General features: G+C 34.9%; 17 protein-coding genes, 2 long non-coding RNA genes, 1 other non-coding gene and 1 pseudogene across 42 annotated transcripts in view; 10 read left to right on the top strand and 11 right to left on the bottom strand.

The window, feature by feature from the left end:
- The window catches only part of LOC136037754 (uncharacterized), a 95,225-nt gene extending 76,495 nt beyond the window's left edge, over nt 1-18,730 (top strand). The window contains exons 9-11 of the mRNA XM_065720552.1: nt 123-278; nt 8,751-8,960; nt 14,150-18,730. Coding sequence (XP_065576624.1) covers nt 123-278; nt 8,751-8,960; nt 14,150-14,229 — 446 coding nt within the window. The 3' untranslated portion in view covers nt 14,230-18,730. The remainder of the gene's footprint in view (nt 1-122; nt 279-8,750; nt 8,961-14,149) is intronic.
- Nucleotides 18,731-24,773: 6,043 nt separating this feature from the next.
- On the bottom strand, nt 24,774-39,228 carry LOC136037755 (small ribosomal subunit protein eS27). The gene is made up of 4 exons (XM_065720553.1): nt 39,101-39,228; nt 31,313-31,421; nt 27,212-27,322; nt 24,774-24,922 (listed from the first exon to the last, which is right to left on the bottom strand). The coding sequence occupies exons 1-4, from the start codon at nt 39,104-39,106 to the stop codon at nt 24,894-24,896; spliced, it is 255 nt and encodes an 84-aa protein (XP_065576625.1). The 5' UTR covers nt 39,107-39,228; the 3' UTR covers nt 24,774-24,893.
- A 3,836-nt stretch (nt 39,229-43,064) lies between these two features.
- On the top strand, nt 43,065-90,813 carry LOC136037753 (protein PRRC1-A-like). 3 transcript variants are annotated; one of them, XM_065720548.1, is made up of 8 exons: nt 43,065-43,187; nt 59,256-59,374; nt 64,748-64,928; nt 73,566-73,792; nt 80,054-80,156; nt 82,616-82,783; nt 84,369-84,532; nt 88,744-90,813. In XM_065720548.1, exons 2-8 carry the CDS (start codon nt 59,317-59,319, stop codon nt 88,887-88,889), a joined length of 1,047 nt encoding a protein of 348 aa, XP_065576620.1. In that variant the 5' UTR covers nt 43,065-43,187; nt 59,256-59,316; the 3' UTR covers nt 88,890-90,813. The 3 variants fall into 3 exon arrangements, with proteins under 3 accessions (XP_065576620.1, XP_065576621.1, XP_065576623.1); XM_065720549.1 differs by having other exon boundaries at nt 43,079-43,157; XM_065720551.1 differs by having other exon boundaries at nt 43,110-43,130.
- Nucleotides 90,814-101,991: 11,178 nt separating this feature from the next.
- On the bottom strand, nt 101,992-112,280 carry LOC136037752 (uncharacterized). 3 transcript variants are annotated; one of them, XM_065720547.1, is made up of 3 exons: nt 112,027-112,280; nt 105,881-106,342; nt 101,992-102,244 (listed from the first exon to the last, which is right to left on the bottom strand). In XM_065720547.1, the coding sequence occupies exons 2-3, from the start codon at nt 106,266-106,268 to the stop codon at nt 102,084-102,086; spliced, it is 549 nt and encodes a 182-aa protein (XP_065576619.1). In that variant the 5' UTR covers nt 106,269-106,342; nt 112,027-112,280; the 3' UTR covers nt 101,992-102,083. The 3 variants fall into 3 exon arrangements, with proteins under 3 accessions (XP_065576619.1, XP_065576617.1, XP_065576618.1); XM_065720545.1 differs by having other exon boundaries at nt 112,128-112,280; XM_065720546.1 differs by having other exon boundaries at nt 112,145-112,280.
- A 15,422-nt stretch (nt 112,281-127,702) lies between these two features.
- Nucleotides 127,703-153,195, bottom strand: LOC136037750 (uncharacterized). The gene is made up of 4 exons (XM_065720543.1): nt 153,156-153,195; nt 145,783-145,984; nt 140,108-140,292; nt 127,703-127,967 (listed from the first exon to the last, which is right to left on the bottom strand). The coding sequence occupies exons 1-4, from the start codon at nt 153,178-153,180 to the stop codon at nt 127,750-127,752; spliced, it is 630 nt and encodes a 209-aa protein (XP_065576615.1). The 5' UTR covers nt 153,181-153,195; the 3' UTR covers nt 127,703-127,749.
- A 24,772-nt stretch (nt 153,196-177,967) lies between these two features.
- LOC136037748 (uncharacterized) lies at nt 177,968-209,668 on the bottom strand. 4 transcript variants are annotated; one of them, XM_065720540.1, is made up of 2 exons: nt 209,610-209,668; nt 177,968-180,563 (listed from the first exon to the last, which is right to left on the bottom strand). In XM_065720540.1, the coding sequence occupies exon 2, from the start codon at nt 180,110-180,112 to the stop codon at nt 178,061-178,063; it is 2,052 nt and encodes a 683-aa protein (XP_065576612.1). In that variant the 5' UTR covers nt 180,113-180,563; nt 209,610-209,668; the 3' UTR covers nt 177,968-178,060. The 4 variants fall into 4 exon arrangements, with proteins under 4 accessions (XP_065576612.1, XP_065576611.1, XP_065576609.1 ...); XM_065720539.1 differs by having other exon boundaries at nt 209,565-209,631; XM_065720537.1 differs by lacking the exon at nt 209,610-209,668 and adding an exon at nt 189,244-189,392.
- Nucleotides 209,669-217,184: 7,516 nt separating this feature from the next.
- LOC136037790 (methyltransferase-like protein 25B) lies at nt 217,185-228,044 on the bottom strand. Its single transcript, XM_065720622.1, has 4 exons — nt 227,805-228,044; nt 224,749-224,961; nt 219,351-220,028; nt 217,185-217,364 (listed from the first exon to the last, which is right to left on the bottom strand). Exons 1-4 carry the CDS (start codon nt 228,042-228,044, stop codon nt 217,185-217,187), a joined length of 1,311 nt encoding a protein of 436 aa, XP_065576694.1.
- A 31,997-nt stretch (nt 228,045-260,041) lies between these two features.
- On the bottom strand, nt 260,042-280,389 carry LOC136037747 (presequence protease, mitochondrial-like). The gene is made up of 2 exons (XM_065720536.1): nt 280,216-280,389; nt 260,042-263,090 (listed from the first exon to the last, which is right to left on the bottom strand). The coding sequence occupies exon 2, from the start codon at nt 263,063-263,065 to the stop codon at nt 260,090-260,092; it is 2,976 nt and encodes a 991-aa protein (XP_065576608.1). The 5' UTR covers nt 263,066-263,090; nt 280,216-280,389; the 3' UTR covers nt 260,042-260,089.
- Nucleotides 280,390-281,163: 774 nt separating this feature from the next.
- Nucleotides 281,164-324,535, top strand: LOC136037749 (protein ERGIC-53-like). Its single transcript, XM_065720541.1, has 10 exons — nt 281,164-281,412; nt 287,018-287,074; nt 291,780-292,047; nt 300,043-300,142; nt 304,500-304,643; nt 308,918-309,048; nt 311,119-311,311; nt 315,251-315,390; nt 318,564-318,836; nt 324,293-324,535. The coding sequence occupies exons 1-10, from the start codon at nt 281,250-281,252 to the stop codon at nt 324,327-324,329; spliced, it is 1,506 nt and encodes a 501-aa protein (XP_065576613.1). The 5' UTR covers nt 281,164-281,249; the 3' UTR covers nt 324,330-324,535.
- An 18,489-nt stretch (nt 324,536-343,024) lies between these two features.
- On the top strand, nt 343,025-549,423 carry LOC136037746 (talin-1-like). 5 transcript variants are annotated; one of them, XM_065720530.1, is made up of 37 exons: nt 343,025-343,192; nt 411,799-411,950; nt 417,583-417,680; nt 426,500-426,629; nt 431,134-431,313; nt 435,041-435,311; nt 441,308-441,476; nt 444,544-444,801; nt 447,258-447,432; nt 453,583-453,671; nt 459,470-459,613; nt 461,359-461,467; nt 465,464-465,771; nt 472,513-472,874; nt 474,547-474,940; nt 478,441-478,668; nt 480,753-481,016; nt 483,330-483,693; nt 489,114-489,379; nt 491,274-491,604; nt 495,251-495,510; nt 498,191-498,675; nt 501,181-501,464; nt 503,789-504,006; nt 506,577-506,763; nt 508,909-509,150; nt 512,497-512,716; nt 515,018-515,142; nt 518,184-518,309; nt 527,161-527,277; nt 529,853-530,038; nt 530,861-531,077; nt 535,328-535,461; nt 536,643-536,768; nt 537,491-537,736; nt 540,044-540,315; nt 544,276-549,423. In XM_065720530.1, the coding sequence occupies exons 2-37, from the start codon at nt 411,815-411,817 to the stop codon at nt 544,877-544,879; spliced, it is 8,325 nt and encodes a 2,774-aa protein (XP_065576602.1). In that variant the 5' UTR covers nt 343,025-343,192; nt 411,799-411,814; the 3' UTR covers nt 544,880-549,423. The 5 variants fall into 5 exon arrangements, with proteins under 5 accessions (XP_065576602.1, XP_065576604.1, XP_065576603.1 ...); XM_065720532.1 differs by lacking the exon at nt 343,025-343,192 and adding an exon at nt 349,630-349,771; XM_065720531.1 differs by lacking the exon at nt 343,025-343,192 and adding an exon at nt 353,979-354,107.
- A 22,362-nt stretch (nt 549,424-571,785) lies between these two features.
- On the bottom strand, nt 571,786-571,858 carry Trnav-cac (transfer RNA valine (anticodon CAC)). Its single transcript has one exon. It is a non-coding gene; the product is annotated as a tRNA-Val (tRNA).
- A 6,251-nt stretch (nt 571,859-578,109) lies between these two features.
- On the bottom strand, nt 578,110-608,681 carry LOC136037745 (peptidyl-prolyl cis-trans isomerase NIMA-interacting 1-like). 2 transcript variants are annotated; one of them, XM_065720528.1, is made up of 4 exons: nt 608,528-608,681; nt 593,069-593,145; nt 587,521-587,724; nt 578,110-578,449 (listed from the first exon to the last, which is right to left on the bottom strand). In XM_065720528.1, exons 2-4 carry the CDS (start codon nt 593,121-593,123, stop codon nt 578,229-578,231), a joined length of 480 nt encoding a protein of 159 aa, XP_065576600.1. In that variant the 5' UTR covers nt 593,124-593,145; nt 608,528-608,681; the 3' UTR covers nt 578,110-578,228. The 2 variants fall into 2 exon arrangements, with proteins under 2 accessions (XP_065576600.1, XP_065576601.1); XM_065720529.1 differs by having other exon boundaries at nt 608,507-608,657.
- A 3,569-nt stretch (nt 608,682-612,250) lies between these two features.
- On the top strand, nt 612,251-706,725 carry LOC136037741 (ubiquitin carboxyl-terminal hydrolase calypso-like). Its single transcript, XM_065720520.1, has 9 exons — nt 612,251-612,437; nt 628,194-628,411; nt 634,444-634,569; nt 643,916-644,129; nt 655,632-655,803; nt 657,256-657,419; nt 664,185-664,468; nt 700,651-700,790; nt 706,548-706,725. Exons 1-9 carry the CDS (start codon nt 612,380-612,382, stop codon nt 706,633-706,635), a joined length of 1,464 nt encoding a protein of 487 aa, XP_065576592.1. The 5' UTR covers nt 612,251-612,379; the 3' UTR covers nt 706,636-706,725.
- Nucleotides 650,001-651,337, bottom strand: LOC136037606 (uncharacterized). The gene is made up of 2 exons (XR_010619977.1): nt 650,231-651,337; nt 650,001-650,138 (listed from the first exon to the last, which is right to left on the bottom strand). It is a non-coding gene; the product is annotated as an uncharacterized LOC136037606 (long non-coding RNA).
- On the bottom strand, nt 668,790-698,608 carry LOC136037742 (inosine-uridine preferring nucleoside hydrolase-like). Of its 5 annotated transcripts, none has more exons than XM_065720524.1 (5): nt 698,590-698,608; nt 684,048-684,239; nt 679,234-679,408; nt 676,723-676,979; nt 668,790-669,255 (listed from the first exon to the last, which is right to left on the bottom strand). In XM_065720524.1, the coding sequence occupies exons 2-5, from the start codon at nt 684,234-684,236 to the stop codon at nt 668,905-668,907; spliced, it is 972 nt and encodes a 323-aa protein (XP_065576596.1). In that variant the 5' UTR covers nt 684,237-684,239; nt 698,590-698,608; the 3' UTR covers nt 668,790-668,904. The 5 variants fall into 5 exon arrangements, with proteins under 5 accessions (XP_065576596.1, XP_065576594.1, XP_065576597.1 ...); XM_065720522.1 differs by lacking the exon at nt 698,590-698,608 and adding an exon at nt 697,816-698,043; XM_065720525.1 differs by lacking the exon at nt 698,590-698,608 and adding an exon at nt 697,816-698,043 and having other exon boundaries at nt 684,048-684,236.
- Nucleotides 706,726-718,198: 11,473 nt separating the features above from the next.
- LOC136037738 (NPC intracellular cholesterol transporter 1-like) lies at nt 718,199-878,821 on the top strand. 3 transcript variants are annotated; one of them, XM_065720518.1, is made up of 26 exons: nt 718,199-718,284; nt 733,925-734,106; nt 743,188-743,674; nt 755,527-755,748; nt 760,181-760,337; nt 764,508-764,664; nt 768,848-769,040; nt 796,007-796,126; nt 799,472-799,615; nt 808,902-809,119; nt 811,581-811,682; nt 813,149-813,336; nt 819,551-819,775; nt 829,679-829,880; nt 831,536-831,709; nt 834,795-835,046; nt 837,407-837,658; nt 846,890-847,056; nt 849,055-849,179; nt 854,415-854,569; nt 856,062-856,252; nt 857,794-858,025; nt 860,574-860,687; nt 861,658-861,814; nt 870,315-870,408; nt 872,139-878,821. In XM_065720518.1, exons 2-26 carry the CDS (start codon nt 734,032-734,034, stop codon nt 872,143-872,145), a joined length of 4,410 nt encoding a protein of 1,469 aa, XP_065576590.1. In that variant the 5' UTR covers nt 718,199-718,284; nt 733,925-734,031; the 3' UTR covers nt 872,146-878,821. The 3 variants fall into 3 exon arrangements, with proteins under 3 accessions (XP_065576590.1, XP_065576588.1, XP_065576589.1); XM_065720516.1 differs by lacking the exon at nt 870,315-870,408; XM_065720517.1 differs by lacking the exon at nt 870,315-870,408 and having other exon boundaries at nt 718,254-718,268.
- LOC136037739 (uncharacterized) lies at nt 775,582-779,041 on the top strand. Its single transcript, XR_010620031.1, has 2 exons — nt 775,582-777,578; nt 778,038-779,041. It is a non-coding gene; the product is annotated as an uncharacterized LOC136037739 (long non-coding RNA).
- Nucleotides 878,822-902,693: 23,872 nt separating the features above from the next.
- Nucleotides 902,694-1,033,939, top strand: LOC136037737 (NPC intracellular cholesterol transporter 1-like; annotated as a pseudogene).
- A 4,564-nt stretch (nt 1,033,940-1,038,503) lies between these two features.
- LOC136037735 (heme oxygenase 1-like) lies at nt 1,038,504-1,069,427 on the top strand. 4 transcript variants are annotated; one of them, XM_065720514.1, is made up of 4 exons: nt 1,044,342-1,044,422; nt 1,045,427-1,045,525; nt 1,055,743-1,055,860; nt 1,068,614-1,069,427. In XM_065720514.1, exons 3-4 carry the CDS (start codon nt 1,055,761-1,055,763, stop codon nt 1,069,261-1,069,263), a joined length of 750 nt encoding a protein of 249 aa, XP_065576586.1. In that variant the 5' UTR covers nt 1,044,342-1,044,422; nt 1,045,427-1,045,525; nt 1,055,743-1,055,760; the 3' UTR covers nt 1,069,264-1,069,427. The 4 variants fall into 4 exon arrangements, with proteins under 4 accessions (XP_065576585.1, XP_065576584.1, XP_065576583.1 ...); XM_065720513.1 differs by lacking the exons at nt 1,044,342-1,044,422; nt 1,045,427-1,045,525 and adding an exon at nt 1,038,504-1,038,593; XM_065720512.1 differs by lacking the exons at nt 1,044,342-1,044,422; nt 1,045,427-1,045,525 and adding an exon at nt 1,044,261-1,044,329.
- Nucleotides 1,069,428-1,071,747: 2,320 nt separating this feature from the next.
- LOC136037734 (multiple inositol polyphosphate phosphatase 1-like) lies at nt 1,071,748-1,086,861 on the bottom strand. Of its 2 annotated transcripts, none has more exons than XM_065720509.1 (2): nt 1,086,779-1,086,861; nt 1,071,748-1,077,228 (listed from the first exon to the last, which is right to left on the bottom strand). In XM_065720509.1, exon 2 carries the CDS (start codon nt 1,077,226-1,077,228, stop codon nt 1,075,837-1,075,839), a length of 1,392 nt encoding a protein of 463 aa, XP_065576581.1. In that variant the 5' UTR covers nt 1,086,779-1,086,861; the 3' UTR covers nt 1,071,748-1,075,836. The 2 variants fall into 2 exon arrangements, with proteins under 2 accessions (XP_065576581.1, XP_065576582.1); XM_065720510.1 differs by having other exon boundaries at nt 1,086,759-1,086,811.
- A 2,879-nt stretch (nt 1,086,862-1,089,740) lies between these two features.
- On the top strand, nt 1,089,741-1,149,893 carry LOC136037732 (lipoamide acyltransferase component of branched-chain alpha-keto acid dehydrogenase complex, mitochondrial-like). The gene is made up of 9 exons (XM_065720507.1): nt 1,089,741-1,089,851; nt 1,106,025-1,106,221; nt 1,118,540-1,118,724; nt 1,121,418-1,121,560; nt 1,124,046-1,124,309; nt 1,128,941-1,129,072; nt 1,133,636-1,133,905; nt 1,137,671-1,137,742; nt 1,149,612-1,149,893. The coding sequence occupies exons 1-9, from the start codon at nt 1,089,798-1,089,800 to the stop codon at nt 1,149,777-1,149,779; spliced, it is 1,485 nt and encodes a 494-aa protein (XP_065576579.1). The 5' UTR covers nt 1,089,741-1,089,797; the 3' UTR covers nt 1,149,780-1,149,893.
- Nucleotides 1,149,894-1,153,433: the final 3,540 nt, after the last annotated feature.

The following is a 1,153,433-nucleotide window of genomic DNA, read 5'->3' as shown; positions in this document are numbered from 1 at the left end:
GTAAGATGCAGAGGGACGATTTTACATGGACAGTGTTGCATTTTTGCTTTATGCTCTAGTTCTTCGGTATCGCAGAAAACGCAGCTGCTAAGAATAAAGTATATTCTATGTTATTCTTGCAGCATCAGTGCCTCCTACATTTAATAAGAAGCAAGAAGAGTATAGGAACGTAACACCGAATGCTTTCCCTCCACCTTTTCCTTCAAGAGATGGCTCTTTTGTAGTTAATTCGTCTCCTAAAATTGGTAAAAACACAAGCGCTGCAGATAGTCCTACAGGTAGGAAGTCAAATTTATATACTAAACAATCTTTTCGTCTTTAAAAGTAGGATTGTCGCGTGGGCGTTACATTTTTTCAAAATGAAATTTTGTAGAGCTTCGCATTTTGATTTTAAATCATTTTTAGAATTAATAGAACTATTCTAGTGTTTTGCTATTATGTATAATGCAATATTATATATAGATATTGACATTCGTAGTTCAAGTCTCGTCTTGCTGCAATTCTACATTATATGTAAATATATACGCTATTCGGGACCGAGTGTCTGGAATGTAATTTCGTTGAGTATTAAGGCGGTTGAACATCTATATCAATTTAAGGAACGATTAAAGAAATATTTATTGGGAGGAGATGATAAGGAACTATCGCTCGTAGGGTCTTTTGTTTCTTTTTTTAACGAATGATTTTTTTTTATTGGAGTTATTTAGTTGAATTATGGATATTAATTGTTCTAGCCGTCCGTTCTCAAAAATTTGTTTCTTCCTAGACGGCTAAATCTTAAATTATTAAATGGATTATTGGATTTTCTTTTTTTTACAAATTTTAATTCAATTCAAAAAAATCCAGTTCAAAAAGTTTAATTCGATCAGAAATAGTTTTAGGTATGAACATATAATGAGTTGGAGGTAATAGGCTTGAGATTTTTTTTTTTTTTAATAAAGTTTAATTCAATTCAAAAAAATTTCATTCAGATTTTTAGACATGAACATATAATTGCTAGAACATATAATGAGGCATGAAAAATTGTAAAAACCAAGAGATTTGTAAGCATCAACATATAATGAGGCATGAAGATATAATTGCATGAACATATAATGAGGCATGAAAAATTGTAAAAACGAAGAGATTTGTAGGCATGAACATATAATGAACATATAAAAAGAGTTCGTAGGCTTGAACATATAATGAGTTGAAGGTAATAGGCTTGAGGTTTTTTTTAATAAGGTTTAATTCAATTTAAAAATTCAATTCGATATCAGAAATTAAAAGAGAAATTGTAAAAACCAAGAGATATTTAGGCATGAACATATAATTCCTAGAACATATAATTCCTAGAACATATAATGAGGCATGAAAAATTGCGAAAACTAAGAGATTTGTAGGCATGAACATATAATGAACATATAAAGAGAGTTCGTAGGCATGAACATATAATGAGTTGGAGGTAAAAGGCTTGAGGTTTTTTTTTTTTAATAAGGCTTAATTAAATTCAAAAAATTCAATTCGATATCAGGAATTAAAAGAAAAATTGTAAAAACCCAGAGATTTCTGGTAAACCGCTGTGCATTTTGTGCATCTAAAATGGCAAATTGATGATCAAACAATCAATAGTGCTGTGTAAGGGGTCTTCTTAGAAGGGTTGGCTAATGACTGAGTTGTATATTTTGTGCCAATCCGCTACAATATTTGGGTTGTTTTCCATCGAAAGACCTTTAAATGCTATAAACACCAAATAACAGGGGATTCTGTGCGTCATATCTTTTTGGGTCCAGCATAATATCTTTAAACTTGTGGTAAATGGCTTCATTACGAAAGTCATGGTAGAATAAGCTATGTATAATATGATTCACTGCATAGCTTTACATGTAGAAATGCTACCCAGCATATACTTAGCTTGTGTGGTGTTTCTTAAAATAATAATAAATGTGTATGCTCTTGTATTAGTTTGCAGATGCATTATGGCTATTGTAAATTTTTCTTTTTAATGGTAATGGGCAATAAACCCATTGCAACCCACTGCTCGAAGCATACTCTGAGCACTGACAATAACATTGTTGGCTCCGCCTGTGATCACTGTTGCCAAATCGTTGTTTTTATAGCAGTAGAACTTTTGGAATAAGTTTCTAACTTTATTATTTTTCAAATTTTTTTAGGGATCTGGAAGTTTTGCTTAGGTTGTCGAAAAAACAATATTAAGTTTTATCAGTTTGTAAAGATTTTCTTTAAAAAACTTGGAGAATTCTAAAAACTTAGTCTTTAAAGATTAATATCTGTCGAGGATAGGTTCGGTATATAAGGTTGGAGCTGCTGCGGTGCTGAGAGATGTTTTTGGGTCTCCGCTCCGTCAGAAGTTCCTTTTCTCCATCCCTATCCCTGAACGGAAAATTCTGCCTGTGTGGCCTCATAGCGGCATTATGGTGGACTTTTCACGAATTTTCTTTGCAAAAACTGTGGCTGCTAAAAGTGTTGAAGAGTGATTTTGAGGAGTGGCGCCTCTGGAGGAAATCATAGCCTAGTAAACGGCACACCTTTTGCACTGGGTTCCCATTAATTGATAAATCTGGGTTGGTTTGAGTTGATCGGCTGAAAAAGTTCTTCCTAGCTAAGTTATCTATTATGGGTTGCATCCCCATGGTAGTGTAACATTTGTAGGCATGAACATACAATGAGTTGGACGTAATAGGCTTGAGATTGTCTGTACAGGATTTCAGCTCTTGTTGATAGAACAGCATTGCCAAGTGTGGAACACCATGTTGTGACTGAGATTGGTCCAGGATTGCGCTCCGTTCAACTGGAGGTCCGAGGGACTTCTTGTCTGGTTCTTCGTATAGACACGAGAAGACGTGTCAGACCCCGTCTTTCACTGGCCCTAGGGCCATTGTATTTACTGAGGTCATACTTATTTCAATGATTTAAAACAACAAGAATTGCAACTTGGAATGTTACGATGTAAAAAAATAATTTTTATATCGACATTTTGGCTGATGAATTCAGACGCTTTGAACTGGGCTTATTAGGAGTTTCAGAAACTCAAATCCCAAGGGTAGGGAACATGAAATCATGTGATATAGGATTTATTAACTCTTGCAGGAAGGATGGGTGTATAGGCAGGGAGCACGACTCATGATGAATACGGAAGCTGCCAAATCCTGTTTAGGTTGGGAAGGTATCAATAATAGTGATGATAGTCGTTCATTGTATTGCTAAAAAATGCAGGGTATCAGCCTTAGTCGTATATACTTCTGCAGTTCCGACTGATGGAGATGGTAGTGCTTCGGAAAAATTTTACTTACAGTTACAGGAACAAATAGACAGGGCCCAGGTAGAAATTTGGAATTTTTGTTTGGGAATTTTAATGGCCAAATTGGTAAAAATAGGGACAGATGGTGTCCTAGCTATGGTAAACTTGGTGTGGGAAGAGAAAACAGTAATGGGTACAGGTTGTTGCAATTTTGTAGGTATAGCGGTCAAGTTACAACCAAAACAATCTTTGGTCATAAAATGGTCTATAAGTTAAAATGGTGTTCACACGGTGGTAAGACAGCTAAACTTAATGATTATGTTTTTGTAAACCGAAGACTGGCCGGGTCGATGCAAGATACTATGGTATATAAGATTGGTGCTATTGATGTTAAAAGTAAAGATTACCATCTAGTAGTGTCTAGGGTTGATTTCAAGCTGAAATTTAAGAAGGTAACTACCTTCCGGGAAGTTATGACGTCGGTAAACTCAAGGATGAGAGTTTAAGAGAAATTTTCGAGGAACAGTTGAATACTAAACTGAATAGTCTTTATTTTAAGAAACTGGATGTTGACAATGTAGAAAATGGAAGGAATAATTTTGGGAAAATAGTTTGTGAAGTCAGTGATGGTTTATTCGGGAAGAAAGTTTGAAATGTAGCTAAGATTATAAGTGAAAATGCTGTATAATCAATAGAAAGGAGGAAGGGTCTATGCAAGAATTATTTGAGTGATAGATCATTTGAACATAAGAAGAATGTAAAGAAATCAGAGAAAGAATTAAAATGTGAATTGAGGAGCTGTGAAGTGGAGGCCATGGATGAAATTGCCAAAGATATAGAAAATACAGCCAGACGGCATAATAGTAAAATATTGTATTGATAAGTTAATAAATTGATAGGAATAATCATTCTGGACTTGCCCTAGTGAAAGATAGGATCGGGGCAACAATTAGTGAGAAGGAAAGAGTTAAAGAGAGATAAGCAGAAAATTTTGAGAATGTGCGAAACCGTGAAAAGGAAGAGGTATAGAAAAAAATGAAAAAGTTTGTGTTACTTTGGATGTGAAGGAATAGTTATTTTGTGAGGAAGAATTAGTAATAGTGCTAAAATAATTAAAAAATAATAAAGCCCCAGATGCTGATAGTTGGTTAAACGAATTCTTTTAATAATATGTTGAAATAAAATCGAAAAAGACGCAAAAGAAAATTTGCCTATTGAAACCAATGTAAGCTGCATTTCATTGAAGATCAAGATCTGATTGTTAGCGTTGGGAAAAAATTTCCTTGTCTTCCTTGTGAAAAATACAGATAGTATTTTAAAAATACGATATATCATGACAATTTTGGAAACTATTTTTAGCATACAGTTTGTGGATATAGAAGAGTACATGTCTTCTTGCTTACTTTTTCCTGGCATTAAACGTCCAAATTATAATAAACATCACAGACAAAATCAAAAATCTTATAAACAAGTTCGAAACTTCTGTGTTTCGAAATCATGTTTTACGCTTTTATTTCTCAAAAATTTATGGGAAACACGGAAATTTTGCTTAGGTTTTCGAAAAGATGATATGAAGTTCTATCAAGTTTTCAAAGTTATTTGATTTCTTAATGGATTAGTTTCGAAGCTACAAAACTTCAATATAGAAAAAGCCACAGAAGGAATTTAATTTTTGGACGACCAATGTCAGCTCCTATTCTTAGAAGATCAAGTTCTGTCTATCCGCGTTGGAAAAAATTATCTTATCTAGAAAAAAAGTTACCTCTGGGATATAAAAAAAATTTTATGCTTCATGTCAATTTGGAAACTATTTCCAAGTAAGCGAATGAGTTTTATATACAAGAAACCTCATGTCATCTTGCGAACTTTTCATAGTATTGCTTTATCCAAATACAGAAGGGAATTAAATCAAAAATTTTTGAAAACAGCCCAAAAAATAGGGGTTTAGCATAAGAGGCTGCCTTTTCCAGAATTGTTTCTAAGAAATCAGGAAGAAATACGGAATTTTGTTCTCTGGTTCCTAGGGAGACCATTTAACGTTCTAATTGAACGATTACGTAATAAAATTATTCTGAAAAATATACTTTCCCAGGTAGGATAGTGTTGTTTTGGCACCGGGGATAATATCAGGAAAAAAACGGTATTTTTGGAAAACTTCTGGAAATTCTACAAAATTCACTAAAACTTTTCTACTCCTTTCCGTGATTTCATACTCAGGAAAATTTCGAGTTCGTACTTTTTATCACTCCAGAACCAAAGGCCGCTGGTTATAATAACGAAAAGCAGCAAGAGTATTAGTGTTGCTCCGCAACAAAATAGATTAAAAACGTATAGTACCAGAAAGCTTAAGAAACTTTTGTTTTCCTTTGAAGACGTTGTTGTCATTGAGAGCCAATAGATTGCTAATTTTTTTTTTTTTTTTTTTTTTTTTTTTTTTTTTTTTTTTTTTTTTTTTTTTTTTTTTTTTGGTTATTTGTTTTCTCCCCATTCAGCGTGGCAACGCTGCCAAAAATGTGATAGTATCTTAATTAACTTCATAACTCTGAAATAATTAAAGATAAAATCTTTGAAAACGAAGTTTTCGGGTACGAATAGGCCTAATGTAGGTCCAAGAATGAAAAATGTTTTTATTTAATATGTTTATGTACATATATTTTTATTTTTAATAAATTTTTGAAAATATATTTTTATAAGACAAAATATATATTTATCTACTTTAATATTACATACTACTCAAATTACTTTTTCTGTGGTCTTTTTATTATAGTAATCTAGTATTTTCTTGTTTTTGTTTTAATTCACGTATATAGTGCTACATAGCGCTGTCTGAGCTAAAATTCATCTCTAACTGTGTATCTGGAGAACTCTGAGGAAAGTAAGCAGGAAGGGTGTAGGAAAGCAGATGATGGCTGCCCCTTCCCCCATTGCACTTTCTGGCTGAAGGGCCTTGAAACGGAGATACGCAACGCCGATAAAGACTTTAAGGGTCTTGTGCCGTATCCTTTACCTTTGTTTTATAGCGCTATACAGTTTTTTACAGTTTTTGAAAGTATACAGTATTTTTAGTTACCGAAGAGTTGAGTCACGTATTTTCGTCAGTCGAACTTCCACTGCTGGGTAATGCAGCACTGTCTTTGCTGCTACTGACATACAGTAGCAAAACTAGACAGTAATAATACTGTCAAAAGTTGTTGACAGTATTTTGACAATTACAGTATTTGTCATTTTTTAACAGTATACAGTATTTTTAGTTACTGAAGAGTTGAGTCACGTATTTTCGTCAGTCGAACTTCCACTGCTGGGTAATGCAGCACTGTATTTGATGCTACTGACATACAGTAGCAAAACTAGACAGTAATAATACTGTCAAAAGTTGTTGACAGTATTTTGACAATTACAGTATTTGTCATTTTTTAACAGTATACAGTATTTTTAGTTACCGAAGAGTTGAGTCACGTATTTTCGTCAGTCGAACTTCCACTGCTGGGTAATGCAGCACTGTCTTTGATGCTACTGACATACAGCAGCAAAACTAGACAGTAATAATACTGTCAAAAGTTGTTGACAGTATTTTGACAATTACAGTATTTGTCATTTTTTAACAGTATACAGTATTTTTAGTTACCGAAGAGTTGAGTCACGTATTTTCGTCAGTCGAACTTCCACTGCTGGGTAATGCAGCACTGTCTTTGATGCTACTGACATACAGTAGCAAAACTAGACAGTAATAATACTGTCAAAAGTTGTTGACAGTATTTTGACAATTACAGTATTTGTCATTTTTTAACAGTATACAGTATTTTTAGTTACCGAAGAGTTGAGTCACGTATTTTCGTCAGTCGAACTTCCACTGCTGGGTAATGCAGCACTGTCTTTGATGCTACTGACATACAGTAGCAAAACTAGACAGTAATAATACTGTCAAAAGTTGTTGACAGTATTTTGACAGTTACAGTATTTGTCATTTTTTACAGTATACAGTATTTTTAGTTACCGAAGAGTTGAGTCACGTATTTTCATCAGTCGAACTTCCACTGCTGGGTAATGCAGCACTGTCTTTGCTGCTACTGACATACAGTAGCAAAACTAGACAGTAATAATACTGTCAAAAGTTGTTGACAGTATTTTGACAATTACAGTATTTGTCATTTTTTAACAGTATACAGTATTTTTAGTTACCGAAGAGTTGAGTCACGTATTTTCGTCAGTCGAACTTCCACTGCTGGGTAATGCAGCACTGTCTTTGATGCTACTGACATACAGTAGCAAAACTAGACAGTAATAATACTGTCAAAAGTTGTTGACAGTATTTTGACAATTACAGTATTTGTCATTTTTTAACAGTATACAGTATTTTTAGTTACCGAAGAGTTGAGTCACGTATTTTCATCAGTCGAACTTCCACTGCTGGGTAATGCAGCACTGTCTTTGCTGCTACTGACATACAGTAGCAAAACTAGACAGTAATAATATTGTCAAAAGTTGTTGACAGTATTTTGACAATTACAGTATTTGTCATTTTTTTACAGTATACAGTATTTTTAGTTACCGAAGAGTTGAGTCACGTATTTTCGTCAGTCGAACTTCCACTGCTGGGTAATGCAGCACTGTCTTTGCTGCTACTGACATACAGTAGCAAAACTAGACAGTAATAATACTGTCAAAAGTTGTTGACAGTATTTTGACATTTACAGTATTTGTCGTTTTTTAATAGTATACAGTATTTTTAGTTACCGAAGAGTTGAGTCACGTATTTTGATCAGTCGAACTTCCACTGCTGGGTAACGCAGCACTGTCTTTAGCTACAAAAAAAATTAATAACATGTGAATTGTGTAAAAAATATAAGGCAAACCACAAAAATGTCAAAATTTTGGGAGAGAAAATATGGTATTGTACGCCTTAGCTACAATGGAGACATCTGTGGGCTTTTGATGTTGGACGTTTTCCTGTTTGCTTATTCTTATCTTTTATTTCGGGCAAAAGCGTTGTTTAATGTAACTTTCTAATTTTACTTATTTATTTTCATGATTTAGCGTGTCACCATTGACAAAAAGGTAATCTAGTCCTGAAAAATTCCCAACAATAGGTGTAGAATTTATAAAGAAAAATTATAAAAATCTCAAGGTTGAGAGGAGGGGGAATAGTATCATAGATCGTAATCACTATGGAGACATCTATGGACTTTTGATGCTTGACGTTTTCATGACGTTTCATTTACACATGACGTAAAAATGCTTGACGTAAAAATGCTTGACGTTTTCATGTATGCATCATTTACACATGACGTTTTCACATGACGTGAAAATGCTTGACGTAAAAATGCTTGACGTTTTCATGTATGCATCATTTATACATGACGTTTTCACATGACGTGAAAATGCTTGACGTTTTCATATATGCATCATTTACACATGACGTTTTCACATCATTTACACATGACGTTTATACATGACGTTTTCATGTATTCATCATTCTCTTCTTTTACACATATTCCTTTATTCTATATAGGCTCACCAAAGTCAAAGATGAGTATGTTATTTCCGAAGCCTGATCCTCCCGTGCGGGCCAACGCAGCTGCCCAAGCGGCGAATAGAGCTTTTCAGAAGGCATTATCCCGGTTTCAAGCAACTGCCATACAACTTAAATCAAAGCTAATCAATCTCAAAGAGCAGTCAACGTCCATTGATGGAGAAGATAATGTCGCTTGCACAGACACAGGTTAGTGTCGTAGCTGTTTGCATACATGCCGGCCATTGTAGGGGGAGTGGGGGCGCTCCCTCAAAACAGTAAGTTGTACAAAACATGTGGCCCGGTCCCATCTTTTAGGGCTTTAACTAATGAAGGTTGATAGATTGCCAAGGATCAAAATCGTGGGTAACACGGTAGGGGGGAGGCTCTTCCAAAGGAAACGCTGCAGAACAAAAAAAGTATTTCCTTTTAATTCCTAATGTTTTGATATTTATGATGTTTGTAGCTGCGTTTGTGGGAAATAAAATTATATGATAAAAAGTGATTTATAAACATAGGTGATAATAGGTGATGTGGAAAATTAAACTGAGATAGGTAATTGTTGAATTTTTAAGTATTAAAAGAAATTGGAAAATCTTGGATGGGGTAAACAATGAAGCTTTGAACAGTTTGTGATTAAGGAGGAGTGTATGTAACTATGTTGCTCTCGGGCGACTCGATGCTGCAATAAGTTGGTAGTAGTAGAAGTAGTAGTAATCATTTAGCTTTTCTTGGCATGGAGTTTGCATACATGCCAGCCATTGTAAGGAGGGAGTGAGGGCACTTCCTTAAAACAGTAAGTTGCACAAAACATGTGGCCCGGTCCCATCTTTTAGGGCTTTAACTAATGAAGGTTGATAGATTGCCAAGGATCAAAATCTTGGGTAGCACGGTAGGGGGAGGGGCTCTTCCAAAGAAACGCTGCAAAGCAAAAAAAGTTGTTCCATTTAACTTCTAATTTTTTTTTATATTTATGATGTCTGTAGCTGCGTTTGTGGGAAATAGAATTATATTATAGGAAAGTGATTTAGAAACATAGGTGATAATCAAAAGCGAAATGTTTATGTGATTAATTGAAACTTCCTGCACTTTATAACATCAATATGAATCTTTATTTTTGTATATTCCCTACAGCCATATGTGGGACAATTAGGGGAATGGGTCGACTTGTCACAAAAATGACCATAAACGTCACAAAGAGCGTAATTACCAAATCGTGCTTTTGACCATCCATCTAGGGTCAAATGTGAAGCAGGTCTTACCCGACTGAGAGAGCAAGAGTTCAGAAAAAAAATTTTAAAGGAAATTGGAATATCATAGATGGGGTAAACAGTGAGGCTTTGAACAGTTTGTGATCAAGGAGGAGTGTATGTAGCTATGTTGCTCTCGGGTGACTCGATGCTGCAATAAGTTGGTACTAGTAGCAGTAATAGTAGTCATTTAGCTTGTCTTGGAATGGGGGACCCCTAGTAGTCATACAAGTTGTCTTGGGTAATTGAACTGGTAATTAAAAATAGGCTAGTAGTGTGGAAAATTAAGCTGAGATGGGGAATTGTTAAATTTTTAAGTCTTAAAAGAAATTGGAATATCATGGATGGGGTAAACAATGAAGCTTTGTGCAGTTTGTGATCAAGGAGGAGTGTATGTAGCTATGTGGCTCTCGGATGACTCGATGCTGCAATAAGTTGGTACTAGTAGCAGTAGAGGTAGTCATTTAGCTTTTCTTGGAATGGAGGATCCATAGTAGTCATACAATTAGTTTTGTGTAATTAAACTGTTAATTAGAAATAGGATAGTAGTGTGGAAAATTAAGTTGAGATAGGCAATTGTTGAATTTTTAAGTTTTAGAGGAAATTGGAATATCATGGATGGGGTAAACAGTGAAGCTTTGAACAGTTCATAATCAAGGAGATTGAAAATTAAGTTGAGATAGGCAATTGTTGAATTTTTCAAATTCTATTTCGTTGATAGAAAAAGTTAATATTTATAATTTTTATCGTCGCAAATTAGATAGGAAAGAAACTTATATCAGAACTCATTAGTGACGCTCTTTGAATTTTACAATAGAAATTTGCAGCTTAGCGTGTTTCATAAAAATAAAAAAAAAATTTCCTTGATTGGACGTTAAAATACGAGCTTTGAACTATGACGAGCTTTAAGGAATCGTTCTTCCTTATGTTAATCGCAACGGAATTTAATCGGAATCGTAATAATTAACGCTAGTTGTAATTGTTATTCAGTTAGTGAGCTAGTTGATTAGTTAGTTAGTAGTGAGTTGTAATTGTTATTCAGTCAGTTAGTTGAGCTATAAAGAATCACTACCAAAATGTAAATTTTCGACGGATTTTTTATTTTATTGGAGAAACACTGGTGACTTATAAATGCCATCTCAGAAATCAATTATTCCTTTCTAATGATAATATCCAGTAGACGAGGGTTTGAGTCCTGGGGTCTTGGATGTTTCCGTTTATTTGCTTCGGGAAGGGGTCAGTTTTTGACTCGGTGAGCTTAGCCAGAGTCAACACAGCTCCAAATAGCGTTTTTCAATTCCAAATTAACATTCTGGCGACGGGCAAGGTTTGATACCCATACCCGCACACAGGGCGGGATGGTTTACTACCAAGTTCGTCTTTGGGACTGTCACCCATGGAACAATAAAGAAAATGGCATAAACTGCATGTAAATATTTTATAATCATCAAAAATGTTTATAAACAAGACAAAGGCCGCCTTGTGAAAACTGCAGTTTGGTTTTTTTATAGCTGTAATCTTAATTTTTTTATTTCAAAAATTAATTAATTAATTAAAATTAATTAATTAATCAATTTTAATTAATTAAAAAAAATAATTTATTTTTATTTTTAATTTCAAAAATTAATTAATTGAAATTAATTAATTAATAAATTTTAATTAATTTCAAAAATTAATTTGTCTAAATTTGAATTTCAATTTCTCAAACTCTGCTGTGTAACTGCTGTACTTGCTGAAGGACTAGTAGTTTTTAAATCCCGTGAAATTCACCTTGAACTGCCATGGTTGCCTCTTGTTTGTTTTCCATATTCTTTGATGGGTACGGGACAATTTTTATTGAAAATTCTTTTTTGGGCATATTTTCACGAAAAAGAATCGAAAAATTAAGAAAAACCTCCCCTAGATATTGCAGTAAATCCCCCTTCTACATTTTCGGGAATTGGCGCCCCAGGTGCGCAATGCACATTGGTAGTTTAAGGAATTATTTCCAAGCGACACTGTTCTATTTCACCATTATTGGCGCTATTCGTCTTACTATTAGCCAGAAATAAAGAATTCTTATAACCGTTTCCCGCTAGGTAAGACATTTACGAGGTAAGGCTAGGTAAGACCTATACCATTTAAGACGGGGCAAATAAACGGGACGAGGCTTATAAGGAAAGAATGACGTTGTATCTTTGAATCATCTTATACCTGCATTAAGGAAAGGCAGGATCTGCTCTTTTAAAAATATGTATAAGCTTTCTAAGCTTAGATCACACAACTGGTGTAGTTACCGTTTTTTATTGGATTCGTAGCTGGCTTACGTAAAGTAAGCCAAGCTTACTGGCTTAATTTTCTTTACTGGCAAATAACGATAGCTATTATTCCTCATTTCTTGGTAATATCTTGGTAAATTCTTGGTAAATAGGTAAATTCTTGGTAAATAGGTAAATTACCATTTCTTGGTAAATAGGACGAATGATGCTAGAAGCAAAAAGATAGATACCGAAAAATTTGTTCATAACCTTATATTTGTTATGGCTTTTTTTTTCTTTTTTTATTTTTGCCCAAATGAAACTTTTGGGTAGAAACTTTGGGTTTCAGAAGAACAAAATTTGTAGATTTCCTTTTTTTTTACATTGAGCTGATTTTGTGTGTACTGCTTTGTCTTTTGAGTGTATAATTGTTTTGAACTATCTAGATCTAGAGCTATTCCAAATTTCTATTCAGCGCCTCAGAGTTGAAATCCTTTGCCCGTTAGGACGGTGGCTCGAGTCCTTGTGTCGCTTGTTATTTGGTTTGGAAGGGGGGTAAGTGGTGGGACTCTGTAAGCTCAGCCAGAGTCAACCCAGCTCTAAATGGGTACATGGAGATAACTCTCGAAAGTAAACAGGATAGCATGCAAAGTCACAAAATGGCTCGCCCCCAACTCCCCATTGCACTTCCTGACCGAAGGGCCATGAAGCAGAGATTAGCACCGCGAATAGGGACTGTAAAGTCCAATGCCATATTAGTTTCTTTTCTATTTATTTTTTTTACGTTTTGTTTTCTCAAAACATAAGAAATCATACGTTTTTGCAAATTTTTGACAATTAGATTTTTTTACTTCAATATGAACGAATTTCATAGTCACAGAATGGTCACAAAATAGTCACAAAATGCAAAATCGTAAGATGGCTCGCCCCCAACTCCCCATTGCACTGCCTGACCAAAGGGCCATGAAACAGAGATTAGCACCGCGAATAGGGACTGTAAAATCCAATGCCATATTAGTTTCTTTTCTATTTATTTTTTTACGTTTTGTTTTCTCAAAATATAAGAAATCATACGTTTTTGCAAATTTTTGACAATTAGATTTTTTTACTTCAATATGGACGAGTTTCATAGTCACAAAATGGTTAATGGATTGAAAGGGTTAAAAATATTCTGCAGCAAAAAAAGACATTTAAATTAATGACTATTTAAATTTAAATCAATGGTTAATTAATTCAATAACAATCAAATCGTGTCAGATATTCCAGTGACTATAAGTTTCTCTCATATTTGCAAACCAAGTCTAAACACGTATGTGTCTTAAAATAATAATAATAGAAATAAATAAAAATGGTGTAACTGAATGAGTATGAGTCTGTCCAAAAAATGTTATTAATGCTTTTTGTCCTTGTCATTGGCAATCCAGTTTAAATGTTATTAAATTTCATATATATTTATATCAAATTGTATTATTTTTGCATTTATTATGTTATGTTTGATAAATTTTATATTATTTATTCGATCTATAAATAATAATATAATAATCCATCTGTAAATAACAATATTATAATAAATAAATAAAAACGGTGTAACCGAAAAAAAAAAATCATAGTTCAAATAATAAGTCTCCCAAAAATGTTATTACTGCTTTTGATCCTTTTCATTGGCAATCCAGTAAAATGTTATTAATTTAAATTTTATTAATTTTCATATATATTTCTATCACATTGTATTATATTTGTATTTATTATATTATGTTTTATAAAGCTTATTTATATAAAATTTATGTTTACATATATATATATATATATATATATATATATATATATATATATATATATATATATATATATATATATATATATATATATATATATATATCATGTATATATATATTTCATCTACTTTTTTCAGGTCACATTTACGAGGATGTACTCCCACCGCCCGACAATATTCCAGTCCTTAGATATGCTAAGAAACAAGAATATTTGTAAAAAGTTTCAAAAATTGTATCATTCTATCGGATTTATTAGGTTTTTTAATTGTCGCTGATACTGTATATTTTTAACTGTTTTTAACTTATGTCACTAATCTTTTCATACTGAAATTTTGAAGTTGAATTTTTTTTAACGATGATTAAAGCTGAATCTTTTTTAGTTCGAATATCAGAATTTGAGATCATATGATTATTAAACATATGATGATTAAATAAATGTATGATTATTTAATTTTTTATTTGTTTGAATTTTTTTTCAAACATGATTTTTATTATTTTTATTTTATAATTTCTTCATTTTATATGATAATTTTTTCAAGCGTGTATGATTATTAAATATATAATGGTTAAATAAATGTATGTTTATTGAATTTTTTATTTGTTTGAATTTTTTCAAACATAATTATTTTTATTTGATAATTTTTCCATTTTGTATGATAATTTTTCAAGCATATATGATTATCAAATATATGATGATTAAATAAATGATTAGATAAATTTTATTAAATTTGTTATTTGTTTGAATTTTTTTTTGGGGGGGGGGGGGGCTCTCTCTTTTTCTGAGTAGTAACCACAAAAAACAAGTTTCATTTTGTACCATTTTTGAATGTGTATTCCATTTCCATTCTCTGAGATTTTTTTTAGAAATTTTGTCAAGTCCTTCTGCCTGGCTTGAATGACCGAGTTTTACTAAAAATAGTTTTTTAGATCTAAACTATAAACTAAAAACTATGTCAAATATTCATTAGAAATGCAGCAGTTTTGTTCCCATAAATTTTTTATAATTTAACCTATTATGAATCAATTTTTATAATTTTTCTTATTTACGGACTCTTAGAAATTTTATTGGTATTTGCCTAGAGAACTAGCTGGAGAAAAGGAAACATGTTAGAAAACAATTCTTACTTCATAATATGTAGAATATAGTCAACTTATTGTATCTTTTAAAATGCGTCGAATACATTTATCTTCACTTATTTTTTTGTTTTTCCGATTTTTCTAATATATTCAATTTTTTTCAATAGCTTTTCTTCTGTTTTATATCATCCCTGAAACAGCGCATCCTTTACAAAATTTATTTGCTGACAACGTTAAAATAACTGCTGTGGCGTTAACACAAAATTCATGATAAAAGTCAAGATAATTTTATGAAAAAAAAAATTAGATAGCGCATTGTTTTAGAAAAAAACGGCTAAAATCTTGAGTTGACAGTGCTGCATTTAGCAGATTTTTCAAAATTAACATATTATTGGGAAATACTGAAAAGTTTCGTAGAAAAAGTGGAAAAACACTGGAATAAGTGAATACAAAGGTTAGCTGCATACAAAATGTATTAACTTTAATTACTCTGCATATTTTGAAGTAATAATTGTTTTCTTAACATGTTTCCTTTTCTCCACGTTGTTCTCTAGGCTTATACCATTTTATTTTGCTGCCAAATTGCAAAGTTTTTCTGTTTGATAATCTCTGTTAAAAAAAAGAATTAATTTAATGTTAAAAATTAATAATTTTTAATTAATATTAATTAATATTAATGTTAAAAAGAGTCGGAAATGCGGAAAGACGAATCAAAGTTTAACTATCAGAATGCTTCCCAGGATCTAGAATAAAAGAGATTGTCCCCAAACTATGACGATTGTCATTTATTAGACTAAACAGTTAATATAAATAGACCTAAATTTCTGAAGCTTAGCCTGGAACCCTCTCTTAGTGAAAGCTTTGACTTTGTTCTTCTTTTTTTTACCACTTTAGAATTGATTTAGAATTTTGCACTAAGGTTATAAATATAAAAAAGAAACATTTCTTTTTGCGCAACTTGCGAAATCGTTTTGGCTTTTGTTTTTTTGTCTTTTGCAACACTGTCGGCGGGGTTAACTTACTTGTTGAATTAATGCCACGCTAGACAATTGTCACTCAAAACGTTAAAACTCAGTTTAAAGGAGTCTATACTACGTTTACGCTATACTTATAAATACAAAGAAAAGTTGAAACAAAGGGGAATTTCAACGTTCGTTACTCCTATCATGGGAAATCACGGAAACTCCAACGAACTTTTACGCTAAGGTTATAAATAAAAAGAAAAACGCAAACTAAGGGGAGTTTCAACACAACTCCCTTTAAAACAGTTTTACGCTATGATTATAAACAGAAAGACAAACCACAAAAAAGTGGAGTTTCAGACAAATGGGAGTTTCAACAAAAATCCATTCAGGAAGTTTTATTCTAAGCTTATAAATATAAAAATAACCTGAATGAAGGGGTCCCAACATTCATTACTCCTATCATGGGAAATTGTTGTAAATATCTTTAAAGGAGTTTTACGTTAAGTTTACAAATAAAAAGAAAAATGGAAACAAAGGCAAATTTCTACACCCCTCCCTTTAAAATCGTTTTATGTCAAGCCTGTAAATGTAAAGAAAGACAAAATCAGAGAGATAAAAAAAAATCTCAAAATGAAGGAAACAAACGGGACTTCGGCCAGTAAAAGGAAAATACAAACTAAAACGTCTCATAAAACGTCGGTATAAAGCAAGGTGTCCAACGCTACAAACAACGGTACAATCGAGAATAATCTAAAATTAAATAAAATCTAAAACAAGAAACAAAAAGAAAAAATGTATACGATTGATGTTATTGGGATTGAACACCACACAACCTAAAGAGAGTTACTAAAGAGACTGGCTAAAATGAAAGAAAACGAATGTGAAATTATCCTTTCAATCATAAAATAATCAATTTTCTTTTGTTTTAGTGTTCATTTGCTTCAGTATTCTCATTAAAGCAACTCTATTTAGCTCCTATTTAGATTGTTTTGCTCTATAGATCTACATTTAGCTCTATTTTGCTCAATCACGCTTTCAACAATCGTATATATGGATTTTTGTTTCTTGGTTTTAGATTTTATCTAATTTTAGGTTAGCTCAGATTTTATCTTTGTTTCTTAACGTTGAAGATGCCTAAAGAAAGACAGAAACTAAATGTTTCATCAACACTCCCTTTTAAAAACTTTAGTCAAACTTATAAATAGAGAAAAATAAAATGAGAAAAAGAGATAAACAGAGATAAGAAATTAATAAAAAGAGAAAACAGAAATAAATGGGGTTCGAACAGTTCTTACTCCTTCGATATGAAATTATTGAAGCTCCTTTTAAATGAGGTTAGTGGTGGGGATCTGCTTGAGGATTATCTGTAGTCTTAACATCTTTCTTTTACTTTCATTTTGAGTATGGCTTTCATTTTGATTTTACTTTCATTTTGATTTATTTTCTTATTTGCTTTATTTTCTTTTTATTTTATTTACTTTTATTTTGAGTTTTAGAGAAATACAGCACTTTTTTTTGCTGTTTGTTTAAGTGGTTTTAATAGCTCGTATGTTTGTACTCCTTATTATAGTCAGATATAATATAGAGACAGAACTCCAGTTTTATTTTGGAGTAAATATCAATTAACTCTTATCCATTATAGGAGTTGAGAGTTTAACTACTGTAAGGTATATACCCGGGTTGGGGTCACACATCCTCCGAAAATCAAAGTTGTTACAGTTTTTTTCCCAGAATTCCTTGTTTTCATAATTAATATAATTCGTTTTTTGTTTCAGTTATTTTAAATCCATGCTTTTTCATCCATGAAAACACATTCCTGTACACATTGCTTAATACTCGTACAAAACTTAGCGAAAAATTGTTTACTAGTTACACTCAAGTCTGGCAATGTAGGGTATTATTCAAAAATTGCATTTTGGGAGGGGGAAGGGTAAAAGCTCATCTAGGTCATAGCTTTTCCAGAGTAGGGTGGTGGGTCCATGGGAATTAGATTCTCCGAGTTCACCCAGAAAATTAACGTTGGCAATTAGACATACGTTAACACGAAATACAAATCGTTGCTTTTCGTTAACGTTAACCTTCAGGGAGACTCGGGGAAACCTCGAAAAACTTTAGGATACTGGAAGCACAGGTTCAGAGATTAGTTTAATTATCGTTTGTTCAAAATTGTACTTATTGATGATTTAGCGTGTTGAATTGTGTCCTACACCCTTCCCCTCATTGCAAAAAGTTTTTCTATGTCAAATAAAATATTATATTCACATGTCTACAGGTATAGATGTTAAAAAGGCGGGGCGTAGCATCTCAAGCATCGCCAGGAAATTGCTTAGGAGGGATGGGGGTTACCTACCAGTAGCTTTGTTTTAGTGATATTGACGATTTAGCGTGTTGAATTATTTGATTCTCCTCTTTTTCTAACTTTTCCCACATTATCTTTTGCTTTTTTTTTAACTAAGCTACCTGATTTCCGTCCTTGTTTGTTTTACATAGATATAGTGTTGACAATCATAATCTTCACGTATTTAGAAGCCTGTCTGACCCAGTGATATTTCTTTCTTTTTTTACTCCCTCTGCAGACAGGTAAATTTTGTATTGCTGTGTACACGCTGTAAGTTTTTGAAATTAAAATTGAATTTAATTATGTTTTACTGGTTTAAATAAAATCTTTTGTCGATATGGCTATAGAATATTTATCAAATAAGATAATCATAGCAAACTATTTGGCTATCGAATATCAAAATTTAAGATGTTAAATTTTCAAACCCTGTAAAAATGTCTGCAGGTGCCCTTGTTAGTAAATTTTTGTTTGAATCGGCAAGAATTAGGGGGTGAAGGATTTAGTGATTTCTGAGGTATGATCCTGAGAGGGTTTCTGGGATGAGACCTAGAGCCGTTCAAAGGGGGCGTGGCAGCTACCCCGGGCGCTGCGACTGGGGGGTTGCCCACTTTTATCAATTTTTTAATTTGATTTCACTTTTTTGTTTATATTCGAGACGGGGGGGGGGCACTGTTATTAATTTTTCCCCGTGCACCACCAGCCCTAAAAAAGGTTGTGATGAGGCTTGGGGGTCCCCCCCCCAAAAAAAAAGACCGAAAAAAATTATTCTTAAAAGATGTTTTTTTTTTTGTTAAGGAGAAACCTCTCTGACACTGAAAATTTTTGTAGGTGCTTTTGTTAGTAAATTTTTGGTTCGTATCATTAGGAATAAAGTATGAGGCATTTAGTGTTTCCTGAATCATTATAAATATTTTCCGAGACTGCACTGGCTAAGTGCAGAAACAAAGATAAAGTAATTCACAGCCGGTAAAGGAAGAAGAAAAATGCAAATTTTTCGGCCAAGATCTCTGCTCAGCCATGTTTACAAAAGAAAATTAATATTCAAATAAGTAGATAAAAATTTTTTTTTAGTAGATTAGATTCGTCGTATTAGTAGATTAGATTAAGTAAGTAGTAAATTTAAAGTAGATTAAAGATTGCGGAACAAAATAAAAAGACATTTTAAAAAAGAAGAGAAAGACAATCTTCTTTATGAATTGAAAAATGACCATTTTCGTTGTTAAACATTTATAAATAATAAACGGACTTGAACTTAACATAGTTATCGCATTTAGAAGGCGAAAAAAGTAAGGGTTGTCGTTCTTACTGTCCATCTCTGGTCATTGCGCAGTTTACAAAACAATGAATGAAATAATATCTTCGAAATGAGGAAGTACTAGGACACCCCAAGGAACACTGATTGCTGCTCGAGGTTCTTTGTTTTGGTTCTTCTTCCAAATGAACTACAAGCAAATCAATTTCAATTCATGTTGCATTATGAGGTAAGTGCAATAGGACAAATAAATTGCCACAACAAACTAAGGAAAAATAAATAATATCCCTTAGGTTTGGAGACTTCAGACCCAACAAAAAAGAGATTTCCTAGAACCCCTAGGTGACTCTTCCGAGGGTCGTAACCCAACGTTTATAAAAAAATCGATGAAGATGTATGAAATGCCTTCAAAGTAAATAAAAGCTTGGCCATTTCAGCTGAAACTGTTTAGCTCGAAATTGTTTGTAAAAAGGCCCAAAGGGTATGGGGAGCGAGTCGGTACAAATTAAAATTTAATTTGCCTTTCCCTTGCATATAAACTCACAATGACTCGAACAACAAATTGCCAAAAAAAACTTAATACTCTAACTATAAAAATGTTGATTTTCTTGTAAGGCCTTCTTTTTTGTTTTTTGGCGAAAAAGAACAACTAATCAAAATTTTGTTGTTGTAGGCATTGCTTTGAGTTTCTTTACATCCCCAAAGAGGTCATTTGGGAGGGGGAGCACGTGCCCCCTAGATTTTGAATTTTCATTGGAAAATGTCGCAGTTTCGAGAATATTGAGTAGAATCAAAGTTCTTACGGCAATATTTTCTTCTCCAGAAAATGTCTTTTAGCCATTATCCCTCCAAACAGAATGAATCTCCGACCTAGTTTGTCTACAGACTTTTCATCATGAATACCTTTTACTTTTAAAATACCGCGTTTTCCAAAGAATTTTTTTCTCTCATAGAGCCTCTTCCCCCAGAAGTTCTTGTTATTATTCAAAATATTTCGTTCGCCCAAGCGAAAATAACTCATGTTCTACTGCTTTTTATCCCTGCATTTCTTTTACTTGTCAAAATGTACCATTTCCATGGAAAAAACAGCTGTATCTCCTATGGTCCCTACCCTGAACTTCCCTTCCTAGAAGAAACCCTACCTTCCCTTCCCTACCCTGAACTACCTAGAAGACTTTTCTAATCTTGTCAGATTTTCCAAGAGACAAAATGTTAAGCTTTTCCAAATTAGAAAAAAAATGAAATATTAACGGGCCCAAAATAAGCAGTTCGACGAAATAGAATATACCGGACTAGTCTCCGTTTGGTAATATCTAAAAAAAAAAATTGTTTACCCTTGCATAAACAACCAATGCTGTCTAATTGACGTCACTAGCATATTCTCGGCATTAGTTTAAAGAATAGGGAGTAAAATCAAAATTTTAAGAGCAATGGTAAGCAACAGTAACGTTCCGAGAAGATATGTTCTAATAGTCATGCCTCCAAACATGTTTGGACCAGCAACAGGAAGAACAGACCAGCAACAGGCAGAGTTTTTATTTGAACATACTGATTCACACGATTCTTTCTTATATAGTGCTCAAACCCCTTTATTTTGCAGCATCTTTATCTGGTCAACCACCGACTGGATCATATATTATTGCCTGCTCAGTTGTATGTCCGTATCTGAATCCTACTCATGGTTAGGGCAAAAAATGTTACGACCCTCTAAATAATAAAATAGATATATTTCTATAACACACCTAATAGGAACCACAAAGATTGACCTAACCTGAACCATAAAGATTGACCTAACCTTGCAGCTTCTCCACATTTACACACTGGTGTCACTTTGCTTCTTATAAGACAGACAAATTCTAGAAGTTTAACAGGCCAAAGATTTTTCGTAACTTAGAGATACTATGAAACTATGACTATGTAGAGACTCTCCGTAGATAACTTCGAAGACCACACTGCCTTTCCATGACGAAAGTAAAATTGAGTTTTACTGCTGATGATGAACACTATATATGTGTTCGAAATATCCAGTTAAAAGTTTTATATCTATTCACTGTCAATTAAAAGGTTTCATCCATATTTTGAACTGTTTTACTTTTGTAGTACAGCAATTTCCTTGCCGGTAATACTTTTTGTCCAATATGTCCAACATTTGGGCTCAGTTACCTATTACAACCATTTTGTGTAAGGAAACATAACTTGCAGGGTAGTGCAACAGGTAGAGAAATCCCAGAAAGTGACTGAATATTCCGTGAAGTGCCGGTAAATTCCACAATGGAATATACCGGACCGGTCTCTGTTTGGTAATATATATATATATATATAAATTTGTTTACCCTTGCATAAACAGCCAATGCTGTCTAATTGACGTCACTAGCATAGTCTCGGCATTAGTTTAAAGAATAGGGAGTAAAATCAAAATTTTAAGAGCAATGGTAAGCAACAGTGACGTTCCGAGATTAGTCAAAAACTAGACCTCCGTTGCCTGTGCAACGGGAAGTGTTGCAGCAACTGTGCCCTGTTCCTTAGGGCACAGTTGCGGAGCAACACGTGCAACTGTGCCCTACGGGACACAGTTGCGGAGCAACAGTCTCCATTATGTCCTTCAGAGGACATTTTTCTAATGCGGCTTCGATTGTTATCTTGAAGCATCTTTGATATGGTTTTATTTCGAGCTCCTACTAAACTGAGTTTGGTGAAATGTTTAGCTGGTCCAGAAATAAACGACAATTATTTTATCTCTAAAACGTTTACTTCCGAAACTAGGGCCGTCTTAACTTGACGCCAATTCGAAGTATTATGTTTCGAGACGCACATTTCGGGAATTATTTCCGGGAAATCTGAAAGAGATACGGAAATAACGTCTTATAGTTTTCTGCTTAACTTTTGATGGTCTAAACTAGGAAAATATAAAACAAACCAAATTCACCAAAAAATTTAAATTGCCCCGAGGGCATGACAAAACTTCCAAATAGAAAAACCCAAAGAAGGAATTTTATTTCGGAGAAACTATTGTAAGCTCCAGTTGATAGGAGATGGAGACCTGTCGAACCGCGTTGGAAAAAAAATTCTAGCTGGTCCAGAACAGAAGTTACCTCTAGAACGTCGAAACTTCGGAAATTATTTCTTAGAGAACGAAGCAACTTGGTATATAGAACACTTCACTTCTTCTTGCATACTTTTCATAGCACTACTCGATAAAAATATAAGAAACATCAAAATCGAAAATTTGAGAAAATTCAAAAAAAAAAAATTGGAACGAGATGGACTTTTCCGGAATTATTTCCGGGAAATCTGTAAGAGCTACGGAATTTTGTGCTCCGGTTCTCGAAGAGACAAATGAAAGTTCTGCATGAGTTCAGCATAACTGTATTTCTAACAAGTTTATTTCCGAAGCTAGGGTCGTCTGAACTTGACGCCAAACATCGAACGCACAGTTTCTAAGAAAAAAACGGTTTTATTTTTTTTCATGGAAAACTGTTAGAAATTTTAGGAACTTCTCTGGAACTTTTTTACTCTGTTTCACGTTTCCCTTCCCTCTGAAAAATCTCAAATTTTTAACTCTTACCACTTCGGAGCTACAGGTCGCTGATCACGGTGAAAAAAACAAAAAAAAACAAAACAAAAAAAACTACGAAAGCAGTAGTGTTGCTCCGCAACACAATGAAAGTGAACTCCCATAAATCTCACATTATGACATTCAGTTTTCTTAACTCAAAACCATCATTTGTGACCCCAATACCTAATGAAATAACTGTAATAAAAACTAAACTCTTAGGGGTCACACTGACTAGCGATTTGAAATGGGATGACCACATTTGCTCTATTATTAAACAGGCTAGTACATCTCTGTCTCTCCTTAAGCTATTTGCTAAATTTTCTTGCCCAAAAGCACACATCCTCCGCCTTTATACATTTTTTATCCGTCCACAGCTTGAGTATACTTGCCCAGTGTGACATTTCGGTCTTATCTTGGATCAGTCCAATAGACTAGAAATTATCCGGAAGAGAGCCCTGATAATCATTTACGGTCAGGACAAAGTGCCTTACATTTTCCTTCTCAAGGAATTCCACCTCTCGACCGTGGCAGCCCGACGTGTTACTCTTTGTACCAATTTCGGAAATAATCTGCGTTGTAACCCACGCTTTCAATGTATACTCCCAGCCGATTATGGGCCTCCAAAGCCCCGTTTACCTCGATCAAAAGCACAAAAAATCCCAGTTTTAAATCCTATTAATGCAAGAACTGAGCGCTACAGAAAGAGCTTTGTACCAGCGTTTGTTGAAATATTAAATAAATGAAATTTGTAATGCATCATGTTAATGTGTCATTTATATTGTTAATGTGTTAGTTTTAATGTTTCATCTTTATCTGACATTCTATTGACATTACTCTATTCCTATACTTATTTTTATTCATTTTACTTATGTACTTATTTTTATTCATTGTACTTATGTGCTTATGTTTTTTTATATACAATGTAGGCTAGCTGACAGAAAGTAACAAGTTCGGCAGTTCTTTTGTGATGTGAGAGTTTGCTTGTTAATAAAGTACTATTCTATTCTTTTCAAGATGTGTTCTAACAGCCATACCTCAAAACAGAATGAACACGACTTAACTTCTCCAGACATCACCATGAATATTTTTTCAAAATACCTCGTTTTACAGGGCAAAATTTCATTTTATTTCTCCTACAGCTTCTTCCATCAGAACTCGTTTTTTAAAATATTCCTTCGCCTAAGCAAAAATAATTCGTGTTCACCTGCTGCTTTTTATAACTGCATTTCTTTTATTTGCTTAAATTTCTCGTTTTCCAGTGGAAAAATATTCATTTTCCTCAAAGACCTCTTCCCCTTGAACTTCCAGCTATTTTACTTTTTAGTCTTGGCCTATTTAGCCTGTACAAAAGACAAAATGATATATAACTTTTCAAAATTAAAAAAAAAACGATCGTTTAGGTCCCTAAACAAGCAGTTTGACGAAACGGGATATACCGAACCAGTCTCTGTTTATTTATATTTCAAAAAAAAAAAAAAAAAAAAAAAAAAATCTTGCTTGCATAAGCATAAACACCTTGTGTTCATCATCAACTTTAAAATCCTTGGGCTTTTATTTGTCAAAATACATGGTATTCCCGGGCAAGAAGCCTTTATTAAAGCCACAAAGAATAAAAGTAACAAAAATGACACATTTTTTCTCTAGATTATTATATAAAAGCTTCTTGTCCTGGCCAAACTGCAAAGGGCTTTATTTAGTGCTGCTTCCTTCTGAAAGAACATCCTATAAATAAAAGTAAATTATTAGTCTGTAATTTAGTTGATACATGGTTTATTATGACACTTAATTTATAATACATGGAAATCCTTAAATAGAATCAGAAAACCGTATTATAATCAAATATATAATTACTTGACATACAAATACATAATTAGTGATATAGGTATTATAACATATAACTTTTAACACAAACACACCTATTGCAGATGCCCTTTCTATCAGCCTTCCTCATGTTTCTTCAGGTACCCATTTAGAGCTGGGTCGACTCTGGCTGAACTCAGGACCATCACGTATGGGAGAGAGGGGGGACGCCCCCTTCCCAATGTTTTTGGTCACTCAGTAAAAAACAAGAGCTAAGAGCTCATATGGCACTTGTGACGAGGCGAGAAGAGCTAAGAGCCAAGAAATCATATGGTATGAACTCTAACAAAATTCTAAGAATCAATAGATTGATTTAAAAAGGAAACTAAGAGGCTTAATGCCAGTCAGGATTTAAAATAAGAGCTCTGAGTCACGATGTCCTTCTAAATATCAACATTCATTAAGATCCGATCACCCACTCGTAAGTTATAAATACCTATTTTTTTCTAATTTTTCCTCTCCCTTTAGCCCCCCAGATGGTCGAATCTGGGAAAACGACTTTATCAAGTCAAATTGTGCAGCTCCCTGACACACCTACCAATTTTCATCGTCCTAGCACGTCCAGAAGCACCAAACTCGCCAAATCACTGAACCCCTCCCCCCAACTCCCCCAAAGAGAGCGAATCCAGTACGATTCTGTTTATGACGTATCAAGGAAATTTGTTTACTCTATCCACCAAGCTTCATCCCGATTCCTCCACTACAAGTGTTTTTCCAAGATTTCCCCCTCCAACTCCCCCCAATGTCAAAAAATCTGGTCGGGATTTGAAATAAGAGCTCTGAGACAAGAATTCCTTCTAAAAAATCAAATTTCATTAAGATCTGATCATCTATTCGTAATATAAAAATACTCCAATTTTCACGTTTTCCAAGAATTCCGGTTTCCCCCTCCAACTCCCCCCAATGTCACAGGATGTGGTCGGAATTTAAAATTAGAACTTTAAAGCACAAGATCCTTCTAAATATCAAATTTCATTAAGATCTGGTCACCCTTTCGTAAGTTACAAATACCTCAATTTTCAAAATTACCCCCCCCCCCCCCCCCAATTCCACCAGAGAGCAGATCCAGTCCGGTCATGTCAGTCACGTATCTTAGACAGGTTTCTATTCTTCCCATCCAGTTTCAACCTGATCTCACCGCTTTAAGCATTTTCTAAGATTTCCAGTCCCCCCAACTACCCCCCCAATTACGCTTGATCCGGTTAAGATTTAAAATAAGAGATCTGAGTTACGAGATCCTTCTAAATATGAAGTTTCATGAAGATCCAATCACTCCTTCGTAAGTTAAAAATACGTCATTTTTTCTTATTTTTCAGAATTAACCCCCCCCCCCCCCAATAGAGCGGATCCGTTCCAATTATGTAAATCAGGTATGTAAGACTTCTGCACTGCTTATTTTTCCCACCAAGTTTCATCCCGATCCCTCCACTCTAAGTGTTTTCCAAGCTTTAGGTTTCCCCCTCTCAACTCCCCCCCAATGTCACCAGATCCGGTCGGATTTAAAATAAGAGCTTTGAGACACGATATCCTTCTAAATATCAAATTTCATTGAGATCCGATCATCCGTTCGTAAGTTGAAAATACCTAATTTTTTCTAATTTTTCAGAATTAACCCCTCCCCCAACTACCCCAAAGAGAGCGGATCCGTTCCGGTTATGTCAATCATGTATCTAGGACTCTAGAAGTAGCAAAACCGGGACCGACAGACAGACCGACAGAATTTTTACCGCAGCAGTTTTACCGACTCCTGCCGTGATCTTACAGATGGCACCACAATTTTCCATTTGGTTAAAAACCAGCATTAAAATAGTGACATGACATGCACCGAAATCTAAATCTCGGTTGGCAACTGCAACGGTTTTACCGACGCGTGCAGTGATTTTACATATAGTATTCAGAACAGACATTATGCTAATTTTGACAAAAAAAGTCGGTAAAACTGACCAGCCAGTCGGTAAAATTCTTGCTCCTCCTTAAATATTTTGGCTAGTAACGACCCTGGCTGAGCTTACAGGGTCACGCTAATAAGATATATATATATATATATATATATATATATATATATATATATATATATATATATATATATATATATATATATATATATATATATATATATATTCTGTGATATAAAAGAAAAAAAAGACCTACCTTCGGTCAACCTAGCCCTGCCACCAGTTGGTTGACACAAAACAGTGGAGCAACCAACACAAAGAACAACAGTCTGGGCATGGCTGAACACTGTAGTAATTTTATAGCATCCTAAAAAAGATTACTAGATTAGTTTGATGCTGTTTTATTTGATTGGGAATCAAAATTTGTCAGAAAATCTGCACCATACGTGGGAGGATCTTTCCATGGAGGGGGAGCCGGATATTCCAGCATTATTTGTCAGATCATAAACTAAAAATACCACTAGCGAGATTTTCTACAGGAGCTTTAACACAACCCTATTTCGCTGGACATGTGACTTAAGGTAATTAAACAAGTTTTACCTCAGGGTTTTTAAGCCTGTTAGCTCATGTTAAAAATTGATGTTGAGCACAAAAATGTAAACATTCAAGAACCCAGAGCCCAAACCCTTTAAATCTGGAAAACTGTAAATAATTAGTCATCTAATTATAGAAGTATTTACCTCAAAGTCTTATTCCAAAAAGGTAGTACTGTCTACTGATCATAGTAGCTTAATTTCCAGCATTGTGTTGCAACATATAAATCCTAAAACAAAACAAAAATACTTTTCCTCATGCTACACAAAAAAAGTTACTTTTTTTACAAGACTGAGAAACAAAATATAGGGCAGCCTGCAGCCATGACATAGAAGTTGTTGTTCAAATAGTTAAAACATATGACAGTCACATTCTGTCTTTTGCTTCTCAAAAACTTACATTTTTTCCCAACAGCAAGATTTATTTTTTGGGGGTTGGGGGTAGCACATTTGGAGGCATAACCATAAGATTAAAAAGATTAAATTATCCTACCATATGCACAGAAAACCAATCAAATTCATTTTTAATTTAGAATATATCAGTGTTGGCCAGCCATATTGGGACAAATAAAAATTAATTCGTCTTCAAATAGGGTGGGGTAAGATTTAAGGAAACTAGAACTTCTTGGAAGGTGCGAAGAGGGAGGCTTTGAATAGATTGGGAAAAATGAGGAGCAAATGTAGCTGTGTAGGCCTTAGGTTAATTGGTGCTGCAGTGAGTTGTTGGTAGTTAAATAAGTGTTTTCTCAGTTTTTTTCCTTCTTCCAATTGCAAGAACCATTCAGCTAAAATTTACTACATTAACCTATATTACTACATCAACAAAATGATTATCATCATAAGTTTTTATATCTTTTTGTTTTGGTTTTAGGTAATTGTTCAAAATGTTACTCACATCCATCACTTATCCTACTTTAATCCATCATTTAACACCAGAGCATGGTATACATATGTCATTAAAATATCTTTGAATTTCAAACACTAAATCTTTTATGCTATTTAACAGTGGTAAGTCTGGTGAACTATGTTGGCAATAATACACTTTCCCTCATGTACATTACCATCATTTTCAATCCAGGGATAAAAATATGCATTTGTTTGCTGATAATGCCAGAGTCTTTGGAATTGCAAACCATCAAACATCCAACATAACATAGAAGCTACAGGATTGGATTGAAGAAACATGTTGTTTCCTGGATATTCCAGTTTTGACCTAGTCAACAGGCACTAATATTCATAAAATTATATACGCTCTTGTTAGACCCCATTCCAATCTTACCATATGCCTAGCGGGTCCTTCTTGTCTGTAAAAGGCAAGGCATATTGCAAATGTTCAGAGACAAGCAAAAAGTTTGCAGGATCAGGCCTAGGATCAGATTCAGATGAGAACCACCATCTTCAGCAGAAGTCATAGAACCAGCAGTCATCACACAACGATACTCAAAGAAGCTGCTTAAATTAAGCTCCCAATTGAGAACCCATTAGGGAATTTTTCACAACGAGTCACAAACCACTAGAACCTATTGAAGAACTGAACAGCCAACAATCCCTCCATCCAGTCTTTCAAAAACTATCTTGACAAGGAGTCACAAAACAAGTAATGGAGGTTTGAATGGGAACCATCAACTCTTGAGGTCCTCTAGGGCTAAAGGACCTTGAGGCTCTTAAATGGATTAAGTTAATTGAAGTAATGTGACAACGTTCAACATCACTGAAATTGAAGTAAGTTCAAACATCACTGAAACAATAAATCTTCAATAATATTTACCATTGGTAAGACAGGTAATACTATGCTGGTGATACTACTGACAGCATTACTATACTGATAATAGTATTTAACACTGGTAGATCTGGCAATAACATACTGATAAAACTAACTAAAACTGGCAAGTTCAAACATTGGTAATCAAACATACCTTCAATACTATTTAATACTGGTAAATCTTATCATCAATTTTGTCCTTTAAACTTCATATCGATTTAATATAGTTTTGTCCTGGTAAACTTGTACTGGTAAATTGGTATGCACTTTAAATCTTGTTATTAATTTTGTCTTCTACTCTCCATATTGATGTACTTTATGCTTCATATCTATTCAATATTTAATGCTGGTAGGTCTGGCAATACTATGGTGGTAATGGTGGTATGGTAATGGTGGTATGGTGGTAAAACCAATGAAAATTTTATCTCCCATTAAACTAGGTAATTATAGATTTAAAATAATACATTAAAGGTAATTATTTGGTTAGAAAAAAAGAAAGAAGAAGACAAGAACTGTTTTCCTACTTTAGCAACTGAGATAATAAAGCCCTTGAACAAGGTCTTGACCTTACTCCCCTATCCAATCACCTAGGACAAAGCAGTGTAACCCAAAAGTCAAAGAAAAATAAGTGTCCTGACTGTAAAAATAACATGATTATAAAACTAAAGCTCATTTTTGAACCTTCTACTTCCCACTTCTTTTCTTAAACCAGATAACAAACACCCAATATAAATTAGATAGCTAATGCTCAGTGTTAGCTAAAACCCAGCTAAAACTAGATAGCTAATTATAAGTAAGAGCTTGGTTTGTTAATTTTCATTATTTTTTTTAAGCCAGGCATAAGTGAGCAACTAAATATTAAGCAGCAAGGAAAAGAAGAAAGAACATGATTCCAGGAGATTATTCAATTACTAATATGCAATTATATAGTTTAGCATGGCTTCCCTGACCCTAAAATGTGCTTTAATTTGGTTAATTGTAACAGAATTGCATACAAGAAGATGGAAAGCAAATAAACCAGCAAAAACTTTTGTTTGAAACCAAAATGATACTGTTTTAGACTCCAAGTAATGTTTTTCAGAAGATAATACAAACTCCAACCAATTCATAATTACAAACTTAAGACATATTTACTCAGCCTTCATAGTTCAGTTTTTTTATATACTTAATATTCAACCATTAACTATAAAATATTATTTATCTTTTGCAAACTGTCTTAACCAAATGTTTCATTCCACTTACTTCAGGTTTTATTTACAAACAAGATGAAACTGAAAATGTATGTTCTCAGTTTATATTCTTAGTTCTAGACAGCACATCAGAGATGAGTGCCCATCTTTTATCTGGACATACCAAGCATAACAAAATGTTTTTAAAATGACCTTTCAGAGAAATGCATTGTAACCCCTCCTCCACTTGGGATGCTATTTGCACCTTTAATTCCAGAGCATTGATACACATTGACAACCTTCCAGGAATGTCCTTTAAAATAGCTGTGGGGTTCCCTCCCTTATTGTGTGGGTATAGCCATACAGCTTTACATAACCTTAGCAAAAGAGTATTGGTAACTTACAGGAGTGAAAACGGGTGACAGTGTTGCAAAAAAAAAAAAAAAACAAAAAAACAAACAAACAAAGCAACCTATCATTTGGCGTTTTTATTTGAAAGTGACAAAATTTGCTTAACATGTGTATTTGCCAAAATTTTGTGTATTAGTAAGTGTCTGGTGTTAGCTTTGGAGAAAATACAATACCGAAGTTTGAAAAATTGCCTATAAACACAAAATGCTAGATGGTGTTAGTGTTTTCCCCCAAAACTAATGTTAGTTTTTCATTCTTGTAAGTTGCCTATGCTCATTGACCTTAACTAACAATTATGTTACACTTCAATCAGACAGGGAAATTATTTTGGATATTCACAGGGTCAAAAATATACTCTTTGACCTCTTGACCTCTGACTGTTTTGTTTAAAATCCAAGTTCAAATTTTAAATTGTAACATACCTGGGCATTTTACATCCATAAAATAAGAGTTAGGGTGCTGAACCAATCTCTTCTTTTTGTGTCTCCTCTTCTCTTCTTCTGGGGTAGGGTGCAACAGATCTCTTGCAAGCTATATGATACAAAACATACTTGAGAATCAAGCAGAAAATACATATAATTTTTATAAACTTGTTTCCAAAATGGACTAAAAAGTAGAAATAACAAGCTGTGCATCAAAATGGACTGGACTTTAAATAACATAGATATCAAAGTGATCCAAATTATAAATGCATAAATGAAAAAGGTTCATGAGTTTAGAAAAACAAGTCAAAAAGATCAAGTTATGTAAAGCCCAGTCCATTTTTGTCCCTTATATTCACTTATATTTATAGATTCTGGAGAAAAAATTATAGTTTTGAGTCTATTGCAAAAAACAGTAAAAAAAAACTATATTTGTTATTTTCAACTTTTTAGTTTAACCCAAGTGTAAAAAGTGTTAAGTTGTTGTCTCTAAAATAAAAATTTGTCTTATGAAAGACTGAAGTTACCATCACTGTGCTACCAAATCTTATACCATAGTGTTTGTTTTATGCTCTTTCCCTAGATATATTTTTTCACATAAATGGATCCCTATGATCCATTTATGTTGTTTGATTGCACTATCATTGGAAATTCATATACTGATAAAATCCTGAATTATTTGAACATTTAGAAGTGTTAAAAAAAAGGCTAACATATTTTACAAATTTATTATTAAGTTATACACAAAGGATTCCCTAGATCAGTTCAGCTCCAGAGCACTAGGTCTTGATGACAAAGGCAAAACACCAGAGTAAAGTACATTACTAAAATTTACTATTTTTTTTTTTTTTACCTTAATTATCCTAGTTTTTGTGCTTTGTATATTGCCTTGTGAACTTTTTTTGGGGCAGGAAAGCCTTACTGAACAAACCTCCAGAAACCAAGCAGTTTCCATAATTTCACAGATAAGTATGGTGTTGTACCCCTATTCCCTAGAGGTTACTGCAATTGGTGCTTTAACACAAATACACTTTGAAAGTTTTCAGTTTTATAATTAAACACAATTAAACACCTCCACAAAACACAGCCAGAAAATAAAGGTCACAAGAAGCCAATAAAGTGTGCACCAGAACTTCTAAACTATTTGCTTCATGCAACATATTAATGCAACATACAATGCAAATGCAACATGCATACTTCAATGCAACATATTCTCATGGATGCCACTATTCAATACAAGATTGCTGAGTCATACATGAAGGGTATTGATTAGGACTGAACAAATGTGGAAGCTAACTTGGGATACTGATGAAGTTTTCACTTCAGTGAGGTTCTCTACAGGAGGTTCAACACCACCTTATTTTACTGGTCAATGTAATTTTAGATAATAAGGATCCTCCAGGAGGGTGGGTCACATCTCACTTGCTTGAAATAAAAACAAGTGCAAAACTCCTTGAACAATGAGGCTTCAGGTATAATCTTCAGAGCCTCAGGTGTAGAGTCAGGTTTATTTAGTATTGTGAAGCAATAGTTAATCTCATCTCTTTACAATCCCGTGAAACAAAAGCTGGTACATGACCCCATGGACAAGGCAAATTTTCTCAACAGCCAGTTCTCTTCTGTTTTTACTCAGGAACCTGAGAACGAAGACCATTTTAGCCGCAAGGAACCAATTCAGGGTATAAGCAAATCAATAAGACTGATAGAGATCAAACATAGCAATGTTCTAAAGAAACTCAGAGAACTTAACCCCAGCAAGTCCAAAGGCCCAGACAATCTACATCCAAAACTGCTCAAAGAACTTGCAACAGTAATAACAGAGCCACTAGTCTACATTTACAGAAAGTCTCTTGAACTTGGTGAGCTTCCTGCTATTTGGAAAAAAGCTATTGTCATCCCAATATCCAAAGGTGGGAAACGAGAAGACCCATCAAACTACAGACTGATAAGCCTCACTTGTATTACGTGTAAAGTACTTGAGTCTCTCATTGCAGACCACACCCTAGAACACTTAAAACAAGAAAAAATACTTACCAAAAAGCAGTTTGGTTTTCTTAAGGAACAATCTGCAGAGATCCAACTGCTTTGTGCCACAGATGATTGGAAGAAAAACATCAACAAGGGGTTCCAGATTGATCTCATATACTTGGATCTCAAGAAAGCCTTTGACAAAGTTCCCCATAAGCATCTCATCCAGAAGCTCAGGAAATATGGTCTCTCCTCATCTGGGTCCTCATTCAGTCTTCTTCAATGGATTACGGACTTCTTAACTGGCAGAAAGCAAGTTGTGTGCAGAGAAGGTTGTCTCAGCAATACCAAAGAAGAAGTTCTTAGTGGAGTACCCCAGGGGTCAATTCTCGGCCCCCTTCTGTTTAATCTCTACATCAACGACCTAGTTGAGGGCATCAAATCTGACATCCTTCTCTACGCAGACGACACAAAGCTCTATTGTGTCATCTCGTCATGTGAAGACATTCACCACCTGCAGGCAGATCTCCAACAAATTGATGACTGGATGAAGAAGTGGATCATGGAAATCAATACCCAGAAAAGTCATATCCTCACTCTGGGTCCACAAAACTTTTTGTCCTCATACTTTCTTGGTTCTGCTGCACTCACTCTTAGTAGAGAAGAAAGAGACCTAGGCATCTTAGTGGATTCTGAACTGAACTTCAGTAGCCACTATGAAGCTGTCATCAAGAAGGCTTCCAAAGTTGCTGGTATGATCAGAAGAAACTTCTCCTGCAAGGACAACAAAATGCTTGCTATGCTCTATAAGTCCCTTGTCTGCCCGATTCTTGAGTATGGACATTGTTCTACAAGACCATACTACAACAAGGACATAGATGCTCTCGAAAATGTTCAGAGGAGGATAACTAAATTCTCTCCCAGGTTACACTTCCTTCCCTGCAAAGATCAGCTTAGAAAGCTTGAAATCCCAACCCTTGCCTATAGATTCCATCATGGTGATCTTATTGAAATGTACAAGCTCTGCAATGGAGCCTATGATAACGTACCAGCCCAGAGAATCGTGCAGTTCAATAAAAATCATCTCCAAGGACATCAGTACAAAGTGAGTGTGGAATGCTTTTACAAGGCCAATGGACTTTCAGCAACTGAGTTGTTTAGCATTGGAACAACTTACCAGAAAGAGTAATCTGCTCCACAAACCTATGGACATTCAAGAAGGAAGTTGATGAATATTATTCAAGTGACATTTTCTCCTTATGCAAATTTAGAAGAAATGCAAATTAAGATTTTTGTTTTGTAGAGGCTTAACGGCCTGCCATCAAATTTGTGAATATATTTATTTATTTAATGAGAAACAAACAAACAATAATGAAAACCCATAAAATTGGTTAGGTTTTTTATATAGCCAAGTGCTTTATCTGGCATCATTAAGCATCATTATTTGATTATTTTATTCAGTTGATGATGAAAATATGGCCTGTAAATAATTGATTGACAATTATTGGTGGTAAATATATAAACTAGATTCAATAATTTATAGATGGACAAGGTGAACACACAACTGGATTCCTTTTTTATGCTCTTTAAAAATATAATGGATTCCCTTGCAAAAACATCCTGTGATGGTGCCATATGTAGCCTAATAGTTAGGCTTTATATAAAACTAAAATGCTTCTCACATACTGAGGAGATAATGGGTTTAATATAAGAGCTTTAAAATATGAGTATATCCCTAGTGTGATAAGGGACCATCAGGGAGAGGGAATAAAACCATTGAATCAAGGTAAAATTCTAGTTTAAAAGCTTTTTGCTGGCCTGGAAATTAGTTGAGTTGTTTAATAAAACTCTCAGGGATATATCCAGAGACCTAATGATCTTCTGGAAGAATATTAAGCACCTACCTCTGCTCAATCTCTGTCCAGAGTGCACTGACCCTTGATGAGCTTTAAAATCTTTCAGTTATAAAGGTGAAACTTCAAAAATATATCTTCTACTCAAAAAAGGCACAAAGTGAACTGCTTTAAAGAATGATAGAAGTAGGCTATTTTGAATTCAGAATTCTAGTGTTTTCAAACAGTTTGTGGTAATGAACTGTTGTAAGGAGCAACCCAGCTCAATAGTAACCAAAACTCTAAAAAATTGAATTTTGATATCAATAGCTACATCAAAAGAATAGCATTTTAATGCTGATTTTAAATATATAAGTTTTATCAAGTTTAGTCCTACTCATCAAAAGTTACGGGCCTGAGAAAATTTGCCTTATTTAAGAAAATAGGGGGAAACACCCCCTAAAAGTCGTAGAATCTTAACAAAAATGACACCATCAGATTCAGCGTATCAGAGAACCCTATTGTAGAAGTTTCAAGCTCCTATCTACAAAAATGTGGAATTTTGTATTTTTTGCCAGAAGACAAATCATGGGTGTGTGTTTATTTGTTTGTTTTTTTTTCTTTTCCCCAGGGGTCATCACATCAACCAAGTGGTCCTATAATGTCGCAAGAGGGCTCATTCTAATGGGAATGAAAAGTTCTAGTGCCCTTTTTAAGTGACCAAAAAAATTGGAGGGCATCTAGGCCCCCTCCCACGCTCATTTTTTTTCCCAAAGGCAATGGATCAAAATTTTGAGATAGCCATTTTGTTCAACATAGTCAAAAACCATAATAACTATGTCTATGGGGATGACTTACTCCCCCACAATCCCTGGGGGAGGGGCTGCAAGTTACAAACTTTGACCAGTGTTTATATATAGTAATGGTTATTGGGAAGTGTACAGACATTTTCAGGGGGATTTTATTTTGTTTGGGGGTGGGGCTGAGGGGAGGGGGCTATGTGGGAGGATCTTCCCTTGGAGGAATCTGTCATGGGGGAAGAAAAATTCAATGAAAAGGGCGCGGGATTTTCTAGCATTACTATAAGAAAACAATGAAAAATAAACATGAAAACGTTTTTTCAAATGAAAGGAAGGAGTAGCATTGAAACTTAAAATGAACAGAGATTATTACGCATATGAGGGGGTTCTAAAAATACTTTAGCATAAAGAACGAGGTATTTAGGAGGAGATAAATAACTTGCTCTTTATGCTAAAGTATTTTTAGTAATTTCAACTAATTATTCTATGGCCTTTCTGATTCAGGGGTCATTCTTAAAGAATTGGGACAAAACTTACAATTTAGTGTAAAGAGCAAGGTATTAACAAGGGTACAAACCCCCTCGTATACATAATAAAAATATAAGATTATGAAAGTTTGTCATGTCAGTTAAATCTTAAGTTATGTATATTTTTTACTAATAAAGATGTTTGTTAAAAATTTAAAGTTCTAGTTGCCTTTGTAAGTAACCAAAAATTTGGAGGGCAACTAGGCCTCCTTCTCCACCCCTTATTTCTCAAAATCGTCTGATCAAAACTAAGAGAAAGCCATTTAGCCAAAAAAAGAATTAATATACAAATTTCATTTTAATAATTTATGGGCAGAGAGCCAAAACCAAACATGCATTAATTCAAAAATGTTCAGAAATTAAATAAAAAAAAACTAATTTTTTTAGTTGAAAGTAAGGAGCAACATTAAAACTTAAAATGAACAGAAATTACTCTGTATATGAAATGGGTTGTCCCCTCTGCAATCCCTTGCTCTTTACACTAAAGTTTGACTCTTTGCCCAATTCTACTTTTTAAAACAATTAAAAGCTTTAGTGTAAAGAGTGAGGGATTGCAGAGGGGACAACCCATTTCATATACAGAGTAATTTCTGTTCATTTTAAGTTTTAATGTTGCTCCTTACTTTCAACTAAAAAAATTAGTTTTTTTATTTAATCTTTAAGTAGGGCTAACTGAATACAAGTGGTGAGATTGAAATCATAAAACTAAGGTATAATGTTTTGAATTCAAATAGGTTTATATCTGTCATATATGTAATCTTCTAGGCCCTAGAAACTAGATAAGTGTAAACATAGGCTAGTAGCTGGGTGATACCTTCCAGGGGCATATTTTGGGCCTTAAATGCATTCCCCCACCAAGTAAGGACTAGTGTGCTCACCTTGTTCCTACCTCAGTTATGGAACCTTGTATATAGCCTATTGAAATGGTAGCCTATATTATTTTCTTCTGAAGAGGCCAACCATGAATGGTTGTAATGGTAATTATTAGCCTATTTTCCTTAAGCCTTGTCTTAGTAGTAAAATGTTGTTATGCAAACAAATTTGCAGAAATTCCAAAAAAAAAACAAATGCTGAGCTGCAAATAAGGTGAATATAGGCTACTACCCAATGCCTTTTTTGCTCTTTTTAAACACAATAATTACTTTACTCAGATGATTCCTTATCTTCTTATTTTAGATACCACTTATACACAGCTGTTGGCATCAGTATTGTTTAAACTATTTTACCTGTAAATTTGATTGTCTTGTAAATGTTTGATTTTACCTGTAAATTTGATAAAAAAGAACCTGAAAACAATTGGGAAGTATATAATCCAAGATATATCCTAATTCAGGCTATCCTAGCCAATTAGATTAGTGTGCTGAATTTAGGATCTTTTTTCCAAGAGGGCAAGAGTTCAGAATCTAGTGTACCCTATTATTTGGTTTGGGATGGGGGTCAGTGGTGTGACTCTGTAAGCTCAGCCAGAGTCAACCAAGCTCTAAATGAGTACCTGGAGGGATCTGGGGAAGGTAAACAGGAAGGATGTGCAAAAGCACAGGATGGTTGGCCCCCAGCCCACCATTGCACTTCCTGACTGAAGGGCCAAGAAACAGAGGTCAGCACCACCAGTGAGGACTGTAAGTATGATGCTGTATTCTATACCTATTTTTATTCTTTGATAGAGGAGCTGTAGCTGAAATGTGTTATCTACATATAATAAAGAGATGTTGTTTTTACCCTTCTATAATAGGACCAAAAATAAGAAAAAAGTACCATTTTTTGAGTTTGTAAAGGGGGTAAAATTCTAGTTAATTGACTTCTTGCTATCTTGGAAAGAGTTTAGGTTAGGAAAATGAAACTTTCAGGGATGAGTCTACAGGCTAAAGTATGTCCCAGGAAGGTATTTTAAAGTACCCACTTCCACTTCTTCTCCCTCTACAGGGCCCTGAACTTTGCCTACATGACAGGTCCTGTACCTATTGAAATTTTGACAAAAAACATTTACCTTAATTTTCAGTTACTAGTTGCTTAGTCTCTGCCTTTAGTTCTGAAAATGCAATTCCTGTTATTTGAGCAGAATTTTGAGCCATATTGATGTTTTTTTTTTAAATTTAGGAAATGTATTTGCATATCTTTAAAACCTTATAAAATGGAATTGAACAAAGCTATGAAGCTGAAAACAATTTTGTTGTACTTTAATTAAGCAGAAGATTTATTTTGCATGGTTTCATTTTTATAACACACATATTTTTAAAGGGCACCAAAGGTCAGGACCCTCAAGAGGGAGGAGTGGAGGTAGTTGCTTCAAAATACCTTCCCGGGACATACTTTAGTCTGTAGATTTATCCCTAAAAGTCTCATTCTCCTAACCTAAATCCTTTCTGATATAGCAAGAAGTCAATTTACTAGAATTTTACCATAAAGGGCTTAAAATAGAATTTCAGAGTAAAGATATTACGCTTAGAAAGAGCGTAGGCACCAAATGGTGTGTTAGCCTTATTCACAGTTCAATAATAAAAACTGCCCCAAATTTACTCTAAATACAGGAGTAGGCTACCAACACCATGGCCCCTTTAGGATAAATCTTGCAGTGACCTACTATAGCCAAGCCTAAATCTGTTGAAGCAGAAAAATTCTGGTTAAAAGAGTCAGCTTAAGACTGATTCGTTTGCAACTTACAGGCATATTTCTTTAGTTATCTCGTGTTTTTCACCTCCTCTGATGGGTTTCGCAAATATGTACTTAATGATGGTGATGAAAAGCTCTTCCTAAACAGTTTTAGAAGAAAATCCCGGCTAAATTCTTATCAAAAATTCTGTTTCTGGTTTAAAAATTATGTTTTGACAACGCTGGCTTGTAAAAGAACAGGAAGACAAAAATATAACCTTGCTCACTGAAACCCATTTGACTAATAACCAACAAACAAAGTTTCCAGGATATACTATCCTGAGAAAGGATAGGTCTTCTCAGAGAAAAGGAGGTGGCGTAGCTATAATTTTAAATAATAATATTAAATTTTGCGGTATTAATTTCCCAGATTTTTCAAATGATGTTGATGTTATTGGCATCAATGTTTGGATAAATAATACAAAAACATACATATTAAGTCTTTATAACCCCAATGGCCAGACTACAGATGCCATGGATTTTTGTCACTTATATTACTAATTCTAATATGCTAAAAAACATAATCATCTGCGGGGATTTTAATGCCCACAGTCTTCTGTGGGGGGATAAGCCAGCAAATAAAGCTGGTAAGCTCATTGAAAGATTGATTTCAAATAATGCCGATTTAGCAATTGCTACCCCTCCTAATCTAAATACATATTTTAACCCCAAAAGTGGTAAATTTTCAACTATTGACCTACAAATTGTTTCAATAAATATACTAAATAAAATTTATATTAAGAAAATTGAAAATCTATGCACTGACCATTTTGCAATAGTATCCTCTTTAAATGAACCAGCCAACATTCTCCCACATATCCCTAAATATGTCAACACCAAAGCAAATTGGACCATGTTTAGAAATAAGCTTAATGAAGAAGTCCTAAGTTTAACCCAGAAATCTCATACCTCAGTTGTAACTGCTGACACGTGTGCTGAAGCTATGACATCAATATTAACAAATGCAGCTAATCAAGCTATCCCCAGAACTTCACCTAGGAAAACCATTCCTAAACACACCCCTAAAGCATGGTGGACAAAAGATTGCCAAATTATGTGGAGAATAAAAAATGCAACTAGGAGAGCATACCTAAGAAAACCATCCCCTGACACATATTTAAGTAAATTACAAGCAGAGGCTAACCTCAAGAGAACAATAACTAATGCCAAATATAATTATTGGAATAATTTTGCAAATAATCTTTCCAGAGAAACATCTGAGCCAAGAATACATAGACTTATAAGCAAAATCTGTGGGAAAAAAACATCCTCCAACCCTCTTATGTATGAACTAATACATGAGAATTCCCACTATGATAACGACACTGATAAGGCAAAATTATTTGCCTCCCTTTTCTCAAAAAAGCTAACATCAAAAAACCAAAATATCACCACACAAATCATGACAAATCCTATTTACCAGCCCCGACCAGGTTCAGAATATATAAACCATCCCTTCTCGATACATGAATTGAATAATGCAATTCAGCACATCAAGGCCAATGCTACAAGTAGCTATGATAATATACACCCTATATGGATAAAGAATCTTTCCCCTTTGTACAAACAGGAGCTCCTAAATTGCTATAACCATGCATGGGCTACATCCACATTCCCTAATATCTGGAAATGTTCATCTCTCATACTAATTTTAAAGAAAAATAAACCTAAACATGACCCTCAGTCATATAGACTCATAATGATTACCCCAGTGCTGGGAAAATTAATGGAGAAAATGATTTACCATCGGCTGCTTTGGTTTGTTGAGAAGAATAATCTGATACCTCATACTCAAACTGGCTTCAGGAAACACCACTCATCAACAGATGCTTTCATAGTGTTAACAAATGCAATAAATGAATCCCTATCAAAAAATAATGTCTTAACTGCTGCATTCCTAGATTTTGAAGGAGCTTATGATAATGTTGACCACCAGATTCTATTAGTTAAACTTACAAACCTTGGACTACCCCCCAAACTTGTATCCTTCATAAAATCCTTTATAGAAAACCGAAGTTTCATTGTTTGTGTAGGTTCAGCCTCTTCACCCAAAACCCCAATAACCAAAGGCCTTCAACAGGGTGCAGTCCTGAGCTGCCTCCTATTTTCACTTTTTCTGTGGGACATGAACCTCCCACATACCAATCTACAGTACGCTGACGATCTGGTATTATGGGCAACTGGCAATACCTTCGAGATTACGCATTCAAAGTTGCAAAATGCACTTTTCCAATTTGAAAAGTTCTCCCAAAAGTCCATTTTACCTACTGCACCCACAAAGTCAAAAATTATCCAATTCCACCATAAGCGAAATCATTATGATGCTAGGCTAACATTAAATGGAATACTTATCCCAGAGGACAATCAAATTAATTACCTAGGGCTCATACTTGACCAAAAACTAAATTTCCACCTCCACATCACAAATACAATAAAAAAGTGCTATAGAAAAACAAGAATAATTAAAAGGCTACTAGCCACACCTTGGGGCTGTAATGAGAAAACACTAATCCAATTTTATAAATCATATATAAGACCCCATATTGATTATGGCCTCATAGTGTATGGTACTTGTGCTAAGACCCACATGCAAAAAATCGAAACGACACAAAATGATATAATTCGTCTTATATTTGGTCTTAGGAAACCAACAAAAACTAAGTTTCTGCTTACTGAGAGTGGACTATCACCAATAAATGAAAGAAGAAGATCTCTACTAATTAAGTACCTTACAAAAATTGAAGCCAATGATTCTCATACCCTGCATAACTGGTTAAGAAATCCATCTATGTTTAGAGGCGTTGCAAATGAATATGCAAATATCCAGAAGAAGTTCCCAGTGCCAGTAAAATCTATTGCACCCACATTCCCCCAAACCCCCCCTTGGAGTTGGTCAACCCCCATAATAAAGACTGACTTCTCAAAGTGGACCAAAGAACTTACCCCCATTTCTTTTATTCAGAAAAAATTTGCCGAATTAAATAATGTTGCTTATAAAAACTATTTCCAAATTTTTGTAGATGGGTCCAAAATGAATGAGAAAGTGGCAAGCGGAGCTTTCTTCCCAACCCATAATATCGCTTTAGGAGAGAGATTACAAGATAATTCATCTGTAATGTCTGCCGAGCTAAACGCCATAATCATGGCACTAGATTTCCTCATGGTTAATGAATATATGAAAGTTAATATTAAAAATATTATAATATATTCTGATTCTTTGTCAAGCCTAGAGCTTCTTTCGTCAGCTTCTCAAAATAAGATGGATATTGACACATTTCTTTGTCTTAGGATTATTGATATTTTTGCTTCAAAAGGTATTTTAACTCGTATACAGTATATTCCAAGCCACTCAGGTATAATAGGTAACCATAAGGCAGATGAAATAGCCAAAAATGCTTTAAATATTGACCAGCCAAGTGGGAGACCAATCCCCATTAGAGATATTTACCGCTGGAGATTTACAGAGGTACTGATAATTAATAAGAATCCTACCCCATTACCTTTCCCAAGTAAGCACCTTTCCAAGATTTATCATAGGATTCGGTCAGGTTCAAATGGGCTAAATTTTCAGGCATTTTCATATCAGATTCCTAATTCAAGTGGCGAAGTTCCCTCGTCCCCCCTTTGCAGGTCATGTAATCTTAAGAATGAAACAATAGATCACTGCCTATTTGAATGTAATATGCTGACGTCTGCACAGTATACCCTGCGACGTAAAATGGTAGAATGCTTCAAACACCACAAAATTCCACCAGCAGCCAAGAGTCTTGCTGACCATACTCTCCCGCAGAGCACAGAGATCAATATATACTCTCTTATAATTCAACTGCTGGTATCAAAAGATATACTTCAAGAAATCTGAGCAGATACAAATCATATAAGACAAACCAGCTCCATAGCTCTCTCAATCTCACAGAGTGAGCCAAAAGGAAAAGGGCTAAATAGTATCAACTGAAAAGCCCGTCTGTTGAATAAGAAGAAGAAGAAGTTGTTATAACTATTCAAGCTTCCACCAAAATATTATAAGGCTCTAATATAACTAGTAAAGGGTTTCCACCTCTTCAGTTTGGTATTTTCTTCTCATTAGCTTTGTTAAATGGTAGGCAATTAATTAGACCTAAATAGGCTAGTCTTGCCCTAGTTTGCCATGTAAAGATTAAATGTATTCCTTGTTTGGTAAAATTCTAGTTAATTGACTTCTTGCTATCTCAGGAAGGGTTTAGGTTAGGAAAATGGAACTTTCAGGGATGAATCTACAGACTAAAGTATGTCCCAGGAAGGTATTTTGAAGCAACTATCTCTGCTCCTTCTCCCTCTAGAGGGCCCTGACCTTTGATGACCTTTAAAAATATGTGTGTTATAAAAGTGAAACCTTACAAAATAGATATTTTGCTTAATTGAAGTACAACAAAATTGTTTTCAGCTTCATAACTGTGCTTAATTCCATTTTAGGCTATAAGGTTTTAAAGATATGCAAATGCATTTCCTAAATTTTGAAAAAAAACATTGATATGGCTCAAAATTCTACTCAAATAACAGGAATTGCATTTTCAGAACTAAAGGTAGAGAAAAAGCAACTAGTAACTGAAAATTAAGGTAAAATGTTGTGTTGACAAAATTTCATTAGGTATAGACCTGTCACGTAGGCAAATTTCAGGGCCCTCTAGAGGGAGAAGGAGTACAGGTGGGTACTTTAAAATACATTCCCAGGATATACTTTAGCCTCTAGACCCATCCCTGAAAGTTTCATTTTCCTAATCTAAACCCTTTCCAAGATAGCAAGAAGTCAATTAACTAGAATTTTACCCCTTGTTTTATTTTAAAATTCTAGACAAGCTGATGTTTAGAAAAGTGAAAATGAAATATTCACTTTCCTACAGTGAAAATAGAATATTCACTTTCCTGAAGTGTTGGAAGTTGAGGAAAAATGAAATTGTCAGTAATAAATCTAGGGCCAAAAACATGATCTTGGAAGGTATTGCCAAGCTACAGTTGACATGTTGAGTTAAAATCAAGTAGTTACAGGCATCAAGCCATGGCAAATTGTTGAAAAAAAAGCAAGATAGTTTCAGTGAGTGAGAGACAAATCTAGTGGTATGATTATTCCTTAGTGAGGAAGGAAGGAATAATAATTTCTTCTACCATAAATTCAAATTTAAGCACTTTAATCTAAACTAACCTTAGGCCTAGCCTGTAACAAATAATTTTAGCACTAAGAAACTGTACCATTATTTTGTTGAAAATGGCACTAAGGAAACATAGCATTACTTTTTGAAAAACAAGCAATAACTTATACTTTCATTGAAAAAAGTGCTTAATTTGAAATTATGGTAGAAGTAATTAGGCCTATTATATTCATAAAGAACATAAAAAGGCATCAAATGGTAGACCTATATTCACTTTATTGGTAAGTCAGTTATATGAACTGTCATAATTTTACAGGCTAGATAATCATAGAACTAAGGGATGAAAGATTAGACTGATTTTGTGTTGACATGTGATAGACAATGTCCACTGGACTTGTATACTAAGTTGACCCATTTTTTATTTCTAAGTCTTAGAAATTTGCCTACTTGACAGTTATACTAAATTGATAAATTACGCTGTTGAATTTTGACAGAATGACATTATAACCTACCCTAATTCTCAGTTTCTTTTTCTCTAGTTTTAGTTTTGAAAATGCAGTTCCTTTTATTTGATTCAAATTTTAAGCCATATCAATGGGTTTTTTCTAAATACTTTTGTTGTATTTTGTTTAAACAGAAGATCTCTTTTGTAACATTTTACTTCTATAACACAAAGAATTTTTTAAGGTTATCAAAGGTCAGTGCCCTCTAGAGAGAGAAAGAGTAGAGATAGGTCCTTTAATATACCTTCTTTGAGTCTACACCTTCTTTATTCTGTAGATCCATCTTTGAAAGTTCCATTTTCCAAACCTAAACCCTTTCCAAGATAGCAAAAAGTAGCTTGTGTGTAATTTCATCTTTTTTCAAATATACTGATTGTTACCATTGCAGATTTGGTTCTTACAGGTTACCCTGATCAGGCTCAAGTTCTTGATCTGGGTAAAACCAGTTTCTCTGTCTGCATTCAGAGATGGTTAGCTTAGTTTCAGTGAGATAAACTACTATGCAGGCTTATTGTAATTAAATAGTAAATATTTAGATTTGGTTTAGTTAGATGTTTAATATAATATGTTCTGGGTGGCTTGCTTTCCATTATTCTCTGTTGTAGTTTCCATAGTTTTATTGCTAAAATATTTTTATCAAGTTTTGGTATGTTTCTTCATTATTAACCTAACTTCACTTCTTGAGTGTGGTTAGGATAACACATAAGTACTGTAGATTCTATTTTGAGCCCTTAAATTGATACCTTACTCTTATTTTTTGCTGGTAGTTAAGAAATAGGTTAAAGAGTTTGATTCTAAATCCTGTTTTATGCTAATATTTTTCAGCCATATCAAAGAGTTTGTTGTAAAGTCTAGATGATAATATACACATTAAAAAAATCAGATTTTGATGCTTATTCAAAATACATAAAACTCATGAAATTTAATGGTACCCATTAAATGGGTACAACTCTCAAAAAATCAACTGTGAGATTCAGCATATCAGAGACCCCTACTGCAGATGTTTCAAGTTCCTGAGTCAGAATGCAAGGCTCTTTCCTTGCAACACTAGAGATTGAACCTAGGTCCCAGTAGTTACCAAGCCTAAAAAAAATTTTAAGTTCCTATTTACAAAAATGTGGAATTTTGATCATTTTTTTTTCTTGCCAGAAGCAGTACCACAGGTGCATGTTTTTTTTCTGAGGTGAACCAGTAATGCCAGAAGATCAGGAGAGGGCTCATTTGATTTGAAATCATAAAGTTCTTATGCATTTTTTAAGTGAAAATGTTGAAGGGCAGCTAGACCCCTTTCTTACCCAAAACTGTCCAATAAAAATTTTGAGATAGCCATTCTCTTCAGCATGGTTGAAAGATCTAATAACTATGTCTTTGAGGATAACTTGATTCCTCACAGCCCCTGGGAGGAGGGCTGCAAGTTTTGAACTTTGCCCATTGCTTACATGTAGTATTGGCTATTGGAAAGTATTGAGATATTTTTTGGGTGGATTTTCCAGTGGTATGCTTATGTGGGAGGATCTTTCTATGGAGGAGTTTTTTGGTGGGAATGGAATTTTCCCTGGAGATGAGCTGGATTTCCTGACATTAAATAAAAATTATCAAAAATTTAGAAAAAAAAACAAGTTTTTTCTACTGAAAGTAAAGAGCAACATTAAAACTTAAAACAAATGGAAATTATTACATATATGAGGGGATTTGCCCTCTCCTCAGTACCTTGCTCTTAATACTGAAGTATTTTTTGTGGAATATACTTTTGTGGAAAAAGTATTTTTTGAAGAATTTTTAACAAAGATTATTATTCTAATTAAACAGTCCTTGTGTATCTTAAATAATTGGAACAAAAAATCACACTTTAGCATATAGAGAAAGGTATTGGAGAGAGGGAACTCCCCTCACATATGTAATAATTTCTGTTTTTTTTTTTTTTTTTTTAATGTATCCCATATGCATGAACATATTACTATCAAATTGGGTTAATATTAAATGTTTTATGTTACTCAGCTAGAATATAGACAAACACACCAGTTACCTTACTGTCTTACAAGCCATAAGTATATCTTACCAGCCAGGAGCTCACCAGCTACTATAGAACAAAACTCCCCATAATCAATTAGTTGAGGTAAATTTGTAGTTTACAACATAACTTAGCTAGGATAAGAGTGAATATATCACCTTTTTTATGCCCTTTTATAGCCTAATTCAATAATTGCTTCTAAGGTAAATTACATTGTGAGCCCTTAAAAGGGCTCTAAAAGCCCACAGTGACTAAAATTTAAAAACATTTCTAAAAAAAATGTCTAGTGAGAAAATTTTTTTATTTGTTGCTGATCCAGGACTGTAATTGTTATTTTTCTTAGTCTTAATAGTAACATATTATTATTAAAATAACCTGCAGGAATTTTTATAGAGTTAGAAACCTCAAAAAAATTATGTCAATTTTGCTGTGATTTCATTTTTGAGTCCCTGCAAATTTGTTTTCAAAGTAACATTTACTCTTAAAATTTAGGAAAACAATAATTTGTATTCCTAAATCAGCTATAAACAGCAATTTTTTCTGACTAGAGACTTTTTTTAGAAACATGTTTTTAAACTTTTGGTTACTATGGGCTGTTTATCTTTTGGGCCCTATTAAGCTTAAAATTTTATTTCTCCCAGAAGTAATTATTAAATTATGAAAGAGCCTAAAAAAAGCACCAAAGGATGTATTTACTCTCATCCTGACTAAATTATGTTTAAAACTCAAATTTACCACAAAAACATAGGGCCCAATAGAAAATTTTCCCAGTGGACTAGCTAGGTATCATCAAGAGATGTAGATCATTTGCAGTTTGATTGCAAAATTTCATGCCCCTTCTGTCAGCAAGCTTGTGAATGACACTACAGGAAAGTTCTGAAGTAACCAAATGGCTCAAATGATAATTTCTTTGAAGTGATTTTCAATATTTTTTGTAGAGGTATGCTTGAACATTTTTAGGGACTAAACTTTCCTAAATTGTAGAAAGAAGATTCTGTCTCTATTTCAGCTAAAAAAAAAAAAAAGAAGTAAAATTCACATTTTACAATGATGCAAGTTTCATTATAATGTTTCCAGGGAATTAGGTGTTTGCTTTTAGCTTAGTGCCATTTATTTGGGTCTCTTATGCCAGTTATGGCAGAACCACCTAACCAATTCTAAGTAGTTCAGTAATGTAAACTAAAAAAGTTTATAATAGAAGAGATAGGGTTAACTGTTAAGGTATTGCATCCTTTTAATCTGCCATTAAAGGTGAGTCAACTATTTTTGACTTAAAATAGTCAGCCATTAAAAAAGCTGTATTTTTCTTACATTTGGAGTTGAACTGCTTAGTTAAGTGTATATGCTTCAATCCATGAACTTAGAGCATTTTATTGTCTAAATGGTAAAATAGTAGGATATGTCTTCTTTTTGTCAGAACATAAGTATCTGAGATAGAAAATTCAACCTAATATTTCTCAAAGCAAAATAGTAATAACATTTCAAATCTCAAACAAATAATATTTCTCAAATGCTTAAGCAACCTGTTCCATTTGAGAATTTCTGAGAAAAAAAAGTAGAAAAAAATACACAGTGTAAAACAGTCAATGGTGATTGAATTTTTCCCTTCTATATTGATAGGCAATCACAAATTGAGCTTTCAAGGATGCTAAAGGACTTAAGGAGCTTAGTGTTTAGTGCTACTGTGATTGTCACATCTAATAATAAGTTGGATGCCCAACTAAAAGAAGAGGCTTGCCTGCAGTTAGGTCCTTTTCTGGACCTGCAGTTAGGTCCTCTCTTTGACAATTTTGATTTGCATGTGTTTTCTTTTTATTTTCTTCTGTTACTCCACTTTATTGTAGTATTAGGGGGTCAACAATAAATTATTTTAGTGGTCAAGAGATGGTTCTCTTGATGAATGTGGTTAGATATTTAAATCCTAATTAAATAAAGCATATTGCTTTCAGTTTGGATATTTAAATAACGACGAAGACCACACTGCCTTTCCATCACAAACAGGGCTTCCACTCTCGAATCTCAAAATTCGGGGACATGTTTAAAAAATTCGGGGATTTTTCGGGGACAAGTCTTCAAGATTCGGGGAATTTTCGGGGGCGAGTTCAAAATGGAATTTTGTTACAAAATTTGGGAGCCAAAATTGGTTATAGTTTCGTTTTCAGGCTCAAGTAGGGCTTGTATCCGCATACTAAATCCAGTTTTTAACAGAATAGGTCCTAGAGCTAGGGTACAGGATTGGAACCCATAGCCAAAAACGATTTTTGCTGGTATTGCAGACAAAACCTCAGAACTATTTTAAAATAAATTAAGAAAAATAGGCTGAATGACACGGCAATTTTGGTGCTTTAGGTTCTATATTATCTTTGCTACTTTATTCCCACAGCCCGAAAACGAGATTTTTATGTCATTTATTTTCAGAAAGACAACGAAAATAAAGTAGCCTATAGAAAGGCAATAATCTCATACAAAGCAATAACATGTGCAATGATTTCTCGAAATTAATGAATATTCTTCAGCATGCAAACATGAACTTACACCAGAAATTTAATTTTTAAAAATCACCTGAAAGCAAGGAACAGAATTAAAAATTAAAACGAATAGAAACAATAACATAGTGAGAGGACTGCCCCCTTCTAAACGCCCAATTATTCATGTTGAAGTTTTTTAGTACTTAAGCTTCTCATGTTTCAATTGTTTTGGAATTTGTTCTTACAGAATCGGGACTAAATCTGAACTTAAGCGTAAAGAAAAAGGGGGCTATCACATTCATATATATATAATATTTTTTTTGTTCATTTTAATGTTGCTCCTTGGGCGTACTTTCAGACGGAAAAAATCTTTTATTTTATTTCAAACAGTTTTTTAAAAATGCTAGGAAATCCAGCTCCATCTCCACAGAAAAGTTATTCCTCTCCCAGGAAAAATTGTCTAGACAATTCAATACCGTTAAGAAATTATCCCGGACAAATACCATAAAGGTCCCCACGCGTATGATTCGGTTTAAAAAGATAAACTTAAAATAAATAAAAATAATTTAGTTTAGGATACCTGGCCAATCCGTTTTTTCTCTGATTGGTTGAAAATATATACAGGTTTTATTTTCTTGACTGGTGTTTCAAAAGCCTTTTCGGTCCGGCGGTTCTACCTAGCTTCAGACACTTAGGCATGCTTAAATCTTAGAGTGGAAATCAGCTTTTTCAATTTATTCTGCGCCAAAAAGGGAGTATTTTGGGATGGGAAAGCCAAAAGAATTTTTCGAATGATCAAACATGTATTTGCAACAAACTTTGTTCGTACTATACTGTGCAGGAAAAAATAAGGCCTTTAAGTTTCAATTATATTTAATTATACAAAAAAAACATGTCATTGAAAATTGCCACGAAGAGGCTCAATATCAGCTAAACTAAGCACACTACCTACGACCTAGGGAGCCACAAAACCAGAAATAAGCGTAGCTGCTTCTTCAGCAGTTGCAGAAGCCTTAACATTTGACAGAAGCTTCGTCATTTTACGGTCAAGGACAAGAGAAGAGGAACTGAGATTGAGTCTCTTCATTCCCACTTTGGTCTGAAGACTACATGCAACCGATATTGTCGCCAAACAGTTTCGTTTATCTGTTTTCAAATCTTTGAGGGCCCTGAACAAGCGTTCTGCTGTAACGTTAGAAAATTGCAGTGCATACATGTAATTCTTATTATTATTAATAATTTATTACCCGTCAAAAACGGAAAAGACGGAGTATATAAAAGAAAAAGAAAGAAAAGTACAAAAATTTAAATACACTTCCACTACAAATATTATAAAATAACACTAGTCCAGGGGTGGTTGGCTCTTAAAACATTGGTACTGTATTTGGAGATTCTTCTCTCTATGGCCATGGAAGGGTTGGTCACCTTATATTTTCTGGAGATGCCGCCATTGCTGTCCCACAAAGGGAGACGCTGGAGAAACTTATCATATCTGTGAAATGCGCTGCAAATGGCTTTCTTTTCGGTAGCTTTGAATATTTTCCAGAAGGGAACCAGAGCAAGCAGATGGGGGGTAGTAAAAGCATTGTATAGCCGGGCAAGGAAAGGACGGTTGAAACGATACTTATTGGCAACAAGTAATCCGTAAGACGCTCGTAGACGGGAACAGAGATGGTTTGTCAGTGCTGAGCGTGTGTCCTTCAATGTAGAAGAAATAGGAAGGCCAAGATACGTAAGGGACTCACAAGGCTTAATCAGAGTGTTGCCAATTTTAACGGAGAGGTTAATTGAAAGCTCATTTTTTGAACCATTGAAGAAAAGAAGTTCTGTTTTAGATTCGTTGAAGGAAAGTCAGATCTACTTGTATGCTGCTGCAAGTGAGTCGTAATTTTGTTAAAATAAAGATATCGATCGAGAAACATGAAGAATGTCATCAGCAAAGTTCAGCAGCGAAAAATAAATCCCACGGAAAAAGCACGACGGCTTTATTACTTGCTGTGCTTCGATAATAGCGTTATTAAACAGTGATGGAGAAGTTTTGCCACCTTGACGTGAACCTTTCTTGTTACTCAGCATTTCTTTAGAAGGAAAACTGCCGGACGGAGAGGGGATCAGGATAACAGCCGAGAGCTTATTGTACATACTGTAAACAGGGGAAAGGATGCAAGAGGAAACACCTCGCTGAAGGGCTTTGGGCAGGATATGGCCATGGATGCCAGAATCGAAGGCTCTGCTAACATCAAGTGCTCCAAAGACGAGAAGATCACCATTTTTATCTGCATCAATAAGATGATTTGCAAGAACGCTGTGAACATGCTCCCGTCCTGAGTGCTTTTTGAAACTCTAACTGGTCGTCCAGAGTAGTGCATCGAAGGGCAATTTCATCAAAAATAAGGGATTCAAATAGCTTACAGAAAGGAGTTAAAACAGTGATCGGGCGATTTGAAGCGCACTGGTCAGCTGGTTTACCTTTTTTGAGAATAGGATGGACCAATTCAACACCAAAGCTGTCTGGAACAATGCCAGTAACGAAAATCATTTGAAATAGCAGAGAAAGGTGCTCTAGGAGAAGATTGCTGGCAAAGCTTAAATGGGTACCAGATATACCTTCGATGCCCTTAGACTTCTTTTTTTTACCTTATCAATTTTGGAACGTATCAAGGACGGAGTGACCAAGACACCAATATCCTTAACTGCAAACTGAAGCTCCTTATTGAGGGCCTGGCAAAAGCTGTTATCTAGGTAGGAATTAGGGGCTGAAAATTGGTCTCTGAAGTAGTCGTACTAGTCTTTTTCTGGCATGCAGGGCGGGCCATTGGAAGATTTGTTCTTAGATCGAAGATGCCATAAAGCAAGAGGCGAATTATCGACAATCTCGCTGGTACGGGCAATTTCGTTAGCCTTATGCTGTGCGATGGCTTTGGAAAATTTACGTTTCGTGTAAATAAGAACAGCGTTGACTATTCCAGAGCGTGGCTTCCCACAATCTACCCATAAATGTAGCCAGAATTTTGCTGAATCACATGCGGCCAGGAGATTAGGATTATTCTGCCAGTTACGCACTTCCGTGCCGTGGCGAATTTTGCGGACCGAAACTGCAGTTTTCTCAGCTGTATGGGTAGCATGCGTTATCTCAGAACAGTAGATGTTTAGTAGGATGGTTTTTTCTGATTTTACTGTCATATTCGGACAACAGAGAAGTGCGAAAGGAATTCGGATCTTCGACAGTATGTAGTCACATGAACTCTGGTAGGAATCGATATTAGCTGCTTCCCAGTTGAGGCTGAACAACCATTTAGGTGGGGAATTTGTGGGTGAAGTTTGCGGCAAGGGCTTTATTTGAAAAGAATTACAGATCGGCATGTGGTCGGATATGGAGTAATCAAGAAGAACCGTAGTAAAAGAGGTGGGTTTAATCATAGAACAACAATAGAAATATTCCAACTGAGACATGGAACCAGATTGATGGATGTACGTAAAATAACGATCATTTCCAACATAGGTGAGACTTGGACAAGCATGGAGCAAGATCTGAGATCTATTGTTTTCAGGGTCAGACAGTTCACAGTTAAAGTCACCAACCAGGAGACAACTTAGGCATTCATTTTCATATTTTGATACTAGCTTGGCAATAGATGTACATCTGAGAGAGAACTTTCTCTCAGACATATCATTACGGTAATTAGTAGGAAAATAAACGACGAATATGACCACATTCGAAACTTCAACCGCAGGGAAACTATCAGACTTAGCAACTAGATTACCAAGTAGCTCTCTCCGTATCATCAGGGCTAAACCACCTGAAGGCCTACCGCGAGTGGACTTAGCATGGTGGAAAAACAGATTATGAGAAGACGTGAACTCCAACAGTTGACAACTTTCGCTTGACAAGAAGTGTTCCTGAAGACCCACCACGTCAAACCGCAAGCAAAGTTCAGACAGTAGGTGATGTCTCGGTAGAACTTTCCCATTGATGTCCCACGATACAACTTTTAAGGTTTCTTCAGGCATTGGAATTCTTTAGAAGAGACTGAGCGACAGGACATTTAAAAGTGTAAAATGGGTGGTCGGACAAATTGCAAAGAGCACACTTAAGTGCCTTAGTACAAGTATTATCTTTGGCTGTGGAGTGGCTCATGGGCGGAAAGCGAATAGAAGACTCGAGGTCCTCTTTAAACTCAAAAAGAAGCTTAAACGAACGGGTGTTTCGGATTTGAGTTGCTTTCAAACAGTTGGCAATCAGATCATATAGGCTATTTTCATCCAGATCTTCAGGAACATAACGGATAATCCCGAAAAAGGAGGGGCATTGGAGATTAGGCTCGACTTCAGGGTTATTCCGGCTTATGCGTGATATATTAGATTCGGCACCACTTATCCTTTGTGACTACTTTCCAGGCGTCTCTACTGGGACGAAGCTCGATTATATTCCCACTAGCTTCTCCACAAACATGCTCCAGATAAGCTTTACGGGAATCAGGCTTTTTAAGGTCTAAGGGGGGCTTCTTGAGAATAACTGCATAGGAAGGCTTGGCCGGTGGAGTGACTAATTGATTCATGGATGTAGCAAGTTTCTCAGCTGCAAGGGCTTTTTTCTCGCTTTCAATAAAGTCCTTCAAATTATTGGAGATTTTTGTCACTTTTTGAGTAACAATAGCACTCAATTCATCAGGCGTAGTTGGGACCTCCGTAGAATCAAAGATTACGGTTTTCGGCAATATGATACGGTTAGTCTCACATAACTGGATCAGTTTTGAGCATATCTAACACATTATTGGCAATCTTTTGGCGAGCAGCGTTGCGACTCGAATTATTCGAATAGTGCCAAAGTGTATCCTTAGCTTTTATAATCGTATCCTTGTCATAAAATCCCACTGCCTTTTCGCAAATTTCATCAGTCTTATTTGCTTGGAGCGCTCGTGATAAATAATTTAGCAAAGCACTATGCACAAGTCTTTCTTTCTCATTAGACATTATGCTAATTTAAAAGTCTAGACACATTCAATAGGAAAAAAAAACTGGTTACTTTTTGCACGCGACAAGAGCTCATTAGTAATCTAGTACTATAGTCAGAAATCTAGTAATCAGTACTAAAATCAGTAATCTAAAACCTTTCTTAGGTTTTCAAACCTCGGCTTTCCACATTGGTATGTCTGCTTGCAGATAAACTTCCAATACTCCTCCACGGACATCGTACATATGTCTAAGCTCGCCAAAGAAACAGTGCTCTGTTCACGCCATTCCCTGTCAATTAGAGCCTTGTTCCACGAAGACAACCCACGACTTCTTAGAAAATTTGCTAAGCTAGGTGGGTTCAAGTTTCGAGAATTGACAGGATCAAGTAGACTTGTGAACTCATAAACGTCACATTCAAACGTAAAGCGTCTCTGTATCTGGATACTGGCCTCCTTGTAAAAGTTTCTTGCTGTTATGTAGACCTTCCTCACCTCCAACTGTGAGATATCTGGACTAGACGAGACCAAGGATACCAACTCCTCTTCTGAAGTATACCCGAGATAGACCTTCTGAACGTCAACATAATGGTTCTCGTCTGTTACGTCAAGAGCCAAAAGATCAGTACAGTTTCTGACGTAGGTTCCATCCATATAGTTTATAGCCAAGGTTGCAATAAGCTTAAGTATTTCCGTCTTCAGCTTATAGAAAATTGGTGACTTCGATTGAAACAATACATTAAAGTCGTTCAAAAGGCCTAGAGCGTAATCAACTAACATCATTAGAACCTTCATAAAAGGATTTTTCAGAGCACTAAGGGCAAGTTTGTTGCAATGAGGGGGGTCATAAAAATTGGCACTAGTGAAATAGAGGGACAATGCGCTCCGCTGTTCAACAATTCTTCGCACACATGCATGGAGGGACAGCCACCGGGTTTGTCCAGGGGCTAGAATTTTGTGATCTGGTGTAGCCGAGAAATCTTGAAATTCTTTAAGTCCTGCAACTTGCTTAGCGCTCATAGAGAAATGACTATATACGTGGCTACAAAAGTCTTCCAGAGTTTGGGTAAGCTTCTTTCAGGCATACGAAGCACACAGATGAATGGAGTGGCAACGACACTTGACAACTACCACCCACGGATAATTGCCACTGATCAGCTTTGCTACCAGATTATGACATCCCATGATTGAGTTTGTTGTGTCGGCACAGAAACCAGTCCAATTTCGCAGAGGCACTTGGTTTTCTATTGTTTTCAATGGGCACTGGATTGATTGGTGTTTCTCTGAGCACCTCAAACAGACTGACCGACTCTTTAGCTCTACATTCTTTTTGAGTGTGTTCATATTCCTGGGACTTATAACACTGAAGGACTCTGCAATAGTACTGATATACAATATACCTCCATTTTTCTTCCAAAGCACCAAACATTTGGTGCTTGCGTATATATTGTTGCACTTTGTCCTTTAGGGAGGATTCCAAATAGAGGTTAAGAGTAGGGGGGATGGAAATTTTGGGTGGGACCAGGTAGACCCTGGTTAGGTAACTGAAGCATCTAGCTGCAATCACAATTGTCTAAAGTGTAAGTATGGTAAAACAATCAAGAAAATACGAAGAATCACCAATACTCACGAGATGATTATAACTTGAAGCAGAAGATATTATATCCAACCGGTTAATTTTGAACTTTCCAGTTCTTAGAAGATTTGAATTTCTAAACTATAAGCTCAATTTCGTTTTATATTTTTCAATATCATACGTTCGCCAGCGTACCATAGTATAAAGTTTCAGAACAATATTAAAATTGTGGAACGAACAGTGAGCCTTCCACTAACTCCGTTTCGGGTAGATCATGGGAAACGAAAGATTTTCGGGGATTCGGGGAACGACATTTTTTTTCGGGGATTTTTCTAAATTTTCGGGGAAATCCCCGAAAATTTGGGGACAATGGAAGCACTGATCACAAACACCAAAGACAAGAAGAACAATAGGGAATTTTTTTAAGACAGTGGGAAACAAATTGGACATAGGGCCGAAATGTTCATTCTAATTTGTTTCCCACTTTCTTAAAAAAATTCCCTATTGTTCTTGTTTTTGGTGTTAGTTTCAATATTGTACAAGCAATTATTTTGTCCCTTATTCATGATGGCATGGATGTCTTTTATTAAATGTGCACTCTCTGCCCTTCTTCAAGTGAAGTTTTAGATGATTAATTTGTGTTTTTGATGTTTTCTTTCTTGGTGTTGTTTTACTAAAATCCTTCATGGCTGATTGTTTTCTTTTCAAGATGATTTTCCATACATGGGACATGGTACCACAGCTATTTTAATATTAGGGCTTTTCATATATAGGGCAGATGATACAAAGCCTGCAATATAAAGAGACTTTGGTGTTATAGCTGATAACCAACTTAAATTCTATGAACACTGTCTATCAATAGTGTCAAGAGCAAATTATAGTCTTGGTTTGTTCAAACAAATGATCACTAGTTGCTCTTGGTCTGTCTTCCTGAGGCTGTGTAAGGTTGTGTCCTGAGGCTGTGTTTAATATATGCTATGCTTTCCCTACCTCCCCCCCCTGATGTACAAATATATAGCCCAAAATTGTTTCTAAACTATTACAGATTTGTAATGACCCCACATATAGGTCATTTTTAAAAGGTCAAAAAGTCCTTAAATCTAAATTTCCAGTAGAAGCAATTATTATATTTGTAAAGAGCATAAAAAAGGCATCAAGTGGTATATTCACTTAATATGAAAGCCAGTAATACTGTTTGCTCCAATTTTACCCAGGATAGTTGGACCCCAACCCACCATTGCACTTCCTAGCTGAAGGGACAAGAAACAGAGATCAGCACCACCAGTGGGGAAAAATAAAAAGTGGAGAAAAAATATTGTGGATTCAAAGCCTTGGATGTAGTAAATAATTGTCAAAATGAAGAATACAGATACTTGATTTTACGAATTCTTAATTTTAATTTTAAAATTATAATTAAGGAATTCCAAACAAAATGAATAAATCAATTCAAATCTAACGTAAATCAAAATTTGTCTAAATCTTGGTAGATTTCTTTTAATTAAGGTAAAATTATTTTGCTAGTTCTTCTAGTTTTTTTTTTTTTTTAATTTCTAGTTTTATTGCCAGAGAAGCAAATTTTGACAACAAAGTCATTAAAAAATGACATTGGATCCCAAAGAAGCACAAAACTGCTATTTTATCTCTTGATACTCTTGTAAAATTACCATAAAATGAAATTCAGTAAGGTAAATTGATAGAAGATGAAATTTGGTTAAAATAAGGTACTCCCTAGGAAGTATAGTATAAAATTGCTGTTTTAGAGTAGCCCTGGAGCTAGAAAACTAGTTGAGTTTTTTTTTTTTTTGTTTTTTTTTTGTCAGCTCTTAGTGAAAATTTTTAATGATTTGACTTATTAGGATTAAAAGATAATGCCCCTCCTCTCTTCAGTTTCATCAGTTTAATTAACAGTCTAGTTTATCCCCTCAGTAATCTTGAGCCTAGGGTTTTGTAAAAATAAACTTCAAAACCTCACTCTTATTTTCTGGTTTTGTTTTGTTACATTTGATTTAATTTTAGGGTACATGGGTTGAAACCAGAGAGACGCATTGACAGAATGCACGGGAAGTATATAATTTGGGCTATATATATGTGCATTAAGGGAGAGGAGGTTGGGGAGAAAGAATAGCAGAGCTGCATGCAAAACATATTAGCTACAATTATTATGCATATTATGAAGTAAGAATTTTCTTAACATGTTTGCTTCTCAATAACCCCTTATTAAATTTTTCTTTACAGACCTTATATATCATAGCTGTAAAGGGAAATAAAATTCTAGCTTACAAGTTTAACTTTATACAAATTAAATAAAAAAACAAGTCTTTTCAACTGAAAGTAAGGAGCAATATTAAAACTTATGATGAACAGAAGTTATTAAGTATATGAGGAAACCCACCTACGATAAGATAAAAATGATTGAGCAACAAAAAAGGAAAAGACAAACACAAAAATCGAACATTTAAAATAACAATAACTACATTTAAGTGTAGCCTAATACAAAAAAAAACTGGCACCTTTATTAAAATTCATACAAGAATACTAGACCACAGGAGACATTCTGTTTTCGTTTTTATAAAGTTTTGAAACTGGAATTACTGGATTGGCAGTCTAAGTTTATTAATCAGTCTTATGTTGTATATCTACAGTCCTATGTGGAGTGAGTTTATAGCAAAATGGAAAAAAGGGAATTGGTTTTCGCTTTATCTTTACCCCTTTTGTATTCACCCCCCTTGTATCCCTGGCCATGGAGCCTTTCGAGGGGGAATAAGTGTATTGTAATTCGATTTTGAATTGTATTTTGTATTGTTCTTCTTCTTGTTCAGCAGACGGGCTTTTCAGTTGATACTATTTAGCCCTTTTCCTTTTGGCTCACTCTGTGAAATCGAGAGAGCTATGGAGCTGGTTTGTCTTATATGCTTTGTATCTGCTCAGATTTCTTGAAGTATATCTTTTGATACCAGCAGTTGAATTATAAGAGAGTATATATTGATCTCTGTGCTCTGCGAGAGAGTATGGTCAGCAAGACTCTTGGCTGTTAGTGGAATTTTGTGGTGTTTGAAGCATTCTAACATTTTATAGTATAGTAATATTGTATTGTATTGTACTGAATAATAATAATAAACTTCTTCTTCTTCTTCTTCTAATCTGTTTTTGTAATATCTTCCTGAAAGACATAAAATACAGGATACAAGGCAGTGAAATAGTGTTGTAAAGATTGACAAGATAGAAAGGTAACTGCCTGTAAAAGTTTCTTGATAACAATTGAAGCATAGGAGGCAGGTATTCTGTAAGAACTGTGAGTGATTTGAAGAGTTATGATAGTGGTGGATAGAGGTGCCATTCATGAGGTCTAGATATGAAATAAAGTTCATTATCATAATTATGGGGGTACTAAGATTAAGTTTGAACATGTGCTCATGGTCCATTTTTAGTTTTGCTTGATATGCTAATGAAAGTGTATCCCAAAACCTCTTATTGATTTTAGGTAGTACTGCTAAAATGTTCTAATTTCCAATAAATATATGTTCCTTTTAGACAGAACGCTGTGATACACTCATTATCAAATTTTAGAAAAGCATGTTAAGATCTTATCTAAATGGAGATTGGTCACTCTAGTTCCTCAGACTTTGAAGATTTTGAAGTATTGAACACTGGTAATTTTTTACTTTTGTTTTCTTTGTAGTTTGTGTAACTAATTAGGGTTGCCAATGGAGAGGAATTAGTCCTTCTAGATTTCGAGCGATACCTCTTAATATGTATATTTTCGTTGAAAACACAAAAAATACCCCCCCCCCTCTCTTGAGTTTTTTAATTGTATTTTGCCATATTTCCCCTACGTTTTTGTGAATTGGTTCTGCTGCAATCAAATAAAAGAGCTTTTGTTACATCAATCTTCTTTTCTTGAGCTATTGCCAAAGAGAAATTCTTCTAAGAGGGAATCTACGTTTCCTCTTGTCTTTTGCCATGCCAATAAAACTTGTATAAGTTGTGGTGCTCTGAAAGGTTTTGCTGCCATGTATGGAGGCCAAATGTGTCCTGTACAAACCATACTGGCTCCATTATAAAGTTCTACCTATTGCCAAAGAGAAATTCTTCTAAGGGGGAATCTACGTTTCGTCTTGTCTTTTGCCATGCCAATAAAGCTTGTATAACCTTTGGTATTCTGAGAAATTTTGCCACCATGTACAGAAGCCAAAGGTGTCGTATACAGACCAAACTGGTTCTATTATAAAGTTAGGTATTTTCTCGTTTTAGTGTCAGGCTAAACACTGTGCCGAATATGCGTTCAGGATTTAAAACAGAGGTGGAAGTAACAACCTGTATATTGTTGGAAAAAAAAAAATCTTTTTCAGAATCTAAAATACATCCCCCTCTGTATTCTCTAGCTGGCCGGTGGCAAGCTGGTCTATTTTGAAAAGGGGAGGGGGCTGTGCGAATCTGTTTGTCTATATTTATAACTGTGCTTTGCTTCTTCACTAATGTAGATTTGTTTGTTACTTTTTTTTGATCCATTATTTTCTTTAAAAGCTAGAAATAGCAAAAAGGCAATTTTCATTTAATGATTCCCTTCTTTAATCTTCACACCCCTGACCATGCCAGTGAACTTGAAAAGCTTCGTTTAGCAGTCTAATTTTTCGATCTGCACAATCTAGCGTTCTTTTTTTATAGTGGTGTGCTATAGAATTTTTATGCGCACATCATAAGAAGCTACTACGTGAAGCTTTATGCATACTACTACTACTAACGACTCACCAAGCCGCCTGAGGCCAATACAGCTATGCACGCTCCTTCTCACCCCAGTTTATTCAAAGCCTCCCTCTTTACACCCTGCGAGAAAGTTCCCAATTCCTTTAAATCTTTCTTTATGACATCTTCCCATCCCAAATGAGGATGACCTGCTTTCCGTTTTGCCCTTGACGGTTGATCGAAAAGGACAATCATCGGCAATCTATTATCCTTCATCCGCAGAACGTGCCCTAGCCATCTCTAGCCCGCTCTTTGCGTTTGAAATAGAGCCAGTCAGTCGGGTACCCCGAGCAATCCGTAGGCAATTTCTATGGAAAACATCTAGTAAATCTTCATCCGCTTTTTGTAGCGCTCATGTTTCAGAGCCATAAATGACCCCTGTCGTCACCGTACCTTTCAATATTCTAATCTTAGTTTGCAGACTTATCTTCCTATTCTTCCAAACTTTTTTTTTTAACTGTGCAAAAACACCCTGAGCCTTGCCTATTCTACTTTTAATATCTTCTACTCCTCTCTCCGTCTTTACTAATAATACTACCAAGGTAAGTGAAGCTACCCACCTGATCAATCTTTTCGTTGACCAACATCACCTTTTCGTTTTCACTTCTTCTTAACTTAGTTTTCTTAACATTAATTTTCAAACCTATTCTAGTACCCTGAAGTCGCAAAACATCCAAAAGTTCATTCATTTTGGTCACAGTTTCATGTAGGTTATGCTTAACTCATCAACGTCATCTGGGTCCAGTAGATTTTTTCCATTTTATTCCGTGGTCTCCCATTGCCCTTCCTGTGCTCTTTAAGACAAAGTCCATCAAAATGATCCCCATATAAGGGGATGGAACAAACCTGCTTAAAACCTGATTTAATACGAAACCAGCTGCCAACCTCATTTCCTACCTTAACTGCAGCAGTGTTATTCTCGTACATAACACTACTCACTTTAATGTATTTGTCTGGTATAAAACATAAAAACATATAAAAAGAATTATAAAATAACTAATAATTAAAGCATAACCTTTTTTTTATTTGCTCTGTAGAAGTTCCATTTATCAAAGAAAAGGCGTTTAGATTTCTACAAAGTGGCATCTTTTTTAAGGGGGAGGGGGTAAAGGCTGCCCCTCCCAATAACTTGGAAAGAAAGATAATATATAGCCCATGGCCCTTGATTTTTCGGATATGACCCCTCTTGCCCCCCCCCTGCAATAAAAATGCTTGAGCTGCTACGTCCCTGCTTGTATATGTAATGCGCGAAACGCAGATTCTTCTACATGTAAGACGCATGAGACAGGCATTTCTATATGTAACGGGTGGGACGTAGGGATAGGTCATTGCTCCTACACACAGTATAAAAATGTCCCTGTAGACATGTTTTGTAGACAGTAGTGCAAAGGGCATTATGTCTCCCATTTATTATTGTTGTTTTATTCTCTCGCCTTATTATATTGTACAGAAGAAGGTAGAAAATTCAAAGAAACTCGTTTGATTGTGGTTTCTGAAATCTATTGACCTATTTAAGTGATAAAAGTTCTTGGAGGGTACCCAGCCACCGTTTCAATACCCCCAGATGTGCTTTCAGTTAAACTTGGCGGTGGATCAAATTTCAGTATAAGCATATTAACAGTCAAGCGATACAAAAAACATACCCCATAGACGACTTAAATAAGTTCAGTCCTAGGATGTGGATAACAAATTTTGTAAATAGCCCATTTTAATACAAAGATAAATTTAACTATGACAATGGGTATGTTATACCATCTTAAAATCAAGGTTGTGCGTATTTTTCTACAAGACTGCCTGATGCTGATGCCTGAGCCCTTTACTTCATAAGGATACGTATGTCTTTTGTGACTTAATTTTTTGTGAGAATTTTTGAAAAGGTTTTAGATGCTCAAATGACCTATTGTAGTAATAAAAAAAGAAAGCCTAAAAAAACAATTTTTTTTTGCCTAAAAAAGAAAGCAGCAAGTATTAATACTCCACACGCCATATAGTCCCTCCTCCCTGTTACTCAATTGTAGACGCTTATGAGTAAAAATTGAACCTCATATTGATTTACCTATTTCAGAAAATAATTCAAGTATTATTTAAGGGCGAACTATGTATTTAAGTACTTCTTGTTCTTATGCCTCATAGTTGCTGTTTACGCAAAGCATTTAGAAGTGTTTAATATTTAATAATTGTGCGGTTACATCATAGTACACAGCAGTCATCCCCCTTCCTGTTACACAATTGTATACACTTGCAAGGAAAGATTGAACCCCGTATTTATGTGTTGATTTTTAGAAAGTACTTAAAGAATAGTTCACCTATTCGCCTGAGGTCAGCACCTATAATAGCACCTATTCGCCTGAGGTCAGCACAGCTATACACACTCCTCCTTCCCACATTCTTTTTTGAAGTTCCTCCTCTCTTCAAGTCTTTTGTTTTGACAACTTTTTATTCGATCGGAGGAGCTCAGATGGATTGTCTGAAATTACTTATTGGCTGTATATCACCCTTCATCTGGAAAGTATGACCTATTCATCAGAAGCATCAATTGGGGGAAGGGGCAGAATTGCTTGTGTCTGCTTAATTTTTTGCCTGCTCCCCCAAATTCTGAAAATACCTTTGGGGGGATATTATCATTGAAAATGGATTTTTTCATTATTTTCATTAAAAAAGTTGAGACGATACAAATTGGACTCCCCCTAGATTTAGAAAAAATAGCTCCCCCTACCCTAAGTTTTATCAATTTACACCACTGCTAATCATCTTAAAAATTCTTTTTACGTCTTAACTGTGTCCACTTTCTTTATCAATAATGTTACCTAGGTAAGCAGAGCTATCCACTAGATCAAGCTTCTCGTTACCCCACATCACCTCTTCAACTTAATTTATTTCTAGTCTAGCGACTCAGTTTTCTTAACATTAATTTATTTTTAAGATTGTTTTTATTATTATTATAACATTGTTATTATTTATTGTTATTATTAACATTAATATTAAACTAAGCCCTTAATTAAATCGTAAATAAAAATAAGTCCAAAAAGTTTAATCACTTAATGAATACTAGTAAAACTTTAATTACTCCTAATTTTGGCAACTTCGAGTGAATTTGCAAACACATTCTTGCACCCTGGTCACTAACACCTCCGAAAATTCATCTGCATTTAGTCAACTTCGAGGGAATTCGCAAACATATTCTTGCACCCTGGTCACTAACACCTCCGAAAATTCATCTACATTTAGTCAACTTCGAGTGACTTTGCAAACAAAATTCTTGCACCCTGGTCACTAACACCTCCGAAGATTCATCTGCATTTTGTCAACTTCGAGTGAATTTGCAAATACATTCTCGCACCTTGGTCACTAACACCTTCAAAAATTCATCTGCACTTATAGTCAACTTCGAGTAAATTTGCAAACATATTCTTGCACCCTGGTCACTAACACCTCCGAAAATTCATCTGCATTTAGTCAACTTCGAGTGAATTTGCAAACACATTATTGCACCCTGGTCACCAACACCGCCGAAAATTCATCTACATAAGCTATTTCTAGGAGAGTTTTATCCCTCCATTTAGCCTCATGTTCCCTATCTTCCTTTATTTCTGAAGTAAATGATTGTGTTAATATTATCTTCTTTCCTATAACATCATAACGGTTTAGCACGTTCTAAAAATGTTCAGCCATATTCTCTTATAGATGTAACTACTTACAGACAGTGCATTTTTTTTTTTTTTTTTTTTTTTTTTTTTTTTTTTTTTTTTTTTTTTTTTTTTTTTTTTTTTTTTTTTTTGATTACATGGAGAAGAATTTTCTTAAGTCCAGAAAAAGCAGCTCTTAAAAATATTTTAGAATACCATCTTAGAATACGTCAAAACTCCGTTCAAAGGAAGTATAATTGAGTGATTTGACAACTTCGGGAGTTCTCTGTTGTGCTACCCGCCTTGACCGCGCATAGGAGCTATTATTTATGCCGTGTTTACATTGAATAGACAATACTTTTATTAACAATTAGTAAAAGATTACGTTTCCTTGATTTAAAACTAGCCTCTTGTTACTTTTTCGCATTGTTGACAAATTTTAGATCCCCTATCCATTTTTAGCGTAATTGCTTTGGGAGGTCCTTGTGATGCTGGACAAATTTGCCTATTGGCCCTTTGTCTTTGAGACGGTCAGCCGATTTTGTGACTCGTAAAAGGATTTGCAAGGAATCAGATGGTCTTAACATCTTGTGAAGATTGTTTCAGTGTATTTTTCTTACATTTTGTAATAGTTTTATTCTGCTTATTTTCTAGATCCGTCTAAATCAGATCCTAAAATGGACCCTTTGGCTCCACCAGCACCACTCCCTGATTTTGTGGTATTAGAAAAGGCAGACCAAGATATGAAAGAAGCCACAGATAACACCAAAAAAGTTGAGAAGTCAAGAGAAAGAAAAAAGCTACCTGAAGAGATAACAGCGCCATTGCCTACTACGTAAGTAATTCAAAATAAAAAAAGAACATTTTGAAAAGAACGGTCTGTATTCAGTGGGAAGAAAAAGAAGAAGATCAGTCAAACAAATATTCCTGTAAACTGTTAGAATGCTTCAAACAGCACAAAATCTCACTATCAGCCAAGAGTTCAGCTGACCATACCTGTACACAGAGCTCAGAAATCACTATTTATCTTCCTATATTTCAACTCCTAGAATCAAAAGATCTCCTGAAATAAATCTGAGCAGATTCAAGATAAATAAGAAATAACCTATTCAGTAGTTTTGATCATCTTACAGAGTGAGTCAAAAGGAAAAGGGCTGAATAGTGGGCTGAAAAGCCCACGTTTGCTGAAATAGAAATTCTCTTGTATTGTAAAGGGGAAAAACAGTTTTAAAAAACGTACGGTAGGTTGAAAACGTTACTTTCACTTGATAAAACTCTTTTTTATTTAGTTTCTGAATGTTTTTCAATACATTCTAGGACATTTGCCTCCCCTTTGTGAAAAATTTGCACCGGAAAATCCCCGGGAAAAATTCACTTCATAGAAAGTTCATCTCTGCTTAAATACCCCCCCCCCCTGATTTATGGCTGGATAGTGATCAATCCATTCTTATCTGTTAATGACATTTGATTTCTTTTTCTTTTCGTTTTGCAGTCTAGCTTCTCTCCCCTCCTAGTCTAGTTTAGTCATTCACAGAGTAATAATCTGTGACCATGATGAGGTCCGTATTATAGGTGAAAGCCACACAGGGGCTCCAGGTGGTCCTGGTAGTGACTTGTAAGGTTTTGCATTGGCTGGCAGGGCGTTTCTTTCAATAGGGTAGTAGCGAGCTGGTTAACAATTCTTTCTCAAGTTATTCTTTGGGTCTTCAGCTGAATATGTCAGTTGGCGTGATCGTTGGTTTCAGTTTGTCGATTGGCATGAAAGTATCGTTTCCTAATCTCTTTGTTTGAGATCTTATCAGTAAATTTGTCACCCAATATTCTGTTTAAGTATGTGTAGTGGAAGACTAAGTGTTTTGGCATGAATGGCTTTAATAGTACAAATTCACTTCTCATATCACAACACTGTTCTGGCCATTACTGTGGAAATTTAGATTTCAGTGTGGGGATTCATTTGTCCTCTACGGCATTGGGCTTGGCTCAGTGGGGTGAAACCTACCGCCGTCGATGCTATTCTAGGCTTAACTCTATATTCAAAGTTGCCATGTATGTTGACCAATGAACTGAGATACTTGATATTGAAGTATCTCTTCGTAATAAGCCGTAATAAACAGTTTGGTGAGTTCGTAATAAACAGTTCGATGAGTTCATCCGGCACTCCATCTTCTTCCACTGCGTCAGGAACCGCAATTTAATTTGTACGGTTAGATAAATGGCCTGAATTCGGGATCTTTCGTATACACATTTTTGTTTATGAATAAAGTCTTCTTTATCTAAGCAGACCCAATATTTGATTTTCCACGCATTTGGGGTTCAGCAAGGATTGAATCCGGCCCTGCTCAGAGAGTAATAGCAAGAAGAATAAATTGGAATAGTTGGCCCCTTTTTTGGTTATAAAATTACAAAGATAAACTAAATAAGACTGTGAATGATCTAGTAAATTACGAATAAAAAAAAATCAAATAAAGGACTATGACCGCCATTTACAACTCACTAACAGAGATAAAGAATAACAATCGGATAACGTGGCCATTGATTAAGAGGGTCCAAGTGGGTCCTTATATATTTTTTTGTATATTCCGATAAAATTGGCCCTATTTAAGGGGGCCAAATTTGATTTGCCTTGGGGTACCACAAGGTTTTATCTGGTCTTGCTAAGAGTAAAGTGAGAAAAGAAATAGCATCGAATGGCTCATTGTTCGGCTATCAAATTGCTAAGATCTACTACATTAAACCGTGAATGACCAAGAAATGAAACTGCATGATGAAATACTCCACTTCTCTGATCTTTATTTTTTTTACACTCATGCCTTAGTTCCAGTATTAAAGGAAAAAGTCAAACATCAGCTTTAACTGTTTACGCTTATCAAGAATAATGGCAATCATCATAGGCAATGCAGTAGCGCTGCCTAAGTGAAGAGCGATTTGGACTCAATGTAACTTTTTTAATGTGGCTTCACAGATATTCTATTTATGTTGCATGCAAAATTACGGAAGATGGCACATTACTCCGAACAGCTAAAGAAAAATTATTCTAGTAATTTTTATTAAGTAATATTTTGTTATTAAAATTAATTAGTTATTTAATTAGTTAAAGAATTATTAATTAATTAATTATTTTAATTAATTAATTTTAGGGCGTTATCATTATCGAAGTCTACTTTTTATTGTATTTCCCTCAAACATTGAATATTGATGCCTAAATAAAAATTTAAGTTAATATTAGTAAGTCATCTTTTTAGTTCGTTGGTTATATCAGAAATTAATCCATTAGAACATTCCCTGGTACAGGTGAGGAAATAAAGGAGTTACATCTAAATCTGACGACTCGAATTTTTTGTCAGAAAATGGAATTAGGATGGGAGGAAAAAAGTACTTTTACCTCTCGGGAGATCATGGTGCAATCCGGGCTCGGAGAAGAGAGGAGGGCCTTCGGGTGATGAAGTTGAAGGCATTGATTATTATAGCTCTTTATAGTGAAACTGAAAATACATCACCTGGAGCTGCAGTTATTGTTGAAGGTCTTGGTGCTAAAAGGGCAACGCGTCTCCAGCTAGTGACAAGGACGGACACCATATACAAAAGGGAAAGAAAAGACGAGAAAAACTTCGACCTCTAGGATTTTTCTTCATCAAAAAGGGCAAAGCCCTTTGTGGAAGCGGGCAGCAGCTCAGTGGGCAAACGATAGCAGTACAAAAATAATGCCCTTTGCCCAAGATTTTCAAAACCAAACAAAATGAATTTTGTTTTTTCTTTTGTCCTCTGGTGGTGCACAGGGTTTAAATTTAGCCTAGTAATATGGAACCCAGAGATTGAACCTTGCTGTGGCAACACGCTGCAAGGCCAACGGGGGGGGGCCTTAGTAGTAAATAAGCGTCATTAATGTTATTAAAATAACTTACGTGATAGTCAACTGCAGGTTATCAATAGTTGCATGATTGATCTCAACTTACTATTTAGTTTAATTTTAATTATATTTTAAATTCTTTAATTATTAAATTATTAAGTTCTTTTACTATTAAATATTTAACTGCTATTATTATTTTGTCCTTTTGATTTTCCAGCTGAATTTTGGAAATTTTTAAAATGATCAAAAAAAAATTATGATCACGGTGAAATATGGCGCCGTTTTTGTAGATCGGCACCGAAAACTAGATAATTTTTCAAGCTCAAATTGGCGCCGAAAAAAGCTATGTGTGTCCGGCCGCTTAGGGTTCTCTGTCACTACATCGTAATCTTGCGCCTAAAAATCTTTGTAAAGGAGGCTCTAGACGGTCAATCATTTTGATCAAAAGCTTCCGTCAATTGGTTAAATGAAGCATGATTGACCGTCTAGGGACCTGTTTGACGCTCGAGTAAAGCGTTGACCGTTATTGATAGAAAGTTTGAATGACTCAATCATTTTGATCAAAAGCAGTGTATTAGATCGGCTTTGGTCGAGATAGATGGGTCAATTGAAGATTGGTTGAAGCAGACGTCAATGGATTGACGGAAAATTTGGTTCAAAATAATAGACCGTCTAGGGCGTCCTAAAAAGAATTTTTAAAAATTCTTCCGTAATATAATTTTAAAATTTCTAAGACGTCTGGAATTTGATTCCGACAATGAGATTCTGCGAAACTATTTCCATCACAATTTAAACAAAGAGGAAGAAAAAGGAAGAAGAAGAAGATTGGTTCGGTCTTAGTTAAGCTCAAATCGATTGAACGTTAGTTTTTGCTCGTTCCAACTCTAAATGCTAGCTAAATCAAACAGTTTGTGGTAACGAACCATAAGTAAATAGTGACGTTGTTATCTTTTCACAGTCTCCAAATTATTGTTCCTGAATTACTGAAATACCTGCACAGAAGAGAATTGTTAAACCGTCGAAGTCCGCTAAGTACCTTGGGATCATTATTGATAAAAATTGGTCGTGTTAAGGCTATTAGTAAAATATTATCGCGTAATTTAGGAATTATTCGTAAATCAAAATATGTTTTCCCTTCATATGATTTAAGGTTATTGTATTTTTCTCTGATACTTCCATATATTTTCTACTGTTCGTCTGTATGGCTTGGTACTTTTTCCTTCATATGATTTACGGTTATTGTATTTTTCTCTGATACATCCATATATTTTCTACTGTTCGTCTGTATGGCTTGGTACTTTTTCTTTCATATGATTTACAGTTATTGTATTTTTCTCTGATACATCCATATATTTTCTACTGTTCGTCGGTATGGCTTGGTACTTTTTCCTTCATATGATTTACAGTTATTGTATTTTTCTCTGATACATCCATATATTTTCTACTGTTCGTCTGTATGGCTTGGTAATTTTTCCTTCATATGATTTATGGTTATTGTATTTTTCTCTGATACATCCATATATTTTCTACTGTTCCTCTGTATGGCTTGGTACTTTCTCCTTCAATATTTTGCCCAATGCGTGCACTGCAGATTGCCATTATTGAGAATCGGGATTCGATCAGGTCAGTGTATAAAATAATTAATATAATGCCTGTAGCTCCGGAGTTCGTCCGGAATGGGGCAGACTCTGTCTGCTGACCACGTGCCTCTGGATATGGGGTTTCTCCCCTAACTAAACACTCCGATCAGGACGGCCGCAACCTCATGTGGCGGGTGGAGCCCACCCTGGGAATCTCAGTACCTAGGTTTAACCTAGCTCTAATCAGATTCCAGGCCTAGGGTCGGTTGGGCTAGCGACCCTCCACCCGAAAATTAAGTGCTACGAAAAGTGACAATATAGCCTCGGACCCGGATTCCCTTTTAAGATCTCGACCATCGCGCGTCATGCTGACGACGATGGACGATGGACATGATGGACATGCTGACGACGTCAGAAAGACTGACAGACTAAACCTTATGGACCGAAGGGGGCTACGAATAGCCACCTGGAATGTCTTGACTTTGAATGAACCTGCGTCAAAGAACCTACTCTCTGAAGAACTTCGCAAGAATAAATTGTCAATTGCAGGTCTTACAGAAACACGTCTTACCGGAAGCGGAGAAGAGCGAATAGGTAACAGTGACTCATTGCTCTGGTCTGGAGGAAGCTCGAGAAGGAATGGTGTTGGCCTTGCACTAAATAGCCTTACAAGAAAGGCCTTACTTTTACACGAAGCTGTATCGGACAGATTAATGAAGGCCCGCTTTGGACACAAACATGGCAAGATGACTGTCATCATATGCTATGCCCCGACCAATGATTCTGATGATGCAACTAAGGAGGATTTTTACTCTGCTTTGTCCAGATGCCTTGCAACAGTTCCCCCCCCATGATATAACTGTTCTCCTTGGCGACTTTAATGCGACAGTGCGCGATGATATGGGTTTATGGCGTGGCACAGTTGGTCCTGTATCCCCCGACCCACTTAACGACAATGGGCTTCGCTTACTTGAACTGTGCCGATCTCACGACCTCTACATTGCAAACACCTACTTCCAACGCAAAACTATTCATCAGTACACGTGGTATAGTAATGACGGTCGTACAAAGAAGATGATTGACTACGTCATTATTTCCAAGCGCTGGAGATCATTGGTGAAGAACTGCAGAACTTACAGATCAGCAGAGCTTGGAAACGCAGACCATAGGCTTGTGTGCGCCGATCTTCGGCTTCGCCTCCATGCACAACGATCGAAAAGAAAACCCGTTGCTGCAGATATTGGGAAACTAAAGGAACCAGATACTCGCCAGAAGTACAGTATCGAGATATCGAATCGCTTCGAGGCCCTTGGCTCACTTAATAGCAGCGAAGATCTCTGGAAGCATTTTAAATTGCAGACCAGTGAAGCAGCACAACTAGTGCTTGGCAAGAGGAGTTATCCAAAGAAATCGTGGCTAACTAACGAAACACTGCAAGTCATAGAGCAGAGACGGAAGGCAAGACTTCTTGGGGATATGACCACATATCGGAGGCTCAATTGAGTGCGGAACAGACTCATTCACCGGGATAGAACCCAGTTTGTTGCAAGGAAAGCCGATGAAATTGAGCTAGCTGCAAAAAAGAAAGACATGGGCAGCCTATTCAAGCATCTCCGAGACCTCACTGAAAATAAAACTCCCACCTTGGGTCCCGTCCTGTCAAGGGATGGTGCACTTCTCTCTGACGAAGGTTCTTGTCTTGAGCGGTGGAAGGACCACTTCTGTTGGCTCCTCAACAATACTGGTCCGTCTGCGCCTCCTAATGATAGTCCCAGCCAACCTTGCAGTCAAAGACCTGGAACAGATGTTCCTCCAGATGAGCCTTTCAGCCCCTCAGAAATTGGACATGCAGTAAAAAGACTCAAGAATAATAAAGCTGCGGGAATCTGTGGCTTAAACTCAGAGCTGCTAAATTATGGAGGTCCTGCAATGCTCCTGTTTCTACACACCCTGTTCTCTACAATCTGGCAAACAGAGATAATTCCTGAGGATTGGCGGAAGGGTGTCATCATCCCCTTATGGAAGAGAAAAGGCTCGAGAAGCGACTGCTCCAACTACCGGGGAAAAACCCTACTGTCAGTCCCTGGCAAACTGTTTTCAATGGTCCTGCTGGATCGATGTCGGAGCATCAATCGAAAAATCCGGCGACCGGAGCAAGCTGGTTTTATGTCGGATCGTTCAACCATCGAGCAGATTTTCACGATTCGACAAATAGTAGAGAAGACCACAGAGTTCCGACAGAAAGCATTTATTGCCTTCGTTGACTTCCGTGCTGCATTTGACTCAGTCGATCGAAAAGCTCTTTGGCGGATCCTAGAGTTGACTGGCCTACCCGAGAAATATTGCAGACTTCTCAAGGCGCTGCACCATGGGACGGAGAGCTGTGTACAAGTAAATGGTCGGCGCAGCCCGTTCTTTCAAATCACGACAGGGGTGCGCCAAGGATGTGCAGTGGCCCCAGAGCTCTTCAATGTCATCATAGATTACGTTATGACAAAAACCACTTCACGTCTCAGCTTTGGGCTCAAATTCGGAGATCATACCATCACAGATGTCGATTTTGCCGATGACTTGGCCTTTCTGGCGGACTCCATGGAGCAGCTGCTGGAAGCGCTCCGAATTCTGCGAGAAGAGGCTGCCAAAGTAGGACTGCATATAAACTGGAACAAAACTAAAATTATGGCCATAGACCCGTCTTCTCCTGCTGTTAACTCTCCAGTTAGCCTGGACAGCACCACTAGCATCGAGGTTGTCAAAGACTTCACCTACCTGGGCTCCGTAATTTCTTCAAATGGCTCACTTCTCCCCGAGCTGCAGGCAAGATTATCTAAAGCGTCTTCTGTCATGGGCAGACTGAACCGTCACCTCTGGCGAAAACCAAATATCTGTCGCACAACGAAACTGCGGATCTTCAACGCTCTAGTCGGTTCTGTGATGCTTTACGGAGCTGAGACATGGCAAGCATCAGCTGCAACCCTCAAGAAAATAGACGTATTTCATGCAAAGAGCCTGAGGAGGATTGAGGGCCCACGATGGTCTGACTTCGTCAGCAATGAAAAGCTTCTGCAGCTCACAAAGCAGTCTTGGTTTTCGTCTCAAGCAGCCGAGCGAACCTTACGATGGTTCGGGTATCTGCTTTGAATGCCACCACATCTACCCGCAAAGATGATCTATGACTTCGACCCAATCAAAGTTGGTTGGAAGCGACCTCGAGGCCGACCGAAGAAACGTTGGTCCGACAGCCTGTCCGAGTTCTTAGCGATGGCAAACATCAGACAGGGCGAAGAGCAAATACTCGCCATGGACCGAAGTGGGTGGAGGAGGCAGACGTCACTCTACGCCGAGCAGTGCCCGGCAGGAGACTTAAGTCAAAGTAAGTCTGTAGCTTTTTGTGTGATTGCGTGATTTTTATACACTGGTTCATGTATTGTAATGGGTGCCTTCCAGAATGCTTTACGGGAATGTTTCGTGAAAGGTCAAATATTTATTATCGTTTATTTCCATTGCCGATTAGGTCCCAAACTTAGTGGCAATTATGTAGAAAGTCAGTAAGTATACCTTTAAAACAGATTAAGAGTGGTGGAACTAAAAATGATAATAAATGTATTCCAAAAAAATTTAATTATTGAACTGTATGTTATCTTGTTAAATATTCGAATACTTTTGCTTTAGGATCATTAATTTTGTATTTTTATTGTGTGTAAAATATTTATGTAAATATATTTTTTGGTACGATGTTTCACCCTCCAGCTTTTTGTAGCATTTATTTGTTGTTATTATTATTATATATATTTTCTTGGTAACACAACCTAGCAAGTGACGCTTTTGGTGTTAATGATTGATTTTGTTTCGGGTTTTTGAAAATAAATAACTACTGCTACTACGAAAAATTAAACAAGAGAAACGGGTTTCAATTTCAACAAAGCATTGAATAAAAAATAAAAACAAAACTACTCTTTAATTAAAAAAAAAAAATACCTTCATTTGGTTCAGTGTTTGTCTATATTTAGTTTACCTCTTTCTCTTTTTTCTTCTTTTCATACAGAGAAGCTCAACAACGTCAAGTAGTTCAAGTTGGTGGTACAACAATTATAGAAGAAGAAGAGAAAAATGAGCCAAGTATGTCGTCTATTTTCAGCTGGGTCCGTTCCGCCATCACAGTGCCCACGGCCTCTCAAGGAAAGGAATTGTTTGACAAGTTTTCTGAAAAAGCCAAGAATACTGTAGACAGTGTAATTACTACATTAGACCCTCAGATGAAGGATCTTGTTCGTAAGTCTCTTATGTTAGGCTGTGGTTATGTAGGTGTGTTAGGCTATGTTATGATAGGTCTTATGTTTGGCTAGATAGCAATTACTACATTAGACCCTCAAATGAAGGATCTTGTTCGTAAGTCTTCTTATGTTTGGCTGTGGCTATGTAGGTATGTTAGGTTATATTATGTTAGGTCTTATGTTTGGTTATATATCGATTTTGTTAAAAAATTTTAAATAAACAACTCGTAAACAGGGACGTACTTTGCTATGGGGCAGGGGAGTGACTCCACCTCTCAGACCTAGGTTTGCCCTCCCTTCAGATCCCAGTTTGCCCCACCCCCTCTCCCCAGCTGATATTTAGTTTCTTTAAAAATCTAGTCAAAACTAAGATAAGCCTGCATAATTCAAGCATCTATAGAAACGAGTCAGTTTTTTCATTTACCTTCATGATACAGTATGGCTCATTTTTCAGTTTTCAATGTCATTTTTACCTGATTTAGGAAAATTGGCTCCAAATTTGACCCTCCCCCCACCCTCCAGGATTTTGACGAAATTACGCCACTGCTCGTAAATTGAATGATTTTATAAAAAGAAATTATGTGGCGACTATGGACCTTCAACAAACTATCCTGTCTTATCGATATTCATTTCCGAGCTCAGAAAAGAAGTCTTAGAAGCCAATTCGACTGAGTGGATTGATCTCCATTACTAATTGTGCATGTCTTGAAGTACCAAAGACAGTGGAAATAGAATTTATTACATGGAATCGGTCAGGTGGAAGCTCATACATTTTTTGGGATCTTAAAAATTAGAAAAGTTTGTAATTCAATTTTTATTCAAAAAGACCCTGTATGTAGTACTGAAGTTTTAGTAGTAGTGGCCGACAAATTTAAATAAAAAGAAACATGGGTAAAAAACTCAGCAGAAAATAGGCTAAAATAATCTAGCATCAGCTAACTTCAGAAAGTGTAGCTTTCCTTTGAAAATGCAGATGTCTTTGGGAATCAACAGAATATTTATATTTGAATTTTTATGGTCGAAAAACATCGTTAAGTTTAATTAATTAGTTTTGCTTGTTTATTCTTACGATTTGGCGTGACAATACTGACCAAATGTGATGTTGTTAACTTCTTAATTTTAAATTCTTAATATAACAACTTCTTAATTTTGAAGGAACCAATAGAAAACCATGGTTTTCAGGTATGAATATGTCTAAGATAGATCCGGGGGATGTTTATATTTTGATGTGCTTGGTATTTTAAGATATATTTAATATGCTTAGGAGTTTATTGTGCAGCTGATAACCTAGGGGAACAATTAGTATCACAATTTATGTTGAGTTTGATTTTTGGGGACTTTCAGAGTTGAATAGATGGTGATTTCAAACTTGTAGTTAATTTTTTCATTTTTGAAAAATGTCGATTTTTTTCTTACATATAACGGTGACCAATCTGTGAAATAGAATATCAATCACAGGAACTGGCACGTCACTTAGGGGAACGGGTTACCTCCTTTGAGACTCCTAGATTTTTTAAAACAACTTTTTTTGGTATTTTCATTGAAAAGTACCTTTTTTGTAATTTTATTGAAAGAATTTGAAAAAACCACAAGATTGCTCTTTTCCTACATTTTGGTAATTGTATTTGCCACACACACCGAATCTCCCTCCCATAGCTGTGTCAATTGGGGGAGGGGTTACCCTATCCCCAGACTCCTATATTTTGAAAAATAACTTTTTTCGATATTTTTATTGAAAACTTTTTGTATTTTCATTGAAATGAATCGACGAAACGACAAAATCGTCCTTCCCCTAATGTTTGACCATTTTATTTGCTATTAATTAATATTAATAGCAAATTCCCCCTTTAATTAATTTAATTAACACCCATGCGCAGAAATACTTGGCCCCCAGCTCTCCAATTAGCTGACAGAATGCTTTCCTGACTAGCACTACGTGCCGAAGGGGAGAGTAGACGCCTTCTATGTTTTTCCACGTAACAAACTTGGTCTCCTTTGTAAATAGAGGGGTCTCCTTTTTTGTAATTTATTACTCTTTTAACAAATAGTAATAAAACCTCAAAATGAATTCATTTTGCATGTTAATTTATTATTTTGTATAGTCGAGGGCCTCGTAGCAGCTTTTCATTGCTTCGTAAGCTTGAATCCAGTTTTTTCCCTTTTTCTACTAAAACATGTAATTACTAAGTTTTTTTTTTAATTTATGATATATTTTCTGTTATTTGTTTAAAAGGAGACAGCCACAATTCAAAAATTTTAAATAGAGATTTATCCAAAAATCTGTCTACGGTTAGAGCTTCTTTTGTGATTAGGAATTTTGCCCCCTCTGTATGAGATGTTACTCCAATTGAAATAAGAAATTCGAGTCGTTTGAAATCCTTCAAGGCTGCAGTTTTCCTTGCAAAAGAATAGTATGTTTGTATGTAGCACTATGTAGATTAGAGAAAACTGCCACCAGCTGCCAACAAACCTTTTTTAACAGTTGTATACAAACAAATCCTTCAAGGCTGCAGTTTTCCTTGCAAAAGAATAGTATGTTTGTATGTAGCACTATGTAGATTAGAGAAAACTGTCACCAGCTGCCAACAAACCTTTTTTTAACAGTTGCATACAAACAAATCCTTCAAGGCTGCAGTTTTCCTTACAAAAGAATAGTATGTTTGTATGTAGCACTATGTAGATTAGAGAAAACTGCCACCAGCTGCCAACAAACCTTTTTTTAACAGTTGCATACAAACAAATCCTTCAAGGCTGCAGTTTTCCTTACAAAAGAATAGTATGTTTGTATGTAGCACTATGTAGAGTAGAGAAAACTGCCACCTGCTGCCAGCAAACCTTTTTTTAACAGTTGTATACAAACAAATCCTTCAAGGCTGCAGTTTTCCTTGCAAAAGAATAGTATGTTTGTATGTAGCACTATGTAGATTAGAGAAAACTGCCACCTGCTGCCAACAAACCTTTTTTTAACAGTTGCATACAAACAAATCCTTCAAGGCTGCAGTTTTCCTTACAAAAGAATAGTATGTTTGTATGTAGCACTATGTAGAGTAGAGAAAACTGCCACCTGCTGCCAACAAACCTTTTTTTAACAGTTGTATACAAACAAATCCTTCAAGGCTGCAGTTTTCCTTGCAAAAGAATAGTATGTTTGTATGTAGCACTATGTAGATTAGAGAAAACTGCCACCAGCTGCCAACAAACCTTTTTTTAACAGTTGTATACAAACAAATCCTTCAAGGCTGCAGTTTTCCTTGCAAAAGAATAGTATGTTTGTATGTAGCACTATGTAGAGTAGAGAAAACTGCCACCTGCTGCCAACAAACCTTTTTTTAACAGTTGTATACAAACAAATCCTTCAAGGCTGCAGTTTTCCTTGCAAAAGAATAGTATGTTTGTATGTAGCACTATGTAGATTAGAGAAAACTGCCACCTGCTGTCAACAAACCTTTTTTTAACAGTTGCATACAAACAAATCCTTCAAGGCTGCAGTTTTCCTTGCAAAAGAATAGTATGTTTGTATGTAGCACTATATAGATTAGAGAAAACTGCCACCTGCTGCCAACAAACCTTTTTTTAACAGTTGTATACATTTAAAAAAAATAAAATTTATCTTATATATCTATCTTATTCAAACATTTAATCTGCAATTTTTAAACAAAATTTTAAATTAATTCAAATTGAGGCTAAAACTTTTTTTTAACAACACAAGTGGTCATGAACCAAATGTAATTGCTAATTGCAGTTGAATCCGGATTTAACAATATTGAATTCAAATTTAACAAAGTTTAAATGAAAGCTTTCATCCTTTTTCTTTTGAATTCCTTCCCCCCCCCCCCCAGGAAAATCCTCCGACACCCCTTACCTCTACGTATTTGACCTTTTTACGGTTTTTTAACTAATATACATAGCTTTTAAGATTTAACAGGTATAGAACTTTTGGAAGTTCAGATACTTCTTTGTTACTTTTTTTTAACAACCCAAACCATCGTAATCCTACGATGTTACGTACGATGTACCTAACTGATGATCATTACAGGCGTACCAAATTTCAACTATTTAGTCAAATACCTACTTGAAATTCTACCATGAAATTCTTTTCTTACACCTATTGTGGAAGTGCCACTTTCTGTGGGATTGAGACGTTGATCATAGAAGGGACAATATCTTTCCAATTGGCTGATACAATCTTATTTGATCAATACCAGGGGAATGAATTGGGTGTTCATCAGTATATCGTGATCTGAAAAATAAAACTGTTAGAAAATGTAATTAGAGATTATTTTTGAACGCCCCATAGTCTAAATAATTAAAGTACATCAGCTTTTTTTATGGCACTTGGTATCTACCAAGTGACATATAGCGATCGCAAATTCTGTGGGTCTGTCTGTCCCAGTTTTGCTCGTTTAGGCACTTCCAGGTAAGCTAGGACGATGAAATTTGGCAGGGGTATTAGGAACCAGACCAGATTAAGTTAGAAATTGTCGTTTCCCCGATTCGATCATCTGGGACGGAGTGGGGGATAGTTAAATCGGAAAAATTTGAAAAAATGAAGTATTTTTAACTTGCGAACGGGTGATCGGATCTTAATGAAATTTGACATTTAGAAGGATATCGTGTCTCAGAGCTCTTTTTTTAAATTCCGAAGGGATCCGGTGACATTGGGGGGAGTTGGGGGGGCCTAAAATCTTGGAAAACGATTAGAGTGGAGGGATCGGGATAAAACTCGGTGGGAAAAATAAGCACAAGGCCTATATACGTGATTGAAATAACCGGAACGGACCTGTTCTATTTGGGGGAGTTGGGGGAAGGGGTTAAATCCGAAGAATTAGAAAAAATGAGGTATTTTTAACTTACGAAGGAGTGATCGGATCTTAATGAAATTTAATATTTATAAGGACCTTGTAACTCAGATCTCTTATTTTAAATCCCGACCGGACCCAGCGTCATTGGGGGGGGGGGGGGGACTTGAAATCTTGGAAAACACTTAAAGTGGAGAGATCAGGATGAAACTTGGTGGGAAGAGTAAAAACAAGTCCAGGATACGTGACTGACATAACCGGACCGGATCCGTTCTCTTTGGTGGAGTTGGGGGGGGGTGGTAATTCGGAAAAATTATAAAAAATGAGGTATTTGTAACTTACGAACGGGTGATCAGATATTAATGAAATTTGATATTTAGAAGGATCTTGTGCTTTAGAGCTCTCATCTATAAATCTTGACCAGATCTGGTGACAATGGGTTGGAATTTGAGGGGGAAACCGGAATTCTTGGAAAACGTGAAAGTTGAGGTATCTTCATCTTACGAATGGGTGATCGGATCTTAATGAAACTTGATATATAGAAGGATCTTATGTCTCAGATGCTCAATTTTCAATTCGAATCGGATCTGGGGACATAGGGGGTTGGAGGGGGGAAACGGAAATCTTGGAAACCGGAAATCTTGGGAAACGCTTAGAGCGGAGAGATCGGGATGAAACTTGATGGGAAGAATAAGCACAAGTTATAGATACGTGATTGACATAAATGGAACGGGTCCGTTCTCTTTCGGGGAGCTGGGGGATGTTAATTTGGAAAAATTGAGGTATTTTTAACTTAAGAACGGGTGACCGGATCTTAATGAAATTTGATATTTAGAAGGAAGACATGTCTCAGATTTCTTATTTCAAATCCCGACCATATCTGTTGAAATTGGGCGGAGTTGGAGGGGGAAACCGGAAATCTTGGGAAATGCTTAGAGTGGAGAAATCGGGATAAAATTTGGTGGGTAGAATAAGCAAATGTCGTAGATACGTGATGACGTAACCGGACTGGATCCGCTCTCTTTGGGGGAGTTAGGGGGTGGGGTTTAGTGCTTTGGCGAATTTGGTGCTTCTGGACGTGCTAGTACGATGGAAATTGGTAGGCGTGTCAGGGAGCTGTACAAATTGATTTGATAAAGTCGTTTTCCCCGATTCGACCATCTGGGGGGCTGAAGGGAGAGGAAAAACTAGAATAAATGAGGTATTTATAACTTACGAGTGGGTGATCGGATTTTAATGAATTTTGATATTTAGAAGGACAGAATAGGATACTTCGGTTCTGAGGCTCTGAGGATGAATAATGTTTGATTGAGAAATATAGATCTTTTGTTTTTGACATATTAGTATTTTCTAAAATGTTTCATATAGATGGTAGTGCGATATTTTCTTTGTGTATTATTATCGAATTTTGCTTGAAAATGGTTCTTAAACTCCCTATTGTGTTGTGTATTCCATTTTAGGTTCAGGTTGTGATATTGAAATAATAGTTGCATCACAAAACGAAGAAGAAATCGGAGGCGTCCGTGAAGCATTTCATTCAGTGTTTGGAAGAGCAGCTATAAGGTAATGTTTTTGTTTTAGTCATTATACTCACATCCTACCTATAAAAAAAAATATTTGCTATAAAATGGTGTAATGAGGAGCAAGAACTGGAGCTACTGGCTTATAGGCCAGTAGTTATACTGCTGACATTAAGTTTCGTATATTTGGCATCTGCTCTCTTTAAGCAAGCAATAACTGTAGCCTATATATCTAGATTTGTTTATTTATCTTTAAATTTTTTCTCGAAAGCGACACTATAATTTTTTTCTTCTGAAAATTGGGATATTAAACTGTTTAGGTGGTATATTTCATACGAATGACGTCAGATATACCCTATATTTATTACCAGAAATCCAATAGTAATGGTCTAATTTTCTGCAGTGTATAAAATAAAATTAGATTCAAATTGTTATGCCAAAGAGAAAGAGACATTTTTTATCTAGAAAAAAATATTGTATATACATATTTATATATCCTTACCTTAGATCTTCTTGTGCCTCCAGAGGCACCCAAGCCATGTAAGAAGAGTCTCCAACCGTCTTTATAACTGACGACAGCGATAATGCCTTCCCACTCTGGTTTAGGGAGGCATGAAGTTGACGCAGGTCGCTCTTGAAGGTACGACGGAGTGTGTTTTTGGGTTGTCCTATGCGGCGGTCGGGTAGCCAAAAGAATGCTTCCTTGGAGATTCTCGTGTCGTCCATGTGTAGTACATGGCCTAGGTACCTCCATCTGCGTCTTTGTATGGTTTGGTTAGGGATGGCTGGCCCGTGATGTTCCTTGCATGTGCATTTGTGACTTTCTGAGTCCAGTGAATACCAATCAGCATCCGGAGACAAGCGTTCTCAAAGGACTGGATTCTCCTCTCTTGGTCTTGGTTGAGTTTCGAAGTTTTCGATGCGCAGAGGAGGACAGGCAGGACGTTACTGTTGAACAGGCGGGGTTTGAGCCGGAGAGACAAAGTACTCGATCTCCATACTTCGTTAAGTCTGTTGAAGGTTCTGTTAGCCTGACCACTTCGGGCACTGACTTCTCTTGCTGTGGATCCTGTATTTTTGATGATGCTGCCAAGGTATTTAAACTTGACTACCTGATCTACATCGTTGTCGCCGCATGTATATATATGTATATATATATATATATATATATATATATATATATATATATATATATATATATATATATATATATATATATATATATATATATATATATTTGCATACTACGAAATCTGTGCTGAAGTAAATGATTCTGAATGATTTTGTCCAAATTAGCAAATCAATTTTTGTTTCAAAATTTTCTTTACTTATTAATTGAACTGGAGTAATTAATTAACGTATCAAGGTTACGGGAGAAAATTATGCATAGTATTTTAGGGTAATAAATTTCCTTAAATACTCAAAATTTTTGTGGATCGTGTTTTTAGCCTAAAGCTTGATCAATACTTATATTAAAAAATTGGGAGTGATCGGGAACTCAACTGTTGATTAAAAAACCTTCATGTACAGTAATCCAGCCTTTGGTAGTAGCGGCCGGCAAATTAAAACAAAAAGGAATATGCATGACAAATCAGCAAAAATAAAGCTAAATTTTGGTAAAAATCAGCAAAAATGAAGCTATATCCTGGTAAAAAATCAGAAAAAAAAAATCCAGCTAAATTATGTAGCAGCAAACAGTTTAAGAAAATGCAGCTTTCCTTTGAAGGTGTTGTCTTTAGAAATCAACAGATCGTTGATGTTTGCATTTTTACGGAGGCAAAGCTATTTAAAATGTTGCTAGTTAATATTGCTTATTTATTTTCATGGTTTAAAGTGGCAACACCGACGAATATGTGGTAGTGCTCTAAAAACTTTATAAGTCTGAAACAACCCAAAAAAAAACCTACAAATCGCGGTTTTCAGGTATGAATAGACCAAAGATGATTCTAGGGGGGGGGAATAATTTTATTTTGATGTCCTTGGTACTTTAGTAATTAATTGAGGCGTTTTTTTACAAATACTCTTAATATAATGTTCTAGTACTTGGATTGCGAAAGACAGTGCCCCTTAGTTTGGGATATGTATATATATATATATATATATATATATATATATATATATATATATATATATATATATATATATATATATATATATATATATATATATATGTATGTATGTATATATATATATATATATATATTGTCAAAAATTAGCAAATCAATTTTTGTTTCAAAGTTTTCTCTACTTATTAATTGAATTTGAGTAATTTTTTAACGTATCAAGGTTATGGGAGAAAGTTATATATAGTATTTTAGGGTAATAAATTTCCTTAAATACTCTTCTTTTTTTAGCCTAAAGCTTGATCAATACCTACTAAACCAATATTTAAAAACGTTTTGTATTTTTAAAATAGACATTTGATGTTGTCAAGCTAATCCTTATGATGTGAAACCTCTAAGATATTATGTACAACATGTCTGTATATCCTTTTTCTTTCAGGGGTATGAAGTCTCAATGCTTGAGTGTTGCACCGCAACCAGTGGGTCTCATATCAGCGATTCAGACTGCAACCGAAAAAGAAGCTTATCTTAGAAGTTCTGGACTTGTTCATCATCAACAGCCTGTTATCTCTGTTCAAAATTTTCTCCTGGAAGTTACCAAAGACAAGTAACGTTTTATTATATTTTGAATTAATATTCAATTACTAAAAGTAATTTATTAGTTAAATTAATTAATCAAGTTAATAAATAACTTTTTGATTTAATAAAAGTAGTAATGCTTCATCTGATCATAAATATCTCGTTTACTTGAACATGCTATCTTCAGCTATTATGATATATTAAATGTTGTATAGTTTATACTGCACCATATTGTTCAGATATGACGAAGAAAAATATAGAGAAAAAACAACAGGACTTGGCTAATATAGAATAATAAAGAATGCGGACTAATATTTGCGATTGTAATAATATTGATATTGATAATATATACTAATATATACACTAATATATACTTTAATATATACGGACTAATATTGATAATAACGAATATATACAAGTTTGCAACATACAATAGTATTCAAATACAAAAAAAGAGGAAAAGATGAGAGTAAAAAAGTATAGGAAAAACGAAAAGATGAAAGAGCAAGCATACGCATAAATAGATAAAAATAAAGAAAAAAAGAAAGATTTTAAACAACCAAGGGGTAGCATAACCAAAATGAACAGAAACTCAATTCATCTAGGCGTGCAGTGACAGAGGGAATAAAAATTATCAGGTATCTTTTAGTAAGGGCAGGAGGGAATAATTTGAGGGAGTTTTGAGATGGCTGAACTGGTAAAACGGGATTTACCATGGAATGTAGACAAATGTAGTAGTAGTAGTAAGACAGCACTTGACCCTTAAGGTCCAAACCGGCGGTCCTGATCTATGTTTCATGGCCCTTCAGCCAGGAAGTGCAATGGGGGGCTGGGGGCCAACCATCCTGTGCCTTCACACACCCTTCCTGCTTACCTTCCCCAGATTTCTCCAGGTACTCATTTAGAGCTGGGTCGACTCTGGCTGAGCTTACAGAGTCACGCCACTGACCCTCGTCCCAAACTAAATAACTGGTCACAACTGAGATTGAACCCGTTCCCCTTGGACAAAGAATTCTCACACCAGCGCGCAATGTAGACAAATGGAATAAATTCCTAGCATATACTGTTCCCAGAGGGTCAAGTTTCAGGAACTTTCAAATGAGTTTCAATCGTTATTAAATATAAATTTAAAAAACTACCGGAATATTACCGTTATATACAAAACCGTTTTTTTTTTTCTTTTTTTTTTAGAACTTAAAATCCGTTTGAGGCTTATCAGAGTTAAAAAAGGGAATTCTGCATCATACATGGTTAAATGCTTATTCTGGCCTGTGCAATTGTAGCCTGTAGGCGTGGACGAAAAAAAAAGTGGCTGGGTATTATTTCTGAACAGAGAGAATATACAGCAAGAATAGGTTAGTATTTACTGCTAAATGTACCAATTCCAACAACAGCCTGAAGGATATCCCTAATTAAAAAAAAAATACATGCAAAGAGAAGTTTTTACATGTGTCTTCGTTTAAATCATATCTATGCATTAGCTTGTCACAGTAAATAGATTAGCGTTGACTTAATAAAGAGCGAAATGTCCCAATTATTTTCTTTTTAAGGCAGACTTGTTTTAGATTCAGGATGACTGTTGCTGCTAAAATGATCTTTCTGAATATTTCCAGGTGGTATTTATTCGCCATGATGTATTTGAGTGATCCCAGCAAGAATTTGACACTGCACACGCTGGGCCAGCCGTTGGAGGTATCTATAAGCTTGGTTAAAAAGTGCCAAGAATCAAACGATGATGGTTTCAAATTAGGTAACACTGGGTATGCCATGCCTATTGGTGAGTAACTTACTTTTAATAACCTTCTTGAACATGTTTCTTATTAATTAAACTAATTTCTAATTAAGAAATTTAAAGTACCGAGGACATCAAAATATAATGGTTTTGTCCCCTGAATCCATCTTAGGTCTATTCATATCAGAAAACACTGATTTTCTAAAAAAAAAAAAAAAGTTTTAAAATTATGGAGTTTGCCATATTTCCGACAGGCCTATTTGTATGCCTGGCTTGTGTTATCGAATCGAAGGGCAAGTGGTAGGACTTTGTCTCAAATACCCGATTGCTGACGTTAACGGATCAGACCCGCAACTCTCTTGAGCTCGCCGTAAGAACCCTATGGTGGTTCAATTTATTCGCATGCCAGCAGAAGCACCCGCCAATACACTTTTCAATCTTGATCCGACTGAACATGGCTGGAAGCGCCCCCATGGAAGACCCCAGTTTAAATGGGGGGACAGCCTTATCCAGTAGCCTACCTCTTCATGATCGGTACTGGTTTCCAAGAAGCAGTCACGCTTGCGGAGGACCGTCCGGAATGGAAGTGAAGAGTCATATCTCTCTCTTCCCTGGACCACCAGCAGGAGCTTTAAGTCAAGTAGGTTAGTAAGCCTCCAATATATATATATATATGTCTGTGTAAATTTCCATTTAAGCGATTCAAGCAATCAGACTTTATTTTCACTGTCCTTGGTACTTTCACACTTATCCTAACTTCGCCTAGCCCGTTTGTATGTCTTGCCCGTGATATAATTGTCTGTTTAAATTTCCTAATAACCACTTAAAGCAATCAGGCTTTATTTTCACTGTCCTTGGTACTTGAAGAAAGGAGGGTACCATGACTAGGATGTCAAAGAGCCTTGTTCTTGAAAGTTTTGTTTCCCGGATATTTTCCCCTTCCCTTTTGTTAAAAACGATGAAATGTGAAGTTTGAAGACGTAATGTTTAGGAAAAAGTATGCCTTCGGAAGGTAAAAGAGATTTTCCGTTTCACACTGATTCATACTATTTGCACTTTAATGTTTTCGGGAATGCCACTAAAAAAAAAATCAACATAAGAAAGATTTGTAACAAATTCAGCAAATATCCTCCTCGTTTCATTACACCTCAGGTTTGAAAATTGTCATTTTTAACATTTTTGAAAAAAAAACCACAAACTACTAAATTGCTCCCTTTTCCTTAGATTTGGAAAAATACACCTTTTGGCATTTTCATTGCAAAATTTCATTGAAAAGTAGCACTTTATCATCATACTTAGAATTAGCATCGAAACCAATTGACGCTAATAGCATTATCATTACCACCCCTACTAATACTGGAGCTGCGCAATTATTGCTTCAAATGAGAAGAAATGAAAATGAGAAGGTATGAGAGAAATTAAAAACAGAATCCTCTAGAAGATATTTTCCGGTATCTTCTCTTCAGGTTTGGAAATTACTTTTTTTCAATATTTTCGTGAAAAAGTCTGAAAACATCTTACTTAGATTCAAAAATGTCCGTCTTTTGGTATTTTAATTGAAAAATTCCATTGAAAATTACCACTTTATGGTCATATTCATCATTAGCATCACAGCCAATCGATGCTGTAGATCGGCTGTGACTAATCAACTTTGTTATCATTATCGTAATATGGTAAAGTATAGTTATCATTACCAATCCTACTAATACTGGAGCGGCGCAATTGTTCCTTCGCACAGATGAATGAAAAAAAAAATTATCTTTTAAAAGATGTTTTCTGCTATTTGCCAAGTTCAAGACAGGTGACTCGAAAGTTATGCTGTCAGAATAAGCAGAAATATTAGTTCCCAAGGTAATTTTTAGAACCGGCCGACGTTAGAATAAGTCTCCACTAAAAAAAATAGGTACTTCAAGAAATTAGAAACTAACACTTGTTTTTCTTCTGCTGCTTCTAGAAGCTATGACGCAAAATAATCGTTTGTTGTTTGACTAGAACCTTATAGATGAAGTAGATGCAGAAGACCAATTGGCACTTCTCTTCAGCTCTGCATAAAGGCCTATTAGAATTTTTGTAATTTTACAGGATAACAGAAAGAAAGACTAAGTATTTTAAAGGACTTTTTTTTTGCTTTTGGAGCAAACTAAAAATATTTTATAAGACAAAATTGAATAACCTGCCTTACCGCTTTATCATCATTTTCATCGCCGTAACACCCAATCGATGCTAATATATAGAAGGATTTGCAATCGATGCCACTCCTACTGATTCTGGGGCTGCATATTTGTTCCTTCACACAGAGGAAGGGAGGAATTAAAAAAAAAATGCTCAATGACAAGATTTTCGCACAAAAAACGTAAATATGTTTTATTTTTTTAGCAACCTCATCTGTAAAAAAAAGAAACGTTTTTTTTTTTTTTTTGTTTACTGAGGAAAAAATCATTTCATTTTCTCCTGTCTTATTCAGTTCTCAAGATAATAGAAAACCTCTGATTTTTTAATTGTTCAAGAAAATTGGAAACCTCTCGCCTGCGGAAATAGTCTGAAATTAGAATCTTGGGAATCATAATAATTAGAAATTAGGACTTTTTTTGAACGAGCAACTGATTACTTACAGCAAGGAAAACCCAAAGAAATTTTGAGCTCCTCTACTCTGTATTCGATTCATTTTTTTGCAACAGGACGCCATTCAGTTGCCACAGTCAGGTTGATTGGTTTTCAGTTTTGTGCATCCATAAAGCTTGTCTGAATTTTTTTAATAAGGATTATAAGAATTCTACATTTTAGGAAGTGATTTAAATGAAAAGAAAATATAATAATGGTTGAAATTTTTTGTAGGAATTTGTAAGATCAGGATTATTAATCTTGTGGATGATAGCTTAACTCTGTATAAATTATTATTAAACCTTGATTGCAAACAGGAGAAAGTTGTTCTTTAGAATAGTAAGAGAGGAACCTCAAAGAATCAGGCAGCTAACTAAGTCCGATATATGCAGTGGTTTGTTCTTCTATTAATAACTATGATAATGCTGCCACTAAAGCTAGGGCTAAATTAACATTTCAGTTATTGTGTGCTAGCGTTCGATCTTTATTATCATTTATAATTAACCATATTAACTATGAACATATGGAACATGATGTTAATAACATTTGGTACTACGGTGTTGTAGTTTTTCTTGAAAAAATGATTTTATTTAAAGAAAAATTTTTTAATTATAAAAAGGTTTTTAAATACATCAATTCCCTTTAAAATGAGCTATTAAACAACTTTATATGATTTTCCAGTTCCCCGCTAGCGGCAGAAAAAAAGCAAAAAAAAAAATATGCCGTTAATGCAGAACATCGTAATTCAATTCACATACCTTATTTTTCAAGCCAATTTATTTTCTACGATGACAAATATAAGTAAAACGTTTGGATTATTAAAGTGCTTCTCTATGAGTTGTAAGGAAAAATAACCAACCGTCAATTCTAAATCGTCAGTTCTGTAGACTAAACCGTCAATTCTGGCGAAAATTCTGGCGAAAACTGAATATCAGTCTTACAACGAAACTACGGATTCTCAATCTACTTATCAGCGCTGTGATCGCTTATGGAGCTGAGACGCAGCAAGCATAACTCGCAACCCTCAAGGCGATTGAAGTATTTCAGTCAAAGGGCCTGTGGAGGATCGAAGATATGCGATGGTTCGACTTCGCCAACAATGAAAAGCCATTGCAGATCACTAAGCAGACTTGGTTCAATACAAGCAGCGAATCGAACTTTACGATAGTTTGGACGCCTGTTGCGAATATCACCACATCTACCCTTAAAGAGGATCTATGACCTTGACCCTACGAAATTTGACTAGAAGCGACTGAGGAAGCGTTGGTCTGACGGCCTTTCAGAGTTCTCAGACGATGGTAAACGTCAACAGAGCGAAACAAAAACATAGCCATGGACCAAAGTGGATTGAGGAGTCAGACGTCACTCTGCGATGAGCAGTGTGTGGTGGGAAACATTAATTAAAGTAAGTAAGTCAACTTTGGATTTTAGCTAATTCTAATTTTGACTAACAAAGCTGATAAGTCGAATTGTCGCACCTGTAAAGAGCTTATATCGGCGAAATGGATTGCTTAATGCCGGTGGATATATTTGCCCTCGTATACGTCAGAAGTCTTTCGTCTGTTAAACCTTATGATAGTAGAAATGTAATTCCTCCTCGGCCTCGGGCGTTAGCTTTGTGCACGCTAACGTTTGATAGTCATTTTTCGTTTTAGGCCATGTTGCTGCTCAGGAACTTGGCTGCGCGCCATGTGCATGGTATGAAGAGACAGCTGGCATATCAATGCGTTCGGTGATTGTAAATGGCGCCCTTGCGCTAGCCAATTTATATAAAAAGTCATTGGCTTCTAATGAACATTAACTTTTTTTTTATTCTTGAACCTTGTGTAAAATCAGTGGCGCAGCTAGAGTGGAGATTGGGATTACTACCTGCAATTGTAACATGATTTTTGAAGATTGATTTTAGAAAATCTTTTTTTAACTCTTGAACCTGATGCAAAGTCAGTGGCGTAGCTCAAGTGGAGATGGGGATTGCTACCTGGAAGTGTGACATGATTTTTGAAGATTAATTTTAGAAACACTTTTATAAGTCTTCCCTGAGACTTTCAGCAACCACTTTGGAATATTGGCGTTTAGGTTCTTGTTAAGTTAAGTTTATTGTTAAATTTCATACTCCCAGATCAAAATTCATTCTTTTTCTTCGAAAAGAAAAAGAAATCTTCATATAAGATTTGTTTGAAGAAAGGTGATATTTTTCACTCTAAGGGTTATGTTTTCCACATCCGATTTCAAAGTTGCGCCAATGTCTTAATTGGCCCTCTTTTTTGTGTAGAGTTGATGTCATTGGGTCATCCTTTCTTCAAAGACTGTGTGATAAAACTTTTTTAATGTCTCACAATCCATTATTTTACGGTGATAATTTTTTGAAAGCAGTTTTTTATGTGGCGACCTGATATTTGAGGATTCCAGGGGGGCTTCGTATAAGTAGATTCACAAACTGTCATCATTGGAGGGGGCCTAGGTTAAAATCAATGACCAGAGAAAATAAAAGGTAAGTGAATGACGCGTAAATGAATATTTGATTTTGTAGTAGAACATTAGGGCTAGGACTAAGGGAAGACGTTTGCCCTTTGAAATGAATCTTTTTTATGGTATTGGTGTCATTTATAGTTTGAACTTATTCACAAGCTAAGGCAGTTACACAGACGTGTTAATCAAGTGAACTAGAAGTGATTTGGCCTCTAGGTTTTTGGTAACCTTTAGAGGGTTTTACGCGTTAATAGACTATTTCAAGCTTTCAGAAAGTGGCAAATTTTCGTAAAACTCGAAATTGTTTAACAAGTCCAACGCTGAATTTGTCGATTGGCTACGAATGCCGGATATGTTTAATTTTGCGATTGTAAATTCATAAAGGCAAAAAATAGCCCAATAGTTGGCATTTTTAGGTTTGCAAAATTGGCGACGAAGAAAATTCTACCCGTTTATGGTTGTTGCTTTTTATTTAATTCTGCTACTGAGGCATTAGATATTCAAGATTCTTTTCTCTATCCCGCGTCTGGTTCTAAGTAATGATACTTTGAATGTTTTTGACAGAAATTTAACCTTATGCTTAGTTACAAAGCTTAAGGAGGCCTGGTCAGGGTTGTCGAACTTGTTCAAACGAAGTGTTTACTTTACCATAAGAAAGACTCTTCGTTTTCAAGTTAGCTTTAGCTCTCATGAGAATTAAAAGTGTTAATTTAGCACCAAGAGTGGCAATTCGAAACTGCCACCAAGAGTGGCAATTCGAAACGAAGAGGGTTCTACAAGCTTTCTTAGCTGCCTTTCGACGACCATTTCAACCGGTTTTTTGTCGCTACCAGTGACATGGATCAATTATCGGTTTTTAATGAAAAAAAAAAACTGAGACAAACTTCGAATGTAAATTAAAACCTGACCCTAATGTTATGTCGTTGATAAATCAGTGTTTTTTTCGTCTTATGTATATTTTGGCAAAACTCAGCTATTGGAATATTCTTATGGAAGAATTTCATGAGAGACTTTGTGGGTGATTTAGTATGTTGCACTTTTGAAACAGTCAAGTCTTTCCAAATTTTGTTATAGTATTTTCCCCCAATTTTTAAATGTAATTGCTTATGATGATTTGCAACAAAACTAAAATGTTACTTCAAAAGTGCATAATAGTAGCTTTTTCCTTATTTTTTCTTTTATTTGTATTTAAGTAAAATATATCGCAGTTGTATTATATAGAGTTGGATTTAAAATAAATTCTGTTATTTGAATTATTTCTGTTATTTGAATTTCTCGTTACTAGGAGTAATGGTTAGGTTAGTTTAAGCTAAGCGAAACTGTCTGACATTGATCGTGAAGCTATGGTTTGTTATATGCTTTTGATATCATGTCCCTAAGTTTTATTGCTTCATCACATGACTAGCACCAATTACCCTCCTCCTTCTTACCCCCTCTTTATCTTCTATCACTTCTAGCCGTTTTTTGTTGCGAAAACAAAATGTTAACAAAATCGCGGTTCAGTCCATGATCGAAAATTACTTAGTGTAAATAATGATTAAGTGCAAGAGTGCTCAAATACCAACCCTCTTATCTTTCTAAAACTTGATCATCTCGGGCAGAAGCGGTTATGCTTTCTAAGTTTTAGCCCAATTGGCTCTTTTGTCTCGGAATGTATAGCAAAAAAAGACAATGAAACTTTTTTATGATATCAGAACTCTTGAAAAACGTCTTGAAGAAAAATGTCTTGAAACCTCTCGAAAAAACGTCTTGAAGAAAAATGTCTTAAAAATGTCTTGGAATGTCTTGAAAAACCTCTTGAAGAAAAATATCTATAAAACTCTCCTGCTTGACTAGACTCTAACACTCCTATTACGTGACAACCAAAAGTAAACAAACCCTATTATGTAAAATTCAAAGAAAGAAGTCCCTGAAGGTTTTTTTTAAGATTCTCTATGACTTGGAAATCCTGATTTGTTGGGGTCTCGTAATTTTTTTTTTAAAGGACCAAAAAACTACTAAGTAAAACCGAAGAAATCCTAGAGTAAAGAAGTCCCTCATCAGAACTGGACAGAGCCGCCTATTCCATATGATTTGTACAAAATTGAGGGGGGGGAGTTTCTAGATAACGGCATAACTAGATAAATCAAATTTTATTCCCTCTTGTCCTGCCATTTCGTTTTCCCAACATATTCTTTTTCTCATCAAGAAAAAAGAGCGCCTTACCATTTTATGTCTCGGACTGATCACAAATCTTTCATCAATAGAAGCAACTGTTTCTTACTTCGACAAGGACTGAAATTCTGAATTGACGTCATGTTTGTTCGCATATGACGTCTGAATTATTTCACACTAATACAAAAGAAGAAAAAAACTAAAAAAGGTAAAAACTACAAAAAAAACTAAAAAGAAAAAAAACTAAAAAAGCTAAAAAACTAAAAAAAACTAAAAAAAGGTAAAAATCTAATAACTAAAAGAAAACTGAAAAAAATAAAAAAAGGCAAAAACTACAAAAAAAATAAAAACTAATAAAAAAACTAAAAAAGCTAAAAAACTAAAAAAAACTAAAAAAAAGGTAAAAAACTAAAAAAAACTAAAAACTAAAAAAGAAAAAAACTAAAAAAAAGGAAAAAACTGAAAAATAAAAGAGAAAAAGAAAACTAAAAAAAATGAATAAATATATATAAAAATAAGTTGTTTGTGGGTTATGTCTGTCTGTCTGTTTGTCGAGTGACGTCGTGTTTGTCCGCATATGACGTCTGAATTATTTCACACTAATACAAAAGAAGAAAAAAAACTAAAAAAGGTAAAAACTACAAAAAAAACTAAAAAGAAAAAAACTAAAAAAGCTAAAAAACTAAAAAAAACTAAAAAAAGGTAAAAAACTAAAAACTAAAAAAAACTGAAAAAACTAAAAAAAGGCAAAAACTAAAAAAAAACTAAAAACTAATAAAAAAACTAAAAAAGCTAAAAAACTAAAAAAACTAAAAAAACTAAAAAAAGGTAAAAAACAAAAAAAAACTAAAAACTAAAAAAGAAAAAACTAAAAAAAAGGAAAAAACTTAAAAATAAGAGAAAAAGAAAACTAAAAAAATATTAATAAATATAAAAAATATAAATATAAATATAATATAAATTAGCAATCAACAAAGCACCGAGACACAAATGACGACCGGGACACAGGGAGTATATATGACGACCAGGACATAAGTAAAAAAAAAACTAAAAAAATGGTAAAAACTACAAAAAAACTAAAAACTATTAAAAAAAACTAAAAAATCTAAAAATCTAAATAAACTAAAAAAGAAAAAAAAGAAAAAAGGAAAAAAATAAAGGAGAAAAACAAAACTAAAAAACGAATGTATATACAGACCGGGACACCGGGATACAAATGACGACCGGGACACAGGGAATATAAATGACGACCGGGACACAGGGACACAACTACAATGGTTCGCCGGGGGGCACAGGGGGATATAAATGACGACCGGGACACAAGGAATATAAATGACGCCCGGGACACTCAAAGAGAAATCACAGACTGGAACACCGGGACACAAATGACGACCGGGACACAGGGAATATAAATGACGACCGGGACACAGGGACATAACTACAAAGGGGACGCCGGGGTGCACAGGGGGATATATAAATGACGATGGCGACTCAGGGAATGGTCGATTAGCAATCACCATCAACAAAGCTCAAGGGCAATCATTAGAATCATGAGGTATAGATCTGAATACGGATTGTTTTCCCATGGACCATTATATGTTGCATGTTCAAGAGTCGGTAAACCTGACAATCTATTTATATGCACAGACAATGGGACAGCAAAGAATGTTGTATATTCGCAAGTTTTACGTAGTTAAAAACATATATATATATATATATATATATATATATATATATATATATATATATATTCACAGGTGGGACATAGGGACACAACTACAATGGCGCGTAACGACTTACGCGCGCGGGGGGGCTTGGGGGGGGCGCGAAGCGCCCCCACCAACTAGGTGTTGGGGTGGCGCAAAGCGCCACCCCAACAGCTAGTATATATATATATATATATATATATATATATATATATATATATATATATATATATATATATATACGGTGATGTTTCTGATTGTTCGAAGATGGCAGTCCTTTCTCCAGAAAAAGCCGAGCCCTTTCCTAAGGTAGTTCCTAGAAAAACAACAAACAAATGAAAGGAAAGAAGCAGCATCTCAATCCTCACAAGCATGCCCATGAAAGAGATAATCAAAGAAGCAGCTAGGGTGCAGGAAGAAAAAAGAGATACCAAAGGGGTTTCAAAGAAAGTAAGATAGAAGAAATCAAGAAAAAGGGGGAAAGTTAAAAGACTGGACCTCGGACAAGATTCAGAACTTAGCGAGATGTCATCTGTCGAATATCGTGACAGTTTTGATAAATCGCTCCATGTTGGAAGCAACGAAGAAGAAGACTTGTCAAATAGCATTTTTGATTTTGTCCTCGTCAAGCTTCGATCGAAGACCAGATTGTGTTACGTTGTAGAATAAGTAGCCGAAGAAGTAGGGGAAGAAATCACCATACAGGACATGAAAAAACTCAATGTAGGGCGAAAATTTGTCTGGACTGAAGAGACAACTGTAGAAGAGAAAAGTTAGCATGATGTTCTTAATCTGAGATCGCCAGTTGCGTCAGGAGGAACAGACAGGAGTGACAAGCAATTCTTTTTTCAGGAAGATCTGAGTGAATTTTTTCTATAGTTCTACCTAAAGAGTCTTTTAAGAAATATCTAACTGAATGTCGCCGTAGTTTTATGACGTTCTTGAATATTGATTACTTTTATACGTTCATATTCGAAAGTTCAGCAAAAAAGCAAGAAAATATGCGCCTACCCTTGAGATAACATTATGTCCCAATTATGGAGGGTATCCCGATAACTGGGACAAAAGGACTCTAGACTTTGGCCAGTTTCAAAAAAGTAAAAGCGCTAAAAATTTCTGGAGAGACTAAAATTTTTAGGCTATCGATTGGTCTTTGAAGTGTTTAGACAGCTTCATCAGGACTCGAGCAATACCCAAAAGATTGTTTGTCCCAGTTATGGCCGGTCTCCTCTACTTAGTTTTAGACTCGAGAAAATAAGTATGCGGCGCTTCTTTTCTTTGAAAATTTATTTCCTCCACATTTTACAGTTAATCTTTAATGAAGGAAACTGGCAGTATAATTTCTTAGTTAAATCCGGCTAGATTTCCTCTCCTAAAAATAACCATGGTGTTCAAATGTCCTTGTAAACCCAATTTTTTTCCTCTTAGCAATACTTTACTTGGTTTAAATGCATTTAAACTAGATTCTACACCAAGAATTAGCCCATCTTTGCCGTAGCTGTCATGCCTCTATCGTTGAACTATCGTCGTTCCTAAGACCTAAAACTTCCTAAAAGTGGGGGAGGGGTGTAGTGTTCTTTCGTCTTGACACGTGGCGTGTATCGAATTTTTTTTAAGAATCCCACCTCCTGATGATTATTTAATGCAATAGAGGTGGCTCCTGAAAATGGAGTTCATTTTTGTTGCATTTCTTAATAAACGAACTGAATATTGCATGTGCCTATAGTGGCTGAATGGTCGGAAGGTGTTTTACCTCTAAGAAAGGTAACAAACTTGGCTAGATAAGGTTGGTTTAAACCGAACCCACTATTCCATTGGCCTAATATGCACTTCTTTATTTTCATTTGCAAAAATTGTCGCACACTGTCACCGCCTAGGGCTTTTACGTAAACTTTTTTCGCATGCTAACCAATAGTCTGTGTTGAGCAGGTACCAATCCCCAAATTCACTCCCTTCAGCCGGGAGTGCAATGCGTGGTTTGGAGCAAATCATTCGACGCTTCCCGTGTTTTTCCAACGTATTCCTGCAGCTCCCCATTTAAAACCGAGTTACTCTGGCTGAGTCACGCCATTGACCCCGTTCCAAACCAAATAATCAGTGACACCAGGACTCGAATCTCTGTTCTCAGGATTCCAGGTACAGTGTGCTAACCACTCGGCTAGGACGACTCAAGGAATGCGTGTAAAAATAAAAAACAGTTTAGCAATATCATGTCTCATAACATCTTTGGAGTTAGAATATGGACAGGAGAATTCAGAATATTTCTTTGAAAATGAAAGGAACAACTCTATTATTAGTCCGTAGTGATAGCATAGAAGGAGAATTAAATATGCTTCACCGGCCTCCATATCAGTCGGAACACACGACACAGTCGGGAAAAGGATCTTAGAATCTGCATCAAAAGCCTTGTCCCAAAAATTCATAGTCAGGACATGCGCAAATCAATTTTTCTTCCTTTCAAAACAGTTAGACTTCTTTTGTTTTCTCATCAAGAGAAGAGGTGAATTTGTTGCTTTTTTTTACAAATCTGAATGCATGTGTTTGGGCATTGGAAAATCGTAGTTTGGGGAAACACAACCAATCAGCCCCTTCTTCTAAATAAAGCTACGATAAAAGTAAGGCCAAAAATAATGAACCACATAACCTATGCATATAGGAATGGTAAAGATCATTGTACATGCATTAACTTGATCAATAATGATCTTGAGGTGATTTTTCATCCCTTAATTGAATTAAATATTTTTATTTGATTCAATTCATCCCATATTTTTCGTACAACCTAATGTTTGAAATACAGTCAGTCAGCCGGGTACCCTAAACATTCCGTAGGCAATTTCTCTAGAAAACATCTAGTAAATCTTCATCCGCTTTTCGGAGCGCCCAGGCTTCAGAGCCATATTTGACCACTGTCATCACTATACCTTCTAATATTCCAATCTTGGTTTGCAGACTTAACTTCCTATTCTTCCAAACTTTTTTAACTATGAAAAAGCACCCTAAGCCATGGCTATTCTACTTTTAATATCTTCACTGCTCCCACTGTCTTTAGTAATAATGCTACCAAGATAAGTGAAATTGCCCACTAGATCAATCTTTTCGTTACCCAGCGTCACCTTGTCATCTTCACTTATTCTTAGCCTTTATGATTTAGTCCTCTAAAAAACAGTAATATTCCAACCTATTTTAGCATCCTGAAGTTGCAAAACCTCTAAAAGTTCATTCATTTCGCTCACAGTTTCATCTAGGATGCTTAAATCATCAGCATAATCTAAGTCCAAAAGAATTTTTTGCTCCCCATTTGATTCCGTGGTCTTCCATTACTTTTCTTGTGCTCCTTAAGACAAAGTCCATCAACATGATCCATATAAAGAGGGATAGAACACAAGCCTGCTTAACTCCTGATTTAATGAAAAACTAGCTGCTAACCTCATTTCCTACCTTAACCACAGCAGTGTGATTCTCGTACATAGAACTAATCACTTTTATGTATATCTGCATTGTCTGGTATGTTTAGCAAAGGTATACAATGATAAGACCTTTGGTAAAGCTCTTCTATCAAGAGAATCGAACGCTTGCTCATAATCTGTAAAACTGAGGACCAAAGGTGTTTGACAACTAGGGTACTTTTCAATTATTTACCTAAGAGTGAAAATATGGTTGACACATCCTCTACCCTTTCTAAAACCACACTATTCTTCTTTTAAACTTTGTCTACAGCATATCTCAGTCTAAACGGTATAGTAATTCGCTACCTACAGAGACTAGACTAATGCCTCGATATATTACGACTCTCACTTTTATCACCTTTCTTATACAGCGGTTTAATTAAGGTTTTCCTGAAATCGTTAGGTACTTCCCCTTTCTCAAAATCAGATTCTTAATCTTCAGTAACTTATTTTTAACCTCAGAGCTATCATATTTAAGAAACTCATTTACCACACTATCAGCACCTGGAGCCTTATTATTTTTTAATCCTTTTAGTGCTGTCATTAATTTTCTCTCACAAAACAAATCTTCCTTCCCATTCAAGGTCCCCCTCATACATAAAACAATTTTTGTTCTTTTTAAGTTTTAATGTTGCTCCTTGCTTTCAGTTGAAAAAATCTTGTTTTTTTTTTTATTTGATTTCCGACTATTTTTTAAATCATGTCAAGAAATCCCCCGTAAAATTTTCCCTGGCACATTATTCTGGGAACTTTCATCTCCACGGAAATGTATCCCCTTGAAAATAACCCTCGCAACAAAAATTTCTGTATATTTCCCAAAAACAAATACTACATATGAAAAAGTTGTGGAACTTACAGCCTTTTCCCTGGAGTATGGGAGGTCATCTGATCCCCAAAGGCACAGTTATCGGACATTTCAACTATGCTGAATCAAGTGGCAATCTCAAAATTTTTATTGGATGTCACTGGAGAAAAAAGGGGCGTGTGACGGGGGCTAGTATTCCTCCAATGTTTTGTCACTTAAAAAGGACACTAGAAATTTTGATTTCCGTTCAAACAAGCCCTCTCTCCATTTTATGGGACCATTTATTCGATACAATCACCACTGAAAAAAAAAGCACACATAAGTGATCTTTCTTCTGAAAGAAAATCGCATTTTTGTAGATATGAGCTTCAAACTTCTCCAGTAGGGTCATCTGATACGCTGGATCTGGTGGTGTGATTTTCATTAATATTACTTGACTTTTTGGGGGTGTTTCCCCTTTTTCAATTCTGAAAAATGTCCTCAGACCTGTAACTTTTGACGGGCAACATTAAACTCGATGAATTTTATATATTTGGAATCAGCACTCAAAGCCACTCCTTTTGATATATCTATTGTTATCAAAATTCTGTTTTTAGAGTTTCGTTTACTATTGACCCGAGTCGCTACTTTCATACAATTCGTTACCATGACCTATTTGAATAGCACTAAAGAAAACAAATAATGTCTTTTCGTCTTTGAATAAATATAAAACCCGCATAGTTTTATAATTGTTATAAAACTACGCTGGTAATTTCATTACTCCACATTGAAGTGGAATCAAGGCCAACTTTCCTACTTGATTTTTAAGACCTGCTGCATAGAACTCAGGAATTTTTGAAAGCACATGGAAAGGTAGGTACTAGTGGAGATCCTTTTTTTCCCGTTTTTTCACTGTTGTTTCGTCGTTAGCTAATAATTAATTAAATAAATAAATATGTACAACCACCTGTTACAAGTACTCGTTAGATCTTTCTTTGGGAGAGAGACGGGGGGGGGGGTAAATTAATTTGTGTTTGGTTTGTAACTAAATTAAATTGGCCGACGTTGCGTTTCAAGGTATTTAGGTCTGAGTAATAATCAACTTTTGACGAGATAAGTAAAGGATAAAAAAAAGTACTCCAGAGCCACTAATGGCACATAAGGCGGTGATGGCGTCAACAATTGTTGGCATTTCAGCTACTTCTTTTTGTAGCAAACCTGTCGCCCTACTTTGCGATAGCTGGGATCAAACCCAAGCCCCGTATTAACTAGCCAAGATCAATTCGCTATACCACGAGCACGACGAGAATGATGAGAGTGATATTAAAACTTTGAAGGAGTAAAGATTATCTAAAATAGGAAGGCAAAACACAAATAGAAACTTTTATGAACGAAGGAATTAAACACAAAAAGAATACTTAATGCCACGAAATTTGAAATTCGAAAATAAAAGGCCAACAGGCAAGATCACAATGCAACTTTAATTAAACCTTAAACAAACAGAAATGATCTTGGATAAGAAGTTAAACATCAAGAATTTGGAACCAAAAAATTTGACCCCAATTGAAACACCAACAGGAGTCTAAGGGAAAGGGCTTTAAGATTTTGCGCCTTTTCTCTCGTCTAGCTAAAATTTGAAAAAATGTAGCCTCTATCTAGGAGATACTAATTCGCGAAAGTATACCAGTTCGCAAAATAAAATTCGTGTCTTTTATTGAAGTTCGATAGCCAGTGAATTGGCAGCTAAACTGTTCAAGCGAGGTTTTCAGTCATCTTTAATGGGCCAACTCATACAGGTTAACAATGCCTTCAAAGAGCATTAATATCAAAACGTTAAACAGACAGAAATTATATAAAAAAAAGTCAAACCTCAAGCAAACTAAAACTTCTATGAATAAAGAAACTAAACATGAAATGAGTATTAAATATAATGAACAATTAGTTAAAACTTTGAACAAACCTGACTGTAAGCCTTGTATAGCAGAAATCACAAATCAAAGAATTCGGTTCAGGGCAGTGTCAAAACAAAATGAAGAAACAGGCATGATAAACAAAATTATAGCAGCATATGAAGAAAATATTACAAGCCTTTGAAATTTTGTGGAGAACAGGTCCGGGTTCCGGCTTCATTGACCATGTTTGGCCTAGGGGTTCACAAGTAGGTAAACTCAGTCCCAACTCTGCGACCCAAAGGCTGGCTATTATTGAGGTGGTTGTTCTATCTGCTATAGAGGATAAATACAACATTATCGAAAAGGTCAGGACAAGAAGAAAATGAAATGAAGGTGAAATGAAAATGATGCCTTAAGTTAGTTGACATTCCTATGAGATGGGAAATTTCTACAACAACAAAATAGATCTCTCTTGAGGTCTAACTTACGTTGTAAATAATTTAGAACAGTCAAAACCACGAATTTAGTATTTGAAATGAATTTCCACTCAAATTTTGTAAAAACCAAGTCGAATATTAAGGCTTTCCTTCAAAGACACTCATTCAACTATATAATATAGGGATTATCATAGAAATTCTATAAAAGAACAACTTCTACTATACCAGAAAGAAAAAACCTCTAAAGAGGTCTAACTTAGGTTGTAAATCTGCAACAGTCAAAAACACGAATTTATTATTTGAAATGAGTTGCCACCGAAATTATGTAAAAACTACATGGAATAAAAAGGATTTCTATTGAGTGTAGTTTCAGTGCCCATATTAATTTAACCGTCCACAAGGCTAATGCAAGCCTTCAGACACTTACCGAAATGAGGCGTTTTGGGTGTGATACTGAAAGTCTTCTCCATGCCTACATATGTTATGTTCGCCCGTTGCTCGAGTACGCGTGCCCGGTGTGGGGTCCATCTGCTATCCGCACAGCGTACCTATTACGCGACATAGAGTACGTCCAGAAAAGAGCAACAAGCATTATACTCCGGAACCGCGACATACCCTATGATTAAGTCCTCGCTAAATTAAATTTATCTCCAATTAAAGCCCGGCTTGAACACCTTATTCAGCACTTTGGGAAATCCGTCCTAGCCAATAAGAGGCACCGATCACTACTACCCGAACCAGTCCCTCCCAATAGCCGAACTCGGTTACAAAAGAAACTTCTACCCCCTAATGTACGAACTAATCGTTACGCCAACACATTTGTGCCTTTCTTCACATCAATTTTTAATGCTGAGTTGTAGTGTGTGATTTTTGTTTAAATCTATGATTTTTGTGAAAAAACTGAATTTAGCTATGCTACGATAGTTTTTAAATATACCGATCTCTCTCTCTCTCTCTCTCTCTTTAAAAGCCACTCGTTCAACTATCCTTTATAGAGATCATCACAGGATTACTTCAAAAGAAAACATCTACAATATCAGAAAAAAACTCTAAAGAGGGCTAACTTGCACTGCAAATAATGTATGGGAGTCAAAACCGAAATGAATTACCATTGAAATATTTTGATGACCCTCGTTCAACTACCCATTACAGAGATTATCATAGGAATGGGGTAAAGGAACAACTTTTACAATACCAGAAAAAAACCTCTCAAGAGATCTAACTTACGTTTTAAATAAGGTAGAATAGTCAAAACCATGAATCCATTATTTGAAATGAATTGCCACTTAATTTTTTCTTAAACTAAATGGAATAAAAAGGATTTCTTTAAAAGGCACATCATTCAACTATCCCTTATTGAGATCATCAAAGGATTGCTGTACAAGAACAACATTGTAAAAAAAAAAAAAAAAAAAAAAAAAAAAAAAAAAAAAAAAAAAAAAAAAAAAAAAAAAAAAAAAACCTTCCACAATACCAGGCAAAATCTCTCGCGGTCTAAAGGACGGCGTTCGTAAAGTCATTCGCAAAGTTGCTTCGTTAACCTTTCCGTAAATCTTTACGCGAGCAAGCATTGAAGTTAAACTTTAGTTAACTTTTTTCGTTAAGTTCATAAAGTTGACTGAAAGGGAAATAGTTTAGTTTCAATATTTGCACAAATAGGATAGGGTGCAATAGGACTGAATTATTGCCCGGATCTTTGGCACCACTGTCAACTTCACAAGAAAATAGGGAATTTTGATATGCTTGATCCCGAAAACAGAATACGTAACAAGCCCTTATGCCTCGTTAAACTATACTCACACCCAAAGCTCCTTATTTCTTTAAGCCTTTTTCTCCGAAACATAAAATGCTTCAGAAATTCGAATAGTTTGCTGCTCAAAACGCAAGTAAAGTACAAGGCTCATATGAGCGGTGAAAACTTTACGGAAACACACTTTGCAAACGACTTTACGAGCTTTAAGAACACCGTCTGAGCCGTCCTTAACCTATTTTATAATTAGGTAAAGCAGGCAAAACCATGAATATTAATTATTTAAAATGAACTTCTGCTGATATATCATAAAAACTGAATAAGATAAAGTCTATATTCGAAAGCATCCTCATTGAACTATCCATTACAGAGGTCATCATAGGAATATTGTAAAATAACTGGAGACACTAGATCTTCAAAAGAGGATTCTATCATATCACTTTCTTTGGAAGAAGGACTGAACTGATCACTCATAAACCAATCACAGTAAGTACCAAGTGGTGCCCTCTTTATTGGATCTAAAAAAAAAATGAAGAAATTACACCTAACAGCCTGTGCCTGCCATTTAAACAGTAGATTAGCAGCAAAGGAGTATTACGGAGTACACCAATGAAATCTATCCAGGAACCAATCAAGGTAATTACCAAGCAGTGTCCTCCACATTGGATAAAAAAAAAAGAAGATAACACTAAACAATCGGACCTATTTATGCATTTTAGCCATTTAAGCAGAAAAGTATCTCTCCCAGAGATTCTATTTTACATTAAGGCATTTGCTATCCCACAACGAGGGCAAAAGTTGGCAACCAAAGAATCGATTTTTATGAGAAAAAATTTTTGCGCATGTGAAAACCAGAAATTTGGTTTGTCAGGAGGGAGGAGGACGAGTCGAGGCTGAGACACACATTTTTCTCAAAAAGTTAATTTACTAACATTTATCCGAGCCTGTTAAGCGAAAAAAAAAATCATAAAGGTTACAACAAACACTAAAATAAGCATTGTAAACTTGCGTATTGGCAATTTTTCCTCATTCCTTTCTTAAAAGTTCAAACTGACAATAAAAATGCAATTTTTTCTGTAGTATTTAGAACATGAGACATGTCTGAGCCCCTTGATAATCCTGGTCTATCCTCCCACCTTCCTTGGTGGTGTATGGATAATGAAAAGACAGGTTGGGAGAGGAGGGGATTCGCTACTGGGCATTAAACCATTCCTAATGTCAGTAAAAATTAATTCCACATATCAACAAATCCATTAATATTTATATACAAGCAATCTTTCGTCTTCAATGCTTTGCATCATTGCGTCTCTTACTCGTGAATTAATAAAATACTGAGGACTAACATTAATAAAAATAAGAATACCTGTAATGGGGGTGTGGGCTTCCAAAACAAAGAGTAAACTTCTAACATTGAAAGGCTGATTTTTCCAAGCATTTTAAGTGAGCAGTAGCAACACAAATAGCTTTTTATTATTAGCAGCAAGGTTATTATTCGGCAACAATGCCATATCATCATATAGACAATAAAATAAGAATCATGGAAATGACAGGGTTGCCACAGGTTCAAGGAGTCAAAATAGGGACTTTAAGGACTTTTTTGGTGGAAAAAGAAACAAATAGGGATTTGGTACAGCTGCTGTTTACTGTATAAATGACACAATCAACATCTAGGTGAAGGTAAAGGATACGGTATTAGACTTTACAGTCCGTACCGGCGGTGCTGATCTCCGTTTCTTGGCCCTTCAGCCAGGAAGTGCAATGGGGGGTTGGGGCCAGCCATCCTGTGCTTTCGCAGACCCTACCTGTTTACCTTCCCCAGATTTCTCCAGGTACCAATTTAGAGCTGGGTCGACTCTGGCTAAGCTTACAGAGTCACGCCACTGACCCCCGTCCCAAACTGAAGAATTGGGTACACTGGGATTCGAACCCGCGTCCTCTCAGACAAGGGATCTCGAATCCAGCGCACCAACCCACTCGGCCAGGACGGCCTCAATCAACATCTAATTCGCTGTTCACTCTGATCTCAGCAAAATCTGAAACCAGGATGGTCAGCAACAATCGCCTGTAGCGTCATGATCTTCTGGAAAGACATGGGTAATATCAAGATGATCGCTTAGCTTTCTATTCGGACCTTCTCAGGTTTCTTTTTCTTCTCCTTAATTTTCAACTATGACTGTACAAAAATTGAATGACAGTTAAAAGTGAATGACAGTCACTACTCCTAAGACATGGGTAATATCAAGATGAGCGCTTAGCTTTCTATTTGGACCTTCTAAGGTTTCTATTTCTTTTTCCTTAATCTTCAACTATGACGGTACAACTGCTTTATTTCTGTTCCAAAATAGAATTTCAAGACTGCAAGTTACTGTTGAGTTAAAAGTGAATAACAGTCACTACTCCTAGATTTTTGTTTAACTGATTTTTTTCCATTTTTTTTTAACTTTCGGTTATTAAGGACTGAGGAGCTACAGCTTCCGCCGTAACGATAATATAAGGACTGTATGAGAGTACGGAATGGTTTCAAGTCAATGGCCACTTTGGTGAATTTATTAATCCATTTAGAAAAAGCTGAGAAAGTATGTTGAAGCTCCACCAATGCATATTTAAAACAAAGAAAACAAACAAGTTCGGCAGCTCAAGCGACTCCAGAGGTAAAAAGCATAAAAGATTTTGTCCAACAGTATCAATAAGACTTGGACGCTCTAGCCTTACAACTATTCTGCTGTCTTAAGGGACTCTCAGTTGATGTCAATCCCAAAATGACCGAAGTCATTCAAGAAACCGAAAAAAAGACGAAATCGTGTCGAAAAAAGTCGAAGTCGAACCGAAATCGTGGTCGGTATAACCGAAATGGACTATGCCGTCTTTATTCTAGTTTTTGTGCCCCTGCTGCTTTTTATCTTTCTGGTTTTGCTTTCCTCCTTCGCAAGAAGGATACAAAGAAAATACGCTCAGGATATTTTAAGTATTGCAAGTATTTGCTGCGTCTGCCTCAGTGGTATCGGAATCATACAGTCGTCTCTAAATTTGACATTGTTGATGCGCCCTCGCGACTGAAACATTTATCTAAAGATATATGTCTTAAAACTCGGCAAATGATCGGTGTTTTTGACCCTCTTTGGCCATTTTTTGAATGGAGGTAATTTATTTATGTTGTATGTTGTTATGCTGCTATGTTATTTATGTTGTTATGTTTTTTGTCTTGTTTTTTCTTTTTTTGTGTGTTTACTCCACAGTTTAATGTACTTTGTGGGTTATAAATAAATTATTATTATTATTATTATTATTTTAAAGATAACTTGAAAACTAAAAAGAATTCTTCACTGAAGTATTGATGTGACTTAATCTTGCAAAAAGAAACTTTTAGGGACGCGAAAGGGGTTTTAGGGTTTTCCAGGGACCTTCTCCAGTTTTAGGGACTTTAGGGACCAAGTGACAGCTCTGGAATGGCATCCAAACTAAAAGCATCTCAAAGTTGAATTTGAAAAAAACAGTACTCTTGGCCAATTACGTTAATATTTGTATGAAGGTCATTAAACAAAAAGGTTATTAAACCATGGTTCGCTTCGACAACAAGGTATCTGGTGGACAAAACCGTACTGCCTTACGATCATATGCCTAAACATCCTGGGAGTATATGCCTAAATATCCAAAGCAACTGCACAATGACGAGTAGTCAAACTAGTAGCTTCTTATTAATAGCAAAAGGGAAAAAAATGTTTTTATTGTAGACAAATCTTGGCTTCATAATGATTTTTTTTTCTTTTTTAGCATTATCAGGAGATTTTACAGAGGATCAAGATAGGAATCCACTCCACTCCTAGTGCCAAAGTTCACAGTTTTTGGTATTATATTTTTTCATTCTGCTGTTCTGCTACATGAAAGCTGCTGTTCTGCTACAGTTGCTATCTCAGTTTCATTTCTACAAAAAAAAAAGAATTTATGTGGCTATTTTTCAGGAAGACGGAGATCCTTTTAAGCAATTTTTGAGGGAGGAGGAATTCCTCCCTCAAAAATCCCTCAAAAAAAGGAAAGAGTCCGAAAATGGATTCTTTTCCATTTTCGGGAAATAAACCATTCGAATTTTGACGAAGTACCCTAAGCAAGGTATCAAAGACAGACATTGAGTTCAGAGAGATTAGAGACTGACTCACCAATTAGGCAAAGAAGTAATTGAGTATCATTGGATGAACAGACAACTGCTTGCTTGTAGTTCAAACTGTCTGGGTGATGAGAGTTTGGTCCTTTAAAAGCAATCACACATCCTTTTGCTGGAATATGCTCTAAAGGTGGAAACTTGCTATAATCAAGTTGTACAATATCTTCGCAAATTTCTCTGCTGGTGGTTACAACTTTTTGAATATCTGACCTTTGTGACAAATAGTCAGAAAAGTTCGGAGAGTCAAGTTGATGCTGCTCATCTGGATTGTTTTGGATAACTAGGTTACTATTGGCACATCCTTGAAATTGATCATCACTGGTTTTCACTTTTTTACACTTAAATTCATAATCATCACTCTCAATTATTCTTGATTCAGTCATACTTTGCTCAATAACTGGATTTTAGCTATTTTATTTAGGTAAAATTCTTCTTGTAATAGCTAAAAGAAACTAGCCTGCAAAAAAAGAAGATATTTAGTATGCTTGCACACAAAGAGTAGTAATATCTCCCAAGAGATTACAATGACAAAAACCTTCTGCCAGAAGCAGATACAGATTTTTTTTTTGGGGGGGGGGGGAGTTGATAAAAATGCAGTTCACCATCGATATTTTCCACTCCTCTAGCCCTGTAATAAGTGCAACTTTTGACCAGCTTTTTTTCGGGGGACGGGCATGCGCCCCCCTAGACAAAATTACAAAATACAAAGAGGATTTATCCAAATCTTCCAGTTAGGCTTCTGCCCTTAACTGATCAAACTAAAGTATATGGTAAAATCACTTGCCATCTCCTTTAGCACAAGCTTGATGCTCATCAGATGTGTTAATATATTGTGTTGTGGATAGAAAATTTCCTCTAAGAATGATTCACAGGTGTTTTCAAGTTTGGTTAGAATGACAGCAAGTTATAGTCTGATTGGATTTCTGTTCTCAGTGATTTTCCCCAGGTAACCAGCTATTGCCCAATACTGATGATTTTTTTGCAAATGACTGTTCAATAATTGTCTTGAGTCATGTACCTATGTTTTCAGAAAGTCCAGAGCTATTTGGCCCTATTTCTCTGATTGATAATATACTCTAGCTTGGCATAAACTTACTACATAAATGGGCAACTACTTGGAAATTGTAGTTTAACTCCATCAAATATAAGGTCCTTTATCTGGGCCATAAAAAACCCTCACCATTCTTACTGTAACTTAACTGCACAAATAAACTTACAAGTTCTTGAAAGCATTAGTCATGAGAGGATCTTCAGAGTTACTGTTAATGAAAAGCTGAAACACCAAATCATGGTGAAGTGCAGGTGGCTAAGGCTAATAGCCCCTGAGTCTTATTAGATCTATGATGAGCTCCAGAATACCAGCAATTAAAACAAAGGTACCCAGCCTTTGCCTACTCCCATCTGCAATACAATATGATTATTCTATTTTGGATTCACCCTATTTTATAAGTGATTTGTAATCTGCCTGAGGGTGTTTAAAGGTGGGCCACAAAGATGCCAATGCACCTAAGAACCCTACTATATCAAGATTGCTTAAAAAGACTTAAGCTTTCAACTCTCAAGTACCAGAGAAAATTATTCAACATAATTCAGATTTGATCAGGGACGAATCTTGGGGGCAGGGGACAGTCTCTCCTGGGTGCCAGCTCATAAGGCATTTTTTGATCTGATCTAATCAAATACAGTTTGAACCCTAATCTTCCAGCTTTGGAACATACCTGCGTTTAGGATTGGAGAGTTGGCGTAGCTTTGTTTGGGGAGCAATAGGATAGAAAGGAGGACTGGTGGGATGATAGGGAAGATGTTCCCACTCTTAGAATCCAGCATGGGAAACCTTACTTGTAGGAAACAGTTTTGTGCATTCGTTTTGGACATCTCCAAGATGTTTACACAAGAGGAGGTTGTCTAATCTGAGAACCTTTGATAGGTGTCTATAATTTCATGACATCACTGGTTGGAAGCTCTAATCTGAGCTTTGAATACCAAAAGCAATGTGTGTGTATGGTATTGCAAAGCATTTGCATTTAAGAACATTCATATTTAGTACAACATATCTTTATTTATTTATCATTTGTCAACTTCAGTATCAATATAGTGCTTCCAATATTGACACAACTATGGTATAAAGTTATTTTTTGCATCTTTTCTTCTTGATTTTTTCATTTTCCAAAAGAACCAAAATTGAATAAAGTATAGTTTGTTATGTATAAAAGGAAAGATTCATATAGCTCTTAAAAATTTTAATATTTTAGGCTATAAACTTGTCTTTTTTGTACCTTTGCATTGTGTTAGAAGTTGCAATAAGTATTTTGCATTGATTCATGTTTGGTAATAGATTCATAATCAGAACTATTTTTATGTGCTTATTAAATGAGTGAAAAATAATTCAAATTTCATAGTTCAAGCACAATTCAGTGGGATAAAAAAATTCATTATTGTCATGGTTCAATATTTGGAAATCATTTTAAGATCTTTATGAAAATTTTTTTCTGGACAAATTGTTTCTATCAACATACTCAGGAGATGAAAAAACAGAGGTTGAAAGTTAAAACAAAACTTAACCCTTTCAGTTACTTCTAATGAAAGAAGCTTCAGCAAATCAAAGTTAATCAAAAATTATCTTAGAAACAGGACATCCAAGCAGCACTTGACAAACTTGAGTATAATCCACATAAAACAAAATTCAACTTCAAAGCTTTCATATGAAGACATTCACTTCAAATTTTTTTCAAAATTGATTTTTTCAAATTGCTTCAATTACTGTTTTAAAAAAAAGCATTAAAAAAAAGCATATAAAGTTAAGTTTTACAAACAGGATATCACTGGTTGTATATTATCTAAATTGTATGTCTACTGTGTCACCAATAATATTATGTTACATGGAATCTTATTGTTCTTCTTGGATCTTACTAAATACATGAAGATTTACATAAACAAATATATTAGCAACAATGGGTTTGTTGGCTGGGGCTATCAGACACTGTTCTTGCCCTGGATGGCAGCCGGCCTAGATCTGTTGCTGGGTTTGAAAAATCTTGAACTTTCCTAACCTACCATAAATATTTCTCCACTTTGATGCTACAATTGTTTAAGTTACTCAAAAAACTTTCAATAGGATACCAGTTCCAGAATAACCCCCCATAATTTTTTCTCAGTTTGTATAAGGAGCAGTTTATCTGAAGAGACTGTATCCACAGACACCAGACACCAAAAAATCAAGATTGGGCTTGGTGGAGACTGGTCACTTGTCTAATTTGTCGTTTGGTATAAAACTTTTATGTGAGAATCTTATAGTTTCCTGAACCTTAGCTTGCCAAAGTGATGTAAAAAAATAAAGATTTCTTCAAAGTTACCAGGTTTTTCCTTGAAAAAAATTTATTAGATAGTTAAGGGGCTTGTTACCATCTTGGAAATTAATTGACTTAGGTGAACTAAACTGTTAAGAATGAATAGAGAGTCTAAAATATAGGCAAATAATACCAAACTATTATGCCTACTTTTTTCTTATTTCTAACTAAGAGCCCTAGACTACATAAACATAAGCTAAAAAGAGCATGCTGCTCTTATATTAATTTGTTTTTCTTTTGGTAAAGATGTTCAATTACATTCAATTTAGGTCTGATTCAAGTATTCTTAACAAGGATTAAAACAAGACACATTTGTAGCCTATCAAGTATATGCAGTTGATAAGAGCTTTACGTTATAATTCCCTTTTTCTTGAAAAAGTCTAGGCAGATACTAAAACTTCAGAGCTTTTATGGAAATGTTGATAAGGTTACTTACACAGCAGAGTTACATAGAAAAAATTACCATTCTGTTTCCTATTAAAAGTTCTTGCCAAATATAATAAATACTGCTTTTATGGTAAATTTGGAGCAGTTTGGGTAAAATTCTAGTTAATTGACTTCTTGCTATCTCAGAAAGGGTTTAGGTTAAGAAAATGAAACTTTCAGGGATGAATCTACAGACTAAAGTATGTCCCGGGAAGGTATTTTGAAGTAACTAACTCTACTCCTTCTCCCTCTAGAGGGCCTTGACCTTTGATAACCTTTAAAAATTTGTGTGTTATAAAAATGAAACCTTGCAAAATAGATCTTCTGCTTAATTGAAGTACAAAAAAATTGTTTTGAGCTTCATAACTTTGCTCAATTCCATTTTATAAGGTTTTAAAGATATACAAATACATTTCCTAAAATCTTGAAAAAAAACATTGATAAGGCTCAAAATTCCACTCAAATAACAGGAATTGCATTTTCAGAACTAAAGGCAGAGAAAAAGCAAATAGTAACTGAAAATTAAGGTAAAATGTTGTTTTGTCAAAATTTCAATAGGTATGGACCTGTCATGTAGGCAAATTTCAGGGCCCTCTAGAGGAAGAAGGAGTGGAGGTGGGTACTTTAAAATACCTTCCCAGGACATACTTTAGCCTGTAGACCCATCCCTGAAAGTTTCATTTTCCTAACCTAAACCCTTTCTGAGATAGCAAGAAGTCAATTAACTAGAATTTTACTGCAGTTTGAAATGCTACTACTACCACAAGCACCTTACCACAGCACCAAGCTGCCTGAGGATGAAACAGCTATGCATGCTCTTCCTCCATCCCAATCAAGTCAAAGCCTCCCTCTTTATACCTTCCCAAGAAGTTCATGTCTCCTTTAGATCTTTCTTTATGACATCCTCCCACCCCACCTGTAGAAAACCTGCTTTTCTCTTAACCTAAGACAGTTGGCTGAAAAGGACAATATTTGGCAATGTGCCATCCTTCCTCTGCAGAATATGCACTAGCCATCTCAACCTTTCTCTGATTATAGCCCTAGAAAGCAGGATTGAACCTCACTTTTTATACAGCCTCACTTTAAAATACCTTCCCAGGACATACTTTAGCCTGTAGACCCATCCCTGAAAGTTTCATTTTCCTAACCTAAACCCTTTCTGAGATAGCAAGAAGTCAATTAACTAGAATTTTCCTGCAGTTTGAAATGCTACTACTACCACAAGCACCTTACCACAGCACCAAGCTGCCTGAGGATAAAACAGCTATGCATGCTCTTCCTCCATCCCAATCAAGTCAAAGCCTCCCTCTTTATACCCTCCCAAGAAGTTCATGTCTCCTTTAGATCTTTCTTTATGACATCCTCCCACCCTACCTGTAGAAAACCTGCTTTTCTCTTAACCTAAGACAGTTGGCTGAAAAGGACAATATTTGGCAATGTGCCATCCTTCCTCTGCAGAATATGCACTAGCCATCTCAACCTTTCTCTGATTATAGCCCTAGAAAGCAGGATTGAACCTCACTTTCTATACAGCCTCACTTTAAAATACCTTCCCAGGACATACTTTAGCCTGTAGACCCATCCCTGAAAGTTTCATTTTCCTAACCTAAACCCTTTCTGAGATAGCAAGAAGTCAATTAACTAGAATTTTACTGCAGTTTGAAATGCTACTACTACCACAAGCACCTTACCACAGCACCAAGCTGCCTGAGGATAAAACAGCTATGCATGCTCTTCCTCCATCCCAATCAAGTCAAAGCCTCCCTCTTTACACCCTCCCAAGAAGTTCATGTCTCCTTTAGATCTTTCTTTATGACATCCTCCCACCCCACCTGTAGAAAACCTGCTTTTCACTTAACCTAAGACAGTTGGCTGAAAAGGATAATATTTGGCAATGTGCCATCCTTCCTCTTCAGAATATGCACTAGCCATCTCAACCTTTCTCTGATTATAGCCCTAGAAAGCAGGATTGAACCTCACTTTTTATACAGCCTACTGTTTGAAATACCATCAGTCAGCTGGGTCCCCAGAACAATCTGTAGACAATTTCTCTGGAAAACATCTAGCAAATCTTTCCCTGCTTTTCAGAGCCCACTTTTTGACCTTTTGTGATCACTGAAGCTTCTAATCTTGGGTTGCAGACTCATCTTACTATTATTCCAAACTCTTTTTTTATTGGTGAAAAATAATCCTGAGCCTTGGCTATTCTACTTTTAACATCTTCAATACCCCACTGTCTTTATTAATAATACTTTACAATAATTTTCAACAGAAACAAGTGTCATATTTGGATTCAGGGTAAAATTCTGATTCTAAAGGTAAGCTTGTTTCTTAGATATCTGAATAGTATATTAATATAGATATTTACCTTTTTTCTCCTCCCTTTTTGGTTACCTTCATCAATTTTACTAAGTACTAAAAATGTAGGCCTAAGCAAACATTCAAAAACGACAATCTAATGTAAGCTACCTTTGGCCTATGCTTACACTTGATTTGAGCAAAAAAATTGACTTCTTCCCAGCAATAGAAGTATTTCAACGTTGTTTTATTACTAAAATACAATAAAAACGGCTTTGATTTAATAGTCAGTATACGTGCTGTTGCATTTTAAATTGTTTTGCCACTTTATGCAAGAATGACCAAAATAAACATTACCAGCTTCTCTGGTTCACACATCGCTGGTAATGTCTATTACCATCTTATATGGCCGAACCGTTCGGCCACAGATATAGATAGAGAGGGAAAAGGCCAGATTCTTGCAATTTCACTTCTATCTTTAACTTATAAAACTATAGTATTGCTCCGAGTTAATGGTAAATCCTAACGGTTGCAGAGTCTGATGTCTGTTCATTTTTGATATCCATTGATGTGAACCGGTATTTATAGTAGTTTGGCTCTTATATTGCCATTTTGTCAAGAAAGTTCTAAATATTGACCGCAAGTACGTAAAATGATATTGGACTTCTAGGTTAAGAATTATAATATAACTAACCAATCAAAAAAGTGGACTTCTTTTCAAACTATGTGTGAACCAGTGTTAATAACTTATTTGGTATATATAATTTCACTATGAATGTATCAAACTTGGGATAAATCTGGAAGAACAAAAGACAAACTTATTTTTTGCTTTTCTTTGCGGTACAAACAACAGGATCCAACCCCAACACCAGTTAAGTGTCAGTAATGTAGTTTCAGCAGGGTCGAAAATAGAAACCACACTGGTGGCTGTTTCCTACCGATGTAACGGCGATACATAGTAATATCCTGAAGTTCAATAAGGAAAAGAAGTCCTTTTTGGTTGTTACGATTTGCTCTGAAAAAATAATCCAGTTGCAACTTGAATAACTTACTATATTTCTATTTGGCATGGTACCTCATTGATTTAATTTCGAAATTGACATTACAAAAAAATAAGCTCATCGGTGTTAATTTGCCTCCAATGCAATGGTATGTACATTAGTTAATCTTGAAGTTTAGAGAGGAAAGTGATTCCTTATTTAGGTGCTCCAATTTCTTGTTATGAACTCAACCAGCTAAAAAATCAACAACTCTTCTCTGCTATCCCGTGAATTAGTTCCAACACAATTTTTTTTTTATTTCCATCATCAGTCGTTTTATAGTTCAAAAGCGGTCTCTAGATTTTGTTATTATCGATGTAATCAAAGACAATGTTAACGACCAAACTTAAGGACTACATTTTTCTTGAAAGAAAAGTTTCTTCTTCTCATTATATGCTTTTTAGCATAAAAACCTACCCAAAATATTCCCTAAATCATTGATTTTTTAAAGAAATGTAAAGGATGCACCCAAACTGAATTTCTGATAACGCCAATATTGTTAGAGACCAATAGATACAATTTTGCTTTGTATATTTTTTCTAACGAATCAATGACTGCAGGAGCATTCCATTCAAATATAGGGGAAAGCCGACAAAATTACTACACGATTAGATACAAAGGAAAACCACAATATCCTGTAGGTCTTTCGATTAGGTGCACTGGGATATTGATTTGGTCATCATACACCAGCAGCACCATATACCAGCAGCCTTCATCTAGGTCGATTTTGATCTTACAATGACATGTTTGAGGAAATCAAAAATAGCCAGAATGATTTCTTATTAGGCACGAAAGAACACCGATATGGTTCCCTCGAACTTTTTCTCTAAGTTTGTTCCATGTCTTACATTTTCAGGTTTTTACTTTTGTTACCGAATTATGACTTTATGTTTGTGTTTCATTTTAGTGTTTCGATTTGTGTATTTCTTCTAATGAAACATTTTTTTTTTCATTTTTGCTTTGCCAAAAAGTGGTTTATTCAAAGCTTTTTTTGTCATGGATAAATAAAACAACAGCTTAATTAAAAACTAGAGATTATATACAAAGGGAGAAAAATATTCTGTAGCGTTACCGATTATGTACACTGGGATATTTATTTGGTTTCACATAAGGCATATCAAGCAATTTGTTTTAGATTCACTGCAAAGAAAAACAATATCCTGTTGGATTCCGATTAAGTACACCAGGATATTGATTTGGTTTCACGTTAAATATTCCGGAATGTTTATTTTAAAGCAATCTTTGTCTCACAGTAACATGTTAAAGAAAATAAAAATATATCCAGAACAGCTTGCGTTAAGACATACTAGGATACCGATAAGGTTTCCTTATATATATATATATATATATATATATATATATATATATATATATATATATATATATATATATATGTATATATATATATATATTTTAATTTTTCCCGACCTTTTTTAAAATTAAAGTTTGAAATAGCTGGGTCAGTCCCCATTTCAATTGTAAATTAGAATTTTTATAAATTTATATTCTTCAGCGGAAAAGCCAACAGCCACCTTCCTTGAGAAGAAAAATATGTATTTGTGAAGAAATGTTCAGATGTGATGTTACTGTCACACCATAACGATGACATAACTTAAATTTAAAATGATTTATTTTTATATAAAAATATATCTGCAACAAATATAAAGACACATTAAATCTTTTTGCCAAAACAGAATTTTCCTTTTCTTTTCCAGTATTTGGACAAATTCCTTTTGCTTCCAAACAAAGTAAATTCTATTTGCTTCCTGTAAAATATATAGTTTAAGATTTAAAACAAGCAAGGTGGGTATTTTCAAAATTTTAATTGTTACTTCCACTTCTTTTCTTTAGGCTTTTGGGCTTGCAGTGAGACTACTCAGGCTCCGTTATTTTTTCTGGTGTTATAGCAGTAAAATACTGGGGTGCTATTTGGAATCACACAATTACTGGGAGAGGTCCCAGTTCTGCTTCTTCTAAAAATGTCAATGGCAATCTTTGGAATACGTAATCCGGCTGATTATAAAGGATAGTAAGTAAAAAATGTTTAAAAGTTTTTTTTTATGTTCTGAAGGGTGACTTTAATGACATAAAGAATTTGTTTATAATTATTTCCGTGTTGTTGCAAATAGAACCACAAAAATCGTCAAAAGAACAGATATCAAATATTCAGTACTGAAATATAATCTGAGTCTCAGCGCAACAAACATGATTAGTATATATAATTTATGTATATGAAAGATGAAGCTGAGAAAAGAAATCTTTTTTTGAGTCAAAGTCTGGAATTTGATCCATTGGAACTAAAGCTAGATAATAGATGGTTTTCAAAATCTTTTAGTTTGATTTTCTTTCCTTTGGTTTCATTTGACTTTAGTTATCACACGCAAAAAGGTTTTTCCTTCCAATTTGTCCCAAACTTCAAAAAACAGTAATGATCTGTACATATGTCCCTTTGGTGTGTCAAAAGCTTTTGACTCTTTCTCTGGATTCCAAGCCTGTCATTTTTTACCTCCTAAGGTATAGGCTTAGGTTTATTTTCCCTGTATTAGAACCGATGACAGTATTTACTTAAATTCTCTAATTTGTGAAATACGAGGGGTGAGACAGGGGGAGAGACCCCCTCCCAATTTTCAGATCGTATGGCTTATATATTAAAAGGCCTTCCGAATATTTACTTTTTGAAAAAATACTAATGTCTCATACTTGCCTTACGCGGATGACATTTTTTTTCAGTTTGCTGTACACGGAAAAGGCTTTCGTTCAGACGCATGGGGAAATGCTCAAAACTTATCAGTTTTGGGTCTAGGAATTTTTTCTAAGCACCGATCAGTTTTTTTTTGTGTCGTAGTGTAAAAATGAGTTAACATTTTTAAAAGCAGAATTATTAAGCACGCGAAAGTTCTAGATTTGGTGGTTCATGTCCAGAAATACCAGTTTTTTACGATATATGTCATTCTCTATATAAAGCAAATAAGAGAAAGGAGGATGTATGGCAAGAAATAAGTGCTTTCAGAGAAATCTCGAGGATATAGTTTGGACACTTTTCTTTTCGCACTGATCGGTTTCTCTTTGCCTCTGAACAGGTTATTATTCTGTTAATTTTGCTGCATTTTGTCTCTCCTTTATGGAATTTTCTTTGAACATTGATAAATATAAGTTAATCTCTTTTGTCAATTTTACTTTCTGTTTAGTATTTATCAATGTTCGTAGAAATTATCATAATGGAAAGAGGAGGGAAAACTAAATTAACAGAGCGAGAAATCCGTGTAAAAAATTAGAATTTGGAAGGTTATTTAATATGTAAGCCATAAATAATTTATTTATAAGAAAGGATAGAAAGTAGGACGGGCTTGGGGTCTCAGTTAAAATTCTGTGTGAGAGCTTAGTAAAGGTCATATCCCTGTATAATATACCCGATAAGTACACTAAAGGGATTAGAGGTACGTACGAGAACAATACTCCTGCTGTTAAGTTTGGAAATTAGGCTCGTAACTGGTTCGGTGTTGAATAAGGAGTTAAAAAGACCAAGTCATTTAGATTAAGAATAAATGAAGATTTAAAGGTAATTTTGGGTAACAAGAATATTGATCAAGTGGAATGATCTACTTAATTGGGTAGCATAATTAGTAAAGACGGTGAATGTAGTGTAAGATGTAAAAAGTAAAGTATCCAAGGCCCAAGGTGTTTGTATTTTTTTAGAATTGCATTTTTTTTAGAAGAATACTTTTTTTCTCAGAACAATTGCATTTTTTTTAGAAGAATAGGAAGGTAAGTGTACGACCTAAGATTTGGATATTGGAAGCTACGGTAATGACAGAGGTCAAGTACAGTCCTGAAACATGGATTTCAAAAGGCAGAGAAAGACTTGTTAAATGTCTCCATAAGGATTTTCTGCGGATAGTTTATCCATAAATCAATCAATTTATTAATATTAAAAAAAAACAATTACAAAATGTAAAGTAAAGGTATCGATTTGACTAACTGTATGTCAAACAATAAGCTGTACGAAAAATATAATTAATAATAATAATAATAAAAAATAATATAATAATAATAATAAAAAATATAATATGGGCTGTACGAAAAATATAATCCCGCTTTCTAGGGGCTATAACGAAAGAAAAGTTCAGATTGATAGGGCACAATTTACGAATGAAGGATGACTGATTACCAAACATTGTGCTTGGCCATCCATCTAGAGCAGGGCTCCGTAAACTATGGGTCGCGACCCCATTTGGGGTCACGTAGCAAAATTATGGGGTCGCGAGTGATAAAAATACAATTTAACAAAAAATGCTTTTTAACTTGTAAAATTATCGTTATAAAGAAAAATAACAATCATCGTAGATAAATATATCATAAAATCTTCTTGTTCGGAAAGACTGTTTCCTAACAAGAATTTCAATTCCGATCATTATAATATCTTGTATAAATTTACTATGAATCAGAAAATGTTACAGAGATTTATAAAAAATGTAGATTTATTTTTGTCAATCTCTTAAAACTGAAATTGTCCTGATAAATATTATCCACAAAATTTCTGAGTGCTATTTCGAAGAAACTATATAAACATTTCGCGCTATTTTCATTTAGCCATTGTATGATTGTGATCGAAGTGCATGTTTCCGAATTAGTCAGTTTAATTCTTTCGCGACCGACAGGACCTTACAGTCCCGGCATGTAAAAATCCTTTGGGCGCTTCTTAATTGATTGATAGCACCATAATTGAACGATGTGCTTCAGGATGCTGTTAATTTCATAAATTTTACTAAGAGCCATGCCCTTAACAGTCGCTTATTTTCAAATCTCTGTAAGGATACGGATTCCAACTACACAACTTCGTTATTACATGCAGAAGTAAGATGGTTGTCAAGAGGTCAAGCTTAAAAAAGATTAACCAAACTCTAAAAAACGGAATTTTGTTAGCAATAGCTACATCAAAAGAATCGTATTTTAATGCTGATTTTAAATATATAAGTTTAATCAAGTTTAGTCTTACTTATCAAAAATTACGAGCCTGAGAAAATTTGGCTTATTTTAGAAAATAGGGGGAAACACCCCTTAAAAGTTATAGAATCTTATCGAAAATCACAGCATCAGGTTCAGCGTATCAGAGAACCATATTGTAGAAGTTTCAAGCTCCTATCTACAAGAATGTGGAATTTTGTATTTTTTGCCAGAAGGCAGATCACGGATGCGTGTTTATTTGTTTGTTTGTTTGTTTTTTGTTGTTTATTTTTCCCAGGGGTGATCGTATCGACCCAGTGGTCCTAGAATGTTGCAAGAGGGCTCATTCTAACGGAAATAGAAAGTTCTAGTGACCTTTTCAAGTGACCAAAAAAATTGGAGGGCACCAAGGCCCCCTCCCACGCTAATCATTTTTCCAAAGTCATCGGATCAAAATTCTGAGATAGTCATTTTATTCAGCATAGTCGAAAAACCTAATAACTATGTCTCTGAGGACGACTTACTCCCCCCCAGTTCCCGTGGGAGGGGCTACAAGTTACAAACTTTGACCTTTGCTTACATATAGTAATGATTATTGGGAAGTGTACAGACGTTTTCAGACGGATTTTTTGGTTGGGGGGGGGGAGAGTTGTTGAGAAGAGGGGGATATGTTGGGGGAACTTTCCATGGAGTAAGTTGTCATGGGGGAAGAAAATTTCCACGAAGGGAGAGCAAGATTTTCTAGCATTATTTAAAAAAAAACAATATAAAAATAAATATGAAAAAGTTTTTTCATCTGAAAGTAAGGTGCAGCATTAAAACGAACAAAATTACTACGCATATGAGGGGATTCGTCCCATCCTCAATACCTCACTCTTTACGCTAAAGTATTTTCAGTAATTTCAACTATTTATTCTACGGCCTTTGTGATTCAGGGTCATTCTTAAGGAATTGGGACAAAACTTAAGCTTTGTTGTAAAGAGCGAGGTACTGCTGAGGGGCTAAACTCCCTCATATACGTAATAAAAACATACAAATACAAAAGTTCGTTACGTAAGCTAATTCGTAAGTTACGTATATCTTTTACTAATAAAAACGTTTGTAAAAAATTAAATGTTCTAGTTGCCTTTTTAAGTAACCAAAAAACTGGGGGGGGGCAACTAGGCCTCCTCCATCGCTCCTTTTTTCCCAAAATCATTCGATAAAAACTATGAGAAAGCCATTTAGCCAAAAAAATAAATATGCAAATTTCGTTTTAATTATTCATATGCGGAGAGCCAAAATCAAAACATGCATTAATTCAAAAACGTTCAGAAATTGAATTAAAAAAAACAAGTTTTTTTAACTGAAAGTAAGAAGCGACATTAAAACTTAAACCGAATAGAAATTACTTCGTATATGAAAGGGGCTGGTCCCTCCTCAACGCCCTGCTCTTTACTCTAAAATTTTTTACTGTTTTAAAAAGTAAAGTTGAGAGAAAGTGTCAAACTTTAGCGTAAAGAGCGGGGCGTTGAGGAGGGACCAGCCCCTTTCATATACTAAGTAATTTCTGTTCGTTTTAAGTTTTAATGTCGCTCCTTACTTTCAGTTAAAAAAAACTAGTTTTTTTTTATTTAATTGTTATTAAAGGACGAGATCGAAATATTTTTAACTGAACGAAAATGTGAATTTGCTGGGGTTTTTTTTCAAAATGAGTTGTGGCTATCCAAGCTGTGTTATTTGTCAGATATTTTTGCAAAGTTAAACGATCTTAACTTGTCTCTTCGAGGAAAAAATTGCGATTTGAGAGTTTTATTAAAAAGATCAGCATTTGGAAAAGTAAGATCGAAAAAAATTCGTTCGAAATGTTTTCCAGTCTCGACCATTTCGTAATTGAGAAAATTCATCGTAAAACTTTTATTGCAAAAACTATTGTAGATCACTTAAAAGCGCTAGAAATACAGTTCCGGACATACTTTATATTAAATATTGATTTACAAAAAATAGTTTGGATTCAAAAGCCGTTTTGGATTGGCTTAAGTGAGATTGATCATCTGCCACTTAAAGCTCAAGAGGAATTTGCTGAACTTTCGTGTGACTCAAACTTAAAACTACAATTCCAGAAAAAAAGCCCTTGACTGAATTCTGGATCGGAACTAGAACTGAATTTCCCATAATCGCCGATATGGCGTTAAATGTACTTTTGCCATTCAACACCACATTATTATGTGAAGTTACTTTCCCAGCTCTAACACACATTAAATCCCAATATCGGTCAGCGATAAAAATGTTGAACAGGTCTTACGTCCAGCAGTTTCAAACATTACACCAAGATTTGATTTGTTATGCCATAAAAAAACAGGCACATCCATCTCATTAAATTTTTAACGTAAACTTTAATTTAATATTTACCACGCAACGACTTGGATATATTCGAGAGAAATAAGACGGTCAGAATCCACTTTTGTTTTTGTAACTGTAACAAAAAGATTTCTATAACATTTTGTGCAAATTTCAATTTTAGATTTTTATATGTTTCAAAACGAATTCTAAATTTACATATTTTCATATGCATATGTATATTGTTACCAAATAAATATATCATCAAAAAATATTAGTTTATTTTTCTTTTATATTCGTTGGGGTCGTTAAGAAATTTGCAATCATAAATGGGGTCGGGAATTACAAAAGTTTAAGAAGCCCTGATCTAGAGTATAACAAGAAGAAGGAAGTATTCAAAGAAATTGGAAATTCATGGAAGGGATAAAAGTTGAAGGTTTGTAAAGCTTGGGGTGAAGAAGGTAACCTTGTAACTACTTTGATCTCAGGCGGCTTGCTTCTCCAGTGAGTTGTTAGCAGTAGTGGCCTAAAGGGAACCCCGATGCAGAGAAAAAGACTTGGGGAAACAAACTTGACTTGCCTAAGATAAGTTAATAAAAATTAGCCCAAATAGTCAAGGTCAAAAGAAGACTGAATTTAGAATATTTACAATCAAACCATGACAAAAGGCTATAATATTTGTGAAGCTCCAAAATGGCTAAATGCAGTTCGGGTCACTAATTAACTTGAAAATTACATCAGTAAAGAGGGGCGTTGAGAAGAGGGTCTTAGATATGATTAATTAACAAAAACCTGTTTTTTAACTGAAAGTAAGGAGCGACATTAAAACTTAAAACGAACAGAAATTATTCCGTATATGAAAGGAGCTGTCCCCTCCTCAACGCCCCACTCTTTACGCTAAATTTGACTTTTTCTCACAGCTCCACTTTATAAAACAATAAAAAAAAACTTTAGCGTAAAGAGCAGGGCGTAGAGGAGAGGACAACCCCTTTCATATACGGAATAATTTCTGTTCGTTTTTAATGCCGCTCCTTACTCTCAGTTAGACAAGCTTGTTTTTTATTTAATTTCTGGACATTTTTTAATTAATACAAGTTTTGAATGTGGCTCATAGAACATGAATAATTAAAACGAAATTTGCGTATTAATTTTACTGTTTTTTTCCTAATAGTAACATTATAATAACCTAAGTTTGATTTTTGTTCCAATTGTTTAAGAATGACTCCTGAATCACAAAGGCTGTTTAATTAGAATAATAACCTCTTTTAAAAGTTAAAAAAAACTTTAGCATAAGAGTGAGCCCATTTGGAGAGGCAACCCCCCTTATATACGTAATATTTTCTGTTTATTTTAAGTTTTAATGTTGCCTTTTACTTTCAGTTGAAAATCATCGTTTTGTAAATAATGTCGGGAAATACATCTCCCCCCTCCATGGAAAAATTTCCTTCCCCCACGAAAAGTTTCTCCATAGAAAGATTTTCCCACGTAACTTAAATTAGCGATGTTTGCGGAACTAGTCTTGTCAGGCATAGTAACAGAATGGCCAAAGAGGTCGGAAGCATTTTTATGAAAATGAAAGTCACAAGTTGAGCAATTCTCAAATGACTGAAATGAACGAACGAAAAAGATCTTTAAAAGATATACCTAATAATTTATTTTCGCTTTAAGTTTTAATGTTATTCCTTATTTTCAGTTGGAAAAAAGATTGCTTTTTTAAATTAATAACAACCACAAGCCAAAGACATACAATATCTTTGGTTTATTATCACATAAAAATCATAGTTATGAAACTGCTAAAGATAAAATAAAATGCTAAGATTCGCCAGAAAACAACACAAACGATTATTCCAATATTTAACAAAATTCGAACTTTAGCGTAACGAGCGAGGTGTTAGCGAAGGGGCGAACTTCCTAATATACGTAATATGAGAGAGTTTGCCCCCTCATGAATATCTCGCTCTTTACGCTAAAGTTTGAAATCTGTTCCAATTCTTTAAGAATGACCCCTAAATCCCAAATTAGAATAATTAGCTCTTTTGAAATTACTAAAAATACTTTAGCGTAAAGAGCGAGGTATTGACGGGGGAATGAACTCCACCATATACGTAATAATTACTGTTCGTTTTAAGTTTTAATGTTACTCCTTACTTTCAGTTGAAAAAACCTGGTTTTTTATTTATTTTCTGATTGTTTTTTGAATAAGGCTTAACTCACCGAGTCATGCCATTGACAACTGTTCAAAACCAAATAGCCACCGATACTGGGACTCGACCCCCCCCCCGTACTTGTGGTCCTCACATTTAAAACTGGGTCAACGCCATTGTCCCCCATTCCAAGCTAAAGAGCGGCCGAGAGTGCGACTTGAACTCCTGTCCTCACGGTTGAAGGAATTTCAAGTCTAACATGCTAACCACTCAGCTACAACGGCTTTGTTGATCTTCCATTTAATATAAATTATTCTCCCCTCTGATTGATGCAGTTTATTCTTCTACTTAAATCTAATTATTTCTACTTAAATCTACACTGTCCTTTCTAACAAAAAAAAATCATTAAAATAAAAGCCATGAGTTGTTAAACAAATTAAGAAAACAAAACGATCATAAAAATTCTTGCTCGCGACATTGAAAAAAACGATAGTTTTCTCTTCAACAATGGCTTAAAAAATGTCTTAGATAGAAATATCGTTTGAGCTTACTTTGGAAACAAAAGCTCCCAGAGACAGACAATTTAGCTGCACAAATCGCTCCAAAACTTCTTTATGACTTTGAATAATTACAAACTCCGTTGGAAAGAGAAACAAGATCATCAGTTTTCTGGAGAAATTCATTTTTTTTCAGAAACGGCAGCCAATGTAAGGACTTTACTTAAAGAGCTGCAGGTTTTATCATAAAAAAAACAAACTTCGAATGAATAAAAAATGATAAGATGGAATCTTATCCCAGAAAATTTCCTAGGAAATATTCTAACCTTATATGTATATTTTAAATACACATATATATAGTCTTTGGGCGTGTTCCCAGAAACAGGAAAACTGGCTCCAGTTCCTCTGATTGTATTTAGGGAGCTACAAATTTCTGTATCAAAAAGAAGAAAAAGAGCATAGCTTCGATAAATTAAAAAAAGGTAAAAAGGCAATCCATTTCAAAGTTTTTCTTGGAAATTTTCTAATCTTATATTTAAATTTCATAGGTACATGTACTAGTAAAGGCTATGGTCTTTGGGCGTGTTCGTTAGCGGGGACAGAAAAGCTAGTTACAGGATAGTTAAACAATAAAAGAAAATGTTTATAATTTGTAATAATTGCAGATTCTGTAGAAGAAAGGAAGAAGAAGATCATCCCTTTGTGGAGAACTTGTATCCCAGTAAAGGCCGTAAATCTATTTATCATGGTTGAAGCAGAAGGTGCAATTTAGTAAAGAGCAAACCACAGCCCATAGTAACTAAAAGTTGAAAAACGCCTCTTAAAAAAACTCCCTAATGAGAAAAATCGCCATCTGACACTGATTCAGGAATAAAAAATTAACAAAAACAAGTTTTTCTAACTGAAAGTTTGAGCGACATTAAAGATTAAAACGAACAGAAATTATTCCATATATAAAAGGGGCTGTCCCCTCCTCAACATCCCGCTCTTTACGCTAAAGTTTTTTCTTGTTTTAAAAAGTAGAGTTGTGAAAAAGAGTCAAAATCTTTTGTAACTATTGATGGGTAAGACTAAACTTGATCAAACTTATATATTTAAAATCAGCATAAAAAATACGATTCTTTTGATGCAACTATTGGTATCAAAATTCCATTTTTTAGAGTTTCGGTTACCATTGAGCCGGGTCGCTCCTTACTAAAGTTCGTTATCATGAACTGTTTGATAAATATAAAAAGTAAAGGTAAAGGATACGGCATTAGACTTTACAGTCCCTACCGGCGGTGCTGATCTCCGTTTCTTGGCCCTTCAGCCAGGAAGTGCAATGGGGGGTTGGGGGCCAACCATCCTGTGCTTTCGCACACCCTTCCTGTTTACCTTCCCCAGATTTCTCCAGGTACCCATTTAAAGCTGGGTCGACTCTGGCTAAGCTTACAGAGTCACGCCACTGACTCCCGTCCCAAACTGAACAATTGGGTACACTGGGATTCGAACCGGCGTCCTTTCAGACAAAGGATCCCAAATCTAGCGCACCAACCTACTCGGCAAGGACTCAAACTATATTTGATAAATATAGTTTCAGTTTATCTTAAAAGTAGATGTTTGCAAACACAAACTTATGATGATCTCAAAAAATAACTGTTAAACCCCTTACAAAATGAAGTCAGATCAAAATTAAAAGTGCACCACTGGAATCAGCAAGGTTGAAAATCTTGTATAGGATAGTTTCAGTCCTCAATCTTGAGTAACAAGGAAAATAACTTTTTTGCATTGGTAGTGCTGATGTGTCCTTTTTTCTACCAGGGCCAACGGGCAACCAGAACCTCACAGAGAGATCTTTAATGGCACTAAAAGCAGCACTTTTGGTGCTATTTCTCAAGTGGAAAAGCTTAGAAGCATAAAACTAATACCATTGTAATATATATGGTCCAAAAACCTTAGGACCCTTACTAGTCCTAACACATATCGACATAAGTATTGCAAATAAACCAACTGATGATAATTCTCTATGTTTGAATGATTACAAAAAACTAGCGCTTTACTGAAAACACAAAAGTCCAATATAAAAAACAGGAATATTGATTTAAGAATCAAAAGTGATCACGTAGCCTGACAACAACTAACTAATCTATAATGCCCTTCATAGTCGAATACCAACTGTGATATCATTAAATTTCAGCATACAATTGCATTATCTTAAAAACATAATTATAAAAATAAATATTATTTTAATAGCGGCAAGGTCATTGAATAGCATGTGAAAATAATGGCTTGACTTATCAGGTGATAGCTTGATCCCACCAGTCATAATACCAATAGGGAGTAATATACAATTTTAAATTCTGAAAAACATACTTTAGCATTACTCGAAATGAAGAACAAATACACTATAATATATGAACTCCAGAAATCCGGTCATTTCTTTCTATACAACGGATAATAATTATGAAAAATAATCACTAAATGCCCTTTTAGAACCAAAACGATAGCCAATTACTAGATTGAGCTCATTATGCAGAAGTGATACCAAATTAAACGAAAAACAACAACATCTGTAAAATGCTTTATTTTCTTGCTGTAAAAATTTCCTTAATCGGTTTGCTATTGCTGTAGCAAACTCCTAGATTGTTTTGTGTTTTCAGTAAAGCGCTAGTTTTCTATAATTTTCAGACATAGGAAAATATCATCAGTTTCTTGTTTACACTAGTTTTATCGGCATATTAGATAGGCCGTGAAGCAATTTTTATTCGTTTTATGTTTCAACTTCACTCTTTACCTCCCTCAAAACAATTAAAAAAATTAATTTTATTTAGAGAGTTGCAAATCTGTACAATAAAATAAAAAAAGTTTAATATAAATAAATTTTAAAATAATGGTAAGAAGGAAATCTATTCAAGAATTTTTTCCAGGAAATCTTCTAAACTTATATGTAAATTTCATATGTAGATGTGCGAGTATGCAGTCATTGGGTGCGTTTGTTCCCAGAGACAGGAAAGCTAGTTGCAGGATCATTCCAAAAAATCTTTAGGACTTTATAATTACAAAATCGATAGAAGAGAGAGAGCAGATCATCTTTCCCCGGAGAAATCGTATTGCAGAAACGACTCCAAATCTGTTAATTGTATTAAGAGGTGCAAATTTCTGCATTAAAAATAAGACAAAAGATTATTTCCGAATAAATTAAAAACAGGTAAGATGGAAATCTAATTCAAAATTTTTCTTGAAAATTTTCTAACCTTATATTTAATTTTTATAGGTACATCTACGAATATAAGCAGTAGTTTTTGGATGTTGTTCGTTGCCGGAAACAGGAAAAATAGTTTCAGGATTGTTCCAAAAATGTTTTATGACTTGTAATAATTACAGAATCGATAGGGGAGGGAAAGAAGATCATCTATTCTCTGGAGAAATCTTATTCCAGAAAGGACTCAAATCTATTGATTGTATTTAAAGAGTTACAAATTTTTGCATTAAAGAGAAGAGGGTAATCAATGAAAAAAAAGGTAAGAAGGAAATCTATTTCAAAATTTTCCTTGGGAATTTTCAAACCTTCTGTTTAAATTTAATAGGTACATATATGAGTATAGGCTAGAGTGTTTCGACGTGTTTGTTAGCGGAGATAGTAAAACTAATTGCAGGATCGTTCCAAAAAATTTTTATGACTTAAAAATTCTTATGAATAATTACAGAATCGGTAGGAGAGAGAAAGAAAAGATCGTTTATTTTCTGGAAAAATCTTATTTAAAAAACAACTCCAAATATTTCGTCGTGTTTAGTCGCGTTCCGTTAATTTTTGAATTAAAATCAAGTTGGTAGAATCTGATGAAAAAGTTAAGAGCCTTGGCTAATTGGAGAAAAAGCCAAAACAGATAGTCTGCGTGACAGGTGAAGCTGGCATAACCCGGATTTGTTAGGGAGCTTTGTTTGGTTGCGTTTGGGGAGCTGCAAATCTCTACAATAAAAAAAATGTTTAGTTGATTAAATTAAGAAAAAGCAAGAAGGAAATCTATCTCAATTTTTTTTGAAATTTCTTAACCTTATACTGGGCGAAGATGATCTATCCTCTGGAGAAATCTTATTCTAGAAACAACCACAAATCTTTTGATTTTGTTTAGAGAGAGGCGAATCTCGAAATTAAAAAGATGAAAACATTATTAGTTTTGAATATATTCCTTTTGTTGAAAAAGGAATGCACCAGAAAATTTTTGTGACTTGGAATAATAAGAGACTCGGTAGAAAAGATAAAGACGAGGATAGTCTGCTCTCTGGAGAAATTCTTTTTTCAGAAACGAAAGCAAATCTATTAAGTTTATCTAGAGAGCTGCAGATATTAAGATTAAAAAATTAAATAGTATTTATTTTTGAAACAGTAAAACAAACAGTAAGACAATAATTTATTTGCCAATAAAGTTTTTGTCATCCACTCATTTAGCAGAATATCTTTCTAGAAATGCAGCATCGCTATAATCGAAATATAGCATTTCTTTTTATTACTCGATTTCCCGAGAACTAAGAACATGGCCATGTTGAAAGAAACTATTGTTCGCTTTTAGAACGTTTTAGAAAAAATTCTTGGAAAAAAAGGTCATTCTTTGATAAAAACCTCACCCGGAGACAGAAAATTGGCAGTAAAATTATTTCACGAATTATTTGCCATTCGTGACAATGACAGATTCGTAAAAAAAAGGGCTATTAATTTTCGAGGAAAATACTTTCCAGAGGTGACAGTGAGCTAACTGATTTTTTTTAGGGAACTAAGATCCTTTAAATTAAAAGAAGAACGTGTTTGCACACAAACTTTGGAATTCAATTGAAGAGAATTTATTAAAAATAAAAACACTAGAAAACCATGTCACAGATTCTGGGGAGAGTTAAGCTCCCAGAGACGGGAAAACTCATTGCAGAATCGTTCCACAAAATCTTTGTCATTGGTTACAATGACGGATTCGTTATTGCCAGTGACGGCCTGTCGGGTCCAGTTGAAACTTCCACAGAGTAATAGCTCATTGTCAACAATAGCAAATTTATGGTGCATCAAATACGGTGTATTGTGAATTCGTACAGGTATCCCTGAAATAAATTTTAAATTAGACAAATCTTCCGTGGCATATACAAATCTTCTGGTGATGTTACAGTATTCTAAGCCGCACCCTTTTCCATGCAAAGTTAGCCAAAATCCCGAAGACAAATTAATTGGCACTTGAGGGGGAGTGGCTTGAGCAATCCTATTTGGTTGCACCCTGACTGGTTACTCATTTTGACGTCATGTGGCAAACTTCGCCTAAAACGCCAAATGAAGGAAGTGGTACTGTGGAGCATTTATCCGACAACTAAAAGGATAACAATCGCGTTCCACCAAAACAATGAATTTTTAAGTGTGGGCTTTAAGTGTTATAAGCTTATGGATTATATTTGGAAGAGGTGGGATGAAACGTTAATTTTTATGGAAGAAATATTTCAATCCTACTCAGTATATGGGCAATTAAAGGCTGGTTTGGGCAGCTTGGTAAGAACTTCAGGGTGAGCAAGGACCGTCTTACTAGACTAGATTTATCAAAGAATTTGCAAGGGGAGAAGCAGAATTAGGTGCCAGAGATTAGGGTGGAATTAGATTACAAAATAGCTTGGTATCGCTTAGGTTTCTTTGGAAGGGGTCAGAGAAGGAGCATGGAACACAGGAGCGTTAATTCATAAAAATTTAAGGTTCGGGAGGAAGTGTGGTGTACAAAATGTGCTTCTAAAAATCTAGGGAGAGGGGGGGGGGGGTAAATTTGCTATTTTGTCAATGAAACTACAATAAGACACATTCGATGAAAATATCCCCCTAAAAGTTTTTGTTTAACCTAAGTTGGGATGGCGGGGGGTTGGCAAAATCTAGTGGGCGAAAATTGCTCCACTTCCAGCTGACACCACTGTTTAAACAGGGTGGGATATCAGACAAGTGCACGTTAGCACGTCGACTCTCAAATGATTTAAAGCAGCAACACATTTTTAATATGAGCAAGCTAAGTTCTATGGTTTGTTTCTATTTAAAAAAAAAACAAAATAATATATATATATACATATATATATATATATATATATATATATATATATATATATATATATATATATATATATATATATATATATATATATATATATATATATATATATATATATATACTAGCTGTTGGGATGGCGCTTCGCGCCACCCCAACACCTAGTTGGTGGGGCACTTCGCGCCCCCCCAAGCCCCCCCGCGCGCGTAAGTCGTTACGCGCCATATTAGTTACGCGCCATTGTAGTTGTGTCCCTGTGTCCCACCTGTGAATAGAGATAGATATAAATATATGTTTTTAACTACGTAAAACATGCGAATATACAACATTCTTCGCTGTCCCATTGTCTGTGCATATAAATAGATTGTCAGGTTTACTGACTCTTGAACATGCAACATATAATTGTCCATGGGAAAAACAATCCGTATTCAGATCTATACCTCATTATTCTAATGATGTGTCCCGGTCGTCATTTATATTCCCTGTGTCCCGGTCGTCATTTGTGTCCCGGTGTCCCAGTTTGTAATTTCTCTTTGAGTGTCCCGGTCGTCATTTATATTCCCTGTGTCCCGGTGTCCTGGTCGTCATTTGCGTCCCGGTGTCCCGGTCTGTAATTTCTATTCGAACAATCCCTGTGTCCCGGTCGTCATTTATATATCCCGCCTGTGCCCCCGGCGTCCCCGTTGTAGTTGTGTCCCTGTGTCCCGGTCGTCATTTATATTCCCTGTGTCCCGGTCGTGATTTGTGTCCGGGTGTCCCAGTTTGTAATTTCTCTTTGAGGTTCCCGGTCGTCACTTATATTCCCTCTGTCTCTGTCGTCATTTGTGTCCCGGTCTGTAATTTCTCTTTGAGTGTTTTTTCTTTTTAGTTTTTTACCTTTTTTCTTTTTTCAGTTTTTCCTTCTTCTTTATTTTTCAGCGTCACTATGAAGTACATATCGCCGAACCTTTGTTTTTTAACTTAAATCTGGTAGGCATTGATGACCTTATCCAAGTCAAAATCCCAAACCCAATCATCATCGCTATCATTTTCAGTTTTGATATGTTTTGACTCTCGCTTTCCAGGTGGATTTTCATCTAACTGCGCGGTTTTGCGTTCTTTAGCCGCAAGCCTGTTTTCTTGCTGTTCTTGTGATTCCTCGGCACGCTTTCTTTTCTTACTTTCTCTATCAGCTGCAAGCCTGTTTTCTTGCTGTTCTTGTGATTCCTCGGCACGCTTTCTTTTCTTACTTTCTCTATCAGCAGCAAGTTTTTTGGCATAGACTCTTTGAGCAGCTTCCTCGGCTGTTGCCATTGTAGGTTCTTCAGTCATTTTACAATTAAACATTTTTCCGTGAACGCATGTCTTAAACATCTTTAATGACGTCACCGTCATAGCAAAAATGACGACAACTAACTTCATGACGTCAGTCGACACAGAAACATGACGTCACCTGACAGACAGACAGAAACACAGACAGACAACTTATTTTTATATATATAGATATTTTTATATATATAGATATATATATATATATATATATATATATATATATATATATATATATATATATATATATATATATATATATATATATATAAATATATATAAGATAAGACGTCATAACATCCAACTCTGAATATGCAACTCAAATACATTGCAAAAGGGGAGCGGATAAAGCCACACCTAGAAATTTTCGTTACTGAGGTTCAATCCTGCCTGTTGCAAGGAGTGCACAAATGCCAATTAAACTACTAATTGCTCTTGATGATATTCTATTATTGAAAGATTTTCATTTTTTTTCTGTCAATTCATTTTTATAAGTATTTCTAAAAGAAAACTGTTTAGTATTTTGATTATATATACTCTCTTTAAGCGACCATTATATATATATATATATATATATATATATATATATATATATATATATATATATATATATATATATATATATATATATGCATTAAAGTTTTTTCTTCTAAAAAAAGTATCCAGAAAATTTAAGTTTCCTCTTTTTTTTGGCCAAGAAAAGCACTTATATCCGTGTCCTTTCTTAGGGCATAATTTCTTCACATAAGACATTCTGATAATTATTAAAAAGCAGTCTTTATATACGGACATTTCAGACATTTAGACAATTTACTTCAACAGTATAAAGGTAAAATAATGTATATAGCACACTCCATGAATGACTAATTATTCGGATATGATTATTTGAACATCCATGTGAAGTCACCTTGAAAGTTTGAAACCATTGCCCTGAAACGCTTTTTGAGGCATAGATAGCTTCATCCTAGTAAAAGAGCTTATTGACCAACTCTGTAATAAGTGGTGTGCAACTATTTGGTACTCTAAAGCCATTAGTTTTACAGGATACACAATCTATAATAACGTTTCCTTTTGAACTGACTCTACGTAATTTCAGGGACGAATGATATGCCACACGCCAGAATGGCCTCTCAGACAAGAAAGATATACAAATACCCCTCTATATAAATACCAGTCATAGTATAAATATCAATAGAGCTGAATAGCTCTCACACTCGATATCATCTCGGCCTTACTCTGGCCGAAATTTTGGTTTTACGACCCAAAATGCTTAAATGCGGCACTTTCCTGTGGTGTGATCTCTTTGTTACTTGGATTGGAAAGAGAACTAGATCTTCAAATGTCAATTTTGTTAGACCTTTTTCAATAATGCACGACCAATGTTTTGTTATGATAACCCTGGGAAAAAAAAAGAATGTGCGATCATCATTCAGAGTAAAAATAAAAAAAATGTCACATTTTGTCGATGATGGCTGTAGGATTCTCAAACACGGCGGGTTTGACTTCATAATTTTCATCAACATTCCACCCCTTTTCAGGGGACTTTAAACCCTGTTACTAAAGACATTCAAATTTCATTAAACAAAAGCGTTTGATAAAAAAAAACAAAGTTCATCAAGTTTCCATATTTAGAATCAGCATAAATAATACATCTTATTGTTGTATATGTTACGTGAATGTCCGCAAATTGGTTAATGTGGACATTCACCGGTGAATGTCCGTAATACCCTTTTTCTCCTTGGATTTAGTCAGTGTTGCCATTTCAATTTAATTTAAGGTTTGATGATGACCGGTTAGGTTCGGTTAGATTAGGTTTTTAACCCACTTTTGACATTTAAAACCAAATTTAACCTAACCTAATCAAATCTAACCTAAACTAACATAATCTGACCTAACTTTCACTTTTACCATCATAGCTTGAATAAGACTGAAAAAGCTGACTCGCGAAGTTGATTGAATCCATAAAAAAAAAGAAAAAAAAAAGAGTTTCGGACATCAACGACATCAACGGAAAAAGAGTTTCGGAATGTCGACATCAAACATATTTCCGACATTCACGGTAACATATATATTGCTGTCGAAACTAAGTTTCCGTTACTAGTAGCTCGAGTTGTACCTTACTTGCAATTCATTGCCACGAACCGTTTGATAAGAGACATAAAAAAGAAAGAAATGTATTCCTTTTCTCTTGCTCCAAGGTTTTAGTTTAGAAACTATCCAGAAATTCTTCCTTCGCCAAGAGAAATCCTTGACGAAGAGACATGTCATCACAGTTCGATCTAAAATTTTAAGTGTTCTCCGGTGGACATATTTAATAATTTGTAACAAGCTCGAGCGACGGGATTCAATTTGTTCTAAGAAAGGAATGATTGTGGGGGGAGGGGTCTTACAAAAAAAGGAATAAAAGAAAAAATGTCGATTGCTTTTTATTTTTGTGCTGAAGTAGTAATTGTTATATACTCAGTCTGTCGAGTCTGGATCAAAGAGTTGTAAGCTTGAATAATGTGATACCATTGGAGTGATAGTCTTTTAAAGCTGAGGCTTTAGAGCTGAAAGTATAGATTCGTGCAGCGCTGGCGCAGTGAACTGAATTGAAATTAGCGATACTATATCCAGGGTTCGATCCCAGCTGCCGCAGTGCAGCAGCTGAGATAGAAACTTGGAGTTCAGTTCAGGGGCGGATCTACAGCAAAATATTGGGAGAGGCCTAATGTGACAAGGGCGTCAATGAACAAAATTTGGAGGGGCAATGTGATCCACGTGCCAATAATTGACCAAATTGACAAATTTATTCTACAAAAAAGAGTAAAAAACGGAACAAGAAAAGGATAGGAGGGCACTAGAAAATTTTGGGACCCGGGGACCTCGCCCCCTTGATCTTCCATTTTATCGCAGGGGCAACACAAGAACCTTTACAGTCAAGAAGCGTCACTAGCACATTGACTGGATGCTGATATCTAGGAATCTGGGTCGGGGGAAGCCCATAAATTTTGAGTACAATAACTCTCTAAATATTTCACTTAATATTAAAGGCTTGTTACCCTAAATTTCTCCTTTTGTAGCATTGATTCTTATTTATTAGTTAAGAATCATCACAAGGTAAATATTCAGTACTAGCAACAATTACTCATCATATTCTCCACCAAAAAGAGAGATCATATGCAAAAAGCACATGGCACTGACCCGCACATGGCGTCTGGCGTCTAGAGGATTGGGGAAGATACGCATACATTTAAACACTAACTCATCTGATTGACTGAGTTAGTGCTTAAATCAAATTTAACAGGTGTGCGGACACTAGAAAAGTGGTTGCTCTCTTTTATAGACATACATTTTTGTATTTTGCCCGAGAATAATAGTCTCTGATAGTCGATTTCTTTAAAGGTTGTCATATCAAACCATTAATCGTTAAATATCGGGAGGGCGTAAAAAAGCGTAAGTTAAAATGGTTAAAACCTTCAGTAAGTTCAGTAAACCTAAAAAGATTGCAGAACTGCGATGTGTTGTTTGCAACCAATTTGTCCAATAGAACCAAAATTAAATGCTGGAGCTTTTCCTGTGCTTAAGATTATCGACAAGTCATCTTCAAAACCACAATTTTTTAAGAAGCCAAACTTTCGACCAACGACTTAGCTTTGTAGTCATCAAACTAAATAACTTGTTACATCTCTGTTGGTAAAACATTTACTTTGAGCTACTTTACTTTGAACTGGTTACTACTCTGAGTTTTTTTTTTTTTTTTTTTTTTTTTTTTTTTTTTTTTTTTTTTTTTTTTTTTTATAAACCCGCTTCTCCTCAAGCCAAATGACAAGTAAGAAATTCGGCAATAATATTACCAAGTCTTTTTGCGGAAGGTTGAACTAATGTAATTTCATTACTTAAAAGAATATGCGATAGGCTAATGGCGAAATTTTAAAGGTTGATTTGCACATTTTGTATAGAAAAAAACAGCACAAAAGCATAAGACTTATATTGAAGACACACGAGGTCTTGCAAAAGTCTTGAATACTTCGTAGGGCACAGACCCAATATCCTTCCATCCTGATTGCATGATTGTCTATAATTGTTAATTAGCCTAGATTCAAGATGATATTGAGACACTCAATGCACAATACTTGCTACATTTATTTATTTATATTTATTTTGCCAAGCGTGGGATCACTTCTCATCATTTTATCTAATGGCAACTTTTAAAAGATAACTGAACCACATCCACATACTGCCGAAATTCAGAGCAGACCGTCATGATTATAAAGCATATCGTAAATTGACACTAGCCAGGGATGTCAAATAGACAAGTACTGCCTCTATTTTTTTTTCTTATTTCTTCAGACCATTTTGTAAGGAAGAAGCTGTCGTAGAAACATCTGGGGTGGCTAATTTGATTGTAAATTGAAAGTTCTAGTACGCTATCTAAGATTCAAAAGCGACTGGAGGGCAATCAGCCCCCTCGCATAGCCCTTTTAGATGTCCGTCCTCGAAGAAATCCTTTCAGAATTAGAAATAACAGAAGTGTTCCAAGTGGTCTCTATTAGTTATAAGATGAAACAAATTTTTTTCTACTAGAAATAAGGAACAACATTAAAACTTAAAACAAACAAAAACTATTTCAGATATAACAGGGACTGCCCTTTTCTTAATCCATCGCTCGTTATGCTAAAGTTTTTTAGTGCCCTTGTTTTTCAGAAATCGTTCTTAAGAATTGGTCCAAAAAGTCAAACAAACAGAATTGTTTAGTTTAAAAAAGATTTTAATTCAAAATAACAGATACGTTTTTCAATAGTTCAGCAGAAATATTTCAGCGCAGCCACTGAACCGTTATGACACATAAGCATACAGCAAAAAACAAATGAAAGTTGACGGATCACGTAAAAAAGGCCGTTTTTGCGTGGAATCACAACAGTGTGAACAGAGGGTACACATAGTCTATAAATCCTAAATCTTGATCATCCTGATGCTGAACGCTCTTCCACATCGGTTGACGCCAACACAGAAAGTCTGAGTCTTCGATAAATCTCCTCTAAACGCTTAGTGTTTTGCAACAACTGAGTTTTGTTTGCATAATTAATTAAAAACGCTTTTTTCCGAAAAAAGTATAAAAGCGTAAAAAAAGTATAAAGTAAAAAAGTAAAAAGCGATAGTAAAACCTCAAACGATCAAAACTAAACTCACATAATAAGTCGAACTTAGAACAATCGGAATGAATACGAATGAGTAAATAAAACCTAAAATAATATAAATTAAAATAAGTAATCAATTTAAACTCAAAAAGAGCAGACATTAAAACAAATAAGAGTGGACCTATCCCCATCTCAAACCTTTTAAGGGATAAAGTGACATTTTCACTTATTGAAAATAAAATATATTTTACGCATTTTTTTTTCACAATAACATTAACAACTAAATACATCAAACATCCAGGCGTCTTCTTTTCTTGTATCAGTAAGTATTTCATCAAAATTAAGTTTTTGTGTTTTTGAACCATATAATGTATTTATTTTAAGTCTCGTAGTTTAAGCTATCTACCATTTTTAAAACTTTGAATCTTGCTAATGGTTCAAACAAAGCAGGTCACATGACTTGTCACAAGTCACAAGAATGTCATAAGACATGTCACAAGACTTAAATATTGAATCAATCCAAAAAGGAGCCTTGTGAATAATTTTCAAAGAAGGCAAGGTGCCCTACTCTCTGCTCCTAAGAAAAGCTCCTAAAAATGACCTTCTGAACTTTCAAGGGAACACGAACACTTTCGTACAAAGGGTTATAGAAGGGGCGTGGGACTTTTCCTAAGTTTTTGTGTTTTTGAACCATATGATGTATTTATTTTAAGTCTCGTAGATTAAGCTATCTACCATTTTTAAAACTTTGAACCTTGCTAATGGTTCAAACAAAGCAGGTCACATGACTTGCCACAAGTCACAAGAATGTCATAAGACATGTCACAAGACATAAATATTGAATCAATCCAAAAAAGAGCCTTGTGAATAATTTTCAAAGAAGACAAGGTGCCCTACTCTCTGCTCCTAAAAAAAGCTTCTAAAAATGACCTTCTGAACTTTCAAGGGAACACGAACACTTTCGTACAAAGGGTTATAGAAGGGGCGTAGGACTTTTCCTAAGTTTTTGTGTTTTTGAACCATATAATGTATTTATTTTAAGTCTCGTAGTTTAAGCTATCTCCCATTTTTGAAACTTTGAATCTTGCTAATGGTTCAAACAAAGCAGGTCACATGACTTGCCACAAGTCACAAGAATGTCATAAGACATGTCACAAGACATAAATATTGAATCAATCCAAAAAAGAGCCTTGTGAATAATTTTCAAAAAAGACAAGGTGCCCTACTCTCTGCTCCTAAAAAAAGCTTCTAAAAATGACCTTCTGAAGTTTCAAGGGATCATGAACACTTTCGTACAAAGGTTATAGAAGGGGCGTAGGACTCTGAAGATACTCATTTTTGTGTTCTATCGGCTCAAAATACTAACAACATTTTTCAAAATCTTCGCTTTTCTGTTTACATTGCATACCTGTCTACGTTTCTCTAGGCCACAGAAACCTGCGCATATTTCTGTTGGATAGTTGTCGGTAAGGGTGTAGAAGGTTATGGATCTACCTTGATTCTCCAGTCGTGAGGTTTGAAATCCTTGAATGATTCCTGCTCAGGCAAGTAACAACATGCCTACTTTTTTGCCAAACAGTTGGCAGAAAGTTGGCAGACAGTTGACAGTTGTTTCTGATATAGAGAAGGTGCTACCACCATAGTCTCTACTAAAAAGGTTTCCAATGGGAAAGAACTAATTGCAGTTTGGACTTATCTCGTTTTTACACCGATGCAGGCCTTATTTCAAGCTTTTTATACCTCTTGGAAAGTTACCAGTGAATAATTTTCACAATGCTACTTAAATCGGCTCTAAATTGGTTTTTCTCTGTAACGGACACCACACTTAGTAAAAGAATATATTTAACGCCACATATTCTGCATATCTTTTTTTCCTTTCGCTCCACCGTGTGATTTTCATCATTCAACAGATTATCAATAGACTAATTCATTCATAGTCAATAGAAGGGCCATTGCTCTTAACTAAGTCAATTCAAACACATTGAGTCAAAACACCTGAACAGTTTTCTTCGCAACTCGACAGAATCTTTCAATCTAATGAAACACTTGAAAGCAAAGGCGAATAAACCACGCTTTGTTTGAGGGCTTCTGTGACTTTCTTCAGGCTTGGACAGGAATTGACTATAAATAGGGCAAAACAACTCCGAAATAGCTATCCCAGAATTTCAGCATTTCTTTGTTGATACTTTACTTGTTAACATCCGTTTTTCGCTGAACCTCCGAATGACATATTTTAGATCTTGCATCTCCTGATGTTTATTTTCTTTCAACTTTCTGTTTTTAGGCAACGTCTCAGTTTACTGCTTTGTTCTTTCTCCACCAAGCATATAAAGGCCACCAAGGCCACCAAAGGCCAACAGCATATAAAAGTAACGTATAGCCATTCCCGAAAACGAACTGAATAAGAGTAATTATTAGCCACAAATGAGTTAAATAAGAAGTTGTTGTTAACTCTTTGAAATAAAACGTTTATAACTATATATTAACCATATGAGCCAATGAGTAATTATTAGCCACAAATGTGTTACATAACAAGTTGTTGTTAACTTTTTGCAATAAGATGTATATAAGTATACATTAGCCATATGAGCCAATGAGTAATTACTAGCCATAAATGAGTTACATAAAAAGTTGCTAACTCTTTGCAATAAAATGTATATAAGTATACATTAGCCATATGAGCCAATGAGTAATTATTAGCCACAAATGTGTTACATAAAAAGTTGTTGTTAACGCTGCAATAAATGTATATAACTGCACATTAGCCGCATGAGCTAATGAGTAATTATTTGCCACAAATGAGTTACACAAAAAGTTGTTGTTAACTCTTTGTAGTAAAATGTATATAACTATACATTAGCCATATGAGCCACACGGGCCAATGAGTAATTATTAGCCGTAAATGAGTTACATAAAAAGATGTTGTAAACTCTTTGCAATGAAATGTATATAACTATACATTAGCCATATGAGCCAATGAGTAATTATTTGCCATAAATGAGTTATACAAAAAGTTGTTGGTAACTCTTTTTAGTAAAATGTATATAACTATACATTAGCCATATGAACCACACGGGCCAATGAGTAATTATTGCCATAAATGAGTTGCATAAAAAGATGTTGTTAACTCTTTGCAATGAAATGTATATAACTATACATTAGCCATATGAGCCAATGAGTAATAATTAGCCACAAATCAGTTACATAGAAATTAGGTGTTTAACTCTTTGCAATAAAATGTGTATAACTTTAATAACTTGGATCAAACGTGGACTTTATTGGTATCGCCAACACATGTAGGAAGGGAAATAGTCACAATTCTCCAAAGAGATAATCTAGTAGTTTTACTAGAATTAAACAGACGAGTCTAAGGATCTTAAGTCGTTTTTTGTTTTCACCATGTCAGATAATAAAGAAATGATTTTAATTTTTTTTCTAATCTAATTTAAGAGAGAAAAAAAAAAAACATCGAGTAAGCATGAAAACCATGTTTTTCTCGCCAGAAATTTTTACAATGTGTGAAGTGCAATGGCTGTTTGGAAAAATAGCAAGCTTAAATAAGAGGAGGGAAAGAATTCTAATCCTTGGATAGGGACAATTAGAGGATCGTCTAGGAGTTCATTCAATGAAAAAAAAGCTCAAATGGGCAAAAAATTCGAAATATTTAGAGCTGAATCATATTTTAGAAAATTTTCATCTCAATCCCCTCCAAAAGCACCCCGGGTATAGCCGCAACGATATAGCAGCGCAATCTAAGCCACACAATATAAATAGACTAGTTTACCCGCCGTGCGTTGCTGCAACCTCAAAAGAAAGGGCATTCGAGGACCCCCCTTGGAAAAATACCCCGCAGAAAACTCCCCCTCCACAGAAAGTTCCCACCGCATGCTAATAACGATCGTATTTTTGAAAATTCTCCCTGAAAAATCCTCCCCCATGCGGACTTCTCTCCACCCCAGAAAACTCACACACACCTTGAAAATTCCCTTCCCACTCCCCCGACGATTTCCTTTCATCGGGGAATCGAGTTTATAAATCGAAAAACACGAAAATGCACTGAATCTATAAACACGACAATCGATTTTTTTTTCCAACGTCTTGTTTTCCACAGTAGAGTTAATCCAAGACTGTATAAAATTGGTATTTCCCCTATATTGACATAATCTCCCTAATTAATTTACTTTGATTGCATGTGCAAAGAGTCAGAGCAAATCAAATGTATTTTAATATGCGAAATCCTCCCTCTCTCTCACACAGAAAATCCCCCCCCCCCTCAGGCAATTCCCCATGAAAAATGTCTTCCATATGTAAAATAAGGATAGTATCCTTAAACTTGAAAAGCATTTGAAAAATTAGAATGAATACAAAATTAACGAACTGTTGAATATCAAATTCAGAGAAATTATTGATAAATAAGAGTTTTTAATTTTGGAAGTGTGTTAGATGCCAGAATTCAAAATTATCTAATTGAATATCTGGATGGAATATCTAAAAAATGTGAATTTTGTGACCAGAAGGGACCATCATGCATTTGTGTTTATGGGTTTCTAATTACAGTCAGCACAAAAACTATTAAAAGGGCCTTTGCGCAGGGGGGGGGGGCTATACCTTCAATTTTACCAGCAGTGTACTCAACAACTCCTTATAGTTTTTTGGAGACCAGATGAATAGTGCAGTAAAACATACAGTACAAACATACAGACAGGTATACATTTGGTTTTATATATGCAGATGGATGTACCTTTTGCACGCAGGTCAGGAATTCTTGAATTAACCACATCTCCAATGGATTTATCTGACAATACGCGAACAGGGACTCCGCCTTTGCTAACATAAACCAGTGTTTCTGCTAGTTCGTGACAGCTGAAGACACAAACACAGACATCCAAAGACTTCTTGGCACTTTTAAGATGATTGACTAAAGCCCTATAATATAAGAATCCAATACCCTTTTTGTTCTAAACCTATGCTATAATTACTGCTAATTCTATATCTATCCTATACTGATTGTCTAAATGAGGTTTCTAACTTTTTTACTTTTCAGGTGATCGGACTGCCTGAATGATAAATATACACATAATAGTTTATTGATAAACGACTCCCATATTCTAAAAAATTGCCGAGTTCGCGTTTCAAGTCAAATTAAATAAAAAAGAAACAAGTTTTTTTTCAACTGAAAGTAAGGAGCGACATTAAAACTTAAAACGAACAGAAATTATTCCGTATATGAAAGGGGCTGTCCCCTCGTCAATGTCCCACTCTTTACGCTAAAGTTTGACTCTTTGTCACAGTTCTACTTTTTAAAACAATAAAGAACTTTAGCGTAAAGAGCCGGTCGTTGAAGAGGGGACAGTCCCTTTCATACACGGAATAATTTCTGTTCGTTTTAAGTTTTAATGTCGCTCCTTACTTTCCGTTGAAAAAACTTGTTTTTTTTATTTAATTTCGGAACATTTTTGAATTAATGTATGTTTTTGACTTTGGGTAACCGCACATGAATAATTAACACGAAATATGCATATTACTATATTTTTTTTCTTTGAATAAATGGCTTTCTCATATTTTTGATCGAACAATTTTGATAAAAAAAAAAACAAGGAGGGTGAGGAGGTCTAGTTGCCTTTCGATCTTTGGCTACTTAAAAATACAACTAGAACTTTTTTTAGGAACGTTTTATTAGTAATAAATATAAGTAACTCACGAATTAACGTACGTAACGAACTCCTATATTTGTATATTTTTATTACGTATGCAAAGGGGTTCACCCCCTCGTCAATACCTTGCTCTTTACACTAAAGCATGAATTTTGTTCCAATTCTTTAAGAATGATCCCTAAATCACAAAGGTCGTAGAATAAATAGTTGAAATTATTAAGAATACCTAGCGTAAAGAGTGAGGTATTGAGGAGGAGACGAACGCCCTTATATATGTAATAATTTCTGTTCGTTTTAGGTCCTAATGCTGCTCCTTACTTCCAGTTGAAAAAAAATGGTATTTTTCTCATTGTTTTGTTTTAAATAATGCTAGATAATTTAGCGCCCCCTTCATGGAATTCTCCTCCCTCGTGATAAATTCCTCCATGGAAAGATCTTCCCTGGGATAAAAAAACAACAAAAAAAAGAAGAAAAAACACGCATTCGTTGATAATTCCACATTTTTGTAGATAGGAGCTTGAAACTTCTACAATAGAGTTCTCTGATACGCTGAATCTGAATGTGTGATTTTCCATTATTTTTTAAATCATTATTTTAATATTTTAATCATTATTTTTTAATTTTTAAACTTTCTCAGGTTCATAGCTTTTGACGAGTAAGACTAAACTTGATGTAACTTATATATTTAAATCAGCATAAAAATACGATTTTTTTGACGTAACTATTGGTACCATTTTTTAGAGTTTTGGTTGCTATTGAGCCGGGTCACTCCTTACAACAGTTCGTTACCATGAACTGAATTCGTGGGGAGAGAGCAGACCTCAAAACTTGAAACAAACTGGAGTCACAGAACTTTCTTGTTTTCTGTGGTCCATTACAAGCAAAGCTACTTGGGCCTTGTAACCGCTTTACTTTGTAATAGTTTTTCTTTTAGTATTAATAATTTGATTGATTGATTGATTGATTGATTGACAGAAGTATCGAAGATGGGCAAAAACGAGAATGACAATAGAAACAGAGGGAATAATTAATATGATAATACACCATCAACAAAAAAGAGACGAATGAATTATTGTATTATTTTTATTAAAGCAACGAAGGAGAACCTGTGTCAGGAATTATTGAGGTGTTCCAAAATAAATTAAATAATGAAGCTTTTTCAAAACCTTTCGGTAACAATACAGATCAGAAAATAAATTGAGGTTGCTCTGGACGCTAAGCGGGGGTCTGGTTGTGACATGCGGGGAAAGTAAAACCTGGTTAAGTTACCACAATAGTGTATTACCTTTTTTCTTCTTGTTTGAAATAATGTTGAGATGCTTTCACATGATCTAGATGACGGCTAATGATTAGGAAAGCGTAATAAAACGCTTTCATAATCACTGGAACCCAATTCCGGGCCTGCATCGGTTTCCTGCGGGTTGAACTCCGGGTCCCGTATCAAACAAGAGCCGGTGTTTACCCCCCCAGGAAGATCCCTCCATGGAAAGTTCCCCCAGAGAGGAAGTGGCACCTATTCCCCCACCCCACCTTCTTTTCCCAAAATGCATCCAGTCGAAATTTCTAGATATCAATTTTATTTAAAGTAGTCCAAAGATAATACAACAATGCCTCCAGGGTTGACGCAACCCGCCAGAGCTTGGGGGCAAGGGTTGTAAGTTTGGCCCCGAGGCCATATAAGATTTTTATAGAAGGGGTGGTATTATAAATTTTGGGAGAGGCTCATTTGATAGGAAATTAATAGCCATAGTTCCCTTTTTAAGAATCAAGGAATAGGAGGGCAAATATCCCCTACGCCCTCTTTCCCCCAAATGCAATCGATTGAAATTTTGAGATAGCCATTTTGTTCAAAATAGTCCATAGATCATATAACAATGCCTCTGGGGTTGACATGCCCATCTAGACCCTGGACAAGGGTCGTAAGTGATACCAAGGGGCATATAAGGCTTATATGGAAGGAGTGGTCGTAAAAACTTTGAAGGAGTCTCATTTGGTAGAAAACTGAAAGTTCTAGTTCCCTTTCTAAGAGTCAAGTGATCAGAGGGCAACTATCCCCCTCCAAAGAACTATTTTTCCCAAATGCATCTGATCAAAATTTTGAGATAGGCAGTTTGTTTTAAACAGTCTAAACATCATATAGCAATGCCTCCGGGGTCGTTAGAGCCTCCTAGAGCTCGGAAACAACGGTCGTTAGTTATGCCCCGGGAGGATATAAAGTTTTTATTGAAGGGTGGTTGTAAAAAAATTCAAAGGGGCTCATTTGATTTGAAATAGGAATTCCTAAAGCCTTTTTATGGGTCAAGTGATTGGAGGGCAACTAGGCCCTCCTCTACATTCTCTTTCCCCAAAAATCATCCGATCGAAATTTTGGGATAGCTGTTTTGTTCAAAATAGGCCAAATATCAGATAAAATGCCTCCAGGGTCGATATACCCCCCAGGAAAGGGCAAGGGTTGTAAGTTATGCTCTGGGGGGGGGGGGTTATTACGTCTTTGTGAAAGAGTTGGCCATAGAAACTTTGGACGATGCTAATTTGATTGAAAATTGAAGGTTCTAGTTCCCTTTTTAAGACTCAAAAGTGATCGGAGGGCAACTAGTCCTCCCATGCCCTCTTTTCCCCAAATGCATACAATCAAAATTTTGAGACAGCCATTTTGTTCAAAATAGTCCAAGTATAATATAACAGTGCCCCCAGGAATGACACAATCCGGCGGAGAGGATTGCAAGTTAAGCCACAGAGGCATATAAGGTTTATATGAAAGGGGTAGTCATACGGTTTGATTTTTTTTTTTTTTTACTTTGATACTTGGTTACTTCGATATTCTTATGATATTTTGAGGAAACCTCGGTTTTGGAAAAAAAATTATTTTGAAATGGGAAATGTTGAAAAACTTGAAACTTTGGCAACCAAAAACGAACAGATATTAATTAAAAAAAGTTTCTCAAAGAAAATTAAAGGTCATATTAAACTCAAGATCAGCAGAAATATAAACCTATATTAATTCAAACTCAAAACGACCAGAAATTACTATTAAACAATAAATGAATCGCAAATTGAACAGACATTAAATAAACAATCATAACAAACAAACATACAACAGTTACCAATATAAATAAATAAATAAATCTTAAAAGGAGGAAAACATAAATTGAATATGCAAATCAAGCTTAAGGCAAACGAAGTCACTACAAAAAGAGTTTGGCTACTGCCCTCTTTCCTAACTGTAAAAGTCTAAAGCCTACTGAGTCATTGGCGCTTCACTGAAAACTATATGTCTCTTGAACAATTTTGGAAAGAACTAATAAAATTAAACTGAATATTTGATATATAATGATATTAATCGCAGAAAGCTCACGAGTTCAAGATTTTGTTTCACTGTAATTCTTATTTTATTTTCAATGATGTAATAATTACAAAAGAAAATATTTGTAATATAATTTGTTTTCAGTAAAGCGCCAGGGAAACAGTAGGCTTTGGACGTATTTCGTTTGTAGTGAAAACTATATGTGTATTAAACGGCCTTGGGAAAAAACACAATTAAACGGAATATTTGATTAATAATGATACTAATTGCTGAAAGCTCATCAATTCAAGGTTTTGTTTCACTGTAATTTTTATTTTCAATATTGTAATAAGTACAAAAAATATTTTTGTGATCATAATTCGTTTTCAGCAAAGCATCAATGACGCAGTATACTTTAGACACCTAGGTTTTTTAATTAATACAAAAAAGGCACTAGAACTTTTAATGTCCGTAATCACAACATAGTAAAGAAAGAACTATAGCCCATATTAACAGAAAATTTAAAAACACGTTTTAAAAATCTGTCAAGTGAGAAAGAATCGCCATTTGAAGGTGACTCTGAAATGGTAACTATTGTTTTAATTGATCTTTATGGGAAAAGTTTATTGCGAAAACAAATTCAGGGAAATTTGGAAAAATACCCTTAAACTCCACAAAAATCACGTAAAATCAAAATTAGAACAGCATCAATGGAGTTACCATATCCGAATCCTTTTTAGTAGAACCATGATTCCCCATCTTGAGTAACTAAGAGAATCACTTTTTGGCATGGGATCCACTGATGTGTCTCCTTGTTTCTTTTCTTTTTCTGTCTTTTCTGTTTTTCTTTTTTATTCTACTTGCTCTTTTTTTCTTTTTATAGAAAGAAACAAATATCCGTAAACTTTGTCGTGCGGTTAACAGAAAACGAGGCAAGTTAAAGCTACGGACTAGTATGTACGAAAAGCAGTTGAGTCCTGATTGCACACAAAAATCAGCCAGGTCCAAGCCCAAATTAATCCAGTTCCAAACTTGGTACAAAAACTAGTTAACTTCATCGAAGGCGTATCTAGAAATTTGTTTCGGGGTGGGGGGAGGGGTTAAAAAACCTTAATAAACGCATCAAAAATTTGTATTTATGTATTTTGTTTAGATTTTTGTGAGTCAGACAAAAATTTCAAGGATGGGGAGTTCAATCCTGATAACCCTCCCCTGGATACGGCCTTAAACACCCTTTAAAGTAAGCTCACATAAAACATTCGTTTAAAACGGGTCTCGACCGTTTCATCCACGTACGAAAGAATAAAAATATCAAAAGTGATGCTGTTCTAATAATATAAGCGCCTCAATACCAGACTGAGCACTAGGTAATACATAAACAATTAAATTGAAACATAAAAAAGTAAATCAAGGTCGAGATCAATGTTTCCTGCGTGACCCTAACCCTTACTTCAAACCTCAAACAAGTCGATCCCTTACCTCAAACAAGTCGATTCGTGACTGTAACGGCAGTTCTTATCTTCGCAAGATACATTGGGACAAGCGATCCCTTTATCAGGAAAAAATAAAACTTCTTTTACAATCTTCGAAGGAATGGCTTTCTTGGCAAAAATGTAGTCGTACACAAACTTGGTAAGGCAAACCCCACCAAATATAGCCAATGACTCTTTCCACATTTTACCTACAAAACCAAAAACAAGAGTTGGAAGTATGATAGGCTTGGACTTTGTAAAAGCAAGGATAACTAAATTAAAATACTTTTTGAAGTTCAAATCTTAAAGGTGGGTAAATGTAAGGTTATTACACAATTACAATGAACATTTAATTATTGTATTATATAATATATATATATATATATATATATATATATATATATATATATATATATATATATATATATATATATATATATATATATATATATATATAGTGTCGGGGGAGCAAAATTCTCTCGGTGAAAAGAAAGACATTTTTGTAAATTTCTTTCGAAAAACAACTTTAACTTAATTTCGTGCGAACAGAACAAAGGCTAAGAAATTTTTAGTTTGGTTGGAATTTAAAAGGGCCGTTGGCTGGGGGGCTGGGAAAGGTTAAAAAGCGAATGCAGAGTACTAAAAATTGACATTTAAAGATAAAACATCATTGTTAATAGTTTATTAATCGTTATTAATAGTTAACAGTAGTGGTTGGTCAACAGGGCCCATTACTACGCTCCATCAGGCCATTTGAACTTAATTTACATATTCCCATGACTGCCCTCAATAATGCTATTCCTGATCCCATGAGAACCTCCCTCAGGCCATTTGAACTTAATTTACATTCTCCCATGACTGCCCTCAATAATGCTATTCCTGATCCCATGAGAACCTCCCTCAGGCCATTTGAACTTAATTTACATTCTCCCATGACTGCCCTCAATAATGCTATTCCTGATCCCATGAGAACCTCCCTCAGGCCATTTGAACTTAATTTACATATTCCCATGACTGCCCTCAATAATGCTATTCCTGATCCCATGAGAACCTCCCTCAGGCCATTTGAACTTAATTTACATTCTCCCATGACTGCCCTCAATAATGCTATTCCTGATCCCATGAGAACCTCCCTCAGGCCATTTGAACTTAATTTACATTCTCCCATGACTGCCCTCAATAATGCTATTCCAGATCCCATGAGAACCTCCCTCAGGCCATTTGAACTTAATTTACATTCTCCCATGACTGCCCTCAATAATGCTATTCCAGATCCCATGAGAACCTCCCTCAGGCCATTTGAACTTAATTTACATTCTCCCATGACTGCCCTCAATAATGCTATTCCAGATCCCATGAGACCCTCCCTCAGGCCATTTGAACTTAATTTACATACTCCCATGACTGCCCTCAATAATGCTATTCCAGATCCCACGAGAACCTCCCTCAGGCCATTTGAACTTAATTTACATTCTCCCATGACTGCCCTCAATAATGCTATTCCAGATCCCATGAGAACCTCCCTCAGGCCATTTGAACTTAATTTACATATTCCCATGACTGCCCTCAATAATGCTATTCCTGATCCCATGAGAACCTCCCTCAGGCCATTTGAACTTAATTTACATATTCCCATGACTGCCCTCAATAATGCTATTCCTGATCCCATGAGAACCTCCCTCAGGCCATTTGAACTTAATTTACATTCTCCCATGACTGCCCTCAATAATGCTATTCCTGATCCCATGAGAACCTCCCTCAGGCCATTTGAACTTAATTTATATTCTCCCATGACTGCCCTCAATAATGCTATTCCAGATCCCATGAGAACCTCCCTCAGGCCATTTGAACTTAATTTACATTCTCCCATGACTGCCCTCAATAATGCTATTCCAGATCCCATGAGAACCTCCCTCAGGCCATTTGAACTTAATTTACATACTCCCATGACTGCCCTCAGTAGTGCTATTCTAGATCCCAAGACTGACCTCAGTAATACTAAAACATAGCCCATGTGCACACAATTTGCATAAGCGATTTACCAAGCAATCAGATTGCCTATACTACATGAGATACATCATCTGCATATTACAGTCGGTGCATACTTAATATTCTCTAATTCCATGATAATTTTATGAATAAATTGCCGCACTTAATATTCAGTAGACCCATGATAACTATATGATTTTTTTTTTATTCGGGTTGACTGAAGCCGGTTTAAATCTTTTATAAGTTTCCTACAGTGAGTGAATATAAAGCGGGATTTTAAATGTGTTATATTAAGCGATGCGGAAAATAAAATTTTCATATCATTTAAATAAATTAAAACAAGTAAATAAATAAAAAACGGAAAAACAAAGTCCAAAAGAAAAAAATGTCAATAAAAAAATTGTTTTTCTAAAAAAAATCATGAGTAACATATCTATACTATTTTCATTCTGTATTTCAAAAATATAAGAAGTGAATTTCTTTTACTATTGGCTTGAAAATATCATCTTATGGTATTATATTTATATGTGACTTTTAATAGTGACAGTGGAACATGAAGAAATTGACTGTTATCTGGAAATTGAATTGTAATTTATTTGAATATGATAACAGCTTTTGAAGTACTACATTATGTAGTACTCCACAATTACGAATTTTTTATGTAAATATGTAGCATTATATGTGCCATTATTTCAATAAAAGTGCTTCATTGAATTACATTGTTATGTGTACATTGCTTATGCGGTCTCCCCCGGGTACTCTGTGGCTGGTCATCGACAGTAGATGGTTTATTCTATGTTTTGATTAATATTAATTGTGCACTGGAAGAATAAACACTTATATCATATTTTAAAAAGTGAAGATGAAATGTCCCAAGGAAACACATGATAAAGTTACCTTTGCGTTGAATGCTGACAAAGACAAATATTCAAACTATGAAACAACTGCTAGTAGTAACACTATTGGAATTGTATGCATGCGTTGTAATAACGGAAAAAGATTAGAATCCTTTGGACTACCGAAAACATTCAATCCTTATAATGGTGGATATGCAAGACTAATCTTTCCAGAGATGATAGCGCACAAACAGAATGTAAAGGTAGAACTATTAGTTGATGACGAAGACCAGCTTCTTACTACTGCTGGTGGTGACACGTTATTTATTGATAGATCCTATTGCCATTTTTCTGGTATTAACTTCAAATGAAAGCCAACGGAAAAAGAAAGGCCTATTAATGCACCAAAGTCATTAACCAGATCTTATCTATGTGTAGAAACTGTAAACTATGTAAATATAGCGTTGTTACAGACACTGAAATCAAAATTAAAATAAAAAGTGCATTGACAGACAATATAACAAAGGAATATATAGATGTATTGATTAAAAACAATGCACTTGCAAACGTAACTACTGTCCTCAACAGTTTACCAAAAAAATACAATCAAGGAACCCAATAATACCAATGATGAAATGTTTGATGAGGTTGTAGCTGAACCCATGTTAAAAATCATGTATAACCCCAAAATAGAGCCATGTGAAGTGTCATGTCAAGAAACAACGTGATGAAGTATTTTATGGAATGGATTCAAAGCATTCATTTTTTATGATGATAGTCTACATGCCATTATTTCAATAAGACTATTTTATTCATTACTTATTCATTGTTATTTTTCCATTATTTTTAGGGTAAGTTATCTATCCGAAAGTTTCGTATATTAATTAAAAAGTCGGATATATAAGAAAAGGAATTTTCAGAGACATAAGTACTAAGAGCTGTCTCATAGCGGGTAGAGAGAGAGAGAGAGAGAGAGAGAGAGAGAGAGAGAGAGAGAGAGAGAGAGAGAGAGAGAGAGAGAGAGAGAGAGAGGGGGAGAGAGAAAGAGACGGAGAGAGAGATGGAGAAAGAGAGGGTCTCAGAGGGAAGAGAGAGAGAGAAAGGAAGAGAGAGAGAAAGAGAGAAAAGAGAAAAATAAAGAGATAAAGAGAAGGATAGAGATAGAGAAACACATATACAAAGACACAGAGTCAGACACTAAATCATACAAAGAAAGACACAGACACAAGCAAACACCCAATCACATACAGGAGCAGAAAAGAGAGGGACAAGCAAACAGTCACTCAAACAGATACCGAGACAAGCAAACACCCGCTCAGACACACAGGCACAGAGAAAGAGAGAGACAAAAATACATAAATACACAGTATCACATACACAAACACACAAAGACAGACACTGAGACAAGGAAACATCCACTCATACACACATGTAGAGAGAGAGAGAGAGAGAGAGAGAGAGAGAGAGAGAGAGAAAATGAGAGAGACATAGAGACGGAGAGAGAGCGTGGCGGAACCTACATCTAACTGACCATATGTAGGTTAGGTGTAGGTTCTGCCACGCTTTGTACAGTCTCCCAAATCTGACCTAACCTACTACAAATTCGATGAACAAAATCAGTTTCAGGAGGAGAACAATAGACAAGTTGCACGAAGAGAAAAATCGAGATACGAGAAAAATGAAGATACAACAAGTTTCACGAACAAAAATCAGCACGCAATAAGTTCCATGAACAAAAAATCAGCACGCAACAAGTTCAAAGAAAAAAACAAAGAAAAACCGGTTTCACAGGGAGAAAAATCAATGTAAAATTTTCAGGGAGAGAAAAATCAAGACGGAACAAGTTTCACGAACAATATCAACAGGCAACAAGTTTCATGAACAAAATCAGTTTCAGGACGAGAAAAAATCAATGAACAAGCTTCACGAAGAAAAATCAACATGCAACAAGTTTCACAACCAAAATTTCAGGACGGATCAAGTTCCAGGAAAAAAAAAGCACGCAACAGGTTCCATGAGCAAAATCAGTTTCACGAGGAGAAAAATCAATGTACAAGTTTCACGAAGAGAAAAACAAACATGCAACAAGTTTCACGAACAAAATCTGTATTCAACCAATTCCAGGAACAAAAATCAGCACGCAACAAGTTTCCACGAACTAAAATTACCACACAACAAGTTCCATAAACAAAATCAGTTTCATAAGGAGGCAATCATTGTGCAAGTTTCACTAAGAGAAAAAAAAACAAGCAACAAGCTTCACGGACAATAATCAGCACGCAAGAAGTTCCAGGAACAACAATCAGTACACAACAATTTCCATGATCAAAAATCAGTTTTATGAGAAAAAACAAATCAATGTACAAGTTTGTCGAAGAGAAAAATAAACATGTAACAAGTTTCGCGAACAAAACCCAGCACGAAACAATTTCCAAGAGCAAAAAACAGCACGCAACAAGTTCCATGAACAAAATCAGTTTCATGAGGAGAAAAATTGATTTGCAGTTTTCACGAAGAAAAAAACATGCGAGAAGTTTCAAGAACAAAAATCAGCACGCAACAAGTTCCAAAATCAAAACGCAACAAGTTCCATTAACAAAAACAGTTTCATGAGGCAAAAGGATCAATTAACAAGCATCACGAAGAGAAAACAAAACATGGAATAAGTTTCAGGGACGAAAATCAGCAGGTTAGGTGAAAATCAGCGGGTTCCACGAAGAAAAATCAACCCCCAACAAGTTCCATGGATAAAATCAGTTTCACGAGGAAAAATAATCAACGTACAAGTTTCCCAAAGTGAAAAATTAAGATGCAATAAGTTTCATGAATATAATTCAGCACACAGCATGATCCACGAACAAAATATCAGCACGCAACAAGTTCCATGAATAAAATCAGTTTCACAAGGACACGTTACAAAGACTGCCAATGAAAGCTTTCCCCGCGACATTGGAGGGTAGTAGATACCGTGTTTTTTTTTAAAAAAAACGACCTCATAGATGGATCTTAGCGGCGTTTAGGATTTCTCACTCGGCGCGGCTAGCTCCTTGCTCTTGGCAATAAGGGCGTCTACCTTCGTATTTAGCTCACTGATGTTTCTAGTAACTAATGCACTAATTTGACTTCCACGTGAGGGGACTTCCTGAGGCTCGGCAATAACAAAAGTGGATAGCTCTATGCTTTTCACGTCAAATTCTTTGAGTATCTTTATTATGTCAAGAACATTTTCACTGCCCTTCTGCCGCATTGAACGGTGTACATTTTCAAGAACAATAGAATAGATGAAAATCTTTGCTTCCTTCATCGATTCTCTTTTAACGAAGTCGGTGCACGTTCTCACTATTTCATCCTTTGGTATACCACCATGCATTGACTTGAGCAGATAGTTCAGCACAGCATTCCAGATTAGGTTTTTGGACTCATTCATTTCGGCCCAAAAATATTTTTCGAAAAAAATTACCGGTAACGCCGTGCACGGCAAAAAAAAAATCAAATTAGGAATGCGGCAAGATATTGATTCTAGTTGTAGGTACCAACCTCCAAAGGAGTCATCTTTGTTTGCTGCTCTTTCCTTGGAAAAATGGAGGGCTCTCTAGGGAATACACATAACGTTGAATGGTCCCAAGGATTTGAAATCAACGGTTGTGTAGTTTATGACATTTTTGTAGGTTTGTACTGGGTTTTGCGCTACATTTTGTTAGCGTCGAAGATTGTGATTGCTTTGTTCTTTTAACGTAATATTTCTTTCTTTTTCACTTTAATTTTTGGTTCGTTCTGATTTTCGCTGTCGCTTGTCTTCTAACAACATAATTCTTTTTTCTCCACTCCATTTTGACACCTTGTGATACTCACTTTCTCTCTATCACTTGTAATTCTTGCAACCACTTATCTTCTTCAAAGAGATATCTTTTAGCCGCATATTCCCTTGTTCTTCACTTTCATTTCTAATTAGAATAGGAATATAAGTCTGTGAACCAAAACTAGAACATTGAAAGCTAGAATAAAGACAGTCTATGATTTGAGTACCATCTGGCTGACCTTATTTGAAGCAGTAAGCTCTGCAAAAGTTGGTTCTAATCCGCTTTCTACGGCTATAGTGAGAGAAAATTCGAAATGGCTAGGATAAGTTTTGTGGATGACAAATTACCAAAGATCGTCCTTTTTGATCATCCGTCTAGGGCCAAATGAAAACCAGGTCGTCCCATAATAGGGTTGGAAGAGATCGTAAGAAATGAATCAAATGAGTTGGAACTTCTTGCTAGGCTGTAAAGAGAGAAGTGCTCAATAGATTGGGATGGAAGAGGAGGGTACGCAGCTGTTTTGGTCTCAGGCGGCGTGGTGTTGCAGCGGGTTGTTAGCAGCAGTAGTATTCGTTTCCGATAGATTAAACCAAAAATATATATTCTCCAATTATTTATGGTTTTGGAGAGTAAAAAACTTTAAATAAAATTGATTCAAAACTCTAGCGCATTGCATTATTTAGAAACATTTTATATTATGAATATTATCGTCAAGGGGAAATATATATTTGGATAAAATTGTGTAAAATTTGAACCTTCAACTGCTCTTAAGAACGGCATAATGAGACCACAGCTTGTTTTACGCAATGTTGTTCTTGTCTCTTAACCAATGAAACACTCAAGCCAAACATCACTAAGAAACAAAGCATCGCCAGCATACTGGAAGAGACATGGACTCCTTCGTACGTCATGAGGCGGCGTTTAAGCAATTAAAGTTAGACGGAACTAGAGCGTTCAGGCATCGTAGCCTGGAAGGCGTTCAAATTGCCTGGAAGGGAAGGTGCAAAACAAAAAGCCGCTTTACAACTGTAGAAACTCAATGAACAAAGTCTACTGAAGTCAGTTAAGCTAGCTCTCGGAGAATGAGTGAAATTAAAATACTGAACATAAGTTCGTCATATAATGCATGTGGTATAAAGAAGCTGCTTAACCAGTTTCTTGTGTCATGTTCGCATCATTCGCGATCAAAATTCTTTAGTTTTTATTATATAACTGATAAGTACCAAAGTTTTTAGCACATTTAAAAAAAACTTCCTATTCTAATCAAACGGTCCTTGTGTTTCAGCAGTCGTTCTTAAAAAATTGGGACAAATTGTCAAACTTTAGCGTAAAAACCAAGGTATTGACGAAGGGGACAACCCCTTGATATATGGAACAATTTATGTTCGTATTAAGTTTTAGTGTTACTCATTACTTTCATTCGAAAAAACTTGTTTTTGTTTGTTTCATTTCTGATCGTTTTTAAAATAATGCCGGCAAATCTGGCTCCCCCACCATGAAAAATGTCCTTCCCTTACGGGAAACTTCTCCATAGAAAGTTCCTCCCACGTAAAAAACACCCCCCGCGCCATAAATTCCACTCGGGCAATTCCATCCTCGCTGAACATACATCTCCTCCGTAAATTTTCTTGCAGAAAATTCAGCCTGAAAAATTCTTCTTAGCATACTTTAATTTGAAAAAGACTAAGTTCTAATCGCTTTTCCGATTCCCCCTTGCGGAAATTCTCCCTTCCGTGGAAATTAATTCACGGAAATCGGAACATGCTGAAAATTTCCCCTGGAACATCTTCAGGGGAAGATGTTCCACATGCAAAATTCAGTAGGCAAAGAGAAAGTTAGACCAATAAAAATAATTTCGTACAGGAATTCCGTCAAACCCCCCACCCCCAAAGGTAAAATTTCTGCTGGAAAGTTCACTCCCAGAAATTTCCCCCAAAATAAAAATTATCCCCATGGAAAACCACCCCAAGTAAAAAATCCCCCCCCGACAAATATCTGTATACTCCCCAACAACAAATAATATACGTAAGCAAAGGGCAAATTTATAAATTAAAGACTTTTGCCCAGAGCTGGGGCCATGTTATCTCCAAAGGCATATGTTTAGGGCTTTTCAACTATGTTGAACAAAACATCTATTTTGAAATTTCGTTCCGACAATTGTAAAGGAAAAGCGGCGTGGGAGGGGGGCTAGTTGCCCTAAAATATTTTTGGTCATTTGCAAAGGGCAATCAAACTTTCAATTTCCGTTAAAATGAGCCCTCTCCCGATGTTCTAATACCATTAGTTCGATACGATCACCCTGGGAAAAAAATATATAAAAAATAAACACGCATCCGTGATCTTTCTTTTGCCAAAAAATAAATAATTCCACATTTCTCCAGATAGGAGCTATATAGATATAATTAATCTACATCTAATATAATTAATAATCTCATATATTTTGGAATCATAATAATAAGTCGATTATTTTGATATATTTATTGATATCAAAATTCCGTTTTTAGAGTCTCGTTTACTATTGAGCCGTGTCGCTCCTTAATTACAATTCGCTACCACGAACTGTTTGAAATCCCGACACTTGTCCATAGATATGCCGGAACGAAATTTTTCTGAAATTATAAATGATAATTATATAAGGAGCTTAAAAAAATTGACATCTTTTTGGCTACACGGGGCCCAGAATTTGATCCTAGCTGCACTTTGATTGGGCAACAAACTCTCTGCTTGCCCCTATAGAAAAGACCAGACAACTAGAACGTTGGCAATTGCTAACGTCACATGCACCATCAATGGCTCTGGAGGTTTCTCCTGTCATTTCCTTTCAAATCGATAAGTCCACTGTTGCTAGTTCACCTTTCTAATTAACCATTTTCCAGCGATATATTCGCTTGCAGGATATGAAAGAAGATTTTCTGTTTCGTATAGAATAAAATAAAAATAAACAGTTTTTATTTAACTGAAAGCAAGGAGCAACATTAAAACTTAAAAAGAATAGAAATTATTACGTATATGAAGGGAATCATATATGTATCATGTATCGTATCCTCATATATGTAATCATTTATGTGTGTTGAAAAAACTTGTTTGTTCATTTGATTTCCGATCGTTCTTTAAATAACGCTTGGAGATCCGGCTCCCTTCCGTGGAAAATTCCCTTCCCCATTGAAAAATTCCTCCATGGAAAGATCCTACGATGCACCCCCCAGCAGAAAAATCCCCCTGAAAATGTCCGTATACTTCCTAATAACTAATACCATACAAAAACACCAAACACAATTTGCAGCCCTTCTCCTGGGGACTGTGGGGGTTAAGTCATCCTCAAATACATAGTTATTAGATTTTTCGACTACGCTGAACAAAAAGGCTATCTCAAAACTTCGATCGGGTGACTTTGGGGGGAAATGAGCGTGGGAGGGGGGGGGCTAGCTGCCCTCCAGTGTTTATAGTCAATTAAAAAAGGTCCTAGAAATTTTGATATCCGATCACATGAGTCCTCTCCCGAGTTTCTACGATCTCTGGTTCGATATGATCTTTCTTCTAGACACATGCTTGATCTTTCTTCTAGCAAAAATCCAAATTTCCACATTTTTGTACTTAGGAGCTTGAAACCTCTACAATAGGATTCTCTGATACGCTGAATCTGATGGAGGGCTTTTCAGTAAGATTTACAAAATGTCTAGAATTGGGTCAGACCCTCCAGACCCAAGTTCCCCCCCCCCCCACCTCAGTTTGTTCCTTCAGCTGAAATTTAGTTTCTGCAAAAATCTTGTCAAAACTCAGATAAGCCTGCATAATTCAAGTATCCAGAGAAACGGGTAAGTTTTCTTTAGTATATCTTTGCCTTTATGGTAATATATGGATCATTTTTCAGTTTTCACTGTCATTTTCAATACGCCACAGACTTGGACCCAAAAGCATCTTATTTTTTCGATTCGAAAATTATACCCAGTCTGTCATGTTATTCATTAGAAAAAAAAATTCCACAAAAGAAGCTTTTCAAAGAAAACTAAATCTTTCAAAGACAAATCCAGTCAAATAATCTTTCAGTCGTAAAACTAGCACAAGCTCACTATCAATAAATAAATGAAACTCTGAAATAAATGAAGAATAAACAGAAATTACAATAAATAAACTAGTCAAACTCAAAACAAGCAGAGACCAAAAGGGGCAGGGCTAACGCTCCCAATGCCTTCTAAAGACTAGAAATCAATTTACACTTTACTCGAACTATGTATTTTTAATTTTCATATTATACTAAAGAAAAAAACATCAACATCATAACCAAGATTACTGAAAAAAACAAATCAATGCAGATTGACAGTTTAATATATATACTGATATTCATTCGTGAAATTCTTAATAACTTTGGATTTATTAAAGTAAAAAAAAGGTGTATTTTGCTTCCAGTAAAGCGCAAATTATGTTCTGGTCATTAGAATGCCCTAAAGCCAGCAATACTTCCTTAGCCTCTGAAAAAATAGTAGTCGTAACAGTAGTAGTAGAAATGATGCCCCCCCCCCTTTACCGATAACAAACACTAAATGTAAACAATGGGCGAATTGCATAACTTACAACCCTTGCCTCGAATGTGGGAGCGGGGTTGATGTCCCTACAGAGAACTTTCAATTTCCAATCGAATGAGCTCCTTCGCAATTTTGTAAGATAACTTCTTCTATACTAAGTTCTTTGGTGAGAAAAAAATACGTAAAACAATAAATAATACATTGAGCCAACTTTGCCTTTTACTTAAGGAGCGCTAATGCGCTCTAATAACCTAAGACAATCTAAAGGGAGAAAATTAATAGCCGCCTCAATTCCCTTATATTTGAACATCGGAGACATTTATAAGATTTTTCAGAAAAAATATGTGTTTTAATTTTAATTTGTTTCATGTCTTCTTGGATGTTGCTGACATGGATTTTGTAATGCCTCATCCGTTTTCTAAAATTTCCATATTTCTTTTCAAACATTGGTGCCAGTTTTTTCTACTTACCTCTGCAAAAGCGGATTTTCAACTTTTCTGCAGATCAAGACAAAGGCCAGGATTAAGCGGGATGCTCAAGATGACAGGGGACTAGCCTTGAAAAACAACTCGATGAAGAATAATAACCCTTGGTGAGCACAAAGTCGTGGCAGTTGCCAAAGGCACCTTAGCTTAGGAGGGGGGTTAGCGTGGCTGGGGAAATGCCCAGTTTAATTCAATTTTTCGACTTTGCTTCGGCTTTATTTGCTTATATTTGAGTCTGAAGGGGGCGTTGTAATTAATTTTTCCCCAGGCACCCCTACCCTAGGAACGGCTCTGCTCACGCTCAATCATCACATTAATAGTTGGTACTAAATAAAAATGTCACCACTTTAGTTACGTTCAAAATTATATTGTCAATCATTTTATCTTGTATCGAGTCCGTTGGTCTCTTATTTAAAATTAAATTTAAAAAAATAAGTTTTTTCAACTGAAAGTAAGGAGCGAAATTAAAACTTAAAACGAACAGAAATTACTTCGTATATGAAAGGGGCTGCTTCCTCATCAACGCCCCGCTCTTTACACTAAAGTTTGACTCTTTCTCTCAACTCTTCTTTTTAAAACAGTAAAAAACTTTAGCGTAAAGAGCGGGGCGTTGATGAGGAAGCATCCCCTTTCATATGCGAAGTAATATCTGTTCGTTTTAAGTTTTAATGTCGCTCCTTACTTTCAGTTGAAAAAAACTTGTTTTTTTTATTTAATTTCTGAACGTTTTTGAATCAATGGATGTTTTGATTTTGGCTCTCCGCAGAGGAATAATTAAAACGAAATTTGCATATTTTTTTTTTTGGCTAAATGGCTTTCTCATAATTTTGATCGAATGATTTTGAGAAAAAAGAGCGGGGGAGGAAGCCTAGTTGCCCTCCGATTTTTTGGTTAATTAAAAAGGCAACTAGAACTTAATTTTTTACGAACCTTTTAATTAGTAAAAGATATATATAACTTATAAATTAGCTTACGTAAAGAACTTTTTATTCTCATGTTTTTATTACATATATGAGAGGGTTCGCCCCCTCGTCAGTACCTCTCTCTTTACACTAAATCTTAAATTTTGTCCCAATTCATTAAGAATGACCCCTGAATCACAAAAACCGTAGAATAAATAGTTGACATTACTAAAAATACTTTAGCGTAAAGAGCGAGGTATTAGGAGGAGGTGAGCCCCTCATATGGGTAATAATTTCTGTTCGTTTTAAGTTTTAATGCTGCTCCTTACTTCCAGCTGAAAAAAACTTTTTCATATTTATTTATTCATTGCTTTTTTTTAAATAATGCTAGTAAATCCTGCGCTCACTTCATGGAAATTTTCTTCCCCCATGACAAATTCCTCGATGGAAAGTTCCCCCAGCATATCCACCTCTTCTCAACCCCTCCCCCCAACCAAAAAATCCTCCTGAAAATGCCTGTATACTTCCTAATAACCATTACTGTATGTAAGCACTGGCCAAAGTTTGTAACTTGTAGCCCCTCCCACGGGGACTGTGGGGGAGTAAGTCGTCCCCAAAGACATAGTTATAAGGTTATTAAACTACGCTGAATAAAACGGCTATCTCAGAATTTTGATCCGTTGACTTTGGGAAAATAATTAGCGTGGGAGGGGGCCTAGGTGCCCTCCAATTTTTTGGTCACTTAAAAAGGGCACTAGAACTTTTCATTTCCGTTAGAATGAGCCCTCTCGCAACATTCTAGGACAACTGGGTCAATACGATCACTCCTGGGATAAAAAATAAGAAAAAAAAAAAAAAAAAAAAACAAAAAACAAAAACAAACAAACAAATAAACACACATCCGTGATCTGCCTTCTGGCAAAAATTACAAAATTCCACATTTTTGTAGATAAGAGCCTGAAACTTCTACAGTAGGGTTGTCTGATCCTCTGAATCTGATGGTGTAATTTTCGTTAAGATTCTATGACTTTTAGGGGGTGTTTCCCCCTATTTTCTAAAATAACGCAAATTTTTCTCAGGCTCGTAACTTTTGATGGGTAAGACTAAACTTGATTAAGCTTATATATTTAAAATCAGCATTATAATGCAATTCTTTTGATGTAGCTATTGATATCAAAATTCCATTTTTTAGAGTTTTGGTTACTATTTAGCCGGGTTACAGTTTGGTTACTATTTATCCTTGCTACAGTTCGTTACCACGAACTGTTTGATCAAGTTGCCATCAATCCATGGCTAATCAAACAGTTCGTGGTAACGAACTGTATGTAAGGAGTAAATCGGCTCAATAGTAACCGAAACTTTTAAAAACGAAATTTGATACCAATAGATGTATCAAAAGAATTAGATTTTTATGGTAATTTTAAATATGTAAGTTTCATTAAGTATAGTCTTACCCATCAAAGGTTACGAGCCTGAGAAAATTTGCCTGACTTTCGAAATAAGGGGGAAACAACCCTAAAAGTCATAGAATCTTAATGAAAATTACATCATCACATTCAGTATATCGGAGTACCCGGCTGTAGAGGTTTCAACTCCTATACTCAAAAATGTGGAATTTTGTATTTTTTTTTTGCCAGAAGAAAAATCAAGGATATGTGTTTATTTCACAGATTGTTTGTTCTCTCCAGGGGGTGATCGTATCGACCCAATAGACCTAGAACACCGGGAGAGGGCTTTTTCTAACAGAAATTAAAACTTCTAGTGCTCTTAGAGTGACGAAAAATTGGAGGGCAAATAGGCCTCCTCCCACGTCACTTTCTTCCCAAAATCATCCGATCAAATTTCTGAGATAGCCATTTTGTTCAACATAGTTGAAAGGCCTAATAACTATGTCTTCGGAGATAACATGACCCCCACAGCCCCTTTATTTAATTCATTATTTAAGTTATAAAATTTGCCATTGTTTACGCATAGTATTTGTTTTTTATAAGCATGCATACATTTTTCGGGTGAGGAGGGAAGAACCAATTTTCCACTGGGGGGAATTTTGCATAGGGAGAATTTTCCAAGAGGAGGAAAGCTTCCAGGGGGTGAGCTTTTCTGGGGGGATTGTATATTTCGGGATTTTGCCAGAATTCCTATACGATTTTTTTTTTATGTTTTACTTTCTCTTTACCGACTCAATTTTACGCCTGGTAGTAATTGGGGTTATTAAGGGTAATTATTTGGGGTAAATATTCACTAGGATTGAAATGTCTAGAGGATATTTCCGCGGGGAGGGGGATCTATTCTTGGAGATGGAGCACGATTTCCTGGTGTTATTTAAAAAACTATCAGAAATTAAATTATTGTTTTTTTTCAACTGAAAGTAAAGAGCAACATTAAAACTTAAAACGAACAAAAATTGTTACGTATGTGATGGGATTTGCCCCTTCATCAACACCTCGCTCTTTACGCTAAATTTTGAATTTTGTTTCCATCATTTAAAAAGGACTCCTGAAACACAACAGTTGTTTAAATAGAATAATAGGCCGAAGTAATATTTTTAAAAGTGCCGAAAAACTTTAGCACGAAGAGCGAGGTGTTGAGGAAGCGGCACCCCCCATATACGTAATAATTTCTGTTCCTTCTAAGTTTTAGTGTTACTCCTTACTTTCAGTAGAAACAAATATTTTTTTTTATTTAATTGGAGAAAAAGCCAAGACAGATAGTCTGAGTGAGAGGTACAGCTGGCATAAGCCTTTTTCAGGAATGTATAAAAATGACGTCATTTTCACTTGTTGATAGATAGTCTACCATCCATCCATCTATCTTAGGGCAGAACTAAGGTATATATAGTCATAGAACTTTAGGGATGATCGAGATTCTTGGGTCTTTCAAAACTCTAAAAAAAACTCGTGGTTAAGAAAAGTTTTGGAACCACTGAGTCTGAAAAGAGCAGTCGAAAAAGCTTCAGCCGAAAAGAGCAGTTTTAAGAAACTTTTGTGAAAAAACTGTACAAGATACAGCAAAACTGAAGGATGTTTTTGACTGGGGACTCGGGATGTTTTGACTAGGGACCCACCTGGAAAAATATTTACATGAATCTGATTCCTCCAAGTTTTGAAAGGCCCACCTTTTTAATAAAACTCAGATAAAGTTTCTGTTTTCAAATGGTCTATTTCCATAATTTGGGCTCCGGATCTATTCACTTTGGAATTCTTATTATACCGGCTATCTTTATATTTAGAATCGACGTTACCTGCACAACGTTATCACCCCCAGCAGGTGGTGCACTGGGGCAAAAAGGGCGGCTAGGTACCTTTAAAGATTTTTTGACTGAAAAAGAGCGCTAGATATCAAATTCTGTGATCGGATACACCCTTGCCCAACTTTTTATGATTATCTGTTTTATGTGATGAGGCAAGAAAAGTATGGACATATGGACACGTCGGGAATTATGGACACGTCACTCTTATCCAAGTCTACGCCCTTTCCGTGGAATATAATGCCATCATGCTTGCTCCCTTAGGGACAACTTAGTAAATACAAACCCTAGCCCATATTAGCAAAACATTTCAAAACGCTTTTTGAGAAAATTGTCATCGGAGGAAGAATCGCCATTTGAAGCTGATTCAAGAATGGTTAGTATTATTTCAATTAATCTTTATAATAACTGAAAAAAAACAAGTTTTTTTAACTGAAAGTAACGAGCGATATTAAAACTTAAAACGAACAGAAATGACTCCGAATATGAAAAAGGCTGCTCCCTCCTCAATGCCCCGCTCTATACACTAAAGTTTGACTCTTTCTCTCAACTCTACTTTTTTAAAACAGTAAAAAACTTTAGCGTAAAGAGCGTGGCGTTGAAAAGGGAACAGTCCCTTTCATATACGGAGTAATTTCTGTTCGTTTTAAGTTTTAATGTTGCTCCTTACTTTCAGTTAAAAAAAAACTTATATTTTTTTATTTAATTTCTGAACGTTTTTGAATTAATACATGTTTTGATTTTAGCTCTCCGCACATGAATAATTAAAACGACATTTGCATATTTTTTTTTTTTTTTTTTGGCTAAATGGCTTTCTCATAGTTTTGATAGGACGATTTTGAGAAAAAAGGAGCGGGGGAATAGGACTAGTTACCTTTCAGTTTTTTGGTTATTTAAAGATCCAACTAGAACCTTTAATGTTTTACGAAAGTTTTTATTGGTAAAAATATACGTAACTTACGAATTAACTTACGTAACGAACTTCTATATTCGTATGTTTTCATTACATATATAAGGGGGTTCAACCCCCTCGTCAATACCTCGCTCTTTACACTAAAGCTTACATTTTGTCCCAATTCCTTAAGAATTACCCCAGAATAACAAAGGCCGTAGAATAAATAGTTGAAATTAATAAAATTACTTTAGCGTAAAGAGCAGGGTATTAGGAAGAGGTGAATCCATCATCTGCGTAATAATTTCTGTTCGTTTTAAGTTTTAATGCTGTTCCTTACTTTCAGTAGAAAAAACTTTTCATATTTTTTTTTTTAATGCAAAAAAATCCTGCGTCCCCTTCATGGAAATTTTCTTCCACCATGACAAATTCCTCCATGGAAAGTTACCCTCACATAAACCCCTCCCCCAAACCAAAAAAATCCCCCTGAAAGCGTCTGCACACTTCCCAATAACCATTACAATAATTATGTAAACACAGGTCAAAGTTTGTAACTTGCAGCCCCTCCCACGGGGACTGTGGGGGAGTAAGTCGTCCCCAAAGAATATTTATAGGCTTTTCGACTATGCTGAATAAAATGGCTATCTCAGAATTTTGAGCGTGGGAGGGGGCCTAGGTGCCCCCCAATTTTTGGGTCACTTAAAAAGGGCACTAGAACTTTTAGTTTCCGTTAGAATGAGTGCTCTCACGACATTCTAGGACCACCGGTTCGATACAATCACCCCTGGGAAAAAAAACAACAAACAAAAAAACAAAAATAAACACGCATCCGTGATCTGTCTTGTGGCGAAAATACAAAATTCTTCCGCATTTTTGTAGATAGGAGCGTGAAACCTCTGCTGTAGGGTTCTCTGATACACTAAGTCTGATGGTGTGATTTTGTTAAGATTGTATGACTTTAAAGGGATGTTTCCCCCTATTTCCTAAAATAAGACAAATTTTCTCAGGCTCTTAACTTTTGATGGGTAAGTCTAAACTTGATAAAATTTACATATTTAAAATCAGCATTAAAATGCGATTCTTTTGATGTAACTATTTGTTATAAAAATTCCGTGTTTTAGAATTTCGGTTACTATTGATTCGGGTCGCTCCTTACTACAGTTCGTTACCACGAACTGTTTGAAAGTTTATTGTGCAAACAAATTTATGAATCTTTTGAAAAGCACATCAGAGCCGAAAACCCTATTTAGGAGAATTACAGTCCCCCATCTTGAGCAACAATAAGAATCACTTTTTTGGCACGGGAAGCGGTTGTGTATCTTTTTATTGATATTTTATTTATTATATTTTTATTGATTGATTTATTTTATTGATTATTCTTTTTATTGATACCATATTCTAACCTTCGCTTAGTTTTTTCAGGAATATGACACTCCGTTTCAAAGAATTTGACAAACCTTGTGATTAGCACAGCCAAATAAAGGGTGCTATTAAACCGAGTTTATTCACACATTAAATGTCTGGATTTGAACCCAGTATGTTAAAAGTAGGACCGGGCCCCTCCTTATCCGAGGCACGAAAATAAAAATTTTCTTCGTATTTTCATTGAAAAAATTGCCCCTCCCCCAAAATTCTGAAAAAAAAATCCCTTTTTGCATCTTTATTAAAGAAAAATTGAAAAATTTCTGGCACAAAAAGCGGTTTCAGATTCCGGTTTTAGTTTTTGTGACACTTGGTATTAACCAAGTGACATGTAGCGATCGCAAATTCTGTCGGTCTGTCATTCTGTCTGTCTGTCCCAGTTTTGCTAATTCAGGCACTTCCAGGCAAGCTAGGACGATGAAACTTGACATGTGTATCAGGGACCGGACCAGATTAAATTAGAAATAGTCGTTTTCCTGATTTGACCATCTGGAGGTGAGTAGGGGGCCGGTTAATTCGGAAAAAATGACGTATTTTTAAAATACGAACGGGTGAAGGTGTGATCGAATTACGAAGGAGTGATCGAATCTGAATGAAATTTGAAGTTTGGAAGAACATCGTCTCTCAGAGTTCTTATTTTAAATCCTGACTGGATCCGGTGACATTGGGGGAGTTGGGGGGCCTAAAATCTTAGAAAACGCTTAGAATGGAGAGATCGGGATGAAACTTGGTGGGAAAAATAAGCAGAAGTCCTAGATACGTGATTTACATAACCGGAACGGATCTGCTCTCTTTGGGGAGTTGGGGGGGGGGGGGGGTAGTTCTAAAATTAGAAAAAATGAGGTATTTTTAACTTGCGAAAGAGTGATCGTATCTTAATGAAATTTCATATTTAGAAGGACCTCAAAACTCAGATCTCTTATTTTTATCCCGACCGGGTCCAGTGTCATTAGGGGGGGGGGAATCTTGGAAAACTCTTAGAGTGGAGGGATCGGGATGAAACTTGTTGGAAAAAATAAGCACAAGTCCTAGATATGTAATTGACATAACTGGAACGGATCCGCTCTGATTGGGGGAGTTGGGGGGGGGGTATTTTTGACTTACGAAGGAGTGATCGGATATTAATAAAATTTGAAGTTTGGAAGGATATCGTGTCTCAGAGCTCTTATTTTAAATTCCGCTTGGATCTGGTGACATTGGGGGGAACTGAGGGGGGAACCTAAAATCTTGGAAAACGCTTATAGTGGAGGGTTTGGGATGAAACTTGGTGGGAAAAATAAGCACAAGTCCTAGATACGTGATTTACATAATCGGGATGGATCCGCTTTCTTTGGGGGAGCGGGGGGAGGGTTAATTCTGAAAAATTAGAAAAATGAGGTATTTTTTAACTTACGAAGGAGTGATCAGATCTTAATGAAATTTGATGTTTGGAAGGATATCATGTCTCAGAGCTCTTAAATTAAATTTCAACCTTATCCGGTGAGGGGATATTCGGGGCGGAGCCTAAACTCTTGGAAAATACTTAAGAGTGGAGGGATCGGGATTAAATTTGGTGGAAAAAACAAGCACAAGTCCTAGATACGGATTGACATAACCGGAACGGATCTGCTCTCTTTGGGGGAGTTGGGGAGAGGGGGGGTTAATTCTAAATAATTAGAAAAAATGAGGTATTTTTAACTTGCGAAAGAGTGATCGTATCTTAATGAAATTTCATATTTAGAAGGACCTCGAAACTCATATCTCTTATTTTTTTTATCCCGACCGGGTCCAGTGTCATTAGGGGGGGGGGGGACCGAAAATCTTGAAAAATGCTTAAAGCGGAGAGATCAGGATGAAACTTGGTGGAAAGAATAAGCACAAGTCCAAGATAGGTGACTGTCATAACCGGACCGGATCCACTCTCTTTGGTGGAGTTGGGGGGGGGGAGTAATTCGGAAAATTAGAAAAAATGAGGTATTTGTAACTTAGGAACTGGTGATCAGATCTTAATGAAATTTGATATCTAGAAGGATCTTGTGCTTTAAAACTCTCATTTTAAATCCCGACCAGATACGGTGACATTGAAGGGAGATGGAGGGGGAAGCCGGAATTCTTGGAAAACGTGAAATCGAAGTATCTTACGAATGGGTGATCGGATCTCAATGAAACTTGATATATAGAAGAATCTTATGTCTCAGACTCTCCATTTTCAATTGGAATCGGATCCGGGAACATAGAGGATTGGAGGGGGAAACAGAAATATTGGAAAACGCTTAGAGTAGAGATATCGGGATGAAACTTGATGGTGTGAATAAGCACAAGTTATAGATACGAGACTGACATTATTGGTATGGATCCGTTCTCTTTGGGGGAGCTGGGGGTTGTTAATTTGGAAAAGTTAGAAAAATTGAGGTGTTTTTTTACTTAAGAATGGGTGACCGGATCTTAGTGAAATTCGATATTTAGAAGGATATATGTCTCAGAACTCTTGTTTCAAATCCCAACCAGATCTGTTGACATTGGGGGGAGCTGCAGGGGGAGACCAGAAATTTTGGAAAATGCTTATAAATGTCGTAGATACGTGACTGACGTAACCGGACTGGATCCGCTCTCTTTGGGGGAGTTAGATGGTGGGGTTCAGTGCTTTGGCGAGTTTGGTGCTTCTGGACGTGCTAGGACGATGAAAATTGGTAGGCGTGTCAGGGAGCTGTACAAATTGACTTGATAAAGTCGTTTTCCCCGATTCGAACATCTGGGGGGCTGAAGGGAGAGGAAAAATTAGAAGAATTGAGGTATTTTTGATTTGCGAGTGGGTGATCGGATCTTAATGAATTTTAATATTTAGAAGGACCTCGTGACTCAGAGCTCGTATTTTAAATCCCAACCAGCATTAAGCCTCTGATTTTCCTTTTAAAGCAATCTACTGATTCTTAGAATTTTGCTAGAGCTCATACCATATGAGCTCTTGGCTTTTCCGACCTCGTCACAAGTGCCATATGAGCTCTTAGCTCTTGTTCATTCAGGTTGTTTTCACATTTCTCCTTTTTTCGCCGAAATAAAACTGCTTTTCCCATTTTATTCACAGACTAAAAAAGTTCTGATTATTTTTCCTTCTTGCCCCTGTTGTGTTTGTTTGATTACTATTTCTAGTCGGACCAGTATCTCAATCTTTGCCTTTGTTCTACCGAAGCCTGTTTCGGTTCTTCCGCTTCCAGATTTATTACATTAGCCTCTTACGATTTTTTCTTGCTTTTTTCATGGTTTTCCTTGTGAACTAAGCACCCAGAGTATATAAAACAAGAGCTAAGAGCTCATATGGCACTTGTGACGAGGTCTGAAGAGCCAAGAGCTCATATGGTATGAGATCTAGCAAAATTCTAAGAATCAATAGATTGCTTTAAAAGGAAAATCAGAGGCTTATTGCCGGTCGGGATTTAAAATAAGAGCTCTGAGTCACGAGGTTCTTCTAAATATCAAAATTCATTAAGATCCGATCACCCACTCGCAAGTAAAAAATACCTCAATTTTTCTAATTTTTCCTCTACCTTCAGCCCCCCAGAATGTTCGAATCGGGGAAAACGACTTTATCAAGTCAATTTGTACAGCCCCATGACACGTCTACCAATTTTCATCGTCCTAGCATATCCAGAAGCACCAAACTCACTAAAGCACTGAACATCACCATCTAACTCCCCCGAAGAGAGCGGATACAGTCCGGTTACATCAGTCACGTATCTACAACATTTTTAAGCAATTTCAAAAATTTCTGGTTTCCCCCTCCAGCTGCCCCCAATGTCAAACAGATCTGGTCAGAATTTGAAATAAGATCTCTGAGACTGAGACACAAGTTCCTTCTAAATATCAAATTTCATTTAGACCCGATCACCCATAAGTTAAAAATACCTCAATTTTTCAAACTTTTCAAAATTAACAATCCCCAGCTCCCCAAAGAGGACGGACCCGTACCAATTATGTTAATCTCGTATCTATAACTTGTGCTTATTCTTCCCATCGAGTTTCATCCCGATGTCTCCACTCTAAGCGTTTTCCAAGATTTCCGGTTTACAAGATTTCTGTTTCCACCCTCCAACCCTCTATGTCCCCGGATCCAATTCGAATTGAAAATGGAGCATCTAAGACATAAGATTCTTCTATATATCAAGTTTCATTGAGATCCGATCACCCATTCGTAAGATACCTCAATTTCACGTTTTCCAAGAATTCCGGCTTCCCCCTCCAACTCCCTTCAGTGTCACCGGATCTAGTCGGGATTTAAAATGAGAGTTTAAAAGCACAAGATCCTTCTAGATATCAAATTTCATTCAGATCTGATCACCCGTTCCTAAGTTACAAATACCTAATTTTTTCTAATTTTTCCGAATGACCCCCCCCCCCAACTCCACCAAAGAGACCGGATCCGGTACGGTTATGTTAGTCACCTATCTTGGAATTGTGCCTATTCTTTAAATAAGCACATTTTTCTTTTAAATTCTCGTGTTCCGAGCCCTTTAAGGCAAGTCAAATATTCGTATAACGAAAGCTTGGCAAAGCTCCTTTATACAAAAATGAGGAACCGTGTATTTTATGCCAGAAGAAAGATCACGTTTTCCCCCCAGAGGTAATTGTATAGAACAAATGGTCCTAGAAGATCGGTAGAAGGCTCATTCGAACGCAAATTGTAAGTTGTAGTTTGGAGAAGTCGGAAGAGAGTTCATTTAAACTGAAATCAAAGGTTCGAGTGTTCTTTTCAAGTGAACAGAAAGATTGGAAGGCAACTAGCCCAACTTCCACGCCCCTTTTCCACCAGTGGCAAAATTCTGATCAAAATTCTAATCAAAATTCTGAGATAGCCATTTGATTCAACATAGTTTAAATTCCAATAACTATGCTCTGGGGATTACAGGAACTCCTGCAGTCCCTGGAGAAGGGACTGTAATTTATGTTTTCGTAATTTATGCGATTTTTACCCGTAGTATTTATTATACTATAACAAATACTCCAGGAGGGGAGATATTCTCATGGAAAGGAAAGTTTCCAGGGGGAAATTCGACGTGGCAGAGAAGACCTGTGAACCGTATAATTTGCCCGTTGTTTACATATGGTGTTTGTTAAATGTGATCTATACGGAAATTTTTGGGTATTTTCCATGGGGGATCGAGAAAATTTTCCACGGAGGGGGAGGGATGATATTTCAACTTGGCTTGAAAAAAAACAGAAATCCCATGTTAAAAAACATTATTTTCAAATGAAATTTAGGAGAATTTTCCGTGTAGAATTATCCGGGAGAATTTTTAGCGAGGATAAGACTGTCCGGGAGGAATTTCCAGATTATTTTACACAGGGTGAATTTTCCATGAAGGATTTTTATGGGACGATTTACCGGGACAAACTTTCCAAGAAGGAGGAGGCAGATTTCTCGGTATGGTTTGAAAAACGATCAGACATTTTAATAAATAAGCAAGTTTTTCAGCTGAAGTTACAGAGCAAGATTAAAACTTAAAACTAACAGAAATTATCCCCCGTAAACGAGAAGTTCGAGTAGTAGCGTCAATCATCAAAAATTTAGAGGGGCAAAAATGTATCTTTCGAAATCTAAGGGGGGGGGGGTAAATTTATCTTTTTGTTCTATTTATCTTTTTTTCTATTTATCTTCTGACCGGCATTAAGCCTCTTATTTTCCTTTTAAATCAATCTATTGATTCATAGAATTTTGTTAGAGCTCATACCATATGATCTTTTGGCTCTTCTTCCCTTGTCACAAGTGCCATATGAGCTCTTAGCTCTTGTTGTGGAGGGGGATATTTAGGAGGAATTTGAAAGGGGAAGCGACGAATTCTTTTGAGGGGCAAAACAGGGACACTATATAGTTAAAGAGAGACTGTAGAATCGGATATGTATTTATTCTGGTATACAAGGGAAATAAAGGATAAGGATAAAGATCTTGCAGAGTCATTTCTAGCTCATAGGGTGTTCAATCGATGCTTCACTTGCTCGGTCTTCTTTTTACAGGGACAAGTAGCAACGCTGATCGCAATCGATTTCTATCCGCAATCTAGTAGCAACCTTGATCGATTCCTGACCCTCGTAATCAAACCTCGCCCTGGAAGGGCGAGGTTTGAAAGTAGAAGCGTTTTTGCCAGAAAAGCAGCACCTTTCGCAAATATTTAACAATTTCGGATCTTAGTGAATATTTCGCCTTTTAAGGGAGGAGTGCTAACGCTCCACTCCTCAAGTTAGCCCCATGTCAGTATTTAGATAGATATTTTTTGGTCTCAGATAAAAACAAAATATAGCAAAACTTATTTAAAACGCAGGAGGAAGGACTGAATCTCTTCTTTGATGCAGGCTATGTGTAACCTAGCTTTTTCAGCATTAGAACATATCTTTCGGGGTCAAATCCTAAATCACAGTAGTTAATTTAAAAGAAAATCGGGGAAGGTCTTATATGTAGACTAAAGGAGCTTGGATCTTGAAACTACGACCAAAAAGTACCACGCATCTAAGGGTGTTGCTGCACTCCCTAATTCTCCCACTAAGCCATGAGATATACTTGGCCCTTAAAGAGAGCTCAAAGACAATAATTTCTTTCTAATGGAGGGTAAAGAGCAAAGTTAAAACGAACAAAAATAATTGATTCGCAGCCTATGCAATCTATACCTAATACTAGTTCATATTTCCATATGCTTGTAGAATTTTGAAAAACTAGCTCTCTACTGAAAGCAAAAACATTTTACGATTTTTTTTTTTAATAGAAATATGAAGTAGAAATATGTTTTCTTTTATAAATAAAAGAAACCTAAAAACAAATAGAATGTTTTTACAGAAGAAAAACAAATTTTTTTAGAATGTTTTATATGATTTGCATTCGCTTAACTTGGTATGACTTGTATATTCATCATTTTAAAGACAAACCTTTTAAGGCGTTTGAGTAGTTTGGACTATAAACTAACGTCAGGATTCGACTCACAGCTTCAAAGTTTTCCATATTATATATAGCCAGAAAAACAGTATATCTGGAGTTTGTTAGTACTTGATTTCAAGTCAAGCAGTCCGTGGTAACGAACTGTAAGTCGGGGGCGACTCAGACTAATAGTAACCGAAGCTAAAACAACTCAAAACAATTGGTTTTTATGTTGATTCAAAAACTCATACAATTCCTTAATTTACCCATCAAAAGCTACGAACATGAGAAAAATAACCTCATTTTCAAAAAAGGGAGGAAACAACACCAAAAAGTCAAGCGATCTTAATGAAAATCTCACCTGATCCAACATATCAGAGAGCTCTACTGTAGAGGTTTCAAGTTCCTATCACCAAAAGTGAGGAATTTTGTATTTTTTTGTAAGAAGAAGGATCACGGGTGCGTGTTTTATTTGTTTCCTCCCCCGGAGAAGGACATGGTATCCAGCCGATAGTCCTAGAAAATCCGGTGAGGGTTCCTTTGAACGAAAACTAAAGGTTCTAGTGCCCTTTTTAAGCGACCAAAAAGACTGAAGAGCAACAAGCCCCCCTTACAGACGTCTCTTTTTGCCCAAAGACGTCCAATCAAGATTCTAAAATAGCCATTTGATTCCGCATAGTTGAAAGGCCCAATCAATACGCCTCTGTAGATGACATGACCTCCCATAGCCCCTGGGGAAAGGGCTGTGCATCATGCACTTTGTCCATTGTTTATATCTACTATTTGTTATTGGAAAAAATACAATTTTTTTTTGGGGGGGGGGAGATTTTCCGTGAGGAGTATTTTCCATGGGGAGGGAATTTTCCACAAGAGGCCCTTTTTAAGCGACCATAAAGATTGAAGAGCAGCAAGCCCCCCCAGCCCTCCTTTTTGCCCAAGGACGTTCGATCAAAATTTTAAGATAGACATTTGATTCCTCATAGTTGAAAGGTCCAATAAATATGCCACTGTAGATGACATGACCACCACCACCCCTCACAGCCCCTGGGGAAAGGGCTGTAGATTATGCACTTTGTCCATTGTTTTTATATACTATTTGTTCTTGGAAAAAATAATTTTCTTTGGGGGGTGATTTCCCGTGGGGAATGTTTTCCACGGATATTATTTTTCCATGGGGAGGGAATTTTCCACAAGAGGACGTGGGGGGATTTTTCGGCATAATTTGAAAAGCGACTAGAGATTAAACATAAAAAATGAGTTTTTGAACTGAAAGTAAGGAGCAACATTAAAACTTAAAACTAACAGAAATTATCCCGAACATGAGCGCAGCTACTCCTTCCTCTATCCATCGTACTTTACTATTCCTCTATCCATCGTACTTTACGCCGAATTTTGCCAATTCTGCATGCAAAATGCCAATTTTGCATGATTTTTTATTGCCAATTCTTAAAGAAGACTGCAAAAATTCAAGGCGCTTCGAATCAGAATAAGAAACTTCTTCAAAGTAAAAAAAAACAACTTTAGATTAACGAGCGAGGGGTAGAGGAGGGGGTTCCATATTAACTTCTCCTTCATATACGGAATGATTTCTGTTCGTTTTAAGTATTAATGTTGCTCTTTTTTGTTGTTGACTTATTACCAGTTATTGACAAAAGGAATGGTGAGGTTACAGTTGCTTAATGATGCATCAGTTACGAAAATAAATTTAATTATTGTTTTCTTTTTCTTCAGAGAATTTAAATTGCATTAAAAAATTTATCCATATCATCATCGGTGAAAGATTACTGAGACGTTAGTGAATTATCCTTTATTATTATTCTTTAGGTTACTAAAGGACTTTCCGCTTCTAAAACAACGATTTTTGGTGTATTTTTTTTTAAATCCCGGTTTTATTTTTTCAATTTTTCAACAAGGTTTTATTTTTTCAACAAAAAGCTAGCTTTTCCAAATTTTGCAAATTTTGCCAATTTTGCAAGCTTATGAGAAACGTCATAAGCTGGTTTTTATGAGATCGTTTTACAAGTGTTGAAGCAATATTTTGGCTCAATCTATTTTCTTTCTTTAATTAATTAAAACGTTAATTTTCCTTTTTTAATTCTTTCAAAACACAAGATTTGAAAAATTTTTTTAGCGCTGATCATCAGCAAATAATAGTCTTTTAACAGCATGTATGTACGTACATACTACTGGGGTTTAAGGAGCTTCCATGAGCACTAGTGTTGAAGCGGGACCCAAATCGACAACAATTACTGCGAAGCAGTAATTATGTTCGTTTAAAGCTTCAGCTAAACTATTTTTTATTCAATTTGATTAAAATATACTAGAAATAGACATTATTTTGAAATAGACAATAGATTGAATGTCAGAATAGAATAATGAAATAGGCTATCGAACAAACATGAAATAAACGATTGGTGCATAGTTATTGCTTATCCTGCATAGTTGTTGAACGACAATATCAAAAATCAAGATGGTTTTACAGGTGTTGAAGCAATATTTTGGCTCAATCTATTGCTTCATTATTTCTTTCTTAAATTCTATTTCCTTTCTTTAATTCGATTAGAAAAATTTCTAAAATAACTTTCAGGTCGTTTTTTTTTTCTATATACAAAATAACCAAAAAAAAAACATCTTTGACAACTTCGACGGTTAACTTAACTTTTTGGTTATTTTTAACTAATTGGGCAGTAAATTAAGTGAGTTTTTCACCCAGAAATTATGCAAAACCCAAGAGTCTTCTAGCCGATGGAAAGTCGAAATCCCCGAGTACCGTTATTATGGAATTTGAAATGAAAAAAAAGAACAAGAGCTAAGAGCTCATATGGAACTTGTGACGAGGCGAGAAGAGCTAAGAGCCAAGAGATCATATGGTATGAGCTCTAACAAAATTCTATGAATCAATAGATTGATTTAAAAAAGAAAATAAGAGGCTTAATGCCGGTCAGGTTTTAAAAAAAGAGCTCTGAGTCACGATGTCCTTCTAAATATCAAAATTCATTAAGATCCGATCATCCACTCGTAAGTTATAAATACCTTATTTTTTCTAATTTTTCCTCTCCCTTTAGCCCCCCAGATGGTCGAATCTGGGAAAACGACTTTATCAAGTCAAATTGTGCAGCTCCCTAACACGCCTACCAATCTTCATCGTCCTAGCACGTCCAGAAGCACCAAACTCGCCAAATCACTGAACCCCTCCCCCCAACTCCCCCAAAGAGAGCGAATCCAGTACGATTCTGTCAATCACGTATCAAGAACATTTCTTTATTCTATCCACCAAGCTTCATACCGATTCCTCTACTCCAAGTGTTTTTCCAAGATTTCCCCCTCCAACTCCCCCCAATGTCAAAAGATCTGGTCGGGATTTGAAATAAGAGCTCTGAGACATGACTTCCTTCTAAAAATCAAATTTCATTAAGATCCGATAATCTATTCGTAAGATAAAAATACCCCAATTTTCACGTTTTCCAAGAATTCCGGTTTCCCCCTCCAACTCCCCCCAATGTCACAGGATCTGATCAGAATTTAAAATTAGAACTTTCAAACAGTTCGTGGTAACGAACTGTAGTAAGGAGCGACCCGGCTCAATAGTAACCAAAACTCTAAAAAATGGAATTTTGATACCAATAGCTACATCAAAAGAATCGCATTTTAATGCTGGTTTTAAATATATAAGTTTCATCAAGTTTAGTCTTACCCATCAAAAGTTACGAGCCTGAGAAAATTTGCGTTATTTTAGAAAATAGGGGGAAATGCCCCCTAGAAGTCATAGAATCTTAACGAAAATCACACCATCAGATTCAGCGTATCAGAGAACCCTACTGTAGAAGTTTCGAGCTCCTATCTACAAAAATGTGGAATTTTGCATTTTTTGCCAGAAGGCAGATCACGGATGCGTGTTTATTTGTTTTTTTGTTTTTTTTTTTCCCAGGGGTGATCGTATCGACCCAGTTGTCCTAGAATGTTGCAAGAGGGCTCATTCTAACGGAAGTGAAAAGTTCTAGTGCCCTTTTTAAGTGACCAAAAAAATTGGAGGGCACCTAGGCCCCCTCCCACGCTAATTATTTTCCCAAAGTCAACGGATCAAAATTCTGAGATAGCCATTTTATTCAGCGTAGTCGAAAAACCTTATTACTATGTCTTTGGGGACGACTTACTCCCCCACAGTCCCCGTGGGAGGGGCAACAAGTTACAAACTTTGACCTGTGCTTACATATAGTAATGGTTATTGGGAAGTATACAGGCGTTTTCAGGAGGATTTTTTTGGTTTGGGGGAGGGGTTGAGAAGAGGGGGATATGCTGGGGGAACTTTCCTTCGAGAATTTGTAATGGGAGAAGAAAATTTCCATGAAGGGAGAGCAGGATTTACTAGCATTATTTAAAAAAAAAACAATTAAAAAATAAAAGTTAAAAAGCTTTTTCAGCTGGAAGTAAGGAACAGCAATAAAACTTAAAATAAACAGAAATTATTACCCATATGAGGGGCTCACCTCCTTCTAATACCTCGCTCTTTACGCTAAAGTATTTTCGGTAATTTCAACTACTTATTCTACGGCTTTTGTGATTCAGGGGGTCATTCTTAATGAATTGGGATAAAATTTAAGCTTTAGTGTAAAGAGCGAGGTACTGACGATGGGGCGAATCCCCTCATATATGTAATAAAAACATGAGAATACAAAAGTTCTTTACGTAAGCTAATTTATAAGTTATGTAAATCTTTTACCAATAAAAAGATTCGTAAAAAATTAAAAGTTCTAGTTGCCTTTTTAATTAACCAAAAATCGGGGGGCAACTAGGCTTCGTCCCCCGCTCTTTTTTTCTCAAAATCATTCGATCAAAATTATGAGAAAGCCATTGAGCCAAAAAAAAAAAAAAAATATGCAAATTTCGTTTTGATTATTCCTCTGCGGAGAGCCAAAATCAAAACATGCATTGATTCAAAAACGTTCAGAAATTAAATAAAAAAAACAAGTTTTTTCAACTGAAAGTAAGGAGTGACATCAAAACTTAAAACGCACAGAAATTACTTCGTATATGAAAGAGGCTGCTTCCTCATCAACGCCCCGCTCTTTACTCTAAAGTTTTTTACTGTTTTAGAAAGAAGGATTGAGAGAAAGAGTCAAACTTTAGCGTAAAGAGCGGGGCGTTGATGAGGAAGCAGCCTCTTTCATATACGAAGTAATTTCTGTGCGTTTTAAGTTTTGATGTCACTCCTTACTTTCAGTTGAAAAAACTTGTTTTTTTTATTTAATAAAGCACAAGATCATTCTAAATATCAAATTTCATTAAGATCTGGTCACCCTTTCGTAAGTTTCAAATACCTAAATTTTCAAAATTACCCCCCCCCCAATTCCAGCAAAGAGAGCAGATCCGGTCCGGTTATATCAGTCACGTATCTTAGACAGGTTTCTATTCTTCCCATCCAGTTTCATCCTGATCTCATCGCTTTAAGTATTTTCAAAGATTTCCGATACCCCCAACTGCCCCCCAATTACGCTTGATCCGGTTGAGATTTAAAATAAGAGATCTGAGTTACGAGGTCCTTCTAAATATGAAGTTTTATGAAGATCCGATCATTCCTTCGTAAGTTAAAAATACGTAATTTTTTCTTATTTTTCAGAATTCCCAATAGTTCACATAGTCCAGAATTCACTATAGGATCCCAATAGTGGATCCGTTTCAATTATGTAAATCACGTATGTCAGACTTCTGCTTATTTTTCCCACTAAGTTTCTTCCCGATCCCTCCAATCTAAGCGTTTTCCATGATTTTAGGTTCCCCCACCCCAAACTTCCCCCAATGTCACCAGATCCGGTCAGGATTTAAAATAAAAGCTTTGAGACACGATATCCTTCTAAATATCAAATTTCATTGAGATCCGATCACCCGTCCGTAAGTTAAAAATACCTCATTTTTTCTAATTTTTCAGAATTAACCCCTCCCCCAACTTCCCTAAAGAGAGCGGATCCGTTCCGGTTATGTCAATCATGTATCTAGGACTTGTGTTTATTTTTCCCACCGTGTTTCATCCCGATCCCTCCATTCTAAGTGTTTTCCAAGTTTTAGGTTTCCCCTCCCAATTCCCCCCCCCAATGTCACCAGATCCGGTCGGGTTTAAAATAAGAGTTCTGAGACACGATATCCTTCTAAATATCAAATTTCATTGAGATCCGATCACCCGTCCGTAAGTTAAAAATACCTCATTTTTTCTAATTTTTCAGAAATAACCCCCCCCCCAACTACCCCAAAGAGAGCGGATCCGTTCCGTTTATGTCAATCATCTATCTAGGACTTGTGTTTATTTTTCCCACCATGTTTGATCCCGATCCATCCATTCTAAGTGTTTCCAAGTTTTAGATTTCCCCCTCCCAACCCAACCCCCCCAATGTCACCAGATCCTGTCGGGATTTAAAATAAGAGCTCTAAGACACGATATCCTTCTAAACATCAAATTTCATTGAGATCCGATCACCCGTTCGTAAGTTAAAAATACCTCATTTTTTCTAATTTTCAGAATTACCCCCCCCCCCAACTACCCCAAAGAGAGCGGATCCGTTCCGATTATGTCAATCATGTATCTGGGACTTGTGCTTATTTTTCCCATCAAGTTTCATTCCGATCCCTCCACTCTAAGTGTTTTCCAAGATTTTAGGTTTTCCCCCTCCAACTCCCCCCAATATCATCAGATCCGGTCGGGATTTAAAATAAGAGCGCTGAGACAAAATATCATTCCAAACATCAAATTTCATTAAGATCCCATCACCTGCTCATAAGTTAAAAATACTTCATTTTTTCTATTTTTCCGAATATTTTTTCCGGCCCCCCACTCCCCCCCCCAGATGGTCAAATCGGAAAAACGACTATTTCTAATTTAATCTGGTCCGATCCCTGTTACGCTTGCGAAATTTCATCGTCCGACAGACAGAGAGACCGACAGGCCGACAGAATTTGCGATTGCTATGTCACTTGGTTAATACAAAGTGCCATAAAAACCTATAAATGATTATGATACACAAATACTGCCTGAAAGAGATTCTGCAATAATTTTATGTGATGTTTTTACCAAACTGAAGCAGCTATTCAACTAAAGATCGTCTTTTTTAAATTTCTTTAAACATACCCCTCTCAAAATCTTCCACAAGAATTATTCCCATAAATAGTCCAGAAACCTTCTTGTAATTCTCTACAAAACCCATAGAAAAAAATTATAAACCGTAAGTGCAATAGAAACAATCTTGATTTAAAAAAAATCGGTTAACAAAAAGGTCCATATCTAAATATTCACTAAAATACGAGAAAAGCACTGAAATCCTCAAGGTAGCTTCTGGATGGCACCTAGAGTCAAAATAGCAGAAGAAAACGGAAAATTACTGCCCCCAGTCTTAGAATCAATGGAAACAAGAGGTATACCGTACGTTCCGTTACCAAGCTGGGTTAGTTTTCCAACAGGGAGACACGATTTGATGCCAAGGCCAGATAACCTTGATGTGACACTAGAGTCGCTTAAATCCACAATGGGAATTGCAAAAGACTCCATTCGAGAATCAGAAAGAGTATGAGACAACTGTTTATGAGCTTCTAAGGCTGCGACAGTCTTAAAATGATTATTGCAGACGCTACAGACAAAGGCACCCTTAGGGCCTACGCCTTGACTGACTAGGCTTTGGCTTATGTGAATTTCAAGATGCTTTCGAAGTCTCTGCTTATCAGGAAAACGCTTTTTGCAGGCTTGGCAAAAAAGATATTTATTTTGATCGCCTGTTAAATCAACAGTCGGGGGTCTTGGAGGTCTATCTTTTTCACTTACATTTCTTGCGATTGGTGGCGAGGGAATCACGAAATTATTCCGTTGTGGCTGAGACACTAATGGGGAATTACCTGATGGAATAGCGGAAGGATGTAAAGATGGCTTTGGAGGTATGCGAGGGACTGGTGACTCGTGAGAACTAGAATCTGGCGATGTTGCAGATACAGTTACACCCCTGTTTGCTAAAACAGAAGCAATGCCCCCACTCTCTCGATTTTCCGAGTTCGGCGATGGTGCAGGAAGTGTTTTGACACTGATACTGATAGAGCTCGGAAGTTTCGGGAAGCTTGTGTTTTCAGGAGGGGCTAACTGGGGGGACGCAATTTTCTTGACAGCAAGAATTTCTATATCATCACTATCTTGTTTAGCCCGTTTTTCTTGTAGCGTTCTAGGTGAGACACTGGGTCTTTTTTTAGCTTGAGTAAACCCGGCTGATGTACCTTGATGAAATCCTCTTGATGGTAACGAATTACTGTTCATAGAGGGCCTCCGAAGAGGAATTCTCAGTTTTGGCATAGCCGATAGAGGACGTCCTCTTCCTTGTATCGGGGTGCTCGGCCTAGGTCTTTGAGTTGTATTAAGCAATGGCATTCTTGGAGATTGAGCATGTGACTGTGGGGGAACGTAGTGCTGTGAATAAGGTTGGACGATGGATGGATGCAACCCACTTGAGGTTGCTAAATTGGGGAGGATCGAGAATGGAAATTGTTGGGAAATTTGAGGTTTTGGTTGCTCAGTAATAGAACGGTCACCGACAAAAGTATGACTAAAACCTGAATCGTCGTTATTCAGAGCACCGACTATATCTTTAGGTCCTCCTGATTCACGAAAACAAAAGTTTGCATTCTCCATAGGAATCTGTACCATGGTTTGATTGCATGGTCCTTCAGGAGACTTGGAAGCAGCATTTTCGTTCAACGATGGTGACATAAGCTGAGAAGGTGGTACAACACGTATTTGCTGTTTCGGTTGTTTTTCTTCGACTATCTCAGGTTTCACAGGGGAAGGCGGCACCGGAGAAGGATCTGGCTGCAAGTTTAAATCATCAGCATGATTTGTCCTTACATGGATTATTAGATTTTCAGCATCCTCAAACACACTATCACACCTAAAACATTTTTGCTGATCTTTGTGGTATAAATTTATATGTTTTTCTAAATCACATGTAGAGAAAAAATTTACAGAACACGGCAAACAGGAGGTAGCCGGCACCGGAGTCACCTCCAAATCTTTTGTGCTGTCTTTACTTGAAATAATATCGCAGTTTTTTGGGTCAGAAACAATGTCTATGGAACTGTCCATAGCACTATTTAGATTTACATCAGAATTTATTTCGGAATCACTCAATGCTGGGTCTTTACCGCTATCCCCCGAGTTGTCCTGCTCAATCACTGCTGTTTGTTCACTGGAATCAAAACAAGAGCTATCCTCTTTAGTCTCTGACTGATCACGATCATTGTCGTTCAGTACACAGTTTTTCTCTTTTAATGACGAAAGTCTAATTGTAAGTTTTATAGGTTTTTTCTTTTCTTCATTTTCAACCTGATCGGAAACCATTCCGTGAGAAAGCAAAACGTGACTAGAAATTCTTTCAATGCTCACTAATGGGAAGGACGCATATGCATGCAGTAAATGATGTGATAGAAAGGCTGAATAACTTGGAAAATCAAAAGCGTGACAGCTGACACACTTTAAGTGTCGTTGAGACGGGGGTCTTCTTACGCGTCGTGCAGTATTATTTGGTTGTTTGTCTGAAGTACCTTCAAAAGTTACAGATGTGGTACTGGAAGTCTGATTTGAACCAACTTCACATAAAGTTTCTTTGTCAGGCAGAAGTCCTGGATCAATAGATTCAATAATCTTATTATTGCAAAGATCTATGTTATCAACAGTCTTGAGTGTTTGAGTCGTAGGAGAAAACAACTCGACCAATGTATCTTTGCTCGGAGAGAAACTTTCCCTTTGTAGATCGATTGTTGCGTCAGTCCTGGCAAGTATATTTGTTCCACTGAAATAAAAAGATAGATTTCAGGTTAAAGACTACGAAAATGAAGAGATGTTCCCGGGGCACATCTACAGGGGTGGATAAAGGTACCTCCTCCCAGAGTAATCAGGCATTCCGTCTCCTTGTATACTACTGAAAAGTTAGTCAACAGAAAATGGAATTAACTGGGGTGCTTAACAGACAACTGAGTGGATTCATTAATATAAATGATTGTCTTGCTTTCAATTTGAAAATGTTAAAGTATTTTTGCAATTATAATAGACTTGACAAATTGAATCAAGGGAAATCAAGGGAACAAGTCAAGGGAAAAAGGAGTTATTGAATCAAAATTGTGAAAAAAAGGCCTAGTATCATTAGACAGTTCAGGAAAGAAAGAAGAGCAGAATTAACAATGTTCACGGTAAGTTGTTTCTTGCGCAAGGTAACGTTGGGTCTATTCAGAGGGTAGAAAAATTTTATATCATTGATAGGAGGGGCTTTTTATTGCTATTGAAGAATTAACAAGACTTTGAGATCAGGTTAACCCTGACCGTGCCAGAGAAAATTTAGAAGACACGCATGTCAACTAGGATGGGTTAAAGTTAATCGTTTTATGTCTGATTAGAATAACTAGAATGCTTTGGCAGAAGTTCTTTTTTTAGGACAGAAAAAAGAGGATCACTGAGTTTGGATTAATAAAAGCACTTTATGTCGTTAGAAAGTTAATAAGTCTATTAACTTAATTAATATTTATATTAATTATATTAATTAATATTTTATCATTAATAAGTCGTTAGAATGTTTATTTTTGAAGTTCTCACTGCTATAATTTCGACTTAAAGAGGTTCACACAAGTGCTCAGCGCGATCTCCCCCGAGCTTGTTGCAAAAGACTTCACCCCCCTCAATAAAGATTTAGAACCTACAATTTACCCTTTTCAATTTTGACTACCCTTCGCAAAAGTCCATAAATGCCTCCCCCCGGGATCAAACATGTGTATCCTTATGCAGAGGCCTAACATGTCTATAGAGAGATAGTGTTTTTGCTTTGAAATTCTTGTCATTCGATTCGTCATGATTAACAGTACGAAAAGAATGGAGCTGTAGAAGTATTTTTATAATGATGCCTCATGGAAAAACCAATGGAGTGGGAAAAAGTTCGATAAACGAATCCACTGAATACATATTTGTACATTCAACCAGTTAGCTGAATCCCAGATGAACCACTAGAATCGCCTATATATTCTGTCCTCTACCTTTCTGGTCTGTAACATATTTCAAAAAGAATTATATTAAGAAAGTCCAATGCCATAGCAAGGATTTTTGTTCTGGGGGGGATATCTCTAAGAGAGGGGTTTACAAACAACGTTAGAAGATGAATAAAAATTCTAAAGATTTCGCTACGTTTTTACGAGTCGGACAAACATTTCGGTGGGGCGAGTCAAACCTCCTAACCCCAACCCTGGACACGGCGTTTATCAAATCCAACCATTGAGTAAATAATTTCGGATTTTTAAAAACCTGATTAGTCTTTCTGTGTGCAAAACTTGGCCATAAGCCAGCAAACAACTAAATTTAAATCCCACTTGATTGGCTCTACTGTGTAAAATTTGAAGCTGGTAAAAATAAAAAGTTTTTCAGTCATAAGATTTTTGTTTTCAATAGTCCTTAAATTTTTCTACGTTAAAGATCCTTTAGTGGTGGATCTAAAAAAAACACTTGTCCCTGCAAAAAAGACCCAGCAGCTGAAACGCCGGTTCGACATCCTATGGGCCAGCAACGGCTCTTGAGAATCTTTATTCTTTTTTTTATGGAACGCCCGAGTACACAAAAAATTACAATCCGGACCAACAAAGAGCAGAGATTGACATGTCAGCTCCAGGAATAGAAAAAGTTACAACGCTGGCAGAACCAACATTCGACATAATGCGAAAAGCTGCCAACACTTTAGCAGCACAACTTGTGTTCTGACAGCTTTTCTTTGAGCAAAAAGTATTTTTGTATTTAAAATGGTATTTTCAGACAAAATCTACCAACGAATTTGAAAACTGCCAAGCAGCACTGCCAATTTGCTACCCCACTTTTTGCACGGCGGGTCAGTTCAATACCTAACTAATGGCAAGTAACCCAGTAACATTCGGATAATAAAGAGATCAAATAAGAAAAAAAAAATAGGGAGAGAAAAGGAGGAGGCCACTAGCCCAGTACGAGCTTGCAATACAAAAGTAAATCTTATTACAATTTAACTAAATAATTAGACTATGGATATAGCCTACAGACCGAATTGACACCCGTGACGGGGAGGTGCAAGTTTTAGTTTAGACGGGGAGGTGCAAGTTTTCAAGTTTAGACGGGAGGTGCAAAATTTCAAGTTTTAAATTTCGTCCCCTCCCTATGCCGAGAACTTAAAACGAAGAGTGATCAGCACTTGACTTTGAAAAAAGAAGTTTTGATTATCCTTCCGTTTGACTGTGGTCCTTAGCAAAGGGGTTAACAAGCTTTTAGCTAGATTCTGCGCCAATTTCCGTGTGAGGGTGAGGTTTGTTTAGACCTTTCCAATGCGTTGATTATTCTAATGCCACCGGTTAATAAAAGTCAACTTTGACAGTCAATTTTTTTGAACTAAATACACATGATAGACATTTGCTGGATGGGAAATAACAGAAAAATTATCACATGTATCTAGTTCTGACAGGAGAGACGGTATAAAACAAGAGTTATCAAACAGATCGTGATAACGAACTTGTAAGTAAGGAGCAACTCGGCCCAATAATAACCAAAACTAAAAAACATGACTTTCATACCAATAGATACATCAAAAGAACTGGCTTTTTTATGCTGATTCCAAATATATAAAGTTCTTTAAATTTAACGTTCCCCATCAAAAGCTACGAGTCTGAGATCCGCGATTTTCGAAAAGGAGGGAAATACCCCGAAAGCCAGAGCAATCTTGACGAAAATCACACCATCAGATTCAGAATATTAGAGAAAAATAATGTGGAGGTTTCAAGCTCCTATATACAAAAATGTGGAATATTGGTTTTTGTTTTTCTTTTGCAGAAGAAATATCATGGTTGCGTGTTTTTTTTGTTTTTTTTCAGGGAATGACCTTATTGAACCAATGGTCCTAGAAGATCGGGAGTGTTCATTGAAACGCAAATCAAAGTTCTACTGCCCTTTTTAAGAAATCAAAATGATTGGAGACCATATAGCCCCCTCCCATGCCCACTGTCTCCCAAGTTATCCGATCAAAATTATAAGACAGCCATTTTATTCAGCCTAATTAAAAAATCAAATATATATGCTTTTGGTGATGACACGACACTCCCTAGTCCCTGAAGAAAGGGCTGCAAGTTACACAGTTAATGCCCACACTGTTCACATAGTACAGTACTTGTTACTGGGAAAAATACAAATTTTCTGTGTAATTTCTGCGGAGAGGAGGGTAGGATTTTCCATGTTCAGTGGGAAGGAAAGTTCCTGGGGGAATTATCCAGTAGAAATGTTACATGGGGGAAGAAAGGGGATTTCCAGGCATAATTTAGCATTCAGAAATTAAATTAAAAAAAAGTTTTAATTGAATTAAGGAGCAACATTAAAAGTTTAAACGAACAGAAATTATTCTGTATATGAGGGGGGCTGCCCCTTCCTCTTTACGCTAAAGTTTGAATTTTCGTCGAGATTCTTTAGCAGAGACTACTCAAACACAAGGGCAGTTGATTTCGAGTGAGAAGTATTTTAAGAGCTTTACGACTTCAGAGGAAAGAGCGAGGGTGAGGGAGGAGCAGGATCCCTCATACAAAGATCTCTCTTCGTCATAATTTAAGGGATTCTCATTTTGTAGTTTTAGCCTTATATATTTCAAATAAGTCACTTCAAAGAAATTTAAGGGAAGCTTAAAAAATTAGTCTCAGGCTTTTTTCTTGAAAAAATAATAATAAATAAACTATACAAAGTAGTTAAATTTGTCAACCCTTTAGTCCGCAAAAAATTCATACAATAGAAATCTGCAGATTACAGCAATACCTTCAAAGTTATCTACATTTTTTTTTCATTTTTTCATTTTTTTTTTACTTACTTATTTTCGACAAACCTTTTTTTCTTTTTTTTTTTAATTTGACGCACGCTACTACCAAAAACTGCATGACTGCAAGCAGAGACGTGGCTAGGGGGCAAACGGGGTAGCCATCCCTGGTGCCATGGCTAGTGAAAGGGGCTCAGCCGGGGGGTTGCCCACTTTGATTCGGCTTTTTGCTTATTTTTGAACCGGGAGCAGGGTGATGTAATGAATTCTTCCCAGATCACCACCGACCCTAGAAACGGCTATGACTGCCGTTATATGAGGTCTCTTCTGTTAAAAACAAATTCTAGGATATATAGGATTTATGGTTGTAGATGTTTCAACTTCATCATAATTTTATTGTCAATGTCCATGGTACTTCAAATACTTTATTTTCTTTTATTGAAATCAAACAACCGTTGCGAAATGTATGTTAACATTCTTTGGTTTTGGACGTCCATATTGCAATATTAACCATATAATCTATAGGCCTAGATACTCTACAATTTTTGTGGCGTAAATTTATAGTCATCCGTGAACATGTAGCCATTTTTGGACACTGCGTGTAAAAAAAATAATTGCCTTTTTTAAAGTTATGCTTTTATAAGTCATAACGGAAAGATAACGGAAAGATATACTGAATGAAATTATGGTTTGGACGCTTTGCGTGTCTAAACCAAAAAATAAAAAAAGATACTATAATTTGTTGTTCCAATAGTAGAAAAGTTCGTCTTTCACCACTCATTTCAGTTATAGAAATTTTTATGGCTGTTTGCCAGGACCACAGATGAGAAAATTTACATTATTAAGATGTTTCTAGGATTCAGCTCTTTCAAAAACATATTCAAACCGCAAAATTTAGAGCCAGAAGGGAAATTAGACTTTTCTAAGAAAAAACTTTTAATTAGTTTATAATAAAAGCCGGCAGTTTTGAAGCCAGTCCATTTTAAGCTTTCATTTAAACTTATAGAATCCAAATTTCGTTTATTTTCAGGGGGAAGGGGTGGGGCAACGAAACTAAAAGCTGTGGGCGAAATTAATTTATTATTGAGATTGTTTCCCAATTCAAGCTTTGTCCGCAGCTGGTTAGATTCAATATTTTCTTTTTTTGTACATTTCCAGAAAAACTTCCATCAATATGTTGAAAGAAGATGTTCAAAAAAGAAAAACATTAAAAAAAAAAAGCTTCCAGTTGTTAGAAAAAGCGAATTCGAATGTATCAAGCTTGGATCCATCAAATAGCTTGTTTCCTAAAGACAATATGTTCCCTTTTCTGTTTTCATTTATCTGCCCCAACAGAAAATAAATTTACGAAGCTTGAGTCATGTAAGCTTGTCGCTTTGACTGACGAAAAAATTTAGAATTTTCGTCAAAAAACTGGACCTGATTCTTTTTTCAAATTATTTCTATTACTATAAGACATTTTTTTCCGATTTGCTGTGGCTATATAGGCCAGCTTTCATTAACTTGAGAGCTAGATACTATAAAAATTGCATCGAGAAAAAATAACATAGGAAAGGGAGATTTGCCCAAATAGCGACGAATGTTCATTCTAATTTGTTTCCAACTGTCTTGAGAAATTCCCTATTGTTCTTCTTATTTTTGGTGTTTGTGATGGAAAGGCAGTGTGGTCCCTGTTTGTGATGGAAAGGCAGTTTGTGATGGAAAGGCAGTTTGTGATGGAAAGGCATAGTTCCTTCTTATACATCATAAAGCTCATAGGTTTACTGCAATTTTGATTATTTTGGCACAAGATTTCTTTTCTAAACTGGCTATAATAACAACTGAAGTCTAAATTGATTTTAATCGGAAACTCTATTTAATTGATTGTAGTATGATTTTCAGTTAAATTACAGTACAGCTCTCCTTCCCCAATGCCTGGATAAGCCTAGGCTAGACTAGCCTATACCGAAAAGTTAACTAATTTTACAGGCCTACGCTTGTGCTATCTTTGAAAATAGGCTACAATAGTTGGATTGCATGCATTAAAAAAGCAGTCTCCAGTAGCCTTATCATAGCTTTTATAAAAATATCAAGCTGAAACAATTAGAGTAGCCTATTAATTGGGGTAAAATTATAAATCAGGAGCTTTAGACTATCTTACAAAGTAGTTTAGGAAGGTGAATGAAACTCTTAAGGACGAATTAAGAGCCTTGGTGATTACCTTGGAAAGTAGACTATTTTGAATTATCTACCTCCCCCTCCTTCTCCAAAGGGTACTGACCTTTGAGGACCTTCTAAAATCTCTGGCTTATAAAAACGAAATGAGGCAAAAAAGTATTTTGAACTCAATTCTGCATAAAAAACAATAGCCTGATTAATTTGTTAAATTTAGGGGGGAATTCTTGATATGGCTTAAAATACCACACAAATACCATCAGACTGCATGTCAAAAAACTAGATCCAATGAAAAAGAAACTGAAAACCAATGGCGGCAAAGTGGGGGGAGGGGGAGTGCATTTGGCCTCCGTAGCTTTTGAAAAATAGGCTACCTTTCTGGAGTATTTTTTTTTTTTGGTAAAATCCTAGTGAATTGACTTCTTGCTATCTCAGAAAGGGTTTAGGTTAGGAAAATGAAACTTTCAGGGATGGGTCTACAGGCTAAAGTATGTCCCGGGAAGGTGTTTTAAAGTACCCGTTTCCACTCCTTCTCCCTCTAGAGGGCCCTGAAATTTGCCTATATGACATGTCTATACCTATTGAAATTTTGACAAAAGAACATTTTACCTTAAATTTCAGTTACTAGTTGCTTTTTCTCTGCCCTTAGTTCTGAAAATGCAATTCCTGTTATTTGAGTAGAATTTTGAGCCATATCAATGTTTTATTTCAAAATTTAGGAAATGTATTTGCATATCTTTAAAACCTTATAAAATGGAATTGAGTAAATTTATGAAGCTGAAAACAATTTTGTTGTACTTCAATTAAGCAGAAGATCTATTTTGCGAGGTTTCACTTTTATAACATACATATTTTTAAAGGTCATCAAAGGTCAGGGCCCTCCAGAGGGAGAAGGAGTGGAGGTAGTTGCTTCAAAATACCTTCCCGGGACATACTTTAGTCTGTAGATTCATCCCTGAAAGTTTCATTTTCCTAACCTAAACCCTTTCCAAGATAGCAAGAAGTCAATTAACTAGAATTTTTCCAAAATTTCCCCCCTAGATTTGAAAAAATAAATTTGCCACCACCCCTTTAACTTTCGTGAATTGACGACACAGTAAATACTCAAAATAACAGTGATTTTTTTCGTCAAAATCTAGATGGGTAATAGATCTGTCACTTATGCAACCTTCTAAGCCCCAGAACTAAGGATAGTCTAGGATAGAGATAGCCTACTAGCTTGATAGCACCTTTCCCGACTAGCCTGTATTTTCGGTCCTGAATTCATCCTGAAAGTTTAATTCACCTAAGTCAGCTTTTTTCAAAGATAGCAAGAAACCCCTCAACAATAACTTCGCCTGAAGTCAAATTATTGACAATAATTCTCATCGCCTAGACGCTCGCTTGATTCCACCAATTCCAATTAAATAGTTTACTCAATTGATTAGCTTGAATTAATGCAATCGACAATTAATCTTGTTAGCAACTAAACGTGCACTGAAATATTAATAATATTATTTCGTCAACATTATTAGTGACACAGGAAGCAATATAATATTCACATAATAAATTCAATTACCTGTTATCACTTTCCCCAAGATCGCTCATACTGCGCACACATACAAAAACACCAGCAACATCGAAAAGCTACAAGGCGCATACACTCTAACGTCACATTCACAATATAGCCTAACAGCCAACAACAGGCTGTTATGAACAAGATTTAAAAACCTTATTCAAAGTCGATCTTGAAGACGAATCGGAAAACATACAAAGAGCGCACGCCAATTGCAAGCGGTTTCAGAGAGCCAACCAGTTTTTGGATTTTCTCCAGCTGCGAAAGTCCCTTGGGCAACTCTAAATTTTTTTATCAATCTGCTCGAAATCCAAACACAAATATAACAGCCAAGGGACAAGACCGGGTAATTGCTCAATCAATAACATACGTCTAGTCTGCAGACATTTCGTAAGATATCGATTTAATTATAATTAAACATTATTTTGCGCCTTCAGAATTCTGGAAGAGTGGCAAAGCCAAGGAATAAGACAAATGATGTATTGACGCTGCCGTACCTATATGAGAGCAATCCAAAGAGGCCAATTCTAGTAAATATAGGAAGGGGGAGGGGGCTGAAAATGTATTTTTGGAAATGTAGAGGCAATTTTATTGTTTTCCGATTTTTTCAATGAAAATGCCGAAAAAGGTATTTTTCAATATCCGTTGCCCCTGAAGTAAGCCAAAATAGTATTTCCGACCATTTCTGCTCATTTAAGGGGGAAACATGTTAGGATCCTTTTCAGGGAAGAGGGAAGTTCGGTACTTGTGTCTTATGGCCACCACACTTGAGTTCTGTCGAGATGTGAAGTTTGGTTAATGCTAATGATATAAAACAAAATATGGTGAAAATATTGTACTTTATCAACAAAATTATGGAGACGACAACAAAGGATTGTGGAAGGGGACCTCCCAAACCTAATTATATTAAATACGTGACCTAAACTAACCGAACTAAAATACCAACTAAACATTTAATTAAAATATAGCTACCATGTGGTTTCCCACCGAGCCGAAGCTAATATGGTATAAAGACCATGAAAACCGGTTATTGTCTCATGTTCGCGACACAAGATCTTGAACGTGGTACCTATAAAACAAAAGTACCGAAAATTCTTCCAAAACATGAACAACAAACTATAAAAAACCAAGGGTTGCCCACTTCCTACTGTCTCGTGTACATCTTGGAGCGCCACACAGTTCCGTTACGCATGACAAATTTGACAGTCCCCGCAACGCTTGGCAAACTTTCACCGCGCTTAGCACTCATCACCTGGTGTATGTGATTTCTGAAAGTCGGCAGCCCCTTGATGAAAACTAGAAAATTACATAGGGACTCATAAAAATCACGAGACTTCAAGAGGAGAGAGCAACGCGTCAGGATACGAGCATAAAGGTAATTTAGGCACCAACGCAAGAATCTAGTTCGAGCAATAGATTACAAGAACAAAAGAAAACAGGTGATTTGCATAGTAATCACGGAAAATTCTCGACATATCTTAGTAATAATAAAATTTTAGTGGACATGTCCTGATGCCTATGTGACTAGGGTAAATGCATAATGATAACCAACCATGTGCAAAAAGCACATTTTTCCACATAATTTTGTAAATTTCAGGGCGAGATCTAGCCTAGGTCCCCCGTCCTTACTGAATTCCAAAGCTGAAAGCGACACCGAATACTGAAATTTATTTTTACAAGCAGTTACCACTAAAGGCAATTAGTGTCAAAATGACAATGTGAATACTTTTCCTTAACCCCCCCCCCCCTCCCCCTGCAAAGGAAACCCATCTCGGTCAATGCTTTGTCATCTTTTCTTTCCAACAACTGATAAGGCATTTCCCTTTTAAAATTGGCCACTACGCCAAAAACAAACAAAACTATTCCCTTGGTTTTTAATTTAAAACCGGAATTTAAAGCTTAAAACTTTTTTCTCTTGAATAGCTTATGTTTATTGACAAGACTTGATAAAACCGGATTTTGTTCAAAACTTCTCATATTCGAGCGAGTAACAAAGACCATTTTCTGGCAAGCATTCAAGCGAAAATCAATAAGAGGAATGTAAGCCCGGAAACAGACAAATAAACGCATGTCTGGCAATGCACCAAGACTGCTGTTCACTGGAAAGGAAGCATTTAATGTTAGGGAAAATCGATCTGTGACAAGAATGTGCTGAAAAATATTATCTGAAAGGCGCATGGACATTGCCACTGAGTTTATGAGCACCATCAAACCCAACCAAAGAGAGGAGCTAGGGAGGTTATCACGAAGAACGGGTTCTGACTCAGGAGGGGGGGGGGGTAAGAAATCAGGGGTAATTGCGAAAGAATAGGTTTAAAAACTTATGAGTATGTGTTTTTCAATAAAAATCAGAGGCGGTGCCTTAGCATGGCTTGAGTAAGGAACAATACCCCTGCAATGCCTTATAATTATTAGCTTTTCCGCGTCACATCGTAGGGATGAGTTGGTTGTAGTAAATTTGGAAGGGGCTCATTATCTTGGAAACTGAAAGTTGTAGAGCCCTTTCCAAGAATCAGAACATCAAAGACAGTCGAACATTTTTTGAGAAAACTGTTCGCTCAAAATAGTCGAAAGATCCAATAAACAGTTATCCGTAATAACACAAATTGTCACTTTCTTACACATAGATTCTATAACAAAAAAGGGAGAAGGCGTGTCTCATGCTCGGGATGCAAGTGGACGTAGCTTTTAGAGATTGTTCTCTAGGCCAAAACGATCAAATACGTTGTCGTGGGAGGGAGACGAGAGGGCCGTAAAATGGGCCACAACTTCTTTATCCCTTGTCAGTTTTAAACTCGCAGTCGTAAGTCTTAGGCCTAAGAAGAACCTAATATACAATAGAATAGTTCCAGGACACTCCCCGAGCCATATAGAAGGGGCAAAAAACAAAACAATTTTTCCCTATCAACACTAAATTTATATCACTCATAGGAAAAATACCAGTTCCTCACAAAACTGAGGCCAATAAGAGCCTTCTACAAGTTTCTTCTGTAGTTTCCATAATTTTGTTAATAACGCATCAAATTTTCATCATCTTTTGCTATATTTCATCAGGAATGAGCGTCAGAGAAACAGGTTCTACTTAGCTTCTATATACATAGGTGCTGTAAAAGACAAGTACCCAAATTTGAGATAGTCATTAAGCTCAGAAACATCGTAAGGTTTAACAACCATGCTTCTGTGGTTGACATCACCCCCACAATCCCAAAGACAATGAGACTAAATTAAACACATCCGATCACAGTTTCGATATAGCTATTTTGTTCAGAATGGTCCAAAAGGTCAAAAAACCATGCCTCCAAGTTTGACCAGCCCCCCAGGACAAGGGCTGTAAGCCATGAAAGTTGCCAATTGTTAAGATATAAGGTTTTTATAGGAAGAATGGTTATATAAACTTTTGAGGGGGCAGATGTCTCAAAGGGTGGATTTCAATGCCACGACATCTTAATTCTCATTAAACCTTCAGGTAAATAAAAGAATTAGTTCTAAGGAAGGAGCGAGGGAGGAGTTAGAAATTAATATTTACTCCCTATTTATTTCTGGATTTCTGGTCTACACTAGAATAAAAATGAAAAAAATAAGAGTGGCCTTAAACCCCAAAATTAGCCGTATCTATTCCGTATAGGAGGGGGGTGCCCTATCTCATCTCAGACATTTCCTTCGTGGGCGTAGAAACGTCGAAGGATGCTCATTTTATCGAACATTGAGAGTTCTAGTCCATATTTGTAAGTCAAAAGTGGTTGGAGACCAACAGCCCCTGTCCTAAAACTGTTTTTATATCTGTGTTTTTTTTACCCCTTAGAACATCTGATCGAAATTCTGGGGTATCCATTCTGTCGTTTCTCTGTGGCTGCTCAATTCTGAGCGTGGGGAAAATTTCCTTGGGGGTATTCTGCGGGGGGAAAGCGGGGAGGGAGTTTTTTCGGGGGGAGAAACGCCAGCTCCCGTTCAGAGAAGGATTTAACTAGGAAAGGTGGAACTATTTGGCCTTGATTGTCCGAGCAGCTAAGAACTATTTGGGATCGTTCACTAGGCCAAGATTCCCAGAATATCCCAAGGATGTACTCTGGAAACGACACGTGTGCCTGAGTAAAAAAAAAGACTTCATGTGCACCCAAGTTTTCAAATTATCAGAAATAACTCGGCTGGTCGAGTCCAAACTTTCAAGAAGTCTTGGGAGAAAGGTCAAGTGGATCACTAAATTTTTATAAGAAAAGAGGGAAAGAGTAAGATCAAAAGGCAATAGGTACATCCAGAGAATCTAAATAGCATATTTGAAGAACCCCAGGAATACCCTGAGATATAATGTTGAAACTTGTAGTTACTGTTGGGGGAAGGAAGTGGGATGATTCGGCATAGGGACTTCAAATTTTGTGTTAGGAGGGAGGAGGGGGAAGGGACTATACAATTTTTGCCTTGGGCCTACCGAAACATTTTTGCGGTATAAAGCCCATCTGAGTTATGATCTGCGCATAATTAAACAGCGCGGTAAAACAAAAGACACTATGAGATGTTAGTTTATCAAAGCATTGCGTCTACAATATCTCAGTATGAAATTTAAAACTCCCAAAAAGTATTGATGGGGAAGAAACTGAACTTTAAACAAAGACTAGAAGGAGAAATCCATCAAAAGATACTATATGCAAGCAGGTTATCTAAACACTATATCTGCAATATCAAGAACGGCTCGGGAATGGAATTGAAACATTCAGGTAGTGTAGGAGAAAGAGGGGACGAAGGGCAGTTGGCCTTCAAATGTTGTGTTGTGTCGGGAGGGGATCAACACAAACGTTCTTGCACTATAATTCTCCAAGGGAATTATAATCTAATCGCGTTTAAGCAGCAAAGAAAATAAAAAGACACTATGTGGTACCGGATAATCAAATTAGTGTATCTGCAACGTCTCAGGAATGGCTGAGGGTATTTAGTAGTCACTTATAGGGAGTGTAGTGGAAAAGAAGACATCAAGGTGTGATTTGGAGAGAGGGTGCAGAGGAGAGGAGGACTAAAAGATTTTTTTTCAATTCAATTAAAGGTTTATCGAATGTAAACCCCAATGGGATCTATGGTAAATCAAAATAGACTTGGTCAGTGGAGTTGATTAGAGGGTCTGGGGAGGGGAATATATCCCCAATATTTTTCCCTCTGCTGAACTATGAAATATATCTTTCTTTGCACTTTCATAAAAAAGGCGTTTTTTAGTATTTTCATAGAGCAAATTGAAAGAAACAACAAAACTACCCACTTGGTTAGAATAAATACATTTGCCTCCTCATTTTCGTGAATTAACGCCATTACACTGTATGCTGCGGGTGATCAAAACGGTATGTATCTATATTACACTATGTGAATCTAGGTAGTCAAAAGGGCGTTTCTACAGTATCCTGGAAATGGCGATGTGGATCAAGGTGAAAATTTTCGCGAATGTTGGGGAGGAGGGAAGATCTCAAATCTTGACTTGGAAGAGGGAGCAGAGGAGAAGGGTCTAAAGATTTTGATTTTTCTACTAAAATTTCCAGCACTATCAGCCTTGTTTCACCACTCCCAATGGGATCAAAAGTAACCATCCACAAAGTGTACATAGTTTTCAGTAGGAAACATTGCCTTTACAATAGCAAAGGGCCATAAGGCTTCAATGTACTGTAATATTTGTTGTTGTTCTTTTTCTGCCAGAGGCATTTCATACTGAAGGAGTTGTCGCATAAACTCCGGAGGGAGCTCACTCGATTGGAAATCGGAAGTTCTAGTGCCTTTAATATGATTAATAATGATCGGAGGGCAACCCAATCACCGAGCCTTTTCCCTCCTAATGTATCCGATATAAATTTTGAGATGGCCATTTTGTTTAAAATAGTACAAAGGTCAAATAAATACATCTCCAGGAATTGCAAAACCCTCCACAGCCCTTGAGTAGGGGCCGTAAGCTATGCAAGTTGACCATTGTTAACATGCAAGGTTTTTGTGGAAGGGGTGGTCGTATGAACTCTGAAGGGGATCATTCGACTAGGAATCGGAAGTTCTAGTGCCCTTTTTAATAGTCAAAAGCCATCAGTGGGCAGCCAGCCCCCCCCCCCCCCATGCCCTTTTCCCCAAAATTCATCCAATCAAACCTGGGCAAGAATTGCAAATTATACGACCTAAATATTGTTTACATGCAGAATGTATCATTAGGAAAAGGGGAAATGTTTGATTCTGGGTATATCAAAAAAGGTTATGGGTATTAAGGTGAAACTGTGGAGAATATCGAGGGATACGTTAAACTAAACGAAAAGGCATTATGTGCGTCCAGTCAGTCAAAAAGGAGAATGTGCAACATTTTAAAAACAGCTGGGGGTATCAGGATATGATGAGGAGATGCTGAAGAGAGATTCAAGGACAGATGTCCCTCATTACTGATCAAAATTTTGAAAAATAATTTTATTCAAAACAGTCAAAAGGTCTAGTAACTATACTTCTGGGGATGCAATGCCACACAGCCCACAAAATTTGTGGGCCATACAGCCTACACAGCCAAGGATTATGCCATTTGCCCTTTTTCAAATGCAGGAATTATCACTAGGAAAAGGGGAGTGTTTAAACCCGAGTATATCAGAAAAGGCTAAGGATATTAAGGTGAAACTTCAGGGAATGCAGAGAGGGACGTTACACTAAATAAGAAGACACTATGTGCATCACCGTCATCAAAAGGGTATATCTGCAATATCTTAGAAGTAGCTAAGGGTATTAACTTTACACTTTCAAGGCCGCAATTGCGACTACTTGTGACTGTAACTATGACTTCTTAGGACTGCTTGCAAGTGACACTACTTGCGACTTCGATTACCTCAAGTTGAGACCGGCACTGTGTCCACTATTTGCATTCAGGCTATGAAAATGGCATATCTAAAATATCTTCGGAGTGGCTAAGGGTAACACCTTTAAACTTTCAGGGCTACTATGGCTACTACTACTATGATTGCACTTGCGACTATTTGCAACCGTGACAAAGTCTACTTGGGACCATTTGTAAAGTGCAACTACATATGACTGCAGCTATAATTATTTGTATCTGCTAATGAGACTATTTGCAACTTTGACTATTTGTGACAGTGAATATTAGTGAATAAGATTACTTGTGAGCAAGACTTTACTGAAAAAAAACGAAAAACAAATGACCGTGAATTTGAATTTTCAGTTCAATTGACATAAACTGATATTTATTCCTTAAAGTTATGATATTTTTTTTTATTTATGACAGTAAGAAAAGTGGAAACATTTAAAACGTGTTTTGGTTTCAGTGAAGTGCAAATTATATTCTGGTCTTCAGAAGGCATGGGGGTTATTAGTCCTACTCATATTATTCTTGCTCGTTTTGAGTTTGACTCAGCTATTTATTGCGATTTCTGTTCGTTTTGAGTTTTTTTTTATTTATTGACTGTGATTTGAGGTAGTTTTACGTTTGGAAGATTATTTGACTTTATTCCTGCTCATTCTTGGCTTAATGGAGCTCTTTACTTTTCTTTGAAAAACTTTCTTTTGTGGAAAAAGTTTTATAAATTAAGTTCTGTTCAATTTTTATTGACATAGTCTTTTTCATGGAAAAATAATATTTTGTATATTTTCAATTTTTTCTATAAGAATCCATAGTATGGGTTGCTATTTGTATGTTGGAAAAACTTTTTCAACAATTTTTAATCCTGACACAAATAGCATTTTTTGCTTTTATTTTATAGCTTCTGAAGTTGATCTGAAAAATAAAACTTACTATCATCCCCAAAGATTCTATCTATGCTGTTTGACAACATGGACACACTTACAATCTTAAATAGCGACGGACAATTGTGCTGAAGACGGCCCTTGGACATAGGGCTGTAATATCCACTGAATTGAATTCTACTGTCTTAGAAAAAAATTCCCTATTGTTTCTAAGTTGTTTTTGTTTGACTTAGTCTTTTTAAATCATAATGGGCCAATTGCATAGTTGTGGGGTGTTGACATACCTAATATTCCTAAAGACATAGTTGCTGGACCGTTCTATTATGCTGAACAAAATAGTTGTCTCAAAATTTTGACTGGTCTCAAAAAATTTTGACTATAAACTACGCCCGGGGCATATATAGTGTTATTAACTGTGGAAGAGGCTCATTTGATTGGAAATTGTTAGTTCTTGTTCCCTTGACTCTATTCTTGAGTCAAGAGTGATCAGAGGGCAACTACTCCCCCCCCCACACCCTCTTTTCCCAAATACATCCGACTGAAACTTTGAGATAGCAATTTTGATAAGAAATAGTTCAAAAGTCTTATAACAATGCCTCCGGTGAACAGCCCCCAGGAGCTCGGGAGCTAAGGTTGTAATTTACAAGTCTTACATTGCTGAAGTCTAAGACGTGAAACAGTACAGAAACATTTACTTTATAAACCAAAAAAAAAACTTTGGGGGTAAAAACGACCAGACAATAATACAAACAAAAGTCCATAAAAGAAGCTTTTGAAAGAAAAGATAATAAAAAAAAACTTCCCAAAAAAAATATCTGTCAAAAAAAATTAAAGACATATTAACTTAAGACCAATAGATACTAGTTTCTATGATAATACAACTAGCCAAGTAACTAATAAATTATAGTCGAATATTTTAATTCTAAGTAGCCAAAGCTGTGAAAAACTCTAGAAAATTCATTTTATTAACCAATAGAAAACTTCGGTAATAAAACGAACATAAATCAATTAGAAAAACTTTGCATCAAAAGATGTTCTTTAAAGAAAAGTAAAGAGCAATATTAAAATCAAGACCAGTAGAAATTAATTCCTTGTATACTTGAAACTCACAACGACCGGAAGTTACTATTACGGAATAATTGAAAATCAAAACGAACAGAAATTAAAATTAAGATAACAGGTGAATATGTAAATCAAACAGTTCATGGTAGCGAACTATAGTAAGGAGCGGCCCAGCTCAATTGTAACCGAAGCTCTAAAAAACTGAATTTTGATACCAATATATACACCAAAAGAATCGGCTTTTTATGCTCATCTTAAATATACATGTCTCATCAAGTTTAATATTACCCATCAAAAACTACGAGCCTGAGAAAATCCCACACTCATGTTTCCCCAATGTCACTGGATCAAAATTTTGAGATAGCCATTTTGTTCAGTATAGTCGAAATATCTAATAACTATGTCTTTGAGGATGACTTAATCCCCCACAGTCCCCTGAGGAAGGGCTGCAAGTTATGAACTTTGCCCATTGTTGACACATAGGATTGTTTATTGGGAAGTATACAGACGTTTGCCTGGATGACTTTTTCTGGTGGTGGGGGGAGGGGGTTACGTGAGAGGATCTTTCCATAGATAAATTTATCATGGGAGAGGAGAATTTCCATGAAGGAGGTGCTGGATTTCCCAGCATAATCTAAAAAAAATAATGTAAAATTGAATGGAAAAAAACAAGCTTTTTTAACTGAAAGTAAGGAGCAACATTAAAACTTAAAATGAACAGAAACTATAACGTACACAAGGGGGTTCGTCCCCTCCTCAATAGCTCGCTCTTTACGCTAAAGTATTTTCAGTAATTTTTAAAGAGTTTTTTATTCTAAGCAAACGGCCTTTGTAACTCAGGGGTCATTCTTAAAGAATTGGAGCGAAATTCAAACTTTAGTGTAAAGAGCGAGGTATTGACAAGAGGGCGAACCCCTTCATATATGTAATAAAAATATACATATACGTATACCTCATATACGTAATAAAAATATGGCTTTGACAGAGCCATTTAGCAAAAAAAAATAAATTAATATACAAATTTCGTTTTAATTATTCATGTACGGTGAGCCAAAATCAAAACCTGCATTAATTCAAAAACGTTCAGAAATAAAATAAAAAAAAACAAGTTTTAGCAACAGAAAGAAAGGAGCAACATTAAAACTTATCACGGACAGAAACTATTATGTATATGAGTGGGTTCGTTCCCTCCGCAACACCTTCCTCTTTACGCTGAAGTATTTTTAGTAATTTCATAAGATCTATTTATTCTAATTAAACGGTCTTTATGATTCAGGGGTCATTCTTAAAGAATTGGAACAAAATTCGAAATTTAGAGTAAAGAGCGAGGTATTGACGAGGGGGTGAACGCCTTCATATACGTAATAAAAATATACGAGTATAGAAGTTCGTTAAGTAAGTTAATTTGTAATGTTACATTTATTTATTACTAATAAAAACGTTCGTAAAAAAAAGTGCTAGTGACCTTTTAAATTAACCAAAAAAATTTGAAGGCAACTAGGCACCCTCCCCCGCCCTTTTTTTCTCAAAATCGTCCGATCAAAACTTTGAGAAAATCTATTTAGCCAAAAAAAGTAAAATTAATATGCAATTTTCGTGTTTATCATTCATGCACGGTGAGTCAAAATCAAAACCTGCATTAATTCAAAAACGTTCAGAAATTAAATATAAAACAAGAGCTAAGAGCTCATATGGCACTTGTGACGAGGTCGGAATAGCCAAGAGCTCATATGGTATGAGCTCTAGCAAAATTCTAAGAACCTATAGATTGTTTTAAAAAGAAAATCAGAGGCTTAATGCTGGTTGGGATTTAAAACAAGAGCTCTGAGTCACGATGTCCTTCTAAATATCAAAATTCATTAAGATCCTATCACCCACTCCTGAGTTTAAAATACGTCAATTTTTCCTCTCCCTTCAGCCCCCCAGATGGTCAAATCGGGGAAAACAACTTTATCAAGTCAATTTGTGCAGCTCCCTGATACGCCTATCAATTTTCATCGTCCTAGCACGTCCAGAAGCACCGAACTCGCCAAAGCCCTGAACCCCACCTCCTAATTCCCCCAAAGAGAGCGAATCCCGGTTACGTCAATCACATATGTACGACATTTATAAGCGTTTTCCAAGATTTCTGGTTTCCCCCTTCAACTCCCCCCAATGTCAACATATCTGGTCGTGATTTGAAGTAAGAGCTCTAAGACATGAGTTCCTTCTAAATATCAAATTTCATTAAGATCCGGTCAACCGTTATTTAAGTTAAAAATACCTCAATTTTTCTAATTTTTCCAAATTAACAACCCCCAGCTCCCCCAAAAAGAACGAATCCATACCAATTATGTCAATCTGGTATCTATAACTTGTGCTTATTCTTCCCATCAAGTTTCACCCCGATCTCTCCACTCTAAGCGTTTTCTAAGATTTCCAGTTTCCAAGATTTCTGTTTCCCCCCTCCAACCCTTTATGTCCCCAGATCCGATTCGAATTGAAAATGGAGCATCTGAGACATAAGATTCTTCTATATATCAAGTTTCATTAAGATCCGATCACCCATTCGTAAGATACCTGGATTTTCACGTTTTCCAAGAATTCCGGTTTCCCCCTCCAGCTACCTTCAATGTCATCAGATCTGGTCGGGATTTAAAATAAGAGTTCTAAAGAACAACATCCTTCCAGATATCAAATTTCGTTAAGATCTGATCACCTGTTCGTAAGTTCAAAATACCTCATTTTTTCTAATTTTTCAGAATTAACCCTCCTTCTACTAACCTCAGAGCCACCATATTTAAGAAACTCATTTATCACACAATCAGCACCTGGAGCCTTATTATTTTTTAGTACTGTCGCTAATTCTTCCTCACAAAACAAATCTTCCTACACATTCAAGGTATCACAAACTTTTTCATTTTCTTCTATGTCTTTTCCTGCAACTGTATCTTGGTTTAGCACATTCTCAAAATGTTCCGTCCATCTCTCTTTAACTCTTTCCTTATCACTAATTGTGGCCCCATTTCTATCTTTAACTGAGACTAGTCCGGATTTACTATTCCTTCTCAATTTATTTAACATGCCAGTGTAATATTTTACAATTATGCAGTCTAGCTGCATCTTCCAGATCCTCAGCAATTTTATCCATGGCCTCCACTTCACATCTCCTTAGTTCATATTTTAATGCTTTGTCCACTTTCTTTACATTTCTTTTGTTTTCACATGATCTATCACTCAGATAATTCTTGTACAAACCCCTTCTACTCTCTATTAACCATAAAGCTTTTCACTAATATTCCTTGCTGCAGTCTTAACTTTCTTCCCTAACACTCAAGTTTAGCATTCAACTGTTCCTGGAAAGGTCTCTCAAATTTTCATCCTGGTGTCTAACAAGATCATAACTTCCCGGGAGGTAGTTACCCTTCCAAAATTTCAGCTTTAAATTAACCTTAGACGCTATTAGATGGTCATCTTTACTTTTAAAATTAATAACAGCACTCCTATATACCCTTGTATATTGTATTGATCCTGCTAGTCTTTGGTTTACAACAACATAATCAATAAGGTTTGCTGTCTTACCATCATGTGAATACAATGTCAACTTGTGGGCCATTTTTTGACCAACAAAATTGCAAAAGTCTGTAGCTATTACTGTTTTCTTTTCCTACGCCAAATTTACCTAGGCTAGGATACCATCTATCCCTATTTCTACAAGCCTGGGCATTAAAATCTTCTAGTAAAAACACAATATTTCTACCTTGTACCCTGTCTATTTGGTCCTGTAACTGTAAGTAAAATTCATCTCAGTCACTAGTATCTCTGTCAGTTGGTTCAACAGAGGCACATACTACTATAACTGATACCCAGAACTTTTTAGTCATAAAATGAGCAATTAGTATTCTATTATTAATACCTCCCCAGCCTAAACAAGACTTAGCAGCTTCCATATTCATCATGAGCCCTACTCCCTGCCTATGTACCCCATCCTTCCTGCCTGAGTAAACAAATTCTATGTCACCTAATTTCATGCTTCCTATCCCTCGGATATGAGTTTCTGAAACTCCTAATAAGTCCAGTTCAAACCGTCTGAATTCGTCAGTCAAAATGTCAATACGATAGTCATTTTTTAACATCATAACATTTCCAAGTTCCAATTTTCCTGTTCCTTAAATCACTGAAATTATTTTGGCCTCAGGAAAAGCAATGATCCCAGACACCAGTGCAGGACGGCGACCAACATATCTTCTCAAGTCTACACCAAAGCACTTAAGCCGGCTTAGAACCGGACAGCAAGAAGTCCCTGGGACCTCCAGTTTGGTTCGAGGCTTTGTGCAATCCTGGGCCCATCTTGGTCACAACATGGTTTTCAGCACTTGGCAATGCTCTTCTATCAACAACAGTCGAAATCCTGCACAGACAGTGCCAAGCCTATTACCTCTGACTCATTATATATTCATGCCTACAAACATTATGCTACTACAAGAGTCAGCCCATAGTAGATAAATTAGTTAGGAAGAGTTTTTTTCAGTCCAAAAACAAAATCAAAACAGACCAGGCCCAGAAGAAATATCCAAAAATCAGAATCCTGTGCGAATGCTGTGTTGTTTACTAGGCTATAATTTCCCTGAGGGGTGCCACTCCTCAAGTGGGAAAAGTTGACCGCAAGATCCCCAGCCTTGCAGGTACCCCAAAAGACTCAAGGCAGCCCTTTGCAGAGGCCGTTGTCCATGGATCTGGATCTTATACCCTGCTGCAGTTGCTCTCCTATAGAGGATCCTTCCACAATGATGTTCTGCATCACCATGCAATTTAACTCATTACTGGGAGAAGAGTTGTAACTCATGGGACGTGTGGACACGCCAGTGGGCCCTGTTGAGTGTACATTTGAGGAGCCTTCTTCCTCCTCCACCTGTATTTATGGTCCTGGGCGAGGGTGCCCCAGTTTCTATTATTATTACGGTGGGACTGATATACTTACACCTTTTGAGTCTTCAAGGACCAGGCTGATCGAAACCGTATTTTTTCCCTAGACCCTTTTTACAACTTAGTCCATCTGCTCCACTAGAAAGTATCTATAGAAAAAATACATCCATTCAAACACTATCCTAACCACTCCAGATATGACTAACTATCCACTCTAGAAATGGCACAAAAAGTCCCATTTCTGGTGCCATAGTCCACCTTGTGATGGTGTTGTCAAGGCAAATATACATTAAGCATATAGATGTAAGCCTTAGTTTTCATATGAGATCCCAGACAGCTTTCTATGATGTTTTGGTACCCCAGTAATACTGCAAAAATACAAACAATAAAAAAAGACGACATTTCATCAGCATTTCAAGCTCTTTTTCAAAATTTATGAAAAGTTAATTTTAAAGTCAACTTCTACTGTTAAGTTAAAGATCAAACAAAATATCAGTTGCCTAAATTGACTGAGTGTGAGTGTAACTCAACCTCCGTGAACTTATTCCCATCCCTCAACTCAACCCTCGGCAAATCAAAACATATTCAAATCAGCCCCTATTCGATTCAACTTCCACTAAATCCGACCCCCACTCAACTCAACTGCATACAATTCGAACCTCCCCCCCCATGCAACTCAATCCCATTTAACCCAATCTCCATTCAAGTCAGGTCCCTGCAATTAAATCCCCGTTTGTGGGTGTAACTGGTTACACGTTAATTTATGTTAAGTTATGTGGAATTGAATGAGAACTGAGATAAATGGGGTCGAGTCAAATGATGGTTGAATTGCATGGTACTGAGCCAAATGAGGGCTAAGATGAACAGGGTTGAGCTACATGCAGGTAGAGATGCACAAAGGTTGAGTTGAATGGAGTTTAGCTGCACAAACGCTGAATTACACGAGGATTGAGAATGAGATACACAAACATCAGGTTGAATAGGGTTGAGTTGAACTGGGTTCAGTTAAATGGGAACCATTGACTGGTATATGAGACAATATCCTAACCCGGTTTGAAGGAAGGAAGTTTTAACTGAAGTACATATCTTCACACATTCCTTTTGTGTTCTAAATTAAAAGGACTTGTGATGACAGTAAGAAGCTCAAACAATTAAGTTGAAGATTAGCAGCATCATTTGAAAATTTTCAAACTAATTTACTGCACTTGCACAAAGCCCTTAAGAGTCATTAATTAATATTTATAAGCTAATTAAGAGTCAATGACCTTAAGAGTCATTGTCCTGTGTAGCATCCTGTGTTAAATAAACATCATTGCTCCAAATTTAAAACGTCAAGAAACAGAACCGTTCTAATCATGCCAACATATGCTGAATATATTTCAAGACTACCTGACGTCTTTCTACTCCTTTTACAGACAATCTCTTCCTTAGCCCTTCCCTTTTTCAACACTCCGCCATACATGGTTGGATTCAGGATTCAGGGTTGCTGGAATTCGGCCCAGCAATTGCCATGTGCTTGGGGATGAGGAATTCCTAGCTGCTGATGTTACTGACAGACCAAAACCATCCAATGTTCCAAAATAAAACTCTGTCTAAAGTAATTAATGCAGGCAAGTTCAAATCACTTAGAGGCAGAACTAGTGTGTTCGACAAATTCTCAAGCTCTTATGGCATGAGTATTGACTGCTACTAATCCAGAAGTAGAAATACCTTATCCAAAAAAGCTGGTGCAATCAAACACAACAAGGGCAAGCCTCAAGTTCTCACAGATACACCAGTCAAAAATATTTTAATTGAAGAACTCTCAGCTACGGAAAAACAAAAAATTGTGAAGCATGTTTTTAGTAGGATGAAAAATACCACTAACATAGCAAAATAACTATGGAAGTAAGGGACTTTTACCAAAGGCAGATGCAAGCCTTCACAGTGAAAGAGAAATGGTCTTCAACAATGACTTGGATCTTGAAGCTGATATGGATGACATTCAAGCTGAAAAAGGAAGAAACTAGTGCAGAAGATTTTGTTCTGGTGAAACTTGTTTGGAAACAGAGGAAAAAAAAACTTTGCAGGTGAAATGAAGGAAGAAACAAGCAAGTGATATGTTGTGAGCTTCCTTTGTAGATAATCTCCTGCATGGAAATTTGTTTTTCCTAGAAGTAATTGACAAGGCTGTAGTCCCTCAATATGATGTTGTTTTGAAGCTCATGGGACCTTTGGTGGGACTGAACATGCTGTGAAGGCACAGGTGTTTGATGTTTGCCTTGGGGAATACTCAGCTGAATAAGTTATATCTTTTTTCTGTTTTTATTGTACTTGAAGATTAACAATTCATAATTGAAGTTGAAAAAATGTTTACCTTTAAATGATACAAGGCTTCTACTTCAATTATGTCAAATCTCTGATGTAAAAAAGAATGCAACCCAGTTTGTGACCAACCTGCCCACCCCTGGGGCACATTGGTCACTTTTAACCTCACCTGTTAAAATGCTGCTTGATGAAAAGACTAATTAACACATTAATATCTAACATATTATCAAAGCTAGAACAGTGAACCCTGCATCGTGTTGCCTCAGAACCCTTCTTCTAGACTTCATACTGTCCATCAGAACAAAAAGGTAACCAACCTCCCCCCACCTTGGCCTACTGGTTAGTCATATCTCTCTCCCCCAACCTTGGCCTGCTGATTGGTCATATACTTCAATAAACCCTAAAATACAGGTTCCCTGCCTTGTGTTTTCTTCATATCCCCCTTTCGAATGCCAAAAATAAAAAAAAAATATCAAGAAATCTTTTATACATAGCATTTGCAGCAAATGCCACCTTTTGTTAGAAGTTAAAATATTATTGCTAAATATGGTATTTGTGTATAATATGGTTACAGTTGAGGATGCCACTTTTGCCTTTGAGAAAAAAAACAAGAGTTTTAAGTCCATGGGTGGATCTACCTTTTTAAGTAGACCTGCATGTATAGTTTTCAATGTTGGTACCTTATTGTATTTGTTATTCTTTTTCTCTATTTTCTATATGCTCCTTCTTTTCTGTTATTTGTAGGATGGGTTATTAATAAAACCCAACTCAATAAACAAGTGGTTTTGGAGGACAGTTGTGCCCTCTTTGGACATGTCCTACTGAATATGAACTTAGTCAGCCAGTTTGCTTCTACTTGCAAGTACAATGCTATTTTGTGTCAATAAACTCAATTTTTGGCCCAAGGTACTATTTATTAAACACTCTCTTTAACAGGCCTCTTTAATATGTTCAACTGTTTTATGAGTTTTTATCTCTTATATGTGTTTTATGGGGGAAAGCTTTTTCTTGGATATTGTAAAAAATTGACTTGAAGAAACAGAAATTATTTTATATACAAGGGGAACAGCCCCTTGCTCAAAACTCATACTGTATGCTAAAGCCTTAAAGTATAATATGAAAAAAACTTCGTTTTCTTAAAGAGTTAAAGAGGCTGCGTCCCAAAGTCGAACCTTAAAACGTAGAGGAATTAGGAGAGGCAGTTGGGGGCTGCCGCCCCCCAAACCCCCCGCTCTTAAAGACTCCTTTGTACAGGTTTTTTTGTTGTGGGGGGCTACCGCCCCCCTAACCCCCCGCTCTTGGCTTCGGAAAGGCCCTCTTTTAATTAACAAAACAAAAAACCTGTACAAAAGAGTCTTTAAAAGCTGGGGTTTGGGGGGCGGCAGCCCCCCAACTGCCTCTCCTAATTCCTGTACGTTTTAAGGTTCGACTTTGGGACGCAGCCTCTTTAACTCTTTAAGAAAACGAAGTTTTTTTCATATTATTTCTGCACGTTTTTCTACAATCCATGGTGGATGTAATTTAATAATTCCTGTACTCTTCGTACAGGAATTAGGACTGCCTCTCCTAATTCCTGTACGTTTTAAGGTTCGACTTTGGGACGCAGCCTCTTTAACTCTCTAAGAAAACGAAGTTTTTTTCATATTTTGTGAAAAAAAAACGCCCAATAAGGGACTTGAACCCTTGACCTTAGGATTAAAAGTCCCACGCTCTACCGACTGAGCTAACCGGGCATGTTTGAAGTCGAAATACCTGCATGTATATAAATATAACTTTTAAAAATTTCAAAAATTAACATGGGCTCTTATGGGGAAATGGATTTTTCTAAGCTAGAAAATCGGGGGGTTAAGATTTTCCGACGAAACTTTCCAGGAAAATTACTCGGAGAATTCCGCGTCGAATGAGTCTTTGTACACCCAGATCCGATTTCGGCTGTGACCTGTAGGCGTGGCAGAAAAAAAAAACAAAAGGAGAACATGAACATTATGTGGCTATGCGTGGTTTCTGGAAAACAGGGAAGGAGTTATCGGATCGAGCTGAAATTTCGCGGATAAGCTCCTGGGCCCTAGGGAACGTTAACTTGTGAATTTCAGCCCGATCGGACAACGTTAAAGGGGGGTGAGGTTGGGGGGTCGAAACTTTTGGCCAGATTTTCCCCATGAAGGAAAAGTCAGAGGGGGATGAAATTTGGCAGGTTTCTTAGATGGAGCTCGGGCTATGAAATGCATCCCTCCCCATCCCTCTGCGACCACTGGAACCGAAGATTGCTTAACATTGTTGTGGTTTGCCTCTTTAAAGAGGCACGAGTGTGCCTCCTTGATAATGCCTTAAAGGCTTAATAACTTCAGTGTAACGAGCAAGGTTTGAGGCAGCTGCCCTTGCATATATAATAATTTCTGTTCATTTTATGTTTTATGTTGCTCTTTAATTTCAGTTGAAAAAAATTCTTTTTTTTTTTATTTAACTTCTGACAATTTTCAAATTCTGCCAGGCAGCCCCCTTCCTTGTAGAAAACTCTCCTTGGAAACTTTCCTATCCATAGAAATTTCTTCCCTTGGAGAAAAATTTCTTCCTTTGGGCTGTGGGGGATCACTGTCATCCAGAGGGGTATAAGTATTGGACCTTACAACTATACTGAATCAAATGGCTATGTTGAAATTTTTATCAGATGTCTTTGGGGAAAAAGGGCAAGGGAGGGTGCTCTTTTTGGTCATTTGAAAAGAACACCAGAACTTTCATTTCTGGTTGAATGAGTCCTCTCCTGATCTTCTAAGACTATTGATTTGATATCATCTCTGAGAAAAGAAAAAGATTTTTTCTCATCCCTGAGAAAAGAAAACAACAAATAAATATGCATCTGTGATGTTTCTTCTGGCAAAAAAATACAAAATTCTACGTCTTCAAAGATTATTTCCTGATATTCTGAATCTAATAGTTTGATTTTCATTAAGACTACTTAACTTTTTGAAGATGTTTCACCCTTTATTTAAATCAGGCTAATTTACTCAGGCTTGTATTAAATTTGGGATTCTCTTTAAGGTGAGAGCCTGACCCCACACCTCCCAGGATATAGAAAATGAATCATTATAGGATACTACATGGTTAAGTCTAATATTTATTTCATCAGGTAAAATCTGTTTGATACTTAACCTATAGTGTAGCACTAAATAATAGGCTACCTTAAAAGAGAGGCCCCTTTTGACCTCTCTTTGTATGTATGAAGGATGGACTAAAATGAAAAATTTACCTCTTTTGAAAACATTTTTATGAATGGATTTTTATTACTGTCCTGAAAAAGAGGGCAATCACAAAGCAGTATTTAGCCTACAATTGGGGCTATTGGGAAGGAAACTTAAAAAAAAAATTCTTACTCTATAACATCCAGAATATTTGTAATTAACACATTTTGTTGGTGCTACCCCCAACTCCATTAATGTATAAATATATAGCCTATATGATGTAGGCTATTTCCTGTGTGTTTTTCTGTTTCCTGATTTTGTCAGCATTAGTTTTATTTAAATTTGAACAGGTTGAAACAAGATTGGGTAAAATTCTACTTAATTGACTTCTTGCTATCTCGGAAAGGGTTTAGGTTAGGAAAATGAATTTTTCAGGGATGGGTCTACAGGCTAAAGTATGCCCTGGGAAGGTATTTTAAAGTACCCACCTCCACTCCTTCTCCCTCAAGAGGGCCCTGAAATTTGCCTACATGACAGGTCTATACCTATTGAAATTTTGAAAAAACAATATTTTTCCTTAATTTTCAGTTACTAGTTGCTTTTTCTCTACCTTTAGTTCTGAAAGTGCAATTCCTTTTATTTGAGTAGAATTTTGAGCCAATCAATGTTTTTTTTTTCAAAATTTAAGAAATATTGAAGAAGAGGAAATTGAAAAAGAAGATCTATTTTTCAAGGTTCCACTTTTATAAGACACATATTTTTAAAGGTCATAAAAGGTCAGGGCCCTCAAGAGGGAGAAGGAGTGGAGGTAGTTGCTCAAAATACCTTCCCCAGACATACTTTAGTCTGTAGATTCATCCCTGAAAGTTTCATTTTCCTAACCTAAACCCTTTCTGAGATAGCAAGAATGAATCTGAGATGAATCTACAGACCAAAGTATGTCCTGGGAAGGTATTTTGAAGCAACTACCTCTACTCCTTCTACCTCTACAGGGCCCTGACCTTTGATGACCTTTAAAAATATGTGTGTTATAAAAGTGAAACCTTGCAAAATAGATCTTCTGCTTAATTGAAGTATAACAAAATTGTTTTCAGCTTCATAACTTTGCTCAATTCCATTTTATAAGGTTTTAAAGATATACAAATACATTTCCTAAATTTTGAAAGAAAACATTGAAATGGCTCAAAATTCTACTCAAATAACAGGAATTGCGTTTTTCAGAACCAAAGGCAGATAATAAGCAAATAGTAACTGAAAATTAAGGTAAAATGTTGTTTTGTCAAAATTTCAATAGGTATGACCTGTCGTGTAGGCAAATTTCAGGGCCCTCTAGATGGAAAAAGAGTGGAGGTGGGTACTCTAAATACCTTCCCAGGACATACTTTAGCCTGTAGACCCATCCATGAAAGTTTCATTTTTCTAACCTAAACCCTTTCCAAGATAGCAAGAAGTCAATTAACTAGAATTTTACCAAAGATTGATGCATGGCAAAAAAACATGATAAACATATAATCAGTTCTTTATATTAGGAAATTAGGTGTGGGGGATGTAAAGTAGGCTAAAGTGGAAGCACCTTCAAGTACAGTTTTTCTGCCTTTTCAGAAGGAAGAATTGTTTTCTTAACATTTTTCCTTCTCATTAGCCTCATTTGTAGGCTAACATCCCAAATACTAATTCTCCTATAGGTTGACTAGCCTTAGTAGACCTAGGTCTATCATTCTTGATAGTGTAATTGTCAAGTCTAGACTTTATCAAAATTATTACAGCTCTCAATGAGCCTAGTAGCTAGTTCTCTGGAAGGTACTACTAACAAGGTGGCTTCTGTATTCATCAGCCAACAAAGCAGGAGGGAAAAGGCTTGTATGTTGATAGACTTATCTATTAACAATTGAACTGAGCCTAACATCATTTTATACAATCCTAGTAAGAGGGTTAATGCCAGATTTGCCTCTCACTCAATCAGTCTTGGCTTTTTTAACAATTAGCCATGGCTTGATGCCCATAAATATTCAATTTTAATTCAATGAAAATGCCTTTAATAGGCCTACCAAGCTACACTTCACTAAGTTCATAGGCCTATACGGAATAAGTTATGAAGGATTTTCTTTAACAGTAGGTTATACCATCAGAACAAAAAAAAATTACATCAAAATACACATGTGTTTGGGTTAAAGAGCCACAGTTACTAACCAATGAATGAAAAGTTCGATTTTTGAATTTTTTGCGTCCTAAAACATAAATAAGGAAAAGTTGCACTGGAGTATTCTATAGATGACTCTTTAGTTGAGACCTTATTATAGGGAAATGACCTGGGATGTGCGCAAATTAAGATCCAGAATGGTAAAAGAGAGGGAGAGGGAGAGAGAGAATTTTATTAAAACAAAAAAATAGAAAATAACAGAGAAAAAATACTGAACAATTACTGAAGATTTTGATTCACAGCTCTATGCCTATAGACCTCGATGAGGTCTTATTTAGGGTCAATCCTCGTAATATTTTTACTGGTATTCTCAAAATCCTCCTTGCCTCTTTCTCCCTACAAAACACTGAATTTCTACGAATTTTTAAATGATTTCTGGGCTCTAATTAAAAGTTTAAAAATTGGTTTTATATCTCCATTTTTCCCGACTTATTAAGTTTAAAAGGTTATAAAAATCATTAAGAATTTGAACATATAGTTTTAGGACTTGTTCAAAATCTAGGAACATTTTTTAGTATCCTGCAGTAAAATAAAACTATTTTTGAGCCTTTTCTTAATTTTTTTTCTTTTTTTAGTTATGAGGTGTTTTTACACTGAAAAAGTTGAAATGGAAATAAAGTAAATGTTAAGAGATTTAAAAAACTTCTTGGGCGCCAGTTTGGGCTTTATATCTGGCTCTGAAAGCTTCAATCATTGACAAATAAGAGAATACATTTTCCTACTTTTGCAAAAAGCTATGTACCTGCTTACGGACTATAATCAAGCAAAGTTTTATAATTTAAGTCAATTAGTTCGTCGAAAGACCTATTCACAAATAGACTTTACTACCAGCGGAAATTATTTAAAGCTGATGAGAGCGAAAAAGAAATTTTCATAAGTCCTTCAGCCAATTGAAAATTTTACAAATAGCCTTATCAGCTAAAATTAGTGGAAAAATTAGTAAAGCTGCACCTCTACTAACAAAACCTTGTGAAGCATATCAGCAGTGTGACAAGTAAGTCACGCTCCTAAAGCGACAGAAAAAACAATAAATATACTCTTTCCAAGTCTTGCGTATAATCACTCTCATCCAGATAGCTACATTGGTAAAATTTCCATTGGCAAGGAATTGATTAGCAAACGTAACAGTGAAAACTGTAAGATTACTACTACTATAACTACTACTACTAACAACTCACGGCAGCACCAAGTCGCCTGAGTCCAACACAGCTACGCACGCTCCTCCTCCATCCCAATCTATTCAGAGCCTCCCTCTTTACAACCTCCTGAGAAGTTCCCATTTCCTCTAAATCTTTCTTTATGACATCCACCTACCCCACATGAGGACGACCTGGTTTCAATTTAGCCCTAGACGGTTGACTGAAAAATACAATCTTCGGCAATCTGTCATACTTAATCCACATAACGTGCCCTAACCACCTCAACCTTTCTTTCATTATAGCCCTAAAAGGCGGGATTGAACAACTCTATTCGTACAACCTACTGTATGAAATACGATCAGTCCGCTGGGTACCAGGACAATCCATAGGTAATTTCTCTGGAAAACATCTAGCAAATCTTCATCCGCTTTTCGGAGCAATCATGCTCCGAAAAGCGGACAAATACGGCTTCAGAGCCGTATTTGACCGCTACTATCACTGTTACTTCCGATATTCTAATCTTGGTTTCCAGACTTATCTTCCTAGTCTTCCAAACTTTTTTTTAACTATGAAAAAATACCCTGAACCTTAGCTTCACTGCTCCCACCGTCTTTACTAATATTACTCCCAAGGTAAGTGAAGCTGCCCACCTGATCAATCGTTTTGTTAACCAACGTCACCTTTTCATCTTCACTTACTCCTAGCCTTAGTGGCTTAGTCGTCTTAACATTAATTTTTAAACCTATTCTAACACCTGAAACTCACAAACCCTCTAAAAGTACATTCATTTTGCTCACACTTTCATCTAGGATGCTTAAATCACCAGCATAATCTAAGTCCAGGAGAGTTTTTCCTCCCCATTTTATTCCTTGGTCTCCCATTGCCTTTCCTGTGCTTCTTAAGACAAAGTCTATTAAAATGCGCCATATAAAGGGGGAGAGAACACAACCCTGCCTAACTCCTGATTTAATACAAAACTAGCTGCTAACCTCATTTCCTACCTTAACTGCAGCAGCATTATTCTCGTACACAGTACTAATCACTTTAATGTATTTGCCTGGTATACCATATAACGATAATACCTTTGGTAAAACTCTTCTATCAACGGAATCGAACACTTGCTCACAATCTATAAAACTGAGGACCAAAGGCGTTTGACAACTAAGGCACTTCTCAATGATTCACCTAAGAGTAAAAATTTGGCCGACACATCCTCTAACTTTTTTAAAACCGCACTGTATAATGTTAAAAGGATAACAATAAAATTCCAAAAAAAAGGCAAAGAAGATCATTTTACTTTGTAGAATTACTTTAAAAGAATGTGGCAATTTTTTTTCGAGTTGTTGCTTAGTATCTGAAAAGTCTTATCCCGTCAAGATTTTGAGTCGCCAAAAGAAAAGATAGAAAGAAGACTGATGTGAACACGATTCCGTCGCGTTTTTCTAAAAGGGCCTAAGTCCACTTTTTTCCTAAAATGAGTAAACCGTATAGTTCGAAAAAAATATAAGAGATCTATCAATTGGTCTGTTCAAAATGGGCTTATCTGTAATTCTGACCGAGTTATAAATTGTTTTAAAGGGGCGTAAAACAGAGTGTAAGTCCTTGTATCTTCTAAGTATCGACCAATTCAGTAACTTGGACACTAGCAACGAAGTTGACTAGGAATCAATCTTTAAAGTTTCAAGTTCCTTAAGTAGATTAAAATCCATTTAGCTTCTTGGGCCTATTAATTGATTTACTTTTGTAATAGTTTTCTTTAGTATTAATAAATTGATTGAATGATTGATTGACTAATGATCCGACCCATATAATGCCATATAACGACCCGTAATAGGTTGGTAGATGTAGCTTGTTTGGAAATGCTGCAGTCGAAACAAAGTCAGATCATGGTCTTTACCAGATAAAGGCTCTATTAGATGGAGTTGGAACATCTTATATTTGGAATGAGAAGCTAAGACTGCCAGAGTCATAAAGTGGAAGACGAAGAAATCCAGACTCGGATTCTGAAGGTAAGGATCTTAGAGACGTTGAAGTCTTGTGCCCAGATTCAAAGTGTTTTGTTTTGAATATTTTGAATAATTAGAAATATCAACCGAGATATAAGGGACCTGGTTAGGTCCCCAAGATATAAGGGACCTACTCGACCGATGTGTCTACCAATAAAAAAAAAATAGAAACAAGGTGTTTCAAAAGATGATTACTGGCTTCGGGTGCAGATTACTCTTGCACCAGATGCAATTTAAGAGCTTATGATGCAGCATATTATGATGCAGGATGGCATCAGCTACCTTATTTAAGGAAAAAAAAAATTTGAGGGTGATACCCTTGATTTTTCAATATCATGAAGACTGCAAGACCCCCGTTCATTTGCGTTTTCAGTTTGTTCTCCTGTAAAATTAAGAACAATGGGCTTTGGTCCTTTTTGAAAACCCCCACAGAATTATCAATTAGGCTTAATTTATACAATTTTTATTAGAGGTATCAAGAAGGGTGAACAAATAAAGTAGAATCAGAATAAACACAGTAGCATTAGCAAAGTTAAAAGTGAAGTATCTTCCGTGAGTGATTTATTTATCTTTTTTCTCAAATGCTCCGTATTGGAGGGATGTTCCCAGGATCCAAGCAGAGGGCTCATTTGTTCAGAAATTTGAAAGCTTATTGCCCATTTAAGGAGTAGTGATTTGAGGGTGACCAACCCCCTTCTATCCAGAGTCAATGAGTCTGTTTAATGTAATCCTTTTCAATTTGAGCCGCAATTTTGTTACTAGCAAATTCGGCCAGAGCCGACTTTGACTCCTTCATAGGCTCCAATATCTGCTAGACTCGTGGATGAGTTTGTAGATATAAGACAATGGTCTATCTGGTTTTTTGCATGAATATTAAAGAATGTCCGAGAGTATTTGTGTAAAAAATAGGGAGGAAACAGAGTTCCTCCGATGACAAGATCATTTAGAAGAGCGAAGTCGAGCAGCAGCTTTTTATTTCCATTTTATTTTTTACAACATAGACATTGCACAGATGTTCCAGAAACAAAATTTGATGTCTATACTCGCTTTTAGAAATCGTGTCCTTGGGCACACAATTGTCATCATCAGTTGGAAACGTGTCCCAAGGTTCAGTCTGATTTTTCAGTTTCAATAAGTGTTTCTCCTGAAAACATGCCCGGTAGATCCAGAGTATAGGTCGCAAACCCAGAGCCCAACTCTCGTCCTTTTTCCAGGCTTGGGACTGGCCATAGTGCACAAGAGATGCACTAGACGGAGCACACCTACAGTTCACAAAAATGAACAGTCATCGTTGATCATTTATCCAATAAAAGTAACGGTAATAGAATATTAAGCAGCTGCATACTCTATTAGGGTGATATCTAACGGATTCTTTTATGCAGAGATGGGTATCCAAGGTTTTGCAACGTTTTCAAACTTTCTATGAAAGATAACTGAATGAATGTATAAATATCAGTCATCTCTCCCCTCCTAAGAAAAACAGCAAAAAAAAAAAAAAACAACACACACAGACAAATTGAAATTACCGTCATTTCTCTAATACTCCAGGGACATATTCTTTCTTAAAGCTGCCTGCAGGATCTCGAAAGCTCAAGGGTATCACCCTCAAAAACTTTTTTCTTAAATGAGAAAGCTGACGGCAACCTGCTAGAAAGTGTGCTGCATCTTCAGCTCATAAATTACATCTGGTGCAAGAGTAATCGGCATCTGAAGCCAGTCCTCATCTTTTAACCGCTCTTTTAAAAATTCGGTAGAGTACCAAACCGGGTCCCTTATATTTCGGCCAACATTTCTAATTTTTCAAAATATTCAAAACCAAAGACCTTTTGAGCCTTTGGTAGAGACTTTAACGTCTCTAAGCTCCTTATTATCCAGATCTAAATCTGAATTTCCTGGTTTTCCATTTAGGGCTTCGGCAGTCCATGCTTCTGATTCCAAATATTCCTGCCCCATCTAATAGAGACTTTATCTAATAAAGACCACGCTCCTTTTTGTTTCGACTGCACCATCTCCAAATAAGATGCATCTACTAACCTGTTACAGGTTGTTATATGGATATTGTATGGGTCGGATTATTGGTCGTTAAATCAATTTTAATCTGTCTTTTGAAGTATTGCAGCTGAATTGATTCCAACTGATTTGAAGTATTGCAGCTGAATTGAATGGAGATATGAGCTGCATGCTCATATCTCCAAAGCTGAGCTTCATAATCAACTGTGGGTCACAGTTTAGAATTCAAGGTACATTTATGCATCTTCAAAACCACATTTAGACCTATCAAATTTAGCTAGTGCTGCATATATACCGTGCAACGTACACCGTCTGATACAACACTGATGACTCTAATTTACTTATCGGGTATACTATAAAATATGACCTTCACCATAGATTTTCTGTGAGCTGAATCAAATACCTGTTCATAGTTTCTTAAACTGAGGACTAAAATAGTCTGAAGATTCAGGCACTTCTCAATTTTTAATCTAAGATTGAAAATTGGGCCAATGCATCCACTCTCTCTTTTTAGAATCGCTTTGCTCTTCTCTTAAAACTTTATCTACAATATATTCTATTCTAGTAAGTATCATTATATAAAGTAATTTACTGCCTATGGTAATCACGTTAATGCATCTGTAATTACTCCACTCATTCTTATCATCTTCCCTGTAAAGAACTTTGATTAAAGTGTTCCTAAAATTCCTATGTACTTCCCTCTTTTCAACAATTGTATTTGTAATCTTGAGTAAGTTGTTTCTAACTTCACAACCATCAAATTTAGAAAATATACCAGATCGTTACCACCCAATACCCAATCCTTTTATAAGCACCTAAGAACTTTTTATTTTTCAATTCTTTCGGAACCGTTCAGTAACACATAGCTGTGTATATTGCTTAAATAAAAATACCGTATACCCTATCCTTTATAATACCCAAATATCCTTTATTATACCCAATACCCTATCCTTTTATAAGCACCTAAGACCTTTTTATTTTTCAATTATTTCGGAACCGTTCAGTAACACATAGCTGTGTATATTGCTGAAATAACAATACCCTATACTCAATCCTTTATAATACCCAAATATCCTTTATTATACCCAATACCCTATCCTTTTATAAGCACCTAAGACCTTTTTATTTTTCAATTCTTTCGGAACCTTTCAGTAACACATAGCTGTGTATATTGCTGAAATAACAATACCCTATACTCAATCCTTTATAATACCCAAATATCCTTTATTATACCCAATACCCTATCCTTTTATAAGCACCTAAGACCTTTTTATTTTTCAATTCTTTCGGAACCTTTCAGTAACACATAGCTGTGTATATTGCTGAAATAACAATACCCTATACTCAATCCTTTATAATACCCAAATATCCTTTATTATACCCAATACCCTATCCTTTTATAAGCACCTAAGACCTTTTTATTTTTCAATTCTTTCGGAACCTTTCAGTAACACATAGCTGTGTATATTGCTGAAATAAATCATAATTATTTAAATCATTAAATCAATTAAATAATTATTAAATCAATTAAATAAATCATTTTGGTATAAATCATAAAGAGTATTAGCAGCCACCTACCCCAAGTCATCAACGACAATGGTTCTTTTGCTCTACGCTGCAGAACGTTTCACACTAGCATACCTCAAGACTAAGCTAAGTTAAGTAATCTTACGGAGCAAAATAAATCTGCAACGTAGGCAGTGCCGAGTAGACTTAGCTCTACTTAGAATTTATGTTACACAAGCTTGTGTTGTATTATAAAAAACAAGTCAACAGAGTAGAAACAACAATTGAATTCCTGGTTTAGACATTAACAAAAACAATAACATCAAAAAAAATAAAAAGCCTTTCACACTTGATTAAAGCTTTAATATCCATTTCAAATTTTTAGCTTTGAATAGATTGTGGATGATGATTGTGAGGATGTGTAGATGATGAACGTGATGGTTTTATAGATTTTACAGCTAGCCTAGTGTGAAAGGACTTGTTTAAAGTGTGAAAGGGTATAATTTCCGTAATGTAACTTAACCACTGAGCTTAGAAAATTACGAGCGCAGAGTGAAAGCAATTTAAGTAGATGAATAAGAAAAACTAGCTTTAAGTCCATGCCACATATTTTTTTTGTTCAATTCTTTTTGTTCAATAGATAGTGGATGACGATTGTGATGATGTGAATGTGATGGGATTATGAATGTGACGGTTTTATAGATTTTACCGCTAGCCTAGTGTGAAAGGACTTGTTTAAAGTGTGAAAGGGTATACTTTCCGCAATGGATCTTAACCACTGAGCTTAGAAAATTTCGTGCGCAGAGTAAAAGTAATTTAAGTAGATGAAAAAGAAAAGACACATGCAAGAACAATGGAGATTACGACCATTGTGACATAGAAGTCGTATAAAGTTTCATTTAATTTAAAAAGTTTTTGCAAGGTTTGCTAAAGTTTCAGAATGCTTGGAACAGACAATGGCCAGAGAGCGTGGTGATATTTCATTGTCAAAAAGTCGCACAAGTCGTGGATGATAGCCTTTCTCAATAAGGTAAGCCAGTCGATCAAGAAGGACAAAATGTTCAGCTATATTTTGTATTCGTGCCTGAAATTAAAATGCAACTTATAATCAAAACAAAGAGCATGGTTAACTTATTAAAGGTTAACCTACCTTATTATTACACTGGTAAAAATACAAGTATCTTATAAGAGTATCTAAAAGTACTCTTGTAAGTTAACCGTTCTCTTTGGCTTATAACGTATAATGTCAATACTCATTACTTGTGGCGGCCAGTCTGGAGGTATTTCAGCCAGCATCAATCTCTAAGACTTACTGGGTTAAAGCTGAACGAATAAGTTCCAGTTGTTTCACGAATGGGATACGATCACTTGACCATCTGTGACCGAGTCGTTTAGGCTCCAAGTTGAATTTAATCACGTTTCATCAGCTATTCTTTGTGCTCCTCAATGTGTACTCCAGGAAATGAGAGGCTCAACTATAAGGATGTTGAAAGGCGTGGCTTCCGCAAGATACCATCCAACAAGTTTAGTTGGTAATCTCTTTCTTGGTACAAAAAATTTCTTATGCTTAAATGTTGAAGTTGCCGTCACCCAGGCTTATTCAGAAAACACGTATTCTGTGTTGTTGTCAGATAATTTCATTCAATGAATTGTAGTGGTGTTAATTCATGAACCATGTTTCTATTCTGCAAGGGAGAATAATCTGGACCAATGCCAAGTGGACTCGGACTTAAATCAGGAGGAGCAAAAGCTACATATGAAATTAAACAGACAAAGATTGCATTTACAAAAAAACAATATTAAGGTAAATAATGGTATTACGGGGTGCATCATACACAGTGCGCTTTTTAATTTTACGTCTCATAATGTGAATTTTCGTAATTATTTTGTTCTAGTCGTTTGGTAGACAGTTTCTTTCTGGATGATAGCTAAATCGGTTGGCCGAAGAGGACCAATTGAATGGCCACCCAGATCATCTGACCTATAACCACCAGATTTTATGCTGGGTCTATTGAACGATTAAGTTTATAATCTTCAGCCCTAAAACAATTATAGAATTAAATAGTGCTATTTCGATAAATTTTATGAAAATACCTTTGAATTCTGTAAAAAGTTCGTAAGTGCTGCTTACAGACGTCAGAATTGTACCGGAACACAACGAAGAACATTTCAAATAAATGGCAAAATTCTACAACCTTATATTTTTTACAACATTTATTTTGTTCTTTCTCCTAAATTTCGTTTTGAACATTGTTAAACAAAACAAGCCTATTACGAATTTTCGAAAATATAATATTAAGTTACTAACCTTTGACAATGCCTGAAGGTTGGGAAAGAAGGACAACCAAAAAGCTTAAATTTTGTTCTATTTAAAAATGGGCGTTACAAACGCCGCACCCCGCATAAAATTTTTTTTTTTTTAGTTATGAGAGCTAGATATAAATCAGAGGAATTTGTTTCTTCCAACTTTCAATAAATAACAAACGAAATAGTAGCATTTGGAGCCGGTGTTTAAGGAAATAGAAGTCTCCCATGGGCTTAAATTAAAACTATGTTTAAAATTAAATATCATTCTCTAAATTTTCAACAGAAAACTTTTACAAATCTAACTTCAATAAATGTAACTATACAATGTCTGCAGAATTAGACAACAAATAGCAATAACTGGTACCTTTTTAATAAATTGTCTGCGCGACGGGTACAAAATCCTTTCTCTGTAGATTAAGAAAAAACCGTCCACTAGCGTCAATTTATAAAAAGTTTGAGGGAGGGCAAACATGTTTTCAATTTTTCAGGAGGCGGGGGTAATTTTGTTAATTTTTCAATTTCTTCAACGAAAATACTAAAAATGAAGTTTTCAATGAAGTTCCCCAAAACCATATTTTTCAAGATTTAGTTAGAAGGGGGGGGGGGGAATGCAAGGGCAGAGAAAAAAACCCCCTCCTACTGATGCCACAAAACTACCACTTAAACACTGAATGGATTTGATGTTTGAAAAATGTTTAATATATTTTGCTCTCCCTCTTTCTCTCTACATCATCTGTTATATAACTATAGAAGGGTAGCTTACCTGAATTACGCACAAAATTCTGATTTTGTCGATAAAATTAGTCTGAGTTAGTGCCCATTTTATGAAGTGGTCCTCCCACTCGTCGGAGTTGTAGGCCCGCACTCCGACTCGGAGGAAATTCTCAATATCACCAGCGTTTTTTGTTCCCAATGGTTTCCGTCTGGATTTAGCAGCAGTTACTTTAAAATCTTTAATAAATCGCTCAAGACTTGCACGAAAAAATAAGTTCCATGATTGAAGTATTTTATTCTGTTTTCGCCACTGTTCCCAACTCTCTTGGGCAGCAATTCTTAAAAATGTTTTTGATATTTTAATGTCACGCCGTTTCAAACCTTGAGAAACTGGAAAATTATTGTCCATTCGGTGGTAACAGCAGGAGACTACAATACAAGCTTCAGCTGACGCACAACCGTCAAAAATTTTTAACATCGTTGGACTCAAGTCCCCGCAAGCGTGGAGACCAAGAAGACATAACGGAGTTGATGGCTCAAAAATGTTCTCTGTAAGTTTAGAAAGAGAGTCAAGACATTCACTTGTGCCATCTATTATTAAATGTCTATAAAAAACTCTACCAACAGATTTTGTTCTCCGGGTGGCTGCTTCAGTTCTATATTCATTCGATTCTATTCCGAGGATTTTTAGTTTTGTTCTTTGTTCTAGAAGCTCATCAATATAACCCTGAAAAGAAATCTATGTTCAATGAATGTATTGACAAAACAAAAAATTAATAAATCTCACATGACTAAAAACATATCAATCCATTCCTGGATGCTGAGAGCTACAATACTTTCATTTAAAACGTAAATGCTCAGAGTGTTCATCATTCCTACTTCCCGACAGGATCTTCATTCAATCATTCACCTCCTCATCAATCATTATAATTAACCAAATACTTTCCTGCTCCTAGCCCCAGGAGAAACCACCCATAATAAAAAAAAGAGGCAACAATTCCTTTGTAATGCTAATAAATGATCTGTATATAATGCTACAATAGGGTCGTAGCCCATAATAACAATACATACTAAATAGGAATCATCTACCTAGATGCGCCTGACATATACCAAAGTCACCCGCCAATTGTTAAAGGAGATGAAGTGAGGGTAGCCATTGTATTATACCTTTTGAATTATACGAACTCTGTTTGGTTTAGTTGAGTATTAGTTTATATGCTATTCAACCAATTTGAGGCTCAATTCACTGAAATAGTATACTAAACAAATATATTGGTGCTATTATTTGCAGTTCAGAGTTCATTTATTTAACAATAAATTTATAACAAAAACAACTTCAACATATTCTCCTCCATAAGGTGCCAGGGTCAGGACGGAACAGTTAAAAAAAGAAAAAACAAGTTCCAGAACAAAAAAAAAAAAATCAAATCTCGCACCTCAAGTATTCCTTAATCAAATGCTAAGCAAGGGAATAGTGCATGATGTCAAAGCAACAACTAAATTAAGCAAAGATCTAATTAACTCGTTTCAATCAAACATCCAAACCAAATCTAGAGAAATCAACTCCAGGGGAAAGTGTGAAGGAAACCAGGAAGAAACATGGCAAAAAAAAGAATGTAAAAAAAAAAAATCTAATCTCCCACCTCAAAACCCCCTAAATCAAAAGCTAGGTAAGGGAATAGCGCATAGCATTAAAGTAATCCTAAATAAAATTCAAATGACTCATACTCAAACAAACATCCAAACCCAATACATAGATATCAACTTCGAAGGAAATTATGAACATAAACAAGAAAGGAACAGTGTAGAAAATAAGAATAAAAAAAAAGAATCCAATTTCCCACCCCAAAAATCGCTTCATCAAAAAATAGCTAAAAGAGTAGCGCATGATTTCAAACCAACCCATCAATAAAATTCAAATAACTCAGGTTGGAACAAACATTGAAATTCAATCCAGAGACATCAGATGAAGGAACAGGGCAAAAAAAAAAATAATAAAAAAGAATCCAATCTCTCACCTCTAAAATTCCTAAACCAAAAGCTAGGCAAGAGAGTAACATATGATTACAAAGCATCCCCTCAATAAAATTCAAATAACAGGCTGCTTGGTAATCCAAACCTACTCCAGAGACATCAACTTCGGGGGAAACTGTGAAAATAAACCGGGAAATTACAGGGCATTAAAAAAGAGCATACAAAAAGATCCCAAATTCCCACTTCAAAAATCCCTAAATCAAAAGCTAGGTACGGGAGTAGCGCATGATTTCAAAGCAACAAATGAATAAAATAAAGAACTTAAATAGCTCATGCTCCAACAAAAATTTGAATCCAATCTAGAGACATCAACTCCAGAGGAAACCATGAAAGAAAACCAGGAAGGAACAGGGCAGAAAAAAAGAATATACGAAAAAAGAATTCAATCTTTGAACTCAAAAATAACTATACCAAAAGCTAAGAAAGGGGTAACGCACAATTTCCAAGGAACAAATAAGTAAAACGGAGAACGCAAATGACTCATGCTTGAACATACATTCAAACCTAATCCAGAGTCATCTAGTCCAGGCAGAAAAAAAGAATATACAAAAAAAAAAACAGTCTTCCGTCTCAAAATGTCCTAAATCAAAAGCAAGGCAAAGGAGTAGTGCATAATTTCAAAGCAACCCCTCGATAAAATTTAAGTAACTAATGCTCAGCTCAACGAAGCATTCGAAACCAATCCAGAGACATCTAGTCCAGGGGAAACCGTAAAAAAAGAAAAAAAATGCTTCCGTTGTCCCTTAGTTTTCGATGTGTTTCACGGATTTTACCAATTCTCGCGAAAATTAATGTTAACTAAAATTAATAATTTGTATTTTACGTTAATAATCATTTATTTACGAACGTTGATTTTTGGAGATAATTGGACAGACTAATTTTCATTCGGGGAAATCCCCAAAAACTTGGAGATAGTGAGAAGCAATGGTTACGTGCACATATTGCAAAGAACGGGCACTTCTATTTGCCATCAAGAATCGTAAACACAAGTGCCAAGCTCTGACATTTGAGTCAAAATTGGAGTTAAGTCAAATTATGTTATGTTAATCAAAATAGGAGTTAATCCGAAAATTAATTCAAATATATTTAAATATACATTTAAAATTATTTAAAAAAATTTCATTTTGTTCTCATTACTTGCTGTGAAGTATCAACAATCATTATAAAAACCGCACAGTCTTTGATGAAGATGAAAGCGCATAGAAAATAATTTAAACTTGTACGCAAAAGATGCAAATAAAATCGATGCAAATAAGATGCAAATAAAGATGCAAATAAAGATTTAATAAAATCAAAAGCAAATATAAAAATTAGTAAAAACTTTGTTTTTATTGTGGCTAATTTAGAATGCAACCCTTGTACCAGCCGTACCGTACCACAAATAGAAAAACACTTTCCAATAAATTGCTGTAAACTGTACTATTACATTACCAAATTATTACCAAAAAATTACCAAATTACTATTGTCCAAAATGACAAAAAAGTCTTAAGAAAAACCTTATGCCCAGGAGATATTATAGTCACACTTGTTGATCGAATCAAGATTACGCACGACTACAGCGCCAATTACGTACACCGTTCGTAATTTTGCGAGTTCAACATTGTTCAGCTTTCTTCTTGATTGACCAATCAGAGTCGAGAGTTATGAATGAATGAACTTTATCATCCGTAAAAATATAGAAACACAAAGTACCGAGTATTATAAATAAACAAAACAAAAACGATAAATAGCGAGAAAAAATTCAAACTAACAAAGACAGCATGAACTAATTAACCAGTATCAATATGGAAAAAAGGTTGCAGAGGTTCGTAAACGTGAATAAAGTTGATAGTTTTTTTTTACATAAACCGTTACTGGAAGACCGAATCCGAGAAGGCACGTTTATTAAACCAAATCGAGCAATGAATGCATGCTTCTTTTAAACTTGAAAAAATGGAAGCTTGGACAAACAATTTTTCTATGTGCAACAAAATCTGACAAAAGCTAAGAAGGCTTAGTATTAGTAGAGAATAGCTGGATATAAATTAGTGTTTGATCAAACTTTTTAAACCATTTTCTCGCAGGTTCAATTTTCCGTTTCTTAAATACAAGTGTGGCGCCCCATGAAAAGCCTCATGTTATTCACATGTCCATGTGAATAACGACACATGTGACCATGGTGTAGCTAAGACATTAAATCTATGACAATGAAGAAATAGATGAAAACAATCCAAATTAAGATCCAAGCCACACCACATCTGTTACCATCAGCATCATATAAGTCAGATTTATGTCACATCCAAAGGGAAATTTGTCAATAAAAAAAAATCCATGAATGAGATTAGTGTTTTCTTGATTTTAACGCCATATCTGACATGTGTCACAGAAGCCGGTAATTAAAATGATCGGTTTTAAAAGCTGATGCTAACACTAGTTTGTTCCCAACTACTACCTATTATATAGTTACTATATATAGTATGTACTATATGTTATTATATATGTTATTATTATATATGTTACTATATAGTATGTTACTATGGATTTGCATCCTTCCCAGGTTTCTGTTACAAATAGAAAACCTGCTGTTGATAAATAATGTATTTAATTCGAAAAAAACTATCATAAGCCCCCAAGGGACAGATTTCGAATTCTGGGTTCAATAACATCAAATACGTTTGACCAACACACTTAAACCTGGCTAACACTCATTCACTAACCGTTATGTGAAACTGAATGCTGGAAACTTAATATACAGCTAGAGAAGCGTTTTCAAGCGTTTGAGAATATGTGCCTTAGAAGACTCCTCAACATACCGCGGCAGGAGAACGTCACAAAAATAGAATTTCATAAACGGACTGGCAAGCCTTTTATTACCGATCTGCTGAAGCGAAGGGGATGGACCTACGTTGTCCAGATCCTTCGAATATCTGAGGACTGACTTCCAAGAACCGTATACGAGCGGAACCCAGAGGGGAGGCGTCAAAGAGGTCGACCGAAACATACCTTGAGACGACAGTACGTCCGAGACCTGAGGACAGCAGAGGTGTTACTCCGACTGAAATTTGAGGACGTCACTACCGCAGCTCCGCTCCAAGAAGTCTTGAAAGGCTTTGTAGACGCTCTGTGTGCCACACCTGGCCCTGGAGGAACTAAGTTCTAAGTATATATATATATATATATATATATATATATATATATATATATATATATATATATATATATATATATATATATATATATATATATTAACATAATAAATACTAAAAGATAAATAAATTTATATGAAAGTTGAACAATGTTCAACTCAGGAAATTACAAACGGTATACATAATTGGCACTTTAGTTGCAGATAATTTTAAATTTCTGGAATCTTCCTACAATGTGATCGAAATATAATACACAAACAAACGGGGGTCAATTCAATCATACTCACTAGCCCACAGCCAATGTCAACGACACCTGAAATTCCTTCTTCTTCAAAGAGTTTTACCAAAGCACAAAGCCGCAGAATTTCATGTAACTTCTTGGGACTCAAACCCTTCATAATAATTGGGAGATCATCAGCTTTTTTAAGGTTGAATTCTGGGATGTTGAGTGACAGCTTCCTCGTCATACGCGCAAAATCCTTGAGACTTTCAGGTATAGACTAGAAACGATAATAAAGAAATGGTACTAATATTCTTCCATTTCTTCTTTACCACAAATACAGTAAAGAGCAAAGTGATAAATTTTAGCAAAGTAGCCCCTAAACATTATTCGTTTTAAGGAACATTTTAACGGTAGGAATATGTTGATTAAAGGAATATGATGAATCATGAAATCAAAGAATTCAGGATAAGACAAATTAAGAAGTATGTTCCATATTATACTCAAGATTGGTCAAACATTTGAAATTTCAGCCAAGTAGGTTTTAAGCATCATTCGCTTTAAGACACATATTTAACGGTAGGAATACGTTGATTAAGGAATCAAAGAAATAAAGTATGGCAAAGAATTAGGGATATATTTCATGTTATATTGAAAGGGAAACGAATGTTTTCAATTTCGTTAGATTAGGCCCTGGGCACATCCTTTGCTTTAAGGAAGAGATTTATAGGAACATTAGGAATGTATTGATTAAAGGATTGAGAAGAATTAAAAAATCAAGGAATTAAGGACGAAAGGAATTAAGGAGTATATTTCAGACTAAATCAAAAGGAATATAACATTTTACAGTTGAGCAAAGTAGGCTAAAGATATTTTTTGGAGACCATTTTATTTTTTAAAATTAATTTTAGGAAGAATAATAGCAGTGGCCAAACCATACTAGAGCAAAAACTAAAGATAAATTATAAATTTAAAAAATCTATATTCTTTTTCCATCCCGTATAACAAATCATTTATCAGTTACCCTACTAAATGACTTTTTCAGTAGTTATCAGCATTCAGTTATTTGTAAAAGTTTGTTTTTCTTTTTTATGGGGGGCACTTTTTCTTTTTTATGGGGGGCACTTTAGACACGACAAAAATATAAGAACATTTATAAACATACGGACAAAAAAGGTATATTAAATAAGATATGCGTTATAACTTTATATAATAAGGTTTACAGGTTATATCCTTATATCAGGTCAGATTGCTGAGCATGATGGAAATGAAGCTCGACACCCGTTTCTTGAACGCTCTGTTTCTCCAAATCTCCATGTTTTTTCTCCATTTTCTCCAAATGGAGAAAAATCTCCATTTTTCTCCAAATCTCTATGTTAGAGTTGGTGATTGACTTATGGACATATCGACATATAGACTCAGAATCTTTGAGTAAGACCACCTTCTTGGAGTCAGGGGGCTTGCTCTTGATAACACATCCTTGGAAGCAATCCCATAAGTTATAGTGCTCTGAAACTTCCAATGTGACGAGAATATTAAACAACCCTAAATTCCAGCAAAACTATTACTTGAAATGGTTTGTCACCACCTCAGAAAACAATGATTTGTCACCATCGTTCCTCAGAAGACGATGTAGCAAGCACGAGTATATCCACGATTTTTGTTCGGGGAGGGGGGAATTTTGTTCAAGGATTTGTTCATGTGCATTTTTGTTACGATTTTAAGAATCGGACAAAAACTTCGGGAGGGGGGTTCAAACCCAGAACCCCACCCCCTGGATAAGACCTTGCTATTCGTCATCGTTTTTTGGGAAACAACTGAATTCAACATACTTAACCAAACCCATTTTGGAAGCCAAAATAAAAAGGAAAGGGAAAAATGTTACAACTATTACAAATTACATATGGGTCAAAGTGAAAATTTTTGGTAAAGGTGATAAATTCGATTTTTGACCACGGCCATAAGTGGGAAATTTTGGTCAGCAATAAATACAATTTTGTAAGGTATGCAAGGTACCTTTGCTTGTCTTGGGACCCAATCGCATTTTTTTTTAATTTGACAAAATCCTAACTCTTTTTCTCTTTTTTAAGCCAAGACAAATCAAAAAAGCAAAATCAAAAACAAATAAAAAAAAACCTGACTAGTCAAAATAAAGTAGAGACAATTAGTGGAGTAAAAATACGGTTGGATCTCGGGGAAATTGCAACAGAATTTTTTCTACATCAAAATGTTTAGAAAAATCAGTTGAATTGCACACAAAAAAATCCGCCAAAGTCCCTCTTGCACAAGCGTCCCGAATATACCCTTGAAAGGAGAAAATGAGGGGTGAAAATTGTTTTTTGTGTTTATAAATGTTTTGGAGTTTAAATAGTCGTATTGTTTTGGAGTTTAAATATCCGAATACGACGTCAGAAATTCATTTTTCCATATCAGGGTATCAATTTTCACCTCCATGGAATGGGTGGAAGGGTGGGTAAAGTACGCAGGTCATTATCTGACGAATTCCTGCCGCTAAAGAATCATTTTATATCAGACAAAGTAGTGTATTGCCAAATATGAGGTCAAAAAGCAGTTTATTTTACTATTTACCTGATTTCAGCCTCTGAGGCGCATGTAATATTAGGGGTTGCTAAGTATAACTTTCTGAAAACCACTTCTTTAATTGAGATAAAAACTTCAGATCAATCAGTTATAAAAAGGTACGCTTAGAACTCAGGTAAATTAATCACAAAAACATTTTGATTTTAAAGCACAACCTAAAGCTAATTCTTCTTTCTATTCGTCTTTATTATCGTCCTCATTCTGTCTTGCTGCAGCGTTAGCACATAACGCCCCTTAACACTCCCCACAGGCGAAGCTGCAGGGCAAATCGTTCCTACCGCAGCTTCGTCTGACAGACCCGCATCCGCTTGTGAACTGGCACCGCACCATCTTCAGCAGATTTTCTGGTGCTGGCAAAGCATCTGTCATAATGGAAAGATACGTATTTCGTGACGAAGAGAAGTGCCAACCCCACTTTTCGGGCTGTAGCGAATTGGACGTGCCTTGCCACTTCATTATTTGCAAAAAGCACCCGTAAAAGTAGTGTTTTGCGGCCCCCAAAGTTGGCGGAAGCCGCTCTACCTCAACAAAAGCATTTGAACTTGCAACCCGCATTGGCCGCACCCGGACATCCTTCAGCGTCTTTCCCTTTGTATATGCGGAGCAAAGCTTTCTCTCCAGCTTTGGTGATCTTCTGGTGGTTCGATCATGGTGCCATGAAGATCTTGCAAGAATCCAAAAAGTCCCATCTTTGAGTGACAAGGCAACCACTGCTGGTTCCCCAACGCCATGAAGTCTAGATGCTGCATTGCTGCCAGACATTGCGTGGCAAACGAGTAGACTTTCTGCTGATTTGGTTCCTAGTTTGTTCTTGATCCTTTCTATGTCATACACTCATCGGTTATTTTCATGTGAGTACGTCTGCATAAAAATGGGTATCATTCCAAATCCAATTTCTCGACAAAGTTTCAAGACAACTGACTGCAATTTGTACAACTAAGACATCGGCAACATCGTGAGTACGCAGGGTTTATATCCTGAGTTTTCCAGCCTGTCAGTAAGTAGGTTGGTGAAGCGTTGTTTATTTTTGGGACTTCTCAAATTAATTTTTGGGCAATGTCACTGAACCACAGAGCCCCAAATCTTCATCAGAGTATTTGTTAGAGAGGTCTTGTCAGTTGTCCTCCTCACCTAGAACGAACTAAAGAGCAATGATGGAAAAGTACAGAACTCGAACGACAGAACCCTGTTCAAGTTCAAGAGCCATTGGTGCTAGCCATTGCGGCTAGATGTTGGAGAATTAGCCATAGTTACACTTCTCAGCCATAGCTACAGCTTTATACTTTCTTCTTAAAACATACGACTACGTTTAATAGTTGTGAATCCTGTCTGAAGGGTTCTAGGGACTCAATGTATTGAACTATCTTTTCTATGTCCATCAGATCTCTAGCTCTCCTCAAAGATATCGCTTCTGTGTGATTTCCAATAGCCAACTCTGCAAGGCCTCTCAGGTTCTGCATGCGTTCGTTAACGGGAAGCAATGTAGGCATAGCAGATGTCCAAATTATCTGCTACAATCAGTGATGCACCTACCCCTGGTCAGACCGCCACCCATTTTCATACTTCTAATTAAGGTTTGCCTGATCAGCAAATCAGGAGAAAGTGCCACCCAGTAGCTGTCAGCTCTCTGGATGAACAGGTATTCCTTTAACATTCTCTACTGCTCTGGATTGCCCTTCCTCAACTAAAAAATCGACTGCACGAGTAGCCAAGTAGACTTCGTGTAAAGATTATGCCTGGAGGCAGCAAATTAAGGCAGTTCTGGACTCAGATAATACACTATGAACTATTTTATGGATAAGCTCCGCTGCTTCCGACACCCGCGCTTCGTCTGCACTTCAAGGAGCAGTTCATATGCCTGTTTTGTTTTTTCAAGTGGTTCTGGTACCATGTCATTGTCGCCAAACACTCTGCTATTCAGTTCTGATGATAAAAAGTTCGCATAAAGGGCTACCTCCAACAGACCATGGCCTTGAACAGCACGAGAGACAGATTTACCTTGTAACATACCTCATCTAGTGTTAGGCGCGTATGCTTGAATGGGGATTTCTGAAAGTCCCGAATCAGCCATAAGGAAGGCAATGACTCCCAGGAAACTCAGCCGTGTGTGAAATTCACCTAGGACAGCAATAGCATTTCTTAAAGCACTTGTAGCAAGCTCTGCATCAACGATACACTTTGCCTTCCAGTAAAGCGGCTGGTCGAAGGTAATGACTAGAGTTTTTCCAGGTCATTACGTAAAATCAAGTTTTCATCTTTACATCATCCGCTCAGCATCCGTTCATTCCATAGGAAACGATAAAAAAATAGAGAATATCCCCCTCCCCCTCCCCGTTATTTTAGGGTGGAAATGGGCATAAGAGTACAGAAAAATAGAAACCTGAATTCAGATTTGCAGTCAGCATGATTGATTTGAAAGTAAGCGACTATTTAAACTCCAAAATATTTATAAACACAAAAATCGATTTTCCCCTCATATTCCCCTTCAAGGGCAAATTTGAGAAGCTTGCGCAAGGGGGATTTTGCTGGATTATTTTTTTGTATAATTCAGCTGATTGTTCTTGGTGTAAAACATCTTGGTGTAAAAAAAAAAAATCTGCTGGAATTTCCCTGATGTTTGACCATTTTCCCCCTATCTTTCCTCCACAAAATTGATTTATCCCAGAGTGCTAGATTCCAGAATTGACTAAAGTGGCACAAATTCGGTAAACTTATAGTTGACAACATAATTTAGCTAGGACGAAATTGAATACATCACTTAATGCCTTTTTTATGCTCTTCCGTTATTAAATAGTTGCTTCTGAGTACATTACATTATGAGCCTTTAATGGGGCCCCTAAAAGTAAAGCAGTCCATAGTAACTACTACTACTTACAACTCACAACAGTACCAAGTCACCTGAAGCCAACAGAGCTATGCACTCTCCTCCTCCATCCTAATCTATTCATAGCCTTCCTCTTTACACTCTCCCAGGAAATTTCATTTTTCTTAAATCTTTCTTCACAACATCATCTCACCCCAACCGCGAAAGACCTGCTTTCTGTTTAGCCCTAGACGGTTGGCTGACAAGGACAATATGTTTCTAAAAAAATTGCCAGAAAAAATTGCAATTTAGAAAAAAATGCCATTTAGAGTTGATCAAGGGATTGTATTTGTTATTCTCCTTAGCCTTAAAAAATATTATTTAGAAAAAAAGTTACATGAATTTTGAAAGAGGAAACCCCTCGAAAATGACGTCACACTGAAATTGACGTCATTTTTGAAAGGTTTCTGAATCTTTTTCATAAAAGTTCTACATCTGTCTCCTATTATAATTCCTAGGCTAGAGAATCAGCTCTAAACTAGCCTACACTTTTTCTCACCAACCAGTATTTTATGGAAAAACATTTTAAAAATTTTGGGCTGTTTTGAGCCGTCTTAGCCTCCTAAATTTTAGCACATTAAGCCGCTGCTTCACTTAACTGTACTTTAGCTCATAGAAATATAATAATTTACGTATATAATAATATATACGTAGAAATATAATGATTTAGCTCATATAATAATCTTGGCTGTGGAAATCCATTGATGAGAAGATTATCTTTATTCTACACTTTATAATTGATAATTGATACTTTATTATTCAATACTTTATAATTGATACTTATACCTTATGATTGATTTAATCATTGACGTCAAGCGTTGACTAAGTTTGGTCTATTAACTAATAATAAGTAGTTAAAACTAGAAACTCCTAAATAATCTCTGAATGACGCTGCTCAAAATGAGGAGTAGCATATTTTTATGCATCAAGCCCTTGGGCCCTATAGCAGACTTGGGCCAATCAACAACCCCTCAGCTAATCTGATTAATTACTATTGTATGATTTTCTTTTCAAAAATCGTAACTTGATAAATCCAAGGAAAAATTGTTTTATCTATAATCAAATTCAATCATTTTTTATAATTTAAATCATTTTTTCTCTCCCTCGAGGTCACGACATACCAGAGTATTGGGACACTGTAGACAGGAGGTCGTGGATGGCCAGAAAAAAAACAGGCACTCATATATTAAAAAAAACACTAATCAATTATAATTCTATCAAATGTGCAAACAAATACATGCAAACGCAAAAATAACAAAAAATAACAACTAATAAAACAACAACTCCGGAAAACGAATAAGCAAGTTTCAATCAAGTATCAGTGATATAATAAGGTTCTACTCACAAGACAAATTATTACGTTACAATAGTTATTTATTATGACTTTGGGAAGTGGTGGTTGGTGGTTGGGAAGTGGCAGTTGGCTGTTGTTAAGCGGCTGACATTGTTTTTTATACCTATTTGGGGGGGGGGGGGGGGGGGCGTAACGCTAAAATGATTGTCGAAAGATCATTTGAATGATAACTAATATTAATAAAAACTTAATATTTATTAGTTCTTTAATCACTGAAAACTATAATTAATACAATTTAATAATTTAGTTTCTGTTAGATAATCAGAATAAAACTGCGCAAAGCATCCCGATCCCAAATAGGAGAAAAATATTTTTATATACAAAGTTTTGAGGAGGGAGAGGGTTTGGAGCCCAGGATCACACCTAAGCACCCACAGTTGTTTTTTTTAAACTATGAATCCTCATACAATTTTACTTTCGACGAAAGGCACCATGATGAAGCCAGGTCAAGGTTTTCAAAGTCAGCAACGACCAGACTCATAAACAATCATGAGATTAACGATCGTAAATGTAAAATCCTAAGGATTAAGATCATAGAAAAATTCAGTAAAAAAAAAACTGCCAAGGAAAAATTAATGTTTCAAAGTCAATGTTTTCAAAGTCAGCAGCGACCAGACTCATAAACAATCGTGAGATTAAAGATCGCAAATGTAAAATCCTAAGGATTAAGATCATAGAAAAATTCAATAAAACAAGAGCTAAGAGCTCATATGGCACTTGTGACGAGGTCGGACGAGCCAAGAGCCAAGAGCTCATATGGTATGAGCTCTAGCAAATTCTAAGATTCAAAAGATGGATTTAAAAGAAAAATCGGAGGCTTAATGCCGGTCGGGATTTAAAATAAGAGCTCTGAGTCACAAGGTCCTTCTAAATATCAAAATTCATTAAGGTCCTATCACCCAATCGTAAGTTATAAATACGTCATTTTTTCTACTTTTTCCTATCCCTTCAGCCCCCCCAGATGGTATAATCGGGGAAAACAACTTTATCAAGTCAATTTGTGCAGCTCCCGGACACGCCTACCCATTTCCATCGTCCTAGCACGTCCAGAAGCACCAAACTCACCAAAGCACTGAACACCACCCCCTAACTGCCTCAAAGAGAATGTATCCAGTACGGTTACGTCAATCAAGTATCTACGACATTTGCTTATTTTACCCACCAAGTTTCACCCTGATTTCTCAACTCAAAGCGTTTTCCAAGATTTCCAGTTTCCCCCTCCAACTCCCCCCAACGTCAACAGATCTGTTCGGGATTTGAAATAAGAGCTCTGAGACATCAGTTCCTTCTGAATATCAAATTTCATTAAGATCCGGTCGCCCGGTCTTAAGTTAAAAATTCCTCAATTTTTTTAATTTTTCCAAATCAACACCCCCCAGCTCCTCCAAAGTGAACAGATCCGTTCTAATTATGTCAATCACGTATCTATAGCTTGTACTTATTCTTCCCATCAAGTTTCATCCTGATCTCTCCACTCTAAGCGTTTTCCAAGATTTCTGTTTCCCCCCCTCCAGCCCCCTATGTCCCCGGATCCAATTCGAATTGAAAATGGAGCATATGAGACATAAGATCCTTCTATATATTAATTTTCATTAAGATCCGATCACCCATTCGTAAGATAAAGATATCTCAATTTTCACGTTTTCCAAGAATTCCAATTTCCCCCTCCAACTCCCCCCAATGCCACCGGATCTGGTCGTGATTTAAAATAAGAGCTGTAAAGCACAAGATCCTTCTAAATATCAAATTTTATTAAGATATGATCCCACGTTTGTAAGTTACAAATACCTTATTTTTTCAAATTTTTCCGAATTACTCCCTCCCCCCCAAATCCACCAAAGAGGCCGGATCCAGTACGATTATGTCAGTCGCGTATCTTGGACATGTGTTACGATGTCCTTCTAAATATGAAATTTCATTAAGATACAATCACTCATTCTTAAGTTAAAAATACCTCATTTTTTCTAATTTTTCAGAATTAACCCTCCCCCCCAAACTCCCCCAAATAGAGCGGATCCGTTCCAATTATGTCAATCACGTATCTAGAACTTTTGCTTATTTTCCCCACCAATTTTCATCCCGATCCCTCCAGTCTAAGCGTTTTCCAAGATTTTAGGTTCCCCCCCAACGCCCCCATATGTCATCGGATCTAGAGTGGATCCATTCCAGTTATGTCAGTCACGTATCTTGGACTTGTTTTTATTTTTCTCACCAAGTTTCATCCTGATCTCTCCGCTTTAAGTGTTTTCCAAGATTTCTGGTTCCCCCCAACCCCTCCCCCCTAATGACTCTGGATCCGGTCGGGATTTAAAGTAAGAGATCTGAGTTAAGAGGTCCTTCTAAATATGATATTTCATTAAGGTCTGATCACTCCTTCGTAAGTTAAAAATACCTCATTTTTTCTAATTTTTGAGAATTAACCTTCTCCCCCCAACTCCCCCAAACAGAGCAGACCCATTCCAGTTATGTCAATCACGTATCTAGGACTTCTGCTTATTTTTTCCACCAAGTTTCATCCCCCCCTCCAACTCTGCCCAACATCACCAGATCCGGTCTGGATTTAAAATAAGAGTTCTGGGACACGATATCCTTCCAAACATCAAATTTCATTAAGATCCCATCACCCATTCGTAAGTTAAAAATACTTCTTTTTATCTATTTTTTCCGAATTATCGGGCCCCCCCACTCCTTCCAGATGGTCAAATAGGGAAAACAACTATTTCTAATTTAATCTGGTCTGGTCCATGATACGTTTGCCAAATTTCATCGTCCTAGCTTACCTGGAAGTGCCTAAAGTAGCAAAACCCGGACCGACAGACCGACAGACAGACCGACAGAATTTGCAATCGCTATATGTCACTTGGTTAACACCAAGTGCCATAAAAACTGCCACGGAAAAAATTAATGTGTCAGAGTCAGCAACGACCAGACTCATAAACAATCATGAGATTAAAGATCGTAAATGTAAAATCCTAAGGATTGAGATCATAGATAAAGTCAGTAAAAGAACTGCCACATAAAAGTAGTACTCCTCCATCACCCGTCTCTTCGCCATTTCCATATCAAGAGTGATGCTGTTGCTGCGGGCAAACATCTTCTTAAAAATTTCTTAAAAATAAAACAAGCATTTTGACAGTAAAACAGTTTTAATATGCAGCAATTTCCGCTCAAATGATTTATTATGTTCATCATTTAATAAAACTTTGATAAAATATCAAATACCTCTTCACAGCTATAGCGTTGAGGCGTTGCAAAACTATCAAAATATGCTTCTATCTGGTTGGGGTCAATACTACACCATTCCAAGGGTATCTTTTCTAAGACATTACGAATCAAAATTTCATTGTTAGGGGAGTCGTAAATCCAGTGAAACCTCCCAAAAAATGTCAGTGCATCATCAAAATATTCCTCCAATGTCTCATGGAATTCTAGCAGCTCTGATAGTGACATTTCTTGTCCCTAAAATATAGACCTTACATACATAAATAAAAGACAAATGATTTCGGCTCTTGTTTTTAGAACCTCTTTACTCACATTACTTTCATATGCTTTTTATTTTCAGCTAAAAAACAACTGGTGCGCTGGATTCGGGATCCTTTGTCTGAAAGGACGCGGGTTCGAATCCCAGTGTACCCAATTGTTCAGTTTGGGACGGGAGTCAGTGGCGTGACTCTGTAAGCTTAGCCAGAGTCGACCCAGCTTTAAATGGGTACCTGGAGAAATCTGGGGAAGGTAAACAGGAAGGGTGTGCGAAAGCACAGGATGGTTGGCCCCCAACCCCCCATTGCACTTCCTGGCTGAAGGGCCAAGAAACGGAGATCAGCACCGCCGGTAGGGACTGTAAAGTCTAATGCCGTATCCTTTACCTTTTTTTTTTATTTTGAATTAAGGATTGTAGTAAGGGCATCGATATTTAAATCAATTTCCAAACAGTGTGCCTTGTGTGTTTGGAATGGTCTTTTAACTTTGAACTTCCGAGAACTGATGACTTACGTGAAATAGTGGGTTCGGATTCCTTTTCATTTAATAAAATTAATTTTAGGAACTTTATTTTGAAACGCAAATACATGTAAATGAGCCTTTTTTTTCAAATTTTATAGATAGTTTTCTTGAAACAGCATGAATCAAATTATTTTTTTCCAAACCAAGGCAAGGAGTGAAGTTACAACTTAACACATTCAGAAAATCGATAAAAGTTGCTTGGCGACATAAAATACTAGAGCAACCTTTGGTCAGCTTTGCTCAGAAGTGCAAACTTTCCAGACCGACGGAGTGCTGCAGAAGCAACACTTAGATTTTAATTCTTCGCCACAGATTGAATGCTGCAGTTGTCAAATTCTCAAAACATTAAAAACGGCATGTCTCAAAATGAATAAAATAGGATTATAAATACAAATACATAAAACAAATAATATCGAACAGTTCGTGGTAAAGAACTGCAGTAAGGAGCGATCCGGCTCAATAGTAAACGAAACTTTAAAAAAATGGGATTTTGATACTAATAGATACATCAAAAGAATCGGATTTTCATGCTGATTTAAAATATATGAGTTTCATCTTTCATCATTTAGTCTTACTAACCAAAAGTTACGAGCCTGAGAAAATATGTTTTATTTTGGATAATAGGGGAAAACACCCCCTAAAAGTAATAGAATCTTAAGGAAGATTCTTTTTGTCAGGATTGATCGTATCGACCCGTGGTCCTAAAATGTTGCAAGAAGGCTCATTCAAACGGAAATTAAAAGTTCTAGTGCTCTTTTTAAGTGACCAAAAATATTGGAGGGCACCTACACCCCTCCCACGCTCATTTTTTCCAAAGTCAACGGGTCAAAATTCTGAGATAGCCCTTTTTTTCAGCATAGTCGAAAAACCTATAAACTTTGTCTTTGGGGACGACTTGCTCCCTCAAAGTCCCCGGGAGAGGGGCTACAAGTTACAAACCTTGACCAGTGTTTACATATAGTAATGGTTATTGGGAAGTGTACAGACGTTTTCAGGGGAATTTTTTTCTTGGATAGGGAGGGGGTTAAGGGGGGATTACATGGGAGGATCTTTCCATGGAGGAGTTTATCATGGAAGAAAATAATTCCCATGAAGGGGGCGCAGGATTTTCTAATATTATCTAAAACAAAATAATGAGAAGATAAATATGAAAAAGTTTTTTAAGCTGCAAGTAAGGAGCAGCATTAAAGCAAAACGAACGGAAATTATTGCGCATATCAGGGGTTCATCTCCACCTAAATATCTGCTCTTTACGCTAAAGTACTCTTAGTAATTTCAACTATTTACTTTACGGCCTTTGTGATTCAGGGGTCATCTGAAAGAATTGGGACAAAATTTAAGCTTTAGTGTAAAGAGCAAGGTATTAAAGAGGGAGCAAACCCACTCATATACGTAATAAAAATATACGATTATAGAAGTTCGTTACGAAAGTTAATTTGGAAGTTACGTATATTTCTTATTAATAAAAACGTTCATAAGAAATTAAAAGTTCTAGTTGCCTTTTTAAGTAGCCCAAAGACTGAAGGGCAACTAAGCCTCCTCCCCCACACTTTTTTTTCAAAATCGTCCGATCAAAACTAAAAAAAGCCATTTAGCCAAAAAAAAAAAAAAAAAAAAAAAAAAAAAAAAAAAAAATGCAAATTTCGTTCTAAGTATTCATGTGCAAAAAGCCAAAATCAAAACATGCATTAATTCAAAAACGTTCAGAAACTAAATAAAAAAAAACAAGTTTTTAAACTGAAAGTAAGGAGCGACATTAAAACTTAAAACGAACAGATATTGCTCCGTATATAAAAGGGGCTGTTCCCTCCTCAACGCCCCGCTCTTTACGCTAAAGTTTTTCACTGTTTTAAAAAGTAAATTTGAGAGAAAGAGTCAAACTTTAGTGCAAAGAGCGGGTCGTTGAGGAGGGAAGAGCCCCTTTCATATACGGAGTAATTTCTGTTCGTTTTAAGTTTTAATAACGCTCCTTACTTTCAGTTGAAAAAACTTATTTTTTCTATTTAATAAAATATAAAAATGATGACACATTCCTTAAATACAGTCTCAAATTGCACTGCATTCTTACCCCTGGTTCCCACCGCTGCGATTTCGCGCAAAATCCTGCGACATGCGACAAATGACACAAATCGTGCGACAAACGATGCAAAATCATCCATCCGTTTTGCTGCAATGTCGGATGCGTTGAATAATTTCAACTTATAGGACAAGTCGCATGCGTTGTTCTGATTAAAAAAAAATAATAACCAAAGTCATGGATCTGATTGAAAAGCTTATTTTGGCTGTTAGGTGCCAGCCCACATTATATTCCAAGGATCACGATGTGGTCACGAAGGATCACGAGTTTGAGAACCTGCTTTGAATTCTTCTGGAGTTTGTCGCAGTGACGCAAAAGTCTGCGTTTCTTTGTGAACCTCCATGCGATTCTGTCGTACGTCTGTTCCACCAGAAAAAATTCGTGTCGGGATTGACGCAGCAGTGGATACTATAAGTTACAAGCTAGTTGGTTATTGAAGTTGGTTGAACCAACTTCAATCTCTATTTCCTGACATCCAATCAATATTGTTCGTTTAACCATATGCAAAAAATAATACTTTACAACTTTGCCCCGAAAGGTAAAATCGAATACAGTCTTTACTATTATTTCTAAAATTGAAATACTTACAAGCTGAGGCTATGTTACAAGCTTTGGCTGTACCTTTTGCCCTTTAGTTCATGCTGTTTCCCAGGGTGAGCAAAATATTTCCTTGCCCAAGTACAGCAATCAAAGTGAATGATTGAATGGAGTGATAGCTTTGAGTAAATGAATCATAGCGTCATTTTAATACGTCATTATATTAATCCGATTGAATAATTTCTTAGACCCTATAACCTTTTTATTTATATTTAGAATTAAATAAAACACTTGAAAATGGTAAAAATTTTAATAAGATACTGACTTTTCCAAGAAAACAACAGACCTTTTTTTTTTTTGTTCATGAACAATAACAAATTTCCAGCTTCCACACAGGAACGTAGAAAACCTGCTATCAGCCAGCGCCTTCTATGAGCAGTAAGCAGCACATGGCCCTCGCAACCAGTATTTTTTCTTATTTTATTTAATTTATTTAAATTAGTTTATTTAAAAATTATAAATTAATTCATTTAATTTATGTAATTGCTTCAAAATATTACACCTATTGCTTGCTTCATATGTATTTGATGGTGAAAATGCTTTGATTCTGTATCTATCACCGACTGATTGACACACAAACAATTTATTAACAATTGCCAAAATAGGTCATTTCGCTGAACTGCTAGAAAGCCAAAATCGAGATTTTATTCAAACAAGCTGTAGCATGCCTACCTTTCCACCTTAGATTTAGGGATATTTAAGCAGGGATATTGAAGGGAAAACCTTCCCATTTTGGTCATCCAGTCGTACAAACTAAAACACCATCAACGACTCTAGTGCTAAAGATGAAAACATGGCCATCTTCAGGCTAAAAACTTTGGCTGTGGGGCCGAGTAGTGCTTTTGGAGGGGCGTTATCGTTCCCAAGATATTGCACATACGCCATTTTGACAGTCTGGCGGAATAAAGTGCCTTTTGCAGTGGTGTCGATTAGAGAGGAGCAGGAGGGGGCTGCTCGCGCTAGATTTAGAACGATACCCTTTTGGGTGGTATTTTCAATGAAAAATGTATTTTTTATTATTCTATTGAAAAAAAGTTGAAAACGACAAACTAGCAGCCCCCCTAAATATTGAACATTAAACTTTTGAGCTTACCCAAAATTTTCGTGCATTGATGCCACTGGTATTCTGATCTATATCAATGCTTAACAGTGCATAAATTACGAATGTAGTAAGAGCTTATAGCGCAAAAAGTTATTTAGATACAGATTAAAAACAAAAATTTGCTAGCCCTTTATCCCTCCCGCAAGAATAAATATGAATTTCAATTGCTCACTACTAGCCCTTTCTTTCCTCCAACGGTGCTGAAAGATTAAACTCTACTGTCTCCCAAGTCAAGACTGTATATTCACATCTCTCTCCAACCTTCTAATATTCCCTCGAGGTTTTAACTCGACTCCTAATCCATTCCCAAGATATTGTAAATAATTTAAAAATCAGGTGCATATTGTCTTTTGATTTACTCAGGTACAAGAGTCGTTTCTAGAGGACATTCTCGGGAAGATCTGGGAATCTTGGTTTAGTGAGTACTTCTTAAGAAATCACTCGTAATACAACTAACAAGGAATAATTTTTTTTAGCCTATTTCAAGACTCCCAAGATCCTCCCTTCTACTCTACCAAATGTGAGATTGTTTTGGACTGCAGAATAATCTTCAAAATTTTGAACCTCGTAAGACACCAAGGATCGGAGAAAAATTCCGTAGCACCTTCCCCCTCCCCCCAACATAAAACTTGAATTTACTTTGCTATACATTCTCCAATCCTCTGCCCAAAAGTGCCTTTAACATTTCAACTCCTGCAGACAGGATATTTGGATGAACTGGATGTACACAATGTCTTTCAATGTACCTCGACCCCCTCTCTCCCCAAGTCAAAATATAAAGTGTTCCTGACCACTTCTTTTCTTCAATAGTCATCCAAATTTTGAACTCGATCTCTTAAATCGTTCCCAAGATACTATAAAAATTTGCTGCACTAGTCTTTTGATTCCCTTGGGCATGCGTGTTGATCAAAGAGTATAATGGAAAACACTAAATATCTGGGCATACCAAATAATCCAGAATAGCTCAATTGAAATATAACTAATCAGGAGCAAAAAGTTTTAAGCCCACTTCCAGGCCCCTACCCCCGCCCCTACACACATAACAAAATGTTTAATTCTTTTGACTCAGAGAATGATCCCTGAAAATTTCGAGCTAATCAGATACCAAGGATGAAACAAGCCCTTTTCCACTAAAGAAAAAAACACATTTTTAAACAGTGGGGAACTTGCATATTCTCCTTCCCTTAACCCATGGGTTGTGGGGGTTAGGCCATCCTCAGAGGCAGAGTTATGAGAAATTCTGAATAATCTGAACAAAATCAACACCTCTTAATTTCGATTGGATGTCTTTAGGAGTTATGGGGACCGGGTAGCAAAAAGTGCACATGAAGAGGAAGGTGGCTGCTAGCCCTCCAACCACTTTTGATTCTTAATTACACTAGAACTTTCAATTTTCCATCGATTGAGTCTTCTCCAAAGCTTCTACGACTACTCCTTCCATATGCAGTGGCCTGTTAAAAATAATATATGGAAGCCATATCGATTTTTGCTCAGACATCACTACTGCGTTGCCTATGATTTCCTCAAAGATTGAACATTAGCATAGAACGGCCCTCATACTTATTGAAAGCACGGAAGAAGAAAAAATTCATCTCTCCAATACATCAATTGCAAACACATTTCTATGAAGGCTTATTTTTGAAGCAATGTTTTCCAAAAGTTAAATTTTGACGTAAAGAACGATAACTTGAGGGGGCTTCCCTCATACTTCGGGCCATTTTGAAAATTTTATTAAAAATAAATTAGCTTCTTTCAAAACAAGTTTTATTAAATGAAAGTAAACAGCAACGTCAAAATTTAAACAAATATTTCTATCCTGCATGGTTTTGGGTACCCGACTGACTGACGGTATCTCAAACAGTAAGCAGTAAAAAAAAAATGTGGTTCAATTCCACTATCTCGGGCTATAATTAGAGAAAGACTGATACGGTTAGGACACATTCTGCGGATGAAGGATGGCAGATTGCAAAGATTGTCCTTGTTGGCCAGCCGTCTAGGGCCAAATGAAAAGAAGGTCGTTCCCAAATGGGGTAGGAAGATGTCGTTAGGAAAGATTTAAGAGAAATAGGAGCTTCTTGGAAGGGGTAAAGAGGGGGGCTTTGAATAGATTGGGATAGAGGAGGAGCGCGCGTAGCTGCCTTGGCCTCAACCGGCTTGATGCAGCAATGAGCTGTTAGTAGTAGCATTAGTAGCATGCTGCAGATCCTGAGCTCCCCCTGAATCCCACCCTTTATACGAGTGTTTTTTCCCTCTCTAAGTTTAAAGAATGGATGCTATCTCTGACACAAGAAGAATGTGATAGAAAGTTCAAAATTTTATCATAACGCTTCGAAGAGGGCCTCATTGAGCTTATTTGCTTTAAACAAATGAATTTTTGTTCAAGTGATTCGAAACACAACCTGTAAATAAAATACTTGTAGTTTCCATCGCTTACATAACTACGATATTTTACTTTATCATAGAAAGGCCATTGTCAAATTTTTAGGTATATTTTTCCTAGGAAATTAAGTTGAGTTCTTTTTAAATATCTTAAGACCAACTTTGTCAGAAATTCTAAGATTCATGATCAGAATCCTCAACATGACTGAGTAACAGGAGTTAAAAAAAGTCAGCTGGAGTTCGAGAGTAGAACGGTCAGAGTCCCTGTGACTACGGAGGGTAAAACACTTGAAGTTGAACATAGTTCAACCAAAGTCTAGGGTCCAAACTCACCCTATAAGGTGCATTCTAGGATGGTTCGAGGGTAGCACTGGTCCAATTTTAGGACTCTTGTGTAAGCATGGACACCCATAAGGGGCGAGAAGGGATTCGCCAGCCCCCCCCTCTGCCATTCGCATTTTACATTTAAAATGGAAAATCGTGTGGTTTTTACAATAAGGTGCTCTAATAAAAATAGTAAAGCATATAGGCCTACAGATATTCAAGGATGTAAAGTAGCACTGGTCCAATTTAGGACCAATTTTAGGATCCTTGTGTAAGCATGGACACCCATAAGGGTCGAGAAGGGATTCGCCAGCCCCCCCCTGCCATTCGCATTTTACATTTAAAATGGGAAATCGTGTGTTTTTTACAATAAGGTGCTCTAATAAAAATAATAAAGCATATAGGCCTACAGATATTCAAGGATGTAAAGTAGCCCTGGTCCAATTTAGGACCAATTTTAGGACCCTTGTGTAAGCATGGACACCCATAAGGGGCGAGAAGGGATTCGCCAGCCCCTCCCCTGCCATTCGCATTTTACATTTAAAATGGAAAATCGTGTGTTTTTTACAATAAGGTGCTATAATAAAAATAATAAAGCATATAGGCCTACAGATATTCAAGGATGTGAAGTAGCACTGGTCCAATTTTAGCATTTTAAAACGCAGATTTGAGAGGGCAGTAGTTCTCCTCATATATTGCCGGGCACAGTATTGTATCTGCCAAAACTTGGATTTCTTTCTTTTTAATAAACCGAAAATTCTGTTTCAAGTCACTCAGGCATTTTCTGAATTCTTCTCAGAATCTTAATTCTGAGGATTCTAACAGTTCCGAGGATTCTGAAAATATCCAAATGACTTTCAATCGAATTTTAGGTTTATTCAAAATTCCGAGTGCAGATACGATAGTTGGCACGATAGGCGATGATATATGAAAATTTATTTTCTTTTGAAGTTGTAACCTCAGTTTTTACCTCCACCTAAAAAACTAGTGTTTTATTATTAAATTCCATCTGAGAAATAAAAAAAGAAAAATGTTAGGAATTTCAATTGGCTGCAAAATGTGTTCAAACAAAATTCGTTATCGATTAAAGCATAGTACATGGAATCAGAGATTCTTTCTCCGAATCCCATTTTTTCCCTACTTGTGTTGATGAAACCCTAGGGGCTTCCTCGACGACCTTTACTTTATTTTTTCAAAATTACGTTTTTTAAAAGCCTAAAAGGGAGATATCGCTGAAAAAATAATATGGAATCCACGTAAAACTTTGGACTCTTGACAGTTTTTAGCTTTATTTTCAAAAAAAAAAGAAAAGAATGCGGCACTAGACTTTATATTCCAAACCAGTGGTTATGATCTTTGTTTCACACCCATCACCTAGAAATAGGGAGTTGGGAGCTAGCAGTACGCCGCGTCGTCTCTTTATTTTAGAGTCCATTCAATATAACAACGGCTTAGAATTTGGACTTCTCTAAATCTTATTTACACCAGCAGGGCGGCGAAAGTAGTTCACAAGTCTCATTTGCGTTACACCTAAATATCAACATTTTTGACCAGCTTGCTTGTGCGCTGTAGATGCGCAAACGCATGTGCTAGGAACTATACTAAAATAGCCAAGTTTGAACTATAAGGATAATCAAATTTTGATATTACTTGACGAAAGTAGTGACGGCATTGTGGATTCTGCCGGGCAGATAGAGGGTATACTATTGAAGCTACTAATGCCTCAAGACGTTACTACGTGTACCTGGACCTTACAAAATATATAGCGCACCTGCAATGGTATAATACACCTGTATATTGCGTCACAGGGTTTGTTTTCTTCAGGATTTCTTTGGTTGTTATGGAACAGGGGTTTGTTTACTTCAGGACTTCTTTGCTTGTTACGTAACATAATGTTTTACTTATGCAAATGGATACAGGTGGTTGTTACATAATAGGGGTTTGTTTACTTATGCAAATGATTTCTTTGGTTGTTACGTAATAGGAAATGAATACATACATTGATGATGATGCCATCTTACGTGACTTGGCAGAGTTATTGGGAATTACATAATCCCTCGTGACAAGCTAGACTTCAGGAGCCCCTGGGGAATCCCCGCCTGTAACTGAGGACGGCACACACATAGGTGTTACGTAATGACGGCGCGCACGTGGCTGTTACGTAACGGCAGTGCCAACGTGACTTAGACCACACTACTTTTCCATTTACGAAAAATTAAGCAACAAATGGGTTTTAATTTCAACGAAGCAGCGAACAAAAAAAAAACAAAAAAACACTTCAATGAAAAAAGTACTCCCAATATTTCGGTCCCACGTCCAGGACCCTTTCTCAACGGAAAAAAATAGATCAATCGAAACAATAATGAACTAGTTTTTTTCAATTTACCATAAACCAACTAAAAACAACTGTTAAAACATAAAATCGTGAAAAAAGGAGAAAGCAAAGAACAGTCAGGTTTTATACTGGCTGTTTATTTTCCTCGCTTTTTTCTTTCTTCGCAATTTTATGTTTTATCATGATTAGCAAGTGTGGTCTCAGAAATTATATAACAGCGAGCGCTATTTGTATTTTTCATCATATAACCCGATCCCAGTGAAACGAGGTGTAGTTTTTTCTTTAGTTGATAGATTATTAAAATTAGTATGACCAGAATACATGAGTAGAAAGCTATTTTTTATTAAGGATATTCTAATAGTAAATGGATATCCCGAAAATATGATTTCTCAAAAAATTTAGACAAGAAAAAAGTTAATGGAGTCTGTATTATTAGAAGAGGATGGGTTAACCCAACAAACCAATTACATAACTTTGCCTTATATCCCAATCCAATGTTGTCACAGAAATTAAGAAGAGAAGTAAAAAACATTATATAAAAACAGCAATTAAAAAAGGACAAACTATAAATTCTGTGCTAAATAATGGAAACGACAAGCTTCCAAGAATGATACAAAGGGAAGTATACAAAATTCCATTATTTTGTGGCAAATTTTATGTAGGAAGAACACAGCAGAATTCGTAAAAGAGGTTACAAAAACGTAAAAAAATGCCATAGATTGCTCGCTAAAACATAATCAGAACCGGAAATGTTTAAATCAGCTGTTGTAAGACATATTTTTCACTTTACTCATTACAATACTTTTGCAAAGTTTCATAGAAATTATAGGAATAAAAAATTATCTATGGGATATTAGTATCAATAAAGATGAAGGAGATTTTAGGATAAACTCAATTTATAATAGTTTAACTAGGGAGCAAGTAAAATCATCAACCAGTAGTGATTTAGATAATTGCCCTGGAACAAATGATAATCTTGCGAATCAAAGTCAGAATGAGGTCAAAGCTAGAGCAAGTTAACGGACTGCAGCTAAACTATCAAACAAAAAAAATCTACTTAATTTATAATTCTTGAATTTGTTTATTAACCTGCAAGAATTAGTTAGGGGGGATGGACCTTGGATTTGTTGACTTTTTTTGTTCGAGTAATATATAATCATCAATTTTAATAGATTCATAATTATACACTGAATGTTGAGAGGAGAGTGGCCCATGGTTTCTCAATAGACATTCGCTTTGAATTAATTCTTATGTAGGAACATCAGTGCAAGAAGTTTGAAAATAATGTGAATTTCTTTTTTTTCTTTGTGTGTGTTTAGTTGTTGTTTTTTGTGTTTTTTTAAAACAACTTTTTTTATTTTATCGTTCTTTTCGTTTTTTTCACTGAGAAAGGCTCCCGGAACTGGAGCCAAAATATTCGCAAAATTCTTTTAAAAACCTGTTTTTTCTTAATTTATCGTGACTGTTACGTAATGACGAGGCACACATGGGTGCATGTTATGTAACAGGCAATGTTCACCTCTGTTTAGGATGACACATTCTCACGGGACTTGTTTTTTCAGGGCGGTGGTGGATCCCTACTTGTACCTGAGGAGGGCATAGACGTTGGGGGTTACATAATGACAATGCGCATGTGAGTGTTACGTAATACTCTAAGAGATTTTTCTTCTCCAGGATTTAGTTTTCCTTTCAAGACATTTTTTTCCGTTCAACGATTTCATTCCGTTCAATTTTTTCTTTTTTCAGGGAACATTTACAACCTAAAGATTTTTGTCCCCTTTAGGAATCAAAACATATTTCCCCTAAATGGAATGGAGTGCTAGACAGCTAAACCAAGTAAGCCTCCCTAATGTTTCGATTCGAAAAATACTTTCTAATGGAAGCGTTTCGATGAAGCTATGGATTACATGTTTCCTTTGTCTGTATTAATAACATGGGGGGGGAGAAAAGTTGACTATTGGAAATTGTTTATATTTAACGTGCACTTGTTTGTTCAGAAATACTTTAAATTGTATTATCTGATAATATTGGGGATTGTTCTTAGCACATTTTTTAGTAATAGAATATTTTACTATAGATAGATAAGTGTATTTCAAAAGCCTAAGGGCCATATACACACAAAAATATAAATAAATAACAAACAAGCAAGAAAATTAAACAACAGTACAAATTACAAGCACGCACAGAAACAGAATACAGCGCGAAAATACCTAATCTAACGACAAAATAAGTTAATCATATAAACTTTTCATCTTACTAAGGATTAACGGACTTTTCCCCTTTATTAATTATATTTTCACTCTTAACAACCTATTATATATATTGTATATTGAATGCACTATCAGAGGTGAATATAAGCACAAGAGTATCGTTATGGCTAGGATATACTACAGCTTCATATGCAATCAAAAGTCTATTTTTTCCTCACCACTACACATAATTTTACAGTAATATTAGGGGCAATCTTGAACAAGTATATCTATATACAGTGGCTACAAGATACTTAAATCGCATTAGTGAAATATATTGCAGTTTTATCCTGGAACGACAATTCTAAAGAATGAAGGCTTTTTGTACATACAAATTTTGTTAATAAAATCAAATTTGCAAGTATTATTAAAACCCTTTATTCTTAAAACACTGAAATAAACATTATACAGGTAGAAGTGAGATTTTTCAACTAAAAATTAGTTCGATCGAGGATTCTCAACATGAATGCTGAGAAATTCACCATAAGTATATCCATAAAATCAAAATATAAAACTGCATGAAAACCATCACTAATAGCCAATATATCTATATGTATGGAGAGGAGGGTGGATTATTAGAGGTATATTAAAGGAGGGCAGAGAACATATGTCTTAATTCTATATTTTGTTCATTTTTTCTTACTATTTTCTGGTGATTCCCAGCCTATGATTTTCAATGGCTGACACACGGCAACCTCAAACAACCATTATCACTTCTCACAACCATTAAACAACACTTTTAGATCGTTAAAACTGAATAAAAAACCAAAAACGTTTCCTCTGATGACTCCAGGCAATTGAGGCCAGCGTGGCACAATCTACCAACCCGATGGCACACATTATCACACCTAAAAGTATTTCAACCCTTTTTTCCCACAAAAGTAACTCTGTAAACTGTAGATATTCATTGTTTTTATTTGAAGAGAGGAAATCTGCCATTTCATTGTTAGATTACGATGTTCCATGGCATTTTCCAGCCTGCAATATTCAATGGCTGACACAAAGCACCCTCTGGCAACCATTATCGCACCTATGGCATTTTTTGGACATTTTCTTCAAAAATATTCGTTTACACTAGATTCGATCGTTTAAAATGAATGAAAAATCCACAAGAGCGTTCCTTCTGATGTTTGGCGATTGAGGCCAGCATGGAACAATCTACCAACCCGATGACAACCTCTGGCCCACATTATTAAACCTAAGGGTTACTTCAACCTTATCTCCCACAAAACAACTTTATAAACTAAAATGAACATTGTTTTATTTGAACAGCGGAAACTTGCCATTTTATTACTAGATTGCGATGTTCCATGGATATTCTCAGCCTGTGACATTGAATGGCAGACACACGGCATCCTCTGGCAAGCATTATCACACGTATGGCGTTTTTTCAGACATTTTCCTGCTAAAATATCTATTTTAGCAGGATCATTTAAGGATCATGAAAGGATCATTTAAACTTAGTGATAAATCCACAATAATATTTCTTCTGATGACCTCTGTCAATTGAAGCCAGTGTGGCACAAACTACAAGCCCGATGACACCCGATGGTGCACATCATCAAACCTAAGGGTTTTTCAACTTTTTCCCGTAAAAATAAATTTGTAAACTAAAATGAACAATGTTTGTATTTGATTAGCGCTGCCATTTCATTGTTAAATTGCGAATTTCCAGGGCAATTTCAAGCCTGTGAAAATCAGTAGCTAACACAGGCCACCCTCTGGCAACCATTATCACACATATGCAATTTTCGGACACTCTCCAGCAAAATATCCGTTTACACTAGAATCGATCGTTTAAACCTAACGACAAATCCCCAATGCCATTTCTTCTGGTAATTGAGACAAGCGTGAAACAATAAACCAGCCCAATGACAGCCTCTGGCGCACATAACCGCACCTAAAGGTTTTTCAACCTTTTTCAAATAAAAATAATTTTATAAACTAAAAATGGCCAGTGTTTTATTTGAATAACAGAAACTTGTCATTTCACTGTCCCATGGCAATTCAGAGACTGTGACACTCAATGGCTGACACACGGCATCCTCTGCCAATTATTATCACACATATGCCGTTTATCGGACATTTCCCTGCTAATATATCCTTTTACACTAGAATCAACTGTTTAAACTTAATGAAAATCCCCAATAGCCTTTCTTCAGATGCCTCCTCGCAATTGATCAATTGCAAAAGGGTCATCTGAAGAAAGGCTACTGGGGAAGCCAGTGTGGCACAATGTGCCAGCCCGATTACACCCTCAGGCACATATTATCACACTTAAGGGTATTCGACCTTTCCACCACAAAAATACCGCAGGGCTGTCCCCATGATACTTTATAGCTGGCGTGTGTGTGTGTGGATTTTGGAAAAAATCCGGCTCATCTCTCTCTGACTTGGTAAAAACCCCTGCTAACCTATCTCAGAGTCTAGTAGATCCCCTATGAGCGTGGTAGTAGAAGCGTTGTCTCTGAAAATTCCTTTTCTGGCGTGTCTGACTTTTGAATAAACCTTCTTAATGTTTTAGTTGTCAAAGTACCCTAAAGATAATGGGAACATAGCAAAGTAATACAATAAAGTATTTTTAATGAAATAATGGCATATGGAATATCATCATAAATGAATGCCATAAATCCACGCCTTAAGGTACTTAATCATGTTTTCTCTAGAGATGTCACATTTTGGACCATTCATGATCATAAACAACTTTTAACAACCTCACCATACATTCCATCGTTTATGATATCGGGTTCATAGACTGTATCTGTTGATAAGCTTGTGATGGTAGTAACGCTTGTTTTTCATCAATTTATCTTTATATTCCTTGGTGATATTGTCTGTCAAAGCCTTTTTATTTTACTTAGGGTTTAACTGTCTATTGCGACATTATTTTTACATAAATTGCAGTTTTGGCACGTAACTAAGCTATGGAAAATGAAGTTAGTGCAGCAGCAGGTCTTTTTTTCCCTTTACTGTCATTTAATTGATGTCATTAATTAACAGTAGCAAGAAGATGGCCTTTGTTATCAACTTAAAGTTTTACGTATGCATTCTCTTTGAGCACTAATATCTATGGAAATGTTATCCTTGCATATCCACCATCATAATAGTTGAACATTTTCGGTACTCCAAAAAATGCTAATTTCTCACTGCCATGATAATGCACACATAGATTTCCAATAGTGTGACCACTAGTAATTATTTCATAGTTCAAATATTTTCTTTGTCAGCGTTCACACAACGATAATTTTATTATGTGCACACATTATCTTGGAATGTTTCAACTTCACTTTTTAAAGTAAGATGTAACTATTTATCTTTCCAATGTACAAATGATACTGATTGAAAACTCACAATGAAATAGCAACTGTTGATGAACAGCCACAGAGTACACGGGGGAAGCCACATAAAAATTATGGAATTGACGAAAGGTTGAGAATGCTTTAGGCGTGATAGTGCGCGTCAGGACAGTGTCACCGGGCGGGTAGAAAATGCCACGCCGGCGTGAATTGACATGGTGTATCACAAGGGTTGCTTCTGTAAGCACTAACCAGTGGATTTAAGGCATAACTTTTATCAAGAAAATATCTGAAAAATGTCGTAGGAATGATGATATATATCATAAGGATGTAATGGGCCAGCCGTATATTGTCATGGGGGCGTGAATTGTCATTGGAGATCGCAATCTAACAAAGAAATAGTAAGTTTCCGATGTTAAATAAAAACAATGGTCATTTTTAGTTTATAAAGGTATTTTTGTGAGAAAAGGGTTTAAAAACCTCTAGGTGTGATAATGTGCGCAGGAGCGTGTCATCGGGCGAGTACATTGTCCCACGCTGGCCTAAATTGTCAGGAGTCATCAGAAGAAACGTTACTAGGGATTCTTCAATCAGTTTAAACGGTCGGTTCTAGTGTAAACGGATATTTTTGAAGAAAAACGTCCGAAAAATGCCATGTGTGATAATGGTTGCCGAAAGGTGCCATGTGTCAGCCATAGAGTATCATAGGCTGAGAATTTCCACGGAATGTCGTAATCTAACAATGAAATGGCAAGTTTCCTTTGTTCAAATAAAAACAATGGTCATTGTTAGTTTATAAAGTTGTTTTTGTGGGGAAAAAGGCTGAAACCCCCTTAGGTGTGCTAATGTGCGTCAGAGGGTGTCATCTGACAGGTATATTGTTCCACGCTAGCCTCAATTGCAAGATTTCATCAGAAGAAATGTTATTGGAGGTTTTTCATTAAGTTTAGACGATCAATCCTCGTGTAAATAGATATTTTTGGAGGCAAATGTCCGATTAATACCATACGTGTGATGATGGTTGCCAGAGGGTGCCGTACGTCAGCCATTGAGCATAACAGGGTGGGAATCTCCATGAATCGCCTTAATCTAACAATGAAATGGCAAGTTTCCGATGTTAAAATAAAACAACGGTCATTTTTAGTTTATAAATTTATTTTGTGGGAAAAACGGTTGAAAACCCCTTAGATTTGATAATTTGCACCAGAAGATGCCATTAGGCTGGTAGATCGTGTCAAACTGGCCTTAATTTTCTGGAGTCATCATATAAAATGCTAATGAGGATTTTCTATTCAGTTTACACAGTCGATTTCTAGTGTAAACGAATATATTTTGGGAGAACAATGTCCGAAAATACCATATGTGTGATGATGGTTGCCAGAGAATGCCGTGTGTCAGAAGCTGAGAATCGCCACAGACCACCGCAATCTTACAATCGCAGGAAAGCGTGAGGAATCGCCAGAAAACAATACCAAGAAAAAATGAACAAAATACAGAATTAAGCCACATGTCCTGTGCCCCAGTTAGTGAAAATAATGGTCTTCATGCAATATTATATTTCGATATTGTTTATAAACTTATTGCGAATTTCTCAGCATTTATGTTAATAATCCTCGATTGAACAACTTTCTAGTTGAAAATATCTCCCTCTTACCATAAATAAAAAAAAACGAACAGAAATTATACCATATATGAAAGGCGCTGTCGCCTTCTCATCGGACCGGTCTTTACACTAAACTTTTTTATTGTTTTAAAAAGTAATTTTGAGAAGGAGTCAAAACTTCAGCGTAAAAAGTAGGGCGTTGGGGAGGGGACATCCCCTTTTATATACGAGATAATTTCTGCTCGTTTTAATGCCACTCTTTACTTTCAGTTAAAAAAGCTGGTTTCTTTTTTTTTAATTTCTGAATGTTTTTAAATCAAAGCAGGTTTTGATTTTACATATTAATTTTACTTTTTTGGTTAAACGGCCTTCTTGAAATTTTGAGCAGATGATTTTTATAAAAAAGGGCGGGGGAGGGGCCTAGTTGTCCTCAAAATTTTTTGTTACTTAAAAAGGCCCATAGAACTTTTAATTTTATTTACGATCGCTTTTATTAATAATAAATACACGTAACTTGCGCGTTAACTTACGTAACGAACTTCTATATTCTTATATTTTTATTACGTACGACAGGGGATTCACCCCCTCGTCAATACCTTTCTCTTTACTTGAAATTTCGAAATTTTGGTCCCATTCTTTAAGAATGACTCCTGAATCACAAATTCGATTTAAATAGAATAAATAGCCCTTTTAAAATTACTAAAAATACTTTAGCGTAAAGAGCAAGGTATTGAGGAGAAGAACCCCTTCATATGCATAAAAATATCTCTTCGTTTCAAGTTTTAATGTTACTCCTTACTTTCAATTAAAAAAACTTTTTTAAGTTAATTTCTCATTATTTTTTAAATACTGCTGGAAAATCCAGCGCCTCCTTCGTGGAAATTCTCTTCCCCCATAAAAATTCCTCATATGGAAAGACCTTCCCATATAACCCCTTCCCCCGATCCCACCAGAAAACGTCTGAAAAATACCCGTGAAAACGCCTGTCTACTTCCTAATAACAAATACTATATGTAAATAATGGGCAAAGTCCAGAACATGTAGCCCTTCCCTCGGGGCTGTGGGGAATTAAGTCGTCCTCAAAGACATGGCTATCAAATTTTTCGACTTTGTAGAATAAAATAGTTATCTCAAAATTTTGATCCGATGACTGCGAAAAAATAAGCGTAGGAGGGGACCTAGTTTCCCTCCAATTTTTTTGGTCACTTCAAAAGGGCACTAGAACTTTTAATCTCCATTCGAATGAGCCCTATCGCAACATTTCAGGACCACTAGGTCGTTACGTTCACCCCGGGACAAACAGACAAGCAACTAAACACGCATCCGTGATCTTTCTTCTAGCAAAAAATACAAAATTCCACATTTTTGCAGATAAGAGCTTGAAACATCTACAGTAGGGTTTTCTGACATGCTGAATCTGATTGTGAGATTTTCAGTAAGATTTAATGACTTTTAGGGGTATTTCTCCCTTTTTCAAAAATAAGGCAAATATTCTCAGGCTCGTAACTTTTGATGGGCAAGACTAAACTTGATGAAACCCATATATTTAAGTGCAACATTAAAATCTAATTCTTTTGATGATTCTTTAGGTTACTATTGAGCAGGGTCGCTCCTTACTTACAGTTCGTTACCACGAACTGTTTGATAATATGGATTTCAGTGTCCTAAACCTGAATTATTTTAATAATGCTTATAAACTTATTTTTATTAATAAAACTTGTATGTACAAAAAAAGTCATTATTTATATTTCTTGTTCCAGGATAAAACTTAAATGTATTTCACTTATGCAATTTAAGTATCTTGTAGCCTATGTAAATGGATATGCTCTAATATAAACATAAAATCCTGTGTAGTGAAGAGAAAAAGATATAATTTTGATCTTATATGAAGGTGTTGCATATTCTAGCCATAATGATACTCTTGCGTTTATTTCACTGCTGATAGCACATTCAATATCCAATAGAATAAAATACTCTATGACTAAAAAATGTGATAAGAACAATCCACAATATTATTTGACAATATTGTCTAAAGTATTACCCAAAACAAAGGTGCACGTTAAATGTAAGCAGTTTCGAATAATCGACCCCCCCCCCACATTTTATTGTTGCAGACAATGGAAACAAGTAATCCAAAGCTTCATCAAAACGTTTCCACTAGAAAGTATTCGCCAAATCAAAATTTAGGGAAGGATTTCTTGGTTCAGCTATCTAGCGCTCCATTCCGTTGAGGGAAATGTCATTTCGAAAGGGGAGAAAAACCATTAGATTATAAAGGTTCCCTGAAAAAAAAATTGAAAGAAAAATCAAATACTGAAGAAAAAATTTCTTAAAGTAAAGCACGTGTGCATCGTCATTACGTAACAGCGTACGTGTGTGCCCTCCTCAATTACATGTGGGGATTCCCTACGGACCCTAAAGGAACAAGTCAGGTGAGAATGTGTCATCCTTAACAAAGGTAAACATTACCTAATATGTAACATACATGTGTACTATAATATTACGTGACATCCCATGTGTACCCCATCATTACATTATAGCCACATGTCCATGACCATTACGTAACAACCACGCCTGCGCTGCCATTACGTAATACCATGTGTGCACTGTCATTACGTAACAGAAACTTGTCATTGTCATTACGTAGTACCCACGTGAGCACTTACTTACTTACTTAGACTTAGATTCTCCCGCACCTAAAGGCACATAAGGCAGCAACAGTGGCTTGTCACGACAAACAACCTGTCCTTAGCCATCGACCAAAACTCCTCCATCGAATTCCTCGCCAACTTCGCCTCCTTCTCGAACTTCCTGCCAATATTCATTTGGGTCACCCTGACTTGTGGAGGCCAGGGGGTGTCCAACACCATATGTCATGAGGCAGTAAAACGTGAGCGCTACCATTACGTTACACCCATATGTGCGCGTCATTATGTAATACCCACTGCCGTACTCAGTTAGAAGCGGGGAGTCAACAAGGGACCCATAAGTCTAGTATGTCACACGAGATCTTCCTCAACCAAATAACGCAAGATTACATCTTCCTCAACGTAAGTAAACATCCCCTATTACGTAACAACCAAAAAAATCATTGGAATAAATAAAAAAACTTTTATGCAACAACGGTCTGCATCTATTTGCATAAGTAAACAAACACTATAACGCAACAACCAAAGAAATCTTGAAGTAGACAAACCCTTATTACGTAACAACCAAAGAAATCTTGGAGAAAACAAACCCTATTATGTAACATACAGGTGTAATATACCGTTGCAGATGTGTTTTAGTATTGTATAGACCCCGGTGCGGTAATAACGTCTTGAGGAACTAGTAGTTACAATAGAATACCCCCTCCCTGCCCGGTGGAATCCACAATGCCATCACTACTGACAAAGCGTGGTTTTCATTGGCTGTCAGGTATGCTGTGACTGAAATCGTAAAATACCATTTTTCCTTTCCATAATTTGAGAGGCAGATCGTTATTCTAGGCTAGCACCCCCCCCCCCACTATTCTTGTCACACTGGCAGAGGACAGCTACGCTTGTATCTTTCATGTTTAGAATGACAGTGATAGTTGTGAACCACGTACGCTACCATGAATAAGTTGCTTCAAAGTCTTCACATCAATATTGTGTATATTGAAGGAGTGGGAGGGTCGAAATCAAAAATTACAAAAGAGGCTGACTTGACTATATAATGGCTATGAAAAGACTTTGGAAATAGGGTAATCCGCTGGACTTTGAAATCTATAGAGGAGTATTAGGGAACAGTCTGGGAGCCTTTTTGGTTATCTTTTCGTGGTGTCCAACCCTACCAACTGATACGGGAATCATTAAGCGTACGACGTCTCGTTGCGTCAATTGGGGGATGAGGGCATGTAACCCTCGCCTCCCAGAATTTTGCGTCCCTATACTATGATAAATACCTTTTTTTTGGGGGGGGGGGGTATTAAAACATAATTTTATGGATATTTTCGTTAAAAAAAAAACAGCAAGGTCGCCCCATTCCCTTGTTTTTCAAAAATGCACTTTGCCCCCCCCCCCCAAAAAAATAGAAATTGTGAATTGATGCCGCTGTACAGAACAACGTGTCTTGTGATTTTTAGAAGCTCCTTTGACAGGTTTCCAACCTATAAATGCAGATGCACGGATATTGATATGAAGTATAAAAAGATGCATAAGAAGTATGAAGTATAATGCACACTAAAAGTGCGATAATGTACGCTAAGATACAAGACTCGTAGTTTTTATGCAGTAATTGTTTCTTAGCTGGTAATTTTTGTCCATCAGTTTTAAGGTTAACTTTCAAAGATGGGGTCTAAGGTAGAATGGAATATTGTAGTTCTCTGGCGATGTTGTTGATCAACAACCGTGTTCTAGCAACCAATAAAGGTTTAGTTGATCCGATTTAAACGATCCACATAATTACCGATTACACCACATAATTACCGATTAAAACGATCCACAACGTTGTTTGTCAAACTTGATGGTCAAGTTAAGCGAGGATTTCAAAGCAAAATGCCATGGGAGAAGTTTGTTTTGTTCTTTCGGTTTTAGAAGAAAAAAATATTTACTTTGCCATAAAGGCTGTTCTAATTATTATTAGCGAAAATAAAACATGGGGATAATTCTTTGGAATTATCTACTCATTTCCCAGCCAAACTTTTCAGGATTTTTTTTTTTTTTAACACGAGAAAAATGTTTGTGCAAAACCGTAGCTGTTAGATCAGATAGCGGAAGTTATAAAACAGAAAAAACGAAAATATATAAGAGCTGAATAGAAAATAGCAATCTTCAATTCATCTTGCAAAAAAAGTTATCTTGCAAGTTTTATTGCATTTTTACGAATTCTTAACATAGGTCAGAATTTTCGCGAAGTTTAACGTCTTTCCATGGCTAATAAAGTAGGACAAGTGACAAATTCGTGGACAACTTTAACACCCTGGAATCTTTAAATAGAAATAAAGCTAAAAAGACGAGTTTCAGTTATAGAATTCATAACTAAAAAAGTGTTATTAACTGTAAAAAATTAACAAAGCCAATTCTTTATACAACGTGGTAGGAGTCACCGCACTAGAAACAACTAAATAGAGGCACTTGTTTCGCCATCTTTGATAAAAGCCTGCTACGCCATCTATTGAACTACAAATACTATTGTTTTGAAGCAAAAAAGGCGATATAATCTTTTAAGGAAAAAAAAATAAGCTTTAGACTTTAAATAACAGCGTAGTCGCCTATTCAAGAATTTTTAAGATGAAAGGGAGGGTAAAGACAGTTATTTTACGGGTAGGTTTAACTATCCCTCATTCTGCAGACTCGGTATTGATTTAAATTTAATCTTTTTTAGCTCCCTGACTTGAAAATCAGCTGGAGAAGTAAAAAATTAATATTAATAAATTTAAGGAGACCGATTATGAAATCCTGTGCAAAAATTTTTTTTTAGTAGTTGTTCTAATTATTATTCCGTTACTTAAAAAGCTGAGCAACTACCAAAATGAACCATTCCCAGTATTTTTTCATTTTGCCATTTATATCAAAATTTATTTAGAACATTTATATGGAAAATTTTCGAAATTTATTTAAAACAATTATATATTTCGCCAAAAATGTGCTTCAGTAACGAGCTTTTATTCTTTTCAAACACAATTTTGCACCATAGAGCAGTGGGAAAAATTTCGTCGAAAGGGAGGGGGGCAAAGTTGGAGCCAGTTTTCCCAAATCAAGTGAAAATGACAGCGAGAACTAAAAAATGAGTCATATATTACCATAAAGGCAAAGATATACAAAAGAAACTGACCTGTTTCTCTGAATCCTTGGATTAAGCTGGTTTATCTTAATTTTTACAAGATTTTTTGCAGAAACTAAATTTCATCTGGGGGGGGGGGTCTGCCACGGAGTCAAGGAACAAGTGATGAAGCTTTCATTGATGATAGAGGCCTGGGACTAATAATGGAGACCAAATAAACGAATATTCAGGAGTTGAAAGAAATTGTAAATAGTACTAAGTCAAACTCTTCAGGAAGTGACGGTATAAACCGTAAGACCTTCAAGCGTACTATGGTTTACCTCCAACCATGCCTTGTTTACTTGATTAATTTATAAATGAAAACGGGAGATTCCTCTACACAAAAGTGACCCAAAGACTGATTCGACTATCTGGAGACCAATTTCTCTTCTGTCAGTTTTCTCTAATTTGTGCGAAAAAGTTATGCATAAAAGGCTTTCTGCACATTTGACAAAGCATTGTTATTTAAGTGATAGTCAGTTCCGATTCAGGAAAGGCCACCCTACTGTTCAAGCTATGCAGCATTTTCTTGATTTTCTGAATGCATCAATGGAAATTGGTGAAATGATTTTATCGGTTTTTATAAATTTTAAAAAAGCGTTTGACAAGGTTATTTTGAAAATTTTAATTGAAATGTCAAGGTCACTTGGAGTCACAGGTAGTATTTTAAAATGGTTTATATCTTATTTGATAAAGCATCGATACGTGTTTTTTTGATGATGTTATATCTAATAAATTTTCTATAAACTGTGGTGTTCTGCAAGGTTCAGTTTTGGGTCCTTTGTTATATCTTATATATGTAGATACTATGCGGTTTGATGTTTCAGGTGCTTTGATACTTCTTTCGCTAATGACACGGTATTGACAGCTGCTGCAAGAAATGCTGATGATCAATGAAATCGAGAAATGAATGATCAATGAAATGATCAGGCTTTTAATTTTTAAAAAGATTAGCCGTTTATCAGTGAATATCAGTAAATATTTTATCAGTGTCAGATCAGTGTATATTTTAAAAATTCATTTTACGTTGTCTAGTCGGAAAGGAAGTTAATTTAAGCGGAAAAATATTTCTTTGTAATAGGTCATTGAAACAAGTAGCTGTGACCTTGGTTTCCAGCTTGATCAAAACCTGAGTTGGAGAGCACAGAGTGATCAGGTGGCAGCTAAGGTATCTAGAGAGCTTTGTCTGATTCGGCGTCTGAGAAATCAGTTACCGCGTTCTGCCCTTTTAACTCTTGATCATTTTATTATCATGCCTCATATTTTTTATGGTTGTGTAATATGGACTAGTGGATTTCATATAAATTTTAAACGTTTTCAGGTTTTAAAATAAAGCTATTAGACAATTAGGAAATTATGTCCATGTAAAAATCATACAGTTAATTGTTATAATAAACTCATGATTCTAAAAGTTAACCAACTTCATGATTATCAACTTGCTATTTTTGTATTTAATAGTATTTATGGTTTTTCCCCTGAATTTTTTCGTCAAAAGTTTACAAGGAATTCTTCATGCCACAGTTATGAGACTTGAATTTGGCATGTGGACGATTTGGTATATGAGTGTCACAGCTCTCACAGGGCAAGTTTTAGTCCCAGGTTTGCTGGACCAGTAGTATGGAATTCTTTACCAACGAGTACAAGGTTATCAGAAAATGTTAGCCAGTTTAAGAGTAGACTGAGGAACCACCTTATGGTAAGAGATTAAGTAAATAGTTTAAATGGGATGGCTTATTGTCTTATTTTGCAAGTAGGATTTTTTTTTCTCGGTCTCTCTCTCTTCTTCTTCTTTATTTTCATTTCTTTCTTTTCCAACTTTTTTGTCTGATCTCACTTTTTCTTTTTTTTTAATGTAGCCGGTATTGTTGTTCATTGAATCTTTATCAGCCACTACTAACAAGTCTTTGATTTTCTAAAGTGGCTGATGTAGTTCTTCTGTATTGAAGATATGTATAGGAAAAGTGTCTCTCTCAACAGACGTGAAGTCCGATTGTTTGAATTAGGTTAACATTAAACTTACATAATCACATATATATTCAAAAATTCGGAAAAATTAGAAATTCAATTTTTTGTGAAAAAGACTTTATGAACAGTTCTAAAGTCTCTGAAAGTAGCGGGCGCAAAACTTAAAAAGAGAAACGAGGGTGAAAATCAGCAAAAACTAGGATAAAAGTAAAAACATATAACGCCAACCAGCTTGAGAATATATAGCTTTTCTTTGAATGCTTCGTTGTCTTTGGGAATCAAGAGATTGTTATGTTTAAACTCTTACGAAAAAAACGTTGTCAAATTTAACCAAATAATTTTACCTCCTTGCTTCATGGTTCAATGTCACAACACTGGTAAAAGTGATCCCACGAAATCTTCAAAATATTTAAACAGCTGAAGAAAAAATTGCGATTTTCAGGTATGAATGGACCAAACGTTTAATTTATTATTTTGTAATTCCTAGTACTCCAAAATTGGGCTGCACAATAACAGACAAAAAATGTCTATTTTGTCTGCCAAACATCCCTTCAAAGATATATTAAATTATATCGTTACTTTAATTGACTAAAACACTCGAATTAAAACTTCAAAAAATTTTATTTTATTTTTCAAGATTTTACCATTTTATGGTCCCAGAACAGATACACCACACAAACCTGCATTCAAATATTTTTCAAAATTATTCAAAAATTTTGAGGACGAATTTTATTTATTCTTTTAATATTCTTAGTATTCCACAATTTGGCTACACAATGACAGACAAAAACCGTCTATTTTATCTGCCAAACATCCCTTCAAAGGCATATTACATTATATCGTTCTTTTAATTGACTAAAACACTCGAATTAAAACTTCAAAAAATTTTCCATCGGTTATCACTTGTGACTTTATCAGTTTGTGGTCCCAGAACAGATACACCACACAAACCAGTATTCAAATATTTTTCTGCCACACGCAAAACATCATCTCTGCGCGTCTGCTTTAACTCAGTTCTATGCTTCTCATAAAGTTCATCAGATATTCCGTGCACAAAGAATCTTGATCCTCTAGAGCCAGGTGGAACTGGGGCATCCACTTTCTGAAAAACACTTAACTTTGCTTCTAATAACATCTGATCATCAATATTGGCTTTAATTAGCCAATCCAGTGATTTATTGAAAACTTCTAAAGTTTCTAAGCCCTTCGGATCTCTATACGAATAGAATTGAAGAGCGCCATGGCTTCCTACAACTGCACCTGAGCCATAAGCCCCGCCCTTTTCGCGCACCTCAGTATGAAGATATTTAGCACTTAAAAGTCTGCATAAAATTCTTAGTGGAGCAAAATCACTAGATGAAAATGGTACAGTTGGCACAGCTTTGGATACGAAATTTACTGGGACTGGAAGTATGTTGTAAGTCCATTGGGAAGCTGGCTTAAAGGTACTTCTGTCTACTACAAAACGACTAGAATCACTTTTTTCTAGGTTAATAGAAGTCAAAAAATTTTCAAGGCTCTTAACAGCTAAATCTCTGGATGTTGGAATGCAATTTAAAGAGCAACGTGTTTGAGAATCAGATAAAATTATTTTTGCTACTTTTTGGACATTTTCAAGGATTTGTTCAAACTTCCCAGATTCAGTTAGAGTTCTCAACTCCCTGATGAACGTAAGACCTTCAGTACTTTCTCTTATATTCAATACAGGTGTCAAGCAGGAAGAAGCCCCACCCATCGCATATGCGTGTCCCATTCGCACTAAAGAGTTGATATAGTCTCCCACCATTCCTCGAACTAATGTTTCTAGCCGACCTACATCGGACAAAGTCAGATCCAGAAATATTTTAGACCAAAGCTTAAACATGTGCTCAATATTACTGTCTAAACAGTGTGAACCAATCATTATACCATCTTCATATTTCATCACACTTGAAACTTCTTCTGATATATGTTGTCCAACGCCAAAACCACCTGTTCGCAACTGCACTTCCTGATCAAATTGGCGATAGTCTAAACCTTTCACACCCATTTCAGTTGCGAGAGAACAGAACAAAGGCACGTACATTCTAAGGTGATCTGGAACATTTTTGGCTGAAAGTATTGCACGAAAATATGTTATACCATTTGTTGGCTGCAAACAAACTTGAACATTAGTATCTCCTATGCTTATATGATCTAAAGTTGTTTTTTCTAGCATTGGTTTGATATCTTCAATTAGTAATGTTGGTAAAACTGATATATCTTCAATATGTTTTTGCTTCTTGTTAAGTTCCAGAGCTTCCTGAAGCATGATTTCCTTATCGTCTTTTGTAAGGGAATCTATTTTAGATTTTAACAAGCTTTGTTCACTCGACAGCTGCTTCTCTTCATAATCAACCACAGGTGACATGACACTAATTAATTGATGAGTGTTGTCAATAAAATATTGTCTAATTTTTTCTTGGAGGAAATTTGGGTTCTCTTTTATCTGATTTCTAAAACATGAAAGTCTTTCATTGACTTTCAGAAACTCTAAAGGATCACCTTCGTGATTCCAAGGCGGGGTTAAGCCCATAGCAAGGCCAAGTCCAAAATTAGATCTTTGATGCTTGATGCTCAGTTCAATTTTATGCAAAACAGCCTCGATTCGTTCAGTAGGGAACCCGTTTTTGGCAGCATCTTCAAAAGTCGTCCGAATTACTTCAATTACTTTTTCACTATCTTCTGTTTTTACACCTTGTAAACCAATAGTAAACATGGCGTTTCTCGAATGTGCATCATACCCAGTAACGGGTGTATACCCAATTCCGATATTTGGTTCTAATAGTGACTTATAAAACGGGGAATTTGGCCCATCAATTAATAACTGAGATATAATTTGCAATATTGTTGATTCGAGAGGATCACTTGCATCATTTAGAGAGAAGCTAACAGCAACTGTGGTTTGCTTATCTTTTTCAGGAGCCATTGGATCATTTCTGCTTTCAACTTCAATTCTTCTCGAAGTTGTCCATTTAGGTTCTAATGGTACAACAGCTGCTCGGTCAATTTTGTCATATTTTGAAAGATACTCTTCATCCAAGAATTTCAGATGATTCTCAAAAGGTATATTTCCATATGAAATGAATTTAGCATTGCTTGGGTGATAGAACTGTCTGTGAAAGTTTTTCAATTGCTCCCAAGTTAAAGAAGGTATCTTGAGAGGATCCCCTCCATAAACAGTAGCATATGTATGACTTGGCAATAAGGTGTTCATGATTTTCTGAGACAAATTTGACTGAGGATCAGCATATACCCCTTTCATTTCATTAAAAACAACCCCCTTAATTATCCATTTTGAATTGGGATCCTCAAGATTCTCTGGCTCTAATCTCCATCCTTCCTGAAGAAAATCAAGCTTCTCAAGCTTAGGGTTAAAAACTGCATCCAAATAAACAGACATCAAATTCCTAAAATCCTTATCATTTTGAGTTGAGAAAGGATACATAGTAAAATCAGGTCCAGTCATGGCGTTCATGAAAGTGGATAAGGACCTATTTAGCATCTTAAAAAAGGGATCACGAACAGGATACTTTTGACTACCACAAAGAACAGTATGTTCCAAAATATGAGGCACACCCGTTGAATCAGTAGGAATTGTCCTAAACCCAATCGAAAACACGTTATTTGAGTCATCTCTGGCTAAGTGAATATAGTCAGCACCAGTTTTGATATGTGAAAGCACCGTTGATTTTATAAAAAGTTCTGGTATATCCTCCACCCTTTTTACTATGAACCCATGAATCTCTTGGCCAACAAAAGAACCTGCTGGACGTGACTGAAAACGAAGTGCAGCAAAATGACCCTTTCGCAAGAATCCACGGAGAATCCCCATGATAAAACCACAGTCAATAAAGTATCTGCAAAAAAAAAATAATTGTACATTTTGGATATCAACAATACAAAAAAAGTAACAATACGGTTCTGGCCTCTTGCACCCAAGGCAAAATCTCAATTAGCCCATTCAGTTCTGAAGTCATCATTGCTACTCATTCCAAAGCAAGAGACATGTTTAAATTTTACTCATCTGCTAGCAAAAAAAGTTTTGCAAAAAAAAATTTTGCATTTAACGCACTACTATGTTCTTGATCCAAAGCATATGCAAAATTGTGGCTAAATTGTCAAAGCAATAGAGATTATTGAAAATAAATTGCACATTGTTGGTGGATAGAGAACAATACCAAATCTGCCGGCAAAATTATGTTGTTTATTTAACGTTGGTCATTATAATTCAACTCCAGCTTAAACTTTATGCTGAAAAGCTATAGAATTTTTTTTTAATGTAATTAAACCATGAAATGACCTACCCCCCCCCTTGGCTTATGAAGCAGTTAGTGTCCAGTCATTTAGGCGCCATCTAGAGGATACTCCATTTTATTTAAACTATCTAGTGTTTCACAGTACTTCACAGGAGTGTTTCCTTAGTCTAGTCATTATTAAATGCAAATAATCACTTCCATTATTTATATAATTTACGTCATTCATGTCTTTTTCCTTTTTTGTTGCTTTCATTTATTTTGTTCTCCTTGTGCTATTATTATTTCTACTTTTTTCGTATTACATTTGTTTTGTTGTTTTTTTTGCGGCAAGAAGTTGGTTAAATGCTGAATGTCTATAGAAACCGTGGCCAAATCGTCAAAGCAATAAAAGTATATATTGTGGCTAAATCGTTAAAGCAATTATTAAGCAATTATTGAAAATAATTGAAAATAAATTATTGAAATAGATTATTGAAAATAAATTGCACACTGTTGGTGGCTAGAGAACAATACCAAACCTGCCAGCAAAATTTAGTTATTATATTTCGTCTTACTCGTCTTACTGATTCTCAATTATATTATTATTATTATATTATTATTATATATATTATTATTATATTATTTAACGTTTGTCATTATAATTGAAATCACCTGCTTAAACTTTATGCTGAAAAGCTAAAGAAAAAATTGGAATATAATCAAACCATGAAATGACCTACCCTGCCGCCCCCTTGGTTTATAAGACAGTTAGTGTGCACTCATTTACGCGCCATCTAGAGGATTCGCCATTTTATTTAGACCGATGGCAAGAAGTTGGTTAAGTGCGGAATATCTGTAGAAATACATTAAATCAGCTCCATATTGGCCAAAACAAGTCCTATTTGCAAAGGCTTATTTCTAGAAAGCTGGGCAAAAGATGACTGCTATGATTATTGCGAAAATTAGTTCCAATAAAACTTTGGCGCTTCAGTGGCCTGCTTGAAGCAAAGAGTTCTGAGAGGATACTGTTAGTTGGGCACAATATCTAAATTTTCGAACCAAAAACCACAAGAAAATCTGTTGCAGGTACTACTGGGTTGAACCAATCACATTTTCCTGAATCCAAGGGTAGTAAGCTTAGTTTGCCATCACATCAAACAGTTAGTGGTAACGAACTGTAAGTAAGGAGCGACGCGGCTCAATAGCAACCGAAACTTTAGAAACGGAATTTTGATATCAGTAAATATATCAAAGGAATTGACTAATTATACTGATTCCAAATATAAAAAATCATTAAGTTTAACTTTACCCATCAAAAGCTACGAGGCTGAGAAAATTCGTCTGACTTTCCAAAAAGAGGAGAAACAACCCCCAAAAAGTAAATGAAAATCACATCATCATATTCAGAATCTTGACAACCCTATTGTAGAAGTTTCAAGCTCCCATATGCAAAAATGTGGAATTCTGTATTTTTAGCCAGAAGAAAGATCATGATTTATTTGTTTTCTTTTCTCCAGGGATGATCGTATCCAGCCAATAGTCCTAGAATATCACGAAAGGAAATTAGAAGTTTTAGTACCCTCTTAAATTACCAAAAAGATTGGTAGAAAACTATCCCCCTCCCATCCCCATCTTTTCTCAAAGCCGTCCGGTCAAAATTTTGGGACAACAATTTTGTTCAGCATAGTTGAAAGGCCCAGTAGCTATACCTTTGGAGATAACATGACCCCCACAGCCCAAGCAAAAGATCTGTAAGTCGTGAAATTTGCCCATTGTTTACGTCAACTGTTTGTTATTGGGAAGCATACAGACATTTTTTGGGGGGAGGGGAATGAACTTTCCATGGGGATAGTTTTCCATCGGGAGGAAAGTTTCTGGAGGTGAGCTTTCCAAGGAAAATTTAACTCTGGGGGAATGGGCCAGAATTCCTTTACAAAATCGTTTTTTATTGTCTTATTTTCTCTTTCCTGACTCAAATTTACATGTGGACATGTTCACATGTCCACATCACAAAGGGAATTGTCCAGGGGATGGGGTATTTTTGGGAAGAATTTTCCACGGAGGGGAGGGATTTCCGGCATGATTTTAAAAACAATCAGAAACTAAAGTCTTTTTCCAATGAAAGTGTGACACGAATTTTTTTTTTTAGAAGAAATCGTCCGATTTTTCTTGTAAAATTTTCTGCTAGAATGGAATTGTCTGGGGGGGGGGGAATTTTCCTGGTGGTAGGGGGGTATTTACTTGGGAAAAACTTTCTTTTGGAGGGATTTACAGCAAGGGAAATGAATTTTTCATGAAGAGGGAGCCAGATATCCTGGCATTATTTAAAAATGATCAAAAATTAAATTAAAAAAACAAGTTTTTTTTAACTGAAAGTAAGGAGCAACATCAAAACTTAAAACGAACAGAAATTATTACGTGTATAAGAGTGGTTGCCCCATCCTCAATACCTCGCTCTTTATGCTAAAGGTATTTTTTAAGAACTTTTAAAAAAGCTTATTATTCTAATTATACAGTCCTTGTGTTTCAGGGGTCGTTCTTAAAGAATTGGGACAAAAAGTCAAATTTTTGCGTAAAGAGCAGGTATTAAGGATGGGTCAGTCGCTTCATATGCGTAATAATTTCCGCTTATTTTAAGTGTTGATGTTGCTCTTTACTTTCAGTTGAAAAAACTTTTTAAATTTAAATTTAAGTTTTAGTTTTTAATTTAAGTTTTTTAAATTTAATTTTCAGCCGAGGGTTCTGGTAACGGATATTGTGTACAGAATTCACTAGGAGAAAACTATGGTATTCAAAAGTTCAAAAGATGGTATTCAAAAGATGCTCTGATTCATCTACGATTCTGTGAAGAAAAGAAACAACAACAATAGTTTAAACGACACTGTTAACAACAGCAACAAAAACCAACAACAGGTTTGTATGGGGAACAAAAGTTGGCATAAAAGAGATTCATGGGAGCACAGGAAAAGACATAATTAAATACACATTAACAATTCAATTTCAATGCTATTATAGATTTGCGCGGGCTGTTCTTTTTCATAACAGGAATGGATTGATCCTGTAGTCAGAAAAGTTATAGCTGGAACATGAACTTTTGGCTCTTAATTAGCTCTGCTGAGATCCTATAGCCCCTTTTGGTTGATACCCTGATGACAAGAATTTAAATAACCTTCACCCCCCCCCCAAGAACCCAAAAAAGGTAAGATTTGTCCCCCCAGCCAAAAAAAGGAAACATAGGACATTAGATGTCATTAAGCTTGGTTGATTTTGAACTCCCTTCTGGTAGATACCCTGACGATAAAATTATATAAAATAAATAAATAAATATATTCGCAAATTTGTTGAATCCCTGACGATTATACCCAAAATTATACCCTGACGATAAAATTTAGGAACCCTTCCTCAGCAGAGCTCGAATCCACAACACGTAAAACAGCTAAGTCTCTCGTCTGTAGTGAATAATTCAATAGGGAGTAGTGAATGTAGTGAATAATAATTCAATTCATAATTATATTATGATATTATATTATTAATTATAATATTCATATTCATATTCGATATTCATAATTATATTATTATATTATGATATCATAATTATAATCATAATAATTCAATTCAATAATTCAATGAATTCAATTCATAATAAGTTCAATTCATAATAAATTCAATAAGAATTCACTGTAGTGAATAATAATTCAATTCATAATTCATGATAAATTCAATAATAATTCATCCTTCAATTCAATAATTCAATAAGTTCGATTCAATATATTAAATTCATATTAATTCAATAATAATTCACTGTAGTAAATAATAATTCAATAGGGAATGTTCTATGGTATAAAGATAAAGTATTCTTGTTTCGTATGTGTATGTTTTGTGTTTTCAGTAATGTAATAGTTGACTGACCGTATCAAACAGTTCGTGGTAACGAACTGTAGTAAGGAGCGACCCGGCTCAATAGAAACCAAAACTCTAAAAAATGGAATTTTGACACCAATAGCTACATCAAAAGAATCGCATTTTAATGCTGATTTTAAATATATAAGTTTCATCAAGTTTAGTCTTACGCACCAAAAGTTACGAGCCTGAGAAAATTTGTGTTATTTTAGAAAATAGGGGGAAACACCCCCTAAAAGTCATAGAATCTTAACGAAAATTACACCATCAGATTCAGCGTATCAGAGAACCCTACTGTAGCAGTTTCAAGCTCCTATCTACAAAAATGTGGAATTTTGTATTTTTTGCCAGAAGGCAGATCACGGATGCGTGTTTATTTGTTTGTTTTTTTCTTTTTTCCCAGGGGTGATCGTATCGACCCAGTTGTCCTAGAATGTTGCGAGAGGGCTCATTCTAACGGAAATGAAAAGTTCTAGTGCCCTTTTTGAGTGACCAAAAAATTGGAGGGCACCTAGGCCCCCTCCCACGCTAATTATTTTCCCAAAGTCAACGGATCAAAATTCTGAGATAGCCATTTGATTCAGCGTAGTCGAAAAACCTTATAACTATGTCTTTGGGGACGACTTACTCCTCCACAGTCCCCGTGGGAGGGGCTACAAGTTACAAACTTTGACCAGTGCTTACATATAGTAATGGTTATTGGGAAGTGTACGGGTGTTTTCAGGAGGATTTTTTGGTTGGGGGGAGGGGTTGAAAAGAGGGGGATATACTGGGGGAACTTTCCATCGAGGAATTTGTCACGGGGGAAGAAAATTTCCATGAAGGGAGCGCAGGATTTACTAGCATTATTTAAAAAGAAAACAATGAAAAAATAAATATGAAAAAGTTTTTTTCAGCTGGAAGTAAGGAGCAGCATTAAAACTTAAAACGAACAGAAATTATTACCCATATGAGGGGCTCACCTCCTCCTAATACCTCGCTCTTTACGCTAAAGTATTTTTAGTAATGTCAACTATTTATTCTACGGCTTTTGTGATTCAGGGGTCATTCTTTTATGAATTGGGCCAAAATTTAAGATTTAGTGTAAAGAGAGAGGTACTGACGAGGGGGCAAACCCTCTCATATGTGTAATAAAAACATGAGAATAAAAAATTCTTTACGTAAGCTAGTTTATAAGTTACGTATATCTTTTACTAATAAAAAGATTCGTAAAAAATTAAAAGTTCTAGTTGCCTTTTTTATTAACCAAAAAATTGGAGGGCAACTAGGCTTCCTCCCCCGCTCTTTTTTCTCAAAATCATTCGATCAAAATTATGAGAAAGCCATTTAGCCCAAAAAAAAAATATACGAATTTAGTTTTAATTATTTCTCTGCGGAGAGCCAAAATCAAAACATGCATTGATTCAAAAACGTTCAGAAATTAAATAAAAAAAAACAAGTTTTTTCAACTGAAAGTAAGGAGCGACATTAAAACTTAAAACGAACAGAAATTACTTCGTATATGAAAGGGGCTGCTTCCTCATCAACGCCCCGCTCTTTACGCTAAAGTTTTTTACTGTTTTAAAAAGAAGAGTTGAGAGAAAGAGTCAAACTTTAGCGTAAAGAGCAGGGCGCTGATGAGGAAGCAGCCCCTTTCATATACGAAGTAATTTCTGTTCGTTTTAAGTTTTAATGTCGCTCCTTACTTTCAGTTGAAAAAACTTGTTTTTTTATTTAATTTCAAAAACGAAGCTATTCGGAAAACGTGGTTCTTTCCCACTTTTTAGCGTTATAATGAAAGAAAGACTGATATGGCTAGGACATGTTTCATTGATGAAGGATGACAGACTGCCAAAGATTTTCTTTTTCGCCGTCTATCTGGGGCCAAACGAGCCCCCAAATTGCTTGGGAAGAGGTAAAAAAAAAAGAATATAAATAGTTAGCCAAAAACTAGATTGTTATGGAGAAAACCCAAAAAGATTAAAAATATTCCTATTTTAACCAATGAAAAAACTATGCTGATTAAAAACGAACAGAAATTAGTGATAAGAAGTTTTTAGAGTACAAGGATTTTTGTTTTTAACAAACATTTTTTTGTTAAACCAAAGACTAGGAGAAATAAATTAAAATGGTTTTCCCAGCGTAATCTTAGATTCTGCAGAAAAGAAACAAAAACAATAGTTTCAACAACATTGTTAACAACAAGAACAGATTTGTATGGAGACCAAAAGTTAGCATAAAAAAGATTAATCAGAGCACAGTACAAGACATCATTGAATACACATGAATAATTCAATTTCAATGCTATTATAAATTTGCGTGGGTTTGCTACAAAATGTTGCTCCAATATTGGGCGTGGGCACAAATGCAGGATTTGTCTTACGGTTCAAACTACCTTCGAATATGTTCCCTTTTTTGTATTTCGGCCAAATACTTGCCTCTTTCAAAGCACCACTTCCCAAAACAACCAAATCAGGCAAGGGGGATGACTAAAAGGGGTCAATTTATTTACTAAAAGGTTTATAACAAATGTTCAGGTAGAATGATTTTACAACAAATAAATAGCTATTTTTTTCAGGCAGTTGCCTATGGAGAGATATAGCGCTTCTTATTTAGTTCAGGCTAGTCTTTCCCAGTTTTCTGAACTGTATCAAATGATGCATAAACTTAGTCATTTTATTTTGTCTTACAAAAAGTTCAAATTTTAGTTTGTAGAAAATAGATCAATATAAGATACACGTGTAAAACTTCGAGGGAATAGACGACCAATTCTTCAATCTTATTTTCTTTCAAGGGATCAAAAGATTTATTCGCTGGACCGTCGATAGTCTTCCTTTTCTATTATGATATTTCGATATTCTGTTTTATATTACAATATACCGATATACGATATTAGCGATCGGTTACGATACAATAATTTTCTACAAGTATGTTACTGCGCAGAAATTCATTAATAGACATTTAGATCCGGGTCTTTGACACGCAACAAAGAATGCGGAATTCTGCCAACCTAAATTGCAATCAAATGCTCTTTGTACTAACAAATATATATTTATTAATATTGACCGTTTACCGATATACCGTCAATAGTCTTGCTTTTCTATTACAATATTCCTTGGTATTTAGTAACAAAGGAAAATAAATGCTTGCAATCTTTCCAAGCCTAGGAGGAACGATTTTAAGAAAAAATTAGCGATATAGACAGAGATTCAGCGCGGAAGTCCGTCTCCTCGCTTCTCCAGCAGTCCATATCCTAGTAGAAAAGTGCAGAAGAACTTGCAAAGACCCAATTGATGTTGTTCATATCAAGACAGAGATTAACCAAAATGAATCAGTGACTCCAGATTAAGAAGAAGACAGCTTATTTCCTAAGTTTCTCAAAATGACTGGGCTGCGGATAAACTCTTCACGTCAAAATACTAACAATATAAATACTGCCCGCGTAAAAGCAAATATTCTCAGGGTATATGAGGAGAGAGTTCTGGTGTTTTTGTGTGAGAGATGCAGATCAGAAGAAAATCTTTTCCGCTAGAATTTTGCACTAACTGCTTCTATACTTATTCAGAGATAAGTGAAATTACATGCATGCATCTCGCAGTGCTTGCAAAAAACTGAAACATCTGTTAAATTTTAATAATTTAAAATATTAGATAATAATTTAATATTAATTTTAATAATAAATAATAAATTTTAATAATAAATTAATTTTAATTTATTTAATAATATATATATATATAAATATTATATTTTAATAATAAAATATATATTATATTATTTTAATAATAAATATTATTAAAATATTTAATAATATTTTAATAATAAATTAAAATAATATTTTAATAATAATAAAATATTAAATTTATTTAATAATTATTTAATAATAGGTCATTTTAATAATAAAAGCAGCCGTTTCTGTTTTTGGGTAAAAACACGGAAAAAAAGAAACGGGGTTCCGACTTTGGGGAAAAAGGGGCACTGGAGCAGACTAGTTGCCCTTCAATCGTTTTGTTCACGTAAAAAGGGAGCTAGGACTTTTAGTTTTGGTCATAATGAGCCCTCTCCCTCTTCTAGGACCATTGGTTCTATATGATCACCCATGGAAACAAGAGCTAAGAGCTCATATGGCACTTGTGACGAGGTCGGAATAGCCAAGAGCCAAGAGCTCATATGGCATGAGCTCTAGAAAAATTCTAAGAATCAATAGATTGATTTAAAAGGAAAATCAGAGGCTTAATGCCGATCGGGATTTAAAGTAAGAGCTCTCAGACTAGAGGTCCTTCTAAATATCAAAATTCATTAAGATCTGATCACACACTCGTAAGTTAAAAGTACCTCATTTTTTGAATCGGGGAAAACGACTTAAACAGGTCAATTGTGGGGGTCCCTGATACACCTACTACCAATTTTCATCGTCCTAGCGTGTTCAGAAGCACCAAACTCGCCAAAACACTGGACCCTCCTTATTCCCCCAAAGAGAGTGGATCCAGTCCAGTTATGTCAATCACGTATCTACGACATTTCCTTATTTTACCCACCAAGTTTCATCCCGATCTCTCCATTCTAAGCGTTTTCCAAGATTTCCGGTTTCCCCCTCAACTCCCCCCAATGTCACCAGATCTGGTTGAAGTTTGAAGTAAGAGCTCTGATACATGAGTTCCTTCTAAGTATCAAATTTCATTTAGATCCGGTCACCCGTTCTTAAGTTAAAAATACCTCAATTTTTCTAAATTTTCCGAATTAACATCCTCCCCCTAACTCCCCCAAAGAGAGCGGATTCCGTCCGGTTATGTAAATCAAGTATCTAGAACTTGTGCTTATTCTTCCACAAAGTTTCATCCCGATCTCTCCACTCTAAGCGTTTCCCAAGATTTCCTGTTTCCCCTCCAACTCCCCCAAATATCACCAAATACAGTCGAGATTTAAAACAAGAGCTCTGAGACACGAGGTCCTTCTAAATATCAAATTTCATTAAGATTCGATCACCCATTCGTAAGTTAAAAATACCTCATTTTTTTCAATTTTTCCTCTCCTTCCAGCCTCCTAGATGGTCGAATCGGGGAAACGAAAGTTATCAAATCAATTTGTGCAGGTCCCTGACACACCTACCAATTTTCATCTTCCTAGCACATCCAGAAGCACCAAACTCACCAAAGCACTGGAAATCCCCCCCAACTCTCCCAAAGAGAACGGATCCGTCCCGATTATGTCAATTCCGTATCTAGAACTTGTGTTTATTCTTCCCGTCAAGTTTCATCCTGATCTCTCCACTATAAGCGTTTTCCAAGAATTCCAGTTTCCAAGATTTCTATTTCCCCCTTCCAGCCCCCTATGTACCCGAATCCGATTCGAATTGAAAATGGAGCATCTGAGACATAAGATCTTTCTATATATCAAGTTTCATTAAGATCCGATCATCCATTCGTAAGATAAAGATACCTCAATTTTCACGTTTCCCAAGATTTCCGGTTTCCCCCTCTAGCTCCCCCCAATGTCACTGGATCTGCTCGGGATTTAAAATAAGAGCTCTGAAGCACAATATCCATCTAAATATCAATTTTCATTAAGATCTGATTACCCATTCGTAAATTAAAAATACCTCATTTTTTCCAATTTTTCCGATTTACCCCCCCCCCCCAAACTCCCCCAAATAGAGTGGATCCGGTCCGGTTATGTCAATCACGTATTTAGGACTTGTGATTATTTTTTCCACAAAGTTTCATTCTGATCCCTCCACCCTAAGCGTTTTTCCAAGATTTTAGGTTTCCCCCTACAACTCCCCCCAATGTTCAGATCCGACCGGGATTTAAAATAAGAGCTCTGAGGCACGATATCCTTCTAGGTACTCCTCCCCAGATGATCGAATCGGGGAAACGACTATTTCTAATTTATTCTGGTCTGGTCCCTGATACACCTTCCTAATTTCATTGTCCTAGCTTATCTGGAAGTGCCTAAACTAGCAAAACCAGAACAGAAGGACAGACCAACAGACCGACAGAATTTGCGATTGCTATATGTCACTTTGTAAATATCAAGTGCCATAAAAACAATAAATAAACACGCATCTTTAATCTTTGTTCTGGCAATAAATATAAAAATTTCTGGAGATGGAAACTTGAAACCTCTACAGAGAGGTTCTCTGATACATTGAATCTGACATATTGTATTATTGCCCTTTTTTGCAGATTTGGGTAGAGATAATGTTAGAACTTCTGCAACATTTCTGTTTGGTATTTTCTAGGTATAAAGAAAACTTGAACAGTTAATCGAAAATGCAAAACAACTGCTTTTATGGCATAATCATAAAACATAAAATGGAAATGTGGCTTTATGCAAAACTTTCACATAGTTAAAAAACAAAATCTCATAAATGACCCGTTTTCTGTAATACAGTTTACACAATAGGTTTTGACTCTTTTATAAGAACATCTTGTTTTTTGCAAAGAATACGTTTAATTCTTTTATGAATCTAATAAAATGATAGTTTTACACAAAGATGAATGAATGAGTTATTCATTTGGCCTATTTAATTGTATCCTTTAGCCAGTTTTAAACGTATAGCTGTTTAAAACTTTTTGTTGTTGCATTTGTCCTGTTTTGTTTTTTTTACCTTGAAATACAAATTTGGTCCTTTGTTGTCTCATAAGATATTTATTTCAAAAAATGTCTATCACAAGCCCCAAAGGACCAAATTCGCATTTTGGAGTCATAAAAGCAAAAAATACAAAAAAAACCATCGAAAATAAACAACAACTAAAAACCAGGCAGAACAATGCAAAAAACAACAATATTAGAATGGCAAAACCATTTATTAGTCAAAAATAATAAGTGGCAAAATGTCAGAAAGTTAAGAGGTAAAAACTATAAAAAAACTAAAAAATAGTGAAATAAAATTATCACTAAAAAGGTTTCAAAGAAGAATAAAAGAAAAATAAAATTTGGGTGTCACCAGTATCAAAGAAAAAAATAGCATAATGATGATATCTACTTTGACGCAACTAAAAATCACATGATGGCATCCCAAATATGAAATAGTATATATTGCTTAAAATTTCTATTAATTCTAATACACTATTACACATTTGAAAAATATTATATATTGTATATCTAATTATATAATAAAAACCATACTTTGTGCACCTTGTATATAAAAATTTCCATTTCTTACAGAAGCACTTGTTAGAAAAAAAAATGCAAAAAAGTCTCTAAACTGTGTATTATATTGTATATAAATTGTGTACTACTATAGTATTGTAGGAAAATAATTATATTTATCATACAATTATTTGATGATTAAAACGGTGGTTTATTTCCCCCAATTAGTTCACTAATGTTTGCAATTTTTTCATGGTATCCTATACATAAAATCAATGTTACCTCCCTCTCTCCAAATCTTGATCTGTTCTATTAACCTTCTTTTCTCTGTCTTCTAAGCATAGATCATTACAAAACTGAGATGGTTCCTTCAGTTAAGGGGGGACAGAAGAGAAAACCATTCAGCTATCTCTTTCATGTTAAATATTTTTAGTTTGTGCAACAACAACAGACATATAAGGGTATTGATTGGTTTCAGGTGATGCTACAAAAAACAGTAAGAGATATTTTAGCCTTGCTTGCTATGAGAGGAAATGAACTCTCTCAAAACGGACTACAAGCTTGGGTAGTCCATTTCTCCCCCCCCCCCAAAAAAAAACGATTGAATTTTCCAGCACATTAGATATTTTGATTCCATTGAATATTAATTTTCTTTCTATCTTTATTTTTTTTCTCTATTTTTTTATATTTTTATGTATTATTATATTACTTATCTAAAGGTGTATTTGTTTATTTGTTGTGGCTCATGGCAGAACAGTATAATGTTTGATCAGAGAAGTAATTGGCAAAATTACTGTATCAGAGATTATGTTTTAATTTCTTGAAGAGAAGGGGTTGAGAGGCTGTTTTTTAACGTGGTAAGAAAACATGATTATGAATAGTGAAGTAATTGAATTCTTGTCATCAAGGTTACACAAATTAGAAAAAAAGTCAGTTTTATTTGATACACTTTTTCAAGCTTCTTTAGCTCAGGATATTAGCTTCAATTCTTTATGATGCCCAGACTAAAGGTTATGAATTACATATTTGCACTTTGGATTTGTCTAAACTTTCAACTGTATTTGCCATGCACAAGTATGACACTTGTTATTAGAGTTTGGAGTGAAGCTTTCTGTCATACATGCACTTGAATTTTGGTTTAGCAATTCATTTCTTTGTTTGAGATCTGGTAAAGGATTGTATGGTAATACACAAGTTCAATCTGGAGTACAACAGGGTGGAGTACTATCACCTTATCTATTTAATGCTTGGTATCAAAACGTGTTATCAGGAATAAGGCCTTCAGAATTTTATAATTTATCTGATGCATATATCTATATATTATATACATAAATAAATTGCATAGTTTTTAGTCCCAAATCAACAGCCCACAATTTGTCCCGTGGATCCTTGGTAATTTGCAATGTTGTAAGTTTATGGTGGTTAGGGATTAGTGATTGTTCTACACTCCCTTTTTGTGAATACAGGTTCAGAAAGATGTTAAAGAAAAGTTGAAGGTTAGAAATGTATATTCCAAAATTGTACCTAACTGTGGAAAATATTCATGTCGGACATTAGCCAAAATGTATAACATATATTAGGACCATTCTGTCTTGTTTTTAAGTGGTATGTATTTGTTCTTGAATAAGAATGATTTGCACCAGCTCTGTATTACTTATTTTATGTATTGCAATTTTTTGCTGTATTTCCCCACTTCATATCATAATACACATATTATTGAAAAGTATGGTGCTACTGACATAACAAGACATGCCTTTGTATCCCTAGAGACAAGCCATAATGTCCCTAAGAGACAAATCTGCATGTTTTTGTTCATTCAGGTTTTTTGCAATGTGTTAATATTTGTGATTTGGTAAAATTTATAATATTTAGTTTACCTATTGTTGCTAAAAAGAGGGATATATTAACAGGATAAGCTTGTTTTGGTTTTACTTGGTTGTTTTACATTTGCTGTTTTTTTTTTTTTTTTTTTTCATAGGCATGTATTTTGGGGGTGATACCTGACACAGGGATGCCATGGATATTCTGTGGTAGCCACAACACTGTGCTGGGTAGAGAATTTAGAGTGGCGAAACCCTATATAGGCCAGTGTATTCTCCTGATGAGCCCTTATGTTGGGTGTTGCCTCTGAATTATTTGTCTATATTATTTTTCTATTGTTTGGTAAATGACGACTTATACTTTTTGACAACATGACTGCCTGTCCATGGATTATTCTTTATGGTTGATTGTGTATGGCTATGCTGTTTGACCTATGTGATTGTATGGATGAGTAGGGTTAAGGCCTCATTCAAGTGCTGGTCTATATTAATCACTAATTTAGGAAAACAGTCGTCCTTTTCTCCTTCTGTCTTTTTTTTTTTTTTTTTTTTTTTGTGTTTGTGCTGTTGCATTGGTGATTTCTCTTTTCATGATATGTGTCTGTGTATTTGATTTTTCTTCATTTTTAGTTTAAATTACTCTACCTGTTTGTTTCAAAGTGGGTTATAAATAAATCATTAATATTATTATTTATGATATTTCATATTCTTTTAATATTCATCAAGTAAGTATATATTTTTTTATGAAACAACTTGTACAAAATCTTGCTTTCAAAAGATATTGTTCTGGGAATCTTGGGGATGGTGGAACAGACAGTGTGCAATAAAGAAATTTTTATTTTATTTGGGTACTGATGTTTAGGCCTTTGTGAAACTTTCTTTGATGTAAATTCTGCATAATATGATATTGATGTAAAAGGATACCAATTTTTTTACATGAATAGAACCCAGCAACTAAAATGGCGGTTTAGCTGTTTTAATCAAAAATTATATCCAGTATGTATGAAAGATTACTTTTTACTATTTAATACTGAAATGAAATTTGAATGTTGTATAGTGAAGTATTATTTTCATAATAATGAAAAAAAAAAGTAGTGATACACCATCACCCTTCTTCTAATAAGATAAATTTTATAAGTAGATAGGAAAATATGTTAGTTTACCTTTCTGATTTTTGGGTTCCATTCATGATCCTTGGTGACTTTAACACATATGTAATGAGATACAGATCTAATTATACATTGTATTATTTATTCATTAGCACAGATCTAATTATACATACCTATTTTTAGAGTGCTATCATTTCTGTAATTTATACATTCACTGTCAATATTCTTTTCTTAAACATGTAAGACTATATCTGTGATTATGGATGAATCAGCAAAAAAGAGAATCTTTTCCACTAAAAGTATGCACAATTATAATCAGCCCTTGGTGATTCATATTGAAACTTAGTACTAGAAACAAGATATCCAAACAGATCACTGGACTTTTTTTAAAGGTCTTTTAGCTGGAATACGACCTGCTGGGAGGATGTGGTTTTTTCTATATGATCAACCTCAAAGAATCAACTATAATAGTCAACTGTATTCAGAAAGTGGCTTCCTTCTACTCAGAACAGGTCTACTCCAACATGTTCCCATGAGTGGTTAGGTATGTCAAGCAGTTTGAGAGATTCTTTCTGGTTGTTCCCTTTTTTCTACAGAGGACACAGCTGTATAAATACCTCAGTAGAGTAACTTGGATACCATACCAGAATTAAGCCAAATGCAATCCCCAAACATGTTTTCTACCCTATCCAACAGACCATTCAACACTGCCCCTCTTTAAACATCAGGGTTAAGCCCAGAAGCACAGAATGGTAAATTTATGACAGTTCATATTATTGACTTACCAATAAAGTGAATATACCACTTGATGCCTTTTTTTATGCTCTTTATTAATATAACAATAACTTATATTGCAAATTCAAGTTTAAGCACTTTTTAACCTAACCTAACCTTAGTACAAATAATTTTAGCACTGAGAAAATGTAGCATTATTTTCACAAAAATGACCAAGAAAAGATGGTGCTGGGAAAACATAGTATTATTTTGTTGGAAAAACACTGATAATTCATACTTTCAATGAAAATTGGTCTTTTTTAAGAGCTCAAAAAGAGCTTAAATTTGAACTTGCAATTGAAGCAATTATTATATTTGTAAAGAGCATAAAAAAGGCATTGAGTGGTATGTTCATTTTATTAGTAAGTCAATAATATGAACTGTCATATTTATACTCACAGAATGCCCTTCACAGTGGAGTATTACCAACTATAGTGCATGTTTGGGTGTGAAAAATGTGGAGTCATTTTTGACTTTTTAGTTTAATTAATGGTACAGAAAGAAGAGATACTGGTTAAAATCAAAGATAATACAAAAGTTATATTTTTGGTCTTTGTCTTTTTTCTTTATTGTTTAGGAGAATGGAGAAGTAATGTATCCTATATGTGCTTGTGATGATATGAATGTTGCTTCTACTTTGCTTATAAAATGTGCTTATAGTTTTACCAAATAACAAGCAAAATACCAACTCTATATATTAAAATTATAACTAAAACATACTTATATAGTAGCCTAGTTTATCTTACTGTGCCTAAGCTAATTGTCTCCAAATGCAGACAGACAAATTGGTTTTACATAAAACTTACAACACAACTGCCTGTCCATGGATTATTCTTTATGGTTGATTGTGTATGGCTATGCTGTTTGACCTATGTAATTGTATGGATGAGTAGGGTTAAGGCCTGATTCAAGTACTGATCTATATAAAGTACTGATCCAAGTACTAGGACATCATATTAAAGGTATTTGAAAAAAAAACAGCCTCAATGAATTATTAAAGTACCAAGGACATCAAAATAAAATTATTTTAATAATATATTAATTATATTATAATAATTATATATATATATTATAATATATTATAATTATATAATAATTTATATATTATTATATATTATAATTATATAATAATTTATTAATTATAAACAGATTGGATCAAACTTTTTCAGTAGAGTTGCTATAATACATAAGTACCAAATCTTTTATCCAAAGAATCATATTTCTATGATGTATAACTGAGAAATTTCAAGATTTTGTACACTTATGGATCCAAAACAGAAGAGAAAGGAGCATAAGTTACACCTGTTGTCCCTGATAAATAACAAAGTGGCTTAGTATCCAGGTCTCTAGGATACCACTTCACAGCTTTTAAAGCAGAAACTAAATCTGTAACAGCTATTGATTGATCTAGAAAACCGAAATGAAGGACAAACAAGTAAAAAAAAAATGCTATTTGTAGTGACTTGAAAGCTGTATTAAAAGATTCTTTTGTAGATACAAAATTCATTTACATTTGAAATGGAATTTTCAACATCACTCCCCTGTTTTTCTAATGTGACAAGTCTATGGAATTTATTATTCATGCTACCAATCCATATTTTTATTCATATTGCCATTTTTATTCATAGCCTAGTAAAGTTATGATTTTACATAGGTTATGGTTAGTAGAAGTGCTTATAGTTTTTAGCCTAATAAAAAAGGCCTATGGAGTGTAATATATATGGCTTTTTTGCTCAGAATTGGAAGTTTGTATTTTTGTTGTTAGTTTGTGGGCTATTAACATGGTCAATGTACTGTTACACTGATGTTTGTAATGAGGTATTATTGCTATTTGTAATGGGACAAGCATAGGGCTTACAAACAAATAAAAGTAATCTAACAAGTACAAGATGATGCACAAATTCTGCTTTGCTGTTTTTGAATTTAAGGTCTCTGGTATTTAAACAAGTTTTTAACCTAAGAATAGCATGACCTACTTAGGCCACTAAAGCTGTAACCACCACTATTACGAAAAGGTCTTCATTGCAATAGGCTACTAGAAATACACAAAAATTAAAGCCTAAAATATAAAACCTTTAGATTAATCAACAGCCGATTTTCATGTAATAGTTTTTGAATTTGTTGCTGAGATTTTCGGCATGCGTTGAAAATACTGTTATCCGTTATCCGTTATCAATACTTGAAAACGCTGTGATTTGTCATGCTGTGATTTCAGCTGAAGTACTACGTACCTCAGCTCTCTTACAACTTCTAATAAGACTTTTCACATCTACTGCTGGCATGAAACGGTAAAGCGATTCTACGTCTTTTATTTTTGCTGTTGGCAACTCAACTACTGTACTAGAAGGTACAGGAGGCAGCAACATTTCTACAACACTCACTGCTGACACATTGGGCAATGGCTTCCTTGGGCTAGCCTCTGGTGCAATTAGTGCTACAGAAGGAGTAGTATCCGCAAACGAAGTTTTGTAGAACACCCTTTTGCATAGTCCTTGCTTAAACTGCAGTAACTTCACCTTTGAAAATGGAATTAAGCTACTTATAGCATTTGGACGTTTGGGCGTAATCGAAAAACTTCTGCTTGGTCATTTGAATAATGACAAACGGGTCACGGGGCTGAACAATCAAAAGCTTTTTTGTCAAGACTAGTAGCGAAAAGACTTCCTTGTGTTTCAAAGACCTCTCAGTGACGCTGTGAACAGCATCGACCACCTGAATCGTGGATTGGCCAGGCTCAGAATACTTCATCGTTATACTCTGAACGTATGAGAGCTTCTTCAGGGTGTCTTACATCATGTAGCTCATTATTTGATTACGATTTTGAGGCACACATGAATCTGACCAGGTAACCAACTTTCTGATGTCAGGATAGTTAGTAAAAACCTTATCAAGGATAGCACAAAGACCACTGGCAATATCATTTCCACTTCTACCAGCAAGATTCTGACCACAAACAACAACCGTTATCCGATAACCGTTATCAAATACTGAAATCCGTTATCCGTTATCAATCCCATCCGTTGAAATCCGTGAAATATACTAAAGTGCGGTTTGAGGTTTTCACTTTGATTGATGACTGTACTATAACCATAGAGGAAAACGGGAAAATGGAATTGAATTACAAAATATCAAGACTGATCAATTTCTTCATTGTTTTGCAAATTTCATTTTCCCAAAATGTATATAAGCGCTTTGAATATAAGTTTTCCTTTAAACCACCCTATTTGGCCCAGAAAGATGGATCAGTACCATTTTGGCAATACTCAGGAAGTAAGTTTTGTTTTGCTAACTTAGTAGGCTAATATTTTAGCTGATGAGATTTTTCTCTATCTCAGAAAGTAGTTGGATCTCGTGATTAAAATTTGTATGAAAGGACACAGAGCCCAAAATCATATACTATAAGGGCCTTATAAGCTCCTGTTTCACTTTTTTCCCCATGGCCTGGACTATTGGTGATTTCTTGGTTGAGGTTTATTGGCTATTAATGGATTATTCAGGTGTTTAAGAAATAAACTTATCTCTATAGTTAGAATTTCATCCAGAATGCAAATTTAATGGTAAATTTATAGCACTTCATGTAGGCTAGCCTAACTGACTTAGGCATAGGCCTACCAATAAAGTGAACATACCACTAGTTGCCTTTTTTATGCTCTTTACAAATATGATGATCACTTCTACCATAAATTCAAATTTTAGCATTTTTTAACCTAAACTAACTTAATTATAAATAATTTTAGCACTAAGAACATGTAGCATTATTTTTTTGAAAACAATAGAACAAGATTAGGTAAAATTCTAGTAAATTGACTTCTGAGAAAATGTAGCATTATTTTTTTGAAAAAAAATAGAACAAGATTAGGCTACATTGAGAAACATAGGGTAAAATTCAAGTTGATTGACTTTTGGCTATCTTGGAAAGGGGTTAGGTTAGGAAAATGAAACTTTCAGGGATTAGTCTAAAGGCTAAAGTGTGTTGCAGGAAGGTATTTTGAAGTACCCACCTCCACTCCTTCTCCCTCTAGAGGGTCCTGACCTTTAAAAATATGTGTTTTATAAAAGTGAAACCTTGCAAAATAGAACTTATGCTTGAACTAAGTACAACAAAATTGTTTTCAGCTTCACAACTTAACTCAATCATAAGTTATAAGGTTTTAAAGATATACAAATACATTTCCTAAATTTTGAAAAAAAAAAAAACATTAATATGGCTCAGAATCCTACTCAAATAACAGGAATTGCATTTTCAGAACCAAAGGCAGAGAAAATGCAACTGGTAACTGAAAATTAAGGTAAAATGTTGTTTTGTCAAAATTTCAATAGGTATAGACCTGTCATGTAGGCAAATTTCAGGGCCGTCTGGAGGGAGAAGGAGTGAAGCTGGGTACTTCAAAATACTTTCCCAGGATATACTTTAGCCTTTAGACCCATCCCTGAAAGTTTCATTTTCCTAACCTAACCCCTTTCAAAGATAGCCAAAATTCAATCAACTAGAATTTTACCAAACATAGTATTATTTTATGGAAAATGAATGATAACTCACACTTTAATTGAAAATTCATCATTGTTAAGTGCTCAAAAAGAGTTTAAATTTGAATTTGCATTAGAAGTGATTATTGTATTTGTACAGAGCATAAAAAAGCATCAAGTGGCATGTTCCCTTTATTGGTAAGTCAGTTATATGAACTGCTCTAATTTTACCAATTAACTGGCATTTGCATCAGAAATGAACTTTACTTCCATCCCTAGGCCTATACCAATTCATTATATATATTTGTACATTGGTAGGGGATAGGATAAAGGTCAAATATTTATTGTCAGAATGGCATCCTGAATCCAAATTTAACATCCATTTGCATCAGAAATAGATTTTACCCCCACCTCCATAATGTGCATATGTAGACCCTAAAATGGTAGGCTAGGCTATATATAGAGGTGGGGTTAAAGTTCATTTATAACACAAATGAATGGTAAATTTGGATTCAGGATGCAATCCTGAATATCTGTTAATATAAACCTTACCTCACCAGCAAAAACATGGCAAACAAAAAAGTAGGTTAAATTAAAAATAGATTAAAATTCTATTTTAGAGGCTTTTCTATCTTTGAAAGTAGTTGAGTCAATAAAACTCTCATGAATACATCTATGATCTTCTGATACATCTATGTCTGATACATCTATGATCTATGATACATCTTTGGTCTATGACCAGATGACCAAATAAGTAAAAGATTCCTCAAATGTCTGCCATTACTGGCATGGAAATAGAAAACAAGAGGCCAAAAGAAGACATGGCGTATAACATTGAAGTTTGATCTGGAGCCAATTGTAGGGTTCAGAGCCATTCTTGGGATTTTTAACAATGCAAAATCTCTAAAGCAAAATATCTGGAAGAAGACATGTCATTATCTGTTGAGCACCATGATGAGCCTGGGTATGGCTTGAATATTCAACAAGTATGAGTACTTACCTCTGTTCAGTCCTAATTTATAAGCTTTTAAAAATCTATAGAATTATTTCTTAACTTTAGGAAAAAACCTTGATATGGCTTAAAATTCTATTTAGGTTAACAATATATTCTTCTGTCAACCCAATTACAGTTAGTTGCATAGTTGCTACTCCATGAAACTTTAAACGTAGATGCAGATAATGTCTTTTGATTAGGTTTATATTCTCCTCAACATTCCCTAGAAGCTTCAACTTAATGCCAATATTTGTTCTAAAGATAATATAGATATGTGCCTTTATGACATGAATGTACATAGTGAGTTTTAATTTACTTCAACATGGCTGGAAGTTTCAACCAATAACCTTAGTCACTACTTAGATATTACTGGTAGATTCTTTGGACAACCTAGATGCAGGTAATGTCTTGTGATTTAGTCTGAGATCCCTATAATACCCCCTAAAAGTTTAAACATGATATCCCTGGCTGTTCTTGAGATATTGTATGTATACAATTTTGACAACTTGGATACATCACCTTAATCCATCTGAGAGCTTTAAGGTTATCTGGACCTTACATTGTGCTCTTGAGTTGGTCCCAGTCAAACATCCACTATGTCTTCTCCCACTCCTTGTCAAGTTGGCATTTGAAAGACTGAATGGAGGGAGTGCTGGGAGTTGAGTCCCTCTTTTCATTCCTGTGGTTTATGACTCTTCTTGAGAGGTACATTTGATGGATTCTTGATCAGGAGCTTAACTTTGGCAGCTTCTTGGATTTTCTTCTTGTGTGATGATGGCTGGTACTATGGCTGCCAATGAAGAGGGTAGTTTCCCTTTTGAAGTTTGTAAGTCAGTATTCTATTGCTATGCATATGTCTACAAACAATGGTAGGTAGCTTGATTTGATGATTAAAATGTTGTACATGTACATCAGGAAAAGAGTAGAGCCTAGTTACAGTTCCCTGTGGGACCCCACTTATTTCTATGGCCTCATCAGAGTAGATTTCTAGCTTCCTATCTTGAATAAATAGACTTTCTGCTTGCAGTTAGGAGTGAGAAGGATGTTATTGGTCAATCAGATTTGTTATTATTTTGTATGATTTCAATAGGTTTGTTTCAGTATATTTTCATGACTGGAATCCATGCTGCTTAGGCAAGAAAGATCTTGTTGGTGGTTAAATTTTTGAGAATTTGACAGCTGAATCTTAACAACAGCTGAAGTTAGGCTAATAGATCAATAATTCTCAGATTTTTAACAATGACCTTTTTTAATGCTGGCATTATGTTGACTACTTTCCAGTCTGCTGGTAGCTCTCTAGAGGTAAGCTATGTCTGGAAGATTTTTTTTTGGGGGGGAGGGGGTCTGCTATCACTTCTGCAATTTCTTTTAGTATTCTGAGATGTATATTATGAGGTACTAGTGACTTTCTGAAGCCTGACACAAGTGAACTGCTTAACATCAAGCTGCCAGGAAATGAGGAAAGAATACTATTCTAGGAGATTGTTTGTTTTCTAAAGTGAAATGACATAGTTTAGTATGGTTGACATGACCCTAAAACCTGATTCAGTTTGGTTAAGTGGAAGAATAATTGGAAAGAGGAATACAAAGATTTGAAAGAAATAAACCAGCAGATAATTTTTATGAAGACAAAAGAAGGCTGTTTTTAGACTCCAAGTGCTGTTTTTCAAAAGAAGAGGAAGAAGCATAGAACAGTCACACTAGAATGTAGCAGCAATTCTTTGTTTATTTTGGGAATTAGATTTGGGCAAAACTAATATCATAGCTTCATAATGCATGTGACTGCCAGGCTGCCAATCTATATTGTTCTCCCACAAAATCAAATGGTGCTTTTTATAGTTGTAGTACAGTGATCAATGAATATCAAGCATGCAGTTGGGTATGCATTATTTTTATAATACCAATAGTATTGGAGTTTACAACTCCATCCATTAAGTTACAGCCATAAGCTATATACAGTATACTTTGGACCTTAAATACTATACTCCACTAGCAGCATAAGAGTAAATATAATACAGTACTTTTGATAAAATGGTACATATAAGATTATGGAGTATGATATTAATGGCTAGTATATAACCTAACTTCACTTCTTAAGTGGTAGTGGATATATCATACAAGTACCTCAGATAGTTTTGCATACTTGGTATTGATGATGGGCAGAGGGGTAAAATACCAATGGGGGAGCCCAGGCTTTATTGGTTCCTCTTCTAAACATAAAATTCTATAGCTGATCTTGGGATTGTCTGACCACAAACTTGCAAAACATATTTTTTCAATGCTTATGCAAATGTTACTAATACAGCCTAGTATATTTAAGTACAAATATTACTCTTCATAACACTTGCCTTTGATTGAATGTATCTGTGAATTCTGACAACTTTGAAATTCTGCATCCAAAATTGGAGAATGTTTTCCAGGATTAGACTTGAGCTTAAAATCTCAATTAGTGATTAGATTCCACAATTAATTATTGATTATTTAAAATAATTAGCATTGTATCTGGCTAAAATATTCAAGCTAATGACATAATTATTAAGAAAATATAGACAAATATAATGGTAAGAAATCCTATTCTATTTGAATATTCTAAAAAACATGACAAATAGTTTCAAAATTAATTAATTATGATCATAAAAGCCCCCCTCCCCATCTTTCAATGGTGTTTTTATATTCTAACTGAGTACATAACTACAAAAGCCTTTTTGAAGATCTAGCGTCTTAGAAACTAGGATTTCTAAGTCTTTATTGACAAAGAAATTGGTGGTACTTAATATTGTGAATATTTAAAATATAGAAATACTAGAAAAATTGTCATTGTTCAACTGTATTATATCAAAGAAAACAAAAATATATTGCAAAATATGAAGAGTGGAGGTAACCTAAGATAATATGTTTAATATAAATTTTCTGCATATTATAGAGTAAGAATTTTGTCTTGGTAGGCTTTCTTTAGAAGAGACTATAGATAAGAATGATACCTTTTTCTCTATGCCCATCTCTGAATGAAACATTATAACAAAATTTTCTGACATTAGAAAAAGCCAAAATTTTGTTATTATTGTGTTTCCTTTAGAAGAGACTATAGATAAGAATTACTCTTGCTTCTCTATGCCCTTCTCTGAAGTAAACACTGAAAGCCTATTTAGAGTAAAGCCAAGATAGCTAGTCTCTATGAGAGGCAAAGCTGGCATAGCTTTTTATAGCTGTATAAAAGATGACATTTTCACTTCTTCATTGTAGTCTATTACTCTAGGGGAAATTTTTTTGTTATGCAGTCCCCAGATTAGTGGGACTAACTTTGCTTTTGATTGCAAGTATTGATGAAAAGTTATATTTCTTGTCTAAATTTGCTACTCTCTTATTATGATCTATTTTAAATATATTTGTAATGATTGTCATTTTCTATTATAGATGCCATTGCTAATGAAGAAATGCTGAGGGTAACTCCTTCTTTAAAGAGTCAAAGTGGTAAGTGATCAACTGATATTCCTCCTTGTTATGCAGTTTTGTGATTCTATATTGTTTGTTATGTATATGGTGGGCTATAATCTATAATTAATTAATTTTTATGAAGTTAAGTTTGCCCAAACAAGATCATATCTGGGGGTTGGGATTTGACCTCCCTTGAAATGTTTGTCTGAGTTGTAAAAATGTAACAAAAACAAATATAAACCTTTTTAATGTATTTTAAGTTTTTTGTAACCCTCCCTCCCCCACTGCCCTGAAAAATTCTAGATACGTTCTTGGGTCCCAGACTGGGTGGTATAGATTACTGACGCAATATCTCATGGGCAGCCCACCTCATATACAGAATAATTTCTGTTTGTTTTTCAGTTTTAATGTTGTGCCTTAGTTCTAGTTGAAAAAAATGTTTTTATTTAGTTTGTGACTGTTTTTCAAATTATGCAAGGAAATCCCTTTCTCTTTTACCCCTCCCCCTGGTGAAACTTTCCCTTTGAAAATTCCTCCTAAAAGGTTAAAAAACTTGTTTTTTAACCTTAAAATTTGAATTTGTTAAAGTTGCATTTAGTTTAAGACACATAAATTAAATTAGTGCTCATTTTTTTATGATAAATAGGGTTTTATTTGTTTAGGATTGAAGGCTGAGGCTAATTTTGGCCCAACTCACTGAGTCTTCTAACGTCTTTTTTCTTTTTTTTTACAATTATTTTTTCCTTTTTTTATAATCTCCATCTCCCTTCCCAGGAGAAGAAATTGAATTTTGTCTTCCAAATTGTTTCTTTTTTTGTTATATACTTTCTGCAAACGCACTCTCTCAATGTATACCACAGCTTATATAGACACCAGTTGTGCAAACATTTTTTAGAAGCAACAGATAGCTATCGTCGCTACATCGACGATAGAGCCAAGATCTTTCCGCGCTGATTGGCTGTGGGAGCACTGGAGGTTAACGTCTAGTCTAAAGATGTGTGTTGAAATCCTACTATGGGCAAGATACAACTCCGCGCAACTAGTGTCTATATAGGCTGTGATGTAAACACAACAACAGTTATCAAGAGACTGGAGGTTGATTCCATGACCTCTGGTACTGGCAACTGGTGTCAATATAGGCTGTGATGTAAACACAACAGCAGTCATCAAGAGACTGGAGGTTGATTCCATGACCTCTGGTACTGGCAACTGGTGTCAATATAGGCTGTGATGTAAACACAACAGCAGTCATCAAGAGACTGGAGGTTGATTCCATGACCTCTGGTACTGGCAACTGGTGTCAATATAGGCTGTGATGTAAACACAACAACAGTTATCAAGAGACTGGAGATTGATTCCATGACCTCTGGTACTGGCAACTGGTGTCAATATAGGCTGTGATGTAAACACAACAGCAGTCATCAAGATACTGGAGGTTGATTCCATGACCTCTGGTACTGGCAACTGGTGTCAATATAGGCTGTGATTTAAACACAACAGCAGTCATCAAGAGACTGGAGGTCGAGTGCGTAACTGTGTGTTTAGTTCCACTTTCTCAGCAGAGGTGTTAAAAAAACGATCGTTCATTTTATCTATCTTTTACTATAGTGACATTTTGACTATAGTATCCAGGGGGGTTGAACCCCATACATTTTTGATACGTTTAAATAAATAAAAATAAACTGTAGTGACTATAGTGCATTGTTACTGCCGGCTTGTTTTCACTGCCCAATGTGTACATTGCAGTACTATCCTGTACACCTCTAACTGTTTCTTGAAAAATAAAATTGTTGCTAATATCATCATGAACAGCAGTAACGTGATGCTGAGTAGAATGAAGAATTGTGTTATTGACTATATAACATTTTATTATGTTTTTTTTTATAATTCTTTCCTGTTTTATTCATGTGAAGGTGAGATTTAATTTGAAATTGAGATTAAAATGTTTCAAACATAACTTTTTTTATTGTACTTTTTAGTCCTACTTAACAAATGGCTTTGGCAATTAACCTCTGTGAAAATGAGATTAAAGGAATAGTAACACATGGTTTAATTTGAAATATTACTTGCCTTTAATTTCATCAGCAACACCAGCAATATGGTGGCATTTCAAATTAGAAAACTAAGGACAGCTTTAGAATCTAGCTAAGATTATGTGATATTTAGCTATTTATCAGATGAGATTAAGAAGTATGGTAAAAAAAAAATGATGCAATGGCAAAAACGGTGCAATTGTTTGTGGTAAAAACAATTTTATAAGTTTCAGTATTGTTTTCTTTTACATCCCATCTGATATTATCCATCCGCTTCCATGAAAATAGCAGACGGATTTACAAGCCTCTAAGAAAAAGAAGAAAAAAGGCTTGTAATTTCACTCAATCATAAAGACGTATGTCTAGAACAAAGTGTAGGGTCTAGAACAAAGGTTTTTTTTTCAGTAAATAAGTGTATATTTATCTTAAAGAGCTCCAATATTCAGTATTTATTCTAGTAATATCAATGTTTCATCTTATTCTTTTAAAGAATAACCTATCACTGGTAGTCTTTGGCATAGGCAGTATATCCGAGAATATTGTTTAGTTAGTAAAATAAGGTAATAAATAATCTCTTGAAATCAGTTTGAAACAAAAATGTAAAACAAGAAAAAAGTCAATATATATCACAAATTTTTGGGATTTTTCTAGGAAATAGAATAAGAAATAGTTGTTTTCCTTTATTTTTCCTCCATATTTCCATTGAAACACTTGACATGAAAAGAACGAATTTCATGAGTAATTAAAAATGATATTTTTTTCATTTAAGTTTTACTTTGGAGTAATTGTCATATGCTACATGAAGTCTTGTTAAATTGTCAACCCAATTCAAAAGTAAAATAAAGAAGAAAACTACATATGTTTGTCACATGATACATCTAGTTTCTGCGGATGACTTCGATAGGGGGTGGAAGTGACTACCCACTAAGCTTTTCCAGAGAAAAAAAAAAACAGAGAAAAACTTTCATAATTTGTTTGCTGGTGACCAAACTGGTCATATTGTTTCACTCCCGCTTGTTTGTTATTATTTATATCAAACTGTTATAGTTTCAGATACTCTTCTTTTATTTTTTAGGGGCAGGGGAGGCTTTAGAGTTTAGAGTATTATTGCTTTTTTTGCTGTTTGAAATTTGTTTTTGTTTTTCCTTCTCATGTGATGATTCATAAAATTTGTATTAAATTGTTTTTTATTCCAGTAATTGCATATAAGGTGCCAAAATTGTGATTTTAGTCAACAGACTTGTCTTCAACCCCCTCGACGATGACCCCAATTTGTGTAAATGGCCCATTAAAAAAAAACTAGAGGATTTTTAGTAGATTGATGAGATTTTTGCACTTAGATAAGATAATATAATATTTATTTTCAAAAGACTATCACAAGCTCTATAGAGCCGAATTCGCTTTATATGTCAGTAAAAGCTAAGAAAAAAAAAATCAAAACAGTACATTAAGTCAAACACTTAAAATTAAAAGGAATTAAAAAAGCAAAATCATCAAAGATAAAGGGCAAATCAGTAAACTTAACAATTAAATTACGAAAACATTGCAGTAAAACAAAAAAGAATAAAAACGGCCATAGAGGAAATCCTTTATGCATGTATTTTGTCTTACTGTTCAGCTTTGTGAATTTGTTGTTTTATCAAGGATTATTTTATTGCCATGTTAACAGTTCCAACAGTCAAACAATCGTACCAGGTAAAATTCACCAGACCTGGATATAAGGCCCCATGAACCATTTGTTAAAATTATTACAAAATGAAGTGATATATAAGACAAATTGTATTTGCAAGATCATCTTCCTGTGATAGTAAATTTTGAGCATTGCTTTGGGACATAATGTCTGAGTAAAATGTAAAAAAAAAAATAACATCCAAAAACATCCAATTAATAGCCTATAAGTTTTTCAGCTGGTGAATCAGCATGTCCTTAAGTGAAAAATTGCATATTGATCCCCTTAACCTATATAGCCCTACATAGCCCTTCTATTGGCATTCAAATGTAAAAAAACATCAATAACAGCCATCTTAAGAATTGGTCTTAAACTGATACTGGGGAATATCCAAAATTAAGATATTCGTTTTTTTTGTTATATGTTAATAGTTTAAAATAGTAAATTTGTAGATCAAGTTTAGATAATTATCACATAAGTAAATATAACTAGGTAAATGGTACAACAAAAAGAAAGTAAGATAAAAGCTAAATAAACAAGCTGTGAAAAAAAACGAGGTAATTTCACATGGATTTTCTTGAAACAAATAAAGACTCCTATTTTAAGCAAGTGGTACCTAATCTGAGGTATTTTTTTTTTTTTTCTTAGTTTCATTTTATCTTTTATTAAGTTTAACTTTACCTATGTTCGAATGGCTTAAAGTAGACTAGAAATCTACAGGTTGAGCAGTTACAAGTTGAAGCACAAACACTTTTGGTTCTATTTGATGCAGAAATGTGTCAAAAGTCTAGAGATTTTATGAGGAAAAAAAATACCAACGACATCAATTTAACAGCCATTTTGAAATTTTATCTTGAAGTGACTCTAGGCTATATCAAACATGGCTATAGCTACATATGCTATATATATATATATATATATATATATATATATATATATATATATATATATATATATATATATATATATATATATATATATGGCCTGGCTTACCTGGTTTATAGCTAAATATTGAATGTTTAAAATAGTATATTTGCAGGTCAAGTTTGGACAAAGAATAGTGTCAACTTTGACTGGTGGGAAGTTGAGATGATTTTTCGCGTAACAGGCCGGGGCAGGATTGGTGCAGATGGATTAGCATTCTGGTACACAGAAGAAAGGGGCACTCCTGGACCTGTCTTTGGCTCTAATGATATGTGGAAGGGATTGGGAATCTTTTTTGATTCATTTGATAATGACAATAAGCACAACAATCCTTATATAATGGCCATGGTTAATGATGGAACCAAAGTATATGACCATAAAAAGTAAGTTTTGTGGTTAAGACGGCGTAATTTTTTGATGCTATGTTATCGCTAAGGGAGGTAGGTTTATCGTTAGCATCTGGGTATTTCTTCTATTAAAGGTAGGTAGGTAGGTAGGTTTTTATTTTTATCCAAAATATAAACATAAATAAAAATGACACCACTAATAAATTATTGCAGCAAAAAGAAAGTTCTAAGGACTTGTGCTGCAATTATTTTGTAAAGAAAATAATTCTTACAGTTTTTAATCGGTAATTTTCAAATGATTTTCCTTTTTTTGTCTGAGAAATACCCTGCATTAAAGTGGGGAGTGAAGTGGGGGCTAGAGTGCTCTGCATCATTTTCATGGTGATTTATTCCAATGATCTTAAATCTTTGCCGTCACTAAGGGTCACATTGACATTTTTCCACTTTTAAAATTGACCAAAAACCTTTTTAAGATTTTTTTATTTGTATTTTTCTGTCACACTTTAACTGTGTTAAAATTATATTAAGTGTGATAACACACAGAAATCACACTTTTAAAATAATTGCCAAAAACTTTTTCAGCTGGTAAATTAGCATGTCTTTAGATGGAAAATTGTATTTTGATCCCCTTGACCTATATAGTCCTACAGATCATCCTTTTGAGAACAGCTTAGCACAGGATTTTTGGAAATTATCTCAAATAATTTCTGAGACCACACTGGCTAATCATGAAAAAACTCAAAATCGTGAAGAAGAGAAAACATACATGGAAATATAAAAAATCATACCTTAAAACAAACACAAAACTAACATGACCCTTACTGAGTAACTGTGAAAGGGTAACCCAAAGGATGGCCCTTTTAAGGGTAACTCGGTGTTACCCTTTTATCGTTGCTCTGAAAGGGTCATCTTATTTTAGTTTCGTTTTAAGATTTAGTTTTATTTTATTTTTATTAGTATTACTTTGTACTGAGGACGGTCAAGTGGATGTCCTGACCGAAATATTCGCACTTTTAATTTTTTTTTTTTTTTTGCTTGCTGCTAAATTAAAATTAATTTTTAATTTAAATTAATTAATTTTAATTAAATTAATTTAAACTAAATTAATTTTTAAAATTTAAAAAAAACTAATTTTTCTGCTGGTTGCTATTGTCCTCATTTTCTCTTCTTCACGATTTTATGTTTTGAAATTATCTCAGAAACGTGAAAATGTCAGATGTAATCCTTAGGTGTGACAAACAATTCCCAATGATATTTAGTTCTGTTTCTTTTTTGTGTTCGCAGGTTTCACGTTTGTATTTAAGAATATGTAAGTAGTTAATATCAGGAAAATAAATCGTTGATCAGAAGCCAATTTGTACTGTAAAGAAAGCTCTTAAACGGATGGAGATACCAGGAAAGGGGGTGTATTTTAATGACTGAAATTTTAAATGAGGGTTAAGAAATGTACTATCGTTTCTTTCTATATTTTTTTTTTACTTTCAAGACACAACAAAAGCCTTTCAGCGATTGAGAAAACGAGGGGTGCCTTGTTTTTGGGAATATCTAAACTGCTAATTATCTTGAAATATACGATATAGCCTTATTTACCGTATTTACATAAAGCCTTATTAGTCTTATTTACCGTAAAGCCTTATTTTCCCTTATTTACCGTAAGATACGCAAAATTGATACAACTGGTTGAGGTTAATATACATTTTAAACCCATAAATATATTTGAGCATGCTCAGTTTATTGGGATGGCCTATAAATAATATTTAGCTAAAAATGCTATGATCGCTTTTGGATTAGTAAAGCTGCAGGGAAAGTTCAAGAACTCCTACATTGAATGTATAGAAGAAATATACTAAAGGTGATTTTGCTCTCTAAACATCATTACTTGTCTGAATTTAATGTTTTTTCTTTTAAAAGTATATTCTATTCAACACTATTATATCTCATTTTCAGTATTCCGCCGAAAAATCTATAGGGGAGGATACATCCCCGATTGACTAGATAATTAATTCTATGTAAAGGCCTTAATCAATGATGAACAAGCTTGGTCTTGATAAACCAATCGAAACTCAATTAAACTTCTATTTACTTTTCGCTCTTGGACAGAGGGGGGATTAAATCTTCTAGAAAGTTTAAAAAAACTCAGATAGGTTATTTAAAATTTTCTCCCATGAAATTTTTAAGAATGCTAATTCCGCCTACTAGTGGCTTTTCCCCAATATAAGACTAAAAAGGCAAAGTTTTTCCTGCAAAGACTAAAATTTCTAATGTATTTTACTGAAAACTGAATTTTCACTACTAACTTTAACGAACTAGGACTTCGTTTATATTACGTTGAAAACTAATGATATTGCTTAATTTGAAAGTGTTGTTTTGCTAATCAATCCCATAAACATTTGAAAGGAGCATATTTGTTGCATGCAGGCCTGCTACTGCGTGTCTGTTTGTTTTTAAAACATTTTTCACTGAAAAGAAGGGTTCTAATTTGCCATGGGGCAAGGGGAAGCAACTGCCCCTCTCAGACCTCCCACCAGACTATAATTCTCTTTGCTAAAGTTTAGTTTCTTCAAAAATCTTGTAAAAGCTAAGGTAAGCCTGCATAATTCAAGCATCCACGGAAACAGGTCAGTTTTCTTTAGTGTATCTTAACCTTTATGGTGCTCTGTTGCTCATTTTTCAGTTTTTACTGCTAACATCATGGGAGTTAGTAAAATTAGCTCCAATTTTGCCTTCCCCCCCCCCCCCAGAATTTTAGCCTGATTTGTTCTGACAAGGTATCGGAGACGGCAGTTATCAGAAATACAAAGAATTGATAGAATGTACAATATTTACTACATTTACTAATGACAACTCCCCCCCCTCGAAATGTTTGTCTGACCCGTAAGAACTAAGAAAATGAACATATACCAATTTTTGTGTTTTCTAAAGTTTACGCTTAAGAAAATTGACAACTCAAATTGTATTAAAAATACCTTTATATGCGGTTTCGGCAACTCAAATTGACAACTCAAATTGTATTAAAAATACCTTTATATGCGGTTTATTAGTAATATCGGTTCGGTAGTAGGGGTAGTAATGGTTATAATAAGGTTTCGGTAGTAATGGGTGCCAAGTTTAAAAAAAGGGCAAGTTTAAAAGTTTAGAAAATCAGCCAAAAAAAAACCCAACTAAATACACATAGCCCCGATTAAATTAACGATGTGCAGATTCCTTCGAACGTGTATTAGTTTCTGGGAATCAATGGTTTGTTATTATTTAAATTTTCACAGACGAAAAACGCTCTCAAAATTGATATATATATATATATATATATATATATATATATATATATATATATATATATATATATATATATATATATATATATATATATATATATATATATATATATATATACATATATATATATATATATATATATATATATATATATATATATATATATATATATATATATATATATATATATATATATATATATATATATATATATATATATATATATATATATATATATATATATACATATATATATATATATATATATATATATATATATATATATATATATATATATATATATATATATAGCTGCAAGAAATTGTTTCTGAATGGTGCTTCAGAAACTGTTTCTGAAGTGAGAACATTCATTCGTCCAGTATTCATTCTGACTTCGTTCAGTATTCATTCAGACTTCGTCCATAGTTTTAAAGATCTATATTCACGATTCAGTTTTGAGACTTTACGAAAATGTGGACTGCTTAAAAAACAGTGGTTTTTATGGCACTTGGTATTAACCAAGTGACATATAGCAATCGCAAATTCCGTCGGTCTGTCGGTCCCGGTTTTGCTACTTTAGGCATATATATATATATAGGCATTATATATATATATATATATATATATATATATATATATATATATATATATATATATATATATATATATATATATATATATATATATATATATATATATATATATATATATATATATATATATATATATATATATATATATATATATATATATATATATATATATATATATATATATATATATATATATATATATATATATATATATATATATATATATATATATATATATATATATATATATATATATATATATATATATATATATATATATATATATATATATATATATATATATATATATATATATATATATATATATATATATATATATATATATATATATATATATATATATATATATATATATATATATATATATATATATATATATATATATATATATATATATATATATATATATATATATATATATATATATATATATATATATATATATATATATATATATATATATATATATATATATATATATATATTCAATTTTGAGAGCGTTTTTCGTCTGTGAAAATTTAAATAATAACAAACCATTGATTCCCAAAAACTAATACACGTTCGAAGGAATCTGCACATCGTTAATTTAATCGGGGCTATGTGTATTTAGTTGGGTTTTTTTTTGGCTGATTTTCTAAACTTTTAAACTTGCCCTTTTTTTAAACTTGGCACCCATTACTACCGAAACCTTATTATAACCATTACTACCCCTACTACCGAACCGATATTACTAATAAACCGCATATAAAGGTATTTTTAATACAATTTGAGTTGCCGAAACCGCATATAAAGGTATTTTTAATACAATTTGAGTTGTCAATTTTCTTAAGCGTAAACTTTAGAAAACACAAAAATTGGTATATGTTCATTTTTCTTAGTTCTTACGGGTCAGACAAACATTTCGAGGGGGGGAGTTGTTATTAGTAAATGTAGTAAATATTGTACATTCTATCAATTCTTTGTATTTCTGATAACTGCCGTCTCCGATACCTTGTCAGAACAAATCAGGCTAAAATTCTGGGGGGGGGGGAAGGCAAAATTGGAGCTAATTTTACTAACTCCCATGATGTTAGCAGTAAAAACTGAAAAATGAGCAACAGAGCACCATAAAGGTTAAGATACACTAAAGAAAACTGACCTGTTTCCGTGGATGCTTGAATTATGCAGGCTTACCTTAGCTTTTACAAGATTTTTGAAGAAACTAAACTATATATATATATATATATATATATATATATATATATATATATATATATATATATATATATATGTATATATATATATATATATATATATATATATATATATATATATATATATATATATATATATATATATATATATATATATATATATATATATATATATATATATATATATATATATATATATATATATATATATATATTATATATATATATATATATATATATATATATATATATATATATATATATATATATATATATATATATATATATATATATATATATATATATATATATATATATATATATATATATATATATATATATATATATATATATATATATATATATATATATATATATATATATATATATATATATATATATATATATATATATATATATATATATATATATTCAATTTTGAGAGCGTTTTTCGTCTGTGAAAATTTAAATAATAACAAACCATTGATTCCCAGAAACTAATACACGTTCGAAGGAATCTGCACATCGTTAATTTAATCGGGGCTATGTGTATTTAGTTGGGTTTTTTTTTGGCTGATTTTCTAAACTTTTAAACTTGCCCTTTTTTTAAACTTGGCACCCATTACTACCGAAACCTTATTATAACCATTACTACCCCTACTACCGAACCGATATTACTAATAAACCGCATATAAAGGTATTTTTAATACAATTTGAGTTGTCAATTTGAGTTGCCGAAACCGCATATAAAGGTATTTTTAATACAATTTGAGTTGTCAATTTTCTTAAGCGTAAACTTTAGAAAACACAAAAATTGGTATATGTTCATTTTCTTAGTTCTTACGGGTCAGACAAACATTTCGAGGGGGGGGAGTTGTCATTAGTAAATGTAGTAAATATTGTACATTCTATCAATTCTTTGTATTTCTGATAACTGCCGTCTCCGATACCTTGTCAGAACAAATCAGGCTAAAATTCTGGGGGGGGGGGGAAGGCAAAATTGGAGCTAATTTTACTAACTCCCATGATGTTAGCAGTAAAAACTGAAAAATGAGCAACAGAGCACCATAAAGGTTAAGATACACTAAAGAAAACTGACCTGTTTCCGTGGATGCTTGAATTATGCAGGCTTACCTTAGCTTTTACAAGATTTTTGAAGAAACTAAACTTTAGCAAAGAGAATTATAGTCTGGTGGGAGGTCTAAGAGGGGCAGTTGCTTCCCCTTGCCCCATGGCAAATTAGAACCCTTCTTTTCAGTGAAAAATGTTTTAAAAACAAACAGACACGCAGTAGCAGGCCTGCATGCAACAAATATGCTCCTTTCAAATGTTTATGGGATTGATTAGCAAAACAACACTTTCAAATTAAGCAATATCATTAGTTTTCAACGTAATATAAACGAAGTCCTAGTTCGTTAAAGTTAGTAGTGAAAATTCAGTTTTCAGTAAAATACATTAGAAATTTTAGTCCTGACCGGTATTAAGCCTCTTATTTACCTTTTAAATCAATCTATCTATTCATAGAATTTTGTTAGAGCTCCTACCATATGATCTCTTGGCTCTTAGCTCTTCTTGCCTCATCACAAGTGCCATATGAGCTCTTAGCTCTTGTTCAAATAGTGGTTTTCAGGTATGAATAGGCCTTAAACGGGGCTATGGGTGGATGTTTTTATTTTGTTGTCCTATGTACTTTTAAGAGCTTGATATAAAAAGAACTGTCATGGGGATTGGCTGCTCCCTCCGTTGCAACGGTCTCGCATCGGCAACGTTTTCAAATCTTTGCCTTATATCAACTTCGATAAGTAGGCTGTGCATCTACCATGGTTGCAAGGGGTAACGGGGAATCGGGGATCGATTCTTGAGAGGGAGCTTGAGAAACGGCTACCGCATCCAAGGAAAGGAGCAGGTTCCCTTGCACTTGCTGTATAAAAACATTAAAAACCAGGACTGGGGGGTGTTTTATGTAGAGTGCCACACAGTCCTGGTTTACTTAATTTGCCACATTATCCTGCTTCGCTGTAGCACCTCACTAGACTTCGTCTGGTTCAATTTAGCAGTTTGGTTTCGTTTTTCAATCTAAAATTGTTAAATAAGACTAATTTTTTGATTATAGAGATGGATCATCTCAACAGATCGCTGGGTGTCTTCGAGACTTCGGGAACAAGCCTTTCCCAGTTCGTGCTAAGATAAAGTACTATAAGAATACTTTGACAGTAATTTAGAAGTTTGGTTTCATCGTTCAATCTAAAATTGTTAAATAAGACTAATTTTTTGATTATAGAGATGGATCATCTCAACAGATCGCTGGGTGTCTTCGAGACTTCGGGAACAAGCCTTTCCCAGTTCGTGCTAAGATAAAGTACTATAAGAATACTTTGACAGTAATTTAGCAGTTTGGTTTCATCTTTCAATCTAAAATTGTTAAATAAGACTAATTTTTGATTATAGAGATGGATCGTCTCAACAGATCGCTGGGTGTCTTCGAGACTTCAGGAACAAGCCTTTCCCAGTTCGTGCTAAGATAGAGTAATATAAGAATGCTTTGACAGTAATTTAGCAGTTTGGTTTCATTTTTCAATCTAAAATTGTTAAATAAGACTACTTTTTTGATTATAGAGATGGATCATCTCAACAGATCGCTGGGTGTCTTCGAGACTTCGGGAACAAGCCTTTCCCAGTTCGTGCTAAGATAAAGTACTATAAGAATACTTTGACAGTAATTTAGAAGTTTGGTTTCATCTTTCAATCTAAAATTGTTAAATAAGACTAATTTTTGATTATAGAGATGAATCGTCTCAACAGATCGCTGGGTGTCTTCGAGGCTTCAGGAACAAGCCTTTCCCAGTTCGTGCTAAGATAGAGTAATATAAGAATGCTTTGACAGTAATTTAGCAGTTTGGTTTCATTTTTCAATCTAAAATTGTTAAATAAGACTACTTTTTTGATTATAGAGATGGATCATCTCAACAGATCGCTGGGTGTCTTCGAGACTTCAGGAACAAGCCTTTCCCAGTTCGTGCTAAGATAGAGTACTATAAGAATGCTTTGACAGTAAGTGGTTAGTTATGTTTTTTAAAGCTAAGTTTGGAATTCTAGTGGTAAGATACTCCAACTGAGGAATAGTTTAGTATAGTGTGTACAAATCATTAAAACGTAACGAATTAGATAAAATTGATCATTATACTAATGAAATTACTAATGAGTTATTTTTAAATAGAAAAATTATCAAAGTTAATTAAAGTTTAATCATTAAAATTAATTAAGTAAAAATAACTAAAAGTAAATTAATTTAAATTTTAGCAACTAAATAATTGAATTACATAAAATAGTTTTATAAAATAAAAACAGAATATATATAAACATAGTTGTCACAAGTTCAGCAGCACCGAAACACGAATTTTTAAATTTGTATTATTTTTTATCTTGTGTTTTGAAACTACTCTGCCCACCTCCTCGCCATTTACTGTCGATGAAATAGCACTCGGGGATCCATGGGAACAACTTCTGAAAGCTCTATCCACCAGTGCAATCACAACCCCACGGTCACAAAATTTTACATTGGAGGAGAATTCAATTCTCTTTAGTTTTGATGTGGTTTCCATGTATTCAAATTGTAATGTGAAAATGTACGAAGATATATTAAGGATTAAATTACAAAAGCACTTTGATTTGATACAAGATGTGACCATGGCTAGTTTGGAGATAGAAGTCATTATGAAGTTGGTTATCCTTGCAAATAAATATTCTCTATATTTTGGTTTTGAGGTGAATTTTACACCTCAAATATTTTACACCTACAAATAGATACATAGGGCAAAGAAATGAAACTTTTCGGCCTATTTAATTTTGTACACTGTGAAACTCCAATAACCCTATTGTTGTGTTTGATGTGTCTATTTTTTATTATTTTATCAATGAATTTAATTGGGTAACTATTACAAAATAAAATATCCCTCAAGTACAGTAATTCAGAATCTAAGGACTCCCGGGAACAAATTCTGAAAGCTCTATAAACTAGTGCAATCACAACCCCTGGTTTCACTAAAATAGGGTGGCAAGAATGAATGTTCAAATACTTATCGCTGTGTGTAGGCTTTCTGTATATCGAGACCAGTTTACATTTTTATCAAAACTGTTTAAATGTTTATGGAAAAGGTCTAAGGACTCTAAGCCTACAAAAGCATTTTGATTTGATACCAAGTGTGTCCATGGCTAGTTTGGAGATTGAAGTCATTATGAAGTTGGTTATCCTTGCAAATAAATATTCTCTATATTTTGGTTTTGAGGTGAATTTTACAAACAGGTGTTTGGTTTGGCTATGGGGGCATCTCTTTCTCCTTTGTTGGCAAATCACTTCATGGACTCTTGAAACCTCCGCTATACACAGTTTTGCTGTTTTAGGCTTTCCCCTTGTTTCTGGTGCAGATTCATGGATGATGTGGTTTGAATTTGGAAACACGGTTTAGAGTACTTAGACCTTTTCCAAAAAACATTTAAATAGTTTTGATAAAAATGTGAAATTTACAGTGGAGTTTGAAGAAAAGGACAAACTATCTTTTCTTGATATCCTATTGATTAAAAGTGATTTCCATTTACTTTTCTCAGTATATAGAAAGCCTACACACAGTGATAGGTATTTGAACTTTCATTCGTGCCACCCCATTTCAACGAAACGAGGGTTTGTGATTGCACTGGTGGATAGAGCTTTCAGAATTTGTTAACAGGAGTTCTTAGATTCTGAATTGTTGTATTTGAGGGATATTTTATTTTGAAATAGTTACCCAATCAAATTCATTGATAAAATAATAAAAAATAGACGTATTAAACACAACAATAGGGCTATTGGGGTTTCACAGTTACAGAATTAAATATGCCGAAAAGTTCATTTCTTTGCCTTACGTACCTATTTTCGGGGAGATGCTTAAAAGAATTTCGCGTAAACATAACATAGATACTTGTTTCCAATCAGTGAGACCATTTGGTAGTTTCCTTAATTCTGGGAAGGACTTAAAACCTGGGAGATTTAGTTAGTGGGGTGTATAAAATTCTTTGTTCTTGTGGAAAGTTTTATATTGGTAGAACTCACCAGCAATTTATTGAAAGATCTATTGAGCATCGCAACTCAATAGAAAAAAAATCTACAATTAAGAAAGCCTCCTGAAACTTTTGTTTCGGCTCTGGCTGAACATACATTCTTTCAACGAGGCTATAGAAACTAAAACATATGTTTGCTAATCTTTCAATAAATAGAGACACAGGAAATTTAAATATTGGCCCAATTTATGATTGTCTTTTGAAAAATGGACCAGTAGTCAATAAAGGAATTAAAATTTTACACAATCACTAGGGGACAAGATTAAATACTAGACCAAAATGAGTTGCTTCAATATTAGCTAACAAGAGGATTATTTCGCAACGGAATAGTTACCTTACTTTCAATTTTAATAATTTTTTCTCAGTTGCTTTCATATTCTCATTGATAGTAACTCTAATAGCTAGTTGTCATGTCTCTGGGTTTGCCCCTGCGTGACAGGGGTGAAACAAGGCTGTGTGCTATCACCACTGCATCCTTATCATTGATTATATTTTCCGGATCTTTTACGGACAAGGTATCGAGTTGGACAATACGCGACTCGGAGATTTCGATTTCGCTGACAATATCTGCCTCCTAGGGCCCTAGAAATAAAAGCTCCAGCATTACCTAGACCAAATCAGAGACGCTGCCGAACCTTTTAGCCTTAAGATAAATGCCAATAAAACAAAAAATATGGCGAACACTGGATCTCCACTCAGCATAAGATGCAATAACCAGACGAAAGAGCAAGTCGTAGAGTTCAAGTACCTAGGGAATACCATCCACAATTCAGAATCGTGTCAGTGAAAAGTTAAGCTAAGAATCAGCCAGGCTAATATATCTTTCAGGAAACTGTCTCAAATTTGGTGCAGCCAGAAGTACTCTATCCAACTCGAGCTGAGGCCGTTCAACAGCAACGTCCTCTCAACGCTTTACTATGGTTCTGAAACTTGTCACATAGATCAACAACTTGAAGAGAAACTCCTCGCGTTCAAAAACATGGTTTCAAGGCACATTCTAAATATCCAATGGTCTCAAAAAGTGACAAACGCTACCTCATGAGACAAGACATCTCAGCCACTGATAACCAAAGTAATCAAATATAGGAAGTGGAAATACCTTGAGCATGTGATCCTCTTGTCCGAAACCCGACTACCAAAGGTCGTCCTTCAGTGGCAGCCACGTGGTACCAGAAGAAGAGGAAGCCCCAGAAACACCCTAAGTGCCCCTGGATGCACAGGAGGATCTAAGGTGTAGGATAAGTCAATCTGAAAGACCTCGATGAAGAAAGAAACTAATTTTTTAAAGTAGTTTTGGTAAATGTTTAAAAAAAAAATAAGGTAATCACCGTGATTCTCGGTACACGGCTATTTCCCGGTACCATGAAGTAGTTGTATCTCCACTGCTTCTGTATCTTAAAAAAGAGGATAAAGTATTTTATGAGGATTTTAATCTGTAGTTCCCTATTGTCATTTGGAAAGTTATTAAGGATAGGATTCAGAAAGAGTTTTAAAAAAGTTAAGAAAAAAAATCTCGTCCGAAGTTATTAGCAATTGAAATATTGTTCTACCAAGCAATGTTTATAGATGAACGTTGTTTTTATTTTTTTAAATGAACAAATATTTAACATTTTGTAGTCATTTACTATTTGAAACTTTTCAACCATCCTCCCAAGCAAATAAAAACACTTACAGAAAAGTATGGTCTTCTTTCTTTAGGATTGTCAAATAATTCCTTCAGTCTAGGACAGCTTGGACACCCTCTATTCATTGGATGATTGTATCGTCTATGCATTATTATGCTTACTCTAAAATCACTTATTTAAAAATCACTTATTTAAAAAATCAGCTGTATTTCCCCTTTTTTAATCGGCTATCTTTCACTTAGTCACAGCTTAGATACCAATACAGTTATGAAACTCCTAATTGCCCATGAGAAGCTTTTGGTACAGAGCTCTGAACTTGGCGCCTCCTCCGAGCCCGCGCTCCGACGCGTAGATCGTACTACAACACCATAGGTGGAAATGCAATTTTGTTTTGTTAACACCATAGGCTATAGATTTATTGGGATCTAAGCTGTGAATTGCTCCGACTTTTAGATTCAGACTGCCAGTTTCATGTCTCCAGCCGCTAGCATTGCTACTGCGCACTGTGTCCCAAAAATAAATCGAGTTTTCATAACTGTATTGGTATCTAAGCTGTGCACTTAGTATACATTTATGTATACTAATTTTACGTATACTAGTGAATACTTATGTACACTAGTGTTTTTAAGTATACTTATATACATTTTAGTGTCTATACATTTTTTGTTAATGCTTTGTTTACTTTTCAGGTATACTTCCAAAGTGGCATGACAAACAATGAGAAAGAATACGAGCTGTGTTTCCGGTCTGAGAACGTGATCCTCCCTAAAGGTGGCTATTTTGGTATTACCGCTGCCACCGGTGGTCTTGCTGATGATCACGATGTTCTCAAAGTAAGTTGCCTCTCCACATACTGAAAAGTATGCTCATTGAGCAAATGAACCAATAAAAAAGGCATTCAACATTTATTGATATTTTGGTATTATGACTTTTTATGACATCATGACATTTTTATTTATTACAAAATGACATTGGGGCCAACCTTTTAATATTGGTCCAACCAACCCTCCTCCTCGTAGACAAATTCTGAATTTGTGGCTAAAAAACGGCGCCCTTTACTGCCAGGAGATTGTAAATAAGATTATTTAAACACTGGTAGTTATTTAAGCAAATCTTATATTGTGATATTCTTATGTTTTCATACGCCTGTCCTGCTTCGCGCCCATTTCTCATTTAACATCAGGCATCTGAAACAGAATATTCAAACAGGGCTCTAAAAATGTTTTATTGGCTTTTCCTTTAATCCTTATAAGTTTGTGTAAATCAGCTTCATCTGATCTTCTTGGAAATAAGACGATATTAAGTTATAATGGACTTTTGACTGAAATGCCTACAGTCAACTTTTGCCATCTCTTTCTCCCTCTCTATCAAGACAGCTTGGCAACTCACTACGACACTAAACTTTCTAGAAAGAATTCCAGTAGGCTTTTGCTTCAAGTGAATTTTAATTCGGCAAGCAAAACATATCTTATTTCCTTAGTGCAGTATTTGACATCTTCCTGTTGATTTTATATCTTACTGTTGTATTTATGTTGTGTTTGTGCAGTATTTGATATTTTCCATAAATTATATTGACATTTTCCATATCTAAAGAAAAATATCATAATTCCTTTGTACAGTATTTTATTCTTTTAACTATCGATTTTATTGCTTGACTTTTTCTTTTAGATCTTACTGTATAAGTCCTGCAGTAGTACTTGCTACTATTGGATTTTTGCTCTTGTGGCTTTTTTAGCTCTTTGCTTTATTTGATTCTTTTTTTTAATATTGGCATGCTCGTGCTAGCTGAAAGTACCAAGGACATAAAAATAAACAGCATTTTTGCCACCCCCTGAGGCAAATTTTTGTCCTAAGAAGAGTGAATCATTTTGGGGGGGGGAAGAGAGTAGGGAGTAGGATAAACCATCCGTCTTGGATCTATTTATATCCGAAAACCACGATTTTGTAAGATTTTTCTTTTGGTCGTTTCAAAATTATGACGTCTATACGTCAATACGTCGTATAAAATTATGGTATTGCCCCACGTCATTTTGTGGTATTGCCCCACGTCTTTGGGGTAATACCACAAATTCGCTACTGTTGCCACATTTAATAACAAAAGAGTAAGTAAATCTTATTTGCTAAATTTATAAATTTTGGCGATACAAAGTCGAACATTAGGTTGACAACAATTCATCAGGTTGGCTTGTTGTTGACAACAGCAACTTGTTGACGTGAAAATTGAATACAGAAGTACTCCCTGTGTAATAAAACATTTATTAGTACCTATATTTATCATTTTCAACTAATATTTATCCTTAGGTGTCATTTTAAGTGGCTTCCCTAGTGTGTGAATTTACCTACCTGGAGTTTGAAATTATTCATAACTAATTTTCTATCCCCAAGAGAATTCATCCTTTGTGTTTAAATTTTAATTAAAACAAATAAGGTAGATATTTTAAGTGCATTTGTTTCTTCTGAAATTACATAGTTGCCAAAGAGGGTGTAGTTGCCAAATATAGCCAAGCGTTATATTTTTATATCACCACAGATTACGTTGGCTCAGCCGTTTTTCGCGTATTTTCGGTGATAGAATTCAGGCTGCATTTTTTGGAGATAGGCTGTGCAGAAGAGACAACAACGAACATTCAAGAGGCCGTATAATAACAGCGGGATTTTTCATCCTTAAACTGCTGGGATCAGGTGATCTTTAAAGCTTGTAACACGATGCCACCAAAGAGACCTCGTCAGAGCCCCAAAAAAGGGACTGGTAAGTGCGCAACATGTGGCGAGAACTTAAATGTAAATTCAGGTTCTATGGACTGAGACGGATGAACCCTCTGGATATGCATTGATTGTCTGAAAATATCAGAGGCGGAATACTCTCTACTAACTGAAGTAACACGGCGAGTCGGCTGTAAGTGGAAATTCCCAGTTTGCAAAAGTCTTTGGAAGATATTCACAAACTTATGGACAAGACTCTCGAACCATTCCAGTCGACTCTTAGTGCAGTAAAAGAACTGGACACCAAAGTTAAAAAATACTATGAAAGAAGCATTTGCCGAACTGCGAGGACAGCTAACCATTGTCATTGAAAATCGTTTCGGTAATTTGAAATCCGATTGAGACCCTTGGACAGTGTCCCTCGCGCTGAAAAAAAAAAGGCGAGTGTCCCTCGCCTTGGACAGGCGCTGAAAAAAGATCTGGAGATGCAGCTTGAAACCAAAGTTAAACAGATGGTTGCAGATGATAGAGACCGTCAGCGTCAAAAGCTAAACATCGTTGTTTTTGCCCCCCCCCCCTCAGACTAGTGATGGACTTTGCATCCAAAAATACCTTGCAGGTGATTGTGAACTCCGAAACATAAGCGTCTCTAATGTCCCTCATCTGAGGAGTCAGCAAAACCAAGTTACATCCACCAATGGCCAAGAAAGGGCCTGTTCCCATATTATTCTCAGTCCCAGATGTCAAGACTCAAAAACCGATTCTGCAAATGTCTTACGAAAGAAAATGGTCAGGTACGTTTCAGTTCCGAAATGATGTCTCCAAGATCGACCGTGAGAAAAAGGCAAAGCTATATGACGAGTTGAATGTCAGCCGTGCACAGAGTGAAGCTGATTTGGTTGTGCGTGGGAACTCTAATAGTTCCAAAAACGGTTAGATTCGTACAGGCCATCCGGCTGCAATGGAACATTAAATGATATAACCTGCAATGTAACCAGAGTAAATAGACAGTTAGATGGTAATGGTTTTCAAAGTAACACTAGGGACACATGGCCCCCTCCAGGCATGAAACGGAAAAAGAATCTTTCCGTGTTGTATATGAATGCCGATGTACTTTCAAACAAACTTGATGAACTGTATCTTTTGGTAAATTTAGCAATTGCTCGGAGAACTCACCATAAAATCTATTGAAATGTTGACCATAAAACTCGGTTTGATATGTCATACCTCCCCCCCCCCCTTTCTGATACATATTGGAGGAAAAACGGCATCAGCCACTTTAGCTCTGCCGCAAAAAAAGAACCTCTTGAATTTTGCAATTGACTGATTTACTGGCCAATTGAAACAAAGTGCAATAAGCTCACGCTCTTTGTGTCTCGGCAACCGGTGTAAGGTAAACTGTACATCTTAGTAGAGAAATGTTCGGTGGATGCACACATGGCAATTCCAGCAAAATAACATTACTTTTATTTAAAAAGCAAAGAAAATTCTGTAATTGACTGGTAGACAGTATAAGCTTCTCAACATACAGTAAAAGAAAAAACCAACGTTTTTTGAAATAGCTATTGAGATATATGGTAGATAACTAGATCTGGTTAAATATTTTGAAATTTTTTTTTGTTCAGATATTAAAAATTCAAGTGTGAAGAAACTCAAAAGAGGATTTTTCTTACTTTTTTGGTTCACAGATTTCTGCTTTTTAGTCTGTAACAATTAGTTAAACTCCACCTGAATTTTATTTTATGAGTTTATTTTTGAAAACTTCCTACATATTGTACAACGGGAACTGGTTAAAATGGGCAAATATTTATATTTTTCGTTTCATTGTGTTTATAAATTATTCTTAAAAAAAAAACAATTTCAAAAACTCTAATTCATGAGATTTTCATCATAGTAAAAAAAAGAGTAAAGTCCGGCTTGAACACCTTATTCAGCAATTTGGAAAATCCGTCCTAGCCAATAAGAGCCACCGATCACTACTACCCGAACCAGCCCCTCCCAATAGTCGAACTTGGTTACAAAATAAACTTCTACCCCTAGAATACGAGCTAATCGTTACGCCAACTCATTTGTGCCTTTCTTCATATCAATTTTCAATGCTGAGTTGTAGTGTGTGATTTTTGTTTAAATGTATGATTTTGTAAAAAAAAAAAAAACTGAATTTAGCTGTGCTACGATATTTTTTAAATATACCGATCTCTCTCTCTCTCTCTCTCTCTCTCTCTCTCTCTCTCTCTCTCTCTCTCTCTCTCTCTCTCTTACTTTCAAAATAACCACAGTTGAAGGTTGTAATTGTCAGTTTACTCATTTTCCTGTGATGTTTCTTTAAAATTTAGCATTATACCACTCAATTTTAAAAACAATTTTTCCTCTCTGTTTTTGCTGATAGATTTATGTTTTTTAGTTTTTGACGAATAGTTTAACTCCACCTGAAGTGATGGATAAGGCAAATCAACGTATCAATCAATTGGAGCAAGAAAAACTGGCTAAAGAATATGAGCGCTATCAGGAAAACTTTCAGAAACAAAAGGACGAGTGAGTTTTTCAATTTTGTTTGCTTAACAGCTCTAAATGGGTACCGTGAGGACAGGGGTTCGAGTATTGGTGTCACTGGTTATTTGGTTTAGGACAGGTCAATGCTGTGACAAGTCAACGGACTGCAGCTAAACTAAACTAGCAAATGAAAAAATGAATTCAATTTATAATTCATAACTTTGCTTCATTAACCTGTAAGATTCTTTTTGAATCTGGGGTTGAGTGACCTTCTTTTGTTTTGTTTATGTAAATATAATTTTCATTTTTAATAGATTCCCATTTATACACCGATTGTTGCAGAGGAAAGGAACCCATGGTTTCATTATAAACATTTGCTTTGGTTTTGTTCTAAAGTTGTTACCATCAGTGCTGGGAGTTTTGTTTTATACTGTGAGTTGTTCTTATCTATTTTATTGTTTATAAAGATATTTTTTTCGTTTTTTTTAGTTGTCGTGTTTTTTTTGTTTGCTGATGTCTTAAAAAGTCTTAAATTGTCGGTTGTAATTTTTTTTTTTTGTTGAGAAAGGCTCCCGGACGTGGGGCCGAAATATTCGGAGTATTTTTTTTTTTTTTTTTTTTTTTTTTTTTTTTTTTTTTTTTTAGTTAAAGTGTAGTTTTTATATTTTATTTTTGTTCACTGTTTTGTCGATATTTAAACCCGTTTTTTCTTCGCTTAATTTTTCGTAAATAGAAAAGCAGTCTGATCTAAGAATTTATTTAGGTCAGTTGTGTGACTGCAAACTCAGGCGGAATCGACCCAGCTCTAAATGGGTACCTGGAGAAATCCTCCACTGCACTTCCTGGCTGAAGGGCCATGAAACGGATATCAGCACCGTCGCTAGGGGTTGTAAACTCCAGTGCTGTATTCTTTACCTTTTTTTTACCTTACTTTCGTAAACTAATAAGAAAATAGTCTCAAATAAAACAATAACAGCTTGGCCAGAATTTACATTGCTCCAAAGGAATAAATCAGGCTTCAATAGTGGACGAAAATAACCATTGTACGGTTACAATGAACGACATTAAAAATGTCCTTGATACTTTAAATTAGTTTAGTATGAAGATATACAATCATATAAGTTATAAGTAAATAACAAAACCTGGTATCTTAATTTTTAATGAAAAAGACGTCTGTATGCGGCTATCTAGTTTCTAACTTAGCTGGCGTTAAGTTTGAAAATAAGGAACGTGTGTAAAGAATAAAAAAAATATACGCGTAAAATATCAGCACAAAATGAATAAAAAATATATAATCATAGAACTCTAGAAATAAACAACAAAGAGAGATAAACTCTACAAAAAGAAAACTTCAAACGAGACGACGGCCAGTAGAGAGGAAAGACTAAAACAACGCGGATATTTCGCCTGTATCCAAACAAGGCGTCCTCAGCACAAGATAAAAAATTAAAAGAAAACTAATCTAAAAACAAATAAAAACCACCACCAATAATAATAAATAAAATTGTCGCTACTTATCCACGTAGGGGAAAGCAGCTATTTGAGTTACTTCAATGAGAATCAAAGAGCAACTGAGGAAAAATTATGAAAATCGAAACTTAGTTAATTATTCTGTTGCGAAATAATCCTCTTGTAAGCTAATATTGAAGCAACTCTTTTTGGTCTAGTGGGTAATCTTGTTCCCTGGTGATTGTGTAAAATTTTAATTCCCCCATCAACTATTGGTTCATTTTTCAAAAGAATATCATAAATTGGGTCAATATTTAAATTTCCTGTGTCTCTATTTATTGAAATATTAGCAAATATATGTTTTTTAATTTCTATAGCCTCCCTCGCCCACTGAGAAAAACCTTTATCATTAGAAATAGCTGTAGCCTCATCAAATTGTATAAAATGTTCAGGATAAAAGAATGTATGTTCAGCTAGAGCCGTAACAAAAGTTTCCGGAGGCTTTCTTAATTGTAGGGTTTTTTCTATTCTCATTATTACTAGAAAACACTAATTTCATTATTACTAGAAAACACTTGTATTTAATGTTTAAACCTATAGGCATTTAAGGGGAGGGATGGATTCATAACGACTAATTTCTCAAGTTGTTTATTTGTATTTCAGATATAGAAAGGAGAACCCAAATGCACCGAAAGAGGAAACAGAGGACGGGGAATGGTTTGAATCAGATCAACAGCGAGAGCTGAACCAGATTTTCTTAGGACAAAGCCAAATTTTTGACCATATCCGGGATATGCATAGAAAACTAGACGAAATTGTTGGAAGACAGGAAAGAAGCATGGTCTTACTCTCTCAGGTTTGATATAAATCTTAAATATATATATATATATATATATATATATATATATATATATATATATATATATATATATATATATATATATATATATATATATATATATATATATATATATATATATATATATATATATATATATATATATATATAGTTTTACTTAAAAAGCTTTTCATGAGAAAAATACCAAACTTTTAGATCCAGAAGGCTGAAATCAAGACCCAGGCTCCAGCAGCTGGATTCAGTTCAGCTATTGTGAACCGAGTTCTTCTTCAACCTTAAGTCAACATAAGCGATGTCGTTTCCATTCTCATTGCATCTGGAACTATGATGAAACTGGTATACCAACTGTCTTGGACGTTTCCAAGGTAGATGCGAAGAAAGACTTAAAGCAGATGTCGTAGGTCAGGTTTGTAGAGAAAGGAACAAGTGTGACAATGTTGTTCAGGTCGGTTTTTCGGGTCGGGTGAAATCGCCAGTCTGTATCTTTCCAAGGATGTCCTTGATCTCATTTCGGGAATGTCCCGAATGTCCCGGTTGTCTAGGAATAACTCACCGAGATAGCTGGCTGACTTGTCTTTACCTTGCGTCTTCCACCCAGCAAAACGTTCTAAGGATCTTTCAGCATTACTACTCCATGATAGCCATAATGTCCAGGGGCTGTGTACTTCCTGTCGTTGGTGTACGTGGCTCTGTACTACCGAGCCATAAAAATTTCAGAGGGGGCCTAGAAACAGTTAAGAGTTTGTAGTCGAAAGTTTCAGCTAAAAATATTCAGGAGGATGATGAATTAAATGGAAATGCACTATTCACATCCGGGTATTCAAAAGGGCGTATCTGCAATATTTCAGGAACGGCTAAAGGAATTAAGTTGAAGTTTGGGGGCATCTTGGGGGAGGGGTTTCAACTAAATCAAAAGACAGTTGGCGTATCCAGGTTGTCCATTAGATAGCCATTAGAGCCACATGTCAGTTGAATTTGTGAAACCTGACAAGGACAACGAGAACAACAGTTTTGCTTTTCCTTCACACTGTTCACATTACTTCAAGCCACTCAATGTCTCAGTTTACTAGCCATTTGAGTGTATACTGAGAAAAAGGATAATTTTTTGGCATCAACTTAATCCTATTTGGCAAATTTCTGTTCATGACCTTAGCTTTGAGAGAAGCTACTTTAGAGCAAGCTGAATCTAGAATAAGTTCAGAATAGCGGGAATTTGGGCATTTAACAGAAATATTTTCGCAGCGCTGACTTTCTACCAGCCTAGATGACAAGACTCGAATATATCCGCTTGTCACATTAGCCCAACAGGGGTCCCTCTTCTCCCCAAGGAAGTTTAAAAACAACGCAGAGGATAGACTGGACTCCTGAAGCAGTAAAACTGTACCCCAGGGCAGTAATCGCCAAACGACGGGGGAGTTTCAAGAAGCAGGGAAATACCCACTGATACCCAACAAAAAGAAACCCTGGATGCTGATGCTCAGCCCAAAAAAGGAAAATAAAAATAAGAATGTAACTCAATCCCACACAAAAAAGAAAAAAATCGAGACATGTCAAAACATAGAACATTAGTAGCAGTGATGAAGAGGTTGAATTGATTAAGAATTAGAGCAGCTCCTGAATACTGCATAAAAATGCTGAGAAATAGGCTAATTTCTTGAAGGCTGTTTTTCAAATGTGATTTGTACCACACAAGGTGCCATTAATTATGCAAAAATTCCAAAATGTATGCTTCCTATCAGTGCTGTGGAGCACCTGAAGTCGTTGTATTAAATTATTAAATTAAATGTTATTATTAAATATTAAATTAAATTTTAATTTATTAATTAATTTTAATTTATTAATTTATTTATATTTAATTTATTAATATTATAATTTATTTATAAATATTAATAATTTATTAATTAAATTTTAATTTATTAATTTAAAGGAATACTAAATTAAAATTTCGCATTTGTTGCTTGTTTCCTGCACATTTCTATGAAGGCTGAAACGTCATACTCAGCTTTCTAAGTCATCCTGTGCCTGTCCAGTTTCTCCCTACAGGTAGGGCCAAAATAGGCAGTGGGTCAAGACCCACTGTCAAACAGTGAACAGCCCACATGTATGGAGTATCTTCTGAAATCTTTGAGAGGGAGAGAGAGAGAAGAGGTCAATTTAAGCTACAATGGCTAATTTGGCTCAAATGGCTAATTTGATGTTGAAATACAAAACATGTTATTATGCACTGTTTTATATATCGACGTAAAAAAGGGACGAAAGAGTTCTGGTAGCGGCTTGTCCAATTACGTACAGGCACAAGTAAATTATCTTTGAAAGATAATTGACTATTCAAAAGATTTCTAGCTTTCAAGTAGCATACATTTTTTTTTTTTTTTTTTTTTTTTTTTTTTTTTTTTTTTTTTTTTCGTCTGACGAAAAGGCAGTATTGCCCCTTGGTTATCGGAAGAAAAAAAGGAAACAGTCACTGCAGCAAATAGGGTTTTCCAGTATAATGAACAGACAATAACAAAAATCAGAAAAAGACTGCGAAAGCAGCAAATTGAGGGAGATTTTGAAGCTTCGGGGTGGGGGGGGGGGCAAGGGCCAAACCTCCTCTCGTCGCACGCAGGCTTTTTGATTCTCATTATTTATAGACAGCCTCTTTCACCAGAGGTAAAAAGAGGTTTTAACCTCGTTTTGACTCCCTGTGGCAATCAGAAAGAAGCTATTCTGGACTACATCGCGTTTTTTTATCTCCTGTGTATCAAAATGAAACCACATTATTCAGCTATGCGCCATGATCATGATGTGTGGTCTCAAGTTCCCTGTGCAAGTTTTTTGTGTGTTATTTTATGTTATTTATTTTTGTTTTATGGTATTTATTATAAGTTATTTTATTTTGTCACCAATCCTGCGGATTAGTGCTTCAACGCAAGACTTTTTCTATTTGCGTGTTTTCTTGTATTTTATATTACCAGTCCGTTGACTTTAATTTTCTATATTTTCTCCAATTTTTGAAGTTAATAAAATGCTTTAATTGAACTAAGGAGATAAAATATGTAACTCTGGAAAACTGCTAGTGTCACTTGCAGTACATTGTTATCCAAACATATTGCCAAAAACCTAATTTTTTTGTGTTTGTTTTAATTCATTAGAAGTAGAATTCCTGGTTTAAAACCGAAGATTAGTGGGCGCTTTTGTTATAACAAAATCTATTCGCTGTTGTCAAACATTGCACATAATGTCGATTTATCTTTCATGGATAAGAAATGGCTGAAAAATTAACTCGAAAACTAAAATACTTCTATGCTCTTTAGAAGATTAACCCTCTCTCTCTTCTAAAAAAAACTAAAGTGTCATTCTGTCCTATCAGACTTATTTTTCGCCTTTTAGTGCTTGTTTTCTTTATTTGTCTTGCTTTTATTTGAAGATGTTCATGTCACTTCACGTTTTTCTTTAATTCATGTTTCTCTTTCACTTCATGTTTCTCTTTAATTGCTTGTTTATTCAGCTAACACATTGGCTTCTTCCCTCCGTTGGCTAGAGTTGAACTATTGTTGTAACTATTTGTATTACTATCATTTATGAAGCAAAAACGAATCTTCAGATGTATGGTGGAAGCAAAAATCTACGACAGAATACTTTGAAAAAAAAAATGCGAATCGTGCCCTTTCCTTTTGGATAAAACGTATTGATGAGAAATTTAGTGAGTAAATTCTTAAAACTGAAAGTTAGACTGAGTATCAAAACAAGTGGATAGTTGAAAGTTATTGTTATTTCTGCATTGCTAAATAAGATTATTAGTTTTATTAAATTTGAAACCAGAATTGTACACTTTAGTGAATTTATTTCCTTGTTGGGATAAGGGGGTCGTTAGGATTAAAAAAGAATCTTTAAATTTTTTGGCTTAATTTTCGGCTTTTTTGGCTTTTTAATTTTTTGTCTTTTTTCGTTTAGACTGCAACAGCAGCTACTGGCGGTGGCCTTCAAGGTGTGCAGCCTGTTGGAATTCCAGCTCCAGAGGGTATACGAAGAAATGAAGTCGACCAACTTCTAGTCAATCAAAGGGAGGTTATGAATATTGTTCGAGATCTTAAGTAAGTCTCTCTCTTTCCCTTTTTCTTTCTCGCTCTTCTCCTTCTTCAGCTTGGAAGGCTTAGGTTGAGGTTTGGAAGACTTACCAGTATTCTATATGCGGCTTTTGGGGATTATCCGAATCGTGAAGGGGATTATCCTATGGGATAACCTTCATAGGACGTAAGGTTACACGAGCCCTACCATTACCCGAGCAAACAGCCAACAGAGACATACTACTTTTACGGGGGAGGCGTTTAGAAAAGCTCGACTTAGTGGCTGAATTGTTTTTGGTGTGGGGGGGGGGGTAACGTTATACATAACATTTAATAGGGAGTCAAAATGGGGAGGGATGACTGGCGATGGTTATGAGTTTTTTTGTTTGTTTTTTTAGATTTATGCTGGTTTTGTATGAACCCAGGTATCTTTTGGTGGTGAGGAGGGCTGTAATATACTTCAGCTTTCAGTGCTTGTGTATTTACTTCCTTGACGAGAAAAGGTATTACCTTGTTGTTCTTTATAAAGTAGCTTAAACAGGGGGAGGGGGGATAATTGGATTTTTCTAGGGTGTATCTGACACCGCGACCATGATATTTCATTCCTTAATAAGAAGCTGCTTAAAACAACGTGGTGTCAGCACAGATTTAAATTTTTTCTTTTTTACATTTTGAATGCTTTAACTTTTTGTTTTTCTATTTTTTATTTCCTCTTCTTGTTCTATCCTTCTTTGTTCTTTTTTTTCGTTTTTCTATTATTTTGTTTCGTTTTTTTTCGTCTGTCATCTCAGCTGAAGACGTCATATTGGATTTTTCTTTTGTCACGGCTGTTTTTTACCTTTTGGAAATTTTATCTTTGATCTGTTGAAAATGTGTATCTTTCACTCAGTTTCTAAAATGTTAAATAAAGAAAAGAATATCATAAAATATAATTATTAAACTATTACTACTGCTACCACTAACAACTTACTGCAGCACCAAGCCGCTTGGGGCCAACATAGCTACGCACACTCCTCATCTATCCCAGTCTATTCAAAGGTTCCATTTTTACATCCTACCAATAAGTTCCAATTTCCCTTAAATCCTTCCTTACGACCTCCTCCCACCCTTTCCGGGACGATCCGCTTTTGTATGGCCCTAGATGATTGGCCGAAAAGGACTATCTCTGGCAATCTTTCATCCTTCATCTGCAGATCGTGCCCTAGCTGTATCAACCTTTCTTTCATTTTAGCCCTAGAAAACGGGATACAACCACATTTTTTGAACAACCTACTGTTTGAAATACGCCCAGTCAAACTGGTACTCGGAACTATCTGTAGACAATCCTCTGAGAAACATCTAGCAAATTATCGTGTCCGCAGCGTTCACGGTTCTGAACCAATGAATAATCAAACCATTGATTCGCATATTTGGCTTTTTCCTCCTCCCCTCCCCCTCACTCCGCTGATAAATCATTTTCACACACATTTCACGTTTAAAAATGTGTTATCTTTACTACTGAAATATGTTGTTTTTTTTTTCAGCTCCTACAATATTGGTTAAAGAAAAGTAGCGTAAGACTTAATGACTAGATGGTGTCGGAAAAGATACAATAATGCATGGGCGCCACTTCGCTCTTTATTCAGGCAGCTTACTTCTTTGGTTACTACTGATCAATAATGCTGCGTTTATCTAGCTTCGTTTCATAGCCATGATCACATTTTCACATCTATTAGATTCGTATAATTGAAATAGTCTTATTTTACTTCAGTTTCTTGTCTAAGAAATTACTGTGAAGCGCATTTGCATAAGTTTTCGGTAAATATACCCCTTGAAAAGGTATACAACGTTTGTTACTATAAAAGAGGGGTTTTAATTAATCTTTAACTCACAGAAAGTAAGTAATAAAAGGGCATAGTAACAGGTAAATAGTAACGGGTAAACGGCATATTTGACGCTTCTGGAAGAAAAGTGAATGATCTCAATTTTATTAAGAGCATAGATATTTACGATTTGTAATTTGTTAAAAGTATAATTTGCTAAGAATATAATTGTATTGTATTTTATCATATATACATGCTATATTTGTACAAGAGTATAAAGAGCATAGAGATATATTTGGGGCTATGTATTTGCACAATAGGGGGGGGGATAAAGTCAAGCACTTTTAGGATTTCTAAAATTAAGTATTAAGAAGTTTTTTTTTACTTGTTCTTAGAATTTTATGATGTTTAAATAAAAAAATAGCGACGAAGACCACACTGCCTTTCCATAACAAACAAATACAAAGTAGAGATAATAGGGAAAATCTTTTCAAGACAGTGGAAATTATTTATGTCGGCAGGACCCATCAGAATCTAGACAAACGGTTACAACAGCATAAAAATGACATAGACAAGGCCTTAATTTCAAATAGTTCCAATAACTCCTTTGATTCTGCTTTAGGTTGGCATATATTTAATAATCCGTCCCACATGATACTTTTTGAAAACTCTTCACTCATCAGTAATGATTTGGGAATAAAACAGGTGGTTTGAGAATCAATCGAATTTAATCTCAAAATAAATAATAATATTTCTTTGGGACACAGGGACTTAGGGGAATACTCACTAAATTCTTTATACTCAAATTTAATTAAAAATGATCTAACAAAATATTTTACTAAACCGATTTATAATAGTATTGAACCAATTACGAAAAGGCCTTTGAGACAGGCTGCTAAACAAGCAAGATTAGCTTTAAGAAATTGCATCTAATCATTTTATTCTCTGTAGTTTGAATGAGCTTATATTCTCATTTCATTCTTTTTCGCCAGTCCTGGTTGAACTTCGTTGAAGTAAGGATGCTAGGGCTATTTTTTTTTTTTTTTTTTTTAAGGTTTTAAAATGTGTTTTTAATTATTCAGTTTTAATCCTCACGATTTGATGTAAGTTTATTTATATATATATATATATATATATATATATATATATATATATATATATATATATATATATATATATATATATATATATATATATATATATATATAGTTTCTCTCTTATTCTTGTCTCTACTTTGTATTTGTTTGTTTATGATGTTTCCTGTTGAGGAAGAGTGACTGTGAACAAGTACGATTTATTTTACTAATAGCTTATTTACTAGTCTTCCTAATTAGTTGTTCAGTATCTTAGTTTTACTAATATTTTGTTTTTATTTTACTAATACATTTGTATTTTTAGAGCATACGTGAATGAAGTTCATTCTCGAACTGGAACAATTATTCAGAACCAATCCAAACAACCAGCTGGTCAAGCACAAGTTCAAACCTTTGGCTATGATCACGTGATGAACTCCATCAATGACATCAAGGAAGGGATCCATGTTGTTAAAAGAGATGTCAGTAGTACTGCCCAGAAGATGAATCACTCATGCCCTCAGTGCCTCTCTATGACATTCTTCCTTATATTTGGCGTTGTACAAACTCTTCTGTTTGTCGTCTATTTTGTTTATAGGTAAGTGTAATAGTAATTACAATTAACAAAATTGTCATTTTGTCACAACAATTTACTCTTTCACTGCTGATGTTGATGATTTTTTTTTTGGAGCATATTCAAGGGGACGTATAGAAGACCATTTTCCCTTGGCCTGAAATTCTTGTATTAAAAATACTCAAGAAAACACCCCTTTTCAATGAAAATGCCACGAAAGGTCATATTTTTGTTTTAATTTAGAGGTTGCAGGTTAAAAAAAAAAAAAAATCGTGCATGGATAATGCCTCCTTTCCCCAGCTGAGACCAGGGTTACTAAGGGCCGTGGTTCGTTCTTTACTAAGTTAAAGCTATCGCTGAAATCATGAAAATTGTGACGCTTGGAAGGGGCATTTTTGTAGATATAAAGTATGTCTGCGTGTAACTACATCAAAAATCTCTTTTGGAAATAATCCAAATTATATTGAACACGATCATTGATTAATCGAAATTGTCTGACTGAGTGATTCTGGGTGGTATGGAATATTCAAATTTATGTCGAATCTACTATTGTTTATCCATCTGACAAACAAAATATTCTTGCTGTTTTTATTATACTTTATTGGGCTATCAACAACTTTTAAATATAATGGTGTGCTTGTTCAAATATGGAGGTTGTGCTTTTTGTTACGGCTCCCATTAGCAGGAATGGGTGACAGGCTTATTTTTATCCCTGTAAGAAAGATCCAGCAACTGAAACCCCGATTTGGTGCCCTATGCGTCATGTACTTATTTTTTGAGAGAAAGATGGGTTTATTAATATAAATAACAAAACAAAACAAGCCAATGGCCCGAAGCAAAGCTTGTGCATTAGTACGTGTACTATGCGTGTTTATTACATATGTATACATTATTACTATGTATTACGGGTTTTTTTCGGCCCACCGTTTAGGGCTAGACGCAAAGCTGCTCGTTCTTGTCTGGGCTGTGATGAAGTCAAAAAGAAAGATTTAAAGGAAATGGGAACTCCCAGGGAGGGTGTTAAGAGGGAGGCTTTGAATAGATTGGGGTGGAGGAGGAGTGTGCGTAGCTTTGTTGGCCGCAGGCAGCTTGGTGCTTCAGTGAATTGTTAGTAGTAGTAGTAGTTGTATATGCTTTGCTTGGTGATACGAATTACAAAAGCAAGGCTATCTGGCAGCCTTGTTTTTATCCCTGTAAGAAAGGTCCAGGAACTGAAACGTCGATTTGATGCCCTATGCGCCATCTACTTATTATTACATGTACTACGTGTATATATTGCTATGTATTACGTGTACTTATTATTACTTATACGTTCGAATGTATATGCTGGGCTAATAAGGCTCCAGGTGCTGATAGTGTGGTAAATGAGCTTCTTAAAGATGGTGGCTCTGAGGTTAGAAATAAGTTACTGAAGATTATGAATATGATTTTTGAAAAAGGGGAAGTACCTAACGATTTTAGAAAAACCTTAATTTAACGACTGTATATGAAAGGTGATAAGAGTGAGTTTCGTAAATATTATGGTATTAGTCTGTTCCCTGTAGGTTGCAAATTACTTAGTAATATGATACTTTTTAGACTGAGAGATGCTGTAGACAAAGTTTTAAGAGAAGAACAGTGCGGTTTTAGAAAAGGTAGAGGATGTGTTGACCAAATTTTCACTCCTAGATTAATAATTGAGAAGTGCCTTAGTTGTCAAATACCTTTGATCTTCAGTTTTATAGATGATGAGCAAGCGTTTGATTATGTTGACAGAAGAGCTTTAGCAAAGGTCTTATCCTTGTATGGTATACCAGACAAATACATTAAAGTGATTAGTGCTATGTATGAGAATAACACTACTGCGGTGAAGGTAGGAAATGAGGTTAGCAACTGGTTTTGTATTAAATCAGGAGTTAAGTAGGTTTGTTTTCTATCCCCCTTAATGGATCGTTTTGATAGACTTTTTCTTAAGGAGCACAGGAAAGGCAATGGGAGAGCAAGAAATCAAAAAGGGAGGAAAAACTCTCCTGGACTTGGATTATGCTGATTATTTAAGCATCCTAGATGAAAGTGTTAGCAAAATGAATGAATTTTTAGAGGTTTTGCGAGTTCAGGGTGCTAGAATAGGTTGGAAAATTAATGTTAAGAAGACAAGTCACTAAAGCTAGGAATAAGTGAAGATAAAAAGGTGACGTTGGGTAAGGAAAAGATTGATTAGGTGGGCAGCTTCACTTACCTTGGGAGTATTATTAGTAAAGACGGTGGGAGCAGTGAAGATGTTAGAAGTAGGATAGCCAAGGTTCAGAATGTTCCTTCACAGTTTAAAAAAGTCTGGAAGAATAGGAAGATAAGTCTACAAACCAAGATTAGACCATTGGAAGATACAGTGATCACAGTTGTCAAATATGGCTCTGAAGCATGTGCGCTCCGAAAAGCAGATTAAGATTTACTAGATGTTTTCCAGAGAAATTGCCTACGGATTGTTCTGGGCACCCGGCTGACTGACTGTACTTCAGACAGTAGGGTGTAAGAACAACTTGGTTCAATCATGCTTTTTAGGCTTATAATGAAAGAAAGGTTGAGATGGCTAGGGCACGTTCTGCGGGTGACGGATGACAGATTGACGGAAATTGTCCTTTTCGGCCCACCGTTTAGGGCTAGACCCAAAGCTGGTCGTCCTTGTCTGGGCTAGGAGGAAGTCAAAAAGAAAGATTTAAAGGAAACGGGAACTCCCTGGGAGGGTGTTAAGAGGGAGGCTTTGAATAGATTGGGATGGAGGAGGAGTGTGCGTAGCTTTGTTGGCCGCAGGCAAGCTTGGTGCTTCGGTGAGTTGTTAGTAGTAGTAGTAGTTGTATATGCTTTGCTTGGTGATGTAGGTCACAGAAGCAAGGCTATGTGACAGGCTTGTTTTTATCCCTGTAAGAAAGATCCAGGAACTGAAAAGTCGATTTGACGCCCTCTGCGCCAGGTCCTTATTATGTGGCGCTTGTTCAAATGTATATGCTGTGCTTGGTGATGCGGGTTACAGGAACAAGGCTGGGTGACAGGTTTGTTTTTATCCCCCTAAGAAAGATCCAGGAACCGAAACGCCGATTTGACGCCTGTGCCAACGCGCCAGCAATGGCCTTAGAGGATCTTGGTCTTTTTTCCTGGACCTTTTTCCTTCCATCTTTTCTATTATTTCCTAGAAACAAAAAAATAGTTCCTGACATTTATTTTAAAGCTTTATTTAATGAAACTTATTTGCTTTAAATTTCGTTAAATTATGCGCAACGATTTCTAAGCGTGCATTAGCTTTTATGAAGGACATTTGGTTCATTTTATAGGCGGTGGGAGGAGGCAGATGCCCTAAAGATGCATTTTAATGTCGAGACTCTCATTGAGTCTATATGAATATAGAACTAGTTTTAAGGAAAGGGGAGGGGGTAGGGTTGAAAGAGGAAGGGGGAGGGAGGTAGGAGGTAGAAATCTCTCTTGATTTCTGGGAATATTTTTGAGTTTATGCCTTTATTATGAAAGTAAATTGTAACATCAAACCCTAAAACGTGCAGAACTTATTTCGTATTGGAGGTGGGCTGTCCCCGCCTTGCGCCCCTTTGTGGTCGTAGAAACTATGGAGGATGCTCATTCGATCGGATATTGCGAGTTCTGGTGTTGTTGTTTTATTTAAATCAAAACGGATTGTAGGGCAACCGTCCTGTCCCAGAACTTTTGTAATATCTGGTCTTTTTGCATCCCCTCAGGACATCAGACCAACATTCCGATGAATTCATTTTTGTTCAGAATAGTCGAAAATATTAATACGTTTGCATCCAAGGATGATATAGCTCAGGGTAGCCCCTGGAATCAGGACAACAAATTATGCAAACTGTCAATTCTTTTCTAGCTGAAAACGACGGGGGGGGGGGTGTTTGATCTTGGGATTCCAGTGACGTAAGTCTTTGAGGGATTATTTTCTTGCTTGAAAAGAGCATCAGCATTTGCTGTGGCAAGGTAAAGGTGTTTGGGCCCTGAAATTGACCCACAAAAACTTTTTCCCTGTTCAATTTGAAAGTTACAGTCGTATTTCCTTGGGCCAAGAGGACTGATGTACAAAAAAGTATTCTAAGGATTGGTCCCTTTCAATTTGTTCCTCCTCTAACAAGGAGAGCTAAAAAGAAGCATCTTATTTTTCCGACCGTCCTGAAACTTAGGGCTAAGGGAACCCCAGTGCAGAAGGGGAATAAAAAAAGTGCTTCCTTTTAAATTGCAGCCCGAAAAAAGGGCCAGAAGAAGTGCCTAAAATTATTTCTCCAATGCCAAGGGAACCCCAATGCAGAAGGAAAATAAAAAAAAATTGCTTCCTCTCAACATGCAGCCCAAAAAAGGGCCAAAAAATTATTTACCAACCACTTCACTGGAACAAGCTATTTTAGAAACTTGGGGGGGGAGTTGAGTGAGAACTCAACCCTCAGGAATACGGAAAAAGAGTTAAAATAAAATGTAAAATTCAATGCATTAAAGACATTCTACACTACATATTCCGCATATATTTAGGAATATTAATAGAATTTCCAAAATTTCTTCTTTTCTTCACTATTTTGATTTGTCATACCTTTCTTTGTCGGCTCAATTTTGCATATGGAATAATTTTCAACGGTGGAGGGGGGGGGGGTAAGCCTGGCTCTATATATCTTGTCTCTTCGCTTTTTTAGTATTACTTAAGTTTATTTAGTTTAATGTTAGTTTCGTTATTTAGTTTAATGTTAGTATTGTTATTTAGTTTAATGTTAGTATTGTGTCATCTTAACTTTTTTTGTAAATGAAATTATAGCTTTGTGACGTAGACATTATGTTATAAATTGTTATAAATTATTATCTATGGTTTTGAAAAATCTAAGTCGTAAGTGAGGTAAACCAGTTGATCTCCTATAAAGTTTAATTTGAAAAGACGTGTTTTTATTCTATTCAGTCGTCTCAATAAAGGCGATAATATTTAGGTATCTTAGCAAAACCAATTAAATGCTGCCTGTGGCTAATTTGCAATTAGCAGATCGAAAACTGCCACTTTTTTCTTTCTGACGAATAACGTGTGTGGCCCATGAATCGTTACCATGGATAAATGATTTGACCCATGAATAAATTACTTCATTTATTCACTATTTTGTGTGTTTGTGTGCATTTAAAGAAAGCCTAGACAGTAATTTTGGTGCATTTTTTTGCAGCTGCAGTCTTTTTATTAATTTGAGTTGTACAGTTTCTCATTTGTACAATCAATTGTACAATCAATCATTATACCATTAATTGTACTCATTTTTACAATCGAACAGTACATATCAAGATTTCATATTTGGAAATAACATAATAACTGAAAAAGAAAAAAACAGGCAAAGTTTTTTTTTTTTTTTTTTTTTTTTTTAAGCAAAAAGTCGTTAATACAAAAATATATCAAAACGGCAAATTACTGTGAATGATTCTGTTTTTCGTTTTTTGTTTTTAATTAGCTTAACATTTTTCAGGGACAACAAGGAATCACAAGCTAAGAAGTTCTACTAGTTGTTTTTCATAGGTAATTTTGACAATTTATGAATGAAAATGGTGATTTATTGAAAAATGTTCTATCATTGTGCAATTCTTTATAGACAGAATGGAGTATTTTTGCTACTGACATAATTTATAATTTTTTTAGTTTAATTGGTTTTAATTGGTAAATGTTTTTATTATTTTTTTCCGGTTGGGTCTAAATAAAAAGTTTATTTTAAGTTTGTTTTTTGTCAGCTATATTATACGAAGGATAAAGATGGCCTCTTAGTTTGGATTCTTGACTTCGGATAGACGAGTTAGATTGTAGTAAGCTTACTGAAAAGAAGTCATGATGCTATACAAGAAGTCATGATGCTATACTGTATCTAGACTACAAGAAGTCTAGGTGCTATTCGAGGATACTATATCTATATCTAGACTACATATCTATACTGTATCTAGACTACAAGAAGTCTAGGTGCTATTCGAGGAATAGAACGTATATAAAACTATCGACCAGTAGATGTCGAAGATGCGCCATCACAGAAATTCTTATGAATCTATGAGCTCTCGGTCGAATCGTCTATTCACAGTTCTTTATTTAAGTAAAACACAAAGCATTTTAAAAACCAAGTTTTACACGAAAAATCTGTTAAAGGAATTAAACACCTAACTATGGATATCTAACTACTCAAGTTCTTTAAGTAAAATGCGAAGCATTTTCTTCGCAAATGCTTTACATTTAACTTATTTATTTATTTATTTAATAATATATCAAACGGTAAGCAATAATGCTTGTCGCTTAAGTAAGAGTCTGTGAATAGTTAGGTATCCATTGGTAACTTTTGATACTCTAGATACCAGAGTAATTCAGATACTTTGATATACCCATGGATATCTAACTTCTCAAGTTCTTTAAGTATTAAATAAAAAAACAAGTTTTTTTTAAACTGCAAGTAAGGAGCGACACTAAAACTTAAAACGAATGGAAATTATTCCGTATTTGAAAGGGGTTGTCCCCTCTGCAACGCCTCGCTCTTTACGCTAAAGTTTGACTCTTTCTCGCAACTCTACTTTTTAAAACAATAAAAAACTTTTCGGTTTTATAAAAAACAATAAATGAAAATAAAATAAAAACAATAAATAAAATAAATAAAAACAAAAATAAAAAGCAATAAAAAAATTTTTAGGAGGTGTTTCCCCCTATTTTCTAAAATAAGGCAAATATTCTCAGGCTCGTAGTTTTCGATGGATGAAACTGAACTTGATATAAGTTATATATTTGAAATCAGCATAAAAATTCGATTCTTTTGATGTAACTATTGGTATTAAAATTCCTTTTTTTTTGAATTTTGGTTACTATAGAACCGGGTCGCTCCTTACTACAGTTCGTTACCACGAACTGTTTGAAAATGCGAAGCATTTTCTTCACAGATGCTTTGCAGTTAACTTATTTATTTATTAATACATCAAACAGTAAGCAATAATTTGAAATATCCAACTATCTGTCAAAGAATAAAATAAACAAGTTCAAATTAAACAAAAAAAAACTTCAAAGTCAACAACAAATAAAAAGAATAATAAGCTAAAACAAATAAATATGTATGATTATTGACGAGTGTGTGTGGTATTAAAAATCTTGACAAAGGAGGGAACAAAACTTATTTGCGTAACGTGCTGCTACCGGCTGAATTTTCTTTTCTGACCAAAGGTAAAAAAAAAAAATTATTATAGCCAAAAACGCTTGAAAATTAAGGCCTTAAACCTCTTACGGGGTTAAGTCCGTTTATTATTTTTTTTTTTTTATTATTAATATTTTTATCAGAAAATCTTTGTAGTTTGATGACCAGAAAACACGCCTAGTGCATCTGGCGAAAAGGTATCCCTATAGTAACTGTTACTAATTCGGCTCAACGGTTTGAGAACAATAAAGGTTATAACGGTCCAGTTTGAATTTACCTGTCCTCTATCATCAGATTTCTGATGAACGAATTGGAAAAGGATTAACCTAAATTGGACTCCAATTGATTGGACAGAACAAATAAACTAACGTGCTGCTACCGGCTGAATTTTAGGTATCGGTTCAGCTGCTTGTCGAGGGAGCTGTTGGCGCAAAGGGAGATGCTCAGGGGGGGGAGTTTTTCACGAAGCCGCAGATTTTGCCAAGTACTGACACCAAATTTGAAACACCATCCATCACGACGTGTCGAAAGTGTTGTAAGGGACTATTGTTTGAAACGGGAGTAATAAAGAAAGTAATAGGAACGAATTTGCTTAGTATCTGATTTCTGGAGCATGTTCCAGGAAGGTGCAACACACAGAATATGCCGTAGCACAGTTGCATTATATAATATTAAATAATATATAATCTACATGTATTATATAATCTAGATAAAATTATGCGATTAAAATGGAGTTTACTGGCCACAATGCTACCATATGCTTGATATATGCATTTATGCCCGGTTGTTCCACATGTGAACAGATTTTTACTCTGCGGCAAGTGATAGAAAAGACACGGGCAGTTCAAAAGAAAGCGTACATAGGCTTCATCGACTTAAAAGCCGCTTTTGACTCGGTAGATGGGAAGTCGCTGTGGCTCATATTAAGAACACTAGGTTTACCCTAGAAATATTGCCCTCTCTTTTGGGGACGTAGCCAGATATTCTGCATTTGTAAAGGAGTTTGTAAGAGATGTACCGCAGTTCCTTAACTATTTAATTGCATCATTGACTATGTGATGATGAGAACCGCTATTCGAATCAACTTTGGCTTGAAGTTCGGTAATTGACTTTTAACGAATGTTGACTTTGCTGACGATTCGAGGGTGACGAATACCCCCAAAAAACTTCGTGCAGCGCTGACAGTTATGAGATAAAAATCTAGCAAGGTTGGGCTCAACATTAGCTGGAGCAGAACAAAAGTTATGTTCATCAACAAAACGTTATGAGAGAAACAGCTAGCAAGGTCGGGCTCAACATTAGCTGGAGCAGAACAAAAGCTACGTTCATCAAAAAAACGTTATGAGAGAAACAGCTAGCAAGGTTGGGCTTAACATTAGCTGGAGCAGAACAAAAGCTATGTTCATCAACAAAACGTTATGAGAGAAACAGCTAGCAAGGTTGGGCTCAACATTAGCTGGAGCAGAACAAAAGCTACGTTCATCAAAAAAACGTTATGAGAGAAACAGCTAGCAAGGTTGGGCTTAACATTAGCTGGAGCAGAACAAAAGCTATGTTCATCAAAAAAACGTTATGAGAGAAACAGCTAGCAAGGTTGGGCTTAACATTAGCTGGAGCAGAACAAAAGTTAATGTTCATCAACAAAACGTTATGAGAGAAACAGCTAGCAAGGTTGGGCTTAACATTAGCTGGAGCAGAACAAAAGTTAATGTTCATCAACAAAACGTTATGAGAGAAACAGCTAGCAAGGTCGGGCTCAACATTAGCTGGAGCAGAACAAAAGCTACGTTCATCAAAAAAACGTTATGAGAGAAACAGCTAGCAAGGTTGGGCTTAACATTAGCTGGAGCAGAACAAAAGTTAATGTTCATCAACAAAACGTTATGAGAGAAACAGCTAGCAAGGTCGGGCTCAACATTAGCTGGAGCAGAACAAAAGCTACGGTCATCAAAAAAACGTTATGAGAGAAACAGCTAGCAAGGTCGGGCTCAACATTAGCTGGAGCAGAACAAAAGTTAATGTTCATCAACAAAACGTTATGAGAGAAACAGCTAGCAAGGTCGGGCTCAACATTAGCTGGAGCAGAACAAAAGCTACGTTCATCAAAAAACGTTATGAGAGAAACAGCTAGCAAGGTCGGGCTCAACATTAGCTGGAGCAGAACAAAAGCTATGTTCATCAACAAAACGTTATGAGAGAAACAGCTAGCAAGGTTGGGCTCAACATTAGCTGGAGCAGAACAAAAGCTATGTTCATCAAAAAAACGTTATGAGAGAAACAGCTAGCAAGGTTGGGCTCAACATTAGCTGGAGCAGAACAAAAGCTATGTTCATCAACAAAACGTTATGAGAGAAACAGCTAGCAAGGTCGGGCTCAACATTAGCTGGAGCAGAACAAAAGCTACGTTCATCAAAAAACGTTATGAGAGAAACAGCTAGCAAGGTTGGGCTTAACATTAGCTGGAGCAGAACAAAAGTTAATGTTCATCAACAAAACGTTATGAGAGAAACAGCTAGCAAGGTCGGGCTCAACATTAGCTGGAGCAGAACAAAAGCTACGTTCATCAAAAAAACATTATGAGAGAAACAGCTAGCAAGGTTGGGCTTAACATTAGCTGGAGCAGAACAAAAGTTAATGTTCATCAACAAAACGTTATGAGAGAAACAGCTAGCAAGGTTGGGCTCAACATTAGCTGGAGCAGAACAAAAGTTATGTTCATCAACAAAACGTTATGAGAGAAACAGCTAGCAAGGTCGGGCTCAACATTAGCTGGAGCTGAACAAAAGTTATGTTCATCAACAAAACGTTATGAGAGAAACAGCTAGCAAGGTCGGGCTCAACATTAGCTGGAGCTGAACAAAAGTTATGTTCATCAACAAAACGTTATGAGAGAAACAGCTAGCAAGGTTGGGCTCAACATTAGCTGGAGCAGAACAAAAGTTATGTTCATCAACAAAACGTTATGAGAGAAACAGCTAGCAAGGTTGGGCTCAACATTAGCTGGAGCAGAACAAAAGCTATGTTCATCAACAAAACGTTATGAGAGAAACAGCTAGCAAGGTTGGGCTCAACATTAGCTGGAGCTGAACAAAAGTTATGTTCATCAACAAAACGTTATGAGAGAAACAGCTAGCAAGGTTGGGCTCAACATTAGCTGGAGCAGAACAAAAGTTATGTTCATCAGCAAAGGTTATGGAGCAAAACAACAGTTATATTCACAATTATCTCAACATCCTCTTCTTACAGTTGACGTATGCCAAAATCAAGTAGCAGTCGTGAAGCATTTCACGTAGCTTGGCTCCATTCTGTCAATTGATGGATCAGTCGAGAGGAAAGTCAACGCAGGAATTGTTAAGGCAACTTTCATCCTTGGGAGACTCAATAACATTTGGCGCAACTCTTGTCAGTCGTCTTACAAAGATGCGGATATTTAATGCATCTGTCTGCTCAGTCCTACTATATGTCAAAGAAACTTGAACAGCAATCACCATGACTTTGAGAAAGCTGTATATAGTCCAAGGTAAAGGACTCCGAAAGACGGAGGAACTTCACTGGTGAGACTTTTATCAGCAACACCAACCTCATGTCCCTCATGATGCAAATTCCATTCTTCCTGGAAGTTGCGTAACGCACACTGAGATGGTATGTCCACCTCCTCTGAATGTCAAAAGAAACTCCTTGTCACACCGTATATGATTGCCGTAACCTGTCGTCGCTGGATGGAAACGTTATCGCAGTCTCCCAAGAATAAGATGGTCTGGTAGTCTACATCATTTCCTAAACAAGACAGGAATAAAACCTGAAGATACACCTTAATGAAAGGTGGCTTAAGACTGGGTTTATTGGAGAAGGGTAGTGTCTGCTCTTTCGACGCTGGTGCCAAATCAACAGGAGAATTAAGTCAAGTACTATACAACGCGGAAATTCGCATTTGCTGGTGACTAACTGAGAGCGAGCGGGTAGCTCGCTGTCACTGGCGGAGCGGGTAGCACGGATGGTCCTATGGGGGGCCCAAGAATTGAACGAAGGTACTGGTTTAACGGTAGCATCACCAAGTATAATAGATCATCCCCATTAAATTAGTCGGATCATCCGTCTTAGTCGGATCATTCCCATTAAAAAGAACGATTTTCAACGCTTCAATGAAACTAAGACCAATATTCCGGTATTCATCATTTAATATTTTAAAATTCTTAACGCGCACAATGGATCGACAAGGCATAAACACATCATCAACATAACAAACTAGACTTAGAAACAAACCGTGAAGTATGCATGAACACTCAATTTCCGGTTGTGCCTCAATTATCGCGCTGTTGAAAAAATCAGGTGCAACATCCCTGCCCCACTCCCTTATAAACTAGTAATTAAACAAATATCCCTGATTACTAGCTGCATCAACATCTAAAAATAAATTTTGGTACTATTCCAGAGGAGAATGCCATTTGGTACAGTAGGCTCAGGTGGTCGAGCAGAATATTACTACTAAAATAAACAGCAGCCCCGCAGATGCCATCAGTACCCTTACTGAATTTATTTTTCAACTTGAGTATAGCAATAACCATGCTATGTCGCGCAATAGAATCCATATTTTTATGAAACTGAAGGCAGGGGTTAATCTTTTCAGCATGTTCTGCACTAAAATTGGAGGAGGGAGATGCAAACTCATGGTGGTCAGATGCAAACTCATGATCTTTCGAAAAATTTTCAGTAGGACAGGAATAAAACAAACAAATGACCGTGGATTATCAATTAAATTGACATATACTGACATTTCCTCCTTAAGGCTTTGATAATTTTTCATTTTTGAAAGTAAGAAAGGTGAAAACATTTCAAATGGAATTTGTTTTCAGTAAATTGCGAATTGTGGTCTAGTCTTGAGAAGGCATTGAGGTTATCAGCCCTACTCGGGTTAAGTTTTGTTCGTTTTGAGTTTGATTCGGCTATTTATTGTAATTTCTGTTCGTTTTGAGTTTCATTTATTTATTGATAGTGATTGTGGTAGTTTTACGCTTGGAAGATTAGTTCTTTACTTTTCTTTGAAAAACTTTTCTTGTGGAAAAAGTTTTTTAAATTAATTTCTGTTCGTTTTTATTGACACAGTCTTTTTCATGGGAAAAAAATATTACATATCTTTTCAGTTTTTATCTATAAGAATTAATAATATGGGTTGCTATTTGTATATTGGAGAAACTTTTTTAACAGTTTTTAATCTTGACACAAACAGTATTTTTTAATTTAATTTTATAGCTTCTGAAGTTGCCCTGAAAATAAAACTTAATATCATTCCCAAAAGATTCTATCTATGCTCTTTCACAACCTGGATACACTTACACTCTTTTTATTTATTGAAATCGTAAGAGCAGAAGTAGTAGTAGTAGTATCCCCAAAAGTTTCAACTTAATACCCCCAGTCACAACCTCTTTCACAACCTCGATAATCTTGCACTCATTTTATTTATTTAAAAGTTTCAACTTAATACCCCCAGTCACAACCTCGATACACTTGCACTCATTTTATTTATTTAAAAGTTTCAACTTAATACCCCCAGTCACAACCTCTTTCACAACCTCGATACTCTTGCACTCATTTTATTTATTTAAAAGTTTCAACTTAATACCCCAATCGTTCTCGATATATTGTTGAGGTGTATTATTAGCAACCATTTAACACAATGCCTATGGTCTATTTTAAAGCAACATTTAGTTTTAAAGTATTTTTGGCTAATGGCATAATTTTGGGGGGTTGACATGCCTAGTATCTCTAAAGACGTAGTTGCTGGACCGTTCTACTATTCTGAACAAATGCCTCTAAATTTTGAATGCATACGTTTGGAAAACGAATGGGCTTGAGAGAAGGGCTGCTTATCCTCCAATTAGAAAGGGCACCAGACACTCGCGCTGTAATTGCAATGCAAGGGGGGACTTCCCCCTTCATATATCTAGTAAAAACATTTTAAACAAGTAACAACAAAGTGAAAACTTTTTAAATTTATTTTTTCAGTAAAGTGCAAACTATATTCTAATCTTGAGAAGGCATGGGGATTGTCAGCCCTACTCGTGTTAATTTTTGCTCGTTTTGAGTTTGACTTGGTTATCTATTTTATGATTTAAATAAACAAAATATGTTTAAAATGTTTAAAAATTTTTAACCTTAATAAAATAAAAATTATCAAAACTTTAAGGAATATATATCAGTATATGTATACTAAACTGACAATCCACAGCCGTTTTTTTTTCAGTAAAGCGCAAATAATGTTCTGGTATTGAGAAGGTATGGGGGTTGTCAGAGACGTAATTTCCAGACATTTCAACTACACTGAACAAATGGCTCTGCCAAATTTTGAAAATCACTTTTGACTAATGAAAAGGGCACTAGCCCTTTCAATTTCCAATCTAATTAGACTTTTTCGAAGATTCTATGACAACAAATGGAAATCTCAAATTTCTAGCAGATGCGTTTCGGGATAATATGAGGCTTGAGGGGGGGGGGGGCATCCGCCCTCCGATAAATCTTAAAAAGGGAACTAGAACTATTGATTTAAAATTCAACGAACCCCCTCTGAAGTTTATACCATAACCCTTTTTATATGTACCTCATATGTCCCCAGGGCATAACACCTTGTCCTGAAGGCTGTGGGGGAGATCATCCTCAAAGACAATATCCGGTCCTTTAAATAACGTTGAACAAAGTCACTATCTCAAAATTTTGATTGTATGTGTTTGGGGAAATGGTGGGCTAGGGAGGGGGGTTAGTTGCCCTCCAATCGCTTTCTACTATTAAGAAGGGCACTCGCCCTTTCAATTTCCAACGGAATGAGCTGTTTTCGAAGTTCCTGCGACAACAAATAACCGTTTCAAAATTTCTATCAGATCATACAGTTCGTGATAATGAACTGTATGATTTTGCTGATTTTCGCTGATTTTAAATACATAAGTTTCATGAAATTTAGTCTTTATCATCAAAAATTACGAGCCTGAGAAAATTTGCCCTATTTAGGAAAATAGGGGAAAACAACCCCTAAAAGTCATAGAATCTTAATGAAAATCACACCATCGCGTTCAGCGTTTCAGAGAATCCTATAATAAAAGTTTCAAGCTCCTATCTACAAAAATGTGGAACTTTGTATTTTTTGCCAGATGACCGATCACGGGTGCGTGTTTATTTTATTTTTATTTTTATTTTTTTTTCAGGAGTCATCGTATCGACCGAGTGGTCCTAGAATGTCGCAGGAGGGTTCGTTCTAACGAAAATGAAAAGTTCTAGTGCCCTTTTTAAGTGACCAAAAAATTGGAGGGCACCTAGGCCCCCCCACGCTCATTTTTTCCCAAAGTCAACCGATCAAAATTTTTTTGAGCACAGTCGAAAACCATAATAACTATGTCTTTAGGAAGACTTACTCCCCCACAGTCTCCGGTGGATGGGCTGCAAGTTACAAACTTTGACCAGTGTTTACATACAGTAATGGTTATTGGGAAGTGTACAGACGTTTTTCAGGGGGATTATTTTGGTTTTGGGGGGCTTGAGGGGAGGGGGCTATGTGGGAGGATCTTTCCTTGAAGGAATATGTCATGGGGGAAGAGAAATTCAATGAAGGGGGCGCAGGATTTTCTAGCATTACTATAAAAAAAACAATAAAAAAATAAATATGAAAAGTTTTTTCAGCTGAAAGTAAGGAGCACCATTAAAACTTAAAACGAACAGAGATTATTACGCATATGAGGGGTTCATCTCCTCCAAAATACCTCGCTCTTTACGCTGAAGTATTTTTAGTAATTTCAACTATTTATTCTACGACCTTTCTGATTCAGGGGTCATTCTTAAAGAGTTGGGACAAAATTTAAGCTTTAGCGTAAAGAGTGAGGTATTAACGAGGGGACAAACCCCCTCATATACATAATAAAAATATAAGAATACAAAGGTTCGTTACGTAAGTTAATTCTTAAGTTACGTATATTTTTTACTAATAAAACGTTTCTTAAAAATTAAAAGTTCTAGTTACCTTTTCAAGTAACCGAAAAATTGGAGGGCAACTAGGCCTCCTCTCCCACCCCTTTTTTTCTCAAAATCGTCTGATCAAAACTAAGAAAAAGCCATTTAGCCAAAAAAAGAATTAATATGCAAATTTCATTCTAATAATTTCTGTGCGGAGAGCCAAAATCAAACATTATAATTCAAAAACGTTCATACATTAAATAAAAAAAGTAGTTTTTTTTTAACTGAAAGTAAGAAGCGACATTAAAACTTAAAACGAACAGAAGTTATTCCGTATATGAAAAGGTGTATTGTATTTTTTACATTCTTTTGAAAAGTAAACAAGAACAAACACAAAAGTAAACAGTTTTAAAAGTAAAAAGTTTACAAAAGTAAACAAGAAGTAAACAAATTACTTGAATATGACTGGTTGGCATCTGAATGTAAATTGCTAGCGCATGTACAGAGGTTCCCTGAGTATAGGTTTAAAGGTGGTCTTTAATTTAAGTCGTTTACGTGGCGCTATTGAAGGAACAAATATACTCTTAGAATAGAACCTACTGAACGACCAATACAGTTTGAAATTCGAAATGGAGTTGAGCACGAAAACAAATGATAAGGATTTGGTCATATAGGCACTACGAACCCCCTCAATCGAATGTACTGATATACAAGTGAACTTTATGGAAGTAAAAAATCAATATGAGTGAACGGTTTTGATTTAGCTACTAAACCAATAAACGAAGTTGAAAACTGCTATAGTGACATTATAGGTCCCAATCAGCCAAAGGGGCTGAAGAACTTGACTTGATTTTCAACTTGCTTTAGTTATTCTTTTTTCCTTAAAAAAGATATAATCAGCTTTTCCTTTACTCGTTCTTTTCTTTTTTTCCTTCTTTCCTTTTTCCTTTTTTTCTGTAAGGTATGGTATCTCTGATATTTATTTAAAAATGAAATTGCTTGTGAATTGGTTCTGTAAGCTTTTTTATAGTAAAACTCTAGCCAATAGTAATTGTTAAAATAGTAAAGGAAATGGAATTTTCAACTAGAACTGATTCATATTTATGCCATACGCTTGAATGTTGTAAGGAACATTGGTGTAATGATTTCGTGGTTGTAGCGGTAGCTCCAACTTAGTAAAAGACTATCAGAGAGTAACAAAATACATAGTCCCCCCCCCCCCAAAGAAATAGCTAGAAAATCCGAAAAATGTTATATTGGATTGTAACAAAATGGTATCATTAGAATCAAATGGGCCAAAAACTCTATACAGGTAAGTTACAGTGCCCTGGCCTCAACAACAACAAAAATATATTGAACAACAGGTAAAATCTCTTTTTTTGTGAGGGAAGCATCTTTTTCCATTTTTTTTTTTTTTTTTTTTTTTTTTTTTTTTTTTTTTTTTTTTTTTTTTTTTTTTTTTTTTGCAGCTAGCGGGACACTGGAACGTCAATATCGGAGAAACAATTAATATCGTGAATTTCTGTGAATTTTGAAACCGATGCAGCGAATATCGAAATAATTCTGCTCAGAACAAAAACGCACGGATAAATTAATTAAAACTCTGCATGACGAATTGGCAGGACTGCAAAATACACAAGAAAAAAAACTATTTCGCAAATCCAATATCTGAAGCTCAGATACTAATTCTTTCTCGCATACAGCACATTCTCGTTTAACTATCAATTGACTTACAGGCTACACCAAAAGAATACCCTTCTCACCTTCCATCACAAGCCATAACGCAATCTCCAAACAGGCTGATTACTCCTTAAGGACAGGCTTTACACCCTCCTCAAAAACTCACAGTAAATTTCTACTGATTTGCCAAAAATAATGGTCAATTCTAAAAATTATACTAAATAGTGTTTTCAATTAAAATAAACTAACACTTCACTATTCTTGTATATATGCCCTAATTTTTAAATCTTTTCTTTTCTATTCTGTAGTATTAAACGTACTTGCGAAAAATTTCACTCTTTTTGAATGAAGATTTTTAATTTCATATGCACATACATTTTTGAAATCGCCCTCAAGAATTTCTTTCCGTAAGCAAATCATTCAATTTCTCTCGTCTATCCTCCCCAATTGTTTGGGTACCTGATCTCTGTAGCCTATTCCTGTAAATCTTCCAACCTATGACGTCTTTGATTCCGTAACTTGAATTTAATGAGCTGTTTCCAAATCCGGGCCAGGCCCTCAAAATTTAAGTCAATTACGGTGTTTTTAATTTCTGGGTATGAATGCATTTTATAGAGGCTTTTTATATAGGCTAAATTAGCCTACATCTTCAGAAACAAGGGTTTGAATTGCCACCCCCCGTGTTTTATGTTGGAGGGGGGCAAATTCTTATTAACACGCAGGTGAACTGGTACGAGTCCCACTGCCATTAGCATAGGAGTTTTGGAGGGACCGTCACTAGCTTAATGCTGAGGCTCCTACTCCGCTCTTGATGTGAATTACTCTGTACGGTGCAGGATTTAATCGTTATTTTCTTATAACGTAAGAAAAAACCGTCCTGGAGATACCTCACCCTTGGGAAGTACCAGAGACAGGGAAGATTAAATATAATTAATTTAATTTGTAAAGTAGAAGCCCACGATATGCATCGAAAAATTAGAAAAAAAATCATTTATTGCTCAAGAACTAATTTTCTTTTTGCTAATCGGTAAAATATCTCCAAAATCTTGGTTTATTATGAAATCCAATAATTCAGCTGTCAGATTTTGATTTTGTCTGTTTTTGATTATGTGGGTCCATATTATTCGGTGGTTTAATCTAGTCTGTATATTAAAGATACTTATCTCAGACAATTTTCTTTACCTGCATACGAAAATGTTTAAAAGGCTATTTCAGAAAGCAGTCTTTAATAGCGTTCGTTTTTTCCAGTCGTCATCCAGGTTTGACATAGTTAACTTCTCTGCCTTGAAAGCCTTGAATCTTATATTATTTAAACATGCATATATAAAAAGAAAATATTCACATAGTTATTTAGTTACCGATTGATGGAGCAGAACTTGTACGGTTAGGTCATTAAATATGGGGCCAACATTGTTCAGTAGCCTAGGTTAGTTTTAGATTATGACAACAAATTATGACAAACTTTATAGAATAGAATCCCCCTCCCCATTAAAAAGAAAAATATGTTTTTAAAATTCATGTTTTGGTATGCAAGCATGATTGGATAGACGAGATAATTGATCATTGACATTGATCATAGATCAACATTGATCATTGACATTGCATTATCCATCAAGAAATTTGAAGCGTGAAGGCAAGTCGTGTCCAGGGAGGGTGTTACTCAGTTTGACCCCCCCCCCCCCCCTTTTGAAGTATAAACAAATCTTGATGTGTTTTATAATTGGATTTATGTAATTTTTCCCCTAGAATAAATTCTTCTCCCCTCGAAATCCTTGCCTAAAACAAAGGTTTATTTTATAGCTCTTTGAGCTCGGGAGGCTTCAAGACATGAAGGCGCCTCTTTTCGAAGATCAATATCCTTTTTATTCCCAAATTTTTATTGGACCGTTTTATGGAAACATTTCAGCCAATCCCAGAAAGTCAGTTTTTCTTATCTGCGTTCTTCTTTTCTTCAAATGCGTCTACAAGATAATGCAAATTTGTCATATAGAAGAGTAATAATAATAATACAGTAATAATACAATGATTAAGGACTATAAAAGGCTTAAAAACCAAGGAGACATTTCTATCGTCTTATGGATGACGAGCTAAATTACAAATTCCAAGAGCCACTTTTAAGGCTTTAAAAGAACACTCCTTTAATGTTTCTCACTAAAATTCTCTTGTGTCAGCGATTAAAAATTGAGACTTAGTGTTCTTTATTCTAAGTTGTAAGTCAAACAGTAACAGCATATAGTCTTACATTAACAGTAATAATAAGTTTAACAGCAACGGTTCAACAAAATTCAATATTCTCCATTAATATTATCTTTCCTCAGTAAGGATAAATGGAAAAATTAAGAGAGAAAAAATTAGATTTAATTTGAACAAACCAGTGCTTTATTTAAATTAAATAAATTTGAAAAATTTTTCTTATTTTAATAACTTGAAAAATATTTGTATTTCAAGCAATTTGTAGTTTATTTGTCGTAACATCAACAAGAGCACAAGAAAATAAAATCACAAGGATTCAAACGTGTGCAATTTAAACAGTGTGGTTTTTATTTATTAAAACCAAGAAAACAGAAGAAGAAAATCATCAGAAATAGGAATAAGTAAAAAAAAAGGAAACTAAATATGCTAAATTTTTTCTCAATTTTGTAAATGGAAAAACACTGTGGTCAAAAAATACAGATTTATCCTGCTGTTTAACAGTAACAGCAAAGTGTTTAACAAAAACAGTAACAGTTAAAACACTCAAATGTTTTTTTTCGAAACTATAAGTCTAGCAATAACAGCAAAGAGTCTTACGGTAAAAGGAACAGTTCAAAACACCTAAATGTTTCCCATTAAAATTATATTGTTCAGCAATAAAAAAATAATATTTTATTTTCTTTATCTCAAGCTGTAAGTCTAACAGTAACAGTAACAGTCTAACAATAATAGCAGCAGATAAAAAAAAATCAATGTTTTTCATTAAAATTATCTTATCCTGGCAATATAAGGTTTACTTTATTTTCTTTATTCCAAGTTGTAAGTTTAACAGTAAACAGTCTTACAGTAACAGTAACGGTATGTATAATAGCAACGTTTTAAAACACTTAAATATCTCCTGTTACAGTTGAAAGAGGCCATGACAAAAAAAAAACAACAAATAAACACGCATCCGTGATCTTTGTTCTGGCATAAAATTCAAAATTCCACATTTTTGCAGATAGGAGCTTAAAACCTTTACAGTAGGGTTCTCTGATACTCTGAATCTGATGATGAGATTTCATCCAAGAAGAAGAGATCCTCAAATATTTTTTAATAGAAAAATAGGACAGGAGAAGGTTGTCCACCAGCATCCTTGAAAGAGTTATCAAACAGTTCTTGGTAACGAACTGTAGTAAGGAGCGATCCGCCTAATAACGAAACTTGTAAACGAAACTTTAAATAATGGGATTTTGATACTAATAGATACATCAAAAGAATCACATTTTTATGCTAATTTAAAATATATAAGTTTAATCAAATTTAGTCTTACTTATCAAAAATTACGAGCCTGAGAAAATTTGCCTTATTTCGAAAAATAGGGGGAAATACCCCGTAAAAGTCATAGTTTTTTTTTTCCTACATCAAATTTAACTAGGCTAGGATACCATCTATCCCCTCTTCTACCGACCTGGGCGTTGAAATCTCCTAGTAAAAATGCCATATTTCTACCTGGGACCCTGTCTATTTGCTCCTGTAACCAGTGGTGTCATTACATTCTGAGATAAAGGGGGGGGGGGCTAAGCAACCTCTATGGCTCCCCTAAAAATACCGGCTCACCGTTATTTAAGAGTAATATTTCTTCGAAGTGGTTAGCACTGGCCTCTCCCAAAATCGACTAATAATAGCTAGAAGGAATTTAAAAGTGTTTAATGAACACAGAGAGAACTTAAGCTGGAAAGTAATTTACAGTTTTATTGTGACACTGGGAATCAACAAGGTCTTATTTTTCCAAAAACATCAACCATAGCATCGAAATCTTACAATTTCACAAGTTTTTTCACTAAATATCAACATTAGATCTCTGAGCCTTTTGTCATCCATTGTTGATCTTAAACAAGTTTTAATCAGCCTTAGCGTTGTTGTTACGCTAGTTGCGCACTAGTTGTGCGCTGTTACGCTAGTCGGATTAAGTAAGTGCGGCGAATGAAAATCTAACGCAGAGATTGACTCTAGCAGTGGAAAAGCATTCATGAAGTGCCTTTCAAATTTGGAGCCCAATGTGCCTGTAAGAAAAATAATCCATTCAGAAAGTATTTTTGGCTGATTCTTTCACTTTAGAAAGATTGCTTTTTCTCGAAGTTGACAAGGCTGCAAAACGAAGTAAGTAGGAAGTTAATTCCTGTGTATAGTTTGGTCTTTTGCATGAAAAGTCAAAATTCTGAAAATTTGGCGAAAGCTCTTCACTGAGGCAATACTTACAATGAAATTCTTTTGGAAATCCTATGGATTTCATCAAAAACTTCGTCAGTTCATATTTCTATTTGGATCTCACGTAGCTGCAATAAGATTAGTAGCTCTAGATAAAAAAAACTAGGTCTACCTCATGCAACTGCTCAGACAGAGTTCATGGCATAAAAAAAATGTTCCGCTAGATAGAGCATAAATAAACATTCAAATGTTCAATGTCTCGTTGTGACTCCGTTGGCCTGGCCTGCCAATTCCCAGTCACTAGATGTTCAAGTAATTCAAAACGGACAAAATGCTGTTATATCTATTCAATACTTTCTTCACCGATATATTCCAATATTCTAGTATGCCTATCGCATAATAAATGATTTTTCCACAGGAAGGACAATTATGATAGCGGCTTGAGGATTAACAAAGAGTTGGTAGCTTATATCGCATTTCGCGAAAAAATCAGTGAATTCGCGATAATCAGCTCAGGAAGAATGAAGAAGGAACGTGCCATTCATTTCAAGTTCTGAATGCAATCACCCAACGCAAGGTTGAGTCTATGAGTGTGACATTTAGTGTAAATTGCATGAAGTGTAATTGCTTTAATATGGGCTTGCACACCTGAAAAGTGGCCGCTCATGACACTGTCTTGGTATTTTCACAGAAAAATTGAAAAGACAATAAAGTTTCACACCCCTCCCATCTGGATGTTGAACAGTAAATTTGCTTTCCTAAATTTTCTTGATTTGACACCAATTGATAGATCTGATTTTCCTTTCAATGCTCAGGTTGTTCTTGTATAGCTCTTATTTATTTGGTTTTTCTTGTTTTTATTTCGCCTTTTTTAATAAGTTGGTTCTAGCTACCAACTCATCCTCGTCGATAAAGCCTTTCGTTTATGAAGTCGAAATATCTGGTCTTTAATTGTTGGAACAATTTATTTTTAACTCTCTTATTAAAAAATGTTCTATTTTTTTTTTCATATTCTCACTTTGTTATAATCTTTGGTGTGTGAGATTAGGTGCCGTCTTTCAAGATCTTTATCAATCCTGTGAATTGTCTTTGTATATAATGTATTTTCATTATCTTTCTTATCCTTCCTCAAGTCATACGAAAAACATTAGTCTAAAATTCCCACTTTGATTTTCTCAAAAATCAATAAGTTAAATTTCAAAACAATTCAAAAACAAAATTCATGAAATAACAATTTTGAATGGAATCGAATTTCAAATTTCTAACCTCTAATCCATACATGATGAGGTGGAGGAACATTAAAGTAAAATAAATTATGCATAGTAGACATATCGCCTTTTACTAAATCAACACTATTGCATTGGCTAAGATCGTGGAAAATTTATTTGTTTCCCTATTTTAGTTTTGCTTTGGGATTGTCCCTCTTAAAAAAAAAGAAAAAGAAAGGGCAACTTTTATCATGAGGAAAATCAAAAATATGGGGTTCATAAAATCTCGGAATCTCAAGAGGGGGACTGTACATGAAAGTCCTTTTTCCCTCTGTGTAATTTTCAGAACTACCACACTTTTAAAAATGTCTGTTAAAAGACTTTTCACTACTGTTATGCTTAAACCAAAATTTCGATTAAGAAGAAAAACATAATTGATGTTTTCTTATAGGATTGTCAAATTCTAAGAATTTTTTAGTAGAGGGGGGGGGGATAAAATGAGCTATAACAAGAAAATATTGTCAAAAATGGTAGAAGATGATCTAAAAAAAAGAAAGGTGGGGTTAAGACGAAATTACACAGCATATATATACATATATATACTATAATATATATATTGTATTAGTTATTGCATTTCTGGTTGCATGTGAGGATATTTTTTTTAACCCTCTCAAGGATATTTTCTAAAAACAATTTATACTATTCCACAAAGCCTGTTTACTGTTTTCCTGTCCGAGTATCTAGATTGTTACCAGTGCCAGGTCCTAAAAGAAAAAGGGGACAATTCAGTAGGTCAAATTCGACTTTTTGGGTTACATTTGCATATGTTGAACAAAAACAAGTAATCGAACCTCTTGGCAATCTAAAGTGAATTTTTCGTGGCAAAGAATATTCTACCTTAGTGAATGTTTATGGGAAGCTAGAGAGAGGGACTTAAACATTTTGCGGTTACAACATAATGTCTGGTGCTTAGCCATTTAAGAAGTTTCTTTTACCAGTACATCTGTAGACTTCGGAAAAAAGGGATTTTCATAGGCATGTTCTGCTAGAACTACTTGCCTAAGAAAGTGCTTATTTAGGCATGGAGTTGTATTTAGACCTGCAAAAGGATAATAGTTAAATTATTCAGTATAGGAATATAGTTGGGCTTGCAAGTTTTTAGTATTTGAAAATTTGGAGTCAAATTCTTTTTCTTGTTATTCTTCTAGTGGTTGAAGTTTTGTTAGGCATTTTCTCTTCGAAGCTTTTTTTGTTTTGGCAGTTGAAACTGCATACTTCTTACTGCTGAATATCTCAACCTTAATTTTTATAGAAAATTAGAACCCCTTAATTTAATTTAATAGGCTTTTTAGAACCCCTGTTTTCCTATTTCGCTTGAGATTCTGTTGTCAAGACTTGAGTTAATCGCGTTGGTTTGGAGTTGAGGTCTTTTTCTTTGCGATGAGTTGAAATGACAATCATACAGTGCATGTTTAAGAGACTCATTGACATGGCAAAACCTGTAAAATGAAGCGCTAAGTTTCCTTACACTATCAGCATCTTTATTGAACTGAACTGAATGGCGTTTTATAGTCTGTAAGACAGTGCTCCCTTTTAGATGATCTGCTTCTAAACAGAATATTCGCAAACCACGTAAAAAATTCTGCAAAAAAGCTCAAACCTTAGAAGTTTTTGACAATCGTGATGTAGCTGGATAAAAATACAATAGACGCTAAAAAGCTTTAATGTGTCTAATATTCTATGATATTTACTTTTAAAAATGATTAAAGTAGTTTGAAATAAATCACCTAAGCAAATTTTTCAGTTTAACTTTAAAATGTTATTCAATTATTTTTGTATGTATTAGTATAGGGTGTGTTTTTAAAAATACATATTTTAAATCAAAACAATTTTGAAAAATTTACGAAAATTCTGTGAAAATGGTAGAATTTCATCTCTAATTTTTGTAAAAGTCATTGTTGGATGCTGAAGGAATTGAAACTAGTCATAAAGATTTTTAGTTTGAAAGGTAAGATATTTTAGTTACACAATCAGTATAAGGCATGGGTAAAATTCTTGTATAGCTACTTTTTGCTATCATGGAAAGGGGTTAGGTTAGGAAAATCAAACTTTCAGTAATGGATCAAGGGCCTTAAATACACTATGGGAAGGTATTGCTACTATGTTAACCCTCTTCTAAGTGATAAATATGCTTACTGGACAGGTTTATTACCTATGAAAATTTGATAAAACAACATTTTACCTTAATTTTTTGGGTAAAATTCTAGTTAATCAACTTCTTGCTATCTCAGAAAGGGTTCAGGTTAGGAAAATGAAACTTTCAGGGATGGGTCTACAGGCTAAAGTATGTCCCAGGAAGGTATAGTTCCTTTTTCTCTGCCTTTAGTTCTGAAAATACAATTCCTGTTATTTGAGTAGAATTTTGAGCCATATCAATGGTTTTTTTTTTCAAAATTTAGGAAATGTATTTGCATATCTTTGAAACCTTGTTAAATGGAATTGAGCAAAGTTATGAAGCTGAAAACGATTTTGTTTTACTTCAATTAAGCAGAAGATCTATTTTGCAAGGTCTCACTTTTATAACACAGATATTTTTAAAGGTCATCAAAGGTCAGGGCCCTCTAGAGGGAGAGGGAGTGGAGGTAGGTGCTTCAAAATACCTTCATGGGATATATTTTAGTCTGTAGCCTAGATTCATCCCTGAAAGTTTCATTTTTCTAACATAAACCCTTTCTGAGATAGCGAGAAGTTAATTAACTAGAATTTTAACATTTTTTGTTGTCAGTTTCTTTTTCTCTGGTTTTAGTCCTGAAAATACAATTTCTGTTTTTTGAGTAGAATTTTCAGCCATATCAATAAGTTGTTTCTAAATTTAGGAAATGCATTTTCAGATCTTTGAAACCTCTTAAATTTGGATTGAGTTGTTTTGTTGTTCTTCATGTAAGCAGAAAATCTATTGTATTTTGAATTAAGTGGGCAGCCCAGTCAAGGGTTAATTTTATCCCTTTGATTGCCGTTGTTACTGTCTGCCATTTATGCTACACCTTTCCGTGCATGTTTCTTTCTATAAATTTCTTTCTATCGTGCATGTTTCTTTCTATAACTAATCAGAGCTAGTTGTAATCCTTTGCCTTTTTCTTGTTACCCTGGAAATGGTGATGAATACTACTATAGAAGAAAGCCATTGATGCTATAGCATGTTTTTCGATTTCATTAAAGATTCTCTTTGGCAATATAGCAGTCAATCCAACTAGCTTAATTCTTGATCCTGTAGAATGATGGTAGAGAGTTTTTGGAGCTCCGTCAGTGGGCAGTTGTTAAAGATAGTAATAGTAACAAGGACTATTATCATAGGTAGCAGAATAGCACTACCTGAGTAAAGATCAAAGTGGGCACAATGTATTCTTTTTTTTGACCAAGGCACTATAGAAGGAGTTGTTTTAGAAACTCTGAAATGACCTCACTTGATTGCACATTCAAAGTTCTGGTGCTCCTTTTAGAGCCAAATTGATTTGTAAACCCCCACAACCCTTTGGGTAAGGGCTGTAAGCTAGGTAATTTGCCCATTGTTTACATATAGTATTTGTTATTGAGAAGGATGATTATGCTTGACCTTTAGTTTCCAAAAAGACAAAGGACGTTCAGGTGAGCTTTTCAGAGAATGTTGAGGGGAGTGTTGGACTAAATCAAAACATGTTATGTTTTGATAACATGTTTATGTTACAAACAGGTATAACCTCGGAATGACTGAGTATGTTAGTTAAGAATGTTAGGAAATTATGAGGGAGATGATTATTTGACCAAAAAGGCAATATTTGCACACTACTACCACCAAAACTGCTACTTCAGTAGCAAATACTGCTGAGGGTATTTAAGTACACATCTGAGGAAATTTCTAGTGGAAAGCTGAACTAAGTCAGGGCATTCTGTGTGCATTGTCGAAAGGGTGTATCAGCAATATTTTGTAATTTGAGATGAAATTTCAGGGGCTTCATAAGGGGGATGTTCAACTAACCAAAAGGCAACTGTTACTAGTGCTGTTACTGCTCCTACTATTAATTTGTGGTTGTTTCTCTAAGAAAAATCAGCTAAGAAACAATTTCTACTGAAATTTAGTTGATAAATTCAGTCTTGCTGTGAGATAATTCTGATTTTGTTTCTATTTCATGAAATCTCAACATCCAAATACAAGGGTAATTCTTAGTCTTGAAGAGACCCCTCTTCGATTGATAGGAATATGGTTAGGTGCTTTGCTTTAAGATTGCTCTAAATGCAAAGAATATTTAAGCATAGCATAATATCTGGTGAGCTCCCTCCTCCATTAAATGTTTGTTTGGATGTGAACCCACCAAAGACAATAGCTTTATGCTGGATCAAAAGTATAATTTACCATTGAAGTGGAGCCTTAAGGTAGAATAGAATAGACCATGTTCTCAAAGCCTGGTTTCATGTTCTTGACTTAAAATAGTTTTTGCTTGGCAGCATAGAATGAACCAGATGTCAGCACCATTAGTTGTCTCTAGAGTAGTCCCAGGCAAGGGTTGTAGCTTCATTTGGGTTGATACTTGGGGTAGTGAGCTGACCACAGATGATGTCTATTCATCTTATGTGTGGTGTTTCTGTGAGGCATTCCCAGCTGTTTATAGTTGGTTGAAAAGGGAAGATGAGTTAACCAGGTGCTTGAAGAGGGAGGAGATGGTCATGTCTACGCAGCAACCAAGACTTGAGCTGTTTAAACAAGAGCGACAGTTTAATGAACCACACAATCCCCAAGTTCCGTATGATATTGTTCTCAGAAGACAGTAGAATATACTGCTTGCCCTTGCCACCCTTGTTGATTTGCCTGTATCTAGATTTCCATTTGAGCAGCCAGTTAAACCAAGTTAGGTGACCTTCCTGACTGTATGAACATTCTGGCTACATACTTTTACAGGACGACAGAGGGCTTGGTCATGGGGCATTCCAGGCTTACCTGAGACGGGTAGGTCTTCAGCTATTTGAGCCTGAACAGCTGCTGTTCATTCATGGCTGAAATTTTCATTGACCAGAGGCATCTGGAATGCAACTTCTTGAGAAGTTGCTGCCCCTTACTATTGCTGCACTTGCATTAAATTTTAATTGATGTGTCTAACCCTACTAAATGTCAATTAAAGGCGTTAGACCTACCATATTTAAAAAATAGAATAAAAAATACAACTGCAGTCTTCAAATTATTGGCTACTTTACTTCAGAAGCGGCCCATATATTGATTGGTAACATCACCCTAGAAAAATTTGACATTTCAATTCAAATACTAATACGTTATACATAAAGACTATTACGGTAAAAGCAATGACATTCACTTAGTAAACAGTGACTAGTCTCCAATGTAGCCCAACATTTTGTTTTTGTTTTTTGCACATGGGTTATCATATAGTAGAGGTGGCAATAGAAAGATGGGAAAGGACTCGTTTGGCTGTAAATTACGAGTTCTAGTGCCTTAGGTGGGGCACTCTTCTGCCCCACATGACGTTCTATAACATTTAAGATGGCGGATTCAATTAAATTGGTCGAAAGGTCAGAAATATGTGCCTCTAGGAAGACAAAATTTCAAGATTAATAACCTATATAAAACAGAAGCTTCATAGAATCATTTTAATATCTAGAAAGGTAAACCTGTTACGCCATGCTAAAATTAGTCAGACAAGGACTTCTAAACCTTATGACTGAAGCTCCCAGAGTGAGACTCCTGAGCCCTTGTCCCTTCACATCCCCCTCCCCACTTTCGCAAATAAAGGCGTGTTATATATCTTTTGACTCAGCATAATTCGGGAACCTTATGGTCAATTGTGTGTATGTTCCTTCTTGAACCCCATGTGATCAGCAGTACTTACGCTCCTTTTCTTCCCTCCCTCTTTCCTGGTAATCCCCCACCCACATTCGCAAAAAAAAGGTGTGTTATATATCTTTTGACTCAGCATAATTCGGGAACCCTATGGTCAATTGTGTGTATGTTCCTTCTTGAACCCCATGTGATCAGCAGTACTTACGCTCCTTTTCTTCCCTCCCTCTTTCCTGGTAATCCCCCACCCACATTCGCAAAAAAAAGGTGTGTTATAGATCTTTTGACTCAGCATAATTCGGGAACCCTATGGTCAGTTGTGTGTATGTTCCTTCTTGAACCCCATGTGATCTGCAGTACTTACGCTCCTTTTCTTCCCTCACTCTTTCGTGATAAACAGTGCTTACATCCTGCCTCCAATCACATCTAGTCAACAGCGTGTACACTAAACAATAAAGTGAACTAAAAACTATAATAAAAACAATTCTTGCATCGTTACGTTCAGAAAATTTCTATTTGTTAGATTTTTAGAGTTGCTTCGAGTTTGACTGCTATTAGTAAACAGTGCGCACGCTTTAATTACAACCCCTTTTTTGACAATTTTGTGTATGCTCTGTCTCAGAACCCTTTTTGTAAGCAGCTCCTGCTCCTTTTGTAAGCGTCCTTTTTGTCCTCAATACCTCGCTGGTCAAGCTAAAGTATATTATTACTTCTATAAAAGCATCTTATTGGTCTAATCAAATGGTGACCGGCGTTTACCCTCTGTGGAAAATAACCCCTCCTCGGAAAATACCAAACCCACGTGGCTGTTTTGTCTCCAATCGCTCTGGGTTAAAAAAAAAAAAAAGACTAAAACTCTCAATTTCTGATCTAATGAGCTCACTTCAAAGTTTCTGCGACCATGAGGCGGGGGTGTGGATGAGGAAGGGGCAGCCTCCGTCCTATACTTAATAAATTCTGCTCACTTTGAGGCTTAATGTTACTCTTTACGTTCATAATAACAGTGTAGACCAGAAATATTTCCAGAAATCATTAAAGAGTAGATATCAGTTTGACATTTTTGATGCGTTTTTGAAGTTCCTTTTGTCCCCTCCTCCCCGAACAAAAATTCTGGCTACGGATTTTTTATGTATAGTCCCTGGGGATTATACATGGATTTCTACATCACCCTCCCCTCGTATCCTCCTTAGAACTAATTCTGTAGGCCTATTTATCTGATGGCTCAATGAAAGCTGGGATATTTTGGTGTTAAATGTACCCTTTGAGTTATCTCCCTCTCTACCTAATTAGAAAACAATCAGAGAACCCCATAGTAGAAGTTTAAATGCCTTTTTAAGTTTTGTAATCTGTCCATTACTTACAGATAGTATTTGTTATTGGGAAAAATATGGGCATTTTTCTTGGGGGAGGTTTCTGCCGTGGGGGGGGGTTCAGCGGGAGAAAATTTTTGGAATCATTTCCTTCAGCGGAGGTCAAATTGTCTGGCAAGAATAGGTAAGGGTGCCTATCAAAAGGTTCTACTGGATCTCAAACATATAAGGAGTAAAAGTTAAATGTCACGGAGATGATTCTTCAGACTGGGATCGATTCAATTTCTGTGGGGGAAAAAGAAGGGGTCCCTAAATTCTCGTCATAAATACATCTACCGGAGAAAGACGTTGGATCCCAAGGAAACGTGATGAGAAATAATAAGAGCTAGACTCACGGTTGTTCCTTTTTACTTTTACACTTGGTCCGACCTCTTTTTTTGAGGGGGGGGGTAGTTGCTAAGTAGGCTGGCTAAATTCTTTCAACTAAACCTTGTCAACAGCTATTGCTATGATTTCGGGCGTCTATGCTTCATTGGATCCCATGCGATGTTTTCTCTCTTTTTTTTTTGTGTAGTTTAATTTCAGTTAATAACGTTGTTCTCAAAATAACGTTTCAAAATTGTTTTCAAAATAAATTTTTACTATTTAGATAGACCAATTTAGTTAATCGTTACCATTCCTAAATCAGCTGGAAATAGTAATTTTTTCTCGCCTGCCAGTTTTTTTTTTTGATAGGCGTTTCTTAATTTTTGGTTACCATGGGATGTGGTTATTCTTCGTTACAATGGGTCGTGGTTCATTCTTTACTAGGTTGCGGCTACCGCTGCGATCATAATTAAAAAGATTCATTGGACATTCAGTTCCAAACACAATGAAAAAACGGTACTCTAAGGTGTTAGGCCATTCCTGAAGTCTCGCAATCCTGTAAATGTGTCCATAGTCTTCATTATTTTCATCAAATCTATTTTGGGATCAAAGCACTTCTACTAATCTCGTCTTTCTTTCGCTTATAGTAAGTCAAAATTTCTTCTTTTTTGGTGCAATCATAAAATTCACCATTATATGCTTTATAGAACGATTTAATAGTCCTTTAAAATAGGAACCTACAACCACTCTTAATTTTTTTTTTTTATTCTTATTCAGCAACAAGTAATCTGGATAGAAATATTACCTCAACTTTGGAACGTGGGGCGTATACTTCTTACCATACATGTAGTTGTGAATATTTTTTAATCTGCTTTATATGGACTGGTTCTTAAATGCTTGAAGCATTTCTGTGACGCGCTTTTATGTTATTTGACTAAACATTATGGCATATGATTCAGTCTACTAAATTCGATGTTAACTATAGCGAACAATATTTTTGTCGTTAGTCTTTAGGCTACTGTCTTCATTTTCGCAAATTTCCTTGCTTTTTTTCTAGTCTCTAACCTATGAGAATGTGCTGCCATTCCAAGTAAGTCTAATTGTTATTTTTAGGTTTTTATAGCCTGTGTTGCCAGAATAGGGTAGAAAATTCAATTAACTGCGGTAATTCATAAGATCTCAAGTCTAAAGACCAGGTCCGTATCCGGGATTTTTTTGGGGGAGGTGGGGTCCGAAAAAATTAAAAAATGTATAAAAAATTTGCGCATTCTCACTTTTGTTATGTTTTTACGTGTCGGAAAGACATTCGGGGGGAGTGGGCTCAAACCTCTACCCCCCCTGATATGGTCTTGCTAAAAACATGACTTATGATGGGTGCCCACTTTGCACCGCATTGTGTACATCTCAGAATGCACCCTGTACCGCACAATTTTGCCACACTTGGCCCAGTTTTCGCCACGCTTGGCTCGTGCCACCTGGTGTAGGTGATTTATGGGAGTGGGTGCCCCCTCGGACTTACAAGCGATCTAAAAAACTGAATGAGATTTTTGGAGTTAATTTTGTTCTTAATAATGGTTAATAGTTTGGACAGATTTTCTTTTAATATCCTGTCAAGACGAGCTCTCCTGTCAAAGACGCCCTCTTAAGTATCAGACTTACGTTATATCTTTTTATTTTATATTTTCTTTTCTTTTTATATATTTTTTTTTTTTGTCGTCGGGACACTCTTTAGCAGTTTTCTGTATAAATACATGGAAATAAGGTTTAAATATTTTGAAATATGTGCCTATTTTTTCCTTTGTCTTTATATGTGATGATTTGTTAGCATTTATGAGACCAAATTTGTCTGTGCTTGTGGTTTGTAAAGCGGTGACTGTGGTTAGACCATTGATATTGTGATGTAAAAAACGACAAAGCATCTTAAAGATTCTTTATTATTCGTAGGTGAGATCACTTTTTAGAAAAAAATTGATAACTGTCATTAAAAGCCGTAAGTTAGTTTAAACTTGAAAATTCATTGATTGGCTGGTTGCAAAGTAGGCTTAAAAATGGGGGGTAGATATTGGGATGAGACAGGGACGGGGCCACACCCAGGGACCTGGTCCAGATTTAAAAAAGGGGTGGAGGGAATCAATTATGGAAATGATTTTGAAAAAATGCAAAAGCGGTGGTTTTTCGTTACTGGGGAGTATTTTTGTGCTGCGTGATTGAAATTTCAGAGATCCTTAACTTTGGATTTTTGTCAAGCTTGGCTGAAGGACTGTTCACCAGGCACGTACGCAGAATTTTTTTTTTCGGGGGGCCAAAATCTTCGAAATAGCAGATATAAAGTAGCACTTTTTTTTATTTAGTAATGCAAAAAGCACCTATATCGGAAAATACAGATTAACCTTAATCTGTAGTATTGTAGCGGATGGGGGGAAGAAGACTGAAGCCTCAAAAGTACGTTTTAGGCTCAGGTTATGTTCATAGCGATTTAGAACCAGTGATTAATCTATTATATCCCACTGAAAGGGAAATTTTAGGGTTAACAGTGCAATATGGGTGCTGTGAGGGGTAGGTCTTCTAAGCAAAAACGTAGATTTTAATGAAGAATGATAGTTTCCAAAATTGATCCATTAAAAGCTGTACTTTATCCTGAAAAGGGGGGATAAATGCCCTAATACCAAGGATAATTCTATTTTGCTGTGGAAAGCAAACTCTCTTTACAAAAAAAAATAACAGTACAATTGCTAATTACTTCAAAGAGGGTAAAAAGTTAGACAGAAAATGGGTTAATAATTGGACAGTGACTTGACCGGGTAATTGCATGCTGTAAAATCCACCAAAAAAGGCTTCACACATGTATCTAGATTCTTAATGAATATCCTACTTTTGCCAGAAATCTCAAGAAACCATGGGGAAATTAAACATTTCACAATTTTTTTTGGGGGGGGGGGAGCGGGCCCGAAGCCCCCCCCCTGCGTACGTGCCAGCTGTTCACATACATATTTGGCTTAACTTCCATCTTGGACACTTGTCTACTCTGACCAATGGTCCAAGTCAGGTCGAGTTTCCATATATACTTTTGGTACTTGGTTAAAACGAGGTAGATCCAAGCATGAACTACGAGATTTTGTGAGTTTTGAACCCCCCTCCAACCGAATTTGCTGATTTAAACCAAAGGATTCTTTCTCAAAAAGCATGTCCATCTCTTCTTAATCTCAAGTCAGGCAAAATCAGCTCCTACTCACATATAGAATTTTGGGCATGGTTGAAACTATTACATCCAAGCATGAACTGCAAGATTTTCAGGCCCCTCCCCCAACCTCAATCCGTGGCTAGAGTTCATAAAGTCAATTCGATTTTTCTGATTCAAACTGTTTGCCATAGATTCCTTCCTAAAAAAGTAGGTTTATCTCTTTTTGCTCTCGAGAGTGGATTCTGTTTAATACAAACCCAGAGGAGAGAAGACTACCATGTCTTATGACCGGAGTTGTCACCTGGGTATTATTCACTTCAATATTATATTAACTAACTAACATTTATAGTTGTAGTTTTTGATGTGCTTAAACTTACCGTGTTTAATTATATTTGAAAAAAAAAGAATTTAAGCATTATAGTTTCAATAAGTCATTATGTTAGTCAATAAGTAGATAATTCGTTAAGCAAATACAAGCTTCAGATTTTCAATCCATAGGAAAATAAACTCTGTTTCATAGATTAGAAAAATTTGATAATCACCGTTTTGGAAGTTCAAAAGAGCGGCAACCCCGACTATATTTTTTTCCATTATTAAATTCTCTCTAGAAAACTTCTTGAATCTTTTTTTTTTTTAATCAGAGGGAGGTTATGTGCTCTGAAGCCAAGATAGTGCCTATAGCAGTTTTTTGGTTTTCCCTTACTCCCCTTTAAAAAATGGAAAATTCAATCAAATTGCACGGCTATTGGTTGTATAGTGGCTGGCGAGATCTTTCTTCAAAAAGCGGTGCTTTTTACTCGTTTCAGAATGACTACTCAGTTTTTTTTTTGTCAGAGTGAGATATTTGTTTTTGGTCACGAGTCTTCTCTGTTATCCAGAAGCTACAAAATGTGATTATCATACATGCCACCTAAGTTCAATGTTTTTCTTATACTGTTAACTTGCGTCACATGCTGTCAGTTAGCGTAGTTATCATCAGTAGCTGTCAGTTAGTGTTGTCTTTTTCAAAAGTTAAATAGGTACTTGTGTATTATTCAGAACACAATCAATAAGTGAAGTTAGGTTCTCTCGTGAAACAAACTACGATGCAGGTACATTTTATGAGAAAGTCTGGTTTCATAGGCACAAAGACAAAACTCAATTTCGTTTGCTACGCATAGTGATAGAAGATAGTGTCTGAACATGGATTTTGAAATGAATATTTGGCATTTGCCAAAGACTGAAAAAGAGGCAATTATTTTTTCCAGGATAAGGGGTTGTTGCCCACAACAAAACAGTCAATGGACACAACATGACTTTCTGGGTACATAATTCTAAGTTGTAATTTTACAATTTTCCTAATAAAGTATTATATTTTCATCATATTTTGTTTCATTTCATTGGCTTTATCAAAAGTTAGGGCTATGTATTTGCACATTAGGGATGGGGGCGGGGTACATTATATCAAATACCTAACTTAACCTAACCACCTCTTCACTTACTGAGTGTGTTCTGAATAGTACACAAGTACCAAAAAAAAGTAATCAAAAAGCATGCTGCACACCAAACAGCTTAAAAAGGTGGAACTTTACTTTGAAGGCGTAGTGTTCTTGGGGAGCCGACAGGTTTCTAACGTTTTAATTTTTATGGTTAAAAAGCTTTGTCAAATTTGACCAGTTTTGCTTTTATATTTTCACTCCTCAACAAGACAACACTGACGAAAATGTGATACTGCCCTATTAACTTAATAATTTTGAAACTAGCAAAAAACAAATCTTAGAAAACTGTGGTTACTAGGCACAAATAGACCTTAAACAGTTCTAGGGGGCAAGAAATATTTTATTTTGGTATCGTTGATACTTTAAAAGGATTTATTTAAAAAGTGGAAGCATCAATTGTTTGTTTATGAGAAATCTGCATAATATACTAATATTGTCATAATGGATGTAAATTTGAAAGCTAATATTAGATAAATTATTCCTGATATCAATGCTGTTTCCTTAATACCATATCATGAATAGTTTTAGCTTCAAATCACTTTGGAGGAATAATGGTTAATGGTTTCCGTTCTTGAGTTTTGTTTAGGAAAAGGCTTTCCGGGCTTTAAGCTATTTCTAGCCTCGCGTCATCTGTGACAGCTCACATGAGGACGTCCATATGTCTTTAGTTCAAAGCGTAAACTCTTGGAGACGGTTCATTTTTCTTTAATTTCTTTTCGGATTATTTCAATATTTATTCTGGATTTTTTGTTGTTATGAAATGAAGGGTAAGTTATTTTGGTAAAATTCTAGTTTAGTGACTTATTGCTATCTCGGAAAGGGGCTAGGTTAGGAAAATGGAACTTTCAGGGATGGGTCTACAGGCTAAAGTATGTCCCGGAAAGGTATTTTGAAGTACCTGCATCCACTCCTCCCTCTAGAGGGCCCTGAAATTTGCCTACATGACAGGTCTATACCTATTGAAATTTTGACAAAACCACATTTTACCTTAATTTTCAGTTACTCAGTTCCTTTTTCTCTGCCTTTAGTTCTCAAAATGCAATTCCTGTTATTTGAGTAGAATTCTGAGCCGTATCAATACTTTTTTTTCAAAATTTAAGAAATGTATTTGCATATCTTTAAAACCTTATAAATTGGGATTGAGCAAAATTGTGAAGCTGAAAATAATTTTGTTTTACTTTATTTAAGCAGGAGATCTATTTTGCAAGGTTTCACTTTTATAACACACATATTTTTAAAGGTCATCAAAGCTCAGGTCCCTCTAAAGGGAGAGGGAGTGGAGGTAGGTGCTTCAAAATACGTTCCCGGGACATACTTTAGCCTGTAGACCCATCCCTGAAAGTTCCATTTTCCTAACCTAACCCCTTTCTGAGATAGCAAGAAGTCACTAAATTAGAATTTTACCCTTATTTGTATTGCTCATTATTGTGCGAGCCTTTCAGATTCTGGTTTACCTAGTTCACTTTTTAGATTTTTGAAGAGAATAACTCTGTTTTTCGGTAAATGGCTTGTCAAAAAAAATCTAGGATTTCTTGCCGTTTAAGGGGATTGGATACCCTATAGGATAACCTTATCTCGTCCATTGAAAACTTTTTCAGTTTATGTCGCCAAACTATTTGGAATTAATTGGACGGTCTTGCCCTAACCTGAAAAGCTTTGGTAGGATATCCAAATACACGACAGAAAACAAAAAGCTGATACCTACTTTCATGAACGTTAGATAAACCCATGTTATTATCCAGTTATTATCCATGTTATTATCCATATTATCCATATCATCCATGTTATTATCCATGTTATTATCATTTTATTAGGATATCCAGATACACGACAGAAAACAAAAAGCTGATACCTACTTTCATGAACGTTAGATAAACCCATGTTATTATCCAGTTATTATCCATGTTATTATCCATGTTATCCATGTTATTTTCATGTTATTAGGATATCCAGATACACGACAGAAAACAAAAAGCTGATACCTACTTTCATGAACGTTAGATAAACCCATGTTATTATCCAGTTATTATCCATGTTATTATCCATGTTATTATCCATATTATCCATGTTATTATCCATGTTATTATCATGTTATTAGGATATCCAGATACACGACAGAAAACAAAAAGCTGATACATACTTTCATGAATCTTAGATAAACCCATGTTATTTCTCCCATTTTGTGCTGGAGTTAGAGATATTCAGATATAATGAAACTCACATCATTAGAAAGTGGAAATGTTTTTTTTTCTATTGAATGGAGCAGAATTTTCAGGAAAGGGCAGTCGCTAAACATACTCACATACACTTGCTTGGGAAACATTAAAACGTAGCTCAAAGCAAGCATCGTTTGGATAATTTGTCTACTTTGAGAGTTCCCTGTTGTGCTACCTGTCTTGATTGAAAGCAGGGGCTTAATTTGCTATGGAGCAGGAGACAATTGCTCCTCCCAAACCTCGGTTTGTGCCCCCCCCTCAGCTGAAATTTAGTTTCTTTAAAAATCTTGTCAAAGCTAAGATAAGGCTAGATAATTTAAACATCATCAGAATTGGATCACTTTTCTTTTGTATATATTTACCTTTATTGTACTATAAAGTATCTTTGAAGTACTTTTATAGTACCATATAATACTTTAAAAGTACCATATAGTACTACTAAATGGCTCATTTTTAACCTTTTTGTCATTTTCATTTTATTTTGGAAAATTGACTTCAACTTTGCCCCCCCCACCTCTCACCCATGATTTTGTCGAAATTATGCCACTGATTGAAAGCCTTCCCGACACAGGATATTATTCCTTCTGTTATTATATTATTATATCTGATTATATTATTTCTATGCTGTATGTACGTTGAATAGACATCACTTTGCTTAACAGTTAGTGAGAGATTACATTGTTCTTTATTGTCCCATTGTCCCATGGGACATTGTTCATTGTCCCATTAGCTGTTGAAGTGTTGATACATTTAAGATTTTTTATCAATTTTTTTTTCGAAAAAAAAAAATTTCGAAAAAAATTTTCGAAAACCAAAATTGCTCTTAGTTTTTTTCAAAAAAAAAAAACAAAATCGCTGAATATTCTGTGGTGCTGGTAAAATTTGGTAATGGGCCCTTTGTTCTCGAGAAGGAAAGTTGATGCCGAGGCCGCAAAAAAGGACTTTCAAGGCATCAAGAACAAAAAAGGTCCCCTGTTTAATTATCATTTTTTTTTACGAAGTCTTATCCGGATGTCTAACTAACAATGAGTTTAAAACTCTTTTTTAAGTTTTTTGTATTTTTTTTGTGGTTTTTGTTTTTTTTATGCCAAAATCGCTCTGTGAATTTGCTGTGGTGTTGGTAAAATTCGGTAATGGGCCCTTTGTTCTCGAGATGGAAAGTTGATGCCGAGGCTCGAAAACAGGACTTTCAAGGCATCAAGAACGAAAATCATCTTTTTTTTTTGTTTAATCATCTTTTTTTACGAAGTCTTATCCGGATGTCTAACAAACAATGAGTTTAGAACTTTTTTTTAGTTTTTTAATACTTTTATACTTTGTTGTCGCAACTCCTTCACGTGTGGAATAAGATTAATGTTTAAAATTTCCTAACAGGCTAAACGTTTCGGATATCCTACAAATTTCCAAATCGGATATCCTAACAGGCATACAAATTTTAGGCATATCCTTTTAGGCATATTTTGGGTAATTCTTAGGCAAATCCTTTAAGCATACAATTTTAGCTACAAATTGACGGTTGTGTAAATGACCCACTCGCCCTGAAATCCTGCGATTAACTGTTTTAAAAATATTAATCCTAGACACTTTAATCATTGGACACTTGCAATTTCGCCCATGATCATTTTTAATATAATGGTCACATATTTTGGGGTCATCTTTAAAATACCCAATCTGTATTTTTACCATTTTTAGAACAATTTTCAAATAAACTGCTTATTCTTTTTGCTTTTTTGAACAACTTGTATCTTCCCTTAAATTTTGAGTTCGTATCCAAGTACAGATGCATTAAGACCAGTGTTGCCAACGCAGTGAAACTATACCGTTTTGGGTACAATTTAGAGGTCCTAACACAATGCGGTATATTTGAATTTGTTTGGTACAATGAATATTTTCCAATATTTTTCAATTTTACCCACTCCTTTCTCACTCGGACATCTGTCCAAGTTTCAGTCTGTCGAAAATTTTCTTCTTTTTATGGTAAATTTTAACGTGATGTACAGATGGTAAAAGATGATCTCTTGCTATGCATTTTTAAGTCAGAAAACTGGTACTCAGTATTTCGAAGTGTTGGCAACGGTGTTTCAGACTGATATTTTTTTTGTTGATCTAGTTTAAATTTTCTGATTAAAATTAAACTTTCGCTGGTCTGAATTTTAACGTTGATCTAACAATGTCCTTCAATGAAATATGTATTTGCCAAGGGCATATCCATGATTTTTATTTGGGGGGGGGGTATAAATAATCTTTAAAACGTACCAAAAATTTGTTTATATGTATTTTGTTACGTTTTTACGAGTTGGAATATTTTTTTTTTTGGGGGGGGGGGCAGGGTAAAACCCCGTAAAACCCATTCCTGGATCTGGCCTTGGTAGTGGCTTAAAATGAGTTTAAAATGAGCGGAAGAAGAATCGGAAGGATTTCCGGAAATGACTGAAGAATGTAAACCATATTTGCTTTTTCCAGTCATGTGAATTTTTGGCGTTAGTTTGAGGAGCTCTTATCTCTTGATGAGTACCACGTGTTTGTCTTTAGATTAAAATATATTCTGAGCGATTGAGAAAATTAATAGAGATCAAGTTTGTGAGTAAGTTTACCTTCGCACAAGGGGGTGGCGGAGGATAGGTGCAGGATTTTTGCGTAAGTACACTAAGATCCTCTTTGAAAACACCATGAAAGTACACTAGAGTGTATAAGAAGATGGGTATTTCGAAAACCCGCTATTCTTATATTTGTTGCCCTCCGCCCCCCGAAAAATAGACTAAATTACTCAATATTTCCACTTTACGTACTTGTTATAGTAACATTACTATTTTGTTCCAACTCTGGTGGTTTTTTTAATTTTGTTTATTTATTTATCTTTTTGCAAAGATCGCAAGAAAATGGATGTTTAAATGGGCCTGTCACGTGGAAAGTATCTACGTTTCTTTTTCCTGTTGGCTGAATGTCATGTATACTTTGAGTTCCTGATAAATACAGGCAAGAACCCAAAGGTGGGGGGGGGGGTCGCCCGTGCCTTCTAAAATCAGTAAATGTTTATGCTTTTGTCGATAATTCTGATATGATATCAGTTGGGAAGGTAAAACTCATTGGTTTAGTTTGTGCCGATGAATTGAGTGTCCTTTAGAAAAACAATCTAATCGTTGTGGACTATGTCGTCGAAGGGAGGGGGGGGTTATTTCTAAACAAAATTTTCCGTGTAAATTTGGGTCCGAATAGCCAGATATTTACGGTTTGATTCTCAGTCCGTTCCGAAAAAGAGTTTATTGACCCCTTTTGGGCTCAACTTTCCCCTTGGCCTGAGAAATTTCATATATAAGTTTTAAGCCGGTTGAAAAAAAGTTGTTTTTTTACACACATTTTTAAGGTGTCTATGTCACCAATCTACTTTTATTTGTACATTAAGTTCATCTTGGCCCAGAGAATTACTGCTCCAAGTTTCAAACTGATCAAGGACAAAGGTTTTGTGGCCAATTTTCCGTTCCCCTAGCCCTTTTTCAGTAAAATATGTGTGAACCTCTTGACCTCGCGAACGATCTTTGTAGGTTTCGAGCCAATAATACATCCAAGATCAGACTTACCCCCCCCCCGTTTTCCTTTATAAAACCTACCCATAAATAATTGGCTATCTGGCCCCCTGTTTTCCACTACAAAAACAATATGTAAATAATTAACAATTTAAACTATTTTTGGCTCTTGCCCGAGGGATTGTGGGGTTTGTCGTTCTTGGAGGCATAGTTGTTGAATCTTTCGACATTTGTGAAAAGAATGGTTATCTCGAATTTTTGATCCCATATCATTGGGACACAAGGAGGATTGACTGCCCTCCAATCACTTTTTTCCCTTAAAAAGAGTAGACTACCAGCAGCTTCAATTTCCGATTAAATAACCACCCTCTAAAGTTTTTACGACTGCCAATACGAAGTGACCATATGAAATGGCCACTTCCTTACGAAGTGGCCGGGGGAAAACACATGAGAAGAACCTGACTTTACTAAAGTGCTAGGCCATCACCTACGATTCTCGTCAAGGGTGTATCCAGGTTTTTTTCGGGGGTTTGGGCATGGGGCACAAAAAATTGTTTATACGCATTTTTGTTACGTTTTTATGAGTCAGGCATTGGGCGGATTCAAATCCTGAACCCTCCCCCCTGGATACGGCTTTGATTTTCATATAGTTTTTTTTTTCTATTTTGAACTGGTGATTTGAAAAAAAAAATCTATTTTGAAGGGCTAGTTTGAAAAGAAAGCATAAGCGAAACCATTTATGCGTTCGTGGTAGGATAGTTTACTACAAGCCGGTCCTTGACTCAGCCATATGTTTTTAAGGGAAAATTAGGGCTTTGGGCGTTTGACGTCAAAGACTTCTACTCTAGTCCTAATTCAATCTCTATATTCATAAATCCTGCCAAATTTGTTATATCTTTTTGGGTGTTCCTTTTGGTAACTTTACGAGTAAATCAATTGGCAATTACACGTTTGGTTTGGCGAGAGATAATGTCTGGGATGCGTCAGTAGGACCAAAACCCGGCGAATTTGCTTTCATAGAATTATATTCGCAAAATTTTTATTCTTTTGCAGTAAAGTATAGAATTTTATTCGCAAAAATTGGTTTTATACTTGGATAACTCGGCCACTTTATAGCGAAAAACATAGTGTAGACAGTATGTTAATATCACCAATTCTCTGAATGTTGCTGGAATTTATATAATAGATCTTTCGAACATTTTGCCATTTGAAAATAATTCAGTCGTTTTTTTATTTAGAACAAATTTGGCAGTTTCGGCTTTCGTGTGAAAAATTGGCCGGATTTCCCCGAATTCGAAAATCCCGAAAGAATTATTTGAGTATGTTTTAGCTCGATTTATTTTTGGATTTTTAAGGATGATGGTTATTAGCAGAAGCTCTGTATATAATTCCCGACCTTATCGGGAATTATTATTTGACGGGACAACTTTCTCTTTTTTCCATCTATGCGAACAAATTACGCTCACAAATTGGTGATTACTTTGTTGGGTATTGATATCAATTGTATCATTTCATTTCATGGTAATTACTTGTCCTTTGACATAGTTTAATTTGTGTTTCGAATCATACTTAACTTTATTTAACTAGAAACTGTATGAATCGGCCTCGTCAATAGTTTTTTTGCTGCATATGTTAATGCAGCAAAAGCAGAGAGCTATTCATGTCAAATTGATACTTTGATTGCAAAAACAAAAAAAAATATGTGTTTATGCAAAAAGAAAAACAGAGCCTTAAATTTCTTATGTAAGAGAAGTCAAAACGCTGCTGAATATATATATATATATATATATATATATATATAGCAGATGAAAATAAGAAAAAAAATATATTGCTTGTTTGATATTGATACACCTATTATCTGGTGGAAATTATCTGCAGAATTATTATATTTTTAATTTGTCTGAATTAGTGTGCCATAAATTAATGTTAAAAAAAATCTGCGGGTGCACTGGCTAGCCGCAGTCAAACATAAATAAAAAAAATTGAGCAATTGAACGAATTTTAAAATAAAAAAAAACAACAAAAAACTGTAAAATCTAAAATCATAAATTATTCTTAAAAAAAAATCTACGGGTGCTCTGATTAGCCGTAGTCAAACATAAATGAGAAAAATTTGAGCCATTAAACGAATTTTAAAGTCAAAAAGCTAAAAGCAAAAACCTATAAAACTAAAATCAAAAATTATAAATTAATGTTAAGAAAAAATCCACGGGTGCACTGGCTAGCCGTAGTCAAACATAAATGGGAAAAATTTTAGCCATTGCACAAATTTTAAAGTCTAAAAACCAAAATAAAGAAACTGTAAAACTAAAATCAAAAATCATAAATTAATGCTAAGAAAAAAAATCTACGGGTGCACTGGCTAGCCGTAGTCAAACATGAATGAGAAAAGTTTGAGCCATTGGACGAATTTTTCTTTGAAATTCATTTAACTTAACTGGCAAAGAATTCTTTCGATTTGTGTTCTTATTTTGTTTGTTTGATTATGTGTATTGTAGGACTTATGTAAATCGGGTCTCGTATATTGTTCGATGGCAAATTAGTATTTGTTGTTTTTTGACATTACTCTTTATGTCTAGGGAATATGCTTAGGACTTATTTTGACTTTACTTCTAGGGAATGTGCTTGGGAACGATTTGACTCTTAAATTGTTTTTGGAACTCAAAATTAAAATAAGTTGACTTTGTCGGTTTTTCTGTTTAGATTATTACCTATCCATAAAGGCCGTATCCAGGGGGCAGGCGGTCCGACTCCCCTGAAATGTTTGTCCGACTCGTAAAAACGTAACAAAATGAATATAGACAAGTTTTTGATGCGTTTAAAGTTTTTTGAACCCCTCCTCACCCAAAAAAACCCTGGACACGACCCCGCCTATCCATATCAAATCCCTTATCACTACTCAATATGGAAGCGGTAATTCAGAAGGGGCAATACGACATTTTAAAAGAAAGGTTAGATTTACAGTCCGTACACTTAAGTAATTATATTAAGTAAGCTCCACTCAGTGGTATAATATGTTTACTCCTATCTTATTTGGCTCTTAATCTATTGAGAAGTTTTATCCCCCCCGCCAAATCTCCAAAATGCTCTATATCATTCGTTCTCATTCATACAAGGTTAGGAAGTGGAACGTCAAAATTGTCATTGCCACCCCTCAGCTACCTAAGTAACAAGACATAAAGGCGTAATTTTCTGCTTCCATTATCATGACGTTTAACTTGATACTGTTATAACGTTATCAAGTCATTAACGTGTAATACGTTATTGTGTATAATAACATAATAACGTGATTCGTTGTAAATCCTGTAACGTTTTTTAAGCTACGATAATCGAATGGTGGTGCCAATCTCCCTCTTGACTGGAAGGGTTTGAGTTCAAACCAACATATGGAAACAATATCGAGTGTTACTATTGATACCTATTAGCTGATCATTAAATAAAATGAAAAAAAGAGAAAAATTCAGAATAGTTATTCTAACACTTTTACGTATCCCTTTGCTAATAGCTACTTATTTTGCTAACGCGAAACAGCTCAGCGGGGCCGTATCTAGGAAGAGGGGTTATGTGGTTTACCCCTCTGAAACCCTCGTCTGACTCGTACAAATCTACTTTAAAATATTTTTTTAGTATGAATAAATTTGAGTAATTAATTAATTAATTAATTTATTAATACATCAAACGGTAAGCAATAATCCTTGTCGCTATTGACACAAAATAAGAAATAAGCTAATTAGCAACACTAGCAATACTTATGAATATTAGAAGAAGATATGTTAGAAGAAAAAAAAAACAACTTCCTATCCAAAACTGATAAACTCAAACAAAATTTAGAACCAACGACTTCAACGGGTAAACTATTCCAAGGTGAAACGGCCCTACTAGAAAATGAACATTGCTCTATTTTCCTATTTGATTTGGGGGGGGGGGGGGTACAGTTTGTAATGGTATTGGCGGGCTGTGTGATAGTGACTGTATTTGAAAAATGAATCAAGATCTAGGTCATCTATGCCTTTAATAATACGGAATAGGTTGATGAGGTCACTGCGACAGCGTCTGAAATTTAATGACGGAATACCAAGTCTAGGGGAAGGGAAGTCTCTTTGTAGGGAAGGTGCTGAAGGTAAGGAATCGTCATTGGTGCCCTCCTTTGTACCTTTTCTACACGAAGCTCATCCATTATATTTAATGGGAACCAGACGAAAGTGTTATATTTGAGAAAAATTGGAGAAAATTTTGTTGTGTTTTATAAAGTTTTGTGTTCCCCTCTCCCGAACAAAAATCCTGGACACGGTCCTGCCGCTCGCATATGTTAATGAAGGAAAAGCAGAGAACCATTCGTATCAAATAGATGCTTCGATTACAAAAAGCGAAATAAGAAAATGGGTTTGTGCAAAAAGAAAAAGAAAGCCCTAGATTTCTTCTAAAAGGGAATTCGAAACGCTGCTAAATATACACTTTTTATATTTTAAGAGTCAACACACTTGATTAGCTCCAGAATTTATACATTCACAAAGATATTCCTAAAAATGGCGATAAATTATTTCTGACTTTTGGATTTGATTAAGTTAGCCTCTAAACGGTTTTTTTTTCTATACATACGACCTCGAATGTTTGTTTTGTTTCCCTCAGTTTCAAAATCTTCTAACATTGAATCTTACTTTGATTGATCAAGTTAACAAACTCGAGTAATCCAATCACCAGTATCTCTTTACCCGGAGATTCTGCCTGCACCCAGATGTGTTTTGCCATTCACTTTTTAACCATTTAGCTTTGACCGCTGGCCGTATCCAGGGGAGTGTTACCCACAACAAAATAATTATCCGACTAGTAAAAAAGTAATAAAAATGCGTATAAACACATATTGATGGGTTTTGTAAAGTTTTTTTTCATACTCCCCTCATCCAACGAAAATTATGGATACGCCCTTGTCTTGACCATTTCTTTTTTTGTACCCAGAGATTCTCCCTTTATCTAGAAATTTCTTTTACCATTTTACCCTTAACCATTTTTTTGCCCAGCGATTCTCCCTCTACCTAGATAATTTTTACCATTTCTTTCTTTGCCCTGCGATTTTTCACTATTTTGTTCTATATAGTTTTTCTTTACTCAGAGATTCTCCGTTTTTCAGAAATTTCTTATACCATTTTACCCTTTACCATTTTTTGCCCAGCAATTCTTCCTCTACGCAAGATAATTTTTACCATTTCTTTCTTTTTTTTGCGATTCTTCACTATTTTACCTTATAGTTTTTCTTTCTTTACCCAGAGATTCTCCGTTTATCTAGACATTTTTTTTTACCATTTTCTGCCCAGCGATTCTCCCTCTACCTAGATAATTTTTACCTTTTCTTTCTTTGCCCTGCAATTTTTAACTATTTTTCCGTATAGTTTTTCTTTCTTTACCCGGAGATTTTCCCCGAATAGATCTTAACAACAACGAGTTCACATTAATATCCTCTGATTTTCGGAGCTTCTATCCCTGAGCGTCAACTAATCAAATTTGAACGATTGAATGAATCCTAGATCCTCGGAATGACAGTCCCTCCGCGGAAATTCATAGAAGTTGGGGAAGTCAATGTCGTTCATCAATCCACATGGGGGTCCTGACATCCACTACTTCTCAGAGGGATGTCGGATGCTTTGCTAATATAAAGGACACGCGACCAAAAGCCCTTCCCGAGAGGCCGCTTTTAGTTTCACACTATTAGATTCCAATGAGGTTTGTGATTTGTCATGATACATAATCATGAATAAAAGAAAAGAAAAGATTTTGAATTGAAAGGGTTGGGAAAAAGAATTTTTTTTTTTATTAATTCAACCTATAAGTATGCACATGTGTGCTAATTGTTATTAGTTAAAAAGAAGTTTTTCTTGCAGAAATGAAGAGCAAAGTTAAAACTTAAAACGAAAAAAATTATTTCTTCGCACATAACTCAAGATATATCTACAAAACTATAGATATATCTATAAACTTACTCGTGTTATTTTCCTGTAGTTGTAGACATCTAAATTAGCACTTTACTGAAAACACCTTTCGTCTGGCAAAAAAACAACAAAATTCCAAATTTTTTTTTATATAGGAGCTTGAAACATCGACAGTAGGGTTCTCTGATATGCTGAATCTGATGGTGTGATGTTCTTGGAAATTTTCGTTGTTTTCAGAATTGGGCGCGGTAACAAAATAAAAACACAAACTTATTTTATGTTTTAATAAGAAGTTCCCAGAAGTTCAAGAAAGTTTTTTTTTTGGGGTCGGGGGGGGGGGGGAGAGGTTTTTCTTTTAGCATCAGCTTTTGACGATTTCCTTTTTGTATCTTTCTGCGTACTTTTAACTGTATCTTTTTCTGTTATTATGACTCTGTGTTGAGGATGGTTCAGTGGGAATCTCTACCGAACTATTTGCATTGTTCTTTCTTTTTTCACTGGCTATGATTTTCCTCTTTTTTTCTTCGTTAAGTTTTCCCGTTTTGTCATGATTATTCCTCTTTTTTTGATTTTCCTCTTTTTTTTCTCTGATTTCCTCTTTTTTCTCTTCGTTAAGTTTTCCCGTTTTATCATGATTATTCAATGTGGTCTCTGAAATTATTTGAAATAGCCTGTGCCAAAAACGCGAACATTATTTGAAAATGTTTACCCCTCCTTTTTGAGGTATGAATGTAGGATTTCTATATGATATTATAATGATCCTCCAGAGCCAATGCTGGCGCGTACGGCGTTAAATTGACGCTTCAGCTGCTGTGTCTTTTTTTTTTACCGGGACAACAAGCTTATCTCCCAACCTTGCTGCGGTGGGGATCGAACCCTGTATTATCAAGCAGAGCATCATTTCTCTGTGCTGCAACAGGGTAAAATTTCAAAATACAGACTGAAATTCCAACATACAGAATCCGAATTCGGTGTAACATGCCCATCTCTCAAATATTCTAAATGAATAACTCGGTAATACTAGTAGTAATTGTTAAATAGTAGTAAATTGTAGTAAATAGTAATAATAGTAAATTGTTAAATGCAGTGGCGGTTCTGGCCTTTTTTGCGGCCGGAGCAAGATCTTGGTCAGTCCCCCACCCTGTTTCTCACAGAATTTTCAGGCCAAATTTTAACAAACTTTTTATTTATGAACAAAACTTTTTTTTAATTTATTATCTACATTGATTATTATGAATTATTTTAATTATTATTATTTAATTATTTTTTAGTTTATTTATTAATTGAATAATAATTTATCAATTATTTCGATTTATTAACTATGTCCTCTACTTTATTTTAATAAAAATAAATTATTATTCCTTGTTGGTAAAAGTGTTGGGCATGGTTTCCTCTTCACCAAACAATATAATAACAAACGAATGGCACCATTCGAATTCTCGTTCAGTATTCTCAGACATCCTTTATGTGAGATATGTGACCCAAATCCCATGCCTCTCGTTTTTGTTCCGAAAAGGACATTTCATGATTATTTTGTACACAAGTTCGAAGTAGAGCCATCTTGATAGTATTAGGACTATAAATTAGCTTTAGACTTAGAATAACTTGAAGTTGTTAGTTGTTTAGAGAGAAATAACCGGATATCCGGAGTTCATACTAGTCCATGGCCTCATATTGGCTAATTTGAGACGGAAAAATTCTTATGAAGAAGGGGAGGATAACCGAAGGAACCGTAGTCGCATTTGTCAATATCCCGGTAAAAAATGTGTAAGTTAGTGAGTATGACGGGACTAGACCCTCAAGGTCCGAAACGGCAGTGCTGATCTCCGTTTCGTGGCCCTAATTTAATTTAATAATTTCAAAAATTTCAAAATGATCATAACGTGTACATTATGTATTTGAAATCTTGTGCCCCTAAAATTTCTGCGCTCGGGAAAGTCCCCGCTCTGCCCACCAAAAGCCGCCTCTAACTAAATGCCTATAGTCTTTTGATGTTTCCTAGCTTGATTTCTGTCTGCCTCAGCTACGTACGCAGAGGGGGGGGGGCTCGGAGTCTGGTCCCCCCGAGAACCTATACTTTCTTCTATTTCTTGGCATTTAATATTCAAATTATCAAGTAAAATCTTTCTTTTATTCCCCCCTCCTTATTTACGTTAGACCTTTTGAAAAAAAACTCTTGCGTAGGTGCCTGTTCTGCAGAGCTAAATACTAATTGATTTAATTACATAAACTGATTCTAATGATTAAAATTTATTCTTTTTAAACTAATCCATAAATGATCCGGAGCCCAAAGAGCTAGTTGTGGCTTTTCTGTTTAGAAATAAGACAGTTTGACATCTTAACATTTAAAATCATGATAGGAACTAAATAGCACACAATTTGGGGCGCATCTTGTGGTGCATTGAAGCATTAAGAATAATTATTGTTTATGCATTCTTATTTATGTGTTCGTGTTTATTGAGTGGAAGATCTAAGCTTTTTTGCATGTATAGAAATGACTTGGATTTATGCTATGATCTTAAAACGCCTCAACGGATTGAAGGATATACTTCTTGGATCTGTGATTGACGACTTTCCTGAGGTTTTTTTCTGACCGACCAATCAGATCGTTTGAAGTTTCGACTCTTCTTTCTAATTGTTTATTTGACAATCTCTTAAGATTTATTCGACAAAGAACTCTATTTTCATGAGAAAAGGCTGTGGAGATATGACAATGAATGATTACAGTTTTTTATGGCACTTGGTATTAACCAAGTGAAGTATAGCAATCGCAAATTCTGTCGGTCGGTCTGTCTGTCTGACGTTCCCGGTTTTGCTACTTTAGGCACTTCTAGGTAAGCAAGGACGATGAAATTTGGAAGGCGTATCAGGGACCGGACCAGATTAAATTAGAAATAGTCTTTTTCCAGATTTGATCATCTGGGGAGAGTGGGGGGCCGGTTAATTCGGAAAAAATAGAAAAAATGAAGTATTTTTAACTTACGAACGGTTGATCAGATCTTAATGAAATTAAATTAAAAAAAAACAAGTTTTTTCAACTGAAAGTAAGGAGCGACATTAAAACTTAAAACGAACAGAAATTACTTCGTATATGAAAGGGGCCGCTTCCTCATCAACCCCCCGCTCTTTACGCTAAAGTTTCACTCTTTCTCTCAACTCTTCTTTTTAAAACAGTAAAAAACTTTAGCTTAAAGAGCGGGGCGTTGATGAGGAAGCAGCCCCTTTCATATACGAAGTAATTTCTGTTCGTTTTAAGTTTTAATGTCGCTCCTTACTTTCAGTTGAAAAAACTTGTTTTTTTAATTTAATTTATGAACGTTTTTGAATCAATGTATGTTTTGATTTTGGCTCTCCGCAGAGGAATAATTAAAACGAAATTTGCATATTTTTTTTTTTGGGGGGGGGGGCTAAATGGCTTTCTCATAATTTTGATCGAATGATTTTGAGAAAAAAGAGCGGGGGAGGCAGCCTAGTTGCCCTCCAATTTTTTAGTTAATTAAAAAGACAACTAGAACTTTTAATTTTTTACGAATCTTTTTATTAGTAAAAGATATACGTAACTTATAAATTAGCTTACGCAAAGAACTTTTTATTCTCATGTTTTTATTACATATATGAGATGGTTCGCCCCCTCGTCAGTACCTCTCTCTTTACACTAAATCTTAAATTTTGTCCCAATTCATTAAGAATGACCCCTGAATCACAAAAGCCGTAGAATAAATAGTTGACATTACTAAAAATACTTCAGCGTAAAGAGCTAGGTATTTGGAGGAGGTGAGCCCTTCATTTGGGTAATTTCTGTTCGTTTTAAGTTTTAATGCTGCTCCTTACTTCTGGCTGAAAATAACTTTTTCATATTTATTTTTTCATTGTTTTTTTTAAATAACACTAGTAAATCCTGCGCTCCCTTCATGGAAATTTTCTTCCCCCATGACAAATTCCTCGATGGAAAGTTCCCCCAGCATATCCCCCTCTTCTCAACCCCTCCCCCAACCGAAAAATCCTCCTGAAAACGCCTGTACACTTCCCAATAACCATTACTATATGTAAGCACTGGTCAAAGTTTGTAACTTGCAGCCCCTCCCACGGGGACTGTTGGGGAGTAAGTCGTCCCCAAAGACATAGTTATAAGGTTTTTCGACTACGCTGAATTAAATGGCTATCTCAGAATTTTGATCCGTTGACTTTGGGAAAACAATTAGCGTGGGAGGGGGCCTAGGTGCCCTCCAGTTTTTTTGGTCACTTAAAAAGGGCACTAGAACTTTTTATTTCCGTTAGAATGAGCCCTCTCTCAACATTCTAGGACAAATGGGTCAATACGATCACCCCTGAAAAAAAAAACAAATAAACACGCATCCTTGATCTGCCTTCTGGCAAAAAACACAAAATTCCACATTTTTGTAGATAAGAGCTTGAAACTTCTACAGTAGGGTTCTCTGATATGCTGAATCTGATGGTGTAGAATTCTATGACTTTTAGGGGGTGTTTCCCCCTATTTTCTAAAATAACGCAAATTACCCATCTTTTGATGGGTAAGACTAAACTTGATTAAACTTATGTATTTAAAATCAGCATGAAAATGCGGTTCTTTTGATGTAGCTATTGGTATGAAAATTCCATTTTTTAGAGTTTTGGTTACTATTGAGCCGGGTCGCTTCTTACTACAGTTCGTTACCACGAACTGTTTGATTTGATGTTTGGAAGGATATCGTGTCTCAGAGCTCTTATTTTAAATCTCGATCGGATCTGGTGATATTGGGGGGAGTTTGGAGGGGGAAACCTAAAATCTTGGAAAACACTTAGAGTGGAGGGATCGGGATGAAACTTGGTGGGAAAATAAGCACAAGTCCTAGATACATGATTGACGTAACTGGAACGGATCCGCTCTCTTTGGGGTAGTTGGGGGGGGGGGGGTTAATTCTGAAAAATTAGAAAAAATGCCGTATTTTTAACTTACGAAGGAGCGGTCGGATCTTCATGAAATTTCATATTAAGAAGGACCTCATAACTCAGATCTCTTATTTTAAATTTCAACAGGATCCAGCATCATTGGGGGGCAGTTGGGGGGGGGAGACCGGAAATCTTAGAAAATACTTAAAGCGGAGAGATCAGGATGAAACTGGATGGGAAGAATAAAAACAAGTCTAAGATGTGTGACTGACACAACCGGACCGGATCCGCTCTCTTTGGTGGAGTTGGGGAGGGGGGGGTAATTCGGAAAAATTAGGTATTTGTAACTTACGAACGGGTGACCAGATCTTAATGAAATCTGATATTTATTAGGATCTTGTGCTTTAAAGCTCTTATTTTAAATTCCGACCAGATCCTGTGACATTGGGGGGAGTTTGAGGGGGAAACCGGAATTCTTGGAAAACGTGAAAATAGGGGTATTTTTATCTTACGAATAGGTGATCGGATCTTAATGAAACTTGATATATAGAAGGATGTTATGTCTCAGATACTCCATTTTCGACTCGAATTGGATCTGGGGAAGAAGGGGGGTTGGAGGAGGGAAACATACATCTAGGAAAACGGTTAGAGTGGAGAGATCGGGATGAAACCTGATGGGAAGAATAATCACACGTTCTAGATACGTGATTGACATAATTGGAACGGATCCGTTTTCTTTGGAGGAGCTGGGGGGTCTTAATTTGGAAAAATTAGAAAAATTGAAGTATTTTTAACATAAGAACGGGTGACCGGATCTTAATGAAATTTGATATTTCGAAGGAATTCATGTCTCAGAGCTCTTATTTCAAATCACGACCAGATCTGTTGTCATTGGGGGAAGTTGGAGGGGGAAATCGGAAAATCTTGGGAAACGCTTAGAGTGGAGGAATCGGGTTGGAGCTTGATGGATAGAATAAGCAAATGTCGTAGATACGTGATTGACGGTACCGTACTGGTTTCGCTCTCTTTGGGGGAGTTGGGAGGAGGGGTTCAGTGCTTTGGCGAGTTTGGTGCTTCTGGACGTGCTAGGACGATGAAAATTGGTAGGTGTGTCAGGGAGCTGCACAAATTGACTTGATATAGTCGTTTTCCCAGATTCGACCATCTGGGGGGCTAAAGGGAGAGGAAAAATTAGAAAAAGTGAGGTATTTATAACTTACGAGTGGGTGATCGGATCTTAATGAATTTTGATATTTAGAAGGACATTGTGACTCTGAGCTCTTTTTTTAAATCCCGACTGGCATTAAGCCTCTGATCTTCCTTTTAAATCAATCTGTAGATTCTTAGAATTTTGATAGAGCTCATACCATATGAGCTCTTGGCTCTTAGCTCTTCTTGCCTTGTCACAAGTGCCTTATGAGCTCTTAGCTCTTGCTCTTTTTTAAAGTGTGAATATGATTTTTTTAGCTGGTGGTAGGGGGAAGGAATCCGAAAAATAAAAAAAGATGTATGTAAAATATTGAATATTACAAAAAAATGACATATAGCCTTGCATAAAAAAAGAAAGTAGATATAAAAGTAAAAACTACCATCGTAAGTTATTTTTTTAAGAATTAAAGGACCCAAAGCTTCCCCTGCCCCAACGTACTTAACTTAAAACCAGTAAAGGTTCGATTTTGCTGAATTTCGTTCTACAATAATTATAAGGCCTGAATAAGAAGCATAAAAATGAATTTAATCAGTCAAAGAGAGAGAGTTTAAGTGAATGAAGTCTTAAGCCAAATCTTCCATAGGTAAAATTGTTGTTTACTTTCGGTTAAAAAACCAGAATTTTTTTTAGCGCAGAATATCATTCTGGTATCTGATTTTCTCTGAACACAAACCCTCGAATTAACCTTGAATCAACGAAATTAACCTTGAATTAACGAATTAACCTGTGTAACTACCTGCATAAATATTGCAGTGCTTTGTTGCTTGAAGTAGTGTTATATGCTAAATGCATAAATGTTAGATGGAGCAGTGTTGCATGCAACTTGTATAAAGGCTGCTTGAATCGGTGATGTATTGTATCTGAACGCTCAAACTTCCAAGTTGGTTACTCTTATGGTTTTGTTTAAGTGTTTTTGCTCGCAGTGCCGTTTAGTATTGCCCGAAAGGAGGTAACTTCGAATACTCATATTTGAACAATTACCAATAATCGGATTTTTCGCTACTACTGTTCAAGCATGGTCTTTATAAATATTTAAAAAAAATAGTTGTTTGCTTTTTGCTGGTGATACTGCTCAGTGTTGCCTGAATGGAGGCAACTTTGGACACTTATATGTGAATGACTGCCAATAATTTTTTTTTTCATAACTTGCCTAGTCATGATGACTTATTTTAACCTATTACTGGTGAAGCATAGTCTATATGGTTGTTTAAGAAATGGTTCTTATGGTTGTTTGCTTCAGTATTTTTGCTGGTTATACTGTTCAGTGTTGTCCCAACGGAGGTAACTTTGAACACTCACATGTTAATAATTACCGATAATCGGTTATTTTAATTGCTTGCCTCTTCATAATGATTTATTTTATTTTGGATTATTACAGTCGAAACATAGGCTTAATGGTTGTTTAAAAAAATTGTTGTTTGTTTCAATGTTTTTGCTGTTGAAGGTTCAGTGTTGAATAAAAAGAGGTAAATTTGAACACTTACACGTGAATAATTGCTAATGATAATGATAATTGCTAATGATTTGATAATTGATAATGAATTACTAATTACTTAATAATTGCTAATTGCTAATGATTTTTCCATCGCTTTCTTCTTGCATTATTAGGACTTATTTTATTGAGGACGGCCACAGTTTAAGAGTGGCTAATTTGTGGCTGCTTAAAATTTAAGCAAAATCTTCAAAAAAGACTATTTTAGATACAAAATCTCTAGATTCATGATATTCTAAAGTTGAGTCATCACTCGGCTAAATGTGTTAAAACAACGAAGGTAATATTTTGCTCTCTGAAAAGCATACGATAGATAATTTTCATTGTAATTTTTCCAAACTCGCTAGTTTTACAAGTGTCACTAAATGAATCACTATCGACCAAGGGCGTGTCCAAAATTCTTGTTCGGGATGGGGGTTGTTTTTTTATGGGGGGAAGCTCATAAAAATTCTGAGAAGCGCATCAATCATTTTGTTTATATACATTTTGTTACGTTTTTACAAGTCGGACGAAAATATGGGAGAGGGGAAGAGGAGTCGGACCCCGAACTGACCTAGCTAATTGCCTTGCTAGAAATATAGATATATCCACTACACACAAGTCTGGTCATTGTTGCAATTGCTAGATGATTTCTTCTCGGGGCAAAGAACAAAGGGCATAGTTTTCATTCGGGTCAATTTTTACAGAGACTTACAACATCCGCCTCTATTGGAAGGTATAGAGAATTTATTCGGACTAAATATCACACATATATGCAGATCACTAGCACAAAGAAAACCTTCTAAGGACCCCCTTTGTTACGATTTGAGAATCGTTATCCCTTTTTGAAAGTCATTGTTGTCCGGAAGTATGGAAAATGGTTCATCTCCATCTATCTCTGACTTACTGGATGCTCGCTTTTCCTTTTGTTAGGAAGCAATGTGCTTGGTCTTTCTATATCTTGGCTGAGCTGACTACAAACTTCCTGTGCTTTCAGCTAGAAAGTCGATGACTGAATAAAGAGACTTATGATAAATCGATGATGCGTTTGCTTTTTAGACTGTCAGGTTGATCATCCAACCGCAGATGAATGATTGGCGACTACAAGAGGTGTTTGATTCTTCTTTTCTTTTCTTTTTTACGAATCACTTAATGTTCATGCTCATAAATTCCTTAATTCATCTTTTCTAATGGCCTCTTTTCTCAACTAGATTTTTCCTTTTTTTAGTTGGCGAGAATTAGTCGAGTGGTTAGCGCTCCAGACTTGAAATTAAATATAAAAAAAAGCAAGTTTTTTAACTGAAAGTAAGGAGCGACATTAAAACGAACAGAAATAACTCTGTATATGAAAGGGGCTGTTCCCTCCTCAACGCCCCCCTCTTTATGCTAAAGTTTGACTATTTCTCTTAACTTCACTTTTTAAAACAGTAAAAAACCAAAATAACAACTTTCCAGTCGTGAGACAAAAGAGTGAAAAGAGGTTAAGTTAAAAATACCTCATTTTTTCTAATTTTTCAGAATTAACCCTCCCCCCAACTCCCCCAAAGAGAGCGAATCTGTTCCGCTCTGTGCTTATTTTTCCCACAAGTTGCATCCCAATCCCTCCACTTTAAGCATTTTCCAAGAGTTTAGGGTCCGCCCCTCCAACATCCCCTTCACCGGATAAGGTTGACATTTAATACAAGAGCTCTGAGACATGATATCCTTTCAAACATCAAATTTCATTAAGATCCGATCACTCCTTCGTAAGTTAAAAATACCTCTTTTTTCTATTTTTCAAAGTTAACCCCCCCCCACTCCCCCAAAGAGAGCGAATCCGTCCCGGTGATTTCAATTCCTTTTCTAGGACTTGTGCTTATTTTTCCCATCAAGTGTCACCCCGATCCATCCACTCTAAGCGATTTCCAAGATTTTAGGATCCCCCCTCAATTCCCCCCAATGCCAACGGATCCAGTCGGAATTTAAAATAAGAGCTCTGAAACACGATATCCTTCCAAATTTAAAATTTCATTAAGATCCGATCACTGCTTCGTAAGTTAAAAATACCTCATTTTTCTAATTTTTCAGAATTAATTCTCCCCCCACTCCCCCAAAGAAAGCGAATCCGTCCCGGTTATGTCAATCCCTTTTCTAGGACTTGTGCTTATTTTTCCCACCAAGTTTCATACCGATCCCTCCACTCTAAGCGTTTTCCAAGATTTTAGGTTCTCCCCTCAATTCCCCCCAATGTCAACGGATCCAGTCGGAATTTAAAGTAAGAGCTCTGTGACACGATATCCTTCCAAACATGAAATTTCATTAAGATCCGATCACCCTTTCGTAAGTTAAAAATACCTCATTTTTTTCTAATTTTTCCGATGTAATCGTCCCCCCACTCCCACCGCCCCAGATGGTCGAATCGGGGAAACGACAATTTCTATTTTAATCTGGTCTGGTTCCTGATTCGCCTGCCAAATTTCATCGTCCTAGCTTACCTGGAAGTGCCTAAAGTGGCAAAACCGGGACAGACAGACCGACAGAATTGGCGATCGCTATATGTCACTTGGTAGATACCAAGTGTCATAATTATATAAAAGAATTATATAAAATTATATAAAAGATAAAAATTACATTTTTATCTCTTAAAAATTATAATTATAAAATGATAAGAGTTAATAAAGACTAATATAAATTATAAAAATTACATTTTAAAAATTATATTTTTATTAGTATAAAAATTATATATGAGAATTATAAAAATTATATAAAAGAAAAATTTTGAATATTTCTGTTGTCTCTTTAAAGGCCCATTCCCAATGATATACGGGAATTTAGGTAATGGTAGTTTGAGTGAATCAGTTTTTTCATAGAATTTTCAGTTTGGCTCAAATTCGAGCTAGTTAAATCTTGGTATTAATAAAATCTCCTTATGAGTTAGCCTTAACCATGTCGAGTTGTTTTCGCGCGAGTGTTGTCGTGACTCGGTGTGTGTTCAATTGCTCAGAATAATTGTATTGATTTGGAAAGGACAATAAATAGCAGGAAAGAAATAAATGTGGGTTTAACTTGATAAGGATAGTTTATATTTTAATCAAAAGTCCACTGACTTTTTACTATTAATGGGAATGTCGAAATTAAGAAAGGGGATTTTTATTGAAGTAATTTTCACTTTCAATTTTCAGTAAATTTCAACTTTTAGTTTTTGCTGTAGACGAAACAAGTAACGATTTTGAAAACATTGATGATTTCAATTGCTCAATAACGAAATATAGCAAACTAAACTTCTAAAGGGATACAGTTAAAGTGGCTCAACCGAGAAGGCTATTTGAGTTAGGCCTAAATCTGCTAAGTTTATTCACGTAGGGATGTTCACTTCATGAGTAGAGTTGCCACCACTTGTGATTTATTACTATTTCTGGTAGATTTTTATATTGCCTAAACAAAAAATCTCTTAATTTGCACATAGTTCACTAGATTATTGGAGTAAATCACTAAATCTACCACAAAATTACTAAAATCTAGTGATTTTTTGTCACCGGGTGGCAACCTGGTTCATGAGTAAAAAATCATGTACAAAATCACTTAAACAAACTTACGAGGACCCACTAGCTCAGACAGTAGAGCGTGTTACCGATAAGTTTCTTATATTGTTTTACTATATTGATTTATTACTATTTCTGGTAGATTTGTATATTGCCTAAACAAAAAATCTCTTAATTTGCACATAGTTCACTAGATTATTGGAGTAAATCACTAAATCTACCACAAAATTACTAAAATCTAGTGATTTTTTGTCGCCGGGTGGCAACCTGGTTCATGAGTAGTAATTGCTTCTGTAGTTTGTAAATGTCAGTTACTCTGGTTTCAGGTTTCTGCTTTCAGGTTTTTGTTTCGTAATCTATTGAACGTTTTGTATCTATTGCACGGATTTACGTATCCATTTCAATTCACAAGTTGTATACGCAATGATTATTGTAGAACATGCAAGCATGTGTTCTCCCAGTGTGTTCAGTCATGCAGGCAGGAATTTAGGTATGGGAGGAGGAGCACGTGTACTGCCGGGATGTTTTGTAACGCATGTAGGAATTTATTTTGGGGGAGGTGTTATATCTACCAAAGCTCCTGCAATAGTAAGGCAAGCGTACAGGAATTTGTGTGGGGGAGGAGGAGTAACAACTAAAATAGAAACAAACTCATGAAAATTATATGAAACATAGCTGTACCGCCTGTCGGGTATAGAAAAAAAAACTAGCCTTTACACATTCTTGCGGACCGGAGAAATTTTGTTTTATCCTTCCCTCAATACAAAGTTTGAATTAAGAAACTTGAGATTAAGAAACTTATCGGTCACACGTTCTACTGTCTTAGCTAGTGGGTCCTCGTTAGTTTGTTTAAGTGATTTTGTACATGCAGCTTAGATCAACCAGTTTTCGATAAATGAGTTTTCTCTAGAATTTACCGACATATCCAATTATTCTATAGGAAAATGGACAATGTTTAAGATCGCCCCACCCCCAGTGTACATTTCTGTCCTTATTACATCATTTAAGTAGTAGCAAATGTCTTTATATTGCAGTAAAAAGACAAATTCAGTTATCAATGGCAAGAGATAATAAGTTTTATCAAACATTTCGTGGTAACGAACTGTAAGTAAGGAGCGACTCGGCTCAATAGTAAACAAAACTCTGACATATGGAATCTTGATATCAATAGATATATCAAAAGATTCAGCTTATTATGTTGATTCCAAATATATAAGATCCACCAAGTTTAGTGGTACCGTTCAGAAGCTACGAGCCTGAGAATATATGCCTAACACCCCTTAAGAATCAAGGAATCTTGATGAAAATCGCACCATCACATTCAGCGTAATTGAGAATCCTCCTGTAGAAATGTCAAATTCCCTTTATACAAGAATGTGGAATTTTGCTATTTTTGCCAGAAGACAGATCACAGATGCGTGTTTCTTGGTTGTTTTTGTTTTTCTCCCTTGGGTGATCGTATTGAAATAATGGTCCTAAAAGATCAGTAGAGGGCGCATTCAAACGGAAGTTAAAAGTTCTAATGCCATTTTTAAGTGACAAAAAGATTGGAGGGCAACTGGCACATCTCTCAGGACCATTTATTTTCCAAAGTTATCTGGTCAAAATTTTGAGATGATAGTTAAAAGATCAAATAACTATGTCTCTAGGTGAAAAATGACCCCCCCCCCACAGACCGTGGGGAGAGGCCTGTAAATAATGAAATTTGCCCATTGTTTGCGTATAGTATTTATTATTGGGAAGTATATAGACATTTTTCAGGGGGAAGGATTTTGTGCTTGGGGTGGATCTCCATTGGGAGAATCTTCCTTGGGGAAGGACATTTTCAGTTGGGGGTTAAATTTTCGAGGGAAAATTTTACACGGGGGGATTTGACCGAATGGTTATCAAACAATTTTTAATCAGGTGTGTTTTTGAAAAGAGGGTTAGTTTGGAGGGAAGGACTAGTTGCCCTCCATCACTTTTTACTCTTAGAAAGGAACTAGAACCTTCTATAATAATAGAATGCTATTTGCTCATTTTACGACTAAAAAGTCCAAGTTATCAGTCATAGTAGTGTAAGCCCCAGTAAAACCGACTGATAGAAATAATAGTGAATCAAGTGAATTTTAGTTACAGCTACGGCATATAAAATAGACAGGATCCAAGGTAGCAATGGGGTATTTTTATTAGATTTTAGTACCTAGAATAGCAGAGTTAGGGATAGATGGTGTCCTAGCCTAGGTAAATTTTGTATAGAAAAGGGAAATAGCAACAGTATAGACTGCTGCAATTTTGAAGGTATGTCAACCTATTCATAACCAATACAGTGCTAGGTCATAAAATTGCCCATACGTTAGCATGGTACTCACATGATGGTAAGACAGCCAACCTTATCGATTAAGTTATTGTAAACATGGCTGGATTGATATAAAAAACAAGGGTATACAGAAGTGCCGTTCTTGGTGTTACAATTATTTATCAAGGAATGATTTCTTTCCTATACAACCGAGCCCAGGAATAATTCGGAATAATAAGGAATAATAATTATAAGGTATATATTATTATAATAATAATAAGGAATAATTAGGAATAATAATCAGGAATAATAATTTGCTGAAGCAGTAAGTTCTTATCGCTTCTCGACTTTACATGGAAGGAATCGTTCTCAATAAAAAAAGGTGCAGTAAAAAAAAGGTGCAGTATAAAAAATGGTGCAGTAAAATAAAAAAAAGGTCCTTACTGCAGTAAGGAGCGACCCGGCTCAATAGTAAACGAAACTCTAAAAAACGGTATTTCGATGCTAAAAGATATATCAAAAGAATCGGATTTTTATGCTGATTTTAAATATATAAGTGTCATCAAATTTAGTCTTTGTCATCAAAAGTTACGAGCCTGAGTAAATTTGCCTTATTTTGGAAAATAGGGGGTAACATCCCCTAAAAGTCATAGGATATTAACGAAAATCACACCATCGCATTTAGCGTATCAGAGAACCCTATAGAAAAAATTTCAAGGTCCAATCTACAAAAATGTGGAATTTCGTATTTTGTGCCAGAAGACAAATCACGGGTGCGTGTTTGTTTGTTTTTTTTTTTTTTTTTTTTTTCCCCAGGGGTCATCGTATTGACCAAGTGGTCCTAGAGTGTTGCAAGAGGGCTCATTCTAACGGAAATGAAAAGTTCTAGTGCCCTTTTTAAGTGACCAAAAAAATTGGAGGTCGCCTAGGCCCCCTCCCATGCTCATTTTTTCCCAAAGTCAACGGATCAAAATTTTGTGATAACCATTTTGTTCCGCATAGTCGAAAACCACAATAAATATGTCTTTGGGGATGACTTACCCCCCATAGTCCCTGGGGGAGGGGCTGCAAGTTTCAAACTTTGACCAATGTTTACATACAGTAATGGTTACTGGGAAGTGTACCGACGTTATCAGGGGGATTTTTTGGTTATGAGGGGTTCTAAAAATACTTTAGCATAAAGAGCGAGGTATTTAGGAGGAGATAAATACTTCGCTCTTTATGCTAAAAATTTTTTAAGTAATTTCAACTATTTATTCTACGGCCTTTCTGATTCAGGGATCATTCTTAAAGAATTGGTACAAAACAAGATTTAGTGTGAATAGCGAGGTATTAACGAGGGGACCAACCCCCTCATATATATATAATCAAAAATATAAGAATATAAAAGTTTCTTACGTAAGTTAATTCTTAAGTTACGTATATTTTTTACTAATAAAAACGTTCGTTAAAAATTAAAAGATCTAGTTGCCTAAGTAACCGAAAAATTGGAGGGCAGCTAGGCCTCCTTCCCCACCCCTTATTTCTCAAAATCGTCCGATCAAAACTAAGAGAAAGCCATTTAGCCAAAAAAAGAATTGATATGCAAATTTCATTTTAATAATTTATGTACGGATAGCCAAAATCAGACATGCATTAATTAAAAAACTTTCAGAAATTAAATAAAAAAACAAGTTTTTGAAATGAAAGTAAGGAGCGACATTAAAACTTAAAACGAACAGAAATTACTCCGTATATGAAAGGGGCTTTTCCTCCTCGACACCCCGCTCCTTGCGCTAAAGTTTGATTCTTTCTCGCAACTCTACTTTTTAAAACAATAAAAAACTTTAGCGTAAAGAGCGGGGTGTCGAGGAGGGAATTCCCCTTTCATATACGGAGTAATTTCTGTTCGTTTTAAGTTTTAATGTCGCTCCTTACTTTAATTTCAAAAAACTTGTTTTTTTTATTTAATTTTAAATAAAATCGGTTAAGTTACTGTTTTAGTTAAATTACAATCATTCCTTAAAAAAAATTAGAAAGTGAGCAATGGACAAGAATAAGGCTCTCTTAATAAAACAGGCTAATATTTTATTCTAGTTTTGCAAAAAAAAAACAAAATGTATATTAAAAGGCGGAGAGTCGGTAACATTGAACTCTAGCTGGCAACACTGAGCTGTAATTGGCAACAATGAACTGCGGTTGTCAAGATTGTACTGTAAATCTAGTGGCAACGTTGAAGAGTGGGTAATATAGAAATAATAACTCTCCACCCCGTGAAAGACATTTTTTATGAGTGAATATCACTAAAGCCACAACTTTGAAGTCAATATTTCTTTTATATTAATTTAAAACCAAATAATTAAAAAAATTGTTTTTAGTTTAGTTTTTAATTCTTATGAAATATGTAACGTATTACTCACAGTGAATTATACTATTCACTTAAATGGTAAAACAAGCTTTTGGATTTCATATTAGAAGCTCCAAAAGAAATTTAGTTAAAAGGTATATTGAAAGAAAACCAAAAATTTTTTCCAAAGTCTGGGTGAATAATTTTTGAGACCACACTGTCTAATCATGACAAAACAAAAAATCACAAAGAAAAGAAGAACGAGGACAAATAGGTAGCTCTCAATAGAGACACGGGAGAAACTTCTCTAAGTCCCATTTATGACAAAATTATTAATTCTGATCGTTTTCACATAAATGCACCAATTTTTGTTGCACGATCAAATAAAATATCTTATAATAATCTACCTGGAAAGCGATTAGCCTTTAAGAATGCTGTAAGTAAGATGAAATTGTGAAATGTCATTTAGATTTGTGATTTTTATTCAGTTACCCTTTCACCGTTACTGAGAAAGGGTCATCATATTTTAGTTGTGTGTTTTGTTTCAAGGTTTTGCTTTTTATCTTTTTATCAGTTTATTCTGCACTGAGGACGGCCAAGCTGAGGTCTTGACCAAAATATTTGTATAATTTTCAATTTTTTCACTGGCTGTTTTTTGTCCTCGTTCTTCTTTTCTTTACGATTTTGTGTTTTGTCAAAATCTGGGTAAGCGGATTTTCAATAAAGTGAATTAAAAATCTGGATGCAATTCCCCCATTGTAGGGGAAACCTTGAACATAGATACCTGGTATATATATATATATATATATATATATATATATATATATATATATATATATATATATATATATATATATATATATATATACATATATATATATATATATATATACATATATATTTACATATATATATATATATATATATATATATATATATATATATATATATATATATATATATATATATATATATATTTACATATATATATATATATATATATATATATATATATATATATATATATATATATATATATATATATATATATATATATATATATATATACCTTCTATATACCTTCATATGAATAATTTTATCTTATTGAATTATAGATATAAAATAATGATAATAATTTATTGTTACCCTCTATATATAACAAAATGCACTAAATAGGGGTATAAGAAAAAGAAAAACAGAAAGGACACAGACGAAATACTTATTCAGCATGGGTCAAATACTTTAATATTTCACAACTAGTGACGCTAGGCACTTGATAGATGGTAAGTCAGTGGAAAATCAACATAGGGGCTGACATAATGACCATAAACTAGGCAGTCGTTTGCATATCATTTGCTTTGGTTTGAAGGGCTTTTGGTTGAATCTCTGGCAAAATAAACGAACTTCCTTTTCAGCTGTTCTGTTTAATTCGACCAGAATACATTTTGGCTTACAAAGTTCTCTGTTTTCTTAGCGTCTTTTAATCTTAACTGGGTGGGTGTTCTTGCATCAGTTAATCATGAATCCATAGGTGTCATCCAGAACAGGAATTGATTTATAGGGCTTTTCAAAACCTTTAACACTTCTCAAGGACTAGAAAAGTCATTTGTTGTACAAAACAGTAATCTAGTGTTTTTATATCGTTAATATCAACCTTCTTCACTACTGAATCCCTACAGCGAAACCAGCCACATTTAGGCGTCCTTCGATACACAAAATACTGATCATCATCGAATGAATCCAAGTGTACTGCAATAGCAACAGCTTTATAATTGACTGATGATAACAAGAGGTCACGGTAACAGCTGTCATTAGCACTATTATCCTCTGTAACTTCAACATTGATTTTATCAAAATCACTATTTATAATTCTGGTATTATTTCTGGAACCAGATAAATTTCTATTCAAAGCCACAGCAAGAAAGGGACTGGTTTTGGTAAATACTATGCGAGAAGTCAGCTCATGTCCATTTGGGCATTTTCTGTCAACTGGACTGGAATTAAGAACCCTATTGAGATAAATAGGACGCTCATCGGTTTCTGGAACTGTTAAGTTAAGAAGTTTCCTACAAGTCTGATGATCTTCAATTTCACTCCATTGGCAGAAGTTACATACCAAATATTTTCGGTTTTCAAAGTGAAAAATTTCAGTAAGCGCACTTCGATATGTTAATCGGTTGGTACTGTTCGGCCTGTTTTCATTATCAACAGAATTAAACAAAGCTTCCCAAAATTCAGCCATGCGCTGATAGACTGAATCTGCAAAACGATATTCAGACGGAAGTAATTTTCTAAGCTGTTTCGTTGATTCCGTTTTCTCAAGAGATGAAAATGCAAGTCGTTTTAGTTCTTTGGAGATGGGGCCTCGTAGTTGGGGAAGAATTCTGAAAAGTTTCTTATGTATGCTAAAGAGACACTGAACAGCTGAGTTTGAAATGCATGAAACCTTATCACAGTCTTCAAATCCTTTTACCGTTCTATGCACGTACAGGAGGGGCAAAATCCTTTTGCTTCTCAGCTGGATATCCTGATGTTCAAGCTTTTTCTTTTCAGCACCAGTTTCTGATAAAGCTTTATGTTTTTCCTTTCTTGAATCGGCTAAGCTATCTGTACTAAAAATAGGCTCTTCCTTGGCCGTCCACCGTTTAATCGTCCACCATAATACTCCAGCACATACTACAGGAACAGCATATTTAGCAAATGACCGCATTGTTCTATTAACTAAACAATACTGAGCCAGAATTTTGCTCGAGTGACCTCATAAACAATTATGTGTTTGGTCTGCTGGAATGACGTCATAATTAATACTGTATTTGGGCATTCTGTTGGAATGACGTCATGAACGCCAACTGGGGAGGATAATGACGTCATCATTAATCTGTATTTGGGCATTCTGTTGGAATGACGTCATGAACGCAGGATAATTAATGTTGCCAACAAACATTTCAAGGGTTGTCATTCATTAAAAAAAATCTTCTTTGATCCTACCTTTAGACTAGTTCTCTCCCACCTGCACTCAAATTAATATTCGTTTTAAGAATAATGACAATTACATTTGTTTTGAAAAGAGTGATTTTGAAGTTATCACAGAAATGTAAAATTTGGCAAAATGGGACTTATCCAAATACTTTCGGTTAAGTTTACTGCGAAAAAAAAAATATACAGAAGAAATAGACAACATAGAACAAGAGGCTGGGTCATCATATTCCATGGTTAAAAAGTGGGCGTCAAATATGCTCTCTGGAGTTCCCTTTACCCAAATGGCACCAGATCAAAATTTTGAATTGGCTATTTTGCTCAGAATAATGGAGGTTTGACAAGTATGCCTCCAGGGTCAACATTACCCTTACAGTACCGGAAAATTGCTTCAAATGACACAAACTACTCATTGTAAACGGAAAATGTTTCGTAGAAAATGCGGGCATGTTTGATCATGGCTGTCCGATCACTTTGGAACTCTTAGGAATCGTTCCTTAGGCTAATATTTTGTTTAGGGTTCCCCAAAGGTATATTGCTGAAACAACTCAAGAACCCGATTACCAAAAAATTAACACGCAGCCGAATTTTTTAACTACTTTATCTGCAATAATTAGGGATGCGCTTGGGATCGGGTTCAGAGTTTTAGGTAAAGGACAAGAAGGCTTAGAATGCTGTTTTGAGGGAGGGTTTTAAAAATTATTGTTTCTGATCAGCCTGTGCTCCCAAGGCCATTAAAATAGTGGATTTGTAGTATTTCAGGACTGCTTGAGGAATCAAGTTTTTTTTAGGAATTGTGTGGGTGGGATGGGGAATATAATTTCGTTTTATGAAGGAAGGGAGGGGGATACACTTTTTTGGTATTCCTTGCACATAGAAGGTTTTGCGCAGCAATCCTCAACGGGACTGTGCAGCAAGGCAAATTGAAAGACAATATGTGCGTACCAACGTCAGAAAAATAGCAAATCACCAATATGCTTTGTCGGTTCTGGCCTTTTCTGCGCACTGGGCAAAATCTTGATTAGGGCCCTCGCCCTGTCTTTCACCAAATTTCAAGTCCTAATTGTAAAAAAATCATTTATTGATAAATTATTTTCAATTTATCAATTAATTTGTAATTTGTTTTTTGATTTTTAATGACCTCTTTTCTCAACTAGATTTTTCCTTCTTTTTTAGTTGGCGAGAATTAGTCGAGTGGTTAGCGCTCCAGACTTGAAATTAAATATAAAATAACAAGTTTTTTTTTAACTGAAAGTAAGGAGCGACATTAAAACGAACAGAAATAACTCTGTATATGAAAGGGGCTGTTCCCTCCTCAATGCCCCTCTCTTTATGCTAAAGTTTTACTCTTTCTCTCAACTTCACTTTTTAAAACAGTAAAAAACCAAAATAACAGCTTTCCAGTCGTGAGACAAAAGAGGGAAAAGAGGTTAAGTTAAAAATACCTCATTTTTTCTAATTTTTCAGAATTAACCCTCACCCCAACTCCCCCAAAGAGAGCGAATCAGTTCCGCTCTGTGCTTATTTTTCCCACCAAGTTTCATCCCAATCCCTCCTCTTTAAGCATTTTCCAAGAGTTTATGGTCCGCCCCCCAACATCCCCTTCACCGGATAAGGCTGACATTTAACACAAGAGCCCTGAGACATGATATCCTTTCAAACATCAAATTTCATTAAGATCCGATCACTCCTTCGTAAGTTAAAAAAAAAAACATCATTTTTCTATTTTTCAAACTTAACCCTCCCCCCACTCCCCCAAAGAGAGCGAATCCGTCCCGGTTATGTCAATCCCTTGTGCTTATTTTTCCCATCAAGTGTCATCCCGATCCCTCCGCTCTAAGCGTTTTCCAAGATTTTAGGTTCCCCCCTCAATTCCCCCCAATGTCAACGGATCCAGTCGGAATTTAAAATAAGAGCTCCGAGACACGATATCCTTCCAAACTTAAAATTTCATTAAGATCCGATCACTCCTTCGTAAGTTAAAAATACCTCATTTTTATAATTTTTCATAATTAATCCTTCCCCCCCCCACTCCCCCAAAGAGAGCGAATCCGTCCTGGTTATGTCATTCCCTTTTCTAGGACTTGTGCTTATTTTTCCATCAAGTGTCATCCCAATCCCTCCACTCTAAGCGTTTTCCAAGATTTTAGGTCCCCCTTCAATTCCCCCCAATGTCAACGGATCCAGTCGGAATTTAAAATAAGAGCTCTGAGACACGATATCCTTCCAAACTTAAAATTTCATTAAGATCCGATCACTCCTTCGTAAGTTAAAAATACCTCATTTTTCTAATTTTTCAGAATTAATCCTCCCCCCACTCCCCCAAAGAGAGCGAATCCGTCTCGGTTATGTCAATCCCTTTTCTAGGACTTGTGTTTATTTTTCCCGCCAAGTTTCATCCCGATCCCTCCACTCTAAGCGTTTTCCAAGATTTTAGGTTCCCCCCTCAATTCCTCCCAATTTCAACGGATCCAGTTGGAATTTAAAATAAGAGCTCTGAGACACGATATCCTTCCAAACTTAAAATTTCTTTAAGATTTGATCACTCCTTCGTAAGTTAAAAATACCTCATTTTTCTAATTTTTCAGAATTAATCTCCCCCCCCCACTCCCCCAAAGAGAGCTGATCCGTCCCGGTTATGTCAATCATGTATCTAGAGCTTGTGCTTATTTTTCCCACCAAGTTTCATCCCCATCCCTCTACTCTAAGCGTTTTCCAAGCTTTTAGGTTCCCCTCTCATTTCCCCCCAATGTCACCGGATCCAGTCGGAATTTAAAGTAAGAGCTCTGAGACACGATATCTTTCCAAACTTCAAATTTCATTAAAATCCGATCCCTCCTTCGTAAGTTAAAAATACCTCATTTTTCAAATTTTTCAGAATTAACCCTCCCCCCACTCCGCCAAAGAGAGTGGATCCGTCCTGGTTATATCAATCACGTATCTAGGACTTGCGATTATTTTTCCCACCGAGTTTCGTCCCGATCCCTCCAGTCTAAGCGTTTTCCAAGATTTTGGTCCCCCCAACTCCCCGCAATGTCACCGGATCCGGTCGGGATTTAAAATAAGAGCTCTGAGACACGATATCCTTCCAAACATGAAATTTCATTAAGATCCGATCACCCTTTCGTAAGTTAAAAATACCTCATTTTTTCTAGTTTTTCCGATTTAATCGTCCCCCCACTCCCCCCCAGATGGTCGAATCGGGGAAACGACAATTTCTAATTTAATCTGGTCTGGTTCCTGATACGCCTGCCAAATTTCACTGTCCTAGCTTACCTGGAAGTGCCTATAGTAGCAAAACCGGGACAGACAGACCGACAGACTGACAGAATTTGCGATCGCTTTATGTCACTTGGTAGATACCAAGTGTCATAATTATATAAAAGAATTATATACAATTATATAAAAGATAAAAATTAATAAAGATTAATATAAATTATAAAAATTACATTTTAAAAATTATATTTTTATTAGTATAAAAATTAAATTATAAAAATTATATATGAGAATTATATATAAGATATAATTATATAAATATTATATAAAAGAAAAATTTGAATATTTTTGTTGTCTCTTTAAAGGCCCATTCCCAATGATATACGGGAATTTAGGTAATGGTAGTTTGAGTCAATCAGTTTTTTCCTAGAATTTTCAGATTGGCTCAAATTCGAGCTAGTTAAATCCTGGTATTAATAAAATCTCCTTATGAGTTAGCCTTAACCATGTCGAGTTGTTTTCGCGCGAGTGTTGTCGTGACTCGGTGTGTTCAATTGCTCAGAATAATTGTATTGATTCGGAAAGAACAATAAATAGCAGGAAAGAAATAAATGTGGGTTTAACTTGATAAGGATAGTTTATGTTTTAATCAAAAGTCCGCTGACTTTTTACTATTAATGGGAATGTCGAAATTAAGAAAGGGGATTTTTATGGAAGTAATTTTCACTTTCAATTTTCAGTAAATTTCAACTTTTAGTTTTTGCTGTAGACGAAACAAGTGACGATTTTGAAAACATTGACGATTTCAATTGCTCAATAACGAAATATAGCAAACTAAACTTCTAAAGGGATACAGTTAAAGTGGCTCAACCGAGAAGGCTGTTTGAGTTAGGCCTAAATCTGCTAAGTTTATTCACTTAGGGATGTTCACTTCATGAGTAGAGTTGCCACCACTTGTGATTTATTACTATTTCTGGTAGATTTTTATATTGCCTAAACAAAAAATCTCTTAATTTGCACATAGTTCACTAGATTATTGGAGTAAATCACTAAATCTACCACAAAATTACTAAAATCTAGTGATTTTTTGTCACCGGGTGGCAACCTGGTTCATGAGTACAAAATCATGTAAAAATCACTTAAACAAACTAACGAGGACCCACTAGCTCAGACAGTAAAGCGTGTTACCGATAATTTTCTTATATTGTTTTACTATATTCATTTATTACTATTTCTGGTAGATTTTTATATTGCCTAAACAAATATCTTTTAATTTGCACATAGTTCACTAGATTATTGGAGTAAATCACTAAATCTACCACAAAATTACTAAAATCTAGTGATTTTTTGTCGCTGGGTGGTAACCTGGTTCATGAGTAGTAATTGCTTCTGTAGTTTGTAAATGTCAGTTACTCTGGTTTCAGGTTTCTGCTTTCAGGTTTTTGTTTCGTAATCTATTGAACGTTTTGTATCTATTGCACGGATTTACGTACCCATTTCAATTCACAAGTTGTATACGCAATGATTATTGTAGAACATGCAAGCATGTGTTCTCCCAGTGTGTTCAGTCATGCAGGCAGGAATTTAGGTATGGGAGGAGGAGCACGTGTACTGCCGGGATGTTTTGTAACGCATGTAGGAATTTATTTTGGGGGAGGTGTTATATCTACCAAAGCTCCTGCAATAGTAAGGCAAGCGTACAGGAATTTGTGTGGGGAAGGAGGAGTAACCACTAAAATAGAAAAAAACTCATGAAAATTATATGAAACATATCTATACCGCCTGTCGGTATAGAAAAAAACTAGCCTTTACACATTCTTGCGGATCGGAGAAATTTTGCTTTATCATTCCCTCAATACAAAGTTTGAATTAAGAAACTTGAGATTAAGAAACTTATCGGTCACACGTTCTACTGTCTTAGCTAGTGGGTCCTCGTTAGTTTGTTTAAGTGATTTTGTACATGCAGCATAGATCAACCAGTTTTCCATAAATGAGTTTTCTCTAGAATTTACCGACATATCCAATTGTTCTATAGGAAAATGGACAATGTTTAAGATCCCCCACCCCCTGTGTACATTTCTGTCCTTGTTACATCATTTAAGTAGTAGCAAATGTCTTTATATTGCAGTAAAAAGACAAATTCAGTTATCAATGACAAGAGATAATAAGTTTTATCAAACATTTCGTGGTAACGAACTGTAAGTAAGGAGTGACTCTGCTCAATAGTAAACAAAACTCTGACATATGGAATCTTGATATCAATAGATATATCAAAAGATTCAGCTTATTAGGTTGATTCCAAATATATAAGATCCACCATGTTTAGTGGTACCGTTCAGAAGTTACGAGCCTGAGAATATTTGCCTAACACCCCTTAAGAATCAATGAATTTTGATGAAAATCGCACCATCACATTCAGCGTAATTGAGAATCCTCCTGTAGAAATTTCAAGCTCCCTTTATACAAGAATGTGGAATTTTGCTATTTTTGCCAGAAGACAGATCACAGATGCGTGTTTCTTTGTTGTTTTTGTTTTTCTCCCTTGGGTGATCGTATTGAAATAATGGTCCTAGAAGATCAGGAGAGGGCGCATTCAAATGGAAGTTAAAAGTTCTAATGCCCTTTTTAAGTGACAAAAAGATTGGAGGGCAACTGGCACATCTCTCACGACCATTTATTTCCCAAAGTTATCTGGTCAAAATTTTGAGATAGCCATTTTGTTCAGTAGTTAAAAGATCAAATAACTATGTCTTTAGGTGAAAATGACCCCCCCCCACACAGACCGTGGGGAGAGGCCTGTAAATCATGAAATTTGCCCATTGTTTGCGTATAGTATTTATTATTGGGAAGTATATAGACATTTTTCAGGGGGATGGATTTTGTGCTTGGGGTGGATCTCCATTGGGAGAATCTTCCTTGGGGAAGGACATTTTCAGTTGGGGGTTAAATTTTCGAGGGAAAATTTTACACGGGGGGATTTGACCGAATTCTTCTATAATTTTTTTTTAATTGTCTTAGATTCTCTTTGCAGACCAACTCAATTTGGCATGTGGAGATGTCCTGGAGGACATCTCCAATTCCATCTAACTTCCAATTCCAAATCAAACGAGCCCCGTCTGAAGTTTATAAGACCACCCATTCCATAAAAAAAACATTATATGCCCCGGGACAAATTATAGCCCTTGGTCCAGTGTTCTGGGGGGTTGTGTCAACCTTGGAGACATTGTTATATTCTTTGGACAATTCTGAACAAAATGGTTTCCAAACAATTTTTAATCAGGTGTGTTTTTGAAAAGATGGTTAGTTTGGAAGGAAGGACTAGTTGCCCTCCATCACTTTTTACTCTTAGAAAGGAACTAGAACATTCTATAATAATAGAATGCTATTTGCTAATTTTACGACTAAAAAGTCCAAGTTATCAGTCATAGTAGTATAAGCCCCAGTAAAACCGACTGATAGAAATAGTAGTGACTCAATCGAATTTTACTTACAATTACGGGAGATAAATAGACAGGATCCAAGGTAGCAATGGGGTATTTTTATTAGATTTTAGTACCTAGAATAGCAGAATTAGGGATAGGTGGTGTCCTAGCCTAGGTAAATTTCGTGTAGAAAAGGGAAATAGCAACAGTATAGACTGCTGCAATTTTGAAGGTATGTCAAACTATTCAGAACCAATACAGTGCTAGGTCATAAAGTGGCCCATACGTTAGCGTGGTACTCACATGATGGTAAGACAGCCAACCTTATCGATTAAGTTATTGTAAACCTGGCTGGATTGATATAAAATACAAGGGTATATAGAATTGCCGTTCTTAGTGTTACAATTATTTATCAAGGAATGATTTCTTTCCTATCCAACCGAGCCCAGGAATAATTCGGAATAATAAGGAATAATAATTATAAGGTATATATTATTATAATAATAATAAGGAGTAATTAGGAATAATAATCAGGAATAATAATTTGCTGAAGCAGTAAGTTCTTATCGCTTCTCGACTTTACATGGAAGAAATCGTTCTCAATAAAAAAAGGTCATATCTATCAAACAGTTCGTGGTAACGAACTGTAGCAAGGAGCGACCCGACTCAATAGTAAACGAAACTCTAAAAAACGGAATTTCGATGCTAAAAGATATATGAAAAGAATCGGATTTTTATGCTGATTTTAAATATATAAGTTTCATCAAATTTAGTCTTTGTTATCAAAAGTTACAAGCCTGAGTAAATTTGCCTTATTTTGGAAAATAGGGGTAACACCCCCTAAAAGTCATAGGATATTAACGAAAATCACACCATCGCATTTAGCGTATCAGAGAATCCTATAGAAAAAATTTCAAGGTCCAATCTACAAAAATGTGGAATTTCGTATTTTGTGCCAGAGGACAAATCACGGGTGCGTGTTTGTTTGTTTTGTTTTTTTTGTTTTTTTTCCCCAGGGGTCATCGTACTGACTAAGTGGTCCTAGAGTGTTGCAAGAGGGCTCATTCTAACGGAAATGAAAAGTTCTAGTGCCCTTTTTAAGTGACCAAAATCATTGGAGGTCGCCTAGGCCCCCTCCCACGCTCATTTTTTCCCAAAGTCAACGGATCAAAATTTTGAGATAGCCATTTTGTTCCGCATAGTCGAAAACCATAATAAATATGTCTTTGGGGATGACTTACCCCCCACAGTCCCTGGGGGAGGGGCTGCAAGTTTCAAACTTTGACCAATGTTTACATACAGTAATGGTTACTGGGAAGTGTACCGACGTTATCAGGGGGATTTTTTTGGTTATGAGGGGTTCTAAAAATACTTTAGCATAAAGAGCGAGGTATTTAGGAGGAGATAAATACTTCGCTCTTTATGCTAAAATTTTTTTTAAGTAATTTCAACTATTTATTCTACGGCCTTTCTGATTCAGGGGTCATTCTTAAAGCATTGGTACAAAACAAGATTTAGTGTGAAGAGCGAGGTATTAACGAGGGGACCAACCCCCTCATATATATATAATCAAAAATATAAGAATATAAAAGTTTCTTACGTAAGTCAATTCTTAAGTTACGTATATTTTTTACTAATAAAAACGTTCGTTAAAATTAAAAGATCTAGTTGCCTAAGTAACCGAAAAATTGGAGGGCAACTAAGCCTCCTTCCCCACCCCTTATATCTCAAAATCGTCTGATCAAAACTAAGAGAAAGCCATTTAGCAAAAAAAAAAGAATTGATATGCAAATTTCATTTTAATAATTTATGTACGGATAGCCAAAATCAGACATGCATTAATTAAAAAACTTTCAGAAATTAAATAAAAAAACAAGTTTTTTGAAATGAAAGTAAGGAGCGACATTAAAACTTAAAACGAACAGAAATTACTCCGTATATGAAAGGGGCTTTTCCTCCTCGACACCCCGCTCCTTGCGCTAAAGTTTGATTCTTTCTCGCAACTCTACTTTTTAAAACAATAAAAAACTTTAGCGTAAAGAGCGGGGTGTCGAGGAGGGAAACCCACTTTCATATATGGAGTAATTTCTGTCCGTTTTAAGTTTTAATGTCGCTCCTTACTTTAATTTCAAAAAACTTTAATTTTTTAAAATTTAATTTAATTTTACTTAATTTTAAATAAAAAGCGGTTAAGTTACTGTTTTAGTTAAGTAACAATCATTCCTTAAAAAAAATTAGAAAGTGAGGAATGGACAAGAATAAGGCTGTCTTAATAAAACAGGCTAATATTTTATTCTAGTTTAAAAAAAAAAAAGAAATGTATATTAAAAGGCGGAGAGTCGGCAACATTGAACTCTAACTGGCAACACTGAGCTGTAATTGGCAACAATGAACTGTGGTTGGCAAGATTTAACTGTAAGTCTAGTGGCAACATTGAAGAGTGGGTAATATAGAAATAGTAACGCTCCACCCCGTGAAAGACATTTTTTATGAGTGAATATCACTAAAGCCACAACTTTGAAGTCAATATTTCTTTTATATTAATTTAAAACCAATTATTTAAAAAAAATAGTTTTTAGTTTAGTTTTTAATTCTTATGAAATATGTAACGTATTACTCACAGTGAATTATATTATTCACTTAAATGGTAAAACAAGCTTTTGGATTTCATATTAGAAGCTCCAAAAGAAATTTAGTTAAAAGGTATATTGAAAGAAAACCAAAATTTTTTTTCCAAAGTCTGGGTGAATAATTTCTGAGACCACACTGTCTAATCATGACAAAACAAAAAATCGCAAAGAAAAGAAGAACGAGGACAAATAGGTAGCTTTCAATAGAGACACGGGAGAAACTTCTCAAGTCCCATTTATGACAAAATTATTAATTCTGATCGTTTTCACATAAATGCACAAATTTTTGTTGCACAATCAAATAAAATATCTGATAATAATCTACCTGGAAAGCGATTAGCCTTTAAGAATGCTGTAAGTAAGATGAAATTGTGAAAAGTCATTTAGATTTGTGATTTTTATTCAGTTACCCTTCCACCGTTACTGAGAAAGGGTCATCATATTTTAGTTGTGTGTTTTGTTTCAAGGTTTTGCTTTTTATCTTTTTATCAGTTTATTCCGCACTGAGGACGGCCAAGCTGAGGTCTTGACCAAAATATTTGTATAATTTTCAATTTTTTCACTGGCTGTTTTTTGTCCTCGTTCTTCTTTTCTTTACGATTTTGTGTTTTGTCAAAATCTGGGTAAGCGGATTTTCAATCAAGTGAATTAAAAATCTGGATATAGTTTGGTCGGTTATGGGCCTGAAGCCATCCTGACCCCCCATTCTAGGGGAAACCTTTAACATAGATACCTGGTATATATATATATATATATATATATATATATATATATATATATATATATATATATATATATATATATATATATATATACCTTCATATGAGTAATTTATCTTATTGAATTATAAAAATAAAATGATGATAATAATTTATTGTTACCCTCTATATATAACAAAATGCACTAAAGAGGAGTATAAGAAAAAGAAAAACAGAGAGGACACAGACGAAATACTTATTCAGCATGGGTCAAATACTTTAATATTTCACAACTAGTGACGCTAGGCACTTGATAGATGGTAAGTCAGTGGAAAATCAACATAGGGGCTGACATAATGACCATAAACTAGGCAGTCGTTTGCATATCATTTGTTTTGGTTTGAAGGGCTTTTGGTTGAATCTCTGGCAAAATAAACGAACTTCCTTTTCAGCTGTTCTGTTTAATTCGACCAGAATACATTTTGGCTTACAAAGTTCTCTGTTTTCTTAGCGTCTTTTAATCTTAACTCGGTGGGTGTTCTTGCATCAGTTAATCATGGATCCATAGGTGTCATCCAGAACAGGAATTGATTTATAGGGCTTTTCAAAACCTTTAACACTTCTCAAGGACTAGAAAAGTCATTTGTTGTACAAAACAGTAATCTAGTGTTTTTATATCGTTAATATCAACCTTCTTCACTACTGAATCCCTACAGCGAAACCAGCCACATTTAGGCGTCCTTCGATACACAAAATACTGATCATCATCGAATGAATCCAAGTGTACTGCAATAGCAACAGCTTTATAATTGACTGATGATAACAAGAGGTCACGGTAACAGCTGTCTTTAGCACTATTATCCTCTATAACTTCAACATTGATTTTATCAAAATCACTATTTATAATTCTGGTATTATTTCTGGAACCAGATAAATTTCTATTCAAAGCCACAGCAAGAAAGGGACTGGTTTTGGTAAATACTATGCGAGAAGTCAGCTCATGTCCATTTGGGCATTTTCTGTCAACTGGACTGGAATTAAGAACCCTATTGAGATAAATAGGACGCTCATCGGTTTCTGGAACTGTTAAGTTAAGAAGTTTCCTACAAGTCTGATGATCTTCAATTTCACTCCATTGGCAGAAGTTACATACCAAATATTTTCGGTTTTCAAAGTGAAAAATTTCAGTAAGCGCACTTCGATATGTTAATCGGTTGGTACTGTTCGGCCTGTTTTCATTATCAACAGAATTAAACAAAGCTTCCCAAAATTCAGCCATGCGCTGATAGACTGAATCTGCAAAACGATATTCAGACGGAAGTAATTTTCTAAGCTGTTTCGTTGATTCCGTTTTCTCAAGAGATGAAAATGCAAGTCGTTTTAGTTCTTTGGAGATGGGGCCTCGTAGTTGGGGAAGAATTCTGAAAAGTTTCTTATGTATGCTAAAGAGACACTGAACAGCTGAGTTTGAAATGCATGAAACCTTATCACAGTCTTCAAATCCTTTTACCGTTCTATGCACGTACAGGAGGGGCAAAATCCTTTTGCTTCTCAGCTGGATATCCTGATGTTCAAGCTTTTTCTTTTCAGCACCAGTTTCTGATAAAGCTTTATGTTTTTCCTTTCTTGAATCGGCTAAGCTATCTGTACTAAAAATAGGCTCTTCCTTGGCCGTCCACCTTTTAATCGTCCACCATAATACTCCAGCACATACTACAGGAACAGCATATTTAGCAAATGACCGCATTGTTCTATTAACTAAACAATACTGAGCCAGAATTTTGCTCGAGTGACCTCATAAACAATTATGTGTTTGGTCTGCTGGAATGACGTCATAATTAATACTGTATTTGGGCATTCTGTTGGAATGACGTCATGAACGCCAACTGGGGAGAATAATGACGTCATCATTAATCTGTATTTGGGCATTCTGTTGGAATGACGTCATGAACGCAGGATAATTAATGTTGCCAACAAACATTTCAAGGGTTGTCATTCATTAAAAAAAATCTTCTTTGATCCTACCTTTAGACTAGTTCTCTCCCACCTGCACTCAAATTTATATTCGTTTTAAGAATAATGACAATTACATTTGTTTTGAAAAGATTGATTTTGAAGTTATCACAGAAATGTAAAATTTGGCAAAATGGGACGTCACCAAATACTTTCGGTTAAGTTTACTGCGAAAAAAAAATATAGAGAAGAAATAGACAACATAGAATAAGAGGCTGGGTCATCATATTCCATGGTTAAAAAGTGGGCGTCAAATATGGTCTCTGGAATTCCCTTTACCCAAATGGCACCAGATCAAAATTTTGAAATGGCTATTTTGCTCAGAATAGTGGAGGTTTGACAAGTATGCCTCCAGGGTCAACATTACCCTTACAGTACCGGAAAATTGCTTCAAATGACACAAATTACTCATTGTAAACGGAAAATGTTTCGTAGAAAATGCGGGCATGTTTGATCATGGCTGTCCGGTCACTTTGGAACTCTTAGGAATCGTTCCTTAGGCTAAGATTTTGTTTAGGGTTCCCCAAAGGTATATTGCTGAAACAATTCAAGAACCGGATTGCCAAAAAATTAACACGCAGCCGAATTTTTTAACTACTTATCTGCAATATTTAGGGATGCGCTTGGGATCGAGTTCAGAGTTTTAGGTAAAAGACAAGAAGGCTTAGAATGCTGTTTTGAGGGAGGGTTTTAAAGATTATTGTTTCTGATCAGCCTGTGCTCCCAAGGCCATTAAAATAGTGGATTTGTAGTATTTCAGGACTGCTTGAGGAATTAAGTTTTTTTTTTAGGAATTGTGTGGGTGGGGGGGGAATATAATTTCGTTTTATGTTGAAGGAAGGGAGGGGGATACACTTTTTTGGTATTCCTTGCACATAGAAGGTTTTGCGCAGCAATCCTCGGTGAGACTGTGCAGCAAGGCAAATTGAAAGACAATATGTGCGTACCAATGTCAGGAAAATAGCAAATCACCAATATGCTTTGTCGGTTCTGGCCTTTTCTGCACCCTGGGCAAAATCTCGATTAGGGCCCTCCCCCTGTCTTCCACCAAATTTATCATTTATTGATAAATTATTTTCAATTTATCAATTAATTTGTAATTTGTTTTTTGATTTTAAAAAAAATTATACTTGAATTATTTCATTATGTAATTACTATTGATTATTAAATTTAATTATTTTAATCGTTTTTATTTTGTATTAATTAATTCATAATTTATTAGTTATTTTCACTTACTAACTACACCCTCTATTTCATTTCAATAAAAATAAAATTTAAGAATTTAAGAATATCATTTTTTTTAAATTTTGCGCCTGGGGCAAGTGCTTCCCCCCACAAACACACCTAAAACCACTTCTGGCAACATATCGGGAAAATATGATATTAGAAAGTTTATGGCAAGAAAGTCTCCTTTTGAGCTAAGAAAGATGTAATTTTGTCTTCAACACTGATGAACCTCTTTGAAAAGCTGATATATGTACACAATATCTTTTTATACACAAATTTTCTCAAAAGATACATACTTTCCAAAATATTTAGGGGCTGACAACCTCATTATTCTTAGGAAAAAAGTTGGATAATGATTTTGCGCAAAAACAACCTACCGTATGCCCTGGGAAAGGTCGGAACGTAACACCTTGTTTCAAACAGAATGACATAAGCATTTTAAACTTATAAATGATTTAAAGCCGAACTATCCAGCCACGACAAAACAAAGAGAGAGAAATATCAAAATAAAGAACAAAACGACCAGTTTAAGAAAAGAAAAGGTCGAAGTAAACGACGGATATTTTGCCTGTATAAAGCTAGACGGTTTTAGTGCTAAATATAGAAGAAACTAATCAAAAGAGTGAAGGTAAAATCTAAAACAAAGTATGAATAAAAAAATATATAAAAACAAAATATAAAACTGAAAAAAAACAAAAAAATTAAATATAAGAAGGAAAGAAAAAGTCGTGGTAAACGGCGAATATTTTGCCTGTATGAAACTAGACGTCTTTAGTGTTAAATATAGAAGAGACTAATCAAAGAGTGAATATAAAATTTAAAACAAAGTATAAAGTAAAAAAAAAATAAATATAAAACTAAAAAAAAATATATATATAAGAAGGAAAGAAAAAGTGGAAGTAAACGACGGATATTTTGCCTGTGTAAATCTAGATGTCTTTAGTGCTATAAATATAGAAGAAACTAATCAAAAGAGTGAAGATAAAATCTAAAATAAAGTATAAAATCAAACATATAAAAATAGAATTAGTGCTAAATATAGAAGACTAACGATAAAATCTAAAACAGTGTATAAATCAAAAATATAAAAATAAAATCTAAAACTAAAAACAGTAAAAAAAAAAAATATAAGAAGGAAAGAAAAAGTCGAGGTAAACTTCGAATATATTGCCTGTATGAAAGAAATTTTACGGATAGGGGTTGATTTTCAGCGAGGATGGAACTTTCTGTACGGAATTTGATGGGGGGGGGGGTGCTTTACGTTGGAGGAAGTTTTCTTAGAGGAGTTTCCCCTTAGGGAGGGGGTTATATTTCATGGAAGATCAGCCAGATTTACCTTTATTATTTGAAACACGAACAGAAATATAAAAAAAACAAGTTTTTTAACTGAAAGTAAGGAGCAACAATAAAACTCAAAATGAACAGAAATTATTCCGTATATGAAGTTCCCTTCCTAAACACCTTGCTCTTTATGCTAAAATTTGCCTCCTCGCTTAACATATAAGAATGTAATAAGGGTCAGCCTCGAATAATTGTCATCCAAAATTATATATAAGAATATAGATTAAGACTTGTTTAATTTGAGCTATTTATTTGCAAAATAGGTAGGGGTAGGGTAGGTGAGATCAGGTTAGGAGTGCTGTCCAAATACGACCCCCTCCCCACCAATTTGCAAATATATAGCCCAAATTATATTATTAGGTACTTATATGTTATAGCGACTATAGTAAGTTCTGTATCCATTGACGCACTGCCGAACCGGTTTCTTCTTTAGTTTGTTTCAGCTTAGTGCAAGACAAAAACAAGTGACAGAATGGAATGGAAAATGTATAATTTGGGCTATATATTTGCACATTAGGGGGAGGGAGTGGGATGTAAAGTATTTGGATGTGTGAAGTTAGAAACAATTCTCGTTTCGTAATATACAGAATAATTTTACTTAACACATTATACATGCAGACCCGCTATACATTACCCCCCCCCCTAATGTCCTAATATATAGTCCAAATTTGTTTCTCTGTTATTATATTCTCATCATATTTTATTATATTTCATTAGGATTAGTCGGAGAAACAAGGTCTACTTTGATGAAGAATTTAACATAGGCGCTGAACATATAAGTACATATTATTATATAAACTAAAGTTTATATGAAGGTTATATTTCATTAGGATCACAAGTAAAAAAGGTAAAGGATACGGCATTAGACTTTACAGTCCCTACCGGCGGTGCTGATCTCCGTTTCTTGGCCCTTCAGCCAGGAAGTGCAATGGGGGGTTGGGGGCCAACCATCCTGTGCTTTCGCACACCCTTCCTGTTTACCTTCCATCAACTTAAATTAAGTTCAAGGGGGGGGACTTTTGGGATCAGACGTAAATCATTGGGAGTCTTATATTAAAGTAGGAATGAACGGTGAATTCTCCTTTTGAATTTTCTCTCATCAATTTTTACTTCGATAACTTTTTCAATTCAGTAGATGCATAAAAGTTGTCTTTTTCTTGTTTGAACGATTATTGTAATCGTTTTTATTGCCTCTTGTCATCATTCTCCTTTCATGATGGATGACCAAGCTTTTATGGTTGACAGTTACTACATCCGAGGGGTGACTTAATCCTATTACTTACTCTCCTTGTCTCTCTGCGAGGAGGCATTTAGTCAGATTGTTAAAAGTTTGTATCCATTGTGGATATTAGATTTTCGACATACTTCTTTGTGATTTTGGCAGAGGGTCTATATTGTCTGTGATTGATGAGATTTTCCAAGTCATAGGGATAAATATATAGGGCATCTTGAATGTCACTATATCTTCTTGACGAATTATGGAAAGAAAACAGCATGCTTGTACACTAAGGAAGTGGTGGGATATTACCCTTTCCCCTCCTGAACTGTCTGAAACGTTTACCCTGGAACAACTGAAAAATAGTGACCTACAAAATGTACTTTTTCTGATTCTAACCCCCTTCCCTTCCCCATGAGAAATGACGTCTAATTATTTCCATAAGGGCCTGACATGTGTACATCTATTTAGTAAAGCCTAACTGTTTTGATCACATAACCCGTAGCTAAAGATCGGTACCCGAACCACATGACCCCTGAATCACGAAGGCCGTTTAGTTAGAATAAATAGCTCTTTTGTAATTACTAAAAGTACTTTAGCGTAAAGGGTGAGGTATTGACAAGGGGAATAGCCCGTAGTTATTTCTTTTTGTTTCTAGTTTTAATACTTTCAGTTAAAAAAAACTTGTTTCTTATATTAATTTCTTATTGTTTTTTTAAATTATGCTGGAAAATCCAGCACTCCTTCATGGATATCCTCTTCCCCCATGCTAAATTCTTCCATAGATAGATACTACCACGTTATGCATGGAACGAGCTTCATCTTTTATATTTTTTATGAACGTCTTGAATAATTGAGAATTGACGATACTTTTAAAGAAAATACCCGTCCCACTACCATATTGTCTTGTATACAATAATTGTTTCTTATTGATCAGCATTTATTATAGACAAATTTTATTTATTAATTCTATTACTTTTTTCAAATCTCAAACTTTTTCGATATTCTTTCCTTTCAGATCAATTTAATCGATTTTTTTAAATTATGTTTCTTCGTCAGTTATGTTCATAGTTCTGGCATTCCGAGTAAAGCCACACAGAAAGTGGAAGTTACAAAACAGTAGTTTTTGGAGGTAGGGAGGAACCCCATGGTTACGATTAAAAAAGAAAAAAAAATTGTATAATGAGGAGGCGTGTGGTTGTGTCGAAGAGTGAAGTGGGAGCCGTACTGCGTGTTAGTGAAGAATGTTTTATGTTTATGGGTCTCAACGTGAGTTTTGTCACAGAGCAGTGTACTTTAAGTTTAGTTATTTCCTTTTTTTAATTAAACCCGATTGAATCTTGAACCTTGTTTAATGGACTGCATCCAAGGCAGCACGCACAAACGGCTATTGCAAATCTCAGTTTTTTTGCACATTATGGGCCTATTTCCATCATTCTAGCTGCTACTAGCAGTTTTCTTTCAGCTTACAGAAACAGAATAGTGGACAAACACATTTGTTCTTAACATTTCCTGGTAAAGTTTTAATTGGACGGAAAATTCAAAATCGGACCTCTCAACTGTAGATAGAGATTTGAATAGCATTTCGAACTTCAAAACAACTGCAAAAGGTCAATAAAAAAACAATAATAGACGTGATTTTTATTGTTTAATTATCTGGCTGTTTAACGTTGTTAGTAAGACTGTTTCCTCGTCTCTGCGAACCGAATAAAAAATTATAGGAACTGCAATTTACATTTTTAGAAGAAGGCTTGTAAATGTCCTATTTTAACATTCCAATCCATTAGCGCTCAAATTAAATTTAATTTCTTTCTTCGAAGTTGTAGGCCAGTTTTGTCACATGAAAAAAATTGTTTGACACATTATTACGAATAATTTTCTCTTGATTCACTAAAACAAATTTTTGTTAGCGTCTAGCCGCAACATATTAATTGTGTAAAATTTGAAAACAAGATCTTAAAATAGCCTTTCGAAAGAAGCATGAAAAGGGCAATACGAAATAATGAAAAGAAAAGTTACCCTTGATTATTTCTTGAGGAAAGAAATTTGCAAATTTAATGCTTTTAATTTCGCGCTAAGAATCCCTTAGCAATTTTTTGCGAAGACCAAGGCCATATTCAGGATTTTTCTTCGGGAGGGGGGAGTTTAAACAAAAACATTAAGTGCTTTAAAAATCCATCGAAAATCTGATTTTTTTTTTGCATTTTATTAGGTTTTTACGAGTCGCACAAACATTTTTTGGTGGGTAAACCACCTTCCTCCCCCTAGACATGGCCTTCCCGAAGACGCTCTGGATTGTTAGGCACTTTCCCAAACATTTTTCAGGTAGCTCGCGGAAACAATTCTTAGCATACTTGTTTCTAACCGTTTTTTTTTGTCAGGAAACGCCTTGCATTTTTGATTTTGGACGGACAAGAATATCGGTACTAATTAATTTTCGGAAAAATACTGAAACCAGCTCTTTAAGATGTAAATCCTTTGGAGTGTATTCATTGCTCTTAGATGAAGAGAAGCAGATGTTTTGGCAGTGTTTATATTTCTTCGGGGAGTTTGGCAAAGATCTCCTCGTTGTAAACGTGTTTTCTTCTCATTTAATTTGTTAGTCATTAAGTTGGATGATTACGTTTTCTTGTACTTTTTTATTCAAGCTCTTGGCAACAGTAATTACAATACTTAAATTGTTGAGGTGTGAAGATCGATAGTCCGTGCTGAATGAAAGATATTCAGCGAGTTAAGATCGTTCATGTGAATCTTGAGAACGCCCTCTTATTTCGTGATTTATTTTATATATATATATATATATATATATATATATATATATATATATATATATATATATATATATATATATATATATATATATGTATATTCCTTCAGGTGAATACACGCAGAATTTTGAATTACAGACTTCATACTACGAGAGGGCACCAGGATTTTGGGAATGCCTGGGCGGGGCAAGGCCCAATATCGGCTGGGAACCACTGCTTCAAGGACACCCCTTAGTAAGATTGGAAATTTACAACTTAAATATTCACCTTTCGTCCTCCTTTTGCCCCTTTCCCAATTTTTTTCTTATTGGGGTGATCACTTCAAACAAGTTTCCTAATAAAATGAAAGTAAGAATTGAGCAAAACAGGGCTACTACTGCTAACTGATAGGGGATAGAGTCCAGAATGGCATAGACAAATTAGAAACGCTTCACCCGATCTGGATGACTGATTTAAACAATAATTATCCACACATGTCTTAACAAACATAAAACTAGAAAAGAAATAAATCTTGTTGGAGTGACTCATTCTACAAAATAAATTGTCATTTCCCCTCTGATATCTATCAAACCCTAGTGAATCTTTTCTATCTTAGTCCTAGATCAAAAAACTGAAAACGAAAACCACTTGGGAAGACGCAAATAGGGCAATTCATTACCATTCCAATAGATACAATCGCTTTTGAATTGAACAATCAGAGCTTGGATAGACACTAGAGATGCTAATCAATTCATTGTTGAAATAGAGGAGGCATTGTGATCGAACTGACAGGAGGCTAATAAAAATTGCATATTCGTCTTTTGTTCGTGTGCGCTTTGGTTTTATACAATGTCATATTTTGATTCTATATGGATGTTTTCATGGATCTTTTGTGATATAGTGGATTGTAATCTAGTGTTGAATCCTTAATCTTTCGTAATAGCTCAAAAAGTGGTATATAATACAGCTGGCACCTACGCAGGGGGGGCCTTTGCTCCCCCCCCCGAAATTTTGTGAAATGTTTAATTTTTCCATGGTTTCTTGGGATTTCTGGCAAAAGTAGGACATTTATTAAGAATCTAGATACATGTGTGAAGCCTTTTTTTTGGGATTTTAGAGCATGCAGTTATCCGGTCAAGTCACTGCCCAATTATTAACCCATTTTCTGTCTAACATTTTACCCTCTTTGAATTAATTAGCGATTGTACTTTTTTTTTTACGTTTTTTTTTGTAAAGAGAGTTTGCTTTCCACAACGAAATAGAATTATCCTTGATATTAGGGTGTTTATCCCCCTTTTTCAGGATAAAGTACAGCTTTTGATGGATCAATTTTGGAAACTATCATTTTTCACTAAAATCGACGTTTTCGCAATAGAAGAACCCCCCCCCACAGCACCCATATTGCACTGTTAACCCTAAAATGTCCCTTTAAGTGGGATATAATAGATAAATCACTGGTTCTAAATCGCTATGAACATAACCTGAGCCTAAAACGTACTTTTGAGGCTTTAGTCTTCTTTCCCCCATCCGCTACAATACTACAGATTAAAGTTATTCTGTATTTTCCGATATGCGTACTTTTTGCATTTATTTAGTTACTAAATAAAAAAGAGCTACTTTATATCTGCTGTTTCAAATGTTTTGCCCCCCCCCCGAAAAAAAATTCTGCGTACGTGCCTGTAATACAGCATAAGTTTTACATCAAAAACCAAGAAATTAACCACTTAGGTTTCTTTTTTTATTCTTAACATGTTCTTTGTTGAAGTATTATTTTGACATCTGAGAGACAATAGGCCTACTCATTTTGAAATCAGAAGGACCAATTTTCAACTATTTTTGTAAGCAAGAGAAGAAAAGGTAAAATAGATTTTGTCAAAAGTAAAACTTCTAAAGAGCGACTATTCACTGTCAGAAACTTTTTTCTTTGATTTTTTCGCCTTTCTTAGGGGGTGGTGAGCGTGGTCGACACGTATTACGATTATTATAAAACCGCAACTCTTCGGTATCGCTATTTTGGACGCTTGCGCACTGTTAAGTGCCTGGGCATGCATGGTGGGTATTAAAAATTGTACCGTCTGTCTCAAATTTGGACCCATAGTATCATGGAATGGCTTTGATTGAATGAAACTGATCACCTGATATCACTTTCAACTAATCAGAGACCTTTTCCACTGATGCAGAGTTTGAAAGAATAAGTGTTATTTTGTGCCTTTAGTCAAAGCATTACTGACAACCAATGACAACCACTCCTTCTCGAGTAAAACCGACATTCCAGGCTACTGTTGGCTCAAGTTTGAGACAGATGGTCCCAGACTTGAGACCGATGGTTTAAATTTGAAACAAGTGGCTGAAATAGCGACAGGGGTTTACGAAAATAAGACTGGCGGACCACGTTCAACGCCCTGTTTCTGAATTGGAGAAATTGATGAAATTGTACAGTTTCATCAGAAAATGTTCCGAAATCTGTTTACTTTTGTTCTTACTGTTTCTTTTTCTTCTAGATGTAGGTTTTGTAATTCTATTACGTTCACAATAGGCTTTGGCTGTTCAAAACTGGTGATTTTTTTTCCCTATGGATACTAGATCTTACCTCAATAGACATAGCAGATAGAAAAGTTTAACAACGCGTTTGTTGCAATATTGTATTGCTAGCATTGGTTGAGTTCATTCATTCATTTTTCCTCTTATATAAAAAAAAACTACTATCAGCTACTAAAGTGTTTAGAAAGGAATCACACATCAAAATAGGCCTAAAACCACTGAAGTTTCACGAATCATCTATAAGTTGCATAAAATCGATTTTACCGATAGACTGGTTCTTTTTATCGACATGTCCTTAAATATCTGGACTGGTCCTCAAATATCAACATTCCGGTAAAAACTGGTAAAATTATGTTGCGAAGATTTTCACGTTGATGAAAATAAAACTTTCCATCGTCAAAAACCTTTTTTTTTACCAAAAAAGCTATTGCCAAACCTCCCATTCTAAGAACTGTCATCAAACTTTTTCAAAAGATGTACCAGCCATTAAATGAAGATAAAAATAAACTGCTTCCACTAATACTAATAACGATTCATTGCACCACTTAGCCACCTGAAGCCAATATAACTGCGCACTTTCCTCTTCCATCCCAATGTATTCAAAACATCACCCTACCCCATCCCTCCTTTAAATCCCCCTTTTGAGCTCTTAATATCCCATTTGGCAATGGCAAGCTTTTTGTTGGAACTCGAGTGGATGACCAAACGTACAAAAAATTGTGTTTTTCAAGATCCTTTTAAGAAAATACCCATAATAATGAATTGAATGAAGCATATACCGTACGTCTTTGATGTAGGACACAGGCCGTGTCCAGGTATAACCCTAACCCCTCCCCGCGAAATTTTTGTACGACTTGTAGAAACGGAATAAAAGTGCATATAAACACATTTTGAATTCATATTTTGAAGTTTTTTGTAATCTCCCCCCTCTTTCCACCCACCTGAACAAAAGTGCTGAATATGCCCTCGTGCATGACAATCGTGTAATTAAGATAAACCACTTACTCCATTCAGCTTACCTGATCTTTTATTTTCTCCGTCTGCGCATTAGTAACGCTATTCACGGTTGATTTCCTTTTATTTTGTTAACCCGTCCGGATTTGGAAGCGAACTTTATTAAGGACATTGATTGTACAAAAAACTAGCTTTATGTGCCTGGGCTATCAAGCTTTAAATTTGGAAGTTGGATGAGGTACCTATTTCTTTTTCAGAGTAATTTTGGATAAGTACCAAGTGGCTGCCTAATTTATTCTTTAAGATACTGTCGACTGCCTTTAGGTTCAGTCTGGCCATTCAGGATTTGGAAGAAGTTGGAAAACTTCTTACTTTTCCGATGGGGATCCATTTATATTCGTCAGCATTTCCTTGAATGTTGCAATATTTCTTGTAGATGTTGGCATGGTTTACGACTATCTTGGGTCATTCAGATTCGGTCTCCCGTAGCTAATCTGAAGACTAGGCATTTGGAGCGAAAACATTTATTTCTTGAGAAGGGGATCGATATGAGGCGGAATTCAGAGTCCAATAGACGATTACTGTCTCTATTTGTCAATGTCGACTCCGCCCATTTTAGTACTTTTCTAGCCAGTCAGTACAAGTTCTTTCGCGCATATCCCCCCATCCTTGTCTTGTCTTGGAGAATTACTTCTTAATAGGGAATCAGTTTAGTTTCCAGACTTGCCGGAGCCTTCCGGATTGCGCTAGCCCGGATGAAGACAGCTTTTGTTTGGCTTTTTTTTAGGCTTTCTTTTCTTTCGGGTAAGTTTAGCTTAAAATTTATTTTCAATAACACTTAAGACTGCCCTGTTTCTGTATAGCGATGAATATGGAATATGTGGCGGCATTATCGATTCAATAATAAAAATCTGCCAATGGAATTGGAGTTAGGCTATAACCTCTTGTACAATAGCTTAGCACTATGTTCCAGGAACTGCGGCAGCATGCCGACGTCGGAAATGAATGGATACATTTATACATGAAAGTTTCCAAAAAAAAAAAAAAAAAAAAAAAACAGCTTATACTAGATACTACTTGATTTCAAAATTTTTAATGGTAGAATTTTGTCAATGAGTAGTTGGAAAAGAATGAAAAAAAGAAATCGAGTTAATTATTAGTGTGGCGACATATTTTCTAGATAGTTCGCACTTTTTGTCGCATAATCTCTCTAACACAGATGACTTGCTTTTTGTGGACAAGTAGAATGTATGGCTAAAATTTATAGAATGTAGTGTAAACTCAGACCAGCTACTTATTGTATTAAATAAAAAAACAAGTTTTTTTTTAAACTGAAAGTAAGGAGCGATATTAAAACTTAAAACGAACAGAAATTACTCCGTATATGAAAGGGGCTGTTCCCTCATCAACACCCCGCTCTTTACGCTAAAGTTTGACTCTTTCTCTCAACTCTAATTTTTAAAACAGTAAAAAACTTTAGCATAAAGAGCGGGGTGTTGAGGGGGGAACAGCCCCTTTCATATACGGAGTAATTTCTGTTCGTTTTCAGTTTTAATGTAGATCCATACTTTCAGTTAAAACAATCTTGTTTTTTTATTTAATTTTTGAACGTTTTGAAGTAATGCATGTTTTGATTTTGGCTCTCCGCACATGAATAATTAAAACGAAATTTGCATATTAATTTATTTTTCTGGCTAAATGGCTTTCTCATAGTTTTGATCGGCAACTAGGGAACTAGAACATTAATTTTTTACGAACGTTTTTATTAGTAAAAATATACGTAACTTACGAATTAACTTACGTAACGAACTTCTATATTCGTACGTTTTTACTGCGTATGTGAGGGGGTTCACCCCTTGTCAATATTTCGCTCTTTACACTAAAGCTTAAATTTTGTCCCAATTCCTTAAGAATGACTCCTGAATCACAAAGGCCGTAGAATAAATAGTTGACATTACTAAAAATACTTTAGCGTAAAGAGCGAGGTATTAGGAGGAGGTGAACCTCTCACATGCGTAATAATTTCTTTTCGTTTTAAGTTTTAATGTTGCTCCTTACTTTCAGTTGAAAAAACTTTTTCATATTTTTTTTCATTTTTTTTAAATGCTTGAAAATTCTGTACCCCCTCCCCTCAACACCTCCTCCCCAACCGAAAATTCCCCTGAAAAGTCTGTACACTTCCCAATAACCATTACTATATGTAAACACTGGTCAAAGTATGTAACTTGCAGCCCCTCCCACGGGGACTGTGGGGGAGTAAGTCGTCCCAAAAGACATAGTTATTAGGTTTTTCGACTATGCTGAATAAAATGGCTATCACAGAATTTTAATCCGGTGACTTTGGAAAAAAATGAGCATGGGAGGGGGCCTAGGTGCCCTCCAATTTTCGGTCACTTAAAAAGGGCACTAGAACTTTTAATTTCCGTCAGAATGAGCCCTTTCGCGACATTTTAGGACCACTGGGTCGATGTGATCACCCCTGGAAAAAAAAAACAACAAACAAACACGCATCCGTGATGTGTCTTGTGGTATAAAATACAAAATTCCACATTTTTGTAGATAGGAGCTTGAAACTTCTACTATGGGGTTCTCTGATACGCTGAATCTGATAATTTGATTTTTGTTAAGATTCTATCACTTTTAAGGGGTGTTCCCCCTATTTTCTAAAATAAGACAAATTTTCTCAGGCTTATAATTTTCGATGGGTAAGACTAAACTTGATGAAACTTATATGTTTAAAATCACCATAAAAATACGATTCTTTTGATATAGTTATTGGTGTCAAAATTCCGTTTTTTAGAGTTTCGGTTACTATTGAGCCGGGTCGCTCCTCACTACAGTTCGTTACCACGAACTGTTTGAAAAGAATTTTTCACGTCAAAGAGTTGCCGGCTACAAATGCGTGTTGACGTTGCGGAATCAGTATAGCCATCCAGAATAGAGGTGTGTTCAAACGACAAAGTGCAGGCTTCAGAAATGTCAAAGCGAATAGATCTAAGAGGAAACAACTTAACATTAACCCGGCTAATCGGGAGACAGGATTTATGAGTTCGCCAGTTAACAATTTTTCCCCCTTATATTTGTACAAATATCTTATAAATAAATATATGACAGTCTTAAGCCATATTGTGCAGCTTGCATCTATGAAGGTTTTTTGAATTGGCATATGGTGGATATAGAATTAATATTTTAGAGGGGGTACCAATGAAACTAGGGCACCTCAGTTGTTTTTTGCCGCTGCACCCCTTTAATTTCTGCACCTTTTACCTTCTGCGGGGAATGCAGCTTTTATCAATTGCCCCTTCCCTAGATTTTTATAAACACTTTTTCGGTATTTTCATTGAAAATATCTTTTCTTTCCTTATAAAAGTAAAAAACCCCGTCCGCTTTAATTTCCGTGGATTAATGCCGTAGCTGAGTAGATGAGTAGTACCACCGGAAAAATCATCTTCCCTCTTAGAAAGAAAAACATTCATTAGCGAATGTAAAGTCAAGTTCTGACAGAAGACGAAAATGAACACCCCCCCCCCTCACTTAAGCCGTTTCCTTAGAAAAAACTAGCTGTGCTACTTTCTCCTATTTCCTATAAATATTGCCTCTTTCAGCCAGAGGCGTGCATTATTATTTTATTTAATTTTTTTTTTTACTAAGATTTTTTGTAAGCATGTTAGCACATAAATAGCTTCACTCTTCATAGATGGTTTGAAAAATGAGCTGTAAAGATAGCACCAATTTTCCAAACTAAAGTCAGTTAGTTGCGGAAATACTTGAAAAGTACTTGACTTTATGTGGCTCTGGAGGGGCAAGAGCCCTTTTCGAAGTTTCTACGAGGCAGGGTGGTTATATTCAGATAAGTTTAGAGTGAATAAGCCTTATAATGCTTAAACACTTAAAAGTAATAGTGGGTTGTTATGTTTGCCTTAATTTGCAACCCTACTAATGAATAACAGTTGACGCTGATAGAGATGATTAAAATATTAAGATAATTAAGATAATTCCCTTGTCAGGACTGTTCTGCGCCAAACAAAACTTAAGTACGCTGTTTTGAGGCTAAAGGATCCTGAACAGACAACCTTTCATAAAATGCTCTTCCAAGACGTATATGCTGAACAAGGTGGAACATTAGGAATTTGCTTTCTGGTTTTGGGTTTTAGGTTTCTGGTTTTAGGTTTTAGGGGTTTCTGGTTTTAGGTATTTGGTTTCTGGTTTTAGGGGACTTTTTCTCTAGCAGTTGCTGGCAAAGACTGAAAATTTTAACTACAGCTGCAACTTTTGAAAATAACAACACATTTACAAATGTATTAAAATCGTTAGTTAAATATTGTACATGGCGTAAATCTATTTTGAAACCTGGTTTTAGGGTAATTTCTTTTGCCCTGAAATCGTATTTTTTATAAATTATATTCTTTTCTCTTATTTTTGCCATCTCAATTCCGTGAATCTAAAAATCCTTGGAAGTTATTTATCGAGAACGTGCATCTTCTTATATTTTAAAACGTCATCTTTAAAAATATTAAATTTGTTTTTAAAATGGAAATGCGATTAGTACTGAATTTATGACATTAGCTATATTTTATAGAGAGGATGGGGCTCGTTGTGTGGAGTTGGAACTTAGTGCTGTAGAATTCGAAAAACACTTCAATTTTTTTTTTTATTTTGAAAATATCTTCACTACCTTGAGTTGAATCGTTCGGTCCAGACAGTACTATTGTATAAAATTTAGCGTAAACAAAAAGAGTAAAAACGTTTCTCATATCCTGATACTTAAGAAAACTGAGAAGGCAACCAACACTTTCAAACCATACATATTTTGGGCAAATAATGGGGCAGCTGCCCACTTCAGTTTTTCTGACAACTGACACTAAATTCTTTTTATTTTACATTTTACAACCCTATGGTATATCTTGTCCCTCTAGATTTCGAGGTCTAAAACTGCTACTACTCTTTACTTTCATTTGAATTTTTTTTTCTATCTAAGGCTAGTATAAAATTACGTTTATGAAAATTGAAATAGGAGATAAATGCTCATGAGTCCTTTAGAATCCTTTTAAGTGTTTTATGGGGACCTCAGCCTCCCAATTTTCTTAGAGATGAGTACGGTTGCACAGACCAGTTGTATATTGTACATTGCCGGTGTGCATTGATAATGCACAGCGGCGGAGGGGGAGGGGTGGCTGCAAATTGATTATAATCTCGTGTATATTTCCTCAACCGTTGTAAATTGACATGTTGCCCCTTTCCAGCAGACCAAACGAACCGATTTAGGCTACCTTGTGTATTTGGTCCTTCATGATCATCTGTACTCGGATGGTTAGGACTGATTCTTCTGAAGTAAACTTAAATCTTTTTTTTTTGTTTTGTACTTTCTTCTTCTCTGGCTACAGACCCCTGAAAAGGTATTCCCTCTCTTGGTCCATGATGGATTTGTCATCTTATACCTGAAATACACAGTTTAGATATCAATATACAGTTATGAAAACTCGATTTATTTTTGGGACACAGTGCGCGGTAGCGATCCTAGCGGCTGGAGACAGGAAACTGTTATTGGTATCTAATTGGTAACAGGAAACTGGTATTGGTATCTAAGCTGTGTATGCAACAAAACAAAATTGCGTTCCCGCCTATGGTGTTGTAGTACGATCTATGCGTCGGAGCGCGGGCTTGGAGGAGAACTCTGTACCAAAAGCTTCTCATGGGCAACATAGGAGTTTTCATAACTGTATTGGTATCTAAGCTGTGGTGAAATACAACTATCAAAAAGGAAATTGAAACTTCACGAGGGATGGTAAAGAGGGAAGCTTCGAGTAGATTGGAGTTCAGAAAATATGAAGCTGCGTTGTCAGCTTAGGGCTCCAGTGAGTTGTTGTCAGTAGTATCAGTAATAAAGAGATTGCGGAGTTAAAGGAAATATTTATTCATTTATGTTTACAGCTTCAGGCTAATAGTAATCAAATACACTCTTTATTTGTGAAGATGTTTATGAGAGAAACCCCTTCAACCTTTGACTGAGTCCTATCATTCATAAATAAGTATAGTTTTGATAAAGTTGAGCATAATAATGCGTTGCAGAATTTCCATTTTATTCATATTGTAAAATAAAAAAACTTTGCTTTTCAGATTGTAAAATATAAAGATGTCGTCGCTGTCGCTGAAAATAGGTATAATAGAGAAAAATGTAGTGAAAACTATTGTTTTCGACCCTTCAACAACTATTTATGACGCCTGCAGAATTATACGTGAAAAAAATTCAGAGCTTCCTCTCGGACCACGTAAGTTTTGTCCCTACGTATAATTTTGGTCTTTACTGGTCTATACTTAGAACACTACAGCTATAAACACTATAGTTATACTATATACTACGGTACACTATAGGTGTCCTACTACATTACATATTATACTACACTATAGGCCTACAGCTGTAAACACTTTCTCTGTGGCTGTTCAGAACAAAACTGAATAACTTTACTTCTTTTTAAAATTTTTCAGGTATAAAATTTAAAATCATAATATATTATATTTTGTACTATAATTTTATATTATTTTTTTAACTTAGTTAAATTTTGTATTCTATACTAGATTTATACGGTGTTATATACGGTATATTATATTATAAAATATGTAAAAAATATTATATTTTACTGTATAATATATAAACATAAATATATTATATTTGTCTTGTATTATATTGGCTGTTTTTTATTGGCTAAGCGGAAATTTATTCAACCAAATATTTCTTGGCTGTGTCTGTGGCTGTTCAGAACAAAACTGAATAACTTGACTTCTTTTTAAAATTTTTCAAGCATAAAACTTAATATTTGTAGCATATTACATTTTGTACTATAATTTTGTATTAATTTTTTTAATTAATCAAATTTTGCATTATATAATAGATCTGTACGGTGTAATACATAGTATATTATATTATATCTTATATTAAAATTATTATATTTTACTGTATAATATATAAATATAATTATATTATATTTGTTTCGTATTATATTTTTTTTTATTGGCTAAGTGGAAATTTATTCAACCATATATGTCCCAAAAGCATTAGATAGGGAATTCAATTTTTAACGAAAGGGACCTCCCCACGCAGTTATGTTTTTTTGATAATATCTAAAAAAAAATAAAAAAAATTAAAAAAAAAAGAAACATGTGCTAAAATACGCAAAATTAAACTGAAAACATGGCTAATTCCCATGTGTTTTTCTATTTCTTGATTTTGTCAGTGTTGGTTCAATTTGTAGGTATAAGTTGAAACAAGAGTGATACATAGCAAAAAGCATTAGAAATATATGGTTTTGGCTGTATATACAAGCCTAGGCCTATAATGGAAGCAGTTTCAAAATGTGTTAGCTATAATTTTCTACATTTTATGACATAAGAAATGTTAGTTCAGCTACTTTTTTGCTATATTGGAAAGGGGTTAGGTTAAGGAAACAAAACTTTCAGGCATAAGTCTCTATAGACTAAAGTAGGCTACTAGGTGTAGTTCTCTTTGGGTATCGAAAAATTGGCAAGGTTTGAATTTTTACGGACGAAAAGAGGTGTCAGATTTAGCTAATTATTTGTGCTTATTCATTTTTGCAGTTTATAAGGCAACCAATGTCGTATTTACGGAGGGATAAGGGAGTCCCCCCCCAATGTTTGTCTGACTTGTAAAAACATAACAAAAATACATTTAGAGATATTTGATGTGTTTTTTAAAGTTGTTTGTAAAACCCCCTGAAAAAAAATACTCCCCTCTTAAGAGAAAAAATCCTGGTATAGACCTGGTGGCAACGCTGACGAAACTGGTACCACCTTGCGGGGCCGTATCCTGGATGTTTGTTCGTGGGGGTTGGTTGCAAAAAAAAACAACACACTTTAAAAAACGCACGAAAAAATGTTTTTATGCATTTTCATTAGTCAGACAAACATGTCGGGGGAGGGGTCAAACCCCATAGCCCCTCCCCTGAATACGGTCTTACCGCCTTTAAAAAATCTTCGTAATTCAAAACAATCAGAAGAAAAACATCAAGTCCCGATTTTTTTCGGGAAAATTGGTATCCTGGGATATTATGTATATATATATATATATATATATATATATATATATATATATATATATATATATATATATATATATATATATATATATATATGTATATATATATATGTATATATATATATATATATATATATATATATATATATATATATATATATATATATATATATATATATATATATATATATATATATATACATATATATATACATATATATATATATATATATATATATATATATATATATATATATATATATACATATATATATATATATATATATATATATATATATATATATATATATATATATATATATATATATATATATATATATATATATATATATATATATATATATATATATATATATATATATATATATATATATATATATATATATATATATATATATATATATATATATATATATATATATATTCAGAGTGATTTTTCAGGTGTGAGTAGATCTATAGGTCCAGGGCAGCAAAAAATTGGTTATATTTTGATGTACTCATTACTTTAAGGAATGCTCTATGAGCAAAATATTCTTATTTCTTACCTATATTTATGGGGATTGGTGGATTAATACATATAATTTCCCAGACAAGGATTAAGGAACTTTCCGATTTTCTCGCTTTAGGTTTGTTTTTAAGTTTTGCATGCCGGCAAGATTTCTCTATTGTATTTCTCAAGATTAAGTGTTTCTTGTTTTTAATTGAAGTTACGAACGGAGTTAAATGGGATTAAATAATTTATTGTCTGTATTTCCTGGGTTTTTGATGACCCTTAACCTCGGGTGAAAACTCTTGATGGCAGTCGTGTTGTAAATTCCTAATGATATGGTGTTTCAGTTTTTAACCCTCCTACTTTTTATTTTATACCAGCAATAAGTGTTGTGTATAATCTTATTATTTTTACGATAATCAATTGCGGGAAGATCTTGTGTGTCAAACTTAATAAACCTATTTTTTTGACGTATTATCAGCGGTAAATGGCTATTATTCTGATTAGATATTTTTGTTCAGAATGTTTTTGTCAGAGGTATTGCTGTTTAAAATTTTATTGCTAATATTATTATTATTGCTATTATTGTTATTATTATTATTTTCACGGGCGAAATCACAGAAATGAGTCGAGGCTCAGGCGACAAAGTTGAGGCCCGTTGCCTCCATACAAAATAGCACCAATAGCCACTGGGTTATTTTTACCACATCGAAAATGGTATTTTGAGATAGGGCTGGTCGCTGGTCCATTTTCTTTTTAATAGAAGAACCTTCCTTGCTAGTGTCAAGTTGTCCACCACTTTTCCTCTATCCCTTAACTCCGCCTGCCAGCGTCAAACTGCCCTGGGGAGGCATAACTTGTTCCTTAAGAGAGAGACGAGAGACATCCACCACTCGTCCATCGGCGGCTAGCACTTGATCCTCAGAACCGGTAAAAACTACTGACAATACTAATAGACGGCTTCCACCTGCCAGCTTCAAAATGCACTGGGGAGGCATCACTTATTCCTTAAGAGAGACGAGAGACATCCACCACTCGTCCATAGGTGGCTAGCACTTGATCCTCAGAACCGGTAAAAGCTACTGACAATACTAATAGACGGCTTCCACCTGCCAGCTTCAAACTGCACTGGGGAGGCATCACTTGTTCCTTAAGAGAGAGACGAGATACATCCACCACTCGTCCTTAGGTGGCTAGCACTTGATCCTCAGAACCGGTACAAGCTACTGACAATACTAATAGACGGCTCCTGTTTGTGCCAGCTACCCCCTGGGACGCCACGAGGGGGATTGTCACCACTACAACCTTCATCCAGGTATGGGGAGGAGAGAGGTATTTTGGTCTGTAAACATGTATTAATGCTAAGGATAAATAAGAAACAAATTCGTTTTTATATTATAAACTTGATTGTGAATAGAAAGGGCCTATGGACTGCAACCTTGACATGATGGGTAACAACCACCTTATTTGAGTTCTTGACCTTAATGGGACTGTTCCCCACCTTAATCATTACTGTTTCATCCTTGTGGGTTCTTTGGTAAAACAACTTTAGAGATTTGGTTTTCGTGTGCGTCCCAAGGACAAGTCTAAGCCTTTCTTTTGTGACATACGTATGTCAGGCTCGAACCGTTCCGTTCGAATTTGGGAAACAAATGCACTATGAAAAACCCAGCCCTGCCGACCCTGCAAATAATCCAGTATTAGATACATGATTAAATTCTCAAGTTCTGTCTAATGTCCATTTCCTAGATAAAAGTAGAAACTTTTTTTTTTTTTTTTTTTTTTTTTTTTTTTTTTTTTTTTTTTTTTTTTTTTTTTTTTTTTTTTTTTTGGTTACAAGGTTTTATTAATACTAGACATATGAAGTGATTCTTGGACCCTCGTAGGTCCGTTGTCAAAGTTGCCTGCTTACTTAGCAGGGGGTTCTGGGTTAGACTCCCCTCGATACGAAGTTTTTTTTTCAAATTTCTATTTATTTTTATTACGATCTAGATTCTTTATTTTCTATAAACCTACTGCTTTAATTTTCATCAAAAGAACAAAATATTTATGTCATTGGATTCACAAGTTGCAAAAGTATCCAGAACCTAGCCAGTTTTGCGATATTAATAAGAGCTATTCATGAGAAACGGTCAAAAATTGCTTCATAAATTGAATGATTTTTTTTTTTATTTTGGCAAAAAAAAGATGAAAAACATTTCAAAAGTGTAATTCCACAAGTGGATAATGCTGAAATTTAACCATGAAATAATAGCAACATTAATTAAAACCATTTAATTAATTAAAACCATTGGATTGCCAGTTAATTACCGCACCAAAAACTGCGTAAAATAAAGGTTAATTAACACACCAAAAACTTGCATTAGAAACGTAATGCTTACGGTCGCAGGTCTAATTGTTTTTGTTGTTGTTTTAATTAAGCAGTGGTCATGTATGCTCACCGGATGTACAGCACTGGACTTAGGTATCCATTTCTAGGTTCTTTTTCCTTTGTGTCCAAAATTTTGTGTGTCTTAAATTAATTTCAGTTAATAACCAATTTATTTAAACTAATAAATTCCATTCATAAATATTAGTACTGGGCAGGCACTCCTGCTCCTAAAATCATGCTTCAGCAATAAGGTCATGTACCAGTCACCGGTGGGTAAAAACATGGTTTTGACTTGAGATAAAGATAGCTTTAAAATTTAAAGAACTAAAATTTATAACTAAATTTTAAATTTATAACTTTAAAATTTATAACTAAAATTTAAAGAAATATATACCAAAGTAAAGCACAAACATCCATGCACACATACAGGATTTTCTTTCGGGGAAGGAGGAAATATCACACCGTGCTTAACCACGCCCACCAACCGTAGGTTGGTGGGCACCCCGCAAATCTATTTATAACCACGCCCACCCCGCAAATCTATTGATGCCTTTGTCTGGGGGAAGGAGATCTCATACTACTACCATTAACAACAAATCACTGAAGTGCTAAGCTGTCTGAGGTTGACACAGATGCGCACGCTCCTCCTCTACCCCAATCTATTTAAAGCTTTGTTCTTAACCCTCTTCTGTTATATTTTTAATTTTTTTTACATCCTTCCCTATGTGCAGGTCTTATGTAATGGATTAAGGGCTTTAAGAATATTGTATAAGTTGTTAAAACTCATTAGAGTCTGGTTTGTAAGGTCTTTTTTTATTCAGTTGTATCTACAAGGTTATATTAATAAATTTTCGCAATTTCTGTGCTTAGTTTTGTTTGCAATAAAAAAAAATTGGTCCAATTAACATATTTTATAAAAAAAAATGGTCCAGTTAACATATTTTAAAGTCAGCTCCTTTTTTTTTATAGCCAAAGACTATAGTTTATTTCTACCAGATGAAGACCCAAGAAAAGGGGTATGGCTTGAACCAATCAGAAGCCTTGGGTACTACCTGCTCAAAAGTGGAGTAAGTTACTGTTTAAATAATTATTAAATTACATAGACTGGTAAGGATTTAATGATTTACGGCGCCTTAATAAGCTTATTTTTTTTACTTTTTTGTTCCAGTGTTGTACAATCAATGGTGATCGCCTGTACGAATTTCCACCCAAACTCTTCATAAGAAGTAAGAAAAGCCAGCAGACGCTAAGTGAGAGTAACTCTGGTCCTCGGAATTGTGTTAAAATTTGCGTGGATATCTGCAAAGACAGGCGTTCACTTCTAAATTTGTTATGAATAAATAATTTGTTATAAATCGTTAAGTTTTTTTTTTCGGAAGCTTTTTACGCTTGATCAGAGCTTGAATACCCGTCTCCTTTCCACAGTCTTAAAATCCAGCTGTCGAATTACCTTAGCGGAAAGAGCGAGGTAATGAGGAGGGGGCAGCCCCCGTCATAATCGAAATAATTTCCGTTCGGTTTAAGTTTTAATGCTGCTCCTTACTTTCAGTGGAAAAACTAATTTTTTTATTTAATTTCTGATCATTTTTCAAATGATTCCGGGAAATCTGCCTCCTCCCTCCATGGAAAATTTCCACCACATAAACTTTCTCCATGTAACATTGCTCCCAATTAAAATCTCTTCTTTCTTTCTTCTTTCACAAAATGAATGGGCTCAAAGAAATTTGTTTATCTTAAGAAAATCTTATCAAACAGTTTGTTTACTTTTGAGTTGCTTGCTTATGATTATTGTAGTGATGATTATGATGGTTTATGAATTTTTACGTTACTCTAGCGTGAAAGACCGGACTTAAGGTAACGTAACTTGATCACTTAGCATAGAAAATTACGTACGTAATTTGAACGGCCACTTAAGTGGCTTAGAACATGTGCATTCAGTTTTAATGGCTGCTATTAAACCGGGGTAGAATTTGTATTTGGAAGGGCGAATCTGAAGTTTTAACTGATCAGACATTGCTATCAAGGCCTGTATTCAGAAATTCCTTCCGAGGGGAGAGGGGCGAAAAAAAAAAACGAACAAAACGTAAAAATGATATACAAAATTTCAGGATACTGAATTGAATTGAATTTATTTATAACCCGTTATAATACACATGAAAAACGGAGTATAATGTGAATAAAAGAAAAGAGGAAAAAGAAAATGACCTAAAAAACTAAACAACACTTCACCTTACTTAAAAACCATTAAAACATACAAAAGCAAAAGCAAAACATTCATTGTATCAAAATAGCGCTCCATGGGTGCCGACCAATACTACTATTATAAGCTTCTATGCTTTTTCTGATAGAAGCATTCGGGTCTGTAATGCCGCCTTTTAATGACCAAGGAGTTGCTTGACCATGGTGGAAGGGCAAGCAGGTATTCGGCATACCGGAAATAGATTCGCCGAATAAAAAAACGAAAAAAAAAACCGCCGAATTATGAAAAAACACAGGGGGAGGGAATTTTCCAACTCTGTCTATGTGCCTGCTTGTACCAATATCAACTTGCCAAATTGTGTTGAAGAAATTTTACTACATCGTTTCTAATCTTTTGAGGAGGGAGCAATGGCGCAAATTACAGAAAATGCTAGGGGGAGGCAAAATGTATTCTTCAAAATTTAGCGGGCAAGCTTTTGTAATTTTTTTAATAAAAAATGACAAAAAACGTTATTTCTCGAAATCTGGAGGGGAGAGGGCAAATGTTCTCTTCTTGTCTCTCCAAATTTGCACCACTGGGGGGGTGGAACTGTTGGCTCACTGTCTTCTCATCCTTCCCTGGGGGACACTTTCGAGGTTCTGCGATATTCAATGAAATCTAAGCATCTTTTGTTCCGTACTCTTTTATGTAAAAAAAGCATTGCCAGTACCTTTGCAATTAGCCCTTTTCAATTTCCCTGGCATCATCAGGACTTTGCAGAAATTTTGAGGGGTTGCCCACTTTCAAGCGTTGCGGAACTGTGCCAAGCATCGTGGGAACTGCCATGCGAGGTGGAAGTGAAGTGTGCTACGCATGGAGGAATTGTGCGGACCATGTGATCCTCCGAGAAGTACACAAGTTGGTGGAAAGCAGGTGGTCCGTCGAATAATTCATACTCTCTAAAATCTGGTTTCAAAATCGCAAAAGGCTGACTGTTTCCTCGCATTGTTTTTCTTCATCAGTCAGATACACCCCCCACCTTTGCGATCACCTGTTCCATCGTAATGATAAGTTGCCAATAGTTTAAAGAAACAAAAAATAGTTCAAGGAATAGGCTTAAGAAATTGTTTGTTTATTTTTGGGACTTGTTGAATGTGCATTTGCGTAATCGGAGTTGCAATTTATTTAGATTGGCTTGGCCCCGAGTCAACCTACTTGTCCAGATGAGAACTTGTTATTGCGTGAATTTTTGGTGACAACAAAATGTAGCCGCTCAGTCTAATTCGATCTATTATAAATCAAATCTGTACGTTCATAGTACACTCTCAATTAAATTAAAGAAAAGTATTGATGATAAGGTAAATGTAATTTACTGTCTAAAGAAAGAATTTCATTAACATTTCATTTCAGTTCCTGTTGTCTTCCAGCTAAAAGACTTTGCTTAGTGGGAGCTATAGTGAAAGGAAATCCTGGTGGGTTCCTTCCTTCCTCCTTTTATATCTTTGTATGGACTTTTATTTCTGGATGGCTAGTCGTATCTTAATAGAAATAATACTCATCAAAAATACAACTCCTGTAGTCTTCAAATGGAAGGCTTCACCGATAATCTTAATAAATTCCTGTTGTCTTCCAGCTCTAGAAGAAGAAGTGTAATTTTTATAAAATACTTTGCTTAGTGGGAGCTATAAGGAAAGGAAATCCTTGTGTGCTCTTCCCTTCCTTCTTTTACATCTTTGTATGGACTTTTATTTCTGAATGGCTGGTTGTATCTTAACATCAGTAATACACGCCAAAAATTTTTTTTTTGTCTTCAAAAGGCTTCAATGATAATTTTGATAAATTCCTGTAGTCTTCCAGTTGAAATACTACGTTTAGTGGCAGCTATTGTGGAATGAACTCCTGGAATATTCTCCCTTTCCTCTTCATACATCTTTTTATTGACTTTTATTTCTGGATAGCTGGTTATATATTGATGTCAATAATATACGGCGAAAATACAACTCCTGTGGTCTTCAAAAAGGAAGTCTTCTATGCAAATCTTATTGCACTCCTTTAGTCTTCCAATGGAAGCACCACGCTTAGTGGCAGCTACAATAAGCGGAATTCCTCAACTATTTTTCCCTTCCTCCTTGTGTAGCTTTGTATGGACTTTATTTTCTGGATGGTTTGGTTGTATCTTAACAGAAATAATTCTCAGCAAAAATAAAACTTATGTAGTCTTGAAATGGAAGGCTTCAATGATAATCTTAGTAAATTCCTGTTGTCCTCCAGTTGAAATACTACGTTTAGTAGCGGCTATCGTGAAAGGGACTGCTGAATCATTCTCCCCTTCCTCCCTGTGCATCTTTGTATGGACCTTTATTTCTAGATTAAACAAAAAAAAACAAGTTTTTTTAAATGAAAGTAAGGAGCGACATTAAAACTTAAAACGAACAGAAATTACTCCATATATGAAAGGGGCTTTTCTTCCTCAATGCCCCGCTCTTTACGCTAAAGTTTGACTCTTTCTCTTGACTCTACTTTTTAAAACAGTAAAAAACTTTAGCATAAAGAGTGGGGCATTGAGGAGGAAAAACCCCTTTCATATACGGAGTAATTTCTGTTCGTTTTAAGTTTTAATGTCGCTCCTTACTTTCATTTAAAAAGACTTGTTTTTTTTTGTTTAATTTGCTGGACGTTTTTGAATTAATATATGTTTTGATCTTGGCTCTACGCACATAAATAATTAAAATGATATTTGCATCTTAATTTTTTTGGCTAAATGGCTTTTTCATAGTTTTATTCGGAAGATTTTGAAAAAAAAGAGCGAGGGAGGAGGCCTAGTTGCCCTCCAAATTTTTGATTACTTAAAAAGGCATTAACTTTAAATTTTTTACGAATGCTTTATATAAGTAAAAAATATACGTAACTTACGAATTAACTTACGTAGCGAACTTCTGTATTCGTATGTTTTTATTGCGTATATGAGGGGGCTCGCCCCTCGTCGATACCTCGCTCTTTACACTAAAGCTTAAATTTTGTCCCAATTCCTTAAGAATGGCCCCTGAATCACAAAGGCCGTAGAATAAGTAGTTGTAATTACTAAAAATACTTTAGCGTAAAGAGCGAGGTGTTACGAGGAGGTAAACCCCTCATATGCGTTATAATGTCTGTTCGTTTTCAATTTTAATGCTGCTCGTCACTTTCAGTAGAAAAAACTTTTCATATTAATTTTTTTATTGTTTTTTTAAATAATGCTGGACAATCCTGCGCCCCCTCCATTGAAAGTCTCTTCCCCCATGAGAAGTTTCTCCATGGAAAGATCCTCCCACGTAACCCCTCCCCTCAACTCTCCCCCCAACCAAAAAAATCCCCCTGAAAACGTCTCTACACTTCCCAGTAACCATTACTATATGTAAACACAGGTCAAAGTTTGTAACTTGCAGCCCCTCCCAAGGGGACTGCGAAGGAATAAGTCGTCCCAAAAGACATAGTTATTAGGTTTTTCGACTATGATGAATAAAATGGCTATCTCAGAATTTTGATCCGGTGATTTTGGGAAATCATGAGCATGGGAGGGGGCCTAGGTGCCCTCCAATTTTTTCGGTCACTTAAAAAGGGCACTAGAACTTTTAATTTCCGTTAGAATGATTCCTTTCGCGACATTCTAGGACCACTGAGTCGATACGATCACCCCTGGGAAAAAAACAAACAAAAAAAAAAACAAATAAACACGCATCCGCGATTTGTCTTCTGGCAAAAAATGCGAAATTCCACATTTTTGTAGATAGGGGCTTGAAAATTCTACACTGGAGTTCTCTGATACGCTGAATCTGATGGTGTGATTTTCGTTAAGATCATATGACTTTTAAACTTTTAGGGGTGTATTTCCCCCTATTTTCTAAAATAAGGCAAATTTTCTCAGGAAGTCTTTTGATAGGTATAACTGATCCTGATGAAATTTATATATTTAAAATCAGCATTAAAATGCGATTCTTTTGATGTAGCTATTGGTATCAAAATTCTATTTTTTAGAGTTTCGGTTACTATTGAGCCGGGTCGCTCCTTACTACAGTTCGTTACCACGAACTGTTTGATAGCTGGTTGTATCTTGACATCCTTGATAAATTCCTTTAGTCTTGCAATGGAAATACTACGCCTAGTGGCAGCTACTGTGAACGGAAATGATACACTTCAAAATACAATTTCTGTATTCATCGAATTGAAGCCATCCATAATCTTATATGGAAGCCTTGATAAATTTCTTTAGCTTTCCTATAGAGATAATACGCTTAGTGGCAGTTATAACGGAAGGAAATCTTGAAGGATTTCCTCCTTCCTCCGTGTACAGCTTTATTGGGCTTTTATTTCTGGATAGTTGATTGTATCTCCCAACCTATGGCATTTCGATAGAAATAACATACAGCAAAAATACAGTTCTTGTAGTCTTCTGGAAGTCTCCCAGTCCTCTATGGATGTCTTAATAAATTCCTGTAGTCTTCCATTTGAAATAACATACTTAGCGGCAATTATAATCCCTGAAGTATTCCCCCCTTTTTTATAGCATGTATGAACTTTTCTAGATGGCTGGTTGTATGTCAAAATTTTTGTTTATTTACGTTTAAACTTTAAAAGGGCTTTGGCTAACATCAAAATTAGCTTCGGAATGAATTTAAAAGAAAATACAGTCATAGGTTTCTCGTCAAAAATAATAAAATACTAGAAGCCAAAAAAAAGTAATAATCCAGAAAGGCAAGGCATTGCCTCCTTTATTTGTAACACTACAACCATGCGCTTACATGAGGCCACAATTTTGCGTGATTCTAGCATGAAGGAAAAACAACCAAAAAAATTTTCAGGTTAGCTAAAAGAACTTACATACGGAAATTTTTCCACGATTATCCTGTAGGCCAGATATAAGCCAATACATTATGTCATAGCGTACCTCAATTGAACTTAATTGATTGTTTCTAGTATCTGAATGCAGAACATCTGGTAGTTAATGTCGAGTCATATTTCTTCTTGAGTTAAACTACTGAACACCGTACTTCGGGCACAGGGTGATTTTACCCTAGAATTTCAGTGATTATTTGTGTTGTAGTTGTAGTTATATGTGTTGTTATATGTTGTAGTTGTGTTGTAGTTATGTGTGTTGTAGTATTCAACGCAGATGTGGAAAGTGTAGTTGCAGGTAGACACGTACCTTGGGCATTTTTTTTGTCTTGTCCCTCTGAATTCTTGCTTTTTCTAGCAATGTCTTATTGCTTCAACATAGTTCGATTTATTTTTGTTATTTAACATTTTTTTGCAGAAGTCAAAACTAAAATTGAAAGGTCAATCCATGTATGGTCAGAGATATGGCACCGGTTGCTTCAGTATTTAAAAAAAATATTGTGTTGGCTTTATTTTGTGCACAACTGCGAACCTAATCGTCTTGGGTTTGTCCGCTATATCAAGCCATTGTTTATTAAAAATATTTAATACTTTTGGTTGCAAACGGGTCTTAACTGTTATTTTAGAAGGGCCTTACATTGTCATAACAGACAATAAGTGATTCAGCAGTATACACATAGCTTGTAATACCTGAATTGAGTTAACTTTCTGGAGTTGGTTCACTTATAATGGGGAACCATTTTTCAACCATCTTTGTGCAGCCATCAACCATTTTCGTGCAGCCAGCTCAAAATCGTGGAAAACAGATGGGTTGACGTGACGTGGGTTGACGTGACGTGACGTCAACCGTTTGGTTGATGTGGGACAGTCGATTTCTAGGCTGCTTTCACAAGCATTAAAGCGGGATTTTAACAAACAGTAACTTTTGTGCTTACTCGAAATCGTGGAAAGTGGGCACGTAATGCCGTTTAATTGACCTCGGCCCTTCGATCCCAACACTGCTTTCCTAAACGTTAAAGGGGAATTTTAACCGACCATAACTTTTATGCTAACTCGAAATCGTGAAAAGTGGGTACATAATGCAGTTTAATTGACCTCGGCGTTCGATCCCAACACTGATTTCCTAAGCGTTATCCCTACACAAGGGTTGCCTCCTGTAGGACAAGGGTGCTATTTTAGCACTATTTCATTGTGTGTAGCGCTATAGCACGTGCTCAGGGTTGCCACTGGTAACACGAAAATGCTATTTTAGCACTATTACAGTCAATGTTTTGACTAGCATCAAAAATCGCTGTGTAGCACGCAAGTTTGGGCAATTGTAGCACTTCAGGAACTGACCTTGGTGGCGATCGTACCCTACACTGCTATCCAAAGCTTTAAAGGTGGATTTTAATAAACAATAACTTTTGTGCTTACTCAAAATCATGGAAAGTGGGTACAAAATGCAGTTTGATTGACACTTAGTCAGTCGATCTGTGACTGCTTTCCTAAACATAAATGGGAGGGGGGGGGGGTTAACAAACCGCAACCTTTGACAGTAACAATTCTCATGAAGCCATCCACCATTCACACTTAGATAAATCCTAGTTACTGGCTACTTTCAGATTGTTCATCAGAGGGATGTTACTTTTCTGTCCAGAAAATAGTCGAGTCAGGCACTTACGCTGGAGGGCCTATTCCCTGTCCCCCTGAAATGTCAGATTTGTTATATTTCGCTCGCGTATCTGAAGTCTTTTGACCAAATTTACTCCCCCGCAGGAAAACGGTCTACTTGGACAAATACTCAAGGGGGAGGTTTGCCAAGGTTGAGTGACCCAGTGGACAAGCTTTGTAAATAATCCTATGAAATTTAACAAACATTTATAAACATTTCTCTTCGATTAGCGCAAATCACACAATCTTGTTTCTCCTTCGAAACCTTTTCCCTGTCGGAAATTTTGTTTTTCTTATTTCTGTTTGTCTTAACTATTTTTAGCTCTTGGCAGACGGAACACTTTCTACTGAGCGATTTGAATGATTTACCACTGGAGATAATATTATTTATTTAATTTTAAATTAGACAACTAATTGGTAGGTATCTCTTTAATATTATGAGGTTATTTGATTTTAATTAGTTTTTTAAACGTGAGTATTTTTAATGGACATGTGCTGCTTTTCGGTGATTAGTCACGTCTGCGTACTGGAGTATTCTTTAGGTTCGTTATTGTTGAATCTTGTTGACTTATTTGAATTTTGTTTAACATCGAAGTAGAATTTATTGTTTGAATTCCATTTTTTGATATTACTGACTTATGTTGATTTTTTTTTTGTAGTTTCCCTCCTAAGTTTCAGCTTTTGATTACTTTTCAGCGTTTCGCTGCTTCTTAAGCTTATTCTAATACTGCTCCCCCCCCCCTTTAGCGTTTTTCTGCTTCTTAATTGAAAGTAATACTATATTCTCCCCCCCTGAAACTCCCTTGCTGACTAAAGTATTTGACAAAGAAAGTTTCCTTTTGACCCAAGACAGTACTGTGCATAGGTATAGGCTACTTTTACTGCCTATAGTAAGTGTACAGAAGGGGTTGGCCTCAGCGAAATGTGGGAAGCACGGCGTTTATTCATATAAAAATCACTGTAAGCGCATTCATTTTTGCCTTTGAAAACACTTACTTCCAAGAGATAATTTTGGGAATTTTTTGAATTTTTAATTAAAACTGACTACTTAAATTATACGATTCATATCGATGATTATGTAATGAGCTATCTAGTTTGTAGCCCCCTTTATAAAAGAAATATACATAAACAAAAGTTAGAATGGTTTAGCCTTTCCAATACATACTAAAACTTTATTTCTAGGATCATATCGAATATCGACGAAAGCTAAGAACGCTGAAAGTGCGGATGTTAGATGGCACTGTTAAAACGATTATGATTGATGATGCTCAAACTGTGGCCAATCTCATGGTTGTGATATGCACAAAAATTGGTGAGTTTTGTTAGATACTTATTTAATTTTCTCTATTTAGGTAAAAAAGGGGAAGTCTTAAGGAAGACCAAATCCATGTTTATAGGTGACGCTATGGCTTTAGGTTATGTTGAAAGAGAGGTAGGTGTCTTCTCAGAATAAAATATTACAAGAAAGGATGGTTAGTATGGGGGAGGGGCAGAAATTGATTACAGGATTTGCCGAGTTGAATACCTGATGCTTGAATTATTTTTTAGTGATTTACAACCAGATATTTTGCATATAGCACTTTAATGTTTCAAGCTCTGTGGATACGCACCGTAAAAGGCAAAGCCCATATATAATATTTTTACACGCGGTCACATAATTACACACGATTTTATTTGATTATAAAAAAAACTTTTCAAGTCTTATTTCGCTACAGATTAAAGAGAGTAAAATAAAAATTTTAAAAAAAACCTTTGTCTTCAACTAGAAGTATTCCCTTTTTGTCTTCCCCTTTGCGCTTAAATAGAAACCCTTTTTTTTATTTGTGTTACTTTGAATGGTTGAAATTGATTAAGAATAGGAATAAAAGGGGGGTAGGCCTAACTCATGCCACAAAAATTCGTTCTTGAATAGTTGCAATATTTTTCTTGGTTTGAACGTTTTCGAATGTTTAATATAGCCCAAGAGTTTTATTATTGTTTTAGAAAGTGATATTTTTTTTATACTTTTCTTGGATTTGGAGGTTTGCGGTAGATTCGTGATTCGGTCAACATGTGACCAGTGACCAGTGTGACCATGTGACATGTGACCAGTGAGTTTCTCGGTGATTCGGAAAAGCCTTTGTTTAGCCATTTTTACATAAAGGAGCTCGTCAGGGGGAGGCTTGGCGATGGAGTAGTGATGGCAGTGACCTACGGTAAGGCTAGTGTTGTCACATTAAGACCCGTGGCTCATACTATACTGCGAACATTTTACCCACAACGAAATGATAGCGACGAAAACCAGAAAAAAATGAACATTATTAGTACGATTGCTGAGTTGTTGAAGAATGTTGAAGATGTTGAAAAGTGATACATAAAATGTATCACTCAAGATGTGACTGAGTATGTTAAGACGGATGACTTGAAAAATCTCGAAGACAACTTGAACTACCTGCCACAGATTCTGAAGTTCTTCCTTGAGAACTTGTTCGTGGGCAAAGATGCTAAACTGAAAATAGTTGCCATTGGACAAAGCATCATGCAAGCCACTCGACTTAAGGCCATTAAATCTTCTCCTCAAGTAGGACTCGCAGTGAAGATTCATCATCAGCAAGGAGGCCCCGGTCTAGTTGATACTTTCAGCGCTATGGGCTTCTGTTCATCTTACTATGAGACCAGTTTATTTGAGCGAAATGCTTCAGTGTCTGCAAATATCGAAGTACAGGTGTTTCAAGGCAAGTTCTGTATGCATCACGTTGTTGATAATGCGAATTACAACATAAGAACGACCGATGGACACAACACGATCCTCATGAACACGATCCACGATTGTGGGGAAAGGAGAATTACGACCTGTGCAGATAAATCACCGGCACCGCCTTCCCTTCTCTCAATGTTTCACTGTAATTGCAAGAGCCATTGTTTGAAGCTGCGAGGCATAAAACATGGCTTAAAATTTACCTGGACTTGTGGCAATTGCAAAGGAACAAGCTATTCTAACTGCGAAACAGTTCGTGCCGGAAACCTTGAAGACGATGGTAGCGAAGAAGAAGACCAGATTTTTGAATAGCTTTGCCAAGCTTTAAGCCCCAAACAATTCTTTTGGCTTTAAACATTTATTTTCATGTTCATCAGCAAAAAAAGATATTATTAGTATATCTAATCACATTTGCTGGTATTTACTCAATCAGCAGTTTTTGCCTCAACCTCAAAAAATTCAAATTTTTGAGAGCTAGAGTGTTAAACTTTTCGGGTTCACAATCAGCACATATTTTTTGGTCAGGTAGTGAAAGAATCATTTGTATAGCAATTTGTTTGAGGTTGACCCTTTTTTTCACGATTTTCCTTGAACCACTCCCCCAACCTCACTCTCTCAAAGCCTATAAGTCCCAAACAATTCTTTTAACTTTAAACATTTAGTTTCATATTTATCAGCAAAAAAAGAGAGTAGAAATGACATATCTAATCATATTTGCTGGCCTTTATATATCAAAACTTTTTGCCTCAACATCAAATTCAGCCTAAAAAAACCCAAATTTGTGAAGGAGCTAGAGTGGCAAACTTTTTGGATTCGGAGTCAGTACATATTTTTGGGTCGGTTAGTTAAAGAACTGTTTGTATTGCAATTTGTTGGAGGTTGACCCTTTTTTTCACAATTTACCTAGAACCACTCCCCCAACCTCACTCTCTCGAAGCTGTAAGTCCCAAACAATTCTTTTGACTTTAAACATTTAGTTTCATATTTATCAGCAAAAAAGAGAGTAGAAATGACATATCTAATCATATTTGCTGGTATTTAATCAATCAAAATTTTTTGCCTCAACATCAAATTCAGCCTAAAAAAACAACAAAATTTGTGAAGGAGCTAGAGTGGCAAACTTTTTGGATTCGGAATCAATACGTATTTTTGGATCGATTAGTTAAAGAACTGTTTGTATTGCAATTTGTTAAAGGTTGACCCCTTTTTTTCACAATTTTTCTAGACTGTAAATGAACTGACCTTCAGAGAGAAGAACATGGGGGCTCCATAAGCTATCTTTTTCCATTGTTTATATGCTGTACTTTCTGTGGCTAATAATAGCAGTCTTGCGCCAAAATTATTATTTATAATTTAATTAGGAACATTTTTAAATTACTTCATAGAAGCTCATATGCAAGGGGGGGGAGGGTGTATTTTAGGGAAAATACATAATTAGGTGAAATATAAGTAAAATCGGAAAACTGTAAGAACCATTAAAAAATTAAATATTTAGCTGGGGAGGGGGTAAAGCACCCCTCCGTGTGTACTTGGAGAAATTTTTTCTGTCTTACGTGGAAAACATTATTTCTCCATAGCTTCAGTGGAATATTTACTCTTTTATGGACATGGGCGCCTGTTGGGGGGCAGGGGGCACGGCCCACTGGAAATTTGGGACTATAAAGTAATTATAAGGCAACCAAAGGAAAGAGAGCAGAAAAATCATAGAGGGGAAATATCATAGAAAAAATATGTTGCCCCATTGATTAAATAAATTGATCTTTTTGCCAGGAATCTTTGTCGCTTAAAATTTACTGGTATTTTGTTTCATTTTGCATGCAATTTAATTGCTCTTTTTAATTGAGAGTTTTTCCTAAAAGTATTTAAAAATAAACTTATTCCTACTGAAAAAAAAATCCTGAAATATATTTCCTGTCACAACCACTACTGCGATTTTGGCGTCTGCCTCCCGTGGATATTTTCCTGCCGGCGCCCTTGTTTATGGGTATCCAATTACCCATTATTTTTTTATCGCCCCAACCAAAAATATATAAGTAAGATTAAAGTTTCAGTTTTCTGAAAAAAAGATATGCACGAAAGATTAGTTTGGCATTCAAATCACTTTTATTACTTTATAAAATAACATAATAATATTTATTTTTTGAACATTGAAAGATGAAACTTAAACTTAAAAAAAAAAAAATTAACCGTCGGATGTTGTTACGCGAAAAGTATTTGAAAGATTAATATGGCCTTGGTGGGGGGTGGGCGGTATTTTTTACACCTAAATACCTTCATAGGGGTGTACCCAACTACTTTTTAATTTTTTGGGCGATCGGATGGAAAGTGTAGTAATGCACACATTACACACTAACCTGCGTTGCCGACCGACACACTGACTCTTCTTTCAAGTGACCTGTTCAAGTGTTACTCCCCCAACACAAGAAGTATAAATTAAATTAAAATCGTTGGCAAAAAAAGACGAAAAACGAAATGTAAAAAATATACATAAGTTAAATGGAAATTAAAAAGTATAACTTAAAAATACGGTAAAACGTAAATAAAATTAAAAATGTTAAGCAGCATGAAAGCTCAGTTCTGTGCTTAAATCTCTTTTATTACCTTATAAAAATAGTAAATAATATATATTTTTTTTGTTCCTTTAATCGCATATTAACTTTTTCTGACTATCTTTGCTTACTTTTCGATTTAGTTGAATATTCTTCTTTTCAATAACTCGTCCAAAATAGTGTTTAAACAATCTCTCCCCCCCCCAAAAAAAAGGAATATGGACCAGTTATCTGTCAGGTTTAATCTTTATATCTTTTGAAATCCGTTTAAGTTTGTTTTTGCATTGAAATTAATCGAAATAATAGTTAGCATTTTTGAGTCGGTTTCAAATGTTGATTTTTTCTCACTTGACATTTTTTTCTTTAAAAAGGAAATTAAAAAAATTAAAAAAAAAATTAATTTTTTTTCTTTTTTTTTCTTCCCACTTTAGGCCTATTGTTATTTGGTCGTTAATATAAATTTTTCTCATTCTAATTAAATTAATGAGGCAACTCAATTAAGATGAATTTCAGAAATGACATTTTTTCAGGCATTACAAATCATGATGAATACGGACTGGTTCATGAAAACCAAGATGAAGAAATTGAGAATAAGCCAAATTATAGCACGCTCACACTTACCCGTAGGAAGAATAAAGATGATTCATCTAGACCAGAAAAAGATCAGAAAATGGAAATGCTCAGAAAGAAGTTAAAAACTGATGATGAGCGTAAGTATATGATCCCGTCCACTCAAATCGAGGGTGTAAAATACTTCGAGGGTATGAACCCCCTCCCCCCAAAAAAAAACTTTTAAGGGGTTTGCAATACGAGGGAATAAATAAAGAAGGAAAGAAATATTTGTTTGTTATTTTTTCTCTTTTTGTGTTGATATAAACAGTGGTCAAACCTAGTGAGCCAGACTGTTTTGAAATGCTTGACGTTGGGGCGTCAATTCATTGTAATGTGTGGGAGGGGGATATAAGTAAATTTTTCAAAATCCAGCGGGCACAAATTTTATTGAATTTTCACCTTTTTTTTAAATATGCATAACTAAAAAACCATTTGCAATAAAAATTCTAAAAATAGGGAATTTTTCAAAACCCAGAGAGGAAAGTAGGTCAATTTTTTTGGAAGGGGGAAAGGCTAACCACCCAAATCTGTCCGAAATCAAAATAAATTAGAGGGGGGATTTCAACTTCAGCCACTCAATTTAAGGGGTTAAATCGCTTGGAGCATAATAAAGGGGTAAATATAAGAAAAAAGTCTGCAATGGTTATGAAGCGATACCATGCAATGAAGTTTAATACAATGCAATGCAATTGTAAAATGTTCTGGACAAGAAGATTGTCCTTTTTGGCCAACCGTCTGGGGCTACACGGAAAGCAGGTCGTCCTTGTCTGGGTTGGGAGGATGTCATAAATAAGGATTTAAAGGAAATGGGAACTTCCTGGGAGGGTGTAAAGAGGGAGGCTTTAAATAGATTAGGTTGGAGGAGGAGCGTGCGTAGCTGTGTTGGCCTCAGGCGGCTTGGTGCTGCAGTGAGTTATTAGTAGTAGTAGTAGTAATGCAATTGTAAAAGCAAGTGATGTGATGTAAATGAAGGGAGCAACTAAACTAAAAGTACTCCTGGGAATTCAATAAGTAAAATTTTGTTAATCGAATGAGTAAGAATTTCGTTAGTGTTTTATTTTTATGTTTTCTTTTCTATTTTAACCCCTCCACTGAAATGGTGGGGGTAAAGCAAATAAATATGGCAGGCCTTGAAACATACGTATCGTCGATTTCTGGTCAATGGAACAGATCGGAGGGTTGGGACTGAGGGATTTTTCGCCCTGTCTAGATTTTGAAAAGTATTTTTCGGGGTTATTTTCATTGAAAAAGGGCCCTTTTTTGGTATTGTCATTGAAAATGTTGAAAACAACAAATTCCCCGCTTAGATATTGAAGAATAGGTTTCGCCTCCCCCCTCATCCCCTGCCCACCCCACCTACATTTTGATGAATTGACACCACTATTTTTGGTTTAATCGGTTTCTTAGTTAAACATTTTTGAAACAATTTTTGTCTCTTCTTTTCATTTCCGTTTTATAATTCGAGGCTTGTAATAGATGGCCATCAGTTATTGATGGCCATCAGTGTTGGTGAAATTGGTGAAGTGTTGGTGAAATAGTCAGTTATTGATGGCCATCAATAGGCCATCAAATATTGTTTAGATGGCCATCAGTGTTGGTGAAATTGGCCTTTGGCTTCGAGTAATTGTATTACAGTAATTATTTGTACTTGGAAAAAGGATTGAATGAGGAATATGATGGTATATTTTATTTCCCTTATTTGATTCAGATGGGTTTGTTCTAATCCAAATGTATTTATTATTTTTTTTTTATTTTAATTAATTACTATAAAAATATTCAGCAACAAAAATACCATCAACTGCAAGAAAGCTCTGGAGGGTTTGTGATAACAGCCGATTAAAGAAAAGTTACTAAATAATAAATCAACTTAACGTTAACAACAACTTAAATTCATTTCAACAATAATTAATAATAAAAAAAAGCTCCAACAAAAATGTTTTTACTTTGTTTGCACTTGTATTGATAAAGGGAGCTGCTCTTTTTCTTTTCGATTTATATTTTACAAAATCATATTTCTCTTTGTCTGTTTACTATTAGCTTATTTTCTTGTTTCCTTTTTCTTTTTTCGTTTTGATCTCCATCTTTGTCCCTACCCATAGGAACAATAAGGATGACTCATCTACAGGGGCGCTACTTAAGTTTTGAGTTTAGGGGGATATTAAGAATGTGCCGACAAAGTTGTCCAATGTGCCGACAAATGCTGACACATAAGCTAAATTAAACTACAAACATAAGCTAAATTCCAACTTCTAAAGTTCTAAATTCCTTGGAACTTTTGGAAGGGGGGAAGACCATCCTCCCCTGCTCATCTAGACCAGAAAAGATCAGAAAATGGAAATGCTTAAAAAGAAAATAATAATTGATAATGAAAGTATGTATATGATCACACTCTCTCAATCAAGGGGATAATCACACTTTCTCAATCAAAGGGGGTAAAATACCATCCTGTTTTTATTTCATTTGTAAATTATTTGAAAAAATTTGAATTCTTAAAATTATTCTACAGAGGATTACTATCCGCTATGAAAAAAAGAAAACAGAATAGTAAATCTGCCTTACTATGAATCTCATTCCTTTCTCTTTTCTTTCTTCTCTAAAGATTCTTCCCTATCTCTCTTTTTTACTTTCTCTTATCTTTCTCTCCTTTTTCTTTATCTCTTTTCATTTCCTTAAAGATTGTCTTCCTTTTTTCAAATGTGTTATTGAATTAAACATTTGTTTGGTTAATTGTGCTGTTATATTGTTTTCTTTGTTTTTTTTTTCTTTTGTTGCTTTTGACTTCCTTCTTTACCCTTGCCTATAAAAAGAATAAGGATGAAACCCCTTCCCCCGTCGGAAACAATGAACCGTGAATTCTAATTAATGTTTATTGTTGGTTTAATAAACTGCTAGACTTTTCATAAATTAAAGGAGCAACGCATTGATCAAAACGAAACACTTCGAAACGAAGCAGATTATCAAATTTTGCGAAAATTATTAACTATTCATTTGCTGTTAATTAATTCAATTATTAATAGCGAACTATTGTACCAATTATTAATAGCAATTTAATTAATTATTAACTATTCATTTTCTATTAATTAATCGGATTATTAATATCAAATTATTAAAGCAATTATTAATAGCAGTTTAATTATTAATTAAACTATTAACTAGTCATTTGTTATTAATTAATTTAATTATTAGTAGAAAATTATTATAAAAATTATTAATAGCAGTTTAAATATTAATTAATTATTGAGTGTTAATTTGTTGTTAATTTACTTAATTATTAATAAAACATTATTAAAACAATTATTAATAGCAGTTTGTTTTAAAAATAATTTAATAATAACTTAATTATTGAAAACAAATTATTAAAGTAATTATTAATGGTAATTTAGTCAATAATTTAGCTATTAACTAGGCATTTGCTATTAATTAACTTAATTATTAATGGAAAGTTATTATAATTTTTTTTAATAGCAATGTAATTATTAACTGATTATTAACCATTTATTTGCTATTGATCAATTTATAGCAAATAAATTAAAGCAATTATTAATAGTAATTTAATTATTAATTTAATTATTAACTAGTCATTTGCTATTAATTGATTTAATTATTAATGACAAATTATTATAACAATTATTAATTTCAATGTAATTATTAATTAATTATTAACAATTTTGCTATTAATTAATTGAATTACTAATAGAAAGCAATTATTAATAGTAATTTATTTATTAATGTTAATTAATTAATTTATTAATTAATATTAATAAATAAATTTGCTTTCATTGCAAATTGGCATTTAAGATTGCTTAACTTTTCATTTGCTTTCAGTAAACTGGCTGGACATGTCCAAAACTCTGAGGGAACAGGGCATTGATGAAAATGAAACAGTACTTCTACGAAGAAAATATTTCTTCAGTGATGGAAACATTGACTCTCGGGATCCTGTTCAGTTGAACCTGCTCTATGTTCAAGCGCGGGATGCCATCATTGAAGGAACCCATCCAATTGCGCAGGACCAAGCTTGCGAATTTGCTGGTATTCAGTGTCAGATTCAGTTTGGAAATCATGATGAAACTAAACATAAAGCTGGCCTGCTTGAGTAAGTTTTTTTAATTTTTAGATCAAAGTACCGAATAATTTTTTGTATTTGATGACAGAACCTGAAAATTCATGGTGAAACCAGGCCTGCTGCAGTGTGTTTTATGCTTTTTTTTAGATTTTAAAGTCAAAGCTTTCATTATACTCTTTTTTTATGATAAATTTAAGCATATATAAAAAATCAACGTAAAATCTACGTGGTTAGCTATTAAAAAAAAAATGGTTTTGCACTGAAATTGTGTATTTTTATTATTTTTTTATGGCTTTATTGTTTTATTTTTTATTGATTTTTTTTTATTTCATTTTTTTTATTGTTTTATTTTTTTTATTTTTATTTTAGTTTTGCACCATAATTACGCTGTTTTTTTTTTCAAATAATTTTTTTTCTTTGTTCGGAAGGAATTGAACCACAATCACCATTAAACTAAACATAAAGTCGGTTTGTTGGCCTCCAGCAGCTTGATGTTGCTGTTAAGTTTCAGTTGTTATATTAAAAATGGCCCATTTTACCAATCTTGTTGCACAAGGAGGCGTGTTTACCCATCAACCACCATCAATAGTCCAGTTAACATGCCTACTAAGATGAAATCGCCGTACACCAGAAAAAAAAGAAGTTCATTGCATACCTCGAACTGAAGTATTCGAAAGCACCAAGAACTATTCCGGCTTCTAGTGCGGAGATAACTGGTTTCAAAAAAAAAAAGAAAAAAAAAGAAAGAAAAATGATTCATATTAGGCTAAGCCTGTCCGGGCACCTGACGGAAGAAGCTCTGGCATCGCTAAGCCTATTTATTAATAAGGCACTTGACCTGGGGCTTGTGCCTGCCACTACTTTACTTGACCTTAAAAAGTATTCTACATGATGGACCATGGGATCTTATTTGGTAAACTAGAGTACATTGCGGCTAGAGAAGAGCACTGCAATGGTTCCGTCTTACCTCAATCATCGATGTGATTACATAGGAGAAGATCTGCTGATTGACGTTATTGTCAACTTTGGTGTACCACGAGGCTCAGTCCGTGGTTTACTGTTATTCCTGGTTCACGGGAATGACCTAAGTTGTGTTCTGAATTCTCAGTCCAGCTCTTCACGGTGCTGCAATTTATGCAGTGATCTAGAAACTTCGAGAAATGAGTGCAAATTTAATCAACTTGTGGCTTTTACGGATTGTACTACAATAGCCTTCTGTGACTTGGGCATGTCAGCACTCCAGAGTAAACTTGAGGTCATCTTAGAAGAAACTTACGGCTGGATGGATGTCAATCGATTTGTAATATATGTTGACAAATAGTATATTTCCTTCTTCTCGAGGACTGGAACTTTTCATCCAGAACTATCAGGACTAACGGCTTCTCGAGGAACGGTCAAGCCACCAGAAACGGGTTATGCGTGTACCTAGGTATACTCCTTGACGAAAACGTTTCCTACCTACATCACATCCATGCTGTTGAGCTGAAGCTTTCCCGTAATCTCGGCATTGTCAGGAAACCGAATCATACATTCCCTCAAAACTCTTCGTCTACTTTACAGTGATCTTGTCAAAATTCGTCTATAATATTGTCCATCAATATGGCTGTTAAAATTCACATCCCACCTGAAAATGCTTGATTTAATCTGCAAACATGCATTGAAATTAAACTGGAAATGTGGACGAGTTTCTTTCACTTGCATCGCTTTATCATATTCATTTCATCGTTATATCCTTATTTCATGAGGGTTCGAATCCAATTCGCTCGTCCTAGGGAGTCATGGTGTAAGCCATGCTTTCGACTCTATGATTCACGCACAAATTCTCCTTGAGCTATATAAACGGGGAGTTGACACGTCTGCCATTCGTGCTTTGTGTGATATGTATAACCATCTTGCTGTTGTAATCAGGCTACCTGATGGGACCATAACACGTTTCGTTATTCCAGTCCGTCGAGGCGTCAGAAATCATATCGTCATTTCATTGTCATATCATTCATTATCATATCATTTCATCGCTTTATCGTCCACAGTTTATAGAATGTCGAGAATGTCGACAACCTTTTAGAGGATGTCGAGGGGAGTGTTGGACTAAATCAAAATTTGTTACCTGTAGGCCTATATGGACTGTCAAAAGAACGTAACTCAGGAATGACTAAGTGAATTAATTTGGAACTTCCAGGAAATAATAATGGGGATGACCAATTGGCCATAAATGCAATATTTGCACACTACTACTACCTCTGCTAATACGACTCATAACACTACTATTACAACTACTGATTCAGTAGTGAGTAGCCCACTACCACGGCTATGACAATTTTCATTTTTTTTCGAATTAATTCCTTCAGTCAGTATTCAACAATATGTTCCAGCTGGTATCAGAACAACATCCTGGAAATGGCAGATCTGGGTCAAACGTTCTAGTGAGACGAATTTCTAGTGAAACGTTCTAGTGAAACGTTCTAGTACTTTCTAGTGAAACGTTCTAGTGAAACGAATTTCTAGTGAAATTCTAGTGAAACGTTCTAGTACGTTCTAGTGAAACGTTCTAGTGAAACGAATTTCTAGTGAAATTCTAGTGAAACGTTCTAGTACGTTCTAGTGAAACGTTCTAGTGAGACGAATTTCTAGTGAAATTCTTGTGAAACGTTCTAGTACGTTCTAGTGAGACGAATTTCTAGTGAAATTCTAGTGAAACGTTTTAGTACGTTCTAGTGAAACGTTGTAGTGAGACGAATTTCTAGTGAAATTCTAGTGAAACGTTCTAGTACGTTCTAGTGAAACGTTCTAGTGAGACGAATTTCTAGTGAAATTCTAGTGAAACGTTCTAGTACGTTCTAATGAAACGTTCTAGTGAAACGAATTTCTAGTGAAACGTTCTAGTACGTTCTAGTGAAACGTTCTAGTGAAACGAATTTCTAGTGAAACGTTCTAGTACGATCGGATTTTCGCCCGGATTTGGTATGTGCAGAAGTGTGGAATGTTATACCGCAAAAGCTGAAATGTAGGAGCTCCCTTGGGGGTTTTAAAAATAATTTAAAACATTATTTGATTGATCTTCAATATAAGAAAGTTAATTATTATTAATAGTTTTTTTTAATTCATTTGGTTATTTTTATTGTTAGTATCCCCGTTTTATTGTTACTACTATTATTTTGTAAGGTTAAGGTGCCTGTGCTTTTAGAGAGGAAGGAAGATGGCGGACCTGGTTGTGTTGAAGAGTGAAGCGAAAGCCGTAAACTTATGTTTATTTATTTCTATTCAAATTAACAAAACCCGATAGCTCAAAACACAGGTATATCCTCCCCCTGAATGCACCCCCGAACACGCTCACCAGAAGACAGAACAAATTGAAATCAGTTTATCGCCGCAGAACGCAATATCAATATTCTTATGTTACCTTTTTCACAGGTCTGTTTGACAAAATAAAGTAATCGTAGTTTGTGTTTGTGCAATTTTATGTACCTATCAACAGCTCAGTTTTAGTGCTTTTTAGTGCTGTACCTTCTCAACAGCTCAGTTTTAGTGCTTCTTAGTGCTGTACCTTCTCAACAGCTCAGTTTTAGTGCTTCTTAGTGCTGTACCTTCTCAACAGCTCAGTTTTAGTGCTTCTTAGTGCTGTACCTTCTCAACAGCTCAGTTTTAGTGCTTCTTAGTGCTGTACCTTCTCAACAGCTCAGTTTTAGTGCTTCTTAGTGCTGTACCTTCTCAACAGCTCAGTTTTAGTGCTTCTTAGTGCTGTACCTTCTCAACAGCTCAGTTTTAGTGCTTCTTAGTGCTGTACCTTCTCAACAGCTCAGTTTTAGTGCTTCTTAGTGCTGTACCTTCTCAACAGCTCAGTTTTAGTGCTTCTTAGTGCTGTACCTTCTCAACAGCTCAGTTTTAGTGCTTCTTAGTGCTGTACCTTCTCAACAGCTCAGTTTTAGTGCTTCTTAGTGCTGTACCTTCTCAACAGCTCAGTTTTAGTGCTTCTTAGTGCTGTACCTTCTCAACAGCTCAGTTTTAGTGCTTCTTAGTGCTGTACCTTCTCAACAGCTCAGTTTTAGTGCTTCTTAGTGCTGTACCTTCTCAACAGCTCAGTTTTAGTGCTTCTTAGTGCTGTACCTTCTCAACAGCTCAGTTTTAGTGCTTCTTAGTGCTGTACCTTCTCAACAGCTCAGTTTTAGTGCTTCTTAGTGCTGTACCTTCTCAACAGCTCAGTTTTAGTGCTTCTTAGTGCTGTACCTTCTCAACAGCTCAGTTTTAGTGCTTCTTAGTGCTGTACCTTCTCAACAGCTCAGTTTTAGTGCTTCTTAGTGCTGTACCTTCTCAACAGCTCAGTTTTAGTGCTTCTTAGTGCTGTACCTTCTCAACAGCTCAGTTTTAGTGCTTCTTAGTGCTGTACCTTCTCAACAGCTCAGTTTTAGTGCTTCTTAGTGCTGTACCTTCTCAACAGCTCAGTTTTAGTGCTTCTTAGTGCTGTACCTTCTCAACAGCTCAGTTTTAGTGCTTCTTAGTGCTGTACCTTCTCAACAGCTCAGTTTTAGTGCTTCTTAGTGCTGTACCTTCTCAACAGCTCAGTTTTAGTGCTTCTTAGTGCTGTACCTTCTCAACAGCTCAGTTTTAGTGCTTCTTAGTGCTGTACCTTCTCAACAGCTCAGTTTTAGTGCTTCTTAGTGCTGTACCTTCTCAACAGCTCAGTTTTAGTGCTTCTTAGTGCTGTACCTTCTCAACAGCTCAGTTTTAGTGCTTCTTAGTGCTGTACCTTCTCAACAGCTCAGTTTTAGTGCTTCTTAGTGCTGTACCTTCTCAACAGCTCAGTTTTAGTGCTTCTTAGTGCTGTACCTTCTCAACAGCTCAGTTTTAGTGCTTCTTAGTGCTGTACCTTCTCAACAGCTCAGTTTTAGTGCTTCTTAGTGCTGTACCTTCTCAACAGCTCAGTTTTAGTGCTTCTTAGTGCTGTACCTTCTCAACAGCTCAGTTTTAGTGCTTCTTAGTGCTGTACCTTCTCAACAGCTCAGTTTTAGTGCTTCTTAGTGCTGTACCTTCTCAACAGCTCAGTTTTAGTGCTTTTTAGTGCTGTACCTTCTCAACAGCTCAGTTTTAGTGCTTCTTAGTGCTGTACCTTCTCAACAGCTCAGTTTTAGTGCTTTTTAGTGCTGTACCTTCTCAACAGCTCAGTTTTAGTGCTTCTTAGTGCTGTGTCGAGTAAGTCAATATATATGTCTATGTCTGTGAGTCTAATCTTATCTATTTCTAAAGGGGCGAAATTTGTACTATTTCTGTTTTTTTTTAAGAAAATACAAAAAAAGGCTTGTTTCACTGAAAGACATCCCACAAAGAAATTTTTCAAAATCTATGGGGAGAGGAGCAAAACAATCTATTGGAACAAGCTCCCCCGTCCTCTTCATTTGACGCCCTCTACTTACGCCAATGAATTACGGCCGAAATGAACCGGTTTATTAACAACTATGATATACTTCCTTGCATTTGTGAATATACCTGCACGGGCATAAAAAGTAAAGGGGGAATTCTTTTCGCCAAGATTGAGCTGAATAACTTTTCTAATAGAAATCTTGGACCTAAAAATGTCAGAACCACATAAAAATATTCGGACTTCTCATAGGAATTCTCCGGCTCAAAAGCGTCTTTTCGAGACGTCAGAATCACATACAAACTTAACGACCTCTTCTTATGGGAGAACTCGGGCCTAAAAGCGGGTTTTTGAAACATCAGAAAGCCATACAAATATTCTGACCTCATCTCATAGGAAAACTTGGCCTAAAAGCGTCCTTTTTGAGATGTTAGAACCCCATACAAATATTCCGATCTCTTCTCATAAGAAAACTCAGGCCTTAAAGCGTCTTGTTGAGATGTCAGAAAAATCATAAAACCCCCACTTGAGTTCTGCGTTGTATGCATGCATGTCTTTGGATCAACCATATCTGTTTGATTATGCTAATTTTGTTTCCGGTAATTTTTTTTACCTTTGTTCGCATTATATTTCTGTTGGTGATGTAATAATTAGTATGTTTATAACTTTTCAGGCTGAAAGAATTCTTGCCAACATCTTATGCCAAAATCAAAGGCATCGAGAAAAAAGTTTTTGGTGAGCATAAGAAACACTCCGGAATGTCTGAACTGGACGCCAAGGTACTCTACACTAAAACAGCGCGAGGACTGAGCACTTATGGAGTGACCTTCTTTCTAGTCAAGGTATAGTGATGTGTTTATTTATTATTATTATTTTTTATTAAATGCTTAAATTATTATTTTATTAAATGCTTAAATTATTATATTTTTTATTTTAATTAATTTTTTTATGAAATATTTTTTATATTAAATTAATTTTTTATTAATTCTTTTTATTAATTAATATTTTATATTAAATATTATGTATTACATTTGTTAGTCTTTCCCTTTGGCATAATATTCCTTGTTCCGTATAGGCCTAGAATATTACCACCAGTCAGTGGTACCCGAACACTGCCTGTGCAAGCCAAATTGGCTTTCGATTTGCAAAGCCAATTGTGACTATAGTCGTGTGTTTATTTGTTATATATTTTTTTTTATTACTTCTAAATGTTATAAATGGTATTTATCAGTGTTTCCTTTGTTCTTTATTTTGCATGATCACTAGTCAGTGATACCCGAACACTGACTGTAAGTTAAATTGGCTTTCAATTTGGAAAGCCAATTTGGGCAATAGTCATGCGCATTTGTTTTATTTTGGATTATCACCAGCCAATGATACCCACATGCTGAATGTTTGTTTTCTTCTTTTTTTGCAATAAAGACGAATTGATAAAATGTGACATTTTTGTATCTTTAGAAGCAAACTAATTATAATTATAGCGCTATGTAACTCATCTAAGACCTAATGACATTATAGCGCAGCGACATACGCCGGAGGAGGGCCTCGGTGTGCGCCCCCTGAAATCGAAAATCTCCCGAATTTTCGGGCATTTCTTGTTTAAATTGTCAAACGAATTAAGTTCGTTTTCTTATTGTCTCCCCAACATAACTGCGTTCGTACCCGCCATACAACATGATTTAACTTAGGAATAATTCATTATAAAAGCTTTGACCAATGCATGACCGGTTCAGAAGCCAAATTGACCAATTCCTCCATGATATAATATGTTGAAGCTTCTAAAAGATTCATTGTTTATTTTGATCTATGTGCAAATTTACCTTACATGATACCTTACATGACCTTACATGACCTTTACTTAGCGTTGACTAATACATGATTGGTTCAGAAGTCAAATTGACCAATTCCTCCATGAAATAATATGTTGAAGCTTTTAAAAGATTCATTGTTTATTTTGATCTATGTGCAATTTCACCTTACATGATACCTTACATGACCTTTACTTAGCGTTGACTAATACATGATTGGTTCAGAAGCCAAATTGACCAATTCCTCCATGAAACAATATGTTGAAGCTTCTAAAAGATTTCATTGTTTATTTTAATTTATGTGCAAATTTACCTTACATGATACCTTACATGACCTTACATGACCTTTACTTAGCGTTGACTAATACATGATTGGTTCAGAAGCCAAATTGACCAATTCCTCCATGAAATAATATGTTGAAGCTTCTAAAAGATTCATTGTTTATTTTGATCTATGTGCAATTTCACCTTACATGATACCTTACATGATCTTACATGACCTTTACTTAGCGTTGACTAATACATGATTGGTTCAGAAGCCAAATTGACCAATTCCTCCATGAAATAACGTGTTGAAGCTTCTAAAAGATTCATTGTTTATTTTCATCAATGTGCAAATTTACCTTACATGACCTTACATGACCTTTACTTAGCGTTGACTAATACATGATTGGCTCAGAAGCCAAATTGACCAATTCCTCCATGAAATAACGTGTTGAAGCTTCTAAAAGATTCAATGTTTATTTTCATCAATGTGCAAATTTACCTTACATGATACCTTACATGACCTTTACTTAGCGTTGACTAATACATGATTGGTTCAGAAGCCAAATTGACCAATTCCTCCATGAAATAACGTGTTGAAGCTTCTAAAAGATTCATCGTTTATTTTCATCAATGTGCAAATTTACCTTACATGATACATTACATGACCTTACATGACCTTTACTTAGTGTTGACTAATACATGATTGGTTCAGAAGCCAAATTGACCAATTCCTCCATGAAATAACGTTTTGAAGCTTCTGAAAGATTCATTGTTTATTTTCATCAATGTGCAAATTTACCTTACATGATACCTTACATGACCTTACATGACCTTTACTTAGCGTTGACTAATACATGATTGGTTCAGAAGCCAAATTGACCAATTCCTCCATGAAATAACGTGTTGAAGCTTCTAAAAGATTCATTGTTTATTTTCATCAATGTGCAAATTTACCTTACATGATACCTTACATGACCTTACAATACCTTTACTTAGCGTTGACCAATATATGACCGGTTCAGAAGCCAAATTGACCAATCCTTCCATGACATAACATGTTGAAGCTTCTAAAAGATTCATTGTTTATTTTAATCTATGTGCAATTTCACCTTACATGATACCTTATATGACCTTACATGACCTTTACTTTACTTAACCTTTTTCTTTAAACCTTTACTTACTTTACTTTACATAACCTTACTTTACCCTACATGATATCCCTTGTGCACCTTTTGCTCTTGAAAAAATCTCTGTAGTGCCGTTGAAAGCCATTCAAAAAAGTTTGCAATAATACTATTTTATTTTCCATTTCTATTTTATTTTATATAGAATTTTATTTTTTGAGATTAGACATCATTCCCTCGACGTGAAAAATGAAGGAATTTACTTGCGTTTAAAGCAAATAAAATCGTAGAAAAATCTTAAAAAACTCGAGAGTAAATTTTTTTTATGAATTTTATCTATCTTTCCTCACGGCATCATCCTACCTCATTCGGTGACGACCTGCTTTTTGTTTCGCCCCAGACGGTTTATGAGTAGGCTATCTCAATTCTCTGCTTCTGTTAGGGTAAGGAAAATCTTTATTAGAGTAATATATTATATTATTAATATAATATAATAGGTATGATAAAATTTCTGTCCATTTCCTTTTCTATTAAGTGGAGTAAGAAGTAACAAAAGGAATAAAGATAAAATGGAATAGTATTAATAAAAGAAAGAAAGGTATACCGAGATATGGAGAAGAGGGGTATTGGAACAGAGACCGCCCATCTTGCAAATGTGCCAGTTTTTTAATCGCTTCTAATCTCGTTCATTTCGCAACTTTTTTTTAAAGGAAAAAATGAAGGGGAAGAACAAGCTAGTCCCTCGTCTTCTGGGGGTCAATAAAGACTCTGTCCTGCGATTGGACGAAAGAACGAAGGAAACCGTCAAAGTGTGGCCTTTAACAACTGTAAGACGCTGGGCTGCTTCGCCTAATACATTCACACTGGACTTCGGCGACTACTCAGATCAGTACTATAGTGTTCAAACTACAGAAGGTGAACAGATCTCTCAGCTGATTGCTGGTTACATTGATATCATTTTGAAAAAGGTGAGGACTCTTTAATTAATTTTGTATAATAAATTTAATTGATTTCTTTTCTTCTTAAATTAATTTAATAATTCTAATGAATTGTCTAATTTTCAAAATGTTCGGTGATATTGAAACGTATTAAGAATTATAATTACTATTATACTTTTATCTCCCTCACAAATACATAAATTGAGGAGTGGTTAGTACAGTATTTATAAAAAAAAACCTCTAGTGTGAATTTAATGTGTGCCTTAAATTATTTTTTTTTTAGTTTAGCCTTGAAAATACACTAGTCGAATTAGGATACTGTCCTTGTCCTTGAGGACTCTGTCCTTGAGACAAGCTTCATCACAATAAATTTTGTTCATAAGAAATTTTTTTGAAGATTTTTATTTTGCTAAGTTTGAGTTCTCAATCATTGCTAATAGGAGCAAATGTAATCGTAAATATACTAAATATATTTACTTATATATATATATATATATATATATATATATATATATATATATATATATATATATATATATATATATATATATATATATATATATATATATATATATATATATATATATATATATATATATATATATATATATATATATATATATATATATATATATATATATATATATATATATATATATATATATATATATATATATATATATATATATATATATATATATATATATTTTTATAGTTATATATTATGTAGTATTATTGTATTTTTAGTATTAAATATACTAAAAAATTAATTGCTAATAGGAGTAATTATAACCGTAAAGCGTTAGTGAAACTACCTGACCTGGTGTAGCAAGGGATGAACGTGGTACGCCAGGGACCAGTCCTCGAGAACCCCTCCCAGAAATTCTAATTTTGTCGAATTTTTGGGTATTTCCTATTCAATCTGTCAAATGAAATTTGTCTTTCTCTTTTTTACTCCCTCCCCCCTCTTCCCCGAAATAAATTCCTGCATACTTGTCTGAATATAATAACCATGTTATCTTTATCTGGCTTGTTTCCAATTTTTCCAAAAAAAAAGAAAGATATTTCAATGCTCCATGTAGCACATTTTCAGTATTTGCATACACTAAATATATAAATATATAAATAAATATTCAGTATTAAATATACTAAAAAATAATTGCTAATAGGAGCAATTATAACCGTAAAGCGTTAGTGAAACTACCTGACCTGGTGTAGCAAGGGATGAACGTGGTACGCCAGGGACCAGTCCTCGAGAACCCCTCCCAGAAATTCTAATTTTGTTGAATTTTTGGGTATTTCCTATTCAATCTGTCAAATGAAATTTGTCTTTCTCATTTTAATTCCTCCCCCCTCCTCCCCGAAATAAATTCCTGCATACTTGTCTGAATGTAATGACCATGTTATCTTTATCTGGCTTGTCTCCAGTTTTTCAAAAACATGATATTTCAATGGTCCATGTAGCACATTTTCAGTATTTGCTATCTTTACTTTATTTGCGGCTGAAAGTATAACAACAGAAAAACTGGCGAAATTTAATTCTTCAGTTATAATAGTTAAGTCGGTCTCACTATACCAAGGGCTTTCCGAGAGCGCTATTTCGGATTTTAAGGCTTTGTAAGTCCTTTCCCCTCGCCTTTCAGCTTGTTTAGAGCATTACTTCTCATTTTTTCTTCCTTTATATTTAATTATTCCATTTGTTTTTGTCTTTTATATAATAAAAATAAAATAAGTTGTATATAAATAAAATTGAATGTATGTCTGTCTGTGTATCCTGTCATTACTACAATGTTCATCCGATCTCCAAGAAACTTTTCTTAGCTGTTGAGCAAAATCTTGCGGAGATTTTAGGTATAACCCTCCCCCTCCCAGCTCAATAAAACCTATAGAGTAATTTTCACGCTGACTGAAATTAAGGACCCCTGAACACAGATACTCGACAGCTGCACAAATTTAAGAGTACGATCGTCATTTTACGTGCGGGGAAAATTTTCCATGAAAATTGTCAGTGGGAGGTAACTTTTCTGTTGGAGGGAGCTTTCCAGGGGGTGGGGGTGGGAGTGAGGATATATTAAACCCCGAATACATCAGGGATTAATCGATGGCGAATAAATGATATAAAAATGTTTCACTCTAAACAATTTTTTTGGTGAAACCAATCAAAGATTGATGCAATACTTCCTGTTGCCAAAACAACATAATTTGTTATATTGCAGTCATAATTTCAAGTAATTAAACATATTTTGTGACATAGCATACATAATAATGTATCAATATACCAGGGCGCAGGAGAAATGTAATGACATTGTACATTGTATAAAAGGTGCTGAATTCAGACAGTAATTTTCATTAGTTTAAAGTAATAATAAAATTCAAATATCCAGAGGGGAGCATCAGGATTTTAGAAATGCTTCGGTGGGGCGTGGCCCAAAATAGGCCTAATTGTATTCCTGTTTGATAACATACTCCTGTTCTTGTTTTTGTAGAAAAAGCAAAAGGACCACTTTGGCTTAGAGGGAGACGAGGGTTCAACTATGGTCGAGGACAGCGTTTCTCCTTTGAAAGCTAATTATATTCAACATCAAACAGGGGTATCTGGACAGAAGAAATTAGATATGCAGTCAGTTGCAAAACCAGCCATTTTAAGAACTGGTGATCAAGGTATGGGTGCTCTTTTTATACTTTATGCTATATGTGATTTTTCATTTTTTATTTTATATATTTTTATCTATTTTTATTATGTATCTTTTTTTTCATTTATTTATTTTTATTTAATTTTTATCTATATATTTTATTTATTCTATTTTTTTTTATTTTTATCTATATTTATTATCTATTTTTATATTTTATGCTAAATGTGATTTAATATTGAATTTTCCTAAAAATTTATTTAACTTATAAAGATATGACAATCGCTGTCTTGCTATATCAACCGCACCTTGGTCCTCCTCCTTCTGCTCCGCCCTGACCATTCCCTATAGAAAGCAAGTTCTGTTTCATTGCATTTTGAAGTACGCTTTTCTTTTCTCCTATTTTTTTTCTCTTTTTTCCCTAGTGTTATAGGCAAAAAACTTTGGTGCTAAATCATTTCTCCTGAAAATTAGGGTTAAAGAGTGTACAGTATGACAGTATTTCATTGCACTTTGAAGTACGCTTTTCTTTTCTCCTATTTTTTTTCTCTTTTTTCCCTAGTGTTATAGGCAAAAAACTTTGGTGCTAAATCATTTCTCCTGAAAATTAGGTTAAAGAGTGTACAGTATGACAGTATTTCATTGCACTTTGAAGTACGCTTTTCTTTTCTCCTATTTTTTTTCTCTTTTCCCTAGTGTTATAGGCAAAAAACTTTGGTGCTAAATCATTTCTCCTGAAAATTAGGGTTAAAGAGTGTACAGTATGACAGTATTTCATTGCACTTTGAAGTACGCTTTTCTTTTCTCCTATTTTTTTTTTCTCTTTTTTCCCTAGTGTTATAGGCAAAAAACTTTGGTGCTAAATCATTTCTCCTGAAAATTAGGGTTAAAGAGTGTACAGTATGACAGTATTTTATGTAGCTATTGAAAATTTAATTTTTAACATTAATAATTTATTTGATAAAAACATAAATTATCTCTCCTGATTTTTTCTCTATTTATTACCATTTTTTCTCTATTATTTTATAGGCAAAAAAAACCTGGTGCTAAATTATTTTTCATGAAAATTAGAGTTAAAGAGTGTACACTGTGTCACTATTTTTTGTAGCTATTGAACGTTTTATTTTTAACCTTTATATTTATTGGATAAAAACATAAATTATCCCCCCTAAGCTTTTTTTTCGCTCCTATTTTTTTTTCTATTTTATTCCCCTTTTCTCTAATATTTTACGGGCAAAAAAAGTTGGTGCTAAGTTATTTTTCCTGAAAATTAAAACGAGTGTACTATATGACAGTACTTTAAGTAGCTATTGACCATTTTATTTTTAACCTTATTGGATAAAGACATAAATTATCTCTCCTTAGGTTTTTTTCTCCTAATTTTCTTCTCTATTTAATTCCCATTTTTTTTCTCTATTATTTTACAGACAAAAAAACTCGGTGTTAATTTGTTGTTTTTTTTCTTCTGAAAATTAGAATTAAAGAGTGTGAAGAGCCATTTAGAATTATAAAATTATATAATCAAATTAATAAAAATTAGAATTAGAAGTAAAGAGCCATTTGAGGTCATAATCTCGGCCATTGTGAGAAGTCGTCTCGAAATAAACCATTCGAAATTCATTCACACATTTTTGCTCTAGGACTCAAATCTTGTTTTTGAAGGAATATGTTTAGAATCTGAATGTACCAACTAAGTAGCTAGCAGCTACTTTTTACTGAAAAATCCCTGTTTCATATTCATGGATACCCAAAACGTGGCAGTAGCAACTGATGGCAGGGTTAAATAAAATTGGGTGAGGAAATTAGTGAGATTAAATTAAGTTATTTATGTTAAATATGGTTAAATAAGGTTAGTGACGTTAAATGAAGTAATAATAGTGGAAATAAGTTAAGTGAAAATTAGGTTAGTGAGACATATTGTCTTTCTGGAAGCAACCATCTCTTGCACAGGGTTTTTCCCGGATGATCTTTTTTGTTTTGAGCTCAGCTCAGAGCAATGTGGCTTTCACACTACGTATTTAACGTAAGCTACGTTGCTTTAAGTATAGCTTTTTTAAACCCAAGTTCTTTCGCATTAGATTTACGTACAAATCCTTAAAAACATCATAATCATCGTCTACAGTCATCAATATTGTCATAAGCAAACTTTTTGAAAATTTAAAATATGGAACGGAGATGAAGATTCAAGCGTGAAAGCTTCTTTTGGAAGTTAATTAATTTGTTTTTAAAACTTAATTAAACTTAATAATTGTTTATCTAGAAATTCTATTTTTGCGACTATGTTGACTTTTCCGTAACGCTAAATTCTTTGATGAAGACTAAGACTAACGTAACATTCAATGAAGTGAAGAAGACTAAGTCTTTTGCATTAGACTCAAGTACAAATCCTTAAAAACATCATAATCATCGCCTACAGTCATCAATATTGTCATAAGCAAACTGTTTGAAAATTTAAAATATGGAACAGAGATGAAGATTCAAGCGTGAAAGCTTCTTTTGGAAGTTAATTAATTTGTTTTTAAAACTTAATTAAACTTAATAATTGTTTATCTAGAAATTCTATTTTTGCGACTATGTTGACTTTTCCGTAACGTTAAATTCTTTGAAGAAGACTAAGACTAACGTAACATTCAATGAAGTGAAGAAGACTAAGTCGCTTAGGCTGGGAATAAGTGAAAATGAAAAGGTGACCTTGGCTAACGAAAAGATTGATCAGGGGGACAGCTTTACTTAACTTGGTAGTATTATTAGTAAAGACGGTGGGAGCAGTGAAGATATTAAAAGTAGAATAGCCAAGGCTCAGGGTGTTCTTTCCCAGTAAAAAAAAGTTTGGAAGAATAGGAAGATCAGTCTGCAAACCAAAATTAGAATATTGGAAGGCACAGTAATGACAGTTGTCAAGTATGGCTCTAAAGCATGGGCGCTCCGAAAAGCGGATGAAGATGCACTAGATGTTTTTCAGAGAAATTCCCTTCGGATTATTCTGAGTATTCGGCTGACTGACCTTGTTTCAAACAGTAGACTGTACGAAAAGGGTGGTTCAATCCCGAGTTTTAGGGCTTTAATGAGAGCAAGGTTGAGATGGCTAGGGCATGTTCTGTGGATGAAGGATGACCGATTGCCTAAGATCTTCCTTTTCGGCCAAACGTCTAGGGCTAAACCGAAAGCAGGTTTTCCGTGTTTGGGGTGGGAGATGTCATAAAGAAAGATTTAAGGGATGTGGAAACTTCATGGGAGGGTGTAAAGAGGGAATCGTTGTATAGGTTGGGATGGAGGAGGAGAGTGCGTAGCTATGTTCGCTATGATGCTAACAAAATTACTAAATTTACATAAGATAGTCGATTAAATTAGCTATACCCAGAATTAACTTCTTCCTAAAGAGAAAGAAAAGAAAATAATGTCCTTAGTCTTTTCTTTTATCTTGCCTGTATGTAGTAGCAGTTAAGTTTATAATTAAAACAAAATGAATAATATAGAAAAACGAATGTAATGTTTCAATAAGAAAGCGGAAAAGATACAAAATATTTCTCAGATTTTTAATAGCATACAAATAAAATATATTATTCATCTTTATCGACTTTTTCCTTATTCTTTTCCGCTATTTTTCTTAATATTTCTTATTGAAATATTATACCTGTTTTTTCATATTTTTCATTTGGTTTTAATTGTAAATAAAATCTCAAGATGGTCTAAAATAAAATTCAAGTTGAGTTAATGAAAATTATTAATAAATAAGTTTTCTATGGGGAAGCTAAATTCACACTTAAATTGATTCATTTGAAATGGAATTTGAAAATCACCAAAACACAACTTTTCTATCACAACACAAAATTCCGATCGTAAAATAAGATCTTATAATGCAAGGCCCTTCAGCCAGGAAGTGCAATGGGGGGATGGGGGCAAGCCATACAGTGCTTTTGCACACTATTCCTGCTTACCTTCCCAAAATTCCTCCAGTTGCTCATTTAGAGCTGGTCGACTCTGGATGAGCTTACAGAGTCACGCCACGGACACCGTCCCAAACCGAAAAATTTGGTACTATAGTATTCGAACCCTCACCCTCTCGGACAAAGGATCCTAAACCCAGGGCACCGATCCACTCGGCTTGTCGCCCCTCCCCCTGGATCTGCCTCTACTTGTGCGGGGTTTGAATTGAATCTTCACTGTGGTATTTGTGGCATAATTAGTGCATGGGTGGCAATAGAGTTGGGATTAGACGTAGCACTTGATTCTGAAATGTTTTGAAATTGTGAAATTTACTTTAACATTTTTGTCTTTTCACTTCTAATTATTCTCCTAAGTTTTATCTACCTTATTGCCTCATAAATACGTTATTGAAAACTTTCTTTTTAATATTAGTGGCATTTGTATCTGCGCGAACTGTAATTAAAAAAAGATAAATTCTGTAACATGTTTTACTTTCAATGAAACTAAATCACTAATATTGTTGTTATGGGAATTGGTAATATGGTAATCATAAGTAAACATAATTATAAATAAAATATATATAATTATAAGGCACTTATAATAATATTAAGTTATATTATTGAGTTATAATATTATAATAATACTAATAATGATATTATAATAATAATCTTATAATAATATTAAAATAATTATAATAATATAAATATTATTATAATAAGGTAATTATAAATAAAATATGGTAATTGGTAATATGGTATAATAATTGGTTGTTATGGCTGTGCTCGTTTTCCCTGCTACGCTTGCATTTCCCTATGCTTCATACTCCCTTTGCACACAATTTTGCATCCATTTTGTAACAAATTACTCCCTTCTCCAACGTTTTGGCAAAGTGTCAAAAAGAATGACCTGATTGGTAATATGTGTACTAAGATTCCGGCAATATTTTTGAGTTGCCTTTTCATGTCTTCATAATTAGATGAGGGGGGGGGGGGTTGTATGTCTAAGTGGATCGCTTTCACGAAAAGTAAACACCAATGTAGAGACTTGGCTTTCAGGAAAAGAAAATTAAATTATTAATTAAATTAAATTAAATTAAATTAAAGAAAATTAAATTAAAAATTAAATTAAAGAAAAATTAGCCTGAAGTTGGCTAAATTTTGTAAAGGCTCTGAACCAAATTCGGATTAGAATATCTCATATAAGCGCTGTATACGAGCGACTTATGACGTTTTAGAATAATGTTTCTATAATAATTGCCTCTTCCAATAGTATGGAACGACGTCTCTTTAGCCAAATTTAAGAGCTAAGAATAATGTCTTCAACCCCCCCCCCTCCATTCCCAAGGACGATTGTCTGACCAGTTGCCATTTCGAGCTTTTCTGTAATTACTTGAGTAATTACATGAAGCTATATTGTGAATACTTCAGTAGTAGTTGTGATACTACTTGAACTTTAAAATTCAATTACTACTTAGGTTAATTTTGTTCAGGCACTTGTTTATTAATTAAAAATTAAATTAATTAAACATTTATTCGTGCTATCGTTTTCTTCAGAAATCATAGTGAAAGGTTAATGACCTTTGAATAAAAATTGAAATACCTTTAGAAATTATAAGACGTTGATTAAAATGCTTAACTAATTATTTAAATAAGAAATAATCAGCTGACTCCCGGAAATTAAGTCCCATGCTTGCGTTCAAAATTTCACTTAGTTATGTCAAATAGTTGTAAGATCAGTTTTCTGTCAAAAGCACGATACTAAATTTTAGCTTTGAATAGCACACAAAAAATTCTAAAGACAGTTTATATTCTTAAAAATATCATTAATGAATAACGTTTGTATGAATACAAATTAAATTAATAAATGTATAGACAGATATTGAATTTCAATTCTGTCGGGATCTTCGTTTTTTTCCCAATTATATCAGGATATTCGTGTTTTTAGCTCGGAATATTCGTGTTTTTTTTCTACATATGGTTCAAATTTTGAATAAAAATCCTTTAGGAAAATGGCTCATTTAGGTGGATTTTCTTTTATCAAAGTAAAGCAATGTTTTCTTAAGTAGGGAGGGGGTGTAATCTTTTCTTTTCTATATCGCACGATTCATCCAGATAACCTCCAAATGAAAGGAGATTAGGGTTTAAGCCCTTGAGAGTCTTAATAGAAAGCTCGTCAGGCAAACGTCGAAGTCAAACTGAGGCATCATGTAGCCTCTTTTCAATTTTTTTTTTGCACTTTCCCTTTTATTTTGCAGGGCCTCAGGCTTATGGGATTGGGCAAATGCAAGGTGCACAATTGCCGACTGTCCAAGGACAGGTCAATGTCGGTCATGTTGCTTCCACGGTAAGAGCACTGCTTATTTTATTATTTTTATTTGCTTTTTTTTTCGAAGTATTTAGCTGCTGTTTTCGTTTTGTATGTTGCCTGGCCCACAATTGAAAAAAAAAATCATCATAAAAACGGAAGTATTATTTTTTGGTTCCTATTCCCGTGATTAAGAAAATATTATGCGTACAAATAACTAAAATTAAAATAATTTACTTAAAAAAATAAATTTAATTTATATTTATTTAATATAATTTATTTAATATTATTAGTAATATATGATATTAATGTAATAATTTAATTAATTAACTAAACTCAAGTTAAAGAAGCAAATAGGAAATAATATATGCAAATAGATTGTTATAATGCAAATAATTTATACAAAATAAGCAATTAACAATGTAGTAATGAATATAGATTTAAATGAATATCGATTAATGAATATCGATTTAAATGAATATCGATTTAAATGAATATCGATCTAAATAAGCTTTCAAGAATAAGAGGGAAGAAAACAGCTTCTTTGTGCTTCAAATTCATTGGAATACAAATCTTTTCCCATTCATTAAAGAATAAAATTAAACCTATAAGAAAGTGCGAATAATTATATAATAATTAGTATATATATAATAAGTATAATATTAGTATAGTATTAGTATATTACTATACTAATTAGTATATAAGTATATATATATACTAATTAGTATATATATATACTAATATAGTATATTAGTATATACTATATATATTAGTATATACTATGCTAACTATACTAATTAAATACTAATTAGTATAGTATATTAGTATAGTATTAGTAATAGTATATAATATATATATATATATTAGTACATATATGAGTATATATATAATAGAAATAATTAGTTACACTACTCTTTTTTTCAATATAATTAATCGCGTTCTTGCGTGCACACCTCGTGTGTAACAATCTTGGCATAATTTGGTTAATGCCTTTATTTTTCAAACCGAAAGAATCTTGAGACATACTTAAAAATATTGGCTAAAAGTAAAAACCCCATTTTTTACTTAAGTATAAGAAATACTTCTACCTGTTGTGCAAACAATAAAACGTTTGCTTTTACCTTCGGCCTTTAAATGATGAATTTAATGAAACACATTCTCGTTTTTCTCATGTGTCGAATTCAGTGACGTATTTATAAAACAGGTTCTCATTTTTCTCATATGACGTATTTAATTACGTATTCATTAAATATATTCCCCTTTTCTATTTTGGTTTAACTTTTTTGTTGCCCCTTTAATATGCAATTTTCCTTGTTGCATCAAATGATGGCAAGTTGAAATAAAAGTCCTTATAATTTAGTTAGGAAGGTATTGCCAAAAACCAGAACCCCTGTTTTTGCTTAAACCCAAGAAATGCTGTTGATAAGGCGTGAATAATTCCTCACAAAGTCAAGTCAAACTCACAAAATGTTTTCTTTTTTATGGGCCTTTAATGACATTTTTATGAAACAGGTTCTCATTTTTTTCATATGACGGATCTAATGAAACAGATTTTCGTTTTTTTTTCATGAGACGCATTTAATGACGTTTTTTTCAAAGAGGTTCTCATTTTTTTCATGTGACGTATGTAATAACGTTTTGATGAAACATATTCTCATTTGTCAATTTTTTTTTTATTGTTGGCGCTATAATATGCGTCATGTTGCATCAAATGATAGGAAGCTGAAAAAATCCTTATAATTTATTAGAAGATATTGCCAAAAACCAGAACCCTTGTTTTTGCTTAAATCTAAGAAACGATGTTCATAAAACGTGAGCAATTCTTCATAAAATGTTTCAGTTTCAGTTTTCGAAAGTTTCTCATTATTTCATATAAAGTGTTTAATGAAGTAGATTCTCATTTTGTTCATGTGACGCATTTAATGACGTATTTATCAAAGAGGTCTCATTTTTCTCATATGACGTGCAGTTGCGTAGGCTCCTCCCCAATCTAATCGATTCAAAGCTTTACTCTTTACCTCCTCCCATGATTTCCTTTAAGTCTTTTCTTAAAACCTATTTGACTCCATTCATTTACGGGAAACTTTTCGTTGGGCCCCAGTTGGATAGCCAAAAAACTTAGTTTTTGATAACTTGTCATTCTTCATTATCAAAAAATGGCCTGGCCACCTTAACCTCTCCTTTATTAATGCCCTAGATCAAACCACATTCTTCTCGACTAAAAAAAATTATTTACATCTACTTTGTTTAAAGTAGATGTTTAAACTGTTCAGAGACTGAATGGGCAAGTCCACAAAACAAATCGTAGAGGAAATTGAATTTTTGTTTTGTTTTGCGCCCCATTTGTAGGGGGGGGGGGATATTATGGAACAATTTGTGCTTCTGAAAGGAAAAAGTTTCATAATAAACCTCTAATGAAAATTATGTTGTTTCATTATTTGTTTGTTTTGTTTTTTTTACTTGCCCTTACAAAAAATATGATTAGACCTAACATATCAGTGTTGTTTATTTTGTTTTTTCGGGGGGGAGTGGGGCTGTTTAAATTTGTAGCTGGTAAAATCGTACCAGCTACAATCTTTCGGACGGTCATCTTTTTGTTTGGCCTCAGTTGGATGGCCGAAAAGTATAGCTTTTGATAACTTGTCATCCTTCATCCGTAAAATATGGCCTGGCCACCTTAACCTTTCTTTCATTCAGCCCTAGGTCGAACCACATTCTTCCCGAATAAAAGAATTTATTTATATCTATGTTATTTAAGGTAAATATTAGACTGTTCAGAGGCTGATTGAACCATATCCATAAAACAAATGGTGGAAGAAATTACAATTTGTTTTATTTTATTTCAACCATAAATTTTATAAGAGACCGTAAATTTGATGTTTTCGGGTATGTGCTTGAGGGTGGGAGGAGAGGGTTCTTAAAGAAGTTTTAAAATAAATGCATTCAAAATGAGCAAACATATTGTAAGTTTTCTGAAGGAAGGACAAGATCGTGTTACAAGAGTCAAAGGAAGGTGGACCGGGAAGAGGGTTGGGAACCCCTAACCTAGAAGAACAGGGGAAACATGTATTAAGGAAGTAGGCTAAGGGTAATTTCAGTTAGGGTGTTGAATTTATCTTACTATAAAATGAGCCTCCTTTTTAATTTGAATAGTTAATCCTGCATTTCATTCCGCATTTTATATTTTTTCAGCATTTTCAAATTTACGCTAAAAGGTGAATATCTTTGAAGGTCTTTAATTTTGTCTTCTCTTTTCCTAGCTTACAACAAGGATAAGGAGGAGGTAGGATCCAAAGTAATTTTGCATTGCTTCTTTTAAAGAATACTTGTTTGTTGTTCGAGGTCAACTGTATTAAGAAAATGCTTGGATGTAATTGCTTAATTTGGAAGCATAAAAGTACCAAAAATAATAAAAATGAAATCTCACTGTTTAAATTGCCTTGTTTAAATTGTTTAAAGAAAATACTTGGATGTTATTGGTTAATTTGGAAGCATAAAAGTACAAAAAATAATGAAAATGAAATCTGATTGTTTTAATTGGTTAAGTGAAACTTACACAACCATGAATATATCTTCAAATTAAAAAGAATCGGAAAATGAAAAATACCTCTATATTCAGTTGTGTAGTTTTTGGTATTAGTGGGCATAAAATAAAAAAAAAAACGTTGGGAAAAATCAGCCAAAATATAAAAATATGTGACAGCAAGCAGCATAAGAAAGTATAGCTTTCTTCGAGAGATCCAAGACCGAATTGACCTGCCAATTTGTATATAAATTGGTATGTTTTTTACGTATATTTTATATTCTTTTGAACTTTATATTTTATGCTTTTTCTATTTTAAATTTTCTGCTTTGGATTATTTCTGTTCTTAACGCTTAAGACGTCTAGTTTTTTACAGACGGAATATTCGTTTTTTTTTACTTTCATTTCTTTCATTCTTTCCTGTTCTTTTAAACCGGTCTTTTATTTAACCGGTTTAACGGTATTTAACGTTTAAATTTTCCTTTAACCGTTCCCTTTCTTTCATTTCTTTTCTTGCATAATCCCTTTTATTTTTTCTTGAGATTTCTTTGTCTCGTAGCTTTCTTTGAAGCTGAAGATATCTTTGGGAGTCGACCCATTGCTATTGTTTGAATTTTGAAGGATGAAAAGCGTTGTCAAATTTGGCTAATTTATTTTGCTGATTTATTTTCATGGTTATTTTCACTCTGAGAAAAATATGATTGTGTTTCAATTTCATAATTTTGAACAACCGTCGGAAATATTTCGAAACATTGGCGAATGTCCTCCCGGCATAAGTTCGATTGGGCAAGGAGATTTTTATTTTGATGTCCTTGGCGCTTCAAAAAATTAAATTCAATCTCTGGTAATGCGTATAATTTTATTTTTTGAACAAAAAGTAACTGTATTTGTAATCCATCTTGTTATGGCGAGTTCATATGATATTATTATTCAATTTTTCGCTCATAGGTTTTGTGTAGTAATTTTGTTTACTTTGACTTTTTTCGAAATGGGGGTGTTTGATAAAAAAAAAAAATGATTAATCGTTATATCGTTAAAATTTTTGCGTTGAGTTCAACGCACGATCTTTTGTTATTATAGTGTTTCTATTAACATAAGGGTTTTCTTTGCCTGAAACGGAACATTTGGTTAATAAATGAAACAATTGCCGTTGAAACTATTAGTAAAAACAAATCTAACCATGTGTAGTGTTGCCAAAATTGCCAAATTAGGCAAATTTTTGTGTTGAGTTCAAGATACGATCTTTAACTATGATAGTGTTTCTATTAACATAAGGGTTTTCTTTGTCTGAAATGGAAAATTGGGTCAATAAACGAAACAATTGCCGTTGAAAATAATAGTAAAGACAAATCTGACCATGTGTTGTGTTGCCAAAATTGCCAAATTAGCCAAATTTTGTGTTGAGTTCAACATGCGATCTTTAATTATGATAGTGTCTCTATTAACATAAGGGTTTTCTTTGTCTGAAATGGAAAATTTGGTCCTGGTAAATTTAGAAATTACTGAAATTACTAGAAATTTACCTGAAAAATTTGGAAAAAGTAAATATAAAGTAAATATAGAGAGTGTAAAGTAAACTAATAATGTAATTAGTAAAGGCAAATCTGACCACAAAATCAGATCAAAATAAGACAAAAAAGTGATAAAATATTCGGTTCTAGCATAAAAAGTTCAATCAGAAAAACTTCTATTGTTGAAAATTTGAGATTCAATTTTCAAAAGTTGACTAAAAATGACTTCATTATATACATTGAGTATTAGGTGTTTACTTTTGGTAAACTCTTACTCCAATTCATTGGATAACGGATAAATGGTATTTTACACTTTCTTTTATTTTGATTATTAACGCTTGATTAAAAGTTGCTATAAAAATATTTTTTCATCCGGCTTGAGCTCTATTTTTGCAACCCATTTTGTCAGGTTTATATTCCATTCCACTGTACACTTATGTTTTTTTCTATAGTGTTCTTTTCTTTTCAGTTTATTTTTACAACTTTCAACAATTGATTGTACATTGTGGTGTTGATTTATAACATCAGGGATTTATGACAGTGTTGATATATTTAATCATTCTTTTATTTAATTTTCACTAATTCTTTCACTATTCTTTCATTTAATTCTTTTCACTATTCTTTCATAATTCTTTTTTCACTATTCTTTCATTTAATTTTCACTAACTTGTTAAACCACTTATTTAATCAATTTATTTCTTGTTTGACAGAAACACATATTTGGTATTTTTTTTGCTTTTGATAGTTGTTCTAAAGTAAAAAGGTATCTTCACTTATTGTATACACAAATATTTTAATTTCAGGAACAAACGACGAAAGTAACAGACCTTTTGAGTCAACCTCAAAGGGCTTTGGTTTCAACGATTTCTGCTGGCCACGAGTCCATCTCGGTTGCAGAACATGAACTTGAGAGCAAAGCGGAAATTCCTGAATTAGGCAACGATGCTGTATGTATCTTATTCTTTTTTCTTTGTTTCTTCTATTTGTTTCTTTTTTTCCTTTGTTTCTTCTTTTTTTCCTTGTTTCTTTGTTATTCTGTATGTTTCTTATTCCGACGGTTACAGAGTCCATCTCGGTTGCAGAACATGAGCTTGAGAGCAAAGCAGCAATTCCTGAATTAGGCAACGATGCTGTATGTATCTTATTCTTTTTTCTTTGTTTCTTTTTTTCTTTGTTTCTTCTTTTTTTCTTTGTTTCTTTGTTATTCTGTATGTTTCTTATTCCGACGGTTGCAGTCCATCTCGGTTGCAGAACATGAGCTTGAGAGCAAGCAGCAATTCCTGAATTAGGCAACGATGCTGTATGTATCTTATTCTCTTTTCTTTGTTTCTTCTATTTGTTTCTTTTTTTTGTTTCTTCTTTTTTTCTTTGTTTCTTTGTTATTCTGTATGTTTCTATTCCGACGATTGCAGAGTCCATCTCGGTTGCAGAACATGAGCTTGAGAGCAAAGCAGCAATTCCTGAATTAGGCAATGATGCTGTACGTTTCTTTTTTCTTTGTTTCTTCTGTTTGTTTCTTCCCTTTTTTCTTTGTTTCTCCTCCTTTGTCTTTGTTTTTTTTCTGTATGTTTCTTATTCTTTTTCTTTGTTTCTTCTGTTTGTTTCTTCTCTTTTTTCTTTGTTTGTTTGTTATTCTGTATGTTTCATATTCTTTTTTCTTTGTTATTCTGTATGTTTCTTATTCTTTTTTCTAGGTAGCTCGTGAAGATCTGCTTTATTCTTGAAATTATCCTTTTCGTTCTAAATAGTCTCTTAAAAATCTTAGCCAGTGTATATTTCCATTGGTTATTGTTAGTTGTTGTCAGTATTTGTAGTAGAATTGATTGTATCTTTTCCTATCAATCCTGGCATGTGAATAATTTTCCAGAGTTCTAATCTCCCTTGCACATATTCTGGACTTAGTAGTGCGCTTACTGGTGTTTACAGTATACTGATGGTGAAAAACCGAATCTGCTCAGAAACACCACCTTTAGCGATGAACTATTTTATTTCTGTAACAACAATAATCTACCAACTGCTGATTATTCTGAAATTTCTTTTTTCTCTATTCTTTCTTATTCCCTGAAATACCTGCATCGATTTTTTCTTCTTTTTTAAATTGCTTTTATCCGAGTTTGTTTATTTAGGTCGATGTTCTTATCAGAAATCGGTTCTTGTAATCAATACCCGTCCGCAGCTAATAATGTGGGTATTGGACCTGTTGAATGAAAGGAAGGCGTGGTCTTGTGATAAAAATTGAGAATTGAGAACCGTTAGGGTTATGTTGCTGAGGTTTTACAGAAGTCTTTGAGTAGGTATTCAATTTGTTAAAAAACAGATTTATATAAATATGAAGAGTGAAAACTAGCTGTAAGATACACAAAAGTCTAAAAAGAGTAAAACAAACCATTTGAACGAATGCATTGATCTCTAAATGCACTATAAAGCAAAAAACAAAACAAATTATTCTAAAAAAAAATCATTTTTTTTAAATTAAAAAAGAAAGTCTGGGTTCACCATGAATTAAAATACACCCTTAGATCTGCTGCAGTTTAATTTGGGCACTTTTATCTATATTTAAACGGCGTTTTTGCTGCGCTTGGCGGATCTGTAAAAAAATATATTATTTTTCTGCCGTTTTATTTTCGTTATAATTCACTTTGTAAAAAAAAAAAAAAAAAAATCAAGCTTATGTTTTTTTTTTTAATTTCAGGCCTCAATAAAATGGAAGAGAACTACAATGGACACGAAGAAGCAATCGGTAACCTCCCAAATTGCAGCGATGAATGCTGCTACAGCGAGTGTTGTTCAGCTTACTGGTGGTAAGCACTTATGTCAAAATACGTATGTTCAGGGTATTGTAGAAGTCGTTATACTTAAGTCATTGTTATTGCTCGATTTTTTTAATCAAGGGATATTTATAGTTTTATTTAGAAAAAGGTTTTATAAAAAACAATGGAAATCGTTTTTAGTGATGCTTGGTTCAGGACACTGAGGGATCATAGGTAATAAATTGGCAGTTGAAGAAGCTAAGGCTGATGCATCACTGACAGGCTAAGTACCGGAGCCTTTTATTTCTACTCTAGGTAAATGTTTATTTTCGTTCCAAGTGCTCTAAAGAGCGTATTACTACATATAGCAAGATTCTGATGATCGCATATTGTTTCTTTGTCATTATTAGAAAAGCGCATCAATTTTTTAGGTTTCTAAAATCCCCCTCCAACGAGACTAAAATGCGTAGAAGTGGACTTGCTTACAGGTAACATTACCTATAGAGCGAAGCGCATTTGTCCATGAGCCCTGCAGGCAGCGAGGCGAGGTCTGTATTCTATATTTATTAAATTTTTTTTTTAATCACTATTTGTTGAATAAATATAGAATACAGACCTCGCCCCGCAGTCTGCGGGGCTCATGGACTAATATGCTTCGCTCTATAGGTAATGTTACCTGTAAGCAAGCCCACTTTATGCATTTTCAGTTTGCCCCATGGAGGAGGAGGGTCAACCAGAAATGGATGCGCTTCTCTAATAATGACAAGGAAACAATATGTGATCGTCAGAATCTTGCTATATGCAGTAATATGCACTTTAGAGCACTTGGAACGAAAGTAAACATCTATCTTACTCTATGTTCCACCTTTCACTTCTATATCTAAAACCTAATGGTAATCAGTATTGCCCTTAGTGATTACCAACTAGTTGTTTTGCCCATCATTGTGCTAAGATCTTGCATTTTTCGACAGAAAACGATTTTAAGGGAAATCTTAGGGCTAAGATCTTACTTCTTTTGCCGTTCTTCTGTCGCAACAGTGCAAAATGTAAAAGTCCACGGTAGACATATAGGATCTACTAAAGTCGCCTAATCTTAATTACTATACGCATTATACGCGTGTGTAATGAGGATAATACCCCTCCCTAAGGCTCGTAGGCCTGTACAACTTATGTATATTGGGCTTATGTTTAGACCTGCAGTTAGTTGATATAGAATTAGACTTATAGCCTGCTTAGTTCACGAGGAATTAGACTTGTACTTGGTGAAAGTGGACTTAGGCTTATAGTTAGTGAACTTTTATCGCTCTAGAATTGTTAAGAATAGTTACTAATGTTCAGCTATTATACATAGTATACGTGTATGTAGTGAGAACGAAAAAAAACGGTTCTCAAGGCTCTTAGATTCATTCGGCTTATGCTTAGTGGACTTGTACTTCGTGGAGTTGGACTTAGACTTGGTGGACTCATATGACTCTAGATTGGTCTAGACTCGTCAATAATGGTCAACTATAATGCGAAGTATTTGTGAATATAATGGGAGCAAAAACATGCTTTAATTACATAGGAAATATAATTTAATTACATGGTATTAACGTAACATTCTTAGTGAAAGCAAATACCCGCAAGGACTACGAAGGCAGTCCAACAATCAGGACTAGATTAGAACTTTGGGTGTATTCACTCTTCATCAAAAGTCAATGTTTTCGTTTCTCTTTCAACGAAGCCCAGTAAACTGCAAACGTTGAACATTCTTGCCCTGAACTGACCCAATAGGAGCTCCCAGCCATGTTTGGGCGTCTCAACCCTCAACCAGTAATGCTAATCCAAGCATCGCGGAAAACAGCGACCAGCAAAGACAAGAGGGCAACAAAGCAGTCACGTTTGAATAAGGGAAAACGAAGCGTTTACTGCACTTGCCCTTTCACACTGCACTACACTTGCGTTGTCCATTCAACGCAGCCCAGCAGACTGTAGAGGTTGAACACTCAGAACCGACGATATTGGATCAATTACTCCATGCTATGTTCCAACATGTCAAGGTGTGAAACTGAAATCCTTGTGCATTATACTGCGACCCAGATGTTCTTAGTTCATCAAATTAATTGCACAAAATTTAGCAGAAAATATGACAAATTTTTAGAAAGATGCCGCCTAACTGCAAAGCAGCTTCGGTTATTCAAAGACTTTTGATCAAATAGTGCGAGAGGATAGGAGCAAGGCATGAAATAATTTGGTCAATCTGGTCACTATAGGACAAAGACGTTCAGTCTTTTTAACACGCAACACGAAAGACAAATAAATTTGATGTTTATCTCCGATTCATAGTTCTGAAAGGATTCAAATATCACTCCAGATTTTTTTTATTTTGGATTTTTGGATATTTGAATCCAAAAGGATTCAAATATCGCAGCCAGATTTGCAGCCGCCCAATTCAAAAAGAGAAACCATTGCCTTAATTAGGTTCCACTCCAGAGAACAAGAGAAATAACTTATCTGTAATTTTATGGTAAAAAGTGTGTTTTAATTTCATTGGTTTGTGTATATTGCGTATTTTCGTGTATCAACTATATTTATTCCTTAAGTACATGCCAGAAAGGAAAGCATATAACTTCACCTTTTTAAAACGTTATTGGTGCCAACGTGCGATTTTAAAGTTTTTAAATTTTTTAGTTAAAATATTTTTTGGTGGCACCCAATTAAAAACAAGAAACGTGAAGGAAAATCCTTAAAAATAAGACAAAATTATGATAGACAATAGTTTTTGATACTGGACTGTGGCTCTGGCCTCTTTTGGCCAGAGCTACGAAATCTTGTGTATTCCCCCCCCATGTCACAAAAATTTTCTGGCCAAAATTTTAACAAAATTTTCGTTTTTTAATGAAATTTTCATTGATTTAACAAAAATTTTCACTTATTTAAATTTGATTTTTTTTTCTTTGACTTTATATGGGAAAGGATATATGAAAAGTGAAGATTTCGGATTCAATTTCTTTATACTTAATGCCAACTGCGCCCCCTACTTTATTCAATAAAAATAAAATTTCAAAAATTATAATTATAAATGTTAGATTGTTTATTTGAAATTTTGTACCCGTAAAAGCTACGCCCGGGGCCCCTTCTGTCTCCCCCCTAAAATCGTCTCTGTTGAAAGTGTAAGTTTCCTTAAAACGTGTAGTTGTCTTTTTAAATTAAAAATTGATACTGTGTGATTTTTTACAGACAGAAGCGTAGCCGTGCTTAACTTATTAGTTTTGATGATTCTTTTCACGATTCCAGATGTCAACGCTGATGAAAATATGATACTGCCCTAATAATTTCGTCATGTTGAAACGTTCAAAAGATAAACCGATCAAAATCGATCAAATCGACCATCTGGGGGTTGAAATGAGAGGAAATATTTTAAAAAATGAGGTATTTTTGACTTACGAGTGGGTGACCGGATCTTAATGAATTTTGATATTTAGAAGGACCTCGTGTCTCAGAGATCTTATTTTAAATCCCGACCGGCATTAAGCCTCTGATTTCCCTTTTAAATTAATCTATTGATTGTTAGAATTTTGCTAGAGCTCATGCCATATGAGCTCCTGGCTCTTCCGACATCGTCACAAGTGCCATATGAGCTCTTAGCTCTTGTCTAATCTGAGTGTCTTTGATTTTTCCCAGCCTAAGCTATGGCGTCGCAATATTCTGTTGGCTGCCTATGGAATATTTACTAATTTCACAAGAACAATTATTGCGCATCAATGTAGTCCGAGAAAGTTGCAGTTTTCGGTTGTGAATTGACCCAAGATAGTACTTAAACCAATAAATGTATTTCACAGAGTCTACGATCTTTCCGTAGGATGAGACAAATAGAAAACTCATACGAAATTATTTATTAATTAATCATTTCAATTTCATATCAATTAATCAATAATTTTGATTTATTATTGGTTTATTATTAACCTTAATCATCATTAATGCTCGGTACTTATCAATAATTACCGTTTAATAAGTCTTGACCTGTCTATTCTTAAATTGTAACTTAACTTTGTTTGGTATTATCAGCCTCATCTGAATCGGTGGATCATCAGGCAGTTGGTGCCGCAATCAGCACCATCTCAAGTAATTTACCAGAAATGGCAAAAGGCGTGAAAATGATTGCCGCTCTAATGGAGGACGAGAAAGAAGGTGATAATCTAATGGACGCCGCTCGAAAGTTAGCTGGTGCATTTTCTGATCTGTTAAGTGCTGCTGAACCTGAGAATAAAGAGCCGCGACAAAATCTTCTGGGTGCCGCATCTAAAGTTGGCGAAAGTAGTAAACAAGTTCTGACTGCCATGGGAGATGAAGATGCTGTTGATAGAGAGATTCAGGTTAGTTTTAGTACAGTTAGGGCCAAAGCCGTGACCAGGGGGGCTACGAGGTTTGAGCCTCCTCCCCCTCAAATTTTTGTCCGACTCGTGAAAACGTAACAAAAGTGCATGTAAACAAATTTTTGAGGAATTTTAAATTTTTTTTTACTCTATCCCCCCCCCCCCTGAAAAAATCTTGGACGCACCCCTGGTTAGGACTATTTATTTATATAAAATGGCACGTGTTTTCTGAATAGATTAGAACATTTTATTTAAACACAGATACAAGATTGAGAGACAGTGCTTGTGGCAGTTGGCACAGCTGTTTAGTTTATTAAGAATAGTGACAAATCTGGTAATGTAAAAACTGCTATTTTAGACCAGTTTTTGCTAATTTTAACTAATTAGGCAATTAAATAATTACCTAATTTGGTAAAAACTAATTAATGGTAAAACTAATGTTTGGTCTATTAAGAATAGTAATAAATCGTAATAAATAGTAATACATAGTAGTAAATAGTAATGAATAGTAATAATGGTAATGGAAAAACTGGTATTTTAGACCAGTGTTTAGTAGTTTTAACTAATTTGGTAATTAAATAATTAGGTAAAAACTAATTAATGGTAAAACTAATTGGTTTATTAAGTTATTAAGGTTTATTAAACTAATTAATGGTAAAACAGTTTTTGCTAATTTTAACTAATTGGGTAATTGCATAATTACCTAATTAGATAAAAATTAATTAATGGTAAATCTAATGTTACCAGGAAAAACCTACTTTCGTATCCATGACAGCCAAATTCTTGACGATAGTGCCGTTGATAGTTAAAGGTAAAGATACATGACAAAGTTAATGACAACTAGCCTACTATTTTGATAACAAATTCTATTATTTGTTTTAATTTGGCTATTTCGCTTTTTGTTATTACTTTTACATTATAATTATTAACAGGGTAACCATTTAGAACTACTGTAATCACCAAAACTAGTAACCATTTCTAACAATTTTTGGATGAAACTCCTACTTTTATGTGCATCATAGTTGAGTTCTTGACGACATTCATGACAGTTTCTTTGATAATAAAACGTAACACAATGGCAACTAACCTACTATTTTGATAACAAATTCTATAAACCATAATTTGACTTTTTCACTTTTTATATTATTATATATATTATATATATATATATTATAATTATTAACAGGGTAACACCATTTAGGACTTCTGAAATTACCAAAACTAGTAACCACTTCAAATTATTGTTTGAATGAAGTTCCTGTTTTCGTGTGCATCATAGTTGAATCTTTGACAACAGTCATGACAGTTTCTTTGATAATAACAGGTGACAAACACATCACAAAGATAATGGCGACTAACCTACTATTTTAATAACAAATTCTATAAACTGTGTAATTTGGCTTTTTCACTTTTTGATTATTGACAGGGTAACCGTTTAGGACTTCTGTAATTACCAAAACTAGTAACCACTTCAATTTATTTTTTCATGAAATTCCTGTTTTCATGTGCATTATAGTTGAATCTTTGACGACAGTCATGACAGTTTCTTTGATAGTAAAAGGTGACAAACACATGACAAAGATAATGACAACTTGCCCACTTTCTTGATTTGAATTTTACAATTATTACTTTTGCTCACTATATCACTAACACTACTATAGTATTATTATCAACAAAAATGGTAATTGCTTCAAACTATTTCTTGAATGAAATTCCTGCTTTCATGTGTATCATTGTTGAATTTGTGACGACTTTCACGACAGGTCTTTGCTAGTAAAAGGCAACAAATACATTACAAAGATAATGCGTACTAGCCTACCTTCTGATATGGATTTAAAAACTATTTCTATTTTGCTTTTTCAGTATTTTCCTAATACTAACAAACAACAAAGAGAGATAAAACTCAACAAAAAGAAAACACCTCAAACGAGACTGCGGCCAGTAGAGAGAAAAGAGATGAAAGACTAAAATAACGTGGATATTTCGCCTGTATCTAAACTAGGCGTCCTCAGCACAAGATAAAAAACACTAAACTAAAAACAAATTAACCACCACCAATAGTAATAAATGCAATTGTCGCTACTGATCCACGTAGGGAAAAGAAGCTATTAGAGTTACTTTAATGAGAAGATCAAAGCAACTGAGGAAAAATTAAAAAAATTGAAATTAAGTTTAAGTATTCTGTTGCGAAAGAATCCTCTTGTAAGCTAATATTGAAGCAACTCTTTTTGGTCCAGTAGGTTATCTTGTCCCTTGGTGATTATGTAAAATTTTAATTCCCTTATTTACTATTGGTTCATTTTTCAAAAGACAATCATAAATTGGGTCAATATTTAAATTTCCCGTGTCCCTATTTGTTGAAAGATTAGCAAACATATGTTTACATGTAAAACAAAAATAGCAATATCAATCTATCTAAGATGGTAAAGTTGTTTTAAACTTAAATGAACATCTCGGCTCTGTTTCCAAGGTCCATTCCATCAAATTATATATTGTAAATTAAATAAGACTTACAGTAAAATACGACCGTTAAAATTTAGATTCACTGAGTTACCTTCTCAGTGAGAGCTACCCCTAGGCAGTTAAAGCGCGTCCCCAGGTTGTGGATTGGGGAGAGTCCTCTAGATACATGGGATACATGGGATACATTCGAGTAACCAATAAGAAGGCTTTGACCAAGGAGGACCGTGGTCAAGGGTGGTACCCTACAAATGCGACCACGATTTTTTTCTTGTCGGGTTTGCCAGCCAGGCCAGGCGACGTGGGTAGTTGCTACAAGATCTATCGTTAAAACTAATGTAATCATCTAAAAAAAATCAAAGTTTAGTGTAGTATTTGAAAAGTTCAAATAAAAGTTATATATATATATATATATATATATATATATATATATATATATATATATATATATATATATATATATATATATATATATATATATATATATATATATATATATATATATATTATATATATATATATATATATATATATATATATATATATTTATATATATATATATATATATATATATATATATATATATATATATATATATATATATATATATATATATATATATATATATATATATATATATATATATATATATATATATATATATATATATATATATATAATATATATATATATATATATATATATATATATATATAATATTTATATATATATATATATATATATATATATATATATATATATATATATATATATATATATATATATATATATATATATATATATATATATATATATATATATATATATATATATATATATATATATATATATATATATATATATAATATATATATATTATATATATATATATATATATATATATATATATATATATATATATATATATATATATATATATATATATATATTATATATATATATATATATATATATATATATATATATATATAATATATATATAATATATATATATATATATATATATTATATATATATATATATATATATATATATATATATATATATATATATATATATATATATATATATATATATATATATATATATATATATATATATAATATATATATATATATATATATATATATATATATATATATATATATATATATATATATATATATATATATATATATATATATATATATATATATATATATATATATATATATAACTATTAGCAACTATTACCAAAACTATTAACAACCCAAAACTAATCTTTTTGAGTGCCTCGGTCTCTTAGCAGGCTGTTATTTTCGAAACATTTCAACTGGGAAGATCGTAGCAAATTCCTTTGGCTGATAACTTGTTATCTCCTCGTTCAACCAAGGGGTATTCTGGTGGTATACCCAAAAGGGATATATCACTATTCCAGTCCCTGATTTCCCGCGGTTCCGTGAACTATCTGTGTAAGAGATTTTTCTTCATGTCATTATTTGATTTATGCTACTGTTGAAGCTGAAGAGATTCACTTCCAATTTTAGCTTTTTTGTGCATTCTTTTCGGCGATTTTTTTTGAAATAGTACAAGTAATGAAAGAATTAGCAACCCCCCCCCCCTAGCTTCAGTAAGTGTATTAATCATGACGATCCGATGCGAAAAAGCCACAATTATTTTGCTTAATCGCAGTGCCATCTATCTTTGTTAAACTACTCAAAGCCCACCTATTGGAAAGCACAGATGGTGCTACCTGCTTGACGCCAAAGTCTAGACGTAGATGCTCAGCAACTCTCTTTAGCAATCGCCGGAAATCAATTCACTTGTTCCGTTTTGTACAAGTGCCATTAATCGTGCATAGTTTTTTATGGCACTTGGTGTCTACCAAGTGACATACAGCGATCGCAAATTCTGTCCGTCTGTCGGTCTGTCTGTCCCAGTTTTGCTTCATTGCAGTTTCATTGGGATGAAACTTGGTGGTAAAAATAAACGCAAGTCGTAGATACGTGGTGACATAACCGGAACGGATCCGCTCGCTTTGCGGGAGTTGGGGGGTCCGGGGGAAGTTAAAAGATTAGAAAAATGAGGTATTTTTAACTTACGAAGGAGTGATCAGATCTTAATGAAATTTCATATTTAGAAGGACATCGTAACTAAGATCTCTTATTTTAAATCCTGACCGGATCCAGTTTCATTGGGGGGGGGGACCGGAAATCTCGAAAAACGTAAAAGCGGAGAGATCAGGATGAAACTTGGTGGGAAGAATGAGCACAAGTCCAAGATATGTGACGGAAATACCCGGACCGGATCCACTCTGTTTGGTGGAGTTGGGGGGGGGGGGTAATTCGGAAAAATCAGAAAAAAATGAGGCATTTGTAACTTATGAACGGATGATCAGATCTTAATGAAATTTGATCTTCAGAAGGATTTTGTGCTTTAGAACTGTCATTTTAAATCTCGACCAGATCTGGTGACATTGGGGGGAGCCGGAGGGGGAAAACGAAAATCTTGAAAACACTTAGAGTGGAGAGATCGAGATGAAACTTGATGGGAAGAATAAGCACAAGTTATAAATATGAGATTGACATACTTGGAACGGATCCGTTCTCTTTAGGGGAGCTGGGGGTTGTTAATTCGGAAATTAATGTCAATGAAAATTCAACTATCATATCCATAACAGTTGAATTCTTGACAGGAATCATGACAGTGTATGTTATTGATAGTAGAAGGTAAAGATAATGACATCTATTATCGTGAGATAAAGATAAGATAAGGTATTTATCTCAAAGAAGTTTTATCAGAAGCCCCGAAAGGCCGAAAAATAAAATAAAATGCCCACGACAACTGAAAAACTGGCAAACAATGCCAGAACAACAATACCATTATGACAGTTAGTCAAAAATGCTAATTGATAAGTGCCAGCTAGTTAAAAAGGTAAAAACTGAAAATAAAAAAAACTTGTAAATAACATTATAATTCAAAAACGTTACAATAGAACATATTAAAGGAGGAGGGAGGCAAGGCAAGTGAACGAACATAAAACTTGGGTATCACCACTAGCAAATAACAAAAAAGGAAAACTAGCGGTTCATTTTATCAGTAATGAAGGGTACAAAGGTTTTTTTCATATCTGGAGGTAAAGCAACGAATGGCGGGGACAAAGGAAAAATTGATGATATATTTATGATATATTTTATGAATTATGACTATTTTACTGTTACTACTATGTTAACAGCAGGGTAATTACTTCAAACTAATGTAATTACTAAAATTACTAAAATTTCAAGTGTCATGTCCATGACACTTGAAATTTCTTGATGACAGTCATGACAATGTTCTTGATAGTAAAAGTTAAACTTATACGACAAACTATCTTGACAATAAGTTTTATAGACTTACTATTTAGCTTGAAATTCTTGATGGCAGTGTTCATCGTAGTAAAAGTTAAACTTAAACGACAAACTGTCTTGATAATAAATATTATTATTTTAAAATATTTTTTTCTCACTAGTATTATTGCTATTAAGATATTTTACTATCTTTACTAACTGGAATTTCTTTGAAAGGAGCAAAGAGGGAAGGTTTGAATAGATTTGGGTGGAGGAGGAGTGTGAGCAACTCTGCTGACTCAGACGGCCTCGTGATGTAGTCAGTTGCTAGTAGTAGTAGTGTTTACTAAACTATTACTTAAATCATTTTTTATAAGTTCAAGTTGAAATTTTTAGCAATCATAAATAAAGAAATTAAAAACAGTATTTTCGCGCTGAATGAAAACCTACAAGGGTGTGCGGTCGCACGAAACCTCTACTTAGCTATTAAATTAATCATTTAGCGAAATTTATTATGAATAATTCAAAATAAATAACCTATAAAATGAATAATTAATTATAAATAATCTTGTCAATTTGGTAATTTCTTTGTTGGAATTATCAAACTCACTGTTTGTCTGAGCATACTTTAGACACTTAAAAGTTCAGTTGTATATTTCCCACTTGGCAATAATATTAACGGGAATTGTTTCTTCATATCTAAGGCCATGTTATAATTATTTTTCTCCGAATTCTAGGGAATTCATTTTCCTTGCGCTCTAACTTCTAGCTTTTTAACCCTAATGCCGTTTTCTAATGCTAGGAAATAGTCTGTTTTTGAAGAGATTAATATTATAGCACCTTCAACGTCAGTGATACGTTCACTGGATTTACGCTCTGTTATTTTTTTTCTATTCTGTTTTTCTTCTTTGGATTATTCTCTTCTTATTTTAAGTCAATCAAATATTTTTAGGACATTCTTCTTGGTCTTGCCAAAGCTGTTGCCAATACTACAGCTGCACTTGTGCTGCAAGCAAAACACGTTGCCGCGTCTTGCCCAGAACAAGTGGATCAAAATCGTATTATAGGTGCTGCGACACAATGTGCTTTGGCAACGTCGCAGCTTGTTGCCGTTGCCAAAGTTGTATCGTCGACAATATTCAATCCGTCTTGCCAGAATCATTTGATTGAAGCTGCGAGAGAGGTGGCTCGGGCTGTAGAGGGTATTGTCATTGAGTGCCAGCAATGCGCTCCGAATGAGAATCAAATGAGGGATCTACACGCGGCTGCCGGAGATGTTACAGGATCACTAAATGACCTTTTGAATCATATCAAGTAAGGTAGTCGTTATGTTAAAAAAGGAGTGAGAGAGAGAGAGAGTTAGAGAGGGTAAGAGAGCTGAAGAGAGAGAGAGAGAGAGAAGGAGAAGGGAGCAGGAGAGAGAGAAAGAGAGCGAGAGATAATGGAAGAAAGGGAGAGGAAGAGATCCGGAAAGAGAGTAAAAGAGTGGGAGAAGGGAGCGAAGAAGAGAGCAAGAGGACGGTAGAGCAAATAAGAGAGTAAGAGAGAAAGGGGTGAGAGAGCCAGATAAAGAGAGTAAAACGGTAGGAGAAGGGGATGGGGGTTGGGAGAGCGGGAGAGAATGAGAGAACGGGAGACAGAGCGAGAGATAAGAGGCGGGGAGTGAGAGAAGACTCAAAACAATCTAACAATTCCGCAATCTTGTCGCATTTAGAGTGAGTCATCATTTGTTTAGGGGATCGTTTAATATGGTACAAAAGAAAAATTCTTAGGATAATATGTTTTTTTTTAAAAATTTCGGCATAATAGTTGTAGACGAATGCATAAAATCATAAAATTTTGCCGAAATCTGGTAAAGATTAGTAATTGCTCGCCCGTTTGATGTCAATCGACTTTTAATCCTCCATGTATCTTATTTGATCACTCTACTTAACTTATTTTCCTTGTATCTTCTTTTTGTCTCTTATTGTGAAGCTTCCCTGTTTCTTGTCTTTAATTATCATCCTCTTTGTCTCTTACCTGATCTTTGTATTTAATTACTATTTTCTTTGTCTCTTCCTTGTTATCTTCCTCGTCTTTCGTTGTCAAGTTTCCTAGTCTCCTTGTCTCTCACTGTCATCCTCCTTGTCTCTTATCGGATCACTCTACTTAGTTCTTATCTTCCTTGTATCTTCTGTATTATCCTCCTTGTCTCTTATCTGATCCCTCTACTTAATTCCTAGTTTCCTCGTCTTTTCCTTGTTATCTTCCTTGTCTTTTATTGTTAAGCCTCCTTGTATCATTGTCTCAAATTGTTATCCTTCTTGTCTCTTAACTAAACAATCTACTTAATTGTTATTTTCCTAGCCTCTTCATTGTTATCCTCCTTGTTTTTTGACGTTAAGCCTCCTTGTCCTTTGTCTCTAATGGTTACCCTCATTGTCTCTTATTTTACTTCCCTACTGCTATTTTCCTTGTCTCTTCCTTGTTATCCTTCTTTTCTCTTATTGTTAAGCCTCTTTGTCTCCAATTGTTATCCTCCTTATTTCTTATTTGACTACCCTACTGTTATTTTTCTTGTCTCTTACTTGTTATCCTCCTTTTCTACTATTCTTAAGCCGCTTTGTCTCTAATTGTTATCCTCTTTATTTCTTATTTGACTACCCTATTGTTATTATCCTTGCCTCTTCTTTGTTATCCTTCTTTTTTCCTATTGTTAAGCCTTTTTGTCTCTAATTGTTATCTTCCTTATTTCTGATTTGACTACCCTACTGTTATTATCCTTGTCTCTTCCTTGTTATCCTCCTTTTTTCCTATTGTTAAGCCTCTTTGTCTCTAATTGTTATCCTCCCTGTTTCTTATTCGACTACCCTAATTAATTGTTATTTTCCTTGTCTCTTCCTTGTTATGCTCCTTTTTTCTTATTGTTAAGCCTCCTTGTCTCTAATGGTTATCCTAATTGTCTCTTATCTGACCACCCAACTTAATTGATATTTTCCTATTTCAGGGATGGAACAAGAGACAGAGTTCGTGAAAATGTCCAAGAATCTGCTGTAGACTCTATAATGACGGCGTCCGATAAATTATTCGCCTCTAGTGGCGACCCAGCAGAAATGGTTAAACAAGCAAGGATCCTAGCCCAAGCTACTGCTCAGCTGATACAGGCCATAAAAGGTGAAGCTGATTCTGCCACAGGTGATGGCCATCACAACCTCTTGTCCGCTGCTAGGGCGTTAGCTGAAGCCACTTCGAACTTGGTTGAAACTGCGAAGGCCTGTGCGTCCAACCCTCATGACCCAACTGAGCAGGCAAAGTTGAGACGTGCTGCAGAAGAGCTCAAATCTGTTACTCTCGTAGCTGCTGGTGATGCTATTAGAAAGAAAGCGATTAAAAAACTGGAGGTAAGTTTTCCAATTCTTAGAATTTTTCCAAGTTTAAAAAAAAGACCCTAAAGTCGTTTTTAGAACAATGTTGAATTTAACAAAAAAGTGTAAATTAGTACCATTGGCTGTTTTTCATGATTTATTGTTTCGGGCAAAGACAACAGAAAAATATAGTTAGTTGAGAACTAACTCGTCCGTACTGAATTTATGAATGGAATTATTCCAAGTTCCAAAAAAATACCTGAAGTCGTACTTAGAACAATGTAAGGTGTAATTGGTACCATTGGCTGTTTTTCATGATTTATTGTTTCAGGCAAAGACCACAGAAAAATATAGTTAGTTGAGAACTAACTCGTTCCGTACTAAATTTAAAAATGGAATTATTCCAAGTTCCAAAAAAATACCTGAGGTCGTTTTTAGAACAATGTTGAATTTGACAAAAAGGTGTAAATTAGTACCATTGGCTGGTTTTCATGATTTTTTGTTTCGGGCAAAGACAACAGAAAAATATAGTTAGTTGAGAACTAATTCGTTCCGTACTAAATTTATAAATGGAATTTTTCCAAGTTCCAAAAAAATACCTGAAGTCGTTTTTAGAACAATGTTGAATTTGACAAAAAGGTGTAAATTAGTACCATTGGCTGTTTTTCATGATTTTTTGTTTCGGGCAAAGACAACAGAAAAATATAGTTAGTTGAGAACTAATTTGTTCCCAATTATTGCTTACTATTACTATGTTCTGTTTATCTAGCAATAGATCTGTAACAACAAAAACAATTCCAACATAGTCTACTCCTCATTGCCAGGAAGGTACAGAAAAAAAAAATCATCCTAACTCCGATTTCGAAAATCGCAAAATAACAAGCTAATATGCATGTGTTTAGCATGCAAAATAACACGCAGGGTAGTAGTCGATCAACTCCAGAAAAAACTTCGATTTTTTCCAATATCTGCTGCCTTAAAGCTCAACTCTGATTGGTCAATCATAAATTTTATGATCTACTCTGATTGGTCAATCATAAATTTTATGATCTACTCTGATTGGTCAATCATAAATTTTACGCCTGAAAGTTGAATATTGTTCACCCCGACTATAATGTGGCCCGTGTGTTCTTCAGAACAATTACAATGAAATTACGGGAACTGGGCTGAGTTGCCCAGTTCAGCCCTTCCTGGGCTGAGTTGTTCATCTAACTTACACTTTGAACGGTTAAAGTAAGCACTTTTTTTAGATACCGCAATACGGTCGTTCTCAAGTATTTTTTTTCAATTTTTTCTGTTGAAATGAAGGGTCTATCCAAGGGGCGGGGGGATTCACCGTGTTCGACCCCCCTCTCCCTCCTATGTTTTTTATGCCTGACTCATAAAAACGTAATAAAAATGCACTAAAACTAAATTTTTTATGCTTTTTTATCTTTTTGTACCCCTCCACCACCTTAAAAAAATAGCCCCAAATAAAGGTCCAGGATGCGCCCTTGAATTATACCATTAATATTAAATCTATTGGTATTAATCCAACTATATTAGTATAAGTATTATTTTGAAATGAATATTTCTCAAATATTTCAATGAAGTTTAGAAGTGATGAAAGATATAATGGACTTCACGAATATTGGCGGTTTCATTGAAGTTGGTTGAATTAGACTTAATTGAATTAGAATTTTAATTGAATTAGAAATTCAATTAGATTTTTAATTAAATTAAATTATAAATTTAATTTTAATTGAATTAGAAATTGAATTAGAAAATTTAATTGAATAATTGAATTATAATTTAATTGAATTAGAATGTTCCAAAAGCGTCTTAAATTAATATCAAACACCCTCCAACCATGCTCTCTAGATAAGGAGCATTGGTCAAAGAATGCAATAAAATCAAGAAATTGTATTGGAATGATTTTTGGTCGAAATAAATGTTGTTCGCTTTGTAATTATCTACCGAATTTAAATTCCCTTGGTCTGTTTACAACACTTGAATTTATTTTATTTTATTTTTTTTTTAGCAAGAAACAGAGCTTCTTAAAAAAAAGGTTCTTTTCTTACACTCAGTTAATTTTAGAATCAATATATTAGATGACTAATGACTTGCTAAACTTGAGTTGGCCAGTGTCTAGTCTAGAGGAAAGTTTCAATGTGATTTCGAGTGAAGTTAGAAAGATTGGTTTGAATCTTAACGCTGGGAAATCCTTAACGCTGGGAAGTTCTTTTGTTTAATTGCCCGTCTGAGCTGGCTTCAACTTCAGTGAATCTTAGTGGAGCATCCATTGCCCCGTCTCAACAGCTTATTTACCTAGGTCTACCTATTGGAGAATATCTTCAACAAGAAAGTTATTGGTGGCTAGAACTGAAAAGAAAATCCGGGCTGCTTATGCTTCTTTAGTGCTGTCGCAAACAAATATGACAAAAATGCTCCTCGCGAAAATGTATAATGCTGTTGTTCTTCCCCATGTTTTGTACTTAGCTCCGTTCAGAGTTATTCTGAATGAAAGTGATAAGAACCAAACTAGTAAGCTATTTTTTTGGTTATGCGTAGTTTCTTCTGAGTGTTTCGCTATGGTCCCGTAACACCGTACTGAAACAATATTACTGAGTTCCTCGACCCGATCGTACAGCTGGATAATTACATGTAAACTTGTCGTCAAAAGAGGTTTGCCACCCTTGGAGTGGTTTACTTTTTTGAAAAGTTTAGTTTATTCGTGTTTTTTACTTTGTATATATTTGTACCTATTTTTGAATGTGTCTTTCTTTTTCTTTTTTCTTCTTTTTGATACACGCCATGCCTTTGTGTTATTGATGGATTATAAAATACATTACTAGCGATGAAAGTATTCCGTTCAATAATTACAATCTGAAATGGATTGAAGAGTAGTACAAATTTAATTTAAGTATCTTGAGTAGTAGTAGAGACAGTGAAAATTAGTTAAGTAGAAACTTGCACATTCAAATATATATATATATATATAAAAAAGAAGAAAAATCGGCAATTCGATTTTCAATGAAATAGAGCCCCGGTGAGTTATGCAGTTCTCGGAGGAGCCGGCACCGAATTTTAAAAAAACGAAACGTGGCTGAAAAAATAAGAAAAAACAAGAAGAAAAAAGCTCATTTGATATCAAACAGTTTAAGAAGGTGTAACGTTGGACGTGAAGTCTTCTTTGGGAATCAACACTTTGATAATGCTTGAATTTATATGGACCAGACGGGTTGTCACTTTTGTTTGTTTATTTTGCTGTATAGCGTGGCAACACTGATGGAAATGGGATAATGCCCTAAAAGCTTCATAATTTTGACCCAACCGAAAGTGAAATCTTACAACACCACTTTTTTAGGTATGAATAGACCTAAGGTGGGCCCAGGGTGACAAATATTTTATTTTGATGTCCATGGTATTCCGAAGAATAATTTTACTGTAACTTTTATTAGTAAACATACGGCGCTATTGAGATAAAAATTACGAACAGGAATTTGAAAACGAAATGCTTACGGTTGTATCGCATTATGATTTTAACTTATTTCCAGAACGCTGCCAAATTAGCTGCATCAAATGCCACCCAATGTTTAGCTGCCGCTCAGAATTCAGGCCAATACAACAGCAATATGCCAATGCATGATCAGTTAATACTTGAGTGTCAATCCGTGGCTGACGTTATTCCTAAAGTTGTCCAAGGAGTGAAAGCAACCATTGGAGATCCAGAGTCCACTGCTAGTCAACTCAACCTGATCAACGTTACTGAAGAATTCATTCAGGTGAGCGCTACTGCTTCTACTATTAACAACCAATTGCAGCGTATAACGCAGCACTTCTCTGTTAGTATCTCCTTCTTTTTGTGTTTTTTTCTGTTATTTTTAACGATATTTCACAATTTAAGCTGAAGTATGATTTTGATAGCTAAGAGCTATTTTCTTTGTTGGTCACAGTATTGACTTTTCACGAATTTATCCTCAGTTTTATCATTCATTGTCTTACTTATGGATTGAATAGCATCCAATCTATCCTGTTGAAAGGGCCTTCAGTTATGCCTTTGGAGATGACATTGCCCCCACAGCCCCCGGGGAAAGAGATTCGAGTTATGATATTTGCCCATTGTTTCCACATAGTATTTCTTATTGGGGAAATATACGAAAATTTTTCGGGGAGAATGTTTTATGGGGGGGAGGTGGGCACAAGGGGAATTTTCCTTGGGAGAAAAGTTTAAGGACGGAGGAATTTCCAGGAAAAATTTTACACGGGGAGAGGGTCTAAGTTGCGTAATTTGTCAGATATTTTCATATAGCATTTGTCGTTGGGAAATTTTTCTAGAGAGAACTTTCTATAGAGGGGGATTTTCAGGGAGAATTCTTCACGGAGGAGGGCTAGGGGGAAAAAGCTAGGAGAGCTTTTGGCATGATTTGGAAAACCATTAGCAATTAAATAAAAATAAATTCAAATGAAAGCAAGAAGAATTGCCTAGGGGAATTTTCAGAGAGTAGGAAATATTCCAGGGAGAATTTTAGTGGGGGTGGATTTTCCACGGGGAAATTTCCTGCGGAGGGATTTTCCGAGGGAAGTTTTCAGGGGGTAGGCAAATATCCATATCAGAATTTAAGAAACGATCAGAAAATAAATAAAAACGAGTTTTTTCAATTGAAAGTATGGACCAATATTAAAACTTTAAACGAACAGAAATTATACCGTATATGAGGGGAGCTGCCCCTTACAACCCTCGGTCTTTACAGTAAAGTTTGACTATTTGGCCAAATTCCTTAAGACCGACTCCTGAAACACAAGGGCCGTTTAATTGCAATAAGAAGCGTTTTTAAAGCAATAAAAAACTTTAGCATAACGAGCAAGGGACTGGGAAGGGGTAGCCCCTCTCATATTCAGAATTATTTCTGTTTGTTTTATGTTTTTATGTTGCTCCTTACTTTCAGTTGCACGACTAGCGAGCGGTGTTCGTTTCTGCTCATTTGAAGTTATAATCTTGCTTCTTACTTTCAGTTGAAAAAACTTGTTTTTTAAATTTAATTACTAATAAAAAACGACGGCTCGTCCTTTGATGAGTTTTATGGTTTTTTTTTTATCTTTGTATTGATATTTCACGAAGTCTTCCTCAGTTGTATCATTTAGTGTCTCACATTTAAGCATTTTTTATGATAATAGGAAATATAATTTTTATATAATCTATAATATAATTATAATATATTATAACATAATTATAAATTAGCAGTAATAATAATTAGTAGTAACAAATTAGTGACAAAGTAGTGGTAAATTTCTTTAGTGTTAAGTAAAATTAAATTAATTTAGTGTCCCACTAAATTAAGTTAGTGATTTAGTAACAAATTAGTAGTAACAAATTATAATATAATTATAAAATATTATAATATAATTAATTATATATTATTTATAATATAATATTATAACATTATTATAACAAATTGTAACATAATTATAAATTGGTAGTAACAATAATTAGTAGTAACAAATTAGTAACAAAGTAGTAGTAAATTAATTTAGTGTTAAGTAACACTAAATTTAGTTAACGGTTTAGTAACAAATTAGTAGGAACAAATTATAATATAATTATAACATATTATAACATAATTAATTATATATTATTTGTAATATAATATTATAATATAATTATTGTATAATACTAATGTTAATAATACAATAATACTAGCATATTATTATAGTATAATTATAACAAATTATAATATAATTATAAATTAGAAGTAACAATAATTAGTAGTGACAAATTAGTAACAAAGTAGTATTAAATTAATTTAGTGTTAAGTAACACTAAATTAATTTAGCCTCTCTCTAAATTAAGTATTTTTTATGATAATAGGCTGGGCAGCCATTGGTTCAAGTTGCAAAAGCAGCAGTTCCTACTGTAACTGACAGTGCCAGCTCTATGCAACTTTCCAGTAAGACCAAAGCTTTTGCTGAGTCGTTGGGGGAGCTACAAACCGCCGCTGCAAAAGCTCGCGATGCGTGTGGACCGCTCGAGCTGGAATCAGCATTGGATACAATTGCTATGCTTAGTGAAGAGCTGGATGAGTTCCAAAGAGCTGTGGATGCGTTTAATTTGAAACCACTTCCTGGAGATAATGTAAGATTTTTTTTTTTCATCTTTATAGTCATTTGTTGTGTTCTTCTTTTTTTTGTTTCGATAATTAGCTAGAAAATGTTCAGTAATAAAACAATCAGAGAAAAAAAAATCAGTCCTGAATGCAATTCCTAGGCTTAGTATAGAACTGGATGGGTTCTAAAGAATAGGGAATGTTGATGCCACTTTCCACTTAATTTGCCACTTAATGAATAGGGAATGTTGATTAAAGATAGGGAATGTTGATGCCACTTTCCACTTAATTTGCCACTTAATGAATAGGGAATGTTGATGCCACTTTCCACTTAATTTGCCACTTCATTTGCCACGATGCCACTTAATTTGATGCCACTTTCTGAAGATAACGTAAGGTTCTGTTTCATTCTATTGTTATTTTTTTTTTTGTTATTTCAATAGTTAGCTCTAAGACACTGATCATTACCAACAATTATTGTCATTAATCAATATTGAATCATCAAATAATAGTCAATAAAAAAAAATAATAAAAAAAAATAAAGTAAGACAAAAAAAGTAATAGAAATAATTAAAAGTAATAATCATGCTCGTGGTGGTAGCAATAATAAAATAGTTTATAAATAGTAGTTCATAATATAAGAATTTGCTTCATTTATATTGAGAAACAAGAAATCACCAGTACAACAACGCAAACACAGAAACGAACCCACACCATTAAACTAGAAAAAAAAAGGAGAAAGGAAGACTGTTTTCCTAATTAGTGATTAATATAGATCAGTACTTGAATGAGGCCTTAACCCTACTCATCCATACAATCACATAGGTCAAACAGCATAGCCATACACAATCAACCATAAAGAATAATCCATGGACAGGCAGTCGTGTCGTAAGTAAGTATAAGTCGTCATTTACCAAATATTAAAAACAATAAATAAGACAAATAATTCATAGGCGCCCACCCAGCGCAAGGGCTCATCAGGAGAATACACACTTGCCTAAAGGGTTTCGGCACTTTAACCAAATTATCAAACAACCAAAGATAGTAGGCCAATAAAAAAATATATGATAAAAGTGGTTTAGTCGAAAAATCAAAATAATAATTAATCAAATAACCATTAATGAATTCAAAGTCCATTAATCAAACCGTTAATCAAAAGTCATTATAAATAATCAATTATCAATCAGTTATGAAAATAATCATCAGTTTTTTAATAACCTATAATCATCTTGAAAAGAAAAGGGAAAACCCATCTTGAAAGAATTGTAAAATTTGTCTGTCATTTGCGCGGTGGCAAGCAAAGCCGGACAAGCTTTTCGTCCGATATTGATGGATAGATAAAGCTAGAAGAAGGCAATAATTGGCTAGACTTGGAAAGCGAATTTAGGCCGCTAGAAGAATGTGCTTGAAATTACTAAACCCATGGCTCTTAAATTATCTACAGATTTTATAGTTTTCTTAATTAGTAAATTTGTTAAAAGTGGAATAGCCAAGGCGCATGGTGTTTTTCACAATTAAAAAAAGTTTGGAAGAATAGGAAGATTAGTCTGCATACCAAGATTAGAATATTGATAGGTACAATAATGACAGTGGTCAAATATGGCTCTGAAGCATAGGCGCTCCGAAAATCGGATGAAGATTTACTAGATGCTTTCCAAAGAAATCGCCTATGGATTGTTCTGGGTACCCGGCTGACTGACCGTATTTCAAACAGTAGGCTTTACGAAAAGTGTGGTTCCATCCCGCTTTCTAAGGCTATGATGAAAGAAAGGTTAAGATGGCTAGGGCACGTTCTGCGGATGAAGGATGACAGATTGCCGAAGATTGGCCTTTTTCGGCGAACCGTCTAGGGCTAGACGGAAAGCAGGTCGTCTTCGTCTGGGATGGGAGGATGCTATAAAGAAAGATTTAAAGGAAATAGGAACTTCCTGGGAGGGTGTAAAAAGGGAGGCTTTAAATAGATTTGGATGGAGGAGGAGCTTGCTTAACTGTGTTGGCTTCATACGGCTTGCTGCTGCGGTGAGTTGTTAAAAGTAGTAGTAGAATTAGTAATTTTATGAAATGAATTTTAGTTTTGAAAAAGTCATAAACGAAACTCTATTTCCTGTTTACTGAGGTAAGTTGCTCAGGACGAGGAAGTGTGACAAATTTTAGAGTAATCTACTTTTTAGTGGATGTTAAAACTTGTTTTGTAAAGATAAACCCTTTTCTTGTCTTTTTTAGATCAGTTTTTTTTCATATTTTTTTCTGCTTTTTGTTCTAATTTTTGCTTTTATGTTTTAGACCCGTTTTTTCTCTAATTTTCGTTTATTTTTTATGTCAAAAACTGTACATTATTCTAGGCTGAAAATGCTGCTCTTCAACTCAGCAGTGCAACAAAATCAGTTGGCTCATCTGTTGCACAGCTTCTTACCGCAGCTTCTCAAGGTGATGCCAAATACACAGGAATTGCTGCCAGTGGAACTGCTTCCGCATTGCGAGACCTGACACAAGCCACGCGTGCAGTTGCCTCAACAACAAATGATCGTGAAGCACAATATAGAGCAATTGAAAATGCACAAAGCACAGTTGGATTAGCATATAAAGTCATTGAAGAATCTCGAGTGCTGCTTAGTGATCCTAGTAATTCCCAGGGTCAACAGAGGCTGCATGAACTTTCAAGACAAGTGACACAGTCGCTAACCAATTGCCTTAACAATCTTCCAGGTTAGTTCTTTATTTGCATTTTAAGCATCGTCATCAGCAAAACAGTAGCCTCTTGCGTGCAGGCATATGAGGTCCGTGTAGCGTAGTTGCGGATCTTCTGATGCTCTGCCCTAGGCCGTGAATGCTATGTGTGGTTGGAGGCAAATCTTCATCCGATGCTTCTCTTGTTTTATCCTGGGTTTTTCTAAGTATCCGTTCGAAGCAGGATGTACTTTTGTGTTACAGGGATACGCCACTAACTCTTGCCACAGACCAGACCATAGCCACCACCGAGACTCGAACCAGTAACTATTTATTTGTGAGTTTGGTGCGCTAACCATTGCCTGGACAAATTTTGAACACAATACTGATTTATTAACCGTAATGGTTGAGACAAGGGAGTACACTGGGAGAAAACAGAAATCACCACTCTCCCACACCAGCCCCTAACTGTTGAATGAACACAAAATTAGCCCTCTAAAAATGTCTCTTTTTGGTCTAGCCTGGCTCCTTCTGGAGAGCTGAAATTCTATTCGTTTACAGAATTTGTAAAAAAAAAAAAAAACTGTTTTTTTTTTCAAAATGCGGCAAAACTTTATTTTTGTCTCCTGGAGAATTTGAAAAATAACCGGAACACCTTCATAAAAACCTAAAATATCTTTTTAGGGTGTTTCTTTTTTGGTCGCGTTCCTTTTTTAAATCAATTTATTTATAATAACCCACTCAGTTTACTATAATTTTCAGTTCGTCATAATATTAAATTAAAGAAAACAAAGTTTTTTTTTAACTGAAAGTAAAGAGCGACATTAAAACTTAAAACGGACCGAAATTGTTCCGTATATGAAAGACGCTGTCTTCTCCTCAACGTCCCCACTCTTTTCACTAAAGTTTTTTATTGTTTTAAAAAGTAGAACTGTGACAAAGAGTCAACCTTTAGCGTAAAGAGCGAGGCGTTGAGAAGTTGACAACCCTTTTTATATACGAATAATTTCTGTTCGTTTTAAGTTTAATGTCGCTCCTTATTTGCAGTTAAAAAAACATGTCCAATTTCTGAATGTTCTTAAATTAATGCATGTTTTGATTTTGGCTCACCGCACATGAATAATCAAAACGAAATTTGAACATTAATTTTTTGGGTAAATGGCTGGATTTTGATAAAAAAAAAAAAAAAAATTGTCGTTAAAAAGCTTTTATTTTTATTAATTTGTGAACGTGTTTGAATTAATGCATGTTTTTATTTTGGCTCACCGCACATGAATAATTAAAACTGAATTCGCATATTATTTTTTTTAGGTAAATGGCTGTCTCATAGTTTTGATTGGATGATTTTAATTAAAAAAAAGGGGGTGGGAGAGGAAGCCTAGTTGCTTTTCAATTTTTGGTTGCTTAAAAATGCAACTAGAACTTTATATTTTTTACGAACGTTTTTATTAGTAATAAGTATACGTAACTTACGAATTAACTTAAGTAACGAACTTCTATATGTGTGTTTACCCCTCGTCAATACCTTGCTCTTTACACTAAAGCTTGAATTTTGTCCTAATTCTTTAAGAATGACCCGTGAATCACAAAGGCCGTAGAATAAATAGTTGAAATTACTAGAAATACTTTTGCGTAAAGAGCAAGGTACTGTGGAGGAGACGAACCCCCTTATATACGTAATATTTTCTGTTCGTTTTAAGTTCTAATGCTGCTTCTTACTTCCAGTTGAAAAAAACTGTTTTTATTTATTTTCTCAATGTTTTTTTTTTGTAATAATAATGGAAAATCCTGCGCCCCCTTCATGGAAATTCTTTTCCCTCATGAGAAATTCGTCCGTGGAAAGATCCTCCCACGCAATCTCCTTCCCCCGACCCAACCCCACCCCAACGCAAAAAAGTCCCCCTGAAAACGACTACACTTCCCTATAACCATTACTATATGTAAACAATGGTCAAAGTTTGTAACTTGCAGCCCCCGGGGAAAGTGGGGGATTAAGTCGTCCTCAAAGACATAGTTGTTATGTTCTTCGACTATGCTGAACAAAATGGCTGCCTCAAAATTTCGATCCGGTGACTTTCATGGAGAGATTTGGATTTCCCGATATTATTGAAAAACGATCAGAAATCAAATTTAAAAAACAAGCTTTATTCAACAGAAAGTAAGGAGCAACATCAGAACTTTAAAAAGAAAAATCTCAAGTATATGAAAGGAATTGTTCCTTCCACAAGACCTTGCTCTTTGCGGTAGGAGTTTTTGGAGTTTGTATTTTTTGTCCTAATTCTTTAAGAACGATTCCTGAAACACAATGGCTGTTTAATTAGAATAACAAGATTTGTTTAAAATTCTATAAATAAATACTTGAGCATAAAGAGTCTTCCCTCTTCATATATGTAATAATAGCGGGGTAACCCCTTTTATATACTTAATAATTTATGTTCGTTTCAAGGTTTGGTGTTGCTCCTTACTTTCAGTTAAAAAAGCTTGTTTTTTTTATATTTAATTTCTGATCGTTTTTAAACAATAAATCTGGCTCTCTCTCTCCGTGAAAAATTCCGGTACTTGTGTATTATACGCCACTCACTCAAGTTTACGATGCGTAAAACTCGAGAACAACCGGTTTCTTTGTTAGTTTCTTCTTTACCTTAGAAACAAATTTGGGCTATACATTTGCACATTAAGGGAGGGGCGGGGGTAAAGTATAGCCGGTCTGTACGGAAAATGTGTTAGGTACCGTTATTCTGCATATTATGAAGTAAGAATTGTTTTCTGACTTCAAACTCTCCGAATACTTCCCTCTCCCCCCTCTTATATGCAAATATATAGCCAAAACTATATATTTCCCATCTACTGTGTCACTTGTCTTTGTCTTGTCTCGCGCTAGGCTGAAAGAAACGAACGAAGAAGCCGATTCGTTTTCGAGTTTTACGCAGCATAAACTTGAGTGAGTGGCGTATAATACACAAGACCCAAAATTCCTTCCCCCTACAGAAAAACAAAAACAAAACTCAAGTAGAATTCTCAAATGTGGAAAGCCTTATTTTCCACGGAGGGGGGAAACGTCGGGGAAGTATTTCCCCTGAGGGGTATTTTCCGTGGGGGATATTTTAAGGAAGTAAACGCCAAGAACCGAACAAAAACACGGAATAATTTTCGGTGTTTTATATTTTAATGTCATTTTCGATTTCGTTTGAACAAATATATTTCTTAATTTAATTTTTTTAATAGTGTCGCTAATTCAAGCTGTAGGGATTAATTCGCCTTCGATCATTAACATTCAATGCAAGTACATAGCAAGTACATTCATAGCAATATAACTTAGCAACAAACATAGCAATAACATTCAGTGCAAGTACATTCTAATTCGGGGGTGTATATGATAAATGCCGTGGCGTTTTGCAAACGAAAAGAAAATAAATACGAATAAAAATTTCCCCGTCGTTAGAAAGACATATTTAAAAAATTTCTCTGAGATGTGTTATGGAATATCTTGTCTTTTGTACACAAAAATATAAAAGATAAACTTATTGGTCGTTAATCAGGCTCCGTTTAAGTTCGCATCATTATAATACTTTATTTCTGCTTGTCTTAAATTTTGATTGATAAAAAACAATCCAGAAAAGAAGTTTTTCGAAGAAAAGTAAAGAAAAGAAAAGTAAATAAACCAAAAAGAGTTGACATAAAGTCAAGTAATTTTCTAAACGTAAAACCATCACAAATCACCATCAATAAATAAATGAAATCCAAAACGAACAGAAATTACCACAAATTAACAAGGTTGATTTCAAAATAATTAGTTACTAAGATGAATTGGGCTAACAACCCCCATGTCTTCTAAAGACCAGGAAATAATTTGCACTTTGAGTGACTCTGCCGAATAATAATCGGAATTCTAAAAAACGGAAAGTTGATAATCATATATACATTAAAAGAACTGGCTTTTTAAGTTGATTCTAAGTCTATAAAGTTCATTAAGTTTAATGTTGCCATCAAAAGGTTCGATTCTGAGAAAATTTACCTGATTTTCAAAAAAGGGACCCCCCCCTGAAAAAAAGCGATACAAACAAAAATAACGCCGTCAAATTTAGCATGTCAGCGAACTCTACTATGAAGGTTTCGAGCTCCTATCTACAAAAACGAGGAATTTGTATTCTTTGGCAGATGAAAAAACACGGATTTTTTATGTTTTTTTGTTTGTTTTTCGTCGTTTTTTTTTTCAGGGTTGATCGTATCGACCCGACGGACCTATAAGATCAGAAAGGAGCTCCTTCGAACGAAAAAAAGTCCTAGTGCCTTGTTTTAGTGACCAAAAAGATTGGAGGGCACCTAGCCCCCTCCCAAGTCCATTTTCTCCCTAAGGACATCCAATCAATATTTAAGATACCCATCTAATGCAGCACAGTATAAAGTTATACTCTATGTTTTGAACAAATGGCTATCTCAAAACTCATGACAAAAAAGCAACAAAGGGAAATTTAAATTCAAAACGAACAGAAATTTTTTCGTATATCAGAGGTTGCCCCTTCCTCAATATCTTGCTCTTTGCGTTAAGACTGTTAGCACTTTTAAAAAAAGCTTCCTATTCTAATTAAACAACCCCTGCGTTTCAATAGCCGTTCTTGAAAAATTGGGACAAACAGTCAAACTTTAGCGTCAAGAGTAAGGTTTTGAGGAGGGGCAAGCCTTCATATACGGAATGATTTCTGTTCGGTTTGAGTTTTAGTGTTGTTCTTTACTATCAGTAAAAAAAAAATGATTTAATTTCTGTTCGTTTTTCAAATAATGCAGATAAATCTGGGTCACCCTCCATGAAATATCCCCCCCTTTCAAGTTTTTATTGGGCTCTTTACTTACCGAATCATTCATTATTTTATTAAATTTTTCACTTTTAATTTCATGCTCGTCTAATTTCCTTTTTTTTTGTAAGCGCTGACCCTCCACGAAGTGCAATGAATAGACAATGGCACGAACCTGAAACCTGTATATTGCGTTTGAAATCTTCGCCGAAATATTACCCTCGCCACTGTGGATATGGGCGATTTAAAAAGATATCACGCACCAAGTGCATGATAAAATAAGTTCTTCGAGAGCACCTCATAAACACGAAAGTGTGATAGACTGAATTGTATATTTTGAATATCATTGTTTATACGGAGAGACTGATAATTCGACCCTTTAAAAATTCCAGAGGTTTCAATTTATGAAAACCGGGGGGGGGGATATATTTTACAAAATCTAGGGGACTGGCAATTTTTTTTTCCTTCAATTTTTTTTTATATGAAAATACCAAAAAATCCATTTTTTAATCAGAACGCCCCAAGAAAAATATTTTTAAAATCTAGGAGAATATTCGGGAGTAAGTTCGCCCCTCTAGTTCACACCACTGTGAACTTGATAGGTTTTAAATTGTCTTGTTTTTTTTTGTAATTTGTAATTTATGTTTTAAATATCTCTATTTGCAGGTCAAAAAGATGTTGATGATACAATCAAGGCCATTTCAGAATTAAACAAACACCTTGATGACGACAATTTCCCAAGGTGTGAAAAACCCTACAGTGAAATTCAAAATGAACTAAACGCGGCCGCTTCTCAACTAAATGAAGCTGTTGGTCAGGTTGTGGCGTCAGCCAGGGAGTCTTCATCAACATTGGCCAAATCTTCGAAAATGTATGGTCAAGCCTATGAAGATTTAGTTGAAGCTGGACTGAATATTGCCAGCCAAACTGGGGTAAGTCAATTTACTTTAATGCTTCACTGTAGCCAAATTTTGATACATTTGTAACTTCAGGTCACAGATTAGATACCAATACGGTTATGAAAACTCCTATCTTGCCCATGAGAAGCTTTTGGTACAGAGCTCTGAACTTGGCGCACGCGCTCCGACGCTTAGATCGTACTACAACACCATAGGCGGAAACGCAAGTTTGTTTTGTATTGGTATCTAAGCTGTGAATTGCTCCGGCTTTTAGATTCAGACTGCCAGTTTCCTGTCTCCAGCCGCTAACATTGCTACCGCGCACTGTGTCCCAGAAATAGATCGAGTTTTCATAACTGTATTCGTATCTAAGCTGTGCTTTAGGTGAAGTCGAATAGGTTATATATCAAAATATTTTACAAAAATTAAGGAGCTATTTAAAAAGCCAGATGTGGCTTGGGCTAGAATTTAGCAAACCAATGAGATAGGTCATTACGATAGTACCTGAAAATAAACAATAATACTTATATGAAAATCAATATTATTTACTCCATAAAATATAGACTCATGTTATGAATATAAACAAAAGGACGAAATGGCTTCTTTTTGTCTTAAATTGTTAAATCCAAAAGTTTCTGTTCAAGTTCAAAATTTGTAACTGTATATGCCAGAGACTAGGGCAGGAAATGTCACACATCTCCAAGGTATATATATATATATATATATGTATATATATATATATATATATATATATATATATATATATGTATATATATATGTATATATATATGTATATATATATATATATATATATATATATATATATATATATATATATATATATATATATATATATATATATATATATATATATGAAAATTATCATATGATAATTTCTGATTTTTGGCGGGTCAATTTTGGGAGGCTAGCAAGATATCTTTCCTAGTTGAGAGCTTTGGTCTGAAGGTGGAGGGGGATGGGTGGGTAAAAGTTCTGAAAAAAAGTACCGTTTTGTCAGAAGAGCGTTGTTTGTCCTCCTCCTCCTCTACCCCCTAAAAAGAAGACAGACACCCCCTTGGATTCGCCTGCACATGGTAATACTATTTTCATATTTTAATATATTTTATCAACGTACTAGTATATTCCAAATAATCGACAGAAAGCTTAAATCTGACGCCTATTTTCATGAAAATCGTAGAAAAAAACCATTTGACTTCTCCCGTTTTATGTTGGAGATACAGATATTCAGTTTTAATACAACCTATCTCATCAGAAAGTGTAAATTTTGTTTTTTCGATTAAACATAAGATAATTCTGTTTTTAATATTCAGGAAAGAGCAGTCCTTAAAAATTGCCTACTAGGAAAACGTTGAAACCAGCTCATCGGAAACATCATTTAAATAATTTGACTACTTTGGGGGTTCCCTGTGGTGCTACCATCTAAAACCTTGCCGACAAGGGAATGAATTATCTATGTTTTAGGTACTAATATAGGTATTGTGTTTAATTTATCCTTCACTTTTAAAGCGATGTGGTACCTGAAAGAATTGCCCTAGCTCGTCTATAATAAACTGTTTTAGTTTGTTACCACTCTACCACTTTTAAATAGTAATCAAACAACAAACAAAAAATTATCATCAAGTTATTCGTTCTAATTTTGACTCACTAAAAGTTTTAAAATGGTGAAAGTTTTAGGCTTGGGCCGGTTTGAAATTCCCTGAAGTAAGGAGCTGGGAATGTTTTAAAAATGGTTTAGTTGAGGGTCGAATTTTTGTTTAAGGTTCCACTGTCTTAAGGAAAACTCCCTGTCGTTTCTACTCGTTGTTGGTATTTAGGTTGGTAATTACTCCTTCAAAGTACCCCCACCCCCACCTAATGTATTGGTGGAGATACGAAGTTGAGATAATCAACTGCTACCTTTTTTCAGACAAGAGAGGTCCGAAACCAGATGATAACCTCTATTAGAACAGTAAGTAAAACCTCAATTACACTGTTGACAACTGCCAAACAATACAACGCAGACCCTACAGTGCCAAACTCGAAAAGCCTATTATCTAACGCTGCAAGAGGTGTTACAGAAGCCATTAATGCATTAATTGACTCTTGCACTTCGGCAGCACCTGGTCAAAAGGAATGTGACAACGCTGTACGAGCCATCCAGTCTATGAAGTCACTATTGGATAATCCATCCCAGCCTGTTACTGATTTGACTTATTTTGAGTGCTTAGAGAATGTGATGGAGAAGAGTAAGAGTCTTGGTGAGTTCTTGACTTGTATAATTAAATTATTAAATAAATAATAATAAGCAATAATATTAAATGATATCAAGTAATAAATGAGTAAAATGAAAATATACAAATGAATATCTTAAAATAGTAGATATAAATGATAAATAAATAATAATATAAAAATAAAAAATGTAAAATAATATTAAAAATGATGATACATTTGTTATTTATTCCTGTTATTTTGTCAAGAAAGTACAGTTAACTAGTAAGAGTTGAATATATATATATATATATATATATATATATATATATATATATATATATATATATATATATATATATATATATATATATATATATATATATATATATTTTGTGAATGCTCCTTTTTTCTTTTTTATTGTTTTTTTTTTATTTATCCTCTATAACTCGTTAATTTGGTAGAATTTATTTTGAATGTTTAGATTTTACTTTGAGACATTAGGTTCGCGTTTACTATTTTTGGTGAATGTTAATATTTTTCTTTTTCTTTTTTTTCATTAGATATGTTCTAGTTTAATATCTAGATCTTTTTTTTCTTAGTTTTTCACGAGTTTTAAGAAAATATTTTTTCTAACGTTTTGAATTTTTTCCGTCCTTAATTGCTACTTTTTCTGCAATAGCAAATATAAAGGACAAAATTACAATCTTATGCAGTATTTCTCCTTTCATCTCCCCCAGTATTCCTCCCCCCCCCCCCAGTATTTATCCTCTAGATTTTGAAAGCACCTTTTTATGGAATTTTCGTTAAAAAATAATTTTTTGTGTTTTTTTTCTGTTTAAAAAAATCTCAAAACTACAAAACTCGACCATCTAGATATTAAAAAAAAAATAAATCAATTTGCCCCCCATCTATCCATACATCTTTGTACATTGATGTTCCTGGGTATAAAAGCTGTTCACCGCAGGACGGAGACACTGGGATAAATCCTGGAGTATGTGGTTGCTAAATAGCTACTTTGTCACCTTTTTATTTTTGTACAGATGGCAATATAAAATCAACTTTTGGTTTGTTTCAAGTTAGTGATAAAAGCCACCTTAATATCTTTTGAAAGTCTATCGTAAATGCAGATAATAGACCTTTCCACTAATTCTCTAATGGTTATGAAATACATTTTAAACTTTAAGAAGAATCATGAGTGCTCTTAAATTTGAAAATGGTATTTGGCTACCTGTAACTCAATCTCGTGGCTTCTCTTATTTAAATTAAATAGAAAAACGAAATTTTTCAGCTGAAACTAAGGAGCAACATTGAAAGTTAAAAGGGAGAGAAATTATTACATATATGAGGGCGATTGTTCCCTTCTCAGTACCTCGTTTTTTACTCTAAAGTTTTACTTTTTGTTTAATCATTTAAGAATCGCTCCTGAAACAGCTGGATTGTGAAAAGGTACTGTGACCAGAGACGGCATTTATTCGGATAAAAGTAGTTAGCGTTATTTCCTATCTCAACTAATTTTTGTATGATGGTAAACCTTTAGAATAGCGGCTCTCCAGAAGGAGGTATGCTAGAACAAAAAGAGAGACATTTTTGGATTGCTAATTTTATGTCCATTTTCATTAGTTTGTTTGCGTTTTGGTTATTCGTCCTCCCCCTTCCCCTAATGGTCTCATATATGGTGATAGATATACTCCTTCTGAACCCCCCCCCCCTTCTCCCCGAAAATTCTCCCCGTTGGTGAAACGTTGGTGTTCGCGTTTTGGTTATTCGTCCTCCCCCTTCCCCTAATGGTCTCATATATGGTGCTAGATATACTCCTTCTGAACCCCCTCCTTCTCCCCGAAAATTCTCCCCGTTGGTGAAAAGTTCGTTATCTGTAACTTCACCCTAAAACGGTTTTGGAGCATATCAGGAATCAAACTTTCTCCACATATTAGGTCTTTTAAATAGTTAATTACCATGAACTGATTCATAGTTGTTGTTTTGTTTTTGTTTTTTTTGCGCTTTAAGATGTAGAGATCCAAGAAAGATAGCAAAAAGAGAGAAATTTTTAAATTGTTAATTTTATTGTCATTTCCATCGTTTTGTTCTTTATTTGGCTATTAATCACCCTCTCCCCCAATGGTCTCCTCATATATGGTGCTAGGCATATTACCCACCCCCCTCCCCCGGGGGGGGGGATAAGTGCCTGGCCTGTAACTTAAACCTTAAATGGTTTTGGAGTACATCCGAAAGCAAAGTTTCTACCCATATTATGTCTTTTAAATAGTTAATTACCTGAACTGTCTCAAACTTTTTTTCTGGGGAGGAGGGCTTTAAGATGTAGGGTTTCAACATTTTACTAAGCTTACCTAGGGTTACTTTATGCAGACTAGATTTCGAGGTACAAAAACACTTCTCGAAAATAAAAGAATTCTGATAATTTACTGCTTAAAAAATCTTTTGCCGTTAATCCAATAAAGACACAGAATAATAATCTCAATTAGGTCTTTTTCTTTTTAAAATGCTCTGATTTTTTTTATATAAAGAATGCCGAAAATCTGATCAATATTAGTTTTTCATATCGTTACGGTTTTAACAAATGAGTATAGGGAAAATCAAAGAGTGTATTTTAGAAGTCGCTGGGAATATTACTATGTAAAGTGAATTTTTAACTAACAGCTCAACTTGATATTTTGTTTGTTTGAATTTAATATTTAGTTTTGTGAATCTCTTATTTCGAACTTTCTAGTTGGCAACGCAGTGCCCTCAGCGGTGTTTGTAGGTTTTTAATTCCTTCTTAGCTTATGTTAAACGTTGGTGTGGTTAATCGTGTTATGGTGTTATGGTGTGTTATGGTGTTATGGTGTTATGGTGTTTAAAGTACCAAGGATATCAAAATAAAAACCTTTTTTTACCCCTAATCAATCTTAAATCTATTCTTGACTGAAGACTGCGATTTTCTAGATATTCTTTTGGTTATTTCAAAATAACGGAGTTTTTAGGGCAGAAATCCCATTTTTGTCAGTGTTACCACATTCGAGCATACTAATATAATTTCTTAAACCACATTGACCTGCCATAACACAAAGAAAGATAACGATCAAAAATGGGGTTCTTAAAGGCCAAATGAAAATACTGAAGAAAACACAGAAAGCGAATATTTCGAGGGAACAACCGCCTCTCTTCTTCAGCGCGAAATAACTAATAAGATCAAGGAAAAAACAAAGACCAAAAGATTTGTTCTTTTGGCTATCTAACAACAAAAAGTATTAAACTTTAAACATTATGCACTTCTAATCGCAGCTACTTCACTTCACCTCTATCACCTTCAACATAAAATTTACCACCATAAGAGTAGTTGGTGTATTTGATGGTATAATAATGCCAAGACGTTGCTCGTCGAAATTTACCTCCAGCCACCGCACGTAACCGCAGGAGCAAATGGCCTAAGCCGTCCTCCGGATCGCAGAGCGGTTGATTTTTCTTTGCTTCAGTACTTTCCCCAAATTTTTAAGGGTATTATTCCCTTATAGTGTCGAATGCTCTCAATTTTCTCATCTTTGGACCCTACCCACCAATAATTTGTTATATCATTACTATATAATTTCTTATATCATTATTATACAATTTATATTGTATTATACAATTATTATATTAATTTGTTATGTAATTTGTTATACCAATAATATGTTATATAATTGTTTCATGTCATAGGGGAAGGCATGACTGGAATAGCAAATATTGCGAAAAAAGCCGAATATGAGCCTTTTGGTGAAGCTGTCAAAGGAGTTAGTGACTCTATCTGTGGTCTAGTCGAGTCAGCTGCCCAAGCTGCATATCTAGTTGGTGTTTCGGATCCCTCCAGTGTCGCCGGTAAGCCAGGTCTTGTTGATCAAGCGTCATTGATGCGAGCTTCACAAGCTATTCAGAATGCTTGTAATCAGCTGACGAACCCCTCTAGTTCGAAGCAACAGGTAATTTCATTGTATTTATTTATTTTCCTTTTTGTTGTTTTTATTTTATTTTTAACATTATTTTAGATGGTTTCTTTATTATTCGTTTGTTTGACCGGTAGCGTAAATATATGAAACAAATACATATATAAAAGTAAAATTAAACAAAAATCAGATAGAATGACTATCCTAGTCAGAAAAAGGAAATCTTCTCCCATGTAAAATTCAATTAATTTATCAGTGAATTTCACGCGGCTATGATCTGAAGCACAGTTTAAGTTGCAAAGAAAAAGGCTGAATTTACTTCTCAGAGCTTCTCAATTTCTTTTTCCTTTTAGTTTACTATTTTAGGTGCAGATTTCCAACTTTTGTGTCTAATGCTAAAAGGTTGTACACCGAAATTGTCCATACGATAATGACAATTGACAGACAATGACAACAAGGGTTAGCTAACTTCTCAGTTTCTTTCTATTTTTAGTATACTATTGAATGTACATTTTCACTTTTTTTTTCTCTAACACTTTTTTGTCTAATGCCTCAAGGGTATAACGTTACCTCGAAATTAACCCTGCAAAAGCAGGTCGTCTGCGGTTGGGATGGGAGGATATAAAGAAATATTTAAGGGAAATGGGAACTTCCTGGGAGAGTGCAAAGAGGGAGACCTTGAATACATTAGGATGGAGGAGAAGGAGCATGCGTAGCTGTTTTGGCCTCAGATGGCTTAGTGCTACAATGAGTTTTTAGTAGTAGCTATAGTAGTAATAGTGACAATATAGAAATTGTCACTATTACAATAAATAAAAATGTAGTGTCTGTCCATCTGTCCGTCTGTTACACTATCTTCTATAAAAAAAAGAAAAAACTAAAACAAAGGAAAGAAAAAAAATCTATATAAAAAAACAAAAAAAGAAAAAACTAACCAAAAAAAAAGAAAAAAAGAAAGAAAAACTAAAAAAAGGAAAAAACTAAAAAAAGGAAAAAAACTAAAAACGAAAAAAAGAAAAAACTAACCAAAAAAAGAAAAAAGAACTAAAAAAGAAAAAAAAACAATTTAGAAAATGACAATGACACTAAGGCTCAACTAACTTGTCAAAGTCTTCTCAATTTCTTTTTCTTTTTAGAGTGCTAATATATGCCGAGATTTCACACTTTTGTATCTAATGCTTCAAGGTTGTAACGTCACATCGATATTGGCCGTGCAGTGACAAATTGTCTGAAAAAGACAATGACACTAAGGCTCAACTAACTTGTCAAAGTTTTCTCAATTTCTTTTTCTTTTTGGAGTGCTAATATATGCCGAGATTTCACACTGTTGTATCTAATGCTTCAAGGTTGTAACGTCACATCGATATTGGCCGTGCAGTGACAAATTGTCTGAAAAAGACTATGACATTAAGGCTCAACTAACTTGTCAAAGTCTTCTCAATTTCTTTTTCTTTTTGGAGTGCTAATATGTGACGAGATTTCATACTTTTGTATCTAGTGCTTCAAGGTTGTAACGTCACATCGATATTGGCCGTGCAGTGACAAATTGTCTGAAAAAGACAATGACACTAAGGCTCAACTAACTTGTCAAAGTCTTCTCAATTTTTTTTCTTTTTGGAGTGCTAATATATGCCGAGCTTTCACACTTTCTCTGAACCATCTCTGAACCATCAGGATCTATACCAAAAGGCTCACCAAAGCTCACTTTGAGTATACTAAGTCACAGTTACGAATTTAACCCAATGAGAAGAGCAATTAAAAGATCTGTCCAACAACCCTATCGCATATTTTCGAGATTATTTTCTCCCGTGCTGGAAAATTTGGAATAAAACGAGTCAAAATAACTAAAAGCAAATGTTTAGACCAACATAGTTGTAAGATAAAAGTCTAAAAGTTTTATATACATCCGATCTCCTCCCAATCTTCCAGAAATTCTCTTGACGCTCTATTTCCTCCTTCCTGAGGATCAAACCAATATTTGAATATAGATTATATTTTAATTGTCTTTTGAAAAGAAAATTTATATATATATACATATATATATATATATATATATATATATATATATATATATATATATATATATATATATATATATATATATATATATATATATTTGTGTTATTTGTAAGTATGAAAATAACAGAAAACGAAAAGAAAAAAAAAAGAAAAAAAATTATGTTATTTTTTTTTCTTTTGATTATGTTTTATTTGTAAGCATGAAAATAACGGAGAACGAAAAGAAATAGAAAAAAAGACAAAAATAAATGAAGATAATTTTCAGCCTGGTAGTTAACAAAATAGAGTAGGTTTTTCGGCTAAGACCTCCATTAAGAAGTCTTCAGGGCTATAGGAAAAAAGATGTATATATACATTACCGTGAAAGACCGAAATTGGAGAATGTCGATTCACTGGTGAGTGTCAAAATTCCGACACACCAGTCAGCTTCGTCAGTTTTATACAAGGTTTGATCATGACAGGTTAGGTTTTTAATCAATTTCTGAGATTTGCAACAATTAATTTTAGCAAATCAATTTCTGAGATATGTGCGTGTTGGCCTCAGGTGGCTTAGTGCTGCAGTGAGTTGTTAGTAGTAGCTATAGTAGTAATATTGCAAAAGCTAAAAAGTGAAAAACAAAACATGAATTTTTGGTTCTTCGTTTTATCGTACTTCAAATGTAGCCAGTGTGGTCTCAAAACTTATTTATCTTTGTAGGTGCTTTCTGCTGCAACAATCATTGCAAAACATACAAGTTCTTTATGCAACACCTGTCGATTGGCCTCTGGTAAAACAAGCAACCCCGTCGCAAAACGACAGTTTGTTCGTTCAGCTACAGACGTGGCTAACGCTACTGCACAATTAGTAAAAGAAATCAAAACGCTTGATCAGGAATATTCCAGTGAGAACAAAAGTATTTGCGCAGAAGCAACACAGCCTTTAATTAATGCAGTCCAAGGCCTTGTGAATTTTGCCAGCTCTTCAGAGTATGCTTCTGTTCCAGCAAAAATCTCACCAAAAGCTAGAGAAGCTCAGGAGCCAATTACCTCAGCTGCTAAAGGAATTATTGACGGATCGTGTTCAATGATTTTGTCGGCAAAGTCATTGGCTCTAAATCCTAAAGACCCTCCCAATTGGCAGGCATTGGCCAATCACAGCAAATGTGTGTCTGACTCGATCAAAAAGCTTGTTTCTTCCATCAGGTATGTACAATGTTGCAAAATTACTGTTGGGTTGGCTCATCCTCAAATCATGGACTATTGAACTGTAATTTTTTTTTTTTTTTTTTTTTTTTTTTTTTTTTTTTTTTTTTTTTTTTATCATCGCTGTTGTGCTTAAAAAGTCGTATCTAACATTTCGACACGTGTCAGGTAATTGGCGCAAACCGTTTGTTAAGCTGTTTTCAAAGGGAGGATCAGTAGTGTAATGTAGATCAGGAGGATTGGAGGGTGATTAAACGTGCATTGCATTGCCCCCCCCCCTAGAATATGGCTCAGTATACGACTTTCTGGCAGTTATTTCAAAAGTTTTAAATGTCAGATATGACCTTTAGGTGCTCAGCAAAAGTAATTTGCGTTCTTATCTTCTGCATTGAAGAGTGTCCGGCATTTCTCCTTGTCTCCCCCTTTGTTTGTGCGCAATGATGAATTTTTCAATAGCTGGTCATACATGTGGTAGGAATGGTTAAGAAAACTCCAGTGCAAGTTTCTTTGTGACCACATCCGTTTGGGGCGCTGTGATGCCCTTTATGGAAGCAAACGTCCATCCATGATTGTTGTATTTAGGTGTAACAACGATGATATATTCGTCATGCAAAAAGGTACCAAAAAAAGGACAAAAAAATATGTACCGTGGACCTATCGAGTCTGTTTATACTTAAAATCCAAAATTCTCAAAAGTTTATTTCAGTTGTTTAAAATTATGAAGTCTTCAGATCAATGCTACATATTTGTCAGTATTGCCACGTTTGACCATAAGAATAAATGATCAAAATTAGTTAGTTAAATTTGGCAACGCTTTTCGTCTGTAAAAATTCAAACTTTAGCATCCTGCTGATTCCTTTAGACAACGGTAGCTTCATAGAAAAGTTGTACCCTCTTAAGCTCCTGTGAGTTTTTAACTTGGTCTTTCCTGAGTTTTCATCCTTGTTTCCTTTTTAACATTTTTTAACATTTTAACATTTTTCTTTCACATTTTTTTTTACATTTCCATTATAATTGCTAATCTGAGCGTGATTAACCGTGAAAGAGCAGAATATGGTTGATTCTAGTTCGGCATTGTGGAGTGACATGAGAGGTGTAGCACAAGTGGGAAATGGTAACGTTGACAATGAGGGGGGAGGGGGGTTAATGCCAGGTTTTTCTTCTCATTCAATTGGACTATCTTTCTTGGCTTTTTCTACAATTAGTCCACAAACTTGATGCCCACATTTTCATCCTTGTTTCTTTTTTTAACATTTCTTTTTAACATTTTTCTTTCACATTTTTTTACATTTCCATTTCAATTGGACTATCTGTCTTGGCTTTTTCTACAATTAGTCCACAAACTTGATGCCCACGTTTTCATCCTTGTTTCTTTTTTTAACATTTTAACATTTTTCTTTCACATTTTTTTTACATTTCCATTTCAATTGGACTATCTGTCTTGGCTTTTTCTACAATTAGTCCACAAACTTGCCCACGACTATTCCATTCTAATTCATTTCATAGAACTTATATTTTATATTTCATAAAAACAAAAGCAGCGCAGTCTAAGAAATTATTTATCACAAATATTTATAATATCTGGTTTTTATGTTTATGATGCTAGATATAAATTCCTCAGCTGGGTAATAGGACCCACACTGCTGGGCGAACGCAACAACCATATTAGTCAAGATATAAATTTAATTACAGTCCTTTTGTGACACTATTGAGCCGGGTCGCTCCTTACTACAGTTCGTTACCACGAACTGTTTGATTATCGGCAGTCGCTTCAAGACTTTTGAACAGTCTATTGTTCTTTGTTTCATTTTCATAAAAAAATGGGATTCAATTTAAATGTTGGATTCTGTTCCACCAATTAGGTTGGCTTTAAATCCCAAAGATCCTTCCATTATGCAGGCTTTGGCCAACCAGCGCAAATGTGTTTCTGATTCAGTCAAACTTGCAATTGTGTGCAATTTGGCAAGTTATATGAGGTCATCATATTCTACTTGTCAATATGAAATTATTTATGGTAGCCATGCTATGCTTTTAATGATATAATTGCTTTGTTTATTCATTTATTATTTATTAATGTCTATGTAATATTTATTTCTATCTGCGCTCCTATGTTTTTCATTTTCATTTTCTAATCAATAGAAATTTTTCTAAATTTTTTAACAGCTTTCTACAATTTTGAGGCATAACAGTTCAAAATAGGGATGAAACCTTTTAATTGACAGTGAACAGATATAATAATTTTAACTGCATATTTTGAACACATATACAGTGTTCATCATCAGCAGTAAAACTCAGTTTTCAGGTTGGATGAATCTATTGCTGGTCACTTCCCCTTTACTCAGAAAAATGTCCACAAATTATTTTTCTTTTCAAAAATATTTTTCTCCCAAGAAGGATGTTTATGCTTCTACCTTAGGCATAGATTGAACATCGTATTTACTTACACCAATTCTATATTTTAATGGTATTTTCAGTTTCCTGGTGATTATGAATGTCTTATTTTAGGGACAAAGCCCCAGGGCAGAAGGACTGTGACAACGCTGTCGAAAAACTGAACGGATGCATTAGGGACATAGACCAGGCATGTTTGTCAGTTACATCCCAAAATTTAGCACCTCGAACGGACCAGTCCGCCAAAACTTTTGCTGAACAAACAACAAATTGTGCTGTCGAAATATCGGACAGGATTGACGATGTAAGAAATTCAGCCAAATCTGAAGCTGAAAGACTTGGCCATTCTGTCAACCAAATGGCTTCTTACTTTCAGCCGCTTGTAAATAATTGCATTGGTAAGTTTTCAGTTTTCAGTTTTCATTTTTTGGTCGCAAACAGGAGATTGATTAAAATGCCACTAATAACAGCACAAGAAAAAAGCAGAACATTGAAAGAAAAATATACCTCGAATAACTTTTAAAGATACAGCAAAAAGGATATATTACATAGACACAGTTATTATCACTCAAATCTCAAGATGGAATTTCAACGGTACGTCGAAGAACATGACTCAGTACCGATCTACCGTCTGTTTTTCCAATTTGAACACAAACAAAACAGGGCGATCGACGCGGTAATTGTCCTGTGTTCGGTAGATGAAAGGCCTAGTAGAAATCTCAGGTAGTTGCACAGACTTAAACGACTAAGAAGCTTGTCTGCCTCAAAGAGTATAGGTAACTTATAAGAATAGAAACTGGCGCTAGTGTCGACAAAAAAACTATCACCACCATCTAACGTTCAGCGTTTCTTTGCGTTTCATTGTAATAGTAAGAATAATTAATTTAATTATTGTAATTTGTAAAGCTTGGGACGTAATAATTGTCTGATCTCAGTTCCCGACTGGAAAACGATTGTGAATCTTGAAAAAATGTCAAGAGACGCCAAGCGTTAGATTGTGCCCCCCCCCCCCGAAAAAAATTCCTGCGTACGTGCCCGATAGAAATTATGCTACATTTTATAACAGCTTTCTACAATTTCAGGGCTTAATGTTTTTTTTTCAGAATGTTTGACAGTATTGACATTTAATGCTATGCTTTTAGTAATATTATTTATTATTCATTTCTTTATATTTTCATTTATTTCTTTGAATAACATTTATTTTCTACTCCCTAAAGAAATTATGCAAGACTTTCTAACAGCTTAAGCTACGATTTAGATGTTTAAAATACTTTTTTTTTATTGTTGTATTCTAGTTGGTTTTTTACAATTTCTTTTGAATTTCAGTCTGATCTCAGTTCCCGACTGGAAAACGATTGTGAATCTTGAAAAAATATTAAGAGACGCCAAGCGTTAGATGGTGCTGATGGTTTTTTTTTCGTCATTTCCACTCTTATAAGTTGCCCATACTCTTTAGTCTGTATTTGTAATTCAAAGCCATGCTGGAGAATTGTAGTAAACATTTGGGAATGCAACTGCTGAGAACAAACGAGCTTAAATATGTTACTCACAAAATTAAAGATAAATTAATAAAATTTAGATTCGGAAAAAAAAAATTAAGAAGAACTTGATATTACTGGAGGGCCACTGAAAAATGTCAATTGCTTACTGAATAAAAACAGTAACAAAATGCATGTAAACAAGCTTTGATGCGTTTTTTGAATTTTTCTTTATAATATAATATTGGAAAAACATACAAAGAAAAAAAAAATACCCTAGTATTCTCTTTACTTATTTTTCCTCATTTTTTCTTTTTTCTATTTAAAATTCCACTTCTCTATTGTTTTTTTCTTTACATTTTTAAAAATAAATAAAACATTTGAAAAATCCATTTTTGATTTTTTCTAAATTGTGTGAATCAGGGACGCCAGGGCCCATATTTTTACCCTCCTCCTCCCTAGATTAAAAAAAATCTTTTATTTACCTTCGTTTTAAAAACCTAAAAAAATCCTTACCATCACCTGCCCCTCCCCTTTATTTTTGTTAATTGTCGCCCGGGTCTGGATAGGCTTTCTTCCTTTCCTAAGAAGAAGTGAAGCATTTTCAATTGTGGTAGTTTTATTAAATAGAATAAAAAGAAAAAGTCCTACAATTTAACTTCAATCATTTTAATTGATGGAGGGAAACATAATTTTTGCTTTATTCAGAGTTATATCATTTCTAAGTGACTATTTCACAGAATTAAGCCCTCGAATGTTTACAGCAGTGTCTTAAAAAGAGCAGTTACTGTGAATGAAAAGCCATTTTTCACTTATTTTTATTTTTGTCAAGATTGCCAATTATAGGAGGGGGGTTAGATCTTGAAATATACTATTTTGTATTTCATTAAAAAGTCCCCCTCCCCCCTCCTATCCCGTATCTAAACTCGAATTTGAAATTGGTTCCATAAGGTTAATATTCATGTTTCGTCATTCATGCATTAGATGTGTGACGTATTCAGGAACGGTTTCAGGTGCAGATTCCACTGAAATATCATCATTCCCCCTAATGATTTTTACAATTTTTTGGTAATTTATTGTAATTTTCGTATAATTTAGCTGTTTAAATAGCTTTTGGCCCCCTCGTCTATGTGCACCCCCTTCTAAAATAAGTTCGTCTGCACATGTCTGAACAAGAGTGTGACACAAATTTTGCCATTTGCTGCACATTTTTTCTTTAACGCATACAATACTTCCTTTTACAGGCTCAGCATCGTACCTCCTTAATACTAAGCAGCAGACAGTGTTGCTTGATCAGACGAAAACTGTTGCAGAATGTGCCATACAGTTGGTTTTATGTGCGAAAGACTCTGGTGGCAATCCGAAAGCAGTACAACTGCACGGCGATGTTGATGAAAGTGCTGATCAAATGAAAGACGCATTAAATGATCTAACGAAAACAATCGAGAATGTTGCAACTCAGGTTGGTCAATTTTTATTATTATAGACCCTCATCTTAGGGATTGACTACAGGGACCTGCAGTCAGTTATATTTAAGGAGAAAGGACCATTTGAAACAAATTCCCAAAAAACAGGTGATGCAAAGAGCTCCTTGGTTCAGTCCCCCCCTCACCCTCTAAAAGAACAAAACATAGCCCAGTTCTACATTGCTATTGTGTTTTTACAATATAGCTACTCTTTTCTTCTCTTCTGTTTTACCGGTGAAGACTAATCAAGTTGTCAAAAGAAAGGAGAAATATAAAACGTAGTGGCAACCTATAAATTGGGCTATATTTTGGGCATATATATATATATATATATATATATATATATATATATATATATATATATATATATATATATATATATATATATATATATATATATATATATATATATATATATATATATATATATATATATATATATATATATATATATATATATATATATATATATATATATATATATATATATATATATATATATATATATATATATATATATATATATATATATATATATATATATATATATATATATATATATATATATATATATATATATATATATATATATATATATATATATATATATATATATATATATATATATATATATATATATATATATATATATATATATATATATATATATATATATATATATATATATATATATATATATATAACACCTATGTATAACACCTTTGGGAATTAGATAAGCAAGTATTTGTGGCTGTTTTAAAGTAGTTTTTATAATTTTTTAGATTTCCCTTCAAATGGTCTCATCTCCTTAAATATTTCCGTGCAATGAATCAGGCGGTGCAGCGAAGCAGACGGCAGCTTTTCAAATAATAAATTATTACTGTTTCGTCTACTAGCTGCTCTAAATTTACCGACTTTGAAGTAGGTGAAAATCTTGGGATGAATTTAATTACAAATTCTTAGCCTTTTGCTAGATCTTTGTCCACTGGTCCCATTGGCAGAGAAAGCGGAAACTTCATAGAAAGTAAGATTAGTCAGAATTAAGAATAAACATTTTCTAGCGCCTTTAGACCACCTCATACAACTGTCTTGAGTAACACTTCAATTTTGTCTTGTTTGTTTCTTTTTTTATTCCTCTTTGCCGACAATTCTAGCATATTTTGAGAAAGTGGTATAGGTATAGTCTCTGCAGTTTTTATGGAAAGTCTGGACCACAGACAAAAAGTATTTTATACAGATGTCTAACTAACCTAACCTGATATGAAAAAAAAAAATTTGGGAATAAGATGTGCCCTGATGATGATGCTGCATGCTGGAAGACAGTGTTGCCATGTTTCTTAACCAACCAATCTATTCAAACGGCCAATTCAAGTTCATTAAACAGTATTTATTAAATGATCTTAGGATTGAAACTGATAAATAGTCTCATGATACTCATTCTATAAGCTAGTTTAAATTTTTATCGAATTTTATTTAGAAAGATCAAACGTTCTGAATAAGTTTGCCTTTAAAAGGAAGAAACCGTGAAACATTTCTGGAAGAAGCTAATGATAGGTAAGAAAAAGCACCAAACACTATTGCCTACCAAAAAATTGCTCTGGTGGACATCGGTATTACATACATTTTTTTTCTATGCTTGATGAACCTTCGATTTGATCAGCCAGAACAATTAGTCATAAAGTGTATCAAATTGGTGCAGTCTGAGCCTCAGACTGAATAGGACCTTAGACAGCACTAGGAAAAGGTCGGGACCTCAGGCGGGATTGGTAAATATTTTGGTAAAATTTGGTAAATTTTGGTATATTTTGGTAAATATATTGGTAAATATTTGGTAAATATTGGTAAATATACCAATCCCTCAGGCGGGATTGGTATAATTGGAAAATATAATTGGTAATTGGTAAATGCAACACCATGTTCTGAAACGAGGCTCAGTGCGTCATTTCTAAAGATGTTCACTGTCTTACTTGCCTCATTCTCATGTCACTACCTAGGATATTCTATACCTAGGGTCTCACTTGCTTTATCTATGCTCCCTGCTCTTAGTGCTCACCTCACTATGGTCAGTGAGTTTTGTGAAAGTATGTTTTCTACCTAGGGTAAAAAAAAGAAGATTGCAGTTAGTTTAGTCAGTTCAAGAAGCTTAAACGCTACCTTACATAATTTTACGCACATTTCGGGACTGTAAAGATTGTGCACGCACAGATTGAACGTTTTTGGCTGTTCTGTAGTTATTGTGTTGGTTTTTGGCTATTATTATTTCATTATAATGAGTAGGGCTAAATTTTTGAGGTTATGCACAATACCCAATAAGTGTATCCGATTATTATAAAGCACGCCTAATCTATTTCATACCACAGAATGGGGGCTCACAGAAGCTTTAGAATATGCTCTGTTCCTCTGTTCTATGTAATCAGATGGGGTTGTAGTAAGCATTGAAGTTGTATTTCAGTTTAATTGATATGATAACGACTGTGATTGAGAAAGCCGATTTTATTTCAATTAATTTTTTATTTACTTGATTGTTTTTTTTAGTTTTATATATTTTGAGTTTATTTCATTCCAGGCTGGAGTTGTATCAGGTTTAATCGATACGATAACGAGTGCGATTGCGAAGGCCGAGTCTGCGGATTTACCCGATGCATCGATGAGCTATGTTGACTACCAAACTAGGATGGTATCCACTGTCAAGGAGATCGCAAGAATTGCCCAGGAAATATCAACCAAGAATGGAGAAAACGCGTCCTCTTTGGGTATTTAATCTCTTTTTTTTCGGGAATGAACGTGAACTATTATTGGATGCTCTGCTTTGGGATAGTTCCTACTTTTTTCGAGAATCGGAAAAAATGCCCCCCCCCCTTCCCGAGGCAAAATTTTAATTGTCTCTGGATAATTTATGGGCAATCTCTTTTTTTCTGGAATGAAAATGAAATGTTATTGGGTACTCCGTCTTCGGATCGTTCCTAGTTAGGTTAAACCATAAAACATACAATTTTTTCGAGAGTGGAAAAAACTGCCCCCCTCCCCGAGACAAAATTTGAATTCTCTCTGGATAATTTATGGACAGAGGAAACACCTCAAAAATCATGTTTGCATTTGCTAAAAGCGTGTTAAATGTGATTTAAAATTTATTGTCTGACAATGGATTGCAATATTGTAATGACGTGCTGTATTACTGTTTGCAATATGGTCTCCTCTCAGGGCAGTATTAATGTATTTCAATTATATATGTGATTTGGGTAGATGAAAATAAGCAACCTCCGAAACCTAGCCTACAGGAATTCAACAGGGTTGCCAAGTCTTGTTAAGAATAAAAACGAATTAATAAAATTTCTTTACGATTAAAGTGGTTAGTATTAAAATTCGGTCTAATCAAAATTTAGTAGTAAAGTAGAATAGGTCCTTAAAAGTAACTTTTGATGCTGAAGTTAAGTGGCGATATAAAAGGATGTCGGAGTTAAGTGTCGGTATAGATCGGCATTTTAAAGCCAAGTGTCTGTATCGAAGAATGTCAAAACTAAAATATCGAAGCGTCTATATTGAAGAATGTAGGTATCGAAAGATGTCGAAACTAATTTTATGTATCAAAGAAAGTCGAAACTAAGCACCCAAAATTGAATCACTTTCTTTCGGTCATAACGAGCCAAATGACAAAGTATAAAAATCACGGTATATATTTTTGGAAAAAAGTGTTTTTATTTATCCCCTGGATTTTATTTCTCATCCACAAAGATCGATTCAAATTTCATGTTCTTCCTTTAAAGTCTTAGGTCAATTTTCTCTCGTCAAAACAATTTGTCATCATGCTCGTTTTAAAATAAAGTAACCAATTTACTATGAAAAGTCTTATATTTTTACGATAGAAGGTTAAACAAAACAGAGCTGAGAATACATCGTTCTTTTTTATATAACAATTAGGATATTTTGGTATTTGTCTTGTTAATGTTGAAATTTGCTGGTCAGTAAATGGATCAGCTTCATTTTGCTCCTTGGAAATGAGATAAGACAAACTTACCATGGAGTTGAACACAAACCTACCTTGAACTTGGACACAAACTTAGAATGAGCTTGGACACAAACTTACCATGCACTTTAAAACAAACTTACCATGAACTTAGAAAAAGACTTACCATGATCTTGGATACAATCTTACTATGTAATCGAGTGAAATAAATTACTCACATTCTAATTTTCAACAACAGATTGTTTCTGTTGACCATGGCAGCTTTCAAACTAGATGTCAGGTAGTTACTACTATTATAGATTCAGCACAAAGCCGCCTGAGGCCAACACTGCCGCCCATTCTCATCATCCTCCTCAAATATTCTTCTTATGCCCATTCTCATCCTCCCCCTCAAATATTCTTCCTATGCCCGTTCTCATCCTCCTCCTCAAATATTCTTCTTATGTCTAATTATCCTCCTCCTCCTCAAACATTCTACTTATACCCATTCTCATCCTCACCCTTCTCAAATATTCTTCTTAAATCCATTCTCATCCTCCTCCTCAAATATTCTTCTTATGCCCATTCTCATTTTCCTCCCCCTCAAATATTCTTCTTATGCCCATTCTCATCCTCCTCCTCCTCGAATATTCTTCTTATGCTCATTCTCATCTTCCTCCTCCTCATAGGAAATATTCTTCTTATTGTAATATGACATGACTAACTATAATAATGATATTGCTAATATAACAATATAGCATATAACAATAACAATAATGATCAATAATTTTTGATATAATTTTTTAAATAATGATATTATGATAAAAAATGTAAATAGCAATATAACAACAATATGTATATATGTGTACTTGTAATTTGTATAAATATTTATTGTATATATATGATGTCATATATATGACTTATTATAGGTTTTATTACACATCCTTTTTTATAGGTCCACTATGTTCAAATTTGTCTCGTCATTATGTGCAGTTGGCTGTGGATTGCCGAGGTGCTTGTTCATCTTCTTCCACTCCTGATGTCATCCCAATCCTTCGTTCAGCAGTGCAAGAGTTAGGCCGAGCCTCTATTTCTGCTATTAAATCAGCAAGTAGTGTTCAAGCGTTGCCAAATGATACGTTCGCACAAAAAGATCTCGCCGAAAGTGCTAAAAATGTGGGAGATAAAGTTTCACAGGTATGTCTAGCAACGCTGTCTAGCTTACAAATTCTGCATTGAGTCACATGGAATTGAGCTCCGGGTTGAGGGGCTGGTGGTGCCGGCAGTCGAATTGGATCAACTTTTCTTATATTTAATGTGGTTAACAGTGAGACGAATGAGCGCTGTTGCCGTTGTTGTACTTTTGGAGTTTTCCCGAATTTCTCGAATGAAAATCGGAAGTATGCCTGAACGTCTGTAGATACATGAAAGTTACCGTAAAATACAAGTCATTATTTATTCGCGTTAATTTTCTAATGATTTTGGAGGACCCATTTTTCTGTTGGAAAATTGGGCAAGCCCGTGAAAATTGAGGGCTTGGGAAAAGTGTGTCTATAGGGTACCTTTTTCTTACAGAAAGTTTTGCAGTGGATCTGCAATTGATAAGAAGAATCAATTATCATTAAATACGTGTAATCAATTCTTTTGATTACATTACAGAACTTGACTTGTATTTAATGTGGTTAATATTAGGATGTATGAGCAGTGTTTGTCATTATAATACTTTTGCAGTTTTCTCAAATGAAAATTGCCCAAAAATCCACTGAAGTCTACCCGAACGTCACTAAATACGCGAAGTAGAAATCGTTAATTGTTTTGTTAGCATTAATTGTTTGAGGGTTTTGGAGAGAACCCAATTGTCGTCAGGAGAGTTCGGGGAAACCGTGGATAATTCAGGGATAATGTAAGAGCAGTCTGTAGAATAACTTGTTCTTTCAGAAAATTATACATTTGATCTGTGATTAATAGGAAGAATGGATTTTTATGCCACTTTGTATTTACCAAGTGACATATAGCGATCGAGATTTCTGTCTGTTTGTTGGTCCCGGATTTACCTTTGTATGACCGGATTCGCTCTCTCTGGGGGAGTTCGGGGGATTTCTAGTACTTTGGCGAGTTCGAGATAAGTACAAGTTCTAGATACGTGATTCACATAAGCGGACCGGATCCGATCTCTTTGGGGGAGTTGGAGGGATTTCTAGTACTTTGGCGAGTTCGGTGATTCTTGACGTGCTAGGACGATGAAATCGATAATTCTAGTACCGAGTATAATTCTAGGTTCCGACCTCATCACAAGTGCCATTGGAGCTCTTGGCTTTTGTTATTTTTCTTCTTCTTCATATCCATTCAAAGTGTTTCCTTCCTTGTTCACTACGACTTTGTTTCGCAGACACACTAAAGGCCATGCTGTGTCCCGCGCTCGCGATACCTCTTACATTAGATACGTGTAATCAAGTCTCTCAGTAGAATCAAGAAGCCTAGAAATTTCGAGTCGACATGAACTGGTATAGTCTTTTAGCAAATTTGTTCCTTTTCGGGCTGAAAAGTTTGCCAAGAATGTCAATAAAGACCTCAGCAGAATCCTCTTTGATTTCTGGAAAAATTTACTAGCCTAAGACCCTTTACGACTGACTGCAACATCTAAGCAGATTGCAAAAGCTGCTACTGTAAGAGTTAGTTAACAGTAGGATCTATGAGCAAGTATCATTGACCAGTGCTGCCATTATCTCACTTTCGGAGTTTTCCCGAATTTTCGGGACAGAAAATTGGTTTTACCGAAATCTGCCTGAAAATTAACGTCTGTAACACACGACAGTTAACTTCAAATACAAATCGTTACTTTTTTGGTATTAATTTTTGGATGATTTTGGAGAATCCAATTTTATGTGGAGAAATAGGGAAAATCCCGAAAAATTCAGGGATAGTACTGTGCTATGCAGTACTGACATAGCAATACTGACTGCAAAATCAAAGAAACTACGAGCGTTGCTACTTTCATTCCTTAGAACAATCAAAGGAACTCAGTTGAATAATGAAATGAATTATCAAGAATTCAGAAATGAAATGAAACGACTGAACCCAAAACGAAAAAATGGGGATTTCATTTTATGTATATGCATTTTTATTAGCAGCAGGAAAATAAATTCTTTGAATTGTTTGGTCTGAATTACGTTGGTTAATTAATAATTTTTTATCACCAGCTAATGATTTTATTTTTTTATCAATGAGTATAGGAAATTCATAGGAAAAGAACATCAATCGCCCTATATTGAAAATTACTGGTTCATTTTGTTCCAATTAAGACCTGAACTTTCTACCCAGAGTGTATGGATTTGCCCTGTCATAAAAAACATAATAATAATAATAAATTCAGACTGAGACTAAAAAAAGCAAAATGGTATGTTCAATATTTTGGCTGTAAAGACAACATGTGAAAAAAAATGAATCTTAAATAAGAATGTTTACGTGATCCTTGTCATCCCCAGTGGCGCTAATTGACGAAATTGTAGGGAGGGGAATATACTTTCAAAATCTAGGGAGAGGGCAATTTTTTTTCCAATTTGTTCGATGAAAACAGCACAAAATCCATTTTTACTGAAAATACCAAAAATGAAATTTTTTAAATCTAGCTGGGGGGGGGGGGGGGGGCAAAGACATCTAGTTGGGCGTTATCCGGTAGAGCTAGAAAATAAAATTGGGCTTCAATATTCATTTTGATTTTTTTTCTTTGGGGGGGGGGGGGTAAATAGTAAAGAAGATAAGCTTCACACACTGTATACTATGTCTGGCGGTATAAAATAATGATTTTTCCCTTGTATTCTTACGACTTATTTACGAGTCGGAAATGTCTTTTAGAAGTTTACGTGGAATGTTTTGTTTGCTTTTCGGAGATCTTTTTTCGGGGGGAGGGGTTCAAACCCTAAGCTCAAAATCAGATTGAGTTTTGTGTTAATTCTGAAAAATTAGTTTAGTCAATGTTGTAAGCTTCATTGGACCCTTCCCAGAATTTTTGAACGTTAACAGATTATTTGTTTTGAGATACACTGTGAAAAAGATTGAAATAACGGAACATGAAATAAAAAATAGAAAAAATTGTCTAAATTATTGTGCCCTTTTGGCAAAACTGGCTCTTTCGTCTTTAGCCCGAAAAACCTACACCACTCCAAATCAAACCACAACCAAAAAACAACAAATACCATAAATACTTATATTTTTGTTTCTATATTTAAATTTGTGATTTGCTGGTGCTAGATGTTATTTTCTGTTTGTCCTTTTTTCTTAAGAGATGATGGCGATTTTTCTTTATCATTTTCCCAAGCTTGGCGGTTTCGTATGTGAAACAGGAGGCGTTGTATTACTCCCCCCTGCCTCCCCAAATCTTATATTTTACCAAGTGTGAGGGCACTTCTTCTAATTATATTTTTTTTTCAGTTCCCCCTCTCTCCTAAAAATACTCAGTGTGCAGGCCTTTATGGAATGGTGTTTCCTTTTTAATTACTCAATCCCTCGTTGCCAAATGCTCACGCCTTTTGTATATATATAGGTGCTTTCGGCACTCCAAGCTGGATCAAGAGGAACTCAAGCATGTATCAACGCTGCCAGCACTGTATCTGGCATTATTGGGGATTTAGATACGACAATCCTTTTTGCCACTGCTGGTACACTCCACTCCGAGAATGAAAATGAATCCTTTGCGGACCACCGAGAAAATATCTTAAAGACGGCTAAGGCCTTAGTAGAAGATACGAAGACCCTTGTTGCTGGTTAGTATTCTTTTTACAGGTACTTCTACACGGGGAGAGGGCAAACCTTGGAGACATTTGTTCTATTTTAAGAATTAGTCTACGAGGAAAAGGCCGGGAAACCCTATTCTTAGTAGTTACTGTATGCGTAACACTGGACTTTTTACAGGTACCTTTACACGGCGAGGGGGGAGGGTTCGGGTTGGCAAACCTTTGAGGCATTTTTTTTATTTTAAGAATCAGTCTAAGAGGAAAAGGTCAGGAAACCCTATTCTTTGTAGTTACTGTATGCGTAACGCCGGACTTTTTACAAGTACCTTTACACTGGGAGAGGGGGCCAAGAACCTTTGAGACACTTATTTTATTCTAAGAATTATTCTAAGAGGAAAAGGCCGGGAAACACTATTCTTAGTAGTTATTGTATGCGTAACGCTGGACTTTTTACATGTAACTTTACACGGGGAGAGGGGGCCACGAACCTTTGAGACACTTATTTTATTCCAAGAGGAAAAGAAAGTTTTCTTCTAAGAGGAAACACTATTCTTAGTAGTTATTGTATGCGTAACACCGGACTGTATGCGTAACGCCGGACTTTTTACAGGTGCCTTTACACGGGGAGAGTGGCTGCAAACCTTTGAGATATTTGTTTTATTTTAGGAATTATTCTAAGAGGAAAAGGCCAGGGAACACTATACTTAGTAGTTACTGTATGCGTAACACCGGACTTTTTACAGGTATCGGTAAACGGGGAAGGGGGGGGGGTGGCAAACCTATGAGACATTTGTTTTGTCTTAAGAATTATTCTAAGAGAAAAAGGCCGGAAAACACTATTCTTAGTACTTTTCTTGTGTGTAACACCGGACTTTTTACAGGTACCTCTACACGGGAGGTGGGGATGGGGGTGTGCAAACCTATGAGACATTTTTTTAACCAAATTAAAAATTATCAGGATCGTTCAGTACATTTTTGGAAGAAGTATTTTCACGTCTTTCTATCCCACGGCGTAGAAAAAATAAAATAGCATCTTCTTCCTTGCAGGATTCTCTCTTTCTCTTCCTTTTTCTCTTCTCTCCCTCCCCCCCTCTCTCTCTCTCTCTCTCTCTCTCTCTCTCTCTCTCTCTCTCTCTCCCTCTCTCCCTCTCTCTCTCTCTCTTTCTTTTTTTGCAATTTTCATCTTTATCTCGTCTCTTTCTTTTGTTTTTAAGATTAGTATGCCCTTTTTTTTAATAAATGGTAGAAAAAATGTAAAAAAAAATAATAGTAGAAAAATAGTAGTAAAAAACAATAGAAATGAATATTAGAATAGAAAAGAATAATAAATAGATAATAAAAAGATAGATAATAAATAGAATAATAAATAGAGTAGAAAATATAATGGAAGAACAAATTCTACAGATACATTTACATGGGAGGGGGAATAGGGAAAAATCCCCTACAAAATGTGAAAACGCAAGGAAGAAAAGACGACGAAAGTCATAGCCAGGAAAAAAGAAGAGAATAATGCAAATATTTCGGTTAACACTCGGCTTAATTTTTTTCATTAAGTTGTTTGTTTTATTGTTAATTTGTCTGTATTATTTTTTAGGGTCATTGTTGCTTTAAGATCATGATATTCTACAGTTTTATTGTGTGTGTTTTATTCATGGTTTCACCCTACAACTATTTGCACCCTGTATTTGTTATTCGATCTGATAGATATGTTTTGTTTTTCTGCTATCTTTTTTTGCATTTAGATTCCGAATAATGGTTTCAAGTTTTATTCCTCGTGTTCTTTCTAAAATTTCGTTTCTAAAAACGAGGCTAGACAAAGGGCTGAAACTTTTCTCGTCTGTCAAGTGGGGGTGGGGGTCAAACTCAAGAAGGGACTTATCTGATACGAAAGATGCGTCTCATTTTTATTTTGTCTTTTGTTTGGATTACAGATTTTATTTAGATTACAATTCGGATCACGAATTATAATCTCAAATTTTATTCCGTGTGTCTTTTTTTAAGTTGCATATTTAAAAAAAGGGCCCAAGATTTTTCTTACTTGTCACTTTTTGCATTTAGGTTACGGATAATAGTATTAAATTGTATTCCTCGTGTTGTTTCTAAGTATATATATATATATATATATATATATATATATATATATATATATATATATATATATATATAAGAACTGGACTAGACAATGGGCTAAAAAAAAATTGTCACCTGCCACTTTTAATGGAAGGGATGGTTGTCGAAAGTTCAAAAGGAACTAACTCGATTAGAAAGTAAGTTTCCTATATGCTACCATGGAAACTCGTTTATTCCCTATTTAAAAAGCATAATTTTTAGGTGCTGCTTCGTCCCAAGAGCAATTAGCATCTGCTGCACAGAATGCAGTTTCAACTATTCTACAACTATCAGAAGTTGTCAAAGACGGTGCCTCTTCCCTGGGATCAAATAATCCTGAAGCCCAGGTAACAACCTCGGTTATGTCAGACTTCATAATGACTTGTTGGCTTTAATTTTCGTGTAATTTTATATAAATTTACAATCAGCTAGTGATATTTCGGTTCCATTTTGACATTCAATACTGTGGAATCTGTTGGAACATAGCCAAAGCAAAAACGTGTCCTTTACCTGTAACAGCATGTGCAAACAGATACACAAGAGGTCACAAAGAGCTAGAAGGGCTAGAAAGACGTTGTGTTTCTTCCAGCGTTTACAGGGCGCATATATGCGACTGAAAAGCTGCTTCCTAGAAAAGGCAACGTTTTCTTAGCAAATTGTTTAAATTTACGGAATATGGACGAAAAAGAAAAAGAAAATCCGTTTGACTGGCCACCAATAAGCAAATTAAGTAAGATTATATCACATGACTTGTTTATGGTAAACTTGACTTGTTTGCTTTAATTTTCGTGTAATTTTATATAAATTTACAATCAGTTAGTGATATTTCGGTACCATTTTGACATTCAATACTGTGGAATCTGTTGGAACATAGCCAAAGCAAAAACGTGCCCTTTACCTGTAACAGTATGTGCACACAGATACACAAGAGGTCACAAAGGGCTAGAAAGACGTTGCGTTTCTTCCAGCGTTTTAAGAGCGCATATATGCGACTGAAAAGTTCCTTCCTAGAAAAGGCAATGTTTTCTTAGCAAATTGTTTAAATTTACAAAATATGGACGCTCAAAGAAAAAGAAAATCTGTTATGCCAGCCACCAATAACCATATTAAGTAAGATTATATCAGTTTAAACTCTTAATAGCCAAAAAAGGATACATTAGTGCTACCATGCTGTGATTTTCCTTCTTGTTCAAGTCAGGAGGCTATGAGTAGGCCCAAATACACAAACAGGCTCACTAGGCCCCGGCCTAGGGGCGTACTATACCAAGGGGTGCAAAAAATTATCAATGAATAATTGTTTTCTTAACAAATACTTAACTGATTTACCAATAGGTATACTAGGCCCGGGGCTAGAGGTGCACAATGCCAAGAGGTGCAATACATTATCACTGAGTAATTTTTTTCTTAACAAAAACTGGACTGATTTACCAATAGGTTCACTAGGCCCGGGCCTAGGGGCGCACAATGCCAAGGGCTGCCATAAATTATCACTGAGTTTTTTTTCTTAAAAAAAACTGAACTGATGTGATTCATCGTCAAAGTATCAGGTGCATCCCATCGCCGTGCTGTATAGTCACAGAAAGGTGATCTTAAAACAACCCAGGAATTCCGGGGCCACTTATAAACTATCAGATTCCACCCAAGAATGTCAGCTGAAAATTCAATATTGCCTCTCTCTTTTTTATTACTTTTGGCTCATCTTTGTGTTGTGTTCAGTGCTCTCATATCTCCGAATTCTCGTGAATTTCCCCGAAAAGCTTGCCAAAAGGGAGCGGCCATTCTTCACTCCCAAGCAATTCTGATGTGGAGTTAATCCATTTGTTTGCACCTACCTGTGGCAGTGGTACCAGAACTTCTCAATCCGGATTTGTTGGCAAGGTGCTTTTAGTAATCGCATTCGTGTGCGCCGTGGTGTTAAACAAGGTTCTGTTCTTAGTCCGACAGTATTTAATAAGTCTATTAGATAATTAGAGAAGTTACTCGACGGATTCCACCATACTTAATTGAGCCATATATTGACGCAAGTCACTTGTCTTATGCCGATGACATTCTTCTCTTGGCTGAAAATCTTGGGGTACGCCAAAACGCTGCTAATGCTGTTTGCTCCGGACTGAAAGAAATCGGCCTTTCCTTTGCTACTTCCAAAACAGAGTTTCTTGTCTTTGGAAAGGAGATCGCCTCCGATGATACAATCCAAGTTCGTCCCGCCACAATATCATCTTCCCGTTCATTTAAGTATTTAGGTCTTCCGGTTGGAACTTCAATTAGATCCACTAGGCAGCTTATAATTTCTTCTTTGAAAGAGAAACTAAGAAAATCTTATGGTCTTCTCGCCAGGGTAAAGAGCCAGTTTGATAAGAGAACCCTTGGCCGGCTATTATAATATATAAAAATCAAAAATCCGGCTATTATAATAGTATTATACTATTATATTATAATGCCGGCTATATAATGCGTTTTTTGCACCGCATGTGTTGTTTTTTACACCTATTTAGAAATTTTTCTCTGCATCTGATAAAAAGCAAATCCGATCGCTGTTCTTTAGGTTCTGCAAGTATTTCCTTAGTATCCCCATTTGTACTCGTAATAGTTATATTTCGCGACGCTACGGTGTTTTGAGATTTGTCAGAAAATGGACGAACTGTCACGTAGATTTGCTGACCACTGCAACAGAATTATCGATTTTCTATTGACTTGCCTTCTATCAAGTGCCTAGCGTCACCAGCTGTGAAAACTGATGTTTAATCCATATACTGGAGCATGAAGAAGACAATGAATAAAGGGTTGATTCAGTTATATTTATGTAATGTACAGAAGGGAGTGGGAGTGAGTTTGAAGAGCCGTATTTGTACGGGCGGGCCTATAGACCTTAAACTGTTGGGGACAAGCAGCTCAAGTACCCGCACTTCCCACAACACTTCATTAGAATTACATAATCTCATAAGGAGAACCCTTTGGTAGCTCATTGGAGGATATTTTATTTTTAATAAAAAAGTGTTCTAAAGTGTCTGAAGTTGTCAAGAATTGTGCATGTTCTTTTTTTTCTGTGCCTTTTTTGTTTTTCTTTTCATTTTTTATACTCCCCTTTAGTGCATTTGCGTTCCATGCATAGGGTAACAATAAATTATTATTATTATTAAAATCCAATCCTCCTAACGGTGAGGGGAGGGAATCCACCTCCCCCTGTACATACAAGTAATTGAAATTATAAATCAGATACTGTCAATCAGCAAAAACAAAAGTTGCTATTGCTATTATGCGCGATCTCATCAAGCTGAGTCGAGGCTCAGGCAGCCAATTGCCTGAAAAACTATATGCAAGTGTGATGTATGTACTGGTGTGCTTGTGGTGGAATATTTTAAGCTATTACACATTTTTGTTTCAATAGGTTATGCTTTTGAATGCAGTGAAGGATGTAGCCTCTGCTCTTGGTGACTTGATTCAAGCTACTAAATCGGCATCTGGTAAAAGTGTCAACGATCCTGCCATGATTTACCTTAAAGATTCTGCCAAGGTAAGTCATCTCTCTTTTCAGTAAGAATTTATTCTGTTGGCAGTTCTTGAGTGCCTGTGTTTTTTCTTTCTTTCTTTTTTTTCTTTTTTTTTGCTCTCTGAAATTGGGTGATTTGTTTTTTAATTAAAAGTGTAGAAGCTAAACGTATTAAAAGCCTAAGGTTTAAAGTAGTTATGTCAGTTTTAAAAAGTAAGCTTCAGAATGATTGGGGATTTTTTGAGGGGGGGAGATATTTTAGTAAGCTCTTACCTCCTCCCCGACTATCTTGCTCATTCTTTTTCCTCGCAGAGATAAAAAAAAACACACAGAGAATAAGGATTTGTTTGTCTTAATATGTTTATGTCTACCTCTCCTGAAATGATGTTTCGTTCTTGTGTAATGCTAGGCTTTTCTTCCATTTTTTTTTACCTTATTTTATTTATTAGCTTGACAACTTTGTTAGCTTGATCAACAAAAATGGGATTTTTAAAGATTATAAACATCCAATAGCTGATTTAATATTCCAAATGTCTCTGAAGGATCTGTATTGACTACTTTCAGCTTTTTCTCTCCTGTGGCTTATTACCTTGTCCAAGTTAGTTGTGAGCTTATCTGTGAGCCTATCTACTATTACTGGCAATTCCTGCCCGTGATTATCTGTGTTTGGGACTGACGTAGAGAAATGGTATCATATGTACCTCTTAGTAATATTTTAGCTCTGTAATATATTATAGTAATATTTCTGTAATTACTCAAGAAATTTAAACATACCCTTTGTTGCTTTTTACTAGAGATAATAGAAAGTAGACTTATTTATAGAAAACGTTTCTGCCCAAGATAAGTTTATTTTTGTTTCACTGTTTTTGACGATACAATTTTTAATTTGATGTTGTTCCGCATTACGAAGTTAATATGTAATGAAGCAATTGAAGCAATGTTATCAGCTACATAATCGAAAATAAGTTACCGGGAGAAATTGAAAAAATAAAAAAGGGAAATATGTCACAAATTTCTGTATTCAATACTTTTAAGGATTATTTTTGTTTGTGAAAATAAAATTACAGGCCAAGGGCTTGTCAAAACAAATAATACTAAGATAATTCCGCTAAATATTCACACACACACACAAAAAAGTAGGTAACGGTTGACTCGTATTGTTTGATTATTAATAACTTGGTGATTTTCAATCTACTTTTAAACGATCGGAAGCTAATATCATCCACAATAGTTAAACGAATTAAGTTCCAATTATTATATATTCGATTTAGTAAAGGAATGCTGACCGTAATAATATAATTATATAACTAATAATATAATTATATTATTATTATTATTATTAACCCTTTAGAGGGCTAAAATAACCCTCTTTGCACCAATGCTCAGAATTACACTGAACACAAACAGGTTAAAATGGAATTCTTTACCACGAGTAATAAGAGAACTTTTGATGAAATGGTTCATAGCTTTTACTAGAATAGGAAGAAAGGTCAGTAATTCAATGATCTATGTCTGGTTCTTGATGTGTAGTAAATAATTGAGACAAAAACTTTGGAAAGTAGTGAAAAAATCATGTCAAGTTAAGTGAAAGTGATAGCTACTATGGGTGGATTGTCACAAGTGTTAAGTCACTAGGGGTGGCAACCCTGAATGAAATGGGATTTTTGGGGAACCGATTTTTTTGAGAATACAGATTTTTTGGAAAATCCTCCAGAATTATATTATTACGTTATATTATTATTAATTTTAATAATATAATTATATTATTATTAGAATTATATTATTATTAGTTCATGGGGTGAGGGTAAATTTTATTCTGATGCTCTGGGGTTGAACAATAATGGTAAAACTGTCAGTCGGATTGACGAAAAATATCGTAAAATACACATTATGGCTCACATTGCCGTTGCGCCTCGCAAAATTATGGCTCACATTGCCGTTGCGCCTCGCAAAATTATGGCTCACATTGCCGTTGCGCCTCGCGAAATTATGGCTCACATTGCCGTTGCGCCTCGTAAAATTTATTGCGAGCCAGATTATTGGAAAAAGTTTTTTTTGCTTTTTAGTTGATATTAAAACGAGTTATTGTCTTAAAGTTTATATTTAATTTGTATTATTATATAATATTACTTGATATTTATTATTTTTTATTGTTTTAAGATAATTAGTTTCAAGTGCGTCTATCATTTAGAATTTATTATAAGATAGGGCCCAATGTGAATGGAGTCTGGCTTGTCATGGTGTTTATGCATGTGATTTAACGTGGTGGACTAAACCAGTAACCCTATTTAACCCCTTAGAGCTACTGAGTTTTCTCGCCAGATTTAGAGCATGATTACTACATCCTAACAGGATTGACAGCTGTTCATGTCCACCACCTTAAATCAGATGCGCTTGTTGATAAACACCCTTTTAAAGCCATCTTAGCCTCAGACCGTTTCTTCCCTTTGTTTCTAAAACATGAATTTTGAGTGGATCAACTGCCAAATCGATTGATCCCGCTAATATTCGGCTCTTGGTATGTTGATATAAAAAGTTTCAAAAAATAAGAATTAAATTGATTAAATAAAATTAAATAAATTAAAATAAAATCGAACGGGAATTACAGAAGCGTAGCAGTGTTTTCAACCCCTAGGGACTGTCTCGGTTTCCCTCTTCCATCCTCCATCACTTCCTTAATATAAGTACATTATAGTATTGACGGAGAAAAAACTCAGTTTGAGTCCTTAGAGGCTGCGCCTGTGGACAGCCGCCCCCCTTGCCTCCTAGCTATGCCACTGGTTAATTAAACGCTTGGTCAAATTTTTTAAAATTCTTTATGTCTGATGTTTTTCACTTTATTTGCATTTTTTCGTTTGACCAAATTTTCCCTTGTGTGGATTTGTGTTTTTGGGAAAAAAAATCATTGACCCTTCTGCTTCTTCTAAAAATTTAAAACCTAGAGAGGTCTTAAATTGACAGAAACTGTTGGCTATTGACTAATTTGACTAAATCCATCCTAAAAGAAACCTACGCACATTTCCAATACTTAGATGTGTGAAGACTCGTTCACAGTGAGATTTAGCTAACAACAGATTCATTCATGGTAAAGATTTAGGGTGCGTTACCGAAACCAATTATTGTTAATCATAATTAATTATTTGTTATTATCTTCGTCCTAAAATTTCTCATACCTACAAATTCAACCCCTTCTATGCTCTTAATGAAAAAAAGATGGTATAATTCTTTCCGCATTTAAAGAATATAAAGAATTGAACAGTTGCTTTATGATCTTATACTTTGAATACGAAAATTAAATTGATTCTAATTGAAGATAATCGTCGTCTGGAATTCCGGGTTCTCCGGAGCCAGGTAGAGCCCAAGTTCAGTTGATACTAAGGCAAGCCAATCAGGCGGCCTCATTAAAAATCATTTATTGTATAGAAAAACTCTCCAGGATCTTAACCAATATCTTAACCGAAGTGGATTACTCTCCGGGCTCGAAACCAGCTGCCGCAGGGCCTGGGATTGCATAGATATTATGCATTCATTGCTCTAAATTATGAAACGATAAGAAGAAGAAATAGCACTTATGTAAGCCTGAACAAGTCAATTTATTAAATGGACTTGACCTTAATAAAATATCGATGTTATCCAAATATCTCAGTTTAGCTAGATCCTACTGTGAATGAGACTTAGTCAAATACCAACAAATTTCACTTTACTGTTACCTCCACTTCTTCTTGAGCAGGATCAGGCGCAGGATTTGCATATACAATCGATTTGGCGTTGAGCTACTCAGAAACCCTACTCTTATAGTAGGGGTTTTAAATCAAATCTTATCCCTCTGTCAGTGTACTTTCTTAAAGAATGTTAATCTTTCTAATGTAATTTGATAAACTTTATCATATGGCCTATCTGAGTTTATTCTTTTTGGTCAGGTGACCGAAATAAACTACGAATCTGATTGGTTGACGTCAGACCCAGAGGAGGAGCTAATACGACTTGTTCTCACTGATAAATCGGAAAGACGCGACAGTGATATCTATGGAAAACCTTTTTATTTTGATTCTGAAGAATTTTGTTTCTAATTTTTCCCTAACACACGTTTTGGTTTCTTAAATTGATGTCTTATCTGAAGATTAAAAATTTACGTTAATTTGATGATATTAGTTTAACTTAAGAATGGGATTTTGGGAGGAGGGCGGATTTGAACCTGTGCTATTCTGGAGCTGGTCAATTCTGGTACGTTGAGCATGGAATGATATGTCCTGTTTTTGATAACAAACAATTTTAATAGTAGCTCACTTTTCGTCCGTCCGTTATATTAATAGTTATTTAGTCTAATTGCACGCACATGCCTGCAAAGTACCTACTTGTTTGATCAGCATGAATTTCTGGTATAAGATCTTTTTAAATTAACCTGCATTCTGGCACTGTACATGTCCTCTAAGACGAGGGTTTAAAAGCAGAAAAAGGAATTATTTATTGCTTCTCAAACACCAATGTCAAATATATTAAAAAGTTCATTGATATGACTTTTGGGGCTAATGTACATATCTCTTATATTTGGAGGGTTCATTACTTACTAACAGACCCTTTAATGAACTTACCGAAGAACCCTTGAACTTGCCGAAGGTACATTGTTTAATTGAGATCCCTCGTATATTTGAAGGGTTTGATGAAGGATCATTTACTGAATTTACGGAAGGACAAGGGACGGAAAGTATAAGAATTTACTGAAGCACAATGGTATTTGAACTTACTATACTTTGTTTGTTGCGAGAAATCGTTATTTACTGAAGGACCGTTTACTGAATTTGCTGAAGGACGAAGGTATCCAATTTTACTGAAGGACTGTTAACTGAAGGTGTATTGTTTCATAAATACACCTTGTTTATCGCTGGGGCTCATTATTTGCTGAAGGACCGTTTACTGAATTTACTGAAGGACGAAGGTATCCAATTTTGCTGAAGGACTGTTAACTGAAGGTGCATTGTTTCATAAATACACCTTGTTTATCACAGGGGCTAATTATTTGCTGAAGGACCGTTTACTGAATTTACTGAAGGACTCTGTACTGAAGATGCATTGTTGCATTACACCGCTTCGTGTATTGAAAGGGTTTATTTTTTAACTGAAATATAACTTGATGAACTCGATGAAGGAAAAAGTTATTTAAATTTACTGAAGGTGTTCATAAATATACCTCGTTTGTCGCGTGGGCTCATTGTTTTCTGAAGAACCGTTTACTGAATTTACTGAATGACAGAGGACGAAGGTATTCAATTTTACTGAATCGCCGTGTACTGTTGATGCATTGTTGCATTACAGCACTTTTTATATTGAAAGGGCTTGTTATTTACTGAAACGCAACTTGATGAACTCGAGGAAGAAAAAAGGTATTGGAATTTGCTGAAGGACTATTTACTGAAGTTTCACTGTTTCACTAATACACATCTTTCGTTTGGGGGGGGGGGGTCCTGTATTAAATTGAGCCAAGTAAAAAAAACTTCGAAGTTTGAACTCCCGAAATTACCAAGAGTGAAAGTTTTTAGTCTTTGGAGGGAGTCTAAAAACCTCTTTTTAAATTAAATGCCAAGGAGATTCTTGTCTTTTATCAAATATTACAAATTTTGTTAGATTTAAGAGGTCATTTTCTGACTCTACCTCCTGCTAGCCCTGCCCATGAGAAATTACAATATCAATAATTTTACAAGTACAACTACCAAAATTGCGGAATCTCACTAATTCGAAAGAATTTACCGAAGATTCGTTTACTGATTCTACGGAAGGACGAAGGAACTAGAATTCACAGAGGGACCGTTTAGTGAAGTCGCATTGCTACATTAACACATCTTGTGCATTTGATCAAACAAGTACAAAAAAAGAGAATAGACTCGGTATATATATATATATATATATATATATATATATATATATATATATATATATATATATATATATATATATATATATATTTTTAACCAACTGTATTATACTTTTGTTAGAGTTCAGCAGCTATCCTCCGATTCTACCTCCCACTAGCTATGCTCATGATTGGACATTGTCATTGGACTCTGAGGCAACGGAATGAGCTTATTCAATAACATATTGAATTGCTTTTCATTGTACATACTATTCATATATATATATATATATATATATATATATATATATATATATATATATATATATATATATTTAGTGTATAAAGTGTATTTGATGTGTTCCATTCGGTTTCTTTTTATCTTCTTGTAATAATTTGGTCTCGGTTTGTGGCAATTTTCTCCTAATTGTTTACGTATATTGTGATTTTAGAATTTACGCCAAATAATGGTCATTGTTATCATAGTTTTTCCAGCAATACTTGTACGTTTTTGCTATTTTAGAAAAAAAAATGATTTTTCTCTGCATTGTATTCTGTCTGAAGAACCCAAGCTTAAAAAAACTTGGAACATAACTCAAAACTCTGCGATCATTTGATTGGTTTAAAATTTCAGCAAGACAATCCAATGAATTTGAAGAAGGCTATTCGAATCTCTTAGGAAATGAATATAGACTTCTCTTTTTGACCAAAATAATATAACTGGCTTACAAGTTTACAGCGCAAACGCGGAATCGAAGAAATTCTGGCATATTCTTTACTATATTTTTTATTTTGCGTATGTTTTTTACTATACTATACTTTTTAGTATAAACTTTTACTTTTACATTTCCTTTTATGCTTTAATGCTATATGCTTTTACCTTTACATACTATATACTTATATATTACTATATACTTTTATACTAATATATACTTTTTACTACATACTAATTATATACTCATGTAGTATTGTATACTTTTATATTTACTACTATATACTTTTACTATATCCTATTTATATTTTACTTAACTCTTTATTATACTATATATATACTTTTACTATGCGATACTTCTTACAATATTTTTTTGCGATAACGTAGGAAACTGATCTACCCGGTCTTCTGTGATTCTAAAATAAAATACATTTTGTTTGGTACTACCATTAATTTGCTAATAACCTTAAATTGATTAATTCACTTTTTAAGCCATTAACTCTTAGTATAGGTTTAGATCCAAAGTATAGGTTTAATTTACACTCAGTAATGTCATTTTGATTGTCAATCAGAATATTGCTTTTAAATTCCCAGAGTGCTTTCCACATATATTTAACCGAACTTTCAGCGTTTCTTCTTTTTCTTCTTTTACAGTTTGAGGAAAAAATTGGCACACATTTGTATGTAATGTCTTAGACCACACCGCCTTTTTGTGCATACATAAAATGGAAATATAGGAATACGTAAAAGCGAGTGTAGCTTTTAATTAACACTGTGAAACTAATAAAGAAAAAAAAGGAGACAGGACCAGTGGCACTATTCCATGAAAATATTGGGGGATATAAATATTTCAAAATTTAGGGTGCAATGACTACCTAAAAGAGGCTTTTTTTCAAAATGGGGGGGGGGTAAGAAAAAAAGGCAGACAGGACCAGTGGCACTAATCCATGAAAATATTGGGGGGATATATATATTTCAAAATTTAGGGTGCAATGACTACCTAAAAGAGGTTTTTCAAAATGGGGGGGGGGGGTAAGAAAAAAAGGCAGACAGGACCAGTGGCACTAATCCATGAAAATATTGACTACTACGTTGACTACCTAAAAGAGGCTTTTTTCAAAAGGGAGTGGCGGGGGGTAAAAAGATATATTTTCTAGTAAAATTTATATTACCAAGTTTTTGTCAGAGCAACTAATATGATCGTGCTATTACTTGGATTAAATTAGTGAGTTTAAAAATACGAAGTCGGTAGAAGTTATAACGGTAAAATCACACAAGCTTGAGCAATGAGGGACTAAAGCGTCCCCCGACTAAAGACTAAAGCAAATGCCCCCGTCTCTTTTTTAAACCACACTGCCCTTCTAAATAAACACAAAACATAAAGATTTATAACTATAAGTAGCAGCGATAGGTGATGGGGGTAATGGGTACATTTTAGTTTTGACAGTAAAAAAAAAGTATATAATAATAAAAAATCCGATAGTATTGGTCTTTTACTGCCCGTAAGGTCTATGTAAGTAATTTATTATACTGTTCTGCCTTTCCATTCATACTTAAAATGAAATATAGAAACATTTAACAACAGCTGAAACTTCTGATTGAGACTTTGAAAGAAAAAAAGAAAGTCCAAAGGCATTGGTCTTTTGCTCTGCTCAAGCACCTTTTTAGGTGACAATGCCTCCCCATTTTTAAATAAAATAAAAATATAAAACTATACAACAATGGGTTAAAATCTTAAAATAGAGAGTAAACTAAATAAAAGGATAAAACCCGGCAGCGGTGACATTTCGGCTATTGGCTCTACGAAAATAACTTCTTAAGTGACAATGTCTTTCCATTTATAAGTAAAATACAAATATAGAATTATATAACAATTTGTAAAATTTTAATTTAAACAGGAAACTAAATAAAATGATAAAATGGGGCGGGGTTGGCATTTTTTCGCCTATTGGCTATAAATAAATTATTTACAATGACAACGCCTTTCCGCTTATAAATAAAATAAAACATATAGAAATATATTACTTTTTGTAAAAATTTGGATTAAATAAAAATGGAGTAAAAACATCAATAAAAATAATATTGAAAGATATATGAACGAGATATAATTAAAATATAGAAGGAAGTACAAAAATAATAAAATAAATAATAAATTGAGTTAAAAGTAAGTATTAAATTAAATAAAAGTAGGAAAGCCTGATAGCATGTCTCTTTTGTCCCCTGTAGGTTTTATATAAGTAATAACCTATTCCATTTCCAACGTTCTGCCTTTCCTCCACATATATTCCTTTTATTTATATATATTTACTTTTTAGGTAATGGTAACGAATGTTACTTCACTACTGAAGACAGTCAAAGCTGTTGAAGATGAGCACACCAGAGGAACTAGAGCACTGGAATCCACCATTGAAATTATTGCACAGGAAATTAGGGTAAGCATACTATGTGTATCCATGTTAACAGATTCAAGTAGAGAAGGGGAATTTTTAGAAAAAAAAAAAAAAACGGCAAGAGTTAGGGCCAAGAAAGGTCCTACCCTTCCAAATTTGAGGGGTTCAAACTATTTTGTGACACAGTGACTCTTTTTTTTGTATGATGAGGCGGAAAGATAACTTTACGAATAATTTGTAATAATACTTTCTTATAAGGTTTAGAGTTGTCATGAAGATTCCCTTCCCTCAGAGACTAATTTTGGTGGAAAATAGTTACGATGTACTTAATTCTGGGAACTTAGGCTTACATATTGTTCCTCCCTTCCCCCTTCCCCTGGAATAATTTCAAGCAATCACCCTCTAAAGGATTAATATGGCCAGAGTTTGTTTGGGTTGTATATTTGTCAAACTACTGGGTTAAAGGCGAATTTAAAAACCTGGAATTTACAAGCCCAAAATAGGTGAAACTGAAACAAAATAATGAGGACCAGGACCCTTGGTTGGGGGCGGGATGGTTTAAATCCATGAAAAAAAAAGGTTAAGTTTGTCTTAGTCTACTTATCAGAATAAAGAACAATTAAGATAAAAAAAAATTCTAATCATTCTTCCTAGCAAGGGGGTAGCTCCTTTCTAAAATGTGCTTAGGTGCTTACACTTGAAACACTATCTTTTAACCATCAGACCCTTTTCCGCTAGAAAAATCTTAAGCAATCGTCCATTAAAACATGCATTATGCCAAAAATTTGTAATGGGCGAAAGTAAATTTGTCGAAACGCTGAAAGAAATCAATTACACGAGAGGTTAGAAACCTAAAAATGGATGAAACAAGGAGAAAAAGTAATGATATCTTGGAGGGAGGGGATGAAGGGTTTGAAATCTACTAAAAAAAAGGGTCAAGTTTGTATTATCGTAGTTCTGTTTTATTTAAAGGACTTGGCAAGCCGGTTCGCAGGATTTAATATTCATACGCATAATGCTAGAAGATAGTTCAAGATAAGCTGGAAATACTCCTAGTTAATACTCCTAGTTGTCCGGTTAGACAAATTTTAGCTTTTCAATGTATACTTTTCCGTGTCCTTTATCTAAAGGATCTACAACCAGATTGTTTTAAATCATTTTTTCCAGGCCCTCCCTCAGTCCGACCATATAATACTCGTTGTCCTTTAAGTAAGCTTCCTGTGCCTTTCTTTGTCTCCGAACGGTCTAGATTTTCGCCTAAAAAGGTTATTACAAATTATTGGAAGTAGCTCCCGGTCCTTAAGCTATTGGATAAATATTGAGAATAATTTCAATAAATGTTCTTTGACATTTATTTTTTGGTGTGAGATAGAGTGAGAAGTGTGATGACGTCCGTTTCTTCTGGGTTTGTTTGTTTTTACTGTTTGTATTGTCGCCCGGCTTTTGAGCCAGTCTCCCTGCCGGGGATGTTATGTGAATAGTTTGAATATGTATAGTTAAAGAACAATAATAATAAAATTAAAAAAAATAATAATAATAAAGTAAACATATTGGTTTTTATTATTTAAGTTGAGTTCACTGGTAAGAGTGTGTGTTTATGTAAATCACACTGATACTATTAAGAGTTGGAGGCTGGGAATAGAGACATCTTCTTGTATTCAGGAGTTGATAAACTCCTGAGTACAGTTGTATTCACAATTGTATTCAGGAGTTGATATTCAGGACCTGATGGAGTTGATAAACACTCTTTTTTCAAGGCAACTGTGAGTCTGTTTGGCTGAATTGTAGAAAATGGGATGACGAGCCAACTAAAAACAGATATGCACCGCTACCTAGGCCGTATCTGGGGGTAGGAGGTGTTACCGGGTTCGAACCCCCCCCCCCCCCCGAAAAAAGTGAAGTTGGAGAGGACAATTTTTTTCCTCTTAATAGTATCAGTGTGATTTACATAAACACACACTCTTACCAGTGAACTCAACTTAAATAATAAAAAACCAATATCTTTAACTTTATTATTATTATTTTTTTTTTATTTTATTATTATTGTTCTTTAACTATACATATTCAAACTATTCACATAACAATTTTTTTTATATATTTTTTGTTCATGATGATACAAATAAATAGTAATTTAGAGGGGGTTGGGGGTATTTTTTGATTTTTTAAACGATAATACCAAATAATATATTTTTTTTAACGGGGAGAAAGGGGTGATTGCCTCTTCTAGCTGCCCTCCCCCTCAATTAGTGCTCCTGGTTACATTTCTCATTGAGGATTATGTTGGTATTGACATACCAAAGTAGGTTGTTTAAGCTTAAAAGTTTTTTTTTGTATTTAGCTAGTGTATTGCATACATTCTAAAAATTCAGTTTTAATAATATCGTCGGCTGGAGAGTTCTAATAACAACCGGAATGTTGGATTGTTAATGGAAAATGGGCATTTAACTATCAAATAATAAATTTTACAATGTGGATCTCAATGAAATACACCTGAGGTGCATAATGAAGGGTCTGGGATGAACAAATTGTCCAAATTCAAGGGTAGACCTCAAACTTCAAGGTAAAATTTTTGACAATTTACTGCTAACATTATTCATTGCTATCTTATTTATTTCAGGCTTTTGATTCCAGTGATGTACCCAAAGTAAAGGCAACGGCTGAAGATTTGGTTCGATACACCAAGCCGATCACTCTGGCAACAGCCAAAGCAGTAGCGGCTGGCAACAGTGGACGACAAGATGATGTCATTGTAGCTGCTAATGTTGGACGAAAAGCAATATCTGACATGCTAGCTACATGTAAAGTAAGGCATCTTTCATTGAAATTATCAACTAAACTAAAGTTGTCTTTTGTGTTTGTGGGATCTGGTGACAAGCAGCTTTCGCAGGGTTTCCACTCCACTAGAATGAAATGTCGTCGCTGTTATGCCCAGAAGTCGTATCTGACGTCTTCAAACTTCTGGAATAATGCCAAAGATTGTTTACTGAGCTGTTTACAAAGCGAAATTCAGCAAGGCAAATAAGTTCATTCACACTTCAATCCTTCTGAATTACAATACCTGCTGCTTTTCCCTTTGAGGACAGCTTAGCAAATGGTTTTTAGCAATTACCTTAGAATTGTGAAAATGTTAAACATGGCCTTTAGGGATAAAAGTGACAATATGCTTATTTAATCAGCAACAAAAGTACTGTTTACAACATTTTTTCTCAAAAGTGTGTGTTTGTTTATTTTGCTACTGGGAAATTCCACTGGAATTGCAATGGGGATAATCCAGATTTTGGGTTGACTCATGACGGGCAATGTCCACTGGACATGATTTGTGCAAATATGAATTTGTACTGCGAACGTAAGTAAATTTAAATAAAAATTAAATCAAACTAACTTAATTAGATAAATTAATTGAAAAAGTTAAAAAATCAAATTTAAATTTAATGAATCTTATTAAACATTCCACTGATTAAAAAATATTTAACGTTAAATGATAAAAGCTATCTTATTCATTTTTTTTTAGTTTTTTTTTGCACTACTGTATAGTAAGGATTTACGAGTCAATCATGAGTTCTTTTAAAGGAGCTCTAAAAAACGTAAAAGATATGCCTGCGTAAACGTAAATTTGTACTTACAGGCTGCAGCTCATTGTGCAGAAAGTTCAGAACTTCGTCAGCGGACCCTAGAAGCTGGACGCCAGACGGCTGTTCAATATAGAGAGCTACTGATTATGGTTCTTCAAATATTAAGTCGACCTGGTCCTAATTCAGATATCAAAGCCCAGTTCCCAATGATATCTAAAGAAATTGCCCTGAGTGTCACTAACCTCGTCGCATCGGCTGAACTTCTCAAAGGTACGTGCAATTCTTTCCTTGTTTTAGAAAAAATTTCAACACGCAAATACCCAACAATATTGTTAAAAGGATTGTTGGCACACAGAGGCGCCATTTGGGGGTGGGGGTCTGGGGTGGGCAAATGCCCACCCCAGATTTTCCAAGGGGGCCCAAGCTTCCACCACAAAGGGCCCTTTGTCGGCCATAATAATCCATTATGTCCAACATAATCTATTCTGTCCAATTGATTTGTAATTACTGCACGCCTATTAACCAAAGAGCGTAATTGGGTACTTACGGTCTGCAACCCTTGGGGTAATTACGCTATTTGCTATTAATTATTGTAAACTTTGAAAGTTGGTAAGATACATAATAAAATTATCGAGTTCTGTCAAATGCCCATTTCCTAGATGATTACGCGACACGAAGTGAGTCAGGGGGGGGGGGGCAAGATGGAGTTTATGCCCACCCCAAGATTAGGTCCAAATGGCGCCTCTGTTGGCAAACCATTGAAGGTTGTATGTGCGCACTCTGAAATTGAAAGACCTGCTTCAAGGGATATCCTAACAGTTTAAGTGACTTGTCTTTGGTGAGAAATGGTGGATTTCTTGAATCGCGGAGGGTTACAGTAAAAAACCGTAATTAGGGTGTTTCATTTTTTGGCAATAACATGAATAAGGTGAATAGCACTAATAACAGTTAGATTAGAACACCTTTTTATTGTTTTTCTTCGTCTTAGTTTGTTTTTGTTGTTTTTTTAAGAAGAACGGGCTTATTAATCAACAAAAACATAACAAACCTGAAGCAAAGCTTGTTTAGGCACATAATCACCCCACTAGGCCTAAATATAAATCAACTTTTGAAAGTGACGACAATCACGAGACAAAAACAAGACAAGGAACAACAAAAAATCGAATAAAAAAAAACCTTCAAAAACAAAACAAGTATCAAAACAATTTTCAAAGGGTTTTCTTAGACCTCGCCAGAAAAGCAAAAGAGCATTAAAAAACTGAAAAAGGAACAAGTAGTAAACACTTCACAAAAGGAATTTTCGTGCTACACAAAAGGAAAAAAAAACCTCCCATCATCAATCCATTAAACTAAAAAATTCAACGATTTGACTATTTAATAAATAAAGAACCCGGAAAACTCATCACCCATCCTTTTCATAAACCGTAAAACACTGAAGTCAAATTGAAGCAAAGTGAATCCTAGATCACTAATGTCGTTGCCACACCTAAGACCCTGTATTATTTTGTTTGGCTTGTCCTGATTGGCAAATAACAAAACGAATCCTAGATCACTAACGCCGTTGCCACGCCTAAGGCCCCGTATTGTTTTGTGTGGCTTGTCCTGATTGGCAAATAACAAAATGAATCCTGGATCACTAATGCCGTTGCCACACCTAAGGCCCCGTATTGTTATGTGTGGCTTGTCCTGATTGGCAAATAACAAAATGAATCCTAGATCACTAATGCCGTTGCCACACCTAAGGCCCCGTATTGTTTTGTATGGCTTGTCCTGATTGGCAAATAACAAAATGAATCCTGGATCACTAATGCCGTTACCACACCTAAAACCCCGTATTGTTATGTGTGGCTTGTCCTGATTGGCAAATAACAAAATGAATCCTAGATCACTAATGCCGTTGCCACACCTAAGGCCCCGTATTGTTATGTGTGGCTTGTCCTGATTGGCAAATAACAAAATGAATCCTGGATCACTAATGCCGTTGCCACACCTAAGACCCCGTATTGTTATGTGTGGCTTGTCCTGATTGGCAAATAACAAAATGAATCCTAGATCACTAATGCCGTTGCCACACCTAAGGCCCCGTATTGTTTTGTATGGCTTGTCCTGATTGGCAAATAACAAAATGAATCCTGGATCACTAATGCCGTTGCCACACCTAAGGCCCCGTATTGTTTTGTATGGCTTGTCTTGATTGGCAAATAACAAAATGAATCCTGGATCACTAATGCCGTTGCCACACCTAAGGCCCCGTATTGTTATGTGTGGCTTGTCCTGATTGGCAAATAGCAAAATGAATCCTGGATCACTAATGCCGTTGCCACACCTAAGGCCCCGTATTGTTATGTGTGGCTTGTCTTGATTGGCAAATAACAAAATGAATCCTGGATCACTAATGCCGTTACCACACCTAAGGCCCCGTATTGTTATGTGTGGCTTGTCCTGATTGGCAAATAACAAAATGAATCCTAGATCACTAATGCCGTTGCCACACCTAAGGCCCCGTATTGTTATGTGTGGCTTGTCCTGATTGGCAAATAACAAAATGAATCCTAGATCACTAATGCCGTTGCCACACCTAAAGCGCTGTATTATTTTGTGTGGCTTGTCTTGATTGGCAAATAACAAAATGAATCCTAGATCACTAATGCCGTTGCCACACCTAAAGCGCCGTATTATTTTGTGTGGCTTGTCCTGATTGGCAAATAAGGGAATGATGGCTGCTACATTTTCGAAGTATGAACTGATATTTCAATGCAATGACTTTAAATTTGCCTTATATAATAAAAATCCTAATAAATACTTTAGGGAAATGACAGAATTTGGTAAGTTTTCATTTTTGCTGGTGGCTTTAAGAAGAGAATAGTAATTTTAGAAAAAAAAAAGATTAAACAGCATTTTGAAACCTATAAAAATGATTTGTGTAATTGCCTCTTAAGTAAAAATACTCTCTTTTTGAAAATTTTACTAAGCATAAAAGCATTATTTAACTTATTCTTTCATTTTTTATATGAAATTTAAAACAATTGCAACATTTTATTCTTCTGTTTGAAGGTTATGGTCGACTTCCATTACAATTGGAAAATAAACTACTACAAATCATCATTAATATATAAATGAAACCCAAAACAAACAGAAAATGTAATTAATAATCAATTCAAACTCAAAACAAGCAGAAATTAAGTTGTTAAGGGCTGACAACCCCCATGCCTTCTCAGGGCAAGAATATAGTTTGCACTTTACTGACTAAAAAACATAAATAAATGCGATTTGTCAGTTAAATGTGACATATGCTGATATTTATTCCTTAGTCTTAATAATCTTTGAATTGTTAAAACAGTGAAAACATTCAAAATGTATTTTGTCCGTAACAGTCTAGGTTTCTGGAGTAGCTCTTTTTCCTGTAACAGCCTGAGTTCCTGGGGTAGCTCTTATGTAAACCTCTGACACCATTGTGTTTTACTTCTCGAAATGAAAACTGTCTTCGGTAAAGCAGAATTGACACTTTCGCCTTTAGAGGGCTAAAGAGGGTAATCTTACTTTCATTTATATCTTTTGTATTAATTTGCGTTAATCGATGCTTCCAATTTATCCAAAAATCTCAAAATTTTGTGATCATCCTGTTTACTTTCTAAATTTCTGAGTTTTCCATTATTCACCACCAACCAAGAGGCCCTTCTTTGCCACCAAATATCAGTCTCTTTTCTAGGAAAAAATACAAGTGAGAAACAAGGTAGGCCTACGATTATAGACAACCCTGCTCTCGTTTTTGCCTACCGTTAAATTTTTTTTAGAAGGCTAAATTTCATTTCTTATTTTAGGCTCAATTATAGCTCTCGTGTTTTCATTTTCTGAAGTTTGTACTATTTTTTTAAGTTATTGGAAGACTAGCAGAATAGCCTGTTGGGCAGGATCTGTACAAAGTAACTGAGAAAACGTGTACTCGCTTGGGAGGATCGGACACTAATTAACCCTGCTTATACAGAAAAAAGGAAACGACAGTGCTACTCATGCGAAAGTTATGAGTGCTACTGAGTGCGCATGAGTGCTACTCATGCGAAAGTTTAACCTTATTGTTCAAGATTGGTGGGCGGCTGTAAGTTTCCTGTGTTAGGTTTCCGGCAATGACAATTTCTAAGAAGATGCCATTTTCAAGGAGTTTCAGGATATTTTTCGAAATTCCCATATTTATTTTTCAAAAAAAGTTTACTATTAATGCTAATTGAAATAATAATTCCCATCTCTGATTCAGATACGAATGGATTTTTTTTTCTCATCATACAGTTTCTTTTTGTTTGTTTTTTTTTGTAACGCGTTTTATTTTTAATAAAAAACTGTGATGTCCGCTGCATAAAGTCACATGATTGTTTTCGGGTTATGGATTGGCTGGGGGTAACCGACATTACCAAATATGAAATTATGTAGGTATGTAGGCTTTTAATGTGTGGAATTTTAAGAGAAAAGTTGAACTTTCTTATGTTTAAGGTGCTAATTTTTATATATTTGTTTTCGTTTACCAGCAAATGATTGGGAGGATCCAGAAGACCCCGTGGTAATTGCTGAAAATGAACTAATTGGAGCAGCAAAGTCAATTGATGCTGCTGCTAACAAACTTTCTAAACTCGTGCCCAAAGAAAGGGAACGTGTAAGCAAGGTATGGATCTTTTGTTATATTATTTTTTGTCATATTTCTCTCCTTGTTTTTACTGTCTACGGCAAGGACGTGCGAACATATTTTGGCTGTTGAGAGGGGGAGAAACATTCATATTAAATGAAGCTTATAGCAAATAATGGGGAAATAGCAAAATTACTTTGATTTAAAATAAAATTTATATTTTTCATCACTAGACTAAGATGAGAAAGGTGGCGTCGATCAATGAAAATGTAGGGAGTAGGACAAAATGTAATTTTTTGAATATATGGGGGGTGACTATTTTCGTTTTTTTAAATGAAATTAGTCAAAAAGTATTTCCTTTTTTAAACATTTCTGTCCTTATCATTATTGTCTACGACAGGGACATGGGAGGGGGGGGTGTGTCAAAATAGTCAAATTACGTGAAGCTTATGGCAAACACTGAGAAAATATTGAAATTTCTTTGATTTAAAAGAGTTTGGTTCCAAAACAAAACTTTGCGTTCGTGCCTGGTATACGGCGGTATTATTTCGTATTAAACGGACCAACTTGATCTTACAACTTAAAAAAAGAGAATAGCAAAAATGTAAAAAAAACTCGTATTAAAACTTTCTTTAGAGATAATCTTTTCAATAATGCTAAACTGGAAGCTCTATGGGGATTAGGGGCAGATTGAATTCACTTTAATTATTACTACCCTTTTTTTACCACAAATTTGTTTTTTATCCGATTTATTCATGTTTTTGTGCTGGAATAAAACTATGCCGCTCTCGCAGGGTGGGTTGGATGCTGCCAAGGGGGTTGGATAGAACAGCCGACTTATTTTTAATGTAAAAATCCCATAACACAGAACGTTCTATCTCCTATTGCACTTACAGGCCTTGAGTAAGTATAACCCTTATAATTGTGATTAATTTAGAGGTATCTTTTAGTGTCGGATTTTTACAGTAGGCATACTAAGATATGTATTGTGTATTATGAAGTGCAACTTTTTTGTAGAGCAGTGCATAATTTTGAAAGGCCAGATTTGATTACCTCTGTCTGTCAGATATGTTTGATATTCTTGGTTGTTTGATAATATCAACCAGGTATCAGACATATGTGTACGGATGGGGGAAATATTCAACTATCACACAGACGTACGCGATCGTTCTTTTACAAATTGGCTGTATTTGTTGCTTAAGTTTTTTTTTATGTTTTAGGAAGTCGATGAGACTTTGAGTTTCCATGAGATGATTATTGAAGCTGCAAAGGCTATTGCAACGGCAACATCTGCCCTCATTAAAGCTGCCTCTGCTGCACAGCGACACCTTATTGACACTGGAAAGGTTAGTGTCTCTCTCTCTCTCTCGTTCTCTCTCTCTCTTTCTCTCTCACTCTCTCTCCCTCCCTCTCACTCTCTCCCTCCCTCTCACTCACTCCCTCCCTCTCACTCACTCCCTCCCTCTCACTCACTCTCACCCTCTCAGTCACTCTCTCCCACCATCCCTCTCACTTCCTCTCCCTCCCTCTCCCTCTCTCTCTCTCTCTCTCTTTCTCACTTATTCACTTATCGTATCTCCCTCTCTCCTGCGCTCCCTTACCGTATCAAGATTATTATTCATCTGTTGATGTAGATCTGACCTGTACTAAAAAATGTAAGATACCTCGGTGAGTTTCTATATTATACGTCGGTGAGGCTGTACATTACATAATTTGTGCCAAATTCCCAGAACTGCTTGGAAATAGAAATTTATATAAAAATATGTCATACACTTTTTGTTTTCATAGACAAATCCGTCTTTAAAAAAAATATTTCTAATAAGACGACTATGTAATAAAGCCCTAGAAAAATTTATGATTTCCCTTCCCCCCTATTTCTCTGAGGTCATTACTAAGAATATTCTAGAGAACAAATCTAAAATTTCGGTTTTAAAAGTGTAGGGGGTTCCAAACCGCCATTTCTTGTGAAACCTTCATTTCCCCATAACTTAAGCATAATCTAAGCAGATATTGTTCATATGATGTTTTTTACAAAAAAAATTATGTAGTTTCTTCTCTAAAATTATAGGTTAGTCGTTTAACGAGATACGACTCTGAGGAAGGTCAATGGTCCGAAGGTCTAGTAAGCGCCGCTCGCCTAGTTGCAGCAGCCACTCATTCTCTAGTCGAAGCTGCCAACGCCCTAGTCCAGGGTAATTCAACTGAAGAGAAGCTTATATCAGCGGCCAAACAAGTGGCTAGCTCCACTGCCCAGCTTCTCGTCGCTTGCAAAGTTAAAATGGAACTTGAAAGCCCCATCGCTCATAACCTCCAGGTAAGGAATATTTAATAAATCTCGTGTGGAAAATGAACAGGTTTTGTTCCTTTAACCCACCATGTGAATGAAACTGCTCTCCTATCATCTGATGGATCCCAGTATCGGATTTTTACTTCGAAAAAGGTATAGCAGAAACTATTGGTACATACAATGACTGCGTGTAGATGCTTCAGTGTAATAAACCCAAATATACAGCTGTGTAGTTTTTGGTAGCAGTGAGCTCCAAGTTTAAAAAGAAGAAGAAGAAACATAGAAGAAAAAACTGCTTAAAACATATTGCACCAACCACTTTAAGAAAACACAGCTTTCTTTTGAAGTTGTCTTTGGGAATCAACAGAGAGAAGAAGAAGAAGAAGAAGAAGAAGAAGAAGAAGAAGAAGAAGAAGAAGAAGAAGAGAGAGAGAGAGAGAGAGAGAGAGAGAGAGAGAGAGAGAGAGAGAGAGAGAGAGAGAGAGAGAGAGAGAGAGAGAGTTGGGGGGAAGAAAGAGGGATGGATGGGGAAAGGAAGAAAGAGGGAAGGGGGAGGGGGAGGGGGAAGAGAGAAAGATGGATGGATGGGGAGAGAGAAAGAGGGAGGGGGAGAGAAAGAAAGAAAGAGGGAGGGGAGAGGGAGAGAGGGGGGGGGAGAATGAAAGAAACAGGGAGGGGAGATATAGAGGGAGTGGAGGGAGAGAGATAGACAGGGAGGGAGGGGTTGTAGAGAGGGAGGGAGAGAGATAGAGAGGCAGGCGTGCCTGGAAATGTGATATACAAAAACTGAAAGGCTATGACAGCTGATTTTTTCAGATTTTTGATTTCGTCGATTTTTATTCCAACATGAATAGCAGAATGTTTTATTGATTCTGTCAATGGTAGGCTGAAAAATAGTCTTATTAAGCAAATTTATTGCCGTAGCAAGGGGGTCCTTTCTGGGGGGGGGTACACGCTTAGAACCGAACTTAGATCTCCTGTATATAGGATTTTCTGACATCACATAGTTTTGATCACATATTTTTAGTGTACCTTTTTGAAGCCATTCATACGTCTTGATTTTGAATTATACAGAAATCAATTAAGGACAGTAGTATGGCTTCCACAGTATCTTGTTCAAGTACGCCCACAACCGCAGTACCCTAATTGCTGAGATGGGAAGGAGAATAAATAAGCACTTTCATTCTCAAACGAGTTGGTTGAAATTTTTAATTTTGATTATAATTGAATTTGATTATAGCCAAGGATGTATTACTTGTAGATAAATCAGCCTTAAACTGAAAATTACGCTTTTTTGTTGCCACCGATTAGTTTGAGCTCCTTCCTTGACCGATTAGTTTGAGCTCGGTCCTTGACCGATTAGTTTGAGCTCCTTCCTTGACCGATTAGTTTGAGCTCGGTCCTTGACCGATTAGTTTGAGCTCGGTCCTTGACCGATTAGTTTGAGCTCCTTCCTTGACCGATTAGTTTGAGCTCGGTCCTTCGATACCGAAGGAAAGTCTCATCCTCAGTGTACTCTGGCTTAAAAATCTGTCTTAAAATGTATAATTTTTTTTTACAAAAGTCAATAATTTGTATCGAAAAATCACCAAAAATTCAATGGTTTGTGGTGTACATTTTGACTTTAGACACTTGTTTGCGTCCCTTGTACCTTTTAATGGTAAGCGTCCCTTGTACCTCTTATTTTCAGGCAATCTAATGGTCCTATGTCAATTTTAAATTTTGGGTCAACCTGCCTGAGACTCTAGACAGGCGTGACTTGCTAAAAGATAACAAACCGTCTATTGGTCCAATAGGAGAGGCACCCGCATAGGCAAATAAACAATCAATTCAGGACAGAAATCAATTCAGGACAGTAGTATGGCTTCCACAGTATCATGTTCAAGTACGCCCACAACCGCAGTATCTTAATTGCTGAGATGGGAAGGAGAATAAATAATTATAAATCCAGAAGGAGATGGGAAGGAGAATCCATAATGGAAAATCCATTATAATGGAAACTCTGGTTTAAAAATCTGCCTCAAAATGTATACAATTTTTTTACAAAAGTCAAAAATTTGTATAAAAAAAAAATTAACCAAAAATTCAATGATTTGTGGGGTACAATGATTACAATACATATGTGATCTAAGACGCTTGCTCATCAACTCACTGATCATCTGCGTTGAAATGTGTAACTTAGCTTTTGAAAAACGAACGCTTTTCAATCAACCAATTTGGTTATTTTTTTTTTTTGCATTTGTATTTGTTTCGCTTGGCCGTTTCAAGTAAGAAAAAAAAACAGTTTGTGCAATCCCAGGGTGAGACTTAAATTTTTCCTCTTTGTCATTGCAGGCTGCAGGAAATGCTGTAAAAAGAGCAACCGACAATCTAGTCCGAGCTGCACAGCAATCCATCGCTCATCAAGAGGAAGAAAGCCTAGTTGTATCCAGAAGGATGGTTGGAAGCATTAAACAGGAGCTAGAAGCTCAAGCCGAAGTCCTTCGTAAACAAAAAGAATACGAGATGGCACTTGGGAAGCTGACCGCTGTCCGGAAAGCCAAATACGGAAAAAGTGGTAATGAATCTGATTTGGAAGGATGCCAAAGCGGAAACGATTCCTCTCGGTAAATATTGTCTTATCTTGTCTTGGTGCTTATCTTGTCTTTTTCGCTTTACACCCTCCCCCCTCTGGCAGAAAAAGGTCGCTCAAAACTGAGAGGGACGATAACAATCGTACAGGAGGAGGATCTTCAGGGCACGAACGCTTTAATTTTAAATGCCGCATTGTCCCACAGCTTAAATTTTAACAGAGGAGCAACTTTTTTTGCGGGGGAGGGGGTTAGAACTGCTAAATCCATATATTCAAATCCAAGTTCTTTCAGAGGGGGTTTTTCTCACTAAGCTTATGGGATGATTCTTGTTACAGTGTTCGTAACAATTCTCCTTACTGCTCCTCAAACTACTACTACTAACTACTACAACTACTACAAACTACTACTACTACTACAAGCTACTAATACTAACAACTCACAGCAGGACCAAGCCACCTGAGGCCTACACGTACTACTCTTTTCGCACTACTTCTCTTTTCCCTAGTGATCATTTATCATTTTCTTCCAGAGGGGGTTATTCTCACTAAGATTATGGGATGATTCTTGTTACAGTGTTTCATATGTCAAGGGTGGGGGTGCCATTCCAGTCTTTTCAATGTCTAGGTGCTTTGCCCAATTATGCCTATATATGGTTTTTACTACCTGTTTGATGATCCCCCCCCCCCCCCTTCAAAAAAAAATTCGATTTTGACTGTATCTCCATCATTTGCCTCTATTTTCTGTTTTGTCAAATTCCCCTTCTATCCTGTTCCTGAATATGGGCTCCTCCATATGTTTTTTGTATTCTTCATAAAAAAAAAATTCCTCTATTTTCATTCTCCGTAACATTTTTTACAATTAAAGCGAGATTAGCCGCCCGAGACCTGACAAGTATTTTAATTGCAGAGTCAGGACTAATGCTAAACTGTTAGTACATATGTATGTCCTTTTTCCAAATGATTCAAAAAGTTTTAATTCTCGGAAAGAAGTCAAAACAAAAAAAAGGAGGGGGAGGAGGACGAAAAATCTTTTTCCCCGAAAACCAATCTCGGCGCAGTCATCACTTATCAGTAATTTGGTTTTATTGAATTTGTTAGATTAAAAATTTTATAATATAAATACATATAGATGTGTTGTTTACATTTCATCTATTTTCAACACTTAGTTGAAATAATAATGCAGCTAAAAATTTAAACCTTTTACCCAAAAGGCAGTCGCGTAATTTCGTAAAAATCCTGGGGGGGGGGGCAAAATTGGAGGCAATTTTCCCAAGTTGAGTGAAAAGGACAGCGAAAAATGATCCATATAGTAACATAAAAGCAAAGATATACTAAAGAAAACTGACCCATTTCTCTGGATGCTTGGATTATGCAGGCTTATCTTACTTTTGACAAAATTTAAAATAAATAAATTTCATCTGGGGTGGGGGGCAAACTGCTGTCTGGGGAGACCACATAATTTAGAAAGCTTTAAAAAGAAATTAAAAAAATAGTGGTTCTCATAGTTGTTGGCATAGGAGCCACGACTTTTTCTGATGGTTGACTCTGATTAGAAAGCAGGTTTCGTTCGATCCAAGCGTTTTGTGTATTGTGGCTTTATTGGTGTAAGCGACTGCCGTAAGCTCGCCGCTTTTGGAGTTGATGGTACTAATAAAATTTATAATAGAAATACTAGAAATTTTGTAGCACCTACAAACAAATGACAATGTAGTTCTGTAAACTGAGTTGCACGTGTAAACTAAGATGCGCCTGTAAATGGTGGTTTATCTGTAAACTGAGGTACACCTGTAAACTGAGGTACACCTGTAAACGTAGGTGCATCTGTTGCAGCCCAAACTGGCAACACTAATCCTTTGTATAGATAATACAGATCCTTCAATTAAATTTGAAACGATTAAAGCAAAAAATAACGCCTTCAGTGCTAATTGCGAAGCGCTTTCTGTTTCGTTCCGCGAACTTTTTTTTTTTACCAGCAATTTTTTGTTGCGCTCTGTCAGAACTTAGCTTAAGAACTTTGCTACCATTTGTTACCCCACCTGTAAATTGAGTTATACCTGTAAACTGGAGTATACCTGTAAACTGAGGTACACTTGTAAACGGAGGTGCATTTGTAAACTGGGATAGATCTGTAAACTGAGGTACAACTCTAAAACTTGATGCACTTGTAAACGGGGGTGCATTTGTAAACTAAGGTGCATATGTAAACTGAGGTGCACTTATAAACTAAGAAATACAGCCCGAACTGTCAAAAGATGCTTAAGGAGTACCGACCCCCCTCCCCCCCGGGGGGTTGGCCAACTCTTCTTGTTTGATTTAATATGAAGACGCTTTCACGTATTCTCGTGAGCGGGGTTCGAACTCTGGGTCCGTAATACCAAGCTGAGATTGAAACCCACTGCGCCACTATAGGACGATCGGCCAACTTCAATATAGCCAAGAAACTAGCACAGTGCTGCCTTGTGGGCCATAGATGGCCTTGTTCTGCCATTAGTTGTTAATGGTAGCAGTTGTGCTAAATAGTTGGAAAACCATTTCTTAATGGTTGGTGTGATAAAACCCCGGTAAAAGGTGGTTACAATAAACCAAGACCCGGGGGAATCGGTACACAGTTGATGAGAATGCAGTTTAAATATTTTCTGATTATTGTAGCTACTGCTGAAATACTTCTCCCATAATAATAATTGGAGGTTAGTTCAGTCATTTTGGGGTATTGATTTGGGGGGGGGAGGTTAGTTGATTAGAAGATTATGCTCCCAAATTTCCTTTGGGCACCTGGGGCCATTAGTAACGTTACCATCGACGTCCAGGAGCATAGCAACCATGAATATTCCGTCTCCACCCTATTACTTCTGCTTCATCTTGTTTTGGAACGTGTAGACTTCCCATGGTTGATATTGAAAAAGCTTGATATTCAATGAGGTTTCAAATCTCTTTTATAGCAAAGAGGCTGAATCTAAGCATTAAATTCGTAAATCTGAATTTGGCCCTCTTTTAACGAAAAAAAAAGAAACAGAGTATATTATTTATCATTAGTGACGTACTCATCTTATATTTTAATGTTTTCGTAGTATTTTTAAATTTGCCACCTCCTTTGTCCTCTGCGGGGTTGCTTTGTTTGTCTCTATGCCTCCCTCCAGCTCTAAGTTGTCATGTTTTGTGGTTGTATTTTTCTCCTTGCTATTATTATCCTTATGTTTTTTTGTGCTTTTTTCGATAGGATTTATATAGAATCAGCGTTAATACTATATTCATTTTATGCATATTCTGTTTTTAGGTTCTGTCTAATATTGACAAAGATTGCTCTTTACTTACTATTTATAACGATGAATAATTTAATTTTAAATTTTTGTCAGTCGAGGAGTTAAAAGAGGAGAGGGAGACCATCCCAGTTATGTCCTTGGATGTATCATGTTTCTCCATTCTTATACCTAGGTTTTTGTCTAACTAAGGCCATTTCCAGGTGTCTGTCTGTGTGTGTGTATGGGGGGGAGTACTGCTTTTGAGCCCCATCCCTAAATTCATGTTTTTTATACTAGATTGCATTTTTTGGCCGTTTACAGGTGTGTGTCTGTATGTGTGTGTGTGTGGGGAGAGAGGTACTGCTTTTGAGCCCCATTCCTAAATTCATGTTTTTTATACTAGGTTGTATTTTTTGGCCGTTTCCAGGTGTGTGTCTGTATGTGTGTGTGTGTGTGTGTGGGAGGGGGCAGGTACTGCTTTTGAGCCCCATTCCTAAATTCATGTTTTTTATACTAGGTTGCATTTTTTTTGGCCGTTTCCAGGTGTGTGTCTGTATGTGTGTGTGTGTGTGGGGGGGGGGGGGGGGTACTGCTTTTGAGCCCCATTCCTAAATTCATGTTTTTTATACTAGGTTGCATTTTTCTTTTAGCTTTGAACTGTTGGCTCTATTTGAATATTTCTGTTTGTTTTTTTCATTTGTCAACTAAAAGTCTGGAATTTGAAAGAGGTTTATGGATTTTTTGTTCTGTTACAGATTTGAGACATCATATCAAAGTTCTGCAAACCGAAGTCAATTGGATACTTCAGAGTTAGAGCAGAGTGTGTATGGCACACAAGGTTTTGCCTACTCAACACCAGTACAAGTGCGCGTGCGTCACGACTCAGGTGGAAGTGAGCATTCAGACAGACATACTACAAGCATCAATGGTACTATAACACCGAAGAAAACGCCACCAGCAACACCAGCCCGCAACTCCGCAACACGGCTCTCTACACAAACAACACGAATTGCACTGCCGCGACAGTTTGAACCCTTACAGACACCGCCACATTTTATAACAAAACATATTGAGCAAAATGCGGACTCGAGTATAGAAGAAAAAATCCCCTCGTTTAAGGAGTCAATCAAAATGTTTTCAAGTCCTAAAAATCAAGATGGATCCAAGCAATTTTATACAAGTTCTACAACTGTGAAAACGAATTTCCCAGGAAATATGGGAGGAGGAGAACTTTCTCAACATGGGAGGATGTCCTCCTCCCATGTTGAGAAAGTCGAAACGACAACCACAAAGCGTTTCGAGAGCTCTTATCATATTACCAGTAGTTCGAGCTCCTCTTTTCAAAAAGAAACCAAATAGTTCATTTCTTCTGCAAATCTAAAAGTTCAGAATTTTTATCGGATTGTATACCATCTGTGTGTCGATTACTTTGTTTTAAAAGCATCGTTTAAAGCATCGTTTAAAGCGTTCTCTTCAAGATTTCCCTGCAATTATTTAAAGATATGTTACAGCGATGAGTAAGCTTTGAATATACGGGTGGCATTACATCTTAAGACCACACTGGCTAGACATTAGGTTTGATAAAAACGAAAAAAAAGTTCGAAAAAAATATAAAAATAATTAAGATTTTTAGCCAGTGGACAAGAAAGCGAAAATACAGATTAGGTATTTCGGCAAGGGCCACCGCTAAGCCTTTTTCAGTGTTCAAAAAAGACAATACTAACCCTACCCTATGTAAAACATTAACTCCATTTCGTTGGAGTTTACTTAAAAGGCTAGTGTTTGTTTTTTTTCGTTTTTGTCGAAAATGTGTTTGTTTAAGATTACTATCAAACATGGTGTATAAAATTGATTTATACCGTCAGAGTCTTTGTACCTCATATTTTTGAATAAGTAAATACGAGTCGGCTTTTTTGTAAAGATACACACGTGAATGCATGTGACTTTCTTGTTTCCACATGGAAACAAAAAGAGACATGTGGCATTTTGGTCCAAAATAAGTTCGTTTTTAAAACTGCTATCAATCGGGATTTATAAAGTCGAGTTTTACAAACTCGACTTTAAAATTCGACATGTTTAAAGTCGGTTTTCAGAGTTTTTGTACCTCATATCGTTAGGTAGGGAAATATGAGTTGGCCTTTTTCGATGAGAATAGCAAAAATAAGGAATAATCAGTAATTTCCAATAGGATTGACTCTCATCTGAGGTCTTGATCTGAATCTATAATTATAGTGCCATCTGTTCTTACACTGTTTTCCTCAAACTTAGTGCCCCGTCAAAATAACATTTGTTCAGCGTTATAAATAATACTCGTATCAACATTTTGAAATCGTAGTTACTTAAGGCCTGTTACTACCGTTCTTAAAAAAATGTGTAGTAATAATTGCGTTTCTGTGAAAAGTTTAAAATTAACTATTGATAGTTCTTAATGAAATTCCCTGACAACTGAAAAAATTGTTGAATAACATCTCATGGATTTCGAGCGCCATTTTCGAAAAAAAAAGCAATTTTTTCATTTAAGAAATAACTGTCAACAACTTTTTACTGTTTTACATTGAATTTGTACGCTTGTTTTGAAATTTGTTTCAAAACCTTGTTTACATTTAGAAGTCCCGTTCAAAAAGTATGCTTATAAAATATATACTTATAAAAGCGGAAACTGGCGCCAGTGTCAATAATTAAAAACTATCAACACCATCTAGCGTTTGGTTATTCTTGGCATTTTTTCAAGCTCTCTGATCATTTTTTCGCCAGGAACTAACCTCGGACACATACTATTACTCTAAAAATTATTGCTGCCCCAGTTTCACCAATTATGCTAATTAAAACAAGTTATTTTTATTATTGCTCGAAAAATCGTCGCCAAACGCTAGATCGGGTCAATAATTATTTTTTATTATCGACACTAGCGCCAGTTTCTACTCTTACAAGGTACCCATGCTCTTTGGTCCTATTTTAAACTTTCTGTCTAATTTATATTCGACTTTTTGGATATATTTCTAGTAACGATCAAGCACGGTGGAAAATTAACGTAAATTTAATTAACCAAAATTTAAAATGGTAATTTAACGGTAATTAAATTAACGTTTCTTCTGAGCCAACCAGTTTTTCTCTCGCATTCGGTTATGATTAGCTTAATCTTTCGTTAATTGAACTACAATGCAGGTATATTTTAATTAAATATTAAATATATAGAGGTGGTTAGGCTAGGTATTTAATATAATGCGCTGTGGGTGGCCTGCTTTCCATAATTCTTTGTTGTAGTTTCTGTACTATTGCTACTAAAGTATTATATTTCCATCATATTTTGGTATATTTCATTATCATTAATCTAACTTCACTTCTTTGGTGGGTTCTGTATAATTAATAATTACTGCTTCAATTTTACTCGTTCCAGGAGGCCTTCGCTTCCTTTATGTTTTTGGTACAAAGTCTGTCATGGCCGGTTTTATCTACGTTTATTGTTCTTTCTCTAGTTACTACTTCTATTTACTTTTTCTAGTTACTTTTCGCTTTTTTAAATTGCATTTAAAGAAATTATTTTTAGTTGGTTATTAATATAGTATTTCATTCTAATATTATAAAATATATTGTATATAAATCTGATAATAGGTATGGATATGAACAAAATGATTTCAGGATTTATTAATTAACCTTTGTCTGAAGCTTAGCTTATATCCCCCCTCCCCCACCAGAGGTGTAGCTAAGGTTTATAGTGGCTGGGGACAGTTTCGGTCATAACCCCTGCCCCCACATCATAGTATTGACAAAAACCCATAAAAAATTAGCGAAAATACTTCAGATTGGCGCGCAAGGGCAGTCACCCCCCCCCCCTTGCCCACCTAGCTACGCCACTTCCCCAGTCACCCTCTATCTGTCTGGTTTATCTACCTAAGGTATTATAATTCAGAGCTGTCATGTTAGCCGTTCACGTATAATCAGAAAAGCTGTATATATTTTGTTTTGATTTTTGAGAATGATTTTACCTCGAATCGTGTAACTGAGCAATAACTTCTCATTAGTTCTTCAATCATCTTCATATTATTTGTCTTTTATCTTCCATTTTATTGTGTTTTCTGTTTTATCAAAGATAGGGAAACTGGATGGCATTATAGCCTGGATAACTGCTGAGCGTTGTAGCGTAGTAACAAAAAATCGTTGTTGATAACCAGCATTTGTGCTGTAATTTAGTCAATGTTTGAGCCCGAAAGTAAGAGCTAATTTGAACACGAACTGTCTGAAATAAACTCCTTAATATTCAATTATCAGTATTGTCTGGTCTATCGAAATAAGAAGCAGCGTTCGATTCTACTCATCTTCGTGTTATATCAACACATTTGAAGAGGACTTAATAAATATGCAATATCAGTATAAAATTAGGATAATATATACATATATATATATATATATATATATATATATATATATATATATATATATATATATATATATATATATATATATATATATATATATATATAAATTTTGAAACTTCGGCTTGTTCTGTGGCCTTATTTTGTAATTCGGAGATGCGATTATGAACTGATCAGTTGAATTATCTCAACGCACCTGTAGCAACGCGTGTGCCATCGTTAAAAAAAGATATTAAATATGACGTGATCAAACTTTTTTACGATGAACCTCACATAATTGTTTTTTTATATATAGAATAAATACCAAGGAAATTGGAAATGAATTCTGACTGTTTGAATTAATTAAGTGAAAAATATGCACTTTATTGAGAAATAAGAAGGAATATCCGGCACAAGTACGGCCGATCTTTGGAATAGGAGTATCAGATATCGTCCCAGCCTGGTGTGGTCGTATTTTTCTAAAATAGTACTTGAAAAGTGAAAATTTTGATATAATTTAATCCAATATTATATAACATAGTATTTTGTATAATATTAAATTATTTGAGACAAAAATTATTGCCTTTAAAATTATTCTAAATATTCTAATATTTCAATTTCTTTTTTTATTCGCTTTTTGACCCTTACAATGAATGGAGTAAATAACTGTCGAAATTTAAACTATTGGGCCTCTTTACCAATAGCCTCCATTTCCGCCCTTAATTTCAGATGTAAAAAAAAGGTTTAGTCTGAAGTTGTTATTCCCTAATCGTGGAAGGATGTGATTTTGCATTTATTACTGTTATTTGTAGAATTTTGCATTTTCATGTTTCTGTATTAAACTCGTGAGAGTTAAATAGTAGTTTAGAAGACTAGCGGTTAGAAGCTATGTAGGTTAATTTAACTATGTAAATTAGGACTACATTGTGTTACAGGTACTGCTTGATATGCTACGTCTAACCCCCCTCTCTTATTTCTGTTTTATATATGCCTATAGGTATAAGTGTGTTATTTAAGATCATGTTAGTCCCCAAAAAATTAGTTTGGACTAACTAATTTTTTAGTCCAAAAGTTGTATCACCATTTAAACTTTAACAGTTTTTGGAGTTGAATCGCACCTATGCATTTAACTTAGTGCATAAGGAGTATGTGTAATTTATTAGAGTAAAAACTGGCGCTGTTGTCGACTAAAGACATAGACGCCATCTAGCATTGGGCGTCTCTTGGCATTTTATTCAAGCTTAGTAGTGGTTTTACTGTTTAATGCTGGGATCATATTTGTATTACTACATTAATTGTACCATTAAGTTAGTCCTTTACACTGAAAAAGAAACACCGAACGCTAGATGGTTCTAGTGGGTTTTTTTGCGACATTAGAGCCTGTTTTCACTCTTAAAGTGGCCCATACTCTTTGTTAGTGTTTTTAATTTTGACCTGCGGTGCTATAAATTTGCTTTTTGACGATTTTAGTGTAACAAGTCTAGTAATGGTATTTTGTGTTGTTATGCTTTATTTAATGTTTAAACATATCAATTAAAATGCTTGACAATGGTTTTTTGTCTATTTGTCTCTAGTTTTTTTTTTTACCAGGAATATTCTGGTTCTGTATTTTTCAAACTTCGAATACGGCGTTTGCCATTCATCCAAACTGCACTGGCGACAGTTATGCACGAAAACTAAGTGCACACGACTGCAGCGACAGTAATGTATTGCATGCGTAATTTGGTGATGAGGTCTGTCACCTGTTCACTGCACCGCAGTGCGTTTTCCGCACCGTATCGCCGTAACGGTGAAACTGCGTACTCGGCTCATATCAAAAGTTATGTTTCTTAGCTGTCTCATCATGGTTCAAATAACCAAACTTACCATTCTCCAAATTACCAAATCTACCATTCTCCATATTATCAAATTTACCATTCTCCAAATTACCAAATTTACCATTCTCCAAATTACCAAATTTACCATTCTCCAAATTACCAAATTTACCATTCTCCAAATTACCAAATTTACCATTCTCCAAATTTACCATTCTCCAAATTACCAAATTTACCATTCTCCATATTCCAAATTTACCAGGATCTTTGCAGCAGCTCACTTTTTCTGCATCTGAGTCACTAAATTCACTTTTTTTTAACAAGTTTTGGTAAAATTGTAGTTAATTGACTTCTTGCTATCTCGGAAAGGGTTTAGGTTAGGAAAATGAAACTTTCAGGGATGGGTCTACAGGCTAAAGTATGTCCCGCAAAGGTATTTTATAGTACCCACCTCCACTCCTTCTCCCTCTAGAGGGCCCTGAAATTTGCCTACATGACAGGTTTGACCTATTGAAATTTTGACAAAACAACATTTTACCTTAAATTTCAGTTACTAGTTGCTTTTTCTCCGCCTTTAGTTCTGAAAATGCAATTCCTGTTATTTGAGTAGAATTTTGAGCCATATCAATGTTCTGTTTTTTTTTTTTTTTATTTAGGAAATGTATTTGCATATCTTTAAAACCTTATAAAATGGAATTGAGCAAAGTTATGAAGCTGAAAACAATTTTGTTGTACTTCAATTAAGCAGAAGATCTATTTTGCGAGGTTTCACTTTTATAACACACATATTTTCAAAGGTCAGAGCCCTCTAGAGGGAGAAGGAGTGGAGGTAGTTGCTTCAAAATACCTTCCCGGGACATACTTTAATCTGTAGATTCATCCCTGAAAGTTTCACTTTCCTAACCTAAACCCTTTCTGAGATAGCAAGAAGTCAATTAACTAGAATTTTACCCAAGTTTTTTTTTTTTTTAACCCTGCATAATCCCTTCCATAGGATATTGCATCTTCCCCGTGACTGTGGCCCAGCTAAGATTCACAGTCTAAATCTACATAGCCTAAGCTGGGTTATTAGAGCAAAATTACGATATCGACAGTTGCATAGTTGAAAAGTGCAATAAAAATGCCTCTGGGGATTACGTTACCCTCCACAGATTCTGGGGAAAAGGGTGGAAGATATGCAATTCACAGATTGTTTACATATAGTATTTGTTACTTCAAAATGTACTGAGATTTTCCTGGGAAAATCTTCCTGCCGTGGAAATTTTTCCCTGGGAAGGTTTTCCGGGGAGAATTTTCCATGAAAAATTGTATACGAAGGTGGGGGGGGACTTCTTGGCAGGATTTGAAAACGGTCGACAAGTTTTTCAGTTTAAAGTAAGGAGGAACACGAAAACTTCAAATGAGTAGGAATATGTTCCATTATTAGGGGAGCTACCCCTTCATCACCCCTCGCTCTTTATGTTAAAATTTACTTTTTGTTTTAACTTTTTAAGAACGACTCCAAAAATTCAAGGGCCGCTGAGTTTGAATGAGAAGTATATTCAAGGCTCCTACCCTAAAGGTAAAGGGTACCTACCCTAATGTAAGGAATAATGTTTTGATTTTTAATGTTGCTCTTTACTTTCATTCGGGAAAACTTTTACTAAAGTAATTTCTCATCAAGGGTATATTCGTAATGCAATTAATAAAAAATATAACATTAGAGTTGGCTTTTAGTTTAGGGTTGTATCCAGGAGCTAGAACACGGGGCTTGAATTCAATTATGCTGAAGCTAGGCATAAATATCAATTGAATAGACTTAATTTATAAAAATCGAATAAGATTTTCTGATTATTTTTGCTAGTTTAGAAGAGGAATACTGCAGCTTAAATTGCACCGCTTTTTTAGGCATCCTCTGTTCGCATACTGATGATCTCTACTCTAGGGCAATTAAAAGTTACGTGACAACAATGTCACATAGATGTGTAAATTTTGAAATCACCAAAGTACGCTTTTTACGCTGGTATATATTTCTTGAATTTCAGTTGACTACCGCCCAGGCAACACGATAATCACACATCGATAGAACAAAAATTACGCACAACTACATTGCCATCTACAGTATTCCGATTTCTCGAATTGAACAATATTATACTTTCATGTATAAAGCGTGTAATTGGCCAACCAAAGGGCGACATTTTTATCGCAAGAAAAGGTAGATAAGATATTTAATCTTTTTTAAATTACTATCACAAAGGCCCGAGTTTGGACTTTGGAGTCGATAAATCATGATTACACGATAACTGGCAAAACTGCAAAAATAATAACGAACAAAGAAACAACGAAAAAAATAATCATTTGTGAGTCAATAACTTAACTGTAAGAAATCAATCAAAATGTTAAAAAGATAATGCACAAAACTTAAACAAATACAAGTCAGAAAAAAATTAAAAGGGACATTAAAAAAAGGGGGGGGCAAAATTAGGACACTGAAAAATGGTCAATAATTTGACTGCATAAAATAACTGAAGATAAAAACTGGTCAAAAAAGAGGGAAGGGGATAAAAATAAGTGAATAAAAACAAAAAAAGAGAACGAAACATAGATATAAGGGGACACTAAAAAGAAAGAGTAGGGGAGGATATTTGATTAATTTCTTTTGTGATGAAGGGGACAAAAGTATTTTAATATCTGGAAGTAACGCAGTGAATGGGGGACAACACAGAGATGAGCTCGGAAACAGCTCGAAGCGGCCGCAATCTTGATGGGGAAAGACGTTTGGAGAAAATACTTGCGGTATGGGGACAACACTTTTCCAAATAGTGGAATGAATGAATGAAATGCGGAGTGGAACTGAGCAAAGATACATGAATCAATCTGAAATGAAATGGACACTCGTAGCAGTAGTCGATGGTTACGAACAAATTTTGGCTGCTATTGACTTTCAGTTCTTGTCAATACTTTCCAACTTCTGTAAGACAGGGGAAATGGCGAAATTAAAGAAAGATACATTCTCATCAATTTTTATTTTTTGTCACGATGAGCGATAGGGTATATATATATAGGGTATCTTTACCTTTTGTCACGACAAGCGATAGAGTATTAGTCGCCAATGGCGGGTAATAAGTTGACAATCGCCTCTTGGAAACAGCCTATTAGACATGCATTCGTATCATGGAAATTATATTTGAGGTGCCCCCCACAGGGTGTTGAATTATAAATGGAAGGGTGAAAAATGGCAATAGGGGAGTAGTCGATGTTGCGTTCCTAAACATTAATTCTGTATCCACCCCTTTCCGTTTCGTATTTTCGCTTTTGGTACAGATTTGAAATTTCGCATTTTTATAAATAAAGGCTTAAAATTTCAGTTCTAAGGTTATCAAAAATACTAAATTCGATGGTGCAATTATTCGAATGTGATTCTTTTTTTAAAGTATCCTACTTTTTTTTAAGATTACGTCAGTTTTTTGGCTACTAAATCTTGATAGGTCGCTTCAAACTTTACGAACTATCAAAAAACTATAGCACATAAATATACTAACAACTATCAAACATAAAATGCTAATAACTATAGCACATAAAAATACTAAGAGCTTGAACATGTAACAATGCTAACAACTACTCATATAACGGTCTAACATTAAACCATAAAATAACTATAACACATAACAATGCTAACAACTATAACGCATAAAAATTTTAACAACTATAGCACATAACAATGCTAAGAACTGTAACATAATGCTAACACACAAAAAAAATATAACAACTGTAACACCCAGCAATGCAAATAACTATAACACATAACAATGCTAACAACTATAACGCATAAAAATTTTAACAACTATAGCACATAACAATGCTAAGAACTGTAACATAATGCTAACACACACAAAAAATACAACAACTGTAACAACCAGCAATGCAAATAACTATAACACATAACAATGCTAACTACCATAACGCATAAAAATTTTAACAACTTTAGCACATAACAATGCTAAGAACTGTAACATAATGCTAACACACAAAAAAATATAACAACTGTAACACCCAGCAATGCAAATAACTATAACACATAACAATGCTAACAACTATAACGCATAAAAATTTTAACAACTATAGCACATAACAATGCTAAGAACTGTAACATAATGCTAACACACAAAAAAAATATAACAACTGTAACACCCAGCAATGCAAATAACTATAACACATAACAATACTAACTACTATAATATAATTCACAGTGCTAATAACTCTAACACAAGTAATACTAAACTATAACACTTAACAAAGATAACAATAAAAAATTCGAACGACCTTAACGCTTCAAAATGCTAACAACTATAACATGAATAATGTTAGTGACTTTAACGAATAAAAATGCTAACAACTCTAAAACATAAAACGATAATAACTACCCTAACACATAAAAAATGGTAAAACCTTTAAAATGTAAATGTAACAATGCTAACAACTACCAATATAATGGGTTAACAATAACCCATAAAAATGCCAATAACTAAAACACATAAAAATGTTAATAACTATGATATAAATTGTAATGTTAGCAACTATAATGCAAATAATGCTAACGACTTTAACACAAAAAATGCTAACAACTATAACACATCAAAATGCCAACAACTATAACAAAAATTATAGTGCTAACAAGTATAACACAAATAATTCTAACAACTATAATACAAATAATGTTAACGAAAGTTGTATGTATTTTTGTGTTCAGGGTTTGCATAGGATGTCTGAAAAATAAAGAAGAAAAAGAAAACTGAAAAAAGAAAAAAACTAAAAAGGAAAAAAAACTAAAAAAAGAAAAAAACTAAAAAAAAATTGAAAAAAGAAAAAACCTAAAAAAAATAAAAAAAGGTAAAAAACTAAAAAAGCTAAAAAGCTAAAAAAAAGAAAAAACTAAAAAAGAAAGATTAAAAAAGAAGAGAAAACACACACACACACACGGGTGGCGCTTCGCGCCACCCCAACACCTAGTTGGTGGGGGCGCTTCGCGCCCTGACGTCATGACGTCAGCCGAAACATGACGTCACCTGATCCACAGATCCACAGACAGACAGACAACTTATTTTTATATATATATATATATATATATATATATATATATATATATATATATATATATATATATATATATATATATATATATATATATATATATATATATATGTATATATATATATGTATATATATATATATATATATATATATATATATATATATATATATATAAACTAAAAAACTAAAAGAAAAGAAAAAAACTAAATAAAGAAAAAACCTAAAAATAAAAAACTAAATAAACTCTTCTAAGTTAAAAAAAGAAGAAACTAAAAAAATAAAAAATAAAACTAAAATAACAGAAAAACTGAAAAAACATCAAAAATCTAAAAAAAGAAAAAAACAAAAAAGAAAAAAACTAAAAGACTAAGAAATCAAAAAAACTAAAAAAAGAAAAAAAGGAAAAAAACTAAAAAAGGAAAAAAACTAAAAAACTAAAAAATAAAAAAATAAAAACAAAATAAAAAAATAAAAAAGACAAAAACTAAAGAAAAAGAAAGAAAAAATTAAAAAAAAAAAAAAAAAAAAAAATAAAAAATGAAAAAACTTTTGAATAATAAGTATTATTCACCCCCCCCCCCCCCCGCACGCTTCTTTGAGTGTCCCGATCGTCATTTATATGTCCCGGTCGTTATTTGTGTCCCGTGTGTCCCAGTTTGTAATTGCTCTATGAGTGCGCCGGTCGTCATTTATATTCCCTGTGTGCCGGTCGTCATTTGTGTCCCGGTGTCCTGGTCTGTAATTTCGTCAGTCGACAAAAATGACGTCAGACGACATACAGCTCAATCCTTATAATGACGTCAGTCGATAAACATGACGTCAGTCGACACACAAACATGACGTCAGTAGACAGACACACAAACAAACAATTTATTTTTATATAATAATTATTTATATATATATAGATATAATATAATAATGGCGCGTAAGTCGTTACGCGCCATTGTAATTGTGTCCCTGTGTCCCACCTGTTAATATAGATAGATATATATGTATGTTTTTAACTACGTAAGACTTGCGAATATACAACTTTCTTCGCTGTCCCATTGTCTTTACATATAAATAGATTGTCAGGTTTACCAACTCTTGAACATGCAACATATAATTGTCCATGGGAAAAAGAATCCGTATTCAGATCTATACCTCATTATTCTAATGATTGCCCTTGAGCTTTGTTGATGGTGATTGCTAGTCTATAAAATATAAAAATGATAACACCTACAACACATAAAAATTCGAACAACTATAACACATAAAGATTATAAAATCTATTACACAATAACAACTATAAACTCCTATAACAGAATTTCTCCCAAATTCTACATAGTGTAAGAATACGATCAGCTATAATACGTAAAAATGTTAACAACTTTAACATGCAATATTGCTAAGAGCTATGACATATAATTTATATACAGAACTAAACACTGGTATAATCACATATACAACTGGTTTTAGCAGTAGCTACAACCTAGTAAGAGACGATCCTTGTTTCTGCTTTTTTAGATGTGTCATTTTTTGTTATTATTTGTCTTTCCACAACAGTTTCTTTGGGAATTGCTGTCTTTCCTTTTTGTGATTTGAACACCGCTGTGGATTGCTTTACTGTTGATAGTAATATTTTATACAATCCTTAAAAGGACCTATGCCAGATTTGTCTCTCACCCAGACTATCTGTCTTGGCTTTTTCTAAAATTAGTCATGGTTTGATGCCCGCAGCAACTACTTGATTTTGATTAAAAACATTCCTTTGATTTTAAAGGTTTTAGCATTTTCGGCTGAAAATTAATCAATTTCCTTGAGGCTGGAGCAGTGACAGGTACATCATCATTGTATGATTGGTTTGATGCCAATTACCATATCTATACTTTCTTCAAATTCATTCACGTTTTCTTTACTTTCTCAGTTTTGTCATTCCTCAGGGGCTGCAATTTTCATTCCTCTTTTTGAATCACCTGTTCTACTTCTAGGAACTTTCTCTTAACTCACCTTTTTGAATTTTCTTCTTCTTTAGTGTTCACCTCGTCTTCTACAATTTTAGCAATATCTTTCGTAAGTTTTTCCTCTGTCTCATCTGAGTCTTTTGTTTAAGTTCTTTTTTTTTATTTTTTCTTCATCTGTATTAATTTTTACTAGACCTAAAGTTTTTCCACTTTGCCTTCCTTTTCAACCTTGATTTCTTAAATGATTTTATTCTTGTTGTCTAATCGGTTATTCTCTTCAGCTTTCACAGATTTTCCAACTTCCTTCGAAATTTTCCCATTATTTTTACCTTCTTTATTTTCATTCTTTCAAGATGGAAATTTTTCTTCTTCATCTTTTTGAAGCACCTCCACCTTGTCCTGGGCTTCTTCCTCAATATCCTCCATGAATATTTTGTCCTTTTTTTGCTTATTACTTTTCAATTTTCCTAAAATCGTTGGTGACCCATAAGATGACAGTGACAGATTGTCATTTTTTGGTGTCTCAGTAACAATATCGAGTCTCTCCACTCTAATGTGAAGTTTTGCGACAAGAGTTGACGACACATGCTTGCTTTGTCTCATGTCGATTTCAAAATCTTGTTTTGTTAAATTTATCTTCCCAATAGTAATTTCTCCATTGCCGATTTCCAAACCTCTTTCTATTAGTCCTAGCATCTTCTTTCGCCGTTTCAATCGGAATTTTGCATGAATATTATCATCCTCTCTTAAAATAATAATTTTGTTCCAGGTGGGGCACATACCATTCTTTGTTTCTTCAGTATGACAAGCTTTCCCATTGCATGACATTTTAACATACAGCTTTGGCCTCTTTGTTTTTTTAAAAAAAAGAATGAACCAATTCTGCATATCTCACGGTTAAACGAAAACACGACATTTGTATAGTGGTAAACAATTTGATTCATGAGACAATAATGCATGTTTAAACAATAATCCTTGTTGAAACATACATGCCTGCTGATATTTTTAACTATATTGAAAAACAGGAAAGTAATATATATGTTGGTTACCATCAAATTATTTCTAAGCTCTTAAGCATTTTTTTTTGCAATTACAAATCTATCTTTCATTGTAAGTGCTTGATTTATCGCAGGTAAAACTCGATTATAAGAAAATTGATTATATCATGACGTTAGTTACAATGACGTCAGAAAAAGACATTATTCTTCTTCATCTTTTTGAAGCACCTCTACTTTGTCCTGGGCTTCTTCCTTAAGATCCTCCATGGATATTTTGTCCTCTTTTTGCTTATTACTTTTCAATTGTCCTAAAACCTTTGCATAGACCCCTAAGATCGTTATTATTTTTAACTATAATGAAAAACATGAAAGGCATATATTTGTTGGTTAATATCAAATTATATAGATATCTAAGCTCTTAGGCATTTTTTGCGATTACAATACTATCCTTCATTGTAAGTGAACGTCATCGATTATACAATGACGTTAGTTAGAATGACGTCAGTATTTTTTAGAAAAATAATTAATTCTAACCTGTTTTAATTTTACTATTATTTCTATTGATTTTGATACCCGTCATGCAAATAAAAAAAAGACGCAGCATAAATAAAAGCAGTTACAGAGAAAAATTCCGACTAAACACAAACAGATACCAAACACATCAAATACTTAAACATATTACTGTGATAATACTGAAGATCAAGGATCGTTCAGCTCCAAAAGACATGTGTCCTACTGCTGCAACCTAGTAAGAGACGAATTCGTCCCGTATTAACAAAAGCAATAGCCCCAGACTCATAAAAATGGTGTCAGATTGTGTCAAGTAGAAAATCAGAATTTGTTTTTCCGTAGCTAGCAAGGCACTGGGAACATCGAGAAAATCCATATTTCTGTATAATAATGGGGTGACGAATGTCGGTGTTTCAGCTGTAGCTGCAACCTAGTAAGAGATGAACACGTCCCGTGGCAACAAAACAATTGCTCAAGACTCCTAAGAATGGTGTCAGATCGAAACACAAAGTAAACCATTAGTTCTGCCTTAAACCCTATAAGACCCTATAAAACCTTAAAAAGGAAACTTATATTCCCTTGGCTTGAACAACAAGGAACATAGATCGTTGCACTCCACTATAGTTGTAAGGGTATCAGTTTTAAGTTTAACTATATTTCTTAAGGATATCACTTTGTCGTCTATGGATAGTTCGCTGTAAAAAATAAAAACAAACAGAAATTAGATTAAAAAAAGTATCCGTCAAACAATGTTGAAGAGCGACATAAAGGTTAAAACAAAGAGAAATTATCATAGATTCCAATGCTAAGTCCAGATTTTGCCTTATTAAAAATAAGTAGAGTGCAGCAAATACAGTTTGCTAGACATCGTGAGCATTTTATTTACTTATAGTGTTGACGGAGCAACTTTTTTCTTCTTTTCAACTTTTTTCCTAAACATAATATTCAAATGGTAAGGATCTAACTTCTGTGATTTAAATGGAAAGTGTGAACATCAGACCAAATTGATGAATTTGAGGTTGCATCTTGGAGAGCAATTCGTGCTCGGGGACAAAGAAGACTCTTCTGTTTTCAAGGGCACCCCATCCCGTACATTATAAGCTTTTTTACTTTGTGTTAGTCCCGAAAGCTGTGCTTAATTAAAATTTTGTGGTAGACGCGATTGTGTTTGGCGATGTCAAATCGATGGAACGCCAAAAAAATTTCAGTGGCGCCCTGTCGATTGATCGACGTTTGTTCTATTTTATAATTTTTACTGTTGTTTTTTAAAAGTTTTGAAAACTAAACTAGTATCCGTAAAAAAACAAACAAACACGCATCCGTGATAATTCTTCCGGTAAAAATCGGAAATTCCGCATTTTTGAAGATAGGAGACTGGAGTCTCTGAAAAAAGGATCTCTGATACGCTGAATCCGATGGTGTTATTTCAATTAAGATTCTTCTACTTTTAGGGCGTGTTTTCTCCAGGGGCGTAATTTGCTACGGGAAGGGGACAACTGCCTTCTCCAAACCCAAGTTTTTTCCCCCTAGACCTCAGTTTGCCAAATTTCAGTTTTCTCTGTCTTTTTCACTTGATTTCGGAAAATTTGCTCAAACTTTGCCCCCCCCCAAAAAAAATTGACGAAATTACACCACTAGTTTTCCCCCTTTTCGGAAATTTTCTCAGGCTTTTAGCCCTTGATAGGTAAGATTAAAATTAATGAACTTTAATATTCGGAATCAGCATAATAAGCCAAATCTTTTGACATATCAATATAAAATTCAATATAAAAGTTCCATTTTTTGTAGAGTTTCGGTTACTATTGAGCCACTTCACTCCTTACTTACAGTTTGTTGCCACGAACTTTTTGACATATAATTCAGCATCTGAAACTTGAACTTCAGAATGGGTAAGCCTATAAATAAATGTAGTTGCCCTATCTTCAAATTATACCATTGTTTTTATTTAAATGTCCATAGAAAATGCTAGATTATAGCTCAAGTTCTTTTTTGAGTCGTATACCCTACACAAATACGAGCAGAGACCTATCCCAATGTACTATTGGGGTCACTAAAACCTCATATTAATTCAGTTGGTACCGATGGAACCCTATCCCAATGGGCAATTGGAGTCGCTAGCCCCTTGTATCCAGCTATATTTCTACGACCGCCATAACATTTTCTAGAAACTTTACATGCTAATTTCATTTTCTCGTTGAAATCCCTCAATGACCAAGCGCAGCCCTACACATGGCGTTATCTCAACTTCCGGTGATAAGAATATTTCCAGGAAAAACATCGTGAATGTCGAAGCATTTTATATAAGAGAATTGGAATTGAGCCAAGTTATTATCAATTGATAAACCGAGTTTGATCCAGCAGGATGTCTAAGAGGAATTATGACATAGGCTCTAATATACAAGAGGCTTGAGATCTGCATATGTATTTTAGTTGTATGCTTAGTGGACGGGGACTGTTTCTCATACAATTTCGGTTTATCAAGTGACATTTACAGTCCTCATTAGTTACCGATTTGTATATATATCATATCATCTATAAATTTGAAATTACCCCTCCCTACTAGTCGTTCTTTACCAATTAAATTCAATCCGTGGAATATTATGAACCTAAACCTTCAGTGACTGGTAAAGAGCAATATCAAATCTAAAAGAGACAATTTACTGAATTTTATGTGATTGTATATCATATATAATAATTAGTCTAAAAAACACCCCTCCCTACTAGTTATTCTTAAACTTTTGAATTCAGTCCATGGATTATTTTTGAGCCCAAGCCTTGTCATGATTGTTAGTAGAATACGTATTATTAGCACGAAAGGGTCCATCTCCCCTTAAAATATGTTTCTGGTTTTGAACGAGAAATGGATAGACACAGTATCGCAATGAACATGACAGGGCTACATATCCCTCGGAGAAGGGGAGGGAGACGAGGGAGGTCAAATTTTTAGGGGTAATTTTTATACTTAGATTTGTTTCACTATAAATTTTCAACTTCTTATCATGTGTTAGTCACATTAAATATCCTATAAAAAAATCAATTCTAATATTTTTAAAATACAAAATGAAGATGACATAAATATATCAGTCGTGATTTTTCTATTAGAAAAAAATGCTTGTAGTCACATTTTTTCTTTTTTTCGGACTTATATTCTTTTGGGGGGCTTTTAATTATCATGAAACCTAGAATTTCTTGGCATTTCTATTGGACTTGGGTTTTTTTAAAGGGACTTTAAATTTTCTTGGGGACTTGAAATTTTTTGGAACTTAGAATTATTTTGGGACCTATAATTCTTGGGACTTGGAATTGTTTGGACTTTTATTTTAATTATTTTGGGACTGAATTTCTTATGAAGTTTTTTGAACTTGAACTTCAGAAAGTTTAACATAAATACACATTAAAATATTTTTCTATTTTATGCCAATGATTCATCAAAAAGACAGAAATAAAGAGTCTGGCATTATCAATGAATTCAAATTTGAAGATTTTTTGCCCCTGAGGATATGAAGTCACCTGATCATAGAGAAGAGACCATGCTTGAAGCTTTCTTGGTCATGGTTGACGGTGTTCAAAATCCTTAAGAATGTTATTTTTCCCCCATGATAACCATAAACCTATCATATACAACAACTACCAGCTTGTCTATTGTAAGAGAAACTGAATTTATATTTCCTCTCCTCCTTTTGTATGGGTGGGTATGGGTTTATGTGAGTGTTATTAAAAACGATAATGGATGTATAATTGATTATATGAAACTAGAGGCTATTAAAATATTTATTTTTTTCAGCTTAATAAAACTCCAAAGTCATTCCAAAAAGAAAATTATTTTCCAGGTTGTACTTGAAACGTCATATTAAACACACACACACACACAAACACACACACGCACATGCAAACATACATACAGACAAACATACACCCACACACTCACACATACACAAACATTCACACGCATAAAGACACAAACACACACACAGAATCAAAATTTCCTTTTTCAGTCTAGTAAAAAACCACTTCAAAAAAAAACCTTCTCATTCATTTTTTGGTGGACCTATCAGCACTATCACCGCCATCAAGCCAATAGGCCAGTAACCTCTTTAACAATATGAAGTTACCAATATTAACACAACCATTGCAATTACAAGATAATCTCCACGTCGAGTCAGATCAGGCCCCAAATTGGTCTGATATACTATTATTAGATTATTTCCGTGAGGTGAGTGGTGTCACACTCCCAAATATTTCAACAGGAGGCTCGGCTTATTCAAGTAACGTTGAATTCCAGAGTGTATCAGAGGCTGCTCATACTTGAGCTGATCGCCTCAGTACTGATACACTAGAGGGTGTGTCGAGGGTGTAGGGGGTATATTAAAACTTGAAACTTTCCTGAGCTTTATTTATCCGACTCTTCCTTGTACAATGCATACGTTTATAGGGCTGAGTTTGGGGATCCATTTATTCTATTAGTGGCAGGTAGCATCATGAAGGGTCCGGTAGGCATAGCGCACTACTATGTGGGCCAGATTTGAGCCTTTCTTGAAAGACTGATTCAGGAGAGGAATGGGTGGATGGCATTGGGGCATCCATCGTACAAATTTCCTATTTTAATGAAAAGGCGGATGAGGTGTATTCGCAGTGTGTGCAGACTTAAATGCTATCACTACATCCGGACTTACATAGTTTTGAGGGTGTATTTACGGATTGTGTGGATATTATTGTGACAAAATTGGATAATTATAGTGAGAAGCGTTGCGGGTCGTGGGGTTTATTTATTGAGAGTTTAGATGTTAATGTGGGTAAACTTGAAAAGAATATCATTTTAAAAGGTGGGAGGAGTAAGAGCGATTTAAAAAAAAATACTGAAGATTTAAAGGAGTGTCAATGCGTACAATATTTTTCTTTCAACACAAGGCTTTCATGCTTTAAATATGTATTCCTCGTGGCGGCTCACAAACCCCTGGAAATTGATGCTAGTAAGGCATATTTAGACGATTTGGGAGCTAATGAGGGTCCAAAATTCCCCAAAGTAAATGTTAAATGTTTAAATGGTCCATAGCCGGTAATACTTAAAGGGATAATTATGTTTGAGCGGGCTAATGAAAATTTAAGGATTGTTGTTACTGTTTTACAATATGTATACAGTATACAGTATACATGTATACAGAGTTTGAGGAGGGTGAGCCCAAAGATAAAAAGAGGGTAATATATCCAGTAAGGGTTCCGTCCATGGAATAGATGAAACACTGGGTATGGATTTTTCATTTGTTTATCCTGATATTGATTGCTATGTTACTACTCTCAGATCACGACAATTGGGCTATGGAATTGAATATTACAAAGGTCGTTAGTCAATTCGGGCTATGGTGTTGACAGTTGATTGCTAAGCTGTTTTACTCTGCACTACCCAGCCTAAAATATATGTTGCGCCAGTTGCAGTAGATCTTGCATCCTCTAAATCACAAGATTGGGGGTTGGCAAAGATTTTAAAGAAAGTACCTCATAAAATTTTAAGTCCAGCGCACGGTCCCTTGGCGAGTGATTGAAATCACGACAAATTGGAAAAGATTTGAAAAGGTCGAGAAAGGCCTCATCACTCACCAGTCTCCACTCAGGTCAGAAATGGAAGACATCACTCCATCCAAAGTAGAAGAAAGAGAAACAAAATACTTTTTGTATCGAAAAAGGATTTCTTTTCATAGACTAAAATGACATATCTACCACACAAGGAGTCTAATCCCACAGCAACCTCATTTCTAAATCTTTTTAATGCTGAAAGTCTCGTAGATGTCAGGGTAAAACATGGTTACTACTAAGAATTCTACCCACAACAACCACTCTCTGAAAAAATACATTTTCAATTTTCTTCCAATGAAGAACACTTCACAGATTTATCATCTACATCTATTGATTTAAAAGTTCCTGTGAGGGAAATGTCTGACAATCAAACTCCCACCGCTACCGATGCATTGTCGTATGAAAACTGTATCCTATACAATTTGTTTAGAAAAATATGTGTCTACATAAATGGAACATTGGTGAGCGCTAGCAACAATCTATCAAATTATGCAGGCTACATACAATTTATGTTGATGACTCCAAAATCTTATAAGAAATTGAGAGGTCTGGCGATGAGGTATGATTATAGATCGAATGTTGATACTGATACTGAAATCACTTAGGCTGCAAGCAAGAAGTTTAGTTTGCAAATTAAATTATTAAATAACTAATATAGTTCAATGGATGCCCCCCCCCCCAAATGTTAAAATTGACATTAAGCTACAACTGCCGCCACTCAATTTAATTCTGAGAAAAACACTTGATTGAGCACCCGATGCAAACGTCAATCTCACTTCTGCAATACTCCACGTACGAAAACAACTGGTTTTAAGTTCTGTTGCTTTGACAATTGAAAAATTAAGAGCCACTGGAAATAATATCAAACTGATCGTTCCTCACACAATCAGTAATCAACAACATATTGTCATCAGTTCAAGTGCCTACACTGGCTCTTCTATCAATGCTGAAATTCCTTCAAGACTTGCTTTGGCATTTGTAAAAAGTGCCAGTGCTATATGGGCAAGTTCTACATGTGAATTTAAAATATTTGGACTCTTCTCTCTTGTGTATAAAATAAATTGAATTCCTCTCTATTATTTATCATTTGACAAATCCTATAGGACCCTAAATGAATTGAATATAAAATCCTTACATCGATATTCATAACTATTTGAAAATGGTATAACAAATTCAATGTCCGCAAAAAGCCATGGCGTCATTGTATTGGACTTGTCTGGTACTCAAGATGTGAGATTTGTCCGAACGGGCACTCTAAATTTAGAGTGTACCTTTGCCAAACCATTGACAGAGATTGGTGCATTAATCTCAGTAAATCAATTTGAAACATATTGGGAAATGAACCCTCCCCCACGGTAGTGTTCTATTAGACTTGACACCATGAACACAAATCAGATAACTGATGTATTTAACTTGGATCCATACATGTCCAAATACAAATCCTATTGCATACCCTCGGATTTCCTTGAACATATTCACAGAGCTAACAATACCATTATCATTGTTAATAGTAGTCCATCGACTGGGCAGACGGGGCATTGGCTGCGCATCTTTGAAACAGCGAAGAATATAGAATTTTTGTGTCCTCTTGGTCTACTATATGTATTCTACACGCCAAAAACGTCCTTGAAAGAAGTGGGAATCATTATTCAGAATGGGAAACGTGTACAAGATTTATCAGCCAAAAGCTGTAGTTTTATTGCAGTATTATGTTTCATTTTTCGATGAACTGTTTTTCCTCCTCTACACCCCGCTCTTTACGCTAAAGTTTTTTACTGTTTTAAAAAGTAGAATTAAGAAAAAGAGTCAAACTTTAGCGTAAAGAGTGGCGCGTAAATTCATATACGGAGGAATTTCTGTTCGTCTCAAGTTTTAATGTCGCTCCTTACTTTCAGTTAAAAAACTTTTTTTTTATTTTATGTCTTTGTGAAGTCAATGATAATATTATGATTAATATTGTAAAACTCACATGCTTCGCTTTGCTTATTTGAAGTAATGTTACGCACGATGTTCTCACGTGAAGAATAACTTTCTATTACCAAATAAATATCAGTAAGTTTATACTTATAACTACCACTGTCGTCACAACGATGATGTAGAGACAATTAAAACTTGGTTCAAATTCTTCTTCTCAAAACAACTTCAATCCACGACGATACCAATCCCTTAGAAATAAACTGAAATCAAGTTTTGTTTGTTTTTTTTTTCATCATACCAGAGTAAGTATTTTCCCATTGATCACACTTATCATAGTGCTATTTAGAACATAGGTATCCTTTGGGGTGAGAGTCACAAGCTTCTTCAAGACAGGAATTACAATCCTTAGTTTGTAGAACATATCCTCTAAGTTATTTACACGGATTGCACAATCTACACGTTTCATTATAGTCATCAACACTATTGGAGTTCTTACATGACGACCAGCTGCCCAATGTATAAGAACATAGTGGACATTTGTAAAACAATTTTCATTGTGTTGACTCTCACACCATCAAATAGCAACTGACATACGAACAATAGGAACTTTTTCTTAATTCTAGAGAGAGAGAGGAGTAATCGAGTGAGGTTGAAATCAATTATATCTGTTTGACGGGGTTATTTTTTGATTGTCGATTGTTCTCACGAAGATACAGACACTGAAAAAATCAACATGGAAACTTGGATGTTTTAGGTAGTATTCAAAAGCAGATCCACAGTATCATTTTTGTTTCGGTTAGTATGTCAATAAATCGAGTAAATGCATTTGGCCCACAACGCAAAAGCATCAAACAATAATCGAAAGTTAGAATATAATTTTTCCGTGACAGTTTCAGGCTTTCTTTAAGAGGATATTTTCTTTAGTACTTTTAACTTCTGAAAATGATCATTTAGATTCAAACAATTGACCTATGTCACAAGATTCTACATCATTTTTTGTTTCTAAAATCCATCCATTTTTTTGTTCTTGACACTCCCACTGCCGATTATACACTAAACTAACACAGTCAGGATTTTACTTTGTGTACACTCTCAACGCCTATTGGTTCCCAATAGGGAACCAATAGAGAACCAGAGAGAGAGAGGAGTAAGAGAGGAAGGATGGGAACCAGAGAGAGAGAGGAGTAAATGAGCAACTAAAATATCTACCAAAAAAAAATAGTTATAAACAATTTTTATTGAAAGAAATATAATAATAGAGCAATATATGTTTTCTTTCTTTTCTCATGAGGTAAGTCAATCCAATGTCCTCAGTGTGCTTCATGTTTGCATGCAATCCTTGTTGTAGTCTGGATATATACATTATATTCACTTTTGCTATGAAACATAATTGTTTTTCAACTTAAATCTACTCACATATATAACATATCTACCAAACACCTCATTCCACTCAAATGTCAGTCGGTAATCCTTTCCAATTTCAACTGCTACATCAGGAGCTCTTTTCTTCATATTGTTGCAATAGGGCGAAACCACTCATTTTTAAAATATTGGAATATTTCTTGAACTTGAATCAACGTAAACTAATCAAATGTCTATGTGGAACTGCAAAACTAAGTAACTCACCATAAAACTTTTATACCAATGATCATGTAATGCTCGCCAGATGGGTACCGTGCGCCGGGCAGCTTGTATCCAAAGATCCATTTCACCGAAAAATAACAGAAGGGTTTCGCCAAGAAAATAGGCATATAATGTTTCCACAAAATATTATAGCTGTCGCAGAAATATCACTGAATAAAAGGGGCTAGCAACTCCTCTAGAAAATTGGCAGAGGATATCATGGGACTAGTTGAATGGATACCAGGGGCTAGAGACTCCAACAGTACATCGGGATACGGCTCCATCAGCACCAATCGAATATCCACAAGGTGTTGGTGACTCCAATAGTACATCGGGATAGGATTGTGCTCGTATTTGTGTAAGGGATGCTAGTTTTGTGTCTAGAAGCGATTGGTGACTGGAACTGTGTCTGTAATTAGAAGTCAATAATCTTATTTACATAACTGATCTCTTGAATATGCTTTAAATAAAAAAAAGTGTGTATGAATTTATTTTTCAGCAGAAAAACCAATTGATCTGTCTCAAAAAAAACGCTAAGTCTTTAGTGAAATCTCCCAAAGTCAACGATATTACTTTTTTCGCAACTTTTATTTACTGGTGCTTGGGACTACGGCTCTGGCTGGGGCAACTATAATCTTTTCAAGACAATCAATGATTTATAATTGTTGACTCTCGAAAACTCAGCTTCTAGTTTGCAGTACAATGATTATAACGACACTGAATTTGATCCCGATTTTACGGGAGATTTTTTATTTTAAGATGTATTCCAAGTTTTAGACCAATGAACTCATTCGGAAACTAGATAATATCGTGAAGAGAGAATATTTTAAAGAAAATTCATTTTAATTTGATACGTGACACATCTTTGTAAGAAGTCACAGTAGGCAAATTAGGAGTCCTTCGAGAAGTTATATCAAATCATTTCTAAAATAAGCATAATTTGGACCTTATTTTTGTAGACTTGTACTTGTTAAAATAAAAATTTTTTCAATAAAATTTTTCAACCAAAACCAACATGAAACATAGAATGTATACAATAAGAAACGCATTAAGAAATGATAGCCAGATCACCCACCTTAAAGATGCCTCAAAAAGTAATAAAAACTATATGAAAACCGACTAATTTTCTTAAGCACGAGAAGCTTTGCAGAAGACAACAATAGTGGCATGAGGCCAACGAATCTGGCCGCTGCATCCCCCTTCGAGTCCCGGCACCAGCACTTTATTTAATAGCACATAGAATGGGGATTTCCCTCAATGCTGCCATCTATATCATTAAACTCGTAGATGGCGTTATAGTTAATTACAGGTATAAATGAAGATATTTCTCTTTTCAAGCGACATATTATTAGTTTCCAAGCAGTTTTCAATGAATTCCTGAAATTTTTGTCTGGTGTAGGAATCATACATAAGACCCGAGAATTCCACTGGTAAAAGAACGGCGCGTTAATCAACTGAGTCAACAAGTTATTGGTGTTATTATGATCTTAGAATATTTTAGGCAATCAGTGCATTGTTTCTAGGCACTAGCCGACTGATGTTAAGTGTCACTATATCGCAACAAGTTCATTGTGTTATCGATTTCTCGACTGGAGTTAGATATTTGGTAAATGCTATCAGTCAGTTGATTTCGGGCGGCTTTGTTGGCAACATTCTGAGAATATGTACACCACAGTGGTATGAGATCCTTGCTAGACAGACATATTTTTTGGATGGTTAATAACACTTATTTCGGTCCCAAAAATTGTAATGATTACAGCTGGCCAGTTATTCTTTTTTGTTATATAATGGTCCCGACCACACTGGTTTTCAATTAACGGGCTTGTGCATAAGTTTGCCTCTTCATTTACCCCTCTAGGGTCCCACATCCTCTCCAAGGCCCCATTGCCCTCCTAACCTCCCCACTTCAATTTTAAACTTGGAAAAAAGAATTTTCGGGAAGGGGGACTTAGAAAAAACTTCGGACTTAAAATCTTTTGATCTTAATTTTTAACTTACAAATTTTTAAACTTTTTCATGTCTCAAAATGACACATATTCTTTGGTGAACATGGTTTTTGGAATTTTTTCCGTATGACCGTCCCCGTGGTACTCTGAGCTTGGTCATTAACTGTAGTTGGTTTATGTATGTTTTCGATAAATAATAATTATGCAATGGAAGGATAAATAAATACACACGTCTTATTTTAAAAAGTAAAGATGAAATGTTTCAAGAAAGTGTGTCTACATGATAGTGTTGTCGTAGCATTGAATACAGACAACTACAAATATTTGAACTTAAAAACAAGCACTAACGGTGACATCATTGAAAATATATGCGAGTATTGTCATGGCAGTGAGGGATAAAATTTCTTTGGAGCACCGAAGAGAATTCAAACGTCATAGAGGATGATATAACAGAGTAAAACTTCCTGAGATGATAGTGCTTAAAGATGATGCAAACCTAAAACTAATACATTGATGACGAGGGCCAACTTCTTGCTGGTGCTAATGGTAACACGTTCCTGTGGAATCTTATCATCATCTTTCTTCTATTACCATTCAGCAAAACGTAAAAAGTAGAAGAAAAGCGTACTCTTCTGCCAATGTCATAAACCATATCTTATCTAAGTGTCGGAATTGTTTCCTATGTAAAAATAATGTGCTAATATACAGTGAAATTGAGGGCAAAATAAAAGGAATAACAGATAAAAGGACAGATAACAAGGGACATAATAAGAGGGACAGATAACATCGGCAAGAAAATAAAATATAATTCAATGAAAAGCAAAGCATCACTGAACGTTAATAGTTGTCATTGGTATTTACCAACATATACCATCATTGAACAGAATAACAGCAATGATGAAAAAGTGAAGATGAAATACTTCAAGAAAATATATGCACATGACAGAGGCATCGTAGCATTGAATAGTGACAAATAAAAATATTTGAACTACGAAACAAGCACTAATGGCAATATCATTGGAAATATATGTGAGCATTTTCATAACAGTAGGAGATTAAATCTCTTTGGAGTTCAGAAAAAATTCAACATTACTGACAGTAGATATGCTAGAACAAAATTTTCTGAGATGATAGTGGTGAAAGATATTACATGTCTAAAAGTAATAGTTGACAGTGAGGGTCAATCTTTTGCTCCCTATTGATAAACCTATTGTCATCTCTTAGGTATTAGCATTCAACAGAAGGTAAAAGAAGACAGGCGTACTGCTGTCCCAATGTCATAAATCATATCTTGTCTCAGTGCTGGATCTGTTTCCTGTGTAAAAATAATGTGGTGATAGACAGTGAAATCTCTGGCACAAACAATTCAAAGAAAAGCAAATCATCGATGAACGATAATAGTATCAATGCTAGTTTACCATCAGATACCATCATTGAACACAATAATAGCAATGATGAACTTTGTGTTGAGTTTGTAGGTTAAACTGTGTTAAAAGTTGTATATGACCTCGAAATGAAATAAGTGTCATGTCAAGACAAAACATGATATATTATTTTTGGAAATGGACTCAAAACATTCAAATTTAGTATGATGATATTTTACATGCCATTATTTCAAAAAAAAATATTTTATTGCATTACTTTGTTATGTTTTCCATCATTTCATGGGTGCGCTAGCAACTCCAAAGTTTAGAATGTCTATTTAAAAATCAGAAATGCATAGAACTAATGAAAGAGGATTTGAATCAGTAAAAGTACCAAAAATTGGGAAAATGAAAGAGGGATTTAATCGATTTTTATCTATAAAAGTACCAAGAACAGTGAAAATGAAACGGGGTTTGAGTTGGTTTTATATGTAAAAGTGCCAATAAATTTAAAAATGAAAGGAGATTTTACTTTTTTTGATCTGTATAAGTACCAAGAACAGTGAAAATTAATCGGGGTTTGAGTTGGTTTCATCGGTAAAAGTTAAATGGTCAATATACTGAACATCAATATTTGCTTGATTAGAAATTACGTAACGCAGGAGAATAGTCATTTACATAAAGCTTGTCATCTCCTCGAAGCAGATGATATATTCTTTTTTGCGGCTTTTTACGGTCTTAACCATGAGTCAAGCAGTCAATGATATCATATAATTCTCTTCGTTCCTTTGCAGGACGAGGGAAGCCAAACTTACAATATCTTCATCTTTTCCTCTTGTATTTTCTTGCAGTAATTATTACAGCGATATACCTGATGGTCTTTGACTAGTTTATGAAAGGTTGGACTTGTCAATCTATTTGGCATTTCACAAGTTTATAATGCTATCGATATACTGAATCACTTCAGACACCGCTGATTTCCCAACAATAGGAGCATCTCCAATCCACATCACGCAGCGTACAAGAGCAGTCCCTCGTGTCTGACATTCGATACGCTAGAAATGATCAAGGTCAAGTCTAGAAATAGAAAGAACCAAAGGTCAAGTCTGCTGCGCTACCCCATACTAGAGAGTCTTAGCCACCATGGTAACTAAAAATGTTCTCGCCCGGGTTCGAACCGGGGACCTTGTGCGTGTGAAGCACACGTGATAACCACTACACTACGAGAACTTATTTTATTTACTAAAGTTTTTGCTCTTTGTCTTCGGCTTTAATAATGTAATAATAATTACAAATAAAGGATTTGTCATTGAACAAATTAGCTCAGTAAACATAGTTGTCCATTTCTTGTTAAAGTGTATGGAAATTAGACAAGTCAACTCTACTGAGATCATTTTTGGCACATTTACAGCTGGCGTCATGGCGTCATGGCATCACATTCACATGGCACAGCTGGTTTGATTTTATGGGCAGTTCATAAGTAGTCAATAAATTCAAGAGAGTGCCACCCAGCACTTGAAACTGTCAGGAATAAAGTCTGTGGACCCAATTAAAGTCAGGAGTAAAAAATCCTCTGGGAAGGTATTCCCAAGCTTTGGTAAAATCTAGTTTAGATACTTTTTGCTGTCTTGGAAAGGGGTTTGGTTAGGGAAAGGAATCTTACAGTAATGAATTCAGGGCCAAAACCATACTCTTGGAAGGTATTCCCAAGCTTTGGTAAAATTCTAGTTTAGCTACTTTTGCTGTCTTGGAAAGGGATTTGGTTAGGGAAAGGAATCTTACAGTAATGAATTCAGGGCCAAAACCATACTCTTGGAAGGTATAGCCATGCTTCCATGTTAAAACTCTTCTAATTTCTAAGTCTTAGAAATTTGCCTACTTCACAGTTCTATACCTATTGAAACTTTGACGAAACAACATGTAACCTTAATTTTCAGTTATTAGTTTCTTTATCTCTGGTTTTAGTTCTGAAAATGCAGTTCCTTTTGTTTTAGTAGAATTTTAAGCCAAATTAATGAGTTCCTTTTTGTCAAAATTTAGGAAATGTATTTGTGGATCCTTGAAACCTCATAAATTGGGATTGAGGAAAGTTGTGAAGCTGAAAACATTTTTGTTGGGCTTAATTTAAGCAGAAGATCTATTCTGAAGGGTTTCACTTTTATAACACCGAGATTCTTAGTGGTCATCCAAGGTCAGGGCCTCTAGCAGGAGGACTGGAGGAATAAAGTCAGTGGACCCCAGTCATCGATTTTACTTTATAGGAAAGAGATTGAAAATAATGCTGGGATCCCCCGATTTTTGACTGAAGAGAAAACAAAGTCGGTTCCATCTCAGGAATGAAACTTGTCAATAAATAGACGGTCATTTTGATTTGGCTTAACAGTGCGCATCATATGACTGACGTTGTGACACATGTAAGAAAGTTCTTGTCATTAGAAGCTGTGAAAAAGAAACTGTTTGTCAAGACGAAACTTGGTATCTCTGCTAGGAAGCCTTGATTTAGTATAATCTGCATTCCTAATCCGAAAAGGTCTGGCCTTATCACGCATACTATTTTTGCCCCTCGAGAAACGATTTGGAAACACTTTTAGATCAAGTTCCTTCTGAAATAAGTCTTCGCGTTCGCCTTTCAATTTCTTGATTTGAAATTGGTCTGTACCAAAATCTTTTCATTTGCTTAAAACCGTCAAGAGTATCTTATGAAACGGCTGAGTTGGGTGGTTGGACAGACAAATGCGTTTCAAGTATTTTATTTAAATCTTCTAGGCTGTATGCGTGCAGCCTAGCCTAGAAGCTAGGCTGCACAATACATACTGTTGTTGTTATAGAGACTGTTGTTCTCTCTTAACCACAGCAGTGCCTCATGGACTTTTCTCAAATCTATTAGTGCAGTCTGAACATTTTTGTTTTAAGTAGGCTGACCATTGACAATGGTTACAAAACTATCAATGTTAAGAAGTTTTTCAGGATGAATATCTGCATTTACTTGCACATCAATAGGTAGATATTACTATTATACCCTTAAGAGCGTCAACAAGTGCTGTTCTAGGTCTCTTCAATGCAATTACTTGCTTGCCCTAATCAGATGTTAGTAATACAAGGAATAACAGATCGAATCATCGCCATTTCATACTTGATGAGACATTATATACATTCCGGGGTACAGTCGACATGAAGGTTATTTAACAGACTTCTGACTTTTCAACATTTTACCAGCACGATGACCTGAGCAACGCCAAGTCTAACCAGGCATCAGGGAGGTCTGGAACGAAATCTGATTAGCGGTATCTGTCCTCTTCCAACTGTAAGCCTACTTCTTACATAGCAGGTAGCACTAATTTGCCCGGCGGCTCGTTTCAATACGAATGCCGTAGATCGCGATTTCCACTCATTATTCAAGGCCCTTTCTGATTAAACACGAAAAAAAAAGAAATCTCTTCTATAAGGAGGTCCACCTAACCCAAAGGCCCCTTAATTTTTCTCTACCAGTCCGCCTCTGCTTGCGTCCGAGGCAAAATCGTTTTTAGCACCTTCTCCCCAATCTTCCATAAATTTTCAGACTGAATTTTACCAAATTTTTATTTATTAAAAGATTTTATCATTTAAAATCTGTCTTTTCTTACTTTATATGGGCAAGGAAACTGAAAAAATGAAACTTTTGGATTTGATTTCCTAATGCTTACTGCCAACTACCCCCTCTACTCTATTTTGATAAAAATGAAATGGCAAAAATTGCAAGTTGATCATAAATGTACTTTTTTGAAATTTTACACCTCTAAAATTCCTGCGCCCGTGGCAAGTTACCCCTCTATTTTCACCTAAAACCGCATCTGCATAATGGCTATGAATGCGCTGAACGACAGCCTGTATTTTGTAGTCAGAGTTCAAACTGCCAACATCAAAGTTCGAAGCTACTGTACCAGTAGCCTGTACGAAGCTACTGAGACACTCCGTGATTGTTGACCTTTACATGACCAAACGCCAAAACAATATTGTGCAGACTTTGAGTTACATCTAACTCATTTGAATGTGGTAATTGTGACTCTTGGTTCCACGCAGGGGCCGAGAAGCGTGCCAGGATAGATATTACCAATTGGAGTTACTCCTGGATGTGCCTTGATTGCTCCACTAAATCCAAGGTGAACCTTACTTCTTCTCCAGGTCCTTTTATACCCCGTTTTGGCTTTCCTTGAACGCCTCGTACCCCAGTTGAAAGAAAAAGAATTCTTAGCATCCAAAGTGACCTAAGCAGTCCTACTCCTATGGCATGAGCTCTTGCAAAATTCTAGGAATCAATAGATTGATTTAAAGGAAAATAAGAGGCTTAATGCCAGTCGAGATTTAAAATAATAGCTCTGAGACACGAGGTCCTTCTAAACATCAAAATTCATTAAGATCCGATTGTCCATTCGTTAAGTTAAAAATACCTCATTTTTTTAATTTTTTCTCTCCATTCAGCCCCCCAGATGGTCGAATCGGGGAAAATGACTTTATCAAGTCAAGTTGTGCAGGTCCCTGACACGCCTACCAGTTTTCATCGTCCTAGCAGATCCAGAAGCACCGAACTCGTCAAAGCACTGGACCCCCCTAACTCCCCCAAAGAGAGTGGATCCAGTCCGGCTACGTCAATCACGTATCTACGACATTTGTTTATTCTACCCACCAAGTTTCATCCCGATCTTTTCACTCTTAAGCGTTTTCCAAGATTTCCGGTTTCCCCCTCCAAATCCCCCCAATGTCACCAGATCTGGTCAGGATTTAATATAAGAGCTCTGAGACATGAGTTCCTTCTAAATATGAAATTTCATTAAGATGCGGTCACCCGTCCGTAAATTAAAAATACATCATTTTTTCTAATTTTTCCGAACTAACCGTCCACCCCCCCCCCCACCCGCCAGATGGTCAAACCGGCGAAACGACTATTTCTAATTTAATCTGGTCTGGTCTCTGATATGCCTGCAAAATTTCATCGTCCTAGCTTATCTGGAAGTGCCCAAACTAGCAAAACCGGGACCGACAGACCGACGGAAATTGCGATCGCTATATGTCACTTGGTAAATACCAAGTGCCATAAAAACCAAACGTGCCTCACGAGGCTGGCCTAGTTCAGTCGGTCCTACAATTTCCCTTGCCCCACTCCAGCACCAAGATCTTGAAGTTCTTCCCAAACACCCAACGCACGTATCGTGCCAGGCCACTGAATGCAGCATAGCGACATCTGTTCAAACAGACGGCGTTGCGGCAGCCTCTTCCTTACAACCAGATTTTACAAAATATTGACTTTAAAAGAAAAGTTAACGGAGTTTTTAATTCTTATTACAATTTTTGGTCAAATTATAAAAGTGATTCAAGAAATCAACCTACAAATAATTCCATCACGAACGAGGTAAATAACACTTTAGGCTAAGTGCATTGTCCTTAAGCTCAATGAATATTAATGAAGGAAGCAGAGGATGAAGTTCATCAAATTTAGCCACTACAAGTGACATAAATCTAAGTTCAGAAATTGTATCTGACCTCAATCTCACCTCTATTCAACTTAATTATAATCCTAACCTTGAGAACACAGATGCCCCAATTCGTTTTGACTGCACAGAAGTGAATCTGCCTAATGATAATGACTTCCCTGCTAATATTCGCAAATGCGGTAATATAATTCTGGCAGGTTTTTGCAAATTAGGAGATGAATGTGATTTTAGACGTAGTCGTGCTTCAAGCAAGCTGCCGGAAAAAATTATTCAGTTATAAAAAAAAATTATAAGTTTTTTAAGCAAGAGAATTGCACTGTTATTACGTAGTATAAACATCATCTTTTTTCGTTTTCGTTTCTGGCACTTTTTCGTTATGGGTTTTTGGCATCATCGTCGTTTTCATTTATGGCGCTCTTGAAAGATCTTTTGTCAAATCAGCCAGAGAGAGTCGTCATGGAGGTGCGCATTATTCGCCATGTGCACCGACGAATGAGGTCATATTTTGTCAAATTTAGTAATTTGGGTACTTGTTAATCACTCAGAACACACTCAAGAATTCGGCTCTGCAAGATCTGACAAAACTGGTTTAGCTATCTGTATTCGAATACAATTAGCTTAGGCTCAATGAAAAAACTACGTTGTAGGTATATTGTAATTAAATATTTAATATATAGAGTTTATATTTTGGTTAGGTTTAGGTATTTAATATAATGCATTCTGGGTAGCCTGCTTTCCACGATTTTCTACTTTAGTTCCCATAATTTTGTTACTTAAGTATTATATTTTTTCATATTTTTGTATATTTCATTAGGATTGACCTAACTTCACTTCTTGGGTGTTTTCTATATAATTAACAAGTACCATAGCCTTAGACATCATTAATAGTGTTAATTAGCAAGTGGTAACATTTTTACTTAGCCCTTTTACTATGTGTTTTTATTAACGCAAAATTTGGTAGACTTGTTTTTTTTTTCATAAGCAATTTTTTTTTTCATAAGCAAAATGTTGAAAATAAAAATTTAGAATGAAGACGGAGATGGAGAGTCAAGCTCTGATTAAGTATGAAAGGCTTTCCATAAAAATCTGTTTTTAAATGTTTATTAATTCCTTATCCAGAAGTTCCAAATTGCTTTTATTATATTGACTTAGCTTTACCATAACATAAGCTTCAGTTAAGTGAACATCTCTGCACAAATCTAGCATATTTGGCGCAGCCCACGTTATGGTTCAAATCTTCTCTGTAAAATTGCGTAGCGTAAAGTAAAGCCTTAAGTCATATCAGTGTCAAATATTCTACGGTGTGAACAGTGTGAAAGAACCACAACTCCATAGAACAGCCAAATAAAGTGTTTCGGCGTTTTTTTTTTTTATTTCTAATCAGTTTCTTAAAATAATGGTGTAAAAATCGCTTTTATTGTATTTTGAAACTTAATTTGTGTAATGCTCTATTTACAAGGTTCTTGGGCTGACTCAACCAAGTTGATTAATAACCCGTTACCTTGCAATCCGCAAATTTTATAGAGCAAAACAAAAGATGAATAATGTATATACTAGAATGGTATTTCGAGTGGAAACCGACCCTCCCCCTTCCCCCTGGGTTTCGGCCCGGTTAACAGTTCCAGTTTCTTTCCTAAGCCGAAGGGTAACGATAATACCGTTTTTATACATTGAAGAACAGGCGACTGAGAATAAACAAATAAAATTAGGGTTGAACATTAAACGCGAAAGTTAGGCTGCTTTGAAAAAACTACGTTTTCTCGTAAAAAAAGACACATTTGACGTTAGATTTCAACCGTCTTCCAACAAGCTCAAGAATCATAGGATATCAATCGTTAGCTCGTTTGACTGAACAGATTGATTGCAATATTGCCAACGAAGAAAATCTAATTAGTATTTTTACTATTTTTTTTCCTCGCTCAGCAAAATTCTACCATCCGATACCTTGTACGACCCACACTTTGCGCATCGCTGCAATAACCAATAGTCAGTCAGACAGAATTAAAACAAACGTTTCGATTCCAATAAAATTTTACTTACTGAGACAAGGAAATTAATAAAACGTTAAGTAGCAGTAAATACAAAAAGTAATACAAATGTAAAATAATTTAAGCAGTTAGGGCAAATATAAATTAGGCAGTGCGAAGAATAATATGAACGCCCGAATCCGTCCATACTGGGTCAGACATTTCTCCAACTTTCAATGAAAAACCAGCATCTTCAAATGGTTTCTGCATCGCTCCTCTAGTAAAGGGTCCGAGATCCCCGCCTCGTTTTGCAGAACTACAGTCCGAGTATTTAGCAGCCAATTCAGCAAAAGAATTTTGACCTTTTACAATGCGGTCTCTAAAACCTAGAACATAAGAAATAATACAACAAAATAGCAACAACATATAACGTTATTCAGGGAATTTAAGTCTAGTTCTAGAAGTGCCAGACCAGTAGATAATTCAAGACTAATTTCCTACAAATTGTAATATCTTTTATCGGGAGGGGGAGGGGGATAAGGGTTTTCCCCTACATTTTTACGAAAAAATTATGAGTCGGAGAAATATATAGGGAGGAGTCAAATATATAACTATTTACTATTTATAATATTCGGAAAAAATAGTTAATTCGGAAAAAATAGAAAAAAACTGAAGTATTTTTAACTTACGAACGGTTTATCAGATATGAATGAAATTTGATGTTTGGAAGGATATCGTGTCTCAGAGCTGTTATCTTAAATCCCGACCGGATCTGGTGATATTGGGGGGGGGGAGTTGGGAAGGGGAAACCTGAAATCTTGGAAAACACTTAGAGTGGAGCGATCGGGATGAAACGTGGTGGGAAAAATAAGCACAAGTCCTAGATACATAATTAACATAACCGGAACGGATCCGCTCTCTTTGGGGTGGCTGGGGGGGGGGATAATTCTGAAAAACTAAAAAATTGAGGTATTTGTAACTTACGAACGGGTGATCGGATCTCAATGAAATTTGATATTTAGAAGGATATCGTGTCTTAGAGCTCTTATTTTAAATTCCGACCAGATGGTGACATTAGGGGGGGGAAGTTGGGAGGGGGAAACCTAAAACTTGGAAAACACTTAGAGTGGATGGATCGGGATGAAACTTGGTGGGAAAAATAAGCACAAGTCCTAGATACATGATTGACATAACCAGAACGGATCCGCTCTCTTTGGGGTAGTGGGGGGGGGGGGGTTGATTATGAAAAATTAGACAAAATGAGATATTTTTAACTTACGAACGGGTGATCGGATCTCAATGAAATTTGATACTTGGAAGGATATCGTGTCTCAGAGCTCTTATTTTAAATCCCGACCGGATCTGGTGACATTTGGGAAGGGGAGTTGGGAGGGGGAAACCTAAAACTTGGAAAACACTGCGTAAGTGTTTGAGTGGAATATGGAATATTATTGGACACCAAGTATCATGGTGTCCCTCGTTCCTCGAGGGACACTCATGGTACTTGCAGAGAATCCGACTGACTTTTTGTCTACCAAGACAGAAAAAACTGCTGTTTTATTTTTGGGGATCCCAGCCGCCTTTCTTTTTTTTTCTTTCCTCGGTTTTACATTTAAGCATTTTATCTTGAATGAAATTTAACAGGAAAAAATAGAATTTCAGTTCATCTACTGGTCTGACAGGGTTAAAAAAAAGCCAGAATTGATCAAGTTTTGGCTTTTGAGCATACCTTCAGCCTTAAAACATGCACAGCTTTTACAACCATAGCCCACTTTCGGACACCTTCGTACGGCATGCCGTACCTATCCCGGGTATTGTGGCCGAATGTGAGAATTCGCCACCCCATGGGATAAAAAATTCAAACAACAAACTTGTGAAGATGGTACGCCTCGAAAGATGCCAACAGACAGACAAATAATAAGAGAATATAGAGCGAGTTTATGGCTTTTTTAATATTCGTAATTAGGCGGATGCCTTCAGAATTTTTTTTTTAACAAAGTTTCAGATTTAATCACCATAAAAAGCGATCCGATCTGATATTTTTGGCAAAAGTATTAATCAAGGTCAGGCATTCTAAAAACATGCACTGACATGTGTCAGAGCTTTTATAATCCACCACAAGTCCCCAAAGATTTCTATATTGAGAGTAGTTGCCGAGCGCTGTGCCGATCGTGGGACGGTTCCCCTATACCAATTTTGATATTTAATATTGCCCCACTTTAAAATTTTGAATGGAATTCTTAGAACAAGAAACTGTTATCTAACCGTAATGTGTTTTGTGTCAAATCACTTTATGGCGATTGCTTTCTGAAAATTGGAAGTAGGATAGTGGGTTCATTATATTATTAAATAACAATAGAAAAAAGTTTTTCAACTAAAAGTAAGAGCAACATTGAAAACTTAAATCGAACAGATATTATTACGTATATGAGAGATGTCGCCTCCTCCTCAATACTTCACTCTTTAAGCTAAAGTTTGACTTTTTCTTCCACTTATTTAAGAATGACTTCTGATACACAAGGACCATTTAATCAGAATAACAAGCTTTTTAAAAATTCAAAAAACAATTTAGCGTAAAGAGCGAGGCATTAGGGAGGGGGAAACCCCCCTCATATACATAATAGTTTCTGTTCGTTTTAAGTTTTAATGTTGCTCCTTACTTTTACTTGAATAAACTCACTTTTTATTTTAATTTCTGATAGTTTTTTAATTAATGCTGGGATATACAGTTTCCTCTCCATTAAAATTCCCTTCCCCAACGGAAACTCCTCCATGGAAAGATCCTTCCACGTAAGCACCCCACTCCCACCCCAAGAAAAAATATCTTTATGCTTCTCATAAGTTGCAGCCCTTCACCCTGGGGCTCCGGAGGGCCAAGTCATCCTCAAAGACACAGCTATTAGATATTTCAACCATGCTGAAGAATATTGCTATATTAAAAATTTTATCGGGCGATTTTGGATAAAAAGGGGGTGGGAGGGGGCTAAATACCCTCAAACATATTTGGTCACTTAAAAAGAGCACTAGAACTTTTGATTTCAGAATAAATGAGCCCTCTCTGGATCTTCTAGGATCACTGGTTTGATACGATCACCCCTGGGAAAAAACAAACAAAAACAAATTAACACTTATCCGTGATCTTGCTTCTGGCAACAAAAAAAAAAAAATCAAAATTACGCATTTTTGTATATAAGATCTTGAAAACCCTACAGTAGGGCTCTCTGATATGCTAGATCTCATGGTGTGATTTTCATTGAGATCACTTTATTTCTTAGGGGTGTTTCCCCCCTCTTTAAAAATTAGGTTAAAATTTTCTCAGGCTCGTAACTTTTGATAGGTAACATTAAAGGTAACATTTGATAGGTAACATTTTAATACATTTTGAGAAAGCATCAAAATTCGAATCTTTTGATGTGTCTATTATCAGCAAGACTCTCTTTCTTACAGTTTCGGTTACTATTTAGCCGCATCGCTGCTTATTTACAGTTCGTTACCACGAACTGTTCGATAGTATAGCCGTAAAAGTAGAAAAAGAAAATACTAAAGGCTGATTCTTAGCGAAATATAGAATGACGAGTTTCTTAAGACGTATATTCAAAGGACCTCGGGAAGCATTTATACCCCCCCCCCTCCATCCTCCATCACAGAATCAGTTACCCCCCTTGCCCAGACAAGATGCTGCCTATGCCCATGAAGCTTTAATTAAGAATTATCTATGGTCAAGGTAAACTCCCATATCACTTTCTTCTTAAGCACTTCCAGCTCACTACCCTCAGAGAGAAGAGCCCTCCTGTGTACCCGGTTTGGCAATAAAGCCATGACAAACCCCTGTTTCCAAGATTTAACCCCCCCCCCGTCCTTTCAACCTTTAAGATCCCGACCTCAAAGACCCAACTTCCAGAAAGTCCCCACCCTTCAACCTCTCCCACCAATCCACGAGAGATATTGGAAGAGTTTCATTCCTGCATTTGTAAACATTATTAATTAGTGAATTTTTTGTATTGACTCAGTTTTTTAGTTGATGGTCGTTTTTTTTAAATCTGACAAGTGTCTGTCTGACAATATGTGTCTTTGTCAGTGTTTTCCCCCCTTTTTTCATTTGACAAGTTTTATCTGACTGTAATACCTGACGTGAAGCGCTAATTCGGCGCCACGCGCTGTGAAAGTCATTTTTAAAATAAAAGTCTCTCTCTCTCTCTCTCTCTAAATTTCATCTATCTTTTCGTTACCCAATATCACCTCTTCACCATCACTTTTTCTTAATCTTAGCAAATTAGTCTTCTCGACATTAATTTTTAAGCTGTTCTTGCATCCTGAGTTTATAAAACCTCCAAAAGTTCATTCACTTTGCTAGCATTTTCAACTAATATTCTTAAATCATCAGAATAATCTAAATATAGGAGAATTTAAATTCCCCAATTTCATTCCGTGTTCTCCCATTGCCTTTGTTATGCTCCTTAAGACAGTCCATCGAATCATTCATATAAACACGATCAGAACGCAATCCTGCGTTCTAACCTCCTGAATTAATACGCAACCTCCTCAATTAATACGCAACCTCCTCAATTAATACACAACCTCAGGAACCTCCTGAATTAATACGCAACCTCCTCAATTAATACACAACCTCCTCAATTAATACACAACCTCAGGAACCTCCTGAATTAATACGAAACCAGCAACTAACTTCATTTCCATGCAGTTAGTTGGATTAACCGCAGCATTTTTATTCTCTTAAGGAGCAGATATTTCTCTTTTTTAGGGTTTGTTTTTGGTCAAATCGGAGGAAGAAAATTCACTGTTAAGTAAATAATTTATAAATTATTAATTAAACAGATTTTAATAATTAAAAAACAAATTAATAAATTAAAAAGAACAATTGTGCTTTAGCTTATGCCTACTATTTAATGTTTCTCTTTTTTGGGGTCTTCTTTTTAACAACATGAAAGAAGAAACTCCAATTTTAAGTAAGAAATATACAAATTATATGAAGAAAAAATTCCTGTTTTTCAGGTTTTCTTTTGAGCCAAAATGGAGGATAAAACTCTGATTTTAAGTATGTAATTTACAGATTATTTAAAGAAAAAAACAATAGTACTTTAGCTCATGACTAATAATTAACATTCCTCTTTTTCAGGATCCTATTTGAGCCTACCTGGAGGAACAAACTTCAAGTAAGTAAATTATAAATTATTTCAAAAATAAAAAACGATTGCGCTTTAGCTTCGGAAAAATATTTGATATTTCTCTTTTTCAAGTTCCTATTTGAGTCTACATGGAGGAATAAACTTCAAATTTAAGAAAGTAAATTATAAATTATTTAAAAAAAAGAACTAGTGTTTTTGCTTATGACTAACGTTTTAAATTTGTCTTTTTCAGGTTCTCTTTTGAGTCAATATGGAGGAAGAAACTTCAATGTCAAGAAAGTAATTTACATATCATTAAAAGAAAAACAATAGCGCTTTAGCTTATAAGTAATATTTGATATTTGTCTTGTCAGGGTCTTCATTTTAACGACATGGAGGAAGAAACTCAAATTTCAAATAAGTAATTGATAAATTACTTTAAAAAAAAAATGTGATTTAGCTTACGGCAAAGATTTGATCTTTTTCTTTTTTTATGTTTTTTTTTTAAGTCAAAATGGAGGGACAAACTTCAATTTCAAGTAAATAATTTATAGATTATTTAAAGAAAAAAACAATAGTACTTAACTTATGACTAATATTTGATATTTCTTTTTTCCAGGTTATTATTAGAGTCTAAGAGAAGCAAGAAATTTCAATTTCAAGTAAGAAAATTGTAAATTATTCGAAGAAAAAAACTAGTGCTTTTGTATGTATCTAACTGTTTAATATTTCTCTTTTTCATGGTCTTCTTTTCAACAACATGGAGGAAGAAACTCAAATTTCAAATAAGTAATTGATAAATTACTTTTTTAAAAAATGTGATTTAGCTTACGGCAAAGATTTGATCTTGCTCTTTTTTATGTTTTTTTTTTAAGTCAAAATGGAGGGACAAACTTCAATTTCAAGTAAATAATTTATAGATTATTTAAAGAAAAAAACAATAGTACTTAACTTATGACTAATATTTGATATTTCTTTTTCCAGGTTATTATTAGAGTCTATGAGAAGCAAGAAATTTCAATTTCAAGTAAGAAAATTGTAAATTATTCGAAGAAAAAAACTAATGCTTTTGTATGTATCTAACTGTTTAATATTTCTCTTTTTCATGGTCTTCTTTTCAACAACATGGAGGAAGAAACTCAAATTTCAAATAAGTAATTGATAAATTACTTTAAAAAAAAATATGTGATTTAGCTTACGGCAAAGATTTGATCTTGCTCTTTTTTATGTTTTTTTTTTAAGTCAAAATGGAGGGACAAACTTCAATTTCAAGTAAATAATTTATAGATTATTTAAAGAAAAAAACAATAGTACTTAACTTATGACTAATATTTGATATTTCTTTTTTCCAGGTTATTATTAGAGTCTATGAGAAGCAAGAAATTTCAATTTCAAGTAAGAAAATTGTAAATTATTCGAAGAAAAAAACTAGTGCTTTTGTATGTATCTAACTGTTTAATATTTCTCTTTTTCATGGTCTTCTTTTCAACAACATGGAGGAAGAAACTCAAATTTCAAATAAGTAATTGATAAATTACTTTAAAAAAAAATATGTGATTTAGCTTACGGCAAAGATTTGATCTTGCTCTTTTTTATGTTTTTTTTTAAGTCAAAATGGAGGGACAAACTTCAATTTCAAGTAAATAATTTATAGATTATTTAAAGAAAAAAACAATAGTACTTAACTTATGACTAATATTTGATATTTCTTTTTTCCAGGTTATTATTAGAGTCTATGAGAAGCAAGAAATTTCAATTTCAAGTAAGAAAATTGTAAATTATTCGAAGCAAAAACTAGTGCTTTTGTTTGTATCTAACTGTTTAATATTTCTCTTTTTCATGGTCTTCTTTTCAACAAAATGGAGGAAGAAACTCAAATTTCAAATAAGTAATTGATAAGTTACTATAAAAAAAATTATAAATTACTATAAAATTTACATAAAATTGTAAATTATTCGAAGAAAAAACTAGTGCTTTTGTTTGTATCTAACTGTTTAATATTTCTCTTTTTCTTGTTCTTCTTTTTAACAACATGGAGGAAGAGACTCCAATGTCAAGTACGTAGTTTATAAATTATTTAAAGAAAAAAACAATAGGGCTTTAGCTCATGTCAGTGTTTCGATCATTTGTTTCTATGAGCAAGTGTCTATTTTGATATTCCTCTCTCCCTGTTGTATGAGTCATACGCTGATTGCGAACAACAGCTATGCGCCATTCATTTTATTTTAGTTGAGTACCTGTATCTGCCTTGTAAAGTTCTGTAAATAAATGCTTGTTAAACGAACATAGCAACTAGTATTTAAAACTCCTCTTTTCCAGGTTCCTATTTGGGTCTATGTGAAGGAAGAAACTTGAAATAAGTAAACTAAAAGTTATTTAAAAAAAAAATAGAGATAAAAATGAAGAATAGAGTTAAAGCAAACGATAAAAAGATTCCAGATTTTTAAATTCTAGAAACATTTGCTGAAAATCTAGAAATAATACGGAACTCTGCGTTCTCAAATATACGGAAATAATAGGAGAAAAATAAACAGAAATATACAGAAATAAAACGGAACTCTGCGTTCTCAAATATACGGAAATAATAGGAGAAAAATAAACAGAAATATACAGAAATAATACGGAACTCTGCGTTCTCAAATATACGGAAATAATAGGAAAAAAATAAACAGAAATATACAGAAAATATACAGAAATAATACGGAACTCTGCGTTCTCAAATATACGGAGATAATAGGAAAAAAATAAACAGAAATATACAGAAATAATACGGAACTCTGTGTTCTCAAATCTACGGAAATAATAGGAAAAAAATAAACAGAAATATACAGAAAATATACAGAAATAATACGGAACTCTGGGTTCTCAAATAAACGGAAATGATAGGAAAAAAATAAACAGCAAATATACAGAAAATATACAGAAATAATACGGAACTCTGCGGATCTGTGTATAAATGTTTTAAATTTATACATAGATCCAATAGCAAATAATCTTTAAGAAGTCTTTTTGGGGGGTAATATATTAGGCTGGAAACAAACCCTTTTTTCGAAGACATTAGCAGGAATCCATTTCTATTCCAAGATCATCATTTCCAAAAAAGTTTAAGAAGCTCCATTTTTTCTTCATAATGGAGCGTTCTTATGTTCTTTTAAGACAGATACTACATAATAATGTGCTTTGGCTTCGGACTAATATTTTATATTTCTCTTTTCAGGTTTTCTTTTGAGTCTACGAAACTTCAATTTTAAATAAGTTAATTATAAATTATTTAAACAAAGAAAACAATTGTGTTTAGCCTTCGGACAAATATTTGATATTTCCCAAGTTCCTATTTGAGCATATACATGGAGGAAACAGAGGAAACCTGGAGACGACTAACGGGTCTACGGCGAGTATGAAGAAAAAGAAGAGAAAAAATTCACCGAAAATTTCGTCCATATGAAACAAGGCGTCTTCACTGAAGATCAAGTTTCATGTGTCAACAGATTACAGCTACGTTTTTAATCACACCAGACAGAAGAACTTCATGGATTTGGGAAAATACCAAAACACTGACACTGAATACACTTATTTAGGATTATAAGTTTTTTAGTATTTTAAAAAAGCTTCTTATTATGACTGAACCGCCCTTGTGTTCCAGGAATTCTTCTAAAATTTATATGTTTTCGGAGGAAATTTATATACCCGAATACATACATTCGGAATTCTTCTTTTGTTTTCTATTTGAGTCCTCCAAATACATGGAGGAAGAAACTTCAATTTCAATTAAGTAAATTTCAAATTCTTTAAAGAAAAAAACTATAGTGCTTTAGCTTACAATTGATATTTGATATCTCTCTTTGTCAGGTTCTCTTTTGACTCAATATGGAGGAAGAAACTTTAATGTGAAGAACGTAATTTACATATGTTTAAAATAAAATCAAAACTTACATTATTAAAAGAAAGACCATAGTGCTTTAGCTTATAAGTAATATTTGATATTCCTCTTTTTCATGGTCTTCTTTTTAAGAACACGGAGGAAGAAACTCAAATTTCAAATAAATATATTATAAATTATTTAAAAGAATAATTGTGATTTAGCTTACTACAAAGATTGGATCTTTCTCTTTTTCGGGTACTTTTTTAAGTCAAAATGGACGCTGAACTTTTATTTTCATTTATGGCAAAGTTACCTGAGTACCTGAAATTCAAATCTTTTTTGTTTTCCTCTGTATATACTGAAGATATTCAGTTACTCCTTTTCCAGTTTTTTTTCGCCCTTTTAGCCGTTTCTTTTTCTATGTTTAATATAAAGACAGCACTTAAACGCTAATCTAAAAAAAGGGTACCTTTAAGAAGATCTAAAGCTTCTTCTTTGGTTCGATTAATCTTTTCTTCTCGCCACGAGGAAGGTCGTCGTGAGTCTTTATGCTTTACTAAAATATGAGAACACTGAATCTGAGCTGGGCCACCTGCTTCAGGAGCTGCTGCAGGCTTAGTAGGTAAATCCCATTGTGATTCTTTAGTAAAAATGTTCAAATAGTAAGGAGTGCCTGAAAAAATTCATTGTTATCTTGAACTAAAATTATACAATCTGAAGTACCAAGGACAATGAAAATGACATATAATGGTTTGAATTAGTTAAGTGGTAACTTATACAAACCATGTGGGTCTTTAAAAATTAATAAATATCAATAAAAAAAAAACCGGATGCAGCTTTTGGTAGGAGGCGCTAAATTTAAAAAAAAAGAACGTGGGTGAAAAATAAGCAAAAAACACACGTGACCGAACAGCTTAAAAAGGTGAAGCCTCCTTTGAAGGTGTAGCTGTCGTTAGGAACCAAGAAACTGTAAATATTCTAATTTTATTTTAAACTAACATTAGATACTTTAAAGTACCAATGACATTAAAACAAAATCTGATTGTTTTAACTGGTTATGTGGAAACTCAAACAACCAGAAGTGTCTTAAAAAATTAGGAAATATTAATGAAAAAAATCCATATACATTTTCTAGTGGTAGGAGGCGCTGAATTGGAAAAAAGGTATGGGTGAAAAATAAGCAAAAAACATATGGCACCGAACAGCTTAAAAAGTATAGCTTTCATTTGATGATGTAGCTGCTTTTATGAACCAAGAGACTGTTAATGTTTGAATTTGATTTTAAACTTAAATTAGATCTACGTTGCATGGGCAACGTGAGGTGTTGCGGCAACCTTTGCTCGGCTTCACCGAGTAAAGTGTTGCGAGAGCAACACTTTGGTTTTGTTTCCTCGCTGCGACTAAACGCTGAAGTTGTTAATCTGTAAGGATGCTAAAATACATACTAGGTACACCAACTCACAAAAGTTGCAAACTCCTCATTGCTAAAGATATTTGTAGCCTTACAGCCGATTATTACTTACAAGTCCCCTACATGTCTTACCACTGGAACCAAATTGGTCTTACCATCAAATACAACGGAAACAAAAAATAGGTACACCAACTAGTAAGAGTTGCGAACCCCTCATTGCCGAGGATGATTATGAGCTAACAGCCACTTACAACTCCCCTATATGTCTCACAATTGGTATCGGCCTATTTTTGGTTTCAGTGTGTACCTTACTACTGAAGTTGTCAACCCCTTTAAACTTTCAAACTGGTATATCTCATGAAGGAATTTTTGTACAAAAAAATTGATGACATTTACTTTGATCAGCTCATCAAAAGCTATCGACTGCCGTCGAAAAAAAAAAATCTATCTGTCTTAGTTCAAAAGTTGACTTTTTTGCCGTAGGCCAACTTTCTAACGTCATCACTTAGAAAGGAGCAAAGGATAAACTCTAATTTCTTTAGCAATGAGAGAACTTTTAAAGTTTAAGAGGCACATCTGATACCATTTCTCTACCGCAATCCCAAGTGCGAAAAACCGAATGATAAACTCAGCTGAAATCACGAACAGAAATGGGTAGAAACAATAGATGGCAGCACTTTCGGACCCGTGGGAAAATGCCGCTTTTTTGCTTCTCTAAATTTTTCTATTTATCACTCATAGAAGATATATTGGCTGTGGGACAGGGTAACTGTCGCATATATTTAACACTTATAGATTTTAGTCCATCTTCAATTTGAAACTGGTGCCTGCCTGCTTGCCTGCTAGAACGGAGCTTTCCACTCGAAAGCAGAAACATGGTTTGATGAAACGAAAGCTTGGCTGCATAACTTCAGATAGTCCTCTCTGACATAGGCTATACAACTCCTCTTCACTTCACACACTATAGGCTCTGGCTCAAGGACAAGCAAAAACCATCCTTTTTGGCCCCAGGGAAGAGTTCTACGAAGCTTTCCAAAATGTAAAGTCATATTCATCAATCCGGCCTAAGGTCCACACTTTCCGTAAAAACCGCAGAGGTTAGACCCTTACCACTTTCTAGCAATAAGCTGAAATCGGGGTGCTAGGAACAAAAAAAAAAAAAAAACACGACAAAACCAAAGTGTTGCTCTCGCAACACAATTAGACACTGTGATTACCAATAACGGTGAAAATGAAATATGATTGTTTTGATTGGTTAAGTGGTAACTTACACAACCATATGTATTTCAAAATTAGCAAAAATCTTGAATTTTATTTTTTGATCAAAAAAGCCTACAATACCTTGAATAAGGATGATAAACCCCAAATAAAGTCATTAAGAAACGAATAAACAGAAAGTAGTCAAGCGACAAATTACATATACTATCAGAATTGATAATTAAAATATTTTAATCAAAGACTTAAGACAGATACTATGAAATACTTAATTGTTAGTATAATTCGTCAAAAGCTCAGACAGTTGTTGTCAAGGATAATAATCCATTCCTATGGAAAGAAACCAACTAATAAAGCAAAATTCATCTTAGTGCATTGCTGGATAATGTTCGACATTGGTTCGAGCCTATCCAAGCAGCCGAAAAAACAGTACCGCTAAGATGCGGCAATTTTTATTCGTCGTTTTATGTTTGCTTAAATGGCTATTCTACTATCTAGTCGTTTCTGGTCTCCTTTCTTCATTCATAGTAATGCATGCATATATTAAAGGCTCACAGAGGGAATATATATATGTATATGTGTGTGTGTGTGTGTGTGTGTAGAAATTTCTTCTTAATATTTTTTTTCGGGGGGGAGGGGCAGCTTGGATTCAATTGTGATGGTAGCAATTATTATTATTAGAAAGAAGCTGCAGCACAAATAATAATCAAAACTTCAAAATGATAATCAAGAATACTTCAAAAAAGAACTACATTTCAAAAAAAGAGCTGCAGCACAAATGATAATCAAGGATAGTTGGTATTAGCCTCATATTCTAAGACTAATTACGAGAATTAACAAATAATATTAGGTTTTGCCTCATATTATTTGCTAAATTCCAACATGTAGGATACTGGAGAATTTGGGAAAATATATCTTAAACTGGAAAAAAATCAAAATGGCTTAATATCTTACTCAAATCATTGGAAATTTTTTTTTCAAAGTTAGCATCAAAGAAAAGTACATAGGCTCAAACTAAAATCAAGGAAATATATTACACTTTTTTCCATAGTTAACATTTCTTAAGCCTTAAAAATAAAGAATAAGTAAGAGAAGACGTTTCCCCCACTTCTTTCCTCCTTCCCCCATTCCCAAGGTATAATTTAGGCTCAGAATTTACTCCTTAAAGAATCATTCTCTTAACTATACTACTTTCCAAGGCGTCAACAAGCCCATCATCTAAAAATTAACCACACAAAGTCATATCCATATATCTGCAGCAATGCATGTGCTGCTTAATTCGTATCTGCAACATAACCAAGCCCCTTTAATTATCAACCTTTCGCTTTCTAGGGCTATAATGAGAGAAAGGTTAAGATGACTAGGGTGTGTTCCGCAGATGAAGGATGACAGATTGACAAAGATAGTCATTTTTAAGTTAACCGTCTAGGGGCAAAAGAAAAGCAAGCCGCGTTCGGTGTAGGAGCATGTCGTAAGGAGAGATTCAAGGGAAATGGGAACTTCCTGGGAGGGTGTAAAGAGGGAGATGTCGAATGTACTGGAATAAAGGAGGATCGTACGTGCTGTGTTTGCCTCAGGCGGCTTGGTGATGCAGTCAGCTGTCAGCCCTGAACAGTGAAGCAGGCAGCACAGAGAGAACCTTGATTCATAGCAAAATTAAGGAATGGACTTACCAGGTAGCCAACTAAAATTCTGAATCATTTTCCCACTTATGAGTCAATTTTCATTTTGATATTTTCAACCATTAAACTACCAAGGACAGTGAAAACGAAATCTGATAGTTTAAGTTGTTTAAGTGGAAACTTACACAGCATACATAGAAAATATACATACCTTAAAAAATTCGGATTTTTTTTAACTTCAATGAATTAAAAAATATATTTAAAAAATAGAAAATTTAAATCAAATTTTTTAGACAAATTCGGAAAAAAATCAATTTTTGATGAAAAAGATCTCCATACACAGTAATCCAGATTACAGCAATAGAAGCTACAAAATTAAAAAAAGAATGGCTGTGAATGAAAAATCAGTAAAAAAAACTAAAAAAAATATGAAACCATACAACTTAAGAAGGGGTAGTTTTACTTTGAAGATGCATTTGTCTTTGGCCGTTGGCAGATTATTAATTATTTTTTTTTTTTACTGAAAAAAAGCGTTGTCAAATTTAGATAATTAGATGGTATATTTATTTCCACAGTTCAGCTAGACAGCAGATACAAAATATGGTACTACTCCGAAAACTTCTTAACTTTGAAACAACCAAAAGAGAAATATATAGTTTTCAGGTGCAAACAGACCTAAGACGGGTCCAGGAGGGAAACAATTTTTTTATGTCCTAAATACTTTAAGCAAAGGGACTTACCTTTCCTGCCAATCCATTACATTCAAGTTTCAAGTTTAAAGCTAGCATGTTCAAGTTTATATCCACTAAACTATCAAGGACAGTAAAAATGAAATCTGATTGTTTAAGTTGGTTAAGTGGAAACTTACACAGCCACATATACATAACTTAAAAAATTAGGAACTTTTTTAACTTCAATAAATTAAAGAATATATAAAAAAATAGAAAATTTAAATCAAACTTTTGAGAAAAATTAGGGGAAAAAAATCAATTTTTAACGTAGATAACTTCGAAGACCACACTGCCTTTCCATGACGAAAGTAAAACAGTTCAAAATAGGGATGATACCTTTTTATTGACAGCTAATAGATATAAAATTATTTAACTGGAAATTTTGAACACTGTATATGTGTTCGAAATATCCAGTTAAATAATTTTATATCTATTCACTGTCAATAAAAAGGTATCATCCCTATTTTGAACTGTTTTACTTTCATCAATTTTTATTGAAAAAGACCTCCACATACAGTTATCCAAATTACAGTAATAAAAACTACCGAAATAAAAAAAAAGCTGTGAATGAAAAATCAGTAAAAAAACAAAACAAAAAAACATATGGCACCATACAGCTTAAGAAGGGGTAGTTTTACTTTGAAGATGTATTTGTCTTTGGCCCTTGGCAGATTATTAATATTCGATTCTGTTTTTTTCATACTGTAAAAAGTGTTGTCAAATATAGCAAATTAGATGGTATATTTATTTTCACACTTCAGCTTGGCAGCAGATACGAAATGTGGTACTACTCCGGAAACTTCATAATTTTGAAACAACCAAAAGAGAAATATATAGTTTTCAGGTGTAAATGGACCTAATACGGGTCCAGGAGGGAAACAAATATTTTTTCTATGTCCTTAATATTTTAAGCAAAGGGACTTACCTTTCGTACCTAGCTATTACCCAACTTAATCATTAAAATTATCGGTCAATGAATTTAATATTAGATGGTAGCTTAATCACTAAGTTAAAGGACTTAGGGATGTAAGATCTTACCAGATGATCTGCTGACTCGTTTCTCCCACCCATGAGGCAACCTTTCATCAGACATTTTCAAGTTTAAGTAGGCCAACCTAAAAAGAAAACAGATATAACAATACATTATACATTAAGAGCAAACCAAACTTCTAGAACAAAAAATATAACATTATAAATACACTTGCTCTAAAATGTGTCTTCTTACTCTTCAGTTATGCGTACTGAAAACAGACTACGGTGTTATTCTTAAACCTCTTACTATAATAATAATAATGATTTATTTATAAGCCGCTAATATATAAAGAGAAAAGAGGAGAGTACAAAGATAAAAGAAAGTAAAAAAACACAAATACAAAAACTCTACAATTGAACGAAAAGACAAATGAGCTAGTGGTGCAGCCAAAGCTTGCCAAGGGCTGACTTTAGCAACTTAATGTGAGCCCTTGCCAAGGGCTGACTTTAGCAACTTAATGTGAGCCCTTGCCAAGGGCTGAATTTAGCAACTTTAACTCAAACTTATTTGTAACGTCAGATGCGCTATAATTATGAACAAGTTTTTGGTTCCGAGTACGTGAAGGCAATTAAAGAAGGAACTTATGTGATCTATATGTGAGGGGATTTAGGAATGAAAAGCCAGAAGTCTTGGGAGATAAGAGAATATATTCTGAGGTGAGGAGGGTGGGAATCGCATCATATGTTACAAAAAAGTGCATCTAAATGTATCCCTGCTCTCCCTTAAGGGTGCAATTCATGAACACTAATAATGTGCTAAAATTATCAATAAATAGCAACATAAGGTTTACATAAGCCTCTCATACCAAAAATCAACGAAGGCCATTTTGTTTGTTTATTAACACAAAACTACAGTCCATAGATTCTGAATTAAAATCAAGTAGTTGTGTGCATCAAACCATGGCTAACTGTAGAAAAGCCAAGACAGGTTGTCCGATTGAGTGAGAGGCAAATCTGCCATAAGCCCTTATTAGGATTGTATAACAATGATATCAGTTCATTTGTTAATAGATAAGTCTATCTATTATCCGTCCATGTATCATTCCCAAGGCAAAAGTCATAGAACTAAGATTTTGGTTAAATGACACGGGTAAACGGTGGGGGTAAGTATGACTCTCTTATTGGACCGATTCTTCTTTGTTAGCTTTTAGAAAGGCACACCCTCCTAGAGTCTCAGGCAGGTTGACCAAAAATTTAAAAAAAAAAAAAAACGGTAAAAGGTTCGCTTGAAAATTGTTTTCATAAGTGCATGAAAATTAAGTATGAATATCTCTAATATTTTCGTCTGTATGAACATCTATTCTCAACATCTAATTATGAACATCTTCTATTATGAACATCTAATGTAAACAAAAATTCAGCGTGCTTTAGGTACAAGTGATATTAACTATTCTGACCATATCAAACATTTTGTAGTAACTAACTTCCAGCTCAATAGTAACCGAAACTCTAAAAAACGCAATTTAATACCAATAGACATACCAATAGAATTGGATTTTTATGCTGATTTCAAATATACAAGGTTTATTAAGTTTAGACTTACTCATCAGGGGTTAAGAGTCTGAGAAAAATTTGGCTTATTTTCAAAAAAAAGAGGGATACACCCATAAGTCATAAAATCTTAATTAAAACCACAGCATTAGATTCAGCGTGGGCTCATTCGAACAGAAATTGAAAGTTCTATTGCCCTTTTTAAGTGAACAAAAAGATTGGAGGGCAACTTAGCCCCCTCCCTCACCCCTTTTTTCCCAAAACCCGTCCGATTAAGTTTTTGAGATGGCCATTTTGTTCATCATAGATAAAAGGCCCAATGACTATGCCATTGGATATAACAAGACCCCTCCCCCCAAGAGCCCCAGGGAAAAGGTCCTTAAGTTATGAAAATTGTCCATTGTTTACGCATAGTATTTGTTATGGGGAAGCATGCATTCATTTTAGGGAGGGAAGGTAAATTTTCTTCTTTTTTTTCATGGTGGAGCTTTCCATGGTCAGGAACGTTTCCAGGGGGTGAACTTGTCAGAGGAAATTATGCACTGGGAGATTTTGCCATAGTTTTCATACGGAACTCTTTTTACATTTCTTACTTTCTCTTTGCCGCCTCAATTTTACACATGGAGTTGTTAAGAGTAATTGTCGTAGGTAAATTTTCACCGGGATTGAATTGTCTAGAGGAAATATCCGTGGGGAGGGTATTTCTCCCTGGAGGTGGGGCCAGATTTTCTGGCATTATTTGAAAAACGATCAGAAATTAAATAAAAAACAAGTTTTTTCAACTGAAAGTAAGGAGCAACATTAAAACTTAAAACGAACAGAAATTGTATATGAAGAGGGTTGCCTCCTCCTAGACACCTCGCTCTTCACGCTAAAGTTTGAATGTATCCCAATTCTTTGATAACAACTCCTGAAACACAATGATTGTTTAATTGGAACTTCAGCATCAAGAGCGAGGTATTTAGGAGGAGGCAACCCCTTCATATACGTAATAATTTCTGTTCGTTTTAAGTTGTAATGTTGCTCCTTACTTTGAGTTAAAAAAAACCGATTTTTCTTTTATTTAATACTGCGCATGATGAAGAACTTGAGCAATAAGCTGCACATGATGCACATGACGAAGAACTTGAGCAATATTTTTGAAATATCAGGAAAAAGTTTTCCACGACCTTACGCTTGTATCAGAGCATTGGTTGTTAAAGTATCTCAGTGGAGGGTTCAAATCTTAGACAAATAAGCAGGGGGCTAATGAATGGCAACCCCTGTTAAATATAAAATTATTTCTGTTCATTTTAGCATTAATATTTGTATGTTTATGTTAATGTTATTTGGTTTTAGTTTATGTTATTTGTGCCTTTCGTTTATGTAATTGTATTGTGTGCATGGCTGTATATTTGGCTTTAAAATACACTTATCTATCTATCTATTGCTCTTTACTTTCTTTAGACAAACTTTTTTTTTTAGCAAATTTTGATCATTTTCAATATAGTATTCAAGCGTTTCCTAAATGTGAAGAGGCCTACCACCTCCCTCATCCCTATCATATTTACTAATGCTTTGAATACCTTCAGTGGTATTTGCTTCTTAAAACAAAACAGAATTTTCTAAAACAAGAGATTAAACACTTAAGAGTTATCTCTAAGTGCATTATAACGAAGAATGTAACAAATTGTAACAAAGAATCTTGGATACAGAATTATTTTTTCCGCAATAAAGGGGGACTTCCAGCGCCTCACAATCTATAATTGCTTTCAAGAAGACAATGAGAAGAAATAAGTCAATCACAAACAATTAATTTAAAAAATCTTTTGAAAAAGAAGTTTTTTAAAGAAAGCAAAGACCATATTAAACTTAAGATTAGAATAAACACAAATCTACAATCACTCAAACTCAAAACGACCAGAAATTATGAATAAAGAATAAATGAAAGCCAAAAAGAACACAAATTAAATAAACAATGATAGTAAAACACCATAGACAAATTTATTTTATTTACTAATAATACAAAATAAACTATATATACACACAACCGCCCGGGGAAGGCTCGAAAAGCCTGACGATGGACGGCTGCAACCCTCTAATTCTCAGCCAATAGCAAAAATAATTTACAAAAAACTAAAAAAAAGTACAAAAACACTCTCTCAACTAACAAATAATACCAAAATTAACTACTCTCTCCCAATAAATGTTTGTTAAACTTTACTTAAATAACCCAATATGCTCAGCTTCCTGAATGCCAGATGAGACATCATTCCAAATAGCCAGAGCTAAATACCTAGTTCCGAAAATTATCCACCTTCCTAATCGAATACCCGTAGAGTGAACGATTTACGCAAAAAAAATCAGTAAAAACTATAGGGCATATATTATTCCAATATTGATCAGTAAAAACAGCAGTTTGATAATCGCGAATCTGACCAATATTAAATGACCAATGATGCGGTATCGTTTACAATTTTCTACATAATTACCAAGAAGACGTACTGTTTTATTTTGAAGAATATGCCCTTTTTTAAAATTTGCATAGAAATTACTTAATCAAAGAACACAACCATAAGAAAATATAAGGCGGAACAATAGCATGGTACAGTAATAAAAGAACATAATGGTAAAACACGCTTTAATCAGCACAGAATTCCCAGACCTCTAGCAACTTTAGCTCCAACACGATCACTCTGGGGACTCCAAGACAAATTACAATCAAGCTGGAAGCCCGAATAACGCAATTTATACACCTAGGTAAAGGTAAAGGTAAAGGATACGGCATTAGACTTTTACAGTCCGTACCGGCGGTGCTGATCTCCGTTTCTTGGCCCTTCAGCCAGGAAGTGCAATGGGGGGTTGGGGGCCAGCCATCCTGTGCTTTCGCACACCCTTCCTGTTTACCTGATCGCCACTGACCCCCGTCCCAAACTGAAGAATTGGGTACACTGGGATTCGAACCCGCGTCCTCTCAGACAAGGGATCCCGAATCCAGCGCACCAACCCACTCGGGGGTTGGTGCGTGGCCGCACCAATTTATACACCTGCCACAATTTATACACCTGCGACAAAGTCGCAGAGATATTAAAAAATATCTCTCCATCAACACTTGGCTGCTTACCAACTCTTCTAAATATCACAAAATTAGTTTTTGTTTAACATTTCCTGACAAAAGACTCGAACTTGTAAATACAAAAAAAAATTAAACCCTATTTACTTTCAACAACAAATCATCAATGGATTGACTAGACACAGTTAAAGCAGTATCATCCGCAAAAGTTGTAATAAAACACTCAGGTAAGTAGAAACGCATTGAGTCAACACAGAAGATACAGAAGTGGTCCCAAGGCAGACCCCAGGGGTACACCACATTTGAAAAGTAGAAGAAAAAACATCATTTAATACAACATTAAGAGATCTACCACTCAAAAAACTTTCAAACCACTTCAGATAGTTATAACGAACTCTAAGGGATTGCAGACGTTTGACTAAAATTTTAATATCAACTGAATCAAACAATTTTTTAAATCAATAAAAATATTCAAAGGAATTTCACCACTTTCAAAGCATTTATTATCCCCGTCTTTTTAAGGTAATCATAAAGCCTTTTATGCATAATTTTGAAAACAGGGGTAGGATTGAAATGGACCTATAATTTTCAAGAATGCCCTTGGCGCAGGGGATGATTTTTGCCCTTTTAAGTGCATCAGGGAATTCGCCAGTTAGGAGGGAAAAATTGATTATGTAAACAAGGCATGGTAGTAAATAACAGATCGCTGATTTAAAAGTCTTATGAATAGGGCCATCTGACCCTGCTGAATTAGATTTGGCGATTTTCACAACCTTCAGAATTTCGTCTTCAGTACACGGCTGAAATTTAATTTCACTTCCAGTTCCTCTGTCATCCACAAATTCATAGTCCAGGAAATCATCATTAGAATTCATCAGCCCTTCCGCCTGTAGAATTTGGCCAATACTTGAAAAAAAACTCAACAAATCTATTAGCAATAATCGTTTCATCATTAACAGTTTCTCCTTGAATCAGTAGCGAATTGGGTGGAGCTTCTTCCTTCTTTCCCAATAGATCATTAACCCTCCAGATTATTTTTAGCTTTTCTTCTCATTGAGTTTACTTTATTGCATATTCTTTTGAATTTTTCCAGTTTTTGAGCACATTCACGATTTAATAATCCACATACTATTGATTTCCTAAATCTGACGCTTCAAAAATTTCTGTAATTCTTCTTAATCAATTTCATTAAAATTTCATTAAATCAAATTTCATTAAAATCAATGCTGCTTAACTCTTTACCAAACCTCTGTAAATTCTTGGTTCTTAACAACTGAGTATTCACTTTTTTTAATTCATTTCTTTTTATTTGGCCACAAGGTACCATTGCAGCAACTGGGAAATAGTCCAAACAAGGGTATAGAACCACTAAGCACAACTACGGCCCAGATACTTAGAACACATAAAAATATTATCTATGAGAGTGGCTGAATGACTTGTAACCTGTGTTGGAATATTCACAAAGGGGAAAAGATCATCACCAACCATAAATTAAAATAATCAAGATTCACCGGATCCGACTCGAATTGAAAATAGAGCATCTGAAACATAAGATTCTTCTATATATCAAGTTTCATTAAGATCCAATCACCCATTCGTAAGATACCTCGATTTTCATGTTTCCCAAGAATTCCGGTTTCCCCCCTCCAACTCCCCCCAATGTCACCGGATCTGGTAAGGATTTAAAATAAGAGTTCTAAAGCACAAGATGCTTCTAAATATCAAATTTCATTAAGATCTGATTACCCATTTGTAAGTTACAAATACCTCATTTTGTCTAATTTTTCCGAATTACTCCCCCCCCCCCCCGACTCCTCCAAAGAGATCGGATCCGGTCCGGTTATGTCAGTCATGGTATCTTGGACTTGTGCTTATTCTTCCCACCAAGTTTCATCCTGATCTCTCAGCATTGAGCATTTTCCAAGACTTATGGCCCCCCTCCCCCCAATGACACTGGATCCAGACGGGATTTAAAATTAGAGATCTGAGTTACGAGGTCCTTGTTAAGTATGAAATTTCATTAAGATCAAATCACTCCTTCGTAAGTTAAAAATACCTCATTTTTTCTAATTTTTCAGGATCAACCCTCCCCCCAACTCCCCCAAAGAGAGCGGATCCGTTCGGGTTATGTCAATCACGTATCTAGGACTTGTACTTATTTTTCCCACCAAGTTTCATCCCAATCCCTCCACTCAAAGCGTTTTCCAAGATTTTAGGTCCCCCCCCCCACAACTCCCCCCCCCCAATGTAATCGGATCCGGTCAGGATTTAAAATAAGAGCTCTGAGACACGATATCCTTCCAAACATCAAACTTCATTAAGATCCGATCACCTGTTCATAAGTTAAAAATACTTCATTTTTTCTATTTTTTCCAAATTAACTGGTCCCTCACTCCCCCCCCCAGATGGTCAAATCGGGGAAACGACTATTTCTAATTTAATCTAGTCCGGTCCCTGATACGCCTGCCAAATTTCATCGTCCTAGCTTATCTGGAAGTGCCTAAACTAGCAAAACCAGGACAGACAGACAGACCAATAGACTGACAGAATTTGCAATTGCTATATGTCACTTGGTTAACACCAAGTGCAATAAAAACCATATATGCCACTGGGGCACAATTTACAACACTTGTCCTTGGGTTCTGGGAGGGGGTGTATTATCCCTGGAGAGTTCGTTATATGATCTTTGGTCTATTTTGAACAAAATGGCTATATAAAAAATTTGATTGGACACATTTGGGGAAAAGAGGGTTGGTGGAGAGGAGGGGCTAGTTGGCATTGGATTACTTTTGACTCTCAAAAGGGAATTAAAACTTTCAATTTCTAATCATTTGAGTTCCTTCTGAAGTTTATATGACCTTCTCTTCCACAGGAACCTTATCTACCCCCCCAGGGCATAAGTTACAACCCTTCCACTGGACTCTGAAGGGGGGTTATGTTGACTGTGAAGTTGTGTTATCTGATTGTTGGATTACTTCAAACAAACATTTCAAAATTTTAATTGGATGAATTGGGAGAAAAGAGGGTGTGTGTGTGTGCGTGGGTAAAAAAAAGGTAAAGGATATGGCATTAGACATTACAGTCCGTACCGGCGGTGCTGATCTCCGTTTCTTCCTGGCCCTTCAGCCAGGAAGTGCAATGGGGGATCGGGGCCAGTCATCCTGTGCTTTCGCACACCCTTCCTGTTTACCTTCCCCAGATTTCTCCAGGTGCCCATTTAGAGCTGGGTCGACTCTGGGTAAGCTTACAGAGTCACGCCACTGATCCCCGTCCCAAACTGAGGAATTGGGTACACTGGGATTCGAACCCGCGTCCTCTCAGACAAGGGATCCCGAATCCAGCGCACCAACCCACTCGGCCAGGACGTCGGTGTGCGTGGGTGGGAGGAGGGGGCTGGATAGATGCCATCCAATCACTTTTGAATCTTCAAAAGATAACTAAAACTTGTAATGCCCCCGGGGCACAACTTAACACTTGCCAATAGGCTCTGGGGGGCTGTGTTAAACCTGGAGTTTCTATAATCTGATGTTGGAATTATTTTTAACAAAATGGTTATCTCAAAATTTTTAATGGATGGGTTTGGGGAAAAAAATGCATGGGGAGGATAGTTGCCCTCTGATCTCTTTTAACTCTTAAAAAGAGATCTGGAGCTTTCACTTTCCAATCGAGTATGTATATGAAGTTTATATGAGCATCCCTCTGAAGTTTATATGAGCACCCTTTCTGTAAGAACCATATGCCCCAAGAGTACAGCTTACAATGTACTGGGGGTTATGAAGGCCCTGGAGTTTTTGTCATCTTATCTTTAAACTAATTTTAACAAAATGGCTATCTCAAAACTTTGTTGGATGCATATTGGGAAAAAGGACAGGGAGGGGGGCTAGTTGCCCTTTTATCACTTTTGAATCTTAAAAAGGGTGCTAGAACTTTCAATTTCTGATTGAATGAGCCCTCTCCATAGTTTATATGACCACCCCTTCTACATAAAGTGCCTCTGGGAAAAAAAATAAAAATAATAAAACATTGGAGCCTTATGGCCTTTACTATAGGCAATGCTATGTCTCTGATAAATAATAGTAATAAGAATAATGTATGACAGTTAGTAATAATAGTATACAATTTTTTTGTTATTCTAACTAGTTTTGATGGAAACGCCCAAATTAGGACAAGGAATTTCTTTGCCTTTGAAGGGACTGACTAGCTATGAATTTAATCCATTTATGGTGGGAAATAAAACTTGCAATAATGAACATATAGCCCAAATAAGTGTCCAGGGGGGTCCTTCTACCTTGTACCTCAACATTTTTCTCATTTATGGGGCAATATTTGAAAAATTAGAGGCTTAGGAAATCAATTGTAGGCTAACTTTGAACAAAAATTTAAAATTACCTTAGAACTATGTAACATCCTGAGAATAATTTGCTAATACCTAATGCTAATTTGCTAATAATTTGCTAATGTGTGCATGGTTTTTGAACTAGACTCTATAATAACAAAAGAGTGTACACATTGAATCCCAATTCAACAATACTCCATAATAATAATGTAAAGTAAAGTGATGTGCTTTAAGGAATGATATAAGTATTTAGATTTTTGAAGTAGTTTTAGAAAGTGCTTCCTTCTGGAGGAGAAAACCACTAAAATAGTAATTTGGAAGGAAACATGATAATCTGATTAATATAGACATGATGTATATTTAAAGTAAGAATTTTACTTTTTAAGAGTTTTCTTTTAGCTGTTTGTATTATCCCAGGACAATACAAGGGACCGTCAAGGTGGGCAGAGTAGATTGTCAGACCAGTAATCATGAATTTCAGATATAGCATAAAATAAGGAATCCAATGGTACTACTTTTATTTGTATAGCATTTTGCTTTCACATGTGGTCAACCACTAAATATTTATCCATGGTTTTAAGCATTACCAATATAAGCACAAAAGATAATGGCAAACACACAAAATCAGCAAACTTTTCTATAGCCTGCTGTCTAGACTTGCTGCATTAGAGGGGGCTGAAACAGTGGTGATTACTAGATTGGGAAGAGCATTCAATACAGAACCCAGCATGGTAGTATATTTTACCAAAAGAAATAGGTAAAATTCTAGTTTAGAAGTTTTTGCCATCTTGAAGAATAGTTGAGTTAAGTGAATAAAACTTTCAGGAGTGCATCCGGGGCCCTAATGATCTTGTGAAAGAATATTTTAAAGCATCTACCTTCACTCCTTTAGAGGGTATGGACCTTTAACAATGTTTGTGCTATAAAAGTGAAACCTGGCAAAACAGCCTAAACCTTTTGCTCAAATAAGACACAACAAAGATGTTTTAAGCTTCATACCTTTGCTCAATTCAAATATATAAGGTTTTAAAGGTCTATGAAATTATTTTTTTAATTTAGGAAAAAAAACCCTGACATGGCTTAAAATTTAGTAAATTTGCAGTTTACAATATAATTTAGCTGGGTTGAAGGTGAATATATTGCTTGAAGCCTTTCTATGCTCTTTTATAATTCAATAATTGCATCAGGGGCAAATTTCATTTTGAGCCCTTAAAGTACTAAAATGGCTCAAAACAGCCCATAGTCACCTAAAGTTTAAAAGCATATTACCAAAAAAATAGCTTGTGAGAAATAATTGTCATTTGTAGCTGATTTAGAAGTGGTAATTATTATTTCCCTTGCTCTCAATAGTAAATTTTTTTAAAAACAAATTTGCAGAAATTTTTAAAAAGATCTAGAAAGAAACCCCCTCAAAAATAACATCAGTTTGCTGTGGTCATTTCGAGGGGTTTCAAACTCTTGAAACCCCTCAAACTCTTTGAAACTCTGTAATTTTATTTCCTTTTTTAGGCACTTTTTTAATATGTTTTTAAACTTTTGTAACTATGGACCAATGGGACAGCAATTTTTTTCTAATTATAGAAGGATCCAAATTTTGCAAAATAAAAGCATTTGATTGATTGCAGACATAAAAGAGCAGGTTAAACCCAAAACAATTGCTAGCTTTTTCCAGTGTAATATTTAAAATGTTGGTCAGATTCATGACTACTAGGCGTCAAATTTTGTGTTCCAGAGCATGAAACATATATGCCCTGACTATTTTCATAATTATTTTGCCATGAATCAGGAGCACCATAATTATGATATAAGAAATTCACAACTATTAAGCCATGAACAAAGAAAAACAGTTCGATCATCATATGTGGTTAATAATCCGGGGCCTTCTGTTTGGAATAATCTGCCAGGTAGCATCAGGAAGTCTGTCACTTTATATGGGTTTAAAAAATAATTTGAAAACATTTTATTTAACTAATATATTTTGAAGGATGAGAGGTTTTTGATGTTTTTTGCAGTTTTTTGGGGTGGGGTGGGGACTGAAACTGGTAAAAAATATTTAATAGCACTATTTTGTTGTATTGTCTTCATGTGTATGTGTTGTTGTTTAGGCTAGGTGGATAATCATGAGTTGTTATGTTAAGATATTTATTTATTACCTTAATTTGCACTTCAGAGCAAATGAAGATCCATATTAATCTGTGAACTTCTCCATACTTGATAATGTCAACAATTAAACATCAAATGCATCCCACTAGTACTTCCAGAGAACACCATTCCATTTAACATAGGCCTATAATAGCTTCTTGGAAACTTCATGATTAGGTGCTGAGACTATTGCATTTGAGATACTATTCTAGTGATTTACTATATGGCAGGAGAAAAACTGCTGCTGTGTTGAGTTTTGACAGATGGCTTCAATAGCTTCTTTGAATGTCCTCTCCTGTCAGTGCCAATATCTTGGTAAATTAACAAATAAATTGGGAGGGGGAGGGGGGTTTCTTGTAAGTAAGCTTATATGTCACAAGCATGTCAGCTCTTCATTGTTGACAAACCAGTGTAGATAATTTCAACTCCTTCTACTTCATCATAAGGCTTGTCTCTCATCTTTGTTTCTGCCTTTGTGGCTCTCCTTTGCACCTTCTCCTTAGAAGCTGTGGCAGGGGTGTCAAATGGCTCAGAAATTCAAAAACTATTTGGATTACCCTTATTCCATGACTATCTACCATAGTTCTGCCCTAGGAAGGATGGATGATAGACTATCTATCAACAAGTGAAATGAGCTCATTTGCATGCAATTGTGAAAAAGACTTATGCCAGCTTTGCCTCTCACTCAAACTATCTGTCTTGGCTTTTCCTCTAATTAGTCATGGCATGATGACATCTTGATTTTATAATTTTGAAACTAAGAGCATAATAAAATGTGTCAAGTGATATATTCACCTTCATCCTAGCTAAATTATATTGTAAACTGCAAATTTACATAGAATTCTACTGAAATAATATGAATTGTATTTTCAAAAAGCAAAGCCAATGAAAATAAGATTGAGAACTCAAAATTAAGGTAAAATCTTTCTGTCAAAATTTAGATAGTCTAGGTAAATCTGTTGTGTAGGCTATCCAGTCTTCTAAGCCCTATAGTTGAGAAAAAGGTGGACATAATAGCTTGGCAATACCTTGTCAGGCCACACTTGTGGCTGTGATTGCATTCCTGAAAGTTTTATTCACCTAAATGAGCCAGTCCCAAAGACAGCAAGAAGTCCCTAAAGTACAATTTCTTATTTTTGTGGCTGTGGTTGCATTGATGAAAGTTTCAATCACCTAAATGAGCCAGTCCCAAAGACAGCAAGAAGTTCCTAAAGTACAATTTCTTATTTTCTGTGGCTGTGGTTACATTGCTGAAAGTTTTAATCACCTAAATGAGCCAGTCCCAAAGACAGCAAGAAGTCCCTAAAGTTAAATTCCTTATTTTTTGTGGCTGTGGTTGCATACTTGTGGCTGTGGTTGCATTCCTGAAAGTTTTATTCACCTAAATGAGCCAGTCCCAAAGACAACAAGTAGTCCCTAAAGTACAATCTCTTATTTTTTGTGGCTGTGGTTGCATACTTGTGGCTGTGGTTGCATTCCTGAAAGTTTTATTCACCTAAATGAACCAGTCCCCAAGACAGCAAGAAGTCCCTAAAGTACAATTCCTTATTTTTTATGGCTGTGTTTGCATTCCTGAAAGTTTTATTCGCCTAAATGAGCCAGTCCCAAAGACAGCAAGAAGTCCCTAAAGTACAATTTCTTATTTTTTGTGGCTGTGGTTGCATTCCTGAAAGTTTTAATCACCTAGATGAGCCAGTCCCAAAGACAGCAAGAAGTCCCTAAAGTTAAATTCCTTATTTTTTGTGGCTGTGGTTACATTGCTGAAAGTTTTAATCACCTAAATGAGCCAGTCCCAAAGACAGCAAGAAGTCCCTAAAGTTAAATTCCTTATTTTTTGTGGCTGTGGTTGCATACTTGTGGCTGTGGTTGCATTCCTGAAAGTTTTATTCACCTAAATGAGCCAGTCCCAAAGACAACAAGTAGTCCCTAAAGTACAATCTCTTATTTTTTGTGGCTGTGGTTGCATACTTGTGGCTGTGGTTGCATTCCTGAAAGTTTTATTCACCTAAATGAACCAGTCCCCAAGACAGCAAGAAGTCCCTAAAGTACAATTCCTTATTTTTTATGGCTGTGTTTGCATTCCTGAAAGTTTTATTTGCCTAAATGAGCCAGTCCCAAAGACAGCAAGAAGTCCCTAAAGTACAATTTCTTATTTTTTGTGGCTGTGGTTGCATTCCTGAAAGTTTTAATCACCTAGATGAGCCAGTCCCAAAGACAGCAAGAAGTCCCTAAAGTTAAATTCCTTATTTTTTGTGGCTGTGGTTGCATTCCTGAAAGTTTTATTCACCTAAATGAGCCAATCCCAAAGACAACAAGTAGTCCCTAAAGTACAATTTCTTATTTTTTGTGGCTGTGGTTGCATACTTGTGGCTGTGGTTGCATTCCTGAAAGTTTTATTCGCCTAAATGAACCAGTCCCCAAGACAGCAAGAAGTCCCTAAAGTACAATTCCTTATTTTTTATGGCTGTGTTTGCATTCCTGAAAGTTAAATTTGCCTAAATGAGCCAGTCCCAAAGACAGCAAGAAGTCCCTAAAATACAATTTCTTATTTTTTGTGGCTGTGGTTGCATTCCTGAAAGTTTTATTCACCTAAATGAGCCAGTCCCAAAGACAGCAAGAAGTCCCTAAAGTTAAATTCCTTATTTTTTGTGGCTGTGGTTGCATACTTGTGGCTGTGGTTGCATTCCTGAAAGTTTTATTCACCTAAATGAACCAGTCCCCAAGACAGCAAGAAGTCCCTAAAGTACAATTCCTTATTTTTTAAGCTGTGTTTGCATTCCTGAAAGTTTTATTCGCCTAAATGAGCCAGTCCCAAAGACAGCAAGAAGTCCCTAAAGTACAATTTCTTATTTTTTGTGGCTGTGGTTGCATTGCTGAAAGTTTTAATCACCTAAATGAGCCAGTCCCAAAGACAGCAAGAAGTCCCTAAAGCACAATTTCTTATTTTTTGTGGCTGTGGTTGCATTGCTGAAAGTTTTAATCACCTATATGAGCCAGTCCCAAAGACAGCAAGAAGTCCCTAAAGTACAATTTCTTATTTTTTGTGGCTGTGGTTGCGTACTTGTGGCTGTGGTGGCATTCCTTAGAGTTCTATTCACCTAAATGAATCAGTCCCCAAGACAGCAAGAAGTCACTAAAGTACAATTCCTTATTTTTTATGGCTGTGGTTGTATTCCTGAAAGTTTTGTTCACATAAACAAGCCAGTTCCCAAGACAACAAGAAGTCCCTAAAGTAAAATTCCTTATTTTTTTTCTAATTTAATCTGTACCTTATGGTGAAACATTACCTCTGAATTGTGTCTTTACCTGGCTCAACAGCTTTTGTGTTAGGCCTCTTGAACTACAATTTTACAAAATACTTTCCTCAAAAGGAAACAGTAAAATTTTAAACAAGCCAATTTGGTCAATGTTGGTATTACCCCAACAATTGTTTTGGGTCATGAAACTATTGTTAATAGATGCATTTTGACTTTTGGAACATCTTTTCTCTCTTGCAAAACTACTGCAAACTCACTGTTATGGAATTATTCCAGCCCAAATATTCTTGTATTTATACATATAGAATTGTAATCATTTCTGTTTTCATTGATTGGAAATTTGGAATTGTAAATCTGTAATAGTTTAGAAACAAATTTGGGCTATATATTTGCACATTAGGGGGGTGGGGTAAAGCACAGCATATATCAAATGCATGAACTAACCATTGCTGTATTTCATATATGCTATGCTTTACCCCCCCCCCTAATGTGCAAATATATAATAATTCCATAATGGTGAGTTTGTGGTAGTTTTGCAAGAGAGAAAAGATGTTCCAAAAGTCAAAATGTATCTATTACCCCAATAGTTTCATGACCAAAAACAATTGTTCAGGTAATGCCAACATTGACTGCCAATTTTTGTTATTTTGAAAGTGTTAGGTTAGGAAAACAAGATTTTCAAGAGAGGTTCTACAGACTAATGTATGTCCTGGAAAGGTATTTTGAAGTAACTAATTCTTTTAGTTCTCTCTCTAGAGGGCACTGACCATTTAAATCTTTGAAAACTGGCCTTTAAAAGCCTAAATAAAAAGTAAAGCTGTGAAAAATAGATCTTCTGCTTAAATGAAGTACAAGAAATGTATTTTCAGCTACACAACTTTTTTTCAATTCCAATTTATGAGGTTTCATCAGAAATTGCATTTTCAGAACTAAAGTCAGAGAAAAAGAAACTGTAAACTAAGGTATATTGTTGTTTGTCTAAAATCAAGTAGGTATAGACCTGTCAAACAGGCAAATTTCTAAGACATAGAAATCAGGCAAGGTTAACATATTATCTTGACAATAACTTCCTGGAGCATGTTTTTGACCCAGGATTTATTACTGAAAGTTTTATTTTTCTAACATAACCACTTTCCAAGCAAAAAGTAGCTTATCTAGAATTTTACCAAGGAAAAGGCCAAGTTTACTTTTCACAAAAATTTCTCTTGTCTCCTTGACAAGTCCAATTATTAGAAAGGATCCAAAGTGGTCTTAAGGGACCAGATTCCAACAGCTTTAGAGGTCTTCTTTTTTATTCTTTTTCTTGCTTCAGATGAAAAGAATGAGCGTCAAAGCAGAGTTGCAAGAAAATTTTGAAAAGAAGAATTAAAAGAACAAAAGGATAATAACTCCAGTGAAAGCAAACTTTCCTAGTTTTATTAAAGACTTATTCTTTCCCTGTCCATCCAAGTTAAAGAATGATGAAATTTACTACTCTAGTGACTTCTTATCATATTTAAGACATTTTTTAGCCTTTTCATGACTGTGATTGCTTCCCTGTTTAACCAAGTTAGACAATCATTCAGATAAGAGATTGGCGTCACAGGGAACCATCTTTACACATCTGCATATTGGAATTTAAAATTATGAAGCTTGTCTATTCCTCTTTAGGTGAACAAAGTTAACATCAATCCTTAATAAAGCGTAAAAAAGTGAGGAATGAGCAGAAATGTGGCTTTCTTAACAAAACTGGCCCTATACATGCGTTTTGTTAAGTTTACAATCTAATTCTAAGAAGGGTATGGAAGGTTTTTATCATACTTCTAGGCAGATGGGAAGACTTCTCATTATCAGTATAGAGGAAAATCAAAACTGTTGGGTATTTATTCTTAGCTGGTTTTTATATAAATCTGTTTGTTTGTAAAGATGTTCATTAATAAATTATTTTTTACAATTCTGTTTAGGACAATTGCCCAGTCTTTGTTTTAAATATATTTTATACCTTATGTCTTAGTGCAAAGGTGAAAGGTGGAGGGGTATTTCTCCGGCGCCGTATTTTTATAATAAATCCTTCCCTAAAATGTAAATGTAACTTCCCGAAAAATCATTTTCGATGTGTTTTTGAGCAGAAGTAAAACTTGAGTATAAAAGGCTCACTTTCTGTGCTTTCTGTCGAGTTATAGTAAAGCCATTTTTAATGTCCATTATGTATTCGTAAATAAATTATCTATAATGAGGGGATGAGAGGGGTTGAATTTCTTTCTCCGCATTCATAAGAAGAGACTATCATGAAAAATTGGAATAACACGGATTTAAAAAGTTCTTTTTCGAAGATGAGGATACTCTTTTCTTCCCATAAGAGATCCAATGATCTTTTATTCTATATCAACAACTATTGTGTAGTAATCAAATACCGCATAGCCGTTACTAATACTGTGTATACGTTTGGTATAATTCTATGTGTTCTATTCTGTACGTTCTGTTTCACAGTGCTAAATAGCAGAACTTGGCACTAATCTGCGGTAAGATGCGCAAGTGTTTCGATATTACCTGTGAAATAATAATTTGTTCTAACGACAAAAGCCGTCAGCTTATTGTGAATCTGGTATTAGTCGACTCCCGAAGATTCAATGAATTGACAATGCTAAACTCCGGACCAAAAACCTGCTCCTTTTCTCTTCTCTGGCTTACTTAATTCTAAATTACGGATGAAATAATTTGTTTCTTGTGCAAGCACTGCCAAAGCTTAATATTTGGGCTATCAAACAGTGTTGTCATGTGCTGCATTGAAAGCAGAAAAGCCCAAATTAAATATTTGACGACTGTTTATGCCAATTTTCTAATCTGCAAAAATAAGCAAGCAGAAAAGGGGAGGTTACATGTTGCAAGTATCGTCGTACCTGCCGGAAGTGGAATTTCCCTCAAATTGCAGGGAATAGGTAGCGAGGACCTACACTTCCCTTGTTTATTGGTGCTCAACATGGCACATACGTCTTAATATCTCAAACCAATCCTTTACTTCCTCCAGTTAAACAGAAAGTTGGATCTAACGTTGCTGTCAGAAATTATATCTTTAATTTCAGCATCTTTCAAAAAGACATGTGACTTCTCCGACTTAGCAGCATTACGCGACACTAATCCCGGACTCCTTCAACTAGCATTCCCTGAAAGGAAGGTCCTATAAAGATAAAGTATAGAGTGATCACAACAAAATGAATACGAAGAAACCCGGGCCTTTCGATTATTCTTTGGCCGGTTTGACACAATCTCAGAGTATCCAAATCTAACTTTTTTACAAGCTTCAGATATTGCAGTTTGGCGGAAGGACAAAACATTTTTACAAATTATTTTACAATATGGCAGTACAAATTACTGACAAGGAAATCAAATCTGTTCTATATTCTTTCTATATATATATATATATATATATATATATATATATATATATATATATATATATATATATATATATATATATATATATGAAAAACTGCAATATGAATTTCAGTGATATTGCGGAATTTCCGTGATATTGGTTTTAGTTGTTCAGCAAAACTGACAAGGACTGCTTTATTTCTGCTCTTTTTTGGCTAAAGAGAGTTCTTTACTTTTCTCTTGAACACTTGTTTTGTGGAAAAAGTTTCTGCAATTGATTTAATATAATAATAATTAATTAATTATTTGAATTTAATATGATAGTCGTTTGTGCTTCTGGTAGGACTAATCGTGGGTTTATTTATACTTTGTTGTAAAACTACCTAACAACTTAATAGACGCCACAGAGCGGACAGAAAACGATTTAGATGCTAGAGGACAAAGAGCTGCAAAGGATTCAGCTGCAAGTGATGGAGACAAAGAGCTGAAAGTAAGGTAGTCTAACTTAGCAATGGGCTGCACAATAACGCTGCCTCAGTAAAGAAGAATTTGGGCACAATGTATGATTAATTTAGCACAGATTATATTTTGGTCTTGAGAAGGCATAGTGGTTATCAGTCCTACTCATATTAAATTTATGCTAGTTTTGAGTTTGACTCGGCTACTCATTGTAATTTCTGTTTGTTTTGAGTTTTATTTATTTATTGACAGTGGTTTGTGCTAGTGTTATTCTCGGAAGATTATTTGGCTTTATTTCTGCTCTTTTTTGGCTAAATGGAGTTCTTTACTTTTCTCTTAAATACTTGTTTTGTGGAGATATTTTTTAATTAATTTAAAGAAAGACCATCCCGGACAAAGCCTTCAGAAATGTATTTATCTTGGTACTGCTTTGCGTTTCTTATTTATGTCCGAAAAGTTTTAATATTGAGGTTATGCTTATGATTTTCTGATAATGTCTGAAAGAATAAAGATTTCTGCATTTCGAAAACTCAATTTTGATTGTAATCGTTGCCCTTTAACTTAAAAATCAAAGTCAGAAGTAGTGCAAAAGGTGGACCACTTTTCTACTGCAATTTCCGACAACAAGGCATAGCTTTTTAAAGACTGGCTGTCCATCTCTTGGGATTTACTTACAGGAGAAAAGCGTAAAGTAGGCCCTAAAAACTTCGGTCATCAAAACCAGTAGATTGATCAATACAATTAGAATATTTGAAGCTACTGAAATAAAAAAGTTTTGGAGAGAGAGAGAGGGAGAATAATAAAAATAAACGCTATATTCTTTGGTTTAATGGAGGGAAGACTATTTTCAGTATTCAATACTTCACTGTTAGATTTTGCGCCAATGAGCTAGTCACTGGGCTAGTTGGTGTTGCTTTAAAAATGTATACTTTTTGTTCACTTAGCTAGAAAAACTGATAATAAAAGGACTCATAAGCATAACGACCATTCCAGGATAGATTCCAAAAATTTATGTTTTTCGCACTTTCGGGGCCAAAATGACATTTTTTTGCTCTCATTGTCGCACCAGGATAAGATCAACAGTTTACAAACTTGAGCGCTAATTTCATTTTTTAGAAGCAGGGCTAGAAATGAAATTGTCAATTAAATAAAATTTGAATATTTGTTCTAGCCTATCTAAGACAAAAAAGTATCAAACACGTTATTTAAGATTCAGCATTTTCTAAATGCCAGTAGATATAAATAATTTGACTGAAGGATGGCTTGAATTGGAAAGTGACCCTGGTATGCTATGTAACTTTCTCCTTCTTATGAAAATTTAGCTCAGTATTTTTTGAAGTCTTCAAAAGTTGTTAACTTTAAAAATTAAAGGGCAAATCTAAGTGGTGGACCTCTTCTTAAGAAAATTTTTTAAACATATAAAAGCCATTAGGCTAGATTATTTATTTTAGGCTTATGTTATTTCTTGCATATTAGTTGCTTTTCTGAAAATAAACCCCACTAAATTAATCTTGAACCTCCTTATTCTCCATTCTGATGATTCAAAATTTGTTGGTAAAGCAGCTACAATCTCTGACCTACAATCCATCAAAGAGGACCTTGACATTCTTGGGACTTATGCTGATACATGGCTCCTCTCATTCAATGCTGATAACTACCATGTTTTCCACTTTGGCAACCACAACCCATATCAGCAGTACCATCTTCAGGGTAAGCCCCTCTGTAGTTTCTGAAGAGTGAGATCTTGGAATCATTGTTGATTATCAACCTAGGTTAAGCATCCATGCAAAATCTATTTTTGTCTGCCCTCCAATCTCTTGGAATGATCAAAGGAACTATCTCCAAGAGATGCCCAAAAGTATTTATTAAACCCTACAAGGCACTAGTTTGCCATGTCTAGAGGTTATAATGTCACTGGTATCACACTACTTCAAGGAGGACAAAGAAAATACTTGAAAGAGGACAACAAAGAGCAACCAAAATGGTCAAACAAAGGCCATACACAGAGTGTTTATGTCAGTCAATATTTTGCAGTTTATATTATTGACCTACAAATAAAGTAAACATACCATGCATTACCTTTTTTATGCTTTTTATGAATATAATCATTGCTTTTCTTGTACATTAAATAATATTTCTTTTATATATATATATATATATATATATATATATATATATATATATATATATATATATATATATATATATATATATATATAAATGGCTCATAACATTTCTTTTCAAACTTACTAGGCCCATTTCATTATAAATTCATTTTAGAAAAGTTGTATAATTTGCTCCTTCCTATATTAATTCAATTCTTCTCTGTTTTCTTCTTATTCTGTTAGGCTGCTTAAAAACTGCAATTTAAAAGAAACGTAAAAAAAAAGTACAACAGCTGACAAAAGAAATATGGAAGATAGCAAAATACTGAAATTGCTTTGAATTTCTTTATCCAACTTGATAGTGACAAATCAATGCTTACAGGTTACATCAAACAGTTTGTGGTAACAAACTGTAGTAAGGAGTGACCTGGCTCAATAGTAACCAAAATCTAAAAAATGGAATTTTGATACCAATAGTGACATCAAAAAATTGCATTTTAATGCTGATTTTAAATATATAGCTTTCATCAAGATTAATTTTACCTATCAAAAGTTACAAGCCTGAGAAAATTTGCCTTATTTTAGTAAATAGGGGAAAACACCCCCTAAAAGTCATACAATCTTAACAAAATCACACCATCAGATTTGGTATATCAGGGAACCTTATTGTAGAAGTTTCAAGCTCCTATCTACAAAAACGCAGAATTTTGCATTTTTTGCCAGAAGACAAATCATGGATGTGTGTTTTCTTGTTTTTTTGTTTTTTTGTTTGTTTTTTTCCCCTAGGGGTGATTGTATTGACCCAGTAGTCCTAGAATGTCATGAGAGGGCTCATTCTAATGGAATTTAAAAGTTCTAGTGCCCTTTTTAAGTGACCAAAAAAAATGGAGGGCACCTAGGCCCCCTCCCATGCTCATTTTCCCAAAATTCACTGGATCAAAATTCTGAGATAGCCATTTTATTCATCATAGTTGAAAGACTTAATAACCCTATCTTTGGGGACAACTTACTCCCTGGCAGTCCCAATGGGAGGGGTTGCAAGTTATAAACTTTGACCTGTGTTTACATATAGTAATTGTTACTGGGAAGTGTACAGACGTTTTTTGGGGGATTTTTTTTGGTTTGGGAGGGAGAGTTGAGGTGGGGGGGGGGTACTTGGGAGGATCTTTCCATGGAAAAACTTCTCATGGGGGAAGAGACCTTCAATGATTGGGGCACAGGATTTTTCAGCATTATTTAAAAAAATAAGTATGAAAAGTTTTTTTCTACTGAAAGTGAGGAGCAGCATTAAAACTTAAAACAAGCAGAAATTATTGTGCATATGAGGGGTTTACCTCCTTGTAATACCTTGCTCTTTATGCTAAAGTATTTTTAGTAATTTCAACTATTTATTCTATGGCCTTTGTGATTCAAGGGTCATTCTTAAAGAATTGGGACATAATTTAAGCTTTAGTGTAAAGAGCAAGGTATCAACAAGGGGTGAACTCCCTCATATACACAATAAATACATACAAATATAGAAGTTTGTTACATAAGTTAATTTGTAAATTATGTCTATTTTTTACTAATGAAAATGTTTGTAAAAAAAATTAAAAGTTCTAGTTGCCTTTTTAAGTAATCAAAAAATTGGAGGGCAACTAGGCTTCCTCCGTCTCTTCTTTTTTCTCAAAATCTTCCAATTAAAACTATAAGAAAGCCATTTAACCAAAAAAAAAAAATAATATGCAAATTTAGTTTTAATTATTTATGTGCAGAGAGCCAAGATCAAAACATGCATTAATTAAAAAACGTTCAGAAATTAAATAAAAAACAAGTTTTTTTTAAATGAAAGTAAGGAGCAACATTAAATCTTAAAATGAACAGAAATTACTCTGTATATGAAAGGGGCTTTTCCTCCTCAAAGCCCCGCTCTTTACACTAAGGTTTTTTACTGTTTTTAGAAGTAGAGTTAAGAGAAAGAGTCAAACTTTAGCATAAAGAGCAGGGCATTGAGGAGGAAAACTCCATATTTCATATATGGAGTAATTTCAGTTTGTTTTAAGTTTTAAAATTGCTCCTTACTTTCATTTAAAAAAACTTGTTTTTTTTATTTAATAACTTTAACAAAATGGATTTTATGATGAAATTGAAGTTTGCAACCAATGTTTTAACCCTTTTTATACCAAAAAAACATAGAAAGAAATTACCATTTTCAAGGGTGCAAAAAAGGCTTACAACTGAATTTGCAAAAAAAGCAATTATTATATTTTTAAAATGCATCAAGTGGTATATTCACTTTATATGTGAATATAAAGTATCCCCCCCTATCCCATCTGGAATGTTTTGTGACTAGAGGACATTCCAAGAAAATCCTCAAGAATCACTCCTCAATCCAAGAAAGAAGCCATTTCTTCAGCCAGTGAGTAACAAACTTGTCAAATCAATTCTCTGAAAATACGTGGCTGCTGGTTCAATCTGTGCATCCAAGCAAAATCTCAATAAAGAATGGCTACAGCAGGAGTTCTTGTACAACTGAGATTCTATTGAGTCATCAACCCAAATGTAGCTGGCAACTGCATCAAACAGCCTACAGAAGTCATCATGGAACATTACAAGGATAGAAAATGCTTTGAGTTTTTTTAAGCTGCAATTTAAGGTAAAGCAAACTTAAGGTGTAACCTTAAGGTGCAACTTAAGGTAAAGCAAAGATAATTTGAAGCTGCAATATAAGGTAAAGTAAACTTAAGGTGCAACTTAAGGTAAAGCAAAGATAATTTGAAGCTGCAGTTTAAGGTAAAGGAAACTAAGCTTGCCTACATTAAAACATTCAAAATGCTTTTTTAGGCTTTACAATTTCTAAATATGCTTTGCTACAGTTTACCCTCTGTCCCTCTAACTTGAAAATATATATCCTAAATTATGTATTCTATGCCTGTGTTGCAATTGCCTCAATCTTTTTTTCTGAAGCTTTTTCACCATTTGCTGTTAAGCATACAAGAAAAAGAGTGTTGTTGATATATTTGTAAATAGGCTAGGATGAGTAGCTTATGTTTAATTTGGGGTATACCTATATGTTTACTCATTAGGGAGAGGGTAAAGTGAAGGAAAATGTATTTAATAATGATATATGCCTAAGTAAAAAGGCTATTTTAAAGTGGTCTAATGTAGTTGCCATAATTTTGTAGTATTTCCTTATGGATTTAATAGCATTATAAACAAAAAACTTTTAATCATTTTGAACTTTTCTATTTGCTTGATTGTCCATATGTTATGCTTTGCTTGATTATGCTTATATTTTGCTTTGTTCTAGATGCTTGGGTTTTGAATAAATTTAAAAAAAAAAAAAACTTTACATGGTGTTAGAAGTCATGAATATCATATACCTTTCCTGATGAGTCTGAGAAAGTAGCAAATGCCTACTTCCTAATCTGGATGGGCATACAAGTTAGAGAGATTTTCAGCAGAAGCTGAAAAGACAAAACTATGATCTACCTCAAGAGATTCAAAGACTACCAAAATTAGAGTATCCCTAAAATAGAATAAAGTATTCTGCCCCTGTATATTGTGCCTACAAAAGCAAGATCTGAAGGATTTCTTTCCCCAAAGTAGAATAAAGTATTTGCCATTATATTTTACAAATGCAAGACCAGTAGGATTCCTACATCCAAAATAGAATAAAGTATTCTGTCTCTATACATTACAAAAGCACAACATTCCTAGAATGCTGACAAATATATAAGAGAGCTTAAGATCCTAGTTAAACAATAGGAATATGCAAGTGACTGTGAGATGGTCAGAGACAAGATAGTATATAGAAACAAATCCTAAACTACTTGCAATTGGTGACAGCCTCACACTAGCCCAAATTGTCACCATATGCAGAGCTTACAAGTCAACCAAAGAACAGGTTAAGACCTCTGTGCAAAAGGAAATAAAAAATGAATTAGATGCTTAGAAAAAAAGTATATTCCACACCCAACAGAAGAAAACACAGTGCTATTTGTGTGGTGTAAACTACTTGCCTGAGCATTTATGCCATGCAAAAAGAAAATCTGGCTTGAAAGGGGTGTCTAAAAAGGACAGGGGAGAAGGGGACATGACCCTTCAAGCTGTATCAGCTTAATACATTTTGCCATTCCTGAGATGTTGCTGATGTGCCTTTTTGACAACAAGTATGCACATACTGTGGTTTGATTTAGTTCAATAAATAGCTGTTCTTAAGATATTGCAGGTGCCCCCTTTTGGTAGCCTGGATAAACATAGTGTCTTTTGTGACAGTTCAGCATCCCCCTCAACTTTCTCTGAAGTTTCATCTTTACATTTTTGGTCTTATTGGTGATCCAGGATCAAACATTACCCCTTTCCTAGTAATAAATCCTGTATGTAAACAATCAGTATATGGCATAATTCACAGCCCTTCCCCTAAGGGCAAGGTTTGCCCTTGGGAATCCTCACAGTCATAGTTATTTGACCCTCTGACTGTTTTGAAGAAAATGGTATTTTTTTTTCACAATTTGATCTGTGTTGGAAAGTGGGCGCCTAAAAAGGACAAGGTTACAGGTTGCCCTCTGATTAGAACTAGTATTAGTTTCAATTAGTTTTAGTTGCAAGTAATCTTGTTTGCAATTAATTTTAGTTGCAGTCACAGGAGTAGTTACCCTGAAAGTTTTAAGTTGATAACCCTTAGCCATTCCTAATGTATTGAAGTTATGCCTCTTTGATAGCCTGGATGCTTATAGTGTCTTTTGATTTGGTTCAACATATCCCTCAACATTCTTTGAAGTTTCACCTCAGTACCCTTAGCCTTTTTGGATATGCCAATGATCAAAGATTCACCCCTTTCTATATAGCAAATCCTGAACATAAACAATGGAAAAAATGCATAATTTACAATCCTTGCCCTTGTGGCTCTGTGGGGCATGACATCCTTGGAGACATAATAATTAGAGTTGGCATTTTCAAGATTCTTAATCAGTGTGTGTGGGTGGGGGGATTTAAAAAGGACAGGAGTTTTTGAATGCCTTTAGACAACCAGCATGCACAAAGTGTGTTTGATTTTGTTTGACATCCCCCTCATCATTTTGTGAAAGTTTCACCTTAACAACCTAAGTCTTTCTTGAAACCTAGGGTTGAACATGCCCCCTTTCCCCAATTACAAGCTTCATTTGCAAACAAATTGAAACTTGCATAACTTTTATCCTTTCCCCCAGGGGCTTTTGGGGATTGGGTCATCCCCAGTGGCATAGTTAGTTGACATTTCGGTTATTTTGAAGAAAATGGCTATTTTAAGATTTGACCATGATGTATTTTGGGAAGGGCTGCTAAAAAGAGCATGAGAAGGAAATCTGGTTGCTTTCCAATCTCTTTTAACCCTTAAAAGGGCAAAAGGATTTTGAATTCCATTCAAATGAGTCCAACTTATACCCTCCAAAGTTTCTACAACCGTACCTTCCATATGAAGTGACTCTCCAAAAAAACAACAACAAAAAACAATGCATTGAAAACTTATGGCTCTTAGCTATTGGCAACATGTAGTACATTGCCTCCAATTCCCATGACCACCTATAAATCTTCTCTTACACAAACAGTTACTCCTCTCCTGTAGTATTGGCCTTTTAAGTCAAAAATCACTCATATCCATCAATATCAATGAAAGACATATTAAGAGACATATTGCAGAGGGGTTTGTCCCCTCTGCAATGCCTCACTCTTTACGCTAAAGCTTTTAATTGTTTTAAAAAGCAGAATTGTGGCAAAGAATCAAGTTTTTAATTGTTTTAAAAAGTAGAATTGTGACAAAGAATCAAACTTTAGCGTAAAGAGCGAGGGATTGCAGAGGGGACAAACCATTTTATATACGGAGTAATTTCTGTTCGTTTTAAGTATTAATGTCGCTCCTTATTTCAGCTAAAAAAATTAGTTTTTTTTAATTTAATTTCTGAACGTTTTTGAATTAATGCATGTTTGGTTTTGGCTCTCCACACATAAATTATTAAAATGAAATTTGTATATTAATTTTTTTTTTTTTGGCTAAATGGCTTTCTCTTAGTTTTGATCAGACGATTTTGAGAAATAAGGGGTGGAGAAGGAGGCCTAGTTGCCCTCCAATTTTTCGGTTGTTTAAAAAGGCAACTAGAACTTTTAATTTTTAACGAACGTTTTTATTAGTAAAAATTATACGTAACTTATAATTTAGCAACTTACATAACAAACTTTCATAATCTTATATTTTTATTATGTATACAAGGGGGTTTGTATCCTCGTTAATACCTCGCTCTTTACACTAAATCTTAAGTTTTGTCCCAATTCTTTAAGAATGACCCCTGAATCAGAAAGGCCGTAGAATAAATAGTTGAAATTACTAAAAATACTTTAGCATAAAGAGCAAGGTATTTATCTCCTCCTAAATACCTCGCTCTTTATGCTAAAGTATTTTTAGAACCCCTCATATGCGTTATAATCTCTGTTCGTTTTAAGTTTCAATGCTACTCCTTCCTTTCATTTGAAAAAACTTTTTCATGTTTATTTTTCATTGTTTTCTTATAGTAATGCTAGAAAATCATGCGCCCTTTCCCTTGGATTTTTTTCCCCCATGACAGATTCCTCCAAGGAAAGATCCTCCAACATAGCCCCCTCCCCTCAGCCCCACCCCCCAAACAAAATAAAATTCCCCTGAAAACGTCTGTACACTTCCCAATAACCATTACTATATGTAAACACTGGTCAAAGTTTGTAACTTGCAGCCCCTCCCCCAGGGATTGTGGGGGAGTAAATCATCCCCAAATACATAGTTATTATGGTTTTCGACTATGCTGAACAAAATGGCTATCTCAAAATTTTGATCCGTTGACATTGGGAAAAAATGAGCGTGGGAGGGGGCCTAGATGCCCTCCAATTTTTTTGGTCACTTAAAAAGGGCACTAGAACTTTTCATTTTCGTTAGAATGAGCCCTCTTGCGACATTCTAGGACCACTTGGTCGATACGATGACCCCTGGGGAAAAAAAAACAAAACAAAAAACAAACAAATAAACACGCACCCGTGATTTTCTTCTGGCAAAAAATACAAAATTCCACATTTTTGTAGATAGGAGCTTGAAACTTCTACAGTAGGGTTCTCTGATACGCTGAATCTGATGGTGTGATTTTCGTTAAGATTATTTGACTTTTAGGGGGTGTTTCCCCCTATTTTCTTAAATAAGGCAAATTTTCTCAGGCTCGTAACTTTTGATGGGTAAGACTAAACTTGATGAAACTTATATATTTAAAATCAGCATTAAAATGCGATTCTTTTGGTGTAGCTATTGATATCAAAATTCAATTTTTTAGAGTTTTGGTTACTATTGAGCCGGGTCACTCCTTACTACAGTTCATTACCACAAACTGTTTGATATCTCCTTTAAATTCGAGTTACTTTCTAGCTGTGGCTGATATGGTTTTGAATTCATGAACTTTGGAATGAATAGGGTGTGTGTCTCAAGATTGGGAAGAAAGCCTTGATATTTCTAAGCATCTGGCTTTTTAGATTATAAGTAAAGTTAGGTTACTCCAAGAGATCCTTTTGTCATTTCTTTTGCGGGGATAGCAAATGCAATAATGTTAAGTCTATGCTCCCCTATTTTATGGCTTTCTTTTAAGAGAGATGGGCTATATTCTTCATGGGCAGCTTCAAGTGCAGTCTTGGGCGGGGAGATCTTAGAGGTAGTAGTATTTAGAACAAGATAATTATCAAGCACAGCTGTATCTTTCCACCCCAAAGTGTGAGATCATTGACTATTTTTAGCTTGTCATCAACATCCTTAGTTATGTTGTTCCACCCTGCTTAAACCATTTTTAGCTGTAGTGGTAATAGTCTTCTCAAGATCTTTAACTGAGACCAAAACTTTCTTTAACTTTTATTAATTGAGATGGGGGAATTTTCTGACAATTGCTTGACATTTTGTGCAGGATCTGAGCTGCTGATTGTCTGCTGTATTCGTGAGGGGTATTTCTGTTCATATCCAAGTTGCTGATATTTTAGTTAGTATACTATTTTCAGGAACTTAATTCGAAATGCAATCTGTGTATAGCCATACATTGCAAGAATTGTGTAACTTTGCAGCTAATTATCATCTAAGCCTGTATTGTAGGCTGTACAGGAGCAAGAGTCTAGAGTGAGCTCTTTTCTGACAACTTAGGGATTTTAAAACCAGATAGAGGGGTATCACAGCACTGCAAGCTGTGAACAGCAGAAAGAAACCACAAGTGCTATTGGCTGCTGCCAATTTGACAACTTGTGGGAGGTATAGGTATCTAGGTTTCTTTTCTCCAGCATTTTAAGGTCAACGTCTGGCAGGTGCAAATACAGCTATTCTTGTCCACTTCTGCTTCTTTCTGCACAAGTTGCACAGCAGCTTGTCCTGCTTCACAGCAGGCTAATATAAATTAGATTGACTGTTACAACTGCGGTTCCATATTCTTTTTAAAATAGAACACCTCTTAATTAACTTCTTTAATACATTGAAGAATGAAGTTCTTGTTTTTGGTAAACCTATAGGTAATGTTGACTGCATAAAAGCTAAAAAGTCAGAATGTTCACTTATCTACTTGCATTAAATACTTCAGGCTTCTAATAGGAGATAGAGTGAAATTGACAAGAGTCCCTCTTATCACACATCTAATTAAGAAACTTAGAAATGCATTTGGCATGCTCGTCTGTTCTAAAGACTTCTATATGCGTATTCTTGCCCTTGTGTACAATGCTTTTGCCATGCCTGATATCCTTGCATTGACTTCATTTTTGAATATGTTTACAACTACTGATAAAAAATTCCAGTCTGTATGGGTTTTTTGTGAAGTTTTTCTTATATACACCCAAATGGGCTAGAAACAAATGTTTAATTTTAATTTGTGGATTAACTGAGCACTACTACCAGCAGATGAGTTTGGGGTTTGTTTTTTTACTTAAGATGGATAAGTCAAATAGCATCCATCCTGCTATGTGCCAGTAGATTATTTGTTACCTAAAATAGCACTTGCCAGCAATTAGGACAAGTCCTTTGAACGCTGGTCAATGACGATGGTGACTCGACTCGTTAAGTGCATCCTGTACTGTGAGCCAAGGTTCCCTGTACCAGTCTTTTCAACTGCAGACTGGGAGGTTTCAACACACACTTCGAGGCTTTAACTTGTTTGTTATTTTTTGTGTCTTACTTGTCATCTTTTGAGTTAGGTTAAACGAAATAGCGTTTTTTGTATTGCAAGAGCACCACGTCGGTTTTTTTTTTTTTTTTTTTTTTTTTTTTTTTTTTTTTTTTTTTGAGCACCCTGATTTCAGCCTATTCCTAGAAAATGGTAAGGGTCTCTGCGGTTTTTGCGGACATTGTGGACCTTAGGCTGGATTGATGAATATGACTTTGCATTTTGGAAAGCTGCTTAGAACACTTACCTGTGGCCAAAAACCATGGTTTTTGCTTGCCTTTGAGCCAGAGCCTATAGTGTGTTAAGTGAAGTGGAGTTTTATAGCCTATGTCAGAGTGTCAGAGAGAACTATCTGAATTTATGCAGTCAAGCTTTCGTTTTATCAAACCATGTTTTGGCTTTTGAGTGGAAAGCTCTGTTCTAGCAGGCAAGCAGGCAGGCATCAGTTTCAAATTGAAGATGAACTAAAATCTATAAGTGTTAAATATATGCGATAGTTACCCGGTCCCACAGCCAACAAATCTTCTTTGAATGATAAATAGAAAAATTTACAGAAACAAAAAAGAGGCATTTTCCCACGGGTATGAAAGTGCTGCCACCTATTGTTTCTACCCATTTCTATTCGTGATTTCAGCTTAGTTTATCATTCGGTTTTTTGCACTTGGGATTGCAGTAGAGAAATGGTATCAAATGTGCATCTTAAACTTTGAAAGTTCTTTCATTGCTTAAGAAATTAGAGTTTATTCTTGGCTCCTATCAAGTCATGATGTCAGGAACTTGACCTACGGCAAAAAAGTCAACTTTTGAACTAAGACAGATATATTTTTATTATAGATGGCAGTTGATATCTCTTGATGAGCTGATCAAAGTATATATCATCCATTTTTCGGAAAAAAAATTCCTTCATGAGATATACCAGTTTGAAAGTTTGAAGGGATTGACAACTTCAGTATTAAAGTACAAACTAAAAACAAAAATAGGCCGATACCAATCGTGAGACATATAGGGGAGTTTTAAGCAACAGTTGGCTGTTAGCTCATAATCATCTTGGGCAATGAGGGGTTCACAATTTTTGCTAGTTTGTGTACCTATTGTTTGTTTGTTTTCGGTGAAATTGATGTCATCAATTTTACAGAACTTGTAAGTAAGAATCGGTTCACTTTGGGCTAGAAATTTGTGCAAATTGGCGCGCGTTGTATTTTTACTCTACAAACTCACATATAACTTTATGATGCAGGTGTCTATAGTATTTATTTAAGATCCCTACAGATTAACAACTTCAGCATTTAATTGAAGCTAGGAAATAAAACCAAAGTGTTGCTCTTGCAACACATTACTCGGCGAAGCCGAACAAAGGCTGCTGCAACACCACACGTTGCCCATGCAACATAGATCTAGTCTTTTTTATGTTTGTCCTATTTTTTTCTTGTCTTTTTGTTCACTTTTTTAGTCCATTTATGAAACCCTTGTGTGTTCTTTTAAATAATAGAGGTATTGATTGACAAGTGTACCTTAATACTAACACAAAAAGCTAATAGAATATTCAAAACATATGCAGATTGTATACAAACTATATGCCAGTACCCTAGATGATTAAGAAAGCCCCTTTAAAAATTAGACGTGAATAGTCATTATGGCAGCACAATCATATCCAATTGGTCTGTAGATCAACTGCCAAAACGCCAAAGTTATGCCCATTGAGCCTGGCAAGTCCCTGTCTACCATAATGGAAGTCAACATCAGCAGTAACCCAATAGATGTAGTTGAAGACTTCACTTAAATGGGACCATAATTTGAAAACATCGTAGCTCTAGTCACAGGCACAGTCAATTGGAAAGCGACCAGCCCCCTTTCATACCTCTGTTTGCTATCCTGCCTTCAAAGACATCATATCAAAATTTTGGAAACAACAAAAAAAAATGTTATAACATTGAAAAAAATGAAAATGAAAAACAGAAACTCACAATAACAACTAATATTACAGAAAAGAACCAGCATATTTAAGGTTATTTTTTAAATAAGAGATTAACAGTGTAATATATATTGATATCTATTCCTGAAATTCTTAGCAATTATCGTTATAGCAAAGTTGTAAAACAAAAAACCATTAAAATAAAATTCCAGTAAAGTAACAATGACATCATAGTTTTTAGTTTTTTTATTCTGTTTTAGTTTGATTCAGTGTATAGTTTCTGTTTGTTTTAAGTCTGACTATAGTCTGACTATAGTTGTATTTAAGTCTGACTTGTTTTAAGTCTATGTTCATTGTACCTTTAATTACTATATGACTTTATATCTGGTTGTCTTAGGCTTAATGCAGCTCTTTACTTTTCTTTGGAAATCATGTTTTGTAGGACCTTTTTTTTTCTTCTTTTTTTTTAAGGAAGAAAATATTGGTGGAAATTGATTTTCATCTAACAGTTCATGGTAACAAACTGTAGTAAGGAGCAACCCGGCTCAATAGTAACCAAAACTCTAAAAAAAACGGAATTCTGATACCAATAGTTGCATCAAAAGAATCGCATTTTAATGCTGATTTTAAATATATAAGTTTCATCAAGTTTAATCTTACCCATCAAAAGTTACGAGCCTGAGAAAATTTGCCCTATATTAGAAAATAGGGGGAAACACCCCCTAAAAGTCATAGAATCTTAACGAAAATCACACGATCAGATTCAGCGTATCAGAGATCCCTACTGTTCAAGTTCCAAGCTCCTATCTACAAAAATGTGGAATTTTGTATGTTTATTTGTTTTTTTTTCTTTTTCCCAGGGGTGATCGTATCGACCCAGTGATCCTGGTCTTAGAATTTTGCGAGAGGGCTCATTGGAACGAAAATGAAAAGTTCTAGTGCCCTTTTTAAGTGATCAAAAAAATTGGAGGGCACCTAGGCCCCCTCCCACGCTCATTTTTTCCCAAAGTCGTCGGATGAAAATTCTGAGATAGCAATTTTATTCAGCATAGTCGAAAAACCTTATAACTATGTCTTTAGAGATGACTTACTCCCCCACAGCCCCGTGGGAGGGGCTGCAAGTAGCAAATTTTGACCAGTGTTTGCATATAGTAATGGTTATTGGGAAGTGTTGATAAGTTTTCAGGGGGATTTTTTGGTTGGGAGGGGGGGGGGGTTGAGAAGAGGGGGTTATGTGGGGGAAATTTTCCACGGATGAATTTGTCATGGGGGAAAAAGATTTCCATAAAGGGGGCGTAGCATTTTCTAGCATTATTTAAAAAAACAATGAGAAAATAAATATGAAAAAGTTTTTTCAACTGGAAGTAAGGAGTAGCATTAAAACTTAAAACGAACAGAAAATATTACGTATATAAGGGGTTCACCTCCTCCTAATACCTCACTCTTTACGCTAAAGGATTTTTAGTAATTTCAACTATTTATTCTACGGCCTTTGTGATTCAGGGGACAAAATTTAAGCTTCAATGTAAAGAGTTATTGACGAGGTATTGACGAGTGGGCGAACCCTCTCATATAAAGTAATAAAAACATACGAATATAGAAGTTTGTTACGTAAGATAATTCGTAAGTTACGTATATCTTTTACTAATGAAAACGTTCGTAAAAACTAAAAGTTATAGTTGCCTTTTTAAGTACCCAAAAAATTGGAGGGCAACTGGGCCCCCTCCCCCTCCTTTTTTCTCAAAATCATTCGATCAAAACCATGGGAAAGCCATTTAGTCAAATGAATAAATATGCAAATTTCGCTTTAATTATTCATCTGCGGAGAGCCGAAATCAATACATGGATTACAAGGATTAATTAAAAAACGTTCAGAAATTAAAAAAAAACAAGTTTTTTAACTGAAAGTAAGGAGCGACATTAAAACTTAAAACGAACAGAAATTACCCCGTATTATATGAAAGGGGCTGCTCCCTCTTCAACGCCCTCCTCTTTACGCTAAAGTTTTTACTGTTTTAAAAAGTAGAGTTGAGAGAAAGAGTCAAACTTTAGTGCAAAGAGCAAGGCGTTGAAGAGGGAGCAGCCCCTTTCATATACGGGGTGATTTCTCTTCGTTTTAGGTTTTAATGTCGCTCCTTACTTTCAGTTAAAAAAAAACTTTTTTTAATTTAATTTACTAAAGAAATTGGACTGATTGTTAACTATGCTTTTAAAATCAAGTCCTTGAATTTTGGTTTGCATTTAATTTTTGATGTGATAATGAGGAAAAAAAACTGTCCAGATATTCTTTGCTCTGTTCAAACAGCAAATTACAACCATTAAAATGTATATTTTAATTTTGAAAACTTAATTATGTAAGCAGAGGTGTGAAACTTGAGCCCTAAGGGGGTTTAAAGGGGTACAGGCTCCCCTATTTGTGGTAATTTACATTCTCTTTAAGTTTGCCTTGATTTTCCCATCTACTTTTTGTTTCTTTTGTGTTTAATTTAACCATTTCTAGTAATTTCTATTCGTTTTAATATTGAATTGATTGTTCATTTTAATATCTGTTTGTTTTAGATTTCTTTTTGTCATTTATCGTTTGTTATTGTTGATTCTAAGTTTAGCTTGCTATTGGGCTTTTTTCTGGTCGTTTTAGGTTTCAATATCACTCTAATTTTTTTTCTTAACGTTTTAAATCAATTTTTGTTTGTTCTTCTATAATTTATACAGTTTCACCCTATCTTGATTTTAGGAATATCCATAAGATTTAAACGTTAGAAATTAAATGTTTAAAATTTAATGTTAGGAAATCTAATGGTTAAAGATTAAAACGTTAGATTGAACTTCGAATTTTAGACAGAATTCGGATATTAAGTCAGCTTTATGATCAATATTCCTGGATTGTAAAATTCTAAAACCATTCTGTTCAAAAGATTTGAGAGTTGATGGAAAGAATATTCAAAGGAGATGGAAATCTTTGAATAATGGTTGGTCTTGTATTAGACTGAAGCCATCCTTACCCTAGTATTGTGGGTTACTTGGAAATAAATGTGTCTTAGTCCCTCTCCCCTAGTGAAAGCTCGCGGTGGACGCCTCGGTATGGACGGTATGGTATGGACGGTATGGTGGACGCGAGGGATAATGAGCTCGATTTGTACGAGTTAAATAAGATGCAACCTGTCTCTTTTTTTGCTAAAATATTTCTGGCAAAAATTGTTGTTTGCATAATTTAGGACTCTTCGTCTTGAGACTTTTGACTCATTCACCCCAAGAAGGCACATTTTTCAAGTTTTTATTGGTTTTGAGTAAAAGGTTGATCAAAATAGTCCTCTCCCAAGTATTTAAGTTCTATACAAAGAAGTAGAGAAAAGGAGATAATAAGTAGAAGATACATCACTGTTTAGCTAAGCAGCTCTCTGATCTCTTGGAAGGTTTTCAATTGACAGTGGTCTGGCCTCTGTTGAGGATGAGTATCAACCTCTATTGTAAGAGATGGAATTCATATTTTTCAAATAGGCTCCAATAATCTCATATACAAACTACAAAAATAGCCAATGAAAATAATTTAAAGCATTGAAAAAAAATGAGAAAATATAAATATTTAAAAATCAATACAACTGAGTAAACTAAAATAAAGTAAATAATTTGGGCTTAAACAAACTAATAAACAGTTAGTGTTTTGTTTACGGCTCACTAGCTTTCAATTAAAACCCTCTATCTCATCTTTATAAGCTCTCTATCTTTGCTCATTATAGCTATATTTTATTATTTTAATTTTTAATTTGAGAATTAAAATTTTGATCTTTTAACAATTTTTTGTCTTTTTTTATAATTTTTTGGAAGTTTTCTCTGATGCTTAAAAGTCATGCGCATTAAACTTCAGGTTTATTCACACTGCTTTTGGAAGATTTTGGAGTATCAGGCGTGCAAGTAGAAGAAGTGTATGATCTACAGAGGCCATTTGACGACCATGATGCTTTTGGGTTTATTTTCCTTTTTCGATGGAAAGAAGAGCGAAGAGCTAGAAGGAAGCAAGTGGATGAAGCGGAATTATTTGTCAAAGATGAAAAGAGAGTCAATTCAATGTTCTTTGCTCATCAAGTAAGGCGCTTTCATTTACCCCATATTTGTCTGTCACATTCATTTAAAAAAATAGTTTAAATTCTTGTTTTTAGTCTCTTATTTCTTTATTTTAGTCTCTTCTTATTTCCCATTTTTATATGTTGGTCTCGTATTTATTATATCTTCAGGTTCTTACTTTAATTCTTGTTCGTTCTAAAGTGATTAAGTTTAATTTGAAAAATTGATTGACTGAAAAACATAGCAGATTTGTTTAAATTAGTATAAATTAATTTAATGTAAACATTTTCAATGTCTGATAGGGGAAGCAAGTAAATGAAGCTAAATTATTTGTTAAAGAGGAAAAGAGAGTCAATTCAATGTATTTTGCTTATCAAGTAAGGTGTTTACATTTATCACGTTTCATCTGCCACATTTACTTCTGCAAATATAGTTTACATTCTTATTTTTAGTTTCTTATTTCTTTATTTGCAAATGTAAATATTTGTTAATGTCTGAGAGGACACAAACCCTGGAGCCTCACTTTGGAACCTCCAGGACTCCAGGAACCTTTAGTCCAGAACCTCCAGTCCAACAGATTAAAATTCTTGGCTGAGTAAATTTCAGCTAGATGTAGTATTTCCACCACTCTGTGAAATGTTTTAATTTCACAATGTTTTAATGTAATTAAATTTTAATTTAATTAACACATTTAAATAACACATTTAATGTTTTAATTTCACTTGTTTTAATTTTGGATGCATGAATTCTACAATGCTACAATTTTTTTGTTTCCAACCTGCTTACAAATTTTGATGCTTTTGGCTTCTAGAGGACTTACAATATATTTACGGTTAATATATTAATATTAATAATTAATATATAATATATTATATAATATATTAATAATTAATATATTAATAATTAATATATAATATATTAATATATAATGTTAATAATATATTTACAGAGGGGAAAATTGAACGACAGTGTGTATAACCAATTTATCAAAATGGCGTGTCTGCAATATCTCGAGACTAATTTGGCGGATTGATTCAAATTTTGGGTATTTTGGAGATACATTTGACCTCTAATGTTGACTTGGAGGGCGGAGGCATGGAAAAGGGAGCTATTTTTGCGACCCATACTTTTAAAAGTTATGTGTTATGAGACCTTGTTTATCTTTAAGTATTTGCTCCAGTGAAGTTACCAGGTAAATCTCTCATGGAATTTGTTCTTACGAAAGGAATAAGGGGGGTAGGGGGCAAAAAATGTATCTCCAATTCGTCTAAATGTTTTTAAGCTATGAGCTCATGTAGGACCGTTTTTAAGCATTGAAACATGATGAATTGAAAGATAGTATGTGTACCCATGCTATCAATATAGTGTATCTGTAGTTTCTCGAAAATCGCTTGAGGATCAAGTTGTAACTCGGTAGAGGAGAGTAGGGGGGAATCGGACCTAAAGTTTTATATTTTAGAGATAAAATGGTTGGTCCTAAACCTTCTGAAATATCTGTTATCCAGAAATAGTCCTTGAAAAATCCAGTATATTCTTCTGAAAAGCTTGAAACTTGTATTCATAATTTCTTCGCTCAAAAGGACCCGTCTTCACAGACAAAGCTAAAAAAAAAAAAAAAACAATTTCGTTTCATCCTGGAAAGGGCCAAACTTGTTTGTAATCCGCCAGGACCCGTGTTATTTTGCGCAGCCCTATCAAATTGAATTACGTATGAATGTTTTTTTTTTGTCTTCATAGAAGAATGCACTTAAAGATTCTCTGCGCCCAAAAGTTAACCATAAGCATGGTAAGTACGGCCTTAACTTGGCCGCAAGTCACAGAAGAATGCACTTAAAGATTCTCTGCGCCCAAAAGTTAACCATAAGCATGGTAAGTACGGCCTTAACTTGGCCGCAAGTCACAGAAGAATGCACTTAAAGATTCTCTGCGCCCAAAAGTTAACCATAAGCATGGTAAGTACGGCCTTAACTTGGCCGCAAGTCACAGAAGGATAGACTAAAAGCTTTTCTGTGCCCAAAAACTTGGCCGGAAGCTCCATGTCTGGTCAACTTGGAAATTCAATTCTTAATTCTGGTGTTAGATACCTATGAAGAAAAAATCGAATATGTGTTTGGCTGCATCGATTCGTCACGCACTAAAATCAGCCCAAAATTCGGTTAGAATTCCTCAGACCCAAGCAACATAATTCTAGTGGTAGTTGGAAATCTCTTGCTAATTGGCCAGTAAATTGATTTGCAAATTGATTAGTTTTAAAAATTTATTTGCCAATAAAGTGACAAATTAATTAGCTATCCAATTATTTATAGGATGTTATCTTCGTGTAAAAATAATATAGTATAGCTTATGATTAAAGTGTTGGCGGATGACAACGCTCTTATGGCTAATACCGAGCCGAACTTACAAAATCTCCGAAATTTATTTCACGAGTACGTAAAATCAAGGATCTAGAAACAAATATAAGTAAAATTCAGTTAATGACATATAGGAACACATTTAAATTATATATCCATCCGTGTAACAGAGATAGCCGTCCTAGCCGAGTAGTTAACGTGTTAAACTTGAGACCCTTTGTCCGTGAGAAATCTAGGGAAGGTAAACAGGAAGGGTGTGCAAAAGCACAGGATGACTAGTCTCCAACTCCCCCCCCCCATTGCACATCCTGGCTGTAACGGAGTTCAGCACCGCCGGTAGGGATTGTAAAATCCCTACCTTAACACATTTAATCCCTAATTTAAAACACATAATTTAAAATCCCTAATTTAAAACACATTTAAATTGTATATCCATCCGTGTAACAGAGATAGCCGTCCTAGCCGAGTAGTTAACGCGTTAAACTTGAGACCCTTTGTCTGTGAGAAATCAGCCGTATTTTTTAGCTTTTACCTTTACATATAAAATTTTTGAATATTTTAGGTTAGTTTTTATGTAAGCTTATTTGTGTTAAGGCGTTCATTTATCTATTATTTGTCGCTATTTTGTCTTCTTCCACGGCTAAATGTCTAATATTTCAAATAAGAGCTTAAAAAATAACTTCCACGTTATGTTCTCGTTATTTTCGTTCGTTTGAATTACGTGACTCTAGTTCAGGAGTGTTACATTGAGGTCAGTGAAAAAAAAAATGGTCATTCATAGATATTGATGTCTTTACCATTTCGTTTGACTATATGCTGATTGGTATTACTGCATTTCTACTAGCCAGACAAATACTAGTTTTAAAACATATTCAGCCCTAGAGCATGTAAACAAGAATTATGGGGGAATATGGGGTGGTTTATAATGCTAAGACTTTTAGGATGAGGAAGCGGGCTCGAGATTTCCCAAAATAGCTGAGAGTTTATCAAGCGAATGACTTAGGATCAGAAGGGATTAAAGTCGTCAAAAATTTTCTCACAATGCTCTTTTCTCCTTGTGCTGATACGACACAAGTTCGAGGATTAAACTTCACCCAAGTCAATGGGAGGGAAGGGTGCTAAATTTAAATCGAGTGTTTTTAGAATCTGAAAAATTGATTGTCTAGTTCTGCTGTTTTATGCGCAAGAATAGCAAAGTGAATAAACAGGAACCCGAAACAAACAGAAAATAAATAGGAAATAAACAAGAGAAACTGCAAAAATAATTAGAAAGGAAGCAATAAATCAACAAAACTGTAAGCTTCTATTTAGAGAGTATACGAATTTTTACAAAATTATCAGCAATTTTGAGCAAAAAATTAGTTTGTAGAAACGTCGAATGGCTATTTCATTCGTTTTTCTTTTGACGGTGCATTATTGGATATTTGCTTCAAGTTAAACTATTTTGAATTCATTTGTTCTTTCTCGACGTCTTTGCCTTTTTGACGGAAAACTGTCAATATCCTTTTCAAGCTCTTTATTTTTGCTGAGGACAAATTAGTAGTATTTATTATAATTTGTTGTCATTTTTTTTTTCAAATAGTCTGCAATTTTTTTCGAAGGGGGGGGGGCTTCAAGTTGAGGAAAGCTTTTTGATGAAAAACTACCAATATCTTTTTCTCAGCTCCTTCTTTTTGCTTATGACAAACTAGTAGTATATATTATAATTTTGTCGTCATTTTTCAACGAGTCTACCTTTTTTTGGGGGGGGGGGGGTACAAATTGAAGCTGAGAAAAACGTTTTGACAAAAACTGTCAATATGTTTTCTCTGCTCCCTCTTTTTGTTGCTCAAAAGCTAGTAGTAGCGGAGGAGGGGGCCTAGTTGCCGTCCAATTTTTTCTGTCACTTAAAAAAGGCACTAGAATTTTTTATTTTCGTTCTAATGAGTCCTCTCGCGATATTTTAGGACCACTGGATCGATACGATCACCCCTGGGGAAAAAAAAGAAAAAAAAAATAAACACTGAAACCTCTACAGAAGGTTTGTCTGGTACGTTGAATCTGATCGTGGAATTTTCGTCAAGGTTTTATTGCTTTTAGGAGGTGTTTCCCCCTTTTTTTCGGAAATATGACAAATTTTCTCAGACTTGTAACTTTTGATACGTAAGATCAAACGTGATGAAACTGATATATTTGAAATCAGAATAAAAATCTGATTCTTTTGATGTATCTATTGGTATCAAAATCTTTTAGAGGTTTGGTTACTATTGAGCCGGGGCGCTCGGTACCACGAACTGTTTGAAAAATAGCACAAACTATTGTAACAAATTATAAATCTTACTCCAGAACTTGTTAAGCATAATTTTTATTTTTCAACCTAGAAAAGATACAGTTTTTTTCGAACCTCATAATTACTTCTAGTTTATTTAAACCAATCCAGAATTATCCCATTTCAATCACTGTCTTCTTTTGAAGTATTCCATCGTATCGGAAGGGATCCAACATTGATCCATTGTTTTTGTTTTTTATTGTTAATTCGTTTTGTTGGTTCGTTTGTTCATTTGTTTATTCGTTTTGTCAACCCAACTTTTGAAAACCCTTCTCTTATCGGTAGCTCTGGTAGAGTCCTTGTATATTGCATGGTTTTGGAAGGTATCCAATATTGACCCATTTTATTTATTCGCCTATCTGAAAATTCCTTTTCTATTCGAGTGGTCGCACGCACTCGATGTATATTCTCTGTTTCGAAATGGATCCAGTACTGGCTTTTTATTTTTGTTTGTTGGAAATATCCCTTCTTTTTTGTAGCTCTCACGCAGTTCTTGTGTATTCCACCGCTTTGGGATGGATCCAGTATTGATCTATGTTTTGGGTTGTTTATGTTCGTTCATTTGAAAACCCTTTCTACTCGGTAGAACTCACGTACTCCTTGTATAATTCACTGTTTCGAAAGGTAACCAATACTGATTCATTTTTTTTTGTTTTTTTGTTTGTTTGTTTTTAAGTTAATCTGAAAACCTTTTTCTATTTGATATTCTTACGCAGTATTTTCATATTGCCCCTTTTTGAAAGGGATCCAGTATAACGCGTTTTCTTTAGTTTTTCTTTTTTTTTTAGTTAATCTGAAAACTCTTTTTTATTTGATATTCTTTCGCAGTATTTTCATATTGCACCTTATTGGAAGGGATCCAAAATAACGCGTTTTCTGTAGTTTTTTTTCGTTTATCTGAAAACTCTTTTTTATTTGATAGCTCTTGCTCACTCCCTGTATGTTTCACTGTTTCAGAATCGATCCAATACCGGTCCGTTATTTTGTTATTGTGTTTTTTTTTTGTTTTTTTTTTAGTGCCGTTTTGTATTTAGTAATTTCCATGGAATTCTTGTATATTGCTCTTTTTCAGAAGGAATCTAATACTGACCCAATATATTTTATTTTGTTAATTTCTTCTTCCTTTTATTTTGTTAATTTTTTCTTCATTTTGTTTTGTTTTATTCGTTGTTGTTTTTTCTTCTTGTTCCTTTGAAGTGATTGTGTTCTCTTTTCTAGTGTCTTTTTTTCATTAGTATATTGTTGTGCCTTATTTGCCTTTTTTTTGCTTCTGCTTCGTTTTTTCTTTCGTACAACGGGCTTTCAATAAACTATAATAACAAATAGGCTACCAGCTTTCATTTTTGGGCCGCCCATAATCTATCATGTATGTTTATTATATAAATTCATTGTAGGTTGTTCCGAATAGCTGTGCTACCCATGCTTTGCTGTCAGTACTGCTAAACTGCTCCAATGTGGACAGCGGATCTACATTGAACCGACTTAAGCAGTACACATCAGGAATGAGCCCAGAAAACAAGGTAACTGTTAGGAATAAATTTGGCTGTTAGAAAATGGACATGATAGGTCTATACAACATTCTAACACCGGTTGGTTCTGCATAATGCTAGTTCTAAAGTCTCTTGAGGTGTTCTGCCTTCTTTGCGATGATAAGTATAAGGCTGTCGGTTTTTATAATTTAAAAACAAAGTAAACGAGGGTGATTTTCAGTCTGTGGAAAATACGATGCGAAAGAAAAAACTAGATATTTTGGCAAGGACCTCCACCAAACTGTCCTCAGTTATCAGGATGCTAGGGGGTTTGAATCCCCCCCCCCGGAATTTTTTTCTGACTCGTAAAAACGTAACAAAAATTAATCTAAACAATTTGTTGATGCGTTTTTAAAAGTTTTTTTTTTAATCCCCCCTGGAAAAAATACTTTTGTAGACACCTCCGCCCGGAAAAAATTACAGATACGACCGATATACACCCTCTCCAGCAGCTGTTCCAGGATTTTCTTTAGGGGGGGGGGCGTATAATAGTTTGCTTCGATATGCTTGTGAGCAAATAAATACCCGAAATTTAAAGGGAACCTCGACAATTGTGTGTCGTAGGTAGATAGTGGAAATGGTCATAAATTTTATCTAAAATCTGTTGAGGGTTAAAGTTCTAATAAATCTATCGAAATTGAAATGGTATAAAAATATTGATACAAAAAATAGAAAGTTATAAAATCCACCCGCCAAAGATAGAAATGCATAGAAGAGTTTTAAAATGAAGGTTTTAAGTACTGGCAATAAAGCATTAACTAATCGCTGTTTCTTTTTAAAAATAGTGTTTTAATAAAAAGTGTCAACTTTGACGAAATCTCAAGAATTTACTAATCAAAATTTACTTTTCATAACAACGTAGCGTATCTTTCCAATTTTTAAAGTTCGATATATTTCACTTAAATTACAGAATTCACAATTTTATAAGAAAAATTCTATTTCTGTATTTCAACAACCGCCTTTGATTTATTACACGGTCGGTGTCGACCTCAATATTTCGATGAACGTTCATATGAACGTTTATATTTTTATAAACGTTCATTTACGTTCATAGAACGTTCATTTTTATGAACGTTTATGGCCAGTTCTGTCATTTTAGAGCTCTTCGATAGTATTTCCTCTTCTGTTCATCCTAAAATATTAGAATAAAGACCAAAATTGTCATAAAAATATGAACTCTAATAAAGATGCATGTAGGTAAGTGCTTCAGACTAAGTGAGTCGAGATATTCCTTAAAAAACAAATAATTATGTGTTTGTTATCTTTGTATTTGATAGGTATAGATTTAATGATTTAAATTCTCAGGGTTTCAAGCTGTGGAGATTTTAATTATTTTTTTTTAATCTTAAGATTTTTAGATATTGAATTCAAACGTTTAGATCTCGATATGTTTGTTGAGCACAAAAATAAAAAAAATTGAAATTTAACTCAGATTTAGCACTAAGTGAGAGAATTGTCCTGTAAAAATTTTGATCTATAATGACTAATCGTGGAAATATGATTGGATGGCATGTATCAAAATAAATATAAAATTCCTCAGCGGTATATATAGCAGTTTAGACAATTTTATGGACAAATATATGCAACCCCTATACAAAAACCTAACTATGTTTTGTGACTGGCAGGTATTGAGAAGGTGAGAAATTCTGAAGTAATATTGTAGTTGTATTCCGTTTCTGTGGTTAATTCAAGTTGTGTGAATTTCCGCTTTTTATCTACATTTTATTGGTAAATGTTTGAAAAAAAATCGATACCATTCCACTGATTCAAACTGAGAATTCAGAGTAAAGCATAAAATTGCGAATTCTCTGAGAATTCAGAGACCCGTCTATACTAGCTAGATAAAAATAAATAAACACATAATTATTTGCCTTCTTTAATAAATAATTTGTCGAAAATCTATTCATTCTTAAACGATTACTCTGACCTTTGAAGGAGTATTTCGACTCATGTTCTTAGTTTTAAGTATATACTTTTACGAACCTTCATTGAAGTTCTAAAGAGTTTGGCCTTTAAATGTTTTAAGATGAACAGACGATGTTATATGTCGTATAATGTAGAGCTTTAATTAGATGAAAATAGGCAGTAAAGCGGCCACCATTTCCTCACAAAAATCCAAAGCTTAATTAATGATTTTTGCACTTCTCATACATTTACTTTCTATTACACAAATCCCCTAAGAAACAACGATGTTGTAAAAACCCCCGCTTTGCGAAAGAAGCAAACCCAAAAAACTAAAACAGACAGCCAAAAAATGTAATGATATCAATTTCTTCGCCTCAGTGCCATAACAAGACTCGAAAACAGATTTTTGATAGTAAAAAGAAGTAAATATTTTGCTTTTCAGTCCCGTTGTGACAGCACAATCCTGAAATATCATTTCGACAGCCCAAAGAAGTTAGGATTTTAAATTTCCCCTCCTTGTTTGTACGAAATGAAGATTTTCGCCTCCCAGTTGACTTTTGTGGTAATACGGACAAATTCCCCTGATAAGCCTAAATTTAATTAAATACTTTTTGGCGGTATGTGTCATTAGTAAAATGTAACAGAGACCGGACAAAGTAAATAAAACCTTGTTTCAAACTTGTTTGAAAAAAGGAACAGTCTTCATAATTAAAAACTTATCAGCTATTGAAAACCAATTAAGAAAAAGTAACTGCGGTCCCAACCATAAATCCACCACTACATCAGGGGGGGGGGGGCAGGATTTGCCACTGACCCTCTCCTACTCAGTTGTGCTGGTACATGATATTGTAAACACTCATGTACTCCATAATGCTATCAACGTTCAGCACGGTCTAGATGAAGATGCTATCTAGACGGTCTAGACGTGATTCTTCGGAATCGTATTTCAGCTGAGTCAGACGGCTAGATGACGAAATGCTATCTAGACGGTCTAGACGTGATTCTTCAGAATCACATTTCAGCTGAGTTAGACGGCTAGATGAAGAAATGCTATCTAGACGGTCTAGACGTGATTCTTCAGAATCACATTTCAGCTGAGTCAGAGGGCTAGTTGAAGAAATGCTATCTAGACGGTCTAGACGTGATTCTTCAGAATCACATTTCAGCTGAGTCAGACGGCTAGATGAAGAAATGTTATCTAGACGGTCTAGACGTGATTCTTCAGAATCACGTTTCAGCTGAGTCATGTCTAGAATCAACTTTTATTTTATCATTGGCCGTCTAAATTGATTGAAAAGAAAAGTGTTCTCTCCTACATTAGAAATATTTCAAATTTGGAATAGAATAGAATAGAATAGGTTTTATTTGCACAATCTCTCGTAGTCATAAAACTAAATGGCGCTTGTGCTTACAAAAAAGAAAAAAAGGATTAAATCAAACAACAAAAAAAAAAATCAAAAGACAAATAGTTTAAAATCAACAATTGTTATACTTTGATACAAAGAAAGGGATGAATGAGTTGGAAAAACGATTTGTGCGTGAAGGAGGTGCTGCTAATCTGTCAAATTTCTTCAAGCTAGTACTTCGATGTTTCACTAAAACTGGTGGTAGTATCGATCTGTATTTATCACTTCTGAGAAGATATTGGCCAAATTCAAGGATCAAACTGAGACGACGCTCTTGAAGAGAGGGAATTTGTAAAGTGGATAATGCTAACTTATATTCGGTAAAAGCATCGCACAATATTACTTTGACTTCCAGTGTTCAACCTGGAAGGTTGAACACTTGACTAATTTCGGTCAATTTGACTAATTCTAATTTGACTAATAAGGTTGACTAATTTCGAGGGAAGTATCAATAAATAAAAACAGGTCCAATCAGGATGTTTGAATCAAACTCATAATTTGAATCAATTGTAATCAGAGGGTAATCATGAATGAAAACTGGTACACTCTATGGAAGGGAGGGGGACTATCAGAATGTTTTTTTTCTGATAAGGGTTAACTTAAAATCTAAAGATTTGCTCTTTTACGCTTCGATTTTTCGAATCCTGAGGGTTACTCTCTCCCACGCATGGTTTGGTCCAACGTTCATGGACCAATAGTCCCTATACCATAGTCCCACTAATCCTCTTGGGGAGTAAAACATCATGATTAAGCTATTGAAGGCATTGGGAATCTCGATCGGCTGCCAAAAATTAAACGTGAGTAATTCCGCATAATATATATAGTACAAAAGTGGTATTATATAGGGGAATCAAGACAAATAGTTTAAGCATATTTAGAAAATCAAAGTTTTTATTTTTGACAATTTTACAAAGAAATCAAATTTGTAAAAAAAAAAGTGTGGCGGATTTTAGCCTTAGTTCTGATTAAAAAGAAAAGCAAAATATTATTATTAGTAACCTACTACTACTACTACTACTACTACTACTAATAACTCACTGCAGTACCAAACCGCCTGAGGCCAACACAGCTACGCATACTCATCCTCCAACCTAATCTATTCAAGGCCTCCCTCTTTACACCCTCCCAGGAAGTTCCCATTTTCTTTAAATCTTTATTTATGACATCCTCCCAACCCACACGAGGACGACCTGCTCTCCGTGTAGCCCCAGACGGTTGGCCAAAAAGGACAATCTTTGGTAATCTGTCATCCTTCATCCGCAGAACATGGCCTAGCCATCTCAACCTTCCTTTCATTATAGCCCTAGAAAGCGGGATTGAACCACATTTTTCGTACAACCTACTGTTTGAAATACGGTCAGGCAGCCGGGTATCCAGAACAATCCGTAGGCAATTACTCTGGAAAATATCAAGTAAATTTTCATCTGCTTTTTGGAGCGCCCATGCTTCAGAGCCATATTTGACCACTGTCATCACTGTAGCTTCCAATATTCTAATCTTGGTTTGCAGACTTATCTTTCTATTCTTCCAAACTTTTTTTTTTAACTGAAAAAACACCCTGAGCCTTAGCTATTTTACTTTTAACATCTTCACTACTCCCACCGTCTTTACTAATAATACTACCAAGGTAAGTAAAGCTGCCAACCTGATCAATCTTTTCGTTACCCAACGTCAACTTTTCATCTTCACAATAATATATTTAATACATATAATAATATATAATAATATTATTAGTATGTTATTTTTAGTATTTATTATTAGTATGATAAAATACTATACTTTATTATTATAATAAAATATTATTATATTAACGACTAAATAACGCCCAGAAGCAAAAACTGAAAGAGATGCTCATGCTAAGAAAGCTGGTCAGGCTCCTGATAATTTTATCATTAGGGATTTATAATTTTATCATAGGATATAGGGATATATGTAGGGATATAGGATATAGGGTATATATAGGGATATAGGATATATTATATTATATTATATAATTATACTAGCTGTTGGGGTGGCGCTTCGCGCCACCCCAACACCTAGTTGGTGGGGGCGCTTCGCGCCCCCCCCCCAAGCCCCCCCGCGCGCGTAAGTCGTTACGCGCCATAATAGTTACGCGCCATTGTAGTTGTGTCCCTATGTCCCACCTGTTATATATATATATATATATATATATATATATATATATATATATATATATATATATATATATATATATATATATATATATATATATATATATATATATATGGTTTTAACTACGTAAAACTTGCGAATATACAACATTCTTTGCTGTCCCATTGTCTTTGCATATAAATAGATTGTCAGGTTTACCGACTCTTGAACATGCAACATATAATGGTCCATGGGAAAACAATCTGTATTCAGATCTATACCTCATGATTCTAATGATTGCCCTTGAGCTTTGTTGATGGTGATTGCTAATCGACCATTCCCTGTCCCGGTGTCCCGGTCGTCATTTACATCCCCCTGTTTCCCCCGGTGTCCCCGTTGTAGTTGTGTCCCTGTGTCCCGGTCGTCATTTATATTCCCTGTGTCCCGGTCGTCATTTGTATCCCGGTGTCCCGGTCTGTATATACATTCGTTTTTTAGTTTTGTTTTTCTCCTTTATTTTTTTCCTTTTTTTTTCTTTTTTAGCTTATTTAGATTTTTAGATTTTTTAGTTTTTTTATTAGTTTTTAGTTTTTTTTTCTTTTTAGTTTTTTTGTCCCGGTCGTCATTTATATCCCCCTGTTTCCCCCGGTGTCCCCGTTGTAGTTGTGTCCCTGTGTCCCGGTCGTCATTTATATTCCCTGTGTCCCGGTCGTCATTTGTATCCCGGTGTACCGGTCTGTATATACATTCGTTTTTTAGTTTTGTTTTTCTCCTTTATTTTTTTCCTTTTTTTTTCTTTTTTAGTTTATTTAGATTTTTAGATTTTTTAGTTTTTTTATTAGTTTTTAGTTTTTTTTTCTTTTTAGTTTTTTTGTAGTTTTTACCTTCTTTTTAGTTTTGTTAATTTTTTTTTTACTTATGTCCTGGTCGTCATTTATACTCCCTGTGTCCCGGTGCTTTGTTGATTGCTAATCGAACATTCCTTTTGTCCTGGTCGCTTTCTCTTTGAGTGTCGTCATTTATTTTTTTCTTTTTTAGTTCTTTTAGTTTTTACCTTTTTTAGTTTTTTTTATTTTTTAGATGAAATTTTTTTTAGTTTTTTCCTTTTTTTCTTTTTAGTTTTTTATTGGTTTTTACCTTTATGTTAGCTTATTTTTCAGTTTTTTCCTTTTTTTTAATTTTTTTTTATTTTTTATTTTTTTTAGTTTTTTACCTTTTTTTAGTTTTTTTTTTTTTTTTAGTTTTTTAGCTTTTTTACTTTTTTTATTAGTTTTTAGTTTTTTTGTAGTTTTTGCCTTTTTTTAGTTTTTTCAGTTTTTTTTTTAGTTTTTTATTGGTTTTTACCTTTATTTTAGCTTATTTTTCAGTTTTTTCCTTTTTTTTAGTTTTTTTTAGTTTTTAGTTTTTTTAGTTTTTTACCTTTTTTTAGTTTTTTTAGTTTTTTTAGTTTTTTAGCTTTTTTATTTTTTTTATTAGTTTTTAGTTTTTTTTGTAGTTTTTGCCTTTTTTTTAGTTTTTTTAGTTTTTTAGCTTTTTTATTAGTTTTTAGTTTTTTTTGTAGTTTTTGCCTTTTTTTAGTTTTTTTAGTTTTTTAGCTTTTTTATTTTTTTTATTAGTTTTTAGTTTTTTTTGTAGTTTTTGCCTTTTTTTAGTTTTTTCAGTTTTGACGTCACCTGATCCAGTTTTTTCAGGTGACGTCACCTGATCCACGATCCACAGATCCACAGACAACTTATTTTTATATATATAGATAGTTTTTTTTTTTTACTTATGTCCTGGTCGTCATTTATACTCCCTGTGTCCCGGTGCTTTGTTGATTGCTAATCGAACATTCCTTTTGTCCTGGTCGCTTTCTCTTTGAGTGTCGTCATTTATTTTTTTCTTTTTTAGTTCTTTTAGTTTTTACCTTTTTTAGTTTTTTTTAGTTTTTTAGATGAAAATTTTTTTTAGTTTTTTCCTTTTTTTCTTTTTAGTTTTTTATTGGTTTTTACCTTTATTTTAGCTTATTTTTCAGTTTTTTCCTTTTTTTTATTTTTTTTATTTTTTATTTTTTTTAGTTTTTTACCTTTTTTTAGTTTTTTTAGTTTTTTTTGGTTTTTTAGCTTTTTTACTTTCTTTATTAGTTTTTAGTTTTTTTTTGTAGTTTTTGCCTTTTTTTAGTTTTTTCAGTTTTTTTTTAGTTTTTTAATGGTTTTTACCTTTATTTTAGCTTATTTTTCAGTTTTTTCCTTTTTTTTTAGTTTTTTTTAGTTTTTAGTTTTTTTAGTTTTTTACCTTTTTTTAGTTTTTTTAGTTTTTTTAGTTTTTTAGCTTTTTTATTTTTTTATTAGTTTTTAGTTTTTTTTTGTAGTTTTTGCCTTTTTTAGTTTTTTTAGTTTTTTAGCTTTTTTATTAGTTTTTAGTTTTTTTTGTAGTTTTTGCCTTTTTTTAGTTTTTTTAGTTTTTTAGCTTTTTTATTTTTTTTATTAGTTTTTAGTTTTTTTTTGTAGTTTTTGCCTTTTTTTAGTTTTTTCAGTTTTGACGTCACCTGATCCAGTTTTTTCAGGTGACGTCACCTGATCCACACATCCACAGACAGACAGACAACTTATTTTTATATATATATAGATTATAGGGATTTATAATTTTATCATAGGATATAGGGATATAGAACATAGGGATATATATATATATATATATATATATATATATATATATATATATATATATATATATATATATAGGGATATAGGGATATAGGATATATTATATTATATAATTATATTATAGGGATTTATAATTTTATCATAGGGATTTATAATTTTATCATAGGATATAGGGATATATGTAGGGATATAGGATATATTATATTATATTATATAATTATATTATAGGGATTTATAATTTTATCATAGGGAATTATAATTTATCACAGGATATAGGGATATATATAGGGATATAGGATATATTATATTATATTATATAATTATATTATAGGGATTTATAATTTTATCATAGGGATTTATCCCTACATTGTGGGAAATCCAGAGTTACATTGTAATAACGAACGATTTCGAACCTTTACTGACTTAGCTTATTCATTGAGGTTATTATTTATATATTCATTATTATTATTGATTTATATATTATTTATTTCCTATTTATTCATAGTATTACATAGTTATAAATCAACAAGGACTGCATCGAGGTGGGAGGTATTGTACCATCCCTAAGGGCTAGATTTTTGTCAACCTCTCTCCCCCCTTTTTCCCTCTTGGAAAAATTAAAAATCATTATCAAAAAATTTATTTTTGGCATTTCAGTGTAAAGAATGGACACGTTTGTGAAAACAAACCAGAAATTTCTTCAAAAGCTGTTTAAAAAAAACAAAATCGCTTGGATGGTTCTTATGATTTCTGCAAGGGAGGTTTAACATTCGTAGTTAACTTTGGCTGGAAATTCAGATTGGTCGTACTTACCTAGCTCAGCTGAAGCACCAAGGACATCAAAAGGAAAACTTTTTTTTAAGGGTTGAAACTACATATCTGCATCGAAAATCGTTTGCTTCGAAAATTGAATTCCTGGGTTTTCCTAATTTTTAAGACGTATATGGTTGTACAATTTTCCACTTACCAATTTAAAGAATCAGACTCCATTTTTAGTGGCCTTTTTTTTTACCAATCTTATTATTGACTGAAAAAAAAATTATTTATTAAACATAATTCTGCTATCTAAACCTTATTTTGTGTTCTAGAAATGTTAATGTATTTTTTTTCCATGCTCTACCGCTCTGTAAGTTTTTCAATTGATTAGTTAATCGAAATCCTGCTAGACCTTTTTTCGTGGTATAGACATTTTTATTTATTGTTTTTTACCGTTTTGTAATTTTTTTTAAGTTTGTATACCTTGTGTTTTTTCTTTCTTTAATCTTTCAGGGACTAGCTATAGGCAATACTCCTGAGTTAGCAAAAGCTCACAATTCTCACGCTGTACCTCAAACTCAGCGATCTAGCAACTCAGAACGTGGAATTAGTTCAACTGGTGTGACTAGACAAGGTCAGTCTGAAACATTCCATTTCGTGAGCTATGTCCCTGTTGAAAACCGATTATACGAATTAGATGGACTCAAACCCTACCCAATAGATCATGGTGAGTTTATACCGAGTCATTATGGTAAACCTTGATTAATAATTTTTGTAAGTATTATTAGTAGTTGCAGTGATCTAGTAGTATTTGTCTTTAGAATAGCCTTCAATGTTGGAATAGTCTTAGCAGAAGTAGCAGTGGTTGTGATGATTAAGTCGTGTGAAGGGAGTTGTTGATTGGGCGAGCCCTGCCCAATAGATCATGGTGAGTTTATACCGAGTCATTATGGTAAACCTTGATTAATAATTTTTGTCAGTATTATTAGTAGTCGCAGTGATCTAGTAGTATTTGTCTTTAGAGTAGCCTTCAATGTTGGAATAGTCGTAGCAGAAGTAGCAGTGGTAGTGATGATTAAGTCGAGTGAAGGGAGTTGTTGATTGGGCGAGCCCTGCCCAATAGATCATGGTGAGTTTATACCGAGTCATTATGGTAAACCTTGATTAATAATTTTTGTCAGTATTATTAGTAGTTGCAGTGATCTAGTAGTATTTGTCTTTAGAATAGCCTTCAATGTTGGAATAGTCTTAGCAGAAGTAGCATTGGTTGTGATGATTAAGTCGAGTGAAGGGAGTTGTTGATTGGGCGAGCCCTGCCCAATAGATCATGGTTTGTCGATATTAATCCATTGTTGTATATATATATATATATATATATATATATATATATATATATATATATATATATATATATATATATATATATATATATATATTATATTGTAAACCTTCTTCTAACTATATGGGTTTACGTTTATATCATCTAATATTGGTATGCATTGACTGGTAAGCGTGTAGCCGAATCTTTAAGAGCTAAGGGTTTACGTGGGAGGAGATAGAAGAAGAGTCTCTTTACTATAAACTATTCTTTTATTCTAAAAGTCTATTATATATGATTTGAAAACAAACACAAGAGAAGAACTTTACAGAAGTACTGTACGAGAGGAAGTAACTTAAACACTATATAAAATGATAGTATATAATATATAATAATATATAATATTCAAAATGATTTCCAAGGCTCTTAGAAATACATTCTATTATATTAAAATTGTCCAATTTCCATCTGGTATCATAAACTTAGTTTTTCTTATTCTTGTTTCCACAAGACAAAGCATCATAAATTCTATAAACCCGTGTTCTACTTAGAGTTTCTAGAATCCAATATAAATTTCAAAGATAAACTTTGCAGCGATTGTGATTAGTGTATTTATTTAACCCAAGCTCCTATAAAGAAAAGTAAAGCAATATAAGCAAGCATAGCACACATGCAAGAATAAACACAAGCACTAGCAAAGCAATCATAATCACTACATCTCTCTTTTTCTCACTTCAAACTTATATGTTCACAATACACCAGTACTGCACCATATGATCACTAGCTGAGATGTCATTAAGTTTATTTACATCCAGAGAAGGCTTAAGCCTTGCTCCTCTATTGTTTATTCTAAGTACACCTAAGGGTTGTTACACTAGTAAATCTATTATCACACTTAACACTTTTTTTAATGAATCCGAGAAGGCGCTAGGCTCACTTCTCTGATATGTACTCCTGGTATACACATTGTATACTTCTCACTTCACAAAATCATTTACAGGTTCAATCTATTTGGCGGGTTGATCACTCTTTCAGATCGTGTTCTTGCGCCGACTTGGGGGAGAGGTGCTGCTCCGTATGTCTGAATTGAGGCTTCAGAAGAGGTGAGCTCTGTCCCCATTCGGTCTAGTGGTGCTGAGGAGCGCAGCGGTGATCTGCTGAGCTGATTTCCGGGTGGTGACGGTGGATTTTCTTTGTTTTGAGTAGAAAGTGGGATCGAAGATATGACAGTTAGCCCACCAAGGTCTCAAGTCTCCAAGTCAATGCCAAGGTGGCTCGAGAGGACAACTCTATTCCGTTTTGTGACAGACTCATCGTCTGTCTCAACTATGGAGGATCGAGGGGCCTCAGACTGGGCAAATACTCTTGCTGGGCTCCAATCGCCACCCGGAGTTTTCTGCACTTATACTGGTTTCCTACTTCTACTGATGGAAGAGGTCTAGACGTCGTATCATACTGACACTTCTGTTGTCTCTGGAGAGCTGTGTGTTTCTCCAAAAACTTGTGATTGCTGACCACTTTCTTTTTTAGGTGGTCAGTGATACATGACAGAAGTGTCCTCAATTGACGGTTCATCAGAAGCTGGGACGGCGAGGCTACTCCATCCACGGGTGTGTTCCTATGTTCGAGCAGTCTCAAACTGTTTTCTGATGCCTTCGTCATGAGGCTCTTTGCTGTCTGGACAGTTTTCCACAAGGTCGATTAGGCTTGAGGTTATGTGAGTGAATCCCCATGTCCTGGCAAAATCTTGGAATTCAACCGAAGAGTACAGAGGGTCATTGTCAGATATTAGTATAGATGGAGTGCCATATGTGGTGAAGTGTGATTTAAGTTTGGAAATGATAGCCTTTGACGTAGTAGGGCTGAGTTTGTCTGCTTAGATAAAACGGCTATGATAGTCCACTGTTACAAAAAAGTCATTATTATGGAGCGTGAATAGGTTGGATGCGACTTTTTGCCAAGGAAACCAAGGTTCGTGACTGGTCATAGGCTGTCTTTGGTTTGATGGCATGCTTCTAGCACTTGTTTGGCAACTACGAACATACTGCTCAATGTCTGCGTTCAGGCCTGGCCAGTAAACCAGCATTCTGCCTCTTTGCTTGGTCTTTTCTACTCCCAAGATGAGCAGTAGACGGGTCGGGAATGTGTTTTGCGATGTAGCTAACACTCCAAGGAGGGCAAGCAGCTCTTCGCGACTCTGAGGTCGGAGGATCTCTTCGATGGCTCTCAGTTTTTCTGGGTCCGGTTTCATGCCATCGGCTCCAATCACGTGCCTAAAATAGCATACGCTGCTTGCACTGAATCTGCATTTGTCCTTGTTGAATTTTACACCTTTTTCTAGTGCTCTTTCCATAACGGCTCGGAGTTTCTCATCATGCTCTTCTTGGGTTGCTCCATACACCAGGATATCATCGATTATGATGGCTAGTCCTTTCTGCCCTTCAAATGCTTCTTCCGTAGGGCGCGTATGGAAGATGAGTTTCATACGTAACTCATCTTGTGCTGAAAGTAAGCCAAAGGGCACTCTTGGGAATCGATAACGCCCGAATATAGTGCTGAATGTTGTCATCTCAGATGCAGTTACAGAAAGGACTAATGTCGCGTACCCTGACCGAGCATCCATTTTGCTGAACACCTTTGCACCATGTAAATTGGCTGTAAGGTAGGCATGGGATGGTAGGCATGCCTACTCTTCTAAGGTAGGCATGGGATGGTAAGGGCGCTTTATCCATTTGTTGAGGTCTACTGGGTCTATACATATCCTTAAGTTTCGTTCTTCTTTTCAATCATCACCATTGAATTTACCCATGTTGTGGGCTCCGTGACTGTGTTAATAATTCCGTCTTTTTCTATTCTGTTAAGTTCGTCCTGGAGTTTATCTTTTAGTGCCTCTAGTACCCTTTTGGTCGGATAGACGGTTGGTATTAACCCATCTTTTAGATGGATGTTGCATTCCCCTTCAAGTCAACCAATGCCTTCAAAGAGGCTTTTGTACTTCTCGTCTATACTTGTTTGTTCTGCATTAACATTGAGTACCAGTTTGATGAGGTTCATTCTATGCTGGATCGATATACCACTATTGGGGTCGATGCTGAGTCGACTACGTAGAATCTGTGAGTACCCCTAGGATACTGTTTGTGGCTACTGGTAAGATCACAAGTGCCAATGACAGGGATCCTAGCACCACAAAAGCTGGTCAGTCGCTGATTAGTTGGTTGCAGATTCGGTTTTGGGTCAAGCTTGTCAAAAATGTTTCTGAGAATGACAGTCGCTCCGTGTGTGACATGACAATGACAATGACATGGGTCCCTGTGTCAAATTTGTTGGCTGGAAGCTGGCTGTTTAAGGTCAATGGGACAAGGGCTTCATCTTTACCACTATCTTTGCAAATGCCATACAGGAAAATTGTTTCCTGGTCATTGACTGCCTCTCTAAATGTATTTTGCACTAGGAATTATATTTTAGCAGGCTCAATCTTCAATCCTACCACCAGTAGATGTGATTGTAATATATTCTGCATCGATATTAAATTGTCTGAAAACAATAAAATATCATCAGCACACGACAAGTGGCTAATGTCGACTGGCTGTGACTTATGTGGGTAGGTGCTGTGTGGCTGTTATAAAAATAGGGGGGTTAAGAACTGACCATTGTTTAACTCCACAACGTAACTAAATTTGATCTGAAAGTTGCTCCGCTCTCTCGAAAAAATTCTCTCAGACGAATTACTATGTCGACCAGACTTATGAATGGGTGCATTCCACTACGCACCAGCGATAAAATATGTGGTTGTGCAACTATCGAATGCTTTTGAAATATCAACTCCGCACACAAAAAGTTGGTTTTTGAGGCTATTGTGTATGTGAGCACAACAAAACCAAAATTGTCATTTTAGCCATTATTATTGAAAACATAATTTTGCTATAAGCTAACAGAAATATTCATAACTATTTAGTGAAACTGAGAGTTTCTGAACATGCCTTGAAGTTTCACTTTCACAAGAAAAATCTGGCACTAATTAAGTTCTAGTTAAGATAAGATTCTAATTAAGTAGGAAAAAGTCTTACTGTAAGCACGAAAGGAGGCCAAGCTGACTTTTTTCAATAAATCTGTAATATGAGTCTCCACATCTCTGCTCGAGTAATACAGAGCTTTGACCGCCTCTACTTCACGGTAGCTTTGTCTAATTATGTTTTCAAACCGACCAGTACATGAAGTAATGGGTGTATTACATCGTGGGCATCGACAAAACCCAACCTCATGTTTATTTTGGGTCATCCAATAATCTATACCCTCTAGCTCAATCGCATGGTTACAATCAGGAAGGAAAATAAACCTAAAAAATGGAAATGTGTTTACACAATATTCACCCTCAATAGGTGCAGGACTTATTAAGCTACTTTTTTATGATATTTTATGAAAAACCTTTGGAAAAACCTTATGGAAAACCTAGGCTTTCCTAATAAATGTTCTCCAACCAATAGCCTCAAAAACTTCAAAAACTATTAAATGTTTTCTCCAATGTTTCTAGAAATCTAGCTTGTGTATTTTGAACGCCTCTAAACGAAGTTCATTACCTGAATACTCGTGGAGAATCCATCATTCAGCAATCGGATTTTCAATTGATGTTTCTGCCTATTTTTGCTAAGAGTTTCAGTTATAAAAACCTGAGTTAGAAAATACATATATATATATATATATATATATATATATATATATACATATATATAGTATATATATATATATATATATACTAGCTGTTGGGGTGGCGCTTCGCGCCACCCCAACACCTAGTTGGTGGGGGCGCTTCGCGCCCCCCCCCAAGCCCCCCCGCGCGCGTAATTCGTTACGCGCCATAATAGTTACGCGCCATTGTAGTTGTGTCCCTATGTCCCACCTGTGAATATAGATATATATATATATATATATGGTTTTAACTACGTAAAACTTGCGAATATACAACATTCTTTGCTGTCCCATTGTCTTTGCATATAAATAGATTGTCAGGTTTACCGACTCTTGAACATGCAACATATAATGGTCCATGGGAAAACAATCTGTATTCAGATCTATACCTCATGATTCTAATGATTGCCCTTGAGCTTTGTTGATGGTGATTGCTAATCGACCATTCCCTGTCCCGGTGTCCCGGTCGTCATTTACATCCCCCTGTTTCCCCCGGTGTCCCCGTTGTAGTTGTGTCCCTGTGTCCCGGTCGTTATTTATATTCCCTGTGTCCCGGTCGTCATTTGTATCCCGGTGTACCGGTCTGTATATACATTCGTTTTTTAGTTTTGTTTTTCTCCTTTATTTTTTTCCTTTTTTTTTTCTTTTTTAGTTTATTTAGATTTTTAGATTTTTTAGTTTTTTTATTAGTTTTTAGTTTTTTTTTCTTTTTAGTTTTTTTGTAGTTTTTACCTTCTTTTTAGTTTTGTTAATTTTTTTTTTTATTTTAGTTTTTTTATTAGTTTTTAGTTTTTTTTTCTTTTTAGTTTTTTTGTAGTTTTTACCTTCTTTTTAGTTTTGTTAATTTTTTTTTTTACTTGTGTCCTGGTCGTCATTTATACTCCCTGTGTCCCGGTGCTTTGTTGATTGCTAATCGAACATTCCTTTTGTCCTGGTCGCTTTCTCTTTGAGTGTCGTCATTTATTTTTTTCTTTTTTAGTTCTTTTAGTTTTTACCTTTTTTAGTTTTTTTTTTAGTTTTTAGTTTTTTTAGTTTTTTACCTTTTTTTAGTTTTTTTAGTTTTTTTAGTTTTTTAGCTTTTTTATTTTTTTTATTAGTTTTTAGTTTTTTTGTAGTTTTTGCCTTTTTTTTAGTTTTTTTAGTTTTTTAGCTTTTTTATTAGTTTTTAGTTTTTTTTGTAGTTTTTGCCTTTTTTTAGTTTTTTTAGTTTTTTAGCTTTTTTATTTTTTTTATTAGTTTTTAGTTTTTTTTGTAGTTTTTGCCTTTTTTTAGTTTTTTCAGTTTTGACGTCACCTGATCCAGTTTTTTCAGGTGACGTCACCTGATCCACGATCCACAGATCCACAGACAACTTATTTTTATATATATAGATAGTTTTTTTTTTTTTACTTATGTCCTGGTCGTCATTTATACTCCCTGTGTCCCGGTGCTTTGTTGATTGCTAATCGAACATTCCTTTTGTCCTGGTCGCTTTCTCTTTGAGTGTCGTCATTTATTAGTTTTTTCCTTTTTTTCTTTTTAGTTTTTTATTGGTTTTTACCTTTATTTTAGCTTATTTTTCAGTTTTTTCCTTTTTTTAGTTTTTTTTATTTTTTATTTTTTTTAGTTTTTTACCTTTTTTTAGTTTTTTTAGTTTTTTTAGCTTTTTTACTTTTTTTATTAGTTTTTAGTTTTTTTTTGTAGTTTTTGCCTTTTTTTTAGTTTTTTCAGTTTTTTTTTTAGTTTTTTATTGGTTTTTACCTTTATAGTTTTTTTAGTTTTTTAGCTTTTTTATTTTTTTTATTAGTTTTTAGTTTTTTTTGTAGTTTTTGCCTTTTTTTAGTTTTTTCAGTTTTGACGTCACCTGATCCAGTTTTTTCAGGTGACGTCACCTGACACATCCATCCATCCATCCACAGACAACTTATTTTTATATATATAGATATATATATATATATATATATATATATATATATATATATATATATATATATATATATATATATATATATATATATATATATCCAGTAAGAACGATAACACGATAATATTAAAATTTTCATAATTATTTTGATATATATATATATATATATATATATATATATATATATATATATATATATATATATATATATATATATATATATATATATATATATATATATATATATATATATATATATATATATATATCGAGCTAAACCAGCCAGGTATGAAGGAGGGGTCTTGGATCGTTACTAATTTTCCCCTCATAAAAGAAGAAAATCCTAATGCTTTGGCTTTCCTATAGTGCTCAAATAATTCGCATCTTTTCCCATATTTTTAGAAAATTGAATTAAAACCTTATTAATATAGCAACCTTCAGCAATAAAATTCTGCCTCTATATCTTGCATTAGATAGATTATAAAACTTGCATTTCTAATTAAGATATTTCATCAAAATGCATAATTATCAATGTCCTAGTTTTTGATATTTGAATTTTGATAATTTAGAATCGACAACCTTTCTCAGAGTTATGACTTTCCACTCGAAAAATCAATGAAAACCTGATGTCAAACTACCAACAAAATCAAAATCTAAAAACTGATATTTAGACAAAATATCGTTCTGAATAAAAATGGAATAGTTTTGGGCATCAAGTCATGGCTAATTGTAGAAAAAGCCAAGACAGATAGTCCAATTGAGTGAGAGGTAATTCTGGCATTACTCTCATTATTGATTCCGCAATTGAATTGTCGGGACAAGAAACTATTATTTTGGATGCTAGAATTTACATGTCTATTGCTAATTCACCAGGGCTTTAAGCACCTAATGTAATTATCAGCAGTTTGCAATTTGGATTATCAACCGGACAGTTTCACTACCAGAGCCAAGGTTTAAAATTGGAGTGCCAGAATACAAGCAAAAATAAATTATTTCATCATGATGAAAAATGAACACTTTGACAGTGAGCAGCATATATAGTATTGAATGAAAACAAACCAAAAAATAAATTTAGTTTTTTTTTTTAATAGGTAAACCAGAATAAAATTGAATACCTAGGCTTAGAAAAAAAATATTGTGCAATTTGAACCCCTGCACCACTTCGAAAACCCAACTGATGGTCCCCCTTATCACATTTTGTTAATAAATATGGGAGTAATTTTTTTTTTCAAATAACTTACTAATACAGAACAAAGTGATATAGGTTTATATGATGAACATTGTGAAGGATCTTTGCCTTTCGTGCGTATACATACTACTTTACCTTCTCCCATCAAAGAAGGGACATAATGCTGGGTTACTATTACTTGATATAATAAGCACCATTTAGCAGCACCATACAGATGATCTGGTAACAAACCATATGGCTTTGGTGCCTTTTCACATTTTAGTAATTTAATTTGGATCAAAACCGAAGATGAAGAGAAACAAACTAGTTTCTTATATGGGTTTAACTGAGAAAAATGTTTATATAACAATTCATGATCACTTAATTCAGCTGATTGTGGATTAAACGAAAATAATGAAGTACAGTGTTTATACAATTGTTCTAGCGGGATTATACCATTGTGTTTATACCATTGTTCTAGTGGGATTACGTCAAATAAACCAGCTGGTGATTGGGTTAATCTGTTAAATTCTTTAAAAAGTAACTTTAGATTATTCCTAATCTTTGTTTATTTATCTATTACTTGTCGTTTCTTCCAAGTTGCATGGCATAGTGGTTTTTATTGTTGTTGTTTAATTATATTTTTTTCTTTTTTTTCTTCTTGTCCTTCTTTTTGATTTTAGTGCTATTATTTAATGTTATGTTTAGTCTCCCACTAAACATAACAATATTTATAATGTTAAATGAGCCTTAACATTATAATAATGGAGCCTTTGTGAGGGTCAAATTATAATTTTTTTTCTATGTTTCCTTTAAATAAATTGATTGATTGATTGCCACTATTGATTGAATGATTGATTGCCACTTTAAATAAATTGGTTGATTGATTGCCACTAACTTTATATACTTCTTTTTTGCCGATTTGACTATCTGGAATAGGGGGCCATTTCTTGGTCGGTCACATTGACCCCAAGTAGGATACCATAGCCAATGTTTCTGTTTTGCTTAACCCAAGCCTGTCCCTGTTTTTGTGTATTTTATGCACTCTAATAATAGGAACTACAATGGAAACCGCAATTTTCATAACATAAACTGTTTTGGCACAATACATATCTAATTCCAGCAGACAAAATTTTTGAGACGGTGACAGGCGGCAGAAAGGAGTTCTAATTTTATTGAGAACTAGCTGTTCTCAATAACCCCAACACCTAGTTGGTGGGGGCGCTTCGCGCCCCACCCCCGCGCGCGTAAGTCGTTACGCGCCATATTAGTTACGCGCCATTGTAGTTGTGTCCCTGTGATTCTAATGATTGCCCTTGAGCTTTGTTGATGGTGATTGCTAATCGAACATTCCCTGTGTCGCCGTCGTCATTTATATATCCCCCTGTGCCCCCCGGCGTCCCCGTTGTAGTTGTGTCCCTGTGTCCCGGTCGTCATTTATATTCCCTGTGTCCCGGTCGTCATTGGTGTCCCGGTGTCCCAGTCTGTAATTTCTCTTTGAGGGTCCCGGTCGTCATTTATATTCCTTGTGTCCCGGTGTCCCGGTCGTCATTTGTGTCCCGGTGTCCCGGTCTGTATATACATTCGTTTTTGAATTGGTCTTTTTTTTAGTTTTTAGTTTTTTACCTTTTTTTAGTTTTTTTTAGTTATACCTCATGATTCTAATGATTGCCCTTCAGCTTTGTTGATGGTGATTGCTAATCGAACATTCCCTGTGTCCCCGTCGTCATTTATATATCCCCCTGTGCCCCCCGGCGTCCCCGTTGTAGTTGTGTCCCTGTGTCCCGGTCTGTATATACATTCGTTTTTGAATTGGTATATGATGAAATAAATTTTTGTGTTTTTCCCCTTTTTTTCTTTTTAGTTTTTTTTGGTTTTTACTTTTTTTTTAGTTTTTTTAGTTTTTTTTTCTTTTTTCTTTTTAATTTTTTTTGTAGTTTTTACCTTTTTAGTTTTTTTTTATTTTTATTTTCATTTTTTTTAGTTTTGTTTTTCTCCTTTATTTTTCAGTCGACAAACATGACGTCAGTCGACATACAAACATGACGTCACTCGACACACACACACAGACAACTTATTTATATATATATATAGATATAATTTAATAAGCATATAAGTTAACGTCTATCTTATCCCAAAGCTGTTCCTGAAAACATTTCGACCTCCTATGCATATGGCAAACAAAAATTTTAAATCAACCGACACTTCTTGGTGAGAATGATCAGCATAAAAAAAATGCATATAAACAAATTTTTGATGCGTTATTTAAATTTTTTGTGCCACCCTCCCCCCCCCCCAATTCTGAAAAAAAAAAATTCAAAAAATAGTTTTCATTGCCTGTCAGTGATGAAAATGGATCAAATTCATTGAAATAAGCTATTTTGAACGCGAGGAACGTCTAGCTAAATCCTGTAAAGCTTGAAGGATTCTGGTTAATTTTAGTATAACCAATTCTTAGTTTATTCTGAAAATCAGCAACCTCAAGCAGGGGTACAAACTCATGAAAATGTAGGAGGGAGGGGGAAGGGAGAGAAAATTTTGGTCGATTAAAAAATGAAGATGCAAAAATTAAAAATCTAGGGGTCTTTTTTGCTGTTGTTTTTTTTTTTTTTTTGATTTTTTTAAAAATGAAAATATCAAAAAATGTATTTTTCAAGATCTAGTGGGGCAATTGCCCTCTTCCTTCATCCCCTTTATTTGCAACCCTGAGCAAAACCGCAGCTTTGTTCGTTTACTATTAACAATCATATGGATAGTGTAGTGAAGGGGATGCATTAAAAGAAAATTGAGTTTAACTTTTTTATCTAACTTGAGTAAATTATAGCCAAGGCCTTACAAAAATGTCGGCCATGGTTTTGGGCAATTTTAGCCGTAAGTTTATTCTTAATGTCTAAAAGTGCCCTAAAACGGATAGCTGATACTTAGGAGCAAATACTAACCCCAAAATATAAAAAAGGGGAAAATATATAAAGAAAGAAAATGTCTAATGAAAAAGGCAATACAAAGCAAACACTAATCCCAAGTCAATGCAACACAAAAATTAGTTTAACTGAAAAAGAACCACAACTCAGAGCATTACTTCGGTGTTTGTCATTAAAAAGTAAATATTCACACTTTTCAGTGTTAACCATCTTTTTTTTTACTTTTTTTTAAGGTCCATGGAGGTCAGATGAGCCTTGGACTGAGTTGTTTCGAAGGATCATTTTGGAGCGGATTTATCAGGCAACTCCTGGAGTTGACCACGATATATGTTTTAGTCTGCTGGCTGTTGTACCTGATAGAAGAGTGGCGTTGTCCCGAAAATTGTCACTACTCTGTGCAAATAGGTAGGTTGATGCCAAATCTATAAGATAAAATCTTGCCTGCTGGGTTTGTAAATTATGTCTTTTTGCTAGATTTTCGTGGTATAGTTCAATGCCTCGACCAGCCGCCCTGGCCGAGTGGGTTGGTGCGCTGGATTCGGGATCCTGTGTCTGAGAGGACGCGGGTTCGAATCTCGGTGTACCCAATTCTTCAGTTTGGGACGGGGGTCAGTGGCGTGATCCTGTAAGCTTAGCTAGAGTCGACCCAGCTCTAAATGGGTACCTGCAGAAATCTGGGGAAGGTAAACAGGAAGGGTGTGCGAAAGCACAGGTTGGCTGGCCCCCAACCCCCCATTGCACTTCCTGGCTGAAGGGCCCGATACGGACTGTAAAGTCTAAATGCCGGATCCTTAGTTCATTGAGTGTGAGTAACTTACAAGACTGGGAACTGGTGCTAGTATCGAAAAAAAAACATCAATGCTATCTAGCTTTGCCAACACTTGGCACTTTTTCAGTGTAATAATAAGGATAATTAGTTTAATTAGGGTAATTGGTAAAATTAGTACAGCAATAAGTGTGTTGTCTCAGTTCCTTATAGAAAAAGCGATTACAAAGCTTGAATTAATGACAAGTGCCAGATGGTGTTGATGGGTTTTTTGCCGACACTAGCGCTAGTGTTATCACCTAAAAGTTACCCACACTCTTTGGCATAATTCTTGAAAATTGGATTTTCATATTCGCATACAATTTTCCGTCTTTTTATAACATTTTTCATGTCTTAAATTTTTCTGAAAGTTTTGTATTCGTAAAAACTGAGAATTTTAAGTTCAAAGAAGAAATATATTTTAGTCTAAAGACTCTTTTACATAATGGGAGAACGGTGATGTAAAGAAAATTTATCTTACTCTGTGTAAATCCTACTCTGTTTCTCGACTTTACAATTTCTTGTAACAAATCAAATATGATTTGTGGCATTGTGACAGATAATGCTACTTTCTCGTAAGCAGCCTAGAGTTATAAGAATGGCTTATTTTCAGGCAAATTGTAGCCTAAAAACTGTTTTACTTGATAGGAAAGTGGTATTGTTTCAAAAATTTAGCCTACTCTAAGTGAATGGGAAAGTCGATTCGAAATCTATGATGCAAAATCTTTCCTGCTAGCTTTAGAAATTCTTTCTTTTTTTCTAGATTTCTGGGGTATAGTTCACGAAAATTGGATATTAAAATCACACCTTCAAGTTTTAGCCTATTTCTGAAACTTTTTAAAAACTGAAAATTTTAAGAAAAAAAAATTTTAGCTTATAGGCTGCTCTACCTGAGAAGAAAGTAGCGGTGTTTCTGAAATTGGACTAAAAACGGAATGGGAGAGTTAGTGTGAAATTTATCAGGTTTCGTTCCCTTTTTTTTGTGGCTTTATAATTTCTTGTATTGCGCCTTTTTAGTGAGTAGCCTGGCTGTAAAAATCGCTCATTTTCAGGCAAATTGTAGACCAAGCGTTACAGCAGCTGTGCAAACTTCAGTCAAGAAAAAAAAGTCCTTCGTCAAATCTAATTCCCCAGAAAGACCCATGTGCTAGTTCAAAGCAATCAGCAAAGGAGACATCTATGAAATTCGAGAAGTGCGAAAAGTTAGATAGCAATGGTAATCTTATTTATCTTTTAATGCACTTCCTACACTATCTATATTGTCGTTAATAGTAAACGAACAAAGCCCTCCTTTGGAATAGGAGTGCTAATTCAGGGGGCAGGGGAAGAGGGCAATTGCCTCGCTGGATTTTGAAAAACATCGTTTCTTGTATTTTCATTTGTAAAAAAAAATAGCCCCTAAATTTTCTAACGTTTTTCTAATCGAATAAAAATTTGTCTCCTTTAATATAGCTTATTTCAATGACCTTGATTGATTATCATCACTGACAGGCAATGGAAACTAATCTTTTCGAAAGAGTGGTTTTCATTAGTAGTAGCGACGAAGTAGTAGCGACGAACTGTAATTGACTGCATTGATTGCTTTATTGGGTGCAGGGTTTATTCAACATATTGCGACCATTTGATTATTCTCTTATCAGGTTTTCGCCCCTTACTTAATAGTCAAAGTATACGATTTTTGTATTTTCGTTAATACAAGTCTTTATTGTTTGTTTTTTTCTGGTTCCATTGCAACTGAACCCATGTAACTGAACCCTCGTGCAACTAAACTCCGTGTATCTCAACCCTCGTGCAACTGAACCCATTGAAAGTTCATCTTAATAGTAAAAGTTTGTTGCGGAAATCAATTTCTGTTTTATTTCTCTACCACTAATATGGCAAGAAACATCTTAAAAAACTGTTTAAGGTAATTTGAAAGTTGATATTTACATTTACGCCCTTTTTATAGTTTCGTCATGATAGCACCATCATATCATATGATAGCACCATCATATCATATGATAGCACCATCATAAAATGCCTTATGGCACCACAGTGTAATTTCAGTGTAATTTCTGTAGGGTAAAGCTTGAAACCATAGAAGGTCTACCACTGAAATCCTCATGGTTGAAAACCATTAAATTGGTGTTAGGATCTCCCTCTTGATTGAATGCTCCCCTCTCAGGGGGCATTTTTTCCCCTCTCAAGGGGAAAAAATGTTTTGCAAAAACTACCTAGTGAAAAAAAAGTTTGTTCAAATACAATGCTATTTTGTTAATGATAGATGCTATTTATTTTCATGTCAAGGCTAAAATTAATTACGAACAAATTCCTAGGAATTACGAAAAAGTGTTTGATACCCGGACATGTGCTTGTTTTCTTTTTCATTTATTCCTGAAACTTTCTTTCAATTTGGAAACTGGGATCGCCCAAATAGGTAATATAAGTTAGAAACTGAGAATGAAGCGAGAAGAAAATTTTGAGGTTCCAATCAGCGCTAGTTCTAATTTATTCTTAGCCAATCAGCGCTAGTTCCAACTATTTCTTAGCCAATCAGCGCTAGTTCCAACTATTTCTTAGCCAGTCAGCGCTAGTTCCAGCTTAAGCTTAGGCCTTGGGTTGAGTTGAGTCAAATAGAGCTTGATTTAAATGGGGGTTTAGTTATATAATGGTTAAGTTATATGGTGTTTGATTTAAACAGGGGTTCACTTAAATATGGTTGAGTTGTACGTGGGTCTAATTAAATGGGGTTGAGTTGCACGGGGGTTCAGTTAAATGGGGGTTCAGCTGCGCGAGGGTTCAGTTGCATGGGGGTTCAGATAAATGAAATTGAATTGCACGGTGGTTTGGTTGAACGAGGGCTTAGTTGCACGGGGGTTGAGTTACACTGGGATCCAGTTATACCTTGGCTCAGATGCACGAGCGTTCTGTTAATTGGGCTCAGTTACATACAATTCTTTTTGCTTAGGTGGAATAGGAATTGAATGGTTATGTGCGATTTTGCTACCTCTGATGACGCCTCTTATCAAAAGTCGGATTGAAAGTTAATAAAAGAGGCTTTTTTGTGCTTAGGTCCATATCATCTTCTTGTTTCATTAGTTTGATACATTAAATTTTGTATTTTTTTTCCTTTACTTTGTGCTACTCTACATTTTACGTTATATAGTGGGTTGTAAATAAACCATTGCTATTATTATTCCGGTGGTGATAGTATTTTCTGCATTGTGTTCTCTACTTTGGCACTAGATGTTTTGTTATCAATGTTTCACTCAGCACTTGGTATTTCTTATTATATATACTAGCTGTTCGGGTGGCGCTTCGCGCCACCCCAACACCTAGCTGGTGGGGGCGCTTTGCGCCCCCCCAAGCCCCCCTGCGCGCGTAAGTCGTTACGCGCCATTGTAGTTGTGTCCCTGTGTCTTACCTGTGATATATATATATATATATATATATATATATATATATATATATATATATATATATATATATATATATATATATATATATATATTTTTTTAACTACGTAAAACTTGTGAATATACAACATTCTTGGCTGTCCCATTGTCTGTGCATATAAATAGATTGTCAGGTTTACTGACTCTTGAACATGCAACATATAATTGTCCATGGGAAAAACAATCTGTATTCAGATCTATACCTCATTATTCTAATGATTGCCCTTGAGCTTTGTTGATGGTGATTGCTAATCGAACATTCTCTGTGTCCCCATCGTCATTTATATATCCCCCTGTGCCCCCCGGCGTCCCCGTTGTAGTTGTTTCCCTGTGTCCCGGTCGTCATTTGTGTCCCGGTGTCCCAGTCTGTAATTTCTCTTTGAGTGTCACGGTCGTCATTTATATTCCCTGTGTCCCGGTGTCCCGGTCGTCATTTGTGTTCCGGTGTCCCGGTCTGTAATTTCTCTTTGAGTGTCCTGGTCGTCATTTATATTCCCTGTGTCCCGGTCGTCATTTGTGTCCCGGTGCTTTGTTGATGGTGATTGCTAATCGAACATTCCTTGTGTCCCGGTCGCTTTCTCTTTGAGTGTCCCGGTCGTCATTTATATTCCCTATGTCCCGGTGTCCCGGTCGTCATTTGTGTCCCGATCTGTAATTTCGTCAGTCGACAAACATGACATCAGTCGACACACAAACATGACGTCACTCGACACACAGACAACTTATTTATATATATATACTAGCTGTTGGGGTGGCGCTTCGCGCCACCCCAACACCTAGTTGGTGGGGGCGCTTCGCGCCCCCCCCAAGCCCCCCCGCGCGCGTAAGTCGTTACGCGCCATAATAGTTACGCGCCATTGTAGTTGTGTCCCTATGTCCCACCTGTGAATATAGATAGATATATATATATGGTTTTAACTACGTAAAACTTGCGAATATACAACATTCTTTGCTGTCCCATTGTCTTTGCATATAAATAGATTGTCAGGTTTACCGACTCTTGAACATGCAACATATAATGGTCCATGGGAAAACAATCTGTATTCAGATCTATACCTCATGATTCTAATGATTGCCCTTGAGCTTTGTTGATGGTGATTGCTAATCGACCATTCCCTGTCCCGGTGTCCCGGTCGTCATTTACATCCCCCTGTTTCCCCCGGTGTCCCCGTTGTAGTTGTGTCCCTGTGTCCCGGTCGTCATTTATATTCCCTGTGTCCCGGGTCCCGGTCGTCATTTGTATCCCGGTGTCCCGGTCTGTATATACATTCGTTTTTTAGTTTTGTTTTTCTCCTTTATTTTTTTCCTTTTTTTTTCTTTTTTAGCTTATTTAGATTTTTAGATTTTTTAGTTTTTTTTATTAGTTTTTAGTTTTTTTTTCTTTTTAGTTTTTTTGTCCCGGTCGTCATTTATATCCCCCTGTTTCCCCCGGTGTCCCCGTTGTAGTTGTGTCCCTGTGTCCCGGTCGTTATTTATATTCCCTGTGTCCCGGTCGTCATTTGTATCCCGGTGTACCGGTCTGTATATACATTCGTTTTTTAGTTTTGTTTTTCTCCTTTATTTTTTTCCTTTTTTTTTCTTTTTTAGTTTATTTAGATTTTTAGATTTTTTAGTTTTTTTATTAGTTTTTAGTTTTTTTTTTTTTTTAGTTTTTTTGTAGTTTTTACCTTCTTTTTAGTTTTGTTAATTTTTTTTTTACTTGTGTCCTGGTCGTCATTTATACTCCCTGTGTCCCGGTGCTTTGTTGATTGCGAATCGAACATTCCTTTTGTCCTGGTCGCTTTCTCTTTGAGTGTCGTCATTTATTTTTTTCTTTTTTAGTTCTTTTAGTTTTTACCTTTTTTAGTTTTTTTTTAGTTTTTAGTTTTTTTAGTTTTTTACCTTTTTTTAGTTTTTTTAGTTTTTTTAGTTTTTTAGCTTTTTTATTTTTTTTATTAGTTTTTAGTTTTTTTGTAGTTTTTGCCTTTTTTTTAGTTTTTTTAGTTTTTTAGCTTTTTTATTAGTTTTTAGTTTTTTTTTTGTAGTTTTTGCCTTTTTTTAGTTTTTTTAGTTTTTTAGCTTTTTTATTTTTTTTATTAGTTTTTAGTTTTTTTTGTAGTTTTTGCCTTTTTTTAGTTTTTTCAGTTTTGACGTCACCTGATCCAGTTTTTTCAGGTGACGTCACCTGATCCACGATCCACAGATCCACAGACAACTTATTTTTATATATATAGATAGTTTTTTTTTTTTTACTTATGTCCTGGTCGTCATTTATACTCCCTGTGTCCCGGTGCTTTGTTGATTGCTAATCGAACATTCCTTTTGTCCTGGTCGCTTTCTCTTTGAGTGTCGTCATTTATTAGTTTTTTCCTTTTTTTTTTTAGTTTTTTATTGGTTTTTACCTTTATTTTAGCTTATTTTTCAGTTTTTTCCTTTTTTTTAGTTTTTTTTTATTTTTTATTTTTTTTAGTTTTTTACCTTTTTTTAGTTTTTTTAGTTTTTTTAGTTTTTTAGCTTTTTTACTTTTTTTATTAGTTTTTAGTTTTTTTTTTGTAGTTTTTGCCTTTTTTTAGTTTTTTCAGTTTTTTTTTTAGTTTTTTATTGGTTTTTACCTTTATAGTTTTTTTTTAGTTTTTTAGCTTTTTTATTTTTTTTATTAGTTTTTAGTTTTTTTTGTAGTTTTTGCCTTTTTTTAGTTTTTTCAGTTTTGACGTCACCTAATCCAGTTTTTTCAGGTGACGTCACCTGATCCATCCATCCATTCTAACCAAACAACGTGAGAAAGTATTTTGATGTCTCGGAAATTTTTCATTTGCCTTGGCATTTATCATAAACTTGGCAACATTAATATTTCTGATGCTTTATGACGATCTTATATCCCTCTTTATCTTTCAGGAGTATGATTCTGCTTTCGATTCCAAATATTTTAGGCCTACATCCCCTTCGATATTCCCGTAAAGTTTGGACTAAATGCCTTCAACCGTTCCTAAGGTATTGCAGATATGCCCTTTTGACAACGTGGATACAAGTAGTCTGGTTTATCACGATCAAATTGGACATCTTGACAGTTGACTGTGGTTATTTCAACTGGCTTGATTGTAACTTCCTACCCATCCCACCTTAGGGATTGATCTGTAGTACTCTACTATCCGAAAAATTAACACTGATGCAAAAAAGGCAATATTTTATTTGTGGCTAACAACACGACTTCAAACTCCTGATATAAACATTATCAGGTGAATTTAAGATTTTTCGTTTTTGGAAAAAAAAAAAAACAATTTGACTCTGCTACCATCGTATTTAATAGTTCCGGTTTCTTTTGTTATTATATTTACTGTACGCCCCAAATCGGAGCAGAAACTAAGTGGAGTGGAGCGTAAAATTATAATGATTCTACGCAATCTTTATTGACAATCTTTTTTGTTTTGTGTTTGTGTTTTTTTTTATTTTGTGAGATTAGTGACATGGCTGGAAACTATTTGTATGAACCATCAGCTGAATTTCAGAATTGTTTTTTGTTTTTTGGCCAAAAAAAGGTGTTGACTCTGTTGTTGTCGTTTTTTCTAATTTCATTTTCTTTTTGCTATTATATTCAGAAGTCTTATCATAACGAAAAATTTAAATGATACACTACATTTACTTAATAAACTAGGATTTTCTTTTTAATGATAATAATTTCCAAATACGTCACTATTCTAAAGATAAAATGTGGCGACGTACTATTTAAAACATATAGAAGTATCAACTCTATTTTTCTGAATATACCATCGTAGAGAACCCCTTGGCACCGGCCCAAACAATGTTGCAAATAATCTTCCCCATCTTTCTAAAGCGGGAAAAACTCTTTTCACGATCGACAAAGACTTTTTTTTACCCTTCTTCTTTGTAACTTCTTTCTTTTGATAACTTTTTAAATCTTGCGCTAATTGGAAGACAATTAGCCCTGAGCTGCGTCCATAAAGCACGATATCTAGCTGGTTACTTTAGCTTATATGCCATAAAGTGGAGCAGAAACGCTCCATTTTCCGGAAACCACTCAAAATTCAGAGGAAGACACTCAAAGTGGAGCTGTGTCGTTTTGCTATTATATCGTCTTCCTTGAAATTGAATCGAAGTATTCGTATTATGTAGATTACCAGCCCTCCTGGCTGAGTGGTTGGCGCGCTGGCGTGGGAATTCTTTGACCAAGGGGCACGGGTTCGATCCCAGTTGTGACCAGTTATTTAGTTTGGGTCGGGGGTCAGTGGCGTGACTGTTTAAGCTCAGCCAGAGTCGACCCAGCTCTAAATGGGTACCTGGAGAAATCTGGGGAAGGTAAGCAGGAAGGGTGTGTGAAAGCACAGGATGGTTGGCCCCCAACTCCCCATTGCACTTTCTGGCTGAAGGGCCACGAAACGGAGATCAGCACCGCCGGTTTGGACCTTAAGAGTCTAGTGCCGTCTTGCTTACTTGCCTACTTACTTACCAGAAACTTAGTAAAAATTAAAGTATCTCCCACACTTGCGCTGTACCCCTTTTTGTTTCTTCCTTTCTTCGAGATAGGTTGATTTGTTTATTTTGCCTTCTAGCGAATAAAAAATTGTTAGTCGGTTCTACTGTTCCCGCATTAAAAGAAGAAATAACAACAGATGAAATAACAGCGCAAAATGAGCTGACCATTGAATCCAAAGCAGAGGTTGAACATACCAAACCCAAGTTTGATCGCTCAATATTGGACAAATATCCACATTTGACTGGGCCCCAGTCTTTTGGACCCAACGATTTATTGGCTTTGCTTAGCAACTTGGATAGGGACATTGCCTCCTGTGAAGCCTCTCTGAAAGAGGAAAATGAAAAGCGCAGGAAATATAAGGTATTTTTTCCCCCTTAACCAGGTATCAAGATTGTCCTTTTTGACCAACCGTCTGGGGCTACACGGAAAGTAGGTTGTTCTCGTCTGGGTTGGGAGGATGTCGTAAATAAAGATTTAAAGGAAATGGGAACTTCCTGGGAGGGTGTAAAGAGGGAGGCCTTGAATAGACTAGGTTGGAGTGTGCGTAGCTGTGTTGGCCTCAGGCGGCTTGGTGCTGCGGTGAGTTATTAGTAGTAGTAGTAGTTAATACGGTTGAATTTGGTTTTTGTAGGGGCTTAACCATAGGCGCAACTGCCGTGGACTTTTAACGGGAGAGGGCTAAATAATTACTTTTATTACAGTGGCTTCTAATGTGGTTTACATGGTAAAATGTTGACATTTAAGGAAGCAAATGACATTTGCTGATTGTAAATGTCTAATGTCTTTTGGCTTAGTTCCAAAAAGAAAAAAACGATCAAAAATTGGGTCAAACAAAAATGCTGGAGAAACACACAAAGCGAATATTTCGAGAGAACAACCGCCTCTGTTCTTCAGCGCGAACAAAATAATATAATCAAGGAAAATGCAGAAGAAAAAAACAAATGCGCAAAGTCAACAAAACTAATGAAAAAAAATTAAAAGATAAATAAAATTCAATGAAAGCCAAAAATTATAAGAATTAAAACCAAATACTTAACAACCAGAAAGTGGGTCATTCGCCAATATCCACGATTTGCAATAAATCCAAAAAATTCTGCATTGCAGTCGACATATACTAACGAACAACTGAGAAATAAAAGAAAAAGCTCATTCACTCAAAACAAACGAACCAGTAATTAAATAAGTTAGAGAACTAGGTTACCTGATTTCAACGATTGTATTCCTTGCAGACACCCTTTGAGACCTAAGGGGTTGATGACGTGTTTGATTTGGTGATTGGGAAGGTGGTTCAAGGTTTATTCCAGGTATTACTATCAGGGGTAACACAGGGAATTACTAAAGGTTACAGGCATAGTGAACTTTAATTAAATTATCTTTAATTCATTCTTCGTTAATTAGTAAAGTTAAATATTGGGAAAGAGTGTCATCGATAGAATATAATGGGCTAGTTAAACAAGCATTTTTAACGATGCTTCAGGATAAGAGGAAGTATTCGTGGTCAAATCAGGCGAAGAATATATTAGACCGTGCAGGGCTAGGTAATTGTTGGAATAAGGGAAAAGGGGCAGGAGGGATGGTAGGGACTGTATCTAGGTTAGTTGTTACCAGGCTATAGTCTCAGGAAGTTCAGGTTTGGTAAGCTGAGAAGGCCACTTTGCCGTCTCTTGGGTTATGTGCGGAGGGCAAGAAGAACTGGGGCGAAAAAGGTTATCTAATAGTGGGATTAAGTCCGGAAGATTTAAAATGGGTAATGTATTTAAGGGAGAATTTTATACCTCTTGGAGAGCAAAGGAAATATTTAGGGTGGACTAGATCGAGGATGGTCCCTTCAGTTGCCCTATCTGTGGAGAGATGGATGAATTTGAGAGATTGAGGGAATTGCGGGTGGAATTTTTAGTGGGGGTTGAGGGGAGAGATTGGATTTAAGAATTTTTTTTAAATAGGTGCTATTTAGACATATAATATAATGGGAGGTTTGTCTGGGTATGTATGAAGTATAGTAAAAATTTCGTTGAATAGTCAGTTCTAGTGTCTTGCAAGTTTGCACTTTAATGTTGTATTTTTTGCTTGTGTATTGCGTTTCACCATTGCCCAGTAGCGTTTTCCTGTTAATAAATCTATCTAATGAAAGCTTCTTTTTCTTAAACTGGTGTTCCCATTAATAATGGTAAATCTGAGTATTTCTATTTAAATGCTCGTGTCACTGATGACAATGAATTTTTTTCAAATTCCTCTATCCCTCATGTTCGCTCGATCTGATACGATACGATACTTTATTAATAAACACAATTATAACTCTTTACATTACACATCTACTGCACTGATAGAAAAACATACATTTTTGTTGGCGTGCAGTAGTAAAAATTAATCATTTTCCAAAGACACCAAAGTAATAAATAGCTAACAAAAAAAATCCCAACAATCCTACTCCCTCAGTACCACCCACTCCTTACCACCCCCAACCAACCAGACCTCCCTACCACCTACTATCTCCTCACGAATAAAAACAAATTCAATCATTCTTTATTAAATAATCTTTTAACTTTCTCTTAAACTCTAGAAGATACTCAGCCGCCCTGATGCTCACTGGTAGAGAATTCCAGACTGCAGTTTCCAGACTGCACTGATGGTTAGATATTGCTTTTACAAAAAACTTAAAACTTTGTGAGAGTTTATTGTTTGTCATACTGGATCAGAAATCCGAAAGGTGTTTAAAAAGGGAACAGCGATTTCAGCAAGTAAACTCTGATTTCATTTCAAATTTTTGATTTGTAAATGGATCCATTTACGGCTTCAGGAAACACAAATCAGATAAATTTTGGCCTGGCCACTTCTTCTTGTGTATAACTCTAGATTGAAATTCTAGCTTCAGGAAACACAAATCAGATAAATCTTGGTCTGGCCACTTCTTCTTGTGTATAACTCTAGATTGAAATTCTAGCTTCAGGAAACACAAATCAGATAAATCTTGGTCTGGCCACTTCTTCTTGTGTATAACTCTAGATTGAAATTCTAGCTTTAGGAAACACAAATCAGATAAATCTTGGTCTGTCCACTTCTTCTTGTGTATAACTCTAGATTGAAATTCTAGCTTCAGGAAACACAAATCAGATAAATCTTGGCCTGGCCACTTCTTCTTGTGTATAACTCTAGATTGAAATTCTAGCTTCAGGAAACACAAACCAGATAAATCTTTGCCTGGCTACTTCTTCTTGTGTATAACTCTAGATTGAAATTGTAGCTTCAGGAAACACAAATCAGATAAATCTTGGTCTGCCCACTTCTTCTTGTGTATAACTCTAGATTGAAATTCTAGCTTCAGGAAACACAAATCAGATAAATCTTGGTCTGGCCACTTCTACTTGTATATAATTCTAGATTGAAATTCTAGCTTCAGGAAACACAAATCAGATAAATCTTGGCCTGGCCACTTCTTTTTGTGTATAACTCTAGATTGAAATTCTAGCTTCAGGAAACACAAATTAGATAAATCTTGGTCTGGCCACTTCCTCTTGTGTATAACTCTAGATTGAAATTCTAGCTTCAGGAAACACAAATCAGATAAATCTTGGTCTGGCCACTTCTTCTTGTGTATAACTCTAGGTTGAAATTCTAGCTTCAGGAAACACAAATCAGATAAATCTTGGTCTGCCCACTTCTTCTTGTGTATAACTCTAGATTGAAATTCTAGCTTCAGGAAACACAAATCAGATAAATCTTGGTCTGGCCACTTCTTCTTGTATATAGCTCTAGATTGAAATTCTAGCTTCAGGAAACACAAATCAGATAAATCTTGGTCTGGCCACTTCTTCTTGTGTATAACTCTAGATTGAAATTCTAGCTTTAGGAAACACAAATCAGATAAATCTTGGTCTGCCCACTTCTTCTTGTGTATAACTCTAGATTAAAATTCTAGCTTCAGGAAACACAAATCAGATAAATCTTGGTCTGGCCACTTCTTCTTGTATATAACTCTAGATTGAAATTCTAGCTTCAGGAAACACAAATCAGATAAATCTTGGCCTGGCCACTTCTTTTTGTGTATAACTCTAGATTGAAATTCTAGCTTCAGGAAACACAAATTAGATAAATCTTGGTCTGGCCACTTCCTCTTGTGTATAACTCTAGCTTCAGGAAACACAAATCAGATAAATCTTGGTCTGGCCACTTCTTCTTGTGTATAACTCTAGATTGAAATTCTAGCTTCAGGAAACACAAATCAAATAAATCTTGGTCTGGCCACTTCTTCTTGTGTATAAATCTAGATTAAAATTCAAATCCACAAAAATTGTTGAAAGAGTGGGAGAAAAAATATTTGGGCCTTTTTTTTCTTTTCGTGAATTTTCTCTTCCTGCTGAAAACCAGAGCCTAGTTTTATTTAGTATTCATTTTTCCTCATTCATTATTCATTATTTCATTATTCATTATTTCATTATTCATTATTCCTGACGACTTGGTTCTTTTCATGAAGTGAAGTCAACAGAATTAAAATATTACGACCTATCTTTAGTAGCTAGATCAGACTATTCCGAATTGACCTTGAACAGGATTGGGTGAGTTGGAAGCTGTTTTCCAATAAAACAGCAATTTTTTAAGTGGAAGATTTTAATAGGTAAAATGTGTTAACCTCGATTGTAATAATTCCTAAAAACAGGCCTTGGGCTGTCTAGAAAAACCCAAATGAGCGGAAGTAAATATTTAATAAACAGTTAAATGATTATTGAGCAACTTTAAAGCGAAATTTAAACTGACATAAATCAAAACAAAGGTTTATCAATAATTTTGTTTAAAAATGCTTATACTGGTACTTTATAAGTAGAGTTAGAATCATCAGCACCCCAAAGAAGCATGTCTTTTATTAGTTCCACGTCAACTCTTTCAACAATCGTAACATTCGGTTTCTCTTTTGTAATTTTACCATGATCAACCACCATCATACCCCGTGTAAAGCGACCAGTCAGTTCCACTGTTGCAAAATGCTCCGAACTTCTGGTAATAACACCTGGATCAATGTAAGCAGCGGCGGCTATTTGATCGCATATTAGCCATGTAGGAAACGTTTCCTTCTCCATGTATTGGCTTTCGATTCTATTGAGTAACTGGCTTTGTGGGGTATTTAAACCACCAAGTTTCTTTTTCCGCCATTCCTGAAATAGTTTTAGGTCAGAATAAACATATACCAAGGCCAGTTATCAAGAACTAAAAACAAGTGGCATAAGAAAGGAAAAAAACATAAAGTAAGACTTTTTGAGAGGTCTGAAGAAGAATATTTAGACTCTTCCCACAAACGCAACGTGTTAAGTCCCCTTACCCTCCCCCTTCTCTCTAGAAAAGGAATTTAGAAGCTCCAACTCCTCCCCCCCCCCTTTCAGAAGACATTCTTGTATAACGTAATCTTGTATAACGAGAAAGTATCGCTTGTGCTCAAGCACAAAAACAAGAAGAAATACCCTCTGGGAATTGTTGGGAACAAACTCTCACTTCAGGTGAGGCTGTTGTATCATTTGAGAGGCCTCAGCTAGCCGGTGTATTGTGTTTGGCTGGAAGTTACCGACATTGCTAATTGTATAAAGCAGCCCTATATTTTTTTTTCTGCGTTAAGCAAAGTTTATTCGTTAGAATTTGTATATTTTCATTTTGTTAATAACTGAAAAGGCAAGGTGGCTTAAGAGATTATTTTTGGAAGAAAAGGGCTAGACTTCCTAGATTATACTGAAAGTTGGTGTTGATTTTTTAATGTGCTAGCAAATTTAATGGGGCAAAAGTTCAATAGACATGTCTCCCTTCTATTGGTCTTCCACATTTATTTTTTTTTTTCTGAAGATCCATAAAAGTTAATGATTTTTTTTTCAAAGTAGCAATCAATTATCTTAGGTTTACAGGAGCGAGTTTTTTTTAGGGGCAATAGGGTGTCCTGGTGGCAAAGTTAAAGGGATATTGTTACCCCATTCAATTTTCTTGAGAGATGATAGGTTCTTCCGACCAATGAATGTAAGATGATTCTCCTTTATTCCTGGCTGTGCACATCCTTTTCCCGAACACAAAGTTCTAAGTCCCCCTCACACCCCGTCCCAAGAAAATTCTGAAAGTTCGAACTCAATCCCCCCCCCCCGTTCGGGAGGACCTTTTATTGAAACCTGGATGTATAGCGCTGTATTATGAGAAATCAATGATTGAGTTCAAGCACAAAGAAGAAAAAATGCAATATGCACTCTTTGCGAATTATTAGGAACATGCTAACGCTTTGGCTGAGGCTGTTATCATCGAAGACGCATCAACTACCCGTTGTATTGTGTTTGACTGGAAATTATCAACACTACTAATTGCATAAAGCAGCCCTATAAGATAGCTCTGGGGATTATTAGGAACATGCTAACGCTTCAGCTGAGGCTGTTATCATTGAAGACGCTTCAACTACCCGTTGTATTGTGTTTGACTGGAAGTTATCAACATTACTAATTGCATAAAGTAGGTCTGTAAGATAGTTCTAAGAAAATAGCTTTTGAGGCAAATTTAACTTACTGTCTTTTTTTTTTTTTTTGGTTCTCTGTCTTAAGCAAATTTGTCTTTAAGCAAATTTTAAGCAATTTGGTTCTGTCAAGAGGTGGCTCATTTAGATCAATCTGGGGAGGTGGTAAACTTTCACATATACTGTATGTTGGTATCATAACGAGTGGAATGTCATTGAATTAATGGAAAATGATATATTTGTGTTCCCTTATACATATTTGTATATAACCCGTGTCTGTTAAATATGTTTGTGAACCCTTGTGTTCTTTTTTCCAGTCTTATTTTTTTGTACGGGTCTGCAGAACGTTTATGCTGCCAATCTTCTTCATTTGCAGGGGCACAAATAGGGGGAGGCGAACAAATACTCCCTTAGATTTCGGAATTAACTTATCGCTTTAATATTTTCGTTTAAAATTATCGAAGAATGCCCCTCCCCCTATTTGAAAAATGCTTTATTTTGATATCTTAACAGAAAGAAAATAAAAATCCTGTTCCTTCTCCCCCTGCCTTACCCAATTATTTTTGTGCATTGGTGACCCTGTTCATATGTTACTCCTAGAATATGTTCAGGTCGGAATAAATATGTAATTCGATGATCCAAAAACTCTAATATGCGGTAAGCCAAAATTCGATATATCTTGGTAGATGTATCATCTTGGTAACTATATCCAATATATTAGAGTAGATACCTAAAAATTATTGCTTAATACTCGACCCTCAACCTCTCCCTCCCCCGCCCATACTTGGATATAGTCCGAAAATGTTTTTCTTTCACTTTTATCACTGTATTTTAATCACTTTTTTTAATCATTAGATATTGAAGTTATATCTAATAAACCATTAATTCCTGATACTAATTTGGGAAACAATTAGATAAAAAAATCAGTAAATTATGCATAGTGCCCCGTAATATCCAGGATTTCCGGGTAGGTGACTCATATTAATAAAAAGTTGCGGTGTTAAAATATCATTATACATCACTGGTTTTATTTATGTTTGGTCTACCAATTAATATAAGTAAAACTTCAAATCTGTTGTTTGCTAAACTAAGAAGTGGCTGTACATTAACCATTATAACTCTTTAATGAAAAGAATGTGAACAGACTGTTAGATAAATCTCACTGAAGAACACCTTGCGAGAGCGCAGTGGATATGACCAAGCCTTCGGTTCAAGGGTGATCAGGTTCAATCCCTCCTGTCGCAAGGAAAGTTTATTTACTAGCCGCTTATTTATTAATTTTTCTTTATTGTTCAAATAACTTTTTTTTTCTGTTTCTGTTTGACTACGATTTTTCCAACAACAGTATAACAACAATAACAACAATAGCAATAACACAATAACAACAATATAACAATAATAACAACAAGTTGCATGCGCCACGATGCGCAATTTTTAAATCTTTCAGCTATTTCAAATTTTCATTCACTAGCGGTTTAGCACTCTTTTGACCTAATTTTTCAATTTGCAGTGAAACATAATTAATACACTACTTTCGTATGGCAGTACACATTTTGCTATTTAAAAAAGATAATAATTTTCAATGTTTTTTTCTAAGGAGCCTTCTCCTGAAAATCTCAGACAAAAAAAAAAAAAAAAAAAAAAAAAAAAAAAAAAAAAAAAAAAAAAAAAAAAAAAAAAAAAAAAAAAAAACTCAAAAGTTACGAATCTGAGAAAATTTGCCTTATTTTAGAAAAAAAGGGGAAACACCCCCTAAAAGTTGTCGAATCTTAACGAAAGTCATATTCAGCGTATCAGAGAACCCTACTGCAGAAGTTTCAAGCTCCTATCTACAAAAATGTTGAATTTTTTTTTGCCAGAATACAGATCACGGATGCGTGTTTATTTGTTTGTTTTTTTTTCAGGAATGATCGTATTGACCCAGTCGTCTTAGAATGTCGCGAGAGGGCTCATCCTTAAAAGTTCTAGTGCCCTTTTTAAGTGACCAAAAAAAATTGGAGGGCACCTAGGCCCACTCTAGCGCTCATTTTTTTCCAAAAGTCACATTCTGAGATAGCCATTTTATTCAGCATAGTCGAAAACCTAATAACTATGTCTTTGGGGACGAATTACTCCCCCACAGTCCCCGTGGGAGGGGCTGCAAGTTACAAACTTTGACCAGTGTTTACACAGTAATGGTTATTGGGAAGTGTAGCCTACATACGTTTTCAAGGGATTTTTTTGTTGGGGGGGGGATTAAGGGAAAGGGGTTACGAGGGGGGATATTTCCATGGAGAAATTTATCACGGGGGAAGAGAATTTCAATGAAGGGGGCGCAGGATTTTCTAGCATTATTAAAAAAAACGAAAAAATAAATATGAAAAAGTTTTTTCAACTGAGAGTAAGGAGCAGCATTAAAACTTAAAACGAACAGAAATTATTGCGTGTATGAGGGGTTCACCTCCTCCTAATACCCAGCTCTTTACGCTAAAGTTTTTTTTTAGTAATTTCAAATATTTATTATACGGCCTTTGTGATTCAGGGGTCATTCTTAAGGAATTGGGACAAAATTTTAGCTTTAATGTAAAAAGCGAGGTATTGACGAGGGGGCGAAACCCCTCATATACGTAATAAAAACATGCGACTATAGAAGCTCATTACGTAAGTTAATTCGTAAGTTTTGTATATTTTTTATTAATAAAAACATTCGTACAGAATTAAGTTCTAGTTGCCTTTTTAAGTAACCAAAATATTGGAGGGTAACTAGGCCTCCTCCCCCGGTTCTTTTTTCTCAAAATTGTCCGATCAAAACTATGAGAACCATTTAGCCAAAAAAAATTAGTATGCAAATTTCGTTTTAATTATTCATGTGAGGAGAGCCAAAATCAAAACATGCATTAATTCAAAAACGTTCAGAAATTAAATAAAAAAAAACAAGTTTTTTTTAGCTGAAACTAAGGAGCGACATTACATCCTAAAACGAACAGAAAGTACTCCATATGTGAAAGGGGCTGTTCCCTCCTCAACGCCCCGCTCTTTACGCTAAAGATTTTTACTGTTTTCAAAAGTAGAGTTGAGAGAAAGAGTCAAGCTTTAGCGCAAAGACGGGGGCGTTGAGGAAGGAACAGCTCTTTTCATATACGGAGTATGTGGATTCATATACTCCGTATATGAAAAGATATTTGAAGAGAAATATATTTTCATATATTCCGTATATGAAAGAGGTTGTCCCCTCCTCAACGCCCCGCTCTTTACGGTAAAGTTTGAATCTTTCTCACAACTCTAATTTTCAAAATAGTAAAAAACTTTAGCGTAAAAAGCGAGGTGTTGAAGAGGGGACAACCCCTTTCATATACGGAATAATTTCTGTTCGTTTTAAGTTTTAATGTCGCTCCTTATTTGCAGTTTACTTACTGTTTTTATAATTTAATTTTCGAACGTGTTGAATTAATGCGTGTTTTGATTTTGGCCTACCGCACACGAATAATTAAAACGAAATTTGTATATTAATTTTTTTGGGGCTGAATGGCTTTCTCATAGTTTTGGTCGGACGATTTTGATAAAAAAAAGGGGGATGAGGGAGGAGGCCTAGTTTCCGAGGGCAGGAGACGAACTCCCTTATATAGTAATGATTTCTGTTCGTTTTAAGTTTTAATGGTTCTCCTTACTTCCAGCTGATTTTTTTTCTCGTTGTTTTTTTTAATAATGCTAGAAAATCTTGCGGCCCCTTCATGTAAATACTCTTCCCTCATGATAAATTCCTCCCTGGAAAGATCCTCCCACGGAACAATCTCCCTCTCACCCCCCTCCCTCAACGCGAAAAAGTGCCCCTGAAAACGTCCATACGCTTCCCAATAACCATTACTATATGTAAACAATGGTCCAGGTTTGTAACTTGCAGCCCCTCCTACGGAGACTGTGGGGAATTAAGTCGTCCCGAAAGACATAATTATTAGGTTTTTGACTATGCTGAAATTTTGATCCGGTGACTTTGGGAAAAAATAGTTTGGGAGGGGGCCTAGATGCCCTCCAATTCTTATGGTCACTTAAAAAGAGCACTAAAATTTTAATTTCCACTAGAATGAGCCCTCTCGCGACATTCTAGGACCACTGGGACAATTCGATCACCCCTGGAAAAAAAGGAGCTAGAAACTTCTACAGTAAGGTTCTCTGATACGCTGATTCTGATGGTGTTATTTTCGTTAAGATTCTATGACTTTTAGCGGGTGTTTCCCCCCATTTTCTAAAATAAGACAAATTTTTTCAGGCTCGTAACTTTTGATGAGTAATACTAAACTTGATGAATATTTAAAATCAGCAGAAAATTGTGATTCTTTTGGTGTAACTATTGGTATCAAAATTCCATTTTTACAGTTTCGATTACTATTGAGTTGGGTCGCGCCTTACTGCAGTTCGTTACCACGAACTGTTTGATAATGAAATTGTTGCCTAAAGTTATTGTTGAAAACTGAGATTCAGAGAAAAGAAACCTGTACATCTCTGTTAGATAAATAATCGAAGATATTTTTTCTAGATTTATTTGTTGTCAAGGAATATGTAGAATTTGTATTGACATTTATTTTAAGTGTCGAAATTTGAATTATATGCATTATCAAACTTGTTTACAGAGATATTCCAAGCAATTGCGGATGTATGAGTTAACTCGGGTATCTGTAAAGTAGTAGCTTCTTTATTTTCACATGTTAGCCATGTAATGGAAGGGCATCCCAGATTGTTCAGTATTTACCTTTGTGGCGTACTTTGGCGACCAAACTTCATCTATCAGACCTGCATAACGAAAGGTAGGACATCTTTGAATGGGTGGAAGGGGTCATGAGATAATTTAAAGGGAATTAGAACGTCGTTGAAGAGAATAAAAAAATAAAGCTTTGAATAGATCCGAGTCGAAAGGATCCTGCGCAGATATGTCGGCATTCGGCAGCTTAGCGCTACGATAAGTTGTCATCAGGGTTGCCACCTGTAGCACGAAAGTGCTTTTTTACTACTATTTCAGTATGTGTAGCACGTGCTACATTGAATGAACAAATAGTAGCACTTTAGTGCTACAATTTTTTCTTTTTGTCTTGGCGAAATAAGGAGGATTTGAAAAAGAGCAGAGGAATTAACTAAAAAAGTGGATCGCCTTTTTGCCGTAGTTGTTTTGAAAGATCTGCGCCAAAGTTTGATATAACCAGGACCGCCTTTTTGTCGTGTAGACTTAAAAAAAAATCAGAAAATTGACCTTAAAATAATCCAAGTACACTTAAACGGACCATGCGCAAAATTTTTTGACTGTAGCACCGAAAATCGCTGTGTAGCGAGCAAAATTGGGCAACTGACCGTGGTGGCAAACCTGGCTGTTAGTAGTAAATATGGTAACACTGCTTATGATACTGTCGCTTAGAAGGATGATGTCTGTACGATTTGTTTGTATTATTAGCATGTTACTATTGACAGTAGTATTCATATTATGGTCTGTTTACACCCGTGATTCACAACGTGGGGCGCAGGCCCTACTAGTGGGGCATAGTAATTTTTTGATGGGTCATGGGCAGAACCTGCACCATTCGGCTGACCACACTTTAGAGTCTCGATTTTGAAGAAGAAAAGCATTTTTCAGGTAAATGACATCACATTCAAGTGCATTTTAAAATAATAAAAAAAAACATGATAGTATGGCAATGACGTCATACGTTATTTAGAATGTCTTGTATTCACACAATGTTTTCATTAGAATAAAATATGCCTAAAAAATACTAAGGTAATGCCCTTTTAAGCTTCCTTCGGGTCAATCTATGTGAAATTTTGAATGACAAAATTTAAATATCATAGGGGTATAAGGATTTTAGAAATGTCTAGATGGGGCATGGCCCAAAATCGATTAGGACCCACTGGTTTAGAAATGTAGAATTCCCTTGAGGCTTTTCTTAAAGGCGAAAGAATTTCCAACCTGAAACTTATTTCTGGATTTCGCTGAGGATCTTTAAATAGATCCTCAAGAGATAGAAAAAAGAAGATTTTAAAGAGCTTTTCGATCTAAAAAAGATTATTTGGTTTCTTGGACGAAATTCTAATGGAATATTATTTTGCCCTGTAAGGAAAACCTTTTAGGAACTCTATGGGTCTCATGTTACTAGTAATATAATGCCAGTTAATGCATACTTACCCAGGAAATTTCGCAATGCTTGTAGCATAACTCCCAAGCTACAATTACCGTAGGTACTACCGTATTTTTCAATACTATAAAGGCAGCTTCAGGATCACAGTGAAAGTTGAATTCTGCCGCTATTGTAATGTTTCCTACTCCCTCTGTATTGCCTCCCATGATGTATAGGCTTTTCATTTTTGATGCAAACATTGGATCCATTCTCATCGCCAAGGCAAGGTTGGTTAACGGTCCAACAGCTACAATCGATATTTCGCCTGAAAGTGAACAAATTCTAAGCGCCTTCAAAACGATCGCTTGTAGCGAATTAATTTGTTGATTAAAAAAATCAACAATCAACGCTGGGGCAGTTTTAGATATGCAAAGACAGTTGCCTCGACCTGAAAAGCGGCCACAGAATTCAGGGGGCTCAGAAAATTCAGGATACTGAATGGCTAAGTGAAGATGAGCAGGTGACCTTAGGTAACGAAAAGATTGATCAGGTTGGGAGCTTCAGTTACCTTGGTAGTATTATTAGTAAAGATGGTGGGAGCAGTGAAGAAGTTAAAAGTAGAATAGCTAAAGCTCAGGGTGTTTTTTCACAGTTAAAAAAAGTTTGGAAGAATAGAAAGATAAGCCTACAAACCAAGATTAGAATATTGGAAGCTACAGTGATGACAGTGGTCAAATATGGCTCTGAAGCATGGACACTCCGAAAAGCAGATGAAAATTTACTAGATGTTTTCCAGAGAAATTGCCTACGGATTGTTCTGGGTACCCGGCTGACTGACCGTATTTCAAACAGTAGGTTGTACGAAAAGTGTGGTTCAATCCCGCTTTCTGGGGCTATAATGAAAGAAAGGTTGAGATGGCTAGGCCACGTTCTACGGATGAAGGATGACAGATTACCGAAGATTGTCCTTTTTGGCCAACCGTCTGGGGCTACACGGAAAGCAGTTCGTCCTTGTCTGGGTTGGGAGGATGTCATAAATAAGGATTTAAAGGAAATGGGAACTTCCTGGGAGGGTGTAAAGAGGGAGGCTTTAAATAGATTAGGTTGGAGGAGGAGCGTGCGTAGCTGTGTTGGCCTCAGGCGGCTTGGTGCTGCAGTGAGTTATTAGTAGTAGTAGTAAGTGTATACAACTCGGTTTTTAGCTGTATGACTTTTGGCTAAGTGTTGTACAACTCGGCTTTTCACCCATATTTAGGCTCATGTTAATTGTATCGTATTGGTGGATATAATTTTATTTTTTTCTTAGTTCAATGAAATATCTAGCTATTAAATTGTATTTAAGCGTGTCATAAGAGCGTATCATTTGTCAAGATATTTTCTGTATTTTTTTTAGTTTCAAAAAACCATGAAAAATCAATCGGTTATCTCAGAATTTAGACTCGCCGGCTTTTTGGGAATGTTTTTGCTAAATTCAAATTGCCGTAAAAAATCGATTTTTTACGGCACAAAATGACCATGACTATGGCCAAATGCCACTCTGTTGTGGTCAAAGACTCCGGCGGACTCAATGGCCAATTACCTAAATTAAAATTTTGAAAAAAAACGATTGAAAAGACAAGAAGTGTAGTGGAAGAAATACAAAAAAAAATACGTTCATCTACAAGAATTTAAAAAACCTTGATTCATAATTTTGATTGAGAGGTAGATGGAGGGGGGGAGTCAGCTATGAAAAAAAAAAGAATTTTTTATAGCATCTAATTGCCAAAAACTGCGAATTTTGTGTAACTTTTTACATCATGAGGGTTGTGAGGTCAAACCTTCAGCTCCTTATGTTGCACACAGTCTTAGATCCCCTTAATATATCAAGGTCATCAAAATTAATAAAAAATTACACTTATCTATATCTTACATAATAACTTATCTTATATAAAACTTATATCTTATAGTTATAAAACTATATAGTTTTATAACTTTAGCTATATAACTATATCTTATAATAAACTTATCTTAGGTCTGTTGATACCCGAGAACCGCGATTTTCTTAGGTTTTTCTCTTGGTTGTCTCAGAATTATGAATTTTCTAGGGAAACACAGCCTTTTCGTCGGTGTTCCTGTATCGATCGTGAAAGTAAACAAGCACAAATAATTACTAAATTTGAGAAATTTTTTGTCCTTAAACATTGAAATCTGAACAATGTTTTCATTCCCAAAAACCACTACACCTGCAAAGGCAAGCTACCCCGACCATTTGGGGGGTCGGGGTAGGTCCCAAAAATCTTAAAAAGGTGAAGCTTTCCTTTGAAGGTGTAGTTGTCTTTGAGAATCAACCGACCGATATTGTTTGAATTTTCACAGAAGAAAAATTTTATCAAACTTAACCAAGTTTTACTTATTCATTATCACAGGTTAATAGGTAAATAGGTCAAAGACAAGCTGTGGTGACACAGGTGGTTTTAGCTTAATTTTTTGCAATTTCCTTTATTCAGATATCCTTGCATACGTCATATCGTTTTGAAGGACATTTTTTGGGGTGGTAGTCTCTTCAGTATAGGTTATCTGTGATTGCAAATGTTGCCTACCTGGATGTGTGTTAACCAGTCGTATTAAGCCGTTCACGGCATGTTCTTCTTCTAATATAGATACATCTGAAACTGTTTCAAAAACAACGTCACCAAATCCATCCCATCCATGGAAAGGCTCCTTATGAATGAATGGCTCAACTAAAGATGAGTGTGCCCCTTTAAAAACTGGAATCTAAAAAGAAAATAACGAAATAAAACATTAATTTTTAATAGTGTTTTAGAGACTTCCACGTTTCAGTCTTGAAAAATATTGTTAATTTTTCTTGCGAATTTGGGGTTGCATTACATGCTTCTTGGGAGGTGGAAAGAGATCATAGGAAAGAAATAATTGAATTCGGAGCTTTTTGAAGAGGGTAAAAGAGCGAAGCTTTGAGTAGGTTGAGATGGAGGAGGAATGGGCGCAGCTGTGTAGGCCTCAAGCACCATGGCGCTCCAGTGAGTTATTTATAGTAGTAGTAATTGTCATCCACAGCCTAGGCATATATATATATATATATATATATATATATATATATATATATATATATATATATATATATATATATATATATATATATATATATATATATATATATATATATATATATATATATATATATATATATATATATATATATATATATATATATATATATATATATATATATATATATATATATATATATATATATATATATATATATATATATATATATATATATATATATACTAGCTGTTGGGGTGGCGCTTCGCGCCCCCCCAAGCCCCCCCGCGCGTAAGTCGTTACGCGCCATATTAGTTACGCGCCATTGTAGTTGTGTCCCTGTGTCCCACCTGTGAATAGAGATAGATATAAATATATGTTTTTAACTACGTAAAACATGCTAATATACAACATTCTTCGCTGTCCCATTGTCTGTGCATATAAATAGATTGTCAGGTTTACTGACTCTTGAACATGCAACATATAATTGTCCATGGGAAAAACAATCCGTATTCAGATCTATACCTCATTATTCTAATGATGTGTCCCTGTGTCCCGGTCGTCATTTACATTCCCTGTGTCCTGGTCGTCATTTGTGTCCCTGTGTCCCAGTTTGTAATTTCTCTTTGAGTGTCCCGGTCGTCATTTATATTCCCTGTGTCCCGGTGTCCCGGTCGTCATTTGTGTCCCGGTGTCCCGGTCTGTAATTTCTATTCGAACAATCCCTGTGTCCCGGTCGTCATTTATATATCCCGCCTGTGCCCCCGGCATCCCCGTTGTAGTTGTGTCCCTGTGTCCCGGTCGTCATTTATATTCCCTGTGTCCCGGTCGTGATTTGTGTCCGGGTGTCCCAGTCTGTAATTTCTCTTTGAGGTTCCCGGTCGTCACTTATATTCCCTCTGTCTCGGTCGTTATTTGTGTCCCGGTCTGTAATTTCTCTTTGAGTGTTTTTTCTTTTTAGTTTTTTTTTTAGTTTTTTACCTTTTTTCCTTTTTCAGTTTTCTTTTTCTTCTTTATTTTTCAGCGTCACTATGAAGTACATATCGACGAACCTTTGTTTTTTTAACTTAAATCTGGTAGACATTGATGACCTTATCCAAGTCAAAATCCCCAAGCCAATCATCATCGCTATCATTTTCAGTTTTGATATGTTTTGACTCTCGCTGTCCAGGTGGATTTTCATCTAACTGCGCGGTTTTGCGTTCTTTAGCCGCAAGCCTGTTTTCTTGCTGTTCTTGTGATTCCCCGGCACGCTTTCTTTTCTTACTTTCTCTATCAGCTGCAAGCCTTTTTTCTTGCTGTTCTTGTGATTCCTCGGAACGCTTTCTTTTCTTACTTTCTCTATCAGCAGCAAGTTTTTTGGCATAAACTCTTTGAGCAGCTTCCTCGGCTGTTGCCATCGTAGGTTCTTCAGTCATTTTACATGTCCCGGTCGTCATTTATATTCCCTGTGTCCCGATGTCCCGGTCGTCATTTGTGTCCCGGTGTCCCGGTCTGTAATTTCTATTCGAACAATCCCTGTGTCCCGGTCGTCATTTATATATCCCGCCTGTGCCCCCGGCGTCCCCGTTGTAGTTGTGTCCCTGTGTCCCGGTTGTCATTTATATTCCCTGTGTCCCGGTCGTGATTTGTGTCCGGGTGTCCCAGTCTGTAATTTCTCTTTGAGGTTCCCGGTCGTCACTTATATTCCCTCTGTCTCGGTCGTCATTTGTGTCCCGGTCTGTAATTTCTCTTTGAGTGTTTTTTCTTTTTAGTTTTTTTTTTTAGTTTTTTACCTTTTTTCCTTTTTCAGTTTTCTTTTTCTTCTTTATTTTTCAGCGTCACTATGAAGTACATATCGACGAACCTTTGTTTTTAACTTAAATCTGGTAGACATTGATGACCTTATCCAAGTCAAAATCCCCAAGCCAATCATCATCGCTATCATTTTCAGTTTTGATATGTTTTGACTCTCGCTGTCCAGGTGGATTTTCATCTAACTGCGCGGTTTTGCGTTCTTTAGCCGCAAGCCTGTTTTCTTGCTGTTCTTGTGATTCCCCGGCACGCTTTCTTTTCTTACTTTCTCTATCAGCTGCAAGCTTGTTTTCTTGCTGTTCTTGTGATTCCTCGGAACGCTTTCTTTTCTTACTTTCTCTATCAGCAGCAAGTTTTTTGGCATAAACTCTTTGAGCAGCTTCCTCGGCTGTTGCCATTGTAGGTTCTTCAGTCATTTTACAATTAAACATTTTTCCGTGAACAAATGTCTTAAATATCTTGAATGACGTCACCGTCAAAGCAAAAATGACGACAACTAATTTCATGACGTCAGTCAACACAGAAACATGACGTCACCTGATCCACAGACAGACACACAGACAGACAAATTATTTTTATATATATAGATAGATATATACAGTCATATACATTCCTATCTTCTCTATTTAAATTTCGAGGCAAATCATGTGTCGCACACTTTTCCTTTGCGCGTGCGCAATGACTGGATATACATACCGTGGGATTGTATGAGACATAAAGTTGACTCTGTTGACGACGTCCCTTTGTGACCCTGTGATAGGTACAATTTCTGAAACAAACGTACATGACTGTATATATATACCTAGGCTGTGTTGTCAACTCTGAGATCAGTAAGCCAATTTTAGTAAGTCAATTTTTAGTATTTCAGTAAGTCAGTAAGCACAATTTTACAGCGTTTCTGTGTTACATACCAAATCAGCAAGATTACTTGTCATTGGTGCTTCAGGCGCAGTAACAGCGCTTTTTATAGGGAGCAATACCGTGAAACGGTTTGAACGTGTTCCAAGATCGCTTTCATTCGATACTCGCTGGGAAAGCTCGATAATCCTTGGCCGTTGGGGCCATTTATTTGAGTGGCTACTTCTACCCCATCCTACCCTCAATGGGACGTAGCAAAATGTTGCTATCCTCAATGCTTGCCTACAAAATTGTCCTGGCTGAGTGGTTTGCGCGCTGGTGTGGGAATTCTGTGTCCAAGGGGCATGGGTTCAATCCCAGTTGTGACCAGTTATTTAGTTTGGGACGGGGGTCAATGGCATGACTCTGTAAGCTCAGCGAGAGTCGACCCAGCTCTAAATGGGTACCTGGAGAAATCTGGGGAAGGTAAGCAGGAAGGGTATGCGATAGCACAGAATGGTTGGCCCCCAACCCCCTCTTTGCACTTCCTGGGTGAAGGGCCATGAAACGGAGATCAGTACCGCCGGTTTGGACCTTAAGGGTCTAGTGCCGTCTTACTTACTTTTTACTTAGAAAATTTAGCGAGAATATATATCTTGCAGTAAGTAATGATGATAGTGACTTCTAATCCATGTGGTGACGCTACGTCATTACCCCCTTTTCTTTTCAAATTTCAAGTATGTATTTGAATCCTCCATTAGTGTCAGTACACAGAAACACAGTTACAATCAAGAAACACAGAAAATCAAACGTCGAACAGATAGGCCCCTAACTTACACAGAGTGATGACTAAAAAAATGTTGTTTTTTTCATATTTATTTTATAATAAATTGGAATAAAATAAAATTCAATAAGGAATTGAAATTCCTTTAGAAAGTATATCGTTTTTATTTATAGTTATTATGAATCGATTGCAAGACGAACATCCGTTAAGGGTCTAGTGCCGTCTTACTTACTTTTTACTTAGAAAATTTAGCGATTTAGTGGTTTGCGCGCTGGTGTGGGAATTCTGTGTCCAAGGGGCATGGGTTCAATCCCAGTTGTGACTAGTTATTTAGTTTGGGACGGGGGTCAATGGCATGACTCTGTAAGCTCAGCGAGAGTCGACCCAGCTCTAAATGGGTACCTGGAGAAATCTGGGGAAGGTAAGCAGGAAGGGTATGCGATAGCACAGAATGGTTGGCCCCCAACCCCCTCTTTGCACTTCCTGGGTGAAGGGCCATGAAACGGAGATTAGTACCGCCGGTTTGGACCTTAAGGGTCTAGTGCCGTCTTACTTACTTTTTACTTAGAAAATTTAGCGAGAATATATATCTTGCAGTAAGTAATGATGATAGTGACTTCTAATCCATGTGGTGACGCTACGTCATTACCCCCTTTTCTTTTCAAATTTCAAGTATGTATTTGAATCCTCCATTAGTGTCAGTACACAGAAACACAGTTACAATCAAGAAACACAGAAAATCAAACGTCGAACAGATAGGCCCCTAACTTACACAGAGTGATGACTAAAAAAATGTTGTTTTTTTCATATTTATTTTATAATAAATTGGAATAAAATAAAATTCAATAAGGAATTGAAATTCCTTTAGAAAGTATATCGTTTTTATTTATAGTTATTATGAATCGATTGCAAGACGAACATCATCGTACTTACGCCTGTTACTCCTGTTGCTTCCAACGTTCTGACAGTATTTTTGCAGACATTGTCGACTGTAGTATTTCCATGAACTGTAGTAATGGCAACCAAATCTATGTGACCCTCTTTGTGAGCTTTAATGAGCATGAACAGTGCCATTGCATCATCTAGTCCAACGTCTGTGTCGACAATTACTTTTGGTATCATCTTCTGGAATAAAAGCAGCTAATTATATTGGTCACTACGAACATCTTGTAAATCATCCAACAAGCACATCTTGTTGGGTAAGCATGTCTTGTAAACAGGCACATAAGCAGGTTTTTTTGGGGGGGGCTATCAATTCTAAAAGGTAAAAAAATCAGATGTAAATCATAAAAAAATTAAGGACAACCGTATAATGTTGAGATTTTAATAAAAACCGAGGGCACAGGACATGCCCCCCTCGCTCGATACCCGTTCTCCTTCGTAGTACGTGCTTTCGAGTGCTGAAAACCAAAAATACAACTTTCCTCAGGAACATAGAAAACTATTTTGGGGCGCAAATTTTTGTTATTATCCATATATCTTTTCGTATAGTCAATTGCCTTGGATAAAGAAAAGGATAAAGATCCTCCAGAGTCATTGCTGGTGAATCGAAGTAACGTTTCATATAGCAAATTGTTTTTGATAAGGAAAAGGATAAGGATCCTCCAGAGTCATTGCTGGTGCATAGGGCGTCGAAGTGACGTTTCAGTTGCTGGACAAAACCAATGGCTCTTGGATAACTTCGAAGAAAAGAAAACTTCTTTGCCATGGCACCTCAATAAATAACAACCTCAAAAGACAGACCATATTTCTCCGGATTCCCTTCCACTCGCCCTAACCAACTGCTAAAGGAAGAAAAAAGATGCTAAAGATTTTAGTTTGCTCGACTAGAAATTGTAATTATTTATATTATTGGAACTAGCGGTGCAAAATGTGCGATTACTTCAAAATCGTGAAACAAAGAGCAATTATATATGCTATATACACTACATATTCTATATATATATATATATATATATATATATATATATATATATATATATATATATATATATATATATATTCACAGGTGGGACACAGGGACACAACTACAATGGCGCGTAATAATATGGCGCGTAACGACTTACGCGCGCGGGTGGGGGCTTGGGGAGGCGCGAAGCGCCCCCACCAACTAGGTGTTGGGATGGCGCGAAGCGCCACCCCAACAGGTAGTATATATATGTATATATATATTCTATATATATATATATATATATATATATATATATATATATATATATATATATATATATATATATATACATATATATACTACCTGTTGGGGTGGCGCTTCGCGCCATCCCAACACCTAGTTGGTGGGGGCGCTTCGCGCCCCCCCAAGCCCCCACCCGCTCGCGTAAGTCGTTACGCGCCATTATAGTTGTGTCCCTGTGTCCCACCTGTGAATATAGATATATATATATATATATATATATATATATATATATATATATATATATATATATATATATATATATATATATATATATATGTGTGTTTTTAACTACGTAAAACTTGCGAATATACAACATTCTTCGATGTCCCATTGTCTGTGCATATAAATAGATTGTCAGGTTTACTGACTCTTGAACATGCAACATAAAATTGTCCATGGGAAAAACAATCCGTATTCAGATCTATACCTCATTATTCTAATGATTGCCCTTGAGCTTTGTTGATGGTGATTGCTAATCGAACATTCCCTGTGTTCCCGTCGTCATTTATATATCCACCTGTGCCCCCGGCGTCCCCGTTGTAGTTGTGTCCCTGTGTCCCGGTCTTCATTTATATTCCCAGTATCCCGGTCGTCATTTGTGTCCCAGTGTCCCAGTCTGTAATTTCTCTTTGAGCGTCCCGGTCGTCATTTATATTCCCTGTGTCCCGGTGCCCCGGTCGTCATTTGTGTCCCGGTGTCCCGGTCGTCATTTGTGTCCCGGTGTCCCGGTCGTCATTTGTGTCCCGGTCTATAATTTCGTCAGTCGACAAACATGACGTCAGTCGACAAACAACTTCATGACGACATATAGCTCAATCCTTATAATGACGTCAGTCGACCCACAAACATGACGTCAATCGACAGACACACAAACAAACATATATATATATATATATATATATATATATATATATATATATATATATATATATATATATATATATATATATATATATATATATCAGTCGATATATATATATATATAAAGCAGTCGATATATATATATATATATATCGACTGATTTTAGTCAAAGACTAAAATCAGTCTTTGTTTTGGACTTGGAGCTCCTAAACCATTTCGGGAAAAACTTGAGAGCGAAAGCGAATGGACAATGCGTCCCGTTTTCGCTTATGTGAGGTTTTGGCTAAGGAATTCGCCTTCCACTTGAATTTTCTGAACAGGTTGCTTAGAAAATTCATTAAATTTCAGACAACAAAATTCAGAGAATTTCATATCAGGCTCTGTTTGGACTTCCTAAACTGTTCTCCATTTATACTTTTTCAGAGAAAACTTCTGTGCTAAAACAAAAAATTGTCCCGTTTTCTCTTGTATGGGGTTTTGGCAACGAGTTTCCCTTCCATTTAAAGTCCCTGGATGAGATAACCAGAAAACCCGACAAAATTTCAGAAAAAAAAAAAATTTAGACAGTTGTTCAATTTCTGTTTGGACATTCTAGACCGCTTTCCATTTGTGCTTTTCTCGAGAAAACTTAAGAACAAAAACGGAAAATCTGCCCCGTTTTCTCTTATGCAAGGTTTCGGCTGAGGAATTAGCCTTAGATTTGAATTTTCTGAAATAGTTGCTCAGGAAACTCGTTAAAATTTCAGACTAAAGAAACCCTTATACTATGGTTAGGAGAAACGGGGGTATTTCATATTTTTCAAATTTAAAGAATATAAACAATTTTGTCAAATATTTAGGAATAAATAATGCTTGAGGTCTACCATGTTAAAATTCTAGAGGGGTTGACAGCTACTGCGTTTAATCGATAGCAAAGAATCAAAACCAAACCGTGGATCCTGAACTTCCGTCTGTGGGGTCGACTAAAGGCTGCTGCAAGACTTTGTTGCCCAGGCAACGTAAACCAAGTTTTGTCTTTTGTCGGTTGTTTTTGTTTATTTTTATATTCTCTATACAACAGAAAAACAGCTCTATATGTTTGCAAACCAGTCGTGAGTAGATACGTAGAATTTACAAATTTGAACAGCGATGTATCCTGGGAGTCAATTTAGTAATTTTGTTGTCCCTTTATTATATTTCTTTATTTTCCTTTATTTTATTTTATAGTATTGCTTCAGCTGATTAGTTGCCCTGGAGAGTGTCAACTGTATGTCTTAGATTATCATAACTGATAATTTTTTTGGAAATCCTTCCAAATACAGCAACACTTAACATTTGATGGCTGAGTAGATTGATCTTTTCATGGGTATGAACCCAATACGAACCCCCGGGCGTGATGCCAGCTGCACCGGGGCCGACAAAAGGACTTTTGTAGTCAAGATTTCTAGTTAATCAATAGATTAGAAAGCATCAGTTTCTGAGCATGACTATTTTTGCTTTACAGATGATTCTGAAGGCTATCAAAAAGACCCATGGATTAGTCGTAAAGGTTGTATTCCACTACTAAGTCCATTTTTGTGTCTGCAGCACACTCAGTTTGCAGTACTTTTTCGTCTGCAGCACACTAATTCTGCAACACTTTTATGTCCGCAGCACACGGATTCCAATGCTAAGTCTATTTTCTGTTCGCAGCACACTAAGTCTTCAGTTTTTCGGTATGTAGCACACTAAGTGGGCTGCTTTCTCTGTCTACAGTACACGGATTGCACTACTAAGTCCATTTTCTGTATGCAAGACTTTTCTGTCTGCGTTACATTAGAATCAATTTTTGACTGCCGGCAAATATTTTGTAGTCCAAACTGAGCTGATCATGACTGTTTGAACCAGGGTTGTCACCGCGGTCAGTTTCTGAAGTGTTACAATTGCCCAACTTTGTGTGAACAGCACTCTCGTGTTACAGGTGCCAACCCTGGTTTAAATCCGTTATTGGGCCGGTTTGGACGGTTGAACGTTGTTTTTCTCATCAATGATAAGTTCGTTGGAAGCGATCTTTCTTCTTTCTATATCTTTCCCCTTGCATTTGATCAGTCTAGTAAATTTTGTTGAATATTTCCTTATTGTTCAACAAGTAACTCACTACGTTTATTCTCTTCAAGAGTTAACATAATTCTAATAAGAATCCCCTAAACCCTTTCTAACCACTTCCTGGCTCAGTGAATTTTCATCATTAGGAGTCTAAATTTAAGTTTCATCCTACAGAGGCTAAGTGTAGATGGATCAAAAATGTTGATTGGGAAAACCCGCTAAAAGTCATAGAAACTAGTTTTTTTTAACTGAAAGTAAGGAGTGACATTAAAACTTAAAACGAACAGAATTTACTTCGTATATGAAAGGGGCTGTTCCCTCCTCAACGCCCCGCTCTTTACGCTAAAGTTTTTTACTGTTTTAAAAAGTAGAGTTGAGGGAAAGAGTCAAACATATGATTCAACTTATGTGAGTCAAACTTATGGTATAATTTCATGATTCTCAAACAGCCATAAAAAAATTTTTTTGGAAATCGTCGTGTATAAGCTGACCCGTTACTTGTTTTAAGCTGACCCATTACTTGTTTTAAGCCGACCCGTTGACCCTTCACATCTACAACCTGTCACTTGTTTCCTCGGTTTTTGTTTCGTCACAGTTGATTCAGTTTACGGGTCCGTAGGTTACAACAAGAGAGACGCATTGGGAGAATAGATGGGAAATAAATAATTTGTGCTAAATATTTGCACATTTGGAGACGGGGGGTAAAGTATAGAGGGGCTGCAGGCAAAATATGTTAGCTACAATTATTCTGCATATCGTGAAGTATGAATTGTTTTCTTAACATGTTTCCTTCTCTACATGTCCTTCTCTGTGCATCAGTGCTGTCACTTACTTGAAGTACTTCTACTTGAAGTGCTACTTAAGTAAAATTTTCCATTACTTATACTTGTACTTAGGTAAAAACTCTAGGGTGTACTTATCACTTGATACTTAAGTAAGATTACGAAATACTTATTACTTAAGATTACTTAAGAATTTTTTGTGCGTGTGCCTTAACAATGTACAAGAAAACATCGCCTTTGGATTTAGAGTAAATTCAGATATAGCTCCATGTCCTATTTTTGGATGTGAAATAAGGTGTTTGTTTATGACGAAAAAAAATTATAGTATGATTATCACTTGGTTTAATTTTGTTCAAAAGTTATTTAATAAAAGATTGAAATTATTTCACAGTTCACTGGTCAACAGTGAGCTAACATCCCTTGCTTTGTGCTAAATTGTGCATATTGTGCTTTGTGCATATTTTAGTCCATTTGGGCTTATGTTTCTGACATTAGTGCATAAGTTTTGCCATACTGTCAACTTAACCAGATTTCTACCATTTCATCATCTTCAGGACCATATTGTTGGTAAAACTACTGAAGCTATGAATCTTAACCCATTAAATGTTGTCTGGAATAAACAAGTCTGGGGAATTCTAGCTGGATCCAATGCAGTGGTATTTTGTCAAATTTATTCTGGCAAATACAGGTATTCAGACGAATCTGACTTCAGATAAGTCCCTCCATTCATAAGTTATAGGACCTAATAAATTAAAGGAAAACTCAACTTTCTTAAAACTTTAAACCCCCTCCCCTTCACCCTATTTGAGAAAAGGTTTGTGATACCAGAAATTGAAATGAGCCCTGATCAGAGCATCTTTGGTCTAGCTTTCATTCGAATCCGTTGCTCTATTTGCAAGTAATACTAAATTAAACAGAAAACTTTTCAGCAATTAAAACCCGCTCCCCCTTTGTTGTATTTGAGCTAGGGTCTTCATTCTAAAACCTGATACTTGTCATGGTCTTTGGCCTCTTTTGTTCAGTTTTCATTCAGATGCATCACTCCAGTCGCCAATTACTCGGAATTAAACGAAAAACTTTCCTCTAGCAGTTAAAGCCCCCTCCCTCTTGTTCTATTTGAACTAGGGTATTCATGTTTCAGCTCGATGTATCCCATTATCCTTGGCACCTATAGTTCAATTTTCATCCAAATCCGGCCGTCAGTTCTGCCGCGATGCTCGATTGCCCAGACGAACGGACAGACAGACACACGGACGGACAGATTTTGTGACGTCTTAGGTAGCCATGTTGGCTCATTGGATCCCTAAAAAGGAAAGAATAACATATCATCAACCAGGCATCGTCACCTATTTGGATGGTGGAAAAAATCCTTCAAGATAGGTTTTCGAGATCCGTCTGTCCGTCCGCCCGTCTGTGCAATCGAGTATAGTGGGAGAATCGCCGGTCGGATTTGGATTAAAATTGAACTATCTAGATTAAAATGGAACTTAATTAGGGTGATGGGGAGGGGGCTTTAAGTGTAAAAAAAATTGAGTTTTTCTTTTAATTCAGTGTAACTTGCGAATGGAAAGATGAATTTCGATGAAAATTGAATAAAGATGCCTAAGAGTATAATACGCATTGAGTTGTGGGACGGAGACCTTAGCTCAATTAGGGATAATCCATGACAGAGGGTATCATATCCCAGCCATTGAGGGTCATGCTGGCGACAATTGCTGCGAATCATCTGAAGAAAAGCCATTGGGAATTTCCCTTCAAGTTTAAATGATCGATTCTAGTGATTTTAGTAGGAAAACGCTTTAAGTATGATAATGCACGACAGAGGGTGCCATATGCCAGCTGTTGAGTGCCGCACCGGCGTCAATTGCTAGGTTTCATCACAAGGAACGTTATTTGGAATTTTTCTTTAAGGTTACATGATCGATTCTAGTGTAAGCGTTCTTTTTATGGCACTTGGTATTAACCAAGTGACATATAGCAATCGCAAATTCTGTCGGTCTGTCTGTCGGTCCCGGTTTTGCTACTTTAGGCACTTCCAGGTAAGCTAGGACGATGAAATTTGGCAGACATATCATGGACCGGACCAGATTAAATTAAAAATAGTCGTTTTCCCGATTTGACCATCTGGGGGGGGGGTTAATTCGGAAAAATAGAAAAAATGAAGTATTTTTAACTTACGAACGGTTGATCAGATCTTAATGAAATTTGATGTTTGGAAGGATATCGTGTCTCAGAGCTGTTATTTTAAATCCCGACCGGATTTGGTGACATTGGGGGGGGGGGTTGGGACGGGGAAACCTAAAATCTTGGAAAACGCTTAGTGGAGGGATCGGGATGAAACTCGGTGGGAAAAATAAGCACAAGTCCTAGATACATGATTGACATAACTGGAACGGATCCGCTCTCTTTGGGGTAGTTGGGGGGTGGGGGTTAATTCTGAAAAAAATAGAAAAAATGAGGTATTTTTAACTTACGAACGGGTGATCCGATCTCAATGAAATTTGATAATTTAGAAGGATATCATGTCTCAAAGCTCTTAATTTAAATCCCGACCGGATCTGGTGACATTGGGGGGAGTTTGGGGTGGGGGAACCTAAAATCATGGAAAACGTTTAGATTGGAGGAATCGGGATGAAACTTGGTGGGAAAAATAAGCAGAAGTCTTAGATACGCGATTTACGTAATTGGAACGGATCCGCTCTATTGGGGGGGGGAGTTAATTCTGAAAAGTTAGAAAAAATGACATATTTTTAACTTACGAAGGAGTGATTGGATCTTCATGAAACTTCATATTTAGAAGAACCTTGTAACTCAGATCTCTTATTTTAAATCTCAACCGGATCCAGCGCTATTGGGGGGGGGACCGGAAATCTTAGAAAATATTTAAAGCGGAGAGATCAGGATGAAACTGGATGGGGAGAATAAAAACCTGTCTAAGAAACGTGGCAGATATAACCGGACCGTATCTGCTCTCTTTGGTGGAGTTGGGGGGGGGGTAATCTGGAAAAATGTTGTATTTGTAACTTACGAAAGGGTGACCAGATCTGAATGAAATTTGATATTTAGAAGGATCGTGTGCTTTAAAGCTCAAAGTTTAACTTCCGACCAGATCCTGTGACATTGGGGGGAGTTGGAGGGGAAAACCGGAATTCCTGGAAAACGTGAAAATTGGGGTATTTTTATCTTACGAATAGGTGATCGGATCTTAATGAAATTTGATATTTAGAAGGAATTCATGTCTCAGAGCTCTTATTTCAAATCCAGACCAGTTCTTTTGACATTGGGGGGAGTTGAAGGGGTACATCTTAGAAAACACTTGGAGTGGAGGAATCGGGATGAAGCTTGGTGGATAGAATAAGCAAATGTCCTCGATACGTGATTGACGTAACCGTACTGGATTCGCTCTCTTTGGGGGAGTTGGGGGGAGGGGTTCAATGATTTGGCGAGTTTGGTGCTTCTAGGCGTGCTATGACGATGAAAATTGGTAGGCGTGTCAGGGAGTTGCACAAATTGACTTGATAAAGTTGTTTTCCCAGGTTCGACCAGTTGGGGGGCTAAAGGGAGAGGAAAAATTAGAAAAATGAGGTACTTTTAACTTACGAGTGTGTGATTGGATTTTAATGAATTTTGATATTTAGAAGGACATCGTGACTCAGAGCTCTTATTTTAAATCCTAACCGGCATTAAGCCTCTGATTTTCCTTTTAAATCAATCTATTGATTCTTAGAATATTGTTAGAGCTCATACCATATGAGCTCTTGGCTCTTAGCTCTTCTTGCCTCGTCGCAAGTGTCATATGAGCTCTTAGCTCTTGTTTTTTAAGAAAAATGTCTGAAAATGCATTAGGTGTGATAATGCACGCCAGAGGGTGCCATGTGTCAGCCATTGAGTGCCATGCTGACATCAATTGCTAGGAGTCATCAGAAGAAACGCTATTGGGAATTCAAAGTTTAAACAATTGATTTTAGTGTAAACGGTTGTTTTTGTAGGAAAATGTCTGAAAATGCTTTAGGTGAGGTAATACACGCCAGAGGGTGCCATTTGCGAGTCTTAGTTTGCCACAGGTCGGGAATTGAGAGAGGATATTACCAACAAAGAATGAATAAAATATGGAATTAAGTTTCATGTCTTTTGTCCCCTTGAATTTACCTTTAATGGTCCACCCCATCCTCTCGAGGGATCTAGATTCATAGATTAAAAGTTTTGGCTTTCATGCAGTGATGTATTTTTTATGTTGATGATATACTTATGGTGAATTTCTCAGTATTTGTGTTGCCAATCCCCAATTGGATGAAAAACATGTATGTACAATAAAGTGTCTGTGTCTTACAAAGCCATTTGAGAATCAAGACAGAGCAATGTCTTGCTCCTGTTAGAAAATTGATACAATTTAGCAAGCAGGTGCGTCTAATAGATAAAAAATCAATATACATATATATAAGCTATGTAAAAATACATAGAATAAGTACTTGAAGTAGCACTTGAAGTACTACTCAAGTAAAAATTTGGAGTACTTGTTGCAGCACTGCATACATCAATTGTGGTGTTCAGTTAGGATTAGATCTAACAGAGTCCAGAGGGCAAAAAATGTCTATATTTTGATATCCTTAGCACGTTAAATCGTCTCAAGACACCCAACGAAAGCTGGATAGTAACTAAATTGGTATAATTCTGTTGTGCCCACGGTCTTTTAAGGGCTGTCCCGTTGTCTCGACCTTAACTGCGAAATCCCTTTCTCAGAAGCTAACGAGGGGTAAGCTAGGATAGTTACAATTAGGCGAAGGTTCTACTTAATCTTGAACGAGAAAAATCTAGGCTATCTCTGGATTGTATATAAATTTATTTGCTTAAGGAATACAAAAAGAATTATGAATATTAAGAATCTGAGGTTCGACTAATTATGAAGAATTAGAATAGAATAAGAATAACATAAGAATAAGAAGAATAGAATAGCTAAGAATTATGGAGGTTCGACTAATGATTCAAAGTCAGACAAACATCAATAATTAACACTTACGATCAAAGCAATTAGGTCCGTCTCAAGCTAACGTGTAATAGTGAAACTCACTAAGAGCAAAGCCTCAAGGCGTCGTTTATCTATTGAAGGGACCTTTTATAGGATTTTTTTTTTGACAACCAAAATCTGGGCTTTTGCGTCAATATCTTATTCCACGAGTCTTCCTGTATTTTTCTTATCTGGGCTTTACCGTCTATAACTTAACCCGCAAGTTTTCCTGTTTTGTTTTAGTCTGATGTAAATTTTCTGATTCTTTAGATTTGAAAATCAGTATTCTTAAATTATTTTAGTTTTTATTTGACTATTCAATATAGTTTATCCTATTTATTATGAAATCACTATATGGCTGGTAATTAAAGGCTCTCAGCAAAATGAATGGTTATTATAGACTTTTAATAAACTAACGGCTATGAACAACTGTATAGTTATAATTTGAAATACTGTTAATTTAAAGTACTGTGTACTTAAGAATACACTCTTATTAATGCGTAGGAGGGAATTTTTCCGTGGAGGGGGAGTTTTTTGCTTCTTAAATTTAGTTTTTATTTGACTGTTAATTAGGTGATCTCATTTATTTCCAAGTAACTCCATTACTGGTAATTAAAAGCTCTACTGCGGCATCCTGGCGTATTTGTCCTTAAGCATTTATGCAGTCCCAGTAAAATGAATGGTTATTATAGACTGTTTATACACTAAGATTAATGCCCAAGTAACAGCCATATCATGGTCACATCTGTCGATAAGAAAGCCAATTTTTTATAAATTACATTCTATTTTTCTTGGTTTTAGCACCATACTCGTATATATTAAACATTAATACAATATGTATAAAACCAAAAATTCCAAAAGAAAACAAAATTTAAACTTACGATCCAACTTCTTTCGATGTTCAATTTTAAAAATAACGTGAAACTATATGTTCACGTCTGGTGAATTTTATCCGTAATTGTATCCGTCTGGTTTTTATGCGTTGTATTACAAGAGACGAAAATTAACGAACAAGAGGGTAGTGAAAAAATCATGGCAAGTAACATAATGTTTGAATTACTAAGGGTGGCAATGTGATTGGGTGATTTTCGGGGAAATTTTGAGGAATCACATTTTTTTTCAGGTAGACATTGAGATTTTTGGGGAAATCCCTGAAATTTCAGGGATTGTGGAAGCCCTGCCTTTAACAGTTAAAATAGATTAAAATGATTTTTCTGTGGGAAGAAAGGATAGGGACCCTAGCAAACACAAAAATATTCATAGTAACTTCTTCGAATTTTGACAAATCTCAAGGGATTTTCAAGGGAATTTTCGCCTATCTCATAGGCACAGACATCGTGTCTCGACTGGCTGGGGAATTACCTTATGAAGTTGATCAGATACTGATCATGGTTTTTCCTAATAATAGTCTAAACCCAGAAATTAAATGAGCGCACTTAACAAAAAGGCAATGTCCATTATGTTGCGTTTAGCTGTTTTAAAGTTCATGATGAACCTAAAAACAACTTTACAGCAGTTTGTGTCATAATAATTATAAAGGGGTGCACTTCAGAGTTTGATCCTTTATTTTTATCATATTAAATTTAAAGAAATGAACCGTACATTTTAACAATTGTAAATTTCCTTTTTCTTTTGAGAGGAGGTATTCTGACTTAATCATAATTGCAGCCTCGTAACAAGCGAAGCACGGCCAATAGTAGCCGAAATTTAAAACATTGGTTTCAACAGAAGATGTCTAGTAACAGGTATTTCCCGCGTACTTTTTGTTTTCAAAATAGCAATTTTCTGCCAGATTTAGCCAAACAGCAACTTAGTAATTACGAAACAAAATTTTTTAGAATTTTCAAAAGGCCCTGAAACCCGTCAAAATCAAGTCGAAGTGAAATAAAAAGTCTGTCCATGTCTAGCCCATGTTCACAGCTTCAAACCTTGAACAACTAGGAAAATCAAATTTGTTTATGAGTAGCACAGATGTGTCTTCTTGTTACTTCATTTCTTAAACTATAACTAAATTACAGCTATAAAACTATATTAACTATAGATACTATATCGAAAAAAATTAAAAATATAGAGCAAGCTGACTAACTAAACCAAATTGTAACTTTCAAAAATATATATATAAACAAGGGCATATCGAGGAATTTTGTCCGTGGGGTGGGGGGCTTCGAAAATACATCAGAAATTTATGTATATGCATTTTCGTTACGTTGGACAAAGAAAATCAGGGGAAGGGGGGTTTACACCTGGTAACTCCCCCCTGGATACGGCCCTGTGTACAAACTACATCAAACTATAACTATAAACTTATTTTTTCGCTATGAAGTTTACCAAGGTGGGACAAGCTAGCTAGAATCATCTTACCGTCTTCTCTATCGCCTTTTCTACCCCAATCAACCCAGATAAACCAATCTTGGGTGTTTGATCGCGTCGTCGAAAACTCTTATAACTATGTCTTTGGGGATGACTTACTCCCCCACTGTCCCCGTGGGAGGGGCTACAAGTTACAAACTTTGACCAGTGCTTTCATATAGTAATGGTTATTGGGAAGTGTACAGACGTTTTCAGGGGGATTTTTTGGTTGGGGGAGTGTTTGAGAAGAGGGGTATATGTTGGGGGAACTTTCCATCGAGGGATTTGTCATGGGGGAAGAGAATTTTCATGAAGGGAGCGCAGGATTTTCTAGCATTATTTAAAAAAAAAAAAAAACAATGAAAAAATGGATATGAAAAAGTTTTTCAACTGGAAGTAAGGAGCAGCATTAAAATTTAAACGAACAGAAATTATTACGCATATGACGGGCTAACCTCCTCCTAATACCTTGCTCTTTACGCTAAAGTATTTTTAGTAATTTCAACTATTTATTCGACGGCTTTTGTGATTCAGGGGTCGTTGTTAATGAATTGGGACAAAATCTAAGCTTTAGTGTAAAGAGCGAGGTACGGACGAGGGGGCAAACCCCCCTCATATAAGTAATAAAACATGAGAACACAGAAGTTCGTTACGTAAGCTAATTTATAAGTTATAATATACGTATATCTTTTACTAATAAAAACATTCGTAAGAAATTAAAAGTTCTAGTTGCCTTTTTAAGTAACCAAAAAATCGGAGGGCAACTAGGCTTCCTCCCTCGCTGCTTTTTTCTCAAAATCAGTCAATCCAAATTGTGAGAAAGCCATTTAGCCAAAAAAAAATATACAAATTTCGTGTTAATTATTTTTCTGCAGAGAGCCAAAATCAAAACATGCATTCATTCAAAAACGTTCAGAAATTAAATAAAAAAAAAACAAGTTTTTTTAACTGAAAGTAAGGAGCGACATTAAAACTTAAAACAAACAAAAATTACTTCGTATATGAAAGGGGCTGCTTCCTCATCAACGCCCCGCTCTTTACGCTAAAGTTTTTTACTGTTTTAAAAAGTAGAGTTGAGAGAAAGAATCAAACTTTAGCGTAAAGAGCGGGGCTTTGATGAGGAAGCAGTCCCTTTTATATACGAAGTAATTTCTATTCGTTTTAAGTTTTAATGTCTCTCCTTACTTTCAGCTTAAAAAACTTGTTTTGTTTTTTTATTTAATTTACTTAATGGGTTTTATTTCGTTAGCCAAGTTCAATTTTCACAAGCCCAAGTCACAGAAACTAACCCATCCTGGAAACACTGGTGCCGTCAGAGCGAGATTTAAGCGTAAATAATGTGATACTGAAGGGAGGAGACCCCTAGACCCATTATTTGCGGTGAAAACAGTCCGGAGTCATTCGAAAAAACTTCAGAAACGAGAGAACAAATAAGAAATAACTAACCTCTGACTCCAATATGCAATCCTCTTAATCCTTACTCTGCATATGTTTTTATCGACTGAAGTATACCGGAAGCATATCACATTCTCATCTTATCATCTATTTGATAAATATCAATGTTGCATTGAATAAAGATAGGTGGAGGTCCATGTCAAAATTTCTCTTTTTTATCACAATTCTTTTTGGATTTTTCTACATTCTTCTTACGCGATTCAGCAGAACTATGACAAATCTAAAAGTTATGTACTAGATCACTTTCTATGCACAGAACAAAAATAAAACGAGACTTTGGCTTGTTGCCACAAGAGGCTGGGCCGAGGGGTTGTAAACTCTAGGTCGTGTGGTGCACAACCTAGAGCACCACATGTTGCGCATTTCTGCCATCCTGCGTCACAGTATGGCACAGTAATTCACTGCAAAGTGGACTTTCCTTGGTTTTGAGCCAGGATTGCCACCCGGTGAAAAAAAATAGATTTAGTGTTTTTTGGTTGATTTAATGATTTTATTCAATAATCTAGTGATTTATGTGCTGATTTAGTGATTTTTCAGTAAAATAAAAAATCACTATACATAGCGATATCACTCGGGGTGGCAACACTTAACCGTCGGGTTATGAATATTGCTAGATTTGCAATTTTTTGCACTTCCGACGGGCAAGAGAGTAACCTATTGAAACTAGCCCTGCCATCTCCGACGGAATATGCTTTAGGGGTGTACGTCAGAATAAAAAAAAGAATATGATTAAAAGTAAAATAAATTTATTTTAACTTAACTTACAAGCCTGGACTATTATCCACTTGTGCTGTTTAATAGCAAATTTGAAATTCGGTGCTGGTCAGTGGGAAAAACTTGTTTTATAATGAGAGTCACAAATTCGTACCTGTGACGCAACGGGTTTTAACAACGAGACTTCTATTCCTGTTTAATCCGATCTAAGGGATTTAGTATTTTTGTAAAATCATACTTTGCATCCTCTGTTTGATTTACAACACTAATCAAACAGTTTCTGGTAACAAACTGTAAATGAGGAGAGGTGCAGATTAATAGTAACCGAAACTCTATAAAGCGGGTTATTAAAGTTTAGGCTATTATGCTGATTCCAAATATATAGGATTTGTTAAGTTTAGTTTTACCCATCAAAGGCAGCAAGCCTGAAAAAAATTGTCTGATTTTCATAAGGGGGAGAGACTTCCTAAAACTCAAGGAATCTTCATGGAAATTTCACCATCAGATTCAGCGTATCAGAGAACCCTACTGTAGAATTTTCAAGCTCCCGTCTTACAGAATGTGGAATTTTGGCTTTTTTGCCAAAAAGAAAGACGACGGTTTATTTGGCTTTTTTCTCGGGGTGGTCGCATGGAATCAGTGGTCCTAGAATGACTGGAAATAAACTAATTCAAACGGAAATTAAAAGTTATAGTGCCCTTTTCAAGTGACCAACAAGTTTGGAGGGCCTCTAGCCCCCCTCTCACTCGCCTTTTTCTCCAGAATTTTTCATCAAAATTTTCAGATAGCGATATTGTTCGGCATAGTTGAAAGGCCCAATATCTATGTCTTTGGACCCCTTACAGCCCCCAGGAAAAGGTATTTAAGCTATGAAGTTTGCCCATTATTCAAGTTGGCTATAGTATTTTTTATAAGGAAGTATTTACACCTTTTTTGGTTGGAGGATGGAAGGGTGAACTTTCTGCTGGAGGGATTTTCCATGGGGAGAAATTTCCGTGGGGAAGGAAGTTTCCGGGAGGTGAACTTTTCAGAAAAAATTTTTCACTGAGGGAATTTGCCAGAATTCCTATTCGAGTTTCTTTTTACTTGTCTTGCTTTCTCTTTTCCGACTTAATTTTATGGGGAGATGTTAATGATAATTGTCCAAGGTAAATTTTCACCGGGATTGAATTGTCTAGAGGGTCTTTCCGTGGAGGGGGAGCCAGATTTCTCCGGATTATTTAGAAACTCATCAGAAATAAAATAAAAAACAAGTTTTTCTTTAAACTGAAAGTAAGGGGGCTACATTAAAACTTAAAACGAACAGAATTATTACGAATATGAGAGGGTTTGCCACCTTTTCAGTACCTCGCTCTTTAAAGTAACGTTTGATTTTTTGTCCCGCCTCATTAAAAACGTCTCCTGAAACACAGGGGTCGTTTATTTAGAACAATAAGAATCTTTTTTAAAATTACTATTTTAAAATTACTATTTTAAATTAAAATTTCTTTTTTTTAAAAAGCTTTAGCAGGAAGAGTGAGGTATCAAAAAGGGAGCCTATTTTTAATCAAACTCCCTTGTTACTTTTCTGTTCTTCCAGCTACTACTTAACGTCAGCTAGATCGAAAAAAGTTACTTTTTCGTAAATTGTAGTTACTTTTTGTTGAGCCTGAAATGTAGCCATAATCTGTCTCAAACATGGATTTGGTACTGGTTGAATATTTTGAAAATATAACAGTTTAAAATAGGGATGAAACCTTTCAATCGACAGTGAAACAAATATAAAAATTTTAACTGAATATTTCGGACACATACTGTGTCCATCATCAGCCTTAAAACTAATGCTTCTGCTGTTGCATTGAAAAAATAAGAGCAATAAACTATATGTAATTAGTTTATTGGGTATAAATTTTGTTGTTTTTATTGATGTCTTTTAGTTTTACTGCTGATGATGGACACTGTATATGTGTCCGAAATATTCAGTTAAAAAATTTATATTTGTTTCACTGTAGATTAAAAGGTTTCATCCCTATTTTGAACTGTTATATTTTTTTCATAAAAAGGCAGTGTGGTCTTCGAAGTTATCTGCGTTGAATATATGTATATATATACATATATATTTTTTTTTTTTAGATTGATGACTGTCGACGGACGCATGATTACGATGATTTTATTTGCACCTTTTTGTCAATGCTGGCTGAGCAAGGGACACTTGCTGAAATGGTTGAACAGCAAGTAATCGAAAAGGACAGGAAAAAAACCAAGTTGAAAAAGTAAGTCTAACTGATAAGAGAAGCAAGGCCCAGGGTGTCATTTGGGATTGGGCATAGAGGAAAATTGCCCCACCCAGATATTTGCATTATGTATGTCTAACTCTAGGTTGATACTGGAGTAATGTCACGTTAGTTCAGTTGGCCTATCCCAAAATAGCATGCTTGCACTAAAGGCATAATCAGGATTTTGGTTGGGGAGGGGTTTTTTTCGGATAGGGTTTCCAAAAAACTTTAAAAATCATCAAAATTTGTTTATATAAATTTTGCCTGGAAACGGCATTGATTTGCACTTTTTTTTAGCTAAGGGTGGCTTCTGGTATAACTTATCCTGCTAAATTGATTGATATATTAATACTAGCTGTTGGGGGGGGGGGCGCTTCGCGCCCCCCCAAGCCCCCCAGCGCACGTAAGTGGTAACGCGCCATTGTAGTTGTGTCCCTGTGTCCCACCTGTGGATATAGATAGATAGATATATATATATATATATATGTTTTTAACTACGTAAAACTTGCGAATATACAACATTCTTCGCTGTCCCATTGTCTGTGCATATAAATAGATTGTTAGGTTTACTGACTCTTGAACATGCAACATATAATTGTCCACGGGAAAAACAATCCGAATTCAGATCTATATCTCATTATTCTAATGATTGCCCTTGAGCTTTGTTGATGGTGATTGCCAATCAAGCATTCCCTGTGTCCCCGTCGTCATTTATATATCCCCCCTGTGCCCCCGGCGTCCCCGTTGTAGTTGTGTTCCTGTGTCCCGGTCGTCATTTATATTCCCTGTGTCCCGGTCGTCATTTGTGTCCCGGTGTCCCAGTCTGTAATTTCTCTTTGAATGTCCCGGTCGTCATTTGTATTCCCTGTGTCCCGATCGTCATTTGTGTCCCGGTGTCTCGTCTGTAATTTCTCTTTGAGTGTCCCGGTCGTCATTTATACTCCCTGTGTCCCGGTCGTCATTTGTGTCCCAGTTGTCAATGGGAAAAACAATCCGTATTCAGATCTATACCTCATTATTCTAATGATTGCCCTTGAGCTTTGTTGATGGTGATTGCTAATCGAACATTCCCTGTGTCCCGGTCGTCATTTATATATCCCCCCTGTGCCCTCTGGCGTCCCCGTTGTAGTTGTGTCCCTGTGTCCCGGTCGTCATTTATATTCCCTGTGTCCCGGTGTCACAGTCTGTAATTTCTCTTTGAGTGTCCCGGTCGTCATTTATATTCCCTGTGTCCCGGTGTCCCGGTCGTCATTTGTCCATGGGAAAAACAATCCGTATTCAGATCTATACCTCATTATTCTTATGATTGCCCTTGAGCTTTGTTGATGGTGATTGCTAATTGAACATTCCCTGTGTCCCTGTGTCCCGGTCGTTATTTATATTCCCTGTGTCCCGGTCGTCATTTGTGTCCCGGTCGTCATTTGTGTCCCGGTGTCCAAGTCGTCATTTGTGTCCCGGTGTCCCGGTCTGTAATTTCTCTTTCAGTGTCCCGGTCGTCATTTATATTCCCTGTGTCCCGGTCGTCAGTTGGATCCCGGTTGTCCATGGGAAAAACAATCCGTATTCAGATCAATACCTCATTATTCTAATGATTGCCCTTGAGCTTTGTTGATGGTGATTGCTAATCAAACATTCCCTGTGTCCCGGTCGTCATTTATATATCCCCCTGTGCCCCCCGGCGTCTCCGTTGTAATTGTATCCCTGTGTCCCGGTCGTCATTTATATTCCCTGTGTCCCTGTGTCCCGGTCGTCATTTGTGTTCCGGTGTCCCGGTCTGTAATTTCGTCAGTCAGCAAACATGACGTCAGTCGACAAACAACTTCATGACGGCATAATGCTCAATCCTTACAATGACGTCAGTCGACACACAAACATGACGTCAGTCAACAGACACACACAAACAAACAACTTATTTTTATATATATAGATTTTACTTTATGTGTACTATTAGTATTTTATAATTTTATATATTACTACAACTTAACACGTTGTAATATAAGGCTCAGGATAGCTCTAACCAGATCAGATCTGCTGAATGGAGGAGGAGGGGCTGAATTATTGGCAACATGTTGGCTATCAGGAATGACTTCTATAAAAATTTCTTAAGTTTTATTTGGGAATTAAGCATTTTTTTTTCTTCATAACAGCAATAATTATGCATAAAATAATTCCTTGGGAACCTAAATTAAGGGCTCTAAAGGCATTATTTTTAATTGTTTAATTGTTTCTTTTATATTTTAATATTTCGTTTCGTTTATACTAATAATATTTTACTATAACCTATATAATTGCAATGTATTAAGCTCTGATAATTATTAAATTGAAAAAAAACAAGTTTTTTTCAATTAAAAGTAAGGAGCAACATTAAAAGTAAGGAGCAACATTAAAACGTAAAACGAACCTAAATTTTTGAGTAAATGAGGTGGGGGGTGCTCCTCCTCAATACCTCCCTCTTTACGCTGAAGTTCTTTAGTACTTAAAAAAAAACTTCTTATTGCTCTAAACGTGTTTCAGGAGTCGTTCTTAAAGAATTTGGATAGAATTCAAACTTTAGCGTAAAAAGTGAGCTGTTGGGGAGGAGAAACACCCCTTATATACGTAATAATATATGTTCAGTTGAAAAAACTTTTTTTTCTAAATATAATTTCTGATTGTTTTTTTAATAATGCTAGGAAATATGGCTACACCTACACGGAAAAATCTCTCCTCTCCATGAATTTATTCTTTAGACAATTCAATCCTGGTGAAAATTTACTCTGGACAGTTACCCTTAACATCTTCACGCGTAAAATTGAGTCGGCAAAGAGAAAGCTAGACATCAGAAGAACTTCGTGTAGGAATTATGTCAAATTCCCCCTTTGTAAAATATCTCCTGGAAAATTTACCCTATGGGAATTCCCCTCCCCATGGAAAATTTTCCTCGTGGAAAATCCCACCATAAGAAAATTTACCCTTCCCCCTCCCTCCCGAAAAATGTATGCATACTTCCCAATAACAAATACTACACATAAACAATGGGCAAATTTTGTAACTTAAAGGCCTTTCCCCAGGGGCTCTGGGAGGTCGTGATATCTCCAAAAGTGTAGTTATTCTGCCTTTCAACTATGCTGAATCAAATGGCTATCTCACAATTTGATCGAACGATTTTGAGAAAAGGGGGTAGGGGAAGGGGCCTAGTTCCCCGCCCATTTTTTGGTCACTTAAAAAGGGCACTAGAACTTTTTAATATCCGTTCGAATGAGCCCTCTCCCGATATTCAGGACCAATAGGTCAATATGATCACCCCTGGGTAAAAAATAAAAATAAATAAACATACATCCGTGATCTTTCTTCTGGCAAAAAATACAAAATCGCACATTTTTGTAGATAGGAGTTTTAGACCTCTATAGTATGGTTCTCTGATACCCTGAATCTGATGGTGTGATTTTCATTAAGATTCTTTGACTTTCAGAAGGTGTTTTCTCTTTTTTCTAAATTCTAGCAAATTTTCTTAGGCTCATAACCTTTGATAGTAACACTAAATTTAACGAAACTATATATATATATATATATATATATATATATATATATATATATATATATATATATATATATATATATATATATATATATATATATATATATTTATATATGAAATCAGCATAAAAATTTGATTCTTTGGATATATCTGTTGGAATTTAAATTCTGTTTTTTAGAGTTTCGATTACTATTGACCCGGGTCGCTCTTTACTTACAGTTCGTTAATTGTTTTAACAACTGTTTAATTATTTTAGCATGTTGACGACTATAGGACTCAGTGTATGCTCATACAAGACAGAATATCTTAAATGGAGGGTGAGGGGGCTGGGACATTGGGAAAATGCTGGCTTTCAGGAATGATTTCAATAAAAGAAGTGGAAACATTCCAAAGGCCACGGAAGAAGATGGAAAATCTTTTTATTTAAAAAAATGGCTATATTTTAACAAATGCTGTAAAGAATCTTGTTTATACATTTTAAGATAAAAGTAAACAATTAAATATGGTCAAACTTCAAATATGTTTAAAAACGATAAAAATATAATAATTAAACAATAAAACACGTCAACAAGAAAATACAAAAAGGAGATCAAAGACTAAACCACTACTTAATGAGAATTACAAAGTTTATTAAAATCAAAAAGCTTTATTAAAAAGTTTTATTCAGCTCTGCGGCCGCGTAAGTTCATAGATGCCACTACTTTGAAAAAAAAATCACTGAGAATCGCCTAGTTTTGTAAACCACAACTGGTTTACAAACGACAGTACTAGTTGTGTTTGACTATTCAAACACAACTAGTACTGAATTCAGTACTAGTGAATCGAACTGTGACTACTCTAATCCCCAGCAATCACATTTTTTACTTCGTTTTATTTTTCAGTTCTTCTGTGGTATTTTGCTGGAGTGGCAACCCTGTTTCTGTGATATTTTGCTTGTGATTTTTCCGCATCACGATTACATGTTGCATTTTTTTCGCCAAAGGCTATGTGTTTTTTAAAGTGACTGCATCTTTTATCTCTGATTAAAAATTATTGCCTCGGAGTAGGCGTAGACAGAGAAAATTCTAGCCACTTCCAGATTAGTTGCTGTGCATCTATGACCTCTCCGGGGATGTTGATATGTGAAAATGTAAGAGGGTTGGGTAAGGGGGTTATCAAAATAGTATTTTGAGTGGAAACACACAAAAAATGTATTTTTCAGTTAAATACCGAAAAGAGATATTTTTGAAAATCTAAAGGGGGCCTATTGCTTCCCCCCTCATCCTATCCAGCTTCAATTGACGTCCCTGGGCATTACTCCTCTGACGACGGAAACGCATCCATTTTTGACAACTCATCCATTTTTTGCTTGGTCTTCCTAAACAATTAAGACATTACCACTTTGTTTTTTTGTTGTTCTTTTCGTACTTTATTTTTCTCAGGGTCGTTTTACTACATCTTTTTTTGACTGTAAGTAATTCAAAAACATTTTTCGCGAATTTTTTAGTAAATATTTTAGGGAAGAAGATGAAAATATCGCATAACCAAATTTGGTCAATAGTTTTAGTTCTTGCCAGTTTCTTTTTTAAACTACTGATTAAAATTTTGATTTTAAGCACGGAGCTCACAGTTTTTTTCAGTCATTTTTTTAGAATTGGCCTATCTAACAATAAATTTACAACTAAAACAACTTAGACATAGTCTCCCCCATAATGCTCTATGGCCAGGAAGGAACAGGGGGGGGGAGAGAAAAAAAGATCAAATCTCTCACCTCAAAAATTCCCAAAATCACAAGCTAAGCAGGAAAATACCGAATGATTTCAAACCAAGAATTCAATAAGACTCAAATAACCATCAAACCTCAAATAACCATCAATCCTCAAATAACCATAACTATAATCAAAAAATAACCATACCAAATAATAATCAAATAATATCAATATCTATAACCATAATCAAATAACCATAAGACCTCAAACAAATATCCAAACCAAATCTAAAAATATCAATAAATTCGGAGGTTTTTGAGTGGTTTTAATTTGGAAGTGTTTTCTCTTCAAAAGAAAGTCGTTCTGGAAAAAATACTCAAATCGTTATTGATATTTATATCGTTATTTATTTATATAATTTATATTATTTATATTATTATTTATATTATTTATTTTATTATTTATCTATTATTTTTATTTATTTTTTATTATTTATCTATTATTTATTAGATATTATATTATTATTTATCTTTATTTCTATTTCCACAGGCTGTCGCCCAATGACGCCAATGAAGGGAAGAAGATAGCAAAGAAAGTACTTCCGAAAGGCAAAAAAACTAAACCAACGGGAAAATGATAGTTGATTAGTTCTAATTTTTGTAAAATTTGTCCATTTGTTTCTGCTTTTCGTTTATTATAATAAAACCGTTTTACGAAAATATCAAAATTATAGGGATTTTCATTTATTCTTTTAGTCTAATTAGTCTGAAATGTGGTTAAGTTTTAACGCTAAGCTAGATATGGAAATTTTATGAAGAGTGGAACTGACGCTAGTGTCGAATAGAAAATGACTACTGCCATTAAATATTTAATGATTTTGCGCCTTTGTCCTACCCTAAGCTCTCCAGGTACTTTTGAAAGTAGGGGAGGGTGATGACAGCAGAATTGTGTCGCTAGTAGACCTACCTGCTCAATACAGAGTTGCCAGTGCTAGTTTTGCTACCTGAAAATATAACTAGCCGATTTTTAGTTGGAATTTAGTCGGTTTTCCGGGGGAAAGCTTCCTGACTCGTCTATACCCTGGTCGTTGAAAGCAGGGTAGTGAAAGCTCAGTTGAAAGCAGGGTAGTGCGGTTTTCTAACCCATCGTCAGTGGCAGTTTTAGGGGGACAGAAGGGCACTTGCCCCGGACACAGAAATTTTAGGGGTGCAAAATCTCAAATAAATAATTTAACGGCTGTAATGATTTTGTAATCTTGAACTTTTATTTTCATTAAAATAAAGTAGAGGGAGCAGTTGACAGTAAATCTAAGCAAATTGAATCCAACATTTTTATTTGTCCTATATCTTCATCACCATTTTTTGAAAATAAAAGTAAGTAGCAATAAAAGTAAATTATTGTGATCATTTAGATACCTTTCAGTTGTTCCACAAACTACAAGACCTGAAAAAAATAATTCAATGCCTACACATCTCCTTAAAGAAACCTATAGATGTGTTAAAATTAATTGCGTAATGTGGAAATAAAGGGGTCTTCGCAAACGTAAAAGTTGCCTATCAAATATTATTAGCGATTGTGTCAGTGACCAGTTATGAGAGATCGTTTACCTTATATCTTCCATAACTAGGAATGGCGGATAGGGCGTCTACGAAACTTCGCCATACATCACAGAGCTGCAGCCGTGAGGTCCTCCCATTGTGGTTGAAGAAACATCTCTCTTCTTCTCAGATCCTGTTTATACTGCCGTTACAAGGTGCGTCTTGGACGACCTTTTTTTGTGTTTCTTCAGGGCACTACTCATAAAATGTACATGGGAATCGATCCTTTGGCATTCGAAGGACGTGGCCTAGATACGTCCATCTCCTACTTTTCAAAAGGTCAGCAACTAATGGTTGGCCGGTTTAATGGCAACCTCTTATGTTGGTGACCTTTTCCTGTCATGATGTGTTCAGTATTCTTCTAAGGCACATGTTTTCAAAGGTTAGGTCGCATTTCTTCAGTTGGACATTTAGTTTCTAGCCTTCACTTGCATTGAGAAGAATGCATATCACATTGCTGTTCATGACGCGGAGCTTCAAGTGCATATAGTATTCCCTACTACGCCAGATTGGTTTCAATTTGATAAAAGCTGATGTTCAATTGCTTTATCTTTGCATTTCAGTGTTAACGGAGAGTCAGATGTGGCCGTGCTCTTTGCTGTGAGAATTCCTCAGCAGGTGTTCAACCTTTTATTATTTTTCGTAGGTCAAGCAGCCCTACCTGACTATGACCATATAAATGAAGAAGAAGCCATCTAGATTCACCCCTTCCAAAGTCACCCATTCACCAAGGTGCATCCATATTTTATAGCATTTTTTTAAATGATAAATATACTGAACGTGGATTTTCAGAACGCAGCACGGCGGATCAGCACCCTTCTGGAAGATGTTCAGATGACCTATCGAAGCGTCATGAAATGTCCTGCGAATGAAGATACCATGAATTGGGCATGTAATACCGTTGAGAATATATTCTATTAGCTTTTTTCTTTCAGATATGGTCAACCCCAGCAAATTTACCCAATGGGGATTGAGTTGCATGGGGTAAATTAAATAGAGGTTGAGTTGCACTGGGATTCAAGTTGATTGGGGTTGGTTCAGTCCTGGCTGAGGTAAATAGGGGTTGTTTGCACCAATATATATATAGTAAATGATATCGGTTTATCCCTTGTGACCAAAGACGCGTCCACTAGGCGTACATAAGAAGGTTTTCCCACGTGAAATACCTTTAAGAGTTTTTTTTTTTTTTTTTTTTTTTTTTTTTTTTTTTTTTTTTTTTTTTTTTTTTTTTTTTTTTAATTCAATGGCTAGGAATCAAGCAGAACAATCTACCGCCAGCCCCCAAAACACGAAAAGAAAAATTAAAAGAAATCCTATAGGATATTTTGGGTATTTTTTGAAATATAAGTAGAATATTCCAGAATCCGTTCTTTTCTTCATTCTTTTTATTTGTCTTATTTTCTTTTTGGCTGCTCAATTTTGAATTTCGTGGGAATTTCAGAAGGGACAATTTTCATCGTGGTAAATCCCCACCTATCACAGTTTTGAAATATCACCGACATGGAATTCCTTTCAATTGAACCAAACTACCTCGCAGACTATTCCAAAGAGAACTACAACGTCTTGGTCAACAAGCTCGATCGCGTATGCAAATAGTGCCTTTTGATTTAGTTCTACATCCGCATGAACTTTCCAAAACGTTCTCAACATATCCTGAGAGTTTCACCTTAATACCCTTAACCTTTTTTCAAGACACAAGGTCCAACATGCCCCAATTCCTATTGTAAACAGTGGGTAACTCTCAGAACTTACAGCCCTTGCCCCAAGGGCTGTAATGGGTATGTTATCACCAGGTGTATAGTTATTGGACCTTTCAACTATAGAACAAAATGGCTACCTCAAATTTTGGACGGAGGGCCACTAAAAGAGCCTTGGAGGGAGGATGGTTGCTCTCCGATCACGTTAAACTTGAAAAAGACACTAGAATTATCAATTACTAATTGAATGAGCCCCACTCCGAAGTCTAAAATCATTAGCTCGATACTATGACCCCTGGGAAAAAATAAATAAACAAGACATAGGGCTCATTTCAGTCTTTACCTAGGCTTAGGCTACCTAGACATCAATGAAAGATAATATAGATAGGTTACATTCTTGTTTGAGAGAAAACAGGCATAAGATTAACCTGGGTAAGTCAATTTTTTTTCGTCTCCTTTTTTCTATTTTTTGTAAGAAATTGTAACTCATTTTTGAAGTTTAAAGTGTGTTTTATCGATTAAAGAGAAATTGTGTAAATACATTTTGTTTTCTACACAGTGCAAATAACGCTATGGCCTTTGATAGGTATCATGTAGCTCCGATTGTGTGCGTCAAAAAAGCGTGTTTTCATTGCTTAGTTCAAAATTTTGGAAAACAATTATGCGTTTGAAAATTTTGGTAATACCTTTGAATTCTTGTTTTCAGCTGGAGAATTTTTTGGTGACTGTTTTAAGTGGAAAGATTATTTCGGTCTTTAAAAAAAAGTATTAGCAAAGTAATAATTCAAATAGCAAACTCGTGTGATGTAAAGGTCTGAAGAGACCTTTTTTTGCATTATTGTATAAAAATAAATATGGATGTTCATAGTTTTGCTACAGATTTAATACTTTATTTAGCCTTAGTCCTAGTCAGATTTATGACTAGGAAATGAACTCTCTATAATAGAATGTACCTCTCCATGAATGGTTGAACTGAAAAAAAAAACTGAGAAGATTATATACATTGTTACTTCAGTTAATTGATTCGTTCTGGATATAGGTTAATTTTAAAATCGTGCGACTAACTGATTAGTCATATTTTGTCTTTTTAAATTTGGACAACCTAGCTACATGAATATTCTGGCTGAAAACTTTTGACCATTTTCCAAACGCAACTATTCCCTTCGTGTTCTGAATCTCTCAACCATATGTAAAAATCGCGGTAGCTCTGCTTCCTTTTGCAGTAATTTCTCATCGTTTTAAGTTTGACTGGATTATTTATATCTCTGTTCGTTTTAGAATCCATTGATTCGTTTATGGAAGAATCTTTTAACTTTGTATTTGACGTGATTTATTTTTTGAATTTTTGTTTCGTATTTGGCTTTCATATTTTCATTGAGATTTTTTTTTTTTTTTTTTAATGAAGGACTATATTTCTGATCGTATCAGGTTTTAATATGGCCCCCTACTTATTTTGAAAGGTTTTTTTTTAAACTTGTTTTAGATAAAAAATCATAGAAATTCAGAGTTGTGCCTTAACCCATCCATATCTTTGCAGTTGAGCATTGATTGAATGTGTTTACAGGTATAATTCCATGTATTTACCGGCATGTTTTTGTGAACGGGTGGTTGTGATACTTGATAGTGGTCTATATTACGCTACTTAATGCCAAACAATTATAACTAGACATTTGCCTGTATGATTATTGCGATCGTGGAAGATTGCAAGGCGGTTTTATGATTTCAAATTATTTGGGAAATTCACATAGGGAGCACTTGATTCACAGAATTATGGGTTCGAAGCTGGCTGATGCAAAAATCTACTTCAGAGGTAACTCTCCAATGAAAATGTTTCCTGTATAGTAAAGATAGTAGTTCTAAAAATATTCGCTGGGGGAATATACTGTGGGGGCACCATCAATTCTTGAAAAAAAGGACAATAGTTAAATTAATCATGAATGAATTGTTAGAATATTCATGGATAAGTGTTCTTCTCTATTTTGTAATTCAGTTTTCTACGTTTTATATGGCTAATATGAGGCTATATTTGCTTACTGTACATGGTGTTTTGTTAAAAGTAATTATATATTTGTTGTGCTTTTGTTTGTTTTTTTCAGTCATACTCTATCTCCTTTACCATTTTATTGGTGGATTTTTAAATACATTAAATAAAAATAAAATGTATCCCTTTCTTCGATTGCTGCTATTCTTAAAACGCTTTTGTGGGTACATAAATCACGGCACAATTTTGGAACTCATGAATATCCGCAAAAGAAGGGGATAAACCAAGCGTTTTCCACCCATCGAAAACCAAAGAGTTCAAAATCTGAAATAACATACTAATTTTCAAAGTAAACGAACAAAAGAATTTACTTTAGGGGTAATTTGATGACGTAGCTCATTTTAATTCTATTCACTTGAGCATGAATTTTAGCTAAAAAATCTAAAAAAAAAAAAATTCAAATGCGCCCTTTTGTTACGCATATGATGGTATAAAATGAAAGTTGCTAGCGACATGAATGACTTTCTTTTGAAGATGGACTAATTAACGCTGGTTATAACAAAACAAAAGACTTGCCCTGAATTTCTTTGCCTAGTAGTAACATAGCAATCCTCATTAGCCTGACCAACTTTGCCAGCCCGGTACGATTGTATTAGGTACAAATGAGAGCTCTTTGTATAATTTGGCATAATCATAATTTCTCGGAACAAAACAATTTTTCCGGTACGTTTGGGTCTTACCTAATCCTTTCAGACTCGGAAATCTGTTCAAGTTTTAGTTTATCGGAAATTTTCTTCTTGTTATGGGGAATTTTTAGCCTAATGTTCAAATGGTACAAATTGATATCTTAAAGACAATTTTGATCGGAAAGTTGGTGCAGTTTATTTCAAAGCGTTGGTAATGCTGGGCATGAGAAAACATTTAGAAGAAAGAAAGTTTTTTTTCAATTTTAGAAACGGGATTACAAATTTTAAACGATTAACAGACATATTAGAATCCAGTCATTGTTTTTCTAGTCATCACCAAGGTTGGTACAAATCAATACCCTGCGACACAATTTTAGCGGGAAAACTAGCACTTTTATTTCAAAGCATCGACAATGCTAAACCATGGAAGCAATCTAGGAGGAAAGAAAAGAAAACTTTTCTCTAATTTATAACAGTATGTAGTTCTAAACAAATAAAATAATAACTTACAAAAATAAAACAACAGGGTTTTTCTTACTCCTTCAGACTTGAAATCCTTTTCAAGTTTTAGTGTGCCGAAAATTTAGTGCTTGCTGCAACGAACTTTTAAACTTCTATTCAGATGGCGTCAATTAGTATCTTGTAGCACAATTTTAGTCGGGAAACAAAAATTGATTTTGAATTTCTGGCAATACTGAGCGTGACCAGAACTTTAGAAGAAAGAGAAAGAAAGGTTTTTTCTTTCTAATTTTAGAGGAGAAAAAAAAAAAAAAAAAAAAAAAAAAAAAAAAAAAAAAAAAAAATTTTTTTTTTTTTTTTTTTTTTTTTTTTTTTTTTTTTTTTTTTTTTTTTTCTGCAAAGTAAGCTTGTCACGTGAAAGAAGTAATGGTTCCTGGTAGTCCTGGGAAGGGTGGAGGTTGTGGGGGAGTTAGAGGTGGACCCACTGTACCAAATTTGTTGGCTAAAGGTCATGATATGACAAAAATTACTGACACTAATGACAAGGGTATGTTAGTCCCTCTATCAAAGACTTCTGCTGGATATCTAGGGCGTAGATTGGCTGTAGCTCTAGGAAATGATTATGGGAAAATACTCCCACGTATAGGTCCTAGAGGCTCTCTTGAAGTTGTTCCAAAAAATCTAGACATTGCTAATAAGATCTTAGGCATAAGGGATCTCACATTGAATAATATAGTGATCAAATTTGAAATGAAGCCAGAAAATATGCTATACTCAAGCAGAAAAGGAGTACTATACGTTCCCAGGGACTTAGCTACTCCTGAAGAACTCTGTAAGGAGATTCAGCAAGTAGAACAGGTTACAAAGGCAACTGTACTAAACCCTCATCCCACATCTAGAGATGGTAAACCATACACTAGCTACACTATACATGTTGACTTCTCTCAAGAAATGGATTTTCCTACAATAATTCCTATATGGAGTGCCCTCACTGTGGTGAAACAGTTCATACCAAAACCGTTGAGATGTTTCAAGTGCCAGAAATTTGGCCATAACTCTCTAAACTGTTGGGGTAAAGATACTTGTGGTATTTGTGGAGATAATCACCCCATGACAGCTTGCCCTGAGTTAAACAAAAACAGAAATGAACAAAAAGTAAGATGTGCAAACTGTAATGGACAGCACACTGCCCTCAGTAAAGAGTGCCAGGATTACAAGTTTAGAGCTGCAATTCTGAAAACGTCAGTCACAAAAGGTATATCATTCAAAGATGCAGTTCAAGCTTTCACTGACACCAAAGGGAAGACTCTGCACACACCACCACCAGCTTTAAACTTTGAACATTTTCCAGTCCTTGTTCACCCTTCAATCCCACCAGAAGCAAAAATACAGGAACCAATTAACAAGGAAGTTGTCTTACTGAGAGAAAAAATAGACCAACTAACCACAGTAGTGTCATCATTGTGCTCACTGATTGCTTCCAGTGTAAAGTTAAGCAAAAGCTCGAAGTCAGAGGTACAGAAGATCCTGTCTTCACTGAAGAAATCTGAATCCTTTGTTTCTGGAAATGAAACAGACTCAGAGGATGGTATGGATGAAGATATCTTTGTTCCAAAGAAAATTTTGTCCTCTCCAGAGAAAAAGACATTAAATAAGCGTGTTCATAAACAAAAAATCAAAGAATGACTACAAGGGTAATCCAACTAAACATTAGGGGAATGGGAAAATCAAAGGTAGTAGAATTGAAAAACCTTCTAGTGAGGAGTAAGCCAGATATTGTACTAATTCAGGAAACTTTATTGAATGAACAGAAAACTTCCCCAAATTTTAAAGGCTATAGCATGGCTAGATGGGATAGGAAGACAGGACCAGGGGGAGGACTTATGACTTTAGTTAAGGATAATATCCCGTTTAAAATAGTAGATGATTTTACCCCAGGAAAAAATGAAATTGGGATTATATCTGTCAAAGAGGATGGAACGGATAACTGGATATCCGTTATCAACTATTATAACAGGACTGCAACTGACTTTGATTTTAAACAGTTCAAAGATGCTTTTCAGAAATGTAATGAGAGGAAAATAATTGCTGGTGACTTCAACCTTCATAACCCAATGTGGGACTCAACATCTTCTCCAAATAATAATTCTAATTTACTGGCAGATTTTATTACTGATCCTCAAAATATGGTTTGTCTTATCACTCCAATAGATCTAGGTACTAGGCTAAACCCCTTAAATGGGAAGACTTCTACTATAGATTTAACAATTGCTTCTTTAGACCTTTCAGTTGACTTTGAGGTTATTATACCGTCACCCTTTGACTCTGATCATTTCCCAGTGATGTCGGTGCTTAATTTTTCTGCTTATAGACTTCAGTTAATGAAGTCGGTGAGTTGGAAGTTCCGCAAGGAGTCCTGGCCTGAATGGCAGAGAGAGGTAGACTCGGATCTGACGGATGTTGAACTACCTACCTCTGTTGAGGAGCTTAATGAGAAGTTAACTCAAGTTATGGTGAATGCTAGTGAAAGGGTATTTGGGTATGTAAAACTTAAAAGAAAATCTAGAAACTCCACACCAGGGTGGAATGCTGCATGCCAAAAAGCTTATAAGGAACGAAACACGGCAAGAAACAAGTTTAGAAGAAATCCTACAGTTACAAACAAAATTGAAATGAATGCAAAACAAGCCATCTTTAGGAAAATTGTTCCCCAAGAAATCAAGAATGGATGGAAGACTCTAATTGAGACAAAGTTTACGAAGACTACATCAATCAAAGAGTTGTGGAGGAGCTGGAAAGTCTACACTGGACAAAGGTCTTCCCCAATATCTGGCATCATGATACACAACGGAACCACTGCCGCCACAACACCCGAGAAAATAAAACTTCTGAAAGAGTATCTAATTGCAAACATTCCTCCACAACTTTCTACTCAAAACCGACCCACTATGCAACCTACACAGGTCTTCCCTAAGAATGATATTGAACTTGTAGAACAGGATATTGATACGATTATTAAAAAATTAAAACCAGGGGCTATGGGCCCAGACAGGATTCACAATGAGATGCTGTCCAACATGTCCCCCCTGCTTAAGGCTTCTGTCTTAACTTTGTTTAATAGGTCCATCAAGGAAGGTTATGTCCCATCGCTTTGGAAAAAAGCTGCAATAATACCAATCCTGAAACCCCAAAAGGACCCTACATCCCCAAAATCATATCGCCCAATTGCCTTGACTTCATGCCTCTGCAAGCTAATGGAGAGACTGATAAAAAAGAAAGTTCTACCAGAAATTGAGAAAGTAGTTCAGCCAGAACAACTAGGCTTTCTGCCCCAACGCAGTACAATAGACTGTCTTGTGAGGCTTGAAAATCAAATAAAACAGGGATTCCGCCTAGGAAAAGAAACTCTAGCTGTTTTCCTTGATATGACTTCAGCATTTGACAGAGTGAATATCCCTACTCTAATGGCAAAACTAAAGAAGCTAAATATTAGCCCTCAAATCGTGGAATGGATTGGTAATTTCTTGACTGAGAGGAAAATAGAAATAACTTTAGAAAATCATTCGTCTGGCTTTTTTAGTGCTCCAAATAATGTGGGTCTCCCCCAAGGAGGGGTACTAAGTCCTTTATTGTTTTTAGTATATTGTCACGATATAAACTTAGATACGATACTGGGTTGTAAACTATACTTATATGCTGATGACATTGCAGTAGCTGCCTCCTCTCGAGATAGGGGATGCCTTAAGGCTTCAGTCCAAAAAGCCCTGTATTACTTAGAAAATTGGACAATGGAAAACTACATGTCATTTTCAACAGAGAAGTCAGTAAGTGTTCTTTTCTCAAGGAAAAATCGAACAAATGCTCAACCCCCCATTGTGTCTTTAGCAGGAGTGGACATCCAACATGCAGAGAAATTTTGCTATCTAGGAGTCTTACTGGATTCAAAGTTGCTATGGACTAACCACATCGACTATCTTGTTGGTAACCTGAGAAGTAGGGCAAACTTTGTCAATGCAATCTGCCTCTCTAAAAGAGGAGCCCCATATTCTTGTGTTTCAAAACTAATTGGAGCAACAATCACCAGCAAACTGGACTATGGTAGCATGTTCTATAGGGAAGCAACTAAGCACAACCTCCAGAAACTTGATTCAGCTTTTAATCAAGTTCTCCGACGAGCTCTAGGCTGCTTAAAAACCACCCCCACCCCAGCCCTCTACTGTGAGCTTGGCGTCACATCACTTCAGAGGAGAAGAAATAATCTTCAAGCCCGTTACTTTCTAAAAAAAATGGGATCAACAAATCATATTGTTTATAAAGAATGCATTGCTACATGGAATCAAGATCTCCAGTTTAGACCAAGGTTTTCCCCTACAGTCTATAAATATTCTTGTCTGATGAGTAATGCTGGCCTTCCAGGCCTAGTTCCAACCCCAAATATAGATGACCTTTCCTCACGCTTCAACGGAATAGGTAATGTAATTAATTTAGCTCTAGATAATAGAATTAATGATTCAGGAACAATAATTTTAAAATTAGAGTGGTATAGGCTGACTCTGCAATGGACTGACTTTACTCACATATATACTGACGGATCTAAGTCGGAAATGGGTGTAGGCTGCGCTTTTGTAGTCCCGTCAACTGGTACTTCTTGCGGATTTAAGCTACCTGACAAGCTTACTGTTTTTTCTGCAGAAATGATTGCTATTTATCAAGCACTTCTTTATATTAAGTCAAACGGTATAGTTGGTAGCTTTTTGATTTGTTCTGATTCTCTATCTGTATTAAATTACTTAGCTATGAAACGAAATGATGCCAAAGAAACTGCTGCACAAATTGAAAAAATAGTTGATGACCTTCTAATACATGGTTATGATCTACAACTTACATGGGTCCCAGCACATGCAGGTATTCCTGGGAACGAGTCAGCTGACAAAATGGCAAAATGGGCTTGCAGAAATGGTGAATTGTTGGATGTAAACTTGTCCCTGAGTGAATATATTCAGGGTTATGAGGCCAAATCCGCAATTGATGAGAAAGCTGATTTCACAAGAAAGTCCACTAATACAATCTTGGATCTATATGATTTTAAGCCTCCTCCATTGGACCTAATTCACAGTGAGAGGAAAATTGCCACAACAATATTTCGAATCAGATCTGGCCATGCTAAAGTGAATTCTGTTCTCTTTAAATGGAATTTGGTTGACTCCCCAAATTGCATTGTATGTAATGTATATGAAGATGTCCGCCATGTTATAATGTCGTGTAAAAAGTATTATATCCAGCGTGAAATATTAAAAAGAAAAGTTCTAAAGCTCTTTGGTGCCTTTACTTTCCGTGCGGTGGTGGGTCATTCATCCGCCCCTCCGTGGGCTCGTAGGGTGTCTGTTTCTGCACTGGGTTGTTTTATTAGAACTTCAAGTTTATTCGATGTGCTTTAACAGTCTTGGGTCATGTTGTATCAAGTCAAATGTTTATTAATGTATTCAATATATTGTATAAGTTTAATGTGTTTCCCACGAACTTTAATGTAAATTGTAATTTACGGCTGTAAATACTATAGAATTAATTAGGGTGGTCTGACGTAGGTGGCTATACTAGTGGAAAAAATGGTTTGCCACCAATAAAGAATCTGCAAATAACGATTCTAAGTGATTCACTAATCTGAAAGTAGTCATCGTTTCTTAAAAATTCTCCATACACATTGTCTGGACAAGATTGATACGTACGTGACGGAGCTGATTCATGCTCCAAAAACGTTGGAATCAACAACAACAACAACATTTTAGAGGAGTAGCCTAAATACACAAACATCTTAGAGTTTGGCCATTGTTTTTCTAGTCATCACTAGGGTTGGTAAAGCCAAAGGTTTGTTTGTCTATTTCCTAGAGTGATAAAGATTCTTAGCATTACTGGGGGTCATATTGTGTCCAGCCATAACAGGTCATTAGTCCTACCAATGTTCATGCATTGTGATACACTTAACTAATTTGAGTAGGTGTTTCTAAACTGGTAAAAATATATCAATATAGTGTTCCCAATGTTCAGAAAAAACACTATAAAATCCTTAAAACTAGCCTAGTAAAAAAAAAAAAAAATGGAAATAGCCTACCTGTATCAATCCCTAGTAAGTAATACCAATGAATCCCCCCACTCAGTGGCCTAATTGAGACTATACCCAAAATCATTTGTATAGAATAAAGTTTCATAAGGCCTAAGCTTTTTTTTCAAATTGACTAAAGTGTAGGCTATGGACAATTAATTGCATATAAATATATGTGTTGGGGTATATATTTGACTGTTATGATTTTTTTTAAAGTAAACTAGTTTTCAAAATTTTATAGTGTTATCTTCTGAAGAGTAGGAAGGCATATAGCCTACTGATACCAGGCAATATTATGATAATTCAGGGCTATTTTAGTGTTATCTTCTGAAGAGTAAGAAGGCATATACTGATACCAGGCAATATTATGATAATTCATGGCTATTTTAGTAGGCTATATGGTTTCTTTTAAAGAGAATGTGTTAAGCAAATATAAATAGCCTAGTCTTGTGTGGCTCATGCTTTTTTCTAAATATTATGGTCACTATTCTCTTTTTGTTCTAGCACAATTACTTGCCAAAATGTTTGGGGGGGAGCTAGTGATTTTACTGACCATCTGGTCAGTTTTACCAACTGTTTTTTTTTCAATAATTAGCATAATGTCTGTTTCAATTAAAGTATGTAAAATCACTGCACAAGTCAATAAAACAGCTACATTTACCACCCAAGATTCAGATTTTGGTGTATATCATGTCACTATTTTAATACTGTTTATTTAACCAAATGGAAAATTTTGGCATCATCCATAAAATCATGGGTTAATGTTGGCAAAACTACCACAAACTCACCATTATGGAATTATTATGTATTTTTACATTAGGGGGGGGGGGAGCATAGCATATATTATATACAGCAATGGTTAGTTTACATATTTAGTATATGCTATGCTTTACCCCCCCCCCTAATATGCAAATATATAGACTGAATTTGTTTCTAAACTATTACAGATTCACAATTTCAAATATCGGATCAATGAAAACAGAAATGATTGCAATTCTATATGTGTAAGTACCAGAATATTTAGGCTAGAGTAACACCATAATGGTGAGTTTGCAGTAGTTTTGCAAGGGAGAAAAGATGTTCCAAAAGTCAAAATGCATCTATTAGCAATAGTTTCATGACCCAAAACAATTGTTCAGGTAATACCAACATTGACCAAATCATGGCAGGAATTGCTAAAAATGCTGCATTTGCAAATCAAGTTTGAAATTTCTGTAGATGACATGTCAGTATTTTTGGGGTCTTTATTGAACCAAACAAAAAATCTTAGTGGCATTAGATAAATTGTGATGCAAAGGGCCACAATTTTACTGACTTCTTTTTTACTGAGTGACCAAAAATCTGGGGTTTTCCCCCATATATGATGTCCCTGGCACTAGGGCTTCTATTTTCAACTCAATATGGATATATTCATCTAAAAAAAACATCAAGCCATTCAGATTCAATCCAAGGTACATGAAAATATGAAGATGATTCTAATCTGGATATTTTCTTTGACAAATATTCCAACTCCCCTTCTGCTGTTTGCTTGTTCCAGGCTATTAAAAGGTTGAAATCTAAAAAATACCTCATATCACCTTAAATTGCACTGACCAGCAAGATAAGGGGGTGCTGAACCTCAGTTAGTCTTCAGTAATAGGGATTCCAGTATTATTTGGCAGGATCTCCAGTAATCCAGCAGTACCCACTAATTTTTTTTCTAGAAATACTTGGAATTAGAGAAGCTTGTGAGACATAGAATCAAAGTTGGTGCAAATTTTTGAAATATAGTGTACAGGTTCTATCAGATTTGTTGAAAAAAAAAATCTCCTTTTTTATACAAGTTTACATTTTTCTCTAACAAAAGCACGAGCAATATTATAATTCCATTTCAGTGAATTGATAGACCTGAGACTTATAAATCCACATGATATTACTTTAAATTGCAACTTGGATCAATTGAAGGATTTTCCATCCTGTAGCATTGCTCAGCATTTCTTCAAAAATTGCCAAGTGTATTGTTTTGGAATTATTTTGAATATTAAGCTGGTTTGATTGATTAGGGTTGATGCTCTGGTCTGGGACTCCATGGTGTCCCATTCCAGCCTCCATTCCTTATTGCTCCACTCCTTGTCTAGTGAAACTTTGAACTCTTTGACAGTCTTACTGGATACAGTATGATCACTCAGGGAGTTCCATGGGTCTACAACCTGGTTGGTTTGGAAGTGATGGTGTTCCCTCCTCTGAGCATTGAACTTTATGAGCTTCTTAGAATGACCCCTTGTTTGCTGTGATGAATCAATGAAGAAGAGACCATAAATTGGATTGTTGTGAATCAATTTGTAAGTGTTAATCATGTCTCCTCTTTTTCTTCTGTAAGTCATAACCTTAAATTGCAGCTTGGAGTGATATAAGGATTATCCTTGTGATGCTCCATGAAAAAAAAAATTCGTTTGGTGTAGATTATGCCTGTTAGATTAGACTCTTGTGGAGGACTCTGCAGCTTCCCAATTGTAAAGGAACTCCTGGCAGAGCCATTCCCTATGAAGGTGGGACTTGAACATGTCAGTTGAAGTAGCAGAAACTGTTTCTTCAGAGAGCTGGTTCCACATATTGATGATTCTTTGGCTGAAGAAGTGGCATCTATGTCTACTCGTGGGAACGCTGCATGGAGAGCTTCCATGAGGAGTCATGCTGCATAAGTTCAGAGTTTGCAGTCACATTTGGCAAGGAAGATGTTGGCGCCTGTCTACTATCTTTGTTGTTCTTCTCTGTACTTTCTCTATTGTATCCTATGATAAGATTAAATTATGATAAGAGAGATACTTATCACAAAGATAAGTATCTTGTTCTTTGGGTACAAGACACAGCTGCAGAGAGAATATATACCTTAGTAATGGAGCCTGGTTGCAAGTTTACATTTTTAGCTTGATGGAAAATGCTGTTGTAAAATCTTGTAAAATGCTGTCCAGTCTGGGGCATAGGATCCTAAAAGTTGGAACAAAACATCCCAATCTTGGGCAGATTCAGTCTTAAACAAGTTTTGTGAAGAATAATAATTTTGTTTGCCACAAGCTTCAGTGATGTCTGTCATCAAGTATGGTTCTGGAATGTAGGTTCTTGGAAAGACTGTTAAATGCTTTCTAGAGGAATCATCTATGAATTTTTGGGGTACCCTGTGACTGACTATATTTCAAACAGTAAGCTATACAAAAATGTGGTTGTATCCTGCTTTCTAAGGCTATAATAAGAGAAAAGAGGACATTTTCTGCAGATGAAAAATGACATATTGCCAATTTGGCCAAACAAAAAGGAAGCTGTCCTTGAATGGGGTGGAAATAGATTATAAGAAAGGATTTAAAGGAAATTGAGACTTCTGGAAGGGTGTAAAGAGGGAAACCTTGAATAGGCTGGGGTAGAAGAGGAGCCTGTGTTATCCTCAAGTGGCTTTGTGTTGCAGTGAGAGTTTTAGTAGTAGTAATCAATTAGTCCCTGGTCTGGCACATTTATGGCAACGTTGTTGATACATTCACCTGCTTTAAACAGTACTAACCTTCAAACTTATTATATGTCCAAATTTAATGGTGTCATTACTGTTAGTATAGAGGTTGCAGCTGTTTTGAGAATTGTAGTTTTGTAATCATGTAATTTTCAAGACTAAAAAAGATTTATGTGTGTTGATAAGTCACTTTTATTCAATGGAGAAAAGTTAAAGTTAATTAGTGGGTTGATTTACACTATGAGGACTCTGTACCAGACAAATCAACTGGAATACTGATTAAAATATGGTCATAAGAGAACCAGCGTTACTGAATGTTCTGGTTGACCTACTTTCAGTAGTTTTTCCAGAAAATATAAAAAAATGTCAACAAAGTAATTATTAAAGACAATAAAATAAACTTGTGTGAGAAATCTGACACCTTGAAAATATGAAATGATAGTGTGTTATTTCTACAATTTTCTATGCTGTTTTCTTACACCTGAGCTGTAACTGAGATTTTTCAATGATTCAAAGCCCTGTTTGAAGCTGTTCAAGCAAATAAAAAAGATTCTTGCATTGGTACATAACAATGGACAAGACATGGGCTCACCACTACATAGTTGAATCTAAAAGATTTTCAGCAAAGCAAACAGAAGCCTTTGAAATTTGTCTGAAGCAACCAAAGCCTCCCCACCTAGTCTACTCTCTAAAAATTTAGCCCCAGAAGTTATTGGCTTTCTGTTGACATGCAAAAGATGCTCCAGGGGAAGAAATTTGGGTCAAACAAAAAAGAGAGTGCCAAAACTGTGGACCATTCTGGGACCAAAGCCAAATTGTTTGCATATTGTTTACATTGACCAACTGTTTACATAAAGGGTAGCAAAAAGTTAGAGAAGAACTAGAATGTATATATCACTCTTGAAAGAGAGTATGTTGATGAATAAAGTGAAATTGGAAAAAAAAAACTGTTCCTTTAGTGCAATCAGACCCTTATTGAGTGATGGGTTATATATGCTGTAAGAGCACTAGGGATTTATATACCCTAGCTTCTTTCTTATCAGTACAGCTTTATTAGAAGTTTTCTTTATGGTACTTTTACTTTAATCCAAGTTTCATTGGTACTTTTGCTAAATTATTTGGAGCATCCATATTTTGGTTTCAGTAGAGTCTGTGTTCTATTCTGAACAAAGCATTATAATTATACAATTCAGAAAATTTCAGAGTTGCTTCCAGTTTCACTACTTATCAGCCCCCCTCCCCCGCTATTGCCTGGATATAGCCATAGGCTAAGATAGATATCTTAATTTACACTTTGGTACAGTATAATTTTCTGTTTGGCAGTAGACAAAGGTGTAATATAGGCCATAAATTGGATAGGAAAGAGGGTGAAGTGTTCTACTCTCCATTCAATGCTCTTTTCAAAAGGTTGTAATCACTGCTGTCTTTCTTGCATCCTTGCCACCCCTCCCTATTGAGCCAGGCATAACCCAGGGCTATATTCGAAGTGTACAGATTTGGTCATTATCTTTTATGCTTATTTTTTAGCAACAGCGTTTTTTAAATGGCCTATATCTGAACCCATTGTGCAGGTTGGGGGGGGGCTTGTATATCCAATGTTAGAAATTATTATATTTGGAAAGAACTTAGAGAATTTAATTGTGTATATTCCTTGTTTTCTGTTATGCCCTGACTTTACCTTTTCCCAGTTCTGTTGCTGAATTGCAACTAGTCATTTAACACAAACAAGGATTGGTTTGTAATTTTGTTTATAGAAATGTATCTGTTACTGGCTTTTTAACTTTATATCAACCTTGCCTTAAGAGAATACTTCCTACTGTAAGCATTGACTGTAGTCAATGCTTATGTTGATCAAAATTCAACTTTAGTAAATATTGTAAATGATTTTGAAAATAGACATAAATACCTTAAGTCACACTTGCTAGCAATTGGAGAGTCCTTTGGTTACCAGTTGAAGAAGATAGTGTACTCAACTTGTCAGTCAAGTTCCAAACTGTTTACCAGGGCTCATTGAGCAATTCCTTGTCAACTGATATTTTGAATGAATCAATAGTGGTAGAAGAAACTGTATGCTCATTAATGGTGTTTAAGTGTATGGTACTAATTAACATTATTTGAAACTTGTCATACTGGAAACTGGTGCTAGCATTGAAAAATCATTAACGCCATCTATCATTTGGGTGAACTATTGCACACTTGGCTTTTCAGGTATTTTGAGATGCTATGGAGGGGAGGGGGGTAAAGAAGGCATAATCCTACCAATAGTAGGCCGCTCAGCTTAAAGTCAACAACCCTGCTTAACCTGTCAAGAGTTTTCCAATCTAACTTGGGCCTACTTTTTAGAGTTGATTAATGACCTTAGATACTTCTTGAAAAGAAAAAGATGTTGATTAGTTAATGCCTAATTATGTTAATTACATTAAATTAAATGTTTAATTAAACTAATTACATCAAATGTTTAAACTAATACGTAATTAAACTAATTACATTAAATGTTAATTAGTTAATGCCTACAGGGTAGTTTTAGCTGTAATGTACATACCTTTAATGAGTTAATCAGTATTACCTTTAATGAGTTATGAGTATTAACAGTATTTAAATGGTATGCTCATTAATGAACAATTCCTTGTCAACTGATACTCTCAACTCTACTTTTTAATACAGTAAAACTTTAGCGTAAAGAGCATGGCGTTGAAGAGGGAACAGCCCATTTCATATATGGGGTAATTTCTGCTCGTTTTAAGTTTTAATGTCGCTCCTTACTTTTAGTTAAAAAACTTTTTTTTTATTTAATTTCTGAATGTTTTTTAGTTAATCCATGTTTTGATTTTGGCTCTCCGCAGATGAATAATTAAAGCGAAATTTCCATATTTATTTATTTGGCTAAATGGCTTTCCCATAATTTTGATCGAATGATTTTGAGAAAAAAAAACGTTTTCATTAGTAAAAGATATACGTAACTTACGAATTAGCTTACGTAACAAACTTCTATATTCGGTTGTTTTTACTACGTATATGAGAGGGTTTGCCCACTCGTTAATACCTCACTCTTTAAACTAAAGCTTAAATTTTGTCCCCTGAATCACAAAGGCCATAGAATAAATAGTTGAAATTACTAAAAATACTTTAGCGTAAAGAGTGAGGTATTAGGAGGAGGTGAAACCCTTATATGCGTAATGTTTTCTGTTCGTTTTAAGTTTTAGTCCTACTCCTTACTTTCAGTTGAAAAAACTTTTTCATATTTATTTGTTCATTGTTTTTTTTAAATAATGCTAGAATATACTGCGCCCCCATCATGGAAATCTTCTTCCCCCATGACCAATTCCTTCATGGAAAGTTTCCCCCACATAGCCCCCTCTTCTCAACCCCTCCTCCCAACTAAAAATCCCCCTGAAAACGTCTATACACTTCTCAATAACCATTACTATATGCAAACACTGGTCAAAGTTTGTAGCTTGCAGCCCCTCCCACGGGGACTGTGGGGGAGTAAGTTGTCCCGAAAGACATAGTTATAAGGTTTTTCGACTATGCTGAATAAAATGGCTATCTCAGAATTTTGATCCGACGACTTTGGGAAAAAATGAGCGTGGGAGGGGGCCTAGGTGCCCTCCAATTTTTTTGGTCACTTAAAAACGGCTCTAGAACTTTTGATTTCCGTTCGAATGAGCCCTCTCAAACAATTATAGGACCACTGGGTCAATACGATCACCCCTGGAAAAAAAGAAAAAAAACAAACAAACAAATAAACACGCATCCGTGATTCGTCTTCTGGCAAAAAATACAAAATTCCACATTTTTGTAGATAGGAGCTTGGAACCTGTACAGTAGGGTTCTCTGATATGCTGAATCTGAAGGTATGATTTTCGTTAAAATTCTATGACTTTTAGGGGGTGTTTCCCCCTTTTTTCTAAAATAGGGCGAAAATTTCTCAGGCTCGTAACTTTTGATGGGTAAGATCAAACTTTATGAAACTTATATATTTAAAATCAGCACTAAAATACAATTCTTTTCATGTAACTATTGGTATCAAAATTCCGTTTTTTAGAGTTTTGGTTACTATTGAGCTGGGTCGCTCCTTACTACAGTTCTTTACCACGAACTGTTTGATTGGTCAATCACTTAGAAGCTGAACAATATCCAACACAAAAAATTACGAGTGATAAAATACTAGCAGTGCAGTCTCATGTAACTTTTATCTTTATCAAAAACTATCACTATAATGTGCCTTGAACATTAGACTCGTTGATTTAAACCAGGTTACAAATTATATTGTTTTTTATTTTATAATTCAGTATCTCTCCAGAAATGAGCAGTATTTAAAAAAAATACTTGCTGAATTGTAACTGACACACAATTCAAAATATCGCTTTATTTGAGATATAAACTGTTTTAGGACCATGGAAGCGTTGTCAATTTTCAATTAACTTGCTTTTCAGTTGATATTTACCATCATTTTAACTGCTCTGTCTTATAAACCAGCTCTGCTTTTAGCTGGATGTGGACTTTTTTTTTGCTGCTAATTTTTTTTTTTTTTACTTTTAAAGGTAATTTCAAGCTTTTACGCTAAAACTTTTTTTTTTACTTTAAAAACTTTTGTTACTTTTTTTTACTTAAAAAAAAACTTTTTTTACTCTTTTTAAAGTAAAAACTTTTTTGCCGCTCTGTCTTATAAACCAGCTCTGCTTTTAGCTGGATATTCATTACTTGGACTTTTTTTTTGCTGCTATGGTGTAGCACATCAAAATAAAAACATTTTTGCCTCCTTTTCATATATGAAGAATCCGGATTTTCTAAGATTTTTGTTTTGGTTGTTTTCAGAACTTTGAAGTTTTTAGGGCAATAGGCCTACCACAATTTCTTCAGTTTTGCTACGTTTAACCGTGTTAATAAAATAAGCAAAATAATTCCTAAAGATACCTTCAAGGAAAGCTATATCTTCTTCTTCTTATAGGAAAGCTATATCTTCTTCTTCTTATAGGAAAGCTATATCTTCTTCTTCTTATAGGAAAGCTATATCTTCTTCTTCTTATAGGAAAGCTATATCTTCTTCTTCTTATAGGAAAGCTATATCTTCTTCTTCTTATAGGAAAGCTATATCTTCTTCTTCTTATAGGAAAGCTATATCTTCTTCTTCTTATAGGAAAGCTATATCTTCTTCTTCTTATAGGAAAGCTATATCTTCTTCTTCTTATAGGAAAGCTATATCTTTTTCAGCGATTTGTTGCCATATGCTTTTAACTTATTTTTGCTTATTTTTTTACCCACGTTACTTTTTCTTAAATTTGGTACCGGTACTGCCAATAACTTCATATTTTGTTTTTTAATTAAAATTGGATTCCCAATTGTTCCTGGGGTTTAAGGCATATATGGTCCACTCAAACAATTCAAACCATCAGTTCATATTCACCGTCCTTGGTAGGTTAAGGTTATGGTCCCTCTTTGAATTTTGGTTTTTTTTCTCTGCAGTCTGGTTTTCTTCAGCCCAATATGACAGCATTACTATCAATCGATATAAGAGATTCAGCTTAGTCCATTTATAAACAGACGCTCTTGAAATTTGCTTTGTCTTTTTTTTTTTAGATTGAAACACATGTTGAAAAGCCATCAAAAATATGTCAAAATAGTAAAATTTCCCTTTTTTTAAGAAAGTGTACATCATTCTCTTAGAGAAAGGCGAAGTCGCACGTTTGAAAGGGAGCATAAACCAACGCGGCTTGTCACGTCACAATAGGCAATTTTGAAGAGCTCTCTTACAGTACTTTCGGAATAATAATATTCGGCAGGAGAAATTTTCCTTGAGGGAATTTTCCGTAGGAAAAACTTTCCATTGATGGGGAGGCGGCTCGAGGAGGTGGATTTTCGGCATGGTCTGAAAAACAATAGGAAAAAGGGACATTTTACACCGGAGGAATTTGCTAGAATTCCTAAACGAAAGGCCTATGGTTTTAATGTTCTAAAGGATAATGACAATTAAGAAAATGTACATCATTCTCTTAGAAAAAGCCGAAGTCGCACGTTTGAAAGGGAACGTAAACCGACATGGCTTGTCAAGTCACTATAGGCGATTTTGAAGGGTTCTCTTACAGGACTTCCGGAATAATCATCTTCGACGGGAGAAATTCTCCATGAGGGAATCTTCTGCGGGAAAAACACGTATGATTAAAAGGGAAACTAAACCAAAACAGCGGGGGGCAACAAATTAGTGCAACGACCTAAAACACCTCACATGAAAAAAGGGGGGGGGGAGAAACTAGTTGGCTATTTTATTTATTTTTTCTGTGATGAAGGGGACAAAGGTTTTTTCATATCTGGAAGTAACGCAGCGAATGGGGGACAAAACTGGGATAGGCTCAGAAACAGCTCGAGGCTGTCGTAATCTGGATGGTGAGGGACGTTTGGGGAAAATACTTGCCGTCCGAGGGTTCATTATTGCATTTTTTGAAAAACGGAGGCACAACGACGACCTCCTTTGCCCAAGGGTTTCCAAACTAGCTTTTTTTAGGAGCAGAGAGTAAGGCACCTTGCCTTCTTTGAAATTATTCGCAAGGCTCTTTTTTGGATTGACTCAGTTTTGTCTGATTCTTCACGGGAGATGCCAGGGTGCCAAACTGGACAAGCATATTCAAGATGCGGGCGGACAAAAGACGTGTACAACCTTAAGGAGTGAGAAGGGGGACGCTATATTTATTTAGGAGCTTAAGGAGGGCGATAGACGCATTAGCTTTATGGATGATATCTTTAACGTGGATATCCCACTTTAAATTTGAAGAAATTGTGACTCCAAGTAATTTAACCGAGGACGCATAAATTTCAGGAGGGATAGGATTAAGGAAACAAGGCGAGGATTTGAGGAAACAAATCGGCATTATCATGGACTTAGAGGGGTTTACTGTCATATCTAGGTCCAAAGCCTCACTTCCAATTTCATTGAGGATACTCATAGGGTCGCTTATTAAATTTCTGAAGCAACTTTCAACAATCGTTAGGTCATCAACAAATTTCCAACGGTGAGGAATTTCCTTCGCGAGGCTGTTAGTCATGACTGAAAAAAGGAGGGGGCCTAGGAGAGTTCCTTGGGGTATGCCATTGTAGATAGGGAGAGGATTTGAGTAATGGTTCTGGTATTTAACCACCTGCGATCTATTTGTTTATAAGGAGGAAACCAATTTTACCAGTAAGGGATCGATATTGAACTCGCTTTCTAGTTTCTCAATTAAAATATTGTGGTTAACAAGGTCAAAGGCTTTCTGAAGGTCAATGGAAATTAAGTTTAGCCAGGAATTAGGCTTTTCGAGGATTTTCCCGATGTGGTCAATAAGAGAAACGAGGTAGTGGGAAGTAGAAGTTGATTTTAGGTTTCCGAATTGTTTCAGGTCAGTAAGAGGTGGGATTTTTTCCTTTAGCAAATCTGCAAGGAATCCTTCATACAATTTTGAAAAAATAGGAGTAAGTGTAATAGGTCGAACGCCTTCAAAGCCAGGCTTTCCGTTTTTCTTTTTCAAAGGGGTAATGAAACCCTGTTTCCAAATTGTTGGAATTTGCCCAGACTTAGTAATTCCATTAAACAGGACACACAAGGGCCTAGACAGGAAGTCACCAAAGGCTCTAATAAAAGGAAGCGGGATATCCAAAGGACAAACACTTGTCTTTCTTAGTTTATCAATTCTTCTTTCAATCTCAGACGGGAAAACAGTCGGGAAAAAGGGGTATGGGGCTCCTGTTGATAATTGGATTGGCAATGCTGGAAGGCTCTGGACAATGGAAGCGAGAAGTTTATTTAGACTATTTGCAGTAACATCTGGTAAGTTGAAATTAAGCTGGTCAAGACTCCTGCCACACAGCTTTTTAACCTCGGAATACCAGTTTTTTGGCTTATTAGTGAACAATTCTTCGATCTTATTTTTGTAGTAGGATCGTGCCAATTTACGAATTTCTCTTTTGATTGATTTTCTTAGTATATTGGCTTTATCGAGTTTACCATTTTTAAACAGCTTCAATTTGGTTCTAATTAGTGTTTTTATTGTTTGATTAATAAAGGGTTTATCACTTGAGCACCTTTTAAATCTTTTTTCTGGGAAACAAATTTGATTCAAGGTTTTGTAAACTATAAATGTCGGACCAATCTTCAGTACTCAGCCACATACCGAAAGAAAGAAGACCAGAATTTTGAAGAGGGCGATAAGTGCCATAAGTTATTGAGAAAGAATGCTTAAAATTTGAAGAGGGGAACAAAAGAATGGAATGATGATAACTCCCACCTAACGGGGGCAAAGTTGAACAATATCCAACACAAAACATTACGAGTGATAAAATACTAGCAGTGCAGTCTCATGTAACTTTTATCTTTATCAAAAACTATCACTTTAATGTGCCTTGAACATTAGACTCGTTGATTTAAAACAGGTTACAAATTATATTGTTTTTTATTTTATAATTCAGTATCTCTCCAGAAATGAGCAGTATTTAAAAAAAAAATACTTGCTGAATTGTAACTGACACACAATTCAAAATATCGCTTTATTGAGATATAAACTGTTTTAGGACCATGGAAGCGTTGTCAATTTTTAATTAACTTGCTTTTCAGTTGACATTTACCATCATTTTGACTGCTCTGTCTTATAAACCAGCTCTGCTTTTAGCTGGATGTGGACTTTTTTTTGCTGCTAATTTTTTTTTTACTTTTAAAGGTAATTTCAAGCCTTTACGCTAAAACTTTTTTTTTTACTTTAAAAACTTTTGTTACTTTTTTTTACTTAAAAAAAAACTTTTTTTACTCTTTTTAAAGTAAAAACTTTTTTGCCGCTCTGTCTTATAAACCAGCTTTGCTTTTAGCTGGATATTCATTACTTAGACTTTTTCTTTGCTGCTATGGTGTAGCACATCAAAATAAAAACATTTTTGCCTCCTTTTCATATATGAAGAATCCGGATTTTCTAAGATTTTTGTTTTGGTTGTTTTCAGAACTTTGAAGTTTTTAGGGCAATAGGCCTACCACAATTTCTTCAGTTTTGCTACGTTTAACCGTGTTAATAAAATAAGCAAAATAATTCCTAAAGATACCTTCAAGGAAAGCTATATCTTCTTCTTCTTATAGGAAAGCTATATCTTCTTCTTCTTATAGGAAAGCTATATCTTCTTCTTCTTATAGGAAAGCTATATCTTCTTCTTCTTATAGGAAAGCTATATCTTCTTCTTCTTATAGGAAAGCTATATCTTCTTCTTCTTATAGGAAAGCTATATCTTCTTCTTCTTATAGGAAAGCTATATCTTCTTCTTCTTATAGGAAAGCTATATCTTCTTCTTCTTATAGGAAAGCTATATCTTCTTCTTCTTATAGGAAAGCTATATCTTTTTCAGCGATTTGTTGCCATATGCTTTTAACTTATTTTTGCTTATTTTTTTACCCACGTTACTTTTTCTTAAATTTGGTACCGGTACTGCCAATAACTTCATATTTTGTTTTTTAATTAAAAATTGGATTCCCAATTGTTCCTGGGGTTTAAGGCATATATGGTCCACTCAAACAATTCAAACCATCAGTTCATATTCACCGTCCTTGGTAGGTTAAGGTTCTTAAGGTTATGGTCCCTCTTTGAGTTTTGGTTTTTTTTCTCTGCAGTCTGGTTTTCTTCAGCCCAATATGACAGCATTACTATCAATCGATATAAGAGATTCAGCTTAGTCCATTTATAAACAGACGCTCTTGAAATTTGCTTTGTCTTTTTTTTTTTAGATTGAAACACATGTTGAAAAGCCATGAAAAATATGTCAAAATAGTAAAATTTCCCTTTTTTTAAGAAAGTGTACATCATTCTCTTAGAGAAAGGCGAAGTCGCACGTTTGAAAGGGAGCATAAACCAACGCGGCTTGTCACGTCACAATAGGCAATTTTGAAGAGCTCTCTTACAGTACTTTCGGAATAATAATATTCGGCAGGAGAAATTCTCCTTGAGGGAATTTTCCATAGGAAAAACTTTCCATTGATGGGGAGGCGGCTCGAGGAGGTGGATTTTCGGCATGGTCTGAAAAACAATAGGAAAAAGGGATATTTTACACCGGAGGAATTTGCTAGAATTCCTAAACGAAAGGCCTATGGTTTTAATGTTCTAAAGGATAATGACAATTAAGAAAATGTACATCATTCTCTTAGAAAAAGCCGAAGTCGCACGTTTGAAAGGGAACGTAAACCGACGCGGCTTGTCAAGTCACTATAGGCGATTTTGAAGGGTTCTCTTACAGGACTTCCGGAATAATCATCTTCGACGGGAGAAATTCTCCATGAGGGAATCTTCTGCGGGAAAAACTTTCCATTGACGGGGGGCGGTTCAAGGAGGGTGGTTTTTCGGCATGGTCTGAAAAACAACAGGGAAAGGGGATATTTTACACTGGAAAAATTTGCCAGAGTTCCTAAACGAAAGGCCTACGGTTTTAATATTTTAAAGGATAATGACAATTTTGCTATCAATTTGCTATCAATATCAAAAAAACCTGAGATCCAGCTTGATCCATCTATAAACACATTTTCTTGAAATTAGCTTTTCATTTTTTTTTTTTTTTTATTGAAAATCATGTTTTAACAGCACGTTTCAAGGGGAACGTGAACTGTAGCGGCTTGTCACGTCACTATAGGCAATTTTGAAAAGCTTTCTTTCACTACTTCCGAAATATTCGTTTTTGGCGGGAGAAATTCTCCATAAGGGAATTTTCTGCCGGAAAATTTTCCAATGCTGGGGGGGTTTACGGGGAAACTTTTGAGGAGGGTGGATTTCTGGCATGATTTGAAAAACAATGGGGAAATGAGAAATTTCACGCCATAGGAATTAGAATGGTCTACGATTTTATGGAAAAAGAAAATTTTGCTATCAATCAATAGGTGGGATTCAGACTTTATCCATCTGTTAACAGACTTTCTTGAAATTCGCTCTGTCTTTTTTCATATATTGATATATTTTTGTATTGAAAAATACGTTCAAAAGGTACGGGAAACATGCCGAAATAGTAAATGTTTTTCAGCAAGTTTACATTATTCTCTAAGCAGAAGTCTAGGTAATATCATAATTCTAGTTTGCTATACAGTGGTGTAATTTTGTCAAAATCTTAAGAGAAGGGCAAAGCTGGGGCTGATTCTCCCAAATCTGTGAAAAAAAAAAACAAAAAAACAGTGAAATCTGAAAAATGAGGCATATGACACCATATTGGTATACTAGAAAACTGACTAGTTTCTGCGGATAATTGAATTATGGAGGCTTACCTTAGTTTTGAATTTTTGAAGAAACTAGATTTTATCTGGGGGGGGGGATTGTGTCTGCGGTTGAACCGAGGTCCTCCTTCCCCAGAGCAAATTACACCCCTGTTGCTAAATGAATAGATCTGAAACTAATTAATGTCGTAAATATCATGTCCTTCAGCACAACTTGCAGCTATAGGCTTGCCGCGAAATCGCACGTTTCAACTTAAACTGACATGACCGTAAATCGACGTAAACCGGCTTTTATATTTTGACTAGTCAGTTATTGTGTACTGATTTTAAGTGGACGAATGGATTTATTTCAAATCATCTCATAAGTGTTGACTATGTATTGTACATGTATTTGTGTTTTGACGACTAAAACGAATATTTGGCTTGTCCGCTGCTTTAGTTCGTAAGTTATATTTTATTATATTTTGAATAATTAGTTATTGTGTACTAATTTTAAGTGGATGATTAGAATTATTTTAAATTATTTCATTATTGGTGATTGTAGATTGTATATATATATTTATGTTTTGATGACTAAACGAATATTCGGCTTGTCTGCTACCCGTTTTGGAAATCAGTTGATCATAATCCTGTATAAGCGATTTTGAAAACCTTTCTTACAATACTTCCGGAATAATCAAGTTTTGATGACGCAAGGAAGGAACGTAATCAATTTCTGTTTCTTTAGGAACCGGCAGTTCACGTATGATAACAGCTGTGATAAGTAGCCTGGTGTCAAATCTGAAATTAGTTAGTGTTTTATGTGAATTAGTGAACAAATATCGGATATAGAAAATGAGAAAAATCCTATTTTTTGTGATATTATTCTGCCTTGGATATTTTGCTGTTTGTGGAGAAGAGAATCAAGCCGTAAGTTTATTTACTACTATATTACTTATTAATAATACTACTATATTACTAGTAATAATACTACTATATTACTTATTTATTTACTTATTAATTATATTTACTGCTCTCAAACCCAGCTTTTACTGCCGGTGGGATTGTTTTAATTGAAGGTTAAGAATAGCAAACAAATAAAAGTTCAAATAGGGATTATTTCTTTCATTAGACAGTGAAACAGATGCAAAACGTCCTAGATAGCCCTTTTCGATCCACTGTCTACTAAAATGACATCCCTTTTTGAACTTTTGGTACCTCTGTATTAGTCAGTACACACTCGAGAAGTGACATTTAAGTGAATTAAGAAGTGAAATGAAATTAGGCTAATCCTAATGAAATATACCAAAATATGATGAAAATATAAGGTAAAATTCTTGTTAATTGACTTCTTGCTATCTCGGAATGACACATTTATAACACACATATTTTTAAAGGTCATCAAGGTCAGGGCCCTCAAGAGGGAGAAGGAGTGGAGGTAGCTGCTTCAAAATACCTTCCCGAGAGATACTTTAGTCTTCAGATTCATCCCAGTTTCATTTTCCTAACCTAAACCCTTTCTGAGATAGCAAGAAGTCAATTAACTAGAATTTTACCAAATATAATACTTTAGTTTATGTAACTGTATAATTTGGGCTATATATTTGCACATTAGGGGTGGGGTGGGGGTAAAGAAATCTACCCTTACCCCCTCCCCCTAATTATTTCTAAGTTTGGTTCGTGTTTTTGGCAATTCATCCCCATTCCCCCTCTAATGGTCTCATATTGGCCTATGCTATGTAAAGAAACTAACCCAAAAAATGGCGGAATTCTTGTGTTATAATATGTAGTAAGTATCAATGAATCATATTTGCTTGTTTTTCTAATTTTTTATTTGTTTTTGGATCATTAAAATATAAAATGAGTATATAAAGTATAAAAATGAGACATTATCTATCTAAAAACATTTCTTTGTTCTAGCGTGTCGCTTGAAGAGCTTTTTTTAAAAGTTCTTTGTTCTTAACTTTAATTTTAAAAAATCTTATCTTTACCTTGTTTTGTATACAGCGATGCAGCAACGATTCCATAGTTCTTGGGGTCTACCGATTGTGGCGATGGAGAGAGAGGTAAAAAAAAAAGTAAAGGATACGGCATTAGACTTAACAGTCCCTACCGGTGGTTCTGATCTCCGTTTCTTGGCCTTTCAGCCAGGAAATACAATGGGAGGGGGCAACCATCCTTTGCTTTCGCACACCCTTCCTGTTTACCTTCCCCAGATTTCACCAGGTACCCAGTTTAGAGCTGGGTCGACTCTGGCTGAGCTTGCAGAGTCACGCCACTGACCCCCGTCCCAAACTAAATAATTGGGTACACTAGGATTCGAACCCTCGCCCTCTCAGACAAAGGATCCTGAATCCAGCGCACCAAGTTACTCGGCCAGGAGAGAGAGGGGTTACATACATACACAAAGGATAAGGATACAGACTCTTCAGAGCCATTGCTGGTGCACAGGCCTCCTAAATCCAAAGCCTCCTCCTCTTCGCACGTGTCGGGAAACCATTCCTTATGAAGGAATGGTATAATATGCAGTCTGTACTAGTGAAAAAATGCTAGGACACTTCATAGCATTGGGACAGCTGATTTTAAGTCAGATTTCTTAGAAATTTATCGACATTATCCAAATTCAAGCTTTAATTAATTTGGTTAGTAACAAATAGTTGACTTTTCAAACTTGGACAAAAAATTTTTAAGAAGAGAAGATGCCCCAATTCAAACCATAAAGGTCGGTCCTGAGAGACGCAGCAAAAAAAAAAAAAAAAAAAAAAACAATGTCAGGCCAAAAGGTTTAATTGAGGTTTAATTTCCAAGATTATACATGTAATTTAAGTATGCAAGGACGACAGAATAAGATAAGATTATATATTTATTTCAAAAAGATCACTATCACAAGCCCTCAAAGGGCCGAATTCGGACTTCGGAGTCGACTAACAAAGCAAAAAACACTAATAATAATGAATAGTCAAATTATGAGTAAAAAAAAATATGTTAAACTAAACTTGAACAAATACAAGTCAGAAAAAAAGGGAAGGGGACAAAAAAATCTAATAACACAGAAAACAACAAGAAATAAACATATATATCTACAAATTAAAAGGGACACTAAAAAAGGTCCAAAAACTCACAAAAAAAAGAACGAAGCATAAAACACACGAAAAACACGTATGATTAAAAGGGAAACTAAACCAAAACAGCGGGGGGCAACAAATTAGTGCAACGACCTAAAACACCTCACATGAAAAAAGGGGGGGGGGGAGAAACTAGTTGGCTATTTTATTTATTTTTTCTGTGATGAAGGGGACAAAGGTTTTTTCATATCTGGAAGTAACGCAGCGAATGGGGGACAAAACTGGGATAGGCTCAGAAACAGCTCGAGGCTGTCGTAATCTGGATGGTGAGGGACGTTTGGGGAAAATACTTGCCGTCCGAGGGTTCATTATTGCATTTTTTGAAAAACGGAGGCACAACGACGACCTCCTTTGCCCAAGGGTTTCCAAACTAGCTTTTTTTAGGAGCAGAGAGTAAGGCACCTTGCCTTCTTTGAAATTATTCGCAAGGCTCTTTTTTGGATTGACTCAGTTTTGTCTGATTCTTCACGGGAGATGCCAGGGTGCCAAACTGGACAAGCATATTCAAGATGCGGGCGGACAAAAGACGTGTACAACCTTAAGGAGTGAGAAGGGGGACGCTATATTTATTTAGGAGCTTAAGGAGGGCGATAGACGCATTAGCTTTATGGATGATATCTTTAACGTGGATATCCCACTTTAAATTTGAAGAAATTGTGACTCCAAGTAATTTAACCGAGGACGCATAAATTTCAGGAGGGATAGGATTAAGAAAACAAGGCGAGGATTTGAGGAAACAAATCGGCATTATCATGGACTTAGAGGGGTTTACTGTCATATCTAGGTCCAAAGCCTCACTTCCAATTTCATTGAGGATACTCATAGGGTCGCTTATTAAATTTCTGAAGCAACTTTCAACAATCGTTAGGTCATCAACAAATTTCCAACGGTGAGGAATTTCCTTCGCGAGGCTGTTAGTCATGACTGAAAAAAGGAGGGGGCCTAGGAGAGTTCCTTGGGGTATGCCATTGTAGATAGGGAGAGGATTTGAGTAATGGTTCTGGTATTTAACCACCTGCGATCTATTTGTTAAAAAGGAGGCAACCAATTTTACCAGTAAGGGATCGATATTGAACTCGCTTTCTAGTTTCTCAATTAAAATATTGTGGTTAACAAGGTCAAAGGCTTTCTGAAGGTCAATGGAAATTAAGTTTAGCCAGGAATTAGGCTTTTCGAGGATTTTCCCGATGTGGTCAATAAGAGAAACGAGGTAGTGGGAAGTAGAAGTTGATTTTAGGTTTCCGAATTGTTTCAGGTCAGTAAGAGGTGGGATTTTTTCCTTTAGCAAATCTGCAAGGAATCCTTCATACAATTTTGAAAAAATAGGAGTAAGTGTAATAGGTCGAACGCCTTCAAAGCCAGGCTTTCCGTTTTTCTTTTTCAAAGGGGTAATGAAACCCTGTTTCCAAATTGTTGGAATTTGCCCAGACTTAGTAATTCCATTAAACAGGACACACAAGGGCCTAGACAGGAAGTCACCAAAGGCTCTAATAAAAGGAAGCGGGATATCCAAAGGACAAACACTTGTCTTTCTTAGTTTATCAATTCTTCTTTCAATCTCAGACGGGAAAACAGTCGGGAAAAAGGGGTATGGGGCTCCTGTTGATAATTGGATTGGCAATGCTGGAAGGCTCTGGACAATGGAAGCGAGAAGTTTATTTAGACTATTTGCAGTAACATCTGGTAAGTTGAAATTAAGCTGGTCAAGACTCCTGCCACACAGCTTTTTAACCTCGGAATACCAGTTTTTTGGCTTATTAGTGAACAATTCTTCGATCTTATTTTTGTAGTAGGATCGTGCCAATTTACGAATTTCTCTTTTGATTGATTTTCTTAGTATATTGGCTTTATCGAGTTTACCATTTTTAAACAGCTTCAATTTGGTTCTAATTAGTGTTTTTATTGTTTGATTAATAAAGGGTTTATCACTTGAGCACCTTTTAAATCTTTTTTCTGGGAAACAAATTTGATTCAAGGTTTTGTAAACTATAAATGTCGGACCAATCTTCAGTACCCAGCCACATACCGAAAGAAAGAAGACCAGAATTTTGAAGAGGGCGATAAGTGCCATAAGTTATTGAGAAAGAATGCTTAAAATTTGAAGAGGGGAACAAAAGAATGGAATGATGATAACTCCCACCTAACGGGGGCAAAGTTGAGGGAGGGCTGTAAAAGCTGTACATATTAGTTAAAATAACATCAAGAGAGGTATTACCCCGAGTCGTCGGTGTTTTAACAATTTGCTTTACTTTAAGTGAAGCACAAAAAGAATCCATTTTAAGGTCGTTGGCATCGCCAACTAAAAAAAGGCCAGCATTGGGGTACTTAGAAATAACAAAATCAGCACTTGCCTGTAATTGCTGGATAAAATTACGTTTTGACTCAATATTTTGATTTGGGGAGTAATAGAAAACAGCTATTGCAATAATACTAAATGGACGAGGGAGTACTTTTGGTCTAACACTTAGCCAGAGGTTTTCATCATACTCGGATAAGTTAGGGACTTGAATAACCTTTGGGTAAAGGTGACTGTTAGTAAAAAACAAAACTCCGCCACCTTTTTTCCCTTTTTTCCCGTTTTTCCCGAGTGGGTGGTCTGAAGGACGGAGTTTAATAAACTCTGAAAAAGAATAAATAAATAAAAATATTAAACATGTATTGTAAGTATGCAAAGATGGCAGGATAAAGATTCTCCAGAGCCTTTGCTGGCGCATAGGGCTAAAATGATTTAAAATGAGAATTAAATAACGGTGAACGTCAAATTAAGAAACATAAAAAGAATAAATAAATGAATAAAAATATTATGCATGTATTTTAAGCATGTAAGGATGACGAGATAAAGATTCTCCAGAGCCATAGATGGCACACAGGGTGTCAAATCAAGGTTCCAGTTGCTGGGTATTTTTTATAGGGACAAGTTGCAAGCTTGTCGCCTAACTTTGGTGTGTCGGGGATCGAACCCTGACCCCTTATTGGCAAGCAGAGTATCGTTTCATTGTGATACAACAGGGTTTGCTTACACAAGATTGGCCATTAATCCAAAATATTTTGAATTTTGTACAACCAACAAGCTTTTCGTAAAAATAATAATTAAAGTTGGATATTTCAGCTTCACACCCAGAAGCCTTTATTAACGGGGAAAAGAGGAAGAAAAAACAATAGCAAAAAACATTAACACAAAATGACAAAAAAACACGCCGAAGAGCCAAAAAACGAAAGAATATCACATTTCATAAAATGTACTTATTGTTTCTATTCGTTTTTTTCTTTTTTCTTGTTCAGTGTTTGATGTGTTTAAGGTATTTGATTTTGTTTTTTCGCTATTTCCTTTGTTTCCTGTTTATAGATGCTTCTGGATATGTTCTAACTTTAAAATATTCGAATATAAAAGAAATATAAAAACATTTAAAATATAAAAGCATATACATATCAAACATTTTTAATTTTTCTTGAAAATGTTCCCGCTCTAGTAACGTTATTTCTTTGGAATATTGCCAAAATATTCGAACATTATGATTTGTAAAAAAACAAGTTTTTGTTTTTACAAAGTTCACTGTTTTACTGCGAAATTATTTTTCAGTATTTTCCTTTCAATTCATTTATTTCAATATTTACAATATTCGATTATTTCAACCGTTTCATTTCAATATTTTCATTTTAATTACTTTGATAAAATTTAGGTGGTTAGAGATGTTCCTTGGTGTTTAGTTTAACTTAGGGTTTTCTTTTTCTCTAACTAGAAACTTCAGCTGTTGAATTGTCTACATGCCTTTTTGTGCGTGATTTCACTTGGTAGTACTATCTTTCAGATTTTTTTTATGTTCAATAAATTGGTTATGTAACTTGCTATTGGCAATGGGTTACGGGTTCGTAAAACTCAAAGCTGTTCTCAATTTGTTATTTATCATAAACTCTCACTAAAAAAAGCTAGGCTATAATAAGCTGTGACAGGTGTATGAAAAAAGACCATATGTTTGTTTCAAGTCCAATTGTGGCTATTAACTTTGTAATTTTTGGGTAATTTTTATTATAGTTTTTAATTAGTATGGTATTTAATTATTATTTAATTTAATTATTATTTAAGTATTATAATTATTTTATAATATTTTAATTATTTAATTAGTATGGTATTGGTAATGGTACTTAATTAGGATAAAAAAAACTCTTCTAAAAAGACTACGAAAACTAGCATGAATAGCAAGGTATCGAGGAGCAAGCTAAAGAGCAAATCTACTGCTAGTCCCACTGGCAGTAGAATTTTTTTGCATAAACAGATCATTTGTATAACATTTAGTATATTTACTATGTTATTTATATTTTATTTTATGTGTATATACAAATTTTAAATTTGTTATTTATAATTAAATCTCACTAAAAAAAAGCTAGGCTATAATAAGCTGTGACAGGTGTATGAAAAAAGACCAGATGATTGTTTTAATTCTCATTATACATGGTGAAAAATCTGAATCATCATAATTTTGGCGTCCGCTGAAACCCAGTAAAGTATGCACTGTTGCCTATATTAGCCGAAATCCCTAGTAAGAGCTATGCTATCGAGGCTCTTAAATGGCTTGGATGTTCCCTCAAGATTAGGGGCGTAATTTGATATGGAACAGGGGGCAACTGCCCCTCTTAAACCTCAGCATTTGCCCCCCTCAGCTGATTTTTAGTTTCTTCAAAAATCTTGTCAAAACTAAGGTAAGCCTGCATAATTCAAGCATCCACAGAAACGGGTCAGTTTTCTTTAGTGTATATTTGCCTTTATGGTGCTATATGGCTCATCTTTCAGTTTTAACTGTTATTTTCACTTTATTTTGGAAAATTGGCTCCAACTTTGCCCCCCTCCTCCCTCAGGATTTTGAGAAATTACGCCACTACTCATGATGGGAAAGACTCTTTTGAACTTTTCTACGGATTTTGTCAAATTTCCCCCTTAACTTCTAGTGTATAACCTATCTTATAGCCTATAACCTAGCAAAGAGATTTTTTCAGCTTTTAAAGTGAGAAAGCGTTAGAGTTAGAACTTGAAAAATAACTTTCTGGGACCTAATTTGAACTATATATCCGTTTAGGAAAGTTGTATTCACGTAGCGCTACACTCAAGAAACATCATTGGCATAGAGATGGGAAGAGGTATAAACTTGAATATATTTTCTCGTGTCCGAATATGGGACATATATCTATTTCTGAAAGTTTTGAATCCCTTTCTGAAAGGACAAATGTCTATTCCTGGAAGTTTTGGGAATTGACAAAATAGACAAAATACTCACCTTAATCCATCTGAGAGCTTTAAGGTCTTCCAGGTCTGTAGTGCTCTTGGGTTGAGGACTGCCAGTCGAATCTCCACTGCTTCTTCTCCCACTCCTTGTCTAGTTGGTTTTTGAAGGACTGGATAGAGGGAGCACTGACAGTTGAGTCTTTGAGTTGATTCCAGTGGTTTATGACTCTTCTCAAAAAAAAAAAAAAAAAAAAAAAAATGATTGGCAAGTTCTTGGTTGGGAGCTTCACTTTGATAGCTTCTTGGAGTGTCCTCTTGTGTTAAGCTGACTGGAACTAATATTGCTGCAAAAAATTGCTGACTTTTCATTCTGCAGCTTCTAAGTAAGCATCATATGGCTGCGCATGCGTCAGTAAACTAAAGTGGGTAGTTTGAAGCATATGAGGCGGTCCTCATATGAGGTTAATGTGAAACTTCTTATGCATTTTGTTGCTCGTCTCTGTACATTCTTGATGAACCTCACATCTTGTCGGTAAGAAGGGCCAGCAAGACATGTCAAAATCGAGATGGGATCTGACAAGAGTTTTGTATTGTTTTATAAATATAGATCCCTGTCTGCTATACCATTTCCTAGGATTTTTTTTTTTAAATTCATGAGGGAAGAACCTGCAGCAGTACGGTATTATGGTAGTCATTTATAGTCCGTTTTGATAATCCAAGACTGGAGCTTGAAGATAATGTCATATCTATTCATTAACGTGTTAACTGACCTATGCCAGTATATCCATTTTGTAGCAAATGATAGCTTTAGCTAAAGAATAGCTATGCATGCAGCTTTCTGAATATTAAGATAAAGGGGGTAGCGCACATTGCTATTTCAGACAAAACAGTATAGTTCTTAATGATAGGAGAAGAAAGGTATCATTTGTCTCAAGTTCTTAATGCAATCACCCACCGCAAGTTTAAGTACAAGGGTTTGGGGCCAAGATTGATTGAAACTGTTTGCATGACTCTGTTTGAAACAAGGTGTAAGATGCCTGCTAAAGAAGTTGGCGGTTGACTATCATCCAGCGCTGGGGGGGGGGGACTGAAACACGACTTCATGGACAAGAAAGGTACCATCTGTCTCAAGTTCTTAATGCAATCACCCAGTGTAAGCTTAAGTATTAGGACTTGGGGCCAATTTGTTCTTCTAATTGTATTGATTGAAACTCCCTGCATGATTCTGTTTGAAAAGAAGTTGGTATTTGACAGTCATCCGTTGCTGGGGGGGGGGACTGAAACACGACTTCATGAAAAGCTGTCACCATACTATTTTCATGAAATGCAATAAAAGGAATCAAAACTTTTGGAAACTTGATTTTTCTGCATCTCGTTCCTCTCAATTTAAGTAACGACAACCAATTGACCACTTCTAATGCACGTACTATTTAGTAAGGGGATTAGAAGTAAGATGTTGTGCTCCTCAACGCCAATTTGTCACATTTGTTCCTTGAAATAATGCGTGTCAAAGTAGTTCATAATTGTGTATCCCCTTTCAGCAAAATTATCCTCATTAACCCGACTAGAATCCGAAACTACTCCACTTTTCTTTATTTATTTTTCGTCTTGTGATCCATTTTTATTTTGTTCTTTTTACATGAAAATACATTATTTTCAATCTTATAGGTGAATGTTGAAGCACATCTCCCGTCCTTCTCACCAGAAAATGATTTAGAATCTGACCTGAAAATTAACACAACAATCTTACCATCATCATCTTTACATGCTCTTGACGGGTCTCACCCAGTTGGTGTGTACAACACCGACAGCCATGGAAGTGGTGATCATCATGATGTTGATGATCACGTAGTCAAAATTCATAGTGCTGATCATTTAGACATTGATGATCCTGAATATAATAGTCACTATGATTATGAACATAATGGAGCTCATGAAGATTATGGAGACTACGGAGAAGGAGGAGAACCCATGGTTGACTTCCATCATCCCGTGATGGACATTCCGGTGAAAGAAGGAGATGGTCATTGTATTTGGTATGGTGTTCATGGTGACAAGTATAATGTGAAGTATGACGGGTATGGAGTTCCATTGGAAAAGGAAGAAGCTGTTGAAAAGCTGTCTCAAGTTTGTCCAGAGCTTTATTCAGACTTAGGTAATATTGTGCTCTTTTATTTCTTCTTATAAATTTTTGTCTTTGAAATTTCTGAAGGTAGTTAATTGATTTTATAGAGAAAAAATTTTATATTACGGTGAATTCTCATTATGAAACAATTTGTCGAAAGCTAAGTTTATACTGAATGTAATAAAGTTTGTCCAGCAAAAACAACCTAGCGACGTCGCTTGGTTGCGTGCGACGTTGAAAATTCCTGGTAAATTATTTATAAAAGCGTTTTAGCACCTATTTAAGCTATAATACAAATATTACTTTTTTTGGTTTTTTACAGTCAACAGCTCAACTTTTAAACCAAAAGCGTTCAATCAATTAAACGAAACTTTTCTGGCTGAAGAAACGAATTCTTTTACTCCGAAACAGAGGTGAGCTGATTCCTCTACCCGAAGGCATTTTTATTTTGGACGAATTTAAATTTGGCTGCTGAAGTCAATTTGAGGCACGTCAGAACCTAGCTGACGTCAGTCAGCTGATGACTTTTCCTGAAGTCAACATTCTGTTGACTTTTCCTGAGCGAATATCACAAGGTGTTTGAAGCTAGGCAGATCAAGAGATCATCTGACCAAGATCATTTGATCAAGTCCGTCACTGAACCTGTTGCCGTTTGACCTTAAAAGATAGAACGCTACTTTGTATGGGAGGTCTAAAGAGGGAATTATTAGGGGAACTATTTTTAAGATGAAAGCCCTTTTGAAAGCCTCTAAATGGCAATTACACTCTTTGTCCTTTGTTTATTTATTTTTATTTAAGAATTAACGACGCTTCTTGACTACTAAGGTCCCTGTGTCGGCCCTGCAGTGCATTCCTGCAGCGTGATTCGATCTCTGGGTCCCGTATTACCAAGCTAAGGTCAAATCCACTGCGCCACCACAGGACAAACCCACAATTTCCTTACGACGGTAAGATTTGAACCTGAATGCCTATGTATTTAGCACAAGATCTGATCCACTTTACCATCATAAGATAAAAAGATTTGCGCTCATGTATTTTGTTTAAAAGTTGTACATTCGATACTGTTGGACTATCGATACCTTACATTCGATATATGTACCTGTACATTCGATACCAACCTATCATGTATTCTGTTTAAAAGTTGTACATTTCGATACCTTATAGGTATCGATATAGGTATTATATCGATTATAGGTATCGATGCTCTTCGATACCTTAAAGAATCATCCTCTCTCGTCCATTACAATCTTTTTTAGTCTGTGTAGCCAAACTAATCAGTATTGATTGGTTATCCTCAATGATATTGATCAACCAGGAAATAAGACTGAGTCAAGATAACCATAATGAATATTACAAATTCCAGAATAAAAATTCAGTTGTATCGATTCGTAGAAAGACTAAGTTCAATTTTCTTCTTAGCGAATTCACTTGAAACCTACAAATTAACTGAATGTAAATGGTAACACGGGAATCTCGATAAATAAAGATCCAAGATATTCGGTTGAATAATTCGTGACGTACAAAAGCCAATTTTTTTTTATAATGATCACTATGTTTAAAAAGTTCTTTCATTTTTTTCTAGTGTTCTTTCACTTTTTATAATCATTTTTTATCATTTCATTTTTTTATAATTTTTTATAATGATCACTATGTTCAAAAAGTTCTTTCATTTTTTTATAATGTTCTTTCACTTTTTATAATCATTTTTTATCATCTCATTTTTTAATATTTTCTTTTATAATGATCACTATGTTCAAAAGGTTCTTTCATTTTTTTTTTAATGTTCTTTCACTTTTCATAATCATTGTTTATAATTTCATTTTTATATAATTTTTGTATAATGATCACTATGTTCAAAAAGTTCTTTCATTCATATCTGCAGTTCTTTCATTATAGATGTAACTTGTGTAGTCAAACGATTACTACGGTCAACTGAGGATAGTGCAGTTTGTGTAGTCAAATTATTCAGTCATAATCTGTATAGCATTGCAGAGGCGCCATTTGGGGGGGGGGTCAGGGGTGGGCGGATGCCCAACCCTGACGGCCCTTTGCCGGCCATAATAATCCATTATGTCCAGCATAATCCATTCTGTCCAATTTTTTTGAAATTACTGCACGCCAATTAACCAAAGAGCGTAATTGCTTGACGACCCTTGGGGTAATTATGCTATTTGCTATTAATCATTGTAAACTTTGAAAGTAGGTAAGATACATAATAAAATTCTCGAGTTCTGTCAAATGCCCATTTCCTAGATGATTACGCGACACGAAGTGAGTCGGGGGGGGGGGGGAGGGGGCAAGATGGAGTTCATGCCCACCCCAAGATTTGGTCCAAATGGCGCCTCTGTAGCATTGGTGACAGTTCGAATAAACAACCAAAAAACTAAAAGCCGACACTTAGCTTCTCGGAAATCTTAGAAAGATCAACTTTTCCCTTTTTCCTTTTCCTTTTCTTCCTTTTTTCACCTTTTCCCTTTAAAGATTAACTTTTCCCTTTTTTACCAGAGATATTTGGATTTAATTAGACTTAAATCATTATAAAGCTTTTTTTTAATTGAACAAAGCAGAATTTTCTTTTTAAAGTTCTGGAAAGGCCAGTCCTTAAAAATATTCTCGTATACCTGCTTGGAAAGCATTAAACATCATCTCAAAAAAGTCTCATTGAATAATTTGACAGCTTTTCAAGTTCCCTGTTGTGCTAATTGTCTTGATTGAAATCTTTGCGGATGCATGATGTACATTATTTATATGGTATGCACATTGATTAGACAGTGTTTTGCTTAACAATTAGAAAGAGATTATAGGTTTCGTTTGTTCTAAATCAGGCTGTCGTTAGCTTTTCGAACTGTTGACACATCTAATATTGCCTATCAATTTTTACCAAAATTGCTTGAGAAGCTTCCTGTGGTGTGGGAAAAGTTTGCTAATGGGTCCTTTGCTGGCACGTACGCAGGAATAGTAGAAATTACTAATTTCTATTTATGCAATATTAGCCATATTAAGCACTCGTATTGGCAAGGGCGTCGTTTAGGGGAGTAGTTGCCCCCAATAATGTGGAGAAAATTTTTTATATATCCCATGTTCCTTGACTATTTGGGTATGTACCCCTTTTCCCCCCAATTAAAATGCTGGAGGTTCGCCCCTATGTAATGGTGTCCTTTCTTTGTTAGTTACACCATTAACTGCTATGAATATATGCTTAAAGGGGGGCAAGAGAGGGAGAGTAGAAGGGAACTCGCGTCCTCCCAAGAATGATCCTGAGGACTCTACCCGGAAAATGTGTAACAGAAAGTGTGTTTTTTGGTCTCTATCCCTCTCCCATCTCAGGAAAAATACCGTTATACTCCCTTTCTTTTGGGGGTTGGGATTGTGCAGAACCTTTTTTTGGTTTGGTGACTTTTAAACTTTTCAATTTAAAGGAAATTGAAATTTTTTGTTTGAGTGTAAAAGGGGAGGCTTTGAATACACTAGGAGGGACGAGGAGCTCATGCAGCTGTGTTGGCCTTAAGCGGCCCCTCAGCCCCCTCCCCCAGAATTTGGATAATTTTCTTTCAAAAGTTGATTATGCGAGCTTATCGTTCTTAGGGTTTTTCCCCCAGTAATCTCTGAATATTTGTACTTGGATAGGAAATTTAAGGGATATTAAAGGATTGCTTCCGGGAGGATAGGTGGTTCGAAAACCGGAAAAAAATACATTTCTAATTTTAAATTAAGCCCTAAGGCTCGTTTGGACCTGTCTTTGGTTGGGAAGGAGACTCTACGTATTCCCTCCCGCCTCTCCTCCTACTCGGTTTATGTGCTAATTGTGTCAAATTCCAATTTTTCCTCTTTTGGTACTGGTTTTAAGTTGTAAATCTTTCTAGTTGTTTAATAGTGATGGTTTATCTTCCTGTTTCCTCAAATGCTATGTTGCAATATATAACCACCTTTTAAAATAGGAACTTCCCTTTGGCGTAAATTGTATGGCCTTTTGAAAATTAGTATCCTTGTCCTGAATCGTTGTTTTTTCAATCTCTAAAGAATTTTGAGCTATTTAATATTCCACAGCAAAGGTTGCACGTAATCTTCCGTGAATTCTCACAAATTGGATTTTCCAGCAATTAATTTGTTAGAAAACACATTGAATTGCCTATAGATTGGAATTGAGTTTTTTCTGCTATCTCGCTTTTTTTTTTACTTACTTATATATTTTCAGTGGTAATGTTTTTTTTTTTTTGTGGCTTTTAAAGTAGGTGCCAGTGTTTTTATCGAAATAGTTTTTGCAATTCCACTATATGTCAAATTAAGGAAAACAAATTAATTGGCATAGTAAGCTACCTCATACATTCGCAAGATGAGAGTGGGGATCCTCCCTGATGAATACTTAAAGCCACCTGTTGGGAAAATATTGTGAAAACTTTATAGATATTTAAAAATCCATGTTGGGTTTCAAATTTTGGGCCGCCTGTCTGAGTTCATAAATACGTGTATTTAAGCTTCCAGCCTTAGATTAGTTCCTCCACCTTGGAAACATCTATTTACACCAGCCATAATTGTATGTATCTATACCTTTCTATGTCTATGTATGTTGTATCTATGAAATTTGATTCTTTGAATTGGTTAAGCGAAAACTTAACAGAGCCATGAAAGTTTAAAAAATAAGAAAAAATCAGACATTTAATTTTAAAGGAAAAGACCACCATTTGGTGCGGTAATGCAATTGTTGGTAGTGGCGGGTGCCTAATTTAATAAAAGAACGTGGATGAGACCTACGTAACCATATGGTAACCGTGTGATGTGGTAATGCAATTGTTGGTAGTAGCGGGTGCCAAATTTAATGAAAGAATAAACGTGGATGAGACCTACGTAACCATATGGTAACCATATGGTGCGGCAATGTAATTGTTGATAGTAGCGGGTGCCAAATTTAATAAAAGAGTGTGGATGAGACCTACGTAACCATATGGTAACCATATGGTGCGGCAATGTAATTGTTGGTAGTAGCGGGTGCCAAATTTAATAAAAGAGTGTGGATGAGACCTACGTAACCATATGGTAACACTATGGTGCGGCAATGTAATTGTTGGTAGTAGCGGGTGCCAAATTTAATAAAAGAGTGTGTATGAGACCTACGTAACCATTTGGTAACTATGTGGTGCGGCAATGCAATCGTTGGTAGTAGCGGGTGCCAAATTTAATAAAAGAATAAACGTGGATGAGACCTACTTAACCATATGGTAACCATATGGTGCGGCAATGTAATTGTTGGTAGTGGCGGGTGCCAAATTTAATAAAAGAGTGTGGATGAGACCTACGTAACCATATGGTAACAATATGGTGCGGCAATGTAATTGTTGGTAGTAGCGGGTGCCAAATTTAATAAAAGAGTGTGGATGAGACCTACGTAACCATATGGTAACAATATGGTGCGGCAATGTAATTGTTGGTAGTAGCGGGTGCCAAATTTAATAAAAGAGTGTGGATGAAACCTACGTAACCATATGGTAACCATATGGTGCGGCAATGTAATTGTTGGTAGTAGCGGGTGCCAAATTTAATAAAAGAGTGTGGATGAGACCTACGTAACCATATGGTAACAATATGGTGCGGCAATGTAATTGTTGGTAGTAGCGGGTGCCAAATTTAATAAAAGAGTGTGTATGAGACCTACGTAACCATTTGGTAACTATGTGGTGCGGCAATGCAATCGTTGGTAGTAGCGGGTGCCAAATTTAATAAAAGAATAAACGTGGATGAGACCTACGTAACCATATGGTAACCATATGGTGCGGCAATGTAATTGTTGGTAGTAGCGGGTGCCAAATTTAATAAAAGAGTGTGGATGAGACCTACGTAACCATATGGTAACAATATGGTGCGGCAATGTAATTGTTGGTAGTAGCGGGTGCCAAATTTAATAAAAGAGTGTGGATGAGACCTACGTAACCATATGGTAACAATATGGTGCGGCAATGTAATTGTTGGTAGTAGCGGGTGCCAAATTTAATAAAAGAGTGTGGATGAAACCTACGTAACCATATGGTAACCATATGGTGCGGCAATGTAATTGTTGGTAGTAGCGGGTGCCAAATTTAATAAAAGAGTGTGGATGAGACCTACGTAACCATATGGTAACAATATGGTGCGGCAATGTAATTGTTGGTAGTAGCGGGTGCCAAATTTAATAAAAGAGTGTGTATGAGACCTACGTAACCATTTGGTAACTATGTGGTGCGGCAATGCAATCGTTGGTATTAGCGGGTGCCAAATTTAATAAAAGAATAAACGTGGATGAGACCTACGTAACCATATGGTAACCATATGGTGCGGCAATGTAATTGTTGGTAGTAGCGGGTGCCAAATTTAATAAAAGAGTGTGTATGAGACCTACGTAACCATATGGTAACTATGTGGTGCGGCAATGCAATCGTTGGTAGTAGCGGGTGCCAAATTTAATAAAAGCATAAACGTGGATGAGACCTACGTAACCATATGGTGCGGCAATGTAATTGTTGGTAGTAGCGGGTGCCAAATTTAATAAAAGAGTGTGTATGAGACCTACGTAACCATATGGTAACTATGTTGTGCGGTAATACAATTGTTGGTAGTAGCGGGTGCAAAATTTAATAAAAGAATAAACGTGGATGAGACCTACGTAACCATATGGTAGCTATGTGGTGCGGTAATGCAATTGTTGGTAGTAGCGGGTGCCAAATTTAATAAAAGAGTGTGGATGAGACCTACGTAACCATATGTTAACCAGATGTTTCGGCAATGCAATCGTTGGTAGTAGCGGGTGACAAATTCAATAAAAGAGTGTGAATGAGACCTACGTAACCATAGGGTAACTATGTGGCGCGGCAATGCAATCGTTGGTAGTAGCGGGTGCTAAATTTAATAAAAGAATCAAGGTGGATGAGAAGTAAGCTGAAAACCTATGGCTAATAACATCTTAAGAAGTTGAAGCTTTCCACTGAAGATGTAGTTGTCTTTCGGAATCACCTGATGGCTAATGTTTGAAATTTTACGGATGAAAGGCTTTGTTAAATTTGACTAATTACTTTTGCTTATTTATTTTGATGATTCAACGTAATAACACTGACAAAAATGGGGTATGGAACAAGAATCTTGGTAATTTTCGAACAGCCAAAAGAAATAACTTAGAAGCTCAGGATTTTCAATGTATAAATAGATCTAATATGGATCCAGGAAGTAAAAAAAAGTTTGCCTCCAAAAAAAAAATTTCCTCCAAAAAAAAAATTTGAATTTTAAAAATGTATCTAGTTTATTTTTAATTCGACTTTAATTTAATATATTTAGTCTTATTTTTTTTCCTATTGAAAAATTAAATGAAAAAATTGTCGGCAGTTCTTGTCTTTAGCTAAAATCCTGACAGGAAGTGGTAAATTTCTTAAAAGAGAATTTTGTGAACTTTGCGAAAAAAAGAAAGTGACATTGTTATGTGAGTTTTGGCCGGCATATACGATTCAAATTCTCTGGTCTTTCAGGACCAACTCTTGTGAGTACCTCTCTAAAAGGATACCAATTACGCCCCTTGATTTGAGATTCAAAAGTTTTTTCATGATCTTGGCACTTTAAATTTTTTGTTTTATGGCTTTTTCATAGGTGCCAATGTTTTTATCAGAATAACTTATGCAATGATACTATTTGCCAAAATAAGCAAAAAAAAGCTATTGGATATAGTATACTGCTTTGTGTAGACAGCATGTGGGTAGTTGTCTTTTGTTGGGAAAATATTTAGAAAACCGTGGTAGCATTTTCAAAATCAATTTTCGGCTGATTAATTTAGTTCCTCCACCAGCTAAAGTTGTTGACCAGATTGCTACAAAGGTTATTTTTATAAGATATTTTTGGAATTTAGCAAATATCAAATCCGTTTCACTATCACCCTGATATATCAAATAATATTCGTGCTACCCTGAGAAAACTGCGTAAGATCATTGAAGCAGAGTCCTTGGCCTACTTTTTAATTTATTTCAAGGCTCATATTTTTTTTTTTTTAAACTGACGACAAAATCTTCGTGACGATTTGGTTCCTTTGGATAGAGCAGTTTGTGGCCAGTATCCTTTTCTGGGTACTCTGATTCATTTTTTGAGTCTTCCCATCAACGGATATTTTTCCACCGTATAAAGTTGGAATACCGACCGGAGTAATGCAAAGAACATCTTTAGCACATAGTTGTGTAGTGTACCAGAAGTCAGAACCCTTTCTTTTGAAGGTAGAATGCGGCTTATCTTCTCTGATGCAACATCCATCTCAAATTCAAAATATTTATATTTATAAACATTAACAAAGTTTCAAAAGAAGTTCTTATTTTTTTAGCAACATATATAACTTCGAAGACCACACTGCCTTTCCATGACGAAAGTAAAACAGTTCAAAATAGGGATGACACCTTTTAATTGACACAGATATAAAATTTTTAGTTTTACTGTTAATGATGAACACTGTATATGTGTTCGAAATATCCAGTTAAAATTTTTTATATCTGTTCACTGTCAATTAAAAGGTGTCATCCCTATTTTGAACTGTTCAACTTTTTAGCAACAATTCAAGTCCTGTTTTAAGGGACAAAATTTTAGCACTCAGTTATGAACAAAAGCGTGTTTATTTCATACAATTTTCAAAGAAACCGCGCTGAGACCCGCGAAGCCTCTGTACAACTGCTACACGATGCTTTCCATCACGTAAATATAGCGGAAAATCGATCGATCTCTGGTCCAGTTAAAACAACTATTCCAAGAGATAGAAACGGAATAATATAGGTCAATATATCGATCAGTATCAACATAGGAATTCCCAATCGTCCGAATTAAGAGAAGAGCATTTATCGATAGAAGACGATGTAATTATACTCTGTTCTTTTATCCAATAATACTCCTTCATGTCTTTTATCCATCTTATTCACATTTACTTTAAACATTTTACCGACTAAAGTCGCTAGATTTGGATCAACCCACTGGCAATGGGCCAAAAAAAATTCATCTCAGAGGTTTTTGCCAATTAACCATTTCTTTTGAATTTTGATTCTTCCATTTTGATAGTCTTTATGAAAGCCCTTGTAGACGTCTTTATAATGGCCGTTGGTACTTATATTTTATTGCGCCTATCAGCCGTGTAAAAAGTGGGGTAGCATACTACCCCACTGCTACTTGGCAGTTTCCAAATTTGTTGGCAGATGCTGTCTGAAAATACCATTTTTACACATAAAGATACTTTTTGCTCAAACAATAGCTGCTAAAGTGTTAGATGCTTTTGGAATTCTGCTACTGGCAAGACTGGAACTTTTTCCATACCTTGCGCCTATGCTGGCACGTACGCAGGGGGGGGGCCTTCGGGCCCGGGCCTCCCCCGAAATTTTTCGAAATGTTATTCTCCCATGGTTTCTTGGGATTTCTGGTAAAAGTAGGACATTTTTTGAGAATCTAGATACATGTATGAAGCTTTTTTTTGGGATTTTACAGCATGCAATTATCTGATCAAGTCACTGCCCAATTATTAACCCATTTTCTGTCTAACTTTTTACCCTCTTTGAAGTAATTAGCGATTGTACTGTTATTTTGTTTTGTAAAAAGAGTTTGCTTTCCACAGCAAAATAGAATTATCCTTGATATTATGGTGTTTTCAGGATAAAGTACAGCTTTTAATGGATCAATTTTGGAAACTATCATTTTTCATTAAAATCGACGTTTTTGCAATAGAAGAACTACCCCCACAGCACCCATATTGCACTATTAACCCTAAAATTTCCCTTTCAGTGGGATATAATAGATTAATCACTGGTTCTAAATCGTTAAGAACATAACCTGAGTCTAAAACGTACTTTTGAGGCCTCAGTCTCCTTCCCCCATCCGCTACAATACAACTGATTAAAGTTAATCTGTATTTTCCGATATACGTGCTTTTTGCATTTATTTAGTTACTATAAAAAAAGTGCTACTTTATATCTGCTGTTTCGAAGGTTTTGGCCCCCCCCCCGAAATAACTTACTGCGTACGTGCCTGCGCCTATGTTAAGCTCTTCATCCATTGACGCACTGTAGAACCGGTTTCTTCTTTAGTTTCTTTCAGCTTAGCGGGAGATAAACAAAGACAAGTGCCAGAATAGAATGAAAATATATAATTCGGATATATATTTGAACATTAGGGGTAGTGGTGGGGGTAAGTATTTGGACAGTATGAAGTTAGAAAACAATCCTTACTTCATAATATGCAATATAATTGTAGTTAACACATTTTGGATGCATACCCACTTTACTTTATCCCCCCCCCTAATGTGCAAATATATAGCCAATTGTGATATTTCATTAGTCAGAGAAAGAGTTTCTACTTAGATGAAGAACTTAAACATAGGCGTGACCGTCTTCTAGCAAGTATGAATAAATATGTACAGCCGTTGAAATCACATTAGGAGTATTTGGCTAAAAGTACTCAACTGTAAACTACCAAGACCAACATAGTGAATGGGGAAAACAAAATAGAATAATAGAAGGAATATAAAAGTGAAATTCTAGACAAGCTACTTTTTGCTCTCTTAGAAAGTGGCTAGGTTGGGAAAATAAAACTTTCAGTAATAAAACCTGGGCCAAAAACATACTCCGGGAAGGCATTGCCAAGCTACTATGTTAACCCTCTTCTGATTTCTATGTCTTAGAAATTTGTCTACTTGACAGGTATGGTTTTGAAAATATATGTTGTAGTTATGTACCTATAGTATTAAATATTATACCTATTGGTTTTGAAAAGGTGATTCATGGTATTTTAGGAGAATTTTATATCAATGAGTTTTTTTCTAAATATAAGGAATGTATTTACAGATCTTTGATCTGCAAATACAGACATTTGAAAATCTGTTCCTCCTTTATCCATACGGCCCATTACCCATGTCTAAAGGTCGGATAGCTACGCATCTAGGGGCTACATAACACTTTCACAGTCCCTGGAGAATGGGCTGTAATTTATGTGAGATGCCTACTGTTCACATGTATAGTTTGTAATAGAGAAAAGGGGGGCATTTTTTTTTTATCCTAGGTCTCCAAAAAGGCTTAGGGTATAAAGATGATACTTACAGGAAGTGTTGAGGGGTATGTTGAACAAAATCAAAACATGCTGTGCGTATGCTGGTTGTCACAAAGGTGTATCGGTAATATCTCATGGTACCAAGTTGAAATTCTCAGGGTGTGTTAAAGGGATATTGACCTAATTAAGAGGCACTAAGTGCATAGTACGACTACGATTACTTCTGCGACTACGCCCACTACTGTGACTACTTGGGACTGCGATTACAACTGCTACAGAAACTACTTATTACTGCAACTACGAATACTTAGGACTGTGACTACTTGTGGTTGCGATCACGACTGCTTTTGACTACTACTACCATTGTCGCTCATTTTAAGTTACCCATCATTTTCTAGCTGCTTTTCAAGAGCTAGATATGGCTTTGTCGTAATATGAGAATACAATTACAGTTCTTACATTGTCGTCTTGCTGACTTCTAACAAAATGAGTAATGGACACTGTGGGTAAAGTTACCTTGATTTGAAGGTTTTGACGGCCTGTGTTAATTAAACTAGTATAATTTACAATGAAAGAAATAGGATTGCCAAAAAGGTCTCAAGGTATTTTATTTTTTTAATTTTTGCATTTGAGGCCGTTTTAAACGGCCTGAAAGCATTTTACATCCTTGATTCTGCTTATTCATTAGCTTTTGTTTCACAATGATTAATACCCAGTAAAAAAATATGCCCTATATACTTTTCTTTTCGGATTTCTTTGGAAAGTAAACTGAAGTAGAATAAATGGAAAAGGATACAAAGTGCAAAATTCAAGTTTTTTTCTTTGTTTTATATTTGTCTTAAAAAAGATGAACTTTCTTCTAGTTGAAAGGGCTAAAAGCTCAGGGGAAAGCAATATCCGTACCTGCTGTCCAGCCCATCAAATCGACCTGATGTCTTCTAACATCGAAATGGCTGAAGCTTTGGTTGGCCGTTGCCCCACCTGCTTTAGAAACATGAGACTCAATTGGTGCTACATGACCTGTGACCCCGAACATAGTACATATTTAGTTCAAGGAGAATTAGTGCCTCCATCAGAAGAAACAAGTAAGTTTGAATATGCCCATTGTGCCCTTTGCCCATATGTCCATTGTAATTCGTATATCATACTGTTATATATGTTATATATGGCCCATTGCTCATGTTCCCATTGTAATTCGTATATCATACTGTTAATTAACTTAAATTAACTTGTGGTACTATAATTATCTTGGACGTTTTAAGACCCCTAGTAAGTGGCCCCAGATTAAGGCCGTGATTAAGTAAACTTGAAAACATCGAGGTTCAAAATCAAGTTAGGGTAGCCTTCTGTCTCTCAATCCTCTAGAGACCGTTGATTGTCAAAAACACTTCGAATAGCACTTATTCATTGGCGGAAATAGCAGGTTAATTATATCAGCTTGTCAATCTGGTCTCTAGGGGTGTTATTGGCGATCTGAAACGATTCTTTCTGGGAAAAAACTTGTAAAAATATCAGGTAGCTGAAAATATTCTATGGGACTGTTCGAAAACAAGAAAATACATCGATAAATGGTTACAATCATCTTACAGGTTATTGTCTTCTGCTCATGATAGCACCGATTTTGTTCTAAAAGTAATATCCTTCATAGAGTACACTTGTGAAAAAGAGTGAGACGTTTTCTAAGATTTCTAAGCAATTAAAGGAAATAGAGCAAAATCGTAGCAAACATTTTGTAGCATCTTCAAGAAGCTACGACCTGATATTAGAAGTGGTATCTTCCGCCAATAAACACTTGAGTACTTTTTAAATATAAATTTTCGATTTTAGCATGGGATTTTTAAGTTCCATCAGTTCACTTAATCACGGCCTTAAAAATATGGGTATGCTCAGTGGCCTCATAGCCCTGCCCAATGATTTAGCGACATAATATGGTCTGCCAACTTAATCCGTCGCTAGGTTTGCTGATGCTGGTGTTCTATTTATAATGATTAATTTATGGTAACGTCATGACTTGAAAATTATGTAAATGCAAAAATTTGTAGCACAAATTCCCTTGAGATAAATCATTTTGTCACTGTAACATTAGCAATAATTCATTTCTCTTAATATCACTAGGTTTAACTAAAATTAAAATTCAAACTTAAAACCAAAATCAAAATAAAATCTAATTTGAAATAAAAAAAAGCTTAAAATTGCACTTTAGAGAGAGAGAAAACATTTATTATTAAACCAATACAAAACAGTAATAACAGCCACCCCGAGAAGTAAAACCTTGTCCGAGGGGGTGGCAAAAATAGATTAGAAAATAATACATGACAAAGAAAAAAAAATTGTTTATAAATACAAGAGTACGACCTAATCGGAACCACAAGCCTTCCAACAAACAAATTCAACAATGCTAACAAAATCATCAAACTGTTCGTGGTAACGAACTGTAGTAAGGAGCGACCCGGCTCAATAGTAACCAAAACTCTAAAAAAAGGAATTTTGATACCAATAGCTAGATCAAAAGAATCGTATTTTAATGCTGATTTCAAATATATAATTTCCATTAAGTTTAGTTTTATCCGTCAAAAGTTATGAGCCTGAGAAAATTTGCCTTATTTTAGAGAATAGGGGGAAACACGCCTTAAAAGTAATGGAATTTTAACGAAAATCACACCGTCAGATTCACCGTATCAGAGAACTCTACTGTAGAAGTTTCAAGCTCCTATCTACAAAAATGTGGAATTTTGAATTTTTTGCCAGAAGACAGATCACGGGTGCGTGTTTTTTTTCAGGGGTGATAGTACCCACCCAGTGGTCCTAGAATGCCGCGAGAGGGCTCATTCTGACGGAAATTAAAAGTTCTAGTGCCCCTTTTAAGTGACCAAAATATTGGAGGGCACCTAGGCCCCCTCCCACGCTCATTTTTTCCCAAAATGCTCATTTTTGTCACCGGATCAAAATTCTGAGATAGCCATTTTATTCAGCATAGTAAAAAACCTAATAACTATGTCTTTGGGGACGACTTACTCCCCCACAGTCCCCGTGGGAAGGGCTGCAAGTTACAAACTTTGACCAGTATCAAACAGTTCATGGTAACCAACTGTAGTAAGGAGCGACCCGGCTCAATAGTAAACGAAACTCTAAACAACGGAATTTTGATACTAAAAGATACATCAAAAGAATCGCATTTTAATGCTGAATTTAAATGTATAAGTTTCATCAAATTTAGTCTTTGTCGTCATAAGTTACGAGCCTGAGAAAATTCTTCTTATTTTGGAAAATAGGGGGAAACACCCCCTAAAAGTCATAGAATCTTAACGAAAATCACACCATCGCATTCAGCGTATCAGCGAACCCTATTGCAAAAATTCCAAGCTCATTTTGTTGCATTTGAAAGCAGAACTGATTTATATTTATTTGAATACAAGAACATTTTCATTTAAATGAAAACCATACCTGTACACAAGAGGGAAAATTGTAGAAAAGACCTCCCCATCATCCACCTGAGATACGTTCAAAGGACCCATCACTTTTTTCTGTTTGGAGGAATTATTATCACTCATAACCATAATCGTGAATGGTAATTATTGTCACAGTAATTATATCCTCTGAACGAAGAATACTAGTCATTTTTTCATATTTTTAATTGCCAGCACTTCCTTTTTTTGTAAATTATAAAATCGTTTTGCTTCTCTGAGAAATTTCTAGGAAAATTGGATTTGTCTTTCCCTAAAAATAATTGAACTTTCTAATTCGTTTGCTCTCCTATAGTTTTATTCTCCATTGGGTTCCAGATCTTTAATTAGCCCGTTTAATGCCCTCGATGTTTATGATGATTATGATTGATGATTGATGATTATGATTTGATTATGATTGATGATTATGATGATGATATGATGTTTATGATTGCCTTAGAAACAACATCAAGCTTAATAATGTTTCCACTTTTATTTTTTATTTTTTATTTTATTTTTATAATATATATATTTATTTATTTATATATATTTATTTATTTATTATATATATTTTATATATTTATTTTTATTTTTATTTATTTTATTATTATTTTTTTTTTTTTTTTATTTTTTTTTTCCACTTTTATTTTTTTTTATTATTTTTATTGGAGAGTCATTACCAAACTGAGAGGTTTAATTGGTCGCTTTTTTATTTTTATAGATAAATAACAAAGTTTATTTAAAGCCGAAGGGCAACAACGCTATCACCATAAAAAATCATAAAATAAAAAAATCTATATAAAATCTATAAAATATACCACCATATATCACAAACGTTATCAAATATATCACAACGCTATCACCATAAAAATATAATGCTTTTGGAATATTGACATTTAAGATCTATACAAAGCTTTTTCTTCTAATTGACGCTTTATTGACAGATGTCTCTGTCTATTTAATTCCGTCTGGATTTATGGTGTTCGTATATCTAGAAGTAATTGGGTCAATTACTCACTTGGATTTATGAGATATTTTTCAGTGAAAATAGCAAGAAAGATAATTGGGGTTCTTGGGGAGCATTGTTTTCTTTCGACCGCTTCTTTTAGCTGTTTTTCAACAGCTCGCCCTAACCAGCTCGGGTTCAAGCAGGGAATAGGTTGTGCGGATGCTCTCATAGGTATAGCCAATGCAGTGATTTATGTCGAATTCTCAGAAGAATGTCTAGTTCTCACTAGTCACGATATCGGACGCGCCTTTGATTCGCTCATCCACCGTGTTTCAGTGTTTCAGGAGTTGCTCTAAAGATTCGGGACAACAAGTCAAACTTTAAAGTAATGGGCGAGGTACTGAAGAGGGGGCCATCCTCCCACTAATGTGGAATGATTTCTGTTCGCTTTATGTTCTATAGTTGCTCCTTACGTACATCTCGCAAGGTTTTACACTCTTTAGTTAACTCCGTCTGGAAGATCGGTGCTTGTGTATAGAAAATTATGTGGACCGTCATCGCTATCGTCGTACACAGGATGAGCATGCGTATCTTTGAGTATTCTTTTTCTTCTATTAAATATTTTCGTCCAGTGTATTGTTTTTTAGTCTGCACGGAATTTTCTCCATATTTTCATTATTGAACGTGATAACTAAATGTTAGATTAAAATTCTTATTCGAAACCAGGGATGCTAATTCATGAAAATACCGGGGGAGAGGTTTGTTTAATGAAGACAGAATATTTTTTTTTAATTTCGGTTGACGGAAATTTTGTTTTTTGACGAAAATAGCAAAAAAGCATTTTTAAAAGCTAAGAGACGGTAATAACCCCCCCAATGGGCACCCCAGATCAAATCTTTTTTATTTCCTTATATAAAGTTAACGTCTCTGGCTTACCAGCAGTACGGCTCTTTGCCTGTGTTTCATAGTCTTTTAATATTATTTGTCAATCCTTGCTTTGCTAGAAAGCTAGGGACAGTTTTCAGAGAGTTAAAGTGAAATTTAATCAGTGTTTGGAAGATGCATCAAGGCTTACTTCAATTTTCTGTTTATTCTTTGCAGGCTTATAATTCTTTTTTTTTGCAGATAATAAAACTCTTGTCAAGAATATTGACTACTATGTTTCTGATGAGTATGTAGTGGGGATGTACGAGTCATGTAAGGATGTAATAAACCCGAGCACAAATAGTAAAGCAGTTTATATGATGTGTACTCCTTGGGCTAGCCTTTGCAACCCTTACAGGTAAGTGTCTTTTTCCCCTCGCTATGAAGTTAAATTCTGATGAGTATGTAGTGGGGATGTACGAGTCATTTAAGAATGCAATACACCCGAACACAAATATTAAAGCAGTTTATATGATGTGCACCTCTGAGGCTAGCCTTTGCAAACCCTTACAGGTAAATCTGTCTTTTCCCCCTCACTATGAAGCTAAATGATGAAGCCATGAAGATGTAGATAAGCTCCTTTGCTCGGGCAGTGTTATGATAGTGATGGGGGTCTTTGGGAAGATGTAGATTGTTGAATAACATAAGAATCTTTATTTTGTGCTTTTATGTTTTATTCTAATATATTTATGTTCTTACGTTTTATATCTAATGCTTTTTATGTTTAAGGTTTTTTCGTTTTATGTTTTTTATTTGTTTTCATTTTTATATTTTTAGTTTTTCTTTCTTATGTTTATTAATTTTTGTTTTAGGTCTATGTTTTTATGTTTAACTTCATCTTTTTAGGTTTAATTGTATGTTTTAATGACAAGGACTTAATGATGCAGGAAAAGACAAGATTTTTTTGTCTTAAGTTATGCTCTAAGAAAATTTCATTTTTTAAACGTAGCATCTAGCAGTTTCAACATCCAACACATCTTTAAATATACCTTTTAATAAACTGATTTTTAAATTGACCATTAGACTAACACAAATTTAATATACCATTTTTAAATATACCTTTTAAAGAATTCAACTAATGTAATGCATCAAGAAGAAAATTTTGCATTAGGTACTGACTCAACGAACTCTTTGCGTAATTTGATAAGTTGTGCCATGTTTAGCTTTCTAGCGTAAATTTTGTGATTGATAAATAAGCTCCCAAGGCAATTTTCTACGGGGTTATTTAGTGCCAAATTCGTATAGAAGACAGTTATCTTTTCGAGAATGGGGGATTGTGTATTTCTTCTTGGGTTCAAGTCAACATTACTGGAAAAGTTGAAGTCCGATTTCCTGCTTCATTTTTAAATTTTCAGTTTTTATCGCTTCTTCCGTAATTTTAGATGTATATAAATCTTCGAAAAAGAGCTAGACAAAATTTTGCTTTTTTATAATCTGACTTGTAGGTGGAGAGAGGGGAGGGGTCTCCAGAATCTGATCTGCAGCGCCCCTACCAGGAGTGTTTGTTTGTAATGTGTCGAGCTTAGTGGGACGCAAAGGATATTGCCTTACTTTTACTTTTGGGAATTCCAATCCAGATCCAGTCTCTATAGAGTTAGGGAAGGGAGGGAGATTGTCCTAGTCTCTCTTCATGACATCTACTGGAAGGGGACGTCAGATCCCAACCAAACTTAATGCTAAGTAAGTATGTACTCATGCTATGCTCATGGTTCGTAAGTGATGTACTCATGGTTCAAAATTCCTTCAACTTAATCACTTGGCAAATTTGCGGAATTCAACCAAACCAGCCAAATAGGTACGGTTAGGTACGGTTTCATGTGATCATGCTCAATCTCACCTCTGTAAGGGAAAGGCTAAGGCTACACGCTTGCCATCCGTATTCAACAGAAGGGCTTATTGAATCGGAATTAAACACCCTGGGAATTTTTTTGGCTGATTTCATTTTGGCTATTTTTATTCTGGTTAACTGGCGGTTTTAGACCATCTATAACTGCCGAAAATCGTTCCGGACGGCCACAGAGATAAAAAAACAAAAACAGAGGTCGGACCTCTGTTTCGACCTCTGTCGAAACAGAGGTCGGTTTGAAAAAATCTTCGGTTTGTCACTTACATCGTTGCCTTGTATTCATTAAACATATTTTGATTTTTCTAATTTCACGGCAAGCGATTGAGAAGAACATACAAGGTTTTCCCGTTAAGCATAGTCGCATGTTTTAGTCTGCAATGGTGAACTTTGGGTTATGGTTACAGGGACATCAATTCACGAAAATATTGGGACAAGGCCTTTTTTCGTTTCCTGGAATGAACAAAGACGGATCTAGTGCATAATGCTGGGGAGGGAGGGGGCAACGTGACAAGGGTACCAAAAATCAACCATTTAAAAAAGGTAAAACAAAGAAAAAAGGAATGATGGCTCCAGAAAAAGTTCGAGGGCGCCCTCGGCCCCTTGGATCTGACCCTGAGAATGAAGACACAATAAAGGTTTTACAAAATTGAGAGGGGCAATTTTTTCAGTCACTTTTAAGGAAATACGATATTTTCAATATCTAGGGGACCCCTAAAATTGCCCTTCCCCCCTCCCCTCATTGCTACTCCCTGTATATTGCAATACTATGCGAATTTCTGGCACCGGAAGTCATCAATAGTTTATTCGTTTTTCGTGGGAAACCTCGTAAAAGGTTTCCTTAAAAGCTCTTCATGTATAAGGCTGGATTCGCTTTCTTTCTAATTGTTTCTCTCTTTATGTTTTTTTTTGTTCTTCCATATTGTTTCTATGCCAACAAAGTGACTCCTGTTTTGTAAGATGATATTCCTGTTTACTAACAAAAAGAGATATATTAGTACAAAACTTTCAGTGTAGTATAAGAGTAAATAAAAAGATAAATAAAATATGAGCAATAATAAACAACTAAACTCACTTGCTGGACGTCAAGGTTTTCACGCAAGGGGAAGGTGGATGGTATTTATTATTAATAAATAATTCTAATTAAAAAATGGTCTGACATTTAAATTTTGGGCTTTTGAACGTATTTTTTGCGCATATATTTCTATAGGATTGGTCCTTGGCCCTTACTAATACTCCTTGACCCTTACTAATAAGAGGAAATATGTCTTCCATACTTGCATGTACGTATAGCCTATATGTAGAGGCACTCAGTTTTTTTTTAGGGGGGAGTATATTTTCAGGCTCAAGTAATTTGTCTGCTGCAAAACGTTTCATATGAAAATATATTGATTTCTGGGTCGACAGACAGGCCTCAAGCAAGATTTGCCCCAACTTACAGGTCTTAGACTCCTATGTGAATGATTTTAAAGGAATGAACAAAAGGGAAGAAAAAAAGGGAGTAGATGCATGATTTTTTTCAGTTTTTCATTTTGTTGTTTGCTTTGTTCGGTCATTATTCTTATTATCTCGACTGGTTCGCAATAAATTCATTTATTGGGTAAATAAGCTACGAATAATTGACCAAATTGATAAGTTTACTTAGAAAAAGAGTAAAAAAAAAAAAAATAATAAAAAAAGAATGGAATGGGAATGAGGGTGCCAGAAAAAAAAAATTGCCAGAAATTTCAGGCTCAGGTAATTTGTCCTCTGCAAACTTTGAAAGCCGAGATACTGGACTTGAATGCCGGGCAGAAGTTCACTTGAGTACTTTCTGTTGGAAGGGGAGACTCGCTTAAATTTTTTTGTGACAGATTGATAAGGACCATGATTTTTTTCGTTCATACAAAATTAAAATAATTCTGAGAAATGAAGACTTTCCGTGACTGAAACTGTGATAGGCAAACTCTACCTCCAATCCTGCATCGAATCACGTACGTATGGCCTAAATGTATAGGCACTCATTTTTTTTGGGGGGGGGGAGTATATTTTCAGGCTCAGGTAATTTGTCTTCTGCAAAACGTTTCATATGAAAATATATAAATTTCTTGGTTGACAGACTGGCCTCAAGCAAGATTTGCCCCAACTTGCATGTTTTAGACTCCATTGTGAATGATTTGATAGGTTTCAACAAAAAGAAGATGAAGAAAGGGAGTAGATGCATTAAAGTAGAAAAATGTATAGTCAATGAAAACGTTGGAAATAGTAGAGTAGTTTAGGAAAAATAGAATTATTGAAATCAAGCAAGGAAACGTATCACGTACATATAGCCATATCGAATCACGCACGTATAGCCTACATGTATAGGCACTCTTTTTTTGGGGGGGAGGAGTATATTTTCAGGGTCAGGTAATTTGTATTTACTTTGGGATGGGGGTCAGTGGCGTGACTCTATAAGCTCAGCCAGAGTCGACCCAGCTCTAAATGGGTACCTGGAGAAATCTGGGGAAGATAAGCAGGAAGGGTGTGTGAAAGCACAGGATGGTTGGCCCCCAGCCCCCTATTGCACTTCCTGGCTGAAGGGCCATGAAACGGAGATCAGAGCACCGCCGGTTTGAACCTTAAGGGTCTAGTGCCGTCTTACTTACTACTATAATGTTAAATAAGGTGTATAAAGTGATCTCATTAATTTTGTTCTATTTGTAGGCTTATGAACGCTTTTGGAATGTCGGTGGATAACCCAGTCACTCCCGGATTTGCCCCGTTTGACATTCGATATCATTATATTACAGAAGCAGTTGATGTACCCAAGAATATTACTTTATTTAATCCTAAATTGATACCATGTAGCCAAGCTGTTAGTGTAAGTAATTTATCTTTTGATTTATCCATTCCGAATTTTTATAGCTCTAGTGCAGGGAAGTGCCAAGAGGGCCCCCAAAATATCACTTTTTTCTGCTTTATTTTAGATAATCTATTTTACCCATTATAAAAAATTGAAAAATGACAGAGTAACAGAGAGAGAGAGAGAGAGAGAGAGAGAGAAAAAGGAAAAGAAATAAAAAAGTAAATAAATAAAAAATTGGAAAAAATAGTGGCTTGACACTTGGAAGGTCAAATTCAGCATATTCAAGACTAAAGAGCTACTAATCAACCAATCGAAGTTCTCGCGTTAGTGTTATGATCTGTGGGCAGGAAAGTACCAAGAAGGTCCCCAAAAAATCACTTTTTTCTGCTTTATTTTATATAATCTATGTTACCCGTTATAAAAAATTACAAAAAAATACAGAGTAATAGAGAGAGAGAAAAAGGAAAAGATATAAAATGGCAGATAAGTAAAAATTTAAAAAATAGTGGCTTGACACTTGGAAGGTCAAATTCAGCACATTCAAGACTCAAGAGCTATTAATCAGCCAATCAAAGTTCTCGCATTAGCGTTACGATTTGTGGGCAGGAAAGTACCAAGAAGGTCCCCAAAGATATCATTTTTCTTCTTTTTTTTAAATAATTTATTTTAACCCACCATAAAAATTGCAAAAAAAGTAACAAAGAAAGAGAGAAAAAAGGAAAAAAAAAACAAGTAAAGATTGAAAAAAAATATAGTGGTCTGACACCAAGACTATTGGCTTTCTAACACTAATGAGCTCCTAATCGCTGAATCGAAGCTCCTGCGTCGCCGTTCTGATTTCAATTCTGCGTCGCCATTCTGATGTGCGTCGCCATTCTGATGTAAGGATGAAGCTCTCAAGAGAATTTACAAATTTTGTCTTTAGGGAATACATTTCACCTCACTTTCTTTGGGTGAGCATATCGATCAGGTCCTATCCTCTGGTGCGAAAAAGCTAAATGTGATTCATAGTCCTTAGAGCGTGTTATCATCTATATCGACCGTCCCTATCTGCAAGTTTCAATTAGTTCTATTGTCGAATATATTAGTCCATTTTAATAGAGCTGTTAAAATTTCCCTTAAAGTCCGACTTCAGAGTATTGATAACGGGGCCTCAATGACAAATCGATGCAACGATCAGGCATATACAGAGGCGCCATTTGGGGGGGGGGGGTCAGGGGGGGAGGGGCAAATGCCCACCTCAGATTTTCCATGGGGGCCCAAGCTCCCACCAAAAAGGGCCCTTTGCCGGCCATAATAGTCCATTATGTCCAATATAATCCATTCTGTCCAATTGATTTGAAATTACTGCACGCCTATTAACCAAAGAGCGTAATTACTTGGCGACCCTTGGGGTAATTACGCTATTTGCTATTAATCATTATAAACTTTGAAAGTAGGTAAGATACATAATAAAATTCCCGAGTTCTGTCAAATGTCCATTTCCTAGGTGATTACGTGACACGAAGTGAGTCGGGGGGCCAAGATGGAGTTCACGCCCACCCCAAGATTTGGTCCAAATGGCGCCTCTGGGCATATAATACCTATAAGCAAGAGATTTGATTTATCAAACTTAAAAACCGAGACAGGAAAAGAAACGAAAACGAATATAAACGAAATAAAGATGAAAAATAAAATAAAACGAAAAGAAATAAAACCAAGTAAAAAACGAAATAAGACAAAAATAAATAAAAACGAAAAGAAACAAATATAAAAATATAGGTGTGGCGTCAATGCCTGATTTCTGCAAATATCGAGTATCCTCTAGTGGCGTCAATTCATGGAAATTTAGGAGGAGGGGGTGGACAGATTAATTTTTTAGTGTCTAGGGAGAGGGGCAATTTCTTTTTTCAATGAAAAGGCCAAAAAAGGCATTTTGAAAGAAAATACATCAAAAATATCTTTAAAAATCCAAGGAGAGTCAAAAATCTACCAGGCACAGCCCGTCCCCAATTGAAGCCACTGCTATCCTTCCTGCGATGAGTTGCAAATGAGTTGAAAATCTAGTAGGCACAGCCCCTCCCCAATTGACGCCACTGCTATCCTTCCTGCGATGAGTTGCAAATGAGTTGAAAATCTAGTAGACACAGCCCCTCCCCAATTGTTGCAAATCAGTTAAAAATATAGTAGGCACAACCCCTTCCCAATTGTTGCAAATAAGTTGAAAATCTAGCTGGCGCAGCCCCTCCCCAATTGACGCCACTGCTATCCTTCCTGCGATGAGTTGCTTTGACTAATACCGCCTTTTACCAAATCAGCACGATACATAAATTATGAGCACGGGACGGTCGGTTTATATGCAAGAGAAGACACCTTGTATTGACTACTTTGAGGAACAGCTTTGTAAGATACTACACATCCACTTGGAATGATCTCCCGAGGAAGGCTATCCCTGAAATCCTGTCCGTTGGTTCCTTATAATAAGAAGTTCAGGATACTTAATTCCAGGAGGGGGGGGCACGAAGCAAAGTTGACTAGTGATAAATCAGATCCTGATTTATCCTAGCCCTGGTCTATGAAAAGCTGAAAAAAAATCAAAACAACAGAAGTCATGACTGTGCAATAAGTCTTATTTGATTATATTAACCCTAAAGTAAGAAAACTTCTGACATTTTATCCGACAATTTTTCAAGGAACATAATAATGTTGTACTAGGGGATAAGCTTCCTGTTACGGTAACGTCAAGGTAAATACAGCAAAAACTTACAATAATGAAAAGAAGCACGGAGACAAACAGTAAACCATCAGCTACTAACGGAGATTAGAAAGAACAGTTACTAGCAGAATCCAAATTAGAAAGAACACCATGATCAGGTAAACCCCCTAACCTATAGAGTATTCATGTAGCCTAAATGACTAGGCTAGGCTTTTACGCTAGGCTACAGATAGTGACGAAGATACACTGGGGACTTCCCTTTACCAACTAAATTTTGTCCACTTTCGCCAAACATTTCAGTATGCATGAGCGGATTTGCTTAATTTTGAGTATATTTGTTGTTGCTTGTCTTAGAAAGTGTTCAAATCTGTTTGACGTGAGTGCTAAATTCACACACCCCCCTTTTTTAATTTTAGACATGGACTCCTTGGTATTTTGTACTCAGTATTTTGTCTGCTTTTCTTTTTTCTCTGTGAAAAGATAGACATTAGCTCGTGCGAGAAAGACCTTAAAAAGCTAATTAAGAGATTCCGCTCCTCTTCCTGTTTATCTCTCTCTTGCTGTTTTGATCTCTCTCTTTCTTTCCCCCTCCCTCTCTTTTTGTACCTGTCTCTCTTTCTCTTTACGCTCACAAAATCTTCTCCACTCCACTATTGACATGTAATATTCCATAGGAAGAGAGAGAGAGAGAGAGAGAGAGAGAGAGAGAGAGAGAGAGAGAGAGAGAGAGAGAGAGAGAGAGAGAGAGAGAGAGAGCTAAAGGGAATGGTGAGTAAAAAAATAATAAATGTCCCTAGAGAAGCGTAAGCTTTTTTTTGTAGACTTTCTCTGAATAAATGAATTTTCAAATAATTGCCTGCAGTTTCGCTGAAACCGCAAAAAGAGTGAAATGACTGCTTTTTTGCTCAATCTAGTATAAGTGCTTATGGACACTAAAAATAACAACTTATAACGGTGGAAGATTTGTTTTCAACACATGGTCTAAGCCGTTAGCGTGACAAATAGCAAAACAGAAACGGTTTATCTGTTGAAGCCTCTGTCTGAATCGGGAATTAAAATACTTACAATGTTTAATATTGATAATTCGCTATTACTTTTCTATCTCATTTGAGTTTAATCCATCTCGAATTTAGTTTTTACGTTTAGTTGTTCAAGACCAGTGGCGCCAACTCCAGAAATACAGGGGGGAGGGGTAAATGTATTCTAAAAATGCAGGGTTGGGGGAATGTATTTTTTTAGTTTTTTAAGCGAAAATACAAAAAGGTAAATATAAATAAAAATGTCAAACTTAAATTCTTTAAAAATACAGGGGGAATGTAGAGGGGCGAAAGTCTGCTCCAGCTGGTGCCACTATTCAAGGCCCCATCCTAAGGTATGAGGCTCGATGAGCACTTGTCAAAATTGAAGCAAATTTGCATCAACCCAGTATATTGCCTAACTGAGGGCTATAAAGATGGCCCTGTCTCTATTATATCAGTAGTATAGTTGAATTTTCCATTCCAGGAAAGTAGTTCTGCTTGTTCTTGTGTCGACTGCGAACTGTCATGTCCCGTTCCTCCGCCACTACCTTCTGTTTCAATTCCCTGGACTATTGGAGGCTATAGTGCTGTCAACTTTCTGGTTGTTCTGATTTCAATTTGTTTCTGCACTGCTTTTACCGTTGTTAGTTACTATCTACTTTGTACAAGGAACAAGGGTAAGTTTGAACTCTAGGGTGCCATATTTGAGAGGAAAAATTCCTTTGTATAAGATATTTTGGGATTTTCCGGGATTCAGCCCTCTTTCTCCTTGTATAACCCAAAATTAAGTTCTAGTTTAGGAGCGACATTTAATGATCCTTCTCAAGATATGCTTGCGTAGCTGATACAATTCTCGGAATGTACTTATGTTCCCTTCCTGAAATAATATTTATCATAATAAGTAAATAAAAGCACGTACATATTATTCAGAACCAAGGGCTTTCTCAGTATTTTTCTTAGAGGGTGGTTGTTTTTTTTTTTTTTCGGTGGGAATTTTACCAAATAAAAGAAAAACACATAAGAAATTTGTTTATATGTATGTTTGTTACAATTTTCCCAGTCAAGCAAATATTTTTTAGGGGGAGTCAAACCGGTTACCCCCTCCCCCTTGTATACAGCCTTGTTCGGAACCACCACCCTTCAGAAAAAAATCTTGAATTAGTGTTCATTATTGCTCTCATCATAAAACCAGAAATATTATTCTAATCAAATTTTTTAAATCGGCACTTGCGCAAGAATAATCTTTTCGTAGGAGTGGAGGATAATATTTTTTTTTATTTGTAATTTGAATAAAAGTACCCCGAAATTCAGGACAATTTTAGGGTTTTTGTTGGAGGGGGGAACACCTGCACACAACCCTGCTTTTAAATGAAAGGTAACAGTTTTTTTCATGTCACGCTCTTTCTCTGCACTAATCTTTGAATCGGAAGGTTGTATTAATTGAAGATAATTAGATATAGACAGACACGTGAATTATTGATTCTTTGCCAGAGAAACCACTAGACCTTGACAAAAAAGGAAGACAGGAAGTGAGAATTCTACAGGCTTCGCTATTTAATTCGAGGTGTGGTATATTTAATCACAGGCGTACTTTATATACCTCTGACTAAATATATACTTCCAATCAGGTCGAGGACGTAATCAGGGGGTAGCCCCTCCCCTCGATACTCCAAATTTTCTCGAATTTTGGGCATATCCTATTCAAATTGGGAAGTAGAATTCATTTTTTATTACTGTCCCCTCCCGAATTGGTTTTATTAATTGGTCCCCTCCAAAAAATCTCTGTCTACGTGCTTGGGTTAGATCTTTGTATAGAGGGGGGATATTTCAGATATGATGCATACGGTCATACCACTGTTCCAAAAATCTGACACGTAGGCTACCTAGACATGTTTTTTTTTCAAAAGGGGGACAATCAATAAAAGATAGGGAGGGGTAAAAGTAAAAACAGTTTCATTTAATAATTCGAATAAAAAGCGCCCAAAAATACAAAAAACAAAAGATTTCGGGGAGCCCCCTCCTCCTCTTCCTGCGTTCGTTTCTGCTTCAAATATAGGCCTTGGAAATAAATTCCTGATTCTGTATGTCTTCTGTGCACGAAAACGCAGCCCAAAGTGTCCAATCCCTTAATCCAGTCTATAAAATGTTTGTTTATTGACAATGTTACAATGCTAAAAGAATTTGACACTACTGATCATTACGTCATAATGTGGCGTGATTAAGGAAACGCTTGCGGAATTTCCGTCTAAACAGAAAAAACTGGTCTTGGTTCGCCTATCGTTTAAACCTGTTCTTGGCAGTATTTGAGTCATGAGGCTAAAGAAAAAACAACTTTCTTCTCACTTAAATAACGTAGAATATTTGTTTTTAGAACCATGTTTATAATAGAGGAGGTGAGAAGAAAAGTTGGGCTTCACATGTTGGTTCGAATCCGAAGGATTCCTTTTCTCTTAGAAAATTGTGGAAATATAGATCTCTTAATCCATTTTTTTAAATTTAGATCTTGCCTGAGCAAAGTGTCGACTTCTGCTGTTTTGCAGCCCAAACATAAATTTTGGTCTGAACAGAGCCTAAATGCTATTGGGCCAAAACTGAGAGACATTCAATAAACTAAGAAAGTTCTGAAATGCTCACTATATATATTTTCTCTGGGCTCAGAGAAGTGGTGCCAGTTGGGGGAAATCCTCTCTCCGTTTTTTGCCCCCTAAATTTTGAAAGATAAATGTTTTGTTTTTTCATTTAAAATAACCTTTTAGTAGTAAATAATTTAGAAAGAAAAATTTTGTCCACCCTCCTAGATTATGAAAATAAATTCCATCTTCGTTTTTGTGAATTGGCGCCACTGTTTCAGAGATCATACTGCCAAATGGTGCCGCATTCTTAAAACACATTGCCAAAAATAACATTAACGTAAAGAACGTAAAGGGGGGTTAGTGGGGGTGGCAGTCCTCTTCGTGAACTGAATCGTTTCTATTCAGTCAATCTCTAGTTGTTGTTTTAGAATAGCGCGGTTTTAGGAAGGGGAGAGGATGTGCGTTGACCAGTTCTCTCTCTTATACGAATAATTGAGATGTGCCTGAATCAAGTCCTAAGTCTTACAGATTGCGAAGAGGCATTTGATTCAACTGATAGGAAAACTTTAGAAGGTCTTATTCTTGCATTGGATTCTAGATTAGTACATTAAATCCATTAGTTCTATGTAGAACAGGATTGCTGTGGAATATGGTTAGGAAGTGAGGTTACTATCTGGTTCGTTGTTGAATGAGGGTTAAGTGAGGTTACTACAGGAAGTGGGGTTAAGTGAGGTTATGTCCTATCCCTTTCTATAGATTTTTTCGAATGACTTTGTTTTAAAGAATAAGACAAAGACTATGGGAACGTGGCATCAAATGGGAATGCAAAACTCACCTTGACTTAGATTATGCAGATGACTTGAGTGTAAAAACGTTAGTGAAATTGGTTGATTTTTTGAGGTTTTGAGAGTTGAGGGTGCAGGAATAGGTTTGAAAATCAATGTTAAGAAGACTAGGTCTCTAGGGCTAGGAATAAGTAAAAAGTGATGTTGGGTAGCGAAAAGATCGATCAAGAGGACTGCTTTACTTACCTTGGTAGTATTGTTAGTAAAGACGGTAGGTGCCTAGGAGATATTCAAAGTAGAATAGCCAAAGCTCAAGGTGTTTTTTCACAGTTGAAAAGTTTGAGAGAATAGGAAAACAAGTCTGCGAATCAAGATTAGAATAATGGAAGTTACAGTGATGACAGTGGTCTAGGAATGAGTGAGGGCAATGAGTAATGTTAGATAGCGATTGTAGATGCAGTGAAGATGTAAGACGTAGAATAACCAAGAAGCAGTTGAAAACAGTTTTGGAAGAATAGGAGGTTCAGCCTGGGAACTAAGATTAGAGCATAGGAAGCGAGGGTGATCGTTTGTTCAAGCATGTTTCTTGAACTTAGGCCCTGCGGAAGGCTGAAGAATATTAAAAAAAATTAAGAGCATTTAAATAAAATTTCTTGAATAACTTCCAACTGAAACTTGATTCCCCACTGAATGCCCAGGCTTTCGGTATGATCTGTAAGTTATGAATGCTTTGGTGAATTTGGATGCTCCCGAAATAAATAGTTGCGTGTGTACCTTATACAACGTCTTTTTAGCTACTAGAGTCGCTTACAGCAAAATTGGTACCTTATTTCCTAGAATTATACCCACGTCCTTGAATGCAGTGAGACAGTGTTGCAATCTAACCTAATTTGGGTTAATTTTGATCCACTTGTTCAACTAAAAACCTGCCAAGCCGCAATGTCTCTAACAATCTTGTGCAATATGTAATCACCATCATTGAACTACCTATACATTTTGAACAAAATTAGGTTAATGTTAAGAAATGAATTCTTGGAACAATTTGTATGATAATGTGGTTTATCTCTAAATAAGCCTTCTTTTGAACCAAGTTTGATGTGTGGTAGAATCTTGGTATCAGAATTCTCAGTTAAATTTACAAAAAAAACTCAGATTAATTGATCCGAAACACGCTAACGGAATTCTTGAGGCTGGGGACCAGGAATACAGGGGATCGGTACAGGGAATCAGAAAAAAATCTTGTTATCAAGGAATACACACTATTGTATTTCTACTGTATTTTCAACTTTTATTCATCCGCTTATTATCTGAGAGAAAAATGACTGTATTGAAAAAAGGCAACAAAGCAGTAACGCCATTTTTGTTGGGGGGGGGGGGGTATTCCCCCTTAAATGTTTGTACCCTGACAGATTTCGAAAAATATCTTTTTAGAAATTTTGGGAAAAAATTAAAAAAACTCCCCTTTCTTAATTTTGAAAAACACATTTCCTCCGTTTAACTTTTTCGTGAATTGTTGCCACTGAAGCAAGATGTACCAAACGAGTTAAGGTCTTGTTATAAATAAATCCACGCTATTAATAAATAAATAAATTATAAATAATTTCTACTGTATTTACAACTTGTTTCATCTGCTTATCATTTGAAAGAAATTAATTTGTTAGTAAAAGAAAATACAAGGTGTCAATTAAGGGGAGGGGGTCCACCTTTAGATTCCCCTAGATTTCGGAAAAATTGTTTTTTGGGGGTATTTTCGTTGAAGAATATTCCTTTTTTGGCATTTTCATTTAAAAAAAAGTAAAAAAAATAATGCCCCTCCTTTGATTTGGAAAAACACATTGGCTCCTCTTAACATTGTCGTAAATTAGCGTCATTGGAGCAAAATACGTAAAACCGAGTTAAAAATTGTTTCACCCGCTTAAAATCTGAGAGAGAAATTAATTTATTAGGCGGTGGAGCGTATTGGGAAGAGGCATTCCCACTAAATTTTTCCCTTCCCTCTAGATGTAAAAAATAACTTTTCTTGGGTTTTCATTGAAGAATACACTTTTGGTATTTTCATCGGAAAAAGTAAAAAAAATGCCCCTCCCTTAATTTTGAAAACCTCGTTTGCTCCCCTTAATGTTTTCATGAATTGGCACCATTGAAACAAGATATATAGAAATGGTTAGCCATTAAGGTCTAGGGAGCTAATCTGTGTGGTTAAAATAAGCACAAACTGTATAAAACAAAAATTGTTTTATTAGTCTGTATAAAACAAATTCCTGTATAAAACATGAACAAATAATATATAGAGTAATATAAATGTTGGAATCCTTCAAGAAATGGTATATATGAGAAGCCATATTCAGAATGGCTTAAGAAAATAAAAAGTCTGGACATGTAGATTTACCTAAAACCCACCGAGAAGAAAAAAAAATATCTGATCTAGTGGGCAACTTAACGACCGTCAATAGCATAACTCATTTTATTTCCTTAATATAATTTTTAATAGTATTGTTTGTAGTTTATACTTCCAATCGGCACGTCTTTTTAAGCAGGGGGGTATACTAAGCTAAAGAAAATACCCAGAAAATCTGGAGAAAACGTTAAAAGTATGTTTTATGACATTATTGCTTCACCTTTCCTGTGAAGAGGCTACACCAATAAAGGGGGGGGGGGGTACAATATATCCACCTTCCTATCTACATGGGGAAAGGTACGGAAAACACCAGTTTTATTATATAAGACTTTCTGAGATAGTAAACGATTGTGGTCTCTTTTTTGTAGCTATTAGCAAAGCCATCAATCCACGAATGGAGGCAGTGACACCAATTGAAGTAGGGGAGGGTATTTAGCCATAGTTTGGCGAAAACCCATTATTTTGAACGGTAAAAGCACATACCTTTTTTGATATTTTTATTTACAAAAATAGGAAAAATACGAATTTGCCCTGCTGGATTTTTAAAATACCCCCCCCCGTACATTTCCGTGTATTGGTACCATTGGGTGGAAGAGTCCCTTAAACAAATTTGAGAACCGGTTGTGACTCCTTTCCTTCTGGAGGTGTTAAAGTGTGGAAGCTAATACCTTTTTTCTTTAACTGAGTTTATTTAGCCTTATTTTTGCGAAACTACTACCTCTCTTTTTTTTCGAAAAAAAATTAGTAATCAATCAAAACAAATCCTAGTAGATCTCTGGTTCAAAATGGTCAACGAAATTCTTGCCTCCTAGTAGCCTGTGAGACCCGGTGATCAAGTAAATCTTTGAGGTCAATAATTTGTATGGCCATTGTCGGGCTTGCTCTCCAAACCTTATTCACGAAATAAAATTTACAAAGAATTCCGTGAAAGACTAAGAGTCTTTAACATTACGGTTATGAACTTTATTATTCAAGCAAACTGTCAAGTTATAGGTGAGATTATAAATTGAACCAGGAAATTCGTTTGCGGTGTCCTGCCTATCTCGGTCATGCCATACTTGAGAAATTCAGATTTAGCAATGAACCATATTCGGGAAAACGGATTAAATCAATCAATCAACCATTAGTGATTGGTAACGCTAAAAAAATGTCGGGTAGTGACACGGTGCTTGGCGAAAGTATCGATACTTCGGCATCGATACTTTTCCGATACTTAAATGTCATTGTTCTTTTGTAAGGGTTAGAAAAATTGAATATATGTTATCAATCACCCGCTAGTGACCAGTGTTACTCTTATAGCATACTAGCTGTTGGGGTGGCTCTTCGCGCCACCCCAACACCTTGTTGGTGGGGCGCTTCGCACCGTAAGTCGTTACGCGCCATATTAGTTACGCGCCATTGTAGTTGTGTCCCTATGTCCCACCTGTGAATATAGATAGATATATATATATATATATATATATATCTATATATATAAAAATAAGTTGTCTGTGGATCTGTGGATGGATCAGGTGACGTCACCTGAAAAAACTGGATCAGGTGACGTCAAAACTGAAAAAACTAAAAAAAGGCAAAAACTACAAAAAAAACTAAAAACTAATAAAAAAGCTAAAAAACTAAAAAAACTAAAAAAAAGGCAAAAACTACAAAAAAAACTAAAAACTAATAAAAAAAATAAAAAAGCTAAAAAACAAAAAAACTAAAAAAACTAAAAAAAGGTAAAAAACTAAAAAAAACTAAAAACTAAAAAAAACTAAAAAAAGGAAAAAACTGAAAAATAAGCTAAAATAAAGGTAAAAACCAATAAAAAACTAAAAAAAAACTGAAAAAACTAAAAAAAGGCAAAAACTACAAAAAAACTAAAAACTAATAAAAAAAGTAAAAAAGCTAAAAAACTAAAAAACTAAAAAAACTAAAAAAAGGTAAAAAACTAAAAAAAAAAACTAAAAAAAAAGGAAAAAACTGAAAAATAAGCTAACATAAAGGTAAAAACCAATAAAAAACTAAAAAGAAAAAAAGGAAAAAACTAAAAAAAAATTTCATCTAAAAAACTAAAAAAAACTAAAAAAGGTAAAAACTAAAAGAACTAAAAAAGAAAAAAATAAATGACGACACTCAAAGAGAAAGCGACCAGGACAAAAGGAATGTTCGATTAGCAATCAACAAAGCACCGGGACACAGGGAGTATAAATGACGACCAGGACATAAGTAAAAAAAAAAATTAACAAAACTAAAAAGAAGGTAAAAACTACAAAAAAACTAAAAAGAAAAAAAAACTAAAAACTAATAAAAAAAACTAAAAAATCTAAAAATCTAAATAAACTAAAAAAGAAAAAAAAAGGAAAAAAATAAAGGAGAAAAACAAAACTAAAAAACGAATGTATATACAGACCGGGACACCGGGATACAAATGACGACCGGGACACAGGGAATATAAATGACGACCGGGACACAGGGACACAACTACAACGGGGACACCGGGGGAAACAGGGGGATGTAAATGACGACCGGGACACCGGGACAGGGAATGGTCGATTAGCAATCACCATCAACAAAGCTCAAGGGCAATCATTAGAATCATGAGGTATAGATCTGAATACAGATTGTTTTCCCATGGACCATTATATGTTGCATGTTCAAGAGTCGGTAAACCTGACAATCTATTTATATGCAAAGACAATGGGACAGCAAAGAATGTTGTATATTCGCAAGTTTTACGTAGTTAAAACCATATATATATATGGGACATAGGGACACAACTACAATGGCGCGTAACTATTATGGCGCGTAACGACTTACGCGCGCGGGGGGGCTTGGGGGGGGCGCGAAGCGCCCCCACCAACTAGGTGTTGGGGTGGCGCGAAGCGCCACCCCAACAGCTAGTATATATATATATATATATATCTATATATATAAAAATAAGTTGTCTGTGTGTGGATCTGTGGATCAGGTGACGTCATGTTTGTCCGCATATGACGTCTGAATTATTTCACACTAATACAAAAGAAGAAAAAAACTAAAAAAGGTAAAAACTACAAAAAAAACTAAAAAGAAAAAAAAACTAAAAAAGCTAAAAAACTAAAAAAAAATAAAAAAAGGTAAAAATCTAATAACTAAAAAAAAACTGAAAAAAATAAAAAAAAGGCAAAAACTACAAAAAAAATAAAAACTAATAAAAAAACTAAAAAAGCTAAAAAACTAAAAAACAAAAAAAAACTAAAAAAAGGTAAAAAACTAAAAAAAAACTAAAAACTAAAAAAGAAAAAAACTAAAAAAAAGGAAAAAACTGAAAAATAAAAGAGAAAAAGAAAACTAAAAAAATATGAATAAATATATATAAAAATAAGTTGTTTGTGGGTTATGTCTGTCTGTCTGTCTGTCGAGTGACGTCGTGTTTGTCCGCATATGACGTCTGAATTATTTCACACTAATACAAAAGAAGAAAAAAAACTAAAAAAGGTAAAAACTACAAAAAAACTAAAAAGAAAAAAACTAAAAAAGCTAAAAAACTAAAAAAAACTAAAAAAAGGTAAAAAACTAAAAACTAAAAAAAACTGAAAAAACTAAAAAAAGGCAAAAACTAAAAAAAAAACTAAAAACTAATAAAAAAAACTAAAAAAGCTAAAAAACTAAAAAAACTAAAAAACTAAAAAAAGGTAAAAAACAAAAAAAAACTAAAAACTAAAAAAGAAAAAACTAAAAAAAAGGAAAAAACTGAAAAATAAGAGAAAAAGAAAACTAAAAAAATATTAATAAATATAAAAAATATAAATATAAATATAATATAAATTAGCAATCAATATATATAAAAATAAGTTGTCTGTGTGTGGATCTGTGGATCAGGTGACGTCATGTTTGTCCGCATATGACGTCTGAATTATTTCACACTAATACAAAAGAAGAAAAAAACTAAAAAAGGTAAAAACTACAAAAAAAACTAAAAAGAAAAAAAACTAAAAAAGCTAAAAAACTAAAAAAGCTAAAAAACTAAAAAAAAACTAAAAAAAGGTAAAAATCTAATAACTAAAAAAAAAACTGAAAAAAATAAAAAAAGGCAAAAACTACAAAAAAAATAAAAACTAATAAAAAAACTAAAAAAGCTAAAAAACTAAAAAAAACTAAAAAAAGGTAAAAAACTAAAAAAAACTAAAAACTAAAAAAGAAAAAAACTAAAAAAAAGGAAAAAACTGAAAAATAAAAGAGAAAAAGAAAACTAAAAAAATATGAATATGACGTCTGAATTATTTCACACTAATACAAAAGAAGAAAAAAAACTAAAAAAGGTAAAAACTACAAAAAAAACTAAAAAGAAAAAAAACTAAAAAAGCTAAAAAACTAAAAAAAACTAAAAAAAACTAAAAAAAGGTAAAAAACTAAAAACTAAAAAAAAACTGAAAAACTAAAAAAAGGCAAAAACTAAAAAAAACACTAAAAACTAATAAAAAAACTAAAAAAGCTAAGAAACTAAAAAAACTAAAAAAAGGTAAAAAACAAAAAAAAACTAAAAACTAAAAAAGAAAAAACTAAAAAAAAGGAAAAAACTGAGAAATAAGAGAAAAAGAAAACTAAAAAAATATTAATAAATATAAAAAATATAAATATAAATATAATATAAATTAGCAATCAACAAGCACCGAGACACAAATGACGACCGGGACACAGGGAGTATAAATGACGACCAGGACATAAGTAAAACAAAAAAACTAAAAAAATGGTAAAAACTACAAAAAAACTAAAAACTAATAAAAAAACTAAAAAATCTAAAAATCTAAATAAACTAAAAAAGAAAAAAAAGAAAAAAGGAAAAAAATAAAGGAGAAAAACAAAACTAAAAAACGAATGTATATACAGACCGGGACACCGGGATACAAATGACGACCGGGACACAGGGAATATAAATGACGACCGGGACACAACTACAATGGGGACGCCGGGGGGCACAGGGGGATATAAATGACGACCGGGACACCGGGACACAAGGAATATAAATGACGCCCGGGACACTCAAAGAGAAATCACAGACTGGAACACCGGGACACAAATGACGACCGGGACACAGGGAATATAAATGACGACGGGAATATAAATGGCGACGCCCCCCCTAGTTGGGGGGGCGAAGCGCCCCCACCAACTAGGTGTTGGGGTGGCGCGAAGCGCCACCCCAACAGCTAGTATATATATATATATATATATATATATATATATATATATATATATATATATATATATATATATATATATATATATATATATGTTTTTAACTACGTAAAACTTGCGAATATACAACATTCTTTGCTGTCCCATTGTCTGTGCATATAAATAGATTTTCAGGTTTACCGACTCTTGAACATGTAACATATAATGGTCCATGGGAAAACAATCCGTATTCAGATCTATACCTCATGATTCTAATGATTGCCCTTGAGCTTTGTTGATGGTGATTGCTAATCGACCATTCCCTGAGTCGCCATCGTCATTTATATATCCCCCTGTGCACCCCGGCGTCCCCTTTGTAGTTATGTCCCTGTGTCCCGGTCGTCATTTATATTCCCTGTGTCCCGGTCGTCATTTGTGTCCCGGTGTTCCAGTCTGTGATTTCTCTTTGAGTGTCCCGGGCGTCATTTATATTCCTTGTGTCCCGGTGTCCCGGTCGTCATTTATATCCCCCTGTGCCCCCCGGCGTCCCCATTGTAGTTGTGTCCCTGTGTCCCGGTCGTCATTTATATTCCCTGTGTCCCGGTCGTCATTTGTATCCCGGTGTCCCGGTCTGTATATACATTCGTTTTTTAGTTTTGTTTTTCTCCTTTATTTTTTTCCTTTTTTCTTTTTTTTCTTTTTTAGTTTATTTAGATTTTTAGATTTTTTAGTTTTTTTATTAGTTTTTAGTTTTTTTGTAGTTTTTACCATTTTTTTAGTTTTTTTGTTTTACTTATGTCCTGGTCGTCATTTATACTCCCTGTGTCCCGGTCGTCATTTGTGTCTCGGTGCTTTGTTGATTGCTAATTTATATTATATTTATATTTATATTTTTTATATTTATTAATATTTTTTTAGTTTTCTTTTTCTCTTATTTTTCAGTTTTTCCCTTTTTTTTAGTTTTTTCTTTTTTAGTTTTTAGTTTTTTTTTGTTTTTTACCTTTTTTTAGTTTTTTTAGTTTTTTAGCTTTTTTAGTTTTTTTATTAGTTTTTAGTTTTTTTTTTAGTTTTTGCCTTTTTTTAGTTTTTTCAGTTTTTTTTAGTTTTTAGTTTTTTAACCTTTTTTTAGTTTTTTTTAGTTTTTTTGCTTTTTTAGTTTTTTTTCTTTTTAGTTTTTTTTGTAGTTTTTACCTTTTTTAGTTTTTTTTCTTCTTTTGTATTAGTGTGAAATAATTCAGACGTCATATGCGGACAAACACGACGTCACTCGACAGACAGACAGACAGACATAACCCACAAACAACTTATTTTTATATATATTTATTCATATTTTTTTAGTTTTCTTTTTCTCTTTTATTTTTTAGTTTTTTCCTTTTTTTAGTTTTTTTCTTTTTTAGTTTTTAGTTTTTTTTAGTTTTTTACCTTTTTTTAGTTTTTTTTTTAGTTTTTTTAGTTTTTTAGCTTTTTTAGTTTTTTTTATTAGTTTTTTTTTTTTTTGTAGTTTTTGCCTTTTTTTATTTTTTTCAGTTTTTTTTTAGTTATTAGATTTTTACCTTTTTTTAGTTTTTTTTAGTTTTTTAGCTTTTTTAGTTTTTTTTCTTTTTAGTTTTTTTTTTGTAGTTTTTACCTTTTTTAGTTTTTTTCTTCTTTTGTATTAGTGTGAAATAATTTAGTGTGACGTCACCTGATCCACAGATCCACAGATCCACACACAGACAACTTATTTTTATATATATAGATTTCTAATGACGTCAGTTTTGATCTAAGATTAATTTAAAAAACTTTTTTCCACAAGACGAGTTTTTCAAAGAAAATTAAAGAGCTCCATTACGCCAAGAATAAGCTAAAATAAAGTCAATAAATAAATGAAACTCAAAACGAACAGAAATTACAATAAACAGCCGAGTCAAACTAAAGACGAGTAAAAATTATCATGAGTAGGGCTGATAACCCCTATGCCCTCTAAAGACTAGAACATAGTTTGCGCTTTACTAAAAAAAAAAAAAAAAAAAAAAACAAATGACCGTGGATTGTCAGTTAAATTGACATATACTGACATTTCTTTGTTAAGGTTATGGTAATTTTTCATTTATGAAAATAAGAAAGGTGAACACATTTCAAAAGCATTTTGTTTTCAGTAAAGCGCAAATTGTGTTTTTATCGTGAGAGGGCATAGGTGTTATCAGCCCTACTCTTGTTAATTTTTGCTCGTTTTGAGTTTGATGGAGCTCTTTACTTTTTTTGAAAAAATTGTCTTGTGGAAAAAGTTTTTTGAATTAACTTACGTTCGTTTTTTATTGACATAGTCTTTTTCATGGAAAAAAAAATGTTTTATATCTTTTCACTTTTCAAACAGTTCGTGGTAACGAACTGTAGTAAGGAGCGACCCGGCTCTATAGAAACCAAAATTTTAAAAAATGGAATTTTGATACCAATAGCTACATCAAAAGAATCGCATTTTAATGCTGATTTTAAATATATAAGTTTCATCAAGTTTAGTCTTACGCACCAAAAGTTACGAGCCTGAGAAAATTTGTGTTATTTTAGAAAATAGGGGGAAACACCCCCTAAAACTCATAGAATCTTAACGAAAATTACACCATCAGATTCAGCGTGTCAGAGAACCTTACTGTAGAAGTTTGAAGCTCCTATCTACAAAAATGTGGAATTTTGTATTTTTTGCCAGAAGGCAGATCACGGATGCGTGTTTATTTGTTTGTTTGTTTTTTTTCTTTTTTTTTCTTTTTTCTTTTTCCCAGGGGTGATCGTATCGACCCAGTTGTCCTAGAATGTTGCGAGAGGGCTCATTCTAACGGAAATGAAAAGTTCTAGTGCCCTTTTTAAGTGACCAAAAAAATTGGAGGGCACCTAGGCCCCCTCCCACGCTAATTATTTTCCCAAAGTCAACGGATCAAAATTCTGAGATAGCCATTTTATTCAGCGTAGTCGAAAATCCTTATAACTATGTCTTTGGGGACGACTTACTCCTCCATAGTCCCCGTGGGAGGGGTTACAATTTACAAACTCTGACCAGCATATAGTAATGGTTATTGGGAAGTGTACAGGTGTTTTCAGGAGGATTTTTTGGTTGGGGGGAGGGGTTGAAACGAGGGGGATATACTGGGGGAACTTTCCATCGAGGAATTTGTCATTGGGGAAGAAAATTTCCATGAAGGGAGCGCAGGATTTACTAGCATTATTAAAAAAAAAAACAATGAAAAAATAAATATGAAAAAGTTTTTTTCAGCTGGAAGTAAGGAACAGCATTAAAACTTAAAACGAACAGAAATTATTACCCATATGAGGGGCTCACCTCCTCCTAATACCTCGCTCTTTACGCTAAAGTATTTTTAGTAATGTCAACTATTTATTCTACGGCTTTTGTGATTCAGGGGTCATTCTTAATGAATTGGGCCAAAATTTAAGATTTAGTGTAAAGAGAGAGGTACTGACGAGGGGGCAAACCCTCTCATATGTGTAACAAAAACATGAGAATAAAAAATTCTTTACGTAAGCTAGTTTATAAGTTACTTATATCTTTTACTAATAAAAAGATTTGTAAAAAAATAAAAGTTCTAGTTGCCTTTTTTATTAACCAAAAAATTGGAGGGCAACTAGGCTTCCTCCCCCGCTCTTTTTTTCTCAAAATCATTCGATCAAAATTATGAGAAAGCCATTTAGCAAAAAAAAAATATGCAAATTTCGTTTTAATTATTTCTCTGTGGAGAGCCAAAATCAAAACATGCATTGATTCAAAAACGTTCAGAAATTAAATAAAAAAAACAAGTTTTTTCAACTGAAAGTAAGGGACGACATTAAAACTTAAAACGAACAGAAATTACTTCGTATATGAAAGGGGCTGCTTCCTCATCAACGCCCCACTCTTCACGCTAAAGTTTTTACTATTTTAAAAAGAAGAGTTGAGAGAAAGAGTCAAACTTTTTCGTAAAGAGCGGGGCGTTGATGAGGAAGCAGCCCCTTTCATATACGAAGTAATTTCTGTTCGTTTTAAGTTTTAATGTCGCTCCTTACTTTCAGTTGAAAAAACTTTTTTTTTTTATTTAATCTTCTATAAGAATCCATAGTATGGGTTGCTATTTATATGAGCTTCTCTGTTGGAGAAAGCTTTATCAACAATTTTTAATCCTGATACAAACAGTTTTTTTTTTTTTTTTTTTAATTTTACAGCTTCTGAAGTTGACCTGAAAAATAAAAGTCAATATCATTCCTATAAGATTCTATCTATGCTCTTTGGCAACCTGATACACTTACACTCTTTTTACTTATTTAAATTGTAAGAGCAGAATTAGTAATAGTAGTACCGCCAGAAGTTTCAACTTAATACTTCCAGTCGTTCTGGATGCATTGCTGAAGTGTCTTGTTGGCAACCATTTAACACAATGCCTTTTGATTTATTTCAAAGTATAATGGGCCAATTGCATAATTATGGGGGTTGACATGCCTAATACCCCTAAAGATATAGTTGCTGGACCGTTCTACTATGCTGAACAAAATGGCTGTCTTAAAATTTTGACTGGAAGCGTTTGGAAAATGAACGGGCTTGAGAGAAGGGCTGCTTGCTCTCCAGTCTCTTGTTACTCTTAAAAAGGGCACCAAACGCTCATGCTGTAATTGGAGTGCAAAGGGGAACTCTTCCCCCTTCAAATATCTAGTAAAAACGTTATAAACAAGTAAAAACAAAGTGAAAACATTTTTAACGTATTTTGTTTTCAATAAAGTGCAAATTATATTCTGGTCTTGAGAAGGCATGGCGGTTGTCAGCCCTACTAAGGTTAATTTTTGCTCATTTGGAGTTTGACTTGGTTATTTATTGTTGGATTTAAATAAACAAAATACGTTTAAAATGTTTTAACTTTTTTACCATTAATAAATTATAAATTATTATAACTACATATCAATATATGTATTCTAAACTGACAATCCATAGCCATTTTTTTTTTTTTTTTTTTTTTAGTAAAGTGCAAATTATGTTCTAGTCTTGAGAAGGTATGGGGGGTTGTCAAAGACATAATTTCCAAACCTTTCAACTCCACTGAACAAAATGGCTATATCAAAATTTTGTTTAGATGTGTTTTGGGAATTGATGGGCGTGGGGGAGGCTTGTTGCCCTTCAATTACTGTTCACTAATAAAGTGGGCACTAGCCATTTCAATTTCCAATCGAATGAGTCATTTTAGAAGTTTCTATGACAACAAATGGCCATCTCAAAATTTCTATCAGATACATTATGGGAAAATACGAGGTTTGGGGGTTAGGGGTTATCCACCCGGCGATCACTCTGAATGTTAAAAAGGGCACTAGAATTTCTGATTACCAATCTAACGAGCCTCTTCCGAATTTTATACGATCACCCTTTCTATATATATACCTTATATGCTTCAGGGCATAGCCTACCTTGCCCTGAGGGCTCTGGGGGGGTTGTCATCCTTAAAGACATAATTTCTGGTCCTTTCAATTACGTTGACGAAATGGATATCTCAAAATTTTGATTGGATGTGCTGGGGAAACGATGGGCGAGGGAGGGGGTTTAGATGCCCTCCAATTACTTTCGACTGTTAAAAATGGCCCTGACCCTTTCAATTTCAAATCGAATGAGCTGTTTTCGAAGTTTCTACGACAACGAATGGTCATCTCAAAGTTCTAAGATGCATTTCGGGAAAATGCGAGGTGTGTGGGAAGTATCCACCCTCCCTTGTTTAGTATCCACCCTCCCACCTCTCCCAATCTTAAAAAGAGCACTAGGATTTCTGATTACCAATCCAATTTACCCCCTCCAAGGTTGATATGATCATTATTTCTATCTATACCTTATATGCCCCCCTGGGCATAACTCACAACTCTTGACAACAAGTGGCCATCTCAAAATTTCTATTAGATGCTTTTCGGAAAAATATGAGGTGTCTGAACACTCAGATTAGGCATTAGAAAAAGAGTACTAGCACCTTTCAATTCCCAATTAAATGATCTCTTTTCGAAGTTTCTGTGACAACAAATGGTCATCTCAAATTTCTATCAGATGTATTTCGGGAAAATACGAGGTGTGTTTTTTTGGGAGGGAGGGGTCCACCGTCTGATCACTCTGAATCTTAAAAAGGGCACTAGGACATCTGATTTCCAATCAAATGAGCCCATATCGGAGTTTTTACTATTACTCTTTCTATATATTCCTTTTATGCCCCCAGGACATAATTTGTAACCCTTGTCCTGAGGGCTGTGAGGCTGTTGTCATCCTCAAAGACCTAATTTCCGGGTCTTTCGATTCCTTGGAACAAAATGGCTCTCTCTAAATTTTGATTGGATGTGCTTGGGAAAATGGCGGGCGTGGGAGGGGGGTTAGTTGCCCTCCAATCACTTTCGACTATTAAAGATCATATAATACGGCATTTGTGGTGGAAAGAATCCCCTAGAGTCTGGGGTAAGGGTCGCAAGTTATGCCTTAGGGACATAGAAGGTTTTTATGGCAGGGTTGGTCGTGTGAACTTTAGAAGAGGCTCATTTGATTTAAAATGTATAGTTCTAGTTCTTTTTTAAGAGTTAAACAAGATGGAGAGCAATTAGCCCCCTCCCTGACATCCTCTTTTCCCAAAACGCATTCAATTGAAATTGTGAGATAGTCATTTTGTTACCAATAGTCCAAAAATTTTTATAACAATGTCTGTAGAGTGGACACCATCCCCCAGAGCCCATTGGCAAAGATTGTAAGTTATTCCCGGGGCATATAAGGTTTCTATGGAGCGGACAGCCGTATAAACTTTGGATCGGGTGGAGCTCATTTGATTGGAAGTTGAAAGTCCTCTGAAAGGTCCTGTAATTATGTCTTTGGAAATGTCAAACTCCCTACAGTCCTCAGGACAAGGGCTGTAAGTAAAGCAATTCGTTCATCTTGTTGACAAGGTGTTGACAAGGTGCATATATACAAGGTGTTAACACCTTGTATATATGCATGTTTGAACTTTACTTTCCAAGAAGACGAAGGTTATTCAGGTGAGATTTTAAAAGGCAATACTTGCATACTACTACAACTGCCATCAGCATTACTACCACACTACTCCATTTACGGCTTTAAGGGGAAATTTGAATTAAGTCAAAAGACGCTATTTACAGGCACATTGACAAAATCGCGTATCTCAAAAATCGATTCGGGTATTAAGTTGGATCTTTCAAAGAATACTTAAAGGGGAAGATCATCTTACCAAATGGCAATATGTGCACACTATTGCTAATACTAGTGTTACTGCTACATTTTCTGCTACTACTACTACTACTTCTGTTGCAACTATTAGTAGGGCTAAGAGCATTGAGATGAAAATTTCAAGAAGTGTATGAACATACATGTTATCGAAAGGACATATCAGCAATGTCATAGCAATGGCTAATTGTATTAAGTTGAAACTTCCAGGACTTGATGAGAGGGATGTTTAACTGACCAAAAGGCGATAGGTTAATACTACTGCTGCTAGTAGTACTACGGCTATTCAATAGTATTACTAGTAATATCAATACTACTTCTGTGTCTATTACTGCTATTACAACTATACATAAGGGTTTGAAGGTGAAATTTTCAAGAAATTTTGAGGGAAGATGAACTGAATCAGAACACGCCCTCTGTATGTAATTTTTCAAAAGAGTGTAACAGCAATATCTTAGGAACAGTGGGGGGCGTGAAATTGAAACTAACAGGGCTTGTTGTGAGGAATGTTGAACTAACCTAAAGAAAATAATCGCATCCTAACGCTTCTGCTTCTATTCTTACTGCTGCTACTGTTACTATTATTACTACTTCTATTACTACTAATGCCTTTATAGCTTTGGCTACTGCAACTAATTTTGTTACTACTACTACTACTACTACTGCTATTAAACCTAAGGATATAAAGGTGAAAAATTAGGGATACATAGAAACTGTATGAAACTTATTTGAAACACGCTATGCCCACACAGGTTGTCAAGCAGACGCATCAGAAATGCTTCAGTTGATGGTATGTATTAAGCTGAAACTTTCAGCTAGTATTGAAGAGGATGTTGAAGAAACCAAAGGTGCTATGCGCATACTGGTACTAATGCTGCAACTATTGCTACTGTGCAAGCTAAGGGTAGTAAGGTGAAGCTTTTAAGGAATACTTAGGCGGATGTTGAACTAAATCAAAACAAACTATGGGCATGTGGACTTTCAAAAAGGTAGCAAAGCAATATCTGAGGAGCAGCTTTTATTATTACTTTAAATCTTTAAGGGTAAGTCGTTGGGACTTTGAACTAAACAGAAGGCACTATATATAACCGTGTGCAGGTTTTAAATGAGCATATAAGCAATATCATAGGCAGCACCACTCTATAATAGCTAGAAATATCATTGAAACGTTTCAAGGGGCTAATCCTACAAAACGAAAAGTTCTGGTGCCCTTTTTAAGAGTAAAAAGAGACTGGAGGGCAAGCAGCCCTTCTCTCAAACCCATTCATTTTCCACATAAATCCAGTCGAAATTTTGAGACAGCCGTTTTGATCAGCATAGTAGAATGGTCCAGCAACTATGTCTTTAGATATATTAGGCATGTCAACCCCCCACAATTATGCAATTGGCCCATTATGATTTAAAAACAAATGTTGTTTTAAAATAAACCAAAAGCTATTGTGTTTATGGTTGCGAATAAAACACATCAGCAATATATCGAGAACGACTGGGGGTATTAAGTTGAAACTTTTGGGGATACTACTATTACTACTTCTGATCTTACAATTTTAACAAATAAAAAGAGTATAGTGTATCCAGGTTGGATAGAATCTTTCGGGAATTATATTAAGTTTTACTTTTCAGGTCAACTTCAGAAGCTATACGATTAAATTATAAAATACTATTTTTTTCAGGATTTAAAATTGTTACAAGAGTTTCTCCAACATATAAATAGCAACCCATACTATGGATTCTTGTAGGAAAAATTGAAAAGCTGTTAAATATTATTTTTTCCATGAAAAAGACTATGTCAACGAACAAGAGCTAAGAGCTCATATGGCACTTGTGACGAGGCGAAAAGAGCTAAGAGCCAAGAGATCATATAGTACGAGCTCTAACAAAATTCTATGAATCAATAGATTGATTTAAAAAGGAAAATAAGAGGCTTAATGCCAGTCAAGATTTAAAATTAGAGCTCTGAGTCACAAAGTCATTCTAAATATCAAAATTCATTAAGATCCGATCACCCACTCGTAAGTTATAAATACCTAATTTTTCTAATTTTTCCTCTCCCTTTTGCCCCCCTCCAGATGGTCGAATCTGGGAAAACGACTTTATCAAGTCAAATTGTGCAGCTCCCTGACATGCCTACCAATTTTCATCGCCCCAGCACGTCCAGAAGCACCGAACTCGCCAAATCACTGAACCCCTCCCCCCAACTCCCCCAAAGAGAGCGAATCCAGTACGATTCTGTCAATCACGTATCAAGGACATATGTTTATTCTATCCACCAAGCTTCATCCCGATTCAACCATTCCAAGTGTTTTTCCAAGATTCCCCCCTCCAACTCCCCCCAATGTCAAAAGATCTGGTCGGGATTTGAAATAAGAGCTCTGAGACCTGAATTCCTTCTAAAAATCAAATTTCATTAAGATCCGATCATCTATTCGTAAGATAAAAATACCCCAATTTTCATGTTTTCCAAGAATTCCGGTTTCTCCCTCCAACTCCTCCGAATGTCACAGGATCTGGTCGGAAATTGACATTAGAACTTTAAAGCACAAGATCCTTCTAAATATCAAATTTCATTAATATCTGGTCACCCTTTCGTAAGTTACAAATACCTCAATTTTCAAAATTACCCCCCCCCCCCAATTCCACCAAAGAGAGCAGATCCGGTCCAGTTATGTCAGTCACGTATCTTAGACAGGTTTCTATTCTTCCCATCCAGTTTCATCCTGATCTCACCGCTTTAAGTATTTTCTAAGATTTCCGGTCCCCCCAACTGCCCCCCCCCCTCCCAATTACGCTTGATCCGGTTGAGATTTAAATTACGAGGTCCTTCTAAATATGAAGTTTCATGAAGATCCGATCACTCCTTCGTAAGTTAAAAATACGTCATTTTTTCTTATTTTTCAGAATTACAACCCCCAACCCCCCCAATTGAGCGGATCCGTTCCAATGATTTAAATCACGTATGCAAGACTTATGCTTATTTTTCCAACCAAGTTTCATCCCAATCCCTCCAATCTAAGCGTTTTCCATCATTTTAGGTTACCCCACCCCAAACTTCCCCCAATGTCACCAGACCCAGTCAGGATTTAAAATAAGAGCTTTGAGACACGATATCCTTCTAAATATCAAATTTAATGGAGATCCAATCACCCGTTCGTAAGTTGAAAACACCTCATTTTTTCTAATTTTTCAGAATTAACCCCCCCCCCCCATCTACCCCAAAGAGAGCGGATCAGTTCTGGTTATGTCAATCATGTATCTAGGACTCGTGTTTTTTTTCCACCAAGTTTCATTCCGATCCCTCCACTCTAAGTGTTTTCCAAGTTTTAGGTTTCCCCCTCCCAACTCCCCCCCCCCAATGTCACCAGATCCGGACGGGTTTAAAATAAGAGCTCTGAGCCACGATATCCTTCTAAATATCAAATTTCATTGAGATCCGATCACCCACTCGTAAGTTAAAAATAGCTTATTTTTTTAATTTTTCAGAAATACCCCCCCCCCCCCCCCAACTACTCCAAAGAGAGCGGATCCGTTCCGTTTATGTCAATCATCTATCTGGGACTTGTGTTTATTTTTCCCACCATGTTTCATCCCGATCCCTCCAGTCTAAGTGTTTTCTAAGTTTTAGGTTTCCCCCTCCCAACTCCCCGCCCCCGTCACCAGATCCGGTCGGGATTTAAAAGAGCTCTAAGACACGATATTCTTCTAAACATCAAATTTCATTGAGATCCGATCACCCGTTCGTAAGTTGAAAATACCTCATTTTTTCTAATTTTTAAGAATTACTCAAAACTACCCCAAAGAGAGCGAATCAGTTTTGATTATGTCAATCATGTATCTGGGACTTGCGCTTATTTTTCCCATCAAGTTTCATCCCGATCCCTCCACTCTAAGTGTTTTCCAAGATTTTAGGTTCCCCCCTCCAACTCCCCCCAACGTCATCAGATCCGGTCGGGTTTTAAAATAAGAGCTTTGAGACACAATATCATTCCAAACATCAAATTTCATTAAGATCCAATCACCTGCTCATCAGTGAAAAATACTTCATTTTTCTATTTTTTCCGAATTAACTGGCCCCCCACTCCCCCCCAGATGGTCAAATCGAGAAAACGACTATTTCTAATTTAATCTGGTCTGGTCCCTGATACGCTTGCCAAATTTCAACGTTCTAGCTTACCTGGAAGTGCCTAAAGTAGCAAAACCGGGACTTTAGGTTTCCCCCCTCAAACTCCCCCCAATGTCATCAGATCCGGTCGGGATTTAAAATAAGAGCTCTGAGACACAGTATCATTCCAAACATCAAATTTCATTAAGATCCAATCACCCGCTCATAAGTTAAAAATACCTCATTTTTTCTATTTTTTTGCGAATTAACCGGCCCCCCACTCCTTCCCAGATGATCAAATCGGGAAAACGACTATTTCTAATTTAATCTGGTCCGGTCCCTGATACGCTTGCCAAATTTCATCGTCCTAGCTTACTTGGAAGTGCCTAAAGTAGCAAAACCGGGACCGACAGACAGACAGACCGACAGAATTGGCGATTGCTATATGTCACTTGGTTAATACCAAGTGCCATAAAAACGAACGTGAATTAATAAAAAAAAAAGAAATTCCACAAAACAAGCTTTTCAAAGAAAAGTAAAGAGCTCCATTAAGCCAAGAAGGAGCAGAAATAAAGTCAAATAATCTTCCAAGCGTAAAACTACCACACATCTCTATAATAAATAAATGAACCTCAAAACGAACAGAAATTAAAATAAATATCCGGGTCAAACTCAAAACGAGCAAAAATTAACGTGGTTAGAACTGATAGCCCCCATGTCTTCTCAAGACCAGAACATAATTTGCGCTTTACTGAAAAAACAAAAACAAAAAACAAACAAAAAAAGCAAATGACCGTGGGTTGTCAGTTTAATTGACGTATACTGATATTTATGATAATAATTATAGTCTTGATAATTTTATTTCTGTAAATAAGAGAAGTGAAAACATTTTAAATGTGTATTGTTTCCGGCTATTAATTTTAATTTCTGTTCGTTTTGAAATTCATTTATGTATTGATATTGATTCGTGGTAATTATTTTGAAGAAAATGAAAAATGAGCCATATAGCGCCATACATGCAAAGGTGTACTAAAGAAAACTGATTTGTTTCTGTGAATACTTGAGTTATGTAGGCCTGCATTAATTTTGACAAGATTTTTGAAGACGCTGAATTTCAGCTGGGGTGCAAATCCCCCCTCCAAAGGCTAATAGATTAAATTTTGAATTTCTGAATAAAATTGGATCTCACTCTTTTGCTGCTCACCTTTAAAGTTTTTCAATGAGTCTATTTTAGTCAGGGATATAATCGTTTGATTACGCCCTTTTCAGTAAAAAATACAGCTTTTAAAGTTCTCATTTATTTTAAAATTGGGAGGTAGCCTAGTAAACAGTCCATTATGTTGCAAGCGAGCTTTGTTTAATCGACTGGGAAAAGGCTGGTCCTTTTATCCACGTGATGCACGCTGGATTAAAGTGATGCACGGTCTATCAATTAAATATCTATGGAAATCTGTTTGTTTTGAAAAAAAAGAAAACGGTTGGACAATCACTGCGTAGACGATTCCTATCAAGTAAAATAAAAAGAAGATTTTTTTTTTCAACTGCAAGCAGAGAATGACCAAAGATTAAAACAGACATAAATTACCCTCTATATATGGAAAGGTGTGCTGTCTCCTCAAGCTTCTGCTCTTTACGCTGAGATTTGACTGTGCTTTCTCCAAAAAATCTAAATAATTTTCTGGGTAAAATAATTACAATTAAATAAGCATATCACTCTCGAAGCGTTATGGCATAAAGTTACATTCTTTACGAAAGAAATGGTTGTCTTGGTAAAGCTATATCTTCAAAACTTGTATAAAACAGTCTCATTCCCTTGGAAATAGTCGAATATACAACTAATAAACGTGTCTTAGTGGTGCTTACACTTTTTGAAACATTTTTGAGGTCAGACTGAAAATGGCTGACAGCCCTTCCTCTCTCTCTTTTTTTTTAATTCTACAATATTTTCAAGTTCGTGTCCTTTCATGCCTCTTTTTATTCGTAGAAATGAGCAAAAGTAATACAGAGTCAGGTAGTGAGTGAGGTGATTGTCTTAGATGTAGTGTCTCTTTAGTGAGTAGTGAGTAGTGAGATGATGCCTCTTTTTATTCGTAGAAATGAGCAAAAAGTAATAAAGAGCCAGGTAGTGAGTGAGGTGATTGTCGTATTGAGGTGTAGTGCCTCTTTAGTGAGCAGTGAGTATTAAGGTGATGCCTCTTTTTATTTGTAGAAATGAGCAAAAGATAATACAGAGCCAAGTAGTGAGTGAGGTGATTGGGTCATCAGAACCATATTCTTAGCCACAAACGTCCTTTCATGCCTCTTTTTATGCGTAGAAATGAGAAAAGTTAATTCAGAGCCAGGTAGTGAGTGAGGTAATTGGGTCATCAGAGCCATATTCTTAGCCACAAACAGGTGAAGAAAGATAGCTGTGTGTGTGGGTGCATTATTTGGGTGGAAAGAGTCACTTTCCTTTCTTCCACAAATCAGGTCTTTGTACGAACACTATTCATAATACCTCCAAATAAAATGTTTGATTAACGTTCTGGGTATCAATTTGTTGGTTGACCATTTAGTGGTTGGCTATATCTGCGACCATTAGAGGGAGAATGAAATAAGAAATCTAATGGTACTACTTTAATTTTAATAGTATGTTTCCTTTAGTAGTAGTCAACCATTAATCTGGTACCACGTCCTGACTTAGAGGAAAAAATTCTGAATGCACTACGACTTTGGTATAGAAAAATCAGCATCTTTTCATACCCAAATCTTCAGTACAACTTCACTGAAACAAGCTCAAGAAATCCAACTAATTCTCGACAGTTGATCCATTATCCGTCTGCAGTCTGTAGCACAAGCTCATGACTTTTTTTCATCGTTTTCATCATTTTGATCATCATTTAGATCATCACTTTTTTCATCATTTTGGTCATGTCCAAGCAAAAATGGTCGTCCTCAATCGACATATCGACATTTTTAAAATGTGCAAAATACGCGTAGAGAGCTTTACACGTTTTGTTTTCCTTCTTAGCGGCCGCTCGCAGTTTTGTAGCCTTTTTACCTAGCAGAAAACCCCATTTTACGGCTGTGCTTTGTACGTTTAAATTTGCTTTAGAATAAAATGAAACAAGAAAAAAATAACGCTAAAAAAGGGTCACTGCAAGCTAGGTCATTAACAAAAATAGAGACGAAGACCATACTGCCTTTCCATAACAAACACCAAGTAGAAACAATAAAGAAATTCTTTTCAAGACAGTGGAATTCAATTCAGTGGATATTTCCTATTGCCAAGGGCCGTCATCAGCACAACACGAGATAAAAAAAAAATATATATAAACTCACATTAAAATGAGAGAATTAAAACTAATAAATTTTTTTTAAAAACTTTTAAAAACAGCCCTAGCATCCTTACTTTAACGAAGTTCAACCAGGACTTCGTTGAAGTAAGGATGTTAGGGCTGTTTTTAAAAAGGTAAAAAAAATATTATTAGTTTCAATTCTCACGTTTATATATATATATATATATATATATATATATATATATATATATATATATATATATATATATATATATATATATATATATATATATCTATATCTATATCCATATATATTTTTTTCTCGTGTTGTGCTGAAGACGGCCCTTGGAAATAGGGCCGAAATATCCACTGAATTGATTTCCACTGTCTTGAAAAGAATTTCGCTGTTGTTTCTTTGTGTTTGTTTGTTAGGTCAGTAACACAAACGGTACTGTATTAGTAATCCATTGCGCTATGCACGGTTAGCATGATAAATGTGCGCTGACAAAATGAAAAAAATGTAAGCAATTCCATCATTATGCATTGTTAAATATTAAAAATAGAACCATTACAAAATAATATAATTTTGTTGTTGTTGAAAGTTTATAATCTAAGTTTTTCCAGTGATGTCAAGAATGTTGATCATGCATATGTTTTGTCGTGGTTTTGCATTTTATTGTTGTTTTTCTTGTTGTTTATTGTTGTTATTCTTGTTATTATATTATTTCTTGTTATTATATTATTGTTATGTTGTATATTGTTGTTATTTTTCTTGTTGTTATTGTTGTTTATTGTCCTGTTTTTCTGGTACGATTCTTACAGACCATTTAAAGGGGGGGAGTTCTACAGCCCACCTTTTCTAGCACAAAAAAAAGTCAAAATGGCCAAAAGAATTATAACCAATAAATTATTGGACGTATGCCGTAATAGGTTTTATAACAATTATGCTCACGTTTATTCTCTATTATCAATTCGAAAAGCAATGATTAAGCAAATGGATAAGAAAACAATGTTCAAACAAATAAAAGATGCAAAACTAAAACTAACAAGAATTTTGATCATGCATATGTTTTGTCATATGTTTTGTAATATTATGTTTGTATGTTTTGTATGTATGTTTTGTAATATGTAATATGTTGTGTAAACAATGTATGTTTTGTAATATTATTAGTTTTAATTCTCACGTTTTAATGTGTTTATATATATATATATATATATATATATATATATATATATATATATATATATATATATATATATATATATATATATATATATATATATATATATATATATATATATATATATATATATATATATATATATATATATATATATATATATATATATATATATATATATATATATATATATATATATATATATATATATATATATATATATATATATATATATATATATATATATATATATATATATATATATATATATATATATATATATATATATATATATATATATATATATATATATATATATATATATATATATATATATATATATATATGTTCCGCTGAAGACGGCCCTTGGAAATGGGGCCGAAATATCCACTGAATTGATTTCCACTGTCTTGAAAAGAATTTCGCTGTTGTTTCTTTGTGTTTGTTTGTTAGGTCAGTAACACAAACGGTACTGTATTAGCAATCCATTGCGCTATGCACGGTTAGCATGATAAATGTGCGCTGAAAAAATGAAAAAAATGTAAGCAATTCCATCATTATGCATTGTTAAATATTAAAAATAGAACCATTACAAAATAATATAATTTTGTTGTTGTTGAAAGTTTATAATCTAAGTTTTTCCAGTGATGTTAAGAATTTTGATCATGCATATGTTTTGTCGTGGTTTTGCAAAAACCACGGTTTAAGCAAAAACAACGGATTCTTTTCATATCAACCAACGATAGCCTAGTAATACTTATACTTATGTTCATACTTATATGTTATGTTCATACTTATGTTCATACTTATGTTCTACTTATGTTCTGTTTGTATGTTTGTATATATGTTCTGTTTGTATTGTATTCTGTTTGTATTCTGTTTGTTTCTGTTGTATTCTGTTTGTATATTGTATTCTGTTGTATTCTGTTTGTATTGTATATATGTTCTGTTTGTATGTTCTCATACTTATGTTCTGTTTTCAGATGTAAGCCGCCGAAGTGGAACGCCGCTGCGTGATAGTGTCGGTCGACGTCTTGCAGGCGTTGGAACTTCTCATTTTGGGTTGACGGATGATGAATCAAAGCCCTTGAATGGTCAAGCGGGTATGAACTGTTTTGACGTTTCTAAACCTGACATTCTAAGGCATAGTCTAAAAAACTATATAATTTGAAACCTCTTTTAGCTACATCCAATTCTACTTGTTCGTGGAAAGTAGGTTGTACATTGTATACAAGTTGTACGTGGTAAACAGGAGTGTAAAATAAGAAGAAGGAAAAAGACATAGACTACTTGAGAATTGTATAAAGAAGTCAAATAGATTAAAAAAAGAGAGCCGCTATTATAAATTCCTATGATAATTTCAGTTTTAAAACAAACAGAATAACTGCCAAGAATAAATGACGCCTAAACCACAGCAAAAATTAGGATAAATAAAAACGTCAAATATAGAGATAATTGATAATGCTATAGATGAATAAATGAATTCTAAAAGGAACAGAAACTGAAATGAATAATCAAGTCAAACTTAAGATGAACAGGAATTATTGCAAACAGGAGTAAGGCTACCGTCTCCTAAACCTGCTAAAGGCCACGGAGTCAGGTTTAAGTGGTGATGGCGCTGCTTCTGTCTATAGTGATTACTGTTCGTTTTTAGTTTGACCTCATTATTCACCTTAATCTTAGTTTGTTTATGATCGACAGTGTTATTCGCTATCTTTGTGTTTGATGGGATTACTCAATTTAACTTCACTCCGTTTTTGGTGTTATTTGTTCATCGATAGAAATTTCTGTTCGTTTTAGGTTTGAATTGTTGTAGGGATTTATCACTGCTCATCTTATCTTTGATGGTGACTCTTTAATTTCCTTTGGAAATCTTTTTTTTTCGCAAATATTTTTTAAACTATTGTCATACAAAGATGGTATCACCGAGGTTTGAAAGTTGTAAAAAAGTAGTCAAATAAATTCAATAAAATTTTAAAGAATAACAACCTACTTTGCCGTTCGTGGCATTATTTTAACTACGTTAAACCGTTAACCATCCATTTTAAATATTATTTTATATTATTGTCAATATCTGTTATTCTCATATTTTGTCAATATGGTGACACGCCGGAGTATCTGTAAAAATTAAACTTTTATCTTGTATCAAAAAAAGGTTCTGAATTTCTTTAAAGCCTAGAAATGTCGTCGCTGTTACGCCTAGAGGCTGACATGTTCAAACTTTTGAAACAATCGCAAAAATCATTTGCGAGCCGCATTCAAAGGGAAGATCAGCAACGAGATTTATGGTCAGTCCACCGTGGTCTCTATTATCCTTTTGACCCTCCCTTTGAGAATACCTTACCAAACAGCTTTTAGCAATTACTTCACATACATGAAAATGTCGCATGCGACCTTTTGGCATAACAATTATGATATGTCTACTTGGCTATGGTCTGAAATTACCTAGGACAAAATCATAAAGCTAGTGGAAATACCTACGCTTAAGTATATATAAAAGCTATTTTTTTTTCTATCTTGTATCAAAGAATGCTTGCATTCCCTTCCTTTAAAGGTTTTCAGTCAAATGCCTAGCTCATGTAATTAGTTAACTTGGTAGTATTAGATACAATGCAGGTGAAAATATTGTAAACGTTAATAAAGTTTCTGGAACATTTTTAACCCAACCAATGCTGGTGCTGGTGGCTTTTAAGAAACAGATGCGCAAATGAGTCCCTTGGGAAAACACTCACTAGGACTGCTATTGTACAGCAGCTTACTTTCAGGAAATCCACCTGCCCCCCCACCTCCTGGCCTTGTTATGAAGGAGCCAAACTTAGTTTGGAAGATCGATAACCTTAACACTTTCTAGTGAAAATGAAGTGTAGTTTTCTGTTAAATCAAAAAAACTGTTATACCCCGTGAATAAAACTTTCAGGAATAAATCGACTGCGCAGATTTGTACCCAAAAGGTATTGTATAGTTCCTGGCTCCGCCCCATCCCTCCTCCATTTTGCCAAATTCACACAAAAGGTCTTGTGCTTGGTGAATAAAAGTTTCAAGAATGGAGTGTCAGTCTAAATGAGGATTCAAAAGCTGCTCTAATGATTTTATATCAGGGATCTGGGGATCGTGGGGAGAAGTGGGGATCGATCCCCACTCCCGCCAAAAAAACAAGAACGTGTTCTTGAATTTCTGGGTAGTTATTATTCAAAATATCAAGTCAGGTTTTTTTTTCTTTTAATATTGGGCCTCGAAATCTTTTCATTACTACTCTTCTTCCCCCCCCCCCCCCCCAAAAAAAGTCTGTTACCTGCAAGATCCTTTTTTAAGGCTTGCAAGATTCTGTGCGAAAAGGTCCTGATAAATTAAAAATGCAAAACAAAAACAGTAATATTAGTAATTTATCTTCGAATCTGATGCAAATCCTCGGAACCACCTTGCTTAGATATTCAGATCAAGAAATTTTTAAGTTCTTCCTGTGTCCTAATTTTTCCATTGTCCTAATTTGGACCATGACCAAATCCCAAAGTTTTTTTTTTACAAGCACAACAACTATATGATTTCATATCGTGTTTATCATCTCTGTTTTTGTTCCTTTTTTAAGAAATATTGGGACAATACATGCTTCCTAAAAAAACTAGAGAGTCAGTCAGACATTTTGCTTCTTTAGACAAAATTCTGTTTCATCACTGGCCATTTTTAGACTTTCTGTATGGTTTTTAGATTCACATTTTAGAAGGCCTTATTTTGGCCCAAGAAATGATTTAATATTTACTTTCTTCTCAGCTGAATTTCAACAACGCCTCATATCCCTCCTGGATCCCTCCCTTAATAAATACCTATAGTTCTGTTGATAAACACCATAAATATAGTCAGGCATTGTGGGGGGGGGGCTAAGATCTGAAAATCTTTTAGAGGGCTAGAACGGACTTTTTTTTACAACTAAATTGGTAATAACTGCAGGAAGTTGATGGCAGTATTTAAATTATTTTAAAAAAACACTACCAATCCGGGTTCAATATGTCGCTTAAAGTTCATTTTGAAACTTATAACTCTAAAATGCCCCCTAGCCCCCTATATAAGACCCTTAAAAATACGTGTTATTTCTTTTGATGAACACCGTGGTAATATCCAGAGGGTGAGGTAAAGTTAGGACTTTGAAAATTAAAAAAAAATTACGAATTTTTTTAAAGAGCTAGAATGGATATTTTGATAATTAAAGTGATGATAACTATACTAAACTGGCGGTAGTATTTACAAAAAAATCTACCAACTCAGATATACCATGCCACATCAAATTCATTTCAAAACTCATAAGTGACCCTATTTAGTAGTCTTGACGCCAGAGTGCAGTACAGTTTTAAAATAGTCTCTCAAGCTGCTTAGCTGGAGAAAGATGCTTTAGCTTTCTGGCCTGGTCTGAACAGTCTATACTAGATTTATATATATATATTTTTTTTTTCAAGGTGTGATAGAGCCACGAGAAATGATTAATCATGTACTTGCTGCTCAGTTGAATTTCAACAATGATGATGAAATGCACTGCCGAGATAAACTAGGATCCGTCTTTGAAAGGCGCCTTCAATCTGCTTTTGGCAAGTGGGGACAAGGTTAGTAATTAACCTATTTCGTCTCTGCTTTGTCTGTTCTAGGAAACAGATTTATTTGTTTTGTCTGAAACAGGATAATATCTGTGTTGTCTGTTTCAAGAATCTTTTTTTTTTTTTTTTTTTTTTTTTTTTTTTTTTTTTTTTTTTTTTTTTTTTTTTTTTTTTAATGTGGACAAGGTTTGTCATTACCTGGTTTCTCTCTTTTGTTGATTATTCATAAAATTTAGGCTTTTAGCAGGGCGGTGTCGTGTTTGTGTAAATGAGACATAAAATAAAACAACCCAGCTCACTCTAGTGACAATATTAAGAATTCAGTGCATTATCTATGAGAGTCCTTTATCTTGCTGTTGCATAGACATTTTTGAAACACAAGGCTAGGTATTAATATTGTTATGAGGGGGGGGGGTACTTTCAGTTTATGATTAGATCATTTTAAATAAGAAATGGGAACCTTCTGGAGGAATTAAATAGGGAGGTTTTGAATAAGTTAGGATGGAGGGGAGCGTGCGTAGCTGTGGTGGCCTCAGGGGGCTTGGTGCTGCAGTCAGTTGTTTGTAGTAGCAGTTGTAGTATTTTAATCTTCAGTAAAATTTGTAGAGTAGTAATTAACGTCACTGGAAAGCGATATCCCTGTGGAGGAATTTTCAAGCCTTTTTTATTTCTTTTCTGTATATTGAGGAATAATAACAATATTGAAACTATTTTGGCAAATAAATTTAAATATTTTGTGTGAACGATATTTTGTGATATTTTCTAATCGAAAATCAATTTTCCTCCCACTCAGCTATTTGTTTTCTTTCTTCTATCTTTTCTGTTTTTTTCTTTCTTTCTTGTTTCTGTTTTTTCTTCTCGTGTTTTAACTGTTACTCAATCTTTCCTCCCATTCAGCTATTTTGTTCTAACTTCTTTCTTTTCTTCTTTCTTTCTTGTTTCTATCTTCGTTCTATTTTTCTTCTATTTTATTTTCTAAATAAATTTTCCTCCCACCCGACTATTTTTGTCTTTCTTCTGTCTTTTCGTCTTTTTCTTTCTATTTTGTTTCTTTCTTCTTTCTGTTTTTTCTTATTGTGTTTTAACTGTAACAAAATTTTTTTTCCCATTCAGCTATTTTTTCCAACTTCTTTTTCTTGTTTATTTTATTCTTGCTATTTTTTCTTCTTTCTTTTTAAGTAACTAAATTTGTCTCCCACCCAGCTATTTTTTTCTTTCTACTGTGTTTTCTTCTTCTCTTTCTTTCTTGTTTCTTTCTTCGGTCTATTTTATCTTCTTGTATTTTAACTGTTAATAAATATTTCCCCTATCCAACTATTTTTTGCCTAACTTTCTCTTATTGTGAATCCATTTTCCTCCCACTCAGCTATTTTTTCCAACTTTTCTTATTGTTTCTCTTTTCTTTCTAGTTTTTTTTTCTTGATTTTTAACCGTAGCTAAATTTTCCTCCCACCCAGCTATTTTTTGTCTTTCTCCCGCATTTTCTTCTTTTTATTTCTTTCTTGTTTCTTTGTTCTGTCTATTTTTCCATCTTGTGTTTTAACCGTTAATAAATTTTTCCCCTATCCAACTATTTTTTGCCTAACTTTTCTCTTTCTTACTGTAAATCCATTTTTCTCTCATTCAGCTATTTTTGCTGTTTACAGAAGAGGTAATCATGGGAATCTTGCCCATATCTGGTGACCCACTCTGTCTTTTTTTCACTAATAAATCAAATGTTTTTAATTTATTTCTTTCTCCCCCGTCACTGGTATATTATTCTATCGAGTCTACATGACTGAATGTAAAAAAACGCCTTTGACACTTGTTTTTTTTAAAGTTTCTTGACCGAAACTTCCCTTGGTTTAAAATAATGACGGTTCTCTGTTGTAGTAAGCAATTTAGTTTTGAACTACAAATAAATGACAAGTTTTTGGATGAAAATCAAAGGTTGACATTTGTGCAAGGATACTGTTCAGCATTAGTCACTTTTTTTGGACTGAATGAACACAACGCATTTGGACTTGTTTTGTTTGATGGTTCTTGACAGAAAAGTCCCTTGGTTTAAAGCTGTGACAATTTAGTTTTGAAGCTACAAATAAATGATAAATTTTTGTCATAAATGTCATAATTTTTTGTCATAATTTTTGTCATAAATTCTGTCATAAATGACAGAATCTAAGGTTGACATTTTGCATTGATACCCTCCAACATTGCCAATTTTTTTTACGAACATGTTTATTTTTCTTCGTGGAAGAAGAAACGTCTTGAGTCCATTCTTTAGTTTCTTCTTTTGGCCTATTACTATAATAAAAGTTGAGTCTAATGAATACGAAACCCAATATTTGCCATTTCCTTTCAGTCTAATGTTGGGATTGATTGAGCTCCCAACTTCAATCCAATTAAGTCCAATTAAGACTCGTACTTTTACTTTTTACATAGATTGATTACTACTTGTAATAATAACAAAATACTTCAGAACCAAGCCACGTAAGGCTAACACTGATACGCACTCGTCCTCCATCCCAATCTATTCAAAGCTTCGCTTTTTACCCACTCCTAAGAAGTTTTAATTGCTGCTTTTCTAGACGACCTGCTTTTCGTTTGGCTCTAGATGGATGGCCGAAAAGGGTGATCTTTTACGGTCGGTCATTCTTCATCCCTAAAACTTGTCCTCGCCATCTCAACCTTTCTCTCAGAAAGTGGGATAGAACCACAGTACAACCCGTTGCTTGTCAAACAGTTACTCAAAACTATCCGTTGACGATCCGTATGGAAAACATCTAACTTCCTCCTCCGTCTTCCGAAGCACCCGCATTTCAGAACCATACTTGGCCACTGTCATTTCCATTATTTGACTATATATACGACTATATATATATACGATAAACATGACTATATATACGACTATATATATACGATATACATGACTATATATATATTTGACTATATATATATTTGACTATATATACGACTATATATATACGATATACATGACTATATATACGACTATATATATACGACTATATATATACGATATATTTGACTATATATTTACGATAACCCCTTTTGAAGGCTCTGCTGATTAAAATTGCAAAAATCCTAAGAGTTTACCCAGAAGAATCATAAAACTAATCATAAAAATGTATAAACATAAACAAGAATGTTAATTGAATTTGCTTTGTTTATCTTTATTTTTACTGTTGCTTTATATATAGCGGAATGTGAAAGACCACTTTTTCATAAGGTAAGATAAAATTTTATTGTAGAGAATGGACTATCGCAAGCCCTGATGGACTATCGCAATTTTCTTTTCAGTAAAAAAAGAGATTAAAGTAAAAAATATTAAAATATAAACCGCTAAAATTATTATTATTTAAACCTTACAGAAGTCTTCAGGCGTTTTTAAAAGAACCTAGAAAGTAGTTGACACTTTGTGTTTTAAATTATCGGGGCTGGGTTTAGCATTATTAAATAAAAAAAAACAATTATTTTTCAGCTCAAAGTAAGGAGCAACACTAAAACTTAAAACGAACAAAATTATCACGTAGATGAGGGGGGTTTTCCCCTCCTCAACACCACGCTAAAGATTTTTTGCACTTTTAAAAAAGTTACTTATTGTTCTAATTAAACGAAACCTGTCTTTCAGGAATCGTTTTGAAAGAATTGGGACAAAATTTAAATTTAAACTTTAGCGTGAAGAACAAGGTGTTGAGGAGGGGAAAACCCCCTTATATACGTAACAATCTCTGTTCATTTTAAGTTTTAGTGTTGCTCCTTACTTTGAGCGGGGAAACCTTTTTTTATTTAGTCTCTGATCGTTTTTTAAATAACGCCTGGAAATCTGGCGGAAAATTCCCCCTCCCCATGGAAATATCCTCTAGAAAATACAATCCTGGTGAAAATTGACCCCGGACAATTATCATTAATGTGTGCACGCGTAAAATTGAGTCGGTAAAGAGAAAGCAAGACATATAAAGAGATTTCGTACAAGAATTCTGACAAATTCCTCCATGACACTTAGAAACTTCCATGTCCTTGATAAATTCTCTCCGTGCAAAATGCCCCTAACGGAAAATTTTCCCTATCTTCCCGACCTGAAAAATGCATGCATACTTCTCAATAACAAATACTATACGTAAACAACAGGCAAATTTTATAACTTCAAGACATTTCTCCGGGCACTGTATGGGGTCATGTTATCTCCAAGACAAAGTTTTTGGACCTTTCAACTATGCTGAACAAAATAGCTATCTCAAAATTTTGATCCGATGGTTTTGGGAAAAAGTGGCGTGGTAGGGGATCTAGCTTAAAAAGAGCACTATAAATTTTAATTTCCGTTAGAATGAGCCCTCTCCCGATGTTCTAGGCCCACTGGATCGTATGATCACCCCTAAAAAAAAAACGTATCCGTGATCTTTCTTCTGGCAAAAAACACAAAATTCTGCATTTTTGCAGTTAGGAGCTTGAAACCTCTACAGTAGGATTATCTGATACGCTGAGTCTGATGTTGTCATTTTCATTCAGATTATATGACTTTTAGGGGGTGTTTACCCCTTTTTTGAAAAACAGTTTTCTCAGGCTCGTAATCTTTGATGGGTAAGACATAACTTAATGAAACTTATATATTTGAAATAAGCAGAAAAATATGATTCTTTTGATATAGTTATTGGTATCAGAATTCCATTTTTTATAGTTTTGGTTACTATTGAGCCGGATCGCTCCTTACTTATAGTTCGTTACCACGAACTATGTGATTACCATTTTACCATTCGTGAAGTGATAATACTGTCCATTTGTAAAACGGTAATACCTTATATTTGTAAGATGGTAGTACTTTGTAAAATACTTCGAAAAATTTGTAAAATGGCAATAAAATGGTAGTACTGTCCATTTACAAAGTGGAATTACTTTGTAAAATGGTAATAAAATCGTAATACTTACCATCTGTAAAATGGTAGTACTTTCCATTTTAAATGGTAATGCTTTTTAAAATGCTTCGTAAAATGTGTAAAGTGGTAATAATATGACAGCACTTGCCATTTGTAAAATGGTGATGCTTTCCATTTGTAAAGTTGTAATACTGTATATTTGTAAAGTAGTAATACTTTGTAAAATGCTTCGTAAAATTTGTAAGTGGTAATAAAGTGATAATACATACCATTTGTAAAATGGTAGTACTTTTCATTTGTAAAATGATAATAGTTTGCAAAATATTTCGTAAAATTTGAAAAATGGTAATAAAATGGCTATAAATCTGTAAAATGATAGTACTATCCATTTATAAAATGGTAATACTTGGTAAAATATATCGTCAAGTGGTAATAAAATGGCAGTACTTGCCATTTGCAAAATGGCAATACTTTGTAAACTGCTTCGTAAAATTCGTAAAGTGGTAACGCTTGCCATTTGTAACATGGTGATGCTGTCCATTTGTAAAATGGTAGTATTTTGTAAAATATATCGTAAAGTTTGTAAAATGGTAATACTTACCAGTTTTAAAATGATGATACTGTAAGTGGGAAAATGATAATACCATTTTACCAACAGTATTGCCATTTACAGGCGCAGACTCTCATAGCAAATTGTATTAAACAATTGCTGTTGGGTAAACTTTCTTGAATATTTTTAAAAGAATTAGTTGGTCCAAATAAATAAAAGTTTCGAAGGTCTCAGAATGTGATAACTGATGCGATTTCAGAAAGTTTCACTAGCATGACACTGCTATTATTATGTGATATTTAATTAACTTTAATCAAATTTGGATCACATTCAATTCTAATTAATTTTATTGAATTATTTGACATTTAATTGACTGGTATTATTATTTAAAATTGCAATAATTATTGACAACAAAATTTCAAAAAAAGTTTTGTATGGGTGGAAATTGTTTACCCTGACATTCATAGTCATACATTTATTAGCGCCACTTTTTATAACTAGCACCCAAAATCACCTCAAAATCAAGCACTTCCATCGTTAAAGTTGCCAAGCACCTCTGAAGTAATTATTTCTGGTTCGGCCTGTATAAGTTTGTCCAAAAGTATTGCCAAGTTAAAGATTATTCATTTTACTGTAAATGCTGCCGAATATCTAATCAGCAGTAAATTTTTATTAACCGTAAATTTTTATTAATTTTTTAAATATAAAATTTTATATTTTATTTTTACTTTCTAGTTGTTTGTCCCAATACTGGCTGGAATTTATTCTTGAATTCAGTATAGATTTTATTGTAAATGCTTAATATAAATATAAATTAATTGCACATTCTTCTCGGGGTGGCTGTTAATACTGATGTTGTTTGGTATAATAGATATCTCTTCTCGTATTCTTGGGGGAAAAACTTGCAGTTTGAATATTTGCTGTTCGGTATTTTTGAGTTTTGAAGTTGTGAGCATGAAAGTTTGTGGCATTCTTATTCGCACCTCGCGCCGGTCTGGTTTTTAACATCTATGTTATTCTTTTCTGCTAGAAAAACTTACAGTTTTTAAAATTCAAGTATCAAGGAGAGTGAAAGTTAAATATGATTTATTCTCATATTCTCAATTTGTTTAACTGGAAACTCACAGACATATGTACCTTGAAAAATTACGAAAAATTGTGAATTTATTTCTGAATTAAATAATTCTTTTTTAAACTGAAAGTAAGGAGCGACATTAAAACTTATAACGAACAGAAATTATTCCGTATATTAAAGGGCCTGTCCCCCCCTCAACGCATCGCTCTTTATGCTTAAGTTTTTTACTGTTTTAAAAGGTTGTGAGAAAGAGTCAAACTTTAGCGTAAAGAGCGGGGCGTTGAGGAGGGGACAGCCCCTTTCATATACGGAATAATTTCTGTTCGTTAAGTTTTAATGTCGCTCCTTACTTTCAGTTAAAAAAAATTGTTTTTTTTTTTTAATTTAATTTCTGAGCGTTTTTGAATTAATGCAGGTTTTGATTTTGACTCACCGTACATGAATATTAAAACGGAATTTGCATATTAATTTTTACTTTTTTGACTAAACGGCCTTTTCAAAATTTTGATCTGATGATTCTGAAAAAAGGCGGGGGAGAGGGCCTAGTTGCCCTCCAGTTTTTTTTTATTACTTAAAAAGGCCAATAGAACTTTTGATTATATTTACGAACGTTTTTATTAGTAATAAACATACCTTGCAAATTAAATTACGTAACGAACTTCTATGTTCGTATATGTTTATTACGTATATGAGGGAGTTTGCCCCCTCATCAGTACCTCGCTCTTTACGCTAATGTTTGGATTTTTTTCCGATTCTTTAAGAATGACCCCTGAATCACAAAGGCCGTTTAATTAGAATATATAGCTCTTTTGGAATTACTAAAAACACTTCAGCGTAAAGAGCGAGTTTTTAAGGAGGGGACGAATCATCTTATATACGTAATAATTTCTGTTTTTTTAACTTTTAATGTTGCTCCTTACTTTCAGTTGAAAAAACTTGTATTTTTAAAAATTTAATTTTTCAGGTTTTTTTAAATGATGCTGGAAAATTCAATTCCCCCTTCATGGAAATCTTCTTCCCCCATAAAAAATTCCTTCATGGAAAGATCCTCCCACGAAACATCTTCCGCAAGGATTAAGTCGTCTTCAAAAACATACTTGTTTGATTTTTCGACTATATTGAACAAAAAGGCCATCTCAAAATTTTGATCCTTTGACTTTCAGAAAAAATGAGCGTGGGAGGGGGCCTAGTTGCCCTTAAATTTTTTGTTCACATAAAAAGGGCACTAGAACTTTTAATTGCCGTTCGAATGAGCCATCTTGCGACAATCTAGGACTGGGTCAATACGATCACCCCTGGGAAAAAAAAACAAAAAAACAAAAACAATTAAACACGCATCCGTGATCTTCTCTTCTGGCAGAAAATAGAAAATTCCATATTTTCGCAGATAGGACCTTGAAACCTCTACAGGAGGGTTCTTTGATACACTGAATCTGATGGTGGGATTTTCATTAAGATGTTATGACTTTAAGGGGGTGTTTCCCCCTTTTTCGAAAATAAGACAAATTTTCTCAGGCTCGTAACTTTTGATAGGTAAGACTAAATTTGATGAAACCTATATATTTAAAATCAGCATAAGAATCCGATTCTTTTGATGTATCTATTGGTATCATATATATATATATATATATATATATATATATATATATATATATATATATATATATATATATATATATATATATATATATATATATATAATATATATATATATATATATATATATATATATATATATATATATATATATATATATATATATATATATATTTATATATATATCCTTACTTACAGTTTGTTCACTTCCTTACTTACAGTTTGTTACCACGAACTGATTGATGGACAAATATTTTATATAATAGCCCGCGCCACATTTAAAAAAAGAAGAGAAGAGGCGATTCAACGTGGCAACGTCCTGTGGTGGCGCAGTGGATTTGACCTTAGCTTGGTAATACGGGACCCAGAGATCGAATCACGCTGCAGGAATGCACTGCAGGGCCGACACAGGGACCTTAGTAGTCAAGAAGCGTCGTTAATTCTTAAATAATAATAAAAATCAACGTGGCAACACTGACAAAAATGTGGTAGTGCCCTGAATTCTTCATCATTTTGAAACAAAAAAAAAACGACGGTTTTCTATTATGAATAGACCTTAAATTGCTACAAGGGTAAAAAAATATTCTTATTCTGATGTCCTTGGTACTTCAAAATCGTTTATTTTGAAAATTATTATTAAAAGTTCAAATGGACTTGACATCCTGAGGTCAGGGATTCGAGCCCTGGTGTGGTTGGTTTGGGATGGGTCAATGGTGTGACCCAACTTCAAATGGGTACCTGGAGAAATCTGTTTGAAAACACGGGAAATGTTGGATGATTTGCCCCCAACTTCGCATTGCACTCCCGGCCGAAGGCATCGAATCAGGAGATCAGCACCAGCGCAACGCAGACAAAATTCAGCATGCGAATTTTTTTTTCCTATAATGACTTGTAGCTAATTAAATTTCCTTTTTCCACGTTTTTTCTCTATTTGCCTTCCGTTTTTACTCTATTCTATCCGTTTGACCTTTTAGTTGGAGTTTTTTTGTGACAAGTAGGGTGCTCTACTTATGTTAAGTAGACTACGTTACGGAATAACAATGTAAAACAGCTAAAGTGTCAAAGAACCTTGACAAAGGACTTTATCTTGTGCATTTTGTCGTAGGAATGTTAATTGATTGTCTATGTTTTTGTTTTTACTTCACTTGTCTGTTTACATAGTGAGCTATGAATAGATCAGCATCGTTCCATATCTTTTTCCAGTTTGCGCGCGACATGCTTTGCTTGTGCTCTTTACCGGAGTTTTACTTTCACTGGCTTTATCTTGTGGTGTGGCGCATCTGAAGGTGATTGTGGACCCAGTGGAGTTGTGGGCATCACCACAAAGCAGATCTCGTCTGGAAAAAGATTATTTTGACAAGAATTTTTCACCTTTCTTTAGAACCGAGCAGGTTATCATCTCTGCAAAGGATTTAAAACCGGTAAGTGTATATTAGCTGCATGTACCTTATTAAATCGGTGAAAATAGGTTCCGAGACCACAGTGGCTCTATATTACATGCTTTGTTTTTCCGCCATGTTTTGTGCGTTCGCGATATTTACTCTAGAGTTTGGGTTTTCTTCTAAGTGTATATTAGCTGCATGTACCTTATTACATCGGTGAAAATAGGTTCCGAGACCACAGTGGCTCTATATTACATGTTTTGTTTTTCCGCCATGTTTTTTGCGTTCACGATGTTTACTCTAGAGTTTGGGTTTTCTTCTTTTATAGTCTGTTTTTTTTTTCTTTAGCACTGACTATGGCTTAGATAGGGTCTTTGACGAAATATCTTGGGGGAGGGTTCGTTATTTACTGGCTGAAAAGTATCCTTGTTTGCGTTTGTCTTTGTCGTTTTTTAAATTTTTTTTCACGTAGGCACGTAATATTTCTGAAACTCGAAAATATTTAATTTAGTCGTCTTATAATTTATATTACATGCTTTGGCCGGTGTAGCAGCTGCTGAAGGGTTTTGAAGGAGTATCTGTATTTTCTTTCATAAAGAAGGAACCAACTCCCCTTTTTTTAATCAGGTTTTACCCAAATAGTATCTTTGTTTTATGTTCATTTCTTTATTTATTTATTTCTCACCACGAATCAGCTTTTTTGTCAGGTTTTACCCAAATAGTATCTTTATTTTATGTTCATTTCTTTATTTATTTATTTTCTCACCACGAATTATTTAGCTGATCATAAATGTTTTTGTCATTTTTTTCTGGACTCGGTTGATTTTAAAGCTGAGTCCCACTTATCATGCGGAAATACACACAGCTAGGAGCTAAGAGGGGCACAATATTTTTGAAGAGGTAAGAGGGACACAAATGAACATGTAAATAGTTTTGTAAATATATAAATAGTTTAAAATAGTTTTGGATATGGATATAAATTATACAGAATAAGAAAAATAAAGTCATGTTGTAATATACTACCAGGTAAAGTACGCCCATGGAAGTACTATCAGGATTTAAATGGAGTCTATTATGTGTTATTCTAGTAATACATTTTAAAATATAAATTAAATTAGTTAATAAAATAAATTATTAGTTAATTAAATTAAATTAGTTAAATTAATTAAATAGTTAATTAAATTAGTTAATTAAAATAAATTAAATTTAATTTAATTAGAAATAGCCATTATTTCTAAAGGAGCCCGCTTTCCTGGTGGCAACCAAAAATGACTTTTTTTCTAAAAAGAAAATACGTCCTTTCTAACATCGAAATAAAAATCCTTCAAATCATAACAAACTAGTTCAACGATGGGTAAACTACTTTCGTCTATATTACTTGAAACGTCAAAATTAAAGCAGAAGAATTTTTAACCTGAATAATTTGAAAAATGAAATAAAAGTGCGCATAACCTAAGAACTGGAAGTTTATCGTCATGATAAGAACTGTTCGATGACCCGTGCAGCTCGATCAAAGACCCGAGTTGCACAACCAGAACGTTGAACGTTGCACGATGAACGTTGCCAACCAGAGACTACACGGCTTCTAAAATATACAAAAATAGTTATTTTTTTTTAATATTTTCGTTCATGAAAATGACCTGATTTGTATCTTCTAAGCGCTTCTTCTTTGATTTTTTTTCTCTTAAAGCAATATTAAATCCCCCAAAAAATTGAAATAGCTCTATTTTTTGTTTAATTTATTTTTTTGGAGTTTTTGGAAGTTTTATTGGAGAAGGAATTATATACTTTGTGGAATTGGTGCCAGCCACTTTTAGAGGCGTTTCAAGACACGCTTTACAAGTGTATCTGAATTAGCAGTTTATGGAAAATAGCTTTATCTATTATAAAGTTGTATTTTTGCAATAATATGTGTCGATCAACTTGTATATTTGTTTCAGTCGCTAATTATTTGATATCTCTTTCGTTTGTAGCTTATCCTTGGCAGTATAAAATAACTAACAATCTTATGAATAGGCGCACACAGTCTACATCATCATTCTCTCCACTTTAAGAATTTTGTACTACTTAAAATATCCTTTCTCTATTCTAATCTACGTAATATTTTATTTGATAAAGCATAACAACTTCTTAGAAATGAGTTGTGATATGTTTTGCATACGTTTAAAAATATTGATAAAAAATAATGTATTCTTTGTAGTTCGTTCGGACCAAAGTTGATGGTGAAGTTAAATGGTATGGACCTGTTTTCTCCTTACTTACAGTTCGTTACCACGAACTGTTTGATGGAAAAATTTAAAAAATAGTATTTAAATAATATTATTGAAATAATATTTTAAATAATAGATTGAAATGGTGATTTTTTAGTTGCTCCAAGAATTTCTCTAAGAGCGTGTTCTAAAATAATTTAAGAAAAAACCTTCTTAAATAAATTGGATATTTAACAATTAAGGTAAAAAAGGAAGCTAAAATGTAGTTTAAATCCTTAAATTTTTTGTAGTTCAATCGGACCACGGTTGATGGTGAAGTCAAATGGTATGGACCTGTTTTCAGAAAGGAATTTCTTCTTGAGGTTCTTCACTTACAAAAGAAAATTGAGCAGGTAAGCAATATTAATTTATTACTATTTTCATTTACTATTCATATATCTCAGCAACTATTCATCTAGTAACAGTGTTAGAGGTTACAATTCTACTTACAAGGATATGGCAGCTTCCCTTTTATTATGGAAAAATTTTGGTTGTTTAAAATTATATTCGTATTTCTACCTGCAAAAAGTGGGAGGGGATTATTCCTGAAGGAAAATACTTGCTGGAGACGAAACTAAAAATTATTTGTCCTATCCTTTGGGAAACAATTGTAAATCGTGAGCGAAAAAGTTGTTTTTTACATTTATGTATGTTGTTGCTGAAGTTTGAGGCTAATTTGAATATTTATCAACAGTTTGCTATTTTGGATTAGAAGGAGATATGAGTGCTTCGAAACGAATCTCAGGTTGGGAATACCCGTAGCTTCAGTAGCCTTGAAGGAAAATGTAAGGATGTATATTTACCAAATTTTATATATATTTTGCATATTCTAAAAATATTATTTTTGTATTTTTGTTTGTTGTTTAAGTGTGGGCTCTTGTTGAAAGATTGGCTTAATTTTGTCATTTTACTGGAGTTCAAATTCTGGCTTGTAAATTTTGAAAAAAAAAATATCAAAGTTACATATTTATTAAAGTATACTTTAACCTGGCCGATTTTTTGAAGATTGAGCTTGCCAAATTAAAATTTTATAAACCTAATTGACAAAAATTTTCAAACCTCCGGTAGGATAAGAATGGATATTACTACTACCACTACTACTATTTGAACTGCCAACGACGGATGAGGACAGCATGATGCAAAATTACCCATGCGACTAATGAGTCCCCAAAACCCCTCCTCTACAGCATGGTGAACAGAGATTTTTTTTCCTGGTTGCAACTCTTTGAATTTTTTGCCATGATTTAACACCCTTTATAGAGAAGTTAGAAAACATCCCGAAATACTTCTTTATCCATGGGTCATATTAGGTAATGGACTCCAAACACGCATTGCACTCCTAGCTGAAGGCAAAAAATCAGGTGTCTGTTCTAGGCAGACCATGGCCAGTATACGAACAAATTTCAAAGTACATTATGTAATTATATTAACATCTTTTCTTTGATGATCCACAGAAAATCAGTCCTCCGTATGTGGTGCTCCCCTGGTTGAAAGCTTTTATTCTGCCATGAGCCACTGCCACATATGACAACAAGGTCTCCCTTGCAGTTTCTGGAGACCTCGTCATTGGTGATTTTAACCTTTCTTGGGCCCAGGCAAAAATCGAGATACCCCCCCCCCCCGGCTCCTCGCCTATCTCCCAAATATTTTCAGGCCCAATTTTAAAATATGATTCAGAAATTACAAAATGATTATAAATGTTACATTAATTATTTGAAATTTCGCGCCCCTGAAATTTCTGCGCCCGGGACAAGTGTCCCTTCTGTCCCTTCTAAAACCTCTAATGTACCTTGTATTGTAAAATGTTGTATATTTTTAGTCAACTGGCAACAATGGAACACGGATTGAGGATATTTGCTTTAAACCAATGGCACCAGATTTTGATATATGTGCTGTACAGAGCGCTCTAGGATGGTTTCAAGGAAATGAGGAATTCTTGGATATTAAGAACAACCTCACTACTGGATATGTTTATGATTACTTGGACCATATTGAATATTGCGCTTCGTAAGTTGATCCCTACCTTTCTCTCTCTTTCTTTCTATCTCCTCTCGCTCTCTCATTCTCTTTATCTCTCCCTTTTTCTTCGCTACTATGGTAAGTCAAATTGTTAAAAAAAAACTTACCGATTTTCCCGGAATAGAAAATAAAATATTTTAGAATATGTTTCTGCTGAGCTCATAGCTCTATTTTGTAATGGTTATAGACATTCATAAAGTAGGTTGTATATCCCTCTCTCTACTTATCCCCCCTCTCATTAATGAATTTGTATGTCGGCTTAGCAGATATATGCACTAGATTTAGAATCTCCTTACAAGGGAAGGGCCGTCCCAGCTGAGCGGTCACTCAGCCAGAGTCGACCCAGTCCTAAATGGGTTCCTGGAGAAACCTGGGGAAGATAAACAGGAAGGGCGCGGATTAGAACATGGCTGTCCTGTAACTCCCAATTGCACTTCCTGGCTGAAGGGCCCAAAAACGGAAATCAGCATTGCTGGTTTGGACTAGACTATCAAGGGTCTAGTGCCGCATCCTTTACCTCCCTTTCGACAAAACTTCCTTGAAACCTACTTGACTCGTCATTTGTTAAATCGCATTAGCAAGTCTTTTCGTGTTTTTTTGTATCTCACCTTTACTCTCTCTCTCTCTCTCTCTCTCTCTCTCTCTCTCTCTCTCTCTCTCTCTCTCTCTCTCTCTCTCTCTCTCTCTCTCTCTCTCTCTCTCTCTCTTTCTCTCCTCCTCCCTTCCCCTTCTCTTTTTTTCTCTTTTTCTTTCTCGCGCGTTTTCTTCGCTTCTACGGCAAGTCGGATTGTCAAAAACACATAATTCGTTGGAACAGAAAACTTCAATCTTGTTTTGCTAAGTTTTTAGCTTTTTTGTTAAGCATTTTGTGATTTATGCAGTTTCTTGCGATATCCACAGCCTGTCTCCTTTTTGTGCCAATTTCTATATTTTCTTTCAGATAAAACTAATTGCGGAAGAAGTTTTATTACATGTTAACGCTTCCTTTTAAAAGACCGACATTAAAAATATGAAAAGACTTTTCATCTGAGAAGTCAGTATTTGTTTTTTCTATTTTTGGAAATTGGATTTGAACGTTTGAATTGGTTTATATATATATATATATATATATATATATATATATATATATATATATATATATACTAGCTGTTGGGGTGGCGCTTCGCGCCCCCCCCCCCCCCAAGCCCCCCCGCGCTAGTCACGTGCCATTGTAGTTGTGTCCCTATGTCCCACCTGTGAAAATAGATATATATATATATATATATATATATATATATATATATATATATATATATATATATATATATATATATATATATATATATATATATATATATATATATATATATATATATAATAAATTTTATATAATAATAAAAAAGCTATATGGACAAACTGCTTTAATACTACAGTTAACTTGAGATGTTACAGCTTGGATATGATTTTTGAGTTATTGGAATTTGTTTTATACAATACTTATATAAGATTTGGGGGTGATTTGTACAAGCAAATTCTGGGAATTCCCATGGGGGGGAATGCCAGCCCATTTATAGCTGACTTGTTTTTAAGTCAACTAGAATATAAATATATGATGGATAAGAATAATCCAATTAATTTAAAACATGCTTTGTCAAATAATAAAAGATATTTAGATGATATTTTGGTCTTAAATTGTAAGGATTTCATTGATATTTCTAAAAATATATATCCATCAGAGCTTATTCTTGAGCCTAGTCATGGCGCTGGTCATGAAGATCATTTCTTAGATTTAAATATTAATATTTGTGATAATAATAAATTAAGTTTTAAAATGTATAATAAAACGGATGATTTTGATTTTGAAGTGATTAGTTTCCCATTCCCTGAAAGTAATATACACTCAAATATCACATATTCAGCGTTTTTCTCACAGTTACTTCGTTATGCAAGGATTTGTAGTAATTATATTGATTATAAAAATAGATGTAAAATCTTAAGCCAAAAATTGATATCAAGAGGTTTTTCTGCAAATAAATTAACTTGGCAATTTAAAAAATTTAGTTTTCATTATAACGAACTTTTAAATAAATATCAAAAGAATTATCTAGAAATACTTAAAGAAATTTTTAACTAATTTCGGAGGTTCGAGAAATGTTGTCACAGCGCCATTTATTTTGAATTGTGTTTCTAATTAAGCGGATTTTCTAAAAAATTAGCCACATGGTAAAGATGAATTCTATAATTGTTTAGTTCATTCAGGTTTTTTGCAATGTGTTAATATTTGTGATTTGGTAAAATTTATAATATTTAGTTTACCTATTGCTGCTAAATGGAGGGATATATTAACAGGATAAGCTTGTTTTGGTTTTACTTGGTTGTTTTACATTTGCTGTTTTTTTTTCATAGGCATGTATTTTGGGAGTGATACCTGACGCGGGGATGCCATGGATATTCTGTGGTAGCCACAACACTGTGCTGGGTAGAGAATTTAGAGTGGCGAAACCCTATATAGGCCAGTGTATTCTCCTGATGAGCCCTTATGTTGGGTGTTGCCTCTGAATTATTTGTCTATATTATTTTTTCTGTTGTTTGGTAAATGACGACTTATACTTATTGACGACATGACTGCCTGTCCATGGATTATTCTTTATGGTTGATTGTGTGTGGCTATGCTGTTTGACCTATGTGATTTTTTTTTTTTTTTTTGTGTGTTTGTGTGCTGTAGCATTGGTGATTTCTCTTTTCATGATATATATATATATATATATATATATATATATATATATATATATATATATATATATATATATATATATATATATATATATATATATATATATATATATATATATATATATATATATATATATATATATATATATATATATATATATATATATATATATATATATATATATATATATATATATATATATAATATATATATATATATATATATATATATATATATATATATATATATATATATATATATATATATATAATATATATATATATATGTTTTTAACTACGTAAAACTTGCGAATATACAACATTCTTTGCTGTCCCATTGTCTGTGCATATAAATAGATTGTCACGTTTAGCGACTCTTGAACATGCAACATATAATGATCCACGGGAAAACAATCCGTATTCAGATCTATACCTCATGATTCTAATGATTGCCCTTGAGCTTTATTGATGGTGATTGCTAATCAACCATTCCCTTTGTTGCCGTCGTCATTTATATATCCCCCTGTGCCCCCCGGTGTCCCCGTTGTAGTTGTGTCCCTGTGTCTCGGTCGTCATTTATATTCCCTGTGTCCCGGTCGTCATTTGTGTCCCGGTGTCCCAGTCTTTGATTTCTCTTTGAGTGTCCCGGGCGTCATTTATATTCCTTGTGTCCCGATGTCCAGGTCGTCATTTGTGTCCCGGTGTCCCGGTCTGTATATACATTCGTTTTTGAATTGCTCTTTTTTTTAGTTTTTAGTTTTTTACCTTTTTTTTAGTTTTTTTAGTTATACCTCATGATTCTAATGATTACCCTTGAGCTTTGTTGATGGTGATTGCTAACCGAAAATTCCCTGTGTCCCCGTCCTCATTTATATATCCCCCTGTGCCCCCGGCGTCCCCGTTGTAGTTGTGTCCCTGTGTCCCGGTCGTCATTTATATTCCCTGTGTCCCGGTCGTCATTTTTTTTCCTTTTTTTCTTTTTTTTCTTTTTTAGTTTTTTTAGTTTTTTAGCTTTTTTAGTTTTTTTTTATTAGTTTTTAGTTTTTTTTTCTTTTTATTTTTTTGTAGTTTTCACCTTTTTTTAGTTTTTTTAGTTTTTTTTTTTAAGTATGTCCTGGTCGTCATTTATACTCCCTGTGTCCCGGTCATCATTTGTGTCCCGGTGCTTTGTTGATGGTGATTGCTAATCGAACATTCCTTGTGTCCCGGTCGCTTTCTCTTTGAGTGTCCCGGTCGTCATTTATATTCCCTATGTGCCGGTGTCCCAGTCGTCATTTGTGTCCCGATGTCCCGGTCTGTAATTTCGTTAGTCAAAAACATGACGTCAGTCGACACAGAAACATGACGTCACCTGACAGACAGACACACAGACAGACAACTTATTATATATATATATATATATATATATATATATATATATATATATATATATATATATATATATATATATATATATATATATATATATATATATATATATATATATATATTGGGAATTCCAGTTTTAGTGAAGAAGACCTTAACATGTAAATATGTGTTTTTCGTATTAGCGGGCGCAAAATTTTTAAAAAAAGGGTTGTGGGGGAAAATCAGCAAAAAATAAACCAAAAACCTATGAAACCAAACCGCTTAAGAAAGTGTTGGTTTCCTTAAGATTTTTTGTTGTCTTCGGGGATCAACCTACTGTTAATACTTGGATTTTCGCTGAAGGGTATCACCAAATTTAATAAGTAATGAGTTTTGCATATTTCTTTTCATGGTTAATCGTGACAACTCTGACAACTCACAGCCAAAAGAAAATCATGGTTGAAAACATGGTTTTCAACCATGATTAGAGTTTTGAGTTTAATGGCCTTGGTACTTGACGATTTGTAAAAGTAGGTTATTCAACTACAGTATATTTTTAAGGATTTTTTATTATTATGCTTAAACTACAGACTATATCTCCTGTTTTCATAATTACTTAGGAACGATAACGATAATGATAGTCGAAATATTGTGATCATCGATAGGGAACGATAAAGATAATGATATTTCTAAACTTTCGTCTTTCTTTGTTCAAAGATTTAAGTCTAAAAAAAAAACTGTAAAAAGTTACGGTTTGTAATTCAATAATGGAATTTCATTTGATATAAATGTTTTTTTTTATTTCATTTTTTGTATATACTTTCCTTTTTCTTGATACATAGAATAGTCTTTCTGACAGACTGCATTGTCTTTTTGGTATATTGAAAAGTCTTTTTGACACGGCACTCAGTCTGTTTGACGCGTCACATCTGACGCGTCTGTGACTTGCAGTGGGGTAGCTACATACACTTAACTTTTAAAGAAATGAATAAGTATGCTAAAGAATAATAATAAAAATAATAATAAAATCAAATGCGCATCTCAATAACCTCCAAAATATTGCATTCACTTAACAAAAGGTGTTTTTGTTGTGTGTGTTGGTGCATATGTGTGGCTTTTTTTTTGTGTTTTTCTGTCATACAGGACCATTATAATAACTTAGGGTACTTTTAGGTTATTTTTTGTTTGTCTTTTTCTCTATATGTTGCGTTTAATTTAATTTATATTTAACATTTTTTTTCTGTTGATAAAGACTCCAGACGTGGAGTGGATATATTCAGATTTTAATTGTTTAAACTTTTTTTCCACTGTTTTATTTAAATTATAATTATATTATAAACTAAATTAATATAAATTGTATTAATAATTATATAAAACATAAATAAATTATGAGTAAATTAAATATATATATATATATATATATATATATATATTTATATATATATAAATATAAATGTATAAATATATATAGATAAATTATATTGTAAATTAAATAAATTATGTTACAACTTAAATTATAATAAACCCTTTTTCTCTCTCTTAAATTCTGTAGGAAAAGTAAAACTGCTTCAAACTCATTTGAAGGAGTCATAACAGGAATCTGTAGCAGGAAATCATCGACTCACTAGCAAGCTATTTCCCTAAGGATATGTTCTGGGACAAGTATATTCTATAGGATAGGAACAAGTACATCTAGCAAGCAGAGCAGAAATATTATGAATACCGTTTAAGTATCAAAACTTTTAATCAACATTTTTACCTTATCAGTAAACTATTTATAATTTTTTTTCAATTTATTATTTTTAAGATTTTATTACATTGATCAATTTTAAATAAAAAACAGTTTTTTTCAAGTTTTACGTTTACCTAATATGAATGAATGAATGAATGAATGACTGTATTTAAAGCCATTTTTCAGGCAGTATACACACATATATATAACAACAAACAAATTAAAGTATGTAACAATCGACTTTCGAATAACAAGGCCCTTCCGGACAAAATTTGCCACTGCTACTATATTTATTTTCGACGTCGACTTCAAAAATAATAACCAAAGCACTTAAAAACCCATTTTTTACAAAGTTTATGTTTATATAATAATAACCAAAACGCTTATCTGGTAATAATATTTATTTTTCAGGAATCCCACATCCCCCTCTGATGGAAACTACGAGTCTGTTGGCTGCATGGCTGAATATGGCGGTCCAGTATTTCCATATGTTGTTTTAGGCGGATTTCTAGAGAAAAACGAAATTACATCGGATGGCGCCAACTTTTTGAATGCTACAGCTTTAGTTCTTACAGTCCCAGTGAATAACTATCAAAATGATGAACATCTTAGCAGGTCAAAGGACTGGGAAGAAAAGTAAGTCATCAAAGGGCATGTTTCTGATGTTGCAGTTGTTGCTAACGATTTTGTGTTTGCTCAAGTAAAAAGAATTGTTGACTAACAAAAAGTTGTTAATATAAACTGATAACCAAGCTGGGTTAAAAAATACCACGAGAAGCACAAACAAGAGCTTTATATATATATTCGAAAAAGGAAAAATCGCACATGGCAACCGCAATTTGCATTTGAGGTGGGCACCCAGGGTCGTAATGACCAAATAGAATCTAAGAAAAGAAATTGTGAAGATGTGGCCTCATCTGCCTATTTGCCTCCGCTGATGTAAGCCACATCAATCAATATGAAAAAATAAGAAAAACTATTAAGGGCGAAAGTAAAAAAGATCTGGCTCTTAATGAAAGCTTGTCCTTCTTCACAGATTTTTCTACGGTTGCACGGCCATCTTCCTGCTGTTCTATGCAGCGTTGCAATAACAGCGCTGCAATAATATATCTTTTGTTTTTGATCAATCGACTTATCATCTCCGCACTTCTAACAATTTACAGATTCTCGACACTCCATCAGTGAGGTCTGAACTTTTCAGTTTCAGTGCTAACAATTTTAAAAATTATTTGGTATGGATTGTTTGGATATTAATGTAAAATTAATAATTTAAAATTAATTATTACAATTCAATTTATTATTATAAATGAAACATATATTTAAATATATATTTATTTCATTAAACATATAAACATATATGAAACATTATAACATATAAACATATATCATTAAACATATAAACATACAAATTAAACATATAACGATAATAATTATAATAAAATTAATAATAATAATAATAAAAAACTGGAATTTTAGTGGTATTTCAGTCGGTTCTTCTTCTTCTGTTATGGGATGACCGGCGAAGTCGGTTCAGAATGATAAAAATAATAATTTCTTCTATTTCCTTAAGCCAAATTTACCGGTCGATGTTGGATGATTATAGAGATTTCTTGGTCTGTTTTTCTGCAAATGTATGTCAGTCAAATCGTTCATGGTAACGGACTGTAAGTAAAGAGCTACCCATGCTAATAGTCACCGAAACAAAATAGCATTTTGGCAAGAATAGATAGATCTATGGAATCTCAATTATGTGACGATATCGAATATGTAAAATATTTTTGTTTAAAGGTATCAGTCGAAAGGTATTAGTATAAGCTAATTAGTATAGTTTCACAAAAAGGAGGGAAACACCCCCCAAATTAACCTTATTCTGATGAAAATTGTGCTATTAAATTTTGGATGCACAAGAATCCCCTAACAGAATTTTCAAGTCCCCAACTAGCAAACCTTTCAAACGTCATCTACAGTTTACAGTCGTTATTGGGTAGGTAGGTAGGGCAGATATGGCTGCAATGTTGATATGTTAATACTATATGTTATAAATGCCAATGGTCTTTCTACTCTATTAGCTCGTCGCAGCACTTGCTTGCGAGTAGTCTATGTATCATATAATAGCCTGTAAGGGTTCGGCCCACTCTTTTTTTTTCAAATTTGCATCTTTTTTGCTCACTGCTCATTTGGACCCTCTGGTTCAGCTCACTCTATTTGATGGAAATCCTTATCTTTTCTTTTTTTTTCCATGCCTCTTTTTGCTAATAGTTTTTGATCAATGCTAAAATAAAATTCTGATCATTGCTTATGATCAAAAACGTCAAAAATGCTGATTTTCGGAAAATTTTAATGATAATTTTGAATTTAAAACAGGGAATTTTTGAAAGCACGGATTTTGATCACTGTGCATCTATTTGTGCGTTACAATTTGAAAACATATAGGTTTTGGGTATGTTCCGAATAACTCTTACCTAGGCTCTCTAATTATGAAATTTTAGGAAGAAATGCTTCAACAGATCGCAAATTTACTTATGCGTTTTGTATTTTGAGTATTTCCTATTACTCTGCTTCTAAATTAATCAAAAATAAATCAAGGATTCTTCTTTCCTTTTTTGACTATACCAGAGCAATTCTCAAAATCGTTCGATTTATTTTTGTTTCGTAAAAACCTATATGTTTCGTTTTAGTTCGACTTAGAATCAGATTAAAGCCTTTTATCATGTGCAGTAGTTTGTAAAACTCCGTCACTTATAAAGGATTTCATTCCGGTCTGAAAGGGTGGAGGTGTAAGTCATAGACTCAGGAAAAGTAAAAGAATATAAAACATGTGGAAATATATTAGAAATAGGAGGAGATGTCTTGAGACCTTGGGGGGGGGGGCATACGCACATGCTTCTATTGCTGGGTTTAATGTTTTTGGAATTTAAAACCTTTAAAAAAAAGCACTAGCTTTGCATTGTTTTTGAAAATATATTATCTATCCGTATTTTATCTATTTCTTCTTGAATATTCTAAAAACGGATAGTATATGACAACACTGTAGCTTCGATTGACACCTTTTTACGTGATTGTATAAAAAAACATGTAAATGTTTGTATCATTATTTTTCAATTTTTTAGTACGCAAACAGGTTTTTTTTATCCCAAATGATTAATTAGCAAAATAAACATTGCTAAAATTGAAATAATTTGGGAGTATACTTTGCACCAGAAAACTTTTTTGTGAAATTATGACTTCCTTCTCCTTGATTGTTTTTGGGCCTCGGGAGGAAGGGCTTGCATTTTAAATTGAGAATGAAAGCGATATTATGCATTGTTGATTTTTCCCATATCTTATCGAATTCGTCACACTTTCAGATTTGTATAATATATTATTATATCATAATACATTATATAATATTAAATATATTATTATATTACATTATAATATTTTATTATTTGTACAATATCATATGTTCATGTTTTTCATATTATCATATTTTGAAGAAAAGGTGAATTGTCCAAGACTCAAGTAACTTCGACTAAAGTTCTTTTTATTTCATTTGACGTTAATGTTTACCTTTATTCAGAGGTGATTCATAGAATTTTGATTGGCAGTTCGTTAATGTATCTTGACTTGTTAATATTTACTTTTGATTCAAAAGAAAATTCTTATCTTTTTTTTTTCTTTTTTCATAAAACGTTCTAGAAATTTTAATAATTTTGTTTCGTAGTAAACTTTTACCATTCAAATTAATTGAATTATACTTTTCTGATTCGGGTTCAAATGACGATTCTTCCTCAACTGACTGTTTTTTTTTTAACATAGTTTTAAATTTTCGGTTACTATGGGCTAGAGTTCGTTACTTGCTAGGCTATGTCTGACGCCGCAACCATGATTCAATAAGATTAAACAATTCACTCTGAGTTAAATAAGAAGGTAGAAAAAGTTTATGAAAACCCTTAACGTTCTTTTAATTAAACTTATAATGATAAAACTTTTGTGTTTTTTATGTATTACTTATACCATATACTAACATCATATACTAATACTATATACTATTTCATTACCAAGCTTTTTCAAAACTAGAGATTTTGGCTGCCGTTTCTTTTCTAAGGAAGGGTAGAACTTCATCCTTATTTTCCTACTTAAAACTAAAACCAATATTTTTGGCTCAATTTGCCTTTTATTCCGTCTCTTTTCGAAATATTCTTGCGACAAGAGTAATTGTATAAGATGATAGCAACTGATTGAAAGTTAATTTGTTCTTTTGACATTTTCAATATTTACTTTTGTTTGATATCAATTTCTTATCAGTTTTTCTATTGTCATCCAGAAATATATTTATTATTTTACTGTATAGAATATATTATATATTATTGTTAAATAGAAAATATTAATCAATAGACAATTTGTGAAATGTATTAAATTATTTATTCCTTTATTATCTATTATTATCTATCATTTATTGTGCATAACAGAAACTGACTGTTTGTTGACTATATTATAAAGGAATACATATCTGTATTCTATCTGTCATGTCATTCTACCCGTCATTCTATCCATAATTTTCAAACTGACATTCTACCCGTCATGTTAGTTTGAAAGTTGGAATCACGGATGCACATTTTGTGCATCCTGTTGTTTCGAACTCCAACATTGTTCAACATTCAAGAATGTTGTTTCAAACCGTGGACTGGATGACTTCTACTCCTTTTTAGATCAAAATGTTTGAAAAAATACCTTCCCGGGCCATTTTTTATAAATTGATTGCATCACATTTACAGAAACAGTGAAATTATCTGAAAAATGATCACATTGAAGGGACAAAACTGTGATTGAAAAAAAAACGCAGTACAACGTCTAATTTTCAGTACAGTAGTCTAATTTGAAGTACAACGCTGTAGTAACAGAAGCTGTAGTAACTGTGAAATTGTAGAAATCATCCGAAAATGATCATATTGAAGGGACAAAACCGTGATTGAAAAAAAAAAAACAAAAACAAAAAACAAACAAGCAGTACAACATCTAATTTGCAGTACAGTAGTCTAATTTGAAGTACAACGCTGTAGTAACAGAAGCTGTAGTAACTGTGAAATTGTAGAAATCATCCGAAAATGATCATATTGAAGGGACAAAACCGTGATTGAAAAAAAAAAAAAAACAAAAAAAAAAAAAACAAGCAGTACAACGTTTAATTTGCAGTACAGTAGTCTAATTTGAAGTACAACGCTGTAGTAACTGTGAAATTGTAGTAACTGTGAACGCTGAGGTAACAGTGAAATTATCTGAAAATGATTTAAATTGAAGGGATAAAACCGTGATTTAAAAAAAAAAAAAAAAAAAAGCAGTGCAACGTCTAATTGCAGTACAGTAGTCTAATTTGAAGTACAACTCTGTAGTAACAGAAGCTGTAGTAACTGTGAAATTGTAGTAACTGTGAACGCTGAGGTAACTGTGAAATTATCTGAAAATGATCATATTGAAGGGACAAAACCGTGATTTAAAAAAAAAAGAAAAAAAGGAGTGCAACGTCTAATTTGCAGTACAGTAGTCTAATTTGAAGTACAACGCTGTAGTAACAGAAGCTGTAGTAACTGTGAAATTGTAGTAACTGTGAACGCTGTAGTAACTGTGAAATTATCTGAAAATGATCATATTGAAGGGACAAAACCGTGATTAAAAAAAAAAAAAAAAACAAGCAGGAAATGAACGCAAGAAACTCTAATTTGAAGTATAATGCTGTAGTAACAGAAGCAAGCCTCTAGTAATTTAATTTGATATATTGGTGTTGCACAAAATGTGCAAAAGTTTTTTGTCTAAAAAACTCTCGGACTGTTTTTTTTTTTTTTTTTTTTTACTCTTGCTGTCGACTTTAGGAAGAGCCGGAATATAGGCAAACGTCTGCCTAATTACAGTTTTATAGTTTGCCTAAATAATCAAGGATTTGTGAAAATTCTTCGAGTTCCTCGGAAAAAAATTTGTTCCCTGATTCCCAAAAATCAGGCTCCCTCTGGATTTCTTGAGCAATATATTATTTTCTACAGTCGTTTTTCAACTAGAAATGGGTCTTAAACCAACCCGTGGGAACCCGAATCGCTCGTGCAACTCATTTAACACTTATATAACCCTTTTCATTGTCATGGCACATTGTTCGTGGCACAATAAAAAAAACTTGCAATGTAAAGACGCCGAAGATATCAAGATATAAGTATTTTTGACTCAATTCAGCCTGAAAGGGGATTTCCACAAGCTTTTCCTTTGGTTGTTTCGAAGTTTTAAAATTTTCATGGGAGAGTGTAACATTTTTGTCAGCGTTGCCACATTGAGCCACGAAAATAAATAAGTAGAATTAATTATTTAAATCTGACAATGCTATTTGTTCATATAAATCCGAATGTTAACAACCTGTTGATTCCCAAAGACACCTATACCTTCAAAAGAAAGTTACTCCTTCTTCAGCTGTTTAGTGCCATGCGCTTTTACTTTATTTTTTGCTAATTTTTACCCACGTTCCCTTTTTGAATTTGGTTCCTGGTAATACTTTTTATTCTCACTGTTCTTGGTAGTTTAAGACTTATCCTAATTTCGACGGGCCCGTTTGTCCCGTGATTCATATATTTCTGTTTAACCTTCCACTTAACCAATTCAAACAATCAGATTTCATTTTCGCTGTCCTTTGTAGGTTAAGACATATCCTAACTTCGTGTGGCCCTTCTGGTCCCTGATTGACATATTTCTGTTTAAGCTTCCACTTAACCTATTCAATCAATCAGATTTCATTCTCGCTGTCCTTGTTAGTTTAAGACATATCCTAATTTCGTCTGGCCTGTCTGGTCCGTGATTCATGTATTTCTGTTTAAGCTTCCACTTAACCAGTTCAAACAATCAAATTTCATTATCGCTGTCCTTGGTACTTTGAGACATATCCTAATTTCGTCTGGGCCATCTGGCCCGTGATTCATATATTTATGTTTAAGCTTCCACTTAACCGATTCAATCAATCAGATTTCATTCAAACAATTATATTTCATTCTCGCTGATCCTTTGTAGTTTAAAGACATATCCTAATTTTGTCTGGCCCGTCTGGTCCGTGATTCATATATTTCTGTTTAAGCTTCCACTTAACAAATTCAAACAATCAGGTCTCATTCTCACTGTCCTTGGTAGTTTAAGACTTATCCTAACTTCGTCTGGCCCGTTTATATATCTGGCCTGTCTGGTCCGTTATATATATGTCTTGGAAGTTTCCACTTAACCAATTTAAACAATCAGATTTCATTTTCACTGTCCTTGGTACTTTGGGAAGGCGCTTGACGATAAGACAAATTATCCAGAATTATTTCAATTTATTGACGTGCCAATTAAACAAATCGTAAATAAATAATATGCGTAAGAATATGAGAATAATAATATAAGAATAATAAGAGAGTAGTAATATGAGAAGAATAATAATATGAGAATAATAATATAAGAATAATAAGAGAGTAATAATATGAGAAGAATAATAGTTTGTGACTCATCCAGTTTTGATTGATAGTTTGTTTATTTCTTATGACTTGTTAATATCTACTTTTGTTTGAAGGGAATTTCTTATCACCTGGAATGTCAAGGCTGAATTGATTCATTTTTACGTAAACGCTTTTTGGATGTATAAGTTTTGCAATTCCTTATCTTTGGCGTTATGGCTTTTTTAGAATAAAGAAAGATGATAAATTTACTTGAAAGATTTATTTACTTTAAAGTAATCAATAGATCGATGTTGTTGATATTTTTTAGCTTTTTATCATTGTTAAAAAAATGAGGAAGGGTGTAGGTGAAATATGACGAGTAGAAAACGTCCTGAAATAAAATAGAAATAATAATAGTGAAGAAATAAACGCATAATTTGATATTGCTTTGCAACCCTCCCCACCCCCAATCCCAAGAAATTGTCCCTTTCAGCTACAATTCAATCTCCCAGCTGTGAGACAAAACAGGGTAGATTTACGAAACCTATTGTTTTGAAAATTTTCATTCACCAATAGGAAGTCTCCTCCAATCTCTAGTCAAGTTGTTCATCCATTTGCGTGCATAAAAGAGTCAACTGATATTTTTTTTTCGAATTCAAATTTTCCTCTAAAATCTAAAAATTATTTTTAAGAAAAGCCTAATATCAAGCTCGTCGGAAACAGGATTTTTATGTGAACATTTGTGGTTGTGCGGACTATAAGCGGATCTCGTCTCAGGTCAATTGAGTCCCCAATGGTGTCGAAGACGACCAGCAAGCAATTTTTTGACGAAATTTCTGGCGCCAAACCACTTATAATTTAAGGTCTGACATGTCACAAGCCATCCTACGTTTACCTGAGTTTTTTTCTTAGAATTGTGTTGAATCCCCATTTAAAAGGGGATGTTATTATGTTGTTATGTTGTTTTATTGTGTATGAATTAATTATGTAAGTTTTTTCGGTACACGGTTTCACCGTTCTGCTCGTTATAGATTAACTTGTTGTTTTTTTGTTTTCTTTGTTCTTTGTTTTTTTTCTATTTTTGGTTCTTTTTTGTTTGTAGCACACCCTCGCAAGCGACGCTTTTGGTCTGCTATCGATTGATTTTGATTTTTTTTTTTCCCTTTTTTTATTTGATAATAAATTGCTATTGCTACTAAAAAGAATCAACAGTTGGATTTTCAGGAATAACATCTCTCGGCAGACCATTTTAAATCGAGGTACAGCGTCTCATAAAGCTGTCCTCCAAGAGAGTTATTTTCTTTAAGACTACTTGAGCTAAAAAAAAAAAAAAATTAAGAGAGAAAAACTGGCACAATTTAAATAAAGCAGTTGTTTACTATATATAAAACAGCAACAAAACATTAAATAATAAAAAAAAATACGAAATATTTCAGCTCCACGTCTGGAAGCCTTTCTAAAAGGAAGAAAAAAAAAATTTAAGCCAGAAATTCTAATTTTGAAAAACAAATCGTAGGAAATCTAAAAGATATTGTTATACCATTAACCACAAATGGCATATTGGTGATAAAGTATTTTGATAACTTCTATTCATATAGTACCTTTTTTAAAATAAAACAGCTTTTTAAAATAAAACAATCTAAAAAAAACGACAACTAAACATACGAAAAAATAACAACAAATTAATATAACTCATTCTGTTTACGAGAATGAATATGGCCTCTTGAGCTTGTGGCCATTGATCAGGAAATTCTTTTTTGTCGGAATCAAGTCTTGTAAAACCGCGCCCGATTTGTCTTCTATTTTATCTCCTAATTATTTGCTTCTACCAATTGCTGAAGACGTCCGACAATTGATATTTACTCATGTTTATAATTTTCTTTTATATTTGTTGCACTAATGACCAACTTCACTGCGTGTTGATCAGGAAGCTCTTTGCTGTCGTTGAGCCGTCCTAGCCGGGTGGATTTCCGCTTTGGATTTAGGATCCTTTGTTCGAGAGGGCGAGGGTTCGAATCCTAGTGTACCCATTTATTTAGTTTGAGATGGGAGTCAGTGGCGTGACTGTAAGCTGAGGCAGAATCGACCCAGCTCTGAATGGGTACCTGGAGAAATCTGGGGAAGGTAAACAGGAAGGTTTTGCCAAAGTACAGGATGATGGGCCTCACATTGCACTTCCCGGCTGAAGGGCCAAGAAACGGTGATCAGCACCGCCGGTAGGGACTGTAAAGTCCAATGCCGTATTCTTTACTTTTTTTTCTTTGTTGTCGTTAAAGACTAAATCAAGACCCATTAAATTGTGCCCGATTTGTCTACTATGTTGTTTCTTAAGTCATCGGTTTGCACCAGTGCTGATGACGGCTGACAAGTAATATTTATCCTTAGTTACCAATATTTACCTTATATTACAATTTGCTTTAAGATCTCTAAGATTTTAAGATGTCAATCTGAAATTTTCGAATAATATGGTTTATTTCTTTATCAAACTAGGCCATCGCAGAGACTTGCAGCATCAGAAACTGTTTAAAATCTTCTCGTTTTATACCATTGAAACAATTGCATAATGGCTTCATTTACTTGCTATTTTTCAGTCAAAAGGCTATTGAAACATATAACCATGAAACATACTTGAAACATATTGAAACATACTTGAAATACTGAACCATGAAACTTGAAATACCATCGAAACATCGAAGCATAAACTCGTTTTAAACTTTGTTTTTCAACTGTACTTTTTTCACGTGATGATAATTTCAAACTAGGGATTGTAAAATATTGGGAAAGAGCCTACTAAAAACGGAAATTTTGAGTTCTAATGCTCTTATTAAGTAACAAAAGCAATCATACACATCATAAGCAGTGTTTTAGGCAAACCCAAGGAACTAAAATTGTAGAATTGCAAGATACCAAGAGTAAAAGGCATATGACAGCAGCTAGTAAAATAAATGTAAAAAGTAGTAAAGTATGACAAGTATGACAGCAGCTAGTAAAATAAAAATAAATAGTAAATAAAAGCTTCAATAAATGTTTTTTGAAAGCATTCTAGCTGAGCTCAATGTCCCTAAATCTCTGCTCCGTAATGTAGCAATATCTTCCTTACTCAACCATTTTCTTTAAGATTTCTTGAACTAATGGCCAACTGGACCGCAAATGACAAGCCAGAATATATGCAAGTTGGTTATGCTGCCGAGAGGTCAATTGAAGACGAACTGGATAGACAGAGTCAGTCAGACATCTTTACAATTCTTGTCAGCTATTTCATTATGTTTGCTTATATTGCGTTTGCCCTTGGCCAATTTAGATCCGTTACTACGGCAATGGTGAGTAATTAGTTGTTGATTGAGTACTGATGATTAATTAATGAGGGCTATTGTGGCTACTGTTTTCTATGATATAAAAAAGCATTTGACACTTTAAATCATGAAATTCTTCTTGACAAAATGATAAATTCCGGCATAAGAGGGAAAGGATTACAAATTATTAAATCATACCTGTGCGGACGCAAAGTCACAGTAGATGTCGGTGGAAAAATGACTAATTTAAAAAGTCTTATTGATATTGGTGTCCCTCAAGGCTCAGTATTAGGTCCACTTTTTTTTTTATTTATATTAATGATCTTCCACGAGGTTTGCATAAGAATATTAACCATGCAATTCTATTTGCAGATGATATAGCGATAACAGTTAAAGCTAGGGATTCATAGACATTGATCGAAAATCTGACTATAAGTGTTACCTCAGTTAATCGATGGTTTGTTTCCAATAATCTAGTACCGAACTTTACGAAAACTAATTTTATGGTTTTTGGTCGTTCAAAACGTTCCACTTGAGAGATTTCTTGTCAGGAGCTTCAGGTTGGTGATCAAAAAATTTGTAGGGTCCAATCATATCGTTATTTAGGAGTTTTTCTTCCCCTTTTGATTGAGTATTTAAGATTTAAACTTGCTCAAAATATTGGGTCGATGTATCGCGTTAAGAATATTTTTCCTTTTACCATTTTAAAAATAATTTACCACTCTCTAATTACTTCTTATTTGAATTACTGCTCAGTTGTATATCTTAGTACATTTCGGAAGCATATAAAACCCTTACAGGTACTACAAAATAGGGCAACAAGAATACTTGGAAATTTCTTATATCGACCTTCAAAACTTGAAAATGTTTCGGGAACTAAGACATTATTCCTCTTCTTGAATTTGTTAGATTTAAATGATAATTCCGTATGCCATTTTCAACTCCAAAATTCTAAAAATTATTTCTATGACAAATCTCTGTTAATTTTACTTCCTCGCTCGGATTGTCGGAGGTCTGGGATGTACCGAATTCCTTTTGTAAGCTCTGAAAGGCCAAGGTTTTCAATTAGGTACTTAATACCCTTCATTGCTAACAATTATAAGCTGAATGATAAAATTCTGTTGGGTCCATCCCAAAAATCTCCGCTAAATTTAAAAAAGCAAATATTAAAGATCTTTTGCTAAAATTTTGATTTTGAATAGATTGGGGTGGGAACGAGCGTACGTAGGTGTGCTGGCCATATTGTTTAATTTGCTTTTCAAGGTTGACGGTAAACACACTGTTTGCCTTGGAAGAATATTTATAGTCGTTGGATCAGTATTCACATCGATAAAACGACAGAGATTTTACTTAAGATATTTTTAACAAATATAGCTCTCCATCTGTAGCCATATATTTCGAAATTTTCTCATTTTGGGGGGATTGGATCTGAACTTTAAAAGCTTCTTCTTTTTTCACTTATTTTTTTTTTCAAGGTTGTCAATAAACTCACTCTAGACGTGCGAGGAGTGCTAACTGTCTTTAGATCGATATTCACTTCGATAAAGCGTCATATGGAGAATTCTACCGATTATGTGCCAGAAATATAGCTCTTTATCTGAAGCATTGAAATATTCACATTGGGGGGGGGGGTCTGAAGTCAAAGCTTTTACTCCTCATATTATTTTTGTTCATTCTTCAAGGTTGACAGCAAACTCACTCTTGGCATAGGAGGAATATTGATCGTTGTTCTATCTGTAATCACTTCCATTGGTTTTTATGGATTCATTGGAGTGCCATCTACTTTAATTATCATGGAAGTTATACCTTTCCTTGTATTAGCTGTTGGAGTGGACAACATCTTCATTTTAGTTCAAGTAGGTTTTTATTAGCATTTATTTTTTGATAAAGTATTTAATTTCTTAAAATTGGAAAATAAGGGAACTTGGGAACTATAGGCTAATGGTATAGTATCTCAACGTTGATGTACCTTGTGGGGGTTAAACTTATCGAATGTATGGTAAATGCAAATTACCTATAGCTAACTTACTTTAAAATAAGCTGATGTACGGTTGATGTAAATGACCTATAATCTGTCATACTGGCCGAGGGATTGGTGCGCTGGATTCAGGATCCTTCGCCTGAGAGGACGCGGGTTCGAATCCCAGAGTACTCAATTATTTAGTTTGGAACGGGGGTCAGTGGCAGGACTCTGTAAGCTTAGCCAGAGTCGACCCAGATCTAAATGGGTACCTGGAGAAATCTGGGGAAGATAAACAGGAAGGGTGTGCGAAAGCTCATGATGGTTGGCCCCCAACCCCCCATCGCACTTCCTGGCTGAAGGGCCAAGAAACGGAGATCAGCACCGCCGGTAGGGACTGTAAAGTCTAATGCCGTATCCTTTACCTTTTACCTATAATCTACTTAAAGTGAGGTAGCTGATGTATGGTAACTGGAAAGATAAGCCAATTCATGGTAATGTAAATTAGCTGTAACTTACGAGTTTTTGGTAGCTCATGTGTACGGTAAATAAAATCAATGAACAATTGCGATTTATTAACGATTATGATATGCTATCTTATCTGTCATCACCTTTTCTCTGTTTGTAAGTTTTTTAAAGAAACAATGCGTTCTCTTCCCTGTCGTCCTTTGCTCTCTGTCAGAGAGACAATGAGTTGAACAAATATGTTCTCTTCTCTTTCATCACTAAGCTTAGATGATATATTTCCAAATAGACTAAATTGGGGCTCTAATTGTCCAAACTCTAAAACATAGATATTGGTTGCTAAGTGCTGTCAAGTTGTGATTATGTAGAAAATGCCAACTTTATCAATTTTATTTAGTTGTATTGTACTTTAAGTTTGTTTTCTCTGGAATTATTCTGAAAGACACTGGGTATCATATCCAGGGTTGTCATTCCTGGCGAACTGTCTCTAATTTATGTTATTTTGTTTTCTTTTTAGTATCCCTTGGCGATTTCTTATGTTTTCACTGAATTTTTTTTTATGCTTTCTGCTCAGACTTCTTCTCAAATTTATAATCTTCACAAATAACATCTAGGTTTCAAAGTCAAAAAATTAATATTTGAAGTCACTCAAAAAGAAAAAAACGATGTTATTTTAACAAATGAAAACATTTTGAAATTTGAAAATTTTATTTTTGAGTTGAAATGAAAAGTACAAAATGTAAAAAAGTAAAAACTTTTTAATTTTGTGATAGCTTTGACAAAACAAAGGACAAATGAACATACGAATTTAGTAAGTTGACATTTTTTAAGGATGTTTCCTTTCTTTTAAGAGATTTGTTGAACTCTTTGCTGGGTACTTTTTTTCCTGGGCAACAGGCAACCCCTCCATGGATTGTAAAAATTCGACATAAGAAAAAAATACATTAAAAATAACATGTTCTAAATTTGAGATATCATCATGCAGAGCAAATCCAACCATCAAGTTGGAAAAATTGATGGGTAATCTTAATTTTAGAAAATTCTTTGGGTTTTCCGAATAGTTTGCATAGGTCTAACCTTGGAGGGGAGGGGGGGGATAACAAATAGGAAGTGTCTTTTTAGAATGAAACATTTAGGAGACGGGTTTTCCTCCTTATTTTTCTGCACAAATGGGAGGTGACTGAATGTTAATAATCTGATCTTGCTAATCTCATTAGTTGGGCTGCTATAGTCTTTCTTTATTTTGAAAAGCATGACTGTTTTTAAATAGAGACAAAGATCAAACTGCCTTTTCATCATAAACACAAACTACAGGTGGAACAATAGGTTTTTTTTTGTAAGACAGTGGAGCTTTCTTATTATTAATTTTGAATTTATTTGATATTGATTTGTTTCGCTTTTTAGTCAAATATAGGGCTTGCATCCGAGTATAAAGTTTGTTTAATTTTTAATGGCGGCCCAGCTTAAGAATAGTTCCAAAAATTTTTACCCACCGGATCTTGATTAAAAAAGAACTTAGGTATTTAATAAAATGCCTGATTTTACTATATTTCTATGACATATGCAAGGGTAGTATTTCTAATGTGTCTCTGAATTTCTCAAGGCGTATTTTTCTCAATATGGCATTATAATCAAATTTGATCGCAAATTGTAAAATATGTGTTTAAATAAGACTAATTTTACTCAGAGTCTGAAACTATTGCACTTGTATCCATAATGTACTTGTATTCAAGTAGAGTGCCGTTCCTAGGGATAGTGGCGCCCTGGGAAAAATAATTACAGCGCTCCCCTCTCGACTCAAATACAAGCAAAAAAGTCGAATCAAAAAAAAAAATTGATCAAACTAGGAAACCCCCAGCGATGGCTCCTGGGGCAGCTCGTTCCGGCTGCCCCCTTTCCCCTCGCTTTGAACGGCTGTTTATTCAAGATTCTAAGCAAAGGATATTATGCTTTTCATGTGGTTTTTATTTTAATAATTTTTTGTATATATTCTTTTTGTCATTTGTTTATTATAAAAATTAATACGAATGATTAAAATTAAGAAAACGGTGAACTTGATAAAATTATATTATTTGCCGTTATTTCTAACTTATTTTTAACGTTATTTTTAACTTATCTAACGGTATTTTCTAACTTATTTGTGACGCTATTTTAACTTATCTAACGGTATTTTCTAACTTATTTGTAGCGTTATTTCTAACCTATCTAATGTTATTTTCTGACCTATTGGTAACCTTATTTCCAGCTTACCTAACGTTATTTTCTAACTTATTTTTTATGTTATTTCTAACTTATCTAACGGTATTTTCTAACTTATTTGAAACGTAATTTCTAGCTTATTTAACGTTTTTTCTAACTTAATATCCGTTACACGCATTACAAAAAACTGCATTTTCCCTATCTCTTGTCCTTTCTCTCCCAGTCAAATTTCAGTGGTTTTTTTATTGTTTCTCATTAACTTAAAAATACTGCACTGTTTTTTACTAATAATTTTGATGGTGTGGTATTCATTCCAGACACATCAACGTGAGCCACGGCGATCAACAGAAACTCACGAGCAACACATTGGCAGAATTTTAGGGGAAGTGGGTCCAACTATGCTGCTGTCGTCTATATCCCAGACCTGTTGTTTCTTCTTGGGAGCGTTGTCAGACATGCCAGCAGTCAGAGCCTTTGCCTTGTATGCTGGTTTTGCCATGTTTTTCAACTTTTGTCTACAGATTACTTGTTTTGTCGCTATTTTCTCTCTTGACATTAAAAGGGAAGAGGTTAGTATTACTTATTTGAGTTGTATGGGATCGAAATTTTGAGATAATGATTTGGTCAGTATAGTCGAAAAGTCTAATAAACCACATAGCCCCAAGGGTACTAAATTACACAAATTTCATATATTTTACAGATACATTTTAGTAGAAATGTGAACCCTGAAACCCTCCTTATTATTATGGGTTTCCAATTAAGCTATGTTTTTTTTTTTTTTTTTTTTTAATGTGCTAATTTTGCTTTCCAGTTGGTGAAAATTGTACGTATAGTAGATTTTATAAAAACTGAAACCATTAAGTACTTTGAGAACAATTTTTTTTGGACAGACCAATCTAGTATGCTCAATTTAGGTAGGGGTGTTAATTTTTATCAATCTCAACTCTGATTTCAGTAAGAATTAAAAAAGTAACTTCGCGTTTTTTTAAATCGAACTCATTAGCACTATTGTTTATTCTGACGAAATTTGATACACCAAGCCAGAAAAACGTCCTCGGAAACTGAGATTAAGGGATTCGAGCCCGTTAAAAAGTCTGAAAATACTTGAAAAGTCTAATAAACATGCCTCCTTCGATGACATAAACCACATAGCTCCAAGGGTACTAAATTACACAAATTTCATATATATTTTACTAATAGATTTTAGTAGAAAATTTGAGTATGTCACAGCTTGTTTAACAGGTATTATGCATGGATTTTGCTTTGTGAGATCAGACATTCTCCTAGGGCTTCCCGGCCTAGTCGGTAACCAAAAGTAAATAAGGCCTAACTCTTATGTTACGTAGTTTGTGATGCTACAATCAAATTATGCTCATTGCCGAACCACCTGGAGCCAAACCAAAGAAAGACATCTTTAATTGGGATTGTGGGGCGATTTTAAGAAACTAAGGAAGTGGCAATTTCTTGGGAGGCAGAAAAAGCTCTCGATTAAAGTGGGGTGCAGAAAAGTGGGTGCAGTTGTACTTACCGTAAGAGGCTTGTCGTGCGTTTGATTGTCATAATAGTAGTGGTATCTCTAAGTGGCAGTTCTTGGTGCAGTGGGTGTGGTTTTACTGACCGTGAATATGTCCTACGTTGGATTGTTATAATAGCAGTAGTTTATATACTGTAAGTGGCAGTTGTGGGTGCATTTGTACTGACCGTAAGTGGGTTTGTCCTGCATTGGATTGTTATATTAATTCTAGTTTATATTTTGTAGCTGGCAGTTGTCGGTACAGTGAGCGCAGTTATACTGACTGTAAGTGGGTTTATCCTGCGCTGGACTGTTATAGTAGTAGTTGTATATATCCTGTAGGTGGGTGTTGTGGGTGCAGTTGTAATGATCGTAAGTAGGTTGGTCCTGTTTTGGATTGTTAAAATAATTTGGTTTAATATCTTGTAGCTGGGAGTTGTGGGTGTAGCTGGTGCAGTTGTAATGACCGTACTGACTCTAAGTGGCTGTAAGTGTAGCTTACAGTAAGTGGGTTTGTCCTGCGTTGGACTGTAACAGTAATAGTAGTATACATCCTGTAGGTGGCAGTTTTGGGTGTAGTTGTGCTGACTGGAAGTAGGTTGGTCCTGCGTTGAACTGCTATAGTAGTAGTAGCTTATATCCTGTAGGTGACAGTTTCGGGTGCCGTGGGTGCAGTTGTAATGACGGTTGTGGATTTGTAATGTGTTGAAGTATAAGTAGTTTATATCTTGTAGGTGGCAATACTGATCAACTTGTGTCTTTCTCGTCAGTTTAGCATATTGTGCCAGTCGTGTTGAAACATTGCATGTGAAATTTTTGTTGAAATATTTAAAGAATCCGCATTAGTAGTTTGTGAAACCACTTCATGGAGTCCCTTCCAAAAAAAAAACTCGGTTTGTTAAAGAGTATTTAGTAGAAAGAATTACTACTTTATTTCTTTGTTTATAGATATTTATCTTTTTTTATTATTAGCCTTTTTTATAGTAACTTTTGTATTCGCTAACTTAAACACACTCTAAAAACAAATATGTTATACACATCTGCTGTGCTTGCGAAGATAATAGGCCTTTCTTTACTTCTTTAGGTCTTTGGAATTGGGAAAATTAAGTATCATCCAAAATTTTGTCTAAAATCAAAAATTCCAAAGTATTCTGGAAAATTTCTCCAAAATTTGTAAAAATTTTAGCAATCATGTACAAGATCTTATGCAATTTGTGTGCTAAGGTTAATTGTAGTGATAAGCAAAAGGTCCAATCCAGAATAATATAGTGGGAAGGAGCAAGGATTGGTTTCAGTTTTTGTTAATGAAGATTCAAAAGAAAGGTATTTTTCAAAATCTATGAGGATTGTTTTTCACTGTCCTTGGTACTTAATTTTTTATTTAACGTTTAATTTAATTGTTTTTTTCTCCTTTAGGGTAACCGTTGGGACATTTTGTGCTGTGTTCGTGGTTCGAAGAAAGATTATCCAAAAGATGAGGGAACCCTGTATAAAGTATTTGACCTGATTTACGCCCCTTTAGTCTTGAACAAATGGATCCGACCTTTAGTCATTGTTGGTTTTATTGCTTGGCTTACCACAAGTATTTGTGTTGTCTCTCAAATTGATGTGGGACTGGACCAAGAAATATCTATGCCCCTGGATTCTTATATGCAGGATTATTTTAAGGTAAGAATTAATAAAAAAAAAATCGGGTCAAGCGTTTATACCCCTTTCTTTAAGAGAAAATCTTAGCGGGAAAACATGCTTGTTGTGCCTCATAGTAGCTTCAGGATGGATCTTTCACGAGATTTCCTAACCAAAACCGTAATTGCTAACAGCGCTACTGGGTGACCTTAAAGAGTTTTGCTCCTTGAGGGAATTATAGCCTAGTAAATGACGCATCATTTGCACTGGATTTCGATTAATTGATAACTCTTCTGGGTCTGGTCAATTCTGTTTGGCTTTTTGAGGCTGAAAGACCTCTTCCAAGCTAAGTTATCTATTATTGGTTGTCTCTCCATAGTAGCATAATGTTTGTAGGCATGAATAGATAATGAGTCAGAGGTAATAGGCTTGAGATTATCTCTGCAAGATTTTGACTCTCGTTGACAGACGAGAATCGCTAAGTGTGGAAAACCACTTTGTGACTAAGATGGGCTTAGGATTTCACAAAACCTCCATTCATATTGAAGGTCCCAGGGACTTGCTGCCTGGTTCTAGGCCGGCTTAAACGCGTTGGGTAGACATCATAAGATAATTTAGTCCCCGTCCTGCACTGGTTCTGGGAACATCTGTGTCTGAGGCCATAATAATTTCAATTACTTAAAGAATATGAACATTTCAACTTGAAATGTAACTTTTTCCTTGGTTGACAGTATTAGTATCCTGTAGATTCAATCATCGGAATCTACAGGGCCCATTCACTCGCAAATTAGGTCCCTAATGTCGTTTTTAGGTAACATTAAGTAAAATGAATAAACCTTGAAAAAATCAAATGAAAGTAGTGTGACATCATGGTTGCAATAATATTTGCTTCTCTGGGGTATGATGTCGTTGTTTCTCAGAGACAAGTTACTTATCACTCTTATCCATTTCTGAATATTTCTATTTTCTATTTTCTGAATATCCAACTCAAACACATTGTAAAAGCGTAGCGGATAAAGCCACGCCTGGAAATTTTTGTTACTGAGGTTCAATCCTGCCTGTTGCAAGGAGTGCACAAATGCCAATTAAACTAATAATTTCTATTGATCATTTTTTATTATTGAAAGATTTTCAGTATTTTTCCTTTTTCTGTCAATTCATTTTTATAAGTATTTGTAAAAGAAAACTGTTAAGTATTTTGATTATATATACTCTCTCTAAGCGACCATTTATATATATATATATATATATATATATATATATATATATATATATATATATCTATATATATAAAAATAAGTTGTCTGTCTGTGGATGGATGGATGGATGGATGGATGGATGTGTCAGGTGACGTCACCTGAAAAAACTGGATTAGGTGACGTCAAAACTGAAAAAACTAAAAAAAGGCAAAAACTACAAAAAAAACTAAAAACTAATAAAAAAAATAAAAAAGCTAAAAAACTAAAAAAACTATAAAGGTAAAAACCAATAAAAAACTAAAAAAAAACTGAAAAAACTAAAAAAAGGCAAAAACTACAAAAAAAAACTAAAAACTAATAAAAAAAGTAAAAAAGCTAAAAAACTAAAAAAACTATAAAAACTAAAAAAAGGTAAAAAACTAAAAAAAATAAAAAATAAAAAAAAACTAAAAAAAGGAAAAATCTGAAAAATAAGCTAAAATAAAGGTAAAACCCAATAAAAAACTAAAAAAAAAAGGAAAAAACTAATAAATGACGACACTCAAAGAGAAAGCGACCAGGACAAAAGGAATGTTCGATTAGCAATCAACAAAGCACCGGGACACAGGGAGTATAAATGACGACCAGGACACAAGTAAAAAAAAAAATTAACAAAACTAAAAAGAAGGTAAAAACTACAAAAAAAACTAAAAAGAAAAAAAAACTAAAAACTAATAAAAAAACTAAAAAATCTAAAAATCTAAATAAACTAAAAAAGAAAAAAAAGGAAAAAAATAAAGGAGAAAAACCAAACTAATAAACGAATGTATATACAGACCGGTACACCGGGATACAAATGACGACCGGGACACAGGGAATATAAATAACGACCGGGACACAGGGACACAACTACAACGGGGACACCGGGGGAAACAGGGGGATATAAATGACGACCGGGACAAAAAAACTAAAAAGAAATAAAAACTAAAAACTAATAAAAAAAACTAAAAAATCTAAAAATCTAAATAAGCTAAAAAAGAAAAAAAAAGGAAAAAAATAAAGGAGAAAAACAAAACTAAAAAACGAATGTATATACAGACCGGGACACCGGGATACAAATGATGACCGGGACCCGGGACACAGGGAATATAAATGACGACCGGGACACAGGGACACAACTACAACGGGGACACCGGGGGAAACAGGGGGATGTAAATGACGACCGGGACACCGGGACAGGGAATGGTCGATTAGCAATCACCATCAACAAAGCTCAAGGGCAATCATTAGAATCATGAGGTATAGATCTGAATACAGATTGTTTTCCCATGGACCATTATATGTTGCATGTTCAAGAGTCGGTAAACCTGACAATCTATTTATATGCAAAGACAATGGGACAGCAAAGAATGTTGTATATTCGCAAGTTTTACGTAGTTAAAACCATATATATATATATATATCTATATTCACAGGTGGGACATAGGGACACAACTACAATGGCGCGTAACTATTATGGCGCGTAACGACTTACGCGCGCGGGGGGGCTTGGGGGGGCGCGAAGCGCCCCCACCAACTAGGTGTAATGACGACCGGGACACAGGGACACAACTACAACGGGGACACCGGGGGAAACAGGGGGATGTAAATGACGACCGGGACACCGGGACAGGGAATGGTCGATTAGCAATCACCATCAACAAAGCTCAAGGGCAATCATTAGAATCATGAGGTATAGATCTGAATACAGATTGTTTTCCCATGGACCATTATATGTTGCATGTTCAAGAGTCGGTAAACCTGACAATCTATTTATATGCAAAGACAATGGGACAGCAAAGAATGTTGTATATTCGCAAGTTTTACGTAGTTAAAACCATATATATATATATATCTATATTCACAGGTGGGACATAGGGACACAACTACAATGGCGCGTAACTATTATGGCGCGTAACGACTTACGCGCGCGGGGGGGCTTGGGGGGGGCGCGAAGCGCCCCCACCAACTAGGTGTTGGGGTGGCGCGAAGCGCCACCCCAACAGCTAGTATATATATATATATATATATATATATATATATATATATATATATATATATATATATATATATATATATATATATATATATATATATATATATATATATACTAGCTGTTGGGGTGGCGCTTCGCGCCACCCCAACACCTAGTTGGTGGGGGCGCTTCGCGCCCCCCCCAAGCCCCCCCGCGCGCGTAAGTCGTTACGCGCCATAATAGTTACGCGCCATTGTAGTTGTGTCCCTATGTCCCACCTGTGAATATAGATATATATATATATATATATATATATATATATATATATATATATATATATATATATATATATATATATATATATATATATATATATATATATATATATATATATATATATATATATATATATATATATATATATATATATATATATATATATATATATATATATATATATATATATATATATATATATATATATATATATATATATATGGTTTTAACTACGTAAAACTTGCGAATATACAACATTCTTTGCTGTCCCATTGTCTTTGCATATAAATAGATTGTCAGGTTTACCGACTCTTGAACATGCAACATATAATGGTCCATGGGAAAACAATCTGTATTCAGATCTATACCTCATGATTCTAATGATTGCCCTTGAGCTTTGTTGATGGTGATTGCTAATCGACCATTCCCTGTCCCGGTGTCCCGGTCGTCATTTACATCCCCCTGTTTCCCCCGGTGTCCCCGTTGTAGTTGTGTCCCTGTGTCCCGGTCGTCATTTATATTCCCTGTGTCCCGGTCGTCATTTGTATCCCGGTGTACCGGTCTGTATATACATTCGTTTTTTAGTTTTGTTTTTCTCCTTTATTTTTTTCCTTTTTTTTCTTTTTTAGTTTATTTAGATTTTTAGATTTTTTAGTTTTTTTATTAGTTTTTAGTTTTTTTTTCTTTTTAGTTTTTTTGTAGTTTTTACCTTCTTTTTAGTTTTGTTAATTTTTTTTTTACTTATGTCCTGGTCGTCATTTATACTCCCTGTGTCCCGGTGCTTTGTTGATTGCTAATCGAACATTCCTTTTGTCCTGGTCGCTTTCTCTTTGAGTGTCGTCATTTATTTTTTTCTTTTTTAGTTCTTTTAGTTTTTACCTTTTTTAGTTTTTTTTAGTTTTTTAGATGAAAATTTTTTTTAGTTTTTTCCTTTTTTTCTTTTTAGTTTTTTATTGGTTTTTACCTTTATGTTAGCTTATTTTTCAGTTTTTTCCTTTTTTTTAGTTTTTTTTTATTTTTTATTTTTTTTAGTTTTTTACCTTTTTTTAGTTTTTTTAGTTTTTTTAGTTTTTTTAGTTTTTTAGCTTTTTTACTTTTTTTTATTAGTTTTTAGTTTTTTTGTAGTTTTTGCCTTTTTTTAGTTTTTTCAGTTTTTTTTTTAGTTTTTTATTGGTTTTTACCTTTATTTTAGCTTATTTTTCAGTTTTTTCCTTTTTTTTAGTTTTTTTTTAGTTTTTAGTTTTTTTAGTTTTTTACCTTTTTTTAGTTTTTTTAGTTTTTTTAGTTTTTTAGCTTTTTTATTTTTTTTATTAGTTTTTAGTTTTTTTGTAGTTTTTGCCTTTTTTTTAGTTTTTTTAGTTTTTTAGCTTTTTTATTAGTTTTTAGTTTTTTTTGTAGTTTTTGCCTTTTTTTAGTTTTTTTAGGTTTTTAGCTTTTTTATTTTTTTTATTAGTTTTTTTTTGTAGTTTTTGCCTTTTTTTAGTTTTTTCAGTTTTTTTTTTAGTTTTTTATTGGTTTTTACCTTTATTTTAGCTTATTTTTCAGTTTTTTCCTTTTTTTTTAGTTTTTTTTAGTTTTTAGTTTTTTTAGTTTTTTACCTTTTTTTAGTTTTTTTAGTTTTTTAGCTTTTTTATTTTTTTTATTAGTTTTTAGTTTTTTTTGTAGTTTTTGCCTTTTTTTAGTTTTTTTAGTTTTTTAGCTTTTTTATTAGTTTTTAGTTTTTTTTGTAGTTTTTGCCTTTTTTTAGTTTTTTTTAGTTTTTTAGCTTTTTTATTTTTTTTATTAGTTTTTAGTTTTTTTTGTAGTTTTTGCCTTTTTTTAGTTTTTTCAGTTTTGACGTCACCTGATCCAGTTTTTTCAGGTGACGTCACCTGATCCACACATCCACAGACAGACAGACAACTTATTTTTATATATATAGATATATATATATATATTATATACTCTCAAAAATGGCTCTCGCCTGAATTTGTGAAAAACTTATTTCGAGCCTTAGCTTTGGAAAAATATTTTTCATATGAGGAAGTTTGGGAAAATTCGTTTAGGGCCTTAATTTTGGAAAGAAAGAGAAGCAGCAGTGACAATCCCCACGAATCCCGGGAGAAAGTGTCAGCTTGACACTTTTGACCGAAAATGTCTGCGGGCTATTAGCAAAATACGGCTGGCGCAAAGAATCAGCAACCAAGAGTTGATGACAGCATGCGGACAAAGCATGACGTTTCCGCCATGATCAAGAAAAGACATCTCTTCAAAAAAAAGTCATGGCTAATTGTAGAAAAAGCCCAAGAGAGATAGTTCAATTGAGTGAGAGGGAATTCTGGCATTAATCCCCCTTATTAGGATTGTATAAAAATGATGCTAGTTCATTTGTTAATAGATTATTTATTATTTATTAATAATTATTTATTGTTATTATTATAGATTATTATAGATTATATATATAGATTATATATATTATATTATATATTATTATAGATTATATATCATATATATTATATATAATATATTATATAGTATATTTAATATATATAATATATATATATATATATATATATATATATATATATATATATAGTATATATATATTATATATATAATATATATATATTATATATATATATACTATATATATATATATATATATATATATATATATATATCTATATATATAAAAATAAGTTGTCTGTGTGTGGATCTGTGGATGGATCAGGTGACGTCATGTTTCGGCTGACGTCATGAAATTAGTTGCCATCATTTTTGCTTTGACGATGCTTAGTATATTGTAAAACACATTAATTTGGGTAATAAAATACCATTTAAAACACCAAAATGAACATGCTGGAGTAGTCACTCGGTGAGAGATGGTGTCAGAACGGAGAATGAAGGTCCCAGGTTCAAATCCTGGTTAAGCTAAAAAAGGTAAAAAACTAAAAACTAAAAAAAAAACTGAAAAAACTAAAAAACTAAAAAAACTAAAAACTAAAAAAAAACTTAAAAAAAAGGGAATCACTTAAAAATAGAAGAGAAAAAGAAAACTAATAAAATTAAGAATAAAAATAAAAAAAAATAAAAAAGATAAAAACTAAAAAAAAAAACTAAAAAGAAAAAACGAAAAAAAACTAAAAAAGCTAAAAAAAAAAGGTAAAAACCAATAAAAAACTAAAAAGAAAAAAACTAAAAAAAATTTTCATCTAAAAAACTAAAAAAAACTAAAAAAGGTAAAAACTAAAAGAACTAAAAAAAGAAAAAAACTAAAAAAAGGAAGAAAACTGAAAAATAAAGGAGAAAAAGAAAACTAAAAAAATATAAATAAAAATAAAAAACTAAAAAGATAAAAACTTCAAAAAAACTAAAAAGAAAAAAGAAAAAAACCAAAAAACCTAAAAAGAAAAAAGAAAAAAACCAAAAAACCTAAAAAAAGGTCAAAACCAATAAAAAAAACTAAAAGGGGAACACCGGGACACAAATGACGACCGGGATACTGGGAATATAAATGACGACCGGGACGCAGGGAATGTTCAATTAGCAATCACCATCAACAAAGCTCAAGGGCAATCATTAGAATCATGAGGTATAGATCTGAATATGGATTGTTTTTCCCATGGACAATTATATGTTGCATGTTCAAGAGTCGGTAAACCTGACAATCTAAATAAATGACGACACTCAAAGAGAAAGCGACCGGGACAAAAGGAATGTTCGATTAGCAATCAACAAAGCACCGGGACACAGGGAGTACAAATGACGACGACCGGGACACAGGGACATAACTACAAAGGGGACGCCGGGGTGCACAGGGGGATATATAAATGACGATGGCGACTCAGGGAATGGTCGATTAGCAATCACCATCAACAAAGCTCAAGGGCAATCATTAGAATCATGAGGTATAGATCTGAAGACGGATTGTTTTCCCATGGACCATTATATGTTGTATGTTCAAGAGTCGGTAAACCTGACAATCTATTTATATGCACAGACAATGGGACAGCAAAGAATAATGTATATTCGCAAGTTTTACGTAGTTAAAAACATATATATATATATATATATATATATATATATATATATATATATATATATATATATTCACAGGTGGGACATAGGGACACAACTACAATGGCGCGTAACTAATATGGCGCGTAACGACTTACGCGCGCGGGGGGGCTTGGGGGGGGGCGCGAAGCGCCCCCACCAACTAGGTGTTGGGGTGGCGCGAAGCGCCACCCCAACAGCTAGTATATACATATATATATATATATATATATATATATATATATATATATATATGTATATATATATATATTATATATATTATATTATATATTATATAGAATATATATTATTATTATCATAATTATTATTTATTTATTATTCGTCCAGGCGTCATTCCTAGGGCAGTAGAACTAAGGTAGATAGTCATAGAGCTAAGGTAGTCATAGAGCCTGTAGTTTTCAAGGTGTTTGGTTAAACGGCGCGAGTAAGAGACATCTAAAGAAATACAAAAGTAGAAGAAGATATGAAAGCAGAAAGCAGATGAAGCTTAAGAAATACAAGAAAAACCATGCAAAAAATGAAAACAGAAAAAATAAAGAAAGCAGCAAAAACGGTTCTTTTTATGCCTTAATTAAAGTTTTTTTTTTTTTTTTTTTGTGCGGTGTCTTTTGTATATTTTGGTCGGTATTCTTATTCTACTACTTTTGTCCATTGATAAAGCCTTTAAGATGGGAAAACGAAATATTTAGCTTTCGCTATTTTGTTAATTCTTTTTTTTTACTAAAATTTTGTCCTTAGTTGTTTATCTCGATATTATCTTTTATTTATGGTAGAACGGAAACTTCCGTGGCATTTTGCAAATGCCAAATTTTTTGCAAATTGCAGATTTTTAAAAATGGAATAGTTGTGGGCAAGTCAAGTCATGACTAATTGTAGAAAAAGTCAAGACAGATAGTCCAATTAAGTGGGCATCAAGTCATAGCTAATTGTAGAAAAAGCCAAGACAGATTGTACAATTAAGTGAGAAGTAAAACATGGCATTAATCCCCCCCTTCATTGCCGTCGTTATCATCTCCCACTTATGCTACACCTCTCATGCATGTCACTCCACAATGCTGAACTAGAGTCAACCTTGTTGGAGGATCTCACCAGGGGAACACACGCTGGTTCTACCAATATAATGGAGAATTTTCAAGTATACTTGAAAATTTTCTTATATACTTGAAAATTTTTCAACCTGTCAACCTGTTGGAAGTTCTATCGTGTTCATACACGATGAGTGAGCAAATATATTTGCAAATTTGCAAATATATTTGTTTGTTGTAAATATATTTGCTAGTTGCAAATATATTTGCAACTAGCCACGGCTTGAAGGAAGTCCTCTTTTTTCCGAAAATGAGTTTAGCAGATGGTTCAAAAGAGCTCGAAGAGATCTATCGATTGTTTTATTCAAAATGAGCTCATCTTTAATTTTAACCGAGTTATAAACTTTTTCAAAAAGGGCGTAAAAATGAGCGTAAGTCGCTTATCTTCTAAGTAACGAACAATTCAGGAATTTGAACATTTCCAGCAAATTTCCAGCAAAAAGCCCACTAGGAATCAGTCTTTAAAGTTTCAAGTCTCTTAAATTCTGACTTGTATTCGTTATTATTTTCATTTTCTCTCCTGTAAAAATCGGAAAGTGGACTTAAGTCTTTTTACAAAACGCCACGAACTTGTGGTCTCGGAAACTTGTGTACTCGTTTCCATTTACTCGGAAAATTGTGGTCTCAGAAAACTCGCTAAACCTGCCAGTATCGTTTCTTTTAGGCCCTTTCAACATACTTAGCTGTAGGAGCGCCAGTTTACTTCGTTGTCAAAGATAGTGGCTTAAACATGACTGCCGTTGATGTCCAAAGGAGGATATGTGGATCCGCTGGCTGTGATATTGATTCTGTCGTTACTCAATTATACCTCTCTGCCAAAATCGCTAACAGGTTAGTTAGTTATATAAATTACATAAGATTTTATTACTACAACAAAACATTCAACATCATATCCCCCCTTCCACCCCCAACGGGTTCTATGGTCAGAAATGAAGGGGGGAAAAGGAACAAAAAACACACACATACACTAATAAGAAATATAAAGCCGCCAGGTGACTACTCGGTGAAAACCGAGCCGTAGCTAAATGCCTGGCCCAATAAACAAAACAACGCACAATTTCAACTTGAACCGACTGAACCAACTTGAAACAGAAACAAAATTGAAAGAAAAATAGAAATTAAGAAGCTAAAATACAGTAGAAAAAAAATAGTATTATGTATGAGAGGTTTATTGCCAAAACTCTATTGGCATGGCACATCGTTTGCAAAAGCAAGGCAAAAATATCTCCAAATTTTATTGGAATGTCGCAGTTTTCAGAAAACACCGCTTAAAAGTAGCGTGGCTTACTACTATGTTAGATAAGCTCCGTCCTGAACCCGGATCGTTGCTAAGACATCAACCGCGGATGGTTTTTAAGGAAGAAGGGAAAAAAAATTAAAGAAGAAATAATTGAAAAAAAACAAACTCTGAAAACGTTTCTACGGTTCTTTTAACGGGACCAAACGAGTGATACTTTTTTAGCGAACTTTTTTAGGTAAACACCTTTTTAGGTAAACACACTTTTTTAGGTAAGCATACCTTATAGGAAAACACACTTTTTTAGGTAAACATACTTTTTCATAATTCAAAAATCCAAAGGTTAATATAAATTATTCTGCCTTTCACCATTACTTCGAGAGAGTCTTCCTATTTTAGTTTTTGTGTTTGTTTTAAGGTTTGGTTTCAATATTATTTTTGGATTTTTTTTTATTGTTCTGCCCTGAGGACGGTCAAACGGAGTTATTGACCGAAATATTTGGATTGTAATGTGCGTTTTTTTTTTCACTGGCTGTTTTTATCCTCGTTTCTTCTTCTTTATCATTTTGAGATATTTTTATCATTTTGAGATAGCTAAGAAATAGACAATACTTTAGCAATACAATTTCATCCTAGATCTAAATGTATCATTTATTTATGTCGGAAATGAATTTTAACCCCCCTCCCCTCATAATCTGCAAATATATACCGTGAGTTGTATGTATGCACTGAATTCTCCGTAAGTCACTCTTTTCTTCAAATTGATTTAACATTTTGACGAAATAACGGAAAACTTACTCTATATTTACAATTCAGGATATATTTTTGGGCATTAGGAGGGGGGAGGGCAAAATTCCTTTCCGACAGAAATAAATGTTTATTTGCATCATGATGAAATTCTGATTCTAAAGCTGTGTCTCATTTCTTAGTTATCTCGTTGGTGAGTTAATGGGAAAATTTACCAAAATCCCTCGGGAAAATTGAAAATTTTTGGGAACAAGTGTATTTTTTTTTCATATTTTTATAACCTTGTTCGGGATATTAAATACTCTTGCGTTAACTAGCGTGTTTTCGCGTCTTTTTGTAATAATGATCTTTTTAATTAGTGATTTTGCTTTCATGCTCATTTTGCTTATGATTTGAATATTCGATGGGTGTTATCTTGCACGTTGTGATATGCCCCTATTACGGCTATTTTATGACTGTTGACTAAATAACGATATAAATCAGCTTACTTAATAAAAGTAGACCGATAAGAATAGCTAAAACATAATTACCGTCCCCTTCTCTTCATGCCCATGTAGCTTTTTTATTATTATTATTATTATTATTATTTTTTTTTAAGATAAAACTAATTTCTATCTGTTTTAGATCCATACTAAGTTCTATCTGTCTATCTGTTTTAGTTCTATCTGTTCATTATTTAATTTTTTCTTTTAATATTTTTAATGTGTCCCTCTTTAAATAGCATTTGCCATTTTACTGGATTGTTTCTAATTTTGTGCAATCTACCTTTGTTATGTAGCATTTATGTTATTCAACGATATTATAGTATATTTTTGATGTGTATTTAATTTTTTTTTTCATTTTAGAACATACATTGCTGCCCCATCAGGATCATGGCTGGATGATTTTTATGATTGGCTAAGTTTTTCTGATGAATATACCGGCTGTTGTTTTGTCGACAGTGAAGGCAATTTCTGTCCTTCTTCTGGAGGTATTTTCTTTTAGCTTAGTCTTTTCAAATTGTATCATAAAAGATATATTTTTTAAACCTTTTTTATTTTTTTTGGCTATTGTCTTATCTTCTTCCCAAAATGTTCTTATCATAAAATTTTTTTGTTGCTTTTTATTTACTTTTATTTACTTTTTTTTGTTTACTTATTGTTTATTTTATTCTTATTTACTTATTCTATCCTTTCGTGTTAAGCTGTTTAAATTTTATCATAAAAAATTCCTTTTTTAACCTATTTTTCTTTGGGTTATTTTCCTTATCTTCTTGCCAAAGTGTTTCTATCATGACATTTTCTTTTGTTTTAATCTTTTCAAATTGTATCATAAAAAATGTCTTTTTTCTTAACCTTTTCTTTTTCTTGGGGTATTTTCTTTATCTTATTGCCAAAATTTTTCGATGTTGCCTTTTTTACTATTTGTTACGTTATTTATTGTTTTTAATATTTTAAAGCAATTTCTGTCCCTCTTATCGAGGTATCTCTTTTTTCTTAATCTGTTTAAATTGTATTATTAAAGAATGTATTTTTTCTTTACCTTTTATTGCTTGTTTGGCTATTTTCCTTTTCTTATTCCCAAAAATGTTTTATTGTAAAATTTTTACTATTCCCCTTTTTGACTTTTTCTTTGCTATTTTCGTCGCTATCTACTTATATTCTTTTCAAAAATTTCTGCTTCTCAAACATTTTTCAAAAGTTACTTCATTACTCGTTGTACGCTCAAAATTTCTGTTTGGGTGTGTGGGGTTTAAATCCTTTATTAGCTGCAGTTGCACCCATATGCACCTTAAGCCCCTGGGTCTAATTCGGATGAACCTTCTGATATCTAATACCCATTTTAAGTGCTAAAATCGTTCGAGTTTTGTATTCCTAACCTTGTCTGTACTTTAAGGTCAAAGAACAACAACCCCAGTTCCAGCCTGAAACGATTTGTTCACCTTGGACATCTATGAAATGACTTCCTTTGATTTAGTAATTTTCTTATTCATTTTATCAGATGAATTTTCCTTTTTTTCTGAGACTTGACCATCAATATTTGTGTATGGAAGGATTATTTCGTTTAGATAGAGCATTGAATGACGGACCGAATTGTATATTTATTATTTAACTATTTCTTTATGCGCCCTTATTTTTTGTTTTATCTTTGCTACTAACAACTCACTGCAGCACCAAGCCACCTGTGGCCAATACAACTACGCACACTATGCTAATCTCTTCAAAGGTTCTCTGTTTACGCACTCCCAAGAAGTTCTCTTTTCCATTAAATGTTTCATTATGACACCCTCCCACCCCAGACGAGGACGAATTGCTTTCTGTTCAGCACTCTATTCCTCAGCACTCTATTCCTGTTGGGGTTCGGAATCCCCATACCCTTGGTTCTTTTAAAAACACCTAAAAAGATTTCTGTTGGTCAAAAATAGATGATCTAAATATTTTCTAAATATTGGAGTTTTAAATTGGGATTTTGCTGGTTTGTTTTAGCGTTGATTCTTTATGTCGATGATAAAGTATAATTTGTTGTTGATGTTAGGTGATGTGGAGATCGGTTGTCTTCGTGTGAGCATTCGTATGAGCAGCAATTCTTGTTTTTGTCTAGGCCTAGTTCATTAAACAGTTTTTTTCCAGTTAACAGGCATCTGGGCCCTTTGGGATTTTTTTATATTGTAGTGTTTTTTTTTATATTTATTGAATAAAAGAGCTAGAAATTGAACGAACTTGAAATAACATGAAGATCAATTAAGTGGACAGCTTTACTTACCTATGTAGTATTATTACTAAAGACGGTGGATGCAGTGAAAATGTTAAAAGTAGAGTGGCCAAGGTCAAGGGGATTTTTTTTTCACAGTTAAAAAAAGTTAGGAAGGATAGGAAGATAAATTTGCAAACCAAGATTAGAATATTGGAAGCTACAGTGATGACAGTAGTCAAATAGGGCTCTGAACACCCCCTCTTCTTCACACCACCCTCCACTTCACACCCCCTTTATTCACATTTTAATGCTTTCTCCACTTTCGTTACATTCCTCTTATTTTCATATGATCTTTCACTCAAATAATTTTGGGGCATACCCCTCCCTTTTTTTATTAAAATAAAGCATTTTGACATTTCTTAGCTGCGTTTCATCCCTAAGACACCATCCACGGCTTCACAAACTATTTTCCTAATTATTCTATCCACGTTCTATGTTATCAAATATTTAACTCTCCAAATTAGTAGTCAACTGATCCTGGAAATTTTCTCTCAAATTTTTATCATGGGTCCATTATCGTCGTAACTTCCCGGAAGGTAGTTACCCTTCTTAAATTTTAGCTTTGAATTAACCATAGAAACTTCAGAATGGTGATCTTTACTTTTAACATCACTAATAGCAGTCTTATATGCTTCAGTACATTATATTGATCCTGTCAGTCTGTGTTTTGCAATAACACAACCAATGAGGTTAGCTGTCTTACCATCATATGAATACCATGGTAGCTTATGTGCCATTTTATGAACAAATACTGCATTGGTTGTAACTAGATTTTTATACCTACAAATTGCAGCAGTCTGTAACCCTAACTGTTTTAACCATAAACCTTGTTTTAAACATAACTGTTTTGCTTTCCTGTACCAAATTTCACCCCTCGGCTAGGACAGCATCTATCCCTATTTCTACCGACTTGGTCATTAAAAACTCCCTATAAAAACTTCAATTCTCTACCTGGTACTCTGTCCATTTGTTCCTGGGGCTGTAAGTAAAGTTCCTCGAGTCAGTACTATCTCCACCAGTCTGTTCTGCAGAGTCGTAATACTACTATGACTAATACCCTGCACTTTTGTCATAAAATGAGCGACTAGCATTGTATTATTAATACCTCCCCAGCTTAAACAAGACTTAACAACATCCTTATTCATCATGAGCCATACTCCTTGTCTATATACCCTATCCTTTCTGCCTTTGTAAATCATTTCTATATTACCTAATTTCATGTTTTTTACCCCCTGGGATATGAGTTTCTGAAACCTCTAATAAATCCAGTTGGGAGCGACATAATTTGTCCGTCAAAATTTCGATACGATAGTTATTTTTTAACGTGGTAATATTCCAAGTTGCAATTTTTATATGCTTTAAATTATTGAAATTATTTTGGCCTCAGGAAAAGCGAATCGTAATGCGAATGGTCCTCGAATGCAAATCGTAATGCGAAGCAAAAAAAGCGAATGGTCCTCGAATCGTAGTGGATGAGACACCGATTCACATAAATGCAGGGGGGCAGGGATTGTAAGAGGGGCAAAAGGCACCAGTTAGTCCTGATAAAATTGAAAATAGCTATGAAATACGAATAAGAAGGTATTTTTCAAAGTCTAGGGGATGCGTTTACCCTCCTATTACCAATATTACCAATAATAACTATAGTGATATATTATCTTGCCATAAAATAAGCGAAGTGGAGCAATACAAAAGAAAAGAAAACATATAAAGTAAATATTCATTTAAAATATATGTAAAAACATATATTAAATATATATGTAAAAAAAATAAGTGTGTGTATGTGTATATATAAAAAGTATAAATATTCATTCCCAATGTATAAGTAAATGCATCAACATAGGCGAATGAGCGGTTGGTAAAGACGGCAAGGACAGCAAATAAGCCTCTTGTTTCAACTTGGAATTTCGATAAGATATCGAAATATCAGTATCCTCAAAATTATGAAGAATTGTTTGGTTTCTTTGCCACATAAACACAAATATATCGCCTATTATGATATTAAAATATTAACGTAATATCATATTACAATACGGTCGCATTACGATCCCACTACATCATATCGCGATGTGAGGCATGATAGACTTTTTCATGAAAACGCTGATTGTCTTGAAATTTCACGCTAAATACGGTAATTTGATTATATCCCACCAAAGCCATCTATTGATTCCTTGTTAAAGGAACATTTAACTCATATATCCCCCCAGAGCTGATATGTGCTAAGGAATGGGTAGGGGAGCGAAGTCTTCGAAATAGCGAAATCAGGTGAATACATCAAAATCGTGGAAACCATCTAAAATTGTATAGACCATAAGACTGTGTCTGAGCATCCCGTATCCGACCAACCTTAACTCATTTGGATTTAATCTGTAAGAAATAGCAACAAACACTTATCCAGCAAAGTGATAGCTGAAACTAATTGACAACTGGGCGAATAACAGGAATGATTATGTGTGATCCAATGTAAAATTAGTGTCGTTTACAGATCCCTGACGATGTGCCCCTTTTTACTATTACTATCCCTTTCCTTCTCTGTATATAATTTTTTTTTCTAGATTTTTCTGCCTATAATTTTTTCTGCAATTCTTTTTTCTAATAGTTTTTTTTTTATTTGATTTGTTTGTTTATATGTGATGCGGCGTATTCTCCCTTATCACTAATCCAAACCGTTTTAAGTATTTATCTTCCTTGCTATGTCCGAACGCAGTTTACGATTTAGAAGATGTTTCTGGTCCATGTGTCTCCCTAGGTGGTCCTTGTCTAGTCCAGAATCATGGAATAGTGTCACGCTTAAAACTTAATGCGTTCTGTGCCATGAATATCGTTGACAAAATAAAAATAAATTTAAGGTGTCATATGTGTCTCTATTTAATCCCACTAGGTGAATTGATACTGGCCACCATCAAAATTTATTTAGCCGAGTACAAAATTAATCTATTTCCGATGGTTAGATCCTTTAAGTGATGCTTAATTAACGTGATTTCTAATCGCCACTTTTTATAGAAAATTATCAAACACAGGGAATTGTACAGTTTATTGAAGCTTATAGACATTTTAAGTTTATTGAAGTTTATGTAAAGGAGATACGAAAAGTTTATTTGTCTGGCATTACAACTAAATCTGTTATGAAAGTAAAAAAAAAATACAGGCGATGAAACCTAACTGTTAATTGTTTCTATCACTACAGTTGAGTGAGTATGGACGCATTAAGTTAGTATAGGCACCCAAAAGAAGAGGTAAAGGGACAAACCCCAACCCTACTCTCCTAAAGACCAAAAACTGTCTCCTTTTTAAAGACTTTACCCCCTCCCCCCATATTTTGTTAAATAATTCAAATAAATCTTCTGTAGACAGCTCATTACATAGGAAAATAATGATTACAAAGGAAATTTTTTTTTCTTACTTTGTTTAAGTCCTATTTTGTATGTTTTTATGAAGATTACGTATTAATTTCTCTTTTTTTTCGTTGTAGATCAGTATTCATGCTTCAAATGTGAACCAACATTTACTACCATCGATAACAAACAATGGCCGACTCAAGAGACATTTGATAAATATTTTGAGTTTTACTTGAATGATAATCCTGGAATGACTTGTCCAAAAGGGGGTCATCCGTCCTATGGAACGGTAGGTTTTCGAAAATTTTATAATAATTCTGTCTCTACCTCTTTTGTCTTGTTCATATTTTCAAATGTGAACCCACATTCATGACCATCGGTAACAAAGAATGGCCCACTCATGAGACATTTGTCCAAAAGTGACTTGTCACATGAGTGACTTGTCCAAAAGGTAACCCCCCCCCCTACAGAGTAGTAGAATCTCGGAATTATAAAACGTTTGTCTCGTTTTTCTCCATTTTTTGTTTCGTCTTTTCAACCTCTCTTGTCTATTTTTACATGTAATTGTACTTTCTTGAAAAATAAAGTAAACTAAAGCAAAGACGATACGGAAACAGTTGGCGCCTGAGTGGTTGAATTCCAACGCGCTGGCGTTGGAATTCTGTGTCCAAGGGGCACGGGTTCAATCCCAGTTGTTTAGTTTAGACCAGTTATTTAGTTTGGGACGGGGGTCAGTGGTGTGATTTTGTAAGCTCAGCCAGAGTCGACCCAGCTCTAAATGGGTACGTGGAGAAATCTGGGGAAGGTAAGCAGGAAGGGTTTGTGAAAGCACAGGATGGTTGGCCCCCAACCCCCTATTGCACTTCCTGGCAGAAGGGCCAAGAGACGGAGATCAGCACCGCCGGTTTGGATCTTAAGAGTCTAGTGCTGTTTTACTTACTTTTTACTTTTTTTTATACGGAAACAGATGTCTGGGGACTCTGATCCATGGACCATCGAGGTCCACTGAAATTGAAGTGGCCCGGGGAAAATGTCGGTTCTTTTAGATCCTTTAGACTTTTGACTCTTATCTAAATTAGGATTCAATATTGTTTATATAATAAATAATACTTGTCGTTGTGGTATTAAGAGTTATTCAAAATTGTATTCAAAAGTAAAAAAGAATATTTCATCCTTCAAAAGAATGAAGAAAAAAAGTTGAATTGATTACTTTAGGGGTTGTCTTGTGCCAGGAATTACGTTATAACACCTTATGATATCACGTTATGACAACTAGTCCTGACCGTTTTAAGTAGCAATCCTCTCAACATCTGACGTCTCTTGCGTCTTATGGAACGCTAAGGATAAGCAATCGGACTTGCTTCTCTTAGGTGGTACTCGTCTAGGTTAGAATCAAGAAGTAGTGCCACTCCGAAATGAGCGAGCCTTGTGCCATGAATTACGTTATAACACGTTATGATATCACGTTATGACAACTAGTCCTGACCGTTTTAAGTAGCAATCCTCCCAACATCTGACGTCTCTTGCGTCTTATGAAACGCTAAGGATAAGCAATTGGACTTGCTTCTCTCAGGTGGTACTCGTCTAGGCTAGAATCAAGAAGTAGTGCCACTCCGAAATGAGCGAGCCTTGTGCCATGAATTACGTTGTAAAAATAAATGAAAATATCAATCGCAAAGCTGTTTCGTTTCAGGATATTAAGCTAAGCCACCTTAACAGATATGTTGCCTTGTCTCTACGTCTTTCCTTTCTTCATGTTAATTATTTATTGATAATTCCAGGCTGTCCAAAGAGAAATGTATGAAAATCAGACTGTTATTAGGAGCAGTTACTTCCAGACATACCATTCAGTCATGAGGACATCTGCTGACTATTATAATGGAATGGCTGCAGCCCGCATTGTTGCCGAAAACATTACCACTATGCTCAATGGTGGCGACCCGAATGGACCACATGAAGTTTTTCCATACAGGTTTGTATGCCCATTATAATTGGTGTATTTTTCATGTTTTTCTGTATAAAAACGGTGGGTGGTATACTACCATTGCTACTAACAACTTAATGCAGCACCAAAGCCATCTGAAGTTGACACAATTGTGACTGCCCCCCCCCCTTCCTCCAATCTATTCCAAATTTTACTCTTTATTCCCCTGTCATAAAGTAGTCCTTCCTTCTAGTCGTGAAACGACAGAATATTTATGCCATTGGATTCATTAGTTTATGTATTCATCGGGCAAATTTCTCAACGTTGAGTCAAGTGGACGTTGAGTCAAGTGGTGTCAACTTTGAGTCAACGTTGAGTCAAGTGGACGTTGAGTCAAGTGGTGTCAACTTTGAGTCAACGTTGAGTCAAGTGGTGTCGGACGTTGAGTCAACTTGACGTTGAGTCAAGTGGTGCACAAAAAAAAATTTGAAAAGCAGTTTGTTTAGGCCAAAGATCATTTTTTATATGAAGCACAAATGACTCTAAGGCTTATGTTTCTAGCGAAAAATGCAATTTTTGCTACAAATCAACACCTTTAACTTGCACTGAAAAACAAAGTATTTATGTCATTAGATTCATTAATCTCAGGTTTAGCCATTCAGTGGGCCATGATTATGATATTGCTTGGACTTTTTCTTAAAGAGTCGTTTAAACTTGCTTATAAAATAGAAAAATTCTAGTTTTTGCAGCAATTTTTCAACAATTTCTTGCCCTATTTTTTTAATTTAAAACGTAATCGCAGATTTTGACGATTCTTAAAGAATCGTTTAGAAAAATTCTAGTTTTTGCAGCAATTTTTCAACCATTTTTGGCCCTATTTTTTTCAATTTAAAACGTAATCGCAGATTTTGACGATTCTTAAAGAATCGTTTAAACTTGCTTATAAAATAGAAAAATTCTAGTTTTTGCAGCAATTTTTCAACCATTTCTTGCCCTATTTTTTTCAATTTAAAACCTAATAGCAAATTTTGACGATTCTTAAAAAATCGTTTAAACTTGCTTATAAAGTAGAAAAATTATAGTTTTTGCAGTAATTTTTCGACCATTTCCTGCCCTATTTTTCATTTTAAAACGTTATCGCAGATTTTGACTAAATAATCAAACGTTTAATTCTAAAGCAGAAAATCTGAAAAATCGGGACACTACCAATCAATTTACAATTATTAATTTATATAATTTAACAGCAATAAATCAGGGGTTTGTGGGGCCGATACCTCACATCTTGTCTCAGTTAGGCCTGGGCATAATTTGAAATGACTTGAAATTAAATTTTAAAAGAAAAAGTTTTTGAAGTGCAATATTAAAAGCAGTTCTAAAACTTAAAACGAAGAGATTGTTTTATGTATGAGAGGAATAACATTATTCTGGGATTATTTGGTAAAGTGATTTAGTCTGTGAACTCGAAGCGTCTTGCATTGAAACACTAAAACTGTATAATTACAGAAACATGCCAAAATCGTTTACATGCAGCATAAATAAAAAAAACCTCCTTTTTTTTAAATGACTTGTTCAATCTTGCTTTTTTTTAGTGTTTTCTACGTATTCTATGAGCAGTATTTGACAATGTGGGAGGACGTCATAACAAGCCTCCTTCTATCCGGCTCAGCTGTTTTCATCGCTGTTCTGCTCCTACTCGGTCTCGACTTATACTCATCGATGGTTACAATGCTGGTCATCTCAATGATAATCATTAATCTGCTGGGAGCAATGTACTGGTGGGACATTAGTCTGAATGCTGTATCATTAGTCAATCTCGTCATGGTAATTTTTTAGATGGTTTTTTATACTAGGCAGATAGACATCTTGACATCTTGGAATATATATATATATATATATATATATATATATATATATATATATATATATATATATATATATATATATATATATATATATTATATATATATATATAAATCTACAAATAATATTCTAGGAGCAATGTGTTGATCTGACATCAGTCTGAATTCTATATTGTCTCATCACGGTAAAATCTCGTTAAGTTTCGTCAGGGTAATTTTTTGGATGGTTTTTTATACTAAGCAGATAGATATCTTGACAGATTGGAATATATAGATATATCTACACATAATATTCTAGGAGCAATGTGTTGATCTGACATCAGTCTGAATTCTATATTGTCTCGTCACGGTAAAATCTCTTAAAGTCTCGTCATGGTAATTTTTTAGATGTTTTTTTTTTATACTAAGCATAGAGATATCTTGACATATTGGAATATCTCCACACATGATATTCTTGGATCTTCACGATAAAATCTTGTTAAGTCTCGTCAGGGTAATCTCTTGCATGGTTTCTTTATAGTCAAGATAACTTGAAATGTTGGAATATATAGATATACCTACACATAACATTCTAAGAGCAATGCATTGGTCTGACATCAGTCTGACCAACACCAGGGTAATCTTTTAATAATTTTTTTAATATTGGAATATATAGATATATCTACACATAATGTTCTAGGAGCAATGTGTTGATCTGACATCAGTCTGAATAATGTATCGTCTCGTCACGGTAAAATTTCTTTAAGTCTCGTCAAGGTAATTTTTTAGATGGTTTTTTATACTAAGTATAGAGATATCTTGACGTATTGGAATATATCTACAGATGATATTCTTGGATCGTCTCGTTGCGGTAAAATCTCGTTAAGTCTCGCCAGGGTAATCTCGCGCATGGTTTCTCATGTTGGAGTATATAGATATACCTACACATAACATTCTAAGAGCAATGCGTTGGTCTCACATCAGTGTGACCAACGCCAGGGTAATTTTTTTTAATGATTTTTCAAGCAGATGAATGGTTGACCGAAACCATAGTTAAAAGGTATACAATACAGATTTACAGCTGAGCAATTTCTATAACTGTTGCCTGTGGAAAACAAGCTCTTTCAAAGCAATTGTTTTTTCAATTACATATTAGTTTAATCGTATGATTGTTTAGTAAATATTGATTAATAAACATAATATAAGCGTTTGGTAATCATGGAAACACTGTCTCCCAACATTATCAAAAATAGCTTCAATTGAGGCCTAATACGTGACCCTTTTTCTTAGATTGGAGTATAGGCCCAATGGGCACCTATATTATATGCCTTTTATCTGTGACTGGACATATTATTTCATGTAATGTGTTAAAGGAAATAACTCGGTGGTAAAAAAAAAAAAAAAAAAAAAAAAAACTGTTGTCCTCCTTTAGTAATTTGAACAGATAAGTATTCAAACGAGGCCTTAACCTTACCCACTCATCCAAATAAGAACTACAAACAAAAGTAGATTAAATTACAACAAAAGTAGATTAAATGTATCTACAAATACAAGTAGATTAAACTACAATAAAAGTAGTAAACACAAAAACAAGTTGTAAAACTACAAACACAAGTTGATCAGGTGTAGATTAGATATAATAAACAACAAAAAGCATGTGTTTTAGCGAGCTCCTTGCAGTTCTTTGCCACGCCATAAACAAAGGCTCCTTTCTTCTTCCAATTTTACCGTCCCATGGGAGTCTTCAGATAACCTTTCAGCTGTTCAGATGTTAATGTTTAGCAAATAAACTTCTTCATGGACTTAAACGCTTGGGATAATTTTGATTCAGTTTTACGAAAAATTGTGATTGGCCCAAATTAGCGCTTGCTAAATCTTGGTATAAGTAAAATCTTATTGTGACTGGGGCCTTACATAAATTTACCTGCTCACGTATTGCAATGCTTTTTCTATATTATTTGGTCTAGGGCTAGTTTAGCCCTAGTGTTGGGCTAATTTAGGTTCAACTTTGATGGATGTCGTTTGTTCGTCATACCTCAGTTTGTTTATGTATACTTATACCTATATACTTATACCTATGCAAAAACGTGTAATTTAATACTTATACCTATGTAATCTGAAAAAGGCTAATCCTTATAATCCTGAAAAAGGCTTATGCCAGCTTTGTCGCTCACTTAAACTAAGTGTCTTGGCTTTTTATCCAATTAGCCATGGCTTGATGGCAAATCGATTTTAATTCAAAAATCAGCGGATTCTATTAAAATCAATTATCCTTTAATATACTTACGTTTATTAATATACTAATTTATAGTATAAATTAATAGCAAACTAATTTAACTTAACGACCTAATTGCTAATAATATATCATGTTGCTAATATCAAGTTGTTAATAACTAACAAATCACTGGTTGGGTTATTTAATATATACTAATGGCCTTAGTCTAATGATGACTATGCTAATAGCTAATCTTCTTGAATATACTTTAAGCTATTGAATATAAATATGCTGATTATTTTCTAATTATATGTAGGCTGTTGGTATATCCGTCGAGTTCTGTGCTCATATTGTTCGTGCATTTGCCGTTTCCACTGAAGATACTCGGATGACTCGTGCCAAGGAATCACTCGTGAAAATGGGAAGCTCGGTAAGATTTGAATCATTTTATTTTTTTACTCCTCATTCCCCTCCCCATGATTGGTAAAACTCTTTTTTCTTTTGCACCCGAATTTCCTAAATCATTAACACTATGGACACGTCTATTTCTACAGGAGGTATAGTGGGAATCAAGTAGTGAGGGAGGATGTAGTCTAGGGTATTGACTTAGCTTTAAGGTGTAAGAATACCTTATCTTCATAATAGTTTTGCTGTGGAGTAACCCTGTTTTTTTCTGTAGTTAATGGCTTGGTAACGGCGAAAGATGAAGCTTCTCTTTTCGATATTTCGCTCGTGAAGCGCAGGTGAAAAGTTCCTCGGAAGTTTTTTTTATTTTCTGGAAAACAATATAAATCTTTTTTTTTTAGTCGTATTTTTTTTTCTGAATGCACATTCTTTTATATAGTATATTTTTTTTGATAAGGTGGGCACGTACTCACCCCCCTTCACCGCCAAAAAAGCAAGATATTAGAGAGTTTTGGGCACCTGACTCGTTTGTCGAAATAAATGTGCTCTAATAGGCTTAGTCTTTAAATGGAGAAGAAAAACGCAAACATTTTTCCAGGAACACCAAGAATTTCCACCTTGAAACGACAGTATTTATGTGCAGTATGTATAGTATTTAGAAGTGCCCTTACGCCTATCCAATCAAGCGAGGATATAAAACTGGTAGCCAACGATAATTTTCCTAGAAGTTCTTTTACAATCAGAGTTTTGTTGGTTTCTGATAGTCACAAGAAATTGTATCCTCTTTTGTCTCACGACTGAGTGATTGAGCTGAAATATTCAGGATTTTTCGGGAAAATGTTTTTCCATTACTCCTCACTAGAGAACATACGCTACGAGCAGGGAAGTCCGAAGTAGGAAGGTCTTAGGGTTGTTGCAAGGCTATTGCAAGGATTTTGCGGAGTTTTTTTTAGTACCTGCTCTGAAGTGAAGTTGATATTTAATTTTAATTGCAGGTGCTCTGTGGAGTATTGTCGGACTTGTCTATTGTGGTTTTGGCATTTGCAAAGTCTCAGATCTTCCAAATATTCTATTTTAGAATGTTTTTGCTAATCGTACTTATCGGTGCTGCCCATGGATTAATTTTCCTTCCTGTTCTTCTCTCATACCTTGGTAAATATTTCTATCATAAATAAACATTCTTAATTTATTTTATTACTAATACAATAGTTGAATTTTTTCTATTTTTCCAATTTTATATCTGTAGATAAACGTTATTAGTATTAATTTATTTTATAATAATATGACTAGTTTCCGCTGCCAGTATTTTATTGTGTTATTGTCAATGCTAGTTATAAGGATTATACTGTAAGATATCTACTTTTGGAAGCTCTTGTAGAATTGAATATGTTTAGTCATTTATTAACTATTTAATTTATATTTAGGCTATTTTCTTTGTTTCTTTCTACTTCGATTGATATATATAGAAATTTTTCAGGTAAATATTAAATTAATAGATAGCAACAATAAAACTTATCGAAAATTAGCTAATTATGCTTTTTTTACTTCAAGATAGTAGAATGCGCTGAAGCTTTATCTCAGAATATGCCCTTCGCGAAATATTATCTATTAGATTTAAGAAACGAATCTAAATTCAGCTACACATACTAACAACGCTATATAATACCAGGGGGGGGTAGCATTCTTCTTTTATGAAGAAGGGGATAACCTGCACAACGTATAAGTGTGTTTTTAAGGCGCTAATGTAAAGTTCACCCTACATTGACTGAATATTTTCTTGACATTGCCTTGACACTTGGACTCTTTAGGGATATGTTTGCCTCCCCCTCCTTGTCGTGAATTATTTCTGTCTACTTAATCCGATAAAGTTTACTACATAACCCTCATAATACCTTCATTTGGATGAAAAATATATTACGATCCCTGCATTAATACAGCTTACTGCAATCCGTTGCCTACATCCAATTTTACGCATCCGGATATCAGATCAGACTTCGAACGACGATATCCGCCAGAAGTTGTTTCAACATCGACAGAATCTGAAGCATCATCAAGCTCTGCCGGCTCCGCTGGCTTGGGCATGTTTTGCGTCTCCGCTACTTCCGCCTCATTAAACAGATACTTCTCACTGAACCATTGTTACTTCTCACTGAACCATTGTTACTTCTCACCGAACCATTGTTACTTCTCACCGAACCATTGTTACTTCTCACCGAACCATTGTTACTTCTCACCGAACCATTGTTACTTCTCACTGAACCATTGTTACTTCTTACTGAACCATTGTTACTTCTCACTGAACCATTGTTACTTCTCACTGAACCATTGTTACTTCTCACTGAACCATTGTTACTTCTCACTGAACCATTGTTACTTCTCACTGAACCATTGTTACTTCTCACTGAACCATTGTTACTTCTCACTGAACCATTGTTACTTCTCACCGAACCATTGTTACTTCTCACTGAACCATTGTTACTTCTCACTGAACCATTGTTACTTCTCACTGAACCATTGTTACTTCTCACTGAACCATTGTTACTTCTCACCGAACCATTGTTACTACTCACTGAACCATTGTTACTTCTCACTGAACCATTGTTACTTCTCACTGAACCATTGTTAATTTGGCATAGACGAAAAGGAGGGCAATTCAAACATTGGTGGTTGCTAGTTGAGCAAGATATGGATCCTGCAGGAGTCTCCCACAAATCCGGGCACAAATGGGAAAAGCGCTGGCTATAGTTCACTGAAGAATTGGCACAAAACCGACCATGTCGGTCATATGCCGGGTAAGGCGGAATCGCTCGGTTCTTCTGCAAGCAACCAAGGATTTTTGTGATTTGCAGTTGACAGGCATTCTTCTTTCCTGAAGTTGTAAGTATATTGAAATTCGTGTATTTTTATATTAAATTGTAAGTGGCTAACTTGTTTGCAGAAAAAAAATGTGCGAAGTGGATTGAAGCGAGCCATATCGACTTTTCTCAGCCGTTATCATAAGGGTCACGAAGATCTTCTTAAATCACCTCAGAGGTAGCGGTTAGACGTAAATCTTATAAATCTCTCCAACAACAAAGCACGAACGAATGGTTATGGCGCCATTCTTATTCTAGAAAAAAATCTACAATTTCTGAACGCTAGAAAAGTTATTGCTACGGTGTTATGTTTGTTCACCATGGACCAAGATCTGAGCCTACTGTCAGACGTTACATCAACTTCGTCGTGCGATTTTTGACAAATGGTGTTTTTTGACAAATGGTGTCACCATTGACAAATGGTGACCATTTGTCAATGGTGACCATTGTCACCATTCACCATTTGACAATTTTGACAAATGGTGTCACCCTTCTCCACCGCTGTCCTTAGCCTCAATCAGCAGTATCGACGAAAGACTTGCTTCAGCAGTTACGTGGGAAGTTTTTTAGCATCCACCCTACAGTCAAGGCTTAGCCCTCAACGATTTTCACTTATTTCTGAAGTTTTAAGACTTTTTGATTGGAAACCGGCGAGAGATTTTGCACTGGGACAATTTTCGTGGGGCAGAAAATATTTTGGGAACTTTCCAGTGGAAATTTTACACGGGGAGAAGAGGGACGCGGATACCCTGGCATGATATGAAAATCGGTCTGAGATTAACCAAAAAAACTAGTTTTTTTCAGCTAAGGAGCACTAAAGAGCAACATTAAAACTTAAAACAGATAGATTATTCTGTATATGAGGTCTGCTGCCCCTTCTTCAAACCTCGCTCTTTATGCTTCAAGTTTGACTTTGTCACAATCTTAAAGAAAAACTGCTCAAACACAAGGTCCATTGAATCTAAATGAAAAATATTTTAAAGAACTTCAAGACTGTAACGTAAAGAACGTGAGTTGAGGAAAGGGTAGCCCCTTCATGTATAGAATAATTTCTCCTCGACTTAAGTTTTAATGTTCGTCCTTACTTTTAGTTGAATAAGCTTCTTTTTTATTTTATTAATTAAAGAAGCTGTTAATGACTACTTGGGTGCTATTGTTTATGCAGAAGGCAAAGAAAAATTTGTAAATAGTGATGAAAAGTGCTTAAATTTTCGACAACAACGCAGAAAAGTAATTTAAGTATCAAATAGTATGTAAATAAAGTTTACTTTTTTTATATTAGCTATTTAATGTTTTGTGCAAAATATTCCTTGCTTTCCGAATGACCCTCGTAAACAACTATTAATTACATTTGTGTTAGTAATTCTATTTATATACAAATTAAATTAATATTGTTATTCAATATGCGGCATTCATCATATTAATATGTTAATATATTGTTGCTTTGATTAAATCATTGATAAATGAATGTAAGGAAATGTATCCTCAAAAAGGAGGAAAGAAATGCTTCCTTAAGCCCTTCTTGTCGCCTTATCACTGCCTCGCGTGCTAAAAGACATTGAAATCAATTGTTTCCGACCCTCCTCCCCAGTTTGGATACCAACGATGTTTATGTGAAGAGCATGATCTCTTTCTACTTATAAATGTGCTAAAGGATATTGAAACCAATTGTTTCGACCCTCCTCCCCAGTTTGGGTACCAACGACATTTATGTAAAGAGCACAATCTCTTTCTACTTACAAATGTGCTAAAGGACACTGAAAACAATTGTTCCGACCCTCCTCCCCAGTTCGCTTACCAACAAAGTTTATGTAAAGAGAAAGATCTCTTTCTGCTTACAAATGTGCTAAAGGATATTGAAAACAATTGTTTCGACCCTCCTCCCCAGTTCGGGTACCAACTACGTTTCGGTAAAGAGCACAATCTCTTTCTACTTACAAATGTGCTAAAGGACATTGAAAACAATAGTTCTGACCCTCCTCCCCAGTTCGGGTACCAACGACGTTTAGGAAAAGAGCACGATCTCTTTCTGCTTACAAATGTGCTAAAGGACATTGAAAACAATTGTTCTGACCCTCCTCCCCAGTTCGGGCACCAACTACGTTTCGGTAAAGAGCACAATCTCTTTCTACTTACAAATGTGCTAAAGGACATTGAAAACAATAGTTCTGACCCTCCTCCCCAGTTCGGGTACCAACGACGTTTAGGCAAAGAGCACGATCTCTTTCTGCTTACAAATGTGCTAAAGGACATTGAAAACAATTATTCTGACCCTCCTCCCCAGTTCGGGTACCAACGACGTTTAGGCAAAGAGCACGATCTCTTTCTATTTACAAATATGCTAAAAGACATTGAAAACAATTGTTCCGACCCTCCTCCCCAGTTCGGGTACCAACAACGTATAGGTAAAGAGCAAGATCTCTTTCTACTTACAAATGTGCTAAGGGAAAATCGAGATTGATTTTTGATTTTATGAGAACTTGATGTCGCAAGAGCTTTTGACTCGTGTAAATTTGCGCAGGTTTTACTTGAGGCTCGTACGAAAGGTGTCGCTGCTACAATAAATATTTGTCTGGATGTACAGAAATCTGAAAGCAAAATTAGAGATAGGCAGTCTCCTATTCGAGTTCTGCAAGGTGTGTGTCAAAGAGTTTTAACTTCTCCAGTTTTGTTTAATAATTGAGTTACTGGTGTGCTGTTGAGTTACTGGATAAAATAAACTGTACGTTTATTTTCAATGGAGTTGAACTCTCGTTTGTTACGTTTGCGGATGACTTACTCAACCTTTCCTGCCCTTTCCAAGGATGCTTTTTGGCTTTTGATTTTCTCCAAGAATAGTATGCGCATATCGTTTTGAATTTTAAACGCTGATAAGACAGTTGTTCTTACGTTTTACAATATAGAAAATAGATGTTCAAAAGTCTATCTGGCTCTGAAGTTCCTTTTGCTAGAAGTCTTACTTAACTGGGTATGCATGTTTTCTTGAATCTGAAAAAAAAACGAACCTGACACTGAAAAACTATGCTCGAAAGGTCCTGGTTGCGTGTGTATCCCTTGCTTCAAACGTTTCGTATCTGAGTAGAGCATACTAGCCTTGTATGTAGTGCCACATACCGTGTATTGTGTGGCGACTTCACCTTACAGCTAACTAGTGCCACATACCTTGTATTGTGTGGCGACTTCACCTTACAGCTAACTAGTGCCACATACCGTGTATTGTGTGGCGACTTCACCTTACAGCTAACTAGTGCCACATACCGTGTATTGTGTGGCGACTTCACCTTACAGCTAACTAGTGCCACATACCGTGTATTGTGTGGCGACTTCACCTTACAGCTAACTAGTGCCACATACCGTGTATTGTGTGGCGACTTCACCTTACAGCTAACTAGTGCCACATACCGTGTATTGTGTGGCGACTTCACCTTACAGCTAACTAGTGCCACATACCGTGTATTGTGTGGCGACTTCACCTTACAGCTAACTAGTGCCACATACCGTGTATTGTGTGGCGACTTCACCTTACAGCTAACTAGTGCCACATACCGTGTATTGTGTGGCGACTTCACCTTACAGCTAACTAGTGCCACATACCGTGTATTGTGTGGTGACTTCACCTTACAGCTAACTAGTGCCATATACCGTGTATTGTGTGGCGACTTCACCTTACAGCTAACTAGTGCCACATACCGTGTATTGTGTAGCGACTTCACCTTACAGCTAACTAGTGCCATATACCGTGTATTGTGTGGCGACTTCACCTTACAGCTAACTAGTGCCACATACCGTGTATTGTGTGGCGACTTCACCTTACAGCTAACTAGTGCCACATACCGTGTATTGTGTGGCGACTTCATTATAAAAGTTGAAAATCTTGAAGAAAATCTAACATTTTATTTGACTAGTATATGATGCATTAGGATTAAAGCTAAGATTTCTCGGCCGCTGATAGTAAACCAGCTTTTATATTTTCAAGAATTATTTCAAGTCAAAATCCAGTCATTTCAAGCACAAAATAAGCTTAGTTCAGTTTGGGAAAATCTTGGCAGGTCAAGTGGTCTAGTTTACTTTAAGCTACTGATAAGCCTACTGGGAACAGAGTTTTGTTTTTACCATACCCTTAATTGTGCGCTTCTTCTTGTTTGAATTAATATAGAGACGCTGACGCTTTCAACTTGAAATCCTGAGGACAGGGGGTTCAAGTCCAGGTGTAGCTGGTTATTTGATTTGGAACGGTGGTCGATGGTGTTACTCTGTAAGCTCAACCAGATTCGACCTTGCTCTAAATGGGAGGCTCTAAATTTGTGGGGGAATAAGGGAAGTGTCAAAGCGATGCAATGATTTGTGACGGGACGATGCGATGGGAAGTGAGGATTTCCCCCAATTACCCTTGGTTTCCACTGCTGCGATTTCGTGCAAAATCCTGCGACATGCGACAAATGACACAAATCGTGCGACAAATGACGGAAAACCAACCATCCGTTTTGCTGCAATGTCGGATGCGTTGAATAATTTCAACTCATACGACAAATCGCACGCGTTGTGCAGAGATTAAGTGCAATATCCTTTTTCTGAATTTGACTTAACACTCATATTGCTTCTGTAGAACCAGTGGGGTCCACAAGTTTTTCTGGATGACCACTTACTTGACAGGGGATAATTCCAGGTACTGATGGCCCATCCTTCTCCTAACACTGTCATTTGGCTTAACACTCTCATTGCTTCTGTAGAACCAGTGGGGTCCACAAGTTTTTCTGGATGACCACTTATTTGACAGGGGATAATTCCAGGTACTGATGGCCCATCCTTCTCCTAACACTGTCATTTGGCTTAACACTCTCATTGCTTCTGTAGAACCAGTGGGGTGCACAAGTTTTTCTGGATGACCACTTACTTGACAGGGGATAATTCCAAGTACTGATGGCCCATCCTTCTCCTAACACTCTCATTTGGCTTAACACTCTCATTGCTTCAATTTGAGTCTGCATGTCTTTGTGAACCTCCATCCGATTCTGTCGTACGTCTGTTCAGCAAGAAAAAAAAATTGTGTTGGGATTGACGCAGCAGTGTAAACTAGGGGTTATGCATTACACTCGCGGGCGAAGGCAGAAAATCTGATGATCCATGCCTGCGCTACCCATACCATCGGTCTGCATGCGAAAAAGTTTAAGTTTTTTTCGCATAGTCTAATCATCGGAATCAAATTCCAAGCCCTACACCGGGGCCAAACTCTAAGCACTGTAGTGTGTTGCTGTAGCTAGGTTCGAACCCTGGGTCCCGTATTAACAAGATGAGATTAACCCCCCCCCCCTGCACTAATACAGGACACCCTGGATTTTAGGGTGTATTAATATTACTTTTACAGCAGTTTATGCTCAATCAAAGTCGCTAAACCCCATCTGGCGTTGGTTATTTTTGTTGTCAACGCCTTTTTCCACTTTTATAATTTTACCATACTCTTTCGTCAAGCCTTTCTCTTGTAGCTCTTTCTATTTAATCTGTAAGTTTATCACAAGGTTACATTCTATGTACCTATAGGACATAATCGAGTCATATAATCTGCTTATTCGTGATACATATGCATCTGTTGAGTAAGTGCAACCACCTGAATGAAGGGAGACCTTTTGGTGGTGCAGTGGGAGAAACTATACCTGGCAATAAAAGGTTCTCGGATTCAATCCTGCACGAATCAGGGAATGGTTTGTTTCCAAACGACTGCCCAAAAGTGCGAATGACCGATTTGCATAAAGATTAAAAATAGCATGGTCAGTAGCTACAAAATAGTGTTATATTGTACTCTCATTAGTATAATATTCTGGTAAACTAATTAAATTACGCAAATGTATCGCCTGTAATAAAAAAGGAATTAATAGAAGAAAAGAAAGAAACAACACATTATTTCCTATTGCCTGCTTAAATTATATGACTTGACAAGTGATGAATAAAATATCTCATATACCTGGGTATATGGGTATAAGTATCTGGGTATATGAGATACACCATAAGGCATAGAACAAGGCTTCTTCTCTTCATGCATTCACGAGGATTTTGGGGATGGATATGAGTGTAAAGAAGGGAAAGAATAAGAAATTCAAGGAACAGGGGGTAGTTGTCGTTCACGAGGAGTAGTGGTTGATATCTATTTATCTTTTTAATTGTCTTTCAAGAGCATCTTTGAAAACTTTGACTACCACAAGGTTTCTCGATAGTCGTAAGGTCTTTTTTTTCTATACGTTCTTAGGTTGACTAGAAACATATGGTTCTTTCACTATTCTAATTTCTACATAGTCCCTTCAGTATTCATCTTTCATATATAACGTCAGTGACAAATCCAGGAGGTGACCCCTTCCCGCTGACTGGGATATTAACCTTTTTTTAAATATTCATTTACATTTATACCATCTAGCAAGCGCCAAGAGGGTGACCCCCCCCCACCGTTCGCCTTGGCGTAGTTGCTAAACGGCGTTTAGTTCTACCATGAATGACTTATTTATTAGTAAGTCGAGCAAAAACAGTCAAGAATGCTCGATTTTTTACGGACGAAAAGAATATTAGTTTTAATTAATTTATTTAGCTTATTGAATTTGTGGTTCAACGTGGCAACGCTGACGAAAGTGTGATATCACCCAAAAATTTTTGAGAGAACCAAAAATAGAAATCTCAGACCATGGTTGTCGGGTATAAATAGACCTAAATTGGGTGTAGGTGGGGGGATGTTTTCAATTTGATATTATTTGTACTTTAAGTTCATACCAGTACTCCTCGTCCTCATTTGTCAACCATGTTTTTATGTATAGGTCCGCAAGCACTGCGGAAAAAAAATTATCGATCGGATGTTAATTCTAACCCACCAGTGTCTACTCAGCAACAAGAAGGTGAAACCCCACTTGAGTAAGGTCATTGCTGTAACCCCTTTTTTTGCACCTAGAATGTTTTGCCACTTAAATCCTTATTTGCATAATTCTTTAGATATCTATAAGTATTTCACTATTCTGTTGCTTGATTTTATGTTTATTGTTTATATCAAATCCTAAATTAAATATTTTTATCGACCTTTAAAGTTGAAAAGCGCAAATAAAATAAAATCAGCAAAAAAAAATCAGTTTTTTTTGTAGTGTAGTGTGAATAAAATTGAAAAATATATTCTTCTAAAAAAAAAGTGTAAAATTCAATGCAGTAACGATTTTGGAGGGAAATTCCTCTTTTTTAGTGAATTCTCTAATGATTCCAGTTGCGCTAAATTATAAAAGTATTTTTTGTAGCTAATCGATTTGGCTTCTGAACAGCTTTTGTCTGTATGTTACTGAATATTATTGGATGTCATTTATAATTTTGTTCTTGTATTGCCAATTTTATATTTTGTATATGCGTCTTCTTTTTAGTTTTTTTGTATAACCTGTTACTTTTTTGAGCCTATTATTTTTTTGCTTATGTTTTTTATAGCAGTGTTGTTCATTCTAAGTCGAACGTTTAAAAATCGTTCTTAAACAATGATATATATAGTTTAAAGACGGTAGGCCTATTGATATTGAACGAATACTTCTAAGATCAGCCTCAGTTTGCTTCTAAAAATTTTTATTTTGATTAGAAATTTCAAAAATTTGAAAGTTAGTACTGAAAATGTGCAAAATGAGAATTTAGATATTTAATTCTTGAATGAAAAGAAAAAATCTCGCTTTGTGAATTTTCAGCTTTAGCTGCCATTTTTAATTCATAATATTGTTTCAGTTACATCCTCAAAAAATATAACTTAAATCAGTTTGATCATTCACTTCCTTCTCCATAAATTGAAAAAAAAGACCATCAAGAGGACTGCTTGAAAAAAGTGACTATGCGATTAGTTTAACGGATGCAGGAAAAGGGTGTGAATTGAGGGCTGGTGGTAACATTTGCTCCTACCAGCGCTGTTACAGTGCAGTGTCTGGTGAGAAAGTAGAAGATTGCAAAAAAAAATGTGCAATAAAATAGAATTAAAGCTGGAATATCTCCATAAATGATAGCCAATCAGAATCTTTTTATTTTCAAGTCAAAATCAAAGTCAAAATCTAGTCTACATTAAGTGGGTTAGGTTAGCTTGGGGAAATCTAAAAATAGTATTTCGGAACTTTAAGGAGGGTATCTAGAGGGAAATTTTTTCTTCTTCTTTTGGTGATCATTTCTTACTTTTACAGCTACTAAAAAAGTGACGAACAACCGACGTTAGATTTTTTTTTGTCCTCCCCTAAATTTTATAAAATAATTTTCAGTTTTTTTATTCTTTTATTGAAAAGACCTTTTTATAGTATATTGTTTGAAAAAAAAAAAAAAAAAAAAAAAAACAGAACCGGCTGGCCTCAAAGAGTAGTCAAGACATCTAAAAGAGTTAGGAGAACTATAATTAAAATTTTATTGTCGAAAAGTTTAGTTCCGGCGTCAATTCACGAAAATCTGGAGGGGTGGGCAAGATATGTTTTTTAAAAATCTAGGGGGAAGGGGAACTTTTCCTTCTTTTCTAATTTTTTTTTTTTGTGAAAAAATTTCCAATGAAAATGCGCCAAAAGACAGTACTTTTAAAAATTCTAGAAGGAGATCTGGGTGGAATTCCCTCTTCTTTCTGTGGTAATCGTTTCTTTCTTTTCTAGGTCCTAAAAAAGTGGCGACCAGCCGACATACTTATATCAATCCAACATCATCATCATCAGTTGGAATGAGTAAGATTTCCACAGCCACAAGTTTAAGTAGAAGTACTCAATGTTTAGCTTAATTTAGAGTGATTTTCAATCCAATTGCCTTGTCTGTCAAGAGGCAAGACGTTTTAATAACCTTGAAAAGTTACTTTAGTTTATTGAATTCGAAGAAGTGCCCGTACCAATTCTATGTGCAACTATGATATTTATGTTCCTTGTATTTCTTTTTGCTTGCTTTGTTTAAATACCAGGTTAGTATGTTGAATATACCCTGGTATAGAACAAAACACTGTATCCAGAGGGGGGGGGGTAGGGAGTTTGAACCCCTTCCGGGAAATTTTGTCCGGCTCGCAAAAACGTAACAAAAGTGCATATAAAAAGTTCGTGTGTTTTTTAAAGTTTTTTTAACCCCCTCCCCTCCCCCGAGAACAAAAATCCTGGCTGCAGCCTTGGATAGAATATGCCAGGCTAGTATACCCCAGTATCCTGGGTTTAAAGGGGACCTAGAATTTCTGCAATAACAAATCTCTTATGGCTGCAGATTCATAGGAAGTTTGACTCCGCTAGAGTGCGGAGTGGTGTCAATTTAATAAATATTTGAAAGGAAGTGAAATTTAATTTTTGTTTTTTATTTATTTTATTTATTTATCTAATGATTATGGGAATAAGAGATACTGTCTAGGTGAGAGATGAGTTTGATAAGCATATATATATATATATATATATATATATATATATATATATATATATATATATATATATATATATATATATATATATATATTTAACTTTATATGTTGTTTTTCTATTAATGCAATATAATCAGAAAAGCTAAATTGGTATCGAAAATGTTTTTTTCTCCATTTTTTGTAATTTTGGCGAAATTTAATTGATGTTTTAATTAGAAATGTATGTTTTTTATATGTTATAGTGGGATGACAAAATCAATCAGTTGATCAAATACTTGGGTTTTAATCAAAACAAAATATAGAACCTGGTAGGTAAAATTGGGGATTTCCATGTACTTGAAATCAGTTTGTTTAATGTTGGCTAACTTGTATTAGACCTTGTGTGGGATGACCCTAAAGGACATTCGTGATTTTGTTTGGCAGGGGGTGGGGTAAAAATAATAAATTGAAGAACGCAACAGAAATTTGTGTATATGGATTTTTGTTGCGTTTTTACGTGTGGGACAAAAATTTCTAGGGGGGTCGGGACTCAAACCCGGTAACACCCATAGATACCGCCGTGGCTGACCTTGTTAGACCTAACTTTACAACCTTCCAAGGTTTTGGAATCGACTAATTATGTATAAACGGTCTATGTATTCGATCGAATCACTGGTTTTACATATTATTGCAACATGTATTATTTATTTATTCATTTTATTTTTCAGTCTTATGAGAAGCAAACGTTTTATTTACTTAAAATTGTTTCATGGGCACACGTGAAAATCTTACCTAAAGGGACTTTTTGATTATTCCCTTTCCCCTAAATCTGTCTTGGAGAAATTCATTCTATACTTTGAAGGTCATGATTCCTACCGGTAGCAAAATATAGTTTTACAATACTTAGCTAGAATCATGGTGAGCAGAGAACTTAATGCATTTTTGTATCCTTTTTCCGAATATACGAATCGCTACCTTCTCAAATACCCCACCCCCTTCTTAATGACAAACATATAGCCAAAATTATGTGTATTCATTGTATTTTCTTCTTATCTTTGGTCTTTTTTCATGTTTGTTTTCTCTTATCTTTTATCTCATAGATCTTTTCTTCTCATTAATTTAAAGGAAAACACCAAACAAACGCCGTAAAGACAAATATTGTGCTATTGAGAATACATCGAGCGTATATTGTTTTGGCTATATATTTGTCTATTGGGGGGGAGGGGTATTTGCGATGGAATTAACTAGTATATTCAGTAAGAGCATACAAAAAAGCATCGGATCGAGTGATGTGTTCATCTTGATTCTTCTTAAGTAATGTGAAAATTCAAATTTTAATAAATATTGCATTATAAGCTTTAAATTGTCTTGTATTTTGTCGTAAAAAATTGTTCGAGAGTGTGGATTGGGTTTTAAATGTTATATCAAAAATACAACGCAATCTAGTTCTAGTAAACAAACGCAGTCGAGGAATTCAGCGCTCGTATATTATTATACGACTTGAAACATTGCACAAATTGTACGAAAATTTCAAAAAGTAAGCCAAAAGTATTTTATTTTATTATAAAAGAAATCGGTACCAAGTAATTCCCTCGTATAATTAAAAAAATATTGTCATTAAATGTACGTAAAAATCAGAGATAACATTCAAAATCTAATAACCTGCTAAACAGAATTTCTGATAAAAACCGGCTTATAATTTGTGCGAGATATCATAATCAAGGGCCTTTTCCACCTAGATCATGAAAAACACTGTTGTCTATTTGGCTAAACTATTGGCTAAACTAGCTTTGAATTGGCTAAACTAGCCAATTGTAATTGGCTAAACTAGGCTTTGAATTCGCTCGAGAAAATTGTTGCTTAGAATATAGGTTTTACTGGGTCGTGGATGGACTTTATAAATTTTGCCATTCCACTGACTATCGGGATCGTATGTACATAATCTGGATTCTGAATACGATATCTTAGCTCGAAAAGAATACCGTAAGTTTTGATTGTGGGTTTTGCCGGGTCGTGGATCGACTTCATAAATTTTACTGAATTCGTAAAAATTAGCTCGAATAAAGGCTGTGGGTTTAGATTGTGGGTTTTGCCGGGCCGTAGGTCGAGTTTATAAATGCTGCTGTTCCATTGACAATTGGAATTGTTAATTTGTAACAAATGTTGTGAAGTCGAAAAAAATTGGCTCGAAAAAGGATTGTGGGTCTCGCCGGTTTGTAGGTCGAGTTTATAAATTTTGTAGTCCAACAGAGAGCAATTTTACTATTTAAATTTTACAATAAGTTTTGTTCCCCTGAACCTTATTTCATGAAGTTTATCAACAGAAAGGCCCTTAGTTTCACAGTGAATATCGATCTAACAAACCTTGTCATTAATAAATTACAAAATTACAATTGTCAGCCCCTCCCCCTCTGTGTAAGCCCATTCATAGTTATGAAATTTATTCTGTGATGGAATCTTTTTCTGTATTTGGACTCTATTGTTTCTATGTTTTGTTCCTTTTGTACTTGTGCTGTTAGTAAAATCCTTGAAAACTGCTTAGAAATGTTATTAAATCCTTAGAAATGACTTTAATGTTCAAGGATTTGAGACTACGTGTTTAGTCTAATTCAAATGTTTATTATTTTCTTTTAATTATTTGTGTGTGTGAATAGGTCAGCATTCATTTTAGGTTCTGTGTGGGTCTTAAAAAATAGCCCTCTGCCAGAGCAAAGTCTGAAAAACACTGGAAAAACATAATATTTCATTTAAACGTATTGCTTGTATATCTTAAAAAGGTTTTAAATTCTGTTTTATCGTGAAATACTATTATATTATAAAACGCAAATAATTGAAAAATAATATTATAACAAAAAGCAGACTTCATTTCTGTTTATGTTAAAAAGTGGAAGCAGTAATGTCAATTCACAAAAAATGAAGGGGGAGGAGTAAGGACTCATTTTTCCATTATTGAATGGAGACAATAAAAAAAAAAACTTCAAATGTAAGTATATTTATTCTATTAATCTTATATTATAAATATATTATAAATATTATATATATATTATAAATATATATTATAAATCTTATAGATTTATATTCTATAAATCTTAAATCTGAATCAAAGTAAAGCAGTATGATTTTAATATAGCGCCTGATTAGGGTTCATTATAATTAAAAGCTACATAACCGACAAAAATTGTAATTGAAAGTAGTTCAAACCCGTTTGGGGGGGGCGGAAGGGGCATCATGTTTTTGGCATGGGGTTTGGACAGGGAATGGTCAAAGCACGAAAAATTATATTTTTAGGCCAACCATTTTGCTGGAGGGAGGAAGGGGATTTCCAGTTGTGTATGTATGTCATTTAAAGACCTCTCTCATAAAAAAAAACTCCCCTTAAGTTGTTCCTTAAGGCATGGTTTACTTTTATTATAATAAAATCTGATGTTTTTTTCCTGTGGGTACAGGGGGGTGGGGAATGGTCAAAGCACGTAAAATTTATCAGACTACAATTTTTTGAGGAGGGAGGAGGTTCTTTGCAGCAGATATGCTGTCTAGAGTCCCGTGTTTTCATACAAATTGCCCTATAGCTGTTTCTAGGTCATATATTAGTGCTCTGTTTAGAGCTTTTATGAAAATGAAGTTTTTAGAAAGGTTTTAATTCAAAACAGAAAGATCCCATTATAGTTCCTATGGTTTTTTTTCAAGCACCTATTCAAATCCCTTTTTTTTAATCTAATGACAATTGAAGAATGATTGTAGAATTTTTAACTTTTATTTAATCAGTTCACCCTCTTTTAACCTGTTTCTCCATTGGAGCAATAAGTCATTTTGAGCGCGATTATGTAGTTAATATTTTGTTAAGATGCACCTAAGTATAGTTCTCCCCCCCTCCCTCCTCCCTCCTCCCCTCTATTGCGCAATATCAAAATAATTTTTAAATAAATTTTTCTTAACAAAACCCAGGTGGCAGAAAAAAGGGCTTATCTTCTCTTAGGACTTGATCTCAATTCTTTTCTCATATGTGTGTTAGTATTTTGTTACTGAGAATGTAGTAAACCCTAGTTTTACTCTGACTTATTATCTTTTTTTAACGACCTTAGGGAAGATCATTATACACAGCAAGCTAGTAGGTGGAGTTTTCGTTCTCGCTCGGCCTATCATCATCAGGGAAATATTTTATTTCTATGTTTTTCGTATCTTAATGTAATTCATCCTTTCTTCATTTTTGTCGAAATTCCTCTATACATGCCTGATGCATATATAGAGAGCTGCTGTCTAGAGTTGCATATATAGAAAGTTTTCCGAAGTTCTTGTATACATGCCTGATATATAGATAGATAGTTGCTCTCTAGAGAGTTTTCCAAAATTCATGCATACGTGCCTGATGCTTATATTGAAAGTTGCTGATTTCAATTTTTAATATGAATGGGTTGCTGTATGAATATTAAATATCAATTATTTAAAAATTAATTATTAAATTAATATAAAAATTAATTAACTAAAATACACATCCATGTGCTCCGGCCTTTTAAAGGTAATTGAAAACGACAGAACACTTCCATTGTTGGTTTTTTCTCTTTTATTAGTAATAGGAGGAAAAATCACCGTGTTTATTAGGTTTTTTTTTCCTTTTTTAAGCATATAAGTGGGGATAGGATTGATTATCCCAGATGAACAATGAACTCTACCACTTTACTTCTTCTTTTAGGATGAATAGACCTCGCCCCTATTAAGGGTTTTTTCGTGGAGGAGGGGGGACTTTGCTAGATGGAGGGTGGACCATACTTAGTTCCATGTTCTGCTTGAAGACGTTTTGTGTCCTGTTTGTGACTATCACAAGCTTGCATCTCATTTTTGCTCTTTTTGATTTGTCATTAAGCTATTACTTAAGAAAAGATTGTTTTTTTTTTCTTTTTTGTATTGTTTTGAAAATAGTGTAGGGAACTTATAAGAGTAGAAACTGGCAGTAATATAGAAAAAAAAATAACCAAGGCCATTTAGGATTTAGCGGTCTTTTTGACCCTAAAATGCCAACCTTTTAAGCATTTGAAAATATAGAGGGGGTGAAAAAAGCATGATTTCGTCACCAGTAGGGTCAAAAATAATTGAAAACAAAAAATCCTAATTAATTGTCGTTTACACAGAAATTCCACCTTCAATCCTATAATATTGCACAAAAATTATAACAATTATTATATTTTTTCATTATTTTTATTTTGTGTTTGGTGTTAGTAACTTTTGATTCCTATTTACTTGTCTTAAATTGTCGAAGATCTAACTCTTATAAGTTTACTGTTCTCTTTGCTTTTGAAGATAGATACGATGTGTATTTCAAAAAACATACTATAAGCTCCTAAGGACCAGATTCGAATTTTCGGGACAAAAAACATGAAACAATATAAGTTGAAAGATTTAAAAAAAAAAGAAGTTAAAACTTGTTAGTATACATAAAAAAAAACTTAAACGAAATGCCTCCGTAACATTTTTACGCCTAGTCTTGCATTGGTTGAATCGGAAATTTGCTGTCGATTGGAATTTGCTGTAGATGCTGTTGAAGAAGAACCAGTGAGCCTCTCCAACATTTGTACGTCTAGTGGTTGGAACTGAAAGTCAGGTTTTTAGAAATTGGGTATCAGCATACTCTGCTATTTGCCTAAGGTGTGTTAGCATTTCAAATGATGTGAATTAGTTGTTGATAACGCTTGAATAACCTAAGTTTTATTGTCTTTATTTTACTGAATTCATGGAACATTCCATATAGTACTTAAAATGGAATGCCGAGTGATTATCAGTGAAACATCGCTTGTGTTTTATCTATGTTAGGATCATCTATTTTTTCTGTCCGCTTAATAATTTATCAATTAAAGGTTTCTAAAATGCTCAGAAATCTTATTTTTTCTTAAAATCTGTCTTTTTCTTATTTTTTCGAGTGTCCGATTTTATGTGTCAAATAAGGTAATCTTGTGTAATAAATAGTAATTTATCTGATTTTTGGGTTTTTTTTATTCAACAATAGCAAGAACTTTGAACAAAGGAGGAAAAAAAACTCACCATGCTTCGCCGCATGCCTCCACGGCCAGGAATGCAAGGATAAAGAGAAAAGAGGCGATAATAAAATGGAAATGAGTGCTTACTTAGACTTCAGTCTTCCCGCGCCTAGAGGCGTGTAAGGCAGCACCGGTAGACCCCCAATTCAACTGATCTGGTTGCAAAAATCTACCCAGTGTGTTGTGTTATCTTTCTTCTTTGAACACAGAAGGATCTAACACCGTAAATCGTGTGGGAAATATTTTTTTATTTATATACGGCGAAAGCAAGCACTAAAACGAGAAAAATTAAATGAAAAACTAAAACAGAATGGAACGGCGAACCGTTGTCCGCCATCCATTATCAACCATAAACCAAGACACACTGGGGGGCTATGCGCAACAAACATTCAAATAAAGATATCAACCTGCGGGGGTTGCCAATTTTCCCAAATCAAGTGAAAATTATAATGAAGACTGAAAAATGAGTCATATATTACCATAAAGGCGAAGATATTCTAAAAAAGACTGGTCTGTCTCTCTGGATACTTGAATTATGCATGCTTGGGACCATCAACAGGGGGGGGGGGGGGGTGTATTATCTGAAGAACGACTATGATATTTGGAAGGAGGATAAAATAGTTATTTTGTAGGTACTACCTTTATTTCATTTGGGCGTTCCCTTCTGATGAGCACCCTAATCTATAACGCTACCAAACAGAGCCGTTCCTTGGGTTGGTGAAAAATTCGGGGAAAAATTTACAACAGTACCCCTGCCGACTCAATTATAAGCAAAAATTGTCGAATCAAAGTAAAAAATCCGACAAAAGTGTGTGACCACCCAGCCGTGACCCCCCCCCCCACCTAGAGTGGCTGGAGCAGCTGTTCCAATTGCCTCTCCCCCTTTAAGTGGCTCTGTTATCAAGGAGTCTATCGGTACTACCCGTTTCATTTTACAGAGTTTCCGTCAGAAGAGTTGCTATACTGCAATTCTACCGAATGGCAATTTGATTGTAAATTTAATTTAAAATTAATTTGAATTGAAATTAAATAGATTTATTTGCTTCAATAATAATGTTGTTTCATTGAGTTAACATAATATGATACAACTTATACATGTCTGGATGATAATTAAACTGGAGACAGGGATGATAATTACCACAAAATATTATCGTTAGTGTAAGCTGTAAGAAATGTCTTCTTTAAATTCTTTTTAAGTGTGGGTAGTGACCATGATTTACTTGCTAATTCAGATAGCTTATATTTAATCACAATGAAAGGAAGCTGATATTTGATCTCACTCTCTCATTATTCCCAAGCAAGAAAGTAAACTTGTTCCTACTTCTTCATAAATAGTAATGTTGATCTTTAAAGGAAAGTTTCAATTGATTCAAAAAGTGATCTTTATACTAGCTTTCTAAGAGTTATCTCAGCTAAAATGAAAAAATTGTGTCAAATCAAAAATATCAAGGAATAAAAATATGTTCTAGTTTCAGATAAGTTTTCAGTCTTACTAAGGTGAACTAAATATTGATATAAAATATGTATTGATTCATTCTGAATAGTTGTAACCCTCTTAATTTTGTTGGGAGAGTTATCATCCATTCGGATAGTACTTAAAAGTTCTTCATAGGGGGTGCTAAGATTGGTATAAAATTCTTAATAATTTATTCTGAACAGTTTGTTCCCCTTATAAATTTAATGAGAGAGTTGACATCCAATCGGACAGTACTTAAAAGTGCTTCCTAGGGTGTGTTAAATCTGCTATAAAATTTATGATTTATTCTGAACAGTTTGTGGCCCATGTAAATTTGATAAAATGGTATAAAATTTTTATTGATTTATTCTCAACACTTTATTCCCTCGTACATTTGATGGGAGAATTAACATCCAATCGGATGGTACTTAAAAGTGCTTCCTAGGGTGTGTTAAATTTGGTATAAAATTTATTATTTATTCTGAACAGTTTGTAGGCCATGTAAATTTGATAAAATGGTATAAAATTTTTACTGATTTATTCTCAACAGTTTGTTCCCTCGTACATTTGATGGGAGAGTTAACATCCAATCGGACAGCACTTAAAAGTGCTTCCTAGGGTGTGTTAAATTTGGTATGACATTTATGATTTATTCTGAACAGTTTGTAGCCCACGTAAATTTGATAAAAATGGTATAAAATTCTTATTGATGTATTCTCAACACTTTATTCCCTCGTACATTTGATGGGAGAGTTAACATCCAATCGGATGGTACTTAAAAGTGCTTCCTAGGGTGTGTAAAATTTGGTATGAAATTTATGATTTATTCTGAACAGTTTGTAGCCCACGTAAATTTGATAAAAATGGCATAAAATTCTTATTGATTGATTCTCAACAGTTTGTTCCCCTTGTATATTAGATGGGAGAGTTAACATCCAATCGGACAGCACTTAAAAGTGCTTCCTAGGGTGTGTTAAATTTGGTATGAAATTTATGATTTATTCTGAACAGTTTGTAGCCCACGTAAATTTGATAAAAAATGGTATAAAATTTTTATTGATTTGTTCTCAACAGTTTGTTCCCTCGTACATTTGATGGGAGAGTTAACATCCAATCGGACAGCACTTAAAATATTGGTATAAAATTCTTATTGATTTATTCTGAACAGTTTGCTCCCCCTTGTAAATTTGATGGGAGAGTTAACATCCATTCAGACAGTACTTAAAAGTACTGTCTTCTTTGAGGACTACTTAATCCCCCACAGTACCTGGTGGAAAGGGCTGCAAGTTATGAACTTGCCTATTGTTTACATTTAGTATTGGTTATTGGGAAATATACAGATGTTTTTAGGGGGGATGATTTTTCATGTGATGGTGGCGGAGGGCTGGAAGCTACGTGGGAGGGTCTTTTCATGGAGGAATTTATCATGGAGAAGAGGATTTCCACGAAGAGGCGCTGGATTTTTCAGTATTATTAAAAAAAAAACAATGAGAAATTAAATAAAAAAATAAATTTTTTCTACTGAAAGTAAGGAGTAACATTATAACTTAAAACGAACATATATTATTGCTTATATTAGGGGGTTTGTCCCCTCCTCAATACCTCGCTCTTTCCGATAAAGTATTTTTAATATTTTCAAAAGAGCTATTTGTTCTAATTAAACGGCCTTTGTGATTCAGGGGTCTTTCTTGAAGAATCGGAACAAAATTCTATCTTTAGTCTAAAAAGCGAGGTATTGACGAGAGGGGGAGCCCCTCTCATATACGTAATAAAAATATACGAATATAGAAGTTCGTTACGTAAGTTAATTCGTAAGTTACGTGTATTTATTACCAATAAAAACGCTAATAAATAAAATTAAAGGTTCTAGTGGCATATTTTAGGGCAACTAGGCCCCCTACCCCGCCCCTCTTTCTCAAAATTGTCCGATTAAGACTGTGAGAAAGCCCCTCCACCAAAAAAAAAACAAAAATTAATATAAAATTTATTTTAATTATTCATGTACGACGAGCCAAAATTAAAACCCGTATTAATTCAAAAATGTTCAGAAATTAAATAAAAAAAAGTTTTTTTTAACTCAAAGTAAGGAGTGACATTAAAACTTAGAAAGAAACAGAAATTATTCCGTATATGAAAGTCCCCTCCTATACGCCCAGCTCTTTACGCTAAGTCTTGACTCTTTGTCACAGTTCTACTTTTTAAAATAATAAAAAAACTTTAGTGTAAAGAGCGGGGCGTTGAGGTATTCAAAACTTGAAGGACTACCATAGCCTCAAGGACTTCAGCAGTACCAATATGAGTTGGAGTGGGCTCTTTTCAGTTTCTGCACCATTACTTAATGTATCCCAAAATAGTGGCGCCTAAGATTGAGGGACCAGAAAACGATTCTCATGTGTCTTTTCAAACCTTTCAAACGTTGATTGATCCAGATAAGCTGCCTTTTGTAAAAGATTAATTTTAAAATGAAGCCTTGTCATAAAATATTTTTTTTAATCCACGACCATGAATTCTTTGAAGGATGCAGAAGGGGGAATATCACCAGCTCTAGCATTACAAAAGAGCTCAAGCCCTTCTAAGACTATGTCTGCTCGACTGCCAGTGGGATATGAAGAAGCACTTACCATTACAGTGGTATTTTGCATAGTAGAAAGTACGGCAATAACAGCTTCTAGTACAGTCAAACCATTAGACATAAGCTAGAGACTCTTAATAGAGTTGTTACATTCGTCGAATGTAAAAAGAAAACTATTCTCAGAGTCCCCAAAGTTTCTTGTAGACTCGATAATTTCCTATATGCTATTTCTTCGCACTTTCACGTCAAGAAAAATATGGGAACGAAAGCCACTCTCTGTACAACATTTTAAATATAATGGAAGGCGGAGACTTTAGTTTTCTAAATAATTTCCCGGTTATATTGATGTTTGGGCAGGTGTAACATGTAATCGGATAGCCTGTGGTTCAACCTCGTTTTCTGAAAGAACCCTAGTTCTTCACTGTCCTTCTCCATTTTTTCGCCACCCTATTTTGTACACACTGCATCAGTTACATCAGATTCTTCTGCAAAAGTATCTGTATTTCTCTATTTTTCAAAATAAGGAGCAGAAAGGCCATCTGAATCATTTTCCTCAGCCTTCTGTTTAACTTATTATTTTTTGAACAGCATTTATATGATGATGAATGCTGCTTTCAAGCCCCCTTTTGTTTTTTAAATAATCTTTTTCAGATCTGGCTTATCAAACACAGAAAGTGGCAATTTGTCCTTAAACAGTGTTTTGCTGTTGAGTTTCTGCAGAGCAGCTTGTTTTGATCAATTGGAAATATGGAATGGGCGTATGTCTGTTCTTCTTATTCCAGAATCCATTAATTCATTGCCCTCTGTGTCACTTGCTTTGCTATAGGGAGTTTCCTTCTGTGAAGCAGCCTGGCTTTATTATTTTTTTTTAGTTGATTTTGGTTATTATTATTTGCTGTAGCCTAACAGCTGCATATACTTCATTTTCTCGCACATCAATTGTATGCTAACTTTTAAGATGGTATATAAATGTTGTGTCAGAGACTTCCTTAGCCATATAGACGCTTTGCACAAGTTGCACCTGATAATTTCTTTCTTTGCCTCCTTTTTTCCTGTAAGATACCCGGAAAGATAGCTTAAAAGTTTTACTTGAAACATCCAAGTCGTCATCAGAAGATGAAATCATACTTTTCTTAAAACAAAGTTTTAACTTTTCAAAAAATCAGACGCACTCTCCAGTAACATACTATTTTGAAACTTGCATCTCCGCTTGATTATCTGACCTCTTTCAACTCAGTGGCATAACTGGGGAGAAAGGAACGAATTGCCTCTTGAGCAGTTTTTGTGGCCCAATAAGCCAAGAAAATCTGCTTGCAATTAAAATCAAAATGACTGTCAGTTCCCAACTACGATTTCCATAGAACTTGGACTATGTGCAGCACAATATTAACTTTGCGGGAATTTGCTTGTCTATAATGGGTATTTAAGAGACGGATATAATAACCCTAAATAGGAAACTAACAATTCCTTGGCTTGGAAAACAAAGAAAATACATTGGTTTGAAAGTCAAGAAAAGTGGCTGCAGCCTTAATATTCTTCGTCGAGGTTATCTTTTTTTCGTTTTTGTTCTACTCAGATAGATGGGCACTGCAAAACCATAGTGATCACTAAGATACCTCCTCTTGTTTTGCTCATTGATGCATGGGTCTGGTATAAATATTTATATATTTCTCCTCTTGCTTTGCTCATTTATGTATAAGTTTGGCATAAATATCTCCATATTCCTCATTTGTTTTGCTTATTTATGTATGGGTCTGGTATCAATATTTATATATTCCTCCTCTTGTTCTACTCAATTATGTACGAGTCTATGAAGATGGTGATCATAGAGATCACCATATTTCCTTATCTTAAAGGAAATTGCTACATCTAGTGATCTTTGTAATTAAAAAAGGTAAGTTCTTAAAATAGAGTCAGTTTTTACAAAAACTACATTTTTATGTACAAGCTTGTCACCAATATGCACTTGTTCTTGTATAATATTTCTTATCAGGCCAGTAGGCAGGAATTTGTTTGAGGGGGAGGATAAGTAATAAAAAGAGGTAATTATAAATAAGGCTAGATGAAATGTAAATCTCCCTTTAAGAATCACGATCTTACGTGAAAAAAACACTTACATATAAATATTTACATAGGTTGAACAAAAAGTGCCAGAAACTGAACAATTTTTGAATTTCTGGGAAGCGTTGAACTCTAAGGTCGCCCCTAGGCAAGCCTTTGCCTCCTATCATCTCAGGGAAACTGTTATATGCTTTTTGAAAAGCTGAAAAATAGGAAATTGCATCTTTCCCCGGGATTCGATTTTATTTTTGTTTACCTAGCGGCAGCACTCAGAGGAAAGCAGAGTTGCCAAAGGGACACTTTTAGTGCTTTTTGACACTTATTCACTCTGGATGACACTGAGCCACTATTGAGCAAAAAAGGCAACTTTTTGAAAAAAGGACACTTTTTGGCATTTGTTCAAAATCTATATCATATGCATTTATTTTCAGTGTTAAATGCAACTGCTTTTAATTTGTGCTTTTTATCGTATCGTATGTTTTTTATCGTATCGTCACTTTTTATCGCGACAGACATCGTATTTGTGGTGGTCTGCTGGCCTAAAGTTTTTAGGCCCTGTCTTCGTTATGGCGTTTCCCGGCCAAGACGGCTGGGGTGGCTCATAGTGAAGACAGGTTTTTGTCGCCGTTTTCGTTTTCTCGCCGAACAGAGTAGACATTTTGGCTGAAAACGTAAGAAACGTTGGCTTGAAAAAAGACTGTGCTTTTGAATTTTTTGCGAAAAACGACAAAAATGAAAACTGTCATCCAAAAAATGACAAAGCCGGCTCTGGTGCCGGAAAACCCTATAACAAAGACATGGCATTACTGAGTTTTCGGAGGAAGAATAACTAGCACAACTGAAGGTTCGAAAGAATCCGGGAAATTGCACTGAATTTTTTTTCTTCTTCGCGTGTTTTACGATTTGAGGTTTTACATGGGATTTTACTTATTTGAGGAAACGCTTTGCTTTTAATTGAAAAAAAAGAACGCAAATCCGGCCCTAGAGGTGTGAGAAAACCATTTAAAGCCTTTTCTTGTCAACTTTTAAAGTATATTTGCTAATTTTCTAGGAGGACACTAAAAGTGTCCCTTTTTCGCTGAATTTGCCACTTTAGTCCCAATACATTCGGCAGCCCTGAGTGAGAGCTTTGGCAATAATTTTAAAGTTTAAAGAACGTGCTCAATGCATATAGAACTGACGAATTGAGAAAAGTCGTCAAAGATAAAGGCTTAACTAGACCTTTTATTAGCCATATAGGCTTACAGAAAGGTATTGGTTGATAGTTTCACCCTTTATAAGGAAATGTTAAAACAAAAGAAAAAATATTGAAAACATAGGCCTACCTTATTTCTTGATGTTTTCAAATAGCCTACCATAGTGGCTTTTTTGGCAATATACCTCCCCCACTGATTTTCTGATGCAATAATCCCAGAATTTCGGCATTGAGATGAAAAATTGCTATGAAAACAATTCTTAATTCATAATATGTAGAAAAAACATAGCCTAAACACATTTTGAAGGCCCTTCCACTCTTTCCCTAATGTGCAGATATAAAGCAATAATTGTGATTTTTAGATTAACAGAGTGTTCAGATGACTCTGGAAGTATTCAGATGTTTCCATTGCAATTTTAATTCAAGGCTATCTGAATGCCCTGTTAATTGAAATATTCACCATTTTTTTTTCATTCCTTGATCTTTTCAGAGTTGATATAATTTACAGGTAGGCCTTTATGGGTTGAAATAAGTAAAACTGGTGTAAAAAATGGCAAAATTTATGAGAAATATTTAATTTAAGCTAAATAAATGTGATTGTCAATATATGCAAATTGTTTAATGTGGATATTCACTGGTGAATGTCCAAAATACATATTTTTTACTCAGTATTGCCAGTCAACAGTTATAAACTTAATGCAAGGTTTGACAATGACACATTAGGTTAGATTGTGTTTGGTTAGATGAAGTTAGGTCAGTTTGGTTAGTTTAATTTAGGCTTTTGACCCATTTCTGATATTTAGAGCCAAATTGAAGCTGGTCTAACTTAATATAACTTATACTAACATAACCTAACTTTAACTTTTGCCATCATAGCTAACATAAGACTGAAAAAGCTGACTCATAGTATTGGTAGACATTCAATTTGGTCAATGTTGATATTACCTGAACAGTTGTTTTGGGTCATGAAACTATTGTTAATAGATGCATTTTGACTTTTTGAACATCTTATCTCTCTTGCAAAACTACTGCAAATTCACTGTTATGGAGTTATTATATATTTGCACATTAGCAGGGGAGGGGCTAAAGCATAGCATATATTAAATACATGGTTAGTTTACATATTTAATATATGCTTTGCTTAAACCCCCCTCCCCCTAATGTGCAAATATATAGCCCAAATTTGTTTCTAAACTATTACAAATTTGCAATTTCAAATATCCAATCAATGAAAACAGAAATGATTGCAATTCTATATGTGTAAGTACCAGAATATTTGGGCTGGAATAACTCCATAATGATGAGTTTGTGGTAGTTTTACAAGAGAGAAAAGATGTTCCAAAAGTCAAAATGCATCTATTAACAATAGTTTCATGACCCAAAACAATTGTTCAGGTAATATCAATATTGAACTTCAAATTTAACTGTTGAAAACATCCATGACCTTGGTGTTGATTTTGATTCTAGTCTTAGGTTTGACAGGCATGTCTCTGAAGTTACTCATAAGGCAAACTATCAGCTATTATGTCTCAGATGCAATTTCTGTAAGTTTAATCTCTGTTCATTCATTGCCATTTATAAATCAACAGTTTGACCTGTACTTGAATACAATTCATCAGTATCATATCCATTGAATAAAAAAGACAGAGCAAGGGTTAAAAAATACAGCAAACAGCAACTTACCATATTTGAAACATTTGCTGTATGAAAATAGACTGCACAGAATAGGCTTGCCAAGTCTTCAATTCTGAAGGGATAGGGCAGAAAGTATTAACATGTTCTATATAATCAAAGGCATTAATAATAAAAGTACATCATAGTTTTTCACATTTAATGACACTAACAGTACCCATTGTCACTCACATAAATTGTACCCCTCACTTTCAAAAAGGAAAATAGGCCAACATTTATTTTACAGCAGGGTATGGAAGCCATAGAATGACCTTCCATTTGAAACATTTCTAACAGATGATATAAACAGATTAAAAAAAAAAAACTAGCAGAAACACATTTTCACAGTAAATCATTTTAAATCATTTATAGTATTATTTGTCAGTGTTTGTTGTAGTTGCTTTTTATCATAGATTTGGATGTGTGTATTATGTTGTCAGCATTGTCATAACTTCTTTTTATTATGATTAGTGCAACAAGCTTGAAAGCTTACCATATTTGGTAATGATAAATAAAATTAAATAAATAAATGAAGCTAATCCTAGCAGAGAAAAAGAATTTTGAGCATTCAAAAGTTACAGATAGCTTTATAATACCAGCTGGATTATATAAGATATTGTTTAAGCTTTCAACCGCCACAATGTCTACAATTGAAAAGGATAAAGTTTAACTGGCTGCAAAGTCAATTTTGTCCCTTCTTTCAATATTATTTTCAAGTTGCTGTTTTCAATGCTGAGGAACAGCCTTTGATCAAGTGATTACTGATTGCATTCTTCTTTGAACATAATGTTTTAAAAGCTTTGATTGGCTGACAACTTCAGCGTTTAACTGATAGCAAAAAAACAAAACCAAAGTGTTGCCAGACAAAGGTTGCTGCAACACTTCACATTGCTCAGACAACGTAGGTCTTGTCTATTTTGTAGTGCACAATTTCTTCAATATTTTGATCATTGAAGGACTTCTTGTATCTGAGTGCAACATAAGTTTTTGAAAGTTTAAATTGTATCTGTTGCATAGCACAGTTAACAGACAGTATTTGAGCTACTCCAGAGTGGATTGTAGCTAGTCTTTTAGGGTTTGGTGTCAATCTTGAGGGCCTTGTTGCTAAAATTTAACAATTTAAGATTTATCCCTGAGTGATTATGAGTTGAAAGAGGTGCAACATCAGTGGTGACAATTCAGAGAGGCGGGCACTTGCCCTCTCAAGATCCCCCTTCATTTTGAAAAATACCCTTTATTTGTATTTTCATTGGAATTTTTTTTGCTCCATTCTCATTGAAAGAACAAAATATGTCACCCATTAAATTTTGAAATAATTGATCTCTCCCCCCTCTTACTCCTGTAAATTGATGCCTCTATGCAACGTGTCTATATATGCCAAGTTTGGAGGAAGGGCTTTTGATGTGGGTATGTGCATTAAGTACAACAGATTAAAAATCTGTGCATTAACAGGATTTCAACACAGTGTGCTATGTCCACCATTTGTAAAATACATACTGGAAATTTAATTTGTATTTTTTCATTGGGCCAGTTAATTTGGAAAAAATAGAAAAAAATGAAGTATTTTTAACTTATGAATGGGTGATGGGATCTTAATGAAATTTGATGTTTGGTATGATATTGTGTCCCAGAGCTCTTATTTTAAATCCCGACCGGATCTGATGACATTGGGGGCAGTTGGAGGGGGGGAACCTAAAATCTTGGAAAACACTTAGAGTGGAGGGATTGGGATGAAACTTGATGGGAAAAATAAGCACAAGTCCCAGATACATGATTGGCATAATCGGAACGGATCCGCTCTCTTTAGGGTAGTTGGGGGGGGGGGGGGGTAATTCTGAAAAATTAGAAAAAATGAGGTATTTTTAACTTACGAATGGGTGATTGGATCTCAATGAAATTTGATGTTTAGAAGGATATTGTGTCTTAGAGCTCTTATTTTAAATTTCGACGGGATCTGGTGACATTGGGGGGGAGTTGAGAGGGGGAAACCTAAAACTTGGAAGACACTTAGAGTGAAGGGATTGGGATGAAACTTGATGGGAAAAATAAACACAAGTGCTAGATACATGATTGACATAAACAGAACGGATCCGCTCTCTTTGGGATAGTTGGGGGGGGTTATTTCTGAAAAATTAGAAAAAATGAGGTATTTTTAACTTACAAACGGGTTGTTGGATCTCAATGACATTTTAGATATTTATTTTAGATTTATTTTAGATCATTTTAGATATTTGATATTTAGAAGGATATCGCGTCTCAAAGCTCTTATTTTAAATCCTGACTGGATCTGGTGACGTTGGGGGAAGTTTGGGGTGGGGGAATCTAAAATCATGGTAAACGCTTAGATTGGAGGGATTGGGATGAAACTTAGTGGGAAAAATAAGCAGAAGTCTTACATACGCGATTTACATAATTGGAACGGATCCGATCTGTTGGGGGGGGGGGTTAATTCTGAAAAATAAGAAAAAATGACATATTTTGAACTTACGAAGGAGTGATTGGATCTTCATGAAACTTCATATTTAGAAGGACCTTGTAACCCAGATCTCTTATTTTAAATCTCAACCGGATCAAGCGTAATTGGGGGGGGGCAGTTGGGGGGGGGGGACGGAAATTTTAGAAATTACTTAAAGCGGTGAGATCAGGATGAAACTGGATGGGAAGAATAAAAACCTGTCTACGATACGTGACTGACATAACCGGACCGGATCTGCTCTCTTTGGTGGAATTGGAGGGGGGTAATTTTGAAAATTGAGGTATTTGTAACTTATGAAAGGGTGACCAGATCTTAATGAAATTTGATATTTAGAAGGATCTTGTGCTTTAAAGTTCTTATTTAAATTCCGTCCAGATCCTGTGACGTTGGGGGGAGTTGGAGGGGGAAACCGGAATTCTTGGAAAATGTGAAAACTGGGGTATTTTTATCTTACGAATATATGATTGGATCTTAATGAAATTTGATTTTTAGAAAGAATTCATGTCTCAGAGCTCTTATTTCAAATCCTGACCAGATCGTTTGACATTGGGGGGAGTTGGAGGGGGAAATTTTGGAAAAACACTTTGAGTGTAGGAATCAGGACGAATCTTGGTGGATAGAATAAACAAATGTCCTTGATACGTGATTGACAGAATCGTACCGGATTCGCTCTCTTTGGGGGAGTTGGGGGGAGGGGTTCAGTGATTTGGCGAGTTTGGTGCTTCTGGACGTGCTAGGACGATGAAAATTGATAGGCATGTCAGGGAGCTGCACAATTTGACTTGATAAAGTCGTTTTCCCAGATTCGACCATCTGGGGGGCTAAAGGGAGAGGAAAAATTAGAAAAAATTAGGTATTTATAACTTACGAGTGGGTGATCGGATCTTAATGAATTTTGATATTTAGAAGGACATCGTGACTCAGAGCTCTTATTTTAAATCCTGACTGGCATTAAGCCTCTTATTTTCCTTTTTAAATCAATCTATTCATTCATAGAATTTTGTTAGAGCTCATACCATATGATCTCTTGGCTTTTGGCTCTTAAGTGCCATACGAGCTCTTAGCTCTTGTTTTATAGCCAGTTGTCTTTCAAAACATTTAAACATGGTTACTTGCTACTTAGTTTAAATACTCTTATCAAATGTAAATTTGTATAGAGTGATATTTAAACTTAAAAAAAAAACAATAGAAACTGTAATTCCACCTTATATGCTAAAGTTCCCTCACTGAAAGTATTTTTGAGTGCAATATATTGTGCTGAGAATTGTACGCTTTTTAATAGCCAGTTGTCTTTCAAAACATTTAAACGTGGTAACTTGCTAGTTACTTGCTACTTAGTTTAAATACTCTTATCAAATGTAAATTTGTATAGAGTGATATTTAAACTTAAAAAAAAACAACTATAGAAACTATAATTCCACTTTGTATGCTTAAGTTCCCTTACTGAAAGTATTTTTGAGTGCAATATATTGTGCTGAGAATTGTACGCTTTTTAATAGCCAGTTGTCTTTCAAAACATTTAAATATGGTAACTTGCTAGTTACTTGCTACTTAGTTTAAATACTCTTATCAAATGTAAATTTGTATAAAGTGATATTTAAACTTTAAAAAAAAAAACTATAGAAACTATAATTCCACTTTGTATGCTTAAGTTCCCTTACTGAAAGTATTTTTGAGTGCAATATATTGTGCTGAGAATTGTACGCTTTTTAATAGCCAGTTGTCTTTCAAAACATTTAAACATGGTAACTTGCTAGTTACTTGCTACTTAGTTTAAATACTCTTATCAAATGTAAATTTGTATAGAGTGATATTTAAACTTTAAAAAAAAACTATAGAAACTATAATTCCACTTTGTATGCTTAAGTTCCCTTACTGAAAGTATTTTTGAGTGCAATATATTGTGCTGAGAATTGTACGCTTTTTAATAGCCAGTTGTCTTTCAAAACATTTAAACATGGTAACTTGCTAGTTACTTGCTTCTTAGTTTAAATACTCTTATCAAATGTAAATTTGTATAGAGTGATATTTAAACTTTAAAAAAAAACTATAGAAACTATAATTCCACTTTGTATGCTTAAGTTCCCTTACTGAAAGTATTTTTGAGTGCAATATATTGTGCTGAGAATTGTATGCTTTTTAATAGCCAGTTGTCTTTCAAAACATTTAAACATGGTAACTTGCTAGTTACTTGCTACTTAGTTTAAATACTCTTATCAAATGTAAATTTGTATAGAGTGATATTTAAACTTTAAAAAAAAACTATAGAAACTATAATTCCACTTTGTATGCTTAAGTTCCCTTACTGAAAGTATTTTTGAGTGCAATATATTGTGCTGAGAATTGTACGCTTTTTAATAGCCAGTTGTCTTTCAAAACATTTAAACATGGTAACTTGCTAGTTACTTGCTACTTAGTTTAAATACTCTTATCAAATGTAAATTTGTATAGAGTGATATTTAAACTTTAAAAAAAAAACTATAGAAACTATAATTCCACTTTGTATGCTTAAGTTCCCTTACTGAAAGTATTTTTGAGTGCAATATATTGTGCTGAGAATTGTACGCTTTTTAATAGCCAGTTGTCTTTCAAAACATTTAAACATGGTAACTTGCTAGTTACTTGCTACTTAGTTTAAATACTCTTATCAAATGTAAATTTGTATAGAGTGATATTTAAACTTTAAAGAAAAAAACTATAGAAACTATAATTCCACTTTGTATGCTTAAGTTCCCTTACTGAAAGTATTTTTGAGTGCAATATATTGTGCTGAGAATTGTACGCTTTTTAATAGCCAGTTGTCTTTCAAAACATTTAAACATGGTAACTTGCTAGTTACTTGCTACTTAGTTTAAATACTCTTATCAAATGTAAATTTGTATAGAGTGATATTTAAACTTAAAAAAAAAAAACTATAGAAACTATAATTCCACTTAGTATGCTTAAGTTCCCTTACTGAAAGTATTTTTGAGTGCAATATATTGTGCTGAGAATTGTACGCTTTTTAATAGCCAGTTGTCTTTCAAAACATTTAAACATGGTAACTTGTTAGTTACTTGCTACTCAGTTTAAATACTCTTATCAAATGTAAATTTGTATAGAGTGATATTTAAACTTAAAAAAAAACTATAGAAACTATAATTCCACTTTGTATGCTTAAGTTCCCTTACTGAAAATATTTTTTGTGAAATATATTGAGCTGAGAATTGTACATATTCTAATAACCAGTTGTCTTTCAAAACATTTAACTGAAAATATTGTTGTATAAAGAAAATGCTTATTAATTCCATTCCTGAAACATTGTTAAAAAATTATGCTCACATTACTCTTTTGTTAGAGCATTCCTTTTCAAAGTATGGGAGGGCGTGGGGGCCCAACTTTAGCATAAAGAACTTGGGTAAGAGGGTCTCCTTCAAAAACCTTCTGTGTTTTATTCTTGTTCATTTTTAATACTATATATGAGGTATCCAAAAACTGAGGGTGTTATTTCTCTTGACCCCCACTATTTACAGTATTTCTTAATTTTTGCATAATAATGTTTCAAGAAAAGGGGCTCATTTAGATATGTTTGCCTTTCAATAGTAGAATTTCTTAAGTAAGAGGCATCAAACACAGTATTGATTGAGAGTTTCTTGTGTTAACACCTTATTTTTGGATATCAACCTTTTAATAAAGTAAGGTTTCAACCTGTGTGATTTCTCCAGAGACATTTATTTTTAGATCGTTTTATCTACTTACTATTGACATTTTTGCTATTTAATATAAATTCCCTTGGGATAGAGTGATTTATTAACTATAGAGACTTGGACTAAAAGATTTAATTAACTTAGAGGATTGAACTCTTTGAACTTGACTTAAACTCTTTTTGCATAGCAACAGCATCTATTATGGGTCCAGAATATTGCGTCATCTAATCAAAAGAATACCCAGCAGAAAAGGTGGCGTGTAGGCTATTAAATGGAATAAACGGTCTCATTTTAGCTGTGGAAAAACTGAGTACTCAAATGCCTTGAAGAAGACATTTTTTGCTCAATTTGTGTGAAACAAATTCTTCAAAAACTATATCCCGATGAATTTTAAGTAAAAAATAACAGTCCAAAACAGCTAAATAACAATGAAAAGAACTATGATCAATTTAAAACGAATACTATTTTCCCAAATGAAAACGTGTTTACAAAACCATCAATGGCTCCTGGCAAACCATCAAGACTTATAGCTGCTGTAGAAAATATAACAGTGGAAAGAAAGCACTGCTCAGGTTCTGACCCAAGTTGTTTTACATAAGACAGAACAACAACATTCAGCCCTTGGTTTGATTGTCATCAGTGGTTACACTGCATGCATGCGACAAGCACTGTCATTGACGCATACATAGTTCTTGCTCTGCAAAAGCCCTTGGGATGATTCTTTCTTTTTACCTGTGAAAATTCCTTAAACCAGGGTAATAAGACCAGCTCAGGATGCCCCATACTTATGTATCTGTTCCAGTCAAGCCACTCGGACTGAACTTGAGTATTCTCTGTCCCTTCATAGAGATGAAGAGACTCGTACAACTGATCATACACCTTAGCAATGTGTTTACAGATTTCACATAAGTAGAGCCTGTAGAAAGGCAGAGAATTGCATGTTTGCTTGGATTTTCTTTTTAAAGGCTGCTGTCATGACGAGTGTTTTCTTCTGCCAAACAAATCTCTGTGTAAAAAGTTTGCTATGAATTTTGTCTCCTGAATTGTTATCTTATTGTGTATATCACTTTCCGCAGAAGCAGGAAGCTACGTTCCAAGACTGGAGCTCAAAAAACGGAGAGCTAAAAAATGCACCTCTGTTTATGCAGGGCTGCCAAAGACAGCCATATCTATCCCTCTTATGAGTTTGAATCTTATGCCGCCTGACTTAAATCAAACGCACGTCTCTTCTCCATCATACCAGCCCCTCCTCTTGAAACCCTGGAGAAACTGGTAAGAAGCAACATTAGCCAGTCTTCTCAGTATTTCCACTGTGGGGATTTCCCCCCTAAAATGAGAATTTTTTAAGTCTTTTAGGGGCGAGAGTTTTTTTTTAGGGATTTGGGGATTTTCTAGGGATTTTTCCTCTCCCATAGACTTTTAGGAAAATTTTTGGGGGTTTTCCTTTAATTTGTTCATCATCAACACATCGATTTAGACTGAATTGTTTCAATTCCCCAGCTCATAATGTTCTACTACCCGACCTTGAGAGCCAACCTGCTGAAGGACCAGTCACTAGAGTCCGACAAACAAAGAATAATTGTCGACAGTTAATGACTTACCCAGTCTTTATTACCAAGAGATATTGCAAATCATTTGTCCCTTATTTTATTCGGCATTTTAATAATATTACCTTGACAAATATTTAATGTTTGATGTAGTTTATTTCGGATATTTGCCAGTGAGTGTTTTTGAATATACCAACCATTTATGCACTTAATTATTCTGAAATATTAAATATAAACGGTCACAATTTCAACCGTGAAAATTGATTCTTTAGTTGTATTAATTTTTTATGACTCATTTTAATTTATTGACCTTGAAACAGCACTTGCTGTCTTATTTTTTTGTGTTGCTATTTATTTGTTTTTGTTTTTTTATCCTTGTTTTGTTTTTTTTTTGTGTCATGATATGCTCATTTTAGCTCCAACTGTTGCAAGCAATAAAACATATTTTATTAAGCTTAACATTTTATTTTAATACATTAATTGTAAAAATATAAAAATTGCCATTCCCTCAATAATAGGGGAGCTCTCATCCCCTCAACATCCATATTGAATACTTAATCCTATATTCAATCATGTATATGTTCTAGCGTGAGGAGAGGCCAGAGGTTAAATCTGCCCTCCATGTTAATTTGAAGTACTTTAGCCCTCAGGTATAATAATAATTCATTTCTGTAAACTATATACTTGTTTGAGGATGAAATGCTGCTGCATGCCAGCATTGCCTTTGTCAATCAGTGCCTACATAAATGCCATTTCAAAACTTAGAAGCTGACTGGTTATCTACAAATTTTCGATTGATAACATTTGGGCGAAAATTTTTGTTTTGCTGGAAATTGCTGGGAATTTCCTGGAACATGCCAGAAATTGCCTCATGGTGCAGTTTGATTCCATTTTTTACTTAAAATTTCATTGGATCTTTTATCTTTTGAATGAACACTCAGTGATAATCAAGAACCCATACCCAACCAACCAACCAAATCAACAACCAACAATCCATTTATATGGTTTAATACAATCACCAATGATAAAAAGATATGCATTTGAGCCGTTATTTTCCAAAGAATTTGATTTCTGTTTGGCATACAGCAGACCTAGGGTTCTGTGACATTTTGTGTTTCCTTGTAGAGTTTATTTTGCATATAGTAGATTTAGGGTTCTCTGACACATTACGTTTCCTTGTAGAGTTTCCATTGAGATCGCACCCATTCTGTGAGGGATTTAAGTCTTTACTCTAAAATTATGCAGATTTTTTTTACAGCAATAGCTTTGACGAGTCAATTCAAGATTAACGAGTTTCGCGTCTTACGAATCAAGTGTGGGTTGTCTCCCTCATCGAGGTATATTTTTGGGCCTTTCGACAATTCTGGACTAAATGGCTATCCCAGAATTTTGATCCCGTGCCTTGGGTGAAATGGGGGTACCTTGATGCAAAACAGGGTATCTGAAGGGGGGTGGGCTGGTTTTCGTAGATTTTAACGCCTAAAATAGCCACTATGGCTTCCCCAGGTTTGTGCAACCTTTAACCATTTCAATTTAAAATGGCCCTAAAATGTTATGGGGCGTTGAGGTGAGAGGTACCATGAGGCAAGATATATAAGGTTGTCGTTTGATGGGTTTTGGCATTTAAGTGAGGGCTAAAACTCAGAATTTCCGATAGAATAAGCCCTTCCTCGTCCATCTACAGTCATGTGTTCCATGTAGTGTAAGTAAAGTAAGTAAGTAAGACGGCACTAAACCCTTAATGTCCCAACCGGCGGTGCAGATCTCCGTAGAGGTGCCTCCGTGGGCGGTGCTGATCTCTTGGCTGAAGTATTTCAGCCAGGAAGTGCAATGAGGGGGGGGGGCAACCATTCTATGTAGTGACTATCGGAAGAAGAAATGACATAGGAGACACTTTGTTCTTAGAGGAGTCACGCTTATACATCTCCATATTTTTCTCAGTTCGTGATTTTACTTCATTAAAAGACAACCTAAGCACAAGCACAAACAAGACTAAGCACGAGTCCTAGATACATGATTGAAATAACAGGAACAGATCCGCTCTCATTGGGGTAGTTGGGGGGGTCAATTCTGAAAAATTAGAAGAAATGGCGTTTTTAACTCACGAACGGGTGATCGGATTTCAGTGAAATTTGATATTTAGAAGGATATCGTGTCTCAAAGCTCTTATTTTAAATCCCGAGTGGATCTGGTGACATTGAGGGGAGTTTATGGTGGGGGAACCTAAAATCATGGAAAACGCTTAGATTGGAGGGATCGGGATGAAACTTGGTGGGAAAAATAAGCAGAAGTCATAGATACGTGATTTACATAATTGGAACGGATCCGCTCTATTGGGGGGGGGGGTAATTCTGAAACTCAGATCTCTGATTTTTAAATGTCAACTGCATCCAGAGTCATTGGCGTGGGGGACCGGAAATCTTAGAAAATACTTAAAGGAGAGATATCAGGATGATACTGGATGGGAAGAATAAAAACCTGTCTAAGATAAGTGACTGGAAATGTTGAAAATCTTGGAAAACACTTGGAGTGGAAGAATCGGTATGAAGCTTGGTGGATAGAATAAGCAAATGTCCCTTGATACGTGATTGACGGAACCGTACCAGATTTGCTCTCTTTGGGGGAGTTGGAGGGAGGGGTTCAGGGATTTGGCGAGTTTGGTGCTTCTGGACGTGCTAGGACGATGAAAATTGGTAGGCGTGTCAGGGAGCTGCACAAATTGACTTGATAAAGTCGTTTTCCCATATTTGACCATCTGGGGGGGGGGGCTAAAGGGAGAGGAAAAATTAGAAAAATTAGGCATTTTTAACTTATGAGTGGGTGATCGGATCTTAATGAATTTTGATATTTAGAATGACATCGTGACTCAGAGCTCTTATTTCAAATCCTGACTGGCATTAAGCCTCTGATTTTCCTTTTAAATCAATCTATTCATTCTTAGAATTTTGTTACAGCTCATACCATATGAGCTCTTGACTCTTAGCTCTTCTTGCCTTGTCATAAGTGCCATATGAGCTCCCGTTTTAGTGAATCTGACCATCTTAGGATGAAGCGTGTTTTCTTCAAATTTGCTAAGTTTCTGTAGCGAGTTCCTCCGTGGACCCGCAACTCTTATTTGATGAAAAAATATAGCTTGTCTGTCCCGTGTGCTAAGTTAGCTGAGTTGAATGTACACATACACAACAAGCAAACCGGCCATGAATGGTAAAATGTGTTCTTTGACGTGGAATTATTTTTGTTTGTATTTTAGAATGTAATTACGATATGTTGTTTCTTTCTTTTTTCTAATGTACTCCATCACTTCATTATTTTGTATTATGGGTTATAAATACATATATACATACATTTGATGGTTCAAAAAGTTTTCAATTCCAAAGAACAATACCCTAATTCCCACTGATGCGATCAAACAGTTCGTGGTAACGAACTGTAGTAAGGAGCGACCCGGCTCAATAGTAACCAAAACTCTAAACAATGGAATTTTGATGCCAATAGCTACATCAAAAGAATTGCATTTTAATGCTGATTTTAAATATGTAAATTTCATCAAGATTAGTCCTACCCGTCAAAAGTAACGAGCCTGAGAAAATTTGCCTCATTTTAGGAAATAGGAGGAAATACCCCCTGAAAGTCATACGATCTTAACGAAAATCACACCATCAGATTCAGCGTATGAGAGAACCCTTTTGTAGAAGTTTCAAGCCCCTATCTATAAAAATGTGGAATTTTGTATTTTTTGCCAGAAGTGTTTATTTGTTTTTTTTTTTTTTTTTCCCAGGGGTGATCGTATCGACTCAGTGGTCCTAGAATGTCGCGAAAGGTCTCATTCTAACGGAAATTAAAAGTTCCAGTGCCCTTTTTAAGTGACCAAAAAAATTGGAGGGCACCTAGGCCCCCTCCCACGCTCATTTTTTCCCCAAAGTCACCGGATAAAAATTCCGAGATAGCCAGTTTATTCACCATAGTTGAAAAACCTAATAACTATGTCTTTGGGGACGACTTACTCCCCCGCAGTCCCCGTGGGAGGGGCTGCAAGTTACAAACTTTGACCTGTGTTTACACGTAGTAATGGTTACTGGGAAGTGTACAGACGTTTTCGGGGGGATTTTTTTGGTTTGAGGGGAGAGTTGAGGGGGTAGGGGGTTACTTGGGAGGATCTTTCCATGGAGGAACTTCTCATGGGGGAAGAGACTTTCAATGGAGGGGGCGCAGAATTTTCTAGCATTATTTAAAAAAACAATGAAAAAATAAATATGAAAAGTTTTTTGTACTGAAAGTGAGGAGCAGCATTAATTCTTAAAACGAACAGAAATTTTATACGCATATGAGGGGTTTACCTCCTCGTAATACCTCGCTCTTTACGCTAAATTATTTTTAGTAATTTCAACTATTTATTCTACGTCCTTTGTGATTCAGGGGTCATTCTTAAGGAATTGGGACAAAATTTAAGCTTTAGTGTAAAGAGCAAGATATCGAAGAGGGGTGAGCTCCCTCATATACGCAATAGAAACATACGAATATAGAAGTTCGTTGCGTAAGTTAATTCGTAAGTTACGTATATTTTTTACTTATGAAAACATTGGCAAAAATTAAAAGTTATAGTTGCATTTTTATGTAATCAGAAAATTGGAGGGTAACTAGGCCTCCTCTCTCGCTCCTTTTTTCTCAAAATCTTCCAATTATAACTATGAAAACCCCATTTAGCGCAAAAAAATTAATATGCAAATTTCGTTTTAATTATTTATGTGCGGAGAGCCAAGATAAAAAAAATGCATTAATTTAAAAACATCCAGAAATTAAACAAAAAAACAATTTTTTTTTGAATGAAAGTAAGGAGCGACATTAAAACTTAAAACGAACAGAAATTACTCTGTATTTGAAAGGGGCTTTTCGTCCTCAATGCCTCGCTCTTTACGCTAAAGTTTTTTAAATTTTTAAGAAGTCGAGTTAAGAGAAAGAGTCAAACTTTAGCGTAAAGAGCGAGGCGTTGAGAACGAAAAGCCCCTTTCATATACGGAGCAATTTCTGTTCATTTTAAGTTTTAATGTCGCTCCTTACTTTCATTTAAAAAACTTGTCTTTTTTTGTTTAATTTCACGCAAAGACGGCTTTTTTTTGCGTGAACCAAGAAATTTACTTCTTTTTTTGCTGCTAGTACAACGGTTCAACGGCTACGTTGAAATATTTCTACTGAGCCGTTGAAAATCGCATTCGTTATTCTGAATTAAAACCTTTTTAAAACCGAAAATCGCAAATAACTGAGAAACTAATCATATATATTAGAAGTTTTTCAATAATGTTTGGCAAAGAATACGAGGATCATGTCTTTTTAGGGAGGGAGGGGGGCTAGTGCTTTATAGGGCTGTGGATGGACCGGGTTGAAGAGGCGGGGTGGATGTAATTATATTTTGAGGGTAGCTGTTACCCTGTGGGTGTTTGGGTGAAGGTGATTTTTTTAATTAATTTACTAGTTTAGGATGTATCAAAGAATTTTATGCAGGTAATCGCTGCACGTTAGTAATTTTTTTTCTACTAGATTAGTATATCTTTTTCCCTATCTGTAATGGTTTATATTTTTGTTTATTATGTTGAATGAAGTCAAAAGTCAAGTTTAGTCCAAGATTTTAATCCTTAGCGCGTGGGGGGGGGGATATTTCCTGGGAAATGAACACACAAGATAAGAATTATATACTTAATTAGAGATAACTAGCCTAGGCTAATATGGGTTAGCCCTTGGGATATTTTCTTGGCTTCTAGAATTTGATTCAGTCTGTCTCTATCCGTTTACTGTTTAAGCATCTCATAATAGTTTTCGCTTCAACTGCTACAGCGAACCGTTTCTGTGTGAAAATTTTGTGATTTTACTGTATCCGTTATTCGTAAGTCTTTTTGCGTTAGAAATTCGCATCAATGGAAACCAAGGGTAACACAGTAACTAAAAACGGAAAAATTTTACATGTACCCATGAGTCACTATTTTGAAAAAACGGGTACTTATGTATTATACCAAACACACTTAAAAAGTGAAGTTAGGTTAATCATAATGAATTATACCAAACATGATGAAAATATAATACTTTAGTTTATACAGTAATATAATTTTGGCTATATATTTGCACATTAGGGTGAGGGTGGAAGTTAAAGTAATCTAACCTGTCCCCACCCCACCCCCTGATGTGCAAATATATATCCCAAATTATTCAAGTCCAATGTATTCTGTCCCCTGCTTTTTGTCTTTGTGGCTATGAAATAGGTCTAACCATTCAGCAAACTTCTCGACCGTGTTTGCTATAATACATAAGTACCAAAAAATGCATCACAAATAATTCTAAAATTATAGTAAAGTTAATATAGTAAATAGTAAAGTTAATAAAGTAAATAGTATAATATAGTAAATAGTAAAGTTAATAGTAAAGTTAATAACGTTAAATAGTAAAGTTAATATAGTAAAAATTATAGTTATGAAGGTAAAGTAATCTAACCTTTCCCCATCCCACCCCCTGATGTGCAAATATATATCCCAAATTATTCAAGTCCAATGCATTCTGTCACCTGCTTTTTGTCTTTGTGGCTATGAAATAGGTCTAACCATTCAGCAAACTTCTCGACCGTGTTTGCTATAATACATAAGTACCAAAAAATGCATCACAAATAATTCTAAAATTATAGTAAAGTTAATATAGTAAATAGTAAAGTTAATAAAGTAAATAGTATAATATAGTAAATAGTAAAGTTAATAGTAAAGTTAATAAAGTTAAATAGTAAAGTTAATATAGTAAAAATTATAGTTATGAAGGTAAAGTAATCTAACCTTTCCCCATCCCACCCCCTGATGTGCAAATATATATCCCAAATTATTCAAGTCCAATGCATTCTGTCACCTGCTTTTTGTCTTTGTGGCTATGAAATCGGTCTAACCATTCAGCAAACTTCTCGACCGTGTTTGCTATAATACACAAGTACCAAAAAATGCATTACAAATAATTGCACAAATGTAGTGTAAGTGGCAACACTGTTTGGCACATAAACCAGAAAATTGGTTAATATAAGCCTAGGTATGAGCTAGACTTCCTTCAAAAGAGCATGCACGGCGGTGACGGTAATTCTTGGAGTCAGGTAGTTCGTCAGGTGTAAATCAGTTGCGGTTAAGTTCTTCTATAGATTACATTGTAGTGTATGAGCTTAATCGTTGATAATAGTTTGACAATGCAATAGTTTGACAACCTGTGTTCTGTTTATGTTCATTTTTGATTTGATGAAAAGTGTAGTTTACTTTTGAGCTAATGACAATTGTGATAGATTTTGTGAAATAAATTTATTTTGGGGTTGGTGACATCTTCTTTATTCAACAGACCTACACAATGGTGACGCTGATGATGAGTACGTTGCTGTTTGGATATGGGTTCCTTGGAGTGTTTTGTCAAGTATCGCATATGGTAAGAAATATACTTTTTCTTTTTGAAATATACCTTTTTTTTATGGATTCGGTGATAATCTTTGTGCGATACTTCCCTTCTAAACCTATCTGCAATAGCAACACAATTCTTACCTTTTTATCAGAGAAACTCTATTTAGTTGATTTTTAGGTAAATTTTCTGATTAACTCACTAATGAGATAACTAAGAAATAGACATATTTTTAGAATGAGAATTTCACCATAAATTCAAGTGTAACATTCATTTCCGTTTTAAATGAACTTTACCCCTCTCCATATTATACCCTGAATTGTATATATACAATGAATTCTACATTTCTTTGACTAACTGTTAAATCAGTATGAAGAAGAGTGACTTATCGATAATTCACTATATAGGGTATATGTACAATACATGATATATATTTGCAAATTAAGCGCAGGGGGTAAAAAAAAAGGTAAAGGATGCTGCATTTAGACTTTACAGTCCGTACCGGCAGTGCTGATCTCCGTTTCTTGGCCCTTCATCCAGGAAGTGCAATGGGGGGTTGGGGGCCAGCCAACCTGTGCTTTCGCACACCCTTCCTGTTTACCTTCCCCAGATTTCTCCAGGTACCCATTTAGAGCTGGGTCGACTCTGGCTAAGCTTATAGGATCTCGCCACTGACCCCCGTCTCAAACTGAAGAATTGGGTACACCGGGATTCGAACCCACGTCCTCTCAGACACAGGATCCCGAATCCAGCGCACCAACCCACTCGGCCAGGGCGGCATAGAGCGCAGGGGGGGGGGTAAGGTCATTTCCGACAGAAATCTCATTAGGGAATTAAGTGGAAAATTTGCAGATTTGTATATTTGCTTTTAGTTCAATTGCTTGCCAACCTCTCCTCCCTCAGTGGTGCTAATTGGGGGGGGGGGGGTGGTGGTTGCAGTTGCCCTCCTTTTTCTGTATCTTCATTGAAAAAGTGCCTTTTTTATCTTCTTAAAAAAAGCGTTAAATAACCCCCGAATTTTGCAGGGGGGGGGTAAGGTCATTTCCGACAGAAATCTCATTAGGGAATTAAGTGGAAAATTTGCAGATTTGTATATTTGCTTTTAGTTCAATTGCTTGCCAACCTCTCCTCCCTCAGTGGTGCTAATTGGGGGGGGGGGTGGTTGCAGTTGCCCTCCTGGTTTTTGAAAAATGTCTTTTTCTGTATCTTCATTGAAAAAGTGCCTTTTTTATCTTCTTAAAAAAAGCGTTAAATAACCCCCGAATTTTGCGAATTGAAAATAGCTCTAACTATATCCAAAATTTCGCTGAAACCGTTGTTTTTGTTATCAAAGTGTCTCTATCAAACAACTGTTAATGAGAAATGTGTATAAAAACAAAGTAAGCCGCCGATATCAACCACCTTTTGTATATTGTCTTAATGGGATATATCCAACATTATTTGGGGGGAGGGGGCTTGGATGTACATAAAATAGTAGCAACTCTGAATTCAGATTATTTGGAATTCCCATAATATAAACGAACTAAAAAATTTCCTTATAGTGTTTACTTATGGAAGAGAGACAATGCATAAGGCTGTTGTACTACTACTGTTATTACTGTAAATGGGTTGTCCCCTCCGCAATCCCTCGCTCTTTACGCTAAAGTTTGACTCTTTGCCACAATTCTATTTTTTAAAACAATTAAAAGCTTTAGCGTAAAGAGCGAGGGATTGCGGAGGGGAAAACCCATTTCATATACGGAGTAATTTCTGTTCGTTTTAAGTTTTAATGTCGCTCCTTACTTTCAGCTAAGAAAATTGTTTTTTTTGTTTAATATCAATAAGGTTTGCTGTCTTACCATCACGTGGATACCATGTTAACTTATGGACCATTTTATGACCTAACGCCGCATTGGTTATAACTAGATTGTTATACCTGCAAAATTGCAGAAGTCTTTAGCCATTACTGTTTTCTTTTCTGACACCAAATTTACCTAGGCTAGGATGCCATCTACCCCTATTTCTACCGACCTGGGCGTTAAAATCTAGTAAAAATATCATATTTCTACCTTTCCCAGTTTAAACAAGACTTAGCAGCTTTCTTATTCATCATGAGCCCTACTCCTTGTCTATGAAACCCATCCTTCCAGCCTGAGTAAACAAATTCTGCAACACCTAATGTCATGTTTTCTACCCCTGGGATATGAGTTTTTGAAACTGCTAATATGTCCAGTTCGAATCGTCTGAATTTGTAAGTCAAAATGTATTATTTTTACCACGTATCCTTATAGCAAGTTGATTAATAAATTAAGTTGGTCTTTAAAACTGTTTTATAAACTTATTGGTTATATTTGTTTATTGAGTTTTATTCACATTACACATTGTTTTATTCACATAAGTAAAACATTAGCTACTCTAATTGTGAGTGCATGTTTCTTTCTATAAACATATTGATTGAATTAGTTTCTTTTTTTTAAAAAGCAATATTGACTATGTATTTTTAATTATGTGTTTTCTTGGGTTTCAGATCCCTAAAAAAATTTCCTCGATCCTCCCCCTCCCCAATATTTCGGCTGAAGCGAAAGGATGTTTTGTAGTTAGTCTAATTGTGTACGTGCGGTTTTTACAACATGAATCGCTTTTTTATGGCACTTGGTATTTACCAAGTGACATATAGTGATCGCAAATTCTGCTGGTCTATTGGTCTATCGGTCCTTTTTTTCGGTCTATCTGTCCCGGTTTCGCTAGTCTAGGCACTTCCAGATAAGCTAGGACGATGATATTCGGCAGGCGTATCAGGGACCAGACCAGATTAAATTAAAAATAGTCTTTTCCCCGATTCGACCGTCTGGAGGGGGAGTGGGGGAACGGCTAATTCGGAAAAATTAGAATAAACGAGATATTATTAGCTGACGAACAGGTGATCGGATCATAATGGAATTTCATATTTAGAAGGATATTGTGTCTCAGAACTTTTATTTTAAATTGCGACTGGATCTGGTGACATTGGGGGGGAGTTGGAGGGGGAAAGCTAGAATCTTGGGAAATGCTTTGAGTGGAGGGATCGGATGAAATTTGGTGGGGAAAATAAGCAGAAGTCCTAGATACGTCATTGACGTAACTGTAATGAATCCGCTCTCTTTGGGGGAGTTGGGGGAGGGTTAATTCTGAGAATTAGAAAAAATTAAGTATTTTTAAGTTACGAAGGAGTGACCGGATCTTAATGAAATTTCATATTTAGAAGGATCTTGTGCTTCAGAGCCCTTATTTTAAATCCCGACCAGATTTGGTGACATTGGGGGGAGTTGGAGGGGGAAACCCGAATTCTTGGAAAACGTGAAAATTGAGGTATCTTTATCTTACGAATGGGTGATCGGATCTTAATGAAACTTGATATATAGAAGGATCTTATGTCTCAGATGGACCATTTTACATTCAAATCGGATCCGGGGACATAGGGGGCTGGAGGGGTGATACAGAAATCCTGGAAAACGCTTAGAGTTGAGAGATCGGGATGAATCTTGATGAGAAGAATAAGCACAAGCTATAGATACGTGATTGACATAATTGAAACGGATCTGTTCTCTTTGGAAGAGCTGGGGGGTGTTGATTTGGAAAAATTAGAAAAATTGAGGTACTTTTAACTTAAGAACGGGTGACCAGATCTTAATGAAATTTGATATTTAGAAGGAACTCATGTCTCAGAGCTCTTATTTCAATTCAAAATTGAGGTATCTTTATCTTACGAATGAGTGACCCGATCTTAATGAAAATTGATATATAGAAGGATCTCATGTATCAAATGCTCCCTTTTCAATTCGAATAAGAATTGGGAACATAGGTGGTTGGAGGGGGGAAACAGAAATCTTGGTAACCGGAAATCTTGGAAAACACTTAGAGTGGAGAGATCGGGATGAGACTTGATGGGGAGAATAAACACAAATTCTAGATACGGGATTGACATAATTGGAGCGGATCCTCTCAATTTGGGTAAGTTAGGGGGGTCCAGTACTTTGACGAGTTCGGTGCTTTTGGACGTGCTAGGACGATGAAAATTGGTAGGTGCGTCAGGGATCCGTACAAATTGACTTGCTAACAGTCGTTCCCCGATTCGACCATCTGGGGGGCTGTAGGGAGAGGAGAAATTAAAAAAATGATGTATTTTTAACTTACGAATGGGTGATCGGATCTTCATGAAATTTGATATTTTGATGGACCGCGTGTCTCACACCTCTTATTTCAAATTCCAACTATATCTGGTGATATTGGGGGAGTTAATGTGGGAAACGAGAAATCTTAGAAAACGCTTAGAGTAGAGAGATTGGGGTGAAACTTTGTTGGAAGAATAAGCACAAGTCCTAGATACGGAATTGACATAGCTGGATTGAATCCGCTCTCTTTGGGAGAGTTGGGGTGGGGTTTTAATTCGGAAGAAATAGAAAAATTGAGGTATTTTTAACTTAAGAACGGGTAACCGGATCTTAATAAAATTTTATATTTAGAAGGAGCCCATGGCTCAGAGCTCTTATTTTAAATCCCGACCAGAACTGGTGACATTGGGGGGGGGGGCTCCGAGGGGGGAACCGGAAATCTTGGAAAACGCTTAGAGTGGAGAAACAGGGATGAAACTTGGTTGGGTAGAATAAGCAAATGTCGTAGATATATGATTGACAAAACCGGACTGGATCCGCTCTCTTTGGGGGAGTTAGGGTGTCCAGTGATTTGTCGAGTTCGGTGCCTCTGGACGCGCTAGGGCGATGAAAATTGGTCGGTGTGTCAGGGACCTGCGCAAACTGACTTGATAAAGTCGTTTTCCCTGATTCGACCATCTGAGGGGGCTGAAGAGAGAGGAAAAATTAGAAAAAAATGATGTATTTTTAACTTACGAGTGAGTGATCGGATCTTAATGAATTTTGATGTTTATAAGGACTTCGTTTCTCAGAGCTTTTATTCTACATCCCGACCGGCATTAAGCCTCTGATTTTTATTTTAAATCTATCTATTGATTCTTAGAAGTTTGCTAGAGCTCATGCCATATCTTGTTTTTTTTTTTTGTATTATTATTTTTTTTAAGTGAGGGTGTCGAAGTATTTCATTTTGTTCGATTCTGTAAAGACTAAGAGTAAGTATTTCTAGAAATAACCCCCTAAATACACAACCATAAATGCCCATTTACAAACTTTTATGGGTTGGGAGGGCATCGGTGGAAATCTTTAAGGGTCTAGAATTCTAAAAAAATGTGCCATTAGATACTTATGTGTTTAATATTGCTTTTTCAAATAAATTGATTAAACAAGGTATGGGTATTTTTAAGACGCAGAAGCACGACTAATCCTGTAAATTATTTTGTCTTTTAAATTAATCTAACCTGGCAAAATGGGCGTCCTTTAAATGAATGAAAAAAGTCCTTTTATTTATTGTTTATTTATTTTAGCTTAACCGCTCGAATTCCATACAATTTGTGGCAAATGAAACCGGAATTAACTGTTTAAACTTGACCTTTGATTAAAACTAGTATTACAAGGTTTTTTTGTATAGTACAAAGAGTTCTTCGACCGATATAATCTGTTGGCATACCCCATTCCTGGTTTTGCAAATATGATACATGGATTTCACAACTTGGATACATTTTGTCGGGTTTGTTTTGAAAGTCGTTTATCAGCTACGTTGTGTTTCAAGGGGGTTTAGAACGGTTACTGAGGGAGAGGGATATTGACAACCAGGATCAGCCTACGCTCATACAAAACTACCAATGGTACTTGTTATGATACACCCTTTGCAGCTCGAGTTGTTCAATCAATCAATCAATCAATCTATCTATTTATTAAGAGAAAATAATTATTTATTAAGAGAAAATATTAAGAGAAAATAAATTCATGCATTGACACACGATAAACCAGTTTCTGTCCCCTCCTCAACGCCCTGCTCTTTACGGTAAAGATTTTTATTGTTTTAAAAAGTAGAGTTGTGAGAAAGAATCAAACTTTATCGTAGGGGCGTTGAGGAGGGGACAGCCCCTTTCATATACGGAATAATTTCTGTTCGATTTAAGTCTTAATGTCGCTAATTACTTTCAGTTAAAAAACTTGTTTTTTTATATATTTAATTTTTGAACATTTTTGAATTAATGCAGGTTTTGATTTTGGCTCACTGTACATAAATAATTAAAACGAAATTTGCATATTAAGTATACTTTTTTGGCTATATCAAAGTTTTGGCTTTATCATAGTTTTGGTCAGGCGATTTTGAGAAAAAATGGGTGGAGGACAGGGCCTAGTTGCCCTCCATTTTTTTTGGTTACTTAAAAAGGCCACTAGAACTTTTGATTTTATTTACAAACTTTCCTATATATATATATATATATATATATATATATATATATATATATATATATATATATATATATATATATATATATATAAATAAGTTGTCTGTGTGTGTGTGTGTGTCGAGTGACGTCATGTTTGAGTGTCGACTGACGTCATGTTTGTTGATTGACGAAATTACACACCAAGACATCGGAACACAAATGACGACCGGGACACCGGGACATCTATATATATATCAAAATAAGTTGTCTGTGTGTCGAGTGACGTCATGTTTGTGTGTCAACTGACGTAATGTTTGTTGATCGACGAAATTACACACCGGGACGTCGGGACACAAATGACGACCGGGACATAGGGAATATAAATGACGACCTGGACACTCAAAGAGAAAGCGACCGGGACACAAGGAATGTTCGATTAGCAATCACCATCAACAAAGCACCGGGACACAAATGACGACCGGGACACAGGGAATATAAATGACGACCTGGACACTCAAAGAGAAAGCGACCGGGACACAAGGAATGTTCGATTAGCAATCACCATCAACAAAGCACCGGGACACAAATGACGACCGGGACACAGGGAATATAAATGACGACCAGGACACTCAAAGGGAAATTACAGACCGGGACACCGGAACGCAAATGACGACCGGGACAAAAATGACGACCGGGACACCGCGACACAGGGAATATAAATGACGACCGCGACACTCAAAGAGAAATTACAGACTGGGACACCGGGACACAGGGAAACAACAACAACGGGGGCGCCGGGGGCACAGGGGTATATATAAATGACGACAGGGACACAGGGAATGTTCGATTAGCAATCACCATCAACAAAGCTGAAGGGCAATCATTAGAATAATGAGGTAGATCTGAATACAGATTGTTTTTTTCCCATGGACAATTATATGTTGCATGTTCAAGAGTCGGTAAACCTGACAATCTATTTATATGCACAGACAATGGGACAGCCAAGAATATTGTACATTCGCAAGTTTTACGTAGTATATATATATATATATATATATATATATATATATATATATATATATATATATATATATATATATATATATATATATATATATATATATATATATATATATATTTATATATATATCTATATTCACAGGTGGGACACAGGGACACAACTACAATGGCGCGTAACTAATATGGCGCGTAACGACTTGTGCGCGCGGGGGGGCTTGGGGGGGCGCGAAGCGCTCCCATCAACTAGGTGTTGGGGTGGCGCGAAGCGCCACCCCAAAAGCTAGTTAGTAATAAATATACATAATTTACTAATTAACTTACGTAATGAACTTCTATATTCGTTAATTTTTTTTTATGTATATTAGGGAATTTGTCCCATCGTCAAAACCTCGGTCTTTACACTAAAGCTCGAACTTTGTTTCAATTCTTTAAGAATGACCCCTGAACCACAAAGACGTTAGAATAAATAATTGGAATAAATAGCCCTTTTGAAAACACTAAAAATACTTTAGTGTAAAGAGCGAGGTATTGAAGAGGGGACGAACCCCCTCATATGCGTGATAATTTCGGTTCGCTTTAAGTTTTAATTTTGCTCCTTACTTTCAGTTAAAAAAAAAACTGTTTTTTTATGGCACTTGGTATTAACCAAGTGGCATATAACAATCGAAAATTCTGTCGGTCTGTCTGTCGTTCCCGGTTTTGCTACTTTAGGCACTTCCAGGTAAGCTAGGACTATGAAATTTGGCAGGTGTATCAGGGATCGGACCCTGATACGCTTGATCAAACGTCTTCCCGATTTGACCATCTGGGGGGGGGGGAGTGGAAGGCCGGTTAATTTGGAAAAAATAGAAAAAAGAAATATTTTTAACTTACGAACGGTTGATCAGATCTTAATGAAATTTGATTTTTGGAAGGATATCGTGTCTCAGAGCTGTTATTTTAAATCCCGACCGGATCTGGTGACATTGGGGGGGGGGGTTGGGAGGGGAAACCTAACATCTTGGAAAACACTTAGAGTGGAGGGATCGGGATGAAATTTGGTGGGAAAAATACGCACAAGTCCTAGAAGCATGATTGACATACCCGAAACAGATCCACTCTCTTTGGGGTAGTTGGGGGGGGGGGGTAATTCTGAAAAATTAGAAAAAATGAGGTGTTTTTAACTTACGAACGGTTGATCGGATCTTAATGAAATTTGATATTTAGAAGAATATCGTGTATCAAACCGGATCTGGTGACATTGGGGGGGGGTTTGGGGGGAGTCTACCATCATAGAAAACGCTTAGATTGGAGGGATCGGTATGAAACTTGGTGGGAAAAATAAGCTGAAGTCTTAAATACGTGATTTATATAATTGGAACGGATCCGCTCTATTTGGGGGGGGGGGTTAATTCTGAACAATTAGAAAAAATGACGTATTTTTAACTTACGAAGGAGTGATCGGATCTTCATGAAAATTTATATTTAAAAGGACTTCATTAGATCTTTTATTTTAAAATTCAACCGGATCCAGCGTCATTGGGGGGGGGGGGGGGCAGTTGGGGGACCCGAAATCTAAGATAATACTTAAGGCGGAGAGATCAGGATGAAACTGGATGGGAAGAATAAAAACCTGTCTAAGATACGTGACTGACATAACCGGACCGGATCTGCTCTCTTTGGTGGAGTTGGGGGGGTAATTCGGAAAAATGAGGTATTTGTAACTTACGAACGGGTGACCAGATCTTAATGAAATGTGATATTTAGAAGGATCTTGTGCTTTAATGCTCTAATTTTAAATTCCGACCAGATCCTGTGACATTGGGGGAGTTGGAGAAGGAAACAGGAATTCTTGGAAAAAGTGAAAATTGGGGTATTTTTATCTTACGAATAGGTGATCGGATCCTAATGAAACTTGATATATATAGAAGGACTTATGTCTCAGATGCTCCATTTTCGACTCGAATTGGATCCGGGGACATAGGGGGTTGGAGGAGGGAAATAGAAATCTTGGAAAACGCTTAGAGTGGTGAGATCGGGATGAAACTTGATGGGAAGAACAGGCACAAGTTCTAGATATGTGATTGACATAATTGAAACGGATCCGTTCACTTTGGTGGAGCTGGGGGGGTGTTAATTTGGAAAAATTAGAAACATTGAGGTATTTTTAACTTAAGAATGGGTGACCGGATCTTAATGAAATTTGATATTTAGAAAGAATTCATGTCTCAGAGCTCTTATTTCAAATCTCGACCAGATCTGTTGACATTGGGGGGAGTTGGAGGGGGAAATCCTGGAAACGCTTCGAGTGGAGGAATCGGGATGAAGCTTGGTGGATAGAATAAGCAAATATCCTTGATACGTGATTGACGTACCCGTACTGGATTCACTATCTTTGGGGGAGTTGGGGAGAGGGGTTTAGTGATTTGGCGAGTTTGATGCTTCTTGACGTGCTAGAACGACGAAAATTGGTCGGCGTGCTAGGGAGCTGCACAAATTGACTTGATAAAGTCGTTTCCCCCAATTCGGTCATCTGGGAGACTGAAGGGAGAGGAAAAATTAGAAAAAGTGAGGTATTTATAACTTACGAGTGGATGATCGGATCTTAATGAATTTTGATATTTAGAAGAACATCGTGACTCAGAGCTCTTATTTTAAATCCCGACCGGCATTAAGCGTCTGATTTTCCTTTTGAATCAATCTATTGATTCTTAAAATTTTGTTAGAGCTCATACCATATGAGCTCTTGGCTCTTAGCTCTTCTTGCCTCGTCACAAGTGCCATATGAGCTCTTGTTTTTATTTAATTTATCACTGTTTTTAAGTAATGCTGGAAAATATAGCGCCCTCTTCATGGAAATTCTCTTCTCCCGTGATAAATTCTTTCATGGAAAAATCCTCCTACGTCACCACCTCCCCCGACCCCTCACCACCAGAGAAGATCCCCCCTGAAAACGTCTGTATACTTCCCAATAATCAATACTATATGTAAACAATGGGCAAAGTTGATAACTTGCAGCCCTTTCCCCGAGGACTGTTTGGGGGGAGGGTTAAGTCGTCCTACAAGACATAGTTATTTTTGACATAGTTATAGTTATTTCGACTATGCTAAACAAAATGGCTATCTCAAAATATTGATCCGGTGACTTTGGGAAAAAATGATCGTGGGAGGGGGCCTAGTTGTCCTCCATTTTTGGTCACTTAAAAACGGCCCTAGAACTTTCAATTTCTGTTAGAATGATCCCTCTCGTGACATTCTAGGACCACTTGGTAGATACGATTATCCCTGGGAAAAAAACAACAACAAATAAATACGCATCCGTGATCTTCCTTCTGGCAAAAAAAAAATGCAAAATTCCACGTTTTTGCAGATAGGAGATTGAAACCTTTATAGTTGAGTTCTTTGTTACGCTGAACCTGATGGCGTGATTTTCATTTACATTTTATGACTTTTAGGGGGTGTTTCCCCTTTCTTCGAAGATAGCGCAAATTTTCTCAGTATCAGAACTTTTAATGGTTAAGACTAAACTTGATGAAACATATATATCTAAAGTCACCAATAAAATCCGATTCTTTTGATGCATCTATCGTTATCAAAATTGTATTTTCTAGAGTTACGGTTGCTATTGAGCCGGGTCGCTCCTTACTACAGTTCGTTACCTCGAACTGTTTGATCAGTGACGAGTGGAGCTCTGCTCGGAGTATGATGGATAAGAACGCTCCGCAACTATGTTGGCCTTATGCAGCTCTGTTGCAGTTGTTGTCTGTTTTTGTAAATAAATACAGCTTCTATGGCGCTGGACGGTATTTTTGTAAAACTGAATGGAAACACCAAGTGTCAAACCAGACCCCTCTTAAATTTTGTTAAATTGACGCCAATCTTTCGGTAATAAGAGTTCTAGTGTGAAAACATTAGACAAAAGTAATAAAGACCTATTCACAATCAGATTTACTAACACCGAGATTTAGCTAGTACTAATTTGAGTGACCCAGATTTTTCATGAAATTTTCTGGTTGGCTGAAAAGTTCTTCAAGATATTCTGATCGGCTCAAATTAACGCTACCTAAATCTATGTAATTGTAAAATCTCATTGTGAATGGGCCTTAAGGAAAACAGACCTTCATCAGTTAAGGTCAAGTCGCACTATGCTAAAACTCTCGCTAAAATTGAAGCGGACGTCCGTGAAAGATAGGATTTGTTTGCTTACGTCTGCAAATCCGTACGGATTGGCCCAATTAGCGCAGACTTTATCTTCATGTAGTCTTTTAGTTCTACGAAATTTCTTTGAAAGAATTTTCAGACTCAAAATTGAAACTTTGGTAGGATTCCCTTCAGTTTAATTTTGTTTTTTTGTGAATGTTTTGCAAATACCATGTCTTTTTTTTTCAGCAGAAAGGACTAAAATTGCGTAGAGCTTCGGATAAATCTTTAGAAGTGGAAACACTGTTTTACGTCTTTGGGCTTTCCAGCCATATGCTTGTATACAGGTCAATGACACTTGTCATATTTCTATCAGTAAACGTGCGTCATTAGTTCTAGCGCATGAATATGCTATTTTACTCTTTCTAAAGAAACAAGTTGAAACAATTTTTTTTGTTATCTATCTATCTCTCTATTTTTTGCTTTTCCATCTATCAATCTATGTATCTAAAGAAATGAACACCGATTTTTTTTTCTTTCTTTTTTTTTAAGACCAACAAAAATACACGACTAAAAAGGGAATATTTTGGGATGATAACCAACTCTCTTCTTCAGTACTATCAGAGAAATTAGAAGCAAATGAAAATGTGTGAACGAAACATCTTGGATAAAAAACCAAACGACATGTAAAGTCAACAAAAAAAAAAAAACTAAAAACTAAAAAAAAAACGCGTGGAACCAATAAAAATAAAAACCTGATTCTAATTCTAATTTACTAATTCTAAAACCCTGATTTTATTTTAGTCTTGTAAAAAGAATTCCAAAAATGTCAAAAAGTAATTGCCAGTATCAGCATTATAACAACGTAGTCTTGCTTAGAATTTCTTCTGCATTGTTTATTTAGAATTTTTTGAAGAATCGAGTTATCTTAGTGATAAAGATTCCAGTTAACCTAAACTTGTGATCATTTACTTTTAAATGATTTGGTCTACTTGTAATTAGGCTACTTAGCAAACTAAAACAGGGTTGTCAACTGGACACATTTTATGTCAAAAAGGACACATTCCTATGTTCTGGGATGCAATGTCATAAAAGGGCGAAAACGTAACACATTTTAGAACTTTGGGACATAAAATGGTCCCAATTTTGTAAATTTATGACATAAAACGGAACATTTACTAACTGGATTTATATTTTGTCTAAAAAGTCACTTCTTACCAAAGTAGCGTTTTTCTCGGTGATTTTTTTAGCATCCACGTTCTGCCGGAGATGTCTAAAGTAAGGGATTTACATGTTTATATGAGTTTCGTACGTTATTTTGTATGAATTTTTTATCTAATTTTTTTCGTTTTCGTTATGTTTGATGTTAACTGACTAAATTGAAAGAAGTTTACAAATCGTCTTTTGGTCAATAGTACAACTAAAAAAAAACAAAAAAAACAATCAACTCTGTTTTTTTTTTTAGATTTCAAGATGGACACTTTCAGGTAAAAATAACACATTTTTGGATGCTCAGGGGACATATTCATGATTTAAAAAGTTGGTAACTTTAAACTGAACGTAATATGACACATTTGTCATATAACTACTTCAGTTATTACAAGCTGTTATGTCGTTTTTTATGTTGAAATTTTTCTGAATTGGTTCTAGTTGTCCACATTGATGAACGTCTTAACACCAAGCCGTTCTTAATTGAAGCGCTTAACGCGGTAATTTAAAAAGTGTTGATAATTAAAGCAGACAATTTATCAAGACCAGGAGCATAGCTCCAGGATTTTTATTTGGAGGATGCAAGTCTTTCCTCCCGAGAGAGTCAAGAGGCAAGGGCTATATAATAATTATCTCTCCAAACTATTTTCGGGGGGCGACTGATAATTTTATAAGAAGTGCCCCAAAAGATCCCTGCGATAGTCCCTTTGATGAAGTCCATGATTTGGCTCGAACAAACAAATGTTGACTAATGTTCTTACCAAAGGGGTTACGTGAAAGCTTATTTAAGCAAAAAGCTGAGATAAGGGGCTAAATAGTTTCTCTATTAAAAAAATTCAAATGATGTAAAACATTCTCTAGAAAAACCTCTTGATGAGCGTCTTCGATAAGCGTCTTTTCTAGAGACCAGGGGCATAGTTCCGGTATTTTTATTGGGGAGAGGCAAGTATCTCCACCCAAGAGAGATAAGAGACGAGGGCTATATAATAATCTTCTCTCCAAATTATTAAGGGGGTGACTGATAATTTCTATATGAAGTGCCCCAAAAGATTCCTGCGATAGTCCCTGCGATAAAGTCCATGATTTGCCTCGAACAAACAAATGTTGAGTAATGTTGTTATCGAAGGGGTTAGGTAAAAGCTTATTTAATCTAAAATCCGAGATAAAGGGCTAAATAGTGTCTCTATTAAAAAAATCAAAATGATGTATAACATTCTTTATATTGCTACGCCTCGCCTATCCTCTGCAAAAACCTAATATCTACACAAAATGCGATGAGATGAGTGAGGACCTTCTTTAATCTTGACACGGTAAATCTAATGGTGCATTCAGAATTTTTCTATTTACTATATTTTCTGCTATACGGCCTAATATCTACAGAGGTAAAAACAGGTATCACCAAATTTCCACGTCTAAAACCTATCACGGACATACCAGAATTACCAAACCTAGTATCTACGTCCAGTAGAAAATGAAGCGGCCAAGACGGGGAGAAAACGGACTCTTGAACACTCATGACGAAATTATATATCTTTCACCCAAAAAATAAAAAATTGGGATTTTCCCGAAAATTTGAAAAATATTGGCTGACGACATCTGCTCTGATTTAATCAGTGTTCAAGCTGATTAAAGCTGATACCGACGGATCCCTTGTCCCATATGCCCGGTGGTAGATAGGATCGAACCCAGGGCCCCATGTTGCCAAGCAGAGACCAATACGCTGTGCTGCAGCAAGTCCTGACCATTGTTCTACTGCGTTACTATTGGAATTATATCATTTGTCAATTTTTTCCAGGTAAATTCAGATGTAGATCTTCTCGCATTACAATCTCAATTCAACCCCAGCCCAAATGGTTCAAAAATGGGAATCGAGACTAATTTTCAATCTCTGGAGCTCAATAGCCGTAATAATACTTGGAAGCCGTATGGTGATAGTAATAACGGACATTGTGTCTGGTATGATATAGACAAGAACAATAAATACAATATTTTCTATGATGGAGAAGGAAAGATGCTGGAGGATGAGACTTCCGTGACCAAACTCGGCGAAGTGTGTCCAGAACTATTTGTTGATCTTAGTAAGTTTCATTTCTTGTTTTTAGTTTTATTATTTGGATGTCTAATGGATAAATAAGTCAATTCTCAATAGGCCTAAATATTTATTTGAAAAATAAGGTAAGTTGTCTTGGCTGTGATGTTTCAATCGACGGTAAGTTACACAACGTCTACGTCAACTAGGCGGAAGAGCTACAGACCTGAAAATGGGTTTATATTTTCCAGTTATTTAAGTTTGACATCCTTAGGTCTAGTAATTCTGTGGGTGGCCATATTTCAATTATGTGTTTATTTTATGTGCATTTCATTGAGACCTGCTAATTAATAATGGGATTCTTTTTTGCTTAATTATTTTTTGACTGACGTAACCTTGTGAATGGAATCGTGACCCCTAGGCTTAGAAAAAATGGTCCCTTAAACCAAATCCTACATCACGGTGATCACGTGGTTGGAGGACAGTAACGTGGTTTAAGGCGACGGGGTGCGTGAAGGAATTTTAGTTGCCTAAATTTTCTTAATTTTATGAATTTTTAATTATATTTCAATTATAAGTGTATTTAAATTATAAGTATATTAAATTAAATACATATTAATTAATTAAATTATATAATAATTATATAAACATTATAGAATCAATTAAATTATATTTTAGTTAATTTTTTTATTTATATACATTAAGCAATTTTAGTTGCCTAAATTTTCTTAAGTTTATCACCCAAAATTAAAATTCACAGTATACATTTGTACAGTTTTCAGCCAAATACATTCGACTGGATCAGTTGGAGACATCGGAGAAGCTTTTAGGTTCTTTCAACTCCTTGGTATTTTAAGTTCTAAGTATTAAATGTTGTATTGTCTTGTATCAGTCATTATCTTTTGTATAATGACTTGAGACTGGTCAAAACATGCGCACTGCTGGTAAATGTCAGAGGGGGGGGGTTGAAGTGTAACCAGGAGCTTTGTTTCAACCAAGATTAAAATTTCCGTTTCTCTTTTTAGCGTCTTATTGTTCCGTGGGAGGGAGGGGGGCTTTTCTCCCCTGTCTTTGTCCCTGGTTTAGAATATCACCGTTGTGCATACACCGTGTTTTTGACGGTATTTCCAATCCTTAGTCTTACTCAGTAAAAATGACCAACAAATTTTTAAGAAAAAAATGGGATGATCCAGTTTTTTGAAAACATTTAGAAAATTCTTTGCTCTAATCACAGCGTTTTAAGCCACTGTCTTGTCTAAAGTTCGTATTTGATTTTTTTTTTTTTTGATACTCGTGAGATAATTGCCCCAGATCTTTTTCTAAGCGCTTGCCAAAGGGAGAATCAGCAGGGCAATATAGAACAGGTGGTTCAGTGTGTGATTAAGTATTTTTAGTCAAAAGACGAATGAGTGTATTTTCATTCCGTTATTTTTCAGTCCAGGTGGTGTTTTGGATTAATCTTAGACACCCACCTCCGTACTTACTTCCCCCAGGGGTGACAGTCAGTGGTGGTTGGGGGGGGGGGCTCAGAATAGCACGGAAAACTGTCCGTTGTTTTACAAGTTTAAAATGTTCAGCCTTGCTTCACAGAATTTGCTTGTTCATGTTGACAAGACGAACGCGACTTTGACCCAAATATTCTGTAACTTATATACAGAATTCTTTTTATTTTTATTTATTTTTCTGGTTGCTCAATGTTAAATATGGAGAAAATGTTTCAGGAGAATTTTCCTCTGGAAGAACTTTCCTTGTAGGGGGATTTTCAACGTAGATAACTTCGAAGACCACACTGCCTTTCCATGACGAAAGTAAAACAGTTCAAAATAGGGATGATACCTTTTTATTGACAGTGAAATATAAAATTATTAAACTGGATATTTCGAACACATATACAATGTTCATCATCAGCAGTAAAACTAAAAAGTATTACGGCTTTATTTTCATATAATTTTGAGAACTTTTTAAGTAATCTTTCTCTGGAAAGGTGAAAGTCATGATTGAAATGATTTCTTGCTGTTTGCTGAATAAAACAAAAATCACTTGCACTCACCTTTTTTATATAATATTTTCCAGGAAAAGTTTCTCTTTCACTAATAAAGCTCTTTTTCTCCTTTTATCTTTAATCAGATGATTTAAGTCTTGAATTGTAGACCTCGTTCGAACTTTTTTCCTTTAAAAGTGCCTAAATGTAGATTGAATTTTATTGAAGGTGGCAAAATCCTTTTCTTCTTACATTGATGAAGAAAATCTTGTTGATTTATAACATTTGCGTGTCTCTTATTGGTGTTAATATATTTAGACACCTCATTGGTCACATTATCCCCATATACTCGACGTAGATAACTTCGAAGACCACACTGCCTTTCCATGACGAAAGTAAAACAGTTCAAAATAGGAATGGTACCTTTTTATTGACAGTGAAATATAAAATTATTTAACTGGATATTTCGAACACAAATACAGAACACACATACACATATGAAGGTAGGATTTCTGGCACTGTTTGTATTGGAATGCTTCTAAACTGGAAGTGGATATAAAAATTCTAAAATAACTGCTAAACTAGCTACTTTAACAGGTCATTTTATCCCATCTTAATTATAAGGATTATTTCAGAAGCTTAGAAATGCGGGTACGAAGGCGTGCAAGTGATCACATCCTTAGGATTTATGCTTATAGGAGTTTCTCTGTTGGAAATATACGGCGATATTTTCTCTGAAATTTCATGCTCGACAAGTTCTTCTATCATGGGCAGTTCGTGATCAAAATAATTAATCTTATAAAAAAAACTATAACTTTTATTGAATCCAATTCCGCCTGAATCATGAAGGAGAAATTCGCAAGGTTGAGGAAACAAAAAAAAAAAAAAAACACAATAGAAATTAACGGTGAAATCGGAGCTATTTTGTATAACAGTCTAACCTTGCGATACTCATTTTAGTATTGATTCAAGCGGCTTTGTTTTTTTAATTGGTTTGTTAGGCTGTTTATGAAGATCGTCCTTTTTTCAATTTCTTGTTATAATTTTTTGTGGGTTTATTTTTTATGTTAATTTCGTTATTTTTTTAATGGGTTTTTTAAGCCTCTTTATGAAGATGATCCTTCTTTTTTTCAGTTTCTCGTTATAGTTTTTAGTGGGTTTGTTTTTAATGTTGTTTTGTTATTTTGTAACGGGTTTGTAAGCCTGTTTATAAAGATCGTTCTTTGTTTTTGTTTATTAATTTCTTGTTATATATTTTTTTAACTACTCCATAGAATAGAAACCTCAAACGGTTCAAATCTTCACTGAACTCAATTCCCAAAATAGTGATCACGTGGTTGGAGGGCAGTGACTGATTCAGGAGTTTGGGAATGGGAGCCGTTTCTCGTTCTTGGTTATTTGCTTGACATATTTTTTGGACATGCTTCTAACTACCTTTGTTTTCTTCTTCTTTTTTCTTGATAGTTTGTATAAATTTATTTAAAACCAAAGATATCACTTTCAGACAGTAGTTTTCGGGGATCCGTCCCAAACCTAAATGTTTTGTCTATTACAGTTTCCTTAACCCTAACTTAAGGTTACCCCTTACTCGTGGAACCTTCGGTTGTCAGTTTGAAGCCGTCGAAAAAAAAAACCAAAACGACAACAGTTTGTGCCCTTTTCTGGTTTTTTTTAGGGGAACTATTATTATTTTTTTCTTTTAATTTTTCCTTTTTACTGGGTTTCCCTTGGCCCTCGGTATTAAAGACAGAAGTTCCAAACTGATTGGCAGAATAAAGGTTTTGGCTTTTTCCGACCCCTTTCTTAAGGGGGAGGGCGTGCCTCTGGTAATATAAAAAATATCCCTCTAATATAAAATTTCCTAAAGTGATTTTTTGAATATCTATTCCACATAATTCAAGCTTCTGGGAATTCGATTTTTTTCACTTAGCTAAATTCCAATGATATTGGACTTCTCCCAAAAATTTAGCCAACTAAAAAAGTCAGTTGCTCATTTGAACCCCATTTAAATCAACCCACTGGCCTAGTCAGCAGAGGCGCTATGTAAAGAGGATTGGGCGTGGCATGTCCCCCAATTTGTTTGGCTAGTTTTTATAACGAAAACATTGAGTTCGCAATATAATGCCGGGGAGCCTCGCATTTTTACTGCAAATTTGCCCAAATCTTACAGTAATTTTAACCCTAGTCAGTACCAATAGCAATCCAATTGGTAAAACCTGTGGATTTACCAATTATGTAACTCTTTTCCCAAATAACGTTTTGCTATTGACCCATCCGATAGCCAGGGGAGATATTTGAGGTTGTCGATTCTATTCCAAGTAAAGAGTTAAATTGTACTTTGGAGCTTTATTCTCATAACTGAACATAAGGGGCGAGGTATGTACAAACAACCCCTTCCCCTGGCAAAATCAAAACACTATAGCCGAATATTCCTTGTTCTACCTTGATCCCCTCCCTTAAGAAAAAATTAATTGATCCCCACCGGTCCTTGCCACTGTCTGAGCTTTCTCCGCCTATCTATATACTGGCTATTCCGACGTATTTTCTTCTAGTTAAACAGAGAAAGTTTAAACGGAAATGAAAATTTGGTTTGAATTAGGATAAACAACAAGGTAATTTGAACGAAAACTAAGTAAACTAAAATTAAAATGCAAGACTATTAGGGGGGGGGGTGAGGGGGGGAACGAATTGCCAAAATACGGACAAAATCATGAAAATCACCTTAGAATTTTTTTCCTCCTTCTGGAGAGTCACTATTCTTGGGCTTTATCTTAATTTTTTATTCCAGGGAAAAGGGCGGATGAGGCTGGTGAGGAGCGAATTCGCACATGCTGCTCTCCCCGTCAGATAGACAAGATGACTTCAGATATTGGAATGGCAGCTGCAATGGTCAACAGATGTCCCTCTTGTTTCAGGAATATGAGGTTGAATTGGTGCTATATGGCTTGCGACCCGGCACAGAGTAATTACCTTGTCCCTGGAGAGTTAATACCACCTTCAAATGAAACAGGTCTGATTCTTGTGTTTTTTTCAGTTGAATTAGTAGTTCTTATTTTTTTAAATTATTATACATATTTGTTTTGCACATGTTTAATGCAGACATATCACATTAATCTTTTGAGGGAAGGATGAGATGGGAGGGGTGTATTCCCAAGGTCGAAATTTTCCCGAACAACTCCTGTATAAAAAAAAAGAAAAATAATGATAGGAGAACTCACTTTTTTTCCTTCCTTCATAAACTATCTCCCCTGGGGCAAAGTCCAATGTGATGACGCGTTTCATTTTTATTCACTATTATTGTAATATAGCAATTAATATTTATTTTTAACGTACTGTCTTTAATTTAATTATTTCACACAAATAAAACGGACAGAGATCAAGTATAAAAAATAGTCTTTTTACTTGAACTTGTAGAGTGAAACACTTGAACGTGCTAAAAGATTAAAAGAAACAGAAATGTTAAGAGGGGTTTGCACGCCCCAACCCCTACTTTTTATCCTAAACTTTAACTTCCGCTCTACTGAAAGCTTAATAGAACATGGTGAATTGAATATCTCTTATTTTATTCTACTTGTTCCTATCACGGCAATTTCATTACTACTACTACTGCTCATAATAACTCACCGCAGCACCCAGCCGCCTGAGGCCGACACAGCTACACACGCTCCTGCTTCATCCCATTCTATTCGAAGGCTCCCTCTATACACCCTCCCAGAAAGTTCCCATTTCCTTCAAATCTTTCTTTATGACATCCTTCCACCTTAGCCATCGTTTGAGATGGTTGAGATGCCTTAGCCATCTCAACCTTTTTCTCATTACAGCCTTAGAGAGCGGGATTGAGCCGCACTTTTCATACAGCCTACTGTTTGAACTACAGTCAGTGAGCCGAGCAAATCTTCATTTGCTTTTCGGAGCGCCCATGCTTCAGAACCATACTTGACAACTGTCATTAATATTTTAACCTTCATTTCCACACTTATCATCCTATTCTTCCAAACCTTTTTTAACTGTAAAAAAACACCCTGAGCCTTGGCTATTCTACTTTCAACGTCTTCACTGTTCCCACCGTTTTTACAAATAATACTACCAAAGTAAGTGAAACTGTCCAAGTGATTAATCATTTCTTTGCCCAACGTCACCTTTTCATCTTCACTTATTCCTAGCTTTAGTGACTCAGTAACTCGCAAAACCTCTAAAAGCTCATTCATTTTGCTCACACTTTCATCTAGGACGCTTAAATCGTCAGCATAGTCTAAGTCCGGAGAGTTTTTCCTCTCCATTTGATTCCGTGGTCTCCTATTGCCTTTCCGGTGCTTCTTGAGACAAAATTCATCAAAATGATCCATATAAAGGGCGATAAAACACAACCTTGCTTAACTCCTGATTTAATATTAAACCAGCTGTTAACCTCATTTCCTACCTTAACCGCAGCAATGTTAAGTTTACTTTTATCCATCAAAAGTTACGAGCCTGAGAAAATTTGCCTTATTTTAGAAAATAGGGGAAAACACCCCCTAAAAGTCATAGAATCGTAACGAAAATCACAACATCAGATTCAGTGTATCAGAGAACCCTATTGTAGAAGTTTCAAGCCCCTATCTACAAAAATGTGGAATTTTGTATTTTTGCCAGAAGGCAGATCACGGATGCGTGTTTATTTGTTTTGTTTTTTTTTCCAGGGGTGATCGTATCGACCCAGTGGTCCTAGAATGTTGCGAGAGGGCTCATTCTAACGGAAATGAAAAGTTCTAGTGCCCTTTTTAAGTGACCAAACAATTTGAGGGCACTTAGGCCCCCTCCCACGATAATTATTTTCCCAAAGTCAACGGAATAAAATTCTGAGATAGCCATTTTATTTAACATAGTCATAAAACCTTATAACTATGTCTTTGGGGACCACTTACTCCCCCACAATCGCCGTGGGAGGGGCTACAAGTTACAAACTTTGACCAGTGCTTACATATAGTAATGGTTATTGGGAAGTGTACTGACGTTTTCAGGGGGATTTTCTGGTTGGGGGGAGAGGTTGAGAAGAGGAGGATATATTGGGGGAACTGACCGTCGAGGAATGTGTCATGGGGGAAGAAAATTTCCATGAAGGGAGCGCAGGATTTTCTAGTATTATTTAAAAAAAAAACAATGACAAAATAAATATGAAAGTTTTTTCAACTGAAAGTAAGGAGCAGCATTAAAACTTAAAACGAACAGAAATTGTTACGCATATGAGGGGCTCAGCTTTTCTTAATACTTCGCTCTTTACGCTAAAGTATTTTTAGTGATTTCAACTATTTATTCTACGGCTTTTGTGATTCAGGGATCATTCTTAATGAATTGGGACAAAATTTAAGCTTTTGTGTAAAGAGCGAGGTACTGCCGTGGGGGTGAACCCCTTATATATGTAATAAAAACATGAGAATACAAAAGCTCGTTACGTAAGCTAATTTATAAGTTATGTATATCTTTTACTAATAAAAACATTCGTAAAAAATTAAAAGTTCTAGTTGCCTTTTAAATTAACCGAAAAATCGGAGGGCAACTAGACTTCCTCCCCCACTCCTTTTTTTCTCAAAATCATTCGATCAAAACCATGAGAAAGCCATTTAGCCAAAAAAAGAATGCAAATTTCGTTTTAATTATTCCTCTGTGGAGAGCCAAAATCAAAACATGCATTGATTCAAAAACGTTCAGAAATTAAATAAAAAAACAAGTTTTTTTTAACTGAAAGTAAGGAGCGATATTAAAACTTAAAACGAACAAAAATTACTTCGTATATGAAAGGGGCTGCTTCCTCATCAACGTCTCGCTCTTTACGGTAAAGTTTTTTACTGTTTTAAAAAGTAGAGTTGAGAGAAAGAGTCAAACTTTAGCGTAAAGAGCGGGACGTTGACAACGAAGGTACTTCTCAATTATTAACCTAAGAGTGAGAATTTAGTCGATACATATTCTACCTTTTTAAAACCGCACTGTTCTTCTCTTAAAACTTTGTCTACATCATCTCTTAGTCTAAAATTTATCATATTAGTAAGTAATTTACTACCTACAGAGACCACACTAATGCCTCGATAATTACCACACTCACTCTTATTACCTTTTTGTACAGTGGTTTGATTAAGGTTTTTCTAAAATCTGTAGGTACTTCCCCTTTTTCAAAAACCAAATTCATAATACCCAGTAACCTCAGAGCCGCCATATTTAAGAAACTCATTTACCACACTATCAGTACCTGGAGCTTATTATTTTTTAATTCTTTTAGTAATCTCGCTAATTCTTCCTCACAAAACAAATCTTCCTTCACATCCAACGCATGACAAACTTTTTCATTTTCCTCTATATGTTTTCCTGCAACTCTCTCTCGGTTTAGTACATTCTCAAAATGTTCTGCCCATCTCTATTTGACTCTTTCCTTATCACTAATTGTGGCCCCATTCCTATCTTTAACTGGGGCAAGCCCAGATTGACTAGTCCCTCTCAGTATATTAACATGTCAGTACAACATTTTACTATTATAGCGTCTAGCTGCATCTTCCAGGTCCTCGGCAATTTTATCCATAATCTCCACTTCACATCTCCGTAGTTCATATTTTAATGCTTTCTCCACTTTCTTTACATTCCTTTTGTTTTCATATGATCTATCACTCAGATAATTCGTGTACATGCCCCTTCTCTCAATTAAACATAAGCTTTTTCACTAATATTCCTAGGTATGGTCCTAACTTTCTTCCCAAAGACACCATCAGCAACTTCCCAAATTGTTTTCCTATAGTTATTCCATCCATCTTCCACATTGTCAAATTTTAAACTCTCAAGCTAGTATTCAACTGTTCCTGGAAAGTTTTTCTCAAATTCTCATCCTGGAGTCTGCCAACGTCATAACTTCCCTGGAGGTAGCTACCCCTTCGAAATTTCGTCTTTAAATTTACCCTAGACACTACCAGATGGTGGGTTTACTTTTAACATCAATAACAGCACACCTATATACCCTAGTATCTTTTATTGATCCGGCCAGTCTTCGTTTTGCAATAACATAATCAATAAGGTTTGCTGTCTTACCATCTTGTGAATACCATACCCCTATTTCTACCGACTTGGGCGTTAAAATTTCCTCACCGTGTTTCTACCTGGGACCCTGTCTATTTGCTCCTGTAACCATAAGTAAAATTCATCTGAGTCACTAGTATCTCCGTCGGGCGGTTCTACAGGGCGTGTATTATAACTTAGGCCTATATCCTGAACGTTTTAGTCATAAAATGAGCGATTAATATTCTACTACTAATGCCCTCCCAGCCTAAACAAGACTTAGCAGCTTCCTTATTCATCATGAGTCCTACTCCCTGTCTATGTACCCCATCCTTCCTGTCTGAGTAAACAATTTTTATATCACCTAATTTCATGCTACCTACCCCTGGGATATGATTTTCTCCTTTGAAAGTCCAGTTCGAAACGTATGAATTCGTCCGTCAAAATGTCGACACGATAGTCTTTTTTTAACGTTGTCACATTCCGAGTTCCAACTTTCATGTTTTTTAAATTATTAAAATTATTTTGGCCTCAGGAATAGCAATAGTCCCGGCTACCAGTGGAGGTAGGGTCCAACACATCTTCTCAAGATTACACCGAAGCGGTTAAGCTGGCTTAAAACCGGACAGCAAGAAGTTCCCAGGACCTCCAGTAGAATAGAGTCTTTGTGCAATCCTGGGCCCATCTTGGTCACAACATGGTTTTCAGCTCTTCTATCAACAAGAGTCGAAATCCTGCACAGATAGTCTCAAGCTTATTACTTCCGATCCATTATATATTTATGCCAACAAATATTATGCTACTACAGGGAGGCAACCCATAGTAGTAAAATTAGCTAGGAAGAGGTTTTTCAGCCCGAAAACGCTAACCAAAACAGACCAAACCCAGAAGAAATATCCATTGCTCAAAATCCTGTGCGAATGCTGTGTCGTTTACTTGGCTATAATTTCCTGGAGGGGCGCCACTCCTTAAGTGGGAATAGAGTTGATCGCAAGATCCCCAGTCTTGCAGTTACCCCGGAAGGGTCGAGACAGCCCTTTGCAGAGCCTGTTGTCCATCGATAATTTCATTAGTATTTATTAATAATTCGAGGATAAATAATTTGTTACTAATTAATTTATTAATTATTATCAATTATAATTTTGTGATTAATTAGTAATTGAATTAATATTCCGGGGTATTTTTGCACTATTACCTTTCCAAACCAAAAATTTGAAAATAATATGATAAAAGAGTACAACATTGAAAACATGTCTTCTTGATTTAATTACAATATAAGTTTAGCTTTAGTGTAAAGAGGGAGAGGTTGAGGGGGGTAGAAAGCACAGCAACTCATAATCATGGTGACTTTTATTCGTCGTAAATTTTAGCGCTGCTCTTTACTTTCTTGCAAGTAATTTTCTCATTTAATGTTTAGTTTTAAAAAGTTACTACACATCTTTGAAAATACCTAAACACGAAACTTCTTAAAAACGTATAAATAAAAGAACGAAAAAAAAAATTAGGCTGAGGGTTCGAGGGGATGAAAATCCCCTCGCAACTAAGGCGATCTCTGTCGGAAGTTACAACGCTGTTCTTTTGATGTTTAAAAGCCGCTAGACATCTTTGAAAATATCTACACGTGAAACGTCTTAGAAATGTTTAAATGAAAAAAAGTCAATTTAAAGCTCTAGCAATCAATCTCAAGGAATTTGTGATATTGTGTTTATGCATTTATCTTACCTGCTTGGATCAATAATTCAAAAAAAAATTAAATAAAGAAATTTAGTTAACACAAAACTAAAAAGTAAAGACCATTAAAAATAAAAAAATAATAAGAAAAAATAAAATCGAAAATATCGGAAAAGAAGATGTATCAGTAATTTTGATATTAGTGCACTTATCATCCAGCGAAAAAGATATTAAAGACTTTGTTTTTTTTTTCTTTGTGTGTCTAAATATAGAGGATTGACTTAAAAGGCTTACCGAGGAATGGAATTTTGGGTCCCTGAGTGGTAGGAAACTAAATGCAGTGATTTTTTTTAAAGATCTAAGTCCTAGTTGGTTCCTAAATTATTCCATGGAATTACCACTGGAAAATTTTCTTCCCTGTCACTAGTAGCCTATTGATCTTGGCTATAGTATGGTTTGCTGTTCAAGGGCATCAATTCATGAAAATAAAGGGAGTGGATGGGAGGGTGAAGAGGATTTTCTTTTTAACGAACATACAAAAAATACGATTTTTCAAAATCCAAAGGGAGGGAGGGTAATTTTTTCTCAGTGAACAAGCCAAAAACGCTATTTTTCAAAATCTAGGGAGGGGCCGAAAATGTATAGGGTTGCCTCTCGCCTTCCCCTGATTGGTTCCCGTGGTACTACTCACTTATGTTTTTATGCTTGCGTGGTGATATTATTTAACGGAGAGTAAAAGAACATTAAGAACTTAGCTAAGTTTGTTTAAAAATTGTTTTAATTGTATATCTTATCACTTGAAACTGTTTAAAATCTCTATCATGAACATTTTTGTTGCGTTTATATAATCATAGTATATCGGTGAATGTAGTTATTTAAAATGACTCTATTTATAGAGAGAAAATTATCACCCATAACTTTATTATTTCATTGTAGGAAACCTTAAGAGCTTATTAGTCCTCAAAAGGGCTTCAATGAGTCTCTAAGGATATTTTGGTTTTCGCTTCCTTGAACAAAAGAAAAAAAAAACTGTCTTAGAGAGAATGATGAAAATACGAAGCTAAGAGACAAATAAAATGCTTTGAGATAGGCTAGAATCTCAAAATTTCTAATTCCAAATGAAATTGAACTGTGAATAAATTTTTAACCAATTAAAAACTCTAATCAAAAAGTTCGAAGTCGATGATAATTGGAGCAATAACTTTCTCCAGATCAAATAATTTAGTATTCCTCTCGAATAGTCGAAGGGTCGCCTACATCCAACAATGGTTTACACCAATTTATGTTTCACACGTGGTGGTTGTTTGCGTTGCTTAGTGCAAAGAGACGTGGAGTGGTGGAAGTGCGCCATGAGGAACAAGTGGCACTCAGAGATTTAGACCAGGTGGGGAAGAGTGGCCTACATTTAGTAAACTATCTTAATGAAGTTCAACAGTGCAAGAAAATACACCAAGAACTGAAATTTTGTGTAAGATTGGTGTAATAGGGGTAATGTAGGGCTCAAGATTATAATAGTATAATAGGGTTTATGTAAATTGTACTTTCACCGCAAAAGGGCCAATTCACAAAGGGGAGGGGAGTGGGGCGAAATTTACTTTTTAAAATCTAGGGGGTATTTTCGTTGTTTTTTTATAGTTCTTTTACAGTGAAAATACTGGAAAAGGTATTATTCATAATCTAGAGGGGTCAGTCCCCCTCACCCTCAGAACGACGTAACTTGGCGAGATTGACCTAGAGCGAAATCAGATGGAAATAAAGAAAGACAGAATTAAGTAATGAAAACATCAAATATGAATTCATGATGATCATATACTTATATTTTTCAGACAATAATACGTTAATCAAGGATTTGGATTTGTACGTGTCCGATGCATATGCTGTTGGAATGTACGACTCATGCAAAGATGTGACAAACCCAAATACGAATAGCAAGGCTATCTATCTAATGTGCATGCCATGGTCAAGTCTGTGCAACCCGTACAGGTAACTGATATTAATGCTATATAGAGTTATCTTCAAGAGGTGTTTTATTACTATATTTTTTATTAGTTTTTATTATATTTTTTATATTATTATATATTTTTATTATATTTCATTATATTATATATATATATTTTTATTATATTTATTAGTTTTATTATTATATTTTTATTAATCAGCTGTTCTATTAAATTTTAATGAAATTAGTTTGATTGGTATTAGGATCGATGGATTTTTTCTGTTTCGGTCCTGTGTCCCTGTGGTGAATTTATTTTGCCTGGAGATATGTTGCCGGGGATTGAATCCAGGCAGCCACAGGGCCGGTGCAAAGACCTTTGTAGTAGGGAAGTGTCATTAATAATAGGTAGATAGTTCTTCCTTCCCCACAAACTGATTTTGCCATCTTAATTTTTTTTTGGGGGGGGATGATTAAAAAAGTGTTTTTGATAATTGAAACAATAACTGCCTAGAACTTCGGCAAACGTTAAGATTTTTGGGAGGAGGGGGCGGAGGCTAAGGCCGCATTCATTTGGGAGGGGGCACACAAAAAAAAAAATTAAAAAGTGCACACAAAATTTGTTTATATTCATTTTGTTACGATTTTATGAGTCGAAAACATTTACTCTGCTTACGTCACTGTCTTAAATATTCGTCTGTTATGCAAAAATACTTATTTCTTGGACTTTTGGCAAGTCTTTGATTGAAGGTAAGCATATTTCCCTAAAATAATAACAGTTCGTTGCCCTTTTTTGAGGCCAACATGTTTTATCATAATTTTCTGCATTTATGGAATTCGATGATAAAAAGAAAATTCATTGTTATTTATGTCGTTGGTAATTTATTTTAGAATTGAAGACTTATTTATTATTTCAATAGCTTTTTGATAAATAACGCTTTGATAAATTTAACGATTAACGTTTGATAAATTAACATGATTAAAATAAACGTTTGATAAATAAACGTTTGATAAATTAACGTTTTGATAAATTTAACGATTATTACGCTTTTGACGCTTATTCCATAGCTATGAAAGCCCAACTTTTTTAAACTATTAAAAGATTTAGAATGATGTTTAGTTTTATTAAATAAAAAAAACAGGTTTTTTTAACTGAAAGTAAGGAGCAATATTAAAACTTAAAACGAACAGAAATTACTCCATATATGAAAGGTGCTGTTCCTTCCTCAACGCCCCGCTCTTTACGCTATTTTTTTACTGTTTTAAAAAGTAGAGTTGAGGAAAGAGTCAAACTTTAGCGTAAAGAGCGGGGTGTTGAGGAGGGAACTGCCCCTTTCATATACGGAGTAATTTCTGTTTGTTTTAAGTTTTAATATTGCTCCTTACTTTCAGTTAAAAAAACCTGTTTTTTATTTAATTTCTGAACGTTTTTGAATTAATGCATGTTTTGATTTTGGCTCTCCAAACATGAATAATTAAAACGAAATTTGCATGTTAATTTATTTTTATGGCTAAATGGCTTTCTCATAGTTTTGATCGGACGATTTTGAGAAAAAAGCGGGGGAGTAGGCCTAGTTACCCTCCAATTTTTTGATTATTTATAAAGGCAACTAGAACTTTTAATTTTTTACGAACGTTTTTATTAGTAAATACGTAACTTACGAATTAACTTTTGTAACGAACTTCTATATTCGTATGTTTTTATTACGTATATGAGGGGTTCACCCCCTCGTCAATACCTTGCTCTTTACACTTAAGCTTAAATTTTTTCCTGATTCCTTAAGAATGATCCCTGAATCACAAAGGCCGTAGAATAAATAGTTGCAATTAATAAATTACTTTAGCGTAAAGAGCAAGGCATTAGGAGGAGGTGAACCCCTCATATGCGCAATAATTTCTGTTCGTTTTAAGTTTTAATGCTGGTCCTTACTTTCGGTTGAAGAAACTTTTTCATATTTATTTTTTCATTGTTCTTTTAGAAAAAACTAAAAAATCCTACGCCCCCTTCATGGAAATTTTCTTCCCCCATGACAATTCCTCCATGGAAAGTTCCCCCCGCACACCCCCTCCCCTCTTCCCCTCCTCCAGCCAAAGCAATCCCCCTGAAAGTGTCTGTACACTTCCTAATAACCATTACTATGTATAGACACTGGTCAAAGTTTGTTACTTGCAACCCTCCAATGGGGACTGTGGGGGAGTAAGTCGTCCCCAAAGACATGGTTATTAGGTTTTTTGACTATTTTAAATAAAATGGCTATCTCAGAATTTTGATCCGGTGACTTTGGGAAAAACATGAGCGTGGGAGGGGGCCTAGGTGCCCTCCAATTTTTTTGGTCTCTTAAAAAGGGCACTAAAACTTTTAATTTCCATTAGAATGTGCCCTCACTCGACATTCTAGGACCAATGAGTCGCTACGATCACCCCTGGGGAAAAAAAAACAACAACAAAAAAAACAAACAAATAAACACGCATCCGTGATCTGTCTTGTGGCAAAAATTGAAAATTCTACATTTTTGTAAATAGGAGCTTGAAATTTCTATTGCAAGGTCCTCTGATACACTGAATCTGATGGAGTGATTTTCGTTAAGATTCTATAACTTTTAAGGCATATTTTATCAGGCTCGCAACTTTTGATGGTAAGTCTAAACTTAATGAAACTTATATATTTAAAATCAACTTTAAAATGCAATTCTTTTGATGTAACTATTGTTATAAAAATCCCGTTTTTTAGAGTTTCGGTTACTATTGAGCCGAGTCGTTCCTTACTACAGTTCATTACCATGAACTGTTTGAAAAACTTTCTACTTTAATTTTTTCAAAATGATTGTTTTTTTTGTGGAAGCATGTATGCAACGCGAGTCGCTTATATTGATCACTTTTTGTAGAGGGTTGATTTTGTCAAAATCCAAAAATAGGTGAATTCAACATAAAATATGCTCAAAATTAGAAGTAATTTGAATATTTTTCAATGGTCCAGGTTCCTGCATTTATCTATTACTGATTCCTATTAATCGTCCCATTGCAACATAAATATTTTGGTTTAAGATCTAGTAAAACCTAGAACTTTTTTTCTTGATGGTTATAGTTACTTTGTTATGAAGTTTCAAATTTGGGAACTACTAACGAAAGTAGAATGAATTTATATCAGGGTGAGGGAAGAGGATAAACAGGGGGTACCAATTTAAGAAAATGTAGGGGAAAAATATTTTTCATTTAATTTAAAGAAGGTAAAAACAATGTATTTTTCTAAATATGACTGCGGGGGAGGGCAATTTCGCTTTTTATCAATTTATACATACTCATTCCCTCAAAAGGTTATCTTCAAAATCTAAGGGAGGATTCCTAATCTTTTCGATTTTTTAAATGAAAGCTCATCTAAAGCGTGGCCTCCCTCGAGTAGATTTCCCGTGGGATTGGAATTGTTGATGATCCTTGCTGGGTTTCATGTTAGATGGCTGTACTATCGCAAAAAATGGGTGGTACTTACGTATTATAGATACCATACTGTTGTTCTTGATCTGTCGTAAAACTGGTTTCTTTGTGTGCACTTGGAGATAATCAACTTAGCCTGAGTGAGATAAAGTACTATGAAGATGTATTTTAATTAAATATTTAATATATAGACTTGGTAAGGTTAGGTGTTTAATATAATGCGTTCTGGACTGCCTGCTTTCCATAATTCTCTGTTGTAGTTTTGATAATTTTATTTACTAAAGTATTATATTTTCGTCAGGTTTTGGTATATTTTATTGGGATTAACCTAACTTAATTTCTTAGATGTGGTTGCTATAATACGTAAGTACCAATTGGGCTTCTACTTTAGAAACTCATTAATTTTTGACAATTATATCGTATTCCCACTAATGTTGCTATTTTTGCTCGGTTTTAGCGCAACATCGCTCTTAGCTTAACCTCAGCGGCCAGTGCTAATTTAAAGTACGCTTTGGATGTCTTTCGAGAGCTTTTCCCCTACTAGTTTGTTTTCTGTATTTTAGTCCCGTTATTCTGCATCTCCTCTATATTAATCTCTTCTTTTTTCTCTTCTTCTCACTGTCTGTGCCTCTTTCTTTCAGTAACTATTCTCATCATGCTTTATTTCTTGCTTTAGTTTCTTAATTTGATGGGACGAATGTTTTCTGCAAATTCTGCCTTCAACTGAATGTTTTGGTAATGGTGTCTTAGAATGGTATAAAACATGTCATTACTCCAACGGATAATAAAAGCCAAAATGTGGCTAAATCAGGCCAAAGTTAACATGAAATATTTTGTTCAGCTTGAAATGTTTCAACCCGACTGACTGACCGTATTTCAAACTGTAGGCTGTATGAAAAGTGTGGTGCAATCCCGCTATCTAGGGCTATAGTGAAAAAAAAAAGGTTGAGAGGCATAGGACACGTTCTGCGAATGAAAGATGACATATTGCGAAGGATTGTCCTTTCTGGCCGACCGTCTTGGGCTAAATGGAAGGAAGGTTTTCCTCGACTGGGATAGGAGGAAGTCGCAAGGAAAGATTTAAGGCAATTGGGAAATTCCTTGGAGGGTGTAAAGAGGGAGGCTTTGGATAGGTTGGGATGGAGGATGAGCGTGTATTACTATGTTGGCCTCAGGTTAGGTTAGGTGAGGCCAACCTCAGGTGTTGTGGTGATTTGTTAGTAATAGTGGTAGTTGCTAGTAAGAAATAAAATAAAAAAGTAAATTATTAATCCACGTAACCTATGAGTATGACACATGTCATTCAAGCAGCTGCTTCTTGTGGAGGTACCTTGGAGCTGTCTAAGCGTAAAACCTAACCTAACTAATTAGGTTAGTTAGGGCTCCACTAATTAGATGATGTAGTCAGCGACGATTCATACTATTCATATTCATATCATAATGATCTTATACTTACCATGATTGCCAAGAATTTACATGTATCGGGTATTTCTAGACTCTCATCAACGATCTTCAATTTGTTTTCGTTTGGCTATAGATCAAATTATGGAACTTGATTTTGAATTTACTATATTAGTATCATGGAGCTGTCATTAGAAAGCACAGACTCAAATTCACAGCATAAATATTAAATAGTCGCGAAAAATCATATACTCTACATCAAAGTTCTTTGGGACACATCTGTCACACACATCTCTTTATGACTCTGCCTATTTCAATGTTTATGCTGTGGTAGCAACAGAAGCTATTGCTGTGATGCAAAGAGAAGCTTCCCCTTTCGCGCAATTTGATGTGTCTTATTTCTTAATCAAATTGTCACTACTGTTTAATATCTATACTGTGCTGAAATTTAGGAATAGAATATTAGATGTTTTTTTCTGTGGGCTTGAAGTTGTAAACTTAGAATAATTTGAAGTAGTAAACTTAGAATAAGAGACACACAACATATACTCACATAAGCAAAAGATAATTCAATGGAAAACCAACCACTGTAACAGATTGAATTCTAAATTTAGCTGCTAAAATGTCGAATATTGTCTTGATATAACGTTTTGAATAACGTCCTGATATATATATATATATATATATATATATATATATATATATATATATATATATATATATATATATATATATATATATATATATATATATATATATATATATATATATGAATACTCCCTCTCAGTTCATTAGTATGCCAGTATTATACTATTCTATTATTAATACTATCAATATTATACTATACTATTCGAGTCTAAGTCGAAATACAAAGAAAATATTTAAAAATCTAAAAAGAAGTTAATGGATTTGTTTCCATTTTGGAACGATGAAAAATTCCAAAGCAAACCTAAAAAGAAAACACAAGGAGCAAAAACCCCGAAATTACTGGAACTGCTTTTCCTTTACTAATTAAGGATAACAAATTAGTGCTAACTTTCAGTTGCTCAAAGTTGGACAATTTTCTTGGGGTTTGGTTTTATTAAATACCGAACTCTTGAGCAGAACACATACACTTGAATTCATATGGGGGGATAGGAGCAACATTTTTTAAGTTACAAACCAGAATTTATGGACTTGAAATTTTCATCCCCCTTCGTAATTGCTCTACTTAGCTATTAAAGTATAATTGTATAATCTGAAATTGTTTTCTTTTTAGGCTATTGAGCTCCTTTGGACTATCAAGTGATAACCCTGTTACACCTGGTTTTGCTCCATTCGAAATACACTATCATTTTGTCAAAGATGAATCAGATAGACCAGAAAATATAATCGAATTTAATCCCGAACTAATACCCTGCAATCAAGCAATCACTGTAAGTATTCAATGCTTTTTTTGTCTTAGTTTATTATATTTTTCATGTGTATGTATTTTTAGTAGCGCGTCGAAGTGTAGGGGGGGGGGGCATGGCACATGCGCCGTCCCTCTCAGAGAGGAATCTAATCCCAATTTTGTTTTACCTATGGGACCCTGACGAATTAGTACGTTAAATCTCCGGTGTGCTGCTGGTTATTATTCTTATGTTTTTTTTCGAAACGAATTCATTTCTTTCGAGTATCAAAGACAGTTTTACTAAGAAAACGTCTGTATGAAGTTGCTAATCCTGCTGTTGTGGTGCTAAAAAGAAGCGAGAGGCACCGGAACTAGTTTACCCCTTAAACTATTTTCTCTAATTATGTTTTTTTTTCTTTTTTTTTCTATTAATTACTTCCTCTGTATTCATATATATATATATATATATATATATATATATATATATATATATATATATATATATATATATATATATATATATATATATATATATATATATATATATATATATATATAAATAATAAATAAATATTGCTTATAAAACACTTCCTTCACCTAGATGGTTTCTCGTATGTTCTGTATACTTAGACTTAGTTCCTCCCACGCCGGCTGGTGCATAAGGCGACAACGGTGCCTCTCCACGACGACCTCTGAAGAGTTTTCGGCCACAGGGTGAAGCAGAGATGTACCCACCAGTGTAGCTCCCCTCTCTAGGAATCAGATAAGTGACGCTTTTTGCCGTCCACGACTTCTAATGTCGAGGGGAACCCAAGACCATAAAGCCAAGCCAAGGGGAGCCTCCCTTGGCCCATACGGACCCTATGTCCCCAATACCACCACCTACTACTTCGTATTATCTCAACTATAATGGGTTTTTTTTTCACATATGAAGGTGTTCCTAATCCTATCAGACATGCCGATACCCAGAATGCACCGGAGGCAACTGTTTTCGAAACCTTGTATTTGTTTTCAAGCTGTTTTGTCAATGCCCATCCATTGATTAGTACAGAGAGGACATTGCTATTTAGTCTGAGTTTGAGCTTTAGCGATTATGCAGAGTTTTTCCAGACCTTACCTAGTTTGGTAAAAGTATTACCTGCAGACGTAATGAATGTAATGATCTCGCGCTCAAGACTTCCACCATAATTATGAGGCTTCCAAATTGCTTAAATTCTGTGACATTTCCTTGCTTATCAGAACTGACATTCAGTGGCTGGCCTGGCATTGAATTAACATTGTTGCGCATTCCTTTTTTTGTACTGATTGCCAGTCCAACTCTTCTGGCTTTTTGTGAGCTCTGTGATGTTCTGCTCTATGTTCCCTTAGAGCAGAGAGGAGCGCAATGTCATCAGCAAAATCGCTATCGAAGATAGTGCAGCTCTCATACAGTGTATTCTTCCAACAAAGTGACTATATCTGGAGTATGTAGTCAATGAGGATCGTGAAGAACATAGGAGAGATGATACAGCCTTATCGTATCTGCTGTGATGTTCTGCTGTAAGGTCTCCCTTAGGTGAGAAAGGAGCGCAATGTTATCAGCAAAATCACTATCGAAGATAGTGCGGCTCTCATTCACTGTATTTTTCCAACAAAGTGACTATATCCAGAGTACATAGTCAATGAGGATCGTGGAGAGCACAGGAGAGAGATGATACAGCCTTATCGTATCTGCTGTGATGTTCTGCTGTAAGGTCTCCCTTAGGTGAGAAAGGAGCGCAGTGTTATCAGCAAAATCACTATCGAAGATAGTGTGGCTCTCATTCACTGTATTTTTCCAACAAAGTGACTATATCCAGAGTACATAGTCAATGAGGATCGTGGAGAGCACAGGAGAGATGATACAGCCTTGTCATATACTGTAGTGGATCCAGATCCTATCAGTCAGGTCTCCACCGTCGGTCTTCAGCTCGTCATTATGTAAAGCAACAATTGTAATAAGAATCACGTCTGGAAGCCCATAGTGCTGTAGTATTCTCCATAAACGATTTGCTGCGCACAGAATCGAAAGCCTAAAACCACATCCGAAAGTGTGCGTTTTCTATTCAAAAATCACAGTTTTTTTTACGGGAATAGGTGATTAGCCCAACCCTCCTCTCTTATTTTCTGAGCTGAGACTGACTGCTCCCCAAGGCCCTGGTATATATATATATATATATATATATATATATATATATATATATATATATATATATATATATATATATATATAAAATAAGACATCCGCTACGATTGTCTCGGGAAGTAAACTACCAAAACTTTTATTTGGCTTCTCAAAATATTATATTTGATAACTTTCTTAGCATGTTTATTAGTAAGCAAAATCGCTGAATCCGGGATGGTGAGCATCCTCGGGGTATTCCTGTTTTACTGCTACTCCCACATGAAGTCATTGCTTTGTTTGGTGAACATCCTCGGGGTATTCCTGTTGTACTGCTACTCCCACATGAAGTCATTGTTTTGTTTTTGCTTTGTTGGCTTTTATTAAAAACGGTGGCAGAAATGAAGCAACTATGAATGGTGATTGATATGAATTAGAGTTAAGTAACCTGAGCTGTGGTCATTGAACGATCCTGTGCTTTCAGAATGGGCGCTGGATAGAATATTAATTACCCTTTTCTCCATAAAAGTAATTAAAAACTGTGTCAAATCCAGTCCGGGGGGGTCCTTTAGGAGCTGAATATTCATATAAATGTGAGTAAAAGCGACGGTGCTATATTCCATCAATTCGCGAAGAAACTCGCGATCAAAATTTTCTCTGAGTTTGGTTTTACAATTTGGAGTTTTTAGTTTCACGAAATCGAGGTTTCGGTTAGCCTCCTTGTATTTATAGCGTTTGTGTTTTTTGTTCTTCTCTCAATATTTCTTATACATTAGTGTAAGCTAAGAAATTATAACATTGCTTTTTTGAATACTGAACTCAATTAATATTGAATTTAATTGAAAAGATTTGGATGGAGGAGGAGCGTGTGTGGCTGTTTTAGGTCGTGTGATCTGTCTTTCAAGTAGAATTTCCTATTCCTGAAGAATTGTGCGTGCACATTTGTGCGTAGAATTGTGTGTATCGGCGGGTCCTTAATTTTGTGCACTGTTGCAATTTCTTAGCTTACACTAAAATATAAAAAAAAGTAAGAGAAGGACGAAAAAACACAAACGCTATAAATACAAGGAGGCTAACCGAAACCTCTATTTTGTGAGACAAAAAACTTAAATTAGCTCTGCATAAGAGAACATGCTGTGAAAAAAAATAAATGATGTTATTCTTTGATCAATACAAACGGGTTTAGAAGGCGGTCCTTTACTTGACTCAGAAAATTTAAATAGCAGGATTTTCAGTTGTAACCTGAGTTTAAAAGCCGAAATCACAAAAAAGGTAAAAAATGGACATAATGGCTGTTTTATTTCTTCAGAAATTCTCACCTGCTCTTGACTCTACCTGCCCTTTTCCGAAAAGGCGTGTTTTTCTCTCACAAAAAAGTGAGAGAAGAACGAAAGAACAAACGCTATAAATGCAAACTAAATGAAAACTCGCATATAATCAAGATCTAAGATGGTATTTCAGTTTGGCCTACCATCTAGGGCTAAACGGAAAGCAGGTCGTCCTCGTTTGAGGTGGGAGGATGTCATAAAGAAAGATTTAAAGGAAATGAGAGCTTTCTGCGAGAGTGTAATGAGGGAGGCTTTGAATAGATTGGGATGAAGGAAGTGCGTGCTGTGTTGGCCTCGGGCAACTTGGTGCGGCGGCGAGTTGTTAGTAGTAGTAGTAGTAGTAGTAGTAGTAGTAGTAGTAGTAGTAGTAGTAGTAATAGTTCTAACAGGCCCTGCATTGCATCTAATATTTATTGTTAAAAGCCACAGGACCATGGCAACAAGCAAAATAACAACAACTATTTAGAAAGAATTGAACATCTTAACATTGTAAACAAAAGACAATGAAACACTTAGCCTACAAAAATTATCAAGGTCATCCATACCTATTTTGAGTAATCCTCCTAGCGGCTTAATAGTATCATGTGTTTTCTCCCAGTCACAGTTAACAGCCAGTTGTCCACCAGATTTCGCAGACCTAAAGATGTGATCTCTTTAAAGTACCAAGGACAGTGAAAACAAGATCTGATTGGAAATAAGATTTATTCCCAACAATTTACACAAGCCCAGGTGGGCCACTTCGAAAAAAAAAAAAAAAAAAAACAACAATATAATAAGGTTGATAGGAAAAACAAGTCAGCGTAACGGACAAGTTTAAAACAATGTTGCCACATGGTTAATGGAGATTTACACAGTCATGTATGTCTTACAAAAAAAAAAATAAAAAAAATAAGCTAAGAACATATGAAATCAAACAGCTTCCATTTGAAAACATAGTTATTCTTGGGAACCATAAGATTGCTATCCGTTGAATTTTACGGGGGGGAGGGGGAGGCAATGTTTTCAAGTTTGACTAATCAGTTTTGCCTTTATGTTTTTACTCCTCAACCTGTCAACGCTGAAAAAAATATAGTACTGCCCTAGAAACCGAATAATTTAAAAAAAAGAAAATCTTATAAAATCTAGGTCTTTAAGAATGAATAGACCTAAGATGGGTCTAGGGGCAAAATTTTTTTATTTTAATGTCCTTGGTGATTTAAATCCTCCAGTGTTCCGTTTCTTGTCAGTATTCTGTTCCTATATTTATTTCTTTTTTCTTTTTTTTGTCTTTGATTGGAAGCATAGTTTTTTACGTTTTTGATTAGGAAGTTTTTTTTGTATTATTATTTTTGATGTTGTTTTTGTTATTTTAATTTCCGTCTTAGCTTTTAATTTTTACGTGTTTTGCTAAATTTTTGTTCAATTATTTCTAATCAGTTTGATACAAATTGAACTGTATGAAGTTTATGAATTTCGGAATCTCATAAAATATTATGTTGTTTATCTAAAGTTTACACAGGTGAATATCGTTTGTTTTTTATTTAGGCAGAAGCTTCTGCTTGTTCATGCGTTGACTGCGAAGCGTCTTGTCCAGTGCCTCCTCCTTTGCCACCAATCCCTTTACCATGGAAAGTTGGGCGTCTTGATGGATATGCTTTCATCTTAATCATCATTTCCGCGTCTTTTTGCACAACCTTCTTGGTCATTAGCTATTATTTCCTCATCACAAGACAGAGAGGTATGTGACTTTATATTTTACACATCCTCTTCCCCAAATCTGATCATTGTATAAGGACGTAAAATAGCGGTACCTGATTAGGGGTAAAAAAATTAATTACAATAAGTTACTGAAAAACAGTAACAGTAAACAGTAAACAGCTCCACAAAACAGTAAACAGTAAACAAAAACAGTAAACAGCTCCACAAAAGGACTTTTTGGAAGAAAAATAGAAAAATAGAAAAAAAGAAAAATAGTGCTACATTAAACCAAAGACGAGCAGAAATAAAGTCAAACAAAAATTCAAGTTTAAAACGAGCATAAATCATTAACAATAAGCAAATGGATAGTAGTGAATAGTAATTCCAATATATAATAAGTTGAAACCTAAAACGAACAGGAATCACCACAAACAGAAGTGGGGCTAACGCCCTCTATGCCTTTTAAAACCAGAACGTCATTTACGCTTTACTGAAAACAATTTTTATTTTGAGCTATGTGTTTTTATTTGTCATATTATCAACAAAAAAAAGAAGGGAAATCACCCCCCAAAAAAAAGGGAAATAAACAAGATTACTGAAAAGAATGTAGATTGACAGTTAAATAAATATTTTATAACTAACGTTATAAACTATTAAGGTTATAAAATCGCTTAACATGCATAAAAGCCAAGGGGATTCCACATCCGGAGAGTCAAGGGGTATGGACTATATAACAATTTTTTTTCAAATTATTGAGGGGTGACTGCCATTTTCCCCCCAAGAATTTAGATTGACAGTTTAATATGTATTGATGTTCATTCTTGAAAGTCTAAACAATTCTGGGTTTATTAACGTTATAACAGAAAAAATCGCTTAAAATGCATAAAAGCCAGAATGAAGAGAGGGTACTACTCTATGGTATGATAATAGCCACGGGTTTTCAGTAATTTTGTCTTGGCACGGGTTTATTTCGTGACGCCTGTAATTATTGTGCGGATGTAAAGTACCTTGATACGCTTCTTTTTTGAAATCAGGTTTGAAAGAAGAGGAAATATAATCCAATTGTTTAAAAACCTTGGAAAAACTGGACTTATAGGCTGTAAACCGAAACAACAGATTCCTCCTTAAAAAGAAACGATTACTAAGTCCAGGGACTTCGCTTTAGGGTCTTGGCTTTAAAAAAACCAAGGTCTTGGTTTTTGGTCTTGGTTTGGAGGGTCTTGGTCTTGGTTTGTGAAAATTTACAATATTTAAAATAGCAAGCGCGAATGAAAGAAAAATCGTGGATTTTAAAATCGCGAAAAAGAAGGGGTATGGAGAACATGGGGGAGGGGTAACTGCATTAAATAGAGAACCTTAAATATCACGGTTATATATACCACGCAGCTATGTTGTTGAACCAAATAAATTTCTTACTTTTTCTTCAGAATTTAAGTTTAGCCTTGACTTCGAATCTCGAGCTGAAGCACTATAATGTAGCCCCAGATCGACGACGGTATCGAAAGCAGAAATGAAATACTGATGTTGGAAATTAGTTCAGCCAAGTTTTAACCATCAATGGGAAATATTGACATTTTCAATACTAATAGAAAGGCCTCTGTCTTTGAACATACTAGAAAGGGAATTAAAAGATTTAATTAGGCTAGCTTTAGAACGATCCAGTACGATCATATCATCACCGTATTTCATGAAAAACAAATCCCGCCCACAAGAGGTAAGGGTTGTAGATAGTGAACGCAGACACTGCCAAGCATTTTTTTTTAAATAAATCGAATAGTCGAAAAAATCTGGTAAATTAAATGGGAAAAATTTCAAATGTTATGTGAATTCAAGGGGGCTCAGTCCTCCCCTTCTTATAGGTTTGTGTTTGTCTAAGTCATATCATAGCCGTCTAAGCCAAGTGGATTGGTGCGCTAGATTTAAGATTTTTCGTTCGAGAAGGCGAGAGTTTGAATCCTAGTTTAACCAGTTATTTGGTTTGGGACGGGGGTCAGTTTGTGTGACTGAGTAAGCTCAGCCAGAGTCGACCCAGCTCGACAACCGTCGCTTTGGACCTTAAGGGTCTAGTGCCGCATCCTTTACCTTTACCTTTTTTAAAATAGGTACCCGGAGAAATCTGGGGAAGTTAAACAGAAAGGGTGTGCGAAAGTACAGGATGGTTGACCCCCAACCCCCCATAAGACTTCCTGGCTGAAGGGCCAAGAAACGGAGATCAGCACCGCCGATAGGGACTGCAAAATCCAATGTTGTATTCTTTACCTTTTACCTGCGTATTGATTTGTCTAGCCTTTATTCCACCCAATAGGTTAAAATTCTGTTTGCTTGTAGAAATATTTGGAAAATAGAACTTTTCATACTCAAATAGCTTTTGCCGCATTTTGAAGGTTTAAGGAAATTCTTTTGCATTTTAAGAGGCATCTGAGGATGCCCCCCCCCCTTCACATAAGTATGAAAAAGATTAGTGCTTATAAGAACAATGGATATACTGTCGAATTTTCAAACCGCCTTAAGTAGCTTTAACTTCATCCTCACACGTGTCCACCCAGACATAATCATTTTAAACCGTTAGAAATACAGACAGTGGGAAGAAGAGAAAACAAATCGTGATTGGTTGAAAATGATATCACGCACTGACCAGGTAACATCCGCATGCAGTTATTTGTAGGGGGCAGCAATGAAAATGTTTCTTTGGGAGGGGGGATGATAAAAAAAATAAGTTTGATTTGATAATTTTAATAAAAAGTGCTACAAATTTAAGATGACTCAGGATAGCGGGAGGAAGGGGGCAAGCTACGAGTCCCTCCTTCGCCGTTTGTTCTTTGCTTAGATATTTAGGTCCAGCTAATTATGTGTGTGAATTGAGCTTAAAACTTTTTTTTCTCAGTTGATATACTCTTTTTGCTTTGAATTGTCGATAACCAGTTGTAGGTACGCGGACACAAAGCATTGTTTTTGTTATTTATTAACAAAGCATTTGAGTAATTTTTAGTGGGAAAGAGATAATTTTCACCCAACAACTTCTCAGTAATTATATTATTATAGATTAGTTTGATTTAAAAGATTGGTTTAGAGACATATTTTTATTACTTCTTTTTTATTTTATTATTAATTAATTTATTTAATTTTTGTATAATAAAGATAAAAATTTTTTTAATTTTTTTCGTATTTTTTTTTATATATTTTATTATTTCTTTTGTATTTTTGCTCGTTTTCTAGTAAACCTCTTTTCTTTCTAACCCTTTTGTTTTACGGAAAAATTTTCTTTTTTCCACTGGTAAATTGCAATGTTGTGAAATTATATAGAGAATTTAGAAATAAGTTATTCGTAGGTTTAATCAGGTAAGCGAAAAATTCTGTTGATTGTACCTAATAATGCCTTTTTTAGATTGGCTAGGTGACCGTTTCACGTTACACCATAGGATTTTTCACGCTGGCATGACTTAAGGTTTTACATAATATTTATCAATTTCGGCAATTAATAAATACTTAATATAAATTAATGAACTTTTTATAGAAAGCATTTCGCTGTATCTTTTTATTACAAAAGATAATCATCAGAGCTTAAATCCTCATCGCCTTTCCAGATTTTAATTTTTGATTAGTTGGCTATGTTGATTGTGATAAATTTAGGTGATGGTCTTGTTGGTTTTATGCATTTAGCATAGCCGTAGCCGAGTGTGAAATGACTTAAGTGTGAAACGTAACACCTGACTTACCGTGACTTAACCACTTAACATAGAAAATGACGGAAGTAGTATTAAAACCGATTAATATTGGTTTACATAAGTTCCGTATGAATGCAAACTGGGTTCTGATTGGATGATTATTTTTAGCTGACCAATCACAGATGATTTTATAATCCTACTTTAAGTAGTCTATGTAGATAACTTCGAAGACCACACTGCCTTTCCATGACGAAAGTAAAACAGTTCAAAATAGGGATGAAACCTTTTTATTGACAGTGAACTGTTTTATTTCTGTTCACTGTCAATAAAAAGGTTTCATCCCTATTTTGAATTGTTTTACTTTCAAGTAGCCTATGGTACGGAATGACAATGTGAAGCAGGTTTAAGACAGAGAAAACGGGTATAATTTAAGTAAGACAGTGGAACAAAACAAAACAAAAACAAAATTTCAAACAATAAAGTCCGAATATTCCATCTCCATGTCCAGGAGTTTTTATCAACGGGGAGAAAAAAAATTTAAGTCAAATCATCTAAACAAAAAGACAAAACGATACACAAGGAAAAAGTAGCATTAAATCATAGTTTAAAATGGAGTATTTAAAGATTGTTGAATAAAAATTAAGCCTTCAATGTTTAGGTTTCGTTACGGAAGTCAACATAAGAGCAATAAAGTGGAATTTTAACCAATCAAGGATGAGCAATCACAAAATAAAAAATAAATCAGTAAACTCCTTCTAGAAAGTGTTTTACCCGTCTTTTCATCACACGAGATCCGAGGGTGAATCTTCATTTCCATTCCACATTTTTAATTTTAAATGGTTTGATTATGATGATTTTAGACAATTGTTATGATGGTTTTATGGATTTTTACTGTAGCGTAATATGAAAGGAATTATTCAAATGCGGAAGATCATGCTTAACGTAATCTAATCACGTAAGCATAGAAAATTGTGTACGTAGTATGAAAGATGGTTAACACTGGGTTTACTTAAGATGTGTAAGATTGCAAACTTGATTCTGATCGGAGGATCATTTATGACTGACCAACCATAAACCATTTTACAATTCTATGTTAAGTAGCTTAAGCTATAGAATGACAGTGTGAACCAGCTTTAAATATGGAACATTTAAGGAACATTGCGTAAATTTTTAAAACTTCCAAGGCTCTTTTAAATTAAGCTTGTTTTTGTTATTCACGCACAATTTAAAACCGGAAGCATGTCAAGGTATTTTCTATGTGTGGATCATAAGCACGATAAAAAAAAAAATCAGTTACTTGAACGGTACAAGTTAAAATTTGATATTCTGCTCTTAATTTGAATGAAACATAAATTTGTTTTGAGCTTTTTTTTTTCTTAAGGGCTAAACTAGTTGGAGACGTTTTTGAGTATTATTGCGAAGTTCAGACGTATTGTATTTTTATGAGAATTTCCTTAAAGTACGAAAATAATTTAACTTTGAATTAAAAAAAAAAAAATTATACGTTGTTTAAAAGCTTTGAAAGTTTTATCAGAATCTTCCGTTCTAAAAAAAACCTATGGAAATTCTCGAAAAAATGTCAAGTTGGAAATCCTTTTGTCTTTTAACAAAACCTTATATGAACTCCGTGTGATTGGACATTGCCTTAAAAAAGAAAAATGGGTGTATCTATTATATTGAAAGCTATATTTTCCTCCAGGTTCCATTGTAATAGAGTTCTTTCCATGTTGACTGATTGCAAAGAAATTAAGACGTGGGGCTTCATGACGCCGTTTTAATTAATAAGAAACAGAATGTAAATTACGGAACGCAAAATAATTGGCTGTAATAACAAATACAATTTTGATACTAACTGCTCACTGCAGCACCAAGCCAGCTGAGGCCAACTCATCTGCGCACATTCTTTCTCCACTCCATGAACTTCCAATTTCCTTTAATTCCTTCATTATGATCTCCTCCCATCCATTAGGGGGGCACTCCATGCTATACGTTTGGTCCTAGGTGGTTTGTGAATCTATCATCTATCGTCACTAAAACGTGGCCTAGCATTCTCAACCTTTCTATCATCACGCCCTAGAAAGCGATATCGAACCACATTTACTGTACGGCTTTTTGTTGGATTGAGGGTTAGTCAAACTGATACAGAGGTTACCTCCAGAAAACCCCACTGGAAAACATTAAACAAATTTTCCCAGCTTTTTAAAGCATCCACGTTTTAGAACAATCTTTGACCACGGTCATTACCTTGGCTTCCAGTCTTCTAATCCAGTTCATAGATTGATAATGTGAATTGATTACCACAAATTTAAAAGCCGGGTATCCCTAAATGGAGCTGAAAGACCTCACTGGAGGATAAGCCTCGAGCTACTTTGTGCTCTTATTGGTTATAGGCCATTACTTGTGGGCTATTACTCTGGCAGCTTAGCTAAGCAGTCTCTTTTTACCCTATGAGTTTGTCTTTGAAATTAAGAAGAAGGATCAATTTTTTTATCATGAAGAACTGCCATTGAGCAGACATTATTAAGGAAATACATTTTGCATTGCAAATCATTGCTTACAAATCACTCTTATTAGCCAATTATTTTGCCACCATCGATCTTAAATTGCAAACCGGTGAAATCTAATTTCTTATTACTTGGCTACGCGGAAACAGCTTGAAAACTAATTTTTGTTAATTGTATCAGCGATGCGGAAATCAGTTCTGCCCTTAGATTTTAGATAGTGGCGGTTTTGCCCATTTGTGCCCGGGGAGAAATCTTGATTAGTGCCCCCTCCTGTCCCCAAAAAAATTCTGGTCAAATTCTAAAAAAAATTCAAGTCTTAATAAAATATTCATTTCTTAACAAAATCTTTTTTATTTAAGTCTGACCTTTTTTTTACTTTATATGGGTAGAGATGTAAGAAAAATCAAAGTTTCGGATTCAATTGGCCTATACTTACTGCCAACTGCACCCTCTTTTTTATTCACAATTTCAAAAATTACCTAATGGCTATAAAGTTTCTCTCTCTCCTCCTCCTCCTCTCTCTCTCTTTCTCTGTCTCACTCTCTCTCTCTCTCTCATCTTCTCTCTGTCTCTCTTGTTGCCCCTGTCCCATTTGCTTTTCTCAACTTCAATATATATCGACCCAGCTCTAATATATATCTTATAATATCTATAATAATATCTAATAATAATATCATAATAATAATATCTAATATATATCTAATAATAATAATATATATCTATAGTCAGAATCGACCCAGCTCTAAATGGGTACCTGGAGAAATCTGGGGAAGGTAAACAGGAAGGGTGTGCGAAAGCACAGGATGGCTGGCCCCCAACCCCCCATTGCACTTCCTGGCTGAAGGGCCAAGAAACGGAGATCAGCACCGCCGGTGCGGACTGTAAAGTCTAATGCCGTATCCTTTACCTTACCTTTATATATTGAAAGGGGATGAAATCCTATAGAATGAACAGGAGACTAAAGACTAAGATTCTGCTAGCTTCTATCGTCATTTCTGTAACGCTCTTTCTTTCTCTCTCCCTCTCTGTTTTTCTTTTGTTCTTTCCCTTCCTTTTGCTTTTCTCAACTTCTTACATATATATATATATATATATATATATATATATATATATATATATATATATATATATATATATATATATATATATATATATATATATATTGGTATTTGGGACATATCTTAGTCTGATTAATATATTTTATTTATTTTTTCTCTCTTTTTTCTTGCTATTCTCAAGTGCTTATTTCTTGGCTTTGGCTATTTAACATTATCACTTGAATGCTTAATGCAGGTGTTCCAATCTTTCACGGAAATGGTGTTGGTTTTATATCTATACGCCGTCTGGCTGGTGTCGGTAACCGTGTTGCACCGGAAGATGACGATGCCACCCAAATTCTGTCTGAATCCGACAGCTTGAATCAGTGTAGGTTCATAATAATAAATAGATGTCATTGGGTTGTTGTATGCATGTGTTTGTTTATTTTGCTTTTATTTGGCCTTTCAAATTTTCTTTAGGCTTTCAGATCCTAATTTCCAACCTAAATTTTGCAACTTTATTTTTGTAATATTTTGATTGGAGAGTTTTAGATCAAAATAAAAAATATGTTGAAACTACGCACAATTTCGACATATGTTGAAACTGCGCAAAAAGTTTTCGTGATGTTGAAATTCTGTGAGGTACTTTCTGAACTAAAGACATTCATCCTTTGTTTAAGTAAACGTTTATTAGTTTATACATTGAGTTTTCAAATCTGGGAAAGTTTAACGCCCATTAGTGCTCTGGGAAATCCCCATCTGGCAGGTTTCAACCATATGTAGTATCTTTGTGCTACATCATTTTTTTTTTTCATAGATTGTGTTAAAGTTTTTTTTTATTATATTTTACTTTCTGTTGTGTTGCCGGTGCAAAATAAAAATCAAACGTGAATTATTGAATGTATGCTGTTGAAATAAATAGGAATAAGTTGAAAAAAAAGAGGATTTTAAGATCATTTTGCGAGCATCCGCGTCGGCTAACCGTCGCAAAGACAAATGACCCATTTTTTAATGTTTCCCAGGGGACTAACTATCATCGTTAGCTGTCGAAATTGGTTTGATTGTGAAGACTGAAAAGATAGTGAAATTTTATGTCCCTTATTCCGACAAGCTAGTCAATCAATGCAGGCGACACGACAAAGAACTCCCCAACTGGCAAAATTGCCTTTCCTGAATTTTTAAAAAGAAAATTCTGCTCCCTTAAATCGAAAAAACTAAAATTAACACTTTCTTAAAAATTTCAGGGAGTACCCTTTCCTGAATTTTTAAAAAGAAAATTCTGCTCCCTTTAATCGAAAAAAATTAAAATCGACACTTTTTGATGATAAGTCTCGTTAAAATTATATATTTCTATCTCGGGCGCAAAACCCGAGAATTTTAATGGTTTATTTCTGGGAAAATATGTGTTGGCTTTTAGTTGTGTGTCGTTTTTACGGATCTCTTATCCAAACACTGCAAGTTATAGCAACCTAAAAAAGTCTAAACGGACGAGATAGCGTGATCCTTTAACGTACTGCGTCCTCTTAATAATGTCTTTCCTTGAAAAAAAAAATCTTCGGAAGGAATGTATTACGTAAGGAAGTAACGGGTAACAGTTAAGGGTAGCAGGTAACGCATGAAGGGTAACAGTACAAAAAATGACTACCTTAGATAATTTTCCTTCATAAGAGCGACTAAAGCTGGAAATACAACTTCCAAAAGCCAATTGTCAAACTAATTATAATTAATTATTTGTTATTGCCATCAACATAAAATACCTGACAAAAGCAAATTCAATCCCTTATAATAAGCCAAAAAAATACATTTTAGTTCGTTTACGCAATTATAATAAAAAAAATTGACCAAGCATTTAGTTTTTATTATCTGATGCTTTGAAACGCAAATAATAACAAATGAGTAATAATGGTTAATGATAATTGTCTTCCTGAACGCACTGAAAAGCATAGCTACACCGCTGGCGATAAGGGATGCGTGAATTTCACTTCGGGAAGTCTTTCTATTTCACAAGATAAGATTGTCTGCATTTAAATAAACCCATAGTATTCCGTTTGTAATAGTTTTAAATTACTAAATACGAAATATTTAATCTAAAAATTATTATTTATGTACAAGAAATAGTTTTAAGTGGTTAGTCTTTTGTTTTTTTTCCCTTTGCTTTGTTTTTTTTGGAGGCAGTGCAAAATATCATGTTTTGCGTACATTAATTTAGTCGTGTTTTTTTTTCTATGTCTCAATGGAAGATCATAGTCACTTAGCTGTTTGTCTCTTAGCTTTTTTCATTTCCATTTATCACTTTAATTTTCTTTTTTTTTCTCATATTTCACACTTTTTTTAATGCACAATCAGGAAATTATAAGCGCATGCAGGAATTATTCTCTTATCCCTCTCTCGAAATTTTGGATTGATAACAATTTGGTGTCCTCTCCTGATAGCCAGGGCGTATCCAGGGTTTTTGCCCGGGAAGTGGGAGGCACAAAAAAATTACAAAGCACGTAAAAAATTTGTTCATATGTATTTTGTTACTTTTTTACAAGTCGGACAGAAATTACGTGGTGGGGAAACCCGGTAAAACCCCTCCACCCTATATACGGCCTATCCTGATAGTATTGCATTTATTTCTTCTTTAAACATATGATTTGTTCGTGGATTGATTTGATTTGTCGGTTTTTAGTTGTAAACGAGCCCCACGCTGTTCTTCATCACACAGTTTCTTCAAGTTCAAGTGTTACTACTGATGACGATATAACTTTCAGAGAGAAGCTTGGTGCAAACTTAGAAAAGTTTTTTGAAACCGTTTTTTCTTCTTGGGGTGAAGGTAAACCAATTTTTTTTTAGCTTTTACTTTCATTCCTAAGAATTAATGAATTTTTAGTAGAAAAATATGGTAATTCCAATCTTCAGCATTAGGCCTAATTTATGTGTCGATATAATCGACACATAATAACATTTTAATACATTTTATACATTTTGTAATACATTTTAATGTTTTAATACATTTTATGCATATTTTATACTTTTGACAGTTTTGATACGTATCAAACAGTTTATTGTAACGAGCTGTAAGTAAAGAGTGATTCGGCCCAATAGTAACTGAAACTTTAAAAAACGGGATTCTGATAACAATAGATATAATATCAAAAGAATCTACTTTTTATGCAAATGCTTGTGGAATTTGCTAATTCCATATATATAAAATTTATTAAGTTTAATGTTACCCATCGAAAGCTATGAGGCTGAGAAAACTTTCTTGAATTTTGAAAAAGAGAGGAAATACCTCCAAAACGTTAAGCGATCTTAATGAAAATCTCACCAACAGATTCAGCGTATCAGAGAACTCTGTTTTAGAGGTTCAAAGCTCCTATCTACAAAACTATGGAAATTTGTATCTTTTGTGAGAAGAAAAGTCACGTATGGGTGTTTATTTCTTTTTTTTTCTCCAGGGGTAATCTTATCGAATCAATGGTTCTTGAAGATCGGGATTAGTGTTTATTTGAACTGAAATCAAAAGTTCTAGTGTCCTTTTTAAGTGGCCAAAAAGATTGGAGGGTGACTTGCCCCCTGCTATGCCTCTTTCCCCCCAAAAAAACATGTTATCCAGAATTTGCGATAGCCATTTGATCCAACATAGTTGCAATGTCCAGTAATTATGCCTTTGGGGATAGCGTGTCACCCCATAATCCTTGGGGAAAAGGTTGTAAGTTTTGCAATTTATCCGTTGTTCACATATAGTAGTTTTATTGCAAAATTTATGGATTTTTTTTTGGGGGGGGGTCCACAGAGAATGTTTTCTGTGAGGAGGAAAGTATCCTTTGGGGATGACGGGACACCCCATAATCCTTGGGGAAAGGGTTGTCAGTTTCGCAATTTGTCCATTGTTCACATATAGTAGTTTCATTGTAAAATTTATGGATTTTTTCTTCTTTTTTTTGTGGGGGGAGGGGTCCATGGAGGATGTTTTCTGTGAGGAGAAAAGTTTCCAGGGGAATTTTCAAAAGGAAACTTTATTCGGGTAGGGGGATTTCCTGGCATGGTTTTAAAGAGCTTCAAGACTTTAGCTTAAAAATTAAGGGCTGTGGAAGGGACACCCCCCCTTATATACGGAATAATTTATGTTTGTTTTAAGTCTTGATCTTGCCCCTTACTTTCAGTTTAAAAAGCTTGTTTTTAATTTAATTAATATAAGAAACGAAGCATTTTCAATGGAACGATACAGTAGTTGCAATCTTCAGTAACGATTTATGTCTCGAGGTAATCTCGCATTAATATATTTATGCTTATTTTATACGTTTAATACGTATTGATATGTTTGGAAAACAAGTTGACCTTTGTAGAAATATGATGTAGGCTTGACGAGGATGTGCCCTAAATTGATGAAATAATTTTGCAGATCTAAGACTTTTTTCCGGGATCATATGCAAATGACATTTTTTGGCTCAAAAAAAAGTTTGGCTCTCGAAGTCTTAGGATAATCCGTACCGACCCTTTTATTTTTGATGAAATTACACCGACTTCTAAAATTTCCAACTCCAAATTTTTGGCTGCTAAAGTTTTAGGATAATAAACACGCATTCTCATTTTCGATGATGTGCCTCTGACTCCTAAAATTTCAAATGCCAAAGTTCGACTCCGAAGTTTGGCTCCTAAAGTCGAAGGATAATCCGTACCGATCCTTTTATCTATGATGCTAAAAAAGACAAAGGATAAAATAAATTCTATAAATTTAAGACAACGTTTTAGTGCGACGGTCAACTCTTAAGCATGGGCCAACTTTATGACATCATAGATAATTTCTTAATTCTATGACATCATAAATCAGTTTTATGACATCATTTCTTATGACGGTCAACACTTACTGCTCCATTTTCAGGTTGGCTCTTTGTTCTTTAATTCGGTTGGAAACACTAATTGTCTTTTAAATAGTTACTTTTTTTCTTCACTTTTATTAAACGTGAATAGCAGCATCGAGATAATATTGCGAAACATAACTATCGAATAAAAATGGCTAAGCTGATGAATTATCTCAGGGGACTTCAGTCAAGAGGGGGGAGGAATTTTCTCAACAACCCTAAACAGGGGGATTGTATGAAAAATATAGGATGATATTTCTGGAATCCGGCCTTCCCTTGAGTATCTACTTAGTTTAATTAATTGTTGAAGCGTTATTTAGTCCAACTCAACATTTTGTCCCAGCAAAACGACTATACAAAATAAATACATATATATTTACTGTTATATATATATGCATTGTAATACGTATATTTGTACTATATATTTGTATAATACATGTATATGTACAAACATGATAATAAACATACATAGATAAACAATAACAAAACGTACAGAATAACACAAAAGGAAAAAAGGATAACTAAAGACAAGCAAAATACAGAAAAATGAGAAGGAAAAATATACTTTTCAACATTTAGGGAAGGGGGCATTAATTTTCTTTTTTTTTTTAATGCAAATACCAAAAAAGGGCTTTGTTGAATCGAAATACCAAATAAAGTTTTTTAAAGTCTAAGGAGAAATGCGAAAATCTAGGGTGAAAACGCTTCTCGTAATCAATAGGGACCACTGGTGGCGTAAAGCCGTGACCTTCCAAAAAAGTGGCTATTAAAAACTAAGATAACCACAGCCCACGAACACTTTCGCTGGAGCACGCAGCCGCTGGCTTCCATGCCAGCTGAGCTAAGCTCTCTGCACTACAGTTTATTCTTAGCGAGCGTGTATTGGCTAAACCGTATAGTGTCATGGCTCCGCCCTTTGTGCTTGAAGTTTCGCCTTTGTGTATCCTCTATCGAAGACTGAGCAGTTCAAGGTTCGCTCAGGTTCTTACCAGTATTACTTATAATATTTACTTATTCAGTTAAGTTGCCAGGTATGTTTTTAGATTTTTAATTAAGAAAAATATTCAGTTTCTGATCCGCTGGTTGTTGTGGCTGTACAAGGGAGCCATGTTTCCAAAGAGAAATATATATTTTTTGTTTTATATTCTGCTTTCTGTATTTTAGTTGTAGAAGTGCAATTTGTCTTTATCATTTATTTTTTCCGTTTCCTGTTTATATATTTATATGTGGACAAAAATAAAAATGTCTTATCTTTACCCCACATAAGTATTAATTTGTTTACTGAGTTATTTAGTTTACTTAGTAGCTTAAGGTCGAAAAAGAGTAAAATTCGAAAGGACTTGTTTTTTTTTCATGCTTCTAGAAATATCTTAATATTTCAAAACATAAAAACCGTTTGAAAAAAGCTTACTCTGCCAATCAGCGCAACGCTATAATATCAATCATACCAGTTTTGCAATTGAAATTGTACCAAAAGAGATTAATTTGTTCCTCCTGAACAGCACGTCAAAAATTTGTGGTAACCAAGAGAAAATTTTCGATAAACTAAAACTTGAACAGATACCCAAGCCAGAAAGGCACGAGTAAAACGAATATGTGCTTGAAAATATGTATTGTACCAAAAATTTCCAAATGTACCGCATTATACCCGAATCTCTAAATTGTAACTAAAACGATACAATTCTACCGCGTTGGAAACGCTGCTATTAACATCTGAACTCAAAATTGGAAAAAAAACCGTTATCCTGCCAGCTCTGGAAAGGACCCAACCATAAAGATTTGTATTCATCAACGAAAGGTGTCACAAAAAGTAAGACAATGACATTACACCCCACTGTACGGTGCAAAACTTTTGCACTGTACGGTGCAAAACCCACTGTACGGTGCTTTTTACTTTCAAAGATTTGTATTCATCAACGAAAGGTGTCACAAAAGTAAGACAATGACATTACACCCCACTGTACGGTGCAAAACGATGTCTCGTAGCTGAATAAAAAAAAAGACAAACATAAAAAAATATGCTGCTAAATAATGGGGCTATAAAAAATAATATGGCTTTATAAAATGACTAAATGATTCGGTTTCAAGCCAACACTGACTCTTTTTAGAGTAGGAGAACAATTACAGACGACGGGTTGTATTTCTTCTACTGACTATTCCAAGTAGCTAAAATTCAATGGGTATGGGTTTTAAACTTACAGAGTCTAATGGTTAAGGTTTGATTTCTAGTCTCATATGCCCTAAGACCCACTTCTTAAAAGTAACATAAGAATGAAAAACGAAGGGACTATATTGTCCAAGGGTGAGGTGTAAAGGACCTGAAGTCCCATAATTTAAAAAGAAGCTTTTTATATCAAAATTATTTTTACCCTATGTAAAAATGGCAAAAAACTGCCGTTAATAACAGTAAAAAAGGACAAGAAGTTTATCGTGATCCTGTAAAAATTATGTGTTCTAACATAGCGTTTTTTGAATTACTTGATTATTAGCGCAATATAATCAGTTTCTATTTCTTATTGCGTTGTGTGCGCTAAAGTGTAACTATTGATTTGGAACGCATCTCAAGAATTGAAAATTAAGGGGCTATATTACCCAAAGGTGATGGGAAAATAAACTCAAATTATATGATTAAGGAATTGATCTTTCCATATCATAATTATTTTGGCCTTATATTTGATGCAGACATAAAACTAAAAAACTGCTTGTTAACAACCGTAAGACGGTTTTTTGTTATAATGTAAAATTTACGTGTTTTAATATGTTTAATATGTTTTTTTTTCGCCTTTAAATATCTGCAGCTGATTTTCAATGTTAAACCTTAATTAATTTTTCAGTTTGTGCAAGATATGCCATCTTCGTGTTGATTATTGGTGTTGCGTTATCTGTTGCCCTTTCTTGTTGCGTTGTTTACGTGAAAGTAACTATTGATCCTGTCGAATTGTGGGCTGCACCGGAAAGCCGTTCTAGAGTAGAGAAAGACTACTTTGATAGCAATTTTGCCCCCTTTTTTCGAACTGAGCAAGTTATCATCGCTGCTAAGAATTTAGAACCGGTTAGTGCTTTTTTCATCTTTTTTTTAATCTAAAATATAAGTTCAAAAAAGTCTAAATTTTGGGTTGCTCCAGCTTTAGAATTCAGAGAGGGAGAGATCACTTCCATAGCCATTGCCTCGTTTTTAACAAAGTATGTTGCCATTACAGGGATCTTAACATTCTCACTTTCAAAATCTGAAAAAAAGAAATACCAAATTGGTGAAATTTCAGCTGTATCTTATTGCTATCTTTGTTTTAAACATGAATTACATGCTTCACCCCATATTTCCTCTACCTCATTTTGGACCTTTTTTTTGAAATGGGCAAGTTATCATTGCTACTAAGAACTTATAACTGGTTATTTTTTCATCTTTTTTATTGCTTTAAAACAGGAATGTATGAAAATATCAAAATTGTGGGCTGTTCCACGGATTTGTTCCAGAATATAGAATACAGAGAGATTATTTCTATCACACTTTTGCCCCCCTCCTTTTTTTAGCAGAGTATGTTATCATACAACCATCTAAACATTCCTTATTTCCAAAAGGAGACTTGAAAAAAAAAGCTAACCAACTGGATGAAATTTCAGTTGCATCTATTTAGTATTTTTAGTTTAAAAGAGAAATACGTGCTTCACTTCATTTTTGTTCACATCATTTTGTCCTCTTTTTTCGAACTGAGCAAATTAGGCTCTCACTCAATTTAGTGGGCTCTCACTCTCAATTAGGCTCTCACTCAATTTAGACTCACTCACTCATTAGTGGGGCACTCACTTTTAGAAGTCCTTTACACCAAGTTGTGCGTGCCAAGTGTGGTGGAATACGCTCTAAGCCTGGCGTTGTGAGATGTACAACGGGTGGCGGAAAATGGTGCCCCCTCGAAGCTCAAAAATAACTGCTTTCGGCGCATCTTGAGAAGCCACTGGTCTGACAGGAATGGGAACAGATCCATACGTGAAAGAATAAAGCAACCATTGATAGTTCAGGGGAAAACTGTGTCCAGATCCACAAATTTCTGAACATTGTTGCTACAACTATGTTGTAAATGGTGGAGTTGGGACCACATGATCCGTATAGGCGATGGCAGACTCCCCCATGGTGTCTGGTACTAGGTTTCCCTGGTATTAGAAGGAGTGATGCCTCGAGAAGGGTGCTTCAGCGGTGGGAACATCTTTGGAAGACCCGTGACCGCAAGCTCTGCAGAGGCCGTCGTGACAAGGCACTGTTATCGCATTATGCGTTGGCCAGTTGGGGAACTATGTCTAGGTTAGAAAACAAGTTAACAGTTTAGAAATTTTGAAATTTTAAATACATTATCATATTTTTGCCAGTGTTGCCACGTTGAATTATTTAAAGGATTAAGCAAAATTAACAAGTCAAATTTGACAAAGTTTCTTATCCTTAAAATTCAAACCTTAACAATCTGTTGATTCCCAAAGACAACTGCGTTAAACTGAAGATCTTTTCTGATATCAGGTACTTCCGGAAAACGGCTTCCCATCATCGGCAAAAAGATGGTCAAAGTAAAAGTATGTCCTTATGTTCGTACACAATCGTACAACAAGAGAGGATTTCCAAAACTTTAAATGTTGTTTCTATCTATTTTTTTTCTAGAAATCGGCTCCATATTTTTTCGGGAAAATTGGTTTCTTGGGACATTCTCGCATAAAAAAAAGATCTAGATAGGTCGGAAGTCCGAGAAAACTCGTCAAGAACCTTAACTTTGTTTTTTCCAAATGATGTCATGTACTGTGTTAGTTCATCATGTAATCATTCCTTATGACATCATATAAGCATTTTCTTATATAATGTTGTGCATAGCATAAATGAGATTGTTGAGTTTCCAACGTATCAGTTATTTATATAATACTAGCTGTTGGGGTGGCGCTTCGCGCCACCCCAACACCTAGTTGGTGGGGGCGCTTCGCGCCCCCCCCAAGCCCCCCCGCGCGCGTAAGTCGTTACGCGCCATATTAGTTACGCGCCATTGTAGTTGTGTCCCTATGTCCCACCTGTGAATATAGATATATATATATATATATATATATATATATATATATATATATATATATATATATATATATATATATATATATATATATATATATATATATGTTTTTAACTACGTAAAACTTGCGAATATACAACATTCTTTGCTGTCCCATTGTCTGTGCATATAAATAGATTGTCAGGTTTACCGACTCTTGAACATGCAACATATAATGGTCCATGGGAAAACAATCCGTATTCAGATCTATACCTCATGATTCTAATGATTGCCCTTGAGCTTTGTTGATGGTGATTGCTAATCGACCATTCCCTGAGTCGCCATCGTCATTTATATATCCCCCTGTGCACCCCGGCGTCCCCTTTGTAGTTATGTCCCTGTGTCCCGGTCGTCATTTATATTCCCTGTGTCCCGGTCGTCATTTGTATCCCGGTGTCCCGGTCTGTATATACATTCGTTTTTTAGTTTTGTTTTTCTCCTTTATTTTTTTCCTTTTTTCTTTTTTTTCTTTTTTAGTTTATTTAGATTTTTAGATTTTTTAGTTTTTTTATTAGTTTTTAGTTTTTTTGTAGTTTTTACCATTTTTGTAGTTTTTTTAGTTTTTTTTTTTTACTTATGTCCTGGTCGTCATTTATACTCCCTGTGTCCCGGTCGTCATTTGTGTCTCGGTGCTTGATTGCTAATTTATATTATATTTATATTTATATTTTTTATATTTATTAATATTTTTTTAGTTTTCTTTTTCTCTTATTTTTCAGTTTTTTCCTTTTTTTTTTAGTTTTTTCTTTTTTAGTTTTTAGTTTTTTTTGTTTTTTTACCTTTTTTTAGTTTTTTTAGTTTTTTTGGTTTTTTAGCTTTTTTAGTTTTTTTATTAGTTTTTAGTTTTTTTTTAGTTTTTGCCTTTTTTTTAGTTTTTTCAGTTTTTTTTAGTTTTTAGTTTTTTACCTTTTTTTAGTTTTTTTTAGTTTTTTAGCTTTTTTAGTTTTTTTTCTTTTTAGTTTTTTTTTGTAGTTTTTACCTTTTTTAGTTTTTTTTCTTCTTTTGTATTAGTGTGAAATAATTCAGAGGTCATATGCGGACAAACACGACGTCACTCGACAGACAGACAGACAGACATAACCCACAAACAACTTATTTTTATATATATATTTATTCATATTTTTTTAGTTTTCTTTTTCTCTTTTATTTTTCAGTTTTTTCCTTTTTTTTAGTTTTTTTCTTTTTTAGTTTTTAGTTTTTTTTAGTTTTTTACCTTTTTTAGTTTTTTTAGTTTTTTTAGTTTTTTAGCTTTTTTAGTTTTTTTATTAGTTTTTATTTTTTTGTAGTTTTTGCCTTTTTTTTATTTTTTTCAGTTTTTTTTTTTTAGTTATTAGATTTTTACCTTTTTTTAGTTTTTTTTAGTTTTTTAGCTTTTTTAGTTTTTTTTTCTTTTTAGTTTTTTTTGTAGTTTTTACCTTTTTAGTTTTTTTCTTCTTTTGTATTAGTGTGAAATAATTCAGACGTCATATGCGAACAAACATGACGTCACCTGATCCATCCACAGATCCACACACAGACAACTTATTTTTATATATATAGATGATGTCTGTTGGAAGGCCCAAAAAACGAAATTAGCGCCATCAATTGCGACAATACCAATACGGGCAGCTAAAGGAAAGACCACTGCTAAATTGTATAAAGTAATAAAAATCCAAAAACGTGCCAGAAATGAAAATGAAATGCAAAACACGGGCGGTTAGACTATATGCGAAAACGACAATTAGAGCGTGTCAAAAATGAAAATGAAGAGCCAAGACAAGCGCAGTTAGGAGACACGTGACAACGAGCATGTGAGCGAGTCAAAAATGAAAAAGAATAGCAAATACGCACTCGCGGTTAGAAGAACAGCGCGGTGTGTCAAAAATCAAAATGAAGAGCAAAGACACACGCAGTTAGAAGACATGTGACACCGAGCATGTGAGCAAGTTAAAAATGAAAATTAAGAGCAAAGACACACGGGATTAGAAGACATGCGACATCGATCATGTGAGCGAGTCATTGAAAATCAACCTGGACAGCGAGAATCAAAACGTGTCGAAATTGAAAATGATAGCGATGATGCTTGTTTGAGATTTTGACATGGATAAGGTCATCAGTGCCTACCATACCTTTGTTAAAAAACAAAGGTTCGGAGATATGTATTTCATGATGGCGAAAGACAAGCCAAGATAAAACGAACAAAACAAATTGGAAATGATAGCGATGATGATTGGGTTTTGGATTTTGACATGGGTAAGGTCACCAATGCCTACCATACCTTTGACAATCAAAAACCTAGACTAGATTAACCGCTGGAAGAAAAAGAAGTTTTGTCCCACCACCTGAACAAAGGTTCGGCGATATGTCTTTCATAATGACACAAGACAAGCCGAGGCAAAAGAAGAAGTTTTTGTACTACCATCTTAATAATTAAAAGAAAAAAGGTGGTCATCAATGCCTACCATACCTTTAAAAATCAAAAACCTGAACTAGATAAATCGTTGGAAGAAAAAGAACTGTTTGTCCCACCATCTGAACAATTAAATAAACAAGGGTTCGGCGATGTTTCTTTCATAATGACAAAAAACAAGCTGAGGCAAAAGTTAAAGGTCCAATAAACGAAGCCGTAATTTTACAAAGACACTGCTTCTAATTTAAGGTCCATTTGGACGTCGTGTCATCAAGAAAAGGCTCAAATTGTCTGCGTTTAGAAGACCTGCGACAATGAGACCGACAATGAGAATCCATGTATAGAAGCCTGCCACGTGTCGAGTGCCCGGTGCTTTATATACCGGAAGCGTGCTGAGATTCTGGTACTATGTATATATATATATATATATATATATATATATATAATATATATATATATATATATAATATATATATATATATATATATATATATATATATATATTTATTCATTTATATTTACCCCGTATTAAATTAAAAGGTTTGTGAATGTTTGATTGTTTTTTGAACGAAATCTTGAAATGACTTTCTTCCGTAAGCTTTTGAAAAAATCGTTTTCTTTTAATTGCAAAAACAAAGCAATAAAGATAATTATGCAAAGTTACGATTCAGTTATAACAATTGAGCAACACGTGTGAAATGAGGTGTGAAATCCTGTAAACATACTTTGATGGATGTGTTGATTCTACTTTTTGTGTGATGATGTCGTGCAATCATATTTGATTGTTTATATAACCATGAGGCGTTTAGTTTTTACTTCCAAACGCTTATAAAGGTCATTGCCACAAAATATGTTCCGGTTAAAAATGAATATTTTTTTGTTTTTTGTTTTTTGAGGTGACACTGAGAAGCATCGTATTTTTTCGTAGATATACTACAGTGTCTTAATTAATAGTGTTATATCACATATACCTGACTGAGGGGTTGACGCGCTGGCGTGGGAATTCTGTGTCCAAGGGGCATGGGTTCATTCCCAGTTGTGACCAGTTATTTAGTTTGGGACGGGGGTCAGTGGCGTGACTCTGTAAGCTCAGCTCTAAATGGGTACGTGGAGAAATCTGGCGAAGGTAAGCAGGAAGGGTGTGTGAAAGCACTGGATGGTTGGCCCCCAACCCCCCGTTGCACTACCTGGGTGAAGGGCCAAGAAATGGAGATCAGCACCGCCGGTTTGGACCTTAAGGGTCTAGTGCCGTCTTACTTACTTACTTATATCACATTTATAACCCTGTGTTAGCACAGTAGATTGATGCTCTGCTTGGCAATACAACCCAGGGTTTGATCCCGCTACCGTAAAGTTGGGAGACAGTTTTTCTACTTGTCCCTGTGAAAAAGATCCAGCAACTTAAACTTTGATTTAACATCCTATGTGCCAGTTTTGGCTCTAGAGGATTTAAATAGCTCCGGCTATTTGGAATGATATCCCAGCTGGCATTAGGGAGGCGGAACATATTGGGTCATGTAAAGTAAAATTTAAAAAACATTTATTGGGAGTGGGGATATATTTTTTTTTATTATTGTTAGCCTTTATTTATGTATATTCGTGTATTAAGGGGTAATTGAGTGAGAGTGTTTTTGTCCTTCTTTAATCTTTGTTTTTTTAATTAATTAGGTTGAGAATCAGAGGATTGCAGCCGTTCAACATCAGGCTGTTTGAGCCTTCCCCGAGCGGTTGTGTGTATTTATAGTTTATGTAATTTAGTAGTTAAATAAAAGAGTTCATTCACTATTCCGTTATCCCTATGTGCTTCCAAAACAATTTGTTTTTTCTAAGGTTTACTGTCTTAATTAGATGTTTTACTAGTTATTACAGTTATTACATTGTCATTCCTTTTCATTTGAGTCGAAAGACATTGTGGTTTTTAAGATTATTTAGATAGATCTTCCGTTTCTTTGTATTAACTTCGCGTATTAAATTGACTAAAATTAAAACTTTTATACTAAAGTTGTACTAAATTTAAATTGTACTAAATTGTACTAAAACCTATTGTACTAAAATTGAGAAAATGTACCAGAAAACTCTGCTGAATTGGGAAGGTTATTTTGGCTTTACGAAAAAAATCTATAACTTAATATTTTTTTTTTTAATAACATAAAGGGAAATTGCTCCTTGCTAACAAATAAATTGCCCTAATGTTTTCCCCTGAGAGGTTTCTATATATAAAAAATCTATTTTTTACTGGTTGCTTTTGTTTTTACATTTTTTTCCTTTTCATGAAATTTTTGACACTGAAAAAGTCCTTTAATCAGAGGAAAAATAGCAGTGCATCATTTCCTTTTACATATAATTGTTTCAATGTTTTGCCACCTTTGGCTCACGTTTGTGCCACGTGTCATTTTTTTTACTTACAACACAGAAGACACAGCTCATGATTGTTAAGCTTTGTTATAATTCCCTATGGTTTTGATATAATCGCCCTGATTTTCTACCCTTGGCCAGAATTTACCCAGTTCCCCTTCCTGATAACTCCTCCGCCCGTGTCTGTTTGGTTTAATCTGTTTAACAGTTTCCTTTGTTTGTATAGCACAGGAAAGGTAAATAAGTAATATTTTAATTAGATCTTCTAGTTTTTAAATTTTGGCACAATTACAGGACAACCTTTGTCCCTCAATTATTTCTTGAATAATCCCAAAGTCAAGGACGTTGATTCTGTTATCTTTTTTCCCATACAGTTACGTAATTGCTTTCTTTCATTTCTTTGTATCTTATCATGCTTCTAATTGGCACCTTTGAAAACTGCTCTTAATAACTTTTCTGAACAATTAAGATATATTTTTGACGTTTTACCAAACGTTTTTAAATTATTATTACAAAAATTGTGAACTCAGGATATTTCCCTTATCCATAACCAAAACGTACATGGTTTTGGTATTTGATCACGTTCGTGGGGGGGGGGGTTATTATATATATATATATATATATATATATATATATATATATATATATATATATATATATATATATATATATATATATATATATATATAATATAATATATATATATATATATATATATGTATATATATATATATTTATATATATATATATATATATATATATATATATATATATATATATATATATGTATATACATATATATATATATATATATATATATATATATATATATATATGTATTATATGTTGTATGTATATATTTCTATTGAGTTAGGAATCATTAGGAATCATCAATACCTTAAATTTTGCCTTTTTTGTGGCAGGATGGGGGAGGGCCTTTTGGACTTTATCGTAGTTGGAACATGGATTTCTGATAAATCATTACCATTTTTCTTTTTGGCATTGTCTTCCCATTTAATTGTCCTTTTAGCATTCTCGAATTTGCTGCATTTTTTTTATGCAACTTTTGCACACCAGCACGGACAATATTTTGGTGGGTAATGGGAAGGACCTAACCTTCGGCTGAGTATTTTGGAGTCTTAATTTAAAAAAAAAATTCATGTGAATCACGCCACGTTTAAATGCATTTAAAAAGCAAACAAAGATGCATAATAGTATTTTAGTGACATTATACATTGTATAAAAATTGTTGGATTCAGACAATATTTTTCATTAATATAAAATATGGCTAGAGGACAACCAAAAAATGATACCAAGTTAATGACCTTTTTAACTTCCTTTGGGTAAATAGACGTAAAATCTGAATAACAAAATTTCAATAAAACGAGGGAGCGTCAGGATTTTAGAAATGTCTAGATGGGGCAATGGTCAAAATCGGTTGGAAACCACTGATATTGACTGCATTAAAAACGAAATAAAATTTAGAGCGAATGAATAGATTCAAGGAATGAATTGTTTTGGGGTTAGAGTCTGGATGAATGAGTGAATAATGAATTTATTATTGAGGAAAGATATAGGAGGTATAAAGAGAGTCGGGAAGCTCCCGACGACGAATATGGAACATAACAAACGGTTTTTAGAATATTAGGGATGAAATGTGCTGTTAATCAAAAAATGTTATTCCTTAGTGCCAAATTGTCTTTATATGGAACAGTCTTAATTTTTTTGTTACCACGGTTCTTGGGCTTTTGTGTCATTAAATTCTATTCTATGCGTCGTTAAAAAATGCTACGGGTTTTCATTTTTTTTTGTTCTTGTAATTCAGAGAATGATTTTGACATAGTTTTTTTTCTATTCTTGTTTAGAATATTTAGTTTACATTTGAACTGAGGCGTATGTCGGATTTTTTTTGGGGGGACGGGGAGTGGTAGTGCGAAAAAAAAATGCCAGAATGTAAAAAATTGTCAGGAGAAACATAAAATTCTTGGGAGTCGGAGGTATATGCCACTGAAGCCCCTCTCCCTTCCATGTAAGTGCCAGTTTTTGATTTATTTAAAATTGTTATAGTACAATACCAGATAAGTGTTATTGTAAACGAAATGCCAAAAATGATATACTAAATGCAGAATATAGAAAATGGTCTTAAGAATCATATCTTGAGAGCTGGAGGTAATACTCCTGAAGCTCCCATATAATTACCGTTTTTAAAGTTAGCTGTATTGATAAATTTTCAACTTCTGAACTTTTCCAGCATCTTTTTTTCAAAAGATATTTAGTAATTTTCCTAATTTTCCTTGAATAGGTTCAATATTAAAGCTCTTGCGTCAATTTTATTGTGTTTTGAGTATGTCCTATAAGACCATTTGCAGGACAACAGACCTATTAATCAGTAATTTTATTTTTCAGTTCAATCGTACCACAAGCGACGGTGTAGTCAATTGGTATGGACCTGTGTTCCGGAAAGAATTTATGTACGAGGTGCTGAAACTTCAGAAGAAAATAGAGAAGGTAAGACTAAGTCCTTTTATTTTTCAGATATTAAAATTTATTTAAATATTATAATAATTATTAATATTTTATTTTAATATTATAATAAAAATTTATTAAATAAAATGATACAAGTCTATTTAAAAAATCTATATAAAAAAGTACTATGAATATCATAAAATTTGTTTTTTCTGCATAAATGAGATACAAATGATCACGCTCGTACCCAGGATTTTTTTTTTTTTTGGGGGGGGGTCTATTTCGGTTATTAGAAGCGCTCAAAAATTTACAAAATTTTTGATTTTGGGAGAAGGGCCCCTCTCCCAAACACGATACTCGACTAAAAATTAAAATTTTTTGAACCATTTAAATCCTGAAAGTAGCAATTTACTTTAAAAACCTAAGAGGACACCCACTAAGCAAAAAATTAAAGAGTTTTACTTCTGTTTGAAATTTTAGTTCTTAAGAAGACGAAGAATAAACAACCTACAAAAAGATTATCCTCCTCAACTCTGTGTATTTGGTTTTTGATCTTTGGTTTTTTTGGTTTTTTGGTTTTTGATCTTTGGTTTTCTAACCAGGTGCCTGTATAGCGAAAGATTACAATATTCCATATTAATTTTTCTGTTTTGCTAAAATAATGTACATTGAATAGTAAAATAATTTTAAACAATCTAATTAGTAAAAACAATAAATAATAATATGTAATAAATAATATGTTTTAAATGACGTTTTTTTATTTTGCCGCTTTCCAAGCCTGTTCTAAATGGAATGTCTTGTCAGCTCACAGTTTTATATAACATTTTGGTATCAATAACAGCCTAATTAATATGTAGATATATATTTAGCTCTAGCAAGGAAATCACTTGGGGATGAGGTACCATACCCCCTTGCCCTAACATTGAAAATTGTCAGTACGAGTCCAAACTCGTCTGTGACGAGACAAAACGAGTTTGAAAACTTTCTTTGTAATTTAAAGGATTGCTTATATTTCTGCTTGAAAATTTTACTGCAGATTTAGATATTTCCCAAAACAAATTGTAGAACTTTCTAAGAAGTGTGTATAATTGTGCTTAAAGATATAACTTTAGGTTTGAACGTTTTCCACTGCAAGTTGTGGAGCTTTCTTTGTGACTTCAAGAACTGTGCATGACTGTGCTTTACGGTTTACTTCAGGTTTCAACGTTTTCCAAAACAAACTGTAGAACTTTTTGTGACTCAAAGAATGGTACATAATTGTGCATAAAGATCTAACTTTAGGTTTGGACTTTCTCCAAAACAAATTATAGAATTTTCTTGTTATTTCAAGAATTGTTCATAATTCTGGTCAAAGATCTAACTATAGGTTTGAACGGTTTCCAAACAAGATGTAGAGCTTTCTTTGTGACTTCAAGAATCCTGCATGATTGTGATATACGACCCAGTCCAAGTTTGAACATTTTCAAACTTTAGGTTTGGACATTTTATAAAATATATTGCAGAATTTCCTTTTGACTCTAGAATTGTGCATAAATGTGGTTAAAAATCTAACGTTAGCTTTGGACGTTTTACAAAACAGATTGTAGAATTTCATTTTGACTCTAGAATTGTGCATAATTGTTCTTAAAATCTAACGTTAAGTTTGAACGTTTTCCAAACAAGTTGTAGAGCTTTCTTTGCGACTCCGAGAAATGTGCATAATTATGCTTAACGATCTACTCCAAGCTGGAACGCTTTCCAAAACAAGCTGTAGGACTTTTTCGTGACTCAAAGACTGGTGCATAATTGTGCATAAAGATCTACCTTTAGGTTTGACTTCAAGAATCATGCATAATTGTGATATACTATCCAATCCAAGTTTGAACATTTTCAAACTTTAGGTTTGGACATTTTATAAAACATATTGTAGAACTTTCATTTTGACTCGAGAATTGTGCATAATTGTGGTTAAAAATCTAACGTTAGGTTTGGATATTTTACAAAACAGATTGTAGAACTTCATTTTGACTCTAGAATTGTGCATAATTGTGCTTTGAAATTTAACGTTAGGTTTGGACGTTTTATAAAATAGATTTTAGAACTTTCATTTTGACTCTAGAATTGTGCATGATTGTGCTTAAAAATCTAGCGTTAGGTTTGGACGTTTTACAGAACAGATTGTAGAACTTTCATTTTGGCTCTATAATTGTGCTTACAAATCTAACGTTAGGTTTGGACGTTTTGCAAAACAGATTGTAGAACTTTCATTTTGACTCTAGAATTGTGCATGATTGTGCTTAAAAATCTAAAGTTAAGTTTGAACGTTTTCCAAACAAGTTGCAGAACTTTCATTTTGACTCTAGAATTCTGTATAATTGTGCTTAAAAATCTAAGATTATGCTTGGATGTTTTACAAAACAGATTGTAGAACTTTCATTTTTGACTCAAAGTTGTGTATAAATCTTCATATTTCTAAATTTGTAAACAGGATTTCGATAATTTTGCAATTTTTAATAGTAGAACGTGATGCAATTCCGATGGAATTTATCAGCAGTACGTGCTTTTTATTATTAAATTTATAATTAATTAATAATTAATAATTTATAATTAATTTTATAATTACATTTATCAGTACATTTAATGGCAGACATCTTGGAATTGTCAATTATATTTATATTTTATATTTATATTTATTATTTATATTTATATTTTATATATATATTTTTTATATTTTTTATATTTTTTTTATATTTTATTTTTTATTTTTTATTTTTTTTAGATCGTACATTTAATGGCAGACATCTTGGAATTGTCAATTATATGATTTCTGTTTGCTGAGAGATATTTTTAAAGATTGAATTTATATTTTAAATTAGCATAAAAAAATATCATAGAATGGATATAACACTGGCAACATCATTGGTTAGGATATTTTCTTTAATTAAGAAAAAAACATTAAAAACAAGAAAGCATGTTTTTAAGAAAAATAATTAAAAGAAGAATAAGTAAGACTAGTGTGAAGAAACCACTGACATAAACTGAGAATCTAAAGACTGAGCCCTTCATTTGAAACTGATTGGAATTCAAACAGATTGGAATGAAAATTGAAACTGAGAAACTCATAAACCGAGAAAGGTTATTATTAAAAAACAGTTTGAAAATGAGAAGAGATGTTTAAAAAACTACCAAAATATATATTTCGACCAGAGACGTGTGTAGGAGATGCAGGGCCATATCCAGGTTGTTGTTCGGGGGGGGGAGGTATTTTTCGATCATGGGGGGGGGCACTGCTTAGATACCAATACAGTTATGAAAACTCCTATCTTGTCCATGAGAAGCTTTTGGTACAGAGCTCTGAACTTGGCGCCTCCTCCAAGCCCGCGCTCCGACGCGTATTCTGTTTCATGCATGCACAACTTAGATACCAATATATTGGTATCTAAGCTGTGCTGCCAGTTCCTGTCTCCAGCCACTAGCATCGCTACCGCGCACTGTGTCCCAAAAATAAATCGAGTTTTCATAACTTTATTGGTATCTAAGCTGTGGGGGGGGGGTCACACATTTGTTTACATGCATTTTTGTTACATTTTTACGAGTTGGAAGAACATTTCGGGGGTCCAGGTTATGTTCGGTAGCTTTAGAATTTTATCGATTGAAAGAAATTCTACTTTATATCTCGATAGTAAGATTGACAAATTTGCAGAAGTAACATTCGAAATAGAAATGTTTTGACAAGCCTGTCACATTTAGTAACTTACTTACTAAAGTAAGTTAGTAAGTTAGTTAGTAAAGCAGGTTTGTATATAATTCGAATGCTTTTTGTATTCAATTCGAATATGAATTTGTATATAATTCGAATTTAAATATTTCATTTATTATTTGAAAGCTTTATTTTATTTGAAAATAATGTGACCATATTTTTCTTTGTATCATATCAAAATTTAAGCAGATGTAAAATAGCAAAAACTCCCGAAGCATGGAAAAAAATAATTTGTATTCTATTCTTATTATTTTACAGTATGCTGGTTCGTACGCGTTTCTTTCTTCTTTTTTAATTCGAGCTTTGAACATTATAGTATGATATTCCACATTATAGTATTTTATTAATTCTCGTCATATCAGGTCTGACATGACTCATAAATTTATTCAATAGCGAGGCACAGCTTTGAGAAAAAATCATAAATTGGAAAATACGGTGAAAAATGTAAGAAATTATAGGTAAAATCTTAAGATAGGGGGGGGGGGGCACGAGGGTAGACCTATCCTTCTTCTGCCCGCACGCCTATACCAGGTACTTACGCATGAATTTTGCTCGAGGTACTACGAAATTCTGAAGAATATTTCGTAATTATACGAGATATTTATTATAAAATTTGTTTATTTATTTATATTTATATATTTAAAAAAAAATAAAATATATCCTTTGCTTTCATGCTTGTCAGTATCATTTCTTATTTAATGGGCAATTTGAAAATATCCTTTGCCCAGACAGTTTTTCAGAAGAAGGATCGGGGGCAATGATTTGGGCTGCCCCATGGGCTTTGTATCTACGCCACGCCACTAACCTCGGGTAAGAACCTTTGGTACATAGTCTGTTTCAGACGCAGCAAATCAAAAAAAAGATATTAGAGACATGAACTTCACCAATTGATATAGCAAGGCTGATAACTATATATGGTGTGATCATATAACGTATTTGGGTTCCTTTTGATTTTACGGTGAAATATGGAATTATTGTTTCTATCCCATCATCTGATTCAACTAATATCTGATGATCTTACAGGTTAGGATATATGTTAAATATCGAAAGGAATTCGTTATCAGGGTAAGTGAGTTAAACCCCTCCCACCTGTTTTGGCGAAAAAAAGTTGTCTTTGAATTTATGTCGATTTTAGACTGTTGACTTAATTATTTTTTAGTTACATTGAGTAAAAAGCAAATTTTATTTTAAAACAATAGAAGCGCTTCGAGCGGTACCAACCTATTATAAGTGGGGGGGGGGACAAATTGTATTTTTAATATCCAGAGTGGGGCAAATTTGTCTTTTTTTCAATTTTTGCGACGAAAATACAAAAAAACTTCTTTCTATGAAAATAACCCCAAGATGTATTTTTTTAAATCTAGGGGGTGGAAAAAATCTAGGGGAAGCATAAGCCCCCCCTTAATTGACTTCACTGAGTGCTTCTTTTCGATTTTGGCAAATGAACTTCCCGAAGGTCTGAAAATGACACAAAAAAAATGTCTAGAAAAAATAGTTTAAAAAATAAGGTAATCATGTTAGCACCTGACGAGTATAGACGTCTATAGGCAGCAATTTTTGTCAGATAGGTCTAGTTCATGAGTGCTCCTAAGAAATTTCCCAGGGGGGGGGGTGCAAGTGCTATCTGGAGCTTTGTTTTAAACAAGATCTAAATGGGAGTGTTTTTCATTTTTCGTATTCTTATACCTTTTTCCCTTGCCTCTCCCTTCCGTCCATTGGTATAGTTCTAGTAAATATTTAGGTAAGGTACAGGCCAGACGTTGTAACTTTTGGAACTTCCAATTGATATAGCAAGGCCGCAATAACCATATGTGGAATAATTATATACGAATTTTCATTGTGATGACCGTATAATGAATACCCAAATATATTTGTTTCCGCCCCATCATCTGATGCAATTAGACATCTGATGATCTTACAAACCTGGATAATCATGTTGAACTTGCCCTTGCCGGTAAAACCGGCTGTTTGTATACAATAAACTGAAGGCCTTATTTACGGTTAGTTTGGAATTTTTTCCTTTTTTTTTTGTAACTTATGTAGGCCGGTCAGTCAACCGACTGAGAAATATGTGGTTATTGTGTGATGACCATGAAAAATTACATTTTGAACTTGGGGTGTCATGTGCTATTATTTTCGAAGTGTTGACGTCAATGCGCTTCTTTAGTTTAATGGAAGGGTTTCTTTTTACTATACTTCCTTATTGTTATGCAGTGGGATCAGCCTGATCCGATCAGGCAGTCTCATGGCCACACACAAATGGCAGGGGGGATGTCGGGCGTTTGTCACGAAATGCCAATTCACGAAAATGTAGGAAGGGGAAATGATTGTTTTTTCTTTAATAAATGTACAAAAAAGGTTTTTCAAGATCGAGGGGGAGGGCTATTTTTTCATTTTTTGAATGAACCCCTCTTCAACTTGCCTTCTCTACTGCTTACCTACCTACTGCTTTTATCAAGGACGCGCCCAGGATTTTTATTGGGGGGAGGGGGGTTACAATAGTTTCAAACAAATCAAAATTTGCTCGTGTCTATTTTTGTTACATTTTTACGAGTCAAAGAAAAATTTCGGGTTGGTGGGGTTGGGGAGGTTCAAATCTGGTAATCTCCCTGGATATGGCCCTGGTTGCTATGTTGAGTATCCTGAATACGAATCAAGTAACTTTGACATCCTAACCCGTTATAACGTGTTTCCCCAAGATGGATTTTTCAGAACAAATTTATCATTTATGCAACTTTGATACTATGTTACGTGACGAAATTTAAATATATTTAAGTGCAAAAACTTGCTTTTTTATGAGATACCATGTATTTCAAATATTGCCTAGAATTGAAAATACTTTTCTTCGACTTGAGTTGCTTTCTAAAGTGTGTAGTTCATTTTAAAAAATGCCCGAAAAATTTCTTCGACCTGGGGATACAGATTACTGAAAATACAGCGTGGGGGGATATTTTTCATTTAATCCTTCGTCAATGAAATAAAAAAAAAGTATTCTTTTTTAATCTAGAGGGAAATGCATTTTGGGTTCTTTTCCATTTTTCTCCAATGTAAATGCAAGATGGGAAGTGGCCCTCTTTCCCCCAAATTGGTGCCCTTGCTCTGACGAAATTAGTTACCGAACTTCTAAATTACTCAAGTTCCCAATAAAGAAGAGACCAAAAATTTTTTAAGTAAGACTTTGAAATAGACTGTGTCCTGGAATTAGCGTTTAAACTGCAGGCTCTCGAAAAAAAGTGGCAGAAATTGAAATCCTTAATTTTTTTTTTTACTATACTTTCTGGTTGTTAAACAGTGACATCATACAACCACAGATAGGAGGGGAAAGGGATATTGAGTATTTGCCTAATATTATTAGCTTTGGTGTCTTGAATACGAGTCATGTGTCTTAACCAGTACGAGGTATCGCCCATTTTCCACTAACTGGTATACATCTTGGAGCAGCGCATATGCCGCACAGTTCCGCCTAGCGTGGCATAGTCTCCACAACGGTTGACACAATTTTGCAACGCTTGGCACACATTTTGTCACACTTGACACTCACCAGCTGATGCACATGATTTCTGGAACTCGGCATCCTCTCAGCCCAATGAACAATTATGGAACGTTGATTGACTTCGGCATCCTTCTGAAAGTTTGACTAAGATAGCTACATCCAAGACTATATCACAACTCTGGCAACTCTGGCAACTAAGGCAACAAATTTGCCTAACCTACATACACGTTGTATGACTTTAAACCTACATGAACGTTGATTGACTTTGGCATCCTTCTGAAAGTTTGACTAAGATAGCTACATCCAAGACTATATCACAACTCTGGCAACTCTGGCAACTAAGGCAACAAATTTGCCTAACCTACATACACGTTGTATGACTTTAAACCTACATGAACGTTGATTGACTTTGGCATCCTTCTGAAAGTTTGACTAAGATAGCTACATCCAAGACTATATCACAACTCTGGCAACTCTGGCAACTAAGGCAACAAATTTGCCTAACCTACATACACGTTGTATGACTTTAAACCTACATGAACGTTGATTGACTTTGACATCCTTCTGAAAGTTTGACTAAGATAGCTACATCCAAGACTTTATCACAATTCTGGCAACTCTGGCAACTAAGGCAACAAATTTGCCTAACCTACATACACGTTGTATGACTTTAAACCTACATGAACGTTGATTGACTTTGACATCCTTCTGAAAGTTTGACTAAGATAGCTACATCCAAGACTATATCACAACTCTGGCAACTCTGGCAACTAAGGCAACAAATTTGCCTAACCTACATACACGTTGTATGACTTTAAACCTACATGAACGTTGATTGACTTTGACATCCTTCTGAAAGTTTGACTAAGATAGCTACATCCAAGACTATATCACAACTCTGGCAACTCTGGCAACTAAGGCAACAAATTTGCCTAACCTACATACACGTTGTATGACTTTAAACCTACATGAACGTTGATTGACTTTGGCATCCTTCTGAAAGTTTGACTAAGATAGCTACATCCAAGACTATATCACAACTCTGGCAACTCTGGCAACTAAGGCAACAAATTTGCCTAACCTACATACACGTTGTATGACTTTAAACCTACATGAACGTTGATTGACTTTGGCATCCTTCTGAAAGTTTGACTAAGATAGCTACATCCAAGACTATATCACAACTCTGGCAACTCTGGCAACTAAGGCAACAAATTTGCCTTACACTACAACTCTGATACCTTATTACTCAATAAAATTGAGTATGCTAAAGGAAGAAAAAAATATGTGTTTTAATTCTTATTATATGCTAATGTCTGCATTTAGCTTAAAATAGCTCTGAAGCAAATATAACACAAACTATATTTTTATACTTTAATAACTATAACAGCTAAAGTTTTCTAGTATGTATTAATTACTTTATCATTGAATTATTATTGTTTTTTAGGTAGTTGGAGATGCCGGTACGAAACTAGGGGACATTTGTTTCAAACCAATGGCCCCGGATTTTGATACTTGTGCGGTACAGAGTCCTCTAGGATGGTTCCAGGGAAGCGAAGAAATATTGAACTCAGAATTCCCTTTAGCTACAGGCGATGTTTATGATTATCTTAATCATATTGAGTATTGTACCACGTGAGTATTTATGTCTATTATTTTACTTTTCCCTAGTTTTGGGTATGACCTATATCTTCATAGGTATGACGCTTTTGAAAATATTTTAAAGAGGAAAATTGCAGTTCTATCATTTTTGCTATTAAAAATAGTCGTTCGTAAATGCTGTTGACATACAATGTCATTGACATATGTCAGTGACAAAAATCTCAGTGACATAGAAATTGCAAAATGTAGAAAAGATGGTTGTCCCCGAGTGGGGTGGGAAAATGTCGTGAGAAAGATTTAAGAGAAATAGGAACTTATTGGGAGTGTTTAAAGAGGAAGGTAGATTGGGGTGGAAGAGGAGCGTGCGTAGTTGCGTTGGCCTCAGCCGGCATGGTGCTGCACTGAGTTGTTAGTAGCAGTAGTAATGGTAGTGTAGTCAAAATTTTATTGTAAGGGTTGTTGATCCCCGTCTTAATTGGTTTAATAAGGCTCATTACGGTTTTACACCTTATTCAGCCCTTCTTTATTAGCCCCTTGTTCAATATGAATAAATTTTATCTATCTCTAGTTCTTGCCTTAATTTTATATTTGATGGTTCATTGCTTCAAAAAATTTACTGTTTTTTTTTATGTTTTTTTTTCTCATAGAAATCCAACATCCCCTTCTGATGGCAATTTTGGTTCTGCCAGCTGCATGGCTAGCTACGGAGGTCCAGTTTTCCCCTATGTGGTTCTTGGAGGTTTCCTTGGCGAAGGACAGATTACTGCTGATAATGCACAGTTTATGAATGCAACAGCGATTGTTATTACAGTTCCAGTAAATAACTTCAAAACTGAGGATCATGATTTCAAAGCTACTGACTGGGAAGGGAAGTAAGTAGTTTCTGTTTTATGACCAAATTCTCGACGCCTGGTTGTTTACAACTTAGGGCTCCGTATGCAACTAGGCAACTATTTACCTAGATTTTATCCATAGAGTCGTGTCTTGAACTTTCTATTAAGGAATGAACGGACGGGGTATCATGGGCAACGTCCCTTGGGAGGCCTTTTCGAATGGAGGTGTAGGGTCTTAAGAACAGGTCGAGAACTTGCTTTCAAGTGGTTTAGGTTCCTTTTAAAGGCATGAATAGACGGGTTTTTAGGGATAATATCCCTTGGGAGACTATTCCAAATGGGGATTCAGGATCTTAAAAAGCGGTCGAGAACTTGCTTTCAAATGGCTTCGCTTCCTTTAAAGGCATGAATAGACGGTTTTGAGGGATATCATCTATAGGTAGATCTTTCCAAATGGAAGTGCAAGGTCTGTAAGAGGTCGAAAACGTCCTTTCAACTGGTTGAACTTCTTTTCAAAGGAATGAACAGACGGGTTTTAAGGGACAATATCCTTTGGGAGACCATTCCAAATGGAGGTTCAGGGTCTTGCAAAGTGGTCGAGGACTTCCTTTCAAGTGGTTGACCTTTCTTTTTGAAGGGATGATAAGACAGGTTTTAAGGGATTTACCCCTTTGGAAACCATTCCAAATGGAAGTTCAGGGTCTTACAAAGCGGTCAAGGACTTCCTTTCAAATGGTTGAACCTTCTGTTTGAAGGGATGATAAGACATGTTTTGAGGGATAATACCCCCTGGGAGACTTTTCCAAATGGAGGTGGAGCGTCTGACAAAACTGTTTGTGCGCTCTGTGTGGAGTGTCTTCTCTGTTGGGTTGCTTAACCGTACCGTGTTTTCTTATGTTTGTCACATCTTTCCAAAGCTACCTCCTTCAGTCTTTTTGTAAAGAACTTGCGCTTTTTGAAAGAGGAAGGATACTTCAGTCTGTTTTTTGCTTAGATAAATTGAATGCGTTTTTTTCCCCAAGGGTTGCAACGCTTATGTATGGTCCCCATGACTTCATGCCCACAACTATTCCATTTTAATTCAAATTAGCCTAAGTACTTTCTGCTATAACTTCATTAATTTCCTTCTAATTTATTTTTTAGCATTGTCAAAAAAGGCTTCCATGCAAAATTGTCCTTAGTGGCTTCGTTGAAGCCTCGTAACTGACTACAGCTGTTTTCCCTGGTTTATTTAAATAAAAAATTAGTAAAAGTCAACTGGAAAACACGTGTTCCGAGCACATGATCCTAGAGGCATTACCGCCTTGAGTCAGTAAAGCTAGGTTCTGAATAAGTGGAATTTCGCTTCGCCCATCCATTTTTTGGTCTTCACGTGGAAGGCCGTTGATTTTTTTCAGTTCAGGATAAAAATTAAAAAATTCGGATTTCTGGTTTGCCAAATTTTTTCAAAAAAAACTAATATTTCCTGTTTAAAGGATATATCCAATAGAATGCCTGTAGAAGGAATACCAATAGATTGCAATTATATCTTTTTAGTAGTATTTAAAGGAGTCTATTTCTTTAGTGAAAATTTCTAGAATTTTGAGAATTTTGAGAATTTTAGAGTAATCTTTGTTGCAAAAACATCAGCTGAAACTGACATAGTGGAGCCACTCCGTTGTCTTTACTTGGCAGAATTTGATCAGAACTGCGTTAAGGAGAAGGCATAAATATTCTGATGGATGAAGACATGGGGAAGGCACCCTTACTCAATTTAGGGTTGTTCCCGAAGGGTTGTAGCGTTTATGTATGGTCCTTTATTATTGTTTTATAGATCTCAATCAAATGTGTGTACAAACATAAAAGTAGCAATTTAGAAAAATTAATAAGCATGTATTAGTTAATGACTAATTAGATAAGTAGACTCCATCTATAAAAAGTTAATAAACTCACGTTGTTTTTATCTTAAGGTGGGTCATAACTGCAAAAATCCAGACTTTCATGTCTCTTTTGGTATTACGGATAGTACAAAAAGTAAGCGTAACTTATAAGGGTGGAAACTTACGCCAGTGTTAGCCACAAAAACCGTCAACGCTGTCTAACTTTTGGTGGCATTTGGCATTTTTTCAAGCGGTGTAATCGTTTTTCTATCAAGAACTGAAATCAAACACTTACTATTAGACTAATTTTACTAACCATAGAATTGGAATTAATTACTCTTGCTATTTATGTGAGAAAAGTGACGAGTGTTGCCAAACGCTAGACAGTGTTGAGGGTCTTTTTTTGTCGACACTAGCGCCAGTTCCCACTATTGTAAGCTACCCATACTCTACCAGAGCGCACTTGGAAACAGAGCAAAGTCATTGTTGTGATACTAGTAGCGTATTTTGTGACCATTTGTGCAACGCAAGATGATCTTCTTTGGAATTTATTGGAATTTATAGCGATTGTAGAATACTATGACAATATGATAAAGCAAGCATTATACATCAACTGGATCTTAGAAATGGTTTTCAGTAAACTTGGCTAAATCCTACCCAAGAGCCTACATACGCTATCAATCAACCTCGCTGCCCAAGAAAAATCTTAATTAGGGAAGTTTCCAAGGTTCTTTTCTTTAAAGATTTCATAATTTTGTTTTTGCGATTAACTTTTACCAATAAGATTAACCAAATCATAATTCATATTTCTGAAATCGCGATTCTTCCAAATTTGACCGCTTTTTTTTCAAATCGCCTTTTTAAATTTTCGGTTACTATGAGCTATGGTTTGTCCTTTACATGGTAGCCCCAATCATGGGTTACCATGGGCAAAGAGGTCACCCATGACCTCTTTTTTTAATGTCATTCTCTCATAAAAGTTACACACTTATTGTGCTTGCTTATTTTCAACTGCTCTTTCTCAGACGTTTCTCCTTATGTAATCACGAATAGCTCTTGGTGTAATTTTCTTTGGCATTAAACTCCGACACCAGGAGGGGAAGCTCCTGAGAAGGGAATAGTGGATTCACATGTAGAAGAGTGTCACTAATACCACATCAAATATTTTTAAAGGTTTTGCTGGCCTTTTGTGATGCTTAATCTACGGTGGTTCTGGAATCTCTTTTGCCAGGGGCAAATCCTAATTAGTGCCCCCCCCCTCAACTATTTCCCGAATATTTTCTGTCCAAGTTATAATTTATTTAAATCTGACTTTTCTTACTTTATATGGGAAAAGATATGGAAAAAATTAAAATTTTGGATTCGATTTACTCACAAGTACTGCCAACTGTGCCCTCTACTGTATTTTAATAAAACTAAAATTTGAAAATTACAAAATGCTTATAAGTGTTAGATTATTTATTAGAAATTCTACGCCCCTGAAATGCCTGCACCAGAGGAAAGCGCCCCCTCTGTCTTCCCCCAAAACGACCTTTGTGTTACATACTGCCCAGCTAATTCCATTTTAGATCCTTTTATGAGGTGCCAAATGAGTTTGGGTAGCCCAAACGTAAATTGGGTAGTCTCGGTTTGCAATGTGTCTTGTGTAACCCTCCTGTACATAGATGGACGAGCTGAACAAGAAAAGGTCTTTAAAAAGACCATCATCTCAGCTCTGTAGCATAGGAGGATCGGATCAGATTGGAGTGCTGTCCCAAACAAAATCAGTTGTGAAATAAATCAGAAACAACTGACGTTCATTTTCTACCTTGATGACTATATTCTCAAAGGGGAGATCAAGATGAAATTGAAGAACTTCTGATCAGGATATTATCAATCCCTTTGTTGTACCTTCTTAGAGTTGAGCATCCAGGTACCAGAATTAATCTCCACTTGATTCGCTGAAGGTAGTGGGAAGCATCGTTCTTGGAGACACTTGCATAAGCTGTTGTATTGTCTGCAGAGTAGTGTAGATTGTTCACTCTACACCACTCAGCCTTCACCAGGTTTTCTTGGTACATTAAACTTTTAGAATTTCTACTTTCGAAACCTTCAGCCACACACTATTGTTGAATGAATTCACTTCTATTCTCACTGGTTTTAATTGCTTCTGCTTACTTGTACTTACTTGTAGCTTTTCCGACATGTAACAATCTTTCTGCAATCGAGATCCTTTTTTCGTGGTCTGGGGTTGATTCCGTTGGGATTGCAGACTGGTTTTCTTCCATCGTTGATCGAAGCAGTGGAACCCTCCTTTAGTCTGCTCAAACGCAGGCAATCCATGCTTTTCAATACAGGTGGTGTGTTTTGGATATGTTCGTGCAGACAATTCTTGATGATAGTTCCGATGTTTTTCTTCCCGATGACTAAATCATGATGTTGAAACACGATCGACGCCTTTTCACTCATTGCGTGTCGAGTACATTCAGAGCTCTTTTTGCAGTGCAATTCAATGTCCAAGGCTCTGATCTAGCAACCGATCTGACAAGCTCTTCTTAGGTTCAGATTTTTCTTGGTGTTAGATTCGAAGCTCTAATCGTAGTTAAGAATTAAGTATGCAGCAAGAATATTCTTGCTGCAGGCGGAATTCGATTCTTAGCTTTATTTCAGCTGCTTTCATTGATGTCAGTCAAAGATATTTAAATTATCCCATTACGCTGATTCATTCTTCGGCGTAAGCCGACGAACTGCGCTGGGTTTATCGTTAGGGCGTTAGGATTTCGTTTGATGGAGCTCATTTGCTGAGTAGTGTTCATCATGCAGGTGAGCATTTCTTGGGCTTGTCTGAGTGCCCTATACACAACTATGTTATTTGCATAATCTAAATGGTCTAGTTTAAACTCGGGCTCAATATTTACATTATAATTATTTTATAGATTTTTGGCACTGATGTCAAATTGGACTGCAAATGAGAAGCCAGAATATATGGAAGTTGGTTATGCTGCTGAACGTTCAATTAAGGACGAACTAGATAGACAGAGCAAATCGGACGTCCTCACTATTCTCATTAGCTACTCAATCATGTTTCTGTACATTGCTTTCTCGCTTGGCCAGTTCAGATCCTTCTCTACGTTACTGGTAAGTGTCTTGTCATAGCATAGAGGCAAAGCTTTAATCCAGGGGGTTGGGGTCTGGGTTCCAAACCCTCACCCCCTTGTTTCTTTGTTTTTATTTTTGACTCGTAGGAATTCGGCCCACTTGGGCTTGTGATAGCCATTTTTCAGAAAAGAATCGTATCTTATATTGACAGTTTTAACCGGATCTAAGATTTAACCGGATTCTTAGATTTAACCGGATGTATATTTGTGCAGAAATGCACAATGTGTAAAAATCAACCAAAAGGTATTGCACAAAAGAGCGCTTAATGCACGTGAATCCTGAACATTAAATAAATATTTATTTTGATATTGAGAATTCAAGAGGGCTCTGGGTGGGAGTGTCATCCTCAGAGAAACATAATTTTTGGACCTTTCATTTATGTTGAACAAAATGGCAGTCTCGAAATTTCGATTGGACGTGTTTGGGAAAATGGTGGTCGTGAGAGGGGGATTAGTTGCCCTCCAATCACTTTCAAATGCTCAAGAGGGCAATAGCTCCTTCAATTTCCACTCAGATGAGCCTTTTTTGAAATTTCTAGGACAAAAAATGGCCATTTCAAAATTTCTATCAGAGGCATTTCAGGAAATTACGCGGGGGGGGGGGGAAGGTTATCACTCTGAATTTAAAAAAGGGCACTAGGACTTCTGATTACCCATCCAATGAGTCCCCTGTGAAGTTTATATGATCACCCTTTCTATGTATACCTTATATGCCCCCAGGGTATAACTTAAAACCCTTGCCCTGAGGGCTCTGGGGGGGGGGCTCATCCTGAAAGACATAATTTCCGGACCTTACAACTATGTTGAACAACACGGCTATCTCAAAATTTTAATCGGATGTGTTTAGGGAAAGGGTAGGCGTTGGAGGGGGGTTAGTTGCCCTCCAATCACTTTCGACTATGAAAAAATGCAATAGCCTTTGCAATTTTCAATTGAATGAGCCCTTTTCGTAGTTTTTAAGACAACAAATAGCCATCTCAAAATTTCTATCACATATTTTGAGAAAATACGAGGTGCGGAGGGGGGGGGAGATATCCACCCTCCCATAACTTTGAATCTCAAAAAGCGCACTAAAATTTCTGTTTAGCAATCTAATGAGCCCCTTCCGAAGTTTATACGATCACCCTATCTATATAAACCTCATATGCCCCTCAGGGCGTAGCTTACAACCCTTGCTCTGAGAGCTCTGGGTAAGAGTCATCTTCAAAAATTTCCGGATCCTTCAACTACGTTAAACAAAATGACTACCTCAAAGTTTTGATTGGTTGTGTTTGGGGAAATGGTGAGAGAGGGAGGGGTATTAGTTGCCCTCCAATCCCCTTTAACTTTCAAAAAGGGCATAAGCCCTCCCAATTGCCAATCAAATGAGCCATTTTCAAGTTTCTACGACAACTCCCTCGATATGAAGTGCCATGGTCTAAAAGAAAAAAAAAATACATCGTGCCCACAACGCTCTTTACTTAGGCAGCGCTATTGCTCTGCCTATGGTTAATTTTAACATTGGTATTTGACAAGGCGATAATATTTATGAAAAGGAGTAAAATATGAAAATTGAAAAGCAACCGTGTTTAACTCCTGATCCAATTGATCCAGAACAAATTGATCCAAACAGTCAATACAATGACTAACGTCATTTCCTACCTTAACTGAAGCAATGTTATTTTCTCACACCGCATAAATCACTTTAATGCATTCTAATGTCAGTAAAGGGGAATGCCATACAAGTATGTAAGTAGAGTGACTGAATCAAGCTCTTGTATCGACTGAATCAAACGCTTGGCCATAATCCATAAAACTGAGTACTAATGTGGTCTGATGATTCAGTCAGTTCTAAGCTATTAATCTAGGAGAGAAAATTTGGCCAGTCATTCCTCTAGAAAGCATCTTACAAATTCTTTCTCCGTCTAATCATTCGCACGAACCACCCTAAGGCCGTTATTAAGTGAACTGACGGAACTCGAAAATCCCATGTTAAAATTGAAAGTTTATATTTAAAAAGTACTCAAGTATTCATCGGCGTAAGATACCGCTTTTAATATCAGGCCGTAGCTTCTTGAAAATGCTACAAAATGTTTGCTAGGATTTTGCTCTACTTCCTCTAATTGCTTAGAAATCTTAGAAAATGTCTAGCTCTTTTTGACAAGTGTACTCTATGAAGGGTATTGCTTTTAGAACAAGATCGGTACTATCATGAGCAGAAGAAAATAACCTGTAAGATGATTGCAACCATTTTTCGATGTATTTTCCTATTTTCGAACAGTCCCATAGAATATTTTCAGCTACCTGAAATTTTTACAAGTTTTTTGCCAGAAAGAATCGTTTCAGATCGCCCTAGAGACCAGATTGACAAGCTGGTATAATTAACCTGGTATTTCCGCCAATGAATAAGTGCTATTTGAAGGGTTTTTGACAATCGACGGTCTCTAGAGAATTGAGAGACAGAATACTGCCCTAACTTCAATTTTGAAGCTCGATGTTTTCAAGTTCACTTATTCACAGCCTTAATGTATTTATTTTGTATACCATACAAAGATAGGGCCTTCTCCAGTGCTCATGTATTAGCTGAATCAAACGCTTCCTCATAATCTATAATACTGATGACTAAAGGGTTATGATGCCTCAGCATCCTCCTTCCTTCCTGAAACCATACTATTCTTCTCTTAAAACTGTGTCCGTAGCATCTATAAGCATCACAGGTAATGTGCTTCCTATTTAAACCAAGCTAGTACTTCTATATTACCGTACTCTTATCACATTTCTTACATAGGGGTTTAATTAAAAAATTTTCCTAAAATCGCTAAGTACTCCCCTTTTTCTGTGGAAGATAAGTAAACATTAGTTATATAAAAAACGTAAGACTACTTTAGAACTAAGGTCTATATATCATTCACCAAAGGTAAGTACCAAAAACATGCTAGTTCTGAGCATCACCATGGTTTTATTGATTCTGAGAAGTGGTCCTTAAAAACTACTAAAGCAATAAATTATGAAGCAGAAAGTAAAAATGAGAAATAGAATTGATAGAGTAATATAAATTTTAAGGCCTCTCCTTTACCAAAATTAAACATTTAAAATATGTTAGTTCTTAATTATCTTACCCATTTATACTTCATCCAAATAAATAAAAAGAAAGACAGAAAAAAATGTCAAGATGAAGAAACAAACAGGATTATGGCCAGAAGGAAAAGACAAACTAAAACAAAGTGGATATTTCGCCTAGATAAAGCAAGGCGTCTTCGATGCTAAATGTAAGCGAAGAACAAAGATAAAGTCAAAAATAATCTTAAAATCTGAACTTAGATAAAATCTAAAGCTCGTAAATAAAAAAAAAACAATATTTATATATAACTAATACTAATTCACCACAGAAGTACTCATAATTGTGCGTACAAAAAATTCTGTGGTGCTCAATCACAGTAGTATTAATTGTATGTATAGATATTGGTTTGTTTTTTATTTGTTAGTTTTAGATTTTATTTAGTTTTAGGTTTTATGGATAATTTATATGCTAGTTTATTCAGTAAGGTAACTTTGTTCTTTTTATCATTAAAATGAAGCATATTTTACCTCTGGACCCATCTTAGGCCTGTTCTTACCTGAAAACCACGATTTTTAAGATTTTTTGGTTTTTTAATTGTTTCGAAATTATGAAGTTTCTACCTCTGTAGAAACTGAATAAACCATTTTAATTTGTTAAATCTGTCGAAGTGTTTCTAGAAATACAAAGAGTTCTTAATTCCCAAAGACAACTGAACCTTCAAAACAAAACTACAACTTCTTAAGCTGTATATTTCTTAAAGGTAGAGGATACGGCATTAGACTTTACAGTCCCTAGCGGTGGTGCTGATCTCCGTTTCTTGGCCCTTCAGCCAGGAAGTGCAATGGGGGGTTGGGGGCCAGCCATCCTGTGCTTTCGCACACCCTTCCTGTGTACCTTCCCCAGATTTCTCCAGGTGCCCATTTAGAGCTGGGTCGACTCTGGCAAAGCTTACAGAGTCACACCACGGATTAACAATTGGGTACACTGGGATTCGAACCCGCGTCCTCTCAGACAAAGGATCCTGAATCCAGCGCAACAATCCACTCGGCCAGGACGGTATATTTCTTAAGCTATATATTTTTTTTTCGTCGTATTTTAATTGCTTCTCTTTTTTTACATTTGGTTCCCGTTGGAAATTTTTGTTTTCTAATTTTGTGTTAAATTTAAGGTAGAAAATTGAAGGTGATTTAAACATTAAAATAAAAACATTTTACCTCTTTGGGTCTATTTTTGGTGTATTCATACCCTAAAATCGCCATTTTTGAAGATTTTCTTCTGGCTGTTCCAAAATTGATTGGGTAGTATCACATTTTTGCAGTGTTGCCAACTTGAAACTTGAAAATAAATCCATAAAACTAATCAGTTAGATTTGACATTGCTTTTCGTCCGTAAAATTTCGTCCGTAAATTAGTAGCCTGTTCCTACCCAAAGACAAATGTGCCTCCAAGGGAAAACTGTAATTTTTATTAAACTGTTTAGTGTCATTTGTTTTTTAGCTTATTTTTGCTGATTTTTACTCAAGTTTCTTTTTTTTAATTTGGTGCCAGCTATTACCATAAACTGTATTCCTTTTGCTTTTTCTATTGCAAGGAGTCCTTTTTCTATTGAATATTGAATTCCCAAAATTTTGCTAATTTCCTAAATGGTTTATGCAAGTTTGCCACTTCCCTAATTCAAACAGTCGCATTCTATTTTCACTGTCCTTAGTACTTTGAAAGCTCAAGAGAATTTTCACACAGTTGAAGCATAATCTGAAATAGGGAAGAAATGCTCTACCTATTATTATTGTTATTATGATTATTCCTCATTAATTAGGCTCTATTAATATATTCAGGGTCTGTAAGCAAGAACTTTTTTTGGTGGAGGGACTTTAGTAAAAAAAAATTTCGGGGAACAGTAACGAAAAAACTAATTTCGTTTGGTAACATGGAAAAGTAGTGGTTAAAAACTTGGGATTTCAGAGGTGGTGGGTAGAGAGCCCATCTCTCGTATACGTTCGTAGAAACTGCAGCAAATATCCACTCGAGAGTGTACATTTACATGACTCCCCATCCCTAGGAAAAATATCCAGAAACCAATACAATAATCCATAGAATCGATTTGGTCAGACGTGATTATTAGTAATAAATAGAAATAACCATATAATATAGCTCACAAAAATCAATACAATGAAATTTTTCCATTTTGTTCAAAATTTGTATTGATTGTGAACATGATAATAAATTACCGTATGTTATTGATTAGTAGTAAGTAGCCTATAGGTTTCGGTCCTCATTGTTGTATATCACAACAATTGTTAGGCAATCGCCTTATATCAAGTTGGGTGACCGACATGGATGTATCCTTTGGGTTTGTTAATCAACTTCTAATAATTTATCTTAATATATCTAACTAGCTGGGTCCCGGCGACTTCGCCGCCGCGCCCCAGCACGGAACGTGGCAGGCTTCTATATATGGATTCTCATTGTCCCTTGTGTTCTATTGTAGTTTTTTCAAAGATATTTGATTATTAAAGTAAGTCCAATTTCTAACAATGATATCTACTAAGCTTCAAAGTTTTGGTTTTCTTTTTTAAGGTTTTTGAATTCTTGTCATCCCATGTTTTTTAATTTAATTTTAGTTTTTTTAGTTTTTTTTTTCTTCGTTTTTATTTTATTTTTCTTCTTTATTTTTTAGTTTTTTTTTCTGGAACGTACCCCAGCAACATGTGTGCAAGGTGCTAATTTTTAACTGCGTAAAACTTGCGGATTCCTCCGCAAACTGCGTAAAAACTGGTAATTCCTCTGATATACTCTGGTAATTCCTCGACGCGCATTCTTTTTTTACTTTCTCTTTCAGCCGCAAGCCAGGTTGTGCGTTGCTCTTGTAATACATTGACACCCTTTCTTTTGGTAATTTATCTCTGAACCACAAGCCTACCCCCCCCCCCTAAAGCAACACGTATGGAAGGTGCTAATTTTTAACTGAGTAAAACTTGTGGATATACAACATTCTTCGCTGTCCCATTGTCTGTGTTAAGTGTCATGTATAGTCCCGTTTACAGTTCTCAAATGCTCAAAAGCAGGCGGAGAAAGAAGCATTCGTCTTGAATGGGGTGAATGATGTAGATTCTTCCTGGTGGTTTCTTTGAAGATGTTAGGTTGGCCGTTGACTGACTCACCCCGTGTTTGACGTTCAAATGATTTTTTATTAGCATTCCACGTGTAATACGTAGGCACTTCAGAATACATCATTTTTTCTTTTTGCAAAAGAATCATTTTGACATAACGCGAAGAAAGCAGTTAACGTTGTATCCAGCGGATTCAGGGCTCTTTGATGGATTACATGTAAATTTAAGAAATAAATCTGGACGACCATAGAGACGAACATAAGCTATGGCATCTTGAGCATATTCATGCATGTGGCGCGGACTGCCAGCATATGACGAAGGTAAAATCGCTACTCTTCCAATGTTAGTGGTATTAACGTCATTTACAACTGCATCTCGCAAATGAATGTATTGTTCAGAGCAGATCTTGGTCTGATTCAGACGGATTAATGGTAAACGTTCTGATTCAATCTTTGCATACATATCAACGATGTATTGGTGAAACAATTGACGGCATTTTAAAATATATTCCTCTTCATCTTGACGAATCATTAATCTATAGGCATAATATTTCATTGCACTGCATTTCTTGTCCATTTCTTTGTTAGTGGCTGGGTTTGTAAATTTAATATTAAAGTGATAGCCGTCGGCTCCATCCAAAAAAATGGTAGGATATTGTAGGGTATCGTAGCATCGATGAGTTACAGTAATTTTTGTCAACTGATTGTTTCGCCTATAAAGAATAATTTCTTGAGTTAAGGACTGATCACCGACCATAACGATTGCCACTTCGTTGATAGTTGCAGCATTGTATCTACGCACCTGTTCAGCAGTAGGCATTTTGTCAGCGGAAATAACAATTTTATGCGTATCAGTAGGCATCAATTTGATTGCTGTTTCGAACAGAAGCACTAAATTATTGTTTTTGTGGAAAGACGGTGCAACTGGGAAACGATAGTCCTTTCAATGTCATTTTTGTTATCATCGCTATCGCTTTCAATTTGTTTGGTTTGTTTTATCTCGGCTTGTCTTTCGTCATTATGAAAAACATATCGCTGAACCTTTGTTTTTTCAACTAAAATCTGGTGGGCATTGATGACCTTATCCAAGTCAAAATCTCAAACTCAATCATCATCGCTATCATTTTCAGTTTTGATACGTTTTGATTCTTGCTGTCCAGGTTGATCTTCATGTAACTGCGCGGTTTTGCGTAGCTCTGGTTTTTCCTCCTGGTGTTTTCTTTTTGGTGACATTATAGGATAAATTCTCTTTGACATTTTTTCTTTCGGCCACAATATAATGTTACCTTTCCCTGAGCCGCATATATTTATATTGAGTAAGACGTCTCATTGAAAACTAGGTCATGTATTAAAATGAAAGCTTTCTTATATATATACATTGACGTCATATTGTAACAGATAACAGACTTAGTGATACTTTTTCTTTAAGTATATATAGATGGCGTCATATTGTAACTGATAGATAACAGACAGTACATTTTTCTATATATAGATAAGGTAATTAATGGCATCATAAAGTGGAAGAAAAACATTAATCGTGTCGTCATTTCATTTGTGACGTCACTGCTAGCATAAAACGAAGGGCTCTCGATTTTTTGTTATAGTTTATTTTGAAAATGCAATCATTGAAGACTGATAAGAGTACTCAGGAGGAAACTGATATCCCCTTTGTCGAGATATATGAATATGAAACAAAAGAAATTGATCTATCGAAGAAGTGGAATCCATTCCTAAGTTTTGAAGTGAAAAAAACAGCTTTAAGGTGGGCAAAGGCAGTTTCAAAAATAGAAGAAATGGGTTTGAATCACCTACGCAGCCTTGAAGGTAAGCCAATTGATAAGTGCTTGGAAGAAATAGCTGTTGGATACATTATAACTTTGTTTTGTATCAAGAATGGTCAAAAACGTTCTATTTTGAAAAACCTTAGAGTTTCTGATATCACAGATGCGTTGCTTGAGTGTGGTTATTTCATTGTGAGAGTCACAAAATTGGCAGTGCCTATTCAAATAGCGCTCAGTCCTACTGAAATAAGCATCGTGAAGGAGTATATTAATTATATAAGACCACAGATAGCTAAAAGGTACGTAAAACTGAAGGAGAATTTGCTTATTCCGTTCGCAGAAGAGGGGATATGTAAATATTTCAATCGATTTCTCGCCAATAATCATGTGGATTTGAATTGTGCAGAAGCTCACAAAGTACTTACAACTCCCAAATTGAATGGACTAATGAATGTCAATTCTATGATTCTCGATAATTATCTATTTCCTGAAGAAGATTATCATCCAGCCTTTGCTGTAGAAGCGGGAGAACTAATCGAATTTATGCTAAAATCATGGAATACAAGTAAAGAAGGTGTAACGAAAATTGGTGACTCGGCTTATATTGAGGAACATGAGTATGATATGTCAGGGAAGTCTCAAACAGCATCCAATGTTTCACGTTCGAAAAGAAAACTTGATGTTGGCGATTTGCCAAAAGAGAAGAAGCAAAAAGTATCTATGGACAGGTCTCAACTAGTTGAAAAACTGCTGACAATGTATCCTAATATTGAAGTGCCAGAGATTCGCTTGACTTTAAGAAAAATTGCCCCCTTTGTTCCAGATGGGGACAAGCAGATCGCAAGATCAGTTAAGCATGCTTATGGTTATCGAATAAAAAAAATACGCACAAAAGCTGTGGTCAGTTTTTTGGATGGGAAATTAGGACGAGCCACCATGCTTGATGATCTTACTCAAGAAGTTATTGGTCAAATATTGAATGAGATGGGGTTCATGATATACAGGCCTGGTTTGAAATTTGTAAAGAGTTTTATCATTGCAAGGGAATGGAAGCATCAAATTCAACTTAAAAATCTTAAAAAACTAACTACGAAAGGGAAATGTGGCCGTGAATTTCAATGCATTAATCCAGAGAATTATATGCAGAGGATAGCAACGACTTGACAAATAACAGCTTAAAATAGGCGTTTTATTTATACATTGACTTGTAAATAAATGTTTTACCGTATTTATTTGCTTTTTTTGTATCATTTTTACTCTTTTTAGCTTTCTGTTTGTGGCACTAGATGAAATGCTTTCTAAAAAACTTGAAAAACTGAAATTGGCTCAGAAACCTTTTTTCTTAACGGAGAATAGGAAACCTTTCTATCCTCTCAGTAAACTTACTCTCTATTCTCTCTGTAAACAGAGAGGATACAGAATTAGAAAACTTCTGTTTTCTAACCAAAGAAAACAGAGAGGGGTATCTTTATTCGTCGTTAGTTTTGTGGCTCTGACATCAGATCAGATGCTGTCTGAGGATTTGTTTTATTATAATTTTTCCTCTGCTTTTCATAGTCGGAGGGGTAGCTGAAACCTAGTAGAGAACGTACCACGGCCCGTAGTATCCGAAAACTTAGAACTTAGAAATACGTAATAAAAATGTAGAGTGACAAAAAAAAATGCCTTTTGTAGCTTTATTCAAGAATGGTAACTTATTTCGATTCGTCTTAAAAGTAAAAATTTGTTGTGGAAACAAGTTTGGGGTAATTTTGAAATATGGCCTGAAGCCCTTCAAAAAACGGCGGTCGAAACAAAAAGTACATCACCGGAATTGCCATGTCAAAAACCCTATACAGGAACTATGCAGCCTCCTGGCTTTAGCAACAAGGACAATCACTTTTTCGCATATAAGATGTGATGCATCATATACAGGCCAGTTCTAAATCGTAAAGAATTTTGTCAGAACCAAACTTAGCTTTTTAATAGCTTTTTAAAACCATATTCTAAGAACAGAAATGTTGTCACGTCATATTAATCTACAGGGTGCTTGATAAAGCCATGACATCATTAAGAACTAACATAATTCTAATGCTTAATTTTGTTGGAGGCGAGATGGTTATGAGGTCATTAAGAACTACAGCTTCGAAACATTCTGTTTTTAAATTGACTTGTAAACAAATGCTTTACCATATTCTTTTGCTTTTTGCTGCTATGTCTTTATTTGTCTTTAGCTTTCAGCTTACGACGATAGATGAAATGGATCCTAAGAAAGTTAAGCAACTTTCTTTTTTAACCAAGTCTCAGAAGCATCAACGCTAAAGGAAGTGACGAGGGGTATTTTTATCGTCTTTAGTCTGATTTTTTAAAACAAAGAATGAGAAATTTCCTTATTATTGTAATATTGTACTACTTATTATTGTAATACATCGCATGTGTCTTATATGTATTTGATATATATATATATATATATATATATATATATATATCTATCTATATATATAAAAATAAGTTGTCTGTGGATGGATGGATGGATGTGTCAGGTGACGTCACCTGAAAAAACTGGATCAGGTGACGTCAAAACTGAAAAAACTAAAAAAAGGCAAAAACTACAAAAAAAACTAAAAACTAATAAAAAAAATAAAAAAGCTAAAAAACTAAAAAAACTATAAAGGTAAAAACCAATAAAAAACTAAAAAAAAAACTGAAAAAACTAAAAAAAGGCAAAAACTACAAAAAAAACTAAAAACTAATAAAAAAAGTAAAAAAGCTAAAAAACTAAAAAAACTAAAAAAAGGTAAAAAACTAAAAAAAATAAAAAATAAAAAAAACTAAAAAAAAGGAAAAAACTGAAAAATAAGCTAAAATAAAGGTAAAAACCAATAAAAAACTAAAAAAAAAAAGGAAAAAACTAATAAATGACGACACTCAAAGAGAAAAAAAAGGCAAAAACTACAAAAAAAACTAAAAACTAATAAAAAAAATAAAAAAGCTAAAAAACTAAAAAAACTAAAAAAAGGCAAAAACTACAAAAAAAACTAAAAACTAATAAAAAAGCTAAAAAACTAAAAAAACTAAAAAAAAGGCAAAAACTACAAAAAAACTAAAAACTAATAAAAAAAATAAAAAAGCTAAAAAACTAAAAAAAACTAAAAAAACTAAAAAAAGGTAAAAAACTAAAAAAACTAAAAACTAAAAAAAACTAAAAAAGGTAAAAACTAAAAGAACTAAAAAAGAAAAAAATAAATGACGACACTCAAAGAGAAAGCGACCAGGACAAAAGGAATGTTCGATTAGCAATCAACAAAGCACCGGGACACAGGGAGTATAAATGACGACCCGGGGGAAACAGGGGGATATAAATGACGACCGGGACAAAAAAACTAAAAAGAAAAAAAAACTAAAAACTAATAAAAAAACTAAAAAATCTAAAAATCTAAATAAGCTAAAAAAGAAAAAAAAAGGAAAAAAATAAAGGAGAAAAACAAAACTAAAAAACGAATGTATATACAGACCGGGACACCGGGATACAAATGACGACCGGGACCCGGGACACAGGGAATATAAATGACGACCGGGACACAGGGACACAACTCCGGTACACCGGGATACAAATGACGACCGGGACACAGGGAATATAAATGACGACCGGGACACAGGGACACAACTACAACGGGGACACCGGGGGAAACAGGGGGATATAAATGACGACCGGGACAAAAAAACTAAAAAGAAAAAAAAACTAAAAACTAATAAAAAAACTAAAAAATCTAAAGATCTAAATAAGCTAAAAAAGAAAAAAAAAGGAAAAAAATAAAGGAGAAAAACAAAACTAAAAAACGAATGTATATACAGACCGGGACACCGGGATACAAATGACGACCGGGACCCGGGACACAGGGAATATAAATGACGACCGGGACACAGGGACACAACTACAACGGGGACACCGGGGGAAACAGGGGGATGTAAATGACGACCGGGACACCGGGACAGGGAATGGTCGATTAGCAATCACCATCAACAAAGCTCAAGGGCAATCATTAGAATCATGAGGTATAGATCTGAATACAGATTGTTTTCCCATGGACCATTATATGTTGCATGTTCAAGAGTCGGTAAACCTGACAATCTATTTATATGCAAAGACAATGGGACAGCAAAGAATGTTGTATATTCGCAAGTTTTACGTAGTTAAAACCATATATATATATCTATCTATATTCACAGGTGGGACATAGGGACACAACTACAATGGCGCGTAACTATTATGGCGCGTAACGACTTACGCGCGCGGGGGGGCTTGGGGGGGGCGCGAAGCGCCCCCACCAACTAGGTGTTGGGGTGGCGCGAAGCGCCACCCCAACAGCTAGTATATATATATATATATATATATATATATATATATATATATATATATATGTATATATATATATATATATAAGCCCCCCGCGCGCGTAAGTCGTTACGCGCCATATTAGTTACGTGCCATTGTAGTTGTGTCCCTGTGTCCCACCTGTGAATATAGATAGATTTATATATGTGTTTCAAACTACGTAAAAATTGCGAATTTCCCACTACTGGGAGCTTTCCGTTTCCAATTGCCAGCAATTGATCTGAAAATGTTTGACCAGAGTCATCGTTACACAGACAGACAACTTATTTATATATATATATATATATATATATATTTTCTTTTTAGTTTTTTTGTAGTTTTTACCTTTTTTAGTTTTTTTCTTCTTTTGTATTAATGCTAAAGCCAAGGTTCAAACCTGGCGCCTCTCGGACCTAGAACCTGAAACATAACGCTTTACCAACTCAGCTACTTCGGCTTGAATACATTCGTTTTGAGCAGCTTCCTCGGGTGTTGCCATTGTAGGTTCTTCAGTCATTTTACAATTAGAAATTTCTCTTTCAACGGTCTTCTTACAATTAAAAATTTGTCTTTGAACGATATTCTTAAATACCTGTGTCCTGGTCGTCATTTATATTCCCTGTGTCCCGGTCGTCATTTGTGTCCCGGTATCCCAGTCTGTAATTTCTCTTTGAGTGTCCCGGTCGTTATTTATATTCCCTCTGTCCCGGTCTGTAATTTCTCTTTGAGTGTTTTTTCTTTTTAGTATTTTTTAGTTTTTTACATTTTTTCTTTTTTCAGTTTTCTTTTTCTTCTTTATTTTTCAGCGTGTCCTGGTCGTCATTTATATTCCCTGTGTCCCGGTCGTCATGTTTTTTACATTTTTTCTTTTTTCAGTTTTCTTTTTCTTCTTTATTTTTCAGCTTCGCTATGAAATACATATCGCCGAACCTTTGTTTTTTTTAAACTAAAATCTGGTAGGCATTGATGACCTTATCCAAGTCAAAATCCCAAACCCAATCATCATCGCTATCATTTTCAGTTTTGATATGTTTTGACTCTCGCTGTCCAGGTGGATCTTCATCTAACTGCGCGGTTTTGCGTTCTTTAGCCTCAAGCCTGTTTCCTTGCTGTTCTTTTGATTCCTCGGCACGCTTTCTTTTCTGACTTTCTCTATCAGGAGCAAGTTTTTTGGCATAGAAAGATTTTCTCACAAACAGAAAAACATAAACTCCCTTCAGTATATTTGCTTCAGTATAAATGTTTGCTTCATTTATCCCGTGTACCCAAAATTTTGCATTAATTGGCAAATATAAAATAGCCAACTATGCCATACTACTGTCGAAACGTATTTTGAAACATAACCGCAAAATCAGTTTCATGCATGGTATCCCCTTCTTGTACAGAGATGTTTAAAGTTGTATGTATGTAACAGTTGTTCAGGGTTTAAGAGGTTATCCTTATTATTTGTTCTGATAAACGTTGTGGTGTCTTTTTTTTCATTCCCTTTTTTGTAGTTTCTCTATTTTGTACTCCGTCTATGTGTACTTTTTTATATTCTCTGACGAGTTAGAAATAAATATATGTGTAGCAACCCTTAATTTTTGCAGATTGATAGTAAGTTCACTTTGGGTATTGGTGGTATCATCATTGTTGGCCTTTCAGTCTGCACGTCTATTGGATTCTACGGTTTAATTGGCGTTTCGTCAACTCTCATTATTATGGAAGTTATCCCCTTTTTGGTTTTGGCAGTTGGTGTAGACAACATATTTATACTAGTTCAGGTAAATTTTATTTATTTTATTTCGTCAACATTATCTGGGATTTTTGACGGTCACTATGCTCAAATACCAAACTGCAATGTTGTCGAACGGGTTTCGAAAATAGTCTGGGTTTAAATCCGACGTTATTAGCATGATCTTAAAAAAGTCCCCTAATACTGTGGTTTCCAATAGATTTTAAATCCAGTTTGGTTCTTATACTCTACGAACTAAAAAAAAGAAAAGAAAGAAAAAACATAGCCAAATTTGTCTTATTATTAAAGAAATAACATATATTTATTCTTTTAATGTGAATTGTGTTACTATTGTGGCAAGGTTTGTAAGAAAAAAAGCAAATTTGTGCTTAATCTTTATTATTTTTATTTAATCTTTGAACACGTTAATCTCTTTGTGGTTCCCATATAATTGCTTAAAGTCAAAGGATGGGGGATAAATCATAAATAGGAAGTAAAACAGTGTTTCGTTAACATCTCTAATATTTGCTGAAGCACACATAATATAAAAGCACACATAAAGATATAGAATATAATAATATATAGAATATAATATAATATAATAATATAATATAATATATAATATAATATATATAATATAATATAATATAATATATAATATAATATAATATAATATAATATAATATAATATATAGAATATAAGAATATAGAATATAATAATATAGAAGCACACATATGTTTATAATGTTTTCGTTTTAATGTCGGAACGAAAATGTTTTTATCGGGAAAAAATATATAAATTTAGGAAAGTTAACCTAGTTATGACATTTTATATAAAAAAAAATTATCGGAACACAAAAAACAAAAAAAAATCAATGTTTTTAAGCTGGTATTTTGAACTTGTGAAACTAAATGTTTTTGTATTATATCTAAAAAGAGCTAGTTAAGTTATTCGCTTTATTTGTTTCTTATTTTTACCATGAGCGCCTCTTTTATCTGGTTATTATTATATACGCGTGCTTGTCGGTTGTCGCTAAAAAGAGGTAAGATTATCTTATTGTGACACCCCTCCAAGTAAAATGAACTTATCCCCTGCCACTCCAAATGATCAGATCTTTTATGCTTGTGCTGGTAAAATATCGATGCCCTGGTATTTTTTTTTTCATCAGCGGTTTAGTTATTCGTTAGTATAGGTCGATGGCAATTCAGAATTTTTTTAATTTTTTACAAATCGAGGATATTGGCGAATGTTTCAAATGGTTGTCAGGTACTTAGTTTTAATTCTTGTAATTTTTGGTTTTTATTGAATTTTATTTATATTTGAATTTATTTTTATTAGTTCTGTTTAATCTCCGCGTTTGCGTTTTGGTTTTTTCTTCGGCATCCTCCTTGATTACATTATTCTGTTCGCGCTGAAGAAGAGAGGCGGTTGTTCTCTCGAAATATTCGCTTTGCATGTTTCTTCACTATTTTCTCTTGGTCTTTAAAACCCCCATTTTTGATCGGTTTCTTTCTTTATGTTCTGGCAGGCCAATGTGGTTTAAGAAGTTATATTTGTAATGATTTGTAAAAGAAACAAGCAAAAAATTCTCCTCCCCTCCCCTCTAAAGACTGGACTTTTTTAGACTTATATCGGCATGTTTATCTACTCTCCTTTGTGAGTCTGTGAAAGGAGAAATATAACATTTCTAATTATTTGTGGGAGAAAAAAGTGAAACGCTCTTTACTGTCACAAGCTTCTGGAGGCTGAACCATTGAAGAACCAAAAAAATCAGACTTTGAAGCCCATGTTTTCTTTTCCATGGAAACATGTTCCTATCTTGAAGCATTATCTTGAAGAAAGTTTAGATTGCAGCTAAGAATATTAGTGAAAAAGCTTTATATTTAATAGAGAGGAGAATGGGGTTGTACAAGAATTATCTGATTGATAGATCATATGAAAATAAAAGGAATGTAAAGAAAGTGGGGAAAGCATGAATTAAGGAGGTGTGAAGTGGAGGCCATGGATAAAATTGCCGAGGATCTGGAAGTTGCAGCTAGACCGCACAATAGCAAAATATGTTGCTTGTATGTTAATAAATTGAGAGGGAGTAGTCAATCCAGACTCGTCCCAATTAAAGATAGGAACGGGGCCACAATTAGTGATAAGGAAAGAGTTAAAGAGAGATGGGCGGAACATTTTGAGAAGTTGCAGGAAAAGATATAGAGGAAAAGGAAAAATTGTGTGATACCTTGGATGTGAAGGAAAATTTGTTCTGTGAGGAAGAATTGGTGACAGTACTAAAAGGATTAAAAAATAATAAGGCTTCAGGTGCCGATAGTGTGGTAAATGAGTTTCTTAAATATGGTGGATGTTTTCCAGAGAAATTGCCTACGGGTTGTTCTGGGTACCTGGTTGACTAACCGTATTTCATGTAGTATTCTGTACGAAAAATGTGGTTCAATATAGGGCTATAATGAAAGAAAGATTCAGATGGCTAGGGCACGTTCTGCGGATGAAGGATGATAGATTGCCGAAGATCGTCCTTATCGGCCAACCTCTTGGGCTTAGGACGATGTCATAAAAAAAGATTTAAAGGAAAAGGGAACTTTCTGGGAGCGTGTAAAGAGGGAGGCTTTGAATAGAATGGGACAGAGGAGGAGCGAGCGTAGCTGCGTTGGCCTCAGGCGGCTTGGTGCTGTGGTGAGTTGTTAGCGGTAGTTATAGTAGTAGTAGTAACACGATGTAAAGGCAGAGTCACGAGAAATGTTGGTTCAATACACACAATTCTCGTTTCAAAATTGCATGTTGTTTCCTAAAATTCCTTAAAATTACATGAAGAAAAACATTTTAAGGCGTATTTTCGAATCTTATTTGATCTCATGATCTCTTCCCATCTTTACCACTCATTTTCTGCTGCCCGTTGATACTGGGTTTTAAAATTTTTGTATGTCTATTTTAGGTTTTGGGTGTCAAAAGCCCTTGAATTTTCTTTTTCACCCCGTATAGATAATAGGTCGTATAACAGAACTATAGCAGACATTAAAATTCAAACTTCATCAGTGAACTCAGCGTGTTGACAATGGGGGGGGGCGGGGATGGTTCATCTTTTACTTGTGGTTGACATTGTGTAAACACTAGATTCAGGAAGAGGACCCCCGCGACGGAGTTACAACTTTCTTCTCTTGACACTAGCAAGTTTGTAAAGATTTAAAAATTTCTTGGCTATGAATTATGATGTCCTACCTGACAAACCCTGGCCTTAATTTTATCTTGAAAATGTGTTGCATCTTACATTTTTCCTAATTTAATCACACCTGTCCCCCATACTTTTGAAATCTGTGACATTTCTTCCATACACGACATGTGACACCTTCACATATATCGAGCCCCACTAGAGCCCACTAAGGTAAATTTGGCATCGCAACTCAATGATTAACAATTTTTCAACACATTTCTGTTCTTTGAAATTAAAGTAACTTGTTCTTCTCTTTTGGAAAAAAATACAGGCATGGAATTAAGTTAGTGTTTTGATCCCAACTTTCCCAACAGTATTTCGTTCCCAGTTATTTTGTACTAATACCATGCCTTTGTTTCTTTTTCCGAATTCCTATTAAAAATAGAGAATTGCTGTTCGAAGCCTCCCATCTTTTCTAGTTTCAAAAAGTGACGACTCAAATCCTGACTCTGATAGGTTAATCACTAATTTTATGCATTAAAGAATATTCAATCGAGAAATCACGAACGATATACAGGATTGGCCTAGGTCTAGTTGCACGTTCTTAAATAATTCATTTATAATAATTATTATTAATAATTTTATAATATTATATTTATCAAAATTAATATTATAATTTTCTTAATAATTCTAATAAAAATAATATTAATAATTATTAGTAATTCGTTTATATTTAATGCTGTTTATTGTCAATTTATTTTAGACCTATCAGCGTGAAGCGCGGCGCCCTGTTGAATCTCATGAGCAACATATTGGACGAATATTGGGTGAAGTTGGCCCTTCCATGCTACTTTCATCCATTTCAGAAACCTGCTGCTTTTTTCTTGGAGCTTTATCGGACATGCCAGCAGTCAAAGCCTTTGCTCTATATGCTGGTCTGGCTCTATTTTTCAACTTTTGTCTTCAGATAACATGTTTTGTGGCATTGTTTTCATTAGACACTAGAAGACAAGAGGTAATTTTCTATGTTTTTTCTAATTTTTAATTTCCGGGACAGTTTTCGCCTAATTTTTTGTTCTTCCCAAAAAAATTAATAGTAAAGACTGTAGGTGGGAGTCAAAATGATCCAAATGAGAATGTCTAAACCTATTTAGGAAGCCAAGTAGGAACCGACAAAATTCTAATGGATTTGGGTTTTCCTGTTACTTTCTCCATTTTGGAAATAGGTTTTCTATTTTGGAAATGGGTTTAGATACCCGTCGTTTCTTCCTCGTAGGAGGCCAACAGCTAAGATTCTTGCTTTATATGTTTGTCGTGCTATTTCTTTAATATCTGTCTTCAAATACAGGGTTTTTGCATTACTTTCTTTAGACACTAGAAGACAAAATGTAAATTTCTGTTTTTATTTTTATTTTGGGAAATAATTTATTGGTGAAAAAAAATATTGACAATTTTGTCTTCTTCTTCTCTGCTTTTGTTTTTAAGAACTGTTATTGTTTTTTATATATTTTAGACATTCAGAAGCTAGAGCATCCGTTCAGTTGTTATATAAAAATATACAAATGAGATAATTTTTATTTCTGAAATATTTTGTATAATTGCAATAGTAACGCTTTTATTTTCTCTTTTAGTCTCTTTTTTTCTCTTTCAGTCTTTCGTTTATAGTCATTCTCTTTAGTCTTCTCTTTCCGTCTTAATTTCTCTTTTTTCCGTTTGACTTAAAAATATTTATAAAATAAAAATATATTTTATAAAATAAAATAAAAATATTTATTTTGTCAATTTGTTATTTATTTAATAAAAATATAATATATACAATAAAAATATATTATAATTTACATATATATTAGAATAGATATATAATAAAATATAAACTATAAAATATAAAATCTAAACAATAAATAAAAATATAAAATATAAAAATATAAAATATATATAATAAAATATTATTATAACATATATAATAAAACATAAAACATATAATATAATATACAATAAAAATATATTTTATAAATTAAAATAAAAATGTTTATTTTGTTAATTTGTTTTAGAGCAATCGTTTAGACATCTTATGCTGTTTTCGTGGAGCAAAGAAGGACTATCCAAAAAATGAGGGCATACTTTACAGAGTTTTTGACCTTATTTATGCCCCTTCATACTTAGCAACTGGGTCAAGCCACTCATAATCGTTGGATTTATCTCTTGGCTAACTGCTAGTCTATGTGTGGCGCCTCATATTGATGTTGGCCTAGACCAAGATATTTCAATGCCCACTGATTCTTATATGCAGAATTATTTCAAGGTACGTTATTTTCATAAAAGTTTTAAATGGGGATACCATTTCATGAAATGTAGACTGTCAAAACAAACCAGAAATTAGCAAGTATTATGTATTTGAAAACTGGTTATACTGACTTTAGACATTTTCAATATACCTACTCCTAATCTGAGTCGGACTTCTGAAACTTTAACCGTAATTGCTCTGACTCCGAGCTGCAATAATTCCCTTTTTGTAAAGGGCCCTTTTCTTCTCTTTTCGTCAAAGTACATAGTTTTGTCAAATTCTTTTCTAAATATAATTTTAATAACCCTGTTAATAGCTAATATTTATTTTTTTATTTTTATATTCTGCGTTGCCTGAATTGCTGTAGGGTGGAGAAGAGATATCTATCAATCTATTAAGCGTTTGTCTGTCTTTCTGCATTTTGTATGTATGTATTTGCAAATATTATATGTATCTTTTTCAATAGTGATACACATAATTAAGTAAATTGTTTCTGTAGTACTTTAGTACTATGGTGCAAAAAAAAAAACTTATTCACTATAGTTAGCCTAAAATATTAATTTTGTTTATTATTGCCACTTTTTAGTAGTATTTGCGAGTATTTGCGAGTATTTGGCTTGACTTCAACCTTTATGTGTTTCCATAACTCCGACTCAAAAGGGCCTTACATTATTTCTTTTTACTCCGATTTCATTCAGTAAAAATTTACTAAATCTTCGACTTCGATTCCAAAGCCGTGCCCAATGGTCGCATTTGACATATTCGAACTTTTAAAATAATTACCAAAATTGTTTTGCTAAGCTTTTCATGCGGCATGGCAATGAATCAACATATCACAACATGACAACGATCATTAGGGCAACGTAACGCATTGACCCTCATGATCTATATTGCCCTGCTGGTCCTCCCTTTGAGAGGGGCTTAAAAGCGGTTTGGGTTATTATTTCACAAATGTAAAAAAATTTTAGGTACAATGTTGAGATGTGACAGTGACGATATTGTGTTTTTATGGTGGATTTCTAAACAAGACTAAAGTAAACGCATTTCGTATTAGTTCTCTTTTTCGAAAGCTTCTGGTCAAAAATGAAAGCCAAAAATGAAAAACTTTGAAAGCCAAATATTCAAATTTAAGATTCACCAAGTTTTGTTTTGCCTATGTGATGTAACAAGCGTGAATGTTGATAATGAATGAAGTTATCTAACGACTAAATAACGAATAGAGAAAATTCTAAGGGCCAAAGGTTTTTTTTTTTTTCTTTTCTCTTATGTGAGAACCATGTAATGAAGCCCAGCCGAAAAGCTTATAAATTTTATTAGGGGATATTACTTCATGAAATGTAGATATAGAGGAACATAAAATGTTATTCTCAAGTCCAGATTCAAAAAAAAAATGTATGAAATGAAAATGTATGAAAAATAAAATAAAATTTAGATGAACCTCCTGCCTCAGCCACGTTTAAAACAGCTTCTTTGTCGACAGAACAATGGATTATACTGCTTTATTTGATTTCTGTCCATTTGATTTTCGTCGGACGTTCGAATTTGTAAAATGCTGACATCATGCCGACATTTTGAAGTCTATTAACGATAGAAAGAAGGGCCTACTGTTGTTCATGTCAAAATAGAAATTATAGATTCAAGCGGCTAATTCGAAATGGCTAATTACCCGGAGAAATCTAGGGGAAAAACGTGGGACGCATCGGATGATTTGACCCCAACTACGCACTGCACTCCTGGCCGAAGGCGGAAATCAGGAAATTGGTGAGCAGACCATTGGTGAGCATACGGAAATAGTTCATTTATAATGTAAGGTGAATTGAGGATCATACATTATAAATGTTTGTTTCTTTATGTTTGTTGTTGTTTGTTTGTGCTCAAGAATGGTAAAGGATACGGCATTAGACTTTACAGTCCCTACCGGCGGTGCTGATCTCCGTTTCTTGGCCCTTCAGCCAGGAAGTGCAATGGGGGGTTGGGACCAACCATCCTGTGCTTTCGCACACCCTTCCTGTTTACCTTCCCCAGATTTCTCCAGGTACCCATTTAAAGCTGGGTCGACTCTGGCTAAGCTTACAGAGTCACGCCACTGACTCCCGTCCCAAACTGAACAATTGGGTACACTGGGATTCGAATTCGCGTCCTTTCAGACAAAGGATCCGTTGCGTTACCATTCAAGAATGGTAAGGTGTTGATTAATTCGCTATTAAGGGGTATTATATTTAAAACTACCGCCAAAAAAATACGTTTGATTTCCTATTTCAAGTCGATGTAAAGAGCCACAAATCAAACTTGTCTTACTTAACTTATTTGCTCCTGCTGGGGATCCAGCATAGAGAGCGATGTGACATTTTGATTTCAGTTCAAACGGCCTTACATTATTTCTTTTTATTCAGACTCCGTTTCCATTCAGAAAGGCTGCTGCTCCAAGATCTTTATCAAAAATGGAGAGGTTCTTAGTAAGGCTGTCTCTCCCCCTGAAAAAGGGGCCTTCCGCGGGGGTGCTTCTAGCCAAGCGCTGAGGGCTCAGAATTGAGTAGAATGGTGGTGGGTGTTCCTGTTGGCATGTGGACTAAACGTCCGAATTACCATAAAGCTCATGTGGTGGGCTGACGAGATTTGGAGGTGTTGTTAGCGTTAGATATTAGGTAAAGACAATTCCTCTGGAAAATATCCAACAATTCCTCTTCTGTCTTCCGACGCACCCACGTTTCAGAGCCTTACTTGACCACTTTCATCACTGTAGCTTTCATTATTCTAATCTTGGTTTGCAGTCGTGTCTTCCTACTCTTCCAAACTTTTTTGTTTTATTAACGTAGTGATTCAGTCACTATATAACTAGATGCCCTTGTTTTTTATGGACACTAAATTTGGTATTATGTACTTCACTCAGACACTCTAATTTTGGGACTTCAAATATCCTTCAAAATTTGTGAGCACAAATTTGTGATCACATGATCACGTAAATCGTGTTTTAAGCACTCGTGTACTTTGTGTGAAAAAGTTAGTCACCTTGTGACGCGTCTCAAGAACTTTGTTCGGGCTGCATCTATGGCATGACGAACATAAGCAGCATCCAGACAGCTGTCAGCACCGTTGAGAAGGACTTGAGTTACAGTGATGTTATAGATTCGCATTTTGTTTGTCGGCTGATTGTGCCACGATTCATGCGGCTTTAACACGGTTTTTTGCGCTTGCACAAGTCAAATGCTAAAAAGAAAAATGTCAACATGCCAGTCTGCTCACTTTGCAATGCTAATTTAAATGCAGGTCTGAAGAAGACAAAATGTTGGATGTGGAAACTGATCAGAAATAAGCCTATGATCATGCCTGATGACAACCAATATTTTGTTAAAAACAACTCTTCCCTAAGGGTTTTCTAATCTAGGGAAGCTAGGAATAAGCTTGAAAGCTAGAGAAGAAGTCTGTTTCCTTGACTGTCCCCTGTGTCAGAGTGTCTACTTCTACAGTTTTCAGTTCTTATCGGCGAAACTAAAGGTAAAATGTCAAAGCTATTTGGTTAAAGGAAATAAAGAATCACCTCACGTGTCTAAATTTTTAGGTTTTCACTCCTAGCAAGGGCATATCCAGGATTTTGTCGGGGGAAGGTGGGCATTTTTTTCGGAGATGTTTTTACGAAAAAAAAGCTTTAAAAATACAATTAAAATTTGTTTATATACATTTTTACGTTTTTACGAGTGAGACGAAAATTTCCGTAGGAGGGGGAAGAAACTATCAAACACATAATAAACAGTCATTAATTTATCCCCTTACTCCCGTCTATATGAAATAATAGTATTTTGTGGTAGACTTTCTAGTTTTCTTAGAAAAGAAAAAAAATACCTGATAATAGCCTTATTCCACTGACATAGCTTGTCATAATAGTTTTTCTTTAGAACTTGTCCGCAATGCGCTCTATTGTTTTTACTATTACTATTGTATCTTTCTTTACTATTACTTTACTATTTTTACTATTTACTTTACTATTTTACTAATTTACTTTACTATTTTTCTTTACTATTGTATCTTTCTTATCCATTAAATAACGGGCAAGTCCTTATTTTTATGTACTTTCCATTAACTCAGGTTGGAAGATTAAGGGAGGGGGCTTAAGGTCTAACAACCATATATTTATAGTTTCACAAGACCACAGTAGTAGACGTTGAAAAATGTGCGTTTCTTCCACCTTCCTTAATGGAAGGTGCACTAAACCGACCTCCGTTTGGAGCGCAGGTCAGTGGCGTGACTGTGTAAGCTCAGCCAGCGTTGACCCAGCTCTTAATAGTTCCCGGGAGAAATTTGGGGAAGTTTAACATGAAGGGTGAGTGAAAGAACAGGATTGCCGGCTCCAAACAAGCCCCATTGCACTTCCTAGCTGAAGGATCATGAAACAGAGATCAGCACCGCCGGTACGGACTGTAAAGTCAATACCATATTCTTTACCTTACCTTATCTCAATGGACTATTATCACCTTTTAGTGTAAAGGACATAAAAATCAAAACATTTCTTGCCCTCTGGAGTCATCCTTACCTGAAAACAGTGATTTTTATGGATTCTTCTTTCGGCTGATTCAAAATTGTGAAGTTTTTCAGGCAGTATAACATTTATGCCAGGGTTGACACTTTGAACCGTAAAATAGATAAGTAAGACCAAGTAGCTAAATTTATATACACTTTTGTCCGAAAAAATTAGTGATTAACAATCATTTGATTCGCAAAAGCAACCACGCCGTAAAAGAAAATCTGCAACTCGTTAAGTTGTTTCTTGCCAAACGTTTTCAGCTTATTGTTTTTTGTTTTTTTTTGTATCAGCTAATACCAAAAACTGTATTACTAGAATTGCAGATATTTCTCATTAGAAATTGAATTTTCAATTTTACCTGATTTTCCATTGCATATGTGATAGTACAAATTTCTACCTGTGCAACCTTAAGTTTCTACTATAAGTTACAACTTAATCAAGAAAAATTACACCAATTCAAAAATAAACTAAACTGATCGACAGAAAAGTTGTAATAACTGAAAATGTGTGAAAATATGCAGAAAATGTGTAAAAACTATTAGTCCTTTGGGAGAACGCAGGCCCCAGGATCCCACTTAAATATGCTTGAATTTTCAAGTGTTTTCAATTCATAATTCTAAAGATGAATTTCTATGTGACAAATTTAGGGTTTTTGCAGCCCTCCTTTTTAGACTTTTTATTAATTATTATCAATTATTAATATGAATTTAGACCTATTAGAGGATCTGTTTTGGTTTGATTACGTGTCAAAATCAGTTAATATATATATTACATATTTTATTTATGTATTTATGTTTGTTCGATCCCCGCCGCAGCAAGGCTGGGCGATAAGCTTCCACTTGTCCTCCAGCTGCTGAAACATCGATTCGACGCTTGTGCGCCAGAAATGGCTCAGAAGGATCTTATTTTTTAGTTATATTTTTATTTATGCGTATTTATTACATATAATGCATATTTATGTTTTAGTTTTTGACTTCATACTTGGCTGTTGGAGCACCTGTCTACTTCGTCATCCAAGATACTGGATTGAACGCTACTGCTGCAGATGTTCAGAAGAAGATTTGTGGCTCTGCTGGCTGTGATATGGATTCAGTGGTTACTCAGATTTACCTTTCAGCTAAAATTGCTAATAGGTAAGGCTTAAAACTAGGGAAACATGAAGATGGGGAGGCGATGGTCCCCAAAATCATAAATAATTGCATTTGAATTTCTAGGCGCAACTTATTCAAGTTGCCAAATAAAGTTATTTGTCCTTTATTATTGGGCCCTATCGAAATTCTTTATTAATGTCCCCTCCCATGAAAAAAAAAATCCTGCATACATGCGTGCTTAAATGATTTTCTCTGCTATGTGACTATCTGACTTCTCTGCTATCTGCTTAAAATTTAAGCAATTTTAAAATCTAAGGAAAATTTTAGCCAAAATTTAAGGTGTTTGGAAAAATAATTGTTGAATTCCAATTTGATTCTAGCTCCGCCCTAATGCTGAACGCTCACATCGCTACTACTATTACTGCTAATACTGCTACTAATGGTACTACTGCTACTACTACTTCACTACTACTACTTTACTACTGCTACGTCTAATGCTACCACTTCTACTACTAGTACAACAACAACTACTGCTACTGCTACTAACGCTACTACTTCTACTACTACTGCTACTAAAACAATTCGCTACAGTAAACAATTCAAACCATCGAGTGAGAAAAAATGGAGATTTTTTCTCACTCGATGGTTTTTTTTTATAAAAATTGTGTTTAAATTTTTGGCTACTTTAGGCAGATCTTTGGTTGTAGCAAATGTTGCAACCATGATTACGCTTAATCATTTAAGTTTTAAGTTAAATTCACAATGGAATTTTACTAATTCCAAGACTTGACCTGCGCTAATTATTGTCAATCTGATTTTTTGAAGAATTTTATGATTGGCTGGAGAATTCTATAGGAAATTTTGTCTGGCTCAAATTAACGCTAGCTCAATCTCAGTATTCATAAAATCTCTTTGTGAATGAGCTTGTACTTTCACAGGATGTTCTCTTGTTTGACAGATATTTGTGTTTGCAGGACTTACATTGCTGCGCCTTCCAGCTCCTGGTTGGATGATTTTTATGATTGGCTTGACTATGGAGGAGACTTTTCTGGTTGCTGTTTCGTTGATGATAATGGCGATTTTTGCCCCTCTTCTCAAGGTGAGCTATTCCTTATTTTACTTCTTCCAGTAAAAAAAAAATGAAAAAAAGAGTTGAAGAAAAGAAAAATGATATAGAAAAAGAATACGGCCTTGGGCTTTGCAGTCTCTACCGGTGGCACTGGTCGCCCTTTTATGGTCCTTCAGGCAGGGAGTGCAAAAGGGGACTGAGAGCCAGCCATCCTGTCCTCTTGGACACCTGTTTTTTTCCCCAAATTTCTCCAGGTACTCAGTTAAAGGTGGGTTAACTCTGGCTGAGCTTACACAGTCACGCCACTGACCCCGGCTCCAAACCAAATAACCAGCAACATCAGGACTCGAGCCCCTCTCCTCATGGACAAATACTTCCCAGTCTGGCGTCCTAACCATTCGACTAGGGCGGCTTTCCAGTAAAATAAAAGACTGTCTGAATGAAGATTTGTTCATAAGAGCTCCCTGGAAAATTTCTGTTCTACTTAGGGCTCCTTCAGGCTCTGTGAGAATGCTAATATCAGCTAATATGTGAATTAAAATGAAAAAAAACATGGAAGGGATATGAATATGTTTCATAAGGGCTCCTTGGGTCTATTTGTATCTTTATACATGGATAAAAAGATTAAAAACACTAGAGTTCCGCAAACGCTACCTAGAGGCTCTACAAGTAACTATGAGATGATGCATGAATTGCAATGAAAAATATAGAAGAGATATTTATATATTACTAAAGGGTTTTTTGAGATAGGCAAGCTACTTTCATGGTTACACGTGGTTAAAAAGGTTAAAAAAAACCTAAACGTTCTGTGTCAAAGAGTAAGTTAATATGTGATATACGATGAATAAGTCTGGTATAGATATTGTGTATTGTATGTACATATATTAATAATAGTTTATTGTGACCCACTTGAAACAGCGGAGTATAAAAACAAATATACAGAAAAAAAACAAAAACAAAAAAAACAACTTCTGATAACACATTAAATTATTGTAGAAAACATTTTAGAAGATCATGAAAAGGGTTAATAGTAAAATGTATCGAGTCGGATAGTTTCTGGTGTAGCACTTTAAGTTTATTTAATAAATCTGGAGCCCCGAAGTTTGTTACCATATCACTGTTCTTGTACCAGGGAGGCAAGATATTGCGCAAGGATTCCGTGAAACGCGTAATTTATTATCATAGTTACCCATGGATAAAAGTCTAAAAGCACTATTTCTCCAGACAACTACAGCTTCTACCAGAAAGTACTAGGTAACATGTATTCTACGATGAAAAAGTGCGGAAGGAATATGTAGATGTTGCGCAGGGGCTCCTTGATTCATGTAATCTATTTGTATGGTTTCAGATGGTTAAAAATAATTCTATAACTGATTACCTGTTCTTCTAAGCTTTTCCTCTGTGAATAGTGCTCAGAGCTTTGGTTATTTCAATATATACACTTCTATTCCACTATTCTTATTCTTCTTCTATTCTATTCCACTATTCTTATTCCGCTATTATTATCCACTATCATTGTTTCTCTTCCGCTATTCTTATCCCGCTATTACTATCCACTATCATTATTCTTCTTCCACTATTCTTATTATTCTTATTCTATTCTACTATTCATATTCTACTATTATACTTCATGTACCGTACTCATATTCTACTATTCTACATATTTCACTATTCATATTCTGTTCCACTCCTATATATGTTCCACTATATACATCTTCACTAGATTCACCTTCCTTGCTGTTAAGTTCACCAAGGTCACACATACAAAATGTGTTCTAGTAACTGCAATTTTAGTCTCTTTTTTTATGGAAATTGATGATACGTATTTAGTTAATCTGCTAATTCGATTGCTAATTGATGAAAAGTTGGTAATTGTTTTTTTTTTTTTTTTTTGTTTTTTTTTAGATCAGATTATGTGCACAAGGTGCGAACCAACCTATGTTGTCAATAATAATAAAAAGTGGCCTACACAAGAATCATTTGACAAATATTTTGAATTTTATTTAAATGACAATCCTGGTATGGAATGTCCAAAAGGTGGCCATCCTTCCTATGGAACCGTAAGTAAAGTTTGTTTACTTTTTACCATTTCTAGTTTTGTCTTAGTTCAATCCCGCTTTGTAGGTTTATAATGAGAGAAAGGTTGAGGCGGCGTCTAGAAGTACTGTGGTACTGTGGATGAAGGATGACCTATTGGCCGAGATTGCCCTTGTTGGCCAACCGTCTTGGGTCAACCGAAAAGCAGGTCGTCCCCGAGGGGGGTGAAAGGATGTTGTAAAGAAAGTTTTAAGGGAATTGGAAACTTTTTGGAAGGGTGTAAAATAGATTGGGATGGAGGAGGAGCGTGTGTGGCTGTGTTGGCCTCAGGTGGCTTGGTGATGCAATAAGTTATTTGCAGTAGTAGTAGTAGTAGTTTTTTTTATGCGCACATAAAGTTATGCCTATGGTGATTTTTTTTTTATTTATGCTTATTCGTTTCTGTATCTTTTCTATGTATTCATCTTGCTTCAACGATTTGTTATCAATATGTATACCTTTTTCAATGTCATAATTGATGCTTAAGTTTTGGACAGTAGTATCGAATCCTTAATATGTACATCCATAGTTACTTTCCTGCATATTCCTTTTTTTGACATTTTGATTAAAAAATATAAAAAACAACAAAATTGCCCCTCCCCCGATTTGGAAAAATACATTTTGTATGTAGTTTTATGCTTTACACGACTATATTTTCTTAATAATTATTGTCTTTATATATTTTTTACGCTTTTAGTGTAACTACTTACAAACCACCTGGCACATAATCTCGGCAATTCTATTTACTTTTGATGATTAGAAAAAGAGATTGAATGAAAAAAAAAATATACAGCAAACCAGTGTACGAGGAGGGGGGCATATTTCAAGTCTTAAAATTAGTCCGAAGCTCCACTTCTCACATCCCCCCTCCTCAGAAAAAATTGAGAAGCATTGGCTTAAAATTTGTTTCTCCTACGGAAAATGTGGAAGAATCTACAAATTCCGAGATTAAGCAGGGGGAGGGCAGACAGTCTCACATCTTCCGTAGTGCAAAATCCTAGTTTCAAGACGTGTTAATAGGCTTTTTAGTATAAACAATCCATAACTTACCCAAGAATTCCTTAAATATAAGGAAAGGCCTTAATATTGGATATTCAGAAATGCCTTAAATATAAGGCCTTTCTTAATGCTTAATCTTCCTACTAAAGTAATTTTTTGAGCTTCAAAGAAGTGCTAGAAAAGCCCAGTAACGAGAAGCTTTTGTCCCGTGAATTTTTCGCCGAAAATTATTTACTGTTGGTAAATAAGTTAGTTGTAAGCAGCGCTAATGAAGAAGGGGAGAAACCCTCTTTTAATGCAGAATTAATTAGGGACAAAAGTGGCTTTTGGATTAGTGGCAGAACAAGTTTAACCACTCTTAATGATATGACATCACTACCAGAGGCATTACTTTTCATTTTGTAGATGGCTTGTTTCATCTTACTTTATGATAAAGGTGCTAACTACATTTAAACCTCAGATCCAAAATGAAATTGTTTACTATAATAAAATGGCTGCAGGGCAAATGTTGGGCTTGAAACTCTGAGGGCCACGATTTTAAGCGTGGCCGTTGAAAGACCTTACGACTTTTCGCTGCGTTAGCCTCAGGGTGTTTGGTTCTCTAAAGGATTGTTAGCAATAGCAGTTTATTATATGCCTAAATTAGAACTAAATCTATTAAGTTTTGCCTTGATAATGTCTTAGTCAGTCCTTCTCTTTATATACACAAAAAAACTAAAATTAAGATTTATATTCCCTTTGCTTGCTTCGGTCTTCTATTATGCTGTCCTATAATTTTTATGTATCAACGGAAGAGGAACATTTTACTATTGCTCCATAACTGAAATAAGTTCTACAAATACAGAAGAGAGAAACCTATTATAGGTTTTAAAATAGATAACCTATTTGAATATTTCGGCCCTATATCTAAGGGCCGTCTTCAGCAAAGAAAATAATAAATAATAACACACTTACAATAAAGTTCTCGGTTAAAAATCTATTTTTTAAAATAGCCTTGGCATCATTATTTCTTAACGAAAAGTTCAGCCAAGACTGTGTGATAAAAGCTAACATTTTACGAGCTAAAAAGGTTCATTCATTTCACTAACTGTATTTATTAAAAATTGGAATAATTTCTTATTGCGATATTTGCCTTCTCTGCAGCTAATCTTGTAGTTCTTTTGGGATTGGGCTTGTTTTTATTCGTTCCTATTTTTGTTTATTTTGAATTAGCCTTATTTTCTATAATTAATTTTGTGTACATAGGGCTGAGCGTGTATTCACCCAAGTCTCTATTTAGGGATGTATTATTATTTAAGTTTCGTTTGACTTCGATTGCCTCGCGGACAGTGTGAATAAACTTGATTTTACGGTTTACAGAAAACCTACGCATAATAATAGATGCCCTCACTTCAAATCTAACCATCCTCCACAGGTTAAAAGAGGTGTGGTAATATCTCTTGTGGATATAGTACTTAATATCTGTTTAATTTACCGTTAATTCCGTTTAATTTCCGTTACAGCTGCAGGCCTCTCGTAAAATTACTTTTTTCAGAGGACACCTTATTGCTACCTAAGAAAATCATCGAAAAAAGGACAATTTTGCGTTTTTTTTAAGGAAGTTTAGGCCCTTCCGAAAGGAAAATTCTAAGTGATATCATAATTTTGGCTCGGTGAATGGATAGAAGTCAAACTAATCAATCCAATGATTCAAGCACCTTGTCCTTTTGGTGTAAGTTACAGCTGCAGCCTTATAATAAAATCGCTTTTTTCAGAGGGAACATAAACCTTTAGACAAAAAAAAAAGTTAAAATAAAGAAAATCACATTTTTTTTGTCATTTTTTTTCGTCCGTTGTCTGCAGGTCAAAATACGTAGTTAAAGATACTTCAAAATGTACTCAAAGCCAACTAATAATTATGCGCTTAAGACCTTTAAGGTTCTTGTGCCAGATGCATTTTAGTATCATGAAAAGAGAAATCACCAATGCTACAGCACAAACACAAAAAAAAAAAGAGACAGAAGGAGAAAAGGAAGACTGTTTTCCTAAATTAGTGATTAATATAGACCAGCACTTGAATGAGGCCTTAACCCTACTCATCCATACAATCACATAGGTCAAACAGCATAGCCACACACAATCAACCATAAAGAATAATCCATGGACAGGCAGTCATGTCGTCAATAAGTATAAGTCGTCATTTACCGAACAATAGAAAAAATAATATAGACAAATAATTCAGAGGCAACACCCAACATAAGGGCTCATCAGGAGAATACACTGGCCTATATAGGGTTTCGCCACTCTAAATTCTCTACCCAGCACAGTGTTGTGGCTACCACAGAATATCCATGGCATCCCCGCGTCAGGTATTACCCCCAAAATACATGCCTATGAAAAAAAAAACAGCAAATGTAAAACAACCAAGTAAAACCAAAACAAGCTTATCTTGTTAATATATCCCTCCCTTTAGCAACAATAGGTAAACTAAATATTAAAAATTTTACCAAATCACAAATATTAACACATTGCAAAAAACCTGAATGAACTAAACAATTATAGAATTCATCTTTACCATGTGGCTAATTTTTAAAAAAATCCGCTCAATCAGAAACACAATTCAAAATAAATGGCGCTGTGACAACATTTCTCGAACCTGTTTTTTTTCTGTTATTCTACGGTTTTACTGTTTCAACGTAAAATAACAATTTTGATATCAGTCTCCATAGCTAAAATTCATTTCTATCCATTTGTCAAATTAATTTTTTTTTCAATTTGGCGTATATGGCTTTTAGATTGAAAATAAGTTAAAAATTGACTGAAAATCATCGAAAAACGGACAATTTTGCCTTTTTTTTAAGGCAGTTTAGGTCCTTCGGAAAGGAAAATTCTAAGTGATATCGTAATTTTGGCTCGGTGAATGGATAGAAGTCATACTAATCAATCCAATGATACAAGTATCTCGTCCTTTTGGTGTAAGTTACAGCTGCAGCCTTGTCACAAAATCGTTTTTTCAGAGGGAACATATACCTTTAGACAAAAAAAAAGTTGAAATAAAAAAAAATTTACATTTTTTTTTGGTCCTTTGTCCATATTGGTTAGGACAGTGTTTGTTTTTGAGGCTGTTATAAAGTAGACAACAAAGCAGTAATAAAATTGCTTGTAGTAACATTATTGAGATTACTGAAATTAGTAATGATAATCAGTATAATACAATTTAGTAAAATTATAAAAATTATACAATAATAAGAATTAGTAACATTAAGAAAAGATTTTGTAAAATTGCTTGTTTCAAAGGTAACATATACCTTAAGACAAAAAGCAAGTTGAAATAAAGAAACTTTAGACTTTTTGGGGCCTACTGTTCATATTGGTGAGGATTTCTGAAGGCAGTGATTGTTTTTCAGGCTGTTAACAGGCATAAACTGGACAATAAAACAGTAATAAAGAGCAGCTACTTTCAAACTTACCACTCAGTAATGAAGAATTCTGCCGACTACTATAATGGAATGGCAGCTGCCCGGCAGGTCGCTGACAATATCACCACAATGCTGAATGGTGGGAACCATGAAGGCCCTCACCATGTATTCCCTTACAGGTAAGCTTAGAAGATACGATACATACCCGCGTACCGAGTATCCATTCCCCTCCAAAATTTAGGCATACACCTGTATTTACACCTCCTCCTCTCCTGCTTTCTATTGAAAATATTATATAATATCTTACCCTAGATGGGGTCTTCGCGCACCTCTGAATAATATTCATTTCAGATGAATTCTCCCTCTATATTTTTCAATTTTCTTTTTAAACATCTCCCTTTCCTTTCCTACAAAATTCAAAACTAAAGTGAATAGTTTGTTTTTACGACATCAACCATTGCGTTCAACGTAGACATATTCCTAAATAGATATCTTGTTTTAGTTTGGATGGACTTGCTATTAAATATTATATTGCTATAATATTTTAGGCTTAGGTCATGGGGGGAAGGGGACTGGAATATGTCTTAATTTATGGAGACAGAAATTTGAAGAAAAACCGTGACGGGATTTATGTTGCTATTTCTTCACGTTTATTATCAGACATGAGATTATGCTATCCTGATATTTGTAAATTTATTGAAGTTTTGATTAATTTCATTTTATTAATTTATTTATTTGCTTAATAAATAAATTGATTGATATTGATTAATGAATTTTTAATTAATAAATTATTTTAATTAATTTGATTTAATATTATATCAAATTAGTTCATTTGATTATTAACTTGATTCAGTTAATTTGATTTAAGATTAATTTGATTATCTACGATTAATTTGCTACTTCAAAGATGAACATACTAGTCGATGCACCTCTTAATGCTCTTCCTAAATGGACTAGTTGCTTCACCGGCAAATGCGTCCCAGCGCTCCGCCCCCGATTTCGCTGGCTATTGCCCCAGGCCGGCCTAGGTTATACACAATGTTTTTTTTTTTAATTTCAGGATTTGCGCTATTTTTCGTGCTTATTGCCAATAGTTGTCTCATTATGCCACACAAAACCAATTAAAAAAACAACTCACAAATAAGGAAGCTTATGTGCATCAATCAATCAATCAATTTATTGATTTTTTCAAAAGAAACACAAAAAAATTACAGAAGTTTAGACCCCCACAAAGGGCTTTTTAGCCTATGACAGTATGAGACTAAACATAACATTAAATAATAGCACTAAATTCAAACAGAAGGACAAGAAGACAAAGAAAAAGAGAAAAAAAATAAGCAACAACAGCAATACTACCATGCCAATCAAAATAAATGAATTAAACAAATTTAAAAGGAAAGATAGAAGGGAGAAAAAGGGAGGAAAGAACTAACTGTCTAGGCATAAGAGGTGGTTGCTTAGCTCTTTTCTAAATTGTCCATAAGAATGACATAGCCGAATTTTAACTGAAAGGAAATTCCGTATGGAGACATATATATCATTTCATATGGAGGTATAGCTTAGGGATATCTCCAGCCCTATTAGGGCTGGGGTGCATTTACAAATGAAGCTATTCGTATATTTGGAAAGAGCATTAAAAGTGCCCCAGTGGTATTCTTATCTTGTAGGTAATTGAAACGATTTAATTGAATTAATTAACTTAAGGGATTTATTGAGTGTATGTACTGAGTGATTACTGGATTGAATTGAGTGATTTACTGGATTGAATTGAGTGATTTAATTGAAACGTCGGTAGATTTCCAGCCGCATTCCAGACACAGGAGACTTATCACATTACACTATCAACTGTGTCACACTACAATTGCTTGGTGGAATAAAACGGTTGCGAAGTTATGTACTCTCAGGTTTCAAAAACGGTCAGTTTTTTAATGGGCAGTCAAAACACCCCTATAATTACCGATCGAAAGTTTAATTATAAATGAGCCAATAATTAGCCATATATTTATTTTCTTTTTTAATTTAGTTTATATCAACTTGAATTATCTATATTATTTTATTTAATGTGTGTATTATTATTAAGTAAATATAAAATATATATATATATATATATATATATATATATATATATATATATATATATATATATATATATATATATATATATATTTAAAGTTTATGTTGTTTAAATTAAATTAATTGCAGTGATTTTATATTCACAGCGTTTTCTACGTATTTTATGAACAATATTTGACAATGTGGAAAGATGTCCTTACAAGTTTGGCCATATCCGGGGGTGCCATCTTCATTGCTGTCCTCTTGCTACTTGGCTTAGATGTCCAATCATCTTTAATAACAATGTTAGTAATATCGATGATTGTAGCTGATCTCCTTGGAGCGATGTACTGGTGGGATATTAGCCTTAATGCTGTGTCACTTGTCAATCTTGTTATGGTGAGTCTAAATAAAGAAATATATAAAGTAAAGGAAATTAGATTTAAAATCTGATGAAGCCATGATTAATAAAAAAATATTTATGACACAACAAAGAAACAAAGGAAATGGGATGTAGAGTGTTATTTCAATTTGCTAATAAGTTTTCAGCACAAAAACGTATTCAACAGGGGGTGTCAATTGGGACCGGCAAAGGAAGTATTTGTTGCCCTTATCCTTCCCCCCTTTCTCACCCCTAAATGTCTATATATATATATATATATATATATATATATATATATATTTAATTTATATATTTATTATATATTTAATTTATATATTTATATATTTAATATATATATTTAATTTAAATAAATTAAAATATATTTATATACATTATATACATAAATGTATTATTAACATCTCACATATATATATAAATATATCAAAAATATAAGAAAATGTGTTTTATACAAATGTATTTTAAAAATAACTACATATGTTGTGGAGCAGTAAAATGTTGAAAAAATAGTTTGTTTGCTTTTTTCTCATTTTTCTACTAAGGAAATAATGGTGGGAAAATTATCGGTGACATCAGTCATTTGAGAGGAAATAAATTGGTTGAAAAGAAATTCAATCTCAAACTTAAAACTGTTTTGCATGCAAAGAGATCGTTCGTGTTGCGCAGGTATCGATCTCCTGATTCTCTGACTTCGACCGAGAGTCTTATGCGTGGTTGGTTGGAACTGACGCATCCCAAGTTTTTCCTCCAGGTTTTTACATGTACCCATTTGGAGCTGTGTTGACTTCAGCTGAGCTTACACTGCTAACCCCCCCCCCCCCGCTCTTTCTCAAACCAAATAATCCGCAACACCAGGACTCGAACGCTTGCCCCGAAGGGCACAGAATCGCAACTCCAGCCTCCCAACCACTCGCCTATGACTGACGTAAGACAATCAGTAGTTGAGAATAAAACTAAGAGGTAAAAATAAATCTACGGTAATATAGTCATATAATGTAGTCATATGAAATAATATAATATAGTCAATAGTCATAATATAGTCGTATAGTCATATAAAATATTATGAACCTAATATCTAATTCACTGGACATAATGGAGTATATATTTTATTTGCTCTTCTTGGCTGTGAGTAGAAATTTTTAATTTTTTAGGCTGTTGGTATATCTGTGGAATTTTGTGCTCACATAGTCCGAGGCTTTGCAGTTTCCTGCGAAAACTCACGATCTAACCGTGCAAAAGAAACGTTGGTCAAAATGGGAAGCTCCGTAAGTTCTTTCTTCTCTATTTCATTTCCTTTTTTGTCTCCTAGTTTCTTTTTTTGCTTTTTATACTTCCTCTACTTGTTTTGTTTGATATTTTGTTTGATTTGTTTGAACTTTAGCTTTTGAAGGAATTAAAAAAAGTAAAATAAATCAGTTTCTATTGACAAGGGTCACTTACTGTGAAACATTTCTTAGTTAGGATTAGTCTAATAGAATGTCTAATTATAACATTAATCTAATTAATGTAAATTAATCTGATAAAAGGAAAATGAATTTTGGGCTAAAACGCGAGGGTCGTTGAATTGGAATAAGAAATTTTGTTAAAGCGCTCAAAAACTTCAGCATAACGAGTGAGGGGTAGAGAAGGGGTCACCCCCTCTCATCTACAGAACAATTTCTGTCAGTTTTAAGTTTTAATATTGCTCCTTGCCTTCACTAGAAAAACTTGTCTTATGTATATTTAATGATGTATTAAGTAAAAACTAAAACGAACCCAAATTACTATGGATAGAAAAACAAAACATAAAGTGAATAGAAATTATAGTGAATAATCACATCAAACTTAAGAATATCCTATACTACAATGAGTGAACGAATTTTAGTATAAAAAAAATAAATCAGAATGAAAAATTTGTTGTTGTTGGTGTAATTGAATGGAGCTTCCAGAATTTCTTCTCTATGCTCCAGAATCGTTTATCTGTTTTATCATCAACCTAGGAAAAAAAAAAATCTTCACAATCATGCTTCGTCGTACTGATTAATCTACTACACACAAACTAACAATTAGTCTAATACCCTGTCAAAAATCATAAAATAACAACTAATTCAATTATAAATACAATATTTAAAATCGTCAAAAATTCAGAAAGTGTACAAAACCAAAAATATTACAATTAACAAAATCATTGCACTTCCTACATAAAGAGGGATGTCCTACCGTCCTTAGGAAATCCCTCATTGTAGTGGCATCAAAAAGAATGAAAAAAAGTCATTATTCAAACGAGCGTAAGTCACCACAAATTATGATAAACTCTGTAAAGGTTACGAGTGCCATCTGTGCTTTGCAAATAAACGATTTATAGCTTGAACAGTTCGTTTTTGTTTGTCACAAGATCAAATCACAATACTCGTAAATCACTGATTATTTTTGAATTTTTAATGTTGTTTTTATTCCATTACTTCATTACTAATGGAAACCAGATTTGTTGTTTGTAAGTCTTCATCTATTTCAGTGGGCAGCTTGATAGACTTGATTTCCTAAAAGGCCAAGTTACAATCATGTCTCGAATTGAACCACTCCATAGATGTGAATAACTTTTTTATTCTTAATTGGATTACTACTACTACTAACAACTCACAGCAGCTCCAAGCCACCTGAGACCAACACAGCTACGCACGCTCCTCCTCCATCCCAATCTATTCAGAGCCTCCCTCTTTACACCCTTCCAAGAAGTTCCCATTTCCTTTAAATCTTTTTTATGACATCCTCTTACCCCAGACGAGGACAACCTGCTTTCCGTTTAGCCCTAGACGTTTTGCCAAAAAGGACAATCTTCGGGAATCTGTCATCCTTCATCCGCAGAAGGTGCCCTAACCGTCTCAACCTTTCATTCATTATAGCCCTAGAAAGTGGGATTGAACCACACTTTTCGTACAGCCTACTGTTTGAAATACGATCAGTCAGCCGGGTACCCAGAACAATCCGTATGCAATTTCTCTGGAAAACATCTAGCAAATCTTCATCCACGTTTCGGAGCGCCCATGCTTCAGAACCATATTTGATCGGATTCCCGCTGGCAAAATTTGCCTTTTATTAAAGGAATATTATCCTAAGCCCGATCTTGACGACAAATTTTTAGCTCTTTTTAGTCTAGAAAAGAGGACTGGAGCAGGCTCTTTTGTTTCAAATTTTTTGCAAATAGTATATCAATTCAGGTGGCTTGTATGTATCTTCATCCTCAATTTAATATATATTTTAGTTTTATATTAATTACTTAGTCTACGTGAGCTCTAAATCCGGCAGGATTTTGTCTAAGGGTATCCACAGGAGAACCAGAGCGGGCATTTTCCATATTCCCTTGAAGGATTAAAACTTTACAACATACAGTTGCATTCAATATTTAACATAAATCACATAGTTATAAATCAGTTATAAATCACATAGTTATAAATAAGTTATTAAGAATAAAATATATACAAGGTCAGCTAACAAAGTGAGACTGGAATAGCCAATTGCCAATTAACAGCCAATTTCGTCTTAGCAGTGAAAAACATAGAGAGTTACTAGCACCAGTTATGAGGAATAAAGTAAACGCAAGGTCAGCTAACAAAGTGAGGCTGGAATTGCCTACTCCAAGAACAAAATCACAATACTCATAAATCACATTGTTATAAACCAGTTATAAATCACATAGTTACAAATAAGTTATGAGGAATAAAGTAAACACAAGGTCAGCTAACAAAGTGAGACTGGAATTGCCTACTCCAAGAACAAAATCACAATACTCATAAATCACGTAGTTATAATTCACAATTATCACATTTGTAAGTTATGAATTGGCATTATCTGTTCCATAACTACCGTCCCTTCATGAACGTCGTTTGGGTTTTATCTGCAAATTTGACCAATTTCTTCTTAGCAGTGAAAGACATAGAGAGATATTACCACCAGTTATGAGGAATAAAACAAACACAAGGTCAGCTAACAAAGTGAGACTGGAATTGCCTACTCCAAGAACAAAATCACAATACTCATAAAGTTATAATCACGTAGTTATAATTCACAATTATCACATTTGTAAGTTATGAATCGGCATTATCTGTTCCATAACTACCGTCCCTTCATGAACGTCGTTTGGGTTTTATCTGCAAATTTTACCAATTTCTTCTTAGCAGTGAAAGACATAGAGAGATTACCACCAGTTTTGAGGAATTAAACAAACACAAGGTCAGGTAACAAAGTGAGGCTGGAGTTGCCTACTCCAAGAACAAATCGTTTGCCAATTCGTGTATTCCTTTTTCCATGTCAGTGTTTATTAAGTAATGGTCTCGTGTTTTTTTTTTTTTTTTTTCGTTGTAAGTACTAGCGCCATTCAGTTGGAATTTTATTCTAAACTAGGAGAACTATTCTATTCTAAAACATTTAATCACATAGTTATATATCAAATTTGTGGTTATAAAGCTATAAATCAGTTATAAATCAATAGATTTATAATTAAGAACTACTAAATATAAGAGTAGGACTACCTCCCCCTCAAATCCTCTAAAGACGTAATCCTCTAAAGTACTTTACTGAAAACGGTATATGTATATATATATATATATATATATATATATATATATATATATATATATATATATATATATATATATATATATATATATATATATATATATATATATATATATATATATATATATGTAATTGACAAGAAGAAAGAAAAAAAAATCACAATACTCTGCTATAGGAGAAAATATGTCTAGGAATAATTATATTTTTGACCTTCAATTCAATTTACTGACAATTTATTATCAAAATTTCCTTTTGATTTAGTTTCATTCAAAAGTAAGGAAAACTTGATTAATAATTAACTAATAACACTAATACTAATTCCCAAAGATGTGACTTCTTAAGCTGTTGGATGCCATAAATTTTTTTCTTATTTTTTCTGATTTTCCGCAATAATTCATTTTTTTAATTTGGCAGCCGTTACTGCCAAAAACTGCATAACTGTATATTGAGGCTTTTTTTCATTAAGAATTCAAGCCCAGACTTTTGCTAATCTTTTAAATTAGATTACATCAAATTTAACTACCTTTATCTCACAATACTAAATTACCGATATTAAATAGTTGACCAAGTACTTTTTTTCAGTCAATGATAATTTTTCTTTCCTTTAGGAACTGTTGGGAGTAACCTTAACAAAGCTCAGTGGGATCATAGCCTTGTCTTTTCACCGTAATTACCTTAAATTGTCTTAATCTCCCAGTAAGAAATTACAGGGAGCCCGATTTTTGCTGATTTTTTAAAAATTAGATTATCTTAAATTAAATTACCTTAATCTCATAATACGAAATTACCAATATTAAACGGTTGATCTTTGTAATTTTTCATCTAAAGATAATTTTTTCCTTCTTTTAGGCACTGTTGCAAATTCTAACAAATTCGATGGGAGTATAGCCTTGTCTTTTTATCTTAATTACCGTATATTACCTAAATTTCAGAATGTTAATCACCGATACTAAAGAATTGATAAAGCAATTTTATATCAGATGAAAATAATTTTTTATTCTTTTAGACACTTTTGGGGATAAAAAAACCGTTTATATCATAGTGTTGTCTTTTTACCCTAACGATCTTAAATTACCCCAATCGAACAACGTTAAATTACTAATATTAAATAGTTTCATTAAGTTTTTTTTCAGTCGATGATGATTATTCTGTTCTTTTAGGCACTGTTGAGACTAACCTAAACAAAACTCGGTGGGAGCATCGCCTTGACTTCTTACCTTAATTACCTTAAATTACGTTAATCTCTCAACATCAAATTACCGATATTGATTTCTTCTCAGTTTGAGATTATTGTTTTTTTTCATTCTTTTAGGCACTATTGGGAATAATCTTAACGAAATTCGGTGATTGTAGTCTTGCCTTTTTATATTAATTACCTTGAATTACCCTGATCACACAATATTAAATAGTTTCGTTCACTAATTTTTTTTCAGTTGGCGATAATTGTTTCATTATTTTAGGCACTGTTGAGAATAACCTTTACAGAGCTCGTTGGTATTACAGCTTTCTGTTTTTCTTTACCTTAAATTACGTTAATCTCACAACATTAAATTACCAATCTTAAATAGTTAATAAAGTAATTGTATTTCAGTTGACGATATTTTCTTTTGTTCTTTTAGGTACTATCGGGAATAACGTTAACAAAATTTGGTGGAATCATAGTTTTGGCTTTTGCTAAATCTCAAATATTTCAAGTTTTCTACTTTCGAATGTACCTTCTTATAGTGCTGATAGGTGCTGCACATGGTCTCATTTTCCTACCAGTCTTACTTTCATACCTAGGTAAGTAAAAACATTATAGTGCTGATAGTGCTGATCAGCTTATAGTGCTGATTGGTGCTGCACATGGTCTCATTTTCCTACCAGTCTTACTTTCATACCTAGGTAAGTAAAAACATTATAGTGCTGATCAGCTTATAGTTCTGATTGGTGCTCCACATGGTCTCATTTTCCTACCAGTCTTACTTTCATACCTAGGTAAGTAAAAACATTATAGTGCTGATAGTGCTGATCAGCTTATAGTGCTGATTGATGCTGTACATGGTCTCATTTTCCTACCAGTCTTACTTTCATACCTAGGTAAGTAAAAACATTATAGTGCTGATCAGCTTATAGTTCTGATTGGTGCTGCACATGGTCTCATTTTCCTACCAGTCTTACTTTCATACCTAGGTAAGTAAAAACATTATAGTGCTGATAGTGCTGATCAGCTTATAGTGCTGATTGATGCTGTACATGGTCTCATTTTCCTACCAGTTCTACTTTCATACCTAGGTAAGTAAAAACTCATAACGTCTTACTGGTTAAGCAACCTAAAGGCTGAGTGACCTTGAAGCGGGCTAGGAAGAAGTGACAATAAGGTTTAAAAATACTTTAACATCATGGAAGGCTAAAGAGCTAACCTTTGTATGAATTTAGTATCTGAACTAAAAGGAACTAGCTTATGAACCTAATCGGATTACTTTTTGTACTGTATTGTGATTGCGCAATTAACTTGCGGACTTAATTGTGAGGGATTGCTCACTTCATACACAGTGAGTTATTATTAGTGTATAATTGAATATATTGGTGTTATCGCTGATTAAAAACTGTGATTAAGTTTGTGAATCTGCAGTATCTCGTCGGAATAAATGACGGGGAAAAAGCCCCTAAGGCTACCACCCGAGAAGGATACTCCCACTGAAACCCTTAGCCGGTCGCCATTCCAGCCTACCTATAAAACTCTTCCTAGAACCCCCCCAACTACGCGATCCAAAACTGTTAGCCACTTGTCAGGAATTCAGGCCTTAGCCGAAACTAACTCTAATGAAAGAGGTGAGACGCCTGGCAAAAAGAGGAAAAAGGATGAAACTCGTTCACCAACGATAGTGCAACCCCTCTCTTCAAGTGTCCCAGAAACAAGTGCTAACGATCACCCCAATTATTATACTGTCTCAATCAAGAAAACCAATGGCCAACCCTTTTCAAAAGATCGAATAATGCAAATTAGGAAAGCTGTCTTTCTGATCACCAAGGTGAATTTTGAACTTGTTTTCAAGCAGGACGAGTCTATTGATATTTACTTTACGTCTTCTCAGGCGGCAGACCATGTCCTGTCAAAATCCAAAGAAATAATTCTTGATGGCTCAAAAATTTTAGCCACAAAAAAAGATGTGGAAAAGTTACACAAGTATGTGCTGTATGGTGTTGATACCAGTGTAAAAGTGGAGGAAATACAAACTGAACTAATAGATTCTTCAGGTCTTCTCATCAATCCTTCAACTGCTATAAGGCTAAGTTTAAACAAAGAAGGTTTTCTTCACCCTAGCCGTTCAATCCTCATTTGCTGCAAAGTTGAGCTAAGCGGAGAAATATTCTTGTATGGTATGTCTCTTTTTTACAAGATTTATAAGCCTAAGCCCCTACAATGCTCCACTTGTCTAGCCCACGGCCACAGCAAAAAACACTGCAAACAGTCCCATCCGTCTTGCCTTAAGTGTGGGAAAACAGGCCACGCAATTAGTGAATGCCCTGAGTCAGAACCTTTCTGCAGAAATTGTAACCGGAAGGGACACACAGCCCTCCAAAAACAATCTTGCCCAGCTCACCAAAAGCGAGTTGTAATCCTTAGAACATCTGATAAAATGAACCTACCCTACTCAGTTGTAGCTGCAAGAATCCCTTGGCAACCCACACCCCATCGGCCCAGTAGAAGCCAAGCAACAGTTGCTGTAGCAGATGCAAAGACAGTATCATTTCCAAAAGAGGCAAATAATGTTCATACTCAAGGTTCTAGTCATTCCCCCCATCCCTTACCTAAGTTTACTTCAACATCCTGCCCTCCGAAAGATTCATCTAAAAATAGCCAAGAATGGCAAAGGCTTGCAACTTATCTCACAGTCAGTCACTTAATTGAGGTTAGTAATGAAGCTGAGGAAACCAAAAATACTCTCAAGAAGAAAGCTATCACTAAACTCCTAGGTGATGACATATTAGAAACAGCTATGGCTCAATTATCCTCCATGAAAAAGGACATAGATTCCACATCAAAGCTAGTTAAGTCTGTAGACTCAACTGCAAATCAAATCAATGCAGGCTCTGAAATTGCCACAACCCCCAAGACGGTAATCGATGCCACTGCCCTAGTCAAAGGCAAGAAATCTAAGAAAAAAACGGCAAACTTTCCATCCCAGTCCAAAATTACCACCAATGATATTTCGTCGGCTGAAGAAGATTTCCAATATTCTAATCAAGGAGATGATGAAACTCAGACCACAATGGATGTTTAAATGTGCACCGTACAAGATTTTACGTTTCTCACGAATTTATCACTGTGTAATAATGTTGTTTTTAACTATTACGATGACCAAAATAATTTGCCCACCAGCCCCTTAGCTAGCCCCGATAGCCCTTTAAACCAAATTAACTGTGAATATCTCGACACTTTTGATTTTGTAAATAATGTGAAACCTAAGCTAATGGAAGAGACCAAACTTAATGTAATTTGCTTTAACATCAGAAGTATACGGGATAAGTGGGCTAATTTTAAAGACTTAGTTTTAATTAATGGTTACTGCCCTTTCGACGTAATTGGAATAACGGAAACATGGCTTTCAGAAATTGATGATAAGAGTGAATTTTCCCTCCCTGGTTTTCAAGCTATTCATATTGAAAGAAAATTAACCAAGTCCTCTGGCGGCATTTCTCTTTACATCCGGTCAAGTCTGAAATTCACCAGGCTATTAGACTGTGAATCCTTATTCTCGCAACCTATAAATAATAGATGCATTTATTCAATAATCGTAGACATAAGTGTTGACGAGAATTCTCTTATTTTTTCATTATTTTATAAGCCCCCCTCATTTCCGACCCCTTTCTTTTGTAACCTATTTGATGATTTTTCTAGTTTTATTAATTTACCACAAAAGAAGGCAATAGTTTTTGGGGACTTCAATTGTAATTTACTAAATGTTAGCAATAATAATGATTGTGATACCTTTTTTGAAACATTCACCTCAAGTGGTCTTCTTCCCACAATCCTTTTTCCTACTAGAGTTGATCCTGTGAGGTCTACAGCTACTGTAATTGACAACATTTTTGTATCCACTTCCCTGGGAAACCACCTATACTCCAAAATAATATTTTCTGACCTGTCAGATCACTTTCCAATCTATCTCTCGCTACCCTCCCTACCAACTACTCAGCCCTCTAGAACTATAACCCCTACGTATAATAGAATATATAATACTGTGAATATGAACAGGTTCACGGATCGTTTGAAATCCTTTGACTGGTCCAAGGTTTTGGATTGTCAGGATGTTAATTCAGCCACAAATGGTTTTACACAAGGACTGAGTGATCTTATCAGTTCAACCTTTCCAGTTCGTAAATCAAACCGAAAAACTAGCCATATACGCCCCTGGATGTCAAATAGCCTGATAATCTCTTCATATCGAAAAAATGACCTATATAAGTTAGCTTGCAAAACCAGTAACGTTATTGACCTGACTAATTATAAAAAATACAAAAATTTATATACCAAACTTGTCCGGGAAGCAAAAAAAAATTATTATTATTCGAAAATCTCTCATTGCAAAGGGAACTTGCAAAAAATTTGGTCAACAATAAATGAAATTCTTTCAAAAAAAAGAAGTTCAAGATCTTTACCTCTTAACCTTAAGGACATCAGTGGCAGATTAATTGACCCAAGTTCAGTACCGGATGCTTTTAATAATTATTTCACTAATATTCCAAATGCTAACTCCTGTTCCTTCTCCCAGTCAGTTCAACCTAGCAAGAATCCTGGATCTATGTTTTTCTCTCCAACTGATCGTAAAGAGGTGCTTCAAGTTATCAATTGTCTCTCTAATAGTAGTACACCTGACTTCTTTGGCATAAGTAATAAGCTTCTTAGGACCGTATCTTCCTATGTTTGTGAACCCATTGTGCACATAGCAAACCTGTCTATGACCAATGGAGTCTTCCCAGAAATATTTAAATCAGCAATTGTTATCCCGATTCATAAAAAAGGCGATCCGTCTGAGATAAGTAATTATCGTCCAATCTCACTTCTCCCAGTTATATCTAAAGTGCTCGAGAGAATTATATTCCGACGTCTTTCTCCCTTTTTATTTGGGATTCATTCTTCAGATTCGTTGATTTCTCCTCATCAATATGGCTTCCGTTCCAAATTTTCAACTGCTCATGCACTAATAGACGCCACACAGTTTATACGTTCCCAACTTGACCTTAAAAATATTGTATTGGGCTTATTTCTGGACTTTTCTAAGGCCTTTGATATGGTTGATCACAGTGTTCTATTAAGTAAGCTCAACAACTTAGGGATTCGTGGAGTTCCTTTCTCATGGTTTGGCTCTTATCTCTCTGGTAGAGTACAGAGTGTGAGTCTGGGCGGGTTGACTTCACATCCCCTACCTGTCCGAAGGGGCGTCCCACAAGGCTCTGTTCTTGGTCCAATACTTTTTCTCCTTTATATTAATGATTTGGTTACGGACCTGGGTCCATCAGTGCACCCAGTACTTTTCGCTGACGATAGCAACTTTTTCATCACCGGTCCTAATTTACCATCCGTTGTCGCCTCTACTCAAACCCTTCTGAATAGAGTAGAGGAGTGGTGTCTAGTTAACTGCATGACCATTAACATCAAGAAAAGTCAGGTTGTATTATTTCGAACCCCTTACAAAAAAAATGAACCTCAGCAAGCACTTGGCCTAAAATATTCTACCAATCTCCTCCCACAGGTCGAAGTTGCCAAGTTTCTTGGTGTTCACATAGACTCCTCCCTATCATTTGCAACACACGTGTCCTACATCAGAGCCATAATTTTGCGACAGGTAAGTATGATTAATCGTGCGAATTATTTTCTTCCTCCCGATATCCTTGTCACCCTTTATTACTCTTTTATTTACCCATATATCTCATACTGTGGATCTGTTTGGGGCAACACTTTTCCTTCAGTTACCAATAAATTAAAATCTGCCCAAAACCGTGCCATCAAAGCAGTTTTTCGGCTGCCCCGACTATATCCCACCCAGGACTTGTACTCCGATTTTGGTATTATCCCTTTTGAACAAATCATCAAAAAATTAAATCTATACCTTGCATACTCCGCTTACCATAAAAATCTTCCTCCTCAATTATTATCTTATTTTAATATTAATAATTCTGAAGGCCTCTGTCTCCGTTCATCCAACCGTTCCTTCATTGTCCCCAAGTTTGTCTCTAGTTCCGCCCAGCGATCCCCCATTTATAAATCTATACTTCAATGGAATATAATACCCTCCAGTGTCGAGCTATCCACAAGTTTTCGCACGCTGTATAGCAATGTACTAAAATTTTGATATTATAACTCTCTAAATTCTTATTCAATTTGCTTTAGTTACTCATGTTTTTTCTTTTCATTTTTTTTTTTTTTTCTCTCTTCTTCATTTTCAATTTTTTGTGGTTATGGTCCTCAACAAGTTCGCTTCCAGGATCTTTATTATTATTGGTGTTATATTGTAGTTTTATTTGAATAAATTGAATTGAATTGAAATTGAACAAAGCAGGATGGAGGTGGATGTGCGTAGTTACGCTGACCTCTGGCGGCTTAGACATTTTTTATAACTTCCGGTTTGGAAACCGCCATGTTCGATATTATTTTGGTCCTGTAGGGCACTCGTGGCGAGGAGATATTCAACTACAGCTTAGGTTCATTTCGATTCCGTGGCACTCGATCAACCTTTGTAATGCTTTTTCACTTCCAATAAACCTTACAACGTTTTTAAAAATTTAAGTGTGTGACATGATGTCTTCATTATGAACATTATTGCAGAAAGCTTTAGTTTCTTGAAATATTGAATATCAAATACAAGTTTCAAATTAGATGGCTTCCCTTTAATTTGAAAGTCATACATCTTCAGCCGTGTTTGAATTAGCATTAAAAAGTTGACATATAGTTAGCTTCAGGTGAATTCTGCGTCGAGTGATTATAATTAATGATGAAAAGAGGTGGCGCGTCATGACTTTTTCTGAGTATAATTATCATTAATTATGATTAGAATCACTTCATGACGTTTTTCCCAGTTTAATCACCATTAATTATTTATTATTAGTTAATGATGGCAAGAGAAGGGACTCTTTTTCTGTGTTTAATCATCATTGCTTGCGCTCTGGGTGTCGAACGTCCCATTTAGGCGTGTATTTTTAAAATTCAAAATATTGGTATTGCTAACCTCACAACAGTCTAACACAAGGACTTGTTCAGTCAAAAAGCTAATCATTGAAGCTGGAAGGGCTCTAGAGAAATCTATGTGAAAATACATTCTTGCATATTAATCTCAAGATTCTTTCTTTTTCTTCTTCTTCTTGTTTGAATTCATAAGGAGAGACGTTCGCATAATCTGATCACGTAGATCATATCCCGTGTCATGCAGTGTGTTGCCATAGTTCGAGTTTGAATTCTGGGCCCGTATTACCAAGCTGAGATTAAACTCACTTCGCCACTACAGCACAATCAACGTTTTCTTCTTCTTCTTCTTTGAATTAAAATGGAGACGCTTTCGCGTAATCTCACCTCTGGAATCAAGCTCCGAACCCTGTAGTGTGTTGGTACAATTGAATTCGGAATTGGGGTTCCGTATTGAGCTACTACAGTACAATCAAGGTTTTCTTCTTCTTCTTCTTTGGATTAAAATGGAGACGCCTTCGCGTAATCTTACCTCTGGAATCAAGCTCCGAACCCTATAATGTGTTGGTACAATTGAATTCGAACTTGGGGTTCCGTATTGCGCTACTACAGTACAATCAAGGTTTTCTTCTTCTTCTTCTTTGGATTAAAATGGAGACGTCTTCGTGAAATCTCATCTCTGGAATCAAGCTCCGAACCCTGTAGTGAGTTGGTACGACTGAATTCGAACCTGGGGTTCCGTATTGCGCTACTACAGTACAATCAATGTTTTCTTCTTCTTCTTTGGATTAAAATGGAGACGCCTTCGCGTAATCTCACCTCTGGAATCAAGCTCCGAACCCTGTAGTGTGTTGGTGCAACTGGATTTGAACTTGGGGTTCCGTACTGCGCTACTACAGGACAACCAAGATTCTCTAGTATATTAATTACAATATCCTATACATAGAATGCTATCAACTTTCTTTTCGGCTAAGACTTGTAATGTCCCGCCCATTTTTTTAATTCAAAACCCGACTGGAATCACAAATCATTTGTTTTTTTTTTGGTAAAGCGATGCTGTAATGGCCGGGACCTAATTCCTCAAAACTCGGCGACACGAAACGGACATCAGTCAAAAAGCTAATCAACATTAATTATAATCGTGACATGGAAGCACCCATGATGTCGATATTTTCGTCTTTGGTGTCTGATTTGTGCCTTTAATGTCGACATGGAATAGCATATTGAGCACTTTTTTTGGCGGTGGTTTCAAATGTAATACTTTATTCAATAAGTTAGTTGATTTTAATGCTGCTTAGAGTTCATCAACACAAACAAACTATCATTTGTTTAAACAAGTGTCACCAATTCCCTTTAAATCTTGAGTTTGTCGCTTGAGATTATAATTTCTATGTCAACAAGGGAATTTTATTTCTATCGTGGAAAGAAGACAAAATGTCGACATGATGTCAACATTGCAAATAGGACGCCCACCGTGTCGGAAGAGAATCAGTTAAAACGGCAAAATTCTTTGTCGGGCTGACATGGGTGCTAATTCAAACGTTGCTTTTTCTGTGGATTTGGTTGCTAAGACGATACTACAGTGAGAAGTGTGTAACTGAAATTTAAAACCGAGAATAATAGTCAAAACATAGCCAAGTGTGTTGAGTCATCGAAAGCCTGAAAGCAAACTGGATGTCTTCACCACTGAATCCTTACTTTTAGGGTTTGGTGGGATAAACAATTGATCTGCGAAAAGTATAGTACTTAATCCAAAGTTGTATAAAATTTTGAATTCGATGTAGAAAAGCACCGTTTACCTTAGAGATTTTAAAGATTACTGACAAAGTGCCCCTCTAAGTGTATTTTAATGTACATTTTTTTAAATGATATAAATGTATTTTAATTATTGTAGTGAATGTATTTATATGCATTAATCAAAACTATTTTTATTAAATTCTAAAAGGGTTTAAATAAAATTTAATATAAATAACGTACATTCACCGCTCTTTTATTATATGAATGATATAAATAACGTTATATAAATGAAAATTAAATATGCATAAATGTACACACGTAGCCTTGGCTCTTTGAATTTTTTTGCATAAATGAACTTCCATAATATGGAAGTATTTTCATTAAAATTTGAATTCTCGATCTTCCCTGATTTTTTAAGATATAAATAGTTGCGCTGGTTTACACCTCACAAACCCGAACTATCTGGTTTTATTGTTCATTATGCTTGATGCTTGGCTGTTACTTCAATATTAATACTGGTAATTGTCTATTATATAAAACACACTCGAGAAGTGGAGTTTGGTGACAGTAAAATGTGATGAAAATAGAATACTTTATTAGTAAAGTTGTGAAGGTTATTTGTGAATTATTAAATCTGGAGCTTCGGGGTCGGCTGACCATCTCAACGATAAAGAAAAGTTCATTATTAACGCGATTCTTGACCTAGTTCATTTTAGTTCATTATTTTCGCGATTCTTGTGGCCACCAGTTAGTTTGCTTTGACTAGTGATAGAATATAGTGTCTCACCATGGATGTTCAAATTAAGATTTGGAATTTGCCAAGGACCGAAGAACAGGCAACCAAATTTTTTCAGGATAAGGGGTTTTTTGCCCAAAATAAAACACTGCGTCAATGTACATACCATGGCGTCAATGTACATACCATGGATAAGGGGTTTTTTGCCCAAAATAAAACACTGCGTCAATGTACATACCATGGCGTCAATGTACATACCATGGATAAGGGGTTTTTTGCCCAAAATAAAACACTGCGTCAATGTACATACCATGGCTTTGTACTCTTATGAGAAGCAACATTTTTGGAAGCTTAACACTGCGTTCTGAGAGCATATTTTCAAGTTGTAATTTTCACAATTTGGTTAATAAAGTATTCTATTTTCATATTGTGTCTTTTTCATTAGCATTAACCAAACTTCACTTCTCGAATGTGTTTTATATAGTAGACAAGTACCTTAATACAAAAGTTATTGTTATTTTATTACTAATATAGGTACTTTAATATTAGCTGCTTTTTAGTTGACACCCTTCCCTCTAAATTAAAAGTCTGGGTACGGCACTACTTCAAAGATTTAACGAGGTGATTAGTGATTTTACATATCACTAGCAAAATATTGCTAATAGCTGATTCGTTCTTCTCATCGCCGTACTGAACTTAAATATTACTAGATGTTTATGCCATACTGAGTTTAAGTACTACTACTACTAATAACTCACTGCAGCATCAAGCCGCCTGAGGCCAACACAGCTACGCACGCTCCTCCTCCAACCTAATCTATTCAAGGTCTCCCTCTTTACACCCTCCCAGGAAGTCCCCATTTCCTTTAAATCCTTATTTATGACATCCTCCAAACCCAGACGAGGACGACCTGGCCAGACGAGGACGACCTGTCCTCGTCTGGGCCATCTTTAAATTGATAATTCTGAAGGTTGAAATTGCTAGGACACCTTCAGCAGATGAAGGATGACGGATTGACAAAGATCGGCCAACTGTCTCGGGCCAAACAAAAAAAAAAATCGTCCCTGAATGGGATGAAAGGATGTTGTAAGGAAATATTTAAGAAAAACGGAACTTTTTGAGATGGTGTAAGGAGTGAGGCTTTGAATAGATTGGAAAGTAGGAGAAATACGCGTAGCTGTGTTGGCCTCAGGTGGCTTGATGCTACAGTGAGCTATTGGTACTAGTAGTAGTATTTAATCTTCAGAAAAATTGCTTTGATTCCATATATTTCCTCTCCAAAAAGTTTTTGTTCTTTTAAGGTTGTGGGTGTGCGCTTGAATAAATCTTTGAGTAAATTATTTATTAAGAAAAGAAACTCCATATTTTCAAAATAATTACTTTTCTTTTAGACTTTTTTTCAAAAGATGACTTTTCTTTTAGAATAGTCTTTTTACTTACTTCTACTTTTACATTACTTTGCTTTCAAAAAAGAGCTATTTAGAAAGTTCAAGTTTTTGAAAAACTTTTTTTTTTAAGTTCTTTCATGAACATATTTTTTTTTAATTAAGGATTTTATATTCTCTAGCATTAATATTTGTTTAATTTAGTACTTTATTAAATCCAGTATATATGGGCAAAGTAGACGGCATCATTGGCTTATTGTTTACAGGAATCCGTGACATGCGAATAAATTTTCTTGATAGAAAAAAAATTAAAAATTATTTTTGGACAGTTACTAATCAAGGATACTTATATAAAAAAAAAAGGTATCATATTTCATATAAAAAGAAGGAAAGACGGGTAAAACTTAAATTTATAAAATCTGTCCAATAGTAAACTTGCAAAATTAAAAATCTAAGTAAAAAAATTACGCTCGTATTTCTGAACTATAACATAGTGCGGAAGCGAGAACAAAAAGTTACCACGCAACATTGGCTAAAGAACTCTCATTCTTAATTGGAGGATTGAGATCAAATCATTCTGTCGTAACGATGGTCACTTTGGTGAGATAGTTAGAACCTTTTTTGGGGTGGATATGAGTTCAGACCTCTCCACAGTAACGAAAATGCGAGAACGAAATTTTGTTCATATCGTGGAATCGGATGTAGTTTGAAGATGTGCGAAAATGTGCCGAAGATTGGGAGAAAAAATGGTTTAAAGAATCTGCTAATTTGAAAAGTCTACTGCAAAACCACCTTAAAAAAAAAACACATGTTCAGAACTGGATGTCGGATTAATAGTGATGTCATCAAGAAACGGTAAACGCTGTGCCTTGTTTAAGTGGCATTTAATTAATTAATAATAATTAATTAATCAATAATTAATTTATTAATTATTATAATCAAGTCTTTAATTATTCAAATAAACTCTTTAAAATACCAAAAGATAGTGAAAATGAATTCTAATTGTTTGAATTAGTTAATGGGAAACTTGCACAACCATATAAATATATATCTTTAAAAATTAGAAAAAATCAGAATTCAGTTCTTAATGAAAGGGACCGTGAAATGCAGTTTTGCAGTTTTTGGCAGTAACGGAGGCCATTAAAAAAAAAATACATGGGCAGAAAATCCGTAAAAAATGCTAAAACATATAGCACAAAACAGCTTAAGAAGTTGCAACTTTTCTTTATCAACAGATTGTTAATGTTTTAATTTCTAGGGCAGATTTAACTAATTAGTTTTGCTGTTTATTCGTGGTTTAATTCGACGATTTGATACTGCCCGAAAAACTTCATAATACTGAGATAACCAAAAGAAGAGATTTTAAAAATCAGGGTTTTGAGAGAAAAGTAGACCTAAGACGGGTCCAGAAGGCAACGAATGTTTTCATTTTTGTATGTCTTTGGTACTTTAAGCCTACTGAATTTCCTAATTCTCTGTAATTCAAGTTTTATTTTATAATGTTTATTTTATTCTAGGGCCGAAAGTGAATCGTGCACGACTGAAGCAAAATTTCGAGAATTCGTCTGCAATTGAAAGGGCAAGGAGTTCGAATCCACTCTAAAATTATTTAATAAAAATATTTTATTATCATACGTTGTGACATTTTAGATTAGAAAGTCGATAATGATTTCGAAATTTTATCTGTTTGTAAGAAAATTGACATTGTTATGTATGACAATTGTAAATAAATTATTGTCTTAAATCTAGTTACAAGTCAACTTTTAAAAGATAGTTTATTTCGAAAGGGAAGTAATCGTGATCAATTTCTAGTGAAACCGCGATACCTATTTGGCAAAAGCTGAGACAAATTTATTGTTCAATATATTAGTAATATACATTGTTCAATAACATTATATTGAAATATTTTATTTTGAATAGTTCAGAACAATTAATGAAATACAGCTCGGAATCGCTACGAAAGACCGTTCAAAAGTAATGGAAATTAACTATAAAAAGTCACTGAAAGTGTTAAGGACACTCCTACAACTGTTCAACTATACCTTCCAATAAATGTGCTGGAACACAAACTCCCTTCGCAATAAGATTTTACTAAGGTTCCGCTATCACTGAATCACTTGATCTGTTCGCAATAAGATTTTACTAAGGTTCCGCTATCACTTGATCTATTCGTAATAAGATTTCACTAAGGTTCCGCTATCACTGAATCACTTGATCTGTGTGCAATAAGATTTCACCCAGGTTCCGCTATCACTTGATCTGTTCGCAAATAGATTTTTGCTAAGGTTCCGCTATCACTGAATCACTTGATCTGTTCGCAATAAGATTTCACTAAGGTTCCGCTATCACTGAATCACTTGATCTGTCTGCAATAAGATTTCACTCAGGTTCCGCTTTCACTGAATCACCTGATCTGTTCGCAATAAGATTTCACTAAGGTTCCGCTATCACTGAATCACTTGATCTGTCTGCAATAAGATATCACTAAGGTTCTGCTATCACTGAATCACATAATCTGTTCGCAATAAGATTTCACTAAGGTTCCGCTATCACTGAATCACCTGATAGTTTTGATTGAATTATACATTACGTAAGTTTATATTATTATTAAAAATTCAACATAGTGCCAAAAAGTAAGATTTCTGGATGATTAATTGCTAAATCTTGAAAACAAATTAGTAGCTTTTTTTGTAGACAGCTTTTCACGCTTGATCTGCGTAGATATAAATAGTAATAGTTGTAATCGGATTCATGATGCTTCTTGACTACTAAGGTCCCTGCGTCGGCCCTGCAGTATGTTGTTACAGCCGAGTTCGATCTCTGGGTCTCGTTTTACCAAGTTAAGGTGAAACCCACTGCGCCACCACAGGACAGAGCTTAGGTGCTCTCCATTCCATATCTATAGCTTTTGAATAGTTTCCTTCATGATGATAATGAGGATTTTGGGCGATGACTATGATAGCTATCTGGATTTTTACGTTAGCCTAGTTTCTAAGAACCCGTTCAATTGTTAGAGGCTATTTTTAAATGTTGTGTATAGTTTGGAGAGAAAGTAAGGGTAGTTGTTTTGGTGCTTCCAGTCTGGCTGCACCAGTGATGGTGTTGACTGCACCAAGAACACCAACAAAATGAACGAAACATTTTTTTGCGCGGATTCGTACCACAAAAACATTATCGCCCATCAGCTGAAACTTTTTATGGGTTTACAAGCATTGCGAATAACAATATATTTTGGACACAAATTTGGTTGAATTGATGACAGCCTTTCTTTTTTTTCTTTTTTTATGACATCAAAATAACTTTCCAAACTGACCTAAACTTAAATTTATTTAAATCCACTGGCAATTAGATTAAATCAGAACATAAAAAGATTCGCTCATTATGAATGATTTTATTTTATTTTCGCTCAATATAATGGTGAATTAAAGCACATTTTTATACAACAGTATCTGAAGGACAAGGGTCAGGATAACTGTAGCCCTACAGAAGACCAAAATTATGGTGATCTTTAGCACGTATGATTGAAACTTCACCTTTTTATAAGCCCATATTATACAGTAAACTCTTGCACAAAACTATTGTTAATTGAAAATTTGCCTGGATTATGGCTAAATTTTTAATGGCTGATTCCATTTTCGGATTAATTATAGCTAAAGCAGTAAAAACTGAAAAATGACCTTATAAATTTTCCTACAATTGACGCATAATACAACTATGTCAACTAAATAACGAATTAGCTTTAAAAGAATGTTTTCATAAAAATTAAGCCAATTAAAGGATGGTATTAAACCTAAAACGAGCAGAAATAAAATATATGACAAGTCAAACTTAAAACAAACGATGGTTATCATGGTAAGAATGTGGCTCTGGCCCTAGGAACTGCTTTTACTACCTCCTTCTTAAAGAATATGAAGATTTGAGTGATATTTGGGCTTTAATGAAAACAAAACACATTTTCTTTATTTTTATGTTATTGAAATGCCAAATATTCCTCAAACTTCCAAGTTCTTTTTTACATACATCTTATTTTTTAGCCTAAACAATCAATCTGGTTTCATTAGTTTGACATGCAATATTTTTTTCCTTAAACAGTCAATCTGGTTTCATCAGTTTGATATGCAGTATTTTTTTTAGCTTAAACAATCAATCCGGTTCATTAGTTTGATATGCAGTATTTCTTAGCTTAAACAGTCAATCTGGTTTCATTAGTTTGATATGCAGTATCTTTTTACCAATATTTTCTGCCTTTTAAATACCCTCTCTGAGATATACCAAATCATTCAGTGAATAATTTGTTGATTCATAAGTTCAATTGTATTTTGATAAACTAAATAGATTACTTAAAAGTTACAAACGTTAATAAAACTTAATTTAGGTATCGAAATTCGGCAAATTTGAATAAAATAGAAAGAAAAGGTAAGTTTACGACAATAATAGCTTCTCGTTGAAATTGTGAAATTGAATTGAAGGTCACAAATATAATCATTCTAAGAAACATTAGCTTAATTTAATTTGACCATTAATAACGGTGAAAACAAATAAGCCAAACAGTACAATTTCGGTCATACGAAAAATGCTGACGCATAGGTTAGGAGGAAACTGAATCGAGTTTGCAAAATTCTTTAAACTCGAATGTAGGCAGAGTTATGAAAAATGGCAGATAATCTCAAATATTTTTTTCCTTGCGAATATTCTTTCTCATGTCATGAATCGTAGTCTGAAGCTCCAAAATAATTTTAAAAACAAACCTTGACATATCCACGTTAAAGGTAATTTTTTCTAGGTTTTTCGTTATAAAATACAACATAAAACATAGTTTTTTCTTTAACAAACTTTTACGGAAAGTGTAGGCTTACTAGGGAGTTGAACTTGAGATTGTAGGGAAATCTCATTCCGACCTCTTTTCTTGGAACCAGGTTAATAAACCTACTCAGGGGTAACAGTTCGGATGGGGAGGTAAAGGCATTTCGAAAAGTACGTTTTATTGAAAAAAGTTACCCCCCCCCCCGATTTAAAAAATGTAAATTGTCCCAACTTTTTAAAAATGTGGGGGGGATCCTTGTCCTCCTACATTTCTATGAATTCGTACCCCATCGAGCAAGATAAAGAAATCTAATAGATGAAAAAGAACAACAAAAAAAAAAGCTTATTTGACATCCTATCAGGTAGCAAACTGAATATTAAAAATGGTATGGTTACCAGACTGCACTTAATTACTTACGCATTAGGTGATTTTACTACTTCTGAGGACAAGCTCTTCGACTTTTCAGAAGTGGCGTAGTTATGGGGGCAAAAAGGGAATTTGCCCCCAGGTTCAGCCTCTGAAGGGGTGCCAAACTGAGTTTTCTTCCTCAATACTATGATTTACCTACATTGTAGTTGTGATGGTTGGAAGAAAGCCAAAACTGACATTGTTCCTGGGTGCTGAAAGCCCTAGATTCACCTATACTCTTCAGTAGCCCTATACATAAGAAATATTTGCTAATTTCCTTTTTTGGTTAGAAATACATGCTAGATGTTTTCCAGAGGAATTATCCAAAGATAATTTCAGGTACTCACTTGATCAATCATATGTTAAGCTAACAAGTTGTACAAAATATATGGTTTGATCCTGCTTTTTGGAGCAGCAATAAAAGAAAACTTATTTCCTTTCGAAGATTGTCTTTTTTAACCATCCACCAGAGGTAACACAAAAGGTTGTCACCAAAGGGATATGAAGCAGGCACAAGAAAGGATATAAAAGAAATTAAAAATTCATGGGAGGGGGATAAAAAGTGAATCTTTGAAGGGATCGGGATGAAAAGAGCTTTCTGGTGATACGTAGTAGCTGTAATTCCGACTTTGCTTGACTGCATTAATTTTTTACTCAACACTAATAGACTCCCAAGATTGGTAAGATTAACATGGAGAAGCCTAAGAGAATCAAATTTACCTAAGAAAGGGTAAACATGATCAGTGATACTGGTATTTTGTCCTAAAACAATGTATGAAGAATATAAATATGAAAAATCAAAATAGGATGTAACCTACCCAAAAAGAAAATGCACACGGAGGTCGCTTTGAATAGCATATTTTGGTTTTTATATTGTTCTAAGGTGTTTATTCAGTGCAACAATTGTAAAAAGCAAGTAGTTTTTTCTTTATTTGAAATAAGACCTTTTTTTCCTTTCTATTATTGAGGGAAGCCGCAAAAAGGTCTCAAATGATTTTTTTTTTTGTCTTTGTGGCATAAGAGGGAAGTGGCATCTAGTGATGTTTTATTTTTAAAGAGCTAGATGGCAAACGGTATCATAAACATGTGAAATTATTTAAAAATTAAGTCCGTGCACTCTGCATAATATTTTATTGAGATTAACCGGTTGGATATAAAATCTTTTGCTTCAAGTTGTAATTTTCTTGTGAGTATTGGAGATTCTTTGTATTTCTGTGATTATTTTACCATATTTACACTTTAGACAATTGTGATTGCAGCTGAATGCTTCAGTTACCTGACCAGGGTTTGCCTGGTCCCACCCAAAATTTCCATCCCCCCTACTCTCAACCTCTAATTGGAATTCTACCTAATGGACAAAGTGTCACAATATATACGCAAGGAGATCTCCAGAGAAGCTCAACTCAACCATGTGTTACTGCAAGCTATAACTCAATCCCATCACCCCAAAGTTATATTATACCTCCCACCTACCCAAGCTACTCCATCCCAACCTCAAACAAATTTTCTGCACTCAATGAAGAGAGTTACCCAGCATTACCCACTTATGACAGTGATGAAGAGCTCAGAACATCTGTAAATCCAATGGAAATAGAAGGTATCATAATGCATGGAAATGGATCAGTATTACCAAGACTAGGACAGAATCCAAACATTGGTGTAAAAAGGAGAGATTTGTCCCCAGATAGTGAAAATGGTGTAAATACAAAGTGTAAACAAAGGAAAGCTGCAGCACCTCAAGCAGAATGCACTAACAAGGGTATACCAAGCTTCCCAGAGCAAGAACAGTATAAAGTGTTAATAGAAATTGTAATTGCAGAAAATGGGAAAACATTTCCCCCTGATCATGAAGTAGCAAAGTCAATCCAGACAACATTGAAAAATTCCAAATTTGAGATTGAAGTTAAGAAAGAAAGAAAGAATATGTTCTTATATCTACAAGGGGAGAATGATAGTGAAAATATTCTTTCCATTAGCACACTCTGCAACATATCTGTAATAACTAAACGAATCCAACCTACAGTAAGAGGAATAATTAAAGGTATCCCTCTTAACCTAACTATAGAGGAAATCAAGGAGAGCTAACAATCTCCTACAGCTTTACAAGATGCTATAAGACAGAAAAGATATAATAAAGAATCCAAAAAACTTGAAGACAGTCTTGCTATATTAGTTGTATTTGAGGGTAGGACCCTACCACCAAATGTTTGGTGCTTTGGAAGAAAAAGGGAGGTATACCAGTACTATCGCAGAGTACTTCAGTGTCACAAGTGCCAGAAATATGGACACACTCAAAAAGAATGCAGAGCTAAAGAGTCAGTCTGTTTGAGGTGCTCAGAGAAACACCAATCAGGCCAGTGCCCATTGAAAACAATAGACCCAGCAACTAGACAAAAATCATATTCATGTGCCAATTGTGGTGGAAGTCACTCATCAACATCCAACTTATGCCCAGTAAGACAACAAAACCAAGGAATCTTCCAAGTGGCTGAAAAATATCAAATAGGGCTCCATATGGCACAGGTACCCTATAAAAGCTATGTAGAGTTACTAAATAAAAGGAGATTACATAATGATCATTTTAATCAGACCTCACCAAACCAAACTACTGAAAGACTTATTGCATCATCAAAAACAGAAGTAGCAGAAAGGTTAGTAATTGGTCTACTGTGCAGCCCAGATCTTATAAATTTATCAAGCCTAAGCTTATCAGCTCGAATTGAAAAACTCTGCAAATTGGTAAAAGAATTAAATTTAGGGGACCTTAATCAACAAAAGATTTCAAGTGTTTGTTTACTTAATAGTGCCTCATTAGGGAACCACCATGGCCCTTAAAATACTGTCTTGGAATGCTCAATCTATAGGAAAAGAAAAAAAGGATATTATTCTTGACCATTGCCAGGAAAATTCTATAGATATAATATGTATCCAGGAAACTTGGCTACAGCCCCATATAAGAATGAACTTTAGAAACTATAATGTTATCAGGAAAGACAGAACCAATGGCACCAAAGGAGGAGTAATCATTTGTTTAAAAAATAACATTCATTTTACTAGAATTGAGCCAATAATCGAAGATAACCCTCAATGGAATTTGGAAATTACTGGATGTAAAATGATTCAAGGTAATGGCAGTTTTTTAAATATATTCAATGTTTACAATGCCAATGGAAGCAATCCCATTGTTGGAGACATAATGAAAAAACTACACCAATTGATCCCAAATAATGAGGACCTAATTATAGTGGGTGATTTCAATGCCCACAGTAAAGTATGGTGTAAGTGTGATTTGATTAACCTATCTGGAAGAAGCTTGGAAAAGTTGCTGCTTGATACCAACATATGCCTAATAACACCTAAAGGACTACCCACCAGACGTAATCCCCTTTCTCAAATTGAAACTACAATTGACCTGATTATGACCAGCCCTAACATAGCAGGTATAACATCCATTTGTATCCCATCTGAAACTTTACTATTTAGTGACCATTCTCCTATCCATTTGACTATAGAGTCTAATGGACAAAACAATAGTAAATCATTTTCAGCAAGTCATGGTAACAGATTCAGGTTTCAGGTAAAAAGGGCTAATTGGTCCCTTTTTAAAGACAATTTAAATCTAATTCCCATAAAAAATATCTTGACTACAGATACCTTTATTGATGATAGAATCCTCCTATTTCAGAATAAACTATTAGAAATTGCAAAGACGTCTATGCCATTTGCTGCAAGCATCAATAAGAGGGTAAAAAGCAGCATTTGGTGGAACAGAGAGTGTGAAGAGTCAAAAAAGGAATATAAGAAACAAAGTAGAATATATTCGGCTGCAACTACTTTACCTAATCTGATTCAAATGAAAAAATCATATGCAAAATTTAAAAAATCAGTTTCTGCTGCAAAAAATAAAAGCATCAGAGAATTTATGGAGCACCTTGATTTCAAAACTCCAGCAAACAAAGTCTATTCCTTTGTAAGACACATGATGAACAAGCCCTCTCCAAAAAGTAATAACCCACCTATGATTTACAACCACATTCCTCTTCTCACTGAAGCACAAAGAGCTGAAGCTAGCTTAGAGTTCCTCAGCCAAACTATGGGTAAAATGGATCATGATACAACTGGAATCATTTGCCAAAACTCAAAGATCAACAGACTATCCAGAAGAGAACTACATGAGCCATACAATAAGCCATTTACATTAACAGAAATACAACATGTTATATCTTATCTTCCAAAAACTGCTCCTGGATCTGACATGATATTTCCTCAGTTTATTTCCAATCTCAATGACGAGTGGATATCATGCCTACTTGACTTAATTAACCAAGCATGGGATATTGGCTATTTCCCAAAAATATGGAAAACAGCAACTTCAATAATGATTCCTAAAGCCAATAAAGATAATTCAAAGATTGAAAATCACCGCTTTATAACACTTTTGCCTGTTTTGGGCAAAGTGTATGAAAGACTTATTAAAAGGAGATTGAATTGGGAAATAGAAAAAAGAAAGTTCCTCAAAGACGTCCAGTGTGGCTTTAGGAAAAATAGAAGCACCATTGACAACCTGGTGTGTTTTCAACGAGATGCCACTTATGCTATTCAGAACCAGCTAATAATGATTGCAGTATTTTTAGATGTTGAAAGTGCCTTTGATTCTCTAACCCATAGACAAATTTTGAATGGTATTATTGAAAGTGGTATACGTGGAAGACTATTAAAATTTGTCAAGAGTTACCTGGAAGACCGGGAAATTCACATTAGAGTAGGAAATACCATATCTACCAGTACATTGAAGGTCAAAAGGGGTGTGCCACAGGGCTCAGCACTGGGACCTGATCTATATAACATCGGCGTGTATGATATACCACTAGATGATGGAACATCCAGAGCAAGCATATTTGCAGATGATAAAGTTTTTTGGGTCACAGGAAGAACCATCAGTGAGGTCACTAAAAGCATAAAAGCTGTATTGCAACAACTAGAGAATTGGGCAGCCAGTATTGACATCAATTTTTCCTTACATAAAACCAAAGGTATGCTTATAACTAGAAAAACTGCTATTAGTGCTCCAACATTGACTTTAGGGGGCAGGAAAATTGACTATGTTAATCAAATGAAGTTTTTAGGCTGTATTATTGATAGAAATCTAAATTGGAATCCTCACATAGAATACACTAAGGCAGCATGCATCAGAAGACTAAATGTTATGAAATCATTAACAAGGTCCTCTTGGGGTAGTAGAGCAAAATTTCAGATTGAGTTTTATCAAAAATATATTCGATCAAAGCTTGAATATACTGCAGCAATTTATCAATCAGCTCCACAATCAACCCTTAAAAGACTAGACACAATCCAAAATTCAGCTCTGAGGATTTCCTTTGGAGCAAGGAACACAACACCAATTCCATTCCTGCTATCAGAGAGTGGCCTGGAAGACCTTGAAACAAGAAGAAGCACAACTGTGTTAAAATATATCAAGAAACTATGGGCAGCTGACAAAACACATCCAGTAAAATCAAGAATAGTAAAACCAGGTATCTTTATCACAGACAATAGCCAAAAGAAACGTAATCAGAAAAATATTTTTGAGAAAGCCATTGAACTCTGCTCTCAATTTGATTACTGTTTAAAAATAACTGATATGCTAAAGGTCCCAGAAAACGTGCCATTACCTCCTTGGGAACAGAGTCATCTTGAGTGTGTAAATAATATTGGTGAAGTATCCTGGTTCAATCTTGCAATCAGCTTTAGATTACACATGGCCAACTTATATAGCGACTTTGTACATATATATACAGATGGATCAAAAATTCAACATGACACACCAGTTGGGGCTGCATTTGTAATCCCGAAGCTGCAAATTATAAATCAATTTAAGTTACCTGTTGAAACATCTGTATTCCAAGCAGAAGTTATTGCTATTAAGAAAGCCTTGGAATATATAGGAACCAATCTTCCAAACTATCCTAAGATAGTTATATGGTCAGATTCTAAAGCCTCTATTGATGCCATCAGTAATGCAAATAGAAATAAGATGTCCATAATGGAAGTAATTGCTTGTTATTCTATGTTTACATCTGTCTGTAAAAAACACAAAGTAATTCTACAATGGGTACCAGCTCATGTTGGGATTGATGGTAATGAAAGAGCAGACAGAGCTGCAAAGCAGGCCACAAAAATGACAGGCCCCTTTACTGAATGTGATTCTCCTATGGAAGTTAAGATGATTGACAAAGTGATGAAGAATCTAGATAAATTTTCTTTTGAGGAAAACCGGAATTTGTCAGGCAACTATTTTGTCACCTGCAAAACCACAAGGAGCCATGAATTAAAAATATATGACAAATTAACAAGAAAAGAGGGAGTTATTCTGTTTCGGCTAAGATCTCAACATGCAGGGGTTCAATCCTATCGCGCAAGATTTTTTGGAGAGGATAAATATTGCACATATTGTAACAATGAAGAGACAATTGCACATGTGCTTCTAGATTGTGATAATTATCAACATCAAAGACAAAGTTTTGTAAAGCTCCTTACTCAGAATTCTATGCAATGTAATATAAACCTTCTTTTGGGTGGAGTGAATGATGAAAAACTTAGTATACAAATTTTTCGACTAGTAGTTCAGTTTCTACAGAACATAGCAGTAGATAAGAGGATATAGACTAGTGCGTTATTCAAAACTTGTCAGATGATGTGTATCAATATGAGTCAATATCAGTGAAATGTGTAATTATTGATGACCAAGTTTTGCTTTGGGAGGCAAATCCGCCTTCCTTGTATTTTCAACCTTCCAGGATGATGTATTTAGAACATTGAATGAGGACCTAAGTGACATCTGCAGTCAAGAAAGGTCCGAAATCTGCTGCTGCTGCTGCTGCTGCTGCATAATATTTTATTGGTTTTCTTCGATTTCAAAACAGTTGGTATTTTTTCTCTTATCGCAAAAAGTCATACTATTAATCCTGAAGAAAACGTGTCAAACTTTCTGATTAACTCACTGATGAAAATAAAGGTTAAATTTAAATTCAGAATCCAATTCTGGGTATATAGGCTATTTGCACATGTGGGGTGGGGGTATATACTCTGTTATTATACAGGATTTGGTAAAATTCTAGTTAATTGACTTCTCGCTATCTCGGAAAGGGGTTAGGTTAGGAAAATGAAACTTTCAGCAATGGGTTTAAAGTATGTCTTAGGAAGGTATTTTGAACCTTCCTTCCTTCACTCCTTCTCCCTCTAGAGGGCTCTGAAATTTGTCTACATGACAGGTCTATACCTATTAAAATTTTGACAAAACAAAATTTTACCTTAATTTTCAGTTACCAGTTGCTTTTTCTTGGTTAAGTTACAGTGAACAGTATTACTGGCTTTTGTATAAAATGAATATACCACTCAATGCCTTTTTTATGTTCTTTAAAAATATAATAATTGCTTCTACCACAAATTCAGACTTAAGCACTTTTTGACCTCTTAAAAATGACCTAAATATGGGGTAACCTTAAATACCTTATAATATTGATCTCAAAATCCATTTTTTTATCCGTTTTTTTTATTTTTTTATATACCACTCAATGCCTTTTTTATGCTCTTTAAAAATATAATAATTGCTTCTACCACAAATTCAGATTTAAGCACTTTTTGACCTCTTAAAAATGACCTAAATATGGGGTAACCTTAAATACTTTATGATATTGATATAAATCCATTTTTTTTAATGTTATATAATCCACAAGCACTGATTTTCCAATATTAGGCTAATTTGGATAAATTAATTTTTCTAATGTTATGGTGTTTTCTTCTTCCTTGACATCAAATTTTAAGTAAAAGTATATGTTTTTGGTCAAAAATATAAAAGCTGGCTATTACAAACGCCAGTTATACTGTTTGCTATAAATTTAACTATGTTAAATACAGCAATGGTTAGTTTACATATTTAATATATGCTATGCTTTACCCTCACCCCCCCTCCCCTGATGTGCAAATATATAGCCCAAATTTGTTTCTAAACTATTACAGATTTGTGATTTCAAATATCCTATTATTTAAAAAAAGATGGAAAAAGCATGCTTTAATTGAAATTTCGGCAACAAGGAAGAAGAAAACGCCATAACATAGGTAAAATTTATTTATTCAATTTATTTGTAGAAAATCAGTGCTTGTGGATAATATAACATTAAAAAATAGATTTATAATGAAACAGTAAGTTTGAGTCCAATGTTATAAAGTTTAAGACCAATGTTTTAAGCCTTTTTTATACCCCATATTTAGGTCTTTAAGAGGACAAAAAGTGCTTAAATCTGAATTTCTGGTAGAAGCAATTATTATATTTGTAAAGAGTATAAAAAAAGGCATCAAGTAGTATATTCACTTTATACAAAAGCCAGCAATACTGTTTGCTATAAATGTACCTTTTTCTCTGCCTTTAGTTCTGAAAATGCAATTCCAGTTATTTGAGTGAAATTCTGAGCCATATCAATGTTTTTTTTTCATAATTTAGGAAATGTATTTGCATATCTCTAAAACCTTATAAATTGGGATTAAGCAAAGTTGTAAAGCTGAAAACAATTTTGTTGTACTTCATTTAAGCAGAAGATCTATTTTGCAAGGTTTCACTTTTATAACACACATATTTTTAAAGGTCATCAAAGGTCAGGGCCCTCTAGAGAGAGAAGGAGTAGAGGTAAGTACTTCAAAATACCTTCCCAGGACATACTTTGGCCTGTAGGACCATCCCTGAAAGATTCATTTTCCTAACCTAACCCTTTTCTGAGATAGCAGGAAGTCAATTAACTAGAAATTTACATAATAAAATTCTAGTTGATTGTCTTTTGGCTATCTTGGAAAAGGGTTAGGTTAGGAAAATGAAACTTTCAAGGATAGGTCTAAAGGCTAAAGTATGTCCTGGGAGGGTATTTTGAATTACCCATCTCCACTCCTTCTTCTTCTAGAGGGCCCTGAAATTTTCCTACATGACAGGTCTATACCTATCAAAATTTTGACAAAACAAAATTTTACCTCAATTTTCAGTTACCAGTTGCCTTTTCTCTACCTTTAGTTCTGAAAATGTAATTCCTGTTATTTGAGTAGAATTCTAAGCCATGTCAATGTTTTTTTTTTCAAAATTTAGGAAATGTATTTGCATATCTTTAAAACCTCATAACTTGGGATTGAGCAAAATTGTGAAGCTGAAAGCAATTTTGTTGTACTTCATTCAAGCAGAAGATCTATTTTGCAAGGTTTCACTTTTGTAACATGCATATTTTTAAAGGTCATGAAAGGTCAGGGCTCTCTAGAGGGAGAAAGAGTGGAGGCGGGTAGGCCTACTTCAAAATACCTTCCCAGGACATACTTTAGCCTTTAGACTTATCCCTGAAAGTTTCATTTTCCTAACCTAACCCCTTTCTGAGATAGCCAAAAGTCAATCAACTGGAATTTTACCTAATATAAAAATACAGCATTTTATAAAGAAATAGTTTCATTGTTCCAGTGATTTTTTTTTGTATTTCCTAGGCCTAGCCTATTACCTTAAATCACAGCTTGAAGCAAATCTAAGGATTTGCTATCCTTGTAATGAATGCCCTATTATGACTTCTGTAGATTGTTTGATGTGGTTGCTTACTATATTTGGGTTGAGGATTCAACAACTTCCCAGTTGAACAGGAACTCTTGCTGTTGCTATTCTTTGTCAAGATTTTGCTTGAATGCACCTATTGAATCAGTAGTGACTGTATCTTAAGACAATTGATTTCACAAGTTTGTTACTTGCTGGCTGAAGAAGTGGCTTCTTTCTTGGATTAAGGAGTGTTTCTTGAAGATTTTCTTATAATGCCCTCTTGCAATAGAAAGTTTTTTTTGGGGGGGAGGGGCTCAAGGAGACAAGGAACCATAATCATGTTGCCACATTTCCTCCAGGATGTAAGAATAGGAAGCTTCAAGTGACATTTGACACTTATGGCCATTTTGTATGGCATTTGTTTGAGGCTTTCTACCATTTTGGTTGCTCTTTGTTGTAATCATTCTAGTATTTCCTTGTCCTTCAGGGACATTCCAGCCTCTAGGCATGGGTGAACTAGTGTCTTCTAAAGCTTCATAAATTCACTTGAGTGTCTGCTCAAGGTAGTTCTTTTGATCATTCTAAGATATTGGAGGACAGACAATGATGAAGATTTTGCATGAGTGCTGAACTTAAATAGACAATCAACAATGACTCCAATATCTCTCTCACCAGAGACTATCAAAAGGGGGTTACCATTGAGATGATGTTGCTGATGTGTATTGTAATTGCCAAAATGGATTAAATGGCGTTTATCACTATTGAAGGAGCCATGTATGAGCCCAAGTCCCAAGAATTTCAAGGTCCCTTTGGATAGATGGCAAGTCAGAGGGTGTAGCTGACTTACCAACAAGTTTTGAATCTGCAGCATAAAGAGTGAGAAGGTTTAAAGAAGGTTGGATTCATCAGTTATATATAAGTTGAAAAGACTTGGCCCAAGAATGATACCCAGGGGAACACTGCTTAAAACAGTTGTAGAAGAAGAGAATTGAGGGATACCTAGGGATTCATAAACTCTTACAACTTGTGTTCTTTCTGAAAAGAAGTTTCATATCCACTTGATGATAACATCATCAACAGCTGCCATCTTAAGTTTGGCAATAATGAATTCATGACAAACCCTTTCAAATGCTTTTGAGAGGTCCAAAAGCACTATGTTGACAGGAGAAGCTTGATCCAACAATGATTTACCTTGGGCATTCCCAGCTGATACCAGTCAAAGATTCCATAATGGAAAGCCCCTTTTCTAGGCAGCACTACAGATCCCACTCCTCCCTTATTAAATACCCCTCATTACCTCCCTACTTATCTAATGCAAAGCAACATGCCCCAGGTATCCTCTCCCAAAAGCTCCCTCCAACCCAGAAATTTACTCATGGCCAGTCAAATCACCCTCACACCCAAACCCTCCCACAATCTTCTCTTACTCATATCCCTCTCAGTCACAAACCTCCTTGCATACCCTATCCAATCCATGCACCTTGAATGTTGTTGGCTGGTTTGGGCCTCCATCTGTCATTTGCCAAAGTAAATCCAACCTCCCTCCTCCCAGAAAGTTCTCCCCACTTTTTGAGGCTTTTTATGTGTAGTAATTGCCTTCTAATATGTCCTAATTGTTGTCACTTCCTATCAACTGGTAACAAGTTGTACCTTCCTCATCATGCTTTGTCCATATCCTTGCCTGTCCTCCCTCCAAATCCCCAAGGAAAATCCTTCTCTTACCCTTCTTCTCCAAAGCATCATAATATTGCATTAAAACCCCACCCATGAAATTCAAAAACTCATCAAGTTTCCATATCATGATTACCCAATTGGTTGGTTTTCCCTAAACTTTTAGTTACTAATGCTGAAACTCTTAATTTTGAAAAGTTTGCTGAACTTGAGGTGCTTTCAGAATCAAACCTAATAGATATTATAGCTAATACTGAAATAAAATCTCATGATCCAGGGTCCCTACACCTGACAAATAATTCAGAGTTTTGATATCCTGTTTCCTCCTGTTAGTGACTTTAGTGACTTCCTTTCTAAGCCTTTGTCTTTCCTGTTTAATGAGATTACCAAGTCTGGGTGAATTCCAACTATTTGGAAAAAGGGTCTCATAACCCCTTTGAGAAAGAAAAATAGGTATGCCTGGTTTCGAAGGTGTTAGTCCTATTACTCTTACTCCCATTTTCTCGAAGCTTTATGAAGCATTCTTTGCAGATTGGCTAAAGAAAAAAAAATCCTACCTCTTACTGATCTGAGGCAACTTGGGAGCCTAAAATCCACTTCTACTTCCCACTACCTCGTTCCTCTTATTGACCATGTCAGGAAAATCCTCAAAAAGCCTTATTTCTTGCTAAATTTAATTTTCATTGACCTTCAGAAAGCATTTGACCTTGTTAACCATAATTTTTTTTTGAGAGACTTTTCAGGAAGTTCAATATTGATCCCTTACTGGTGAAATTGGTTGCCTCCTTCTTGAAAAATAGGTTGGAGGTTGTCAAATACCAGAATAAATGTTCAAATCCTCTCCCTGTCCACAATGGTATACCTCAAGGTACTCTCCTAGGTCCCCCTCTTTTTTCAGTCATGATTAACAGCCTTGTGAAGGAATTTTCTGACAGATGGAAATTTGTTGATGACCTAACGGTTGTTGAAACTTGTTTCAGAACTTTATAAGAGACCCTTTGAGTATCCTCAGTGAAATTGGAGATGAGGCCTTGGACTTAGACATGACAGTAAACCCCTCCAAGTCCTTGATAATGGCAATTTGTTCCTCAAATCCTCACCCTGTTTAATTAATCCTGTCCCTCCTGAAAATTTTCGTGTCCTCATTTAAACTACTTGGTGTCATAATTTCTTCAAATTTAAAGTGGGATATCCACATTAAAGACATCATCCAAAAGGCCAATGTGTCTATCGCCCTCCTTAAGCTCTTAAATAAATTTAGCGCCTCCCCTCCCTTCCCACTCCTTAAGGATTTACACATCTTTTGTCGCCTGTATCTCAAATATGCTTGTCCATTTTGGTACCCTGGTATCTCCTGCAAAGAATCAGAAAAAATTGAATCAATCCAAAAAATAGCCTTGACAATAATTTTCAAAGAAGGTAAGGTGCCATACTCTCTGCTCCTAAAAAAGCTAGTTTGGAAAACCTTTAAGCAAAGGAGGGTTTCGTTGTACCTCTGTTTTGCAATAACACGCCCTTGGATGGCAAGTATTTTCCACAAACGTCACTCCCCATCCAGATTACAGCCACCTTGAGCTGTTTCTGTGTCCATGCCTATTTTGTCCCCCATTCAGTGCTTTACTTCCAGATATGAAAAAAAAACTTTTGTCCCCTTCATAACAGAAAAATGAATAAAATTTCCCACTAGTTTCTCCCTTTTTCTCTCTCTTTTTTTTTTATTGACTGATGGTGCTGCCTGGGTTGTTGTACTTATTTGCTTGTCCCCCCCTCTGTTTTTAGTTTCTCTTTTGATTTTATATATTTTGTATTTTGTTCTCTTTTTTTTTGTTTATTTACTTTTTTTGGTCCCCCCTTTTTTATAGTTTTTATCTTTTTAATTCTTTTATTGACTTTCTGCAGTTAAACTATAGACACTTTTAGTGTCCCTTTAAATTTATATATATATATATATATATATATATATATATATATATATATATATATATATATATATATATATATTGTATTTATTCGCTTATTTTGCCCTCCTTCTCTTTTTTAATGTCCAATTTAGTTCTTTTTCTGACTTGTCTTTGTTTAAGTTTAGTTTGACCAGTTTTTATCTTTTTAACTTTTTAATTGGCTTATTATAGTTTAATTATTGACTCATAAATGATTATTCATTATGATTTTTCTTTTTCGTTGTTGTTATTTGCGTTTTTGCTAGTTTTAGTGCAACCATATAATTTGTCGACTCTGAAATCCAAATTTGGCCCTTTGTGGGCTTGTGATAGAGAGTTTTTGGAAATAAATGTCTTATCTTCTATCTTATATATGATGTAACATACCCATGTGTCTGTATTAGATTAGTATCAATGGATCTTAAAGATCTGAAGCCATGTTGAGTGGAAGTGAGAATGTTGTTAATTTCCAAGTGCTAAATTAGATCTCTGTTGACAAACCTCTTGACCACCTTTACAACTGCAGAAGTGATGCTGATGGGACGGATTTGTTAACATCAAGTTTATCAAGGGTAGCTAAGACCATTTTTTCAGTAATTGACAATTTAGGCATTGGATCAGATACTAATATTGATGGTGCTGCAGAGATAGTTGGACAAGATTGGATGGTGAAGGCAGAGGCAGACTGGGTATTCAACACATTAGCTTTATCTGTTGGCAATGAGTGGGTTATGCCATAATGTTTGAGGTCAGGAATTGTGTGACGGTTAGGATTTTTAGCAGAAATATGTCTCTAGAAGGACTTGGGGTTTGTCTCGACATCTGTGGCAAGCTTCTCCTCATGTTCAGACTTCATTTTCCTAACTACATTGGAGGCAAGGTTCCGAGCCTTTGCATACCTCTGCTAATTTTGTTGGGGTTTTTCCTTGTTATACCTTTTCCAGGATATAGCTTTCCTGTTGATTATTCTCGTTGCTTCTTTTGTGAGGATTGAAAATGTTTTTGGCTGTTTTCGGTAGATGGCATGGGAGGGGTTTTTCTCAGTTGATAGGAGGCTTCCTTGACATTTGTCCAGTATATGTTGATATCAGAAATGATGAGTATTAACCAATTTACTGAGGCTAGTTCCCTCTGCCTTGCTTGATAGTCACTAAAAGCTTGATGACGAAGATTAGGATGCAGACGACTATTCAAGGATAATACAGATAGGTGACTGAGTGGTCACTGTTGCCAACTGGAGGAAGGAATTCATTTCTGATGAGGGAATCTGGATTGCTCAAAGTTACAAAATCCAACAAGGAAGAATTCTGGTCGCCATGATGCCTAGTTGGCTTGTTAACTGTTTGATGAAGGAAATTATCAGATTGACAAGACACAAATGGTGAATCTCCATTACTAGATACTGCATGACAAGACCATCAACCCAATAGATTAATGGGAAGTTGAAATCAACAATAATTATCAAATCAGATAGAACCGTTGGTGATACTGAAGATGGAATTCCATCAATGATTGATTTGAGATATATTTCACAATCGCCAAGACTGGGGGCACTAGGGCTACTATATACACAATCGATATGGATTTTTTTTATTTTGTGAAGAGGAATATCAAGTCATAAACTTTCCACCCAGGGTACATTGAAAATTAGACGGACCAGCAAGGGTGGGGTCCATTGTCAGAAAAGCAACCATTATATTTATAAAGAGCATAAAACAAGGAAGCTAATGGTGCTACTTTCATTTATAATGTAAACCAAGACTTCGTGGTTATACTTACCTGGAGTAAGGATGCTAGGACTGTTTTAAAAAGATTTTAGTTTTAATAGTTGTATTTTAATATGAATTTCTTTTTTTTGCATTTGTTAAAAAAATTCCCTGTTGTTTCTACTTGTTGTTTGTATTTGTGATAGAAAGGCAGTGGGGTCTTTGTTGCTATTTATTTAACATGTTTCCTTTAGATGTGCTCAACAACTATTTTGAGTTTAAATGAAAATCGATTAACTTACAGTCATTTGAGTTCAAGAAAAGTATGCTGTTTATAGTTCAATCACCAAGAAAGTGGGAATTTTCACAACTTTCACATTTGAAATGCCATCACAGCCTATAATTTTTAATTGACCCAAAAGTAGATGCAGTACCATAGTTATAGACTCCTAAAAGAGATTATTGTCTCAAGGAACACAGCAAAGGCTGTGGGAAAGCATGGAATTAAATGGGAAAGTAAAACTTTGATAGACTTGGATTATGCTGATGATTTGAATGCCCTAGATGAAACTTTTAGCAAAATGAATGCTTTTTTTGAGAATTTTTTTAGAATTCTTTCGAAATTCTCTAGAATTCTTTCAAAATTCTCCAGAATTTGAGAATTCTGGGTGCAAGAATAGGTTTGAAAATTATGCTAAGAAGACTGAGTCACTTAGACTAGGAATATATGAAGATCAAGAGGTGATGTTGGTAACAAGAAGATTAAACCTAGAGAACTTAAGATGACATAATTTGCGCTTTTATGAAAACAAAACACGTTTAAATGTTTTCGCTTTTTTTGCTTTCATAGATAAAAAAATTGTCAAACTTTAAGCAATAAACATCAGTATATGTCAATTAAACTTACAATCCACGGTCATTCGTTTTTTTTTCAGGAAAGTGTAAATTATGTTCGGGTCTTGAGAAGGCATGGGGGTTATCAGCCGTTAATATTTGCTCGTTTTGAGTTTGACTCGGCTGTGTATTGTAATTTCTGTCCGTTTTGAGTTTTATTTATTTATTGATAGTGATTTGTGGTAGTTTTACGCTTGGAAGATTATTTGACCTTATTTCCACTCATTTTTGGTTTAATGGAGCTTTTTACTTTTCTTTGAAAAACTTGTTTCGTGGAAAAGTTTTACATTAATAAAGACAAGGTGGTCTATTTTTTCTTTGGATGCCTAAATAAGAATAAACTCCTTGGCTTCAAACACTGACAAATTGTTCCTCCTAGGTTACTTTACTACTTACAAATTGACAAAGAAGCAACTCCTGATAAATCTTGCACTATATTTTTGTGCAGTCTCTTTTTAATTGTTATTCAACATTTATGTTTTGCATTAATCAGTGAAATCGTTGGAGTTTGTGTCAGGATAGGTGGAAGCATAAAAAAGTTGCTGAATAACCACTATTTAATAATTGTGAAAAAAATTTATGTGTAATTGTGAAAAATTTCCTCAAATCCTTGATCAAAAATCAAAATTGATTTTTTTGAGGAAATCAAAAATTTCCTCGAAAAAAAATAATTGTGAAAAATTTCCTCAAATCCTTGATCAAAAATCAAAATTGATTTTTTTGAGGAAATCAAAAATTTCCTCAAAAAAAATTGTGAAAAATTTCCTCAAATCTTTGGAGAGTCAGTTTTAACAGAGTCTTGGGCTGGTTACCACTTACTATGATTATTTTCATTTGCTATAAATTGCTGATCACTGGAACATAAGTTCAAACACAATAGAGTAAATAAATCAAAAAAAAAAAAAAAAGAAAGAAGAAGAGCAACTCCTCCATGAGAGAGAGAGACTTTATAGTCTCTCTATAGTCGAGTCTCTCTATAGAGAGACTTTATAGTCGAGTTTATAGTAGTTGTAGGAGTAACAGCAGTAGTTGTTGTAGCAGTGGTATTAGTAGCAGCTGTAGTAGTAGTAGGAATAGTAGGAAAAGTAAGAGTAGCAGTATTAGTAGTAGTAGTAGCAGCATGAGTAGTAGTAATAGTAGTAGTAGTGGTGGTGGTAGTAGTAGTAGAGAGAGAAGGGGGAGAAAAAAGAAGATAAAGAAAAGAAGAAGCTGTTATAATTTAATAAATTTGGATTCAGCTGTGACAAAAGAAAACTTCCCTGTGTTATATTATTAGAAACAGACGCTAATAAATGTGGAACCTGAAAGGGTTTTGTTGAATGAAATTTGAATTATTGAAAATAAGTGAAGAGTGGAGAAAAGATTTTTCTGACCATGAATTGTATTTGTAAATATGTTTGTGAAAAAGGGTGTGAGGAATACAGCTAAGGAGGGAGTTAAATTTTTGGATGGAAGAAAGACTGTCAAGGACGACTATATAGATGAGTGAGAACAGTATTACCAGTCAGGTAAAGATAAATAAAATTTGAAGTACTAATGTTCTAAAGAGCAGCTAGAAAGTATTATGCAAAAATTATTGAAAAAAAGTTCAAAAATGGAAATGGAAAACCTCGTTTAAATTGTGATATATATTGCTGTTTAAAATGATGCAAAGACACGGTTTTCTTAATTTGGAGCATTTGAGGGTGATTTAGGAGGATGGGAATATGTGTCTAACAGAGGGATTTTGAAGTTATTAAAAAGTATTTTGTTGAATTAATGTAATTTTTATCCACTGTAGAAGGATTACCCTATGACGGAAGGACACCCTGAAAAACGGCTGGGCAAATGTATATAAATTAATTAGGTAAATGGTTATAGAATGTCCCAAAATTAAATCATTTTGGTTTTTAACTGCTCAAACGTTAGGATTAACTGATATGGTAAAGACTTGAAATATATTTGCTTTCAAGTGTAGGTAATGCATAGATATAGTTAAAAATTTGAGATTTAAAGATGTTGGCATCATTGAGAGGAGAGGAGGTGGGATTGTAATTAAAAAAAGTATGCTGGGGGGCACCCACTTTTCCTCACCTGGTGTATATCTCAGAATGCCGTGTGCCGCACAGTTCCGCCGTCCTTGGTACAGTTCCTACCACGTTTGGCACAACTTCTGTCACGCTTGGCACGTGCCACCTGGTATACGTAATTCTGCAAGTAGGAGTCCCCCCGTGTTATGCTTGCTAGGGAAGTACATTGAGAAGCAAATTTCGTTATATAAGGGTTTTCATGAAATCTATTGGAAGTTTAGGCTTTTGTTTGAAAATCATATTTTATCCCCAACATAATAAAAAACCAGCGATATCAGAAATCGAAAATTGTAGAAGCCTTAGTCATAATTGTGCTTACATATATATTTTTTTCATCCAGAAAAATTAATAGCGTCCGAAAGAATAATCTCACATTTTGCGAGCGTTTATCGCGAGGAGCAATGTTTTCATTATATGCAAAAAAATATCTGACTTTTGACCTGTCTAATGGTTGAGCAAGAATATTTGTTCCCATATGTTAAATGTATCATATTTTCAGTCATCACTTGGCAGTGCAATGGACAACAATGAGGTACCATTTACTAAACAAATGCGAATTGCAACACGTGAAATCCATGACATAAGCGATGCGTTGATCAATGCAAAACTCGGAATTGGTGAGTTTTTTTTGCCTTAGTTTCTTAGAAATTCAAGTTTCTTGTGCTCGTGGGCTTCACCTAGGTTTAACCCCCTTGCCTCCCTGTCTTCTATGTCGATGGATAGAGTACAAATCCAACAGCTTTGCAGCTAGTACAAGGGCTTTCTCCTTCGTAATTTTGAAAATATAAGAGTTCGAAATAGGGATGAAACCTTTTAATCGACAGTGAAACAAATATAAAATTTTAACTGAATATTTCGGACGCATATACTGTGTCCATCATCAGCAGTAAAACTGCTGACGTTGAAAGTTGTTTCACTGTCGATTAAAAGGTTTCATCCCTGTTTGGAACTGTTATATTTTCGTCATGGAAAGGCAGTTTTGTCTTCGAAGTTGTCTTCACAATGCTGATTCGATCTTGATTTCCAGTGAAAAGGTAAAACATCACCATTTACAGTTAGCATCTTTAATAGCATATGGCATTGTGATGCAATTTTTCATATTAGATTTCTGTAGGCTACTTTTTTTTTAATACAATATTTGTTTCGACTGATCATTTACTTCGCATTTTTTTTCTAGAAATTTTAGGGTTTTCTTCAAAAATGACTGAAGGATACGCCGTATCTTTCGTAGCTTTCTACATTTTAGGCTTATCGATTTTTTGTATGAACTGCCTGTTTTTGAAGAGCTTTAAGGAAATTGTCCCCCCTCCCTTAATTAAGTTCTGCATACCTGCCTAGATTGAGAAGGAGTTTTTGGGCCTTGGTGGCATAAATGTGTTGTGAGATTATGTAGCATACATGTCGCAACTTGTACTATTTTTTCAACTGCCTAACAAAACAAAAAACAGCTGTTATTATTTTTTTTCAATCAGCCACAAAGAATGAAATGAATTAGCTTTCGATCATGTCTTCACTGATAATTAAAAGTAACTTTTTTTTTAAAGGTTACAGAGGTTGCTAACATAGATACATCGGGCGTGTAAAGCAGGGCCACCGCTCATTCGAATTTTTCCCAAGATCTGGAAATTTCAGTCCTGAGCTTCGGATCTTGGGAAAACATAGATATTAAACATTGTCGTCAAAAAGTATATTAACTATGTACATTGGCATTATTTAATGTCTTGGGATTTTCAAATCTTTTTTTTCCCAAGAGAATTGAGTGGCAGCCCTGTTCCGCGTACGCTGCTTGCATAATCACATTTGTGAAATTTTAGTTTTGGACTCCAGAATTTGAATTGGTATCTTGTATTCACGGAATCTTAGTTTAAAATATCACCTAACAATAAGATTACCAAATTGAGAATCTAAACAATAATCCAATAGATTAGTTTTCACAGAAAGGAAAGTTATTTAGAAAGGAAAGAATAAACTTCTCAGCAAACAATTTTGGCAAGAAATTTTGGAGTTAAAACTCACGGAATGGTACTATGAAGTTACTCCATAAAAAGTAAAACAGATATCTCTTAAAATGTTTTTAAATTTAGGTCCTGCACGTAAAAGATTAAATTTAAAAAAAAAGTGTTCGAAGTTAGGAGTTTGAACGAATATTTAAAGCCTATATGGCTTGGCCCCCAGACACAGGATTGTTGTAACAGTAACTTGAAATTGGATTAAAAACTTAGTTGATTTCATGTAGGACAGTTTTGGGAGTGCCATTCGGGTTGAGGGGGCAAGGGGGTATCTACCCACCAAAAATTTGAAAAGTACTTTCTTCGTTATTTTCCGTACAAAATCGGAAAAACTAAAATCTCCCCCCGATTTTGATTTTTTTTTAATATTTTATTTTTTAAAATTTAGGTTCTGCACGTAAAAGATTAAATGGAATTAAAATAAAAAGTTTGAAGTTAGGAGTTTGAACGAATATTTAAAGCCTATATGGCTTGGCCCCCAGAAACAGGATTGTTGTAACGGTAACTTGAAATTGGATTAAAAACTTAGTTGATTTCATGTAGGACAGTTTTGGGAGTGCCATTCGGGTTGAGGGGGCAAGGGGGTATCTACCCACCAAAAATTTGAAAAGTACTTTCTTCGTTATTTTCCGTACAAAATCGGAAAAACTAAAATCTCCCCCCGATTTTGATTTTTTTTAATATTTTATTTTTTAAAATTTAGGTTCTGCACGTAAAAGATTAAATGGAATTAAAATAAAAAGTTTGAAGTTAGGAGTTTGAACGAATATTTAAAGCCTATATGGCTTGGCCCCCAGAAACAGGATTGTTGTAACGGTAACTTGAAATTGGATTAAAAACTTAGTTGATTTCATGTAGGACAGTTTTGGGAGTGCCATTCGGGTTGAGGGGACAAGGGGGTAGTTACCCACCAAGAATTTGAAAAGTACTTTCTTCGTTATTTTCCGTACAAAATCGGAAAAACTAAAATCTCCCCCCGATTTTGATTTTTTTTAAATATTTTATTTTTTTAAATTTAGGTTCTGCACGTAAAAGATTAAATGGAATTAAAATAAATAGTTTGAAGTTATGAGTTTGAACGAATATTTAAAGCCTATATGGCTTGGCCCCCAGACACAGGATTGTTGTAACACTAACTTGAAATTGGATTAAAAACTTAGTTGATTTCATGTAGGACAGTTTTGGGAGTGTTATTCGGGTTGAGGGGGTAAGGGGTAGTTACCCACCAAGAATTTGAAAAGTACTTTCTTCGTTATTTTCCGTACAAAATCAGAAAAACTAAAATCTCCCCCCGATTTTGATTTTTTTTAAAATATTTTATTTTTTAAAATTTAGGTTCTGCACGTAAAAGATTAAATGGAATTAAAATAAAAAGTTTGAAGTTAGGAGTTTGAACGAATATTTAAAGCCTATATGGCTTGGCCCCCAGACACAGGATTGTTGTAACAGTAACTTGAAATTGGATTAAAAACTTAGTTGATTTCATGTAGGACAGTTTTGGGAGTGTTATTCGGGTTGAGGGGGTAAGGGGTAGTTACCCACCAAGAATTTGAAAAGTACTTTCTTCGTTATTTTCCGTACAGAATCGGAAAAACTAAAATCTTCCCCCAGATTTTGATTTTTTTAATATTTTATTTTTTTAATCAAAAAATCCTTGTCCCCTCCCCCCATAAATTTCCATGGATTGGGGCCATTGGGAAGTACAACAGGCGCCAAGCCTTGCTGTTTCATGTAGCAACAGGTTACCATTAGTTATATTGGGGTTGTGGACCCTGTATACAGGCTTTGTGCATAGAATGCTCCAACACCCTCCATCTGTTGGAGCACCCTCCAGCTTCCTTCTACTGGTGCTCCAGCTTCCTTCTGGCGCTCCAGCTATCCTTCAGCATCCTCCAGCTTGAGTTACTTATATCATTGACAAGGATACGGTGCATAAATTTGGTTAATAATATTTTGACTCTGCCTTTCTATTTCAAAAGATAAATACTTATTTTCTGTTTCTATTTTAGCCTTACTGTCTTTATTAAAGGTCATTCGTCCCTTTTTCTTTTATTTTCTTATATCTAGTAGTTATCTAATTTGAATTCTCAGGCTACACATGTACATAGTCGATTTCAACATCGAAGTCAACACAGGGTTTGACGCGTTTTCATATTAAAATGCCACGTGAAGTCAAAATTTCGAAATGCCGCGTGTTTATTATTATTATTCAATACAATATACAATTCAAAATGGAATTACAATACACTAATACCCCCTCGAAAGGCTCCATGGCCAGGGATACAAGGGGGTCTGCCACCCTCAATCCATCTGCCGTACCGTTCTGCCACACTCGGCACACTCTCGCCACACGTGCCACATTGTTGACATAATTTATGAGAATAGACATCCCTTTAGTAGTTACTACCGTTTCTATTAACAACTCATTTTTGCACCAATCCTCGGAGGCAAACGCACCTGTGCTAGGTCTTTCCGTCTTAATCCGTTCAAAGTGCCACTTAATCCTTGCTCCCTTAAACTTCCCATTTCTCTTTTCCTGGTGCGCGTCCATTATTCACGGTTATCAATTTCAAGTGAATTGGATATTGAATCTCACTGATAATTTATTTGGATGCGAAATTACCTGATCAAGTAAGAATACTTATGGTATAATACTATGAGACAATTATCGGTTTACCTATTTAAGCAAGGATACTAATTGTATATTACTTGAGCCAATTTATTAGTATATCGGTTATTATTAATAAACTTTGGACTGCTGTTCTGAATTGAATTTTACGGAAAAGTCAAAGAATGATTATAATTAAAAAAATATTATAACATATAAAAATAATATAAATATATAATATAAAAAATAATTATTTACACAATTATCTACGTAATTATATAATATAAGAAATATTACAAATGAATTATAAATAAATAATTATAAATAATTACAATTATAAAAAATAATTATTATTATATAAATATATATAATAATTTATATATATATATAATATTATAATATATAATATTAATATGTAAATAATTATTAATTGTTGATATTGGGACAGAAAGAACGATCAAGGCATGATAAGGATGAAGATGGGAACTAAAAAAAATTATTTGACGTATCAGGTACTCGGTCAGCCTCAATCTCAAACACATCGTTGGCAACTATGGCTGATAGCATTAAAACTGTGATTGGGCTTGTAAGCGACAACGGAAAAAAATTAGACTCACTTGAAAATAAACATAAGTCTCTTGATGATCGAGTGGCTAAGTTAGAGAATATTCAAAGTGTTTTTTTGCAATCGTCAAATAATGATACCCACCTGGGTTCTCTTGTAAAGAAAAAGAGGCATTAGAGAGCCAATTAAAAGTTCTCACTGATGAGGTTGTGAATGGGGGGACTGAGATTAATGTGACTGGCAACAGATCACCTGAGCTTTAATTCGAAAAACTTGATGAAAATCTCATATTGTGGAGTGTCCCATCTGAAACGATATCTGCTGCAAAAGGAATCTTTGCGAGTGTTTTTCCCTGAACCCAGCCCCCCGCCAAATTATTATCTGCGATTTAGTGCTGCTAATAAAGTTGTGCCGCATTTTGAACATAACTTGGCTGGTGCTAGTGGAGGTCGATTTGACACTCATAGTGAATCAATGGAGTGAAGAATTAATATAATATAGTTGGACTTTTCCTACTCCCTCTGTTCTATTGATTATTAATGGAGTGGAGCATACATAACAGAGTGAAGTATATAGTTTTACTTTTTTGTCAGTGTCCTTATTCGCTGTTTTTTTCTTCTTTTTTCAAGTTCAACTTCTATTTATTTTCATAAAATAACAATAAAAAAAACAATATCCCAAAGGGCTCAATGGCCCGTTATTTGGGAAACGGCATACAAAAAATAAAGAATCATAAAACTTGTCATTAACATACTAACCAACATCTAAATATAAATATGTAAGGGAAAGAAATCAACTCACCGGCAGTCCCCACGAAACAGCGACCCTCACATCACCCGACAATAAAATACAAATTAAAATTCTCGCGTCATCGAGGATACAACACCAACAAAAAAACAACCCAAAAAAGAAAAAAAATAATAAATAAACCATAAGAAACATTTAATGAGAAGCCTTTAATAAGAAACTTTTCATCTGTCTCTTAAAGGAGCTAAGTGTTCGTGACTGTCGGATCTCAGCGGGAACCAAATTCCAAGCACGTCCCACAGTCACAGCCAGGCCGAAGTCTGAACGAACCGAGGGGCTAGCTGGAATCATCACATCCTCCCGGTTACGAACCATATACAAATTTGCTTCCCCTACTAGTTTAAGCAGTCCCGAAAAACAACATGGGAGATCTCCCTGGAAGTATTGATATGCCAACGAAGATAGAGATAAAACATAAATATCTTTAATTTTGAAGAGGTCAAGAGGAGTGTGTGTAGCCGACTGGAGAATTCTTGCCGCTTTCTCATAAAGATTGTGAATAGGAGCAAGTACCGAGGGAAATGTGGACATCCACACAGACGAACAGTAACATAAATAAGGGTAAATAAGAGAAAAGTATTAAAGACGGAGGATAGGGAAAGGAAATAAACGCTTTAATTTTCGGATGATCCCAAGTCCACGGGAAATTTTCACTCTTATTATTTGAACATTGCACTTTCTTCTGTCATTACATCCTCTCTTGCTATGTACACTGTATTAGGAAAGTAAAACAATTATTATTTTGTTGAATGGATTGGGTTCATATATAGTCAATTACAAAGTACCTAATCCATAGCCAAGATTTTTATTTATTATTTTTTTTTTATCACGTCACTGTTTTAATTGTTTTCAGTACTTACATTGTATCCAATAGAGTCATCATTTATTGCAATGTTTAGTTTCGTAATCTCTTTATTTTGTAGTAGACTCATACCTAATATCTCACCTGCTTTAATTTCAACGGGCTTCACACAAATCTATCATGTTAAGATGTTCACTGGTCATTTACCAAGATAAATAGTAAGATATCATGTTTAATAGGGTATGGCTAATCACCTTTTGTTCTATGTTTAGTGCATATTTGTTAACATGAGTTAACAATTTAACGCCCACTTTGATTTCATCAAGTGACTAATGATTATATTTCTGGTGACATTATTCTTCATGTTTTCCCTCTAAGCAAATTTTTCGATTATGTTTTATGATATTGAAGTGAAATTTAATTAATTATAATTGCAATTATTTTTTTTCCTCCAATGTTCTACCCCTTCTCGTCTCTTGTATTATTACAGAAACAATTATTTTTTGTTTTTATAGAATAATTTTGTTGCCCGTTCTAAACGATATATTTGTATTTGGAGAATTTCTTAATTTGTTGGAAGTATTTGCGCACCTTTAGGAAGCAAAAGGGATTCGGAAGGTGTTACATGGTTAGAAAGGTCTTGTGCGCTAAGCGGCTAAACCATAACCTAATTGTTCTGTTAATGATAGTGAAGTTATGTTTTAGTTTCTTTTTCTTAGTTCGTGAAGTAGTTAGACAATTGATAGGTGTATTTTACCTCAGTGTTTATCTGTGTCAAAGATGGAGTCACCATAAGATAGGGATTGTAGCTCTTAGTTATGGATAGTATATTTCAATCTCCTTTAGCACCTCAGAAATTAAAGGAATTAGAGAGTCATAAAATAGATTTTGCGTGTAGATATAATAACGTTTTGAGTGGAATTTCGGACCTTGGGTGCGGTATTCGCTTGCAGCTTGAAGATTCGAATTATGTTTTACCGTGTGAAATTGGTCCTATATACCGTAAACCTGGTAATTTTTTCGGACCTTGGGTTGGGTATTCGCTTGCAGCTTGAAAATTCGAATTATGTTTTACCGTGTGAAATTGGTCCTATATACCGTAAACCTGGTAATTTTTTCGGACCTTGGGTGCGGTATTCGCTTGCAGCTTGAAGATTCGAATTATCTTTTACCGTGTGAAATTGGTCCTATATACCATAAACCTGGTATTTTTTTCGGACCTTGGGTGCGGTATTCGCTTGCAGCTTGAAGATTCGAATTATGTTTTACCGTGTGAAATTGGTCCTATATACCGTAAACCTGGTAATTTTTTCGGACCTTGGGTGCGGTATTCGCTTGCAGCTTGAAGATTCGAATTATGTTTTACCATGTGAAATTGGTCCTATATACCGTAAACCTGGTAATTTTTTCGGACCTTGGGTGCGGTATTCGCTTGCAGCTTGAAGATTCGAATTATGTTTTACTGTGTGAAATTGGTCCTATATACCGTAAACCTGGTAATTTTTCCAACATTTTTTATCTGAATTGCCAAGGGCTAAATTCAAGTTGTAGCTGTATGGAAGATTTAGCTAATATTTCTGTTTTTCAGGTGATATCTTTAACTGAGACATTGATTAATGATAATAGTTCAGAGTTGCTTGGTCTACAGAGATATAATTTTTACACAAAAAAATAGGCAATTATGTCCACATGAGGGCCTTTCGGTATATATCAGATCAGATATTAAAGGGGCCCTTCTGAGCAATTTAACAATTTATAGGGATATTGTGTTTGACTCACTCGTGCTTCGTCTTCGTTTAGGTGTTAATTCTTGCTATTTAATAATTCTCTACCCCCCACCGACTTCCTCATATAATGAATTCTTTGATCCCTTGGAGGAGCAGCCTTTTGGAGAAGTTGCCTGTGAGTCTCCCCTATTTTCTTGTGGGCGATCTAAACGTTGACCTAATTGAAATAAATGCAAAGAGTAGCCGACTATTGAATAATTTCATATTATTCTGATTACTTCCATCAGTCAACATACCTACGAGGGTCACGGATACATCCGCGACATGTATTGATAACATATTCTCTAATATTAACCCTGATTTCCCCCATTTTGTTGTTAGTGAAACTTCTGACGATTTTGGTGTTTTCTAGACATGCAGTGGCGCCATTTCAGAAAACCTTAGGGAGGGGGGCAAACATCGATTTTGGGCCCCCATCCAGCCTTTAAAATTTTTAAATTTTTGAAGATGCCTTTAGCTACCATAATATCTTTGGGGTTTGCATTTTGCAGTTTATTTAGGGACCAAAAACAGTACCAAAATGGAAAATTTACTGTATAAGTCAGAAGTTAACGTACAGTTACTTCAGCAATGGATATCTCCTTTGCTTCATTTTTGTGAAGTCGTCGACAAGCTTCTTAGAATCCAGCTACTTCACTGCAGCTTTCTCAGAGAATATAAGCAACAAATGCGAAAGTCCCTCGTTTTCCATCGTTGTCCGGAGTTAGTCCTTCAAAAACGTCAACACAGAGAAAAAATGTTCATTTGAGCACATTGTGAGCGGAAGTGTGAGGACTACCCTGACTACCTTAAGAAGCTCAGAATAAGCTTCTTTCAATCCTCTGAGGCTTTCGAATACATCTAAAGCCGTTTGCCGGATTCTGTGGAAGCTGCGACAAAAATGCCCGAGCTATTAAAGCTTGACGCTTCAGCTGCATAGTATCGATTACCGCCTGATCGAAGTATGTCGCGATCACAAGAAGTAAATCGGAGTCCTTAAAATCTTTGGATTTGGGGTTAAGGCAACGTGTGGCTTCTAGCACTGGCAGCTGGATAGAAAAACGCTCTTCAAACTCATTTAACACTCTGTTCAAAACCTCATAGAAGTCTCTCTGCACTTTGTCTTCCGTTGTTGTGCTTTCGGAGTCAATGTGCTTTCCAATTGTTGTGCTTTCCAATTGTTCCAATTGTCAATATTGTGCTTTCCAATTGTCGTCAAGTAGTCTCTTAGTCTTCCGGATATCATCTGAACCCATTTTGATTTACCAGGTATGACTGAAGAGAGAGCACTTGTTTCTGACAGATCAGCTTTGAAATTAATGGTCATCTCTTTAGACTTGCCGTATAGGGTACGAAAATACTCGTCATCACGCATTTTCCTCAGTTCGTTCTTGTTGCACTGATTAAAGTGCAAGCTTCTGAGATGACCAGATCTGCTGCTTGTAGTTGTTCAGAAAGAGGGTTTATCACTGCAAGAACTTCGTGAATGACATGAAAACTAAATATGAAGGGAAACAACTCCAGCTGCTTCTTAAGGGCCGTAGCTTCTGCCGCTGCCTCCCTGTCAGAAGATTCTTGAACTACAGACAGAACTGCGAGTATGCAGTCATATCTAACCATGATCTTAGCCACTGATCTATACTTGTAAGACCAACTTATTACTACTGTCCTTTCAAGCGTTAGCACAGGCCCATTGACAGTTTTCTGGGCTTTGACGAACAACTGGTATCGAGTGTTGCTATTGGAGACGAGACTGTAAACTCGTTTGCAAAACTGAAAATACTGTTGGAACTCTTTGTATTTTCTGCATACAATCGCCAATGACAAGGTTAAGTAAATGGGAATGACAGTCTGTGTACACCGCTTGTGGTACTTTTTTCCTGGAGACGGGCCTGTACTCCTGAAAAGTGTCCACTCATTACACTGGTCCTGTCATAGCACTGTCCAACGCACTTTGGCCAGTCAAAGCCGATTCCCTTTATTTTATTGTAAATGAAGTCGGCCAAACTCTCAGCGTCAACCTTGCGCATGTGGTAGCAACTTTTGGCCCTTTCTTTGATTTTCAGGTCATGAACATAGTGTACTAAGGTCGCAAGTTGTTCTTTTTCGAGAGGTATTTTGTCTCGTCAGCAAGAACGGCAAAATATGTTGCTTCTCTGATTTCTGTCGCGATAGAAACTTTGATTTAATTTCTTATGACCTCAGTGTAGTCGTTGTGTTGCTCGTGTGACATTTAATGGCCATAGGCCTTACGAAAGTTTTTCATCAAGTCCGGGTTGATTTCCATTAAAAGATGTACTGTCTCTACGAAATTCCCTTGATTGGCACTTGACTACCCTTCATTATGGCTACGAAGCGCAAGACCTTGCCGTCCAAGTAATGCTGTAAGTTTTAGTAGAGCTTTTACGTACTGTTTATTCTCTAGTATTTCCTTTTTGCGTTCTTTGGAGAGGCATGACGCAACAGGTTCGGCTGCCTCCGTCTCTGTAGCTTTAAATTGAATCAAAGAAATGGTACATGCCTTGTGTCGGTCGCTGTTTTCGTATCAGTTCAGAAATGTCTTTCCACTTTCTAAAAAAAAGAGATACATATCTAAAGCAGATAAATTTTCACCCAACATTTATATTTATGCGAAATATAATTTGTTCAAATTTGTTAAAATATAATTTGTTTGTACATTCAACAATATTTATACTACGATCGTGTCTCAACCTTTTTTGTGGTACGAACCACCAAAATGGGAAAAGTCCAACCCTTTAATTACAACTCTTATTACAAATGATAACTTTCATATTAAAGCGGTAGTTGCAGCCTTGTACCTAGCAGTGTAAGGCCCATTAGAATAGAAATTCGAATTTTCGGATTTGGGAAAGAAAAAATATGGTGAACACAGTTATTTACAGGTTCTAATCGGGAAACAGTACAAACAAAATTCCATTAGAAATATCCATGGCCTGGTGTAGGAGCATGAGTAATTTGTCATACTAAATTGTCAGTTAATTGCTTTTTTGACATAGACTGAAAAAATTATGCTGAAAAACCAAGTAAATCTAATAATTGTTCATTTTTTGTTAAGACAGTGACAGATGAACTGATGTATACGAATATAGCCAATAGATGTATTACAAACAATCCAGTGACTGATACAAAAAAAAATTAAATGAAAACCATAATATTAAGAATATGTGGTAAAAACAAAAACGAAATTAAAGGAGCATTAACATCCATGTATAGAAAAATACCAAAGCTGCCAGTAGCAGAATTTGACAGAATTCTAAAAGCTGCCAACACTTTAGCAGCACAACCTGTGTTTTGACTGCTTATTTTTGAGCAAAAATTATTTTTATATGTAAAAATGGTATTTTCAGACAAAATCTGCCAACCAATTTGAAAACTGCCAAGTAACATTGCTACTTTTCTTCTCCACTTTCTGCACGTCCGTTAGCATCGTTATTCAAAGGAATTTCAGGAACCTTTCCTTGGTGTCTTGTTTGACTATACCGGTAAAAGCGGAATTAAGGTAATATAACGGTATTAAAGATAGAAAAAGAAACATGGGAGAGAAAAGTCAGCAAAAAATAAGCTAAAAGCGCATAGCACCAAACTGCTAACGAAGGCTTTCCTTTGAAAGAGTAGTTGTCTTTAAGAAGCATGAGGTTCTTAATGTTTAAATTTTTACAGAATAAAAGTGTTGACAAATTTACATGTTTTTATTTTGATATCCTTAGTATTTGAAAAAAGGTACAGATTTATTGTTTCTATAACCATGTTGATTGCAGAGGATTTTCGGTAATAATTTCTATTGTCATTGTTTAAAAAGAAAGTTCTGACCGAGATCAGGAATCTATTTTTTATGTTGTACTGGATCATGAGATTAGGAACAACTTGTTATCTTTTAAAATGGTCCAGTTTCAAAACAGTGTATTCTTTAATTGAACGTTATTAGTCCAAAATTGTTTAAAGTGTAAGTCCCTTTTGGTACTGAATGAATATTAAAAAAGAAAAATCTTAGAGAAAATATTAAAACTATAGAAAATAAACTAGATTTTTATTGATAATTAATCATGGCTATGATACTACAACGTTAGTTTCAAAAATAATTTTCACTTCCGAATAAAAAAAATGGTAAATCTAACTGTATTTTTTTTACCTGATTTGTCACTTAGAATTGCTTTAAAAAAGTTTATTTTTCAATTCTTAAAAAAATTGTTTTAAAGAATTTTATGAGTCTCTTTAATGTTAAAAAAATTACTTAACTTTAAACTTTTTCGCTTGCCGACTAATTGTCCGTGTAGCGCAGGTATCGGTCTCCTGGTTTTCTGCCTTCGGCCGGGAGAGCAATGCGTGGTTGGAACCAAATCATCTGACACTTCCCATGTTTTCCCCCAAATTTTTCCAGGTACCCATTTGGAGCTGGGTCAACTTTGGCTGACCTTACTGAGTCATACCACTGACCCCATTTGAAAAAAAAAATAATCAGCGACACCAGGACTCGAACCTCCTCCCTTACGGACACAGGATTGCAAGTGTGGCGTGCCAACCACTAGGCTAGTACGGTAAAAGCTCTTAAAAATTTTTTGTTTTAATTTGATGCATGCTACCACAAAAAGTTGCTTAACTGCATTTGGAGGTCTTTTTCTTTCTTTTTTAAATAATTGATTTCCTGGTTTTCTAAATTTTTTAAAAATACATATGGTTGTGTAAGTTTCCACTTGATCAATTCAAACAATCAGATTTCATTTTTACTAAATTTGGTACTTTAATAAGATGAAGAACATCTGCAATTTGTTTTTAACCTTGTTTCATTTTTTAGCAATGACTGATGATGAAGTTTGGAAATATGGCATTCTCTACTTTTACGAAGTATTCAAATACATGGAAGAAGCCATGACGAGACTTGAGCACACCTTAGTTGGAGACCTGGACATTCCAGGTATTCGCAGAGTTTCCGAATTTGAAAAGGATATCGAATATTATTTCGGTGCCGAATGGTTTAGAAACGAATATAGACCAACAGAAAGTGTTCAGGAATACATAGATCATTTAGCTGAATTGGAGAAAGATGAACCCCACTTACTTATGGCATTTATATATCATATGTATATGGGGCTGTTTTCGGGGGGCCAAATTTTACATAAAAAGCGACAAATTGAAGCAAAATTAAGGCTTCGTACTGCTCAGCCGGGTCAAGGGGAGGCGGTCACAAACTTTGAAGGAAAAAATGTTTCAAATATCAAAAGAGAAATGACAGAAATGATGAATAAAATCGCCTCTCAACTGGATGAGGTTACAAGGAGGAAGCTTATTGAAGAAAGTAAGAATGTTTTCAGAATGAATAATAAAATGGTCAAAACAATACCTGGCACTACACGCGTGATTGTAAGGAAGATGGTGAAGTTTTCATTATTTGTGATACCCGTCATTATTGGGATGGTTATAGCGAAAAATCGTTATTTAGCGTAAGGCGTAAAAATTTGCTTCGCAGTGACCCATATTACGCTGTAATTTAATTCTGAATTACGGGCAATGTTTGTTTTAATTTCTTTTAGTGTAAAACGCTAGTCCGAAGTGATCGAAAAATATCCACTTTTGTAGTCTCAAGTGTATTAAATGGTTAGTTTGCTTAGTATCAGATAAACAAAGGATGTAGCACATGCCAGTACTCAACCAGAGGGAAAAGCCTAAGGACCCAGACCCCCTTCCGTGTGAATTTAGGGAAATTATGTGAAAATAGACAAGTATATAATAGTTTGCGACCATAGAATTACCAAGTAAAAGATTCTTGTCTGGACCCCACTACAGGGTAGCCAATTGGGATTAAGGACAATTACCCTTATTTTTTGAAAAATATCTTCTGTTATTTCCACACACAAAATCGGGGAAAAAACGTAAAATCCCTTTCCCCCAAGACTTTGAAATTCCTTTTCCTGGGTGAAAATGGCATCAGGATGGACCTAGTAGCTCTCTGATCAGTCTTGGCTCTTAAGAGGAGTACTAGAACTCCCGATTCCCGTTAAATCACCCTTCCAAATTTCTGTGACTGCTTCGATGCGCTCACCCTGGTAAATAAATAAACACATATAACACAAAAAATACGAAATTCCGGTCTTCTTAGCTAGCTGCTTGGAAATTCTTTTAGGCGATTCTTGAACGTCTATAATTCGATAAAATGAAATAAGAAGGTAAAAATCAAATAGGTTTAGGTTATGCACGTGATTTGAGCGTCCTAGATGAAAATGTTGAAAAAAAATGAGTTTTCAGAGTTCAGTGTGCAAGAATAGGCTTGCTAATTAATTTTAAGAAGACTGAGTCATTTAGACTAGGAATGAATGATGGTGAAGAGGTGATGTTAGGTAACGAGAAGATCGGTCATGTGGATAACTTCACTTCCCTGGGCAGTATTATTGACAAAGGTAGTGGTTGCAGAGAAGATGTAAAAGGGAGAATAGATAAGGTCGAGAGTGTTTTTTTCGTAGTTGGAAAATATTAGGAAGACGAGTCTGTGAACCAAGATTAGAATGTTGGAAGCTGTAGTGATGACAGTGGTGAAGCATGGTTCCGAAACCTGGGCGCTTCGAAAGACAAGAGGAGGATTTGTCAGTTCCAGAGGAATTGTTTACGGATAGATTTGGGTACCCGTTAGACTGAGAGTATTTTAAACAGTAAGCTGTACGAAAAATGGGGTTTTATCCTTCTCTGGGCTACAATGAGGGGGGCTTAAATGGCTAAGATACGTCTTGCTAATGACATATCCCCGAAGATTTTCCTTTTTGGCAATCCATGTAGGGATTTGGAGGTCCATGTCTCCAAATGTGGTGGGAAGAGGTTGTAAAAGGGATCCTAAGGAAATTGGAAGTTCTTAGGAGGGGATTTGAATACATTGACAGAAGACGGAAGCTTTGAATGGATGGGGTGAAGAGTGGGTGGATCTTTGGATGGAGGAGTGGGCGCAGCTGTATTGGCTTCAGGTGGCTTAGTGCCATACTGAATTGTTAATAGTAGTTTAATAGTAGATAATTAGATCGTGACGCTGGCAAGTTGACGTTTTCTTCCTATTCGTGAACTATGCAACTTGCTTGTAAAAAAGGTTCATTTTGACATTATTGTAAAATCTCCATTTCTTGGCACTTCAGCCAGGAAGTGCCAAGAAGGGGGGCTAGGGACCAACCATCCTGTGCTTTCGCACACCCTTCCTGTTATCTTCACCAGATTTCTCCAGTTATCCATGTCGATTTGGGTCAGCTCTGGCTGAGCTTACAGAATCACGCCACTGACCCCCGTCCCAAACCAAATAATTGGACTACACTAGTATTCGAACCCTCGCCCCCTTGGAGTAAGGATCCTAAATCCAGCACACCGATCCATTCGGTTAGAAGGATATGCAACTTGCTTGTGCTAGTTATTTTGATGGGTTTCATTAAACTTGATGGATTTTATTTACTTCTAATCTGCGTAAAATGAAGGTTGTTTTGATGTAGGCTACATTTTCTTCCGGGAAAATCATAGGCATTGTCGAAAAACACTTGAGACCTCAGACAGTGTAGATCTTCATGAAGCATAGCGTAAATGTGGATCTTATCCAGTTATTATTGTAAAATGTCAGAGCAAATGTTCTAACGAAATTTACGTTCTCGTATATTAAGCAAGATTAAATTTATGTTTCAGAAGACTATTCTCTATGCAGGATTTTGCATCGGATGTAAATATTCTGTTCAGTATACATTAGCATCATTTCATATAAGGATTTGAAGTACATTTTTAATATGAGTTTCTTCAAGAAGATCACCGCTGATCCAAGTAAAAATATACAGAATAACTCTCAACAAATAAATTCCAGAAGTACTTAATGGCACTAATGTTTCTTTCTTAAGTGGCCCTTATGTAATTTGAAATAATATTGAAAATTCTGTACAGACGTGAAGGCTTAATTCTTTTACACAATATGAGTTTAGAATAAAAATAAACGTTTATTATTATATAAGAAAATTAAAATGCATATCAACAGTCTCAATTAAAATAAATGCATATCCACAGCGTAAAAGAAGAAGTGAAATCAATGAAATAAGCATTTGCTCGAATAAAATACTCCCTTAAAACAAAATATAAATGTGACTAAATTTTCCAAAAGCATCTTTAAACAAATTATAGCACGTACAACATGAATTGCGGCAGTAAAAACCCAAGAGTTTACTTTGTATTTCATAATTTTAAAAATGAGCAAAAAAGTTTAAAAAAAAGACGCCTTTTCCGGATATCAAAATCTAGTTAAAGAGTGTCAAGCGACCATCCTCAACCAAAACTCTATAGCATATTTACCTTCTTTTCAAACGAATCAAACTTATTTGCAAATCTACCTTATTCTAAAATAATTGAACAGTAAACAAGAAGAAAAAAGTTAGAAAAATCCCGTCTTTTCTACTCCTTAAAAACCCAATGAACAAAATCAAGAAATACGCAACCTCTGTTAAACAGCCTGAGAGCCTCTGGATTAATGTAATTGTTTAATATCTACGGGCTCAACACCTCTCGAAATGTCCCATTTTTATAAGTTTCCAATAGTTTGCCTTAGGAGGGCACGGGAAAATTGATTTTCCCTTAAATGTCAGGAACAGGGACAAATTTCAAATTTTTGAGCAATTCTTCCTCAGCTTTCGTTAGCTCACAACGCTGTTAAAAATGAAAAACTCAAATCCACAATAAGAAACTCGAACATCAAAGGAATACAGTTTGAAAAATAAAAAAAGTAAAATCGACAAAAAGAAATATACATATATCTAAGAATTCACAGTAAAGGTTATCTTTAAAATAAACACGATCTATAAAGCAAATCAAACAAAACGTTATACAGAATTGACGATTATTTAAAAAAAAACACAAATTGCTGTTAGCACCGATGCGTCCTTTTTTCCACTGCTAGCAGGGTGTTGGATTATCATAAGAGAGCTGTTTAATGTCTTAATATAAAGCCATGACTGTCTGTAGATAATGGCTGACAGAATAGAAATGGTAGTCATAGCCCATTATGACAGGAGTAGGGAGTAAAAAATATTTTATAGTTGCTCATACAAATTATTAAAAATTTATTAATTTTAGAACTCTTAATCTTACTCCTATTCCTCACCCAGGAGCGGATCCAGGATTTTTTTTTAGAGGGGGGGGGGGTAAAATATTTTACTTCGATAAACTTGCGAACAAAGAAATACCAGCAATTTAAAGGGAACCTCAACAATTATATGCCGTAGGTAGGTCGTGAATTTAATCTAAAATCTACTGAGGGTTAAAGTTCTAATAAATCTGTTGAAATTAAAATGATGTAAAAATACTGATACAAAAAATAGTAAGCTATAGAAACCACCCCGCCATAAAAAATGAAAAGCTGTTTACCCTCAACGAAAAATACGATATTTAATATGGCAATACGATCCCCAAATATATTATATATTATCCCCAAGTCCACCACTATGTAAGGGGGGGCCACCCCCCACCTGGATCCGCCACTGTCGTCACCCCTGTACAAAAACTAACAATAAGCAGTGGTAATGGGTGAAATATTATCCGAAATGTCAGTCTTTGAGGGAAAAAACTAAATAAGTTGTGTCCCTTCCTGAAAACATTTGATATGGTGACCTTGAACAAGGGCGGTTCTTTAAAAAACAACAACAAACAAAGAGGATAATCAACGAAATAAGGAAGTGCCGCAGGTATTGCTTAGAATAGAGAGAGCATAGACACCAATGTTTTTTGTTTTTTTTAATGGACAAGCATTATTTATTGCTGCAACTTTTGTGCATTCTGCGCAAAAGTTGTGCAGTCTTTTGTGCATTGTGTATATGTTTAAAGTCAGAAAACTTAGACAAAAGTGAGCCATTCCTTTGCTTAAAATGTCACATTTTATTTACATTATTTTAATACATATTTATATATAATAAAATACATTTTATTACATATTTTAAATGCATATTTAAATGTCAGCTTTACTCTGCCTACTGCACACACTATTCAAGGCACGCGTTTGTTTCAAATATTTTAAAATTCGAACTATTAAAATATAAACACCATCATAGTACAGTAATTTAAAAACGCAACTCATGTACCGTTCTTCGAAATTTTTTTCCAGCGTCTGAAAAATTAACTGGCAATAAAATAATCTCAGCTTCGTATTTCAGATTAAGTTTACTGTAACTAGTTGTAGGGTTTCCAAATCTCAAAGAAGTTACCATGAAAAATCAATTCAACTTGCATGTTCCCAAGGTCAAACTTGGCTTGCAATATTTTACCTAAATGTGGTTTGGGATTTATAAAGATGAAGTATTCCAAAAATCAGAATTTGCAACTTCAAAATTTCCAGGCATGGTGCCGTTGATTCATTAGCTTCATTAGGGTTGCTTATAAATTAGATTTTAACATTAGGGTTCCTATAAAAATCCTAGCATATAAAAGCCAGATAACAATAATTTTCTTGGTGTGAAAAAAAAAGAAAAAAGGTGGAAATTTACATAATAGATTGATTTACAAATTCTAAGTTTTGCTTATAGGCCCAAACATCCGAAACAATTTTTAAGCATTGAATTCCAAATTCAAGTATGACTATAGATTAGCGATATAGGACCGTATTAAGATTGAAAGATGGATCAACCCTGGAAGATAGTTTACAACAGTTCAAATCAAAGTATGCAGAAGACCTCAGAGTAATAAAGAAATAACTGGAAAGTCAGAAAAAAAGAAAACTGAACATAAAAAAGTCTGAGATTGCAAGCAAGGTGATGTAACGAATAAAACATAAAAAAGCTTGTTCTGTATGCATACATATGGGGGGGGGGTCTGCCTTGACATTGAAGTCCTACTAATTTCAACCAAATAAAGTAGCGGTTGTAGTTTAGAGAAAACTTTTTCACTGAAATTGCGGTAAATATTTTTTATCTTTTAAAATAGTTTGAATTTTATCGTAAACTCATTCAAACTTCTCACTTTGCTTTGCTAGTGAACTGGTTTCATTCAGCTTTGCGCGGTTTCATTCAGCTTCGTACGGTTTCATTCAGCTTTGCGCGGTTTCATTATTTCATTCAACTCTCCTCACGTCAAATCATTTTTGATATCTGCTTCTATCCCACCTCATCAGTAAACCTGGAGAAGAGCTCAAAACGTCTCTCATAGATAGTATAGACCAAATAAATGACCCCCCTCCCCGCTGCTAATCTCCCCAGAATTACAAAATATATAAAAAGCGCACGATTTTGCATATTTGAAAAAAAAATTAAGTTTTTCAAGCAAATCATTATAAACTATATCATAATCATAAAATAGTAAATAAAACCCTATTCAGGACTCAACTTCTCTAGAAAAAAACTTCCAAGCTCGCCCTGCTTGGGAAGGATCTGTAAGTGACCTTATTTCTCTCGGAATACAAATCAAACTTGCATGCAGTTTATGCAAAACGTATGCCCCTATTTTTTGCGTTTAATTACACATATTAAAGGTCACTTATATTTCATAATTATAATATTTCATAATCATATATTCTTATATTTATACAATAATCATATATACTTATATTTCATGTTTCCTTATCAAGCATTTTTGTCCAGTTTAGGAATCGAATGTAAGACCAGAGATTTCCTCAACGGAATGGTGCCTTATACGACTGAGACAACAAGGAACTGATGTTATTATGTTCCAGGAAATAGATTCTATGAAACAAACTTGCATGCAGTTTGTACCAAATCTATGCCCCAATTTTTACGTTTAATTTTACATATTAAAGGTCGCTTATATTTCATTTGTTAAATGGCTACGATCCCCATATTTTCTAAATAATTATCTATTGCATATGCCAATTGTAAAAAAAAATAGTTCTGATTGCAGACATAACTTTGCAGCACATAGAATCTTCAAAAATAGCAGTATCTTCATATAGACAAAAAAAGAATGCAACTTAGAATTTCCAACTATAAGGACCCAGTCTTAATTAGGCTGAAAAGTATTTGCCTTGGGAACTTAACATATCTAAGAAGAACACCGTCAATATAAGCTAAAAATTTACGCATCCTCAATATCAATGGATCGGTCATTTGGCGTTTCAGAGAAACCAACAGGCAGTCTGCAAATTGCCTCAAAATCACAGTTGTTACCAATATCATTATATCCATTTAAAAATTCTTTTATTTTGCACATTTCACTTTCACAAAAGGGCAATTTAACTACTTTTTCTTGGATGTAAACTGCCACCTTCTCCTCTTCGCCACAATTATAAAGTACAAACGCAATATTTGATGCAAAGCTGTCAATAATTGAAGTCCGCCACAGTCTATTCTTTTGTGTTGAATAATTGTCATATCTTAAAGGAGTGGAATCTTTGAAGAGACCCAAACGGGCTAAAAATTTTAGCACAGTCCCAGAATGTGTAAAGTAAAAATGTCCGATTGTGTTATTTTGGGATGAACCCTTTAAAACACTAATTACATCCTTAATCATAGGACACCCTTGTTGGTAATTAATATCATGTCCATAACCACTATCATAATAATATTTTAAATCTTCACGATACTCTATGATTGCCAAGTCCTTTGGGGTAAAAACACTGCACCAAGGTGAATGTACGGTGGGGCGCCAAGCTTCGTCAAAGGCGCACATCAAATAAACGATGTCAACCTCACTTTGTGTCAATGTGCGATTAAATCCAAGCCTGACTGATATAATATGACGTAAATTTGACATTTCTGGGCCGGTTTCGAACATTTTTACATGAAATAAAGCGTCGAAATTTTTATGCACTTCATAGCGCCATTTCTGACACTTCTTATAAAATCTCAACAAGGGATCAGGAGTAACAGGAGGACGGAACCAGACTTGATGGTGCTCATCTTCAAAAATACCTTTCACAAAAGCCACTGCACTTGCTTCAGTCCTTTGCGACTCAGTATACGCAAAAACATAGCTTTCATTATTATATGACTCAAACAACGCTGGGAATCTAGATTTAAATCGCCTTCCAATGCTCTCAAGCTCTGTATAACCTTCATCAACTAAGAACTTTGCTTCTTGATCAGATGCAGTCAGCCTCCATCTGTGAAGGAGTTCAATATCATATTTGCACAACTCGCCTTGCCCATTACCATGATTCTCCAAAATCTGATCTCGTAATAGTGGTAAGTGGTCCCTCATTCTTCGAAGATATTTGACACCAGGATTTCTTGTCCCATGACGTGCAAGAAACCAAATATTTTTAGGACTACAGTTTGTCTCAGTTTCATTTGAATTATTCGGCCGAAATTTATTGTTCATATATGCTGTTTTACTCCCATAGTAAGGGTATGTGTCACTACTATGAAAAAAGCAATGTTCAATTGGTGTATATGCCACACAATAAGAAGACAACACTAAAAATGTGACAGATCTTGATGCCCAATAAGAGAACCCCAGAAGCTCCATCTGAAACACAATAAAATAAGCTTCAAAAGTTTGCTTTACTATTTGTTGTTGAAAACAGCCTTTAAAACAAAGGTTTTCCTCAAGGGCACCCACATAACTTTTCCAGGTTTTGGGGTGGAAATTTTTTTTACAGATCGAGTGGACGTTAGAAAAGAGGTTATTTTTGCCAAAAAAAAATTTTTTAAGTATTATAAACTTTCATACTTTTTTTGGTATTTCAAGGAGGTTGAGGAAGGGCTGATGCCTCCTATGGGTGCAAAAGAATGTTTCCTTGCTGCAATATTAACTTATGTCTGAATTTCATCAATTTTATTTTCTCAAGTAAGTTTGTGAAACTGTGGTTCCATTAGTGATTTTTTCTTCTCCTTGGACCTATAATGAGGTGTAGAGATGTTTGTAAAACTTTTTCGATTTTCAAATAAGCCAATTCTAAAACTTTAGGCCTTAAACTACGTCCCAGTTTCAGAAGTGAACATAGTTACATTTGGAATAACTCTAAAACTTTGAATCTAGATCTTCTAGTAAAAGCAGTTGGAAGACTAGAAATTAGAATCTTGTCAAGCGTTTTTCCTTTTACAAAAGGCAACCCCAATCTTACCATTATTAAAGCATAACATTTCTCTTAATTGATTTTAAAATGCGTTTGATACAGTTTCAATCCGAAGGTTCTATTTTGTGACTGATGGCATGTTTTGCTACCTTGCTCAAATTATTTGACATCGCCACTTATGCATATAATAATAAAAAAAAAACAGTTTCCTGATGGAAGTAAAAACGAACAACAATTATCGCTCTGCAGTTTACACAGCGAAACTAGCAAGAATTTCACGATATTCCCTTATATTAGTCAAAATTCCGAAACACTAGTATTTTACTGAAAACTCAACTTGCTTGATTTTTTTCAGAATCTAAACTGTGCATTAAAAGTTATCAATATCATGACTTGTGAAAGACTATTCAGAGCCTTATAACTTGGTCTTCTATTTTCGGAGGATTACTTAAGGACCTTTCATTTCTAAAAAGAGCATCTTGTTTATTTGTGTGTGTATGGGCTTTCCGTTTTTGATCAAACACCAGTTTTTTTCTAAATTCTACAAATACAGGGAAATGTGACAAACCCCACACACAGAAAGCAGGATTTTCTTTAGGACGAAAAAAGTTCAGTTATGAGCAGAAAAGTTTAAAACTTAAACTTTGCTCTTTGCTTCAAAAATAAAAATTTTGCTTCAAGAGTTTTTGAAAATTAATTTTTATTCATTTCAGTTTATTTAAAAATACGCAATAAAATTTACAAAAAGGTCTTTGTCCAACTTAAGTGATGAAACTAAAAAAGTCAAAAGGAGTTTTTATTTAAAAAACGGGCATTTAATGCAGGTTTTCATTTCTATCTAGGAATTAAACGAAATAGGTGCAACTTTGTCACATAGTTAAGAGTCCAAAGGGGTATATTATGACCAATGCCTTTCAGAAGCTGCTGATTAAAGCCCAAATATTTATAAAATATTCTCCTTTAGAACAACTTATTTTTTATGTCACATATAAGGACCATTTACTTAGTGTATTGTATAAGAAAAACTTGTTAAAAAAAAGCACCACTTATATTTGCTTGCGTTCTTAAATTTGTAATACAGACTCTCATCAAAACTATAAACAACCAATTATTCCAATAAAAGCTTAATTTTACTCTTTAGGGCTATGAGATAGATGCTCTATGAGGTGAATGCAAATCATATAGGGAGGGGAAGGAAAACCATCACAGAGGAAAGAAAAACACGGTTTCTAAAAAAAAAGAAAAAAAAATACAATCCCTGAACATCTCTGAAGGTTGTACTCACCTAGTTCAACTGTTTTTTTTATAATAATAATAAAAAATGTACGAAAAGCGATTTGCTTAACCTTGACCCTCCAACAAAGCAGCATACTTAGAATGATAATAATTGTTAATCATTTATGAAAGAAAAATCTTCAGGCTTAACTGTTGAGATTGGTGGTGGTAATAATTATTATATTCAAACATAGCATTAATTTGCAAATCGTAATGTTTATTTCTTAGCTATCTCTTTACGGAATTTTACGATATAATACCCCCTCCCCTAAAAATGCATCTTTGTACACATATGTTAATGCTAACACATGGGGAAGTCATGAAACTGAAAAATATACAAAAAACATAAAGATTGGACAAGTTCACCAAAGTTTAGTACCCTTTCGAGGGGACAGGAGTGGTAACAGGAACTTCAAGAGGCTCAAAGATGGCTGAGAAAAATTGCCTAGAATGCGCATAGGAAGACAAATTATAAGAAAGAATTTAGCTATCTTAGAATTTTTCACTCACAGACAAGTTGGCCCTATTCGGCCAAAATTTTTGTTTCATGTAAGAAAAAAGCTGTGGCAGTATTCCTTTTGTGACTTAGAAAGTGCAATAATATTTTTAGTTTCCATCTAAATTAGTACCATCAAGATCATCTATAATCTCTGATTTAGTGCAGATACCTCTGGGAAAAAAGAGGAGACACAACTTATGTGCTACTGATGCATTGCTGTCAACTGGGGTGGGGTAGGTATGTTCTCCCTAGTTCTTTTGTGCACTTGTGTTTTACCTACCTTGAAAAAATATGTTTTTTGGGGTATTTTCACAGAAAAATTACCCTTTTTTGCATTTTCATGAAAAATTGAAAAAAAAAATCCCCCTCCCCAGATTTTGAAAAATACATTTTGCCGCACCGCTAAAATTTCGCGAATTGATTCCACTTTGCACATGCTATATGGTATTTTCCTTAATTTTTAAGATGGGGAACTATAAACCTCTAAGCAAGCATTTTAAACCATAAAAAATCAATAGGCTATCTTAGAAAATGCATCATGAGATCAAGAATCCAGGGGTCCAGAAAGAACAGGCATGCTCAGCTTGCCAAAAGAAAGGTAAATATAAAGAGGGTGGGTCCTAGGGCGCTTAAATCCATAAAAATTATAATTTAAGGAGAGAAATACACTGACTTTTTTTTACAATACCAGAGCTACAACTTGAGGTAATTTGAAATAAGATATAATACTTCTCTGAAATAAAACTGTCAAGGCAACTCTTATTACATAGTGACACACAAGAAAACATTGCAAATGATTCCCAACGCCAAAAGCTCTTAGCTTCTACAAAACCCCCATGTAGAAAATATAGATAAAAGCCTTCACAATATAGAAGGTAAAAAACCAAACATCACAACCCTGAGACAGAATCTTTGTGCATCTCTGAGCCTACACAACCAGGTAATCTAAAGTTGAATTCTATCTCCTAAAAAGCATTTGCAGATTTATTTGATTGTAGGGATTTATAAATTTGCTAGAAGATTCTTTAAAAGAGCTTTTTCATATAGAAGAAAAGGATTAATGGGTTTAAATGAGTCAGTATAAGTAGGACTAGTCTTTTGGTTTTGGAATACGCACAATATGGATTTTTTCTGGCATTAATGCAGCCCATTCTAATCGGGATCATGATAGATGGGAGCATTACGCTCTTACTTAACTGTTGGGGACTCATTTAGTTTGTCTTGAGCTATGACAACCACACAGATACTGGAAAAAGGACTCACCTCAAGATGGAATGATACTTGACATGTCCATTAGGAAATAATCAAGAGAGGAAAATTGCTGTGGACCCTGGTGACATTTTGATAATTATTTTTAACGAAGTGAAGAGATTTCTCTGGATAAGACCATAGATAAAAGAAGATGTTACACCTCCTCTCACCAAGAGCAATAATGACCTGCATCTTGTAACACACTAACACAGTATAAGTTTAACTGTTTTTACATAATTTATGATCGAAATATATTTTATGAATTCTTTTTTAATTCTGAATATAAAATTGAAAATAAATAGGATTTAGTATAAAACATAAGGCAAAATTCACTCTATAATAAGCCTATGATGAAAAAAATTATTTGGACAAGAGAACAATGGGAACACTGCATACAGGTCTTTGTTTCCAATATTCAGGCCCTGCTTTACCCAATAAGCTACCCAGAGTCTAAATTTAGCTAGATTTGACAAACTTAGCATGCTTAGCAAATTTAAGATTCTTTCAAAATAATTTCAAAAGTCTCCCACATAGATTCCTGCTAACATTTCTTAGAATAATACACTAGATGTATTAATTATATGCTCACTTTGTAAATCAAACTTAAAATATTATTCTTTAATACATTTGATATTTAAATAACAAACAAAACCATTTATAAAGCATGTAGAATGACCTGTGTTTTTAAATGAATAATTGGCTAGGTCAGAGGGGATGTAACAGATCGAAAATGGAACAAAACTTTAATATAGAGCATCCAAAAAGCCATTTTATTCTATTGAAAGCTACTTTTCCATTTTGGCTGCTATTAGAATTTAGCTGACCACCAAAAAAGTGGTTTTCTACTATATTGTAGCCACTCCATGGGCATTACCCATGCACTATAATAGAGCAATTAGTATTGTATTAGTAACAAAACAGACAACGAATATTTATATTTGCATATTTTTGTCAACAGGGAAAGACCAACTGAATACCCAGGTTTTACAAGAATTTCAAGCTACATCCCAATTGGAACCATTTTTAGACTTCTAAAAATGAAATTCTGAATGTTTAAATAGAACTGCTTTGTTTTGAGCTGTTTTATATTAATCTAGAAATAAGTTATTTCTAGAAACAAGAAAAAAGAACTGATTCATTTTTGGCTTTTTTATATTAATCTAGCTATGTTTTGTATTAATCTAGCTATGTCTTATTTTAATCTAGAAATATATTATTTCTAGAAACAAGATAATAGAACTGATTCGTTTTTGGCTGTTTTATATTAATCTAGCTATGTTTCATATTAATCTAGAAATATATTATTTTTTAGAAACAAGATAATAGAACTGCTTTGTTTTTGGTTGTTTTATATTAATCTAGCTATGTTTTATACTAATCTAGAAATATATTTATTTCTAGAAACAAGACAATAGAACTGCTTCGTTTTTACCTGTTTTATATTAATCTAGCTATGTTTTGTATTAATCTAGCTATTTTGTATATTAATCTAGAAATATATTATTTCAAGAAACAAGATAATAGAATTACTTCATTTTTGACTGTTTTATATTAATCTAGAAATATATAATTTCTAGAAATAAGATAAAAGAACTGCTTTGTTTTTGGTTGTTTTATATTAATCTAGCTATGTTTTATACTAATCTAGAAATATATTTATTTCTAGAAACAAGACAATAGAACTGCTTCGTTTTTACTTGTTTTATATTAATCTAGCTATGTTTTGTATTAATCTAGCTATTTTGTATATTAATCTAGAAATATATTATTTCAAGAAACAAGATAATAGAATTACTTCATTTTTGACTGTTTTATATTAATCTAGAAATATATTATTTCTAGAAACAAGATAATAGAACTGCTTTGTTTTTGGTTGTTTTATATTAATCTAGCTTTGTTTTATACTAATCTAGAAATATATTTATTTCTAGAAACAAGATAATAGAACTGCTTCGGTTTTACCTGTTTTATATTAATCTAGCTATGTTTTGTATTAATCTAGCTATTTTGTATATTAATCTAGAAATATATTATTTCAAGAAACAAGATAATAGAATTACTTCATTTTTGACTGTTTTATATTAACCTAGAAATATATTATTTCTAGAAACAAGATATTAGAACTGCTTCGTTTTTGGCTGTTTTACATTAATCTAGCAATGTTTAATTTTATTAATCTAGCTATTTTTTTATATTAATCTAGAAATATATTATTTCTAGAAACAAGATAATAGAATCGCTTCAAGTTCAAGTTCTATTTAAATTCATAAAATAACAATAACAAAAACAATATCCCAAAGGGCTCAATGGCCTGTTGTTTGGGAAACTGCATACAATAAATAAAGAATCATAAAACTTGTCATAAACATACTAGTCAACATCTAAATATAAATATGTAAGGAAAAAAAAATTAAATCATCAGCAGTCCCCACAAAACAGCAACCCTCACATCACCCAACAATAAAATACAAATTAAAATTCTTGCGTCATCAAGGATACAACACCAACAAAACAACAACCCAAAAAAAAAAAAATAAACCATAAGAAACATTTAATAAGAAACTTTTCATCTGTCTCTTAAAGGAGCCAAATGTTCGTGACTGCTGGATCTCAGCAGGAACCAAGTTCCAAGCACACCCCACAGTCACAGCCAGGCCAAAGTCTGAACAAAGTCTTTGTTTTTGGCTGTTTTATATTAATCTAGAAATATATTATTTCTAGAAACAAGGTATTAGAACTGCTTCATTTTTGGCTGTTTTATATTAATCTGGCTATGTTTTGTATCCAATTCCATGATGCAGGATAAAAGCTGAATATTTTATACAGTTCAAAATACAATGTCACTCTCACTTTGTGTGAAAACTTGAGCAACATCAAGTCCAACCAAGCATCATAGAGATCTGACAATAAAAATGATAAGCAGTATCGTTTCTCTTCCTACTGTAAGCCTACTTCTTACTTAGCTTGTAGTACTAATTTGCCTGCCAGTACAAATATCATCATGAATTACACAGAGCACAATTCCCTCATATTGTTCAAGGCTTTTTAAACAATTAAACATGAGCTTTCTGATTAAACATGAAAAAACACAACAAATTACTTCTATAAGCAGGGTCATAGGTAGGGCCATCTAACCCAAATGCCCCCTTAAATTTTTGCTCCCATTTACCTTTGTATATAGCCCAGATTATATATTTCCCAAGTGATTCCTGATTGTGTCATAGTTGATTCAATTATGAGCATATGGGTTCAAACAAGATGATGCATAGGAAATATATAATTTGGGTTATATTTTGGTACATTAGGAGGAGAGGAGTATAATGTACTTCCTCATCAGACTTCAGATTTGAGTATAATCATTTAATGGAGAGCCACTATCTATAAATAAAGCACATAAGCAAAAAACAAAACAAGCAAGCAAAAACAGCAGTATATTTCATGTTACTTCTCATTTAGAAATGGTTTGGATCATGGGTAAGCTGGCTGGCAGTGGTTGTGATCTTTGCAGTCTATACTCAGGTTTATATGAACAGGTGGTTTGGAAAGTCTATCAGAGTGTATGATTCTTCCCTCAGGTGATGGGGCTTGTGCTCTAGTTACAGAGGGTGAGGTACTTATCTGTTACAGTGCTGACACTCAAGAAGTGAAGCTACATTAGTCCTATTAGAATATACCTAAGTATGATGAAAATATAATACTTTAAAAACATATTTGGGCAATATATTTGCACATTAGAGGGATGGGGTAAAGTATAGTGGGTGCAAAATGTGTTAGGTTCAATTATTCAGCATATTACAAAGTAAGAAATGATTTCTAACTTCATGCTGTCCAAATACTTTATCAACAATCCCCCCCCCTAATGCACAAATATATAGCCCAAATTCTATATTTCCTATCTATTCTGTCACTTGTCTTTGTCTCATACTAAGCTGAAAGAAACTATCAAAAGAAACCAGTTCTACAGTGTTCAGGTGGATGAAGAACTAGAGTGCTGGTGCTGTAACAGACAAGTAGTGGGGGTGTTCCTGTGCGGAGCTCACCTATTTGACTCAATATTTCCCTTTCTTCCTCTCTCATACAATTTGGTAATTCGCTCTTGTTGTTACTGCTATACATTCTGGCACTAGAACAGGCATTATCCCATTATCATCTATTGCTTCTCCATTTGGACATATGTCTTGTACTGGATACTGGTTAGAATAGCTGGCCTTAATATGTTGGCATTAGTGCTGACTTACTCATGAATAGATCTAACCTGGGATGTAGGTGGCACCTGTTTTTATGAAGCGAGCTGCTGTTTTCTATACATTCTGTGTATGAGCACTTTGGCTACTTGTTCTTCTTTTCTACTACACTTTACACCATGTACTACTCTCATCAAATTTCATACACAGTTTCTCTCCTGGGCAAAATTCTTTTAGCTCCCTGGCATTCCTGTTATGAATGCTCTGTTGTCTAAATTGGGCTTTCTTGAAAACATACTATGTGATTATTTTTGGCTATGATTATATGTGACTTATGTGATTATATGTGTGTATATGCGATTATTTATTATTATTTAGTTGTGATGGCACTGCTGGGATCATTGACTATGTTTTTCTGCTTATAATCAGCTAGGTTGGTGGATATGCTCTATCAATAGGAGTACTTTGGTACTCTAATAATGTAATGTATGGATCTGTTTGTCTTTTGAAGCTTTTGTCACTATTAATTTTGTAATCTGGACTGCCTCTTTACTCATTACATTAAATTCTGTGTCCAGCAAGATAAGGTAGTGGTGAGCCTCCTGTGAAACATCTTGCTGGTGGTGTAACCTAACTATGGTCTCATCCTAATTGATTGGGAGTATTAGGGGACTTAATCCACCATGGTTGTTATACTAGGTTTCAGTAGAAACTCAAAACTACTCCAAGCTGAATTTTGGCCTATTTTCAGATGCAAATTGGTCTAGTGAATCATATCTTGCAAAATGCATTTTTAATTTTGAGATCATTTGCTGTGAATTTGAAACAGCTATCTTATCCACTTCAAAAAATCAACTATAATAGTCAATGATGATGAGTTATTCATTGGTATTGAGTATAAAAACAGTCTATCAACAGCCACATGTTAGAATAGATATGAGCAAACTTCTGAGGACATTAGAGGCTCCTTCTGTTGATTCATCTGATGTCTGGCATATATTTCACATCTAGACAACATTCTTTATGATGCTATGCCAAAGTTCTGAGCTATCAGCTCTGTCTTTGGGCATTAAGGTACAGTCAAGCTGTAATCAAAATGTATTAACTATAGTTATTCTGTACATTGTGAAGTAATTTTTTTTTGTAACATGTTTCAGTAAATGTATCATAGTTCATAGGCCTATTACCAAAAAAGTGAACATACCTTTTTATGCTCTTTAAAAATATAATAATTGCTTCTTTTGCAAATTCAAATTTAAGCACTTTTTGACCCAGCCCAATCTCACTTAACCTAACTATAAATAATTTTGGCACTGAGAAAATGTAGCATTATTTCATCAAAAATGACCAAGAAAACATAGTTTTATTTTCTTAAAAACAACTGACAACTCATACTTTAATCGAAAATTTGTCATTTTCAAGAGCTCAAAAAGTGCTTAAAATTGAGCTTTGCGATAGAAACAATTATTATATTCATAAAGAGCATAAAAAGCATCAAGTGGTACATTCACTTTATTGGTAAGTCAATAATATGAACTGTGATACAGTTACCCATGTTTCTTTCTCAAAAGCCCTGATTCTACACTAATCCTGTAGAAATAATTCTGATTTTCTATTCAAAACACTGGGCCTATGCTAAACTTGTATTCAAGATAGGCTATGGTGCAGTTGTAACAGTAGAATAGCCTATTGGAAATGTAAAAACAAAAAGCCAATAGGCTATAATAAAATTCAATCAGATTCAATGTGGAATTTTAAAGTGCATTCGAACTGTAAAGTAATTTCTTTTACTAGTTCTGCTAAATTTACTCCATCAGCCTCTGAAAAATGTTTGACTTATTCGACTAGAAATTTTTCTATACAGAGTTGCCTGCATTGCCCGCACCGAACCAAATGAATCGAATTTCATAATGCTCATAAGCCTAAAACGCCAAGCTACGCCACATCACAGACAAAAAGTATACAATTCAGATGTATAAGTGCCCTATCTTATAATGTTTAAAAAGGGCCGGGTGCCTTTTGGCTGTTTATTAGACATTAATATGCGCTAGAAGTCTGAGAAAGTGAAGATAGGCAAGCACAAGCACCTAATTGATTGGTACCATAACATTGTTTGAGTTGCCCCTGGTCCCCACTGCTGCGTCAATCCCGATATGATTAATATCTAGCGGAATTAGACATACGACTGAATCGGATGGAGGTTCACAAAGAAACGCAGACTTTTGCATCACTGTGACAAACAGCCAAAATTAATTAACAGCTAAAATTAGCTTTTCGATCAGCTCCATGACTTTGGTTATGATTTTTTTTTTAATTAGAACAACCGATGCGATTTGTTATATGAGTTGAAATTATTCAACGTATCTGACATTGCAGCGAAACGGATGGTTTTGCGTTGTTTGTCACACAATTTGTGTCATTTGTCGCATGTCGCAGGATTTTGTTCAAAATCGCAGCAGTGGGAACCAGGGGTTGGACGACAGTATTATATAGGTTTTGGTTGTTAGCTACATCTACTTTTTTCAGCTGAAATGGGGAGAATTACAAATTATTTAAGTGCTTTTATTGCTAAGTATTAAGATAATTACTAATTACTGAGTTCTAAATTAAGTATTAAGAACTTATTTAGTACTAAAGCAGTATTAAATTAGTGGTCAATTAGTGCTTACATAGTAATAAATTAATACTATTTAAGTACTAAAATAGCCCCGTGTTCGGTTAGGCCTATTGCAATAATTAATTTTAATTTTTATGCTATACACGCATGGGGTTTTGACAAAATCCTTTAAGGATTAATTTAGGTATTAAATTATTAAGCAAATTTTCATGAAAATTGCTTTCTCACGCCAAAACTTTTCAGTCCCACGGTGCTCAAATTTTGGTTCAACTTTCTTCCTTTTAAGTTTTAAGTCAATTTTGTCGCACGAAAGTGACTCACAATTTAGCTCATTGGCTGAGTGCCGTGAGTTCATTTTAAATCATTTCAATTAAAACAGAAATAAAATTGTTGTTCTTGAAACTTCCATGGCGATCCTTATAGTTTTTTTCATTTGACTCAACAAGCTTTTTTTTTAAAAGAGAGTGATTCATAATTTGATGATTTAAAATGAAATCCCTCCGTGGAAATTTTCTTCCGTCTTTTGTAGTGCCCACGATTCGGAAACGTACCTGATCACTCTCTTCACTGTAGTCCCCGAAGCTGCGCCGAAAGTCGGCGGCCCGCCGCCGAAAATAAATCAACGGGCCACCGCCAAAAACATGTCGGCGCGCCGGCCCGCCGCCGTGAGATTCGGCGGTGGTGGTCCGTCGATGAATAACTGTCGCCGATTTTTATTTAGTCCTATATAGCTTATCCAAGTGAGTACAGCTGCAACTACGGACGTTCTATTGTCTGTGCCATCTGTGGGCGATTTTACGCTGAATTTAGCGATTAGTCACTGCCAAACGTTCGATGTTAGCTCCACATCGTGTGAACAAGCTCATTTTTATACGTGATAATTACAAGGTAGTCAAAGCTTTCAAAGGAATAATTTAAGCTTTTGCACTCAGCTATAATGGATCTTTTTTTTTGTTTTCTTTGTTATTATTATATACATTCAGTATTAAAGGGTATTTGGTATTTGAACACGGATTCCAAACTCTCAATCTTATGAATAGTCCTACACTAATATTTTCTAGTCTACCGCTTGCTGAGTTAAGCGTAAATCTCACGATCTAGAAACCTCCGCTAGTTTTTGCAAAGTCAGGTCGTAAGGTAAATATTGTAGATCTAAGTAGCCTATGCATAAACACTGCCTGAACACTCGGACAAGATATTATATAACTAGGTAACGATTAAAGAAAGAGAATTCAGGGCTTATAATTATTGTGAAAAACGTTAAGAATTTCTATAACGATAGTATTAAAATTTTAAAGAAAATTAAAAAAGTTACTGAAAAATGCCTTAAAAATTGCTAAAACGCCGAAAAATAGGTGGCACGCCGCCGATAGTTTTTTGGCGGCACGCCGCCAAAAAATTTTTCAGCGCGCTGGCGGCGCGCCACCGCAGACATAAATTCTCTCCGCCACCGCCGAATTTCGATTCGGTGCGGCTTCGGGGACTACTTCACTGTAGCTGCCATTATTCTAATCTTGTTGCGCAAACTTATGCTCTTATTTTCCCGGACTTTTTTCAACTATGAAAAAATACTTCGGGCCTCAGCTATTGTACTTTTAACACTTTTTCTGCACCGACCATCTTTACTAATAATACTACCTAGGTAAGTGTAAATCTTCACGTGATCGATCTTGTTTTTATCCAACATCATCTCTTCAGCTTCACTTATTCCTACTCTTAGCGATTTAGTCTTCTTAACATTAATTTTCAATCCTGCTCTTACACCTTAAACTCGCAAAACCTCTAAATAGCCATTATTTTGCTAATAATTTCATCTAGGTTGCTTAAATCATCAGTATCATCACTGTCAATCTGTCTTAAACTAAAACCGCGCGTGTGAACTATCCTAAAACGCCAGCTACAGCGGGTTTCTCGTGTTTAAATTGACAAGTTAAATGACGACTTAATCATAAATTTATAAAGTTTACGAGTAAATTTAATTTCTCTATCTTTTATATACGTTATATATCTCTATGATAAAATGTTAAGTGATTATTAGCCCTTTATTAAATTCGGTGTCTTTATACGAACAACACTGTGCTTAGAAATGAATGTTGCCGTCTGTTTTCTCTCGACTAACTTTTTTAAATATTTTACTATAATCGGCAATACTGTCAATAAAAAAAAACTGAGATTTGAAAAATTACAAAAGCAATGAATTTTAGTCATGGAAGACTTCTAAGATTAGTTAAAGAGACAGAGTACTGGGTAAGAAAATTCAAAGCAGAAGAATAATAAAAAATTTGCTACCATCAAAATTTTTAATAGCCTAACTAAGGAGAATTCTTGAAGCTAGCTACAAGGGTCAAGTTTTACTGTAGCCTAGGGTTACCTAGTGAAAGGTGGATAATTATTTAGGAAAAATAAAGGATCAATGCATTAGAACCTTCACTCAATTTTATCTCCACATTTAATAATGGTGTCCAGGTATGCAAATGTTCCAAACCTGTCTGTTGTAGAACTCAACAAAATTCTAAAAACTGCCCACAGTTTAGCTGCACAACTTGTGATTTGACAACTTTTCTTTCATAACAAATGCATAAACACTGCCTGAACACTTGGACAAGATATTATATAACTAGGTACTAACAAAAGGTCATAACAAAAATCAGATCAGGACAGTTTTGTTAAGAAAAAAATCACTATGATAATTCATTGCACTCCCTAGCATTTTGTGCCCCTAGGCCTCAGTCTAGTGGGTACATCAGTAAATCCAGGCCTGCCTAGCCCTCCTGATTTAGCTGTAGGGTAGCCTAGGTCTATATACAAAACTAGACTAGAAGAAAATAACATTGTAATGAAATTCTGGTAAATATATACATCTTCACATAATTAATTACCTTGATTACCTTAATTTGCACTTTGGAGCAAATTAGTTGCAAGAACTGTGATGCTCCATAATTGATGATGGCAATAGATCTGGTTGCTGTGCTAAGGTCAAGTGACAAACCATAGGGACTAGAGAGTGCTGGAGAGATGCAATTCAAGCCCACTCGGTAATGGTGATCACATGGTAGGTATGGTTCAAGGACCATTCTCCAGTGATTTAGAGTTGGCACCACCACACAACAGCAACTTTGGATAGAGTGTGTGAGATGGTTGGGTATGACAAGCTGCATCATCCTCCAAGCTAACTCTCTATTGTCTTCCATGACTGTTATGGTAGTGAGGGCTGGGAGGGGTTTTCCCACTGGAATGTGGGAAACTGGCAGTGGAATTAAGCTAGTATAACAGAAAAACCTATCCAATTTTAGTACTTAGGCCTATTTCTGTAGCAAATTATATTTTATGTCCTTAAAGGAGCCCTAAAGGTATCTTATTTTTATTACCATGTAAAAAAGCTATGAACTGTAGAAATGGGCTTATATAGTTGTTGAAAGCATGCCATTAGACCTTGGTCAGCTTATTCAAATTATTAGGCAAGTTTAATTAATTATTCAAAAGTAATATAGCCTACTATAAAGGCACCTATTTATAGCAACATAATTCCAAAAAAGTTTGACATATAAATACTTAGAAAGATTTTAAAATAAAGAATGTAATTGTACTTCTGTTTTTATAGCACTTGGTAATTACCAAGTGACATATAGCTATCACAATTTCTGTCCATCTATCTATTGGTCCTGGTTTCACTAGTTCAGGCACTTCCAGATAAGCTAGGATGATGAAAGTTGGCAGGCATATCAGGGACCAGACCAGACTAAATTAGGAATAGTCTCTTCCTCAATTTGACCATCTGGGGGGGGGGATCAAGGAAACAAGATAGTTGAGAAGAATTTTGTTTGCTGACAAGACAAATGATTGTTGTTCTTAGGTGTGGCCTGCTGGTCCAGTGGTAGGATTCTCACTTAGGGTGCAAGAGGTCTCAGGTTTGAATCCTAGACCACCCCAATTTTTACATGAAGAAGATCCAAAATTAGATACATGATCTATATAGCAATTGCTAAAAGTTGGCAGGCATATCAGGGACCAGACTATATTAAATTAGAAATAGTTGCTTCCCCAATTCAACCATCTGGAGGAGAGTAGAAGGACAGCTAATTTGGATAAAATAGAAAAAATGAAGTTTTTTTAACTTATGAACAGGTGATTGGATCTTAGTGAAATTTGATATTTAGAAGGACCTTGTGTCTCAGAGATCTTATTTTAAATCCCAACTGGATCTGGTGATATTGGGGGGAGTTAGAGGGGGAAACTGGAAATCTTGGAAAATGTTTAGGGTGGAGATATTGGGATGAAACTTGGTGGGAAGAATAAGCACAAGCCCTAGATACACGATTGACATAATCAGGCTGGATCCACTCTCTTTGGGGGAGTTGGAGGGGGAATTCCAGTGCTTTAGTAATTTCAGTGCTTCTGGATGTGCTAAGATGATGAAAATTGGTAGACTTGTCAGGGACTTGCACAAATTCTCCTGATAACAGTTGCTTCCTGATTTGAGCATCTGGGAGGGGGGCTGGAGGGAGAGGAAATTGTGATAAATGAGGTTTGTTTATTTCATGAATGGGTGATCAGATCCTAATGAAACTTGATATATAGAAAGATGTCATGTCTTAGATGCTCCATTTTCAATTCAGATCAGATCTGGGGATAATGGGGGGTAGAGGGGGAAATAGAAATCTTGGAAAATGCTTAGATTGGGATGAAACTTGATGGGAAGAATAAGCACAAGTTCTAGATAAATTATTGACATAACCAGACCTGATTTCTTTAGGGGAGTTGGGGGATTTCTAGTGCTTTGGCAGGTTATCAATTTTCTTTACATAAAGTTTATTCAAAATATTTATTGACACAATTTGTTGGTCAATTGTGGAAAATTTGCCACTTTTGGGATTAAATATGTATTTAGATGTAGAGGAATAGCAACTGCTAATCCAGTTTTATTTGAAATCAAACTTTCAATAAATTTGCCAGCTTTATTTGCTGGCTTATCCCCCCACAAAAGGCTATGGGTATCAAAATCTCCACAAATAATTATGTTTTTTAGTACATGTATTGGATGCCAGTGGTATCCCATGAGGTACTGTTCATTTTGTGTACATTTGCATAAATAGTGTACATTTGCATAAATGCCATTTCCCAAACCAACTTTGGCCTGTTTGCAGACAATACAAAGCTCCTGGGAGAAGCTAGTGCATCATCACAAATCCAAAGCGACTTGATGCCCTGACAGAGAAGCTCAAAGAATGGCAACTTTCACCAAATGTAGCAAAATGCTCTGTTATCAATCTTGGGTGCCAAAATCCAAAGTACTCATACAAAATGAAAGGTATTGACCTGCCTAAATCTACTTGTGAAAAGGACCTAGGTGTAATTCTGAGCTTGGACCTCAAACCAGAAAAGAATATCAGCCTGGTTGTGCATAAAGCATCAAATACTCTCTGGTTATTCACTCACTCCCTACAATACCTTGACATTCACTCAAAGATCTCAGCAAACACAAGCTACATCAAGCCACAACTTGAATATGCCACTGTCATCTGGTCGCCATATCTCATAAAGGATATTGACAGAATAGAATGAGTCCAGAAACACTTTGTAAAAGGACTTCAAGGATTCAGAAACCTTCCATATGACAAAGCTCTAAGAAGGCTCACTCTCCATAAACTTGAGACAAGAAGAACGATCTTAGACTTAAAAACCCTCTTCAAGATAGCTCATGAGAATTTTGAGAACATAAAAGACAAGCTTGTTCAAATAACTCCCCAAAGCAACACAAGATCACACAGTCTGCAAGTGGAGCCTATGAAGATGGAAATCGCAAGATCTAATTCTTGCCATCATTTGTTCATACCCCAGGTCATCAGGATCTGGAACAAACTACCATTCCCAGTTGAAAAGATGAAATCACTGGAAGCCTTCTCCAATATCCAAAACATAAACATACCATATCTCAAGACTTTAAACATAGGATGACTTTAAATGGCAATTGTGCTGCAGTCAATCCACTCTTTGCCCTACCATAACATTTTTCTTTTAAAAAGGTGTCAGTTATGTGGAAATTTTGTATTGAGAGGTGTGAGGAATAAAATTATTTATTATTTATTTATTTAACTGAAGAAATCCATGGCATCTGCAGTTTGGCCATTATGTAAGTTTTGGTATTATTCAGCCAAACATTAATTTCAATTGAATCAACATCATTTAAAAAAATCTGGAAAGTTAATGCCACAAAATTTGACATTATTATTTATTATTAAAGCTACACTACCTCCTTTTTGCTCTGATGACCTGATGACTACCCTTTCTTAGGCTAGTATATCCTGGAGACTTTATTTGTTGGTTTTTGGTCCAATGGGTTTCCTGAAGGCATGCAATATCAATGAATTATTATTCATAAAAGATATTAGTTCATTGAACTTATTTTCAGAAAGTGATCTTACATTCCACTCAAGTATTGAGATGTGCTGCTTTGGTGCTTTAATTTTCATATGACTGTGTGTCTGTGTTTAGGTTTGCTAGGAGTAAAGTGAGATCTTTTTTTTGCTTGAATAAGCATAGGATTGGGTAGGTAGATGTTTGCCAATTCATTTATGATTTTTGCTCTCTGTGGCTGTTGTATGTTTGTGGACTGAACTGCACTAGAGTTTAGTATGAAGAGGCATATATTAGGTGTTAGCTTGTTTGGTTGTTCATCCAGCTTGTCATTAATTAGGAAATTAATTCCTGGTATTGGTTCTGATTCATTTCTGCTTGTAGAGAGCCTTGATGACTCTCTTCAATAGGAATATTGAACCCTTTGAGTAGGGTGGGGTTCTCTGTGTGTGAAAGTATTGTGTGGTTTCATAAAGGGTTTAGTTTGGTGTGGTTGTGCTATGTTTGCTTCCAGAGCTCCAGATGGGTAAGGTATAGCTTTCTCTGTTGCTATTTAGAGTGTTAGTGCTTGTTTTTATGTGCAGGGCATAGTGTTTTGCTGGAAGAATCATGGGGGTCTTTTCAGTTTAAACATGTAGGCTGATCATTTTTACAATTTGCCATTCCTTTGGGATGGGAACTCTTACATTTACTTCAGGTTTGTAAGATTTCACTACATTTGTTTGTTGTGTGTCCTATTTTTATATGTTTTTGGCACTGGATTGGTTTTGGCTTATAGGACTTGTGAGGTTTCGTTTGTCCAAAGAGGAATATCTGGCCTGGGATGTTGTTTTTTTTCTCTAAGTGTGAATAAGAAAGACTTGCTTGACTTTTGACCATTAGCATCTGGTTTGTCCATTTGGTTGGCATCTACAAGTTGGTTTGGGTTACCAGTTCTGTCAGAGAGCCCTTCCTTTAGCTCTTGAACAGGTATTTCTGGAGGGATGTTAGACAGAACTATTTTAGTTGGGTAGTGGTTTGGGGTCCATAGAGCAGACTTTATTGGGATGTTAAGAATGGTTTTTAAGTTCAGTAGTATCACTGCTGATTTGTAATTGTGGAAAGCTATAAGCAAAGATCCATCCATCACAGTTAATGTTTAAAGAAAAAATAGATTTTAACAATTATAAAATTGCAATCCTTATTAGTTATTTTTAAATTTTTAAGCATATTCTGAGATCTTGTGAAGCAGGAGTTGGAGCAAGGGGAGGGAATTATTTTTGAGAGAGGAGTTTTTTTCTCTTTTTAGTGCTCCCAGAAATGACCTCTTGAAAGTCATTTTCATTTTCATCATGGATAGTGACAAAGGCCCCCACCTGCACCATTGCATTATCTATTGAATTTGACCCGTTATTTAAGCTTTGAGATAGTGACATTGTCCAGCCAAGATGGAGCACATGTGGAACATTTTTGGTAGTATTTGGGTTAGGGTACAGGGGAACTTTTTTGGGGGTGTTCTATGCGATTCCTATTGGAATAAGCTTTAATACTAACAGAAGGAAATTATAATACCAGACTGTCTGCACTATTGCTAAGGGAGAACTTCACCATCCACAAAAAAACGCCACAGTGTAGCCCAGAAGATGATTTGGTGCATGATTGGTTGGGTTGACTGTTGTCTGTGTTGCATATGGTGGTTTGTATCAACCCAAAAGTCTTGTTCTTCTTCTATTTAAAAAAAACACCTGAATCCTAAATGGGCTCCTTTTGGCTTCCAAATGTACTTTTTACAAATTTTTCACATTTTCACAACCATAGAACAAAAAAAAATACTTAATACAACTGCAGTTACAGTCAAATAAATAATACAGTTTTTGATTGACTTGTGGAAAGTCCATCTACTCAAGCTGCCTGTTCCCAGCAGTTTAAGGCCTACAGGCAGGCTGATATTGATGTGGCTCTTCCTGCTTGCTCAAACTCTCATCTGCACAAGTTTACCTAAAAAATATAATAAATCTCTCAAAGTACATCTATATTTATTAACACAACAAATGCCTCTTTGTAAGACTTCTTTTCAATGGAAGCTGATAAAGGAAATGGTTCTTAACTCATAAAAGGGGTACCGTAGCTTCAAATTTCAAATCAAATGATCCCCATCTGAATTTTATGCAACCACCAATTCCATTAAAATCTTATATGCTCCCAGGGCATGACTTACAACCCTATCCCCAGGGCACTGCGGGATGTGTCAATCCTAGTAGCATTGTTACATGTTCTTTGGACTATTTTGAGCAAAATCGACATCTCACAATTTGAATCAGATTCATTTGGTGAAAAGAGGGGCAGTAAGGGGAGGGGCTAGCTGCCCTCTATCACTGCTGACTCTTAAAATGGAACTAGAACTTCCAATTTTCGATTAAACGAGCCTCCTTTAATGTTTATACAATCATCCCTTCCATAAAAGTCTCAAAATGTCCCCAGGCCATAACTTACAACCCTTGCCCCCAGGCTATGGGGATTTCTTTCAACCCCTAAAGCCTTGTTATATGATATTTGGACTATTTTAAGTAAAATGGGTATCTCAAAATTTTTATTAGATGCATTCTGGGAAATACAACTTGTGTGTGTGTGTGGGGGGGGGGTAGCTACCCTTTGATCACTTTGACTCTTAAAAAAAGCACTAGAGCTTCTGATTACCAATCCAATGAGCCCCCTCTGAAGTTTATATGACCACACTTTTTATCGGCAGCGCAATAGCGCTACCTAAGTAAAGAGTGATGTGGGCGCAATGTTTTATTTTTTTTGTTTGTTTTCACAGTTTGTGGTAACGAACTGTAGTAAGGAGCGACCCGGCTCAATAGTAACCAAAACTCTAAAAAATGGAATTTTGATACCAAAAGCTACATCAAATGAATCGCATTTTAATGCTGATTTTAAATATATAAGTTTCATCAAGTTTAGTCTTACGCATCAAAAGTTACGAGCCTGAGAAAATTTGCCCTATTTTAGAAAATAGGGGGAAACATCCCCTAAAATTCACACAATCTTAACGAAAATCACACCGTCAGATTCAGCATATCAGAGAACTCTATTGTAGAAGTTTCAAACTCCTATCTACAAAAACGTGGAATTTTATGTTTTTTGCCAGAAGGCAGATCATGGATGCGTGTTTATTTGTTTGTTTGTTTGTTTGTTGTTTTTTTTTTCCCAGGGGTGATTGTATCGATCCAGTGGTTTTAGAATCTTGCGAGAGGGCTCATTCTAACGGAAATGAAAAGTTCTAGTGCCCTTTTTAAGTGACCAAAAAATTGGAGGGCACCTAGGCCCCCTCCCACGCTAATTATATTCCCAAAGTCAACGGATCAAAATTCTGAGATAGCCATTTTATTCAGCGTAGTCGAAAAACCTTATAACTATGTCTTTAGGGACGACTTACTCCCCCACAGTCCCCGTGGGAGGGGCTACAAGTTACAAACTTTGACCAGTGCTTACATATAGTAATGGTTATTGGGAAGTGTACAGACGTTTTCAGGGGGATTTTTTGGTTGGGGGGAGGGGTTGATAAGAGGGGGATATGTTAGAGGAACTTTCCATAGAGGAATTTATCATGGGGGAAGAAAATTTCCATGAAGGGAGTGCAGGATTTTCTAGCATTATAAAAAAAAACAATGAAAAAATAAATATGAAAAGTTTTTTCAACTGGAAGTAAGGAGCAGCATTAAAACCTAAGACGAACAGAAAATAGGGATGAAACCTTTTTATTGACAGTAAATAGATATAAAATTATTGAACTGGATATTTCGAACACATATACAGTGTTCATCATCAGCAGTAAAACTAAAAAAGTTTTAGATTTACTGCTGATGATGAACACTGTATATATGTTCGAAATATCCAGTTAAATAATTTTATATCTATTCACTGTCAATAAAAAGGTTTCATCCCTATTTTGAACTGTTTTACTTTCATATGAGGGGCTCACCTCCTCCTAATACCTCGCTCTTTACGCTAAAGTATTTTTAGTGATTCCAACTATTTATTCTACGGCTTTTGTGATTCAAGGGTCATTCTTAATGAATTGGGACAAAATTTAATCTTTAGTGTAAAGAGCGATGTACTGACGAGGGGGTGAACCCCTCACATATGTAGTAAAAACATGAGATTACAAAAGTTCGTTAAGTAAGCTAATTTATAAGTTACGTTGATCTTTTACTAATAAAAACATTCGTAAAAAATAAAAGTTCTAGTTGCCTTTTTAAGTAACCAAAAAATCGCAGGGCAACTAGGCTTCGTCCACCGTTCCCTTTTTTCTCAAAATCATTCGATCAAAACTATAACAAAGCCATTTAGCCAAAAAAAAACTTGCAAATTTCGTGTTAATTATTCCTCTGTGGAGAGCCAAAATCAAAACATGCATTGATTCAAAAACGCTCAGAAATTAAATAAAAAAAACAAGTTTTTTTTAGCTGAAAGTAAGGAGCGACATTAAAACTTAAAACGAACAGAAATTACTTCGCATATGAAAGGGGCTGCTTCCTCATCAACGCCCAGCTCTTTACGCTAAAGTTTTTAGCTGTTTTAAAAAGCAGAGTTGAGAGAAAGAGTCAAACTTTAGCGTAAAGAGCGGGGCGTTGATGAAGAAGCAGCCCCTTTCATATGCAAAGTAATTTCTGTTCGTTTTAAGTTTTAATGTCGCTCCTTACTTTCAGCTAAAAAATCTTGTTTTTTTATTTAATTAGACCAGAGCACTTCCTATCAAAGGAGTTGTCGTAGAAACTTTGAAAAGGATTCAATTGGAATGTTCCACGCCACCATTTCCCCAAGCACATTCAATCAAAATTTTGAGATAGCCATTTTGTTTAACATAGTTGAAAGATCCGGAAATTATGTCTTTGAGGATGAAAGCCCCTTCTCTCCCCACAGCCCTCAGGGCAAAGGCTGGAAGCTATGTCCTGGGGGCATTTAAGGTTTATATAGAAAGGGTGATCATATAAACTTTGGAGGGGGCTTATTGGACTACTAATCAGAAGTCTAAATGCCCTTTTTGAGATTTAGAGTGATCGGGGTGGATAACGCCCCCCCCCCCAACACACACTTCTCATATTTTCCAGAAATGCATCTGATTGAAATTTGCCATTTGTTGTTGTAAAAATTTCAAAAAGAGCTCAGCCAATTGAAAGGGGTAGTGCCCTTTTTAATAGTCAAAAGTGACTGCAGGGCAACTACCCCTCCCCCCTACCACACCCACCATTTCCCCAAACACATCCAATAAAAAATTTGGAGGTATCCATTTTGTTCAACATAATTGAAAGGTTTGGAAATCTTTCAATATATATATATATATATATATATATATATATATATATATATATATATATATATATATATATATATATATACGTATATATATATATATATATATATATATATATATATATATATATATATATACATATATATATATATATATATATATATATATATATATATATATATATATATATATATATATATATATATATATATATATATATATATATGCGTATATATATATACGTATATATATATATGTATATATATATATATATATATATATATATATATATATATATATATATATATATATATATATATATATATATATATATATATATATATATATATATATATATATATATATATATATATATATATATATATATATATCAAACAGTTTGTGGTAACAAACTTTAGTAAGGAGCAACCCGGCTCAATAGTAACCAAAACTCTAAAAAATGGAATTTTGGTACCAATAGTTACATCAAAAGAATCGTATCAAGATTCTTACGAATCTCAAAAGATTCGTCAAGATCAGTTATACCCATCAAAAGTTACGAGCCTGAGAAAATTCGCCTCATTTCAGAAAATAGGGGGAAACACCCCATAAAAGTCATACAATCTTAACGGAAATCACACCGTCAGATTCAGCGTATCAGAGAACCTTATTGTAGAAGTTCCAAGGTCCTATCTACAAATATGTGGAATTTCGCATTTTTGCCAGAAGACAGATCACGGATGCGTGATTATTTGTTTTTTTGTTGTTTTGTTTTTTAGTTTTTTTTCCCAGGGGTGATCGTATCGACTGAGTGATCCTAGAATGTCGCGAGAGGGCTCATTTTAACGGAATTTAAAAATTTTAGTGCCCTTTTTAAGTGACCAAAAAAATTGGAGGGCACCTAGGCCCCCTCCCACGCTCATTTTTTTCCCAAAAGTCACCGGATCAAAATTCTGAGATAGCCATTTTATTCACCATAGTCGAAAAACCTAATAACTACATCTTTAGGGACGACTTACTCCCCCGCAGTCCCCGTGGGAGGGGCAGCAAGTTACAAACTTTGACCTGTGTTTACATATAGTAATGGTTACTGGGAAGTGTACAGACGTTTTCAGGGGGATTTTTTTTTGTTTAGGGGGAGATTTGGTGGGGGGGGTACGTGGGAGGATATTTCCATGGAAAAACTTGTCATGGGGGAAGAGAATTTCTAGCATTATTTGAAAAAAAACAATGAAAAAATAAATATCAAAAGTTTTTTCTACTGAAAGTAAGGAGCAAAATTAAAACTTTAAAAGAACAAAAATTATTACGCATACGAGGGGTTTACCTCCTCGTTATACCTCACTCTTTACGCTAAAGTATTATTAGTAATTTCAACTATTTATTCTACGACCTTTGTGATTCAGAGGTCATTCTTAAGGAATTGGGACAAAATTTAAGATTTAGGGTAAAGAGCGAGGTATCGACGAGGGTTGAACCCCCTCATACACGCAATAAAAACATACGAATATAGAAGTTCGTTACGTAAATTAATTCGTAATTTATGTATATATTTTTTACCAATGAAAACGTTTGTAAAAAATTAAAAGTTCTAGTTGCTTTTTTAAGTAATCAAAAAATTGGAGGGCAACTAGGCCTCCTCCCTTGCTCCTTTTTTCTCTAAATCTTCCGATTAATTGCAATTAATTAATATGCAAATTTCGTTTTAATTATTTATGTGCAGAGAGCCAAGATCAAAACATGCATTAATTCAAAAACGTCCAGAAATTAAATAAAAAAAACAAGTTTTTTTAAATGAAAGTAAGGAGCAACATTAAAACTTAAAACGAACAGAAATTACTCCGTATATGAAAGGGGCTTTTCCTCCTCAACGCCCCGCTCTTTGCGCTAAGGTTTCTTACTGTTTTAAAAATAGAGTTAAGAGAAAGAGTCAAACTTTAGCGTAAAGAGCGGGGCGTTGAGGAGGAAAAGCCCCTTTCATATACGGAGTAATTTCTGTTCCTTTTAAGTTTTAATGTTGCTCCTTACTTTCATTCAAAAAAACTTGTTTTTTATTTAATATATATATATATATATATATATTGAAAGGCTGATTGTAAAAACTTTGAAATGGGCTCATTTGATTGGAAATCGGTTGTTCTAGTGGCCTTTTTAGGATTCAGAGTCATCAAAGGGTGGATACCCCCCCCCAACACCTTATATTTTCCAGAAATGCATCTGGTAGAAATTTTGAAATGGCCAGTTGTTGTTGTAGAAACTTCAAAAAGAGCTCATTCGATTTGAAATTGAAAGGACTAATGCCCTTTTTAATAGTTGAAAGTGACTGGAGGGCAACTAACCCCCCTCCCACGCCCACCCTTTCACCAAACACATCCAATCAAAATTTTGTGATTGCCATTTTGTTCAATGTAGTTGAAAGGTCCAAAAATTATGTCTTTAAGGATGACAACCCCCTTACAGCCCTCATGGCAAGGGTTGTAAGTTATGCCCTGGAGGCATATAAGGTATATATAGAAAGGGGGATCTTATAAATTTCAGAGAAAGGTGGTTGGATTGGTAATCAGAAGTTCTAGTGCCGTTTTTAAGATTCAGAGTGATCGAGGTTGGATACCCCTCCTACTCCCACAAGACCAGAACACAATTTGCACTTTACTGAAAACAAAATATATTTGAAATGTTTTCACCTTTCTTACTTTCATAAATCAAAAAGTTATCAAAAACCTTAAGGAAGAAATTTCACTATATGTCATCTAAACTGACAATCCATGGACATTTGTTTTTTTTTTTTTTTTTTTATCAGTAAAGTACAAATTTTGAGTTTCCTTTGTTTACTGATAGTGATTTGTGATAGTTGTACGCTTGGAAGATTATTTGGCTTTATTTTTGCTCATTCTTGGTTTAATGGAGCTCTTTACTTTTCTTTGAAAAACTTGTCTTGTGGAAAAAGTTTTCTAAAAATTAATCCATAAAAACCTTATATACCCCCAGGGAACAACTTACAACCCTTGGTCTGAGGGCTCTGGGGGGTTACTCATCCTCAAAGACATAATTTCTTGACCTTTCAACTATGTTGAACAAGCTTTCTATCCCAAAATTTTGATTGGAAGTTTTTGGAGAAATGATGCACGTATGCACTAGTTTAAGAGTTAAAATGGGCACTAGTCCTCTCAATTTCTAATCGAATGATCCCTGTTTTGAAGATTCTATGACAATGCTTTCATTAAAGACCTTAAATGTTGCAACTCTTACCCTCAGGGATGTGGGGGGGGGAATTGTCATCCTCAAAGACATATTTCCGAACCTTTCAAATATGTTGAACAAAATGGTAATCTCAAAATTTTAATCAGAAGTATTTGTTTCCAATCGAATGAGCCGTTTTTTGAAGTTTCTATGACAATTCTTTCTATAAAAACCTTATATGCCCCCAGGGCATAACTTGCAACTCTTACCCTGAGGGCTGTGGGGGGTGTCATCCTCAAAGACATATTTCCGAACCTTTCAACTACGTTGAACAAAATGGCAGTCTCAAAATTTTAATCAGAAGTATTTGGGGAGATATTGGGCGTGGGGGGGTATTTGCCCTGTGATCAATTTTGACTGTTAGAAAGGGCACTACTGTTCAATTTCCAATCGAATGTACCCTTTTTGAAGTTTCTATGACAATTCTTTCTATAAAAACCTTATATGCCCCCAGGGCATAACTTGAAACCCTTACCCTGAGGGGTGTGGGTGGGGTAGCTATCATCCTCAAAAATATATTTTCTGGACCTTTCAACTAGGTTGAAAAAAATGGCTATCTCAAAGTTTTGGTCGGAAGTTTTTTGGGAAATGATGAGCATGGGGGGCCATTTGCCCTTAATCACTTTTGGCTACTAAAAAGAACACTAGTCCTCTCAGTTTCCAATTGAATGAACCTTTTTTGATGTTTCTATGACAACGCTTTCTATAAAATCCTTATAAGCCCCTTGGGCATAACTTACAACCTTTACCCTGAGGGGCGTGGGGGGTTGTCATCCTTAAAGACTTAATTTTCGGACCTTTCAATGAAGTTTAAAAAACGACTTTTTCAAAATTTTGATCGGAAGTCTTCGGGGAAATGGTGGGTGTGGGAGGGGTTAGTTGTCCTCCAATCACTCTTGACTATTAGAAAGGGCACTAGCCATCTCAATTTCCGTTCAGAAGAGCCCTTCTCGAAGTTTCTACGACAACTTAACTATACGAAGTGCCCTGGTCTAAAACCAAAAAAAAAATAAATAATAATAATAAGTTTTGCCAACATTGTTCTTTGCTTAGGCATCGCTATTGCGCTGCCAATGATCAGCAAAATGCCACAAAATGAAATTTGACTATTATTCAATGTGGTTTCAATCAATTGGCTAATACAGGTACAATTTTATTGGCAAAAAGGAGGACAAATTATGAGACAAAACCATCTAAATATACACATTTTAAAGTCAGTGACTTCTGACATTTCTGCTGTCAAAGTACATGCTAGGAAATGCGTTCGAATGAATTCAGGCACCATGGTACCCCTAATTTTTAACCAGACCTAGTTTTTAATGTTGAATCCCAAATCATGATGTCAGCAATGGTCTAAAAAAGAAATTTAATGCCCATATGATGCATTTTTGAAGATGATCTAAGGGCAGGGGTGCCAGGGATCCATTTAGGTAGGGCATTTAGGATGCATTTAGGTTTTTTGTTAAGATTATTTTGATGAATATACAAAACAAGTGTTTTTCGAAATCACGGAGGGGGTCTGTTTTACGTTTTTCAACGAAAATGCTAAAAGGTAAGGCATTTCTCAAAATCCATGGGCAATTTTTGAGGATACAGCTCAGGGAGACATGCCGACATTACATTAAAAAAAAAAAACAACTATGAAATACCATATTTTCCTATACTTTCAATTATTATTATTTCGTTGGAGCTTGAAAGTCTATTCTTCTGCTTTGAAATTTAAATATAATTAGTCATTTTGTCAAATTTGACTATCGAATGTGGTAACGAACTGTAGTAAGGAGCGACCCGGCTCAATAGTAACCGAAACTCTTAACAAAAGGTATTTTGATACCAATAGATACATCAAAAGAATCGGATTTGAATGGTGATTTTAAACATATAAGTTTCATCAAGTTTAGGCTTGCGCATCAAAAGTTACGAGCCTGAGAAAATTTACACGGGAAGATTTTTCCATGGAGGAATTTATAATGGGGGAAGAGAATTTCCATGAAGGGGGCGCTGGATTTTCTAAAACAATGAGAAACTACATGAAAAATAAGTTTTTCAACTGAAAGTACAGAGCAACAATGAAACTTAAAACGAATAGAAATTATTACATATATGAGGGGGCTCGTCTCCTCCTCAAGACCTTGCTTTTTGCGCTAAAGTATTTTTAGTAATTTCAAAAGAGCTGTTTATTCTAATTAAATGGCCTTTGTGATTCAGGGGTCATTCTTACAGAATTGGAACAAAATTCGAACTTTTGTGTAAAGAGCGAGGTATTGACGAGGAGGCCAACCCCCTCATATACGTAATAATATTATACGAATATAGAAGTTCGTTACGTAAATTAATTCGTAAGTTACGAAAACGGTCGTAAATAAAATTAAAAGTTGTAGTTGCCTTTTTAAGTAACCAAAAAATTTGGAGGGTAACTGGGCCCCCTCCTCTGCCCCTGTTTTCTCAAAATCGTTCGATCAAACTTAAAGAAGGCTAATTAGCCGAAAAAAGCAAAAATTAATATGAAAATTTTGTTTTAATTATTCATGTACGATAAGTCAAAATCAAAACCTGCATTAATTCAAAAATGTTCAGAATTTAAATAAAAAAAAACATGTTTTTTTTAACTGAAAGTAAGCGACATTAAAAATCAAAACGAACAGAAATTATTTCGTATATGAAAGGGGCTGTCCCCTCCTCAACGGCCCGCTTTTTACGTTAAAGTTTGACTCTTTTTCATAGTTTTACTTTTTAAAACAATAAAAACCTTAAGCGTAAAGAGCGGGGCGTTGAGGAGGGGACAGCCCCTTTCATATACGGAATAATTTATGTTCGTTTTAAGTTTTAATGTCCCTCCTTACTTCCAGTTAAAAAAACTTGTTTTTTTTATTTAATTCCTTAAAAGCAGAGGGTGCTTTTGCTTTTTATCTAATATTTTAGAGGATTTGCCAGCTCTTGGTGTTACACCCATTATATTCAAAGCTGTGTGAATGTGGCTTAATTATATAGGCCTACTAGTAAAATATTGAAGATTATGTTAACCAAATTACATTTCTGGGTACTCCGCTGACTGACTGTATTTCAAACAGTAGGTTGTACGAAAAATGGGGTTCAATCCCGCTTTCTAGGGCTATAATGAAAGAAAGGTTGAGATGCCTAGGCCACGTTCTGCAGATTGTCCTTTTTGGCCAACCGTCTGGGGCTACACGGAAATCAGGTCGTCCTCGTCTGGGGTGGGAAGATGACATAAATAAAGATTTAAAGGAAATGGGAACTTCCTGAGAGGGTGTAAAGAGGGAGGCCTTGAATAGATTAGGTTGGAGGAGGAGCTCGCTTAGCTGTGTTGGCCTCAGGCGGCTTAGTGCTGAAGTGAGTTATTAGTAGTAATAGTAGTAGTAAATTACATTGTGGCTCTATTGTGAATGTTCTTTGAACTTCATTGACCAAGGAATGCTAAAGATGTTAACAAAGTTGGGCCCATGTGATATAGTTGATGTAATTAACTTGATTGGTGTTAAATTTGTCACTTATGGTATATTTATATTATGTAGGTATTATTTGTGAAAAGCTGTGCAAGTAAAAGAACCTTAACTTCCTGCATTCAGCCCAAACTATTCTATCTAAAGGAGAATAATGGATATTTGAGAAAGAATCTTTTGCATTCTACATCATTTTGTTATGGGAAGATAGTGCCTTTTAAATTGTCAGATATTGGAGAAGGAATCACAGAAGTTACTATCAAAGAATGGTAAGATGTGTATTGTCAATATTTAATTCCTTCTTCTTTTGTATAGGAAAAGCACCTGGAATCCTAAACGGACTCCTTTCAACTTCCAACTGCATATTTTTGCGTTCATAATACATTGCACAAAATACATAATGCAACATTCACATATATTACAAGATGTATTACCTAATTTGATTGCCTTGTGGGAAATGCAATGGTATTTGCCTAGAAAACTATCTAGAGAGAAGGAAACATGTTAAGAAAACAGTTCTTACTTCATAACATACAGAATAATCATAGTTAATGCATTTTGCATGCAGCCATGCTATACTTTGCCCCCCCCCCTGTAATGTGCAAATATATACCCCAAACTACATATTCAATGCGTTCTGCCATCCATAACTTGTTTTTTCAATTTTTGTTTTGTCATAGTTGATTCAATTTAGCCTACAGGTACACCGGTTGAAACAACTGGGACGCAGTGGGAGGATAGATGGGAAATATCTAATTTGGGCTATATATTGGCACATCAGGGGGAGGGGGGTAAAGTATAACGAGGCTGCATGCAAGGTGTGTGAACTATGATTATTCTGCGTATTATGAAGTAAGGTTTTTTTCTTAAAATGTTTTTTTCTCTCCAGTTACTTCTCTAGGGAAACACCAATGCAAGTACTCCAGCTGCCTTTTCTGTAGCATTTGACTATTTATAGTTTATTTATAAACTCAAGCACCTAGAACAAATACAAAATATAAGCACAAGCAAGCAATGTTAGGCACAACATAAGCATAAACAAGCGGGTTAGTCCATAATGCTGCATCACCCTTCTTTTCATGAAAGGCGGTCTGCCTACAAATCCGGCCTTTTAGGTGGCCTAACCACTCTGCCGCTGCGGGTGTGCGGCATCACCTTTGATGTAGTGGTAGGGGATTTAGTCCCTGTGGCTGGGCAGTCGGGAGCGGCATTTTCAGGCGTAGGCACGATGGTTGGTGGGACATGGGGTGGGTCAGAAGGTTCACCTTCTTCTCTTGGTAACGGAACATTTCTTGGCGAGGTTTCGATGTCTGTACGAATTGGCTGGGGTGATTCGGTTAAGATGGGCTTGGATATGTCATTGCTTTCGTCCTGTGTGATGGGCTGGATTCTGACCTCTTCCTTGGCTACGGGAAAGGAACGGCGGGAGATATGGACTCTATTTTGTCGCAGCCTGGAACCGTCTTCTGTCTCCACTACGTATGATCTGGGGTTCTTATGGCATGATATGATTTTCGCTTTGGTCCAGGGGCCGTTTGTTTTCTTCTGGATAAAAACTTGGTCTTCCAGTTGAGGTTCACGTAGCGGTTTCGCAGTCTTATCGTGATAGCGCTTCTGTCTTTCCTGTTCCTTCGATCTGTGTTGTAGGAAGGTCTGAAGGGGGGTGACTCTTGGTTTTTTGCTGGTTGTATGTTGGTGGTAGGACTGACCGTAGCTGGCGGCTCATGAGGAGTTGAGCAGGTGAGGCATGGCCGTCAACTGAGCTGTTTCTATATTCTAGAAGTGCAATATGTGGGTCGTTTCCACTTTCTTTCGCTTTGGTTAGTATCCGTTTGCAGGTTTGTACTGATTTCTCCACCAGACCGTTTGATCTCGGATAGATGGGGCTGGAGGTTTTCAGACTAATTTCCCACTCTTGCGCAAAATCTCGGAACTCTTGTGAGAAAAGTTGTGAGCCGTTGTCTGAAGTTATCAGCTGAGGGATTCCGAAACGTGCGAAGTTGGCTTTCAGTTTGTCGATGATTGCGGTTGATGTCTGACTTGACAATTTGTCTATTTCAAAGTATCTGCTATAATAGTCGGCAGTGATGAGATAGCAGGTCTTGTTCCAGTCGAAAAGGTCAATGCCAATGTGTTGCCATGAGAGTGAGGGCGGCTGGTTGCTAATCAACGGTTCCTTTTGATTATTTGCTGCAAATTTAGCACATGTTTCACATTTCTGGACGAAGGACTCAATGTCAATGTTCATCCCTGGCCAGTACACAATCATCCGGGCGCGCTGTTCGGTTTTGTCGACCCCAAGGTGTGCTGAGTGTAGCTGATGAATTATGTTGGTTCTGAGAGGATGGGGTACGACGATTCGTTGACCTTTCAAAACTAACCCATCGTGGATTGCTAGTTCGTCTTTGATATTCCAGAATCGAACGGCATCTGTTGGGCACGACTGGCGTGTGCCGGGCCATCCTTTGAGTATGAGTTCTTTGACTGCCTTGAGTTGAGTGTCTTTTTCTGTCTCGCGGCGTATTTCGTCTAGTTTGGAGTCGCTCACTGGCAAGGATTTCATCACTGTATGCACAAAAACTTCGATGTCATTCTGCATTTTGGTATCAACGTCTGGCAGGTGTAGTCGAGAGAGTGCATCTGGGACTAGGATATCTGACCCTGGGCTATAGTCTACTTCGATGTCGTATGGCTGGATCTGAATCATCATTCGCTGTAGTCGTGCTGGTGCCGTATGGAGTGGTCGTGATAAGATGGTCTTTAATGGGCGATGATCTGTTGTCACGATGGTTTTTCTTCCATAGATGTAGTGATGGAAGTGTTTGCACCCAAACACGATCGCATACAGTTCCTTCTCTAGTTGAGAATAGTTCTGTTCAGTCGTGCTAAGGGCCCTAGATGCAAATCCTACGATCTTCCCATTTGAGGAGAGCTCAGCTCCAAGTCCATGCTTTGAAGCGTCAACCTTGAGTTCGACCACTTTGCATTTGTGGTCGAAGAAAGCTAGATTTTCTGAAATGCAGCTCTTGATCTCTTTCATACTTGCTTCGTGATCGGTTTCCCATCTGAAATCGGTGGCTTTAGTAAGATCTCTCAGTGGCTTATATTTCGAGGATAGGTCGGGTATGTATTTTGATAGGAAGTTGAGCATTCCTAATAGTGTCCGTAGCTCTTCTTTAGACTGTGGGCTTGGCATGTCTTGTATAGCCCTAATCTTTTCCGGGTCTGGTTTTATCCCGTCTCTGCTAATGATATGTCCGAAATACTTGACTTTGTCTTTGGAAAATTCGCTTTTTTCACTGTTGAAGCGGATTCCTTTTACTCTGGCTCTTCTAAAAACAGCGGATAGTCTCTGGTCGTGCTCCTCGCGGTTCTTTCCATATACCAGAATATCATCTACAAGTATTCTGATACCTTCCAATCCTTCAAACGCCTCTTTCATTTTTCTCTGGAACTCGTCTTGTGCAGACACTAGGCCGAAGGGGTATCTCTTCCATCTGTATCGGCCGTAGATAGTGCTGAAGGTTGTATAGTAGGAGGATCGCGTGGAAAGTGGGAGTATCCAGTAGCCTGAGCGGGCATCAAGCCTGCTGAATACTGCTGCTCCGTCCAGTTCAGCAACGGCATCGTCGAAAGATGGGACCGGATAGTAGGGACGTTTTATTGCCTTGTTTAGGTCAACGGGATCGATGCATAGTCTCACACCACCATCTTTTTTCTCCACCATGACCATGGCATTAACCCAGTCTGTTGGCTCACTGACCTTTTCGATGATATCGAGACTTTCTAGGCGTTCCAACTCGGTCTTGAGCTTCTGCTTTAGGGCTAGCGGTATTTTCCTAGCTGGATGTACTGTGGGTGTTGCATTGTCTTTTAAGTATATTTCACACTCTGTTTCGAGTTTGCCTATACCCTTGAAAACATCACTATATTCGCTGACTGGTGATTCTTCAATGTTCAGAACAAGCTTGATCAGGTTCATGTCTTTGCTTGCTTTAAACCCAATTATAGGTGTGGTGTTTGACTCAACCACATAAAAGGTGAGTTGCTGTGTAGGCCCATTTTTGTAGCGACAAGGAATGTTGCAGACTCCTACATAGGGTATTGCCGATCCACAGTAGCTGGTGAGGCGTTGCGTGGCTTTCAGCAGCTTTGGCTTTGGCGACAGCTTGTCCAGGTACTGTGAAGGTAGGATGTTGACCTGAGCACCCGTATCGATCTTGAAATCAATGTGGATCTGCCCACAAACAGAAATCTCAGCAAAGATTTCATCCTTGCTGGAGTCCTTGTTGATGGCATACAGGAACACCTCTGTTTCTTCCTGGTTGTACAGGTCACTGGTGAATGCTGGAGTGTTTGTGGCCTCATTTCCAACGATATTCACCGCCTTACTTTTGCAGACTTTTTCAAAATCGTTCTGTCTTTTACACTTGGCACATGTTTTCCCTTTTGCAGGACACACATGCTGGGGTGAGTAATTTCCGCCACAAAAGTAACACTCTGTCTTTTTAAGTGAGAAGCTGGAGCGAGACTTTAAGTGAGAAGCTGGAGAAACTGACTATTTTGTCTCTTACCATCTCACTTTCACTTAAGTATCCACATGGTTTAACTAGAATCTTGAGCTCTGTTATGTATTTGTCAGTACTTTCTGTGTCGTTCTGGTCTCTTTTCTGAAAAACATAGCGGGAGAACACTTGATTCTTTTTGGGGGCAGCATAGTCTCTAAACTTCTTGAAGTAGATCTCGATTTTGTCCTTCTCTTCATCCGCAAGCTCAAAAGTGCTGAAGATTTCTCTGCCTTGTGCACCAACCCAGATTAAGAGGTAGGCACATGCTACTTTCTCAGACTTGTCAGCAAGGGGGCCTTGGCACATGAGCTTTGCGTGGTTTTCGAATGCGGTCCATTCTGAGTCGAGGTTGTCTGCATTCCAGTTTATTGACGGGTGGGTTATCTCTATGACTTCTGACACCATGTAGCATTTGACAATTTATAGTTTATTTATAAACCCAAGCACCTAGAACAAATACAAAATATAAGCACAAGCAAGCAATGTTAGGCACAACATAAGCATAAACAAGCGGGTTAGTCCATAATGCTGCCTGTTCCCCAGAGTTCAAGGCCTACAGACTGACTGGTACCGATACGGCCCTTCCTGCTCACTCAAGCTCTCTTCTGTGCAAGTTATCTTCATACATAACAAATACAAATTATTTTCTTCATAGCACATCTAAATTTTTTAAGGTATCTAAATTTTTAATTAATTTTTAAATTTAAAAAAATTTAATTTTTTAAGCACATCTAAATTTTTTAAGGTATCAATTGCTTCTCTGTAAAACACTTTTTCAATGGGAGCTGGTAAAGATGCATCCGCAATCATGTTAATGTCTGGTAGAAGTTTATATTTTATAATAAAAAAGCTCTGTTTTTGAAATTACATAAAAAAAGAGTACATGTTTAATTATACTCTTCTCTAAAACATATCCCAGTGGTATCTTTTATTCTCTTCAGCCACAAGAGATTCCATTGCTACTATTAAGAACTCATTACAATGCCTTGCCACCTGAGGCTACCACAGCTTTACAAATTCTTCCATTCTACCCTGTTCAGAGCTTCACTTTTTATTCACTCCAATAAAATCCTTATTATTTTTATATATTCTCAAATACTGGTTTCAACTGGGGGGGGGGGGCTTTTTCCCCAATGAATATTATGTTCCTATCCCTAGATTTTGAATGAAAACTCCCCCCTACCCTCTGATATTTTTTTAATTGATGGCAGTGTTTTTGAATGACCTCTTCCTGCCTCATTTAAGGACTTTCTGCTTTACCTTTGATCCCATATGGATTGTCTAAATGCGTATTTTTACAGACCATGATGCTTTCTTTCATAAAATAGTTTCTTTTGCATGGGCTAATCATCCTAACCTTTCTTTCGTTATAGCCCTAAACAGTGTGACTAGAGCAAACTTTGTACATCATTGCTACTTTTTTAAGGCCAATCTTTTTCATTCTTGCAACCTTTTTCATCTTTAGATTGACTCCCTGTGGATTGACTATTCTACTTTTATACATCTTTGTTGCAACCACTTTACTTCTATCCTCTATCCACTTGGTCAGTTTCCTTGATAACCAACGCTACCTCTTTATCCTCATTTATCTTTTTTTTTCTGAACTGTCTCGACGTCCATTTCTGAACCTATTCTTACACTCTGAACTCCCTAAACCTCCAACAATTCATACATTTAGGTAATGTTTTTACTAGTGATGTCAGAAATGGAAATGCGAGTTATGGAAACTAGAGAATCAGAATCAGCTAAATTTTTCCAGTTCTTCAAATGGTTTCACTGTGTCATTAAGTTTCTTATAAAATCTATATTCGAATAAAATATTATTCTACAATATTAAAAATAATATTATTCAAATAAAACTAGTACTTGAACTCTCTAGCTTAATGAGATAACTAATTATGAAACAGGTCAATTGAATTATAAGGAAGGAACTGCCGTCAGTTGATAATACTTGGACTTTGTCTGTTTATTTGCTGTTGTTATTTTTTTTATTAGCATTAATCAAGCAAGTAAAGTTACGTATTTGACATCTGTTTTTCAGAAACAAGTTATTTTGAACTTGATGATCTATTTTATATTTTTTATGCTGAATTCTGGAACAATTTTTTCTAAGATAATCTTTTTTTGTTTGCTTATTTAAAAATGCTCTATTTTCCTGATTGTTGCTCTAGCCAAGGGGCAGTATGTTTCCTGTAAGGAATTTTTGGCAACATCGATTTAAGTGGTGTACTTTTGTTTCAGCCGGACAGGATCTTTCAGGGGTTTCAGGCTGTTTTTCGAAATTCCCTTAATTTATTTTCAAAATTATATTTTACTATTAAGAATAATCAACATAATAATTATCATTTCTGAGTCTGGTACAAATCACAATTTTTTTCTGGCTAGCCAGTTTTTTTGAAGCATTTTTTTTTTTTTTTTTTTTTTTTTTTTTTGGTTGCTATGCACTGTGGTTTGTTCTTTACTAGGTTGTAGCTATTGCTGCAAGCATGATTCATAGAAGTTCGGCTAATATCTTTATCCATGTTGCCTTTTATATCTTTCTTGCCATAAACAGGCACATACACGGGACTTTATCACAAAGAGGAAAAAACTTAAAGAAAGGGGGGCACAACTTTGAAATAATTAAATTATACTCAAAATGAAAAATATTTCCAGAAAAATTCAAGAAATATCAATGTTGAGAGGACCCTGAACCTCGTTATGTCCTTTATATGTTTGTGATTAACTATTAATTATGCAACTGTTAAATCTTGCTATATTGATTAATCAGCTCTAGAAGGAAGTAAGCAATTATTAGAGGAATTTAACATTCTGCATGACAACAAAGGCTATGCCTTTGTTGCCTTTGTTAATATATTTCTATGCCTTTGTTAATATAACTTTGGAAATTTCTTTCCTCCTTATTTTATTTTTTCCATTCTACTGAAGCGAAAATGATCATTTTTAGTTGGATTTTATGAAAAATTAAAAAAGAGCCAAAAACCGAGTCCTTAAGAAGGTTCACTGTCCTTTTTCGGGTCTTTGGAGCCACATACCACTAATAGCAAAGAGTTTGAGCTTCCTAACATGTAATTAACTTTCAAGAATGTTTTTCATTACTAGTTCTTAGCCTTAAATTCATAATCACCCAATTGCTAATAGTTAGCTGTTGCATTAGCAACATGACTAATACAAAACTTAATTAGGTGTCATGGTTGGAAAGGTTGATTATTATCAATGCAAAAAAAAATATTCTTGGAATCAGAACGAGAGATTTAAGACCACTAATCATCTGTATAATCTAAGCCTATGAAAGTTCTACCTTCCCGTTTGGTACCATATTCTCCCTAGATTTGGTGCATTCATGAAAAATGGAGAAAACCGGCAAATTTTAAGGAAATTAAAAGAAATTACAGGACACATTTCGAGATTAGGAGAGAGAAGGAAGAGTGGGGATTGTATGCATAATTCCCCCCTCCAAATGCAGGTCTGTTTTTTGAACAGAGCTCTGAAAGAGTGCAACATTGATTGTGCCCTTCTCTATAGATTATATTTAGTAACAGAAAATATGTTCATGTAGCGCCCTTGAGAATATGGGGCGTTTTGGATGATGGCAGGGGTATAGATGACAGTGTAGGGACGCTCCCTTAATCTGGAACTGCAGCTCTTTGCAAGTCTTTGATTCTAGAACCTAATACGTCAGAGGGTGAAGAGACAAAATACCGGCTATGAAGTTAAACCTAGGCTAATGTGACCTTTTATGAGAGTCTGATACTGCAGTGCTAGCCATGCCCCATTCTTTGGTTTTCTTGACCTATTAATCTTACCCCAGTGACTGAATCTTCTTTAGTGAGTCAAGAAGAGAGTAACACCACTGAGGATGTACTGGTAGAAAAGGGGTAAGCTGTGAGGGGTCTTGAAAATATGGGTTCTTTCACTGCAGCCATATTCGAGATTGACCTCTTTACCTTTCTTTGTGTAGATTTAGCCTTTCATGGTGAAAAAAGGGGGGGATTAAGTGGATCCTTGTGACATAAGCATCAACTGTTAATTCTCATCTGGTATGTATATACATCTAGATTAGATCCCTGCGCCACCCCGGTAAGGGAAAGCGCGGTGGTGGGTGCAAAAATAGCTGCGGTGGCGCGCCACCTCCGGTGAGATGTCGATGACGCGCCACCGGCGCGATCATTGTTGACCACAAGCATTTTATGTTTTGATCAATCTTTCTCAAATCCCAGCTTTAATTTAAAACAGATTTGGGCCTATTCACGAGTTAGAAACTTAGCGAGTCGCTGGCTGGACGCTGGTCTTCTTTGTTATTTATCAAGAGAAGTAGAAATCTGGTTGAAAGGAAATGGCCGTGGTATTTAAGAATGCTTGCATAATATTGGAAATATTTAGCAGCTATGTATTCCTAACAGAATTAATTATCAAAATTAGTGGATTTTTTTGTCGAGCAACCGTTACTGTTGGGAAGAACTATCACCATTTACGTTACATCTGGGTCGGCAGGAAAATCTTTCCCCTTAGCTTTCAAAACATCAAACATCCAGAAGGGATTTGGAAGATATATCCCCTGTCAATCTAGATTGTTTCAAAAATGAAGTTTCGTCTTCTTAAATACAGACAAGCCAAATATTTTTTTAGCCCATGATGCTGGTGGAAAATTGCCAAGCTCGTCAGAGGTTCTAACTCCAGCCCCATCCCTACCTGCACTGCCATCCTCTCACCCAATGCTTTCAGTAAGCCGTGTGGTTATGCCGCCATTGTAAAATAGAATAGTCACGCCTGAACAAGTACAACCATGTTCCAGCACCACCAAGAAAACAAAATGCTTAAAGGAAGAAAGGAGGGCAGAACAAAAGTGCTCATTGATACATCAGTGAAGGCCAAGATTGAAGCTGCCTTTGCTGCAAGGAAAGCAAAGAAGAGGCGAAAAAGAAAAAAATGAAGCAACAAAAGAAAACAAAACATTGAAGCAGGCTGTAAGAGATTTGGTGAGAAGATGAAGAAGAAGACTGCACATAGGGTGAAAATCAAACTGAAAAGGTTCAGACAGTGACTTTTGATGACAACTAAGACAGTTCTCTTGGGTAAAATAGAGAAAAGGAATGTGAACTAAGTTTTGATTTGGGTTGCAGTTGGCAACTTTGTAGAAGTCATCTATGAGGGCCATTAGGGAGAAGGTAGAACCTACTGCAGAGGTCAGTGTAACGGCTGTGGGTGGTGAGAGAGGTAATGTGTGAAAGTGTCTAGAATAGCCAGATTGTATCTACTACATGAAAGAGAATTTGGGGTAAAACCCCCAGTACTTGGACAACGTGTGATCTAGATCTTGGACAAATGCATTGACTAAAATGTACGTAGTTGGGATTGGCTGATTACAATCTTGTAGTCAAGTCTGTATAAATATGATTACTCTTTTTCACAACACATGTCAGTGATTTAATTTATCCATTATTGAGATGCTTCAATTTTAAGATCCTCTGCCCAAGATTGACGAGTAGTCTATTTTCCAATATTAGACTCAAGTTGAAAATTTGCAATTACAATTAGGCCGCTACTATTAATTGTCTGTGCATTTAAAATAGTTACTATTGTATATGGGTGAAACATTCAAACTAATAAAATACTTATTAAGAAAATTTAGACAGAGTAGGTAGGGAAAAAATAATTTTACAGGGGGTATGATAGATATAACTATTGGGATGGGGACTAGGGAAACCTGCATTTGTAGTTTCATTTCCATTTATTTCTGTCAATGTCTGAAATAGGTCCCCCTTCTGTAACTAGACACCTCCTAGTCTGCTCCTAGTTAATATACCTCAAGTGGTATTGAGGTGGTGATTAGGGAAACCTGCATTTCTAGTTTCCTTTTTATTCATTCCTGTTGATGTCTGAAATAGGTCCTTCTCCTGTAACTAGACACCTCCTAGTCTGCTCCTAGTTAGTATACCTCCAGTGGTATTAGGTGGTGATTAGGGAAACTTGCATTTCTAGTTTCTTTTTTATTCATTCCTGTTGATGTCTGAAATAGGTCCCCCTCCTGTAACTAGACACCTCATAGTCTGCTCCTAGTTAATATACCTCCAGTGGTATTGAGGTGGTGATTAGGGAAACCCGCATTTCTAGTTTCCTTTTTATTCATTTCTGTTGATGTCTGAAATAGGTCCTTCTCCTGTAACTAGACACCTCCTAGTCTGCTCCTAGTTAATATACCTCCAGTGGTATTGAGGTGGTGATTAGGGAAACCTGCATTTTTTAGTTTCCTTTCCATTCATTTCTGTCAATGTCTGAAATAGGTCCCCCTTCTGTAACTAGACACCTCCTAGTCTGCTCCTAGTTTACACTTCCAGTGGTTTTATAAAAAATAAGGAAACACATTAATTGTCCTCGATGTTAAATTCAGGCTTGAACAGTTAGGAATTTAAGAATTTTCAGAACTTCCCGTTTAAAGTAACGCTGCTGTATCACGGAATCAAAACATCAGTATTTATAGCGACACGCATTATTACTTACCGTTGTTGTTGTTGTTTAGTTGACATTTGAGTGAATCAACCGCTCGTATACGTGCGATCCTTTTTTGAAATTTGGGCTCATGAAGCCACGTCACTTTGAAAAACACAAATAAAATTTTGGCACAGGTCACGTTAACACTTAAGATATCTTGGGAGAGTACTAGGACGTTGTACAGAGTGTTCTTGCTTAAATCACTGGCACTAGTATGAATATCACACCTCTATTCTGCTAATATTGCTTAAAATATCTGTGAAAAGAAATATACTCAGATTTAAATAAAGCTAAATACTTACCGTTTGATATATTAATAAATAAACACCTGCCCATGGCAAGGACTTCAGAAATATCGATTCTTTGCTGTAACAAGGTGTCTTGAAATAGAGGTCCTTAAATCTCAAGTTCCTACTTGGAATATAATCTGGTGTCTGCTCAAAAGACAATTGTCTATTCAATGGATGCGCTACAAGAACTAGTACTGAATAAAAACTCACTCTGGAAGCATAATGAATTCTTGCAAACTATTTGTGTGCGCAATTGTTGTTTAATTTTGAAAACCTCACTTGATCTCTAAGCAGGAAAATCGAAATCCTTAACCACACGAGAAAAGAAAAGCTCCAGCATTGCTGTTGACGCAATAAAGAATTCGCTCAAATTAATTCAAAGTCCGCGGGACACTGCCACCTTAGCCGATGGCGGCGTGCCGGCTGCATTACGATACTTTGGGTGCGATCGACCAGGCCTCTCATCGGTAGTGTTCGATGCATGCGCCAGCGTGACGCCGGGGTCTAATCTAAATGAATGTAAAGCCATTTGGTCGAGAATGACGTGAGAAATGAATTTAAACTGATTGAATAGATGATAAAAGGTTAATTCACAAATATCAAAATAACCTTATTAGATTGCTTGAACCCCTGACTCCCTTTTCAAGGGGTAGACACAGCTAGATTTTAAAAATTATCTTAAGGATTAATCTTTCAATCCTAAAGGTTTCTTTAATCCTGATCTTTATGCTTTAAAATTGTGGTTCGCAAGTGTAAGGTGTCTAATAATGCCTTTGAGTAGTTATTGCTGAAAGTAATAGCACAGTTAGTAGCTAATATACAACCAACATTAAGCCATTTATTTCTACGGCCAATTTTTAGCCATAAAGATCGTCTTCTTCTTGTTCAAACAGCAGCAAGTTTTGCTTACAGGCTGTATTTTAACTTTTAGTATGATGTTTATTCACTTTCTATGTTTCTTTTTTCCACTTTTGAATTAGTCCTTAACTTATAGATATATTTTCTAATGCATGCCTTATCATTATGTAGTATAATTGGTTTTTCATCTCGCTTCTTTTAGGCTCTGAAGTTTTATATTGTTTATACTTTTAATTTTTTATATTTTTATGTATTTATTTATATTTATATTTTTTATATTAATATTTCTTGTATTTTTATTTATATTTATATTTTTTATATTAATATTTCTTATATTTTTATATTTTTATACTATAAGTTGTTTATTGTTTATTGACAGGTTTGTCAAAGAAGGTGATAAGGTCAACCAGTTTGACTCCATATGTGAAGTCCAGAGTGACAAAGCCTCAGTTACTATTACAAGTCGCTATGATGGTGTTATCAAGAAAATACACTATAATGTTGATGATACAGCTAAAGTTGGGCTGCCATTAGTTGATATAGAATCTGCAGAGGTTGATGAAGGTATATCTAACTTTTCTCAATATATTTGGGGCTACTATGGGGAGTAGATGCAGGTTTATCCTTGGTCGATATACCACTTTACCTATGAAACGTTTAATATAGGACATATATATATATATATATATATATATATATATATATATATATATATATATATATATATATATATATATTTATATATATATATATATATATATGTATATATATATATATATATATATATATATATATATATATATATATATATATATATATATATATATATATATATATATATATATATATATATATATATATATATATATAAATATATATATATATATATATATATATTTAAATATATATATATATATATATATATATATATATATATATATATATATTAATAAATTAATTGATATTTTTATTAAAATCTAGCAGATATTCTGCTACCGTTAAGAGGGAATTCTAAGCGAAACACAGGGCTGGACAATTATGATTTGCACTACCAACATGGGTTCCATTTCCAAACAATACAAAGTTTGGTATCCAAGATGGACCTTTTTTCTGAGAGTAAAAGTTAATAGTGTTAATAAATATTCACTGAGCTCAAAAGTTGCTCAGATTTTCTAACTTGCCAAAGCAATAGAATTGCCTCTTTGTAACTCGTTATGACTGGTAGCTCATACACAGGAAGGAACTACCTGCGGCTCCAAGAGTGATCCTAACGACCTCTTGCAAAAGATAAGGCCGAATAAGTACATTTTCCATATACTCAATCTCTCCCTCCTCCCTCTTACTGGAAATATCGCGCTTGGAGCGTATCTATAGTTGGTAGCTCTGTAAGGTTCAAACTAGTTTATCACTAAACTCTGTCTATGATCGCCATTCTCGTCACCTACAAAAGCTATTATTCTCATTTTCCGAATTTTGAGCAAAATTAGGAAGAGGTTCGTCGCATTTGTCGCTTTCACTTTAAGCAAACCTTTCTGGATAAGATTTGCACAGTCAACAGATCATTATTGGCAATAAAAAAAAACTCATGAGGTTTTTTTCTAGCTTTTTTTCTCTTGTGGAATTTTCCGGAGTGACGGCTATTGCTTTCTCTCTTCTATGCCAGCTAAAACTCTTTTTTATTTATTTACGCAGCATTGTCAAGTGGGGATTGTTCCTGTTAAAGACACTTTAGCGCCACTTTGCTTTGAACGTGCCAGATTAGTTCTCTGCGTTTGTCCCTTTCTTTTAAACTAAAAATAATTTGTAATTAAAACTAAAATAATTAATAAATTAAAAGTTTCAAAATAAAAGTCACAGAATCAGCCTGGGTCATATTCAGTTTTTTCTTTTTTCAGTAGCATATTTGGTTCTTAAGTTTTGGGGCTGGTTTATGTTAATTAAACTGTCTAAAAAGAGCCTAAATAAAATAATTAGTTTATGTGTAAAGAGCCTATATATCTTTCTGAAACAATATTTTAGTTGGTAGATACCACCCCTGAAAATAATTTTTCTTCATGACTTATCATGAACTTAATGAACTTAGAATGTGTTTGGCAACTATCTGTTGACCCAACTAGCTGTGTATTCAGACATTCAATTTATTCAAACGATCAGTTCTTGTTTATTGATATTAGTTATCGAACAATCATAGGTTTAAAACGGATTAGCAATCAGAAGCGAACTTACGATTATCTATTGGATTATATTTAACTCTCTTGAGTTTTTGTGTGAAGATAAAAATTTTTTGAAAAAACTTGCTTTTAACCGACACCATTTAAGAATACATTTTTGGAAGAAACTGAAGACTGAGGATCCCCAGCGCCAGATCTATCTGCTACCAAAAAGCAAAAGTATAAACAATATCAATTGTCACCCAGCTTAGATGCAACACGACTTGTCAGCTACGTTGTACTTAGTTTGTTTTTTTTTTTTTGTTTTTTTTTTTGTTTTTTTTTTTGTTTTTTTTTAATTGAAAAGTTACATTTTTTCTTGACTGGGGAAAATTTTTAAACGTATGTTATCCATGATTTTAACTGTTCTTGATGATTTTGTCTTAACAAAGTTAAATGATAGCTAGATGTTGACAAAACCAAATAAAAGCAGGGTCGAGCATTGTAACCTCTTAATTTTTCTTTTCTGTTTGTATGATTGATTAATGACAATTAATTATAATTAATGATTTAGTGATGATATTTATAATTTTTAGCTGAGACCCAGTAAGCTGAGATTCTTGATAAAGACGCTTGACTCTTGGAGAAGAAAGAGGAAACGATTGGATAGCGTTTATAATTTTAATGTTTGTAATTAAGTTTCAAAATTTTCAAAGTTTTATTGTATATAACTCTAAAAATTAATTTAAATATGAAAAAAAACTAGAAATGGCAAAAATCGTCATAAAATAATTTAATTATAGAAACGCGTAATTTTTTTGATTAATTTTAATTGTTATTTATAATCTATTGATAGATTTTTAATTTTTAGGATATGTCCAGAAAATTGAGATTCTTCTTAAGGAACCTATTACTCCAGGAGAAGAAACAGATTGTAAAGTTGCTTTTTGTCAAAATAATAAAAATAGATTATTTACAAAATTTATCAAACTATTGAAAAAATAAAGTTATAAAACAGTTGCAAATTAATTTAATTATTGAGAAATATATATTTTTGAATAATTTAATTGTAATTTATAATTTTATGAAATTGTTTATATTTTTTAGGAGAGGCCCAGCAAACTGAGATTCTTGATAAAGATGCTATAACTCTCGGAGAAGAAACAGGAGATGATGCTGTAAAACTGCCGGCTGCCAAAGAACAGATTCTAACAACCCCCGCTGTACGAAAAATAGCTATGGAACACAACGTAAGTGAAGCCACATATAACTTTTAATCGAGGTCGTATTCACAGGGTTTGAACCCCCACCCCTCTCCAAAATGTTTGCCCGACTCGCAAAAACGTAACAAAATGGCATATAAACAATTTTTGATGCTTTTTTTTATAGTTTTTTTTATTTATTTGACATTCAGAAGTACAAGTCAATGTACATTTGGAGAATGAACATAAGGTGGCAGTACCGTGTGATGGGAGGGTATGGTTCAAGACAATTGATTTACTCATCGGCAAATGGGAGAGATTTAGGAATTGTTGATAAAGAACTAACGAACATTCACAAACAGCATTTGCCAGACCCTTGGCACAATCAAGCGTACTGTACACAGTAGATCATCCAAAGTTATGACCAGATTGTACAAGGGTCTTGTGCGACCATTGCTAGAATTTGGATGTAGGGGCTTAGGGGTGTTTTAGGGGTGTTTGTCTATTGTTTAGGGGTGTTTACAAAACCCCTAAACAAGGGATGATCAGCAAAAAATAGAATATGTCAAAAGACGGGAAACATATGCGGTTGATGGATCTTCCAGAATCTTGACTATCTATCTCGATTGAATAAGCTAAATCTCCCAAGACTTGCGTACAGGCGTCAAAGAGGTGGTTTTATAATGACCCATAAGCTTTGAATTATGATCCCTCCTGTTAAAGGTCATTTCAGTTGGATGAATCCTTCAGGACAAGAGGGCATAGTAAGAAGTTGTCCCGGAAGACGGCAGAGACCGGAGTCCACAACCACTTCTTCTCCAGTAGAGTGACTGCCCATTGTAACAATCTTCCTGATACTGCTGTCATTGCTCCCTCCGTTGACGCCTTTAAAATTGTTGTTGACAAGAGTTGGTCCATAAAACCATGGAAGACAAAGCGGGATGCAATTCAGTCGATGGCTCCCTATCATCACTGAACAGTGATTCTACAGGAGTTTTTTTCTTTATTTTGCTGAACAATGCAATTTAAAGTAATTAGTCTTCAAAGAGGCGAGCTATGATAGAGGTATTGCCACTTATCGTTCAGGCCTTTTCACTTGCTTGTCAGGGTGGAAGTATAGCCGAAAAGACTTAATAGGTAATATTTTAGAAAAGTGTCCCAACAGGAACATACACAGTCATTTTTTTCTGGGAAGATGGTCAAGTTGAATTATAAACACAGATCGAAAATACTTCGTTAGTAATATATTAGAAAAGTACCCCAACAAAAGCATACACAGTTATTTATTTCTAGGGGGAGGTTCAAGTTATAAACATCAATACAGGTGTACAACATGATTGAAAACAGAGAAAATTATGGAAACATGAAAGGTCCATTCAACTTTCTACTTAAGAGCTTTCTGAGCTAAGATTTTTTCAAAATGTTGTTTCCCCTGAAAATCAATGTAAATGTCATTTTAAAAAATTGGGACAGAGAATCTTAGCTCTAGCAAACTGCAATAAATATAAAATAAGCCATTTACAAAAGAAAAAGAAGAAATACCTGAGTATATGCACTTTGTGTCACTTTCTTCAAATCTTCTTGAGGGCCTGTCGTTATTCTTCCAAATTACTCTTCTAGAACTCCATCACCAAGTGCCATACATATCCTGTCAAATAATTTTAGAATATGGTATTGTCACCTAACATGTCATAGGCGTCATTTTAATGCTTCAATGCTGATGGTTGGCTAGCATATTCTTGCCAAATTGCGAATTAAAATGTTAACAATGAACAGAGAAGGTCTCAAGCCTATACTATTGGAGGCAGTCAAGATTGAAGACTTTTGAGAAACTAATAACTATTGAAAGGGCTGTTTATTGAATTTTTTTCTTGGACTGGTAGATGGCTCCGTGGTCATCTCATAGTACCAAACTGGAGAATAGTGATTCAGATAGGGATCTGCAAAATAACGAATATGAAATATGAAATAACGAACTGAAGGATATATTAAGAATGGATATCATATATAAGATTATAAAGGACTTAAAAATCCTTTATGAAGGAGGTCTTGCAATTGTAAGGGAGTCTTTATCAAGTGTTTTCAGAATTTTGTTGTGTTTCGTTTCAAATTAACCCAATGTTTAAGGTTATCCCCGTCTATAAATACTAGTGTTATTGCTAATGTGAAATTTTTGAATTAAATAGATAAAATAGAACAAAATAAAATGGAATAAATAAAATAATAGAATAAATCAATTGAATAAAATAAAATAGAATGAAATATATTCGACTAGAAAAAAAACCTAGCTGTTGTTAAATAACTAAATTTTTTTCTACTTACTTTTAGGTAAAACTTTCTGTCAAAGCAAATATTCTACAAAATTGAAAACCTTAGATTATTTTTTTCCAGAAACAGGAATTTTACCCCCTTCTTTGGTTCTATCTGATTTTATTTGCTGCTGTTCCAATAGTAAATTTTGTATTTTTTATTTCAGTCTACTAGATTCTTTAGTGAATTGTAATTAATTTTAAATATACTTTTTTGAATTTAGATTAATCTTGCTGAAGTCACAGGCACAGGCCGAGATGGTAGAATATTAAAAGAAGATATTGTGAAACATGTTGAGAGTTTGAAAAAAGCCAAGGAGGAAGTGCCCAAACCCCTAGACCAGACTCCTATTATTGAAAAACCTGTTCCTGAGCCCATCAAATCTATACCCACGCCTGTTCGCATCCCTCCTGTCATTGAAAAGGATACCATTGAGCCTATTAAAGGATTCAGAAAAGCAATGGTTAAGACAATGACTGCTTCATTGGTAAGATGTGTTTGTATTAGACTTTTGACTATAAAGAAAATAATTTTAAATAGCCGAAATATCGCAAAGAAGAAGAAGGAATAACATTGTCGAAATATGATTACTTATAGGATGCTCTTAAATCATTCACACCTGCCAATTTGTGTGAAATTTCGCGATTCGCTCTATTATTTTTATAGTCTGTTGTTTTTAGGTTATGCCCGAGCCTAACTATAGTCACACGACTACAGCTCCAGTTTATGGTGACTAGGGATGTGGCTGAGGTTTATTTGTGCCAGGGGATAATGTTGACTCCCCTCCCAAAAAAGACGTCAGAAGATGATAGTATTGACGAAAAACCTAATGTTGGCGTCCCCTCAGAGGCTGTGCTCGGGGACAGGGTCCCCCCTTCTCTCCCCCTAGCTATGTCACTGATTGTAACCTAGAGAGGGACAAGATATACACTATGATCTAAAATAGTATTTGATTTTAAGCCCCTTTTTTAATTATTAGAAGCTGTTCAATTCATTCCTAGCGTTGTCACAGCATTGTTGTTCTTGTCTAGTTCGTCCACCTACATAAAGCAAGACTGATCAAACTAATAAAGAAATAGGCGATTGTTGTTATTATTTTTTTTTAACTACCGATGACAGTGAAAGTATAATTTTACTGTTTGATCTGTTTAAGTGGAAACTTACACAAACGAATGTATTTTAAAAATAGGAAAAATTAGTAATTTAATTTTTACTATTAAAGGCTTCCACATGTAGTGATGGAACTTCTGGTCATAGCTGGTGCAAGTTTAACAAAAAGAAAAGTGAGTGAGAAATTAGTAAACAAATCAGTTAAAAACACATTGCGCCAAACAGCTTCAGAAAGCGCAGATTTCCTTTGAAAGTGTAGTTGTCTATGGGAATCAACGGATTCTTAATGTTAAAGTTTTTATGGACGAACAGCGTGTTAAATTCAACTAATTAGTTTTGCTTATTGATCTTAATGATTCAACGTGGCAACACTGACAAAGATGTCATACTGCCTTATAAACTTCACACTTTTGAAGCAACCCAAAGAAAAATGCTAGAAAATTTTGATTTTCTGGTATAAATAGACTTAAGATGGTTCCAGAGGCAACAAATATTTTCATTTTGGTGTCTTTCATACTTTAACGTATTAGTAAATCAGCGTCGCCATGCAAGTTCTGCAAGACTTCTATGCCCAAACGTATATCTCTTGCCATGCATTTGCTTAGCCTCGGAAGCTCAGCCAAACACACATTTGAACGCTACTCTTAAGGGCAGATGATATATAAGCTGCAAAAATCCCTTCCTAAATGGCAGAATAAGTATTGACGATAAATATGCTGCAAATGTCCTTTCCTGATTGGAAGAATTTGTAAGCGTTGGCGATAATTATGCTGCGAAACTCCCTTCCTGATTGGTAGAACTTGAAAGGGCAGATAATAGATGTACTACAGAACTCCCTTCCTGATTGGTCGATTCTTAGACAAATTCTAGACTGTAGAACTGGATGCTTAGCTCCAACTAATTACAGCCAAGCACCGAATTTTAGATGTGAACGGGAACTGCCTGGATATTGATGTCTTTTCAGATGCATTTCCAAACATGCAAGTCTAACTAGACATCCATGTGAACGCCGCTTGGGAATTTTGCGTTGGACCATTACCTCACGATTACACTGCATCTGCGAACGTACTATGAATTTACAAATATACTATGACGATAACTATCTAGCGATAACTGTCAGCAAAGCGTAAATGACATTTTAACGCTAGAGGGTCTGAGAAAATGGCACCTCCAATCTTATTTGTGGTGATATCTTGTTGTTTCAAGTTTGACTGGCTTCTTCATTACAAATTCTGTTCATTTTAGGTTTTTGTGTATTCGTAGGTAAAGACAACTATGCAATTATGTTTAGAATTATTAATCTCAATTTAGACCTCATAAAAAATTGACTCCAAATCTGCCAATAGTTTAGTTTTATTTCTTATGTTTTGTAGCACTTATGATTTTTTTTTTTTTTTTATGTAATCCCAACTGTTTTTATTTTTGAATCCTAAAGAATTATTGTTTAGAATTTTAGAGGTAGGATTTTTGCGTCGGACCATTACCTCATGATTACACTGCATCTACGAATGTACTATGAATCTACGAATATACTTGCCCGATAACTGTCTAGCGAAGGCAGCTCACAATGAAATGTTGAAATCTTCTAAAAAGGCAACATGACCAAAACGGGTTAAAGCCCTGCTGGATAAAGCTGGCTTCTCATGAGTATTGTATATGGGCCAGGATCCCTATTGCAAACCTGATGATTTTCTTTGTATGTCGGATTCGCGCCTTAAGAACCAGGAGATTCAGGTTTGGATTACTGGTGTGGAGAAATCGTGTACTCTAAGATTTTATAAGCAGATTAGAGTAGTGCATGGAGAGGAGTTTTACTTGAGACTGAACGTATCATGGAAAGCGCTAAAGTGTTGGTTTCAGGAGCGAGCAAATTATGTGCCACTGCGTAGGGGACACTGAGATTCTTATGATAAAAACGGTCCGGGGGGTAGATGTGCTTGCCCCCTTTGTGGGGACTTTGGGATGATGTGGAACACCTTATGAGTAATCACCAAATTTTGGAGGATTTAACGAATAGATTTTGGGGGGAGATGCACCACGGCTCCCTGGTATCTTGGAGACCTCTTCTTGGGACCTAATTATTGCGGTGGAAGGTCTTATAGAGAATGTTTTAGAGGCACGGAAGTTATGATTTCAATGTGTTAAGTGCTACTGTTTGATTTGTTAAATTATATATACATATATATATATATATATATATATATATATATATATTATATATATATATATATATATATATATATATATATATATATATATATATATATATATATATATATATATATATATATATATATATATATATATATATATATATATATATTCTTTGTCTTTTTTGCGTGTATGTTCATTGGCTTATCAACGAATATGGCCTATGAATCAACGAATATGGCCACGCAAATACTACAAATCTAAAAAACGCTAGAAAAATATCTGATTATGTTGAAAATCTGGTCAGTTAAATTGAACATAGATACATAATTATTATGACACTAAGAATATTCTACGAAAGCCTTCGAGTACGCTTATTTACTTATTATTATTTCTTTTGACATGGCCATGTTAGATTAAAGCTATTTTAACAGACAGACTATATCCTCACAGACCATCCCCTAATTGGATCCCCGACTTACGCCTATTGTCTCTAAGGAGTACAGCAAAGGCAATGGGAGAACATGGGATCCACTGGGGAAGTAAAACACTCCAAGACTCCAGGATTATTTTGATGATTTGAGCATCCTAGATGAAACATTAGCAAAGTGAAAGCATTCTTGTAGGTTTTTAGAGTTCATGGTGCAAAAGAAGGTTTGAAGATTAATGTTAAGAAGACTAAGTCGCTAAAACTAAGAATAAGTGAAAGTCAAGAGTTGATGTTAGGTAATCTTACTTAGGTTGTATTGTTAGTAAAGATGGTGGGTGCATCTGCTATTGATATATCTGCTTTTGAGGAATCTCAGCTTTAACTGCTTAGGGAACGCTTGGCTATTCCAGGTCTTTGCTAGCTTTCTAAAAGAAGCATTGACCAGGCCAGTCTTAAGCTTGACTTCCCGTTGACACGGCCCGCCATATGTATGGCTCTCCTCAGATACATAAACTATACAACCTGTTCGACTGTTTGGCTATCGAGCTGCAGATCTAAAAAGAATTCAGTGTTTGACATGCTTTTCGTTTTATTGACACCCATCTTCATGCAAAAAGATTCGGCAGTATCCTTGACTGGTTGAAATATTGCTGGAACTTCCTCATTCAGAGGTCTAAGAGTAATATTTGTCACTTCTATAATTAATGAATGTTTTTGGGGCTGCACCTGCTATTACCAAATATCTACTACCTCACTTTAGTAACGCTGAATTTGTATGCTCGTGTTTGAGATACCCCTCTAAATCTTCCAGGTACTGTAGTTTTTTTTTAAATAAATTGCTGGTGTTTTATTTGCGTTAAATAAAAACAAATTATTCTAACTGAAAGTAAGGAGTGACATTAAAACTTAAAACGAGCAGAAATTAATCCATATATGAAAGAGGCTGTCCCCTCCTCAACGTTTCGCTCTTTACGCCAAAGTTTGACTCTTTCTCACAACTCTACTTTTTAAAACAACAAAACACTTTAGCGTAAAGAGCTGGGCGTTGAGGAAGGGACAGCTCCTTTCATATACCGAATAATTTCTGTTCGTTTTAAGTTTTAATGTTGCTCCTTACTTTCAGTTTTTTTTTATTGAATTACTACAGAATTTAGGACGGACATAGAAATTCTAATTTTAAGAAAAAAATGAAGCCAATTAATTAATTCAATTCATATCAAAGCAATCCTGTTGAGGGGAGGAGGTGTATCAGGTTTCAGACCTTCCGAAATTTTGTCCGACTCGTTAAAAAGGGTAACAAAATGGATATAAACAAATTTTTTATTCATTTTTTGAATTTTTTTTCTAGCTCCCTCCTTCCCTCCCGAACAAAAATCATGAATACACATTTGAATCCTTTGCTTTTTTTGATTTTGTGTTTTCTTTAGAAAATTCCTGAATTTGGGTATTGTGACGAAGTAGACCTTACAGAATTGGTTGAGGTTCGAAAGCTGCTGAAAGACAGTGCTGCAGTTAAAGATAAAGGAATCAGACTTTCATACATGCCTTTCTTTATTAAGGTAAATTTCTTTTACTTAGTGTTTAATTTTATTAGTTTTAGCTACTGTTGTAAATACATTCTCTCCTTTAATACAATTTTGTGTAATTCACGTCCATGATAAATGAAATTAAGAGACGAAAAAAGCCAAAACAATAATTTGGTGTTTGTTTGTTTTTTTTTTTTTTACATTCTCCATGGATGAGCTCAAAGATAGCAGTCCCAGAAATATCTTAGTTTATTGCTTATGTGCTTCTAAGGTGTATGTGTTTTTCTTTTTCTTTTTAGTATAATATTTAATTGCACTATTTTTTTTGTACTGTTTCAGACACGTATACAGGAATTGATTTTGGGGTAGAGGCAATTTGTATGAAACCAAAAGAAAATGGGGAAGAACATAGTAATTGCGCGAAAGTATGGGAGAGGTCTTAAAACATGAGAAAAGAACATCCAAGCTTTGTGGCTTACCGCCTCGGCACTCACTCGGCACTTGGCTTACCGCTCGGCACTTACCGCCTGATGTATACTATTTTGAAACTGGAAAGCCCCTCGCATATTGATTTACGATTGCTAAAAGGACGTTATATGGGATTAGGTAGCGATGCTGGGTTCGCTTTGCACCCGATGTTTGCGACTAGTGGTAAGCTACGGGATCGATATCAGCAAAAAGACAAGAGTTGGCTAGATTTGTAAAACGAAAGTAAAAACGAAGCAAACCGAATGTAGGTTGTTAGTAGAAAATTATTCTGGCTTTTGGTTTTTAGGCCGTTCGAATTATCACGGCTATAGATTTAAAACAACCTAAAAATTTCGCTGCTTTTTTCGTTTTGTACCTAAATAACTAAAAAAATTAATAGTATCTTTGACAAAATTGCAGAGTCATAACTGAGATACAATAAGTTTGTCAGTTGATTATGGACAATTAAAAGCTGGTGTTGTTTCTTCCTCAATTAATAAACTTTAACCAAACAATGTAAATACACATATATACATGAGAAACAAACTCTCTTCAATTCAATTTTCTGCCTTGCCCGTGAACTGACCTCCAAAAACAGTTTTTCCTAGGGGCTTGCAGGACAAATAAAATTTCTTTGTCGATACAGGTTATTCACATGAACTAACTATACATGCAATACCGATATTTGAAGTATCGTACATTTCAATGTACATATCAATGTACGATATGTACGATAATGTACATATCAATGTACATATCGTACATATGTACATTTTTCTTACCGAGCTGTTGTTGGAGTCAACATAATAATAATAAATAATAAAAAAGCAATCCAAATAATCGAATTATCCAATGTACACAATTTTCCTCCAGCCACCTCATTAAATTGATAAGAAGTTGGTTAGGACAACTATTTATCGATTAAGACAGCACCATTTATCGATTAAGACAGCACCAACAATAAGACTAATAAGTGGATTAGAAAATTAAAACGTGGTCAAGATTCAAATGTCTTTGCGTCTTCGCATGAGTCAATGTTCCTGATAGTTTTCGCTAGCCAGTCTTATAAGCCAGGTTTGTTTTGCATTGGTTATCCGTGCTTGGCACATTTTTGCCGTTAAGAATAAATCGTGAATAGTTCTGTTAGCGAATAAATCTCTTGGATATCCCGTCCAAAAAACAGGTTTTGGGAAATTTCAGTTTTAAGTTACTTGGCTGCATTGAAATGGTAGCATTCTAGTAAAGACCAATCAAAAAAGGAGAAAAATCGAGGAGACAGGGAGGAAATTTTCGGGAGGATTTTTTAGACATCATCGATCGATTGAGTACAACCGATAAGCGTATTTGGCTTATCCCTCACAGGACTCAGCCAAAAGTTCAGGGGTGGCGGGGGTACGTGAACTTTTTGTTTCAAGCAAGGGGCTTGCCAGTCTCGACTTTTCTGAAACTTGGCAGATCATTTAGTTTTTATCAATTTTATTGATTATAAAATAGTGAAGGCTAAGCTAGTGTGCAAAACATAGGCTTTATATGCAGCAGAACATAGGCAGAACATTTCTTTAAAAGAAATATATACAAATTTATCAATTTATACTTTTCGCAAAAATTTGCGAAAAGTATAATTTCTATTGCATCAATAATCTTTTGTATTCTATACAAAAGTAAAAAACAAGATAAAAAAGACTAACCCTTTGCACACTCATTTTTTCACGCAAAATGGCTCACGGAGAACGGATTCGATCAAAAATCTTACGCATCAATAATCTTATGTATTCAGTACAAAAGTAAAAAAACGAGATAGAAAAGACTAACCCTTTGTTCACACTGATTTTTTCACGCAAAATGGCTCACGGATAACGGATTCGCAAAAATTGCAAAATTGTTCAGACAGAAGAGGTGCATTGCAGCCGTTGAGGCGCGAAAACTAGTGTAAAATATCTAAACAGCAGAGGAATAGGAATTGGCTGAGTCACGCTCTAGAAGCCAAGAACAAATACTCAAAAATCTAGGCTGTATTAGCCTAGGCTAGCTATGGCTCATTAATAATATAAAGTGTACCGTCTATGCTTATTTCCTTAGAAATATCCCAGGTCTTGAGGATTAAATGTTTCTTGGAATGGCTCTCGTGTTCTTTGCCATATATTAAAGGATGACTTCAGACAAATATTATTAGTTTCTCTGTTCTTTCCATTGTATGATTCGAAAAAGGTTTCAATTCAAAATAATGGATGGCTATTGTAACGCCTCATTAGAAATTAGTAAGTAAATAATTCGTTGATTTAAATAGCTATCGTAGCACTCAAAAACGAACGATAAATTTCACTACTTTTACAATCCCAAAGGAAATAGAAAATGGCCACTGAAAAAAAAAGGCCACTTGTTAAATAGACTTACAAAATATGCCACGAAGGAGTTGATATATCTGATTGTACCGCAGTTAATGGGGTGTAGGTTATTATGATGCCTAGTAGTTCTGCTGATCTGTAGAGATGGTGGAAAATAGATCGGTGTTTCTGGTTTGCTAATAGTGCATTTTTCAAATTTCATTATTAACTCATGTCTTCGAGCGAATAATGTGGGCATGTTCAAGAGCACTTTCATAGTTGCCGAAGCAGGGTTCAAGCATTATTGTAGTAGCACGGTTCGAGGACCCCAAGCGGGACAGCAATACCCGAGATAAAATATCTTTGGGAGGACACAGTATGAGAAGATATTAAATAGCGTAAAGAGCAAAAAACTGGTAGTTACAAAAATATCTGTATGTATTGTAACCAGGGATTACAAAATAATCAAGATTATTTATTTACTAATAATTACAAAGTAAACTATATATACTCACAGCTGTCCGGGGAAGGCTCGAAAACCCTGATAATGGACGGCTGCAATGCTCTAATTCTCAACCAATAACAAAAATCATTTATAAAAAAAAACTAAAAAAAAAGGGACAAAAACACACTCCCAACTAACAAATAATACTAAAATCTTACAAAAAAGAAACAAAAATCAACCACCCTCTCCCAATAAATGTTTCTTAAGCTTTACTTTAAATGACCCAATGTGTTCAGCGTCCCCAATGCCAGATGTAATATCATTCCAAATAGTCTCAGATAAAAACCTAACTCCGAAACGGGCACGAAACCTGCACTAAACTTTTGGTTTTATTAAAAATACAAACATGTTCAAGAGCACTTTTATAGTATCTGAAGTGGGGTCCAAGTATTATTGTTGTAGCATTTTTGTGCATCTTCTTGTTCTACTGACATGCAAGTAGCGTTTTGAGTTTGAGGATCCCAAGCGTGACAGCAGTACCCGAGGTTAGTTCTGATGTAGGTTGTATAGGCCAGTAGGAGTTGACGATCCGAGAAGCCCAACCGGCGCATACTTGTTAAACTCGTGATTGAGTAGTGGTCTTTACGTCCAATACTGTCTACTTGCAGCTTAAATGAGCAATCACTTATAAATGCTACACTTGGGATTGTTGCAGAGAAAACAGTTGGAAACGGCACATCTGGGGTTGTAATGTCATGCCTGAGTGGATTGAATTGTAGAAATTTCGATTTCTGTTCGTTCACTTGTAGGTCATTTGATTGACACTGGGTGATGAAGTATTGACGCAGCCGTTGAATGAGCCATAAACATGCAACAAAAAACGGATAAAATCTGACGAATGACGCAAAAAATAACCGTTTTTAGGTAAAAACGGTAGCAATATGGACCAGGGGTAACTGCTTTTGTTTCCATTTTCATAATTTACCTTGTGGTTTTTCTGGGTAAGCTCAATGGTATTTGCTGTTCCTTTGAGGTAAACTTCAGTTTATTCGCCTATCAAAATTTTCCATACTGTTTTTCACCACTTTCCATACTCTTTTTCACCATTTTCCACACTCTTTTTCACCATTTTCCATACTTTTTGGGGATGTTTTTCACCATATCCTATCCCCGTGGAGATGGGGAGAGTTGACAGATTTAGCTGACACCACGGGCTTGCTCTTCCTTGGAGTCAGTAAATTCAATTAATCTATTGCTTTATGATATGATTATCTATTGGTTAATCTTATGGTTATGATCTTGTAATTATAATATAATACTATCTATTATAAAATACGATTAATCTATTGCTTCTTTTAGGCTGCTTCCTTAGCGCTTCGTCATTATCCATTGTTGAATTCAAGTTTGGACGAACCGTGTGAAAACATAACATACAAAGCGGCGCATAATATTGGTCTGGCTATGGACACTCCTAATGGTCTAGTTGTGCCAAATGTTAAGCACGTCCAAGCGTTGAGTGTACTGGACGTTGCCCAAGAGCTGTCTCGACTTATTGACGCTGGATTGCGGGGAGCTTTAAAACAGTCTGATTTGACAGGTGGCACGTTTACTTTGTCCAATATTGGCTCAGTAAGTTGTTTAGCTCTATTTTTTACTCTGTTTTATATTTACATTTTCATCTTTGTTCCTCTTTTTTCCTTCGACAGTTTTCAAATTGAAATTTTGTCTAAGAACTGTCGATGTAATGCTCCAGCAATGGGAAATTTGGGGTTTCTCTCTTCTTATTAAAACATTTTTAAGTTGTCACTTCTTAATTAATTTTTTCCTTTCTCAATTACTAGGAATTTTTTTTTATTCACCTTTTATTTTTCTCAATTTTACGTGCTATATTTATGGCCTTTTTTACATTTTCCAGATTTAAGACCTCTTAATTTAAGACGTTTTCTTAAATTCTTAAATTAACAGTTTTCTTAAATCAACAGTCTGATTTAACAGGTGGCACATTTAAATCGTCCAATATTGGCTCAATAAGTGGTTTGGATCTACTTTTTTTTTACTCTGTTTTATGATTACATTTTTTTTTTGTTCCTTTTTATCTTTGCTTTGGCAGATTTAAATCGAAATCTTGTCTAAGAACTGTCGATGTTCCAGCAATGAGAAATTGGAGTTCCCTCCTTATTAAAATGTTTTTTTATGTTATCAGTTCTTAATTTATTTTTTCCTGTCTTTTTTGTATTCGCCTTTATTTTTCTCAATTTTACGTCCTATATCTATACCCTTTCGTATATTTTCTAGATTTAAGAGGTAATTTGATGTTTTATTTGTCTCTGAATGGCTCTTTTCCTATTCTCCTTCATCTTCTCCCTGTTTAAGTCCAACCCCCTCTCAATGAGACTTTCAAACGTTGTCAAACGTTATTATTTCCATTTCTCTCTTATCACGTTTTTTTTGTGTCAATTCGTCATTCATCTTAATTTATTTTCTCCTTCTCTTTTTGTCGCTAATTATAGTTTTTGATTAGTTTATCCACGTACAGTTTTATCATACTTCAAGATAAGCCTTTTTTTATTCCAAAGCTAAGATTATTTCAAAGATATGTAGAATGAGAAATAAGTAACTTAATTTTTTGGTTTCTACTCGTATTTCACAGGCGAATTTTTTTTTTATGTTTAAAATTCAGCATAAAAAAATATTTTCTGCTTTATTAGTAGTTTTATAGATTGAGGAAAATTCGTCAATTCGCATCTAGATAATTTTTATGGCACTTGGTATTAACCAAGTGACATATAGCAATCGCAAAATCTGTCGGTCTGTCCGGCTTTGCTACTTTAGGCACTTCCAGGTAAGCTAGGACGATGAAATTTGCAAAATTATCAGGGACCGGACCAGATTAAATTAGAAATATTGTTTTCCCAATTTGACCATCTGGGAGGGAGTGGGGGGCCAGTTAATTCGGAAAATAATGAAGTATTTTTAACTTACGAACGGGTGATGGGATCTTAATGAAATTTAATTTTTGGAAGGATATCGTGTCTCAGAAGTCTTATTTTAAATCCCGAACAGATCTGGTGACATTGAGGGGGGGGATTGGAGGGGGAACCTAAAATCTTGGAAAACAGTTAGAGTGGAGGGATTGGATGAAACTTGGAGGAAAAAATGATCAGAAGTCGTAGATACATGATTGACATAACCAGAATAGATCTGCTCTGTTTTGGGGAGTTGGGGGGGGGGGGGTTAATTCTGAAAAATCCGAAAAAATGAGGCATTTTTAACTTACGAAGGAGTGAATGGATTTTAATGACATTTGAAGTTTGGAAGGATATCGTGTCTCAAAGCTCTTATTTTAAATCCCGACCGGATGTGGTGACACTGGAGGGAGTTGGGGGGAACCTAAAATCTTGGAAAACGCTTAGAGTGGAGGGATCGGGATGAAACTTGGTGATTTGTGCTAAACACATTCTTCTTGGAAGTCCCCTACTATTTTGTCACCTTGATCTCATGTTCCAAATGGTGTTTACAACTGGAATAGTTCCGGCCTCATTCTCTTCTTGTCGTCTTACTCCTGTTCCAAAAAAGAATAAATCGCTGAATGAGTGTTCCTCATATCGCCCTATTACAGTTGCTACTACTTTCTGCAAGATTTTTGAAACACTCATAATGCCAGAACTTACAGATAAATGCTACATGCCGCCATGTCAGTTTGGCTTCCAAAAAGGCCTAGAGTGTGCCCACACGATTACTGCACTATCGTCAATACTTATAGATGCTGATAAGTCTGGTAATTCGCTCGTCCTAGGGAGTCATGATGTAAGCCATGCTTTTGACTCTCTGATTCACGCACAAATTCTCCTTGAGCTATATAAACGTGGAGTTGACACGTCTGCCATTCGTGCTTTGTATGATACGTATAAAACCATCTTGCTGTTGTAATCAGGCTATCTGATGGGACCGTAACACGTTTCGTTATTCCCGTCCGTCGAGGCGTCAGACAGGGTGCCCTTATCTCTCCAGTTGCCTTCAATAACTGTATCCTGAATGCCCAATCCAGCGCAGTTCCTTCGTGTATTTTAAAAGGGATTGATGTGTCAATTATCGCTTATGCAGATGATAATTTTAACCCCAGTCGAACAGTTCAGTCGTTCGAAAGAAATTTTGCTATTTTAAGTAAGGAATATGCTAAAATTAACCTTACATTCAACGGAGAAAAATCGGACGTGGTTCTGTTCAACTGGGGTGAAACTCGAGCAGGATTTACTATTATTCTCTACGGCGCACCAATTTCCCCAAAATCACAAATGAAATATTTAGGGCTTCCTATCGGTGACACTCTTAAAGCAACTAAAAGGCTCTTGATCGTTCATTTCCAACGTCAAAAAGCAGCTGCATACGGATAATTAGTAGCAAACAAACTTCGACTCAACCGCAAACTGCTAGCGAAACTTTACAATGCTTCTGCACTCCCAAATTTCCTATACCTTGCACCTTTTTGGCGTACTTTTACGAAAACCGAGCCGAAGGAGCTTCGGCAAATCTATTTCCGGTATGCCAAATACCTGCTTGCCCTTCCACCAAGGTCAAGCAATTCCTGGGTCATTAAAAGATATCATAGACCCGAATGCTTCTATCAGAAAAAGCATAGAAGCTTATAATAGTAGAATTGGTCGGCACCCATGGAGCGTTATTTTGATTCAATGAATGTTTTGCTTTTGTATGTTTTAATCGTTCTTAAGTAAGGTGAAGTTTTGTTTAGTTTGTTAGGTCATTTTCTTTTTCCTCTTTTCTTTCATTCACATTATACTCCGTTTTTCATGTGTATTATAACGGGTTATAAATAAATTCAATTCAATTCAATGAAATTTGATATTTAGATGGAACTCATGTCTCAGAGCTCTTATTTCGAATCTTGACCAGATCTTTTAACATTGGTGGGAGCTGGAGGGGGAAACTGGAAATCTTGGAAAACGCTCATAAATGTTGTAGATACGTGATTGACGTAACCGGACTGGATCCGCTCTCTTTGGTGGAGTTAGGTGGTGGGGTTCATTGCTTTGGCGAGTTTGGTGCTTCTGGACGTGCTAGGACGATGAAAATTGGTAGGCGTGTCAGGGAGCTGCACAAATTGTTTTGATAAAATCGTTTTCCCCGATTCGACCATCTGGGGGACTGAAGGGAGAGGAAAAGTTAGAAAAATAGAGGTATTTTTAACTTACGAGTGGGTGATCGGATCTTAATTAATTTTGATATTTAGAAGGATATCGTGACTCTAACAATATACGCAAACAACTATGAGGGGGGACTATGCAAACAACTATTTTTACGTAATTTTCTAGGGATTGTTTTTTGAAACATATTTGAAACAAAAAACTATGAAATTAAAAATTTCTTCTTATATAGTTTGGTGGAACATATGCCAAGCCAGTAATTCTTGCTCCAGAAGTTGCTATTGGTGCTCTAGGAACTATACAGGTATGCAAATGATTCCTTAGAATTGCTTTCTGCGTCTAATTAAAGCTAAATCAAAATATAGTAAAAGGTAAAAATTTTAATCAAGGCAGTGTAAAATTTTGAACATATATATACAGTCAGCTTATGCTAGCTCGAAATTCACGGGATCACGATTTTTCCTCGCGTTATGTGTAGTTTGGCTTGTGAAAGTAACGAATTATACATGTAATCCAAATGAAAATTCGGGTTCCAGAGGTACTTATTCGCTAAGTTTATTCCCAACAGTCACTTAAGAAAGTTAAGAATAACTTTATTAGTGCATTATAGATTTGACGTATCATGATTCGACTTTCGAATGTCAAGACTTGACTTTCAAAAGTCAATAATAATTCTAGTTTGCTAGGAAATAGACTCCTAAACATTAACCGAATCTGATACAAAAATATGTTAAACAAAAATAATACATATCAAAGTATACATGTTGCATTCTGCATTCTGGGGTTTTGACTAACAGAGGTCTGTTGAAAAAACTTCGATATGCAGAGGTAAACTTTGACTTGTGAAGGCTAAGTGAAAATTAAATGACGACTTATTTTCTGAACTTCGAGTTCAGTAGTAATTTTCGGGTCACTTTTACTTCCAGAGTAAAAATATAAATGCAAAAGTATTTCAAGTTGTGCATGGTTGTTTTTTTTTTTATTTATTTATTTTTTTTTTTTTTTTTTTTTTTTTTTTTTTTTTAATTTTTTTTACTTAGAGAGGTTTTTCTAAAGGGATTGAAAATAATTCGATATATCCAGGATTTCGAGCCATCGAGGTTCGAGTTATCGAGACTCGAAAGATATATTTATACGAGTTAAGCTGAATTGATGTGTGTATATATATATATATATATATATATATATATATATATATATATATATATATATATATATATATATATATATACTAGCTGTTAGGGTGGCGCTTCGCGCCACCCCAACACCTAGTTGGTGGGGGCGCTTCGCGCCCCCCCAAGCCCCCCCGCGCGCGTAAGTCGCTACGCGCCATATTAGTTACGCGCCATTGTAGTTGTGTCCCTATGTCCCACCTGTGAATATAGATATATATATATATATATATATATATATATATATATATATATATATATATATATGTTTTTAACTACGTAAAACTTGCGAATATACAACATTCTTTGCTGTCCCATTGTCTGTGCATATAAATAGATTGTCAGGTTTACCGACTCTTGAACATGCAACATATAATGGTCCATGGGAAAACAATCCGTATTCAGATCTATACCTCATGATTCTAATGATTACCCTTGAGCTTTGTTGATGGTGATTGCTAATCGACCATTCCCTGAGTCGCCATCGTCATTTATATATCCCCCTGTGCACCCCGGCGTCCCCTTTGTAGTTATGTCCCTGTGTCCCGGTCGTCATTTATATTCCCTGTGTCCCGGGCGTCATTTATATTCCTTGTGTCCCGGTGTCCCGGTCGTCATTTATATCCTCCTGTGCCCCCCGGCGTCCCCGTTGTAGTTGTGTCCCTGTTTCCCGGTCTGTATATACATTCGTTTTTTAATTTTGTTTTTCTCCTTTATTTTTTCCTTTTTTCTTTTTTTTCTTTTTTAGTTTATTTAGATTTTTAGATTTTTTAGTTTTTTTATTAGTTTTTAGTTTTTTTGTAGTTTTTATCATTTTTTTAGTTTTTTTAGTTTTTTTTTTTTACTTATGTCCTGGTCGTCATTTATACTCCCTGTGTCCTGGTCGTCATTTGTGTCTCGGTGCTTTGTTGATTGCTAATTTATATTATATTTATATTTATATTTTTTATATTTATTAATATTTTTTTAGTTTTCTTTTTCTCTTATTTTTCAGTTTTTTCCTTTTTTTTAGTTTTTTCTTTTTTAGTTTTTAGTTTTTTTTTGTTTTTTACCTTTTTTTAGTTTTTTTAGTTTTTTTAGTTTTTTAGCTTTTTTAGTTTTTATGGCACTTGGTATTAACCAAGTGACATATAGCAGTCGCCAATTCTGTCGGTCTGTCGGTCTGTCTGTCGGTCTGTCTGTCGGTCTGTCTGTCGGTCTGTCTGTCGGTCCCGGTTTTGCTACTTTAGGCACTTCCAGGTAAGCTAGGACGATGAAATTTGGCAAGCGTATCAGGGACCGGACCAGATTAAATTAGAAATAGTCGTTTTCCCGATTTGACCATCTGGGGGGGAGTGGGGGCCCGGTTAATTCGCAAAAAATAGAAAAAATGAAGTATTTTTAACTTATCAGCGGGTATTTGGATCTTAATGAAATTTGATGTTTGGAATGATATTGTGTCTTAGAGCTCTTATTTTTAATCCCGACCGGATCTGATGACATTGGGGGGAGTTGGAGGGGGAAAACCTAAAGTCCCGGTTTTGCTACTTTAGGCACTTCCAGGTAAGCTAGGACGATGAAATTTGGCAAGCGTATCAGGGACCGGACCAGATTAAATTAGAAATAGTCGTTTTCCCGATTTGACCATCTGGGGGGGGGAGAAGGGGCCGGTTAATTCGGAAAAATAGAAAAAATGAAGTATTTTTAACTTATGAGCGGGTGATTGGATCTTAATGAAATTTGATGTTTGGAATGATATTGTGTCTCAGAGCTCTTATTTTAAATCCCGACTGGGTCTGATGACATTGGGGGGAGTTGGAGGGGGGAAACCTAAAATCTTGGAAAACACTTAGAGTAGAGGGATCGGGATGAAACTTGATGGGAAAAATAAGCGCAAGTCCCAGATACATGATTGACATAATCGGAACTTATTTGCTCTCTTTGGGGTAGTTGGGAGGGGGGGAGTAAGTCTTAAAAATTAGAAAAATGAGGTATTTTCAACTTACGAACGGGTGATCGGATCTCAATGAAATTTGATGTTTAGAAGGATATCGTGTCTTAGAGCTCTTATTTTAAATCCCGACCGGATCTGGTGATGGGGGCGGGGAGTTGGGAGGGGGAAACCTAAAACTTGGAAAACACTTAGAGTGGAGGGATCGGGATGAAACATGGTGGGAAAAATAAACACAAGTCCTAGATAGATGATTGACATAAACGGAACGGATCCGCTCTCTTTTGGGTAGTTGGGGGGGGGGGGTTAATTCTGAAAAATTAGAAAAAATGAGGTATTTTTAACTTACGAATGGGTGATTGGATCTCCATGAAATTTGATTTTTAGAAGGATATCGTGGCTCAAAGCTCTTATTTTAAATCCTGACCGGATCTGGTGACATTGGGGGAAGTTTGGGGTGGGGAGACCTAAAATGATGGGAAACCCTTAGATTGGAAGGATTGGGATGAAACTTGGTTGGAAAAATAAGCAAAAGTCTTGCATACGTAATTTACATAATTGGAACGGATCCGCTCAATTGCGGGGGGGGGGGGGTAATTCTGAAAAATAAGAAAAATAACGTATTTTTAACTTACGAAGGAGTGATCGGATCTTCATGAAACTTCATATTTAGAAGGACCTCGTAACTCTGATATCTTATTTTAAATCTCAACCGGATCAAACGTAATTGGGGGGGGGACAGTTGGGGGGACCGGAAATCTTAGAAAATACTTAAAGCGGTGAGATCAGGATGAAACTGGATGGGAAGAATAGAAACCTGTCTAAGATACGTGACTGACATAACTGGACCGGATCTGCTCTCTTTGGTGGAATTGGGAGGGGGGAGGTAATTTTGAAAATTGAGGTATTTGTAACTTACGAAAGGGTGACCAGATCTTAATGAAATTTGATATTTAGAAGGATCTTGTGCTATAAAGTTTAACTTTAGGTTCTGACCTTCTCACAAGTGCCAAATGAGCTCTTGGCTCTTCCGACCTCGTCCAAATGAGCTCTTGGCTCTTCCGACCTCGTACCATATGAGCTCTCGGCTCTTCCGACCTCGTCACAAGTGCCATATGAGCTCTTAGCTCTTGTTTTATTAGTTTTTAGTTTTTTTTTAGTTTTTGCCTTTTTTTAGTTTTTTCAGTTTTTTTTAGTTTTTAGTTTTTTACCTTTTTTTAGTTTTTTTTAGTTTTTTAGCTTTTTTAGTTTTTTTTCTTTTTAGTTTTTTTTGTAGTTTTTACCTTTTTTAGTTTTTTTTCTTCTTTTGTATTAGTGTGAAATAATTCAGACGTCATATGCGGACAAACACGACGTCACTCGACAGACAGACATAACCCACAAACAACTTATTTTTATATATATTTATTCATATTTTTTTAGTTTTCTTTTTCTCTTTTATTTTTCAGTTTTTTCCTTTTTTTTAGTTTTTTTCTTTTTTAGTTTTTAGTTTTTTACCTTTTTTTAGTTTTTTTTAGTTTTTTTTAGTTTTTTAGCTTTTTTAGTTTTTTTATTAGTTTTTATTTTTTTGTAGTTTTTGCCTTTTTTTATTTTTTTCAGTTTTTTTTAGTTATTAGATTTTTACCTTTTTTTAGTTTTTTTAGTTTTTTAGCTTTTTTAGTTTTTTTTTCTTTTTAGTTTTTTTTTGTAGTTTTTACCTTTTTTAGTTTTTTTTTTCTTTTGTATTAGTGTGAAATAATTCAGACGTCATATGCGAACAAACATGACGTCACCTGATCCACAGATCCACACACAGACAACTTATTTTTATATATATAGATATATATATATATATATATATATATATATATATATATATATATATATATATATATATATATATATATATATATATATATATATATATATATATATATATATATATATATATATATAAATAAAGCGATTACTTCCGCTTCACATCTGGAAGCTTTTGTCGATGGAAAAAAAGAAGGAACAAACTAGATTGGATAATTAGAAAACATAGAAAATTACACAAAAAAATGAAAAACAATATACAAGCAAAATGAAAAACGAAAGAAATCCATGTCTAAAAGACTAAATTTATTGCTTAGTTTAAAAAAATTAGAATAAGGTGAAACAAACAATAAAAATCGAGACAAATATGGTGCATAATACTGTGGAGGTCCGTAAATCGTAACATGATATGAGATTCTAAGAAATAAAACAATCATTCTATTTTAAAGTCTCACGCATAACCTATGTCAATTCAGCTAAAGTCAGGCTCTGAATTATTAGGCATCAAACAGTTCGTGGTAACGAACTTTTGTAAGGAACGAGCCCACTCAATAGTAACCTAAACTCTAAAAAACGGTATGTTAATACCAATATATACATCAAATGAGTCAGATTTTTACGCTGATTTTAAATAAATAAGTTTGATCAATTTTAGTCTTGCCCATCAAAAGTTACGAGCCTGAGGAAATTTGCCTTATTTTAGAAAAAAGGGAGAAACATCCACTAAAAGTCATAGAATCTTAATGAAAGTTACACCATCAGATTCAGCGTATCAGAGAACCCTATTGTAGAAGTTTCAAGCTCCTATCTGCATTTGTATTTTTTGTCAGAAGAAGATCATGGATGCATGTTTATTTGTTTATCTATTTTTACTTTTTTTTTCAGGGGTGATTGTATTGATCCAGTGGTCGTAGAATGTCATGAGAGGGCTCATTCTAACGGAAATTAAACGTTCTAGTGCCCTGTTAAGTGACCAAAAAGTGGAGGGTAACTAAGCCCCCCCCCCTCACGCTCATTTCTTCCCAAAGTCATCGAATCAATATTTCAATATATCCATTTTGTTCAACATAGTCAAAAAGTCTAATAAATATGTCTTTGAAATAGACCTAATACCCCACAGTCCCCGGAGGAAGGGCTGCAAGTTATGAACTTTGCCCATTGTTTACATATAGTATTGGTTATTGGGAAGCATACAGACGTTTTGAGGAGGGATTTTTTCGTGTGTATGAGGGGGAGAGGGGGTTACGTAGGAGGATCTCTCCATGGAGTGAATTTTCATAGGGGAAGATTTTTTCCATGAAGGGGGTGCCGGATATCTGGATTCATATAGTATTGGTTATTGGGAAGCATACAGACGTTTTGAGGAGGGATTTTTTCCGGTGGTGGGGAAGGGTTTACGTGAGTGGATCTTTCCATGGAGGAAGAGAATTTCCATGAAGGGGATACTGGATTCTCCTGCATTATTTAAAAAATCAATGAGAAATTAAATAAATAAAACAAGTTTTTTTCAACTTTATTTTCAGTTAAAAAACTTCTTTGTTTAATCTATGTCAAGGACGTACGCACGGGTTTGGGGGCATTGGGTCCCAGTGAAATTTTAAATTTTCATGTGTTTCTCGGCACCGCTTATTCAAATTATTAAATAAATTTCTTTTTTGTCCCCCTTTTGAAAAAAATAATTCTTCGCATGTGCCTGATCAGTATCTGTCAACTCAGCCAATATCTTAATTTCTGTTGCGTTTGCTTCATCCTGTTGGATTTTTAGGTCAAAATTTTTGATTCTCCGTGACCCTCCAGGTGAATATAGAACAGGAAAAGAGTAGAAGAATATCTCTCATATAATATAATATATAATGTAAAGGGGTATAATATAATATGATTATATATATCTATATCTATATATATAAAAATAAGTTGTCTGTGTGTGTGTGGGTCTGTCTGTCGGGTGACGTCATGTTTGTGTGTCGACTGACGTCATGTTTTCAACTGACGAAATTACAGACCGGGACATCGGGACACAAATGACGACCGGGACAACGGCACATAGGGAATATAAATGACGACACTCAAAGAGAAAGCGACCGGGCCAAAAGGAATGTTCGATTAACAATCACCATCAACAAAGCACCGGGACACAAATGACGACCGGGACACAGGGAGTATAATTGACGACCAGGACATAAGTAAAAAAAAAACTAAAAAAACTAAAAAAAAGGTAAAAACTACAAAAAAACTAAAAAGAAAAAAAACCTAAAAACTAATAAAAAAAAACTAAAAAAGCTAAAAAACTAAAAAAACTAAAAAAGAAAAAAAAGGAAAAAAATGAAAAATAAAGGAGAAAAACAAAACTAAAAAAACGAATGTATATACAGACCGGGACACCGGGATACAAATGACGACCGGGACACAGGGAATATAAATGACGACCGGGACACAGGGACACAACTACAACGGGGACGCCGGGGGGGGGGGCACAGGGGGATATAAATGACGACCAGGACACCGGGACACAAGGAATATAAATGACGCCCGGAACACTCAAAGAGAAATCACAGACTGGGACACCGGGACATAAATGACGACCGGGACACAGGGAATATAAATTACGACCGGGACACAGGGAAACAACTACAAAGGGGACGCCGGGGGGCACAGGGGGATATATAAATGACGATGGCGACACAGGGAATGGTCGATTAGCAATCACCATCAACAAAGCTCAAGGGCAATCATTAGAATCATGAGGTATAGATCTGAATACGGATTGTTTTCCCATGGACCATTATATGTTGCATGTTCAAGAGTCGGTAAACCTGACAATCTATTTATATGCACAGACAATGGGACAGCAAAGAATGTTGTATATTCGCAAGTTTTACGTAGTTAAAAACATATATATATATATATATATATATATATATATATATATATATATATATATATATATATATATATATATATATATATATATATATATACAGGTATATACATATATATATATATATATATATATATATATATATATATACAGGTATATACATATATATATATATATATATATATATATATATATATTCACAGGTGGGACATAGGGACACAACTACAATGGCGCGTAACTAATATGGCGCGTAACGACTTACGCGCGCGGGGGGGCTTGGGGGGGGGGCGAAGCGCCCCCACCAACTAGGTGTTGGGGTGGCGCGAAGCGCCACCCCAACAGCTAGTTATAAATATAAAGGGGGTAGAAGAATATATTCCTAAATTCGGAGAATTTTTTTTAACCATATACTGCTAAGGTACAAACAGGTCAACAACTCCTAGGTTGGGTAGGAGGTATAAGTCGACTTAAATTTCTTCGGGTAATGCTCCCAGTACCCCCCAATTTGTCTAGTATGTAGCATAGAGTTTGTTAATTTTTTGGGAGTGAAGAAAACTTTTTTAAGAAAGCGTCTCAGCAAAGAGTCATGAGGCTTAAGCTAATATCTTACGGAGTTTACCAGGGGGCAGGTTTAGCTTTTTCTGTCAACACTTGCATAAAAATCGAATCTCACTTTTTTTATGGCACCACGCCATACAGGGTTCAACTCGTACTAACCCAATAAATTGATTGTACTCTGCACTATTTAAACCATAAATGACTAAATTGAATATGTGGAATCCTTTCAAAACTGAACCAAAAAAATGAATTTAGTGCACATTGGACAATTTAAACCATAGACAGCTAAACGGAAACTATAGAATTCTTTTAAAAACTGAACCAAAAAATGAATTTTGTGCACTATGCACTATTTAAACCATAAACGGCTGAATGGAAAATAGGCACTCCCTTGTAAAATTTGAACCAAAAATAAATTAATTGCACTATGCACTATTTAAACCATGAAAAGCTAAATGTGAAGATTTGGACTCCCTCGTAAAAAATGGGTTAAAAAATGGATCTAGTGCACTATCCACTATTTAAACCATAAACGGCTAAGTGGAAAATATTCACTCCCTTGTAAAAGTTGAACCAAAAATGAATTGCTTGCACTATGCACTATTTAAACCATAAACGCACAAATTGAATATACAGAATCTTTGTAAAAACTGAACCAAAAAAATGGATTAAGCGCACTGTGCGCTACTTAAACCATAAACGGTGAAATTGAAGACTTGGACTCCCTTGTAAAAACTATACCAAAAAATGAATCTAGTGCACTCTACTTCATAAACCATGAAAAGCTACATTGAAAATATAAACTCCCTTGTAAAAACTGTACCAAAAAATGAATCTAGTGCACTCTACTTCATAAACCATGAAAAGCTACATTGAAAATATAAACTCCCTTGTATAAACTGTACCAAAAAATGAATCTAGTGCACTCTACTTCATAAACCATGAAAAGCTACATTGAAAATATAAACTCCCTTGTAAAAACTGTACCAAAAAATGAATCTAGTGCACTCTACTTCATAAACCATGAAAAGCTACATTGAAAATATAAACTCCCTTGTAAAAACTGTACCAAAAAATGAATCTAGTGCACTCTACTTCATAAACCATGAAAAGCTACATTGAAAATATAAACTCCTTTGTAAAAACTGTACCAAAAAATGAATCTAGTGCACTCTACTTCATAAACCATGAAAAGCTACATTGAAAATATAAACTCCCTTGTAAAAACTGTACCAAAAAATGAATTTAGTGCACTCTACTTCATAAACCATGAAAAGCTACATTGAAAATATAAACTCCCTTGTAAAAACTGTACCAAAAAATGAATCTAGTGCACTCTACTTCATAAACCATGAAAAGCTACATTGAAAATATAAACTCCCTTGTAAAAACTGTACCAAAAAATGAATCTAGTGCACTTTACTATTTAACCCATGAAAAGCTACATTGAAAATATAAACTCCCTTGTAAAAACTGTACCAAAAAATGAATCTAGTGCACTCTACTTCATAAACCATAAAAAGCTACATTGAAAATATAAACTCCCTTGTAAAAACTGTACCAATAAATGAATCTAGTGCACTCTACTTCATAAACCATGAAAAGCTACATTGAAAATATAAACTCCCTTGTAAAAACTGTACCAAAAAATGAATCTAGTGCACTTTACTATTTAAACCATGAAAAGCTACATTGAAAATATAAACTCTCTTGTAAAAACTATACCAAAAAATGAATCTAGTGCACTTTACTATTTAAACCATGAAAAGCTACATTGAAAATATAAACTCTCTTGTAAAAACTATACCAAAAAATGAATCTAGTGCACTCTACTTCATAAACCATGAAAAGCTACATTGAAAATTTAAACTCCCTTGTAAAAACTGTACCAAAAAATGAATTTAGTGCACTCTACTTCATAAACCATGAAAAGCTACATTGAAAATATAAACTCCCTTGTAAAAACTGTACCAAAAAATGAATCTAGTGCACTTTACTATTTAAACCATGAAAAGCTACATTGAAAATATAAACTCTCTTGTAAAAACTATACCAAAAAATGAATCTAGTGCACTTTACTATTTAAACCATGAAAAGCTACATTGAAAATATAAACTCTCTTGTAAAAACTATACCAAAAAATGAATCTAGTGCACTCTACTTCATAAACCATGAAAAGCTACATTGAAAATATAAACTCCCTTGTAAAAACTGTACCAAAAAATGAATCTAGTGCACTTTACTATTTAGACCATGAAAAGCTACATTGAAAATATAAACTCTCTTGTAAAAACTGTACCAAAAAAATGAATCTAGTGCGCTCTGTTATTTATACCATTAAAAGCTACATTGAAAATATAAACTCCCTTGTAAAAACTGTACCAAAAAATGAATCTAGTGCACTTTACTATTTAGACCATGAAAAGCTACATTGAAAATATAAACTCTCTTGTAAAAACTGTACCAAAAAAATGAATCTAGTGCGCTCTATTATTTATACCATTAAAAGCTACATTGAAAATATAAACTCCCTTGTAAAAACTGTACCAAAAAATGAATCTAGTGCACTCTACTTCATAAACCATGAAAAGCTACATTGAAAATATAAACTCCCTTGTAAAAACTGTACCAAAAAATGAATCTAGTGCACTTTACTATTTAAACCATGAAAAGCTACATTGAAAATATAAACTCTCTTGTAAAAACTGTACCAAAAAAATGAATCTAGTGCGCTCTGTTATTTATACCATTAAAAGCTACATTGAAAATATAAACTCCCTTGTAAAAACTGTACCAAAAAATGAATCTAGTGCACTTTACTATTTAAACCATGAAAAGCTACATTGAAAATATAAACTCTCTTGTAAAAACTGTACCAAAAAAATGAATCTAGTGCGCTCTATTATTTATACCATTAAAAGCTACATTGAAAATATAAACTCCCTTGTAAAAACTGTACCAAAAAATGAATCTAGTGCACTTTACTATTTAAACCATGAAAAGCTACATTGAAAATATAAACTCTCTTGTAAAAACTGTACCAAAAAAATGAATCTAGTGCGCTCTATTATTTATACCATGAAAAGCTACATTGAAAATATAAACTCCCTTATAAAAACTGTACCAAAAAATAAATCTAGTGCACTCTACTTCATAAACCATGAAAAGCTACATTGAAAATATAAACTCCCTTGTAAAAACTGTACCTAAAAATGAATCTAGTGCACTTTACTATTTAAACCATGAAAAGCTACATTGAAAATATAAACTCTCTTGTAAAAACTGTACCAAAAAAATGAATCTAGTGCGCTCTATTATTTATACAATTAAAAGCTACATTGAAAATATAAACTCCCTTGTAAAAACTGTACCAAAAAATGAATCTAGTGCACTTTACTATTTAAACCATGAAAAGCTACATTGAAAATATAAACTCTCTTGTAAAAACTGTACCAAAAAAAAATGAATCTAGTGCGCTCTATTATTTATACCATTAAAAGCTACATTGAAAATATAAACTCCCTTGTAAAAACTGTACCAAAAAATGAATTTATTGCACTCTACTATTTAAACCATGATTAGCTACATTGGAAATATAAACTCCCTTGTAAAAACTGTACCAAAAAATGATTTTAGTGCCTTATGCACTATTTGAACGAGAAACAGTTAAATGGGAAGCAAGAACTCCCTTGTAAAAAAAAACGAACCAAAAAATTAATTTATTTCACTGTACTACTCATCTAGTCATCAGATATTTTGTTAAACCGTTATTTAGAATAAGACTAACTGTTGATTCTCTTAAGATTTGATTCTTTCCTGAGGTAATCTTTGCTTATAGGCTCTTCCAAGATTTGACAACGCTGGGAACATAGTCAAGGCTCACATCATGCAAGTCAGCTGGTCAGCGGATCATCGGGTAATTGATGGTGCCACTATGGCGCGCTTTTCAAATCTATGGAAGTCATATCTAGAGAAACCATCTCTTTTATTGTTAGAATTAAAGTAATCGAAATATAAACGAGTTGTCTATAACCAGTGATAGTTTCTACCGACAAAGCTTTTTTGTTTTTCTTTATTGAATTGAACGTTTAGAAGTTTATGAATAGATCTGATATGTTTACTTTACGGTGTTTACTTGTTGCTTCTAGAGTTTAAAAAAAAATAGGTTTTGTCTTTATATTTCGTACTTTTTTTATTCTTCTTTCTTTTTTTATAAGAATACGTTTTGAAATTTCATTTAACTTATAGTAATTAACAACCAAGCCAAAGATTATGGAAAACTTATAAGAGTGGAAACAGGCGCTAGTGTCGATAAAAAATCATCCACGCCATCTAAAGTTTGACTATGCTTAGCATTTGTCAAGCTTTGTAATCACTTTTCTGTGAGGAACTGATATCAGACACTTAATATTATAATGAAAAAGTGCCAAGTGTAGCCAAACTTAAGATGGCGATGAGGGTCTTTTTATCGATATTGGTGCCAGTTCCTACTATCGAAAGTTATCCATAATCTTAGGACCGAATTTTGAAGTATTGGAACGCCGAGGATTAATCTTTTAACTTGGTATGTGTCTTATTTTATCTACTTCTGATTGCTTTTATTGATAGGCTTAGGTGTTATTTATGTGCAACTTTTTTTCCAACAGTTCGCGGTAACGAACAGTAAGTAAAGAGTGACTCGGCCCAATAGTAACCAATACTCTAAAAACCAGAATTTTGATAACAATAGATACATTAAAAAAATTGGTTTTTATGCTAATTCCAAATAAGTAGGTTTCGATTAAGCTTAATATTACCCTTCAAAGGCTACAAGCCTGAGAAAGTTTGCCTGATTTTCGAAAAAAGTGGAAACATCCCCTAAAAGTCAACGAATTTTATTGAAAATCGCATACCCCGCTTTTAACACTAAAGATTTATCTTTTATTGCAATTCTTTAAGAACGACTCCTGAAACACGAGGGCAGTTTAATTAGAATCAAAATCGTGAAGAGAGGGGTATTGAGGAGGGGGCAGCCCTTTTCAGATATGGTAGGTGAACAAACAGTTTTCATGGATGTTTCCTGTGTTAGGATTTTTCCTACAAAGCTGGTTTGAAAAGTTAATATCCAATATTTTCGCTTTTTTTACAGTAAGAACAATTGGCTTTTTTGGGAGATCTAACTTTCAAGGCTGTTTCCTTGGTTATATTTTTTCTGCATACAAATTGGTCGTAGCTATGTACTTCTATATTATTACTTTTTCACCCTGACACTTGTGATGGCTTAGTGATAGATATTGACCAGCCTGATTTTAGTAGTTCTGTGTGCATATTATCTACTTTGGGGGCTTTGTTAGCCTTTAGGGATTTTATTACTGATGGTACTTCATCTGTTAGTGGAGGATGGCTTGGGTATACTGGGTACTATCATAGTGAACAAACAACTTAGAAACAATAGAGAAATTTTCTCGAGACGGTGGAATTAAATTCAGTGATTATTTCGGCCCTAGGTCCAAGGGCCGTCTTCAGCACAACACCAAATATATATATACACACACACACACATATATATATATATATATATATATATATCTATATATATAAAAATAAGTTGTCTGTCTGTGGATCAGGTGACGTCATGTTTCTGTGTCGGCTGACGTCATGAAATTAGTTGTCGTCATTTTTGCTTTGACGGTGACGTCATTAACGGTATTTGAACGCAAAACCGTGCAGTTAGATGAAAATCCACCTGGACAGCGAGAGTCAAAACATATCAAAACTGAAAATGATAGCGATGATGATTGGGTTTGGGATTTTGACTTGGATAAGGTCATCAATGCCTACCAGATTTAAGTTAAAAAAACAAAGGTTCGTCGATATGTACTTCATAGTGACGCTGAAAAATAAAGAAGAAAAAGAAAACTGAAAAAAGAAAAAAAGGTAAAAAACTAAAAAAAAACTAAAAAGAAAAAACACTCAAAGAGAAATTACAGACCGGGACACAAATGACGACCGAGACAGAGGGAATATAAGTGACGGCCGGGAACCTCAAAGAGAAATTACAGACTGGGACACCCGGACACAAATCACGACCGGGACACAGGGAATATAAATGACGACCGGGACACAGGGACACAACTACAACGGGGACGCCGGGGGCACAGGCGGGATATATAAATGACGACCGGGACACAGGGATTGTTCGAATAGAAATTACAGACCGGGACACAAATGACGACCGGGACACAGGGAATATAAATGACGACCGGGACACTCAAAGAGAAATTACAAACTGGGACACCGGGACACAAATGACGACCGGGACACAGGGAATATAAATGACGACCGGGACACAGGGACACATCATTAGAATAATGAGGTATAGATCTGAATACGGATTGTTTTTCCCATGGACAATTATATGTTGCATGTTCAAGAGTCAGTAAAACTGACAATCTATTTATATGCACAGACAATGGGACAGCGAAGAATGTTGTATATTCGCATGTTTTACGTAGTTAAAAACATATATTTATATCTATCTCTATTCACAGGTGGGACACAGGGACACAACTACAATGGCGCGTAACTAATATGGCGCATAACGACTTACGCGCGCGGGGGGGCGCGAAGCGCCTCACAAACTAGGTGTTGGGGTGGCGCGAAGCGCCACCCTAACAGCTAGTATATATATATATATATATATATATATATATATATATATATATATATATATATATACTAGCTGTTGGGGTGGCGCTTCGCGCCACCCCAACACCTAGTTGGTGGGGCGCTTCGCGCCCCCCCCCAAGCCCCCCCCGCGCGCGTAAGTCGTTACGCGCCATATTAGTTACGCGCCATTGTAGTTGTGTCCCTGTGTCCCACCTGTGAATATAGATAGATTTATATATGTGTTTCAAACAACTAAAAAATTGCGAATATACAACATTCTTGGCTTTCCCATTGTCTGTCCATATACAAAGCCGTATGTACTAATAATGACGTCATATGCAAACGCTCTTTTTACAAACAAACAAACATGCATACACACAACTCGTTTTTATATAGATAGATAGATAGATAGATACAATACAAATTAACTACGTAAAACTTGTGAATATACAACAGTCTTCGCTGTCCCATTGTCTGTGCGTATAAATAGATTGTCAGGTTTACCGACCCTCAAAGATGCAACATACAATTGTACATTGGTAAAGCAATCTGTATTAAGATATATACCGCATTTTTCTAGTGATTGCCCTTGAGCTTTGTTGATGGTGGTTGCAAATGCTAATCGAATTGGGAATTGCAATCTTTTAAATTGAAAAAGCAGATCCGTTGGAATCATGGGAATGCGAGGAATAAGAACAGCCTCACCCTCATAAGGCCCTGTCAAGATTGTGGCCTCTATTAGGTTTTCCATTGTTTTTTTACGGCAAGTCGCGTGCCATTGCAAAGCTTTGGTGGGTTGATATTTCTTAAAAGTATTATTGGTACGCCTATTTTTAGTTGTAGCACGTGTGGTGGAAACCCTGAAGGATCTATGGAATTTAAAAATTCAGATGGATAATTAACCGCTTCATTTGGTTCCAAAATACAAATTAACTGCGTAAAACTTGCGAATATACAACATTCTTCGCTGTCCAATTGTCGCTGCATATAAATAGATTGTCAGGTTTACCGA

Source organism: Artemia franciscana, chromosome 17, assembly GCF_032884065.1.
Source record: "Artemia franciscana chromosome 17, ASM3288406v1, whole genome shotgun sequence".
Taxonomy (NCBI): domain Eukaryota; kingdom Metazoa; phylum Arthropoda; class Branchiopoda; order Anostraca; family Artemiidae; genus Artemia; species Artemia franciscana.
The sequence above is the reverse complement of the archived record's forward strand: the minus strand, read 5'-3'. Positions and strand labels throughout refer to the sequence as shown.

Coding starts and splice junctions, on each gene's coding strand:
- LOC136037750 (XM_065720543.1), bottom strand. CDS start 153,180: ATGCCGTTCTTAAGAGCAGTTGAAG. Junction 140,293..145,782: donor CACGAATCGACTTGTTTGAG/GTAAGGGATCGA, acceptor CTTATATTATAG/GGCTTTAGTCAATCATCTTA. Junction 127,968..140,107: donor TCCTGACCTGCGTGCAAAAG/GTACATCCATCT, acceptor AATTTATTTCAG/GGATACCTGTACGAATTCAC.
- LOC136037735 (XM_065720511.1), top strand. Junction 1,055,861..1,068,613: donor CAATGCAAAACTCGGAATTG/GTGAGTTTTTTT, acceptor TTCATTTTTTAG/CAATGACTGATGATGAAGTT.
- LOC136037755 (XM_065720553.1), bottom strand. Junction 27,323..31,312: donor TATGGATGTAAAATGCCCAG/GTATGTTACAAT, acceptor AATCTTTTTTAG/GATGCTATAAAATTACTACA. Junction 24,923..27,211: donor CAGGGCTAGGTTGACCGAAG/GTAGGTCTTTTT, acceptor TTTTATTTATAG/GATGTTCTTTCAGAAGGAAG.
- LOC136037738 (XM_065720516.1), top strand. CDS start 734,032: ATGAGAAAAATCCTATTTTTTGTGATATTATTCTGCCTTGGATATTTT. Junction 813,337..819,550: donor CATATTGAATATTGCGCTTC/GTAAGTTGATCC, acceptor TTTATTTTTCAG/GAATCCCACATCCCCCTCTG. Junction 861,815..872,138: donor TGTTCTTCTCTCATACCTTG/GTAAATATTTCT, acceptor TTTCTTTTCTAG/GTCCTAAAAAAGTGGCGACC.
- LOC136037748 (XM_065720537.1), bottom strand. CDS start 189,377: ATGTTTTGGAAGAATTTTCGGTACTTTTGTTTTATAGGTACCACGTTC. Junction 180,564..189,243: donor GCTCGGTGGGAAACCACATG/GTAGCTATATTT, acceptor TTTTTATTTCAG/TGGAACAAATATACTTGCCA.
- LOC136037732 (XM_065720507.1), top strand. CDS start 1,089,798: ATGAATTTTAGTCATGGAAGACTTCTAAGATTAGTTAAAGAGACAGAG. Junction 1,089,852..1,106,024: donor TTAAAGAGACAGAGTACTGG/GTAAGAAAATTC, acceptor TATATTATGTAG/GTATTATTTGTGAAAAGCTG. Junction 1,137,743..1,149,611: donor GTGCTCTAGGAACTATACAG/GTATGCAAATGA, acceptor CTTTGCTTATAG/GCTCTTCCAAGATTTGACAA.
- LOC136037749 (XM_065720541.1), top strand. CDS start 281,250: ATGGAATTGAATTACAAAATATCAAGACTGATCAATTTCTTCATTGTT. Junction 315,391..318,563: donor AATATTGTTCGAGATCTTAA/GTAAGTCTCTCT, acceptor TTGTATTTTTAG/AGCATACGTGAATGAAGTTC. Junction 318,837..324,292: donor GTCGTCTATTTTGTTTATAG/GTAAGTGTAATA, acceptor AACATTTTTCAG/GGACAACAAGGAATCACAAG.
- LOC136037742 (XM_065720524.1), bottom strand. CDS start 684,236: ATGATACCAAAAGTAATTGTCGACACAGACGTTGGACTAGATGATGCA. Junction 679,409..684,047: donor AAGCAACAGGAGTAACAGGC/GTAAGTACGATG, acceptor TTTTCTTTTTAG/ATTCCAGTTTTTAAAGGGGC. Junction 669,256..676,722: donor AGCATTGCGAAATTTCCTGG/GTAAGTATGCAT, acceptor AAACTATTTCAG/GAATGGCGGAAAAAGAAACT.
- LOC136037734 (XM_065720509.1), bottom strand. CDS start 1,077,228: ATGGAGCTTCTGGGGTTCTCTTATTGGGCATCAAGATCTGTCACATTT.
- LOC136037753 (XM_065720548.1), top strand. CDS start 59,317: ATGGAGATTGGTCACTCTAGTTCCTCAGACTTTGAAGATTTTGAAGTA. Junction 64,929..73,565: donor ACAGCGCCATTGCCTACTAC/GTAAGTAATTCA, acceptor CTTTTCATACAG/AGAAGCTCAACAACGTCAAG. Junction 84,533..88,743: donor TGGGTATGCCATGCCTATTG/GTGAGTAACTTA, acceptor TTTTCGTTTTAG/GCCATGTTGCTGCTCAGGAA.
- LOC136037790 (XM_065720622.1), bottom strand. CDS start 228,044: ATGTCTGGCAGCAATGCAGCATCTAGACTTCATGGCGTTGGGGAACCA. Junction 224,962..227,804: donor GTTCAAATGCTTTTGTTGAG/GTAGAGCGGCTT, acceptor TATCGTTTCTAG/TCTATACCTGAAAGTCTCAA. Junction 220,029..224,748: donor TTGACATTGGCTGTGGGCTA/GTGAGTATGATT, acceptor ATTTCTTTTCAG/GGTTATATTGATGAGCTTCT.
- LOC136037745 (XM_065720528.1), bottom strand. CDS start 593,123: ATGTCTGATGAAAGGTTGCCTCATGGGTGGGAGAAACGAGTCAGCAGA. Junction 587,725..593,068: donor ACGAGTCAGCAGATCATCTG/GTAAGATCTTAC, acceptor GAATTTTTTCAG/GCACTCCTTACTATTTGAAC. Junction 578,450..587,520: donor AGCTTTAGATCTTCTTAAAG/GTACCCTTTTTT, acceptor CTTATGTTCTAG/GTTTTAGAGACCGCATTGTA.
- LOC136037752 (XM_065720547.1), bottom strand. CDS start 106,268: ATGACTGAATCAAGAATAATTGAGAGTGATGATTATGAATTTAAGTGT. Junction 102,245..105,880: donor ATTACTTCTTTGCCTAATTG/GTGAGTCAGTCT, acceptor TTTTTTTTTTAG/ATCCAATAAAGAGGGCACCA.
- LOC136037741 (XM_065720520.1), top strand. CDS start 612,380: ATGCCAGTAGATATAAATAATTTGACTGAAGGATGGCTTGAATTGGAA. Junction 628,412..634,443: donor CAATGTTCTTTGCTCATCAA/GTAAGGCGCTTT, acceptor AATTCATTGTAG/GTTGTTCCGAATAGCTGTGC. Junction 664,469..700,650: donor AAAAGCGCAGGAAATATAAG/GTATTTTTTCCC, acceptor TTTTTTTTTTAG/ATTGATGACTGTCGACGGAC.
- LOC136037746 (XM_065720530.1), top strand. CDS start 411,815: ATGTCGTCGCTGTCGCTGAAAATAGGTATAATAGAGAAAAATGTAGTG. Junction 417,681..426,499: donor ACTACCTGCTCAAAAGTGGA/GTAAGTTACTGT, acceptor CTTTATTTCTAG/GATCATATCGAATATCGACG. Junction 504,007..506,576: donor TCGAGAATGTTGCAACTCAG/GTTGGTCAATTT, acceptor ATTTCATTCCAG/GCTGGAGTTGTATCAGGTTT.
- LOC136037747 (XM_065720536.1), bottom strand. CDS start 263,065: ATGGGGATTCTCCGTGGATTCTTGCGAAAGGGTCATTTTGCTGCACTT.